Below are 1153433 nucleotides of genomic sequence, written 5' to 3' on the forward strand. Positions count from 1 at the left end.
TGTTTCCTCTACTTTCATGTTTAAATATTAAATGTCACAATCAGTATAGTCGCTTTGTCTGGTTAGGAAGTGTTCCAATGAGTGCTGCGAAATTGCAACCAGTAATCAGAATAAAAAAGGGGGGAAAAAAGAAAAAGAATATCCTGCAACTCGGTGCACTAAAGATCTGGGCAAGATAACATATGCAGTGCCAGCAACAGAATAACATGCATTTTAATGAGATTACAAATGTACTCGTCATCCCCCTTCCAGCGACAGCAGGAATGAAATCCAATCTCATTTTCAAACCCAAAAACGAGCATAAAAACGAGGCATGATGTTCCGGGACTTCACTCCCATTCATGCCGTCTCACACCTCCAGTAGTGCTCATTTTGCGACTGGTCCAAATAAATAAGCCTGTTTATTTCCGAATCTGTCAAACAGAGTTATTTCAAATGTCTGATATAAATGGATTTCTAGAAAAGCTATACTAAATAACTAAGCAAAAAAGAACACTCACATTTTATTTAGAATCTCAAACTGTCATATTTAATGCATTTTTATTGCAACTTGAATAATAACCAGGTTAAAATGCATTATTTTTATCTACTTTATATATATATATATATATATATATATATATATATATATATATATATATATATATATATATATATAAAATGCATATATGTATGTAAAATATATTTATAAAATAAATACTGGAGATTTCCCTCGACTATCCTTTTTCAATCATGTTGCCGTCGGTATTGGTCTTATATGCAGCAAAAATGCGCTGAGTGCGGGAGAATCAATATGAAATGACTCTCTCTGCCACCGCATTAATAATAAAACAATACGTCTTCACTCGACAGTCTCGCCTGTGTGCGCGCTTGCGTGCTCGTACACGTGCGTATGGTGCTAGAAGAGAAAGACAAGACGTGTATTGAACCGGGATGCACTCATTCTACTACACCGTGAGATATTTTATATTATTTTAGTTGGATAATGATCTATTATTTATCCCTTTATATCAGCTAGTTCATTAGATAAGTAACAAGGGATATATTAGATATAAATAATAGACAATGTAATCACCACAAAGGCTATACATCAATAAAAACGACACAAATCTCTTTCAAACAGTAACTGTTTTTATTTCATACTTTTTCAATTCCTCTTTTTAGCAGTCTATTTGATATACCTGTATAATCTGTTTTAAAACGGTTTCTGTTAAAGTATCTCTCTTTTTCAATTCACATAAATCTCTTATTTACTTGTATGATTTTGAATATTCAGGTGTTTCATATGCAACATCCCCAGAAACGAACAAACGAACAAACAAACAAACAAACAAACAAACAAACAAACAAAATACACATCTTTTGAAGGCAGTGAAAGTGGTCTATGCCTTGGCAACATCAAATAAAGCTAGCAAAATTCACTTCATCCAACTAGTCATATCAAGGTCCGGATATTGTCGTGCTAATGTACTGTCGGGAGAAATACTGGCCTCACTTTACATTGCAGTATTATTACTGTGTAATTACATACGTTAGTACTGCGTAATAATCATAAAGTACTTGTACTTAATGTGTCATTTCTTTTGGAGCTGCTTGCTTCTAAATACACGTTGTAATAGCCTATGTCACGTGTAACACTGACACTGTAATGTAAAGTGTTACCTTTATACTTGAATGTGTCCTACATGGAAATAGACAAATCTTCTCAGAATGGAATAGAATAGATTTTCTATTGTGAATAGAATAGAATTCTGGAAAAGAATGGCAACAGTGGACTCATCTCACAGCCTTGTCCTGGCTATATTTAACATGCTTGAGTACTTTTTATTTATTTTTCTCTCAATAAAATCTCTAAAAATTCCCTCTGCTTTCATACATTCCTGTATTCCTCTAAATATATACCTGTAGTCATTCCTGAGGTTTCTTTATTATTGGTAGTAGAATTATTAGTATTATTTATATTATTACCATTGTGATTATTTTGTTCTGGATTGGTGGGTCAGCAAAACATTCAACCCCCTCACACATCACTCATATACTTGGCTTGAGTAAATAAATTTGATAAATGAAAACTAAAAATTGACCAATAGAATATAGAAACTAACATAGGTCTGAAAACAATGTCAATTCTTGTCTAGTTTGACTGATGGGAAAATATTTCCTATCTTTATAAGCATGATGGTCATTAGGAATGTGAAAAGCCTACAGTAATAATTCATTCATAACAGACGGTAATGTTATAAAATACTACGATTCTAACCAGGACCTTTCAGAAATTCAGGCCGTCATTTCAACTCAATATCTGATAAATATTTCATGAAATCGACCCAGAGTCAGGCAAATGTGCTTGAACATTCCCAGTAGACTTCGTCTTGCCATTGTCTCTTGCAAAAAAATGTCTTTTTCTCCAGATGAAATATAGAAATCCATTTGTGTGAGGATGAATTTTGACCGTCATTATTCTTTTTTCTTTTTTTTTTTTCTTTTTTTTTTTTGTATTCTTGTCTTTTTCCACTCTTCTCTTTTCTTTCTTATTTTCGTTGTTTTGTGTTTTCTTCTTTTCCCGTGGGTTAAAACTGAAGCCACGTCACGAGAGCAGACAGTGCCGTTAGGATCAGCGTTAAGCCCAACGGAACCGTTGATCGGCTCGCGCCGTTCCCGCCCGCACACAGTTCAAACAGGCTGCCGCGGAAGTCCAGATTTCTGGACTCTTTTTTCAGCTTCTCCCACAGATCTGTGGCTCCCTCCTGACAGTCTGCCAGAGCAGTGGTCGCACATGAATGGAAATCATCCCAGTAACTGCAAATCACACAGTAAAACATCCACAACTCATTATTCATGTCTGGAGCATTTCATGTTACCATTATAAAATTGTTATAATGAATTATAACAGTGTCTTAATAACAAAGAGTTTTGGCAGTACAGGCAGTTTTTTGGGGGGAGGCACATTCTAATGTTCCTTGAACGTTCTCTTTAAAACGGAACTTATAAAGAATATTCTCTAATTTAAAAAAAAATAATAATGATGATGATTACAATAAACTAACGTTCACAGAACGTTGCAGGGAGGTTTTTGTGGGAAAGTCTAAACAGAACTTAAACAGAACATTCTCTGATGGTTATTTTTATAACCATAAACTAACCTTCCCAGAATATATTTCCATATATAGGCCACTTACTAATTTAAATACGCAATAATATGCCTAATGTACAGTGTGAAGCTGGTTTGTGGTCAAAAATAATAATTTATCTATTTTGTGTTTTAGCAGTGAAAACAGTCATTTCTCATTTGATCTTGAAATTTATTTATTTATTTATTTATTTTCCCAAAAACTGGAAACCAGTCAGTTTAATTCGTGGGTCCAATTACTGCTGTGCATTTATTTGGAAAACGCCACAGTTTCTGCTTAGACACATTAATATACCATGTCAAAAATGCATTTATTAAGTACTTAACTGCTTTAAACTTCCGTTTAAATTTTATTTGAAATAATACAGGCTACGTTAAAATAACCTGTATGCATAAACATTAAGTTTGGACTGTTTGAACCAATTTGAACTGAATCTAAATATGGTTATTCTGATTATTTAAACATTTAGTATTCAATTTATATATTTCCAAAACAAAGAGATAAATGTTGTTCACAAGAAATTGCACTTGCAAAAAAAATTAACAATAATAATAATATTATTAATAATATAATATATATACATGAATTTTCATGTGACAATACATTTAGAAGAAACACTAACTTGATCATATTTATACAGACATCCCTTAATTTAGGATGCATGAATCCTGCTGGCTACTGTATGTCCTCGTGTACGTGAAGGAGGAGAGAGGGCACGAGGGAAACCCGAGTTGTAATGCGGCTCCAAAAGGAAAGTCTCCACATCACGTGGTTTCTAGTGCCCTGCCCATCTCTCTCTCTCTCTCTCTCTCTCTCTCTCTTCCCCTCCTGCGCCCCACCCCCTTCCTCTATTACACTCTCAAATCCATTATTTATTAATTTATTTCAGGAACACACCCTCATACTAAGCCTTACATCTACATATAGACTTGTGTGCAAATCTGAATAGAATAGAATAGAATAGAATAGAATAGAATAGAATAGAATAGAATGGAATAGAGTAGCCGTGTTTTCTGTTGGCTGTGCACAAGAATCAACACTTTGCTGTGCATAAAGGCGGCTGTAGTAAAAATAGATTTGAGAAAGAAAGACCTATCACAATTTAGTATAGCCTACAAATAAATGCAAGGAGACCAATTGCAATTCATAATCACAAACTACAATGACGGCATGCATCGCTTTTTGGTTATATAATGAGTAGTGAACATTCAAACATTGTAAGTCAAATGGAGATGTTCAAACTTTAATCTCAAATTTCTTAAAATTATAAAATAAGAATTATACTAGTGGTTTGAGCAGAATTAATTGTATAAAATGTTGCTGCCTTGCAAGCACTGTGATAATAAACTGTTATGATTTCTAGTTCGATTCGCTCAATCACTGCTAAAAAAAAAAAAAAAAAAAAAAAGGACCCGTTATTTTAGAGGGCGTATCTCTTGCAATAATAACGCACTGCCTCCCGATCTGATCCAATTATGGATGTTGACCTTTGGCCTTGGCGTGTAGATATGGTTCATCTGATTGTAATTAACTGGTGAAATGTGAATAGTGCAGCAGCGCATTAACGCTCATACTGGCAGCACGGGTCTATTTCTGTTCATAGAGCTGTCGAATTAAACAAGGGGGCCCTGATGCCATCTGGCTCCTTTAGCTGTTTCCCCCTCTCTCTCTCTCTCTCTCTCTCTCTCTCTCTCTCTCTCTCTCTCTCTCTCTCTCTCTCTCTCTCTCTCACACACACACACATATTTCATCTTCTGTTGTGTGTTTGCTTTTTCCCTTACGTGCAGATGGTCTGAAGGTTTTCCTTCTCGTCCAGCTCCTGTGGATAGTTGGCCATGTTCTCTCCCAGTCGAAGCAGGCAGTTCGAGAAACCTTTGAATACTGTGTCACATTTCCCAGCCGCTCGAACCGCCTGCAGCAAATAGGCTGGAAAAAGAGAAATGATTGTCAAACCTTTGATGAAAAATTGTTTTAAACGTTTCAAAAAATCATTTTGATTTAATTTGACTGTCTTATCCGGAATTTTTGTTCGTTCGGTTTAAAATATATATATATAATATATATATATATATATATATATATATATATATATATATATATATATATATATATATTTTTTTTATATTTTTTTTTTTTTAAAAACATTAAAAAAAGAAAGAAAGAAAGAAAATGGTCGAATAAATTATTGAATTAAAAAAATAAATTAAATCAAAAAGTCGAGTTGAAGTCGAAACGATTTTTAAGACACGAGACACTTCAACAGGATAATGTGTGTGTAAAGCATGAGGGTGGCGCGTGTGGACAAACGATGATGTAATGGTTTACACGGGGGTGGGGGTATGTGGGCTTGTGTGTGGTGAGATTTTCATTCTGAGTGATTTGTATTACCCCTCCTCTTTCTTTACACATCTACAAATGAGTCTCTTTTTTGATGACAGATCTTTTGGGGAAAATAATAAGATTTGGACATGGATGCATTACCTTCGCATGTTATGTCTGTGTGTGTGTGTGTGTGTGTGTGTGTGTGTGTGTGTGTGTGTGTGTGTGTGTGTGTGTTGGAGTGGGAGGTCACACCTTGATCAACTGATCTTGTTGCTAAACGACCCATAAACGCCAGTGGCTTCTCGGGTTCGTTAAGCAACAGAATTTTGTCAATTGTTCAAATAGTTGCGAACCTCTGCCTGTTGGCCATGATAAATTAGCAAGATGCACACGCCCCTTTTCTAGATTAACCACCTATATGGTATAATAAATTAAAATTACATTAAATAATATGCATTACATACTATATGTGCCTAAATTATGCATTGCAAACGTGTCCAGTATATGCACTATAAGCTATGCCCCTACATTATATTACATACATTACATGCTACATGACCCTACATTGTTGCATGTATTGCATTCTATATATCCCTATATTCTATTAGCCGACATGCATAATATGAAATATATATTATATGATACATTAAATGCAAAACGAATATATATATATATATATATATATATATATATATATATATATATATATATATATATATATATAAAGAAAAAAATCACAACCGTGAATATATATATATATATATATATATATATATATATATATATATATATATATATATATATTTACATGAGTGCATTCACGTTTGTGATTTTTTTTTCTTAAACCGTAAAAATCCATTCAGCTGAAGCAAGCAGTCATTTCGTGCAGCCGTATCGCCCACAGAATAAATAAAAATGCATCACAGCAATATGACACACAATAATGGATTGATAAAGCACATATACGATTATTAGCTATAATACAATATATCAGGATACTATTGATTCTAGTTATAGAATGGTTAAGTAAAACCGCACATAAGGCTTACATTAGGAAATATCTATCTATAATTATGATATTCGGGACAGATCGCCCTTTTCTTCTAAGGCTCTTATTGATCAAGACATTGTCATCAGAATTCCCACGACATATCCTACTGAGTACAAATAAATGCATACATGCGCTGCCTTGTATTATTAGACCCTCTCTTGCCTATTTCGACGTCAGTATATTTTTTGAACGAAATAATCGAAATTTTCAGACTTCAACATGGCGGATATGAGGATGCCAAATGCAACCATGCTCTTCACACAATCGTTCAAACAGCTCTCGAAAAACGTGTTCTAGGGGAGTGGATGATTTCAGAACTAAAATGCATTCCAATACTCTTTTAAAATCATTAAAAGTCAGAAAAGGCACCGTGGTGAACGAACATTGAATTATTAAATATTTTGCGTGGCAAGCGCTATGATCTATATTTAGAAACAACTGAGCATCTATAGACTCACCTATCCTACTAGTGGTCACGACCGCCTTACTAGACCCTGTCAGCAGTACCGGTGTCCACCTGGCACCGCTTAATCTGTCCAGTGAAGTCGGGAAGGGGTTTATGGCAAATTAATGGAGTTCACCAAGGTTAAGACACCAGTGTTTTTAACACTCGCAAAATTCATAGCTATTAATTTCAACGCAATGCACTGAAATGCATCTGAAATGTTCGTTTCAGTGACCTACAACCCATTTAAAACAAAAATAATAAGAATGCAATTTTAACGTGGCTTGGTATGTTGTAAATAGGCTATTAAATTAAGTTTAAAACAACAAATGCATCCCAGCTATTTCTGAATGCAATTAACGGAAAATTATATTTGAGTTTATCTATTGGCAGACTGTAAATGTCCTGAACACATGGGACCGTACATAACTCTTCTCTGAAACTCAATCTTCGGGAGAAACAACAGCAAGTAGCCTACTACATTTGAATGCATTTACTCGTAAAACACATAGTCGCAAATTCTGGTCACCATTATTGTTCTAGATTGGGATTTGAATCATTTATTACGGAGAGGATCGTGCGGTCCCAAGCTTTCACAAACTTGTTCCGTAAGATTTAGGCTACTGGCGCTTTATTTTTTCCGAATGATCTCCAACATGCACAGTTGAAGGACTTTAGAGTAAATAAATGTGTAATTTCCCATTTGAAGCCACAGAGCCAGTTACAAGCCTTTTATCGCATTCGGGACAGTAACATGGGACAATTTAGATTGTGCCAACATACACATTTTAAATAGACAACGAAAAGGCACGTATGATGTAATGTATAGGACCACTGCCAAAGGCTTCAGCGTGCCATTAATTAAAAATCATATGTATTCCGTTATACTTATATATAATGACAAGAAAAATGGGATTAAAAGGGAAAGTCATCCCATCCCAAAATATGCAACTGAAATAAATCGACTTACCTATTTGAACAGCAAGAAACAATGAAATATATCTTCCGGTCAAAGTTAATCCCATCCTACGTCCAATAAAACCATTGGAGTATATGCCAATTTTAGATATTTGCGAGGGGAAAAGACAGCCAAATCTGAGCGTTGAACATCGCCGTTTAGTTAACGCAGCTATTCGGAAACTATTAGTGATTTTTCCTGTCGTCTTTTACGCGTGCGGTGAGGCGCAGAGAAGTGAAATGGTGCACCCCATTAAGAGAAGGCGGCAATGCCTCGTGTTTTTTCTCTCCCTGCTTCACGCCCACATCTCATGCTTGACGTAAAATTCACCGTCGGACTCCCCACTTCTCTATTTTCTCATTTGCTAGACCGAGCTGGCCCCCTTCTCCCCCCTCTCACACTGTACTGGCATTTTAGGGATTGCGGAGACGTCCGCATATATGTGCTCTCTGGTGGTCTCACCTATCCACCCTCATGCAATGAAGTCTGCACGCATACCCGTGACCCAAATGTATGGATACAAGTGCTGATAGGTTTGTTAGATTGGGTTTGCATGTGATGGGATTGAGGATGCATGAGTCTTTATCACCACTTGAGAGTACTTGAGGGCCAGAGTCTTTCAAAATAACATGACCTTGATTCAATACATATGATATAAATAAATTATGGAATTATGAGATAATCAATGGAAACATGACACTGGACCACACTGATTCCGTTGGAGCAATAACACGGCCTGATTGATGAAGTTCCAACATTTTATTTTCCGTTTTATTACAGCAGCTCTAAACACTATTGATGATTTGTTGACTACTTAAGCACTCTGGGAAGGTCATCAAGGCCTTTAGGAGGTGAGTTAAGGTAAACAGAACAGACTTGGTTGGTTTCTTAATGTAGAAATTTTGGTGTTTTCCATAGAAGCTTTACATTGGCTCAGAAGAAGAAATTTTATCATCTAAAATAACTCATATCCCCACATTAAACCAAATTATTTTGATCTTTAAACCAAATTATTTTGATTGTTAAAGTCATGTTGAAGTCATGAAGTCATGAAGTGCATACACTTTTTCAGAAAAAAAGGATGGCTATTCCCCAAAGAGCAAACCGTGCAAATGTTTAAGGGTGCACAATAGGTCCATATGGTACAAAAATGTACCGGAACCCAAAATGAGTTATCAACATTGGTTATAAACATGTTATAATGTCGTAATATCGTAATGTCGTAAACTATTTATAACAAACTAGAGGCTCAAAAAGGTCCCATTGAGGATACCACCCCAGTGGTGGCCCAGTTTAGTACATTTAGGCTTCCTTTTATAAAGAAGTTCATTCAATGCTCTTACGAGGAGGAAAGTTACTGAGTATTTAGAGTACAGAGTGATAAAAAAAAAATGAACTGCGTGTACTTACAATGTAGTTATTCTTTGGAAGTGTTCCTGAAAATAATCTATATAAAATATAAAAAAGATGAGTCATTTCATACTGGCAGGGACTGAATTACTTCAAGACTGAGAAAAAAGTAGTGATGTCTAGATCACTGACAAAAAATGTCCTTACCCTGCTGACGTCAGCAGAAACTGTAGCCAACCAATGAGTTCTGAGTATTGATGAAGACCAATTTATTTAATTTTTTTTTAGAGACTGACTTCAGGAGAAGAATACTAAAAAGTTACCTAGGGCATTCTAGCTGAAGGAGAATCCGACTAGTGAGGAGAAACTGTGTGCTACTCACTGCTGAGTAATTAGGTCCCTTGACAGTTCATTCAGAGTCCATACTATATTCAGAACCCAGGAGACCGATGCCCTAAGGACTGTTCACAATCTGATCGAAAATTCTTCTGTCATTGTATGGATGACTTGTGCAATTCAGCATTACAGGGTCACTAAAGGGGTGATGGACGCTATACTTTATTGAATTGTCATGGTAGGGTTAGGTTCAGACATAATTTTCAGACAAACAAGTGTATATAAATTCATGCCTTTGCATGAAAACTGTAAAGAAAAATGAACAGCTGCATAACTAAATGTTGAGGCAAAGAAATGCCCGCATGGTGTGTTGCAATGTAGGGAGAAGGGCTGCAAAATCACCGGCTCAGTTTCTCTCGTGTGAATGCTACTATGGGATTCTAAACAATAGCATGATTTTAAGCATGTGTTGTCTCCATCTTGTGGCGGAGGTGTGCATCATCTTTGGTAGCATGATTACTTTGATTAGAGAAAAGCAAATATTTCACCTTGCAATAATAATATTAGACAGTGAGTATTGGAGAGAGCTCAAAACTCCTGAGTGAATTGTCAGCCCATATAAAAACGTAGTTAAGTGAACTGTCATTTCGACAGCAGTTGTGGCAAGCATTGGGGAATCCCTGTTTAATGTGTTTGTTCCCATCCTCCCACCAATTACTCGGTAGCTTGAGAGGTTTTCCATGGTGACTCATTCAGGTGGGTGTGGGGAGGGCTTGAGGAAAGCAGGGGAGACTGATATTGAGAGGAGAAAGAGAGAGAGGGTGTATTCCAGAAGCGTTGATGCAGTAGAGTGAGCTATCTAAACCATGGCATGTCTCATTAATATGGAGGGAGTGAAATGAATGAGCTATAGCAACCATTGTGTCAACAGAGGAGTTTTCCTCTCTTTCTTGAAATAAATAGCCAGGCAGATTTTGTCTTTGTTAAGCAAAATTAAGGGTCTAAGAAACATTACAAATATTTCAAAACCGAATCCTTCAATATATAATTGAATATCACAAATCAGTGAATGAACAGTGGACACATTTTTTCATTCATTAAAATGTAAGAACAAATGGAGGTCATTGATGGTTTTCTTGTGACATGAAATCAAAATAGACCCTGTTTACTTTTTAATGCACATTTCTGGTCTTATCGTGTTTGTCTTCATAATCTTTTATTACAATGTTATCACTTGCTTAACCTCTGAATCCACTTTCCTTTTTAGTTGACAAAAATTCCCTTTCGAGGCAAGTCAGTCCACTTGGCAACCATTTTTGGAACAATCCCAGGCAGTTATTTTCTATAGATACAAGTGGCATAAAAGTACAGCTCCTATATACTTGAATGGGGAATGACCAAAATCTAAAGAAAACGGTTGGTCAAGATTTCAATCAAAGAACATTTAAAATCAACAGTAAAATCTGACAACAATAGTATCACAAGTTATGCTTCTTTAGCTCAGATGCTATTTTTCAGACTGGTCCAGCTAATGTGTATGCAAGTTCTCGAGTTGACTGACAGAGTCTGTATCTAAAAGGTAATTGGCTCTTTTAACTCTGTGGCGCAACTTCATTTTCTACATCCGCCATACTGGGCGTTCCAATTCCTCCCATTTATTTTAATATAAGAGCTCCATCTCGGGCTAAATAGTATGACGGCATTTTAGTTCCACATTTAAAATAAAAAAAAATCTAAAGTTTTCGAGAAAAAAGTCCAAATATTTTGAGAATAAATTCATAGTATTATGAGAATAAAGTTGGAATGTTTTAAGAATAATCTCATAACATGCCTTTTACGAGAATATAGTCATAAAGTTTAAAGAATAAAGTTGTAGCATTCTGAGAGTAAAGTCGCAACATTTTGAGAATAAAGTAGAACTATTTAGAGGGAACAAAATCACATTATTAAACAGCGCATCATCCCAACAACAGAATGGACGATGAGCCAGCAGCTTCATTAATGCAAGAGATGGATGTGGAGGATTTAGGAAAATCATACTTTAGGATGTGATTTAGCAATAAACAAATCCTTGGTCATTTGACGCATTGGCACAGAGTTATAATTAGTATTCAGACACTGCAGCAGTTATGCAGGAAAATAAATGTATTCAGGAAAAATTACCAAACAGACATTCGCACAGTCCCGCTCAGTGTGGGTGATGCTTAGTCTGTGTTATATAACAATACTATAACTGAGGGGATGTTACGACATACAATGTCAAGAGATAGACCTACGTATATAATTCCAATTGTTCCAGTTGTGTTTTGCTTCACTTGAGTGTAAACCTCCTGTACTAATGCACACCTCTTCATGAACAGAGAGCTCGCAAAAACTTCCACAAATTCAGCTCGGCAAACTTGACAACAAAGTTGCACAGGCAGTGTTATCTCCCTGGTTAATGGTGTTTTCTGTATCCAAAGACCCCGAAGCTCCACTTTGCTGTTGTCCAACACAACACTTTGATCTTAATTTATTACGACCTATTCTCAAAATATTACGATTGTATTCTCGCAATGCTTGTAAAAATCTTGTAATTTTGACTTTATTCTCAAAATATTACAACTTTAATCTAATAATGCTACAAGTTTATTCTCAGAATTTTGACTTTGTTCACAAAATATTACAGTTTTATTCTCAAAATCTGAGATTTTTAAATGTTTACATTTTTTTTAATAGTCTCCCGATGATATTATGAAGGCTTCTTTTCAGTCCCTCCCCTCCAACCATCTGGCTTCATTCTTGTGTGTAACACCAACTTTTTATGATCCAATCAATTCCTGATGCACAAAATTAAGTCCCATATATTTTTTCTTTGTGAATATCCTGTCAGATTACAGAAGTAAAATGGGCTGTGAACAGCATCTCATGTTGACTTTAAGCAAACCATATACCTTACCAGCCAGCTGATTTAAATACTTTCCATTATGTTGTTCCATATAATTTACATAATGGTTTATGCAGGGTTGAAATTATGAGGTGATGTCATGCTGTGAGGCGTTGGTATGATGTGTAAGTGAAGATTTGCAGTATACATAACAAACAATATTCCATCCATCTTAAACTGCTTTCTGCTCAACATTTATTTTTAGTTTGAATTAGCAAAATACACTTCATGGCATTACAGCAGAGAAAATCAACACTATATTGTCATTATTGTTAATTGTGTATGTTAATTAGGATAAAACCTGATCCTTGCCCAAGAAAAACAACAGACATATGTTATGTAGAGCATGACTATTTTATATGATTGCATAGCATCTTACTTTTCTTCATAAATTTCAGTGGATGCTTATTTTATTTTATAGTTCTTGCTTATTCAACTAACGAATATATAAAAAAGTTTATTTAAATCTAAAAAAATGATATAAGTGGTTCTCAATTGGTCCCAAAAATGGGTCACAGGTGTGTTCTGATAGGGTGGCGGGCAGCAGAGAGAGAAAAAACAATGCTAAATGCAAATAATAAAATGCAACTGACCATATAATCATGCTTTGTTATAGTAAAATAAATAGGCTTATCTTATTATTTCAAAACACTTCCCATATTTTATGTTGTTGGCATCAAAGGCTGTGCATTACTAAATTCTACTGTACTTTGGTACAAATTCATCTGTCACTTGGTAATATGACTAATACAATATTTTGCCTAACTGCTCCATGTGTTAGACTGGTTACAAAATTGTCACTTTTCCAATGTCATGTTAATCTTTTTGCAAATTGTTAGGCCTATGCAATTCATGGTAATTTTACAAAATGTCATATTTGATTGTATGGACATTTTTTTTACTTTTATACGATAAACAATTCTGGTGCTGTGTTGGGACACTACTTGATGTAAAAATCTGGGTCTGAAGCAAAACCAGTTGAGAACCACTACATTAGATTGTGTTTTAATTTATCATTGGAAAAGCAAGCAAAGCATAACGAATGGGCATTTATTCGCACGGTACTGGGAACCCTTCTAATGTGTTCTTTCTCTCATTTTCCTATTCTTTTTCTTTCTCTTTCTTGTTCCCTCTTTGTATCTTATGGCAGTTAGTTGTACAAATAATGTTACATGACGTTGATTTCCAGCTGGTTGGTGACCTGTCTCAGTGCAGCGCAGTCCAGACACGCTATCAGCATCTTTCTCCCAGGACTCATAGGTGTGATCGTGTCTACATATTGCAAAAAGCCACCAGATATAATCTCCCTGCAGGTAGAAACACACATGCGTTTACTATCTTGAATGGGTCATACCATAGACGTCTATTGTTTTTTTATGAAGCTAATTATAATTACTATAGACTAACCCTAACCCTAATATATATATATATATATATATATATATATATATATATATATATATATATATATATATATATTAAATTACATTTTAAAATACTCATAATCGGAATACAATTACTTTTTTATAGATTACATGATTACATATTAACAAGGCAACGGCAGTAAATTGTTGATAATTTATTGATCATCCTAATCATTCTTTTTTTTCAATCTTTTACATTTTTCATTCTCAATCAGCACACTGCTAATATATGTTCGATAAGTCTTCAAATGTTTTCGGAAGAGAGGGGGAGGGTTGTGTGTATTGCACTGAGAACTGATACTCGCTACTAGCCAGCCAAGTGAAGATGGAGCGGTCTACTGAAGCATTTAACCACTTAATCTATAGAGATAATTTCATTTTTGAGAATGAAATTACACCAATGGTGTGCAGCTCACACCTTGAACTTCATTGCTTCAAAGGATCTAGTGGATGCCATCTCTAAAGTACAAAGTATACTTCGATTTTGATGTGGACACTCAGCATCTGCATACAGCTGAACGCGAGCCTGTCAAAGTGTATTCCATTTGACGGTGCACGCATACACTGGCACTTGGTGCATGCATGCTACAACTGCTATAAGACACCGAAGTATTTCTCTCCAGGAGTTAAGACCCATAAAGATGACTTTATAGTCCTTGAGACTCGAGTTATACAAATGCAGGTATCTCCTGACCGCCTCACACATGCACTCTTGACATGTATATCCACTGTTGTTGTTTTTACCTTGATCTTCTGTTATTTACAGACATGCAGTGGCTCAAATGTGAGTGTTGCCAACATGTGGATCCACTAATTCGTGCAAATAATTCCAGGTGCATGTGCATTCTGCGCATTCAAAGACACTGGGTTAAGGCCTAGGTATATTTAGTTTTTGCAGGTTCCAGATCGGCTCGCGCCTGGTTGACTATGTTGCCTTTGTGAGTATACTCTTCTGACCGTGAGTGAATAAAAACAGGTTTTACGCATGCCCACGACAACTTCTTTGTGATACTCTTTTAGTACAGTCAATAGCAGGTGCGTGAATCAGCTGATGATGCAATTTTGTTCACACATACTGTGCGTGGAGCGATCCGTAATGCGGACATCAGAAGTATACTTTGGCCTTTAGAAAAATCAGGCTGCGTTCATTCAGTGCTCAAACACTCTGATGACGAGGTTTGCGTCAGGTGTCTGACCGAAGTATACTTTGGGTTTAAAAACCTGAATACATTTCGGTTGTCCGCATTGCTGATCGCTCCGCGCACAGTATGCATGACGCAAATTTCATCATCAGCACAGACCGCGCGTGGCTCAGATTTTCTCAACTTGCAGATGTGGCCCTCGTCTGTGTGTATCATCTGCGCATGCACCGGAAATTGGCTGTACTAAAAGAGTATCACAAAGCAGCTCTAGTTGTCATGCGTCAAACTTAATTGGATTATATTACTCCAAAAATGTAATCTGCGAGATTACATTACTGAATGCATTTTTTTGTCATGTAATTTGTAATCAGTACCAGAGTTACTGTAGACTTTGTCAGTTCGAACCAGTCTGGCCATTCTCTGTTGACCTCTCTCATCAATAAGGTGTTTCCATCCACAGAACTGTCACTCACATTATGTTTTTTGTTTTGTTTTTGGCACCATTCGGAGTAAATTCTAGAGACTGTTGTGCGTGAAAATCCCAGGAGATCAGCAGTTACAGAAATACTCAAACCAGGGAGCCACGTGACGCCATGCGAAGGGCAGATCTGTGAGAGACAGCTCTGCACACCTTGCTAATTTTTTTAATTATTTTCATGATATAATCCGGTGAAATTTGATACACCCAGTTACACATTTACTGTTTGAGGTAAATATGGCAAAGAAGTAAAAATCCTCAGGCTCTGGAGATATTAAAAGACAATTACGGGTTCAAGATGAAAGCCCAGACAGGCCTGTGGACCGGGGACTTGATTTGGATGGTGCGGCAGGAGAAGGAATCCGGTGTCAACTGTCCAGCATGTCGGTGATGTTGGCGAAGGTACTTGCGGACTTGGAGGATCTCGCTGTAATAGGTCGATTGAATACGGCGATGGAAAACAAATTCTCTGAGCTAGTCACAAGAGTGACAGATGTTGAAAAACGAATCTATTATTTGGAGGCATCAGAGAGGGAATTAGCCGCTAATCCACCCGCGAACAAAGCTGATTTGGAACGTGTTCTTGAAAAGCTTGAAGATCTCGAGAATAGAAGCCGCAGGAATAACATTTGAATTGTTGGAATTCCTGAGCATGAGGAGGGCAGAGATATGGTGAAATTTCTAGACGAGCTGTTCTCGTGTCTGCTTGACATAACAGGCCACAAGCTGGAAATCGAGCAAGCTCACAGAGTCCCAGCTTGCAGATCTGCTGAGGGAGACAGGCCCCGATCGATTCTGGACAAATTTTTGAAATCATCCGATAAAGATCTCGTGTTGCGCCAGGCGAGGAGCAAAGGAAAGCTTTCTTGGAAAAAATGCATAGTATATATGATATAGTGTTTCTTCAAGAAACGCATCTTTCCCCGCAGGAAGCTGAAAAATTTGGGAAGATATGGAGTGGACATGTTTTTTTTAGTGTTGGCTCAAGTAAGAGCAGGGGAGTCATTACATTGATAAGTAAACATTTACAATTCAAAGTCTCAAACAGATTAATGATAAATTAGGAAGAGTCACTATTGTTTTAGCAGAAATTCAGGGGCAAAGGTTGATTTTGGCTAATATTTACACACCTAACACTGATGATCAGGGCTTTTTTATAGATCTTAAAGGGATGTTGCAAGCCACTGGCACCCCTCATGATATAATTTTGGGAGGAGACTTTAATCTTTTGATGGACTCAGTCCTTGATCATAGTGTTAGCCCCCTAGAGTAACACTGACGCTTCACAGGATGTGTAAAAATCTTGGTAGACTTTTGAACCCATCTGGTAAAGACTATGCATTTTTTTCATCAGTCCATAAGATTTATTCTAGAATAGATTTTTTTTATATATCCAAATCCCTCATTTCATCTGTTGTTGATTGCTCAATTGGAAAGATTTTAGTCTCGGATCACTCCCTGGTGAGTTTAGAGGTGTTGCCACATATAGAGAAAAAGAAATCATATAGTTGGTGCTTTAATGTATCCCTTTTGCAAAATCCTGATTTCCAACAAATGTTAAAGACTGAAATCAATATTAATATGGAAACCAACTGGTCCTCGGTATCCTCTGTGGGCGTGGCTTGGGAAGCACTTACGGCGGTTCTTAGGGATCGGATCATACAGTATGCCTCATTCATCAAAAAATCCAAAGCACGAGAACTCGTGGAGTTGGAAGGAAATATTAAAAGTGCAGAGGCAGAGCTGAGGCGGCGTATGTCATCTGATGGTCTCAGAGAATTGACCCAATTGAAATATAGATATAATACTATTTTGTCGCAGAAAGTGGAGTTTTGGTTATTCAGGGCAAGACAGTCATACTTTGAGTCAGGGGACAAAGCAGGGAAGATTTTGGCTAGATATTTAAAGCAGAGGGAGTCACTTTCTATCATTCCCTCAGCGAAATCTGCTGGTGATGACATTTTTACCTCAGCCATTGATATTAATAATGCCTTTAAAGTGTTCTATCTTGATCTTTATAGTTCCACGTCTTCGTCTACTGATGAAGATATTAGAAACTTTGTGGAACCATTAGATCTTCCTAAACTGAAGACTGAGCAAAAAACTCTCTTGATTCTGAGATAACCTTGGAGGAGCTTGATGAGGTAATTAAGTCCCTACCTACTGGCAAGGCTCTAAAAAGGACAAAGATCCAAGTGAGTGTAAAAGTTACCGTCCAATCTCCCTGGTCCAGTTAGATGTAAAAATGTTGTCCAAAAAATTTTGGCTAACCGATTAAGTAAGGTTATGACATCTCTTATACATATAGATCAGGTGGGGTTTATTCAGGGCCGCAGCTCTTCTGATAACATCAGGCATCTCATCAATATCATGTGGTCAGTAGCGAATGATCAGTCTCCGGTCGCTGCCATCTCACTTGATGCCGAAAAGGCGTTTGATATGGTAGAATGGGATTATCTTTTTAAGATTTTGGAAATATACAGGTTCGGGAGTACATTTATTGGTTGGATTAAGTTACTTTATAGACACCCTGTAGCAGCGGTACAAACAAATGGATTAATTTCAGATTATTTTACTCTGGATAGGGGCACTCGGCAGGGTTGCCCTCTTTCCCCATTATTGTTCTGTCTTGCCCTGGAACCATTAGCAGTTGCGATAAGAAAGGAGGAGGATTTTCCAGGGGTGGTGGCAGGAGGTGTGGCGCATAAGCTTTTGCTTTATGCAGATGATATTTTATTATATGTCTCTGAATCTACTAGATCTATGCCTTGCCTCCACAGAATTATTAATTCCTTTTCCAAGTTCTCAGGATACAAAGTCAATTGGTCTAAATCCGAAGCTTTGGCTCTGACAGTGTACTGTCCAGTATCGGCTTTCCAGCCGGGTGCCTTTCAGTTCCCCAAACAGGGCATTAAGTATTTGGGGATTTTATTCCCAGCAAATTTGTCTGATTTAGTTAGTGTAATTTTGACCCTTTAATAAAAAGGTTTTCGAGCGATGTGGGCAGGTGGGCTTCATTACATTTATCGATGATTTTGAAGGTTAATGTTATTAAAATGAATTGTATTCCAAAATTTAACTACCTGCTACAATCTATCCCTGTAAATGTCCCCCTCTCTTATTTCAAGCAATTTGATAGCATAGCAAAGTCCTTCATTTGAAAATGGTAAACGACCCAGATTAGTGCTAGTTTGGTGGTTTGGTGGTCTAGATGGTGGACGAGCAAAGACAAAGGTGGGCTAGGCCTACCCAAGATTTTGTTTTATTACTATGCATTCAGTCTCAGACATTTGGCTCATTGGTCACTTCCACCTGAGAGAGCCCTTCCCTGGTTTGTTATTGAACAGGCAGTTCTTGCCCCTATTTCGCCATTACAAAGCATCTCTATCAAACTAATCGGAAAAGTTAAGTTACACCCCGTTATTTCGCATTTACACTCGGTATGGACTAAAGTGTCCAGATTGTTTAAATTGGACACTTATTTAAATGTTGCCTCGAGCATATGGCAGAACCCAAGATTGTGTATTGGCAAGTCCCCTTTCTGCTGGCCAGAGTGGATTGTGAGGGGGTTGCTACACTCGGTGACCTATATGAAAGTGGAGTTTTGAGATCGTTTGATAACTTGGTCCAACATTTTGGGATCCCCAGACCTCAGTTTTATAGGTATTTACAACTACGCCACCTGCTTTGTACTATTTTTGGGAGTAGCACACACACCCCTAAGGAGGCAGATGCTTTGGGAGAGGTGATTGCAGCTTTTGGAAAAGGTCATGAGGCATCAGTGTACTACTCCCTGTTAATTCAGTGTCTGGGGGATGGAGCCTTAACTTCTCTCAAGAGAGTATGGGAGAAAGATTTCAACTTGGCATTGGAGGAAGGAGTGTGGCTAAGATTCTTAAAAATGTTAAGTCTGCATCTAGAGATGCAAGGGTGTATCTTATACAATTCAACATTTTATAGAATTCAGAGTTTACAACTTGTAATTACAAGATCTACAAAGATGTGCACATTTTTTGCAAGTCGGAATCTCATAATAACGGTAATCCTGACAAGACATGAACGCACCATCAGAGAATTGCCTCTTAACAGTTCCATTTTTATTACATCTCTGTTGGACTACTGATGCACTACAGCATTATAATATTCTTTGTTAAGTCATATTCATTTGTGTTTCACCTGCTGGTATTGAATAGTAATGTTGAGTAATGGATTAAATCAGGTGGTTTATTTGTCTTATACCATCTTACCTGTATGTTTTAAGTTTGGTCTGTATTAGACCAGGTCCATCAAGGCGGAGCTGAACGTTTTTCAGAATGAATTTATAAGGATTCCGGAATTCCACACTGACCATGAGATCCTTGCCAACCTGGGCAGTTCCAGACACCTGTAGATAAATTATAATGTCGAGCATCAACACATTTGTTTGGCAGGCTGGCAGCTATTAATTGCATCTACTCAGTACAACAGTGCAGGCAAATTTGTAATGTCTGCATGGCAACAGTTATTTAAAATAAAAATAAAATGTGTCACACTAGTTTCTATCTGAACAGTGATTGGGGAAGTGTACCCGTAAAACGAGTTCAGGAGGGCGCAGTGTGATGACTTTCATCGTTGAAAGGGACACTCCTGTTTCGTCAATGCGCCCGTACACAATGAACTGCAGGTTGGACTGTTCCACCAGGTAGGGCATGTACTCAAAAGCTTGGACATTTATCTTCAGGGTCTGAGCTACGAAATGTGAAGATATTCACCAATTAGTGCAATTAGTCCTAAACCTAAAATGCATTTGATTGTTATTATTCTCAATTAGCAAAGTCAGACTCACTCTTCCGGGGACCTACAGTTGCATTTTTTTTTTCAGATTTGAAGAAGGTGCTGGTGACCCCTGTGTAAAACACCACACAGCCTGTGAGGGTGGTACGGATAGTGCAGGTCTTGCTGCTCTGGTTCTTAATGTTCATGGTCAGCATGAAGTCATCACCCATTTTGATGGTGTCAGCCAGAAGCTCTATCTCCACACCAGCTTCAGTGAGTGGGATGTAATCCCTGGTTGTGACACCACGACGCTCTGCATTCTGCATGGTCTGTCTGTCCATTTCACTACCTGGAGTCAGGAAAAATGTTGGAAAATGATGTATATTCTGTATACAAATGAAGTCATCCTTAGGTAAGGCTCTGTAGACCTTCAACTGCTCCACTCTACATCAACAAACCACAATTTTTGTGCATACATAGTATATACATAGGATGTTTGTTTGGCTTCCTAATTTAATCTGACTTTTGAATTGAGGAAGGAAATATCTTAAGAATTCCCTTGTGTTGCCAAAGAACTCTGGAGTAATTGAAATCATTTGTATCGTCAAATTATCACTGCAAGGACTCCAAAAGGAGAAACAATTTAGTTAGATTTTGCACACCATCATCATATTACCCAATACAGATAAACATTCATTGCTTTTGCTGATATCTGGACCATATGAGTCAACTGCTCTCCTCATCAAACATTCAAATAAATCAACCAAAATTTCTTGATCTAATTTCAGTCGGTGATGTCAACCTAAGCTTAGCAGCATTACTCGCTAATACTGAAGTAAACTGTATCTTCTCTGAGACTCATTTCCAAATTTAGTTTCCAACTCTAAAAGGATTATCGCCTTTCAGGAAGAACCCCTGAGATTTGAGGTAGACGGTTTGCTGCAAACGAATCACTCTAACAGAATTTATTATTCAATGCTGAATAGTGTGTAACTTAACCAGACAGATCCAGAAGAAAGACCACACTAGTCAGCATGGCTTTGCTCGTCCACCATCTAGACCACCAAACCACCAAACTAGCACTAACCAGCATAAACCAGCTTGGACCAGCATTGATGATAATCTAAGATAGTCTTGCAAAAAAATTACATTTGGACCCACTTTGTATTAGGTGTCTTTAACTTCAATGTATTTACATAAAAAAAAATGAAGCATCTGATACAATGAATTTACTGTCTACATACAGTACATGGTACTTACATTAAAAGTACCTGCATGTAATTACATCACAGTTACACTGTTGACCCTAACCCCTATCCCTACCCCAAACTTGGTAGCCGCAGTTGCAAATCTTGCAAGAGATTCACAGAACAATGAAAATACTTCATCCAGTGCTTCATATCTTTTATGTAGGTACATAGTAGCTAAAGACACTTAATTAAAGTGGGACCCTGCATTTTTCTTGATGATGCTAAGCATAAGTCCATAAGACCCATGTTGACAGTGACCCACAGTTTTCTTTTTTTTCCCAGGATTGTAAACCACTATGTGCTCTCAAGTGTCAATCTATGACTACATGGGCCTAGTGGGACAGATCTTTTCAGTCATGTATTGTATATCATATGGCCTGAGATAATGCAGCTCTCTTGCTGCAATGGCTTTTTTAATTTTGATTTTATGGAATGATGTGAAATGAAAACAGATGCCCTTACCTTCTGGATATTTGTAGTTGGATGTAATATCATCATAGCCGTTACTGTTCGGCTTTTTGGTCACAATAAGCTTTCCAGTATACCCGGCATCCACGTAGATGATCTTTAAGTTTCCGTACTTATCAGACTGATGGTAAACCACATCACTGTTCAGCTAAAGACAGTAAAAAGAGTTTTTCATTAAGTGCTTAAACACAAACATTTTAGCTAAGCTTTAAGATCTTATAAACTAAACAATAGGTAAAAAAAAAAAAAAAAAAAAAAAAAAGGAACAAAAAACAGCAAAAAGAGTTCATATGTTTCTTACCTCAGCAAAGACAAACCTTGCATCAAATGGATAGCTGAGCTCTCCCTCTTTGACGGCCTTGACAGATGTCGGGCCGCATCGATAAAGACCTACACAAGAGAGGCCAATTAACTTTTTTTGGTCATTTAGTACAACATTAAGCAAGAATTAAAGCTTAATTTTTTTAAAAACCAGGTTTAAGCAATGGAATCTAATTCTACATGGCTGGAATGCCATGTTTCCACTTTGCAACACATACCATGGTATTACCATTGTTTTTTCCATTGGTTTTACCATTTTTTGGACACTGCCATGATGGTAATCCCATGGCATTATGTACCTTGTAGTATTTGAAGTATAGCTTGTGGTATTTGGAGTACCATGTAAATTCAGTGATATATGAACATGGCAACCTTACAGTACCATGGCATATATTAAAGTACCATGGTATTACCATCTGATACCATCAGAGTACCACAGTAAAGTCTACATGGAATTTTATATAAAATACATATTTACATGTAACACACAAATTAAACAATGAGTTCTAAATGCCTCTCACAAAACATAAGGTCAGAGCAGATTTTAATGGAACAGAGATGCCAAACCAGCCCTCAGACACCCTTTAAATCTTCAACCAGAGGGAGTCTAAATGTGGGTCTTTAAAAGACTAGTATGCTTTTTCAAGCTCCTGGCACTTTATATGAATAGGGTACAAAATAGGGCTTGGAAATCTAGAAAAATATTTTTCAAGTAGGCCTATCAGAGAAAAGAGATGATTAACCTTAAAAAAAAATTTTCGTCCACTTCAGGAAGTCAAGCTTAATATTATATGTGTACATGCTGTTTTACATTTGTTTTAGTGTGATGTTCAGCATTTATGCAACCCTATTACCAAAATTTGGGACATGTCTGAATATAGTTTATTACAGAGTGTATTCTTAATAAAAATTAATGAAAAATTAGGGTTGCAAGTAACAGGGTTGCAGTCTATAAATAAATCTATAACTCATTAGGGGCTAGCTAGTTTTGCATCAAATCTTGGTTTGTTATTTCATGAACTTATATTTCCCATAAATGAAAGAAAAAAATATCTGTTTGATCCCAAAAAAAAAAAAATGTTTTTATCTTTTTTTTTGTTTTTTTTTTTTGTTTTGTTTTTTAACTTCAGTAACATGGTTGAATACTTGAGCTTGATGAATGCAGTCAAGCCTAAAATCTGATAATTTATGTTGTACAGATTCATTCAAAAATCCAACAGGAATAGCAATGATCAAATATTAATTGTATACTAAGACTGAAGTCATATCCAATATACCAAATTTAAAAGGCAAAATCTTTGGGCACATTTTTGATGCAGCTAAAATGTAGTAGATCATACCATCACTGGTCTCTTGAGGGGTGCAGTCAACCACCTGCCAACCAGAGTATTTTTCTGGCAGATCAGGCCTCTTCATGTACACTTCATTCCAGCAGTGGTAGTTCCTGTAAAAACACAGTATCATTGTCACTAAACGACAACTAAACAAGGCTCTACATAAGCATGTGGAGGTAAATGCTTCCTGCTGTGCACACTTGATGCAGTGTATCGTTGCATTGTAAAATGTGATACAGAATGCATAACGTAAAGCAAGGACGCATCGCATTCTCAGTATTTTTGCAAGAGTCACTAAAGACCATTTTCACAAACTTGCTAGATTCTGCTAAATAAGGCAGAAATGCATCATCAGTCTGTGAAAAGTGTCTGTTGGGGGCATTAGTGTAAACTAATGTCTTCTACGGTCAGTTTTCTCTCTCAAGTAAACAACTGTCATGGCAGAGCTACAGTTTGAAAAGAATCTGGCTGAGCAAGTTAGCTAAAGCTAGTTACCTGAATACTAAAGGAATATTCCAAGTTCAATAAACGTTAAACTCAATCGACAGCATTTGTGCATAATACTGATTATCACAAAAATAAAATTTGACTCATCCTTCCTTTTCTTAAAAAAAAGCAAAAATCGAGGTTACAGTTACAATGGATGTGAATGGGGGCCAATCAGTAAATGTTAACATACACACTACTTCAAAAGTATAGCCACAAGACATAAACAATATGTGTGTAAACATGATTTTAGTGTGATAAAATCACTTACTAACCTTGTATGTGTAAAGTTAGAGCCAGTTTTACAACTTTGTTACCATGACGATGTAGTGTCAACAAAACCTAAAACGACCCTTTAAACTACTTTACAGCTCAAATAATACATGAGTTTTAACAGAAGAATTAATGCATGTGCTTTTATAAAATTATAAGCTTTACATTTCTGCCTTTAACCTTCAAAAATATGGCTCCATTCACTTCCATTGTAAGTGCCTCACTGTAACCTCGATTTGTGCTAATTTTAAAGAAAAGGAGGGGCGAATCGAAATACATTTTTGTGGTAATCAATATTATGCCACAAATGCCATCGACTGAGCTTAACTTGTATTGAACCTGGAATATTCCTGTAACACCCCTTACAAAAAATCTAAACTAGCTGCAAACTTGCCACAAATTAGCTGCTAATTATTTTCATACGCAAATGAGCTTGTGATTAGCTGCAAATGTTTGCCAGATGTTTGCAGCTCTTTACCACTAGTAGTAACCCTGCAGCAAACCTTTGGCAACAATGGACAATTCGCAAAGCTCATTTGCATGTAAAAAAGTATTAGTGGTGTATTTGCGGCAAGTTTGCAGCAAATTTGCCATGAACTCTCGATTTTTGTAAGGGACATCACATTTAATGGTGCAGACATGTGAAAGTAACTACTGCCCCTTAAGTACTGAGGTTTATCACTGCCGCAGTAATGGAAACGAATGATTGCAGTGTGCTAGTTAATCATTTGCATGTACATTTGTGTATGTGCATAAAGTTTCTGTCCTTAACCATCATTACCAATCAGACTGTTAACACAGAACCTCTCTAGAGGTAATGCTTCAGCTGAAACTAAAAACCTTAAAAACAGCTAATTAAACTAAATGCAAATTATATTGGGAAGATGAAACTAAGGCAGCAACTTACCGCAATTTATGATTATATGGTACTTGGATGCTTATGTAGTGTTGTTCATTAAGTGTACGTTTACACGACAACGATGTACTAAAAACTTAAATGTTTTCCTTTGCATTTTTGAAAAGTTTCACGTACAGACGACAACGTTTTCAAAACGATCCCCGTTCACACGGATCCGCGAAAACAACTAAAAACACTGTATTATGCATGCCAGGCCAGTAGTTGGCGATGTCACTTTGTAAAGAAATACTACACACCTGTGCACATAAGCATTCTTCCACAGAGTGGTGAAAACAAACAACAAAGATGGTGATTGCTGGTCATAGTAGTGATGTAGTAAATCTACACTTTGCTGGAGAAGCGTCAATAAACTCAAAATCTTGAGCAGCACAAACACAGTCCTGTAGTCCACCACTGTAGTTTTGAATGTCTCGCGCATGCCTATAGACTGAACACGTAATATGCGTGCACATGACGTCATCATTTTCATTGTTTTTGTATGTTTACATGGAGACGATAACGGCATCGTTTTCAAAAACATGCACTTTGAAACCCGTTTTCAAAAGTTTGCATTTTCAGGCCCCAAAACGCCATTGTCGTGTAAACAACACATAAAAAGTTTTCCGTTTTTAGTTGAAAATGTTGCCGTGTAAACGGCCCCTAGATCTCACCAAACTGAATCTCTTGTTCTTCCTTTGTTCACATTCCCAGATTCATCCAGCACAATGTCTGTCTTCAGGTTTCCCGTGTTATCGTGAGCGGAGCAGTAGTTGGTGATGATCCTTGCAGGGATCCCGAGACAGCGCAAAACTGGGTTGGAGAATTAATAAATATTTAATAAATAATGTTGATCTTATTCTCAGCATGCAAACTGTCCCAAATTTCTCTCTACAAAAGGCAGTGTTAATTTACTTCTTTATCAAAACAGTCAAAAGCCCTTTAAGGCAACTCTGTTCCCTTGACAGCCATCTTGATAACGAAAATCTCCAAAACTGTTTGTGAAGATTACATTTCATTTAACATATTTCAAATCAGCATTAAAATCAGACAACAATGGGATCGAAGTCAGAGGAGAAAATACCCACATTAAATTTCCCACTTCAGACCTCAGTGCGTTCCAGTCATTCACACAGCACAATCACATGTACAAGTCAAATATTATGGCATGCACTGTCTTCCAGATGCTAGCTGACTATCTAGTAACTACTGTATGCAATGATCAAAATAGGGAAATAATGTAGGTATGATGGATACACAAACAATTCTTCTTAATAGCCTATTGTATATTTCTAGTATTTTACATATTCATACATTTCGTGCATTGAAAATACTTAATATTTTGTTTTTACATTTCACAAAACCCTCTGCAACCTTGGAAATGACATCAAATGGCACTTCTTACTGAGGTTGGGCTGATCAATCTATTCCAACTTCACAAGTCGGATGTTCGACTTCAAGCGGCATTCGTTATTTTCAAGTAGGGGGTGGGAAAATACAGACTTCCGAGAAGTCTGGAACACACCCAAATGTGCTTGCATGTTCTAGAGTGAACAATATCAAATGGGTGATTAGGGCCTTTAACTGAAAGGCAGGACTCCCAATTCTACAGCTGCCATATTAAGCGTTCCAATTCCTCACATTCATGTGGAGGATTCATGTCTCATTCAGTTCTCTTTATTGGTCCATTTACAAAATAGTACCATGCTATTACCATGTTTTAGTTTTTTTGTTTTTTGGGGGAAAACACAGGTACTATGATTATATCATGTTATTCTTTAAAGTACCCTTAAGTACCATGTAAATACCATGATGTATGAAAATGTTAATCACTCAGTAACATGGTAAATTATGCCATTACCATCTGATTCCATCACAGTGCCTTGGTTCGCCAAGAACTATTTTGTAAGGGTCTAAAACAATTATGAATGTTCTTTGTGACACTCAACACCCAAAATGCACAAAAGGAATCTGTAAATGCCATACTCACAAGTGTTCAGCACACCAGCAAACACCCAGCACTGAGCAAAGCAAACAGGCACACAACCTTCTCTGGCATATTTGAGCAGAATTTCAGGACTGCCTGTCCAAGCTGTAGGTGCTGTGCCAAGGGAGTAATCACTACTCCAGTTGCCAACCAGGACACCATTATCATCTTGGGAGTTCATCTGTAAATATACCACCAGATAGCCTAAATAAATGCCATAGGTATTCATATAAAACCATTTTGAATGTATGTCATAAAAGATTTAAAAAGAAAATAATTCAATTATTTGGGGCATGGCCCAATATATTAAACTATCATATTCGCAATCGTCAGTTGAACACGAGGCATCCAAAGATACACTAAATGTTCAAAAGTATGTGCACACCACCTTCTAATAAACAGGTTTGGCTAGGAAGCTTAAATCCAGTGAGAACAATGACATTCTAGAGAATTGCATGCTTCCAAATTCGTTGCAACAGTTTGGGGACGGCATTTTTCTGTTCCAGCACAAAACATTGTCCATAAAGAGATGGTTTACTGAGTCTGGTGTGGAAGAACTTGACTGGCCTGCACAAAGCCCAGACCTGAACCCCACTGAACACCTTTGGGATGAATTGGAATGCCAAATGTGAGCCAGACCCCGTCACCCAAAATCAGTGCCTGACCTCAATGCTTGTGTTTGAATGGGAGCAAATCCTCGCAGCCATGTTCCAACATATTGTGGAAAGCCTTCCCAGAAGAGTGGAAGCAATTAGGGAAGCCAACACCCTATTAATACCATTGATTTTGAAATGAAATGATCTCCAAGCACATATGGGTGTGGTGTTTGGTTCTACTCATAATTAAGGTTTATAGCAGTAACTTTTGTTGTTCTAGGTCAGTTTAAATCATACCAGAGCTGAGCCTTGCCGGACTATCTCAGTGGCATTTCCACGGTATATTAGAGGTACTTTGCCAGTATCCATAACTAGAAGGCAAGCATCCAGAACTCCTTGTTGAAACTACGGGAAACCACAAAAGAGATTAAATGCAGGTGAGAGATTCAGATTGTAGCTTGTAGATGAACATTAGATTGGATATTTAATCAGAAGAGTATTGGTTTGTCTCTGGTTTGAAGAAAAATTTCCAGTAATCGCAAAGAAGAGAATGCCAACCTGTCCATAGTTCCATGAACGGGAGGTCATGTTGTTATAGTCTCCATTGTAGATAGTCCCCACTTCATTCAACAAATACTCCTGCCTCTCGGTATCTTTGGGCATGTACACTTGATCCGCTGTGTCGCAACAAATACAGTACATATGGATCATTATTGGTGTAGCAAGAAAGTGATGTTCCAATTCTGAACTCAAGCAAATATACAGGCTGAGATCCAACGCAACTTTCAGTGCACTCATGATATACATTTCACCAGTATGTGTGTTCTCTAGGAATCAAACCCACAACCATGCCATTGCTAGAGCTTAACCTACCAGTTGAACTTCAGGAACTTGTTTTATTGGTGTCAAAAATATTAAAGTATTTTGCCAGCTATGTAGTAGACTTCGGTATGCAAAGCACTGAAGTTGTACTCACCAGGGTCCCAAGGATTAAACAGCACATAGACATCGGTGTCAGAGTTCTTCTGAGTGCGCTGTTTTCCAAAATCAGTCACTACAGTGACAAAAGTGCTAAACCTGCCTACTATGCAGTTCGGATCTGGTGTTATGCCCACCATTATGTCATTGCCTTGTGTGGTCACCACACGAGCCTGCCAGAGAATGTCACGTTTATTTTTACCAATGGACACAGTGATGAAGGTACCCTTGTTTTCATCAGGTGTGCTGCCTGTGAAAACAGATAATTGCTAGTATTAACAAAAGGTGGATGTTTAATTAAGATTAATCTACAGTGAAGACAGAAAGCAATATATAGATAGTACAAGGTATTTCAACAATGTCGGTCAGTCAGTAGACCTTTAATGTGTGATAGTTTTGCAAGGTATACTGGTGCTGTGGATTGGCTGTAGTAACAGTGACCGAAAAACACACAAAGATGTCTTCCCACTGGACAGTGGGTGAGCTGGCAATAATGAACACTCGGCTGACATCTAGACAGTAAATTAAACAGTACAGCTACAGTCAAGGGAACATCACTTCAGTTATTCAGCTGACCTAACTTTCACTCAAGCAAACGAGAGAAAGAGCAGCACACCAAGTCATCAAATTTTTTAATGGTGATGGGCAGCTGTTTTCTTGGTTCTGATTGTCTGAATGGGAAAACCATGTATGTGTTATTCCAGTCCATTAATCTTTTGTTCTATTTTACTTTATGCCCCTTTTAAAGCTTTTAAAATCACAGATGTACTGTAATTCCATCTTTTACTCGGTATGGCTATTCTGGGTTTGTAATTTCTAGCCTAGTCATTCAGGCCTATCCATTTCATGTTGCTATCATTATTTTCTTTGTCCTCTGCTGTGTGAGCAGCTCTGCAACTACTAACTTACTAAATACTAACTACACATTGTTATTTCTCCTGAATAGTAATGAGCAAGCATAAGAATTCTCTCTGACTCACCTCCACTTTACCATAATGTCAAGGTTTGGATTACTGGTGTTTCTCCAGTGCTTGAGGAATCTTTCTTACTGGAACTTGTATGTAGAGGATGGGTAACTTACCAAGTTAAAATTGCTATATTTTTGACAAAAAGATTGTATACCCAACAAAATCCTATCACAACTCCTTTTAGTCAAACAAGATGGCGAAATTGTGTAAGATATTGTGCAACTTGGCTTGTAAGAATTTGTATGACGTTTACACCAGCAAATCAACAAACAGAATTTCATATTGACACAATCAGCCTGATCTTACAGTGAAATCAGAGAGTAGATCGACTTTCTTTCGTCAAAATCGGTATACGTTGACCGAAATTTTGAAACACTACCCCCAGTGGCCAAAGCGGTAAATGTTTTAGGGCATATGGGCATGTGTGAGCTCCATTTATGTCCAGGAGAGGTCACCAAAAGCTAGTAGTGAAGCAAGTTGTTTTCAGCTTTACAGGACGTTGTACAATGAAGAGAAAAGCATATATTTATAGATTCTATCCCCCAACCCAAACCTTACCTTAACCATTAGTGGAGTAAAAAAGTATAGTTAGAGGGAAAAGTGAAACCTTCGAATCATGCTCGTCATTGATTATTGATTATTCAAACGTGGTTACTGCCTGTCTCCCACGCAACAGATGCAATGCGCTGCCAATCACACCAGGTGGAAAGGTAAACACTTTGGAACCACTGCAAACATGTCTGATAAGAATGCTACATGTCAGCACGTCGGTATACATTCGCCGATCCTAGGGTACCGAAACTATCGGAAACATCATGCCGACTTCACGTGTGATCATGTTGGACACAATACAGGCATCAAAACTTCGAGATAATCTGCTATCCAACACTTTTTTTAAGAAAATGGAAATTAACAAATTTGGTTACTCCATACCACATAATAAATATTCCATATTTATTTATGCCAAACAAATGACTGACTTATGTCAGTAACTTATAAAACACTTCCCTCGTCTCGTTCCAAACCTTGATGTTTTCATTCTTCCGTGGTAAAAGTTATTTTCCTTTTAGTTTTAGATTTGGGTTAGGGGTTAAAGAGGACAAATTTTAATAACATTGTTTGTTGGTTTGTTATTTTTTCTTTGGGAGTAAAAGTTCTTACGATTTCACCATCACATACTTTTATTAGGACTTGTCATGAGACCAGGTTGATATAGGCTATTGAATACATCTATTTATTATTGCACTTTGGGTGAAAATGTCACATCTGTGTTACTACAATGTGATACGTAAAGCCAGTTTAGAGACACTGTAGATTTAAAAAATAACTGTGAAAATTCAATGTATTACACTGTGTTGGACAAACTAGAAAAACTGTATAACAACAAAACACAGAGAATTTGAAGGTTTCCAAAAAAAGCTCACCAATCACAAACTCCAGTTGTACACTGTCCAGCTGATTATTGAAAGGGCGGTCAAAGCTGACGATGACGGTGAATTCTTTATTTCTACGCACAATCAGGTTGGGGTTCTTGTACATGTTGGTGTTGTGAAGCTTCTTGTTATCTGTCACAAGCATGTCAATACTCAACACTGAGAGGGGTGGTGTTGCTAGAAAAAAGAAAAGGCTTACTTTAATGATCTGCTGAATACAAACATTATTGCAACTGTGAGTCAGTTAACTGTTTCAGAAAAATAATCAAGCTAAAACTGTTGAAAGACCGTTTCTGAACAAGAACAAACAGCTTTTTAGCTTTAATGAGTAGCTTTAAGGTTTAATTCTTAATTCTTAAATAAATTAACAGGTTTTGGCATGATATGAGCTGTCCAGAAAATGACTGGGACAACTAAATAGTCTTTGGTGAAAGACATCAGCTGTGTTCAATAGCTTGGTGAAATCTTGTAAGTTACAAATTCAGAACGATCTACAGCAATTCTGGATGACACATGAATGCATATAAAAGTCATTCACAACTGATTCTAACAAAGTTTGCTGTTAGCACATGTTGCTAGGCTAACAACACAATATGCTAATAAGCAGGGTTGGGGAGTAATGAAATACATGTAACGGGATTACGTATTTAAAATACAAAATATAAGTAACTGTATTCCACTACAGTTACAATTTAAATCATTGGTATTTAGAATACAGTTACATTCTAAAAGTATTTTGATTACTGAAGAGATTACTTTGCATTTTATTGTCATTTGTTTCATTTAATATTTAGTCCTTTCAGATGGAAAACATTTATACATACAAATGATGCGATCCAAAGTGCATTTGAACAGCAGTGAAACACTTTCTTATGATGTGTTACATTCATACGAGCAGACAGAGAAGTGAGTTTGAAGTAAGTTTGGAGCAGAAGAAATAGAAATAAACCTTGTGTAAATTGTCAGCTTTATGCTGAGCTAAAATGCTATTTCTAGCTATTTTACATGCACATGTTACCAGGCACGATCATATTTTTTTATCAAGAAAATTCACATTGGATCATAACTTTTCAGTTGTCTATTGAATGGAATATATGAATATTTATTTAACAAAATATCTCACCTCATCTGCCACCTTTGATTTGTTTTGTGCGCTGTGAAAGTTAGAGGAATGTTTTGGTTTCAATATAAGTTAAGCTCAATCGACAGCATTTGTGGCATAATATTGATTACCACAGAAAATATTTTTGACTTGTTCCTTGTTTATTGAAGAAGAAAAAAAAAAGAAATTCTCACAAGGGAAGTGAATGGGGCTAGTTCGTAATAACCATTAATATATGCATTGTTTCATAAGTATAGCCACAAGAGGTAAATAATATACATGCAAACACAAGTTTAGCATAATTAAATTGCATACTAACCTTATCAGTGTAAAGTTACATGCAATATTACAACTTCAACATTATGACGCACAAAGCCAGTTGTAGGGTTGTAAGCAATTTTATCACACTAAAATCATGTTCACACACATATTGTTTATGTTTTGTGGCTGCTATTGAAACCCCCATTGCCCCATTCACTTCCACTGTAAGTGCCTCACTGTAACCCGGATTTTTGCTTTTTTTTTTTTTTTAACTAAACGAGGGACAAGTGGAAAATGTTTTCTGTGTTAATCAACATTATGCTACAAATGCTGTCGATTGAGTTTAAAACCCACAATATCCTTTAAAGGGATAGTTCACCCAAAAATGAAAATGATCTCATTATTTACTCACCCTCATGCCTTCCCAGATGTGTATGACTTTCTTTCTTCAGCAGAATACAAAGATATCTAGAAGAATATTTCAGCACTGTTGGTCCATACAATGCAGACCTTTGTAGCTCCAAAAATCATACAAAGGAAAAATAAAAGTAATCCAGTAATCCAGTTTCAATCCATATCTTCAGAAGTGTTTTGAAAGTGAAACTAAACAGCACCACATGTGACTTTCAGATGTAAAAGTGAAAGTAGAGATTTAGAGGGGAAAAAAGGATTTAAATCATGTTCTGTTTCTCACCCACACCTAATATATCACTTCAGAAGACATGGATTTAACCACTGGAGTCTTATGGATTACTTTTATGTTTCCTTTATGTGATTTTTGGAGTTACAAAGGTCTGATCACCATTCACTTGCATTGTGTGGACCTACAGAGCTGAGATGTTATTCTAAATATCTTAATTTGTGTTCTGCAGAAGAAAGAAAGTCATACACATCTGGGATGACATGAGGGTGAGTAAATGATGAGAGAACTTTCATTTGTGGGTGAATTATCCCTTTAAGATGTTAGGGTGTTTTTTTGTTTGTTTGTTTGTTTGTTTGTTTTGTTTGTTTTGTTTTTTTGTGGGATGACAGACACTCTTATCCTTTCAATGTGTTAGCGTTAGAACTGTTGATTAACTTACTGGGTGCCCTTGGTATCGCAGTGTCAACAAAAGATTCAAACAGAGGTGGGTTAAAATCAACTAAGTTTGAATAGTCAATGGGAACACGACCACGATTGGGTCTCCAGGGCCAGTCATGGGAGGGTGGGGTTGACATGATGTTCACAAGATGTCTTCACGTTGGCCTGGGGGGGAAATCATATTAATATTAGAAAAATCCAGAGACGTATTATAAATACTGAGTCTACATTCATTACACGTCTGAAAGATTTTTATCAGTAAAGGTGGGTACAGAGGAATAGACAGACAGCAGGTGTGTGCATGTGTCTACATGTGTGTTTGGTCTCAGGTGGTGTGTGTTTGAATGAACTAGAAGACTCTAGTTCTTTCTGTCTTCCTCCATGGGAAGATTGTGATGCAATATAGTGTTAGACTATTTACGGAAAGTGAGACTCTCACGAAACAGTGTGAATCATAAAGTACTGATGAAATATCATTCTCATCTGTGCAATGCGACAGCAAGTCGTATAACTTACCTAACAAAAAAATGCACTATACATTTTTACACATTTTTATCCACACAAAAACAACACAACAACATCTGGATTTGTCGTACAACTCAAACACCTTGCATTAAAGGAATTTTCCGGGTTCAATACAAGTTAAATTCAATCAACAGCACTTGTGACATAATGTTGATTACCACAAAAAATAATTTTAACTTGTCCCCAAAAATCGAGGTTACAGTGAGGCACTTACAATGAAAGTGAATGGAGCCAATTTTTGGAGGGTTTTAGGCAGAAATGTAAAGCGTATAATTTTATAAAAGCATGTACATGCTTTTTTTAAGAAAGGAGGGAAAGGTCTATATGGTATGGTAATCAACATTATGCCATAAATGCTGTCGATTGAGCTTATTTTGTTATCAACCCTGAAATATTACTTTAACCATCAAATCACATTTTTGAGGATGGGTGTAGTCTAGTCTCTATTCTTTAAAATGTAAAAAAAACATTTTTTTTTTTTTTACTTTTAAATGTTTAAAAAAAAAAAAAAAAAAGATTTGAGGATTTAAATTTCATAACAAAATTCCATCAAAATGAATTTTTTAATTTTTAACAAAGATAAAATTAATAAAACTTAAAAAAAATATATTATTTTGTTAACGTTTTGTTAATTTAATTCTGTTAACCATAATTTAATTTGATGGAGCCATGTTATGAAATTGAAATATGTAAATCTCAAAATTAGGCTAAAATATTTTTTTTAGTTTAGGCTAAATTGAAATACGCATTTTAGCTTGATTAAAAGGTGCACACAACTTTAAAAGTATTGTTCATGTCAAGTGCATTTGATACAAGCTCAATAACTGAGGAAGAAATAAAACATTACTAGTTTTAATATTTGTGTGTGCTGCAATTACAGAAACTTTTCTGCAGCAATTTTGCAAGCACATTCCAGGAAGACTGCAGTTATGAATGTTTAAACCTAATTCCATTTTAGCATTAGCACAGTGATGTTGTGATACTGATGCTTGCACTATATTTTTCTTCATATTATACCAATTGTTTTTGAAACAAAAGTCACTAATTTATTGCATGCCATAGGCCTACATAAAAGTTTTAGGACATTAAACAATAAAGGTGAGTAGATAGTAGTTACAAATGCATACTCAGCAAAAATCTGCTTAACACAACTAAACATTGCACCATCTACTTCATATGTTTTTGTCTACCTGAATCAAGTAATATAGAGAAATATATAATAAAAAATAAAAAAAAATACCTGTAAAACCCTGAATAACCCAAAGCCATGCTCAGAAACATTTAGGTTTAGAAAAGTCATTAAAAGTATTATACTCACTGTGTTCGTAGAAGAGTTGATGGGTCTGAGGATGCTCCTAGCAGATGTGCCCATGAGGACCCCCATGCTGATTAATAAAGGGTGAGGACTTCCTCTTCCACTACAGAAAAACACTTCCATGGAACCAGAGCACCTAAAGTCAAGATGATCGTGAGATCAAGTCAGTCTGACATGCAAAGTGTAAAACTGTGACCTTTCTGACAACTACAGCATTCCAGACAGTCGTTTACATTAATTAAACAATTCAATAATATATAGTATTTTTATTAATAATATGTCATACTAACTATTAAAGAATTAATGTTGTAAAGTGAGTAAAGTGATAGACTATAGACTGTAACATTTATATGTTTTTGGTGAAGAAGTCAGTGAAATTAATAATGTATAGACTGTTATTTTACTTGGCAATAGAAGGGAGAAGAAAATGTGGATAATCTCTGCAAGTGTCAATAGCAGGTTAACCACTTCATTTTACTTGTTTAGGCACTATATGAATTATGCATATATTTAAATTTAGTATCAAGTTATGACATATTGGTACATATTTTATGATATGGTTTTTAACTAAAATAAAAATAAAAAACCATATAATGTTCACTTAAGTATCTGAAATAACGGTAACACTTTACAATAAGGTTCCATTTGTTAACTTCAGTAAATGCATTAAGTATCATGAACACGGAGCCTGGGTATCTCAGCAAGTATTGATGCTGACTACCACCCCTAGAGTCGCAAGTTTGAATCCAGGGTGTGCTGAGTGACTCCAGCCAGGTCTTCTAAGCAACCAAATTGGCCCAATTTTGAATCCTCGTGATCAAGATTAGGGGTTCTCGCTCTCAACGGGGCGCATGGTAAATTGTGCGTGGATCGCGGAGAATAGCATGAGTCTCCACATGCAGTGAGTCTCCGCGGTGTCATGCACAGCAAGCCACGTGATAAAATTGACGGTCTCAGAAGCGGAGGCAACTGAGACTTGTCCTCCGCCACCCAGATTGAGGTAACCACGCCACCACAAGGACCTACTAAGGTATTGGGCTTTCCAATTTGGGAGAAAATGGTGGGGGGGGGGGATAAATAAAAAAATAAAAGTATCATGAACACACAATTAACAATATATTTTTTAACAACATTTAATGTTTTACATTTAACATTGTTAATTCATGTTAGTTCATAGTGCATGAACTAATGTTAACAAGTACAACCAAGATTAATAAATTCAAAAGTATTGTTCATTGTTAGTTAATGTTTACTAATGCAGTTAACTAATTTAACAAATGGAACCTTGTTGTAAAGTGTTGCAGAATTACTGTATCTTACAGCCATTTATTCTTTTTAACTTAATGATATTTTTAATAATTCGCCAGAGATTTCATGTTTCAGTCAGAAAGTTAAAGCCCAAGATGATCAAGAATGACAAGTTATTGCACACCAGTTTAAAAGTTTCAAGAATCTTAGAAAGTATTCTGGAAGAAAAACACAAAATCTTGATGTATTTATAGCTTACTCTGTTTATTGGTATGGAAATGTATGCTTATTCTGAATGAACCCAATGCAAATAAGGGGAAGTTCTACAGTCTACATTTCACACTGATAGAAAATAATAATTTGGGATTTTATTTTTAACTGACTTAAAAATGTTTGAAGTATATGATTTTTAGTCTTCTCATGTTATATCAGTGTAAAAATAGAAAATGTAACTATCCAATGAATTAACATTAATATTACATTAGGATGGATACGCTCCCTGGGACAAATTTTGTATGTTGTTTTCCTCATTTGTATGTTGCACGGGATAAAAGTGTCTGATGAATGAGTAAATTTAAATAAAACTATAATCCATGTTGATTTAATATCATAATCTAAACCTGTCCATATTATACCTTTACTAAAAATATATGTTTTTAACAATCCAAAATGGCAATACTAAAATATAAAGTAATGAATGAAAAAGGCATCTACAGCTGCGAAGACTTTCAAATGTATTGCTGTGTTAAAATGTAGTGCTGTACAAAGAATAAATGACTCACAATTAAAAAAGTAAAGTTCTATAAATACACCTTGCCCTTCTAGATATCAAGAAGTGCCTCTGATGTCAAGTCAATAAACCATTGTTATTAAATACAGGGAAGTAAAATTTGTGTCATGCTGACAATATCTTGTGTTTGACCCAAATGGGAAGTTGTGTTGCCTTGTTCTGCATGTTCCATTTTCTGTTTAAAAGCTTCTAAAGTGGGGCCTGGGTAGCTCAGTGAGTACTGACTCCGACTACCACCCCTGGAGTCACGAGTTTGAATCCAGGGTGTGCTGAGTGACTCCAGCCAGGTCTCCTAAGCAACCAAATTGGCCCGGTTGCTAGCGAGGGTAGAGTCACATGGGGTAACCTCCTCGTGGTTGCGATTAGTGGTTCTCGCTTTCAGTGAAGCACGTGGTAAATTGTGCGTGGATTGCGGAGAGTAGCACGAGCCCCCACATCCTGTGAGTCTCTGCAGTGTCATGCACAATGAGCCACGTGATAAGATGCACGGATTGGCGGTCTCAGAAGCGGAGGCAACTGAGACTTGTCCTCCGCCACCTGGATTGAGGTGAGTAACCGCGCCACCACGAGGACCTACTAAGTAGTGGGAATTAGTCATTCCAAATTGGCAGAAAAGGGGATAAAAAAACAAAATAAAATAAAAAGCTTCTAAAGCTTTGGCTGTTGCAATATGTTGACAAATACATTGGTTCTGATTCTGAGAATTGTTTATATGCATTGAGTTTCCTCTCAGGACGTTCACTGGTCCATTCTGGGCCTGAAAAACAGCCCAGAACCTAACCAGTCTATTACAACCACAGCACATAATCACCCACTATTTAGGACTATACATAATTATATATTATTTACACATACAGACATAGTAATCAATGATTTACATACATTTTCACTGTGGCATAATCCAGATTTAGTCAAACAAATCCCAATAATATGTAAGCTATAGTCCTAAAAAGTAACCAAGGCTCAGTGGAAGTATGTATTTACACGCATGACTAGCTTTAATATGAGTTGAAATGAATAAATTTCTGGATTGGTGTCAGTAAGGAGGTACTTGAGCCTTTCTGATGGGACTGTGCGTGGGTGAACAAAAAAGGTTGGAAAACACTGCTGTAGTGTTAACACCCTAGTCTCTTCCTCAAATTCTTAGCGTCATTTTCCGTGCCATTTATAAAAATGTACTGTAATTGTGTAATCTTTGGGTCCTAAATATTCATTAATGAACTAATAGTCTTAGAAACAGATTGTTAGCCTTTTCATTGTGTATTCTTTATCCCAATTTTGCATAATTGAGGCGTAGCTCTTTTGAAATCATTTGGACAAAATATTGTTAACAGAATTGACCAGTGCAATCCTGATTTTCACCAGGAGATGAAGACACTTACCTTTCTTATCATTATTTTGCAACCTAATAGCCCCAGTCACAATTATTTATAATCTTGATGTCCTCTTAAAGAAAAGCTAATCAGCTATTATTTGTAGTCCTGCAAGTGAGACTATCTGAGACTGAATGTAACCAAAGTTATGAAATGAGCTTTCATTTATGAATTTTACATTTGCTTTCACAAAAGTTTATAGATCAAAGACCACATCCACAGATTCTGTTGTTAGGAAAATAAATGGCATTGTGGGAGCTGTTTTCAAATGATTATAGGTTCATGCTCCCTTGAATCTTTCAAGTAAATTGCTAAAAACATAGGAGATTATATTTTAAAACTGAACCTTTTGATCATTTGACCAGTTTTCTTGTGTAACTTGCAGCATTAGTCATAGGCCTATTGTAAAACTAGGAGTTGGAAACTTGTTAATAAATGTTTCATAGTTGCTGCTTTCTCATACTTAAAAAATAAAAAGACAAGAGAAATAAAACATGAATAAAAATAGGGATTTAGAAGGAATACAGACTGCAAGAGTTTCACGTGAGCTGTAAAGAAAAGAAGAGAACAGAACGCAAATGCTGCTGTTGTAATTTTATGAGGGTGGCGTTTTAAAACGTCATGGTTACTTTCGTAACCTCCGTTCCCTGATGGAGGGAATAAGATGTTGTGTCGATGTAGTGACACTAGGGGTCACTCTTGGGAGCCCCAAACACCTTTGATTTATTGAAAAAAGGCCAATGAGAATTGGCGAGTGGAATTTGCATGCCACTCCCCTGGACATACGGGTATAAAAGGAGCTGGTATGCAACCACTCATTCAGGTTTTGTGCTGGGGAGCCGAGACCAGGTCCCGGCCATTTCAGCGGGTAGTTCAGCGTTGTGGCAAGAGGGACACAACATCTCATTCCCTCCATCAGGGAACGGAGGTTACGAAAGTAACCATGACATTCCTTATCTGTCACTCAATCAACGTTGTGTTGATGTAGTGAGAACCACATCTGGGTGGGCCAGGAGGGTGCTACTAGGACGATCTGCTCCTCGTCCTTCCTGACCTTGCACAGGGTCTGTGCAAGTAGGCTCACTGGGGGAAACACATATTTGCATAGCCCAGGGGGCCAGCTGTGTGCCAGCGCAACTATACCGAGGGGTGCCTCGGTCAGGGCGTACCAAAGCAGGCAGTGGGAGGATTCCCGGGAAGCAAACAGGTCTACCTGTGCTCGACCGACTCCAAATCAGCTGGACCACCTGAGGGTGGAGTCTCCACTCTCCCCTGAGGGTAACCTGACATGACAGCACGTCCGCTGCGGTGTTGAGGTCGCCCGGGATATGAGTGGCTCGTAGCGACTTGAGGTGCTGCTGACTCCAGAAGAGGAGACGGCGGGCGAGTTGTGACATGTAACGGGAGCGTAGACCACCTTGATGGTTGATGTACGCTACCTTCGCTGTGTTGTCCGTCCGGACCAACACGTGCTTGCCCTGGATCAACAGCCGAAACCTCCACAGGGCGAGCAGTACTGCCAACAACTCTAGGCAGTTGATGTGCCAACGCAGCCGTGGGCCAGTCCAGGAGCCGGCGGCTGTGTGCCCATTGCATACAGCGCCCCAGCCCATCTTGGAGGCGTCTGTTATAACCACGACGCGCCTGGAGACCTGCTCTAGGTGAACCCCTGGTCGGTCCAAGGGCTGAAGAGGCGGTGACAGATCGGCGTGATGGTCACGCGATGTGTTCCGTGGTGCCATGCCCATCTCGGGACTCAAGTCTGAAGACAGTGCTGAAGCAGTCTCATATGCATCAACCCGAGCAGTGTGGCCGCCGCTGAGGATGACATATGCCCCAGGAGCCTCTGAAAAAGTTTCAGTGGAACCGCTGTCCTCGTCTGAATGCCTTCAGACAGTTCAGCACAGACTCTGCGCGCTCGTTCATGAGGCGTACTGTCATCGAGACTGAGTCCAACTCCAGATGCTCTGAACCGGGGAGAGCTTGCTCTTTTCCCAGTTGACCCGAAGCCCCAGTTGCTGAGTTGCCAGAGCACTAGGTCCCTGTGTGAGCTAGGATTAGCCAGTCGTTGAGATAGTTGAAGATGCGGATGCCCACTTCCCTTAGCGGGGGAAGGGATGCCTCTGCGACCTTCATGAAGATGCAAGGGGACAAGGACAGGCCGAAGGGGAGGACCTTGTACTGGTACGCCTGGCCTTCAAAGGCAAACCGCAGGAAGGGTCTGTGTCGAGGTAAGACCGAGACATGGAATACGCGTCCTTCAGGTCTACCGTCGCGAACCAATCTTGATGCCGGACGCTCGCTAGAATGTGTTTTTGTGTCAGCATCTTGGACGGGAGTCTGTGCAAAGCCCGGTTCAGTACTCGCAGGACCAGGATTGGTCGCAACCCACCACCTTTCTTCGGTACGATGAAGTAAGGGCTGTAGAACCCTTTCTTCATCTCGGCTTGAGGGACAGGCTCTATCGCACCCTTGTGCAGAAGGGTAGCGATCTCCGCACGCAAGGTAGCAGTGTTCTTGCCCGACACCGAGGTGAAGCGGATGCTGCTGAACCTGGGCGGGCGCCTGACGAACTGAATCGCGTAGCCGAGTCGGACGGTCCGGGTCAGCCATCACGATGGGTTGAAAAGTGCGAGCCACGCGCACAAACTACGGGTGAGGGGGACCAAGGGAATGATCACGTCGGATGTACCGGCAGATGGGGCCTCGCGGGAGCCCCGTGGCCGTGCTGAGTCCAGGGACATCGAAGCACTTACCTGGCTCCTGCCGCCCACCATAAGATTGGCCGAGGAGGGGGGAGGAGGAATCTCGTCCCCATAGTCCACCGGAACCAATCCCGTGTGGACGTGTTTGTGCCACAGCTGGGCACACAGGGGCACAAACTGGTCTGTCGACCAGCCCCAGAAAAGCGGGTCTCCTCGCCCCTGGGTCGCCTGTCTCGGGGGGCTTCGAAGCCTTCCTCAGGGTCTTAGCGGCCAGCTGCGAGACGGGTGGCGTCTGCTTCCTGTGGAGGGCTCCACGCCGAAGCCGGGCCACGGGAGCGGGCTGCAGCGGAGCCGGTGTTGTTGCTGCAGGAGGACGCCCTTGGCGATGAGCAGACAGGGTGCGGGGTCTTAAGCCGCGCCGGGGCAGGATATGTTGTAAGGCCTCCATCTGCTTCTTCACCGCCGAGAACTGCTGGGCAAAGTCCTCAACGGCATCGCCAAACAGGCCAAACTGGGAAATAGGGGTGTCAAGGAACCGTGCCTTGTCTGCCTCTCCCATCTTGACCAAGTTGAGCCAAAGGTGGCGCTCCTGGACCACCAAGGTGGACATCACCTGCCCGAGAGACCGCGCCATGGCCTTCATTGCCCAGAGAGTGAGGTCAGTCACTGAGCACAGTTTCTGCATCAATCCTGGGTCAGAACTACCCTCATGCAGTTCTTTTAGCACCTTGGCTTGGTGTACTTCAGGAGAGCCATGGCGTGCAGGGCGGAGGCGGCTTGTCTAACGGCACCACAGGCCACAGTCGTCAGGGACGACGTAAACCTACAGGCCCTGGATGGGAGCTTCGGGCGCCCGCGCCAGGTGGCGGCGCTCTGCGGACACAAGTGCACCACGAGCGCCTTATCCACCCGGGGGATCACCGGCTCGTGGCCGCCCGGGAAAGCATGTCCTTCATTTCCACGTCAGCCTGAGACTGGGCAATCGTTCCTGAAGGAGGAAGCCCAGCCGAAGCCTCTGTGTCAGACTGGACGAGCCCGCTCACCAATGCTGTGCTCGATAACTCATCATCTTCCCGAGCTCCGAATGAAAAGTCGAACTCGCGCTGAGATGAGCCGGCGGTCTCGTACGAGAGCCCGACCAGGGCAAGCGAGCATGCTGGGGAATGGGAGGTCCGTGGGGGGTACCCGGCGGAGGTGGCCCCATTTATGTCCCCAAATTGCCCCCAGTGCTAACCGACGCGGCCTCAAACCCGTAGGTAGAAGGACCGGTGCGGGGAGCCGCTGGGGTGGCTTGCTTTCTTACGAGAGCAAGCCGCAACCGCAACATTGCCATGGTCATGTTCTCGCAATGAGGACATGACTCATCCATGAACGATGTCTCCGCGTGGGCAGTGCCCAGACACGTAAGACAGCAATCGTGGCCGTCAGAAGCGGAGAGATAATGACCGCAACCAGGAATAACACACAAACGGAAAGACATCTTTAAAAAGAGGTTCCGTGTGTGCCGCTCTTTTTGTGAATGAAAATATACTCTTCTAGAATGTACTCTCATATTTTCACTCTGCTGAAGCACCCATGGGTGTTCTCTGCACTCCATGGGTGCAGATGGGGAGAGGCCACTGAAATGCGCCGTAAATCCAGCAATTTTGAGGTGCGTCTTTGGAGGGAATTGAATTCAGTGCACTGAATACAACCACTCGGCTCCGAAGAGAAAATCTGAATGAGTGATTGCATACCAGCTCCTTTTATACCCGTATGTCCGGGGGAGTGGCATGCAAATTCCACTCGCCAATTCTCACTGGCCTTTTTTAAAAAAAGCAGAGGTGTTTGGGGCTCCCAAGAGTGACCCCTAGTGTCACTACATCGACACAACGTCGAGTGAGTGACAGATAGGGAACGTTATGTTTTCACTCTTTAACTGCCAATAAAAGAAGTGCTGGTATTTAAACTTGAAACGGTTAACTTTATTTAATGCGGAAGGCAGGATGCAACCTGCAAAAAATATATACAGAAAATTATTTTATTTTAGGTTTGCCATTTTTGCAAATCATTTGTTCAAATGTGGGATATGTCTGAATGCAGTTTAAAACGTGTGCTTGTATTATTTTCTATTGTTAAATAAATATAAAAATTATATCAAACCTTTAAAACATAAAGATGAAGAAAGATTTTATGGTTCAGGGTTGCAGATTTAGCCTAAATCATCAATAATTTTGGGGATAGTTCGTTTTGGACCAAATGTTGATTTGTAGTTATTGACAAACTATGTTTGATAATTCTTTTTACAATATCTCTGGCAACAGGGTTGAATTGTTGAGCTTGACGATTGCAGTAAACACTACAGTTTGTTTAAAAATAAAGAAAATTAGAATTATTACATTTTTGAGACTATTGCATATAATGCCTAGATTGGTTGGATGGGCATTCATTTGTGATTAACTGGTGATTGGAAGATCCTGGAGGGACCGTTATGAAATAAAATAAAACAATAAAATCTAAGTTATGGCCTGGTGAAAAACATCACAACCACATTATGTCAAAGAACTTGACATGACAACCTGTCCACATTAAACTATGCTGTCACAACAACCCAATCTAATGAAAAGTCATACATAATTTACGAGTTGGTTATTTCGTATGGTCTCGCACGATGTTGGTTGCATAAACTCGTACGACTTCAACACGTGCAAATTCCCAGATGTCTAATGTGGAAGTAAGGACATTAAGGCAGTGTGTAAAACATGACAGGAAGCCGTTGTGTGTGACAGAAGCAAGTAATTGTCACGTATTAGATGTCCAGTGACATCATTGGCTGTAGTGAAAGTCGTAGGAATTCAAACGAGTGCAGTCGCACGATATCATACGAATTAGCCAAATTTAGAAAAGTAACAATTGAATTGCCTTTTTGTATATTTTGTTTAATTTGCAGTGATTGATTTACAACTTGATATTCAGGTAATTTATTCAACTTGGAAATGAATGAAATGCACTGTAAAAAATGATTTTGCCTTTTAGTTGTCATAAATTAAAATGTAGATTTAGAATAACTGTCCTGGTTTGATCTTGTTGAGATAACTCTGTTATCCACATTTTTGTTGGCTGAACTGTGATAAGTTACTGAACGTAGAAAAAGTATTCAGCTGAAATAAAAAATCAGTCAAGAAAACTGAGCACATCACACCTAGTTGATATATATAGTATATACTAAATAGCCCTAGCTACTTCTGTGTTTATTAATAGTATTAAATGACAACATAAATAATTGAACTTTTATTTGAGTTGAATTAGAATTAAGTTAATGGAACTAAGAAAGTCAAGTTTACTTAAAAAGGCATGAAGCTCATTTAACAAGTTATATTAATTCAAGTCAGCTATATGCTCTGTTTAAACAACTTTCCCTCTTAAGTTGACACAACTTAAAATTTTAAGGCAGCTCAAACACTTACTTTTTAAGTTGAAATGACAAGATTTTTCTTTACCAGTATGCACATTAACTAGCCAAAGCCTCTTACTAAAGATACTTGAGAAAATATCAGAAACAAACAATCAAACTGAACAATTATCAAAACAGGCTTTCACAGCCACATCCAAAGCCAATCCTGTTCCTCACTGGCTTGGAACTGAACATTGTCTTTGAAGCAATACTTCTTGCACAAATGCACCTGTACTTTCTTGCTTAATCGAATATCAAATGGAAACTTGCTTGATTGTTTTGCCACAACATTAGAAGATCTGCTGTGGGATATAGTGCATCTTCCTGCAGGTATCTTGTCAGCTAGCATTAAACTCTATTTGATATTAATGGGTAGTAATATGGCTCTTCTGTTCTGCAGAAGATCACATGGCCTCTTTTGGGTGCAGGAGGTGTAGATCCATTATTTTCTGCCACATCTCTGTTGGAGTTCCCACTTCTTTACTTCTGTGTCCTTCCTCCAATGGCGTAGATTTGAGTTTAACATGGGGATGGGGTCCAAATGTGGGTCCTTGGGGGTCTTACTATAGCAAGCTTCTCTGTGATTTTGTTTTATTATTATTTATATATTTTTTATTACATTCATAACATCTAAAGTGTCACAGATTAATTTCTCACTGCTTCTCTATCTCTATCTGTCTGAGTTTATACTTACATTGGGAGACAATGCAAGCATATCTTTATGCTATAATTATAACAGGAGTGCATCATGAACATAGGCCCTGTCAGTCATCAGCACATCCTTGTACTGCATTAAGAGTCCCCAAGTATTTATGATCAAAAGATTGTGTTTCATTACAACACATTACACAGTGCATTAAACCAGTTCAAATGAATGCACAGATCAAATCAAAATCATATTCATAGAAAACACCTTAATATGTATAAACTGGGTATCATATAAAACAATCAGAAAAAGTTTCATTCAGAAACATTAACCCTTTCAGAAAATTACAATTCTTACCTGTTCATCTGAAATACCTGCCTGTAGTGGTGTGGCCCACCCAAATTAGACCCAGGCCCACCCAGAATATTAGAGATTATTCTTTGACTTAATATATACAGTACTGTGCAAAAGTTTTAGGCACATAAGATGTTTCACAGAGGCATTTGTCTTAAGATGGTTATTTATATCTTCAGCTTTAGTGTGTCAATATGAAATATAAATGTTAGACTCCCAAACATTACTTTCGCAAATAGAAATGATTAGAATAGAAGGAACAGGGAGCCCTGCAACAGATGGCATTGTCCACACAAAGTCCCCCACTGAACATCGTATCAGTCTGAGATTACATAAAGAGACAGAAGCAATTGAGACAGCCTAAATAGATAGAAGAACTGTGGTGAATTCTCCAAGAAGCTTGGAATATTCTATCTGCCAACAACCAAGAAAAACTGTGTCCAGGTGTACCTGAATTGGTGCTGTTTTAGCTTTTTTTATGTTTACTGGTCTTTGTGTGATATTAAGTGATAAATAAAAACTATTTATAGCATTATTTTTGAAGACATCCTCACTATGCAACATTTTTCACAAGTGTCTAAAACTTTTGCACAGTACTGTATATTTATAAAATAGTTTAAAAAATGCATAAATTCTGATTTCTAAAAGTATGAAAGAACTATTTGAATGTGTTGCCTTTCTGTTGCTATGGAGAATTTGAACCCATCCATTTTATTGAGGCCCACCCAATTCATAGTAAGTCCATGGCTATGTCCTTGCCTGTCTGTCTGTTTTCCTCACCCAGAAAACAACAGCTGATCATTTATATGGATGCCTTTAGCATCTCCACTGACTCCACATATGACTCGTGATATATTTCATGTTTTTTTTAAATTCATACGATAGTTTTGTGTGGGAAACAGACCTACAGACCGAAATTGTACATGTTGTAAGCAACTGACGTTCTTATGAGACAAAAAGTTTTATTCCTGCAGGGGGCGCTTAACGCTATGAAAAAATAATCCTCCATGCATCCACATTTCAATTTCAGAAAGTTTAATATATACGTATTTGCGGACATTTTACACTGGATATTTATTTTTTAATAAAAACTGATAATTGCAATGATTCATACCTGTGAATGGAAATTCCCCTATAAAAGCATTTAAAAAAAATCCTCATCCAGCAATAATAAACGACTTGGCCTATCCTATCCAACGCTAAGAAAAGTATCAGGTACCAAGTGTCAGCACCGTCAATGTGCTGTTTAGCATTCAAATCTCAGAATGTTTTATATCTTATTGGAGACATTTTTACACTGGACAGTATTTTTAAATATAAACTGTTAATTGCAAGGATTTATGCCTTTGAATGGAAATCCGCCTCAGCATTATCTTTAAAATAATTTAATAAAATATAATCTAGTAATAATAAACGACTGTGATTGGCCTATCCAGTGCTGAGAAAAGTACCAGGTACCAGGTGTAAACACCGTCAATGCTAGAGGGGATTGCGCAACACTAGTTGGATGATACCAACTCGTACCACGGAGGGGGGACTTCAGTTTTTTGTCTGATTATGACAGAATCACAGTAATGCAATTGAAAGGTATCTCACACTAAATTATTTTGAGCATTGAAAAATAAATATATATATATGACTGTATATATACACAATGACAGATGTATGATGCATGACTGGGAGGGACAATTCACTCCTTTCACTGCATTGAGGGGAAGTGTCCCCCCCTCCCCCATCCCCAATTCCACGGCAGTGCCTTCCTCCATCTCCATCATCTCCTATAAAAGCCAGTCTTTGGTATCATCCATGGTTTCTCCATGGTGGCCCCTTATTTGTTTGATCATCAAACTGCTCAATATTTTGGATCTGTTTGCATATGGATCTCAGTGTAAATAAAAATTCTTCTAACTTTTATTTTGAATCTGCACCTGAGTCTTCTAGTCCCAGCCCTAACAATGCCTTAAAAAGTTGTATTCTTAAGGGATTAACTACTGTATGTTGATGCACTTTTATTCTAATCCAATTAATATATTCTGCACTGCTACAAATGGGTATATCAGTGCAGAAATAAGTCCAAAAGTTATTTATAGCTACTTTATAGCAATGTGTTCTTCCTTCGCTATAAGAATGCTCAGTTTAACTCTTCTGTTATAGGACTCTTCTAAAAATCTGTCTCCTATAATAGATTTAAACTGAGTGCTATTCAATCCTGGTCCTGGTGTACCCAGTCACACATGTCTTCCTTATTTAACACACCTGCTTTCTCTCATCATCTAATTAGTAGAGGCTCCAAGATGCATGGGTTAAATGTGTCTGTGGTTGTTCCTGGCAGGGTACTCAACCACAGACTCAAGGGTACAGGCTCCATATGGTTAGCATTAGGGATGGGTTCAGGGTTAGGACATCTGCTACCTGCCAGGAACAAACCCAGGTAACTTTGTACTATTGGCACTCCAAGACCTGAATTGGGTGTGTCAGGTGTTGGGGTTCTCTAGGACCAGGGTTGTGAATAAATGATTAAGATTATTTAGTCTTTATGGCCACATCCACTATTAAGCTGGGGATGGTCAGTATGAAAAAACATCAGTGCTTGTTGATAATTAGTTATAAACATTACCATCAAAGATTATTAGCATTATTAGCATTTATTAATTTATTATACACTAGATTTTAAAATAATGTTACAAAAACAAGGTGAGCCTGGCATGATATGCTTACCTCAATATCAAGCCTATCTTTCTCAAAAGCTTAAAATGAAAAGACAAATAAGCAGGAAACATTTGTATACTTGTCATTAAGGCAGTTTTGAGGTCTCTATTATTTGTTAATCTTGGTTAGGCTGCAGGAATGTATTTTAAGAAAACTGTAGTTCAGACTTTTTCTGGGTTGTTTGCCTAACCAAAACAGCAAAAACAGTTATTTACACTTTTGGAAAGTTTTTTACAGTGCTGTCATGTTTACCAGGCCTTTTGTCAAATTCAAAATATTCCTCTACTTCAAAATGGGTGGCACCAGGCACTATTTCTTGCATTCATTGGCCTCCATAGCACTAAATTCTGCTTCCAACCCATCCATGTGCTGTAGCCAGTAGTTCGCACAGATAAACAATACAGTATATTTTAATATGTGTTGTTGTTTTTGTTTGATTTTCAATATTATAAGTTAACAAATTGTGATTCATTTAAATGTTAGCATTTTAAATAAATTATTTACCAACACTAATGATTAATCAAGTCATATTTTAAGATACATGCATTTGCACTGGCAGGATTTGTCTATGCATCAACAAAACTAAATGTTATCCCACTAGTAAGAGGTGTCAAGTTATGAGCTGTTGCTTTCAAAGTGAAAATTTGCAGTATAAATAATCACATCCATCAAAAATGTTTTCTGCTTGATCTTTATTGTTAGTTTGCATTAGTGAAATATAGTCCATGGCATTATAGCAATTATAGCAGAGAAAATCAATAATATATTGTGATTACTGTAGCATTTTAGTTAAGACAGTACTTTATCTCTTCTTCCCAAAACCAATAAAATGGCCCCCAACCAAAAATAAGTCATGTGTAGGTGCAGATGAACATTATATCACATTTCAGAGCATCTTGTCTTGATATATTTCACACCTCACATTAAAAACACACGTTGTGTTTTGGATGCCTGGTGAAAAGTGTTAACTTAAAAATGTTGCTTCATGTGGTAGCATCTAAATTAACTAAATAAATGATTCAAATCAAAAATAATATTTAACACCACTAAGTCAACCTGAATGCATAAGGTTACACCAATAAAATGAATTGTAAGGGTCCGATCAGGTAGAATAGCTCCTCAGTTAAGGTAACAATGTACTTTACATGTACATTTGCACATTAGATTGCATTTCAAATTAACATTGTGAAGCAAGCAAAGTAAAACAAGAAAATGGGACTGGGACTGGGACTGGGACTGGGACTGGGACTGGGATCCCCCCCCCCCCCCCCCCCCACACCCCATTCTCTCTTTCAAACTTTCAGTACTTCGACATCTATCTGAGCGGTGACCTGTCTCAATGCACTGCAGTCCAGGCATGCTATTAGCTTTTTCTTCCCGGAAATCAGAGGGAAGATTGACTCTTTATATTTCACTGAGCCACCAGGTAAAATCTGCCTGCAAGTAGAAACACACACACACAATACTGTCAGAGACCAAATAGTTTGAGAATTCTGAGTGCTGAAGGTCTGTTTCTGCAGAGAACAAGAGATACACACATATAAACACAAAGTTTTATAAACTTTTGTCACTAGTAACTGTTATGAGCTCCAAAGGTCTGCTTGAGTGTACTTTAGTATAGCAAGTTATAATTTTTTATTTACTTCAAATTCATTATTCTTTGTGAACTGATAGAATGTTATTTTTTCAACAGATGCTAAAAGGAATAAATCAATAAAAAAAAAAAATATATATATATATATATATATATATATATATATATATATATATATATATATATACATATAATAGTTTCAAGTCACAATTGATCAATATTTACAGTTTTTCTGAATTGCTAAAACACTAAACCGCATTCCCTGAACCAAATGATCAGTGGCCTAAACCCATTTGTTGTATCAATCACTCTTTTGTCAAAACCTTAAACAAGTTCAGGTAGTTACACAACATTAGCAAATCTCATCCACATTTTTTTACAAAACTCCAAACACATTCTCACTGACTAAAACACATTTCGCACTGTGATACACTTGTGTTGCAAAACGGTAAACACGGGTGGAAAAGTTAAACACTACAACACAGTTGTCATCGTTTACACACAATGACGTTTCACACTTGTTTCTAAGGATGTGAAAACGCGATGCTGAGGCAGAATGAATTTCTCATTGACTTTGATTTTGCGGTTGCACAACATTTTTGCATGTACTGTAGTGTGCTTTTCATTTAGAGTGTTCTTTGATTTTTGGGGTTTTGCAGTTGGACTACTGTATTTTTACAGTATGCAAGTGCTGAATATAGAGGCATTCAATATTGTATTACTTGCAGAACTTACAGTATACAATATATTCACTGTACTACTGTAAGTTGCGTTTACTATATACAATAAAAAAAAAAATCTGTAACTACATGCCCTGGATGCTGTGTTCTCCATTTTTTGATGTAGTGTCTAATGAATGCGCTGTAGTGTTTATTAGGGGTGTGCAGCAAGGCCATTATCTGTATCTGTCTCTGTATTCTGATAGAACCGGATGTGGGCGGGGCTTAAACCGGAAGTGCTAGTTTCTATTAATAAAATGCCTTGTATATGCCTTTTCATAATAATAGCCTAATACAGTAATAATAATAATCATTATTATTATTATTATTGTTATACAATTATTATTTAATTAAATTATTATTTACTTTTTAAGCACACATTTTGCAGTGAATAATAAATACAAATTCAAACATTAAAAGAAATAATAAAAAATCAATATAGCCTACAAACAGGTGTAAGTCCTGCAAGTCTATTAGGAATATTTACAATAGGACACCATTATTTAGTTTAATAATAATAATAATAATAATAATGTTAAATTTATATAGTGCCTTTCCAGAGCTCAAGAACACTTAACATTTTCAAATTTAGCACAGTTTAAAGAAGAAGAAAAAAAGACGGAGCATGTTTCAGTTTCTTCGTTTTACATAAGGAGGAATGTTCCTAATAGATAAATACTCTATGGAGCATTTAAACCTTTATGCAGCATTTTAACTACTTTTAGAATTAAGTCTTATCCAGATAATTACCCTAATCACTGATGTGGATATAAATGTGGTCAACTTTAAGAGGTGGATAGACGAGCTCTGACGTGAACTCATCACTTCAGGTCAGGATTTAACATTGCGCTCAGGTTTAGTCTATAAATAAATACATGGGAATCACGTGTGAATCGTGTGATACATTAACACAGACATTTCAAGAATTGGAAAGTATATATGATGTTGTATGTTAGTTAATGTTACACCTGACAAGCTTCAGACGTGCACAGTTAACACAGACCACAAACGGAGTCAAGACTGCGGCCATCCGATCTGAAATCACACCGTGCGCATTTTCCTTTATTACACATTAGAAATATTGGCTGCACAGATTCATAGTAATTTTGCATATGTTTATTTACAATGTCGTTTTATTCTTGTACTTCCTGGATTATCAGTCAAACGAATATTTTTTTTTTAATATTATTCAGATGAATCCGTTATTCGTTTTGAAGTCATTATTCGTACCTTTCCGAATAGGGTATTCGGCTTCGGGCACATCCCTAGTGTTTATATATTGACTGGCTGTGTGTATGATCTGAAAGCATTGTTTGATTTTGAGCACAGATTAAATGGTTTTGAAGCAATTGTTTGATTTTGCCAGAAGAGTCAGGTTTTTTTTTTAATGTAGTATGAAAATTTGGTTTTGTGTTTAAAGCTGTGAGAAAATGGGCAAAGGTTTCAAGAAATGTGTCTTAGCAATTGTGAAAAACTGTAAGTCAGTTTTTACTATACATTTTCCTCCCTGACCAGTAGGTGGTGATATGCCTGAAGAATGCAAAAATGTGAAAGTGGAGATTTATAGTAAAAAAAGACACTTAAATCTGTTTCTCACCCACACAGATCATATAGCTTTTGAAGACATATTTAACCACTGGAGTCTTATGGATTACTTTTATGATGTGTTTATGTGTTTTTTGGAGCTTCAAAGTTTTGGTCACCATTCACTTGCATTATATGGACCTACAGAGCTGAAAATAATTGTTTGTGTTCAGCAGAAGAAAGAAAGTCACACACATCTGGGATGGCATGAGGATGAGTAAATGATAAGAGAATTTTCATTTTTGGGTAAACTATCCCTTTAAGTAACAAACTTTTTACAATTCCAGTAATAACACTCCTAAAATTATACTATGCTTTTTACTATTAAGTAATACTAAAACTGGTACAATTATACGTAAATTAATGGTATGTCTCTGTGGATCTCTAGATGTCCTGCATCATTATAAATATAGTGTGTGCAGCCATCTATTCAACTGTGTTTGTTATACTCCACTAGCTGGTTTTGAATATCAGAGTAATTGTGTAAGAAATACTAAGCTCACTTGTATTTTTTAGTTTTAGTCTGTATCAAATCAGGTCCATCAAGGCGGAGCTCAACGTCTTTCAGGGTGAAATTATAGGGATTCATGAATTCCACACTGACCATGAAATCCTTGCCAACCCGGGGAGTTCCAGTCACCTGTAGATGAATTATAACGCAGAGCATCAATACATGTATTCAACACTCATCAAGTGCAACTACACATTGTTTTTTTTTTTTTGTGCAACTATTCAGGTAAGCTTGTAAAATCTGCATGGCAACAGTTGAACAAAACATGTAACACAAATTATACTAACGTCTATAAAATGTGTTACACATTCACAAGTTTCCCTCTGAAATGTGATTGGGGAAATGTACCTGTATAAGAAGTTCAGGAGGGCGGAGATTGACAACTTTCATCTTTGAAATGGACACATCTCTATCCTCAATGTAACTGTACACAATAAAGTGCAGGTTGGACTGTTCCACCAGGTAGGGCATGTACTCCACAGCTCGGATATCTATCCTCAGTGTCTGTGCTGTCAAATGTGAAGACATTTTATGATAACACTATAATTCATGGACAATGTTCTTAGAGTCGTTAGTGTTACAAAGACATGCTATATAGCAACAGTAACAACAAAATAAAGAGTGCAATGTGTGCAATAATTCGTAAACCTAAATAAACCTGGATCACTTTTATTAGTAAAGTCTGACTCACTCGACAGGGGCTGCACAGTTGCATCTTTGGTTTCAAACTTGAAGGAGGTGCTGGTGACCCCCGTGTAATACACCACACTGCCAGTGAGGCAGCATTGGACATTGCAGGTTTTGCTGTTCCGGTTCTTAATGCTAATGGTCAGCGGGAAGTTGTCACCCATTTTGATGGTGTCAGCGTAGAGATCTATATCCACACCAGCTTCACCAAGTGGGACGTAATCCCTGGGAGGAACACCACGACTCTCTGCCAACTGCATGGTCTCCCTCTCCTTGATACTAGCTGGAGTCAGGAAGGTTAAAGGTAAAATTTCACAAGCAAACCAAGCATCATGACGGTTTGGTCATGGGACATGCAAAAGCTAATGAGGTTTGATATTATTGACTTCCAACCTGCACCGTATTTGTTTTGGGTACTCAATTTTATTGATCTGAATGTGAATTACTTAAATAATTTTCAGAAAGTGATTGTATGTGAAACCAGTCCTGCTCGACTCTCTCTAAGCGGGATTCGAACTGGCATCAGCCGGCATGGGAGGCGTGCGCGCTAACGAGGAGTCTAAAGGCTACAGCCTCTAGCATCAGTCACTAGTGCACCTCTTCAGGCCAGGGAGTGAGGTTATCACATATCGCATTGCTATCACGTACCAGCTGGCTCCCATTACATATGGATTCAGAAGATTTGGAATATAGTGCATGATTCGTATTGACTATTTTTACTGTGATTTTATGGTCTTTTTTGACTAGTCGTGACTAGTAGTGCAGATCTTCTTAATCACGTGGCTTGATCTAATGCAGCTCTCCTGCTGTAATGGCACATGGCTTTTTGATTCTATTGACTAATGTGAAATGAAAACGGATGCACTTACCCTCTGGATATTTATAGTTAGATGTGATATCCTCATAGTCGCTACTGTTCAACTTTTTGGTCACAACGAGCTTTCCCACATACGCGGTGTCCACATAGATGACCTTTGTTTTTCCATACTTATTAGACTTATGAAAAACCACATCACTGTTAAGCTAAAGACAAATAATTTGTTGTGGTTAAGCGCTACATTTGCATTTAAGATCTTATAAATTAAGCCTGATTTAAATAAAATAGGTAAAAACTGCAAAAAGAGTGGACATGTTTCTTACCTCTGCAAAGACAAACCTTGCATCAAACTGAAAGCTGAGCTCTCCTTCTTTGATGGCATTGACAGATGTCGGGCCACATCGATAAAGACCTACACAAGAGAAGGTAAAACACTGTAGGTAAATACTGAAAGCTAATCCTGCTGAATGTCACGCAACTACATGTCACATTAAAATAATGTCTACATGTTCGTTAAACACTGTTCTAAAGGCTTATTGCAAAACATATGGTTAAATAAAATGCAAATTAGTGATCCCAAAATAACCCAAACACTCAGAACCCTCAAAGCACACATTGGACATATCAGACCTATTCAAAGATATAGATTTGTTTAGCAAGGGGTAATAATTTAGCAATAAATAATAGCCAATTTACCTGGTAGAAACATTTAAATATTTTAGATATTTACCATCACTGGTCTCCTGTGGGGTGCAGTCAATCACCTGCCAGCCAGAGTATTTTTCTGGTAGATCGAGCCTCTTCATGTACACTTCATTCCAGCAGTGGTAGTTCCTGTTGAAAACACAGTATCATTGTCACTAACCTACATTCAATATATACTACTAATCAAAATGTTAACACAGATTACTGTATATCACATCAATATATCATCCCAATACTTAAAAAAAAAAGCTAAACAAATTATGATAATACTTTACAATTAGGTTTTATTTGTTTAAATTAATTAAATACATTAGTTAACATGACCTAACAATGAACAATATATTAGCAGCACTTATTAACCATTGTTAATGTTAAATTTCATACATTAATATCATATATTGATATTATCATATATTAATGCTTTTTTAAAATTAAAAGTAAATTTAATATATTATATTATATACTATATAATTGTGCCAACATGTTAATTTATTTCATTATAAAACTTAAATTTAAAAAAAAGTTATTGAAATTGATGACTTGGACCAAATAATAAAGAAAAGCAGCCAATAAGTGCCCAACATAGATGGGAACTCTGTTTAAAAAGTATCCCAGGGTGATACCTCAAGAAGTTGGTTGAGAAAATGTCAAGAGTACATGTCTGCAAATTCTAGGCAAAGGGTGACAACTTTGAAGATGCAAAAATATAACACAGTTTTAATTTATTTTGGATTTTGTTTAGTCACAACATAATTCCATAAAAATATTATAATAAAGAATAAGTAAGTGTTTCATAACTTTTGACCGGTAGTGTATATATATTCTATGAAAAAAAAAAAAAATATATATATATATATATATATATATATATATATATATATATATATATACATACATACATACATACAGTATATTTGATAGTTGGTTTGTGATACTTAATGCATTTACAAATGTAAACAAATAGAACCTTATTTCAAAGCATTGCCCATGTTATACATTAAATTAAAATCACTAAATTCAATCAATTAATTTGGACGCCATGCAAGAAGCAGACGTGTGAGCGACGAACTCTGCACACTTTGCTAAATTTTTAATTATTTTCATGTTATAATCTGGTGAATTTTGATACACCCAGTTACACATTTGCTCTTTGATGCAAAACATGGCAAAGAAGTCAAAATCCTCGGGCTCTGGAGACATTAAAAGACACTTACGTGTTCAGGATGAAAGCCCCGATAGGTCTACAGACCGGGGACTCGATTTGGATGGCGCAGCGGGAGAAGGAATCCAGCGTCAGTTGTCCAACATGTCGGTGATGTTGACGAGGATTCTTGCTGACTTGGAGGATCTCGCTGTAATACGTCGATCGATTACGGCGATGGAAATAAAATTCTCTGAACAAGTTACAAGAGTGTCAGATGTTGAGAGATGAAACGATTGTCTGGAATCTTCGGAGAGGGAATTATCCGCGACCAAATTTGATCTGGAACATCTCCTTGAAAAGCTTGAAGATCTTGAGAATAGAAGCCGCAGGAATAACGTTCGAATTGTTGGAATTCCTGAGCATGAGGAGGGCAGAGATATGGTGAAATTCCTAGACGAGCTCTTCCCGAGTCTGCTCGGCATAACAGGCCACAAGCTGGAAATCAAGCGAGCTCACAGAGTCCCAGCTCACAGATCTGCTGAGGGAGATAGGCCCAGATCGATTTTGGCAAGATTTCTGAGATCATCCGATAAAGATCTTGTGTTGCGCCAAGCGAGGAGCAAAGGGAAGCTTTCTTGGAAGAACCATAATATTTTCTTGTTCCCGGACTTTGTGAGTTCGACAAGAGAGAAACGCGATCGGTTCAATGAATGTAAGAAACTCTTACATCGGCGAAAGATCTCGTTTGCTCTGATGTTTCCAGCCAAACTGAGAATAGAAATGAAGGTCGGTCTCAAAGTATTTACTTGTCCCAATCAGGCAATGTCTTTTATTGAATCAATGACTGAGTAAACCATTGGATGTTTCTCATGTGAGTGAGTCGACTCACTGTACTTACTCTTGAGGAAGCTGGGCGTCATTTTGGTTTCTTTTTGCTTTTTGCGTTGGCACCACCAAGCGGCTGGAGCCTGTTTTTCTCACAAATTTGTGAGGCAAAATTGAGCAATCCGATGGCAAAGCTGTCATGGGGGCTCGTGGGCGTTCATGGATTTTTGAGTTTAGAAGGATTGTCGCCGCTTGGCGCTGTCGTGCGCAGGGTTAATGTGCACGTTTTTCTTTTTTCTGTTTGTTTTGTTCGGGGGGAAGTTCGGGGTTTGATTGTTTCACTAATGGGGAATGTGGTCTGTATAATTTTGTTTTTGACACACAATTTATTTTTTCTACTTTATCAAAATGTCAAATGTTAATATGAGTGTACTATCTCTCTCCACATGGAATGTGAATGGGTTGGGGCACCTCATAAAAAGAAGGAAGGTTATTACGTAAGAAATATGATATAGTGTTTCTTCAAGAAACACATCTCTCCCCGTAGGAAGCTGAAAAATTTAGGAAGATATGGGGTGGACGTTTTTTTTAGTGCTGGCTCAAGTAAGAGCAAGGGAGACATTATATTGGTAAATAAACATTTACAATTCAAGTGTCTCAGACAGACTAAAGATAAATTAGGAAGAGTCATTATTGTTTTAGTTGAAATTCAGGGGCAAAGGTTGACTTTGGCTAATATTTATGCACCTAATGCTGATGATCAGGGCTTTTTTATAGATCTTGAAGGGATGTTGCAAGCCGCTGGCACCCCTCATGATATAATATTGGGAGGAACTTTAATCTTTTGATGGACTCAGTCCTTGATCACAGTGAAGCAAAAGTGTGTAAGCCCCCTAGAGCAACATTGACACATCACAGGATGTGTAAAAATCTTGGTCTTACGGATATTTGGAGACTTTTGAACACATCTGGTAGGGACTATATATTTTTTTCATCAGTCCATAAAATTTATTCTAGAATAGATTTTTTTTTTTATATATCCAAATCCCTCATTTCATCTGTTGTGGATTGCTCAATTGGAAATATCTTAGTCTCAGATCACGCCCTGGTGAGTTTAGAGGTGATGCCACATATAGAGAAAAAATAAATCATATAGTTGGTGCCTTAATGTGTCCCTTTTGCAAAATCCTGATTTCCAACAAATATTAAAGACTGAAATCAATGTTTATATGGAGACCAACTGGTCCTCGGTAACCTCTGTGGGTGTGGCTTGGGAGGCACTTAAGGCAGTTCTTAGGGGTCAGATCATACAGTATTCCTCATTCATCAAAAAATCCAAAGCACGAGAACTCGTGGAGTTGTAAGGGAATATTAAAAATGCAGAGGCTTAGCTGAAGCGTCGTATGTCAGCTGATGGCCTCAGAGAATTGACCCAATTGAAATATAGATATAATACTATTTTCTCGCGGAAAGTAGTGTTTTGGTTATTCAGGGCAAGACAGTCATACTTTGAGTTGGGGGACAAAGCAGGGAAGCTTTTGGCTAGATATATAAGACAGAGAGAGTCTCTTTCTATCATTCCATCAGTGAAATCTGCTGGTGGTGACATTTTTACCCTGGCCACTGATATTAATAATGCCTTTAAAGAATTCTATATTTGTCTTTATTGTTCCACATCTTCGTCCACTGATGAAGATATTAGAAACTTTGTGGAACCATTAGATCTTCCTAAACTGAAGACTGAGCAAAAGAATGCTCTTGATTCTGAGATAGCCTTGGAGGAGCTTGATGAGGTAGGTAGTCCCTACCTACAGGCAAGGCTCCGAGGCCAGATGGTTTTGCTGCAGAATTTTTTAGATTCTATGCTACAGAATTGGCTCCACTTTTGTTAGAAGTTTATACAGAATCATTAAAGAATGGAAAGCTTCCTCCAACCATGACACAAGCCCGGATCAGTCTGATTCTTAAAAAGGACAAAGATCCAAGTGAGTGTAAAAGTTACTGTCCAATCTCCCTGATCCAACTAGATGTAAAAATATTGTCAAAAATTTTGGCTAACCGATTAAGTAAGGTTATGATATCTCTTATACATATAGATCAGGTGGGGTTTATTCGGGGCCGTAGCTCTTCTGATAACATCAGGCGTCTCATCAATATCATCCGGTCTCAGACATTTGTCTCATTGGTCGCTTCCACCTGAAAGAGCCCCTCCCTGGTTCTACATTGAACAAGAACTGCTTGCCCCTATTTTGCCATTGCAAAGACTTTCCACCAAACTAACCAGTGAAGTTAAATCACACCCCGTTATTTCACATTTGCACTCAGTATGGACAAAAGTGTCCAGAGTGTTTAACTCAGATAATTATCTAAATGTTGCCTCGAGCCTATGGCTAAACCCCAAACTATGCATTAATAAGTCCCCTTTTTGTTGGTCAGAGTGGATTGCGAGGGGTTAATACACTAGGTGATCTTTATGAGAGTGGTGTGATGAGATCCTTTGAAAATTTGGTTCAATATTTTGGGATCCACAGATCTCAGTTTTTTAGGTATCTTCAGTTACGCCACTTGCTCTGTACTATTTTGGGAGTAGCATACACCCCCCTAAAGCAGCAGATACTCTAGGAGAGGTGATTTCTGCTTTTGGAAAAGGTCATGAGGCATCAGTGTATTACTCCCTGTTAATTCAGAGTCTGGGGGACAGAACTTCGACTTTTCTCAAGAGATTGTGGGAGAAAGATTTGAACTTGGTATTGGAGGAGGGAGTGTGGAATAGGATTCTAAAAAACATTAAGTCTACATCTAGAGATGCAAGGGTCCGTCTGATGCAATTTAAGATTTTGCATCGATTATATTGGACCCCCTCTAGATTGTATAGTCTGGGTTTAAAAGACACACCCACCTGTTGCCGTTGCCAGTTGGAGGATGGAGATTTATTACATGCCTTCTGGTCTTGTTTGAAGATTCAGGAGTTGTGGTTGAGAGTCCATAATTTTGTTTCCAAGGTCCTGGGCACTCAGGTTCTGTTTTGTCCCAGACTTTGTGTGTTGGGCGATGGGGCGGTTATGGATATAGCTGATGGGTATGTAAAGAGGTGGGTCCTCACCGGCGTGATGATCAGGAGACAGATAATTGTGAGGGGATGGAAGTTCACGGGTGCTCCCTCTTTTTATGAATGGTGCACCGAATTGGGCAAAGTAGCGTCATTTCAAGAGATGTCATATAGACGGCTTGGCAATTCGGATGCATATGATAAGAAATGGGGCAGGTTTTTGGCCTTTTTGGGGGTGCTCGATGACGGGCTGTGGAGAGAGACATTTTGTTTGGTTTGGATATATATTTGTAAATTAGATTGTTTTTTATATATATATATTTATTCTTAAGTGTTTCCTTTTAAAGTTTTTTTTTTCTTTTTTCTGTATATATATGTGTGGTTATTTTCATTTTGTGTCGGACCACTGGTTGTGTGTAGTGGGGGGGGGGGGTGTTCAGGGGAAGGGACATATAATTTTATAAATTGATTCAGTGTGTGTATGCTCTGTTTGTGTTACCCTGTTTATTTGAATCAATAAACATTTTTATAAAAATAAAAAATAAAAAAATTCAATCAAGGAACAACTGATCAAGTTGACTAGATCAAGATCTAGTATTGCAAGCCACTTGGATGCTTGTGTCACACTGTTCAAGAAATCTCACCAGACTGAATCTCTTGTTTTGTCTCGGTCCATTTTCCCAGTTTCATCCAGCACAATGTCTGTCTTCAGGTTGCCCGAGTTGTCGTGAGCGGAGCAGAAGTTGGTGATGACCCTTGCAGGGATCCCGAGACAGCGCATGACTGGGTGGGAGGTTAAACAAATATTACCAAAAAAAATTACGTAAAACTAGGTGTATATGCCATCTAACTCTCAACATACAGTACAGATTTTTCACAAACATTTAGTGAATCTTGGTCACTAAAAGATATATGGCAACATACACACTGCAGCTACATGTAGCTAATTTGTCACTCCTCTTCCGAGTGCTTAAAGAGATGTTAAAGGGACCTGTGCATACCACAGCTGAGCACAAGCAAACATTTTATAGTTAAAAAAGTTTTAAATATTGATCTATTTCTTACACATACCTAGCGTTTTGCCTCAGATGACATTCATTAATCCACTGGATTAATATAGCTTTTATGATGGCTATATGTGCTTTTTAGAGCTTCAGACTTTTTCAGCTCTGTATGGACCTACAGAGCTGAAATATTCTTCTAAAAATCTTTGTTTGTATTCTGCTGAAGAAAGAAAGTCATACACTTTTGGGATGGCATGAGGGTGAATAATGATAAGAGAATTTTCATTTTTAGGTGAACTAATCCTTAAATCCGGTACTGTACACAAAGCTTGGTTTACCAATTTACTCCCAAAAAATTCATGTAATGACAACAGCATGTACAAAATCTGCGTACTGCATACAGACCTGAACTAAACAACTAGAAGTTAGAGTATGGATATGACTCTTGTTTGAAAGCGAAGAGCTCATCTGAGGTTCTGTTATTGAAAAGTCTGTTTCCATCGTAGTTGCACCCACCAGTTTGGTCTAGGGATTAGCCATATACAGTATTATAGTCGAGAGTCAGCATGCTTTTTAGTAGCAGCAGCTTAATAAGCATAGACAAAACGCAGTTTACTGAACACTGTTAATTCCAGGTTAAAGGAATATTCCGGGTTCAATACAGATAAAGCTCAATCTACAGCATTTGTGGCATAGTTTTGAGCAGCACAAAAAATCATTTAGACTCATCCTTTCGTTTCTAAAAAAAAAATAAAAAAAATAAAAAAAGAGGAAAAATCGAGGTGAGGCACTTACAATAGAAGTGAATGGGGCCAATTTTTGGAGGATTTAAAGGCAGAAATTTGATTATTCTAATTTTATAAAAGCACTGACATAAATTATTCCGTTAAAGCTTGTGTGATATCTGAGCTGTAAAGTTGTTTAAATCGTCATTTTAGGGTTTATGGCATTATGTCATCATGGCAACAAAGCTTTAAAGTTAGATCTAACTTTAAAAAGGTTAGTAAGCAATTTTATCACACTAAATTCATGTTAGCATGCATATTGTTTATGTCTTGCTGCTATTCTTTTGAAAAAGGGAGTAATTTAATATTTACGGATTGGCCCCATTCAATTCCATTGTATTTTTAAAGAAAAGGAGGGATGAGTCTAAATTAATTCTTGTGGTAATCAATATTATGTCACAAATGCTGTCGATTTATCTTAACTTGTACTGAAACCAGAATATTCCTGTAAAATTTTGGCATTCTTGTTTCTTGTTTATAGCCACTAGACACCAAATGTTGCTGATGCATTCGCTACGTCAGCCGTTTAATACACCTAGTATTAAAATGCTTTTTGGGCATCCCATCACAAGTGGACAGGCTAGACACATCACCATTTAAACCTGGTCATAAGATGCGTCTCTTTTGACCACTTGTGATCAGATTTCGAGGGGAGGTTCTCTGATTGTATGATGACATACTGTGATAGCTTTGGTTGTACGGCCATTCATGTATATATTTTAGATGATGCTTTATTTGTTTGCTAATTAATAGTGATATAAAGGAGAGAAGACTCTGGTATTTTTGGGGTATAGCAAAAGTAGCAGGCCTTACAGTACATCATTCATTACGTCAGTGTATTACTACATGATAATAAGGCACAAAAAAATAAACTAACAAAAATAAAGCAAGAAAATTGACACACTGTTTCTCCCAAATATACTTGCATTTAATCTAAGCACAAACATGACATTAAGAGTAGAATAATCAGTTATTTGAGTGGAATACCCGTATTTACTGAGCTTTGGGTGTGTGTGATTCTCATCTGTGTTACTGCAGGTTGATATCAGGCGCACTGAAAATGTTCTGTGAAGTGTGTATGTATATGTACGCACTTTTAAAAGTTTTCCCATTGGACGGTTATTCCTATTACAGCCGCACATAACCAGAAAAGTTTCAAACTCTTGTTTTAGCACAGTGATTGATTGACAGGTGAGTGAGCAGTGTGTTTTTGTCCACCTCCGAATGTGGTTGAATGAGTGGATATATCTCAAAACGTTTTGGACCCTGTTTACACTTGTCTTTAGCATCATACCATTTCAAATTGATTGCCCAAAATGCATCTTAATACAAGGTGTAAATTGCCTCAAAAACCCCCAAATCAACACAAATAATCTGTAAATGCTATACAGTACTCACAAGTGTTCAGAACACCAGCAAACACCCAGCACTGAGCAAAGGAAACAGGCACACAACCTTCACTGGCATAATTGAGCAGGATTTCAGGACTGCCTGTCCAAGCAGTGGGTGCTGTGCCAGTGCTGTATTCGCCACTCCAGTTGCCAACCAAGACACCATCATCATCCTGGGCATTCATCTGAAAATATACCATCAGGCATCTTTAATATACGGCATGTGTATTCCCATAAAACCTGTTACTTAGTAAGTATGGTAGAAGAGTAAACAAATAAACCAGTTTGGGGCATTGTCCATTCTAAAAAAATATGGCCTATTGACAAGATGGCAAATGACACATTCACATGATCTGACTCTTGTTGTTCTTTGCCAGTTCATACCAGAGCTGAGCCTTGCCGGGCTAATTGAGTGGCATTGCCACGGTATATCAAAGGTACTTTGCCAGCATCCATGACCAGAAGGCAAGCATCCAGAACTCCTTTTTGAAACTACAGGAAACCACAGAAGAAGTTAAATGGAGGTATGTGGACGTCAGGTTAAACTTTTCACAGGAAATGGGAGAGCATTGGTTTGTCTCTGATTTAAAGAATCATTTCGAAAGATGGCAAAGAAAATACTGCCAACCTGCCCATAGTTCCATGAAAGAGAGGTCACATTGTTATATTCTCCATTGTAGATAGTCCCCACTTCATTCAACAAATACTCCTGCCTGTCGGTTTCTTCGGGCATATACACCTGATCCGCTGTGTGGCAACACATACGGTATACATGCACCATCAAACATGTAGCAAGATATTGATGCTCCTATGCTGGACTCGAGAAAAACTACAGATTTATAAAAGGCTATCATGTTGTTATATGTCAAATGCATGCTCCACATTTGTTGCCAGCCATGTATGCATTCTACACTTGTACTCACCAGGGTCCCAAGGATTGAACAGCACATATAAATCTGTGTCAGGGTCCCTCTGGGTGCGTTGTTTTCCAGAATTGGACACTATAGTGACAAAGGTACGAAACCTGCCTATGATGCAGCTCGCTGCTGGTGTTATGCCAAAGGTTACATCACTGCCTTGTGTGGTCACCACACGAGCCTGCCAGCGCACTTCACCTTTATTTTTTCCAAAGAACACAATGATGTAGGTACCCTTGTTTTCATCAGGTGCACTGCCTGTGAGGTAAGATGAACAGATATTTGCTGGCATCAAAACAAAACGAAAATTTTCCCACTCTATATTCAGCTTCTCAAACATGCAGTCATGGGAGTAGCTTTAAGCTACTCGTGTTTCTCCAGTGCTTTAGGAATCTGTCTTTCATGTGTGACTTTCTGGAATTTGTTTGTAGAGGATGGGTACATTACCTAATTAAAATCTCCATATTTTTGCCCAAAACGATATAGAATCTTTTCACAGCACATTGCATGAAACTGTCACATCTTGCTTACTACTTTGCGACACATAAAGCCAATTGGAGACACTGTTGTACATCTAAAAAAATAGGTGTCAAACTTCAGCCTATTGCATTGTGTTGGAAAACCATAACTGTCACTGTCTGGCATTAAAAGAAAATCCAACAATAAGTGACAAATTATATGGGAAGGTCTCTAGAGTTGCTCACCAATCAAGAACTCCAGCTGTATATTGTCCTGCTGTTCATCGAAGGCACGGTCAAGTTTGATGGTAATGGTGAATTCTTGGTTCCGCCGCACAATGAGGTTGGAGCTCTTGTACATGTCGGTGTGGTGAACATTCTTGTTCTCTTCCATATGCATGTCAACACTCACCACTGAGGGACTTGGTGCTAGAAAAAAAGCAAATACTTACTTTACTTACCTTGACTATGAGATAAAATAATTTACATAATTTAACTTGTTTGAGAATAAAAAATAGTTTGGGAAAGCTATGTGTAATAGAATTAGTGCATATATCTCCTGTGCCTTCACTATCACAGAACATACTCATTGAAGATTTGGGGGTCTTCTTTGATTGACCCCACTGGTTAAAGACAATGACAATCTACCACTTACTAAGTCAGGGAGTGCTTATCAGTCACAGGCAGCCAATGTAAAGAGAAGAGCAACTAGAAACTACATACCTCAGAAACTTATTAGAAAGTATGCCAGTGCAGAGATGCTTATAACATATGAACCTTTGCAACTTTTAATCTTAGAATTAAAAGTGACCTCAGGTTGGCCAAAAAAAAAAAAAAAAGAAGATCTTTAGATTAAGGATCTTGCTGAACAAGCATGAATGATTGACTGAGGTCATGATGCAGCTTTTATAGGGAGGATCTGGAGTGGGATTGCATTAGACATATATCCTAAGAAATATATTAAGAAATATCTTAGTTGGGTTTGACATTTCAGTAGTGTGTGTCAAAATTAGGATGTGGATTTGTCTTGGTCAAATTGGTAAAACACAGGTAATAATAATAATACATTTAAGACTCTCATACTTTCATCCGTGGGTCCCCTTGGTGTCAAACCACTAATAAAAGATTCAAACACAGGTGGGTTAAACTCAGTTAAGTTTGATTTGTCAATGGGAACACGACCACTATGGGGTCTCCAGTGCCGAGGACGGAACCGTTGGTGTAGCATGATGTTCACAGGATGTCTTCACGTTGGCCTGGAGGGGAAATCATATTAATATTAGAAAAATACAATGACCATTTATAAATACCAAGTTTATTTTGGACACAGCTGAGGTATATATCAGGTGAGACATGGAAAGAGATGACTGTTTGAGTGAACCACTGTATAAAATGTCTGTTTGTGATGTAATATAGCGTTAAGACTATCTTAGGAAGTAGAAACTCTCACTGAAACATACCTATCACAAAAACTAACTCCAAAACACTATATATTTATACAGTATATATATATATATATATATATATATATATATATATATATATATATATATATAGGGATGTCCCGATACCATTTTTTGGAGAACGAGTATGAGTATCGATACTTCCTTTTCAGCACTCACCGATACCGATACCAGTTTTATTTTATTTTTCTAATGTTACAGTTACAGATATAAAATAATAACTGTAAAAATAAAGAGATGAACTGTTAACTTTATTGGTTTCAGCTATTGGAGCTCAAATAAGATCTAAGAAGGCTGATCTAAGAATTATTTAGCATATTTAAGGGGAAGATTATTTTGATATATATGACAAGAAGAATCTCTGTATGTTAACATGTATGGCCCTATGAAATCCATTTGATTTATTTATTTACAATTTATTTTTCTTTCTTTCACAAATTCCATATTTAACAATGTTATCATTAAAGGGTGTCTAAACAAATTAATTCTATAAAACTTTCATTAAATGAATATAGAACAATTATCAGTAATTTTCAACATACCATTGCATTATTTTATTATATTATTATATTTTTATTTTTTTTACAGATAATACAACAAAAATACAACTGTCAAATAAAGAGCTGAGCAACAGAGCATCACAGATGTGAGGTATTGATTAATAAAATACAATTATTATTTTATTATTACAGCAAATAATACATAACTATAACTATAAAGCAGTAATATATTTCTGTCATATATTTGTCTATTAAAATGGAACTATTATTTTGACGGAACTCTTATTTTGACGATTTACACAGTAATGTCGCTTCATGATTTCATGATTCACAGCTGAGCAAGCGCAGATCGCTTGTGACTCCGAGTGAAGTTAAACTGCTAAAGGCAGCGATTTAATCAACTAACTGCATGTGCGCATGCAATACTATTTAATAATGTTTAATAATAACACTATGACATATCGTGGATTTAATTTGTGCACTGTAAAGGCCCAAACATACTCTACGCAAGCTCGATTTCACGTGTCGTTGCGTTGTAAATGTGTCAGCGCTCAATTCATAACGCAACGGAATACGCGCTGCATTCTCAGTGTTGCCGCAAGGGGTGCTAGAGCGTATTTTCTTATTTCAATCAACAACTGTCATGGCGGACTCAGGCAGCAATTTGAGTTTAATCTTTTCGAAAATATATAGAAAGGCACATAAGATGTTTCACAAAAACATTTGTCTTAAGATGGTTATTTATATCTTCAGCTTTAGTGTGTCAATAGGAAATATAAATGTTAGACTCCCAAACATTATTTTGCAAATGGAAAATATTAGAATAGGAGAACAGGGAGCCCTGCAACAGATGTCATGGCCCCCACTGAACATTGTGTCTGTCTGAGATAACATATAGAGACAGAAGCAATTGAGACAGCCTAAATAGATAGAAGAACTGTGGTGAATGCTCCAAGAAGCTTGGAACATCCTATCTGCCAACAACCAAGAAAAACTGTGTCCAGGTGTACCTAGGAGAATTGGTGCTGTTTTAAAGGCGAAGGTGGTCACACCGAATATTGATTTAGATTTTTTATGTTTACTGGACTTTGTATGACAATAAGTGATAAGTGAAAACTATTTCATTATTTTTGAAGACATCCTCACTATGCAACATTTTTCACAAGTGCCTAAAATTTATGCAAAGTGCTGTACAACTTTTTGTCCCCAGTCCATTCAAACTAACTTGTTTTTAATCCACATCTCTCCCCCACTCCTCAACTATCAACTTATCTACCACATCCGGGCTGCATCCAAAAACTTAGGCAGCTGACTTGCTACCTCGCTGCTTGATCAGTTAATTGCTTAACTGACAGCCGTTTTGAATGAATGGAACTCTTAGGAAATTGGTCTCCGAACAGTTAGAAAAGTACCTTATTTTCATCCTGCCTCCGTATACCTCCGAAGGCAGCATTTCCCTGGTTTCAGATGCAGCACCGGTTTCGTGGTCACACCTAAAAAAATCTATTGCCCCTTTGTGGTCTGAGGTTTGTAACCACCAGAGCAACGCATGAGCACACGTAAAGTATGTACAACGGGACCACGCGTTGGCCATGAGTTGGCCAAGCACTAGCGTTTGAGTTGTTGCGTGAAGTATGTTTCAGCCTTAAAGACCCAAACATACAAGTATGTGAACGCAGACGCACCTTGCTACACAAGCTCGATTTCACGTGTCGTTGCGTTGTGAAATGTGTTAGCGCTCATAACGCAACGCAAGTACGTGCTGCATTCTCAGCGTTGCCGCAAGGGGTGCTAGAGCGTATTTTCTTCTTTCAATCAACAACTGTCATGACGGACTCAGGCAGCAATTTGAGTTGAATCTTTTCAAAAAATATATACTACTTTTTGTCCCCAGTCCATTCAAACGAACTTGTTTTTTCTCCGTGCCTCTCCCCCACTCCTCAACTATCAACTTTACCACATCCGGGCTGCATCCAAAAACTTAGGCAGCTGACTTGCTGCCTAATTGGTTAATGGCTTAACAGACAGGTTTGTAACCGCCAGAGCAACGCAAGAGCGCATGTAATGTATGTACAATGGGACCATGTGTTGGCCAAGCACTTGTGTCTGCATTTGCATACTTGTGTGAAGTATGTTTCGGCCTTAAGCTTACGCAATGACATTCATTCGTCAGATTGTATCAGTTTTTGGTATTGGAGCCTTTTTACGAGTCAAGTACGAGTATGTGATCCCAGTATTGGACCCGATTCCGATATCGGTCTCGGGACATCCTTATATGTAGATGGATGGATGGACGGATGGATAGACAGACAGACAGATAGATAGATAGATAGATAGATAGATAGATAGATAGATACTGTATGTATCGCCATATATACAGTATAGTACGTATACCTAAATACTGTATATACCAAAACCCTAATGTTCCTTAGTTATTTCAATATTATCAAAGAAATACACATTTCTTTAATTTATCACTTCCAAGTAGTTTTTAGTTATGAATGCTTATACACTATATTGCCAAAAGTATTCGCTCATCTGCCTTTAGACGCATATGAACTTAAGTGACATCCCATTCTTAATCCATAGGGTTTAATATGATGTCGGCCCACCCTTTGCAGCTATAACAGCTTCAACTCTTCTGGGAAGGCTTTCCACAAGGTTTAGGAGTGTGTTTATGGGAATTTTTGACCATTCTTCCAGAAGCGCATTTGTGAGGTCAGACACTGATGTTGGACGAGAAGGCCTGGCTTGCAGTCTTCGCTCTAATTCATCCCAAAGGTGCTCTACCGGGTTGAGGTCAGGACTCTGTGCAGGCCAGTCAAGTTCTTCCACACCAAACTCGCTCATCCATGTCTTTATGGACCTTGCTTTGTGTACTGGTGCGCAGTCATGTTGGAACAGGCAGGGGCCATCCCCAAACTGTTCCCACAAAGTTGGGAGCATGGAATTGTCCAAAATCTCTTGGTATGCTGAAGCATTCAGATTTCCTTTCACTGGAACTAAGGGGCCAAGACCAGCTCCTGAAAAACAACCCCACACCATAATCCCCCCTCCACCAAACTTCACAGTTGGCACAATGCAGTCAGACAAGTACTGTTCTCCTGGCAACCGCCAAACCCAGACTCGTCCATCAGATTGCCAGATGGAGAAGCGTGATTCGTCACTCCAGAGAACGCGTCTCCACTGCTCTAGAGTCCAGTGGTTGCGTGCTTTACACCACTGCATCCGACGCTTTGCGTTGCACTTGGTGATGTATGGCTTGGATGCAGCTGCTCGGCCATGGAAACCCATTCCATGAAGCTCTCTATGCACTGTTCGTGAGATAATCTGAAGGCCACATGAACTTTGGAGGTCTGTAGCGATTGACTCTGCAGAAAGTTGGCGACCTCTGCGCACTATGCGCCTCAGCATCCGCTGACCCCGCTCTGTCATTTTACATGGCCTACCACTTCGTGGCTGAGTTGCTGTCATTCCCAATCGCTTCCACTTTGTTATAATACCACTGACAGTTGACTGTGGAATATTTAGTAGCGAGGAAATTTCACGACTGAACTTGTTGCACAGGTGGCATCCTATCACAGTACCACGCTGGAATTCACTGAGCTCCTGAGAGCGGCCCATTCTTTCACAAATGTTTGTAGAAGCAGTCTGCATGCCTAGGTGCTTCATTTTATACACCTGTGGCCATGGAAGTGATTGGAACACCTGAATTCAATTATTTGGGTGGGTGAGCGAATACTTTTGGCAATATAGTGTATTTACTGCCATAGCTTTGATATTTTTTCTAGCTGAAGTTGGCACAGTCCTACTGTGATACAAATACTTGCATTAAATGTTGTATTCTTACCATCAATATGTTAATACAGAGGTGTAAGACAGATTATTATTTCATAACAGACCCACACAAAAGCGTAATACTGTAACTAACAATTCAAAAGATTTCATGAGAGGAGGACAAAAACTATTCGCAAATACGGAAAATACTATATCAGCATCATATCACAGAAGTATCATCTATTTCAGATGTTTTGTCCAACTGAATTTGATAATGCTACAGACATGTTCAAAAATACAGCTGACAACCCTAACCCTTACTCTAAATAACTCAAGGCAAAGCTCAGAAATGTTAAAGTTTTTAAAGTATTTTACTCACTGTGTTCATTGAAGAGTTGATGGGTCTGAGGATGCTCCTAGCAGATGTGCCCATGAGGACCCCCATGCTGATTATTAAAGGGTGAGGACTTCCTCTTCCACTACAGAAAAACACTTCCATGGAACCAGAGCACCTAAAGTCAAGATGATCGCGAGATCAAGTCAGTCTGACATGCAAATTGTAAAACTGTGACCTTTCTGATTCTTGACAACAACAGCATACTGTATTCCAGATAGTTGTTAACATTGATAACAACTAATTAAACAACCAAGGGGAAATCCATGTATTTCAAATATGAATGTATAATAGTAACTCTAACAGAACTGAACAATTATGAATGTTGTCAAGTGAATTTAAAGGGATATTTCACCCAAAAATGTTGTCATCGTTTACTCACCCTTAAGCCATCCCAGATGAGAAAGACTTTCTTTCTTCTGCAGAACACTAACAAAGATATCTAGAAGAATATTTCAGGTCTGTATGTCCATACAATTCAGGTGAATGGTGACCAGAACTTCAAAAAGCACATAAATGCATCATAAAAGTAATCCATACAACTCCAGTGTTTTAATCCATGTCTTCAGAAGCGATCAAATAATTTTTTGGTAGAGAACAGACCAAAATGTAACTCTTTTTTCACTGTACATCTTGCCATTACAGTCTCTTGGCACGATCATGATTTCAAGCTTGATTATACTTGATTACACACTAGATGTAATTATATAACATATATTCATATTATGTGACTCTGCTTTGAAGCGAATGTCATCTATGCTAATATTATTCTATCTGTTTCCCTGTCTCAACCTCGGGATACATATCTCAAGGTTACCAGAGCCTGCCAGATCCAGCACTGTTCCTGCTTGATGTCCGACTCCCACTGCTATGTGTCACTGAGTGATGACGACTAACTGCAGCCTGTGCCAGGCAGACGTCACTTCGGTATACTACGATGGACTTTACAGAGGATGAACTAATGCCAACTCCAACCGTAAGACATGGTATACTTCTGCCTGTAGAATAAAAGACGTGTCTCTGCCTGAACCTTGGACTTAGGATGGACCTCAGCAAACCTCACCGAAATGACTTGCTAGATGGCACTATAGGAAGTGTAATTGAGCTTGAAATCATAATTGACAAGGAGACTGCTGTCAAGATTTATAGTGAAAAGGAGTTACATTCTGGTCTCTCACCCAAAAGAGATTAGAGTCATATGGATTACTTTTATGCTGCATTTATGTGCTTTTTGTAGCTTCAAAGTTCTGGTCACCATTCACTTGCATTGAATGGACCAAAAGAGCTGAAATATTCTTCTAAAAATCTTAATTTGTGTTCTGCAGATCAAAGAAAGTCATGCACATCAGGGATGGCATGAGAGTGAGTAAATGATGATAGAATTTTCATTTTTGGGTGAACTATTCCTTTAAGGATCTACAGACTTAATTTCATGTGTTTCTGGTGTAAAATCACTAAGGGAGAAACGATTTGATTTAGATTTCAATAGATCAACAGAAAAAAAAATGGTAAATTCAAAAGCTGATTCACCACTTCATTTGACTGGGTTAGGCACTATGTTTAGTAAGCATATACCGGTAGTCACGAAGTTATTTCCTGTATATTGTATATCTTACTCCTTTATTTTCTGTTTCATGTCAATATTTTGAGCTAAAATAATGATAACACTTTACTACGCACATACAGTGACACAACACCATAGAAAGACTCTTTCTAAGATGAGAAAAGTCTAAAATGTTTACTTTTAATTCATCAGAGGCTACACTGATCATCAGTCATTGTATTCTAGAATTACTAGTATAACACTGAACCATAAAACGGTACTTAACTAATATGGAATATTATGTTGCTTTAATAAAAAAATGAAAAAACCTTGCTAAATGTAGCCGTAAAACATTTTGAAAACATGGCAGAGGCCTAAAACATCACTTAAGTAGAAAAATAGAGAAGCTGAGATTACAGTACGTTGCCTCAATAGAGTGTAATGAGAAAAAGTAGTGGGCATTCAAAGGAATAAGACTCAATAAATGTCAGAGATATAGCCAAGAAGTTAATACACATTTGCTGACAAGTTGAGCCATGGTGCTCATGTGGGCATTGAGGTTGAATCCGGCTTGTAACATTTCCAGATCCTGTTTCCTATTATCCTGCCCATAATTTCCTTTCATCTTATGACTGTCCCTGTAAAAAAAAAAAAAAAAAAAAAAGTGGTGAGAAGGCCACAAAGGCTAAATAAATATGTAAATTGTGTCAGATATGTAAATTGTGTTGTGTAAATCTGATGTTTATTGTAGATTGGTATATGTCTCATCACGATTGCTATGTTGCTCAGAACTGCACCCAAGACTTTCACCCACTATTGCACTTGTGTATATGGTTGTGTGACAATAAAAGTGATTTGATTTTGATTTGATCATTTTAAAGCTGGTAATCATGTTGTCATCTTTAACAGCATTTGAAAGACATGAAGGGATCAAATGAAACTGAACAGACCTAAAGATCAAATGCAAAACTGGCAGAATCCAAAAATGAAAATGAGATGCTGAAATACTACAAATATATAAACTAAGACATAACCCGAATAAGTTAGCAGAACTGAAAAAAAATTTAGGTAAGCCATTACATAATTTCTTTAAGTCAATAAACCCCCAAGTTTAAGTTAAAAGAACTTTATTATTTTAATTTCATAATACACATATATGTTAATTGTCCTTAACTTAAAATATTGAGAAAGTTTACTCTTACGTTTTGATGGCATTTTACTTGAAATTTAACTCTATCACTGAACTAATAATTACCTTGTAATCATAACTTAATTACTTCTAGTAGAGGAAACCTATAGCCAGGGTTGGGAGGGTTACTTTTGAAATGTATTCCACTACAGATTACAGAATACATGCTGTAAAATGTAATTTGTAATGTATTTCGTTAGATTATTCAAGGTCAGTAACGTATTCTAAATACTTTGGATTACTTCTTCAGCACTGGTAGATTTTTTCACTTCTTTTGACTATAAATCTCTGCCAGTACAGTAAGACAAAATACACGTTAAAAATACATTCTCTGAAAAACCTAAATATCTTATGCAGTGTTGTTTCTAAAACAAGATAAATCGAATTGATCTTGTTTTAAGGAATTTTAGATATTTTTACATTAAAGAATACTAAAATTATCAAGAATATGATTTTTGCCCTAATATCAAAGATCTTACTAGAAAAAAAGAAATTATGATCCAACGTGAATTTTCTTGTCTGGTAACCTGCATGTAAAATGGCTAGAAATAGCATTTTAGCTTAGCATAAAGCTGACGGTTTACACAAGGTTTATTTCTATTTCTTCTGCTCCAAACTTACTTCAAACTTACTTCTCTGTCTGCTCGTATGAATGTAACACATCATAAGAAAGTGTTTCACCGCTGTTCAAATGCACGTTGGATCGCATCATTTATATGTATAAATGTTTTCCATCTGAAAGGACTAAATATTAAATGAAATAATAAAATGCAAAGTAATCTCTTCAGTAATCAAAATACTTTTTGAATGTAACTGTATTCTAAATACCAATGATTTAAATTGTAACTGTAGTGGAATACAGTTACTTATATTTTGCATTTTAAATACGTATTCCCGCTACTTGTATTTCATTACTCCTCAACCCTGCTTATTGTCACTAACTAAATAGTACTAGTAATTACAGAAAAAAATAACATACTGAAATAGCAACTTAAATCTTTAACTAACATAGTTGATAATTGCTCATTAAGTAGCACTATTTATATATTGACTTTTTACCTGTCCTCAAAGTAATCTCAAGTTGCACTATTCACTGTAATAGTAAGCCCTAAAACTTCAACAAAACAGAAACTCTTCTAAATAACACCACAAAACATCAAAAACTAATAAGTCGCCCCTTTTATATTCATCTTGTATAAGACTCTTTATATAACACTTAATTGTAATATTTACTCTCTGTTTCGAGTGCCATGCAAAGCATGCTGGGAAATAGAAATCCCCTGCCCAGTTTTAGTTCTATTTAAGTTCCTGTAAATTTAATGAGACAAGTTCATTAAACTCAGGGTGTTAGTTTTGTGAACATAAAAGAACAAGAAAGTTCTAAATACTCATCCATTTTAATTTATTAGAACTAATCTGTATGATTTAATTTCCCAACTCAAAATTATTAAGTATAAGTTGAGCATTTGGGTTTACAGTGAAGACAGCCATAGCTGGGAGAGTTTTCAATTCAATATATACTGTAAATTTATTTTGATCATTTCATCAAACTAGTTTTCAGAGGTCAAGGTGTGAGAATTTCAGAGGTCTTTTGTGGGATATTTTGCCCTGTTAGAAATCAGAAAGTACCTGTGATGGTATGTCAGTAATGATCCATTGTTATTACATATGGGAAGTGAAATGAATGTCATGCTGACAATATCTCATGTGTTTGACCCAAATGGGAAGTTGTGTTGCCTTGTTCTCTGTGTTCCATTTTCTATTTAATTTAATGAGAAGTTAGACAGACTCTGGTTTTATCGTAAGCCTAGGAGACACATCTGTGTGATAATATGTTGGCAAAGACTTTGGTTCTGATTCTTAGCATTGCTCAGGGGCATTGGGTTTACTCTCAGGATGGACACTGGCCCGTTCACACTATGTGCCGTTCAGACAGGCTTACGGTGTCCTACAGGAGCTGTGGTGAGATCAGTATAAAACACAAATACTTGAATGTTGTCCTTTTTTGTGTGTTGATTGAACGAGACATCAATCATTTGTGGAACTGCTTAAAGCACTGATTAATTTCAATAGTTACTTTGATAACGATTTATATTATCTGTGCTTATAGAATGTTATTTTTGATTGAAATAGCTCAATTCTTCTTCAAATGGATTGTGACTTTCATTAATTTCCCAATTTTATTGTCTTAGACCCTTTACAGGATGTAGGTTTCACATTAATCCCTTGCCCCGACAAATTATCCGATCCGATAAAAATCAGATTGGCTCTTATTCTGAGTGAGTTTTCATTTTTCCACATTAATATCACCAACATTTTAGGTGCATGTAAACAAACGACGGGAGAGTAACTGTGAGTTCTTCACAGGGCAGCCCGCGGATGAGTTATACAGTTCAGCTGTGCTGATGTTCAATGGTGACAAAATCTGGAATTGGGACAAACCGCTTTGTCTTCCTAATTTCCCCCGTTTCACTTTTTGTGGAAGCAGGAGAGGAGGTCAGTGGTGGAGGGAAACTATTTTTTTTTTTTCAATTACCTTCTTAACCCTCAGGTTCTGCTGAGTTTTGTACTTTTTTGAAATTTTACTATCTTTATGTTTGTGTATCTCGAGACCTTATTGACTTATGAGTAAAAATAGTAATATTAGTTTCAAAATTAACACAGTTAGCAGATATTATTAAGCGTTAACTCTCTGTTGTATAGGCATTCACTTTTCGTATTTTTATCAAATACAGTAAAATGGCTTTTGCTTGGGGTCAGTTTGACCCTGACAAATGTGTAAATATTAAAATATTTTATTTATTATTATTATTATTAGTAGTAGTAGTAGTAGTAGTAGTAGTAGTAGTCGAATTAATATTATTATTGTAGAAAAATCCAATAAATAAAATCCAAATAGTGAATTGGGCCCAAACAGAACAAGAGGGTTAATACTCACCTCTTATTTAATTACAATCATGTTCTCAAATATCTAATTATTATGAAATGTTTATAAAATTATGTAGATAATGCAATGTGTTAATTTTTTGTTGTGATATCTGTAGAACTGATCACCATTGATTCATCGTATAAGTCAAAAGTTGATCCTCCTCTAAAGGTTTGGTTTGTGATAACATAAAATTTTCATTTGCACTCCATTTACACATCTAGGCTTTGATTCTCTATAGGTTACCGCTAACATAAAATGTCTTTATTGCATCACGTTTCACATGTCTTTTTCACAGGGTGATTTCAATCTTAATCTACATGTTACAAATCAAGATGGCTTTCAGATTGCATGTGTGAATGCAACTCTCAGCTTTCATTGATACCTGTCCAGAGGACCTGTACTTGAACAGAGCACAATTGTAAAACCAGTTTTACCTTATTTTCAGCTCAGATGTGCTTCTCACATTACCGTACATATTTAATTCTATGCACAAATATGTTAAATGTCGTTCCATTGTACCAATAAATTTATAATGAATAAAGTATTAATTCAGTATCAGGGGCGGTACTAGGATGTAATCTCTTTTGGGGGAGGGGGGCATTTTGATCTTTAGGTGGGCAACTGTTCACCTTTTTGTCGGAATGGGTGGTGGGGGGGGTGGGGGGGGGGGTGCTCCTCCTTGATCATTTTGCTTGGGTTGATCCCTCTTGATTGTGTTTCGGCATTGGTCCGGGGGGCGTTAGAAGTTTCAGGGGGAGCATAAGGAAATTCTTGAGGGGGAGCAATGCCCCCATAGGCCCCCCTTAAACCTGGTCATGTTCAGTATTCTTTACCATAATCTTACTAATAAGAAAAAATTTGTGAGCTTGACCAGAGCATTTTTCAGAAAGTCTTATAAACCCTCTAATAGAAATACTTTCTTAAATTACAAGACAACCATATTGTTTTATTTTTTTTATTATTTATTTATTTTTTTTATTATTAAGTTACAACCTTGTTCAAAACATAGTTAACTGCACAACAGGAATGACCTATTCCCAGGAATTTGTGCACGCAGAATTCCAAAGAAAACTCTGCAGATTTGGGACACCCATCATTCATAAACTTCCACATATCCCCTGACCCTTGCGTGTTTGTTCAATAAAAACGTTGAGCTCATTTGAAAATGCTTTGAGCAGCCATTCTACATTAAGTCTGTAATACACTCACCTCAGTTTCACACATTTGACCATGATTATTTCCATTTTGCACATTTTCCATCAAAATCAGCAAAGAAAATGCCAAAACAATCAGCAGATTCCATCAGGGCCTGGCTGCCCATATCTAATAATTTGTACCCCTATCATGATTTTTCACCAATAGATGGAGCCAATAAGCCTTCTTATCACACTTTCTCATATGGTCTCATGTTTCTCTGCTTTAGACTGTCGCATCCTCTCACACCATTGTTGAGGATCAAGCACCGATCATTTATCAATTTGAAGCCCTTCTTTAAACAGTTAACTAGTCGACTTTTATGCGATGCATTGCTTAAACTCTTGATGTTGTACTGTTGTACTGATAGTGAATATGAATTCCAAAAAAAAAAATAAATAAATAAAATAAACATTTGGTTTGGAATGAACTGTATGGAGAGGTGACTTTTTGTTTATTATTTCACAAAAAAAAAAACTAGACAACAAATTAAACTGCAAAGAACAGAAACTATAAAGAAGGATCTTCTCTTTTATGCTGATAACACAAACAATCCATCTCATGTCTTCCATTCATGTGAAGTGATAAGATGTGATAATATACAGACTAATGTACACATAAAACATTTAACAAACAGATCTGGTTGAAGATTCCCTATGGGCCATGTCTTCTCATGTCCTCTATAGTCATTAGAGATTACATACAGTATACTGGACTTCCTCCTTTGCTCCAAATACCTACAGTACTTACTCATTGTCTTGTCATATTGTCATGAAAGCCCCAGAAATATGTTGCATAAAAATTAGGAGCTATGTATCACATGCTCACTCGTTACTGATTTAGAGAACAATTTTTTTTTTTTCGCTTTTTGTGATTAGAAAGTGAAAAGTAGCGAGTGACTCAGTGCTAAGTTTGTTCTAGTTTTTATCACATATGTTTTTTTGTATCAAAAAAGTGATACAGTTTCACTGTTAAAGAGTACGTCAACATGCACATGACTAATGTGGACAGCAGTTCAGCTTGCGTTAAAAATAAATTTTTAAGATTTAATGAAGCTTTTTAAAAGCTTTTTGCAAGCCTGTGAAAAATTGTTTCCATTTGAAACCATATGTTTAGTAAGTATTCAATAGGTTTTTAACAATCAAATACGATTTAAGTGTTTGAGCACCCGAGACAGAAACACTGGCTCAACCAGTGGTGTGAGTTTGGGGCGGGACTATCTGATTTTATGACCAATGGAAGACGGCGGGTGTTTTTTGAAATCTGTTTGAAAACAGTGAATATTTCATTTGTTGATGCTAGTGCCACTTCAGCTTTAAGATCAATATCAGTTTAACTTTGTAAAACATCAAAAAGGTATCCAACATGTCCACTTCGGAAGCTTTCTTGTAATGTTTACAATTTTACTTACACTGGAAAACAAATGGAAAGCAGCTCTACTGAATATACTAAACCAGTACACTTAAATGAGATGAGAACATAATTATATTGTGTAAAGTCCAAGTAAAACTCAACACAGTCATAAAAAAGTGATATGATTACATTGATATGAAATGATCAAATTGATTCGGACTTCTAACTGCTAGTGTTCACTCAACATGATTTTTACTGCTTCCTCAGTTTACTTAATTTAATTGAATTAATCCAGCACAATTCTTTAGTATTTGGTCTCAACTTAATTTCATTGTGAAAAATCCAACTATGTTTACTTAATCCAGTTGTGCTCAGACTATGTGAAAAAGATTTGTTGCATCAAAGTATTTCAGAAACGGGACAGGGATTTACATTTCCCAGCTTGCTTTGCATGAGACTGGATTGGGAGAGTACATTTTGAAATTAAGTGTTATTTGAATGTATTGAATGTATAAAAGAAGTAGGAGACTTGTTAGTGTTTAATGTTCTGTTATGTTGGGATTTAGAGAAGTTTCTGTCATGGTGGATTTTTTTCAGAGGTTACCATTGTGGAGAAAAGTTAAGCTAATGGTTAGGTTGAGGTTGGGTGATGTACAACTTTTTACTATGCTGAACAATATGTGTGTATGGCTTTTTTCATGAAGCAAAGACTGAAGGATCATCATCAACAATAGCAGCAGCAGCAGCATATAGACTGATTGAAGGACAGTAGACCCTCAACAGCACCATCCTTGTCATACTGAACATAAAGATTTCTATAATATGCTAATACGTATTGTTGCTAGCTAGCAGCAAGCTGTTAAATTGAGTGGAGTAATTTGGACGGATCTAATTTAAGTGAGATTATCTTAATTCATTTGGGTTTATGCAACACAAAACATTTAAGTAGAGCCTACATTTTCATTTCATATTAAGGAAACGCATGTTCATAACGTGGAACCGATGTCCATAATTGAATTATGTAATCCAACGGAAAAAAAATTCCAACGTAGAAACGCATGAGATTCTAATATATAATGCAGTGTAGAAGAACCACTGATGATTAAGGGTTGATGACACAGATAACTTGATTAATTGTTTGGGCCAGTTGGTAACCAAATACACAACATTAATGGAGCTGCAAGACCAACAATCACTATTACCTTCAAATCATCTGTCACCAAGGGAAACCATTTTTTACACTTCTCCAACCAGCCCTCTTTCAGTAATAATATTTACACTGCATTACCCCATGCTAATATGAAGTGCACATGGTATTTTTGTAATCCTCAGAAGTGGTTTCCAACCTATCATTGTTCTTGCATGCAAAATGATCTTGTCTTATAGAACTCAAGTTTAATTTGCCATTAAGCATGAGCAGTTGATTTATAACTTTTGCTTTGTTTATTACTTTTTTAAGCCTAAAAGTTCCCAGATCATGCTATCATAAAGAAGTATCCATCATCTGTCCAGGAAAACTTAGTCTACTTGACAGAGATTTTTTTTTTTTTTTTTTTTTAAATGCAAAAATAGCTTCATTAGGTTCATGATTATACATTAAACATTGCACCTTTTGTGAAGTGATGGTGCGGACTACAACTCTATGTGGGATGGTTCTGAGCTGGTGTCTTCAAACTGTGGTGCTCTGAGGTATTCTTTCAGGCTTGTTCGCAGAGGATAAAGGAAACCTTTTGTTGCCATAAAAGGTTGTTCCTTAGCAACAAGGTTGCATTTAGAAGCCTTGGTAACGGTCAATAAATAACATTACTCTCAAGTTTCGGCTAGTTTGGAGATGGAGGTCTCACTACATCTTGTCTTACTTTGTGTAGTGTGTAACCTACAGAGAATCCGTAGGCAATCTTTTACATTTTAAACTTGTTGTGTACAGTATATTGCTTTAACCTCAAACGTAAACTGTTCCAGTTCTGAAGGTTTCATTTAAATGATAATGTAGTGATATTTTGTAGGCCTCCATTGTCTGAATGTGAACATGCAACAACCATGCATACTGTGGGAGGAAATTATAAACTTTTCAAACCTATTCATAGAGTGAACAGAACTAGTCTGAGACTTAAAGAAAAACATAAGAAATTCTCATAGCATCTCACCTAGCAAATGCAAAACTATTCAGCAGAAGCAATTTCATTATACTTATGAAATAACAAGTGTGAACACTTCTTTAGCTATCATCCCTCTTTCTTAAGACATTATGCCAGATGCCATATCTACGCAACATATAGGCCAACATGAGCAATAAAATGAGTCCTGTCGTTCTTTTTGTTTTTACATTTATTCAGTTAACAAAGTTGATCCAAAATGTGCGTTTAAAAGAGCTTTGATTAATAACTGATCAGAATTATAAAATGATGAAAATGTAAAGAATGATAAATGTATCAGTAGTCAGTCGGTTATAATATCCAGTATCACAATAAAGAAAAGATGCTTGGTTGCCGCTGGTGTAGTGGGGGCAGGTTTGGCCGGTCTAATCAGCCTGAGCTGGAGGAAGAGGGGGAGGACGAGGCGGGTCTTATGTCAGTGTGAGTAGGAATGTGCAGCTTTAAACACTAACAACAGACAAAACCTTACAGTTGATAAAACAAGTCCTCTAAAGTTAATTCAATAAATCCAACAGCGCCCTCATTTTAATTCATCCACTAAAACTTTTCCCTTTGATATTTAAATTAGTTAAATTAAATATTACACCAATATTTGTATGATTATATATTACTAAATATTTTAGCCTGTTTTTATTTTAAGATTTACGCATTTCAGCTTTGTCAATTCCATCAAAATGAACTGTGAAATGTATAACAAATTTAAATTAATAAAACTGTAAAGGGTTTTAAGTTTTTTTTTTTTCATTTTATTTGATTATTAAATTATACTATAATTATAATATTACTAAATTATATTTGATGGGATTTTATCATGAAACTGAAATATGTACATCTTAAAATAATTATTTTTTTAACGCAGATTTTAACATTTTTATAACATTTTTCATTTTAAATGTATTTCTCGGAACAGCCTGTTGCGTGCCAGACTAAAAATAATGTCACTCAAATTGCTCTTTTTTTCTTCTTATTTTTTATCATTTTTTTTACCTTTGTTTCTAACTTCATCTTTATTCCTTAAAGTCACCCCATGAATCTTTCTTCACTTACTCTGCGTATTTTGCATTTGTTATTATTCATGTAGCTAAGTTGCAAATGCAGCATGAATGTACAAATAGCCTATTTGTCATGCCATTTAAGGACATATAAACTGAAAATCTCATAGTCTTTTATCACCATAACTTTAAAAGGTACAGTACATGCATATGCAAAGAGTTATTTTTGTTGTTGTTTGTTTGGGGTCTCATGAATATACATATAAAACACCATACTTAATATTTAAGTAAGGCTGATACTTCATGTCTTTACCTAATCTTATAAGAAATTATTACAACAATTAACTAGTATTAACTGAATTTCTTTTTTTTTTTCTCCCAATTTGGAATGCCCAATTCCCAATGTGCTTTTAAGTCCTTGTGGTCACGTAGTGATTCGCCTCAGTCCGGGTGGCGGAGGACGAATCCCAGTTGCCTCTGCGTCTGAGATCGTCAACCCGCACATCTTATCACGTGGCTGCCACGGATACATAGTGCATGTGGAGGCTTCACGCCCATCCACCACAGCAACCACGCTCAACTCACCACGCGCCCCACCGAGAACCAATGATTGTCACCATCATGTGATTTACATGTAAAGTGCTGAGAATCATGTTTGTCTCCTTGACATTTGTACATTTAAATGTGGCAAATGAAATGGAAAATGGTTCTTGACAATCACCTGGCCATTACCCGTCACATAACAGTTTATTGTAATCATCTGTTAATGGGATAGATCCAAGTACTTAAATGGTTATCATTAGTAATATATATATATATTTTTTATCCCCTTTTCTCTCAATTTGGAATGCCCAATCCCCACTACTTAATAGGTCCTCGTGGTGGTGGGGTAGTGATGGGAAGATCGGCTCATTTCACTGACTTGAATCTTTGAGTCTCGTTCAGCAAAATGAACGAATCTTTATTCAAGTCATTTTCATTCATTTGAGCAGAATTAAATTAATATGTTACATTTTCAGTAGCCAAATCCCCCCCACACGTCTACTTATGCAAACTTTGATTATAGTCCCAATAATGAAAAACTGATAATGCAGCCAAGGACAAATTATGAGAAACAAATGATTAGTTCACCACTGGATTGAATCTTCTTGTCTGAGTCATTCATACTTTTGTCACTGCATAGTATATATGGCTGTCCCGTGACAAAAGAACGAAATACTCGGACCAGAACACTCGAGAGGTGAACCAATTATTTCCATTTCCTGTGTGAGCAATGCATAGTGTATACGGCTATCATGTGACAAAAGAACGAACGACTAGGACCAAAAGACTCGAGAAGTGAACTAATTATTTCTGTTTCCTGTACAGCGCCTATGCGGTTTTCATGTAACAAACGAACGGAGGTTGCGCAATGCACATGCGCGGCCAACACAAAATGAACGAATCACTCTCTGAAACTACTCGTTCTTCTGAGTCACATAAAAGATTAGTTTAAAATGAACGAATCTTTCATGAACGACCCATCACTATGGCGCGGTTACTCACATCAATCCGGGCGGCAGAGGACAAGTTTCAGTTGCCTCCTCTTCTGAGACCGTCAATCCGCGCATCTTATCACGTGGCTCACTGTGCATGACACCGCGGAGACTCACAGCATGGGGAGGCTCATGTTACTCTCCGCGATCCACGCACAACTCACCACGCGCCCCATTGAGAGTGAGAACCACTAATCACGACCATGAGGAGGTTACCCCATGTGACTCTACCCTCCCTAGCAACCGGGCCAATTTGGTTGCTTAGAAGACCTGGCTGGAGTCACTCAACACACCCTGGATTCGAACTCAGCATAAATACTCGCTGAGCTACCCAGGCCCCATATCATTAGTAATATTAAATGACAATATATGTAATTGAACTTCTATATTCAATTTGAATGGTTTGAACAAAAAAAAAAAGTTTACTTGAAAAGACATAAAGCTAATTTAACAAGTTATTCTGATTTGTCAACTTTTTGTTCTGTTTAAACAACTTTCCCTCTTAAGTTGACAACTTAAAATTTTAAGGCACCACCAACACTTGTTGAAACAAGATTTTTTTTTACATATTAATACAGATGCAAATATTTACGCATATTTTTTGAAATAACAGTGTAACTTTTGTGTATAGGATGCTTGTCTATGGCTGCAGCTTCAGTTACGTCCCCTTGGAGACTAGAGCAGGAGCAACACGTGATACTCCGCCTTACTTATCAGCTTTAGAGGACAGAGAGAGAGAGAGAGAGAGAGGAAAACGAAATAAGCGTTTTCCTCTCCTCACTAAAGCATCTCGGCGTGGGGGGGATTTGGGAGAGTGGAGACACTCAAAAGCAAAGTTGACGAACTTTGCGCATCTTTTTACAAACGCCATTTTGATTCCTCTCCGGAGCAACTTTTGCAGCTTCTTTCCTTTTCTTTTCTGTTGCTTTCTTTCTCTCTCTCTCCTCAGCTCATCATCACCAACCATCATCATGTCTCGGCGAAAGCAACCCAACCCCAACAAAGTCAAACGTAAGTTACTTGGCTTTCCTTTCAAACTCTTTCAAATGCTTGTTATTTTGCCATTGCTTGTTTATTTGGCTTGTTTTAAGCGTGCATTCGCGTTGGAGTCAGTTGGAAAGTTAATACGGAGTAAAGAGGATACTTTTCCTTCCCAACTTCAGCTTCCTTGTTGCGCGATGAGAGACTTGATGCTGCTCACGCGCACAGTCCAAACCTGCCCCAAACAACATCGTTGCATTTCTCACCGTCTCGCCAAGACAGCTAGGCGGTTTGTTGGTGCACAGCTCTTTGCGTTCATCTTTACAAACTTTTTAAAGTCTTATGGAAGTTGCTGCATGCGGTGATGGGGGTCAAAGTCCGCTGCTGTTAGCAAGCGGTAGCTAACGCGCTGCTGCTGATGTCGCGCGGAGCATCACACGCTCATCTCGCGTGCACTTTGATCGCCGCGGCCCGCGGTGCTTCTGCCACGTTTCGCTCGTTATCCACTTTTTAAATCGTCGTTTTTAACGTGTTGTAGTTGGTATCGTTGCTTTGTTTAGTTCTCTATCTGTTTATTCTACGCAGACAACAACCTGTTGCATCACTAAGTTTGTTTATCTTTAAAGCATGGCCTATAGTTGACGATTAAACCGCTCAGGCAGTTGTTCCTGAGGTAATTTAAGTTTAAAAAAAGACAAGTCGGTTGGTTTCATCGACGTGAGTGTGTCTAAATGTTGTTATTTTTGGTTTCTCGCTGATTCAGGACTCGTTAAGATATTCATTGTCAAAGTAAACCATTTTAGGGGTTTATATGTTGTGTTGGTTTTTGTGTGTGTGAAGTTTTGGCGAAAGTTTGTCGAACTGAACTGAAGGAATGGATGAGTTCGGTCTCTTGGGAGACAGCAGCCGAGCACTGTCGCTGGTGGTTAGATAATCATGGTTGCTAGGCATTTTTGTTCCGTCTCTTTTCCGCCCCTCCTCGGCGAGGCAGAAACTTCAGGAGCGCGCTGGTCCCGGTGAAGCAGAAGGTAAACGTGGCAAATCCACTCGTCATATTTGTGTGCACCCCCTCGGTGTGTTCATACTTTTAAGATGCGTTTGTTTGGGGTGGGTGGGTTGTGCTTTTGAAAGAAGTAAAACACGCCATGTGTGTGCGCAAGAGTCTGTAAAGAGTCTTTAAAATGCTTGTTTTGGGGTTGGTGGCCGTTAAGGATGTCTTGTGGCCCTCTTGCCTCTCTGGCCACTCTTTTGAGGTAGGGAGGAGAGGACGGATCCGGATGAGCAGTTCACATTCCATTACGAAATTCAACACTGTAGACGAGCTACACACACATCATGTCTTCTCCCATCTCTAAATATAAGGTCTTTATGTAATCCCCTAAATAAAAGCACCACCAAATGTGTTTAACAGCATGCATTGAAGATTATCTGTGCTAAAAGAACAGTCAGAGTATTTGCATGGCCGTATTGAAGGATCCGCTTGAAGTTGTGGCTAAAGGAGGAGGATGTTTCCATGTAGTTTTTTGTTTGTTTCCTCTTCAGCTCAAACTAATAGGAAAGTTCTAACTCATACTTGTATATTTTTGTTCTCTTTTATTTTTAGAAACATTTAATAGAGTTGGCAAAGCATGCAGCCATTGCATTTTGCAATGTCTGCTGACAAAATACAGAAATTGCTGGTTTCGGCAGAGCTCAGCTAATGGAGTCTGTGAAGTATCTGGTGTTTTCCAGTATACACGCATGGGATCTAGTAAATGAGATCCCAGATGAAAAATTGATGGATGATGAACAGCCAGGTCAGGTGTAGTTTCAATGTGAGAAAAGCTTTCAAATTCCATGTTAGTGCTACAGTTTTCCTAGATACAGTGTTGTGTCGTCATGGCAACAAAAATACTAAAATTGACTAACTTTTGATGCAGTATGACATTTTTTACTCACACTGAAATAATGTGAACACGCATATTGTTTACATTTTGTGGCTATACTTTTGAAACGTTGTGTATTTAACGTTTACAGATTGGAACCCACATTTTTGCCTTTTTTGTTTTTTGTTTTTTTCTCTCCTCTTTTTCTCCCCAATTTGGTTCGCCCAATTCCCAATGCTCTCTAGGTCCTCGTGGTGGCGTAGTGACTCACCTCAGTCCAGGTGGCGGAGGACAGATCTCAGTTGCCTCCGTGTCTGAGACAGTCAATCTGTGCATCTTATCACGCGCACGCGCATCTCCACATGTGGAGACGTAGCGCGTGTGGAGGCTCGCGCTATTCTCCGCGGCATCCACGCACAACTCACCACGTGCCACACCGAGAGCGATAACCACATTATTGCGACCATGAGGAGGTTACCCCATGTGACTCTACCCTCCCTAGCAACTGGGCCAATTGGTTGCTTAGGGGACCTGGCTGGAGTCACTCAGCACGCCCTGGATTCGAACTTGCGACTCCAGGGGTGGTAGTTAGCGTCTTTACTTGCTGAGCTACCCAGGCCCCCCACATTTTTGCTTTTTTAAAGAAAAGGATGAACGAGTGAAAATTAGCCTAGCTTTTGTGGTAATCAGCATTGTGCCACATATGCGGTCAATTGAGCTTAGCTTGTATTGAAACAGTGATATTCCTTAACCCAAGAACATACTGGAAGCCCATGCATGCTCTCCTGTTTTGAGAGTTTCAGTGTGAAATGTGACTGAATTGTTCTGTTTTTGCAGTGTATTATTTTATGTTAGTAGCAAGATGTAGCATTTTGTCTGGTGTTTTTTTTTTTTGTTTGTTTTTTTAAGGATGACATGCACATCAATCTGCATTCTCAAACTCTTGAGATCTAGTGTCCAGTCCCTCTTGGAATTTTTTTCTAGGGCTAATTAAAAGTGTACCTCCCTCGGGTCTCCTCGAGTGTCCTGGGTATTGACTATCTCTAAATTCATTATAGTATTTCCCATGATACCTACTTCACAGCAGACTTCAACTGAAGCAGCCAAACCATAAACATTTTACAGCATTGCTTTGTATCAATTACCTCCTCATACGGTATTTACATTTGATTTAATTTGTTTTTCCATCTTTGATAAGGAGCTAATTCATCGACTGTTTTGCCAGGAATGCTTTTTAGATTAATATCTTAAATTCAGTGTTTAAATTATGAAATGGGTTTAAAAATAACTTACCTTATCATACCTTTTATAGTTACACATTTTAGCCTATTTTAAAGATTTACGCTTTTCATTTTCATAAAATTCCTTTGAATTGAATTTTCATTTTAACTAATTTAAATAAATAAAAATGAACATATTGTTTTAGTTTTTAAAGATTACTCAGTTCAAATTTAATGGAATTAATTGTAATTGTTTTTTTTCTCCATGCACTAGTACAGTAGTAGTAGGGAAACTTATAAAATAATAGAGTAGAATAAAGTCAAAAGCAGCAGCACTTCATTTCCTAATTTAAGAAATTTCGCTACTCATCAAGTAGTTTAATTGGTTACTAATACTAATGAATTCTAATGGATACCTTGCAAATGTTTAATAAAAAACCTGTTTGGTTGAGGTCCTGTGATCTTCATGCAGAGGGACCTGCTTTTGCCCCAGGGGTATGATGGGTTGGCCCTTTGGCTCCCAGGCTATATTTATCCTGCCTGTTTTAGATAAGATTATATTCCATCCCTCCATGGGGCGTGGAGCGGAGGCAGGGACACAGCAGGGGGGCAACTTGGAGGAGAGATGGAGTCAAATTAGCTTCTTTACCTTTGTTTATTTTGACCCAGAATTAGCTGTTTATCCTAAAATATTAGGACAATGTTGTACAAGTATTCACTACATGAATGTAACATACACAAGAACAAGATATTTGAGTTGCCTAATTCACACCAGAACAACTTAATAATGGCAGGAATCAGTTCTGATTGTTTTAGGTGGTGTGATGTTATATTAGCATGCAGATAAACTCTCTGTGATTGTTGAAGATTGTTGTCATGGCCCACACAAGCAGCACTTATCTTTGGCTGTGAAATCATGAAAACAAGTTTAGCTCAGTAGCAGTAAAAAGTTAAAGCTAAATGGCTAGCAGGCGCAACAGATACAGTAATTCAATACAACACTGATGTATACTGAGCAAGTAAAAGGCTTGACCAATCTACATTAACGGTGCTTGGTAAAGCAGGCTTTGCTATTAGGCTATTATTGCTCATAATTGGAGCTAGGTATTTTTTTTTAAACCCTTAACATGTATTAAACTTTGGCACACTTTGTGCTACGGTAAGCATCCACCTAGAACACACATTTTGTAGCGATGCATCTCTAGTTGCATTGCAAATTCTGCTCTTTCATTACAGCCTTTGTTTACTCTGAATTAAGGTCTTTAAATGTAGGATTGTTTGGGAAAACCTCATCAGAGCATTGACCCAATCATCTGGTGTTCTTTGCAGTCGTCAGGCTAATGGGCCATGAAGCTAAGCACATCTATTTGGGCTTTGACGAAAGGCTCACAAATGGCTATAAAGCCCTGTTACGTGGCCTGTCTTATCACCTTTCCCGCTTCTCCCCCGAGCTGCTCCAGCCAGCAAATAAAGTTGGTATTTGCTGAGAGTTCAAAGTCTAACCCAACGGCTATCACCGATGTGAAAGAATGCCACAATGGAGGAAAGGATAGGAGAAAGAGGGAGGCAGGGAAAGGAATGGAAAAAAGGGAGTTCTAGCAAGCTGAGGAGATGAGAGGAAAGACAGGAAGTGAAACTTGCCTCTTCTTTGAGGTGGAGGGGAAAGAGATGAAGGAAGTGTTGGAACAATGGTTAGTTAGCGGCTTGGCTGTTTTCCCTTCTCTGAGATTCAGAAAGCTTGAAGACAACATACTAGTGGGTTGTCCCCACTATCCATTATTTTTACATTCAACAATGCCATTTTATCCTGACTGGAACTTTTTTCGTTTATTTTTCCACTCACTAAACTCTCATGTCTTGTTCCGCCACGATATGACTTTGTAAACTCTCACAATAAAACTTAGGGGTGGAAAAGCATTGTCTTAGTGTGGAGTGACTGATGTGCAACTCTTTTTTTTTTCTGCTACTCTCAAGCCTGAAGCTCTTTCTCTCTCTCTCTCCCTGCCTGGTTCTCTCTTGCTGACTAAACAGTTTTGTCAGCTGGCAGTTGCTCGCAGGATTTGCGATAGCTTCTGGAGGCTGGGACGAGGGGGAGGGGTGGTACTCACAGGCAGCACTTGTTGCTCAGTGGAGCTGGCCGAGGGAGGGAGCGAGAAAGAGGGAGGGAGGAGAGAAAGGGTGGAACAGACAGGCCGAGGGTGGTTGCAGAAAGGAAAAAGGAGAGCAACAGCATCGGACAACCAGTTTCTCCCTGATTATGTGGGAGGCAGAGAGAATGCAAATGATACAGTTGCCTTTAGTCAGATTGCTTTTTTAACATGATCTTTCTCATTAGTATTTTTCTCAAAAGCAGCCTACTGCAACGTCTAATGCAACTTGCTGTGTCATCTCAGATTTGATGGTTTTGAGAACCCGGAGCTCTCATGTCCCAACTAGAGTATTTTTCTGTAGCTTACTAATGGGTGGTGCAACATATTTTCCACATCTGACATATTTGAGGACATGCAGAGAGGCCTTTGTGTAAACAGTGCAAATCTGGTCTTATGTCAGGCATTAAACAAAAGCCAAGAGGTGGCTGTTTGCTACTGTCTGCTCAGCTGGTCTGCCACGCCGCCACTAGACAGACAACAATTATAGCCTGCAAGGATGAGCTGCCCTAATGACATCTTACCTGAGAGCTGCATTGCATGCTGGGAAAAGATGTAATCCTGGGATGCAGTTCAGAAAACATGACATGTTGACAACATTTTGAGCAGATCTGTTGTTGACATGTATTGTATGGAGCTAAATTCATGACAAAAGTCTTTGACGCATTAAAGCATGGTGAATTGTTCTAATCGAAAAAATAAATGCATTGTATTATCAGTGCTTGCATTTAAATGTGTTGCGTACTACTTAGGGAAGGGTCTATAGTAGTGCCCGACCGATATATCGGTCGGCCGATATTAGCCTTTCACCGATATATCGGTATCGGCATATATTTGATCATGGTACGTCATGTTGATCTCAACGCCATTCATTTTCATGAGCTGCAACATGGGTTTAAATTTAGTGAAGGCGAGCTCTTCTTTGGTGTAGACGGTGTTAAATTTAATGTTCAGCTCTGCCAATTGAACGGAACGTCCGGCAGCATCCTGACGATTAAAAGCTTCAACAATCGAACCTGATCCTGAATCATTTGCCACACACTTGTCCAGGCATTTCTTGTGCTTGGTGCTCTCCCCGTGTTTAATCAAGCTCTCACGCTTAAAATGTGTGGATTCAGTGGCGAACGCAGTGTTACCTGCAACCTCTGTCCCACACGCTTTACAGTGAAAGCAGTGCATTAAGTCATTTTCATAGCAGAGCCACTCGAAGTCTTTCAGCCACTCTCTCCAAAAATTGCAAGTCTTCTTTTCCGCTGGTGGATCCACATTCACAACATGAGCGCATTCACCAACTCTAGGAGTTACATTATCTGTAACGTTAGGCGGCTTATAAAAGAAATCACTCAGTGTTCTTTTCATTTTCTCTCTTCAGCTCTTTACATTTCGCGCACTAATTAGCTCCCTGTCACGTAACAATGGAGCGTGGTGAAAGGGAGTAATTGACGGCTAATATTAACCAATCTAAAATCTGCATTAAAGTTAAGAATCTAAAGATGAAGTTTAAGTGGTTATGTAATGTTGAATAGAACGGTGGGCCGGTCACTATCAGCTCACAGCAGGCACATAGTGCAGTAATTAGCGAACATTTTGTAGAGAAATGAAAACAGGTCACACCACAACAATTATTTGCACTCGCACAAATGCTCCCAAATAAATTGAGGTCGCACAGATTCAATTTCGGGAGCATATGTGACCAAAATGGTAGCAATTTCAAGCCTTGCTTGAGCCTATCCCAGGAATATGTTTTTTTTTTTTTTTTAACCTAACATTAGAAAAGCTGAAAACTGAGCTTTGACCTTAACAAATGAAGAAAGGCAGATATGTCTCTGCTAGAAATTAATATACTGTTGGCCTAGATAAGATTATTTGAATTTTTATTAAAAAATGTATGTCTGTCAATTACATTTCTGATTTAAAAAATCTTTGACTGTGTAGAAGTCCTTGGTTTTTTGGAATTATTTACTTCAGCACCAGACATTAATACGCAGCAGAGGAAACTCAAATAAATAAATAAACAAGGCTCAGTTTTCACCATGGTACAATGTTAAATAAAACAAAATATATGTTACAGCAAATCATATTAATGGAGTAATTGCATCTTACATATTAATTTAATAAACTGTGGTCACCCTACTTTATTATGCCTATGTTTACCTTCACAGCAATCAGTGATTCAGGGCCGGTTCTAGACATTGAGAGGCTCTAGTCAGTTTCTTTTGGAGGCACCCTGAATGTTTATTTTTATTATTCTAATTTGTATTATTTAATGTGGCATGACACAACAAAGTGGTAGCTGATTCAAATAAACCCTTTAACAATCTGTTTAAAGCAGTATTGTTTTTTTTTTTTTTGCTAGCTTTGGCAAATCTAATCAAAAGTCAAGTAGTTTTTGACTAGTTCTTCCACAGAGGTGCTCATTGTTGTAGCCTGGTAACTTCTAAACGACATTTTGTTATCTGATAAAGTGATAAAAACCTGTGCACCTCATGAGAGCTGCCAGCCAATCAGAATGGATTTTCTGACATCTCTTGCAATTTATATTGCAATTTACATCATGCTTGCTGTGAATGGCCTGTGGCCATTTCCTGCTGTCTGAGACTCAGACTAACCCTTAGCACTGACCAAATTAAATTCACCTTCAAACATTCTTGACTTAATTGTTTAGTGTTTTACAAGTACAGAAACTAAAATATAGAGAGTGCGAAATAATCAATCCAAAATACATATCATACCACGTTTTGAAATAATAATGACATACTTATATTACCATTAATATTCATGTTCAGATAAATTCTAGCCATTTCTGAAACTCCAAAACACCAAAGAATATACATTTTCCTATTTCCTGCTTTGTAGTAAACACTACAAAAATAAATACAACCATTTTAATAAATATTTTTATTAACATTCATTATACATTATAGTCATTATAATGTTATTATATTAATTATACATTATCTGTCAACTACAATGAATAGTCTATTAGAGGAACACATGGCATGGTGTTTCTACAAGAAACATGTTGAATTCAATGTTACTGTGTCAAAGTTCAACATCTTTAAGCTTGTTCTCTTCAAGTCTCACATCTAGATAAAGGACTCGTATGCATAACTTGTTGGGCAAACAAAATAATATTTTGCATTTTATTTGATCACCTCTCAATTTCCCCTGCTCTTGTTTTTGTGTAAAGTTCATTAAATTATGGATTGCGTCTCTTGAGCGATACAGCGCAGAGGGAACATTACCTCCACCCAGAAGACGTGTCCGAGATTTTGTGATAGCAATGAAGACATCAGATGCATTTTACAAGTTTTTTTTTGTTGTGATGCTGTCAATATGCTACATTTGTGGATTTTCCTTGATAGACACAAAGCTTATCGCACACATGTGAATGGTTTCAAATTTCTAATCGCATTTTTTTTAATTGCAGATGTGAGCGCACTGTGCAGCTCTGGGCCTCGTTTCACAAAAGCATCATAAGCCTAGATCGTAGAATGCATCTTACGATTCATCTTAGTTTTGCCTCCTGTTTCCCAAAGCCATCATAACTTAGTACTTGAAAATGCTCGTAGATTTATGAATGCTCTGGAGTAATCCTATAGAGCTAAGAGCATCTTAATAGACAAGGGCTGGGTTTCCCGAAAACATTGCAACTTAAGTTTTAACGATCATCTTAAATGATGTCGCTCATTATTTTACGATAGAGTAACGCCTCTCGTTATAAAGTAAAACTTAAGTGCTTCGTTACGGGAGCTGTCCAGTCCAAAGGTGCTGATCACTTTGGCCAGTATGTCCAGGTGTTTGTCTTCTCAAAATGAAAATAAGGTGGAAATACTGACAAACATGTAGTTGTTTGTAACCTTGTCAAGGCGCCAAAATTTATTACCAAACTATTATAGAATTTAAAGAAATTAGACATCATTATGTATCATGCAATTTGTTACTGCCTTGTAAAAAGACTATAGGCAAGCTGATTTGAACCAGCCACTGGAGGAAGAAGAGGAGGAGAGAATCTCTCATTGCACACTCGCTCTAATCTCCTCTGTTAACCATATTTTAATTATTTACTAAGGCATATTTATTTAATTTTTAAACTGCATGGTCACATTACTCACATATATCTTCTTAATCTGTATAATAACAACTTGTCATCTTTCTATTGCCATTACAATTATGCCTGTCAATGAAGGCTAATATAACGTTATACCGTATTATGTGTCTTGTAAGTTTTGACCTATCACATCACATGCGCAGACTGTGGAGACTGCCTATTGATTTTATAGCGATTTTTTTCTACTTACTACTTACGTGCTGCTAACGTTCTACTTAGTGCTTTTGGAAACCCAGCCAAGGTAATAATAATAATAATAATGCATAAAATAGATATATAAACGGATGAATAGATCAGATAAAATCAGAGAGAGTAGAAAAATGTCATTGATTTTTCTCATTGTCTCCTCTTCCTTTCTGACACCCAAGGGCGCTCTCGCCCGCACCACGCGTTGTGCAACACTACATTTCTGTCACCATTATCAGCTCTAGGAGTAAAGAGCAGACCTCTCGATTGGTGAATGTCCCTGTGGCAAGGCGCACACCCGGCCTCTAATCAGGCTAATCAAGCCGACGAGAGGGATAAAGGCGGCCGGAGGCAGCAGTTCGAGAGAGAGAGAGCTACAGGCAGCTGCCCTGTATGCGTTTGTCTTTTGCTCTAAGTTAATCATTAAATGATTATTTATGTTGTCAAGCCGGTTCTTGCCTCTTCCTTTCCCCTTTAACCTGTTACAGTCCCTAAAGCGCAGGTTCCACATGTCTCCTTGTTTGGCGCTCCTCAATAACAAAGTGAGTTATATTCAATTAATGTCATTGGCAGGACTATACAGCCTCCACTGTGTTCATTGATCCTGGAAGCTTTCATCTCAACCCACAGAGCAATTTGTGAAAACTAAACATTATAAATGCACACCTGATGAACAAAGCATTGATTGTGTAAAATAAATACACAGTCGTTCTGCACAAAACTATTGAAAAACAAAATGTAAATATGTATTTGATTAGGATGAATATATCTTTAAACATTTCCATGGAGGTAAATTACAAATGTTTATAAAATTACGCACAAATATGTTACTGTGACGAGCAGCACTGGTCCACCCAATAAAATCTGCCAGAATATACTAATAGTTTGCAAATAAAAATAAACTGCATTTTGTCGCGTGCAAAACAGCGCACATGATAATAATCATATTTCTGTTAGAAAATGTAGTTTGACAATTGTTTTTTTTAATTTTTTTTATTTCAAATTAGAAAATGTATATGGTTTTGGTGAATTGAAATGGGTCGTGTCGTGCTTCTCACCGAATCGGTTTGTTCCACTCAGCATATAACTGATCACATTTTGTCTCTATCGAAGTAGGCTACTAACAGCCACATATAAGCAGTAGTAGGCTGACCGCATCCTCTTTTACCCGAGCCTGTCCTTTTTTTTGGACTTCTGGTATTCTGATTGTTTGGCATAATCAATGTTGCTGTCTACACGGGAAGCATCACTCCTTGTCTACACCGGGCGCGCAATGCGCCGCGACGGCTTGAAGCTGTCTACACTGGAAGCGTCAAAGTGAACGTTCTAAAGGCCGTTACACACGGGATGCAGCAAGCACGAGTATCTAGTTCATATTCAATGAGAGGCATGTGGAAAGTGGCAAATTGCAGGCGGTTTTGACGGTGCGCAAGCGGTGCTCGTGCACCCAATATTCTACCGCTTTCACGTGCATGGCTCTTCGCGACAGGCGCCGTGAGAAGTAAAAATATTTGATCTTTTCTGAGCTGCTTTAGCAGTCATTGAAAGACTTATTATTCACAGCCAATCATACAACAATTTACTGAGCTCATATCAGATTGCTGAAAACATGGAAGAAAGATACATGTCATTAAGATTCCTGAACTACATGATTTTTCAAAAATCTCATAAAGAGATATTATTTGAAAGCCAGGGCTTGGGAGCATATGAGTGCACAAGTAGATTTGTCAGGTTAAAATAAACTGCAAAATGAAACCTAATTTTAAAATGAACTGATTTCAGTGAGTGACATGTTGTCAATGCAAATCATAAACCATACCCAAAAATATTTCAATTAATTCTAATGAAATTATAAACGACAAATAAAAATAAATGCAAAGACAGACAAATCAACAATATACACAAGTGCTGTGTCTATTTTATCATTTATCTCATGTAACAACCGATTATGATTCAACTGACTTCTATTATTTAACTGACTATCTGCTGATTTTAACTACTATATGAAGTGCAACAGTTAAAGAAACAAAGTGAGCCCAGTTTAAAATCTGTGGTCAACTGCATCTTAATTAAAGAGTGTTGACAGGGGGGCCTGGGTAGCTCAGTGGTAAAAGATGCTGGCTACCACCCCTGGAGTTCGCTAGTTCGAATCTCAGGGCATGCTGAGTGACTCCAGCCAGGTCTCCTAAGTAACCAAATTTACCCGGTTGCTAGGGAGGGTAGAGTGGTCGCTATAATGTGATTCGTTCTCGGTGGGGCGCGTGGTGAGTTGTGCGCGGATGCCGCGGTGGATGGCGTGAAGCCTCCACACGCGCTATGTCCCCGTGGCAACGCGCTCAACAAGCCACGTGATAAGATGCGCAGGTTGATGGTCTCAGATGCGGAAGCAACTTGGATTCATCCTTCGCCACCTGGATTGAGGTGAATCACTACGCGACCACGAGGACTTAAAAGCGCACTGGGAATTGGGCATTCCAAATTGGGTGAAAAAGGGGGAAAAAAATGTGCATGTGCAGTGAGGGAGTGAGAGCTTTAAATCTCTTGACATTTCTATTAATTTATGTATGTTGTTTTGCACTATTTTCTTTGCATGCCATTTCTTTCTAAGCTGCCATTGCTTCTAAGCACGTAAAACTGAAACGGAGAGCGCTCCCAGCCAAGTGCATTGATCATGAGAAACAAAGGCTGCGTGCTTTTCCGATAACTATGGGTCTTAGCTCTTATGAGTGTTCTCTACATGTGAAGTTGTGAACGTTCTTTTCTTTTTCACGTGCGTTTCCCAAACCTGCACTTGTCACGAATGCGACACACTTATAAGTGCTTCGGGGTGCAAGCTTTTAGGGTCTGTGAAGACTGTATAAAAAGTATAAAGAGGTTAACGTGTTGGCAGGCCTATTTCATGGGCACAATAGGGTGCTGGAAGCACAAACATAGGGTAAATGTACAAACATTAACTGATTAAGCGGAGAGCTGCGCTTTGCCCCCAAACTGATCATCAATGCACAACAATGTGCACGTGACAGCGCCCTTTGGTGTCAGAGAGGAAGATGAGAGTTTGTAAAGAGAAGGAAAATGGGAAGATGTGCCAAGATAGACAGTTTCCCCATAGATACAGAGTAACATCGACATCATTCCTTCTGAATTTAATACTATATCATGCGGCCATTTTGTACCAACTCTTGCACAAAGGTAGGCCAATTGTTTATTGATTTAGGCCTAATTAATTTTTCATTCATTCATTTATTATTTTTATTGTAATGTATTATTTTATTTAATTTTCTTGTTTCTGCTCAAATTGAAAAACAAACTCAAAACGTACACGGCTGTTCTCTCTACCTGTAGCTTTGGTCTTCAGCAGTCAACACCCGATCGCAATCTACCAACTACTGGTGAGAACGAATAGCACCAGGTTGAGATTGTGCATCGGTACTCTGCTGCTTTTCCTGCAGTTCCCAGATGTGGAAGATTAAATTTCCAACTGAATTTGAAGAAGTGAATTTTGTTAAGCAAAATAGAACGGCAGAATTTTACCTGTCGAAAAATCTAGATTGTATTTTCAAATGAACTTAATATTTTGGAAATGAACTTTGGAAGGTGAATATTTATTGTTTACATTTTAATAATGTAAATTTTAAACCGTTAAAATTCAGCCTCCCAAAATGCAAGCACTGATAATACAATGCATTTATATTTTCGATTAGAGAAATTCAACATGCCTTTACACTTCAAAGACTTTAGTCATGAATTTAGCTCCATAGTATTGCCTTTGCACTTTGTTCTACAAAAAACAGGAAATTGTATACCTTTTTGTGTCTTTATGATCTGTTTATACCTGGTATTAAGATGCGTTTCGGGTGATCCGATCATATGTGTTGGCTTTAAATACATGTGTAAACGGGGTCTAAAAGGTTTTGTGATGAAAAAAACATTACATTGGAAAATGTGAAAAAACGGATACGAAAGCAGACATAAAAAGTGTCTTTAATCTGCGATTGCTATCATGGCTAGATTCAGGGCCGATCCTTTTTTTAAATTTTTTTTTTATTGCCACTGCCACTGTAATGAATGAGCGCTTGCTCAGCCCTCGAAACATAACACTGACCACTAGAGGGTGAGTTAAGGGCAATTCTAAGCATTCGCGAATTAACACTTTCAGACATGCTGTAATTCTGATAAGTGTGCTGATTTGATTTAAAAATTTTTGTGAATTACATGTGTATGAATATTGCGATGCCCGTTTTCAAGAGTCATTGTGGTAGTATTTCAGACTCGCTGTACAGTTAGACAAGGATAGGACAAAGATACTGCAGACGGATGTAAAAACAAATTAAACAACAATTAAAGATGCAAATACAAATTTTAGTATACGTGATGTTGCATGAGTCGTGACAGTCAGACAGTGTGTAGAGCAACAGAGATGGTTTGAGTATTCATGCGTGCTTTTCACTTTCCAACATGCGTGCTTTCCACTCTAGGTGCTCTCAGTCTCCATCAGTTACTCATCCAAGTGCTATTTTGTGAGAACCCCAATTTAAATCAAAGATGTGTATGTCACAGTACCAATAATTACAGTTTAACCTTCAATAATATTTAGTGATATGTGTTACAACAAAACGCCAAAGATTATAGATATCATAGATATTAATAACTTATCACTGAAGCGGTTTTGGTGCTTGTAATTGATATATTTCTTATTTTTGAACATACTGTATCTCTGCTGTGTGTGTGATGCTCTCATGGTGTTTACTGGTTGCCAGTATGTCACACTGATCATTGCAAGTGACAACAGAACTACTCAGAACTGTTTTAAATGTTAATTTACAGTGTGCAGCATAAATACATAGCTGCAGCATGTAACTTCTAAAAATGAAGCGTAGAGCACTTTAAAAAAAAAATACAAAATCTGAATTGTATTGGCCGATCTCAGTGTTAAAAAATCTGTGATCTGTATTGGCCTCAAATTTCCTGATTGGTGCACCACTAATTCACAGATCTTCAGTGTTTCTAATATCAATATGCAGTGACAAATGAGAAGCACACACATCTAAAGCTCCGCTAACACAGGTACTCCTCTAAAACAATGGATCATTTTGCTCTAAATTTGCATTTGTACTTGTATTCAATTTCAAAGTGCATTTGGGAGGAACGGCGTGCCACTTTTGTTCCTTGTCTGTTCTGACCTTTTCTGAGTTTGTGCTATTACTATTCCAAGTGATCAAAAACAGAGAGCATGTTTTCGATGAATATTTCAGCTCTATAGGTCCATACAATGCAGGTAAATGGTGACCAAAACTTTGAAGCTCCAAAAAGCACACAAGGAAGTATAAAGTAATCCATAAGTAACTCCTTTTTCACTACAAATCTTGACATCAGCAGTCTTATTGTCGATCATGATTTCAAGCTCAATTACACTTCCTAGCAAGATGTACTGTAAAAAAGGTTACATTTTGGTCTGTTCTAACCCAAAATAGATGGGATTGCTTCAGATGACATTGATTAAACCACTGGAGTCTTATGGATTACTTTTATGATGCCTTTATGTGCTTTTTGTAGCTTCAAAGTTTGGTCACTATTTACTTGCAGTATATGGACCTAAAAAGGCTGAGAGATTCTTCTGAAAATCTTTGTGTTGTGCAGAAGAAAGAAAGTCATACACATCTGGGATGGCATTTTTGGGTGAACTATTCCTTTAATAGGCCTGCAACGTGTGTGGTCATGTAAATGCATTAAGCTGTGCTCTTTTATCGGAATAGGGTCATAAACGTCCAGGGCTCAACAATAAGGATGTCCCGCGGCCCCAGAGCCAGTGTGAGAGAGTTTTGGGCCAGCTGATAGAACTGCCACTTAACCTATATGGCCAGTCCAGCACTGACACACAATCTCACTTTTGTTGATTTCATAAATTTTTTTTTATGCCTTGCAAACTTACACATTTGGATCTGGCAAACACTGGTGAGGTTTTGTCAAAAGTGCAAGAAAGACCAATCTATACCTGTTTGGTACTAATCCAACCAAGCTTTAATTTTTAGCATCATATTTGTTTGACTTTATAGCTGTCATGGAATTACATTAAAACTAAAAAAGTTTCCACATTTGATTGCAAATAAAAAACCTTTTTTTTTTTTTTTTTTTTTTTTTTTTTGTAAAGAAAAAAACAACAACAAATGAATATATAAATATTTAGAAAAATAAATTATTACAAATGTTTTTTGTAATTTTTTGTGGTAGGATTTATTATTATTATTATTATTATTTATTTTATTTTTTTTTGTGTGTGTGTGTGGTAGTGGTGGCGGCAAGTAAAAATATGGACTATACTGGCCCAACCGAGCCTGCAGAAAAAACATTATTAATGCCTAGCCCTATAAACAGCATAAGCGTAAACAGAAAAGGTCAATTTCTGACCATTACCCTAATTTCGCTAGTGGCGGTAAATTTTGCACTGGCAAACAGCACTCACATTTTCCTCTGAAAATGTAAAAATCTAGTTTTCTTTCGGCATAATCACTAAAGCATAGTGCCATAAAAAATTGTTACATGTTGAAAATTGTGCTTTGTTGTGGTGGACTGAAAAGTCGGTTTATGGTAAACTCTTTGGTAATCAAGCTTTTCCCTTTAGCTGTTTATCCAGTGATAGATAAGAAACAGATAATTCAAGTGCATAACAACCTTCCCAGTCACCCTCTTCTTTTAAACTAAACCATACACGTACCCATCCACACCCACACACACATAATGTCCTGCCGTCTCCTTTCATGAGCTGAAAAGGTAGTTGTTTGTTCTGCAAACACAGGACACACCTCGTATCCACAGAGACCGGAGCGCATGCCCCTAGTCCTGCTGCTCCTCAGGCTTGTAAACCTCTTGTGCAAACACAAGGGCCTCTACCTGAGAGCATCCCTTTGCACAGCTCATGGGGAGAGTAGGGAGAATGGGAAGATGAGATTACTAGACTGGCCTTGGGACGGAGGCAGAGACTTAGGGAGTGAGTGAAGAAAAAAAAAATTTGAGTGAAGTATGGGGAAGGGAGGCAGGAACTCACAGCTTTGAAACTCCACCAGAGTTCCTTGAGTTTTTTGTTTATGCTACACTAAGGCCTTGATTAGTGACAGGATGAGGAACTTCTCTTCTTTTTAGGACAAAAAGGTTGGTCACATTTGACTGCCCTGTTACATTCTTCTGCTGTCTCAGCAAACTTTATTTGGTAAGACGGTTTGTACCTTAATTCACACCGTCTCACACTTGACATGGTCTGACTAAAATCTGTGTCAGTCTAACCATGCAAGTATTGACGCAGAAGAATCAGGTATGAACGGTTTCGAAAGCCACACCCATATGGTGACATGCACTAAGTCATGTGCTTGCATCACACCAGTGGATGATGGGAGGTCATCTGTTTTGACTGGGCCACACTCCTGCTGTTTTGGGACATCAGCATTAGAAAAGATAGCAGATGCTGATAAGCTTGCTACTGTTTCCAAAATAAATGCATCCCTGTGATGGAGCTGGCTGAAATCAAGGGTGGGAGGGGGTTGTATCATAGACCTAGGTCTCTAACGTGGGTGCTCTGGCCCACATTTTTGGGCTGTGATTATGAAGGGCCAGGTGAAAAGGTAGAGGTTTGTCCGCCTCACTGGTCTGGGGTTAATGGTACACCGTCAAGCTCCCATGGGAAACAAGGAGTCCATGGGGCAGGCTTTGCTGACACACCCCTGAGGAGAAAGCACAAAAGACAGCGAGCAGCGTTTCTTTCTTCTCCTGAAACCTGGCCTTTCCCGTCAGGGGCTGTGCACACAATGAGCAGACTGAAACGCCCTCCTTCTACACCTACTTAACAGCAAGCCTGCATTCTCAGATGTTACTGAGGGGCCCACCCAGACATCTCCTTGAACTGGCTAGGTCTGCCAGTCAGTTATGGTAAAGAAAGGGTCTACTAAGTGACCCTGAAAGACAAAATTAAATTCGAAAACCCCAATGCTAAAGCTCAAACCATCTTTTGCAATTTGTGTACCAGACTCGTCTTCCTATTCATCATTGTGCTAAACAAACACTGTCATCTCCCGAGCTCTTGCTGGTTGGATTTCCCAGTGTGGTTCCAAACAACAGTGTGATCGAAGTATAATCCAACCTGTCTGTGCCTGCCAGTGAGATTACAAGAAGGGATGAGCAGTAGCTGCCACATTTCAAAACTTCATCATAGTCCGTCATCAGAAAATGCTTGGGATTCCTTCACTTGCTTCCTTCCATCTTGTTCTATCCACCATCCTCAGCATCACATAACATTTGTGTCAGGAGGAGTGTTATCATTAACCAGGGAGTTGGGGCTTCACTTGTGAACTTTGCTACCAAGTGCTTGGGAAAAGTTCACCTGAGGCAATAATAAACCTAATCAGAGAGACATGAAGATAACTAGGCTGTTGACTGGCTCATGAGAAGACTAGATCAAGGGTCCCTCTGAAAGTACAACCTTAACAAAATGTTGCATGTTTGGGTTAAACTACTGGCCTATATTTTGTGGTCATGCATGTTAGAATTGATTATCTTCTGAAAGTTTTTCATGCTTAAATGGTCCCAAAAATTCTACACCTCAATCTCAATTACTTATGTTTTCGGATGAAGATGAATCCTTCATGTGCCCTGGTCTTTGATTTATAAAGTGTCGGAAGTTGAAAAGGCCTGGGCCATTTGGTAACTTACTACTAATAATTGCCTTAATAATAATTATTTTCTTGCATTGAACATTTTTTGGCGGCTGCCCAAGCGAAATTTCGGGCTGCCAAATATATATATATTTTTAATTATAGTTGTCTTGCTTTTGCCACTTTACAAGCGCTAAATATGTAAGCGCTAAAAACGCTTCTCATGTAGAATGCGAATGCACGGGGTGATTGAAGACTGGTTTTACGTGCGTGTGACGTGATACACAGACAACCACTCGTGCAAGTGTTGCACTCTGCTCTATCCTCATGTATCTTTGGAACACGCCGGTGTGCGCGCATCAACCAAGCTTCCCTCTATATGTGAGCTCCGGACACAGGGTAGCACAGAGCGGATCACACACGTGATTAAACTGGGCTTCCCTTGATATCATGGCGCTGGTGCAGACAACAAAACGTATGCGACCCATTTGAGTTTTACATGAGAATTAACTATTCTAAAGAGCTATGTAGTGATTCAACCGTTTCAAATGCCTAGACAGCTCCGAAATTCTGAACAGCACCTACGAGGGAAAGAGAAAACACCTGCACCAGCATCAATTATACGACATTTATCATCTACACTAGTGGTCGACCGATAAGTCGGACGATATTCTGACTTTTTTAATTATCGACATTGGCTGATAAATTTTACCGTTTGGCCGATTTGTTTGAGGGCATAGAGAATCGCCTGCTACTAATATCATATACCGTCTGCAAATATGCACATATCTTGTTTAAACAGATGTAATACCCAACCTCACACAACTTGTGCACATCCAGCGTCCTGTGGAACGCTCGTTTATTTACCTCTAAATTTTGTATTCTGTCAGCCTCCCCTCAGCAGTTCCCTGTCACTTTTAACTTTCTTTTCTAATGATAAAAGGCAAATATCAATAAAATGTATATTATATACCATTTGCAAATATGCAAGTGTCTCGTTTAAACAGATGTAATTCATGAACCTCATGAAAATCCAGTGTTTTCTTCCCTTCAAGTGCTCATCTAATATCTTCCTATGAAGTGTGTATTCAATCAGCCAGAATCAAAAACTTCAGGATCAGGATCAAAAGTTCCTCTGATTCACAAATCATGACAGTCAGTCCGTGACAATCCATGCAGGCGATCCATGCCATTTAAACTGTCAGGAGATTGCTGCTAGCGCTGCATCCGCAAGAGCACATGAGCGCAGCTTCAAAGTGAAAGCATGTAACGTGCGCTATGAGTAAATGTCATATTCACTGTGTGTACAATTGGTTTGATTTGGTATTTAAGAAAATGCGATCGTTGATGCGCAGTAGCCATCCATGGTTGCTGGACTACTGAGTGTGCTGTTATTTCCATCTTCCTAATATATTAACAATTTCCTCATGTGCAAATAAATTACTAAAATTTGATGACTAAACAGAAATCAGAAGAAACTGCTATCTGCAATTTAAGAAATACTTTTTTTTAGATTCTTTTTTTTACAAAGTTAAAGTTTTGTTTGAAATTTAGTAAATATAGTGCTAAATAAGAGTTAATGAATATTTTTTAACAATTTTATATTTATGTTATTTACTTTATTAAATTGTGTGATATATCTGCATTGAATCGGCCTATCGGCCACCCTGCTCTCTGGATATCGGCATTGGCATTGGCCATTAAAAAACCCATATCGGTTGACCACTAATCTACACATCATCAACACTAACATTGATCACAGTGAATTTTACAGAATTTTTCATTACAACTTTAGCAGTTGTATTATGAAAAAAATATGCTTTTAAATGTGTTTAGGCTATTATTTTTTTCATACAAATATACTGTTTGTTTTTAAGAAAGACTAAATACCTAACCAGTGTAATGAGGAACCAGCCATGGTCTTTCTTGTGATTATGGCATTACAAATGCAACTGTTAAACAATGAAAGAACTATGGTAAACATAAGGGCAAGTACAATATAGAATAAAAGTCTGGATCTTTCTACATTTTCAACAAAGTCATGTGTAATACTGTAACATATTTCTTGATGTTTGAGATTAAGAAACAAACTGGCCTGGTTTTGGCTTCAGATGTTTTTAAATTAAAATGATTCCCAAATCATTAAGAGTCTTATATGGAGTAGGAATCAAACATTTCCTCTATAGAAGAACAGTCCCAAATCAGTAAAGTGGTGTACTCGTGAATATTATATTTAGGCCTATAGAAATAAGATGTTAAGTTTTATTTCCTACAGCACCTTGAAGTACGAAAACTGTTGAACTCAGTAGTTTCTAGATGCTCAGATGATCAAAAATAAATAATATTTATTATAAACATTTAATGCAACTAAATATCTTAAATATTAATTGCAATAATGTAAAAAAAAAAAAAAAACCGCATCATTCATAACTGTATGTTAGCCACCACGAAGACCATTTTGACCCAGGAAAAACCCTAATATGGTTTGTTATTGGGTTTTAGACCATCCCATTTCATTTGAATGCAAAATTTGTGGTGTTAAATCATTTGATCCTTGCCTGATGATGTCAGAGTCATTAATTTCGAGCTGCCTGTCTGTGTTTGTGATTCAGCCCAATGTTTCATGCCTTGCTAAGGAAATGGCCTATCCCACAAGGCCGTATGCAAGCCTGTTAGACCTCTGCTGAACAGGAAATGGTGGATACTGGATGTTTTTTCAGGTTTTCATAATTATGATAAGTATTGTGCTACATTAAGAGAGTTGTTCTTCAAGAGTAGGCAAATAAATGGTTGCATTTGAAATTTTGCCCCACCCCCCAAAAAAAACGCAGTCAGGAAAAGAATCTGGCACGTTTGTTAGTAGTAAACATGAAATACTTAATCAGGTCGTGTTCTAAGAACCTCTCTCCAAGAAAAGTGTGTTTATAGCTCTCCAAAATGGAGGACACCAGAACTTTTTCCTTTGTTGAGCCATGTGATGGTTTCTGCTAAGCCTGTTTGCCTTTGTTTGAAAGTCGTATTGTCCTTTTCTGCGTGTTTTAACCCCTTTTATCCTTTCAGATCCACACAATGTTGAAGGCTGTCACAATCACCAATCTGTACCCACTCTGGTGCCGCCTTACATCTGTACCCACTCTTTATCAATTTGTGGGCAAACATTAAGGGGGCCTTTAGAGATGGAAATTAGGCCTTTGCTGTCCTGCAGCCGAAATGCTTGTGTCCTAACGCCTCTATAGAGTGTCATGGAATTACAAAAGAGATTGCTTTGTAATCTCCACCCCTCCTTTGAGTACTGCTGTGCTTGTTTACTTTCTTTCATTTCTGTATCGGCTGATGTCATTCAGAGTCATCACTAGAAGGTGGTTTCAAGCTAATTGACACTTGAAGAACAATACAAGTAGCCTATGCAAAAAAGTAGCTATCTTGTGATGGACAGTGAGCGTGTTAACATACAAGATCTTACAATGATGCTTAATAAGCCAACAACATGCAAGGTCATGTAAATTACTTAAATGGCTTTCCTTTATAGATGTAAGTTCATAAACGAGAAACTGATCGCCACAGGTAGATTTTTGTCCATTACCCCGATTTTTCTCTGCATGTAAACACCTTTACCAGCATTATTACTGTTTTTTTCCAGTGTGCGCAAGTGTTGTGTGTAGGCCTTTCGCGATTATTAAATAATCGTCTGATCACGGTTATTTGAGGTAACCGCAATTATTGTGCACTTCAAATTCCAATCGGATTTTTATGTCCCAATAATGGAATTTTAAGCGGATATATATTAATGCCATCAATGGCACGTTTGTGTGTTATTCAGTTGAACTCATCTGAGCTGCACTGTGGATGTCAACCAGAGAAGCTCCTGTCTGGAAGAGCGCGTGAAGCCCTTCTCGCTTTGATGCACGCGCCATCAGCAGAGTATCGCGCCAAACTCCCACGAAAATATAAACGAACAAATATAAACTTTGATTGTGAACGCAAAGTGCTCCGACTTAAAGCTAGGGTGTGTAATCCAGAGAGGTTAGCAAGTTAGCTTTGAAAGCATAGAGCCCTCCCTCGCTTCAGAGGTGTCTCCAAAGCCACGCCTCCTCTATCACACAATGTTAATTCTGCTTTTAGCATGCTCTTGATCCAGAAGATTTTTCATTGTAGAAGTTTCTAACATGGTCTTTCTTTTCTTGTTTCCTTTTACTGGTGGTTCAGGAGGAACATAAGATAGCTGCGGTTCGCCTTCCATTCTCGTGCTCACTCTGCACAGCGTCAAGGAACCCGCGCTGATGACGTGTGATTGTCTGCGCGAACAAGTTGCGTGGCGGTATGCAAATATAGATTGACAGACAGGAAGGACATCCTATCATTACATTCGGAACGAATGCAATGATTGGTCGATCATTTTTTAGTCCTGTCCCTTCCACAGAAGATATATATATATATATATTTTTTTTTTTTTTACATTTAGACCACTTAAATTATTGATTGCTATCAAGATGTGAAGAGACTTTAAACCAGTATAACAAAAAGAATTTCTGGAAGACACACATTTTTTTTTTTCTTTCTGTGGAGTGATAAAATTAAGAAATGAAATCTCAAAGGTTTTGCTTCATGAGAAATAAGGGCTCATGGGTAAGGAGCAAATAATTAGGACAGAAATATTTTTCTATTGCATAATATAATGTAATTTAAAACATATATATATATATATATATATATATATATATATACACACACACACACACACACACAGTGCATCCGGAAAGTATTCACAGCGCTTCAGTTTTTCCACATTTTGTTATGTTACAGCCTTATTCCAAAATGGATTAAATTCATTATTTTCCTCAAAATTCTACAAACAATACCCCATAATGACAATGTGAAAGAAGTTTGTTTGAAATCTTTGCAAATGTATTAAAAATAAAAAACGGAAAAAAAAATCACATGTACATAAGTATTCACAGCCTTTGCCATGACACTCAAAATTGAGCTCAGGTGCATCCTGTTTCCACTGATCATCCTTGAGATGTTTCTGCAAATTGATTGGAGTCCACCTGTGGTAAATTCAGTTGATTGGACATGATTTGGAAAGGCACACACCTGTCTATATAAGGTCCCACAGTTAACAGTGCATGTCAGAGCACAAACCAAGCCATGAAGTCCAAGGAATTGTCTGTAGACCTCCGAGACAGGATTGTATCAAGGCACAGATCTGGGGAAGGGTACAGAAAAATTTCTGCAGCATTGAAGGTCCCAGTGAGCACAGTGGCCTCCATCATTTGTAAATGGAAGAAGTTTGGAACCATCAGGACTCTTCCTAGAGCTGGCCGCCTGGCCAAACTGAGCGATCGGGGGAGAAGGGCCTTAGTCAGGGAGGTGACCAAGAACCCAATGGTCACTCTGACAGAGCTCCAGCGTTTCTCTGTGGAGAGAGGAGAACCTTCCAGAAGAACAACCATTTGCAGCACTCCACCAATCAGGCCTGTATGGTAGAGTGGCCAGATGGAAGCCACTCCTCAGTAAAAGGCACATGACAGACCACCTGGAGTTTGCCAAAAGGCACCTGAAGGACTCTCAGTCCATTAGAAACAAAATTCTCTGGTCTGATGAAACAAAGGTTGAACTCTTTGGCCTGAATGGCAAGCGTCATGTCTGGAGGAAACCAGGCACCGCTCATCACCTGGCCAATACCATCCCTACAGTGAAGCATGGTGGTGGCAGCATCATGCTGTGGGGATGTTTTTCAGCGGCAGGAACTGGGAGACTAGTCAGGATCGAGGGGAAAGATGAATGCAGCAATGTACAGAGACATCCTTGATGAAAACCTGCTCCAGAGCACTCTGGACCTCAGACTGGGGCGAAGGTTCATCTTCCAACAGGACAACGACCCTAAGCACACAGCCAAGATAACAAAGGAGTGGCTCTGGGACAACTCTGTGAATGTCCTTGAGTGGCCCAGCCAGAGCCCAGACTTGAACCCGATTGAACATCTCTGGAGAGATCTGAAAATGGCTGTGCACCGACGCTCCCCATCCAACCTGATGGAGCTTGAGAGGTCCTGCAAAGAAGAATGGGAGAAACTGCCCAAAAATAGGTGTGCCAAGCTTGTAGCATCATACTCAAAAAGACTTGAGGCTGTAATTGGTGCCAAAGGTGCTTCAACAAAGTATTGAGCAAAGGCTTTGAATACTTATGTACATGTGATTTTCTTTCATTTTTTTATTTTTTAATAAATTTGCAAAGATTTCAAACAAACTTCTTTCACGTTGTCATTATGGGGTATTGTTTGTAGAATTTTGAGGAAAATAATGAATTTAATCAATTTTGGAATAAGGCTGTAACATAACAAAATGTGGAAAAAGTGAAGCGCTATGAATACTTTCCGGATGCACTGTGTGTGTGTGTGTGTGTGTATATATATATATACACCGATCAGCCACAACATTAAAACCACCTGCCTAATATTGTGTAGGTCCTCCTCGTGCTGACAAAACGGCGCCAACCTGCATCAGCAGTTACAGAAATACTCAAACCAGCCCATCTGGCACCAACAATCATGCCACGGTCCAAATCACTGAGATCACATCATAATTTTATGCACTGCACTGCTGCCACACGATTGGCTGATTGGATAATTGCATGGATGATTGTTGGTGCCAGACGGGCTGGTTTGAGTATTTCTGTAACTGCTGATTTTTTTTTATAATAAAATTTCAGATAGTAGGTTACTATACATATTTGGGCATAGCAATTACATTTAGGCTACATTTATTAATTTAGCAGTCCCTTTATCCAAAGCGTTCTGAAAAGTATGATGGAATTTCAAAAAGTATGATTATCTCCACCGATTATCTCCAGTTTGAAATGCTGTTTGGCTCATAAGATGAACTAAATTAATAATTTTAATTGGATTTGAATTTGAGAATTATTCTGTTGCATTGAGTTCTTTGTTTTGTGGCACATTCTTTGTTCGTATGCTGCATCTACAGCCTTTTGTAGGATGGTCAGCCTGATGCTTACCACCACGCTACCACATCTGGGGGGACAAATCAGGACTTTAACATGCTCAGCCTTCAAATTCTACTCTGAAGTTCCAGCGCCGCCCCCCCCCCCCCCCATTCTAGATGAATCGCTCTCTTGTAGGAGCATGTCCTCAGGCAGCAGCCTATGTAGAGAGAGCCCAGCACAAAAACTCTGGAGCAGTACGAAAAAAAAAAACAATGTGACTCTTATTTCAGGCATGGGAGGAGGGGGGAGGCAGTACGTGATATGATGCTAGGGAGTCGCTTCAGTGTAGCCGAGAAGCCCTGCGCGTCAGCACATGCTGGAGTGTGATGGATGATCCCTGCTGCAACCGCCGGCCGGGTTGTCACTCAGGCGATTGGCAATAGCAAACAGCTGGCAGCCCAGGCAGTGATAGGTCGAAGGGAGTCACGTGGGTTGGTTTTTTGGGGCGGGGTCTTAAAAGTGGGTGGGTGACTGCTGCCAGAGCACCAGTTGGCTGATGTTTTGGCCTTGTACTTTGGCTTCGATCCTTGCTTTGGAGTTTAGGCCATGTAACATTGGAACCTAAGCCAATAGGGGACCAGAGGGGAGGGGAGGTCCAGGACTGATAGAGTGATTGATTGAAATACGAGGGAGTGAATGTCAGGGAATGCACAGCAACTGACGATAACAACAGAGCTGGTTTGTCAGAACTGGGCCCTCTAGTTATCGAATGAGTGCTTTTACAAATCTCCTTTCTTCCCCTCGCCTGAAGAAGAACGCTTGTTGGGCGAGGGATAAAAAAGGAGAAATAAAGAGTCTTGTCGGTCGCAAATCATAAGTGGTCACTGCATGTCTGTTTATGTGTGCTCGTATGAGCGACATAGAGATGGCCTAAGCATTGCTTGATGAAGGCTGTATTCTTCTAGACTTCACAAAGAGCTCCATTATAGCATGCTGTAAGAGGCATATCTGCCTAGTTCTCTATCAGTCTCCCCTCCAGTGGCTTTTCTGTTCTTTCAAACAGATGATGGAGAATCCAGAGTGGCAGCATGCAAGCCTCTAAACCTGACCAGCTATTCTCTCAGAGATGATTCATTGCGTTTTAGCACGTTATTTATCGAGTGAATCATCGTCAAATGGGAAAATCAGGCAAACAGGCTTCTACAGTCTTGCTTTGTCTGCCTTTTTATTAAAATGTATTAAAGCTGAAATATGTAATTTCTGCACCACCAGATGGAATTGCAAAAATAAACTGTTTTCAAAACAGCTTTCTGAATACGCCCCCATCTGTCGTTGGTCAGACAAAGAGATGGTCCTGCCCCCAACTCACACCATTGGTCGAGTTAATGTAATTGTGTTTGTATAGACGGGTTGCTTAAAACAAACATAGTGTTTCATAGTGCTATAGAGACACAGTGTTTACAGTTTTCAATAAAATTAACCTATAAATGGCTTACTTATAGTTGTCTCTGCATATTAAGCTGGGATAGGAGAAAGTATTGAACACAGAAAAAGTTACACACTTCAGCTTTAAAACATTAAACGCTCCTCTGAATATTTGTGTTGATCTGGTTTATTTGCAGTTTTTTTGTCATTAAGAGTAGTACCTTTGTTTTTATTTAGTTAATTTTAAATGTTGTTTCACACAATTGGGAGGAAATCCCATTGTAGGAATGGTGCATTCACGGCATAGTATTTACAGGATGTTTGTTCACAGCATCGTGGGCCTCTTTTCAGGATAGCTTGTAGGAGCTTGCCAGCTTAACAGGCCTGAAAAGGCCTGGAGGTACCCCCCAGCTCCTCCTCCTCCGCCTTGTCTTTGTGTTCTCAGGTGTACAGAGAATTTCGAGTTTACTTCGTGAAACCAACAGCCACACCTATACCTCAATGGTGCTTAAAAAGAGATGGTTATCATAAGCATCTCTATACTTTAATTTTGAGGAATTGTGAGGAAACTAGCTCCTCCAAGCAAAGGCTTTCATCATGTTTAGCTTTAGGGTTTATTATTTATTTTCATTTTTTTACTTGCATAAAAATGTATGCATTATGTTTGTGCATTTAAAGTACATGCACATGAATACGCTGATAACTATGAAAAATGTGCTTATTTAAAAAATCAGACAATGTAAGAAATACGTTTACATGACATTTCGTAAAAAAAAAATTTGAACAATATTTTTACACATTGGATAAACCGGTAAAGGTGTTTACATGTGACACAAATTTATTGGGCAAAAATCTTCGGGTGCTAATCGGTTTATGCTTAAACAGTTTATGACCTTACCCTGATAAAGGAAAAACGTTGAAGGCATTTTCGTGACCTTACACGCTGTCGGCTTATAAGACAAAGAGATAGTCCCGCCCCCAACTCACAACATTGCTCGAGTTAATGTAATTAACTCTATCATAATCAGCCTAAGATTGTGCATGTAAACGCGCTCAATGTCTTGTTGGTTGTTGAGGTTGCATCTGGTTAAGACAAACTTGTTAACATGGACGCAGATTTCAGAGCTTCCCTCTCTATCACCTATGATATTCAATCAGAAGTTGAAGATATTGAAGATAATTAAGTTATTCTAGTTACTGATGCTTTTGCTGTGGCACCTGAGTAAGGCTTGGAGAGCCCTCCGTGTGCCCCTTGATTTATGGAGCTGAGCTGTCACTGCTGCCCCTCAATAAATGTTCCATTTGTTGCACAGATAGACAACTGCCAAAGGAGAACGGCATGGGCCTGCTGCGTCCTTTCTGCCATAAAAGCTGCCACCCGACTAGTGTTGCAGAGAGAGAGAGAGAGAGAGAGGGAATGAGGGAAAGTGGGAAGGAGGATGGAGGAATTCCCATGTGACTGCTTCCCAGGAGGATTTTTTCCATGGATGAATTAAAAGTTCATATTTTGCACAGAATACATCTGAAACAAAATGAAAAACAACATAGTGTATAGAACGTCACGGCCAAGTACAAAATCAGACTTTTGTTTTGCTATCTTTTCCACTTTAGCCTAATTGCTGGGGAAAAAATGACCCCGAACCCCTGCAGCTGCACTCAAGACCTAACAGTTTAAGTGCTTGTTATGACCAAAATCTTATATCACGGCATGAGTAATTTTATATTGCGGTATTGGTATATATCACAATATAGTTCTCATTGTGAAATAGACAATTCATGCACACCTTTGAATGTGCATTAGCTGAATACTAAATTAATAATGCAACAATTTGTAATGTTGCTCGCCAGCCTAAACAACTACTTTTCTCCCATAATAACAAGTTCAGATAATATATGGACAACTTTGAGCACACATTAGTTGAATTGTAAACTAATAAGGCGGCATGCTGCAATGTCGCTCGCCAACCGTATATGAATGACCTTAGCTTTACGTTGTGCTAAATAACATCCCATAATAATAACTCTTTCTTGTCTTGATTTATTTGGGACACATCCTGACCTGTATTTTCACATTACATCCATGTTTCTTTGTCACTCTCATGTGTTAATAAGGTAAAGCAGTCCTGCTTTATACAGTACCTTGGTATGAGCATAGCAAAATCTCTAAAGGATGTCCCATTTCTACTGTCGTGCAGTATACACCATCATACCGCCCAGCCTTACATGGCAGATGTCTTCATATCCATGGGCCACATTTAGAGTGCTCTTGCATGAACACGTCTGCTTAATAAAGGAGTGATCACAACAACAAGAACAACGGGAGGGAAGGAGATTAGATGCTCAGAGCCTCCTTTCACCCAGTCATCTACACTCACAAACTGTTTGACCAGAGTAAGCCTGGGATGAACGCCCCAGTGTAGTCTCACATCATTGTGATTCTTTTCATTTGTGGCTCTTGTTTCTCCCTGAAGGCATCCATGCATATTTGCATGGATATGGAGATGAGCTTGAATATGAGACCGTTCCTGTCCTCTAACCTCGCCCATGTGACTAGTCAACCACTCTTGCAGTACCCCACTGTGAAGTCTGGCCTAACCGATGCACCATATGTGCCCAAATAAAGGCCTGTTCACTGTAAGGAAGAGGGTAAAAGACTTGTCCCTGTCGCAGGCACCTGTGAGGCTTGACAGCTGAGTCATCCGTTTCAAAGGACCCCTCCTGTTGCTGGCTTTTTTACATCATCTCTTAACCTCTGAAGAGCCAGGAACTACAGTGCCTGCACCACAGCTGGGGCTGGTAGTCCCCCATCCCCCCCAAACACCAAAAGAATCCATGTGCAGCAAGAACCAGATCTTCTTGTGCATCCATGCAATTGTACTTTGTTGCAAGGATCCATCTGAAAGCCTTCTTGGTAAAAGATGTGCCAAATTTTGACAGACTATGATTTGTAAACTTTGGCATACATTTTTGACTGCATCTGTGGTGCTCGCACAGATACAGTGCTGGTTTGCATGAAGCAAGCTCTGCCCCAAGGCGACACAGCCAGGGTTGATTTGTAAATGAAAGCCACTTCCTGCGCAGCACAGTGCACACCTGTTATGATGTATAACTTAGTTGTTGGAAGATATTTCGAAGTGATAGTCAACCTCACACCATTATGGTTGAAGGAGATGTGGATTGGGGCCCATTTTTATTAGTAGAGCTCATCTTCATTTTGCTTGTGCATTTTGTTGAAGCAAAAGTATCACCCTCCCTCCCCCCCCCCCCCCCGCCCCCCGCCCGCTAGATGTAGCCACATCTTGCCTTCTTGGTTTCTTTCCTATCATTAGTCATGTTACCATGAAAAATAAGTCTGCAGACAAAACTGGATGTGCTGTCTCCTTGTTGTCAGTAGTTGAGGCCAGAGATGCGTGGGAAGAAGAATATCTTGAGTAAGGAGTTCTCATTGAGAAAATAACCAGGGTTAGTGACATGTCTGCTTTTGTTCTCTGGTTTGATGGGCCAACACTTTTCTGTTTCTGTACTAATCTAAACCTTCAGTTATAAAGGGAACTCAAACCTTGCTGGAATTTCCACACATTGCCACACAACGGCTGGTCAGATGATTTCAGTTTGCTCCATTTTTATGTTTTTTTATTGCATCGCAGGCACTTCTGCTATATGATTGAGAAACATCCTACTTCGATGGATGCTTAGTGGCATTTCATTTTTAAAATGTGTGGGGTTTTTTGTCAAAGTTTTCCAAAGAATATCAATATTGAACAATTATGGTAGTGTCAGATGATCTATAGACTTATTATTGTAGTACCAAGTACAGTAACCATGTTATTAATGAAAGTACCATGGTATACCATCTGATACATTACTGTACAACGGTAGTGCCACAGTACTTTTTTAAGAATTAGGCCTGAAACATAAGCTGCTTCACACAAGTATGTAATTCATACACAAAGCATAATTTCACTCATCATTGTATTATTGAAATGTGTCATTCTTAAGTATGCACTGCATATCTCAAGTGAGCATTAGGCACAGACATCTGAAGGTAACTCTGTCGATCCCCTTGAGTACTGAGCTTGTTACCTCTACACTAAAGCAAGAATGCAGATTAAGGGTACAGTAGTACCTAGAAACAACTGAGCTATATAATTTTTACTAGCATTTGGTGTCAAACTTTGAGTTTCCGTAGCATGGTGGACCATTCTCATTTGTAGCATAGTCTAACTGCAGTAATTAGTATGAACCCTTCTGTAGGCTGTGCGTTTGTATCTTGTAGGGTGTACGGTCTGCATTGATAAGGATACTCGACCTCAGGGTGGTGCAGGTTTTGGGAACTCCCTCCACCCGTACCCCTCCCCCTCACTGTCTATGGTGTTTAGTAGAAACAAAGCAAACAAGCCAGGGAGTGAGCAGTTAATACAGTGCGGTCTTTCAAGTTGCAAATGAGGAAACTGCCCTGTCTCGTTTGTCCAGATTCTCACCTCTCTTTTTACGCCCCCTTGCCTTCTACTCTCATTCTCATTCATCAGTGCTGTTTTTTTCCTTTCTTTCACCCCTTTTAATCTCTCAACCTCCCGGTCTTTGCATCAGGTCCAGTCTTATGAAACAGTGATATCTCAGCGTGCCAACTGCTCTCAAACACGTCAGTTCCTGCACTTGTCTGTGCCTGTCATCCAGCCCAGAAACAGAGCAGCAGCATTCTTACACACACACACACACACACACACACACACACACACACACACACACACACACTCTGAAGTGCTCATGCTCACACACGGAGGTGGAGGTAATCACATGGTGTGCCAACACAAGCAGGTCTAAGCCAAAAATGGATGTAGCCTACACCTGCACTTATTAAACTAAATCTAGCTAAAATAAAACCAGTAGCAAGTGACTAATGGCTCCTTTAAAAAACTTACCTCCTTATGCTCATAATGTTTAGGGTTTTGAACAAACTCCAAAGCCTGGTCTTTACACTTCAGTGCATAACTCGTCCTATACTGTTTGTGCAACACGCATTAATGATGCCTCATTCACATGTAAAATGATTTAAAACTTCTTGCTTGGGGGCCTGGGTACCCCTGACCACCCCTGGAGTCGCAAGTTCGAATCCAGGGCGTGCTGAATGACTCCAGCCAGGTCTCCTAAGCAACCAAATTTGCCCAGTTGCTAGGGAGGGTAGAGTCACATGGGGTAACCTCCTCGTGGTCACTATAATGTGGTTCTTGCTCTCGGTGGGATGCGTGGTGAGTTGTGCGTGGATGCCATGGAGAATAGTGTGAAGCCTCCAAACGCGCTATGTTTCCGCTGTAACGTGCTCAACAAGCCACATGATAAGATGCACGGATTGACTGTCTCAGACACGGAGGCAACTGAGATTCGTCCTCCACCACCCGGATTGAGGCATGTCACCACACCACCACGAGGACTTAGAGCGCATTGGGAATTGGGCATTCCAAATTGGGGAGAAAATGGGTGGGGAAAAAAATTATTTCTTGCTCATTCCCTGATTTGCTAGTCATTATTTCTTAATTTCTTCTCTCCTTTTCTTTTCCCTTGCAGGGCTCGACAGTAAGGACTGCCCGATGGCTCGGGGCCAGTGTGAGAGTGAGTCGGGCCAGTTGCTAGAATTGTCACTTGCCCGATCGGGCCAGTGCTGCATTTATAACGATAGTGCAAGTAGACAACAAGTGTGAGAGCACAAAAATTACACGGAGCAAACAAAGTCTTCTAACCGAGCACTTGGAGACGAGTGAGCGCGATTTATATTTAGTTGTGTGCACACAATAATTTGGATGCATGTGCGCACAAGAACGTGCAGACATCGAGCGCACTCTTCTAGAACTGTCCTTGCTCTTTTCTGAGTGTCCGAGCAGCAGCGATTACCAATGTGTAGAAAAAAAACACTTCATGAATTTGAGTGGAATTGCACGTCTTCCACATTCCGTGTTCACAGTGCGTGAAATTCTAACATGTTGATGAAAATTAGTAATCCACTCATAGGAACACAAGAAATCAATAGTTTCTTTCTATTGGACTGTAAATCCCTGTCTCTCTGTGCATCTCTCTCATCATCTCTCTCCGTGCAGCGTAAATGCTGTTTAACGTGCATGCGCTCTCTTAAAGGGACAGAGCCCAAGAATTGTTCCCATAGTAAAAAAAAAAAAGCACTTTTTATCTTAATTTCCCTTTAGAGATGAAGTGCGGAATGAAACGTAATAACCCGGTTAAAACCCGGTTATACACTTGCCTGAAAATCATGAGCTCAGTATCCAAAATGTAAATTTTAATTTAATTAGGTAATATTTCAAAACGTAAACATTAATTCGACATGATAATGGCATTTGATATGAGAAGAAGCAAAATTTTCAGCTGTAGGGTGACAGTCTACTTTGTGTCATCCTCATGACACCTGTTACATGTCTCATTTCTGGACTGTACTGGTATTTTCTTTCTGTGCTTTGTGTATCAGTCAGTGTTGGTCTTGTTTGATTTTGGGGGAATAATAATACACAATAATATGTAAAACGTATTATACAGGATATAAAATATATTTAGCTTCAGACACTGTTTTTTTTAAAGCCATGATGGTAAAAACAGCTATTTTACATTTTTGTGTTGGGGCCAGTGAAAAGTTTGGCAGGGCAAGTAAAAATCTGAAGCACTGGCCCAACCGGACCAGTAGAAAAAATCCTTAGCGTCGAGCCCTGCCTTGGTTTTTATCTTTATTTTGCTCTGACTGTTGTGCGATTCATACCAAAACCAGTTATAGTCAGTGCAATGAGTAGCCTATTATCATCATCATCATCATCATCATCAGAGCAATGTAACATGGGAGAAGTCACACAGACTGGGTGTGTTTCACGGGGACAGAATTTAAGATCCATCCATCCACACACACGTACACACTCTGGCGTTTCTAAAGACCGCAGCAACCTAAAATGTCTCCTCCACCCAGGCCATTATACCTGCCTCTTTGCCTCTCAATTAGGCAGTCTTAACCAGCCACTAATCTGATAATCTGTCTCTCCCTTCCTCCATCTCTCTCCTGGCGACTCCTCGCTTGTCTCTCCATCTTCTCTCCGCCCCCCACCACCTGCGGCAAAGTTTGCTGTGAAATTTTTGTGGTCATTTGTCTTCAGTCAGTTCAGTTAAGCCTCTCTGTCTCTCTCGCCATCTCTGGCTCACACATTTTAACATACACACAAACTCCATCACCCCCTCTGCATGTCTCCTCTCTTGAAAAGCTCCTTCACAAAGAGGATAAAGCTGTGTAAGTCTTTCCTCTTCATCTGTGTGTCTCTGTAACCTCCATCCCGTCTGCATACAGCTTATTTTGTCGTTAAATGGGCCAGTCACTGATATGGGATGCAAGAAATGATGCTGATCAACTCCTGATCATGTTTATTAGGACTTCTTTAGGATTATTTTTTATATATTTTCTCCCTGGATTTTTAGAGAAATTCTGCAAAATTCTGCATAAAGGACATTTGACATGCAATACTCCACCTAAAACTTTCTTAACAGCATTTTGCTTTTATAATTATTATTTTTGTAGTTTTTATTAGCACTTTTAATGAACTCTCTATGAAGTCTCAAATATTAATTGCAAGACTACATGGAATATATTGAACTATATTGGCCATTTAAAATCGCATGGCCATTTAAAATTAAATTGTGTGATCAAAAAGGTGGTAAAATGTTAAAGAAATGGTGACCAGACACAGCACATAGCATTTACACTTTCCTTTATACATTTATATAAATTCAACCCTAAAGTCTTGAAGTTTATAAAAAAAGCTCATGGACATGTTCTGCTTCAACTACTGAGAATTAAAAAATGGTAAAATGTGTTGTTAACGGGACAACAGTACATATTCATTCATGGCTGAAAGCATAATCAATTAAGCCAAAATATTTACTTAACAAACATATTTCAAACTTTGAATTTCAAACGTATTCAAACTTTCAATGATGGGTGTTCCAATTCTCTGGAAATCTGTTGAGATTCTGTTTGGTTCTGACAAGGAAGGAAAAAATGAAGGCTGATACTAACTTATCCTCACAGAGTCATTTGGGGAAAGTTTGGTGTAAGTTAATTTGTACCTTGACCGCAGTTCAAATTCCAGCCATTGAGATTGTGAACCATAGGGAGGGATGGGCCATTTCATTGGGATGTTATTCTACACAGCAAGTTTTGCAATGTGATTTTATTACTTTATAACTGATTTGAAGGGCAAAGGTTTGTGCTTCATCCCTCATTGTGCTGTTATCCCGAATGAAAGTTGTGTTTTTGTAGGCATGTCTATTAAACTCCCTCTTTGTGGTCTCCCTGCAGTGTGAGCAGTTGTTGCTGACACGCGAGGTGCACAGCGGCCCCTCTTCAACCCCTGAGCACCAGCAGCATAATACAACCTCGTCTCAGGACGGGTAAATATACCTCACCATCCGGTCCAATCCGAGGCTGCCTGTGCAAGCACGCAACTTCATAACATCCTCACTGTTTGCACGTGCAGCATGGATGACTGGCCTGCTTATGATCCCCGTCCCCATGTAAAGTTTCACCTGAAACTTTATATTTTAGTTCTATTTCTTTTTGTATCATCCTTTTGTCCACATCTGTTCATATTTGCTGGTTTATAGTTGCAGCTACGCTTGTCTTTCATGTTACGTCACGCATTTTTACACCCTTGGCACACATTCCTTCGCTCTGTCATTCATCACAGTACAACTATCCGCTCTTGCATGTGGTCAATTACTGCGAAACACATTGAAGATGTCATGTATGCAAGAATAATTTGGTTTTGATCCTTTAAGTTGCATTAGGGCAACACTACAAATGGATATAATCAAGTTACAGTTTATTATTGTGTTTTATAAAAACACAAAGACCCTTAAACTTTGTAATTTGATTTCAAATGACTAGATGCTTGGGAACATCACATGCCCTTTATGTACATGCTGTTCTGCATGAAATTAAAAGCTTGTTGCATTTTCATGTTTAAAGATTTTCTGTCGAAAACATGACACGGTTATTGGTTCAGGTAAGGTTGTTATGAAAATTGCTTTCCATCAAGATGCAGGAAGGAATTTGAAAAATGAGTTTGTGATTGTTGCTTTAAAGGAAAGAATGCAAGTAGACATAAAGACAAAGGCCAGACTTTGAACTAAATGGAAATCGGTCGTATGTCCCAGTGAATTGTATCTTCAGTTCACACAAAAATTGCTGTTCAATGTCAAAAATAAAGATCGAAATGAAGAATATAAGGCTACTCATGAAATTGACTCAACAAAGATCACACAATAGTGTACATACAGTGCATACACAGCTAATACCAATTTTGTAGTTAACCTTTTTGATATTTGATCGAAGTACTGTATGATAGGTACTAATTTTAGTGCAATTTTTTAGAATGATACGAATTACGTTTGTAGGATAAGTTAAAATGGAATTAAAAGTGTTTTTAATGTTTCTATGGTATCATAAAAACATATTAAGTAACCGTTCTGTTCAATAATGATTCATTTGAACAGTTTGTTCATTCTAAATGAGTGTATTTTACATCACACGTTCTCAAGAGTTCTCAGGTAGCAGGGCCATAGGTCAACATTCTCTTCTGTAAAACAGCTGTGAAATCTAGGTGAAAGTATGATCCTGTCCAAGCAAGATATTCTTTAACACCAAATACAGCAAAATATCGGAATTTTATCTAAATGATTTGCTTGATTCATCAAAACACATTTTCAAATGTTTATAAGCAAGCATCCATAGACTGCCATTTATTTCACTCTCACAATTTTACTTTGCTCGTTTTTGCATCAATACGGCACAAAATTCTTAAGGCTATTACACAGTTTCTTATTATTAGCATGACTAGACTAACAAGGTGATGTTCTCAGACTATTTCTACTTCTATTCATAGGAACATGTTTAGTCTTCAGATAACTCTGATTCCATCTGAATTCATGGGCTCAAATGAGTCATGGTGTATTGCTCAAGCAATGCTTTCGAGTCTGTAGTACCCCATGCTCAGACTTGTGGTGCATCTGTTAAAAGTTACGGAACAGGACTAAACAATTTCAGCACATACCAACAGGGATGTGATAACAAAAGTCATTAGATGTCGCCAAGATGTAGTAGTAACGCACTCAAACCGGCAGATTTCCAAGTTTAGAACTCAAGACTCACCTGTTTATCATACTTTTCTACACTGAAACTTTTTCCACCAATCATAATGAGATTTGGTAGGATGTTGAGCTAGTGGTGACGCATGGATGCGTGGTGGTTAGGCTTTAATCCGCTTTGAGAGGAGAGGCACTCTGTCATCCAGCAAGAACCTGTTTGAGAGGCTGCAGGCCCGAGATGGAAGAGATATTGAAATTTCGCTGCAAACAGCAGTACAGAAATCTTAAATTTGAGTTAAACACGGCATTGACACAACTGAAGATGTGGTGAGATTTACCATGGAGGAGAATAATTGCAAAAATTGTCTGCTTAGGTGTGATAGTGCTTGAATTTGTATGTTTTTTTTTTTTTTTTTTCATCGTAGTGGAGGTTCAAAAAAGACCTGATAGGCAGAAAACTGGCAGATGGAAGCACTTCTTTTTTTCTTTTTCTCCCCAATTTGGAATGCTCAATTCCCAATGTGCTCTAAGTCCTCGCAGTAGCGTAGTGACTCGCCTCAATCTGGGTGGCGGAGGACGAATCTCAGTTGCCTCCGTGTCTGAGACGTCAATCCACGCATCTTATAACGTGGCTTGTTGAGCGTGTTACCGCGGAGACATAGCGCGTGTGGATGCTTTATGCTATTCTCCGCGGCATCCACGCACAACTCACCATGCGCCCCACCGAGAGCGAGAACCACATTATAGCGTCCATGAGGAGGTTACCCCATGTGACTCTACCCTTCCTCGCAACTGGGCCATTTTGGTTGCTTAGGAGACTTTACCAAAGTTGTGTTGAGAAATATGTATGAAGAGACAAAAACTATTGTGGAACAATTAGCCTTATTTATATTTGGAAAAAAATGCCTATATATCTATAATCATTGTGAACATTTTCTGATTATTGATGCATGAAAAAGACCTAAAACAAATACCATTGGGTTACCCAATGAAGCTATGTCATGCTGGTTGGGATGCTCAAACAGCAATGTGCTTAAAGCAGCACACAGTCATAGTGGAACCACTACTTTAAAAAAACATTACATGCATCACCTTTTAATGTTGGTGTGTGTTTGTGCCTAGCCACCAGTTTCTTTTTGCTTAGCGTATGTTGTTTCTGTTCTGCTCTGGAGGCATTGAATTTACTTTGTAGAGGAAGTATTTAGAAAGAGGTCAGTTTTTCTCACACTGGTATTTTGGACTGTTTTGTTCACATGTGGCTAATGCTGGAATCATGACAGTTTAGATACACTGGCCACATTTACATGCACTTAAGAAAGCGGGTTATTCCAGGGATTTTGCAGAAAACTGCATTCTGAAACGTCATGTAAACGAGAATGCCGATTTCCTTACGCTGTTTAAGGGATTAAGAGAAAGCGGTTTAACTCACCTAGGTTTCTCCTGGAGAAAGCTGCTTATGTGGCCATGTAAACACATACACGGCATTCTAACAGGTTTTTTAAAAGCTGTGCGTGGAACAGACCGAATAACATACGTCATAGGTTGGAGCCCAAAAGTCAACAAAACATTGAGTACGGTGTGAAAAGCACATACACTGTAAACTATACCCATTTATAAACACCACGGTAAAATATTGACGGTCCCTCACGTTCACGTATATGCACTTGTGCATTGAGGGAATTCTGGAGTTTTACGTAAAGGGAAACCCCACTATTAAAGTGCAATTCCACTGAAGGTCACAATAGAAAGGTAAGGAAACAAACACAGCAACAACTCTGGAATATCTGGAAATAAAGCGAAGCAACAGATAATACAATTGTGAAGTCTTCCTCGGATACCATGTTTGTTATTAACACAATCGTCACAGGGTAATTATGTTGCTCTGGAGAATGCTGCTTACTGACCGAGCTGCATGTATATGGGAGTAAAGAGTACACCGCTTATACAGTACACGTAAACAAGAACGCTGTTTTTTCGCAATATGCCGCTTTCTCGCAATAACCTGCTCTCTGGTGTCCATGTAAACGTAGTCATTGTCTGGTAGTTCTTTAGTTAGGCCAGTTTAGTTTGCTCTTTCAACATCCAGTACAGCCCCAAAGGGAATGGCTTCCACACTCACATCTCTCAAGAATGCCCTGTCTTCACCTCTCAGCCAGACCATGTCATCGAAACAGCTTGCTTTCAACATGGAGACTGGTTATGACCTACATCCATAAGGCATCAGTTTCTAATGGGGCATAGACAGGACACGTTCGGTCCGAGTAAGACTAATGAAAGACAGATATGCATGAGCTGCGTGCTTTAAAGTGCATGTGCAAAGCAGACTGCTCATAACTCCAATGTCCACAGAATCATGCGCGCTGTGTGTTAAATAAGATGACAGAGCAGAGCACTCATCCACTTAAGCATGCAGCACATGCAAACTATATATTTATATAGGCTAATTAAATCACTGCATTTGTGCTTTAATGATCACACTACCGGGCCATGTAGCAAACTGTTTATCTGCATGTGAAGCTTCTGTCAATAACACGTCAAAATAAAAACTTGATTCAAAATAAAAGCTAGATGACTGAAATTGAAGACATTGTGACTGAAATACAGTATATTACAATTATATAGTGAAATGTAATATTCACTGTTGTAGTAATAATAATAATAATGATTAATAGTAAAAAAATAATAGTAGTAAAAATATTAATAATAATACAAATTAAGCAATTTATCACAAGAGTGCTGTTGTACTGAATAAAAGTTTGGTAAAAAGAAATTCCGTGGGAGGTTGATAAGTAATTTTTCTATATTCATTTGTAAAAAAAAAAAAAATTAAATTAACTATTAGACACTATTGATAATGAAATTAAACTTTAAACATGAAATACCAACCCCCCCCCCCCCCAAAAATAATGGTAACAGGATTTGGGAAAAAATAAATCATATTTCAGTAGGACCTTACTTAAAAAAAAATTAAGCAATGAATACTTCATTGAGAAACACTTGAAGGACATGCATTTGTTTTAATTTATTATTTACATTTATATGTAACTTTTTATATAGGCTAAAAGAGTGTGTTCAACAGGATTTTACCATATTAGCATATTTTTGCTAATGGTTTTGAAATTGGTAAAGAGACCCATGAAATTTCACTGGTAGTTGACAACATGTTAGGCAACACAATACGTGCTGATAAGGACAATTTTCTGCTGCAGGACATTTGTTTTATGACTTTGCATGTGGTTTATAAAGTCCAATTGTGTTTCACCTCAAACACAATACTAGTTCAGTAGGCCATTATATAAAGATCAGAGGCTTATTCCCCATTGAACCGTCTCAAAGAGGGAGAGAGCTTGTGTAATACTTGACAGTCAACTCTAGGACGGCTTACCCAATGGGATGCAGTGGAAGAACTTGTGTGAGTGAACCAATCAATGAAAGACTGGGCAGGCGGGTGTGATTTATATGAGTAAGAGAGGAGTAATATTCCTTCCACTCTGTCCTAGTTTGGCCCCACACCAACCCCTTCTTTCAGTCTCTGTAAACATAGTTCTCTACTGATACTCTGGTCTTTGCCCTTTAGAGAATGAGATGTGAAAAGTTCAAGCTTACAAACTGCACACGAAACCTCTTCTGTCTATTTAAAAAAAAAAAATGTCAAGTGAAACAAAAGTGTCTGAATTGTTAAGGTGTACTCCCTTGGTAGGTGAGTGAGTCTTCTTTGACACTGGGAGTGTGTGTGTGTAAAAGGATTTGTGTAACTTGGCTTGGCAAGTTAGGACAGGATGCTGGCTCAGTGGGCGGAGGATGGGTCCCAGCCGCTCGAATCACTCAAACGTTTGATTGGTGGAGAGATAGAAGAGAGGTGGGGGAAAAAATGCTTTTACACACTTTTTCAATCAGAACTTTGGGCATTTAGTTCCTCTAAGGTGTAGTAGCTTCCTTTCTCTGCCGCCTCATCTATCTGCATTAACTTATACTTATTTCATGCAAGAGAGCCTGGATTTTGCCTGTATCCTATTGAGTGTTGTGATGTCTGGGAAGACACACTAGAGGCTGTAATATACAGCCAACATATGGTCCGTGGTTTTACCCCATCACAAGCCCCTAGCCTTGCTGAAGACTTCTCTGCCTCATTCATTTATTCTGTTTGGATTCAGTCTAACCTTAGAAAGCAAACTGCTTTCTTCAACCTTCTCTCACTCAGAAAGAACATATTTTTTTCTCTCCTTCCCTTTCTCATCATATCTCCCTTTCATTTATAAAACGACCATTCAAAACTCTTTCTACCCAGCAGGTAACATGAAGACACTAGGATTGCTCCATATGGTATCCGTTTGCTTTTGAAGGGCACATGTTACTTTTGGCAGTTTGGATTAGAGCTATTGTCTGGCAGCCATCCTCTGAATGCCCAACCCACTCCAACTCTGTCATTTGCATCCCAGAAGCCAGGCCAATTACTTTAATAAGGGCTCTGATTGAATTTAGGCCAAAGCTATTCTGCAGCTCACAAGGAAGGGAAAAAGTCCAATGTCAAGGTTTTTGAGCAAATAGAAAGTTGGGGGCTTGGGTTTGTGGTTTGAGGTTGATGCTTTGGATTTGTGCCTAAGTTAAAAGGTAAATTTAGATTAGAAATGCCTGTATAATAAATAGTCAGGTGCTATTTGGACTTGGCAGGGTCACATGTGTGGCTCATGGTAGAGTAAATGGAAGGACAAACCTTTGGTGAAATGTTCAATGTCGACCTAAAACTTCGCCTGTGCTGGTTCATCACTTGAACATCACAAATATATTAGTCTTGAATATTTTCTAGACTGCTAGCTTTGAACTTGAACTATATTTTTTCACATAGTTAGCATAGTTTTCATGACATTATTGTATTAAAGTAGGCCTATCTGCTGGTTGCATGTGTGTTAAGAAAAGGCTAGGGTATACTTTGTTTTTCAGCATGCTGTTACATCTCGTGTGCAGCGAGCACTCTAGACTTTCAAAGTGTACTCTTTTGACCATGAACCCGTACTGAAGCATTCGACGCATGTGCTCTATGACTGTTTTGCTACACTGTTCACTACAGTCAATGGCAGGCAAGTGTGCAGACAACACCTACAGAAGCAGGCTGTCGATGTGTCTAGAAACCTGGACTGCACACGGACAGTGAGCGTACTGTGCAAATGAGGAAATTTGTGAGATGTAGCAGCATGCGGAAAACTGAAGTATAGTTTGACCTGAAAGCCTTTTAAAGGGATAGTTCACCCAAAATGTTTGTGTGTGTTTGTTTGTGGAGGAGACTTCCACTGGGCTGCAGGAATCTTTTTAACCCATAAATGGGCTCCTAATGAACCAGAGACCCCCAGGATGCTCTAAAAAATTGGCAACAGTTCACCACATGCATGCATGCGATACCTCACGCTTGCCTTCGATTGGCATTCTCTGAGAACAGATTTTGGTTTGTTTTATCCAACACCCTGTTATGAATAGTATTGGTCGGAGAGCAGTGCTGTCAGCGAAGGATTTCTTGTTTGTATCTTGATGCTCAAATAAGCCATTAATGAATTTTTTTATTATCGAGCCGAGACCCCCTTTTGGCGTCAGCTCAAGGTTCAACATGTTGGGCTTTCTGAGAAGCTATTGTGCTCACTACAATTGTATTGAGTGGTTATCTTTGTTACCGTAGCCGCTCTGTCAGCTCGAACCTGTCTGACCATTCTCCGTTGACTCCTCTCATCAACAAAGCATTTTGGTCGGCAGAACTGCCACTCACTGGATGTTTTTAGTTTTTGCCACCATTCTGAGTAAATTCTAGAGACTGTTGTGCATGAAAATCCCAGGAGATCAGCAGTTACAGGAATACTCAAACCAGCCTGTCTGGCACCAACAATCATGCCACAGTCCAAATCACTGTGATCAAATTTTTCTCCATTCTGATGGTTGATGTGAACAATAACTGAAAGTCCTGACCCGTATCTGCATGATTTTATGCACTGCAGTGCTGCCACACGATTGGCTGATTAGAAAATCGCATTAAGTAGGTGTACAGGTGTTCCTAATGAAGTGCTCAGTGAGTTTATATTTTAGACTTTTTTTAGCCTAGAATTGTGCTGGAAGTTGTGCAGATTCATGCAGAATTTCAAACCCTGTACACATAATTCTACACATCCCAGCCACTTGCTGTAATGAACTCGCCATGGAGACGGTGTTAGGATCCATGTGCAGGAAGTTTATTAAAGTACACAATCAAACAATCCAAATCGGCAGGCAAATAGAGGTAGTGGTTAAGCAGGCAGTATAATCCAGTAAACCAAAAAGACAGTCCAACAAGGCAAACAAAACAAAGGGGTATCCAAAGGCAGTAAATCCAGGAAAACAGGCAATGGTCATAACAAGAGAACAATCAGCAATGGCAATGGAAAAACGCTTGGTAACGCAGGGTAAACTGGCAATACTTTGCAAAGTCAGAATGGAACAGCATGGTATTTATATAGTTTAAACATCAAGTCACCAAAGAAGAAATGGTACAGAGTTAGTATTCGGGAGAGGGCTTCCTCTGGTGGTTGGTTGGAGGGGTAACAACCTTGGTCGTGGTGCTGGACGATTAGGATGGGCATGATGAAATTCTTGGATCAGGGATGGGTTTAATATGTCCTTGGTGGCTACCCATGATCTCTCCTCTGGTCCGTAGCCCTCCCAGTCCACCAAGTATTGCATCTGGCTCCCTCGTCGTCTTGAGTCCAAGATCTCTCTGACCATATACGCTGGTACTCCATCTACCTCCAGTGGAGGTGGAGGCTCAGAATCCGTGGTTCCAGAGCCAGACGCCGGGTGGACGGGTTTCAGCAAGGACACATGGAAGGAAGGAGAAATGTGGTAATTAGCAGGAAGCTCTAAACAGTAAGTAACTGGGTTTATTTGACGGATAATTCTGCAAGGACCCACATACCTTGGACTGAGCTTCCTGCAGGGTAGCTGCAACTTGAGATCCCTTGTGGACAACCATACTCTCTGTCCTGGGTGATAGTTGGGATGGGGGAGCCTCCGTTGGTCAGCCTGGAAGCGTTGTGCTCTGACCGCTCGCTGTAGCCGGACATGTGCGCTGTCCCACACCCTCTCGCTTCGCTTAATCCAATCGTCCACCGCTGGCACCGTAGAAGGTTTTCCTGACCAAGGAAACATTGGGGGTTGGTAGCCCAGCACTCATTGGAAGGGGGTTAGACCCGTAGAGGTATGAGTGAGGGAATTCTGTGCATATTCGGCCCAGGGCAGGAAATCGCTCCACTTCTCTTGTTCACAGCTACAATAACTCCGAAGATATCTGCTATCTCTTGGTTTAGACGTTCCACCTGTCCATTGGCCAGAGGTTGGTAACCAGAGGTGAGACTCACGTTGCTATCCAGTTGTTTGCAGAAAGCCTGCCAAACTCGGGACATGAACTGTGGACCTCTGTCAGACACGATGTCCTCTGGTATTCCATAGGCCCTAAAGACTTGGTGGAACAAAGCATTAGCGGTTTCCATGGCAGTGGGTAAACCCTTGAGAGGGACAAGTCTACATGATTTAGAAAATCGATCTATTATTACCAGAATGGTAGTGTTACCATGGGAGTTTGGCAGGTCTGTGACGAAGTCGATGGACAAGTGGGACCATGGTCTTTGTGGTATTGGCAGTGGTTGAAGCAACCCTGTGGGCAGTTCTCTGAGTGTCTTGGATTGGGCACACACCTGACAAGACTTTACATAGTTAGTTACATCATGAATCAAAGTTGGCCACCAGAATGAATTATGCACCAGGGTAACAGTTCTTTGGATGATTGGATGTCCAGTGCTCAAGGAAGTGTGGACTCATTGGATAGTCCTCTGACGTAGAGCTTGGGGTACGTAGTGCTTGGTCGGGGGGCAGTTAGGAGGTGACGGTTCATGCTGTTGTGCTCGTTGTATCTCCTCCATGATGTCCCAACTAATCGGTGCTATGATGACAGATGGTGGCAGAATGGACCCAGGGTGAGGTTGGAGGTAGGGTGGATCATGTCTGCGTGAAAGTGCATCTGCCTTGCTGTTCTTGCTGCCAGGGTGGTAAGTGACTGTAAAATTGAATCTGGTGAAAAACAATGACCATCGGGCTTGACGTGGGTTCAATCTCTTGGCTGCCTTGATATATTCAAGATTTTTGTGATCTGTGATAACCTGGAAAGGGTGGACTGCCTCCTCTAACCAGTGACGCCATTCTTCGAGGGCTGCTTTCATGGAAAGTAATTCCTTATTTCTCACATCATAGTAACATTCTGCAGAGTTAAATTTTCTGGAGAAAAAGGCACAAGAGTAAAGCTTGCCTGGTGTTCCATGACGTTGTGACAGGACCGCTCCAATCCCGCAATCTGAAGCATCTCCCTCAACGACGAGGGGAAGATTGGGGTCAGGATGCTGGTATGCAGCATCGTTCCAAGGCAATTTATTGGGCTTTCCCTTGAGCAACGACGTGAGTGGGGCTGCAATGATGCTGTAATTCCTGATGAAACGGCGACAGAAGAAGCGTTTTTACACTTTTTTAAATTTATTTATTTATTTATTTATTTTCAAAATTATTTTAGTCATGAATAAAAGTGTCATACACTGATCTTAAATAAAACACTTTTTACCATAATTAAACTTCATAGCTTCACAGAAACTATTCATGCAGTTCTGCCAAAATAAAAGCTTGACGGTTTAGTACACTTTGGTTTAACTAGAACACATAGCAATGCCCTGTGCAAGTTAAGATTTTATTACAGAAATGTATTGCTATTTTATAATAATAAATAATAATAATAATAAAATATTGTAATAGTATAATAATATAATAATCTTGTTGACTGATTTCCAAAAATGTTGATGATGAAGATCCTGTCACAAAGTGGGCAAAAACATGTACACAGTGGACAGGTACAATGTAAATTTGTAGAAGACTCTTTTTCACTATATTATTTTTTGTTTGTTTGTTTGTGGCTAAAGTGAAATGATCCAAGTTTAGTTATTTTTAAGAGGACTCAAGTGTGAACCCTCAAAGAGTAGTCTTTTTATTGGCAGCACAACATGGGCAAAACATTACCAAATTTTGGTCAAAAGGAATCATGTACTAATTTTAGTTTAACATATTGCAATTGCAATTTCATACAATTAAATTAAATTGCAGTCGCAATATTTTTCAAAATAATTGCAATATGAGTTTTTTCATTGTGCAGTCCTAATTTAAACCCATTCTGCTGATTTTCCCAGAGAAAATTTAAGAGAAAATGAAAATTGTAGCTTATTCCAACCAACACCCTGTTATGAAAAGTCATTGGTTGGAGAGCATTGATGAAAACTTAGTCTTCATTCTTCTTTTAGATTTAGATGTTCAAATAACTCAACTTGCATTGTAATCTGGCTAATTTAGATGTTTGTTTGTTTGTGTTTTTTTTTTTTTGTATTAAACTATCACCTTTAAAAGTAAAAGAGTTGAAAAAGTTTTGTGTGGTGTTCACATTTTAGAGAAGTGGAGAGGATTTGTGAAGACGTTAATGAGCAAGATAGAAAAGGGAAAAAAGGCAGCGAGGGAGACATGGAAGACAAAACAAGATGGAGAGAGAGAAGGCAAATGGAGACAGAGAGAGAGAGCAGCAGAAGCATTCTTGCTCGGTTTGGCACTGTGTGAAGACTTTTCCACCCTTGTGTGCTGATGAACACACACACTCAAAAGCTCACACACTTTCTTGCATACACGCATGCACCACAAACCGGTCCCTACCACATGCTCTACATGCACAGTTCTACAAAAATCACTACTGCTCCCCCCACGATTTGTTTGTTGACTTTTTTTTAACAAGGATGTGAGAGAACCACTTTCTGTCGTGTGTGTGTGTATGTGTGTGTGTGTGTGTGTGTGAAGGGAAAGTGAGAGTGAGAGTGATGGGTGGGAGCAGATGTAGTAACAGCAGCCCCCCCGCCCAGATACCCCCGTCCCCCAATCTCCTGACAAGGGAGCGAGAATCTTACAACAAGTGCAACTCGTTCTCTCTCTCTCTCTGTATCGCTATCTTGTGCACCAAACTCCCACCCCAAATCCTTGTGCAACTCTAAACCTGCCCTGCTCTTGTGTAATCCCCTCTGTCTTTACCTCTAATCATCGACAGAACCCAAAAGTGTCTTTCTTGAAGTTCCACACCCATCTCTCCTAATACAGGGTTTCCCTTCTCTCCCTTTTCCCTCTGTCCTAGTCTTGTTTCTTTCCTTTTTGTTTTCCCTTTGAGTTATACTGCTAATTTGTCCCCCCACCCCACCGTAATCATCAACCATTTTTTATTTTCCTGCAAATAAACGTGCCACCCACCACCCAAAGACCCCAGAGGGGCATCTCGATTAATGAGGGAAAAAGGATCTACTGCTGAGCTTTGATGTGATTGGCTGCTTCTGGACGAGTCCCTCTCAGTGCTCCCAGAGTTATTAGACTGTTCTTTATCCTTGTTAAAAAAAAAAAAAAAGGTTACTAGCGGTATTTGCTGTCTGGTAAGTTGAGATAGGCCATAGTATACTTTGGTTTTCCACGTGCCGGTACAACTCACGCGCACTGCACTTGCACTTTGTCCACCACCGTTTGTGCTACGGACATTAATGATGCCTGAAATTTTATGGTTTATTGACATAAAGGTGTACTTTTCAATATGACTTTTCGTGGATGATAAAACGGGCAAAAACATATACCATAGACTTGCATTGAAAGATGGTCCCGAGCCATATCTAGAGACCAGAATATCATATAGACTTGGACATGGGCTCTTTTGGATTGGGGCAGTAAGGAACCACCCGAAACACCCTAGCAACCACCTCGCAATGGTCTAAAAACCATTCACAACGTCTTAGTAACCAAATAGCAATGCCCTGGCAACCTGTCTTGCACCTGTTAGATGTAATTTGTTGTATTGAGGTACCACCATGCACACATTATTTATCCTTCCCATTGAGAAGGATCTATTTGGGTCTTATCTAGTAGGGCACATATAATGCCAGGTTGCAACGCTGTTATTGGCGAAATTTGGTGTACCACCATTTGGTTAAAAGTCATATGCAAAGTTTCACTTGTTGGTGTTAACTTTCTACCCCCGTCATTTCTACAACATTGTTGCCGTTCTGCCAACAGCAGATCCTGTGTCTGACTGTGTCCTCACACACACATACACACTCACATTCCCTTATCCTCTCTCCAAAGGAGGAAGCATCCTAGACCACATAGGAGCTTCCTTTGAGGCTGTACATGGGAAACGGTAATTAGTGAAGAGAGAATCTGTCTCTCCTAAGGATGGGTCACGGTGGTTGACTAGTCATCAAACAACCGACAAGTCTTAATGGGATGAACTAGTTTATCTCAATTTTTTCTTTCTACTTTATTTGGAATTTTTTTTATTTAACAATTTTTATATATTCCAAACTTTAAATTAACACATGAAAACACGGAATAAAATTTTACCAATATATACCCACCCCCCCTCATGCATAATACATCCCAGTGGTCAGACATTGAACTTTCTTTAGTTTTGATATTTTAACGGTAGTGCTTTCATTTGTGTGCTGCACGGTAAAACATTCTTGGAAAAATTGAGTCTATAAATGTATGCCCTACAGCTACAGCTATACACATTCAAATGGGCGTCTTTGGTCATTGCGCATTGCATTGCATCTTACACTGTTTTTTTTTTTCTTCACCCAAGTTAAAAATTGACCAAGTCTTTTGTCCTCGGCTTTCTGATCCATTACGTTTCGCTCCATCTAACTGTTTTCTTTTATGCAAGAACGCGTTTCCTGTAAACCGCTTTAAAGAGCATATTCAATCATGGTCAGGTGAACCTGAAACCAGCGTAATTAGGAATTTTTAATTATGTGGTGGTCCCTTGTCTTAGCTACTTGGCTACACCTTGTTGGTTGCCTGTGATGCTGCCAATCAGATCTTTGATTTTAATTTAACTTGGCTAGGAGGTCAGCATATTTCAACAATGTTAGAAGAAAGTGAAATTGAGGGTTCAATGAAAGTGCAAGTAGAACATAGAATGGAAAATGTACTTCTATATTTGTCATCTGATCATTTCAGACTTTTTGAAATTTTAACTTTTCTTGCATGTGTTTGCAAGTGGTTTCATGTGGTCAGGAGACAGATAGATACAATCCCTCTCACTTGTGCTCTACAGACAGGTGCTGGAGTCATAAAGCACCAACAGGGCCAAGAGAATGTGTGTATTGTGCTTCATCTATCTTTGGTAAGGGAAGAGAAAATACATTATGTACATTATGTTATGACTGGGCAAGTACCCTTTATAGTGTACATCAGGAACAATTTTCCATTTGTTTTGTTCCTCCTGAGGTTAAGACTCTTTGCATTTATTTTTGTTTTACATGAAGTCTGCCTGAAGTTATCAAAAGTAGAAAAGTTAGCCTACTGTGCCATTTTATGGTAACACTGTGCAATTCCGGCCTTAGCCTATTCTATGTTTTTGCTTCAAGAAGCTACATCGACAATGTTCTCTAACTAGCTAACTATTTTCCACTCTGATGTTGGGAAACATTAATAATTTGTGGTTTTACAAGACAATTTTTTTTTATTACTCTTTACTATTATTTAAAAAAAAAAAGTTTTTATTTTTTATTTTTTTATTTGTCTTTTGTGTGGGTTGTTTGTTTGGTTTTGTTTTTTGTTTACACCTTGGCTCCAGTCCACTCAAACCACCCTTGACTCATCTGCCATTTTTTTTTCTTTTATTCTGTATAGTTATGGAAAATTCAACGGAAGAAACAAAAACAGAATTGGCAAATTGCGCTCCCAATGGGGAGGAAGAAGTGGAGCAAAGTGAGGATATACAGAGCCCCGCCCCCACAGTGACAAAAACAATGCGCACAGGTATGAACGGATAGCTTGATCTATTAATTCTGCTTTAAATAAGACACTTTAAGTGCCATCTATCTTAAAACTATGTAACAGTAGTGTCTTTTTTTTTTTCTCTCCCAATTTGGAATGCCCAATTCCCAATGTGCTTTTAAGTCCTCGTGGTCGCGTAGTAATTCGCCTCAGTCCGGGTGGCGGAGGACGAATCCCAGTTGCCTTCGCGTCTGAGACCGTGCATCTTATCACGTGGCTTGTTGAGCACGTTGCTACAGAGACATGCAACCACGCTCAACTCACCACGCGCCCCACCGAGAACGAACCACATTATAGCGACCACGAGGAATTTACCCCATGTGACTCTACCCTCCCTAGCAAACGGGCCAATTTGGTTACTTAGGAGACCTGGCTGGAGTCACTCAGCAAGCCCTGGGATTCGAACTAGCGAGCTAGTGAACTCCAGTGGTGGTAGCCAGTGTATTTTACCACTGAGCTACCCAGGCCCCTTGTAACTGTAGTGTCTTAATATGTTTAACTGATATTAAATGTCCACAGAGGGTCCGGCCGCTGTAGAAAAAGAAGGGAATGAATGGGAGAATGAACAGAATGGAGAAGCTGGAGAGATGGAGGTAGGCGATGGAGTCGACTTATCTTCCATTAACTCCATGATGAACACTGTGATGAAAGTAGCCCATCTTAATGGTGGAGTAGGCTCCGCCCACACCACGCCCACTAAAGTGCCCGTCAAAAGCCCCAGTACCAACCGCAGTGGAAGAAAGAGTCAGGTAAGTCTTCATAAAGATGTGAATGAGGGTGAGAGTTGTATGTGCACAAATGGACACATGTACTGTATACTTGGATTAAAAGAAGCAAGGGCAGACTGTAATGTTTTTTTCCCTTGTATTAAAATAAAGGTGCTATTGTGTGGTGCAGACAAGTGTTAGTGGTTATGAACCAAACTCAACACTGAATGTCTCACGCTTATTCATTCTCTCAAATTCACACTGACTCAGTATTCAGTGTACTATGATTCAGGAAGCACTAATTCTAATTTAGCGTACTGTTTAAGATTTATATGAACAGGGATGTAGCCCTAAATAGTGAATAGCTGTTGTTTGCCATTTGTAAATGTGTGTTTTTGTGGTTAAGAAGCTATATAGGTGGATGAGACTTGATGGATGCAGCATCCTGCTTTTAAACGGAAAGTGACAAATGGTGCTCTGGCATCTCAATCCACCTTTTGTCCACAATGCTGCATCACATGACTTCCATTAGAGCGTGCAATTCATCCCTTAACACTCCTGTGTGGGGAGAACAGGTGTCACTTTTGACCCCTTAACACTTCTGTGGAACTCTGGCGGAGAAAAGTTGAGCCTCTGAAAGCCCTGTTGTGTTAGTTTTCCACACCTTCCTATTTTTGATAACTACCCAATCAGAGACATTCTTTTAGATAGTTTGCATGATCTTCAGCAGAACTGCATTTGATGGCAAGTGTTTTATTTTAGTGTTCTAAAGGGTGAATTTCATGAAGAAATGTCCAGGTCATTTGACCCTTGAATTAAAAGGAAAAAACTAAATTATAGAAGTTATAAAAAAAATTAAAAAAAAATGAAATAACTAAATAATAATAAAAAAACTATTTATTTTATTTTTACATTTTTTTTAATTTTTATTTTTTTTGCATAGCAACATTTTGCAAAAGTTTTGTAGCCTCTGATTACTATAATCAAATGTGATTAAAAAAAAAAAAAGTCACTCTTGTGTCCTGTCCAGACACAATGATTATGATATACTGTATTTTTTTTTATTAAACTCAGCAGAAATTAAAATTAGTGCAACAAATACTAGCATGAATATATAGTACTTCCATTTATACTTTAAGTACTTGTACTTTTAAATAATGTAAAAGCAGTCTAAGTAGTATATCTTTTTTTTTTTTTTTTTTTTTTTTTTTTTGCATTACAATAATGAGAAAGAAATGTTTTCTCACTCCATTTTCACACTAGGGGGAAATGTGCTTTATTGTCATGAAAATAATGTCCCAATGTGAAAAATCTACAATGATCCTACAAAAATATGCTTCATTTTTGTTATTCAAAATAAATTGTATTATTATTATCATAAATATTATATATATATATATATATATATATATATATATATATATATATATAAATAATTATAAATGTAATTTAGCATTATATTTTAATATTATTATTTAATTTGATGTTGGTATTATATGTGACCTGGACATTTCTTGACAGTTCTGTGACATCACCCTCAAACTGTTTCTGGTGAAATTTAGAAATGTTTGTGTGATTTAAGCTTTATTTAATTTGGTAGTCATGATTCTGAATTTATTTAGCTTGGTTTTGTTCAAATGTCCTTTCAAATGGCTGATATTTCTCTTTGTGAACTTTTAATGCATTGTTTAATGTACAACCTGGAAAGGTTGTAGCCTAGTTCTCAGGCCTCTTTCGCTCAATTTTGAGAAAAAAAAAGGCTTATACTGAGTTATGTAATTTACTGGATTAAGTAAACATACAGACACACCAAAGTACAGTACAGGTACCACAAAACAGGCCCAATCAAAACTCGTAAAAAAAAAAAAAAATCATGGTTGTGTTCTCAGATGCATCTCACGAATTGCAACCAATAACAAACATAAAGAAAAAGATTATATTACATATTGAAACATGCATCGCAGTAAATGTATCACATCCTTTTTCTTTCTTTTTTAAATGAAAACTATCCTTGAAAGTCTTTACTAAGGTTTAATAACACATGAAGGGACCTGTGGACTTTTTAAGCAGGTCAGTATGAAACATGTAAGATCTGACGAAAACCGTCGCTCCCAATTAAGGTTATGAAACCAAGCGTGCTGTCTTTGGATGACACATCCCATTATATTCCTCGTAACACACTAAATGTGGTGTAATGTCATGGCAGAGGGCAGGTAAACATGGTCAGTTGGACAGTCAGCTCATGCTAGTCCTGAACTGATGCCAAGAGTGTTACAGAAGAAAAACAAGCCGTACGCCAGTGTTCCACTAGAGGAAAAGGAAGTCCTCTTCTCTTTCCAGAGATGTTTTTGAAGACTCCAGTCAAGTCATTTAAATTTATATTGCGATTTTCACAAAACACATAGTTTCAGATCAGCTTTACAGAAAATAGTGTTGTAATACAAGTCACGTTTCAATTGAGTAAACAATTGGTATGCAATGTTTTAAACTAAAGGATACTGATTAAGCTTTAAGATAAATGATTGTGTATTTGAAGTCCATCCTGAATTGACTGCAGGAGTGCATGTATGAGTTTACTTGCTTGTGTTTTTGCAAATGATGAGGGTGTCTGTTTGCGGCTGGATTTTGTGTGTTTTTTTTTTTTCTTAATGAGATCTTGATGAGTGTTAACACATTTATTTTATGACATCATATGGTAAATAATGGGCCATGTGACTGCATCAGATTGCTACACTGCTACTACAGGAACTGGTCTCATTGCACTGCAGACGGGCTGCGGTGCTATGTTCAACTAGGAGTTAATGATCTGCCGTACTCTCAACAACGGAGAGAGGAAGGCAGCGCACGTGGTGTCAGTTTACATAGATTTGCTTACTCAAGGTGAAAGAAAAAAGTTTGCCCCCCTTTCAGGATGCTCACATAACGCTCGCAAACAAAAAGTACAGAAGGGGAGGGGAAAAAGGAGAGCTACAAAAGAGTAGGCATGAGCAGTATGACCAAAATCTCACGGTAACGGTATATATCACAATATAGTTATTTTGGCAGGAAATCCATCGAAGAAGGGGTTTATATACTAAATAACTATGTGGTAATGTCTATATTTGGTTAATCCAGTGAAATAATACTTTGAGAAATTAAATGTACTGCAACTCATTTGAATATTTTCTCTTTTTTTGGAACTTGATGGACGCAAGATCATAAGATGTCAAATGATACATAACAAATGTAAGTCTGGCATCAGTGCAAAAACAGCTTCACAGTTTCAGCGTCATTATGCAACACTTAAGTTAGAAACAAAAGACTCAAACTAATAATACATTATTTAACTGATTGAATTTATTCTAAATGTTACGTTTAGGGAAAATCTGGGCTGATTCTATAACTGTTAATTAACAGCTCATTGTGACTGATACCGATAATTTGTACTTTTTTGTGTTTTAACCCTTCCTCACATTTGATTCTTTCTCTCTTTATTTAGAACTTGATAGACACAGATCAAATGATAAGATTATTCATAACAAATGAATAATAAATTGATCCCATTAGAATTAACGAAGCTGTCTAAATTCATTTATTTAAATCCCTTTCTAAGTGCACAATCAAACTCTCAAACGTAAGATCTTCAGATACGTGCCTAAATAGGTACATTGTGTTCCATATTCCCGCAACTGCATTCAAGCACATAAAAGATAACCGTATATTGTGGTATATCTGCAACAATACAGTATTTGTACTCGGTAGTTATGACTAATGTAGCTCCTGGGGTTTAAGGGCCGCGTTGTAGCAAGTGTTTATTTAACCGAGTGGATTTAGCTCAGTATCTCACACGTACATGTGACAAGACATTCAAGGCCTCACTTCCTGCCTCCTGCATATGGGCATTTACCCACGCTCCTTAAACTGTTTCTGACTGTGATGATTAATAGTAATGGCCAGTAGAGTTTATACAAAAATAGCTTGGTTTTCAACTGGCTATTTTAATTCTATAATTGCTGTGGGCTATTTAATTGAAGATGCTATGTATGCACAAAATTAGTGTTTTGTAGCTCTTGGTCCATGTTTTTCAGCTTTAAGACCATCTATATGCTAGTATATTCCTAAAAGTTGACCAAATAAACTTTAAACACATATTTTTCGCATTTAAAATAATATTTTCTGGGAAAATGAAATAAAATGATTGACAATGCATCTTGTTTTGAGGGGCAATTTTTGTCCGATAAAATGCTTTCTAGAATCTGATGATTGATATACATATATATATTGTATATATGCTGTGTATATTTGTTTTAGGAAGCCAAAGATGACAGCAGGTGTCTTGTCTGTCCGCTATGTGATAAGGGCTTTCAGACCCAACACCAGCTCACCATGCACATCCGCCAGGTAACACACTCTCTTACCTGTCTAGTCCTCATCTCATCGCCTGTACAGACTATAGTCAGTGCAGACACCATTTATAAATAGATGCGTACAAAAACAACAAATTTGTTATTAATATGTTTATCATTAAGGCAACAACATAATCAAAATGTTTTTTAGTTCACTGGAAATGTGTGGAAAGACATACTTGCAATGTTTTGTTGGCTGAATAATCATTATCATGGACAACATACTGAATGAACTAAACTTTAGACTCGCACGGCCACACTTTCATACATGTCAAATTAAATATGGCACTACACTGTCTACACTGACTAAAGTCAAGGAATGTTAAAGTCAGTTATGCTCAGTTCCTAGTAGTATAGGTATTGTAATAGTGCTTATCTACACTAATTTGTCATGCTAATATGCAGTACCTTTTGGCTATTGTTGGAAGCCTCTAGGCCAGACAGCTTGGAAGCGTTTACACCGCCCCAATACACTGCCTTCATCGATTGTGCTTGTTCCACTTTATAATTTTTATTTGTACTGCCTGTATTGAATTATATATATTTTGTTAACTGGCTAGCGTTTGTTGAACTATAAGTTAGCTAAACCAATTGTATTTTTTTCTCCAGCACAATACTGATAGCGGGACATCGGACCACTCTTGCAGTATCTGTGGGAAGTCTCTGAGCTCGGCTAGCTCTCTGGACCGTCACATGCTAGTGCACAGTGGAGAGAGACCCTACAAATGCTCTGTGTGTGGTCAGACTTTCACCACCAATGGCAACATGCACAGGTCAGTCCTAGCTACTTTCAAACTAAAGGACTGCTTTAGAGCCCTGGTTTGGGACCTGCCAACTGGATCCAAGTTGTGTGCCTTAGGTTGATTTTTTTTTTTTTTCTAACTGAGTTGTCATTTCTTAGTTAAAGACAATATGAAGTAGCATTTGCAAAACATTGAACTTCCGCAAAGACGTTTTGGTGATTGAAAGAGAATATATAGTGCAAAATAATGGTGGGTGGGACTTGATTTAATTGCTTGGGATTTGATTGGATCTTAAGGGGGTGAAACACAAACATATATATAAGAATATAACCAAATATTCTAAGATTCTGAGGTAAGGTATTAAGAAGTAAAAGTGAAAAAGCTTGTTGGTTGATTACATCCCTCAAGCTTCGCCCAGTCTTCACCATTTTGTTGAACAGTTGCCCAGAGGATGAGTGCGCCACAAAGATAAATGAAGGCGTTGGTTTGTTTGTGGTTGTTGGTGTGCGTCTGTGAACGGGATAGCCACGCTCCCATTAAAGCAGAGAAAGCTTTGCAGGAAGTAAAGGGTGACTTTACCCGTGTGTCTCTCCCCCAGCTTTGGTCATGGTATCTTCTCCCAGAAGCATGAACTTCCTCCCAAGGTTGTGAAGGCTGATGGTGAAATGCTTATGGGGAGATCTGTGTGTGTGTGTGTGTGTGTGTGTGTGTGCATGTGTGTCTAAGTAAAGAAATTTGTGTTGTTAAAAAGTTGTTAAAGTGCCCGAGGGTAAGATGGCTTGAATAGATGCTCTGTAAATTGCTGTTATCTTGTAGCAAGCAGAAGTAAAGTGGAATTGTCAGCCGAAATTGGAAATACTACACTAACTTTGATTTGCATGGAATGTGCAACAGTGATGTGAAGAGAATCTAGTTTTACTACATCGGCTGCTACTGCCCTGATAACATGTCCTCTTTGTTTCCAGTATTTTTGATCTGCCGGAATTTGCATGAGCATAGTTTTAAACTAGATTTTTACATTTTCTAAATAAAAGGAGTGGTGTTTGCTCTGGCAAAACTTAACGCCACGATGCTAGGTTGTTGTGGATGGTTGCCAGGGTTATTATAGGTGGTGGTTAAGGTGTTCTTTGTAGTTTTTAGCATATTGCTATGCATATGCTAGTAGGGATGAGAATTGTAATGAATTTTCAGTTTCCGGTTCCAACTCTCCTTAACGATACTGGTGCCTTAACGGTTCCATTACCAATACTTTTAAGTAAGAAAAATTTAGAAATTACAAATGCAATTTTTATTGCATTTCAAGCAGTCTGTCACCAAGTAATGAGACCATTTCAGCATTTAACAGAGCAGACATAACAAATCTGAGATAAATGTAACTAAATTTTTTGGCCAATACCGATTTTAACAAAAAAACGTTATTTTGCCACTTATCTTATTTTGTCATCAGATCACCGTTTTGCTTAGGAATTATGTTTTAAAAATGTACAAAGAGGTACAAAAGCTTTTTATTGTGTTGACCATCAATAATTTCCTTTAAACATTGGTTGGATCTGTTGAACACATGACAGGCCAAAATTTTAAAGAGAGCCAAAATGAAAGATAAATAGAAGGAACATTGTTTTTTTGTTTTTTTAAATACTGAAAATAACTAAATATCACAGCATGATAACTGATGTGAAAAAAGCTTATTTTGTACTTCTAAAACATTTTTGCACTTCTGCTTTTGCAGTTCAAAACAACAGAACTGTTTGTACTGTATATGATAGAACATTACAAATTCATTCTATGCATGTGTTTGTCAATTCTCTGGAAATGTTAACCACATTATAGAAGAATAAAAAGTTTCGACCAAAGGAACAAAACACCCTTTTAAGTTTTATCTGGGTGTAATGGATAATGCCATCCAGATGGCTAGAGGGCGCCGCTTGCTTACACAGTGCTTACTGAAGTGCTGATTGCAGTCTATTTTCAATAGTAGCTTTTAAGCTTAGTAATCACCCAAGACCATATTTTGATTTCAATCTTAACTAGGGCTGCAACAACTAATTGGTATAAACGATAATTATTGATAATGGAAATCATAGACAACAAATTTCTTTATCGATTAGTTTGATATGCGGCGAGCATGGAGAAGCTCCGTCAGTGACGTCACTTACAGGAGTGAAAAATGTGCTGCATGATAACTCATTTGAAGAACACTACCCCAAGTTGTCCAGCGCACAAGAACGCTTTTTATAAACAATTCAAAGAAGATCATAATAAGCATACAGTTTAATATGGACCGGCTGCTGTGTAAGGTGTGTTGAAAGAGGGCGTGTGCTGTTTGATGCGCTTAAGAGTTGTTTCTCTCCAGCGCATAACTTGCATTTTACTGCTATTTTCTTTGCTTTATAATGTATATATGTTATGAATTCAAAAACAGGCATGTATTTCTGCGTATTTCACAAAACTGTTTGTTTTTACCACATGCGAGTATCCGTTAAACTTCAGTGAGTAAGTGAGCGCATATTTAGCGTCAATCAAAATGATCTCAATGGAAAAAGGGAGCACAATTATTTGGATTCAACTGTGCTTTGCGGTTAAGAGACAATGCAACATCATACCACTATTTCAGTTTCAGTGCAATCAATTGTGTAACTTTCATGGGTATCACATTGATTTCTCAAAGGTGACTGATTGTCTGATTTCACCAGTAAATTTATACTAGGGATGGGAATTGCCACAGACCTCCCGATTCGATATTACAACGATATTTCATAGCTGATTCAGTATGCACTGCGATATTGCGATTCTATAAGTATTGAGATTTGATGTTTTGATATAAAAACTTCTTATAAAAAAACTTTGTTAAATCCTTTGATCTCAGATAGAAATGTCTACTGAAGAACAGTTTTGTCTGAAATGACAATTGTTTTCACGCTGTAATGAAATTTGCAGGTAAAAGGTTGGGATGTGCAAAACTACCAATTTAAAACTACCAATCGACCAGTCAGTGCGTTGTCTGAGCTAGGCGAGTATTTATTTCAAAGGAACCCATAAGGCTGCATTATGTCCATTTGCATTCAACAAATAAATATATCCAATATATCATTTTAACTTATCAAACAAATTTTATTTCAGAAAATAAAATATAACGTATATATTACCATAGGCCATTAATATTATCATAATGATAATTTTGCAACATACAAAATTACAAATGGAGTCTAAAGAACAAACTTGTTCAAGAACCATTTCTGATGCTGTACTGAATTATGACACACATGACAATTCACCTGTAGTCCCAATGTCATTGCATGTCATTTGAATATGCATCCTGAGATAGTCTGAGATCCTATGCATTGTTCTCATAGACTACACTATTCTTACAAACTGCTCCCAGATGACTAACAGAGAAAAAAAAGTGAGAACTCGCTATTTGAAAGTGTTCCGCGAAACGCGGTAGCGCTGCGCACGTTGGCGCCAAAGCACAAATGAACTACAGGTGTTTCCTCAAGCATGCATCTTTGGGTGCTTCTCATTTCTGAAATTGTGCATCCTCGTTTCCTTTCCTTGCTTCTTTTCCTCACTTCCTAACTCCACCCTCTTAGAAACCGAGGAAAGGATGGAAGGAAAGGAAACGAGGACAGAAGAATCGAAGCAGGATGTGTTTGTAAAATGAAATGTTCTTGCTCAATGCACGTCACTTCAGAGCACGTTTTTGCACAGCTGCAATAATTCTGCGTGCTTGCCTTTTATGTTTTTGAAACTTGTATTAATTATATTCAGAATAAATCAGAATAATTCAAGTATGTGACAATTATGGTTTATTGAAACCGCATAGGTGAAACATGAATTAAAACTTTTGTGAGATGTGAAGAAGGAGGAGAATTTACGCGTGCGTCAGGTGCTTCGACCAAAAAGTCTTCTGTATTGGATGCTCCGGTGTTTCCTCGCTCAAGCAACCTCGATAAACTTCCTCCGTCCTCGATCCTTGCCTCCTCATGGTGCATTTAGAGAATTGGTACGTCCTTAATGATGGTGGACTTCGATCGGTTTCCGGTTCACGGGCTCGTGGATGGAGGAGCGAGGAAACGAGGATGCACAATTTAGGAAATGAGAAGCACCCACTGTGTCTAGCCGGCATTTCTTGCCGATAGTGGCGGATAAGTGTGCAAAATTACCCGCCACTGCACATGAATACACTGGCTGTTAGATTATAAATACTGCAGGGGCGCAACATATAGTTTACGGCATCTATCAGTTTGATAAGCCTTTTTACAGCTAAACTATTTATTAAAGCAGTGTCAGACAGAATCTGCATAATGACTTCTGACAAATATCCTCCACAACACCTCTCGAATAAACTTTTGGATTATGCATAACAGGAACATTGAACGCAGCATAGGATTTTGACATCTGACAGCGAACAAACGGCGCTTGATGGCTGTTGCAGCAACTTATCAGAGAGAAAACCTTTTAGTGTGGAACTCTGCACAAATTATCTGGTTTTTTGGGGGGTTTTTTGTCCCACTCCATCCCCGATGGATCACTTTACTCTTTAATGAACAGTCATTTTTGTTGCGTTTTACAAGTAAAGGAGCTGTTTTGCATATGTCATTATTTCTGGATTGTTCATTTGAATTCACAGTTTTCATAAAGTTTGTTGATAATTCATTATAAATGAACAGTCTTTTTTTTTTTTTTTTCATATCGCCGTGTTCATGCTTAAAACCGATTTGCCAATGCTTTTAATTTGGTCCATAATTGGCCGATAAATTTAGACAGCAGATCCATATTTAATACAATTCTTGCAAAAGTCTTGTTTAGCTACACAGAATTTTTTCATGATTGTGTGTTTTTAAAGATTCTGTTTTGTCCTGTAGAATCAAAATAACCAGCACATTCATTCAGGATCGCACTACCGGTCATGCTTTAATTTTTCATGCTGTTGATTTAATGACTCAGAGTCGTTAGTTTGGTAATAGGACTACAGTGTTTCGCGCTGTAGTTTTAGAAGGGGGCATCGCTGCCGCTGAATAGCTTAGCAGGATACATGGTCAGAGTATTTTAGTATTTGGCGTTCCATCCACATCGGCGGAAAAACACACGTTCAAGAACCGTTAACAGAACAATAAGTCATAAAAATGACACGGCTTTGGTATTTAAAAAAAAACTGGAACATGCTCTGAAAAAGAACCGGTTCTTGGTTTCCAACCCTAGTTGCTAGGATGTTCTGGGTGGTTGCTAAGATGTTGCTAGGTCATTGCCATTGTTCTTTGGGTGGTTTCTAAGTGGGTTCTAAGTGACCCAAGTCAAAAGAGCCCACCAACAAGCCCAACCCCACCAGAAATGATAGTCCCCAGATATATATGGCTTGGGTACCTCCTTCAATTCAGGTCTATGGGATTTGTTTTCCATCACTGTATGTCAGATTGCTTAGAAAAGTAATTTTAAAACATCTTAACAAGCTGCACGATTTGACACAATTTGCACAGAAGTGTAATACATGGGGTTAGGGGTTTACAGCAAATGAATTACAGATTGTATGTTAAATTACATAGTTTTCCCTAAGGAGTTCAATGATGTCATTCGTGCTTTACATGAAATCCTTCTTGCATATAAACATTTTAGCAGTTAAAAAAGAAGTGTTTCAAAACTGGCAAAAGTTGACTGGTAGTTTTAGGCCTCATGCATGTTCAGAAAGCTGGGAGCCATCTTGTTGCCAAAGCATCACATGGAATGGGGAGGGAGGGCTGGGAGGAGGGAGTCGCTGTTGCCATGGAGTAAGATCACAACCGAGAAGAGTCAGTGCACAATCTGATTGGCTGTTTTATTTGCTTTTACTCTTTCAGCTTCGGTTACACTGCTGAACAGCCACAGTTTTAAAGGAGTTGCCCTTGCTTTGACTTTGCTTTGAAACTTTCTGACACCACAGTGCCCTCTGTCTTTGCTCTGCGGGAGTGTGATGGAATTCTTGGATCGGATGGAATGGGCCTGTTTATGCATCAACAAGTTTTATGATCCTTTACAGATTAGTCAGCCTGATTGTTAAATTTCCATATTGACATCCTTGATTCAAGGACAGCAAGCTTAAAGGGATATTTCACACAAAAGTGAAAATTCTGTTATCATTTACTCGCCGTCTTGACACAAAAACAGATGTTAGGCAGGATGACAGCCTCAGTAAACGTTCACTTTCATTGTAGTGAAAAAAATAAGATGCAATGAAAGTAAATGGTGACTAAGGTGGTCAGTCCCTAACATCTGCTTTTGTGTTCTGCAGAAGAAAGACATTGCCGGTTTGGAACAGCATTCCATGGGTGAGTAAATTATGACAGATTTTTTATTTATTGGTGAATTATTCCTTTAATTGCAATGCTATTAAGAAAAAGCTCAACTTACTGCCACGTCATTATTCATTGCTTTTTAAATGAATAATTCATGGTTCAACCTCATTTGAATGACAAGCAGAGCCATGCAGGACTGTGTACTAGCATCATTCAACTAGTTAGGATTCTACAGAGGATTCAAGTTACCTTCCTTTATAAGGTTAAGGTGATGATGGTTTCCATCCAATCACAGTTTGCTGACTTGGCAGTGCTGGTTTTCTGTGATTGGTCAGAGGAGAGGTCTGAGTCCACAGCAGAGAGATATAACAGACTGTCAGGTCTCCACACGGACTTTCAGCATTCTGCCTGCTATTAATAAACCACTGACTGCAGACTGAAAACTGAGACCTACAGGACCTGGGTTGTGTGACCTTTTTCACACTTGCACATGCATATACATAAATAAATAAAAACTTTTATAGGCATCTTTTGTAGATTTGATTTTGTGTGCAATCAATACAAATCTTTTTGTATTAATTGTACTAGTATCTTTTAGCAACTGTTTCATTGAGACACAAGATAAGTGTGTTGGATATGTTGGGAAAGAGTGATCTTGGAACTTAAATCAAGCATGCTTTTCATTCAGTTATTCCTTTGTGCCTTCACTTCCTATTTGGACTTCCTGGTTTCCTCAATATCTCCCTCAAAAATTAAGACGATCATCTTCTGGCCCTCTCCATGCAACATTACCACTGCTTCCGCTTATCTCTCCTCGCCATCTTGGATTTCACATATGCACATAAAGAGGCTTGGGAATAATTGCAGGAGTTTCAGCTCGTTAGTGTCTTCCCATTAGAGTCATTTCTGTTGGGTCCCAGTGGGATGCACAAGGGTTCCTTTCCCCTAAATAGCCAGGATATTATTCATGAATCACTCTTGTCTATCAGACAAGTGAGTGGTAACCAACTACTAAACTACCATAAGCACTGCTTTGATTCTCAATTATTAACAAGCTTAAGGTACTTCCCTCTAAAGCGTAACTTTTTTTGCTGCTGTCTCTTTAAGATCACGCTGTAGAATTCCTCATTTGTGAATTACTTCCATGATAATACATGTACCTAGTAGAGGCGTCTAGTCAATGTGTGCATTTTTATCTGGAATATGTCATTTTTACAGCATTTCCTCATCTACAATCAAATGTTGACATTCAGCAGATATTTTAAAAGAGGCCATTCACACAGAACAGTTTTCTTTTTTGCATCTGTCTGCACTTTTTTTTTTAATGTAAACATGCACTAGACGGACATCTTTGACGTCTCGCTATTTTTTTTTTCAGCTTCTCGCACAGTAGCTCCATGTTTTTAAGACGCCATGTCAAGTTAAAAGAATGCGTTCTGTGTGAACAGCCCCTTTAGAATGTACATGAATTCACTTATTATATTTATACGCATGACGCTTGAAAGCACCCTTTAATGGATGACTTGCCAGCGTACATGTGCTTACTTGACTTTATTATTTATTTATTTAGCAGACACTTTTTTTTTTTTTTAAAGTTTAAATGAGCTTAGCAGCAATTTTCTGAAAAGAAGGCTGAAGTTGGATAAGTTCAGAACGTAACTCAAATTACACTCAAGCCTGTCAACGAAAGCAGAGTGCTCACCACGCTTAAATTATCACCAACAATGGGTGATAATTTAATATTAAACTTTTGATGAACACTTTTATTCTTTGTTTACAGACACATGAAGATCCACGAAAAGGACTCTGCTACCTCCATTCCCAGCAGTACCACCCTGTCTCCACCCAAGCAAAGACGCTCCTCCATCGCCAAACGCAAACTAAGCCAGGACGAGGACAGCGAGCGGACAGATGGGCCATCTAGCAAAAAGGTAGGTTTAAACTCCACAGTCTTGCCCAGTGCCATTTCTGCCCCAGGACAATGCTCTCTAAGTGGGCAACATGTAGCTGATTGTGACCTGTGTGCCACAGGTCCTGGAAGATAGTGGGGCAGATGAGCAAGGTTTGAACAGAGGGCAGGAGGAAGTGCTGACCTGCCCTATCTGCTTCAAGACCCTCACCTCCAAAAACGACCTTGATGTCCACATGGAGATGCATCCTGACACTACACTGAGGTATAAACACAGCACATAAACACAGTGTTGTTGAAAGTAACATGCTGCCTTATTACACACAAAAAATGGCTTATTACCTTACTTTACATTACGGTACTTTTTATTGAAAGTATTTTTTAATAATGTGTAAGTTTTGCATTACTTTTCACCGTTACTTGGTTGAGGCTCTCTCTTCCTGAACAGTAGTACTATGCTTGGCTTGCACGTGTTTTAAATTTTTATCATTATTATTCAAAGTGGTATTTTTTCTATTGCCAAATGTCCTACCGAAATAGTTTGCATGCAACGACTGTCATATATTGTACACATCGCGCAGCTTGCAGTGTAGACAGATTTTTCATTTTAATGGGAACATAAAATGTCACTTGCAATGCAGGCCTACATTACAGGTAGTGTAGAAATGTATATTAATAACTCTGTAAATAAACTGAAATGTAATGCTTATTACTTTGAACAATGAACTCCTATCTTATGGTATCTTATGGTATTATGGTGTAAATTAAAAAAGTAGATTGTTACTTCCAAAAATAATGTAATTATGTAAAATGCATAATCCCCAACACTCAAGTAAGCATGATTCTAAACCATGTATCCAGTATTTGAGATTTGTAAAGAGGCATGATTTTAATGCATAAAACTGACAGGCCTGGTAGTAAAGAACTATTAAAGGTTTGGTAATAGGACTTAGTTCTAGCCTATCCTATTCTTTCTGCTCAGTATATTATAGCTGTCAATTCTGCTCAGACAGGAATGTTGTCTCATTGTTTGAGGTGGGAGTTGTATTGCAGGGGGATGCCAGTAGCTGTGGCTTTAGGCTGAATACTGCAGTTGCTGGGAGATATAGTGGCATGCTTTGTGCTGGAACAGTCATAATTTAACACATCCGAATAGAGAGCAGACGACTCCTCTTGCTTACTAACTATGCAAAGCATTTCTGTTTCACTGTGCTACATGTAGAAAGTTTGTTTTGCTTGACTTGTTCATCTTTGCTAAACTTTCGTCATTATGCACTACCGTATATCCGCACACATACTTTTTTATACCTTTTGACATGTTTGATTGGTTGCCCCTCTAGAGTTTTAGACTATAATGAAGCAATATTTGGTTTTGCATTTTGAAATACTGGTTTTATAGATATTTTTGACTAGACAACTCTAACATTATTAGCATCACTGAGAATAATAATACCTACACTACTATAATTCTGTCTGCATGTCCCCTCCCAGTCATGAGAGGCCTAAGAGGTTCTTCCTTTCTCCCCATCATGCGCCCCCCAGGCTTAGGGCAAGGGAGTGGCAGGTAGAGGAATGGGGGAAGAAAATGGAGGGGAGAGACCACAGAAGTTGTGTGGTTTTGGGGAATTTAATTAGACACAGAAGGAAACTTCTGCGAGATGTATTCTACAGGACGTTTTGGTAGCTCTGTGTTCATGCATGCATGCATGTGAGGTGGTAGCTGTATCCTTGGAGACATAAGTCTGCAGACTATCCCACCTAAGCCACTCAACCGACAGGTAGCTCCTATGACTATAGTTAATGGATAGCTACACAGGATGGCTCTAGGTGAAAGATGTTGGCAGGTCTTGGCTGACTGAGTTTTAGAGCAGCGTTATTGTTGTATGGAAGTGCTGCAAATTTAGCACTAATCCTGCGTAATCACAAGAGCTAAGAGTGCTAGTTAATAGGATCTACACTGCTGTGAATTGGGTTCCACAGTGAACAGTTTTTAAAGCAAAATACACATGCATACACACAGAAATAAGGATGCTTTTTTAGATACAGACTTGTTGTCTGTCTCACCCAAACTCACCCCTTCCAAGTAAGACTGACACTCCTATATATATATATATATATATAATGTGTGTGTTTGTGTATATAATTAGTTCAGACTCTGAAAATCTGATTGGATGAACTTTCAAAGCCATTGTGAAATAGCCAATTGCAACAACAGCATCCTGGAAAGGCAATGGTAAGTGCTTAGTGTAATTATAAGTAACGGAGCTTGAATGCTCTTCTTAACAGACAGTTAAATAAAAAAATATATATAATAAAACCATTCACAAGCAATGCTCCTCAACCTGTTATCGCTTTAGCACAATATGTGTCTCAGACACACTCTGACACTGATATGGGGTGGATGCACTGCAATGTTGTCCCTTGCCCGGTAGTCTGCTGAGATAAAAGCAGCTTACAGTCCCTATGGGCATGTTGTCATCATGATCAGGGGCTGGGCATGCGATAAGACCCAAGCACAGCGTCACAGACATTAGCCAGCTGTCTTTGCAGCACCCAACATACACAGAAAGAGAGCTGTTGTAGGCTAGGGTGTGGTTGTCATCCACTTTCCAACTCTTCATTAACTCACTCAGGAAGCCCAAGATATATTTTTCCCTGTGGGGATATCTGAGATGCATGCATCTCCACAGCACATTGAAGTTTCTTTGTAATGCATCTAAAATAAAATTTTATGGCACTTTGCTATCGAGTATGATTCAATGCAAATTAACATGCATATTAAGTGTTGTAACAATGTTTATGGTGCAGCGTTTTACATTCGTTTTTATTTCTAGATGTGATTTGTGCTGTATCTCATTCCGGACACACCGTGGTTTGCTTCGCCACAATGCAGCTACCCACAAGCAGCTGCCCACAGACCCCAGTGGGCAACCCTTTATCCAGAACAACCCCTCCATCCCTCTTGGTTTTAATGATCTGGCTTTTATTGACTTTTCATGCCACAAGTTCCCTCAAATTGCCCAGGTAAGCAACTGAGTCCACACAGTATGTAGCATGTTTATATCTAGCCTGAAAGTTCATAGAGTTTTGTGTACATTACAATTCTATTTAAACCCACAGATTTGGTGTGAAACGAACCTTCGCCGATGCACTGGCAAATTCCATCGTTTTGTATGTGACACCTGTGACAAAGCGTTCCCTCTTAGCTCAGCTCTGGACCTGCACAATGCTTCTCATGAGACTGCCGTTAGCTCCAAAAAGACTTCAGCTTCACCCTTAGTTATCACAGATGAGCTTCTCACTCCTGAGAAAAGCAGCTTCATGGATTCCCTGGGCTTGCAGCACATCACTCAGGTCAAGCCGGCCCCCTCTGAAGAGGATGCTCGACAGGCCGAGCTAGAGAGCATCCGGGTTATCAACGTGGAGCCTATCCAGTCCACCGTACCTCAGGAGGCTGGCCTTGTTGGAGGGGTTAACCTGTCTCTTGTGGACCCGGCAACTCTTCAAGGTCTGTCCCATCAGCAGGCTCTCAAACTACTGTCCCTTCAGCCCTTCCAGACTGGTTTTCTGGTGCAGCCAGATGGTGGTATGGTGGTGAAGCCTGTTTGTGGTGAATCCAGTATCGAGCTTGCTGATATACCACAAATACTCAAAGTAGCTTCAGCTGCACCAAACCAGATCACTCTTCCACCCTTATCGAAGGCACCTTGCAGTGCTGTGCAGTCAGGCAACAAGCAGATGCCTCCCCTCAAGCCAAAGCCTTTGGTGGCTCCCAGAACCAGTATGGTAGCATCAACTCCTCCACCCCTTCTGAACACCCAGCAAGCTTCACTGGGCTGCATCAGCCCCAGCCTACCACCTCCAGCCAGTCATCCTCTCAAGACTGCCAGGGAGCTCTCCTCATCTTCTGCATCCACTTCCGCCAGCAACCAGGGTTCCACAGAGAGGCTACAAATGGAGGCTGAGTGCATGGGAGATGCCCATACCCCGATGGACAGGGATGAAAGGCATATCAAGCAGGAAATTGACAAATTTGAAGAGAACGCTGGAAAGAAGGAAACCTCTCAAAAAGGCTCGTACCCTTGCCGATTTTGTGACCAGATCTTTGCTTTCTCTGGTGTGCTGCAGGCACATATGCGTTATCATATGGGCATCCTACCCCACCAATGCAACATCTGCGACTATGTTGCCCCAGACAAGGCAACGCTGATTCGTCATTTGAGAACACATAGCGGTGAGCGGCCCTATATCTGCCAGCTTTGTCATTACCCATTCACTGTCAAGGCTAACTGTGAGCGTCACCTTCGCAAGAAGCACATGAAAAACAACCGCAAGGAAATTGAGAAAAATATTAAGTATGTTACCTCATCCACAGCAGACATTCTGGAGCAGGCTGGGACTAACGAAAATATCTGTCGCTTTTGTGGGAAGGACCTAAAGACCTTCCGGGCCCTACAGATTCACTTGCGCACCCACAATGGCTGCCAGCGAAAGCCATTTGAGTGCAAGTGCTGTGGAGCAGCCTTCTTCGCTAAGCGTAATTGTATACATCATCTTCTGAAACAACATTCAGAGGTCCAAGAACAGGATATTGAAGAGCACATCATCTCCCTAGTAGCTGCATCAACCCAGAATAGCCCAAATGCATCTCCTCTCAACGAGATTTCTCCTAGCACTTTGGTGCAGTCTATCAAAGTGGAGGACCTCAGCTTCTACGGTGCAGATATGAATCAACCCCTGGACTTCTCTAACAAAAGTCGTGGAGGTAGCAGTGCTGGAAGTGTGAGCGGATCCCCTGGAATCAAAATTGAACCTGCCTCTTATGACTCTTCAATGGAACCAATTGATCTCTCTATTCCTAAGAATCCCACAAAGAAGCTTAAACAAGACATTGATGCTACGTTGCCAAAAGAGGTTAAGAAAGAACAGTCATCCATTAGCATTCTTGCACAGGCTCTTCAGGTTGATAGACCCGTTGATGAGAAGTCCCAACAGCTTGGCCGCTGCCAGCTCCCTGTGGCCTTGACCTCCCTTACAGGTAGCACTAATACTTCAGGAAGGGCCTTGCGTCTAAAGCCCCTGCTTCCTAAACCCTCCTCTACTGCTGTGAAGGAGCTTCCACCACTAGCATCCATAGCTCAGATCATCTCCTCTGTTTCTGGTGGCCCTGACCTTCTTAAACGGGAGAACACTAATAGCCTTCAGCCTGATTCTGATACAGTTGGCAGGCAAGAATCACCAGATTCCATGACAGATGAGCTCCCCTTGGACAGCTCCAAGAAGAGGTCCAGGAAAAGGCCTTCCAACAGCACATCGAATGAGAAACCTGTGAAGAATGCAACAGAGCCGAATATCGATTTGGAATCCAGTGGGGAGTTTGCGAGTGTTGAGAGGATGTTGGCAACCACTGATACCAACAAGTTCAGCGCCTATCTTCAGACCAACACAATTGAGTTAGCAAGAAAAGAAGTGCAGCAGCCAAGTACTAGTGATGAGATAGAGAAGAAAGATGAGAAACACCCTCGAGCCCAGCAGACTGCTCAACCCCAACAGTCCAAAGGGAAGAAGAATGCATACTCAAATTCTGTACAAAAGATGACTTGTCCCTTCTGTCCTAGAGTCTTTCCATGGGCCAGCTCACTCCAGCGCCACATGTTAACACACACAGGTAGTCTTGAATGTACAGTTTTTTTGGACTACACCACTACAGCTTTTTTTGGTGTTGCTGTGTTACCCATTGCAGTAAGTGGGTAATTTTTTTTTTTTTTTTTTTCTGAATTCTTACAGGTCAGAAGCCATATCCTTGTCCCCAATGTGATGCCTTCTTCTCGACCAAGTCCAACTGTGAGCGGCATCTTTTACGCAAGCATGGCATTTCCAACCGAGTGCTTAGGCGCAATGGTGTCATGCCAAAACCTAAGGAAGCTGATGAGGGCTCACTAGAGAGTGCAGGTACGAATAAGAATATAAACTAGAAACATTAAATTGTATATATATTTCAAACAGAATTTATAATAAGTAATGAGCGAATGAGTTGATATGAAAGGAGACTTATAACACAATATAATCTAATGGCTTAACTTTTTACTTGTTTATTTTATTTGTTTTGCATAAAATGGGGGAGCTTTGAATTATAAAATGAATAGAAATTTGCTTTATACACTGTCACATTGAATATTTTAATAAATTCTTGAAGATTTTTACAGCCGACTGTCAGTCTGACACAGTTATTTTTAGAAATTAAATGGCAGCTTGCCAATTTGTAATGTGTCATTGTGTATTTTAGAGAGCACATCGGAGACTGAGCTTCCCGTGGGTGAAGCAATGGATCTCACAAGGGTCGACCCAGAGAAGCCTGTTGCATCTGATGCTGAGAAACCCTCACCAGCTAAGCCGACAGAAGCAGCTGTAGCAGAGCCTCTTCCTCACAAAGAGGAGGTGGACCCAGCAGCCCTTAAGTCTTTGAAGCACAATGACCCAGAAAAACAGGATGACGATTCCCATAGCAATAAGTCCCTTGAGTTCAACTCTTCCTTTAAGTCAGTAGACTTCAAATCTGCTGAGAACGACCAGCCACAGTCTTCACCTGTAGCAGATGGGGATGTGTCTGACAAAGCAAACCCTCAGGAAGAGTCCAAGTTCACCTGCAAAAGTTGCAACAAGAGCTTCCGCTACGCTGCCACCTTGACCAGACATGAGAAAGTTCACCTGCTGGATGTAGCATTGGACTCAACTAATATACCTCCTAAAGCAGATGATCCAGTAGTACCTTGTGAAACTAAGAAAGAGGTTGCAGAAGAGGAGGTGGAGAAATGCTTAAGGAAGGGCACAGCACAGAACGAGGGAACGGGCAGTGTGGTGGAGAGTGGTTCTGAAGAGGATAAAGAGGAGCGGAGTGATGAAGAGGGAGCCGCAACAGAACCAAAGAGTGCTGAGGGAGAGGCAGGGGAACTTGGCAGCAAGCCGGACAAGAGGAAAAAGGTGTGCAATATATGTAACAAACGTTTCTGGAGCCTTCAAGACCTCACCAGACACACACGCTCTCACACAGGTAATGAACACATTTCAATACTGAATGTTTTAGGTCAGTCAGTCAGTACTTGGAGTACTTCAAGTAGCTCTTCTTTGATGAACTAATTGTTTCTTATTATGTTCCTGGCATGTTTGTATCAGGTGAGAGGCCTTACAAGTGTCAGACATGTGAGCGCACCTTCACCCTGAAGCACAGTCTTGTCCGGCACCAGCGAATACACCAGAAACCACGCGAAGCTGATGGTGAGGGGTTGTGTGGGGTCACTGGTGGAGCAGACGAAGAGGGCTTCAGCGGGCGCTCTGCCAGTGAAGGCGAGTGCACGCCCACCAGCACCAATCCACCCTCTGAGAATGAAAGTGAACTAACAGAGACTGTGAAGGTGGAACCAACCCCCCAGAAGAAAAAGGAGGATTATGCATCCGCCGTACCTGCTGACAAGGTGAAGGAGATGGTAGAGTTTAAACCAACCTCCCTGAATGAGGAGACAGAGCTTGCACCAGCTTTAGAGACTCCCAAAGATCCTCCAGCAGAAGAACAAGCCTCGAATTCACCCACATCATCTGATGTAGAGCCATCAGATGGATTCCTCGAAGGCTTACTGGTGATCCACACCAAGCCCACTACTGAGCACATTTTGCCCATCTCCGAGCCGCCACTACTTGGTGTGGAGTGAAGAGGGACTCATCCTCTCCTTTGTGGTGAAACATTGTGCTGCAACAAAAAGCAGTGCCATATAACAAAGTACATTGCAATGAAAAGAGAAGTAATGACTGATTCCAAGTGCCTTTCTACTTTTTTGCTATATCTTTATCAGCATTTATCTTGATCTAAAGTTGATTTTTATAGTATTTTACAATGATTATTATGATTTTTTTGGAATCTTGAGAGAACTACTTTAAGCAATATATGATCAAATTAGTATATCATATTGTACAGTTCAGCGACAGCAAAATCTGTCCTTTAAGAAGCAGGTTTATACCCTTATCCAGCAAAGGCTGAGATTAACAAGAGGACATTTCTACTGAGAGGCTTGAACCCAAGTGCACAACTGGAAAGACGACTTGTTCATCAAAGTGCTTCTCTGTGACTTTTCGTCCTCCTTTCTTTGTCTGTACTTTCCCTTTTTTTGTTATTCCTTCAACGACAAAGACTTCCAGAGTTATTGTTTTATTGCAATATTGAGCTCTGCTGTTATAAGTGCAATGTCATGTAGAGTTTTTTTGGGAACAGCCAAGCAAAGATCAGATTGTCAACCTCTGGAAGGTGTTCAGAAGCCTTCACACAAAGTATATGGGCAATGTTTGCCCAAAAAGGTGATTTTGTCCAATGTCCATAGTTGGCGTTAGCATTTGGCACAAAGGATGGAAGTTTTTAACAAGGGAACTGCAATGTTTTTAATTAAAGGGCTCATGGATTGCTTTCCCTCAAGCCCAGTTTCAACTACGTAAAAAGAATAAAAAGCAAACACAAGTAAATAGATAAAGCCCACAATTATGAATATAATGTACTTGAGAAAAAAAATGAAATGTGTTCCTGTGTCCAGGGTTACCGTCTTCCAAAACATCACTTTTTAAGCCTTACTCTTTATCTTCTGAGCTTCAGGCAGGTGTCTCACTTTCTGCCAGGCTCATGAGCTAGAATTCATGATGTACTTGAACCCTGTCACCCTGCTGCCTACTGTTGGGATGTGTCTCTCTGCAGAGCTCCTCAGCTAGGAGGACCCCATTTCAATCATATGTTCTTTTGTAGCCTTTGAAATCTCTTTGGCCTCTCAGTTTTATGAACTCGTGTTGTAAAGAAACCTCAGACACAAACAAAGCAAACCTCAATAGGCATGGAGACTGTTTGAAATCACATGGACTGGTAAGCATCTTCAAATACAAGACTTTTGATTTCCTGGAGCAGCCGTCTACCAAATGGATGACTGTCGATCAGCATGCCGCTGGTGCACGACGTCATTGAAATGGAATATTGAAGCAATAGTGGTTTTCCTTAACTAGGGACAGTGAGAGAGAGCACTTCCCTGATTGGATGTGTTTGTATTGTCTCAAGATCAGGCTATGTGTGCCCCCTAGTGGTGTTAATCCAGCATCTCTGCTCAGGCATGAGACTTGTAGTATTGGATGAACTTGAATGCAATTGCAATCGCTTTCTCAATCTGTGTATTCTGTGACTTCTGCTTGTCTTGATGCCTTTTCCTGGGTTCATGTGAGTGTGTTTTGTGTTGGTTGTGTGCGGAAGTGTTTGGTTTCCTGGTAAGAATGCTTATGGACTGTTTTTAATGTATTTATTATGACCCAGTGTGGGTGAAGAAGTAAATGTGGAGAAGCCATGTATTAACACAATTATGCTGCATAAAAGATGATTGAAATTCAATACTTAGCGTCCCAGCTTTGATCTGGGTCCTCGATAACAAAAATCACTTTTGATCCGAAAGCTTTACGTAGACCTTTGTATGCATTTGATAGAATGTGTTATCCGTTTCAGTTGTATTACTATTTTGTTTGATTAAGTTTGACCGAGAGATACAAGTTGTTTTCATTGATATGTTCCTTGTGTATAAAACTGTGAAATTCACTATGTTATTCTGCTATGGGTGAATCTGTAGGGTAGTATTGCATGATAACCTTTTTATGTTGTTCATTCGGTTATTGATTTTTTTTATTTTTTTTGCCCCACCTGTCGCCCCACTCTGTCTCACTCTCAGGGTTCTTACAAAAAGGCTTTTTCAAATCATAATTTTCCTAAGTTGAAAAAAAAAATTCTCTCCACCTATGATTTTTGAATTAGTTGAACCATCAATCACTACTTTTTAGCACTTGACTGTGAATTCAAATGAACAGGGTGGAGTTATCAAATCCACATTCCTCTCATGGTTTTTCTACAAGATTTGTTCTCAGTTTTCCCTTCTGTTTTTTATTCTCCCTGTCTCTAAGGAAAAATGGAGACCTGTCACTGTTTGACATGCTGACTGATGTACAAGGGAGCTTTTGTGTCGCTGCTACATCCCCAAAAATAATTCTACTGGACTTAAATGGAACCAAAATCACCAGAACATTTTTTGGTACACTACTATTGTTCTTTGAGTGCTTCAGAATCAGAAATGTAAGCTGTTCTGCATCAAAAATATTCAAGCAATAAAGATATAATAAAGAGAAGTAATTGTGAGATTGTTTTCTGAGATGATTTGATTTTTCGATTACTGCTATTGAATGCACAACCGTTGGGAGTTTTTTAGTCCAGGATTATCTTATGCTTGTTTACCTCTCTTTCATGTTATTTTGACAAGCAGAAAATTTACTGGCAGTAAAGACTTATCAATGGTAGGCCATTATTGTCAATACCTGGCCCCTTGATATGGCTCGAGTCCCTCTTTCACTGTAGGGATTTTGTCACCCATTTTATCTTCCACCAGGTGAAACTGTCATTTCGGTGTGTGACGAGTTCAATGCCAAAGCTTAATACTTGGGGTTAAGGGATTGCACAAAGTCAGAACCCTAAGTGTGAGCAATAGTAAGCGATGACTGCCTTAGCAAACACCACTAACAAGTTTTACTTGGACACAGTGGTTGGTCTTGTGCATCTCTTTGGTATTACCTTCAATGAGAGAGAAAAAAAACAACGCTGTCATTACTATTATCTTCAGACAGTAAGGGGGGAAACGCTTTCATTTGTAACTAAAGTAATACCTTTGGACTGAACATTGGAAGTTATTCTTAATTTAATTAAAATTTATTATAAGTTGTCATGTATACAAGAAATAAATGACAGCTACAAGAACTTTGGCGCATTGTCAAATTAATACAATAAAACTACAGTAATGAAATTCATTAAGAATTGGTGGTGATAGATTTGCATGCTTGTAAGCAGGCCCAGACAGAATCTGCTGACTTATTTAGCATTTTCTGTGCTAACCTTTGGAAAAATCTGTGGAATGGATTTAAACTTGGTACAATGTGTTAAACAGAGCTGAGAGCATAATCAAGTTAGCCAAAATAGAAGTGAATATAAGGTGAAGTGTGTAATTTCTGTGCGCCACTAGTGGCATCAAAAAGAACAGAAATTTTTTTTTTTTTTTCAAAAGATTAGCTTTGTCATTGCTCGACAAACTGATAGTCCTGCGTATATTCAAGCCATTGGTTTAGCCAATATTGCTGGTTAGGATGCTCAAACTTAAATTTTTTGACAGCACCAAAGCGCCACAATATTTGCACTTTACTGATTCTCTGTTATTTAAGCTGGGATTGGGGAAAGTATTTAAACATTTAACAAATTGCACATATCACCCTAAACACATTTTCATCTATACCTGCTTGTAAGTAACTTTAAAAGTAAAGTTTTCTATTATATCATGGCTGAATGCTTATTTAAAATATCACCTCAGTCCGTTTGCTGGAAAGATCTGCTGTAGTTTAAGGTGCCCTCCATGACAGAAGCTCTTCTCAGAGTAGGTCAACAGTTAAGACTTTCTCTCCAGAATAAATGTGAAGATCTTGTAATTGGCTGAAGTTTATGTATATCTCTACAAATTCTCAAAATGAGCATGCTAGTCATGTTTGAGGCCTCCCTCACTGGAAACTTCTCAGAGTAATGATGGTGATTGTTTTCCATGAGAATCAGATAAGTAAGGTCTCCAGCTTCACTGAAACTTTGCTCACACTGAAAACACTGGCTTTTCCACGATGTGAACAAAACATTGTGTTGTGTGGTTCTTAGTTTTACTAAAACATACTGAATGCAGTGATGTGGAGTCTTCAAATATACAGACTTCTCTCTAGAGTCCGGTTAGGATGAAATTGTCCTTGTTAGATTGTTTGACAAGGTGAGACCAAACCCATTTTTCCATTCTCATTCATTCATTTTTAACATGGATCATCTTTAAAAGTCAATGCTGATACTGGACTGGATGGAGCTGAAGAAACTGTAACAGCGTTCACATCATCCATTATGGCAAAGCAGTTTTCTTCCGATTTGACTTGACATTCTGCAAAAACATACCAGTGTATTTACTTTGCAAGAAGAATTCAATTTGACATGTTTTTTATGAAGTAGATGCATATATTATTTACAGGTATTATCTTTTCATTAGGTAGTTTGTGAGGATCATGATAAAAGATGCAATATGTAAGTAACATTTTTTTAACATTATACATTTACCATTAGTCATTTTATTTTCAAGTTCTTGTTTACAGCTTACAACCCCAATTCCAAAAAAGTTGGGACAGTATGAAAAAATGCTAATAAAAACGTAGTGATTTCTAAATTATATTCACCCTTTGCTAAATTGAAAACACTACAACTACACATAAGATGTTTTACCTTGTGAATTTCATTGCAATTTTGTATGTACCGTAATATCAAACCAGATGATTGCAACATGCTCCAAAAAAGTTGAGACGGGCAATTTAATACTAATAACAATTTGACAAGTTAAAATAAGGCGATGTGAAACAGTAGATGTTAAACAGGTGAGACAATAGTGTCGTAGTATATAAGGAGCCTCCAAAAACAGCCTAGTCCTTCAAGAGCAAGGATCATTCAAGACTTGCCAACAGATGCTTCAGCAAATAATCCAGTTTTTAACAATGTTCCCAAAGACATATTGGAAGGATTTGGGGCATTTCACCCTCTAGATTGCACAATATAGTTACATTTTTCAAGGAATCTGGTCAAATCTCGATGCATAAAGGGCAAGATGAAAACCACTTCTGAATGCACGTGATCTCTGATCCCTCAGACGTCACTGTCTTAAAAAACATCATTCATCTGTAATAGATATCATGAACATGGGCTTGGGATTACTTTAGTAAACCTTTGTTAGTCAACACCACTTGCTGCTGCATCCACAGATGCAAGTTAAGACTTTACAATGCAAAGCAGAAGCCATACATCAACACTGTCCAGAAGTGCTGCCGACTTCTCTGGGCTCGGTCTCATCTGAGATGGAAAGTAGAACAGTGGAACTGTGTTTTTTGGTCTGAAGAGTTAACATTTCAATTTTTTTTTAAAAAACAAAGCTGTCGTGTTATCTGGGCCAAAGAGGAAAAGGGCCATTTAAGCTGTTATCAGCGTCAGGTCCAAAAGCCAGTGTCTGTATGGGCCAGGGGTGTGTCAGTGCCCATGGCATGGGTAACTCACACATCTGTGAGGGCAACATTAATGCAGACAGACAACATCAAACCAAATACTGGCCAAATAAGTAGAGAGTGCGGGTGCTAGATTGGCCTGCCTGCAGTCCTGACCATCTCCAATTGAGAATGTGTAGAGCATTATGAAGCACATAATACGGCAATGAAGGCCCCGTACGGAGTTGCGTGATGCCATGCGAGGTTCAGACATGTGAATGGCGAGCTCTGCGCACTTTGCTAGTTTTAATACTTTTTGTGTCATACACCGGTGAGATTCGAACGCCCTGTTTCATAACTGTTCTATGAAGACAATATGTCAAAGAATTCAAAATTCTCAGGCTCTGGAGACATTAAAAGACACGTACGTGCTCAAGCTGAAGCCCCTGAACAAAAGCCCGAAAGCCCAGGACTCAATTTGGCCATTGCGGTGGGGGAGATTCAGAGTCAACTGTCGAGCACGGTAATGCTGACGAAGGTCGTTGCTGACTTGGAGGATCTTGCTGTAATACATCCATCGATCACTGCCATGGAGATGAAATTCACTGAGTTGGTTACAATCTGTAACGTTCTTTGTGCTTATGCCTCCTATTGGATGGAGTTTGTTTTGTGGAATATTTCTTGCAAACATTGGTGTGATTAGAGCATTTGTTGCACTTGTGTAACAGCCAAGTGGGCCTGACTCACTGAAAATTCTCTTGACTGTCCGAGGAAACTGAGCACTTTCTTTGTTCCTTTTTGTGCTGGTTTTGTGGAATTACACTCCTTCGGGACTGTTTGTGGATGAATCTACACGTTTTGTGTGCTTATTCCGCCTATTGGCTGGAGTTTGTTTTATAGATTATTTTCTATTGTGTAATTCTGTCTCACAAAATTTGTATAGAAGCAATCCAACAGCAAAGTTGTCGCGGGGACTCTCGTAGGCATACATGGGTTGTTTCAGTTTAGAGGGATGGACGCCGCTTGGCACTGTCGTGTGCGGTGTTAATGCGCACATTTGTCTTTTTTCTGTTTTCTTTTTTTTTTTTTTTTTCTGGGGGAAGTTTGGGGGTTGTTTGTTGCACCAATGTTGGAATGTGGTCTTTTATAATTCTAATTCTGACACAATATATTTTTTCTAATATGTCAAAATGTCAAATGTTAATATGAGTGGATTGTCTCTCTCCACGTGGAATGTGAATGGGTTAGGGCACCCCATAAAAAGAAGGAAGGTTATTTCTTTTCTTAAACATAAGAAATATGATATTGTGTTTCTTCAAGAAACACATCTTTCCCCGCAGGAAGCTGAAAAATTTGGGAAGATAGGGGGTGGGCATGTTTTCTTTAGTGCTGGCTCAATTAAGAGCAGGGGAGTCATTACGTTGATAAGTAAACATCTACAATTCAAATGTCTCAAACAGATTAATGATAAATTAGGAAGAGTCATTATTGTTTTAGCAGAAATTCAGGGGCAAAGGTTGAATTTGGCTAATATTTACGCACCTAACGCTGATGATCAGGGCTTCTTTATAGATCTTGAAGGGATGTTGCAAGCTGCTGGCACCCCTCATGATATAATATTGGAGGAGACATTAATCTTTTGATGGACTCAGTCCTTGATCATAGTGAAGCAAAAGTGTGCAAGCCCCCTAGAACAACATTGACGCTTCACAGGATGTGTAAAAATCTTGGTCTTACAGATATTTGGAGACTTTTAAACCCATCTGGTAGGGACTATAATTCTTTTTCATCAGTCCACAAGATTTATTCAAGAATAGGTTTTTTTTTATATACAGTCATGTGAAAAAGAAAGTACACCCTCCTTGAATTCTATGGTTTTACCTATCAGGAAATAATACAAATAATCTGGTCCTTAGCAGGTCTTCAAATTAGGTACATACAACCTCAGATGAACAACAACACATGACATATTACACTGTGTCATGATTAATTTAACAAAAATAAAGCCAAAATGAAGAAGCCATGTGTGAAAAACTAAGTACACCCTTACTGCTTCCATAGGAATTAAGAGGCTAAGTAGTAGCCAGTTGCTGCTAATCAAATGCCCTTGATTAATTGATCATCAGCAAGTGTGACCACCTCTATAAATGCCAAAGTTTTAGCAGTTTGCTGGTCTGGAGCATTCAGGTGTGTGTTAACACAATGCCAAGGAGGAAAGACATCAGCAATGATCTTCGAGAAGCAATTGTTGATGCCCATCAATCTTGGAAGGGTTATAAGGCCATTTCCAAACAATTTAAAGTCTATCATTCTACAGTGAGAAAGATTATTCACAAGTGGAAAACATTCAAGACAGCTGCCAATCTTCCCAGGAGTAGACGTCCCAGCAAATTCACCCCAAGGTCAGACCGTGCAATGCTCAGAGAAATTGCAAAAAACCCAAGAGTTAAAGTTCATGACAGTACAATTAGAAAAAGACTGAACAAGTATGGTTTGTTTGGAAGGGTTGCCAGGAGAAAGCCTCTTCTCTCTAAAAAAGAGCATGGCAGCACGGCTTAGGTTTGCAAAGTTGCATCTGAACAAACCGCAAGACTTCTGGAACAATGTCCTTTGGACAGACAAGACCAAAGTGGAGATGTTTGGCCATAACCACAGTGCCACGTTTGGTGAAAACCAAACACAGCATATCAGCACAAACACCTCATACCAACTGTCAAGCACGGTGGTGGAGGGGTGATGATTTGGGCTTGTTTTGCAGCCACAGGACCTGGGCACCTTGCAGTCATTGAGTCGACCATGAACACCTCTGTATACCAAAGTATTCTAGAATCAAATGTGAGGCCATCTGTCCGACAGCTAAACTTGGCCGAAATTGGGTCATGAAACAGGACAATGATCCCAAGCACACCAGCAAATCTACAACAGAATGGCTGAAAAAGAAAAGAATCAAGGTGTTGCAAAGGCCCAGTCAAAGTCCAGACCTCAACCCGATTGAAATGCTGTGTCGGGACCTTAAGAAAGCTGTGCATAAACAAATGCCCGCACACCTCAATGAACTGAAGCAACATTGTAAAGAAGAGTGGGTCAAAATTCCTCCACAACGATGTGAGAGACTGATAAAGTCATACAGAAAATGATTACTTGAAGTTATTGCTGTTAAAGGTGGTTCTACAAGCTATTGAATCACAAGGTGTACTTAGTTTTTCACACATGGCTTTTCCATTTTAGCTTTATTTTTGTTAAATTAATCATGACACGGTGTAACACGTAATGTGTTGTTGTTCATCTGAGGTTGTATTTACCTAATTTTAAGACCTGCTAAGGACCAGATGATTTTTATTATGTCCTGATACGTAAAACCATAGAATTCAAGGAGGGTGTACTTTCTTTTTCACATGACTGTATATCCAAGTCCCTCATTTCATCTGTTGTTGATTGCTCAGTTGGAAACATCTTAGTCTCAGATCACACCCTGGTGTGTTTAGAGATGTTGTCACATACAGAGCAAAAGAAATCATATAGTTGGTTCTTTAATGTATCCCTTTTGCAAAATCCTGAATTCCAACAAATGTTAAAGGCTGAAATCAATGTTTATATGGAAACCAACTGGTCCTCAGTATCCTCTGTGGGCATGGCTTGGGAGGCACTTAAGGCAGTTCTTTGGGGTCGGATCATATAGTATGCCTCATTCACCAACAAAAATCCAAATCACAAGAACTCGTGGAACTGGAAGGGAATATTAAAGATGCCGAGGCAGAGCTGAAGCGCCGAATGTCGTCTCATGGCCTCAGAGAATTGACCTGATTGAAATACAGATATAATACTGTTTTGTTGCGGAAGGTGGAGTTTTGGCTATTCAGGGCAAGACTTTGAGTTGGAGGACAAGGTAGGGAAGCTTTTGGCTAGATATATAAAGCAGAGAGAGTCTTGTTCTACCATTCCTTCAGTGAAATCTGCCAGTGGTGAAATATTTACCTTGGCCATTGATATTAATAATGCTTTTAAAGAATTCTATCTTGATCTCTATGGTTCCACATCTTCGTCTACTGATGAAGATATTAGAAACTTTGTGGAACCATTAGAACTCCCTAAACTGATGACTGAGCAAAAACATTCTCTTGATTCTGAGATAAACTTGGAGGAGCTTGGCGAGGTAATTAATGTCTTGGCTACAGGCAAGGCTCCGGGGCCAGATGGCTTTGCCGCTGAATTTTTTAGATCTTACGCTACAGAACTGGCTCCACTTTTGTTAGAAGTTTATACTGAATCATTAAAGAATGAAAGCTTCCACCAACCATGACACAAGCCCGGATCAGTCTGATTCTTAAAAAGGACAAAGATCCAAGTGAGTGTAAGAGTTACCATCCAATTTCCCTGATCCAGCTAGACGTAAAAACATTGTCATAAATTTTAGCTAACCGATTAAGTAAAGTTATGACATCTTTTATAAATATAGATCAGGTGGGGTTTATTCGGGGCCACAGCTCTTCTGATGTCATCAGGCGTCTCATCAATATCTTGTGGTCAGTGGCGAATGATCAGACTCCGGTCGCTGCCATCTCACTTGACGCCAAAAAGGCGTTTGATATAGTGGAATGGGATTAACTTTTTAAGATTTTGGAAATATATGGGTTTGGGAACACTTTTATTGGATGGATTAAGTTACTTTATAGACACCTGGTAGCGGCTGTACAAACAAATGGATTAATTTCAGATTATTTTACTATGGACAGGGGCACCTGGCAGGGTTGCCCTCTTTCCCCATTATTGTTCTGTCTTGCCCTGGAACCATTAGCAGCCGCAATAAGAAAGAGGATGATTTTCCAGGGGTGGTGGCGGGACTTATGGCGCATAAGCTTTTGCTTTACGCAGATGATATTTTATTATTCGTCTCTGACCCCACTAGATCTATGCCTTGCCTCCACAGAATTATTAATTCCTTTTCTAAGTTCCTGGGATACAGAGTCAATTAGTGTAAATCTGAAGCTTTGGCTCTGACAACATACTGGCCAGTAACGGCTTTTCAGCCAGGCGTTTTCCAGTGGCCTAAACAGGGCATTAAGTATTTGGGTATTTTATTCCCAGCAAATTTGTGTGATTTAGTTAGTTAATTTTGACCCCTTAATAAAAAGGTTTTCGAGCGATATGGGCAGGTGGGCTTCATTACATTTATCTATGATTGGGAAGTTTAATGTTATTAAAATGAATTGTATTCCAGTATTCTACCTGCTACAGTCTCTCCCTTTAGATGTCCCCCTCTCTTATTTCAAGCAATTTGATAGCATAGCGAAGTCTTTCATTTGGAATGGTAAGCGTGCCAGATTACACTTCAATAAGTTACATAGGCCGATTGACAAAGATGGGCTAGGCCTACCCAAGATTTTGTTTTATTATTACACATTCAGTCTCAGACATTTGGCTCATTGGTCGCTTCCACCTGAGAGAGCCCCTCCCTGGTTTTCTATTGGACAGGAAATTCTTGCCCCTATTTTGCCATTGCAAAGCCTTTCTATTAAACTAACTGGAGAAGTTATGTCACACCTCGTTATCTCACATTTGCACACGGTATGGACAAAAGTGTCCAGAGTGTTTAATTCAGACATTTATTTAAATGTTGCCTTGGGCATATGGATGAACCCAAAATTACGTATTAATAAATCCCCTTTTTGCTGGTCAGAGTGGATTGTGAGGGGGGTTACTACACTTGGTGACCTATATGAGAGTGGAGTGTTGAGATCTTTTGCAAATATGGTTCAACATTTTAGGATTCCCAGATCTTAGTTCTTTAGGTATCTGCTCTGTACAATTTTTGGGGGTAGCATACACCCCCCTAAAGTGGCAGATACACTGGAAGTGGTGATTACTGCTTTTGGAAAAGGTCATGAGGCATCAGTGTATTATTCCCTGTTTATTCAGAGTCTGGGGGACGGAGCTTCAACTTCTCTCAAGAGATTATGGGAGAAAAATTTAAACGTGGTATTGGAGGATGGAGTGTGGGCTAGGATTCTAAAAAACTTCAAGTGTACATCTAGAGATGCTAGGGTGAATCTGATGCAATTTAAGATTTTACATCAATTCTATTGGACCCCCTCTAGATTGTATAGACTAGATTGTATAGACTTGGTCTCAAAGACACACCCACCTTCTGGCGATGCCAATCAGAAGACGGTGTCACAACCCATGTTTTTGGTGGTGTGTTAAGATCCAAGAATTTCGGTTGAGGGTTCAGAATTTTATGTGTGATGTATTGGGTATTCAAATTTCATTTTGCCCCAGACTCTGTATTCTAGGCAATGGGACGGTTATTAATATAGGGGATGGGTTCATAAAGAATTGGGTCCTGGCTGGTGTCATGACCGGAAGACAGTTCATCCTTAGGGGATGGAAGTCAGCTGGAGCGCCCTCGTTTTGGGAGCGGTGCACAGAGTTGGGCAGGGTGGCGGCATTTGAGGGGATGATATATAGAAGGCTGGGCAACATGGGTTTATTTAATAAAAAAATGGGATAGTTATATGGATTTTTTGGAGGGTTCTCGGGGGGAGACAGTGGAGGGAGATTGTTAAAATATGTGTGTGTGCATTCTAATTGTGTTTTTGTTTTTTTCTAAATACTTTGTTGATTTAATGTTTATTTATGTGTCATTATTAATTTACTATCGGACCACTGAGGTGCGTGTTTGTGTCGGGTGGGAGGTTCGGAGTGAAGGGTTTAAGTTCATATCATTTGATTCCGTATTTTCTGTCATGTTTATTTAATCTGTCACTGGAACAAAATAACAAAAAAATTAAATAAATGAAGACACTGTGCAACTGTGCTGCTGAAGACCTACATAATGGATGAATGGGGGAAAATTCCACTTTTTAAACTTAACAAACTTGTGTCTTCAGTGCCCAAATGCATAATAAGTGTTATGGGAATGGTGATGTTACACAGTGGTAAACACTCGACTGTCCCAACTTTTTTGGAGCATGTTGCAATCAACTGATTTGAAATTACTGTACATTTAAAAAAACAAAAAAACAATGAAATTCACAAGGTAAAACATCATATAATGTGTAGTTGTAGTGCTTTCAATATAGCAAAGGGTGAATATAATTTACAAATCACTCTTTTTGTTTTCATTGTCATTTTACATACTGTCCCAACTTTTTGGGAATTGGGGTTGTATTATTCCTTATTGTGTCACTAAGGCATTGGCTGGGCTGCTTGACATAACGGTGTGCTAAAATCATTCCTTTTTGGTGTTTTTTTTCACTTTTCTTCTATTTTAAATTATTTCACATTGGAAAAGTATATGAATTTCAAAATAAAATTACAAACATTTATTGTAAAAATTCTCAAATTCTGGAACACTTTTACATTCATACAAATCTCTTGAATGCTCTTGATTATTACTGGTATTATCCTTTATTGAAATGAAATTAAAATTAAGTTTTTACAGCATGCCACATTTGTGATTTTTAGACTTTAAGATTAAACTCAAATTGTGTCATGGGAAATAACAGAATGAATATACAAGATTCCTTCAGGAATTTAATTATTCACCATATATTCTCGCACAACAAGGTAAACAACAAGTATTTTTGCATAATGCAATGTTTATTTCAAAAAGAAGAAGAAGAAAAAAACGTTTCAAAAGTGTGTATTTGATCATGCAGTGATTTGAAATATATTAACTTAAGATAAGACCACTGAGTTAGTAGAAGATAGAATTGTTGTACCCAAAATCACTATAATAACATGTTAGATGAAAATGTAAAGGCTAAAAATGTTGCACATTTTCTCTATGATGGCACATTTCATGCAGTTGTTTTGAAGGAGAGGCTGGTAGTTAATTTTCTCTTTCACCTATTCAAAATGTAAGAAAAGGCTTCACAACACATATATATTTTTGAACATTTGCTGTATAAAAGTAAGATATGCTTACCATATTCATTAAGAGACTCTGGTTCTTGCTTGACTTCTACAGCTGAGCTGGATGTACCAACACCAACAGTCACTTTCACAACTTCCTTTGTTACTGGGGACTCCTTCCCCGCTGTAAAGCATTCAGTTAAAATTATAGACCGCTCACAATTATAGATCAGCATCAGGGCCGTTTCTGAGAGTATGGGAGCCCTAAGCAAAATCCTACTTGCATTTTGTTTGCATGCTCTAGAGGTAGACTGATACTGTATATCGGTTTTACCAATTAATCAGTGCAGATAGTTGCTTTTTGGAACTATCAGTTATCTGCAAAAATCCATGCCAATAGTTGGCGATACTTTTCTTTTAAATGCCTCTGTGGCCTGTGCTGGAGGATTCTACAGTATACCAGTGGTCTCTAGAGGTGAAATAGAACAAACACTGACACTATGTGGGAATTTGTTGAATCAAAATCTTTCATCATTGACATTATTCATTCATATTTTTATCCTCACTTTAATGCATATTTTGTTGCCGGAGGCATGCTAAGAAAAACACAACTATATGGGAACATGCCCTGTCAGCACATACTTTACATTGTGTCTCCAACTTCATATCTTGTGATTAATATTAAGCCATATTCCTCATTAAACCTCATCTGATAAAATATATATACTTTATACATAAAGCCCTTCATCTGGTAAATATATAAGCTATAAAAGGATTCATTTGGTAAATGCTTAAATATATTGCATTGTAATGGAGCCAAGTCTACACCAGTCCCTAGTGTGTTTTGGGCTTATTAATAGTTAATAGTTTTTTATTTTTTGTTATTATTTGGATTTTGGTTGACTAATAAACTGCATCTGGCATTTTCGTTTTTTTTGACTCTATAGTCAAAAGTCTAGAAGTCTAAAAGTCAAGAGTCTTAGTCTTTTTTTTAGACTTTTTTTCTTTTTTTTTGTCTCGTAGCTTCTATGTCTGTACAAGTCACAGTATTGAAAAAAAATAAATAAATATTAGTTCTTGGTATCAGCAAAATTCACTAGTGGTCAATCTCTACTCTAAACAGAAAGTGTATTTACTTCTCTTTTCATTTCTATTTTGCTCCAATTTCCCCAGAAGTGACGACTTTGTTTTCTTAAAGAAATAGGATGGAAACGCTACTTTATTCGCAAACTGTTTTTGTGGTAGTCCAAATTTATGCATAAATTAAATTTGTAACTTGGCTGGAAACATGACTAATGATGACATTTTTCATTGTATGGATATGAGCAACTTAGACATTCTGCAAAATATCTTGCACAGAAGAAAGTCATACAGTTTGGAATGACATGAGGGTGAGAAAATGAACATTTTCATTGTTGAACCATTCCTTTAATATTTTTTAGACTTACCTGCATGCATTACACGCAAGTGTTTTTTCATGGATGACGAATGTGCGAAGAATTTGAGACATACTGGGCATTGGTAAGGCTTCTCCCCCGTGTGACTCCGCAGATGTACGGACAGATGTGCAAACTGTCTGTAAGTCTTCTTGCACTGAGGGCACTGGTAAGGTTTCTCTCCGGTGTGCACCCTCTGATGAACCACCAAATCTTTGGCTTGGCCAAAACTCTTCCCACATTCAGGGCACTCAAACTTAGGTTTATTCTCTTTGGTGTGAGTACGCAGGTGAACCTTGAGGTGTCCCGGCTGACTGAATATCTTATTACATTTAGGACACTCGTGTTTTCCTTCTGAGTGAGTTCGTCGGTGGAGAACGAGACTGCTGGGATGACTGAAGCTTCGCTCGCACTGCGAGCACTGAAAGAGTTCGTCACCCCTGTCGTAATGATGGCGACGCTGATGACGCAAAAGGTCTGAAAGTTTGACGAATCCTCTGCCGCACTCTGAGCATTTGTGAGGTCTCTCTCTCTCGTGAACATATCGCACGTGTTTCCTGAGGCCGGCTGCTTGAGTAAACGTCTTCAGACACAGACTGCAGGTATGAGAGACCCCTAAAAAAGAAGATCAGGTTAACATCTGTTTTGTGTTAGGTTTAAAGCAATTGTGACTGTGATTTTGCTAAAGTAAGATGTTTCCTTTTAGGAAAAATGATGTGTTCAATTATGTGCCTGAAAATTAAAGGAACAGTTCACCCAAAAATGAAAATTCTCAAATCATTTACTCACCCTCGTGCCATTCCAGATGTGTATAACTTTCTTTCTTCTGCAGAACACAAATGAAGATTTTTAGGAGAATATCTCAGCTCTGTAGGTCCACACATTGCAAGTGAATGGTGACCAGAACATTGGAGCTCCAAAAATGACATGAAAAATGACTCCAGTGGTTTAATCTATTTCTTCAGAAGCTATATGATATGTGTGGGTGAGAAACACGTAAATATTTAAGTAATTTTTTTACTATAAATGTCCTCCTAAGTGCTCTCTTCTGTCCTAAGAGTTCGTCTTCTTTATTTTTGGGCGATTCACATTCTTTGTGCATATCACCACCTACTCTGCAGAGAGGAGAATTTATAGTAAAAAAAAAAAATCAGCTTCTGAAGATATGGATTTAACCACTGGTGTCGTATGGATTACTGTAATGCTGCCTTTATGTGCTTTTGGAGCTTCAATGTTCTGGTCACCATTCACTTTCATTGTGAGGACCAACAGAGCTGAAATATTCTTCTAAAAACCTTAATTTGTGTTCAGTATAAGAAAGAAAGTCATACACATCTGGGATGGCATGAGAGTGAGTAAATGATGAGAGAATTTTTACTACAACAGGGTTTTCATTGAATATTAATTAATTAAAATAACAACCTTCAGAAACAACTTCCTTAAAATAGCATCTTTCAGTCCTTTGGTGGCATACATACAAATTTCTCAGAATAATATTTTCAATAGTTGTCATATGGACCAAATCAACTTTTCTTTATTTTTTTCCTCCTCTTTTCTCCCCAATTTGGAATGCCCAATTCCCAATACGTTCTAGGTCCTCGTGGTGGCGTAGTGACTCACCTCAATCCGGGTTGCGGAGGACAAATCTCAGTTGTCTCCGCATCTGAGACCATCAATCCGCGCATCTTATCACGTGGCTTGTTGAGCGCGTTACTGCAGAGACATAGCGTGTGTGGAGGCTTCAACCTATTCTCCGCGGCATCCACGCACAACTCACCATGCACCCCACCGAGTGCGAGAACCACATTATAGCGACCACGAGGACGTTACCCCTGACTGGAGTCACTCAGCACGCCCTGGATTCAAACTTGCGACTCCAGGTGTGGTAGTCAGCGTCTTTACTTGCTGAGCTACCCAGGCCCAGACCAAATCGACTTTTTTATGAAAAGAGTGTTACATTCTCCAGTTTTTCTTTTTATTTTAGTCATAATTTTTGTCTTTTGACAAAAAAGTCTTTTAAGTTTCATCAGTTTTGTCATGTCATATTCATTTCAGTAAGTTTCACTCTTACTGAAATTGATTTTTAGCTGATGAATATACAGTATATATATATATGTTTTAGTTGATGATGATGTGTAAATGTATCAAACAGACCAAGTATTGAAATAAAATAAAAAATCATTTAATTATTTAAAAATGTATCAAACATAGTAAAGATTTATCAACATAAACAATGAGAGAAAACAGAAAACTTGAGCTCCTATAATAATAGCATATAATAAACATACTGAAGTATTAGCTGCATTTTTATGTTACTTGTGAATTCTTTACGCTTTATATTGCGTAATGTGTAGCACATTAACGGAAACAGCATATTCACAATGCAGTTTTCGCATTCTGACAAGCACCTACCTTAATTCAAGTTCACCTGTGTATTCACTACATTGTCTGTGCAGATAGAAGTCGTAATTGTACGTTTATGTTGTGGATATAGCTGATTAATCTCATATATAGGATGCTTTTTTTTGGGGGGGGATGGGGGGGGGGGTTTCCCCTTTTTCTCCCAATTTGGCATGCCCAATTCCCAATGCGCTCTAAGTCCTTGTGGTCGCATAGTGATTCGCCTCAGTCCGGGTGGCGGAGGACGAATCCCAGTTGCCTCCGCCTCTGAGACAGTCAACCCGCGCATCTTATCACGTGGCTTGTTGAGCGTGTTGCCACGGAGACATAGTGCGTGTGGAGGCTTCACGCCATCCACCGCGGCAACCACGCTCAATTCACCACGCACCCCACCGAGAACAAACCACATTATAGCGACCACGAGGAGGTTACCCCACGTGACTCCACCCTCCCTAGCAACCGGGCCAATTTGGTTGCTTATGAGACCTGGCTGGAGTCACTCAGCGCACCCTGGGATTCGAACTAGCGAACTCCAGGGGTGGTAGCCAGCGTATTTTACCACTGAGCTACCCAGGCCCCACATATAGGATGCTTTTAATTGAAAATACTTTGAATGGATTATGTGAAAAAAATATTGTTAGTGCATTGTTAATATCTAGCGGAATAATTTTTTCTCATCATATTTTCATCAACAGTATGCATGAATTAAAACCATTTGAGTATCGTCATGATGCATCTTTTTTGTCTCTTTTTCGTTATTGACGACGAAATAAAAAAAACCCTTCATCAGCAAACATTTTCGTTAGGAGTTTTGTTGAATAGATTAACACTGAATAAATATAATGAAAATACAGTGCTTTTAGACATATTTAAGGCCAATATTTCTTTTAAAACTCACCCGGTGAATCATAAAGTTACATTTGGACCCAGTTCGTGCTGCATCGAATTTAAAGCTGGTACAAATCTGGCCACCTTAAAATTCCGTACCTGAATGAAACGAATCTTGATGTTTCTTCATACTTGCTTCCGAGAGGAATGTTTCATCACACATTGAACACTGGAGAGGCTTGTCACCAGGGTGGCCACTCTGGTGGGCTATCAGGTTTCTCCTCCAGCGAAAACTCAGACCGCACTCAGAGCACTTGTAAGGTCTCTCTCCTGTGTGAATCCGCTGGTGGATTTTAAGCATACAATGCTGACTGAATCTCTTGCCGCAATGAGAGCATTCAAACGGCTTCTCTTGCACGTCATCTTTTGGACTGTCTGTTGGTTCCTCCGCTCCACTTTCCTGTTTCTTTGTAGAGGTCTTTGTGGTGGCTTCTGGAAACCAAAAAGATCAGGATTGTACGAGACATTTCTAATCTTCACAAAGCTCAGTCCATAGTCCGCTCATATCGATTACCAAAATACATGCTTGTTTAAGATACAACACAGGCATTTTCATTTGAAAAGGTACTCAAGAGGTATACCAGGAATGACCTGACTAACATTAGAAGTAAAATGCTATAAATTGTAAATTATGGTCGCTTTAACATCAGCTGTTAACACCAATTTGATATTGATAGATAAGACAAAGATCAAATGAATAGGATTTAATCAGGGAGATATGATTGTCCTTTTTGTCAGCTGTCAGGGACGTCAAACTTACTTTCATGGATTCGCATGTGAGCTCGCAAGAAACTGGGGCGCCCGAAACCCTTGAAGCATATCGGGCAGTTGTGTGGCCGCACTCCGGTATGAATTTCCAGATGTTTCTTCAAGTCTCCCGGGGTATAAAAGCTTTTGCTGCACACAAAGCACAGGAAGGACCTTTCTCCTGTGTGAGTTTTAATGTGCACAACCAAAGCTGATCGCTGCCGGAAGCTTTTGTTACAGGTGGGGCAGTTGTAGGGCCTTTCACCTGTGTGAATGCGCTCATGCTGTAACAAGCCCTGACGCCGGCCAAACTTCCTCCCGCAATAAGAGCAGGGGAAGCACTTCCCTTCTGTGTCAGCATGCTGATCTATTAAAATGACAAAGAGGAAAATCCATTTAATCAATGCCATTATCAACAAGCCTACTGGGATCAGACAAGCACATAGCCATTAGCAAGCCCACATCTAACTGAACAAATAATGGATGTCTTCACTAAAAGGGTCATTCTACAAAGCAGGTGTCTTTTGTGTCCCTCAATAGCATGTAAATAATGACATTAAAAATGAATAGCTAATGCCAACTTTTACAGTGTTATTAGATAGCATTTATATAAACAAAACAATAAAAAAGTCCAATGCACATTCTTTTTATTTCTTGGCCTTTTTGGCATTTTCCCAGTCCTGTGTTTCCTATATCTCCTTGCTATATTTTTTTAATCAACATCAAGATTTTAGGTTAAAATTGATACAAATTTAAAAAAGGAAAGTGTATATTGCACATCCTTGTCTTTAAAAAATAATAAAATAAAATACAAATATTACATGTAGTCTCTCAATTAAAATGAGGTCATACAAGCTGCGTGCATAATAATTAAAAAAAAAAAAAAAAAAAAATATATGTTATAAATATAATAATTCAGAAAATTAAAATTTATCACATTATTGTGGCCGATGAGTAAAGTGTTGATCAGACAATATAAAAAGTGGATTTGGAGGTGAATTTATTGTTTATTTCCATATAACTGAACATAAGCCAATCACTGGCCTACAGTTTACAACAATCCATTTTGCAATGGAATTCGTCAATCTGTCTGAAATTTATTATAAGGGCTTTTCTAAAGACGTGTCAATGTATGTGTAAGACAGACGCTTTTAGAGCGCTTTGTTTGCGTTGCGTCATAAACACAGCCTATTTAGGTCGCTTTGTCAAGTTAAACAAAGTTTGAAACTTGCACATGAAAGCACGTCTCGAGATCCCTGCATTCGGAAACTGCACTCCGTCCACCTGTGTTTGAATGCAAGAACGTGTTCACAACGTGGTTTGTTTTTTGTTTGTACCGCTGCGCGTTGCTTATACAGCTAGAGTTTCGCTTACTGCCCCCTGAAAACAGGTGGAACTTCAAGATGGTAGGAATATTCCATTTTACGGTCCGGGGACATGATGAATTGATGCGTTATTTATTTTTTATAATTAATCGCACTGAATTAACACACTAAATTGACAGCCCTAATCCTAACATATACTAGTACGATGCAATTTATTAAAACTTAAGAACAGTCTTTGTTAGGGATACGTTCTATTTAAAATTATAACCAGAAATACACTTTAAAAATCACCTTTTCAAAACTGGAAAGGGCACCTGTTTCATAAAATGATCCCGAAAAAACATCCTTACTTAGACTTATTGCAAGTAGTTATCAACACCAAGACAAATGTGAACACTTGAAGTGATGCAACTTCAAAAAATAAACTTGCTGACAATGTTTACATTTAAAACCCTCATACCTGGATGAAATATAAGCTGATGTTTTTTCAGGGATAGTGAGAGAGAGAAGGTTTTGTTGCATATGGTACAATGGAATGGCTTCTGATGATCTGCTAGTGCTGAACTGAAACTCTGATCAACATCATGGACTTGATTCATTAAAGGATCAAATCCAGTCTCAGGCCCTTTTTGGTGAGAGTGAGACTTTAAAATACAAGCCAGCTGGCTGGAGGGCTCCTCTGTGCTCATTTCTGTAAAAACATAAGACAGCAATTAGACAAGATTACAATGCCATGTAAGATCTATAATTCCCACAGTACAGAAAATATGGTTTTTGAATAGTTTTATTTAATATAAATTGTCTGGCAAGTTATGAAGAATGATGATCAAATAAGAAACCCAATGAACAATCCATCAAGTTTCGTTCATTGAGTTCTACTCTGTTTTGAAACAAACAAAAAATACAGCTCATATTAGCTTGAAATGATCAAGCTGGTTTTTGTAACATGGTAGCTATTTTTTGTTGAAGGTCCAAGGTGGTCAACAAGCCCTAACCAGCTTGACCAAGATGGTCTACCAACTGGTAGTCCAATTGATCAACCATCTAGACCAGCTTGGACCATCTAATGACCATAACTAACCAGCTAGCTACCATCTGAAGCTGCTTTTATCTAGATTTTCCAGCAGGTGTTCACTCAAAAATAGGCCTAAAAACACTAAGTGAAATGTGTTTGGTGCTACTGAGATAATTCACCATGAGACCAAATGTCTTACTGTCTTCAGAACATCCGGGGTTTTCAGAAAGCATTGAAGCAGAACTTCCAGAGACTCCGTCCATATCATCCTGTTCTCCCTGGTCCTCCTCAGCTCCAGTGGTTAGAGCATCACCTTCTTTCAACTTGTTGAGATGAGACTGCATGTGTGCTTGAAGGCTGCTGGGACGAGGGAAGCTTTTAGAGCACAGGGTGCAACTGTGTGGTCTCACACCAGTATGAGTCCCCATATGTGTCTTCAGATCTCCTGAGCCATAGAACCGTCTGAAGCATATGAAACATTCGAAAGGCTTTTCTCCGGTGTGAATTTTCCGATGCACTATCAAAACTGACCGTTGCCGAAAGCTTTTGTTGCACACATTGCATCGGAATGGTCTCTCACCCGTGTGAATTCGTTTGTGCTGCTCCATATCTTGATGCCGCCCAAATATTTTTCCACAGAAAGGACAAGTAAAGCGCTTCCTTTCAGCAACACTCAATTGTTCTGTTGAAACAAATTATTAAACATAATTTCAAAAATGTAAGTTAATTTAAGTATCCTTAGTTATGAATTTTTTGAGTAATATGAACATGGGAGGATTGAGTAAAACTGATAATAGTCAAAGTTCACTTTTTTGAGTGTAAATAGTTAGCTTGTATGCTATTCCGCCCATGATTTCCCACTTGCTACTGGTAGTTGGAGCAGTTGGTATTAGAGGGAGGAGACATAATTTTTCTAGAGAGCATTTTATTGGATAAAAATTTGCATACGCCACTGAGCAGATATTTTGTAATATACATTTACCCGGAAGAGAGAAGTCTTTGGGCTTTATTTTAAGAGTGCTAGCAATGGGGGCCTGGGTAGCTCAGCAAGTATTGACGCTGACTACCAACCCTGGAGTCATGAGTTCGAATCCAGGGCGTGCTGAGTGACTCCAGCCAGGTCTCCTAAGCAACCAAATTGACCCAGTTTCTAGGAAGGGTAGAGTCACATGGGGTAACCTCCTCGTGGTCACTATAATGTGATTCTCGCTCTCGGTGGGACGCTTGGTGAGTTGTGTGTGGATGCCGTGGAGAATAGTGTGAAGCCTCCACACGCGCTGTCTCCGTGGCAACGCGCTCAACAAGCCATGTGATAAGATGCGCAGGTTGACGGTCTCAGATGCGGAGGCAACTGAGATTCGTCCTCCGCCACCCGGATTGAGGCGAGTCACTACGCCACCACGAGGACTTAGAGTGCATTGGGGATTGGGCATTCCAAATTGAAAAAAAAAAAAAGTGCTAGCAATAAGTGAGCGCTCTGCCGTAAGTCATACAAAAGTCATTTGGCATGGTCATGAAGTTTTGGTATTTTCATGCAAGCATGCACTAAGTCTAGGCGCAAGTGGGTTTGGTGAAACTGCGTGCACAAAGCACTAATGGATGGGTCAAAAGCAATTTAATACTGAGGTTCTTCTCTGGTTAATTGCAACATCTGCGTCCTATTATACAGCCCATTTCCTCATTTTCAGCTAAACAAAGACAGCAGATTCATAAGAAGATGGTAGTGTAAATTAATTCTGTACGCAATGATTTAAAAGAATGGAAATATGGACTTGTCCCGCCCATGGCTACTTGCGCTCTTAGAATTAGCACCCACGAAAATCGGATAAGATGTTGAGCACAGTTATCAAGAAAATAGAGCCCTTTATACGTATATCTGATAAAAGTTAATTTTGTCAACTTTTAGGAGTACGCTAGCATAAAGATGACCTTAAAGCTAACGGGCATGGACTAAAAGCCACAAAACTCCAATTTTGATTCCATGGGGTCTTTAAATAAGAATCACTACACACATCACTTGTTCAGTATGTTGTACTGTATGATATAACCATATTTTCAAGGGTTTTGTTACTTCCCATCAATGCTAGCTTTAATGAATGAGAAGATACGCTGATCTCACCTGGATGAGCCACACGTTGATGCTTTATCAGGGAAAACGAGAGAGAAAACCTGCGGTCACAGAGTGTGCAGTGGTACGGTCTCTCCTCCGTATGATGCGTACGGTGATGTTTTCTAAGGTTTATTGCTTGACTGAAATATTTGCCACACTGGGTGCACTCGTAAGGTTTCTCTCCGGTGTGAACGCGCAGATGGATTCGAAGCTTTGCTTGTTTATTAAATCTCTTTCCACAGTGATCGCATTGGTGTGGCTTGTCTTCATCGTTAACTTGCTGGTGAGCTGTGAGCTGTTCCTCTTGAAGAAGGCTTGTCGTTTCAATGGCTAGAAGATAAAATGACCATCTTAAAAGTCAAGAAAAACATTGTAAAAACAACACTTCAGCTCTGTTTCGATCAGTGCATTCAAGACAGATTAAGCTAGCTTGTCTGTGGTTAAACTCACCCTTTTCAGCAGACTTGTGAGAGAGCACATATGAAGGAGATGGAGCTCTCTCGGCCTCCTCTTCACTTTGGCCCATGTGTTCATCAGTTAGTGCATCACTGGTAATATTTTCTACAAGCTCTGGAGAGGGCGGGTCACTATTTTCCTCGATTGCGTCAGTTTGCATGTGTTTGGGTTGATCTTCAGAGGCCACAGAACTGCAAGGCCTTTCAATATTCTGCACATGGTTCAAGTCTTCTGGTTCGTTGAAGGTTTGATCATGAGACACAAGAGTCTGTAGATATGCAAAGTTCTTGACACAGTCAGGGCAGCGATGAGAAATCTCTCCAGTGTGCGTCAGCTCATGTTCCTCCAACTGACATGCAAAGTTTTTCCCGCATTCAACACAAATTAAGCATCTGCCCTCCGTACTGACATCATGACCTGCAAAAAATATGGGGTGGTCAACATTTCTGGAGCATGAAATCAAGCTAATAAACCGCAAAGTTTAAAGGGATTCTATTGCTTTGGTCTGATTCAGTGCATGGCAGTATTCTTTACCTTGATGAAATGCCCGCACATGTCTTCTCAAGGAGGATAGGAGGGCAAAGTTTTTAACACAGATTGTGCAGTGGAAGGCCTTCGCATCCGCATGGACAATCTGATGAGTCTTGAGGCTTCTTTCCCGAGTGAAAGTCTTTCCACACACAGAGCACTCGTAAGGCCTCTCGCCTGTGTGAATCCGTACGTGTTCGGACAGATGCTGTATGCGAGAGAAACCCTTCCCACACTGAGAGCACTGAAAAGGCTTCGCTCTGGCAGAATGACGCAGTTCCTCTGCATAGTCGTCTGTGGTGACATTTAAAAGGGAAACAACAATGTTACCATCAATGTCAATCTCTCTACAAATGCACCCATCACTTTGCATATCTGACACATAAACAATGAAAACACTGCAGATTACACTTTGCATGTGTCTTTAATGGAGAAAAGGCACTTTTATGATCAAGTATAGCAATGTAAGGTATTAAAAAAAAAAAGAAAAAACTCACCTTGATCTTCAGAAATTCCTGCATCCTCACCCAAGTCAAACAATGCGTTTGATGAGCGTAGATCAAGCGCTCCCTCCACCTCCCCTAAATCAGACACATGTGTTCCAGTGCCACATCCGGCCGGAGGAAAGACACCCACTTGCTCCGGATCACTATATGATTTCATGCTCAGATTCATGTCTACAGGGAGAAAACATGTAGAAATAGGCTTGACTGATTAGATTGTTGCATGTATTCTACCTTACAAAGTAGTACTGTGACAGTATCAGAAGGTAAAACCATGATACTGAATAATTATTATATTCATGTACCATGGTATTTTAATGCAACTGCAAGGTACTTTAAAGAATACCATTGTAATACCATCCTAAACGTAATTTTTTTTTTTAAACATGATAACATCCGTCCGTCTATCTATTTGTCTGTCATTCTGTCTATCTATGTGTCTGTCTATTTATCTGTCTGTCTGTCTATCTATCTATCTGTCTATCTATCTGTGTCTGTCTATCTATCTATCAATTTGTCTATCTATGTGTCTATCTATTTATCTATCTATCTATGTGTCTATCTATCTATCTATCTATGTGTCTGTCTATTTATCTGTCTGTCTGTCTATCTATCTATCTGTCTGTCTGTCTATATGTCTGTCTATCTATCTATCTATTTGTCTGTCTGTCTGTCTATCTATCTGTATATCTCTCTATCTATCTGTCTGTCTATCTATCTGTCTGTCTGTCTATTTGTCTATCTAACTATGTGTCTGTCTATCTATTTGTCTATCTATCTATCTATCTATGATATTATTTTATCTATCTATCTATCTGTCTGTCTGTCTGTCTGTCTATTTGTCTGTCTGTCTATCTATCTATCTATCTATTTATTTGTCTGTCTATCTGTCTGTCTGTCTGTCTGTCTTAACCTTCTGTTCTGAGCTAAAACTATGAATAGAATAGAATAGAATAGAATAGAATAGAATAGAATAGAATAGAACAGAATAGAATAGAATGCTTGACTGATGTTCTGATGTCTGTTATTGACAATAAAATCAATGCTGGAGACTGAAGAATCCTCCTTTAGCTGCTTTAGCTGCAGTTATATGTCAGCGCAAAGCCCATTATTTGTCATTCATGCGGATGAAGGGTGCGACATAAAAAGATATAGATATTAACTGCGTCATGACACAGAAATAAAAATGTAAAGTTCATGCATGCGCAGCCTTACCTTTCCTGTGTCTGTCCGTTCACACAATAATCATCGCACGTCCACAGACAGACAGTCCGGAAATGATAGGGGTTTTATTGTATTTTCAAAATAAAAGTCCTCATTAAAAATGGTTTGAAATAACAATAGCATTGCAAATGTTCCATTTTTAGTATTGCTTAAAACATACAGTGGTTATAAAAAAGTAATTGTACTCTTGAGCACACTTACAAATGTATGAGTTATGCATTAGATAACAAAATTTAAATCTAACTATGAAGAATGCATTTTAAAGAAAGCAAAATGTTTCACAATAAGACATTTGTTAGGTTTAAAACCATAGATATACCCTGTTGTCAAACTTAGTGAAACATGTCAACAGTTTAAGTTCAGGGAGTAACAACATAAATGTAACATTTTTGTCTTTAAAGGTGCACTCAGTAATGTTTTGTTTTTGTCATCTTGGATTTGGACCTGGATGCAGCATCATTAAAATGCAAAAGTTTTCAGTTTCTGATTCCATTGTAGAAATTCACTATTCACAGACAGTCATGTTTATTTTAATCCATGAGTGAAACTGTCCAATAACAGGGCAGTTACTGATATTAAGCGAGTAGTACTCAGCTGGTCATGTAATTCCAACATGGCAGCCTCCATGGGGGGACCCTCTCAGTGTAGAACAAACCAGCTTTTATAAGGTTACTGATATGACTGGAGTCTTCATCTCACTTGTTTTGTCATTCAACACCACATTTGTGTATTACATGGTAATGGCACTTTGCAAACAAGTAGTCATTTTATTCGGTATTGTAAAGTGTTGCATAGTGATTTCTAATTGTTTTACATCAATTATATTCATTTATCTCCATTTTTTTGGCTGGTGGTCATATATTTCTTTGAGCAAATTATACTCAGTGTCAGTACAGCAGATGCTCTAATTTGCACAAAAAAAAAAACCCTGACATGCACTCATATGCTGACACATTATTTGCCTCCCAAGCAAATAAATATAAATGTTTAACAATTTGAGTGACCAAATATCCAAAATTAAATAGTGCAAAAAATCCAATTGCATACGTTCTTGTTTTCTCTTGCAGTGGTTATTTTTAGGTTAGTAGTGGTAAGTTAATGGTTAGTGTTAGTTTCATACAACTTTTGTACCACTTTACTACTCAAGATTTTTCTTTTCTTTCTTTTTTTTCTTTTTTTTACTAAAATTTAAATAGATTACTATCACTACTTAAAAAACATCCACAAGTGTGGAGTTAAGGTGCTCTATGGTCAAGGGTTCAAAACAGAAAAAACAAACAAACAAACAAACAAACAAACAAACCAAAAAACTCTTATTACATTAAATGAGTGCCATGGGAATTTTCCTTTTTTAATATCATCATATCTGTGTAATAATTCACAGGCAAACAAGTAAGCATAAGGGTCAACTAGGCAAGAGAAGAGTATTTTTCATTAAAGGGACAGTTGACCCAAGTATGAAAATTCCCTAATCATTTACTCACCTTCATGCCATTCCAGATGTGTATGACTTTCTTTCTTCTGCAGAATACAAATGAAGATTTTTAGAAGTATATCTCAGTAAGTGAACGTTGACCAGAACATTGAAGCTCAAAAAGCACATAAAAGCAGCATAAAAGTAATCCATAAAACTCCAGTTGTTAAATCCATATCTTCAGAAGCTTAATAATTGGTGTGGGTGAAAAAAAAAAAAATCTATATTTAAGTCATTTTTTTTTTACTATAAATCTCCACTTTCACATTCTTCTTTTGTTTTTAGCGATTCACATTCTTTGTGCATATCACCACCCACTGGGCAGGGAGGAGAATTTATAGTGTTAAAGAACTTAAATATTGATTGTTTCTCACCCACACTCATCATATCACTTCAGAAGACATTGATTTAACCACTGGAGTCTTATGGATCACTTTTATGCTGCCTTTATGTGCTTTCTGGAGCTCCAAAGTTCTGGCCACCATTCACTTGCATTGTGTGGACCTACAGAGCTGAAATATTCTTCTAAAAATCATAATTTGTGTTCTGCAGAAGAAAGAAAGTCATACACATCTGGGATGGCATGAGGGTGAGTAAATGATGAGAGAATTTTCATTTTTGCATGAACTATTCTTTCAATGTCAGGTCAGAACAAGATGTTACATTTACAGGTGCATCTCAATAAATTAGAATGTCGTGGAAAAGTTCATTTATTTCAGTAATTCAACTCAAATTGTGAAACTCGTGTATTAAATAAATTCAATGCACACAGACTGAAGTAGTTTAAGTCTTTGGTTCTTTTAATTGTGATGATTTTGGCTCACATTTAACAAAAACCCACCAATTCACTATATCAAAAATTAGAATATGGTGACATGCCAATCAGCTAATCAACTCAAAACACCTGCAAAGGTTTCCTGAGCCTTCAAAATGGTCTCTCAGTTTGGTTCACTAGGCTACACAATCATGGGGAAGACTGCTGATCTGACAGTTGTCCAGAAGACAATCATTGACACCCTTCACAAGGAGGGTAAGCCACAAACATTCATTGCCAAAGAAGCTGGCTGTTCACAGAGTGCTGTATCCAAGCATGTTAACAGAAAGTTGAGTGGAAGGAAAAAGTGTGGAAGAAAAAGATGCACGACCAACCGAGAGAACCGCAGCTTTATGATTGTCAAGCAAAATCGATTCAAGAATTTGGGTGAACTTCACAAGGAATGGACTGAGGCTGGTGTCAAGACATCAAGAGCCACCACACACAGACATGTCAAGGAATTTGTCTACAGTTGTCGTATTCCTCTTGTTAAGCCACTCCTGAACCACAGACAACGTCAGAGGCGTCTTACCTGGGCTAAGGAGAAGAAGAACTGGACTGTTGCCCAGTGGTCCAAAGTCCTCTTTTCAGATGAGAGCAAGTTTTGTATTTCATTTGGAAACCAAGGTCCTAGAGTCTGGAGGAAGGGTGGAGAAGCTCATAGCCCAAGTTGCTTGAGGTCCAGTGTTAAGTTTCCACAGTTTGTGATGATTTGGGGTGCAATGTCATCTGCTGGTGTTGGTCCATTGTATTTTTTGAAAACCAAAGTCACTGCACCCATTTACCAAGACATTTTGGAGCACTTCATGCTTCCTTCTGCTGACCAGCTTTATAAAGATGCTGATTTCATTTTCCAGCAGGATTTGGCACCTGCCCACACTGCCAAAAGCACCAAAAGTTGGTTAAATGACCATGGTGTTGGTGTGCTTGACTGGCCAGCAAACTCACCAGACCTGAACCCCATAAAGAATCTATGGGGTATTGTCAAGAGGAAAATGAGAAACAAGAGACCAAAAAAATGCAGATGAGCTGAAGGCCACTGTCAAAGAAACCTGGGCTTCCATACCACCTCAGCAGTGCCACAAACTGATCACCTCCATGCCACGCCGAATTGAGGCAGTAACTAAAGCAAAAGGAGCCCCTACCAAGTATTGAGTACATATACAGTAAATGAACATACTTTCCAGAAGGCCAACAATTCACTAAATGTTTTTTTTTATTGGTCTTATGATGTATTCTAATTTTTTGAGATAGTGAATTGGTGGGTTTTTGTTAAATGTGAGCCAAAATCATCACAATTAAAAGAACCAAAGACTTAAACTACTTCAGTCTGTGTGCATTGAATTTATTTAATACACGAGTTTCACAATTTGAGTTGAATTACTGAAATAAATGAACTTTTCCACGACATTCTAATTTATTGAGATGCACCTGTATATCGGGGCAAGTACTCGCATGTGTTTTGTAACATATTGATTAATTACAATATCTGTTTTCCAGAACAATGGTTTGACATTTTTGTAAGCTTCATTTGCCATTTTTGCAGTTTTATGAATTTTGTACTTCATAAATTACTACTTTATTTAAATCATTGCTGAAAAGCTATGAAGTAGCCTAGAATTCTATTCAGATACGTTGTGCAAAATGGCTTTTTGGTTTTACTTTAAATAGTAAATCACCAAAAAGTTTTTTTTTTTTTCCTCTCCCCCCATAAATCATTGTCAGTAAAAAGTGTCTTGAGTAAGTCTCACCACTTTCACTTTTGTGGTACGCTGTAAAATAGTTCCTACATGGTCAGTTTTACAGCATGTTTATATGTTTAACTTTATTAATACCACATAATAGCACGTGTGAAAGGTATGAAAACATCCTCAAGACGTGTTTGTTCACTTTGACTCGTCTGTTCGTGATTTTGAGCGCATTATGCCATCTCATCTCACACTGCTTCTGTCACGCTTTATGTCTGCAGCCAGCTGCCGTACTTTCGGAAATACCACCAACACAAAGGGGAGTCCGTTACAAGATATGACATATTATTACTATTTATTTCATCCACAACATATCATATACCCATACTTTTTTTATATAAGTACAAATCACCATTTTAAAACCATCTTACCTCATTAAAAAAAGTTAAAACATTGAGACACATAGTTAAAATCCCCTCATACACCCCTCCAGCTGATGCAGTGGTGCAGTCGGTGAGAGGCAATGGCAGAGGTGTAGAGGGAGAGAGAGGAGCCCCGAGTCTGTGACAGCTTCACCTGAACCCCACACCTGTGACACAGTGACCCGACGACACCCCCACGACACCCGCCACACCCGAGCCGCCGGACCGGCCTGGACCCGCAGCGCAGCAGGGCTTTCTCAATCTCAGGTGTGTGTTTGGGTGATCTGCGGGGATGTTAGCACAGACGTTAGCTCGTGTTTCTCCTCCACAACACTTAATTTACGTAATAAACACACGCTCATCTCGCATAAACGCTTGTTTACATATTTATTTTTTAGTCAGTCACATGTGCTGATAATAACCCTTCAGGCTCTGTTGTGATGAAATCATGTCATTGACACTGTACAACTAGGCCTCTGTAGTTTGGGCTTGATTATCTTTTAGATCAAACATTTGAAATGTGGATTGATTGGAGGAGTAATTCATTTAGTGAAGACTGAAGGAGATTATTTCCGAAATGTCTGTGGAGATGCTTGTATAGAACAGGTGTTATTCGTGTTTTAATGTGGCATGACAGTGTTGACACTGAGATTATTAAGCTCTCAAATTGACTTGATTTTCACTTGATCTGTTTCTATAGTAATTAATTTCCCTTTAATTCTGTTGCTTTTAATATGGGGTTTTCAATGGCAGATACATGTGCTGATATATGAGAAGGAGCCTAGATGTAGATATAATTTAATAACAACAAATGATACATACCCCAAATGGTTGGAAACAAACATTTTACATAATGTTCATTCAGCATTTACTCAACTATTTGAAATGCCAAAATATCCATTGTTATCCATTGATAAAGCTGTTGGTTTATTGACTTGGACATGATACTGCTAACACTGCTGCACTACTGTTAATCAGCCAATCAAACACTTTTATTAGCTGATGGTGATCATCTAAAAATGGCCAAAACTTTTGTGACAATGCAATATACACGTAATACACAAGGCTCGAGTTGAGGGGGGACACGAGGGGATGCCATCCCCCTTGTTGCAAGAAATGCCAAAAAGCAAACCCCTTGTAAAACCACCATCCCCCCCCTTACCATCCCCTTTAGATCAGTTGTGGCATTCATTACTTAGAATTAATCATGCAAGTAAAATATTTAATTTTAATAGGTTTGATAAATAACAGACTTTAAATAAGGGCGATTAGCCGATCAGAATTACATTACGACGTGTGAGGTGCCAGATTTCTATAGGTGAAATCCCCCAATCAGATTTGGATACTTGTACAGTTTGGAAATATGCTGCCAGGGTGACACTTTAGTCCCGCAATCTGAAAACCTTGAGCGCGCAAGCCGGTTTTCTGAAAACGCTGTAAAACAAGTATGTCGGAGTTTGCGATGGGGTGACTTGTCCTTCCTAGTGTTCACATGAAACTTACGTCACAAGTTTTCAAATGTTTCACGCACTTTCAAACATGGTGAAGTAGTAGATTGGAGTATAAAAAATGCGTGTCTGCAGTGGGCGAGCGATCTAGAAAAAAAACCTTTTCATGATCATAATGTGGATACTTTTTACAAAATTCATCATAACATACAATAATAGAGGGTAACTGGTGCATATTATGGCCATGTGTCCTAAGGATCAATGAAGTGATGCTAATTTTTGTCCAGATCTATTAAATTAAAAATACAGTTAAAGTCAGAAGTTTACATACACCTTAGCCAAATACATTTAAACTCAGTTTTTCACAATTCCTGACATTTAATCGTAGAAAACATTCCCTGTCTTAGGTCAGTTAGGATCACTACTTTATTTTAAGAATGTGAAATGTCAGAATAATAGTAGAGAGAATGATTTATTTCAGCTTTTATTTCTTTCATAACATTCCCAGTGGGTCAGAAGTTTACATATTCTTTGTTAGTATTTGGTAGCATTGCCTTTAAATTGTTTAACTTGGGTCAAACATCTTGGGTAGCCTTTCACAAGCTTCTCACAATAAGTTGCTGGAATTTTGGCCCATTCCTCCAGACAGAACTGGTGTAACCGAGTCAGGTTTGTAGGCCTCCTTGCTCACACATTCATTTTCAGTTCTGCCCACAAATTTTCTATCGGATTGAGGTCAGGACTTTGTGATGGCTACTCCAGTACCTTGACTTTGTTGTCCTTAAGCCATTTTGCCACAAATTTGGAGGTATGATTGGGGTCATTGTCCATTTGGAAGACCTAATTGCGACCAAGCTTTAACTTCCTGGCTGATGTCTTGAGATGTTGCTTCAATATATCCACATAATTTTCCTTCCTCATGATGTGAAGTGCACCAGTCCCTCCTGCAGCAAAACACCCCTACAGCATGATGCTGCCACCCCCATGCTTCATAGCTGGGATGGTGTTCTTCGGCTTGCAAGTCTCACCCTTTTTCCTCCAAACATAATGATAGTCACTGTGGCCAAACAGTTAAATTTTTGTTTCATCAGACCAGAGGACATTTCTCCGAAAAGATCTTTGTCCCCACGTGCACTCCCAAACTGTAGTCTGTTTTTTTTTATTTATTTTTTTATTGCAGTTTTGGAGCAGTGGCTTCTTCCTTGCTGTGCAGCCTTTTAGGTTATGTCGATACAGGACTCGTTTTACTGTGGATATAGATACTTGTCTAACTGTTCCCTCCAGCATCTTCACAAGGTCCTTTGCTGTTGTTCTGTGATTGATTTGCACTTTTCGCACCACACTACATTCATCTCTAGGAGACAAAATGTGTCTCCTTCCTGAGCGGTATGATGGCTGCATGGTCCCATGGTGTTTATACTTGCGTACTATTGTACAGATGAATGTGGTACATTTAGGCATTTGGAAATTGCTCCCAAGGATGAACCAGACTTGTCTGAGGTCTTAGCTGATTTCTTTTGATTTACCCATGATGTAAAGCAAAGAGGCACTGAGTTTGAAGGTAGGCCTTAAAATACATCCACAGGTACACCTCCAATTGACTCCAATTAGCCTATCAGAAGCTAAATTAGGTTTGACATCATTTTCTGGAATTTTCCAAGCTGCTTAAAGGCACAGTTAACTTAGTGTATGTAAACTTCTGACCCACTGGAATTGTGATATAGTCAATTAAAAGTGAAACAATCTGTCTGTAAACAATTGTTGGAAAAATTACTCATGTCATGCACAAAATAGATGTCCTAAATGACTTGCCAAAACTATAGTTTTAAATCAGTGGAGTGGTAAAAAAATGAGTTTTGGGGGCCTGGGTAGCTCATCAAGTAAAGACGCTGACTACCACCCGTGGAGTCGTGAGTTCGAATCCAGGGCGTGCTGAATGACTCCAGCCAGGTCTCCTAAGCAACCAAATTGGCACGGTTGCTATGGAGGGTAGAGTCACATGGGGTAACCTCCTCGTGGTCACTATAATGTGTAGTTCTCGCTCTCAGTGGGGCGCATGGTGAGTTGTGCATGGATGCCGCGGAGAATAGCGTGGGCCTCCACACGTGCTATGTCTCTGCGGTAACGTGCTCGACAAGCCACGTGATAAGATGCACGGATTGACGGTCTCAGATGCGGAGACAACTGAGATTCGTCCTCCGCCACCTGGAATGAGGCGTGTCACTACGCCACCACGAGGACTTAGATCGCACTGGGAATTGGGCATTCCAAAATGGGGAGAAAAGGGGAGGAAAAAAAAAATATTTTTAATGACTTCAGCCTAAGTGTATGTGTTTTGACTTCAGCTGTACATAAAAAAAAAATGCAATTCACACAAACCATTTACTTGAATACACCTCTTCTATGATGAACATTTTTCAGTTGCTGAGTTTAAAGTCATATTGATATTTTTTCTGGGGCTTAAAGTAAAAAATGTCATGTGGTGTCCAGAGACAGAAAAAAAAATAAAAATCAGTCTCATTAAAAGCTGAAAATCCTGAAAAAAGAAATGTTAGCATGACTAGTGCAGAATAATCTTTTATTATTTCTTTAAAAAAAATAAGCAGTGAAACAATTGTGTTTTAAAATATGATTAAAAATGCTTCTTTCCACCAAATCAAAGTCACTGGGTATAACATTGTTATTTTGTTGTTTATGTTGACCATAAAATCCATAAAACAGAGTGGACACCTTTAGATCGACTGAGCATGAAGTTTAAAAAAAACATCTGATATTTATTTTGACATTTTTATGAAAAGGACATTTTATTCATGTGGTATAACCCTGAGAAAACTTCTTTATATTTTTGACTCAAATTTGTTTTTATTTTAACTTGAAAAATGTTTGGAAATTAATGATTAAGTTGTTTATACTCTCATATGTTCAAGGTGCAAAGAAAGTATTATAATACTTTTTACTTAATGGTTACACCACATGACAATTTTAAATGCTCTTTTATTTTTTTATTTTTTTTAGAAAATGCTATAAAGATTTCTCAAAAATGTATGAAACCAAATTGGACACAAAGATTACATTTCTGAGAACATGACACAATTGTTTTAAACTAGATTTTTAAAAGATTCTCATTATAACACCTTGTACAACCTTATTTGTCAATGACCCATAAGTATTAGACCCCTCTCCCCCCAAAAAATCTTTGACTACACCATCCCCCTTGAATTTTTTTTTTACAAATCGACCACTGATATACACATACATAGAGCATGTATTATTAAAAATGCACTGCCATGATTGCTTTCTGTTATGAAAAAACAAAACAAACAAACAAACATCATAATGGATTGTTGTTACCATTTGAACAACCAGGATTTATGTGCATCATGTGGTAGGCTCAGGTAGTTTTAATTACTATTATTGACAGGGTTTCCACAGGCACGGAAACATCAGGGAATTTAAAAATGTTGATTTCCGTGTCAAATTATTTATTTTGTTCTTAGTTAAAAAGTTATGAATATATATATCGTGAATATGATTTTTTTTTGTCTGTGCAGGTCTGTATTTAACTGTTTTGAAAATGCTCTTTGTGAGTGTAATCCCAATAAAATCTATTTTAGAAATAATAATTCAGCAGCCTTATCACAAATTAATTGGAAAAGTTGTGCAGAGATCATTGACAATTCATTGGTCAAAAGATGAATGGGCACCTTGTATTGAATACATTGTCACCTGTTTTTTTCACATCGTTCCCCTCCAGTTGAAGCCGAAGCCACACCATGTCCTTAAAACCACGGGTGGTGGATTTTGACGAGACGTGGAACAAGCTCCTTACGACAATCAGGGCCGTTGTGATGCTCGATTACGTGGAGAGAGCAACATGGAACGACCGCTTCTCGTATCCTGCACTGAGATGAATCGAGCTCAAATGGACGCAGATCTGTCCTGATTTAGAAGAACTGCTTCCTCTTTCTCCCTTCTTTAAAGATTCTTGTGATCATGGATTTATTGTTATATTGTAAAGGGATAGTTCACCCAAAAATGAAAATGTTCTCATCATCTACTCACCCTCATGCCATCCCAGATGTGTATGACTTTCTGTCATCTGCTGAACACAAACAAAGATTTTTAGAAGGATATTTCAGCTCTGTAGGTCCATACAATGCAAGTGAATGGTGACCAAATCTTTGAAGCTCCACAAAGCACATAAAGGCAGCATAAAAGTAATCCATAAAACTCCAGGGTTTTAATCCATGTCTTCAGAAGTGATATCATAAATGTGGGTGAGAAACAGCCCTTTTTTACTATAATTTCTCCTCCCTGCCCAGTAGGTGGCAATATGCATGAAGAATGTGAATCATCAAAAACAAAAGACTTTGGACAGAAGAGAGCTTAGGAGGGCTGAAAGTGGCAATTTAAAGTAAAAAAAAAAAGTCTTAAATATTGATCCGTTTCTCACCCACTCCTATCATATTACTTCTGAAGACATGGCTTTTACCAATGGAGTCGTATGGATTACTTTTATGCTGCCTTTATATGCTTTTTGAAGCTTTAAAATTCTGGTACCCATTCACTTGCACTGTATGGACCTACAGAGCTGAAATATTCTTCTAAAATGTTTCGTTTAAGATAGTCATACTCATCTGGAATGGCATGAGGGTGAGTAAATGATGAGAGCATTTTCATTTTTGGGTGAACTATCCCTTTAAATGTCTTAATTGTTTTAAACAATACTTTGCCTGTTTCATATAATGCACCACCTAGTTTTAATAATTGATCTCTATAATAAAATGAGTTCTCGGCTTGTATCATGCACTGCCTTGATGTGAATTATTTGTGGTATTGGCTAACCCACTAAGTCAAGCATTACTCAAGTTTAGGAATCTGAAGAAACCCATCAGATAATCTACAAACCTAAATGTCAGTGTTTTTCATGGTGGTACTGCTCATCCGAATCGTGTCCTATCCTACTCCAAAATCCCCTTAACATTGGCTTCAGTGACATATATGCTCTGTGTGTTGCATACCCAGAGCCCTTAGGTGAAAGACTTTACACTGAGACAAAAGTGTTTCTGGAAAATCACGTCAGGCAGTTGTTCAAGGTAAGCACAGGAGATGCTCATGGATCAGGCCGGTGTTGGTTTGATTCAGTATCTGATTATGGATGTTTTTTGTGTGGACATTGTGGTGTGTCTCTTTCAGAGAGTGCTGGAATCAGAGGAGAAGGTTTTGGTGATGTATCACAGATACTGGGAGGAATACAGCAAAGGTGCTGAATACATGGATTGCTTATACAGGTAAGTCCAGCTGGACTTTACACATTCTTGAGAATTACTTAAAATGTGAAAGGTAATTGTACTTACTTTTCAGAATTTCTGGTTGATAATGTTCATGTTAAATGCTTGTGCCTGTTAGTGTGGGTTCTTGATGGTGAATTCTTATTTGCTAATTGCCTAATTTGCGCTCCAAAAAATTAAACTTTCACTATCGTCAGTTTTACTCAATCCTCCTATGTCCATATTACTCAGAAATTCATGTAACCAAGGGAACTTATATTAACTTTTGTTGATCCAACAAGAAAAAAAGTGTCTTGTCAGCTTTACTTAATCCATTTGTGTTGGGAAAACATAAGTATTTTTTTGTTCAGTTATCTCAAACTGGGCTTTCTAGAGGTTTTCTAGTTCCCTTTATGCTTTGACTGGGACTCCATGGTGATATTAAATGTTAAAATTAAGTGTTATTTTATGTGTCTGCAAGATGAATAAAAAGGGGGAGATTTGTTAGTGTTTAATGTTTTATGTTGTAGTTTTAGGGGTTACCGTCATGGTGAAGAGTGGAGCTTGAGCTTAGATTGAGGACCAATATGTTTTGAGTATTCTACACTATTGCTTTATGAATTGAGCAATGCTAACATTTCCTGTCACTAGCTAACATATCACTAAAAGAGTTTCATTTAAGTTATTTTGACATGTTACGTTTTGTTGGGTTTACTTGATTCAGTTAGGTAATTTTTTTTATTTTTTTATCCCCTTTTCTCCCAATTTGGAATGCTCAATTCCCACTACTTAGTAAGTCCTCGTGGTGGCACGGTTACGTCAATCCGGGTGGTGGAGGACAAGTCTCAGTTGCCTCCGCTTTTGAGACAGTCAATCCGCGCATCTTATCACGTGGCTCGCTGTGCATGACACCGCGGAGACTCGCAGCATGTGGAGGCTCATGCTATTCTCCGCGATCCACGCACAACTTACCACACGCCCCATTGAGAGCGACAACCCCTAAACGTGACCACGAGGAGGTTACCCCATGTGACTCTACCCTCCCTAGCAACCGGGCCAATTTGGTTGCTTAGGAGACCTGACTGGAGTCACTCAGCACACCCTGGATTCAAACTCGCAACTCCAGGGGTGGTAGTCAGCGTCAATACTCGCTGAGCTACCCAGGCCCCCTCGGTTAGGTAACTTGAAATATTTACTTTTCTCATTTCAAACATGTGGAACCACTGCCCACGATTAAATCAAGTTCAGCCAAAGAGTGTTGCTAATCGCTTCTTAGTTCTTAACACTTAGAGTTTAATATATATTATTAATCTTCCTTAAACCTTTGACCTTTAACCTTTAAAAGTAATCATTTCCAGTGAGTGGTCAGATTCACCTCTGTTCCACCTGACTTTTGGAGTACATTCTGGAAGGAAAAATGAATTATGGGGCCTCTTTGCTTGTGATGTCCATTAAATATTTTTAACATAATAAATTGATCGGCAACGAGGCGCCCCCATAAACAGAAACACGGGCGAATTTCCCAAACAGTTATGCCCTTTTATGTGTTGTATTTCAACGCAACCCACAATCACATGCACATAAACGTTTTCTGGAGAAACTAAAATTATTAGAGAGAACTAACGTGCCATGTCTTGTTTCCTAAAGGTTACATGGGGCCCAGACCTACAATAGCTGTTATGCAGTGCCTGCAAAGAGAATTGGGAAGAGCATAGAGAAAACAAAACACTCATACAGAACAGAATTCTATGAAGCTTTCACTTATAATTAAATCAACATATAATATAGAGTGAGAAATGGTAATTAGTTCAATATGGTAGGAATGGTTGTGCAATGGCTAATTATATGAAGAGGAAATTTGTAACATTTTAGAAAGGACTTGTTAAGATATCATCAACTTTTTTTTCCCTCTTTAATTTAAAGTAAGCATTACTGAGTTCAAAGATTTGGTTTCATGTGTTGCATTCAGTGCACAAATTATTGTTTCTCCAGCACACAAATCTCAGTCTCGCCAAGTCCTGTGGTCAGTTTCTGCTTGAGTTCATCACGCTGGACTGAAGCCCATCACTGTCCTGCTGATCCCGGTCAGCTGTAAAAACAAGCAGCTATTGAACCGATGCCACCTGTGGCTTTATGGTGCATCAACATATGCACGCTTCATCTACAATAAAAGCAACTCTGCTTGTTTGTTTTGTGATTTGACTTATTTCAGGTACCTTAACACACAGTTTATTAAGAAGAACAAGTTGACGGAAGCAGATCTGCAGTATGGTTATGGAGGAGTGGATATGAATGAGCCGTTAATGGAGATCGGAGAGGTATGCCCAGTTACCCAACCAGATGCAACACATTTCAGTGAAATGTGTGGGGTTTTTTTATGGACTTTTATAGGCTGTCAAATGAATCTTTTTTTTATTTTATTTTATTTTTTATGTGGATGTTTTGGATTTTTGATTACTTTTAATAATTATGTATTTCTTGTGATTTGCTCTTAGCTTGCACTTGACATGTGGCGGAAGTTAATGATCGAGCCCCTTCAACCCATGCTCATTGGAATGCTTCTGAAAGAGATCAAAAAGTAGGTGACTCTTTGATATTATGTTGAAGCAATAATAAGCCACAAGAGGCTGTGTGTTAGTTATTTTACAAAGGTTAAGTGGTATGACACAATGTCGAGAAACCTACTTAACCATGTTAAATCACTGTAACACGTGGCAGCTATGATAAAGGTAAATAAACAATTAGATTTATTTTTTATTTGTATTTTTTATTTTCTCCCCTTTTTTTCCTCCCCATTTTGGAATGCCCAATCCCCAATGCACTCTAAGTCCTTGTGGTGGCGTAGTGACTCGCCTCAGTCCGGGTGGCGGAGGACGAATCTCAGTTGCCTCCACATCTGAGACCGTCAATCCGTGCATCTTATCATGTGGCTTGTTGAGCGAGTTACCATGGAGATGTAGCGCGTGTAGAGGCTTCACACTATTCTCCGTGGCATCCATGCACAACTCACCACATGCCCCACCGAGAGCGAGAACCACATTATAGCGACCACGAGGAGGTTACCCCATGTGACTTTACCCTCCCTAGCAACCGGGCCAATTTGGTTGCTTAGGTGACCTGGTTGGAGTCACTCAGCACACCCTGGATTCGAACTCGCGACTCCAGGGGTGGTAGTTAGCGTCTTTACTTGCTGAGCTACTCAGGCCCCAAACAATTAGGTTTATTAATAGTAATAGTCATAATAAACATTTCCTCCACCAAGTAACATAGTTCATTGGTCTTACTGGCATGATTAAAATAGTTTCCATTTTTAATTTAGTTTTTAGTTCTATTTTATGTGAAATGTTTATTTATATGTTTTTAACTTGTATATTTAGTTTTTATTTTAGTTTCAGTATTTTAGGGCTGTCAAAGTTAATGCATTAACTGATATAATTTAAATAGTTTTATTGCTGTTAAATTTTTTAGGGCCGTCTAGTAGGGCTCGGCGATATAGCAAAAAAATAAAATGACATTTTTTTACAAACTTATGGAAGATTCACAATTCGATTAAGTGTACTCATGAATCAACATGATTCAAATTACATGTTCTTTATTAGAATGCAAGGCAACCTGGTTAGAGAAATCAAAGTTTGTTTCATTATAGGAAACAAAGGTGTGCAAGAAAATGCACAAAAACGTGCACCACACAGGCAGTTGTCAACAATAATAGAATAAGAAAACTGCAAAATAATTCTTAGCCAATGTATTTATTCATCTTATACAAACCAAGTCTCTCTGGAACGTTATCTACAAATCAATATCTGTTAATGAGTTTATCTAGAAAGTACTCCTTGAATATCAAACAATTTGTATGTATAGTCATAAACCCCTGCAGAGAGAGACGCGCCGTCTAGCGGTTCACACTGAGCAGTGCAGCAATATTAAATAATTTGTCATAACAATTAATCTCGCAAATTATCGCTTGCCAAATGTTGGCTATAGATGCAGACAGTACACTTAAAACACGGCACAGAACAAAGCAATAATTAGCGATCTATTGGAATCATCATGGTAAAAGGAGCGGCGGATGTTTGATTCTCCTATTTATATCCTATAGCCTATCCATATGATTTGATATGAAGCACCTGTAACTGTTATGTTACTAATGTTTTATTATAGGTGAAAAGAAAAGAAAGGAGACCGTTCATCAACATGCGCACGCCAATGCCAGTTTTAAGCCCGTGTATACATGCATGATGGACGAAACCTCAATTCCTGGATAAAAAATAAATAAAAAATCATGTCAAAACATACATATGAATTAATCGATAAAACAGCCCAGCCTTACCATCTAGTGTAATTGCTATTTAGATGTATTTTCATGTTTAATGAAGGCGGGATGTAAAAGATTCACATTTTACAACAAACTGTGTATCGCAAAACTAAATTTAGTTTATGGTCATTTTTATTTTATTTAAGTTTTGATTTGGTTTGCAGATATTGACTGTTTAATGACTTCAAACATGGGTCTATACAATATGATGTTTTGTTTTTAATTTTATTTTTTTTTATATATACAATTAGAGCTAAACTACCGATTTTATAATATTGTCTGTGTCCATAATTTTTTAATGTATGGTTTTATAAAATATCATGGTGTCTAACTGTTTTTAAAGTGATCCCAAAAATGAAAATTCTCTCATCGTTTACACACCCTCATGCCATCCCAGATGTGTATGACATTCTTTTTTTCTGCAAAACACAAACAGATATTTTTGGAAGAATATCTCTGCTCTGTAGGTCCATACAATGCACGTGAATGGTGACCAAAACTTTGAAGCTCAAAGAAGCACATAAAGGCAGCATAAAAATAATCCATTGATTTATTCCTTGTCTTCAGAAGTGATCTTATTTATATTTTTAGGTGTGAACAGAACAAGATGTAACTCCTTTTTCACTGTATATTTTGCCATTGCATTCTCCATGTCGATCATGATTTCAAGCTCGATTACACTTCCTAGTGCTTGACGTATGCGCAGAGCACTAGATGGCACTAAAGGAAGTGTAATCGAGCTAGAAATCATGATCGATATGGAGACTGCTGATTTCAAGATTTACATTAGAAAATGAGTTACATTTTGGTCTGTTCTTATCCAAAATCAATTGGATCACTTCAGAAGACATTGATTAAACCACGGGAGTCATATGGATTACTTTTATGCTGTGTTTATGTGCTTTTTGGAGCTTCAAAGTTTTGGTCACCATTCACTTGCATTGTATGGACCTACAGAGCTGAAATATTCTTCTAAAAATCTTCATTTGTGTTCTGCTGAAGAAAGAAAGTCATACACATCTGGGATGGCATAAGGATGTATTTACATGTAAATTTCTCATTATTACCATTAATTTGCATATGCAAATAAGTACATTTATGAAACGTTATGACAGTAAAAATCTACACTTCTATAAGTTGAAATATGAGAAAATATGAGAATGTGACATATATTTGAGGCACATTGCTGCCATCTGGTGAACCAAATATAAATATCATGACTTGAAAATCATGTGGTAACAATAATAGCCGGTACATGGCTGCAGTGTACTATGAAGTCACCTACTGTGCAGTCTGATTGCTTGTTGGAACCTAATTTTATATTTTATCACAAGTTATGGATTTGGATATATATTTTAGACATTATCAAACTATTATTTTTCAAACTTTAGCATTTTAAAGTTGATTTGAAGTGTCAGTTTTTGTAGTTAACAGAAATGAACTGCATTGTGAAAATTCATTTATAGTATAAAACAGAAGAATCAGAGTAAACATTTTGCAATTTCAAACTTTCTATATTAAAAAATGATTTTGCAAACATTTTCAAGTCAGTGAGGTGAACAGCAATAATGAACAACAATAAATGCATAAAAAAGAACAAACTGTAAACAATAAAAAAAAACAGTAAGAACAGTAAAGAATGATTCAATGTGTTTATATAATTATGTTTTAATGTCTCTTGGGAGACAGTCTGCACACCTTTATTTGTGTGTGTGTGTGTGTGTGTGTGTGTGTGTTTTGTTGAAAGTTCTGCCTCCTGGCTCTTTTAGGCTCATCCATTTATTTCTGCATGTGTGTTTGTGTGTTTGTGTGTGTGTTTAGCATTGTGGCTGATTTATTACACTTACACTGTGAGTGTAAGTGTTTGTGTGGGTGTGTATGTTTTGGGCTCTGGATGTTTTATAGTCTCACCCTTTAATTTTGTTTTTTATTCTGCATTGTGGCTGATTTATGATTGGATTTGACAGATTAAAAAAAAATTGCTCTGTGTTCTGATTTTTTCCATTCATTTTCAATGGTTAATTTTGACCGCAAAGACCGAAGGTGTCGCTTTTTTTTTTTTTTTTTTTTTTTAACGACCACAAAGACTTATATGAATCATGCCCAATTTTTTTTGTATGTTCAGATGGCAAGTGGAGTCACCAAGTCTTGTACCGCTCAGATAAAGTAAACCATTTTATTAAATTAGCAAAAGTGATTCTGGTCAAAAATGACCGAAGACCATAGGAGGGTTAATAAGAGCCTTGCTATCATAAATACATTTCATCAGTTGTATTGCAGGTCAGAACTACATACTGTATTTGCAGAGCATCATTCTTTTTGCTGGCCAGGTGTGCTTGTTTGTGGGTACCTTTCTTGATTTGTTCACTTTTGATGTTGTTTTTTTGATGTTGTAGCGACCGATGTGGGGAGGACCCAAATCAGAAAGTAATCCATGGGGTTATCAACTCCTTTGTTCATGTTGAACAGTACAAGAAAAAGTTTCCTCTAAAGGTGAGTGTTTATTGGATCAAGCTGAGATTCAAACAAACATGGAAATTATTCATTAGTGTAATTATATTAAATTTTCCATTTCCATTTCAATATTTTATTTATATATTAAATATTGGAATGGAAATGTCTTGCTTTTAATAATTTGGTTAAGCAGTTTTTATAATTACACTAATGAATACTTTTCATGATTGTGAGCATGAAGTAAACTGTTCTTTGAGCTTGTTTGTCAGCAAACATACATCTTATGTGGAGAGTACTTCCTCTTTTCCTTCATTCCAGTTTTATCAGGAAATCTTTGAGGGGCCGTTTCTGACTAAAACCGGCGAGTATTACAAACAGGAAGCCTCCAATCTACTGCAGGAGTCCAGCTGCTCCCAATATATGGAGAAGGTAAGATGGTATCACCATGGTACAACCTGTTAGTTATGATCTTTACATTGAAGTGACAGCTTGTTATAGCTTCTCATTTGTTCTGCACATATGGACCATTATCATACCAATGTCTGTCATAATCCATATATACTCACCTGCCACTTTATTAGGTACACCTGTACATCTACTTATTCATGTGATTATCTAATCAGCCAATCGTGTGGCAGCAGTGTAATGCATTAAATCATGCAGATATGAGGGGCCTGGGTAGCTCAGTGGTAAAGACGATGGCTACCACCCCTAGAGTTCACTAGTTCGCTAGTTTGAATCCCAGGGCGTGCTGAGTGACTCCAGCCAGGTCTCCTAAGCAACCAAATTGGCCCGGTTGCTTGGGCGGGTAGAGTCACATGGGGTAACCTCCTCGTGGTCGCTATAATGTGTTTCTCGCTCTCGGTGGGGCGCGTGGTGAGTTGTGCATGGATGCCCCGGAGAATAGTTTGAAGCCTCCACACGCGCTATGTCTCAGTGGCAACGCGCACAACAAGCCACGTGATAAGATGCGCGGGTTGGCGGTCTCAGATGCGGAGGCAACTGGGATTCGTCCTCCGCCACCCGGACTGAGGCGAATCACTACGTGACCACGAGGACTTTAAAAGCACATTGGGAATTGGGCATTCCAAATTGGGAGGAAAAAAATCATGCAGATACGGGTCAAGAGCTTTAGTTTGTTCATATCAACCATCAGAATTGGGAAAAAATGTGATCTCGGTGATTTGGACCGTGGCATGATTGTTGGTGCCAGACGGGCTGGTTTGAGTATTTCTGTAACTACTGATCTCCTGGGATTTTCACACACAACAGTCTCTAGAGTATATAGAGAATGGTGCCAAAAACAAAAAACATCCAGTGAGCGGCAGTTCTGTGGACGAAATGCCTTGTTGATGACAGAGGGCAGAGGAGAATGGCCAGACTGGTCCAAGCTGACAGGAAGGTGACAGAAACACAAATAGCCACACGTAACAACAGTGCTATGCAGAAAAGCATTTCTTAAAGTACAACACGTTGAACACTGAGGCGGATGGGCAACAGCAGCAGAAGACCGCCCGGGTACCACTACTGTCAGCTTAGAACAGAAAACTGAGGCTGCAGTGGCACAGGCTCACCAAAACTGGACAGTAGACGATTGGAAAAACATCGACTGGTCTGTCAAATCTGAATTTCTGCTGAGGTACACAAATGTTCGGCCCACTGCAGTCTCAGTTTTCTGTTCTTGGCTGACTGAAGTGGAACCTAGCGTGGTCTTCTGCTGTTGTAGCCCATCTGCCTCAAGGTTCGATATGTTGTACATTCTGAGATACTATTCTTCTCACCACAGTTGTACAGAGGGGTTATCTTGAGTTACTTTAGACTTTGTCTGTTCAGACCAGTCTGGCCATTCTCTGTTGACCTCTTTCATCAACAAGGCATTTCCATCCACAGAACTGCAGAACTGTTGTTCGTGAAAATCCCAGGAGATCAGCAGTTACAGAAATACTCAAACCAGCCCGTCTGACACAAACAATCATGCCACAGTCTAAATCACTGAGATCACATTTTTTCCCCATTCTGATGGTTGATGTGAACATTAACTGAATTTTATACATTACACTGCTGCCACACGATTGGCTGATTAGATAATCGCGTGAATAAGTAGGTGAACAGGTGTTCCTAATAAAGTGGCCGGTGAGTGTATGTTTCCTCTTCTGACCAATGGCTGATGTTCTCTAATTCGTGGCTGCAGGTTTTAGGCAGGTTGAAAGATGAGGAGGTGAGATGTCGGAAGTACCTGCACCCAAGCTCTTATGCCAAAGTCATCCATGAATGTCAGCAGAGGATGGTGGCCGATCACCTGCAGTTCCTGCACGGAGAATGTCAAAGTATCATCAGACAGGAGAAGAGAGATGGTCAGAACTTTAACCGCTCTGCCTATGTTCAGTCTGAACTTTCACTTTAGGTCTATTTAAGTAATTTCCAGTACGTTCAAACGTTGTGTTAATAGTATAATATTGTTCCATAAAATGACACGAGAGTGGCAACAGGGTCTTAAAAAGTCTTACATTTACTTATTAAAATTTAAGGCCTTGAAAAGTCTTAAATACCTTAAATAAATTACAAAAAGTCTTACATTTCATTTGGCTGAGGTATTCATTTTTGGGGCGTGAATAGAGGAGACGCTTAAAACAGAATTTGTGTGAGTCAAAATCATCTCTCTCACTCTCCTGCTCGCTCGCTCTCTCTCATTCTCTCTCACTTTTTCGCTCTCTCTCTCACTCTCTCTCGTGCATTTAGCAGGTGACGCTTGAGTTTAGTGTGAGCGCATGCAGGGAAGTGCATTTTTTCTGAATTTACGATATTACACATGTGTAAACCTTCATAAACCCGATAATCCGAGATGCAAATGGCATTGTTTTGCGTCTCTAACACTATCGCTCCTGCTTATAGTCGACAAAGCGGTCAACGTTACAATTTTGCAAGCGTGCGAGGTTGGAGCTGTCTTTTGACGCCTTTCAAATCGTTGCACTTCCTTATTTTACACTACCTTTGACAAGAATTGTAAAGCTAACAGAACAACTCAGCTGCAGAGTTACACCTGTTATATCTCATCTCTCTAGATCTAGAGCTGCCAACGCAATTGACAATGTTCTCACGCTCTCACGACACGCGTCCATTTTCTAACGCAGTGATAACGTCACGGAGCAAAGAGAACACTGACGGGCAGACAAGACAGAGCAAGCTGCATGATGCTGCGAGTTTTTCAGACCAATCCAGGGGAAAGCAGCAGCACAGCATCTCTCCCTCTCTTTCTCTTTCATAATTTAATCTGTTAACATTTTCAATACATCTTGTCAACTTTAAATGGTCGTTTTTAAGGTAACTGATGAGTTTTTATTAAAAATTAAAATTGTCATCACTTACCTTCATGCTGTTGCAAACCTGTATGACTTTCTTATTTCAGTGGATATCAAAAGGAGATATTAGGGAGTTTCAGTCACCATTCACTTACATTGAATGAAAAACAAGATGCAGTGACGGTGAATGGTGACTGAGACTAAACGTTTTGCTTAACATCTCCGTTTTTGTTCCATGGCAGAGAAAACTTCATACAGACTCAAGGGTGAGCAGTGATGACAGAAATTTCATTTTTAAATGAACTGCCCTTTAACTACCTGTCGAAGTGTTTGTTAAAGGTATCTGCCAAGAAAAAAAATATAAATGTTATTCAGCACATGCTAGACCTTATTCACAGCAGCGGTATCTTTGATTTTTGATGGGAATGACAACAAGGCTGTGATGGATACACTGACAGTCTCTTCGATGAGATGTACTGCAGTTTAAAGTGTTTTTGGATCGTTCCGCAGACAAAACATTGAAGAAATATCTTTTAAAGGACACTCAGTAGACAAAAAACTCCAGACAACATGAGTTGTGGAAAATCAGATGGGATATTGGAGCTTTATACAGATTTACACCGTGCATGCCATTGAAGAGATGGTAAGTCTATCCCTCACAGCCTCATTTCCATTCCCATTAAAAATCAAACATGGCGCTACTGTGAATAAGGTCTATAGATGTCAGCGCGTGTGCAGTAAGTGGTGGCAGAAAGCCCACTGATTGTTGTGTTAGATTTGACAGATTAGAGGATTAAACGAAAGTATGACACAAAACCATCATAAGTACAAATGTATTCTTAGCGGTACAATGTCTTGGTCTTGCTGGAAAGCAAGTGACTAAAGAGAAGGGTCACAATATAGGCTACATACTTTAGGCTACATGCATTCTTAATGATTTAGAGTTTTAATGTTGTATTAACTTATTAACACATAAATGCACAATAAAATATATATAAAAAAAAAAAAACATTCAAGAGACATTCAAGTAGCCTCAGTGGTTTTGTATTTACCAGCTAATGAATTAATGTGCTTTAACTGAAATTGGTCTTAAATTTTTATTTTATTTGGCCTTAAAAAGTCTTAAATTTCATTCCTTCGAACCTGCAGATACCCTGGGCAAACAACATGGTTTGATGTGTTCCGATTGTTTGTTGGGTTTCAGACATGGCGAATATGTACACGCTACTGCGGGCCGTGTCCAGCGGCTTGCCTCACATGATCCAGGAGCTTCAGGTCCACATCCATGATGAGGGTCTCCGAGCCACCAGTAACCTCTCTCAGGAAAATGTAAGTGACCTGAAGAATGCATGAAAAACAGTATAGCGTATAAAAGTGATGTAAACCAGGTTTTGATTGCAATGATTTAAAGCTGCATGTGTGCCATAATTACTCACACCTCATCAATATATTGTGAAAATGACAAAACAGGATATTTGTACAGAATAATCGTTGCTGTTCTCCTCTGATCTTTCTCGTGCAGATGCCAACCCAATTTGTGGAGTCTGTGTTAGAGGTTCACAGTAAATTTGTCCAGTTGATCAACACAGTATTAAATGGGGACCAACACTTCATGAGTGCGCTCGATAAGGTACAATTACATTTCAACGCCATTTAAAAATGAGTTCGAAATGTATTGGTGTTGTATCAGATGGTAATACCATTACATGCTACTGAATTATTACCATATTCATGAACCATGTTACTTGCATCGTACTGCATGGTACCTCAGTGCTTCTTAGTGTATGAAATTTAAAATGACAGATTCAGAGGCTAAAAGTCAAGCTTTGATGTCCATGATGTCTAACGTCCTAATGTTTAGAATTTTATTGCACCTTTAAACTTGAAAAACTAACAACGGACGCCTGTAATATTTGCAGGTGTGTCCACACTGAATGTGTTGAGACTTGTCTACCCTAAATTAAGAGGACAACCAAACAAAAACGTACTGTACAAATATATGCATGTGATCTTTTCAGTGTCTTGATGCTCTTTTCCATCTCTCAAATGAAGGCTGTTTGATTATTGGTGGTATTTTCCATGACAAGCATCACTATTGCTATTGCACTGCCCTGACAAATACACACAACCCCCTTATAATGTTGCACCCAGTTTTTCCCGGACAAGGAATACTCACATTTCCTTCTTTAGAAAATGTAGAACTGTCATTTAGGAGCTTGAAGTCGAAACCATTCTCCTTTCTGTCCAGTAGGGGGCATGTGTGAGACAAAATGTATTGCCCTATGGGTTCACGTGGGTGTTTCAAAACATATACAGTAGTATCTAAACTGCTCATTTCCCTTGCAGGCTTTAACTTCAGTTGTGAACTATAGAGAGCCCAAATCCATCTGCAAAGCGCCTGAACTGGTGTGTAATCGCTCTTTACACCCTGCTTTTAACAACGTTAGCTCGAGATGATGTCTTAACTCAACACAAACCTAGGAGACAGCACATTAACACTTTTCTGCCTGTTTTCTCACGCTGTGGCACAGCTGGCCAAGTACTGTGACAATCTGCTGAAGAAATCGGCGAAAGGAATGACTGAGAACGAGGTGGAAGACAAGCTGACCAGCTTCATCACAGTCTTCAAATACATCGACGACAAAGATGTGTTTCAGAAGGTGAATGATTCAAGTTACAAACTTTCCGATTTAAAGTTTAAAGCTTTACTCCAATTTGGGTAAATTCGACGAAGAAACTCGGGGCACTCCATGGTGGTACTCCTTGACTACTTCAAAACTGTATATTCAACTTTAAGTAAACTTTTTCAAAGTCAAGTCCTAAAATTCAAATTCAAGTCCTAGTGGCACAAACATCATTCCAAAAGTTTTCGGCTCATTTGAACTGAAACATGATAACCTGCTTTTCTGTGAGCGAGTGAGTAATTCACAGCCGATTTTGTGAGGGAGTGAGTTGTCTGACCGATTTTGTCCATGATTTAAAATATTAACGTTGTGTCCAATTCAGACTGATTCACCAAACTGAATCAACTGATTCATCAACGGTAACCATACCAATTGAGTAATTCGTTTGTAAATTGAACAGCATGTTGTGCTTAATTTGTATTTTTGCTCACAGGATTGTGTTTACCGGCATTTCCTTTGAGCAATTTCAAGTTTTGAAAGTTGTGAAAAGGGACTGACATTCTTCTTGTCTTTCTTTTTCTTTTTATTCTCGTTTGTTCTCAGTTTTACGCCAGAATGCTTGCAAAGAGGTTAATACATGGACTTTCGTTATCCATGGACTCCGAAGAAGCCATGATCAACAAACTGAAGGTAGAACAGCACTCTCACACGGCAGCCTGTCTTTACAACAGCGTAAAAGTTCACAGATGTGACTCATCCAACATAATCAAGTGTTTTCTCGCTGTGGGTGCCGAAGCTTTGTCATTATGTCTAACCACAGATGGGATTGATGAAGGGTTTCTGTGATGAAAGTGAGCAAAACGTTCTTTCTTGTGTTCTCTATCTCTTTTGTTCCTCTCATGTCCTTTTGCCTTGTAGCAAGCTTGTGGTTATGAATTCACAAGCAAACTGCACAGAATGTACACTGATATGAGCGTCAGCACCGACTTAAACAACAAATTCAACAACTTTATCAAAACCCAAGAGACTGTAGTGGACCTGGGCATCAGCTTCCAAATTTATGTATTACAGGTGAGAGAGAGCTATTACTAGGCCAATGCCTTTGAAAAATATGTTTTATTTTAATTTGTTTCTATTGATTTTGGGGTGAAATATGACTTTTGACAATTTCTTTTTTTTACATTTTTAATATTCTTACAAATGTGTTTGTATGTGTTTCAGGCGGGTGCATGGCCCCTTACACATGTTCCCTCTTCCACATTTGCCATCCCACAGGAGCTGGAGAAGAGTGTACAAATGGTAAGCTGCCATGGCAACATGCCTGGAAATCTATTATGGCATGATTAGGGCCAAGAACATAAGCTTCCTTCATGTGCTGAGAAGAACAAGTAAAATCCCCTTTTAATTTCGTTATAAATGTAGGTGACACTGATTTAACTGATGTCTTCTCTCTGCAGTTTGAGTTGTTTTATAATCAGCACTTCAGTGGAAGGAAGTTGACCTGGCTACATTATCTCTGTACAGGTAATGTCACCATATAGACACATGTATCATGCAGATTAAGGTAATTAAACATGCATTCATGACTTATCGTGGTTCCCAATCTGCCTGATTCACAAAACATCAAATTAGCATTAATCAGAACAGAGCATCTATTCTTTAAATCTGTACAGTTCTGGCATGCTGAAAACTGTAATTAATAGGGTTGTCAATGTATTAAAAATCATAATAGAATTAATTTGACGGTATACCCATTGATTAACCAAATTATTTGCACATATACACTGGCAGCCAAAAGTTTGGAATAATGTAAAGATTTTGCTATTTTGGAAGGAAAAGTGGCATTCAACTTGATCACAATGTATAGTCAGGACATTACTGATGTAAAAAACAGCACCATTACTATTTGAAGAAAAAAAAAAAAAAAAGCCATTTTTGATCAAATCTAGACAGGCCCCATTTCCAGCAGCCATCACTCCAACACCTTATCCTTGAGTAATCATGCTAAATTGCTAATTTGATACTAGAAAATCACTTGCCATTATATCAAACACAGTTGAAAGCTATTAGGTTCGTTAAATGAAGCTTAACATTGTCTTTGTGTTTGTTTTTGAGTTGCCACAGTATGCAATAGACTGGCATGTCTTAAGGTCAATATTAGGTCAAAAATGGCAAAAAAGAAACAGCTTTCTCTAGAAACTCGTCAGTCAATCATTGTTTTGAGGAATGAAGGCTATACAATGCTTGAAATTGCCAAAAAATTGAAGATGTCATACCAAGGTGTACACTACAGTCTTCAAAGACAAAGTACAACTGGCTCTAACAATGACAGAAAGAGATGTGGAAGGCCAGATGAACAACTAAAGACGATAAGTACATCAGAGTCTCTAGTTTGAGAAATAGATGCCTCACATGTCCTCAGCTGACAGCTTCATTGAATTCTACCCGCTCAACACCAGTTTCATGTACAACAGTAAAGAGAAGACTCAGGGGTGCAGGCCTTATGGGAAGAATTGCAAAGAAAAAGCCACTTTTGAAACAGAAAAACAAAAAGAAAAGGTTAGAGTGGGCAAAGAAACACATCAGATAATTGGAAAAGAGTGTTATGGATCTTAACCCCATTGAGCTTTTGTGGGATCAGCTAGACTGTAAGGTGCGTGTGAAGTATCCGACAAGACAGCCACATCTATGGCAAGTGCTACAGGAAGTGTGGGGTGAAATGTCTCATGAGGATCTGGACAAACTGACAGCTAGAATGCCAAGGATCTGCAAAGCTGTCATTGCTGCACGTGCAGGAGTTCAGAATTTTTTTTTCAAATTGTAATAGTAATTTTTCACATTATTAATGTCCTGACTATACATTGTGATCAGTTGAATGACACTTTGGTGAATAAAAGTACCAATTTCTTTCCATAAGAGCAATATCTGTACATTATTCCAAACTTTTGGCTGCCAGTGTATATCAGTATTTGAAGATAATTGAAGACACACAGCCATATGCAAAATGTTTGGGCACCCCTTGCCAAATGACGTGTTTTGTTGATTTTCCAAGTTAAAAAAAGACTTTTCAGTGAACACACTTAAACTAGGCATATTTCTGCAAATTGTTGTGCACATTTATTATTTATTTGCTTAATTTAACAGATGAAGAAAAAAAAAACAGTAAATGTGGCAGGTGCAAAAGTTTGGACACCCTTTCAGTCAGTACTTAGTAACACCACGTTTGGCAGAAATCACAGCTTCTAAATGTTTCTTGTAGTCTGCTAACAGTCTCTCTATTCTTCCTTTAGGAATTTTTCCCACTCTTACAGAATGCTTCTAGTTCAGCAATATTCTTAGGGCGTCTCACATGCACTGCATGCTTTAGATCTACCCAGAGATTTAGATAGAGTTCATCTGTTAAATTAAGCAAATAAATAAAAAATGTGCATAAATATGTCTAGTTTAAATGCGTTATCTGAAAAGATTGTGTTGTGTGTTTTTTACTTAGAAAATCAACAAAACATGTAATTTGGCTTGGGTTGCCCAAACTTTTGCATAAGACTGTCATAAATGTTTTATTTATTTAATTATTTAAACACATTTTTTTAGTTTTTCATTAAATGTACGAATGCAGTCATGGAGTCGACTTCCGAGGACGTGAATGACCAAGAGGTGTCGTATTTACAAGTGAGAAAATCTGGAACTCTACAACAGGAAATTTACAAAAAAAAAAAAAAAGTAAATTTCAGTGCTTTATTTCAGTAATATTAATGACAGAGCTTACAGTCAACTAATGTAAAGCTAGTGACTAATTAACTAATCTTTTGTTCGATATCATGCATAAAAAAATCTTCTAGGTTGTGTAAAAGCGCTATAGCGGTGTTCGCATATGCTTATCCACTAGTACAACAGAAAAAGAGCTTTTGCTGTTGAGCATTGATTATTAGTTTGGCTTCTTGCGTAATGTCGTAATAACGATTGCCCAACTCGTACGTCGAAGTTTCCCAGTTGCACTTGAAAGCAATATACTGTAAATTAACGTTAAATTTACAGCCCTAGTAATTAGGCTTTATTTGCTTTTCATTAACTATACATAAAGCTGCCACCTGCATGTCTAATTTTTGAGTACAGGTTGATTTGGTGAAGGAAGGGATCAGGTAGACATGAGAATAATATCTGTTGGCTGGTGCAGTGAAAGTCAGATTAGCCTCACCTGGCTTTTCTGCCCAACCACAGTAAATCCTTTACATGGTTCAGGATAAGAGTCGGATTATCACACTGAGCTGTGACTTCCCAGAGTAATCCATTTATACAGCAGAACATGCAAAATCCAGTCACACACACTCTCTTGCGTACAGTGGCCCTAAAAAGAATTTGGACATTTAAGCAACACGTAAAAATGTATTTTATTGTGTTAGATAACAGAAAATCTGTCTCTGTCTCTCTGTCTCAGGTGAGGTAAAGATGAACTACCTGTCCAAGCCTTATGTGGCTGTGGTAACCACCTATCAGATGGCTGTACTGCTGGCTTTCAACAACAGTGAGACTGTGAGCTACAAAGAACTGGAGGACAGCACGCAAATGAACGAGAAAGAGCTACAGAAGACCATTAAATCTCTATTGGATGTCAAGATGATCAGCCACGACTCAGAGAAAGTAGGACAGGAGGATAGCAGATATTTCTGGAAGAATGCACTTATATCTACTATATATCACCAGGATATTTGATCATTGCTTAAATGGAAATAGGTTAATAAAGCTAAAATCCACAAGGCGATGATTTACAATGATTTTTACCATGGTTAAAAGCTGTTGTTAGGCACAATGCAAAGTGGAGAACCATGGTGTAACATTTTAGGTGAAATTAATCTATAAATGGTTTACTTGAGTAAACTTGGCAGCAAATTAAGCTGGAATACGAGAAAAGCTTTTAACAAAAAAAAAAATCTAGATTGATAAAGTCTGTAGACAAACTTTGTTAGCTTGTCTAATAGTTTTAAAAGTTTAAAAAGCTTTAAGGTTATGCAAACACTACAGTTGGACAAGTCCAATAAATCATGTAGCTAGGCATTGTTAGCATGCTTTAGCATGTAGCTAAGTGTTGCTAACATGTTATGCATTGCTTGCACGTCTTAGCAAGTAGCTTAATATTGCAAGGATGTTGCAAGGTATTACTAGTATGTTTTAACATGACGCTAGGCATTGCTGCATTTTCTCACATTACTAGCATGTTGGTAGGTGTTGCTAGCATGTTTTACCATTTATTTAGGTATTGTTAGCATGCTGCTTGGTGATGTTAACATGTTTTGCATGTAGCTATGCATTGTTAGCATGTTGCTAGGTGTTGCTAGCACATTTAATCATGCAGCTAAGCATTTCTAGCATGTAGCTAGGTATTGCTAGCATGTTTTTGCATGTAGCTAGACATTTTTAGCATGTTGCTTGCTGTCACTAGCCTGTTTCAACTTAGCTTGGCATGGTTAACATTTATTAGGATGCAGATAGGCATTACTAGCATGTTTAGAGAGAGAAAGGGAGGGGCATATAGATAGAAAGAGAGAGAGAGAGAGACAGAAAGATTAGATAGAGCCACCTAAAGTATATTAAAGGCCTTGTGTAGGTTTGATTACAACTGAGTTTTGACTGCCTGAATTTTGTGCCTTCTATATTTACTGTTACGAATGTTGCTTACATAAAATGCAAACTTTTGCAACATGATGAACAGTACACTGCAGCATTATAACATAAGCTCCAAGTAAAAGTAAAGTAAATAAGACAGAAATATATTACTATTGTATACAACAAATTCTTAAAGTAATACTGTATCATACTGTATTATAATGAAAAACTGGACAACAATGATAAATTGTTGGGTTATAATAATAATAAATAACAACTGAATTCCAAAATGTTAGTAAGTGAAGTAGGTTTTGCACACCCTGTTCATAAAAAAAATATTATATATATATATAATATATGTAGGTAAATATCTTTTTTTTTTTTTAAATCACTGTATTGTTGAAAAAACATGCATTAATTATCTTTAACTAGATTTTTATTTCATTAAACATTTTGAATGTACTTAGCTACAACATTTGATATGATGATTTAAAATCAATTTTATGTAATTTTTTTAAGCAAAATTTTCGAAATGGGGCCCCGGGTTGGTCAGTTGCTTGGGGCCTCAGAAATCGTAAACCCACCCCTGGCCTTGCAGGCCGGGTAAAAGGGTCACGTGGGCCTTATATGCCCCTGAGGCCGAACGTTCCCCATCCCTGCTGTAGGAGGAGTAACTCATGGAATTTTGGTCTCAGAAGAATAAGTTGTTTAAATAGTAGAACAGTATACTTTGACAAGCCAACATAAGAATTCAGCTTTAACTGTAGGCTTTACTTTTTTAATCATAAAATTATGTGATGAGCCAATTATTATATCGCTGTGATTACAGTTGGCACATATACAGTTATTGGAATATTATACAGTTGGAATATTCAATTCATTAAATGTGCAGTAGCAGGTGTCTGCTTATTGGCTATTTTACAATGGCTTTTACAGTTGTCCATTTTACAGTTTTCTTTAGAACTATTAATTGCACCTGCAATTTACTAAAAATACACTCACACTTTCTCTTTGCCTTCAGGAGGAAATCGAGCCTGAATCCACGTTTTCCCTAATTATGAGTTTCACCAGTAAACGAACGAAGTTCAAGATCACAACCTCAATGCAGAAGGACACACCACAGGTACTGAGCAAATGTCCCGGGATCATGTTTTCATTTAGGCTCTTTGCAAATACACTGATGTTTGGTGACATAAAGCCTGTGATGCCATTTCTGGACACAGGAAATGGAACAGACGAGGAGCGCCGTGGATGAAGACAGGAAAATGTATTTGCAGGCTGCTATAGTGCGGATCATGAAAGCAAGGAAAGTCTTGAGACACAACGCCCTCATACAGGAGGTGAGATTGCATAATCCGTTTGTTAAAGGAATAGTTGACCCAACAATCCTGAATGACAGTATACAGGGTGTACAGTAGTATTGTCCCTGATGCAGAGGTTAGTGTAAGTGCACAGATCATCAGTTGTGGAGAACACCAGGAAGCCAAAGGCAGATAAGAGCACTGTGAAATGTCAGGAATGGACGACTTGGTCATAGACTGCTGTCAGAACATGCCTGAAGACCTGACAGCCCAGCAACATGCTTGACTAACATAGTGTTGCACAAAAACAAGTCATGTGTACTGCACACATTTGCCACTAAACTTGCATTCCTCTTGCTAAAGACAACCTGAACATTGTTTTTACAGTCTGAATTTCGTTAAGCCATAACATCCGTGAGGCTATAGGCTGTGGTTAAGGTATGACACACAGCAGAGTATATCCACCACCTTGTGCACACATACAAATACATATTATCAGAGATCTGTTTTCACACTGGAGGAGCATGATTGTAATGGATTAGGTAATAGATTTGCTTAATGGACTGTCAATTTCTTCTCAAGCATCAGCAACCACAGCTATTCTTACAGTGTAATAATGCAACAATCCAGCTGGAGTCCTTATGCAGAGAACTGATGTGTGGAATTGTGCTCTGTTAGTCCATGTGGTTTTCATTTCTATCTGTGCTTGCTTTGGAACAAACAGTTTCAGAGACAAACACATCTCCTGCCAGAATACAGCTCATTGCAATGGCAGCACGACTCAACCTTTCAGTTTATTGGTTTATTAAATAACAGTTCATCCGGTCATGTGCTTCAAAAGGCCCATCTTACTGCGGAAATACAGATTTTGAATTTCAATAGAGTGTCTTGATGCTGAAAATATGTATGCATGTCCTCAACCTTAATCTTTTCTTAGGCTTTGCAGAAGATACGTTTATAATCAAACTTTTGACCAAGACTTTAAAATCACACAGTGCGCGTCCGAATCAAGGCTGTTTGGAATGGAATACTAGCTTACTGCTTACTTCATACTGCATAGCATACACTGCACAATGCCTACTATTAAAAACATTGTGCAATATGGAACAATAAATGTTTCAAATACTAGTATACTTCATTTATTTCATACTACACAGCATATACTCTTCTGCCTATTGAAAAAAATAGTAAATTAAAAAGTATGCATTATGGAATGATAAAAGTCTCAAATGCTGTTGTGCTACATTTACTTCAAACTGCACAGCATATACCATCTGTTCCCTAGTATTTTTAAAAAACAGTACTTGGAAAAAAGTACAGTTATGTCGTAAAAATGACATCTCTCGTAATAACCAGATAGTTCATTCATGAAAATAACATATTTTCTTTTATGTGGTAATTTATCACTTTGTGCACGTCAACGGTAGAGTTGCGGCTCTGCTCTGTACCCTATATAAATAATGGTAAATGAATTCAACATATGGTAACCAAAGCACAGTTGTTTGAAATGATTTATCTTTATCTTCTTCTCTGTTTAAGTCATCAAGACGTTTTACAATGTGAAAGTGAATAATAACACAAAACATGAATGGCATGACTTTTTTGTTTTTTCTTTTTCTTTTTTAAGATTTACGCATTTCAGTTCCATCATAAAATTCAATCAAATTGAATGGAGTAATCTAATAAAAGAAAATAAATCTTGAAAATAGACTTAAATATTTTTGAGTAAGTTCAGATTCAGCAAATGCATCGAAATATCGATGTACAATAGCTTTACTTCAACAGTTTAGAATTAAAACGTTTTTATTCATTGCACACTTTAAGTGGCAAATAAAATGTCAACCAAAAAACAATATTTTATTTTTGTCATAAATGCCTCTGTAGTTTCATTGTTTAAATGCTCGACAAAACATTGGATTGCATATATATTTATACATTCGTTGTCTAAAGAATAATTGACGTTAGACAAGTGCACAATGAACAATCTCTCATGAACACATTCAATATATTTATCATATGCTATCATTTGTAACATGATCTGTTTGATAAGTGGCGGATGAAATTTGTGCATTATTTTCTATTTGTCATTAAAATAGCTACTTTTATGATTTGACACTATCATAGCTTTTTAAAGATCAGTTTGTGATAGCCCGACATGGGTTATGTATGAATGTTGGGCAAAACTCCCAAGGGGTACACTTATTAGTCTATTCAAATATTACTATAATTTGATTAATTAAATTGAATATATTCTCGTCCTTTTTGTGAATACTCCAAAACTCTTTGGCTTGCAGTTTACACTAACACGGTTTAGAAAACATAGGCCTTGTCCAGCTTCATTTTTGGAATATTTTCCTCTGAAACCTTGTGATTTGCAGAGGAAAATCCAAACATCCATGCTGACTTTACAAAATGTTACGAATTAAAACAATTTCACATGTAGGATTCAGTTACCTCTAGCCTTCACTGTATTCCAATCACAAGTGGGCTGTGACATAAAAAGTGATGCGTAGAAATATCTCACTAAAACTACAGATGTCGTTTTTATGACATAATATCTCGTTACTTCGAGAAAAGATTTTGTATTTATGACAATATCTTGGTAGTACGAGAAAAGATGTCATTTTTGACATATCTCGTTATTACAACATAACTCTGGTTATTATGAGAAAAGATGATGTTTTTATTGCACGGTATCTCGTTATTACGAGAAGTTGTTTTTCAACATAATTAAGTGAAAAAAGTATGTAGCAGCATTGCATCACCGTATAAAAGTATGCAATATGGAACGATAAACATTTCAAATGCTAGTAAGCTACATTTACTTTAAATTGCACAGTGTATACCCTATGTTGCCTACAATTTAAAAACAAATATATGAAAAAGTAAGCAAGGTGGAACGATAAACGTTTTTAAATGCTAGTATACTGTATTTATTTCATACTGCACAGGATGTACTGCATGCTGCCTATTTAAAAAATAGTATGTGAAAAAGTATGCAGTATGGAATGGTAAATGTTTTAAATGCTAATGTGCCACATGTACTTCATAATAAACAGCTTGTACTATATACTGCCTACTTTTTTATAAACAGAAAGTTAATAAGTAGGCAATATAGAATGATAAACGTTTTAAATGCTAGTACGCTACATTTATTTCATACTGCACAGCATATATTTTATGCTGCCTACGATTAAAAAAAAAATAGTGTATGAAAAAATGTGCAATATTGTATGATAAACTTTTCAAATGCAAGTATGCTACATTTATTTCATACTGCACAGCATATGTTGTATACTGCCTACTATTTAAAAAATAGAATGTGAAAATGTGTGCAATATGGAACAATAGACACTTCAAATGCTAGTATGCTACTCTTCATTCTGCAGAGCATACACTGTATATGGCCTATTTATTTATATTCTAAATAGAACTGTATGTGAAAAGTATGCAGTATGGAACAATAAACGTTTTAAATGGAAGTATGCTACATTTACTTACTGCACAGAATATATTGTATACTGCCTACTATTTAAAAAAAAAATATATGTAAAAAAGTATGCAATATGGAACAATAAGCGTTTCAATTGCCATTATGCTACATTTACTTAATTCTGAACAGTATATACTGTATACTGCCTACTATTTTTTTGTTTTGTTTTTTTTTTGTTTTTTTATTGTATTTGAAAAAGTATACAATATGGAACTTTTTTTTATGGTAGTGTGCTACATTTTCTGCAAACTTTCTGCAATTTACTGTAAATTGCCTTGTATTTTTTTTTTTGTATGTGAAACTGCAGTATGTGACAAACGTTTTAAACAGTAGTATGGTACATCCAATTTTCTGTAAAAATGTCTTCACTTTTGTCAGTCTGATTAAATAATGCGATGTTAAAGATGTAAAAAATCGCAGTTGGTATAAACTTCTGGAAACGGAAGGTCAGGTCAAGCGTATTGCATCGTGGGATGCATTTTGCCACACAGTGTTTTCCGTTTTATACCTTTTTGCCGTATATTCCTAATTCTGTTTCTGTTTGTTCTTCCAGGTAATCAACCAATCCAAAGCCAGATTCAACCCGAGCATCAGCATGATAAAGAAGTGCATTGAGGTTCTTATTGACAAGCAGTACATCGAGCGAAGCCAGAGCTCTTCAGACGAATACAGCTACGTTGCATAAAAACATATTAAATTAAAGAATATAAACAGAAAACGCTGCAAAGCGTGAATGGTAAATATGTCTTTTATTTTCGGCTCTGGTGGACTCCGGCACTCAAACATTGGATCGAATCAGGACTTGGTGCCTCCATCTTCAGAAAAAAAGGGCCTCTGAGTAGCCGGACAGTCATCAAACCACCCCTTCTCAACTTCGCCCCTTTCTTTCCCCCCTTCTGATTTTATGCTGTTTACATCACCAGTGCCACGCCCAGCGCGTCAACACAAAAAGAGAAATGCCTATAGCTACTCAAGCGTAAATGGATAATACATTTTTAGACGTAATCGCAAATGAGAAACGAAGAAAGCGAGTGAATGAAATGAGTGAAAAGAAGTGAAATGTTTGGGGAAACAACTGTAAAGACATCCACCCTTTCTTTTTCTCACGTTGCAGTTGTTGTGTGTATTCTTTTTTTAATGTATCACAGTAAAAAAACAAATATTGTAATAAAACCGGTATTCTAATAATTGCATTTACTTTCAGAATATTAAAAAACAAAATGAGGTGACAAACATGATTCTGCTGCTTGTCAATTAAACAAATAAAAAACACGCTCTTTCGTAAATGTTTCAAGGTTTTCATCTCCAGTAATTTGAGAAGAGTGTAATTAAAGGCAAACTGTGGAATGTTTTCGATGTTAAGATATTTTCTCCTATCCCAGCTCACTATGCCCAAATGACGCACACAGGAACTCGACATGTTGCTACAAAGGCGCTGTCTAATTTGTTAGGGTTAGGTTTAGGGGTAGGGTTAGGGTTGGGTTATAGTTTATCTAAGCAATCAGGTAGCACTTTCCTGATGAATATTACTGAATCAGCCAATCAGATATCATTTTCCTCATGACTGAAAATGACTGTTCCTCTGCCATTCTATGTTTCGGAGAAACACCCATGTAGAATATAACAGCCACAGATAGGACTGGAGTCTTCATCCCATGTGAGTGTACATCATGTTAAGCATAGCTGCCAAAACACTATTCATTTCTTTAGGGGTAAAACGTTTTAACTGTGGAAAACGTAAGTTAGTGCACCTTTGAGGATCCTCCTCAGTGAGAGTTCACAGTACAACGACTTTAGATTCGGAGATAGCTGTGCTATATTGGTATTCTTTGTAAGCAAGTCTCATCCATCAGTAGTAGCATATTCACTTTTAGTCCTAGCTGAGGATTCGCTTCTAATGAGACCCATATGGAGAGGCCTGACCAAAGCAACATGTCTTCAGTATGTGTGTGTAATCAGCAAAACATTTTCTGTTCAATACATCATCTTACATAAATCTACGGTTTTGCAGATTCACAGATGTCAAGTCTTTGGATGCTACAGAAAGTGCTGAATCTTCATTAAATGTGAAGTTGCTCCAAGAAAAGGCCTCCTTTTACCACAAGGGGGCAAAATGAATCACTTAGAATTGAGAAATAAGAGAAAAATTTAGTAAAAATCTATTATTTTAATAAATTACAGTGTAAATCTGCAATTATGCAGGGGAACGGTGTGAGTGTGCATTTGATTTTAATGATGCACTATGTACAGTTTGCTATCCAGAAAGACTGATTATGATTTTTAGTCATATCAGTCCAGAAGTTTGTCTACGTGGAAACAACTACCACATTTATGCCATCTGATGTCCTTCTCCATAAATTGAAACAGTGTAAAACAAATCACAAATTGAACCCAAATCCAATCTCTCTCTCTCTCTCTCTCTCTCTCTCTCGATTTTTCTGGCTCTTGCTTATGATTAACAACATCTGACAATTGGAAGTTCTTTTATGAACTGCATTTTATTTCCAAGATTGCCAAGAAAGCAAAGACTATGGTTTTCTGTTTTGATGCTGGTTTTATGGCTCAAATCAGCGTTTAAACGAATGTCCAAGTGCAAGATCTGTTTATGGGTCATTCCTGGGATTCTGTAATATTACAATTTGGACAAAAAACATTTTTCGACTACATTTTATTAATTGTCTGAATACTCCAAAACATTAGACACATATTAAACCTCCAACAAATCATATTTTTCCCACATCAGACATCAAATCCCTTTTATTTCCTGTTTTTTTTTTTTTTTGGACACTTTTTTTTCTCAACCCCGTCACAGACATAATGGAAGTGGTTTGAAAATGATTCTCTACATACTTGTAATAAAATAAGCATCTACCTGCTGCTCATGTGTCCCTCATATAAATTTAATGACTACAAATATAACTTTTATGACAGTATTCTTATTTTTATGTGATAAAGCTGCAGAAAGTAAAATTGTTTTTGGTAAAAAAAATAAAAAAAAAATTTGATATTTAACTAAAATCCCAACTTTTTTGAGTTAGCCCTTAACATGTAAGGCTGTGCTCAGCAAATAATTCCCATTTTAATTATCAAATATTATCACACTTGTCTCAACCCCATCACAACTCTCCAACCACTAAGTGACATGCACCCACATATTTCTAACACCATGTTTTATTCAAGAAAATATATTGAATTTGTATATAAAATACATTGACTATTTCATATTTTTGTTACAATATTCATAAATGTACTGAATATTTCAGCCCCATTACAGGTTTACAGTGAAGAAATGTGACAGGGTTGAGTGTGATGGAGTTATGGATTTTTGCTCAAAATGATCACTGTTCCTCATGTGGTGTAGGACAGAAGACCACATAGCAAGCATTATATTCATAAATTCTCTATATATGTATGGATTAAAATATCATTGTAACGATGCACTGGTGCTGGCAAAGACAGGCAGACGAAGGAGACGATGATGAAGTGAAGAACCGAAGTGCAATTTTATTAACAAAAATGAAATCCAAAAACATGAACAAACACATCAAACATTACAATCATACTGAAAAGTACTGATTTAATATTTAAATTTCATGTGAAGGGGTTGAGTTGCTGAGCTTGACCATACCCATCATACTATAATACACTTCAAGATATGAATACAGATTATGATATTTACCTGTTTCTGTACCATGCTGTTGAAGACAGCTGAATAATGTCACTTCTGATTAATATTGTCACATATGGGCAGAACAAAAATTTTTATGGGCTGAAAATTGTTGGTGCGACGGGGTTGAGTTCAGACTGAGGGACAAACCTTTATTGCCTGGTTTTTATTAAAAAATCATGATTTTTTTGGGTAAAATATCCTTCTCAGCAAAGGAACACATTATATATATATATATACATATATACATTAATAAATATATACATTAATGACAAAAATTATAGACAGTGTGCACTTTTTATAATTTTCTTCTAGGTGCAAATTCAGTGAAGTGCCTCAGGGACATGTCAGATGGCTTGGTTTAATATAGAAAGAAGACATTTGTTTTATTTTTTTATGATAAAGATTATTTTAACGCAATAATTATTTTAATTCATTAGAATGGACATATCAACATCTTACAAAAAGCTTTCAACATTTCATTTTAGTGAACCACCTAAGGTCTGGGGGACTGAAATATTACCGAATCCCAGGAATGACCCTTATATTCAACAACATTGGTATGAGTTATTACTTCAAATGCTTGCATCCAGTAATCTGTGTATTTCACAAAGAAATGATTTGTCTAAATACTAATTGACCATGCAGTCTCATCTCTCAGAAATCATTTGAACTATTAAGTATATTGTGACAGGCATGATATCTGTCTTATATTCAACCACTGCATACCTGCCCACTGGAGAGGAGAGAGCTTTTGCTGAAATGTGGATGTATGTTAATCAATTCTAACAGTTATGCTTTATTGACTTATGACTTTATTGAGTAATGACTTGACTTATTCAAAAGAATGGAAATTATGGAGAATATATATATACAGGTGCATCTCAATAAATTAGAATGTCGTGGAAAAGTTCATTTATTTCAGTAATTCAACTCAAATTGTGAAACTCGTGTATTAAATAAATTCAATGCACACAGACTGAAGTAGTTTAAGTCTTTGGTTCTTTTAATTGTGATGATTTTGGCTCACATTTAACAAAAACCCACCAATTCACTATCTCAAAAAATTAGAATATGGTGACATGCCAATCAGCTAATCAACTCAAAACACCTGCAAAGGTTTCCTGAGCCTTAAAAATGGTCTCTCAGTTTGGTTCACTAGGCTACACAATCATAGGGAAGACTGCTAATCTGACAGTTGTCCAGAAGACAATCATTGACACCCTTCACAAGGAGGGTAAGCCACAAACATTCGTTGCCAAAGAAGCTGGCTGTTCACAGAGTGCTGTATCCAAGCATGTTAACAAAGTTGAGTGGAAGGAAAAAGTGTGGAAGAAAAAGATGCACAACCAACCGAGAGAACCGCAGCCTTATGATTGTCAAGCAAAATCGATTCAAGAATTTGGGTGAACTTCACAAGGAATGGACTGAGGCTGGGGTCAAGGCATCAAGAGCCACCACACACAGACGTGTCAAGGAATTTGGCTACAGTTGTCGTATTCCTCTTGTTAAGCCACTCCTGAACCACAGACAACGTCAGAGGCGTCTTACCTGGGCTAAGGAGAAGAAGAACTGGACTGTTGCCCAGTGGTCCAAAGTCCTCTTTTCAGATGAGAGCAAGTTTTGTATTTCATTTGGAAACCAAGGTCCTGGAGTCTGGAGGAAGGGTGGAGAAGCTCATAGCCCAAGTTGCTTGAAGTCCAGTGTTAAGATTCCACAGTCTGTGATGATTTGGGGTGCAATGTCATCTGCTGGTGTTGGTCCATTGTGTTTTTTGAAAACCAAAGTCACTGCACCCGTTTACCAAGAAATTTTGGAGCACTTCATGCTTCCTTCTACTGACCAGCTTTTTAAAGATGCTGATTTCATTTTCCAGCAGGATTTGGCACCTGCCCACACTGCCAAAAGCACCAAAAGTTGGTTAAATGACCATGGTGTTGGTGTGCTTGACTGGCCAGCAAACTCACCAGACCAGAACCCCATAGAGAATCTACGGGGTATTGTCAAGAGGAAAATGAGAGACAAGAGACCAAAAAATGCAGATGAGCTGAAGGCCACTGTCAAAGAAACCTGGGCTTCCATACCACCTCAGCAGTGCCACAAACTGATCACCTCCATGCCACGCCGAATTGAGGCAGTAATTAAAGCAAAATGAGCCCCTACCAAGTATTGAGTACATATACGGTAAATTAACATACTTTCCAGAAGGCCAACAATTCACTAAAAATGTTTTTTTTATTGGTCTTATGATGTATTCTAATTTTTTGAGATAGTGAATTGGTGGGTTTTTGTTAAATGTGAGCCAAAATCATCACAATTAAAAGAACCAAAGACTTAAACTACTTCAGTCTGTGTGCATTGAATTTATTTAATACACGAGTTTCACAATTTGAGTTGAATTACTGAAATAAATGAACTTTTCCACGATATTCTAATTTATTGAGATGCACCTGTATATATATATATATATATATATATATATAAAAAATGAAAGTCACTAAAAAATGTACTGTTAAATTTGGAAATATAGCACAAACCAGTAAACCAAAAAATACTAGTAATGAATAAGTACTTGTAACTATTGGAATATAGCCAATAATCTTTGTTATTAACAATTGTTATTGATTCCATGCAGCAAATCTAATAGACAGAAAATGCAGAATCAAACCACATGAAATCACAACTTTTCCCCCCAAACATTAACCCCCCACCCCCAACCGACACAAACCACCGCACCCCAGTGGTAAAAAGCCAACTGACAAAGACACACATATAGACAATAAAACAGCAGAAAATGTTTAGAAACATAAAAAATAAAATAATAAAAAAAACACAAAAACACTAGTCTCTCTCCACTGCCCCTCCCCAAGAGCCTTCCAAAAAGGCTAAATAGCTGTCCCATTTCCTGATGTACAAATACAGGTTGCCTAGCCTTCTACATGCCATCTCCTCAAATGCTGCTACCCTGCTCATCTCGGTAGACCACTCATGAAATGAGGGCGCATCAGTTGACTTCCATCCCCTGAGAATTACCTGCCTGCCAATCATCATGCTGGTTAGGACCCAGCTTTTTATATATTTATCATCTATATTCAGGACCGCCCCATCACCCAAAATACACAGTCTGGGGCAAAACGAAAATTGAGTGTGCACTACATCACACACAAAGCTCTGAACCCTCAACCAAAACTCCTGGATCCCAACACATCCCCAAAAAACATGGGTTGTGTCCCCGTCTTCTGATTGGCATCACCAGCAGGTGGGAGTGTCTTTAAGACCAAGCCAATACAATCTAGAGGGGGTCCAATAAAATCGATGCAAAATCTTAAATTGCATCAGACACACCCTTGCATCTCTAGATCCAGACTTGACATTTTTTAGGATCCTAGCCCACACCCCCTCCCCCAATGTCAAGTTTAGATCTTTCTCCCAAAATCTTTTGAGAGAATTCAAAGTTCTGTCCCCTAGACTCTGAATTAGCAGGGAGTAATACACTGATGCCTCATGACCCTTCCCAAAAGCAGCAATCACCACTCCCAGAATATCCGCCGCTTTAGGGGGGTGCGTGCCACTCCCAAAAACAGTGCAGAGTAGGTGGCGAAGCTGTAAATACTTATAAAACTGAGATCTGGGAATGCCAAAATGTTGAACCAAATTTTCAAAAGGTCTCAATACTCCACCCTCATATAGGTCACCGAGTGCATAAACCCCCCTCATAATCCAATCTGACCAACAGAAAGGGAACTTATTAATACATCGTTTAGGGTTCAGCCATATGCTCGAGGCTACATTTAAATAAATATCAGAATTAAATGCAAAATAACGGGGTACGACTTAACCTCTCTGGCTAGTTTGATCGAAAGGCTTTGCAGTGGCGAGATAGGAGCAAGAACTTTCTTTTCAATACAAAACCAGGGAGGGGCTCTCTCAGGTGGAAGCGACCAATTAGCCAAATGTCTAAGACCAAATGCATAATAATAAAACAAAATCTTGGGTAGGCCTAACCCACCATTGTCAATCGGCCTATGTAACTTATTGAAATTTAACCTGGGACGCTTACCATTCCAAATAAAGGACTTCGCTATGAAATTGACTTTGTATCCTGAGAACTTGGAAAAGGAATTAATAATTCTGTGGATGCAAGGCATAGATCTAGTAGGGTCGGAGATGAATAAAAAAAATAATCATCTGCATAAAGAAGAAGCTTATGTGTCACACCTCCCGCAATCACCCCTGGAAAATCATCCTCCTTTCTTATTGCGGCTGCTAATGGTTCCAGGGCAAGACAGAACAATAATGGGAAAAGAGGGCAACCCTGCTGAGTGCCCCAATCCAGAGTAAAAAAATCCGAAATTAGTCCATTTGTTTGTACCGCCGCTACAGAGTGTCTATAAAGTAGCTTAATCCATCCAATAAAAGTACTCCCGAACCCATACATTTCCAAAATCTTAAAAAGATAATCCCATTCTACCATATCAAATGCCTTTTCAGCGTCAAGTGAGATGGCAGCGACCGGAGTCTGATCATTCGCTACTGACCACATGATATTGATGAGACTACGGCCCCGAATAAACCCCACCTGATCTATATGTATAAGTGATGTCATAACTTTACTTAATCGATTAGCCAGAATTTTTGACATTTTTACGTCTAACTGGATCAGGGAAATTGGACAGTAACTTTTACACTCGCTTGGATCTTTGTCCTTTTTAAGAATCAGACTGATCCGGGCTTGTGTCATGGTTGGCGGAAGCTTTCCATTCTTTAATGATTCCGTATAAACTTCTAACAAAAGTGGAGCCAGTTCTGTAGCATAAGGTTTGAAAAACCCCGGAGCCTTGCCTGTAGGCAGGGCCTTAATTACCTCATCAAGCTCCTCCAAGTTTATCTCAGAATCAAGAGAACTCCTTTGCTCAGTCGTCAGTTTAGGAAGATCTAATGCTTCCACAAAGTTCCTAATATCCTCATCAGTAGACGAAGATGTGGAACTATTAAGATCAAAGTAGAATTCTTTAAAGGCATTATTAATATCAATGGCTGAGGTAAATATTTCACCACCAGCAGATTTCACTGAGGGAATGGTAGAAAGAGACTCTCTCTGCTTTATATATCTAGCCAAAAGTTTTCCTGCTTTGTCCCCCGACTCAAAGTATGACTGTCTTGCCCTGAATAACTAAAACTCCATTTTCCATGACAAAATAGTATTATATCTATATTTCAATCGGGTCAATCCTCTGAGGCCATCAGATGACATACGGTGCTTCAGCTCTGCCTCGGCACTTTTAATATTTTCTTCCAACTCCACGACTTCTTGTGCTTTGGATTTTTTTGGTAAATGAGGCATACTGTATGATCCGACTCCTAAGAACAGCCTTACTGTAAGTGCCTCCCAAGCCATGCCCACAGAGGATACTGAGGACCAGTTGGTCTCCATATAGACAATGATTTCAGCCTTTAGCATTTGTTGGAAATCAGGATTTTGCAAAAGGGAAACATGATGGTGCCAACTATATGATTTATTTTTCTCTATATGTGGCATCACCTCTAAACTCACCAGGGCGTGATCTGAGACTAAGATATTTCCAATTGAGCAATCAACAACAGATGAAATTAGGGATTTGGATATTAAAAAAAAATCTATTCTAGAATAAATCTCATGGACTGATGAAAAAAATGTATATATTTCCTACCAGATGGGTTCAAAAGTCTCCAAATATCTGTAAGACCAAGATTTTTATATATCCTGTGAAGCGTCAATGTTGCTCTAAGGGGCTTACTCACTTTTGCTTCACTATGATCAAGGACTGAGTCCATCAAAAGATTAAAGTCTCCTCCCAGTATTATATCATGAGGAGTGCCAGTGGTTTGCAGCATCCCTTCAAGATCTATAAAAAAGCCCTGATCATCAGCGTTAGGTGCGTAAATATTAGCCAATATCAACCGTTGCCCCTGAATTTCAGTTAAAACAATAATAACTCTCCCTAATTTATCTTTAGTCTGTTTGAGACATTTTAACTGTAGATATTTATTAATCAATATAATGACTCCCTTGCTCTTACTTGAGCCAGCACTAAAGAAAACATGTCCACCCCATATCTTCCTACATGTTTCAGCTTCCTGCGGGGAGAGATATGTTTCTTGAAGAAACACTATATCATATTTCTTACGCTAAAGAAAAATAATAACCTTCCTTCTTTTTATGAGGTGCCCCAACCCATTTACATTCCATGTGGAGAGAGACAATCCACTCATATTAACATTTGACATTTTGATATAGTAGAAAAAATTAATTGTGTGTCAAAAACAAAATTATACAGACCATATTCCACATTAGTGTAACAATCAAACCCCAAACTTCCCCCCGAACAAAACAAACAGAAAAAAGAAAAATGTGCGCATTAACCCCGCGCACGAAAGCGCCAACCGGCATCCATCCCTCTAAACTCAAAGAGTCCATGAACACACACGAGCTCCCACGACAACCTTGCCATTGATTGCTCAATTTTGCCTCACAAATTTGTGACTTGTGAGGCAAAATTACATTACAGAAAATACTTTGTAAAATAAACCCCAGCCAATAGGAAGAATGAACACAAAGAACGTGTAGATTCATTCACAGAACTGTCTCAAAGGTGTGATCTTCCACAAAAAAAATTCCAGCTGATATAAAACCATTCAGATTCATCGGACAGACAAATGAATGTTCTGTAAGCCAGCTGTTATGAGTTCAGCGGATGACATAATCATTCCAATGTCCCGTAAAAATACTCAGCAAAACAAACTCCAGCCAGCAGGAGCAGTGGCGATTTTAGGGGGTGGCCTGTGGTGGCCTGGGCCACCCCTGAAATCTCATTGGCCACCCTGTGGCCACCCCAGAACTGATTGGTAGTTCATCATGTTCATCAACACAAGAACGAAGAACCAATAGAAACACCTGTCAATCAAAGATGACATCTCAGGTCATTTGTTGATTTAGAGCCACACTGACCCAGGGTCAGTTTTATATTTCTGACCATTATAGTAGTGGTGGGACTGAAGCTGTGTGAGCTGATCTTTGATCAGTGGGGGGAGGGGCAGGCCGCGGGTGGCCAGGCAGGTGCCGCAGGTCGGCAGCAGGCACCAGGTCTGGAGTATAATGGTCGGTCAGAAGCACGAAGCTGACACGAGCTAGCGTCTACCTCCATCTTCCAATGAGTTGACGACGTCGATTTGTGGTCAAAAAGAAAGCTGTTATTTGAGAGGTATGTTCATCTAATCTAACGTTTAATTTATCCCGAATTTCCATGTGAATGTGAAAACAGTTTTTCATTGTTACAGTAGCTAGGTTAAAGAGTAAGCTAGATCCTACACCACTTTCAGCATGTTATCTTTATACTGACATGAAATATGAAATGCCATGTTTTCTGATTTAATGATGGAGGTCTGTAAAGCGTTTTACAGATGTATATGTTCAACAGCTAAAGTTATATATATGGCTAACCTGTGTGTGAAATGGAAGGGTTTGTGCTGTGACTGTACTTTAAATCTTTACATGAGTTATTTATGAGCTCTTTATGTGTATTATTGGTCAGTCAGACCAATAAAATCTTCAAAGTTTTTATACCTTATTTGACATTTTAAATATGCAGAGGCAGGGCAAATTGCACTTAAATGCCGCAAATGATTTGACTAACTATTTTATTTGGTAATATTCAAAGTAATTGAAGCTATCAGAACATGTGGAAAATAAACCTGAGTAGACACTGTAAACAGAGTTTTGTTTTTTACTGTATTCAGAGCTCAATCTGCAATTTTGGGGTTTCCAGACAGACACCTATAAGCCCTCGTAGCCAATTTCACACACTGATTTGTACCCAATTTAACAATATTTCTGCTGGACAGTGCAGTTATAGCTAATAAATGAATGAATAATTGATTGAATGATTGATTGAATTGCGCCTCAATCAGTTATCACCTGTACTTGTATCTTTTTATGATTATACACTATACCTGATGTTATACGCAGATTAATTCTCTACAATGAGAATAGCTCTTAAAAATGTGTAACTGACTTTTCCTAAACAATTACTGATTTAAAAATGGATGTTATGTTAAAATAACCAGAGATTCCCAGAAACTGTAATAGGTTGAAATAGAACAGGAATAGAAAACTGTCAAATGTCAAAACAACAGTCTGATATTGAATACAAACAATTCAGTGAATGCTAACATGAGTTTAAGAATTCATTTATTCTACATGTGTAGATGTTGAAGCAAAGCAATGCGATATTTACACATTTTGATCATGTGCCATTCATAAAGGTTCTCCTGGTATCGCTGCCCCACACTAGGTCTGTGCCCCATCTTGGCCACCCCAGTAAAAATGTCCTGGATACGCCACTGAGCAGGAGGAATAAGCATGAAGAACCAACAGATTAATCCACAGCTGTTCCAAAGGAATGTTATTCAATAGAACAAGCTCCAGCCACTAGGTGGAACCAATACAAAAAGAAAAAACCTGGCGCAACACAAGATCTTTATCGGATGATCTCAGAAATCTGGCCAGAATCGATCGGAGCCTGTCTCCCTCAGCAGATCTGTGAGCTGGCACTCTGTGAGCTCGATCGATTTCCAGCTTGTGGCCTGTTATGTCAAGCAGACTCGGGAAAAGCTCGTCTAGGAATTTCACCATATCTCTGCCCTCCTCGTGCTTGGGAATTTCAACAATTCGAACGTTATTCCTGCGGTTTCTATTCTCAAGATCTTCAAGCTTTTCAAGGAGATGTTCCAAATCAACTTTGGTCGTGGGCGGATTAGCAGTTAATTCCCTCTCCGAAGACCCCAGACAATTGATTCGTCTCTCAACATCATTCACTCTTGTAACTAACTCAGAGAATTTATTTCCATCGCCGTAATCGATCGACGTATAACAGCGAGATCCTCCAAGTCAGCAAGAACCTTCGTCAGCATCACCGACATGTTGGACAACTGATGCTGGATCTCTTCTCCGCACCATCCAAATCGAGTCCCCGGTCTTTAGGCCTGTCGGGGCTTTCATCCTGAACACATAAGTGTCTTTTAATGTCTCCAGAGCCCGAGGATTTTGACTTCTTTGCCATGTTTTGCTTCAAAGAGCAAATGTGTAACTGGGTGTATCAAATTTCACCAGATTATAATATGAAAATAATTAAAAATGTAGCAAATTGCACAGGGCTCGTCGCTCACACGTCTGCTTCTTGCATGGCATCACGTGACCTCAGCCAATAATCTTAATGGTACTGTATTACTGTAAAAATAATTTTGTCTTTTAGTTGACATAACTTAAAATGTAGAGTAAGTGCCCTGGATGGATCATGTTGAGATAATAATCCAAGTTTTTGTATCTGAATTTATTGGAAGTTATTGAACTTAGAAAAACTATATTGAGCTGAAATTAAAAAACAAATATATAAGTCAAAAGAACTACAAACATCAAACTCACTTATTTAGATTCCCAGCATGCAATGCAGCATGAATATTCTGTATTCTGTATTATTCAGGGCAGTGGTAGCTCAGCGGTTAAGGCTCTGGGTTACTGATCAGAAGGTCGGGGGTTCAAGCCCCAGCACTGCCAAGATGCCACTGTTGGGCCCTTGAGCAAGGCCCTTAACCCTGTCTGCTCCAGGGGCGCTGTATCATGGCTGACCCTGCACTCTGACCCCAGCCTAGCTGGGATATGTGAAAAAGAAGAATTTCACCGTATATGTGCAAATGTATAATGTGTGATGAATAAAGAAAATTATAATTATTATAATTATTATGCAGATTGCAGTGTTACTGTCTTTTCCTTTTTTATTTACCGTTTGCTGCTTTTATTTATGCTGTTGGTGGTTGTTTTTGTTGTCACTTTCAGTAATTTGTCATGTAGCAATAATTCAAAGCTCATCAGTTTACTCAGTGATGTGTTTAATGATTGTCACCATCATGTGATTTCTGTGTAAGAAAGTCAAGTTTACTTAAGACATTAAGCTCATTTAACAAGTTATATTGATTTCAGTTAACTTTATGTTCTGTTTAAACAACTTTCCCTCTTAACACAACTTAAAATTTTAGGTAGCACTTTATTTTACAGTACTGTTCTACATTTATGTACTATATAATTACAAAAACTACAGTAATTACTAGGTACTAACCCTAACCTTAACCCATATTAAGTACAAGTAGTTACTTTATATTACTCAGTACTTTCTTGGGAAGGTACACTGTAAGTATACTGAAAGTACACATACTGTAAAATAATGTGCAACCAAATTTTAAAGCAGCACGAAAACTTTTTTTTTTTTTTTATTTTAAGTGAAAGGATAGGCTACATCCCAGTATCTAGTGAATAAGAAGTGGTAACAATTAAAAGATAGCCTAGTAACTCAAGACTTACAGTAGGTAAAGCTAACTATCGGAATATAGCATATGGGTCATTGATGTGACGAAATTCAAAAATACATGAGAAAATGCAATTCATAATAATAATAACAATAATAATAAATATACTTTAATACTCTACTATGATGAACATGTTTCCAATTTCTGATTTTAAAGTAATTTTGATATTTTTTTCTGAGGCTTAAAGTAAATTATGTCTGTGGTGGTGTAAGTGGTGTAAGTTTCCAGAGACAGACAGAGAGACAGACAGACTTAAAGATAGATAGATAGATAGAAATAAAGAAAGAATGATAGAGAGACAGACAGAGAGGCAGACAGTCAGCCAGACAGGAAGGCAGACAGACAGACAGACAGATAGACAGACAGACAGACAGACAGATAAATGATAGATAGATAGATAGATAGATAGATAGATAGATAGACAGACAGATAAACAAATAGATAGATAGACAGATAGACAATAGGTAGATAGAAAAAAGAGACAGACAGGCAGACAGATACATGATAGATAGACAGACAGACATACAAACAAACAAACAGACAGACAGACAGACAGATAAATGATAGATAGATAGATAGATAGATAGACAGACAAATAAATAGACAGACAGACAAACAAATTGATAGATAGACACAGACAATAGGTAGATAGAAAAAAGAGACAGACAGGCAGACAGATACATGATAGATAGACAGACAGACATACAAACAAACAGACAGACAGACAGACAGACAGATAGATAGACAGACAGACAGACAGAAAATAGGTAGATAGAAAAAAGAGACAGACAGACAAATACTTTTACACAGACAGATAGATAGATAGAGACAGATAAATAAATAGACAGACAGAGTCAGAGTCAGACAGACAGACAGATAAATGATAGATAGATAGACAGACAAATAGATATAGACAGACAGACAAATAAATAGACAGACAAACAGATAAATAGATAGACAGACAGACAGACAGACAAAACAAACAGATAGACAGACAGACAGACAGTCAACCAATCAAGAAAACGTCACATACTGTGCAACATTAATTTATACTATTTTTAAGATTTTTACGCATTTCAATTTCAACACAATTCAATCAAATTTAATTTTGTAATGTTTACATAATTTAATTGATAAAACTTTAATTGATTAAATATCTATTTTTTATTAAACATTTCTCAATTGATGGAATATTGTTATGAAATTAAAATGTGTAAATCTTAAAATTATTGTTTGAGTGTACTAGAATCTAATAAATAAGCTATTAGAGCATAGCCTTCATTAAAAACTCAAGAATAAGTAGTAATGCAGTTAGCAGTAATATTGATTTAGATTTACAAGTAGGTTTTGAGGGAAAGTGTGCACGTTGAAACAGCTTGCAAGAGTGGATGAGTCAGTGTGAGTTCGATGAGTGTGTGCAGAGAGCCCAACCCACGGACACTTCACCCACGACACACGCCGAGACAAGTACACAGACGCCAAACAGGTGGTCCAGTCCCACCTGAGGAACAAAACATGAGGATTTATCCCGCTTTTCACCTTTCTGGATACAATGTCACCATCGCTAACTGATTGTGTCTGAAGAGTGCAACCCTTCACGCGCTTCCCGAGGAGTGTCTGGGAATATTGGGCGAATATGAAAGTGACAGTATGTTTCGGAAGGACCCGGGTGGTCGTTCCCTGTGGGGATGGGAATATCACAGTACACAATCTTATTCAGCAAGCAGCGATGAGATATAAAAAAGCCATAGCCAAGGTAAGTCGAGTGTTTCTTTTGGAGGGGAAACAGCGTGTCAACTCAGTGCTGTTCTCAACATGGCGCTTTTTCTGGAAGAAAGAGAACAGAGAAAAGAAAGGAGGACTGTCGGTATTCCCGAACAGTCTGATTGATGGTTTTGTTTCAAATTGCATTTGCATTTATGTTTTCTTTTTATGACGTCGTATGCATTACCCCAGTCAGGATGGGTTGTTTGTTACATTTGTTTTTTGTTTGTGCGTCCGGGTTCGAAACTTCGCAACAAATCTTATCTTAAAAGATGACATGTCGGGTCTTATAACTCTCTTATGTCACAGTAAGATGCATTACAGTGGTGGCAAGTCAGCAGGAAGGATAAGAACAACTTGAAAGACGCAGATAGAGGGCAAGGACTGGAAACTTCCTTGGAAATCAGGAACGATTCTTTGCCCAGCTGGATTCACACATGTTCACCCTTTGAATATCACTCTGAATGATGCATTAAAACACTTCACTTATTTACTGGTTTGTGAGTGGATGCATGTATTAAAAGATGATTCTGGGGGGTTGCGTGGCTTAGTGGTTGGAAATCTGGCCGGATACTGAAAGTTTGTTGGTTCAAATATATATATATATAATTATTATTATTTAAAAAAAAAAAATAATAATAATTGCCCCCTGGAGGAAACTTCAAGCTTGAATTGCTTCGGTGGAAGGAATATTCCTTATGATTAATTGCATACATTTTTTTTATAGAATTAATCACACTGAATTACGCATTAAAGGCAGCCCTACAGCCCTTATGTGTGTGTGTCTAGATCTATTAAATTATTAAGAAATTAAAACATTACAAATGCAGTTGATATTTTGGGGGGTTTAAAGTAAAAAAATGTAATGTGGTGTAACCATCTGGAGACAGAATAAAATTATTATTATATTTTATATGATAAATATAATAAGAATGAGCAATGAAACAATTTATTTTAAAAATATGATTAATATTTGAAAAACTTTTGTCCACCAGATCAAAGTCACATGGTGTAACCAACATGTAGGTTACCATTTAGTTGTCATGTGACCAAAAATAAATAAATAAATAAAAATTAAACAGAGACTCCCATTAGACTCAAAAGACTTATTTACTATAATTGTTTTGTCATATCATTAAATACCAACATTTTTACATTTTTATGATGTCACATTTGGATCAGGTCATTTGGTGTAACCCTGACAATACGTCTTGATATTCTTGACTCAAAATATCATGATATTTGTAAAAAAAAAAAATGAAAAAAAAAAATGGTCACCTTGAAAAATATAATTGTTTTTTAAATGAACGATTAAGTTGCGTACACTCTCATGTATTAAATGTAAAAGAAAAATATTTCAATACCTTTAACTTGATGGTTACACACATTACTTTTTTAAAGTCATGTCAGTGTGTTTCAAAAATGTGCGAAACCAACTTGGATTCAAAGATTACATTTCTGCGAACTTGACAAATGTGTTTTAAACTAGATTTAAAATACATTGTTGATTTTGGCTTAAGCTGCATGTGCATGCTTAGGAGCAGATATACTGGAAATTGTATCCTCTTTACATAGATCTTAAAAAGCTTTGAGACAAGTTTTCCCACCTGAGCTGCATGCAGAAAAAAAGAAATTGGTTATAGTGGTTGATCTTGGACTGAAAAATACTAGGAGTGCATGATAAACTTTGATTTATTCCAATTCAATGGCAGGAACAATGGCTGTTTATTAATGAATTAAGTCGATTATTGTCTGTAGTTATGTAGATACTGCATAGCTACAAGCTTCACTGTTGTTTTAACCTTTTCATAAGTAGGGTCTAAATTCCTCTGCAGTGCCCCCTGGAGTGAGTTATTTTTGCACGTGAAACTGCATGGGGGGAAGAATGTAGACAAGTATTTTTTTTAATTTTATTTGAATTTTTGATTTCTTGTCATAAAAAATAAATAAAACAAAATACTGTATATAATATAGCAAACATGTGAACAAATGGGTAATGTCTGCTGTACTGTTTTTGTTTTATTTATTTTGTTTTTATAGCTGTAAAAAACAAATGAACAAATAATATCAGCTGTCAGGTTTGCCTATAAGCACTGTTTGACTTCTCAAACATTGTGTGTGTGTGTGTGTGACAAGCGCTAATGTAAACAGACTTGGCTGCATGCATCTGATAATCACGCACGATCAGCATGTTTTTACTGTGAGTATACGAGTTTTAAAGTGTTGTCGTGGTGCTTTTGTGATAGTTTGCCTGTCTGTTTCAGAAAACAAACATATTATATGCCTGAAAAGACTGTTTGAGTTGCTGTTTGTGTGAATGAAAACCGCATCTGCACCTAATCAGCAGACATGGCTGCGTGCATGGGAAGATCGCGTTTAGATATGATGGCTGTGCATATACAAGCTGTGAACTGTTATCGTGGTACTTTGGTGACAATTACTCTGTTACATAAAATAAACATATTATGTGCTTGAAAAGACTCTTTGAGTAGCTGTTTGTTTGATGAATGACAACCGCCATTAATGTAAACAAATGGCAGCACACATCGGAGGAAGATCACGTTTGATGTATTGACTGTGCGTATACGAGCTGTAAACTTTTTATCGTGGTACTTTGGTGATGAGTTGGATGTATGTATATAAAATAAACTTATTCTGTGGTTTAAAAGATTGTATGAGTAACTGTTTGAGCAAATTTAAACAACAGATTCTTGACCAGCGCAGCCTGTGTCGGCGCGAAAGCCGATTTGAATCTGGCAGCTTGTAACGTAACTGGTTGTTGCAGAAACACATATGTGTGATGCTACTCTGCGGGGCCCAGTTATTAACCGTCACATATGTGTGACGATATGTATGGAAGGGTTAAAGGGCCTTTAGACTATTGCTTACCTTCTAAATGTTTGGCAACAATGCCATTATTTCTGCCCAACTCACAACAATCTGTTGTTAACATTGGCATTACGTCCAAGCGCTTCTGTTCCCCAGGACTTTAATAGTTTGGTAAACCAATGCTGATATTGCCAGGACATTTCTCTTTTACACAGTGTTGCTTTAAGTATGGAAAGTTATTCAGATTTGTCACTCTTTGCATTCTTGTAATGGACTTCTTTTTTCCATGACTAAAGTATTTGCTGCTTTACAAGCACTCTGGAGATGCTATAAGGACAAAAGGCTTAGTAGGTTGTATGTATGTACATGCATACATCAACATTTGTTAAGCAGTTAGAGAGAGTGCATTCCATCAAAACACAGTTTGATCAGCTGGCCCAACAATATGGATGGCCTGATGGCCCATTGCCAGTTTATGAACTGTCATTTGTCCAATATAGGCCCAGTGCTTCAGTTTCATTATTTATGCATGTTCACAACTAACTTTGTTTGTTGCTTATGTACATGTGTTTTTTATGCACTGACTTTGAAAATACCTGCTCCATTTTTAGACATATAACAATATGTTGCAATATGTTCAGGACAAAATCTGAACTACTGGCCTTGGTTGAGCACTGGTTAGTTAGTCTCAGCTCCACAAATCTGTGCAGTAAACCTCAACACAGAATCTATATAATACTATGTTCAGAAGGCAGATAAGTGTACAGAAACATTTATTTCAACCCTGTTTAAAAGTCAGTCACTCTTATAGCAAGCTATGAAACTTGAGCTCCATCACCTTGAAGAGACCTCGCATTTCAACACAACCCTCAGAGAGCAAGCTTCCTGCTTAAGAGTCGTTCTCCATTGAATTTTCATTCTTTTCATAAATCTAGACAGGAGCTTTAGTCCAAAACCTAGTTAGCTGCCTTGGTGTCTACTGCCTATTAAAGCAGCATCCTAACTGAAATGGTCCCTCATAAGTGACCTATTTGGAACGCTCTACATAGGTAGCTAATCTGTGCACAGAAGACTCGCAATTGACCCTTCGCTAAGCTCCACCCCCCCATGGTTACGGTCGCTCGCTCTGACAAACTCTGCAGAACTCCCCATAGGAATGAACGAGAGATTGCCGTGAACAATGCGGTTTTTGGCAAAATATTCTCATAAACAGAATGGATAATATTTTTACGTGGGGTGGTATGAATAGTGACACTGAAATGCATATTTCTCTGAAGCTTTTTGTAAAAGAGATTGTTAAATGACACAATAATTTGATCAAAAACTGGAGGCTGTGAATCAAAATTAAGGCAAATGATTATTACAGTCAATTGAAAAGAGGAAAACTTCATTTAATAGCGATTACACATCTAATAAAATTAGCGTAAGTGAACAGCTGTTTATAACATCTCATAACACATTTTGATTCTGTGAACTGTTTATTTACTATCACTTTTACAATAACTTGAATCAATACATAAATTAATTAACGTTCAGTTATTAGCTTTAATTTACCTTGGAGCAAATGTACTGTAGGTGTCGTTGCAGGTGTTATATGTTCATTTGGGAATGAGGGCTGACACAGTTTAATCCATAAAATGCTCTCCTCCAGATTTATGTAAAGATGATTAAAAAAAAAGATAGACAAAAACTGTGTGTATCCTCTCTGGGTAACTTGTGTCACTATTACAAATGACCCGGCAACAACGTGTTTTATATTTTGTTAATTATTTTGATTCAGTCCCTCTTAAAAGTACTCCAATACACATTATTTCCATAGGCTGTTAATGGAAAATAGCAAACGCATGTCAGAGGAATGGCGGCAGGGCAACAGTTGCTAAGACAGGATTGGTCAGATGTGCTTTTAAGGTGGGGCTTAGCAAAGGGTCAGTTGATTTCTATAGAGCACAACATTCTGGTTCCGGAAGTAAAAATCCCATTAATTTCCATAGATGAATGTATTTTTACCGATAACCTAACGTGAGCTCCAAGGTTGTTCTCTATGGTATATATTCTTCATTTGAAGTGTTATTTCAACTTCATTGTTTAAAAATTGTGTTTAATAGCGGAGTTCTTGGTGAACAACTACAATACCCATGGTTCAGCAGATAAAAAAGATCAACCAATCAGAGAACCAAACAAGCCTGGAAGCGACCGCCCATTCCCATGACGCACTGTGAATGACGCAAATAAGTCGGTTTCCCTTCACCCTAAAACTACTTATATAATTGTATTTATTGCAATATTTCACAATAAACATAAACTACACTATATTGCCAAAAGTATTCGCTCATCTGCCTTTAGACGCATATGAACTTAAGTGACATCCCATTCTTAATCCATAGGGTTTAATATGACGTCGGCCCACCCTTTGCAGCTATAACAGCTTCAACTCTTCTGGGAAGGCTTTCCACAAGGTTTAGGAGTGTGTTTATGGGAATTTTTGACCATTCTTCCAGAAGCGCATTTGTGAGGTCAGACACTGATGTTGGACGAGAAGGTCTGGCTCGCAGTCTTCGCTCTAATTCATCCCAAAGGTGCTCTATCGGGTTGAGGTCAGGTCTCTGTGCAGGCCAGTCAAGTTCTTCCACACCAAACTCGCTCATCCATGTCTTTATGGACCTTGCTTTGTGCACTGGTGCGCAGTCATGTTGGAACAGGAAGGGGCCATCCCCAAACTGTTCCCACAAAGTTTGGAGCATGGAATTGTCCAAAATCTCTTGGTATGCTGAAGCATTCAGAGTTCCTTTCACTGGAACTAAGGGGCCAAGCCCAGCTCCTGAAAAACAACCCCACACCATAATCCCCCTCCACCAAACTTCACAGTTGGCCCAATGCAGTCAGACAAGTACCGTTCTCCTGGCAACCGCCAAACCCAGACTCGTCCATCAGATTGCCAGATGGAGAAGCGTGATTCGTCACTCCAGAGAACGCGTCTCCACTGCTCTAGAGTCCAGTGGCGGCGTGCTTTACACCACTGCATCCAACGCTTTGCATTGCACTTGGTGATGTATGGCTTGGATGCAGCTGCTCGGACATGGAAACCCATTCCATGAAGCTCTGTATGCACTGTTCTTGAGCTAATCTGAAGGCCACATGAACTTTGGAGGTCTGTAGCAACAGAAAGTTGGCGACCTCCGCGCACTATGCGCCTCAGCATCCGCTGACCCCGCTCTGTCATTTTACGTGGCCTACCACTTCGTGGCTGAGTTGCTGTCATTCCCATTCGCTTCCACTTTGTTATAATACCACTGACAGTTGACTGTGGAATATTTAGTAGCAAGGAAATTTCATGACTGGACTTGTTGTACAGGTGGCCTCCTATCACAGTACCACGCTGGAATTCACTGAGCTCCTGAGAGCGGCCCATTCTTTCACAAATGTTTGTAGAAGCAGTCTGCATGCCTAGGTGCTTCATTTTATACACCTGTGGCCATGGAAGTGATTGGAACACCTGAATTCAATTATTTGGATGGGTGAGCGAATACTTTTGGCAATATAGTGTATATTGTTTCTATACTTAAAATCAAAAACCTAAAATCAGTTGTTCTGTGTATTTCCATGTTTTATATTCGATTATGTCATTCGCAATGCTTTATTGGATTATAGTTCGTGCCCTTGTGAAAGATGGTAAGCACACAGTCTTGTACCTTTTGTATTTTTGTCAGATTTATAAATATTTTTTGCTTCAAAGCAAGATTGGTGATGTTGTGATTCACCTCTGAGCTCCTTTGTTTGGTTCATGACTTAGAACTCTTTTATGAAGTATTTTATGAAAAGTCAATGGAAAAAAGTAATGGGAAAAATACTCCTGGAGCCCAGTCGGGTATTGCGGCCTATAGAGTTGTTAGCATGTTGCTAAGCTAACAACACAATACTCTGACAAGCATAAAAATACACAGCACACACAAATCTGGGGTAAAAGAATTCATTTTTTATTACACTGAACCATTTTATTGATATTTTTCAGTATTAAATTAAATAACTTTATTTATAATCAACATTTCTCTTGCCTTATCCGCCATCTTGGATTTATTTTTGCCTTTTCTACGAAGGATGCTTGTGATATGGCCAGCCTGGATCTCTTGACAATCTGGTGACTGAGGTGGCAGTTTTCAAAATTATATTATGGGGTTCATTACGCATATCGTGGCAGTTCAGAGGTGAAATGTCCACTGGGTGGCGCAAAAAGCGAGTTAAACTCGCTCCCAAAAAGTAAAAAATTTCTTCCAAACAGGTGAGGTTTATCAGCTTTTAAATCTAATAAACCCTAGCCTGAACCTTAAACCTAAACTTTACTGAAAGTGGCATAAAAGTGAATGTGAGATAAAAATGTAATGGCTGAAGCAACCACTTAATTTTGTGGTGCTTATATGACTCTTTCAACTCCTGTTGACTCAAATACTCTTCAGGACTCGTACCCCGGTCTTTTGCATCACAAGTACAGTGCTCTATCAGTTGAGCTACTGCTCAATTTGATCACACTTGAACAAGCTTGTCAATAGCCTAGCTTCCATCCACTTTTCGCAGTATTTTTTTATCGACAAAGTGAAAATGCGTAAAATGTTTTTGCAAAATTTGCCGTCTTCTGCCTGTTATCGATAAAAATGGTGTGTGTGATGATGTCATGCCTAAAAAAACACTTTGTCGCATAAGTTTTGGTTTATTGCAAAATAAATCTGCCCCTAAGCCGTTTCCATACAGAAATGTGTGTATATCGCTAATTGTGTTCCTTTCGAGAGGTCCCTAATTTTAGTTTGCAGAAGTTTTGGTAAAATGGGGAGAGTATTGAGAAAATTCATTGAAATTAGCCAGCTTACTGTCATTTTAATTTCACAAATAAATGCAATCAGAAGATGAGGAATTGCAATCAAAAGGGAGCAGTTGCCCTTCTGATAGGACTGTGATATTGGTCCTCCTGATGTTGCGCCTATCTCAGATTGCACACCGGTTCTGACCCGAAAGTGAATCGTCATGGCCCTGTTCAAGCTGGCAACCTGCACCAAGTAGTAGGGGAAACTTTCATTCTTTAGTATAAGGACCATCCATCGATGTGTATATGCTGTGTGCACATATATTAAAGAAAAACTGATGCGGTGTAATATCAGGGTTTACAAACGATACAGTCCTGATATTCAATAGGCTATTTTGAACAATCATCTAATCTAAAGCATCGCCATCACAACTGCATTATGTCCTGCATATTTGTCCAGTAACTTTTAACGACCAACTGAACTTGATTGTAATTGATTGTAACTTTAGTGTCATAATGCAATTTACATTTTCTGGAGAAGCTCAGCAAATGCGATCCAAGGTAAAAAGGGTTAGATTTAAAATATTTAAATGTTTTAAAATGTTCAAAAGCTCATTTTCTGAAAGTTAACTCGAATAGTTCTGATAGTTTATAGTCTTGAAAAAAGTGTAGAACATTCTGAGAATGTCATTCAGCTGACTGTTTCTGTTGTCTACAGAACAGGATAAGGCTAATTTAAGTTTGTGTTAAGAAAAGGCACATATAGGTCTAAAAATATATTTTTTAAAATATATATTTTTTTCATTTGGTAATTATTTTATTTAATGATTTATTCATTTGGTAGGCTAATTTATTTAATATAATACAGGGAATTTTGCCGACATTTTTAAAAAAGTAAGCTAAACAATAATTTTTTAGAATTGGGCTATATGTTAGTGTTCCAAAAAAGCACACTGATGTGCAGGTATACCGTTAAGATCAATCCATAATAACTTACAATAAATCAGCTTTCAAAGATGTATACTGTCGTCATGATTAACACAGGCTAACGATTGGGGTAAACTCTGTCATGTGACACTACATTTGTGCGTTGATGCCAATTTTCTCGACAAAATGTGTTTCCAAACCAGTTTTTCGCGACATTTGAAATATCGACATAGAGTTTATGTGCTAGAGTTAAACAGAAAAATATTATGTCGACACGTGAAATTTTAGCGATAATTTGTGTTTTCATCCACTTTATTTTGATGTGCTAAAACTTTTTTCGCTAAAAATACTTGGATGGAAAAGTAGTTAATGTAGTTAGGAATACAACCGTTAAAATGTCCTTACATTCACCTAACAAGTCATGCACTGTTGTAAAGTTTTTTATGTCATTAGATAGCATTGTGTGAGGAACAGAGTGAAAAGTTAGTGATAAACTGCCATTTTACTTGTGATTTGTATAAAAGGGAATACAGTTCATTGTTGTTGTAGCGCCTCTAGTGTTCTTTTTGGAAACTGCCGCGATACGTACAATAATGAGCCATGTAAAAATCATTTAGCAAAAATGTAGCTACAGTAACGTAATTTTATGAGACCAGGTGAGATGCGGCCTTAGAAATTGTCCAGAACAAGGTATCTTATTAGGCAGCATAATACATTTCTAACCTTTTGGAACAACCCGCTTGTCGGGTGTGCGCCTTTGATGCCTTAAAATGCTATTGTCGCAGGCAGATGTCTTGTTTTTGGAACAGAGCTAGAGTGTCCTTGTAGACAGTAGAGACTTGGATACTACACACATACATCAAAAACACCCATGCTTGTATGGCTTAGCAGGCACCCTTTACCTCTACCTCAGCAGAAAATAGGCGGCAGGCTATTGATCCAAGCCAGAGTGGGTTTTCCCAGCGGAGTGGAGCGTGCTCTTTCCAGAGCCTATGCTTCATTTTGGGGATAGCTGAGAGCAGGCATGGATCTGCCTGGATCAGTGATTTGCTGTGTAAGCGGGAGTGTGAGAAGGCTGAATTAACCTGTGATCTATTGATAGACATGACTCTGCAGAGAGAACTCGAACCCTTCATCAATAACACTAATAAATAGGCTTCTTTCTTCAGGACGTCCAATCTTTTCCTCCTCCATCGCAAGACTGCTGTCTACAGCCTTTCCATTTACTTTCCCATGAGTCTATATAAATCCAGTATGCAGGAAGTGGCTTCAGACAGCAGACTTGAGTTGGGAGGAGGAAAATGATTGGAAATGATTGGAAAGGAGGTTATTTATTCATTACAGTCCTTGCAAAGCATTACTGTATTGATATTTTTCTCAGACATTAGGGGTTTTCTACTATAGTTAATTCAGCCTTAATCTGGCTTCAATTAATTAAAAACTGCTTATGTACCAGACTGATCTCACGGTGAAATCGGAAACAGTAGGTGTTTAAAGGAATTCTAATACAGTGAAGAGGAATGCATGTTTTAAAAACTGTACTAAATCATTTTAACACACATATTGTTAACGCCTTGTGGATTCACTTTTGAAACAGTGAGTATTTTAACATTTACAGATTGGCACCATTCACTTGCATTGTAAGTGCCTCACTCTTTTAAAAAGAGTTAATTTTTAAATGGGTATTTAAAAATTAAGTCCAAATTAATTTTTGTTGTAATCGACATTATGCCACAAATGCCGTGGATTGAGTTTAACAAGTATTGAACCCAGGATATTCCTTTAAATAATTATAATAGTTATTTTTTCCACAATACAATAATGAATAATGAAAAGGAACACTGTACACATTACAGGAATGAGAGTTTAAAATGTCACAATGCAAAACATCTTGATGGTACTTTAAATAGACTTTTTCTTATGTTGTATGCAAAATATAATTTAATATTATAATTCTTTTTGTGTGTGTGAAATATGACCCGGATATGTTCTTGACAGGTTTCATGAGATTCACCCCTTTATGACTGCACTTGGAATTGCCTGCAAAGGGTTAAGAAATGGGAAATGCTGAGATGAACAAACAGAATAAAATGTCTCGGCATTCCATTTATGGGATCTCTATGAAGTAGACTAATTGTGACTTGATGTGACTTGACTGTTCAAGATTGAATTATTTGTATTGCTTTGAACTTAATGACCCCCTGCTGCTCTCAATAGCAGAAGCACACGTGATGATTTCCTCTGGTCAGCCAGGATCAGACATCACCACTGCTGTTTAATCCTGCACAGTCTTAAGGCTGTAATTATAGCCTCATTTAAGCACAGGCCCACAAAAACACATGCATTGTATTTATGAGAGTCAAATATATCTGGATGTCTCTTGCTAAGGAGGAAATGCAGGAATTGCAGGTACTTTGACACTGGGATTGGAAACGTAATAGTTATTTTACATTTTGAAATACATGATCCATCCATCCATCCACCGAAGGAAGCTAATTTTGCTTGTAGAAACAAGTGAGAAGTTGACTAATAAATAAATGAGCCAAAAATCTTTTATGTGTTTTCAAGGACACATTATGAAACATGCTCTCACATCAAGCCAAGACAGATCAATTTGCAGAGATCATCCTGATGAAGAAGTTTTATTTGTGTGTTGATACACATGAACATGTTGAGATTAGAAGTCTTTCGCCAATCAGATTCGAGGACCGGAACTAACTGTTGTATAATAGAATGTATTTCAACTTAGCAGTAGGAAACAGTAGGAGACATATCAGTTCTGAGAATGACATTGGCCTTGATACTCAATTTGCAGTTATGTTTTGTCCTCCAGCACTGACTTTGCTTTATTTTGTACCTGGTTTCAGATGCCACTGTGAAACCAAGACCGTCAATGTTTCCATTTTCTCATCATTAGATCAGGAACCTTGTATTATGTTGTAATTTCGCCTCCACTGTTAGACTTCTTCGATTTTTTTATCCTCCTTTGTACAAAAAGACAGCTGAACATACTCCACAATGATATGAGCTCAAGTTATGCCAACTATTTTATTGTAGTCAACTGATATGGGTGTTGTGTGTGTGTGTGTGTGTGTGTGTTTTTTATGGCCAGTGCCAAAATCTAGAGTGCTGGATGGCTGATTGCCAAAGTAAATCTGATATTTATATTATATAGTTTAATAATAGCAAATGAGATACAAAATTGCACATTTTGCACTATGGTTAATCACATTTTTCTCTAAAATATTACAGACAATAAGAAAGAAAATGTTCATTATCCTTTGACAAATCTTTAGGCTGAAAAATGACCTGGACATTTCTTGACAGTGTTTGTGAGATTCACCCTCATAGCCACCTGTCAGTGTGAGTATTTGTGCCAGAAAAAGTGTCTATCCCAGTCTATAAGCAATCATGATGGGTTTGATGTCTGGGAATTACCCCAGTGAGGATCACTGATGATACAAGGAAAGCAGACAGAGGGAATTTAGATTTATGTTTCACCTACATTCAGGGTGAGATTTGTCTTTAGTTTGTGTCAGGGTTTGGCAACATTCTGAATTTAAGAAATGGCTCCATTTCAGAACATGAGTGGGAATTTCAATTGAATTGGCCATTGTTTTTAGATCAAAACTCTGTTGATTTGAGCTAATGTTTGAACTTTGATTTTTAATATCATCTAATGTTTCTGGAAATACCTCATATGTTGTGTTTATGATATTATGTTTATGTGTAATACATATTAGCTCAACCAACGGCATGGGTTTGGGACAGGACTGCCTGTTTTTGGCCGACCAATAGAAGGAGGTGTGTTGGGGAAACCTGTTTGAAATGAATCGTTATTTTTGCAATTCTAGTAGCGCAACAGCTACACACCATAGCTTTAAATGTTAACTAATTACGATTTTGCATTTTGATTACTTTGTGAATTCGAATTCAATTAAAATTCAGAATTAGAATTTATTAGGTTTTCTCATTTTAATTCTGATTGGACATGCTAGTTGTCATTTTTTTGATGGTCGATGCCAATATTCAGAGAGCAGGGTGGCCGATATAACTTTAACGTTATTAAAATAAAAACTTTATTTAAAGAAATACGATTTTTGTGTGTTTTAGATGGTTGTTAGCAGTTTCTCCTGTTGAGTGATGCAGTTTTTTCCCGTTTAGTGATCCAACAGTTTTGATCCAGGCTGATAGAATGTGCACTTCAGAGGAAGATACAGTATATGAACGCTCCACAGGAAGAAAGCGCTGGATTTGCGCAAGTTATTGTAGTAATACAATGGCACATAACAACAAAATGAACTGTGATTGGTTGTTTAAATGTCTCAGATATCTCCTTCACGTTCAAGCAGGCAATTCCCGGTGCGAGAAACTAAATGAGAAAACAAATATCGGCCAATTTATAGTCCTCTGTGCTATACCTGTATTGGTCGACCACTTTGCACTACCCTTGTTTTCACCAGATTAAAAGTGAATTAAAATGTAACAGGTCATAACCATTTTTGTTCAGGTCATTAAAACATCATGACAGAAATAGGTTCTGTACCTAATTTATTCCATCAGAGACATTAATAACATTACTGATCTAGTATCATATCCATGTAAGCGTCTGTGTAATTGTGATCATCAGAATATCAAAGGTGCATGGTCTCCTGCGATCCTGGGGTAGAGCATTCATATCACAGCTGTTTGTTGACCATTGTCTTTGACTCCTAGCTGCTTTGAATCCATTCTCCATGTGGCGTCTGCAGATCATTTGCACTGGACAGGTGTGACAGACCCACTGCTGCTTAAATCTTTATTCTCTGTTTCCTCCCCTTTAGGGTGGCCTCTTAAAGCCGCCCCTTCTGTGTCAACCCTGGAGCCTTATAATGCTCCATTTGTTCAGCAGAAAACCCACATCACTCATCCCTCCATTTGTTGTTTTTGGTCTCACTTTCTGCAGTGAACTTTGACCTCAACTGGATAAAGGGCACAGATCTTTTGTTTAGCTATTAGGTTTCCTAAAAAGTGTATAATTAGATTAGTTTTGCGATTGTTCCTTGTCTCACGGCTTGCAGGTATGAGAGCGGTATGAATGATGTTTTAATAGCGTCTCTGATTTAAACTTACATTGCAAAAGTGGTGTTAGAGTTGGTGCATTCAATTAATTCCCATGAATCAGTTAGTTTCATTGAATCAATTCAAATCTCTGATTCAACTATTCGTTTGTGTCATCACTCAAATTATGACAAATGTTTCCGGATGACATTTTTCATGTTAAAATGTTTCAGTAAAAAATATATGTAGCTAAATATAGCTGTTCTAATTTCTTTATATTGAAATATTGGTGCTTATGGACTTGCCGGAGGGTCCACAGGGGGGCGCTATATCGCAAATAAAAAACTACGCTTAAAATGTTAAAGACCCCGTATATAGTACATGAGTCAGGCACACAAGGTATCATTTGAAAGATTAGAATCTGAACTTTTCTGAGTATTCTATCACTTTTGCATTTATGTTACATAAAATAACAAAATAAGTCACTTTGCAAAATAGCACCGTTTTCTGTCCTGTGTTGACATATTAACTTTTGAAACAGGAAGTCATCCATTATTTGCTATATTTGATATTGTATAAAGTGAACTGAGCAGGTATACCAGAGAATCATAAAATCATATTGGAAATGCCAGCATAAGCCGTAGCCAATGACATCTGTGCAAAATTACAATTTGGTGGGGCCAATATGACCAGAATTACTGTTTACCAAGCAATCACTTGAAATCCTCATGGGAGTTTAATGGGAAACCACAAGTACAGACAATATCAATGAAACCACAGTGTACGTGCCTCTGAAACTTCTAAGAGTAATTACATAACCGAAAGGCATTTTAAACGCCTATGTGATAATTTGAATGTAGAGAGTTGCAATGATGCAGTTATAGCAGATACAGTCTCAACAGAGTCGTAAATCAAAGAAATATTCAGACTCCCACTGATCAAAGAGGGTCAAAAAAAATAAAAATAAAAAAAATACTGTATATATATATATATATATATATATAAGCATAAAAAAACTACTGTACTGCACATTCTTGGCTAGACTGATTGGAATTTGTATCTACTTTTTGGCACATCACAAGTTGAACCCTTGTAATTTCATATGGTGTGACAGATTTATAGATGTGTTTTATATATATTATTGACAACTTATTGAATTGTACATAGCAGATATATTTCATTTGTAATCATTAGTCTAATGAATCTAGGTCTTTTAAGTATAACTATCAATAATGTGACATTTTTATGACAACCACAGATAATATCAACATAATCCATATATCTTGCAATATTGAAGTTAATTTAACTCCTTCTCCTATTCCTGGGGAATAGTGGAGCATGCCTGAAACTTTTGTAGGTTATCTTGTTTTCCCCTCAGTGCAGCTGGATGTCTTTGTGGTGTTCTGCGCATTTAGTTCTGCATGCTTAGTCATTCTAATTGTTTGTTAAACACTGTTGTGAAAGATTGGAGGGACATGTCTTCCATCATATTTAATCATGGCAGTCTGTAAAATTTGCACAGATTATGAGTTGCCTCCATGCCATAAACAGATTTAGAGTTATACTGCTCCAAAGTTCAAAAATATACTAAAAACCAAGACAACCAACGCACCACCTACCTGTTGGAGAGTGTTGGAAATACCTCTCTAATTTGGCCATATTTATACACAAGTTCACAGAATGCGTTCACTGAATGCAAATTGCCTGTGTGCATGAAATACGGACTTACTTTTTACTTCTACATTTGCCAATACCAGGGCACGCTATGAGGAATACTGTATCACAGAATGCAGTACTTGGCTTGATTTTCTTTCAGTGTACAGTGTGAAGAATGAACCAGAACCAGAAGCGATATCAACCTTCTTGACTTGATCAATCTCCTTAACTTCTCCTTCTTGACTCATTATTTTGGATTGAACTACAAAATTGTAAGATATTATAAGATATTTTTGTTAAGGCAAAATTTAAGACACAAAATTGGATTAAAAATGCAATGACTTTTTATTTCCAAGAAGATAACAGGAGAAACAGGACACTATTAATCCATTTTGAGAAAGCCTGGTGGCCCAACACACACTTTGCCTGAACCATCAAAATGTTGCCCTTGGATTATATTTTCTGTCACCCTGATGGTTTCATAAAGAAGGCAATAAAGTTGCTACTGATTGGACAGTTGGGATTAGGATTATGGGTTAGAACTCTGATAATTTGAGATTAGTTCCATGTTAGAAATGTAAATCAGAGATGTAGACATCAGCCACTGTCTCATTTCATTTACAACCTCAATTCCCAAAAAAGTTGGGACCTTATGAAAAATGCCAATTAAAACAAAATGGAGTGATTTGTACATGTACTCTGACTTGTATTCAAACTAAAACAGTATTAAGACAAGGTCCTTCATGCTTTACCTAATTAACTGTATTGCTTTTTGAAGATTTTTTTTTTTTTTTTTTTTTCTGAAATTTATGCCTGCAACACTAAAAAAAAGTTGAGATGGGCAATTTAGGACTAAACAATCAGAGGAGTTGATATAACAAGGTGACGTGAAACAGATGATGTTAAACAGGTGAGGTATCCAATCGTGTTATAATATATAAAGGGCCTCCAAAATAAATCTAGTCCTTTAAGAGCAAGGATGGGTTGAAGCTCACCAATTTGCCAACAGAGGCATCAGCAAATAATCCAGTGCTTTGAGAACAAAGTTCCCCACAGACAAATTGGAAGGTTTTTGGGCATTTCACCCTCTACAGTGCACAATATAGTTAAAAGATTCAAGAAATCCAGTCAAATCTCAGTGCATAAAGGGCAAGGCCGAAAACCCCTTCTGAATGAAGATGATCTCCGATTCCTTTAGACTTCACAGCCTTAAAAACAGTCATTCATCTGTTATAGATATCATGACATGGGCTCTGAAATATTTCAGTAAATCTTTGTCAGTCAACACCATTCACTGCTGCATCCACAGATGCAAGTTAAGGGTTTAGTATGTAAAGCAGAAGCCGTACATCAACACTGTCCAGAAGCACTGCCGACTTCTCTGAGCTCGGTCTCATCTGAGATGGAAAGGAGATCAGTTAGGAATCAAGTAGGAATCAAGTTTTGTGGTCCGAGTTCACATTTAAAATAGTTTTTGGAAAAAACAGCCGTCATGTTCTCCGGGCCAAAGTGGAAAAGGGCCATCCAAGCTTTTATCAGCATCAGGTCCAAAAGCCAGTGTCTGGCATGGTATGGGGGTGTGTCAGTGCCCATGGCATGGGTAAATTGCATATCTGTGAGAGCACCATTGATGCAGAAAGATATGTACACATTTTGGAGCCATCCAGATGCCATCTTTTCCAGGGGCATCCCTACATTTTCCAGCAGAACAACATCAAACCACATACTGCCCGGAATACAAGAATCATGGCTGCATTAGTATAGAGTGTGTGTGTTAGATTGGCCTGTCTGCAGTCCTGACCTGATTCCAACTGAGAATGCGTGGTGCATTATGAAGCACAAAATACGGCAATGAAGGTCCCGTACAATTGTGTAGTTGAAGACCTGCATAATGAATTAATGGGGTAAAATTCTGCTTGCTACATAAAACAAACAAACCATAACGCAAACAGAGACACATGCAACGCAGCCGCGTGCGTCTCTCTCCCTCGAACCGGCATCTCCGGCCGCCCCTTATCTCACTCTCCAGCTGATCATCTGATTCAGCGCTGGCCATGCTCCATCATGGCCCGGCCACACCCTCCTCCTTGTCACACTCCTCCCCCGCCCGATTCAGGCCGGGGCGCCACCGGTCTGACTAACTCCCCCGCCCCCCCCTCATCTCTGGGGGTGAGAAGCTGCCATTCTATCAGCCGGTGTTCCACCCTGCCTCCTGTGAACATGGGGGAGAGAGACGAGGGAAAGCAGAGACACACAGAAAGAGAAAGAGAGAGAGGAGAGAGAGGGAGAAGAACTTGCACTGTCGCCCGGTCCTCAACTGCTCCTCTGCCCTCTGGCGGACCCCAGCTCGCTCCTCCCCCGGCAAATGGGAGCGAGTCCTCCGGCCCCTGGCTGACGGAACCAGTCCTCCCCTTCTCGGCAGACGGCTGCTGTTCCTCTGGCTCTCGGTGGCTGGCAGCGACCCCTCCGTCCCTCGGCAGACGGCCGCAACTGCTCCCCTGGCGGATGGCAGCGGCGAGGACCCCGTAACACGCATTCCTCCTCCCTCCTGGGTTTCGGCACCACTGTAACAGGTAAAGGATGGGCAAGGAGGAGGTGGGAACCGGCTGAACAGTCAACATAAAGTTTTAATGCAAAACTCAACATAAAACAAACATAAAAACCATAACACAAACAGACACACCTGCAACGATGCCGCGTGCGTCTCTCTCCCTCGAAGCGGCGTCTCTGGCCACCCCTTATCTTGCTCTCCTGCTGATCAGCTTATTCAGTGCCGGCCGTGCTCCATCATGGCCCGGCCATGCCCTCCTCCTCGTCACAAGTGTATATTTAAAAACACAAACAAACAAACAATTAAATGCACATGGTAAAACATCAAATACTGTGTTGTTATAGTGCTTTTAATATAGCACAGGGTGAATAGAATTAACAAATCACTCCTTTTTGATTTCATTAGCATTTTCCATACTGTCCCAGTATTTTTGGAGTTGGGGTTGTAATTTCATTTTAATTATTTTAAAACGCTGTCTTGATGCAAATTTGTAATAAAGAAGTTAATAACAATTACCAGTAAAAGGAACAGAAATTTTGTTTTGTTCTTGTGTATTTCTGAACAAACATCTTAGAATCTGTTGAATATGAGTATCTTGTCTTCAGCAAAGACAAACAAAGCAGCAAATTAAAGAAACTCATGTACCCAAACCCAAAAGATTAGGGCTACCTTGTAATTTGTAAGAGATCTGTGTAATCAGGTGAGCAACCCAACAGATTAGTGTCTTAATGTTAGTCAGCAACTCATCGTTATTATGGGTAGAACACATGAGCAGAGGTAATAGATTTAGCATGCTGTGGTGCAGTTGGTCGGATTATTTGCAGGATTTTATGGAGATTATTGTTTTAGCACGTGTTTCATAAAGGCAAATAATCCTCCTTTTGTAAATAATCCCTTTATATTTTATATAATTTTTAATGCAAATTCGACACAGATTATACAGCAAATTTAACAGATTTACATCCAATCCTAGCTTCTGTTCATTTGCGCATTTACCCCAATATATCAGTTTTGCTTGTTCCACTTTTCAAAAGGGTATCTGAATGAAAGCAAACCACAAACATACACTCAAATGCATTTGTTTATTAGTGAGACCAAATGCCTTCCTTAAGGATTTCCGAACTAATCTTGAGTCACAGTGTCTTTTGCTACTCATTTATCGCACAAAAATACACTGCGCTTTGATGCCAGCTAGTATTGATTCTTTGAGTGTTTGTGTGTGTGGTTTATAGAATGTGCCATTGTTAGAGCTCCATAGCAAACAGAACTCTTTTTAATGAGTTGCTTTGAAAAGACAAAGTGGCCTTGGTTCCAAGTGACGATCAATGGGTGTCACTCTAAAGTTGTTTTCGCACAGTCTACCAAACTGGAGTCACAGCTCATTTTGGCGGGGAAAGAGGACCAGTAAACAAACTGCTGCTGGTCTCCTTGAAGAATTTTGATTTGTATAGATAAGCTCTGGTAGGGTAATGATTACCTTCAGAAATAAAGTGTCTTTGAAGTTACTTAAGGAACAGTAAGTGGTCAAACTTAGGCCACATCCACACTTACATAGTATGCTTTCGGTTGAAAAATCCAATTAAAAAAAAAAAAATATTTTTAGCAACTGGTCAGGTTTCCAGGTTTAAAGGGATGCCTGAGCAGTTCAAGGCTACAATAGTGGCTGATCTGACCCTTCCTCTCTTTTCCAATTATGTCCTTTCTGTCTACATCTTTCTGGATCTACATGGTTTCTATAAACAGAGGAAGTGTAGATACTGTATGTAAATAATGGATATGAAAAGGCAGGGAGCTTACTTTAGCTGTTTAAATAACTTTCTCAGCAGCGTGGCCTGTGTGAGGCCTAAATTTCATTTAAATACAACGTTTCCTCAATGCCACGCCCTCTTGCCCTCTATGGCACCACCTACCATGACCGTGGTAACCCTGGTGAGTCATCAACAGATACCATACACATGTTGTTTGAAAGTATTTGGCTTTTCCACTGTTGCCCTCTGGAATGTAAATACATGACATACTCGGTAACTAAGAAACTCTCACAGGGGTTTTAGCACAGCAAAGTCGTCAACAGATTCCATTATGCAGTGATATACAGTTGTGCTCAAAAGTTTGCATACCCTGGCAGAAATTTTGAAATTTTGGCATTGATTTTGAAATTATGACTGATCATGCAAAAAAAACTGTCTTTTATTTAAGGATAGTGATCATACGAAGCAATTTATTATCACATAGTTGTTTGGCTCCTTTTTAAATCATAATGATAACAGAAATCACCCAAATGGCCCTGATTAAAAGTTTACATACCCTTGAATGTTTGGCCTTGTTACAGACACACAAGGTGACACACACAGGTTTAAATGGCAATTAAAGGTTAATTTCCCACACCTGTGGCTTTTTAAATTTCAATTAGTGTCTGTGTATAAATAGTCAATGAGTTTGTTAGCTCTCACGTGGATGCACTGAGCAGGCTAGATACTGAGCCATGGGGAGCAGAAAAGAACTGTCAAAAGACCAGCGTAACAAGGTATGGAACTTTATAAAAATGGAAAAGGATATAAAAAGATATCCAAAGCCTTGAAAATGCCAGTCAGTACTGTTCAATCACTTATTAAGAAGTGGAAATCTCTTGATCTTCGGGGATCTCTTGATACCAAGACAAGGTCAGGTAGACCAAGAAAGATTTCAGCCACAACTGCCAGAAGAATTGTTCGGGATACAAAGAAAAACCCACAGGTAACCTCAGGAGAAATACAGGCTGCTCTGGAAAAAGACGGTGTGGTTGTTTCAAGGAGCACAATACGACGATACTTGAACAAAAATGAGCTGCATGGTCGAGTTGCCAGAAAGAAGCCTTTACTGCACCAATGCCACAAAAAAGCCCGGTTACAATATGCCCGACAACACCTTGACACGCCTCACAGCTTCTGGCACACTGTAATTTGGAGTGACGAGACCAAAATAGAGCTTTATGGTCACAACCATAAGCGCTATGTTTGGAGGGGGGTCAACAAGGCCTATAGTGAAAAGAATACCATCCCCACTGTGTAGCATGTTGGTGGCTCACTGATGTTTTGGGGGTGTGTGAGCTCTAAAGGCACGGGGAATCTTGTGAAAATTGATGGCAAGGTGAATGCAGCATGTTATCAGAAAATACTGGCAGACAATTTGCATTCTTCTGCACGAAAGCTGCGCATGGGACACTCTTGGACTTTCCAGCAGGACAATGACCCTAAGCACAAGGCCAAGTTGACCCTCCAGTGGTTTCAGCAGAAAAAGGGGAAGGTTCTTGAGTGGCCATCACAGTCTCCTGACCTTAATATCATCGAGCCACTTTGGGGAGATCTCAAACGTGCGGTTCATGCAAGACGACCAAAGACTTTGCATGACCTGGAGGCATTTTGCCAAGACAAATGGGCAGCTATACCACCTGCAAGAATTTGGGGCCTCATAGTCAACTACTACAAAAGACTGCACACTGTCATTGATGCTAAATGGGGCAATACACAGTATTAAGAACTAAGGGTATACAGACTTTTGAACAGGGTTTATTTTGCCTATTTATATATTGCCATGTTTTGTTTTATGATTGTGCCATTTTGTTGTAACCTACAGTTGAATATGAATCCCATAAGAAATAAAAGAAATGTGTTTTGCCTGCTGACTCATGTTTTCTTTAAAAAATGGTACATATATTACCAATTCTCCAAGGGTATGCAAACTTTTGAGCACAACTGTACCTGTATTTGTGTTTGAAAGAGTAGGGATGGGTCAGGATAGTTGACTAGTGAGTTTATTAGGTTAAGTATTAAGTATTTAGTCTTAAGTATATTAAGAATAAAAATAAATGGGGTGAATTTAGATACACAACTTCTTTGAGAAGGTTTTTGCGTTCTGACAGAGTGCTGTGCCCTAGCATGCTGACAGTAATTGTGGGATTGCTCTCTAAACCATCTTTGAGAAGTTGTGTCTCTAAATTCATTACTTTTGTAACATATCCACTGTGATCAACAGTACGTTTCAAGACAATTACAGTCAGACTTCAAATATTTTGTAATTGTTGGTTAATGTGCCCATGCAGATGAACCTTTATAGCCATCATTTTGCAACTAGCTGTTTGTCAGTGTCTCAAAGCCATAAATGTTGTTTTTTTAAAGAAGTTGATTTAAAAATAGTTTTCTTCTTTGGAACACAAAAAGATGAGAATGTTTACCATTCAATTTAAGTATGTGGAAAAAGGTACAGTACAATGAAAGTGAATTGAGACTGAAGTTGACTAGTCACTTAGTAACAACGTTTTGCACATCCCTAGTGTTTTGGGACTTGTCTGCACCAATTGAGTTATAATCCCAACAATTTCCACATTATTCATCTTAAAGACAGTTATGGATTTCTATTCCCCAATGTCTCCAGTTTTATATTGGTCTGATCTCTTTCTTTTCTACCCCTCAGTCTTTACTATTGGACTGTAGTGGTTGATTTAGATTCACGGTTTACTGTAAGAGTAACATCTGGAATAGTGCTGAGATTATTAAAGTGTGTGACGAGGAGGAGGGTGGGGCCGGGCCGTGACTATGCACACTCGGCCCCCAATCGGGCTAATCAGCCGAGGAGAGGGATAAGTGCAGCAGAATGCAGCAGTTCGAGAGGGAGAGTGCTACACGCAGCTGCAGTGTGTGCATTTGTGTTCTGTGTCTTTTTGTTTAAGTTTTCATTAAACCATTATTTTGACGGTTCAGCCGGCTACCGCCACCTCCTTTCCCATGAAGCTAGTAACCTTGTTACATTGGTTCCAGCCTCCTCCTTTCCCATTTTTAACCTTGTTACATTGGAGCTGAAACCCGGGAAGGAGGAGGGATGCGCTGTCATGGAGTCCTCACCACTACCAGCCAACCGAGGAGCAGCCGCGGCCGTCCGCCCGGGGACGGAGACGTCACTGCCGGCCGCCGAGGATCTGAGGCACGCTGCTGTTTCCCCCCATAGAAAAAAAATAATAGATAAAAAAAAGAAAAGAGAGAAAAGAGGGGGAGGAGTGTGGCCATCTGCCCGGGGCCTGAGGACCTACTACTTTCCACCGGGGAAGGAGCGAGCTGTCGTCCGCCAGAAGTTGGGGAGTGGCTGAGGGCCGAGCAACAGTGTATCTGAGCGCCAGCGAACCAGGTTATTCCTCTCTCTCCACTCTCGAACTGCCGCATTCCGCTGCACTTATCCCTCTCCTTGGCTGATTAGCCCGATTGGGAGCCAAGCGTGCGTAGTCACAGCCCGGCCCTGCCCTTCTCCTCGTCATAAGTGTGTAACTTTTTCAGTGTTCATATATTTTCTAATTTCCCAGCTTATTATGCAGAGACAACTATACTAAGCCATTAATAGTTTGAAAAACAACAGTTCAAAACATCAACACTGATTTGGCTAATGGCGTGAGTTTGGGGCAGGACTCTGTTTGTTCTACCAATGGCTGACAGAAGGAATATTCAAGAAAGCTGTTTGAAAAGAATGTTTATTTCGGTAATTCCATTTGGTAACAGTAAGTGGTGCAGAAATTACACACTTCAGCTTGAAAAATTAGATAATAAATGAACATCAATGTATATGTAAATGTATATCAATTACTACAAACAAACATGCTGTCCCAATTTTGGGACCAAAATTTAAGCTTTAGATTTAGATTCGCAACCTTACATGGTAACCATTATGACATTTTATTTTTTGTTTTAATAGATTTTTACTTTTTTATGTTTATTTAAAGCTACACTGTGTAACTTTTTTTGTAAAAAAATAACAAAATGTTATTAATGAAAGAGTGCAACAAAAATCAATCTTCTAAACCATGTCTTTACCCAAATACACTTTGATAAACCTATAATAATGATTTATATTTTAGAGCTGTCGGGACGGATTTCGTGGGAAATTGCATACATATCATTCGCCCATGCATGTTGACGTCATATCCGTACACAGAGAAAATAAGCTCCGACTACTGTAGCGTGTGTATGGTGTGGGAATAGCGTGAACCTGAAAGTTTATTGTCACAACGAACGAGAAACATTGGCCATGGATCATTCATAACGGCAAACCTCCGGGGAATCACTTTGTAAAAACAAAGAAACAGATCAGAATCTACAAGCAAAAATGGAAAGCAACAGAGTCCGTAATAAAACCCGAATCAATTTCAGAGGTGGCGACAACAATGAGATCTGAAAGGATTTAAAAGCGACCCAGAGATGGCTTTTTTCTTACTCAACAGGTAAGATATTTTATTGATATTGTTTATGTGTAGTTGTGTAATAGTGAACTACAGTAACAGTAATTATACTATAATCAGTGCAGAACTTTTCACTTGCTAGCACACTTGTGTATTTTTCTTTATAACGGCAATAATTTATATAAATAAATACTTTAGTCCTAGGCTTACCAAGGACATGTGAGTCTTGAAATGATGTTAACCACTGGTTGGTAACAATGACAATCTATAAAAAATCGTGGCCTATTTGGCCAGAATATCCTGCAGTTATAAAAACTTTACAGTGTTTGACCTTATCAGACTAGCGATCATTATGTCTAATGTTAATGAATGTTGCCTAACTTTTGTAACGTCTTTTACTTTACTCCAGTAAGTCAAAACAACAGCATAAGATATGGCACTTACCTGCTCAGGTGACATGTTTTCGGATATCCGTCTTTTTCTTTCTTTTGTTATTTATTTGTCCATTCGCTCTGATAAGATGTTCTGTATCCTTGTGTACACCGGTGCCTCGAACGACATTCATCCGCACAGAGGAGCAGAGCCGAAGCACAACCAAAACAATGTTCTTCCGCAAGACACGTTCAGTTTTATTTTCTAACCGCTAGAGGGCCAAAAGTTACATAGTGTAGCTTTAAAGTTTATTCACCTCCTTTCACTGACTGTTTATTAAAAAAAACAAAACTTAACTTAAGTGGAGTTTCAAGCTCTTTTTGAAAGTACCAGTAATACTTGGCTTCATACACAAGAGTTGTGAACCTAAAATACCTCCCTACATCTTTCAGTCTGTTGTTAAAATGTCATAATGATTATCAAGTGTCACCAGTAAGACATTCAGAATGGCTTGCACTTGGATGTGTTGGATACTGGCCTATTTTTGACAACTTTTTTTTTTTTATGTTCTTTCAGTATACTGTAGATATAATCCTGAATATCTGCTTTTCCTTTTGTTAGATCTACACATTTCATTGCTGTTGATAGTAACAAAGCAGGAAAGTGGCCATCTCTTAATCTGAGGTATTCTGCTGTGGCAGGATCTTCAGCACGGAGGGCCAGGACTGACAAATAGCCTAGATTTTGACATTTTCTGAAGAAAATGTGAGTGGTGCTTACAATGCTAGGATGTGGTAGGTGGTTGCCAGGGCATAGCTATGCAGTTGCTAAGGTGTTTTGAGAGGTTGTATCACATTGCTATGCAGTTCTTATGTTGTTCTGGGTTGTTGCTTACTGGCCAAAGTCAAAATACCCCACCTCTAAGACTGTTATTCTAGTCCCTAGAAGTGCCTCGATTCCTGCATAATTGTAAATCTACTGGATTTTTTCACCATAAATCATTTTCCAAGAACGTGTCATGCGATTTTTGTTTTTGCTTAATTAGTCTACCAAAGCAATACAATCTTCTCAAATACTCTTAACTGCCTATTCACTCTTTTGTTTTGTATGCTGCTTCACTCATGTGCTGTCTACAGCTGAAAGCCATTCACACATCTGCCCAAAGTAAGACATGTCCATCATCATTCTTATGTCTGTGTTCTACCAATTTACACTTTTATACACCCAGTTTTGCAGAAGTATCAGTTTCATCATAAATTTGAATAACTGAATGTAACCGTTGCACATTATGGCTGTGTATACTGTGTTAACACATTAGCGCGATGAATTCAGAACGTAAACATTACAAATGACACATTATCTACTGTATACATATTACATGAAATCATCATTGAGTGGTTAAAACAGATTTTTTACAGATCTCTTGTGAATTCTACTCACAGAATTAGGCATTAAATTGATTTATTGATAACACATTTAAATGTCATATTAGTTGATGTTTTACATGTAGTCTTGTGTGTCCTCATATTTAAATGCTCCTCTAAACGCCTCCACCAGCGGTGTGGTCTGAATGTTCGCAAACAGTATGTTGTTGCTCAGCTGTTTCAAACTTCTTTTTACCTCTGAACGAAGAAAGAAGAACTTCTCTGTAAGCGTGCTGGGGCCTTTATGTGCCAGAGCTTAATTCTTATGGCTAGGGGTTTGTTAGTATTAGTACGCATATACTAATAGCGTACCTTAGCAAACACCACTAATAAAAATAGCAAGAGGCAACATGACAAATTACTTACATCGCAGGGTTGATGTGAACTCCTGAAAGGTTGACTGCTCTCCACCACCCATTTTCAATCTCCACCACCCAGTTTCAATCTCCACCACCCAGTTTCAACTATGTTTTAAATTAGTCTCATTGTATTTACTTAAATTTCTTAACTTCAACAAGAATTCATGCGATTAATGTAGGATAAAGAATGGGGCAGATTTTGCAGGCTTGTGTGCAATTTCACAAGCATATAAACACATCTGTGCAGTCTTAATTTTGCAAGGCGAGAAAATAATCCAAAATGAACCGTTTTTAAACAACAGCTGCATATCGTAAATAAAATTTCACGAGCTGCTCTAAGCTAATAAACAACTAGCCAGGTATTTTAATTAATATGTGCCCTATAATTATAAAGCCCTGCCACAAAGACCAGCTGTACCAGCATACAATTCTTATGATGGTCTAGGATGGTTTATTCTAGTCTAGCTGATGGACCAGCGTAGCCATGCTTTTCACCAGCAAAAAGGTGGAAGCTGGGGATGCTGATTAGCCAGCATGGTCTTTCTGATGAAGCTTAAGATTATTTAAAAGCCTGGGGCAGATACCAGCACACCTGCATCCCATGCTGGGGGACCAGCTCTCAAAACATAAGATGGTGACCAGCAGTGCTGGTCTTTTCAGAAGGGATCTACTTCATAATATTTGCTAAACATGCAGAATCCTGGAATTGATTCCTTAATAGAAAGTAGGCAGTGCTTTTTTCTTTGGTGTTTTGGGTCAGCACTGCAACACACTGTTGCTGTTTTTAAGAGTTGCAAAATGATCTCTGTTCAGATGACAGGTCTGCGCCTACAGCAGGGAGTGATGTGGACATGTTGTAGCAGAATTAAAATATTTCACAAGCGCTGTTCCAGCTTGCCGGGTGAGCCCATGTGGGTGTGATTTCGGTTTGTATTGTCAATAGCTTAACCCACGGTCAGAGGTGCAGTTATGAGGTGTGTCTTTTTTTTTTTTTTTTTTTTTTTTTGACTAAAGGAATATTCATGGTTTAATACAAGTTAAGCTCATCGACAGCACAATGGAAGTGAATGGGTCCAATCTGTAAACGTCAAAATACTCACTGTTTCAAAAGTATGGCCACAAGATGTAAACAATATGTGGATAAACATGATTTTAGTGTGATAAAATCACTTACTAACCTTTTCTGTGTAAAGTTATATCCAATTTTACAACTTCATTGCCATAACAGCGTACCACTATAAACCCTAAAATGACCATAAAAATTATGATTTAAAGGTGCAGAATGTAAGATTCAGAAACCCTTGTTATTAATGACACCTGTGGCTGTTAAGTGAACTGCAGCCAGCTACCTGTTGCTCGTGCTCGCGCTCGTGCACACTCCATAGGGATGTGAGCATTGACCAAAACAATGACGTAACGTACAAAGAGACTGAACGTGATTCGCCGAAGTTCATGCTGACAGATGAGGTAGCATAATTAAAATTACACAGTTATGATTGTTTTACTACAAACTTTGAGACTGTATATTATATTTGACTCTCCAGTGCTTAAACAGAGCTAAAACAAAGTGTGGATATAGGTCTGGCTATGCGAGACTGTAGTTTGAAGTAATCACTTTTCTTTGCATGATACATTGACTGTATTTATACGATAGCCAATGTCGGCGTTAGCTAGCTAGCCAGCTTTATCAATAGCTGTTTGCTAAATTTGGTGGATGATGACAGTAGCTGTTTATAAAATAGACTGTACATTACAAATATGTTGACACAATTCAGTATTGATGTGATTTCATCACAACTGTCATTTTGATATAATTTTGATGCACTATTGTTTTATAATAATAGAATGTATATATTTTCTGTATAAACATGTTATGTTACACTAATGAATGGAGCTTTTTGCATTATCTTGAACATTGTCTAGCATTCATTTCATGTGTTATTGTAGTTTAGCTAAAATTACACAGATCAATAATTATGGCACTATATTTCACATGCTTTGCAGTTATGTAAGCTTACCTGTCCTATAAAAAGAACGCCAATTCAGGGTCAGTTTTGATCCCCAAAACCGAACGAAGGTCCCTCCAGGAATCAAATGCCCTGTTCACTCTAGTTTTCACTCAACCAGGATCACATTCCCGCTTAGCCAGACGGGATTCAGTAGATAAAGTTTTTTTTTTTTTTTGGCTTACTCTGAGTTTGTGTAGGAGTCGGTGTTGTGCTGGGAGCCAGATGTTTGCTGGAATCCATCTCTAAGATACCTAGTGTTGCAGTTTGTTGTCGCTGTTGAATAGCGGAAGAGAAGCACTGAGTCAAGGCTCTAGGGAGCGTGCATAAACGTCACATCCTTTGGATTTTCCCGGCAAAACCGGCCCGCTCCCTTCACATGAAAATCAGTCTACAGGCTTTAATAGGCAAACTAGGAAGTCCAAGAAGGGTTCATTTTTTAAGTTGCGTTACAAGCCATTCACACATTGGCAAAAAAGGTGAATATTACATGAAAATTGTTACATATTGCACCTTTATGAAACTTTACAGCTCAAATAATACACCGGTTTTAACATAGGAATTAATGTAAGTGCTTTTATAAAATTATAAGTAGGGATGCTCCGATCGATCAGCCACCAATCGGTATCGGCCGATATTCACATCCTATGACTTGATCGGTAATTTGGCCGATCGCATAAACTGATCGCTCAACTGATTCATCAGCAGCACTGTCATGACATCACGGAGTGTGGGGAATACTGGCATAGTATTGTAAGACAACAAACTTGATTCAGCAGTTAAGAACGATGCAGTGGGAGAGGTATGGCGAATATGAAAAGTTTGTGTACTGTACTGTTAATATGGCATTTCACATGCAACAAGGCAAAGGGAAAACAGTTCGAGCTGTGAAACGATAATTATTATCGTTCATGGCGGCAGCTTCTCAGTCTCCTCCGGGCACAGGCATCTCGGTAATGATGCAAGTTAACAAGATGTGGTGTAATTCAGACATCTTTATTAAATATCTCCTGATTAAATGGCATTAACAATAGCAGCACCTGTAGAGTCCAGAAACATGCACTCTTTCTCCGCTTTCCTTTCATCTCTTGCCCTCATTAGAGAGCGCGTGTGTAAAGGGTTTCACAAGTAGGACATGGGGAATCAGGTTTCTTCCTCTCAGGTAAGGGTTTTTTAATGGAGTAATGTGGATCTTACAGGGTTGCCACAACGTCAGCTTCATAAGCTTTAACAAAACTCTTTAGCTTCACAGTAACACTTTAGTAGCACTCTAGCTTCACGAAGAGGCTTCTAGACCCAGACTCTCTCTCTCTGGTCTGCTGGCAGTGTGGCTCTTTTATGCCGCTCTCCCCATGCTCACTGTAATTAGAGACAGGTGTTAGACATAATTTAGCTCAGGTGCAAGCGCCCTTACTGCTTTCTCTCTCTCCGGACGGACGCTTGACCACGCCCCCGCTGCCACAGCATGTTCCCCTCAGTAAAGTTCAAGCAGCAATATGTGAAAAATTTGCTATTAATCATCCAACTAAATGAAAAGACAGGAATTTATAAATATTATCATTCTTTATAAAATATTAAGATGTTATAATATAATGTATTAAATATAATGCAAAAATAAAATAAGGAATAATAATAATTATATGAAATAATGACAGTGAATCAATAACCAGAAATGTCACATTAGTGTTAATTGCACCTATGAGTTATCAGTTTGTCTTCAGTTTTACACTTGTCTTAATATAGAGAATATTTTGTTAGCCTGTACTTGTTTTAAAGTCTTGTTAAAAAGAAATCTTTATAATAAGCAGACTTTTTTTTTTTTTTGTCAGCAAAAACTAGGCAAAGTGATATTACTGGGAAGAGGAAAATTCCATTAATAGTGACAGTGAACAGAAAACTTACATATAGCCAGTTATGACAGAGATCCTGATAAAAGGTGAAATGATCGGGATCGATATCGGCCGATCAGGTGATAAGAAGATCGGTGATCGGTATCGGCTGTAAAAATCCTGATCGGAGCATCCCTAATTAAAAGCTTCACATTTCTGCCTTTAAACCCTCCAAAAATTGGCTCCATTCACTTCCATTGTTAGTACTGTAACTTCAATTTTTGCTTATTATTTTTTTTATTTTTATATATTTTTAAGAAATGAGAAACAAGTTGAAATAGTTGTTTGTGGTTATCAACATTATTCCACAAATGATGTCGATTGAGCTTAACTTATAAAGAACCTGGAATTTTCTTTAAGAAAAAGCTTATTAACTGATGACCTCTGTCTAAAACCTCTCTAACTGCTTCCATTGGTGAAAGTTCAGTCGATTGAATACACCCATGGAGGATTAGTGAGGTCATTAACTACTGTTAACCTTTGTGAAGTCATTACCTGTCATGAAGAAAAATGTTTTTTTTGTTCCTCTCAATGCAAAATAATACAAAGTGCAATTTATTGTTTTTGCTGTTACACCAGTTAGTATGTAAAGATGAATTGTAATTTTTTGGTTAAAATACTGTCTCTAGCCCCAGCTTAATGTGCAAAAACAACCATAGGTAAGCCATTCGTTGGTTGATTCTCCTGAAAAGTGGCTCCGTGGGGCTCCAGAACATTGTTCTGTTTGTTATAGATGTTTGCTAAAGTTGCTGTATTGTTTCATTGCTATGCACTTTCTTTTTTCAATCTGTACTCAATGTCATTGTGTGGTTTAGTGGTCTGGCACAGTGCTTCTTTTTATCGAGACACTAGAACATAACGGCATAGGTATTTGAAACTGAGCTCTGTATTTGCTAGAGTAACTTTGCATGTTTATATGGCAAGTAATAGTCTAATGGGAGACATAAAAGCCAAAAATCATGTGAAATCATTGCTTGCTCTTCACAAACCCTCGTGAACCAGCTGGACTTTGTTATCTGTTGTTTTTACCCATGTGACAATGATGCAGTTGTCTTAAATTTATGCTTTAATGTTAGTAGTTAGTAGATGATTACAGAGTAAAGTGACATATCTGACTAACAATAAAATAAAAATAGAAAAAAAAAAAGATAATGAAAGAAAATAATACAACACACTAGTGAACATTTCTTTTGCATTTAAATAGACATTCCAGTTTTCAGAAAGCTCAATATTTATGGACAGACTCATTAAAATTCTTGTATATTCATATGATCTGACACACATAACAGAGTGCATGTTTTTTTTCTTTCGTGTGAATGGCCCAGACCTACACTGTTTTAATGCCACTAATTAAGCTTTTGTCTGCACTCATTAACATACAAGGAATTTCTGTTTGTTTGGCTGATAAGGAGGCTGGCGGCTGTTGGATTATGGGAAATGTAAACAGAGCCTCTTGACATCACTGTTAATCATGAACTGATTAGTTTGTGTGTTAGACGGCAGTTTGTTTGTGTGTATGGATAATATTAGGTCATATAAATTATGATGACACTGTGAGTTATTGCAGCACTTTCGTCTATTTATTCTGCATGCAAATCTCACTAGAGCTTCTGTGATTGCCATGTTGCTTCCAAGAAAGTCTAGTTTGTTCTAGTTTGAACAAAGTTCTAGTTTGTAGCATAAAAGTAACTAGAAGCAGATTTCATTTGAAGACAGTAATGTTGTGCATTCTTCTTGACCCTATAATGAACTGCCTGATGTGAATGCATGCAAAAGGGTTTGACATTATTGATGTGTTTGGGCTCCTGTGTATCTGGAGAGGGGTCTGAGAATTTACCCTTCACTCCAGATGTTTTTGCCACCCATTTAAGCTTTAATGTTATTTGAGGAATGACCTCAAGGCTACACCCATTTAACAGTCACTACCCCCAAATTCCTCTTCATGAGTTAACCAATGGAAGTTACTCATTTACACCAGGAACTGATTTCTTTACCAGATTGTTGTTGTATTATAAGCTCTCTTTCAGTAATTAATGTGGCTGTCACTCGGCCATATATTATTTAAATAGTATTTTGTTTGATATATATATATATATATATATATATATATATATATATATATATATATATATATATATATAGCATTTTCATATTGGAATTATTATTATTATTATTATTATTAATACTACTCCTTCTGTATCATAACTATTTTCCACATTTTAGAATAAAATTAAATATGAAACTATGAAATAACTAGGGCTGTCAATCGATCAATTAATTACATGGTATGCTGATTAATTAACGAAATTAATCACAATAAATCACATATATCAATATTTGCTAAAGAAAATTCAATATATACTAACCAAAATAATTAGAAACATAATTCATTCAATTACAATTTTTTAATCAAATTATTTACATGCAGTGCCGATTAATTAATAGAATTATTTGCAATTAATTTCATATATAAATATTTGTAGAGAAAGTCCCCCTAAAAAAAAATTATTGAATATATGTAGTGATTAAATAATTAATTATTAATAATTATATTTCAATAATTATAAGTATATAATAAAAAAAAAATCAGATAATTAAAATACATTACATTATTGTGACAGGCATGTACAACATTGATTAGGCAATACAAAGAAGGCAATATATTGTTTAATACCATATGATTAAACTATCACTGGCCAACAGTCCACAGCCATCTATTTTACAACTGAATTCGTCAGTCTGTCCGAGGTAGACTTATTATAAGCACTTTATAAGGACTTTTTGCAACGTCTGTTTACACACTAAAGGCCCATCTATACTTCTGCGTCGAACCTACAGTGTAGGCTACGCATAGCTATGGCAGTTCGGCCATAGCCTTCGTCATAGCCTGACGTGCACCTCTTCACAAATTTAACTGCGCGTCATGTCGACTCAGACCACAACATTTGTGATTGGACCACTTTAACCAGAGACCACACCCCAGGATATCTGAGGTAGCGTCGTATTTTATCCAAGTTTATTTTAATATCTATGCATTATATTACATTGTATTTGGACTTGGGACCATTAAAGAAATTGTTTTTTAATTGAGGTCATCTGCTGTTTTTATATTCTGTTTGTGTTTCTTGTAGTTACAAATGAAACGTGACAAAAGTTATCTGTTTACAGCTTATAAACTCTAAAAGCTTTTTTCTCTGGGCCATTACTTTGATATTAATTTCATATGTGAGTGAAATAATATGTTTTGTTTTATACTCGCAACTTTCCGATCAGCACTGATGTTACCATATGTTTGACAATATGTGTACAGTAAATAATCTTACTTCATAAGTTATGGAAACAGAACACATCTAATTTGTCAGCAAATTGAAAAGCACCTGGTTAGAATTGGTTATATTGTCTTTATGCATTGTAAAGTTTTTAAAACGACACCCATTTTTTGTTATTCAGGCGAGTAGTTATTAATTAATTTTACTATTGCTATTTCAGCACGGAACATCAAAAGTATGTCAAAACACTTCTGTATTATTATTTAAGTGACTCAAGAGCATGTGCACAGTAATTTCTGTCAGGAAATACGTATGAAGAGTAGGACTCGAATGCAGATGGGTAAGTGAACAGTCTTTTATTGATGACAAACAGATAAGACTTCAACACAGAGAACGCTGAAACAGTCTGGCGATGAACATAAGACACAATGGAGAATATATAGAGAGAGTAATCTGACTAAAATTCCGGATGAAACACCGGTAAAAATGGGCAAACCCCAGAAACCATTGGACCACTTTACGAGAATCTGGGGTTGGCCAATCAGCAACTGCTGTTACCTTGACGGGATCCATCCGGATGCCATCAGGCAAGAGAATGAACCCAGGAACGGAACCAACCGAACGTGAAACTCACACTTCTCCACCTTGATGAACAGGCGATTCTCTAGCAGTCGCTGAAGCACTCTCCTGACGTGCTGTCATGGTCCAGACTATTCTGGGAGAAGATCAGAATGTAATCAAGATAGACAAAAACAAACCGGTCTGAGCACATCATTACCGCCACCGCCAGGGCGCTGGAAAGGCCAAAGGGCATGACCAAGTATTCAAAGTGCCTAGTGGGCATGTTAAAGGCGGTCTTCCACTCGTCCACCTCCCTGATCTGGACTAGGTGGTAAGTATTGTGGAGGTCCAACTTCAATGGCAAGGGATAATTTGTTTTTATTTTTCCCCTTTTTCTCCCAATTTGGAATACCCGATTCCCAATGTGCTTTTTAAGTCCTCATGGTCGCATAGTGATTCGCCTCAGTCTGGGTAGCAGAGGACGAATCCCAGTTGCCTCCACGTCTGAGACCGTGGATGCAGAGATGCAAAGAACTGTCTTTCTTCCCCATGAAGAAGAACCCCGCCCCAGTCGGAGAGGAAACTGGCTGCCAGAGAATTGCCAAAATACTTCTCCATGGCCTCCCTCTCAGGCACAGAGAGCGAATACAGGCGACCCCGAAGCGGAGAAGTGCCGGTAAGGAGATAATTGTCGTAAGGCCAGTGCGGAGGTAGAGATGCAGCTCGGGACTTACTGAACACCACCCTCAAATTGTGGTAGACTTCGGGTACCCTGGTGAGATCCACTGGCTCCTCCTCTAACATAGGACAAGACAAAACAGGGGAGAGAGCAGAACCAAGGACAAAAAGTACTCCATGACAAGAGAACTCCTTACCCAGTTTAAGTGTGGATTGTGCATGACCAGCCACAGGTGTCCCAGGACCACTGGAGCAGTGGTAGAACGGATGATGAAGAACTGGATTTCTTCAACGTGATTACTGGAAATAGTAAGGATGAGAGAAGCAGTGATGTGAGTATCCTTGGTGAGATAGGTACCACAGAGGGTGCTGACAGAGATGGGATCCTTTAATGGGGAACTGGGAGTGACCCACTTATTGATGATGTTGATGTACATGAAGTTGCCCTCAGCTCCAGAGTCTGTAAGTGCAGAGATGTTGGGAAGCTTAATATAACAAACCTGTCAAAAAAAGGAAGAACTCAAAGGTCTGTCAAAATAAAAGTCTGAAAAATAGATGAAGACAGAAACATATAACTACTGTATAAATATTTTATAAGTAGTATTTAATAAATATACTCATAATAACAATAGTATAATATTAAATGGTTGTATTATTATTATTATTATTATTATTATTATTAGTATTATTATTATCTGTAGCTGTATCACAAAAGTGCACTGAATATCAGCATGTTGTGATTAAGCCATAACAGCCTTATGCCTAATGTAATCAGATTTTTTTCCTAATAATGTGAAGCTCTGTTGTGCAGCATTTCCTTTATCAAAAATAAAATAGCAATTTTTGGTTAAAAAATTATGATTATTTTATAATTTAATTAAAGCTGTATTTGTATTAATTTTAGTAAACACCATTTGATCATAACATAAAATTAAAACAGAAAATGCAAAATCTGAGGCTTTTTATTTGTTGCATAATTATTTATTTAGTATTAGTATCGATACCGAGGTACCAGGGCTGGTATCATACCGAAGCCAAAATTTTGGTTTCGGAGCAACCCTAAATGGTACTCCAGAAAAGGTTGGAGAAACACTGTATTAGACTAACACAAAGTGGCTTAAAAGTCAATATATTGTTTGTTTAATTTCCAAATCATTGAACATAAGCTTTTCACTGGGACACAGTCCATAGCGATCCATTTTGCAATTGAGATCGTCAGTCTGTCTGAGGTACACATGGGGTGTTTTCACTTGACACGTCAGTCTTCATGTGTTCACTTGTGTTAGTCTGCACTTTTTTTATTGACCTACGTTGTCTACGCATGCATCAGATGGACCCTTTCGAAGCATCTCTCACTGTGGTTGCGACACACTTCATTGGTTTTCAGCGTCTCTAGCCATAAATGGTACATTTTTAGTACACTGTGTAAAGTTAAATGTAATTTGAAACTTTAAAAAACACATCTCGAGACCCCTGTGCTCAGCTCCATCCAACAGGAGTCGTGCTGACTTCCCACTGCTGACTGTGACTCGCAAAAGCATGAAAGTGGTACATCAAGCTTGAATTGCTCCACTGGTAGTAAAATACCTTAGTGTGGAATTTACTTATAGTCAGGAGGAATGATTGATTATGTTATTTATTTATTTATTTTTGGTAGCTCTTTAGTTTAGGGATTAGAAATTAGACAGTAATTTATGACTAATAATAACACTTTTAAGTGACTAGTTATGGATTTGTTTGGCATTATAAAGCATTCACTAAGCCTTTATTGGCTGATTTCTTATTCTAGCTTTATAGCCCCTTTATATTTGCTTTTGTCATAACAATGAATTTATTCGCTAAAAACAAAACATATCAATAGCTAGTATGATGCAAAATACATCCTTTATAGGTTCTCAGTACCCTGTGTGAATGTGCGGCTTATAAGTATAAAATTCTTGTCAAATGCATGTAGAATTTCAACAAAACGGGGAAGGTTTGGGTTAGGTTTAGGGATAGGGGTTGGTGTAGGGTGTTTGTGGTACTCTAAATAAACACAATAAACATGCTGCAGTGATGCCCCTATACTGTATTATAGTATTTTATTGCCCTTGGTGCAAAGAGGATGCTTTTTTTGCTATTTACACTAAGCATCAAAATACTCTGTATGTATTTTATACTTATTAGTTGCACCTTCACATAGTGTAATGAAAACCTATAAAGGAAGTATTTTGCACCTTACTAGCTATTGGTATCTTTTGTTTTTACCTAATAAGTTAATTGTTAAGAAAAAACAAATGTAAAGAGGCTATTATGTAAGGGTAAGAAATCAATGAACAAAGACCTAATAAATACCTTATAATTCTAAAGAAGTCTTTAACTAGTCCCTTACAAGTTCAGTTATTAGTCATTAATTACTGTCTAATATCTGATCCCTAAAATAAAGTGTTACCCTTTTTTAACACCTTATTGTTTAATATAATTAATCACACTGAATTAACTAGTTAAATTGACAGCCCTAGAAAAATAACACAAATGAAAGAGTGGCAAATATGTAGAGATTAAATGTTTTTGAAAAAATTAAAACTATCTTATATTTTAGCTGCTGCTTCTTCTTCTTTTTTTTTTTTTTTTTTTGGAATTTCTCCCATTTTCTCCCCAATTTGGCATGCCCAATTTCCAATGCGCTCTAGGTCCTCGTGATGGCGTAGTGACTCGCCTCAATCTGGGTGGTGGAGGACGCATCTCAGCTGCCTCCACATCTAAGACCATCAATCCGTGCATCTTATCACATGGCTTGTTGAGCGTGTTACCGCGGAGACCTAGCACGTATGGAGGCTCACGTTATTCTCTGCAGCATCCACGCACAACTCACCACGTGCCCCACCGAGAGCGAGAACCACATTATAGCGACCACGTGGAGGCTAACCCAATGTGGCTCTACCCACCCTAATAACCGGGCCAATTGGTTGCTTAGGAAGCCTGACTGGACTCACTCAGCATGCCTGGATTCGAACTTGCGACTCCAGGTGTGGTATTCAGTGTCTTTACTTGCTGAGTTACCCAGGCCCCCATGTTTTAGTTTCTTAAAAGTAGCCATCCTTTGTCTAGATTACAGCTCTACGCACTCGTGGCGATCTCTCAACTAACTTCATGAGGTGCATCTTGTGATTTTTGAAACGGTATTGAAAGGTATGTACATGCTGACCACTTGTTGTCTCCTTTTCTTAACTATCTCGTCAAACACATCCATTTAAAAATATTGTAATTCAAATTTATTTTTGTAAAGAAATTAATCCATAGACACAGTTTGTGTTTATCTACAAACCAAATTTCAAGCAAGTGCACATCAGCCTTTACATCAAAAAGTTTTAAGACTGTAAAGAAACATAAATTCAGTCAAGTGTATTTCCCAGTTTTTGACTGGTAGTGTATGAGCGGCAACAGTTGGCATACAACACTAATTATCCACGCTTTGTAAGATCACGCTTTGGGACTGGTGCCAACAGTATAATTCTGTAAGCTCATCTTTCATGCATAACTGCACAGATCCCAGAAGACTAATACTGTTTAAACTCATAAGGTTAGTCTGCTGAGAAGCAATGCTCTTATATTCTAATATTGGCTTCTTGTCATAAAGAGCGATTGTTCACACTTTTCTGCACTCTTGTCGATAGTTTCCCCCTGGTCAGGATTCTGTTCTTTCATCAAATGAAATAATTTGATATTGTGTCAAGCTAAGCACATTGTGTAGCTGTGAGCCGAAGAAACTTCATCACTATTAATAACCCAGAGGAGTATTTTTCATTCTTTTCATATCTGCAGTATTTAGTGAATACAAGATTTTTCGTACAGGCGAAACCACTTTACCTTGTCTTGGCTGTATAACAAAACTCCCTTACTGAGTGTTAGTTGAACTAATGACCTAATTCGACAAGAACATGATGAAAATACTCTGCATGATGTTGTTTACTCATTTGACATTGTGTGTGCACACCCATAATCAAATAGCACAAGCTCAAACTATGAGCATTTCTATGGGTGACTGCCAAATTTCTCACTTTGGTGCTAATGTAGCCAAAGTTTTCAGACAGGGCTGAGAGATGTTTAGTGTTCCAGAATGTCCAAATAGATTTACATTTAAAGGAAAAGTTCACCTGAAAACGAAAATTCTTTCATTTACTCACCTTCATGCCATTCCAGACGTGTATGACTTTCTTTCTTCAGCAGAACACAAACAAAGGTTTTTAGAAGAATATCTCAGCTCTGTAGTTTCAAACAATGCAAGTGAATGGTGACCAGAACAAGCTCCAAAAAGCATATAAAGGCATCATAAAAGTAATCCATATGAATCCAGTGGGTAAATCCATGTCTCCAGAAGCGATATGATAGGTGTGGGTGAGAAACAGATCAATATTTAAGTCCTCTTTTACTATAAACCTCCACCTTTCACCAGAACCGACCAGTAGGTAGCGATATGCATGAAGAATGGGAAGAATGTGAAAGTGAAGATTGATAGTAAAAAAGGACTTAAATATTTATCTGTTTCTCACCCACACTTAACATTTCTCTTCTGGAGACATGGATTTATCCACTGGAGTCTTACGGATTACTTTTATGCTGCCTTTATGTGCTTTTTGGAGATTCAAACTTTTGGTCACCATTCACTTGCATTGTATGGACCTACAGAGCTGAAATATTCTTCTAAAGAATTCTCATTTTTGGGTGCACTATCCCTTTAAAAGCAGGTTGACAATCTCAGGACTCATTGATGGGTGTTTCATCAGTTATGGGTTCTTTTGGCAATCCTGGCAAAATTTACATTAATATGTACATTGCTTCAAAGGTTGATTTATACTTTTTTTTACTTGACTTCTCATTAGACAGACAACTGAAGGCTGACGTGGGATGATAAAGAACAGAGAAGTTGGGCAGCAACATCATGAACACTAACTATGTGCCACGAACATGAATTTTCATGGGGGATTTTAAAATATATGGTTCAAAATGTCACTAGCTTTCACCAAGATGATATCATAATTATGAACGTTCATTTTCCTCTAATACCCTGCAAACAACAGCTATTTACCATATAGTCACTTCGCAGTGAGCCTGCTCTTGATCTCCCAGAATGCAGCATTTTTCAACTATTGTATTTAAGAATCACAGATTGCCGTAGGAATTTGCCCATAAATTTACAGATATTTTTTTTACAGTGCACATTTTGAATTTGAGTGGAGTTTTGTCACTTTTTTTTACCCTGAGCTCCCAAAAATGAAAATTCTCTCATTTACTCACCCTAATGCCATCCCAGATGTGAATGACTTTCTTTCTTCTGCAGAAAAAAATGATTTTTAGTAGAATATTTCAGCTCTGTAGGTCCATACAATGCAAGTTAATGGTGTCCAGAACTTCGTTTAATTTCTCACTCTTCAGGAGACATTAAGCTATGGTTATTATTGACTGTATCCAAAAATGTGTGGGGATATACATATAACTTCTAATGATTACTAAGCCACTTAGTAAGGTATAGTATAGTGTAATGTAGTGTAGTGTAGTATAGTGTAGTATTAGACTGCACGTCTAGTATAGCGTAGAGTGTAACATCGCATAGCATAGGAAAGTAAGTACAGTATATTACTGATGTGCACAGAAAGGGTCTACAGTGCAGTGTTGTATAGTACAATAAAGTACAATATAGTATAGTAAAGGATGGTAAAGTATAGTACAGTGCAATATACAGTAGTATAGAATAGAATAGAGTAGTATAGTATAATATAGTAGGCTATGCTGTGTAGTTAGTGTGTTCATCGTTAGTAGTTGTAATAGCAGTATGGTAGTCTCAAACTAGATTTTATTTCACACATTAATCAAACTTAACATGTCTCTGCAAAGATGTAACCCACATTCAGAGTAGTGAGGCAGCTCAAAATATCACTGTGACGTGTACAGTACAAAGATGATGATTAAGCACTAATAATTTATAATGTGATGTAATTTCCCGCTTTACAGTGTGAGTGGATTACAGCTGTGGATCTTTAGAGTTGAGTCAATCCAGTGCAATAAATCAGGACTTGTGTGTATGAAGAGTCCATTCACTGTCCTCTGCCTAGTATTTGATGCATTTACCAAACAGCACTGTCGCAATATTTCTTCATGAGTCAGTGTGCTGCTAAGAACATCCTTCCTTTTCTTTTGTTCGAAAGAAACCAAAATCTTCCCTTTTGTCTTGTTCCCCATTCAGTGCTTAAGAGAGAGTTATTACCTTGACAAAACAGGTTTTATTATTTTGCCTGGACTCTACACATTCTCTTGGATCAAATAGCGGGAAAGTAGCATACAGAAATTATTATGGTTCCCTGCCTATGTCATAAGCCTTAAAGTAGCAGTGCTCTGGGTCGTGAACCAAAAATGGGCTGCTCATCTGATTTGGTTGTGCACAGCAGGGAAAACAATGCTTTATGCAAATAATAAAACACAATAATTAATAAGTAATTTTTTGTTTGATTTGCTAGGGAATACAAATACTGATGTTTATTCAGCAAAAGTGAAGGTTTTTTGGTTTCTAATGCCATTGTAGAAGAAATCGGTCACCCACAAATAATTGCTTTCAGAGCTGAAATTGTCCAATAATGGGGGCTACTGATAAAATGAGTAGTATTCAGCTTGGTCTTGCAATCTCAATATGACTGCTTTCCATATGTAGAATAAACAAGCTTTTTTTGGCCACTTTTATAACTTGAGTAATTTTCACATGTGAGTGTACATAACTTTAAACATATTGGTCAAAAAGACTATTAATTTCTTAGACAATGTATTTATTTATTTATTTATTTATTTTAAGTGAATGTGTAATTTCTGCATCACTAGTGTCACCAAATGGAATTCCTGAACATGCCCCCTTTTCTCTATTGGTCAGCCAAACAGGTAGACTGCCCTCGTATTCATTGTGATTGAGTCAATGTGGCTGTGTCGGACTACAGATATAGCATTTTAAAGCCACAGTCACACTAGATGTTGAGCATACAAGATAATTTGAGACACCACAAGAGGACAAGATATCAATCTGTGACGTTTCGATCTTCTGTTGGTCACGTGTCTTTGTGTTATACAAATTCGCAGGTAAGAGTTTACCAAACTTGAACATTCGTGCACATCGGAATGCAAAGTTTCTTTGCATGAGCTTGCGTTTTGCTTAGATGTATTTGAATGGGAGTGAATGGAATGCGCTCTTTAACGTCGAAATATATCGTGGTAAAACATACTGTAATAAATTTAAGTTTAAGTTTGATTTTGAGGACATTTTTGTTAATTTTGTACGATAAACAATTTTAGTACTGTGTTGGTTTGCAATTTGAAATATATACAACTTAAAATGTGAATTCTGGTTCCTGAAGCAAAAACAGTTAAGAACCATCTCACTGGAGGCTTTGTCATAATTTCCTATGATTAGGTCCAAATAGACCACTCAAAAACAGTGGCTACATTCCTCAACTCTGATTTTGAATGAGAAAGATTAGACATAAACACATCCTAGTCTTCATGTCAGAGTGCCAGTGTATAAGTCCAAACCTGCCGCTTTATCTTCAACACTCCCACAAAACAACATATATCCTCTCTCTCCACTAACACACGTCTTCCTGCCTGTCACCTATAATGCAGCTATTCCACCCACTTCTGTCATATACTCTCCTTAATTCAAAGGCAAAATGCATGGCTTGTGGTTCGGGTTACTGGATTTCCACCGAATCATATTAATCAAGCTGTCAAATCAGTCATGATATGATGGGGAATCCATGTGCGTTTTAATCACTCCTAACTGTTGTGAAATATGTGTTGCGTGCCATGCTGCCTGTTAGCACTGATTGAAAACTCCAGTTCACAATAACAACAGCAGATATTTTTATCACTTTTCCTTTCCTCTATTACTCATTCTTGGTCTTATTGTATATAAATCATAGTTTCAGGGAACACGTTATTCCAAAATGTTAGTTTTTATCAAAATGTTATAATTTGCTCCACACCTGACATGACTTTACATTTCGGCTGATGTCACCATGTGAGTTTGTCTGTTTGTGTGTAAAAGAGCTTTGAGGAATGAAGCGACTGGTAGGTGTAAGTGGGGTATCCTCTCTGCTGGTATTCTTCAGTTACACCTGAGTGTTGGATTTCAGTAGAAGAGGCCTCTGTGGACTATGGACAATTACCTGTTTGACACACTGAGCCAATCTTCACGTTTTGAAGGCCTTTAATGCACTAAACAGCTACACCAACATGGAGGTTAACATTGCAAATCATCACAGGCTTTTGAAATGTCACTGTGTCTTTATTCAGTTTGTTTTAACATCCTGCTCTTTGTAAAGCATGATATAAATTAAAATGTAATAGAAGTTGATTTATTTACTGTTTAAGGCCTTTTGCATGAAAGTTCTGTGGTGGTACCATGGAAATGTGATGGTGTCAGATGGTAAAACCAATTTATATATATATATTTTCACCATTCCTGATTTCTTCATTTTTTGTGTATTTTCATACTAAATTGTTTTAGATCTTGAAACGAGATATAACATAAAACAAAGGCAACCTGAGTAAACACAAAATACAGTTTTCAAATATATATTTTTTATTGAAGCAAAAAGTTCTCCAACACCTATATCACCCATGTGAAAAACTAACTGCCCTCTTAAACTTAACTGGTTGTGCCACCTTTAGCAGCAACAGCTGCAACCAGATGCTTCAGAAAACTGGAGATCAGTCTTTCACAACACTGTGATGAATTCTGGTCCACTCTTCTTTGCAGAACTACTTTAGTTCAGCTACATTGGAGGGTTTTTGAGCATGAACTGCCCGTTTAAGGTCCTGCCACAGCATCTCAATCGGGTTCAAGTCAGGACTTTGACTAGGCCACTCCAAAACTTTAATTTTGCTTCTTTTGAGCCATTCAGAGGTGGACTTACTCCTATGCTATGGATCATTGTCTTGCTGCATAATCCAGATGCGCTTGAGCTTCAACTCACAAACTGATAACCGGACACTCTCTTTTACGATTTTCTGGTAGAGAGCAGAATTCATGTTTCCCTCAATTATTGCAAGTCACCCTGGCCCTGAAGCAGCAAAGCATCCCCACACCATCACACTACCACCACCATGCTTGACCATAGGTATGATGTTCTTTTTGTGGAATTCTGTGTTTGATGTACGTCAGATGTAACAGGACCTCTGTCTTCCAAACAGTTCCACTTACGACTCATCAGTCCACAGAACATTCGCCCAAATGGTTTGAGGATCATCAAGGTGTGTTTTGGCAAAATTCAGATGAGCCTTAAAGGAATAGTTCACCCAAAAACACGCTTCCTGCCTCCTCCTCCACGTGACGTGTAACCTTACCAACGAGCTTACATCATCCCTCTCATGAGCGTGAGTCACAGAGATGTACGGAAGCGAACATTTGTAGTTAAAAAGTAAATAAGTATTGTTTTGTTTCTTAAAATAATCAATCGTTTGGGTTCAGAAGAACTTTATTTGTCGACTGGAGTCGTGTGGATTATTTTGATGCACCTTAAATATGCATTTTGGAGCATCAAAAAATGGAGTACATTCACTTGCATTGTTTAGAGGGGGAGGCCTGAAATGAAATCATAAAAATCTTAAATTCTGCTTTGATGAAGAATGAAACTCAGATACATCTTGGATGGCCTGAGGGTGAGTAAATTATCAGCAAATATTCATTTCTGGGTGAACTATTCCTTAAATGTAGCAGTGGTTTTCGCCTCGCCACACTTCCATGGATGGCATTTTTGGCCAGGGTCTTTCTGATAGTGGAGTCATGAACAGTGACCTTTATTGATGCGAGAGTGGATGTTGTCCTTGGCTTTTTTGTGACTTCCTTGATGAGTCGTCGCTGTGCTCATGGAGGAATTTTGGAGGGTCGGCCACTTCTGGGAAGGTTCACTACTGTGCCATGTTTTTTCCATTTGGAGATAATGGCTCTCACTGTGGTTCTTTGGAGTCCCAGAGCTTTGAAATAGTGTTGTAACCCACCCAGACTGATGTATTTCAGTCACCTTATTCCTCATAATTTCTGGAATTTCTTTCGACCTTGTCATAGTGTGCTACTGGGTGAGACCTTTTAGCCAACTTCATGCTGCTAAAGAAGTTCTATTTAGGTGTTGATTTGATTGAACAGGGCTGGCAATAATCAGGCCTGGGTGTGTCTAGTCCAGCTGAACTCCATTATGAATGCAGTTTCATAGATTTGGGGATTTAGCAAATACTTTTTCACACAGGCATTTCAATATATAACATTATCATTTAAAACATTTATTTTGTGTTTACTCAGATTGCCTTTGTTTCATGTTAGATTTTTTTGCATTTTTGAATCAATTTAGTATGACATTTACACAAAAACAGAAGAAATCAGGATGGGGCAAATACTTTTTCAGAGCACTGTATATACCATGGGACTGAATCATTACTATAATAATGTGCTCTGACATATACATAGTACTCCAAGGTACTTTAAAGATTACCGTGGCACGTGTTTAAAAAACATGGAAGTAGCATTGCACATTTTTGTCAGGTTTTTTTTATTTATTTTTTAATGTTTTGTTCATTTACATTTTTTTGTTTAATGAATAAAGTATGTTTCAGGTTTGAATCGTGTCAACTAAGTGTTAAACATTTTGATGGCTGTAAGCTGTGAAATTATACATTTTATTAAATTATAAATGTTGTATTATTATTGTTATTACTATTTATAAAGTATTTATAAATTTAGGTAATTATAAATAGATAAATGTAATATATTATATTATATTACATTATAGTATAAATTATAAATGAGATACTGTAAACTTAATACGAGTTATGACCCTGTCATATTGAAAAAGCAATATTAATTACCCCGTTTGCTATTTCACTTTCTCTGTGTCCCGTATGGAGCCTGCCAAACAGTTTTCTAAAATGCGGTTGATTGTGACTGACGTCACTTCCAATTACAAACACGCCCCACAATATAAAAACCACCCCCAAAACTGATTGACAGGTGTCTCTGTAAGGCATCAGAAATGCAAGTGCAAAGGGAAGCGCGATTCCATTTGAATTTTGGCAGGCTCCATACGGGACGTCAAGGAAGTGAAATAGCAAACGGGATAATTAATATTGCTTTTTCAATATGACAGGGTCATAACTCCTAAGACATAGGAAATGCAATTGCAAATGGACTTTGCTTTTCCAATTGAAATTCAAACGGTAATATGCAATTTGCTAATTGCTTTTGGATTATGTAACAATTTATGCGTCCACAAATAGAAAATACAGTTGCAAATTCAGTTTGCAATTTGGTTTGAAAATAGTCCTGAAAATCCTCCCATACGAAAGGCTTCTTTACAGCATCCATGCTATGGTTGATTAGAATTAAATGTTTCTTTTGTTCTTTTTGATAAATAACTGACTGTATAGAACAGAAAGGATATTAAAAGATACATTATTAAACAACAAATGGTTTGTCTAGTCTTTGGTCAAAATTTTTACTCTCAGCATGCAGTGAAAAGATCTCGATGCTGAACTTCTGTGCCACTTCACCACTCAAACACTGGTGAGTGAAATCTAAAAAAATTACCAGCCCGGCTCTGGATCCAAATACATAAGAGAGGTCCAGCATGTCCGTGAGAGAAACTATGAACCCTGCAGGATCAGTTTTTCTCTTTTGTGCCTCAAAGAAGTGTCACTGACTGCACTGAAAATATCACGATATATCTCAATACATGGATCTAAGTATCGATACAATTTCATGAGAAAAAGTATCGCGATATATCAATATTTTATTGTATCGACACAGCCCTAGTTTGAATGATACATTAGACTAATGAACTCGCAATATAAATTTCTAAGTGTATTTAATTTTTATTTATTTATTGATATTTTATACATAGTATAATAATAAAAAAAAAAATGTCTTCCCCCTTTTCACCCACGCTTTTAAGTCCTTGTGGTCGCGTAGTGATTCGCCTCAATCCGGGTGGCGGAGGATGAATCCCAGTTGCCTCCGTGTCTGAGACCATCAACCCGCGCATCTTGTCACGTGGCTTGTTGAGCGGGTTGCCATGGAGACATAGCGCGTATGGAGGCTTCACGCCATCCACCGCGGCATCCGCGCTCAACTCACCACGCGCCCCACCAAGAACGAACCACATTATAGCGACCACGAGGAGGAAACCCCATGTGACTTTACCCTCCCCAGCAACCGGGCCAGTTTGGTTGCTTAGGAGACCTGGCTGGAGTCACAGAGCCCACCCTGGGATTCGAACTAGCAAACTAGCGAACTCCAGGGGTGGTAGCCAGCGTCTTTTACCACTGAGCTACCCAGTTCCCCCAATAATAACATTATATAAAATGTATTTAAATATTTCTTTTTATCTTATCATTTTATTTATAATATTTTATATATAATGTAATTCATAATATAATTTATTTGTTAATATTATATAAATTATTTATGTATACATTTTTATTTAAAGCATTACAACCATTAAAATATGTAGTGAATAGGCTGGGGAGGTTCTATAAAAAATAATAAAGCTGTTCATAGGCTTCATGTTTTCTCATAGATGCATTTTGCATTGACAAAAATGAAATAAAACTCTCAAACAATTTTCCCCTTGCCTTCTAGACCTCTTGTCTGAGCTTGCAACATTATCACACGGGAAGTCTGCGTATTTTTTCTGAGAGTTCCCGTACCCTAGAATCTACCACATTATGTCAACTCACTGACTAGCAGCATCTCCTATCAAAACATTTTTGCTTCGGCTGAACCATGTTTACCTACCCCTGTGGCATTACTGGATGCACATTTTGTCAGTAGCAAAATTTTGTCAGGTTCGGATTACGTGTTGAAACCAGGAAGTAATCATGTTTGCATAATCAGTGATGAGCGTGATTCATAGCTTGCATTTTTCCCTCTAGCATTGAATTTTTACTTCACTGATGGTTAGGTTTAGGTTTGGGGTTTGGGCTGGGGGGTACATTTTATAAAACATGTATTCCTCTTTACTGTATTACATCCTGTAGAGCTGAAAACAACTCACTTTTGACACCCCCGCTTTGGCCACTGGGGGCAGTGTTTCGAATTTTGGTAAGCATAGACCGATTTCAGTTCAAGAAAAATCAACCTAGTGTTTCCGATTTTACTATGAGATCAGTGTGGACCTAGTCCTCCTTAATACCACCCAACTGAACACACACACACACTCTACTGTGCCAACCTACATCAATGATAGCGGCCGCATCCCTCATGCCAGCCACTGTAGGGGGAGGTCTGGATGAGCCCCAGACATGTGTGCTTCAGACTGCCAATTCTGTCTGGCCCGTTAAAAGATGCTCTATGGCTGTACCATCCTCTGGCTCACAGGTCTGGCATCGGTTAATGCCCATTATTGGCGCTCTCACCTTCCCTCTCTGTTTCTTTCTTTCTCTATTTCTCCATCTTTTTCACACACATTCACAGTCTCATCATTTGCTGGTGGTCCTGGTCTGTGATGGATTGGGTGGGTTACTCATTTGTCACACCATTGACACTAATGGCTACGGGTCACAGCAAAGCAGACCTGTGTCGGAATACCGCTAACCCCTTTGCTCTTTTTTTTTTTCAAAGCTTTTGTAAAGCTGTTTGTATGTGAGTCCAGTGGAAATAGCTGCCAAGATGTGATTTTCCTGGAATCCTTTTTTGAAAGATAGATGCTTTGCATTTTTGGCAAATATCCCTTACCGTGGTGGGACCATGGTCCAGTGATGATATCAGATTAAAATACCACGGTACTTCGGCACGTTTCATAGTATTTACACATGGTTCAAAGAATACCATTATATTACCGTGGTACATGTCCAAAAACTCATAGTATTACCAGGGTACCGGGTCCAAAAAACATGGTGATGCCATTATACTTTTTGGTACTTTAAAAAAATAAAATGAACCTGTTTGTGAACGTGTTCTTGTATGTTCGTATCCATTCGTTCTAAAACAGCATTACAGACTTGGAGCATTTCAGTATGTCTGCTGACATTTTTAATCAAACTTACTGACATTTTTCAGACATGTGGTTATCCCTTCTCTGAAAAAAAAAAAGGATTTGTTTTTTTCATTGGAAATGCAGTGATTCATAGCTGCACGTTGATGCTAATTCTTTGCTATGTATTAGCCAAGAAAATGACCTCATTCTTGGCCATACTGTCTAGGTTTGTCAGCATTACATGCCTTCTACTGTAGTACAAGAAAATATATATTTTGTATAGGTAGACTGTTTCTGTATAGGTAGAAGTTTATTTACTGTAGGTGGTATTTGAGAGTATGAAATTGATCAGATGTTTGTGTCTGTGTGTTTGTTGGCACTGGCTCATGGTTTAGGAAATGTGTACAGGTGTGTTCTTCTAAAGTGTGGGATTGCCCAAATGTTTGTAATTACAGACGACCCCGTACATTTCAGGGTGTTTGTTTCATCTCAAGAACAAGCTTCATACACTCTATAATCACACAGTCACAGAACTCTGCTGATTATGAGAGAAATTACCAGCTTGATATTGTTGATGATTATTGTAATTTACTTGATCTTGATATTACAATATTATTGTGGTATTTCCATGTGTTTTGGACATGTACCATAGTGATTGCATGGTATTCTTTGAAGTGCCTTGGAGTACCATGTGAACAGATAGTAAAGTACCATGTCAGCCAATAGTGGTTTTTGTGGATTCTGCTGAAACAAATAACTAAGCTTGTGGAAAATGCAGATAACCGATTTATTGGCCGATTCATTTTTAAAATCTATTTACTGAATGTAAAAAACATTTCTTCATCTTTCCTTACTGTGATGGACACAGAGGCAACAAGAGTCCAAAATAAATAAAATCCCAGATGCAGTTTATTGTTTAACCAAAATCCCAATAATAACCAGAAAAAATATGATTTGGAGCATAACGTGTTGGGGTGTAACGATCTGTCGATCTGGATGCATCGATCAAATAACCAATGATGTGATGTCAGCAATTCAATGCTTAAACATCGATGTATATATTTTTAAGATGTACCTTTATTTTGACACTTTCATGCTAGCCACGTTCCTACGCATTTTCATCTGCCGATACAGCAACCTTATGATATTTATCTCGCTTTCTAAGCACTAAATATGCTTCTCATGTGGGACACGGATGTGCGTGGGTTGCTTGAAACCTGATGTTGCGTTTTGTTTTATCTGTGTGCACCTGTTATCCATGCTTCCCTCGAAATGCGAGCTCTGGTGACAGGATAGCGTAGAGCGGCTCACATGCACGATTAAATTGGGCTTCCTTCGATATCGAGACAAATGCATGCAACCTATTGGAATTCTACATGAGAATTTTCTATTTTAAAGCACTATGGAACAATTCAACCATGTAAAATGGCTAGACAGCCACAATATTCTGAACAGCGCTGATGAGGGAAAGAGAAAACACCTGCCCTGCACCTGACTTTTCACATCTTCACATCAACACCCTTACTAACATTTATCACAGTAAACTTTAGCATAATCTTTGTAGTTTTAGCCGAGAAAAAACAGTACATACTGTACATAGTACATACTCTCCTGTCAGAAACAAGTCGTGGGTATGTAAATATTCTGGATTAAAAGACTTGCTTGACTGTAGTAGAGATGACAAATTGTAGTGTTTTCTTCATCTACATTCAATGTAGTATGATATAAACACTGTGAAGTAAACACTGTCATATGGACTAATAAATACTGGATAAGCAGTAATTTATCAGTAGTAGGGCTGCAACCAAAAACTGTTCTGAGAGTTCCATTCATTCAAAAACAGTCATAGATCATCAGTGTTTCTTCTTCATAATTGTCCGGTATTTCGGTAATCCAGTATTATATAAAAACAGACTTTTGTCCTTTTCTCTAGACACACTGTCAGTCAAAATCAACATGAACATTAACATGAAATTATAATTAACGTATATCAACTAAACAACAAAACCTCTTTGGAGCGCTCTCCACGTAGTGACTGTTGTTATTTCCCCTCTAGCATAGATCGGCATAGATTTTTGTAGATAAGTGAAAAAAAGAGCAACTACCAGTGCCGATATAAAAACCGATATATTGGTCGACCTCTAGTAAACACAGTGGTATATGACTACAGTAATCAGTACCTACAAACGTACCATCACTTTACCACGGTGCTGCCACAATACTTTATTTTTTCAAAATTTTGCCTTTTTTTTCTCCACATTAACAACCTTTTAATTTTCATGACAGTTTTTTTTTTTGTAGTTGCCATTATTCTCAAAGCAGATTCTCATTACTGTAATATAGTGTTCTTTTTATTGTATTACAGTAAAAAAGTACTGTAATACAATGTACTGTAATATTTTTTTTTTATTATTATTATTTAAATCAATGTCACTGGTCTACTTGACCCACCCCGAGCGGGTTTCGAACCTGAGATCCCCGGCATGGGTGTTGGATGCACTAGCAATGAGGCTAGAAAAGCCATGGCCTCTAGCCTTAGTTGCTAGTGAGTCTCTTAAAGAGACAGTTTACACAAAAATTAAAATTGTCTCATCATTTAATCACCCTTATGCCATCCAAGATGTGTATGACTTTCTATCATCTGCTGAAAACAAATTATGTTAAGAAGAATTTCTCAGCTCTTTTGATCCCTACAATGTAAGTGAAAATTTTGAAGCTCCAAAAATCACATAAGTCAGCATAAAAGTAATCCATAAGACTCCAGTGGTTAAATCCATATCTTCAGAAGCAATATGACAGGTGTGGGTGAGAAACAGATCACTTTCACATACTGATTCACATACTTCATGCATATCGCCCCCTGGAGAAGAATTTCAAGCAAAAAAAAGTACTTATATATTGATCTGTTTCTCACCCACACCTATCATATCACTTCTGAAAATATGGATGTAACCACTGGAGTCATATGGATTATTTTTATGATGCCTTTATGTGCTTTTTGAAGCGTCAAAATTTTGGCACCCATTCACTTGCATGGACCTATAGAGCTGAGATATTCTTCTAAAAATATTTGTTTGTGTTCTGCAGAAGACAGAAAGCCATACACATCTGGGATGGCAGGAGGGTGAGTAAATGATGAGAGAATTTTCATTTTTGGGTGAACTATCCCTTTAAGGCCAAGAGAGTGACATTTACACACAGTTCAGCTATCACATACCACCTGGCTACTGTTACACTCACCCCCCTGAACCTCACTCCCATCTGGGTCACGGCACCAGTGTCACTCATCCTACTCGACCCGCCCCAAGCGGAATTCAAACCGGCAATCCCCCGGCATGGGAGCGGGACACGCTAACAAGGAGGCTATAAATTGATGGCCTCAAGCCTCGGTCGCTAGTGCATCTCTTATGTCCAGGAGAGTGAGGTTTACACACTGCACAGCTATCACATACCAGCTGGCTACCGTTAAATCAGCATAAATTAAAAGCAGTACAACAAATACTACCATGATGAATACATTCTTCACAATTTTAATAATATGTCATTATTTCTTTCTTTAGGTGGTGCTTAATTGTCATTAAAATAATATCACAATGCAAAAAATCTTAAAGGCCCCAAAATATGCTTCATTTTCTTTAAAGAAAATTTCTGATTTCTTTCATTTGACATTAGGGTGAAATATGACCCGGACATGTTCTTCACAGGTTTCTAGAGACTCCTCCATATATGCAATTGTGTATGTATATGTATATGTATGTCCATATATTTATTCCCATCCAGTGCAATAACAAATAACACATTCAGTTGGATCTGATATCAACTGATGTCTTCTTGAGTTCATTGATTGTTAAATAAATGTTTCATAGTCACATTGTCAAAACACATTGTCATTCTAGACAGGTAACTGAAAAAGACATTGGGTCTTTCAAAAGCTTGTTCAGGCTTGTATAATTTAGAGTACCATCTGAACAGTGCCATCACATTTTGTCAGAAGCAAAGTACACGGCCGTGGAAAGAATGAACGCTCCACTGAAATACTTCATTTGTGGCAGGATGCATGTCCAAAATACCAGTACAGACCTTCAAAAATGGCAGAGAACTTCTGTTACAAGTCCCATGGGAATTAGCCTGTCAGATGACAGGGGTTGGCTCAGAAATGCTACACTCCAAAAGATGAAGTGTACAATTTCTACGCCACTATCTTCACCAAATTGGAAATAATGAAAGATGTGTTTACTGAATACTCCCCCTAGTCTTCTATTGACAAGAAATACAAATAGCCCTGCCTCAAACTCAACGCCATTGGTTGAGCCAATGTTGCCGTGTCAGGCTGGTCGGGATGCTCAAGCCAAACTAGCAATGTGTTATCGCTGTCGAGATTTATTAACATATAAATATGTCAGGCTATGGGTCAGTGAGTTTGTTCCTGTTTGCCAGGACTGATGTGGATTTTCAGCTGTGCCCTTTATGGAGTTCGACAGCAGCTTTGACAGGTAAACTCAACCAGGGGCCACTGATGGCGTTCTGTGAAAATGTGTCAGTCAAAGCTCTAGGGCGTTCTGACAGAGAGAGGAGTTCTGTCTAACTCTGTCTGGCATGTAAAGTGTGACTAAGATCTGTCAGAGGGAAATAGAGGCTTCATAGATCTTGACCTTTCCTTTAAATAAACACCACTGCTGCAGGCAACATTTGCTCAGTTCTTTGAAAAAGTGTGGTCGTATGCAATTTCAAAGGTATAGTAAGCCATTTTTGTTAATTTTTTGCTAGCTCTTTGGTCAGAAACATAGGCTAGTACTTGGGTGTAGAAACCTTGATTTTATGTGTTGCATTATGAAGTGTGTCAGCATTAACGTTACGCAAGTATGCGTTGCATTCTCTGTGTTGCCACAAGAGGGCATTAGTGTAAACTGTCTTTTTCTATGGTCAGTTTTCTCTTTCAGGTCAACTACAGAGTAACAGTTTGAAGAGAATATTGCTGAGCAAGTTTAATAAAGTTAATTATACTGTCGACATGTTTATAGCTAGCTGCCTAAAAAATAACACATCTCGATCAATGGGACAGAAATGTAGGGGGCCTGGGTAGCTCAGCAAGTAAAGACACTGACTACCATACCTGGAGTTGCAAGTTTGAATCCAGGGCGTGCTGAGTGATTTCAGTCAGGCTTCCTAAGCAGCCAATTGGCCTGGTTGCTAGGGTGGGTAGAGTCACGTGGGGTAACCTCCTCGTGGTCGCTGTAATCTGGTTCTCGTTCTCGGTGGGGTGCATGGTGGGTTGTGCGTGGATGCCGCGGAGAATAGCGTGGGCTTCCACACGTGCTATGTCTCCGTGGTAACGCGCTCAACATGCCACATGATAAGATGCGCGGATTGACGGTCTTAAACGTGGAGGCAACTGAGATTTGTCCTCTGACACCCAGATTGAGGCGAGTCACTACGGCATCACGAGGACTTAGGGCGCATTGGGAATTGGGCATTCCAAATTGAAAAAAAAAAAAAAAAAAAAATCGGACAGAAATATGAAGGTAACTTAGAATGCTAATTAGAATGTAGGTTAAGTATGTACAGCGGGACTTCAAGCATCTGCATCTGTATTTGCATACTTGCGTATGGTATGTTTCTGGCCCTTTTGTTTTCTTAGACTTTTACTGACACCTATCAGTAGTGTATAATAGTGTATCCTATTGATACCAAGTCCATTTAATTCACATTTGTGACCTCTCGAGTAGCTCAGTTACTCCAGTTTTACGACTCATGTTCCACATCGGTCCCCTTTATCTGAGACAGACGGCTCCTTTGAAGGGGACTTTATGAGGTGTGCTTCCTTTGTTTTAATTGGGCACTTCCTGCTGTGTGTAGAGATGTGTTTTATGAGTCCTCTGGGGAAAGCAGTCTTTTATTACTTTTCTCACACACACACACACACACACACACACGTTGGTGCAGCTATCGTTATGAGGATTCTCCATAGACATGATTTTTATACTGTACGAACTATAGATTCTATGCCCTAACCCTACCCCTAAACCTAACCCTTACAAAAAACTTTCTGCATTTTTACATTTTCAATAAAACATCATTTAGTATGTTTTTTTTAAGCGATTTGAATTATGGGGACACAAGAAATGTCCTCATAAACCACATTTTTACATAATACCCTTGTAATTAGTAGTTTGTAACCTAAAAAAAAGTCCTCGTAAACCACTTAAACCTGCCCACACACACACACACACACACACACACACACACACAACACACACACACACACACACTGTCTCTGAGTGAGTCTGATTCTTGCTGCCATTGTTGCTGTCACTGGCAAATAGATATGTCCCACAATGTAATACTGGTTGAACAAGTTTAGGTTTATATTGCTGCATCTTGGTTTATCTCATTTGGTGGCCACACGCCTCTTATGAAACACTTAGATGCACTCAGAGACTGTGTTGGTAGGTTTTAAATGTAGAGTAAAGAAAAACAAAGAATGTTGGATTATAGCTAAAAAGCTGTACAGTGATGGTGTCAGATGGTAATACCATGGTACTCTAATATATACAATTGTACAGAATGAGTACCGTATTCATGCACCACGCTCCAAGGTACTTATGGTATATAGAGTATATCACAAAATTAGATTAGTGACCCAGAAATAGTGCAAAATATTAAATATTTCTTTATTTTACCTCAACATATCAGTTGATTCATCTATCCATCCGTCCCTCCCTCTATCAGTCAGTCAGTTTCTCTGTCTACAGCAGTGGTTCCCAACCCTGTTTCTTTGGATATCTCCCTAAATAAACACAACTGATTCAACTCATTAACTTGTTAGTGGAGACTCTACGACCTGAATTGCGCGTGTCAGAAAAGGGATGTGCTGTGCTGGGGGGCCTCCAGGAACAGGGTTGGGAACCACTGGTCTGCAGTATCAATCTATGACTTTTAGATTGTTTACTAAAATATCAATATACGGTACACATCCGTCCATCCATCATCACAAATTCAATTAGTGACCTAGAAATATCTCAGAATCTTGGAATATTTCATCTTCATTTATCCTTATAACAACATTTCTTTGATTCAAAATCTTCAAATTGGAACTTAAGTCCTAGGCTTATGGACCCAACTGTAATTTAATCCTAATACTTGAGCATGATTTAAATTGCACTTTAGTGCAGCCGTTGCAAAATTATTTTTGAGGTTTTACCTCGTTTCATGACATTCAGTTCGGCTTTTCCCCTTTTCTGTTATTTTTCTCATTTCACTGTCACACCTATCCTCTTTTGTCTGTTCCATCCTGTTCTCAGACTTGTGAATGTTGGATTCATGCCCAGATTTGTTTGGCAGACACTTTTTGGTTAGTGAGTGCATTTGCGTGTGTGTATATGTGTGTTTTGTGAATTTATGCATGTGTGGTTGTCATTCACTTCAGACCCACTTTGTTTTAACAGCCTGATTTCTCTCAACACTTAATCTGGCCTCTGAGGACTCTATTATCACATCAATTTAGCCTTCAGCACAATTCATTTTACCTGCTATAAAAACTACTGTAGCTTCAGTCACACACTTTGCATTAAGTGGAACATAATTCAGTTGGGCTCCTCTGAGCTTTATATTCAAGCTTTTAGCACAATAGCATTTGTAGATGTCTAATAGGCAACAAATTTGAGCCTGGTGTTCCGCATCCGTCACGGCTAGCAGATCCCCAGCTGTATTTATTGCAATTATGGGTTCTGTGTTGACATGTTCTTTTCTTTCATACCCAAGAGACATCATCTGTCTCTTTATTTAGAAGATGATCATCTGTTTGTAGACCAAGGACACTAATTTAGCTTTCAGTGGTGCTGTCAGTTCTCTTTGGACTGAAATGTTGGCACCATTGGTTATATTGGATTTAAAAGTCACAACTACACATTGATAACATGGATTTTGTATGCCAACCATTAAATGTGTGCTCTCAGAAAAGTGTTAAGGTAAAGAAAGGTACAAGAGACTAAAGTCATGATAACACTATGGTGTGTGAGTTTGGTGTGCTGGGAGATTCAAATTTTAAAAATTGCTTTTTGCCTGTCTTGTGAGTGTGAGCTGAAGCTGGGGTTAACATTTAGTGAAAAATAGGTTTTACTGAATTTGTGACACATTACAATAAGGTTGTTTACAGTAGTTAACATGAACAAACAATGAATAATACTTATACAGCATTTATTAATCAATTTCTTCTATTCTGGGAAAAAAGATTGATTTGCTGATGCATTGCAATCGTCATTTGAACGATATCGATCCTTAAATCCCAAGATCAGATTTCACTCACCAGTGATTGAGTCGCGTAATGGCAAAGAACTTCAGCATTGAAATCCCTCCACTGCTTGTTAAGAGTAAAAGTTTGGTTTGACTCGTTCTGTGTGTCCAAAGATGAGATCCACGCAATCCATTTGTCACTGAAAAATATAACTTTTATACCCTTTCTGTCCTTTACAGTCAAGTGTTTATCAAACACAAGTAAAATAAGCATTTAATTCTAATCACACATAGCATCGATGCTGTAAAGAAGCCATTTGAATCCACTCTCCTTAATATTCACTCAAAACTAAATAAATACATAAATAAAGTACTTTTGTGAGACGCTCCCTTAACTGCGTATATTCTTAAAGAGACAATACTGTGATCTACAAATCAATATAAATACATATTTACAATAGTACAAATTATGCAAGTAAACAATAAACATGTCATAAAATATTTATATGCAGTGTTATATATGTAATTTCAATACATCATATTTATTGATGCAATATATGGAATTTGTACATTTTTAAAATGCTACAATGTGACCAAATGATAAACTATAATTTGTAAAAATAATATTTGTATACTGTACCAAGTTATGTATAATTAACAATATAATTATCAGCATTATCTGAGAGAGAATATCTTTCATATTTAAGCAAAATGGACATTATAACTGAAATATGAACCCAAATTGAGAGCTTGAGAATCAATACCCAACATAGTGTGTTTCTGCACAGTTTTAAATGAATATAGTAGTTAATGCAATACATTAACTAACAAAATAGTATACTTAGAATTTAACATTAATGAAGATATTAAATGCTGCAATGTAAAAAAAACAAAAAAAGCACATTGAATCAAACCTTACTGTAAAGTGTTACCGTTCAATTGCTTTAAACATGAGTTGGAATTTTCCTACAGTTGGTCTCTGAAGGTTAAACATGATTTGTTATGCCTTATATAGAAGCATATACTATAATTTAACAAACTCAAAGCTTGTGGTAGGTTTTCCTTGACAGGTTTACATCTTTATCTAAAAATCAGTTTCTCTGTGGGATTTTTTACTTCTGAACCTGTCTGTTGATGCATATTATTTGCAGGTAAATTTACTGCTGCATACACTATGAAACACACAAGGACATTGTACTAGAGCTGCACGATTAATCGTTAAAAGATCGCGATCTCGATTCAGACACTCATGCGATCTCATTTCTAAATGACAACGATTCTGCAAAGTATATTAACATTCCAGTGGCATGCATTTGTAAGGCGGTCGAATTTAAATTCAAAATTCACTACAAGACACGTTTTAATAAACTTTATATGGTATCTACAAAACACAGCACTCCTGCATGAGACGCTGAATAAACTAAAACGCAACGGCCAAAGACGTTTGTCCAGCACAGTACTTTACAAACTGCAGGGTGCAGCCACGATTAGCTAGGAGTGTGACAATCTCTGTTCAGTTCAATATTTTAATAGCCATCGATGCAAAAAAATACCGGCATTACCAAGATCTGACAAAATTCGCTACCTGTGTGCAGTTTGATCACAGCCGGCTGCTTTCAAATGCTCACATGCGTGTGTCTGCTCGTGCGCTTGTGTCTTGTGATGAATGCAGCACTCCTGCACAAGACTCTGCACTACTCTTAATCAAAATACCCCTCTTTAGGTGATATTAATGTAAACACAGCTGTTAATGAATTACCAGTATAAACAGACAGGATTAAATCTGCACTCTCTTGATGAGATATTATAGCAAACACAGCCATTATTGTATAAGCAGACAGGACAAATTCTTCAAAGTGTTAGATTTTTGCCCATGTCTAAATGTATATAAGCTGCATGCTGTCTGTTATAGGCATTCAGGCATTCTTACTGCATCAAATCAGTATTAATGTAGATCTATCACACAGTAAAGAGTGTCAAATATTTAAGTAGTTTAGTTTTGCATTAAATTAAATTTTTTAATGTTTATATATCATTATTTTTTAAATGTTTAATTGCTACTGTTTCTAAAAAACTTAAAGCACTGTTTACTCTGTTCTCTATTTAATTACTGGCTCTTGAATAATTCCTTTACAAGCTTGAAGCAAGTTTTACAAGAGAAACACTGAAGGCCTCATTGTTTTAATTTAAATTGTTAATACTTATTTAAAAAAAAAAAAAAAAAATTTGTTAAATAACAGTGTTTTATTGCATATTTGCCTACAAGTGCAATACCAAGTTAATATAGAACTGTTAATGAAGCTTTTTTCTGCTCGTTGCTTTTTACTTGGCATGTGAGAAACAGGTTAAATCTTTTTTTTTTTTTTTTTTTTTTTTACTATGCAGTTTTTTAACAGGATTTTTGTTTGTTTGTTTTTTTGCAATAATCACAAGGTGCAACGAATGTGGACTTAGGACATTTTACATTTATATATTTGATTTACAACTTCATTGCATTTTTGCGTAGATTGAAGCATAGAACATTTTGTCAGAACCTCTAGTAAATTATTTGTTACTTTCTTTAATACCCTTATGTCCAGGTTTTGTAAATCACTGAAATAAGCATTTTTCTTCGGAATTGTGAGAGAATCGTGATATTTATTCTAAGTTAAAAAAAAATCGTGATTCTCAATTTATCCAGAATCATGCAGCTCTACATTGTACTATAAAATGCTTTTAATTTTTGGCAAATAAAATCGCTTTTTTTCAACTTTTTTTAACAATGCTCTTTATTACCAAGGCTTGCTTACATGAACTAAGACAATTTTTTTTTTCTTCCTAGCCCAAGCTAAAACCACTATTCTCAGGAAAGAGAGCATATTTGTTAGATAAATAAATGAAGTCATCGGTAAAAGTCTTGGAACATAGTAGGGGTGTGAGAAGAAAAACAAACCTGATGTATGAGTTGTTTGTGTGTATATACACAAGTGAATGTGTTTTAAAGAAAGATAGCATGAACACCATAACACATCAGTTATGATTAAGGCGTCGTCTGTGGTCACGGTATACTGTAATTGAAGCGGTAATGAACCGCAGAGAGCTTTTTCCATACTAATATGCTTCGTTTGTGGCTGTTCAATGTTGGCACTAGAGAAACAGAAACCTTCTAATGATTCAGAGTCGACAACATTATCACAGTTTACCGTTTGTACATGAACAAACCTTTTCTTTTCCATTATGTGTTATTTCATTCACGCCTGTAGCTTTCGTAGTGTCATATGTCCACTTTATTTTTGTGTTTCATTTGCTGTGTTAAGCGATAACAACACTCAACCTTATGTTTCACTTGGCATCACCTAAGCCACCATCTGGTATGCATAACTTGTGGTTATGAAATAATAAACAAATGCGCTGGGAGATTGTGCTGACTGCTGTGTGCTGAAGTGCTTTCACAGCGTTCGACCTGTTTCACAAGAACATGCCAAATCTTGTCTCTGACTCTTTTGCTAGACTTCTGACATTAAATTTGCAAAACTCATGTTTAGTCTGCATTTTCATTGGTAGGCTGCCATGTCAAGTAGCTGATATTTTTAACGGTACATTCACAGCCAAGTTTAATGGTTTGTGTGCAGCAATTTTAGCACTAAGCCATGCTACGTTTATTGGGGGTGCATGGGGGGTTGGATTGATACCAAAACGTTTGCTTCAGTACTAGCCTCTGGTACCTTGTTATTGATACTTACTCGATACCTTAGGCAACAGATAAACAGCCTCAGGCTACTGATGCAATGAAACTAGTATGGAAGAAGATTTAGGCCAAGTAAGAAAAAAACAACAATATCAGTAGTTTGAGATTAACAGTTTTATTATAATAAATATAATTAATAACTTTATTCTCTAAAGCTAAGGTGTTATGTAAGGGGCAATGTACAGTCAGCCGGTTGTTTTCACACAATAAACCCCCGACAGGGTGATCAGGACCACGATATGAAGCAGAAGGCCATGAAACACTGATTTGTGTTGAAATGATTTTATTAGCTTACTTGTAGAGATCGCGCAGTGTTCTGAGAAGCAGGAGAGACAGCTCGAGGTACCTGGATGAGGGGTCTGATACGTGGATGTGCGGTTGTTACAGAGCAATATCGGTGAGTGGTGCCATTGAGCAATCAGAATTGAGTATTCTAGAGAGCTGTGCAATAAGTAAGGGATAAAGTACAGTGAGCTGATTAATATTGCAAAAAATCTCACTTACTACAAGATTACTTGTCAAATAATTAAATAAATAAACAAATGGACATGAAATACTGATCCGAGCTGAAATGATTTATTTTCTTACTTTTAAAGATCGCAGAGTGATACAAGAAGTTGGAAGGATGACTTGCATTTCCTGGTTGATTGATGAAAAATCACTTTGTGCCTGGATGTCCGGTTATTATCCAGAAATATTAGACGTGGAATGGCACAATTGACTAGTCAGAAATTGAGTATTCCATAAAGTTGTGTAATAACAGAGATTATTTAGCAGAGATGGGCCACTTCTATTAAAATTAATGGGAGAAATTGGAACGCCCAACCAAGAAGTTCTAGCGCCTATAAGTCCCACCTTACAGTTAAAACAGCCAATCACCTTTTAGATACAGACATCACCTCTCAATCAACTCCAGAACGTGCATACGCATTAGCTCAGTGGTAATCAAATTTATTTGGTCACGCCCCCCTTTGAAACGGCCCTTTAAATAAAGCTTTATTTAAAAATAGTATGAAAACTGAATGAAAAGTTACACTTCACTGAAAAATAATCTGAATAAATGAATATTTATCACAATGCCAACATTCATTATTTTGTTTATAATTTCTGTATTACATAAAAACATTTAATTATGCCTGTACACTTTCAAACCATACAAAAACAGAAGGAAAAATAAACAAATAAAAAGTGATACTGCAGCAGGAGCAACCCCTGGGCATGAACATATTGCAAACTGAATCCTCCATTCATCTGTTTTTCTCTCAATGGAGACATTTACATAGGATATATATATATATATATTTTTTTTTTTTTAAAGACAATAATAATAATTGCAAGGATTCATACCTGTGAATGTTAATCCGCCTCAGTAGTATCTATAAAAGCATTTTTTTAATTCCAGTAAACTTCCAGTAAGAATAAACAACTGTGATTGGCCCATCCTGGCCAGCGCTGAGAAAAGTAACAGGTACTACATGTTAGCGACAAGACTGAGGGATGAGAGGATGGTGATAGGCTGTCCAAGTTCTTGTGCCTTATATATCAGTACTTTTGAAGCCTTTCGATGGTGTTGTGTGAGGGACCGACCAAAATATCAGTGTTAATTCATGGTTTCCCCCATTTGAAACTGGCGCACGAGACACCTTTGTTTACATAAGCGCAGCTGAGAGCGCACCTGACACTATTACATGCTTAGTGCAGTTCGTGCTGCGGTGCCTGCCAAAAGTTTAAACAACAAAGCAGGAGAAAAAGCAGAGGTGTAGAAGTTGTGCACATTGGTTCATGCAGTGTATTGTCACTATTTTTGCTGAATGTTAAAGCATTAAACTACATTAAAGCAGTGTAGTTAAAGTATCCCTTTTGAGGTAGATTTTGTAAAAGAACTTATTGAATATTTCATATTTCACAAAAAAAAAAAAAAAAAAAAAACTCCTAGGAAATGCATTACTGAACTAAATGTAAACCTGTGATAATTAAATAATATTACATGAAATATTTATAACTTTCCTGAGACTTACAAATGCCACAAAGGTGTTTTGGTGCTGTCATCTGATGGTACTCCTATTAGTTTTTGCACAAAAATATGACATTTCATACTTGTTGAGCTTCAGTGATAATTGAAGTGATAGTTCACCCAAAAATGTAAATTCTCTCATCATTTACTCACCCTCATGCCATCCCAGATGTGTATGACTTTCTTTATTCTGCTAAACACAAAAGAAGATTTTTAGAAGAATATTTCAGCTCTGTAGGTCCATTCAATTCAAGCGAATGGTGACTAAAACTCTGATGCTTAAAATGCACATAAAAGCAGCATAAAAGTAATCCATAAGACTCCAGTGGTTTAATCAATGTCTTCATAAGTGATATCTCCATTTTCACTTTCACATTCTTCTTTTGTTTTTGTCGATTCACATTCTTTGTGCATATCGCCACCTACTGGGGATATTATTGTTAGTATCAGTTATTGATAGATATAGAAAAAATATTGATGTTATTGTTGGAATGAATTATATGCTGTTTTGTGGTAATTTTTATATCAAACAAGGACGAAACAGTCCTAAGAATATTTTATTTTTTGTTATTTTCCAAAACATTTTACAAGGCCAAGCTCTCTAAAATAAGATAAATAGTAGGCTACAGAGAAAAATATCATATTGCCGAAACATATCGCCACCTACTGGGAAGGAGGAGAATTTATAGTAAAAAAGGACTTGAATATTGATCTGTTGCTCACCCACACCTATCATATTACTTCTGAAGACATGGATTTAACCAATAGAGTCGTATGGATTACATTTATGCTGCCTTCATGTGCTTTTTGGAGCTTCAAAAAAATCTTCATTTGTGTTCAGCAGAAGAAAGTCATACATATCTGGGATTGCATGAACTATTCCTTTAAATTCTGCCATACAAAGAGAGCAAATTACTTTGTTATATATACAGTATACAGTATATGAATTATATAATGAAACAGTTATACACAGATAGCACACATTCATCTCCGAGATGTCAGTTTTAGATCTTTTAATTTGAAAAGCATCGCAATAAAATTAACATCTGCTAAACATCTTAAAAAGATCAGATTTGTAAACATTCGAAATCACAAACGTTTCAAAGACATCTGATGAATGTCTTGACATCCAAGAGCAAACATCTACTAGATGTATTGCAGATGAGCAAACTACGTAAAAGATACGTCTTCCAGACGCAAACACACATATCAAATAGACTTCTGGGTGATGTACGTGTGCTTAGCTGTGTAGTGCGTGACCATTTTCTTAGACCTTTGCTAATTCTAGGGTTAAAGAAGTGAACAGTTCACTCATCAAATGTGGCTTGACAGCTCTGCAACATGATACTAAGAATCCCCTCCTACTTCCTGAGTGGGCAGTTGACACACACAGAACGCTGTATTCCATCAGGTAACGTACAGGGATCGCTTTCCCCAGACATGCTAACTCATTCCAGTCATTGTTGTGTTAGCCCACCCTGTTTCAGCTGTAGTGGAGTTACAGTACAGCCAGCGAATGGAGCTCCCCGCTGTTTAACACTACTGGGAAACTTGGATCTGTGTACTAATGGCCCAATTCTGCAGGGAGGAAAGCTGGCAGAGTGCCTACTGCACAGACATAGCAAAGTTAATATTAGTGGACAAAGCAAAACAAACATACAAACGTGATCCCTTGAGAATTTGAAACCTTGATTTTAATACAATTAACTGTTGTTTTACTTTAGTAATATTGTAGTAATCATATAACCATGGTTTTACTGTGGAAAGAGTGTATAAACCAAGACTGAAGTAACCATATATTTTGGTAAAAATGATGAGTTTGATACAGTACACCATGGTTTTAATATGAAAATACTGTAGTATCCATATAGTAACCATTGTTTTATTATATATTGTAATAACTATGACTGTAGTTACTATGGTTAAAGTATGGTTACTGTAGTAAAACCATAGTTAATTTTCGTAAAGGTATAGTACTTTGTAGTGTTTTTGTGTGTGTTTTTTGGCCATTTAAAAGAGCCAGATAAAAAGTTTAACTAAATGAAAAGTAGGATGGTAACAGAAAGTAGGATATGAATGATTTTGCAATTTGAGCTCTGTTGCCGTGTTTTATAGTCATACTTTGGAAGCCTGTTATGAGTGTGCTGTATACTCCAGACTGCATGCTACTTTTTAAAGTATTGACAATTGTGTTCAATATACTGTATGGTTTCATATAAAATATATATATATATATATATATATATATATATATATATATATATATATATATATATATTAGGTGTGTAACGGTTCAAATTTATCACGGTTTCGATATGGTTCGTCATTTGTTATGTTCAGAAAAAGAAAATTATTATTGCCAAATCCAAAGTAAATATATTCTATTTGGTAACAAACACTTCAAGAGATTTGCCCTCACTACAAATCACCATGGGTTTACTACAGTAACCATAGTTTAATCATGGTATTTTTAGTAAAATCATAGTAACCACAAAATGAACATGGTTACTGTCATGGTTACAATACTATAGTAAAATCATGGTTACTATATGGAATCTACAGTATTACTATCGTAAAACAATGGTTAATTGTATCAAAACTATGATTTCTGCCAAGAAAACAATGGTGACAGCAGACATTGTTACTTCAGTCATTGCTACTACAATATTACTATAGTAAAACCATGGTTACTGTATGGCTTCTACAGTAATACTGAATAAAACCATGGTTAGTTTTTGTTAGTGTCCTTAACAAAAAAAAAAAAATTCCCCCTAATTACTAACTCAACATTTATCTTAATACCTCCATTTATGCTACATGGATCAACATAAAGTGCATTTCATACTCAACTCAACATATATTCAACATTCAGAAGCTGTACATCACTATAGAATGAATAACGTTGCTGTTAAAATGGATGCTAGAAGGGATATTGTAACACAACATGAGTGTTTTAATCATACGTGGAATTCCCACATCTTCATCAATGGAGTAGGGCAACATAACTTTGGCAATGAACACTCCAGCAGCTTTGGTTATTGTTATATGTCTGTCTGAACTAGCACTGAGTTCCTTAAAGACGGAAGGGAGTGTGTCTGTGTGCAGTTTCGGGCTCACCTGCGGCTCTGTGTGTGCCGCGTGCAATCAATCCTCTGGTAATGTCAGCTTAATAAATAATCAAACATTGATGTATAATCAGTATACGGCACTTGCGTCAAGCAATGTCTGCATACAGTACCTGTTTTGTAAAGGTTTTATGACTATCGCTGTTGTGATTGACTGCAAAAAGAAAAAGTTCCCAGACAGGAGACTTGAATGACGCAAGGGCTTCTCTATCCTGTGGCTTGTTTTCTCAGCTTGCCATTTTCAACTTCACAGTAATGCGTGCAGAACTGTGATGACATAAACTGATTTAACATACTTAAAGTTAATAGGACAGCTTCTCTCTGTAGAAAGTTGACCCATGTGAAACAGGCAGAGCATGTCTACAGAGCAATACAGGTGCATTAGCGGAGGTTACAACTGCGCATGTCTATTTGACGCTTTATTTTCTTTGCCAAATTGTATGATCCAGGTCTAAACTAGAGATGATCCGCTGTGCAAATGCTTACCGAACAGTGGGTGGTGAACTGTACAGTTCGTTTTTTTACCGAGAACCATTACATCCCTTATATATATATATATATATATATATATATATATATATATATATATATACACACTGGCGGCCAAAAGTTTGGAATAATGTACAGATTTTGCTGTTTCAGAAGGAAATTGGTACTTTAATTCACCAAAGTGTCATTCAACTGATCACAAAGTATAGTCAGGACATTACTGATGTAAAAAACAGCACCATAACTATTTAAAAAAAATAATTTTTGATCAAATCTAGACAGGCCAAATTTCCAGCAGCCATCACTCCAACACCTTATCCTTGAGTAATCATGCTAAATTGCTAATTTGATACTAGAAAAGCACTTGCCATTATATCAAACACAGTTGAAAGCTATTTGGTTCGTTAAATGAAGCTTAACATTGTCTTTGTGTTTGTTTTTGAGTTGCCACAGTATGCAATATACTGGCAAGTCATAAGGTCAATATTAGGTCACAAATGGCAAAAAAGAAACAGCTTTCTCTAGAAACTCGTTTCAATCATTGTTTTGAGGAATGAAGGCTATACAATGCTTGAAATTGCCAAAAAACTGAAGATTTCATACAAAGGTGTACACTACAGTCTTCAAAGACAAAGGACAACTGGCTCTAACAAGGACAGAAAGAGATGTGGAAGGCCAGATGTAAAACTAAACAAGAGGATAAGTACATCACAGTCTCTAGTTTGAGAAATAGACACCTCACATGTCCTCAGCTGACAGCTTCATTGAATTCTACCCGCTCAACACCAGTTTCATGTACAATAGTAAAGAGAAGACTCAGGGGTGCAGGCCTTATGGGAAGAATTGCAAAGAAAAAGCACCGTCCACTTTTGAAACAGAAAAACTAAAAGAAAAGGTTAGAGTGGGCAAAGAAACACAGACATTGGACAACAGATAATTGAAAAAGAGTGTTATGGATCTTAACCCCATTGAGCTTTTGTGGGATCAGCTAGATTGTAAGGTGTGTGAGAAGTGCCCGACAAGACAGCCACATCTATGGCAAGTGCTACAGGAAGTGTGGGGTGAAATGTCACCTGAGTTTCTGGACAAACTGACAGCTAGAATGCCAAGGATCTGCAAAGCTGTCATTGCTGCATGTGGAGGATTTTTTGATGAGAACTCTAGTTTAAGAGTAGTTGAAGAAGTTCAGACATTTTTTTTTTTTCAAATTGTAATAGTAATTTTCATGTTATTAATGTCCTGATTATACATTGTGATCAGTTGAATGCCACTTTGGTGAATAAAAATGCCAATTTCTTTCCATAAGAGCAAAATCTGTGTATTATTCCAAACTTTTGGAATATAAGGAATACCGCCATCTGAAGTATTTTTGGAATACCGCCAGTATAAGTCTGTATATATATATATATATATATATATATATATATATATATACACGTTATGTGATACACACTCCTGTATGGATCTGTAGGTGATTTTATAGATGATTTATTGACTTTTACAGCTTCTTTTGATATTCCTCCATGATGGACACTCAACACCCCCTTTTATTTCCCTCCTAAAACCCCTTTTAAAAGTGCTACATATACACACATTCTTCCCCCCTCCCCAAACCCCCAGACTACAGACAGACACATCTCATCTTTAATGCCTTAACTGCTTTAATTATGTATCTTTATTGGCTCATTCAATTTAATTCTTATGTGATTTTAAAAGCTCATTGCTGTGGTAATTATCCTAGCATCCTGCTCACATACAGCACATTGTGAGGGAGTCCTGTTCCATGCTGGCTGAACAAACTGCTAAGATTACTGTGTGCACAGACATCATTTATTAAAGAGATCAAAACATGACATCACACTTACACAATTGCTCCTCTTCAAAAGTCATGCCAAATCAATGGTCCAAATCGAGAGAATCTCAAGAGAGAGTTCACTGGAATTGATATATTAAATAAAAGACATACACAGCAGAACAATGATTAAAGGAATAGTGCAACCAAGTATACGCTCATTCTGTAATAATTTTTCACCCTCAGGATGCCTTGTTATCTATTTCTCTATTGTTGTTTTCAGAGATAAACTTGTAATATATTGAAGCCGGTGTCATGGCGTGCTCTTCATCCTGTTGTTTGCAGTGGCTCAGAAGTTTCGGATCTGGTGTCTCTTAAATCTGCACCAGTACAGCTAGCATGATGTTGGCTTTTGCCCTGTGAAAGCCTTTGGCAAACACTTTGTAAGTTGAGGCTAAGACACAAGGCTTAACTCAGCAGCTTTCTTCCCTCTTCATTCTTTCCTCGTAAGTGTAATTGCCATTCCCTTCATCTTTTCCTGTGTACTCCGTGAACTCTTCTCTGAAGTGAAGCCTAGTTTCAGGATGTCAGTGACTGAGGTTAGTGTTTTTATGGGCCTTGTAGCAATGTTATGAGTCCAATTTCAACAAATTCAAATTCAGGTTCATTTGGTGTTTCAATGTACGAACAGAGAGAATAAGTCAAGTGTTGGTTAACTGATATCAATGACAGAACCTTGTTGAGCCTAAATATTGAGGTGCAGCCTTGGAGACCTTATGATTAAGATTTATTAGTGCTGTTTTATTCTTTTTTCTTTTTCTGATTAACACTTTTTATTGATTCAGACCAATGAAACAGAAAAGCAAAACATATCCACTTTTAACCACCGTTGTTCTCTTTCCCCCTCCCAATCCCCAACCCCATTCTGACCCTCAACAATATCCCTGTGGTCAAACACAACACAAAACAAAACAATATATATATATATATATATATATATATATATATATATATATATATATATATATATATATATATATATAAAATAAAATAATAATCACACACATTTAAAACTACACATCTCTCTCCACTGCCCCTCCCCGAGAGCCTTCCAAAAAGGCCAAATAGCTGCCCTATTTTTTATTAAATATATCCAAATTGCCCAGCCTTTTATATGATATGTCTTCAAATGCCCTGCCCATCTCTGTGCACCACTCCTGAAATGAGGGTGCTCCATCCCCTAAGGATGACTTGTCTGCCAATCATAACTCTGGCTAGGACCCAATTTTTTCAGTTTCTTGCAGAGAAAGGTGCGTTTCTTGAATAAACACTACATCATATTTATGGGTTGCCCCAACCAATTCACATTCCACGTGGAGAGAGACAATCCACTCATATTAACATTTGACATATTAACATATGAGAAAAAATAGATCGTGTGTCAAAAACAAGATTATAAAGACCACATTCCAACATTAGTGCAACCATCAAAACTCTAATTTCCCCCAGAACTGAACAAACAGAAAAAAGAAAAATGTGTCCTTGCACTCCTAGGAGAACCCCTGTGACAACTTTACTATCGGATTACTCAAGTCCGGTGTTTCTATATAAATTTTGTGAGACAGAATTACATGGCATAACACAATCTCCAGACAGTAGGCAGAATAAACACAATGAGCGTGTAGATTCATCCATAAAACTGTCCTGAAGGTGTGTTACTCTACAAAATAAACTCTAGCCGTTAGGCGGAACCAGCACAAAAAAAAAGTAAAAAATGTGCAGATTCGACAAACAGTTAAACGAATGTTCAGTGAGCCAGTCCACTCGGCTGCAACATGAGTGCAAACAAATGACTTAATCACTCCAATATCTTTGCAAGAAATACTCCACAAAACAAACTCCAGCCAACAGGAGGAATCAGCACAAAGAGTGTGTATATTCATCCATAAAACTGTCCTGAAGGTGTGTTACTTCACAAAATAAACTCCAACCGCTAGGCGGAACCAGCAAAAAAAGAGCACGCAGGTTCTTCAAACAGTCAAGCGAATGCTCAGTGAGCAGGTCCACTTGGCTGCAACGTGAGTACAACAAGATGACTTACTCACTCCATTGATTTTATGAAGGACATCGCTTGCTGTGGGCATGAAAATGTTTTACAGCCATCCTTAATATCTATTCTCAATTTGGCCGGGAATATCAGAACAAAAGTGACCTTCCGTTGATGTAAATGTTTCTTGCATTCCTTGAACCTATCACGATTCTCTTATCGAATTCGCAAAGTCTGGGAACAAGAAAATGCTGTGGATTTTCCAAGAAATCCTTCCTTTACTCCTCGCCTCGCGTAACACATGGTCTTTATCGGATGATCTCAGAAATTTGGCCAGAATTGATCATGGCCTGCCTCCCTCCGCTGATCGCCAAGCAGGAACCCTGTGAGCTCGCTCAATTTCCAGCTTATGGCCTGCTATGTAGACCAGATTCGGAAGGAGCCCATCCAGGAATTTCACCATATCCTGTCCCTCTTCGCCCTCAGGAATTCCGACAATACGGACGTTATTCCGCCGGCTACGGTTCTCCATGTCCTCCAACTTCTCCCAGACATGCTCCAAATCCACCTTGGTCGCTAGCGGATTAGCAGAAAATTCCCTCTCCGATGACTCCAGGTAATCGATCCATTTCTCGACATCTCCCACTCTTGTAACCACCACAGTGAACTTCGCCTCCAGGGCAGTGATCAAGCGACGTATCACAGCAACATCCTCCAAGTCTGCAATGACCTACGTCAGCATTGCTGACATGTTCAGCATCTCTCGCCGCATTTCCCGCACTTCCCCGACTAAGTCGACTCCCAGGATCACGGCCTGCTCGAGAGTGTCAGCTTGAGTACGTAAGTGACTTTTAATGTCTCCAGAGCCCGGGGATTTTGAATTCTTTGACATATTGTCCTCCTAGAACAGTCATGGAACAGAGTGTATCGAATCTCACCAGTTTATGTCATTAAAAGTGTTACAACTAGCAAAGTGCGCAGAGCTCGCCGTTCACACGTCCGATCCTCACATGGCATCGTGTGACTCCGATTAGTGCTGTTTTTAATATGTTTGATCACATGCAAGCAGGCTTTTAAGCTAACATATTTTAAAGTAATAGTTCATCCAGATAGGAAAATTCTGCCATTTCATTTCATTCATTTTCCCACATTAATATTTATGTAATTTCGAAAAACTGTATGTTTCTTTTTCTACCTAGTCTCATAGAAGCACGATACTGTACATTAATTTGAACACTAGAGGCACAACAACAATTGGTGTGTCCCAAATGACGCACTATACACTTACAATACACACCATGCACTCAGCCATGTAGATTTTAATATTTTAATTTTTGGTTTTAACTATTTATTTAAGGTTATGTATAGACATGAACATTTTTGATCAATAATTCATATACCTGCACTTACAAAGGCATTATAACTAGTACTACAAGAATAGTAGAGATATGGTCAGTTTAATTGCCAAATTATTGCGAGGGTTGTGTACATTGTGTTTTAGAGTCAGGTTGATGCTTTTTAAATTGAATGGTGAACAGATACACAATACTGACAGATGAAATGAAAAGCAAGATTAGGTAGATTAAATGTGTTTACAAATCATTTGTGGTGTGCATTTGAGAATATACAGCACAGAATGTGTGAGGGGGTGTATTTATACAAGTTACACAAGTACGGCAACATTCATTGAAATGTAAGGTCATTTTGCACCCTTAACCTGTGCTTTACTAAACAAGTTTCTTGTACAAAAATGTAGTTTTTTGAGGTGTAGATTTTAAATAGATAAAAGTAATACAATCAAACAGTATTTTGATTTAACAATGACCTCATAACAGCTTTTAAAGATGCACCATTCACCTAAATCTCTCTATTCAGATCTTCCATAACAGGCTGTTTACTGACTAAATCCAAGAATATGGAGTTCAATTGGCATTTAAATCTTGAATAAGCAGCAAGGCGAGTCTCGGCACGGCAGATCTGCCTAGGAAAGTGAATTGTCTGCCTCTTTTACAGTGAAGTCTACATCACATTGTGTCCCTTAAGACCTGGGTACCGTGTGTGTCTTCTGTGCTCGTGAAACTTGATGTTGTATGAGTGCTAGTATTGTCACTTAATTACACTGGTGAACACATGCTCTCTCGAACATGCCTTTACGTGCAGACCTATTGGCTATTAATGAGCAATAGGCCTCTGGAAATATATGCCTATCAACACTTTTTGAAGTTTTTGATTACAGTTCTGTGCTTTGTATGTTATGTTGTCACAGCGTGGTGGTGATAATAGATTTAAAGTTAGCAAACTATAAACCGATTCATACATCTCATGGTTGCACAACTGTGTTTTTAGTATATTAGATGCAGATCTAAAGAGTTTCAGCTAGATTTATTTAATAAACTCAAGTGAAGTTAATTAGCACATCACAATAGCACTACCAATTCAACAACATATTAAATTAAAGTACTGTATCTAGAATTTACCCAAGATGTTGCTTTTATGTTGGTTAAGGGGCATTCCCAATGAAAGCACTTTGCAGTGACAAGTGACCAAGAGTCTTTGAACTAGAGGTGAAATAGCTTGTAATTATATTATTATAGTTCATTAACTATAGATGACTTGATATACTTCTAGATGCTTATTATAGTCCAGTCATTCACAAACATCAGTTTAGTGACATCACAAAACTATTTATTTGCATTTTTAACTGCAGGTACAAAATGCCAAAGTAGGTTCTGGTAAGTTACAGTTTTTGTGTAACACAAGAAGCTGATTACTCAAAACAGTGTATGGATGAAACATGAAAATTAGATTCTTAACTGATGCATAAAGGATGACAAGTGAGAATTAAGTAATGAATTGTTTAATTATTAAGTCAACAAATGGGTTAACTTTATGGTGAGAGAGACTCTTAAGCTCTGGAAAGCCAAATATTCAGGCCCAAATTAAGAATAATTACAAATAATGCCGGCAATTATAAATAATTAGATTACGGTTTCCAACTCTTAAATATTCTTCTTCAGACAAGATGTGAGGAACCGACAAACATACTAGTTTAACAACAAGGACTTCCTTTTTTTATTTTAATTGCTTGTTTAATAGCAAAACCAAAAAGGAATAATTTTCTTTGGAAGAATTTGCAAGATTAGATATGTACACATGTGCAGAACAATTTTGACTAAGCTTTATGTACATCTGCATTTCTCTTTGATTCAAATCATTTCAACATGATCATTCAGTAAATCATCATATTGCTTCTGAATGTTCATGTGCCCTAAAATCATCCCCAAATTCAGCTGAATTACTGACAAGAGCCACCCCCCTTTTTACCTTTATTCTGGCATGACCAAATTTTGCTCTAGTCCTACTGATAGCCCGTTGCATGAGCAACCTCTGAGACACAGGTTCTGGTCCCGCTGGAACCAGGAAGTAATTGCGTTGACATGAATAATGAAGAGCATGATTGGGAGGTTGCATTTTCACTCTGAAATCACATTTTCACTCTACTGATGTTTAGGGTTAGGGTTGGGATTAGGGGTGTAGGGTTAGTAAAATATGCATTCCTGATTTATTACAATACAACTCGCTTTTTGTGCCCTCTGTGGATATTTCACCCTGAAACTGGAGCTCACACATTCCCATACGTTACGTTATTCAGTTAATCATTAAAAGAATCGGTGATGTACTCCAGAGTAATAGTTAGGTGTTGCCTCAATGCAATTAAATCGGTATCATACCTGGATTTTTATGTTTCCCCCTCTTTTAGGTATCGCCAGTTCATATAATTTCAGTATAATGTTTTTGAGTTTAAAAGGGACATATTATGTAAAATCCACTTTTAAATTTTTTTTTAAACATAATTATGTGTCCCCAATGTTTGTAGATGACCACAAAATATGGTAAAAGACCATCCCCTCGTTTCTTTCCTTTCCCCATCAATAAAAATCAGTGTCTCCGAATGAGCTGTTCAGGTTTGCAGCCCCTTATGACATCAAAAGGGGAAAGGTACCGCCCACGGCTGGCGAAGAGATCCGCCCGAGTAGCTTAGATCCGCCCTCATTAAAACCTAAGCAAGCATCGCACAGTCCGCCATATTTTTCTCCTCACTAGAGCCGCTTGTGCTAACTCAGACTGCTTCATCAACGATGGTCAACACAAGGCTGGATTTGCTTCAAAGCTAAGGATCAAGGATGGATCCATATCAAGGATGGATCCATACAAACGTTCTGTGACCCAACTTCAGATTTTCAAGTCGGAATTTTCGCACTTTATACTTTTTTAATGTTTGCAATTTGGCTTTCTGAATTTTCTTGTTTGCACGTTGTGCGAAAAATGCTTGTTGTGAAAACATTGTGCTTTCTGTAACGTAGAAACTAGTTCCTAACTACCTTATTCCATAACAATGAAGCTGTAGCTCTGTTTCGGTTACGATATAAACTGATTGGCGTCCTCCACAGTCCCGCTTGAGTGGTCATGCAATGAAGATTTTCTGTGTAATAAAACCGGTCATTATTTAAAAAATGATTATGAAATGATAGTGGTATTTTCGACAACTATAGCTGTTTTTCATATTTCATAACTCGACCTTTGTTATGCACAATACAGTAAAATGATTGACTTTGTGTGTTCTCTGTGTTATTTATAATTTTGTTGTCGCCGGTGTATCCATGGCACCAGCCGAAAAGGCACAGCCCACTTCCAGAAAGGGGTGTGGGGAGCAGCAGCTCCTTTGCATTTAAAGCTACAGACACTAAAACAGCCTGTTTGGAACAGGGCTACAAAACAGGGGGTTAAAGGCGTGGTAGAATAAATGATCTGTGAGGTATTTTGAGCTGAAACTTGACAGACACATTCTGGGGACACCTGAGACTTATCGTGTAAAAAGGGGCAAAATATGTCTCCTTTAAAGTTTGAAGAAGACAGGTTAAATAGTTTTTCGCCTTTTTTCTCCCAATTTGGAATGCCCAATTCCCATTACTTAGTAAATCCTCGTGGTGGCGTGGTTACTCACCTCAATCCTGGTGGTGGAGGACAAGTCTCAGTTGCCTCCACTTCTGAGACTGTCAATATGTACATCTTATCACATGGCTCGTTGTGCATGACACCGCGGAGACTCACAGCATGTGGAGGCTCATGCTACTCTCCGCGATCCACGCACAACTTACCACGCGCCCCATTGAGAGCGAGAACCACTAATCGCGACCACGAGGAGGTTACCCCATGTGACTCTACCCTCCCTAGCAACCGGACCAATTTGTTTGCTTAGGAGACCTGGCTGGAGTCACTCAGCACACCCTGGATTTGACCTCGCGACTCCAGGGGTGGTAGTCAGCGTCAATACTCGCTGAGCTACCCAGGCCCCCAGTATTTTGAGTAAAAATGGCTTTCCGCTTAGTCAGCTTTTAGCATTGACATTTCATTCCTATCTTTTTCTCTTTCTCTTAACCTGTGTGTTTGTGTGGTCTTTAACCCTGATGATTACTCATGAAATTAGGTGCGCAAATGCAATGCTTGTCATTCTAGAACAACAGGAACAAGTGTCTCCTTGTGCTCAGCCAGTTTAGAGACGTCTAGTATCATAACAATGGTGGCAGAAATAAGCTCTGTAGTGATTTTATCTGCACTTGAGAAAATGATGTAAAGTGACTCATCAGTTGAAAGATGACTTCAGGAAACAATAGAGAATGTGTTTAACCAAAAAAGGTCGTAACCCAAGATCTTGATAGTGCATGTTTACCTTTACCCTTCATATACAGTACATTAACAATCAAAAGTTTTAACACACTTGACAGAAGTTATGCAGTGTAGACAATAATAAATTGTGCCTACATTTGAATTGTGGTAACACTTTGCTACATGTTCCATGTGTTCATTTATAAACGGATTATAAATCATTAATATGCACTTATAACAACATGCAAAAAGGGTAATTATCTTGCAATACCTTCCAAATAGTGAGCCATTTATAGCTTACATGTTATAAATGCTTAATAACACTTATTCAACATTAGTAACATATGAAAAGGTACCTTAATGTAAAGGGGACTGATGCGAATCATTTATTAAGGAGTTGCCAACATTAGAAATCTATGAACATAAAGTTCAGTATGGCTTAATGGACATCAGGGTTTTTTATATGATGTGTGTTGTGAATGAGCATGAAGACATGAAAAGTGTTTTATAGAGGACTTTAGGTAACTAGGACTAGGTAAGTTGTGACATCACTTTTTGACATCAACGTGACAAGGAAAGTGACATCACAAAAGAGTCAAGACATTAAAGTAATTCATAAACACAAAGTGAACTGTGGTGAAATGACTTGATCCCTCCTTTTAATCTCACTTTAATAGTATATTTTGTTACCTTGTTACAAATCATTAATTAGGGCATTTTATGTTTTAGATTTAAATAAGTATGCAAATACACTATTTATCAAGCATTTATAACATATAAGTGAAAATGCTCACTATTTGGCAAGTATTGGATGAAAGTTGCCCTTTTTATGCATGTTGCTGTAACTGCAATGATTTATAATGCATCTGTAAATGAATTATTTGTCATTAATGAACCCCTTTATAAACCCTTATTAAAGGGAACATTGATGTAAAGTGTTACCTGAATATCTTTTTTATTCATTTTTTTTTTTTTTGGTTGAGTTGGAACTGGTGCACCCAACTAAAGCTTTGACTTGGCCAAAGGGTGGCTGCTTTAAGAAGCTAAAATATAAGATAGTTTTGATTTGTTTAGTTCTTTCTGGTCACTACCTAATTCATATACATACTTTCATTTGTGCTATTTTATAGTTTTGATGACTTTGCTATTATTCTAAAATATAGAAAATACAGTAAGAATAAAGAATGGGTAGGTGTGTTCAAACATGTGACTGGCAGTGCTTTTCCCAAGCCAATCAAACATTCAGCTTTAAAAGCAAGGTGTATTGCGCTTTACCCAGGGTAAACCAGCATTCTCTCATGCCTCTTGCCTCAAGTGTGCTGCTCACAATAGGTCTTTGATACAGAAGTTGCTTTAAAGTCATTGAAAGTGACATGACACATCACCCAACCTCCCCGATGTTGCTAATGAGAAGCTTTTGGTTAGTTTGGAAAAGATTTGTGATTGTTTGTTTGATTCAAATTAGTTTTCTTTAAGAGTTAATTTCCATTTTACTGGCATTCTCCCCTGTAAAAGGTTTCTGCTTTGACAATGGAACAGCTGTCTGCAGATAACTTATGAACATACATTTGCTTAGAGCTCATTCAGATCTGAAAAAGAATGAAATGAAGAAGAAAACACTCATTAAAAGAACAATATTTGAACAAGCACTGCAGCTGGCTGCAGATTTTGTTTCTCTTTTTCTCTCCTTCCAACTTTGCCTACCCTGGATGGAGATGTGCTTCTCGACGTGTGTATTTGAAGCCAAGATCCTTCAGCTGTTCAGCGTCGTGACTCAGACTTGGTTGTGTTTGTTTGTAGAGAAATAAATGATGTGTTAACAATGGTGTCCCTGTCTGCTATGATCTCACACCATCCTGGAAAGTAATCTCCATCCATCATCACGTCTCCAGTAGGGCTGAATATAATGATTATTAGAACGATTATTAGACTATTCTGCAATTATTGCAATGATTAATCATTAACTCTTAACCGACTATTCAGCTTGTGCCCCTACTTAAAAGATTGAATTAAACGTGCTTACTAACAATAAACAGGACAAAATCATCCTTTAAAAATACCTCTAAACTGAATTAAAGGGAAAAATACTTTTCAAGTTTAATTCAGTAAAAAATTCACTGCAAAAAATCCTATTGTTATCAAGTGTTTTTGTCTTGTTTTCCATTTAAAATTGTCTAAAAATCCTTAAAACACGACACATTTACTTGAGAAGCAACATATAAGATATTTAGACTTGCTTTAAGAGAATGTACCTTAAATATAAGTGTATTTTGTATATAATTGTATTTTTTCACTTGGTTATACTTCTGCGAGTGCAGTAAAGACAAAATAGACTTATATTCAAGATCTATTCTGTAAAAGCAAGTCTAAATATCTTACGTGCTGCTTCTCAGGTGAATGCATCTATTTTAAATGATTTTTTGATATTTGAAAATATTTGTATTTTTAATATTATATTCAACATTCTCAGATAACAATTTTTTATTCTGCAGTATAGCTGCTAAAGAAAATGTACATTGTTTTAAAGGAGTTTTAGATATTTATATTGGAAAACAAGCCAAAACAAAAACAAATCAAAAACGTATTTTGTTGCAGTGTATAATGGGGCGAAGACTATGCTGTCTCACCTTTCTGTTCGCTTCAATCCATCTTTAACTCACAAAAAAACAAACTCTCTCTTATTAATAAAGCTCCGTATTGCCAGTTTTCTTCATGATAAGAAATGCACAGTGACACATATATTATTATTTAATAAGATGCGAGTCATCACGTTATAATCTAGCTGCATTAAGCGTGTGCGCTCAAGGGATGAGCGTCACCGTGACAGAGTGTGCATCAGCCGGGTGCAGTTTCAATCTCTCCCCCTTAGATCGGGACACTTTGCGCAACTCATAGAAGAGGCGCTGACTGCACAGAGAAATGGCAGTTTTGGAGTTTGTAGTTATTTACGTGATCTGCTTCCATATTATTTGAACTTTAATAAAGCTATAACGCATTAAATATAACTGCATTTGAGAGTAACGCTGCCTAATTTATGTCTAATTTACAAAGCAACACTTGGGTTCCAGAAATAAAAATCCTATTCATTTTCCCCAAAATTAAGTTGACTTCTAACAATAATTTATAAATCTTTAAAGGTGCACCCAGTAACTTTTTGCTTGTGTCATCTTGGACTTACAGTGACACCAAGTGGTGTGGATGCAGCATCATTTAAAATCAATAGTTTTCAGTTACAGATGCCACTGTAGAAATTCACAATTCACAATCAGCCATGATTAATTTAATCCAAGAGTGAAATTGTCCAATAATAAAACTAAATTACTAAGATTAAGCGAGTAGTATTAAGCTGGTCATGTGATTCTAAAATGGCAGCCCAAATGAGGGCGCCCCTGCCCCATGTAGAATAAAACAGCTTTTATAAGGTTACTCATATGAGTCCACATCTCATGTGAGTGCTCATGATTATATACATATTTTTTTAAATTACAATTAATTTCTTTAGGAGTAAAACTTTTTTAATGGGTAAACATTTTCTGAGTGCACCTTTGAAGACAAGGGATGGGAATCGTAAGGAATTTAACAATTCCGGTTCCGATTCCTCTTAATGATTCCGGTTCATTAACAGTTCAAGTAATGATTCCAGTAAGTATTTTAGTACCCTTTTTTAAAAGAATTATTTGGAAAAGAGAAATGCAGTTCTTAATGTGTTTACTATCTGCTGTCATTACTATCATTTCAGACTTCTACAGAGCATAAATAACAAATCAGATAAATTTAATACAATTCTTGTAAAAGGTGTGTTTGCAGACTTTTTAGAGACATAATTACAATCCAAAAATAGTTTCTAACTATATTTTAAATAAATCTAAACCAACAAGAAATGTGATGGCATATTTCATTAATTAATTTATGATGAATTAATGGGCTGATGGGCTGGTTTGAGTATTTCTGTAACTGTAATCTCCTGGGATTTCCACACACAACAGTCACTAGAATTTACTCTGAATGGTGCCAAAAAAAAAACCAAAAAAAAAAAAAAAAACATCCAGTGAGCGGCAGTTCTGCGGACGGAAATGCCTTGTTGATGAGAGAGGTCAACAGAGAATGGCCAGACTGGTTTGAACTGACAGTGTCTATGGTAACTCAGATAACCGCTCTGTACAATTGTGGTGAAAAGAATATTATCTCTGAATGCTATTCTGAGTTGCGGGTTGGAACTGTTTTGGTGGCACGAGGGGGACCTACACAATATTTGGCAGGTGGATTCAATGTTGTGGCTGATCTGTGTAATTTGCATTATATATTTTTACAAAAAATTAATATTTTGTATATATTTTATTATATTTATGTAATATTCTATAATATTATGCAATAGTAAAATATTTCTGTCCTAATTTATTTACTTTCACACAATATTTTAATACTCTGATTAAACCCATGAGCCCTTATTTGTCATGAAACAAACCTTTGAGGTTTCGTTTCATCATTTCATCACTCCACAGAAATAAATTGTGCCTCCTCCTCTGTGTCACTGCATTTATGAACCAGGATCATTTGCCATTACACAATCATTTAAAGCGAAACCAGAGTGCTTTGCGTTCAACATCAAAGTTTCTACATGTTAGTTTATACAGTATTTTCGCAGGAGTTTGGCGTGAGCCTCTGCTGACAGCACGCACATTAGAGCTCTTCACGCACTCTTCAGGACAGGAGCTGGTTGTCGTCCGCAGATGGTGCAGCTCTGTGATGTTCAGACTTGAAGTTGAACTGAATGACACACAAATGCGCCATTCATGGCATTTATACAGTATATTCTCTTAAAATTCCATTATTTGGGCATAAAAATGTGATTGAAATTAGAATGCCCAATAATCACGGTTCCCTATCTGTTACTCACTCGACGTTGTGTTGATGTAGTGATACTAGGGTTCACTCTTGGGAGCCCCAAACACCTCTGATTTTTTGAAAAAAGGCCAATGGGAATTGGCGAGTTTGCATGCCACTCCCCCGGACATACGGATATAAAAGGAGCTGGTGAGTTGTTTTTTAGCTGTACAGAATGTAATACAGTGCAGAGGAATGCATATTTTATAAACTGTACCCCCCAACCCAAACCCTAAAACTAAACCTAACAGTGAAGTAACAACCTCCGAATCACGCTCGTCACTGATTATGTGAACATGATTACTTCCTGGTTTCAATGCAGGATCCTAATCCGGGTCTCCTATGCTGCTGACGCATAGTGTTAAACACACTGGAGTCGATTCCAAAATGTCTGACAGGAGATGGCACTTCTGTGAGTCTGCAGAATGTGGCCAGTCCTACAGTACTTGAACTCTCAGAAACAACATGCCGACTTCCCATGTGATGATGTTGAAATTACAGTAAACAAAGTGCAGCAAACAAGCTTTGAAGCTGACCCTCGCAATCAACTTCCGGACATTACAGCTCACGCTGGTCTCTAGGCTACATGTATTCTCCAGTAATTTTGGATGCACAGTGAGAGTCGGTTTGTGTGTCTTGTTCAAAAGTGTGCATGTTTGTATTTGATCATAACACAATTTACTTCAGTGTCCATGGTTGAGGCCAGATGTGTGTCTGTTTTTCTCTCTCGAGGCTAGATCAAACTAACTACCTCCTCTGCTCCATCTGTCACTCCTCTGCCCTTCATGCTTAATATTTCATCCCTTGTCTTTGCCCTGCCTCTTTTACCTCCCCCCCTCAATCCACCCTTGTGAGCCCTCATTTCTTCTGTAGTCTTTCTTTACATGTAGTTCTGTTCTTAAATCAGGCATAATAGTCCTGGACTATCCTAACAAACCTCCCTCATAAATAATTACATCTTTTGGTGATTATCTGGTCCATTGATCTTAATCTGCATGTTAGTCTCTGGGTTTTAAAGACCTCAGGGAATGTGGGAGGATGAAATGCTGGCCAGCATTGCATGTCGTCTCAGTGCCAAATTTGTTCAAATTTGCTGAATCTTGTTCTGGGGTTGTGGCCAGAAAATGTCTTCCAGATAAACTGTGTTAAAACTCTGACGAACTTGTTGATAATTACTTCAGAAATGTTCCTTTAAATGAGTTCATGCACAGTATGAGTACATGATTTTACCTAGTATAACATCAAAACAACTTTAAAGTGGAGAGATTGCAGAAGTTGGGGGTATTTGCTTATACTAACTCTTTTTTTTTTTTTTTTTTTTTGGTCATTTGTTTGTGTTCCTGGCCAGAGGATGATGGGCTCTGAGTTCTCCCCAGGCGGCACTAACCAAAACTCAGACCATTGGTTGAGCCAGAAGTTGCCATGTTGGATCTCTAAAACAAACAGTGCAAAGTCTTAAAAGCTCTTAAAATACAAACTTCACTTTTAAGGGAAGACAGAAAGATAGACAGAGAATGTGTGATAAGAAGACTCACAAGCTAAAGATCACTCAGGATTATCCTTGTCAATTGGCCTACATAGACTGCCAGTCTAGGACTGTAGTCAGCACAGATTTAAATTCCATCGATGTATGACCCCAGTTTTTCCCATTTTCCTCTTCGTTGTCATCTTTCTTTGAAGCTCTTCCAGGGTCTGTGTGTGCCAAGCTGACTGTGGGTTGCTCAGCTGTGCCCATTTATGAGATTACAGTGGTTCAGATGAGTTCACTCAGGACACAAAGTCAAGCCCAGAAAAATATTAGCAAAACTGGCTGCATACTTGGTGGACACTGATGTTGTATGGATATATCAGACTGTTGACTGGATTTGTTAACATTTAAGCATGTTCTGCATAAAATTTCATCTTGATGGCAGCTGTTATGAGCATTTGGAATGTTTGATTTATGTTATTTGAGGTAAAATTTAAATATGTGCATGTGAGCCTGGCTTATATATCATTCCATACTGTCTCTATTTTCTTCCTGTCACTCTAAATGTTCCAAAATCTAGTGAGCTGCCTACTTATACATCATTTTAAGGCATCATTGGTGCACTTAGTATGCACAGAGAATGCAAGATATATACACCGATTATTCATAACATTAAAACCACCTGCCTAATATTGTGTAGGTCCCCTTCTGTCGCCAAAACAGCGCCAACCCGCATCTCAGAATAGCATTCTGAGGTGCTGTTCTTCTCACCACAGTTGTACAGAGCGGTTATCTGAGTTACCGTAGACTTTGTCAGTTCTAACCATTCTCTGTTGTCCTTTCTTATCAACAAGGCATTTTCCATCCACAGAACTGCCACTCACTGAAACCATTCTGAGTAAATTCTAAAGACTGTTGTGTGTGAAAATCTTAGGAGATCAGCAGTTACAGAAATACTCAAACCAGCCCATCTGGCACCAATAATCATCCATGCGATTATCTAGTCAGCCAATCATGTGGCAGCATTGCAGTGCATAAAATCATGCAGCTACGGGTCAGGAGCTTCAGTTAATGTTCCCATCAATCATCAGAATGGGGAAAAAAATGTGATCTTAGTGATTTGGACTGTGGCATGATTGCTTGGTGTCAGATGGGCTGAGTATTTCTGTAACTACTGATCTCCTGGGATTTTCACGTACAACAGTCTCTAGAATTTACTCAGAATGGTGCCAAAGACAAAAAACATCCAGTGAGTGAGAGTTCTGTGGCCGGAAATGCCTTGTTGATGAGAGAGTCCAGCAGAGAATGGCCAGACTGGTTCGAACTGACAAAGTCTACGGTAACTCTGATAACCGCTCTGTACAATTGTGGTGAGAAGAACAGCATCTCAGAATGCTATTCTGAGATGTGGGGTGGCGCTGTTTTGGCGGCACAATGGGGCCCTACACAATATTAGGCAGGTGGTTTTAATGTTGTGGCTGAGGAGTGTATATATATATATATATGTGTATACTGTATATGTGTGCATATTAAAAGTTCATGTCATTATCTTATCAACATGCTTACGCCATACTCTACTGAAAAAATTATGACAAAATAAGTTGCCTTTTTGTAACTCTCTCTCTATCCCTATCTCTTTTTTCAGGACCCAGGCTATTGGATTCAAGTTCATCGTTTAGAACATGGAGATGGGGGCATTTTGGATCTGGATGATGTGCTGTGTGACATAGCTGACGACAAAGACAGGGTGAGTCATTAGTGTGTATAAATATTTTGTTGTTTATGGGGAGATGCTGATCTCTAATATATGATTAAATATGGAGTAGCTCACTGTTTTACTTTGTAAGAAGTATGCTGGCTTCCCATTGCAAACAAAGCCTATGAGTTGTTTCTTGATAAAAGGCTGACACAAAGTTTATGTAAAAAAAGCTATAGCCTATATACTGTAGAGTTCAAAATAAACCAAATATCAAGATGTAAAATATGAATGTGTTCCACCCCAGTTTGAGGGTGAAAGCACCTCACTCTCGCTGTCGGACGTGTGTTTTCTTAACTTGTTATTATGGTTATTACATCTGCCTGTATTTCGGTATCATTTCACTAAGCTTGGGAATGGCTAGGAACCTCAGCAATGCTAATGGAGTTATATCATCACCTCTTCCTTGAATTTTCCATTAGCAAAGGCCAAAATGACAGTGTGAGTGTGTGTGACTTGTCTCAGTGTGTAGCGTTCATAACAACCTCTCAGTTTCATTCGCACTCAGTTTCAGACCACCTCATGTTAAATACATTTTGTAAACATGGATAGCTGCAGTGTTCAAGGAATGCCAGGAAAAGCATCAGGATGCTGTAATGGCAGTGGAATTTGGGAAATGTACCTCACTCAGAGTCATTGGTCTTGTATGACCCTGACTAGAGCACTGTGAATAATGGATGATCTAAATTTTGCCAAAAGATTTGTCCCGTTTTGTTTAGTTGTAGTTTGTTCTTTAGCGTCGGTGCTAATTTCATCAAGCTCTGAAAAAATTGTGTTTAGCCAATAAAGAGTTTAGCCAGCAAGCTAATTAGCTTGTCTGTTCCTGCTGGGCTCTTGTGCTCTCATCATGTCTCGCTAGCTAGAGCAGCTTTTGTTCCTGGTGATTTATAATTGTCCGCTCAGCAAGAACATAATTGCTAATACATGTTAGCTTAATTAGTAAACAACACATTCTGACTATGCTTGTGGTTTGACCACTAGGTTTTGTGGGGGCAGTGGTAGCTCAGCGGTTAAGGCTCTGGGTTACTGATCAGAAGGTCGGGGGTTCAAGCCCCAGCACCGCCAAGATGCCACTGTTGGGCCCTTGAGCAAGGCCCTTGACCCTATCTGCTCCAGGGGCGCTGTATCATGGCGCTGTACCCTGCACTCTGACCCCAGCCTAGCTGGGATATGTGAAAAAGAAGAATTTCACTGTATATGTGCAAATGTATAATGTGTGATGAATAAAGAAAAATTATTAAATGAATTAGGTTAAACTAGCACTATGTTAGTAGGAGAGCACTGTTAAGATATTGCCATTGATACATGAAGGCACACATTTCTGAGGCTGCTAAAGCCCAAAGTATACTTCGGTCAGACGTGAGCACTAGGCTTCTGCTTACAGGACAAATGATGCAAATTCTGTCAACAGTAATTCTCTTCTCTGGCAACCTAGTTACAAATTTGCCGGAAATTTGCCACTTGTTATTTTCACATGCATATGAGCTTGTGATTCGCCACAAATGTTGGAAGAATGTAGAATTTGCCGCAAGTTTACCGCAAAGCTCATTTGCATGTGAAAATGATCTGTGGCAAATTTGTGGAAAGTATGTGCATATGCCTGGAACTGTTAGCACTTATTAGTTAGTCCACAAGGTTGCAACATTTACAGTTTAGCCATTGCTGCCACGAAGAATCACTAATGTAATCGCTGCTAAACATTAGGTGACGAAGGTAGAAATAACAACAGTGGATGTGAACGTCAAGAGCGTGTGTGTGAGGAGTTCAGGAGATACATGCATTTGTAAAACTCGAACCTGATGGAATATAAAGACATCTTTATGGGTCTAAACTCCTGAAGACAAATGGTCCAGTATCTCAAAGCAGTCGTAGCACATATGCGCCAATCACCTTTATCTGCGCGCACAGTCAAATTAACTTTGAATGCCTAGCATTCGACTATGCAGAGGCTAAACGTTTGCATTAAAACAGAAGGATACTTTGGGCTAACGGCCAACTGCCCAGTTATGCAACAACAAAATAAAACATCCCACTCAAAAACAGGCCCTTCTTTGGTCCAGTCTTAAAGACTTAGACCACGTACATTTTGATTGGACCCTTGTCAGGGGTAATGTACAGTCAGATGGATAATATTGCAAAGTAAACCCTGACAGAACCCTGAAGCGACTCGGAGTCATCATACAAGCAAGTGTTTCGAGTGCTGTTGGTCTGAATATCAGCACGAGGCCACAGGCCGAGTAAATAATATTGAACAACTTATATTTCAGACAATTTGGCCAGTTAGTTTTGTGAATTTCTTCTCTGCTTGCGAAAATATTCAGTAAGTTTACAACTGATTACAGTATCACTTAAACTGTGTGCTGCTTCAGTTGAGAACATGCACAACAAGCAACCATGTCACATTTGTGAAGACAAGCAAGCATACAGGTTTGTGTTTGAGTGTCTTGAGAGCTGGTGCTCATCTTGGCAGTGATGTGCTTTATATTGAGCGGGTGCCATGGTAACATCTCTGCCAGGACGTGGAGTCAGACGTCTACATCTGTAGCACTGCTGTGAGAGATACCCTGAGAGAGCCACGTTACACCTTCCTCCCTGTTCACACCCTCCAGTGTTCTTTCATCTTCGTCTCCCTTCATCCCTCTCCCCTACTTTCATCTGTTTCACTTTCTCTTTGCCCTTTCTTTCTGTTTTACCCTTGTTCGCTGCAGACATGTTTTTTTTAAGCACCCTAAGCATTTTGTTCCTGAAGATTTTGAACCTTGCATTGTCTCTTTTGTCCCCCCACAATCTCCTCCACCCTCCTAGATTTTTTATTCACTGCTTTTAGGTCCTCCGAGGTTCGAAGCGTGCACTTGGCAACATGCATTTCTCATGCTGAGTATAAGATTTGAATATTGTTATATGCTGTACACTCGGTGAACTGAGCATAAGTAGCTTTGTGTGTCTTTGTGTTTTTATTAGATTTTCAGTTCTCAATGTATGTACTTGACCTTGTGTAGTTGAATGAACAATAAGGTTATTGAAGCATCCAGTTACGTATGTTGTCATCCCACGTATATGTGTTTCGAAGGTGCACTAATAATTCGCATAAATTCATAATTTTGCAAATGTATACAACGCCTGAAAGTGTCTGATAATGGGCTACATAAAGTGAGTTATGTTTGGCTGGTCATGTGATCTCAACATGGCATGCACCAAGAAGGGGAACATTCCTATGTGGAATGAAAGAGCTTTTTCTAGGTCACTGATATGACCGAAGTCACATCTGTACTATTGATTTCTTGAGGTGTAAAACAATCACCTTCAAAAGTGTGGTCAGGCCATGTAATAATAACCACTTAGCTGTGATTCACTAGTAAATTTGTACAAATCAGTCATTTCCTCTGCCTGAATCAGAGGAGCCCCCTGTCTGTCATGAGATATCATTACAGTTCTTAATAGTGTTTTTCAGATCATTCTTGCTTTGTGAAATAACAATGACCAAACTTATATCATGCTATTGACGTACAGGAGTCTGCAAGAACAATATGCAAAGTCAAAGGGCCATAACATTTCATTGCCTGTTTATTGTGCAATGCTATGTTCAGTTTTACACCTGAACTTCATAGTTCATTCAGGAATGCATGACTAAAAATAAATGTTTGCCTAAATAATGAAAACATGTTGCAACCTGGCATGACATGTCTTGACAAGCCATTTTGAATGTACATAAGCATGAATAATATTTGTGCATGAGTAATATTGGATGCTTTTATGATACATTTATGGTGCATTTTGTCATTTTTGCAGCTCAACAACCCCTATCTCCATTCACTTTACAGTAATAGAGTAAGACTTTTAGAGATGTATTAAACCCTGTTAAAGACCACATGAAATGATTTGATGAGCACCGTTTCCTTCAACTTGATCACATGGTAAGTCGGCATGCACTGAAGTTTCCAAGAGTTCCGGTACTCTAGGATCGGGCACATTATGCAAACTCACCATCAAGGTGCATCTTCTATCACACATTTTTGCATTGGCTCCAGTGTGTTTTCTTTCACCTGTGGTGTGACTTTAAGCGCATTGCATCAGCAGTGTGGGAGACCCGGGTTCGGATCCCGCATTGAAACGAGGAAGTAAACGTTTTCGCATAATTTGTGGCGAGCGTGATTCAGAAGGTTCATTTTTCCCTCTAACATTGCTACTCCACTGATAGTTAGGTTTAGTTTTAGGGTTTGGGTTGGGGGGACAGTTTATAAAGTATGCATTCCTCTTCACTGTATTACAGCCTGTACAGCTGAAAACAACTTGCTTCAAAACTCACTTTTGGCGCCCCCCCATGGACATTTCACCTGGAAAATGTAGCTCACACATACCCATCTTCCCAACAACACATGATTTAAAAAAATAAAAAAATAACCAATAGCATTTATTGCACGTCACAGCCATGTACCACAGTTTGCTTTCTATTGTTAGTCAGAGGCAGGTAACATTATTGGGAGGGGACATTCTCACTCTAGAGGGCATTTGATTGGACAAAACTCAGTCTTTTCATACGGTCTTTAACCCTATAAAGTCTAGCGTGTAATATTTAATACATGATATTCTAAAGCTTCAGCATCATCAACATGATTAAGACTTTGCTGAAAAAACTGTTGTATGCAATGTGCTAGATATACCCCATCTCCTAGTGAATTATCCTTTCTCTCAGGAAGTAGAAGGCCTTGTAAAATTATTTCCAAAATGGCCACCTTCGTATTGTGATGCACATGTATTTTTGCTGTGAAATCTTTGCTGATTTTAAAAAACAGTAACAGTAATGTTCATAATGGTACTGATAAATTTAAAATGAATATTTACTGGATTGAAACAATTTGTGCTTAATATAATGTACATTATTATTTTTTTAAGTTATGTTGAAAATGTATCAAATATGATACAAACAAGCTTTTGAGATATATTTGTAAATCTCTCAATCATCATTACATTGCATTGTATTATATAATAATCCCATCAGAATAAAAATGAAAGAGTTTTGAAAATACTGTAATATAATTTTTATAAGATATACTTTGATTGGGAACTAAGTCATATATATTTTTTTTTTTTTTTTTATATTCGGCCTGCTCTATCATTTTGAAAAATCTCATTGATGTACATTACAAGCTATCATAATTTCCTCATACCATAATGTCCATTAGCCTAAGGTTTCAAATATGATTACTTCTTATATAAGGCTTAACAAGGTTAACTCAAGGAATTTCTCTTGTAAGCTTCTAATACAGTGGTTCTTAATTTTTTTATTGGTTCATGCCACCTTTTGAAACAAGGAAAAACTTTCGCCCATACATCCGCGTTTAACTGTCAGAACATTAATTATCTCTTTGGAGACATTGTTACACTAGATTGTTATTTTTAATAAAAAACTAATATTTGCAAGGATTCAAACCTGTAAATGGAAATAAGCCTCAGCAGTCCCTATAAAAGTATTTTTAAAATCATCATCCAGTAATATTAAATGACTGTGTTTGGCCCATCATGGCCAGTGCTGAAAAAAATGACAAGTATCACGTGACAGCGCAGTCTATTCGATGTTTTGGTAGTTTTCGGTTTCGATAATTTACACTTAATTAATGATACTGACAAACAATAATAACCACTAAAATAAAAACTGACCTTTCTGCCATCATTTACTCACCCTCGTCATTCAAAGGCAGTATGACTTTTTTCATCTGTGAAACACAAGATTGAGGGATGAGAAGATCGTGTTTGTGGCTGTCCAAACTCCAAAATCACACATAAAAGCCCCTTAAAGTCGTCCATAACACTTGTGCCCTGGATTTCAATTCTTCTGAAGCTATATGATAGTTTTGTGAGAGGAACACACTGAAATTTAAGCGTAATTCACCTCTTCACTCATTTGAAAATGGCGCGCACACGAGAATGACTTGCTTACATAAGTTCTGTGAGCACACCTGACACCATGAACGCTCTGGGCTGTCGAGAGCTGCGAGTGCAGGACACACTGCGGTGCCAGGCAAAATTTTAAACAAGGCAGTAGAAAAAGCAGAGGAAATGAAATGGCCCACATTGTTTCTTGTGTGTATTGTCACTATTTTCATTGAATGTGTGAAAGTGAACAAGATTTGATGATGGGTCAGTCTTCTGCGCCCCCATTACTATACCTCCATGCCCCCACACTTTGAGAACCACTGATCTAATACATACTGAGCATTGTGACCACCACAGCAGTGGTGCCGATATGATTTTATTTCTCTTGTGGATTTAGCTGGGGAGGTTAAGGATTGGTTTAATCTGTGACAACACATTAAATTAGCAATATTGACAGTTCAAGAGCTACGCCCTTACTTTGAATGTTTTACAGTTGTCTTGGACGACATTAGCTTTTTCCACATCAAATATTTGATTTTGTTGGGGCTTTGTTATTAAAATGATCTTTCTTTCAGATTAGAATAGTTTAAAGTAACCTTGATTTTGAAGTTCAGCCCTTTTGGTCATGGGAAATCATGACTCCGCTGCATAACACAGGAATATGTCTAATTTCTAGATCTCATAGTCTGCAATATCCTGCTTTCTCTCAGTGAAGACAGCTCACAAGGAAATAGATTTATGAAACGTTCCGAGGAGCTGCTCAGGCCCTGAGAGCCTGTTTAGTTCCTGTGAGTTATTACATCTGCCACCACTCCCTTTTGGAAGTTCCTCTGTTTATGGACTTCATGAGCTTGTACTCTGCCATTCAATCTGCAAGGCTTTCTGTTAGTGGCCAGACCTAGACGGTAAGTGTTTTTCCAGGTGCCAAGTCACCATAAGCCCCCTTTTAGCTCAAGGCTGACTGTCCATTTGCATATCTGCCTGCTTATGCACTGGCCTTGGATACAGGATGTGGAATTGCACTATGAATATACAGTAGGGTAGTTGTATAGCTCTGATAAAATACCAGCTTAGACCAGCATGAATTACTAAGTGGGTTTATGGTGGTTTGGAGCTGATCTAGCTGGAAGAGCTTGATCCAGCTAGCAAGCTAGTGATCCAGGATGGTCATGCTTGTGAAGGTTGACCAAAGAAGTCTTGCTGGTTAAGGCAGTTAAGCAGCCTGGTGGGGACACCAGCACACCAACATTCCTTGTTGAGTACCAGCATCCAAAGCAAAATATGTTAGTGATAAAGGAGTGTCCAATTTCTACAATTAATGTGCTATTTATCGCCCCTTGGATGGTGGGAATTTTCTCCACAACTTCAATGGCAACATGTAAAGGTACAGGGACAATACCCCTGGGGTAATTTGTGGTTAAGTGCCTTGCTCAAGGGCACAATTGTGGTAGGCTTTAAACCTGTAACCATGTGGATTCCAGCCCAGATACTTAAAGTCTATACCACCCCTAGTGCTGGGGTGCAACAAATACTTTTTCTTCTGGAGGTGAGCCACAAAGCTTGATGTGATTAAGCCAGGTAAGACCAACAAAGGATAATCCTGTAACACCAACCAATTTTGGTCCTAACCAAATCTCTTCACCTTAAATCAGATTATTTGATAGAGGTGCAGAGGTAGGGAGGTGGTGCCTGAAGCATTACATGATTTTACCAAGAAGGACCAACTAATAATGCTCCTGGAAAAAAACATTACTATCAGCCATGATGGCCCTAGCCCTACGCCTAGCTTGATCCCCAACCCTATCTACCCCTAAAATCTGATTGGTTGGTAGAGGTACAGAGGTGGGGAGTAAAGCATGACATGATTTTACCAAGTAAGCCTACAAAGGACGATCCTGGAACAACATTCCTCTCAACCAGTGATGGCCCTAACCCTACCCCCATCCCTAAAGCCCAAAGTATACTTCGATTTAGACACGAACGTTCAGCGTCTGCGTATAGGCGAACGCAAGCCTGTCAAAGGATACTCCATTTGACGGTGCGCGCACACACAGGTGGTTGCCGCATGTGGGCTACGACTAAACGAGATGACTGACTATTTCTCTTTATGAGTTTAGACCTATAAAGATGTCTTAATAGTCCTTCAGACTCGAGTTATGCAATTACAGGTATCTTCAGACCTCCTCACACATGCTTTCTTGACAAGCACATTCACTGTTGATGTTTTTAGCTTCGTCTCCTGTTGTTTACTGGTGATTACATCTTCTTCTAGCGCATCTTTATGACAGCAATGGCTCAAATGTGAGTGTTGCCAACTTTTGGACCCATTAATTAGTCCAGATAATTCCAGGTGCACATGCATTCTGTGCGTTCAAAGATGCGTGATTAGAAAAATTGGGTTGCGCGTGTTCAGTGCTTGAGCACTCTGCTGATGACGAGAATTATGTCACGTGTCCTGTACGTGAGCTTTTGATTGAAGTATACTTTGGGCTTAACCCTACCTCTACACCTAAAGTCTTATTGGTTGATAAGAATTGTTGTTCCAGGACTGACAAATTATGTTGATCCAAGAGCATACTCTGTTTGATGGTAGGCTGTTTTCATGGCTAAATAATGTTTAGTGGAGTGTCACATACTGTCTGTATACCATAGCTTAAATACCTTGTTGAGTGTATTGTAACTGTGGCTATGGTACAAGCTCTTGGTCTTCATATTCAGAGGTCTAAGCCAGGGGTTTTCAAACTTTTTGATGCCAAGGACCCCCAAATATGATGACCCTCTTGTGAGGGACCCCCTCCGTGAAAGGCAGCTATATATTTTCATGTTTAAACTGTGTGAGAAAACGAGTATGTATGACATCAGACAACATTAGACACCTAACAAAATTTAATGTTTTAAAATGTTTTTTTTTCTCTTAAAATTTTTGCGGACCCCCTAGAGCTGACTTATGGCCCCATGGGGGTCCACAGACCCCAATTTGAAAACCCATGGTCTAGGCCATGTTGTGAGGGGTCTGCAGATGATGGTTCTGACAAAGAAGATATCAAGCAGCTAGCAAGATACGATTCAGTATCAGCTATTATTGGTAATTGAAATGTCTGTGGGAGGTGTGACTTACACATGTAACACATGCATCTGCACTATTGTATAAATATAAAAAACTGGAGAATTTCAGTTTGTCCAGTTGGATGTTATTTAACCCCCCCCACCCCAATTGGGATCTTTTAGGCTTGGTTCCAAATTATGATGAATTTGAATAAGAATCAGATTTAGGAGTTTTTGACATGGAAGTTGTGAGTTTCTTATAAACCCTGTGTATATGTGTTAGTTTACACTTGTGCAGCAGTTACGCCATTCACTGAATAGGGAGATCCAGTATTTCTTGTTCTCTAAAGCTGTAGCTAGTCTGGCTGGTTATGCCTCCATTTTAACCGACCTTCTTTTGTCATGTGTGTGTTCATTTTCTGTCGCTGTCTCTCATCGACTGTCACTGTCCACACAAGCCAGATCAAATGCATCTCAGGATGTACTGAATATTTATAGTTCAAACCTTAGAAATGGACTGAATAATGCATTGTGGTTTTGCTGTTTGAAGAACAGTCCAAAACAAATCCGCACACAATCACAAACTCATACACACAAAATGCCCTATGCTGTCACGTCCCGAGTCAAATAAGGTACATTTAAAGAAATGTGATGTGTGTTCAAAACATGCCCTATGCATGTACGAGAATGCTAATACTTTTAGCTACACAAGCTCGATTCCATGCGATGTGCATGTGTTACAAGTATTCACATCAATATTTAGTGATAATATCTCATTATTTTGAGAAAATATCTCAATATTTAGAGATAATATCTCATTATTTTGAGATAATATTGCATTATTCCAAGATTACCATTTCAAAATAATGACATAATATCTCAAGTTATTAAGTTGTATTCAGGGGTGTCGCTTTTTTTTTTTAGAAGTGGCCACCTCAAGTATGTATATACAGTGGTGTGAAAAAGTGTTTGCCCCCTTCCTGATTTCTTATTTTTTTGCATGTTTGTCACACTTAAATGTTTCAGATCATCAAACAAGTTTAAATATTAGTCAAAGATAACACAAGTAAACACAAAATGCAGTTTTTAAATGAAGATTGTTATTATTAAGGGAAAACAAAATCCAAACCTACATGGTCCTGTGTGAAAAAGTGATTGCCCCCTAAACCTAATAACTGGTTGGGCCACCCTTAGCAGCAACAACTGCAATCAAGCATTTGCGATAACTTGCAGTGAGTCTTTTACAGCGCTGTGGAGGAATTTTGGCCCACTCATCTTTGCAGAATTGTTGTAATTCAGCCACATTGGAGGGTTTTTGAGCATGAACTGCCTTTTTAAGGTCATGCCACAGCATCTCAATAGGATTCAGGTCAGGACTTTGACTAGGCCACTCCAAAGTCTTCATTTTGTTTTTCTTCAGCCATTCAGAGGTGGACTTGCTGGTGTGTTTTGGATCATTGTCCTGCTGCAGAACCCAAGTTCGCTTCAGCTTGAGGTCACGAACAGATGGCCGTACATTCTCCTTCAGGATTTTTTGGTAGACAGCAGAATTCATGGTTCCATTTATCACAGCAAGTCTTCCAGGTCCTGAAGCAGCAAAACAGCCCCAGACCATCACATTACCACCACCATATTTTACTGTTGGTATGATGTTCTTTTTCTGAAATGCGGTGTTACTTTTACGCCAGATGTAATGGGACACACACCTTCCAAAAAGTTCAACTTTTGTCTCGTCAGTCCACAGAGTATTTTCCCAAAAGTCTTGGGGATCATCAAGATGTTTTCTGGCAAAAATGAGATGAGCCTTAATGTTCTTTTTGCTCAGCAGTGGTTTTCGTCTTGGAACTCTGCCATGCAGGCCATTTTTGCCCAGTCTCTTTCTTATGGTGGAGTCATGAACACTGACCTTAACTGAGGCAAGTGAGGCCTGCAGTTCTTTGGATGTTGTTGTGGGGTCTTTTGTGACCTCTTGGATGAGTTGTCGCTGCGCTCTTGGGGTAATTTTGGTCGGCCGGCCACTCCTGGGAAGGTTCAACACTGTTCCATGTTTTTGCCATTTGTGGATAATGGCTCTCACTGTGGTTCTCTGGAGTCCCAAAGCTTTAGAAATGGCTTTACAACCTTTTCCAGACTGATAGATCTCAATTACTTTCTTTCTCATTTGTTCCTGAATTTCTTTGGATCTCGGCATGATGTCTAGCTTTTGAAGATCTTTTGGTCTACTTCACTTTGTCAGGCAGGTCCTATTTAAGTGATTTCTTGATTGAGAACAGGTGTGGCAGTAATCAGGCCTGGGTGTGGCTAGAGAAATTGAACTCAGGTGTGATAAACCACAGTTAAGTTATGTTTTAACAGGTGGGGCAAACACTTTTTCACACAGGGCCATGTAGGTTTGGATTTTGTTTTCCCTTAATAATAACAACCTTCATTTAAAAACTGCATTTTGTGTTTACTTGTGTTATCTTTGACTAATATTTAAACTTGTTTGATGATCTGAAACATTTAAGTGTGACAAACGTGCAAAAAAATAAGAAATCAGGAAGGGGGCAAACACTTTTTCACACCACTGTATATGTATATATATATATATATATATATATATATATATGTATGTATGTATGTATGTATGTATGTATGTATGTATGTATGTATGTATGTATACATATATTTTTTTTTCTCTCTATTATTCAGAAACTGCTATGTTATGATATCTACACACTTTTTCTGTAACGTATCTTTTGAAAAACAATACATTTTAATGCTTTAATACAGACTCACCTACATACACCAATCAGCCACAACATTAAAACCACCTGCCTAATATTGTGTAGGTCCCCCTCGTGCCACCAAAACAGTTCCAACCCGCATCTCAGAATAGCATTCTGAGATGATATTCTTCTCACCACAATTGTACAGAGCGGTTATCTGAGTTACCGTAGACTTTGTCAGTTCGAACCAGTCTGGCCATTCTCTGTTGATCTCTCTCATCAACAAGGCATTTCCATCCACAGGACCGCCGCTCACTGGATGTTTTTTGTTTTTGGCACCATTCTGAGTAAATTCTTGAGACTGTTGTGCGTGAAAATCCCAGGAGATCAGTAGTTACAGAAATACTCAAACCAGCCCATCTGGCACCACTTTTTGAATGGATTTGTTGTATGTTGAATGGAGTAGTTTCACAATTGTTTTTTTTTTTTTTTTTTTTTTTTTAAATGTACTGTACCACAACAATACTGTGTTTTTTTGTTTTATTTTTGGACAAGTACCATGGTAATACCAGAGACTGTTTAGCAGAGATGGGTCACTTCTGTTAAAATGAAAGGGAGAAATTGGAACACCCAGCGGTCAACGGATGTAGATAGGAAGTCCCGCCTTACAAGTAAAAAAGCCAGCCACCTTTTAGATCCAGACATCGCCTGTCAGTCAACTTGAGAATGCGCATGCGCATTAGCTGTACAAGCTGGGAAAATAGCGTTTTTTTTTTTTTTGCATAAACTGAGGTAAACAAGTGCAGTTAATGATGCCAGTGTTGTCATATTTCACTGATGATTTGAAATTTGTTCTTTGTTCATAATCTTGACCAACCTTTTTTTTTGGAGATTTCAGTCTTTCCTCATTCAAGTTGATAAGAGTTGCACTTTCATGCCGCTTGTTTACATAGAAAAATTGCTGCCTGGGAGCTCTCCAAAGATGGCAGACAAGTGAACAGACTTGCTAAAAAGACTTTGGTAATACCCTGTTTTTGACATGTATCATAGCAGTACTTTGGTTTTCTGGACATGTACCATGATAATACCGGATGTTTTTTCAACGTGTGCCATGGCAGTACTGTTGTTTCTGGACATGTACCATGGTAATATTTGACATACCATGTTTATTTCTGCATGTACTGTGCCATGGAACTGCTAGTGTTTTCTGGACATGTACCATAGTAATACCATTTTGTTGTTGTTTTTACATACATGCATTCAGAGCAGACTTTATGTGTGGGTGTGCATGATGGTTGCAAGGAGAGAGAGAGAGAGGCTTCAAGTATGACTGTGTGCCAGTATAGTGTCAAAAATTCACTGTATGAGGTATCACCCATAATCAGTCACTGTGCTTGAAACATGGGCGTCTGGCCTAGCTTTATGCTGCCAGACAGACTATACAAACGCTCTCTCTCTCCTTTCTTTACTGTTATTAATTTATTTACTTCTACTTTTTCCAAAGGCAAGCATCACTATTACCATTGCTTTGGATTTGGACTAACCACTAATCCTAATTATTAAACTTCGGCATATAACTTGTCTGGCACGTTTGTGCAATGGACATGAATGATACATCAAAACTTGTGGCTAGTTACATTTCTAAGCGATTTGACATACAAGTTTTTACTTGGCTCACGATAAAACGGTTGTAAATATACACAAATACACATCTAACTGTCATTTTTTTGGCAATGAGTCCTTTTATAACTTGACAATGTCCATCTTTCACTTTTTCTGTTGATCTTTCATTCTTGTGCTCTTGAAGGTAATGAACAATTTTATAACATACACACAAATGTGCACACACACTGTGGCTTGAGTGGGCAAGACTTGTTTGGAGAAATTGGATTTCTCACCCAATTGCTTTATGAAGTGGCCATTATGTGTCATTGTGGTGATAAGAGAGGCCGCTGTGTCATGTGACATGTATTGTTGGAGAAGAATAGAGGCATGAATCAGACTATAAAACACGTCTCCTGTATAATAAATAGGTGTCACACACAAATACGCATGCATGCATACATAAGTGAACACATTGTGAAAAGTATCTCACAATAGTTGCTAGAGTTTACAGCTGTAAGGGGAATACTGCGTCAAATGTTTCACCCAAACAGGTGGAATATCACTGAGAGTTCAGAAGTTATCTGTGACTTAAGTGTATTGATATTTGAAGATGCTCTTGGATGTTGTCATGGAATGATGAACCATTTATATGGTGTGGACTGTTAAGATACCCTTGTGCTTTAGAAATGGCAGTGCCGACCTCTAGTGGTTATAAACCTTAATGAAAAGTCACAAAATCTGTGAAGAAACTTATATTTAAATGTATCATATTTAAATGTTTTATACTAAAATAAATTACTACCAAAAACCTAATCATGGTAGGCTATTATCTTTACATTAGATCTTCTTTTGCCTATATTTAATTTTTTTTATTAATAAATCATTTATAAATATTTATCATTTATTTGTATTTATTTTAATCATTTATCAAATATTTGTTTACTTATTTAGTTATGTATTACTAAAATAACAATTAATAAGAAAAATACTTTACTACAAAACATTTATTATTATTATAATTATTATTGCAATATTTATAATAATAATAATAGTAGTAGTGCAAAAACAGACATGTACCAAAAAGTAAACTTTATTTTTCTCTGTCATACTATTCATTCACATTTACATTCAACTGTCGTATTTCTCCCCCTAGTGGCAGTCGTGATGAACTGTCATTTTACTCGCGGTGGATTTTATTCATTATGCGAGAATCTACCAAATGTTTGCCTCCAAACCTCAGAATGACATTACTTTGTGATTTTGTTGAGCAGATGGATGAATTCAGTGAAATTTATGATTGATATTCACTCAGTATTTTTTATTAAAGTATTATTATTATTATTATTATTATTATTAATATCATTATATATTATCAATACTGTTTTTGTAATTATGAAAATGTAACAGGAAAACCAACCATCATTCAGCGAATAGGAAGTAGAAATTCTTAGATGTAATTTTAAATATGAAGGTTTTGCGTGTGCAGAAATAAATGACACATTTAACATACAGTACAGTACAAAAATTTTAGAGGCATTATATTTCTCACAAAAACATTTTGTCTTAAGATGGTTTTATACATTCTGATTTTAGTGTATCAATAGGAAATATCAATTTTAGATTTCAACATTCCTTTTGCAAATAGAATTGAATAGAAGAAAAACAAGGAGCTCTACAACAGATGTCATGGCCCCCACAGAGCCTGGATCTCAACATCATTGAGTGAATTGAGCAATGAAGCAATTGAGAGCCTAAATAGACAGAAGAACAATCTGACAACAATCTTGAAAAACTGTGTCTATGTGTACCTAGGAGAATTGGTGCTGTTTTGAAGGCAAAGGTGGTCACAACAAATATTTATTTAGCTTTTGTTTTTTAATGTTTACTGGACTTTGTATGAAAACTATTTAGGGCATTACTTTTTAAGACATTCTCACTGGTTAAACGATTTTTTGATCACTTCATTATTTTAATTACTTTTTTTGTTTCGTTTAAAGTACAATTTGAATTTAGAAATGTCTCTGAAGTTTTTCGTGTTTTAATAAATGAATTACATTTTTAAAGCAAAATCAATAAAGCAAAATATTTACGACCCTCGGCAGGGGGGTTGATGATTTAATCGTCAAAATTATAGGAGATTAGCGATAAAATATTTTTTACATATCGCCCAGCCCTAAAGGGAAGTGAACTTTTTCCTTGTCTTATTATGGGACTGTGACTAAAATAGTTTGATTTTAATTGCTTATATTCAAAATGTACGTGCTATGTAACATGTTTGGCTGCAGGTTTCCAGTGAAATGTCCAGCGGGGTGCGCCAAAAGCGAGTAAAATGATGTCATATTCAGATGCGATTTTAAGGTGAATTTTTATTTTTTATTTTTTTTTTTACTTAAAACTTTTGCCTGAGCCTAACCAATAGTGTTTCAAAATATAAAAGAGATGTTTAAAAGAGACATCCTTACCAAATCAACAACTGAACTTAACCATTAGTGTTTTCAAATGCAGAAGTGAAATGAAAAAACACATTTTCTGAAGCAACCACCTCATTTCGTGCCGCTTCTATGACTCTGTCATGTCATGTGTCAGCTTGAGTTTTTGGCTTGAGTTGAACCGCGATCCTCCGATTCAAAGTCCAACGCCCTATCAGGTGAGATACAACGCAAGATATTCATGTTGGAATAAGTGTAAATAGTATACACCGATCAACCACAACATTAAAACCACCTGCCTAATATTTTGTAGGTCCCCCTCGTGCCACCAAAACAGCGACAACCCGCATCTCAGAATAGCATTCTGAGATTCTATTCTTCTTACCACAGTTGTACAGAGCGGTTATCTGAGTTACCGTAGACTTTTTAAAAAAAATTATTAACAGTTTTATTGATTCCATATAACATATATAAATATAATAATAATAAAAAATAACAAAATATCACATTATATTCACATTATATTATTTACAACCCTTCCTGCCGAACATTAACCCTCCCACCCAACCTGAACAGATCCCCCAGTGGTCAAACGTAATTGACAAAGACACACAGAAAGACAATGAAACAGTAGAAAATATTTAGAAATACATAATGGAAAGTATACATTCAAAAACAAAAAGGCTACAACACACACATTTAAAACAACACGTCTCCCTCCACTGCCCCTCCCAGAGAGCCCTCCAAAAAGGCCAAATAGCCACCCCACCTCATGATGAACGTATCCATGTTGCCTAGCCTTCTATATGACAACTCCTCCAAAGCCGCTACCCTGCCCATCTCCTCGTACCACTCACGAAACGAGGGGGCTCCAGCTGACTTCCATCCTCTAAGGATAACCTGTCTGCCTATCATAACACCAGCCAGGATCCAATTCTTCATGTACTTATCCCCTACATCAATGACCGCCCCATCACCTAAAATACAGAGTCTGGGATACCGTAGACTTTTTCAGTTGGTGCCAGATGGGCTGGTTTGAGTATTTCTGTAACTGCTGATCTCCTGGGATTTTCACGCACAACAGTCAGAATTTACTCAGAATGGTGCCAAAAACAAAAAGAACATCCAGTGAGCGACAGTTCTGTGGATGGAAACGTCTTGTTGATGAGAGAGGTCAACAGAGAATGGCCAGACTGGTTTGAACTGACAAAGTCTACTGTAACTCAGATAACCGCTCTGTAAATCTGTGGTGAGAATAATAGCATCTCAGAATGCATGGTGCTGTTTTGATGGCATGAGGGGGAGCTACACAATATTAGGCAGGTGGTTTTATTGTTGTGGCTGATCGGTGTATGTAGGTGAGTCTGTATTAAAGCATTAAAATGTATTGTTTTTCAAAAGATGTGTTTGAGTAAAAGTGTGTTGATGTCATAAAATAGCAGGTTCTGAGTAATAGAGAGAAAAATAAGGATTTATAAAGTCATAATCAGCCATTAAAGTCATGATTTGAGTGAAAGTGAATAAAACACACTGTTGTTGTAGCACATCTAGTGGAAACTGCAGGGAATTGTACCTGGAGACATGTTTAACAAGTTTTGCAAAAATAGTATATAGAGTCACATTTTCAATATGAGACCAATTATTGCAATTATTTGCATTTAGTGAACCATAGGGTAATATTTAAATAATTGACCACTAGATATCAGTAATGGTTCTCACAAGGTCATTGAAGTGCTTAAAGTGCTTAAATTTAACTTTTAGAAATGTAAGTACTGGAGTATTTGGAAAATCGGCATGGTTTGTTGAAAAGTGCTTAAAGAGCCCATATTATGCTAATTTACAGGTTCATGATATTTTTTTTTGGGGGTCTACTAGAATAAGTTTACATGCTTTAATATTCAAAAAACATACTGTATATTTATTTTCCCCGCTCTTCATACTCTGGCCGAACCGCTCCGATTTACCTCCTGTCTCTTTAAAGCCCCACTTTCCGAAAAGAACAGTCTGCTCTGATTGGTCAGCTGGCCTAGTCTGTTGTGATTGGTCAACTGTGTAGAGCATGTGTTGGAAATGTAACGGCCCTTTCCATAACCGAGTTTCAGCTCCCGAGTCTTCCTGAGCAGCTGTAAACACTACTGTAACTATGGTAAAAGTGGGGCCATACCATTTCGTGCCAGAGTCTGATAATGAATGAAATAATGAAAGTTTGAAAGTTTGGAACAAGATGATTGACCCAAACCACCTTCACAAGCACGACTTGAGCAGGATGTTTCACAGTGGTAAGTTTTAATTTAGTAGCTTTCTTACAAGTACACTGTTGATTATTGTGAACCTAACAAAGCTTCAGGTAAAAGACATAGTGCATCTAAGTTAGTCATCTTTTGCTGGAATGGGTGTAGCCGAACTTTTTTTGCCCGAGATATGAAATGAGAACAGAGGCTTACTCCCGGTTAGTGAGCAAGTTAGCTGTGGTCTACCGTGGATAGCGGCCGTAACATTACAGCTTGTAATTATATAATTATATAAGACTCTTGAGATCGACCATTTTGTTACACAGTTTTAGGTAAAAGCCGGCCCACAGCTGAATAGTAAACCCTTACCAAAACAATAACATTACATATCAAGTTAGCCGAGCACTACCGTGGATTGCAGATGTAAAATGACCGTTTGTAAAAATAAATCCATCTCCACACTTGATCACTATTCATGATAGTAAGAATGACAAATAACCTGCATAATTCTACACAACTGTAGGTAAAAGTGGGCCCGCAGCTGATTAGCAACACTATTTCAACACAATAACATTAGCTAGCAGGTTAGCAGAGGCCTACAGCTGTGGTGTAGCTACAACACAAAACTCCGCTTTTGAAACCTCGATAACAGATAAATCCACAAATAATCAAGCATACTTACAGGTTGTGATCCTGAAGCGGCAGATTGTCCCAACAAAGTGGGAACTGCACCATCTTTCAGGAGTAACCGACTTGAAAATTTGTCATTGGTTGTGGATGTACTGCTGAGGAATAGTGGTAAAAATACATTTTAATCACTGATACTTAAATTTGTCTGGCTTTGGAAGTCCAAACAAAGAGGTTTTGCTTTCGCAGTGAAGAAAATGGTGTCTTATCGACATGGCAACAACACTAATCCAACTCATCCTGGCCTCTGCTATAACTACGTTTGTTTGAGGGCGAGCAAAAGTAGCCCTTAGGCGGGCATTATGCAAATGTGTTACATAGTGACGTAGATACTTTACGGAAGAAATGGATGGACTACAGTCCATCCGTTTCTTGTAGTTCTTGAGCAGTGATGTCTGTGGGAGAGAATAACTCCCTTTTGCATGGACTTTGTGCTTTGTAACTTTGCAGACCTTTTACATGCACATAGAGCTATATTACACACTAAAGGAAAGGTAAATCCCAAAAAGCATAATAGGGCCTCTTTAAAAGTGATTGAACTTAAAAAGGAACATTTCAATATGTTTAGCATGCCACAGAAACACATTAGTTTCCACATTTCTTTAATTATATTATGCAATATCCCCTGTCCACACACAGTGCACAAATTCAAACAGCCTAAAATTGGATGGGGCCATTTGACAGACATGAAAGCAACCAACCACAGCTTGTTTTGTTTTTTATGTGACGTGTGAGATGGGTAAAAAACAAAGGTTTGTGCTTGGGTTAGGGTCTTGGTAAGAGTTAATCCATAATCTTTTTAATTCGTTTTATGTAAAAACAATAGGAGTCTAAGGTATGTCCTCATTTAGACACACACACACACACACACACACACACACGTTAGGAGAGCTCTTCAAAGGGGTCGAGTCTTCAGAGAAGAGGCTTGTTCATCTCATTTGTCATTTAATCAATACAGCACACTCTCTGATCAATGCCGAGACTGGCGCCTCACAATCTGAGTCGATACATGACCTTACTCTCTCTCTCCTCCTCCTCCCTCCTTTCAACCCCTTTCCATCATCTTTTCCTTTCAAAGCACTTCTCACTCTCAGTTTCAAGGATACTGTGAAGAATAGAGAGATACAAGTGAGGACAAAGTGCTTGAACAGAGAAAGCAGTGGACAAAATCTGACTGAAATGTGTCTTTTATTCTTGCTTTTTATCCTAGAGGATGTGTTAACTGTCTATCTGTGTCAGCCAGTTTGACTAGTTATTTAGTAGTTGCCGAAGTTTGAGAAAGACTGTCCATTGACCAAAAATTCCAAGACTACCACAGTTTCCAGCAAAAAAAAAAACAAAAAAACATTAGCTATGGTTATTGTTGGTTACAATTCGGGGAGCTTCCTACACTGTGTGAAGGAAATCCTTAATTATTATTATGATTATGACAGCAGTTACAACTAGATTTTCTTTTATATTTTCTATAGATGATATGATTGTACTTAAATGTGCAAAATTTGAAAATAAATAAATAAATAAATGCTAGGGTGTTGTTGATGGTTGTCAGGATGAAAAATATGAGTTTATTCACTGTAAGGTATTTTCGTGACAGTTACACATATTACTCGATTCTCATTACTGCAATGAAAATAAAGATGGTTATTATTATACTCTCGTTATCACAACATAATTTTTTTTATTTATTTTTTTTAATTAAAAGTTTTATTGATTCAAATAAACAGGATAACACAAACAGAGCATACACACACTGAATCAATTTATACAATTATATGTCCCTTCCCCTGAACACCAACCCCCCACTACACACAACCAGTCCGACACAAATGAAAATAACCACACACATATATACCGAAAAAAAATTGTTTTTAAAGGAAACACTTAAGAATAAATATATATTTAAAAAACAATCTAATTTAACAAATATTTATCCAAACCAAACAAAACGTCTCTCTCCACAGCCCGTCACCGAGCACCCCCAAAAAGGCCAAAAACCTGCCCCATTTCTTATCATATGCCGCCGAATTGCCAAGCCGTCTATATGACATCTCTTCAAATGACGCTACCTTGCCCAATTCGGTGCACCATTCATAAAAAGAGGGAGCGCTGTCGACTTCCATCCCCTCACAATTATCTGTCTCCCGATCATCACGCCGGTGAGGACCCACCTCTTTACATACCCATCAGCTATATCCATAACCGCCCCATCGCCCAACACACAAAGTCTGGGACAAAACAGAACCTGAGTGCCCAGGACCTCGGAAACAAAATTCTGGACTCTCAAGCAAAACTCCTGAATCCTCAAACAAGACCAGAAGGCATGTAATAAATCTCCATCCTCCAACTGGCAATGGCAACAGGTGGGTGTGTCTTTTAAACCCAGACTATACAATCTAGAGGGGGTCCAATATAATCGATGCAAAATCTTAAATTGCATCAGACGGACCCTTGCATCTCTAGATGTAGACTTAATGTTTTTTAGAATCCTATTCCACACTTCCTCCTCCAATACCAAGTTCAAATCTTTCTCCCACAATCTCTTGAGAGAAGTCGAAGTTCTGTCCCCCAGACTCTGAATTAACAGGGAGTAATACACTGATGCCTCATGACCTTTTCCAAAAGCAGAAATCACCTCTCCTAGAGTATCTGCTGCTTTAGGGGGGTGTATGCTACTCCCAAAAATAGTACAGAGCAAGTGGCGTAACTGAAGATATCTAAAAAACTGAGATCTGTGGTTCCCAAAATATTGAACCAAATTTTCAAAGGATCTCATCACACCACTCTCATAAAGATCACCGAGTGTATTAACCCCCCTCGCAATCCACTCTGACCAACAAAAAGGGGACTTATTAATGCATAGTTTGGGGTTTAGCCACAGGCTCGAGGCAACATTTAGATAATTATCTGAGTTAAACACTCTGGACACTTTTGTCCATACTGAGTGCAAATATGAAATGACGGGGTGTGATTTATCTTCTCTGGTTAGTTTGATGTAAAGGCTTTGCAATGGCAAAATAGGGGCAAGAAGTTCTTGTTCAATGCAGAACCAGGGATGGGCTCTTTCAGGTGGAAGCGACCAGTGAGCCAAATGTCTGAGACCGAATGCATAATAATAAAACAAAATCTTGTGTAGGCCTAGCCCACCTTTGTCTGTTGGCCTATGTAACTTACTGAAGTGTAATCTGGGACATTTACCATTCCAAATGAAAGACTTCGTAATGTTATCAAATTGCTTGAAATAAGAGAGGAGGACATCTACCGGGAGAGACTGTAGCAGGTAGTTAAATATTGGAATACAATTCATTTTAATAACATTAACCTTCAAAATCATCGATAAATGTAATGAAGCCCACCTGCCCACATCACTCGAAAATCTTTTTATTAAAGGGTCAAAATTAACACTAACTAAATTAGACAAATTTGCTGGGAATAAAATCCCCAAATACTTAATGCCCTGTTTGGGCCATTGGAAGTCGCCCGGCTAGAAAGCCGTTCCTGGGCAGTATGCTGTCAGAGCCAAAGCTTTGGATTTAGACCAATTGACTTTGTATCCTGAGAACTTGGAAAAGGAATTAATAATTCTGTGGAGGCAAGGCATATATCTAGTAGGTTCAGAGACATATAATAAAATATCATCTGCATAAAGCAGAAGCTTATGCGGCACACCTCCTGCCACAACCCCTGGAAAATCATCCTCCTTTCTTATCGCGGCTATTAATGGTTCCAGGGCAAGACAGAACAATAAAGGGGAAAGATGGCAGCCCTGCTGAGTGCCCCTACCCAGAGTAAAATAATCTGAAATTAATCCATTTGTTTGTACCGCTGTTACAGTGTGTCTATAGAGTAACTTGATCCAACCAATAAACGTACTCCCGAACACATACATTTCCAAAATCTTAAAAGATAATCCCATTCTACCATATCAAACGCCTTTTCGGCGTCAAGTGAGATGGCAGCGACCAGAGTCTGATCATTCGCTACTGACCACATGATATTGATGAGATGCCTGATGTTATCAGAAGAGCTACGGCCCCGAATAAACCCCACCTGATCTGTATGTATAAGAGATATCATAACCTTACTTAATCGGTTAGCCAAAATTTTTGAAAATATTTTTAAACATAAATTGTTTTTACATTTTTAATTACTTGTATATTATTGAAGTACTCCTATGATACCTTTAATTTTTGGTGATTTTAATAATAATAATAATAAAAACAAAATAATAAAAAAAAACAGTTACAAATGACTGTTATGGTAATGAGAATCATCATTGAAAATGGGAATAGTACAAAAGGAAATGTCTGGATGTGTCACGGTAATGAGTGTATTGTGCTCAAGTGTCCTGCAAATAATGTCACAGTGCAAAAAATCTTAATTTAAGTCCCAAATACAGGCTTCATTTTCTTTATGCAAAATGTATTTTTGTATTAGTTTGTTTTGTTTTTTTAAATGACAAGGACTTTTTCTTGACAGAAGAATTATCCTTGAATTTAAGTTTAATCTTTAAAAAAAAAATTTTTGCGCTGTTTTGTTATGAGCCATGTGAAAATTGTGTGTGTGTATATATATATATATATATATATATATATATATACTACCGGTCAAAAGTTTTGAAACACTCATTCTTTATTATAATTTTTTTATCACATTTTAGAATAATAGTAAAGTCATTAAAATTATGGAATAACATAAATGGAACTTTGGGAATTATGTTGTGACTAAACAAAATCCAAAATAAATCATAACTGTGTTATATTTTAGCATCTTCAAAGTAGTCACCCTTTGCCTAGTATTTGCAGACATGTACTCTTGACATTTTCTCAACCAACTTCTTGAGGTATCACCCTGGGATGCTTTTTAAACAGTATTGAAGGAGTTCCCATCTATGTTGGGCACTTATTGGCTGCTTTTCTTTATTATTTGGTCCAAGACATCAATTTAAAAAAAAATAAAAATAATGTATTACATTTTAGTTTTATAATGAAATAAATGTATATGGTGGCATAATTATATTTTTGTCTACAAAACTCATTTCAAACATTTAAGCATATGGCTTCAGATCAAAATAATTTTAAGATCATGAGAAACATTTCAGTCAAGTGTTTCAAAACTTTTAACCGGTAGTATGTGTGTGTGTGTGTATATATATATATAGTATAAGTCATATATACAGTATATAAATGAATGATACCAGTTTTTCCACAGTACTGATAACACCAAATACGACTCAATTCTGTACCTATGTACATCTTGTTGGTATCTGTTTTACTGCACTCATGTATGTGCTTGCATACAAGACGAGCACTCACGACACATGATTTCAGCTGTGTGTGTTTGGTCAACATTCCTGTCTTGGTGAGCTATTGGAAGCTGTGTTGAATTGGTCCATCCAGATGCAGTAAGTACCAAATATATAATACTAGTCACAAGCCAGAACATTTGTGTTTTTTCCAAACTCTTTTATTTTAGAAAAACACCATGAAATTCGCAAACTTTAGCAAATCAAAAAACATTTTTTAACAAGCACCTATTTTAGCCTGAACTAAACTAACTAAAAGCACCCGTCAAGTCAATAATAGGCTATACAACTATCAATCATACACAATGTGCTATGAACTGCGGAAAGGGATAATATATATATATATATATATATTTTTTTTTTTTTTTTATCATGTTTTAAAATACATTTAAAAGCAAACTTTTGATTTTTGAGCATATCTGAGGCAAACATTTGTTGGACCTTTTAGTTTTAGTTTCAGTAATATTTTAAAGATGACACCTCAAAGATGTAACTTTTAAACGTTTCTTATAAAATGTATTATGTGCATCAAAGGATGGCCCTACACATATCTGCAGAGGTCTGGGCTAAGTCCCGAATATCCACTGACCTTAGAACTGCCCCCGGTACGAGCCAAGGTGCAGTACGTGCTAAATTTTAATACTTGGGGTTAGGGGTTTGTTCAAATCTGTAACCCTAAGAAACCCTTGCGAAAGTTGTGATTACCGTGGTACATTTTTGAAGGTTTATGTGAGTTTAGCCATCTTGACTCTCTTTGTACAATCTAATTTGTCTTTGGAAGATTCTATTTCAATCTCTACATACTAATGAAGGCCATGTTAAAGCTAGTCATGGAGTTAGTATGACTGTTAGAGCACGACTGTTGAACCAGAAAGATTAACAGAGAGAGGCAAGACTTTTGGAAGACGTTTTAAAGATCTGTCTTATAGTTAAAATACTTATGGACTTGCTGCCTGTTTTCATGCTACAAGCATGAATTCTTAAATAATGCTTTTTAATGTGCTGACAAATAAGAACTGTTTCGTTCTCATCATTTGCAAATTTGTTATCACAACAATTATCTTCAGAGTTGGTAAAACCATAAAAAAAATGAGATAGCCATGTGTGCTATATATTGTTAGAACGGTCTCAATTAGTAGAATGCAATGAGCAAATTTGATTCACTCAGAGGCCAAACTGCAGTGAGTATTAGTGTATGAAATTCCCACTGACACACATACAGTAAATATAATAAACACGAGTGGCTTTTTGTCACATTGTTCCTTATTACTTCCTGAAACATACATATATCATAAACAATGACATATCATAACTTACAGCAGACTATCCGTATTCAAACGAGCCCAAACATAACGTAATATGATAAGTAGATATTTAAATATTCCTCAAAAAGTGTACATGGAAAGACGATGCACAAAGGGGCGCTCAACACACATTATGTTTGTGTGTGTGTGTGTGTGTGTGTGTGTGTGTGTGTGTGTGTATGTTATGTGCAGGGTTGGGGAGTAACAGAATACATGTAACAGGATTACGTATTTAAAACACAAAATATAAGTAACTGTATTCCACTACAGTTACAGTTTAAATCATTGGTAATTCAAATACAGTTACATTCAAAAAGTATTTTGAATACTGAAGAGATTACTTTGCATTTTATTGTCATTTGTTTCATTTAATATTTAGTCCTTTCAGATGGAAAACATTTATACATAAAAATGATGTGATCCAAAGTGCATTTGAACAGCGCTGAAACACTTCTTATGATGTGTTACATTCATACGAGCAGACAGAGAAGTAAGTTTGAAGTAAGTGTGGAGCAGAAGAATTAGAAATAAACCTTGTATAAATTGTCAGCTTTACACTAAGCTAAAATGCTATTTCTAGTAATTTTACATGCACATGTTTCCAGGCACGATCATATTTTTTTTATTAAGAAAATTCACTTTGGATCATAATTTCTTTTTTTCTAGTAAGACCTTTGATATTAGGGCAAAAATCATATTCTTGATCATTTTAGTATTCTTTAATGTAAAAATATCTAAAAATCCTTAAGATCAGTTTGATTTATCTTGTTTTAGAAACAACACTGCATAAGATATTTAGGTTTTTCAGAGAATGTATTTTTAACGTGTGTATTTTGTCTTACTGTACTGGCAGAGTTTTTATAGTCAAAACAAGTGAAAAAATCTACCAGTGCTGAAAAAGTAATCCAAAGTATTTAGAATACGTTACTGACCTTGAGTAATCTAACGGAATACATTACAAATTACATTTTACAGCATGTATTCTGTAATCTGTAGTGGAATACATTTCAAAAGTAACCCTCCCAACCCTGTTTATGTGTCTGCATGTTTCTAAGACCTTTGTGTGTGCAAGCACACATCCACATATGTGCTCATAAAGGATTGGGATGCTCCTGAACACTTAATATTTCAGTATTTTGTAGTCTAATCCATTTATTTCCAATGGCCGGTCATTTTTGACCCGGAACACAACAAGTGTAACAGAATGAAATAAAACTAACAAAAACAAAAACAAAAAAAGTAAAGAAAATGGTCCATTTTTTTTTTCTCGTGTTTTCAGATACCATTTGTGAACAAATGAATTTTATTCTAATTGGATTAAGTAAAAACAATATTTGTAAGAAGAAAAAAAAAAGAGTTGTCTGGGTCAAAATGACCAGAACACAACATAAGGGATAAAGAGTGAAATAAACAAAACAAAAAAATTTAAATATTTATTGTGTGAAAAGGATTTCTTTCATTTTTTTTTCTTCAAAAATGTTTTCCCTACTATATACAATGCAAAAACAGTCCAAATGTGTAGTTTTTCTCAATCCTCAATAATCATAAAACATTAAGCGAAAAATACCCCGATGACCTATTATTTCCGTATTTTGAAGCGTGGATTGACTGGACACTTAATGACCCCTAAGGAGACATCACCTTCAAAGCTTGATTAAAAAAATTTATAAAACCTGACAGAGAACAGCAAGTCGGATGGCTTATTTCAACTGTAAGTGATATACAGTATATACCAAGAACGTTGTTCCTTATGCTTAAATGGTGCTTGTTTAACACAACCAGAGTAGATTATTTTCATGATTGTTGTTTTTACGTCTTATATTCGGGTCACAATACCCATGTCTCCGTATGAAGTAAGCCCAGAATCTATTCATACTACTCACCTGCATACCTAAAAAGCGTATTTTTTAACTGGCCGAGAAGTGCGTCCTTCATCAAATACAGCACATACTTTGACAGTACGTGATTTCTGACACAGCTATAGTGAAGAGCATGCTTGAAGAAAACAAAGAAATATCATTTTATTTCAAAATATTAATGTCATTTCCATCTCCTTCATTTCTACCAAGTAATTCTTTTAAACAATACAGACTTTTAGACGTGCTGGAAATGACACTGTGGTGGGAATTTTCATGACTTTAGGAAAAAAATTACATAAATCTTCTGTGATGCATGCACATACACTGTTGGACTTTGTTAGTAGCCAAAAAAGAACAACTCGCAAAAAAATGGTGAGCATGTAAAAAATGTTTTAGCAAGACTTTATTTGCTAAATATACCCAAAGTTGAAGAAACACAAACAGCAATATGTGGCTGAATTTTGGACCAATGGGATTTGACTATAGGCAGAGCCGTCCAAGGCAACGCGGCAGAAATAAAAACTATGCAACCAAAAAAATTTAGTCTCTATGTCTTGGTCACAGCTGGTTAGAACAAAAATTTAGAATTATGCACATTGAAGCTTTTGGCATTTTGCTTTGCACCACTTGCCTAGTTAGGACACATTTTTAATCTAAGGTGGTTAAGCTTTACATCCTGGCTTTTCATTAGTGCCCTAGACAGTTCGAATTAGTTTTCAGTCAGCACGTCTGGATTTTTTTCAAACTAATTACACATGTTTATCTAACAACAACCGAGTTTATGATTCAAATTTCTGCAAGCCCAGTCAAAACATAATCTAAAAACTAAGAAAAACAAAACAAAAATAAACTAAAAGTAACTTTCAGTTTCAGTCGCTACAGTGTTTGAGGCTTTCAAGGTTAAAATCTATTACATCTATCATGGAAGTGTCAGAGAAGTTTTGTTGACATTTCTCCTGCTGTAAGCTCTTTCACAAGGGTCAGAGAATGGTAATGATGCCAAATCTGCTCACTAGCTCCAGCGTCTTTATCTCCAGGGCATCTGGTTAAATCACTGAATTCTGGTGAAACACACACACACACACACACACACACACACACACACATGTTGGTGCAACTATCATTATGAGGACTCTCCATAGACATAATGATTATTATACTGTACAAACTATAGATCCTATTCCCTAACCCTACCCTTAAACCTAACCCTCACAAAAAAACTTTCTGCATTTTTTACATTTTCAAAAAAAAAAACATCGTTTAGTATGTTTTTTTTAAGCAATTTGAATTATGGGGACACTAGAAATGTCCTCATAAACCACATTTATAGCATAATACCCTTGTAATTACCAGTTTATAACCTAAAAAAAAGTAATCATAAACCACTTAAACCTGCCCACACACACACACACACACACACACTCACACACACACACTCACATGTTGGTGTGGCTATCCTTATGAGGACTCTCCATTGACATAATGATTATTATACTGTATGAACTATAGATTATATGCCCTAACCCTAACCCTACCCCTAAACCTAACCCTCACATAACACTTTCTGCATTTTCACATTTAAAATAAATAAATAAATATATAAATAAATAAAATAATAAATTGTTTAGTATGTTTTTTTTGTTTTGTTTTTTATAAGCGATTTGAATTATGGGGACACTAGAAATGTCCTCATTAACCACATTTATAGCATAATACCCTTGCAATTACCAGTTTGTAAACTAAAATGTCCTCTTAAACCACCCAAACCCGCACCCCCCCCCCCCCCCCCCACACACACACGTCCGCACAGTCATGCAGAAATGTTTGTCTTAGCTGACATCTGTCAGCTCTGATACTGCTCTGGTAATAAAACACTCCAAACAGCCTATTAGCAATGGCTGGTCTGGAAAGAGAGGAAGCCACACGCACGCATGCACATGCATGCACGCACGCACACACAAATAGGCAGATTGAGGTCAGGCACTAAGGGTTCTCTAAAACAGAGGTGACAGGTTGAGACCCCATGCTGGGGTGTTTCCAGTATGTTTATGTAATACCTGCTCTTTCCCCATGGGGGCACACTTTAACTACACATTTTGTCCTGTGTTCAGCAGAGGTTTGCATGATCAAGTCCAAACCCTGTGACCTGACTTCACCCGACTGGCACTCTTAAATTTTATGACTGAACCCAACCAGAACCGAAATCACTCAGTTTTATGTGCAAATTAAAACGCTGCAAATCAAAAGTTATATTTGTAAAACTTATTTGAACTTGTAGCAGACATGTAGTGTACAGTGTCTTAGAGGCAAAAATCCCAAAATGAAAACTACATAAAAGGACAAATTAATACAAGGACAGGGTAGGCTAATTTGTTTCTACTGTTTTATTTTTTTATTTGACATACAGTTAACTTTCACTGATTTACAGCACTATCATGTAATTTTAAAGTCTATTCTGATTTAATGTTTAAATCACGAGTTATTCGACAGGTCAGAACTTGATTGTCTCCATGACTGCTGTCACAACAGGAAACGGAGCCAAAAAATACATCATGCTGGCAATGAGTGAGCTAAGAGTAGGATTGAGACAGGCTTTATCTGCAAAAATCTGCCTCATCATCTAAATTCACCTAAAACTTACCTCATCATCTAACATGGCTAAACATCTAAACTTTTGAGAGAATAAATTACTAATTATATAGCCTAGGACTTAATATAGTTAAGGATTTTGGGATGATAACGTAAAAGGTCACCAGGTTTGAACCTTGTTCCCCTATCACCATTTAGTACCCTAGCAAGAAAGTTAACCTTAGATGTGACTGTAGGATGAGTACTTGGATATTTTGGGTAAAAATGAATGTGCTAACATTAAAAGTAAAAGTAACATTAAAAATTTATAACAAAAGATGGTGTGAGACCATCAGTACTCATGGAAAGTCTCTCGTCTAATCAGATTCGAGGACCAGAACTAACTGTTGTATATTATTAGTTATTACACAACTCTCTGGAGTACTCAATTCTGATCGGTCAATGGCGCCATCTGGTGGTCTGATATTTCTGAGTAACAAACGCTCATTTGGGTATCTGAGCCATCTTTACTACTTCTCGGATCACTGTTCTATCTCTACAAGTAAGCAAATAAATATAAGTTCACCGCAAATAAATTTTTCACGCAAAATAAACCCCTTCAGGGTGATACAACTGATCTCCTTGTCAGGGTTTATTTTGCGGTACCAACTGGCTGACTGTACGTTATCTCACACTTTAATTATTTAATGAACATTGGTGTAATTTTTTATATTGCTGCTGCCAGGGTTTTATGCTCCACATTGAGCTGTGCAACAACCCCTAACAATGGTAAAATCACTTAAACGCACAGCCTTTCTTGGCTCATCGTTAAATTATTTGGTCTTCGGTTTGTTACAAGTACACTTACTTGGCTATATCAACATGTCATTTGAGGACAAATCTGAAATTCCTTAAAACTCCCCAAACTTTGGATATGGACAGCATTGATGATCCATCTTTCTGTGTGACACGCCTTGGTGTCGATTCTGTTGAGATTAGTGCTGATAGCCCGATGCATTTTCTAAAAAGATTGAGGTCTAATATCTCTTACTCCGTTTAACATCTATGCTCTGCTGGGGCAGATGTAGGTCACAGTGCCAAATTCAACAGCTCTCTTTAGACAAGTGTGCTGCTGTTTGTGACTAGAAGCCTATTTTCACTCTCCTTCTATCTCTTGTCTTTGCTTGTCTGCTGTTTGTCTTTGCTTTGGACTGCTGGACACAAAGAAAAATTGTTTGTGACTTCAGCACTTGGATTTTATTATGAATTAAAATTCACATGGATAAGCTTTATGGCCTAAATTAAAAACTTGTAGACAAAAACTCCCTTATTCATGCTAGCACCATCATTTTTAATGGGAATGACAACGAGGCTGTGAGGGATAGACGTACAGTCCCTTCAATGGGCTTTTCTGCAGTTTAAAGTGTTTTTGGATCGTTCTGCGGACAAAACATTGAAAAAATATCTGTCCAAGAACATTTAGTAGACAGAGAACACCAGACAGCATGAGTTGTGGAAAATCAGATGTGATCTAGGAGCATTATACAGCTTTACTGTTCGTGCCATTAAGGAGATAGTAAGTCTATCCCTCACAGCCACATTGTCATTCCCATTAAAAATCAAAGATGGCACTAGCGTGAATAAGGTCTATTGAGATCATTTGTTTTTCCTTTCTTAAATTCTTTATTTCTCATTTCTTCTTCTAAACACTTAGCGCTTATGCTATTTGGTCCCTTTGCCAGGTGATTCTGGGATCTTTTTTGCAGTGTTTTGAAATAATTATGCTTGAACAGACTGAAATGTAGAAAGATAGTTTTTTCCCCATTCTTAACTGAATTTTACAATAATTTAAATTTATATTCTGCTTCAGTCTTTCTCGTTCAACAGCCTTGACTCTAACAGTCATGCTAACTACATAACTAGCTCTAACAAGTCCCTCATTAGTATGCAGAGTTTGTAATAGAATCTGCCAAAGGTAATTCATACTATATAGAGGCAGTCAACATCACTAAGAAAGCCATTTTTCATTTACATGAAATTTATGTTCTCGGCAGATGGTTTTGTGTTGTAAGTGACTTAAAATAAAGTGCACAAATCAAATTGTCAATTACCCAGAAAGGTAGCTGAGAATACACGACGTTACAACGTGATAACATGCGGAATCAACATGTTGCTACTGAAAGTTCCAGTACCCTGATATCAACCCCATTCTTCCGAGTTACTTACAAGTGCCATCTCCCATTAGGCACCAACTAAAATGTGTTTACTTTTTCTTGTTTTTAACAAACAACCTCAGAGATATGGGTTCTGGTCCCATGGAAAGCAGGAAGTGATTCAGAGATTGCATTTTCCTTTTAATATTATATTTTTACTCCACTGACGGTTAGGTTTAAGGTCTGGGTTAGGGTGTGCTAGGTGGGTAACATGTGCCCATATGTTCAGCTAAACTTTCTGCTTCAGCCACTGGGGGCAGTGATTTGAATTTCGGTAAGCACAGACCGATTTCAGCTAAAGAACATTAGACTTACTGTCGCCGATTGCTAAGCTATGCCAGAGAGAAGCTCTTTTGCTTAAAGTTAAACTTTGTTGCATCACCAACAGTCGCTGTCGCACATGTCGCTTCAATTCTCCAATACTCATTGAAAATGACTTCCAGTTGCTGTGTTGCTGTAAATCGCTGTCAGTGTGAATTAGACATTTGCCGATATTCAATAATAAGGTATACCGTGATAATTAACATGCACAATATTTTTATCGTGAGCAATTCAAAATACAGGGAAAATTTCTAGATAACCTATTAACCAAATTGTTTAGATTTTTCTGAATGCACTGTAGCATTTCCATCAATAAATCAACAATACCAACACTCTAACTCTTACAGTAATAGGAAGACATAACAAATTACTAGGAAACTCTAAAATTCATGTTTCTTTTTCAAATAAACTTTTCCCTCAAAATGTTACCATTTTTGTTACTTGTTCATTTGCAATGAAAATAAACTGTAATCAATTAGATAAATGCAAAATAAAAGCATTGGACTCAGACTTTTGAAAGCCACCATGTCTCTTTGAATCGTATATGGTTTGATCTTTGCAAATTTACTTTCTTTTTGATCTTTTAATTTAAAAAGTACAAAACAAGTAACGAAGTCTTGTAATTAAGAACAGCAATAAAATGTCTTCATCTTTAAACCTGTTTTGTAATTCAATACAATACAGCGATAATACTGTATACTGTGATAAGTGCTTCAGCAATTATCGTGATATGAAACTTTTATACCGTCACATCACTAGTGAGAATGCCCCTTAAGACTTAATGAAGGCCATTTGCAGTTGTTTGCTGTTGTGTTTTGTTACCATAATATCATAAAATAGTAGCATAGTAATTAGGGCTGGGTATGGCAAACCACCTCGAGATATTCCACGTATCGTGATACTTACGTAACGATTCAATATATTACGATACCTCACAATATCATAATTTTCTATCACAATATCGAAATGCCGATCTCAGAATTTGCCCTTATTTTGATGACCTGATTCTTCATTATTGAGCTGTTGATCATATACTGTGTGAATACTCAGAGTTAAATAAAAATATGGATACGGAATCTGTAGTATCGTTACAATATTGCGAGAAAAAGTGTTGTGATATATCGATATGATTGTATTGGAACATCCCTATCAGTGTTGAAGATATGAGTGTATTATCTCATTGCATGTTTCTGCCATTGGCAGAAAACTGTTCGAACCTGTTGTGTTCAGTATTCAGTGCAATACAGCATGAAGCTTAATATACAAAATTCTTACAAATCACAGATCGCACAAGATCATGTATAACCTGTTATATAAAGATATAAAAGTTAGGGACTATATAACGTAATGTACCTGATCTGAGCGCTCACCAGATTTCATATTCAGCACAGGGAGAATGAGAGGCACTCATATGGAAAAAACACTCAAACACGCTCGCAGAGAATTGGCCTGAATCAGGGGCTTATATTGAGTGTGTTTGACTGAGATTGGCTGTATAATGAATCTCTGAACTTATTTGAGCTCCATCTCATTTTTGGTATGGTTCAGTGGTGTGTGACCGCTTTAGCATATGGGTGTGTGCATGTGCTTGAAAAGAGACAGCATGACAGAAGCCCTCGAGTTCAGTGCAAATGCTGATGTGTCAGTACGTGTATGCTGTTGACAGATCCAAAGCACCCCGGTACCTCCCCCTTATCCCAAATGTCAAACCCAAAACACTTCTACAAACCTCAACCCCCACTGCTGGGGGCTGGATTCCCCCACTCAATCCCATTCCCTGTCCCCAGAGAAAACTGACTGCATCCTATCAGTGCGGAGAGGAAAGAGACCACTTTGTCCTCACATGCCGTATGAGACGACCCTCCTAACACAGAGCAGATCTCAGGGCAACAATGCCACAGCAATTGACAGACATGCCGAAAAAAATTCAAAATGTTTAAAAAAATTATGTTGCGCAGCTAGCTCAAGGCAGTGCTAAAGCTAGTGAGGAGAACTGATCTGATTGCGTGTCAAAACACGTCTGGGCCTCTGAACACAGCTCACGGGCTGTAGCGCACGGCACACGGTGCCCAGCTGCTCGCCACTCTCTGATCATCGTAGAATGCGTTCCCTAGGCACACCTTTTCTGCTTTTTCTTATCTTTTCACTAGGGGAGAGGTACAAAGAAACAACAGTGAACAGAAAAGAGAGAGCAAGGAGTGGATCTAGCAGTGACATTTGAAGTGAGAGACAGAAGGGTAGAAAGCAGGAGAGGAGAGAGGCAATGTTGAGGATGGGGCCTCAGCTTCTCTCTAATCTTGTATTGATCTCCAGTCAGAGAATGAATTGTGCCTCACTCCTGCGAGGCCTCCGAAGTCTCAGCTATTGATCGGGGCTGCCAGAGCGCTCTGGAGGAACTCTCCCATGCAAAGCTGTCCCTCAGTACATCCATGTTCTCAGAGAACGGCAGTCTGCTTTTACAATAAATGGATTTCAACTTATGTTTTACTTCAGTTTCAGAAAAAAAATTAAATGCAATCAAATATCTTTGTTTTACAGTATTTACAATATTAGATGGTGCATGTCATGACAAAACCTGTCACCACAGTGTCCCACTAACTGCCGCAAGTTGAAAGAGGCAACCCCCATGTCTGTAAGAGATTCTGGTGCAAAGATATCTGTGTTGTTTTACGGTTGATAAGTAGATTATTTATAACTTTTGAACTGTTGCTCAGAAACATTCAGTTTCAGGTGGAATTGCTTACAAATGTATCACCTTTACCTGTTATTTTACAGTTCAAGAAGAGTGTTTATAATGCATAGTAACGTGTCTTTTAAATATTAATGGACAAATGTGTTAGCCAGTATTTGGCCATTTTATGACTACAGACATTGTCCGATAATGCTGCTTGGCCACTTGTGTCAGTTACAAAATCTACTAATAGTCCTGTAAGTAGATACAGTTTTATTTCTGCAGTTTTGAGTCTACCTCTGAAATTTTCGAGTCCTGTAGAGCATGGAAGCCAACATGTGAGCCAGAAGTATCATAGAAGCACCACAAAATGATGTGGTTCCAGCTTTGCATTTTTCATCTCACATTTGCTTTTTTGACACTATCGTTTAGGTTTAGGGTTTAGGGTAGCGAGGCCAGTTTTGTTGATCTAAAACTCAATAGAGCATTAACCTTAAAAAACGAATCTATTTGGGAGAAAATATAACTCTTTTAGCACAACTCTGGACATTTTAACTCACAACTGCTGCGATACCTGTAATGAACCACGTAATATAATTTTGCAAAAATGTTGTCATAGTCACACAATTTCCAAGAGATCAGGCTGGAAATAGAATAAGCAAAGCACTTCAGCAATGATGTCCAAATATAATGAACGCTAAGCCTACTTTTGTCAAACTGCCCTCAAGCTGCTGAAGCTGGGGGCCGGATTCTCGAAATGTTCTTAAGAAGAACATTCTTCTTAACTGCCATTTTCTTTTTCATTTCTAACTTAAGAAAATAATGAAGAATATTTTGAATTCCTGAAAAAAAAAGACAAAAAAAAAAAAAAAAAACTTCTTAGAATTCTTATCTTTTTTAAGATTGTTCTTAAGTGAAAAACTTCACAAGAATTCAAATTCTCGAAAAAAAAACTAAAAGTTAGGATAACCTCACTGTTGTCTTAAATCCATAAAGGTTGTTTAAAGGTTGTCCATAATGTTTAAATAATTTACTGGGTTGTTCAAATGTGATGTGTTCTATCATCTTGTGTCAGAAGTCGCAATGGACTGTTTACAGTATAGAGAAATGTGATTTTATGTCAAAAAAAATCTTTGACCGTTTTGTGTTTTATGTTGTTTTTATTTTCAGCTTTCAAACCATGCAAATGTTATCACATAATTTAAATCAATAAATGTTGTTTTGAAGCTTCTTAATATGGTGACCATATGCAATCATGCTAGTTTATTCAAAAGCATGTGCTACATAGCGCTCTCTCTCTCCGCGATCTTTAGAGTCCATAGAAACATAATTAGAAAACTGAGACTTTCCTTTTTACTTTAGTGCATATAACTCAGAATGTGTTTGTGGGTCAAAGTGACTCAAAGTGATGGGGAGGGTCACAAATATTAAGCATTACAAGATTAGAATACTATATAATGTATGTATATATAGAATATGATGGTAAATGCCAGTAAACTAACACATCTCACGCACTTTATATTAAAATAAAATATTGCAAAGTTCTTGCTGCTAAAAATACATTTATTTTATTTTTATTTACCAGAAGTATTAAATTTGTTGTATTAGACAAGGCATCCTCATGAGCACAAAGTATAATCAGACAATGTCAAAGCCTGTCATTTTATTCTTAAGAAGAAGAAAAAAGATTCTTTAGAAGGTTCTTTAGAAAATATTGGAGAAATTAAAGGAATATTCCGGGTTCAATACAAGTTAAGCTCAGTCGACACCATTTGTGGCATAATATTGATTAATAAAAAAATTTATTTTGACTCGTCCCTCCTTTTAAAAAAAAAAAAAAGAAAAAATCTGGATTACAGTGAGGCAGTCAAAATAAATGTTTGTGTTATCAACATTATGGCACAAATGCTGCCGATTGAGCTTAAAGGGATAGTTCAACCAAAAATGCAAATTCTCCCCTTTAGCTTTTACTCAATCGGGTATCCAGAAATAGTTTTCGACACCGTATAACTTGTGACAGTTTCAAATTTCCACAATATAACCTTCATCAAACTCAAAGACTTCATCACAACACTTTAGGCAGACTCAGCTCACGTAACGCCTCAGCGCTCTTTGATAAAGAACCCGGAGCGTTCCGAACACACCCTCCATCTGATTCATTAGAGCAAATTCTGCAGTAATTATCAGCTCACCCACACTCATTAAATCAAGTATAATATGGAGCTCAGCGCATCAGCGTATCCCACACGTGAACTTCTTATCCTCGCCGCCGTACACACGCAGCTGTCGTTCCGCTATTGTTCCGTGTGCAGTGACTTAATTACCCACATATACACACACACCCACATACGTGCAATGCTTTCATAAATAAACACCCACTGTACATGTTGCAGTCAGAGTAAATGTAGCAGTCTGTTGTTGTGTCTTCGGGCCCCTGTGGGAGTCATTTTTAAATGAACTAATTCAGAGTCAAACCCACAGTGGATATTATAAGCAGTGTAATCACACAACGCAATGTTCTTTGTGTCGGCCCCTCTGTCCTCTGATAATGTATCTTTCACCTACACCTTCACAAAATATTAGACAGACAGTATCCTCTGTGTAGTACGGTCCCCAAGTCTTTAGTCACCTGAGAGTGTCAACGTTTTGCTGTTTGACACTTGTTGACTGTGTGATGCAACTGTGCCCAACACTGTTGCAACAGTCCGCTGGGACCTCGCAGTGTATAAACAAATGTAGGCTGTATGTGTATTTCATGTACTCCATATTAGCATTGTAATGTTGTATTAGTGTCAGTAAAAGCATTAAGGCTTGGTTGTGCAGTTGTAAAGTTATTTGTGTCAAAGACATATCTATGACCAATCCAAACTACCCCAAAAACTAGTTTTATGCCTTAAAAATATGCCACTCTCAAAGCAAATCTACACAGGCCCACTTTGTAATAGATAGTAGAATTACTGGTTTGCAAAGTTTTAAATCTAGTTTATATATATTATATATATATATTTTTTTTATAACATTAGCCATAGTTACCTGCTGACACACTACTTCACTGGTAAATCCACTTCATTTTGCAATAATGGTGCGTTCATATGTCGGAATTACTGTAATATTTACTGCACCGTTAATTGCCGTACCCAGAGTGCTTTCTTTGTTCTTAAAAATTTTGCAAACATGGAAAGAGGTAAATTAATGCGGTTATCATAAACAGTCGTTTTGATGATATGAGTATTGCCATAGAAACGAGTAACTTCCAAGGACGTGAACAGTTCTGAGTAGAATCTCTGAGTTGCTGTCTCTTCATGTAATTCTGACATGATTTGAACACAGCATAATATACTTCATTTGCCTGTATATGTCTGTTTATGGTTGCCAAGCAACATAGCAACTTGGTGCATTAATATAGAATCCAATTGATGTATAGTCACAGGTATATAAGCTAATTTTCAAATACTCCGTAATACTTGTGGCTCATCTAATAAATTTTTTATACTTTGCAACACACATAATCGTGTTTCTATGCAAGCCTGATCTCATGAAATGTATGTGAGCATTGCAAAGTTTTTGCAAAACTGAAATTGCGTGCTTCATTACACGTTTGGCTGCAGTTTCCAAGTGAAATGTCCAGTGGGGGGTGCCAAAACCAAGTGAAATGACATTGTAATCAGACAGGGTTTTTAAGGTGAATTTTAGATGGAGGTTTAATAAGTAAAACGTACCTCTCTAACCTAAAACTTTAACCTAAATCTCTAACCAATAGTGTCCGGAAAGATAAATGAGTATTTAACAAAACAGACATCCTTACCCTTAACCAACACTTAACCCTAACCTATATTGTTGTAAAATGCAAATTCGAAATAAAATAAAACAAAGAAATAAATTTACTGAAGCAACCTCGGCATTTCATGTCACTTCAATGCCACTTTCTCTTTCATGTCTCTTTGGCTGGTCTCGAACCACATTCGTCAAATCCAAAGTCCAACGCTCTCTCAGGTGAGCTACCATACAAGCTAATAGTGTAGGAATAAGTGTTTATATGTAGGTGGATCTGTAATACCAGTGTTCAAATGTATTGTTTTTGAAAACATGCATTAAAGTAAAAGTGTTTTTGTAATTGTACTCATGATTTGTGTGACAATGAATAAAACGCACAGTTGTTATAGTGCCTCTAGTGTTCATTTCATCAAGAAACTGCAGCGAAACCTAGAAAGCGGCACGTAAAAGTCAGTTTGCAAAAATTTATAAATTATATAGTACAGTAACGTTCATTCTATGAGACCAGGTTGTTCTATGCTGTTACATGTCTGAATACATTTGCCTGTGTACACTGGCTTGTTTGTTGACTTGATCATTAATGTCACTGTGACTTCACTCCCTGCTGTCTGTATGTAGCCGTCTCCTCACAGGCGACTGGCTGATAAGTGTGCCTGCTTCTAATCTCTTTGATCTAGGCTAGAGGTCCTTTCGTCTTCCAGTGGAGTTTCATGGTAAATGACCTCTGCGCTGTCCCCTCCGTCCCTACCTTGACGGATTGGCCCTTGACCCGAGCTCTGATCTCATTGTGATCCTGCTGTGGAGAGATGCTCTAGAACTGTGTGCTTCCACCTCCGCCCAAGAACCTGCTGATAGAACTGCAAGCCCTGTCCTTGCCACTTATCTCTATTCGGTTGAGATCTGCCAACTGGCAGGATTTGTCAAATCTCTGCTCTCTCATTGGTCAATTGATCATCCTAGGCCACTTGCACAGACTGATCAATGAGTGGAAACTTATGCTGCCTTAAGGTCTTCCGAACACCTCCTACTTAAGAGTTTTGAAATTGTAATTAGGATGTGATGTGCGTTCAAGTGATTTTGGTGGTATAAAATAGATGTGTTGGGCAGTTTCTTGTTGGAATGATCGTATATACTATGTATGCATTTGAGCGCACATGAACACCGCCACAATCTTGTAAATACAAGTGGGGAAACTCTGGATTTTCGAAATGGGGTGTGTCTATTGAAGAATTATGGCAGACGCTAATTTGTATTTGTGATAAAAAATAGTCATTTTGAATGTCAACGAAACAAATTTGTTGCAAATTTAGTGTACTGTAGTTAAAAAAAAAAAAAGCACTAAGGCTTGCAAGAAAATACTGCTCTTTTAGCCGGTTTATGAGGCGTCATTCCCTGTGGTTCTTTGAGAATGGAAGCTGGAAGTTGGGGGATGGGGAAGGAAAAAGATAAAAGAAGGAGGGAAAAGGGGAAAAAGACTAATTGCCTTAGCACTCCTCTGTATTTAAAATATGTAATACAGGATACATTTCACAATGCACTAAAATAATTTGAATGTCCTGTCAGTTGTCTATGTATAAAAAAAAAAAAAAAAAAAAAAAAAAATTATGTGATGCTATTATGTAGGTTTATGTCTACAAAACCCCCTTTTTTTATTCTGACCAAAACCACTTGAGTGCACATCATGTTGTTATTACAACTTCCAAACTCGTAAGTAGGTGCTTCACAGGTGGAACCTTCCAGTAATGGACTTTTTCAAAGCTAGATGCCATCTTAGAATTGATATTCCTGGAAACAAAGTTTTTAAGTGGAGACGTAAAGTTCGTTTAATGGACTCTACTGTCTTAAGGTTTTATTTTCACAATCCATGTTTTAAGTGTTAGCGTGACTTGAATTTGCATCACCCTCAATCAGCACCACGGCACAAGCCGGCACATGTGTGCTAATAGCTAACATGCTAACCATGTGCTATCTGTACTGCTGTATGTTCCAGCGGTCAAGTAAACATAGACAAAATGTCTCGCTTTACTGAGCTTTTCCTTTCTTAACTAAAGAATAAACTAGGCTTAGCTTGTTTGTGCTGTTGTTTGCCTGCCGAACATGGCTGTTGTTACTTTTTGAACCCTTGAGTCTTTCTCCCACGCAGTTTTACTCGGCTTGTAACGACGGATGCCAGATTGACGGAGCCAGAAGCTCTGCAGTGTTTTGCACTTGTCACCTGAACTTTAATTAGTTTGGTCTGTTTGCATTTCAGGAGGGAACGAAGACTGCAGCGCGGTCCCCTCTGTGTTTTGATACGCAGCCGAGTTCGAGTTTGTGTGCCTGTGTTCATTTTTACCATGCCATTGATTTGAATATCAAAGTCCTAGTGCACTCGTTGGCACTTTCTGGTTTGTTGGCGCCGGAGGAAGAGAAGGTAGGCATGACAGGCGGAATGTGTGTGTATGTGTGTGAATGTTTATGTATGAGTGTGAGAGAGAAGCGTTATGCAAGCTCATTGCCGTACTGAGCAAATCTCAAATCACATCATCACTTTGACATTAAACTCAGACTGGTGGAAGTTTTGTATATTTACCACCATATTCATGCTCCCAGCTCACTCAGGCAGAAAGAGATGAATTAAATATGTAGCTGTGTCTCCTTCCATTTCTTTCACTCCCTAAATTTTACTAAGACATGTCTATGGGCATGTTTACACTTAGCCACATAAATGTGTCTCAGAAAAATGTATATGAAACATACACCATTCCAGCTCTATATGCAAATATAGTAGAGTTTAACGCTGTAATGATGCTGATGCCAGGCATTGAAATTTTGCTGCACGTAATGTGGCTCATAAAAACTTAAAACAGGAAGTGGCTTAAATTCAATTCAAGTTTTGTCATCTTCGGGCTCCCAAACTTCCATATCCTGACGTAGTTCTGTTTGGGAGAGGGAAAGTTTATGCACGTGGCCTGAACAAACAGATGTATTTACACATTGCCAAGTTGTGTCCAATTTGCTTCTCAAACAACTAACTGAAATTGCTATCCGTCTTGAATGTGTTTTGAAGAGCATTTACACTTGTTTTTTTCCATGATCAAGTAAAGATGACAGTAAAGTTGCAAGAAAGTTAGCAAAAAAACTTAGTGAAGGTGCATCAGCCAGTGCAATTTAGCTTTAGTTTTGATAGGTCAAAGTAAAAACAATTGAGGGGAAGTAATGTGAAAAAAATGATATACCACAATCACAGACATTCCTATCTGGACAGGATTTGATTTCTCAGAGATTTCCCAAGTTTGCCGAGTTTGAGTGATCTCAGGCGTCAAGCCACATTCGGAGGTAGTTGAAAATGCATTTTTAGTGTAAACACTATAATTAGTGTTTTTTTAGACATGCACAAATTTACGTCACCTCCTCAGGTAAAACTATTTATGTTTATCTTTCTGTGCATGTATCTGTTTTCCCTTCATAACGTCTATCTTTGAAACAGTAGTTGGCCCGAAATACGAAGCACGAATTTATGTAACCTCCTCAGGTCAAACTAGCCACTTCCGAATACTGTTTATGTGCATTGTGTGTATCTGTTCTTCCCTTTTTAATGTCTATGTTTATAACAGTAGTAGGTCTCATTTTACTGACTGAGGTAATCACGGCCAGTGAAACATTCGCTTACAATGCACACAGAATAACGGCAGAAGCCCAAATGTGCCATTTCCTCTCCTCCATCAACAGGCTCTGAATGGCATCATTATGCTTCTGATTTCTAAAACAAAAGATAAAGATCGAGGCGGCACCATGCATGATACACGCACACAAGCGCTCGCCTACATAAAGTGGTTTTGGATTGCTTAGTTAGAGTGACGCTGCTGGTGCAGTTATTCATAATGATGTCTGCTATAAGAGGTGTCATCCATAGAAAACCTCACCTGGAGTGTCTCCAGGGTAACGCAAATGCTGATTGTGTGTCCTGCTGATAAGATGGGGCAGACACCAAAGGAGCAAAACTGTTGTTTGCCATCTAAGATTGTTCATATTCAGTAATGCCACTCACACTAAACTTTGTTTTCTCTCATTTACAGTAAAAGAACATATAACTTTGTATGTTGCATATCAATTTATATGATAGATTTTATACTTTTTGTATAAATCATATTTTAACCTGTTCTTCTACTTATGTTACTACTTTTATTTACTGCATGATATATACGGTATACTGTATAATGAAAGCATGTAAAAAAAAAAAAAAATACAATGCATTGTCAATATGTTCTGCTATTTTCTATGCTTTTGCACTTTTGACTCATTTGTTTAGATGTGTAGGTACATTCTAATGCACGTATGATGAAATACTTCATTATATGAACAGAAGGGGTCACTGTGGTATTTAAGTTGAGTTGCATTTGAAGCAGATTTGAGTTTTCCTGTGATCAAACACTCGCTAAACACAAACTGACTGCCATCCTCGGCATCTGTGTGTGTATTTTCATGCTGCAAACGGTTAATTTGTGCTAAAGATAAAATAATTGTTTTCTGTGTGTTTGTGTATGCGCATGTTTTCATGAGCTAAAACATAATCTTTACTTGCAACGAAACATTTTACTTTGCCGGCATGTGCATAACTTTGGCTGATTTAAGTGTAGCATGCATCTGGATCCAATGCACATAATCACTTTATCCAGAAGACTACAGACTTCACCGCACCTCTCGCACACCACACATTCCTTTTCAGAGAACATAATCCTCGATACTTGCACACGGAGGACTCTTTGATGTATCTTTAATCATCCACCGACTCCCCCTATGGATAAATGTGATGGACAGAGATGCATGATTTTTCAGAAGATCACATTTTCTGGGCCATGACTCCGATTCTCCAGCCATTAAGAAAGCGGACATGTGTTTCCAACCATCGCTTTGAACTCCTACACTGAGTGGCCCATCCTATTGGCCCAGTATCTCATATTGAGAACAGAAGTGTATTGAGGAACTGATGTTCACCTCCGAGAGTGAGGTCGCTGTTCCCAATGGATTCTGTTCTGATCCCGTTTAAACCTGATTTTAAGATCCATCTCGGGCGATCACTCAAGCCACAATCGGAGGTAGTCGAAAACGTATTTTTAGTGTAAACACTACAATTAGTGTTTTTGAACATGCACAAGACTTTAAGGAACTGTGTCAGTATGTCTGAAATCCTGAGATGGTTCACCTCAAAATGGAAGGAAAACATGGCCTCTGTCAGCTTCAAATGCAAGGGCTTGCGGAATACTACATTTTCGCTGTCTACATCTTTTTTGAGGGGGTGGGGATAAAACCATGAAACATGGAGAAAAGGGAGAGAAAGTGGGAGAGATTGAAAGAGACAGTAACTGTGTTTCTATCCCACCACCTAATTCTCATTTAACAAATCATTCGGCAGATGCAAGATCAGTGAAATGGATTTTCCACTCCTCTCTCACTCTTTATTTTCTATTCTCACAAATCTCTCCTTTTTAGTAGTCTTCAGTTTATAGGCCGTGTTCAGATTAATTTTCGTTCATTCTTTAATCACTTTTCTGAAATGTCACACACTAGGGGGCGAGAATCCATACTGATGTCATTAATCCTTGCAGGACCCTGGCATGCATGTGTATTTGTCCTTACGAATGTGCTGGCCTGAATGGAAGGAAAACCCCTTGGCAGCCATTGTCTGTTTTTGACTAATTGATCGACCAGTCTCAGTGGATTCTGTTTCTGCAGTTTTGGACAGTACCCCTTGCTTTTATTTACTCTCTGTTGGATCATTGAGAAAATATAAATCACTTTTATCAGGCTGCCAGATGGTTTTTCAGTTAATGAATTTCCCAATGTGTCTTTCTCGTTGTCAAACCATCTTGGCCCAAATGCATTCAGGTGTCATCTTTTCCCCATGGAACTTTACAGAGTCAGGGAGCTTCTTTGTAGAGTCTTTAGCTACTTCAGCCTAATCTCTACTTGATGTTGTCTTCAAGTTAGTGAGTTGTGGCCAGTGAAGTTTGGATATGAATCAAAGGCTTTCCAGCCTAGTCGTAGTTAGCTCAGGGTTTTAATGCATACCCATCCAAATTCAGCTCTTACTGTCATTATCTATCCTCGCTTCTCCTCTCACTCCGTCTGTGAATCCGGCATTGTATCTCTTGACTTTTGATGCCTCTTAGAGGGCTTGGATCTTACTGTAGCACCAGCAGGAGCTGAATCAAGCTAATCGTACACTAAGCATCAGCTCATCATTGACACGGCCCTCTACAATCCTGGGAGAACTTTCTGGATCGGCAAGCTTTGGATGAGATGTTGAAGCAGAGAAGGAGGATTTCTTTGCGGTTAAACCTTCACAATCCAAACGTAATGACACAGCTCAGCTTGATTCCACTGCTTGGCACAATGAGTCAACTGTGAGACGCCAATCTGCTAAATCCACACCTAGTAAAAATAACTTAGTGTTGACTTCAAAAAAATTAAAATGAACATGTTCTAGGGCAACAAATCCATATTTATTTGACTGGCTTTCATTTGTAAAAAAATTTCATTTAGATACATAACATACACATTGGTAAACATATACAATGGTATTCCTTTTTTACATTATCTTTTAAATTAAATGTTTAGCTGTGATATTTCATACTGATCACACTGTGAATTCGGCAACAACAGATTGAAATTTCCGCTGCTGAAATTGGTCTAAACTTGCCGAAATTCTAAACACTTTCTCCAGGGAAGCTGGTAGTGTTGTTGAAACATATGAGCACATGTGAGCTCCAGTTTGCCAAGTGAAATGTCCACAGAGTGGTGAGTTGTAAAAGTGAGTAGTATTTTTTTGTTGTTGTATATTTTATTAACTCTACCGCTTAACCCAAACCCCAGTCCTAAACCTAACAGTCAATTGAGCACAAATATTTCCACGGAGGCGAAAACCCATATCTCGGAGGTTGCTCGTGCAACTTGCCATCAATAGCACTAGAGGGAAATAAATCATGGCTAAAATAATGCATAAATATCTAATGGGGGATGGAGCTTGTCAGTAATTTGTCAGTATGGGGTCGATTTCAGGGTCTATAAACTTTCAATAGCTACATGTCGATTTCCTGTCTGATTATGTTGGATATTTTAATGGTGTTGCTTTAATAAGCATTCTGGTAGCATGTTGTGCATTAGCTGCTAGACAGTTTGCACTACAAAATATTCTTGCAAAAGTTGCGTCTTTAAATTCGTCCCTTTTACAGCACCACCGCTATAGCTGTACACATTCAGAAAGACATCGTTTTGCTGTTGTGCTGTTTTTTAGCTCCCCGCATGAGCGTTGGATTTTTTAAGATGCTGTGTCAATTTAAAAATAGTCCAGCTTTTAAAAATGTGCCTTTAGTGTAAACACTACAATTAGTGTTTTTGAACATGCACAAGACTTTAAGGAACTGTGTCAGTATGTCTGAAATCCTGAGATGGATCTTAAAGGAATAGTTCACCTCAGAATGGAAGGAAAACATGGCCTCTGTCAGCTTCAAATGCAAGGGCTTGCGGAATACCACATTTTCACTGTCTACACCTTTTGAGAGGGGGTGGGGATAAAACCATGGAACATGGAGAAAAGGGTGAGAAAGTGGGAGAGAGAGAGACAGTAAAAGTGTGTTTCTATCCCACCACCTAATTCTCATTTAACAAATCATTCGGCAGATGCACAGTCCATGAAATGGCTACAAACCAAAGGGATTTTCCTATCCTCTCTCGCTCTATTTTCTATTCTCTCAATTTTCTCCTTTTTAGTAGTCTTCAGCTTAAAGGCCGTGTTCAGATTCATTTTCGTTCATTCTGTAATCCCTTTTCTGAAACATCACACACTAGGGGCCGAGAATCCATACTGATGTCATTAATCCCTACAGGACCCTGGCAAGCATGTGTTTGTCCTCACGAGTGTGCTGGCCTGAATGGAAGGAAAACTCCTAGGCAGCCATTGTTTGTTTTTGACTAACTGATCGACCAGTCTCAGTTTTGGAGAGTACCTGCTGGACAGTTTGAATGGCAAAATATTCTTGCAAAAGTTGCGTCTTTAAATTTTTTTTCCTTTATAGCACCGCCGCTAAAGCTACACATATTCAGAAAGACGTCTTTTTGCTGTCGTGCTGTTTTTTTTATAGCTCCCCGCCATGAACATTGGATTTTTTTAAGACGTTGTGTCAATTTAAAAATAGTCCAACTTTTAAAAATGTGCCTTGAGACCCCTACATTCAACTTCATCAAGCTGTTTTTTGAACACAAGTACGTGTCTTATGTAGACGCCTCAGAAAAAAAAAAAAAAAAAAAACTTGTCAAATTGGGGTCAGTTGAACCTAAAAATAAAGGACTTGCTTAAAGCATATTACTCTACTAGTCATTCAGACATCCAACCAACTAATAGATTTTGCAAATATGCACATTCCTAGTCCAAATGTATGATGGCCTCGATAAAGGCGTGAAGTCGTTAAACTCAGTAAATGTTCTTGATGGTCTTGCTTAGTGTACCATTTGACAGCAGAAGATAACATAGGCTACATCTAATCCACAACCCAAAGGCCACCAGATTCACACTTGGACTGTAATGCAATGGCTCTAACATAACATAATAAACCAACCTTCCTTTGCCCTTTTCCTTGCAAGAAGACTTTTCTATGAACTGTAGACCCACAGTCCATAACCTTCCGCTTTTGATTTCCTGCACGGTGCCCTGACATTCTGCGATGCTAATTTTTACGACAGCCCAGGGTGATGAGGTCACTTAAATGGCTCATCCTATAGTTGCTTGCCATAGCATTTACAACGGTGCTCCCTCGCCACGCTCATGACGTATTCACGAGGGCCGAATATGTTCTTTATGAGAGTGATTTTATATGTTTGTGCAGTGCAAGCTCTAAAAGCAGTTTTGAAAATGTAGAATTCACAGACCTAATTCATCTCGCTCCATGAGAGCAGGTTTTTCTAAGGAGTGAGGTTAGCATTAGCGCTGTCTGAAAAGGTCTTACTGATGGCAGTGCAATTTAAGTGGTGCATTTTCAGGGGCAGATTGCTCATGCTGAAGAGCTCATAAAGATAATCCAAACGTGTCTCCATCGATTCCTGCTAAAATGGCTCTAACTGACTTGGAAGCACAGTGAATGCTATTTGGTTCAAATGCAAGGTACAAATTGTATAGTTATTCAAACTTTTGTAGTGTCAGCTCCCACCATGATATTGTGGCCCATTTTGGCAAAAAGATGGGCAGATATGGAATAGATAACTCTTCACCTTCTTTGTTTACTCGCCTTAGGAGCGTGACACATGAGTCTGACACCTTGCTGCTTTCCATCTCTGTCACCTTACTCTCATTCTTTTCATCTGCATCTTAGTCCAGGGGTAGGAGGCGTCCCTCCTGCTGGTGGGTAAACAGGATGAGGGGTGGTGGAGGAGAGTAAGAGTGTGTGGGAACTGAATTGAGCAACGGGAGGATACAGCACTTCCACTTGGCTGTTTGTGTGAGGGAAATGGCAGGAGTGCAAGGAGTATCCGCTTGGAGAGACACGAGAGGCCCACTACCATTGTACAAGTAGGGTGATTTAGAAGATAGAGGATGGTGTAGGTATATATATATAATTTCCCCTTACCTTAAGATTCTACTTGTGTTGTCACAAACTGACAACAGTCACTACAGCTTATGCCACCTTGAATCACCAACATTCATTGAAAATGAGTTGCTGTATGTGTGAATAAACACCTTAGCATGGAACATCTAATGAGCATAAATGACCATCTTGTACCAGGGAGAAACAACATAAAACCAGATACCAAATGATGCTGCTTTTAGTTGGATTTTCCAATGTCTTCCAGCCTCTATACTCTTTCAACCTGTTGTGCTGTAAGCATGTGTGTTTGTTGTGCAGTTTAGGGATGAGCTCATAGATGCTGCGTTAGGTCTGTGCTGAATAGGCTATACTTTACACCCCATTTCTCTGGCCACTTACTGATAAGAACCTCATTACGCATCAAATGGGCACAAAATGCCTCAGTCTTGCAACACTATCTGGATGAATAGATCCCTCCTTTGCTCTGAGGCTGAAATAGATCTGTGTGTTGTAGTGTGTTTCTGCTATCTCGTTTTTTTCTGCTCTGGCTTTAGTTGTTGTGTTGGGTGTTACATACTACTAAAGTATGTATGTGTATTTGGATATATACCACCTTGCAGTAATGTAAATGTAAACACACACACACACACACACACACACAAACATAACTGTAGCCAGATTGCCTGGCACTGATGAGGTTCTGAGGAAACAAAGATAGAGAGGGCCAATAATGTGCTATTAGATGAGTGGGAGAGAGAGTTTTGTTGTTCACCATCTCTGATCTGGTTCTTTATTATGAAAATTATGCTCATTACCAGTTTCATCCATTTTGGCAATTAACACACACACATTTACTGCATTCAAGTCCTCCTTGAAAGTTCAGTTTTTACGAGCTTGAAAGTTGTAATTACGATGTAATGTTCGTTCAAGTGATTTTCATTGGGAAAAATTGGATGCATGGGTCAATTTCCTATTTCTCTCTCTTTCAATTTCACTATATGACAAACATAGGAAACTTTTATAGCACTAATGGAATGAAATTAAGAGCAAATTGCTCGTGCTGTCACAGAGAATGATGGGAAATTATGTTTTGCCTAACAAACCTGTCTTTTCATAAACAGACTACATGAGTTGTTTTCTGGCAAATGTATCGCTGTTTATTAACAGTACACAAATATGCTCAATTTGATTTCGCAAAGATTCGAAAATGTATGCCCCCAAATAAAGGAATATTCCGGGTTCAAAACGAGCTAAAGGGTTAGTTCACCCAAAAATCAAAATTCTCTAATAATTACTTTTACACAAACCTATCGATTTGCTTCAGAAGACATTAATTGATTGACTGGAGTTGTGTAAATTACTTGTATGCTGCCTAAATATGCCTTTAGGACCGTCAAACAGCCAGCAGCCTGATGGCACCCGTTTACTTGCATTGTATGGACAAACAGAGCTGAAATGGGCTTATAAAATTAAAAAGAAGGAAAGTCATACACATCTGGGATGGCTTAAAGATAAGTAAATCATGAGAGAATTTTCATTTTTGGGTGAACTAACCCTTCAAGCTCAATCGACAGCGTTTGTTCAACAACAAGAAAACACTTTAAATCAATGGTGTGCTGATCGTCGCTGGTTTAGCTGGTCCCCAAGCATGGTCATGATGGTCTTCAGCTGGTCTCCAAGCCTGGCCAGCTAACATGTGCCCATAACCCTTCTAAACATGAGAACCAGCTAAGACTAGCAAACTAGATTATACTGCAGGGGATGACCCCTGGAAAGGTCTGGAAAAACACAGTATAAATGTTTATTGTGCTTTGTTGTTGTTGTTGTTGTTGTTTTTACTTAAATTTTAAGTTCTATTTTATAAGTCTACCTGAGGTTAAGTGAGGACATTTTTAAGGCACCACTGCCCCATTGCATCCCTCTATTGTTCAGTCAGTGTTAATTAGAATCAGCATCCATTCACTCTCTGTCCTCTGTTGGGGATTGTGGAACGTGTTTGCATGCTGTTGCCCCCTGTGGTGAAGGTTATGTATTGCGGACATTCACCTCACGTTCTGGACCCCAGGGTAGGGAATTAAACTGGTAAATAGGTCAACACAGAGCACAAAGGAATTCAGGCAGGAAGAAGTGGCAGTGTTGTGACTCTCACTTGCAGCCCAAACAGTCAGGGAATGAGGCATAGGGAATTCGTATAGTCTGGAATTTCAGATTAAAGAGACAGTATAGGAACACTATAAAACCCACTGTAAAAGGAGTCGATATGGCCAACTGGCACAATTTATTCATAGTGAATTTTCTACTAAATCTTGCAGTCTTTACGAATGTATGTGTTGCAGACACACACACACCCGTGCATGCACGCTACAGCCGTGTAGCCTATAAATATTTAGATTACATTCTTATCCCTACAGTCAATTAGCACATAAATTACATTCACAATAAGATATGATCAATCAACATTCAGCGGTCGGCAGTCACTGTTTACAGTGACCCTCTGTGTTGGCATGAATATTAATGTTGTGAATACACACACACACACACACATAGCGCTGCATGATTAATGAAGCCAGTTTGAGACAAAGACCAGGGTCACACCTTTTGTCTCCTCCCATGGCGGCACATCCAATAATAAGACTTGTTTTAATAACACCGTCTCTTTTTAATAAAGCTCCATCACTTCGGTGACTGATCCGGGCATGATTCCACATTGCCCTCAAGTGACCGGGAAGCGCTGACCCCATTGACATAAGAACCCCTCTGTGTATAGAGTAATTCCTTTGATTTTATGAGAACACACATCCTATTTTTTGGAGGGTCCTCTTTGTGCATTTTGAGAGATGAATTAAAGGTCCTGACATCGCTTTTGACCAATAATATAATGTACACTGAGAGTCTGAGAGCACATGCTGAGCCTACGGTCGTCTTGTCGAGGTTTGGCACGATGATCTTAATTGTTGTACTGCTTGAAACCCACACCCCAAAAAAGAAGTAACAATAATATTCCACAAAGCATATTTTCCATGTAGAAGTTTTGAAAATCAAGTTCATCCAACTCTCACAGGATTATTTGGAGTGGATTTTCCTTGATCTTTTGAAGAATGTTTGATATACTATATAGACAAAATCTTTCACACTACACTAAGGCCACACTGTAAAACAATGTAATTGCATTTTATCCAGTGTATGCAGGTATTGAGTCACATATACTATGGAAAGTGCACATTCTTCACTATGTGAAATATACTTTGCATCTGCATAAAAACAAATGTTAGACCAACAATACTCACCCCAAATGTTGTTCCAACTAGCCTGTTGCTGATTTGCGAGTTCCCAGCATGCATTGCAACATAAGTAAATTATGCGGTTTGAGTTATAGGCTTATTTTTTGCTGTTTGCTGACTTTATTTATGCTGTTATTGTTTTTAGTGAACAAACAAATTCACATTGATTGAACAAAGCAATGTTACTGTGGACAATTACTAAGACAGATGTTAAGAGAACTCTTTCTGCATCATGTTGCCAGGATTTATGACTAACCCAGGGTCAAAAAGGGCTGTAATGGTATGAGATTTTCACAGTATAATAACTATCACAGAAATACCACTGTGTAATGGTATCATGGTATTAAGACAAGTACTGCAATTTAATTATATGTCATTCTGTCAAACATCATCTTATTAAAAATAATAAGAATAAATGCAGTTTATTGCAGTCTTTTTTCCAGTACTGTCTATTTTCTGATACTGCATCATTTCCTGCATGGCTAAAGCACTTCCCAAACCCTATTTAGTACTTTACAAATAAAACATATTATTTCCCTGCACTCTGTGGCCAGAAAATGAATGGAGGACTGCCACCTACCCTGTGGAGGTTGGGTGCCGAGGATTTATGAGAACATCAATGCAGCACCTATTTAGAGACATTGGCATCATAGGAACAGCTTTAAAAACGTCTTTGATGGAATTGGCAGAGGAAGCTGAGAAAGGGAGTTTCTGGCAATGGTTAAGAAGGAACGACAAAAAGTGAGGAGTTCAGAAGTAGGAAACTGAGGAATAGGGAACCTGGGTGATATGTGGTGAGGGCTTGTGCTTAGGTAGTATGTCATACTGAACTGGTGGCACTGAGTTACCAAGAGATATGGTGCCAGTGCCAGTAGGTGCCACTGAGTACGCATCTCGGTGCCAGTTGGCCAACGGGCTGGCGCGTATGGTTGTGTTGAGGTATTATGAGATATAGAACCCTGGTTGCATGTAAATTGTGAAGGAAGGATATCTGGATGGGAAGGCAAGGATGAGAGGCATTGGAGGGGATCCGGTGTCCAGCAGTGGGGGGTGGCAGGGAGATGTCTGCCCCACCACCAGGAGATGTTCTGGGATTAATGGGGTGAAACATTAAAGATAGGTGGCTCCCGGCTGATGACCCTGCAGCTGGGCTGAAGCACTGGTGGAGGTGTGGCAGGTAATAATGCCCGGCAGGTTATTACAGCTACCTGTGCATCTGTTTTGTATTAAACACATTGCAGTCCTACTGTTTCACTGCACTTAAAAGATTAGTTCACCTAAAAATGGAAATTCTCTAATCATTTACTTTCACAATCGAAGATTTTTAGAAGTATTTCTCAGCTGTTTAGGTCCATACAGTGCCAACATTTTGAAGCTACAAAATCCACATAAGGGCTAAATAAAAGTACTCTAGACAACTGGTGGTTAAATCCATATATTCTGAAGTGATCTGATAGGTGTGGATGAGAAACAGATCAATATTTAAGTCATTTTTTTTACTAAAATTTCTCCTCCCTGCTGAGTCAATTTCCACTTTACTTTCACTTTCTCATTCTTCTTCTTTTGTTTTTGGTGATTCACATTCTTCATGCATATCGCCCCTAATGGGCAGGGAGGAGAATTTATGTAAAAAAAATAATTAAATATTGATGTTTTTCTCACCCACACCTATCATATTGTGTCTGAACACACAAATGTATCCACTGGAGTCGTATGTACTACTTTTCTACTCCCTTTATGTGGACTTTGGAGTTTCAAAATTTTCACTTGCATTGTGAGGACATACAGAGCTGAAACATTCTTCTAAAAGTCTTCGTTTGTGTTCTGCAGAAGAAAGAAAGTCATACACATCTGGGATGGCATCAGGTTGAGTAAATGATGAGAGAATTTTCATTTTTGGGGGAACTATTCCTTTAAGCAAATAGATGTTTTTCACAAGCAGTCTGCCCATTGTACCGTTGCATATAACCACTTAAATCCATTTGCTACATTTGTGAATGTGACAGAAAGCACAAACATAATGTTAGTCTACCTATAAACCTCATTACAAATCATGTAAAACTGTAATGGTTCTTGTTTTTGTTTTTTTTATGATAAGGGATCCACGGAGGGGCGCCAAAAGCAAGTTGTGAATTGAGTTGTTTTCAGCTAATACAGTGAAGAGGAATGCATACAGTATTTTATAAAATTAATCGCCCAACACATACCCCACATCTAAACCTGAACATCAGTGAAGTAAAGTAATGTTAGAGAGAAAAATGCAGCTGTAATGCACTCGTCACTGATTACGCGCACACAGTTACTTCCTGGTTTCAACGCTGGATCTGAACATGCCGACTTCCCATGCAGTCATGTTTGTTAAATGGAACAAGATAACCCAGGATTACATAAATTCAGGTTTAAGGATGACGCTGGGTTAACAGTTTCAATCACAATTCAGTATGCAAATGTTGGTGATGATGTCATCACTGTTGGTAATAATGTAAATGCTGAATATTCGTTTCGCTTTGTTTAAATGGAATGTTCTTAAATTTTGAGCATTATAATAACAAATATTTTATTGCAAGAAACTTTGTGAACGAGGTTAAAAATTATACAAAAGTGTAGAACAAGGCCCCTTTAAAAACTCTCTTCTGTATGAAATCTAGTAAGCTTTTTTTAACTTCTGCTGTCCAACACGTTTCTTCTGCAGTTCCTCTGCATGTTTCAGTGGTACCACAGGCTTGTTTAGCATTCACACCGGCTCTCTGTTGCAACCGAATGTAAAACTCTCATTCTCTTTCCCTCTTTCCTCTAGCCCGTTGAGAGATGGCATGTGTGTTTTTCACATGAATGCCTGCACTTGTCAGATAGTGAATACTGTCTCCACTCATACTGCTGTGTATTCATGATTTTGTTCTAAACATCTGACTATATTTTCTGCATTCGCTGAATGTGTTTCAATTTTACATGAATATTCAAGAATACTGTGTGAATAACTTTGTTACATTGTATTGTCTACCAAGGATGTTTAATATACAATACAGTGGTGGCCAAAAATATTAGCAAAAAAGTCTGTAAAAAGAAATCTGCATTGTTTATCCTTTTGATCTTTCATTAAAAAAATGCACAAAATTCTAACCTTTAATTGAAGTAAAATAATTGAAAGAGGGGAAATATCTCATTATTAAATAAATATTTTTCTTCAAAACACGTTGGCCACAATTATTGGCACCCCTAGAAATTCTTGTGAGTAAAATATATCTGAAGTATATTCCCATTCATATTTTACATTTTTTAGTGCACCTGGATGACTAGGAACATGAAATTGTTCTGCCATGATTTCTTGATTCACAGGGGTATAAATATGAGGTAACACACAGGCCAAATTCCCTTAATCATCAATCACAGTGGGCTAGACTAAAGAATATAGTTCTGATGTGCGGCAAAATGTTGCTGAGCTTCACAAAATGGGAAGTGGCTATAAGAAAATAGCCAAAGCATTGAAAATACCCATTTCCACCATCAGGGCAATAATTAACAAGTTCCTATCAACTGGAGATGCTAAGAATTGGCCTGGAAAAGGACGTGTGTCTATATTGTTTCCACGCACGGTGAGGAATCTACAAGGATCACAGCTGGAGAATTGCAGAAATCAGATGGGTCTTGAGGTCAGAAAGTCCCCCAAAAAAATATCAGACATCACCTACATCACCACAAGTTGTTTGGGAGGGTTTCAAGTGAAAAAGCCTCTGCTCTCATCAAACAACAAACTCAAGCGTCTTCAGTTTGCCAGACACTACGGGAACTTCAAAAGCGACTGGGTTCTATGGTAAGAAAAAAGAGCTTTTTGGCAGCGAACACCAGAGATGGGTTTGGCACACACAGAGATGAAGTAGTCCCCAATTGCTGGATCTTGAATGTTGTGGGGCTGTTTTTCTGTTTTTCTGCCAGAGGTCCTGGACATCTTGTTCGGATACATGGCATCACAGACTCTTTCAAATACCAACAGATAAAAAATCAAAACCTGGCTGCCTCTGCCAGAAAGCTTACAATAGGCCCTGGTTGGATCTTCCAGCAGGACAACGATTCAAAACAAATATCAAAATCAACTCAAAAATGGTTCACTGAACACAAAATCAAGGTTCTGCCATGGCCATCCCAGTCCCCTGACCTGAACCCCTTAGAAAATTTGTGGGGTGAACTGAAGAGGAGAGTCCACCAACATAGACCTCTGAATTTTAAGGATCTGTAGAGATTCTGTATGGACGAGTGGTCTCAGATCCCTTGTTATGTGTACTCCAACCTCATTAGGCATTATAAGAGAAGACTCAGAGCTGTTATCTTGGCAAAGGGAGGTTGCAAAAAGTATTGAAAAAAGGGTGCCAATAATTATGGCCAATGCGTTTTGGAGAAAAATATTTATTTAATAATGAGATATTTCTCCTGTTTCAATTGTTTTACTTCAGTTAAAGGTTAGATTGTTGTGATTTTTTTTAATTAAAGATCAAAAGGGTAAACGATGAGCTTTCTTTGCTCATATTTACCACCACTGTAGATCAATTGATTACATTTTAAAATGTCACAGAAAAATAATTGGATTTTCAATATTAAGGAATCACAAATGGTCAAAATTTGTAGAGTCCCTGAATATATCTGTTTGCATTCCTATCTATCTCAATGGCAGTTGCTTAGCTGGTGCATGTGACCCTGAAAGTACACAATCCAAATGCTCCCATTTTTGCATCATGGGCACTCACTTTTGTAAATATAGTGTATACTATAATATAATGATTTTTTGTGATATATGTTCTTGCAAACACTACATATCTACTTTTAAATGTCCATCAATGACGAAACATGCTTTTCGCCTGCATAATGGTATAGTTACTGCATCTACCTGCAGAGTGCCCAAGAAAACCAGCCAAACCTTGACCAACTCTTTATCTACCCACCAGCATCTTCAGAACCACGGAGTTGTCTCCTGTAGCTAACTGGACATCTCCAGTGGCCTTATTGGTTGAATAGACCATTAAAAATGAATTATTGAAAATCTAAGTACATGGGGCAAGACGAATACTTTGTTTGCCCTTCATTCTTTGTGAAGTACTGACCTTCATTTCTTTTTTGAGACAAGTACCCACTATTGTGTACAATACAGAGCATGTGAGCGAAGCGGAGTGGTGTGACACTCAATAATCTGCTCCGTGCACGTGCGCTCCATTCAAACATTCACGGCCCAAGCGAACGCTCCACTCAAGTTCTGCTTATGTGTACCGGTAAAAAAAAACATTCACTCAAATCCCGCTCCAACATGAAATGTCTCTGTAGTGGGCTATAATTGGTTCAAGCCATGTACACATGCCCAGGCAACTGCCCCTTTGCCCACGTTGTCTGAGGTGCCCCCCTGGGTGAAATATAGGCTATATGCCAACATTTATTCAATTACGAAATGCTTAGTAACGTACACATCATAAATTATGTGATTGTATTGTGTGTTGGAGTATATAAAACCTCACTGTTTATTTTAAACTGTTTATCTATGGCTGTTAGATAATCCTTATCATTTGTAATCAGTCAAATATTTCTCTGTTAGCACATATACCATTGAACATCTTCAAATAATGCCATAAAAAATAATTATAATAATAATAATTAAACAAAATAATCAGTTCTTATTACCTTTATTTACTTTAAAAATGTCATCAAACATGTCTCTACAAGTAATAAAACATACAGTATGTGCGGTGGCGCAGAAATTTGCATACACACAGTTTCAAGCTTTTCAGTTTAAACTAGATCTGAGTGACACAACCGACCTAGAAAAACTAAATCTTTGTTGTTTATGGCAATAATGAAAACATGGAATGGTACCAGGAAAATATTACAGGTAAAAGTGAAATTCATAATTGTTCTTCAGTTGTCTCCACATAATTATTAGGCTACTGTAGATTTGATACATTAATAGGTTACTGATTTAATGCTATCAAACTTTAGGTCTGTAAATTAAAATAAGCAATTTCTCATCCTAATTTTGTGTTCAGTTTTAAAGGGTGTATTAAGTTATCCAGAAAAGAGCAGTGAATGTTTTTTCTGTTTTTCAGTATTGTTGCTTGATTAATGTTCCCTACAATTTTGTATGTATGAATTGTATGCAATCTAAAGGACTGTGGTAAATTATATAATAATTATTATATTATTAGTAGATACCATGTGCCCCCTTTGTTTTTCCTTGATATTTTTAAAGCAGCATAAATTGAATCTGGACTTTATATGCGTGAAAAGATTGTGTTGTGCATGCGCTCTTTATATGTACAGCAGGGTTTAACCATGGATTTAACAAATAAAAAATATTTGTCCTGCATAAAGTGAGATTTTGTCCAATACTGTATATATTAGATGAAATCATGTTTAATGATCCCAAAACAAAAGAAACATATTTAATCCACAAATTACAATGCCTTCGTTTTTTGCTAATGTACAATCATTTTTAGCTTTTTCTCTGCGCATGAATGCAGCAAGCAATGTCGAAAGATGTTATCTGCAACCACTAATCTAGAGTCAGTTTTTTACGTTTCACTAATTGTTAAGGTGTGGATTTGGCTTTGGGAAACTGACCAGCAGTTATGTGCACTTTATCCCGGAGCAGAAATATAAAGCAACGAGTGGTCGATTAAAGAGCACCTATTATGGTTTTTAAAGGTGCCTAATTTTGTTTTAAAGGTCTCATACAATAGATTTACATGCATCCAAGGTCAAAAAAAACTTCAATTTGCTCATAATATAAATTGCAGCATTACCATTTTTTCCCGGTGTCAAAAACGACTCGTTCAATGATCCGTTCTAAAGGATTCATTCTAAACTCCTCCTTTCAGTAAGCCTACTCTGCTCTGATTGGTCAGATATCCCAGTCTGTTGTGATTGGTCTACAACTTAGTGTAGTGTTTGAGGGCGGGTCAAAGCTGTTTGTGAGCAGCCAATGAAGACCAGAGGCGGGTTTTTTGTTACCAAATTACGTAGTTTAGTACAGGAAGTAAGTCTGGAATTACTAACGACTCATTTCAGGTGTTCAGAATCGGTTATTTCTTTTGGGAGTCAATAACTCCATTTGTCGTGCACTTTGATTTTTGAAACTTTGCAGACTTTTTACATTCACAAACAGCTATATACCACACTACGTGAAAGGTAATATTTGAAAAACCATAATAGGTGCTCTTTAAGTGAGGTAATTCCGCTATGAAATTCTCTATGCAAGAATGGATATCGTTACCAATCAAATGCTCAATTGTACAATAGAGGCAAGAAAGCAGAATGCTGCACCTGCAAATTATGACACACTGATCTGCAAGATCATACATGTTTATTAGTTTTGATGCAGGGATTTTTTGTGTGTTTGCCGGGATTCAAGGAAATATGTTTTGCCATTATACAGTATTATTAAGCTTACATATTCAATTGAGGGTGCTCTAACGTTCCCACCCCCGCAGAACTAGGCCTGCATCTAGCTGGCAGCTGCACTGACATGATTGCAAAACAACAAGAAACTTTACCATCTACTTATCTCTTAATTTATTATCGAATGGTAGTGTAGCCTACTAGCTCACCTTTTGCTGCACTACCATGTTCGCGTAGCACATCCATGTGCTTTCTGGCAATGTGACGCTTAAGATTCCAAAGGGAATCTTTGCTAACTCTCACAGTCTTCACACTCCCTTTTGATTTCTTCTCCTTCCTTGTTCTTAGCTTTGATTTTTACTTTGCATTTATTTATAAGGTTTGCAACTTCACTAAAACAGTGTTTGAACTCCATAACCTCAGGCCTATTGCTTATTTCACAGATTCCCAAATGAGCATATCACGAAGTGCATTCTGGGTTGAAGGAGCAGCACTGAGCGGCCTGAGCGAGCGGAGTGGGTTCTTCAAAAAGGCGTTCTCCGCTCAGGTGAAATTGTCCCCGCTCCGCTCACATGCTCTGGTACAATACTACAATGCACAAGCACTTGTAGTGCAAAATAATGTCACATGTACTCCAGATTTTCTGGAGCTTGTTAGAAAAACTCTATCCCCTTTCTTGTTTAAGTCTTGATTTATTTCAAACATTGTGTACTGGTTTTGGAGACGTTGAGTTTGGTTCTTGGCAAAGGTTTTAGGTGCAGTAGCCTATGTAGAAGAAAATTGTGTTGCTCAGAGGATGCTCTTTCATAGCTTTAGATACTTAAATGAGTTTTCGATTGTGTTTCTTTCATTTAAACATCTAAATGGAGCAAAAGTCTCCATCTTTTCTCCATCTAATCTCGTTGCTTTCAAGGAGAAACTTTTGAGATATTAAAGAGACCACAAAAAAAGTGTTTGTTTTTTTTCTTGTGGTAAATGCACCATTGCAATCACTTTATATGATTTGTGAGGAGGAAAATACACTGATTCAAAATGAAAATGTGACATACAGAAAAAAAAAAAAAAACACAACATATTGCATGTTGCTCTCTATTTGTGAGACAGAAGCCAATTTCAGTGCTGCATTACATGCTGTCAGGCCTCTGTGATTTGCACATTTACAGGATTTCCTGTGAGGAATGTTTCTCAACTTTTGGTTACAAATAAAGTACTCTTTCAGAATCAAGAGTCTGATGGAAGTTTTAGACAATCCTGTCAGGAGGACAATGCAAAAACAGAGTTGTCGTAGAACAGATATATCTGGGGAAACACCTCAAGGCAATTTCCATGATAAAAAAATATACAAAATAGCTTGAAAGTCAAATAAAGTCAAATTTCAGCCCAGTCTCATGATAAATTGTACTGGTATGAGATTGCGAAATCATAAGAAAACGTATGAGTTGGTGTGTACAAAAATGTACTACTTTTATTCCCAAAGAGAAAAATGAATGAACCAAAAATTCAAGCCTAACCCAAACCCCTAACCTAAACCTAATAAAGTGAGACCCCTTACTCAAACCTTAAACCTAACTATGATTTTAATAGGAAAATAACTTTAGTGTACCACGGCACAGAATAAAAAACATCAGGGGTTTTAGAACAAGATGAGGGAAGCATATTACAGGTTATAAAAATATGTCAGTCATTTTTTTTTTTTTTTTTGTACATATGGAATGAGCAACCAGACTTGTTCACAGATGTTTTCTTTCTTAAAATAAAATGCTTGTATCCATAGAAATAGCTGCATGGGAGCATTCCAAAGAAGACTGCCGAGAGAACTGACTTGCCTTGAAAGGGACTTTGGTGCCTACCCTTAAGAAAATCCTGTTTTATCTAGGTCAGAATATATAATACCGATTATTTATTTTACATGATTTTTGCAACCCTGTTATCAGAATCAATGTCTGAATACATTTAAAACTCCTAATTTGTGTGGTTTTGTTATTTTCTCGCAATAAACTTTAAATAAACATAAAAATTAAGTAAACATTAATTACATCCTATGTTAAATGTTCTTATAAAATAAAAATGCTTAAATGAGCCACATGGTAACTGGTGTGGTTGCAGATTTAGCCTAAATAAAGCTCTGTATAGAGGATAGCTAGTTTAGCACCGAATGTTGGTTTGTAGTTATTGATGAAATATGTTTTCCATAAATAAATAAATAAAATTATTTTGCAAAATCAGTTGAATGGTAGCTTGAATACAATCGCTACTAAATATTTTTGATAAAATTGTAAATCCGCTTTCCACGTTATGCTGTAAAAAGGGTCTAAAACATGTTACTACATGGTGTCATAATTGTATGGAATTTTTCATTTTTTCAATGGAGAATTTAAAACTTAAAAGTTTTTTGTATTTATCAATAATTCAACCGAAAATACACTCAAAAGATTTACACATTTCAATTTCATAACAAATTTCAGTTGCACATTATTTTACTGTACGTGTACTTTCTGTATACTTACAGTGTACTTAACCAAGAAAGTACTGAGTAATGTTAAGTAACTACTTGTACTTAATATGGGTAAAGGTTAGGCTTGGGGTACCTAGTAATTACTGTAGTTCTTGTAATTATATAGTAAGTAAATGTAGGACAGTACTGTAAAATAAAGTGCTACCCAAATTTCCATCAAATTGAATTAAGGAATCTTAAAGTTAGATAAATAAAACTTGAATATATTCATATATTTTACAGATTCAATTTTGTTAAACATGAATCAGTTCAATTTGATGGAATTTTGTTATGAATTTGAAATGTGTAAATCTGAGGGGAAAAGAAAGAAAGAAAGAAAGAAAAAACAGGCTAGAATATTTTTGTTCTGAGTGTACAAAACATATGACATAATTGTACAATTATATTTGTTGGAACTGTTGAAACTTTTCATTTTGTGGTAGCTTTATGTCAGATAATAGGTCACCTAATATATCCAAAAGGAACACATGGTTTGCACCTTTATTGCTTTTAAAAAAAGTGATGGGACACCAATTTGTACCCTATTCATGAAAAGTGCCCCAAGTAGTTTGTTGTAGAGGTATCAGTGAACATTGGTGTCTGTACTTGATGCAGTGAAAAAAAAAAAAAAAATAAAAAAATGTTTCGAAGTTCTTTGGACTTCAATTTTCTCGGTTCTATTTTACAGGCTGCAAGGCAGCTTATGAGCAGGAGCAATTCATACCAGGATACTCCTATATTTCTGGGGGCATTGTGAAAAATAAGATGCAATTTTCTTAGTAACATTTTCAGAACTGTACCTCAATATGTGGAACAGGAGACTAAAAAGCCCAGGAGACTGACTCACAGTGAACATTTGAGAAACTAGTGCACAGAGTCTCCTAGGCTTTCCAAAGGGGAATCCTGGTGTTAGTGAGACACACAGAGGCACACAGACACACACATACTTTTATTGTTTCTTACTCCGTTTTCAGATATTTCTGTTTATTGTTTTACTTGTTTACCCAGAAGCATTTTTGGAAAGGTCAGTGTTATTGAGTTTTCAAAGAAAAGGTGTATCAAAAAGCCTACAGAGAAAAGCATACATCCGGCTAGTACACTCATGGACACAAGAAAAATATTCTGTTTCCCCACATCAAGCGCAAAGGTCACGCCATGCCATGCTCAAACAAAATCTCACAGCATTCAGATGGCCGGTGACATTTTAATTGTCATTGGTTAAAATGAACAGTCATTAAAAATGATTGACAGACTGTCGAGCAGCCATAAAGACGTCACTTTGTTGTGACAGATCTCTTCTCTTCTCTTGTCTTGTCTTCTCTTCTCTTCTCTTCTCTTCTCTTGTCTTCTCTTCTCTTCTCTTCTCTTCTCTTCTCTTCTCTTGTCTTCTCTTGTCTTGTCTTCTCTTCTCTTGTCTTCTCTTGTCTTGTCTTCTCTTCTCTTCTCTTATCTTCTCTTGTCTTGTCTTCTCTTGTCTTCTCTTGTCTTGTCTTCTCTTCTCTTGTCTTCTCTTGTCTTCTCTTCTCTTCTCTTGTCTTCTCTTGTCTTCTGTTCTCTTCTCTTGTCTTCTCTTCTCTTGTCTTGTCTTCTCTTCTCTTCTCTTCTCTTCTCTTCTCTTCTCTTCTCTTCCATTCCCTTCTCTTCTCTTCTCTTCTCTTCTCTTCTCTTCTCTTCTCTTCTCTTCTCTTCTCTTCCCTTCTCTTCTCTTCCATTCCCTTCTCTTCTCTTCCCTTCTTGTCTTCTCTTCTCTTCTCTTCTCTTCTCTTCTCTTCTCTTCTCTTCTCTTCTCTTGTCTTGTCTTCTCTTGTCTTCTCTTGTCTTCTCTTCTCTTCTCTTCTATTCCCTTCTCTTCTCTTCTCTTCTCTTCTCTTCTCTTCTCTTCTCTTCTCTTCTCTTCTCTTGTCTTGTCTTCTCTCTCTTCTCTTGTCTTCTCTTGTCTTCTCTTCTCTTCTCTTCTATTCCCTTCTCTTCTCTTCTCTTCTCTTCTCTTCTCTTCTCTTCTCTTCTCTTCCCTTCCATTCTCTTCTCTTCTTTTCTCTTCTCTTCTCTTCTTTTCTCTTCTCTTCCATTCCCTTCTCTTCTCTTCTCTTCTCTTCTCTTCTCTTCCATTCCCTTCTTCTCTTCTCTTCTCTTCTCTTCTCTTCTCTTCTCTTCTCTTCTCTTCTCTTCCATTCCGTTCTCTTCTCTTCTCTTCTTTTTAGTGATATTCTCTTAGTGGGATTGAGCTGTTTATACACTAATATGTGTGTGTGTGTGTGTTACTAATGCATGTACAGTATGTATTTCACATGTGCCCATTAGGCGTCTAACAGCAGCTCCAGTGGGGCTGTTTTATCATTGCTAATAGGACTAAAGTAGAAGCCCAGATTCTCTTTATTTTGCTTTAACAACACAGACCTATGACAATGATATGAATCATGCAGTACTACTGCTAACGTGTGTGTGTGTGTGTGTGTACACGGTGTGTGTGTGAACATTTGAAGAAAAACAGCCTATGGGAGCTTATGTTCCAAGCAAAATAAAAACATACATCAACCACCTTATTTCGAGTAATCCCTGCGGCCCACTGAAGCAAATATCTGGCTACTGTGGCATTAACTGCCAGGTTATAGTTATGGGAATGAATTTTACTCTTGTTATTTCAGATGCTAAAATAGATTTTTCCCTCCAGCCATTTATTTGTGTCTTTTTTTCCAATAAAATATTTTAATGTCCTTAAAAGTTTTTTTTTTAATTGTTCTTTTTTTACATTAAAGAACATTTATTGTAAGATATATCGACTAATTTTTTTACATAGAATGTGATATCTTAAATTAAGTAAAAAAAGGCAATTTAAGGCAATTTTTACTTCTTATTTTAACCATCAATCTCACAAAATTTTGGTAGATTTACAGTATGTTTTCAACCAGAAAAAAGAAAAGAAAAGAAAGCCAACTGAGAAAAAAACCCCAAAAAAACCACATTCACTAATCCATTTCATTTTTCTAATGTCACTGTTTTCCAAATGCAGTACTAGAGAGCATTTACAAAATAGGAAAATGACAAATGTATTAGTGTGGACACCTTAATTCATGATATATTCTCTGAAAACAAGTGATAATATCTTACACATTTTTCTACTTAAGTACATATATCTTGTTTAAAGATGTTTATTTTGACTGGAAACAATAATTATAATGATTAATAGAATTTTTAGAATTGAAGTTTTGCTTTTTTATCATATACATTCATGAAAACAACAACTTTGCTGTCATGTGGCAATCATGCTTGGTTAACAATAATAATAATAATACGATTTATAAAAAAGGAAGTATTTCCAATGAAGTGTCTCTGATAATTAACTTCACACTATCCAAAACTGGATTTTTAATTTATTAACTGGATTTCATTTCTGAATGCAGGTGAGCTGCAGTTGGTCTCTGGGTCGTGCAAATTAACCAAACTCGTGGCGCACTACTGTTTTTGTTGGGTAGAACCAGCATACCCATAAAAGCACAGGTGAAGCTCTCCCCAGGGTCTCTCCGATTGCCTGATTTTACAGCCACTGTGCCGACAGACGGCCTGTATTACCTTTCAGTCTGTCAGCTGCAGTCTGCACACCCTGATTAACAGGGTCAGATGTCACTGGGTTCACACCGCTAACATGAGGGGGCTTGTGTTAGGGCTGAGAAAACACTATGCAATAGTTTTCTTTAATTTAATTTAATTTATTTGATATTATATTATATTATATTATATTTAATTATATAATTTTATTTTACTTTATTACCAAAATTAGGATAAATAATTTAATAAATAAATACATTAATACATACACACACACACACACACACATATATATAAATAAATAAATAAATAGCCCTTATTAAAAAAGTGTACTGATTCTGTACCGTGAAACAGTATCAGATGGTAATACTTCTTGGTACTTTTTTGTTAGTGGAAGATTTACATTCCATGGTCTACATGTCATTGAAGTATTACAGACCCAGTGGTCTAGATGTACCAGCATTCATAAATAAATACAATTTTAATTGAGTGCAAAACCCAACCAAGCAAGAATTTTTAACAACAACAAAAATGGGGCCAATCAGCAATATTCACTGAAAACATGAAAAATGTTATCCATATAAAACTGTTATACTGGAGGTCACTTGAACTGTTTGATAAAGGTCCTTGTATAATCGCCTCCAGGAAGGAGAAAGTTCCACTGCAACAGCAAGGTGTTTTCTGCTGTCAGAGTTACATTTATCATGAAGACCATTAAATCGTGCAGCTTGTATACAGGCCTGGAATAGACCCTAAAGACAGACAGAGATGGGTGGAGGACACGCTAGTATATTTTGGGTAAGAGGAATAAATTGGCCCAACAGATAAAGCACAGTTCACATATGGTTGCAGTGAACATGGAGAAGTGGTTTTCAGAGTTTGTAAGTGACACATCAAGTCTAGTCAAGTACCAAAACAAGGTTTACCCATTTGGCAAGTGAAACACCCTCCACCATCTCTCTTTGTTATTTATTCTCAGACCTTTTAATCCCATAGTATCATACTAGAAAGAATACATTAACTTCTAAAAAAAAATAAAGCATTAAGAAACTTAAGTTTACCAAACATTTTTTTTTTTTTTTGCTTCTACCATCATGAAATTGTAACATGAAGTCATCAAATGTTCTCTTTTATTTGATTTGATTTGATTTGATTTTATATGCACCCACTTTTATATGTAGAGTAATCATTTAATTTTATTTTTGTTAAATTTATTTTATTTACCCTTTTCCCTTTTTATTTTACAGTTGTTGTTGTTGTTGTTGTTGTTGTTGTTGTTGTTTTGTTTTGTGACCACCACTGTTTTCCCCTTGTGGTTTCTTGGTTTTGTTTCAGGGTTAATATGAATAGTGTCTGCATTTTAAAGCATCATTGTAAACTTTTGTCTATAAACATTACCCGTTATCCAGGTCATTGTCGTCATGTGGTAAAATTATTCTAGTTATTTAATTTTGAACATGCTTCTCCATTGCTCAAGATGTTTAAAGACTCATCCTATTTACTGCATCCGTTTCACTTTTTTATTTTTCACTGCTCATTATTCAATGTTCATATGCAGCAAATATTACAGGAGAGCAATACGGTGGAATGTGTTCCCTGTATTCAGCTACAGATCCATTTTGCTCTGTCTCTCTCTATCTCTCTCCCCTCTCTCCCTCTCTAAGGCAGTCATTGCAGTATTAGGCAGGCATTGTAATATTGGGGGTAGCAGGTGGTACAGTGACATCTGGATGATAATGAACTCTCCTTTGGGAGTTCCCTTTTTCATTTTCTCTCTCCCTCTCTCTCCTTCCATCTCTTTTATATCTGCACCTCATCAGGCAGGTTTCGGGCCTTCGTCTCAGCCCTCCAGAGCTTCTTCATTAGTCCTTTGGTGCAACAGCGGGCAACTTGTGATCTTCCTCTCAGCTTTTCCAGCAAACCTTTTATATCTTTCCTTTCACTCTTTCTCTGTCTCTCACTTGGTTACTTCCTTAGGGATCTTTTCAGCATGGGACCATAATGATGCGTTAAATTCTCTCATCTGCTTCCAGCAGCTGTTATCACAGAGGACAGGAAGTGAGAGACAGTATAAGGACAGCAGAAGGACAGTAGTAGAAGTACGCTTCAGCCTCTGGTCAATGTGCTGTGACTGGTTTGATACAGCCGGGGGAGTTCGAATTCTGGACTTTCCGTCTGTTAATGTCCTCTGAACTTAGAAACTGGTGATTTGCTTAATTGGCATGAAATGAAGTCGAGTACCAACATGTTGTTTTGGTAAGATTTAACTGAAGAAAACATCCCAGGGATAATTGCGCAGAAGTTGCTCTTTTAAAGTACCTCCTGCATGCCATTCTTCAGTTTCAAGTGTGTTTCAACTGGTTTTAAGTCAGAGTACTTCCTGATTGGCCAGTTCTTTAGTGTTCCAACATGGTGCACTGAGCTCCATTGTTCCATTTCTTTTAGTCGGCTGGCATTTTGGTCTAGTGCTAGGAATTCAAAGTGGTGGAGAAGTGCTCCTGTACTTTACTGTACAAGGAGCACACTGTGATTCCTGTACTTTTGCGAGAAATACACAGTGATTTATTTGGGAAAATATAATTCAAGCAGGACTCTTTATGGAGCTGTTTGTTGCGTTTTATTTAAAGGAATGTTCTGGGTTCAATACAAGTTCAGCTCAATTGACAGTATTTGCTGCATAATGTTGACCACAAAAATAATTTCATCTGTAACTTGTATATTTAAAAAAGCAAAAGTCGTGATTACAGGAAGGCAGTTACAGTGGAATTGAATGGGGCCAGCTCATAAACATTAAAATACATATTGTTTCACAAGTATAGCCACAAGATGGAAACATTACACAAGTTAACATGATTTTAATGTGATAAAATTGCTTAATTAAAAAAAAAAAGTAATGGCGGTAAACCCTGAAATCCTGAAGCTGGACCCATTCATTTCCATTGTAAGTGCCTTACTGTAACCAAACTTATTATTATTATTATTATTATTATTATTTTGTTTTTAAACCAGGGACAAGTCTGTATATATATATATATATATATATATATATATATATATATATATTTTTTTTTTTTTTTTTTTTTTTTTTTTTGTTAATCTACAAGTATCAATTTTATCACAAATGTTTTGCCTTACATTTTCATAGATAAATACTACAAATATAGACACAAACGAGAATTCACAATAAGAGTGTAGAGCTATACAAATTTAATGTGGATATTAGAGCTTAGATAACTTCTTTGAAGAAATGGAAGAGAATTTGATATTGAAATCTTTGACTTCTGGTTTCAGACTTTGGTATTTTGGCAAATCTAAGCACATTTTAAGACATTCTTGAGATCTTCTGAAACTCCAGAGCAGACATATATAAAATTACTAGGGTCCTCATATGGCTAGATATGATAGTAGATGAGTTTAATATAATTGTGCACTGATTAATTTAATTGCAACTTACAGTGCTTTGAGCCATAACCAACCTCAAAGCATGGTCTTCCTTCTCTTTATTCTTTATCTCCTACTCTCTCATCCCATTTGTTTCTCTTTGGTTGGCTTGACAGAACAGGAAAAATGGAGTGCGCTACATGAAGCGGCAAACAGCCTAATTTCAATGGGCTTTTGAGAATCAATTTTGACCAGTGAAAGGCCCCTGAAATAAATGGCAGGGCCCTTCTAAGGCCAGCATAAATACCCATTAGGGTTTCTTATTGTCTTAGTGTCAGGTATGGGGGGTGATTTGCTGGGAAAATTGAATGGCGGGCTGCATTTGTCAATGTTCACTCATGTCTGGGCCCTCTCCACTGTCTTGGTAATTGGCAGAGAAATTATTAAGTCTGTTTACCTTTTGAAAGCGCCCACTGCACAACGTTAGCTACTCATAGCGGATTGATCGCCTCTGGATGCTGGGGTGTCCTCCTTTCTCTGTTCTCTTTCAGTGCTATAAATGGGCTATGGATGAAAAAGCTAATGTTAAGCTAGCAAATGCTAATAGAGATTTGGTTCTGTCTGGCATTGCACCATTTTAGTGTTGCAGTTAAGCAACAGGATCAATTTTATAACTTACTTCTCACATTATATGAGGTATTCAAACTCATCACCTTTGTGTTGAGCAACACTTCACTTTCCATTAACAATGTTAGCTGCCACACGGTTTTCATATCATTTAATGTGTGCCATAACCATTGCACACACAAATATTTCATATGGAGCAGCTTTTAAGTCCTAAAGAAAATAGAGATAGGCCGTTTTATCTCTCTGCTACACACGCTACACAAAAGGCAAGAATCACCCCTTGAACTTGTGGTAAACCCTGTTTACACCCTTGATTTACTTACAAAGTGAGTGGCTGTGTTGAAACACCTCGTCACCCTGGATGGATTGCTCCCTTTAAGTAGCTAGTACGCTGCAAATCAACTCACTCTGGTGCTTTCTGTGTGTAATGCTTCAGGACATGGCTGTGACTGGTTGTCCAGTCAATCAATTTATGTGACCACCCTGTCCCCATGCCATCCCACCTCATAATTCAGGAATACTGGTCAATGTCAGGTCCGTAGGGACCCTGCTGATGTAAGCGACAGTGACATAAGCTTTATTGGCTGCTCAGTCACAGCTGGCCACACTGTCTGATCAGTGAAATGGTCTTGGGGTGCACTGACGTGCACAGAACGGGGGTTACAGGGGTGCAAGCCCCTGCCCCTTTCGTTCACAAATCTAAAGGTGCCCTTCATAAATGTAAAGGTGCCCTTTTAAGTGGAAGTGCTTTAAGAGCACGGAGGTGCCTTTAAGAGTGCGGAGATTTAAGCGGAGGTGTCTTTACTACAGCACAACCCCCCCACTCAACAACTATTGACAGCAGATTTATCTTCACACTCTGTCCATGTCCTTTCGCCCCTGCCCCTGCTAAGGTCTGTGCATGTCACTGTTGGGGTGGAATGAAAGACAAGGTCTTCCTAGTCTCAACTTCAGATGGCACACCCACAGACTGTTTAGGGAGTGTCTGAAGCATACTGAATGTCAAAAGTGCAAGAGCATTCTGATTGTGATAACTGTGATAAGACTGTCCGGTGTTATGGAAGTCAACAGTTTACAAGGTATACCCTACAGTTAGCTTTTAAGAGAAAACTCTAATATTGTAATTTGTTTATGATGTTCATGCCATCAGATCTTTCACAAAGCACCCTCATCCCTTGCAGTCCTCCTCCATGTCCACACTTTGGTGATGTAATACCATATTGACTGTTTGTTACTCTGCTCTGGAGTCTGCACCATTGTGGGCTCGGAAAATGCCGCATCCAGGGTGCATAGTGGCCGCAAAAGTGGCACAGTCACTTGTGTCCTACAGTCACGTGGACTTCACGGGCATGTGTGATCTAAGGCCACAAGACCACGAGTCAACATGAAGTGTGACATTTGAGACAGACCCTAAGTAGCAGGAAAGATTAGAAAATCCTCTACCAAAGCTGTTTATTATGGTTTCTTTTTTATTTTTCTGCCTCTAAACATAATTTAAAAAAAACATACTGTGATTGGTCTTTTTACATGTTGCTTAAACAATCTCCTGCCATCTAAAGCCCAAAGTATACTTCGTTTAGACACAAATACTAGGCATCTGTGGACAGGACGCGTGACGTAAATTTCATCATCAGCAGGGTGCTCAAGTGTAACATTGGATTCTTGGAGTGGAAGAGGAAGAGAGGAGATGCAGGAGTAAATACTTTAAGTCTTTTTAATAACAAACACTGGAGTGGAACAAAACAATAACTATAAATATCACTACATAACCATTAAACGTAACACTTCAAGGACTGACAAATGAATGGGCAAAACTAGAGGATATATATACACAAGTAACTAATGAGGGAATGGAAGGCAGGTGCAGATGATGATGAACAGATGGAAGTGATGAGGGCAGTGAACTATGGGAGATGTAGTCTGAGGGAAAACTTCAAAATAAGAGTCCTTGAAGAACATGAGGGAGACAGACTGTGACATCAAGAATGCTTTCAGCCCGATTTTTCTATACGCACGTACTCTGAATGCATAGTATACGCATGTGCCTGGATTTATTTGCACTAATTAATGGGTCCACAGTGTGGCAACACTCACAGTTGAGACGTTGCTGTCATGAAGAAGTACTGGAAGAAGATGCAATCACCAGTAAAAAAAAATGGCAAAGGGGAAAACAACAACACTGGGTGTGCACTTCAAGAGCATTTGTGTGAGGAAGTCAGGACATACTTGCATTTATATAACTCAAGTCTGAAGGAATATGAGGAATATGGATCTAAACTCCTGAAGAGATATAGTCCAGTATCTCATATCAGTAATAGTAGCCTTCATGCGCCAACTGCCTGTGTATGCGCGCACAGTCAAATGGAGTGTACTTTGAAAGGCTGAACATTCGACTGTATGCATACTAGGGGTGTAACGATTCATCGATCCAGTAACCACCAATCCAATGTTATCAATACAACGTGTAAATATCGATATAGACATTTTTTTTAAGATGTACCTTTACTTCAATACTCTCATGTCAGCCATGTCCGTATGCATTTCTGTCAGGCGATGAAGCAACCTTATTACATTCATTTCACTTTATGAGCACTAAATACGCTTTTCATGTGGGACAAGGATGTGCGCAGTGTCTGTGAAGCCAAATTGTGCTCTGCTATCCGTCCGGGCTTCCCGCGAAACGCCAGCTCCATTGACAGGATCAGTGCGAGCACGTCAACCGGGCACTCCTTAAAATGTGAGCTCTCCTGAAAAACGCAGAGCGGCTCACATGCACGATTAATTTGGGCTTACATCGATATTGTTGTGCGTGCGACCTATTTGAATTTTACACGAGAATTTGCTATTTTAAAGCAGCATGGAGAAGTTCAAACATGTGAAACGTCTTGACAACGCCGACATTCTGTACTGCACTAATGAGGGAAAGAGAAATCACCTGCTCAGCTCCAGCATCAGTTATAAGACTTTACACATCAACACCCTTACTAACATTTATCCCAGTAAACTGTAACAGAAGTTTTCATTACAACTGTGGAAGTTGTAGCCAAGAAAACCGTGGATTGCACAGATAGTTGGAAACAAGTCAAGGGTATGTAAGTACTTTGAATAGGATTAAACTGAAAAATAAACTGTAATCGGTTGATGTTCACTTGTGTGTGTATTTTTTTCAACATCTGAAGTACCTTATTTTGTTGTAGATGTCCCAATGTGGATACTAAATTAGCACTTTTCAGAGAGCTCAATAAAATATTCAAATTATATTTTGGTTGCATTTGAGGGCAAATAAAATAATAATTGATTGTGTAAAATAGGCACATAATATTGGAATATCAATCGCAGGGCCCTGAATCTAATCAAATCGGACCATACCTCATGCCGAAAGTCAAATGTTTGGCTTGGTAAGATTCATCCTGCTCTTCTCGTTGTTTCAACAGGCCCATTCAGAAGTATTGATTTTGACTGATTATGTTTCTTGTTTTACTGTTTACGCCAGGAAGTAGGGATAGTAGCCTCTGGAATAGATGCATGGACAGACTGATCTCACTGTGAATTAAGCGACAGTAGGTCGAAAGTTCTTCAGCTGAAATCAGTCTGTGCTTTCTGAAATTGGAATCATTGTCCCCAGTGGCTGAAGCCAGAAGTGTTGTTGAGCGTAGCTTTGTTGGGCACATTCAAGCTTTAATTTTTGGGTGAAATGTCCACAGAGTGGCACCAAAATCAAGTTGTAGCCAAGTTTTAGTTGTAAAGGATGTTATACCAGAGATCTTATAGTACTAAGATAACAACTTTTGATCTAATATTGGAGAGAGCGTAACGGTGTAATGGTCAACTAGCATTTTACAACAGTTTACTAATGCTATACAAATTAATGGAGACAGCCGTAAACTGACACCTTCCGGTTGTAAAATTGGCCGTGACTTCTCTTATAAAACTGAAATTTTATCATAGTAAACTCCACACATAGTTCACTCCAAAAGCATTTTTTAGTGTAAAACATGTTGAAGATTAGCGGACAGGCGGTTAATTCATTAAATAATGATCTGTTTCCTCACAAAAGCGGTTTATTCAGTGTTGTGAAACATCTCCTTCATAGACATCCATTCAAAAAGAACGGCCTCTTCTCTCCTCGCCAGTTTACTGCCATAGAATGTCTACGGAATGGCCGCGTTACGCTAATCTATGCTAACCATGTAGGTTTCCTTATCAGAAGGGCTTTATGTTATACAGTCAACAAGAAGGCATATTTTATTAACCATATGCCCTAACCCAAACCCCAATCCTAAACCTAAACATCAGTGGAGTAAAAATGTCAGCCTCTGAATTGCTTATTATGCACACACGATTACTTCCTGGTTTCCATGGAACCAGAACCCCTGTATCAGAGACTGCTCAGTCATGCCACAGGAAAAGGTAAACACATTTAAGTTGATGCCAAAAGTTCTGATGGTCGATGCGCTTGTAATTTGGCAGAATGGGGTCGATGTCAGAGTACTGTAACATTCAGTAGCAACATGTTGAGTTCCCATGTGATCATGTTGGTATGGAAGAGTATCTCTTATATTGTGAAAACTGTGCCATATTTTGAAGTTGGGAAACTTTAACACCCTGTCTACACCGGGCGCATCTGTTGACGCAACGTGACACAGTGGCTTGAGGCTGTCTACACTGGTCGCGTCGACACAAAGTTGTTGACTGTAGTATTGCCAGTGCATGCAGCACAAAATGGAATGGGACACCCGATGATTACAATGGGTTCTATTGCTTTTGACATGATACAACATCTGCATCTGGTGTAGATAGGTTGTAACATCTGGTAGCTTTAAATTTACATTTTGAATAAAGTTTAAAGACAAATTGTATGGTAATGCACCAGATTTGTGATAATTTTATTTTTGTCTCGCAAAGCCAACTAAAATTAAAATTAAAATTTTACAACCACTCTTCAAACTAAGCTGAACAGTATCTTTTCATCTATAGTAATGGCCTGGGTATTGATTGTCCTAATGCTTTGGGATCACAAAGCACTCTGAATATTTTTCCATGAAATGTGTTTTTTGTTCCCCCTCTACTGATAAGACTTGAGGGAGAACATGAGCAATTATCTTTAAATGAGCTCAGCTCCTTGGTGAGGCCTCTCTGCTCATCGAGGGAAATACTGTCAGGGAAATGACCCCTGCTGGGCCTCTGTAGAGTGTGATGTGTGCATCTCTGGATTAAAGCTGAACACTAATGTGCCAGAATTCTTATCACTTATTCTGCCCTTCTGTACTGAAGAGTGTTCTCAAGTATTATAGTAAAAATCAGCAGTATTACATGGTATTTATATGTTACCTTAAAGTATTACCGTTACCATGGTATTACCACTGTACATGTAAGTGGACCACAGTACCATGCTAAGTGTACTATGTAATTTTTATAGCTCAATCACCGATATATCAAATCGGTTTACATGCTCATGACATCGTCATATACAATAAGCTGTTAATGTAACGTTATTTGTTTTAAAGCACCTTATTAGCATCTTTGCCATGGCAACCGTAAAATGATCTTAAATATGGTGTGTGCGGTGTCGTCCCTGTCTGGAGGGGCTCTGATGACTTGATTTTCTCAAATGAAGCGTTAGGTTTGCCCACCTCTTACTGTATGCAAATGCGACAATGCCTCAAGATACACACAAGCAACATTATGGAATTAGCATAATTTCCAGTTCCTGCCGTTAATTTGTTTTTGTTTGGAGATGTGTTTATTTCAATATTACGCAATCCATTGGAATGTAGTAATTACACAGTTTGAAAGCGGCAGACTCCTCCACATGTGACTGAATATTTTATGCTTTTGTTTTAGCGCTTTATGAAGCATGCCTACGCAAACCATCACAAGAATCTTTTTTTATTTTATTTTTGGTTCATATTTAGCCATTTTTGATGTTAGGGAAGATAAAAAATGCACCTAATAAAGTTTGTGTTTATGTTGCGCTAACACCTAGCGGTATAGATGCAGCATCACACAAAAATAGAAGTTCTCTGTTACCAATGTGATAACAGATTATTAATTTATCCTGCGAAAGTTCCCAATTACAGGGGATTACGGAATACATACAAACATTGTTAGAATCAAATGAACACACTTGCTTTACAATGCTGTTGGTAGAGTGTTAAACTAACACAATTTTGAACTACAGATAATGTCAAAGTATCAGCCAATTAATTGGCCTGGCCGATATATGGGTCTTTAATAATTATTATTATTATTATTATTTTTTGTGTATGTGCAGTAAGGAGATATTTCTACTAGACCAAACTGTTAAAAATTGCTTTAGCTGGTTTAACCTATTCAGGTTGACTTAATATTTCTTGAAATTTGGTTTTAATTTCTTTTTTAGGTTACCTAACAAAACATATTTAGTGTACTATACCATGGTACCACCAAATTACTTATTTTGTGAGGATATCCTCTTTGCAAGCAAATGTTGAGAAAAAAGCACTATGACAACCTTTTGGCAACAGGTAACTAATTCTTGATTTTAACTAAATAGATGTTAGTTGTCATTTTTATTGCAACATTTGCATTAAAAACTAACCACTGAGGAAGTGTTTTAATCTCTGGTTAAATGATGTTGTGAGTGAATGGTGGGGCATTTGTGAATCTCTCTCTCTCTCTCTCTCTTATTTCTCTGATTTGTATTCGTAGCTCCATCACAATGCAGCAAGCCCTCCTCCCTATCCTCCTCAACATGTCAGGATGTAGGGTTGCTTAAAAACACTCATGCCACATTCTCTGATGGGTAGAATGGGGGGGAAAAGATGCTGGCTCATTGTAGGGATTGCCAGAAAGCTGCATCCTCCTCTAATAAAAGGGCTGAGAGAAAGAAAGAGGGTGCAATTTAAAGAGAATTTATGTTTATTAGACATAAGTGAATCTCTTGAATCCTGTCAAGAATTGTCTGTCCCATATTTCACCCCCCAAAATAAGATAAAATAAAATAAAATAAAATTTGGCATAAAGACAATGAAGACTGTTTTAGGACCATTAATAATTTTTTCATAATTTTAATGGCAATTAAGCACTTTTAAATAATTAAGCAATTACAATTAAAACAATTATGCAATCTTGGTAGTATTTGATGTACTGAATTTAATATATGCTGATTTTAATTATATATATATATATATATATATATATATATATATATATAAAACAACATTTATACATCATGGTAGTATGTGTTATATTGAATTAAATTTAAGCAGATTTTGATCATTTAAAAAAATATGTATTTATACATCAGTATTGTATAGACTTTAATTAATGCTGCAGTATATAAACAAACAAATATTGTGAGTGAAATGAGAATTGAGGTATAAAATGTGCTTAACTGTCATGAGAAAATATCACAATGCAAAACAGTTTTTGTTGTTCTAAATCAGGGATGTTAAAGATTAATCGATGAGTGATTAGTTGCCGTTAATAATTCGATCGATTTGAGGAGTCACGTGACGCCATGCAAGGAGCAGACGTGTGAGCGACGAGCTCTGCGCACTTTGCTGAATTTTCGATTACTTTCATATTATAATCTGGTGAATTTTGATACACCCAGTTACACATTTGCCCTTTGTTTCAAAAATGGCAAAGAAGTCAAAATCCTCGGGCTCTGGAGACATAAAAAGACACTTACATGTTCAGGATGAAAGCCCCGACAGGCCTACAGACCGGGGACTCGATTTGGATGGCGCGACGGGAGAAGGAATCCAGCGTCAGTTGTCCAACATGTCGGTGATGTTGACGAAGATTCTTGCTGACTTGGAGGATCTCGCTGTAATACGTCGATCGATCATGGCGATGGAAATAAAATTCTCCGAGTTAGCTACAAGAGTGACTGATGTTGAAAAACGAATCGATTTTCTGGAATCTTCGGAGAGGGAATTAACCGCTAATCCACCCGCGACCAAAGTTGATTTGGAACATCTCCTTGTAAAGCTTGAAGATCTTGAGAATAGAAACCGCAGGAATAATGTCAGAATTGTTGGAATTCCTGAGCATGAGGAGGGCAGAGATATGGTGAAATTCCTAGATGAGTTTTTCCTGAGTCTACTCGACATAACAGGCCACAAGCTGGAAATCGAGCGAGCTCACAGAGTGCCAGCTCACAGATTTGCTGAGGGAGACAGGCTCCGATCGATTCTGGCCAGATTTCTGGGATCATCCGATAAAGATCTTGTGTTGCGCCAGGCGAGGAGCAAAGGGAAGCTCTCTTGGAAGAACCATAATATTTGCTTGTTCCCGGACTTTGCGAGTTCGACAAGAGAGAAACGCGATCGGTTCAAGGAATGTAAGAAACTCTTACATCAGAAAAAGATCTCGTTCGCTTTGATGTTTCCAGCCAAACTGAGAATAGAAACGAAGGTCGGTCACAAAGTATTTACATGTCCAAATCATGCATTGTCTTTTATAGAATCAATGTCTGAGTAAACCATTGGATGTTTCTCATGTGAGTGGGCCTGACTCGCTGTATTTACTCTTGAGGAAGCTGGGCGACATTTTGGGTTTTTTGCATTAGCTCCGCCTAGTGGCTGCAGCTTGTTTTGTGAATAACACTTTCCTTGGAGAAACTTTTGCATTGATGAAAGATTACTTTTGCATTGAGGTTCCCGGACAGATTGAGAGTGGACACTACGGATGACCGCAAAATATCTACATGCTTACACAAAGGATGTCTTTTATAAAGTTGACGGAATGTGTGAGTCATGGTATATACTTTTATGCAGCCTCCGAGTGAATTGACTCGACCATCCGGGGAACTGGGATGCCGGTTTTGTTTCTTTTTGTATTGGTTCCGCCTAGCGGCTGGAGTGTGTTCTGTTGAATAACACTCCTTTGGAACAGCTGTGGATTAATCTGTTCGTTCTTCGTGCTTATTCCTCCTGCTGGCTGTAGTTTGTTTTGAGTTTTTTTTACAGGACATTGAATGATTACGTCATCCGTTAAACTAATGACAGCCGGCTCACTGAACATTCATCTGTCTATCCAAGGAATCTGAATGGTTTTATATCAGCTGGAATTTGTTTTGTGGAAGATCACACCTTTAAAACAGTTCTGTGAATGAATCTACACGTTCTTTGTGTTCATTCTTCCTATTGACTGGGTTTATTTCACAAAGTATTTTCTGTTATGTAATTTTGCTTCACAAATTTGTGAGGCAAAATTGAGCAATCCGATGGCAAAGTTGTCATGGGGACTCGTGGGCGTTCGTGGACCTTTTGAATTTTAAGGGATTGACGCCGGTTGCCGCTGTCGTGCTCGGGGTTAATGCGTATGTTTTTCTTTTTTGTGTTTGTTTTCTTCGGGATGGTGTTCGGGGGTTTGATTGTTTCACTAATGGGGAATGTGGTCTGTATAATTTTGTTTTTCACACACAATTTTTTTTTTTTATTATATCAATATGTCAGTTGTTAATATGAGTGGATTGTCTCTCTCTACATGGAATGTGAATGGGTTTGGGCACCCCAGAAAAAGAAGGAAAGTTATTACTTTTCTGAAACGTAAAAAATATGATATAGTGTTTCTTCAAGAAACACGTTTCCCCACAGGAAGCTGAAAAATTTGGGAAGATATGCGGTGGACATGTTTTTTTAGTGCTGGCTCAAGTAAGAGCAAGGGAGACATTATATTGGTAAATAAACATCTACAGTTAATATGTCTCAAACAGATTAAAGATAAATTAGGGAGAGTCATTATTGTGTTAGTTGAAATTCAAGGGCAAAGGTTTATTTTGGCTGATATTTACGCACCTAACGCTGATGATCAGGGCTTTTTTATAGATCTTGAAGGGATGTTGCAAGCCGCTGGCACCCCTCATGATATAATATTGGGAGGAGACTTTAATCTCTTGGTGGACTCAGTCCTTGATCACAGTGAAGCAAAAGTGTGTAAGCCCCCTAGAGCAACACTGACACATCACAGGATGTGTAAAAATCTTGGTCTTACGGATATTTGGAGACTTTTGAACCCATCTGGTAGGGACTATACATTTTTTTCATCAATCCATAAGATTTATTCTAGAATAGATTTTTTTTTTATATCCAAATCCCTCATTTCATCTGTTGTTGATTGCTCAATTGGAAATATTTTAGTCTCAGATCACGCCCTGGTGAGTTTAGAGGAGATGCCACAAATAGAGAAAAATAAATCATATAGTTGGCGCCTTAATGTGTCCCTTTTGCAAAATCCTGATTTCCAACAAATGTTAAAGACTGAAATCAATGTTTATATGGAGACCAACTGGTCCTCGGTATCCACTGTGGGCATGGCTTGGGAGGCACTTAAGGCAGTTCTTAGGGGTCGGATCATACAGTATGCCTCATTCATTAAAAAAATCCAAAGTATGAGAACTCGTGGAGTTGGAAGGAAATATTAAAAATGCCGAGGCAGAGCTGAAGCGCCGAATGTCGTCTGATGGCCTCAGAGAATTGACCCAATTGAAATACAAATATAATACTATTTTGTCGCAGAAAGTGGAGTTTTGGTTATTCAGGGCAAGACAGTTATACTTTGAGTTGGGGGACAAGGCAGGGAAGCTTTTGGCTAGATATATAAAGCAGAGAGAGTCTTTTTCTACCATTCCCTCAGTGAAATCTGCTGGTGGTGAAATTTTTACCTCAGCCATTAATATTAATAATGCTTTTAAAGAATTCTATCTTGATCTCTATAGTTCCACGTCTTTGTCTACTGATGAAGATATTAAAAATTTTGTGGAACCATTAGATCTTCCTAAACTGACGACTGAGCAAAAAAATTCTCTTGATTCTGAGATAAACTTGGAGGAGCTTGACAAGGTAATTAAGTCCCTACCTACAGGCAAGGCTCCGGGGCCAGATGGTTTTGCCGCTGAATTTTTTAGATCTTATGCTACAGAACTGGCTCCACTTTTGTTAGAAGTTTATACAGAATCATTAAAGAATGGAAAGCTTCCTCCAACCACGACACAGGCCCGGATCAGTCTGATTCTTAAAAAGGACAAAGATCCAAGCGAGTGTAAAAGTTACCGTCCAATTTCCCTGATCCAGCTAGATGTAAAACTTTTGGCAAAAATTCTGGCTAACTGATTAAGTTATGACATCTCTTATACATATAGATCAGGTGGGGTTTATTCAGGGTCATAGCTCATCTGATAATATTAAGTGTTTCATCAACATCATGCGGTCAGTAGCGAATGATCAGTCTCCGGTCGCTGCCATCTCACTTGACGCCGAAAAGGCATTTGATATGGTAGAATGGGATTATCTTTTTAAGATTTTGGAAATGTATGTGGTCGGGAGTACTTTTATTGGTTGGATCAAGTTACTTTATAGACACCCTGTAGCAGCAGTACAAACAAATTCATTAATTTCAGGTTCTTTTACTCTGGATAGGGGCACTCAGCAAGGTTGCCCTCTTTCCCCATTATTGTTCTGTCTTGCCCTGGAACCATTAGCAGCCACGATAAGAAAGGAGGATGATTTTCCAGGGGTGGTGGCGGGAGGCGTGGCGCATAAGCTTCTGCTTTATGCAAATGATATTTTATTATTTGTCTCTGACCCTAATAAATCCATGCCTTGCCTCCACAGAATTATTAATTCCTTTTCCAAATTCTCAGGATACAAAGTCAACTGGTCTAAATCCGAAGCATTGGCTCTGACAGCGTACTGTCCAGTAACGGCCTTTCAGCCAGGCGCCTTCCAGTGGCCCAGACAAGGCATTAAGTATTTGGGCATTTTATTCCCCAAAAATTTGTCTGATTTAGTTAGAGTTAATTTTGACCCCTTAATAAAACGGTTTTCGAGCGATGTGGGCAGGTGGGCTTCATTACATTTATCGATGATTGGGAAGGTTAATGTTATTAAAATGAACTGTATTCCAAAATTTAACTACCTGCTACAGTCTCTCCCGGTAGATGTCCCCCTCTCTTATTTCAAGCAATTTGAAAGCATAGCAAAGTCTTTCATTTGGAATGGTAAACGTCCCAGATTACAATTCAATAAGTTACATAGACCGATTGACAAAGGTGGGCTAGGCTTACCCAAGATTTCGTTTTATTATTATGCATTCGGTCTCAGACATTTGGCTCATTGGTCGCTTCCACCTGAAAGAGCCCCTCCCTGGTTCTGCATTGAACAAGAACTTCTTGCCCCTATATTGCCATTGCCATGTCTTTCTACCAGGCTGCCCAGAGAACTAAAGACACATCCCGTTATCTCACACATGCAGTTAGTGTGGACAAGGGTTTCCCGCGTGCTCAATTCGGACATTTACCTGAACGTTGCCGCAAGTATTTGGTTAAACCCTAAACTGTGTATTAATAAGTCCCCTTTTTGCTGGACAGAATGGATTGAGAAGGGAGTTGCTACGCTGGGTGACCTGTATGAAAATGGAGCATTGAGATCCTTTGAAAATATTACACACCGGTTTGGGATTCCCAGATCTCAATTCTTCAGGTACTTACAGCTGCGCCATCTATTTTGTACCATCTTTGGGTGTAGTACACAGCCCCCTAAAGCTGCAGACACTCTTGAGATGGTACTAGCGGCTTTTGGAAAGGGTCATGAGGCTTCAACGTACTATTCCTGGCTAATTCAGAGTCTAGGGGATGGGGTTTTGACATCTCTCAAGAAGTTATGGGAGAATGACTTGAATTTAGTACTGGAGGATGAAGAATGGGGTAGGATTTTAAAAAATGCCAAGTCTATGTCTAGGGATGCAAGGATGCGCCTCATTCAATTTAAGATTCTGCATCGTTTTTATTGGACTCCCTCTAGATTGCATAGGCTTGGTCTTAAAGATACACCCACCTGTTGGCAATGCCAATCAGAGGATGGGGACATAGCCCATGTTTTTTGGTATTGTACTAAGATTCAAGAGTTTTGGTCGAGGGTTCAGAGTTATATCTGTGAGATCCTGAGCACTCAGATTTCATTCTGCGCCAGACTTTGTATTTTGGGGGATGGGGCAGGGGTTAACTTAGGGAACATACACATTGAAAACTGGGTCCTTACCAGTGTGATGATTGGCAGGAAAGTGATCCTTGGGGGATGGAAGTCGGCTGGTGCACCCTCATTTCATGAGTGGTGCACCAAATTGGGCACAGTGGCGGCCTTTGAAAAGATGTCGCATAGGCGGCTGGGCAGCTTGGGTGCCTTTGAGAAGAAGTGGGGCATTCATTTGGCCTTCTTGGAGGGTGCCAGGGAGGAACAGTGGAGAGGGACAGTTTAAATGGTGTGTATGTAATTAATTGATGTGTGGAACCCTTTTTCTTTTTTGTTGGGCAATTTTTTTTTTTTTTTTATAACTGAGTATTTATTTTTTAATAATTTTTTTTGGACTGTTTGCTTGTATGTGTGTCTGTTATTATTCTGTGTCTGACCACTGGGTTGTGTGTTGGGTGGGTGGGTGGGGGGAAGGAGGGAGGGAGCGGGGTATATTTAGTTGAAAATTGATTCCGTGTTTTCAAGTGCTGTTTATGTTGATATGAGTATGGAATCAATAAAAATTGTTAATGACAAATAATTTGATCGATTTAGGCTTATGGAGCATTGATTAATCAATTTCAGAACAAATACGTTCAGTAATGATGCCAGCAGATGTTAATAACACTATCTATACAGTCATCCGCCACTATTCACCTTATTCAGGTGAATTATTCAGGTCCGCCCAATTTCTGCAATCCATGCTTCCGTGTTTTGTCTCTCAACTTCCGGTTTGGATTGAAGCTGCTAAGAAGAGTCAATCAAAATGGATTGCGTGTGGGAGCACGGAAAGTATTTTTCACCAAGAGTGATGGTGTGAGTCTACACCGCCCCTTTACTATGTGAAAATGCTCGTGAGGTGTTTTTCAGTCAATCTAAACATTCGTTTTTCCATCACCTGCATAACCTGGACTGTACTTTTTCATGATATAAGTGTTTCGTTGTTATATGTGTAATTCTGCTTATTTATTTTTTTCCCCACCTGACATCTCACCAGCAGTGGTATGTTATGTACTGTGCTTATGTGGCGTGTTATGATTTGACTTCATTTTCATGTCCAAAATGCCGAAATATCTCACAGTCCACAACGTTTCGTTTTAATGAACTCAAATATGCATCTTCTATACAAGTTATTATTAATAGTAATTCATTTACAGTAATTAAACAATTCACATATTCCTACTAAACATAGCGTACATTTATTAAATTACACTAAGAATATTTTAAGAGGAAAATGCCAATACTTGCATTACTTATGTGCAATTGTTTAAATTATATTTAAACAGTAGGCTATAAGCACATATTATTTGGAGTCCTCTGCTTGTGTTTTTCAGTATTAACGTTAACAATTAATGGATTAATTAATCATTAATTTCCACAACAATCCATTATGAAAATATACATCCTTATTCTTACCATAAGCTTTATGTTCTTTTTGCTAAAATTATTTATTTATTTTTTTCCTTAGATTTTGGTGTGCGGTTTGACCCAAACATTTGTTAATGATAGTCTGCTCACCCCTTTAATAGATCATGGGCTAATTTCCTCCATTTCTTAGTGAACCTCCAACCCAATTCACAGATTTTTCCATTACGCTCACCCCAAGCACTTCTGATCAACTTATTTGCTGTAATTTGAATTATTAATAGCATCTTCTTGTATCCTCATTTCACATTCAGCAAAGCAGTACAACCAGAGCGAGGAACAAAACGTGGACCGCTACATCTCAACTCCTCTGTTATCTTTATTCGATCTTCATTTTGATCTCTCTTTCTCTATCGATCTCTCTCTTTCTAATCTTTAGTCTCCCATTCACAGTTGTGCCATTCTGTTCCTAAGCACCCTCAACCCTCACGTATATCCTTTGCCTGCTAATGTAATATTGTATCTAAGCTCATTTATGTTTTGTTTTGTTCCGACGCCATTGAAATTTTGGCTTCCGTGACCCTGAAAAAAACCTCACAGTAGTGAAATCCTTGCAGCCTTTTATCACATTAAATATTGATGGTGAACTGATCAATAAACCAGGCGATCAATGTTGCACACAATGCAGGATCTTTGAACTGTCTTCCCTTTTTAGAGTTGACAACTCTTGAACTGAAAGAAACAAGAAAAGTACAGCAAGACTAACTAACAGATAAGCAGGTATGAAGTTTGAATGATTGCCTTTTTGTTTGATACTAATTTCTTGTCTTTCTTTCTCTCTATCATGTGATTCCTGCCTGTCTTGTGTCTTCTGTTGATCTTCACAGGTGAGTATTCAGTCCCTCTGTAAATTACTTTTTACAAACCAAGCACAGCTACTCTTATTTTACTAATCAAATAGTTGTCCAGAAATATAGTTGACTTGACTACTCAAGTGTTTACCTTATGTAAATGCATTCATTTGCTATCACTTTCTCTATGACAGCATATTAAAACTTAATTTACACATTACAAGTATAGTGTGTGTTGTGTGTGTAGATGTAAGTATGTAGGATGCGTATTTTAAACATGCACCTTCGGTTTCGTTATTTTGCATCTCAGTTTACACAGCCCATTTTTTGTGCCAGGTAAAGGCAAAAATTGTGTATAGAGCTTAAAGGGATAGTTCACCCAAAAATGAAAATTCTCTTATCATTCACTCACCCTCATGCCATCCCAGATGTGTATGACTTTCTTTCTTTAGCGGAACACAAATGAAGATTTTTAGAAGAATATTTCAGCCATGTAGGTCCATACAATGCAAGTGAATGGTGATCAGACCTTTCTAGGAAGGCTAGGAAGTCTAGCTGACCTTGGTCATATCAGATTTGACACTGCGAACGCAACTTCCTGTTTTTGATATATATTGTAAGTCTGAGTTTCAGTTTTATGAGGGCTGCTTTGTTAATATGAGGAACCCCTCTCATAGATTGATTAATAATAGCAGGCTTACTGTCAGCTGTTTGTTAAATCTTTTTTTCCCAATGTGACTTAAGTATTATTGCATGAATGATTGATGCCTGAGCTATATTTAATAATATGTTATGTAATATATATATATATACTGTATGTATATATATATATATATATATATATATATATATATTTACAGACATTTTATTATAATTATAGTGGTTGACCATGTATGGATTGTGGGCCTATCAATCAAGGAAGATTGTTTTTTTATGCTTGTTAAATCTTTGTTTTGCATAGCAAATTAAATAAAGCAAATTACCATGGAGTAGTAGGGTGAATTTGGTATTACAGTAGAAACTTGAAGGAACTTAAAAATGGCACAGTGACAAGCAAAATCATTACTGGAGGTTTACCGGTATTGATAGTTGAAATAGGTACAAGGGAATAAAAATGTGTGGCATCAATAATTTTTCAACACTTCAAATTCAGTGCTTCTGTCAACATTCGTAAACTAAGACGCATGGATTAGGACACCTTAATACTACATTGCATATCACTAAAGGCCTAATTAGATTGTACTGTGTTTGCCTAGTTGCCACAGGCCTGAATTCAGTCTTTTGAGACTTTTGAGAGAGTGGCTGTGTTTCAAAACCTAGTGTGAAGCCTTGCTTGCTGCTGCCTAGATAGGCAGGTGCCTTCTAATCCAGCATGCCAACTGAAACGGAACCTTAAAAGCAGCCAATTTTGAAAGCCCTACATTGGCAGCAGTTTGTGTGTCTTACCAAAAGTGCGGTGTTTTACAGCAGTCAGAAGAGAAAAAGATGGCGAATTTACGGTCATTCCATCAGCTGTATTTGAAACCCCATCGCAGCAGTGTTAATGACAAATTTTTAAATATAAAAAAACATTTGCTAGATTTCTGCTGCTTCTGGCTGTGAAGAGGGTGCATTGATTCACATCGGTTTTAGTAGTTTCTAAGCTAATGACACAATATTGTAATAAGCATAAAAATACACAGCACACACAAATGTTGGGGAAAATAGTTTGTTAGAATTGTGAGTATATTTAATGGTGTGTGCACATGAACACCATTTTGTGATAGCCTTCTCTGTGGAGGATACATGCGAAGCTGCCTTAGAATTTGGCCAAATGTTTTCTTAGAAAAAAACATTACCTGCCTTTTGAAACAGCTTTTGCATTGGCAGCTTGCCTATGATGCCTTTAAATGCTGCCTACATAGGTAGCTTACTAGCTTTTGGAATAGTGCCAGTGTAAACAAATCCAACATGTCCAGAACTGGTGGCTGAGATTGGGGTGACATTTGGGGCTACCTCAGTGGTTCTGCCACACAACGGGGGTTTCGTTAGAGTTGAGCTTTCGGGTGGTCAGCCTTGTTAACATCGGACACAACCAGCATTAGGTTTCACTCTAGTACTGTTAGAGTGCTGTCTTGTGGTCGAGGGGGGCCAAGTTATGGACTCAAGAAGAGCCTGGGAGTACAGGGGAAAGGTCTGGGTGGGAAGTTTCTTGAAGACAGGCTCAAGCGTGAACTTAACTGTTTCCTCAGTGGGGCAGTTACAATGGCTGCCCTGTGTGTAGTAATAACTCAGTACCAATTAAATGTGGGAAAAGTTGAAGTGTCATTGTAGAAAGTGAAAGTACAGAATGGAAAAAATGTGGTTTCAAGCCTGGAACCTTTGACACCAGACAAGTTTTCGGTCACACAGGCGCAGTAGTCAAGAGAACAGCAAACTGCCATTCAGGGAGACTTTTTAAATTCAATCACAATGTTAGCAATAGCTTCTCTTGTTATCCGCAGTTAGTGATGGATTGCTCTGAAATCAGAAGATATACCAGATGATAATTTTATTGCTCAGAAGTTGATCTTTGAAGGTGCACTCAGTAAATTTTGTTGATGTTGTCTTGCACACATAGGGGTGTGAATGAAGCCATAATAAATTGAATGAGTGAAAGTGTCCAGTAACAGGGCAGTTACTGAGATTTAGTAAGTAATATCCAGCTGATCGTGTGATCCTAATATGACCGCTCCCATGAGGAGACCCTTTGCATGTAGAATACAACAGCTTTAATACAGTTACCAATATTATTGGAGTACTCATCTCATGTGTGTGCTCATGATTTTATTCTTAAGTTTTAAAAAAATACTATTTATTTTGAATCACTTTTATTAAGAAAACAAAATACCGGGGCCTGGGTAGCTCAGCGGGTATTGACGCTGACTACCACCCTGGAGTCGCAAGTTTGAATCCAGGGCGTGCTGAGTGACTCCAGCCAGGTCTCCTAAGCAACCAAATTGGCCCAGTTGCAAGGGAGGGTAGAGTCACATGGGGTAATCTCCTCGTGGTCGCTATAATGTGGTTCTCACTCTCGGTGGGGCACGTGGTGAGTTGTGCGTGGATGCCGCAGAGAATAGCGTGAAGCCTCTACACATGCTGTGTCTCTGTGGTAACACCCTCAACAAGCCACGTGATAAAATGCACAGACTGACGGTCTCAGATGCAGAGGCAACAGAGATTCGTCCTCCGCCACCCAGATTGAGGTGAGTCACTACGCCACCACGAGGACTTAGAGCGCATTGGGAATTGAGCATTCCAAATTGGGGAGAAAAGGGGAGGAGAAAAAAAAAAAAATTATTCCAAGGGGACCTTTAATAGCTCAGCAGACTTGATACAGGTATGTATCATTTATCGCATCAACTTTGCCTCAGATGTTTCTCCTTAAAGTGTTGCCTACTCAAAAAAACGAATTAATTACAAATTACTAATTACTTCTCTAACATTTTAATCAGATACTGACTTTACTGATTACTTCATCTTAAAAGTAATTGCATTACTTATTACTTTTAAGTTGCTTTCTAAAGCACTTTTTACAGAAAAGGCTTTTGTTTTTCCGCTAAACAAATTCAAAATAATGTGTGTATTTCCTCCTTGATCATTGACTCATTAGGGGGTACTCAACCTTCAGCTGTCATAGAATGCAAACAGATGTACATTTGCCACATGGTTGTCTGGAATTCGGCACATTGGTCCAACTTTGGGTGGAAAAACATTCATAACCAATGCGCCGATTTCCCATGTGTGTGTGTAAATGTGTGAGAAGCGAATACACAGCTGTGGAATGCATTTAAAAGGCTTGCGTCTCTTGTGATTCATCAGACACAGAAGTCCAGCTTTTCTGTGGGCGCTTGAAAGGAAACGTCCATTTAAAGATCCACTGCCTGATAAAGAATAAAAGGCATAGCCTGCATTATTTGTTAAAAGGAGAATTGAATACATGTGGAAGAGAAGAGACAGACAGAGATTTAAGAGTCATCAGACTGATTGATGAAACTAATTTTAGAATCTCCTCCTTTTAGTGTGATAGTGTTTGTTTTTTTGATTATTAAAAAACAATATTATATATATATATATATACACACACACACTCACACACACACCTACCGGTTAAAAGTTTTGAAACACTTGACTGAAATGTTTCTCATGATCTTAAAAATCTTTTGATCTGAAAGCGCATGCTTAAATGTTTGAAATTAATTTTGTAGACAAAAATATAATTGTGCCACCACATTAATTTAATTCATTATAAAACTAAAATTTAAGAATAAAAAAAGTTTTTGAAATTGATGACTTGGACCAAATAATAAAGAAAAGCAGCCAATAAGTGCCCAACATAGATGGGAACTCCTTCAATACTGTTTAAAAAGCATCCCAGGGTGATACCTCAAGAAGTTGGTTGAGAAAATGTCAAGAGTTAGTGGCCCATGATGACTGTCTTCCTGTTCATTTCAGTTCAATGCATCCAGCTTTAGCAGTGAATCAGCCCAGATGAATAAAAATGTACAGCAAAGATTTTTTTAAACCTCATTTTGCTCCAGGTCGGTGTTACAGAACTCTTAATATCATAGCGTTAATGCCGGCTCTTCGTGCAAATATTTGAGTCTGTCTCCAAAGCCTTCAATTAGGCCAATCAATGCCTGTGATATTACATTGACTGCCAAGCACAGCTGAGCTTGGATAATCTTTTCTATTCCTCCCATGTTATGTTGTATAACATCGAAGTGTGTTTAATATTTAAGTCCTTGCTGGATTTCAATCTTTTTTTAATGAGACTCAGATATTTCACAAAGCCTTTACAAAACTTTCCACAAGGGTTTGTCATGCCGCCTCAACCTTCCCATCTCAAACCAGCCTTTGTTGGTTTGTTATTCTTAGATAGTTTAGGCTTATCTAGCTGGCCCAGATTAGACTGGTTTCAATTTTTTTTTTTTTTTTTTTTTTCAAGCAGCATTCCTCACTTTAGTTTTGAAATACAGCTTGAACATCTCTGTTTTTGGAAGGTATCATATAGCTAAATAATTCTACATTGCCTCAGAATGACACGGCTTAACTGGGCAAGAGAAAAATAACCGTGTGTGTATGTATAGGAACAAGGCCTGTGCAGAAACAGCAGTAATTAGGAGGTTAGGCAACGACAAATGAATGCATAGCTAATTAGACCATTACCATGTCTGAGGAGATCAGCAACAGGTATAATGGGCACATAAATTCCAATTTTTAGATCATAATCCATCATGTATTTTCCCAAGCACCCCAATTAAGGAGGCACAGTGTTTCTCTTGGGATTCTCAACACCCTCCGGTCTGCCTGTGGGGACCCCCATTAGTAACTCCACTGACCCACTGACCATGTAAAGCCCGATTCAAATCATAAACAGCAGGAAGCAGCAGGTGGGACATCGGGAGACACAGGAAAATGTCTGATTCCAACAGGAAACTTGAATTAGAATGGGCATCAGTTGACACTGTTTGACTTCAGATGTATTGGGTGGATTTTTTTAAGTGTTTCTGCAATTGTTTTGAAAGTCTGATTGGGTGAATCTCATAAAAACCTGTCTGGGTCACATTTTATCACACAATAATAATAATATTTCTACTAATAATAATTATATATATAGGACCATTAATATATTTTGCATTGTGACATTATGTTCATGACAATTAACCAACTACCCTTATTTCTTATTAGCCTAATTAAAAAATCTCATCCACATCACTGCAATGCAATAAATAAATAAATAGGTAAACAAGATATATATATATATATATATATATATATATATATATATATATATATATATATATATATATATATATATTATTATTATTATTATTACAATATTCCTGTATGTTTAAACTGCTTTATTACAGTAATGAGAATCCAATGTGTATTGCCATTGAGAATAATGGGCATTATTATAAATTGTTATTCAAATTCAAAAGTAAAATACCCAGAAGCATTATGGTTATGACACAATTTTGGTAATAACACAAAATACTGTCAGTGCAAACAATGCATATATACCTTATATATAAGCAATAATTTGGGTTACTGTCACCTTCCTGTCAGCTTGGACCAGTCCGGCCATTCTCCTCTGACCTCTGTCATTAACAAGGCATTTCCGTCCACAGAACTGCCGCTCACTGGATGCTTTTTTGTTTTTCGCACCATTCTCTTTACACTCTGGTGACTGTTGTGTGTGAAAATCCAACAATCATGCAACGGTCCAAATCACTGAAATCACATTTTTGAAATCCCATTCTGATGGTTGTTGTGAACATTAACTGAATCTCCTGCCCCTTATCTGCATGATTTTATTCACTGCACTGCTACCACACGATTGGCTGATTAGATAATCACATGGATGATTGTTGGTGCCAGATGGGCTGGTTTGAGTATTTCTGTAACTGTAATCTCCTGGGATTTTCACACACAACAGTCTCTAGAATTTACTCAGAATGGTGGCCAAAAAAAAAAAAAAAAAACATCCAGTGAGCGGCAGTTATGTAGACGGAAACACCTTGTTGATGAGAGAGGTCAACAGAGAATGGCCAGACTAGTTCGAAGTGACAAAGTCTACTGCAGGGGTGTCAAACTCAGTTCCTGGAGGCCGCAGCCCTGCAGAGTTTAGTTCCAGCCCTGCTCCAAAATGCCTCCTTGTAATCTTCAAGCACTCCTAAAGACCTTGATTAGCTGCTTCAGGTGTGTTTAATTAGGGTTGGAGTTAAACTCTGCTGGACTGTGGCCCTCCAGGAACCGAGTTTGACACCCATGGTCTACGGTAACTCAGATAACCGCTCTGTACAATTATGTTGTGAAGAATATAATCTCAGAATGCTATTCTGAGATGCGGGTTGAAGCTGTTTTGGCAGCACGAGGGCGACCTACACAATATTAGGCAGGTGGTTTTAATGTTGTGGCTGATCGGTATATGTACACACTGCATATACAAAATACATATAAAATGATTAATAAAATAAATAAATACATTTTGATACAAAAATACAATGTAAAAATGGACTTGATTTTCTTTAAGCAAAACTCAAATTTTGTTCCTTTGATTCTGGGGTGAAATATGTCCTTGATAGGTTTGGTAAGATTAACTTGGTGGTTATAGTGATTACATTAATGAATGTATGAGTGATGAAAAGAAACCTAATTTTGCTACAAGTACAAAAGCATTTGGCTCTTTGCCATATTTGCTTTCTTGTAACCTGTGTCTTTTATTTCTTGCATGAAAAATGAAAAAGCAAGTTTAAGGTGTTAATTAACCACTCAAAATTCCAGCTATCCATAAAAGTTCTGGAAATGTGTTTGAGAGCCAAGCCTTTAAAATGCTATTAAAACCTCTAAGCTTTTCATGTGGATAAACAGCACCCAAAGAGAATGCTAAAAACTTCTACTCCTTTGGTTTATTTAAGGTAAAAAAAAAAAAAAAAAATCTTAACTCATAGACTAGAGATCAAAGGAATTTTCATAATAATTTCATGCTCAGCTTTTCACAAATGAAGGACATTCAACATAGTGTTGATTTGATGCAGAGACTCTAACACAATGTTAGTGTACCACTGAACTGTTTATCTTCGTAGTCTAGACTACTTTGAGTAACTTTGCTATCCTCCCAATAGCCAGCCCACAAAATATATTATCATAAGTGTGTTTTTTTTCCATGTCCATGCCTAATTAAAGGTAGATGTGTGGGAGCAGTGTGAATCAGATGACTGTCCTGACCTTGATTCAACTAAAGCATGCTCACTGCCATCATTTATTCAAGCTTCCACACTGCATTTAACATAGCAACCAGTTAACATTTTTAAAGCCTGTACTTTATCAGGACTTTTTTTTTTAAAGCAATCAGACTTACAATTGTTGCCTGGTGGACAATAAAATTGGTGAAAATGTTCATAGACTTATATTGAAGGAGCAACCCGAGACATATCTAGAAACCAGAAGATAATAGAGACTTGGAGGTAGGCTGTTTTGACTTCAGTAAACAACATCTCTTTTACCCTGACACCCTAGCAACCACCTAGTGTCACACTTGGAACACCTTATCAACTGCAATACCTGGCAGTGGCACCTACCCACAACACCCAGCACTGTGGCAGTGGATGTTTAATTTTTTTATTTTTTGTGCAATGTCATTTGCTGGATTGTTGCGAGACATAATTGTTCGGTCCAAGTTGAGTCTGTCCAACCAGCTGTGTTGCAACTCTGGGCTAGGGTCCATGGCAATGTACGTGGGTGTGTATTCATTGCTTATATCATTGTGACTTTGCAGTTTACTTGCAGGTCAGGCTTTATTTTCCCACACCAAAAAAAAAATCCCCTTGCTTGGATAGATTTTTATGTTATTTAAGCACCACTGTCTCCTGGGACAGTATTATATAAATGGCCTCTTTGTGTTTGAAAAGAACAAACAGCAGTCTTATTTGAAAGACAGAGTGATGGGTCCCAAAAGAATAGACGAACAGTGTTAATTTGCATTGAGTATGAGAGCAAGAACACTAAGTGTTGTAACTATGAATGGCTTTTATTTGGCAATATTCACAGATAGTGGAAGAAAATGCCATACAAATTGTTGTTTTATTAATTGATGCTATTGCTCATAGATTGCCAACAATTTACTAGATTGTCCGAATCAAAGACAATTCCCTGTCTATGTCTGCAAAGAACTCATGTTGGGCACCGGTACTTCTCGTCTAAACAACCATTCAATTACATAAACATGCCAACGCACACACATGCTCATTGCGGATTTCCCTTGTGCTTGGAAACACAAGGTTGGCCTTCTTCGATTAAGCTCAGGTATGAATAATGCATGGCAGCAAATGAGGTACCCAAATGGATCATTGGGTAGTCGATTCCTTTTTGCATAAATCAATTAATTAGTCAATCAATAGTCCTCATTATATGCATTATATACTTAAAGTTGTGTACTTCACTTAAGAGAGGGTCTGAGTTTCTGGCCCTCAGATTTGAAAGCTAAACCAACTGTCACTTTTCCACTTGATGTATGAGTAGCACTCGCATTGACCAACCTACATAGATTTGTGGTTCTCCTTCTTTATAACATCTTCCCCTTTGTCAAGTATGCCATGTTTTCCCATGCCTTCTTTTGTGGAATGGACTCAAACATTCATGCTGAAATCCCAGCATGAGATGCTGGTATACCCACTAGCATAATCAGTTAAAGCACCCTTGGTCGACTAGCTTCACCTGAAAGATCATGCTGGTTGACCAGCATTAAAAAGCATCTTTATAGTGGTGCAACAAACCAGCCACTAACCAGCATAAACCAGCCTGAACCAGCATGGAAATTTAGCAGTAATGCAGCTGTTAGTTGTCCAACTAGATTTGTGACCACCAATTGCTAAAGTTTTGGGTCACCATTTAAAAAAAATAAAAAATAAAAATAATAAAATAATAAAATATATATATATATTACACTGCGTTTTTGTTATGCATTTGAGTTAGCACACTGTAAAAGCATGTCATGACTGGAGTCCTGTTACGGTATGGATTATCTAACCTCTTTTGTTAAATGCTGATATTGTTTTGATCTATGTCGGCGGTCGGACTGATTTCTGCGGCGGTCTGCTTCACAGATCCTTTAATGAGCAGCCAAACATCGTATACACCTCCTGCGCTGAAGAGGGCAATGCTGGAATGCAGATTTGGAGCTTACAGCCAAACCGCTGGCGCCAACCACATGGGGCGACAAGCTGGTCATGGCGTGCCACACATTTCCCATGGGACCCTTAACCGAAAAACAAATGCTAATCACCTTACGGTAGTCGCCATGTAGACAGCCCATTTTAAGCCTTCCAATTAAACATTCTATAAAAGGTTGTAAATATGGCCATTTTAGGTGTCTGTAGCGTGGTTTCCTTCTTTTATCTTTGAATCTGTGGCGAGTATCCACCTTCAATAAGATTAGGGAGCTATAGGACCAATTTGGCAAAGTTAGCCTTTAGCTGCTTAGACAAAGCCCCTTAATGCACATTTTTAAAGTTCTTCCTGCCCATTTTGACTTTCTTCTTGTGTAATTACTAGCATATCTCTGGAAATAAGCCTGAATGGCTGCTTAGGTGTTAATTGGTTTGAGAGACTGCTAATGGGGACAAACTGTAGACCAGGACAGTTAGTTTGCTTTATGTTTTCCATGAAAAGCCAGGGAGCTGTCAGAGTCTATTTGGGTTGACCTGTTCTACATTGTCCATCAGTTAACTCTAAGCCCCAGACCCCAGTGGGGTGGACATCCTGTTAATGCTCCTTTGGGACTTGCCCAACTTCACTGATGCAGGCCCACAATTAATTCATAACAGTCCATTCATAAATCTTAAGGTAATGGCAGCCATGTACCTCAAAACATTCTCAGATTGTTTCACAGATGAAATAAAACAGTGGTGCCTGTGTTCTACTACCTGATGGAAAAGGGCATTTTGCAAGATTTGGAAAATAGAGGACAAGTCAGGAAACACACAAGCTGATCTCCTAAAAAAATGTGAAGTGAATGTAGTGTAGCTAGAATTCTACCAAATTTCTTGGCAGTTCTTGAGTTTTAAAAAAGTTTGAAGTTATACTTAATTTAAGTTTATTTATAGAACAATTAATTAAACGGTTGTCACAAAGCAGTCTTAGATGGTCGCCTAAAACCCCTAGTGAGCACAAATCAACATTTGCAAGGTAGTCTGGATGATACCAATGCCCAAAGTGAAGGCCCGTCATCCTCTAATATGCCAGGTCAAGTCAGTCAGAGTAGTTCACATATAAACTCCCCTGTCAACAATAAATGTAAAGGTTTTGTAATGGTTTATGAAAGATACCCTCACCCTTGCAGGGGTTTCTTTGCTTTAACCCTGTGACAGAATTATCTAACAAATCATTAATCACTAACAACGTACAAGTGTGAAGTTACACAAACAACTCCCTCTGAGACCTTCAGTGCTGTTTAGCGAGGTGTTTGCTGTCTTGGAGCGAGTTAGTGGCTTTTGATCTTAAGAGGGTCCATTTGAGAAAATGAGGGTATTAGAGTGTCAGGGTCTGTATTTGAATGGAAGTCCTGGTTTCTCTCCAAAAGATGGAGTTCTGGACTGCCTCACTGTCAGATGAGAGTGCTAAGAGTCTCGGAGGCTCAGTGAACGTGCCGGCTCTAAGAAAGACTTTTGGATCGTGTCAGTCATCATTCTACCTTCAAAGAGCAGCACTTGAAGGCTGTCAGATTTCCTTATGAGCCACATCTTCAAAGACCACTTTTTCTGCCTCTGGCTACTGCTGGTTTCACCCAGCCCACTCAAATCAATACTTACCATACAATTACAATAAAACAGCAGGGCACAGATTCATAGGCACATCTTTAATCATAAGCTATCTTCACTGTGCCTCACCAAAGTTGGGCTGTAAGGTGAAGCTGATTACGAATATTTGCACTGAAAATCAGCTCTGGCAGAATTGCTCTGTTTTAGATAGTTTTTTTTAATGGGATCTATTATGCTAGGTTATTGTCAGTAGTGGGGAGTAACTAACTAAAATAAGCAACGTTATTAACTTAACAAAATTTTGATAAGTTCAGCTGTTTTCAAAACTTTCCACTAATGTGCTACTTTTTCCAAAGGCTAGGGTAAACTCAGTTTTTCCGCATGCCTTTCTTTATCCCACACTGTCGTACGCTCAGAATTTAAAGTATAATCTTTTGACTGCGAGCCCTTACAGACGCTTTCGACGCATGCACACTAGGACTGCTTTGTAATACTCTTTTAGCACAGTCAACGGCAGGCGTATGCATCAACATCGCACAAAGATGCAGACTGTCTACCTTTCTAGAGAAACTAGGCTGCACACATACAGTCCGCACATACTGTGCCGATGATGAAATTTGTTTACGCAAACTGCATGAGACATACCAGTATGCAGTATACCGAAGTATACTTTGGCCTTAACGAATGGCAGTAGTGTGACAAAATGATACTTTGTGGGTTTTTGTTGTCATGCACAGCTGAATTATTATGAAGCATTGGGAAGTACAATTACATTTATTTAATCAGTCCGTTCTGATTAAAATGAACTGATTCAATATACCTGCACAAAATTCTATGACTAGTTATTATTAATAATTATATTTAGTCATAAAAGTTGTGGTATTTTCTAGTTTTTTGGGTGGTTCAAATGCTAGTTTTTTTAGGTGTTCAAGTGCTATTTAATCATTGTTTTGATTTCCCCCGCAAAAAAATCATCTGCCATATATGCAAAAAGATATTACTAATAGATTCCATTTTGCCCACCCCCATCTTCAATGTGTTTAGGTTTTTTACAAGTAGCTTAACCATGTTGAGTCATGGTCATGTTGGAGAAAGAATCACCATTGACTAGTAAATTTGAGTTTTTACTCGCCAGACTTTTGATGACATGGAAGCGTAATGCAACTGAAAACTGAAAAGGTATTAAACAAATTGAGAAGGTGGCATATAGTACTCATAAAGTATACACTGATCAGCCACAACATTAAACCCTCTGCCTAATTTTGTGTAGGTCCCCCTCGTGCCGCCAAAACAGCACCAACCCGCATCAAAGAATAGCATTCTGAGGTGCTCTTCTCACCACAATTGTACAGAGTGGTTATCTGAGTTACCGTAGACTTTGTCAGTTTGAACCAGCCTGGCCATTTTCTGTTGACCTCTCACATCAACAAGGCGTTTCCGTCTACGTAACTGCCGCTCACTGGATGTTTTTTGTTTTTTGTACCTTTCTGAGTAAATTCTAGAGACTGTTGTGCAGGAAAATCTCAGGAGATCAACAGTTACTGAAATACTCAAACCAGCCCATCTGGCACCAACAACCATCCATGCAATTATCTAATCAGCCAATTGATTGGCAGCAGTGCAGTACATAAAATCATGCATATACAGGTCAGGAGCTTCAGTTAATCTTCACATCAACTACCAGAATGGGGAAACATTTGATCTCAGTGATTTGGACCATGGCATGATTGTTGGTGCCAGACGGACTGGTTTGAGTATTTCTGTAACTGTTTGTTTCTGGTCTGTATAGCCATGCTGTAAAATGGAGCATGTTGTGGAAACAGTCCGTGGAAAAGTGCAGCCAAATTAATTTCCTTTGGAGTGCAGGCTCACAAGACCCAACACGCCGTAAAAGACGAGGCTGAATCCAGCTAATCGGCAACTTCTTATTCAGTAAAAAGGATAGAGGTGCGCGAAGCTCTTCGACACTACACAACTCAATCACTGGCGAGTGAATCTTAATATTTACTCAACAGTTGCTAAAACAGACATATTTTAGTCGCATAGCGCAAAAGTTTGTCGCATATGCGAGTGATTTACTCACAATGTAGAGGGCTGTAGCTTGTAGGGAAAGCTTGATTGTAGTTAACCTACTTAAAATTATTAGCTTGTGTGAGTTTGAATATGGTTTCAAGTAGCTTTCCAACACTTATTGTAGGCCTCCCTTTTTCTTCCAAAAGACTTTATTTTTGTTGAACAAGTGTCATTTGTGATTCTTAGAAATGCCAAGCAACTGTTAAAGTTTGGGCGATTGTGTCTCGTAAGCATTCGGCTTACATGCCATCTGAAGGAGGTGGTTATCCTCTTTGTGTAACACCTCTCTGTCTCCACCGCCTCCTCTGCTGCCAAGGCATGTTGCAAAGCAGATCAGCATTCACCTGTCACAGAGCTGACATTTTGGCTCCTTCTACGTGGCTCATTTGTGGAAGGGAATTCTGTGTTCTGCTTCTACTGTTCCTGGCGCTGTTTGGTGTGCAATGAGCCCTTGTGTTGGCCACTGGTCTGAGCACCAGGCATCCTTCCCCTTCTTCCCCATCTTGCTCGTCACGGGTTGTGAAGCTCCATTATTCCCTGGGCCTTTATCTTTTTTTCTTTCTTTTTTTAAAATTTTTTTTTTTGCACTTTTCTGCAATTCGATTCCATGCCAGCTGTGTCTGATTGCATAAGAGATTAACTCTTAGATTTGAGCAGAGAAGCTCATTACAGACACAATGCTTGCACAATTAACTCCCTAAAGCTTTTGTGTGAAGTTTCTCAATTCGCAACATTTGGATGAGGAGCTCATTCTGGCACCTGTAGCTCATTGCTAGGCACTTTAAAGGCCTACATGTCTCTCAAGGCTTTAGTTGAAAGCATGAGGAGACTTGATTGTACTTGGCAGGCGCCAAAAAGAGCTCAAAGGTTTGTGACCACTGTTAATGGTTTTGATATATTGACCCCCTTCAAGAACATGTGATGCAGTAATCCACATCCAAAACTCTGCATTCATACATTGTGAGTGAGCGATGAATTAGAATCACCTCACTTACATAATACATTAGATTATGTAGTATGAATCTATTACATTTCCGCCAAAATACCATAGTGTTACGAAAGTATTCAGTAGTACTCCTCCAAATCACGGAACACCCTGATAATTGTTTTTAAATCGTAGTTTCAAAAATCATTAATACAGACTGATTTTTTAAAAGTTTTAAATGATGTATTACAGTCAACAGGAATGCATATTTTATTAAAGGTGCTGTAAGTGATTTTTTTCATGGAAAAGTATGCAAAAAATATCCATTCTCCCTTAAAGATATTAATGAAATAAGTGTCATGAGATTTCTCACCGGTCTCTATGATAGCTGTAGAATTTGTAAACAGCAAACAAAAATGTGTCCACGGATGGTCCGTCAATCATTTTGCTTGTTCTCATAGTGTTGAATTTGAAGCAGATCACTGAGGCTATGATTCAGAGTTTTTTCAGTTGAGGGCACTATTGTGACACTGTTGAATTTGACAGCCACAGGAACAGACAGTGCTGCTCTTTTGCTCGGTTTTGGTCTCAAAATTATCTTTGGAGGGCAGGGTTTTGAAATGAGGGGGCATGGGTAATTCAATGGCTCGGTCACATGAAAGCTTCAGAATGCTAAAATCGCTTACAACACCTTTAATTATTTTATTAACCCCAAACATAAACTTAACCATCAGTGGAGTAAACAATGTGGTCTAAGCTGCAAAATGCAACCTCTGAATCATGTTCACCATTGATAAGGTGAATGTGATTACTTACTGGTTTCCATGGAAACAGAACCCGTGTCTCTGAATCTCAGTAGCACCACAATGAATTTGTTATCAGCAAAATGTCTGATGAGAAATGCCACTTGTCAGTAATTCGGTAGGATGCAGTTAATTTCAAGGTACCAGAACATTCGGTAGCAACATTTCCTGTGTGCTCATGTTAAACCATTGTACATTTTCTTAAGGGTCATTGTAGTTCTGATTTATTTCTTTTTTCTTTTTTGAAGTTAAAAGCAAAAGCCATTTTGTTTTGTGGTTTTGTATGTTGTCTTTGATGCTTGACATACAGTATGAGGCTTCCACCAGAAGTTATTTCTCATATAGCACAATGAATGTCAGAATGAGTATGAGCTTTATTGCCAAGTATGCTTACACATACAAGGAATTTGTCTTGGTGACAGGAGCTTCCATTACACAACAATACAAAAACAGCACAAGACTTTTAAAAAATAATTACAATTGAATAAAAAATAGATAAATATTGAAAATAAAAAAATATATATAGAATACACAATAGACAATATATATATATATATATATATATATATATATATACACACACACACACACACACACACACACACACATACATACATACACATATACATACATATACACATACACATATACATATACATACATATATACATATATGAATATATATATATATACATACATATACATAGTGCAAATCTAAATACAAATCGGTTATGTATAGTGCAAGGGAATGTAATGGCAGAAAAGGTACATATACATACATATATACACACACACACACACACACACACATACACATACACATAAGTAGTGCAAATCTAAATACAAATCGGTTATGTACAGTGCAAGGGAATGTAATGGCAGAAAAGGTAGGATGTGTTGGATAATATAAAAAGACTAAGCTGTGTATTGCACATTAATTATTGCTCAAAGGGGCAGTTTTAACTGTTCATGAGATGGATAGCCTGGGGGAAAAAACTGTTCCTGTGCCTGACGGTTCTGGTGCTCAGAGCTCTGAAGCGTCGGCCAGAACCAACCAATAATCCTCTCAGCAGTCCGAACTGTCCTTTGTAGTCTTCTGATGTCTGATTTCGTAGCTGAAACAAACCAGACAGTTACTGAAGTGCAGAGGACAGACTCAACGACTGCTGAGTAGAACTGTATCACCTGTGCCTGTGGCAGGTTGAACTTCCTCAACTGCCTGGGAAGCCCCAGTGCTGACTGTACAGGTGCTGGAAGTGAATTTCCCCTGTCTCACAAGCTGCCACCTGTCTGTCAGAAAGCTGGTAATCCACTGACAGATAGACGTGGGAATAGAGAGTTGGTGTAATTTAGTCTGGAGAATACCTGGGATGATGGTGTTGAAAGCCGAACTGAAGTCCACAAAAAGGATCCGTGCATATGTCCCTGGTCTGTCCAGATGTTGCAGGATATGATCCAATCCCATGTTGACTGCATCATCTACAGACCTGTTTGCTCGATAAGCAAATTGAAGGGGATCTAGAAAGGGTCCAGTCCTTCAGGTGGGCCAACACCAGTCTCTCAAATGACTTCATGACCACAGACGTCAGGGCGACAGGTCTGTAGTCATTAAGTCCTGTGATTTTTGGTTTCTTTGGGATGGGGATGATAGTGGAACGTTTGAAGCAGCATGGGACTTCACACTGCTCCAGTGATCTATTGAAGATCTGTGTGAAATGGGGGCCAGCTGGTTAGCACAGGATCTAAGACATGCAGGTGAAACGCCATCTGGGCCCTGTGCTTTCCTTATCCTTTGTTTTCTAAAGACATCTGAAGATCCTGTCTCGCAAGACTTTTAAATATCTTAATAAAAATCAGTAAGTCTTTACGACCTTATTGAAAGATTGAAGTACTCTGAGGTTAAATGTTGCTGTAATTGATGCACTCTTAAAAGAAGAAGCAGTAACAGGTTTATAGAGTGAAATTATCCATTTTTTATCTTTAGAGATTAATGCCATGTCTTCTGGCTCTTAAAGATCCAGTGAAATTAAAATTAAAGGCTTGCTGCTTTAAGTCCATATTTGTTAGATTTTAGGTCAATTATATTTGAGTGTACTTCTAAACATTAAGAACATTTTTCAGAAGATAAAACCTTTTCAAATTTCCAGTCTCTCTCTTCCGTCTAAACAGACCCAGGCAAAATCATGGCGTCACAAAGTGGCTGAGAAACTGTCCCATCAAATGCTTTGTAGAACGAGAATGCACACTCCTCCTATATCTGATCAGCGCACATGACTGTGTTCTAAATGCCGCAGATGTTGCCTTTACAGGGCACCTCGCAAGGAGCATAATCCATGCTGTAGGGTCATTCCAAACATTATTGCCGATAAGAATCATTTAAAAAGTGAGTTCCGAATGGCTGTTATCACTTTTTGGCCCTCTGAAGCTCTCACAGTGGAGGGTAATTGTCTTTGAAGGGAATAGGGCATAGGGACAGTCACTTCTGAATGGGACTCAAGAGCTGGATGTGAGGAAAGTGGCTGGAGTTTATATTTGAATGCAGCAGGTGTTCCTTTGAGGTTTCTTGGGATGTACAGCATGAGTAAGTGTTTTTATTCTTTAAGTTTAGTGATTGTGATTCAAAACATTGATGCATTGTGATCTTTTACTTGCTTGTTTTCCATTCATCTGCATTGACCTGCACAAAGGCTCCAGCCTCGTTGTAAGCAAAGACTGCAAAGCGCTGTTTGTTTTTGGGCTGGTTATGTAATAACATGGTCAGTTAGATCATCGTTCTGTTCCAAGTCAGTGGAAAAGTGGTCCAACTCTGTATTAAGATTGCTTCTTCATTTCCCCAGCTGAACACCCGCTCTGGCACAAGAAGCAGAACAGTGGAAAGGGGTATGTGTTTGTGTAGCTTTGCCGGCTGGGGTGTAAAGTAAAGCCTATTGGCAATTTTTAAAGAAGGCACAAGCCGTTCTACATGTCCCTCCCCAACTTCATGTTTCAGTAGGAAATACTGTACGTAAACAGATCAAAGAAAACTGCACTTGTAAAGGAAATTCACAGGGATTTTAATGTACCCTAATCGGATTACATACATATTCCTCCAAACTAATAAACCCAAAAAGTGGTTGATTTGAAGACTTTTGATGTAAAAATTGCCAACTGCTTACATACAGTGGGGTCCAAAAGTCGGAGACTTCTCAATTCTATTTAGGTATGTTTTTTTTTAAATTAATATATACTGTATATTTCTTATTGCAAATGATATTATCAGCATAACATATGAATTTCAGAATGCCTTAGTATTTAGCATCTGTCCCTTTTGCTGTAACGGCAGCATGCATTCGGGTTGGTATGAACTCCACACATTTGTGTAAAACCTGATGATCCATGTTAACCCAGCATGATTTGGGAATGTTCAAAAGAACATCTTGTGTGTTTCAGTGGAATTCAATGAAATCTAGCTTTTAGTGCGAAGGAGTCAACATGGTCAATGTCACAAATTTACTTATTTGATTAGTGACCTAGAAATAGTTTAGAATCTGGAATATTTCTTTTTCATTTTAAGACATGATGTTTTTTCTTTTTTTCTTTTTTTTCTTTTTTATCTAAAAACCTTCAGTTTATTTCCATTTTAAATTAGATTTTGCATTCCAGATTTTCTTTGTTGTCTCAGACTCGTTGCTCCCACTGCACGTATACACACAAAAAGCTTAGTATCCGAATGGTTGTACCTTGGCCCAGGGGCAGCGCTTGCAGGCGAGCCGACAGCAATACTTTCTCCCGTTTCTGGCACTGACCCAAGCCTGTCATCAGGAGTGCCAATTAGCACTGATTAGGAGGCGTTGTGCAAGCAGCCGACAGCTGCACCATGCCAAGCTCTCACAGCCTCCTTTCCCCCTGCTGAGGGCTGAGCAGTCCAGCTCTGCTATCCCCACAAGGTCGAGCCAAGGAGAAAGTTTGGTAAAGACAATGTGAGGCCTACTGTCCGAAGATGAGAAGTAACACTTACTAATATGCCAGGTTTCCAGGGTCACATATTCTTAGTGCTTAAGGAATCTATTCTTTAAGAAAAAAAGTACAGTTTAAGGTACAAAGCAGTTACTGGTGTGGTACCCTTGTTTTGGGTACATATTTGTACTTTTAAGGAGACAAAAAGCCAGAGAAAAGAAAAATAAATGTACCTTTAAAGGTACACAGTAAGTCATTAAGGTACAATTATTTACCTAAAATGAGTTATACATTTTAAATAGAGGTACAAAATGGTCCTCTTGAGGGTACCATCCCAGTGATGGCCCTTCTAACATAAACGGTGCCTTTTTTTTCTAAGAGTGTACGAAAGATGAAAAACACTCCACAAAAGGGAGTTTTGAACTGACTTGATATGTTGGCTCTGAAGAGGGGATGTACTGTAGATCTCTTGGGTACACCGAGTAGATACAAGAGTTGGCTGTTCTCACTGTTTCAATATGTTATCGCAGATAATGCGGTCTAGTATTGTGATAATTGCACAATAATAACATCTTTGTCATCGCACAGAGCGTTGTGTACAGAGTGATAGTAGCAGCATTAACATGAGCTCATTCACTGATCTCATTGGGGTCCTCTAGTGCCATTTTTTATTAATTTCCTAACTAATTGGATTATCCAAAATGCTTGCTATTGCGAAACACACACACTGTGTTGCTGTTTTGTTCTCATGGAAACAAGTACACTAGGGAGGATAGTAATTGGCTCGTAACTGAGGCCAGGGCAAGGAGTGTTTTTTTTGCACATGTTATCAGATGTTATTTGGGTCTAGAAAGGGCAGCTGGGCAGCAATATATCCACGACAAGCATCCTTTAACCTAGACATGAGTAATCTAAGATTGTCATTGGGTTTTCATATCTTGCATGTCTAAGACCAAAACACAAATACTATTTCTTCCAATTGGGAGGTCTGATTGTGGGAACCTTTACCCTCTATCTATTCTGGAAAATCAAGCTAAAGCCAGTTCAAGGTGGTAGATTGTGTCTTATTTGTACAAGCTTGTCATTCATGGTCCACGCTTCTTTGTGGACCTGTTGTCGACTTGGTATACCATCTCGGTCATGCTAGATAGAGCTCTTAGACCACATTGGAGCAGCATCAAACCAGCTGCCATGTTCCAACAACCAACTTGATCACCTTAAGCTACTACGTCCTGGCTTTCCGGCAGGGATATCATTGGTTCCTCATCTAAACAGATTTAGCACCACTCTGAAGGTCATTTGAGTGCGTGTGAGAGAGAGATCTGGAAATAAAGACCTGCAATCCCAGACTACTTCATCCATCACAGACTTGATAAGGAGAATCTTTAATTACACGTCTTCGCATCATGATCCAAAGTCTCCACACTGAGCCGCTGGCCCTCCTCCACCTCCCCACTTGAGGAGCTCTTCTGCACCGAGCCGCCCACCCTACCCTGCCCACCTCCTCCACGTCGCCGAGATTCAGTAAGCCGATCCAGCAGTAAATCAATACTGACCTAATTCTGAATAATTGAGGTTATTACAGTGTTGTCATGCTCCCTGTGTGAATTCCCCATCGTACAAGTGGGGCCTCCTCGAGCCTATATGCTCTCCTATCAACATGCTGCAAATTCAGATAATTAAAGAAAGAAAAATGCTCCTTTTGTTTTTCAGACCCACTTTCTATTTGATGGTTTTAGCTATAATGTACTTAAAAAAACCAAACAACAACACACATTTGATACAATGTACTTACTGTGTACATGCATATTGTTGCAATGTACTTATATTTTAGTTTCATTTACACTTTATTATCCATTCAATTGACCATAAAGTGAATATTCATATTTGACTCTGGCTCAAAAATGACTGGCAAACATATACAATAAATTTGCATTCAACAGACATAGGTAATCATTAAACATACTCAGACATATATAATAAGATTTACAAAATAACACCTAAGCATCCTGAATAAAAGGATAGCTCTACTTAAAAATAGACCTGATTAGGATAACTACTGCCAATGGAACCAATTCATTTGCCTGCATATAATAACATCTATAATTACACTGCTGACCCTAACCCCAACCTTATCCCTAAATGTACCATGAACCCTAACTCTACTCCTGACCCTACCCATACCCCATCCTCTGTAGCAAAAAATATGCATCCGGTTAGAGCATATTTTTTAATTGTAGTACTTAGCTTGTAAAGTTTCCAGATATGAAGTGGGACTGTTTTTTTCTTTCTTGTGCTCTCCAGTCTTGCTTTCATCAGGTGTGATCATCCTATATTTGTGATCTTTCAGTGGGTGATCTCACCTCAGCATGCCAGTCTGTGCTGTGTTTGATTACTTCCAGTTTACCAGGCTAAATTGCCATCTCAGGCTGCTGGTTTGTTTCTTGATATTTTTCAGTACTGTACAGCAATTATGAGTTCTGGGAGGGATGAAGGATAAAGTTGGATGAAGAGGTACCATGTTTCCTAGGGGCACTAGAGGGCACAAGATGCATGTAAATAACTTCTATCTGTTTGGGAAAAAAATGAATTTGAACAGAGCTCAGTTTTGCTCCACATGGAGCGCTTATAAAGAAGAATTTTGAAAGTGACAATTTTATAAGCCCAAGTACTTTATGCCAAAAATACCAGACTAATTGTATTGAAAGTTTATGTCTAGCTAAAAAAAAAAGGTTATTGTTGTGTTTGCTGATGTTGAACAAGACAAGCTGCTGATATAAATAAAATATCTATATGCATCTGTAAATATACAAATACATATACAATTGTGTATATATTTGCATTCACACTATATATATATATATATATATATATATATATATATATATATATATATATATATATATATATATACAGTATACTGTATATCAGGCATGTGCCATGGGCTTTGAGACTGGGCAAGTATATAAGATTTTTAATACACAATGCGTTAATGCGCAATGAGTGTAATGTCATGGAAATGTTATAGATGTAAATTGTTGCCTTACCCACCAGTCAGTGGAAACAATTGTCACAGTGGCAAACTTCATGACCAAATTGTTTTAAATTCGGGACAGTAATATTGCTCATATCACACAAATTAAAGATTGTCATATATTAAGCCGAGCATGTTTATGTCCATTCAATCATACAATGAACCATAGTACCAGAAGAGCTTGTTTTTACATGCAGCAAAAATAAAAGATTGCCAGTTACTAGTTTCAACATCATAGTCCTCACATGTATCTCTTTTCACAGTTCAGAACCACTGGAATGGACAGCAGCAATTAACTGATTTGACCACCAAAGACAACAATCTTAACCTGAATGCACAAGGCAAATGTAACATAGACATTGCAGTCTACATTCCATAATATATTTTTTTTAGACAGACACTGCACCCTAACGTTAGAACTATAAAACAGACAGAGAATAACACAAGAAGGACATGATTGCTAGATAACCACTTCATAGCCATAGACTAACCAGAAACAATGACCTAGTATCTATGACTTGTATTAATAACACAGATTTTTAATAAATACATTAACTTACCTTGAACACAAAATCCATGCATCTCTCCTTGTGAAAGAACATTTCTGTTGTAAAATACGCCCGCTTGTTGAAGTTTCAATAGCCTCTCTTTCTCAAATTTTATTGAAATTAACTTTGCCAAATCCACGTAGGTCTTCGATGCTTACACTGCAGATGTACATTTTAGCGCTTAATAACACATTAGTTACGTGAACTTGAACATATTGACAAAGCTAAAATCTATAGCATGACTGAAGGAAGGAGCTTCTGATTGGCTTACTCATTTTGGTAATCATGCTTACCTTGACCAATTGTAGTAGCGGCTGTGATTCAATTTGAAGGGCGGTAAACAATGCTTTGAATCAGAGAAAGCGTAACATAAAGTGCTTATACCTGAGGGTGGCGCCAAAGTGAATAAACGAATAACTGTATGTGCTGCCCAACTAAGATGAAAGATGACAAATTTGAATGAAAACAGTAGTTTATATTAACAATTATATTTAAATATTTTATAGTGTAATTTTTCTTTTCACCCTTCTGTTAGGTAAGCACTACTGCTTACCTTGCTTATATTGATGGCATGTCCCTGATATATATATACTGTATATATATACACACACTACCGGTCAAAAGTTTTGAAACACTTAACTGAAATGTTTCTCATGATCTTAAAAATCTTTTGATCTGAAGCTGTATGCTTAAATGTTTGAAATTAGTTTTGTACACAAAAATATAATTGCGCCACCATATAAATTTATTTCATTACAAATCTAAAATGTAATAAAAAATAAAAAAAAAGGGTTTTGTGAAATTGATGTCTTGGACCAAATAATAAAGAAAAGCAGCCAATAAGTGCCCAACATAGATGGGAACTCCTTCAATACTGTTTAAAAAGCATCCCAGGGTGATACCTCAAGAAGTTGGTTGAGAAAATGTCAAGAGTACATGTCTGCAAATTCTAGGCAAAGGGTGACTACTTTGAAGATGCTAAAATATAACACAGTTTTGATTTATTTTGGATTTTGTTTAGTCACAACATAATTCCCATAGTTCCATTTATGTTATTCCATAGCTTTAATGACTTTACTATTATTCTAAAATGTGAAGAAAAAAAATATAATAAAGAATAATTGTTTCAAAACTTTTGACTGGTAGTGTGTATATATATATATATATATATATATATATATATATATATATATATATATATATATATATATATTTACGTGGCAGCAATGATCGATCATGAAAACAATGATTGATGGTGATCACGCATGATGTGACTTCTCACTTAATTCAAGATTCAGTGACAATTACCTGACAACTAAACACAAACGTGTCAAAGAGGGAGCTTATTTGTAATTTTGAGATTGATTATGTTGTGATTTTGAGGGGTACATTGACTGTCAGAGATGTCTCATAGCAACCAAACTGATATACGACACTGCAATGCTATCGTTACGATCATCAAAAGAGAGTGTAATTAACTGTGTTTTGAGCACGTCTCAGCAAAACGTTTGCTAAACATGTCTTATTTTCATTTAATGTAAGAACTTTGACTCATTAATTGATATTATTTAATAGAAGTGAATGTTTGTCACTGATTGTAAACCTCCCTGCCCTGGGTGCCGACATGTTTGCATGACGTAACACACCTGCATCTCGACGAAATGGGAGTTGAAGATTTCCACACGAGTTTCCAAGTTAGAAGTCCGTCATAGTGTCATTCCGTTGCTCTTTCCCCAGTTGAAAGGTGGAAATTCCAACTCTCCGAGTTGAATGGAATGCTTCATGAATCATCACAGCAACAACAATACGGAGCAGCGAACACTTGGACACACACACACACACACCAGGCGTGTGGCAGTAGACTCAATGCGCTGCAAGTGTTTCAAACAGCTAGACAGAGCGCAGCTAAATGGAACAGAATGCAGCGTCTTCAAAACTGAACTTCAATTTAACACGCATATTAAAAATGCGATGGTTATGGCATCTCCTGTTAAGCCAACTGCGATTTGAAAATAGACAGTTCAGTTGCTAAAAAAACTGGTGTGCGCTTACTAAGATTACTACGGTAACCTGAAGGGAGAACAGACAGACGCACATTGTGTACATTCTTTCATTGAGTTGGGCAGCAAATCTTCATATAATGACAAAATATGATGCATTATATTTTGATTATGCAATCTTTTGTATATTTTGTACAGATTATTTTATAACAGCCTATAATAATGAATACACGATACACTGGAACAACAAGACGCAATGCAGCAGCCAAAGACGTTTGTCAGCCATGTTATTATATATAAAGTTATGTACATGTCATTGCCCCTCGAGTACTCATCGTGTAGACAAAATGACCAAAATGCCCATCCCTAATTTATATATACAGTATGTACAGCCCTCGCTTCAGATTAGATCACTTGATTATTATCTAATCAAAATAAAAATATGCATTAAAGTGAGGATATAAATACGAATCAATATTGTCAACGAAGATGTTGAGGGATCAGTGATCATTGATATTTCACCTCCAGAGGCTGGGGTCGTACTCCAGCACATCCAATGGTGCCCACGAAAAAAAAACACCTTAAACACGTTCATTTCTATGATAATCGGTAGTTCCAAAAGTAGCTACCGGTTAATCGGCAAAAACAATATATTAGTCGACCTCCAATATACACACGTCCTTTTATTTTTCTATCATGGTAAATCTAACCATAATACAAACCTTTTGCCTGTTTTCATTTCTTTAAGATGGTATTAGGTATGTTTAATAAGCCATTTACCTCGTAGGGAAAGTTTGCAGGTCCCCACATGTAGGTGATTTTTGCTCACAAAACCTGACCCACAATGACACTTTAATCCCTTGTCCAGTAAGACAATATCCTTTTTACAACAGTGTCTTACCACACTGCCACGTCTCCGGAAAATACTTGATATATTCCGTTCTGAGGTGAAACAAGGCGACTGAGGTGTCATTGCACTTCAAACATCAGACTAAAGCTTGTGCAGCTTTTCCATAGAATCAGACAGACAGGTCCACAGCAGACGGACAGCTTGTTAGGAGTGTGTCAGGGGTGGTGAGCCAGTGCTGTGTCATGCACTCGAGGGCTGTTTTGACACACGTGGCAGGCAAGAGGCAGTGACAGTCGTGTTCATAATCACTGCAGGCAGCAGGGCCACAGACCCACTGCTGAGACACTCAAAGCCCAGTGCCAATGCATATCATGCCAAAGAGTCACAACTGTAATGGGACTTATATTTAGATGGAATGCAGTGGTTATGTATGTTTTTGATGGGTAGAATGTGACATGAAAACATCAGAATTTTTTTAGTCATTTCCTCTTTCCTAAGTGTGTGTAACGTTTATGTGTTTTGTTCTTGTTTTCATGTCTTTTATTTTAAAGTTTAGTTCCTGTTCAGGTCATGTGGTATCATGTCATGTGATTTCCTGTTCCCTCGTGTGATCATGTCATGTGTTTCCCCTGTTCATGTGCCTTGTTTTCATTGGTTCCTTGTTTGATTACTTTGTTATTAGTCCTTGTCTTTTCATTGGTTAAAGTTAATTTAGTCTTTTTATCTTGTTTAAAGTTTAGTCTTGTGATTGGTTGTCTTGTTACCTGTTTCCCATGTCCTTGTATTTAAGCCCTCATGTTTGCCATTGTCGTTTATCAGGTATTGTTAATGTAAAGTTGTTTCCATGTCAAGCCAAATCAAGTCAAGTTATTCATGTTTATGTTTTGTTTTGTTCACGTTTATAGTTAGGGTTTCTGGTTATCACGATTGGAAATAAACTGCACTTGGGTTTCTCACTTCATCATCGTCTTCGTCTGTCTGTCATTGCCTGCTGAGCTTTGTTACAGAATACCTGACCGACACAAGATGAACCCAGCAGTTCAGCTTCTTCATCTTCGCCAGGGGAATCATCCCCTGGAGGATTATGTAGAGGAATTCTGCGCTCTGGCCTGCAGGGTGGATTTTAATGAGGTGGCCCTCAAGGACCATTTCCGTTCTGGGCTAAATGAGCCGGTTTCCTCCACGGTGTACCGACAGCATTACTCAGTATATCGACCTTGCCCTACTGATAAGTGGTTCACCATTCACTGTAGTGGAAACGGTTAACAAGCCAGCACCCATGCCTGCCACGGTTAATGAGCCAGCGCCCATGCCTGCCACGGTTAAAGAGCCAGCGGCCATACCTGCCACGGTTAACGAGCCAGCACCCATGCCTGCCATGGTTAACAAGCCAGTGCCTATGCCTCTAGCCTCGACCGTCCCACAGCCAATGCCTGTAGCCTCGACTGTCCCCGTAACCACGCTCCCAACTGTCTGGAAAAGGAGAAGGAAAAGGACAACTTTTCCCCAGTCTCTGCCTGTAATCACGACCACGGAGGTCGTTCCCCAGTCTCTGCCCATGCTCACAACCATGGAGGTCATTCCAGAGTCTCAGCCGGTGTTCTCGAGCACGGAGGTCATTTTCCAGTCATCCACAGCTTGCTGGCATAAAGCTCTATTTTGGTCTCGTCACTCCAAATTACAGTGTGTCAGAAGCTGTGAGGCGTGTCAAGGTGTTGTCAGGCATATTGTAACCGGGCTTTTTTGTGGCATTGGCGCAGTAAAGGATTCTTACTGGCAACTCAAGTATCGTTGTATTGTGATCCTTGAAACAACCACACCATCTTTTTCCAGAGCAGCCTGTATTTCTGCTGAGGTTACATGTGGGTTTTTCTTTGTATCCCGAACAATTCTTCTGGCAGTTGTGGCTGAAATCTTTCTTGGTCTACCTGACCTTGGCTTGGTATCAAGAGATCCCTGAATTTTCCACTTCTTAATAAGTGATTGAACAGTACTGGCTGGCATTTTCAAGGCTTTGGATATCTTTTTATATCCTTTTCCATCTTTAAAAAGTTCCATTACCTTGTTACGCAGGTCTTTTGACAGTTCTTTTCTGCTCCCCATGGCTCAGTATCTAACCTGCTCAGTGCATCCACATGAGAGCTAACAAACTCATTGACTACTTATACACAGACACTAATTGCAATTTAAAAAGTCACAGGTATGGGAAATTAACCTTTAATTGCCATTTAAACCTGTGTGTGTGTCACCTTGTGTGTCTGTAACAAGGCCAAACATTCAAGGGTAGGTAAACTTTTGATCAGGGCCATTTGGGTGATTTCTGTTTTCATTATGATTTAAAAAGGAGCCAAACAACTATGTGATAATACAGTGCTTCATATGATCACTATCCTTAAATAAAAGAGTTTTTTTTGCATGATCAGTCATATTTTCAAAATCAATGCCAAAATGTCACAATTTCTGCCAGGGAATGCAAACTTTTGAGCACAACTGTACCTACACTACGTGTTGTTGCTGCATAGTACTTACCATACATATAAATTACCTGCTTTAAATTACATTTGTAGTTACATTGTTAACCTAACCCCTAAGCCTAAACCTAACCCTAACCCAACCCTTATTCTTAAACCTAACCCATAACCCTACCCCTACTCCTAAACCTACCTGTACCTCAAACCTCAGTAGCCGCAAATGTGAAACTTTTTAGACTTTTGCAGAACAACATGTACTAACACAAAAAATGCTATGTATTGTATGCGTTTTAATGTTAGTACATAAGAGTTCAAGTCACCTAATATAAAGTTTGACCAAAATGAATAATAATATATGGTGCTCAAGATGCATGAGCTGCATGGACTACTTTTAACATATAGCGGATTAGATCTGTGTGGTGTAAACAGAATGATAAGCCTCTCTCTCTCTCTGCTCTCTCTCTCTCTCTCTCTCTCTCTTCCGCATATATTCTCTCCCAGTGGAGTTTCTGGCTGCAGATGTCAAGTAATGACAGGGGTCTCTTTCGAGGCCATCTCCATCCAGACAACCTCTTTGTGATTGTATGTGTATCAGTGTGTGTGTGTTTGTGGCTGGAAGGCCACTAGGGGGAATGGTGCAGGTAAACAGATCAGCCAGTATCTCTCAGTCTGCCAGGGCTGAATAGAGAATTGCCACTTTACAGCCTTTCCCTGTCATTCTTTTTTCTTTTTTTTTTTTTCTGTCACATTCCTTCTATACTTTCCCACCCTCGCCTTTTCCTGTATCACATGTTAATTTAGGCTCTTTTATACTTGTTTTGATTGCTTGGTCCAAATTTGGGTTTGATTCCATGTCCCTCTTCTGCCTCTGCACCTCTAACTGAAGTAGTTTTCCCATAGATTTATCACCAAAACCTTACAAGCACATAACAGCCAGACTGATCTCATGGTAAAATTGGCAAAAGGAGGTTAAAACTTTGCTTGTCACCTTATAAAATCGGTTTATGCTTTCCCTTAGTGGCCAAAGCTGGAACTGCAGTGGTGTACATGTGCAACTGTACTGAGAGCAAAACTTCTTTGAATGGATGTGATGTGAAATAAACAGCACATTTGATTTTCAGCAGCATTTGAGTAGTAATTACGTTTGTCCTAACCCAAATGCTAACTATAACAGTACTGAGACCAGAAGAGCTTTCTTTCAGTTACTTCTGTGCAAACATAGCATCTCTTTGTAGCTGAAGATTAAAAATAAAATGATGCAATGCCGAAGTCACTGTGTGGGTGATTTTCAGGGCATGACCACTTGACACATGATGGAGCTTGTCTGAAATTCAGCAAATTGGATCTGACTTTCAGTGGAACAAATATTCGTAACTAACGTGCCAGTTTTCTATGTGATAATGGTGTAACAGCACTTTTGTTTACCTGCTGTGGATGCCTTGCAAGAGATGCAACGAATGCAAGCTTCTCTCCAAAGGCAATGTATGCGAAGACGAGCAGCAATAAGAAATGCATTATTCTGTAGTATGTCTGACTGGGAGCATGCAACAAAGTAAACTATACTTCCTCAATAGCGGATCATTTCAATGATTTAGGGCAGATAGCATTCAAATCTACAACTAACTGTGCAGGAGTTCACATGAACCGTACCCCAGATCACCCCTGAACAAGTCGACTGGGTGTGGTTCACTTGTGCCCACCCAAGTAAAAAAAAAAAGAAAAAAAAAAAAAGGATTTTGCACCAACCAAACGGACCGAACTCTCATGCCGAATGGACTCACTAAAAGTGCTCTTATTCTCCTACTTTTGCTTTCAACCCTGTTTATCTGGCTCTCTTCTCCAGCCCTTAACAGTCAGGGGACAGTCAAGAGGCAGTGGAGGGGCTATTCATGAAATGTATGGAGGCTCTTTGAGATTTTCATGATTATTGTCATTTTCAGTATCTCGATATGATGAGCCTCTCTTGTGTTCAGAATTCAAGTCACAGTAATAGAGGTCAGACCTGAAGAGAGCTGCTATCTTGTATGTGTCTGTCTCTTTTTACCCAGCGTAACATGGCAGTTCTCTTACCACCAGTGGCTTTGTCTTGCGTACCAAGGTGTCAGCGTTTGGCTAGTTTTGCATACCCAGGCTTTTGACTTGTGGCACAAAGTCTAGGATTCATTGTAGCTTATTCTGATCAAGAACAGCCCAGTTAGACAGGAAAATACCATGCAAACAACATCCACATCGACCAACCACAGTTCATATTATGTGCCATTTGGAGGTGGGGTTATATGAAATTGATAATACCACAATAATAGTTTGCATTGGAAAATAATAAAAATAATGACACTGCAGTTTCCATGAGAAGTTGCACGGAAAACATGAAAAAATAAATAAAATAAAAAATAACAGAAAATTAGCTGAGACTTCGTGATCAGAATCAATGTTTGTTTAAAAGCAGAATACTTTTGCTTGTTGATATCTTGTTTACGTATTATTAAGTGCCTCTTGAGAATCTCCCAAAATATTTCATTCAAAGGAGACAAAAACTTGGCTAGTGGTTATTTCTTTCTCAAATGCACTAATTGTATCAAACTGGTACCTTGTTATCACCACTTTGTTTCTTGGGGGACTGAGAAAAACCTGTGTGCTCTTACTCGTGGAGGTCGCATTTAGCCAACCAATCATTTTCAGTCATTTTCCTGCAGCTCCATTGAAAGCTCATTGTGGCATGGGGGGGCGTGGTCATGTGTCTCTCTGTGGGATAGGGAAAGCGGTAAGGCTCATCACCTGGGCTGTAATGACTCTAACACCTGTCTCTCATTATAGTGATGGCGGAGGGAGACCTGATAAGGCCTGCCAGAGCGGCAAAGAGAGAGAGAGAGAGAGAGAGAGAGAGAGAGAGAGAGAGTGGCAAGGAACTATTGTCTGAAGGACTGGCAGCAATAGACATAGACTGCATCTTACAGTTCCATGAGCCTGATTTGAGTTGTCCACTGAGAGCCGCTTTACTTTATGTTTGATCTGTTCACTGTCTCCTGACTCCTCCATTGCCCATGAACTAAGATCCTTTACACTCGTGATTGGCTCAAGACAACTGTGCCAATTATTATAGACTTCCTTGTTGCATTCTGTTTTTGGCCTGGATGAGAGATACTCAAGATGGGTCTGACATAAACCGCTCTCGGTGTAAACCAGATCATTCTTACTGTCTCAAACCCCTGCTATTCGTATTACTGAGCAAGGCCAGACTACTGCATTTCACAGACAACATGATGCTCACCTGACCTCTGCCACAGCCTGAATTTATTACATTTAAAGAGGATTTGATTCAAAGCTTGAGCTGTATTTTTGGCTCTTTGCCTGTGTGTGATGCATTGTTTGGGTCCTTAGAGACACTGGGAAGAGTGCTATTCATTCACTCAAGGTTACATGTAAGTGTCAAGGGAAGATGTTATAATGGATGATGGCAATCCCATATACTGTATGAGCACTTTAATTGCATGGAAAGCTTCTGGTATGCAACGATTTAATGGTAATAATGTAAACTGCAAATAAAAAGGCATATATATTTTAAGGTTTTGCTCAAAACATTATATGCTATTGCCATGCTGTCTGTAAGAGTGTAAGATTCGCTTTTAATTTAAAACCTATAGGTGAGATTAGGGCTGCACAATTAATCGAAAAACTATTCGCGATTATGATTACGGCTGCTACAATTATGTAATCGTGAAAACAGACGATTACAGCGTTCAATTTAAGTCTGCTCCTGTTGCGTCAATGGTTTCTATTTACAACGTGTTTTTGCAGTGGTTGAGTATTCTAACCAATAACTGACATGTCTGTTGAGCAATGAAACGTTAGTCCTCCGTCCTATAAATGAGTCTTCCGTCCTATCAGTAATGACAACTGATCCTACTGTGCAAGTTTTAAACCGTCTGAATGACCAGATGCTTGCTTTATGTTCCACCTCTGTTTGCGATGGCACACTAAAATTAATACTGAAGAATCATCACCTGACGCTCGAAAAGAAGCCGTAGAACAAGAGCGAAAAGCACTTTGGAATTATTTTGGATTCATTGCATATTTCACAGCTCGCTTTGAACGTAGATGTTAATTACACTGCAAATGAGCAACCCGACAAAACTAAAATGCTCCCGTTCTAATCAAGGCATAGACGCGGTGTAAATAATTGATTTATTATGCTGATTAGACAGCTTTGTTTTTAATGAGAGCATTCGCCAGAGTGCAGAACTTTGTGCAGAGCATCGAGCTTGTGTCAAAATGCAGGTGTCAAACAGTGTAAACCTGCAGTGAGTGACAACAGTCATTGAGTTTGTCGCATTGCTTGATTTCTGTGTACAATTTATTAAAAATGTAATAACAGTTTTGTTTTGTCATGTTAATAAGTAGGCCAATGTGAATTTGATTTGTACAAAATAAATAGCAATAAAGTAATTCAGCTTAACTGTTCTAAGTTTGTTTTGGAGGTGTTGCCAACATAAAGAATATGGCATGAATAGAATATTTCAGGAATCACCGTCATTGTTATCACGTCTGCTCTAATAAGACCCACTTGCCATGCAGCTGGTATTAGTAGATTTAACATTTTCACGAATTGCACAAACTCAGATAGCAAATAACTGTTTTTAATTTCCAAACTGCAACCACTGAGGCCAAAAATGATCTAACGATGATCTTACATGAACAAAATCATTATTGAAGATCTAACGGGATGAATGGTCCCCTGTCCTGCCACCAAAGGGCTTACTGAACGCAGTAAGTAACTTGGTCAATTTAAATTTGCTGTTAATAAGTTTGAATATTGAATATGTCATATTATTTACTGTATGTGGACTAAAAATTTAAACAGTAATTTAGCAATAATTTAATTTATTTTATACCATAGATATCCATTTAAAATAATTTTTATTTGGCCTAACATTAACAAACATTATTACAATATTTAATGCTTAAAGATGCTTAAAAGAAACTGGAGCGCAGCTCATATCCACCATTGGAATCGGCTACTCTGAAGAGCCGCACGGTTGCTTACTTTGTGACGTCATGGTAATTTCATATTTAATCAACATTGATAATCACGATTACAATATCAAGGGCAATAATCGCCAATTACGATTTTTGCTATAATCATGCAGCCCTAGGTGAGATCAATGTGTACCTTTTCTTTAGAGGTCGACCAGCTCAGTTTTTGAGTGGGTATTTGAATGGCTGATATATAGATATCTAGAGAGCATTGTGCCTTATTACTGATACCATGGCAATGTACTGTATATTTCATTGGGATGCACAATATATCAGTATACATTATTGGTCTCTACTCTACCACTATTTAGTTTTTGGTAACACTTTAAAATAAGGTTCCATTTGTTAACCTTAGTTAATGCATTAGGTATTATGAGCTAACAATTGAGCAATATAAGATTAGAGCATTTATTTATCTTGGTTTTTGTTAGTTAATAAAAAAGAATATTGTTCATTGTTAGTTCATAATGCTTTAATGTTAACAAATACAACTTTTAATAAAAACATATATATATATATATATATATATATATATATATATATATATATGCTGAAATTAACATGAACCATTATTAATAAATGCTGTAAAAGTATTGTTCATTGTTAGTTCATGTTAACTAATATAGTTAACTAATTTTAACAAATGAAAACTTGTTGTATTTATTATAATAATAATAATAATAATAATAACAATTATTATTGTTGTTATTATTATTATTATTATTATTATTATTATTATTATATTATATTATATTTATTATATTACTATATTATATTTATTATTATATTATTATTATTATTATTATATATTTATATTATCAGCCATAATACAAAACATTATTGGCTGTCAGTTTTATATACGATTTGTATTTTATTTAAAGCAAGGGAATTAAAGCAGATAATACACAAAATTGCTGAAATGCATTTTATACACTATTAAAAATGACTAAAATATAAATTGAAATGCACTTCCTCTCTTGAACAAAAATAAATAGTAAAAAAAAAATAAACAACAGCAAAAATTATTTTTACCCATTAATCAGACTGTTGGTATGTTTTGGAACTGACGCAAAGGAGAATGACAACTTCTATTATGTTACGGTCACACTAGGCTTTGAGCATGCAAAATTATTTCGGACTTCACAACAGACCAGGATATTATGTCATGCGCATGGGCTTCTGGTTGTAATTAATAAATAATAAATCACAAATAACAAATAATATTATATTAAAAATGTTAGAATATACCGTTTATTCACTTCCCAGCCAAGAGGTCAGTGTTCGAAGTTTCGATCTTCTATTTGTCAAACGTCTTCTCGTCATCCATATTCACAGGTCAGACTTCAACTTTCCTCCATAGTGTGGTGCAAAATTTCTTCACATGACCTTGCATTTCCGGTCTCCCGTGTTCAAATGTGTTTGAATTGAGTGCAAAGTGTGTTGGGACCGCCCCTTTATTTGTCAATCAAATCTAAATTGCCAAATATAAGCTGATTAATCAGCCTACTTTTCTGGAGTAGTGACAGACTGATCTGAAGTGCTGAACATTGTACCAGCCTCATAGCGACTGCATTGTCTTACTATCCATTCACACACGGCCCATTTTCATGTCAAATTGTCATGGCCAGTAGTTGCCCACAGCTGATCTGTGTCAGTTGCACAACCTAGAGTCTGTCAGCCTTCAGTACGAGGCTGAATGTATGGCTGATCCACGCTAGTGTGTCAAGGACGGACCGTTCTAAACCCGGACCACACGCACACGGATGAGTAATCGCACTGTAACTGGGGGCCAGAGTCTTTTGAAGTGTTCTTTTCTTCCACTTTTTCCCTCATTCCTGCCTTCTCTCTCTCCCTCTGCAGCAGCCTCATCCCTAGTTGGCCCTTTTAATTACTTTCCGTTTGGATTTTGTGCATACCCAATGAAGGATTGAAGGGCATATTGTCTGACAAGCACTTTTTTATATTAGTTCTTATAATGCCGGTGTTTGAACACAGGAATACTAATACACACAATAGAGGGATGAGTATATGAAAGGGGGAAATGGGCGCCACTTTCTGAATGTGAATTAAGCAAAAAGAGAGCATAGTTAAGAGAGAGAGAGAGAGAGAGAGGAAAGAAAAGAGGAGGAGTGCATTCTGAGGAGTCCACTGTAGGCAAGCTGATTTGATTTATTTCATTTTCCAAAGCCAGCTGACACAAATGACACCTGAAAGTGCTTTTGGGAACTATATTTAGACAGCAAGATGAATCAGGACTCTGAGTGAATCAATAGAGTATTATAAACAGCAGCTCAGTTAAATAAGCACAAGTCTGTTGGCACGCGTGCAAGCAATTAATTTCTTGTAAACAAGAGTATTGTATTATTAAAACCTCAAATCATATCATTGGTGTCTCTCCGGGTACATCGGGCCTGGATAGCAAGTAAAAAAAAAGTGTTTCTTTCACACCCTGCTGGAAAATTCAGCTTAAACCAGCTTCAGATGGACTATCAAATTGTGGATAGGGAATTAAACTATTTTATTTCACACCTCCTCTTGAAAATCCAGCTTCAAACAGTTTAGATGGTACAGCCTGGTCATTTATGGGTAGTAGTTGGTCCAAGTTGTTCTAGTTCGTTACTAACTTGTGGATAGTGAATTAAACAAGACCTTCTGTCATATCTGGCTGGAAAACCAGCTTCAGATGGTTGAGCCTAAGCTAGTCATTTGTAGTCAGTAGTTGGACGAAGCTGATCTAGATGGTTGATTAGCTGGATTGTGAGTTAAACAAGACATTCTTTCCCACCCTGCTGAAAAAAAAAAAAAAAAAAAAAAAAATCCAGCTCAAACTACATTCAGATGGTTCAAGCCTGTAATTTATGGGCAGTAGTTGGTCCAAGCTGGTCTAGTTGGTTAATCAGCTGGGCTACCATCCGGTGGACAGGGAATTAAAATGATTTAATGGTACACCCTGCTGGAAAATCCGGCTCAAACCAGCTTTAGATGGTTCTAGCTGGTCATTTATGGTCAGTAGTTGGACAAGCTGGTGTAGATGGTTAATCAGATGGACATTCAGCTGGTGGACCTGGTATCAACCTTGTAGACCCTGGTCAAACTGATCAGAGCTGGTAAACCATCTACAAAAAAAAAAAAAAAAAAAGAAAGAAAGAAAGAAAGAAAGAAAGAAAACAGAAAGCAACAAACCAGCTACCATGTTCCAAAAACAGCTTGAACACATTAATGGCACCTTAATGGCATGATGCTTGTGGTGGGAATGAATTTTTTGTAAACGAGCATTGTCTTATTGAAAACTCAGGTTATATCAGTTGTGTCTCAAATAGATCTGTTGAGCCTGTATAGTGAGTTAAAACAAGTGTTTGGTTCGCTTCATGCTATAAAATCTAGCCAAAACCAGCTTTAGGTGTTCCAAGCTGTTGGTCTAAGCTTTTCTAGATAGTTGATCAGTTGAATTGCCAGCTGTAGGACCTGTTTTTAACGTGGTACACCATCAGTTGGTGAGTGTGGATAGGCCACCTTGAAACAGCAACAAACCAGCTACCATGTTCAAAAAACAGTTTTTTCATCTTAAGCTGGTAAGACTTGGTTTTTCTGCTGGGCACAATTCATTCACCTCCTTGCTGGCTGATTAACTGAAGGGCCTCAATGAAATATATGATCTATTAACAGAGGGGGACAATCTGGAACATTACGTAGAGCCATGTAATGAGGGAGGCCCACTAAGTCATTGAGTTACTTGAGTTTTTTTTTGTTGGGGGGGCGGTATTTTGTCTAAAGGCCTTTGAATTCAAGCAACAACCCTTTCTTAAAGCGAGTACATGTATACGTGCACACAAAACTCAATGTATACCACCACATGTCTACCATAAGTAGACTATTAGCAGAATTTATCTTCTTGAAATCTTGTTTGAAAGACATGGCATTGTGATTAATATGCTAAGCACAATCCATATGACATTGAGCTCTACTTCTCCCAAACCTCTGTAATTGTTTTGACTTGACTTTCTCAACTTCTCACATCACATCACAGCACAATGTCTAACAATGCTAAGACTGCTCTGTAGTTCCCTTCTGGGCCAAATAAAGAGTATTACAGATGGCCAGGGGTTTATTTCATTAATGTGGCGGAGGGGAGGAAAGTTTATAGGAATTTTTTTAATTCTGTCAGCACTGTGTAGGTAGCAGTAATACACAGCCATGGAAAGGCGAATTAATTCATTTCCCCCAACCCTCCCAGCTCAAGAGAGACTTCAAAGGCCAGCACAAAAAATCTCGGCCAAGTGGATTTGAAAGGATGAGTCTCTAATCTGTTTAAACTTTGCTTGCGATGTGTATTTTCACACCGCTTTCCTCACCTCAGCAAATCCTGTCTATTTTTCTTTTTATCATCACTTTCAAGTGCAAAAAGCACCTGTCTCTCCATATCTGTGTCTTGATGAATAGAGGTCAACAGAAAAGTGTGATGACACTATGTTTGTAAAATAACTCGTCTATTTGCATAAATCTGTCGTTGACTACCTCAAACAGGTATGCTGTTAAACTTGTCAACAGAAATAGGCTACATTTAGCTTTTTTTAATCATGTAGTACCATGGTATATGTCAAAGAACAGTCCTACTCTTTTGGTAATGCCTCACTAATGGCACTTTTCCACTGCACGTTACCGTTCGACTCGACTCGACTCTGCTTGCTTTACTTTTCTGAGCTTGCTTTTCCACTGCAGTTTAGTGCAGCCTCAACGTGGGTGGGATTATAGGCTGATCGTCATAGTTGCGCCGCCTCTACTGCCGTGACGTCATCTAAAATGCGACACAAACACGCAACAAAGGAGGAATGGAGGATATCGAAAAAATGGTGTTCTTGATTCTTGGCATGTGGCTGTTTTTCACAGCAAGACGACAAACTTTGTTTCAAAAGAGGCTGACAGCAGCAAGACAAAATACCGCTAAAAAAACAGGAGAGTTTGGGAAATCATACACCAAAGCGCAGATGAGGACATCACTGTGTTAGCTCAAAGATGATGCACGAGGGTAAGCTAACCTGCCATCTAGCTTATAGCAATGACGGTGGTAGTGACAATTCTCTCTGACCAATCAGTGATCTGCAGGGTTTTGACATCACATTTAGTATCGGCTTGGCTCGCTTGGAACCTCGACCAAGGTGGTACTAAAAAAAAGTACCAGGTACCAGGTACTATCCATGGTGGAAAACACCCAAAAAGCGAGCAGAGTCCAGTCGAGTCTTACTGTGCAGTGGAAAAGTCCCATAAGTGATGTACTTGAACAAACACATTACTGGAAGAGAGAAAAGGTGTTTTAAGGTGTTCTTGTTGGTTGTTGGGTGGTTGCCAATTTGTAAATCTACGAATGATGAGTCCACCTGACAATGCTTCAAACAGTCCTGCTTTGAAAAATAGCTTATATTTAGCCTTAAAAAGTTAGTGTGCTGCGATTTTGCACCTTTTTTGTGCTAATTTCAGCACCTATCTAGAAGTACCCTGCAGGGTATAACCTATTGAACATTCCCCAAGTGACAGAACTTTTAAAATATGTATTAAGGTGAGACACAAAGGGATTTGGAGCGAAAGGGTTGGACTTATTGTCTGAATATTTGATGACGTTAATGAGAAGCAGAACAGGACTAAGCACTCAGTGGCCGCGCATAAGAACGGCCTGAGCTATGGAAATAATGGAAAGATAAAACGATAAAATATTCAAAGGCTGAGGTGTGATGAGAAATGATCACTAATGCGTGACAGAACCAGGCCCAGCCACACATTGAAGACCTTCGACCGAGAATACTTTTGTGTGACCTTAAAGTTTCTACTTTTCATGACTTTGTAGCTTAAGTGTGTTACATAGAGCAGAACTTATTCTGGCAAAAAGTGAGATAGAAAACATTATTCTTCAGTTCTTATTTAGTGTGTCAATGACAAATGGTATAAGATACTAGTTTGATGGAAGTTTGATAGATGGATGGATAGCTGGAAGGAGGGGAGAGATGGGCAGCAGACCCTGGTGCTAAACTAAAAAGGGAGTGTACCAAGATGTTGAGTAACCTTTCAAAGGAGGAAAGTAAATGAAATATCAGGCCTTTATAGATGTTGTTGCAAGTAAATGATGGCAAATGCTTGGTTTCAGAGACAGTAGAGAGAAGAGACAGACAGAGAGAGAGAGAGAGAGATGTGGGGACTGTAAAAATTATGTTTTGAAATTTACCCCTTACACAAATGGTTTTTGGACTCGACACCATGGGCTACCATGTTGGTAATACAATGGCATTCTTTGTAGTATGTTTGGAATACCATGTAAAATGTAGTTAGTTCTCTCTCTTTTTCTCCCTCTTATTTATTTACTGACAGAGTCCCCTGTCTCAGGATAGGAGATCTAGGAGGGCCTGCTGTTACCTTTCTACTGGCATTTTGCTGTGAAATATCAAATTTCATGCTAGTTCGGTGGTAATGTTCGGTATTACTTGGTAGCTTATGTTTATCAGTAAAAAGAAACCAAATGAGAGAAGCAAAATGAAAAAAGTTGATTTGGTGATTTTTAGAGTCATTTGCTTAATATAAATGCAATCTGGTTTAAACCTGTTGAAGTCCACTGTGAACATCTACATAATTCTGTTGGCTGAACAGTGCACACCATATGTTCTTTGATGACCCTTTTTGTAGGGTGGACCATTCTCAGCTAGGAGCCCATCAAATTAACCACCCTTGAAATCCTGGCAAGTTAGGAGTATTTGGCAATGTTGTCGTACCATTTAGTTTAGGAGGTTGGCGCAAATAAATATGCAATATGGATGATTGACTTGCTAGCAGATGTATTCTGTTGTCTGTGAACGGATGTTGTTTGATGATGGTCTCCCTTGTAAATACTCTGTAAGCTCAAAAGAAAAAAACAAACAAAAAACATTCAGAAGATACAAAAGATATTACTGAAGGATACAAAAGATTTGAAGATGGCTGTTGGGACTGTTAAGCCCTAAGTGTACTTCAGTTTTGACGTGAACACTTAGCGTCTGCGTACAGTTAAACGCTAGCCTTTCAAAGTATGCTTAATTTGACTGTATGCGCATACACAGGTGTTTGGTCCAAGTGGTTGGATTATTTCTTTTCAGTAGTGTACACCCATAAATATGTCTTCATCAGACTCGAGTTATACAAATGCAGGTATCTCCTGACCAACTCACACACATGCTCTTGACGTGCACAGCCACTGTTGTTGCTTCTACCTTCGTCTTCTGTTGTTTAGCGGCGATTACATATTCTTCTAGTGCTTCTTCGTGACAGCAATAGCTCAATTGTGAGTTTTGCCACTGTGTGGACTCACTAATTAGTGCAAATTATTCCAGGCACATGCGCATACTGCACGTTCAGAGTACGTGTGGTTAGAAAAATTGGGCCGCACACGTTCAATTCTCGAGCACTCGAAAAAAGAGTTTTGACCAAAGTTGGGCTTTAGAAGTACTGACACTTTGAAACCAAGTCGATACCAAAAAAAAAAAAAAAAACGAAACTAAACTAAAAAGTACATACATTATAAAATACATACATAGTATTGGTGTTACTGAGTACAGAATCAATTTGATACCCGAGTACTTCCAATTAATGGCAAGTGGCTGCTTTTGTAGTTACAGTATGTTAACACAGTTTAAGTGTTAAGTGAAAATAAACAGTTTGATTATAAATTTGATATGTGTATTACACCTTGGGATTTTGCTATCAGAAAGCATGAAACTACTCTTGTATTGGGTATTGGCAACTAACATTGTTTTGGTATTTTGACTACCCTAATTATGAATAGCAATTGCTATTGCTCAACTATGAACTCAGTTACAATTATTCATTCAGGCTTGTTCAGAACTGTTTCTGCACCAGTTATAAGAAGATTTTTACCATCTGTAAACTGGATATGAGCTGATGTTTGAATGTAATGCATGTCTGAGTGAGATTATCTGTGTGAAAGTTATCTTGCCAATGAGTAATCAGTTAATCCATCTAAACGTTTCAGTCTGCTGAAAGATGAATCCAGTTAAGCAGGTGCCTCAGTAGGAGATGCAGGCTGTGGAATAACCGCAGGCTGGATCGCAGAAGCATACTTAAATATTTATATGTTCTAATTACTAAAAAAGCCTCGTTTTTTTTTTCTTTTTCTGAATTTACCAACCCGGGAACAAAAATTATAAACATTTTAACTGAGATCAACAGTGCTTATATCAGCCGTACACTTCTAGTCAAATATTGACTGATTTTAAATGAGCTGCTGGAGGCCAAACGCTTGATATGTTGCAGTGTTGCTTTTATGCAGTGTTTGTTGTTTGTTTACTTCGTTCCGCTTGATTTTTCTGGTCTGTAACGTTCTGTAGTGATGAGTTTACAGAGTTGTTTACGCTGTGAAACACATTTTTGTCGCCTAGAGGAGTTTAGTAAAGGTTTCACACAAATGATTCACTCCTATTAATCCCTCTGCCTTGAGCTCCTTGTGGATTCACTTTCACAGTAAAAAAAAAAAGGCTTGACAACATGATGAAACTTTGACCGCTCGTTTATCCGCCCAATTGGACGTTTCGCCCTGAGCCTTGTCTATTGAGCCGTGGTGGCTAATCAAGTTGAGGTGAGTTACTTTGAGCTTGCTCTGGTTTTGTGCGATACCTCTGCCCAGAGGGTTGGCCAGTCCACTTTCATAGCTCACTCATAAAATGTTTGTCATGCTTCCATTGAAATATAGTTTGGAGGTGAGAATTTGATGAGGAATAAAACTTTATTAATCCTCAGCAGGTCTGCTCGGAGGAAATCAATGGTTGAGGCTGCCAGGAGAGTCATTTCAAGGCCTGTGCCATAATTGTACGTAGGGGAAGATGGGGAAAGATGCCCCACCTTAAGCAGAATGTGCATTTAATAATAAATTGTAACCTTTACATTACATTACATTTATGCATTTGGCAGACGCTTTTTTCCAAAGCAACTTACAGTGTACTTATTACAGGGACAATACACCTGGAGCAACCTGGAGTTAAGTGCCTTGCTCAAGGACACAATCGTGGTGGCTGTGGGGATTGAAGCAGCAACCTTTTGATGACCAGTTATGTGCTTTAGCCCACTACGCCACCACCACTCATGATCACGCAGCGTGTTTTCATCAGATGAATGAGAGGCTAAACACTTTTAAAGTGTGATGAGACTCGCGCTGCACATGCAAGCCGTTCGCGCATCACAAGCCGATCAACCTTTTCAGTTAATCGCACCTCCAAAATCCAAAAACTTTATTTCCAGGTTTAATTTATATTTTGAATAGACTCAGATTTTTGAACCCCTCCATGTGGGTTTATGTTTTCTCTTTTAATAATTTACTGTAATTTTGAATGTCCATGGTTTAAGGAGGGTGTACCTGTATGCTGGGTTGGGAACCTCAAGGATTAATAGTGGTGTTTTTCTTAATGCATTATGTGTTGTTCTGAAAGCAATAAGAAATAAATGAAACACGGAATATAGGCTGTCATCCGCGCAGTCTGACCCAAGCAAAGCGGGCACGTTTATTCGTGCTATTAACAGAAAGTGAAGTGCTGCCGGCTCGTGATGCGCAAATGGCTTGCACGCGCTGCACGAGTCTGTTGGGTATACTGCAGACTCGCCACATTTTAACTTTTTGTTTAGCCTCCCATTCAGCTCATAAAAACACGCTGCATGATCATGAAGAAGGATTACATCAAGATGTAGATTGGAATGCATGTGCAGAATTTATATAAATAAAATAGTCTACTCCTCTCTCGCTGTTGCTGGCGTGCCAGTGATTACCCCTCCGTGTGCCAATGCTGGCACGCATGCCATAGGTTGCCGACCCCTGATAGGTAGGTAGCGGTGTAGTGTTGGGGATGTTTTTTTTTTTTTTATTATTATTTATTTTTAAACATGGATCTATATGCCTTATAATGCCTCACATGGAGCTGTTTTGGAGATAATATGTAATATATATATATATATATATATATATATTTTTTTTTTTTTTTACATATCTGTTGTGTGATGCTGAACCATCAGTGTGTATTATTTGTGCCAGTGTTACTGTATCACAATGACTTTTTGACAGTTACACCTCATCTGTTCATATCACTTATCTCTACACTTTATTATAGATCAGGGGTTCATATCCATTACATTCTCTCTTTCTTTCTCTCTCTCACCCTGCTAGAAAATTTCTCAATGCTCTTCTGTCGCTGTAGGCTGACTTTTCTTTTTTAAACTGAGAGCATGCACGTGAATTGAGGTTGAGATTGTCACAACAAATACCAACAACACTTAAGCTCATCAGTCATTCGATTTATAGAACATCCGTATGCACATAAATCCAACTCCTGGTGACATGCAGGCTAGTCATATTACATGAAACACAGGGGGCGGTAGAACACAGAGAAAAATGAGACATCATTTACGATAGAGCTGATGTTTTTTGTGTCACCAGATGTGGAAGAATGTCGCTAAAGCAGACTACAAAAGTCGCTATGTTGGCAACAATGGAAAATATTGACTGACTGGCGAAGTACGTCACCTTAGCTGAATCATTTACACACAAAAATTGGGTTTTGCTGATGCCTGCTGGCTAAAATCTGTGATGTCACAAAAATAAATGTAAAGAGACACACCTAGCTTTTTACACATCTGCACTGCTCTTACACTTTAGTTTAGAATGGCACGAACGGAAGTGGAGTGATACAAACAGTGAAGCGCCCGAATGCTGATGTTCTGAGACGTCAGTACTCATAGAATGTCTCTCGTCCAATCAGATTAGAGGACCAGAACTAATATATATATATATGATTTTTATGCAGCAAACACTATTGGCATATAGTGCTCCTCAGGACTCATGCCCAAGAATTTCACATTGCCAGTGCAACGCTTCATCTGTTGAGTTAGGCCTACCGCGCAACTTGATCATGTTTGAATATGCTTTTAATATAGTTGGTTATGTAATGTACTGTATATGTTAAAATGTATTGCCTTAAAAGTCATGCGCTTTAGTAAAAGTGTTTAGATGTTGTAACAGGTAAGTTTGGGCAAGGAGCAGGCGGGAACCGGCTAAACAATCAATGTAAAGTTTAATGATAAAACTCAACATAAAACAAACAAACAAACAAACACAGACACACATTCAACGTGTGTGTCTCTCTCTCTCTCGAATTGGCGCCTCCGGCTCGTCTTTATCCCCCTCCCGGCTAATTAGCCCAATTCAGGGTCGGCTGTGTTCTCATGACCCGGCCCCACCCTCCTCCTAGTCACACTCCTCCATTGCCCGACTCAAGCCGGGGAAACCCCTGGCATGACTCATTCCCCTCCCCTCCCTTCCTGCAGGGGGGGGCATTGCCCTTCCGGCCATGCCTGCCGGCAGACCTTTCCTGCCTTTTGAGCCCTGGGAGAGACGAGTGGAGGGAAATGGGAGAGGGAAAGAGCGAGGCAGAGTGACAGAGAGAGAGAGAAGTGAGAGAGAGAAGAACTTGCTCGCCGGCTCCCGGACACGCTGTCACCCGGTCCTCAACCACTCCTCTGCCCTCTGGCGGACACCAGCTCGCTTCTCCCCTGGTGGATGGCAGCGAGTCCTCCGGCCCTTGTCGGATGGAACTGCTCCTCCCCTTCTCAGCAGATGACCGCAGTTCTTCCGGCTCTCTGCGGCCGGCAGCGACCCCTCCGTCCCCAGGCAGATGGCTGTGGCTGCTCCCCTGGCAGACGGCACTGGCGAGGACTCCGCAACAGCACATCCCTCCTCCTTCCCAGGTTTTGGCACCAATTTAACAGGTAAGGTTGGGCAAGGAGGGGGCGGGAACCAGCTAAAAAGTCAACGTAAAGTTTAATGATAAAACTCAACATAAAACAAACATAAACAAATGCAAATACACATGCAATGCAGCCGCGTGCGTCTCTCTCTCTTGAACTGGTGCCTCCGGCTCGTCTTTATCCCCCTCCTGGCTGATTAGCCCTATCCAGGGCTGGCCGTATGTCCTCACGACCCGGCCCCACCCTCCTCCTCGCCACAGATGTCATAAGTGTTTATGAATTGGTAATCTGCCATTTTACTTATGATTTATGTGAATGTGAAGTCATTGTTGTAGCACCTATTGTTTATGTCACCAGGAAACTGCCATGATACATATAACTACAATGTAAGTATAGTAATGTTATTTTATGAGACCAGGTTGCATGGTTGGAATATCTCTTGCTCCCTGGGTTTATCATGTTCGCTGTCCCAGCCATTAGGGGCAAAAGTATTCGTTTGATGGCTATTGAACAATAGCCCTCCTGCTCTGGTTCTAATGCATAGTGTTGTCTCTTTTACATGTGTCTTTGATGACTCTGGTCATCTCGTACATTCTGTAGTTGCCTATCACAATGTCCACATCACACTTGGAAAGATCACAAGATATCTGGGCCGTCACAGTTAATGGAACAGATCCACACATCAGGGTCTCCATGTAATCACCCGGCACTAGCCCTACACTGTGAAAAGCATAGAGATCAAAGGGAACAGACATGAAAAGCATTGAGAAGATTAAACCCACATCTTCCCTTCTGTTTGGCTCTTCCTGTTCATTCTAATGAGTAGTTGACCTGGCAGTGTGCAGTAGAGGAAGTGTTGGGTGTGACTAAGGGTTCTCAGAGGTGCAGTAATGTACAACTCTTGCAAATATATATACTGTATATACACATAAATATATATACTATTTCTGGCAGCACATGGCCACTCTTGTCTTCTTATGTCCATATGCAGAAACAAGTAATAAAAAACAACTAAAAGAGAGAGGTAAATATAAAATTTTATAATGCAAATTTGTGATTAAGTTAACTGGACTTTGCTTATAGCATAATAATACTAATAATACTACTTCTACTAATAATAAACAAGTCTTTGCCTCAGACTGAAATTGTTTAATTAAGATCACAACAAACTTTGTTTTTGCTGTTCCAATTCAGTCTTTTTTGTTTGTTTTGTTTATGCTTTTCTGTAAAAGGACAAAGAAGGCAGTCATAGAAAAACAACAGAAACAGAAGCCTAGGAAAAGCATTTTACTACATTACATCACATGTATGTAATATGTATGTGACAAATAATAAAACCTGAACATCAATGCAAGATGCATGCTGTGCCTTTTTTCCGCACTTGCTTGGAATTAAAATGAATGTTGTTTTGCACTCATGAGTGAGTTCTGGATCATACCTAACACTGCATCACATAAATTGCAAAAATGTGCAATTAGTAATATTTTTGATGCATTTGTACATTTTTCACTACTATATTTTGATGTTGCATCTGGTGAATACTACACACTAGGAATTGACCGAAATATAGCCTGCAGAAGAATGCACATTTGCCTTTGTGCTCTGTATGCAAGGACAGCACTAAAGTAGAATTTGCTTCTGATTCTACTGATTTGAAAATACTGTACTCATCATGATTTCTGATTTAAATGATTCTGAATCAACCAAATTTAAATTTAAAGTTTCTGGTTCTACTGATTCTGACTTTGAATCTTCTGAATGATTCTCATTATACAAATAATGATTGTAATGATTCTGATTTGAGATTTTTCTCATTCTAAATCTATTGATTTTGAAAATACTTATTCTGATTTTGAACCTACAGATTTTACTGATTGAAAATGTTATGATTTTTAAGTACTGACTCAGATTCTCATGATCCTCAAAAAACTGATTCTGTTTCAGATTCTTTCCATTTTTAATCTACTGATTTTGCTTTCAAATGTTTCTAATTCCGTTATTTTAAACTGCTGATTCTTATGATTCTATATCTACCGATTCTGATTTTAATCTACTGATTTCTGAATCTACTAATTTTGAAATGACTGATTTTGAATTTGAACCTGCTGATTCTGATTCTGTAAATTGTAAATATTCTGATTCAGATTCTTCTAATGTTCAATCTGCTGATTCTTAATTGTTCTCATTCTGAATCTACTGATTCTGTTTCTACAAATTCTGACCCTTTACCAAAGAGTTCCAGATCTTTTGCACTCACTCCAAGCTACTGTTCAGCAATAGTACTGGACTTTTTTCTCCTCACAAAAACAATGTTTTTGTCATTCTCTCCCTCTCCAGTGCAGAGAGGTTTGACCTTTGAGGACTCTTGAGAGAGCAAAGATGTGTAGCTTTCCGCTAAAACAACAGTTCACCATCTATTCACAGAGCTTCAGTTCATATAGGGCTGAAGATGGGCCTCTTAAGACCCCATAAACACTGTGTGATTTATAAACAAATTCCCAATTTGATTACAAGTGCAAGCTGAAGTTAGTTTAAGCATGTTTATGTGGCGGCTCTCCAAGGCTGAGAATGGATTGAAAGAGTGTGTGTAGAATATGATTAAGGTGAACTGCCATTGAAATGCAATTAGATGAAAGCTAATGGCGACAAAGAGCATTTCAGATACTAATTATCAGTATCATCCTAGCATACTAGGATATTTACTCATTTTAGTTTATCTTAATGTTTGACTAAATATATTTTTAAAACATTATTAACAACATTTTTGGAGTTATGATTTTTGCAATTCCGCTTTATAATAATGTTGGCACCGAAATAATACACTTAACCTTTATTATATATATATATATATATATATATATATATATATATATATATATATATATATATATATATATATATATATATCCGATCAGCCGATCAGCCACAACATTAAAACCACCTGCCTAATATTGTGTACTTCCCCCTCCTGCCGCCAAAACAGCGCCAACCCGCATCTCAGAATGCTATTCTTCTCACCACAAATGTACAGAGTGGTTATCTGAGCTACCATTGACTTTATCAGTTCAAACCAGTCTGGCCATTCTCTGTTGACCTCTTTCATCAACAAGGCATTTCCATCCACAAAACTGCTGCTCACTGGATTTACACTGGAGTAAATTCTAGAGACTGTTGTGCGTGAAAATCTCAGGAGATCAACAGTTACAGAAATACTCAAACCAGCCCATCTGGCACCAAAAAAAGTTATCCAGTACCAACTGGGCCTGTGTGAAAAGTATTTGCCCCCTTATTTACTAAATCCCCAAATCTATGAAACTGCATTAATAATGGGGTTCAGCTGGACTAGACACACCCAGGTCTGATTACTGCCAGCCCTGTTCAACCAAATCAACACATAAATAAATAAAACTTTTTCAGCAGCATGAAGTTGGCTAAAAGGTCTCACCCAGTAGCACACTATGCCAAGGTCGAAAGAAATTCCAGAAATGATGAGGAAAAAGGTGATTGAAATACATCAGTCTAGTAAGGATTACAAAGCTATTTTAAAGGCTCTGGACTCCAAAGAACCACAGTGAGAGCCATTATCTCCAAATGGAGAACACTTGGCACAGTAGTGAACCTTACCAGAAGTGGCCTCCAAGAGCACAGTGATGACTCATCCAGAAAGTCAAAAAAAGCCAAGGACAACATTCAAGGAACTGCAGGCCTCTCTCTCATCAGTAAAGGTCACTGTTCATGACTCCACTATTAGAAAGACACTGGCCAAAAATGGCATACATGGAAGTGTGGCAAGGCGAAAACCACTGCTAACCCAGAAAAACATTAAGGCTTGTCTGAATTTTGCCAAAATTCACCTTGATGATCCTCAAACCTTTTGGGAGAATGTTCTGTGGACTGATGAGTCAAAAGTGGAACTGTTTGGAAGACAGGGGTCCCATTACATCTGGCGTAAATCAAACACAGAATTCCAAAAAAAGAACATCATACCTATGGTCAAGCATGGTGGTGGTAGTGTGATGGTGTGGGAATGCTTTGCTGCTTCAAGGCAGGGCGACTTGAAATAATTGAGGGAAACATGAGTTCTGCTCTCTACCAGAAAATTCTAAAGGAGAACGTCCGGTCATCAGTCTGTGAGTTGAAGCTCAAGCGCATCTGGATTATGCAGCAAGACAATGATCCAAAGCATAGGAGTAAGTCCACCTCTGAATGGCTCAAAATAAGCAAAATTAAAGTTTTGGAGTGGCCTAGTCAAAGTCCTGACTTGTACCAGATGGAGATGCTGTGGCAGGACCTTAAACAGGCAGTTCATGCATGAAAACCCTCCAATTTGGCTAAGAAGAGTCAGCCAAAATTCCACCACAGCGTTGTGAAAGACTGATCTCCAGTTTTCTGAAGCGTTTGGTTGCAGCTGTTGCTGCTAAAGGTGGCACAACCAGCTATTAAGTTTAAGGGGGCAGTTAGTTTTTCACATGGGTGATATAGGTGTTGGATAACTTCTTTGCTTCAATAAAAAAAATAAAAAAATAAATAAATAAAAACTATATTTTTACATTTGAAAATTTTATTTTGTGTTTATTCAGGTTGCCATTGTTTTATGCTATATCTTGTTTGAAGATGTAAAACAATTTAATATTAAAAATACACAAAAATAGAAGAAATCAGGAAGGGGGAAAATAATTTTTCACAGCACTGTATATATAAAGTATTTATGCCACCTGCCAAAACAGCGCCAACCCACATCTCAGAATAGCATTCTGAGGTGCTCTTCTCACCACAATTGTACAGAATGGTTATCTGAGTTACCGTAGATTTTGTCAGTTCAAACCAGTCTGGCCATTCTCCGTTGACCTCTGTCATCAACAAGGCATTTCTGTCCACAGAACTGTCGCTCACTGGATGTTTTTTGATTTTGGCACCATTCTGAGTAAATTCTAGAGACTGTTGTGCGTGAAAATCCCAGGAGATCAGCAGTTACAGAAATACTCAAACCATCCCATCTGGCACCAACAATCGTGCCACGCTCCAAATCACTGAGATCACATTTTTCCCCATTCTGATGGTTGATGTGAACATTAACTGAAGCTCCTGACCCATATCTGCATGATTTTATGCACTGCACTGCTGCCACATGATTGGCTGATTAGGTAATCGCATGGATGATTGTTGGTGCCAGATGGGCTGGTTTGAGTATTTCTGTAACCGCTGATCTCCTGGGATTTTCAAAGAAAACAGTCTCTAGAATTTACTAAAAAACAAAAAACATCCAGTGAGCGGCAGTTCTGTGGACGGAAATGCCTTGTTGATGAAAGAGGTCAACAGAGAATGGCCAGACTGGTTTGAACTGACAAAGTCTACTGTAACTCAGATAACCGCTCTGTACAATTGTGGTGAGAAGAATATAATCTCAGAATGCTATTCTGAGATGTGAGTTGGTGCTGTTTTGGTGTCACAAGGTGGACCTACACAATATTCGGCAGGTGGTTTTATTGTTGTGGCTGATCGGTGTATGTATATATGAGCTGTCATACAATAACCAAAAAATAAGTTCTCACTTTAAGTCACTGGTATTTTGACACCTCTAAAACTTACTCTTTTGGCAAAGCATTGATAGTACTTACTTATTACAGGATTGTACAGTTATATTAATAATACAAATTAATTAACAGCAAATAAATGAACTAGCTTAAAGTGTAATTTATAATATATAAAGCATAACAACATAAATGTCTCTCTCTGTATTTAGCTGGTGGCAGTCTATGAGGAGCAGGACCCCCATCATGGAGGTGACGGCACCAGCGCTAGCTCAACAGGTACTCAGAGTCCAGAGCTTTTCAACACGAGCGAGCTCAACTCTACCAACCTGTCTGCCTTCCAGCCCTACCAGACCAGCAGTGAGATCGAGGTCACCCCCTCAGCCCTCAGGACCAGTAAGTTAGAATCCAAATGAAAGTTACTTTGATTTTTAACCAGACATTGCATAATAAGTTTCACACTGAATGTGACAATGCTGCACGACGCAACAGAATCACAGCCTGTCAGAACATATTACATTTTTAATATACAGCTATGTGGAGTGGGATTTGCACCAATGAGATTTAATTTGTGGGTGGGGTAACCCAGCACAAAGCTGGAAATAGAATCCATACTTGGTTCAATTGCTTGGCTGATCATTTAATTTCACCCTGACCTTAAAGTGTTTCACCGCTGTTCTAATGCACTTTTGATCGCATCATTTATATGTATAAATATTAAATGAAACAAATGACAATAAAATGCAAAGTAATCTCTTCAGTAATCAAAATACTTTTTGAATGTAACTGTATTCTAATTACTAATTATTTAAATTGTAACTGTAGTGGAATACAGTTACTTATATTTTGTATTTTAAATACGTAATCCCATTACATGTATTCCATTACTCCCCAAACCTGTATATATATATGTATGTATATATATACACATACATATATATGTGTGTATATATATATATATATATATACAGTACTGTGCAAAAGTCTTAGGCACATAATATGTTTCACAAAAGCATTTGTCTTAAGATGGTTATTTATATTTTCAGCTTTAGTGTGTCTAAAGTTATATCTTTATTTATAAAGGAAATATAAATATTCGACTCACAAACATTAATTTTGCAAATAGAAAAGATTGGAATAGAAGAAAAGGGAGCCCTGCAACAGATGGCATTGCCCCCACAAAGCCCCCCACTGAACATCGTATCAGTCTGAGATAACATATAGAGACAGAAGCAATTGAGACAGCTTAAATAGATAGAAGAACTGTGGTGAATTCTCCAAGAAGCTTGGAACATCCTATCTGCCAACAACCAAGAAAAACTGTGTCCAGGTGTACCTAGGAGAATTGGGGCTGTTTTAAGGGCAAAGGTGGTCACACCGAATATTGATTTATCTTTTTTATGTTTACTGGACTTTGTATGATGTTAATTGATAAATGAAAACTATTTATGGCATTATTTTTGAAGACATCCTCACTATGCAATATTTTTCACAAGTGCCTAAAACTTTTGCACAGTACTGTATAAATAATATAAAACACTTTCCCTTGTCATAAAATATGTACTGTAGAGTTGCACATCATTAATATTTTTACTTGCATTTTTAGTTTTTGAAGTTTATTAAGCTTAATAGATTAGATGGATTAACTAGGGATGGGATGCTATATCAAATTTCAATATCACAAACCAAAAAAATAAATAAAATAAAAAAATGATGAACCATGTCGAGGCAAAACTCGATATTTCAAAATTTGAAACATTGTTTTCTGTCCAAGTGATCATAAATGAAATGACTCATCAAACATCATGATCTCTCTATCGCTTGATTTTACCCCTACTGCACTTTTTTCTACACTGTTTACAGAGTTCACACAAGGTCCTTGATGTGCTTAAAGTGCTTGAATTTAGCTTTTAGAAATGTAAGTACTGGAATACCTGGAAAATCATCTTGTTTGGTTGAAACATACTTGAGATTAAAACAGATAATTTCTTCCATGAATCAAAGAATTCTTCCACCAAAGATGAGATCCCGCCCTCCACATTCTTTGAATAATGTGTCTTAATATCCTTTCTGTTGTTTACATTCAGATAAAAAAGTATAAATAAATATTCATTTTGATCACAAATAGCACGGATGCACTAAAAAACCGAGACTTCTCTCATGTTAATGAATGAACAAACACAGGTGCGAATCTGTAAAATGCCTGTTAAACTCTTAAAGTGTCAGTACCATTGTAGTGCTTGTTATACAAATGAATGTAAACTTAATATTATTACTTGTAAATTGTACACATTATTTCAAACATTGACAGCTCATGTCATTATTATACAGTATATTCAATTTCAATAAATAATATTAATGGATAGAATGTATAATTTTTTTAATGTTTAAAAAAGTTAAAATGTGATTATAAAAATCAAGACAAACACAATATATATATATATATATATATATATAAAACATAAATAAATAAATAAAACATTTTCTGTTCGGTTCTATTGCTTGTTCTGTACCTGATCAGCCTGTTTGTAGTCCACCATATTTGTAGACTTATTTGTTTGTAATCTTTACTTATAGCGAAATGTATATGAGAAACTCTATTATTTAAACTTTGAAAATTTATGTATTAAAGTACTTTATTTTTGTGAGAAATTACAATATGCATTTTGCGCAAGCATTAAACAAAATAAATAAATAATAATAAAAAAAATTCTGCCATTCTTTGTCATGTAAGTGTTATAATATCGAATCGAGATAATATCGAATTGTGAACCTTATATCGTATGTCAGACCAAATCGTGAGATAACCATATCATCCCATCCCTAGGATTGACTTAAAATCTTAAAAAACGAACATTTTCTATGACAGACTTCCAAAGACTGGCTCAGTCTTTCCATCTGCAAAGAGACACATTTATACAGATTGTGTTCAAACCAATTACGATCTATACTGGAGTTCAGATTAACTGTACTCCAGTTCCAGTATTTCCAACTTTTCCAACAAAACCACACCCGAGTTCAAAAAACATCATTATAGATATAAAATGTGTATGTTTTGCACATCATTAATATTTTCACTTGAATTTTTAGTTGTTGGAGTTCATTAAACTTAACAGATGGAACACCTTCTTTAAAAACGAATATTTTTTATCCTAAAGTCTGATCAAGCTCCAAAGACTTGCTCAATCATTCCATCTGCAAAGAGACACAATTATAAACTGATTGTGTTCAAGCCAATTGTGGAATCCATAATGGAGTTCACATAAAACCTACCCTGTTAAAAAACACTTTGATTTGAACCAAATGTACTCAAATGGACTCCACGCCAAGAGCTCCAGTCTAAAAACACTCTTAACTCTAACTCTTGAACTGATCAAACAGACTTGGGTCTGCAAGTCTCTCGTGTACGCTCCCAAATGATTACTTAAGTCAGCCGTAATGTAAAACTCTGTTTAAAAAGACCAGCTTAAGCAGCATGCAGTTCCCATGCTGGTCTAGGCTGGTTTAGTGGTGGTTTGGTGCTGGTCTAGCTGGTGGACCAGCATAGCCATGCTTTACACCATCAAAACCTAGCTGCTCAAGCTGGTTGAACTTATATGAACTTAATTTATAATTAATTAATTATAATAATTAATTATAATTTTTTATATTTGCACATATACAGTGAAATTCTTTTTTTTTCACATATCCCAGCTAAGCTGGGGTCAGAGTGCAGGGTCAGCCATGATACGGCACCCTTGGAGCAGATAGTGTCAAGGGCCTTGCTCAAGGGCCCAACAGTGGCATCTTGGCAGTGCTGGGGCTTGAACCCCCGACCTTCTGATCAGTAACCCAGAGCCTTAACTGCTGAGCTTTGTTTTTTTATCAAATTTATGTTCAGTCATTGGCCTTAACTCTAAGGAATGTGAGAGTTATACTGTTGTTGTATGAGTTGCAAGAGCTCAGTGTGCACTCTGTTCAAGTTGTGTTTGACACTGGACATATGGGGACTAACCTTGACAGGAAGGTGGGGTTCAGTGGGCAGGTGAAATCGTCATGGGAACCACTGCTAGAAAATCCTGAAAGGGTGGATTTACCTCTGTCTCTTCAGTCTTTTGATGAGCTGAATACATTTACTAGCAACTGTTATAATCAAAAGGCATAGGTGTATTACAGACCGGGCCAATGGGGCCAGTGCCCAGGGTCTTTGACTACAAATTTTTATATATGCTTGAATATGTGGGCCCCACTGCTTATAAAAGGCCCCCTCGATAAGGCCCTGTGACTATGAGGGTACCTAGCCCTCTTATAGGACCCTCAAAGCCTTCTTGTTTCTAATTAAATTTTTGAGCCACTCTTTAACCCTATAATGCCACACATATCATATTTGATATGTGACTTTCGAAATCCTCTGCATCATCAGTATGATCAAAACTTTGCCGAAAACCCGGTTGTATGCAATGCACTAGATGTCTGCTGCCTCATGGTGAAAGTTTCCATGACCTTGTCATATAATGTAATAAAAAGTGATGCACTCATCTTTTTGATGTGAAATCTTTGCTGATTTTGAAAATTAACAATAACTGATAATGATATTGATATTTCAAAATGTGTATTTATTGAATTAAAGCAACATGTGCTTGCTTACATTTTCATTATTTTATAGAAAAATCATTTTAAATAGGTTTAAAAAAAATTACATTATTCTGACTATTATTTCATATGTTAGGCTTTATAGGGTTGAGCTTTATGTTTTGTTTGAAAAGTGCTGCCGAACAAATACGTTTACTACAAAAAATAACTGGGCTTAGGTGTTTGGGAAAAAAGTAGACATTGATTTTTTTATTTTATTTTGTGTGGTACAAAAGTCTGATTAAACACATATGTAAAGTTTGTTGATACAGACTATATTGTTGGTTTGACAAAACCTTCTGAAAGTTTAACATACTTTTAATTCTTTCTTCAAGTTAGAAATGTTTACAGGTGTTACAGTAAGAGAAAGAAAGAAAGAAAGAAAGAAAGAGAGCATCTTACAGCAGATTAAAGGGCTTTTGTGTAAGTTTTGACAGCTGAAATTTGAAATCACGAACATTCAAAAAACAGACTTTTAGCTTATTTGACTATTCTGTCAATGAAATGTAGTCTAGGGGATTTTGTATTAAATGATGACTTCACAGGGCTTTTTTGATAGGAGAATAATAATGGTAGCCAAGCTGTAAGGTTATTCCAAAAGGAATTTACAATAAAATGACCGAATGACCAATATTTTTGAGCCCCACACCTTTCAGCCCTTCGAAGCTCTCGAAGGAGGGTAAAGTCTTTGAAGGAATTAGGGTTTAGGGATGATCGCTTCTAAATGGAACGTACCATAACTCAGATGAGTTGAAAAGATATGGCAGCGCGAGCCAGAACTGCCTAAACTATTTGCCAAGTTTCACCAAACCCATGCGTAGATGCTGTAGGTGCCTATTTGTTAAATTCTACAGTATTTAAAGTGTTTGATGATCATTTGTTTATTTTACCTCTGAGGTGTGACTGAGGGTCTGACCCAATGCAGGAATGCAGTTAACAGAGCTTTCTCATTTAACCCGGCTCCCAGATAACAAATATACATCTGGATAAGGCCTGAGTCCCAGTGAGTGTGTCTCAACTTTGAGAGAAAAGATAGCCAATGTTGTGTTCTGTCTAATGATGCCATTGGAGGGATTGTTTGATGTTCTGAGAATCACGTGACTAAGTCAAAGGAACTGGACACCTGTTTATCTAAAGAGAAGGCTCACCTCTGACCCGTTTCTGCTTACCAACTTGACCTAGTGTTTTAAAAATATAATCTTTTGAATGATTGCATTCACGTAGTTAAACAGAATGTCATGTTTGTAAGATTTCTAGAATTGTCTGTACTATTCACCTATCAGATCTCCGTACTCATAAGAGATGATGTCAGTTAATTTGCATATGCCTATAATAATTACTGTTGTTTCAGTAATCAGTTAGATCCTCAACTCATTTTCTCTTTCTGTCTTTTGCCATTGGAAATGGGGAGAACTTTGAACTCTCTCTCTATTGATTGAAACTTCAACTTTGACTCCTGGTTATCATTCTAACACACTGGTCTCTTTACTGGGTATAACTGTATTTCCATTCAACCCTGAGACACAATAATTTAGGTGTGGACATGAAGAGAGGATACAGCTATGATTAACAGCGGCAGCTCAAACCATATTGCTCTCCAAACACTCGCACACACACAAAAGCTTTCATATCACACACAGCCTCATTTGAATATATATTAGTAAGTTTTGATTATGTGATTGAATAAGGAATAAAGCTTCAGAGAGTGTGGATCTATTGCTAATATTAAGATATTGTGTTTAGAAACATTTTGTTAGTTGGACAGACAATTGAGACAATTGTGTAAGAAACCACAAGTGTTGCTTTTCTAGAAAACGGCTTCTCTCTTGTTCTCTTTCCAGAACACACTCGTATTCACACTCAGTGTAATAGAGGTGAATGTGTTCCCATGTAACTAGACTTTTCTGTTTGACGCATTTATTTTATTTATTGTAGAACTCTGAAAGCGGGCACAGGGGGAGGTTTGGTGTAGAGCTCACCCAGTGTGTTTGATTTCCCTCTCTCATGTGAATGCTGCCAGCAGGGACACCATTTTCCCCAAATTATGTGTGTATGTATTTGTGTGTGTGTGTGTGTGTGTGTGTGTGTGTGTGTGTTTGTGGTGGGGGGAAAGGTACCAGTTACCACCAAAATACATACATCCCTAATATTCTCTTGGTGTTCCTCTTGTGCTCTCAGTTTATCTTCCATGTGGTTTATGAACATCAAACCAGGCTTTAGAAAACAGATACTTCTGGCTCTAAAATCTGACTGGATGTGCAAAAAGGGTAGATGCAGCAGAAATAAAAAAATTAAATAAAAAATTGGAACAAAACACAGGTGTTTCAAGACACTTTTTTAAACGTTTAAGTTATTTTAACTTGACAGGACATCTAAAAAGCATGGCACTCTAGCACGAGATGCTTAAAAACACAGAGACACAGCGCAATGGTCAAAGACATCCATCTAGCACATTTACATTGAAAAACAATTGAAAAACAGAGTAGGTGGATGCAAAAGCGTGTTTGGTGTGAACAGCCCCTTAGAAGATATCTGCTAATGTAGGGGCCGTTCACTAGGTAACACAAAAGGCGAGGCAGTTTACTAGAATTTGGAGCAGAACTTCTCTTTCTATCCTGGTATTTACCATTGCAATCACACCTCAAGCGTAATATGACGGTATTCTGTTTCCAAATCTCTCATAAGACTCTGAATGTAGAGTTTACCCCTGACGACCGGCTTGATTACAGACGACAATCTCCCCTAATCATTCCCTCTCTCTTTATTTCTTTTATTGGTGATAGATAAATAGTGAGGGTTGTTTTCGATAGAACAAAAAAATCACTAAAAACCCTGACTGGACCTCACTGTTATAACTAAAATTCACAGCTGTGGTTGAGACGCGATGGCCCTTGAGCCCGTATAATCACGAATATTCAGAGTTTTCGTCTGATGAATTTGCATTGATTGTTCTTCTTAGTCGTAAGACAAGGCAAAATGGGAACCTCTCCAACTTTTGATTGTTAAAAAAAAAAAAAAAAAAAAAATCAGCAGAGGTCAGGGCAACTAATAATTGGATTGGTGATGAGATGTAAATGTTGGTAATGAATGTAATTTGCTCGTAATTATACATAATCAGGCATTTGTCTGACTTGCCTGGCACGAAAGTGTAACCTTGCAAAATGTCAAGAGAAAGAAAGAAATCTTCAAAGCTTTACGAGACTGTCGGCTGGTGTTGAATCTTAATGCTGGTGCGCTTGCATTGGACTGTCTGATATATTTTTGGTGCTTTCGGAGCGTGCTGGCCGATATTTATAAACATGTTGTGTGTATAGGGAGATGTGGAGAGTGTGTCTGGCAGAGGCCTTGTGCACTGAGCAGGGGAGGTCCCTGGTGGGCTCAGAGAAGCAGGCACTCATTAGCACGGGTGTGTGCTGCTTTCAGGTGCTCTACCCTGGGGCACGCTGGCTGACATGCGGCCTCTCTACACTTCCTGGATTTGTTTAGCTTAGCTCCAGTAACTCTCTCCAGCAACCCACATCACTCTCTTTAGCTCCATCTCTTCCAAATTACTAAGTTTCCATCCTCTTCACTCTGCATAACATAGTACTAATTACTAATTACTATTACATAGTAATACGATATTTTCTTTGCAGGTGTGCTGCTGTGCCAATAAATACTTTAAATGTTTAAATACTTAAAGGAACAGTTCACCCAAAAATTAAAATTATCTCATTATTCACTTACCCTGATGCCATCCCAGATGTGTATGACTGTCTCTCATCAGCAGAACACAAATGAAGATTTTTAGAAGAAGAAAGATCTCTGTCAGGTCCTTATAATGCAAGTACATGGGTGCCAGCACTTTGACGGTCCAAAAGAAACATTTAGGCAGCATAAAAGTAATCCATGCGACTCCAGTCAATCAACGAATGTCTTCTGAAGCAAATTGATAGGTTTACATAAGAAACAAGTCGATAATTAAAGCATTTTTAACTTTAAATTGGCACTTCCATCCAGGGCTCTGATGCTGTTTGAAATGGCCGAATGCGTGACATTCGTTCCTCTGTTGTAAATAAGCGCCGCTTCCGAATTCTCGCGTGAACACGCCGATTTGTCAACTGCTGGCAGGAAGCGCTTTTTGTAAGTTAATAACGTTTTAATTATTGATTTATTTTTTACACAAACGTATCGATTCGCTTCAGAAGACATTCACTGATCGACTGGAGTCGCGTGGATTACTTTAAATGCCTTAATGTGACTTTTGGACCGTCAAAGTGCTGGCACCCGTTTACTTGCATTATAAGGACCTGACAGAGCTCATCTTCTAAAAATCTTAATTTGTGTTCTGCAGAAGAAAGACAGTCATACACATCTGGGATGGCATCTGCGTAAGTGAATAATGAGAGAATTTTCATTTTGGGGTGAACTGTTCCTTTAAAATGTTTCACATATACAACTGGCCATCTAAATCAATGTTCATTTATCCCTTTAAAGCCTGAGCCCAAAATTCCGAAAATTCCATTCTGTGCCAGAATATGATATTCATATCAATATTCATATTACATTCATATTCATATAACATCACATACCTGAACTGTATATACCATATTGAAGAGAAGAACTAGGGATTTCAAATGATATAAATATATGTATGATTATTTAAGGCTAATCATCCTTTATCAATAAGATTTCACACAGCAATTTTTACAAAAATCTTCTCCGGCCACCATACTTCATCAGACAACTGCATTTTCAACCATTTTAATTACAAGCTAGAGGGAAAATTAGAGTGTATGAAATATACATAATTGTGTGGGCAATGTAGAATAGCAGACAGATTAGAAATATAATCTATTGTTTAAAAGTAATGACCATTCAAGTGATTAGTGGGAAAATGGAATAAAACAAACATTTAGAATGTTAAAGGAATAGTTCACCCAAAAATGAAAATTAGCTGATATTTTACTCATCCTCAGGCCATCCAAGATGTATCTGAGTTTCTTTCTTCATCAAAACAGAATTTAAGACTTTTAGGATTTCATTTCAGGCCTCCTCCTCTAAACAATGCAAGTGAATGTCCTCCATTTTTTGATGGTCCAAAATGCATATTTAGGGTGCATCAAAGTAATCCACACGACTCCAGTCGACAAATAAAGTTCTTCTGAACCTAAACGGTTGATTATTTTTAGTAACAAAACAATACTTATATACTTTTTAACTACAAATGTTCGCTTCCGTACATCTCTGTGACATGCGCTCATGAGAGGGATGACGTAAGCTCGTTGGTAAGGTCACGCATCACGTGGAGGAGGTGTCAGGAAGCACGTCATTGTTTACATTGTTTTTTTTTATTATTATTATTTGGAAATAATTTTTTTTTAATTTATATTGTTTTTAAATTGTTTTGGACTGTTTTGGTTTGTGATCGGCACAAGTTTCTCTTGTAAACAATGACGCGCTTCCTGACTCCTCCTCCACGTGACGTGTGACCTTACCAAAGAGCTTACGTCATCCCTCTCATGAGCTAACAATTCAACTACTTTGGTGGCCAAGTCAGTGACACGCCCATCATGACTACCTGTGTAAACATTAAAGTCGAGATTATACCCCGAGTCTGATGTTGGAATTACTCATAATTTAAAACCCCACCGAGTAGGCTTGCCCTTCATGTATTGTTGAAATCCTGACCGAGCTTTAGACTTGACCATACTATTGCGAGATTTTGGTTAGGCTGAAAGAGCTGCTGGCATTTTTGTTTGAGGCGATCCTGATTATCCTCTGTGGTAGGGTCTACAACATGTAGAGCTGCTAAAAGAGCCTTGTAGCGGTCATGCAACATAATTCCCTTCGCCCACGAGCCCTGAAGTGACTTGGTTCCCCAATGATGATGGGAATCAGGGAGAAATGAAAACCCCATGTAAATGAGCAACCCAAGAAATTTGTAAAATTAATCGAGGGTCACCTCCATCCAAGCTCCTTGGTAGCTGGTATGACGGACAGTTTAGGACGAGCTCCCACCCCTGACGGATTGTAAAGCTGCGTATCTCAGCAACTACAGCCTGAGTAAACAACAGCATGAAAAAGTCAATTTCTCGCAATATCATATTGGAGGTTGACCGCACAGCCTGACTCACACTACCTAAGTCAATACTGAATGGACGGCTAGGCTTAAATGGGAGAGGTTTTGGTGCCTGTGAATCGATGTCAGAGTACAAGGGATAAGAAACAGAATCAGGGAAGTGTTTATGACTGATACTCACAGTAACATGTGTTAGTGTTACTGTGAGTATCAGTCATATGAGAAATAGAAACAAACAATACATACACATTCATATATACCCAGTTAATGGTCTTGGCTGGGGATCAGGTTCCATCTGATCCGCCATCTCCTCATGGTCTGGGTCTTCCTGCAGTAGTTCCTGGTCCAGCAGATCTTCCTCATGTGTGCTCATGCCCTCATGAGCCATGTCCTCCTCTGCTATGAACCTCAGCTCATCAGCAGTCAGCTGCCTCCTCCTCTTGATGGTGCTGAGCAGGGAGCCATAGTCTCTATCCATCTCTACAAAAAAAAAAAAAAGTACAACAATTGGTAGGCAGTAGTGTGTTCTTCACAAATCCGTACACTGTATAGTCACCAAAGGCTTACAGACTAACCAGAATGTCCAACTGCAGACAGCCCTCACACACTTTCCTTGTGAACAGGAAGCTACACACAATATAAAATCATGTCTGTGTGATGGATGGGTAAGGCTATCTGCTAAATTATAGAAAGATATCTACCTTTTTTTTATTACATGGTAAAATCAACAAGCTAGATAATTTATCTAACTAGCAGGCCAGTTTCCAGGCAGGTCTGAACAGTGTCTGCCCTCTGCCTCACATTACTTTAGGTGGATTTTTCACAAGCGACAAAATTGGCCAAAAAAGTTATTGATATTTAGCTAAAAATGTACATAATATTGCTAGCTAATGTTTATTTAGCTAGTTTCACAGAAACTGCCAAAAAAGTTTGATATAAAAACAAGGGGCTCGGCGATGACGGTCACGTCAATTTTTCCAGAAAAAAACTAGCTAGTGCTACTCCTACAAATAAATGCTTCGTAACTAAAAAGGTTTGACTATCTTCCACAAGTGACAAAACTGGCCAAAAAAGTTATTGATATTTAGCTAAAAATGTACATAGTATTGCTAGCTAATGTTTATTTAGCAAGTTTCACAGAAATTTGCTTAAAAATAGAGGCTAGCTGCCTGTCCGATGAACGCCGATGGTCACATAATTTTTTCCAGAAATAACATTACTTTTACAAATAAATGCTTCGTAACTAAAACGTTTTGACTTTCAATAGACAATATTGACAACACATGCTAAATAACTTGTCTTACCTCGAAAGATCGCCTCAGTTTTCAATTTGAAGTAGTAAGTCCAACACTTGAGGTAATTTCCCGGGGTACTTTCAACCTGGTCTCATAGAATGAACGTCACCCTATATACTTTTTCGAAAACTGAATTTTACGTGCCACTTTCTACATTTCGCTGCAGTTTCCTGGTAAAATGAACACGAGGCGCTACAACAACTGTGTTTTAATCATTGTCACACAAGTCATGAGTACAATTGCTGATTTTGATTTGGTAAAAAACATATTTTTCACTCTATTACTCACCCCTGCTATGTTATGATAATCATTAATGCATGATTTGAAAATTTTTACATTTTAACACTTGTATTACAGACCCACCTACATATAAACACTTATTCTTATGTCTTTCACTTGCTTGGTAGCTCACCTGATAGAGCGTTGGACTTTGGGCTCGATGGCCGCTGTTCAAGTCCAGCCAAAGATGCAAGGAAGTGAAAGTGGCATAAAAGCAACACAAATGTTTTTTTTTTTTTAATTTTGACTTTGCATATTTGCATATAATTTGCGAATTTGCGATATCAGTTTGGGTTAGGTGTTGGTTAAGGGTAAGGATGTCTGTTTTGTTAAAATCTAATTTATCTTTCCAGACACTATTGGTTAGATTTGGGGTAAAGTTTTAGGTTAGAGAGGTACTTATTAAAACCTCCATCTAAAATTCACCTTAAAAACCTCATGTGATTACAATCTCATTTCACTACATTTTGGCACTCCCCACTGGGCACATTACTTGAAAACTGCAATCAAACGTGTAATGAAGCACGCAATTTCAGTTTTGCAAAAACGCTCACATGAATTTCATGAGACCAGGCTGGATTATTTTTAATGACTCGACTGAACCGATTCCCAAAGCTTTGGTAGATCACACAGCTTTAAGGGATGCCTTTGATGCAGTAAATTGTCAACACAGCTTTCTGTTGGGTTATCCTCGCTGATTGCATGCAAAATTAACCGTACCGCACAACATGCTGTCCTTTGCAACTTAATCTCCTGATTGGCTGTTTTATTTGTAATAAATCAATAGAAGTGATTGACCACTCAGTCTGAAATTAACAGAGGCGAAATAAAGTGGCAAATTGGAAATAAAATATATCTCTTCCATGTAAATCTGAATTTTTGTCCTAACCAGCCACGACTGCAACAAGTTATGAGCAACTGCCATTAGCTTGGTTTCAGTTTTTATGTTGCCATATAGAGTAGCATCACCTACTTTGAAATCTCATTGGTCAAAAATCCTGCTCCTCATAAATGTCCATTAAACATCATACATCTTCTGATTGCCTGTGATTGTCACGTCATGCAGCAGTTTTGCATTCACTGTGGACAGATAAATGTTTTATCAATGGTAAGTTGCCATTTCACGGATAGTTAGGACACAGTGTGAATCACAGACTAAATCAGTTTAATAACTCTGAATCTGAACTGAATCAGCTTGGGTTACTCCCTCATTGAACCTGGGTCATCATGTCTGACTCCAGATTAGCTGAGAACTATTAAGTGTACTTATTAAGAACAATTTTAAAAGCGAAGTAAAGAAAGAAAGAAAGATATCCCTGTGTTTTAGTTGTTTGTAGCTTATCTATCCATCTCAGCACAGGCCATGTGCTATACTACATACTTATGCACATCTGGTTGCTCACTCCACTGATATAAAGACCATGCAGAAAGTGTGGTAAAATGTAGGTGTTTCCAAGAAGACTGTTAATGATCCACCTGGTCTATGGCACCCTGCTGCTTCTGTATCAGAACCATTGAGGTGTTTTATGTTTGTTCAGCAATAGATCCCCCAGAGAGATTGCAGGGGGCTGGTTCCAGCCTGACGGTTGGCTGCGATCGCAGTGACTGGTGGGGTATATAAATGCAGTGACCGTTAACAGGGGCTTCCCTGCCTGTGCGCCATCACGCCGATGACACTAGATCCTCAGCCATTAGGAGATTGCCTGCAGGGAAAAGATCAGACACCTGTGAGCATGCCAGCTTTATATAATCAATTTGTTTCGTGGCTGGCTGCTGGGCCTCCTTCCTCCCTTTCTCTTGAGCACTGTGGTCTGGTAAAAGTCATTAGGAGGACATAGGGGGACGCAGAAACTCCACACAATGGCTGTGTTTACTTGCACCCTTATAATGTGATTATTACAATGCGATTAAGGCAATACTGCAATTAAACTGTTGTTCATGTAAACAGAATATTGCGATTATGATATCACAGTAAGATATGTGGAGTACTCCTATTTTAATCGCTTATACTGGCATATAAACGCTTTAATCCCATTTCTTCCACACTGACCAAAGTACACCTGCACCAGTGTTGCAGACGGATGATGTTACATTCAAGCACAGATTCAAAAACATTGCGAATTAGAAGATGCTGCCCTTACTTCTCGGTTTCATTTAAAACGGTAGTTTCTTGCACTGTTTTCCAGCAGTGGTGGACCCCCGCTGCAGAGTCTACAGCCCCATGGCAAAAGAAAACACATTTCCCCGTGTTATGAATGTCCGTGTGCAGTCTGAATTGAATGTTGGTGAGATAAAAAGACCATATTAGCCGCAAAATAATAGCAAGGAAACATGTCTTTCAAATGAGTCTGTCCTCGTGGGTGGAACACAACAACATCCGGCGCGTGTATTCCGATTCACAAACAAATGACACTTATGAGCAATTATTTTTAGATAAACAAAATAGACAGAGCAAGCAGTGTTTTCCGACAAACAAATACTCTAATGAACTGATTCATTTTAGTGAATAAAAAACAGACGCCGCATTCAGTGGTCAAAAATGACTCTTATAAATTGTTCAAAAAGTCTCTCAAACTGACTCCTATGCCAGACATTTACAGATACATATTTACGACAATATGTTTTTTTGAATTTTTTTATTTTTTTATAATTAATTTATTAAAAAAAAACATTAAAACATCACATTTCTCAGTGAATAATCAGATTATTGGGAAGTAGCATATAAACGGGATTGAAGAGGTTTGCCCAAATCATGTAAGCATCTTAATCAAATTATTAATTATACTCTGATTATTGCTGTGTTATTAGAGAAATTTCACTGAAGTCTAGCATTTCCTATTTTATTGAAGGTGGAATGGTAAATATGACTTAAATATGCCCCAGATCATAGTTTGTTGTATACTTGTAGTTTACTGTACACTGTCCAGTGTTTTTAAACCTTAGTGATAGTAAACAGTGGATGGATTGATGGATATATGGACATGTTATAGATAAACACTTTTCTGGATCATTCTCTCTTTCTGTCTTATATTGATGATAGATAAATAGTAAGGGCTGTTTGTGAAGACTGTCTTCTAGTTAAAGTGTTTAAACCAGTTAGTTAGCTGGTGTATTAGCTAGTTGTTTATGTAGAGTGTTAGCTAGTTAGTTAAAATATTAGCTGGCCATCTACTTGGTAAGTTAGTAATTAGTTATTGTATTAGCTAGCTAGTTAGCACACTAGCTTGTTACTTAGTGTATTAGCTAGTTGTTTAGGTAGTTTGCATATTATTATTATTATTATTATTATTATTATTATTATTATTTTATTTATTTTTTTGGTTATTTAGTTAGTGTATAAGCTATTTATGTAGTGAGTTAGTTAGTTAGTTTCATGAATTGTTAGTTTGTATACAGTATTAGCCTGCCAGCTTGTTAGTTAGTTACACTAATTAGTTCTTGTATTAGCTAGTTAGTTAACATATTATCTTGTTAGTTGGTTAGTTAGTTGGTTGGTTGGTTGGTTGGTTGGTTGGATGGATGGATGGATGAATGGATGATGGATGGATGGATGGTTGGTTGGTTGGTTGCACTGTCTTTACAACCCTCACTCCTTCTTTTATAGTTCTGGTCCATAAGCTCTGATGTTCTGTTTCACTTTTAATATCAATTGCAGAATCAGTGGTTTGATATGCATGGCTGAATGTGTCTAACTGCTTGTCTGATTTGTTTTTTGTTTTTTGGATTGTGAGGGTTGCACCAGAGTATTTCTCTGAAGATCCAACCATCCCAAGTCTTCTCATGCTGATCAGGCTAGCCTTCAAGCATGCTGAACAGACCTGCAACCACAATTTGAAATGCCCTCAAAGCACACTCAAATAGTGGTGCTTGTCAGTGGAGTATCACAAAGTGTCTTTTTGTTCTTTGTCATTAAAGTGCCTTTTTGGGAACATGTTGGAATTGTGTTGAATCATCTCTTAATCATGCCACCTTGTTCAAGTAGTGACTATGACAAAATGAGCATGAAGGGAAGGGTGGAGACCCCGCCGTATTCTTGACACTGGAGTGGGCGGCAAGCTCGCCTAATTCAGATTATTAGTCATAGAACTATAAAAGTGCCACAGTTTAATCTAAAGCTTACTAGGCCTAATTATTGTAAGCACTGTAAGATGATGGGGGGAAAAAAAACAATTATTTAATGAGGTGTGACAACTACAAAAAAGGCAAAAAATCTTTCTTGTGGTGCAAGATGTGTTTATTGTTGTGTTTAGCAATCTAAAACGAATGTATGTGTGAGATGTGGACATTTTTTGTGACATACCTTGCATTGTGGCGGGCGAGTTTTACATGGGAAATCTACACTCACATGTCACAGGAAAAATGTAATACCTTCTGCAACAACCTTTCAACTCCAACTCTTTCCTGTTTTCCTGTTTTAATTGTCCTCTCTTTTCCCTCTCTCTCTTCCTCTTTCTTTTTTACATTTTATCCCCCTTTTCTCCCAATTTGGAATGCCCAGTTCCCACTAATTAGTAGGTCCTTGTGGTGGTGTGGTTAACTCACCTCAATCCAGGTGGTGGGGGACAAATCTCAGCTGCCTCCTCTTCTGAGACAGTCAACCCGCGCATCTTATCACGTTGTGCATGGCATCGCAGAGACTCACAACACGGGAGGCTCATGCTACTCTCCACGCGCCCCATTGAGAGCGAGAACCACTAATCGTGACCACGAAGAGGTTACACCATGTGACTCTACCCTCCCTAGCAACCAGACCAATTTGGTTGCTTAGGAGACCTGGATGGAGTCACTCAGCACCCCCTGGATTCGAATTCGTGACTCTAGGGGTGGTAGTCAGCGTCAGTCTCTTCCTCTTTCTTTCTCTCTCATAAAACATTGACTGAGTGATCATATACAGTATCATGTATCCACCTTGAGTTTACCTGCTTGCCTTTCTTTACTCTTGTCCTCCTCAGCACTAACTTGCTAAGTCAACACATGCAAGAAAGCACTGAAGAAACTGGCAGATCCAGCTCAAAGTGTGCCACAGTCTGTTAACCACCAGGCTTAGCTTTTCAGCCGAGACACATGGTGGATCATTAGCAGTGTCACTCAGTCATCTGCATTCATGGGGCATGTTGTATTTCAAGCCTTTAATTCAAAGACTGACTACAAAGCGACGTTCACTTCAGTGGGATCAACTTTGTGAATACAAACTAAGGCAGGATCGCTTTCCCTTTCGCCAGTCCCCATGGCGCTGTCAGAATGAAACACCCACATAATTTGTGCTTGCGCGTTTGAGAAAAACACACAGAAGCATCAGTCGAAACTCTGGAATTCATTAGAGTTTATAGTGAATCTGTCTCCTTCTGTCTTTGAAAGTTTTCCCCTAATTTTGTCCTTTTCTGTAGTCATATAAAGGTCTAAAGGGGCCATATGAGGGATCAGCTTAATCAGACCTCTCATTAATGTGCTAATGATCTGTGATTAGATTGCGGTTCTCTCCGTTTCCTTTTCAGCCTCACTCTGACGCAGTAAATTGGCTCTGCTAGCTACCAAACTTTGTTTCTGTCTCTATGTGCTTTTGAACAAAAGTCCTGCCATTAAAGTTTTGCCCTTTAACACGCTCAGATTAAATGGAAATGGTCCATGTCCAAGTCTGAATTCAGCAAGTGCTGATGAGTTAAGCTAGTGTCCTGCTTTTCTTTGGATCCAAACACCATAAGCAAGGGCAGAATATGGTCCTGCGAAGCCCCAGGGCACCAGCCTCATTGGAGGCCCCCTCTTGTTGCAATTTAAATATGTAATGTCCAAATGACAAAAAACATTTATACTGCAAATATCACAAATTAAGTCACAATCACAAGATCTAAAGTCACAAATACAAGAAATAAAGTTGACATTACAAGAAAATGTTATGTGCTCTACCACTGCAAAAGAGACAACAATGTACCACAACTAGTGTAAAGCATTAAATCTGCGAAAACTGTGGTAGAAGGCCTTGTTAGTGCTGAGAAAGCACCAGGAATGGATAACATTTGGATTTATTCATTGTTTACCCATTGTCTATGTCTATGCCAGATTACATATGTAGTGGCTTGTTTCTGGGTTTCTTTCAGCTTTAAGTTCTTTCTGAAATACAATTTGCTGTATTTCCGCTTGATTTCAAACTGACTCTTTCCACACCCTCAAAATGGATCTTATGCATTTCTATCCATCAAATGATCTAGTGTGTAAGTGGCCCTTAGCGTGGGCTAGCCATCCCACACCATGGCTTGTCATTTCAAGTGTTGATAAATTGGTAAATTGATTTGCATGCTGAGTTGAGTCTGGGCAACCATAGCCTCAGGCTCATCCTGGCAGCAGTGATTTTATTCTCAGGAACATCACTTTTGGAACTCGTGTCCTAAGGCTGTGTTTCCCTCGCTAACTGCATGTCTCCTACAACAATGAGGGCCAGGGGGACACCATGTGGTTCACTTGATTCAGCAGCAGTACTTTAGGAAGGCTATGATGAATGAAATCAAAAAAAAAAAAAGAAGAAGCACTTGTTTCTCAACTGCTGGGTCCAACCCGGTCCCAGTCAAACAAATAATATGAGATGGCAAAATTGTTGTGCAAAATGTACAATTTTTACTCCCAAAGAAAATAAATAATAAATGAACCAACAAATAATGTTATAAAGATTTTTCTAAGTTTAACCCCTAATCCAAACCTGAACTTAACCATGAAGTCTAACACCTTATCCAAGGCCTAAACCGAACCATGATTCTGATTTACTTTTTACTTTTTGAAGTTACTTTTGTCTACCACTAAGAAAAAAAGAATTCTGGGTTTGGAATGAGAAAAGGAAACATATTACATATTGTTTTGTAATTCTGTTTGTTGATTGGTTGGTTTAAAAGTCTAAAAGTATTTATCGAATGTGCGAAGTCATATAATATCTTAGTATATTGGTATTGCATATAACCCAAAAATTGGTTTAAGGTCTGGTCTGATAAGGTTACAGACAGCAGGGAAAAAATAATGATAAATGCAAATAATATAATGCAACTAACTATTTTATTGTGTGTAGTTACGATAGCAAACAAACAAACAAACCAAAAATGGCTCATCAACTGTTACAGGGGAAGAGAAAACACTTTCCATATCTTTTGTTGTTGATGTCAAAGGCTGTGTGTCCCAGCTGAAACTCTGTTGTGGCACAAATTCATCTGTTACTTGGCAGAAACTAGCCACATTAGGCAGATGCCAACATGGACAGATTGCATGCATGCCCTCATCCTTGAAAACCTTGAAAAAAAATATGTAGGGTAAAATAAAATACGACCCATACTACATTAAATACGGGTTAACTTGAAATAGTGGCAAACATCGTTTGTGCCAACCACAATGTGTTTTATGTGGTAAATTATTGGCTGCTGAGAGTATGAAACCATTTTTTTTTAAATTGTGTACGATACACAATTTTGATATTGAGTTGGGTCTTCACTTGATGTACAGTACAATTTAAAGTTCTTGGCCTTGAAGCCAAACCGAGCTGCAACAGAGATTCTTAACCTTGTGTTGAAATCTGTCTTACAAATTGGACTGTTGGTGACTCTACCTATACAATGTCAACCTCAAAAGATGGAGCACCAGCTACACATGAGAAAGTCCATACAGACCCTCATGGAATTTTATGAGAGTAGATGTCTCACCCAAGAAACTTTTAAGTGTTGTTTGTTTTAGGTTTTGTGCTTACCCTCCCATTTTATTATAGTACTTTTTTATAGGTGGACTCACCCTATTGCCAGATCTTTACTGATATGTTTAAGGAAAAAATAATGGGGCCAACAGGTCATTAACACAAGTGTGTTTCTTTTTTTCTTTTTTGGCTCATGAATCATTGCTTTGATCTTCAGGAAAAAAAATTCCTTGACCATTCCATTGTTATTATTTATGTCATTATATTCGGAGCTGGGAACAATTCTGAACAAAGATGAACTGTTTTGACAATGTTCAGAGTTTTATTAAGTCACGCTACTTACATTTCTTGATCTTTGAATCCAGAAAAGCATAATATGAAATCTGGCAAAAATGTGTGCCTGTCAGTTGAAATAATGTATGAAAAGGAACTCCTCTACAAATACAATATGCATTTAGTTTTGTGTTTATTCAAGACCTTTTTTTTTTTGTTTTTATTTTTTGCCTCACTATCTCTCTTTTGAACGAGCATGCATTTGCCTAGCAATACTTTATTGAATGAAGAAAATATAGGCAGCTTAAGTTTTTTTCAAACTATAAATGGACAGTTTTTGATGGGGCAACTTCTATATGCAGTTTTATTCCTGGTATCATCCGTTATCTCAGCTTAATATGCAAGGTGAACTAAAAGTAAGCCATTTATAGGTTGATTTCCCCTGAAAGTGTACCACTGTGGCTTTGCGGTGCTATCAATACATTTCATTTGTTTAAGCATCCTATCCAGCGCAACACAACAGCATTGACTCGACCAGGTTTGTGTGTGGGGAGGGTCTGTCTGTTTGTGCACCAATGGAATACAGGGGGAATTTTCAGGAATCAGTTTAAAAACTGATTATTTGTGCAATTCCAGTTGTTCACGCTTGTGGTGCAGAAATGTCACATTTAAGCTTCAGTTGTGGACAAACTGAAAAAGTCACAAATTTTGAGTCACAAAATTCGAATATCTTTGAAGTGAAATTGGAAGGTCTGGCAGGCAACAATCAAGCAACAATATATTAACATTTTAACTTTATTGCCAAAAGCATAATGCATTCAACTCATGTCTTGTCATTTCAGATCAGAAAGCAGTTACATTATAATCAATTCTAGATTATTCAACAGGCATATCCTGGTTTATTTTCCATTTAAGTTTCAATTTCAATTTATGGATTACATATTTACTTGGAAGAATTCCATTGCACAGTCGCCAACTTCCAAACTGAGAGATGAGTCAAAATTATTGTCTGTAATAATGAATAACAACAGATGCTATCCACAAACATTAACCTGCTAACCCCGTTTTGACCAGAAATTCAAGAAATTACATACCCAAACTGAAATGGTTGCAGTTCATGAAACCAGTAATTGATTAAAGACCCCCCTCCCCCCAGTAAAAATCAAGTTTTTAACCTTGTTCCATGTCCATATGGTATTTTTTATATGCTAGAAGACATACCATGAGTGAAATCAGCAGTCAATGCCATGGCTGAGCATTTTCACCCTCGAACTGCAGTTTACCAAAGACAATCTCAAAAACACGGATTCAGACAGCCAAAGACAATCTCAAAAACACGGATTCAGACAGCCAAAGACAATCTCAAAAACACGGATTCAGACAGCCAGGGTTTCATATGTCACAAACCTAAGGAACCAATCCTGTCAACTTGTCGGGTGGGGCTTTCCATATCAATAGCATATGTTACGCTGAAGGGGTATCAGGAGAAGCCAGGCGTAGCTACGTATCGGTATTTTGCAAGACATGTTCTGTTTTCAGATGTAAAGTTGTGAAAGGACAAATAGTGAGCCTTCATGTATTACCAAAGGATCTGTAAATCTGAGATAAATGGGTGCAGTTTATTTACTACAGGAATGATTGTGGTCTTTTCGGGAGAAGGCACTTGTCCAAAAATCAGAATTACTAAATCATGAAGACAGAAATTACTCAGAATATTCCTTTTATTAGTATGTTACATTGCTATAGTTAGCAAGCTACCTCTTTCTGCCAAACTGTTTCTTTTTATGCTGCATGGCTATAATGGCTTCATGCTGAACTGTACCTTGGCATCAACAAGACATCAAAGTCAGATTCCCCATCTTTCATTTTTCACTGTCAGCGCCCCTTTACACTCAGAGTAACCGGCTGCAATACCATTTGCAATGGAAACTTCAAGGGTGTCATCTTAGAACAAATTGAAACATTATCTCCTTCCAAATTACAACATCTGCTCATTAAACTGATGGCTGTGCCTCTGAACTAAACATTTGTCTTTGAATTCGTTCTTTCCTCTGTGGAATATCTTTTACGCCTGCGATCCAGTTGGAGTTTTCAACCTCCTTTTGTTTCATTGTTTCTCTGCTCTCTTCTCTGTATCCAAACATGCAGTTTTGACCTACACAAATTAGTAGAGATAATTCTAATTGTTCTAAATATCAAGTGTAAGAACACAAGGATGGACCCCATTGCCATTTCTACAGAGAGATTTTGGCCTAATGCTGGGTTTTCATTTCAAGTTGCAAATGGGCTTAACGTTTTGGAAAAAGTTGAAAAGTAATTGGGGGGTTGAATGTGTCATAGAAAACATTGTTTTGTGTCAGTGGATTATGGCAAAATTGAATTTAAAGTCAGTTGTTTATCTTCGAGTGAGCTATTGTCCATTTTTAATGTATCAATTCAAAAAAAGCCTGTCACAAATAAACGCTTGTATTCCCTGGGCTAATCTAACCCTAATCTAACCCTTTTTTCCCCATAATTCTCATTCCATAAGTAAAAAAATATTGAGATAGTTATAAAAAAAAAAATAAAAAAAAACACTGTTTTCGAAACAGGTTTTCCAAAACAGGTAATCCCACCCCAAACTCACCCCATTGGTTGAGGTTTGCTGTGAGCCAACTCCCAAGTTTTCTGATTTGCTAACACAAGCAGGCTGTGTTCAGATTCATTTTTTTATGTTTTCAGAGCCTGGGCCTGTCATAGAGACAATTGTGATTTCTCAAGTGTGATTTCTGTCAGCTAGTATGTGTCACGGTCCAGTCTCTGTGTTAGTCTGGTTTTGGTCTGACAGGACCGTGGCATTACCCGCCCATGTCTGTCTTCGTGTGAGCGTGCGGTCGCTGTTTTATTCCCGGCCGCACGCTCTTCTGCCTGTCCTCTGTGAGTGCACGTCTCTGTTTTATTCCTGGCTGTGCGCTCTTCTGTCTGTTATGTTTTATGTCTGGAGTATGGTGCCTGGGTCCTGACTTCCTGTCTAGTTCGGTTCCAGTCTGTGTCGGGACCCAGACATTCATACTTATTGTCTGTCTCTCTCGTCCGCAGACACGCGTTGCGCCCGCTTTGCGCCGTGCGCCCGGGTCACGAGGTGTTTTCTCGTTTGTGCTGAGTTTTGGTCACTTCTGTAAGGTGTCAGGTGTGCGTGTGGCCGAACTCTCACACAAGTGTCTGCCCTCGTCGTGTTTGTCGATTGGCATGAGTGTATATCGCCTCATTGTCTGGGTGATGTGTGCTCATTCCAATCGGATGTTTTGCCTGCTTGTGAGAGCAGTCTGATGTCAAACCCCGCCTCCTTGTTTGCTCATTATTGTTTCACCTGCCCTGTAATAACCCGCTTGATTTCTGTCCCTTTTTAGTCTCCTCGTGTTTGCTGTCCAGTGCCAGTTCATCTTGTATTGTTCTCTAGTCAGTACATGTGTGTGTACTTCCGTGTTCCAGCCTTCCTGTTTTAACTTCCTGTTCCTGTGTGGTCCGGTTGGTCCTGTTTCCCTCTGCTACTCCTTGGATTACTTTTGTCCCCTTCGGGGTTGTTTAAATTTTTACCCCTCGTGGGAGTTTGTTTTATGAATAAAGTTTTTTTTGGTTTTGATCTCTGCATTTAGGTCCTTACCTCTCCCCAGACACGTGACATTATGAACTGGCCAGCTAGGACATTTTTCTTTCCCCTCTCCCTCCCTCGAGGCCACCTGCAGCCGGCGATCGGCCCAGATCACCCAACTCCGCTCTCTCCAGGAAGGAGAAGGTGATGTGAGAGGTTTCGCTTCCAGTTTCCTTCTTGTGGTGAACAACTTTGGTTGCTCAGAGGCTGAACTTAACAGTCTGCTGAATGGGTGCCTTAAAGACCCTCTTGGAGCCTGGTAGATGGAAGGACAGGGACCCATATCCTTACGGGATTTTGTGGGCTACGTCTACCACTGGAAGGAGTGGATAACACCTGAGTACAGGCAGCTCTTCCACATTGGCCATTCCACCATTCCAGATGGAGACCGCCTAGCCCCCAGCCGTTCCTGAACCCATACTTGGAGGAGGAAAGTGGCACCTTCTTCTCAGTTGCTGACAGCGTCTCCAGCCATGAAGGCTGCCTCGGCCAGTGAACCAGCACCCACGCCTGCCACGGCCAACAAGTCAGCGCCCACGTCTGCCACGGTCAACGAGCCTGTTCCTGAAGCCTCATCTGTCCCAGAGCCAGCATCTGAAGCCTCATCCGTCTCAGAGCAAATGCTTGAAGTGACGTTCTTGGTCATGACGGCCGTTCCCACAGCAGTGCTCCCAGCCATCCGGAAGAAGAGGAGAAGGGCTCCTGCTTCTCAGTCGCTGCCAGCGCTCCTGGCCAAGGAGCCCGTTCCCAGTCGCTGCCAGCGCTTCCAGCCATGGAGGCCATTCCCCAGTCGCTGCCAGCGCTCACGGCCACGGAGGCCATTCTCCAGTTACTGCCAGTGTCCACAACCACAGAGGTCATTCCCCTGACCCTTTCTGAACTTACAGCCACAAACGCTGTTCCACAGTCACTGTCTGAGCTCACAGCCACTGAGCCTACTCCCCAGTCGCTGTCAGAACTCACGGCCATGGATGTCGTTCCCCTGTCATTGCCAGTGTTCATGAACACAGAGGTCGTTCCCCTATCCCTTCCTGTACTTACAGCAATGAAGGCTGTTCCCCCATCACTGCCAGTGTCCACAACCACAGAGGTCGTTTCTCTGTCCCTTTCTGTACTTACAGCCACAAAGGCTGTTCCACAATCACTGTCTGAGCTCACAGCCACTGAGCCTTCTCCCCAGTCGCTGCCAGCGCTCACGGCAATGGAGGTCGTTCCCCTGTCATTGCCAGTGTTCATGACCACAGAGGTCGTTCCCCAGTCACTGTCTGTGCTCGCGACCAAGGCGGTCGTTCCCCTGTCACTGCCAGTATTCACAGCCACGAAGACTGTTCCCCCATCACTGCCAGTGTCCACAACCATAGAGGTCATTCCCCTGTCCCTTTCTGTACTTTTAGCCACAAAGGCTGTTCCACAGTCACTGTCTGAGCTCACAGCCACTGAGCCTACTCCCCAGTCGCTGCCAGCGCTCGCGGCCATGGAGGTCATTCCCCTGTCATTGGCAGTGTTCATGACCACAGAGGTCGTTCCCCAGTCACTGCCTGTGCTCACGACCATGGAGGTCATTCCCCTGTCACTGCCAGTGCTCACTACCATGTAGGCCGTTTCCCTGTCACTGTCTATGCTCACGACCAAGGAGATCGTTCCCCTGTCACTGCCAGTGTTCACGAACACAGAGGTTGTTCCTCTGTTTCTTCCTGTACTCACAGCCACAAAGGCTGTTCCACAGTCACTGCCTGAGCTCACATCTACAAAGGCTGTTCCCCCATCACTGCCTGTGTCCATGATCACAGAGGTTGTTCCCCTGTCCCTTTCTGTACGCACAGCCACCAAGGCTGGGATTTTTGCGAAGTCCGACTAACAGACCTAAATAATGCAGTTGTAGCTCTTCTTCATCCAGCATGCATACACGTTAATATGAGCACAATTGGCCTTGTCGTTGTGCATATGCATAATAGTTGATGTGGATTGTGTATTAAACCTGGCTTATTTGTCATCCTTCATTCAAATATTCGATTACGCATGGTGTCGCACACTTGGGCAGATGAAGACTGTAACTCAGCTACTCAAAACCCTGCTGTAGCGCTATATACATATAACTGCACTTGTAATCTTACTGACTGTTATAGGTGAAGTATGTAATTTCTGCACAACTAGCGTGACAATCAGAATTGCATAAATAATGACACATTTTTTAACCAGTTTCCCTGTTTTTAACAGTTTTGATAGTGCCACAGAGTCGCAATGTTTACACTTTTCTGTTAATCAACCTACAAATGGTTAACATATAGTTGTCTCTGCGTATTAAGCTGGAACAGGTATCAAATAAAAGTATCATAAAATCAAAACAAAATTACATGCATTACCTTTAAATTGTTGCGAGTCCATTCCAACTATTTTGAAACCAATTGAACAAATCTGATTTTGACTGAAATTTGAACCTAGTGTATCAAATTGCATATAGTTTGTCCGACAAGGTCCGACAAGATGTAATGTTGGGGAAATGGCTTCATGGTATTTACATTAGGGGAGCTGAGCCTAGTTATAACTCAGCAGAAATGTTTAGTTTGCTGATTTGGACTCCTCCAGGGACTTATGCTGTCATTCCACTCTGCTAGCCTGGTGGTGACGCTGGGGTGTTGTCACTCGGTGTTGAGTTAATTGCCCTCCCTCTTGCACAACACTGATTGCTGTCCCCAACATGTGGGAAACGTCAACCCAGATGAGTCAGGTTTCATTTTGTGAAATCCAGGCTTGACTTCCTTTCTCCATCCCTTAAATTCCATATATACTCCTTCCTCTATATCCTTCTTTATCTATTGGTTATATGTATCCATGACTCTATCCCTCCTTCTTGGGTCTTTCTTATTCAGAAAATCCAACCCTCTCGAGGCAGTAACTCCAGTAGACACATTCAGTTGAGTGCAGTACCCCCCAGATTCTCCAGGATTGCTGTATTGTTAACATTTAAGTTGTGTTTTTGTTACCCTTTAGAGAGCCAGATAAGAGTGGGAGTCAATTTATGTCTGGCTTTGTGGTGCTTTTTCTCAGTACGTTTTATAAAACACATCTGTTGTTTTGATGTGAATCGTAAAAGATTTGTTTGCATTCATACTTGAGTAAACAGGTGTGTTCTTCAATTTCTTGGTTACCTCCCTATCTCTTTCTCAGTCTTTGTCCTTGAATTCTACTATATTTCACTCTCAAAGTCAGACTATTTTTTTTTCTTGGTTTTCAAGAAAAAAAAAGAAAAGAAAAAACCTTCCTATTGTCTGGAACCTTTCACATACCACCGTGTCAAACTGCATGGACACTACACAGTCGCTATGGTCCGGCAGTCATGCTGGAGGCTCTCTCTATCTACTTATGCTTTAAAATCCCCTCAGCATGTCCCTACAGGCCACCTTCTCTCTTCCTTTGTGCAATAAATCCCACAGCTCTCACAAAAACTGAAACTCAGCCTCATTCATATCATATCTACTCACGAATAGCTGCTTCTAAACAGAGTTGCCTATTAGCTAACCTACTGTACTGTTCAGGGCAGTATCCTGCCAGACAATCATCTAAGTTCACTTCCTTTTTGAACAGAATCCAATATATTAATTTTTTGGGCACTTTTCCATCTTTCCGTCGTAGAAAGAGTATTTGCCAGAACTTGAAAGTTGATCTACCCCCTTTATGAGGACTTTTGTACCCTAGTGGCAAATGCAAATGTAGGTTGAGATATAGTATAAAGAGATCCCTGTCCAAACCTCCAGAAATATCAATATGTATGTTCTGGTGACACTTGTCTCTTTAAAAAAAAGGTTCCACCAAAGACATTATTTCATTTTTTATTAACTCAGCCCCTTCAATTACACTCTTTGGCCCTCTGAAAATTCAGACATTGGCCAGTCTAAGAAACATAGAATATTTATCTTAATATTATCAGAATACCAAGGTCATGTCCACAATATCCAGTGAAACCCATCAAATTTGCCTGATTAATCCAATCATTTTATTTGGAATATAGAATGGGCAACAGAGGGAGAGAAGAAATAAGGATGAAATGGGAGTTATCATTTTGGTTCTCGGCTTACCTGATTTTGTTCATCAATGTGTCCTTCTGCTCCCTTATCAGTATTCCTCAGTGTTCACTGTACTCTCCATTACCCACTACTGGCAGCCAGTCAGGGCCACTTTCCTTTGGCAGGTAAGCAGCCCGCAAGGACAAAATAGACACACAGGCAATTTAAATGATTGGAAGTAGTAAGTAATATATTAGAGAGCCCAATGTTTGAAAAGTCAGAAGTAAATGGCATGTTGTTATTAGTGCCAATTCAATGAAGCAGTAAACACAAGGTTTATAGAGGAAGGAGTTGAGTTGGAGATGGTATTGTGGCCGTATTACGATACAAGAGATAAAGCTTCTCAGCGGAGGCGCCTATCCAGTTCAAACTTATGTGGCACGTGGACCCTCACATTTTTGCCACCAAGTAGATTTTGAACCTAGCTTTGAATGCATGTGTTTGTATCTTTGATATTTAGGTTACTCAGTTATTGAAGGTAAAAAGGTTTTTGTTTAAATGCTTGCAGAAATTACCCTTTAAAATGTCTACATTTAGTCAGTTTAGTCAACTGCACCTATCACAGATCATTTACTCTCCACACAATCAAAGTTTTTTGCTATCATATCGTTCCAAACACAAAAAGTTCTTACAAAAAAATGACAAGAACAAAATCTTAAAAACCACCTAAAAACCCACCTAAACTTGATGGAATCTTTTTAGGACTTTTCTTTCTTTTTTCTCAGATGAAGGTTACCATATTTATATAAATAAAAAAGGGATAAAATCCGATAAAAATGTCTGAACAGAACATAAGGTTTAATTAGATAAGTTTAGGATTAAGATTGCTTAATTAATATATAGATTTGAACTTTGGGCAATCACCCAAGTCTTTTTAACATGCCTTTATCCTTTATTTTTGGTATTTTTCAAATGGGGTTTAGCTTTGTCCCAGACCCAAACTTTCAATATTAAACTATGGAATCCATTATAAAAATGCAAATTATGGCATGTTTAAAACTGTGATAATTAAAGTATATATATATATATATATATATATATATATATATATATATATATATATATATATATATATTATTATTATTATTATTATTATTATTATTATATTTATATATATTTATTTTTCTTCGTTTGTGCAGTTATCATTATTTTCAGAAATGTTCATTCCTTTTTGAAAAAATGCAAACTGACATACAGTAAGTCTCGTGATACAAGTGCATACACTGTTGGACATTGTTAATTGAAAAATTACATAAAACAAGTGTCATTTTTTTTTTTTTTTTTTTTTTTTTTTTTTTAATTTACGAGATGCTAAATGAGGAAAAGAGGTCCACAGTGCATGAAGAAAACACTCCCATATATACACCCACACACACACTCATTAGGTTGGGATTTGAACCTGGGTCTCCTTACATTCCAAACAAATGCTGTACCACTGGTCTACCAATTTTCACTTCTAGAGAAGGAACTACTAAGTTTTGAAATAGTGGTTTGTACTGGAAGTGAGTAGCAGTGACGCTATCTTCTCAAAGGTCTCCTCTATGTCTCAGGTGCACTGAATCCTATCTTAGATTGATATTAAAGTAAGGGTCATGATTGTGAATAGAGGCTTTGCAGTGCATCATTCTGAGATACCAGTGAATATGCTGCCTTAATTACAGTCTAATCCACAAATCTCCGCCACATGGCCCTCGACAAGAGACAATGGATTAGACAGGTAAATATGATGTCTGAGAGCTTGTCCCTGGTGATCTTAAGCCCGTCCTTGGTGTCTAGGATGTTAGCAAGCCAGTGTTTCCCCTTTTGCTTCCTCTATTCATAATCCTCCATGGAGGGCTGAAATTGGTGCTTGGCCTCATTAAAGGCCCTAGCCATACCCCTAACACACCTGAGATCAATGGACACAGGCCTTTAAGTGCTCGTCTTGGTTATTAAATGCAGGAGAAGCCAATTTCTGGGTGAGGAAAGCTTATCCCATCACACGTTAGGAGCCCATATTGGCTAGAGTGGAGTTATATAGAGAATAAAGGAGAAAACTGGGGGTTGTGTGTCCTCTATGTGTACAAAGGAACAATTTGGATGAGCTTAACAACAAAAGCCATAGTTGTCAGAGTGAATTCACATGCTTTTTACAATGCATGTGACCATTGAACTGCAAAAACAGGCTAGTTTCTGCAAAATAAGCAGTCTTGTGCTTGGTGAAGTTCATTCCATTATATTTTGGTTATTAAACTCGTGTGATTTCAACCCCAATGTCTTTGTTTGCGTGAGGAAGTTGGTGGATTCATGCATGACTTGTTTCATAAATTGATAGAGCAATCTAGTAATCAGATTACAAACATTTGGCTCAAGTCACAGACATGTTTTTCTTTGGATGGGGATAGTAGAAGATTTGTGGGTTTGCAGGAATAATGACTTGTATTGAGTAACCATACAACAGTTACTGCACATAGGTGTAATTTAGAATGAATTTAAAAATGCCACTTGTTGGAATTGAGCATGTGTAGTTTGATCCACTTCAAAGAATTTGATTAGATTATTATCAAAAAGCAAACAAGGGTTTGAACAGAAGCAACAGATGAACTACCACCTGTTTCCACAAAATTTTCAAAGGAATCTGCTCTGTGACTTCCATATTTGGTCAAATTAGTTTTGTTGAGAAATTCCACATGGGTTCATTCAGGCCTCATCCTCTAGATGACTTGGAATATCTGTCAGAGATTGAAGCTGTAACAAATAAGGAATGGAGTAAGCTGGGGCCGGCTTGACAAAACACACAGACATTTATTGTTGTACTTTTCAGCCTCACACAATAAGACACCACTTTACAGCAGTACACAAAAGGTTTGCTTTTCAGCATACGCCCCACTGACACACAGACACACACAGACAGCTTCATGCGTCTCTCTCTCCTGTCTGCAGCTGTCTCCTCTCCTTAAATACTCCCGCCGCCCCTCACTGGAACGCGAGACCGGTGTGGCACACAGGTGGACCTCATTCACTACTTATCTTCCCGGCCTCGCTCTGCCCAGACACCGCTCAGCCCCACCCAGCTCGCCGCAGAAGTGTTTCCCATTGTCTCTAGCCTTCTCTGTAATGGATTCCAGAAACATCTTTTGGATTTCCTTATTCTCGCTTTTGTACAATCCACACAAAATTCTGATGCACTGATCAGAATCCTGCCCAGTAAAACTTTGTGTTTGCTGTGTTTTTTGCAAGGTTCTCTGAAAACCCCATTAGTTCCCTTTATCTTGATCCGCTTGTCAGTTCTTGTCATTACACATTTGACGTCAGTAATTTGTAATGTAATTTTATGGTGGCCAAGGCAGTGTATGCAGATGTCATTTGATCTTTTTTCTTCGCACTCATCTCTTGGTGTTTTGGCTGAGTTGTCTCAGCCTCTCGGGCTAATTATTGAATGTAATCCCAGACATTGATTAGAGTTATACAGTTACACTTCTACTGAGGGGCCCTGTCATTAGAGCCATGAACTGAATGTGAACTGATCATTGACAGGAGGAAGTGTATTATAAATAGTTATAGAGTTCTGCTCAAAATTGAAGAATAACAGCACTGGCTTCATAATTTTCTCACCAACATATCTTTCCAAACCTGTTTGACTTTGAGTGTTAAATGTATTGATGTATTTTCATGCTGAAGACTATCATAAATCTTCAGTGATATTGAAGGATTTCTGAACAGACACAGGATAGAATTTCCAAAACAACTACTTTCAGCTAATGTAATTGCTTTGGGGTCCAAGGGGGGGAATTTAATGTGAATATTGCATGACACCAGAACATTCTATGTCTCTGAAAGCGGGACTTCTGGTGAGCTGCATATGCAGGCAAACATTATCAGATAGCTGCAGCAATATGGGCATATGCTGTGGCAGGCCATTGCCAAAGGATGACAGGTGGTTATTTGCATAATTATGGATGTATAACATACACTCAAGCAAGTCATAAAGCCAGAGAGCTGGGAGAAATATCAACTACTCAAAGCACTGAGAGCGTCTGCCAGGCGAAAAGACACTAACAGTAAGTCTGCCTGTAGTCACTTAGCCACTATTACAGATGACATGCACACTTTCCTTATAGCTAACTTATTCTTCCACATATAAGCAAGGAAATGCTCTGGAAGAGAAAATGGCATAAAATGCACCCTGTCTCTGTTATACTGACCCATTTTAAAATTGTAAACATGCTCAGGTAAATTATATAAATTGAGTATTTGTAAAATAAGTTATCATTTGTGTACAGTTGAAGTCAGAAGTTTACATACACTTAGGTTGAAGTCATTAAAACTCATTTTTGTAACCACTCCACAGATCTAATATTAGCAAACTGTAGTTTGGGCAAGTTGTTTAGGGCATCTACTTTGTGCATGACACAAGTAATTTTTCCAACAATTGTTTACAGACAGATTGTTTCACTTCTAATTGACTATATCACAATTCCAGTGGGTCAGAAATTTACATACACTAAGTTAACTGTGCCTTTAAGCAGCTTGGAAAATTCCAGAAAATGATGTCAAGCCTTTAGGCAATTAGCCAGTTAGCTTCTGATAGGAGGGTAACTGAATTGGAGGTGTACCTGTGGATGTATTTTAAGGCCTACCTTCAAACTTAGTGCCTCTTTGTTTGACATCATGGGAAAATAAAAGAAATCAGCCAAGACCTTTGAAAAAAATTGTGGACCTCCACAAGTCTGGTTCATCCTTGGGAACAATTTCCAAATGCCTGAAGGTACCATGTTCATCTGTACAAACAATAGTATGCAAGTATAAATACCATGGGACAACGTAGCCATCATACTGCTCTGGAAGGAGACGCATTCTGTCTCCTAGAGATGAACGTAATTTGGTGCAAAAAGTGCAAATAAATCCCAGAACAACAGAAAAATGACCTTGTGAAGATGCTGGAGGAAACAGGTGGACAAGTATCTATATCCACAGTAAAACAAAAGTCCTATATCGACATAACCTGAAAGGCTACTTAGCAAGGAAGAAGCCACTGCTCCAAAACCACCATAAAAAAGCCAGACTACAGTTTGCAAGTGCACATGGGGACAAAAATCTTACTTTTTGGAGAAATGTCCTCTGGTTTAATAAAACAAAAATTGAACTGTTTGGCCATAATGACCATCATTATGTTTGGAGGAAAAAGGGTGAGGTTTGCAAGCCGAAGATCATCATCCCAACCGTGAAGCATGGGGTGGCAGCATCATGTTGTGGGAGTGCTTTGCTGTAGGAGGGACTGGTGCACTTCACAAAATAGATGGCATCATGATGAAGGAAAATTATGTTGATATATTGAAGCAACATCTCAAGAAATCAACCAGGAAGTTAAAGCTTGGTCACAAATGGGTCTTCCAAATGAACAGTTGCCCCAAGCATACCACCAAAGTTGTGGCAAAATGGCTTAAGGACAACAAAGTCAAGGAGAGGAAATGTGTGGGCAGAACTGAAAAAGCGTGTGTGAGCAAGGAGGCCTAAAAATCTGACTCAGCTACACCAATTCTGTCTGGAGGAATGGGCCAAAATTCCAGCAACTTATTGTAAGAAGCTTGTGGAAGGCTACCCAAAACGTTTGACCTAAGTTAAAAAATGTAAAGGAAATGCTACCAAATACTAACAAAGTGTACGTAAACTTCTGACCCACAGGGGACGTTATGAAAGAAATAAAAGATGAAAAAAATAATTCTCTGTACTAATATTCTGACATTTCACATTCTTAAAATAAAGTAGTGATCCTAACTGACTTGGGGAATGTTTTCTACAATTAAATGTCAAGAATTGTGAAAAACTGAATTTAAATGTATTTGGCTAAGGTGTATGTAAACTTCTGACTTCTACTGTATGTGGTGTGGGCTATATATACTGTATGTATTTTGACACCTTTCCCATTTTTTCCATAATTTGTAATCCATTATGTGAATTTATAAATTAAATGTTATTATAATTTTAATGTGCCTTATAATACACATTGTATTCAGTCAATTATAAAAGTTTCCCATTCAGTTTTAAACTTTTAAAGATTATAATGCATTGTGAAACATTAAATTTAATGTATTATATTCTTACAATGCGTATTATATAAATAGGCAATGTTGGTAAGTAATGGACTATATATAATCTGATTAAATATTTAGATTACACAATATGTGTTTCTGTAATTATATTACATCATTTTTTTAAATATATATATGAAATTAACTTAATACATTAAAAATGAGATTTTCATTCAAATGCAATAAGTACTCCAAAAGTAATCAGATTACCAAAATGTGTAATAAAAAAGTAAATAATTACAATTTTAGTTGTGTAATTTGTAATCAGTACCAGATCGCATTTCAGAAATAATCTACCCAACACTGACAATAGGTTTTATGACTGCGGTTACAATTAATTATAAGCACATATAATGGATTTTAGCATGTATTATAAGGCACATTCTATTTTTTTTTATAATATATACACAGTGCTGGACAGTAACAGATTCTAATTAATCTGGATTACATATTCAGATTGTATAAATAAAGTACTAGTAATAAGATTAAATTACTTTTTAAAATACTATTAATCATATTTTTTGAGTTAGGTTTAGGATTACAAGATTACATATTAATCAGGCAAAGCCAGTAAATTGTTCATAATTTATTGCACACACATACCTGATACTAGCCACCATCCATAATTATGCTAAAGATGGAGCGGTAATCCACACATAAATGCAGAACCGATTGCATTAGTGCGGTAAAGTTAAAGTTTCGCTAATTGCTTACACAGGTGTGCTTTTGCCTTTTTTGAGAACTCTTGATTATTATTTTTTTTATTTATTTGTGATGTTGATTCACAAACATAACTGGTCTGATTTGTTACCACACATTGATGGCATTTGCAAAACAAAAAAAAACAATGCCAATTCTCATGATTTTGTCTATTAAGTTTTATTTAATGCATTTAAGCAACATTATGTCAAAATGGTACAAGTTCATCCTACTTAAATGCATGCAACATCAAATAAACAAGAATAAGGTCAAAAGTAATACAAACACAATCAGATTAGATTACTTCAAAAATGTAATCCAAAATATTGTTATTGACTACAATTTTAGTCATGTAATTTGTAATCAGTACCTGATTACAATTCAGAAGTAATGTACCCAGCACTGTATATATAACAATAAATAAAATGTATAATAATTAAGAATGCTTTTTATAATGCATTATTCAGGCATCAGAGAAAGTGTTAGTAAAAAAATAGAAAGAAAGTATAGAAAGAATTCTTCTATACGGGAGCAAAAACACAAAAGATTTAAACAGGAAAAGCCAAACCTGTGATCTGAGCTGTGTGAGACAGAAAGTGTGCACTGGTATCTGCCTGATTCCCCCCTACCTACCCTGCAGTTCAAACCCATTAATGCTCAGAGGCTCAGGGACACCTCTGTCTCTCCTCTCCCATTTCTTTCAAAAGCTTGTGTGGTGTGTGCGTGTCACAGAACAAGCCCAGCTAAATGGTCCTATTGCCACTGCTTTTCTTTGCGAGGCTCAGAGGAACTGGCTTTGTGTCCGACAGAAATATAGTGCTATGTCCCTGTCACAGTAGTGCGGGACTGAAAAGTGCCTTTCTGTAGGAAACTGATGAAACTGAGCCGATGTTCTGTGTTTGTAATCTATGGGCATGTTGGAGGTTGTCTTGTTGTACTGTAGTGAAGATACTCCTCTTATACTTGGAGACAGTTGCTAGAATGGGACACATGGCAAAAAACGTTGTATTAACAAGCTCTTTCTCTGTGTTTCAGACATGCCCTTGCATGTACGGCGCAGCAGTGATCCAGCCCTGGTAGGCCTGCCAGAAGTCCAGCTCCAGTCAGATGAACCGTCTCGTAAGAACCCTACACGCTGGTCCACCACTGCAGGGTTTTTGAAAACCAACACCACCAGTGGAACAAATAGCCTAGAACGAAAGGTGAGTTCTCCTATCTGATTTTTACTTGGCCAACATTTTTTGTACAAAGCAACTTTGAAAGGACCCTGCTGAAAAAAACAAGTTTGGACCAACATGGCAGGTTTATGTTGGTTAGTGCTGGATTAGTGGAGAGGTCTGCATGGGCATCAATATGAAGCACGAAAAAGGCATTTGAAGAAGACTTTGTAACCCTACCTGTCCCGTAAGGCCTACTTAAAGACTGAACTTGAAATCACCAGCCAAGAGCTTGCTATGCTCTGACTCAAATATGAATGAATGTTTGTGTGCTTGTGCACAAAACAAGTAAAAAATTTGAATGTTTCATCAATTACAAACCCGAACACGACACAAATTCCAAAGTAATGCATGTAAATGAACAGAATCGGTCATGAAACCCAACAGTTTGTTAGGTTCTTTTGGTTCAGGTCGAGTAACAGACCTTTACAGAAGTTTAGTACTAACAACTGTTGCACCAACTTAGCCATGCCATCTACCAGCAAAACTTAACTTGTAATGCAGGTCGACCAGCATGGTCTTTCTGGGTTGGTTGACCAAGGAAGACATTGCTGGTAAAGCTAGTTAAGAAGCCAGATGGAGACAATCAGCATCTAATTTACAACATATGGTGATGCCAATCTATGTTGGTCTTTTCAGTAGGGAATAGTACTGTGATCATTGGTTTCCTTTAGTAACTGTACTAACATCCCCCATTATTGTAACTGTGTCTATTCCCCTAACAACATGAGCATTTTTGAGAGGAAAGCACTTAAAAAGTCTTTATTTCATAAGTGTTTAGTTTAGTTAATTGTTAGAGCAATAATTGACTTGTCCTTCTCTGTTCTGCCCAAGTCTTTGTTCTTGAGAGGCTTGAGATGCTTGATGGCCCTCACCACTGTTGATGACCTGGAACGTTCTTGGTTATGAAACCATATGTCTTCATGCTGAGAAGAATGGCGTTTGCCCCCTTTATTTGTACCGTTCCTTTTTTTGGGGGAGGCCTTGTTTCGATGGTCGATGCCTTTGGCTTTCAATTAATCAAAGAGAGGCACACTTTCTGTTTTCCTCCTCAGCTTCCCCGGGGCAGCCTATGAAAAAGAGGCCAATTATCTTTGCAAAATGGCTGCTCTTTTGCCATGATGACAAGCCTTCAGTGCTTTGGAAACAGCAATATTCCAAATTAAAAGAGGGGGAAAGGGGAGGGAGCGAGGGAAGATGGAGTACTCAGAATGTGACACCACAACCCGCGATGAGATTAGTGCATTTCATGGCGTTCACTAGTAATCCTGTTTAAAAGCACTTTGCTTGTCTGTTCCTCAATAATCCAAACAGTGCAATCTCATTTTAGCAGAGCAAAATAATTAAGCTGTTATTTTTACCTTTCGTTCTGCACCGGATCATTTTATTTTGCATTGTTGTGTCTGAGGTGAGGTGACAAAAGCTTGAGGTGATACTGTCAGAAGACTATAAGAAATGGGGTGAATATAAATTTCCACAATTTCCACACCATAGAATTTATTAAATGAACATGAATAGGTTTGTTCACCATGAAGTAAGAATATCTGTTGCTGTGGATACATTTCTTATAGAACTTGCCTGTGGGCTTATACTTTTTATATTTATAACTCAGCCGTATTTTCTACACCTAATTTTTTCAAACATCATCTTACCATTGTTTTCTGGCCTTCTTAAAATCCAAGAGCACAGCACTACAATTGAGGTTAGGTCCCCCATTTTGGGAAGCACATGCACTTTCAAGGGTTTTTGACAATTTTGTCTGATGATAAATATGACAAATCTAAAAATAAATACAGTACCGGTCAAAAGTTTTGAAACACTTGACTGAAATGTTTCTCATGATCTTAAAAATCTTTTGATCTGAAGGCGTATGCTTACATGTCTGAAATTAGTTTTGTAGACAAAAATATAATTGTGCCACCATATTAATTTATTTCATTATAAAACTAAAATGTAATAATAATAATAATAATAATAAAAACGTTTTTGAAATTGATGGCTTGGATCAAATAATTAAGAAAAGCAGCCAATAAGTACCCAACATAGATGGAAACTCCTTCAATACTGTTTAACCTTCTGGGGTCTGAGGGTGTTTTGGGCCCTAGAGCAGTTTTGACATGCCTTGACATTTGTGCTTTTTTCAGTTGCTTCAAAACATATTAATGGCTAAAGTCTGATAACACTGTATTCAGCACAAACTGGGCTACAATAATGTGTGAACAACATGTATGTACATGTTTGTATTTTTGAGAAAATGTTTATACGTGGTTTTTGAAAAAAACAAAAAGTTAAGTCACTGAAATAAGGCCATATAACACATACTAAACATTTGTTCACAAGACCTTTGAGAACTGGATCTTGTAGCCTAGAGTTTTTGCTACAAAAATGATGTGAAAACCGTCCTGATCTCTCATTCATACAAAATAATATAGTAATTTAACTTTTGTAAGACACTTTTAGTGTTAGAAAGGCCATATGCGAGGAGGCGTGGATGATCATGAATATTGATGTGATTCACACCTGAGGAGACAAAGACACCTCCCCTGAGAGAGAATGAATGTGAGGAGACTTAATGATTGAATGTATTGTTTGTAGCTTATTCACAAAATCAAGTTTAAGTTAATAGAAGTAATCTGACTATACATTTTCTTTACATAAAGACTTTACTTAAAAATTTTAGACCTACACTACCATTTGAAAGTTTTAGATCTGTAAGATTTTTTAATGTTTTTAAAAGAAGTCCCTTCTGCTCACCAAGGCTGCATTTATTTGATCCAAAATACAGCAAAAACAGTGATATTGTGAAATATTTTTACAATTTAAAATAACTGTTTTCTATTTGAATATATAGTAAAAATGCAATTTATTCCTGTGATCAAAGCTGAATTTTCAGTATCATTACTGCAGTCTTCAGTGTCACATGATCCTTCAAAAATCATTCTAATATGCTGATTTTCTAATATGGGCATATTTACAGCACATTTTACACATTTACACCCGAACAGATATTTGCAAGCACAAGCTTTGTTGATGATAATGAGGCAGCATAAACACTAGTTAAAATATAATCTAAACATTCATATTATTTTTATATCATATTACATATCATATTTATATCATACAGCATACAATTTAAATACCTGCTTTAGCCGAAACAACATTTAAATGTAACTAAAACTTGCCTATTAGGATATTTCAAATTTCAATACTTTGAATCCTGGCTGGCAAGTCTGGAAATAGTCCAACTAGTAAAATATGTACATGTTTATATAAAATAGCATGCCAACTAATGTAAGTAAAGATTTACTCATCCAAAATTGTATCCTCCGCTTGATCAAGTCGCTCTTCAAAATGCTAACATTCCTCGTCGGATTCCTGCTCTTCTTCTGAGGAAAATGTGAACTCTTCATCACTATCCAGGACCTTCCTCACCTGTGTAGCATGCCATCATCCAAACACGCAGAAAAGTGAATGAACTTGATGTTTTTAAGGCATTGTTGGGGGCGTTTACCATTTGCATTAATCGCCTCAGCACATTACTGTATGAATAGCACACTCTGCTGGTGGGTGTGATCTAATTAGGGATAATTAGCTGAGCCAGGAGTATTTTATGTTGTTTTCTGGCAGAAATTGTGAAATTTTGGCATTGATTTTGAAAATATGACTGATCATGTAAAAAAAACTGTCTTTTATTTAAGGATAGTGATCATATGAAGCCATTTATTATCACATAGTTGTTTGGCTCCTTTTTAAATCATAATGATAACAGAAATCACCCAAATGGCCCTGATCAAAAGTTTACATACCCTTGAATGTTTGGCCTTGTTACAGACACACAAGGTAACACACACAGGTTTAAATGACAATTAAAGGTTAATTTCCCCACACCTGTGGCTTTTTAAATTGCAATTAGTGTTTGTTAGCTCTCACGTGGATGCACTGAGCAGGCTAGATACTGAGCCACGGGGAGCAGAAAAGAACTGTCAAAAGACCAGTGTAACAAGGTAATGGAACTTTATAAAGATGGAAAAGGATATAAAAATATATCCAAAGCCTTGAAAATGCCAGTCAGTACTGTTCAATCACTTATTAAGAAGTGGAAAATTCGGGGATCTCTTGATACCAAGACAAGGTCAGGTAGACCAAGAAAGATTTCAGCCACAACTGCCAAAATAATTGTTCGGGATACAAAGAAAAACCCACAGGTAACCTCAGGAGAAATACAGGCTGCTCTGGAAAAAGACAGTGTGGTTGTTTCAAGGAGCACAATACGACGATACTTAACAAAAATGAGCTGCATGGTCGAGTTGCCAGAAAGAAGCCTTTACTGCGCCAATGCCACAAAAAAGCCAGGTTACAATATACTTGACAACACCTTGACACACCTCACAGCTTTTGGCACACTGTAATTTGAAGTGACGAGACCAAAATAGAGCTTTATGGTCACAACCATAAGCACAATATTTGGAGAGGGGTCAACAAGGCCTATAATGTAAAGAATACCATCCCCACTGTGAAGCATGGTGGTGGCTCACTGATGTTTTGGGGGTGTGTGAGCTCTAAAAGCACAGGGAATCTTGTGAAAATTGATGGCAAGATGAATGCAGCATGTTATCAGAAAATACTGGCAGACAATTTGCATTCTTCTGCACGAAAGCTGCGCATGGGATGCTCTTGGACTTTCCAGCATGACAATGACCCTAAACACAAGGACAAATTGACCCTCCAGTGGTTACAGCAGAAAAAGGTGAAGGTTCTGGAGTGGCCATCACAGTCTCCTGACCTTAATATCATCGAGCCACTCTGGGGAGATCTCAAACGTGCTGTTCATGCAAGACGACCAAAGACTTTGCATGACTTGGAGGCATTTTGCCAAGACGAATGGGCAGCTATACCACCTGCAAGAATTTGGGGCCTCATAGACAACTATTACAAAAGACTGCACGCTGTCATTGATGCTAAAGGGGGCAATACACAGTATTAAGAAGTAAGGGTATGCAGACTTTTGAACAGGGGTCATTTTATTTTTTTCTTTGTTGCCATGTTTTGTTTTATGAGTGTGCCATTCTGTTATAACCTACAGTTGAATATGAATCCCATAAGAAATAAAAGAAATGTGTTTTGCCTGCTCACTCATGTTTTCTTTAAAAATGGTACATATATTACCAATTCTCCAAGGGTATGCAAAGTTTTGAGCACAACTGTATTTAAATTGTATGCTGTATGATATAAATATGATATGTAATATGATATAAAATAATATAAATGTTTAGATTATATTTGAAATAGTGTTTATGCTGCCTCATTATCATCAACGAAGCTTGTGCTTGCAAATATCTGTTCGGGTGTAAAATGTGCTGTAAATATGCCCATATTAGAAAATCAGCATATTAGAATGATTTTTGAAGGATCATGTGACACTGAAGACTGCAGAAATGTTACTGAAAATTCAGATTTGATCATAGGAATAAATTGCATTTTACAATATATTCAAATAGAAACAGTTATTTTAAATTGTAAAAATATTTCACAATATCACAGTTTTTGCTGTATTTTGGATCAAATAAATGCAGCCTTGGTGAGCAGAAAAGGCTTCTTTTAAAAACATTAAAAAATCTTACTGATCTAAAACTTTTAAACGTTAGTGTAGGTCTAAAATTTTTAAGTAAAGTCTTTATGTAAAGAAAATGTATAGTCAGATTACTTCTTTTAACTTTAACTTGATTTTGTGAATAAGCTACAAACAATACATTCAATCAATAAGTCTCCTCACATTCATTCTCTCTCAGGGGAGGTGTCTTTGTCTCCTCAGGTGTGAATTACATCAATATTCATGATCATCCACACCTCCTCGCATATGGCCTTTCTAACACTAAAAGTGTCTTCCAAAAGTTAAATGACTATATTGTTTTGTATGAATGAGTGATCAGGATGGTTTTCACATCATTTTGTAGCAAAAACTCTAGGCTACAAGATCTCAAAAGTCTTGTGAACAAATGTTTAGTATGTGTTATATGGCCTTATTTCAGTGACTAAATTTTTGTTTTTTCAAAAACCATGTATAAACGTTATTTTCTCAAAAATACAAACATGTACATACATGTTGCTCACATATTATTGTAGCCCAGTTTGTGCTGAATACAATGTTATCAGACTTTGCCATTAATATGTTTTTAAGTAACTGAAAAAAGCACAAATGTCAAGACATGTCAAAATGTCTCCAGGGCTCAAAACACCCTCAGATCCCAGAGGGTTAAAGGCACAGTTAACTTAGTATATGTAAACTTCTGACCCACTGGAATTGTGATATAGTCAGTTAAAAGTGAAACAGTCTGTCTGTAAACAATTGTTGGTAAAAATTACTTGTGCCATGCACAAAGTAGATGTCCTAAACGACTTGCCAAAACTATTGTTAACTAATATGAAAATCTGTAGAATGGTTAAAAAATTTGTTTTAATGACTTCAACCTAAGTGTATGTAAACTTCTGACTTCAACTGTATTACAGTTCCATTTTCTGTTAAAGCGTGATTTTCTGTAAAGCTGCTTTGAAACTATGCGTGGTGTGAAAAGCGCTATACAAATAAAAATAACGACTTGACTTACTAATGCTAAACACTAATACTTCCTAATGCATCTAAGAAAACATTGAAACTTTGAATGATTAAATTGATATATATTCTCAAAATTCCGAAGACTTACAAACCCTCTGAAATCTGTTCGCAAGTGGTCACTGGAGACACATTTGAGTCGCATGTTTGTCCCAGGTGTAAATGGCAATTGTGGCTGATTATTTGTGATTGGATAGCCCAAGACGAATGTTAATACCTGGCTTAAACAGCCTCTTTCAGTGTATGAATTTTGTTTTTTAGGGTACAGTTCTAGATGCATACCGCAGCCTGCCTCGTGATACTGTCGCCTGGGCGACACAGTTTCAGAGGGAGAACGCCCGCTCGTCTCTCAGTGCCAACCATCCCTTGGTGGACCGATGGCTTGAGCGTCAAGAACAGGTACTGCACTGTTTCCCAAAATCCATCTGTACACACCAGAAGCATAGGAAATTACAATTAGTGTTTCATGCTTAATTCCTGTAAACCTTGTTGGTCTTCATAGACTTACAAATTGGGTTTTTGTCCGAGTAGAACGCGTGTCAAGGAGACATTCTTGAAATTAGCAATTCACAAACAAAGAAGAGAGATGGAGGAAAATTTTTGAGAAAGCGACTCCCACGTTGTCGTATTATGATTTCACTAACTTCATAAACGAGGGCCACGGCCTCCATAATTGTCTTTGAAATTCAGCTCTTTTGTCAAGGCATTGGTGGAATCGTCTAAAGATATGTGGGAGGCATTTCAATTGCTCTCCCTCTTGCCGCAAGATCAGAAATAAAAGAGAGAGAGTGACGAGAGAAAGAGATTGAGATGTTCAAGGTGCACGGCATGCTGGGGGAAATTCACTTATTCATTTTCACAATCAATTTTCTTGAACCACCAGCATCAATTTCTCTCATTTACCCCACTTTATTTAGTTTCTCCATTGAAATGGCTGTGAGGTTTGGCTGGTTGTTTGCAATTCAGGTGGTCGTGGTTTCTCATTCCCCAGCAGCTTGACTTTGCTCACTGAGAAACCCCCCACCCAGGGCCTGTGGCACAGAGAGTCGTGCATCATCATTAAGGAAGTCGTCTTGCATGTAGGGGCCTCTGGGCTGGATGTTGGGCTGCTGGTGGGTTGAAAGCAGCAGTCAGTCAAGGTCTGGGCTCAACCAGACAGACTCATTCATTTAAGCTTCAATCTATTACAGTTTAGCCTGAACCCCCTGGTCTGTTGCCCACCCCCATCTTGCTCAAGCTACACAGTCATAGCACCTCTGCCCTCTTCTCATATTTCTCTTTGCCTGCTTTCTACCCTTTTCCCTTCTACTCACTTCTTTAGCAGGAAGTGGTTAGTTGAAGTGACAGGCTGATTTCAGGGCAGATGGAGCATTCTATTACCATTCGAGCAAATTTATCACATTAACACCTTTATTTAGTTGTCTAAATCAGGGCAAACCATAGACTTATTGTTTATTATAAAGATTATATAGGACTACAGACTAACCCTAACCATACACCTTGAAGAAGTCCTTTTCCATTTTATTTTTTATTTATTTATGAATCATCATACATAATGAGCTTGTAGTGTCACTACAGGAGCTACAGATCTCTAATCTTAGAGTATCTCTAAAGTAGCTTAGCCTTTAGCTGTGTCCCAAATGACACACTATGCATTCACCATATACACTATGTATATAGCACTCAACCATGTAGTGTGTGAATTTTACGTAGTATGTCCCAAATGGAACACTTAGGTTTTTCACAAGGTGTTCTAATAGACGGAAGCATTCACCGTTTAACAGCTGATGGAAGCGATGTTTCAAACGCATGCAATGTGTTGCTGCTAGTTTTAGCGCGTTAGCCAACCTCAATTCAACACTTGTATCTCAAACAACGTACATATTCAAACAGTGTGGGGTGATGTCAAAGCATTCAACTTACTTTTGTAAGGTGCTGTCTTCACTGAAGTTTCGCTAGTTGCTACATTCTCCATTATTTACAAGTGTTTTGTCAGACCACAATGCAGCTACGTAACTCTGCGCCTTACGCAACTTAGGAAACCGGCGAGCGCTGAGTGCATGAATTGGCGAACATGAAACACTCTGTTTTCTGAAGATTAAATAAGTGCATCATCCGGGTACTCATATTACACTTCATTTTGTTGGATTTTCAGTGTTAACATACTACTCGCACAGCTTACACTATAAAATGATGTAGAATTTTTGCAGAAGTGTATGGTTTGGGTCACACATTTTGTTCCTGTTTAGTAGTTACTAGCTTAGCTTGGAAAGTTTTAGCTTGCCCTACACAGTAGATACACAAACAAATATCTGTTGTGTACTCCATTTTTACATTTACATAGTCTCATTGTACTGTAATTGTCCCCAGTGGCTTATCACAAAGTTCTAAGCAATTATGTCTTTATTGCCATCTTAAATGTCCATTTAATCATCCATTTCCCCTTCACTTTTCATTGGTTCTAATTGTTTTGTTGCCTTCCCTCTTCACAAAAAGCTCTGTTCGATATAGCCTCCATGCCATTTGCATAATGTTGTGGCTTTTTTATAGACCTTGAGTAAGCTACTTAATTAAGCTTGACAATTTTCTCTTTATTAACCATGTCAGGTATGGCAGGGTTGCCAACTTTGGCATCCTGGTTGGAGTGAGATTTCGATGACATGGGTTGAATCAGTCACACTTTTTTTTTTTTTTTTGTGTTAGTAGGCTTACAATCTTAAATATGTAACACCAAACATGACCTAATTAAACACAACAATAAAATTAATTATCAATTGTTGTGCACACTTACATCAATTAAACCTGACATTGATCAATTCAAAAGACACAAGTACACTATGGCACAAGCAAGGCTTTTTCTGTGTCAAAAATGTTCTTCAGTGGTAGTTGATCTACATGGTCATCCACATGCTCAAAGTTGGTTGATTACATAATTAGTACAATTACTTATTTTTATAATAAATTATTTATAACTTAATTGCATGTTTATATTGGAAATACTGGAGTTATTTTTATAACCTTATTTTGATGAACCCTTTAGAATTTACTTTATATTATTTATTTATTTTTTTTTTAACTTCAAGGTGCTATGGGAAATCAAACTATTCTATAGAAATCAAACTACTTAATTTAATTAGCACTTTATTTCTATAGGCTAGTTCCCTTTCGTCGCTGCGTAGTCGCATGGGGACATGCCCTGAGTGTCACGTGGTCTGAAGCCCTTATACAATCACGGCAATTTATTGGCTGATGGCACTTAAGCGATGCCCCTAGTGAGTTACTTCACAGGCTCCATAAAGGTGCTCGCTTCATGTCATCGAGTCAGATTTTCTTTTCTTCAGTGCACAATCTCGTCTGGACCGTGTTGTACCAACGACTCACATTGAAGTGAGGATCATTATTATTATCCCTTTGGAGTGGGAACACAGGATGTAATTTAGTAAGTGCTTACCTCCATGCACGCGGTTCATCGTCGGTGAAGATTCCCACAACATGTGTATTGCCTGTGTGGGTTTTCGCCATGCGGAGGCTGCATTGGAGGGGGTTTCGGATTGCCCACAATGTGATTTAATGAATGTCAGCACAATTCGTGAAAAGCTCGCCTCCTTTGGAAATTTGGTCAAGCCGCAGACCGCATTTCTGCAGTGCCATGCAGCCGTTTGACTTGTGGGAGACTGGCATGGACTCCGAGGAGATGAGAGTTGAGCAGCAGGCCGACCTACTGTTCTCTCTGTCACTCTCCCCGGATTCGGCTAGATGTTCTCCCATGGAGTTTACAAGTGGGTATTTGCGTCCTAGCCCTGAGGACCGCACTACAGTTTCCTTTGGCGATGAGGATGAGGACACCATATCTATGGCAGCATTGGATTCTGAGGATCAAGGCTGAAGCCTTGCCTCCTAGCGGTCGGATTTCCAGACTTTCAGCAACTTATGTGGAATCACTGGAGGTTATTACACGTGCAGTGTAAAAATTTTCGGTGATGCAGTCCAGTCGGTGGTGGAAAAATTCCGCACTGTGAACCAGCACACTGCCACGTTCCAGCAGATGCTTCCTCGTAGAGAGAGAGAAAAGCCCGCCGCAATTCTGATTCATTCATGTTTGGTGTCTTCACAATGTCCCACCAGAGAGCCGCATAAGGTGCTGGACACGAGTTTTGCACCCCCTCAGAAGGATTGGGGTCCTCGTTCATTCCCACCATCATGGGTGCATCTGCGTAGGTATTTGGATGTTGGACTGGCCCCATTTAAATGGCCGGCAGGACACCAGAAGCAAACCTGATGGACTTGCAGTGAAACAAAGGGTGAGCCCCCATTCAGTGAAGAAACCAGATCGTACAAACGTATCCATGTCATTCCTGTTTGCCCTTCAGACAGTATCGGGTTGAGTTCGCCATTGTTCATGCTTTGAACACCCGACAGCCAGAATATAATTCAGCGAACATTGCAAACTCACATTCCAAATTCAGCCTCTGTCTCCATGACCAAGGGTCTCGAGACCTGCATAACGGAATTCAGTGTTCATCAAACACAAATATACACAAGACACACAGTGAACATAAGCACCACACGTTGTCCCCCCCATAAAGAATACTGGGGCCATTGTGGCGAACCAGTTTTCCCAAATACACATTTCCCCCAATGTTCGTACATTTTCCCCCATTCAAAATACCAGGGAAAAGGTTTATTCTGTCAGCGTCCCTGCTGCAAAGTCATCTCAGGGCACTCATCTTTAATGCCTGAGTACAATAAAGGCAAAAACATTAACAAATTCCCTTCAACCAGCCTCAGTAGTAGAGGAGCGAAGGGTTCCCTCCGCTGTGCCGCTGGTTCGGGGGCAGTCTCCAGAAGTAAGCCAAGCGCACCATCTAGGGGTTACAGGTCGTGCTGCAGGCAAAAGCCATGCATTAATCCTTCTGTCTGCCCATCTGTCGGCTTGGCAGCAGCTGAAGGGCATTTGAACTGGGTACTTCGAATGATAAATCATGGTTACTTAATTAAATTCAGGCGAACACCTCCGGTGTTCAACAGGGTCGTTCCGACAGACGTTTCTGTTCGAGAAGCCCCGTTTTTGATTCGGGAAATTAATTCTCTCTTAGAAAAAGGGGCAATAGAGGAAATTCCCCCTTCTCAGAGAGAGTGAGGTTTTTACAGCCATTATTTTCTGGTCCCGAAAAAGACGGCAGCTTGCATCACATTCTGGATTTAAGACATTTTAATTTCAAACAAATGAAATGTCAATTCAGAATGCTGAAGCAGAAGTAAATAATGTCACAAGTGCAGCCGGGGGACTGGTTTGTGACAATACATTTTGAAGGACGCGTATTTCCATATTCAGATTGCACCGAAGCACAGGTGCTTTCTCAATACTTGTATCTCAAAAAACATACATATTCAAGCGCGTGGTTTACCTTCGCCTTCGGGTATTCAAGTTCATTCTACGGCTTTGGCTATAGGTGTGTGCTTGGAGGACATTTGTGTGGTGGCAGGATGGTCCTCTCCTCATACATTTGTTAGAATTTATAATCTGGAAGAGGGTTTGACTCCTGCTTCCCAGGTTCTCTCTATTGGAACAGGAATAAACTCATAATTCCCTCCGTTATATTCAGACGCTTTAGCTTGCTCGTGCATCGCTATATGCTTACCACATGGGCGTAGACAGTTGGCAGCTACTGTTCGCATGGCGTGAATGTATATCATTCCCAATATGACTACGCAGCTCGAGTTCCTACGAAAGGGAACGTCTTGGTTATGTGAAGCATAACCCTGCTTCCCTGAGTGGAAACGACAAGCTGCGTAAGCTGGCCATACACTCTTGCAGCTGCACAGGCTCATGCCTTAATGCAGAAAATCTCAATGGCGTGAAGCAAGCGCCTTTATGGAGCCCTTGACGTAGCTACCTAGGGGCATCGCTTAAGCGCCATCAGCCAATAAATTAGTGTGATTGTATAAGGGCTTCAGACCACGTGACACTCAGGGAGTTCATTTTTGAGTGAACTTACCCTTTAATGGTTCTCGCATTGAACATTACCAGTGTTGGGTATTATATGATTACAAATTAAATATTTACTGTAATCTAACTACTTTAAATACAAAGTAGTAGTGTAACATATTATATTTTAAATTACATTTTACATTTAAATGTATTGATATTACAGTTACTGACTTTCAGTTAATACAATGTCTCTGTAAGACTTCATTGAGCGGAAATGACCATGTCAATATTCTTCTCAACTTCTCTTTTTTTTTTTCTTGGAAGAAAGAAAGTCATGGGTTTGGGAAATTACGTGTGGGTAAATTGTGACAAAAATGAGATTTTTTGGTAAACTATTAATTGAAGTATTCTGTGTTGATTCAAATAGCTTGACCATATTAGTGTGCTCTCACCTGCTTGAGGTTACCTCTCAAAAAACTACTTTGTGTAATTCACTGCAGCAGTGTAGTAAACCCTAGAGGCACCAAGAGCACAGTGTGTTGCCCTTGGTCACCTGAAATGGAATTTCAAGGACATCCTCTTAAAACACACAGTAAAAGCTTCTCTGTCTTCCCAATTTCTTCCGCAACACATCTGAAATCAGCACTTGTTTTGTGTCGCCCTGTATGTAATGATGTATATACTCAAGAACCCTCAAAACGTGTTTCTTGTTTGTTCTGTTTCTGTTTTTAATTGCATCCTGCCATGTTATGCTCTAGGCCTTTATATCCCCTGACTCACAGGCGCTCTTGAGGTGCCGGTGTCCCTTTCCATTGGGAATTGTAAGAGTGGCATTTTCTTTTTCATTTTTAAAAAGTTCCTCTCCCTGGTGATGAATTAGAGATGACCCATCTGAGCAGTAGGAAGGCAGCGTGAGGATTCAGCTCTACTTATGAGCAGGTGGATTTGTGAGTTATGCGGTGCAGAGCGGGTTCATGAGGTCACATTCTCCCAGAACACAAGAGAATCCCATCAACACGTGTGTCTTCGCTATTATTCAAGAAAATAAAAGTTCAGGCACAATTTCAGACCATCTCATCCATATTATAGTATAATGTGATTTAGGGAAACTCTAAGAATGAAACATGGCTCGATCACTACAGTGGTCAATTAATTTTGTTGTTATAATTATTATTATTATTATTTAGGATATTACACAAATTAAATGCTTTTGTTGCCCCAACAAGACCTTTTCAAGCAAGTTGAATTGACTTTCTGAGTTAAATTTTTGCAGTATTATTTAAACAAACAAGCTCAGTTATTAGCTTGTTTATAATGAAATGAAAAAAAAAAAAATATATATATATATATATTTATATATATATATTCTAAATGAATAAAAAATAAATAAACAAATGCCAAAGTAACAAAGTATCTTGCTGTTGTGCCCTCAGTCAGTAGGGTGAAAAGCTTGTGTACATTGATGTGACGGTTGGCTGTTATTGATGTTACAACTGTATTAAATCAGAATCAGAATGAGCTTTATTGCCAAGTATGCATACACATACAAGGAATTTGTCTTGGTGACAGAAGCTTCCAGTGCACAAACAATACAACAAGACAGAGATAATAAAAATAAAAAGCGAATAGAAAATATAAGTATATATATAAATACATAATAAGACATATATATATATATATATATATATATATATATATATATATATATATATATATATATATATGTGTATGTACAAATACAAATCTGTTATATTTAGATATTGCAAGGGAATGTAATGGCAGAGGAGGTAGGATATGTTAGATAAATATAAATAGACTAAGCTGTGTATTGCACATAATTATTGCTCAATGGGGCAGTTCATGAGATGGATAGCCTGAGAGAAAAAAAACAAAAAAACCACTGTTCTTGTGCCTGACGGTTCTGGTGCTCAGTGCTCTGTAGCACCAGCAAGAAGGCAATAGTTCAAAAAGGTAGTGGGCTGGGTGAGTGCGGTCCAGAGTGATTTTTCCTGCCCTTTTTCTCATTCTGGAAGTGTAGAGTTCTTGAAGGGAGGACAGGGGGCAACCAATAATCCGCTCAGCAGTCTGAACTGTCCTTTGTAGTCTTCTGATGTCCGATTTCATAGCTGAACCAAACCAGACTGTTACTGAAGTGCAGAGGACAGACTCAATGACTGCTGAGTAGAACTGGATTAGCAGTGCCTGTGGCAAGTTTAACTTCATCAAGTGGCGAAGGAAGTACAACCTCTGCCTTTTTCACAGTGGAGTCAATATGGGTCTCCCACTTCAGGTTCTGTGAGATGGTAGAGCCCAGGAACCTGAATGACTCCACTGCTGCCACAGTGCTGTTCAGAATGGTGAGTTGTCAAATCATGGTAAAAAATAAATAAATAAACAAATAATAACACATATTACATGTTATACACTCACAAGCACTTTATTAGGAAAACTATGGTCCTAATAAAGTGCCCAACATGGTTTTCTACTGTTGAAGCCCATCCCCCTAAATGTTCGACGTGTTCTGTTCGATAGCATTGTGAGATGCTATTCTGCTCACTACAGTTGTACAGAGGGGTTATCTGAGTTACCGTAGCCTTTCTGTTAGCTCGAACCAGTCTGGCCATTCTCCGCTGATCTCTCTCATCAACAAGGCATTTCTGTCCGCAGAACTGCCGCTCACTGGATGTGTTTTGTTTTGGCACCATTCTGAGTAAACTCAGAACAGACTCTAGGGACTCCTGGGAGAGAAAATTCCAGTTACAGAAATAATCAAACCAGCCTGTCTGGCACCAAAAATCATGTCACGGTCAAAATCACTGAGATAAAAAATGTTCCCTATTCTGATAGTTGATGTGAACATTACCTGAAGCTCCTGACCCATATCTGCATGATTTTATGCATTGCACTGCTTCCTCATGATTAGCTGATTAGATAATTGCATGAACAAGTAGGTGTACAGGTGTTCCTAATAAAGTGCTTCAAAACTTTAAAAAAAAAATTATTATGTATGCGGTTGTAAGGGTATAATGGGTGGTTGCTTGTTGGCCCCTAAATCTCTGAGATATACTGTGTGTTAAATATGACATAAGTCCCTCTTTCTAGTATATAGATTTTTTTATTTTATTTTATTTTATTTTTTTTTAACATCTGCAAATCGCAAATTTCTTAGAAAAGTAAAAGCACATCTCCCCTCAACACTGCATATGACTTGAGGTATCATTAATTACCATAACACAAACAGTCTGGGTTAAGTATGATGTTTAATACTTAGTTTTAGGTTTGTTGAAATGGGGAGAGAATTCCTTCATTCTGCTTCGACCGAAGCCAATTCATTTCTGTTTCTACTGTCCAAACAACAAATGACCATTCATCTGAACCCTTCTCACCTTCAATACATAAGGATACCAGAGATATTGATGTACAGATTTACCTCACATCCTGGTGAAACAGTTCAGAAGCCCTCTGTGTTTCATCTTCTTGACAGAGGGATAGTGGATAGTTTTTTGTGGCTGGAGGATTCTGTTTTCTCACACTCCGTCTTTCTTTCTGCAGGTTTTGTTTACTCTCTTTTGAAATAATAAATCAGCTCTCTTCCCATTCATCTCTTCGCTCTCTCCCAATTGTTTAGACGAAAGGAGGAATTCTTCCGGTCTCTCTGAATTCCTGAAGGATTCACATTCTTTTTTGTTTATTTTCCTCCCATTTTTTTCTAATGTAGGTGGGACAGAATGACAACTGTATCATTTTAACATTTTACATAAACTACATAAATTATTTTGGTTATATAAACATAAAGGGATGTGCCAAAAATTATAGTACTTAAAAATATATGCATTGAGAAAGACTTAATTATAATAATTACATTTAAAACAAGAAATCAGTGATAGAAGACATTTACGTTAGAGTTACAATTGCCCCTTGTTATAATTGCTCCTGATCCCCCTATTGTCTTTTGACTTATGCACACAGTAACACTGCATTCTTATTGCATTCAAGCGACCAGCCAACTTGGCCTGTAGGTGCTGCTCTGAGCTCATTGTTTGAATCCTTATCCAAGAAAAAAGAAAAAGAAAAAAGGGCAGATAGATGAAACCCTTTTCCCTTGGCTCCTTTGAAAGGCCTCTCCCATCATCCCACACACACACTCCCTCTCACACCCTCACACACCATGATTATTCACAGTGCAAATGGCAGCCCACCAGAGAGCATCTCCTACAAAGAAACCTAGACAATGCAACCCGAGACACTGCTAAACCCACCCTACCGTAATTAACTATCTACCTCTTCCCTGCCTGCTGGCTTCATCCCTCATTTCACAAACACACTCACACACACTCATTTGGCCACCATTTATCCATGTAAACAAAAACAAAAAATACATGTCTTTTTTCATATTCTTCACATGGAGCTACCTTGTAGAGCGCATCAGAGATTCACAAAACAAGGCCAAATGGCAACAAATTACCCAGAGCTTTATTCAGGAGGTCTGAGACGGGACTGCCTATTGATATTTTTCATTTTCATTTCAGTGGGGAATTCACTATTGAATTAATTTTACTCGCTGGTAGCATTGTTTATTTGTACATGCTATCTGTGTTGTTTTAGCGCAGGAATTAGGAATAAGGAATTAAATCTGCTATACTTTATGGGGACTATACAGCATCACTTCTTTATTGCAATACAGACACCAAAATTGCCTTTTAAAAATGTAGTATAATATGTGACTAGACTGCGCGTCTGGATATATGCCTGGTTAAAAAGCTCTTTTCCATCATTTCATCATCAATTGATGAATTTCTGCTGTCATGATCAATAGAAAATGTAAACAAACAAATGACTTTTATATGATATTCTGTTCACCGCTTGCCATCTACTGGTGCTAATAATGCAACATTTATTGCAATATCTATAATAAGTCTAATTTACTTTGAAAGATGGGTCGTTACACTAAGTAAAATGACAATGCTTTATTAAAATACTCATGGCACAGTGCTATTTTGGTGCATTTATCTGATTCAACCGGATTGCGGATGATTAGTGAATGGGATGCAGGTTTTTATGCACTGAAATACAGAACACAGAACTGAACAGATAACATTTAATTCACCCTCAGACACAACCTCACTTGTCTTTGTTCACTCTTGAGAGTAAGAAATGCTGTACATGTCGACCTTCCAGGTCTCAGTGAGAGACACTATGGAGTTAAGCTAATCTCTGGGGGTGCCATTTAGCATCATTGCACTGCCATGGTTTGGGAGATGAGGCAGAAATATAGTCTGACCCCTGACCTCTTTATCCAAAGTCTCAGGGTCCTCGGGTCTTCCAAAAAAAAAAAAGGTACCACTTTAAAATTATTTTAGGTTATTTTTTTCAGCATCGGAAAGAGAGTGAGAAATATCGTATTCCACCTCCTTCTTTCAGATATGCTCCTGGCTTTTTGAACCTTAAGATTTACTCAATAAAAGTCCACATCACCCATGCTACAGTTGTCCTCTCTGATCTTACCCTGAGCAGATGGATTTAGGAGGTGACCTTAGGAGGTGAAGACTGCCCCCGACCAAAGATTTTCCTAGTCGACTAGTAGGCATAAATTTAAGCCATTAGTCGACTAGTCGCACGTTTATGATATTAATTTAATTACTTAAATATATATATTTTGGGGGGCATCAGAAAATGATGGGGGCAACCAATAATCCTCTCAGCAGTCCGAATTGTCCTTTGTAGTCTTCTGATGTCTGATTTTGTAGCTGAACCAAACCAGACAGATATTGAAGTGCAGAGGACAGACTCAATGACCACTGAGTAGAACTGTATCAGCAGCGCCTGTGGCAGGTTGAACTTCCTCTGCTGGCGAAGGAAGTACAATCTCTGCTGGGCCTTTTTCACAATGGAGTCAATGTATGTCTCTCACTTCAGGTCCTGTGAGATGCTAGTACCCAGGAACCTGAATGACTCCACTGCTGCCACAGTGCTTTTTAGAATGGTGAGGGGGGTCAGTGTTGGGGTGTTCCTCCTAAAGTCCACAATCATCTCCACTGTTTTGAGCGTGTTCAGCTCAAGGTTGTTTTGACTGCACCAGACAGCCAGCTGTTCAACCTCCCTTCTGTATGCAGACTCATCGTCATCTCGGATGAGGCCGATGACGCCGATGACAGTGGTGTCATCTGCAAACTTCAGGAGCTTGACAGAGGGGTCCTTGGTGATGCAGTCATTAGTGTAGAGGGAGAAGAGTAGTGGGGAGAGCACACATCCCTGGGGGGCACCAGTGCTGATTGTACAGATGCTCTTTGGCCTGACAAAGCTGCCTGAGCTCTGCTGTAAACCACGGTTTGTCATTGTTGAACTTTAAATAAGTCCTAGTAGGAATGCACATATCCTCAAAGAAACTGATATACAGTGCATCCGGAAAGTGTTCACAGCGCTTCACTTTTTCCACATTTTGTTATGTTACAGCCTTATTCCAAAATGGATTAAATTCATTATTTTCCTCAAAATTCTACAAACAATACCCCATAATGACAACGTGAAAGAAGTTTGTTTGAAATCTTTGCAAATTTATTAAAAATAAAAAATGAAAAAAAATCACATGTACATAAGTATTCACAGCCTTTGCCATGACAATCAAAATTGAGCTCAGGTGCATCCTGTTTCCACTGTTCATCCTTGAGATGTTTCTACAACTTGATTGGAGTCCACCAGTGGTAAATTCAGTTGATTGGACATGATTTGGAAAGGCACACACCTGTCTATATAAGGTCCCACAGTTAACAGTGCATGTCAGAGCACAAACCAAGCCATGAAGTCCAAGGAATTGTCTGTAGACCTCCGAGACAGGGTTGTAGTGAGGCACAGATCTGGGGAAGGGTACAGAAAACTTTCTGCAGCATTGAAGGTCCCAATGAGCACAGTGGCCTCCATCATCCGTAAATGGAAGAAGTTTGGAACCACCAGGACTCTTCCTAGAGCCGGCCGCCCGGCCAAACTGAGCGATTGGGGGAGAAGGGCCTTAGTCAGGGAGGTGACCAAGAACCCGATGGTCACTCTGACAGAGCTCCAGCATTTCTCTGTGGAGAGAGGAGAACCTTCCAGAAGAACAACCATCTTTGCAGCACTCCACCAATCAGGCCTGTATGGTAGAGTGGCCAGATGGAAGCCACTCCTCAGTAAAAGGCACCTGAACGACTCTCAGACCATGAGAAACAAAGATTGAACTCTGTGGCCTGAATGGCAACGGTCATGTCTGGAGGAAACCAGGCACTGCTCATTACCTGGCCAATACCATCCCTACAGTGAAGCATGGTGGTGGCAGCATCATGCTGTGGGGAAGTTTTTCAGCGGCAGGTACTGGGAGACTAGTCAGGATCGAGGGAAATATGAATGCAGCAATGTACACAGACATCCTTGATGAAAACCTGCTCCAGAGCACTCTGGACCTCAGACTGGGGTGAAGGTTCATCTTCCAACAGGACAACGACTCTAAGCACACAACCAAGATAACAAAGGAGTGGCTACGGAACAACTCTGTGAATGTCTTTGAGTGGCCCAGCCAGAGCCCAGACTTGAACCCGATTGAACATCTCTGGAGAGATCTGAAATGGTTGTGCACCGACGCTCCCCATCCAACCTGATGGAGCTTGAGAGGTCCTGCAAAGAAGAATGGGAGAAACTGCCCATAAATAGGTGTGCCAAGTTTGTAGCATCATACTAAAAAAGACTTGAGGCTGTAATTGGTGCCAAAGGTGCTTCAACAAAGTATTGAGCAAAGGCTGTGAATACTTATGTACATGTGATTTTTTTTTTCATTTTTTATTTTTAATAAATTTGCAAAGATTTCAAACAAACTTCTTTCACGTTGTCATTATGGGGTATTGTTTGTAGAATTTTGAGGAAAATAACATAACAAAATGTGGAAAAAGTGAAGCGCTGTGAATACTTTCCGGATGCACTGTATGATGTAACAGTATCTGTGAGCTCATCCAGGTCTGTGGCTGCAGCCTCAAAAACACTCCAATCCGTGCAATCGAAGGAGGCTTGTAGTTCCCGCTCTGCTTCATTGGTCCATCTCTTTACAGTCCTTACTACTGGCTTGGTTGATTTAAATTTCTGCCTGTAGGTTGGAAGAAGATGAACCAGACAGTGATCAGAGAGTCCCAAAGCTGTTCTAGGGACAGAGCGATATGAATCCTTTATTGATGTGTTACAATGATCCAGTATGTTCCTGTCTCTGGTGCGGCATGTAATGTGCTGTCTGTATTTGGGCAGTTCACGTGTGAGATTTGCTTTGTTAAAATCCCGAAGAATAATAATAACTGAGTCCGGGTATTGTTGTTCTTTGTCTGTGATTTGATCAGTCAGCTGTTGCAGCGCTGTGTTCACACACGCGTTTGGCGCGATATACACACTCACCAGATTAAACGAGGAAAACTCCCACGGCGAGTAGAACGGTTTACTGTTAATAAAGAGCACTTCCAATTTAGGACAGCACATCCTCTTTAACGTTGTTACATCTGTACACCAACTTTCATTGATGTAAAAGCATGTTCCACCACCTCTCGTTTTCCCCGTTAACTCCATGATGCGATCCGCTCTGAACAGCTGAAAGCCCGGCAGATGTAACGTGCTGTCCGGAATGGCTTCACTCAGCCAGGTTTCTGTGAAGCACAAGGCAGCAGAGTTTGAAAAGTCCTTGTTTGTACGGGTGAGGAGATGTAGTTCATCCGTTTTGTTAGGAAGAGTGTGGAGATTCGCTAGATGAATGCTTGGCAGCGTTGTTCGAAAGCAACGACGACAGAGCCTGACCAGCGCGCCTGCTCGTCTCCCTCGCCTGCATCTCATAGTGCATTTAAACAACACAGCTGCACCTCCGACTAAACTGTCCAGCAAAACGTCAGAATATTCAAAAACCAGGAAAAGGTTGTCTGGTATATGCTACCCGAATGTTCAGCAGTTCGTCCCTGGTAAAACTGACTGGAAAAATATTACTAAACACAGGACAAACAAACAAAAACAACAAAAGAACTGAAGAGCTATATATATATATATATATATATATATATCGTGAAGGAGTGAACAAAACATGATGTATTTTCATGGACAACAAAATACCCATCCGGTAGAGAATGCACATATGAAGTAGGCTCTTTGCCAGAAAGATGTTGACAACTGTTGTAAAACCATCTTTCAAACAACACACATTTTAATTGCTCTAGTTTCATTAGAATGTTTAGTTAAAATAAATAAAAAAAGAAAGTTCAAAGTTTGAAATCAAGATGTCTTGCTTTATTGTGTAGGCTAAACCCTAACCCCGCTTAATGAAAATTACCCCATAGTACCACCTAGCGTCCAACCAGCAGTAATACTGGTGTTCGTCATTTCCTGTGGAGTTTTTTCTGTGACCAAACGATCATTCCAAACTTGGTCGACCAAGACTTTTCAGGGGGCAGCCCTACTGAGATACATATTGTGTTCTCCACCTCCGCCTGTGTTGTGTTAGAAAGTTAGGTCAGGAGTATGTGTTGATTTCATAACCCCTGCTGATTCATTTTTGCTTCTTTTGAGGGGTTGCTGGTCAAGGTCATTGCTTCACCTACCTGGATTGGATTAATACATTTACTTGTACTGTTTCCATTCAAGTAATCATTTAGACATTTGAAGGGAGGGGATGACTCAAGCCACTGATAAGTGTCGTGTTTAAAGCATAGGCCTGGTGACTAGAAGGTTACTGGTTCAATCCCCACAAGGAGCAGGCCATGAGATTTGTTCTAGTGTAATTTGGAAGATTCTCTTGAAAGTTTAATCATAAGATTTTAATCAAGTCAAATGCTTTTTTTCCCCCTCTCTTTTCAAAATTATTTATTTTTGAGACATTGGTCAATCGTGATAAAATAAATGGCAAATATCTCAGACATACTTTGTGCATCACTAGTTTCGTCAGTCATGTTGAACTTATAACATAAGCTAAATAGATTTATAGGAAAGGGTCAATAGTAATCACTCTTGGTGTTGTGGATGTAACACCTCACCATGGTCAAAAATGGCCTCCTAAAGATTTGTCAACTATTGTGGACACCATGTATTGGAGTTAAAGACTCTTCTGTGTGCTAATTCTGGCTCTTTGCTTGCATAAATTTCTGTCTTATATAATAGCAGACCACCAGGCAAAGCCATTCGGGAACTTTTTCTCTGACATTCACACTTCTAATAGACGAAAACAGTCTGGAAAGTTCTTTAGTGTGTCTGAACACCCAGAACAATTTTTTTGGCTCTGAAAAGGACATCCAAAGGAAGCTATTTTAAGATTGCAGCTTTTACAGATATCTGCTACACATTTTGTATCTTTTGTGTTTACTGCAGTCCAAGGAAGCATAATTTATTTTCTTCTTTGTGCAGTCCAGGCATATTCAGTCAAACTTTTCCTCCCTTTGAAGTGGACTGAGCTCTGTGGCGAGTCTAGATACACCCCTCTTATCACATTTGCACATGAGAAAGAGCCTGTTTGGGGTTTCATACAAGACATTACTCTCACTGCAAAGCATGGCAACAGAGAAAGAGATGAGCAGTCAAAGAGGAAGAGGAGTCTGAAGATACATTTTGACTGTTGTTGTCCTTTTGTAAAAATATGGCATGTCGACAATATTAATGGCATCTGTTCTCACAGTCTCTCTCTCTCTCTCTCTCTCTCTCTCTCTCTCTCTTTCTCAACATACACACAAATAAAGGGGAATTCACACTGACAGCAGTTTGTAGCAGCAAGACATGCCATCACTTCGTATGATTAACAGACCAAAGTTTAAGTTGATATTCATTGTAAAAATCTAATATGGCGGCTTACTGCGATAACATCGAACCTCATTGGTTCTTGTACATCTTGTGGCCATCACGTTATGTCACAACCTCATTGGTTATGTTATGTTTCACTCTCGACACCGAAAAGCATTATCTGAGTCTAATCAGGCCGTACCTATTGGAGGGAAAAACAATAATGCAGAATTTTCCCTCAGGGATCAATAAAGGATGCTTATCTTTGATGTGGTGTGAAACTCTTTAAACCAGTCATGCTGACAAAACACAAAAGACATATCCTTCCCTTGCCTGTTACAATCAAGACTCCATCGTCCAAAACATGTCAACCCTGCCCATATTTCACTCCTTTATTTACGGTCCTTATCTCTTTCTCTTCACCCACTCTTTGATTTCCACATGGGTGATTATGAGTTTGTTATGTCCTGATTAGAATTAGTGAGTGCACTTTGTGCTCTGCTCTACAGAGTGAGAAATCACTCCCTCAGTGAGAATAATTGAGCCCAGGCCCGGTTGCCAGCTCATTACACACAAATCATAGCAGGCTGAGGCAACTTTGCAGGAGACAATAATGACTTTGGGGAATTTGGAACCTCACAGTGGTGAAACTGCTGTTACGCTGAGGGCACATCCGAGGTGGGAATACTCCGAATACAGTGTGGAGGCATATTAAAGGTGTGAGAGAAGTCAAGATGTGGGGTTATCCGTTATTAGTTGTCGGAAATATCATGATTTGGAGTTATGTGCTCATGAAATTCCAAATCATGTCGTTTTTACAATTGAGAAACTCAATGATATCATTGAGAATTCTCAGTGATACATGAGTTGTGACATTGGGAGGGGCATTTCCACATGGAAGATGCCAGAAAACAAGTCTTCAGTAGTTGTGACTGAAATGTAGTAAATGTGTTTTGCAAAGATATTTAAATCCCAGTTCTTTATTTTAATAATATTAGGGGTTAGGGACGACTTGCGTTAGTATGAGCTTATAGTCAACTTGCGCAACACTAATGACTCGCCATTCGCGGTTTGCTTTATGAAAATTAATTCATTATGTTACATTCCATGACTAAATAAATAATGTAAACTGTGTAAAAGAGATTCAGGTGTATTCACTTATGATTATGCACTGATACAACAGAAACAAATATGCTTTTTCTTTTTTTTTTTTTTGGTTTAACTACCTCTGTAATTTGTTTTGATGTGAATATGTGAGTTGTAACTTGTAATATCGAATGCCTAACTATAATGGATGAGCTTCCCAGGTACTCTTGAAGACAGAATTAAGTCAGCCACGGTTGAGCCTAAAATGATTTGATAGTCTTAGCTGGTTTCAGCTGGTCTAGCTGGTCTCCCAGCCTGGCCAATATGGTGCTCAGCTGGTTTATCTGGTTGGCCAGCTTGACCGGTTTAGCTGGTTGGCCAGCTTGACCAGCTGACAAGTGCACAAAACCTTTCTAAAGCAAGTAGACCACCCTGACCAGGCTAGGAGACCAGCTAAGTCCATCAAAACAGCTTAGGCTGGTTTAAGCTTTTTTTTAGCTTGGATGTTGAATACTTGGGTTCATCAAGCAGTTGAAAGTAAAATTATTGGTCTTGCAAGGCAATTTCTAAGATGGAGGGTCCTCATAAATAGACTGGACATGATCCAAGCTCGGTTGTCGACGGACTGATAGAATTAGGCATGCTTGAAAGTGCTAACATTCATCAAAGGTTTCACATTTGTTACAGACAACATCCTTCGAAAGACCATTTTGGCATTTAGCAGCATCTCCCTTTCTCGCTCTCATTCCAAACAGTCCACACCTGGATGTAATTAAATAGCCAGAACCGAGGGTAATTGAGGGAAGATGTGTCACAGTTGAGGCAAATGGTAACTGGCGCCCAAAATCTGCAAATATTCACAAAATAATAAGTCGTTATTCTTCCACACATTTTAGACTAAACGCTTAAGCGCTTATTTATTTGGATGACAGCTATGGAGTGAGGTGGAAGATAGACTTTAGAAACCGACAGTATCCGATTTCCCAGCCTCGTTGAATTATTCATTCCTATTTATTCAATTTTTTCGCTCTTCTCCATTCTTTGTTCCATTTCATAATGCGAGTGTCTCCTTTGCTCTCAGTCATTTGTCTCAAATGAGCCCACTCCACAGCGTCCGTGTCCATCTTACCAACAGGCCACTTTCGTTCCTTTATTGCTTCCATTAGAACGTAATGCTTTTAAGTTGCCGTAGGAATACAGCCAACTGCAAACAGCTCTACTTCTGTGAATGGAGACCAGGAGGAGTCTTTCTGCCCATTTAGAGAAAAGACACATTTGATTTGCATGAGTGGCGAACAAAAGCAGAAGGGTTCATTTGTGAATGCACGTCTGTGGTGGCCCTCTCTGGCTTGACAGGAAGGAGTAGAATGAAGATACTGGGAGAGCAAAAGACCTATCTGCCTATTTCATTCTGTGGGAAATGAAATGGCTCACAAATTGGTCTCTGTTGGATGGGGACTGCATGGTGGGCTCACTTGTCTTCGATGTGTGGGGAGTCTCTTAGTTCCATAACCTAGCTGTCCACAGGTGAACTTTAATGAATGCAGAGATGAATATGCATCGGTACATGCTGTTTGAAAGCAAACCATGCGTCACATGCCATCCAGCGTTATTTATGATTAAGTTTTAGTTCCCACCATTATGAGGCCTTTGGCAGTGTTTAGTACAGTCAAGTGACTGAAAGCCTAACCACAATGTTCGGTTTGTGGACCTAATTAAATTTTTGTAGGGTTTTGACATGCTTGCTAATGCATAGCTCTTGAATTGCATTCATATTGCATGATTGATAATGTAACACACAAGGTTGACGTGTGTTAAAGGAATATTCTGGGTTCAGTGCAAGTTAAGCTCAGTCGACAGCATTGGTGCCATAATGTTGATTACCACAAACATTTTTTGACTCTTCCCTCCTTTTCTTTAAAAAAAGCAAAATTCAAGGTTACAGTGAGGCACTTACAATGGAAGTGAATGGGGACAATGAAAGTGAATGTGGCCAATTTTTTGGAGGGTTTAAAGGCAGAAATGTGAAGCTTATAATTTACAAAAGCACTTACATTAATTCTTCTGTTAAAACTCGTGTGTTATTTGAGCGGTAAAGTTGATTAAATTGTCATTTTTACCATCATTTCAGGGTTTTAGGGTTTGTAAATGATGATGATGATTGGCATGATGATTATATCATCATGGCAATGAAGTTGTAAAATTGGCCATAACTTTACACAGAAAAGGTTAGTTAGTGATTTTATCACAATTATTAAAAAAAAAAATGGCCCTCATTCACTTCCATTGCAATTGCCTCACTTGTAACTCTGATTTTTGCTTTTTTTAAAGAAAAGGAGGGATAAGTCAAAATACATTTTTGTCGTAATCAACATTATGCCACAAATGCTGTTGATTGAGCTTAACTTGTATTGATCCAAGAATATTCCTTTACTTCTAAAAGAAAATATTTGTTTCAAGAATATAGTTAAAGCTTCAAAAAAAAAAGTCAATCGTTTGGGTTCAGAATAAATTTATTTGTCGACTGGAGTCGTGTGGATTATTTTGATGCACCCTAAATATGCATTTTGGACTGTCAAAAAATGGAGTACATTCACTTGCATTGTTTAAAGGAGGAGGCCTGAAATGAAATCCTAAAAATCTTAAATTCTGCTTTGATGAAGAAAGAAACTCAGATACATCTTGGATGGCCTGAGGGTGAGTAAATTATCAGCAAATTTTCATTTTTGGATGAACTATCGCTTTAACTCCAGCTACAAAAAAAGTGCTAAAAAGTACCATAGTAGGATACTACAGTGTTTTTGAAATTTTTTTTTTTTTTTTTTTTTTGTTTTTGTTTTTTTTGGACATGTACTATGGCAATACAATATTTTTTGACTTGTATATTGTCAGCCTTTTTTGTACTATGGTAATAATATATATGTTTTATCACTACTATGTTTTTATTTAATTTTTTGGACATATACTATGGTAATACTGTTTTTTATTTATTTATTTATTTTGCATGTACTATGGTCATACTATGTTTTTTTTTTGGACATGTACCATGGAAATACATAGTTTTTGGACCTGGGCTATGGTAATATATATGTATATTTATGTGTTTTGTTTTTTTGACATTTACTACTTGTAATACTACTGTATGTTTTTTGGACATGTGCCATGGTAATGCTTTGCATTAAGGCTGATCCCCTACAATAACATATATTAGTCCTTGATGGAGTTTCACTGAAAGGACAACTTCTTTTTGGAGCACTTTAAAACTTTTATTTATTTTTGCTTCATATGAGTTCTCCTTCAAAGACATTTCCCATTTTTTTTCTTTTTTTTTTGTCACCTAGTGGAACAGACTCCAGAAAGTGAGGATGTCTTGGATGGTTGCAACTTTGAATCTGACTGATGCTTCTGTGATCAGTCTAAAAATACAGCAGGTTGCCCAGGCAGTCAATATATCAGGGATCTGTCTCAGAACAGAACAAGGGAGGGGAAGGGAAAGAGCCATGTTTATATTTTTAAAACAAAATGGTTACCCTATACGCGGTGACGGGCTTCTCCGCTCCCCGCTTTCCTGCGTTTATTCTAGTCTTCATTCAAATTTCTGCTGAAATGCTGTGTTACTTTTGGCATTGGGACTTTTCAAGTGGGAATAGCAAGTGCAGTATTTGTATTGTCTTGAAATATTAAAGCTGTTCCGATTCAATTGTTAGCCCATTTTAAACAGGTCCACAATGTTAACTTAATGCTTCCATGACTCTTCCTACAACATGTTGTCACTTATGAGTGAGCCAACTTCCTGTACAGACCAAGTGCCACAGGAAGGGCCATATACTGTCGTAAACCAAGGTGTATTTTGGGTGCAGGCAACTGGATAAAAGGTTAGCAGTTTTGAATAAGGAGGGAACACCATCAGCTCTGCTTCCATACACACCAATTGAAGCAATACAGAACAGTTAATAGTTATTTTCCTTACTGTATATTGCAAAATATGTCAGGAAACAAGTGTTTAGCAAATGCTAAAAAAATTTCATTTACCTTTTGTGTTGCAGTCTAAACACAGAAAAAGGCTAAAACCACTCTAATGAGATGAATATAAACTGCATTGTGTTGATAATAAGGCCATGTGTTTTGGCCATTTACACAAAGGAATGTATATTCATGTTTCCTTGCTATCATTCATTGGGTTCAAATGATGCCAGCTGTACTTTAAGAATATATACGATCCCGCCACTTAACATCCAAAAACAACACACGTGTTGGTGCAGCTATCATTATGAGGACTCTCCATAGACATAATGATTTTTATACTGTATGAACTATAGATTCTATCCCCTAACCCTACCCCTAAACCTAACCCTTACAAAAAACTTTCTGCATTTTTACATTTTCAATAAAACATAGTTTAGTATATTTTTTAAGCGATTTGAATTATGGGGACACATAAATGTCCTCATAAACCACATTTATAGCATAATACCCTTGTAATTACCAGTTTGTAACCTAAAAAAAAGTCCTCGTTAACCACTTAAACCTGCCCACACACACACACACACACACACACACACACACACACACACACACACACATCCAAAAGGCCTCCTCTGATCCCAATTCTAGAGCTCCATAAGAAAGTAATAGACCACAGGCCACACACAAACCCTTTATAAAATAAAAAATAAATACTATGGGTTATAACAAAATAGACTGCATACAGCTGCAAGCAATCTTACTAATCTGATAAATGGCCTGTCCGTTGTGACGATCTACCAAAATTAAGTTTGTCAAGCTGTATTTCCACTAAATTATTCTCCAGGACAATATGAAATGTCCCCATCCAGGAGCATATGCTATATTGAGTTGAATCAGACATTGTTCTGCAGAAGATTAATCATCAGACAGAGTGACCCTCCTTTAGATAACCGGCTGGCATTAAAATATTGGTTTGTCCTTAGCTGGCCTTTTCCTTCTAATCTAAATTGCAAATGAGTTATTTAGGGGTGTGTGCAAAGACAAGCGTCACCATTGCCATTGCTCATGCATTTAATAATTAGGGATTATCCTAAATGTTAAACTTTGTTGTGTAACTCATCCTGCACAATTTGTTGTGTGGACAATGAATGATTGCTTCATGGCTTGATAAGAAGACAAATGCATTCACTTTCCTAAGCCATTAGACGTACAATCTTTAACTGGATGTTGATAAAACTGGTGGAAAATCCCATAGACTTTAATTGAAGGTGGGATTAGTGCCATATTAAGGTACTGGAATATCATAGAGTTTTGCAATGTGATCATTCGGGAAATCTGGGTAGAGTTAAAAAAAATAAAATAAATAAAAATAAAAAAAATACATTCCTTTTGACTTTATTTAATCATTTACAACTAAAAATAACTTGATTTTGATGCCACACTATGGCCATTTAACTCGGAAACTGGAGCTCTCATGCGCCCATACGGTTAACAGCACTTCCCGCTTCAGCCACTGGGGGCAGTGGTTCAGATTTTGGTAAGCACAGACCGATTTCAGCAGCAAAACTTTCAACCTACTGTTGCCAAATTCACAGTGAAATCAGTCTGAACTTGGATATGGGTTCTTTTGTCAGTTAGCAACCACCCAACAACACCCTAGATACCCAGTCTGACATCCATTAGGGCAGTGGTTCTCAAACTTTTTTTTGGATGAACACTCCCCTACTTCATTCCCTTAATTATTTCTATTTCATCAAAACATATTTTAGTATATTTTGCATTTACAAATGTACATTTATTTATTTATTTTATAGTTTTGAGAGTGGCATTTGTAACAAGACCATAGTAAACACATGGAAGCATGGAACTTCTTCACTACCATGGTTAGATGCAATATGATTTCTATAAAACAAACTATGGCATTTTTGTAATTACAAACAGTAGGCCTACCCTAAACACATTTAAAAGCAATAAATACAAAATATAAACATTTATACATTGTAACAAAAATGTATTATATTCCCTCACCTCCCTAATGTAGCCTACTACAAATTTAATAGAGCTGAAGCAGTGATCTGATAATATTTATTAAGAATCTTTTTTCTGCCTAAAGTACAGTTAGTTTTACTATTGTAAATTCAAGGTTGGTGATGTAGAATTTTGTGCCGAATTCAAATGGTTTGTGCGTCTCAGAGCTGCATGTTTAAGAGCTCGAGACCGGTCTGCGATAAAAACGCACCTGCTTTGCACTCGTGCTGCTCTGTCCATTGAGCCGTATCCATCTACAGAGCCATACAGGTGCATTAGCTGAGGTTGTGACTCCGCCTATCTATTTGACGCTGCTAAATAAGATACTTCAGATGCGTCACTAAACTTCAAAATTAGAGGAACCGTGGTACGAATGTGTACCAACCCGTATAATGGAGAACTAATATCCTCCAAGTCTAGATAAACATTTTAATGCAAAGTGGAACTAGACGATAGATTTGATTAATATGACTGATAATGTATGGGGACACATTGTGGAACAAAAAAATTAAAAGTAGTAGTGTGAGGCAATGTTCAGAGGTCTGAGTCAGATGTTTACATCCCAGTCCATTTTACTCTTTAATCTCTGTATTTTTCTCTTTAATATCAGATTCTTAACACATCCGACAAAAATAACTGATGCATTACTGTAAAGCCAAAATTAGTGTTCCGTTTCTCCTTTATCCCTTTTATCTAATGTCTTTATGATCTCAGGTTTTTGTTGCTTTTTGTAATCACACATATGCTCAGTGACCTTCAAGGCTTAGAGCCAGATTAATAACTCCACACAGAGTTAAAGAGACGATCCTCCCTCTTAATCACCTCTAAATTATGATTAATCATGGAAAAGCAGCCATGAGTATGCAAGATGTTCAGCTCAATGGATTGCAGGGCTTCTTTCGCCTTTTCCGTCTGTTTCCCTATCTACAGAGATGAAAAATAGGGAATATGCTTTGGTCTAATTTACCAACTGACATGGATTTAGTCTTGCTGTCCCTTACAAAAATGCCATGATTTTACGATGTTGTTTTGGACATGGGCAATGGCAATGATGGTTAAACCATCGTACATTGGAGTAACATGTAAAAGCCATGGTATGTGATTATGGCATTATGCCATACTATACCATATAGCTAATTTCGCATAGGCGTAGCCCATTTCAAAATATGTTATTATTCAACACCATGGTATAGGGGAGACTGGGGCTAGTTGTCACACCTTTTAATCTAGTGAATATTTCACAGAGTATGATTATGTTTTGAAAATCAATATCTGTTTCGGCACATACCTTAAAGACTTAATTAGCATTACCTTATTGAACATTACCACTAATATTGCCCATAGTATATCAGTGTACTGTACCATGGAATTACAATCAGATACCATCACTGTGCATGGTACCGCCACAGCATTTTTAATTTTTTTTTTTTTTTAAACTATGATTAAAACTACAGGTGCATCTCAATAAATTAGAATGTCGTGGAAAAGTTCATTTATTTTAGTAATTCAACTCAAATTGTGAAACTCGTGTATTAAATAAATTCAATGCACACAGACTGAAGTAGTTTAAGTCTTTGGTTCTTTTAATTGTGATGATTTTGGCTCACATTTAACAAAAACCCACCAATTCACTATCTCAAAAAATTAGAATACATCATAAGACCAATAAAAAAAACATTTTTAGTGAATTGTTGGCCTTCTGGAAAGTATGTTCATTTACTGTATATGTACTCAATACTTGGTAGGGGCTCCTTTTGCTTTAATTACTGCCTCAATTCGGCGTGGCATGGAGGTGATCAGTTTGTGGCACTGCTGAGGTGGTATGGAAGCCCAGGTTTCTTTGACAGTGGCCTTCAGCTCATCTGCATTTTTTGGTCTCTTGTTTCTCATTTTCCTCTTGACAATACCCCATAGATTCTCTATGGGGTTCAGGTCTGGTGAGTTTGCTGGCCAGTCAAGCACACCAACACCATGGTCATTTAACCAACTTTTGGTGCTTTTGGCAGTGTGGGCAGGTGCCAAATCCTGCTGGAAAATGAAATCAGCATCTTTAAAAAGCTGGTCAGCAGAAGGAAGCATGAAGTGCTTCAAAATTTCTTGGTAAACGGGTGCAGTGACTTTGGTTTTCAAAAAACACAATGGACCAACACCAGCAGATGACATTGCACCCCAAATCATCACAGACTGTGGAAACTTAACACTGGACTTCAAGCAACTTGGGCTATGAGCTTCTCCACCCTTCCTCCAGACTCTAGGACCTTGGTTTCCAAATGAAATACAAAACCTGCTCTCATCTGAAAAGAGGACTTTGGACCACTGGGCAACAGTCCAGTTCTTCTTCTCCTTAGCCCAGGTAAGATGCCTCTGATGTTGTCTGTGGTTCAGGAGTGGCTTAACAAGAGGAATACGACAACTGTAGCCAAATTCCTTGACATGTCTGTGTGTGGTGGCTCTTGATGCCTTGACCCCAGCCTCAGTCCATTCCTTGTGAAGTTCACCCAAATTCTTGAATCGATTTTGCTTGACAATCATAAGGCTGCGGTTCTCTCGGTTGGTTGTGCATCTTTTTCTTCCACACTTTTTCCTTCCACTCAACTTTCTGTTAACATGCTTGGATACAGCACTCTGTGAACAGCCAGCTTCTTTGGCAATGAATGTTTGTGGCTTACCCTCCTTGTGAAGGGTGTCAATGATTGTCTTCTGGACAACTGTCAGATCAGCAGTCTTCCCCATGATTGTGTAGCCTAGTGAACCAAACTGAGAGACCATTTTGAAGGCTCAGGAAACTTTTGCAGGTGTTTTGAGTTGATTAGCTGATTGGCATGTCACCATATTCTAATTTTATGAGATAGTGAATTGGTGGGTTTTTGTTAAATGTGAGCCAAAATCATCACAATTAAAAGAACCAAAGACTTAAACTACTTCAGTCTGTGTGCATTGAATTTATTTAATACACGAGTTTCACAATTTGAGTTGAATTACTGAAATAAATGAACTTTTCCACGACATTCTAATTTATTGAGATGCACCTGTATGTAGTCCTAGGATCAGTTAATTGTGCACACAATGCTGACAAAACAACTACAAAAGTGACTTTTTTTGTCACAATATGAGTTAGTGTCAATACTCCTAAAAACTTGATATCATACTTTAGATGTCGAACATTCCTACAAAGTGAACAACTCTGGTTCTGTCCAACTGTCATCCCACACTTCCTCCACTGGCCTCCTCACCATGAGGAAATCACTTCAAAAGTGGGCTCAGACAAAAGCAGGCAGTGATAACTTGATTTTCAATAATTCATGTGCTCTTAAAGCTCTGTGCGGTATAAGAAAGTATTCCTGCCTGTGGTTATTGATGAAGGCACGTCAGTTAAAGGCTCTGGCTTCTTTAGGTTTTATTATTGACTAAATGATTGATTTAAACCCTCAAAATTAGCCAGCCTAATTTAATAAAAGTGCAATCTAACGATACTGCAGCCCTACTGAAGCGTGCGGTGGCATTGATAGATATGCCCAAGCATGTATGAAATCACAGCTGACAGATGATGTATTCCACGCAGATGCATTTCGTTGACTGAACGAACGATGAGAGAGAGAGTGAGAGAGACTTTGACATTTTGTCCATTGTCTCACGGCAGGTCACTCTTGCTAACTTCTCCTCTCCTTGATCTAGACAAATGTGAATTAGCTCACGTATCTGATTTAATTTACTTAAAAGCATTAAGAACCTGTTTGGCTTTAATTCGCTCAAAGTAATCTTCGGCCGAGCCAAAATGTTATACACCATTAGCAGCGTCTTACAAAAAAAACAAAGGGTGAGACAAATTTAAAGGGAGTTGATGTCTTTGTTGATTTAAACGAAGGAAAATAAAGAGTTGAAATTGCACTGGCTAAAATAAAACTTTGCTCATTGGATTACAGGATGCAATATTTCAGCTGCTTTTGATATGGGATTTGTTTATGAGTTACTTTTGCTCATATATGGTTAGGGTTTTGAACAAACCCCTATACCGAAGTTTTGGTGTGTAAGGGGCCGTTCATACCAAAAGTGTTTTGTGCATCCATCTGTGCTGTTTTTAACAGTTTTTCTATGTAAACATGCACTAGACCTTTGACTATCACCTAGCGTCTGGCTATTTTTTTCAGCATCTCGTGCAGGAGTGCCACATTTTTCATGGAGGTATGTCATGATAAAAGAACATCAACTTTTATAATCACATCTCGAGACTTTTCAAAGCTCACCTCTTTTAGTGCAGTTTTCCCTGTATAAATGTAAATTAAGCTGACATAGTGTTTTACATTTCTGTTATACTAGTTCTATGCAGTGCTAGTTCTGTCAGAGCCTTCAGAGGTGTGCAATTGTTTAAAACAGCTGAAAACAGAAAAATCTATAAATTAATAATAAAAATAATTTTAAAAAAAGAACCAGTGAACACATCATATTTCAAGTGCCGAGCTTGTTTTGTCTGAAATAAAAGTGCTAGAAACGCTGACTCACTCTTCACTGCCCGAGAGCAAATATGCCACTCTTTGAAGCCTCATTCTTTACCCACAGGTGCCGTTACGGAGGAATATGAAAGTGCCGGAACATGTGTTCAGATCTTAGAAATATTACTATACCTCCTCTTCCCCACCAAAGGCACACCCATGAGCCCACCCGCAAACTGACAGCTCTCTGAAACAGGGTCACTCGCTTGTCAGTGCTCGCCAAACAGCTGAGCTGAGTTTCCAGATGGGAGTAAAGTAATAATACGGTGGAGAGATGTTGCAGCTGATATTTCTGTCATTTACAGGATGATACTTTTGAAAATAATCACACTGTTGTATTACTCATAAAAGAGTCAACAAAAAGAAATCCACATAAAGTCAAAAATATTAAACTGATAATTTAAACAAACGAGGCTTTGAGTCAAAAAGATGAAGAACATGATATTTTACTGCAGACTTCTGAAAATATCTATGCCTAAGCTGTTTTGTTGGTCTCAGCTGTCTTCAAGCCTGGTCAGGCTGGTCTGTTTGCTAGTTTTAGAAAGGTTTTGGGCACTTCCCAACATGTCAGATTGGGACACCAGGTAGACCATCTCAAACCAGCTTAGATCAGCAAACTACCTTATGCTGGTTTAGAATGTTTCTTTCTGCAGGGTAGCAAAAATATTATCATGGTATTACCATGTTTTTTGGACCTACCATCAAGCACTACCATGTTTTTGGACATGTACCATGGTAATACCATGTTTTTTTGTTCCATGATATTTCCATGTTTTTGGACATAACATCATGTAATACCATGTTTTATGGAGATGTACCGTAGTAGTGTGTATATATATTTATACACCAATCAGCCACAACATTAAAACCACCTGCCTAATATTGTGTAGGTCCCCCTCATGCTGCCAAAACAGTGCCAACCCACATCTCAGAATAGCGTTCTGAGATGCTATTCTTCTCACCACAATTTTACAAGTCAGGAGCTTCAGTTAATGTTCACATCACCATCAGAATGGGGAAAAAATATGATCTCAGTGATTTGGAGCGTTGCATGATTGTTGGTGCCAGACAGGCTGGTTTGAGTATTTCTGTAACTGCTGATTTTCTTGGGATTTTCACACACAACAGTCTCTAGAATTTACTCAGAATGGTGCCAAAAAAAAAAAAAAAAAAATAAAAAACATCCAGTGAGCGGCAGTTCTGCAGATGGAAATGCCTTGTTGATGAGAGAGTTCAACAGAGAATGGCCAGACTGGTTAGAACTGACAAAGTCTACGGTAACTCAGATAACCACTCTGTACAATTGTGGTGAGAAGAATATCATGTCAGAATGCTATTCTGAGATGCAATATTAGGCAGGTGGTTTTAATGTTGTGGCTGATCGGTGTATATATATATATATATATATATATATATATATATATATATATATATATATATTTGTATATACAGGTGTGTACCATGGTTTTTAGATATGTCCCATGGTTTACCCAGGGTTTTCTTTTTTTTTTTTTTTTTGCACATAGAATCATGTGAAACCATGTTTTTGGGACATGTACCTTAGGAAAAATGTTTTTTGGACACAGCATCATGTAATACCATGTTTTTTTTTTGGATATGTACTATGGTATTACCATGTTTTATAAAAATGTACCAAGGTAATAACATGTTTTTGGGCATATGTAGCATGGTAATACCATATTTTATTTTTATTTTGTTTTGTTTTTTACGTTCAATGGTATTACCATGTTTTTGGGCATAACATCATCTAATGCCATGTTTTTAGGAGCTGTATCATGGTAATAACATGTTATTTAGACATGCACCATGGTAATACCTTGTTTTTGTGCATGCACCGTGGTAAAACTATGTTTCTCGTATATGTCCCATGGTAATACCATGTTTTTTTTAATTTTTTATACATATTCTATGGAATTACCATGTTTTTGGACATAGCGTCATTTAATACCATGTTTTTTGGATATGTTCAATGATAATACCATGTTTTTGGGGTATACAGTGTGGTAATACATTGTATTTTTGGATATGTACCATGGTAATATGTTTTTTTTTTTTTTTTTTTTTTTTTTAATACAGTATGTACCATGGTAATGCCATGTTTTCTGAACATGTACCATTTGTATACCATGTTGTTTGGACATGTATCATGGTAATAGCATGGTATTCTTTGAAGTATGATGGAGTATTCTATAAATACCATTGTATATGAATAATCACTGAGTACCAAGCTATTTATCAAAGTATCAAGGTATTGCAGTCAGATACCATCACTCTACCATGTCACGGTACTTTTTTTTTGTTTTGTTTTTTTGTCAGCAGTAAGGGAATTTGGAGCAGAGAAGTCTTTTTTTGGAAACAATGAGAATTAAAGAATAATTTGCAATGAAAGATTTTCTTTGTCACTTTGTTGATATTTGTTTGTATTAATGGGTTTAATTGTATACTTCATGCCTGTTGAGGGCATGAAGTATACACTGAAGAAGAATAAGTTAATCTAAGATTTAATCAATGCACAAGATGACAGACGTATTACACGGCCTGATGACAGGCGTGCTTTTAATGGATTTTACTGTCGCCTGTTAATATCCCATCTGACATGAGTCTATGAGCTGCTTATACGGAATGGGCTATACTTCATCTTTTGGCACTCCAAATAAACACAAACCAACCACAGTGGGACAGTATTTGTATTATTAGATTGCATTAGTGGGGTCATCTCCATGTCCAGTAATGACTTTAGCCATCATTTAGACCCATTTAACGTTTATTTCCCCAACACAAATACAAATAAATGTCTCGAAAATGCTGAGCAGTCTGATCCACTGGCTGTTGTAATGGGCATTGTTTAACGTTGGGTTGAAATTGCCACTGTGTTTGAGAGAGGACTGTGAAGAACCCAAGTCAAGTTCAGTTACATCAGTCATATTCTCCTAAATGTCTAATTGGGGAAATAAGAGCTGCCCCTGAGGGACAGCTATACTATAATGGCATTTTGTGGCGCCTACAGTATGGCCTTTCTCCATTTTAATTGGGTCTTTGGGTTGGAGCTTTTGAACTGTTAAAATAAACCAAAAATAAAAATTATGTCATAATTTACTCAACCTCACATTGTTCCAAACCAGTATAACTTTCTTTCTCACATGGAACACAAAAGGTGTTAGGACAAACACATTTGGTCCCAGTTGTGTATCAGCTACTGCCCCCATCCACTCTTGTTCCACCAACAGACTTTTACACAAGAATTTATGGACATCGTTGTTATTTGCTTGTATTAGTCTAGTTTGTTATGTTTGTCTTTTTCCTTGTTGCCTTTTTAGGCGTTTATCTCTTAAGGTAAATACCGACTTATGTACGTAGTCAGGAACTGGACCGGGGTCACAATTATTAAAGGTTGCAAATATTTGGACAGTCATTGTTTGAAAGACATTGTGCAAATTGCTGACTTCCTAATATTTTATTTATGGCATAGTCCTTCAGTCAGGTCTGGGGTAAAAATACAGAGCTACTGTGTTTGTTCAAAGATGTGGAGATATACTCCACAATACTGTGGTTCCTGAGAACATTATAGTGAGGAAAAAGAACAATGGTTGCATTTGTTCTGCAGTACCCACACTTTTGTAGATTTTCAGCTTTTTCTGGCCAAGAACCGCCTACTTAGACAGGAAGAGATCATCTGACTGACCTGTCAAGCAACCAACCACATTTTTTTTGTTTTTATGTACCATGCAATAATTGTCGCCACCAGTTGTACAGAATGATACCATGGAAAGTAGGTAGTAATTGTGTTCAAATGAACAATAGTGAACACGATTTTGAATGTTACATTTTTGCCTTAAAATGACATTTTTAGAGCACTGAAGGTTAGGTTTTGGGTTGGGGTTTGGGTTAGGGCTTATGGTTAATAAAATATGCATTCATGTTGGCTGTATTACACAATTTACAACTATAAATACAACTTGTTCTTGGCACCACTCTGTGGACATTTCACCCGGAAACTGGAGCTCACGCACACCCATACGTTCAACAATACTTCCAGCTTTGGCCACTGGGGGCAGTAGTTTGAATTTCTGTAAGCACAGACCGATTTCAGCTGAAGAATTTTCTGCCTACTCTCACCGAATGTGATCAGTCAGGCACCTTGATCCGGATATATTGCCTAATGCCAGCCAATTAGATTGGAACAGCCAATTTTCAGCCATTTTGTGTGCAATATGGATCAGACTGCTAGTGAATGGAGATTAGTTTTGTCATTGCTGTCACCCCCGGTCCTTACTATTTTACTATGGTTGTTCATGAGGTCAGGCTCACCTTCTTGCTGCAGACCTGACCTTTAATCCCTTCAGCGGGGTATCTGTTGGATTATGCAGGGCTCTATCTGGAGTTTGTCCATCATCTGCAAATCAAACCCTTTCTAATCCAACTTCCCTCTGGAAAACTCACTCCAGCTCCTTGAGAGCCAGCAGTCTTTCAATGTGACCAACCTCCTGTATCTGCCAGGAACAATAATCTAATGCACTGTCTGTCTAATTGCCAGCTTTGTAACCTCTGGCTTCCTGTAACTGCTTCACTGAGTGGCTCCTGGCCTTCACTCAAGCACCCATATGCACTCCAACATGCACATACACTCTGTATTTTTAGCTGTCACATTTTGGTAAACACCTCGAGCATCCAAATGACAGTAGTGGATTAAAACCTTGAAGGAATAGTTCAATACAGATTTCCTGATTTGATTCAATTCTGATTCACAAGCTTTCGATTAAGATGCAATCTGATTTCTATTCTGATTTATTTATGTATTTTACAGATATAATGTCCATTTAACGTGTATATGAAATAAATTATTTCTCCATTATTGCTGTTAATTATACAGGGAACCTGCTAACTTTACATTACAAATAATGTTGGGGTCGAGTCCGAGTCAAGTCCGAGTCTTTAAACAATCAAGTCCGAGTTGAGTCTGAGTCCAAAAGGGGCCGAGTCGGACTCGAGACCGAGTCCATAACAGGCTGAGTCCGAGTCACGTCTGAATGAATCTGTTCATGAATCTGAATTAAAATTGTAACTGTAAACTCAGCATCAATACTTTAAGCTTATTTTAACATTCACAACTAAGAAAAACAATTTGTCAATATAAATGCAACAAAAACATCTCTGTTGCATTTCATATTCACATTTTATGATTAGTATCCTGCTGAACAGACTTCAAATTGGTTTCAGAATGAAAGCATATGCTTTAGGTGTATGAAGACAATACGGTCATTCAACACACTTCTTATTGTGTTCTGTTGACTTTTTTCAGTTATTTGTTGATTTTTCCCCTCCACTCAAGCATAGACTAAAGAAAGTGAAAGCAGCGTTAGTCCTTACAACCAGAGTTATTATTATTTTGAATTTTAATTTAGTTTTCTTTTCTAATTCATTTTCAATTTGTCCATTCAATTTAGTTTAGTTTTATCTTAAATTATGTGTGAAATGCATGTAATGTAATTAATTAAACAGATTTAATGTGTTTGATACATTTAATGAATGGTAATATTAACAATTAATAATGCCTGTAAAACTAAAGAGAAAATAAAAACAGAAAAGATCAGATGCCATTAGAAATGTATTTTTATTCTACTACACTTCACACTTTTCAGTCCTCTTGCTGTGTCCAAGCATAGCCTAATTCTCTAAAGTTAAGATCAGTTTCTTTGACAAACTCTCATTGAGCTGACGTGTTGTTTTTTTCACGTTGTATTTATTATGGATAATAGGTGAATAGAGACTTTTCCCCTCACTTGTGTTCTTCATTGTATTTTCTGACTTTTTTTCCATTGAAACACACTTGCCAGCTTTACAGGTGACACACAGATGTTGCACTACAAATATGTAATGGACTGAGTTTTCAATCTATTTCATCTGTCATATTAGTTTTAATGTCCCTGATACATTGTAAATTTGATTTTGTCTCAATATAGTCAACATTTTCAGTTAGAAATGGCTTTGCATAGTAACGCGAGTCTGATAAAACATTTGTTCTATTTAATAATTTGCGGAGTTGGAGAACGTACTTTTAAAAGTGTACTTACACTATTGATGTTTCTGGATGAGAGTGGCAGAGCACGTGTGGTGATCTCTTTCTCGCACACACATACAGCACGTGCGCGGGTGAGAGAGAGAGAGAAAAAGTACTTGCTGCTGCTCTCAGCCAGAATAATCACACGTAAGGACATATATGCATGAAAACTGATGTGCAGTATCAAATACACAGAATGTATGATAATACTAACTGTAGAGAGCACATCATTATGAAGACAAAGCCAAATCCCGGACATTTAGAGGCAATTTTGAAATCCCAGCCAGACATTTTTTTCAGGTCTGAAAAAGAGGACATGTCTGGGAAAAAGAGGATGTATGATCACCCTATGTTACGTTATTTGTTTGCGTGTTTGTTTGTCATTGCATCACAAATGCCAGGAACTCGGCTGGACTCCAGAGCTCTAAAGGCTTGAGTCCGAGTCAAGTCAGAGTAAAAATGCATCCGAGTCCGTGACAAGTCCATTAAAATTGGACTCGTGACTCCTGAATTTGAATACCCCAGTTCTAATTACGACAAGCTAATTTATATATATATATATATATATATATATATATATATATATATATATATATATATATATATATACGTATATATTTATTTTTATTTATTTTATTTTTTTGGGGTGCGCGAAGGTATTGTAAGGTGGGCATGGAAGACTGACCCGTTCTCAAATCACTTTCGCACATTCAGCAAAAATAGTGACAATACACGCAAGAACCAATGTGCGCAGCTTCTACACCTCTGCTTTTTCTCCTGCTTTGTTGTTTAAACTTTTGGCAGGCACCGCAGCGCGAACTGCACTAAGCATGTAATAGTGTCAGGTGCGCTCTCAGCTGCGCTTATGTAAACAAAGGTGTCTCGTGCGCCAGTTTCAAATGGGGGAAACCATGAATTAACACTGATATTTCGGTCGGTCCCTCACACAACACCATCGAATGGCTTCAAAAGTACTGATATATAAGGCACAAGAACTTGGACAGCCTATCACCATCCTCTCATCCCTCAGTCTTGTCGCTAACATGTAGTACCTGTTACTTTTCTCAGCGCTGGCCAGGATGGGCCAATCACAGTCGTTTATTCTTACTGGAAGTTTACTGGAATTAAAAAAATGCTTTTATAGATACTACTGAGGCGGATTAACATTCACAGGTATGAATCCTTGCAATTATTATTATTGTCTTTAAAAAAAAAGAAAAAAAAACATATATATATATATATATATATATATAAAGGGGGGCATGACCAAATACATTTAAACCACTGCTTTAGGCAATTAGCCAGCTAGCTTCTGATATGCTAATTGGAGTCAATTAGAGGTGTACCTGTGGATGTATTTTAAGGCCTACCTTCAAACTCAGTGCCTCTTTGCTTTACATCAAGGGAAAATCAAAAGCAATCTAGACCTCAGAAAAAAAGAAAAAAAAAGAAAAAAAAAACATTGTGGACCTCATAAGTCTGGTTCATCCTTGGGAACAATTTCCAAACACCTGAAGGTACCACGTTCATCTGTACAAAAAATAGTATGCAAGTATAAACACCATGGGACCATGCAGTCATCATACCGCTCAAGAAGGAGACCCATACTGTCTCCTAGAGATGAACGTAGTTTGGTGCGAAAAATGCAAATCAATCCCAGAACAACAGCAAAGGACCTTGTGAAGATGCTGGAGGAAACATGTAGACAAATATCTATATCCACAGTAAAAACGAGTCCTATATCGACATAACCTGAAAGGATGCTCAGCAAGGAAGAACTCACTGCTCAAAAACCACCATAAAAAAGCTAGACTACAGTTTGCAAGTGCACATGGGGACAAAGATCTTACATTTGCAGAAACGTCCTCTGGTCTGATGAACCAAAAATTGAACTGTTTGGCCATAATGACAATCGTTATGTTTGGAGGAAAAAGGGTGAGGCTTGCAAGCCGAAGATCATCATCCCAACCGTGACGCATGGGGGTGACAGCATCATGTTGTGGGAGTGCTTTGCTGTAGGAGGGACTGGTGCACTTCACAAAATAGATGGCATCATGATGAAGGAAAATGATGTGGATATATTGAAGCAACATATCAGCAAAGTTAAAGCTTGGTCGCAAATGGGTCTTCCAAATGGACAATGGCCCCAAGCATACCTCCAAAGTTGTGGCAAAATGGCTTAAGGACAACAAAGTCAAGGAGAGGAAATTTGCGGGCAGAACTGAACTGAAGCGTGTGCAAGCAAGGAGGCCTAAAAACCTGACTCAGCTACACCAGTTCTGTCTGGAGGAATGGGCCAAAATTCCAGCAACTTATTGTGAGAAGCTTGTGGAAGGCTACCCAAAACGTTTGACCTAAGTTAAAAAATGTAAAGGAAATGCTACCAAATACAAACAAAGTGTATGTAAACTTCTGACCCACTGGGAATGTGATGAAAGAAATAAAAGCTGAAATAAATCATTCTCTCTACTATTATTCTGACATTTCACATTCTTAAAATAATGAAATACCTTTTTGTCTCCTTAACAAATATGTACCCAAAACAAGAGTACCACCCCAGTGATGGCCAGTTTTTCTTGGTGCTTGTGTCGCTGTCTGTGCCTAAATACATCTCTGCTGGCAGGTGTACAAAACTGGGCAATGGAACATTTGGCATCCAGCCTCTTTTTCCCGGTCTGTCATTACACTTGCTACTAGAGGCAAAGTGACAATTTCTGTTGTGTGTGAGTGACTTTGTGACAGGGTCCAGTCTCTGCTTTCCATAAGTGCCTGTATTGGTTCTCAGGGGCCAATGTGATGCTCCCCAGCCCTCCAACTTATCTCTTATTGCTAATAAGCTCATTCCTCTGTCAGCAGACAGCAGAATTCACAGCTGAATAGAGACACTCCAGCACAGTTGCATCGATGTCACAAAAAAGTTCACTCATCCAACAACTCCTTCAGTACATTTTTTTTTTTTTTTTTTAAAGCTAGTGTTATGAGAGTTAATAACAGTTGGTGATGAAAACATGTGCAATGTGAGCATGGGCTCTCTACGCTGTCTTAACATGATCACAGGCAACACAATATAAATATATGAGTTAAGGCCAATCTCTGTGCTCTATAAATATATTTTCTCTTTTACAGATGAATCTTACAATGTGTCCAGGCCATATTTCACCCCAAAGTCAAAAGGGAAAATCAAAAGAATATAAATAATAATAAGTATTATTATTATTATTATTATTATATTTTGTATTTTTAAAATAACATTTAAACGTATGTTAAAACAATAAAATATGTTATATTATTATTGTTATTATTATTGTTGTTGTTGTTGTTGTTGTTGTTGTATTATAAAATAAAATTTAAATATGTATTAAAACAATAAAATATGGTTTATTAATCATTTTTTATTATTTTAAAAACCCAGCCATTTATATAGAAAACAATACAGTGGGCAGCATGTAGCTACTGTAAATCAGTGACAGTCAACTGTCTTTAGAGAGGAGATTGACTCATTTTTTATCAGAATAAGGTAACAGACCCCATTGCTGCTTTTCCTCAGGTTTTCTAATACAATATCTCTCCACTCATTCTTTAACCTCTACAATAAATAAATAAATAAATAAAAAATAACAAAGACAGAGAAAAATAAGGGTCCAGTCATCCTCTTCAGACTGTCAGATGCGTGTGGTTAAGGGTGACTGTTAAAAAGGCTGAATGTATCTCCATATAAAGACAGAGAAGCGCTTATTTAGATGTGCTTGACATTTCGGTGAGAGGGGAAGGTTAAGGGTGAGACCGTTGGAATATTAATATCCGTGGCTAACAAACCATTGCAGGCTTGTGCCTCGTGTCTAGACACTCACTTGGCATTGGAAATGAGCCACAGCCGAGAGTTTGAGTGGAATTAAAGTGGGAAGTATATTCAGTTGTCATTAGATTTGCTTGATTAAGGGATTTTTTGTTTCTTAATGAGTACAACAATTTTAGAAGGAGGAGGAAAGTGAAATGCTTTTCATTGTCATCTTGCCATTATAATCTTCCCAGAAGAGTGGAAACTGTTATAGCAGTAAAAATATGACCAAACTCCCTATTAATGACTATGGTTTTAAAATTAATAATATGGGATGGTGGAAGTCATATGATGCCATGTGAGGATCGGACGTGTGAACAGCGAGCTCTGCGCACTTTGCTAGTTTTAACACTTTTGATGATATCGATACACTCTGATCCATAACTGTTCTAGGAGGACAATATGTCAAAGAATCCAAAATTCTTGGACTCTGGAGACGTTAAAAGATACTTATGTGCTCAAGCTGACACCCCTGAGCAGGCTGCGAGCCAGGGAGTCGATTTGGTCAGAGAGATGCGGGAAATGCGGTGAGGGATGCTAGGCTTGTCGGCAATGCTGACGAAGGTCGTTGCTGACTTGGAGGATCTTGCTGTGATATGTCGATTGATCACTGCCATGGAGGCGAAGTTCTCTGTGGTTACAAGAGTGGGGGTTGTCGAGTAATGGATCGATTATCTGGAGTCATCGGAGAGGGAATTATCTGCTAATCTGCAAGTGACCAAGGTGGATTTGGAGCATATCTGGGAGAAGTTGGAGGACATGGAGAACCGTAGCTGGCAGAAAAACGTCCGTATTGTTGGAATTCCTGAGGCCGTAGACAGTCGGGATATGGTGAAATTCCTGGATGGGCTCCTTCCAAATCTGCTTGACATAACAGGCCATAAGCTGGAAACCGAGCGAGCTCACAGGGTTCCGGCTCAGAGATCCACAGAGGGAGACAGGCCCCGATCAATTCTGGCTGAATTTCTGAGATTATCCGATAAAGATCTTGTGTTGCATGAGGCGAGGAGTAAAGGAAGGCTTTCTTGGAAAAACCACAGCATTTTCTTGTTCCCAGACTTTGCGAATTCGACAAGAGAGAAGCGTGATCGATTCAAGGAATGCAAGAAACATTTACATCAACGGAAGGTCACTTTTGCACTGATATTCCTGGCCAAATTGAGAATAGATGCTAAGGATGGCCGTAAAGCATTCACATGCCCACAGCAAGCGATGTCCTTAATAAAGTCAATGGAGTAAATCATCTTGTGGTACTCACATTGCACAGTCACAGTGGACAGGCTCACTGAACATTCACTTGACTGTTCGAGGAAACTGAGCACCTTTTTATTTGTATTATTATTATTATTATTATTATTTTATATTTTTTTTTTTTTGCTGGTTCCGCCTAGTGGCTGGAGTTTATTTTGTGGAGTAACACACCTTCAAGACAGCTTTATGGATGAATCTACACACTCTTTGTACTTATTCCTCCTATTGGCTGGAGTTTGTTTTGTGGAGTATTTCTTGGAAGACATTGAAGTGATTAAGTCATTTGTTGCACTCATGTTGCAACCGAGTGGACCGGCTCACCGAACATTCGCTTGGCTGTTTTAGGATTCTGTGCGCACTTTTTGTTCTGGTTCCACCTAGCAGCTGTAGTTTATTTTGTAGAGCGTCCCACATTCAGGACAGTTTTATGGATGAAGCTACATGCTCTTTGTGCTTACTCTGTCTACTGGCTGGAGTTTGTTTTATAGATTATCTTTTGCTGTGTAATTCTGTCTCACAAAATTTGTATAGAAACACCAGACTTGAGCAATCCGACAGCAAAGTTCTCAGGGGTTCTCGCAGGCGTACATGGATTGTTTGAGTATGGAGGGATGGACGCCAGTTGGCACTTTCGTGCACGGAGTTAATGCGCATGTTTTTCTTTTTTACTGTTTGTTTGGTTCTGGGGGATGTTCGAGTTGTGATTGTTGCACAAATATTGGAATGTGGTATATTTTTAATCTTGTTTTTGACACAATCTATTTTTTCTTAAATGTCAAATGTTATTATGAGTGGATTGTCTCTCTCCACGTGGACTGTGAATGGGTTGGGGCACCCCATAAAAAGAAGGAAGGTTATTTCTCTTCTTAAGCATAATAAATATGATATAGTGTTTCTTCAAGAAACACATCTTTCTTTGCAGGAAGCTAAAAAAAAATTGGAAAGATATGGGGTGGGCATTTATTTGTAGTGCTGGCTCGAGTAAGGCAGGGGAGTCATTACGCTGATAAGTAAACATCTACAATTCAAGTATCAGAGTAAAGATAAATTAGGAAGAGTCATTATTGTTTTAGCTGAAATTCAGGGACAAAGTCTTATTTTGGCTAATATTTATGCACCTTCGTTGATGATCAGGGCTTTTTTTTATAGATCTTGAAGGGATGTTGCAAGCTGCTGGCAACCCTCATGATATAATATTGGGAGGAGACTTTAATCTTTTGATGGACTTAGTCCTTGATCATAGTGAAGCAAAAGTGTGCCAGCCCCCTAGAGCAATATTGACGCTTCACAGGATGTGTAAAAATCTTGGTCTTACAGATATTTGGAGACTTTTGAACCCATTTTGTAGGGACTATAATTTTTTTTTCATCAGTCCATAAGATTTACTCTAGAATAGAGATTTCATTTGTTGTTAATTGCTCAGTTGGAAACATTTTTGTCTCAGATCATGCCCTGGTGTGTTTAGAGGTGTTGCCACATATGGAGAAAAATAAATCATATAGTTGGTGCTGTATCCCTTTTGCAAAATCCTGAATTCCAACAAATGCTAAAGGCTGAAATCAATGTCTATATGGAGACCAACTGGTCCTCAGTATCCTCTGTGGGCATGACTTCGGAGGCACTTAAGGCGGTTCTTAAGGGTCGGATCATACAGTATGCCTCACTCACCAAAAAATCCAAAGCACAAGAACTCATGGAATTGGAAGGGAAAATTAAAAGTGCAGAAGTAGAGCTGAAGCACCGAATGTTGTCTAATGGCCTTAGGGAATTTACCTGATTGAAATACAGATATAATACTTTTTGTCACGGAAGGTGGAGTTTTGGCTATTCAGGACAAGACAGTCATACTTTGAGTCGGGGGACAAAGCAGGGAAACCTCTGGCTAGATATATAAAACAGAGAGAGAGTCTTTTTCTTTCATTCCCTCAGTGAAATCTGCTGATGGTGAAATATTTACCTCTGATATTAATAATACTTTTAAAGAATTATGTCTTGATTTCTATAGTTCCTTGTCTTTGTCTACTTATGAGGATATTTATAACTTTGTGGAACCATTAGATCTTCCTAAACTGACAACTGAGCAAAAAAGTTCTCTTGATTCTGAGATAACCTTGGAGGAGCTTGACGAGGTAATTAAGGCCTTGCGTACAGGCAAGGCTCCGGGGTCAGATGGCTTTGCCACTGAATTTTTTAGATCTTATTCTACAGAACTGGCTCAACTTTTGCTAGAAGTTTATATGGAATAATTAAAGAATGGAAACCATGACACAAGCCTGAATCAGTCTGATTCTTAAAAAGGACAAAGATCCAAGCGAGTGTAAGAGTTACCATCCAATTTCTCTGATCCAGCTAGACGTTAAAATATTGTCAAAAATGTTGGCTATCCGATTAAGTAAAGTTATGACATCTCTTATACAAATAGATCAGGTGGGGTTTATTTGGGGCCATAGCTTTTCTGATAACATTAGGCATTTCATCATGTGGTGAGTGGCAAATGATCAGACTCTGGTCGCTGCCATCTCACTTGATGCCGAAAAGGCATTTGATATGGTAGAATGGGATTATCTTTTTAAGATTTTGGAAATGTACGGGTTCGGAAATACTTTTATTGGATGGATTAATTACTTTATAGACACCCCATAGTGGTGGTACAAACAAATGGATTAATTTCAGTTTATTTTACTCTGGATAAGGGCACCTGGCAGGGTTGACCTCTTTCCCCATTATAAGAAAGGAGTATGATTTTCCAAGGGTGATGGCGCGAGGTGTGGCGCTTAAGCTTTTGCTTTAAGCAGATAATATTTTATTATTCATCTCTGACCCTACTAGATCTATGCCTTGCCTCCACAAAAGTTCTCAGGATACTGAGTTAATTGGTCTAAATCCGAAGCTTTGGCTCTGACAGGCCTACCCAAGATTTTGTTTTATTATTATGCATTCGGTCTCAGACCTGAGAGAGCCCCTCCCTGGTTTTGTATTGAACAGGAAGTTGAACTTGCCCCTATTTCGCCATTGCAAAGCCTTTCTATCAAACTAACCAGAGAAGTTAATTTACACCCAGTCATCTCGCATTTGCACGTGGTATGGACAGAAGTGTCCAGAGTGTTTCATTCTGACATTTATTTAAATTTTTCTTCGATCTTATGGCTGTAACCAAAGTTATGTATTAACCTTCTGGGGTCTGAGGGTGTTTTGGGCTCTAGAGAAGTTTTGACATGCCTTGACATTTGTGCTTTATTCAGTTGCTTAATATTAACATATTAATGGCTAAAGTCTGATAACACTGTATTCAGCACAAACTGGGCTACAATAATATGTGAGCAACATGTATGTACATGTTTGTATTTATACATGTTTGTATTCTTTTAGAAAATAACGTTTATGCGTGGTTTTTGAAAAAAAAAATTAGTCACAGAAAGAAGGCCATATAACACATACTAAACATTTGTTCACAAGACCTTTGAGAACTGGATCTTGTAGCCTAGAGTTTTTGCTACAAAATGATGTGAAACCCATCCTGATCACTCATTCATACAAAACAATATAGTCATTTAACTTTTGTAAGACACTTTTAGTGTTAGAAAGGCATATTCGAGGAGGCACGGATGATCATGAATATTGATGTGATTCACACCTGAGGAGACAAAGACCCCTCCCCAGAGAGAGAATGAATGTGAGGAGACTTAATGATTGAATGTATTGTTTGTAGCTTATTCACAAAATCAAGTTTAAGTTAAAAGAAGTAATATGACTATACATTTTCTTTACATAAAGACTTTACTTCAAAACTTTAGACCTAAACTACCATTTAAAAGTTTTAGATCTGTAAGATTTTTTTAAATGTTCTTAAAAGAAGTCTCTTCAGCTCACCAAGGCTGCATTTATTTGATCCAAAATACAGCAAAAACAGTGATATTGTGAAATATTTTTACAATTTAAAATAACTGTTTTCTATTTGAATATATTGTAAAATGCTAATTATTACTTTGATCAAAGCTGAATTTTCATTATCATTACTGCAGTCTTCAGTGCTGTATGCTGATATGCTGATTTTCTAATATGGGCATATTTACAGCACATTTTACACATTTACACCCGAACAGATATTTGCAAGCACAAGCTTTGTTGATGATAATGAGGCAGCATAAACACTAGTTAAAATATAATCTAAACATTCATATTATTTTTATATCATATTACATATCATATTTATATCATACAGCATACAATTTAAATACCTGCTTTAGCCGAAACAACATTAAAATGTAACTAAAACTTGCCTATTAGGACATATTTCAAATTTCAGTACTTTGAATACTGGCTGGCAGGTCTGGAAATAATCCAAATAGTAAAATATGTACATGTTTATATAAAATAGCATGTCAACAAATGTAAATAAAGACTTACTCATCCGAAATTGTATCCTTGGCTGGATCAAGTTGCTCTTCAAAATGCAAATGTTCATTGAACAGAGTCCCGCTCTTCTTCTGAGGAAAATGTGAACTCTTCGTCACTATCCAGGAGCTTCCTCACCTATGTAGCGTGCCATCTTCCAAACGCGTAGGAAATTGAATGGATCTGATGATGAACTTGATGTTTTTTAAGGCATTGCTGGGGGTGTTTACCATTTGCATTGATCGCCTCAGCAAATTACCGTATGAATAATGCGCTCTGCTGGTGGGTGTGATCACATTAGCGATAATTAGCTGAGCCAGGAGAAACTGAACATCTCTTTAGTTTCATACAGATTACATTGCAGGAGAATATTTGTTTTAAATTTGAATTGTTTTATTTAAAAGTAGACATTTTAAGCTTTCTTTAGACATATGTTTCATGTTTGTCTGATACGTTTTCGCAGAGTTTCAGTTCATTTTTGTGACAGAGACGGCTGAAAGCGCACCCTGTTTATTTTCTATATTTTACAAAAGCACAAGGTTTGTTGTTATTGTGAGTGTACACAAATAAAAGTAGACCCTTTATAGTCTCTAATGATGTCTTACACTTATCTGTATGCCCAAAAAGTTGTGTTTTAAGTTGTTTCCGCTGTTATGAGGAAAAAATCCAGCAGGAGCGCCGGCACGTCCGTCGACCCCTGAGGGTTAATAAGTCCCTTTTCTGCTGGACAGAGTGGATTGTGAGGGAGGTTAATATACGCTGTGACCTATATGAGAGTGGAGTGATGAGATCCTTTGAAAATATGGTTTAACATTTTGGGATTCCTAGGTCTCAATTTTTTAGGTATTTACAGCTGTGCCACCTGATTTGTACTATTTTTGGGAGTAGCCTAAAGTGGCAGATACTCTGGGAGTGGTGATTACTGCTTTTGGAAAAGGTCATGAGGCATCAGTGTATTACTCCCTGCTAATTCAGAGTCTGGGGGATGGAGCTTCAACTTCTCTCAAGAGATTATGGGACAAAGATTTAAACTTGATATTGGAGGAGGGAGTGTGGGTTAGGATTCTTAAAAACATCAAGTCTACATCTAGAGATGCAAGGGTGCACCTTATGCAATTTAAGATTTTACATCAATTCTATTAGACCTCCACTAGATTGTATAGGCTGGGTCTTAAAGACACCCACCTGCTGGTGATGCCAATCAGAAGATGGGGACACAACCCATATTTTTTGGTGGTGTGTTAAGATCCAAGAATTTTGGTTGAGAATTCAGAGTTTTATGTGTAACGTATTGGGCACTCAGATTTCATTTTGCCCCAGACTCTGTATTTTAGGTGATGGGGCGTTCATTAATATAGGAGATAAGTACATAAAAAAAAAATTGGGTCCTAGACAGTGTTATGATCGGCAGACAGGTCAACTTTAGGGGATGGAAGTCAGCTGGAGTGCCCTCATTTTAAGAGTGGCACACAGAGATGGGCAGGGTAGTGGCATTTGAGGAGATGTCATGTAGAAGGCTAGGCAGCCTGAGGGGAAGGGTTTTAGTTCATATAATCTGATTCCACATTTTCTGTTATGTCTGTTTGGCTTTTTATTTGGAATCAATAAAAATTGTTAATAACAAAAAATAATGTTGGATTGTGTCCAGTTGTCCACATAGTTTTTAGCCATGTAGTGTGTTTCATGCAAACCCTGTTTTTTGCCACAATTTGACAAAACCTTTTTGTTGTGCATTTTTAGAAGGATCATAAATGACATCTGTACATATCAGATGTGTCAAAAGGAAGAGAAATAGAAAGACAGAGAGATGGAAATTAGATAAAAGAAAAAGAAACAAATGGGCCTCCATATGCAACCATTTCCTTATTCGATTAGCAGCAGACCTGAGCCAGGCTGACCTCACGCTGATTGATTGAATATGAGTAATCGATTACTGCCATCTTTTCCAAGGCACGCTCTGTAGTCACAGATGCACCAGGCCAGAGTTACCCTGATTTAAAACGGTGGCCATTACGGTCATCTTTCACTGAATTAGATTAGAGAAGGAATCGGGGGAAGCCAAAGAGCAAGTGGTTTATGTAAGATGTAAGGTAGGTCCATTATCATGTTGTGTTTGTCTTCGGTGTTCCACAGGAAGAAGAGGAGGAGGAGGAGGAAAGAGGTGATGGAGGAAAGAACGGAAGGATAGAACCGGTAGGAAGAGCAGACTCCTGTGTAGAATCAGCCTCACTTGAGTAAGTTGTCATAGGAAGAACCTTATTTTTGGATTTCTTTCTTTCTGTAAAACTCACTTGGGTATTCTTCAAAAGACAATAAAATAACTATTTTTCTGTACTTAAAGGGGTCATGACAAGAGGAATTCAATTTTTCTTGATTTTTTTCACATGAAAGAAGTCATTATACTATAAAAAATAAATAAATAAACATACTGTAAGTTTCAGAACTCAAAACTTTCTTATCACTGCAAAATGAGCATTTGTTTAAACCAAGCTGGCAAAACTACTCGTTCTCTACTTCCTCCACATTGTGATGTCACACTGTGGTAAACATTTGCTTCTGACTGCCTGCACAACAACAAATCAGTGCCAACGTTACCTTATTACTTCCGTAGCCCTGCCCAGTAGTGGTGAGCAGTTAGATGTCAAGGAGAGAGCACGTCTGTCAAGAGAAGATAGCCAATCATAACAGTGGGCATTTACTGTCAAGTTTTGAAGGAGAAGAAGCACCAAAACTGAGCTTTTCTGACAAAGGGTCAGAATGAGCGTGGAAAATGATCAGGTTTTACAAATATATGACTGTTTTTTGTGCAAAAAACTTTACTTTTATTAGAAGTGAACATATTAAATAATAAAAAAAAGACATGTCATGACCCCTTTAAGCAATGTCTTAAAGGGATAGTTCACCTAAAACTTAAAAGAGTCACATAAGACCAAAGGCGATATCCAGAAAAATGTCCAGGCTAATTTTTTCCCATACAACAGAAGCCAATGGTGACCAGTGGGTTTCAAGCTCTGAAAAACCAACAAAGTACCATGAAAGTAGTCATATGACTTTTGCACTATATTTTATATGAGTCCTCTGAAGCCATACAGCAGCTCTGTGTGGGGAACAGACCGAAATTTAAGTAGTTATTCTTTAAAAAGAAATAATCTCTTTCAATGTGGCTCTCAAATCTCATTTGCATTCGTACATTCAAATGTGCCTCGTGAAAGGCCGCACCAGGTTTGGCATCAATGATGTTGAACGAACAATCGCAACGGGGCACATTTGAATATGTGGAATTACAAAATAAATAACAAAGAAAGCTTTTCAGTGAATAATGGCTTTTTCTGAATTCACCCAGTACCCAAATTGTGATCTGCTCATCACACAAAGTTATCAAATCTAGTACCCGCTTCTGCATGCTCACACTTGACACTATGGATTGTTTTATGTGCAAAATTACAGCCTTGCCATTTTGATATATACCTCGTTTTGTGTTCCAAAACATCGTAAATGGGTTGAGCGACATGAGGGTGAGTAGGTGATGACAAAATTCTAATTTTTGGGTGAACTATTCTCAGTTTTAAACTGGCTGGAGATAATTACTGTTCTCTGCTATTCTAACAGTGCACGTTAACAGAGAGCAACACTTCATCATTGCATGTGTCATGTTTTTTAACTAAGTTTTTGTTGTCCTCTTATTCCATGTAATCGTTGCCATATGTTTTTTGCACAAGTATACTTTGCTCCCTGTTGGTAAAAGAGAACAAGCCTCAATCTGATCTTAATCACTTAATTGAAGTGTCTAGTTGGGTCCTCCATCGACCCACATGTCTTAATGGCTCCTGGGGTTATAGATGGATTCATACCAGAGTGGATCTAAACTAGCATTAGTTTCCACCCCAAGTGGCTCATAGCTACTCATACAGATTCTTACAACTAGTGATACTGTCCAGTTCCATACTTTTTTATTTATTGCCTTTTCTTTGCTTAATTCTACTGTTTTGTTTCTCCTTACATTCCCCTCATTTGTCATTGTCTCTAGTGAAATGTTAAGGCTGGTTGAGGTCTCCAATGGCGGTGGGCCGCTAGGAATCCATGTTGTGCCTTTCAGTGCCAGAGACAGAAGGTAAAGGTCTCTGCTAAAGCACAGTGTTTACACTGAACCAATTTTACCCCTGTCTACTAATTCCACAGACCATATTTATATAAATCTTCTACCCTACATAAATATTTCCTCTTGCAGTCTTGTTTTTAAAAGCACGGTCACATTTACCTTGCACGGCGGAATTTTGTGGGCGAAGAAGTTGTGGGCGGATGTTGAACGTGTGTGAAACCAGCAAAAAACGAAATGCCAAACAGCCTCTTTATAATGCTTCACTTTATACTCTGTCACACTTTGCTTGAGTGAAGTTAAAAAGAAACTTGCCACTATTTTTCCTTGTCCATTGTGAATATTAATGTAGCTGTATACAAAGCACCACCTGCACAAATGTCACTGCCAAACATGCAACTTTCTATTGGTCAACGTGGCAAAGTTCACCAGACTTGAACTCCACGCAAAATAAAAAAGGAAAATTATTCTTTGTCAGTCCAAGTGCATTGCGAAATTGAGAGTCCCATTGAGATGACTGTATTTCGCCTGTTGAATTTTGCCGTGTAAAGGTAAATGTGACCGCGCCCTATAAGCTCATGTGTAGAGATTGACGATATATATATATATATATATATATATATATATATATATATGTGTGTGTGTGTGTGTGTGTGTGTGTGTGTGTGTGTGTGTGTGTGTGTACAGTATATTGCCCACATTATTAAGCCATTTCCACACTAATAACACATTGAAAGCACATTTATTTTTCTATGTTTACACTTCTCATGCACACTGGAACAGGGGATTTCCCTCCACCAAGAACAGAGACTTTTAAAAATTCCTTCCATAACTGCATACTTTGGACAATTATGACATTGTGAAACTATAAACAAAATTTTCAAAAATAAAAGAGGATAAGTGTTTTTACACAATAATAATAATAATAATAATAATAATAATAAAATGTCACTAACCACTGAAGGAGTGTTGCCTGCTTTACGGGACTGTGTTGTATTGTGCTGAATAATAATAAAAAAAAAAAAAAATGATACATTTATGCACAGAAGCATTCAATTTCCGGTAACACTTTATAATAACTTTAATTAATAAATCATTAACAAACATTATATAATGCTTAACATATCATTAGTTAATGTTTATTCAAATAGTTAGAAATATGAGATAATGCACATGTACTGTTTACTAATGAATTTAACTAACATTTACTAATGATCTGTTAATAATTATGTAATGTCAATTCAAATACTGACAAATATTATTAAACTTTCATTCCTATATGGCTTTGCACTTTTTAACATCTACAAACGATTTTAACAAATGTTATATAATTATTAATAGATCATTTGTACATCAAATGTACATTAACAAATTATCTATTAATCATTATATAACATAACAAAAAAAACATTTGTAGATGTTAAAAATTGCAAACCCATATATGAATGAAAGCTTAATAACATTTGTAAGTATTTGAATTGAGATTACTTAATGCTTAACAGACCATTAGTAAATGTTAGTTAAATTCATTAGTAAACAGTAACAAGCACATTATCACATATTTCTAACTATTTGAATGTACATTAACTAATGATTTGTAAGCATTATAAAATGTTTATAAATGATTTATTAATGAAAGTTATCATGAAGTTTTACCCAATTTTCTTACCTGTGAACACATTTGTTTTACCATTGTTAACATGCACCGTGGTCTGTTAGTATTTTATTAGTATTTATGAACTAATAACAGATTGAGTGGAAAAGTGTAAATATCTGTAAAACTAATTCAAACTAATAATCAGTCTGTTTTTACTCATTTGATTGTGTTTTTAACTAGCATCTACCCTTAATCCTCAATTGTGTCCTCTGCATCCTTCAGCCTTCATTTCTCACCAAGTTTTCCTCAATGTGTCAACACAACAGCTGACTTTCAATCTTTGCTGTCTCTTTAAACCCCAACAAGCCCTATCCATTAAAGATAATTTTATATCATTCCTCAAGGACATATCGACAATATGGTGCTCAAACATTAGGATTCCTCTTGACCACATGTGGCATTTTCTATAACTCTTATTTCCCAGTTTCTGAACAATAAAAGCAATGCAACAGTAGCTATGGCTTTAAATAAGGCCATAAAAATGTACAGAATGGGATCCAGCTAAACACCCTGCACCCCTCCAGAAGGAAAAGGGAAGACAGGGCATGGTTTTGAATAAATTAGGTAACTTTATTGCTGTAGAGAAAGCCTCAAACTGGCCAACTGAATTAATCTAAGCTGCTCCACCCAATCTAACTAAAAGCTCATCCATATCATGGGTCATTCACAAATAGACCAACACTTATCCAAGGTCAGTTGTTAAAAAATAAATAAATAATATATATATATATATATATATATATATATATATATATATATATATATATATATATATATATATATATATATAAAATTATACAAGAGTAGTGCAAATAAATGAAAGTATTGTACATCGTCAGATTTAGTGGATTGTTACTATAAATGGATTTTCTGCGAGCTGTTGAATGCTTGATGCCATGAATACTTATGACCTTTTATCATCTAAATTGATGCTGGCACATAAAATTGATGTCAGGCTGTCTGCAAATTCTAGGCAAAGGGTGACTACTTTGAAGATGCTAAAATATAACACAGTTTTGATTTATTTTGGATTTTGTTTAGTCACAACATAATTCCCATAGTTCCATTTATGTCATTCCATAGTTTTGATGACTTTACTATTATTGTAAAATGTGAAAAAAGAAAGATATATATATATATATATATATATATATATATATATATATATATAATAATAATAATAATAATAATAATAAAGAATGAGTAAGTGTTTCAAAACTTTTGACCGGTAGTGTGTATGTATATATATATATATATATAAGCTGATGTGTAGATTTTATATTTTAGTCAGTTTAGTGAACTCTGACCTTCAAATTTGTATAGAAAGATGTTTTTGTCCATCAATACAACCAAAGTACAAAATAATTAGACCTTTGTGTGTGTGTGTGTGTTTAAATAGTTTATTTAAAATTTGTAATTCATTATAATTTATTTTATGTTAAACGACAGATTGCGTTGTCTTTATTGTATTATATTTTATTATAATATATTGTTAAATAGTATTTTTTAACAAGTAGAATGGTTGAATATTTATTATTTATTAAAAATAGAATCTCTAGAGTGTGACTGTTGTCCATATTCATTGTGGTGTCCAAAACAATTTTACATGTTTAAATATACTATGACCAACCTGCAGCCGCGTGCTGTGAATTTTAAGTCTAGGCCTTCAGTGTGATTCATGCCATGAATAAGACGCTGTATGCCTATCATACATTACGTGGCAGTCAACTAGTAATTCCAACTGACATTTTAAAAACATGTCCACGCACGAAAGCCAGAACTTCAAACGAAACTTAATGCCCAAGCAAGCCTAATTTTAACTGCAGCATGACTGTTTTGTGAAATTTTCAGAAATCATAATTTTTCATATGAATCTACCAAGGAGGCCTGTAATACCTGGAAAAATATAGCTAATAATATTTGCAATTTGAATGTTGCTTACAATAAATTTCATTTTGTCAGGGTACACGGTTATGCTGCATTCCATTCAAGTTGGATATGGGATATTCCTACTTGATATCTCCGACCATAAATGCATTCCATTCCCCGCTCCCGTTAGCTTAGCAGGGGTTTGACTCTCATTAGAGATGTCTCCTAGCAACACAACTGATAAACCATGCTGCAGCGCTAGCATTTGTGCTACAGGTGTATGATTATCAGAAGAGATTATAATGTTTTATACACCTGTTTCTGCAGGTGTTTGTTAAACAAGCTTTAAAATCTTGTAATGTGGAAACAAACTCATTTATCGATATTACTTAATAAAGTGAATGTTTATCACTTTGTATATCTCCCTGAGTGTCGACATGTTTGTGTGACATCATGCCCCTGCATCTCGGCGAAATCGGAGTTGAATTTCTGCACGAGCCTACAAGCTGTAATTCTGACTTCAAGATGCATTCCACTGCACTTTTCCTAGTAGGAAGTTGTAAAATCCGACTTTCTGAGTTGAATGGAACGCAGCACTACTTTTCAAAACTTGTTCCGACACTGAATGCTCAAGCAGCCTAATTTACACTTAGAAAACTCCTGATGTTGCTATAACAATGCAAAAAAGCACTTTACCAATTTTCTTGAAGTGAAAATCAGTCCTCCTTTCCTGTTTAATAAATTAAGCAATCGCACGGTCATGCAGAACATCTTGTGTTTTTAAATCCACAAGGATCTCTTTCTCAATAGCGATAACGGCAGTGATGACGATATTGCACTCTTCACTTTCAAATTACACACTTAATGTGTGACTGTGTCACTCAAGGCCAGCTAGAAGGCCTCAACCGGGATATATCCTAAAGATCACACCCACCAAGAACAAATAAATTAATCTGATAGGCTGATGAATCTGACAATCTGACTTTAGTTGCCCATTCATTTGCACTGTTGAGGGATTCTGTGGAAATTCTGAAGGACTGAGGGGGTGGAGCTCAAACTCTCGTGCTGCTTCGGGCATGCGTTTTGTGAAACAGCTGTCACACTTTGCTTGTAAGCATCAAGGAATAAATTCTGACTGGATAAACTTTTCGTTTTTCTCTATTTGTTTGTAGATGAATTAGGAGTGGAAAACGATTAAAAATACATAGGCAAAAAGGTGATTGAGAATGAAAGGATGAAAAATATTTATTTATTTGGGATGTTAGGCCAACAGAGAAGGCTTTGCTGGCCCTGAGAATTCACCACTGTCAACCTGTAAGCTATGGAATATTATTATACTATAGCAACAATACCATTCTTCGTATTTTTAATTGATTGCATATGTGTGTATCCTTTCATTCTAGTTACTTTGCTTCTTATAGAGTCGTCCTCGTCTTCATGTCTTTGTATCAATCTCAGTGTTCTTAATTGTTACACTCCTGATACTCTACCTTATGACTAATCAGAACTGCCAGTTATCCCTACCCGAATATAATACCACACTTCCACGGCAGCATGTCCATGATGACTTCATTAGCCCCTCTGCTAGTGTGATTGGTGGGAGGTGTTGAATGATATCTCATTAGCATCTTGATAGAGGGCACAGAGTTGACAGCAAGACCCCAGACATTGAACTCTTAAAATGACCAGCGTCTTCACTCTGCCAACAGCTTGAGGCAGATGACATTTTGGAAAATTACATAAACAAAGAGTCTTGCTGAAACATAACTCTAATAACCACATGACCAGTGTTCACGGCTAGCAAGTTGGAGTCTTATTGCTCAGCATGAATGGATCCTGATTGCATTGTTATTCAATAAAAGGCAGTGAATGAGAACAGGTGGTCTCCTTCTCGCTAAGTCTACTGAGCCGTCAGTCAAGTGACAAGCGATTCCGGTAATGCTGAAGTCATTGAGGGTGTTTACATGCACATCATTAATTTATAACTATCAAAAAAATCTGCTTATTAAAAAAATCGGACAACTCAAGAAAACCTTCTTTTTCTCTGGTTTTGACATCAAAAATGTAAATAGACATGCACACATTGCATAAGTGGCCAGAATGCTGGTAAAGGTGTTTACATGCAGAGTGAAACTGGGGTAATGGGCAAAAAAAACTTGTGTGAGTGTAAACTTACTCATTGAAAAGAAGTTGCAGAGTGTACAACTCTGAATTCATTTGCTGTTGTGGACAGTATCAGCATAAATTACTTAAGAAAAGTAAAGTTGGTGAAGTAAGTAATTCAATATGTAAAGTAAGTACAGCTAATTATGTAAAAAAAAAGTAAGTAAAAATAGTAAGTAGGTAAGAAAAATAATGAAGTATTTAAGTTATTAAAGAAGTTTGTAAGCAAAGTAATTAAGCAATTAAAGTAAGTTAAATAAGTAAAGCAAGTTAAGTTGGTAAAATAAGTAGGTAAGTAAAATAATTAAGTTAAATAAGTAAAGTAATTAAGTAAAGGAAGTAGGTAAGTGAAGTAGCTCAGTAATTACACATGTTAGTAATTAAGTAAAGTAAGTTAAATCTCTCATTATTAACTTACCCTGATGCCATACCAGATGTGTATGACTGTCTGTCTTTAGCAGATTTTTCTTTAGAAGAAGATAGAGCTCTGTCAGGTCCTTATAATGCAAGTAAATGGGTGCCAGCACTTTGACGGTCCAAAAGTCACATTTAGGCAGCATAAAAGTAATCCATGCGACTCCAGTCGATCAATGAATGTCTTCTGAAGCGAATTGAGTGGTTTATTTAAGAAACAAGTCGATAATTAAAACGTTATTAACTTTTAAAAAGCGCTTCCTACCAGCAGTTGACACATCATATAGCTGCCGCGTGACGTAAGCGCATCAGCGAGTTGCGAGCACTTATTAACAATAGAAGAACGAACGTCACGTGAGAGTTCGGCCATTTCAAACATCATCCAAGTTAAAAACATTTTAATTATCGACTTTTTGCTTCAGAAGACACTAATTGATCGACTGGAGTCCTGTGGATTACTTTTATGTTGCCTAAATGTAATTTTGGACCGTCAAAGTGCTGGCACCAGTGTACTTGCATTGTAAGGACCTGACAGAGATCTTTCTTCTTCTAAAAATCTTCATTTGTGTTCTGCTGAAGAAAGAGCTATTTTCATTTTTGGGTGAACTATTCCTTTAAGTCCTTAAAGTAAAGCAAGTTAATTAAGTGAAGTAAATTAAAAAAGTAAATTAAGTAATGTAATTAAATAAGTAATTAAATAAATACGTAAAGGAAAATAAAGTGGATGAAAATGGCTGAAAGTTGCTTTGAGTGTTTTATTCGGTGCCTGATCGGAAATCCTACAATATTGCTTGGATACTTATGTAGTCTTAATCATGAAATGACATTAAATATCAGGTCAAGACCTTTGAGTTAATAGATTCAGTGTACTATGATCTATTCTATATTTCTTATGTTGCATACTTTTACGAACGGTATGTGAATTGGGACACAGCCTTAATGTTTTTTTTTTTTTTTTTTTAAGGAAATGAACAATGAGCCACAGCAGTTTCTAGATCAATCTAGTGGGAGTTTAGCTAATCCTCCTCCTTAATCTATCTGTTCGTCTTTCTTTCTCTCTCTAGCTGATGTAATGAGGACCATTAACGTTTTATTTAAAAAAAAACCTTATTATATTGTTTTTTTGTTCATACTTTATTCATTTCATCAGTCTTTCAAGTTAAGTTTTGCTGTCTGTGCATCTGCAGGATCTATTTCCTGTCAGCTGATATCAGCATGCACACACAGATATGCTTCCTAAACCTTATTAATGTATTGTTTTTGTCTCAAAGTAATAGTTTGGGGTTGAAGATTGCTGATGCAACACAGTCAGCCCTTTGGGGAGGGGGAAAATACATTGTAAGCTCTATTTATATCTAAATCTCCTGCACTCTTTTTAAACCCATCAAATGCGACGGTGAATTTCACATAATCACTTCTCAGGGTTTATAGATTGGGGTCGCAGCGCTCTGAATCCAAAACCTCAGCAGGTCTGTGAGCAGTGCCAAAAAATCCATATGGCCAAAGTCGGCTAAGTTCAAAAAGTCTTTTTTGAGGTTTTGAGTTAAAAGGGAACCACTAGGAATATTAAACTTTTTAAAAGTGCAGGATCACTGTGCATTCTTTTTTACGATTTGTTTTTTCCAGATTCGTTAGCGGTGGAAAGGTGACATCTATGACTTACTCTATCTTCTTTGAAATCGTCTTTGAATATGAGATATATATACACTGTTCATAACTCAATGATCTCTCTATGAAAGGATGCAGCGGACACAGTTTTGCCTTTTGGTTTGTTTGATATGTACTGTATTAATATGTTGAGTTTGAAGAAGTGGCCTTCTACCCAAAAAAGTACCATGATAATAAGTTTCCACCAAAATTGGACAGTTATTAATCCAGTTATTTTTGCTTTAATACTAAAAGTGTGGTTTATGTATACCAAGTTCTCAATCAATTGATCGATCGACCATCCGACCAGCCAACACAGATAAAGCCAGAACAAATCTGAAAGCTTCTTTCACTGTTTGAAGTGTTTGGGGTGATTTATTTTTGATTGGTCCAGTAAGCAACAGCCCAGAACACCCTTGCAACCACCTAGCAACACCCTAGCGGCCACCTAGAATGCCCTAGCAACTGCATAGCAACATTCTGGCAACCATCTTAACACTTAACATTGTGTTAGTGAGTTTTCCACAGGCAAGCAGCATGTTGGAAACTTTGCTTACCATGGAAAATCTTTGTAAGGGCTATGAATTAAAGGGGCATTTGATTTCTCAAATAAAATCCCAAAACAGTGTTTACAATTTAGCATTTTAAATTCATTAATTGTAATTGCATTGTGCCACTCAATTGAAGTGAACTGTGTTTACTGTGTGTTAAATAACTGTTGGTTGAAGCTTTGACATTAATGTGTAGCGTGGCTGATCTGGGTTCAATGCTGCTGTTGAGCTGAATGTCAGTAACGTGCTGTGACTGTTTCAGGACGCTTGGTTTGTTAGTCAAGAGGCTGGAGGGAGGCGGAAAGGCGGAGCGTGAAGCTCTGTTCCAGGAGAATGACTGTATCGTTCGGATTAATAACGGAGATCTTCGCAACATCCGATTTGAACAGTAAGCCCCTCTCTGGAGTCAGAGAGACCATCTTTACCTCTCGCCTCCTTTTAACCGCTCTTTCCTTCTCAGGCTTTCACGAGCTGTCAGTCTTTCCTAGAGCTTTGAACATCTTCTCAAGTTCTGCTGTTTTCAAAATGTTCTTTCATCTAATCCATCTCTGCCTAACCAAACCGAAACAAAACACTTCTTTTCTAAGCTTGCAGAAGTTGTCTGTGGATCAACTGGAGCGAAAGAGGCTATTTACAGGTTGAGGAATCCTGGTAATGGGCTTATATAATGAGAAAACAATTTTAGTGATCTTTTGAAGTGCGTACAGCATAACATGCTATGAAAACATACTGTTTATTTCAGAACTCAAAACTCAATCCCCAGTCCAAAAAGTAATTTTTTTGAAAGTAAGCTGCAAAAATGGTTCAATATACACTTGTAGAACTTTTTGACATGAGCTAAAGGAATACATGGCTGCCCCATGAACACTTCAACAATGAATGAATGAATGAATATTATTTCCTCAGAGGTAAGCTCATAAGAATAAAGTCAGATAGATATTATAACTCCTAAACACCAGAATTAATGAGAAAAATTTGGGAAATTAAATTAAATTAATACGGAAGATATGTTTGGTTTTTATATTTTATGTTCCACTTACAAGTTTATTTTTTTATTTTATTTTTTTTTTGCACCCAGAACAGTAATTTAGATGTTCTTGTTAATCTCTGACCCTTAAAATTAAATGCACTGATTTTTGTTTGCTTGTTTTTTTGGTTTCTACTTGTATCTTAACTTTTGTAAGTAAATAAGCTCTGTTATGATTGTTTAATATCTTTATTTGCTAAATTAGTATGCTTACTTACAAGTTGTGGGTTTACTGCCAGGTCTAAAATAGTTGATGCTGCCCCATTATTCAATAACAGCCTCTTTTCTGAATAAACACCAAATACGGTGTCGTTGTTATGTAAATGTGGGTGGACATATGTTAATATATTCAACATTGTGATGTTGCAAAGTTACATAATGTGGAATGAGCCGATTTGCAGCTTAGTTTCAATAAATAGTTTTTTTTTTACTAGAGTTCTGTAAGTTACAGGATGTCTACATATATAAAACTGCTTTAATTCAAAACATAAAGGAAAGTTTGGTTTTCCAAGATATTTTATAAAGTTATTGGGAATGCATTAAGTGCAAAGTTTAACTTCCTCTGCTCTGATGTGTATTGTTTGACTCAAGTCCCAGACTTGTTTCACAGCACACTGCCCTGGGTTCACCTGTTCTCTGTTTTATTGATTTAATGCTGCTCTTCATCTCCTGCAAAGAAATTAAGACTTGAAGTAGCCCTAAATTATTCTCTTTTTCATGTTGCTGTAAGAAACACAAATACACACGGACAGTAAGGCTGAGCAATATATTGAATACTTGTGATGTATTTAATATGACTTTATTGGGGATGTACAATTAAGCAACTTGGCGAATATTGCAATGATTTTTGACTTTTTTGTCCATTAAATTTCCTATAGACCTTGCCATTAGACCAGTTGTACGGCCACTCAAAATATCAGTTAAAAATCATCCTACAATCCACTACAAATTACTCATTACTCTATAAAATTGTAAACAGATTACTTATGTCATCAAAACTGTAATCACATTACTAATTACTTTTACGTTACTTTCTAAAACACTGTTCACAGATTTTTTTTTTTTTTTTTTTTTTTTTAACAAATTCAAAATAATTGTTTATATTACCTCCTTGTTCATTGTCGCATGCAAGTCATACACTCTGCACCACACGTTTCTCCCTTACAATGACTTATTAGGGGGCATACGCCATCCAGCTGTCACAGAAACGCAAAGAGACATAGATATTCATGTTTTAAATGTTTTCTACATAAATAATACAATTTAAATGCGACCCATGTTATGTACTTAAAAGTAATTAACTTTAAAACATTAAAAATCAGTAAGTAAAAAAGTGAACATTAAAATATTTATTTATAAAAATATAATACAATATTTAAGATCTAAGGCAATTTGGAACACTACTTTTTATTTCAAAAGTAATTTGATTACAGTAACTGATTACTTTGTCAACAGATTACATCCAACACTGGTTTGTGTACGTAAATAAATATGATTAAATGTCATTCTTTATACAGTATATGTTAAATAAAATAATATAAAATATTATTCCTCCTTTCTGAAAAAACAATGTGTGAAAAAAAATAAATAAATAAATAAATAAAACATGCATTGACTATTTTTAACCACATTTTTACTGTAAACATTTTGTAATTTGCCAGTTGGTCTCTCTGATTGAAAAAATAAATAAAAATAAAATAAAATAATAATAATCATCCTTTTCAGACTTATCAGAGCAAATGCATATGTACAGTATATACAAAATATATGTTGAATAACATCAAAAGACTGAAAAATATCAAGATATATAGTTTTTAGCTAAATCTGCCAGCCTTCTCTCTCTCTCTCTCTCTCTCTCACACACACACACACACACACACACACACACTCATATCATGATGAGCCTTATCATCATTTAGCTCACACATGACCTGTTGGATTTAAGAAATATGTTAAAGAATAAGTCCAGGAAAGATAATAGATAAGAATATCCTTTATTAAGTGGAGTGTTTCCTTCCACATTCATCATTAAGAGCTTCCTTTGGCCCACACTTTGGAAACCTGGCCTGTTCCAGATGATTTCAGAGGGCAAGATGAGAAAAAAACTCAGCTGCAACAGGATAACGCCCACTGAAACACACACAGAAACATGCTGGACGGGGTTCACCACAGGGCACTGAGAGGCCACAGCTGTGGGATAATTCATAATCAAATCTAAAACTAATTTACATACATCATTCAGTCTGCTTACACAAGCTTTACACCACAAGTTAATTTCCCTAGTGTCCCAAAACATTATTATGTTTTAATTGCTTGGTGTTTTTATTTATTTTTTCTTCTTTCTTTATGAGATCCAGTCAAGCTTTTATATATCTGTAAGTCTTTACTGATAGTACAGATACGCTAGCCTGACAGGTCACCACCTTCTCAGGGATTAAGAAATGCAAGCTTGTGCATTACATGCATATCAGGTCAATAATGTGATTGTAATACATCAAAGATATTATAGCCTTTTGTTCTTTGTATACTGTGGCTTCCATAGTTTTGACTTATTGATATGGTACCCTAGTCATCGATGAATAAGCGTGTGATTTAAAAACAATCAACCCTTTTGGACACACACGTGCTTGTAGTTGCAGAAACACCCTCATGCACTTTGCAAAAGGAAATCCACACCAAATAGTAATGTCTCATTCTCGCCATACATGAGCAGCTGGCTGCTAAATTTATGGAAATAAATACACACCAATATTTTCCTTACCTTGTTCTCATTCTGTCTCGTCCCGCCCCCAACCCCACCCCCCCCACCACACACACACACACACACATTTCTTGAATGTATAATTCACAACAATATTCTAATCTTATTGGATTATTTGCATGGGTAAATATTTATCAGCAGTTGATCGAAAGCAATATAATGATGCGTTGGAGTCATTTATTATTCAGTCAGACAGAGGGAGTCGAGTGATTAGCTGTGAGTCACAGCTCCACTTGTTTGCGCACACGCGCACACACACACACACACACACACACACACGTGCACATACACACATACTCTATTTACTTGATTTTGTTGGCGGGTGGGGCTACATTTGCATAAGAATTGATGGGTGTCCCAAAAGTGAGACGCTATTTGCTCTCTAGATGCAGAGATTGATCTAATGAAGAGTTTATTGAGATGGAAACAGCTTGTCTTTAACTCACCCTAATGGTTTTAGCACTTTTATGTTAAAGGAATAAACAAATGCATGCATGAACAGTGACTGTTCAGATTCGCATTGCTTTGCAATTTGTTGTTTTAAGTCAACCAAACTATCTACAGTATATGCAAAGTAGCTGAATTAACTTGCAATATGTAATGTACGATAGTGAGACAAACAGACCCAAGAGCAGAGGAACAGTTCAAAGTATTTATTAACAGTAATAATGAGCAGTCACTGGGTTGAGGAATGTAGAAAATCCAGACACCGGCTGCAACAGCGGGAAGAGATCTCCAATGGTGTGACGTGAGGGAGAGAAAATGACAAAACATACAAAACAAACCAGCAAACTCACCGGAGCCGACAGCTGACTGTAGTTCCTTATAAACCTCCAATACAAATTTGTGAACCCCAGAAACCTCTGCAATGTCTTGCAAGAATCTGGGGTTGGCCAATCGGAGACGGCTTTAACCTTAGTCGGGTCCATGCGCACACCCTCGTTCGAAACGATGAACCCCCAGGAGTGGAACCGACTGTGCATGAAAAGTGCACTTCTCCACCTTGACGAACAGCCATTTCTCTAACAGTCACTGAAGCACATGCCTGATGTGCTGTACATGGTTCTAGATATTTGGTGAGAAGATCAGAATATCATCGAGATAGACAAACACGAAACGATCTACCATGTCCCTAAGCACATCATTCACGAGCACCTGGAAGACAGCGGGGGCGTGGACCAATCAGAAAGGCATAACCAAATATTCAAAGTGCCCCCTATGGGTGTTAAAAGCCATCTTCCACTCATCCCCCTTCCTAATCCGGTGATAAGTGTTGTGTAAGTCCAACTTCGTAAAGACGGACACTCCCTGCAAGAGTTCGAAGGCTGGGGACATCAACGATAAAGGATAGCAGTTCTTCACCGTGATGTCATTCAGCCCCTGATAATCTATACAGGGTCTAAGTGAGCCATCCTTCTCCATGAAGAACCCCGCCCCTGACGGTGAAGAGAAAGGGCGAATGAGACCGGCTGCCAGAGAATCATTGATATACCTGTTCATGGCCTCCCTCTCAAGTCTCAAGTCTCATTTATTTATAAAGCACTTTCAAACTACACTGTAGCACCAACGTGCTCTACATTGAAAATAAAATATAAAAAAACAACTATAAACACATCATACAATAACCAAAACAGTAGGAAATAAAAACTAGCATAAAAAAGATAACACCCAGAGTCCATCAATTATTAAAAGCCAATGAAAACAAAAAAGTTTTTAAACGCGATATAAAAATAGAAATAGAAGTGGAGGATCTAATCTCTAGAGGTAGACCATTCCACAACCTCGGACCAGCAACTGAAAAAGTCAGATCTCCTTTGATCTTTAAGTGTGATCTGGGAACAGTCAATAGTAATTGATTGGCCAACTAAATGATCTACATGAATAACACAGATGTATAAGCTCAGTGAGGTAACAAGGGGCCATATCATGAACCACTTTAAAAACAAATAACATGACCTTGTATTGAATTCTATACTGTACCGGTAACCAATGTAGTGAAGCCAATACCGGTGATATGTGGTCCCTCCTCTTAGTATTTGTGAGCAGCCTAGCAGCTGCATTTTGGACTAGCTGCAACTGTGACATAGATGAATGACTAGTCCCCAAGTAAAAGGCATTGCAGTAGTCGAGGTGGGAAGAAATAAAAGCATGTAACTTTTTCCAGATTGCTGAATGATAAAATTGATTTAATTTTGGCAATGGCTCTTAGCTGATAAAAAGCTACTTTTCACAACAGCCTTAATCTGGTGCTGAATCAAAAACAACAGCCAGATTTTTACTTGGCTTTGCAGATTAGTGGCTCATGGCCCTAAGCCATTGGTAATATCTGCACCACATACATCAGATCCAAAGATAATGATCTCCGTTTTCTTCTCAATTTAATTAGTATCAAATGCCGCACAAAATTAAAGCTGCATGATTACCTGAGTCACCAATTAGTAACAAATAATTTGCTACCCTCAACAGAGCTGACTCAGTACTGTGACCAGCCCTAAATCCAGACTGAAACTTGTCTAAGACATTGTTTTGAGTTAAAAAAAAAAAAAAAAAAAAAAGACTTCAGCTGAGATAAAACTACTTCTCCAAAATCTTGGAAAGACTTGGCAGCTTAGAGATCAGCAGATAAATCTTCAGATCCAAAGCATCTAAACTTGGCTTCTTCAAAAGAGGCTGAATAATTGCTTGCTTGAAGCAAAGTGGGACTACACCATCAACAAGACTACTGATGATAGACTATTGATGATAGACATGATGCTAGGGCTAGTGATATCTACCATCTTCTTGAGAAGGCGCACAAGAACAACATCACCAGGGCAAGTAGAAGGCTTCAGATGAGAAATAATCTCTTTTATTTTGAGAGAGACAAGGTGAAACTGATCAAAAATCTCATCACTAACAGTCACCGGATCAGGGTCGTAAACTGGAGGAAAACTCAGCCTAATTTCCTTTATTTTATCAACAAAAAATGTACGAAACAATTCACAAATATCCACAGAGGGGTTTAAATCAACTCTCTCTGGGTTTAGTAATCTATTAATGGTGTTGAACAACACTTTGGGAGAGTTAGAGTGTAAATAAATAATATTAGAAAAAAAAGAATTTGCTCATGCATCCTTCACAACCTTTTGATATTTCAACAAACTCTTCCCCAGAATTTGATGCGAAGAATGCAATTTATTTTTCCACCTCCGTTCAGCCTTTCTACACTGACAGCATGAGTAGCATTGTCTAACCACAGTTGACCTCTAACTTTGTTCTTGATGTTTTTAAACGGAACAGTGACATTCAAAATATCTGAACACAGTTAAACACAGTAACCAGCTCATCAGGAACTGCCTTAAAAGAGGGAGACTCAATAAATGACGTAAAGGAGGAGGCTAAAAAAGCATCTGTAAATGCCACAGATGTAGATGAAGTGATCAGTCTAGACCAATAAGCAGATGGCTGAGAGCTAGATGATCCACAATTCAAAGTGCCTTTTAAATGTATACAATATTATCTGAGATAGAAATAATATATGACAAAAAGTCAGATAATTCTATAATAAAATATTTGCTATACTTGGGAGGTCTATACACAGCCACACACATGACAGGGTTCTGTAAGTCAAGCATCATTGATTGGGCTTCAAAATATTGATAGTTTACAGACAGTAAAAGCCGACACTTGAAACAATGTTTGAAAACCGTGGCAATCCCCCCCACCCCGACCAGCAGTTCTGGGGGTGCTAAAAAGTCACAACCAGCTGGGGAAAGTTCAACAAGGGGGCTAATTTCACCATCATTAAGCCACGTTTCTAAAATAAATAAAATGTCCAATTTGTGAAATACAAAGAAGTCATTAAGGATAAAAGTTTTATTTGAAATGGATCTTACATTAATTAATGCCATCTTTACTAACCTGGAAACTCAAGAATTACCCGATGAGTAGGCCGAAGCTTCTACCAACCTGAGGTGGCATAAATTGTTTGAGTTCACACCTCTGGAACAATTCTGCAATTTTCTAATGATAATCCTTGGAGTCGGAGACCACAGGTTCAGGAAAACAGGCAGAAGACATGAGCTTCTCTGGAAACGAGTCCTCATCATGACATTCACAGTCAAGTTTCTGAAGACAGATGGCAAACTATCCAAAACTCTCTTAGTTCTCGTGGAAACACAAGCTTGTCTTCCATGTTTCCTCTGGCATTTTTTCTTGCAATACACACATCCAGGTGAGTATACTCTCGCTGGAACTTGCAGAGTAAAATGTGGGTGAAAGAAGCATTTTCTGCTTGTGGACAAGTCCACAACAACAGAACCATTATGCAGCAAAGTTTGGCGATCTCGGGAGCAGAGAGCGAATACAGCCGTCCCCGAGGTGGCGAAGTGCCAGGAAGCAGTTCAATCACACAGTCGTACAGGCGATGAGGAGGAAGGGTCGTGGCGTGGGACCGGCTGAACACCGCCCTCAAGTCAGTCAACAGTACTCCGGATAAGTCCGCCGGTTCATCCTGCAACGAAACACAAGACTGGATAGGGGAAGCAGCAGAATTAAGACAATGCAACAAACAATAAGGACTCCAAGCAAGAATAGTGTTGGTTGACCGATCTATATGTGGGTTGTGTTTTACCAACCAAGAATGCTCCAACACTACCTGTGCCGATGGAGATTGGATAAGGTAGAAGGACAACTGCTCCGTATGATTCCCAGAGACAAAGGTGACTGACTTTGTGGATTGCGGGATGACGGACAGCGGCATGCCACTTAGGGTGTGGGCGGTGATGGGTCTTTCCAACTGGACCATAGGAAGTCACCACTTAGAAGTTCCCTTCAGCACCAGAATCAACCAAGGCGGAAACCATGTGACAGGCAGATCCATACTGCAGCTGGGCTGGGAACAGTGTTGGAAGTCCAGAGGTTTTGTCCAAAGGTGTTGCACTTGCCAGTAACCCCTCTCCTACCGAAGAAACAAGAAGCAGAGAGATGATCAGAAGAAGCACACTAAAAACACAGTCCATTAACGAGACGTCACTGTTTCTCCCTGTGTGAGATTTGAGTTCTAGTGACTTGCATTGGCTCAGTGTCTGGCCATGATACTAGTGAGTTGGCTGGAGAGGCAGAATGGGTAGGAGGATCAGCCGCCAGGGTAGATGGAAAGCGGCATCGATGGTGATGACGGCACAGGGTAAGGCATCGATCGCCTCGGATAGCCAAATTCACCAAGTCATCGAAGCACAGAGGCAAATCCAAAGAATAAATCTCATCCAGAATGTTGTCGGAAAGACCATGCAGAAATCGATCCCACATAGTGTGGTCATTCCATTCACAAGAAGCAGTTAGGGTGCAAAACTCTATTGCATAATCAGATACTCGTCAATCTCCTTGAGACAGTCCAGATAAAACCTCCCGACCTTGAGCCGAGCGCTCAAACACTCAACGGAGCTCCGTGGTAAAGTCATGATAGAAAGCGCAGTAGGGATGTCTGTTGTCCCACATGGCAGTGCCCTATTTGACAGTCCTTCCGGTGAGGAGTGTAATAACACAGGCCACCTTCATCGTATCCAAAGCTAAAGTGGAGGGCTGTAATGTGAAGAACAGGGAACATTGTGAAAGGAATGTGCTGCAGGATTCAGCCTCACCTGAATACATGGCTGAAGGGGGAATGCGGGCTTCAAAGCGTCTAGAAGCCAGAAGAAACGCCGGAGCCAGTAAGGAAGCTTCCTAAGATGGGCCAGCATCAGGAGATAGGCAGGGCTGCTGAACAAAAGATGTGAGCTCAGCAAGCTTCGAAGCCATCATCTCCAAAGCCCAGTTCGAGGCAGCGATTTGATCCTGCTGATGTCCTAGCAAGACTCCCTGCTGAGAGATGGGTGGAGTGAAGAGTGGATTCCAACGCTGGGTCCATACTTGGCTAGATAGTTCTGTAATGAATGATAGTGACACAAACAGACCCAAGAGCAGACGAACAGTTCAAAGTATTTATTAACAGTAATAATGAGCAGTCACTGGGCTGAGGAATGTAGAAAATCTGACACTGGCTGCAGCAGCGGGAAGCGATCTCCAATGGCGTGCGTGTTGTAGTCGCGCAAGGGGCAATCCGTGAAGAGTGTATTCGCAGGATGAGTCAGTGTGTTGTGGAAGTCAGGAACAGTTTCGTCGAATCCTCTGATGAAGCTTAGTGAGATGCAGAGCAACGGCCAGCAGAGTTTAGCAAACTTAACTCCCGACACATGGGCAACCAACAGATAAACGAGACAGGACCAACTAGGCAGAGAGAGTGAGGTTAGTACTCAACATCAAACAACAGTCTAGCAAAGATACTGAGAACACGACAGGCTTGAGAAGGTAGTATATTGGGGAGAACAGGTGCTGCTCGGCACACTAATCAGCGGCATGATCAGTGTTCCCCAGGGGAACAATCAGTTTTCCCATCACAAAACAAACCGATAAACTCACCGGAGCCGCGACACAATAGCTATATGGTTGTGTTATTTAGTGGTGTTTTGTCAATGCAAGAAACGTCACTATTACTGTTGTGCATACTTACAGTAGGCTTTGGACAAAGTATAAAACTTAGAGTAAAACTCATCCCACACCATTTGTGCTATGGACATGAATGTTACCTCAAAATTGTGCTTTTTGTTGAGGAGTGGTGCACTATTACTTTTCTTCATGATTTATGCCTGTCAGACTAAAGAGGCAAAATAAATTAATAAATAAAATCCCTCACAAAACCTCAGCATTGAGTTGCGACAAGCACCAATCACATTTTGTCCAGAAAATGTAAAAATCTGAAAATGAAAAATTAAAGTGTTTGATAAAAAAGCACCTACTTCTATAACTCATCAGATGTACAGCAGAATACTAATATATAGTATAACAGTATAATAGTTTAATAATTCATATCATTGTATCAGAAGCCCTTTTGACATTTAAAGTCCCTCTCAAACTCATCTTTGTTAATCAAAATTGCATATTTAAAAGTTTTTTTTTTTTTTTTCCATGAAAGTAAGCCCTTCATGCCTTAAAATGGCTTAGATATAACTCTAAACCTTTGCCTCATTTAGTATGCGTGGATCTACGAATATGCAAATTAGTCCCCGCCTCCATCTCTACTCACCCCTGCACCGCTCGCCTGCAGCTGGAACTCACGGTGTCCCCAGGATAAATTGATGGAACTGCGTTGGGCTTCAGTGTAAGTTAAGTGGCAAAACTACTTCTAAAACAGTTCTCTGAAAAATGACTACTGCAAACCCGAGTTTTCTCTGGAAGTTTTGCTTGGACATTACGATTTTTCCAAATAAACTGCACCCATTTATATCGGATTTTCAGATCCTTTGGTAATACATGAAGGCTCACTATTTGTCCTTTCGCAACTTTACATCTGAAAACAGAACATGTCTTGCAAAATACCGATACGTAGCTACACCTGGCTTCTCCTGATACCCCTTCAGCGTAACATATGCTATTGATATGGAAAGCCCCACCCGACAAGTTGACAGGATTGGTTCCTTAGGTTTGTGACATATGAAACCCTGGCTGTCTGAATCCGTGTTTTTGAGATTGTCTTTGGCTGTCTGAATCCGTGTTTTTGAGATTGTCTTTGGCTGTCTGAATCCGTGTTTTTGAGATTGTCTTTGGTAAACTGCAGTTCGAGGGTGAAAATGCTCAGCCATGGCACTGACTGCTGATTTCACTCATGGTTTGTCTTCTAGCATATAAAAAATACCATATGGACATGGAACAAGGTTAAAAACTTGATTTTTACTGGGGGGAGGGGGGTCTTTAATCAATTACTGGATTTGAATTATAGATACTGTATATCAAAAATAGAATTCCAACTAATAAAAAAAATAACAAAAACAAAACATCATAAATAATTGCATTTTTACTAGTATAATTTTTCAATTATCTGTAATCCTCTGCTGTTCAATACACAATTACAGATACCTATAATTAATTTCTTACAAGTTGAACTTCCAGTTTCAAATATCAGCAATGCACTTCTTGTTAGTATTTTTTTGTTGTTTTTTTTTTTGTTTTGTTTTTTTACATGAATAATTAAATTGTTGCTAGTCCAAATATTAATTCCTGATATCAACAATTGAACTAGTGAAAATGCTAATTTTTAATATCTGTAAATGCATTTCAAAATGTTAGATTTGGTATCAGATATTTGGAAATTGATTTCAGATATCAATAAATGAAAAGTAATTACATATGTCTTAAAATGCTTTCTGTCAGGTTACAATAACATTATAGATAACTGAAATTAACATTGCCACCAGTGACAACCAAATTAAAGATATCAAAAATTAGCATTTTTGCTAGATGTAATTCAATTGTCTTTATCAGGAATAGGCATTTTTGGCTAGTATAAATGTAAGTTTTGATATCAAAATTATAATTTTATTAGTAAGTCGCTGATGTGTGAAATTCAAATTTTAACAAGTAAGAAATTAATTAGATACGTATCTGTAATTGTGTATAGATATCTGCAGGAGTGAAAGAGAGTAAATGAGAAGTTCTACTATAAATTACAGCTTTTATTTTATTTTTATTTATTTATTTTTTTAAATCAAGGATTGGTGTTTTTTACTTGTGCAAACAAAATTACTGATATTAAAAAATGTGCACTTTGACTAGTAGTAATTCCATTGCTAATATGAATAATTAAGTGTTTGAAATATAATGAAAATTAAATTCTAGATATCTATAATTGATATCCTGCACGTGATTAAATGTCAAATGGTTTTGTGGTAATTGATGTGTTTTATTTATATCCTGGTTGCATAAAATGGCCAGAATGCTTGCTATTTGTAAACCATTCCGCATATACTAGATATACAGTTGAAGTCAGAAGTTTACATACACCTTAGCCAAATACATTTAAACTCATTCAATACATTGTTTTTTCACAATTCTTGACATTTAATCGTAGAAACATTCCCTGTCTTAGGTCAGTTCGGATCACTACTTTATTTTAAGAATGTGAAATGTCAGAATAATAGTAGAGAGAATGATTTATTTCAGCTTTTATTCCTTTCATCACATTCCCAGTTGGTAAGAAGTTTAAATACACTTTGTTAGTATTTGGTAGCATTGCCTTTAAATTGTTTAACTTGGGGCAAACATTTTGGGTAGCCTTCCACAAGCTTCTCACAATAAGTTGCTGGAATTTTGGCCCATTCCTCCAGACAGAACTGGTGTAACTGAATCAGGTTTGTAGACCTCCTTGCTCGCACATGTTTTTTCAGTTTTGCCCACAAATTTTCTATCGGATTGAGGTCAGGGCTTTGTGATGGCCACTCCAGAACCTTGACTTTGTTGTCCATAAGCCATTTTGCCACAACTTTGGAGGTATGCTTGGGGTCATTGTCCATTTGGAAGACCCATTTGTGACTGAGTTTTAATCTATTTTGTGAAGTACACGCAGCAAAGCACCCCCAAAACATGATGCTGCCACCTCCATGCTTCACGGTTGAGATGGTGTTCTTCGGCTTGCAAGCCTCACCCTTTTTCCTCCAAACATAACGATGATCATTATGGTCAGAGGACATTTCTCCAAAAAGTAAGATCTTTGTCCACATGTTCACTTGCAAACTGTAGTCTGGCTTTTTTATGGCAGTTTTGGAGCAGTGGCTTCTTCAATTCTGAGCAGCCTTTCAGGTTATGTCAATATAGGACTCGTTTTACTGTGGATATAGATAATTGTCTACCTATTTCCTCCAACATCTTCACAAGGACCTTTGCTGTTTTTCTGGGATTGATCTGCACTTTTTGCACCAAAATACTTTAATCTATAGGAGGCAGAATGCGTCTCCTTCCTGAGCGGTATGATGACTGTGTGGTCCCATGGTGTTTATACTTGCGTACTATTGTTTGTACAGATGAACGTGGTACCTTCAGGCATTTGGAAATTGCTCCCAAGGATGAACCAGACTTGTGGAGGTCCACAATTATTTTTTTATTTTTTTTCTGAGGTCTTGGCTGATTTCTTTTATTTTCCCATGATGTCAAGCAAAGAGGTACTGGGTTTGAAGGTAGGCCTTAAAATACATCCACAGGTACACCTCCAATTCAATACACCTCCTATCAGAAGCTAACTGGCTAATTGTCTAAAGGGTTGACATCATTTTCTGGAATTCTCCCTGCTGCTTTAGGGCACAGTTAACTTAGTGTATGTAATCTTCTGACCCACTGGAATTGTGAAATAGTCAATTAAAAGTGAAACAATCTGTCTGTAAACAATTGTTGGAAAAATTACTCATGTCATGCACAAAGTAGATGCCCTAAACGACTTGACAAAACTATAGTTATATATATATATATATATATATATATATATATATATATATATATATATATATATATATATATATATATATATCATTACAGTATTTCCTAACTTGCTCTCTTTTCTCTCTTTTTTATACAGTTGTACTTATACATTATGACCTCTCCAAGTGATATAAACCTTTTGAAAAATGTCTTGTAAGGTCTGACCAACTGCTGTTATAAGGAGATGAGTTATCCTCCATGTGGCACAGTTCAATTCTTCTGAAAACAGATCCTGCTTCCTGCCTCTAATATGTTTCAATGCTTCCTCCCCAAGGCTTTGCGATTATGGAATTGGCAGATAATGTGAATTAACCTTGTTTCCAACTGCACTAGTACAATTAGCCAGTGATTAAGCAAGACAACCTTTTGACCCCTCTATGTGCTCTGCCTTTAACAATCCCAGTACTTAGGATGAGCCTGTTCACTAATAGATAAAAAGATACAGCCTAAATGAGATATATGTGTGTGATTTTCTTTCCTCCAGGGCCCAGAATTTGTTCATACAGGCTATGCGCTCTCCAGTCATCCTGTTCCATGTAGTTCCAGCATTAAAGAAAGCCCAGTATGAGCAGTTGTATCAGAATGAGTTGGGCCTGCAGTCTGGTTCTGGACTTGGTGATAGAGGTAGCCTGGTGGGAGGAGGTATGGACTACAGTCTGCAGAGGTTGTCCAAAGCAGAATCAAATCGGGGCTTTCCAACATTACCACATCCAGCAAACCCATCGGCCAAGATGCTACCAGGACCCATCCAACCTTCCAGACCAGACAGCGTTGCCTCCTCCGTGGGCTACTTCAAAAAGATTGGCCGCAAGTTCAGTGTTCAGCTAAGGAAAGGTACAGTTACACTTACTATATTTTATAATTGAAATATTCAGTTACATAGGATTATTGAGATAAATCAAGTACAATTTTGCCATCATCCCAATGATGTAATCTCAACATGGTGGCCCTCATGAATGTGCACCCAGCACCTCATTTAGAATGAAGCAGCTTTTTCTGAAAGACTTATATAATATGAGTGTACAGTACATTTAAACATATTTTTCACGTTTTCATATATTTCCTTAATGTTTTTGTGCATCTCACGCCATGAGCACTGTTTTTAGACAACGTGTCAAGTTAAGAGAAGTAAGAAAAAACAAAAATAAAATGCAGATCTTTGCGTTCTATTCTCTTCCACTTCATTGCATCTTACTGTTGGTCTAATGCAATAACGCATCTTGTGTCAACAGTAACAGAAAAAAAATTATAAAATTTGCTAGAATATTTTGTAACTGAATATACAAGGGACAAGTGATATGTACAGCTTTATGAATGACAGGCATTCAAATTTAGCGAAAATGTGCAATTTTCTGTAAAGTCCTGCAGGCAGAGATTCTGTGTTTTCTGTAACATCTAGCATCAGCTTCAAGATGGCTAAACTTGTGGAAACATAGTATAATGTTAATGTGTGTGTTGTGACCCAAATTCTGCATGTAAAGAGCTCAACACCAGCTGATAATTAGCACCAACTTGTTTCTTATTATTGGTTTCAAGCATTTTAAAATGTACTCATATTGAAATGCCTTGGTACTGAGAAATATCATTGTACATGTTTTTATTTATTCATATGTTTGTTTTCCTCTGAAGTTGCCTCCATTTTCTACTGTTTTAAAAGCTGATGGTATCTGTAAGAACAGCGGGGCTTATTTTCCACTGTAGTGACAAGCATTGTTTCAAAGGACTCTATCTGCCATTGTCAGGAAGTGAGGATGGAGCGCTTCCTCTCAAACTCACGTACAGGCCCAAATCCCATTTGTTCTGCATGACAGCTGCATCTCAATATTTCACACTGCAAGAGAACTGCAAATGTCTGTCAGAGATACAACAAATACATCCAAACAGACAGACATACTACATACACATGTGTGCATAAACCAACACACAAACACAAAAGCTACTGCCTATAAAGGCAGCTACCATATAAGGGAGTATTCTTACTGTTATGGGACCTCATAAGTGACCGATTTGGAATACACTGCATATGCAATAACTCTGCCTGCCTTACAAAAAGCTCTCTGCATGAGAATCTTGACTCACACTTGATTTCAGTAGAGTTTGATGTTAGCAAGTTGCTAAGCTAATGGTGCGATACTATGATAAGCATAAAAAATATATAGCACATACAAACATTGTGTAAAATAATACATTTTTAATTACAGTTTCAGTTCTTTTACAAATGCTACATATGATGCTGCTTTAGAATTTGGATAAAACAAGGTATCTTTGAAGACAACATTTTTAAGTTGCCTACCTCCTGAAACAGCCTTTCTGTTGGGATGTGCCTATGATACCTTAAATGCAGCTTTTGTTGGCAGCTCACTAGTTTTGCTACAGAGAAGATGTCTGTGAAATATCTATTATTGCTTTGACAGCAACTCCTCTGATCTGCAATAGGGAGAAAGAAAACTCTAAAAGTGCACACATATCAAGCCACAAAACTTTTCTGTTTCTCTGCTGTTGTTTTTCCTCCCCTTTTGTCACCATGCCCCAATTTTAGCGATGTCGTAATCACACATTCCGGCTTGTTTAAATAAAAGAGTGAAAATAACTTTCTTTTGTCGTATTTGCATCTATTAGCTTGACGCAGTAGGAGAGAGGAGAAGTAAAGACACAATTAAATCCTGACAACAAATGGGTCGGGCTTCACCGCAGTGTGAAATATTGAGTGGGTTGGGGGGTGTACTCTGAGTGTAATGTGCGAGTGTAGCGTTCCCATGATGCTTGATTGTCCTCCCAGTATGTAGTATTCTTCTAGTCCTGGGCTGCATCCCAAATAGCTATACTATACTGGTGATTGGGAAGTACATATTTTTTTGTATATAGTAACATTTGTATATATTAAGTACATGTAGTACAAGTACAAGTACATGTAGTAATTTAGCATTATAAAATTCTGAATTTATGCACTGATTATCATTGTACCATGTCTGCCATACATGTTGAGTGATCCAAACATCATCTGCAGCCTGAAACTGAACTTCTGGTCAGATTTTAGGAGTGAATGTACTTAGCTGCATAGAAAGCTATAGGATGCTTCCTGGCTCCCTATTTAGTGAATGACTTAACCTCCAGTGTGATGTCTGTCTGCACTGGTCTCAGAACAGTTCGAAATGCACCTTATCTTCATCCTAACTCCATTTAATGCCTCTGAAAGCAACATATATTTAAAGCAACACATACAAACATATATATATATATATATATATATATATATATATATATATATATATATATATATATATATATATATATATAAATGTTGCTTTCAGAGGCATTAACTGGAGTATATATATATATATATATATATATATATATATATATATATATATATATATATATATATATATATATAATACAACTAAAGAGAATACAGAGGTTATGTCAGTGCTTTTTCAATTTTATTTACTTACATAATAATAATAATTATTATAATTATAATATAATTATATAAAATAATATGCTACTCAAATATAAATATACAGTATAATATTAAATAATTTAATATACATTTGCGTCTTTATTTTACGCTGTTCATGTTACTGTGTTTTTACATTGTAACTTAATAGTGTCTTAGTAATACTAATGAAGTGCATGTAACTGTAGTGCAATTGTTTTGTTGAGCTGCTTGTACTTATTTATATTGTTATCATTATTGTAATTAATGGTAAATAGTAATATGTAATATGTGTAACAAAGATTCTTTTAAATAAAGTGTTACCAATGTGTTGTTCAAACAAGAAAGATACTGAAAGAATTTGCATTTTTTCGTGGTATCGTGTGTTTTCTGTTCCTCATTGGAAACCCGAGCCCTGATGCCTCAACATCCTCTCTCATTTGTCTCCCCTCTCTCTCAACCCCTGATAAATTGACTGACCAGAACATTTTCTTCATTTTCTCCTCAATCTGTAATTTTCTGCACTGCCTTATATTGGCTTCATACTTAATTATTTTATTTATTTATTTTTTCTCCAAGATTCAAGACTTCTTTGGCACAGCTAAAGAGACAGCATTCTTTATTATATTCCTTTCACATAATCTAAAACCTGAATGGAAATGTAGCCACATCCGTGATTAATTAGTTCAAGACTATTAGGGTTCCATCTCTGTAATTCTTGATTGTAAGCAATTAACAGTTGAATTTTCTAATGGCCAAAAGTTTGATTCTAGTAATTATCCTGTAAGACGCATCAGGTGGTGTTTTGATAGCCTTGCAGGCTTGTTATTGACTCTGGCTCTAGTTCTCCTTGCTGGGGCTGTACGTCTTGGAACATTTAGCCCAGCACCATAACAAAACATAAACCATTTTGAGAACAGCACAGCCACTGACCCCACACCAGTAACATTGGGTCATGCTAGGGCAGGCTTGTTTTTTAAGAACTTTGAGGGTCCCCTGGTGTTTCTTTGAAACTTGAATGCTAGAAACATAAAACTAGACTTTTTTATTACTGTGCTTATCTCCAAATAACAGTCTGCCCCACCCCCCTCTGGCCTATCAGTCTCTTTATCTCACCCATTTCCTTTTCTTGTACCATCCTTATTTGCATTAAAAGGTCAACCTGCCTGATCCCTCTGCGTCCTGGCCATTACCCTTTTTTTCCGGTTCTCCTACATCTGCCTATTCGTATTCATTTTCCACTCCCAAAAAGGTCATTTTGTGGACAGGGAGCAAATTGCTCCACGTACCCTGTGTCCTAACTACATTTTCCAGGATTTAGTAGCGTCTGTGGCAAGCTCTAAAGCTCAATTTGCCTGATGCATGTGCACATCAAGGCCCTTCTTAGCCCGAGTTTGGCCCTCCTGTCAGTACGGCAAGGCAAGTACATTCAGCGTGCAGTTCGGGTAAGCTGGCATCACGACCCGAGCACATCATGTCGCTACCCTGCCACATTTGTAAAGCATGTGCCGTTGAAACGGACAGGTCTAAATGTAACATCACATTGCGGTTACGCCGTGCACCCAGATGGGTCTCAAACATCTAATTAGGGCTACCTGTGTTGCCATATGTTTGGGTTTTGCCTGTGTAATTTATATTTGTGCGTACATGCGGTCCAGGAGCACTCTGTCGTCCCTCTGTATCATTAAAAGATGTTCAAATATCCTTTCTGAAGGGTTCAGATTAGTTATTAGGTACAGTAGGCTTATGCAGGACTGTAATTTTACTGCGGCCGATATGCGATCCATGTGACAGTGTCAAATGTAGAGAGGCAAATTCACTAAATATCGGGGCACTGTATCATGTGGTATTTCAGTGCAAAAACCTGTTTCTTATACATTAACTGCCGGTCATCCAGTATGACTTGTTTTTTCCATGGAACAAAAATCGAGATGTTAGTCGCAGTCTCCATTTACTTTCATTGCATCTTTTATTTTTATTTTTTTAAATTCTTCAAAAAAATGAAAGTGAATGATGACTGTCATTCCACTGTCAGTCCCTAACATTCTGGCAAACATCTCCTTTTGTGTCATGCTTTTAAGTTGAAAAACATGTCTACTCATTTAAATTAATGTTGTGGCATCAGCGCCCGCAGAAAGCAGGCAGTATGTGGAATTTTATCGAAAAGATATGTTTATGTACATTTAGCGACCATAGCTGAACTAATGAATCAAATAATAATAATTGGGCATATATTCAAAAGCACAATGTAGTTGAGCAAATTTTCAGCATTTTAAAGAGCCAATTTGGGTGCCTGGATCATAGTGGTGGAGCAATGCTCTACAGTCCCTGTAAAGTATCATCATAATCTGCTGCATCCTTCACAACCTAGCACTCACAACCGACGTGCAAGATTGGGAATTGCACCATGCAAAATGCATTCAGCACAAATTTTGTTTGTTCAATTGCGATTTTACCTTATTTGCATAATGTCTTCAGTGAATCAGGAGTTAAAACAATGCAGACAGCATATGAAAAGAAACAATGCTACCAGTGGATGTAATTAATTCTTAGTCAGTCACACTGACCAGGCCCTGCGCCAGCTTTAAGATGTAAAGGTGGCCATAGGTCTCCCAGAGTGGGGATTTGGTACCATTGTAAAAACGCATTTTTAATTATTTATTTATTTATGTATTTTTTTGGGGGACATTTGCCATGCGACGTTATTCTTTAAAACACCTTGAAATACAGTGGTACATGAATCAGTCAGTAGCATGGTAAATTAAAGTACCATTGTATTAATCACCCCTTGTAAGACAGGGTGGTGTTTGCCAAGGTGGGCTGAGCTCATGATTGGGTGGGACAAGCCCACCTTGGCCCCCCCTGTGTAATTGGGCCTGCCGCTGACTTTCGTCATTGTAACAACATGTTTGGTCTATAGACAGACTCTTCAGTCCATTTATGTTTGTATTGTTTGTTATCTTTCCTCTGAAGGTCCAGAGGGGTTGGGTTTTAGCATCACCTCCAGAGACGTTCCCATTGGAAGTTCCGCACCCATATATGTGAAAAATATTCTCCCCCGAGGAGCCGCCATCCAGGATGGCCGTCTTAAAGCAGGAGACCGTCTGCTCAAGGTGGGGAAAAGTTGAAGCTATTGTGAGCAACGGGTGACATCACACACCCCTAACTTCCTTTTCTTTTTCACAGCTTCCTCTCACAATGGAACTTCCTGTGCTGAAATTCCAGCATCAAATAAAGCTTTTCTCATTATTTTCCCATTTTTGTGGTATAAATGTTTGGAGGATTTCTGCCCTTAGTCCATTCTGTTTGGTATGTTGGAGGCAAGATGGCCATTGTTTTCCTCTCTCACTTGTGAGAAATACTTGCCTTTTTAATTTCTGAGAGTAAATGACAATAATAAAAAAAAAGAGAACGATTAAAAAAAAAAAAATAAAAAAAAAGAACTTAAGCTGATGGCTGATTTTCAGTGAGAGCCAATCAACAATGGCCATTTCATTTTGAAATGGTACAGGAAACCTGCAGGCTCTCATTCAAGATGCTATGGTGGAGCTAGAAATTCATCCATTTGGCTTAATCCTTGATTCATCACTTTAATAGAGTAAAGGTCTTTCAGAGTGCTGTCGATTCGCCCTGTGGCTTTGTGTTGACATTGAAATGCATGGTAACTGTTTGTAATATTCAGATAACCGCAAAGGGTTCACGAGCGGTTATTTGGTTATTCATTGGGAGTAGGGACTCGGGAATAAAGAACATTTATTTAAATGAAAATGCATCAGACAGTACTCAAAATAGCAGGCAATAAAGTGCACAGTGAGCTATGAGCCTAAATAGCACAATACATAGATCTTAAAGTTTCAACGTTGACACTATTTGCAGATGACAGTAAGTGAAGTGTACCCAATTATTACAGCGCACATGACGTAACATTATGTGAATAATGTTGGTGGAAAAAAAATCAAAACATGATTTAAGAGAAACTTTGCTTATCTAGGCAGGTCTAGTTGACACAAGATCAAAAGCATGTAATGGCAGAGAATAATCATCATGTTAATATGGACATTTGATAATTTATGTAATATACACTGGTGGCCAAAAGTTTGGAATAATGTACAGATTTTGCTCTTATGGAATAAATTGTTGCATTTATTCACTTTTAAGTGGCATTCAACTGATCACAATGTATAGTCAGGACATTTATAATGTGAAAAATTACTATTACAATAAAACAACAACAAAAAAACAACAACAACAAAAAAATACTTTAAAGATTTCTCATCAGAAAATCCTCCACGTGCAGCAATGACAGCTTTGCAGATCATTGGCATTCTAGCTGTCAGTTTGTCCAGATCCTCAGGTGACATTTCACCCCACACTTCCTGTAGCACTTGCCATAGATGTGGCTGTCTTGTCGGGCACTTCTCACGCACCTTACAGTCTAGCTGATCCCACAAAAGCTCAATGGGGTTAAGATCCATAACACTCTTTTTCAATTATCTGTTGTCCAATGTCTGTGCTTCTTTGCCCACTCTAACATTTTCTTTTTGTTTTTCTGTTTCAAAAGTGGCTTTTTCTTTGCAATTCTTCCCATAAGGCCTGCACCCCTGAGTCTTCTCTTTACTGTTGTACATGAAACTGGTGTTGAGCGGGTAGAATTCAATGAAACTGTCAGCTGAGGACATGTGAGGCATCTATTTCTCAAACTAGAGAATCTGATGTACGTATCCTCTTGCTTAGTTGTACATCTGGCCTTCCACATCTCTTTCTGTCCTTGTTAGAGCCAGTTGTCCTTTGTCTTTGAAGACTGTTGTGTACACCTTTATATACTGTCTTCAGTCTTTTGGCAATTTCAAGCATTGTATAGCCTTTATTCCTCAAAACACTGATGAGTTTCTAGAGAAAGCTGTTTCTTTTTTGTCATTTTTGACCTAATATTGACCTTAAGACATGCCAGTCTATTGCTTACTCTGGCAACTCAAAAACAAACACAAAGACAATGTTAAGCTTCATTTAACAAACCAAATAACTTTCAGCAGTGTTTGATATAATGGTAAGTGAATTTCTAGTACCAAATTAGCAATTTAGCATGATTACTCAAGGATAAGGTGTTGGAGTGATGGCTGCTGGAAATGGGGCCTGTCTAGATCTGATCAAAAATTACTTTTTTCAAATAGTGATGGTGCTGTTTTTACATCAGTACTGTCCGACTATACTTTGTGATCTGTTGAATGCCACTTTGGTGAATTGAAGTACCAATTTCCTTCCGAAACAGCAAAATCTGTACATTATTCCAAACTTTTGGCCACCAGTGTAGATCATACATTAAATGAATAGCCCTTGCACACCGGAATGGTTTCAGACAAGTGTATTGGACACAGGAAATAAGAAAAAAATGTCATGTTTACATTCATATACATTATATTGCCAAAAGTATTCGCTCATCTGCCTTTAGACGCATATGAACTTAAGTGACATCCCATTCTTAATCCATAGGGTTTAATATGACATCGGCCCACCCTTTGCAGCTATAACAGCTTCAACTCTTCTGGGAAGGCTTTCCACAAGGTTTAGGAGTGTGTTTATGGGAATTTTTGACCATTCTTCCAGAAGCGCATTTGTGAGGTCAGACACTGATGTTGAACGAGAAGGCCTGGCTCGCAGTCTTCGCTCTAATTCATCCCAAAGGTGCTCTATCGGGTTGAGGTCAGGACTCTGTGCAGGCCAGTCAAGTTCTTCCACACCAAACTCGCTCATCCATGTCTTTATGGACCTTGCTTTGTGCACTGGTGCGCAGTCATGTTGGAACAGGAAGGGGCCATCCCCAAACTGTTCCCACAAAGTTGGGAGCATGGAATTGTCCAAAATCTCTTGGTATGCTGAAGCATTCAGAGTTCCTTTCACTGGAACTAAGGGGCCAAGCCCAGTTCCTGAAAAACAACCCCACACCATAATCCCCCCACCACCAAACTTCACAGTTGGCACAATGCAGTCAGACAAGTACCGTTCTCCTGGCAACAGCCAAACCCAGACTTGTCCATCAGATTGCCAGATGGAGAAGCGTGATTTGTCACTCCAGAGAACGCGTCTCCACTGCTCTAGAGTCCAATGGCGGCGTGCTTTACACCACTGCATCCGACGCTTTGCATTGCACTTGGTGATGTATGGCTTGGATGCAGCTGCTCGGCCATGGAAACCCATTCCATGAAGCTCTCTACGCAATGTTCTTGAGCTAATCTGAAGGCCACATGAACTTTGAAGGACTGTAGCGATTGACTCTGCAGAAAGTTGGCGACCTCTGCGCACTATGCGCCTCAGCATCTGCTGACCCCGCTCTGTCATTTTACGTGGCCTACCACTTCGTGGCTGAGTTGCTGTCATTCCCAATCACTTCCACTTTGTTATAATACCACTAACAGTTGACTGTGGAATATTTAGTAGCGAGGAAATTTCACGACTAGACTTGTTGCACAGGTGGCATCCTATCACAGTACCACGCTGGAATTCACTGAGCTCCTGAGAGCGGCCCATTCTTTCACAAATGTTTGTAGAAGCAGTCTGCATGCCTAGGTGCTTCATTTTATACACCTGTGGCCATGGAAGTGATTGGAACACCTGAATTCAATTATTTGGATGGGTGAGTGAATACTTTTGGCAATATAGTCTATATATATGTATATAGAATATCTTGCACATTATGGCAGTGTGCAGGTTTGTTTTTCTCTTTTCTTAAACTTAAATTGTAAAATAGAAAAATTGGTACATGCAGTTTGCAAAGTCCATCAATCCATCTTCAATAGCCACTTGTCCTATGTAGGGTCACAGTTAGTGCTGGGATAGTAGCCTACTATTTCAGTCCAAAGGCAGGGAAACACCTTGAAGAGGTGGCCAGTCCATCACAGGGCAACACACATAGACATACATATTAAAACTCTCACTCACACCTACAGGCAATTTAGGGTCTCCGATTAACTTAACCTGCATTTCTTTTGGACTATGGGGGAAACTGGAGGAAGCCCATGCAAACACAGGAAGAACATGCAAACTCCACACAGAAAGGCCCAGTTGAGCTGTGACTCAAACCCAGGACCTTCTTGCTGTGAGGTGACAGTGCTAACCACTGAGCTGTCATGCCGTCCTAGTTCGCAAAGTGAATTTGCTAAATATACAATGACATAAAATGATTTTTTAAATTTATTTATTAAGACAAAAACAGGGTATTTTGCTCTCATATTTTAATTTTGTGTGTGTATGTGTGTAGGTTAATGGAGTGGATCTGAATGGAAAGACTCAGGAGGAGGTTGTGGCATTGTTGCGCTCCACTCCCATGGGAGGCACTGTAGGTCTACTCATCGTCAGGCAAGAGGATGTTTTCCTTCCCCGTGAAGTGGTGAGTCATTCTCTCTCTTTCTCCCTCCCTATTTCTCTCGAACACACACAACCCTAAATGTGCAATCTAACACTTCCCATTGTAAAATGCCTTTACAATGGCCACTGTTAAACTGTTCCTTGATATCACACAGAGTTCATATAGCACCATGAAATGGCCTCCTCAACGCTTTCCTGCCTCGGGCCTATTTAGGTCACATGTAAACTACAGAGGCAGCTGCCACCCACTTTAACTCTCATTTTTATTTTCATATTATATCATTTAGGAGTGAAAATGAACTCCAGGCTGCCTTTGCAGTTGTATGCAAATTTATTTGTAGGTTAACATTCCATAAAGATGCTTCTTAATTCAGTGAATGGTGAAGGTTCCTATTGGCCATCTGACTGATCTATTGTTTGCAGTGTCACTAATCTTTCTAATTTACACTTAGGAGCTTTGACGAAAGGCAGATCTATTTAAAGAAGGCTCTACACATACACCAGGCAAATACTTGAACACTTCTAGCTACACGCCACTGTTTTCTGAAATGTGTCATAATGCAATTCATTATACAGTGCAAGTACCTGTCACATTCACTGTGTTGCCACAAGGGGCAAAATAGCAGGAATTATTGTGCTCATCCATAGACATTGTCTAATTTTCAGTTTATACACCACCCCAATTGTTTTATCAAATATCTTGGCCTCTGAGTGGACTAGAAGCTCAATGTAGAAAACTAAGATCCATTTTATCATCAATAGTCGATAACCTATTTTTCAGATGATTTGTTTAGCATGATTTCCTGCTAGATTGCATATTTTGTTCTGGACTTCTTAAATATAACATTGGATTATTCACCCAAGCAAGCTCACAGACAAGTAAAAAATAGTAATTTTGTAGAAAACTGCCTAAGAGTTAAAAAGTTTGTGGCTACCTGGGGATTACAACAGCAGTGATCGGGCATAAAAGAGGTTTTTGTATTTGATGTCTTACAGAAATCATATTTCACTTTCTTATTCTTTTGAAAATATTTAGAACTGTGGTATTAGGGCATTCACATTTGAGACAGAAATTTGTTCGATCTAAACGGCCCCTAAAATCTCCATTTGTGTTCCAAGAATGAAAGAAAGTCATTCAGGTTTGGAACAACATGAAGGCGAAGGCTATCATGAATTAAAGAAGGTGATTACCTGTCCATACAGATATTGTTCAATCCAGTACTGTTGTTATGTGTACAAGAACATTTTATAGCCTTACTTGTTAATAAATGTCTTTTATGCAGACATTGACTCTCTCTCTCTAAAATTTGGAGTTGAAGACATCAGAATGAGAGGGGTGGGAAAAGAGAGAGATGAGATAACGTGTTGGATGCTTCATTACTCTTTTTGTCATGTTAACATTCAGGAGGCTTCAGCTTTTCACACCGTTCAGGCGTTAAAGGATCTCAATAATCCATACAAGTACGTTCATAAAAATCAGATTACAAAAGCATCGCTCCACTGCTGACAGTTATTGCAAATAAAGTGGAGAGAAAGGACAGAGGAGGGTTACTGATGCAGTATTGTGTCTGTGTATGTTTGAGAGAGAGAGAGAGAGAGAGAGAGAGAGAGAGAATGTGATGGTTTAATATGGTGAGATGATGGTGATGCCATGGTAAGGTTGTCACGTGAGCCAATCACGGCAGTGGACTATTAACGCATAATATATGAAGTTCTAAATCAAAAGACTGAGTGACAGAGAGCCATTAAAGCCATGCCTTAGTGACAGGTTACAGTCCAATAAATCAGCACGGCCAAGTATAGATAACCCAGCATAACTTTATGATGTTTAATAACAGGATACAATTAACATCAAGTTATTATATGATTGTTTGAGCTCTTTTATGAGCTCTTCTACGAATCCAGCCAGACAAATTGTTTGTTGATTGCTATTTAAGTAATAAGGTAGCCGAGGCTATATTTGCAATGTAGCATGGCCTTGAGGGTTATTACTACATTATAATAAAATGGTTATTACTACATAATAGAACTGTGTAACATAATAAATGTGTGTAATTATTTTTTTTTTTCTGTTAAAGTACTTCTATCCTAGCTTAATATGCGTGATTTTGGGATGAGGCTATATATATATATATATATATATATATATATATATATATATATATATATATATATATATATATAATTATTATTATTATTATTATTATTATTATTATTTATTTATTTATTTATTTATTTTTTTCACCATTGATAGACGAGGGGAGTATATGGGAAACTTGTTTGAAAATATTAATTATTTTTGCAATTACGCTTGATGATGTCAGTGGTGTTGAAATTACAAACTTTAGTTAAGGACACACATTTCACAAAACCTGAAACTAAAATGTCCAGGTCCTATTTTATTTTACTGCAAAATTAAAAGAAACAAAATAGAAATGTATCATTTGTATATACTGTAGGAAATTAAGCCTATTTTTAGGGCCATTATGATTTTTTACATTTTGACATAATTTTCATGACAGGCATGGTTGGGGAGTAACAGAATACATGTAACGGGATTACGTATTTAAAATACAAAATATAAGTAACTGTATTCCACTACAGTTACAATTTAAATCATTGGTAATTAGAATACAGTTACATTCAAAAAGTATTTTGATTACTGAAGAGATTACTTTGCATTTTATTATTTCATTTAATATTTAGTCCTTTCAGATGGAAAACATTTATACATAAAAATGATGCGATCCAAAGTGCATTTGAACAGCGGTGAAACACTTTCTTATGATTTGTTACATTCATACGAGCAGACAGAGAAGTGAGTTTGAAGTAAGTGTGGAGCACAAGAAATAGAACTAAACCTTGTATAAATTGTCAGCTTTACACTAAGCTAAAATGCTATTTATAGTAATTTTACATGCACATGTTTCCAGGCACGATCATATTTTTTTTATTAAGAAAATTCACTTTGGATCATAATTTCTTTTTTTCTAGTAAGACCTTTGATATTAGGGCAAAAATCATATTCTTGATCATTTTAGTATTCTTTAATGTAAAAATATCTAAAAATCCTTAAGATCAGTTTGATTTATCTTGTTTTAGAAACAACACAGCATAAGATATTTAGGTTTTTCAGAGAATGTATTTTTAACGTGTATTTTGTCTTACTGTACTGGCAGTGTTTTTATAGTCAAAACAAGTGAAAAATCTAGTGAACAAGTGAATCTACCAGTGCTGAAGAAGTATTCCAGAGTATTTAGAATATGTTACTGACCTTGAGTAATCTAACGGAATACATTACAAATTACATTTTACAGCATGTATTCTGTAATCTGTAGTGGAATACATTTCAAAAGTAACTTTCCCATCCCTGATGACAGGTACGCACATTTTACGGACATGTTACTGTAATGAGAACTGGGGGGTATAATATGCTTAACACGTGTGTGGATGCTGTATTTTGGCTTCATTATGTACAATGCATAACTTAAATTCATTTAAATTATTGTTGTACTGTATACATACAAATGTGCATATCCTTTTTATGTGTACTACAGTATTGTACAGTATTGACTTTTCCCTGTAAACATTTACCTACTGTTTAAATCGGTATCTAAAAAGCTCAGTGTGATACACAATAGCAAATTGACATTCTTGTATAGTACAGTAAGCAGTCAGTGTCAACAAAACAGTAGAACAAAAATTACATTTGTATATAACAAACATTTCCTGGGTTGACTGCCATGGTGAAAAAAACATCTAAACATTTTGAAGAGTACAGCTCACATGATAAAAAAAAACAAAAAAAACAAAAAAAAAAAACTTTTCATTTTGGTGGCATTGGCCAATTTACTGACACAATAACTAGGTTTTGAAGCATGAATTAAATGTTTTGGGTGAGTTACTACATTTTGCAGACAAGAGTTGTGATGTCCCATAAAACAGTAGTGACAGTTGCACTTTCAGTTTAGAGAATGTTAAGACTATTTAAAAAAAATGAGCTAAAGCAATTGTAACTGTAACTGTAACATAGTTGGCAGTGACTGGATGATGCTTGCCATTACTTTGAATCACAATTATTTATGCTAATTTCGGATTGGTAAAATGCTTCAGGACTGGCTATCACTTGTTTGTTTGACAAAGCAAAGAGAGAACATTGAGATTTTGTTGCCAAAGTAGAAAAAAAACTAAAAAACAAAGACATTGTTACATAAAAGTAAAATCAATTCAAATCATTTTTATTTGTATAGTTTTTTAAAACAAATTTTATTTGTGCTTTTCCCAATACATTTTGTTCCAATGCAGCGTTACATACAATCAGCTGTAATGTCTGTAATGTCCCAAAAACATGAATAACAAACACTCCTGGAAACATAATAAAAATGTGATAAAAAAAAAAAATGTAGCTTGGTATTATTTAAAATTTGACAACTTAATCCCGCTGTCCCATGTGAGAACATCCATTTTTAGGAAAACTATTTCTCTAGATTATTTTTTATTTTTTTTTCTCTAGACACAGCAGTCACGTTCGGGTCTCAAGAGGTTAAGTGTCCTGAAAATAATGTTATAATGAAAATAACAGTCCTAAATGTAGGCTTCATTTTCTTTTTGCAAAATATAATTTCTTTTTTTTTTCCTTGATTGATTTCAAGTTAAATATGACCAGGACATTTTCTTTAAATCACCCCAGGACAGGTCTCTTGAGAATCACCCCATAGATGATACTTTGTTGTGTATAGTAACTATGCTCTGTATATTAACTGTAGTTTTAAAATAGTGAGCCTGTCCACATCTCACTCTGAAAATAACGAATAATTCTAACAGCTAATGTGCTGATGATAGTCCTATTTATTTATTTATTTATTTTCATTTATCTGTACACATACAATTAGCCTTCCAGATGGGAATTGCAGACATTTTCTGAAAGTGTGACTTATTGATAGGGGCATCAGCTTTAACCTTTGCTCACAGCCGAAGTCCAGTCCTGAGGGAACTGCAGAAAAAAAGAGCTTTGATGCCCCCGGTCGGCCCTCGCCCTTTAAAGAGAAAGTGAAGCGCGAGGAGGAGGCAGCAGCATGGGAAAACCAAATCAATGAAGCGCTGTCTTTGGAGTGTTCTGGAGTGAGGCTGAGGGGCTGCTGTTAGTTTAGTGCAATTATAGTTCATGTGGGATGGTCAGTTTCATGTACTCATGAGATTCCTCAGTCCTGAGTTGATCTTTAAACAATTATTAGTGCTTGCTACTGTTCTGACAGGTGGATCACCGATTATTATCATCAAACATTGGACCCTTTCTGGGTCAATTAACTTAGCTTGGACCTAATGGGTAAGTTATGTGTGTAAAGGCATGGTCACACCTAGGTGAAGAAGAAGTGACCGAATGAAGTGATTGTAAAAATCTGCATCTGCTACGTACGAAGGACCATCACACACAGAGGTCTTTGCCAAACCAAGCAACTTGCTGTTGGTAAATGATGCAAATTTGCCAACTATTTCAAAATTCACCAAACTTAAATGCGCACAAAATTTGTGTAGGGAAACTTCATCCTCAATGGAAGTCCATCAGAAAGAAATTCCTGAGCAAAAGGATTCCCATTGAAATGATTCTATTTTGCCAGCGAAATCTCACTGTGCAAGAGTGAACATAACCGTACCTCAAGAGTTGTGAACCATTTGATCTCTCTCCAACACCTTAAGTTTCTTCACACTGCCAGAGATAAAATCATTTTGTGACAAGGAGGAGGGCATGGCCGGACCATGATGGAGCACAGCCAGTGCTGAATCAGCTGAACAGTGGGAGAGCGAGATAAGGGGCGGCCAGAGGCACCGATTCGAGAGAGAGAGGCACACCTGGCTGCGCTGCACATTTTTTATGTTGGTTTTAAGTTTACCATTAAACTTAATGTTTAAATTTTCAGCCGGTTACCGCCTCCTCCTTGCCCGTCTGTTATGTGTTACAGTGGTGCCGAAAGCCGGGAGGGAGGAGGGATGTGCTGGTGAAGAGTCCTCGCCACGCTGCCATCTGCTAGGGGAGCGGCAGCAAGTCCTCCGGCCCCTGTTGGACAGAACCACTCCTTCACTTCTCGGCAGACAGCTGCGGTTCCTCCAGCTCTCGGCAGCCGGCAGTGACCCCTTAGTCCCCAGGCAGACGGCCACCGAGAGTTGGAGGAACTGTGGCCGTCTGCTGAGAAGGTATGAAGTGGTTCTGGCCGCCAGGGGCCGGAGGACTTGCTGCCATCCGCCGTGGGAGGAGTGGGCTGGCATCCGCCAGATGGCGGAGGAGCAGTTGAGGACCGGGCGACAGCATGTCCGGGAGCCTGCGAGCAAGTCCTTCTCTCTCTCTCCTCTCTTTCTCTCTCTCTGTGTGTCTCCGCTCACCTTTCCCTCTCCTCACGCCTCCCCTCGTCTCATCCCCCAGGTTCACAGGAGGTGGGGTGGGCCACTGGCTGACGGAATGGCCGGAAGGGCAGCATCTGAGTTAGTCAGACCGGTGGCACCCCGGCCTGAATCGGGCGGGGGAGGAGTGTCACACGCGGCCGCGCTGCACATTTGTTTATGTTGGTCTTAAGTTACCATTAAACTTTGTTTACTGTTCAGCTGGTTCCCGCCTCCTCCTTGCCTGTCCTTTATGTGTCACACACTTGAAGTCACCAAATCTGTGCTTTTTGTTCTTACTTGACTGCTTTATCCAGCTGGAAGGGATTTTTTTCCACCATCGGGCCGAATGGTTCTGAGAGTAGTAAGTAATGTTTCCAGTAGCATTTCTACTTGAGCATGGTTTGATTTGATACGGCACACATTCAGACTGTTCCCAGCCCTGATTTCTCAACACTCAAGACAGAGAACCATGCTGGTGGAACGCCTTCAGTGATGTGGTGACTCACGATCGGTCACTTGCTCAGTCTGTGCATTCTAATCCAGAAAAGAATCGGCAACCTTATCAAAGAGCCCGAATCTGTATGGATCGGTGTGGTTCTGCAACATAAACTGTTTCGCCTGATGATGGAATGCTCCTTGTTTCAAGTGTCAAATCACTTTCTGCACTACCATTGGTAGGCGATGCATCGTGTCACTGCTCATTTGCATGAAGTTGAGCTGGGCTTAACTTTGTCACATTGCCAACAGTAGCCGAAAATTTGCCAGATCATTGACAGTATATGACTTCAGATCGCTGGGTTGTGAAATCACATGAAGTCGTAGCTTACGCTAGTCAAGAACCATCCATTTTTGTGTGCAACATGTATCAGATGGTTAGTAAATGTTCCACTGGCACTCCATTTGCATCTTATAATTTACGTTGTCATTCGTTTAGAGGAGGGCCTTAAATGCAAACCAGTTATCTCTGTTTTCAATGAGAAAAAACAGATATGAGAGATGAAATGATGTTGAAAGATGGATTTCAGATAAGCATAGATGGATAGTCAGGCCGGGGATTATGGAGGAGCAAACGGGTGAAAAAATGAGATAAATTACTAAAGTGGGAGGATCTTGGTAGAGCAGGAGGGAGTGGAACTCAGCAGGAGACAGATGGAGCAGAAGATGGAGAGAGGGAGAATGAATGAGACAGCCATCTCAGGGAGCCATCAAAAACTTGGTTGATAAACCACTGTAGAGAAAAGAACTGACGACAGCGGCATGGGAGCAAACGTGTTTTGACAGACATCTTACACTTGATAAAATCTTACCTTATCACTTCGGCAAGACACATACACTCAAATCAACATGCATATACTCCTGACAAACACTCTGCTGATGAATTATTCATGTCAGAAAACGCAATTACCTGACACACTAATATGGCCAGTGGCAGTGTGAATGCATTAAAACAACACAACACACACACAGGCAATTCCATCGTGTAAACAAAAAGCACGCCACTCGCTGCTGCCAGCTGTCTGACCGGCACTGGCCATAATTCATCGCCGCTTTGGATCTCCCAGCGTGCACTGCTGTGAGCACTCTGAAGTTGTGCACGTTTGCGACCGCTGCTAAACTACAGTGACAAGCTCAGTTTGTATATCACCTCCTTTCCCTGAGAAAATAAATAACTCATTGTGAAGTCTTGAAGAGCCATGGTAGACAGAAGGAAACAAAGGAACAAAAATAAATGGAATTACCTCCAAAGCTTTGCCTGAAGATGAAGCTGGCTCGATAGATATTGGTGACTCTCAGTTTCTTGAGTGACAGAACAAGGTGTCTAGGGATGGACAAGAGAAGCCAAGTACTCGCAAGTGACATCAGTCTTAAAAACGCAATAATTTTCAGCAATGGCATTGTCAGTGTGAGAAGCCCGCAACACTTGATTTGGACAGGATTAGGGGGCATTCACACAGGACATGTTCTTGAGTTCAAAAACAGCTAGATGTAGTGAAACTGGTTACTTTTTGCAATAAGATTATATTTGTTACATTAGTTAATGTGTTAGATGTCATGTAAGGAATAATTGATTATAGACCATTTAATTAATTAAAAATACTGCACACCCGAGGTGGTAATTCTACACCTCTGCTGTGCAGTATTTTTCAATAATTCAATGGGCTGGAGTCAATTATTCTGCTTATGCCACAGTTACCACATCTTAAGACATCGTTCAGGGTTTTATCTCAAGACAATTTCTGGTTTCTGTCCCTAAAATGCTCTTGTGAGAGGAACTACTTTCTTCCGCCACAGATTCAGCATCTAACTTTGATACAGCTGAAGCCTTCGCTGGTAGTTCTAAAATGTCACTTTAGAATTAGAAATTGATGATGCACTGCTTTTCAGCATTGAAGTAACATAGTGCGTGTGTGCTTGTGGGCTTTTGTATGTGCGTGTGTGTGTCAGCGTGTGTCAGTAATAACATTGCTTCAAATTGCCAAGATGTACGTTTAAGTATACTTCTCAGCAGCAGCAGCGAGTGTCACCGTTCTTGTATACAGCTTTTCCATTGCTTAACAAATGTTTACAATCCCACTGAGTCACGGGGGTGCGCTGACTTTGCTCCCGAGAGAGTGTCTGTGAGACCGAATGAGAGGGGGTCCGTGTACCTTCGGATAATTTTTTTTTTTTATCTTCAAAATGGAATAACCAATAAACCGACCGTTTACTCATTTTTCATCTAGAAAGAAATTATAAAAATTGAGAAAACACTTTATTTTCATTGTTACGTTTCATATAAGCAGGAATTCTATTTCTCGTTTTTCATTCAAGTGCTTAAAATAATTGTACAATCTTATTATTTGATTTGCACAAGTGGATGGACATGCCCATTTCTACTGATTGGTTAAACCTGCAATGTCATCTGTCCTTCCTCATTCTTTTTCTTCAGAATAAAAGCATTTTCACACGAGACATGGCGAGCGCTAAATTACTGCAAGTTTATCGCATAGCCTACATTGAGGACAGCTTTATTTTTTGTATTTTATTTTTTACAGTCAGTGGGGTGCTCACGTTGCAATTTCAGGTGTGCATGTTGGCTACAGCCAGAAAGGACTTTATTTTGCCCGATATGTCTATCTGTATACCTTTTTAAAAGTGAAATATCGGTGAGGATGTAAATTTGTGTCCATACACAGTAGGCTATGTGTTAAACAGAACAGAATGAACCTTACATTTGTAATGGCTACAAATAGTTTTCATTTAATTTTACCATTTAACCATGAACTGATTGAATAAAATGACACCCTCATCTATTATGCAGTTGTCTCTCTTTAACATGTGGGCTATACGATTTGCATAGACAAGATGTTACCTTCAGTACATGCATTCAACCATTATGCAATACAATATTATTTATGGACAGCAAATGTGTTTAAAACTTAATGAGAATTAAGTAAAATATTTGTTGTACATAAGTAATGCTCTTCTAGCCACAATTTGATTATGGTTTTTAATATTATTACCCCATTATAATAGCCGGCCTTATTAATATTAGGCCTATACCCCATGTGTGTACATTGGGTTTTTGGCTTGATGTAGCCTACCAGCAACGCAATTCTCTAAGACCGGGTTGGATTAACGGGCAACACTGTTAATACACTTTCAGTGTAGGCCTATTATTTTAAAAAAGTAAATAAATAAAAAAAAAAAAATAATAATAAAACAGATGATCAGTTACTCAGATGATCAATAAATTAATTTCACTAGGGATTCATGCTTAAGGAAGGGGTCATACGGGCCATTTTCAGGTCAGATAAGTTGGTCTAATGATTTTTTATTATTATAATTTTTTTTTTTTTTTTTTTTTGTAAACCAAGCAAAATGCAACTACATGTCATCGAAAGTAAATCAGGAATAGGGCACATTTAGTTGCATTTTATTTCATGAATTAAGTGAAGAAATCTGCGTGACTCGCGCCCTGACAATGAACTTGAAACTTGCCGAATAAAGACTGGAAAGCAAAAGGTGTAACTACAAATGCAATAAATAAATAAATAATAATACACAAACAATAAGGGCTAAGCCCCTTCCCTCAAAAAAAATCCTATGGTCCTTTTGTGTCCTTTATAGGATACTCCTCAAAACCATGATGACGATGTCCTGCAAGGCTTATTTACATCCAATTAACATTTATATTTCCTCTTATGTTTCCCCTGCAATTATTCACTTGACTTAATTATCATTAATAATAATAATATCAACAACAACAATACAGTCCACATAAGTATATTTAGTTACAGTTAGGTCTGTGCACAGCATCCCAATTCATAATTTTCCTTTAAAAAAAAAGCACTGCCACCCCATCCCGCGGTGACAAAAGCGAGTTGGTGAGTTCAATGGTTGTCGTATCCAGGTGTCCATTGCTTGAAGAATTTATCTGCAAAACAAACGGCAAACTTGAACTTGGTGAACTCTTATTTTCCATGAAAGGGATTGAGGAAGAATAGATGATGGTGCGCATTGACCAATCAGTGGAAACAGGAGTGTCAGACTGCCCACACGTGCAAAACAAATATTCAAGTTAGAATCTCTGCTTACATGCATGAATGAAAAATATGTTTTCTTGTTTTTGGCTATTTCTTTCTATTTCAGATACAACATAAATTGTTGTGATGTGATAAAGAGAGAGAACGTAAATGTGATAAATGAACGGTTTATTGTGGTGTGGCTCTGTTTGTTGGTTGCAACTCAAGTCTCTGTGTGTGTGTGTGTGTGTGCATGCATATATATATGTGTGCAATTGTGGGTGAGATGAGAGAGAGGGAGCACAAGGGTGCTTTTCAACCGAAATGTATATAAATTTGGCATGTTATAGACATTTTTGACATTCTTAACCGATTTACTTTAACCAATGTTGAATTGTTTTGTATGGTTATTTTGCTGTGGTCACCTGTACGGCATGTGTGAGAGAGTGGGTGAGATGAGAGCGAAAGAGAGAGGAAGTATGGTGTTTTCAACCGAAATTGAAATAAATTTAGGATTTTATAGACATTGTCATTCTTATGTGATGTACTTAAAGGGATAGTTCACCCAAAAATAAAATAAAAAATCGCATGATTTACTAACCCTCCTGGCATTCCAGATGTGTAAGACTTTCTTTCTTCTGCAGAAAACAAATGAAGATTTTTTGAAGAATATCTCACATAAAGGGAGCATCAAAGTAATCCATAAGACTCCAGTGGTTAAATCCATATCGTTAGGTCTGGGTGAGAAACAGGCACATTTTTAAATTATTTTTTATTTTATTTTTTCATAAATTTGACCCCCTGCCCAATAGGGGGTGATATGCATGGAGAATGTGACTCACCAAGAACAGAAGAAGAAGATTGTGAATATTGATCTGTTTCTCACCCATACCTGTCATATCGTTCTGAAGACATGGATTTAACCACCAGAATCATCTGGAATACTTTTATGTTGCCCTTATGTGGATTTTGGAGCTTCAGAATTTTGGCACCCATTCATTTACATTGTACAGACCAAAAGAGCTGAAAATTTCTTCTAAAAATCTTTGTTTGTGTTCAGCAGACGAAAGAAAGTCATACACATCTTGGATGGCATGAAGTAAATGATGAGATAATTTTCAATTTTGGGTGAACTAACCCATTAACCAATGTCTTTGTCTTAATTTTGTTGTAGCCTGTATGGCTCTATGAAATAACTGAAATAATTTTGCTAAGTGATATGGAACCGTTATGCAGTCAAGACCTGGAACTACTTCAAAGCCGTGTGTTTACTGGAAAATAATTGCACACCTTAGAACATCCGACATGCAGTCAGAATCAAGCATTCAGCAGACCCATGGTATAAGAACTGAAAATGTACATTGATTTTGTATTTATTTATTTTACAGCATTTATTAGTTGTGGTTGATGTTAATTTGTAGAAATTGTCATTGTTTGTTCATGTTAGTTCATAATGCAGAATGTCCTGTACTGCTTTTCAGCAGCGGCGCTCAGTGCTAAATGTCTACTGAATCTCTAGCGCCACGGCATGATACCCAAGTTGTGAGCTTGTATTCTGAATTAAATATAATGAGATAAAAAGAGAGTGCTGCAAAATAATGCAAAAAAACAAAATGTCTCTTTATCGAATTGTGTTGGGAGGAACGATCCAAAGAAATAAAATCGAAATCAAGATATGACCTTATGTGAATATTAAATTGCAAAGGGCTGTGATCTAATAGTCTTATTCACAATTATTCTGTGTTATATTACGAGAAAATATTCAAGCTCACTGGGTTCCAAAAAATAATGAGGGAAAAGTGTTGTTTAATGTTCATATGACAGCATGTAACTAGCTACAGATAAACTTTTGCAATACCTTTTTTATTAAATCAATTTGATCATATAAATGTAAATAATATATAATATAAATATATTAAATAATAAACTATATAAATGGTATACAGAAAATATTACAGAAATTGCATTAACAACTATATATAACTGCTGTAAAGGTAGTGCTTATTGTTAGTTTATGTTAAATATTTGTAAGTGTTACTGTGCAACTGATGGAATAAAATGGACCTTAGGCCACATCAGAGACTATATAGCCCATGATGGACCACTGCAATTAAAATTAATGTGAGAAATTAGAATACCCAATGGCCAATGGATGTACAAAAGGAAGTCCCACCTTACAGGTGCAAGAAGAAGCACAATCAGATTTTACTGCTAATTTAAAATATGTTCTTTGATCGTTATCTTGACAAACTGTTCTGGAGTTGTCTGTCTTTCTCCATTCAAGTAGATAGGGGCTGTACTTTTATGCCACTTGTTTACAGTTTATATTATTCCAAAGATGGCCACACAGTGGACTGACTTGGTTTGAAAGGGACTTTGGCCACATCCACACTAATCCGTTTTCATTTGAAAACTCCATTTAAGTTTCCTAAAGTCATTGTTTTCCAAATTTTGTGGTAATGGAGAGCGTTTTCTAAATTCTTCGTTTTCAGTGGTAGAAAACAGAATCTCAGTGTGCCATAAACATAGCGAAATCAATGTATACATCAGACGTCCATCTGGTGTATATGCACATAGACCAACAATGTGAAAATAGTGCAACAAAATTCACTCCATCACACAACGTCCTACATCAAGTAATCAAATTTTTGGCTGCTGTATCTGTCGAGTACTTGAGCAGTTAAAATGACAAAAATTCCCATCCCTAATCTGACTGAAGGACATTGCCAATGAACCCATCAGATTTTGTTATAGTAGCTACAGTAGATCAGAACCAAGGTTCTAAGCAGTCACAACATATTTGAGTTTAGTTGTTTGGAAAACATGATCTCAAGCTGTTTTTGAACACTTGAAACAATTTCGTATCTATAATGTTCTGCCACAGGTTCACAGAAAATAGTCCTATGAATGTCAATGTCCTTTTTTATTCTTTTTCAATAATATTCCCATCTGTAAACTGTATTCAGTTGGAGCTCATGCCAAGTTCAAGTTGATGTTCAAAACTATTGCCTTTTTCAGACATACAATAACTTCAACTCATCAAAGCTTTTGGCGATCCAATCCAAAATCTAGTACCAACCGGATGTCAGTATGTACGGGAATGTCATTTCAATTCAGCACATAACAGTAATTAAACAGTGCATTAAATTCCTCTTCATGACTAGTTCAGACTTTTCATGGATCCATTAGAGGCAGAATCTGCCAAGAGAATCTTAATTGCACAATTAATTTGAACGCTGATGTCTACTGACATATGGATCTATGGTGTCTATTGAGGCCAGATCCAGACAAATTGTGACAGATTCTATTTTAATAACTTTTGATGTGTTGGCTTGATATCCTGCGAAGTGACACACATTTCACCAGTCATCTCAAAATCTGTTGGGCCTTTTCTACTTGTTTTTGAAAGATGCCAAACTTATTGTTGCTCATTTCCTGTTTTGTTTCAATTTCTTGACTATTTTTAAAACTGAAATGATTTTGTGAATGTTAAATTGTTAGGAATCGACGGAAACAATAAAACTTTTGTTTTCCATATCATTGCTTTGGACCTTTAGGGTCTAAGCTTTTCCAAATCCTCACAATTATTCACAGGAGATATTATCTCTAGTTTCTCAGAATCACTTTGTTCATTGTGCATTTGCAGTACACTTGCACATACATTTGTCTTTTTCAGTGCCAACAGAAAGGTCATTTCTCTACATTAATTGCCTACATTAAAGGCATACATATTTGTTAAGAATTTGTTTGCTTGATGTGAGAACTTAAGTTGAACTCAAGGAGGGGGGGGGGGGGATGGGGGGGGGAATCAAATCAGCATGGGACCTGGGTAAGGTTGCACCAGCTGTGCGTAAGTTCTCATGTAAGTTTGGACGTAAAGTTCACACTAAGGGCTTAGTAACTACTAGTTAGTTTGTAACTAAGTCAGTGCTTAATTTGGTTGCACCACCTGTTCTTAAGGCAAGACTTAACTAGTAGGTCGTAAGCTCTCCGTAAAGTAATGCGTAGTTGCATAATATGACGTTTACCTGTATTGATCCAATAAACAGCCTTGAAATTTGTACACAGAAGTGTTAAAAAGCCATCAGCTTCAATTTGATCTTGTTACGGTTGATGTTCAAACCTTGTTTGCTCACGTAACTGTCAGCTGTAATAAATTATATCCCCATTAAAATACGATATGTAATAAAAGTAGATTTAATAAATATTAAGTTTTGCGTAAATATTATATTTGCCCTGTGTAAATTACAATAAATAGGAACTGTATCTAAAATAAATGAGGGGTGATAAATAAATATTAATACAACAGGCTGGGAAAATAGACATTTGTTCATTTTAATATCCTATATATATATTTTGAATGTGTTGAAACTTGACACCGGGCGACACATCCTGAAAACTGCACCGTTTGATCGGTTTCATGCTGAAGAGCTTTTTAAAAGTAATTTTTTCTCTCTCTCTCGTAAATGTAAATGAGTGTAAATGCCAACATCATCATATATGTCGAAATGATTGATGCCTGTCACGCAAAACATGAGCTCATTGATGTCATTAAATGAGTCTGCTTTTTTAATCCATCAGTTACTCCTGGTCTGAGTCTGCTGTAAATATTTAGTTTATACGTATGGTTACGTCCTACCTAAGTTTAATGGTGCAGCGCTCAAATATTTAGTAGTGAGTAAATTGTGACTTAGTGCCCATTTACACCACAACTAGGCTAAGTTGCAATGTACATATAGCTGGTGCAACCGGTACCTGAACACAAGAGACTTCCTACTGTTTTTCAAAGAACATGGTATGCAGCGTGTGTATTGTGTACAATAACAAAAAAGAAAAAAAAAGAAAAACAGTTATAGAATACCTGGATAATGTTCTACATTTGCCAAAATGTATTGTAACTTGTCTTTGTTTAACTTCCATTTCTGGTGTGACGGATGAACCAGAAGTGATATCAGCCATGATTTTTAGCATCTGCTTTATTTATTTATTTATTTAGACTTGCGAAAGTATATATGTTTTTACACAAAATTGGATTGGAAATTACCCTCTACATTTGCCAAAATTTACAATATGTGACCAGAGCAACTGCATAGAATACTGTATCCTAAAATGAAATGTGCTTGACAATGTGTGCAAGCATTTTTTGACTTATTTGATTGGAATGGCAAAAGTTACGTTTTTTTTTTTTTTTTTTTTTTTTTTTTTACTAGAAAAATGTAAACAAAATAAAATAAAGATTCATTAAAAATAATGAGACTAAAACTGGATGGCAATCGCTAAACTGAACATGCAATATATTGAGTTCATGTGACAACAATGTAGCTTCTGTTTAATATGTTTGTTATTGCAGACTTCACACACACTGAAAAAAAAAAAAAAAAGTGGTAACCTGTAATAATTCTCAGTTATCTATATCTACTTGGTCTAACCTATAAAAAAATTACTTATGTTGGTGTAAACTAATTTATCAGATAAATTTAGTCAGATTAAATAACATTTGTGATTGGATTAAAACCAAATTTAATTAGATGTTATCACATGAAGAACACATTTTAGGTTACCTGATAAAACACACACATACAGTGCAAAAATTTTAAATTCAGTATGCAGTAAACACTATTGCTCAGTATACATTAAGCAGTACATTAGTATAATTTTCTAAACATAGCTCAACTGTTTATGAGGGTCAACACAGTGCTAACTGTCTATTTGCTATTGTTAATTTGCACTTTATTTTTCTGGTGAATCAAACCAGGAAGCTTCATAAACCTTAATCAAGGTTTTTGCAGTGTGTGTCATATGTACACCTTCAGTTCTGGCCAGGTTTGTTATAACTGACCAATCTCTGTTTGGGCAGGAGAGCACCCCAGCTGATTAATATAATTAGTCCCTTTTTTATTTAATAGGTGTGTCTCTGTGGTTTTGTCCCAAATTATAGGCTATTTTTCTCATTGGTCTGACCGCAACCCGTCCATTCCAACCCAGCCTTTTAAACCAAACTTTCAGCAATTAAGTCAATATCTGATGGCTACATCCATGACAAACATTCTCTTATTCAGTACAAAGTGTTCTGTATCTAAAAGCTTCTCTAATATAATTATACATCTGTCAGACTTATGCTTTGAAGCCCTTGGCTTACAGTCACAGTGAGGTAAAATGCTACAACTTCTGTTTACTAGGTGTAAAAACAAGACCTGCGGTCCTGTCGTTGTCCTTCATGGCTGCTGTTAGTCAGAGTTTTTCATTTGAGATGTCGTGACAGAAAAATTGGCTCTGTACCATGGGAACGGAGTCGTTTTGGAGCCAAGATAGCTATCAGGATCTATTTGTAACTTGGCAGTCTTGCTTTTTTTTTTCTTTTTTTCTTTTTTAAACAGCCAGTGAATTATCACATTCACTGGAACCTTGGCTCTCTCTCACCTGCCTGGCAAATGTGGCACTGTCAGCCTCTAAATCAATGTCATTTTCAATGTCTATTCAATGAGACCTACCACTGAAGTCTTTGAAAGTTCAGAACATGGTCTTTATAGTTTCTGAACTTATTAACAAGTGTTCCAGTTGTTTAGATGTACAGTAGTTCTTGTAGCTCCACTGGTAGAGCATGGTGTTGGCAACATTATCGAAGCACTAATGTTAGTGCTAACATTATGAAAAAAAAAAAAAGAAATAACAAAAAAGAACGAAGAAAGCCTAAGTCATTTAATGTTGAGAAAAAGTAAAGCAAAAGTATATGTGTTCCCATCCATAAAACCCACCAATGCACCTTCCCCAAGACCCAAAAATGAAAATTCTGTAATTATTAACTCACCCATTCACCCAAATATGTATTACTTTTGATTATAAAAGTCACCATTTACTTCCATTGTTTTTTTGTTTGTTTTTGTTTTTTTGTTTATGCAATAAAAAAAGAAGAAAAAAAAAAGTGCATGGTGAGTGAGACTAACATTCTGCCCAACAACTAATTTTGTGTTTCACGGAATAAAGAAAGTATTATGGATTTGGTATTGCATGAGGGTGAGTAAATGATGACAGAATTTACATTTTTGGGTGAACGATCCCTTTTAATGCAATTGTAAATTAAGTCTAAAAAATACTGTAGATTCAGCACTGATTCATGTGTCTCGAGGTGTTCGTATAAACACTGTACTTGACAGCTGGTCAAAAAACTCCTAAACTTAAAATGTGGCATTCATCAACAACTCATCCCAGTCTCCATCATCCAGTGCCCATATATTTTTTTTTTTTTTTTTTTTTGCTTAAGATACTCAAGCATCAAGTGATTCACTCAGTCTTTTTTAAGCACTAAGCTTGGCATCCCCACTGTGAAAATTACCTCAACCCATCTCCATTAGCCAGACTGGCACGCTTAAGTTCAATTGCTTGTTGGAACCCTTTTTTACTCCCCCCTGAAATTGTCCCATTGTTTTTACCCCTTTATAACTCTCTTTCTCCTCCCCCCCACCCCCCGTTGAGCAGTCATACTCTTCTCGAGCATTTTTAAGGGCTTCATTCGATGTGTCAGTTGTTGAGAAGTACCACGCTCCAAATTGGGAGAGAAAAGCACTCCCATAATTAAACCTAATGTTGCAAAGTGCGGTGGAAGACAATAGCATTCTGTTAGCCTTCTTTTTAGCTGTTCACAAAGCAGTTTAGAGCTGCCACCTGTTTTTGTTTAGTACTTTTTTCCTCAGCTGTGACAGCAATTAACCTAGACGCTCATATGGAGCTGTTGATGTTGTATCGCTGTACAGTACTGATAAACAAGCTAGTTCAGAGCATATTTTGGGATACGCAAGGTTTCCTAAGAGCATGTGGTATAGTCAAGCATAGTTTGGTCTGAGCCACGATGCTGTCCTTTTAGCATATGTGCATTTACATCAGTGGCATGTGGTGGACTTTTGAAATGAGGAGGCAGAGTGCCATCTCAGCGTTGTCGTTGTTGTTGTTCAACAACATAATCCAATATAAATTCCTATTTCAGTTCAGTTTATGTTTAAATAGCTTTCAAGTTAAACCCATACAAATCTGAAATCTGATTCATCACATCATATGATATGAAAAAGTAGGCCTGTATAAGAGTATATGATATAAAGTCACATTTTTTGCTTATAAATGTAACAACATAATACTAAAATACTAAAAATGGGTGTTCTATATGTAACATATATTTTCCTTAAATCAGTTTATTATCATCAAATTTGTATAGGATATGTACATATGTATATGCCCAAACAAAATGAACATTATATATGTTAATTGCCATATATCCAATTTCTTTATGGGAAGGCATATGAAATACCTTTTAACTTACACTGTAAATAAGCATGAAATACTTAAGATGATATTAACACTATTTATTAAATCAAGTCAAATCAAAGACTCATCAAGTGTATGCATGGTTTTGTAATTATTCTTTTTTCATCACCTCAAAAACAATACCTAAAAGAATACAGCAACAAGCATATCTCATGTATATTTAATCTATTCACCTATTATTTTTATAGTCATCTTATTTTTGGATCATCCATCATCTAGTCCTTGGTAAACAACACATGGTTTGTGATGGCACGTACAGTATCTGTCCCTTTAAGAGCAAATGTTCAATAAAAAGTGTGCCACTCACATACCATTTCAGATTTTAAGTAATTTTAAATTAATTTTGATTTGGATGTGACCAAAAGTGTGGTTGTCTGTATAAGTTAGTTGTTTACTGTGCAAATAGTTGCTCCACCTACATCAGTTCGTCTCATTCATAGCAATCTGCACAGACCAGCTGTGAGAACGAGAACATGAGAGGTGGGCACTATTGCATTGATTGATTGACAGCATATTGAACAAATTACAGATAATTGGAGCCAATGTCTCCCCTCGCGTGAATTTTCGCCTATTTTCAGCAGTTACCCTGCCTCCCATTCACCACACGCTTTATGAACAGTGATATTGCAGTGAGCTGAAGGGAGGCATGAGAGATGCAGCCTCTCACTGAAACTGTATCCACTGAGTGTCGCTGTAGAGTGACTGAAGAAATATGACTGCTACACACATCGTTTGAGCTCACATTTCATTATATTTTATTTGTATCGGAGGGTTCACCATTGGTTTACAGGTAAAACAAAATGATGACAACTTTAAAAACTTAGATGTCATTTTTTTTTTTTTTTTTGTATTATTATTATTTATTTTTTTTGGTCATGAAGTTAAAATGTAAACATAGATGTGCGCATTGAATAAGCTGACAGAATGGCGATCAGTCTTTTTACATGCTCCGCAAAATGTAGGTGTGCTAATCAGCTGAGATTGTATATGTATTATACACTAAATAAAGTCAGAAGTGAGTTTCTTATTTTGACTGTATTGTTTTTGGAGTTTGGTTACTTGTAAAAAAAAATATATAACTGAGGTGTCTGACTTCAGTTTTCAAACTATACGTGTAACCTCCACTTTAGGTGCTGAGCTGTGACATTTTTCTCTCTCATCGCTTCCTTTTTAAGCTTTCAGTGTCTCATCTAATCTCTCTTTGTCTTTTTTTTCTCAGCTCTTCAGGTCTAATTGTACCTGAAAGAATTGAATGTTCATTAGTCGGAGATGTTTAATATGCAGTCTTTATCAGAAGGTGGCGGGCCAAAGAAACAGAGGCGAGAAAATTCATGTTACTATACTTATCATGCACAGGCTTTCTTTGCAATTACATCCTTGACTGATTTCTTTTAGCCTCTTAAATTTATTTCCAATGACCTTTAAATCATTGCTCCATTTTGGTGAGAAAGTTTCAACTATGCTAATTGTTTCAAGCCTTTGCAGTAGTTTAAGGCCAGTGCTGTAAATTTCAAATCAAGTCATTTTTATTTGTATAGCGCTTTTCACAACACACCTCATTTCAAAGCAGTTTTACAGGAAATCATGCATTAAAAAATAAAAATAAAATGAAGCTCTAATATCTATAATGTCTTAAAATGATCATTTATGTAATTTGATTAAATATGATTGTAAATTGTGTATAAAAATAAATAATTAAATAATAATTGTATTTAGAACCCCTGTGAGCAAGCTGAAGGTGACTGTGGCAAGGAACACAAAACTCCATAAGATGTTGGTTAATGGAGAAAAATAACCTTGGGAGAAACCAGGCTCACTGTGGGGGCCAGTTCCCCTCTGTCTAAACAACATGAATATAATGCCAATATTAGTTATTTGTGCAGTGTAAATCATGGTTAAAATGTGTAAATGAAGTAAGTGTTAAGGTCCAGTGTTTAAAAAATAAACAAATAAACAAAATTATAAACTTCGAGATTAATGACTAATGTCTAAGTCCATCCTGATTAACTGCAGAAGTTCACATAGATGCATTGCCCTTTGTTAGTTGGCTGATGAAGGCTTTTGTTGGCAATTAAATGATGTATCCCATTTCAAGAGTGTAGTCCATCAATAGACAAAGGCGATGCAGGCAGAGATCAATGAGGTGCATCACAGTTCAACCGGCAGGTCATTTCGGTGAGGTTTGTTGGGGTCCATCCTAAGTCCAAGGTCCAGGCATTGGCATATGAAGTATCCGATGTCTTACAGTTGGAGTTTGCATCAGTTCATCCTCTGAAGTCAAAAGACTGAAGTGATGTCTGGCTAGCACTGGCTGTAGTTTGTCATCATCACTCAGTGACACGTAGCAGTGGAGTCCGACACCAAGCAGGAACGGAGCTGGATCTGGCCGGCTCTGGTAACCTCGGGATATGAATCTATATGAATAGAATAATATTAGCGTAGGTGCCATTCAGTTTTATGCAGAGTTATAGATCATGATAGATATTTTTGGTTCCTGGCAGACCTAAATAAAACAGCCTAATTGTGAGTTGATGGACAAATTAGGTGTATGCCTGGCTAAATAGATGAGTCTTTAGTCTAGAGTTAAACTGAGTGAGTGTGTCTGCATCCCGAATAGTGTTAGGGAGACTATTCCATAGTTTAGGAGCCAAATATGAAAAGAATCTACCTCCTTTTGTGGATTTTGATATTCTTGGAATTTATTAGCAAGCCAGAATTTTGTGATTGTAATGAATGTGATGGAAAATAGCGTGTCAGATGGTCACTTAAGTACTGTGTAGCTAGACCATTCAAAGCTTTGTATGTAGTTAACAGAATTTTAAAATTAATACGAAATTTAACAGGTAGCCAATGTAACGACGACAAAATTGGGCTAATATGATCGTATTTCTTGGTTGTAGTCAGCACTCTGGCAGCTGCATTTTGAACCAATTGAAGATTATTTATTGAACTTGCTGGACATCCTCCCAGTAATACATTACAATAATCTAGTCTTGAGGTCATGAACGCATGAATTAGTTTTTCGGCATCAGCAACAGAGAGCATGTGTCTGTGTCATGTGCATGTGCAATATTTCTGAGGTGGAAGAGTGTTCTACAAACATTGGAAATTCGATTTTCAAAGGACAGATTGGTATCAAATATAACAACTAAGTTCTTCGCTGTTGAAGACGACGCAACAGTACATCCATCGAGAGTCAAATTATATTTTAACAGCTTATTTTTAGTTGTTTTTGGTCCAATAATTAGTACCTCTGTTTTGTTGAAATTGAGTAAAAGGAAATTTCTGGCTATTCAATCTTTGATTTCATTGATACACTGCTAATTTGGAGAATTGTGAATTTTCGTTGAGTTTAGAAAAAATATAAAGTTGGTTATCGTCGGCATAACAGTGGAAACGTATTCCATGATTCCTGAAAATATCTCCCAGGGGAAGCATGTATAAGGTGCAAAGCAGAGGCCCTAAAACTGATCCCTGTGGCACTCCATACTTAACTTTTGTTTGATTTGACAATTCCTCGTTTACACATACAAAGTGATAGCAGTCTGATAAATAGGACCTAAACCATGTTAATGCAAGTCCACTTATGCCAACATAATTATCTAGCCTATTCAAGAGAATGTCGTGATCTATCATGTTGAAGGCAGCACTAAGATCTAAAAGCAAAAGAGAAGTGCAGCCGCGATAAGATGATAAGAGCAAGTCATTTGTAATTCTGAGAGGTGCAGTCTCTGTACTGTAATGGGGCATAAATCCTGACTGAAAATGTTCATATATACCATTTCTCTGTAGAAATGAACATTGTTGGGAGGACACTATATTTTCTAGTAATTTTGATATAAATTTTAGATTTGAAATCGGTTTGTTATTAGCCAGTTCTCCAGGATCCAGCTGTGGCTTCTTAATTAGTGGTTTGATAACTGTCATTTTAAAGTTTCTTGGGACATGTCCCAAGGATAGCGAGGAGTTAATAATAATAAGAGGTTCTGAGATTACAGGGAATACCTCTTTTAAGAGCTTAGTTGGTATTTGATCTAACATACATGTTGTGGCTTTTGATTTTTTGAACATTTTGTTAGCTCTTCATGACCTATAACAGCGAAGGATTGAAGTTGCTCGTGAGGAAAATTATGAGACACTGTTTTCTGAGGTGCTGTGACAGTTGATTGCATAGTTCCAATTTTATTTCTGATTATTTCAATTTTATCAGTAAAGAAATTCATGAAGTCATTACTATTGTGCTGCGACAGAATATCTGGTTTAGTCAATGCTTTATTCCTAACCAATTTAGCCACAGTACTGAATAAACACCTAGGAATGTTGTGGTTATTTGCTATGAGTTTGCTAACATATGCTGACCTGGCAGCTTTTAGTGCCTGTCTGTAGCTACAGACACTATCCTTCCATGCACCGACAAATACCTCTAATTTTGTATTCTTCCACTTGTGTTCCATTTTCCGAGCTGCTCTCTTGAGATCATGAGTGTGATCATTGTACCATGGTGTGGGGCTTTTTTCTTTAATTTTCTTTAATTGAAGGGGGGCAACACTATCAAGAGTGATAGAGAAGACTGTATGTATATTTTCTGTTATCACATCAAGTTCCTCTAGACCTTTTGGCTTACTGAGTGTGTGAGACAATTCTGGAAGATTATTAGTGAAGCTGTCTTTAGTGGTTGAAAGAATAGTTCTGCCTGAATGATAGCGTGGTGTAGATTGAGTGACATTAGCTGATCGCAGAAAACAAGAGACGAGGTAATGATCTGAGATGTCATCGTTCTGCAGTAGAATTTCTATAGTATAAACATCAACTCCATATGACAAAATTAAATCTACTGTATGATTATGGCATTGAGATGGTCCTGTCACATTTTGTCTGACTCCAAGGGAGTGGAGAATATCTATAAATGCTAATCCCAATGTGTCATTTTTATTATCTATGTGAATGTGGAAGTCACCAACAATTATAGCTCTATCTACATTATCTACTAGATCTGATAGAAAATTTGCTATTTTACCAAGAAAACCAGAGTACAGCCCGGGTGATCTTTATACTGTAGCAAGGGCAAAAGATGGCAGAGATTTTTTATTTATATCTGATGGTGTCACATTAAGCATTATTAGTTCAAAAGACTTACATTTATATCCTGTCCTCTGAGTAACACCAAAAACTTCACTGTAAATTGCAGCATCACCTCCTCCTCGACCCATCAGATGAGGCTTATGTTAATAACAATAACCTGGGGGAGTAGATTCATTTAAATTTATATATTCATCCGGTTAAAGCCAGGTTTCAGTCAAACAGAGCACATCCAAATTATAATCTGTAATAGTTTCATTTACAATTAGTGATTTGGTAAAAAGAGGTCTTATGTTTAAGACATTTATACCCTACCTTTATATGATGTTTATCTTCATTTTATTTATTTATTGTTTTTTTTTTTTTTTTTTTTTTTTTAAGTTTGACCTTAATAAAAAAAATGTCTAAATGATTTAGTGAGGGGTCTATGTTTGGTAGTTAGGGGAACAGACACAGTCTCTATATGATATCTAGGTAATACAGTCTCTATGTGTTGTAGTTTATGTGACCTGTGTGACGTATCAAGGCAGCTAGCAGGTGTTTGGTTTAAACAGTTTGTCTGCTACCTGACCTGGGCCCCAGTTAGTCAAATACTATCACTATTAAGAGCCAAATTACTAGAGAGGAGAGAGGCACCTTCCCTGGAGGGATGGAGTCTGTCTCTCTTTAGCAGGGAAGGAGATTGCACGGCAGGTTTATTCAATGCTACATGGACGGGGGTTCGTGGATGCTGTGCACCGCCCCTAGAAGATTTTTTGCCGACATGCAGCACCCCCCCTAAGTCGACCGGGGGGTCCGGCCGATACGCCCAGAGGTGTCCCTGAGCTCCTGCACCCTCAGTGGCCACGCTAGAAATGATAGAAAACTACACTCCGGAAATTAGTTTCTCGCAGTTTGCCGGTCCCCCACAGGGTGGTGATGCCATATCCCACCACAGGTTTATCATGAAGGGGGTGATCCCCATTCAAACCGATGGCAGGCGGACGCTCCCCAGGCCATCTCCAGACTGGGACAAATTAGAGACTTGAAACCTGCACTCCTGTTCACATCTCAGTCTCCTCTATCTATGGTGTGAATTTCATGAAGTTTGGAGAAAGTCTAAAATTTTGCACATAAAACTACAATGTGGAGAACCCACGTACAATTTATTCCATTCAAAAAAATAATGGGTTTCTAGACAGTCACAATTTGAGGTTTTGAAGGGTGTACGTTGTTCATGGGGAGTCATACAATCACCCAAATATGACATTTTGTGTATTCATTGATCCATAAGTTTTTCAACCAAAATTGTCCACCTGCAATATATTTATGAGTGCCAAATACATGGTCCATGGACAATTGATATACAGTTGTGTTCAAAAGTTTGCATACCCTGGCAGAAATTGTGAAATTTTGGCATTGATTTTGAAAATATGACTGATCATGCAAAAAATAAAAAATACAAATAAAAAAAAAACTGTCTTTTATTTAAGGATAGTGATCATATGAAGCCATTTATTATCACATAGTTTTTTGGCTCCTTTTTAAATCATAATGATAACAGAAATCACCCAAATGGCCCTGATCAAAAGTTTACATACCCTTGAATGTTTGGCCTTGTTACAGACACACAAGGTGACACACACAGGTTTAAATGGCAGTTAAAGGTTAATGTCCCACGGCTGTGGCTTTTTAAATTCCAATTAGTGTCTGTGTATAAATAGTCAATGAGTTTGTTAGCTCTCATGTGGATGCACTGGGCAGGCTAGATACTGAGCCATGGGGAGCAGAAAAGAACTGTCAAAAGACCTGCGTAACAAGATAATGGAACTTTATAAAGATGGAAATGGATATAAAAAGATATCCAAAGTCTTGAAAATGGCAGTCAGTACTGTTCAATTACTTATTAAGAAGTGGAAAATTTGGGGATCTCTTGATACCAAGCCAAGGTCAGGTAGACCAAGAAAGGTTTCAGCCACAACTGCCAGAAGAATTGTTCGGTATACAAAGAAAAACCCACAGGTAACCTCAGGAGAAATACAGGCTGCTCTGGAAAAAGACGGTGTGGTTGTTTCAAGGAGCACAATACGGTGATACTTGAACAAAAATGAGCTGCATGGTCGAGTTGCCAGAAAGTTGCCAGAAATTTACCGCGCTAATCCCACAAAAAAGCCCGGTTACAATATGCCCGACAACACCTTGACATGCCTCACAGCTTCTGGCACACTGTAATTTGGAGTGACAAGACCAAAATAGAGCTTTATGGTCACAACCATAAGCGCTATGTTTGGAGAGGGGTCAACAATGCCTATAGTGAAAAGAATACCATCCCCACTGTGAAGCATGGTGGTGGCTCACTGATGTTTTGGGGGTGTGTGAGCACTAAAGGCACGAGGAATCTTGTGAAAATTGATGGTAAGATGAATGCAGCATTTTATTAGGAAATACTGGCAGACAATTTGCATTCTTCTGCACAAAAGCTGCGCATGGCACACTCTTGGACTTTCCACCACGACAATGACCCTAAGCACAAGGCCAAGTTGACCCTCCAGTGGTTACAGCAGAAAAAGGTGAAGGTTCTGGAGTGGCCATCACAGTCTCCTGACCTTAATATCATCGAGCCACTCTGGGGAGATCTCAAACGTGTGGTTCATGCAAGATGACCAAAGACTTTGCATGACTTGGAGGCATTTTGCCAAGACGAATGGGCAGCTATACCACCTGCAAGAATTTGGGGCCTCATAGACAACTATTACAAAAGACTGCACGCTGTCATTGATGCTAAAGGGAGTAATACACAGTATTAAGAACTAAGGGTATGTAGACTTTTGAACAGGGGTCATTTAATTTTTTTTCTTTGTTGCCATGTTTTGTTTTATGATTGTGCCATTCTGTTATAACCTACAGTTGAATATGAATCCCATAAGAAATAAAAGAAATGTTTTGCCTGCTCACTCATGTTTTCTTTAAAAATGGAACATATATTACCAATTCTCCAAGGGTATGCAAAGTTTTGCGCACAACTGTATATGTTATATTTTCTAACTGTGGTGACTTCTGTTGATTGCATGACCTGTTCAAGACTCAGTACACCCAAATGAACACATTTATTAAACTTACAAGTTATAAATATGTTTAATTTGCATTAAAAATGACTGTCCATGGACCATGTATTTGGAACCAAATAAATAAATTGCAGATGGACACTTCCTGTATGACTTAGCAAAAATACAGGATGTGTCCACTTGCAATTTTATTTTAATAGGCTTCGATACTTGGTTTGTGGACATTTTACATACATGTAATATTTCATAATTATGATGTATTTGTTGATTGCATGACATGTTCAAGACTCAACACACCCAAATAAACACATTTCTAGAGTGACAAAGTGAAAATACCCTTCAATGTGGTGCAAACACTTAGGGGCATCAAATGCTCAATCACTGAGCCCTCATAAACAAATCAAGAAAAATATTCTAGAAAAATAACCATCACTGTTCACCCACGAGTCAGTGAACTTGATCTATAACTCTGTATAAAATTGAATGGCATCTACGCTAATATTATTCTATTCATATAGATTCATATCCCAAGGTTACCAGAGCCGGCCAGATCCAGCTCCGTTCCTGCTTGGTGTCAGACTCCACTGCTATGTGTCACTGAGTGATGATGACAAACTACAGCCAGTGCTAGCCAGACATCACTTCAGTCTTTTGACTTCACTGATGCAACTGTTCACCCACAATTTAGCACTTAACAAATTCATTCAGAATTCAAACTCTGCACACTGTCTTAGGGCCCCCTGAGAAGATACAGATTTCAAATTTGAGTCATTTGGAGCTTTCTGAGTGGTGTCCATGAACAGACTACAGAAACAAATGGTATAAATTGTACTTGGGCTTAGGCCTGGCATCGTGCCCTAAGTCCGACAGACCCCACATTTCACACAGTGACACTTCAGTCGGTTTCAAGACCCTGTGACCTTTGACCCCTCTTTTCTAGATGTCCAACCTGCCCATTAAACCAATGCATTTTTCATAATGGATTGGTGGACACATTGTCCCTAAATGGGCCAAATAAGTGTAAAAAAAAAGGTTGAAGGGTCGTAGAACTCTTGAAGCTGTCCTAGGACACCTTGATGAGATGCATATGTCAAATTTGAGGCGTTTGGACCTTTCTGAGCAACGTCAACCAATCCGTTATAAAAAAAAAAATAATGAAATAAATTGCAGGTGGGATTTTTTGGAAAGGTCCCATGGCCCCCAAATTTTGCACGGTGGTAGCCCCAGATGTCCCTTGAATGTCATATTGAGAGCGCAAGTCTCTAGAATTTGGAATTTTTTGGGGGGGGGGGGGGGTATTTCTGCAAGAATCTCTCTTCACAGCCATCTTGCACTCATAGCTTGAGAGAGCCTCTTGACTTATCATAGTCAATTAGGGTTAAGGTTAAGGCTGATGAATATGCTCAGGAAGCTTCTAGAGCCCCCAAATTACATGGCCCGATTCGGGGGCCTCTGGGGCTCTAGAATTTCACATTTCAACATTCTGCAACCTTTTGATCCCTCTTTTTTAGATGTCCCACACACCCATTAAACCAATGCGTTTTTCATAATGGGTCTGTGGACACTGTCCCTAAATGGGCCAATTTGCTCTAGAAAAAGGTCATAGGGTCTCTCTGAATGCCATCTAGGGGCAACCTGATGAGACACCTATGTCAGATTCAGGATGCTCGGACCTTTCTGATTAATGTCCACCAAACTGTTATCAAAAATAAATGGAAAAAATTGCAGGTGGGTGTCGCAGGGCGGAGGGCAGATGGCTAATTAGGCTGATGAAGCCCGAGAGGGATAAAGGCAACCAGAGACGGAAGTGCGACAGAGAGAGAGTTATGGGCAGCTGCCCGACACCTGTGTGTGTGTTTGTCTTTTTGGTTCAGTTTATAATTGAACTATTATTTATATTATCAAGCCGGTTCTCACCTCCTCCTTTCATTGGAATGTGTTACACTGGTGCCGAAACCCGGGAAGGAGGAGGGATGTGCCGTAGTAGACTCCTCGCCACTACCATCCACCCCAGCGGAGCAGCCACGGCCATCCACCTGAGAGCGGAGGAACGGCCGCCGACCGCGAGGGGAGGAGGGGCTCCTAACCAACTGCCTAGAGCAGTCAGGGCCACTGCCAGGGGCGGAGGAGACCCCTACCAGCAGCTGAAATGCAGCAGGGTCTGAGACCGCCGTCCGTGAGCAGGGAGGAGCTCCTGGCCGACCGCCTGTAGCAGGAGGACCGCTGCCAGGGGCGGGGGATACCCTTTCGGTCCACCGGAACATGGCGGGGCGTTCCATCTGCCAGGGGCCTGAGGACTGCCTCTGATCCGCCCGGGGAGGCGCGGCTGTTGTAGGAGTGGCCGAGGACCAGGCTACGGTGTATCAGAGAACCGGAGAGTAATTTTTTTTCTGTCTCTCTCCTCTCTCTCCCGCTGCTGCTCCACGTTGGCCTTTCCCTCTCTTTTAAATATTATTATTGTGTTTTTAGTTGGTACCAGCACTATTACAGTGTGTAGGTACTGCATTTTTTTTTGTTTTGTTATTATTGTTTCCCCTTTGTCCCCTCCCTGATCTAGGTAGACGGGGATGACCTGCCGGCAGACGGGGTGAAAGGCACACACCACCACCTCCAGGTTAAGGGGGGGGGGGTGTATGTCATGTCGGGGGCTCCCCGGCCTGAGAGAACAAGGGAGGAATGTGGCAAGGTGGGGCCGGGTCGTGATTCCACACACCCGGCCCCTAATTAGGCTGATGAAGCCTGAGAGGGATAAAAGCAAACGGAGATGGCAGTGTGACAGAGAGAGTTATGGGCAGCTGCCCGACACCTGTGTGTGTGTTTGTCTTTTTGGTTCAGTTTATAATTAAACTATTATTTATATTATCAAGCTGGTTCTAGCCTGCTCCTTTCCATTGGAATGTGTTACAGTGGGATTTTTCAAAATGAAATGCCACAGTTGTAATGAAAAAAATCTATTAAAGTTTAATGTGATAAATTTTAGATGTGTAGATGTGAAAAGTCTTGTAATTGATGCTGGTGAAGGGCAGTGATTTCTCTTTCCCTCATCAGCGCTGTTTAGAATGTCTGTGCTATAGCCCTTTAAAATGGTTGATTTGCTCTATAGCTTTTTGAAATAGAAAATTCTCACGTAGAATTTAAATGGTCGCATGAGGTTTGTTATGTGCCATGATATTGAGGGAAGCCCAGTAGTCATGCATGCAGTCCGTTCTGCGCTATCCTGTTGCCGGAGCTCTCCTATCGAAGGAAGCCTGAAACGCAATAGTAGTGAAGAACGCATCACTAGCGCGAGATGCTCTCGGTGGATCGCATGACATGCACGCAAAACCAGTCTTCAATCACCCCACGCACATCTGCGTAGCACATGGGAAGTATATTTAGCATTTGTAAAGTGCCAAAAGGAAGATGAGTATCATAAAATTGGCTTCGGTGACTCAAAAGTTTTCTTCGGCTTCTGCCGAAAATTCTCAAGGCAAGAAGAACCCTGTCTCTCTCTCCATCTTTCTCTCTCTCACAATGCCACAGTGGAGTTAGAGTAAATGGTAGATGTGTGGCATTTGGCCTATCTGCTCTTCTCTCTCTGTATACTGTCTCTGTATACTGTGTTCAGACAGTGTGTTATCTCCATTGTTTGAACACTGACAGTATCATTCAAGCTTACTCTGGAAACAAAAGGGTGTAATGAATGCACGCCATCCAGTCTGCTTATGAATTAATTAATTACTCATGAACACAATGGTTGAGCTGGATGCCGGTTTATAAAGTGGGGCACTTTTCTCTGACAGTGTGTGAATTAAATTTACAGTGTTGTAAATGCTTGTGAAAATGAACCGGCTTTTCATAACATAATTTCAGACCTTCAAATAAACTGTTTCACAGGTTTTACAGTGTTTGTTTTTTTTTTTTTTTTTTTTTTTTTTTAACTATTGTCTGCAGAGAGTTGAGATAGCTCAGATGATAGAATGTCAGGTGCATAACTTCATTGTCCAGGGATTTAGGCCCAGCTTACCAACCTGTAGCACCATTCACCGGCCATCTCCAATACCAGTTAACAGGTTTCCTCTGTCAAAATGTCTGTGCAGAGTTATAGAGTGGTTTCTTAGCAATCAGAAGTATGATTTCACAAACAGGTGGAAAAAAAAAAAAATGTCACATACACTTACATTACAGAAGATCCAAGCCATGTCTTGTGGACATTCTCTGTAAGTCTGACTCAATTGACTGGTTCTTTGATCCATTTATTGATTGATTGACACAAGCAGTAAAGTAGAATGGTAATTGTCTATTTCTTTTGAATTGTTTCCTTTTTAACAAGTTATTTGCAATAAGAAACAGTCATCTTGCCAAGAAAAAGAACCAAGTGAACTGCACCTAAACTTTGGCCTGATACAATGTCTCTTTTTACACTACATTGTACAGCAAGCTTCTCTAAATAAGTCCGCTACTTTTTTTTAATAATAAAATACGGATATGTAATTGATGAGGCTCTATGACTTTAGCGAATGCTAAACTTCTCCAAATGCTAGAAATATTTCGGAACTCATATTTCTCTGTTGGCATGGAGCAGTTGGCAAAAAATGCACATCTGTCAAAGCTGAGAGCTCTACTAAAAATCACAAACATACTCTTCATTCAAAAAAAGTCCACGTTTATATCTGTAATGGATATCAGGGCCAGCTCACTGCAGTCTCTGGCCGTAAGAGAGCGAGCGAATGAGAGCCACTTCATGGTGTCAGTCTTAAAAGGCTGTTATTGTTTTGTGCACTTGTTGATGGTGTGACAGGTAGTAAATGGCCGGTTAAGTTACTGGCCACATTTGAAAGCACTGCATGTGTTCTTACCAGCGTATTCACCTGGCTGTTGATTTTTAACCCGAGAGCTACTATTGTCTACTGAGAGCCACCTGGGTTGCCATGGAAACCACTCTGGCACAGGATGATGGTGGGTGTAAGTGTGTGAGGTATCTTATGAAATGAAGGTGAGATAGGGGCCTCACCTGAACGCTTGGCTGAGTCTCTATAACTCGCCTCCTGCCTCTTTGCTCTCTGCAGCTGTGCTGACGCCAAGCACCTGACATTCTTCAGCCACTGTGTGTATGCGTGTGCTATTCTTAAAGCACATTACTTTTACAAATAAGGCATGGAAGTGATATACAAATGGGGTTTTCTTCAATGAATTTCTCATTTAATCACTTCCTTGCTAAAAAAAAAAAAAAAAAAAAAAAGTAGCTTATTGTATGGAAAAATATTTTGTCTCTCCCAAAAAAAAGAGTTGGAGGAGTTTGATTTGGCACTGTGATTTGATTGGCCCAAAAAATATCTCTAAACAACATGGCATAATTCAATAAAATTATGTATTGTTTTGTATTGCAATTGTGTAATTAATTTAGGTGTATGACAATGTACAGTAATTATTTTTCATGTTCACTTATTCATTTTATCTTGACAATGTAAATATTTAACAACCTTTTTACTGAAGTCTCATATGTGCCTTATTAATGTTTAAGTTTAATTAAATTATTCTTTGGTTCCCTTGGTAATAATCTGACTGAAATTATCACAATTTATAGCGGATACAATATCACATTCTGCCTACTGTATCCGTCCATTAATAAATACATACCTTTCATTTTATAAATTTCCTCCTTTCCCAATATCATATTTTTGGTACCTTTTGTTACCTTTATGTACTTTTTGTAGATTAACTTCTCAATATTGTCTTGATGTTCTTCTTTTGTTTTTATAGAAAGCAGAACAAGATGACTTAATTTTGACCCCGGATGGAACGAGAAAGTTTTTGACTTTTGAAATTCCTCTCAATGACTCGGGCTCAGCAGGGTTGGGGGTCAGCGTCAAGGGCAACAGATCTAAAGAAAGCCACGCTGACCTGGGTATTTTCGTCAAGTCTATAATCACTGGAGGAGCCGCTTGCAAGGTGACCAGCTGCTCTCTGATTGGCTACAAGACCCATCACTCGGACATTTTATTTTATTTTATTTTTTTATGTTAATTTCTAGGATGGTTCTTGTTACTGAAATATGTTCTTTATATATGTGATCACAGGATGGGCGGTTGAGGGTTAATGACCAGCTAATAGCAGTAAATGGAGAATCTTTACTGGAAAAGACAAACCAGGAAGCAATGGAGACCCTCCGCAAGTCCATGTCCATAGAGGGCAACAAGAGAGGCATGATTCAGCTCATCGTGGCTCGTTGGGTCCCAGGGAGAGGAGAGGTTAGTTATCTAATGCCCATAGCATGAAATGCTAGCATTCCTTCCAGTAAAACAGTAGTACAAACATTATAGTGTCAAAGAAAGAAAAACAGAGACAAGTTGCATGAAGGCAGAATTAAAAACATAGGCCTAAATTACACTGCACTTTATAAGATAGTTGTTTCCCTTCGTTTTAAGCAACCTTTCGCAGGATAAATCTATACAAAGTTTAAAAAAGCGGTTTTCACCTTTGGTTCGATTACTTGGTTCAAATCTGAGTTTGATTCCACCCCCGCAGGCAGGCTTCTTATCACATTGCAATATTTTGCCTCAAACCACTGTACGTTTTGAGTTATCAATATGAGAGCCACCGTGAGTAGTTGCGTCACTGTTAGTAATGGCCAAAAATGGAAAGCATTGTTTGCTTCACTTTTATACTTGTGTATTTTATCCCCTTTCAGTTTACTGCTTTAACTAAGACTAGTTAATTTCTCATGGTCACGCATAGAAGGGCTGTATGACAGTAGATTGATAGTAAAAAGGACTTAAATATTGATCTGTTTCTCACCCACACCTAACATATCGCTTCTGAAGACATGGTTTAAACCACTGGAGTTGTATGGACTACTTTTATGCTGCCTTTATGTGATTTTTGGACCTTCAAAGTTCTGGCCACCATTCATATGCATTGCATGGGCCAAAAGAGCTGAGGCCTGTTGCTTAAAGCTAGTTGAATAGCTTTTTTTTTTTTTTCAGAGTAAGTTTCAGTTTGACAAAACCAGATAGAACCAAACCAGTTTGGATCGGGTTGAGCAATCTCAAGATGCCCGCTACAAACATTCTCTGTCAGCTGAGACATAGATCCTGAGTTCATGATTAACCCTGAAGCTTGTGCACATGAATGAGTGACGTTTGCCAAGAATAGCCAATGCGTGAAGCTTGGAGAGATTCGGCACAATTTACTTCTCATTTAAGTCTCCACTGAAGATCATTATATAGATATGCAGAATTTGGAAATGTACACAGCAAGAAGAAACACTGCTGCCATTAAAGTTTGAGGTGACTGCTGGAAATTTTTTTTTTAAATAACTGAATAAAATGCGTAATTGAATTTATGGCCTGTAGGTTTACAATAAGAACAAACAGGCTTTTTTAATTGTAAAAGCATAATATATATATATATATATATATATATATATATATATATATATATATATATATATATATATAGACTCTATATATATAATATATAATATATATATATATATATATATATATATATATATATATATATATATATATATATATATAAGACTCTATGTTACAAGGTTTTCAGCATTACACACTGCATGCAGGTACAGTATGTAAAGAAATGCAGAGAAATTCCATAATACTTTTATTTATTGTGTTGCTCAAAAGATACAAGGTTTACCAATCTCTAAAATAAACTATTTTATATTTGTTCTTAATATATAGGTCTAAGATATTAAATCATAATTATATATACACATCTAAATTAATTAAATATATACATTTATATTTTTATTTACACTTTCATTTGTAGTATGAGATAGAGGGGGAGTGACTTCATTCACACAGAGATGTGTCTTTACTCACAGTTGTTTGGTTCAGTATCTGTTTGTGATCTGTAACCCGGAATAAAACCTCCTCTGGAGTTTTCTCAAACTAAACTCAAACTTACCTGGTTAGCCACTGAAACCTGCTTCGTGCAACAGGCCTTTGAGATATTCTTCTAAAAATCTTTGTTTGTGTTCAGCAGAAGAGAGTAAGTCATACACTTCTAGGATGGTATGAGGGTGATTAAATGATGAGATCATTTTCATTTTTGGGTGAAGTGTTCCTTTAAAGGGACTGATCATCCAAAATGAAAATGTTGTGTAGGGGAATACAGCTATACCCTGTAAAAAGACCAGTATGGACAATGATGACCAGGAGTCATAGTTGAGTTTCAATACGAAGGATTACTGAAGACAAAGTTCTCCAAATTTCCATTTCCAAAAGACAAAAACAGAAAATGAGTTGAGGATCTAACTTCAAACTAACTTAGATTACTGAAACAACAGTAAGTATAGCCATTTGCAAATGAACTGATATCCTCTCTTACAAGTACAGATTTCTGATAGGGGAACAGTACAGATAATTTTTGGAAACTATCCAAACATGGTGAACTGTTCATCTACGTGAATGCCGTCATTCAAATATTATAATTGTAAAACACTAAGTCAAGTTGGTCAGCAGAAACAGGTCAGAGGTGAGTCTCCTTTTAGATACACTGGCATACACTTAGTCACATGATTCTTAAAACTCCAAACAATCCCTACAATGGCATCATTAGACAGAACAAAACATAGGCTATCTTTCAATGCAATGTTAATTCCTTTTTTAGTTTTATTTTTTTGGAACACATTGATACCATGCCTGTTTTCTGTAGAGTAGACTCATGAACAGAGATGTTAACCAGTTCCAATGTTTTCTTTAAGTCTTTAGCTGTCACTATAGGGTTATTTTTGAACTCATTATGCATTCTGCCATGTGCCCTTTGAGTCATCTTGGCTGGATGCCACTTCTAGGGAGAGTCCCTTTCCAGCTTTATGCAAAGCAACAATTCTTGATTGTAGGTCTTCCGAGATCTCTTTTTTTTGGCGAGTCATGGACTAAGTCAGCAGATGCTTTTTGTGAATAGCAAACTCAAAATGAGTGTTTTTTTATGTGTTTTTGTTTTTTCTGTAAATAGCTCTAATTCACACCTCCAATCTTGTTTCATTAATTGGGTGCCAGGTTTGCCAACTCCTGATTAGCTTCCACTTAGCTTTTGTTGGTGTCATTAGCCTTGGGGCTCACATACTTTTTTCAACCTACACTGTGAATGTTTGAATGATGTATTCAATATGTACAATAACAATACAATAGTGTGTGTGTGTGTGTGTGTGTGTGTGTGTTAATAGTTAAAACAGATTGTGTTTGTTCATTATTTTAACTTAGATGAAGATCAAACTAGACTTTAAGACAAATTTATACATAAATGCAGGTAATTCCAAAGGGTTCACATACTTTTTTCTTGCCACTGCACATGTGGTTATTTATTAATAAACATTAATGACCTAAAACAAAATACAACTCTTACTTACTTTGATCAATTAATTAATTACAACTTTCATGTATATTTGTTTTCTGGGAGACGGGCTAAATGAGCTAGCACAGTTACTCCATTCCTGACATAGGTCAGACCCTCAGTCACCCCTCAGAGGACAAATACACAGATGACCTGCAACATTCATAATTTTAATATCACCTGAATAAATGTACATGATTAAGGTGATGGTGATTATCTTTTGATTAAAACAGTTGTTAGTGAATGCATTCAACTCATCAATAGGCCGAAGACATAGGGGTAAACCAGCCTCTTCAGTTGTTTCAAACTAGTATGACTTTATTTTGGAATGCAAAAGATGATGTTTTATTGCAAATCCCAGTCCATCTTTTCAGTACAGTGACAGTTGATTTTGAATCACTTTAAAGCTTGAGCTCTGAAGTATCATGAAAATAGTATCACAAAAGTATTAAAGCATCAAATGGACTTGGGTCTGTACCAAAATCTGTAGTGTGAATACACCCTAAAAAGTGCTGGAGTTTGGTTTTGCGGCCTGTCTTTCTTACATTATATGGTACAGAGCTCCGGACTGACTTTTTCTCCCTACATTAAGATGAAAAGGGCCTCAGTATGTGTGACAGACAAAGTTCAGTACTGTGTGCAGACAGGGAAGTTTGTCTGCAGAAAAAGTGAATTAAAGTGAGTAGTTCTTATCAGACAGCCACAGGAGACGGAGAGAGATAGAGCGAGCGAGTGACATGAGGGGTGTGAGGGGTGGATTGCGATCGAAAGCAATTTGACCGCTGAAATGCTCATGCTGATTTATACTGATAAGAGATGGCTCTATGAAATATCAAATATCAATTTCAAATGGCATCTCTTCCATCCCCCTCTCTTTCCCCGTATGCAATCGTTTGGATGTGTGTTTATGTTTCATTTTTGTTTTTTTGCCCTCACTGAGTCATAACATCTGAAAGTGTAATCTAACACTTATCTTTCTAAAGAATATATGCCAAGCACATTGAAGCCGCTGCGTTAGGATGAGGAGATGAAATGGGGAATGATGACTGCTTACGGAAATGAGCTGACAGCAGTCAGCGACCGCACACTCTTGCTTTTAAAGTGTATTGGATTGGTGTGTATTTCCCAGAGGAAAATGGGATTACTCAGAGGTTGCTCTTTCATAGCTCAAGAAAACTGAAGCAGTGCTCAGTTATGTTTATTTAAGGTATAAACTTTGTCTCAGATGTTTATGCTAAAGATTTATTAGGAGGAATAAAAGTAGACACAAATGAGAGAATTGTTAAAATGCATTAAACATATAGAGCTATACAATGTGGAGGGTATAGAATATAGATAGTATAACTCAGACAATGTCATCTTGGAAGAATTTTATGAAATAAGTTTGAGTTCATATTGACCTTTCTGAATTTTGATTTCAGACTTTGATTACTTGGTAAATCCGAGCACAGTTCAAATATGCGGTAAGCGATTTTAGTGTTCTGAGGCTTTCATGTGACTGAGCCGTACGAGAATAAGGAAACTTCTGAAAAGGGTCTCCATTTATTCTTATTTCTGTCGAGGGAACCATAAACTGTAGGACCCATTGGTTTTAACTATACTAAAAATAATGTGTTTTTTTAAACATTTTAATTGTCTATTCATTATGTTTATAATAATAACAACAATAATATTAATATTATTATTATTAATAATAATAATAATTATTATTATTATTATTATGATTAACAATATTATTGTTATTGTTGTTAATATTGTTGTTAATATTATGTTGTTTTATTTAAATTGCATATTATTTTTGTATTTGTATTGATATATTTACATATTTTGTTGTTTATTTTTTATGAAAATAACATTTTTAATGTTTTTTTTGTTTTGTTTGTTTTTTTGTTTTTTACTGAAAAATTTAAATAACATATTACAACATATTACAACAAAAGTCTTTTTTGAAAATATTTATTTAACTACAGTTTGGCATATAAACATCTAGTCAGTGAGTCAGATGTTATTTCAGTAACTGCTTTGAATTTGTTAGAATGATTTAAACTAATAAATTGTGTGTTTATGAGTCGTTTTGACCGATTCGTTAAAAGAACCAGCCCATAAGAGTCATTTGTTCATGAATCAAACTATACTGGCCACGCTGTATGTTTGTTTTTGAATGCAGCCAGCAAATACAATACAAAAGAAAGATGTGTTTTCTGTATATTGTTTTTGTATTATTTTGTGGTGTCCAGTCTTTCTGTCTTGTCACATTAAATTCAGACTGCAAACTCACAGCTGGGGTAAAATGTAATTTATTTTGCCATGGCACTTTAGATAGAGGCGCTGGAAACACTGACGAGCATGAAACACAAAATAACAACCACACGCACAAACACACCAGAAGCACACTGCCAAGCTCAAATCAGTCTTTATTAGCAGTTGTGTGGAGTTGATTGGTGCCTCTTGCTGCTAGTCCTTTCAGAATCACAGACCTCACGCTGAGCTCCTGTCACCTCTCTCTCTCTCTCACACACACACACACACACACACACACACACACACACACACACACACACACACACATACACACACGTGCCATCCATACTCTCCCACTCTTCCTAACCAAGGTCATCCATCGCTTCAGTATCGCCCAGACTGAAGGTCTCTCTTATCTGTCTATCAAATGTGGATGAGGATGGTTGGTTACATCCCCTTGATCAAACTTCAAACTGGAGCTGGAGCTGGACCCCTGTTGTGTCAGAAATTAACTTTATTTGTTAGGAGACAACATTTGCACCCTGGAATTGATTTTCAGTGGCATTTTATTTTTTTCTTATCATATAAAAGTACACAGTGTGTTGTTAATTTATGTGAAATGCTTTAAGTCAGTCAATCAATTGAAATAAATTCTCAATTTGAATATTTTTTTTTTTTACCTGAAGTTTGTGTATTTTTTATCATCACCAAATAGATTTGCAAAAATAATCATGTTTACTAAAAGATTCCAGAAAAATCAATCCCCATCTTTCATTGGTTGTACAAGTCCCGCCCCAAACTTGCACCATGTTGCTGTGTTTTGCTGAATGGGCCAGTTCGCACACAATAAAGCCTCTGCTTGAATAGATTTTAAATGGTCAATCTCTATGTTAAATAACACGTCCCTTCTTTCAGTGTCATAACAGATGTTGAACGCTGTTTCAGGTTTGTCCAAATTTTGGGATTTTTTTTTTTTTTTTTGCCGTTTAGTTTTTCCATAAAAAAAAAATAGCTGTCTGTTAGCTGCACATTTTACAACATTCGCCTCTGAGACCGTGAGCACAGATAACTGACAGCTGCAAGTCAATACAATGTCTTCAGAGGGACAAAACCATGCTTAATCTATAAAAAGATAGGCATAGAATAGAATTTTGTGAAACATTTATACAATTTTGGATAGAAAAAAAAAACAGTATTTCACTCCAGGACATTTTTGCAACACATTTGTAATATGTGGCATTTTTACCACTTTCTGTGGTCTGATTAATTTCTGACCCTGGTACTGGCAAACCATGCTTTGATGCAGCATTGAGAGAGAGAGAGAGAGAGAGAGAGAGAGAGAGAGAGAGAGAGAGAGAGAGAGAGAGAGAGAGAGAGAGAGAGAGAGAGAGAGAGAGAGAGAGAGAGAGAGAGAGAGAGAGAGAGAGAGAGAGAGAGAGAGAGAGAGTCCAATGCGATGCTGAAATAAGGAAAGAGAGAGAAAGAAGAGAATGATGGGTTGGGAGAGATTGCAGGGGCAGTGGAGAGAATCAGGGATTTTCTGTAGTGGGACAGCAGCCATGCTCTCTCTGATGGGTGGCAGTCTGCTGTTGTCATACAGCAAGTGCAGGAGCACAGAGGCCAGCATTAAAATGAATAAGATCCATCACTGTCTCCTGGCCTAGCTTCACACTCTGTGTGTGTGTGTGGGCAGGTTTGGGTGGTTTACGAGGACATTTATTTAGGTTACAAACTGGTAGTTACAAGGGTATTATGCTATAAATGTGGTTTATGGAGACATTTCTAGTGTCCCCATAATTCAAATAGCTTAAAAAAAACAAAACAAAAAAAAAAAAAACATACTGAACAATGTTTTTTTATTTATTTATTTATTTATTTTTGAAAATGTACAAATGCAGAAAATTACAGTTCATACAGTATAAAAATCATTATGTCTGTGGAGAGTCCTCATAAGGATAACCGTACCAACGTGTGTGTGTGTGTGTGTGTGTGTGTGTGTGTGTGTGTATGTGTACTTAGCAGGGCCATTTCTGAGCATATGGGGGCCCTAAGCGAAATTGCACTTGGAGGCCTGTGCCTGTGACATCTAGCTACAACACTCTCCTTGCAGTTATAGTCTTCCTTCCCTCATGGGCAACAAGGGGGCCCCCTAGAACTGTCTAATTGAGCCATAAGAGCTGCCTAAAAAAATAAATAAATAAAAAAATTAATAAAATGAATAAAATAAAATCAACGTTGCTTTGTGGGGCTCGGGGGCCCTGAGCGGCTGTTTATGCCGCTTATAGCTAGAAATGGCCCTGGTACTTAGCTATCATTAGGAGACAAATTTGTCCTCAAATGTTTGCTAAATATGACTTAGCCTCCCTTTGGGGATATTTGGGGACAATCTCATATATTATTTATTTATTAATTTATTTGTTTATGTATTTATTTTTTATTCTACAAATGCCAAAAAAAAAAAAAAAAAAAAAAAGGGGGGGTTAAGTGTTTGAGTTAGGGTTAGTCTGTAGTAATTATGATTAGCTATATACTATTGTATACTACTGAATACCATTTTATACTATTCATTTAGTTTTTAAAAAATTATCTCTTGAAATTAAAGTATTACTTTATGATTTAACTTTGTAAATGAAGGCTGTTGCTTTTTTGGCTTATGGACAAAACTTAGCAAGACTTGACATGAAAGTGTGACCTGATTTTGTCACAATTACAGTAGATTCAGAGGTTTGAATAGTAAATGAAGGGTTTTAATAATCATCCACTGACTTTTTAAAAGATATCCTCAGTCTTGTCTGAAATAGTGTTTTCAGAATGAGAACTGAAGCTGAAATATCTTTATATCTCTCATTCTCTCTGGCTGCCTTCAGAAATTGAAGCAGTGCTGTACTTCAGTAGGGATCGTCTCGACCTAGATAATGATGTAATGTGCGATTGGTCATTGCATTTGCTTCTTCAGTTCAATAATTGAAGCAGAGCTTCAGAGAAGCAGTGATTCCAATCGATGGCTTTCTGTTTCTATTAATATAATGTCATATGTTCTCGGGCAATTAAAATTCTCGTTTCATTTCAGTTAATTTCTTAACATACTTTTAAAAGCTTACCCATCATTATGTTTCTTGAAGTTCAGCTTTCCCCATTACTTTTTGCTATTGTAAAACTTTGGGGCAAACCCAATATTAATCTTTAAGTAGTTCAAGTAAAGGACAAAAAAAAAAATTAAAAAAAATAAAAATAGTTTTGAATTATTATCTTACTTAATGCTTTTAGTACTATTTAATGTAAGTTTCGGTATGAAGTTATCAAAGTTCAACAGAGTGTTCAAAGACAGCCTCTGAGGACTGTGCATAATTGAAAGCGTATGTTGTAGAATGCACTCATAAAGCTTTGCATCTGAGCCTATCGGCATTGGATTATTGAAATGAGAAATTAATACATTTCCCTGCATTGAGTGTGTCCAATTAGTTCGCCATGCCTCTTGTGTGCTGTTTAACTGAGTTGTGTTGCTCTGTGACATAGTGGTGTCATTATGTTTGAGTGTTTACGATATGAGAGAAATTAATTTCATTGCATTTTGGTTTAATATGGGGATTTTTTTAAATAATTTATTTTTATTTTTTTATTGAGCTTGACAATGCTAGTTTAAAGGAACAGTTCACCCAAAAAATTTAAATTCTCTCATCATTTACTCGCCCTCATGCCATCCCAGATGTGTATGGCTTTCCTTTATCTGCAGAACTCAAATGAAGATTTTTAGAAGAATATCTCAGCTCTTTTTGTCCATTCAATGCAAGTGAATGGTGTCCAAAAGGTCTAAAACGGACATAAAGTCAGCATAAAAGTAATCCATATGACTCCAGTGGTTAAATCCATGTCTTCAGAAGTGATTTAATAGGTGTGGGTGAGAAACAGATCAATATATCAAAGTTATTTTTTATTTTTTTATTTATTTATTTTTTTTTTTTTACTGTAAATGTCCACTTTCACCAGCCCTCCTTGCTCTCTTCTCTCCTAGGAGTTCTTCTTTTGTTTTTGGTTATTCACATTCTTTGTGCATATTCCCATCTACTCGGCAGGGAGGAAACCCTATGTGTAAATTTACATAAAACACACCCATCATCATGCATATTCATGAGGTGTGGGTGCAGAACTGCGAGAGACCCTCTGGTCCACTTTTCATTCAAAGTTTGATTTCTTCTAGATGAAACTAAAATATATTCAGTGTTATTCTGCATGGCTAAGCGGTTTTCCCGCAATCACTGAAGAAACCAAATAATATATGCACACTTCTGAGCTGGAATTCTTTGAACGTATGGAATTTGCATCAAGACCAGGGGCGGACTGGCCATTGGGAGAACTGGGATTTTTCCCGGTGGGCCGGCCGGCGTCAAAACGGGGCCGAATGGGCTGTGATAAGCTGAAATGGGCCGCCGCATTATGCAGAACAGGCCACAAAACTGTGCTGCAATATGCCGAAGGGGGCAGCGATATGCAGCGACCCATCCCATCCGCACCACCCCCCCCCCACCCCCGCTCAACAACTTTTGGGCCAAACTTACCCCCCCCCCCCCCCCACCCAACAACTTTTGGGCCAGTTTCTATGTAAATTCCCAGGCCGATTTCTCTTCTCAGTCCGCTCCTGATCAAGACAAGTTCAAAGTTTTACCAAAGCACAATATTTCTTTTTTTGGGGGGTATTTTCTCCCCAATTTGAAATGCCCAATTCCCAGTGCGCTCTAAGTCCTCGTGGTGGCGTAGTGACTCATCTCAATCTGGGTGGCGGAGGAGGTTACCCCATGTGACTCTACCCTCCTTAGCAACTGGGCCAATTTGGTTGCTTAGGAGACCTCGCTGGAGTCACTCAGCATGCCCTGGATTTGCGACCGAGCTTTAACTTCCTGGCTGATGTCTTGAGATATTGTTTTAATATATCCACATAATTTTCCTTCCTCATGATTCCATCTATTTTGTGAAGCGCACCAGTCCCTCCTGCAGCAAAGCACCCCCACAACATAATGCTGCCACCCCCATGCTTCACGGTTGGGATGATGTTCTTCAGCTCGCATGCCTCACTCTTTTCCCTCCAAACATAAAAATGGTCATTATGGCCAAACAGTTCCATTTTTGTTTCATTAGACCAGAGGACATTTCTCCAAAAAGTAAGATCTTTGTCCCCATGTGCACTTTCAAACTGTAGTCTGGCTTTTTTATGGCGGTTTTGGAGCAGTGGCTTCTTCCTTGCTGAGCAGCCTTTCAGGTTATGTCAATATAGAACTCGTTTTACTGTGGATATAGATACTTGTCTACCTGTTTACTCCAGCATCTTCACAAGGTACTTTTCTGTTGTTCTGGGATTGATTTGCACTTTTCTCATCAAACTACGTTCATCTCTTGGAGACAGAATGTGTCTCCTTCCTGAGCGGTATGATGGCTGCGTGGTCCCATGGTGTTTATACTTGCATACTATTGCACAGATGAACGTGGTGCCTTCAGGCATTTGGAAATTGCTCCCAAGGATGAACCAGACATGTCGAGGTCCACAATTTTTTTTTCTGAGGTCTTAGCTGATTTCTTTTGATTTTCCCTTGATGTCAAGCAAAGAGGCACTGAATTTGGAGGTAGGCCTTAAAATACATCCACAGGTACACCTCCAGTTCAGTACACCTCCTATGAGAAGCTAATTGTCTAAAGGCTTGACATTATTTTCTGGAATTTTCCAAGCTGCTTTAAGGCACAGTTAACTTAGTGTATGTAAACTTCTGACCAACTGGAATTGTGATATAGTCAATTAAACATGAAACTCTGTCTGTAAACAATTGTTGCAAAATTACTTGTGTCATGCACAAAGCACATATCTGAATATGTGCTTTGAACATATCTGAATATTTGCAAGAAACTTATAATATTTTGTTTCTATACTTATAATTCTATACTTATTCCTTCATTTTGTATTCAAATACATCATCTGCAATGCTTCATGGGATTGTAGTTTGTGCCCTCCTGAAAGAGGGTAAGTACCTTTTGTCTTTTTGTCTGATTTTCAAACTCACCTTGGAGCTGGTTGGTTTGGTTCATAGCTTAGAATTCTTTTATGGAGGATTTTAAGAAATGTCTATTGAAATAATGAATGGGGAAAATGCTTCACTGAATCCAGACACTGAATAAGTGGGTGGGGCACTGTTGCGCTCTATCTATAGCAAAAGTTGCAATTTCCTCAACTTTGGTCACAGCGACTGAGCGTTACTTTCGTCTTACGTCTTGCATTTTTTCTGCACCCGTTTCCTTATGACGCGCCATCCCCATTGATTTCAGTTGATCTGAATTCAGACCTAAACTCTAGTTTGTACAGTAGGTGATCTAATTCATTAGCCTCCCTGATAGTAGTGTAGAATTGAAAGTACATCCCTTATTTTTTTTATTTATTTTTTATTAAATAAGCATCCTCTGAAGAAAAAAAAAAAAAAAGAGTCTGTGTCTACATGAAGTTTATGAGAGCTGACATCAGGAAGGAAGTTGCAATGCTAGTGACAGAAAACTGTCCTGCTGAAATGAGGTCTGATTGATTGTGTTTTGAGAGAGCTATCAATCAACATGACTGGTAAATTATGGTTTTATTAGTGTAGAGGCAGACTGCCACTCTGCAGGATGAAGTGGGTCATGATGGGACACCTCCAAATATGCCAAGCAATAATTGAAGGACTTTTGGATCTGTATTTCACTAGTTTATTTATTTTGTTGGACCCTCTTTACACGAGGACATGATGACTTGTGTTGTGTTTCATCCAAAGTCAGATGAGGGATGTTCATTGATATCTCTGACCATAAATGTACGTCAAGAACACTTGAAGTTTAGTGAGTTGAAGTGAGTTCAGTGATTGATGTGAAAGGCAGCAGACAGCTTTTGAAAGTTCTCCAAAAAATCAGTCACTGGCAAAACTTTTACTAGAATGATTTACAATATAAAAATTGTCAGTCAATGAAGAAAGTTTTATTTTCATTTTTTTTTATTTTTTATACAGAATACTGTATTTATGGCATCTACCAGCAGGGGCTAGCTTGGCCATGCTAACTAGCCAATTCTTGACCCCTCAAATGGACCTGATGTCATCTTATTTTGACAGTGATTCATGCGAATGCATCATGGAAAATGTAGTATGTAACATGAAGAAAATGGGAATGGGAAAGAGTGAATGTGTATACGAGGTGGACTTGAATCAGTGTGACTCAAGGTGTACAGGGAGCAGAAGTCCAGCTTGGAGTGGATAAACTCTCTCTCAAATCCGCTTACAGCTCAGTAGGGAAACTCAGTGGGTAAATTGATTGAATCAAAGGGCACAGAACTAAGATAGAGTGGCAATCTGCAGATTGGGTGTCATGGTGTCCTCTTTAGACAAGGTGAACTGAGACAATCATCTACAGAAAAAATCACCTTGTACAAACGTTTTGGTTTGCCTTCATTATCAAGAGAATCAAAACAGCATATACAAGTGTTTAGTTTGAAAATGTATTAAAGGGAAATAGCATGGCAAATGTGGTTGTCTATGCTACTTTTAAGTAAAAAGTGTAATATAATTTAAAAATGGCTTAAGCACACCAGAGCAAAAAAAAAAAAAAAAAAGACAAACAACAGCAACAACAATGCAGAACAATGTGGAATCATGTGTAACATTGTAATAGTCACATGAAATCCCTTTGCAACCTGAACTTCTTTAGAACATCGCATCTGCACTAAAAACAAGCTAGAAGTAGTGCAACGAATGAAACAAAATGCAGGTGTCTTGATATGCATTTTTTTAACTTGTTCTAAAAGTTTTTGACACAGTGTCCAAAAAATGCAACGGCTACTGTCAAAGATACTTGTCCAGCACGTGTTTACATAGAAAAACGATTGTAAATCAGCTCAGACACACTCAAAAACATGTTCTGTGTGAATAGCCCCCGTTCTCGTCCATTCGTGGGTCTTTGAGTGAGAGCGCCTACATGAAAAAAAATTTTTTTTCATGAATTACAAACCCAAACCCAAAGTTATACTTGAAAAACTGTGTCGAGTAGCAAAAATCTAGTTCACATTGTGCGACTCGTCATAATTACCAGCGGGTGCGCCAATAAAATAATAATGGCAAATTGATATTGATCATAATGAATATTATATTGTGAATGTTGACTGTAAAATCTATTTTGTGCACATTTTGTGTACTGTTAATGAAGAAAAGCAATACAATATGAAGAAAATTCTTCACAATGCTACTAGTGCCGATATGTATCGCAAGTCATCAGCACACTATGAGTGTACTGTCCACGTGCAGCCCAGTTTACACACCTAATTAGCTAAAAATAAGATTGCAGAAAATCTCTCAACCACACATTACATGCTAATTACAACTTCAAGCTTGTAAGTAGGAACTGGCCAGGAAGCTGTGAAGGCAGTAATAGACCTACTCTAACATTCACAAACCCCTGCCCAATCCACATTTATGGAAACTAAGCTACAAACATGGTATTTTCCAAAATCGCCCTGGTATTGACGTCGCAACCATGAGCTCATTAACATATTATCATAACACATGTACATATCAGCATACATTTCCATCCAGTATTCAGCAACTTGGCATTGTGAACAATCCTGGCACACAGAGATTAGCCAATCCCCACAGAGGTCATTTACATATATTAGTTTTAAAGGTACAGTAACAATTCTAATGATCAGAGAAAGGGTGAAACGTGGTAAAAAATATTTTGCTGCAAGAAAATTTTACTAACATTATTTCAGTCAAGACAACTGTCGGAATAACATTAAGGTGTTATAGTTGATATGACAAGTTGGTAGGTTTGCTCTTGGTGGACTACTGTAGATCTGCTTACGCTGATGCTGCTGCTGCTGCAACACTATTACAATGTGTTGAGCATGTAAGACATTATGCTGCTGTTGCACAATTAGTCATACATAAGACATATTGCATCAAGACATGTAGCTGCTGCAAAATCAGACATTCATTCCTCGTGAAGCAGATCAAAACATGTGGTGCAGGGCAGTAGGAGGGTTTCGGATTGAAAACTCTCAGAGCACAGTCCTGTGAAAACAGTTTACCTGTAAACATCTGCAACAGTTTAAATGTTAGACAGAATGAGAGCACACAAGTTAATTGGCTAACAGAGTACAGATTACTGTACATGTCAAAGGACCTATCAGCTCTACCATGCAAGGTGATTGATTTAACAGATTAAAATGTAAAGGACCTATCAGCTTGCGCCATGCTTGCAAGTTCATGACTGAACTTCGAATCATAAGTGGACTTCAAATGCATAGAAAGTTGACTCTTTAACTAAATGTATTGTACTTATGCAATGTCCTTACCCAAGTGAATGAATTGATTCACCATTATGGTGACACATAATAAACTGTCACCAGCTCTAAAGCACCACATGTAAGAAGCAAATCTGAGCAGTTTGACCCACGGCAAGCTGTATCCTAATCCACTTGAATAAGAGACAGAAAATATGTGCAAGGGGACAACGAATCTAGAGTGGGAGGGAGAGAGGGGCTCATCTCCTCTCTATACAGCCTAGCAAGTGGATGCTGAGGGAGAGAGAGAATGCGAATGGAGAGATGCGGTAGAGTGAGTTAATGAGGCTGTCCAGGCCTCCAGAGAGAGCTAGACACAGCAGTGGCTGCATGTGACAGCTTAAGACCTGCAATTACAGTCCGAGAGGGGGAAAGGGGCCACCGGATTAAGACCTCATAAACAGCATCAAGAGGCCTAAGTCTGAAAATGTATGTGGACAATGTGTAGATGTGTGTGTGGGGAGCTTATTATTTATGAGTGTGTATTTGGAAAAGAATTAGATTTAGTGTTTTATACAGGGCAACCTTTATCTGCTAAGGTCTGGGAGGAATTTCTCAAACATATTTCAAAGTGAAATTATTAGGAATGTGAATTGATTTAAAAAAAAAAAAAAAACATTAATTAATTGCACCGTTTTCTGGGATTAATCACGATTAATCACAATTAAATTATGGTATGCTATGTTAAAACAAACATTAAAAAAATCATAAATAAGCTATATTTATTTTATACATTGTCTCAAAGAACTTGCAATAAATTGGTCAGTCATTTATTTAAATTATTTATATATGTACATGTTGAAATATTAATTAATTAATTTATTTTATTATTATTTTTTTTTTATTTTTTTTATTTTTTATTTTTATTTTTGCAGATAGAATTAATTATACACATTTTATATTATTTGTATAAAAAAACTTTTTTGATTTGAACATGCCATAAAATAAGTGGACTGTAGTGCTGTAATAAAAAGGTGGGAAAAATCTTCTGCCGTTTTCCAGTAGACTTTTGTTATAATGATAGGATCAAATGGGTAGAATAAATTCATATCAAACTTTATTGGCAAGAGAAACTGAAGTGTGCATTGCCAATGCATTATTAGACACTATACATACAGATATAAAACATATTCAGTGCTGAAGTTTATTTTGCTAAAGTTTATAATCTCAAAACTATTATTTTCTCTAGCTGCCATTCAGTCACTTTAAGTATCAAATCAAATCCCTTTATTGTCACAACACCATATCCATGAGTGTACAGGTATGAAAATCTTGAGTGGATGCTCACCAACTATGCAGTGTACAAGTATACCTTTTTTGGCACGATGTGAAGAGATACGGCAGCTTGCCTGTATCTCTCGCATGCCTGGTTCACCACTTGCGGGTGAAGTCTCCATTCTCTATACAGCAAATCTGCTCCTGTGTTTATTATGCCCAGGACATGTGTCGCCTGTAATTAATAAGCATGCACTGCTCCACACAATCAGTTTCCTTTCTACACAACCAGTTTCCTGGATGTGCAGTCAAGGTGAGCGTGCACCTCCTAAAAATTTGTATATGCCCATTGTTGCCACAGAAAGTGGGGGGAAACATTAGTGAAGTTTCCCCTATTTTAGAAAGGTACCTGGGTTTGTTCCTAGCAGGCAGCAGATGCAGATTAGAAAAACTAATAAAAATAATAATATCACTGTATTGGCAAAATAATATTGTAATGATTTATATATATATAAAAACTCATCAGTCAATCATTGTTTTGAGGAATGAGGCTACACAATGCTTAAAATTGCCACAAAAAAAATGAAGATTTCATACAACGGTGTACACTACAGTCTTCAAAGACAAAGGACAACTGGCTCTAACAAGGGCAGAAAGAGATGTGGAAGGCCAGATGTACAACTAAACAAGAGGATAAGTACATCACAGTCTCTAGTTTGAGAAATAGACACCTCACATGTCCTCAGCTGATAGCTTCATTGTATTCTACCTACTCAACACCAGTTTCATGTACAACAGTAAAGAGAAGACTCAGGGGTGCAGGCCTTATGGGAAGAATTGCAAAGAAAAAGCCACTTTTGAAACAGAAAAACAAAAAGAAAAGTTTAGAGTGGGTAAAGAAACACAGACATTGGACAACAGATAATTGGAAAAGAGTGTTATGTGTCTTAACCCCATTGAGCTTTTGTGGGATCAGCAAGACAGTAAGGTGTGTGAGATGTGCCCGCCAAGACAGCCACATCTATGGCAAGTGCCACAGGAAGCGTGGGGTGAAATGTTACCTGAGTATCTGGACAAACTGACAGCCAGAATTCCAATGATCTGCAAAGCTGTCATTGCTGCACGTGGAGGATTATTTGATGAGAACTCTTTGAAGTAGTTTAAGTAGTCCTGACTAAACATTGTGATCAGTTGAATGCCACTTTGGTGAATAAAAGTACTAATTTCTTTCCATAAGAGCAAAATCTGTACATTATTCCAAACCTTTGGCTGCCAGTGTATATATATATATATATATATATATATATATATATATATATATATATATATATATATATACATACATACATACATACAAACATACAGTTGAAGTCAGAAGTTTACATACACTTAGGTTGAAGTCATTAAAACAATTTTTTTAACCACTCCACAGATTTAATATAAGCAAACTGTAGTTTTGGCAAGTCATTTAGGACATCTTCTTTGTGGATGACACGAGTAATTTTTCCAACAATTGTTTACAGACAGATTGTTTCACTTTTAATTGACTATATCACAATTCCAGTGGGTCAGAAGTTTACATACACTAAGTTAACTGTGCCTTTTAAGCAGCTTGGAAAATTCCAGAAAATGATGTCAAGCCTTTAGACAATTAGCCAATTAGCTTCTGATAGGAGGTGTACTGAATTTGAGTTGTACCTGTGGATGTATTTTAGGGCCTACCTTCAATCTCAGTGCCTCTTGCTTGACATCATAGGAAAATGAAAAGAAATCAGCTTAGACCTCAGAAAAAAAAATTGTGGACCTCCACAAGTCTGATTCGTACTTGGGAGCAATTTCCAAACACCTTAAGGTATCAAGTTCATCTGTACAAACAATAGTACGCAAGTATAAACACCATGGGACAATGCAGCCATCATACTGCTCAGGAAGGAAATGTATTCTGTCTCCTAGAGATGAACGTAGTCAGGTAAACCTTTATTTAAAGAGCACATTTAAAAACAACAGAAGTTGACCCAAAGTGCTTAACAGATCCAAAAAAATAAAAAAAAATCACAGAGTGACATAAAAACAGATGATTAAAAGTTAAATATAAAACATAAAATAAATAAAAACATTTAAATACAACATCATGTGCTTATCCATTTCAAACTATTCAATGATCTATTCAAAATCTACAGAATAAAAATATGTTTTTAAAGAATATTTAAAAATGGCTAATGATGAAGCTGACCTCACATGGAAAGGGAGACTATTCCATAGATTAGGACCTATCACAGAAAAGGCACAGTCACCCTTAGATATATAGCGGCAACAAGGAACCCTCAACAGAAGTTGATCAGAAGACCTGAACGCTCTGGTGGGGGAGTAAGGGTGTAGAAGGTCACTGATATATTGGGGCGTGAGACCAGATAATGCCTTGTAGACAAAAATCAGAATTTTAAAATCGACCCTGAATTTCACAGGAAGACTTAGAGATGCTAAAACCGGGGAAATGTGATCCCTCTTTCTTGACCCTGTTAAAAGCGTAGCTGGCGCGTTTTGAACAAGCTGTAGGCAAGATAACGCAGTTTGGGGCAGACCAGTGTACAATGAATTACAATAGCCTAACCTTGATGTAATATATGAGTGGATCACAATTTCCAAGTCTTTATGGGAAAGAAAATGTTTTATTTTAGCGATAGATCTCAGGTGGAAAAAGCTACCCTTGACAACAGCACTGATCTGCTTATTGAAAAATAATGAGGAGTCTAAAATCACTCCAAGACTCCTCACATAATCTTGTACATTTGACGACAGAGGACCTAACTGAGCAACCAGGCCAGGTAAGGCGGACATGGAGGAATCTAAAATTAGAACTTCTGTTTCACTTTCATTTAATTGTAAGAAATTGTTTGCCAGCCAATGTTTAATATCTTTGAAGCAATTAAGGGCATTCTCAGATGAACAATTCTTGTCTACACTCACTGGAAAATAAAATTGGGAATCATCAGCATAACAGTGATAAGATATGCTGCACTTCTGAAAAATAGAGCTCAGAGGAAGCATATACAGGGAAAATAACAAGGGTCCTAAAATCGACCCTTGAGGGACACCACACTATAATTGAGCTGACATAGAAGAAAAAAATACCTAAATTTACAGAGAATGGCCTTTCTTTTAGAGAAGAGGAAATCCACTGGAGGGTCATACCCTGGATGCCAACCATACATTCTACACGATTGAGAAGAATATTATGGTCGATAGTGTCGAACGGGGCACTGAGATCTAATAAAACTTAGATGACAGGTGAGCCTGAATCCATGGAGAATAAAATATCATTAGTGACCTAGAAACCAGACTGAAACGTATCTAAAATGTTAAATGTATTTAGATAGGAGTAGAGCTGCGAATAAACAACTCTTTCCAAAATCTTGGAAATAAAAAGGCAGTTTGGAGATTGGTCTGTAATTGTTGTGTATTGCCGGATCCAAAAAATAAAATTAAATTTTTTTTTTCAGTGTCGAGTCCAGCTAAGACATCATCTGTGAAATGCGTTAGATAAAATTCTGAAAAAAGATTGGCAGTAAACGAGTGAATGGACCGGGAGTGATGTAAGGGCTGAGAAAATGTAGGCAGAGGACAAGTAGAAACAGACTCAAACATTATTGAATAATGGTCAGAAATGCCAATATCTAAGACCTCTAAGTTGGATACACAAAGACCATAAGATAACACAAGATCTAATGTATTTCTCTAAAAGAGAAATTCATTTACCAGAAGTTTTGATGGACAACATACATGAATATTAAAATCCCCAAGAATCAGGAGTCATCACCACGAGACACCAGTCCAGAGTGAAATTCCGAAATTTGTTGGTTGAATTCCTTATTAAATCTGCGAGGTCTGTACACAAGTGCACAGAAAGCAGGACCCAAGATGTCAGTCTTTAATAATTGGACCTCAAAACTGGAATACATGTCCATAGGTAGTGTCCTGCATTTAAAAGTGTTTCTACAAAGAGTGGCAACACCACCTCCTCGCCCTGAACTCCGTGGGGAATTTAAAAAGCCACAGCCTGGCGTTGTTAGATCCCCCAGGGCCATTTGTTCACCAGGATTCAGCCAGGTCTCAGTGATGAATAAAACGTCCAGTGATTGTGATATAAAAAAAGTCATTCAGAATAAAAAACTTGTTCGAGTGACTCCAGCCAGGTCTCCTAAGCAACTAAATTGGCCCTGTTGCTAGGGAGGGTGGAGTCACATGGGGTAACCTCCTCGTGGTCGCGATTAGTGGTTCTCGCTCTCAATGGGGCACATGGTAAGTTGTGTGTGGATCGCGGAGGGTAGCATGAGCCTCCACATGCAGAGTCTCCGCAGTGTCATGGACAACGAGCCATGTGATAACATGCACGGATTGACGGTCTCAGAAGCGGAGGCAACTGAGACTTGTCCTCCGCCACCCAGATTGAGGTGAGTAACGCGCCACCACGAGGACCTACTAAGTAGTGGAAATTGGGCATTCGACATTGGGAGGAAAAAGGGGATCAAAAAAAAAGACTTGTTCGATATTGAATGTGCATTATTGAGGGCCATCATAATAGTGGTGACATCTGTGTTTTGCGGTGTGTTTCTGCAAACTGAGATTATCAAAATTGACACCCCGCTTCACATCACTTACACTAGTCGGAGGGTGACGGTGTGAAGACCAGATGGCCGGTATGTGGTGGTTGTAAGGGAAATCAGCCGGTAATCTGCAGGGATGTCGGTGTGACCCTCGATGGACCTACCGGGGGTGACGCGCAATTCCAAGAGCAGCGCAATAGTTATAAACTCCATCTGACATGTGGGCCGAGTAATTCAAAAGCCGTAAATCCAGAGTTGAGTAGAATAAAACCATATCAGAAGAAAGATGGTTGCATGAACTTGCAAACAAGCAGGGAGCTCTCCGCTGAAACTGGCGAGGGCCAACAGCAAAACTCCAACAGGGCAAGATGGGCAACAGAAGGCAGAACATCCTCAATTAATCCAACAGCATAACCCGAATTCAAAGTCCATGCGTTCCAGCCCCACTGGACGTCGACGATGGACAGGAAATCAAGCAGCCTATTTAAGACTGCACGTAGCAGTCCCGGTGAAGACCATCAGTAAGTGCAGCGGTGTTAATTTCCTTTGAGGTAATCCAGTCAGACGTGAGGTGTAGCGTAGATTTCAAACAAATTAAAAAGTCAATAGTCCATAAGATTGTCCATAAAAGAGAAGAATAAAACTCAATTTCCTGAGGTCACTCATACAAAAGGCCACTAAAACAAAAGCATCTAAAAACATTGAAAAGAACCTGGAGAGCAGCGGCAGACAAACACGCCAGCATTCACTCTACCGGAAGTTTGTAGTTTGGTGCGAAAAGTGAAAATCAATCCCAGACCAACAGCAAAGGACCTTGTGAATATGCTGGAGGAAACAGGTAGCAAGTAACTATATCCACAGTAAAACGAGTCCTATATCAATGTAACCTGAAAGGCTGCTCAGCAAGGAAGAAGCCACTACTCCAAAACCACCATAAAAAGCCAGACTACAGTTTGCAGGTGCACATTGGGACAAAGATCTTACTTTTTGGAGAAATTTCCTCTGGTCTGATGAAACAAAAATGGAACTTTGTGGCCATAATGACCATCGTTATGTTTGGAGGAAAAAGGGTGAGGCTTGCAAGCCGAAGAACACCATCCCAACCGTGAAGCATGGGGGTCGCAGCATCACGTTGTGGGGGTGCTTTGCTGCAGGAGGGACTGCTGCACTTCACAAAATAGATTGCATCATGAGGAAGGAAAATTATGTGGATATATTGTAGCAACATCTCTCAAGACATCAGCCATGAAGTTAAAGCTTGGTCGCAAATGGGTCTTCCAAATGGACAATGACCCCAAGCATACCTCCAAAGTTGTGGAAAAATGGCTTAAGGACAACAAAGTCAAGGTATTGGAGTGGCCATCACAAAGTCCTGACCTCAGTCTGACAGAAAATTTGTTGGCAGAACTGAAAAAGCATGTGTGAGCAAAGAGGCCTACAAACCTGACTCAGTTACACCAGTTCTGTCTGGAGGAATGGGCCAAAATTCCATCAACTTTTTTGTGAGAAGCTTGTGGAAGGCTACTCAAAACATTTGAGTCAAGTTAAACAATTTAAAGGCAATGCTACCAAATTCTAACAAATTGTATGTAAACTTCTGACCCAGATTTTTGGGCCAGAAAAATCTAATTAATTGCATACATTTTTCATACAATCATAAAATGGACACATAAAATCGATCTAATTATCACTTAATCCAACAAGGTTTTAACTCTCTTGCAAAAGGCCCTTGCATTAAAAAGGGCCATGCATTCTGGCAAAGATGACAACCTCAAAAAAGACATGGGCTTGCAGGCAGTTTTTTAATCCACATGGCTAATCCTGTTTGAGAAAGCACTAGATTAGGGGAGATTATGGTTGGAGTAGGCAGAATAAATGGGTTTGTAATTGCACTTTTCACCTCCCCTCCCTACCAAGCACCTTGCCGTTAAAGATCTGTCTCACATATGCGAATCGGTTCAACCAATCACCTCTATATTCTTTACGAAACAGGTTCCTTTATAAAACCCATTCCTTATTTAATCTCTTCCTCATTCTGTCATGTTGATCAAACTTCACAAAAAAAAAAAAAAAAAAAATCCATAAAACAAATCCTTTTTGTAATGAAATGCTTTTTAAGCAGTGTCAGACTGTGTGGTTTATTGCCATGCTGTGTATGGCACTTTTGGATACCGTTGTAATTGCGTTGACCCTTCTATATGGCACGTCCCATGCTGTCAGAAACAGTGAGATAAGTCAGCAGCTCCAGACTTCATTAAACTTCTCATCTATATTAAACAGGCTAGTAGCTCTCCTCTTGAATACTGCAACTGTTGTCACCATAGCACCATAGACATTCTGAGCAGGCTGAGTCAAATGTACTTTGTGTGATGGGCATCATACAGTTCTGTACCTTATATCGCTCTGCTATGATGCTATCACTTTTTTTATGTCACCCACAATAAAACCGGTAACAAAAATGCTATAGACTTGCAGTAACCCTCTGGGGTCTGAGGGTGTTTTGGGCCCTGGAGAAGTTTTGACATGCCTTGACATTTGTGCTTTTTTCATTTGCTTAAAAACATATTAATGGCTAAAGTCTGATAACACTGTATTCAGCACAAACTGGGCTACAATAATATGTGAACAACATGTTGTACATGTTTGTATTTTTGAGAAAATAACGTTTATACATGGTTTTGGAAAAAAACAAAAATTGTAAGTCACTGAAATAAGGCCATATAACACATACTAAACATTTGTTCACAAAACTTTTGAGAACTGGATCTTGTAGCCTAGAGTTTTTGCTACAAAATGATGTAAAAACCATCCTGATCTCTCATTCATACAAAACAATATAGTCATTTAACTTTTGGAAGACACTTTTAGTGTTAGAAAGGCCATATGCGAGGAGGCGTGGATGATCATGAATATTGATGTGATTCACACCTGAGGAGACAAAGACACCTCCCCTGAGAGAGAATGAATGTGAGGAGACTTAATGATTGAATGTATTGTTTGTAGCTTATTCACAAAATCAAGTTTAAGTTAAAAGAATAATCTGACTATACATTTTCTTTACATAAAGTCTTTACTTAAAAACTTTAGACCTACACTACCGTTTAAAAGTTTTAGATCGGTAAGATTTTTTAAATGTTCTTAAAAGAAGTCTCTTCTGCTCACCAAGGCTGCATTTATTTGATCCAAAATACAGCAAAAACAGTGATATTGTGAAATATTTTTACAATTTAAAATAACTGTTTTCTATTTGAATATATTGTAAAATGCAATTTATTCCTGTGATCAAAGCTGAATTTTCATTATCATTACTGCAGTCTTCAGTGTCACATGATTCTTCAGAAATCATTCTAATATGCTGATTTTCTAATATGGGCATATTTACAGCACATTTTACACATTTACACCTGAACAGATATTTGCAAGCACAAGCTTTGTTGATGATAATGAGGCAGCATAAACACTAGTTAAAATATAATCTAAACATTCATATTTTTTTATATCATATTACATATCATATTTATATTATACAGCGTACAATTTAAATACCTGCTTTAGCCGAAACAACATTAAAATGTAACTAAAACTTGCCTATTAGGACACATTTCAAATTTCAGTACTTTGAATACTGGCTGGCAAGTCTGGAAATAGTCCAACTAGTGAAATATGTACATGTTTATATAAAATAGCATGCCAACTAATGTAAGTAAAGACTTACTCATCCGAAATTGTATCCTCGGCTGGATCAAGTCGCTCTTTAAAATGCAAACGTTCATTGTCAGAGTCCCGCTCTTCTTCTGAGGAAAATGTGAAATCTTCGTCACTATTCAGGACCATCTGTAGAGCTTCCTCACCTGTGTAGCATGCCATCTTCAAAACGCACAGGAAAGTGAATGGATCTGATGATGAACTTGATGTTTTTTAAGGCACTGTTGGGGGCGTTTACTATTTGCATTGATCACCTCAGCACATTACCGTATGAATAATGCGCTCTGCTGGTGGGTGTGATCACATTAGCGATAATTAGCTGAGCCAGGAGAAACTGAACATCTCTTTAGTTTCATACAGATTACATTGCAGGAGAATATTTGTTTTAAATTTGAATTATTTTATTTAAAAGTAGACATTTTAAGCTTTCTTTAGACATATGTTTCATGTTTGTCTGATAAGTATTCGTGGAGTTTCAGTTCATTTTTGTGACGTGTTTCAGAAAGATGCTCGCGGAGATAGAGACAGCTGAAAGTGCACCCTGTTTATTTTCTTTATGTTTCAAAAGCACAAGGTTTGTTGTTATTGTGAGTGTACACAAATAAAAGTAGACCCTTTATAGTCTCTAATGGTGTCTTACACTTATCTGTATGCCCAGAAATGACGGAGTATTTTAAGTTGTTTCCGCTGTCATAAGGAAAATCCAGCAGGCCTCCGGCGTGTCCTTCGACCCCTGAGGGTTAAAGCAGGGACCAGAGCAACACACTAAAACCACTTAGAACACCTTTGCAATCACAAATAAACTCAAAAACAAATGGCCAATTTAGGATGCACCAATTAACGCTTTTCTTTTCAAAGTCTGTTAAAAGTGGCCATACTAAAGGTCACTCACTGTGCCCATTAGCCGAAATTGATAAAGACCTGTCATAGTCAATCTTAACCAAGTTTTTCTTTGAGAGTAACAGCTCTAGAAAATGTCCAGTTTGTTTTTGGATCCGCAAAGCAATACATCGACCGCCAAGTAAATGTCACAACCCCATTTACCCTGGTAGATTGTCAAAGGTCTTTGGAAATCCATACCGTGTTGTCTGATTTGTGACTGTGATGTTAGCATAGTGCTAGCTCCTGTCTGATCTCAGTGTATAGTAGACAGAGTAGATTGGTCTGTCATACTGCTGTATTTTCACAGATTCAGCAAGAAAAGCAAAATACAGCTCAGAAAATAGAACGAAATGCAGATGTCTCAAGATGAGTATTTAACAGTTGATGCTTTTTTAACATGACATGGTGTCAACAAAAAAAAGACAAAAACACTTAAATGAGCCTAAGATGGTTGCCTAAATAAAACCTATAAACACAAGTTTGTCTGAACTGGGAGAACATCTAAGACCAATTTAACTAGCCAAGACCAGCAAACCATCTCAGGCTGGTTTAAAATATTTTGTTTTCTTCATCAGAAAAGTAGGAATACATTTTGTTGGGAAGGCTATGATGCATTCTTAAACAGCCTTCAACACTATAGTTCCCTCAAGGCTTGTCGCCAGCCTCAAGAACCTGGTTGTAGACACCTCCCTTTGTCAGTGCATCCTGGGCATTATGGTAGGCAGACCTCAGGTAGTGAGGATGGGAAGCAAATATTGTAGCCCCATTGTCAACACAGGGTCTCCAAGAGGAGTTCCTTTGGGAGACACTACAGCCCCCTACGATCAGTGGAGTCCCCATGGGGGAAGCTTTCAATGTTAATTACATGAGAGCTCACAGAGGATCTGAGATAAACCATTCACACCAACAGCTTAATCAGGAGAGAACAGTAACACCTCTATTACCTCAAGTGCCTGGGGATGTTCAGGATCTTGAGATATTGAGGATGTGCTGCCAAACCTGCACAACAACTACAACATCTTAAGACCAATTTAGCCCCATTACCCCAAAGTCTTCTAAATCCTCAGGTTAACATGAGTATGACATACTGAATCTAAATATGATGCATTTCAGGGTGAAACAAGACAATGTGAAGACAAAATGTAGGACGGGACATGATTTTATCCATCGGGAATTGTCTGTAACGTGGAAAGTTGTCTCTATACTCTATAACAGGGGTCTTTAGTATTTTTCAATCCAAGGACCCCCGTGCCACCAGTATGGTTGTCTATAATTTGTGCTCAGAAATTGTGGAATGGAACAGATTGAAATAGCACCATACCAAATCGTGGAAATGTAATTGGAACTCTTTCTCACCTTGCTCAGAACCATTTGGTGCGATGGTGGATAGGGTGCTTTTTGATTTCATGTGAACTCTAAATCTAGAATGTGTATTTATCGGCACCCAACCTGGGTAGCAATTTTGCTGTGAAGCAGCCATAGAATGGTGTAATTAACTTATTACAGGGACGAAGTGTAATGGGCAAGGCCACAATGGTAATGGCTCATGGCTTTCTTCTTGTGGGGATTGAACCAGCAGTCTTCTGGTTTGCAACCCTGAGGATTACCCACAACACTACAGCAGACTTTAAAAAAAAAAAATACTGAAAAATAATATGCATCAATCACTCACTGCTTGTTTTGTACATTTTTATAATTTCTATGCCACTGCCCCAATATATATTTATTTATTTATTGGGATATTTATTGTATAACACACAATCAAAGAGAAGCAGAAACCAGATGTAGCATGTCACAAATATATAAAACTTAGAACTTGAGTTGATTAAGGTAAACATGACTGTCAGTTTGACTCATGCAGAAGTTGTGTAATAAAATGATCTATAGTTATGTGCTGTGCCTACAACATTTTTTTGTTTTTTTTGTTTTTTTTGCTCACTGTGTGTGTTTTCTCTCTTCAGGAGGCTCCAGGTCGTCCACCTGTGCCAAATCTGCCTCTGAACTCTTCACGAGAAGAACACGAGCGCCGTATCTCTCAGTCTCTCTGTCCCGGAGAAAACCTGGATGACAACCACAGCCCACGACCCAACATGATGGGTAGAATGATGGGTGAGTTCATGCAAACAAACACACACAGAAGTTAGTCTCGCCCATGGAGCATCTGATGCAAATTTCATGCAAAAATAGCAAGAGCTCTCTCAAAGGCCAGGGTGCTCAGGATTCTATCAGTGCACCAGAAAAACAAAAAGCATTTTTACATCATCGGGCTGGACGGTTTTGGGCACGGTGAGTAACGGCTCTAGTAGCATTTCCATTTGATCACGGATCAGTGCGATGCAATTACAAACCGTTCCCAGCCCAAAAGCCATGCTAAGGACAGAGAACCGGTCACTTAGTCATTCCATTCTAAACCAGATTTCACAGCACCATGATGGAAAAAGAAACCGTAATCCTGTCAAGGACCACAGATCAGTATGGAACATCACGGTTGATGGAAAAGCGGCTAAAGTTGTGTTTACAAGTTTCCTGGCTGCTCCGAGAAAAAGCTAGTTGCTAGATTTTATAAAGTTTGCAAGGTGCACTGCAATGGCATTGCATCTTTGAAAGATATTCTAGAGTTTTGTTGAGATTTCAGATTTATCGGTCGTTAAACATCATGTAAAAAAGTAAAAAGTGGTTGTTGGTTTTTGGTTATTTTGCATGCCAGACAGACAGTCTCTTCCTATTTAATTGGGCAGTTCTTGGCCAGAATAAGCTTTAATGTCCCAGCTGAAAAAAACAGTTTAAACCAGCCTATTATGATTGGCTGGTCTAAGCTGGTTTAAGCTGGTCTAGCTTGTCTCCCAGCCTGCTCAGAATGACTTAGGCTAGTTTAAGCTGTGTTTTAGCAGTGGACCAGACTTTATGTCAACAGTAAAATGTCTGGCTATGCAAGACTGCACACACACACACACCATTGTATATGTACTGGTATGCTTCTGTTTCCTCTTGCACCTGTTTTCATGCCACGGATGGTTTAAATACACAGATAAATGAGCACCTGGACATAAACAGACTGAGCCCAGCCAGTCCCAGCCTGTTCATGTGGTTTTCTGAATGGGGGTTAATGTAATTTTCAAGCACCTCTGTCTCATCCAGCATGACTCTTTCAAGTCACTCGTGATTTTGCTCAAACTCAGTGGTTCTCATCCTGCTGCACAATTGGCCAATCTTTTCACCATCATGCTTGCCATTTCTGAATTGACCATCCAGCCCGACTCACTCTTGAACAATAAGCTCTTTCGTTGCTGAGGAAAACCCTCATTGTCCTCCCTTTTTCTTCTTCATGCCCCTGTTCTGACCTTGTGTCCCATTCCTGTGCTCTGATTGCTGTGTGATTGAGTCAGTCGATGATGTCCCGTATTCCACATTAGAGTAACAGTGTCAAAGTCACCTGATGGCTAATTATGTTTGCAGATCAATAACTTGTGCATCCCTAAGCTCTTTATCTTTCTATTTCTACTCTCTCTTTCTCTCTCTCTCTCTGTTCAGTTCAGTTCAATTATATTCTTGTTTTTAGCTTTTCCCCCCCATTTCCATAGACAATAGACAGTATGTAGAGAGGGCCTGGAATGATATGGAGATTGACGCACTTGACACAAGTTAAGTTGGATTTGAACTTGCATTCCCCCTGCTTGAACACCATTGCTCAATGAATCAGAACTACAACCGCTCAGCCACGACTCTGAAATATAAAGTCTTATTCCATATAAAATCTAATTCCATTCACTTTGGTTTCAGTTTCCTATATAGTATTGTCCAAGCATTCAATAAATATTGGAAACTGTCTTCAGGAACAATAATATAAATCGCACATTATTATATTCACCTTTGTTATATGAATTCAGGTAGTAAAAATAAAATCAGAAAATAGCATTGGCCAAACATTAAATTCTATAATATACTTTGTATATATACCTGTATGTATTCTGTTGTATATATACTGTATTGTGAATGATTAAGTTAAGTGGAGTTATTTTTATTCATTATTATTAGCAATAATATTTGTTTTGTAAATGATTAAAATAATTAAAATAATAATAATTCAGAATTATACCTCTCACTCTCTTTCTCTTTACTCTTTCTTCTTTGTTTGAACAGTTGTCCTGTTTGGCTTGCACTAATGTATGCATTGCCACTTTCTTTTAAAAAGCTTCCATAAGAGGGAATGTTTCATCACGCTTGTTTGAAACTTCTGAAAAATGCAGCACTTCAGAGAATTTTGCTCTCCATCTCTTTAGGAGTCAAATTAAAAAGACAAATTTTGAGAAAGTTTACCACAGAGAATGATAGCACCCATCCCCTTTCGTAGGCATGACACATTGTCATATCTCACAATTGTCATATCTCACAAAGTCTGTCAGTTTCCAGATTTTCTTGTCCCGTAAGCCTGAGAATTGTTTCACCACTTGCCAGTCACTCGCATGACAAACATTAAAAGACATAACAAGAACGCATCATGCATTTTGAATGGCAGAATATCTGTCACGTAACTTTACGCTCTATAGGATGTGGAAACGGACCTTGATGTATGACCCTGTCACGTTTGCAGAGAGGTCATTTTCTAAAAGGCCAAGGTGGAGACCTGAGTGACAAAGCATGCTGAATCACTGTCAGGAAAATAGTCTTCAGCAAGCACAACTCATTTCAGACATATTTGCTGTCACTCAGATGAGACATGTCAGGTTTGAGCTACAAGGTTAGTGAGATAATCTCGTCTCGAACGGCTGTAATGACAGGTGGGTATGAGGAATGGAACTTTAAGGCTTAAAAACAGACTAAAATGATAGAAATCTGAGGAATAAAGTGGTATAAATATAAATATGAGCCCAGTAGGCTCTGTTTACACTGCACCAACATTTGATTTGTTTTACATATCCGATGTTTAGTACTGACAGTCCAAACTGTCGTGTTACAAATGGTGAAATTCATTAGTTGGGACTCCATCCACATATTTTTCCATGCAAATTTTGGAATATCCATAAATAATGCTGAATAAAAACAACAAAATGTGGAAAAAAAAAATAAAAATAAATCCTTAATTCACATAAAAAAATGAATATGGATCTTTAACCCTTCCGCATGGGAGTTTCTTCTGTACTACTGGATCTCCCAGCGTGAGTTCTTTAATGCACAGTGTAATTAAAATAAATCTTACTTTACGCTTCACAGTAGATGCACTGGAGGACAGATTATATCACAGCGGGTGCACTGAAGGTCAGATTAAATATTATCAAACATATAATGCAGTTTTTAGATGTTTATAATAATTGATTATGACAGATAAGATGCGATCGCAAATGTACTTGCCGGGTATGCGTGCCGCCATATTTTTGTTGCAATGTAAGTTGAGATTCTTGAGTTTGTATTGTCATAGAAGCATACAAAAGGAGGAGCATAGAAGGTTCTAAAAACCTAGCACTTCCACTCTCCCAGCCCCGGAAGTGGTTGTGACGGATGAAATGGGAGAAGTCTCGAGTGGACTGACTAGTTTATTCTTTGATGTCAGAAAACATGACCGCAGTGCTGCATCTAAACAGTGCACCCCAAAGGTAACGGCTTTATACTTTTATTTATCGATTGATTTAAAGTTAGTAACATATAAAAATAAAGATATTGTGATGTTGAAAAGACCATTTGAGCAACTGGTTCATTATGACAACTGATTTTGCTGTTATACAGCAGCATGAATGCAGATCACACCGGTTTGATTGTACGAGTCTGAGCCCAGCCTAGTGTAATCACACCGGCTTGATGGTACGTGTGAAATGGATAAAAAATAAGTTTGGCTGAGATGATAAAAACTCTTTAAAAAAATCTAGTTTAAAGCAGGTGTCAAGTTCATATAAATGCAGTGTTTGTGTCTATATTGTTTAATAAATTTTTGAAAAATTTTCAATTTTCAAATTTTTTTACACAACTAACTGATTTGTAATTTGGTATGTGTTTGCTCTTTATGTCATTTGCACTATGTGTTTTTTTGGGTTGTTCTTAGTAGTGTGCAGTGGTTACCATGTTGGTTCTTGGCCCGTAGTAGCTGCTTACAGCTATATTTATTATTATTCTTCCTCCCCCATGGGAGTCTGTTGAAGCCCTATGAACGCTACATAGGAAAATTATTACATTTGGCACTGTCATGAATCCCGCCTTTGTTCCTCCCACTGACCACCAGAGGGCTCCATCACCTGGGGTTTAACTTTAACTCTCTGGACTCCATTTCCCATAATCCCCATACCTGTCAATGATTACCTGTTCACCTGTTTCCAATTCACTCATCTATTTAAGGCTCACTCTCACTCTCTGTTATTGCGAAGTCTTGTTTTACCCAGACTGACATTTCTGAGCGTTTTCTTAGTTTGTTGAATTACCTATGTATTATCCTGGACTGTTTACCTTGTCTTTGATGCGTTGCTGCCTGCCTACTATTACTGCCTTGCTTTACGTGGATATAACCTGTGATTGTCTGCCGCCTGCCCCGATCTCTTGCCTGTTTATTGAATACCCCTCTGGACTGCCTTTGATATTACTGCTGCAGGTGATTTACCCCTGCCTGTCTGAATTTCTACGTTTATTGTTATTAAAAGCTGCACTTGGATCTCAACTCTGTTGACTCATCATTACAGAAGACTTTGCCAAAAACCGATCCAGCGGCTTTTTTCAGCTAACCACTGAGGTCTCAGCTCCTTCATCAAACCCAGCGGCACACCCAGCCTCAGCTAGAACAATTCACCACACCATGGATATAGCAGTATTCTTCATTCAATTAAGCCAAGCAGACTTATCAATAAGGAGTACTCCCATTTCTTTTCCACCATTGCCGCCCATGCTGGTTTTGATGATGCCACTTTGAAATCCATATACCGGATCGGACTCACAGCACACCAGTTGAGGGAATTGCCAGACTCCGGAGACTACACGTGGGAGGTATATGTGAGGCTAGTACTCGAAACATTCACTTCGGGGGAGCCTCCTCTCTCAATCCCGATCCCAGATTCTAAGTCTTCTACGTCTGAAGCCTTCCCACGCCATGTCACAGCCACGTCCGAGTCTGCTCCACACCATGTCACTGCCACGTCTGAGTCTGCTCCACACCATGTCACAGCCACGTCTGAGTCTGTTCCATGCCATGTCACAGTCAGATCTGAGTCCGCTACACGCCATGTCACATCCACTTCTGAGTCTGCTCCATGCCATGTCACAGCCAAACCTCAACTTGCTCCACATCTTGTCACATCCATGTCTGAGTCTGTTCCATGCCATGTCACAACCATGCCTGAGTCTGCTCCATGCCATATCACAGCCACGCTTCAGCCTGCTCCATGCCATGTCACAGCCAAGCCTGAGTCTGCTCCATGCCATATCACAGCCACGCTTCAGCCTGCTCCATGCCATGTCACAGCCACGTCTGAGTCTGCTCAACACCATGCCACAGTCCAGTCTTCTGTGACTCATTGCTCGAAGCCCTTCGTGGCCCTTGTCTCCAAGTTGAATTATCCACCACTGAAATCGGTGCATAGGGACACAAAGACTCTTTCCAACAAATTGTCAGTGCCCTTGCCTGCCACGGCCAACGAGCCGACGGCCACGCCTGCCATGGCCAACGAGCCGACGGCCACGCCTGCCACGGCCAACGAGCCGACGCCCATGCCTGCCATGGCCAGTGAGCAATGCCCATGCCTGCCACGGTCAACGAGCTGGAAGCCTCATCCATCCCTGAGCCAGCGTTGCCAGCCTCGGGGATTGATTTTAACTCTCTGGACTCCATTTCCCATAATCCCCGTACCTGTCAATGATTACCTGTTCACCTGTTTCCAATTCACTCAGCTATTTAAGTATCACTCTCTGTCATTGCGAAGTCTTCTTTTGCCCAGGATGACATTTCTGAGTGTTTTCTTAGTTTGTTGAATTACCTGTGTATTATCCTGGACTGTTTACCCTGTCTTTGATCCGTTGCTGCCTGCCTACTATTACTGCTTAGTTTTACCTGGATATAACCTGTGATTGTCTGCCGCCTGCCCTGATCTCTTGCCTGTTTATTGAATACCCTTCTGGACTGCCTTTGATATTACTGCTGCTGGTGATTTACCCCTGCCTGTCTGAATTACGTTTATTGTTATTAAAAGCTGCACTTGGATCTCAACTCTGTTGACTCATCATTACAGGCACACTGATAGGGGTGAGTATAGATAGCCCCTAGACAAAATTAGGGGTCTCTAGGACAAGCTCTGTAGTGCCACAAACAAAAAAAAAATGTCAAAAATTCACTTTTCTTTTGTGCGTATCTTTTGAACAGTTTGTCTTTTAAACTAAATATTTTTTTGTCTGATTAATCTCCTCTTGATTCAAATTGGCCTCATACGTTAAAGCAGTGGCCGCCATCTTGGATTATGATATTTTTTTCATTTATTTCTGTACTATTCCTTTCTTTCATACTTTTTTCTTCTCTGTGTGAAAATTGCACATTTTCTGCTTAGCAGACATGCTGTCGACTATGTCAGACTTTAGTCATATATGTTAAAGTTTTAGTATTACTTTAACACATTTAACACAGTTAAAGTGACATACTGAGGGAGTTTTTTGTTTTCTTTCATTAAAAGGGATGTGCAGTACTAATTTAAATTTGCCCTTTACAACTGTTGATTTAGTGAAAGAAGTGCCTCTAAGTGTGCTATGGAAAAGGTTAGCCCCATTAAATAGTGAAAATAGCTGCTGCGGGCAACCAAAAATGGGGATATATGGATACATTAAAAGTCCTTTTTGTATAACGTCGTGTCTCTGATTGTTACTTCTAGAAGCTCTCACTAAACATATTCTGCCCTATAGAGAGACATATTTAGGAATATTCTGAATAAAAAAATGTCTCTGAGTGACAGTTATTACATTTGTAGATGCTTTGTGCACTTGAGGTGATCAGAGTGGAAGAACATTTTAGTATGCAGTCATTTAGACAGAGTACCGGAAATCGTTTCCAATGCATTTGCACATAAGCAGGTAGAAAAAGAGTGGAAAATGAGAGAAATAATCATATTGCATCTCATATTATGGGTTTATTAAAGCCCATTTCATATACATATGAAATCGTGTTGAGCCATGGCACATGGACATACATGATATGTAATAACTGTATAAACATTGCTAAATAAATGGTAGGCTTTATACTACTGAGTATATTGTATATTCTGTATTATGCCTTGCAGATGTTGGACAAAATAACATTGAGGTTTCAAAACAGAATTTCATTAGAGATTGTATTACCAGGTATTACCATCAAATTATCAAGGCTAATATCAGTACTGCTTGTAATTTGAAAACACTGACATGAATTGCATCAAGTAAATTATGAACTAAATTTTCAGTAGAAAACCATCAATAGTTGATCCTTCAGTTCTCAGAGTTATATACTGTTGAATAAAGAAAAATGAGTGAAAAATATACTGTTGAGAAACAATTGTGTGTTTGATCTTGTAATATAGGCTACTTTATAAACTATGCAGTTTTCGTTGTCCACATTTAAAAGATAAAAGAGTATGAAACTAATATTTGTGATATCGCGTTAGAGTGTGAAAGCTATTAAGGGTTATCACCTCAGCCTGAGTCTGAAGGGTGGGGCTATTAATCTGACAGTAGACTGCCTTTACATTGACTGGCCACATTTCCTGTCAGTCAGATGATTGGCGGTTTTATGGTTTGGTTGTCAGTGGGATGGGCTGCTGCCTGTAAAAGTGTGTGAAGATGTAGCATATGCACACTCAGCTTTACATCTATCTAACTGACAAAATAAGTCCATCTCTCTCAACACAAATATATAGGCTACTTGTCAAGGTATAAAGCAAATGGCAGGTACAGAATCAAATGTTATCATTCTTCTTTCACCATTTCTCTTTTTTTCTGAGCCTTCTACTGGCCAATACTCTGAGGGGAAGGTTGTTTAAATAGTGGCCATTTTACAGATATGCATTCAAAAACAAGAAATAAGAGGGGGAAAAAATATCTTTGCAGTAATCAAGGTCTTGTTTGATGTAGAGTGCATTAACATTCTTGCTCGCTGTGAACAGAACTTTGGCCTAATTGAAAAGTCCATCTAGGAGCTGAACATCACACTGTGACACAAATTGAGAAGCCCGTCGAAATCTTCTTGGCATGCTGTTTTGCAAAGAACCTGTTAATTAAAAAAAATAAAATAAAAAAATAAATAAATAAATAAATGGAAAGAACAAAATAAATTATGTGTGGTCAGCATCAGAAACATTCTGCATCCCCTACATGCCATTAGCATGACTGACACTTTATTATAGATTCTTTATTTTTTTTCTATTAAAATTAGATTTCATATTTTTGACAAACAGTACCGATGACTGTGTCACCCGCAGCATCATATATTTAAGCGAGGCTCTTGGTGAAACTTTACCTGTCCCCATTATTGTTTTGTTACTTATGTTTTTTTTTTTTTTTTTCTTGGCTTGATACAATTAAGGCATCCATCTTAAGACATCAGGGGATCAACTGGTTCATATATGCTGTTTGTGAATTTTTTATTTTCATTTTTTTTAATTATTTTTATTTTTATATATATATTTTTTTACACATATGCATTCTTTCTATGTGCTACTTTCTCAAATTATTCTGGATTAACCCAGAAAAAAATAACAGTTGGATAAGAATTTAAATATTAATAAAATATATATATATATATATATATATATATATATATATATATATATATATATATATATATATATATATATCTATATATATATATTATGTTGTTTTAAATTGTTAAATTAAGTTGTATAATTTACATTTAAAATCTAAATAATTAATACAATAATTAATCATACAAAATATTGCAATTTTTATTGATGAAAAATGTGAAGAATTCTGGCACAGAACCAACTTAACTTGCCAAATATTTGCTTTCAGAGGCAGACTTGCCATCGGCACAACCAGGACTTTTCCCGGTACTTAGAATTTGTGTTTAAAAAGTTGTGTTATATTTTTTTTATTTTTTCAGAATATTAATGTCCACCCGACAGAAGAAAATGAGCAGAAAATTTAATACACTTCCAAAAATTCCATTAAAAATACCATTGGCTTGAAAACGTCCCCACACATATCTAGGGATCAGGATGTCACAACATTGGGACTTGGCCCAGTAAGCAACCATTTAGCAACCATTTATTAATGCCTAAGCTGTGTCCCAGTAACTACCCCAAACACCTTGGCATTACATAAATTGAAATGAGGCTTTTTTTTTTTTTTTTTGGTAGTAAATGGGTCAAAAGTGACCTGCACATAACAAAAGGGTTAAGAAAGTAGATCCATAGATTTTTCATTCCCTGAACTGTAAGTCACCATGGACATTCATGACTAACCCTTGGCTTGCAAAGAACTCCATTTCTGGGAAAAGTTTAACTGATTGTTAACGACTTTGTTCCTAAATGCATGAGAGGTTGTGATTAATACCACATGTTGGCTTATATATTTTATTTAATCTTTTTTTTTTTTTTTTTCTGGATTACTGGATTACAGAAAGTTGAATTATACTTTTTCAAAGACTGAGGAAACTGTAAACTTTTGTGTTGCCACAAGCTTGTTTGGTGAAGCCCAGATTTAAAATTACCTTGTTTAGATGATCTGGAAATACACAAAATAAATACACCAGCCCCCCTCAAATGTTTTGTTCACTATGATTAACAGTTAAATCAATTAGACTTATATTGTGGCCATCTTGTATGGATTTGCAAATTATCTTGAATTAACTGCTTTGTTGGAATCTCCTTAAAGACCAAGAAAGTTCAAATTAAAATTTTATGACCTTTCACCTTGTGCTCAAATATAGGGGTTTTAAGTGACATGATAATGGGATTGGGGCTTCAGTAACTTTTTCCCTTGTCATTTTGGAAGGAACATGGTGGAGCCTTTCTCGTTTAAGTTTATTTGTTTGAGCCCCTGTCTGGGGGACCAAAGCTGCTGTCTAGACCAATCAGTCCATTCTCACAATGCCATGATTATGGGCCCAGCGAGCAGACATGATGGGTCTGTTTGTTATAGCAGGAGAGACTCTATGAGGGGTTGTTTGATCACAGCATGACAGCAAACAACAGTATTCCACCACTGTGCCATCAGCGCCCTGTGAGGAGAATTTCTGTTTTATAGTGCAGATTAAACACAAGAGGCAGTTACAAACACAAATAGCTCATTTATGAGGCCCAAAAGTCTGGGAAAGATTGCGCATGATAGCCTTGATGTTTATCCCCAAATGACCAAATGTCCTCGGGTTGTAAGCATGATGTCGAGGTTTGAAAATCTTCAACAATTAAATAAAAGCATAATATGTTTGGTTAGAAGAGAAGACTCTCTGTTTTTGCTCTAGCTAGCAAGTTTGAAGTCAAACTTTGGTCTGTTTAGCTTGTTATGTGAAGTTTATTATTCAACGAATATTGCCATAAATGGGCAAAACTTGAAAAGAAAACAGAATTACAGAGAAACAATAGGTTTGCAAAGGTTTTTTTTATATATTTTGTTGTCATACCGTAATTCATAACACAACGCATGTAAGCATTCTAAATGTCGCTGCGAGGGGCACTACAGCGGACATTAGTGTGAGCTGTCTGCATCTACTGTGTGTTTTTCAAGGCAACTACTGTCATGGCAGAGCAACAGTTTGAAGAGAATATTACTGAGAAAGGAAGGTTAAGTCAGTATTTTTATTGCAACTTACCTGAATAAAAACACATCCAGTTTAATAGCACAATTTTTTAAGGCTTTTGAACTCTATCACCCCCTTTAATACTGAAGTTTGTCACCACCACAGTAAAGCAAGAACGTACGTTAAGTATATTCAAGCTGACCATGCAATGACATTGTCTTGGCCAAGCGCTTGCATCTGCCTCAGTCTTACTTTCAATCCCCCCAACTCTTCACATCATGGCTCCTTTCTCATCCACACTCTGAATATCTAGACAAGGTTCTGAGGAGGTGTCAGCAAGAATTGTCATTTGCTAACACTCTCCCTCCATGACTAAGCTCTTTTCGTAAGAACAGCCAGAAGAGTTTTTTTCTTGTACATCAATCCCAGCTGCTAACTGGGCAGGTACATTGTTGTGCCTTTGTGAATCATTAGAAATGAGCCAGATAAGGGTCTATACACCTTTGCAAAACAAGCTTGCTTCACGTCCACTCCTCACAGCCTCCTTTATAACAAGACAGGTATACCTTCACTCTTTTTTCTTCTCCTGCAATGATAGGTATATTTTGGCAGATTATTATTTTTTTTTTTTACCATGAAATCACTGGCTTCAGTGGGTGGACAGGGGATATAATCTCACTAAAACGGTAGGCTAATTAGTTGACCATAGCAAGATTTCAGTTGCTGCAGATTTGGTTTTATTAATTATTTTATATATACATACATATATATATATATATATATTTTTTTTTTTTTTTTTTTTTACATTTCTTCTACGTTATAGACGATCACCTTTCGACAGTGTCATGGCAGCTTTAGCTATCATTGTCCTTAATGCCATTTAGCATAGTCAAGCAGAATTCCATGAAATTCTCATTGCGTGGCAAGCTCAGCGCTTGTGTCAAAAGGTCACAAGGAAGGGACTGGTTTTAATGCAAGAACATGACTGTTTTCAGCAATAAAGCCAAATAAAACCATGTTTTGCATGAGCTAAAGTGACCTCATGTAGACGTTCTACTACTTTCAAGTCTATGGATTCTTTATTTTTCTTTTCATGTGGTTTTAATAATTGCTTGACCAAGTTTAAATGTCTTCTGCAGCACTATTATTCTAATGTTTTTCTTTTCAGATTCATGTACTTACTTCAGCAGTCATGTGTCGGCCTTTGGCAGTGCTTGCGGTTTCTGTTTTCCGTGACTGTACATATTTTTCTATGAATGTTTTGCTGTACACTCATGTATAAATGTCTTCTCGCCTCCACTACTGTGACATCCATTTTCACACTATTGCACACACACAAATGTACATTTATTTATATATAGGTTCGTATTTTCATGCCAATGACAATTGTTTTGCCAAGGACAGATCTCATACTTCTTCAATTTCTCGGCAACACTGTCTTATAGCAGAGAAGAAGTATGTCTTTGATGAGCTGATGCAACTGCTTGGTAACTCTTCCACCAGTTAAGTAGGTGGTTGCTCTGAGTTTGAAGCTCTGGGGTCTAGAACCTCTTGTGGATCCTTCTCTGTGCCCCCTGTCCACAGGGATGTACTGCTTGCAGCATCAAGGCCTCTTGCAGGAGTCTGGGGTAACCTTGAGAATGCCAGAGCTAACACAGGGATCTGTTTGTCATACTGTTTCTTCAAATGTGTTGATGAAATCAAATGGAACTTCTAATGTTTTTTTATGAGGCTTTCATTGGAATTTGGAGCCAATGTTCTCACACCAGTTTATGTCTAATGTTTGTATCTAACCCATCCGAAGCTGTAAATGTCTTCAAAGTTCTCATCTCAAGTGAGATCGCTGGTCTTCCTCAAGTTTTGTAAGCAGAGGCTTGCAAATATTTGTCTCTTAGCCCTAAATCAACTGAATGTTTGTATTCGTTGTTTAGTGTGCTTGTTAAATGATTGAATGATTTAATGAAGTTTAGCACAGCAGAGTGTTAATCACAGAAACATTAATATATCTGCTGGTCAGATAAGTTCTAATTAGAGTTCAGGTTCTGCCTGAAGATTCATTCTGTTCAGTTACCATTCATCCCTGTGTTTTCAAGAGGCCTGATGCCAATATTTCTCTACAAAATGTGTGACAAAACTTCAGTAATGTACACTGCTAATTACTAAATTGTCATTTTGTTGACACTTGAATCCAAAATGACTTACATTTTGTACAGTACCTGTTTTCCTGGAGTAACCTAAGTGTGGGGGTGTAGGAAACAGATTTCGCTTGAAGTCCACTACCATCTCCACTGTTTTGAGCGTGTTCAGCTCAAGATTGTTGTGACCGCACCAAACAGCCAGCTGATCAGCCTCCCATCTGTATGCAGACTTGTCACTGTCGCGGAAGAGGCCGATGACCGTGGTGTCATCTGCAAACTTCAGGAGCTTGACAGTGGGGTCTTTTGCAGTGCAGTCATTCGTGTACAGGGAGAAGAGCAGTGGAGAGAGAACGCATCCCTGATGAGCACCAGTGCTAATAGCAAGGGTCCTTGATGTGAGTTTCCCCAGTTTCACTAGCTGCTGCCTATCTGTCAGAAAGCTGGTGATCCATCGACAGACTGGGGTGGGCACGGAGAGCTGGGTCAGTTTGGTTGAGACAAGATCAGGCATGATGGTATTGAAGGCTGAACTGAAGTCCACAAATAGGATCCTTGCATAAGTCCCAGGTCTGTCGAGGTGTTGCTGCATATAATGCAGTCCCATATTGACAGCATCATCCACAGGCTTGTTTGCTCGGTAAGCAAACTGAAAAGGGTCCAGCAGGGGTCCAGGGATGTCCTTCAGGTATGCAAAAACCAGTCTCAAATGACTTCATGACCACAGAAGTGAGATCGACAGGTTTATAGTCAATAAGTCCTGTGAATTATTTTTTTTTTTGGGCGGGGGACCGGAATGATGGTGGAACATTTGAAGCAGCAGGGAACTTCACACTGCTCCAGTGATTTATTGAAGATCTGTGTGAAGATAGGGGCCAGTTGGTCAGCACAGACTTTGACAGGCAAGTGAAACACCGCCTGGACCTGAAGATTTCCAAGTCTTTTGTTTCCGAAAGACCTGGCACACATCCTCCTCACAGATCATAAGTGCAGATTGAGTAGCAGGAGGGGGGAGGAGAGGGGTTCCAGGAGGTGTTTTCTTGTAAACCGTGGTTTATCGTTATTGAATGATGTCCTAGTAGGGATGCACATATCCTCACAGAAACTGATATATGATGTCTCAATATCTGTGAGCTCATCCAGGTCTGTGGCTGCAGCCTCAAAAACACTCGCTTCCCTCATGTGCGTCTTTTGGATCGCTTGTAGACCACCACTGCGCCTCCAACTAAGATGTCTAATAAAAAGTCTGAATAATCAAACACCGTAAAAAAATTATCAGGTATGCTCTGCTGAATATTCAGCAGTTAATCCCTGGTGAAATTGATCGAGGAAAAGTGACAAAAAATATGACAAAAAAAGTAACAAAAACGTTAGAGAGCTTCACACTGAAGCAGCCATATGCGGCACCATCTTGAGATACATTAACTTATTAACTTAAAAATATGAAATTCAACACATGCAACATGAATTTCAATTTGTTTGTAAATTGCACATGATGGTATATAAAGAAATTAAGTTATACTTCAAAGTTATAATTTTAGTTATATTGAACATATAGTGCACATATTGTGTTTGTGACAATTACCTAAACAGCCATCTAATGATATACGGAGAAAAAATAGGATTTCATAGCGAAATGAATACTTGTTCCACTGCAAAACTTAATACCTTTCTAAAGTTTGCCTTGACAGCGATTTAGTGTTGTTGTTAATGATGTTGCATTTTTCAGCCTGAACTGCTTTCATTGGTTTTGATAAGCCCAAATATCTGTATTGGTCATCTCCATTCACATTTACTATACATTTTTCAAGGTAAACTTCATAGCCTATCTTTAACATAAGACCTGTGTTGAAGTGTTAATTGTTATCACCCGTGAAAGCACCCAGTTTCAAACTCTGCACTCCTGACCCGACAATGCAAACCATTAAACCCTAATTTATTTCTATTAAAGTAAATTTGCCTCTGGCTGATGCTGAAACAAAATATGAGTTTTATTTTTCCAAGGAGATATATATATATATATATATATATATATATATATATATATATATATATATTATATTATTATTATTATTATTATTTTTAATTGTTTTGCACTCAGAGGGAAACTTTGCAGAAATCCAGAAGTTCCAGTTTGCACTAAAATCCCTCATTTTAATTGTAAACACATGGTCTTCTTTGACTCAAAAATCTCCCTTTACACTCTGTTTGCTTTGCATAGAGTTTAAGGGCATTTGTTTATCTGTTGTTTATGTTTCCTCCTATAATGCCTGCAGTTATTAAACCATTTATTCAAACAAAAATGTAGGCTAATTGTTACATTTACGTGCACAGTAATGCAGTTACACAGTAAATAAATGTTTATGTTGGACACTGTGGGAACATCTAAGTATGTGTGCAAAACTGATTCATGCTCCAAATGCAATGTTACCTCTGCGACCCTCAAGATTTAAAGGGAAAGTTCCATATAAAGCCATACAACAGCTTTATGAGGAACATAACAAAGTTTAAGGGATTTTTTATTGAAAATCTTGTCCCCTGATGTGACACAAGAGCAGTTTTAAATGGGGTTGTGACGTGTTTTTTTTTTTTTTTTTTTTTTTTAAATGTTGTTTGAGGTTCACTTATAATATTAGTAAAGTTTTTTTGCACCAATAAATAAATAAATAAATAAATAAATAAAAAATAGTCATATATTTGTAAAACATGATAATTTTCCACCCTAAATTCTGACTCTCTGTCAGAAACGACTTTTGTTTTGTTAATTTAAAAGTGTCCATATATATAAATATTTCGGTCTGTTCCATCAGAAGACTTGAAATAAGTCATATGAACTACTTCAGTGGTACTAGTATAATGCTTTTGTTTCCTTTTTGGAGTTTGGTATCATTTTGTGTCTTGTTTTGTGTTTCCTAGAGAAAGAAAATACAGGGTAGGACCAATATGGGGATGAGTAATTGATGTCAAAATATTATATTCCACTAAGCATTTTTTTGATTACCTATCCATTCCTGACCCTTGCTTCAAAGAGTATCTGCACCTGTCTGTTGATTGTTCATGATGGGTAGAATACAGATCAGACTTCCTGTCTCATTGCATTTGCACTGACAGCTGTCATAGAGCCAGAATGACATACTGAATACATTTATTATGGAATTGGTGATGTTTTGTTTACTAAAATATCTCAGAAAGTCATTAACTGATTACATAGAAACCACATGTTTCTTAGTGCCAGTTTGTCTTACCGATTACTAAGGCACAGTTCAAAAACAAACACTGACACAGTTTTGACTTGGCTTTTTCCTGCAAAGCCTTGACATACACTTTCTGTCATGCCTTCTCTCTCTCTCTCACAGGTAACTACCAGCTGTCCCCCACTGTGAACATGCCCCAGGATGACACCGTCATCATTGAAGATGATAGGCCACCTGTTCTCCCGGTCCGCTTGTCCGACCAATCTTCATCTAGCTCTCACGATGACATGGGATTTGTGACAGAAATGCCAGAATCGTGGCCCAGAGATGTCCATATTCAGGACGAAAGGTGAGATTGTGTCACTGACATCCGAATTAGCATTAAAAATCGTGGCTTTTTGGTTGAATACACTGTATTCATTTGATAAATTTAAGTACATTTTGATTTTTTTTTTACATAAGGCATCAGTTCTTAACAAGTTTGAATAAGGCGTTAACAACCTCATTATTCAGAATGATTACAGTCCTTTTGCCTATGAAAACATGTATAACATTCATCTAAAATCAGACATTCTGACGAGTGGTCAACCAATATGGGGTTTTGAATGGCTGATGCCAGTTTCAAGAAAAGCAGGCTGACCAGTGGCCAATATAATACTTATTTGCAAATATATATGCAATTTAATGAAAACAAATTATATCTGATATTTCTGAATAATGACGGCATATCCAGGGATAATTATGATGATATTAGACCGGTCATTTGGGTATTACTAGTTGAGTCATCTTTCCTAGTTTTCATATCACTCTGTGATCTCTACAAGTAAAGAATAAAATAATTGTAGTATAAATCAATATTTCATGTTCAGTTATTTATGTATTTGGTAAGAAGTCTTGTAATAAGTGGGATAATGAGCAGTTAAATAGTCTTTTTCAATATTGAAACACCAACAGAATTTTAATGCAAACCTTAGGTGGAATTCAGCTGTTTCTGGATACTCTGCGGTCTCTTTCTTCTCACATAATAAGTTAATTTCAACTCAAATATATATTCCATGCACATTTATTTATTTGGCTGGTAGACATGTAATAAGCAGGATAATAAACAGTTAGCAGGTCTTTATTGCAAAATAAACCTCATCAGGGTGATACCCTTCAAGACCTAATCACCCTGTTTATTTTGCAATAACAACCTTACATTTTCCATATATGTTCATTTAAAAAAATAATTGATTAATCACTAATTCTCATTCACATTTTCTAATGCATTTAATTACTTGAACATTGTATTAAATTTGGGTAATTTGCATGTGTTAAGTATGAGTGTGTATGCATTTTAAAATCTCATCTCTCCTATGGGGTGTATGACCACATCAGTTTTTACGTCACTGTATGTCTTTTCCTTAAAATGGATATACACCTGATAATGTGAGGGGTGTGTTGTGTATGTCCACCTGGACATCAGTCAGAGAAAACACATCACTACAAACTTTTACATTGACTTTTATGACTTGTTATATGACAGCTAGTCACAAATGATACCCCTTTTTTAGTACCAACTTCAAACGGCCCCTGTCTAACTGCACCCAATTCATCAACCCTATGAAACTATACAAAACAAAAGCAAAACCAAATGTTTCAATAATAGTGTATCCTTCAAACTCACAAAGCGAGTAATGAGTTATATTTGTATGCATTTTTAAAATGTTGTAGTCTTCACCATTTAATGATTCATGGAGCGTATTGATTGTCCTAGGCTAATGTTTTGTGATATCTAGTCTGTCATAAAGATCAAATCACAGCCCATTATGTTTGCATACAGTGGTGAAATTTGAGAGCTGATAAATAAATCAGAGTGGTAATGGTGTTTTCTGTAACGTCCTGCTGTGATGATGACAGCTGTCAAACCCCAGCAGGAAAAACAAGCCGCATTCTCCAGGTTCCATGTTTTGACTTAAGTTGAATGTTTGGGGCCTAAAAGTGGCGTGGAGACATAATGTGGAGCTGTTCCTTTCTAGTGTGTGTGTGTGTGTGTGTGTTTAATCATTTATATCATCTGTTTAGCAGGAAGTGTCTTGGAGGGGTGTAATACTCAGTGCAGCTCTTTTAGCGCTAAAACAGCACAAGTTCCATGTAAACAAACAAGCCACTGTGAACAAGCTTGTCACATAGCGCTTAGTTTGCCACAACAACCTCAACATTTTCAGTGAACAAATAACTTAAATTTGAAGTTTGTTTCAACCTAAACCTATCCTATGTCTTCAGAAGACTTGAAATATGACACACACGTCACATGGACTACATTCATGATAATTTGTCTTCTTTTTTTAAGCTTTAATGTGAGTCACTTTCAACTGCCATTGTTCTGAGAAGGATATATATATATATATATATATATATATATATTATTTTTTTACCCCCACTTTTGTGTTCCACATAAGAAAGTCATGCAGGTTTAGAATGAAATGAGGGTGAATATAACATAATTTTCATTTATGGGTGAACTATTCCTTTAAAGTTAGATTGTGCTATAAATATCATGAGCTAAGTTAGGTATATTGAAGTGTATTGAACCCCTTTTAATATGTATTAAAAATGGGTAAATTGTTTTTTAGAGTAAAACTGTCAGAGTTTGACTCTCTTGACTGAAAATAATGCATTATGTACTTTAGGCTTTGCTAACGTAAATCATCTTTCATCTTTTTCCCCTTATAATTGGAATGTTTATTTTTGGCAAACATGTTGCCATCTCTTCATAATTATCAAAACTGTTAAAAAATGTCAACTTATGTCCCTTGCAAAAGTAAACCATGTGAAAGTTTACAGTTTCCACCAAAACATTATAGTTGCTAGTTATTGTTACTACTGTAAACCAGTATTGTAGTTATATGTGTAATAAAGTGTAAGCACTTGGAATTATTTATTTATTATTTTGTTGACAGCGGCTAATACCACGTTTCCACCATTATATTGCAGTAATAATAACTGTAATATTTATAGAATTGTAGGATACTATGTAAAATATTTGTTGATGTCTGTTTTCAAAAGAAATAAGTGTTACTACAATGTAAGGGTTCCGGTCACTTTATTTATTATCCATACAGATGCCAAGCTTCATTCTTCCGGTATGTGTGAGTATTTTGTTGGCCACTGTGGGAATCCCTTTGCCGTTTGGTATATTTAGCCCTGGTTATAGTAGTTCATTGTAATAGCAAGGCTGTACTATGAGAACGTGAATGTCTCTGTGCGTGTGTGTTCATACTCATTAGGCTTAAAAAAACTGCTAAAGCAAGTGACTTGAGCAATACATTTATGTCCACTTTCAATCTCTTCCTTGAAACTTTCTCTCTGTACACTTTCCCACAACCCCCCCATCTCTCTCTCTCTCTCTCTCTCTCTCTCTCTCTATCTATCTATCTATCTATATATATATATATATATATATATATATATATATATATATATATATATATAGATATATATATATATATGAGTTATTTGTGTAAAGTAAGTGTTTCCAATTGTCTCATGTTTACTGCAGTGAGTGAGGAAGTGCAGCTCGTCCTCCATGACTCCATCAGTGCAGTGTGAACACAGTCTGTCCTCTCTGGGTCTCCAGTTCTACCTGTGTCGGCCCGTCTCTATGGACAGACTGTGCTCACTCAGACGATTGTTTGACAGTATCTATCTTTGTCGATAGACTTTAATTTAGGTTCTACTGGTTGTTTAGATCAGTGTTACTATCAGAAATAATTAATAATGGGGTTTCCGGGGACGCCATGCGAGAAGCAGATGTGTGAGACACAAGCTCTGCAAACTTTGCTCGTTTTTTAATTATTTTCATGTTATAATCTGGTTAGATTCGAAACACCCAATTACATACTTGCTCTTTGAGGTAAACATGGCAAAGAAGTCAAAATCCTCAGACTCTGGAGACATTAAAAGACACTTACGTGTTCAAGCTGAGGCCTCTGACGGGACTGCAGACCAGAGACACGATTTGGATGGCATGTCGGGAGAAGATATTCAGCGTCAGTTGTCCAACATGTCGGTGATGCTTATGAAGGTTCTTGCTGACTTGGAAAATCTCGCTGTAATACGTCGATCGATTACGGCGATGGAAACAAAATTCTCTGAGTTGTTTACAAGAGTGACAGAAGTTGAAAAACGAATCGACTATCTTGAGTCATCGGAAAGGGAATTAACCGCTAACCCGCCCGCGTCCAAAACAGATTTAGAATTAATTTTGGAAAAACTGGAATATTTTGAAAATATGAGCCGAAGGAATAACATACGAATTGTTGGAATTCCTGAGCATGAAGAGGGCAGAGAGCAAAGGGAAGCTTTCTTGGAAGAATCACAATATTTTCTTGTTCCCGGACTTTGCGAACTCGACAAGAGAGAAACGTGATTGGTTCAAGGAATGCAAGAAACTCTTACATCAGAAAAAGATCTCGTTTGCTCTGATGTTTCCGGCCAAACTGAGAATAGAAACGAAGAATGGTCGCAAAGTATTTATTTGTCCAAAACTGGCACTCTCCTTCATAAATACATTGGAGTGAGTAAGCCGTTTGATGTTCCTTATATTAGTGGACTGACTCACGGTTCAGGGACTGTATTATCTGAGGAAGCTGGGTGGCATTTTTGTTTCTTTTTGCGCTGGCTCTGCCTAGCGGCTGGAGTTTGTTTTGTGGCATGACTCCAAGAAACTTTTGCATTGACTGAAGATCTTTTCTACACTGAAGTTTCCGGCCAGATTGAGAGTGGACACTATGGATGAACACAAAATATCTACATGCTCACATAAAGGATGTCTTTTATAAAGTTGATGGGCTGAGTAAGTTATGGTGTATTTTTTTTTTTTTTTTTTTTTTTTTTGCAGCCTCCCAGTTAGTTTGGCTCTTGATCATCCGAGTAACCGGGATGCCGGTTTTGTTTTTCGTGCTGGCTCCGCCTAACGGCTGGAGCTTGTTCTGTTGAATATCGGATGACACTATGATCAAGGACTCAGTCCTTGATCATAGTGAAGCAAAAGTGTGCAAGCCCCCTAAAGCAACATTGACGCTTCACAGGATGTGTAAAAATCTTGGTCTTGTGGATATTTGGTGACTTTTGAACCCATCTGGTAGGGACTATACATTTTTTTCATCAGTCCATAAGATTTATTCTAGAATAGATTTAAGTCCATCATTTCATTTGTTGCAGATTGCTCAATTGGAAACATCTTAGTCTCAGATCACGCCCTGGTGAGTTTGGAGATGTTGCCATATACAGAGAAAAAGAAATCATATAGTTGCCGCTTTAATGTGTCCCTGTTACAAAATCCTGAATTCCAACAAATGTTAAAGACTGAAATCATAGTTTATATGGAGACCAACTGGTCCTCAGTATCCTCTGTGGGCATGGCTTGGGAGGCTGTTCTTAGGGGTCGGATCATACAGTATGCCTCATTCACCAAAAAATCCAAAGCACGAGAACTCATGGAGTTGGAAGAGAATATTAAAAGTGCAGAGGCAGAGCTGAAGCGCAGAATGTCGTCTGATGGCCTCAGAGAATTGACTAGATTGAAATACAGATATAATGCTATTTTGTCGCGGAAAGTGGAGTTTTGGTTATTCAGGGCAAGACAGTCATACTTTGAGTCGGGGGACAAAGCAGGGAAGCTTTTGGCTAGATATATAAAGCAGAGAGAGTTTTTTCTACGATTCCCTCAGTGAAATCTGCTGGTGGTGAATATTTAGCTTGGCCACTGATATTAATAATGCTTTTAAAGAATTCTATATCGATCTTTATAGTTCCACGTCTTCGTCTACTGATGAAGATATTAGAAACTTTGTGGAACCATTAAAACTTCCTAAACTGACGACTGAGCAAAGAAATTGTCTTGATTCTGAGATAACCTTGGAGGAGCATGACGAGGTAATTAAGGCTTTACCAACTGGCAAGGCTCCGGGGCCAGATGGTTTTGCTGCTGAATTTTTTAGATCTTATGCTACAGAACTGGCTCCACTTTTGTTAGAAGTTTATACTGAATCATTAAAGAATGGAAAGCTTCCTCCATCCATGACACAAGCCCGGATCAGTCTGATTCTTAAAAAGGACAAAGATCCAAGCGAGTGTAAAAGTTACCGTCCAATATCCCTGATCCAGTTAGATGTAAAAATGTTGTCAAACATTTTGGCTAATCGATTAAGTAAAGTTATGACTTCACTTATACATATAGATCAGGTGGGGTTTATTCGGGGCCGTAGCTCTTCTGATAACATCAGGCTTCTCATCAATATCATGTGGTCAGTAGGGAATGATCAATCTCCAATCGCTGCCATCTCACTTGACGCCGAAAAGGCGTTTGACATGGTAGAATGGGATAATCTTTTTAAGGTTTTGGAAATATACGGGTTTGGGAGTGCGTTTATTGGATGGATTAAATTACTTTATAGACACCCAGTAGCGGTGGTACAAACAAATGGACTAATTTCAGATTATTTTACTTTGGATAGGGGCACCCGGCAGGGTTGCCCTCTTTCCCCATTATTGTTCTGTCTTGCCCTGGAACCATTAGCAACCGCAATAAGAAAGGAGGATGATTTTCCAGGGGTGGTGGCGGGAGGTATGGCGCATAAACTCTTGCTTTATGCAGATGATATTCTATTATTTGTCTCTGACCCCAGTAGATCTATGCCTTGCCTCCACAGAATTATTAATTCCTTTTCTAAGTTTTCAGGATATAGAGTCAATTGGTCTAAATCCAAAGCTTTGGCTCTGACAGCGTACTGCCCAGTAACGGCTTTCCAGCTGGGTGCTTTCCAGTGGCCCAAACAGGGCATTAAGTATTTGGGTATTTTATTTCCAGCAAATTTGTGTGATTTAGTTAGAGTTAATTGTGACCCCTTAATCAAACGGTTTTCGAGCGATGTGGACAGGTGGGCTTCATTACATTTATCTATGATTGGGAAGGTTAATGTTATTAAAATGAATTGTATTCCAAAATTCAATTATTTACTGCAATCTGTCCCTGTAGATGTCCCCCTCTCTTATTTCAAGCAATTTGATAGCATAGCAAAGTCTTTCATTTGGAATGGTACAACTACAAACTAAACAGTGACATGATTAGATATGGTAACCAAAATAAGCCTATAACACATGAGAGGAAGGTGTGTGTGTGTGTGTGTGTGTGTGTGTGTGTGTGTGTGTAAGGAGTTACATGCACAAAATGGCAGACGTGACTCTCGTGGAGAGTATGTCACGTGAGATTTCCAGCCAGAGAATATGGCCGCGAATGTGGGCGGAGAGAAGCCGGTTAATGGCGTCTGCCCATTTACCGCATGTCTCCGCTTATACGATAACTTAGGGACAAAGCTGAGCTTTATCACAAAGTAATCTACTAGTCAAAAGTATGTGATATAATGTTTGTGAGGGGTGTGTGTGGTTAGTACGAGAGAGAGAGAGAGAGATAAAGTCGTGGCACCAAAGCCGGTTTTGCGATCGTGGGAGAGAAAGCAGCTGTTAGTTTATCACTCAGAGATGTGGTGGACAGCTCGTAAACTGTCCTGCGGTCTTTGGTTCTTTAATGGATAAACTCAGTGTGCCGGTCTCACCCGCGATGGCGGAAATACACAACAGTCCAATGTGGTTATACTACAACACAGCAGATTTAATTCGTGATAACAGTACATTACAGTAATACCTTGAGTATTATTAGCAGCAATGAGTGGACTCGGCGGTCCGTAAACTGTACAAGCAATAACCTTGATACACAAGAATAACACACTGTAATATTCTGTCTCTGCCCAGACGTAAACCTCTTACTTGAATCGCATGAGGACTCAGGTAGAATGTGTGTTCATCTGTCGTTTGACTCCGACTCGTTTCCTTGAGGCGGGAGGCCGTTTCTTCACTCTGTCGGTGGGCGGTATGGCTGCTGATTCTCGGCGGGCTGGCGGAGAAATCAGCGACATCGACTTGGTTGAAGAGGGGAGAGAAATCTACTTTCTTCACTTCTGCAGGTAAACAGATGAAGATTGCTTGGCAGTCTCCTTCGGATCCGTTAGAGTGTTTTGGTGGAACACAGAGTAATCTCAACTCGTCCAGCGAGATGGAGATTGTATGGCCACAGTTTCAATTCGGACGTTACTTCCTTGTGCCACGAGGCTACACCTGAGAGCAGCAATGAGCTGCATCTACACACGGCAAGCAAAGTTGCTTGAATCAATGCCCAGATGGAGAGGTATTTCTACTCCCGATGACATCATGGTTGAGGGGCGTTCTGTCGTGTGCCTCATCCAATAGGAGTTGGGAGTTTGATCCATTAGTGAGCAAGGCTTCATGTAATTTGTAGTCTGTTTTGGACTCCCTTTGTTTGATTTTGGTGTGGTTTTTATCAGTAAGATTTATGACTTTGTGTTTGGGCCTCAGTCAGGTTTTACGACTGTGTTAGGCCTGCCGTTTTCTTCTATCTGAATACATGAGGCCCAACATTAATATTGATCAAATATGGTGCCAATTTATAATCAGTCTTAATTCTCTGGAAGTAGCTTAATTTATGTACTTGTTTGACTTTGTGCTGCCAATCATGAAGGTATTCTTCCTGGGTTGTTCTTTCTGTCTGTTTCAGTTTTGCCAGTCTGAACAGGATGAATGAATTTAGTTGATATTGTCACGAATGGTTGCTGTTGAGGAGACAGGAGACATAGGATCTAAGTGCAGGCTTTAATGAAAATGTTGACAGTCAAAACAACAAACGGGAACTCAACACAACAACAAACAAGAACTGACAAGGGAATGCAAAAACTAGAGGGTATATATACAAACAAGAGCTAATGAGTGAATGGAAAACAGGTGAGAACAATCAGGAACAGATGGCAGTGATGAGGGCAGTGCATGATGGGAAACGTAGTCTGGGGGAAACACTTCAAAATAAGAGTACTAGGAAACATGAGGGAGACAGACTGTGACATAGCCCCCCCTTTAAGGGGTGACTCCTGGTGCCCCAAAGATGGCTGAGGAGGGCAGAGTGATACTGGTGAGGAAGGGGACCCGGAAGATGACCAGGTGGCCAGGGAGGAGACCCCAGGGTAAGGATTGGGTCCGGAGGTCTGGGTGGTGCTGCCTCAGGGTAGAGACTGGGTCAGGAGGTCTGGGAGGCGGCCTCAGGGCAGGGACTGGCTCAGGAGATCTGGGAGAGGACCTCAGGGCAGGGATAGAGTCGGGAGGCCTGGGAGGTGGGAGGCGGCCTCAGGGCAGGGAATGGCTCAGGAGATCTGGGAGAGGGCCTCAGGGCAGGGACAGGGTCATAAGGCCTGGGAGGTGGTCACATAGCGGGGACAGGGTTAGGAGGCCTGGGAGGTGGCCACAGGGCCAGACTGGGTCAGGAGGCCTGGGTGGCGGCCATAGAGCTGGGACTGGGTCAGGAGGAGATCTGGTAGCAGGAGGTGGCGGCTTAAGGGGTAGAGCCATAGAAGGTGGATTTGAGACACAGGTGGTGGAGACTGTGGTGGAATGGGAAGATCCGTAGAAGACACAGAGGGTGGAGCCAAGGAAGGGTCGACGGAGGCAGGTTGAGCCTGGAGAGGCACAGAGGGTGGAGCCATGGAAGACTCAGAGGACAGAGCCGTGGAAGACAGAGACGTGAGAGGCTCGAGGGGAGAAACCATGGAAGGCGGAGCCGTGGGAGGCTTGAGGGGTGAAGCCATGGAAGGCGGAGCCATGGGAGGCTCGAGGGGCGAAGCTGTGGAAGGCGGAGCAATGAGAGGCTCGAGGGTTGAAGCCGTGGAAGGATGAGCCATGGGAAGCTCAAGGATAAGAGTCCTGGATGACTGGGAAACGACCTCCGTGGTCGTGAGCACTGGCAGAGATTTGGGAATGACCTCCATGGTCGTAAACATGGGCAGAGACTTGGGAACAACCTCCATGGTCGTGAACACAGGTAGAGACTCGGGAACGACCTCCATGGTCGTGAGTACAGGCAGAGACATGGGAACAACCTCTGTGGTCATGAACATGGGCAGAGATTTGGGAACAACCTCCATGGTCGTGAACACAGGCAGAGACTCGGGAACGACCTCCATGGTCGTGAGTACAGGCAGAGACTTGGGAACGACCTCTGTGGTCATGAACATGGGCAGAGATTTGGGAACGACCTCTGTGGTCGTGAACATAGGCAGAGATTTGGGAACGACCTCTGTGGTCGTGAACATGGGCAGAGACTTGGGAACGACCTCTGTGGTCGTGAAAACTGGCAGAGACTTGGGAACGACCTCCGTGGTCATGAGTACAGGCAGAGACTTGGAAATTACCTCTGTGGTCGTGAACATTGGCAGAGACTTGGGAACAACCTCAGTGGTCGTGAACACCAACAGAGACTCAGGAACAACCTCCATGGTTGTGAGTACAGGCAGAAACTTGGGGACGACCTCTGTGGTCGTGAACATGGGCAGAGACTTGGGAACGACCTCTGTGGTCGTGAACATGGACAGAGACTTGGGAACGACCTCCGTGGTCATGAGTACAGGCAGAGACTTGGGAATGACCTCTGTGGTCGTGAACATGGGCAGAGACTTGGGAACACCCTCCATGGTCGTGAACACCGGCAGAGACTCAGGAACAACCTCCATGGTCGTGAGTACAGGCAGAGACTTGGGAACAATCTCTGTGGTCATGAACATGGGCAGAGATTTGGGAACAACCTCCATGGTCGTGAACACAGGCAGAGACTCGGGAACGACCTCCATGGCCGTGAGTACAGGCAGGGACTTGGGAACGACCTCTGTGGTCATGAACATGGGCAGAGATTTGGGAACGACCTCTGTGGTCGTGAACATAGGCAGAGATTTGGGAATGACCTCTGTGGTTGTGAACATGGGCAGAGACTTGGGAACGACCTCCGTGGTCGTGAAAACTGGCAGAGACTTGGGAACGACCTCCGTGGTCATGAGTACAGGCAGAGACTTGGAAATTACCTCTGTGGTCGTGAACATTGGCAGAGACTTGGGAACAACCTCAGTGGTCGTGAACACCAACAGAGACTCAGGAACAACCTCCATGGTTGTGAGTACAGGCAGAAACTTGGGGACGACCTCTGTGGTCGTGAACATGGGCAGAGACTTGGGAACGACCTCTGTGGTCGTGAACATGGGCAGAGACTTGGGAACACCCTCCATGGTCGTGAACACCGGCAGAGACTCAGGAACAACCTCCATGGTCGTGAGTACAGGCAGAGACTTGGGAACAATCTCTGTGGTCATGAACATGGGCAGAGACATGGGAACAATCTCTGTGGTCATGAACATGGGCAGAGACATGGGAACAACCTCTGTGGTCGTGAACATGGGCAGAGACTCTGGAATGACCTCCGTGGTCGTGAACACTGACAGAGACTCGGGAACGACCTCCGTGGTTGTGAACATGGGCAGAGACTCGGGAACGACCTCCATGGTTGTGAATATGGGCAGTGACTTGGGAACGACCTCTGTGGTCGTGAACACGGGCAGAGACTCGGGAACGACCTCCATGGTTATGAATATGGGCAGAGACTTGGGAACGACCTCTGTGGTCGTGAACACAGGCAGAGACTTGGGAACGACCTCTGTGGTCGTGAACACGGGCAGAGACTTGGGAACGACCTCCGTGGTCGTGAATACTGGCAGAGACATGGGAATGACCTCCGTGGTCATGGGTACAGGCAGAGACTGGGGAAAAGGTGTCCCTTTCCCTCTCCTCCTTTTTCGGACAGCTAGGAGCATGGTTACAGGGACGGTCGAGGCTGGCAACGCTGGCTCTGGGACAGATGAGGCTGGCAACTCTGGCTCTGGGATGGACGAGGCTTCAAGCTCATTGGCCGTAGCTGGCGTGGGCATTGGCCATGGCAGGCTTGGGCGCTGGCTCATTAACCGTGGCCGTCATGGGCACTGGCTCGTTAACCATGGCCGGCATGGGCGCTGGCTCGTTAACCGTGGCCGGCATTGGCTCTGGGACGGACGAGGCTGGCAATGCTGGCTCTGGAATGGACGAGGCTTCAAGCTCATCGGCCGTGGCAGGCGTGGGCGTTGGCTTGTTAACCGTGGCAGGCATAGGTGCTGGCTCGTTGATTGTGGCAGGCAGAGGCTCTGGTATGGACGAGGCTGGCAAAGCTGGCTCTGGGACGGACGAGGCTGGCAACGCTGGCTCTGGGACGGACAAGGCTGGCAACGCTGGCTCTGGGACGGACGAGGCTTCAAGCTCGTTGGCCGTGGCAGGCATGGGCTTTGGCCGTGGAAGGCATGGTTGCTGGCTCGTTAACCGTGGCCGGCATTGGCTCTGGGATGGACGAGGCTGGCAATGCTGGCTGTGGGGACGAGGCTTCAAGCTCGTTGGCCATGGAAGTTGTGGGCATTGGCTCGTTAACCGTGGCAGGCATTGGTTCGTTAACCATGGCAGGCATAGGCGCTGGCTCGTTAACCGTGGCATGCAGTGGCTCTGGGACAGACGAGGCTGGCAAAGCTGGCTCTGGGATGGACAAGGCTGGCAACGCTGGCCCTGGGACAGATGAGGCTGGCAACGTTGGCTCTGGGACGGACGAGGCTTCAAGCTTGTTGCCCATGGCAGGCACGGGCGTTGGCTCGTTAACATGGCAGTCATAGGTGCTGGCTCATTAACCATGGCAGGCAGTGGTTATGGGAAGGACGAGGCTAGCAAAGCTGGCTCTGGGATGGACGAGGCTGGCAATGCTGTGACATGGCATGGAGCAGACTCAGACTTGGCTGTGACATGGCGTGGAGCAGACTCAGACTTGGTTGTGACATGGCGTGGAGCAGACTCAGACTTGGCTGTGACATGGCGTGGAGCAGACTCAGACTTGGCTGTGACATGGCGTGGAGCAGACTCAGACTTGACTGTGACATGGCGTGGACTCAGACTTGGCCGTGACATGGCGTGGAGCAGACTCAGGCGTGGAAGGCTTGGAAGCCGGGATCAGGGTAGGGAGAGGAGGATCATCTGAAGCTAGAGCTTCTAACGTTAACCTCACATATTCCTCCCACATGTAGTCTCCCGTCTCTGGCAATTCCCTCCACAGGTGAGCTGTTAGTCCGATCCAGTAAGTTGACTTGAGATGGGAGTCAGCAAATCCTGTGACGCTGGCAATGACGCTGAAACAAAGGGAGTATTCCTTTATGGGTAAATCCGCCTGGCTCAATTGGATAAATAAAGCCACTAGATCCATCTTGTATGGTCTGTTCTTCTGTCACGAATGGTTGCTGAGAGGAGACAGGAGATGTAGGATCTAAGTGCAGGCTTTAATAAAAATGATGACAGTCAAAACAACAAACGGGAAATCAACACAACAACAAATAAGAAATGACAAGGGAATGCAAAAACTAGAGGGTATATATACAAACAAGAGCTAATGAGTGAATGGAAAACAGGTGAGAACAATCAGGAACAGATGGCAGTGATGAGGGCAGTGCATGATGGGAAATGTAGTCTGGGGGAAACACTTTAAAATAAGAGTCCTAGGAAACATGAGGGAGACAGACTGTGACAGATATTTTTCCCACTAAATAGTGCATAGGGTCACTCTCTGGGTGTCCTGCCCTGTGTGTAAAGGCACAGTGATGATAGTTATCTAGAGGTGTGTCTGACAAATGGAACCAGAACTTAGCTGCTCTCTTCTGGATTTCAGTGAGGAGAGGGAACCCACCCAGTTCTGCTCTACAACCCAGACTTGGAGCATTTCTGTGAATTCCCAGGATGTTTTTGCAGATTTCTAGGTGGAAAATTTAAACAGGGCTTTTATCCCAGATATTTTTATACTATAATATGTCCTACAGGCTGACAAAGTCAGATCTTGTATTGCCAAATCAAATTGTCCTGAAGCAAAGATTGTAAGACCCAAAGAATTAAAGCAGTTAGCATGATGAAGGATTGTTCCCCCGATTGTAAAAATATATTTATTGTTCATAATGTTTTTTTTTTTTTTTTTTTTTTAAATCATGACTTTGGACTTCTCCATGTTAATTTGTAAGGCCCAGTCACTGCTGTCTGTTTCAAAAATCGAGAGGCTTTCAAGGCATTTGATTTCTCTGCCATCTAAGATCAGTCCAGGGCAAGGTGACTTTTGAAGGGTTGTGGCCAATTCATTTTTATAAATATTAAATAGTTGGGCTGAGGCTGCAGCCTTGATGAACTCCCTTGGTCTGATTGAAATAATTGGTTCTTTTGCCATTAATTTTTAAACAGCGTTTATTGTCTTTGTATGTCTTTCATGATATCATATGTCCTCCTTCCTCCTGTTCCACTCTGGATGAGTTTCAGGAAGAGTCTGTTATGCAAAACAGAATCGAAGGCCTTTTTAAAGTCAATGAAGCAGCCAAATATTTTGCCTTATTTTGTTCGCTGGACATATTTCTGTATAAGTGAGTGGAGTGTGCAAATATAATTAGTTGTTCTCTGTTTGGGCATGAGTCCAATTTGACATATATTTAGTGTCTTGTGTTCTTGAATGAAATTTACTAATCTGTCATTTATATTGCAACAGAATAGTTTCCCAGGGTTGCTGCTTACTGTAATGTCCCTGTAGTTATTTGGGTTGTACAGGTGCATCTCAATAAATTAGAATGTCGTGGAAAAGTTCATTTATTTCAGTAATTCAACTCAAATTGTGAAACTCGTGTATTAAATAAATTCAATGCACACAGACTGAAGTAGTTTAAGTCTTTGGTTCTTTTAACTGTGATGATTTTGGCTCACATTTAACAAAAACCCACCAATTCACTATCTCAAAAAATTAGAATACATCATAAGACCAATAAAAAAAACATTTTTAGTGAATTGTTGGCCTTCTGGAAAGTATGTTCATGTACTGTATATGTACTCAATACTTGGTAGGGGCTCCTTTTGCTTTAATTACTGCCTCAATTCGGCGTGGCATGGAGGTGATCAGTTTGTGGCACTGCTGAGGTGGTATGGAAGCCCAGGTTTCTTTGACAGTGGCCTTCAGCTCATCTGCATTTTTTGGTTTCTTGTTTCTCATTTTCCTCTTGACAATACCCCATAGATTCTCTATGGGGTTCAGGTCTGGTGAGTTTGCTGGCCAGTCAAGCACACCAACACCATGGTCATTTAACCAACTTTTGGTGCTTTTGGCAGTGTGGGCAGGTGCCAAATCCTGCTGGAAAATGAAATCAGCATCTTTCAGCAGAAGGAAGCATGAAGTGCTCCAAAATTTCTATGTAAACGAGTGCAGTGACTTTGGTTTTCAAAAAACACAATGGACCAACACCAGCAGATGACATTGCACCCCAAATCGTCACAGACTGTGGAAACTTAACACTGGACTTCAAGCAACTTGGGCTATGAGCTTCTCCACCCTTCCTCCAGACTCTAGGACCTTGGTTTCCAAATGAAATACAAAACTTGCTCTCATCTGAAAAGAGGACTTTGGACCACTGGGCAACAGTCTAGTTCTTCTACTCCTTAGCCCAGGTAAGACGCCTCTGACGTTGTCTGTGGTTCAGGAGTGGCTTAACAAGAGGAATATGACAACTGTAGCCAAATTCCTTGACACGTCTGTGTGTGGTGGCTCTTGATGCCTTGACCCCAGCCTCAGTCCATTCCTTGTGAAGTTCACCCAAATTCTTGAATCGATTTTGCTTGACAATCCTCATAAGGCTGCAGTTCTCTCGGTTGGTTGTGCATCTTTTTCTTCCACACTTTTGGATACAGCACTCTGTGAACAGCCAGCTTCTTTGGCAATGAATGTTTGTGGCTTACCCTCCTTGTGAAGGGTGTCAATGATTGTCTTCTGGACAACTGTCAGATCAGCAGTCTTCCCCATGATTGTGTAGCCTAGTGAACCAAACTGAGAGACCATTTTGAAGGCTCAGGAAACCTTTGCAGGTGTTTTGAGTTGATTAGCTGATTGGCATGTCACCATATTCTAATTTTTTGAGATAGTGAATTGGTGGGTTTTTGTTAAATGTGAGCCAAAATCATCACAATTAAAAGAACCAAAGACTTAAACTACTTCAGTCTGTGTGCACTGAATTTATTTAATACACGAGTTTCACAATTTGAGTTGAATTACTGAAATAAATGAACTTTTCCACGACATTCTAATTTATTGAGATGCACCTGTACTTGTCCCGTTGTTTGAAAATTTGGGTGATTTGATTTTCCTTCCAATTCTCAGGAAAGTGTCCTGATTTTAATAAGAGATTAGATAATTTAAGAATAGCATCTTTCAGTTTGGGGCTGCTATGTTTCAGCATCTCATTATATATTCCATCCAAGCCACAAGAGTTTTTATTTTTAAGGGATTTCATGTTTTAAGTCAGTTCATTTATTTATATGAGGGTGTCCAAATGGTTTAATTTATCTTTGATTGTGTGTTCCAGATTATTTAGTTGGGAAGTCAAATGGTTTTGGCTGAGGTTTGGTTCATTTTGTGAACAGAGGTTTCAGAAATTTTCTGTCCAGAGTTTTGGGTTACAGATGGAAATGGACTTTTTTTTTTTTTTTTTTTTTTTATCTAAATTGTTCCATAAATCCCAAAAGGAATTTTCATTGACAGCCTGCTCAATCTTGTTGAGCTTTGCTGTCATATGTTCAGTTCTTTTCCTTCTTAGTAGTGACTTGTACGTTTTAAGGGTTTGATGATATGTGGTTTGTGTGTGCTGGTTTGTAGGGTCTCTGTGTTTTTCATTTGATAATGATTCTAATTCCTTTCTTGATGTTTGACAAACTTTGTCAAACCAATCGGCTGTAACAATTTATTTTTTACTCCTGTAATTTGTTCTTTTTCTCAGGGCTTTGCTGGCCACTGTATAAAACATTTTAGTTAACTGTTCTGTTGCCAAATTGATATTTTTCTTGTCTAGTCCAAATTTGGTGTAGAAAATGTGTCTATAATTTTCTGAACATGAGTGCTGCGGAGCTCAGTTTCATACTGTGCAGGACTGTCATTTTTCCATATAAATTTGATGGGGAGGGAATACAGTTTAATTTTCTGCTCAGAAGATGGCAGATTTGCTGACTTGTTTAGACTTATGACTATGTGACTGTGATCTGAGAAAGGAAGCTGTGGCATCACCATGAATTAGTTGATCTTATTGTGGTCTATATCTGTAATAGCGTATGTAACGGTTGACAGAGCACACAGACATTTATTGTTGAAGACTTTTCAGCCTTCCACAATAAGACTTTTCAGCCGTACATTCAACATAAGCACTTCTTTCCAGCACCCGCACTTCTGACACACAGACCCACACTGACAGCTTCACGCGTCTCTCTCTCCCGTCTGCGAGACCGGTGTGGCACGCAGGTGAAAGTCATTCGGCACTTATCTTCCTGGCCTCGCTCTGCCCAGTCGCCGCTCAGCTCCGTCCTGCTCACCACAGCGTAGTCCACTGTGCTGCCTCGAGGTGAGCAGTAAGTAAATCAAACCAGAGAGTCTTCCCTTGTCCTGCCGTTAACTATTTATAAACCCAAGCTTTTGCAGAGCTGCAGAATGTGTTTCCCATGTCTGTTTATCGTGTTGCCATAGCTCTGACGTGCTTTAGTAAAGAGTTGATTCTGCTATATACAGTTGAAGTCAGAAGTTTACATACACCTTAGCCAAATACATTTAAACTCTGTTTATCACAATTCCTAACATTTAATCATAAAAAAACATTCCCTGTCTTAGGTCAGTTAGGATAACTATTTTATTTTAAGAATGTGAAATGTCAGAATAATAGTAGAGAGAATGATTTATTTCAGCTTTTATTTCTTTCATAACATTTCCAGTGGGTCAGAAGTTTACATACACTTTGTTAGTATTTGGTAGCATTGCCTTTAAATTGTTTAACTTGGTTCAAATGTTTTGGGTAGCCTTCCACAAGCTTCTCACAATAAGTTGCTGGAATTTTAGCTCATTCCTCCAGAACTGGTGTAACTGAGTCAGGTTTGTAGGACTCCTTGCTCGCACACACTTTTTCAGTTCTGCCCACAAATTTTCTATCAGATTGAGGTCAGGGCTTTGTGATAACTCCAATACCTTGACTTTATTATCCTTAAGCCATTTTCCCACAAATTTGGAGGTATGCTTGGGGTCATTGTCCATTTGGAAGACCTATTTGCAACTGAACTTTAACTTCCTGGCTGATGTCTTGAGATGTTGCTTCAATATATCCACATAATTTTCCTTCCTTATGATGCCATCTATTTTGTGAAGTGCACCAGTCCCTCCTGCAGCAAAGCACCCCCACAACACGATGCTGTCACCCCCATGCTTCATGGTTGGGATGGTGTTCTTCAGCTTGCAAGCCTCACCCTGTTTACTCAAACATAACGATGGTCATTATGGCCAAAGAGTTCAATATTAGTTTCATCAGACCGGAAAACATTTCTCCAAAAAAGTAAGATCTTTGTCCCCATGTGCACTTGCAAACTGTAGCCTGATTTTTTTTTTTTTTATGGTGGTTTTGGAGCAGTGGCTTCTTCCTTGTTGAGCAGCCTTTCAGGTTGTATCGATATAGGACTTGTTTTACTGTGGATATAGATACTTGTCAACCTTTTTCCTCTAGCATATTCACAAGGTCCTTTGCTGTTGTTCTGGGATTGATTTGCACTTTTCGCACCAAACTACGTTCATCTCTAGGAGAATGTGTCTCCTTCCTGAGCAGTATGATGGCTGCGTGGTCCCATTGTGTTTATACTTGCATACTATTGTTTGTACAGGTGAACGTGGTACCTTCAGGCATTTGGAAATTGCTCCCAAGTATGAACCAGACTTGTGGAGGTCCACAATTTTATTTCTGAGGTCTAGGCTGATTTCTTTTGATTTCCCCATGATGTCAAGCTGAGTTTGAAGGTAGGCCTTAAAATACACCCACAGGTACTACTCCAATTGACTCCACTTAGCCAATCAGAAGCTAATTGGCTAATTGCCTTAAGGATTGACATCATCTGGAATTTTCTAAGCTGCTTCAATGCACAGTTAACTTAGTGAATGTAAACATCTGACCCACTGGAATTGTGATATAGTCAATTAAAAGTGAAACAGTCTGTCTGTAAACAATTGTTGGAAAACTTACTCATGTCATGCACAAAGTAGATGTCCTGAATGACTTGCCAAAACTATAGTTTGCTTATATGAAATCTGTGGAGTGGTTAAAAAAATGAGTTTTAATGACTTCAACCAAAGTGTATGTAAACTTCTGAATTCAACTGTATGTGTACTGTTAATATATTTATCTCCAGCTGAACTAATGTAGTCTGGTTCCTTTCCAGTCCTTGCATTCAGATCCCCCATTAACAGTACAGAGCCTAGAGACTGAAACTGAATGATATCTGACTGTAATGTTGGTAAGGTGTCCTCATTATAACTGGGGGACTCGTATGGGTTTTTTTCCCTTTTTTAACAGGCTGAATGTTGTGGAAAAGAGGTTCTTTAAACCAAACTATAATTCCTCCTGAATCTCCTCCATTTCTAACATGAGGGTTTTTGATTGAAGGTATAAATAACTCTCTGCAGTTTGAAAGAGTGTAGGTTTGAGACTCTAAATGACTCTATGTCTCAAGTACTATAATTATATCCAAACTATATTCAATATTTAAAAAAAAATCTGGGTTATTGCTTTTCTCTCCAAAAGATGAAGAGAACATCCCCTGAATGATGTAGCATGTTATTTTAAATGAAGACATTGAGAAATTTTCTATTTACCAGAAAGAAGAATATATGATTTTGCGACCCAGTATTGTTTTGAAATAGTGAATCGATTAAAACGCTTTAATATAATAATAATAATAATAATAATAATAATAAAGGAATGAAGAATATGCTTGACTAAACTCACATTGTATGCAATTAAACTAATAGATCGCCACATACAATTTTCAGCATGTTTTTTTTTTATCTGGCTGAGGTCACTGATGTCTGAACTACCTCTACCAGCCACAACAGCAGTGTAGCAGTCTGACTGTCTGCGGGGATGCTGTGTGACCCTTGCTAACAGGACATGTCCTCTGGGGGCTCCTGAGAGCTGCATCCTTGATGGATTTTGCAAATAGTCTCATGCCATCTCTATGAATGTGCAGGCAGTCATATATAAGTTCATGGGTGATATGCTGATGGTTTGCAATGTGCACATTTGACATTGGTGCACAAACACTATCTATCTCTGTATTAATTGCATTAATGATGTTTTGTGGAATGTCTCTGTGAGAGAGAAGGGTAGAGATGATGACCTTAGCAATGGGGTAGATCCTGGAAGCTGTTTTCACCACGTCAGTCAGAGCTTTAGCAACATCCACCCTTCTGGTGCTGAGGTCGTTTGTCCCGGTGTGCAGTATGATGTGAGAGGGCGCGCCCAATACACCCTCTCTCAACAGCTTCAGAGTGGAGCCAGTGGTGGAACACCAGAATTTCTTCACAGTCCTCCCTGGGAACAGCCGTCTCTGGTTGAGGTGGTTGCTGTTGGAGTCACAGACGATGACAATGTTGTCCTTTCTCCTCAATTCTCTGTTGGGTGGTGTTGTGGTAGGTGGATGGGTCTGCCTGCTGCTGCTGTCTTTCCTCTTGGGGTTCAGTGAAGCCTGAGGGGTTGTAGGGGTGAAGGTGCTGTGAGTTTGTGTGCTGACACAGTGCTGATGTTGTGCTGTGTTTGTGAAGTTTGCAGTGTTCTTGTGTAGCTGGTTTCTCATCTCCTCCAGCTGTCTCTCTAGATCATGGCTGTGCTGTTCTCTTCTCAACACCTCCTCTTTCACACTCCTCAACTCCTGCCGCAGTTCTTGGTTGGTCTCCTCCAGCTGTATGACAGCAGAGCAGAGCTGCTGAAGTAGTTGCATACTGGGGTGGCTGGCCTGGCTTTGGAGCTGGCATAGGCTGCTGGTGGTTTCATCTTTAAACAGGAAGTAATCCTGCTCCAGCTCAGCGATGCTGTCTTGCAGGGCCTTAATCTTGGGAGTGACAGGAATGTCAGTGTGTCTACATGTAAGAGGAGTGCTCAAGCAGAAGCCGGTGATGGTGGATGATGTAGCACTGGGCACACCTTCTGCAGTACTCTTCACCTGAGGATCTAACTTTAGCTTCTGAACCTCCATCTTAAAGTGTCTGAAATTCCTCTGAAATTCATTAAGGTTGGACTCTGGCCCCTGGACCATGACTGTACCATTGTGATAAAGGTTCACAGTCAGCTTTATATCTTTTTCACCTCCAGATTGAGTTGTCTTCCTTTGCTGATGCCCCCTTTTCTGCTACAGGTCATGGCAGAGCAGAGGGTGGTGTGCCAGGCTGATGGGTTTTCAGTAAAGAAGTGTAGGTTACAGCGGACTCTATTGTCTTCTGCTCCACTGTAGTCAGAGAGAAGCACCTCTGGATTCTCCCTTAAGACCATCTCTTTTATCTTCTTCTATTCTTTACTAGATTTAACTTTTGCTGGATAAATTATCTCCAGGTCCTCTTCATTTTTGAAAAATGCCTCAGCCTTAGGAGGGCCTGTGATCTCAATAACAGTTTTATCTGCCATGGAAGCTTGGCTAGCAGTTAGCTTGATGTGTTGATTATATTTGATATTTGTAGGATAGTCTTTTTAGACTTTTTAGAGGTCTTACCTTCTTAATATTATGCCTCTAGTGTTCTTAATGTTGTATCTAATTATTAAAACAATGTTTGAGTCTTACATAATCATAAACATAATCTCTGACAAAAAATGTATGTTATATCAGCAGCTCAACTCTCTTGCTGGCAGTTGCCAATGGAACTCTCTCTCTCTCTCTCTCTCTCTCTCTCTCTCTCTCTCTCTCACTCTCTCTCTCTCTCAAATCAGTTGACTTAAATTGCTGTGTTGCATATCATTTTGTTCATGTATGTCATATGTTTGTCATCATGGATTAAGGCTATAGCAATGCTGTCATTCACAAACAACACACAAACTCACAGAGACACACACAAACACTTGGCAGAAGTGTGCAGTGCAGCAGCACCTCAGGCTAGTCTGAATTATTTGTGTTTAAGAGGTCTTATAAGCACACTACTCTCTCCCAATGCCTCTCTCCTTCTTTCTCTTGGTTTATACACTGTCACGCAGATTCATGGCAGAACACACACACACACACACACATCTTGCTGATTAATCGGTGCCTATACATTTATACACACATACTGCATGTGCATCTGTTTGCTGTAGCACTTACACACCCACAAGAGGGCACTACCAGGAGAAAGAAAAAAAATACTAATAACATGTTTAGAAAAATACCACACACACAGGCTGTTTTGGAGTGGAAAACTAGCTTATGCAGTATTTACTGTATACCTGGGGCGGTTCCAGGGTCAGTGGACATCCGGGGCTTAAACCAGAGACATCCATGTATGCATCATTATACATGGGATAAACCTTCTCAGACATTGCTTGTGTGTGTGTGTGTGTGTGTGTGTGTGAGACAAACGATAATGTAAACAGACTTGTATGCATGCATCAGATAATCACGCTCGATCAGCATGTTTTCACTGTGAGTATACAAGTTTTAAACTGTCATTGTGGTGCTTTTGTGATTGTTTGGCTGTCTGTTTCAGAAAACAACCATATTATATGCCTGAAAAGACTGTTTGAGTTGCTGTTTGTGTGAATGAAAACCACATCTGCACCTAATCAGCAGATGTGGCTGCATGGGAAGATCGTGTGTGATTGCTATGAACTGTTATTGTGGTACTTTGGTAAAAATTAGTCTGTTTGTTACATAAAATAAACATATTATGTGCTTGAAAAGACTCTTTGAGTAGCTGCCTGTTTGATGAATGACAACTGCTACTAATGTAAACAAATGCCAGCACACATCGGTGTGACGGTACACATGAAAGGGTTAATAATACTACCCAATGCTATTATAATTTGTAATCAAACTCATTGAACACATAGGCTATATGTTAAAAACCTTCAAATCCAGAGCCATGACCCAAGCTGTTATTCCTTGTCTAATTAGGAACCTGCCTACAGAACATCCACAAATTATATCATATTCATCACAAAAATGCATGATTCTCATTCCAAGATATTAGATTTACAAACAAAAGTACAGCACAGGTAAGGTTTAACATGTACACTGCTGCAGCCATTGATGACAGGAAAGTCCATTCCACTTTCATATTATGTAGTGAATCCCAACTTCTTACCAACCACTCCATTTTTAGAAGCTTTTTTTATTTTATTTTTTTTAATTTTTTTTATGAGAATAAATAAATATATAAACAAATACAGATTATCTATAATAAGTAAAGATTCCTTACCCATTTGTCAAGCACATGTTAAATTTTATTTAGAGGTGGGTAGAGTAGCCAAAAACTGTACTCAAGTAAAAGTACATTTACATAAATAAATAAATAAATAAATAAAAATTACTCAAGTAGAAGTAAAAGTACTAACATAAATAATTACTTAAAGTATCCAATTAAAAGAGTACTCAAGTAGTAACTTGTTACTTTCACAAATGACATAATAGACGTTTACTCCCCTATATTCCATTACATAATACACATTTAACATGTATTACAGAATTATTATTATTATTAATGGAAATTCTGTCATCATTCACCATCATGCTATTCCAAACCCGTATGACTTTCTTTCTCCATGCAACACAATAAGGAGATATTAGACAGAATTTTTGTCACTATTTACTTTCATGAATGTTTTTTATTTTTTTTTTTTTTTTTTTTTTTATATTTTGAAAGTGAATGATGACTGAGACTGTCAGTCCCTAACATTCTGTCTAACATATTTTGTGTTCCACATAATACAAAGCATCACACTGGTTTGGAACAACATGAGGGTAGGGAAATTAGGACAGAATATTAAATTATGGCTGCGCTATCACATTAAAGAGATAGTTTACCCAAAAATGAAAAAGTCTCTCATCATTTACTCACACATCTGGGATGGCATAAGGGTATGATTTCCTTTCTTCTGCAGATTTTCTAAAGAATATTTTAGCTCTGTAGGCCAAAATTTGTATGCTCCAAAAAGCATATAAAGGCAGCATAAAAGTAATCCATAAGACTCCATTGGTTAAATCCATATCTTCAGAAATGATATGACAGGTGTGGGTGAGAAACAGATCAATATTTGTCATTTTTTGCTAGACAGCAGGGGCGATATGCAGAGAAGAATGTGAATCACCAAAAACACAAGAAGAAGAATGTGAAGGTGATCTGTTTCTCTGTTTCTCATCCACACAATACACATTGCTTCTGAAGATACTGATTTAACGACTGGAGTCTTATGGATTACTTTTATGCTGACTTATGTGATTTTGTTTAGCTTTAAAATGTTGCCACCCATTCACTTGTATTGTATGGACCTACAGAGCTGAGAAATTCTTCAAAAAATCTTCATTTGAGTTCAGCAGATGAAAGAAAGGCATACACATCTGGGGTGGCATGAGTGTGAGTAAATACTGAGAACTGTAATTTTTGGGTGAACTATCCCTTTAAGGGCTCTTGTCAGATCTGGATGAATTTGTAAATAAGAAGAGAGGTTTGGAAACATTTCTAGTAATTATTACGGTGAAAACGTGAAAATGTCCCACAAGGACATTATATATAATGCTGAAATATAAACCAAAGAAAGATCATGTTTTATTAATGCCTATTTTAGCTATTTCATAGCTTTTATTCTTATTTCAGTGTAGTTACAGTTTTCAGTGTCGTAAGTATTTAAATCATTAGTTCTATACAGCAGTACCGCCACTCTCTAAATGCAGAGTATGCAGCCTGCGTAGGGCACCAACCCAGCCCATGGAACACTCGCTGTGTCTGAAACCGCCCCCTATCCACTATATAGTGCACTTTTTCGGGTGTCTGCCATTTTGTTGGAGTGTCTGAATTCTGAGTGAGCCACTCGTTCCCTACTTTTGTTCACTCATTATTACCCACAATGCACTCTAATTTCGAGTGTACATTTGATGTACACTCGACAATGGTTAATTGCCCACAGTCCACTGCGGGGAAGATATACGAGCTGGGAGTTTACTGCTTCCTTAACTCCTGCAGTTCTATTTCATGCTGATTGTATTGAATTACTTTTTGACAAATCATTACTTGATTAAAATAACATAATAACATATAGAGAGGCAAAACATACAGATACATTTTAAAATGTACTCTTTATTTGATCAAATGTGTTTACTCTTTATATTAACACAGTATATATTAAAAATGACAAACAGAATGAAGATGTATTGTATTAATATATTATTTAAAAGAATAACAAGTAAGGCCCAAGTATTTTAAAAGTTCATATGTGATGTTATTTCTGTGACAGCCTCAGAGGTCCGACACTTGGTGTTTCCGTCAGCGTCTGAATCACTCACTCATTTCGTTCACTCACTGTTGAGATATAGTGCACTAACTGCCATTCACTATATTGGAAATAGTGAACGAGTGAATGATTTCGGACACAGCCACTCTCTTCACCATACGATCGCCTCACGCGCGTGCCCCGCGCACTTCGCTGTGCATGCGCAAAAATGCTGTCTGTTCGCACTCCAGTTGTCAGTCACATGAATGGTAGAGCAAAAGACATTTATTTACACTTAACTGGGATGTTTACATGGATTTATACAGTTAATCCGCCTGAAGTAGCTGCGATAGTTTCCAGTATCCCCGCGAGGGCGCGGGATAAATGCGTAAATAGCACTGATATATTGCTGCACTGATTTAAAAATGTACACTTAAAAACTGATGTCATAAGAGCCCAGTAACATTATCACCCTGAAAATGACCATTTCATTACACAGAAAAGCCCGCGTTAGGATTAGAGCCAAACCTTACCTCAGTGTACTGCTTTAAGTTGGAGCTGTGATTTTAATCTTGAAATATCAGCTTGTCTTGGTGTTAAATGAAGGCACTGCATGACAAAACTATTTTTTTTTTCACTGTGCGGAGCAAAGAAAGTGTTTCACTTTGAAGTGTTTGATGCTGCAGCATTGATGACTTGAGTGACAGTCTGTGAAAGTGGCTCAGTGCACACAGCTGTGTGAACTTCCGCTCTCGTAAAAGTCCCATTCAATAATCTCTCAATAAATTACACATTCATTAAAATTAAACCCAGTAATGTAACAACAGGAACACCACCCATTGTAAAGAAGTAAAATTAAAATAAAAAATCATTAGAAATGAATGAGTGAGAGTAAAAAGAACCCACTTTTAAACCTACTCTAAAAGTATATATTTTTACTCAAGTTACTCAAGTATATGTAACAGAGTAAATGTAGTGCGTTACTACCCACGTCTGATTGTGACGAGGAGGAGAGCCGGGCCGGGCCGTGAAGACACACGGCTGGCCCTGAATCGGGCTAATCAGCCGAGAGTGGGATAAAGACGAGCCGGAGGCGCCAGTTCGAGAGAAAGAGACGCACACTGGTTCCCGCCTCCTCCTTGCCCATCCTTATACTGTTGCAACCATCTATTCTTATTATACACAAACATGTAAATACCTAACACACACACACACACACACACACGCTTGTTGAAGCTAATTATAATTAAACATGAAGAAAAGTCTTGCACAAGCAACATAATACGTCCAGTTCAGATCAAGTGAAAGGCTTTTTTTAGGCTGCATGAACCACACGTGGATATCACAGAAACGTAGCGTTCCTATAATCGTGGTGTGTGTGTGTGTGTTTTGGTAAGACTGCGGCTACTCGAGGGCTAGACAGAAACTTCGCTAGCTTTTCTTCCTCACATATAAAAATCTGAGAAACATTTATTATTATTATTTTTAAATGACAAAAATGAAAATAATATAATTATGAAATCTATAGTTATAGGGCTGTTATTCGACAAATAGTTAGCCTCATTTGACAATGCAATCAATAAGCTACATAGTAGCTACACATACCTGAAGCTGCCACATCTTGCCATTGAAGTGCTGATGCTGGCTGATGCTGTTTTGCCTCTTCTTTTTTCAAATGTCCATTTCAATATTCTTACAAATCTCCTCACCAGTGCGCACCTATGAACCGTCTGTCTAATGTTCGTTCCATTCAACTCGGATAGTCAGATTTTCCAACTTCCTACTAAGAAAAGTGCAATGGAAAGCCACTTGAACTCGGAATTCCAACTTGTAAACTTTCAAATTTCACAAACTTGTTGGCACCCAAGGAGATATACAACACTATGTAAGTGATAGTGGATAGTAGACAGAAGAACTTTAACTTTTATAAAAAAATAAAATAAAATAAATAAATAGAGATAAATGAGTCAAAGTTCCTACATTGCAAAATAATGAAGCTTGTTTAATGAACATCTGCAGAGACAGGTATATTAAACATGGTAAATTATGCTTTCTTTGATAATCGTACACCTGTAGCATAAATGCTAGAGTTGCAGCAATGTTTATCAATTCGGTTGCTAGGAGACATCTCTGGTGACAGTTGAACACCTGCTAAGCTAACGGGAGCATTGTGGTTTTGTTTCCTTACACGTCATCTTCCGAGCATATGGCAATGGAATGCCTTTATGGTCGGAGATCGGAGATGCCAAGTAGGAATATCCCACATCCGATCTGAATTTAACGCAGCGTAAAACAATCGAGGTAATTACTTCCAAATGTTCCAGTCTCATTGGGTGGATCATATATAACTTCTTTACATGGCCAGTTTACATGTCAGCCAGCACTTCTGAGTGGGTGGTTCTTCTCAGGAGTGAATGAACGTAAAAGGAGACACTGATTGATGCACAGCGAGCAGAATAGCGGTTCTGAAGGATTTTATTTTACTGCGCACATGAAAACTCTGTGATTAGGACATGGTTACAGAAACGTTTGGGGCTTTTTCTGAAATATCCGGGGCTTAAGCCAGGTAAGCCCACCCCTAGTGCCACCCCTGCTGAATACTGCCTGCTTTTTTATAGTATGTGAAATAGAACACTATTCAACAATTAACATTTCAAATACTAGTGTGCTACATTTGTTGTCACATGACTTCATTACACTGCATGTTTAGTTCAGAGAGTGGCATCCATTTATCATCTGGGAATTTTGGGTAAAATGTCTGGTTGATATTAAATGTTTGTTCAGTGTTTACAGGAAATTTGCATCCTGTGAATAGTACACAGTACATACTGTACACTGCAATTAATAAAAATAGGATGGTAGTATACTTTTCCAATAGGAACACACAATCTAAAAATGTTGTTTGTCTTTCTTTTGTTTGTTAGTGCGTTATTTTTGTTCTTTTGTTTGTTCGTTTTTTTCCCCTCATTCATTTATTCATTTGTTCAGTCTTTTTTGTTCCTTCATTCTTTTCTTTATCTTTACCTCATTAATTTGTTCATTCTTTTTCATTTGTTTGTGTGTATATATATATATATTTTTTTTTTTCATTTTGTTTTTCTTTAGTTATTTGGTTTGTTCATTCTTTCTTTCATTCCTTCATTACATTTCCTGGTTCTTTCTTTTCATTCATTATTTTATTTGTTTTTCCTTGTAGTTATTTCATTCATTCTTTGTTTGTGTGTTTGCTCTTTCATTTGTTTTGTTTGTTTTCCCTCTTTTGTCTTTTTCTTTGTTTGTTCATTTGTTCATTCTTTTCATTCATTCTACTTTGTTTGTTTATTTTTGTTTTTTAATTTGTTCTTTCTTTTGCTCTTTCTTTTGTTTGTTCATTTGTTTCTTTCTTGGTTGCTTGCTTTCTTTCATGAAGGATGGCCTCTTTCAGCTGTTTTATGCATGCATGCACAGAAGAATATCTCTCTTTAACACATTAGTAGGGCTACACACAAGACAAATGGTTCTTTAGTGGAACTAAACCACAATCAGCACAGAGTGACCTATTTTACAACAGCAATAATTTTTAGGTGTGTGTGCAAGTGTGTATGTACCACCTAAATGTAATAATTATCATTAAATAAAATATTTTATGTGCTGGAGGTGTTATGTGTGCATGTACACCGATCAGCAACAATATTAAAACCACCTGCCTAATATTGTGTAGGTCCCCCTCGTTCCGCCAAAACAGCGCCACCCCACATCTCAGAATTGCATTCTGACATGATATTCTTCTCACCACAATTGTACAGAGCGGTTATCTGAGTTACCATAGACTTTGTCAGTTCAAACGAGTCTGGCCATTCTCTGTTGACCTCTCTCATCAACAAGGCATTTTCACCCACAGAACTGCCACTCACAGGATGTTTTTGTTTTGTTTTAGTTAATGTCAAACCTTGGTTCTTTTGTTTATAGAGTATGTTTCATGATCTTGGACAGCAGCAGTGTGTTTAAAGGCAATTTGATGTTGTTAATAGGAGAGCATCCTGTCTGTCCACCAGTAGAGTTAATTGGAGATCCTCTAATGGCTTAATTGAGTGTGATCGAGTGGAGTGGAGTGCTAGTGCACTTGTACTAAGTGTGGACGGTCAGTTTGTGTTGTTTGTTGTCACTGGGCAGGTCTACATCACAGATGACAGATGGATAAAATTCAAATCTGTTTTTTTTTTTTTTTTTTTTTTTTTGTATGATGACTGCTAAACTATATAATTGACCAGTGTCCGAAGGAACCGATTTCCTACAGAGTATCACCCTGTGCTCTTTATTTTGCTTTAATCTGTTAGCATACCTCACAGAATGTAAAAGTCATATCTCTTGTGTGAGTTTTATTGTGTTGGTATGTTGCTGTGTGCTTGACTGTTTTAATTACACTTTCTCTTCTCCCCAAATGCTAATGGATCCCTTTTGGATATGAATATTAAAATAGCACAGTAGTCTGCTGTTGTTCCAACATGTTCAACTTATTGCATCTTCCTGATCTCGATTGTGTGTGTGTTTCTGTGTATGTATGTGTGTATTTGTACACCTCACAGGTGTTTTTCACATTTGACCCTTTAGAGTTTCATCATACTTCAAATTCATCACAGCAGGATTTACACTTGTACCTTCTCTCCTCTCAATACATATACAGGTCCATGGAGACTCCAAAATTAAAAGACACCAACCAAGACAAAAAAAAAAAAAAACATTAGACAAAGACATCTCAGTAGTTGTGCATGATGTGTTTGTCTTTATGATGCTATTGGATAATTGCAGATCAGCAGATACCATGTGTTTTTGTGTGTTTATGTGAGTCATGGAGTTGTAGTCTTTAATATTCTAGAAGAGAGGAACAAATACAAATAAAATAATCACAGCAGGGTTTAGAAGTGAGAAAGTCTAAAGAGAATACTTTGACATTATCTGCAATATATGTCTCTCTCTCTGCTCTCTCTCTCTCTCTCTCTCTCTCTCTCTCTCTCTCTGTCTCAATTCAATTCGGCATTATTGACATGACAGTTGGAGTATAGTATTGCCAAAGCATTTTCAGGTTGTGTAAATACAAACCCCCTCTCTATATATACATTTTTTCCTCTATTTGCTTACATTTATCCAGTCGATATCTGCTAGGCAGCACTCATTCAAACAAGCATCATAGCATTGCGGTCAATACCAACAACACACATGTCTACCCTCTCTCATAAAACACATCCAACACGTCTACATGTCAGACACACATGATAAGCACTTTGTCCGCCAAACACTTCAGATCAAAGCAGCACTTCAGTAAACTAACCGAGCCGAGACCAAATCAGTATTGAACATGTACGACTCAAGCAAGCCGCGTTATTCTTGCAGTCTCTTTTATTTTGTAGTGGAATTATTTTGCAGTCTCGATACTGTGAAATTCTTTGTAGTGCCGCTTGCGTTAAGTTGTTTGGCTCTTTTAAACCTTGTTTTCCCCCCATGCTGTTTTCAAAGTTCAGATGTGTTTTTACAATTTACATCAAGAGCTCCTAGTGTTCTGCAGTGAATTACGAACAGCAAGAAACAATCTCCAAGTAAATGGATTTGTGACTTAAAACACACAAAAAAATGTTTGGTGAGGTGAAGGAAAAGGAAAGGGGGACAAAATAAAAGTGTTTTCTGAACAATAAGCATGTGAGCGAGATTTTAAAAGGGAAGCTCACAGGAACAGAATAGCGACTGAATTTTGACACCTCTAAATCCCTGGGAACGGACGATGATATGCGGTTTGAACGTCTGCCTCCGCTGCCGTTTGTTTAGGATGAAGACGTGCTGAGAGAGTTGTCCCCGATGCCTTTTAAACTTTTTAAACTCTGCTTTATACGGTGTAAAGTTACACAAATATTGGATGCAATGAAACTTTCAAAACAGAGTTGAAAACATTTTCTTTAATATCCCAGTTTTGCTAGAATATGCTGGCTTTAAAGTCTTAAGTGTTCATATTTTTTTCTGCATAGGCTTGGTGGATTAAATTGAAATTCATATTTGTTTTTTTGTCTTTTTTTATTATTTATTTAGCATGCACTTTTTATCAAAAGTGACTCACAAATGATATGTCAAAGGAGCCAACAATATTAGCAATGCAGGAATACCAAATTTCAATAGTAAACCATTTCAATCTACCTGGCCTTCATTGCATATCATGAAATGAACAGTAAAGGCGCTACAACAACAAGATCAGTTCAGAAACACTTTTTGCCCTGTTCCTCACACAATGCTATCTTATTACATCAAAACACTTTTACTATAGTGCATGTCTTGTAAGGTGATGCATTTTAACATTTGCATTACATAACCAATTATCTTTATAAGCTTGTTCAAATGTGATGAAATTGAGTGATAGCTCAACTGAAAGATCGTTACACTTGGTTGCAAATGACTGAGTACGAGTGCCGCTGAGCACGCAATTCGACATGTGAGCCGAAAGTGTCATAGAAGCACCACAAAATGACATGGTTGCTTTAGCAATTGCATTTTTCATCTCACATTTGCTTGTTATTTTACTATCAGTTAGGTTTAGGGTTGGGAGGTCGGTTTTTTTTATGTAAAATTTTATAAAGCATTAGCCTTTAAAAACTCGCCTGTTTTTAATCTCACATTTGCGTTTAATGAAGCGATTGGTTAGGTTTAAGGTTTAGGGTAGAGGTTAAGTAATTGCGTTTTTCATCTTACATTTGCTTTTTATGAAGCGATTGGTTAGGTTTAAGGTTTAGGGTAGGTTTTTTTTGTTGATTTGAACTTGATTTAAATCATTAACATTAACCTCATCTGTTTGGGAGAAAAATTAACTCGCTTTTAGCGCCACTCAGTGGACATTTAACCTTGGAACTGCCATGATAAATGTAAGGAACCATGTAATATCATTTTGCAAAAATGTCACCACAGTCACATAATTTACACGGGATCAGTCTGGGAAAAACAAAACCAATGTTTCAAAGGAGCCAACTTAGCATGGCCGCAACAGCAAATTTCAATAGTGAGACAATTAAATGTCGAAATGTGACAATTAAGTGCCAATTTAGATTTTTTTATTTTTTATTTTATTTATTATTTATTATTATTATCATTATTATTATTTCATATTCATAGAGAAATGTATTCATTCACCCATGATGTACATATTGCTTGTCTGCCCTGCAGAAAAATCCTGATGGTAACTGGTTTTCATGGTTTCAGTTGGTCCAAGATTGCCATTTATGTGCCTAAGCTGGTCCAGCCTCTGTTTGTATGGTTGATGAAGATACTAACTGCTGGGCTTAGTTTCAACCTTGCAGACCATCTTTATAAAGCTAGATCAAGCTAATAAACCACCGTGGACTAGCAACAAACCAGCTACCATTTTCCAAAAACCAGTATGAAGGTGTTTATTTCACTCTGAAAGCAAACAAATTGAAAAATCTTCTCATATATTGAAGGACATCCTAGAATCTTTGCAGAGCTATGATCATTCTTAGTATGTAGTGCAAAACATTTGAACAGTGAGTAGAGCATCTTATAACAGACATAAATCCAGTATATATGTTGTTTATTTTAACTTACTGTGGCTCTGATGCTGGTTTAACAGGGATCATAGAGGAAAGCACTAATAATATCAAATTCAGATGCAGTGTTGATGTAATTCCTGTTAAACCAGCATCATATATATCCTGCTGCTCATTTATATGAGCTATTGTGTTTGTTGTTTGCAAGGGTATGCACATGGTTTGTTCAGTTACATTTTCATTTGCATTACAACAAAGCTTACTATGTGCTAGTTAGTGTGTTGTGTGTATGTGTGTGTGTGTGTGTGTGTGTGTGTGTGTGTTTTAGTAACTGATGCTCTATATAACAAATTGACTCATTCTTGCCCTCGGCCACCTGCTCTGCCAGCTCACTGCCACACACACCACATACAACTTTTAGGAGTCTTCAGGAGCATGGTAAAGTTAATCCATTAGTGAAAATGCTACTTGCACACACTAAAAGTTTCTGTGTAACTTTAATTGGTCTCCATTTTATTTTCTCCCTCTCTACTGTCCTGGGTGAACTTTCTTTATGTATGTCTCTGTGATTCTGCATGCAGAAGTTTAACTCTCATTGTAAACTGAATGCAAATGTTGATTGGCCCTCTCTGACATCATGTAGTCCGTTTTATTTGTACACCTTTATTTAAACAGCAAGTATGTAAATAAATGTTTATATTCAGTCAAAATTAAATGTATTTGTACCACACTTTTCACAATACATATTGTTCCGAAGTAGCCTCACAAAGAATATTATTTAGACTACAGCTGACGATCGGCTGATGTGCTTCAGTGCCCAAAATCAAGGACTGAGTTTGGATTGAATCAGCCCCTACTTCTTTGGAACACATGTTAAAAAAGCTCGAAATTACACACTTAAGTGCCTTTTGATTGAATTTAGAATTCAAGTCAAAAACATTTCAAATGGAAATTTTAGCCAGGATTATTGTTTTAATGTATGGTTAGATGCATTTTGTTCTTTTTATGTCCCTTGTGTAAAGTTTGTTGTGTTTATTGTTGTGTGTAATGTATTATACTGCTATTTTGGCCTGATGTCTCTCGAAACAACAAGATAAAGGTTAAATATTAATAATAATGTTCAGTTTGGACATTGTGCTTGAGTGTGTGTTATGAAGACAGTGCTATAAATGATGAATTATTCAGTTGTTTGTCATTGTCCTGTTGCGCTGAGGGGGCATGTCTGTCAGTGGATTTAGGTGTTTACTGTATGTTACTGTAGGGATTGATGGAGCTGTAATAATTGTTTATTGTTTAGACCCAAACACAGGGCTGGAGGATAAGTGCGCTCTTTAAAGTGAGCAGCTGAACAGGGTTGTGTGGAGGAGAGCTGGGTCTGAAGTTGACCACTGCTGTAGGAGACTGTCTGTTAGAGTGACATCATCTATAATCTCTCTCTCTCTCATTCTCTCTCTCTCTCTCTCTCTCTCTCACTAACACTAACACACACACACACACACACACACACACACACACTGTCTGATACCACTCCCTATCACTTAAAAATCTGTCTCTTGCTGCACATCTATTTCCATTCCTGTTAAAGTGTTCTGTGCTATGTTTTGTTTGATTTTACACTATTTTTGCCTTATTTTTTATTTTATTTTTTATTTTATTTTTTACACAGTACATTTTTCTCTTCATTTCCAATAATCTTAATCAGAGTGGTTTGACATTATAGATTTATATAATTTTTTAAAACAAGATGCTTTGTTTTAAGCGTGGCACGGTTAACACACATAGCACATGTATAGCTTAAATGTTGAGCTGTGGTTCTGATGTGGGAAATGCAGATTCAAAGCTCGCAACATGTCCTGATCCCATTCAGCCACCTCTCTCTGATACTCTCTATTACTGTATATCTGTTGAATAATTAGTTTAAATTATTGCTTAAGTATGGTTTATTATTATTTTTAAGTCACCTGCAATATTTCTCAATAAATCTGAATTTATAAGTCTCTATTTTTCAAATTTCAATATAAAATGGCTTTATCTGCATGGCGTTTTCATAAACAATAATGTCATAGCATTGATAAAAAATAAGCACACAAATAAACGAAAACAGTGAGAGACAAATAAGTGCCAGTGATGTTTATAAAAGTATTATTATTATTATTATTGTTGTTGTTGTTGTTGTTGAATTGTATTGTATTGTATTGTATTTAAATAAGTATTTTTTAAATTATTATTTTTTATGATATTTCATTCTAAAATATCATATAATACGTATAATATATTGTCTAATATATATATATATATATATATATATATATATATATATATATATATATGGGTATATATTAAATGGGTATATATTATTAAAAAATATTTGAGTTTTTGTTCTATATTACATTAAATATATTTATATTATTATTATAAGTAGTAGTAATAGTAGTAGTATTTATAAGTTAGCATTCTGGTAATTATAATATATTCAATACTATTATTATTATTTATTTTTTTTAGATAAAACATTTTATGAAATAATACAAATACAGCTAATATTTTCTTATTCTTATTTTCTTATTATCTCTCTTTCTCTATCAGTTCCCTCAGTCCAGATGCAGATATGGATGCCATATTTCAGAGGGAAGGCTTTGGAAGGCAGAGCATGTCTGAAAAGCGGACCAAACAATACAGTGATGCTGCACAGCTGGAGATTATTAAGAGTCGCATGTCAAAGAGTATGGACTTAGGTAACTGTTCCCATTTTAAACAATACTTTCTAGATCACTTCCTGTCCCTGCTTTGCTCCTTCTTCCTCCTGCCCAATCAAGCAGTGCAGTTTATCATTTCTTGGAGTACCACAAATAATACACATTTTGGATATCTCCCTTATTTGACACATTCATGGAGCACTTTACTAATTAGCTAATTAGTACAATCAGGTGTGCTAGATAAAGGAGACATTGAAAAGTGTAGTGTTAGGTTAAAAACTGACTATTGAGGACTCTTAAGCAGAATGTACCTTACTTAATGTACTTCCATTGCTCTCCTGACTAATATATTTATCACTCATCTCTCATAGTAGACCTGTTAACTGACCTGTTTGGTCTCAAGTGGGTTTGTCAAGGACTCAAGGACAGGTCAGGGTTGTACAGTGCATGAAGCAGCACTCCGGTGGCCTCTCTCAGGGGACCCCACGGTCTCTGCTGCATGACCGAGCAGCTAATCGGTGGAGAAAAAACATCTCTTTCATCCTCCTCCACCTCTTTATCCTCAGTCAACATCAAGACCAGGGCCTCCTGAGACCGGACCAATGCCCTGTGCAGTCCAAAAAGATGGGACACTTGAGACACGGCTCACTCAAAAAAAAATAAAATAAATAAAAACTTTTGGCTTCAGTAGCCAAAGTGAAATGATTGAAAGATGGTATAAAACTAGAACCTAGATATAGAAAAAGAAAAAAAAGAGGAATAAATAGCTAAATAAACAAGAAAAGGCTTTTGGCAGCTGAAAAGATCTATTTTAGGGCATCATCATGGTTTAACAGCATTAGCCTTATATATCAGTCAGAAGTGAATGGGAGCTAGGGTATCTTAAAGACATAGGTGTTGGTGTTTGGATGTTCTTAAGTTTAAGTAGCCCTGCTCTGTGGCCTTAGGGTCTCTATTACACTTTATCAGAATGCTTTACATGTATGCTGTCGGCTCTACAATTTCAAAAACTTTTTTTTTTTAAATGACATTTTAGTTTTGTAATGAAATAAATTAATATGGTGGCACAAATATATTTTTGTCTACAAAACGAATTTCAAACATTTAAGCATATGCCTTCAGATCAAAAGATTTTTAAGATCATGAGAAACATTTCAGTCAAGTGTTTCAAAAATTTTGACCGGTAGTGTATATATATTTGGACAATTAAAGGTGCACTCAGCGATTCCTGAGAAACACTATTCGAACTCAACTGCCAAAACAAACACACCCCTCCCTTCAGTGCTCCTTTGGAAGCTCCTCCCCCCAAATTCATGCATGCGCCTTGCCAAGGGAACGACAGTAACATTTCGGTTTGCTGACCTAAAGAACCACCCCCTGTTGCTGATTGGCTGGAGTAGTGTTGTGTGGATTGGTCCGATCCACTTTGTTTTTGTCCCATTTACAGAGCCAGGGCTGTGTGCAAATACTAGATTTTTTTTTTTTTTTCAGCCCACCCACAGAACCAGCTAGCAGACTGTGAGGAGATATTTGCAGAATTTGACAAAAAGATTGCACCTTTAAGGCACATTACAAATGCATTATATTACTTACAAAATATCAAACCAAGTGGCATCTGCACACAAATAATTCTAGACCTTTTCTCTGAACTAACATCATGTTTCTGAGCCATGTTTTCCAATTACTTTAATTAGGGGTGCACAATATATCTTCAGCGGATAAATGGGATAATTAAAATATTTTTATCATGTCAGTATTTTTGCCGATAATTGGTTGGGGTTTATTTTTCTTGGGTCATTTCAACGTTTATGCACCGTGTTATGTTGTTTAGGGTTTCATTTTAATCTGGATCATCTGCTGTAAGTGGCGATATGCCATTTCCCATTTTCTATTTTTGTTTCATGTAGAAATTATTGAAAAAAAAAAGGAAAAAAAAATTGCTACATTGGGGCAATCATTGTCACGTTTTCCCTTATTACTTCATGAAAAATAACAACAGTTAAAATTTAGTTAGATTGTAAAGTCCCAAACACTTAAACAACACCTATTTTGTTTCAAGTTAGTAGTTTTAATTAATTATATACATTAGCAGCTCCAGTTTAAAGAGTTAAAAGTCTAAAAGTAAAATTATCGGTTATTGGTATCGGCCACAATGAACTTTGAATTATCTGTTATCAGTATCGACCCAGAAATCAATACAGTGCCTTTTAATTAATGCATTTTAGCAGAGTGACCACAGGTGTAGTTCATCACATTAAGTATGAACTTGTTCCACTAAACCAGATAATACTTTTCATCCTAATTTTAATCAATGTATCTATTGTATTTTTTTTATTTATTTATTTATTTTTTTTTTTTTACGTTTTGCTTTAAAAGAGTGCATTTCCTAGTGTTTTCTTAGCAAGTAGCTAGAGTAAAATGTCTGTAACAGTTTTCTTGATTAAGGATAAAAACTGAAATTTTAAAAACATACTACTAAACTAAGGCAATACTTTTTTTTTTTTTTTTTTTTGCCAATTATAAAGAATAATCACCATCTCATCCTTTCAGTGGAACCCATTTAGAATAGGAGATGTGATTGGACATCCCTGCCTATTTCAAACAAGCACCATTTCACCTCCTCTCTACTCATTAGAAGTACTTTTCAATTCCACCAAATCTCTTGTGCTTTATTCAATGAGCAGTTTCCTTTAAATGGTATTTTAACTTCAAGGCAAAGTATATTCTTTTGCTCATCTCGGGCATTTAGGAGAAGAATCCGATCAGTTTAAAGACAGATCTGTGAGCCAACACTGGGAAATTCTGCATAAAAGTCTAACTTTACAGTTTGATTTCTCCCCAATGTGAGATAAGACGAAGAGGGACAAAAAGTAATTGGTTACACATTCATGCATGGAGCTCAAAGCAATTGACTAACACAGTATAACCTGCCCAGTGCTTTTGAATGTTGGAGAGAGACACATATCTCTCTCTTTCTATGTTTTTCCTTTCTCACCAACTGGGTTATTTTGACTGTCTCTATCTGTCTCACTCCTTGTCTCACTTTCACACAGTGATTTGCATGCATCTTGGTTTGGCCTTTGGAAATGTCACGTAACGTCAGTAATACAATGAGTTGCTGCATGGGTCTGGGAATGGTGGAATGTCTCACATTAACCAATCACAATTGTTTATGCCTTCCTAACAGTAGCCGATGAGTTTCACCTCACTCCCTACAAAGAGAGGACAGAAGGTAAGGCCAATAATAAAGGGTTCCATTCACACTAACCTCACAAATGGACTGGATCTCTCTGTGTTAGCATGCTCATTTTTAAATGTTTTGTTGTATTTCTAATTGTGAGATTGTCCTCTGCAGACTGATTTATCATACACATAAACTTTGTAGAAAAACCTAATGAGTTGCCTACCTAGACGGCATTTCAAGGCATCATAGGTGCTCTCACGAAGGAACCCAATGGGTGTTCCAATAACTGTTTTGGCCAAATACGTCACAGATAAGACAATCCCTGAATGCATTGTAACAAGCTAGTGAAGGAAAAAAAAATATGCTGCATTCATTACTGACAATTATTGACAACAATAGTTCATTCTAATTACAACTGCAGATATTTTACCTAATATGTGTCTATGACAAAACATTTTTGTACTTAGTAGAGTGGCTTCCTTAGATGGTGGCTGTCTATATTGGCTGTGCATAGCAAATCAGTTCACTAGGTTTTGGAACATAACTGTAGTAATCTTATTTTAGAAAGCATCCATCACCAGTGCAAGACCACCAGTGATGGTGGAAATTATTCCAGCAACAAGCCTGCATGTGTGTAAGGAAGGATTGCTGAAATTCCATTCCATATAGACCCTCAAAGTCAGGCAGGCCTGTTTGGCTTACTGCAATTAATCCATCAATGTCAAACGTCTGGAGCTGAGACTTCTAGTTACAACATAGGGGAGCACACATTTATTTAGTGTGTAGAACTATAAGGGTGTGGAGATGTGAAATGCTGTTTGAACCCCATTTTGAAACCAGGGATTTTCAACAAGAAAAAAAAAAAGTGAGGAGGTACTTGATGTTGGCCATCAGGAATTGTTAGTTTGTAAATAATTAGCTTTTCATACAAAGGGGTTGGAGGGGAGGGGTTGAAAAATGAGGAATTCATGACTAATATATATATATATATATATATATATATATATATAATATATATATATATTTTTTTTTTTTTTTTTTTTTGGGAATAACATGTACCAATGAATCGTTCACAATACGACCAGGAACATGAATTAAGAACGTAGGGTCAACTATGATGTCATGTTGACCTGCATCAATGTTTCCCAGCTACATCAAAACTATGCACTTGCACATTTCATTTTGAAGCCTTGCTTTCACTGTTTCACTGTTAAACAAGTAACTATACACTTCCCCTCTTCTTGCTACCAAGCAGACTCATACAAGCGCCCTTCTGTGGAGGTCAGTGCAGCACATGATGCTTGTGGTGTGAGATACATTGAAGATGTCATAGAAATTAGGTGATTGTGAGGTGAAATTATTATAGTAAAAATCTGAGATGACTGGAACCTCTCATCATTCATTTTCTGGGAGCTTTTATAACATGAGAGACATCCAAAAAAATAAACAAATAAATAAAACCTTAATGGACAAAAGGCTTTTCTCATATGAAATTAGAGGAAGACTCATGGGAACACAGAGTTAAAACATGAATGCACTAGATGTGAAAAGAAGAGCAAAGCATGAGCATGCTGTTCTGTATGTAAATAGAGAAACCAGTCCTCTAAACCTTTGTCTCCAGACTCATGTAGCCCGACTTTTGACATAAACTCTGTCTTATTTTACAGCTTATTCTGACCAAGAATTGGTCACTTGATAACTAGATAACTTGCTACTAAGTGTTGCAAACAAAACTCTGAATATATATAAAGGTGCACTCAGTATTTTTCTCCATTAAAAAAAGTTTTACTCTTGAAGAAATTAATTGTAATTTTGAAACATATGTATAAAAGCATGACCGCTCACATGAGATGAGGACTCTAGTCATATCAGTGACCTTATAAGAGCTGTTTTATTCTACACTGGGCAGGGGTGCCCTCATTGGGGCTGCCATTTTAGAATCACTTGACCAGCTGAATACTACTTGCCTAATCTCAGTAACCATCTAGTTATTGGACACTTTCACTCTTGGATTAAATTAATCATGGCTGATTGTGAATTGTGAATTTCTATAGTAGCATCTGTAACTGAAAAATATTGATTTCGAATGATGCTGCATCCACACCACTAGGTGTCACTGTAAATCCAAGATGACACAAACAAATAGTTACTGAGTGCATCTTTAAAGAATTTGATAACACTAACTTTGCAAACTTTGGAAAATCTATTGAGAGGCACTCATTGTCGTAGGCAGGTACCTTATAAACACATGTACTGTATGTCCTGGCAGACTTATAAAAAACTTGTGCACACTGATTCCCAGTTGCATTAAGACAGCCAATCCAATTTGAACTAGCATTTTCAACCAATGCTTCCGTCAGATAGTCAGTCAATGGACTGCGAATGGTTAGTGTGAGACTAAAGAACCCCAACTTTTCCCTCTTGTGGTTAAACCAAAGATATTTTACACCTGAAACCACTCAACTCTTATAGACTGCTGTCAGGGTGCTTAGTTTATATTCATTTACCAGAGCCACAATATCAGCTATGGAAATTCCACCTTGCCCCATGTTCTTACAACCTGATAAACTTGAATACCCTTGCGGTTGAGGGCAGTTAACATAAGGAGTCCCAAAGCAACCCAACGTAACAGACCTTTGCTATACAACTTATCAAGTTCCATGTCTGTAAGGGATGGTAAATGATTACGGCCTGAGAGTTTCATGACTAAGCAGAAATATGGATGTTGTCTCAGCAGAATTTGAGCATCCCTGATATCATTATGCCAATGGGACAGATGAGACTCTATGACTGATTGGCTATTATTAGAAGTTAATTAGGACAGATGTAAAGAAGCAAGAGACAACCTGGACATCCTTTGGTCCGCTAATGATGCAGGACAGGCAGGAATGGAGGTTGGTAACCCTAAGACTCCTTCAATCTTCCTGGACACACCAGGATGAAACCTCCTTGGCCGCTTAGAAGCTATTTTAAGCCTAATCACCCTTTTAACTTGCTGCATAATTTTTGCAGATAGCAGAATAAATTACAAACGATGGATTGGGCTTTCATACGCAAATGGTGGCCCATGTTACCTTGAGGATCAGTCACAGGATTATTGCTAGGCCATTTTAACAATACTGTGGCCACTGAACCTGAATTAACCATCTCAGGTTATTCATAACATAAATGATGCTTTCTTTTAGCATTTAATGGTAATCACTCTTAACCACTGAAGTGCTTGAGGTGCCTTTGTGGGCTTGCTAATTAACGAGATACAGGCACTTTATGGAATATTTCAATATACAGTTGACAGGGTTGGGAGGGTTACTTTTGAAATGTATTCCACTACAGATTACAGATTACATGCTGTACAATTTAATTTGTAACATATTCCATTAGATTACTCAAGGTCAGTAACATATTCTAAATGCTTTGGATTACTTCTTCAGCACTGGTAGATTTTTTCACTTTAAACTCTGCCAGTACAGTAAGACAAAATACACGTTAAAAATACATTCTCTGAAAAACCCAAATATCTTATGCAGTGTTGTTTCTAAAACAAGATAAATTAAATTTATCTTGTTTTAAGCATTTCTAGATATTTGTTACAGGAAAACAATACAAACATTAATATCAAGAATACGATTTTTGCCCTAATATCAAAGGTCTTACTAGAAAAAAAGAAATTATGATCCAACGTGAATTTTCTTGATAAAAAAGATAAGAAATAGCATTTTAGCTTAGCGTAAAGCTGACAAATTACACAAGGTTTATTTCTATTTCTTGTGCTCCAAACTTACTCCAAACTCACTTCTCTGTCTGCTCGTATGAATGTTACACATCATAAGAAAGTGTTTCAGCGCTGTTCAAATGCACTTTGGATCACATCATTTATATGTATAAATGTTTTCCATCTGAAAGGACTAAATATTAAATGAAACAAATGACAATAAAATGCAAAGTAATCTCTTCAGTAATCAAAATACTTTTTTTAAATGTAGCTGTATTCTAATTACCAATGATTTAAATTGTAACTGTAGTGGAATACAGTTACTGAAATTTTGTATTTTAAATACATATTCCCGTTACATGTATTCCATTACTCCCCTGATAGTAGACATGTCTTCACTTTTGTTGTCTCTGTCTCTTTATTTTCATCATATTTTTTTTTCACTTCATATTTCATATCTATCTCTCTCAAATTACCAAAACTTCCATGGTATTACTATTTTTTGCTTTGGACATGGTACCTTGGTAATGCCTTGGTATTTTTTAAGTACCTTGGAGTACTATAAAAATACCATGCTCTATGAATAAGGTGATTATTCTTTACCGTGGGACATGGTACCATGCTAATGCCATGTTTTTTAGGCATGGTTTATCATGGTATAATTTGAAGAGTATTATTTTGAAGAGTACTATGTAAATAGCATGTTATATGAATAAAAAGAACTATTCAGTGTCATGGCATTAATCATAGTGCCAATCATAAATATACCAATAATACCAAGTTTTTTTTTTTTTTTTCATACATGATGTACCATGGATTTATTTGAAGAGTATTAGTTAGAGAACCATGTAAATACCATGTTAGAACACTAAAGAAATCATTCAGTGCCATGGCATTAATCAAGTGCCTTCTGGACATGGTATCATGGTAATGTATCATGGTTAATGCAATGTGTTTTGGACATGATGCACCAAGGTAATACCAGGGCATTATTTGAAATACTTTGGAAACCATAAAAATACAATGGTATATGAATAAGGTAATAATTCAGAATCATGGTAAATATCATGGTACCATTATGGAAAATACTATGGTATAACCACCTGATACATAATGGTTCCGTGATAACACAACAGTACTTTTTTTGTGTCTCTCTCTTTCTTTCTTGATATTTTACATCACACCTAGATGAGAAAATAGTAAAGGAAAAAAAACAAATAAATAAATGAGTGAGAAGATGACAGTAAAGAGCTTGTATGTGATGTGATAAGAATGATAGAGAGGTTTGATCCATAGAGAGCTGCATGTGAAAATCCCGCCTGAAAAAACAAAACAGCGAAAGCACAATCATGAGCTTTTCGTCCCTTGACATGTTTTGGGCTGAGGAGAAACAATGCCATGACGCTGAATACCGAACAGGCTCAGGCGGTATGATTATTCCAAGATTCAGAGTGATGCAGATGTCATTTGTGCTTCCTTGAACTGCGCTGTCTGCCTGGGCTTTGTCTGCTCAATCCCTTTGTGTTTGGTATGCTGTGAGCGCCTCCACTTCAGTGTAGCAGATTTGTGTGTAAGCTTTGAAATCCACATGTTCGCATGGCATTTGGAGCATGTTGATTAAAAAGGCTTCTAGGGCATATGGGAAACAATATTATGTCGTATGCGTGGCAGGCTTACTGGATTATTTCTTCTTTCATTTCTATTAATAATGAACGGGGCTAAGACTCCCATCCATCTCCACAGATACAAAGTGCTTGTTTAGAAAATAGAAATGCTTCAAGGGAAGTGGAAAGAGATGGTCTCCGCTTGTACCTCATTGGATACGAGCAACTCGTTGGCTCAAGTTCTTTATTAACATTAATGAAGACAGAAATTGATCTTTCTGTCTTGGCTTCCATTTGGTAATTTAGTGCATTCCAGACAATTCAGAACTCAGGATTGTCCCTCATCCTACTCACACCGGCGCTCATAGTCAGACAACTGACTTGTGAAGTCGAGGTTGGACTTCATTAAGAAGTGTGATCTGACATCATTTTCAAGATGGAAATAAATGTAATTTGAAGTCATCCGAGGCAGTGACTTGTACGCTTCATTAGAATTGTGGTTCCCTTTCAAGGAAACATCGACGTTGCGTAATGACATAATTGGGACTACGTCAGTGGTCTCTCGTAGGGGCTGAAGCCTTTATACAATCACGCCAATTTATTGGCTGATGGTGCTCAAGTGACGCCCATAAGGAGCCATATCATGCATTTTTGTTTTACAGCATAATGTCACAAGTGTAGCCGGGGACTGGTTTGTGACAATAGATTTGAAGGATGCTTATTTCAAATGACATCAAGGCATAGGCGTTTTCTCATGTTCGCTTTTGGGGGCAAAGCGAACCAATTTTGCGTCCTTCTTTAAGGACTTGTTAGCACTTCGTATGATCACAAGATGCATGGATGCAGCACTGATGCCCTTTTGGTCTCAGAGCATCCACATTTTGAATTATTTAGATGATTGGTTGGTGTTAGCTCATTCAGAGAGTTTTGCTGCAGTCACTTGAACAATCTAGGGCTGCGAATCAACCTAGACAAGAGCATTTTGTTGCGAGGCAACAGACGCTGTTTCTAGGGGTGGAGCTAGACTCGCGGACAGTGCAGGAGCACCTGTCTCCAACTCGCTTTCTGTCATTCTGCCAGTGTCTACCAATGTTCAGAGTAGGACACATTCTCCCTGCGAGAACGTTTCATAGGCTTTTGGGGCTTTTGATCGCGGCGTCCGCTGTCATTCCCCAGGGCATGTTGCATGTGAGACCTTTTCAGTGTTGGATGAACTCCGTAAAGGGACTTCAACCACTGACACATGCGTTTCGTCCCATCAGAGTGACGCGTGGGTGCTACCAAGCTCTGTTACCATAGAAATGGAACCGCTTTCTGCAGATGGGTGTTCCATTGGGACAGGTGTGTCGCCGCAAGGTGATAACGACAGATGCCTCCTCTATGTGTTGGGGTGCTGTGTACGTGAACCAACCTGCTCAAGGAGTATGGACAGGTCAGCAGCTGAATTGGCACATTAACTGTCTGGAGATGCTAGCAGTGCTGTTAGCTTTGAGGTTTTTCATTCTGGAAATTTGGGGCAGTCATGTTTTCATCCAATCGAACAACAGGTCGGTGGTGGCTACATCAACCGTCAGGGAGGGCTGCACTCTTGTACCATGCTAAGGCTGGCATGTTGCATTCTTCTGTGGGCACAGGACAATGTTCTGTCTCTACGAGCAGTACATGTTCCGGCCTGGTTGAATTTGGGGACGGATCTCCTTTATAGACAGGTTCTGATGCTTGGGGAATGGACATTACACCCACAGATTGTAGAACAAATCTGGAGCATTGCATCAAGCGAGATGTCACACTGTCCCCTCTGGTTTTCTATCGCCCCCGGCACCACTGGGCATCGATACGCTGGCACATCAGGAGCCAACAATGCGTCTTTACGTGTTCCCACCTGCTGCACTTGGTTCTGCAGAGGGTTTGGGAGGATTGTGTTCAGCTTCTGTTAGTGGTGCCGTATTGGCCATCTCAAGTATGGTTTTCGAATCTGGTTTTCATAATGACTGAAGCGGTTGTCATAATGAACCAGCTGCTAATATAGTCTTTTCAACATCACAATATCTTTATTTTCTAGTCACTAAATAAAAGTATAAAGACATTACCATCGGAGAGTATTGTTTTGATGCAGTGCTGCAGCCATGTTTTTTGACATCAAAGAATATACAAACTAGTCAGTCCACTCGAGCCTTCTCGCATTCCGTCCGTCACAACCACTTCCAGGGCTGGGAGAGTGGAAGTGCTAGGTTTTTAGAACTTTTTATGCTCCTCCTTTTGTATGCTTCTATGACGATGCAAACTCAGAATCCCATCTTGCATTGCAACAAAAATACGGCGGCATGCATAGCCGGCAAGCGTATTTGCTGATTGCATCTTATCTATCATAATCAATCAGTATAAACATCTAAAAAACATATTATATGTTTGATCATATATAATCTCAACTTCAGTGCACCCACTGTGATATAATCTATCATCCAGTGCATCTGCTGTGAAGTGTAAGGTAAGATTTATTTTAATTACAGTGTGCATTAAAAAACTCATGCTTGGAGATCCATCAGTACAGAAGAAACTCACATGCGAAAAGGTTAAAAGACTAAACAAGGGCTATTCAAATCCACTCCTGGAGGGCCACAATCCTTCAGAGTTTCACTTCAACTTCAATCAAACGCTCCTAAACAAACTAGTCAAGGCCTTCCAGATACTTGAAAATTACACGTAGGTGTATAAAAGCAGGTTTAGAACTAAACTCTTCAGGATGTTGGCTTTCCAGGACCAGATTTGAATTGTCCTGTCATGTGACAAGCAGATGTGATGGTGTCTAGATGATAACCCTCATTCTGCAAAAAAAAAAATAAAAAAAATAATAATAATTATTTGGAGTCCCCCAGAAACATTACACATACCCCTAACCTAACCCCCTGACCCTTACCCTAAACCCAACCTTAACCATACCCCAAACCTAACCCCGACCTTAACCCTGCCCCAAGCCTTACCCTAACCTTAATAGCAGCAAAAGCCACTTGTGTCAGACTAGCACAGTAGGAGGGTTACCATCTAGACAAAATCCTGCAACAGGTCTGAAAGACCGGAAATACATCCAACTCAAGGTCAAGATCATGTGTCATCTTCATGCCTAGCAAATCACCTGTGTTTGCAGTAGCTTAATTTGTTCCTATAAATAGAAGATTAATTGGACATTAAGAAAGCCACTTGCCAGTTTTGTGTTGTGGAGTGATTTGTCCTGGAAGATAGCTGATTGGCCAGTAACAGCTTTGATGCTGGTGAGGCTAATCTGTGTCCTCCGCTGTGCAGGTTTGCTTGGTTAAAGTATCAAGATAGCTCTAAAGGGACTACGGCCTCAGAACGTGCTACCAGTTGCAAAAGAATGAAAACTGTGGCGGCTCTTGTTTGGATTATGCCATAGACCTGGCACTATGCCACTCCACTTGTTTACACTTCCAACCACAATTTCTACATCTCAAATTACCTGTAATCATTTCCAAACCCTTGTTCTCATTGGTTTCCCTTTCCCATGTACTTACTGACATTTCAAAATTGCTGTTCGTCTTTCAAGAGGAGGTAATAGATTTCTAATTGTTTTCTCACACTGTAGGGGATTTATTTTATTTAGGTAATCTTTGTTTTGCTTCATGTCTTCCCTCCCAAGATTCGGCCACTGAGCACGCTCCATTTAGTGCTCTGAAAGCAACTCGGCAATCTCAGCATAGATGGAGGGAAGATGTTTTCAGGAGAGGGACCAAACTACCAAGTACACATTAATGCATCATCTGAAAGGAATAAAGAGAAAGAGAGAGATTGAGAGACAGCTATGTTTACACAGAATGCCACCATATGCTTGGCTGTGCTGTGCACGAATCTAGAATCCCAGTTGTTAAGGTCTATTGAGGCTGCAAACCTGAATTCCAAGAAATGCTTGAGAACTTGAATATACACACTATACCACCTGCATCAAAGATTGAGTAGCTCAATGGAAAATGCATGCAAGTTCCATTAGTGTCTTAATCTCTGTATTTTCAAACAAATTTGATGTAAAATCAGAATATTTGCCAAATGACATCACCATACATGGCTGAAAAAAATATAATAAAAAAATAAACAGCTTAAAACTGCCTCTGTGTGTTTGTTGGTCGTAGTTGGTCTCCCAGCCTGGTCATCCTGGTTTTTGGCTAGTTTTAGAGGTGATTTGGGTACTTTTCAGCTTTCAGTCTAGGACACTAACTAGACCCAATGCAGACCAGCTTGGCTTGACTGGCTGACCAGCTAGAACAGCTAAGACCAGCAAACCAGTTGGTTTAAGCTAGTCTGTTGGTTCATTTTAGTGGTGTTTTGGGCACTTTTTAACTCAGTATTGGACATCAGCTAGATCCAGTGTAGTCCAGCTTGGCCTGACCTGGTAGACCAGCTAAGACCTGCAAACCAGTTGGTCTAAGGTAGTCTTTTGGCTGATTTAAGTTTTTTTTCTTGGGATTTTACAGCTGGCTTAATGAAGACCAGAATGGCCAGGCTAGGATATGAGCTAAACCAGCTTAAACCAGCTAAGACAAGCACACCATTTTAGGCTGCTCTAAGCTGTTTTTTTAGCAGGTTAGTTTCTGGGACACTGTTCTAGAAACCCTTCTGCAGGCGTACCCTGATATAATGGCGTGTCAATGCAAGTCTCGCCTCACTAGCCATATCTAAACAAAGAACAGCAGCCATCGGAAAAATAATTATAGCTGTCCAAGTGGGAGCTAAGTTAAATGCAAACACAGGTTGTGAGGGCTGTGTTTTTAGCTTCATAGCCAAGACATTTTCCATCAATATCTTTTGTGAAGCTCTTTAACATAATTCAGGTAAGAAACTGTCCTTTTTTACATATCGCGGTCCCCTTTGGCATACTGCGGCCCCGTTTTGCGGCCCGTTTCAGCTTATCGTGGCCCATTCGGCCCTGTTTCGTGGGCGGTCCACCGGGAAAAGTCCTGGTTATCCCTATGGCCAGTCCACCCCTGTGAGAATGTGTGCATGCCGACCTATTGTGCCATACATTTCAATGAGACACACAGCTGGACCCATATTAATGCATTATCTGAGATGTTTTACAGTATATCCCACATAGTGGCATCATACATCAGTAAACCTATAGTGTGAGCATGTGTGTATGTACAAGCAGTCACACATAATAGCATTTATCGTGGTTTATTGTTTGAGGTGTTAGACTATTTTATCCCAATCATGCAGGTGGCGTAGGCCATTTTTAGTGCTTGACAACTGTTCCAGAGTCTGTTGCATATGGATTTGCACAATCCCACACACACACACACACACACACACATATACCCAGATGTACAGACACAAGGCAAGACACACACGAATACAGTACACATACACACGGCAAGTGTACCTCATTGGCAAATTGTTACATTTTGTAAAATACAGTAATAGTAAATGTTAAGTACTTAAAACTAGACAAAAAAACAAAAACATTTTCTAATGAGGTAAGGAAAATAAACTTAATTCAGTATGCTTTTCAAGCAAATTTATATTGTTTTAGGGATGTTCATATGTTCATTCATATTATATATATATGTATATATATAAAACATTAATTAAGAAATATATTATTTTCGGTGCACAGAGCCTGGGCCATAATCACTATATACATTGCAATAATTGATATCCTTGTTGCTGTTCTGCTGCAGTTCATTATGCACTGCTGTTTAATTGTCATTAAGTTGTTGCAGGAATAAAATAATGGTTTAAAAAAAGTAACATTTTGTGTGTGCACAGTAGTTTAACACCGCTCGTCAGTGTCATTTGAGAGAGTCAATCAAAACGATGAAGGTGGGATTCAAATTTAAAAAGCTTAGCGGGAACCTCGTGGATTATTCCAGCACCACTCAGCATGCACGCATCAGTGTAAACAGTTCAGGTTAAGAGTGTTAGTGTCATGTCAGATGTCAGTATATAACTAAACATGCAATATTTGCCCACTATTTTATGATTGAAATGTTGCACAGACCGACAGTAATTTCCAGTGGTGCAAACTATTCACCATTTGGCAAAATTTGCCGTTTTGAATTAAAAATATGTCATGTACAGTACGTGATTCGTATGTCATTCATTATTTTGAATGTGAAAACATTAACAGAGCCGTTTTCAGCATATCAGGCTTAAGACAAAGAGCGAATGTGTGTGTATATTGTAAAGAAAATAAATGAAAGTGTTTATCTGGCAAGTTTCTGAAGCAGCTTTTTAGAAAATTCACTTAATATCTAGCACAAAGTAGATCATTTTCACCCTCAGATTCAAACTAGAACATGGTAAGATCTGTGACTTGTGTCTGAATGGGCAGAGTCCCACGTGGCTTCAGTTGAGTTTTTAGGCTGTAGCAAGGACACATTGTAAAAAAAAGTACAAAAAAAAATTGGCAGCTGTGGTTGCCAGAATAATTACATAAAAAATACAGTAGAAATTTAAACAACTTTATAGAACAACCTGTACATTTTACAGTTGAAAAGATTGTGTTTAGATTCTACTGGGGGGGGGGGGACATTATGACGGCAACTTGAGGGCAGTAAATAATTTTGTGTATTTTCTTTTTGCTAGCAAGCTGACACAGTCATTCATTTAACAGATACATCAGTGATGAAAAGAAATTCAAATTATATTTGTCTTCTTTGATACAGCACAAAAAAGAAAGAGGCAAACAGGCAAATTGCTAACAATGTAGACACAGTGGTAGTCTTGTACAGTGTGAACTTGTGTGTGAAAAAACATGTATCCTTTAAAACCAAAAATTGTACAGTGTTGGGCCTTTTTTGCATTTAAAGCCTTTATTCAGAAAATTATTGCATTCAGACCTTTACTATTTTAAAGGACCAAAGAGGACAATTATATTTGTGACCTCAACACCCGAGACCTCTTACCCCCAAAACGGTTTGATCCCCCCCAATGTTCAAGACATGGTTATGGCCTTGCACAGAGCCAAGCACCCATTTTCTCTCATTGCAGTGTTTTCCAGAACTCTTCCTCCACAGGATTTCATAAGCAGGATTAATGTTGCTTCCGTGCTGGCAGTTGTTTGAAGTGTGGGCCTACTTTGTCTTTGTGAGGAACCCTTAACAAGGAACAAGTGGATTAGAGGCATGAAAAGGTCATTAAGCAGCCGTGTTCAGGGAGTTTCAGGCAGCACTCGCTGTTGGATCTGAATGGGCAGAGTCCCGCGTGTTTAGTCTACATGCTTTTGCTCTTCCTCTCTCTTGTATTCCATATCCTCCTCTCCACCTCCTCCCACGACCACACACCTAAGATAATGGGCCTCATATTTGGGCCATCCATCAGTGCCTTAAACTACAGAGAGCAGTTGTGCGCTCTCTCTCTCTCTCGCAGGCTATAAATGTAAAACTCTTACATGCACATACACATTAGGAAAAAGACACAATAAATGTCGAGTTAAAAATTTTAGATGGATAATGTGCCTGAAACCTTATTTTGCATCCAGTGGAGCCATTTATATTTTATATATTATTTTAGCACGCTTCTTCACCCTTCATCTGCAGATAAACGCAACTTCAGTGTGCACATTTGTCTTCAGCAAGGGATGTAAATTACAGAAATGAATTAGGAAAGAGGGATTTATTGAAAACTATAAGAAAACAGCTCTGTTCCTGAAGTTAGTAAGCAGTCTGATTTCAAATTTTAGCATGTTGCTAAGCTAACATAACATTCTAATAAGCATAAAAATACATAGCACACAAATATTTGGTGAAATAGTACATTTTTAATCACACTGAACTATTTTTATCAATACGTTTCAGGTTCGAAAGAACTATCGGCACTCCACACGTGACTACTCAATTGATTTCAGCCTAGTTTGAAGTTAGCATGTTGCTAAGCTAACAATATGATATTCTAATAAGTCTAAAAATACAGAGCACACATACACTGGCAGCCAAAAGTTTGGAATAATGTACAGATTTTGCTGTTTCGGAAGGAAATTGGTACTTTAATTCACCAAAGTGGCATTCAACTGATCACAAGGTATAGTCGGACATTACTGATGTAAAAAACAGCACCATTACTCTTTGAAAAAAGTCATTTTTGATCAAATCTAGACAGGCCCCATTTTCAGCAGCCATCACTCCAACACCTTATCCTTGAGTAATCATGCTAAATTGCTAATTTGGTACAAATAAATCACTTGCCATTATATCAAACACTGCTGAAAGCTATTTGGTTTGTTAAATGAAGCTTAACGTTGTCTTTGTTTTTGAGTTGCCACATTATGCAATAGACTGGCATGTTTTAAGGTCAATATTAGGTCAAAAATGGCAAAAAAGAAATAGCCTTCTCAAGAAACTCATCAGTCAGTCATTATTTTGAGGAATGAAGGCTATACAATGCTTGAAATTGCCAAAAGACTGAAGATTGCATACAAAGGTGTACACTACAGTCTTCAAAGACAAAGGACAACTGGCTCTAACAAGGACAGAAAGAGATGTGGAAGGCCAGATGTACAACTAAACAAGAGGATAAGTACATCAGAGTCTCTAGTTTGAGAAATAGACACCTCACATGTCCTCAGCTGATAGCTTCATTGAATTATACCCGCTCAACACCAGTTTCATGTACAACAGTAAAGAGAAGACTCAGGGGTGCAGGCCTTATGGGAAGAATTGCAAAGAAAGACACTTTTGAAACAGAAAAACAAAAAGAAGAGGTTAGAGTGGGCAAAGAAGCACAGACATTGGACAACAGATAATTGGAAAAGAGTGTTATGGATCTTAACCCCATTGAGCTTTTGTAGGATCAGTAAGGTGTATGAGAAGTGCCCGACAAGACAGCCATATCTATGGCAAGTGCTACAGGTAGTGTGAGGTGAAATGTCACCTGAGTATCTGGACAACTGTCAGCTAGAATGCCAAGGATCTGCAAAGCTGTCATTGCTGCACATGGAGGATTTTTTTGAAGAGAACTCTTTCAAGTAGTTTAAGAAGTTCTGAACATTTTTTTTTTAATTTTTTTATTGTAACAGTAATTTTTCACATTATTAATGTCCTGACTATACATTGTGATCAGTTGAATGCCACTTTGGTGAATAAAAGTACCAATTTCTTTCCATAAGAGCAAAATATGTACATTATTCCAAACTTTTGGCCGCCAGTATAAATATTGTGTAAAATAGTAATTTTATTAATCATACAAAGCTATTTTCATCAGTAATTTCAGTACTGAATGAAAATGGCATTCTCTTGCCTTGTCCGCTATCTTAGATTTAATTTATGTGTTGCAGTGTGTTGCAATGTATACTTGGATTGCCTTCTATGTGAATAAATACATTCTGCCTTAGAAGAATGTGTCTTAGGAGGCATCATAATTTTGCTACCTACTTTTTTAAACATCCTTCACATCAGGAGTGCACCTGGCACTTTAAAATGTGGCCTGTACTTAGGTTGCTCATTAGGATTTGGAACATAGAAAGCATCTTTTTTTGACTCTTGTTCTTACATGTTTTTCCTCTCTGTCCTTCCTAAGGCAACTCCACACGAGATGTGGGACCATCATTGGGTTTGAAGAAGTCAAGTTCCTTGGAAAGCCTCCAAACAGCTGTTGCCGACGTGACGCTAAATGGGGATGTCCCTTTCCACAGGCCCCGCCCCAGAATCATCAGGGGGAGGGGCTGCAACGAGAGCTTTCGGGCGGCCATCGACAAATCTTACGACACGCCAGTTGTGACCATAGTCAACCCTGAAGATGACGACGAGGGCATGGATACATGTAAGTCTGGCTGCAAGCTGTTATCAAGCATTTCATGTCATCTTTTTTAACTCTAATGGCCCTATCACACCGAACGTGATGCGAAAAAAGGAGAGAAATTGCAGACAAATGGTGGATGATAAAACGGCCAAAAAAGAATTTTTTTGGCCTACATTGAAAGAGGAACCAGAGCCATATCTAGGGATCAGAAGATAAGAGTCTTGGGGGTGGGCTCTTGTGACGTGGGGCATAGAGAACCCACCCTAATGACCCATGCAACCACCTAGTAATGCCTTAGTAAACAGCACTTAGCAACACACTAAAAAACACCTAGAACACCTTACTAACCGCCAAGCAATGCCCTGACAAACACCCACAGCTGGCAAACATAACTCAAGTGTATCTAAAAGTAAAAATCAAAATTGATCTTTGTCATTACTTGGTCTAACCAGTGTCATTTTCTTAATGTCCTGTTTCACTTTGCACTGAAAATGGCAGCTCATGTAATCACTGCTATTACCATAATTGCACAAGCACTATAAAGACAATCTGACACAATATAATTGTCAATTTCATCAGTTGTCTCACACAATGTCTGGCCCAGAATATTACAAATCACCCACCAATTTAGGTTCTTTCATAGTTGGTAGTCAGTGGGAACACAAGTAAGCAGAGCCCATGTGGACCTAAAGATTAGAATAGCAGAAGAGATCCCTCCCCGCTGTAAGTAGGTCAGGTCTTCCCTCCAAGACTTGAAAGGAAATAAACAGCCAATAAGTATGTGTATAAATTTCAGTTTTCATTTAGCCCATGACCAACTGAATTTCCAGATGTCCATTCTGGGTATTTTTCTCTAATGGGACCTGGATTTAAAAGGGATCTTTATGCTCGCAGACTTGAAACCATTTAAAAACTGTTTATTTCATCTTTCCCCACAACACTTAATATGTGCGGGTTCATTTTTACGGTTCAATGATTGCTTATGGCAGGGATTTATATTCTTTTCATATTTTTGATTATTGTTTAATTTATTAAGCCATTTTTAAATATTTCCATGCCTTAATTTCCTGCTCTGGAATTGTTCTTTCTTTGGCGTATTAGGTTTAGAATCAAATTTCAAATGAAATGTGGACCTGCGACAAACAATAACTCAACCAAAAGAATTAAAGTCAGGGATTCAGTGATTCTGGTTTGGCTTCAGGACTTAAATATTGCATTGTGTATGAAGTCGCAACCCAACACAGTATCAAAATTCTGTATTGCACAAAAGTAAACCAAAATGTCCTTACAATCAGGCATTAAATTGTATTTAAGTTACCTTGAACAGCATAGACAAAAAAAAAATACAACATTTTTAATATGACATACAGTATGTCTTTGAATTCCAATGGTTTCATGCTCTTGGTCGTAATTTGCTGCACAGTACTTTGTGGTCGGCAAAAAACATTTTTATTCTTGCTGCAGGTGAACCCGTATTTAATTTTGTCTCTTTTTTTTTTTTTTTTTTTTTCAACCTTATTGTTTGTGTTGTCATGTTTAATGTTTTTGAAGATGAACCTGTGCATATTGTCATCTGCTTAAGTTGGCTAGCTTCTACCAAGTGACACTGATTTGTGCCAAACTACTGTAGAGTTTGATTGGTGACACTGATTTTGATGTCAACAACAACAACAAAAAAGTCCTCCCTTTTAAACATTGATAAGCCTATTTATTTTTCTATCCTTTGCACGTTTAACATTTGCATTTGACATAGTCCTGGTACTCATTTTTGCATCTCAACCCAACAGTTAAACCTGATGTTTTTTTTGTTTTTTTAACAATTCTCTCAGAACCTTATACTGATGAGTTTATGAAGGCTGTCCGACAGGCCTGTCTAGGTAATAACACCTGCCAGTGGGGGACATCATGGCATCCCTTTGTTCTCCATGAAAGGATTCCATTAAAAAGAGAGCAGAAATTCTAAAAAAAAGATTCAAATTATTTGCCTCAATCACTTTGTGCATGTAAGCTGTGTCCACAATGTGCTAAATACTGTCTTATCTCTTCCAGAAAGGAATAGAGGGCAAATGTGTGAGATTCTACAGTAGAAACATATTGCATTTTCCTCCTTCCGATATTCAAATAACTCTGTTTTTCAATTTAGATAAGAGGAACCTCCATGTGCCTGTCACCGGGGTTAATAGTCAAAAGTTGACAGATAAGGGCAGGCTTTTTCTTTCAACACAGACACTTTATTTACATAAAATGTGAATTTGGCATCACCAAAGGAAAAAAAAATGTGCCACCAAGTGATATCCAGCCGAGAAAATTAGTTAGGCTATGTTTCACTCTATTTTATGTTTCTGAAATGTCAGCCTTAAATGTGCTTGGCTCTTTTTGCCCACCGAGTTTTGAGCCAGAGTGGCAATTTCAAGACTCCATTAGAAGTGATAGGCTTTCTAAAAGAGAAATGAATACCGTTGATTGTCAAAAGGAGAAAACTAATGACGCCTTTTGATTGCCCTGTCAAAACATTTACTACTCAGCCCTGAGCAGCACAAATTTTGTGTTAATTTCCCCTTATTCTTTTCTTTTTACATTTCAGTCAACAATTATCCAAACTGTAACTTATTATGATAACCACTTTGAGCAAAATACTATTGATCTTTGAATCTTCTTTTTCAAGATAATGAGGCATGTTTATGAAGAGTGGACAGTCCAATTTATACTTCTTACTGTTGTTTTTATTTTGCATTTCTTCATTTGTTGGACTATTTTATCAAAAGCAACCCTCAGTGCATTCAAGGTAAACATTTTATCAGCATTTACTTTGCCTTTATCGCATGGCCATGGCATTGCTAATGTCAACTCTTTACCAGTTGGACTCCTTTTCCCATTTCTCTCTTTTGATTCCAACTTTGCGAAGACCAGATTGAAACTTGGTGTGTGAATAATAATGACAAACTAAGAATATTTAGTCCACACATGCACTAAAAAGCATCTGGCCCTCCCATTAGGCAGAATGATTTTCATCAAACCACACTCTCCGAGACAGTATTATTAGATGTAGAAATCAGCACTGTCGTCCAATTTCAAAGCCCAGTTTTAATTGCCAGATGCAGCTCAGCTGTGGAGATGTGCCTTTTGCTCTTAGCCATTCAATAAGCATTTGGCGAGAATAAAACGTGATTGAAATTATATCCACCCAAACCTTTATAGCGTTATCATTTCCTGAACTGAAAAAGGGTTTGGATTAAAAAAAAATAAAAATACAAAAGACAAGAGAGCAAAAGAGCAAAGAAAATAATTAAATATTTTTAAAATCTGCTGATTCTTTTACCTTTGTTGTAAATGGTATTTAAATTCTAATAAATTCTCAGCTCAGAAATGAACTCCCCTCACAGACATTGAACTGCTCATCTAAGCATAAAAAAAAAAATTAAGGACCTTTGATAAGGACCTTTCTTTCAGCCATCAAAGTTTTCGCTTGCATCAGAGATTTGTTGGGTATTAATAAGCTTTAATCACACAGGCATCTGTCTTCAGTGTCACTGTTACAGGGCTCTATTCAAAAGCACTTTGCTTTTAGTGGCCTCACATATTTTACTCTTTTCGGAACATTTTTAAACGTACAATTAGTGACAAATTAATTATGTCCAGACCATTGGGAATAGAGACAGTAGCTGTAATCAGATGGGTGCTAAAATTGAAATGAGCAATATCAGCCAGCTGCGATACTTTATAATTATACTGATATGAAAAGATTGGTCATAGGAAATTAATTAGCATTGAAAATGGTACTTTAAAATGGTGTGTGTAATATATATAGTATACTGTTTATATACTGTTCTTCATTTGAAATTAGTTTGTTCTTCATTTGTCCTTTTCTCTTTTTTTTCCACATTTAATTCTCATATTTTCAGCGTGGTCTGAGATTTGAGCCTGTACATCAGCACTTGCACTGGAATCCATAGAATATTTAAAAAAAATTATTGGGGATATTAGAGTAGTGTTTTGAGAATATGATTTTCCAGAATGTGGCGTTGATGGGCAAGATGCTGAAAAAACAGTGAGATGCGGCACACCAGTCAGAAATGTCTGTCTGGTGCATGTTTACACAGAAAAACAATTCATAAACACTGCAGATGGATGCAAAAGCATGCGGCGAAGTGATAAAACAACTCTGTTAACAAAGCAATTATTTTTCTCCATTGATTCTAAATGAAGCTTCAGTGTCTTTTGTGGGACATTGAAATATTGCTGATGCTTTATTGTATGCATGCACAGAGACTAGAAAATTATTTACTTTCTGGAAAGGCTCTTCGCTTTTTACAGAGAATGCTCTGTACCTGTGTTTAAATACATACTAGTAAAAATTCTTCTCTCAGTCAATATAGGATGTCCTAACTTTTTTATATTCTGTCTGTATCTGATCCAGACCTTGGCTTAAGTAGAAGAAACATGCAGTAATGGCGGGTAAAAGACTATTGATTCGTTGATATAGACTATACTTGAGACAGGGCACTGCAAAGACCTCATTCAGAACGCTGAGGTGAATGGACAGAAGCTGAGCCTTTTGAACTTCTGAGCTCACTCTCTCTGTAAGTTTTACTGGGTCAGTGAGGAATAACTTTTAGGCTTCCTGCAGTACTGCTGGCTAACCAAATTTGGCTGAGATGGTCATTCTTTGGTGGGAGGATTCCACCCTTAAGAAGCAAAAAGATAATGGGGTTCCTTCAGTAACTTCTGAGGTAAAACTTAGAGAAAAGGAAAAGAGATTCAGGCAAGATGGAGAGCTCATAAGCTGTAGACATGGTTGGATATGAGGACAAAGTCTCTAAGTCTGTTTTTTAAGGATTAGTTCAGGATTAGTTCACCCAACAAAGAAAGTTCAGTCATAATTTGCTCACCCGCAAGCACCTCTAACCAGTTATTATTCTCAGAGCTGGACCTTAGTACAAAAAGTATGCAAAAGTATTTTGAGGGCACACCTATGTCAGCAGTTCTGAAATTGTCCATTTTTGGGACAAATGTTTTATTTGGCAAATCCAGTCTGTTGCTAATACGAGTTGCTCTTTTATTGTTAATTCTCAAGGGCTTACAGTGACTTGAGGGAAGTCTGACTCAACATCCCTTTGTTTATCTATCTGCTTTTAACTTTCTTCTTTTTTCTACATCTCAGTGGAAGAGGACACAGAGGAGAGCTCTCGGTCGGGCCATGACTCCATTTCCACGGCAACTGACCTTACCCTCCCGCCCAGCGGAATGGCCAACGTGGAGAAACAAGTGAATGGAGGACGTACCAAAGATGGCAAGAAGGAGAGGGGTGGGAAAGACAAGAAAGACAAGAGCAAAGCCAAGAAAGGTGTGCTGAAGGGCCTGGGTGACATGTTCAGGTAGGTGAACAACCCCAAGTACAAAAAAAACACTTCATTTAGCTACGTACATGCTAGTGTAACATAATAGCTCCAGTATACTGGGAGTAAATAAACTCTCTGGTACTAATAAGATGACCTCACCTTCGTCTGTAGGTTTGTTGTCATTCATGGATGCTCAGGAGCAGTTTTGATGGAGATTTTTTAATAAAGGATTATGTTTTATTCATCAGTGCAAGGATTTCCTGCCCTAACTTGACAATGTTAAGCAGAGACTTTATAAACATCACTTGGTTGTGCGGTTCCTTTGTGAAACAGTACATGTGGAACAGTACATACAGAACAGTACATACAGAAAGTGGGTTCAAAAGTTCACTTACAAAAATGCTTTTATTTAGCATTTTTCCCTTTCCATTACTAACTGTTATTTTCAGCATAAACATTTGAGTGAACAGTTTAATTAAACAATTAACATGAATTTTATAATTTCTTAATATTTGGTAATCCACCTTTTGCTTTAATGACAACATTCACTGGAGCTGGAGTCCACATGTTTGCGCAAAATCTGATGATCCATGTTAATCCCTGCATGAATTGAGAATGTTCCAAAGAGCATCCTGTGCACTTCAATAGATACTAAAAAAAAAAAAAATTGACCTTTTGTACAAAGGAGTTAACATGGTCATTGTCATAAATTTGCTAACATTTGATTAGTGTCCAAGAAATGGTGCAGAAGCTTTAATAATTCATAGTAATTTCATGTAGTTTGTTTCTTTTGTTTTCCTTTTTTTTTTTTTATATGTATTTCAGCTTTGTTTATTTCCAGGTTTTAAATTAGACTTTGAATATCAGATTTACAGTGTGGAATTTTGAAACAGGAGTATTTTAAAAAAAAAAAAAAACCACACACACACACACACACACCTGCTCTGAAGGGACAAGTTAAAGATAAAATACTTTTGGGAGCTCTTATAATGAAAGGTGCTTTCCTGGTCTCCCCACCCCACTGGGCTCTTTGAAATAGTAGGTCATATCAGTTTTTGAGGATTCGGTGTGCATTTCCCAATGCCAGGCTAATTAAGCCTGGGTCTCCATTAATTATTCTGATTTGGTGCTCATTTGAATACCGCATAAATTATCCACGCTCCTATATGAACAATAAATTGTTTTGAGGCGGATTAGCGTAATGGGATTAGTTGGCGTAGTGCGTGGCATGCTGTGCTTTAATGAACAACAAGGCAACAAGTGTTTCCAGGTCATGTTTCTGGCGCTGTAAAGGGATGATTATAGTGCCCATTGATTTGTGCTCTGCCACACTTATGTGCTGTAGAAAGGTGGCTGACAATTACAAAGCCATAATCACATGCTAGATGTCTGTGGCTTGTGTCTTGAGGAGAGTTTGATTAATAAGGATATGTGCGTGAGGTGTTGAGGATTTATTTGAATTAGTGTTCAGGAGTAGGGGGTAGGAAACCTGATTAAAGATGGGTTTATCCCCCAAACTCTTTAATCAACCTCCTCTCTTCCCCTGCTGTCTATAATGCTCATTAACATTGAATTTGGGGTCCACGTTAGAGCTCGAGACCTTCCCTGCTGAAAAACAAAACAGCTTCAACCAACCTAGGCTGGTTTGCTAGTCCTCCATTTGGCTGGTTTTTAGAGTGGTTTGGGGACTCAATAGCTTGATATGCTGGGAGAACAGCTAGCCTATCTAGCTAAACAAGCTGAAGACCAGCTTGGCTAGGCAGGAGACTATCACAAACCTGCTAAAACAAGGTAAAAACCAATTAAGACCAGCTAGAAAAGCTAGCAGATCCAGCTAAACCAGCTGAAAACCAGTTTTTCTAGGCTGGGAGGCCATCTTAACCCAGGTTAAACCAACTTAAACTAGACCAGCTAGCTGTTCCAGCTAAACCAACTGCAGACCAGCTGGGCAAGGCTGGGAGACCAATTTATACCAGCTAACCAGGTTAAACCAGCTAAGACCAGCTAGAACAACTAGGTGATCCAGCTAAACCAGTTGAAGACCAGCTTGGAGACAATCTTAAACCAAATTAAACCAGGTTCAACTAGGTAAGACTAACTAGACCAACTAGCCAATCCAGCTGAAGACCAGCTTAGCTAGGCAGAGACCTTTCTTAAACTAGCTAAAATAAGGTTAAACCAGCTAAACCAGTTAGGTGAACCAGCTAAACCATCTGAAAACCAGTTTGCCACCTAAGACCAGCAGTTTAGGCTGGTTTGAGCTGTTTGTTGATTCATGTATTTATTTTTTGTCAGCTGGGCTGGTTAATATGCAAGATTAAAAGGTGAACAGTTTGGAAATATCCCAAGGTCTTCATGTCCTTACGGTGCTAGGGGAAGCTGACTATCAAGCTGTTCATATTAGTGTTGTACCGGGACCTTGAAAACACCTGGTGCATACATAGCAAACACTGGCCTCCCCGAAGGAGAGAAGCTAAGCTGGATTTATGGTCTCAGTGATGAGGCAGAATTAGCTTCAGGTGTCCCTCATCATCTCGTACTGCCAGCAGAGTTCAGTTTTCAGGGCCACCCACTCCTTTTTTTGGGTCCAAGCATTGAAGGTGCCAGAGCTCTGTTGTTTTTGTATTGATTTCTTCATATTAGTAGTAGTATTGGAATTGTTTTTTTTTTTTTTTTTTTTTTTTTGTTTTTTTTTGCCCTGAAAGTGTCTACAAGAGGTTGGATACCAAATTTTGTAAGAATCAACCACAAGGTGGCGCTATAGTGAGTGAATTTATGTTTTTACTTGTATTGCAGGAGTGAACTTGCTACGTATTCTTGAATGTGCCTAAATCCAGAGGTGTATTTTGTGGTTTAAATCTAGTGCTCTATGTTCATTTTTTTATTTTTTTATTTATTATCAATATTTTCTGTAAAACCTGCTTTTTGAACTTCTTCTAGACCGTTATTCAAAATAGCTTAAAAATAGCCACATACTGTATCTTCTAGAGATACTCCTAACAAAAATTTGTCAAATTACATTTTATTTTCTAAATCTTTTGGCAGGTATGAGCCGATACTTATTCATTGTAGGTGTGGCCCATAATGACTAATTGGCCTGCATCTTTTGAGTACAATATCCAAAATTCACAAAACTTGGTACACATGGATAACAGGACAATCTGAGGATGCATGCCAAATTTCACTAATTTATGTTGATAAATGTAAAATCCTCAAAACTTTGTAAATACATTTTCAAGGAAGTTGTAACTTGCCACCAAAACAACTGTATTCACATCATCCACATGTTCTGTTCTTTCAAATTGTAACAATTGTCATTATTTGCCCCATTTTACCGTGTGATTGAATCATGATTATTGTCCCTTGTGGCTTTATTTAAATATTTATTTATTAGCATTCTGCCTGATTTTCTTTTTTTTAGAAGAGTGTACAGAGGCCATGACAGCGGTTTCAAACTCACTTCACTTAAAAGCATCACATGTCGAGCAAAGGCATTAGGTACCTGTTATAAGCTTGGACTTGGTAGGAGGGAGCAGAAAGCCAATAATTTGAGTGGAGGCGTGTCCTCTCTCACAAGTGTAATAGCACACTCTGTTTAAGTCTGTGATACCCTGGGGTCTGTTGTATAGACTGCAGAATCATTCTTAGTAGTGCAAATGAACAGGGCTCAACATTAAGGTTGACCCAATGTCCCAGGGCACATGTGAGAGACTTTCAGGCCAGTCACTTGCCCCATCTGGCCAGTGCTGCACTATCACCACATCTTGCATTTACTGATAATGCACATGTGTTTTTTCTGCCTGGCAGACTTAAAGATTTGGTTTTATGTGCTCTACTGATCATTGTTGTTGTGAATTCTGCTTATTTAATAGCTAACATTATTGAAGTAACTGTGATGGAACTGATGTATGTTGTCAGAATTGTAAGAATGATTTGTAATAGTCTTCAAGCATCAGTTTGAATGGGCTGAAAATGATCAAATCTCTTGCCTAACGTTTTCCAGTGCCTATGTGTGTTTCAAACTTTATAATTGTTTAATCTCATGCTATTATTCTCAAGTAGAAGCCTAAAAATTACCTGTAGTATTTATTTATTTGTTTGTTTGCTCATTTTAAAAAATGTTAGAATTTTTTTGTAAGTAAAAGTAACATTTTATTCAAAATATTACATTTTGCATATCTAGCATGTTGCTTTATGTCACTATATAATAATATAATATATATATATATATATATTTTTTTTTTGGTTGGGCCAGTAAAACTTCTGGCAGGGCAAGTGAAAATCTTAAAGGGATAGTTCATCCAGAATGAAAATTCTGTCATCATTTACTCATCTTCATGCCATCCCAGATATGTATGACTTTCTTTCTTCTGCAGAACCCAAATTATGATTTTTAGAAGAATATATCCACTCTGTAGGTCCATACAATACAGTTGAATGGGTGCCAACATTTTGATGCTCCAAAAAGCATATAAAGGCATCATAAAAGTAACCCATATGACTCCAGTGTTGAAATCCATATATTCAGAAGTGATATGATAGATGTGGGTGAGAAACAGATCAATTTTTAAGTAATTTCTTTGCTTGAAATTATTTCCACTGCCCAGTAGGGGGGTGGTATGCATGAAGAATGTGAATCACCAAAAACACAAGAAGAAGAATGTGAAAGTTATCTGTTTCTCACCCACACCTATCATATGAAGCTATTGATTTAACATCTGGAGTCTTATGGATTACTTTAATGATGACTTATGTGATTTTTGGAGCTTCAAAATTTTGGCACCCATTCACTTGCATTGTATGGACCAAAAGAGCTGAGAAATTCTTCTAATAATCTTCAATTGAGTTCAGCAGAGGAAAGAAAGTCGCACACATCTGGTGGTGGCATAAGGGTGAGTAAATGGTGAGATAATTTAAATTTCTGGGTGAACTATTTAACTACTGGCCTGACTGGTCAGCAAAAACAAAACAAAAAACAAACAAACAAACAACAACAACAACAACAAAACCTTATTGTTGAGGCGTGTGAGAAAGAGAGTTAGACAGATTAAGCAGAAAAATTGTAGTACAAAGTAATACAGTGAATTATAGATGGATAGAGGAAAATTAGGACTATAGCAGAGGAGCATTTAGTAGTTAGAGAGAGAGGGGTATGGGTTTTGAATGTTCATTAAGAACTAAAATGCAGTTCTGGCCTCCAGTGGAGACCCTCACTTGGCATAGATCACTCTCTCTCTCTCACACACGCACGCACGCACGCATGCACCTTGTCAGGAGACTATGGATCACTGACATTCAACTCCACTTCATTGTGTCTTTTTGTTTACACACAAACAAATTCACTCCTGCAGCATTACACACTAATCTACAGTCTCTCAAGGCCCATTTAACTGTAGCTGTCCTTCACTTCTTCATCTCTTCCATCTCACTAAGATACATAGGCACACACTCTTCCCCAATAAGATCTGGGAGGCGTTTGCAATACACTGCAATTTGAGCTCATCTGCATGTGTGGGTAAATGTGCACTGATCAGCACCATGCTTAATGGACACACTGATTGGAAGAGCATTAAAACCAGAACAGAAAGACAGAGAGGAGAGAAGGCAAGAAAGAGGAGATAGAGGGAGCAAAATGTGGAGAAACAGCAAGATGGCAGGGGGTGCAATGTAAAAATAAGGTAAGAAAGAGGAAACGTTTATTTGTGATTATTGATGAGGTTCTTGAATTGATTTGCATTAACTTCAATCAACACTCATCAAGCGCCAACTGAGAGTGAAAATTGGCTTGAGCAAGCAAATAAAAATCATAAAACCCATTATGACATACACCATTGATAGATATAATGTTAATTTTGGAACCTGTATTTTTTGTACTTGATTTTACTAATTTCATGCCAGAGCTTGATTTACATTTATGCATTTTCCTGACACTTTCATCCAAAGTGCATGATTTAAATGTATATATTTTAGCAGTGGGCATTGAACCCTGGCATTGCTAATGTCATACTCTGCTAGTTGAGCTATGGAAACATGCATTCATAAAAGTCATCCCCTCAAGCCTCATGGTTTATGAGGTGACTACATCTAAAGGGTGCTGACCTAATGAATAGGTCATCTCCATCCAAATAATTATGACATGCATCCAAGCATTCAACAAATGGCCTGGAAGGAGGGTAGACATCACTGTCTTTGCTTTTCCTACAGGCTTTATTAAACAAATTGCATGTGTCTGGAATTTTCTTTGATATTGTCTTTATTGTTTGTTTCTAATCATACAAGGTCTGTTTAGATGCCCATGCCTCACCCCAGGCTTTGTTAGCATGTTAGGTGGCTCAGGGCATCTAGAAAGAAATACTAGTCTATATAAGAAAGGGATATTTAGGTCATATTTATGCTATCTGACTGACTCTTCACACCAATTGCATGCTTTGTGCATGTGTAACGGGAGCCAGCTGGTAACTTATAGCTGTGCGGTGTGGGTAAACTTCACTCCCCTGGCCTCGAGGCGTCTGTCAGTAGAGGCTATAGCCTTAAGCCTCCTCATTAGCGTACCCGCCTCCCATGCCAGCTGATGCAGAGCGGGTGGAGCAGGACCCGGATGAGAGTGAGGTTTAGGTGGGTGAGTGTAACGGGAGCAAGCTGGTATGTAATAGCTGTGCAGTATGTGTAAACCTCACTCCCCTGGCCTCGAGGTTCACTAATGACTGACGCTAGGTGCTGTAGCTTTTAGCCTCCTCATTAGCATGCCCGCCTCCCGTGCTGGCTGTCGCCATCTGAATCCTGCTCAGAGCGGGTCGAGCAGGACCAGTTACATTTGTACAGTGGTGTCCAATAGTCTAAATAAATCTAAGGGACCACTAGATTGGAAATGTTGCATTTTTCAATTTTAATTTTTTGTGCACTGCAAATCATCTTCTTAATCAATATGTTTGTGTTGTTTTCCATTAAAACATATCTATATATCTCTAAATAAGCAAAATGACATAAGATAATAAGTATTTTATTCAGAAAAATGTAACCAAATGTAGTGAGATTAATGCTTTAAGGAAAAAAAAAAAACATTTTATAAATAATAATAATAATAATAATAAATATAGCTGCAAGCAGCAATAAGCGGGGCCAAGCCCCAAAGGGCAAAAAGTGGCCTAAACTAAGCACAAACAAGAAAGAAAGACAAAAATGTAACTTGTTCAAGAAAGAAAGAAAGGGAAAGACAAAAAAGTTAAAAGTTCAAGAAAGAAAAAAGCCCAAAAAACCCAATGCTCTACACACTGTGCCACTCAGTTGACACAGCTTGACCAGGGCAAAGAGACATTCTGAATTTAAAGTCAACACATGTGTGGGTTATGTTTTAATCTATAGGTGGTGCTATCTCCAAACTGCTCAGGTATCCTTAGGACATGATGTCGATGATGAACAACAACTTTCTTTTAAATTCAACAATGCATTCAAAAGATATCGAATTTTTTTTTTTTTTAAAAATGGCTCGTAACTGCTGGTCTAGGATCAGCTACCCCTCCTCAAATTCAAACCATAATAACTAGTAAGATGTGAAGGCTCACACTCGGTGGCTTTGGACAAATTCATCTTCCATTAGTGGTTTCGGCCAAGTGCAGTGTCCATGTGATTTTTTTTAGGCAGAGAATGCTTTTTGAAATAAAAATGTTACAACAAATATTAAATAGTGCAGTTCTTGAATAAAAACATGGTTACATTGAAAACAAGTTTACCTAAATTGGTAGTGGTTCTTTTTTAAATTATTTATCTGTATTACTTATTAATTATATCCATTAAATCAAACTCAAAACGGGCCAGCATTGACTTTAGTGGAAATACATTTATCTGACACATTTCTTAAACTTGTGAAACTCCACTGGATTTTATCTTAACTTCCGAAACTTTTCAAGTCATTGCTGCATGGCATTGTCGGTGCAGAGCAATTTAGGCGAATGGGATCCAAGAGTTTAGCGTACTTAACTTTTAATGTTTTTTCCAATGAACACAGTCTGGGTTCATGCTTCACATGATTAGGACAGACAGAGCCAGATTTGTGAAAACTGGTGGCGAATTTGGTGGCGTTTGATTGCGTCTTACCCTCATTGCCTTGTGTAATAATAGGCAACAGATGTTCAACTTTGGAGCTACAGTATTTGCATCATAAAATAAAGAGTCGCAATGTTAAAACGACCGATTGTGGAGTGGAAGATATGCATTCACAAACTGTGAAGGAAAAGCATGCAATATTGTTTACTTGTCTACAACTATATATCTCATGCACACTGTTTTAACCTGGCTGGCAGAACTAGTTATCGTAGCTAACATGAATAAAAGAGGCACTTGGCAGCTACAGTAATCATGAGTGTGGAGGATCAGCTGTGTATGATCATATTGTAGAATAGATTATTATTTTTGTTTCAGAGACCTCTCGGGCAGTGAATTATATCAGGTGTCAGGTGCGACTTTATTTCCGAAAAATACAGTAATTAAATTAATAAATAAAAAATGTATTTGCTGTGCCATTGCAAGAATTAATTTGTAAGAACAAATCTACAAATTGGAAAAGGCACAAATTTGTTGGTTTTTCATTATTCAATTAGCGCTCTTGGCATCTGTGACCTCATTATACAGCCTGACTATGTTACTTGCATTTTTTGCATAACCAAATTTCAAACATTATGCTAATTCGTGCTACTACGACAGACAGAAAACATGGACAAGATCTTGGAAAAGGAAAACTATCGCCGATGGTTATGTGGGATAGTGGTTTTTAATCATAAAAAGTGTGCTGTGGCAGAAAAAAGGTTGGGAAACACTGACCTAGAGTTCATCTGCAAAAAAGCATCCAAAAGAAAACACACAGCAGTATGTAAATTCTGCAAAGCAATGCTTACCGAGACGGCTGGGACCAGGTCAAACTTTTATCGGCACTTAGAAAGGAAGCGTAGTGATTCTGGCAAAGCTAGCTAGCTAACGTTAATAATCTGCCTCTTGCTGCATTCCATTGAACTCGGAAAGTTACTATATTGTTTAAGAAAAGACAGAGAAAAGTGAAGACTTAAGTATTGAATAATTGTTTGATATATTCTGTACTTAATGATGGTTTCTAGGGGACGAGTCATCCAGAAAACCTGATGTGATGCTTGCACAAAAAATTTGTTTTAGGTGGATGGTAAAACTTGGAAAAGGAGTGTTGAATAAAGAATGGTTAAGTTTATTTCAGCTCCTTAGTGTTTGTTTGTATTTGTTTGCTCATAGAAAACAAAGGAAAATTCACACACATAAAATTCACCTCTGCAATGCTTTTTGATTATTTTATCAAAACATTTCTCATGGTACACTGATACACACACACACACACACACACACATACATATATATGGCAGTAAAAGAGGTGAATGAAGAAGATTTCTGTGGGTGTTTTTATGGGAATGTGGATCTTTCAGATCAATTTGAGGAGTGCCTATGGTTTGCATGTTCCATATTTTATCGTAAGTGTGTCATGCAGTGTGGGACTCGCACTGGTCTGGTTTTGGTCGTGACTCGGTCTCGCCCTGTCTTGGTCTCAACTTGGTCTCAACCCCTCAAATTCTTGGTCTTGTATCGGTCTCGATACACTTTGATCTTGGTCTTGACTTGATCCCGGTTTAGGTGGTCTTGGCTACAACAATTATATCCATTCACATTCAAATAAATAATAATCCAATCAAATGCTGAACGAGCCAAAAACGCCAAAAACAAAAAAAAAACATCCAGTGAGGGGCAGTTCTGTGGATGGAAATGCCTTCTTGATGAGAGAGGTCAACAGAGAGTGGCCAGACTGGTTCAAACTGACAAAGTCTATGGTACTGCTCTGTACAATTGTGGTGAGAACAATATAATTTCAGAATGCTATTCTAAGATGCGGGTTAGCGCCGTTTTGGCGGTACGAGGGGGGACTGTGGTAGTGGGTGCGTGGTTGAGCGACGATTTGTGAATGGAGAACAAGATCAGGAGATGAGAACAGTAAGGATCATCATCTGACAGCTGTTTTTCATTGCAGTGAGAGTGAAGATGGGATTTTAAGAGCGAGCCGTATGCCAGTGAGGGGGAGAGAGCTGCACAGAGCAGAGTGTTCAGCGTGAAAATATTTTTGTTGTGCTGAAAAGCATTATTGAGTGTGTACACTGAAAAATGTGATTTTTGAGTCTGTGAAAGTGTGGGAAATAAAACCCCTTTTGAGTTGGATCTCACTGTCTCCCACTTCCTCCTTTTCCATGAAAACTAAGAACTTTGTTACACTGATGCCAAAACCTGGGATTAAGGGAGGAAGAACGCCGCCATGGATCCCTCACCTCTGGAGAACGTGGTCAAGACCCTCGCCAGCATCCACCAGACAACATCAGGCCCTCCTCAAGCTGCGCACTGAGCAGGAACAGTGATTCAGTGGGCTCCTCCAGGCCCAAGCAGAAGACCGGCAGATGTTCCAGAGCTTGCTGCACCAGGAGGGTGCTGCCGCCGCGACCCTGGACCCCATGACCGCCCCGCTAGTCAAGATGGGCCCTCTCGATGATCCAGAGGCCTTCTTGGAGCAGACGGCAGGGGCATGCGGATGGCCAAGCACCCAGAGGGCGGTCCGATTAATTCCACTGCTGTCCGGGGAAGCCCAACTCGAGGGGCAGCAGTTACCAGCGGAGAACTTTTTGAGTCTGTGAAGGTATGGGAAATAAAGCGCCTTTTGAGTTGGATCTCACCGTCTCCCGCTTCCTCCTTTTCCATGAAAACTAAGAACTTTGTTACGCGGACCTACACAATATTAGGCAGGTGGTTTTAATGTTGTGGCTGATCGGTGTATCAAAATGAAACGTGCAGCACTTTCATACATTTATACATTATAGTTAGTGATATGAAATCACCAATAGTTTATTGCCATTGCTGATCAATATCACTTGCTGTGCATTTTTTTTTTAAACTGGCTAAGGTGCCCCTCACCTGTTACAACATTTCACTTTCCTTCTTTCCATGTAGATGGTGAAAAAAAGTATGCTGTGTTCATGAAACAAGACCACATATTTGTACCAGACATGTGTAAAATTAATGTGAAAAAGGGAAAATACTTTGAACCCCAAGTACATTTACACAAACTTAAGAAAACAAAAAGTGTCTGTTTGTGCCTCGCTCTCACCTACAGAGGTGTTTAAGAATTAGAAGAATTTTAATTGTAAGAATTGTAGAAATATTATTAGTTTAATGTTTGTTATGAGGTGGGCTTTTTCTATTATTATTATTATTATTATTATTATTTTGTATAAAAAAAAAAAATTTCTGCATATTTTATTATTATTTATTTTAGTTTTTTTTTTTTTTCATTTCCTCTGGCATTTTCCCCCCTTCATTGCGAGAGAGATTCACAGATCCCCGGCCAAGCACAAGCCATGCATCGGCTTCGGCACGAGACAGGATTGATGAAAAATGAGTATAGCCTAACAAAATAGTATTTATCAAAATGAAACGTGTGACAATTTCATACATTTATACTCATAGTCAGTGATATGTAGTTTATATAAAATAGTTTATTGCCATTCCTGATCAATATCGCTTGCTGTGCATCTTATTAAAACTGGCTAAGGTGGTCCCATGTGAGAAATGAACTCACTGACTAAACCATTAACAATCTGTGTTGGTTCAAAGAATGAAACACAACTGCCCTCCATTGATCATGTCTCTCTCTTGTACTGCCTAATGTCATGTCACAGGACCTGTTTCCCTTTGTTGTGCATTCTTAAAGGCCACATTTGTACATGTGTAGGCAGGGATTCAAACCCAGGATGGAGACAGCGCCACCTATAGTTCAAAAGAAAACCCACACTTGTTTCTGACTCTAACCTCAGCAAGCCACACTATAAACCAGTGTGTTAACACACTGAGCCACTCAGTTGACATGTGTGACTAACAGCAATGAGGCTTGCTGAGGTTAGAGTCAGAAACAAGTGTGGGTTTTCTTTTGAACTATAGGTGGCGCTGTCTCCAAACTACTCAAGTATTCAATACAATTCAATATGACGGAGAGACATTATAGCCTAAAATTGGTATTGTTGAAATCCTCATGACCCACAGAATCCATAGACACCAACATGATTTTAGAACATACGGTTCAAAAGTTCACATTTCTTGACCCATAGGTGGCATTGTCTCCAAACTTTGCATGTACCCTCAGTTCATGGCCCTAATGAAGCACACCAAGTATAATTTCAGGGGGCAGTGGTGGCTCAGAGGTTAAGGCTCTGGGTTACTGATCAGAAGGTTGGGGGTTCAAGCCCCAGCACTGCCAAGATGTCACTGTTGGGCCCTTGAGCAAGGCCCCTGACCCTATCTGCTCCAGGGGTGCCATATCAGGGCTGGCCCTGCACTCTGACCCCCAGCTTAGCTGGGATATGTGGAAGGGAAAAAAAAAAAAAAAAAGGATTTCACTGTATATGTGCAAAATGTATAATGTGTGATAAATAAATACAATTATAATTTCAATATGATAAACCATTTCAGAGATATAGCCTCATGTCCATTTTTATGTTAACTTTGTGATGCTGTTACTTTTAAACCAAGGCACAAAAAAAACATTTGTAATATCAGTTCTGTGCAGATCAGTCTGGAGATTATTTTGAGCCATTGTTTGGGAAAATCAGACAAAGTTTGGAGGATGATAAAAGTTTAAATTGTAAACCTCATAATCCAAGATGGCATCCAGTGTAATGGGTGGGGTTTTAATGTAGGGAGTGCTTTGGAATCAGCAGGAGGAGAATAATCAAATGCAAAAATAATTTTGTTTCTAGGACACATGGTTCAAAATATACGCACAAAAGAAAAGTTAATATTTGATATGGTGGTGGCAGTCCTAGTTTGTCCTAGAGACCCCACATTTTGTGTGGGGTCTGTTCATGCCCACCTCTATCAGTGTGCCAAATTTTATCATTTTCCTATGTATGGTTCTATGGGCTACCATAGACTCCCATTTGGGAGGAAGAATACTAACGGATACAATTGGTGCCACAGCACTTTCGGTGCTTGGCCCCTAATAATACTAACTGATACAATAGGTGCCTTGCACCTTCAGTGCTTGGCCCCTAATAATACATATAAAAAGGACAGCAATTTCGTTATTATTATTATTATTTTTTTTACCCTATTGGCAAATAATAGTGTCTTATTTTCAGCATAACCCTCACTAAATTTAGTTAACAAAACTTCTGAAAACAAGATACACAGGGTTGGGGGCAGCCCTGTTCATGGGCCTCAGTATAGTATGTGAGGGTACGGCATACTGTCAGCATTCTGAATGACGTCTGCTAGAAGAGTGGAAGAATGAGGCATGGAAGCGGGCTTAAAAGACATAAATGAGTGCAGCCGAGTGAACTGGGGCACAGGGAGGAGGATGAGGAATGCCAGGGAAACAACTCCTGTTGTAACGCGGCTGGTCACGGCAACTTTGGCTCAGGGGCACACATGCTTCTACAGCTTGCATTAGTGGACACTATTAATAGGATGTAATTGGTAATCTTGATGCCTCCTCACATTGAATTACTCCAACCAAAACTAACCCCACACTCACTACCCCCCACCGACCTTCAGACCTCCATGTAGCACCATCCTGCGTTCACAACGCATCCACCCTAGATGCAAAAACCCCCATCCTGGAATGACAGCAGGGGCCTCCAGGAACCTCAAGGGGTCTGAAGGGGAAAAAGCACAGATGCCTCCCCCCAACCATCCTTGTTATTTTTCCTCCCTGAGTGAGCATGTTGCTGAGGAGAATTGTGGGTAATGGTACCTCTCATACATGGGGCTTATTACAAATGCATAATATATGTGTTTTGTATTCTGTTATATTTGTGTGGCAAGATCACATTATTTTATTTTATTTTTTTTAAACCAATACATTCTCACTCATTACCCTATGTATACACCGAGTGCTTTACCAGGAAGAAGTAATTACAGACACACTGTTGATCCGCACACCAGTCATATTCTCTGTAATCAGCCTTAGTCTCAAATAAATGAAGCTGTGCTATTTAACGACAAAAGCCTTAGATGTGAGTAATGGAAATTGGCTAAGATATCTGTGGTTGTTTATCTGGGTTTTTAGAATATATTGAATAGGCATAAAGTAGTATAAAATAAATATTAATGGATACTGAGAAACTATGAATGTCAGAACAGCTTTATGAATGCAGTTTTCTATTGATATATTTTCTACTGAAACAGTATAATAATTATTATTATTATTATTATTATTTTTTTTTTTTAATGGTCAGTAAGTTTAAGTTATGTCACAACCATGAACCATGATTTGCTACTTGCTGGTTGGGGGGAGGGAACATTCTAATTCTAGAGAGCATTTGTTTGAATAAAAATTTGTGTAGTGCAGTATGAGTCATCAATATTTTTTTTGTCCATGTTCCCAGAATAGAAAGCATCACATGAAAATGTGAAATCTGCTAAAAATACATTTTGTCATCGTTTAAAAGAGTACACGGGGCTATAAGCCTCAAAGCTAGTATTGATTTAATATGGTCTTTAAAGGTAATGTGTAATTTCTCCACCACTAGCAGACCAATGTGTTTCCCAAACATTCCTACTGCCCCTGTCAGCCATTGTTCAACAAACAGTCCCACCCAGTTGTCCCACTCAATGTCAAATGTGCCAAAGTGTTTACACTCTTTAGGAAGTCAAACCTACGGATGGTTTACTTCACTTGTCACACATATAATAAAACCTGTGTGACCAGGAGAGAACGACTGCAGTGGTTGTCTAAATTAAACAGCTGCTCAAACAGTCTTTTCAACAACTGAATATCTTCATTATTTGTTGCAAACAATCAAATCATCACAAAAGTGCTGGGGAAAAAAAGTTTAAAATTGTTACGGCTTGAGCTGACTGTTATGATGAGGAGATATTTTTTTTATGATGGCAAATGAAGAATGTATTAAATATTTCGTCCACTCTAGCCTTGTCTCAGTTCATCTGACACTCATTTTCACCAACTCTGGGGCAACAAGTAGAAGAGCTAGATTCATTATGACAAACTCAGAATCCCATGCAGCATTGCAGTGTAAACAACATGGTGCCGCACATACCTGTAATGCCGTTTGCAATCACATCTTATCTATCATAATCAATCATTTTAAATACAATCTGTTCTCCAGTGAATCTGCTGTAAAATGTACAGTGACATTTTTAAATAAAGCATGTATTACTTAACTCAAACTGGGAGATTAGTCAGTGCAGTGAGAACTCGCATGTAAAGAGGTTAAGGTGAAGTTTACTTCAGTTTTACGCATTCTGGTATGTCTCCCACACAATGTGCGTGACGCAAATTTCTTCATCAGCACAGTATGTGTGGGCCGTTTTTGTGCAGCCTTGTTTTTCTAGACACGCTAACAGTCCGGGTTAAAGAGTTTCACAAAGCATTTGTGGTGTGCATGCTTCAAACCTGCCTGCATGGGCTCGCAGCCAAAAGAGTATACTTTGAAAGGCAAAACCATACCCTATACAACCTTAATTGTCTCTGCACATTAAACTGGAATGTAAGTATTTCACCATTGGAAAAAATACTTCACTTTTAAGGAGTGACAGTGAACAGGAGGACTTGGGATACTGCAAAGTGATTGCTTCTCAAAAACACCAGCACCTTGGGAGGCATCACCCATTTTTCTCCTTTTTATGACAGAGGTGTTGTTTATGTCATGACCTCCTGAAATGAAAAAAAATTAAAACAAAATAAGTGAGATTGTCCCTCCCTAAGCTTAACATGGGGCTGTGTAAATGTCATATCTCTCTTAAAATAGTCCTCACTGCGGTGGTCTGAACTGATTCATCGACAAGCTACCTTCAGGGGTCACAGAGAGATCTCTTGAGCGGAGAAAGAGCCAGATATTCTCACCTCGATCTCACCATTAAATTATCCACCTGCCAATCAAACAGCCTCCGCTCACAGCAGGGTGCACAAGGGTATAACCATAGCCTCCTTAAAGAAGATGAGCTCTCAGAGACTCCATAAAATAAATAAAGTAATTGATATAACAGAGATTTCCATTAAATATGAATGGAATTTAATTCAGAAGGTTTTATTAAGCATGAACGTATGTCACATACGATATGATTGCTCATCGCCATTCAAAATGGGAGCTTAGGCTGAGAGGTGAGGGATTGGATTACACAGGAAGGTCTGACTGTTGGGCATCCTATTCTGGGTGGTTGGAGAGGTCTGCAATCCATGCTGCCTTTCCATATTTTCCCCATCTAGTATATGGGATTGGACACCGCTGATGGCCCATTACAGGGCCAGGGGTAATTGCTGCTGGAGCTATCAAGTTCTTGCATCAGGATTTCAGCACCTTTGGGACAACAAGCTGAACCGGCAGTGGTGGAAATAGTTCTCAATTTCGATACTTAAGTAAAAGTACAGATACCACACAAATGTAAAGCTGAGTCGCAGGTAGATAAGGACTGGGGATTTTATTCTGAAAATAAGCTATAGTCCATAGAAATGAACATGAACAGAATATAATTAATTCAAGCAATAATATCAGTAATTGTATTATGCATAAATTCAACATATTTACTTATTCTGTCTCTGCAATTTTGAGATGAAGGTACCATTTTAAATAATAGTTACTACGCTACAAGCTATTAACAATAGGACCTAACTACTCTGAAGTATTACCTCTATTTAAGCAATATCACACGAGCAAGAAAAAGCACTGCTGATTTAGGGTCATATACCACGATTGCGAGTGTGATTTTGCAGTCAATGAACAAGTAAATTAAAAACAATTAGGAAAAACTGAGTGTGGTCACAAAAAACGCATTTGTGCATGGAACTACTTTTTTACGCGACGGATCAGAATCTACCATTGCTGGTTCAAACCAAATTATGCATCCAAGCCTCTCAAAAACATCACTTCAGAACTACTAGTATCACAGCTCGGGCTGTTTCTAATGAGTTATTGGAGAAACAAGGATGTATGTAAATTATGTGTGTGTGTGTGTGAGAGAGAGAGAGAGAGAGAGAGAGAGAGAGAGAGAGAGATGGAGCGTGTGCGATCACCTGTTGATGATGCTGTAGTCTGTTAGTCAGCTTTCTGAAGATAATGTAATTTTGGTGAAATGCATCCTATTTTCTCAGTGGAAAAATAGTCATTCAAATGAGGGTATTCCTTCCTATTTTGCGGTAGCTGGTGCACAAGAGTCACAATAGAAACGCAATGTCCTCTGCCATTTTGTCCTCTCCATTGTGGAAACTCGGGTAAGAGGTAAGCGCCTTGAGTTTGTGTTATTAATCAGTCTGTTGTGTCTCTCATCTCTGATGAGCCTTAATGCTGAAGTTGTTAGTTTAAAGCAGTTCAAAGCTTTTTCCAAGCTTTAGTAGTGTAGTAGTAATACGAGCGATCACAGAAGTGCTGTTGAATATAAGAATCAAATCAAATCAAATCACTTTTATTGTCACACAGCCATATACCCAAGTGCAATGGTGTGTGAAATTCTTGGGTGCAGTTCTGATCAACATAGCAGTCGTGACAGTGGTGAGACATATACCAATTTACAATAACATCAAATTAACACAGCACAATTTAAAGTCTAATATACACATAATTACACACAACAATATACAAATAATAACATATACTGTACAGTATACAATACACACAATATAGATACACATTATTCAATAAAAAAAATTAAAAAAAAGTATATATAGTAGTATATATAGAATGTACAGTAGGTTATATTGTACTGTATTGACATTCAGGCTGTCGGTTGATAGTAAGTTGTTAAGAGAGAATATAAAATAATAATAGTATAATTTATGACAGTCCAGTGTGGGATATAAGAGTAAGAGTAATAAAGTGCAGTGCTGATGTATTTTGATCATGGGAGATCAAGAGTTCAAAAGTCTGATTGCTTGGGGGAAAAAGCTATCATGGAGTCAACTGGTGCGGGTCATGATGCTGCGATAAAGCCTGCCTGATGATAGCAGTGAGAACAGCCCATGGCTCGGGTGGCTGGAGTCTCTGATGATCCTCCGAGCTTTTTTCACACACCGCCTGGTATATATGTCCTGGAGGGAGGGAAGCTCACCTCCAATGATGTGTCTGGCAGTTTGCACCACCCTTTGCAGTGCTTTGTGGTTGTGGGCTGTGCTGTTGCCGTACCAGGCGGAGATGCAGCCAGTCAGGATGCTCTCTACAGTGCAGGTGTAGAACCATGTGAGGATGTGGCGGTTCATTCCAAATTCCTCAGCCGTCTCAGGAAGAAGAGGTGCTGATGAGCCTTCTTCACAACGACTTCAGTGTGGATGGACCATGTGAGTTCCTCAGTGATGTGGACACCCAGGAACTTGAAGCTTCTGACTCTCTCCACTGGTGCTCCATTGATGGTGATGGGACTGTGTTATCTGTCTTTTCTTCTGAGGTCCACCACAAGCTCCTTTGTCTTACTGACGTTGAGGGAGAGGTTGTGCTCCTGACACCAGTGTGTCAGAGTGTGCACCTCCTCTCTGTTTCATCATTGTCAGTGATCAGACCTACCACCGTCGTGTCATCAGAAACTTAATGATGGCATTGGAGCTATGTATTGCCACACAGTCATGTGTGTACAAGGAATACAAGAGTGGGCTGAGAACACAGCCATGTGGGGCTCCAGTGTTGAGGGTCAGTGATGAGGAGATGTTGCTGCCTATTCTAACCACCTGGCGTCTGCTTGACAGGAAGTTCAGGATCCAGCTGCACAGTGAGCTGTTTAAGCCAAGAGCCCGGAGTTTCTCATCTAGCTTGGAGGGCACTATGGTGTTGAATGCTGAGCTGTAGTCTACAAACAGCATTCTCACATAAGTGTTCTTTTTTTCCAGGTGGGAGAGAGCAGTGTGTATTGTAGATGCAATGGCATCATCAGTGGAGCGGTTGTTGCGGTAAGCAAACTGCAATGGGTTTAGAGAGAGAGGCAGCACAGAGCAGATGTAATCTCTGATTAGTCTCTCAAAGCAGGGGGTCAGAGCAACAGGACGCCAGTCATTTAAGCAAGTGATTTTGGATTGCTTTGGAACAGGCACAATGGTGGATGTTTTAAAGCATGTGGGGACTACAGACAAAGAGAGGGAAAGGTTGAAAATGTCCGTAAAAACACCAGCCAGCTGGTTTGCGCACGCTCTGATGATGCGGCCCGGAATGCCGTCTGGGCCCGCGGCTTTGCGGATATTCACCCGTCGGAAGGATCGGGTTACATCCGTTACAGAGACGGAGAGTGAACTAACCTCTGTAGCTTTGGCCGCGAGAGCTCTCTCCACAAGGGCGGTGTTATTTCCCTCAAAATGAGCATAAAAAGTATTTAGCTCATCCGGGAGAGAGGCAGTGGTGTTTATGGCGGAGTTTTTATTCCCTTTAAAGTTCGTGATGTTGTTAATTCCCTGCCACATACTTCTAGAGTTGGTGGTGTTAAACTGTCCTTCAATCTTGTTCCTGTACTGGCGTTTTGCTGTTTTGATTTTTGGAGGGCATAACTGGTTTGTTTATGCTCCTCTGTGTTACCGGAATTGAAAGCGGAGGTCCGCAAATTAAGTGTCGCGCAGACATCGCTATTTATCCGTGGCTTCTGGTTCAGATAGGTCTGTGTTGCTCTGGTCGGAACGACGTCCTCCACGCACTTTTTGATGAAACACATTACGTTATCAGCGTAGCAATGGTCCAAAACCCAGTCCCCTCGTGTGTTGAAACTAATGTGCTGGTGGTATTTTGGTGCGACTGATTTGAAACTGGCTTTATTAAAGTCCCCGGTCACAATGAACGTGGCCTCAGGGTGTGCGGTTTCCTGCTCACTTATACTCCCATACAGTTCCTTGATTGCCCGGTCTGTGTCAGCCTGTGGGGGAATGTACACAGCTGTGATAATGACCGCTGTGAATTCCCTCGGTAGCCAGAATGGTCAACACAGAAGCATGAGAAATTCCAGATCAGGAGAGCAGAAAGACTTGATAGAATGCATGTTCCTCTGATCACACCAGGATTTGCTGATCATAAAACATACACCACCACCTCTTCTTTTACCTGAGAGGTCTTTCGCTCTATCCGCTCGGTGCACGGAGAACCCCACGGGTTCAATGGCTGAGTCTGGAATCTCCGCAGACATCCGAGTTTCTGTTAGGCAGATAATGTAGCAGTCCCTCGTCTCTCGTTGGAAAGAGATCCGGGCTTTCAGCTCGCAGAGCTTGTTATCCAGAGACTGAACATTTGCCAGTAGAATACTGGGTATCGGGGGTTGATTTGCGTGGCGTCTTACTCTGATGAGAACGCTGGCTCTGTTTCCCCTTTTCCTTTTGCGTTTCCGCATCCGGACTGCCCAGACAAAGGGCTCCGCTTGCGTGTTTGTAAACAACGGGTCAGCATTGAGGAATTTGAAGTCCGGTTTACGGTGTGAAATTGCTGAACCAATGTCCAAAAGTGTTTGTCTGTCATAGACAATAAGGCAGACAACATCCAAGACAAAAAACATAAGAATTGTGAACAAAACAAACAAAACACTACCATGTTGTTTCGGAGCTCACAATGCAGCAGCCATACTCGGTGTGCCCTGTCCCTGAGAGAGGGACAGGGCAGTTTAGGAGAGCTTCATAAACATGAATTGTCCAAACAAACAAGTTCACTTAAATGAATCAGAATTAATCTTTAGACTTTCTAAAGATTCATATGAAAGGGTGGTTTAGGAGATCTCGCTTGATCTGTCTTCTTGAATAGTGTGCACATAAATAAGTGCTCATATGGGTGAGCACGTCAGGAAAATGTTCAAATTCCAGGACATTTTGTGAATGGAATTTTATCTTTCCAGGACAGACGGCCAAAAACCGGGACAATCCCGGGAAAATATGAGCACTCTTTACAGCATGTGGAAACATACATGTGAGAGTTTCAAAGCAGCCGACAGACAGCTCGTGAGTACCAAATTGTGTCAATACTCGGTGCTACCGGTCCAGTAGAAAGAATCAAAAACACACGCCACCCAGTTTTCTATTCTCCGTCATTCATAAATTAAGCAAAATAGTGTGGTAAAAAAAAAACACCTACTGTCATTATTCCACAGCATTTTAGAAGAGTCCTCCATTATTTTTGTGATCCTCGTATTCTGTGGCATATGTACAGTAATGATTACATTTAGACCGTCAGGTTTGTGCACAGCTAGGGTAAATTGCATCTTATTTGTGTGTTTGGAAGTGTGTTTAGGCAGCTCTGATGAGTGCATGCACTGAGTGTCTGTCCTTGCGCTGCTTTTAATCAAACACTGTGCGCTCTGATTATAAGCTGCTCTCTGCTCTGTTTTCGCAAATAATGAATCATTATTATTATTTTTTTTATCTGGGTAATGAGTAACGAGATGGTCTGTATCAGAGTAAAAATTATTTGTTTGGCTAAAAATGTAGCAAAGTAAAAGTAAAAGTTGCAACAAATTTAAATACTATACAAGTATTTGTAATTGTTACTTTACACCACTGGGAACGGTAAGGGGTCATGATAATAATAATAACATTTTACATTTAGGCAGAGTGGACCCAGGATATACCAGCGTGTTTCTTGCAGTGACTCAGGGCCCAAATTTGTAAATGTTTTTGTCAAAGAGGGGGGGATATAATATTCCAATAATCGTATTGGACCTTTGCACAGTATCTATTATGTAAAAGTACTGTCCTAAAGAATTACTTCTTTCTACATACAAAGAGCACAATTATTCCTGTGATCAACCAAGAATTCAAGGTTTGTATGGTTATCATGGTCCAGTTAGCTACACCATTTGGCAGCAAAAAGCATCTTTCTCCATTGATGACCATTCAAAAGTAGCCATGTATCCTAACGGAATAAAAGCAAGCAATGTATAACAATAGATTACTTATAATTATTTAAATGTCTTAGCATTGACAGATTATTATTATTATTATTATTTATTTGTTTATTTATTTATTTTATTTTTTTTTGAAGGGCTCTTAAAAGTGTGAAAAGAACTTATTATTACCTGTCTGCTAACTATTGCATTTCTCAAAACTCTGATCGGTTTTGTAACCGTTACTGAAATTGTTACTGAAGCAGTTTGTTTTGATCTGTTTTGATCTGCACAGCCACTTTCACTTTTTTTTTATTTGTGTCCCATGGAAAGATGATAATCTTAACAAGACAACAAACAGCTTGTAAAGAGCATAATGTGCTTTTATCAGACAAATGAAGCCATATCCACAGACTTTGTGAGTCAATGACAGAGAGATCAAATTATTACAGTTCATCTTATTGAGTCTGATAAGCCTGATAAAGCAACCCATTAAACACATTTAGTTGATGGGAAAGTGACCACTAAGTATGAGATGCATTCATAGGAATGGAGAGGATAACAAATGAGAGGGAATGTATGTTTTTTCCTGAGTTACAGCATGTAAATCAGATGTCATTGTACACTCAATGAGTGATGGATAGCATAGTATTTAATGAGCATTTAAAGTGCTGTGGAAAAAGAACCCATTGGAGAAATGCAAAAGTGCAGCACTTCAGAATGTCCTTTTATTTAGGAGACAAGTGTACATGATTCTGAGTGTACAAGCACAAGCTGGCATCCCAGTTGAAATTGCTGAGCACAGTTTTTTTTTTCTTTTTTTCTGGGTGGGAGACCATCTTAAACCAGCTAAGGCTTGTTTATAGTTTTGTTTTTTGTTTGTTTGTTTGTTTGTTTGTTTGTTTTTGTTTTTCAGCAGGTAAATAAGTTGATGTAAATTTGCAAAGATTTTCAAGGGGTGTGAATTTAGGGTAGAAAATGTCAATTAAGTGAGCAGAGAACTGCACTGCTACAGTGAAGTTGGTAATGGAAATGAGAGACTGAAGCCTAATTTATGCATTTTTTTCCTCTCCTGGGTGAACTAAAGCACCTTAGGCGAATGAAGCCGGCATTGATATGATGCACGACATTTAACTTGTTGAGAGTGATGTCACAGCGTTTAACTTACTTTTCCAGCAATGGAAGTAATGCCAATAATGCAAGTCTGTCCGTGGATCACCGCTTTTAGCGCTGAATCGCTTTTTGCCATATTAAACTTATAAAAGAGCCCCTTCCACATTTGGCGACCAGTTATCTGATCGCAATCACTCTCCACGCATTTGCTGTGGCTACGCTGTCTTTGTGGAGTTTGTGTGTGAATCATATTAAAAAGTTTACCTATGCACAAAACGTGTATCAAAATTACCAAAAATTGAATGATGGCAACCTAGGTAACTACTCAGCTGGCATGCGTAATTGTAAATGAAAAGTCTCACCTCCAAACAAAACCCACAATCTTCGACCAGTCAAGTTCTCCTAGGTTAAGATGAGATGTGCGAACAGGAGGAATATCACCAAACAAACACCTTTGTCACATTTTGTCATCCTTGTAAGGCAAACTAAAATAAGGCTGTATACCCAGTAAGTATATATTAGAATTGAGAGTGTATCAGAGACTAACAATATAATGCAGAGAGTTGTGACAGAAGAGTGAAGAGACAGATGCAATGTCAGTGGATGCAGATGAAGGAATGTGACATAATGAACAGTGGTCGGGTGTGCCAGAATTGTCTAAAACACCTGAAATTGATCTGTACTCAATAGAGCCAATACATGCAGTCTTAGGAGAAAGACAATAATATTGTTGAGATTGGGTGTTTTCCCAGATTTTGACAAATTTGTTGCCAGTGTAGTATGAACATTGAAAGGAAGCAGTTGCAGGGTATTGTCACAGCAAATGTAGAAACAACATGGCAATACAGCAAGGTAAGACTGTGAAAGAGAAGCTAAGAAGGATAAAAGACAAATAATCAATTATTATTTGGTTCTGCTACCTACTGTATATTTATTATTGTTCTAACTCATCTATTTCCTTCTCCATGTCATTTTAGGATTGGCATACCACAACATTATTAGGCTGATCATAAACTGTCAAGGTGCAAATTAAGGTTCAACAGTGAAGTTAAAGCAGTAAGCTTGAAGGTGGTTGAATGAGGGATTTCTTCGGTTGACAATAAAAAACCTGCAAGAGGAATGAGAAACATTGGCTTAGATCCCTTTTAGAAGGAAAGGTGAGCTCTAGTCAGGAGCAGTTTAGTAGATTCATCAGCCTTTTTATCAGTGTGGGGCATAAAGGTTGGCCCTGAAAAGCAAACGTGTTGTCTTAAGAATAATGGCCTTGAGACAACACGTCCAGTAGAGATGCACAGATATGCCATGGATGTCTACTCCAATGTATTTGCTGTGGATTAACTCCAGACACCCAGAGCAGAACTGAATTGTTCCGTGATATTCACCCTAGCGATAAAGCCAGAGACATGCTTACATGAAGTGCATTGACAGTCTCTGTAAACAGAACAAACCCTTAAAGACATGAAATCAGTCGTACAACAAGTCTGCTTCTTCTGAGTTCCAGGAATAGAAAGACATCAATATGAATTCCATCTGAAGGCCATCAGGAGCATTGTTGGTGCAGAACATTTTGAGTTGGTTTAGGAATGGGTTTGAGATCCTCTCACATGCTGCGGATTGAAGTAAACCCACAAGTTGGTTTCAATGTTTAGCTCTTTTTTTTTTTTTTTTTTGCATCTAGGGACATTGCTTCCTGTTTTTGTTGCTGACAGCACACAGCACGAGTGTTTGTAGCTTGCTAGCCTGCTTAGCATTGCTTATTCTTATTCTTATACGATCATCATTTTATCCTTTGCCATTTTACCACGTTGTAAGGGGGTTCAGTGGAGGCGGTGAGAACCAGCTTAATAATATAAATAATAATTTAATGAACAAATTAAACACAACACACAACCAAAAACACACAACTAAAAACACACAGCACAGCTGTCTGTAATTCTCTCTCTCTCGAACTGTCGTCCCCGGCCGCCTTTATCCCTCGCGTGCCCCATCAGGCTGATTGGGGACCGGGTGTGTCTCATTCCAGCCCGGCCCCACCCTCCTCGGCTCTACACTCCTCCCGGCGTTGCCTCAGGCCGGGGAGCCCCCTGCATGACGTACATCCCCCCCACCCTTCCTCTCCGGGAGGGGGGGAATGCGTGCCTTATGCCCTGACTGCCGGTGGGTCCTCCCCGCCTTCCTCGACCTGGGAGGAGACAGGAGGGGAAAAAACAACAACAACACAAAATGGTGAGGGAAAGGCCAACACGGAGCGACAGAGAGAGAGAGAGTAGAGAGAGGAAAAAAAAAACTCACCGGTTCTCTGATGCGCCGTCGCGTGGTCCTCGATCACTACTCCACCCTCTCAGGCGGACTGCAGCCGCTCCTCCCCGGGCGGACCGGAGTCAGACCTCTGACCCCCAGCGGACAGAACGCCCCTCCGCGTTCCCGGTGTCCCGTGGGGACTCTCCTCCGCCCCTGGCAGCGGACCTACCACTCCAGGCGGTCGGGGAGTCGCTTCCCTCCTCTCCCCGCGGACGGCGGTCTTCTCTCGACCCCTCCGCGTTCCCGGGGGACGGCAGGGCACTCCTCTGCCCCCGGCAGCGGCTCCCTCGCTCCAGGCGGTCGGGGAGTCCCGTCCCCACTCGCCTCGCAGACGCCGGCCGTTCCCCGCGTCCGGGTGGTCGGGCTACTCCGTCCCCCGTCGGACAGCAGCGGCGCTCCCCTGGGTGGACGGCTGTGTCGAGGACCCTGCGACGGGAATCCCTCCTCCTTCCCGGGTTTCGGCACCAGTGTAAGGGGGTTCAGTGGAAAGGAGGAGGCGAGAACCGGCTTAATAATATAATAATAATTTAATGAACAACTTAAACACAACACACAACCAAAAACACACAACTAAAAACACACAGCACAGCTGTCTGTAATTCTCTCTCTCTCGAACTGTCGTCCCCGGCCGCCTTTATCCCTCGCGCGCCCCATCAGGCTGATTGGGGACCGGGTGTGTCTCATTCCAGCCCGGCCCCGCCCTCCTCGGCTCTACACACGTGCTTCAGGTTTTTATGCTTTTCTACTGTTTCATCTGTGTGTATTATACTGTGTGCACCCGTTTCTCTCATTTTTTCCACTTCTTTCCATTTGTCTACATCTTGCATCTCGACTGCGTGCATTCATTTTCTCCACTGTGTTTTACACAAATGATTGCATCAATCTCAAACACTTGTTGATTAGGAACCACATCGATCTCAAACCCTCACCGCTCAAGAACAACCGTAACAACAACAACAATAAACAATTGTGGTAAGTCATGGCATCCGCTCATGTTATTTCTTCCTGCACTACATGTCACATGTTTATTATAGCTTCTTCCGTCAGCAGTGAATGATTCACATTTTATAAATGTAAGGAATTAGTCAGGTTGACAGAGAAGATTAATGAGCTAGAAATACACATCCGAACACTAGTGGAGGTCAGTGAGAAAGAGAAGCAGGTAGATACTGTTTTGGATGCGGGTAGAACAGCAACCAACACATACACTTTAGTTCCGGCTCTAGAGCCCCCACAGCAGGACATTTGGGTGACGTCTTGGTGGCATACTCGCTCAGCAAAGCAACACCACTCTCCCATTCCTGTTAGGATTTCCAATCGATTTTCCCCACTCAGTGATGCACCCACTGAGAATCATGTTGAAAGAGCCCTAATAACTGGTGATTCTATTGTAAGGAATGTGGAAATAGAGACTCCAGCCACTATTGTTAAATGCATTATGGGTACCAGAGCGTCTGACATCAGATCAAATTTACAAGTGCTGGCTAATGCCAAACGTAGATTTTCTAAAATTGTTATTCATGTCGGCACTAATGATGTCTGGCTTCGCCAGTTGGAGATCACTAGAGATAATGTTAAAGAGGTGTGTAAACTTGCAAAAACGATGTCAGACACTGTAATGTGCCCTGTCCCCCTCCCTGCACATCATGGTGATGTGGTTTATAGTAGATTAGTGTCACTGAACAGCTGGATGTCTGAGTGGTGTCTGGAGAATAGCATAGGATTTATAGACAATTGGAAGGGTTTTTTGGGGTAGACCTGACCTGCTAATGAGAGACGGACTCCTCTCTACAAAAGAAAGACCCTGAAGGTTTGGTGCTTTTACAAGATTGCTTAAAGGAGAAAAGGCAGCAAGCATGCAGAGGATCGCTATTATACTATTGACTAGTTTTTCTTTGTTAATCCCTGCTTCAAAAAATATAAAGTAAAAACAGCCTAAGCTTGTTTGTTGGTCATTAGCGGGTTTAAGATGATCTAGCTGACCAAGCTGGGGGACCTACTAAGTAAACCATGTTATTTTATTTTTTTTTTTTATTTTGTTTATTTATTTTTTTTAGCAGGGATACTAATTATTTTTATTGTTTTGAGTTCATATGCTCTAAATTTACATAAAGTGTGCAACACAAATTTAATACTTCCATTGTCAAGTGAAAAAAGCAATATTTAGAGGCACAGGTCTGAAGTCCATCATTAATAAGTGATTTAGAGGCAAGCAAACCATCCTCCACCTGTCCTGCCCTAAGGCTGTGTGTGTGTGTGTATGTGTGCGTGTGTGTGTGTGTGTGTGTGATCAGACTGTTCCACTGAGTATGCATTGTGAGGTGGCATATCTAGGTCACAAAAACTTCCACATTACTCCTGTGGGAGTTTTTTTTATTTTTTTTTTATGTCATGGGTCCTTTCTGAGGTCACACAGGAAGTGATTTATATGGCATAGAGGTTACTATTATGATCTCACCCTTGTAATTTAGGCACATTTATCTCCGTTATCTAAAGATTTTATACTGTAGGTTTCTCAGTTCACCAGTATTGTTTTACCAACACAAATACACACTCAAGCGTATGAACTTCCCTTTTCCAATACATAATATTTTCAAACTTAATCAGGACGAAAATGTTAAATATTTTGCTCTCAATGGACCAGAATGTGTATATTCAATATAAAACAGCCCATAGCGCTTATTGAACCTTAGTAGAAAATATAATGGCAGATTAGATGTTTATATTTTCTGAAAATAATAATAATAATAATAATAATAATGGTGGTTGTCATGATAAGTTATGATTTTTTTTTTTTTTATGCATTCCTGTGGTTGATAAAGTGTTTCGGGCGATTGCTGGCCCAAGTCAAAAGAGCCCATCTCCAGGTCTCCATGATATCATTAAACCCTAGGCTTGGGTCCCTTTTTCAATATAAATCTCCTCAACAAAACGCACAGTTTGAGGTATAACTTATACTAATTAACAAATGTTAGCAAGTGCATCTTTTGATTTAATATGTATTAGTGTATGCTGAAATTAACATTAACTAAGATTATTAAATACTTGTAAAAGTATTGTTAATTTTTAGTTCAATAGTTACATTAAAATTAACATTATATTTAAAATCATGTTATTTGGCTTTTCTGCAGCTATGCAGCGCAATCTTTGGACATATAGATTCACACATCTATTTAACCACCTTTATTGTGGGACTATCTGGAATACTTGATTCTGATTGGTCAATTGCAGCATTCTGCACTCAAATACATTTCTATAATGATCACTGAACAACCGATTTCCTACATATCTCTGGTAGTGTCATGTCTCTCGTATCACTCCAATGCCTTTCTCTCAATATTTCATGTCTTTTATTTATTAATACTTGCAGTCTGACTGTATCCTTGCATAGATGCCTCTACACTGGAAACTATGTCCGACTATGTTGCATTGTGTTGATTCTCATTCACAGCCAACAGAAAACTATGCAGTTGAGTTCCCAGTTGAGGCATTTCTGTTGTGGCATTCAATTTACACACAACCAAAGCATAAATCCAAAGCTTACCTAAACTTCATAATTATTTTGCTGCTTTGCAAGCACTGGTATTTCCTTGTGGAAATTCAAATATAGTTGTGACTATTCTTTTAAATAATTTAGAAGCTTTTTGCCCAACGCATCTTCGATTTTGCCACTTTCTATTTGGCCTCTTGGGAACTGTCACAGTCTGTCTCCCTAGTGTTTCCTAGTATTCATATTTAGTAGTTTTCTGGACTACGTTTACCATCATGCACTGGCCTCATCACTGTCATCTGTTCCTCATTGTTCTCACCTGTTTTCCATTCCCTCATTAGCTTTTTTGTTTTTATAAATACCCTTTAGTTTTTGCATTCCTTTGACAGTTCTTGTTTGTTGTTGTTTTGAGTTCCCATTTGTTGTTTCACTGTCATCATTTGTATTAAAGCCTGCAAATAGATCCTACGTCTCCTGTCTCATCTCAGCAACCATTCGTGACAAAAAAACTGACCAAACATGGATCTAGCGGCTGTCCGTATCCTGCTTCTCAAGCAAGGGGACCGTCCAGTTGAGGATCACGCCCGTGAGTTCTTAGAACTAGCGAATTTAATGCACTATCCAGACCGCTCTCTGGGGGTTTTCTTCTGGACCGGTCTGAATAGTGCACTGAAGGAACTGATGCCTCCGGCTGATCCTCGCTGAAAGCTCGGTGAATATGTTGAGAAGGCTCTGGAAATTTGCGGTTCCCATTTCACAGTGGATTATGGTGGGAACCCTGGGCCAAAACCTGCATCCACGGCTGCTTGCTCCAAGCCTTCCACGGCTGCTTGCTCCAAGCCTTCCACGGCCCCTTGCTCCAAGCCTTCCACAGCTCCTTCGCCCAAGCCTTCCACAGCTCCTTTGCCCAGGCCTTCCACATCTCTTTCGCCCACGCCTGCCACGGCCAATGAGCCAGCACCCACACCTGCCCCGGCCAATGAGCCAGCGCCCACGCCTGCCCCAGCCAACGAGCCAGCGCCCACACCTGCCACGACCTACGAGCCAGCGCTCATGCCTGTAGCCTCAACGTCCCAGAGCCAATGCCTGTGGCCTCGCCCACTCCCGTAACTCAGTCGCTGCCAGTGCTCACAACCACGGAGGTCGTTCCCCAGTCTCTGCCCGTGCTCACAACCACAGAGGTCTTTCCCCAGTCTCTGCCCGTGCTCACGACCATGGAGGTCATTCCCCAGTCTCTGCCCGTGCTCACGACCACGGAGGTCGTTCCCCAGTCGCTGCAGTGCTCACGACCACGGAGGTCGTTCCCCAGTCGCTGCCAGTGCTCACGACCACGGAGGTCATTTCCCAGTCTCTGCCCGTGCTCATGACCACGGAGGTCGTTCCCCAGTCGATACCAGCTCTCATCGAGCCTCCCACGGCTCCGCCTACCATGTCTCTGCCCCTCGAGCCTCTCATGGCTCTGCCTTCCATGGCTCCGCCCCTCGAGCCTCCCATGGCTCTGCCTTCCACGGCTCCACCTTCCATGGCTCCGCCCTTAGAGCCTCTCCGCCTGTCTTGATAGAGCCTCTCCAGGCTCCGCCTGCCTTTGTCGAGCCTCTCTAGCCCAGAGACTCCTCTTCCAGCGGTTCCGCCCGCTCCCCCAGAGACTCCTCTTCCAGCAGTTCCGCCTGCTCCCCCAGAGACTCCTCTTCCAGCAGTTCCACCCGCTCCCCCAGAGACTCCTCTTCCAGCGGTTCCGCCCGCTCCCCCAGAGACTCCTCTTCCAGCGGTTCCGCCCGCTCCCCCAGAGACTCCTCTTCCAGCGGTTCCGCACGCTCCTCCAGAGATTTCTCCTCCAGCGGTTTCGGCCTCCCTCCCAGTGACTCCTCTTATAGCAGCTCTGTCCGCCCCTCCTCCAGCGGCTCTGCCACCTGATCCAGTCCCAACCCTGTGGCCACCTCCCAGGCCTCCTGACCCAGTCCCGGCCCTGTGGCCGCCCCCCAGGCCTCCTGACCTAGTCTCGGCCCTGTGGCCGCCTCCCAGGCCTCCTGACCCTGTCCCCGCTCTGGGCCACCTCCCAGGCCTCCTGACCCTGTCCCCACTCAGTAGCCGCCACCCAGGCCTCCTGACCCAGTCTCGGCCCTGTGTCCGCCACCCAGGCCTCTTGACCCAGTCCCGGCCCTGTGGCCGCCTCCCAGGCCTCCTGGCCTAGTCCTGGCCCTGTGGCCACCTCCCAGGCCTCCCGAATCTATCCAAGCCCTGAGGCCACCTCCCAGACCTCCTAACCAAGTCCCTGCCCTGAGGCCACCTCCCAGACCTCCTGACCCAGTCTCTAGCCTGTGGTCTCCTCCCTGGCCACCTGGTCATCTTCCGGGTTCCCTTCCTCACCCGTATCTTCCTGCCCTCCTCAGCCATCTTTGGGGTGCCAGGAGTCGCCCCTTAAATGGGGGGTTATGTCACAGTCTGTCTCCCTCGTGTTTCCTAGGACTCTTATTTTGAAGTGTTTCCCCCGGACTACGTTTCCCATCATGCACTGCCCTCATCACTGCCATCTGATCCTCATTGTTCTCACCTGTTTTCCATTCCCTCATTAGTTTTTGTTTGAAGAATTACCCTTTAGTTTTTGCATTCCATTGTCAGTTCTTGTTTGTTGTTGTTTTGAGTTCCCGTTTGTTTTTTCACTGTCATCATTTGTATTAAAGCCTGCAAATAGATCCTACGTCTCCTGTCTCATCTCAGCAACCATTTGTGACAGGAACTCTGTTAGTTTGTAAATGTTGCATATATTTATTATGTGCATAAATACAGGTATGTATGTTCACATACATTGAGATGTGTGAAATATATCCATGGTTAAAAATCCCCTCTGGATTTCTGCAGTAATACCATGAATATATTCATTGCATGCACTCACAGCTAGGAGGACACATACCGTAGCTCTGTGCTCAAATATTTAATTAGCTTTTTTCATTTTTCTTGCTCAGAACAGAGTAATATAAGGCTTGGATGCCCCTTTCAATATAGTTTTGGTAATTAAAGGCTGAAAAATGCTGCCTTCACAGGCAGTATGCAAGTGAGAAGGCAACAAGGCATGTTGGAATCCAGTGTTGGCATCACATGTCATGTCTTTTAAAATGCCCTTATCTGGTTGATTCTTGAAGGCAGCAAATAATATATCTTCACTGCCTATGATATCACTACAATCTTGTGTGAAAAATGAAAATAAAAAGTCTTCTGATGGAGCGGTTGAAAGAAGTAAATGAATTCATAAATGTCCATTTGTCCACTCTATTTATGTATTTATTTCAACTTACGACATGTTTTAGACTGAGATATCTGCCAGGCTGATTAACTGTCCTGTATTCGATAACCACGAGTTAACTGTGCCTGTTTGATCCATGAATAGTATTTTTTGCTTAAAATAAGCGCTAATTTAAATTAATTAATTAATTTATTTTTTTATGTACACCTCTATTGCTATAAGTAAATTGTATTATTTGTATCAGCCATCAACCATTAAAAACTATATCGGTCGACCAATGCTGACTCAATTTCTATGGAGAAATAAGTATTGTTGTGAAGAAATGTTTTCTTTGTTATGTCTAAAGCTCATTTGAGGTTGTACTGGATCATTAGACATGACGTTATGGTGCTTTGAAGCCTGTCTTAAACCAGTTTCCCTAAGAGGTACAGTACCCTTCAAGCAGAAACACTGTCTGTTTAGTAATTGACTGACTTGGCAGTGAGGAATCAAGGCAACTGCTTTGAGACAGCCAGCATCTTTTTTAAGCAACAATGCAACTCTGTTTTATCCATCAACACTCTGTTTTGGTTTCAAGACTGCCATTGATATTCATTAAGCCTGTAATATATTTATTTGTCTTTAAAAACACAGTGCTGTCCTTTTACACCTTCCCCAAAGCTGAGTTGGACAGTGGAATAGCAGTGTGGCATTAGAAGTCAGGAATAATTAGGTCCACAGGGACGGCTTTAATCGCAGGGCTTTGGCACATAACATTGGTATAAACAACAGGGTTTGTCGTCAGGGCAACAGCAATGGTGTAGTGACTTGGGCATACAATAATGATGTCCCCATTAACATGGGCTAAGTACTAAAGGTTGGGAAAATTTGGAGAGGCACTTGATTCTCTTGCACTTTCTCTTGTGCCTTTTGTCTCTTGCTTCCTAATTAGACTTTAGCAGCCATCTTTTAATGCTGGCTGTTATTTCAGCTTCTCACTTGCCCTTAAATGAACAGCCCCGACTTACCACTGGCACACAAGAGGAAAGTGGAAAATGGATAGATCCAACCTTCTCTTCTTGCCTACCCTAACAAGAAGATATAAAAATTACATGTGGCTGACTGGGGCCTTGCCTTAGGAGCAGTACTGATCTAGCTCATACTGCGAAGTGCCATTTAAAATGGAAGCTGCACCAGAGAGAACTGAAGGTTTATGTGAGGGTAGAGGTCCAAGGTTTTATATTCCATAGTGGCAATATTTCTGTGCCATTTGCAAGAAAGCAGATTTTTTTTTATTTTTTTTTTTTTTTATGTATTTGAGTGAAACACACAAAACCTGCCAAGAATATATCCAAATCATATTTCATCCCAAAAACAAAACAAAGAAATGTGTGTATGCAAATATTTGTGTTGCAGGTGTGTGTGTGTGTGTGTGTGTGTGTGTGTGTGTGTGTGTATATATATATATATATAATTGCATACGTTAAATTAATAAATTCATTTAAAATGGTTAAAACACCATTTTTCTTAATCGCGATGAACACATTTAACGATTTGACATTAGATTCTGATTTTTTTTTTTTTTTATTACAAACAATTTAATTGATAATCACAGTTTAACACACTATCATCAAAATGCAGAATGTGATGTTGTGTGCAAGCGCTTTTCATGTGGAGTTCAAAGCGGTGTTTGACTCTGGCATTGACGCTCAGATGTGGATTGTGAATGTGGCTTAACAACTGCTGTAGCAAAGCTGATAGCCACAGTCTGCCAGCCGATTAATATTGTGCAGGATGAAAGTTTAAGAGATTTCTCTTCTTTTTCACTTTTCTCCCCACACATTTTCATTACTGTAATGCAAAAAAAAAAAAAAATGCAAAAAACAAAACAAAACAAAACAAAAAAAAAAAAAAAATATATATATATATATATATATATATATATATATATATATATATATATATATATATATATATATCATTCCCATTGCTGTAAAAGGAAAATATATATACATATATTATTTAAATAGTATTTGTAAATGATCTATAAATCATTTGTAAATGATTTGTAAATGTAAATAATCTTTTGTTGTACTGCTTTTAATTTACGCTTATATTAATAATAAAAAACTTCCTTATAGTAATGAGAATCACCATATTAAACAATGAAATGAATATATATATATATATATATATATATATACACACACACACACACACACTGTATAATATATTAGGGCTGTTGATTTAACGTTAATTTTGTGCGATTTAATTATATAACAAATAATGCATTAAAATTAACTCAATTAATCATGCCCCCTGACACGTATGTAAATTTAGTAATAAAAGTACGGATTTAACTACTTAAAAGCAATTAAAGCTTGATGCACATATCAAATTCAAGGCTCTGATGCTGGCATACAGAACAGTCACTAGGTCTGCTCCAGCGTACCTAAAATCATTTCTGCAGAGCTACGTTCCCATCAGAAGCCTGCGGTCGGCTAAGGGACGTCGCCTTGTTGCACAAAGAGCCACCAAAACACTTTCCTGGACTTTCGGCTTCATCATACCACGTTGGTGGAATGACCTTCCCAACTCCATCCGTGAAACAAACTCACTTTCTGTCTTCAAAAATCTTTTCCATGAGCAATTAACCATCACTAAAAAAAAAATAAGAAAAATCTTGTTGCACTTTAATCTGCCTTGAATACTACTATTCTTATGCTAGTGAAACTTGTAATACGGCACTTTTCGTACCACTGTCTCCTTAAGATGATTCGCTTATAATGTATTCCTCTTTTGTAAGTCGCTTTGGATAAAAGTGTCTGCCAAATAAATAAATGTAAATGTAAGTACACCTGTTTTTACAAGCCTCATCAACAGGTGACTGCGCACCTCTACAAACCTCACAAGCAGCGCAACCACTGAATGAAAACCGCTCACTTAAGAAGAAGCACAGCAGGCTGGCAAAGCACAACAGAACACAGGAATCTTTAAATGATTTTCAAAGTTTCCACTACTTTTAACTTGACACAGCATCCTAAAAATGCAATGTTTATGATGCTGAATACCAGTAAGACACTTCAAATGCGTCTGTCTGAGGCACGCACATGAACAGAGAGTGACATTTAAAATAGCGCAGATGGAATTCAAGAGCAGATACTGTGAGAACGGGACGCATTGGCAAACTCAATGCAAAACAGATTGCTGTATATATATACTGTATATTTTTCCATTTTGGGGTGAAATTACCTGGATAGGACACACTTTTTGTAAGATTCATCCACTTATAAATTACTATTAGCAAGTTTTTGGGTGACACATTTTTTTTACTTTTTTTTTGTTTTTTGTTGTTTTTTTTTTCAATGTTTCAGATAGCCTAGACCTGTTAAGATTCAGGTTGAAGGAGCAATTGATGCTAATGATAGCCTTGAAACGATCTTGCTTCATTCACTCAGATCGATAGCAAAGTTGCTCGATTTTCTTAATCGCCACTGTTGTGAATATAGAGAAACACATTTGTAACATGTTCTTAACTGACTCCAGTTTGTCTGAACCTGTGACTCTATTTCGTCTGACCCTGCTGCCCTTTGGCTACTTAACAGCCCTGATTATATTCTGCAGGAATTACATTCAGCAAAAAAAAAAAAAAAAAAAAAAAACATAGACAGAACTCTTGGAAAGCTCTCATCACAACAGTGTGTGTTACCATAGAGCGTCATTCCCATTTTCATCTGTTGTTGATCTTGATTTCTCTCATTTGGCCTTTGTATAACAGACCAATATCTTGTTCTTTAGAGCATCTGGGTTTATCTGGCTGTCTATAACAGTAGCATTAAGAGTTACCCAAACCTCTTGTCTTTTAGACTCACTACTGTAATGTCTGTCTCTTGGAGCCATGTTGTACATTACTGCTCTATAAATCAATATGATGGAGATATTACACATATAGAATATAAGTCATGTTACAGAGGACAGATAGGCGATGATGTATCAAAGGTGAAGCTTCTTTGAAGCTGGTGAAGCTGGAAATACTGAAATGCTTCCACCAATTCTGGTAAAAATAGTTTTTACACCCACAGTTCAGATTTTTATTCTTTCCCTTTCCTATGCTTAAAAGGATAATGCAAAATAATCTGCAGTATAATATGATTTCATATTGAATGCATTTCTGTTTTTTTTTTGTCAATGAAGGGCAACATGAGCCTTATTCAGGGGGTTATGGATGTACATAAGACAAAAAAGGCTGTGAAACACTGCTTTATATGATGTCCTATGTACAACAAAAAAAGTAATGCATATTTACAGATGGAAGGTCACAAAGCTTCAGCTTGTGAAACAGACATCACAAAAGCCATTTCATCTAATTGGTGCGTTCGGTTGGGAATGTAGTGCAAAAACATTTTGTGCCATGATTGCTCCAGACACAAGTGTCTTATGTCACATCTCTGTAGTGTAAACAGGTGATTGCAATGCATTGCTTTTTGTGGTGAAATGTTAGCTTTGACAGCACTGGTGACAGAGATGAAGGGTCTGATTGAGGAGATGGTATTATTCTGCTTTAGACGTGGGCTGTTGAGGATAATAGCACTCTCCTTTGGGTCAGCTAATGTTTTGTTGAGTGTTAAAGCTCAATTGCCTCCTACCTTGATGGTCGCAGTTACTCCTGTGCAAGGTCTTGATGGAGCAAAATCTGTGATTCTGCCATGAAGGTGTAATTGCAGTGCGTGTGTATGTATGGTCTTTTGTCTTACCTTTTGGGGACCTACCTTATGGTCTCTACAAGGAAAACAGCCACATAAAGGGACTAAATAATGACAGAATAGAATGGAATTCTAGCATGCAGATACTGCATACTGTGTGTGATATCCTTTATATTACCTTTTTTCAAAACTGTATATGAAACAGTAAACAGTATGCTACAGTGAGTGTGTTTACATGCACACCAATGCGCTGATGTTTACGTAAGACTTGAAATCATCTGGTTATTCTCTTCTTTTGAATTCAAAATGTAAACAGTCATGCACACAACACTTGCACACATTGAATAAGCCGGTAAGAATGTAGGTAAAGATGTTTGCATACAATGTAAAATCGGGGGTAATGAGCAAAAATCTGTGAGTACTGATTGGTTTTTGCTTAAATCGTTTGACATTAAAGGGCGTTCAGTGAAGGTATTTCATTTTTTTATTTATTTTTTTCTCATTGTAATGTGCTGCATCCTTTTTTAGCAAAAGGATGTATAGTTTTCATATTGTGAATAAATGCAGTTATTTGGTGTTTTTTAATCCAATTTTGTGCAAAAATGTCTTCAGTTTTGGTAGTGCATCTAATAAGTCAAGAAAGAGAAAGAGTAAAAAGTAGTGGTAGTTATTGTTTATTCATCACACTTGAAATACAGTGTTCTGTGAAGTATGTTCTGTAGTAGGCCTTAACTGCAAATTTTGCCATAACTAGTAGTTTATCCAGGCATTCCATGCATACAGAAATAAATAAAAGAATAAATGAATCATACTGTGCATAGTATTACAACACCCTTGAAGTTTTTTATTTTTTTATTTTTTATTTATTTTTATTTTTTTTGTGATCCCTCGCAATAGCTTTATCCATCCTTTTGGAAAAATAGGTTACCATAGTTAAACCATGGTATTTGTATTAAAACCACAGTAACCACAAAATGTACACGTGTGTGTGTAAACCATGGTTAAACAGTTAATATATATAATATAATATAATTTAATATAATAATAATAATAATAATAATAATAATAATAATATATGTGATATATATATATATATATATACATTCAGTTGAAGTCAGAAGTTTACATACACTTAGGTTGAAGTCATTAAAACTATGTTTTTAACCACTCCACAGATTTAATATTAGCAAACTATAATTTTGACATATCTACTTTGTGCATGACATGATTAATTTTTCCAATAATTGTTTACAGACAGATTGTTTCACTTTTAATTGACTATATCACAATTCCAGTGGGTCAGAAGTTTACATTCACTAAGTTAACTGTGGCTTTAAGCAGCTTGGAAAATTCCAGAAAATGATGTCAAGCCTTTAGACAATTAGCCAATTAGCTTCTGATAGGAGGTGTACTGAATTGGAGGTGTACCTGTGGATGTATTTTAAGGCCTACCTTCAAACTCAGTGCCTCTTTGCTTGACATCATGGGAAAATAAAAAGAAATCAGCCAAGACCTCAGAAAAAAATTGTGGTCCTCCACAAGTGTGGTTCATCCTTGGGAGCAATTTTCAAACACCTGAAGGTACCATGTTCATCTGTACAAACAATAGTACACAAGTATAAACACCAGGGGACCACGCAGCCATCATACCGCTCAGGAAGGTATGTCTCTGTCTCCTAGAGATGAGCGTAGTTTGGTGTGTAGTTGCTACTGATTGTTTAGATCAGTGTTACTATCAGAAATAATTAATAATAATTTCTTATTATTAATTAATATTTAAATTAAATAATAGAACCTAACTCATTAAAGCCTCATACGGGGCACCATTAATGCTGTGCGCTACGTTCAGGAGCGGGTTTGGTTATTAGCAATAATCAATAATGATCAAAGACAACCATCAATTATCAAATTCAACAGAATATTAATTATTATCAAAGATAATCATTAATTATTAAAACCAATGAAACACTGATTAGAATTAACACTAGCTTATTGATCCTTCAAATTCAACAATCATCAAAGATAATTATCAATTATCAAAAATCAATAAAATATTAATAAGTATTAATATCACCAGGGCACCACCCTGGAATCAGGGACTAATAACCAAACAGTATAACAGTCTCAATATTAGATTGTTCTCTTAGGAAAATTGACGTCCGGAGAACATCAACCTTCAACAAGAAACAATGAAGGCTTGAATCCAAGCACTGACATCCCCTGCCAGCCTTTGACACAGGTGTATGCAAAACAAGCCAAAACAATTCTCTTTGAAATATAACAAAGTTTATTGATGCAGTAATATCAATTAATAGTCAATACAATGCAGTTAATAAACTCCCGAATTACAACTACAAACTAAACAGTGACATAAGATGTGGTAACCAAAGTAAGCCTATAACACATTAGAGGAAGGTATGTGTGTGTGTTTGTGTGAATGGGTGTGTGTGTGTGTGTGTGTGTGTGTGTGTGTGTGTGTGTGTGTGTGTGTGTGTGTGTGAGGAGTGATGCGCACAAAATGGCGGACGAGTACGTCACATGAGATTTTCGGCCAGAGAATATGGCCGCGAATGTGGACGTCTACCCGTTTACCACGTGTCTCCGCTTGTACGATAACTTAGGGACAAAGCTGAGCTTTATCACTAAGTTATCTACTAGCCAAAGGTGTGTGCGGGAATGTTTGTGAGGGGTCGTGTGTGTGTGTCGTTATTACGAGAGAGAGAATAAAGTGGCGGCACCAAAGCTGGTTTCGCGATCATGGGAGAGAAAGCAGCTATTAGTTTATCACCCAGAGACGCGGTGAACGGCTCGTAAACTGTCCCGCGGTCTTTGGTTCTTTAATGGATAAACTCAATGTGCCAGTCTCACCCGCGATGGCGGAAATACACAACAGTCCAACGTGGTTGGACTACAACACAGCAAATATCTCATTCGTGATAACAGTACATTAAAGTAATACCTTAATATTATTAGCAGCAATGAGCGGACTCGGCGGTCTGTAAACTGTACAAGCAATAACCTTGATACACAAGAATAACACACTATAATATTCTATCTCTGCCCAGACGTAAACCTCTTACTTGAATCACATGAGGACGCAGGTAGAATGTGTGTTCATCCGTCGTTTGTCTCCGACTCCTTTCCTCGAGGCTTGGGTGATGACGGGAGGCCGTTTCCTCACTCTGTCGGCGGGCGGTATGGCTGCTGATTCTCGGCGGGCTGGTGGAGAAATCAGCAACATCGACTTGGTTGAAGAGGGAAGAGAAATCTTTTTTCTTCACCTCTGCAGGCAAACAGATGAAGATGCGGATTGCTCGGCGGTCTCCTTCGGATCCGTTAGAGTGTTTGGTGGAACGCAGAGTAATCTCAACTCGTCCAGCGAGATGGAGATTGTATGGCCACAGTTTCAAGTCGGGAGATTGTATGGCCACAGTTACACCTGAGAGCAGCGATGAGCTGCGTCTACACACGGCAAGCAAATTTGCAGGAAGCGATGGCCAGATGGATCTCAGAGATATTTCTACTCCCGATGACATCATGGTTGAGGGGCGTTCTGTCGTGCGCCTCATCCAGTAGGAGTTGAGAGTTGACTCCTTTGGAATTTCACACACAGGTGCAAAGTGAGCAAGGCTTCATGGGATTTATAGTCTGTTTTGGACTCCCTTTGTTTGATTTTGGTGTAGTTTCTATCAGTAAGATTTATGACTTGGTGTGTGTAGGCCTCAGTCAGGCTTACGACTGTGTTAGTCCTGCCTTTGTCTTATATCTGAATACATGAGGCCCAACAGGTGTGAAAAGTGCAAATCAATCCCAGAACAACAGCAAAGGACCTTTTGAAGATGCTGGAGGAAACAAGTAGACAGGTATTTAAATCCACAGTAAAACGAGTCCAATATCGATATAACCTGAAAGGCTGCTCAGCAAGGAAGAAGCCAGTGCTCCAAAACCGCCATAATAAAGCCAGACTACAGTTTGCAAGTGCACATGGGGACAAAGATCTTACTTTTTGGTAAGACCTCTGGTCTGATGAAACAAAAATTGAACTGTTTGGCCATAATGACCATCGTTATGTTTGGATGAAAATGGGTGAGGCTTGCAAGCCAAAGAACACCATCCCAACAGTGAAGCATGGGGGTGGCAGCATCATGTTGTGGTAGCGCTTTACTGCAGGAGGGACTGGTGTACTTCACAAAATAGATGGCATCATAAAGAAGGAAAATGATGTGGATATATTTAAGCAACATCTCAAGACACCAGCCAGGAAGTTAAAGCTCGGTCTCAAATGGGTCTTCCAAATGGACATTGAGCCCAAGCCTACCTCCAAAGTTGTGGCAAAATGGCTTAAGGACAACAAAGTATTGGAGTGGCCATCACAAAGCCCTGACCTCAATACGATAGAAAATGTATGGGCAGAACTGAAAAAGCGTATGAGAGCAAAGAGGCCTACAAACCTGACTCAGTTACACCAGTTCTGTATGGAGCAATGGGCCAAAATTCCAGCAACTTATTGTGAGAAGCTTGTGGAAGGGTACCCAAGATGTTTGACCCAAGTTAAACAATTTAAAGGCAATGCTACCAAATACTAGCAAAGAATATGTAAACTTCTGACCCACTGGGAATGTGATGAAAGAAATAAAAGCTGAAATAAGTCATTCTCTCTACTATTATTCTGACATTTCACATTCTTAAAATAAAGTAGTGATCCTAACTGACCTAAGACAGGGAATGTTTTCTATGATTAAATGTCAGGAATTGTGAAAAATTATATTATATATAAAAATATATATATTTGTATTTATTTATTCTATTTATTTTTTTATTGTTACTACATTTTTAACATGCCATGATTTATTTGTGTCTTAACTGTTGAAACCATGGTTTCCAAATAAAAATGTGACCTTACAAAATTAAAACTGCAGTAACCGTGACTGTAGTAACCATGTTTGTAAGAACATGTATCAATTTTTTTATTTATTATTATTATGATTTTTTATTTGTTTATTTTTTCCTTTTATTACTATGGTTTTACTATGAATATCATTTAATATGTGTAGTATCACGTAGTATGCAAGGGAGCACAACAATTTTGCAAGGCAACACTAAATATTGCGAGGGAACAAAACTACTGTAGAAAATAAATTCCCTCCCTCTCCTCTAAGGGGCTCTGTATAGTAAACGTACCACATACTGCAAAAGAAGCATGATTAGTACTAGCTTGTTACCCTGCAAAGGAAAAATGCAGTAACTATGCAAATGCTGAAAAAAGGTTTTAAAAGTTGTTTTTTTATAAATGTTTTTTTATTAAACATTCTCACCGTTTGCTTTGAATATGATCATACTTGAGTCAATCTTAGATCATAGTCTCACTGACCATATTTCAGTCACAACTCATTTTTTTATGAAATGTGTAGTTACTGTGTTTTGTCCTTGTACTTCACAATGCTTTTCAGAACTATATGTTTTATTTCACATATAAAAATGTCTAATTTTACATATGAAAATCCCAAAAGTTGTCGGAAGTAGGGTAGAAATTTTAATTTGTTTAGTTTTAGAACAGTATAAGTTTATGGAAGGTCCCATTTATAATATAAAAAAAATAAATAGAAATAAAAATAAAACACACACACACACACAAACATATGAGTCTATGTAGTGCCGTTTATTTTTATAGCTGGCTGGTGTTTGGTTGTTTGTGTGGATGAGTGTTCCCTGCCTCCTCTCAGCAGTGCAACATTACACCCCTCTCTTCCATGCACACGCATGTGTTTTGAAGCCGTCAGGTGTTTAGGTACACATTACTCACGGCTGTCACAGAAGCAGAGGGGAGAGATGCTTAGTGATGGCCCATTAAACTGTACTTTTGTGCTCTGGAAACTGGAGACCACTATATGATGAATTCAGTGGCAGTGTGTGTGAATGGCATACAAAGGGCTACCTGAGGAGATATGCTGACCTCACAGCAAAACACACACCATTGTGTTACTTCACAAATAGGTTACATGGATATAGGACTGTTTGTTTTGATTCTGAATAACACTAACTAAATGAATGTGCCTGAAGTGTGCATGCTTCGAATGCATCAAATGTATCCGTTTGCGCTCACAGTAAAAAAAAAAAAAAAAAACACTTTCAAAGGCTGAGTTCTCGACCATGTGCGAGATGGAACGGCACGCAGAAAAACAAAGTATACTCGCGGCCTTAAGAATACTGGTAAACTGACCCATGAGGGACCGGGCAAGCAACTTTAAAACTTTTGGACAAATAGACTGTTCACTCACTGTAGAGTCCAAAATCAACCCCATTAGGCCTCTGTTATTACTGGTGACATTCAGTGTGACCTGCTGAAGTCCTGTCTGACTGTAAGCTCTGCCAGCCACTGAGCCAACAAACACTCCAGCCAAAACCAATACCACTGATTGAAGCTCATTCAACTGAAGTACAAAAGGACAAAGCACAATGAATATTGCTCTATGGCTGTCTATTGTGCTGTCTCTGATTCCTTTACCACTTAATTATGTTGGAGTCATTCAGCTTGTTCTTTTTCTTTGCACTTGGAAATTCTGTAAGAAGCTTCAATGAAGTGTTAAAATCATTTGCCTTGGCTGCACCAATCCCAGAAGAGTTGTGTGAAGGCCTTAACCAATCATGTGTGCCATGTGTGTTTTGCAACCACGTCTCACAGAATCATGTTACTATACCACATTTTGTTTTATTTTTTATTTTATGTTGCTTATCATTGTATGTATCGTGGTAGTTTCCTAAATGAACACTAGAGATGCTACAACAGCAATTAACATTATTCTTTTTCACTCAGATCACAAGTAAACTTTTTACGTTTTCTGTTCGTAAACACTTACTTTTTGCCCTGTTCCTCACACAATGCTATCTAATGACATCTAAACACTTTTAATATAGCACATGACTTGTTAGGCAATATTTTCAGCATGTGCATTTCACTGTATTTGCAAGCTTGTTTAAGTGTGATCCAATTGCACAGTAGCGCAACTAATATTGTGTTGCACTTGCAATGCAAAAGACTGGGGTACGAGTACATAAGCACAGGAGCGCATGAAACGACATGTGAGCATAGAACCATAGACCCTTATAGCACACGTACATCACCCAGATGTCTATTTGATGTGTTTTCACATCTAGAATACATATTTTTTGGGGGGTTATTTGCTCATCTGCAATACGTCTATAAGATATTTTCTCTTTGATGTCAGTAAGACATTCAGCAGACATCTTTAAAACATTCATGATTTAGAATGTTTGTAAATCTGATCTTTTTGAGATGTTGAGCAGATGTTAATTAGAATGCGATGCTTTCCAAATGAAACAATCTTAAACAGACGTCTCAGATATGTGTTGTGCTATCTAGGGAAGTGCCACAAAATGGCATGGTAGCTACAGCAATTGCGTTTTTTTATCTGACATTTGTTTTTTTTAATGACACTGTTTAGGGTTGGGTGGTAGGTTTTGTTGATTTAAACTCAATAGAGCATTAACCTCATGTGTTCAGGGTTAATGGGAGAAAATTGAACTCGCTTTTTCACACAGGGGGCATTTCACCTTGGATGTGCTACAGTAGGTGTGATGAACCACGTAATATAATTTTGCTAAAATATCACCACAGTCACATTATTTTCATGAGATCAGGCCTCTGATATGTCCCGTGCCAACTTCCTGTTTAAATGGGACATAATGTCAACACAGGAAACAGCAAATGTAGTCGTCAAACTATTTTATGTGATTTTAAAAGAGTTCCATATTGGTTCTTTTAAAGGAGACTAATATTGAAAACACTCTAGGTCTCAGTGTGAGGTCTACTGTAGTTTTGTGTGGCACATTTTATTCGTTTTCAAGTTTAATGATATAAGAAAAGAGAACTACAGTGGTGTGAAAAAGTGTTTGCCCCCTTCCTGATTTCTTATTTTTTTGCATGTTTGTCACACTTAAATGTTTCAGATCATCAAACAAGTTTAAATATTAGTCAAAGATAACACAAGTAAACACAAAATGCAGTTTTTAAATGAAGGTTGTTATTATTAAAGGAAAACAAAATCCAAACCTACATGGCCCTGTGTGATTGCCCCCTAAACCTAATAACTGGTTGGGCCACCCTTAGCAGCAACAACTGCAATCAAGCGTTTGCGATAACTTGCAATGAGTCTTTTACGGCGCTGTGGAGGAATTTTGGCCCACTCATCTTTGCAGAATTGTTGTAATTCAGCCACATTAGAGGGTTTTCAAGCATGAACTGCCTTTTTAAGGTCATGCCACAGCATCTCAACAGGATTCAGGTCAGGACTTTGACTAGGCCACTCCAAAGTCTTCATTTTGTTTTTCTTCAGCCATTCAGAGGTGGACTTGCTGGTGTGTTTTGGATCATTGTCCTGCTGCAGAACCCAAGTCCGCTTCAGCTTGAGGTCACGAACAGATGGCCAGACATTCTCCTTCAGGATTTTTTGGTAGACAGCAGAATTCATGGTTCCATTTATCACAGCAAGTCTTCCAGGTCCTGAAGCAGCAAAACAGCCCCTGACCATCACACTACCACCACCATATTTTACTGTTGGTATGATGTTCTTTTTCTGAAATGCGGTGTTACTTTTACGCCAGATGTAATGGGACACACACCTTCCAAAAAGTTCAACTTTTGTCTCGTCAGTCCACAGAGTATTTTCCCAAAAGTCTTGGGGATCATCAAGATGTTTTCTGGCAAAAATGAGATGAGCCTTAATGTTCTTTTTGCTCAGCAGTGGTTTTCGTCTTGGAACTCTGCCATGCAGGCCATTTTTGCCCAGTCTCTTTCTTAAGGTGGAGTCATGAACACTGACCTTAACTGAGGCAAGTGAGGCCTGCAGTTCTTTGGATGTTGTTGTGGGGTCTTTTGTGACCTCTTGGATGAGTCGTCGCTGCGCTCTTGGGGTGATTTTGGTCGGCCGGCCACTCTTGGGAAGGTTCACCACTGTTCCATGTTTTCGCCATTTGTGGATAATGGCTCTCACTGTGGTTCTCTGGAGTCCCAAAGCTTTAGAAATGGCTTTACAACCTTTTCCAGACTGATAGATCTCAATTACTTTCTTTCTCATTTGTTCCTGAATTTCTTTGGATCTCAGCATGATGTCTAGCTTTTGAAGATCTTTTGGTCTACTTCACTTTGTCAGGCAGGTCCTATTTAAGTGATTTCTTGATTGAGAACAGGTGTGGCAGTAATCAGGCCTGGGTGTGGCTAGAGAAATTGAACTCAGGTGTGATAAACCACAGTTAAGTTATGTTTTAACAGGTGGGCCAAACACATTTTCACACAGGGCCATGTAGGTTTGGATTTTGTTTTCCCTTAATAATAACAACCTTCATTTAAAAACTGCATTTTGTGTTTACTTGTGTTATCTTTGACTAATATTTAAACTTGTTTGATGATCTGAAACATTTAAGTGTGACAAACATGCAAAAAAAATAAGAAATCAGGAAGGGGGCAAACACTTTTTCACACCACTGTATATGATTCTGCCCCATCCCACAGATCAAGGGAACGGTGTTAACACATCAAATAAAAGCCCCTTTTGTTGTTCTTTAGAGACTCGATAGTTTCAAGCCTCAATTTGTTAATGGCAATTATGCTTAAAGCCTCAGGCATTGTAGCGATGAATGAAATACCATGGTAGCTCTCTAGGGACAGTTCAGTGATTCAACCTTGGTTCATTTCTTCTGCAAATTGACGTTGACTCCCATAGAAGTTTTACTGTAAGGGTTAAAGAATTAAAATTTCAAGATAACCACATTGCTTTGTTGGAGAAAAAAATGTTCTTGACCTTACTTGTTTGTGTTCTTTCGAGCCAAGTAATTTGAAATTGTCTCATCGATTAATTTCCACACAAGCCTCTAAAATCCTCACCTCCCGCTCAGTACAGTATATCTCTCTTTGTGTCATTTTAGGAGAAGGATAAGCTGAGTAAACAGAGAAAGTGAGATGGTGAAAAGGAGGATTATTTAAGGAGAGTTAATGAAAAAGTCCTTGAGACGTACGGTTGGTTGTCAGTGAGAGCGGTGATAGATTGAGCCTCTGCTGTTATTAGCATTTGCGTGGCAGAGTTTTACGCCTAGAATGGGGCCATTTGTTGATTAATTAATCAGGTAAAGTACAGTGTCCAAAGGACAAAAGTAGTAAGTTTGTCCTTTTGATGCTTTGTAACAAGAGAATCTCTCTCACAATCCCATGTTGCATCCCAAAGTAATTTAGCAATGGAGCAGCCAGCATTGTAAAGTAGAACAATAAACATATTTGGGGAAAAGGGTTTCCCATTTCATGAATATATTCAATCTTGTGGCCCTAAATCAACTCTGTCTGAGGTTATTCTGTTGAGTTTGAGTGGAAGGTTTGTGCACTTGGGGTCTCTGGTGAACCTTGGCAAGAGAGTTAAGAAAACAAACATGGGGTTATAGTGGTGAGGATGTTGTAGAAATTGGGGTGGTGGGGCGGTGTGGTGTGCATGCCACGGGCAATGCGTGTGCTTTATCTCCGGCGGGCGATTTCTGGCGGTCATAGCACTATCGGGGGTGTTGATCTATATCTCTTTTTTTTACAAACATATGAAATAAAATTGATAGAAGTATATTATCAGTGTGCAGATCATCACCTCATTGTATGAGCATTAGTGCCATGAATGCAGGATGCAAACATGAACCCTTAAAATCGAGAGTTCTGGCAAACTTGCTGCATACTTGCTGCAAATTCAGTACTCATTATTTTCACATGCAAATGAGCCTTGCGGCAAACTTTTCATTGTTGCCAAAGGTATTCTGTGGGTTCACCACTATCAGTGAAAAGCTGCAAACTTCTGGCAAACATTTTCAGCAAATTGCAAGCTCATTTGCAGAGTTCTGGCAAACTTGCTGCATTCTTGACGCAAATTTGGTACTCATTATTTTCACATACAAATTAGCCTTGCGGCAAACTTTTCATTGTTGCCAAAGGTTTTCTGTGGGTTCACCACTATTAGTGAAGAGCTGCATACTTCTGGCAAACATTTGCAGAAAATTGCGAGCTTGTTTGCATGTGAAAGTAACGCATGTGACATTTGCTGCAAGTTTGTCAGAAATTAAACATTATCTACTGCAAATATATACGTTTTTAAATCATCACTAAGTGGTACAGCTTATTTTACTGATATTGTCTATGCTATTCATTGAATGAGGCATGTAGCAATTGATAACAAATTTTAATGTCTTGAAGAAGAACTTTGCAGTGAATATATCAGAGTCTTAAGCTAACATATGTCGTACCATGCGACAAAAGTCAAAGCTAGCAGTAAATACAAACAACTTAAATTAGTGATCCTTGCCAAGGCAATCCCATAGAATTACTTTGAAGGACCTGAGCCATATTTAGATAAATAAATAAATAAACAGACTTGGTGGGTAGGCTCTTTTGACATGGGCTAGTAACGCACTACATCAAGATGTTGTCCTCAAGTCATGCAGCCGCTAATATCCCAAAGGGCAACTGTTGATAATGACACAGCCCTTAAGACTGACATCAAGCACTGTTCCATTGACTGAAACCCCAGTCTATACCACATCCTCTCCAAAGGCTGGTTGGTGTAATTATTTAAGATTTCAATCAGGAAGGGACAACGCTTTTTGGGGACTCATAAAACATGCAACACTTCATTTTTTTCAAGCCCTACCTAAGCGTTACCCACTTCCTGTTGATTTCAAAATCAAAACCAGTGTCTTGGAGTTTACCACTGCTAACCAAATCACTGTATGGTCAATTAACCCTTCTTTTTTTATTGTGGGTCATTTTGACCCATTTTTAATATGGTTCTTAAAAGGTCTGAAATTTCTGCAAAACAAAGAAAGGGTTACAGTGTTCATTCAGAATTGTTCATTTGATGATTCATACCATAGTTAAAATGTGAAGTTTCTGTTCACTGTGAAAGAAGTTTAAATGGATCTGCCGAGCTGTATACTGCAGCTCAATTTCCATGTTTATTGACTTTATAACATCTAATGTTACTTGTGCAAATCAAGCGGTCTGAAATATGCATAAAATATTGATATCTTTATTATTATTATTATTCAAGATTAGACAATACTTTTTATTTCCTCTCTTTTGTAATCTGTCTTTGAAAGGGAGGGATATGTTGAATTTAAGTTGTCATACTTGCCTTTTCCTCTCTTTGAAATGTCAAATATTGTGACAGTTTAACATCCTTTAGTTATTTTAGTTATCTTATTGAAAAGAGAAATATAGAAAGGAGTACTCATAAAACCACCTCAAAAGAAGAAAACACGGGGGGGGGGGGGGGGGGGGCGGATCTTTTTAAAAAGGTTTTAATAAGAGCTTTGTCATTTTTGCAATCGGTATCCAAATTGAACCATATTCAAGAAAAATATTTATGCCCCCACAGGTTTGGCAAACACCGCAAAGACGACAGGCAGCTAGACAAGATAGAGAGGAAAGGCTCTAGCAAGAACAAGATAGAAGAAACTCAGGCCACAGAAGAGGAGACACTGAGAATGAGGCTGGAGCAGGAGAGGTAAGTGTTGCATTCTGTTCCAGTCCCCATAAAAAGTCTCTCAATTTAGCCTAACCACTGCTGCCTGGAAAATTAGCAAGCTGTCTAATTAAGTAAATGGGGTCTGGTGAGGTAAAAGTTCTGGGAAAGCTCTTAGATGTCATTGGTGTAAACGGTCAAGAGCTTTTATAACAGAACACGAAATTGATCATGTATGGATAGTTTGTTCCTTTTGTACTCCTGAACGGACCTGATAATGGAGGTTCTTTGGGGCCACTGACAAAATGGAGGCCCTTAGAGTATAACTGAATGAAAGGGATGTTGTTATTTTGGTTGCAGCATTAGGAACATTTTCAATCATTTCAGTTTCTGAAATTAGGGATGTTGTTGCTAAGCAGATGTTACCTGAGCAGTTGTTTGTCCTCTCTCAAAGAAAAGTGAAAGCTGAGCAGTAGGCTTACTTTTCAGTCTCAAACTCATTTTCAAATATCAAAGTTGGACTCCGGATCTCATCATGTACCAGTACTATTCAGGCCCCATCAAAGTGGCAAATTTGCCAAAAGCAATTTATTTAAATTATAATTCTAAATCATTTTAGTTAATTTAATTATATTACTTTTGATAACACTTTACAATAAGGTTGTATTTGTTTACATTAGTTAACATGAACTAACAATGAACAATACTTTTACAGCACTTATTAATGTTTGTTAATGTTAATATTGTTAATATTAAAAAAATAAAAATAAATTGCTTATGCATTATGACAATTGTATTTTCATATATGAACATTAACCAAGATTGATAACTATTACCTATGCCTATTTTAAGTTTTTTTTCTTTTACTAATTACCTGTTTTTATTAAATTAAATGTTATATATTAAATTGTATATTATACAATTTCATATAAAATAAAATATATTATTATTTATTTATTGTGATTAAAAACATTAAATACAATTAATGTTAATAATTAATTACATTAATTATTTAGTTTTTAAAAAAATTGCGAAAACGTCAACAGTTCACATTGCCAGATGTTCTACTTTCTGTTTAGAGGCGGGCTTATCATAAATAGATGAAAGCACAATAATAAACCAAACCGGATTGAGTATAGCATTAATACTGCACAAACAGCAGTAAAGAATTATATATATATATATATATATATATATATATATATATATATATATATATATATATATATATAATATACACACACTACTGGTCAAAAGTTTTGAAACACTTACTCATTCTTTATTATATATATATATATATATATATATATATATATATATATATATATATATATATATATATATATATATATATATATTTTTTTTTTTTCACATTTTAGAATAATAGTAAAGTCATCAAAACTATGGAATAGCATAAATGGAACTTTGGGAATTATATTGTGACTAAACAAAATCCAAAATAAATCATAACTGTGTTATATTTTAGCATCTTCAAAGTAGTCACCCTTTGCCTAGAATTTGCAGACATGTACTCTTGACATTTTCTCAACCAACATACATTTACATTTATGCATTTGGCAGACACTTTTATCCAAAGCGACTTACAGTGCAATTATTACAGGGACAATTCCCCTGGAGCAACCTGGAGTTAAGTGTCTTGCTCAAGGACACAATGGTGGTGGCTGTGGGGATCGAACCAGCAACCTTTTACCAGTTATGTGCTTTAGCCCACTACGCCACCACCACTCCACACTTCTTGAGGTATCACCCTGGGATGCTTTTTAAACAGTATTAAAGGAATTCCCATCTATGTTGGGCTCTTATTGGCTGCTTTTCTTTATTATTTGGTCCAAGTCATCAATTTCAAAAACTTTAAGCATATGCCTTCAGATCAAAAGATTTTGAAGATCATGAGAAACATTTCAGTCAAGTGTTTCAAAACTTTTGACCGGTAGTGTGTGTGTGTGTGTGTGTGTGTGTGTGTGTGTGTGTGTGTGTGTGTGTGTGTGTGTATATATGTATATATATATATATATATATATATATATATATATATATATATATATATATATATCTGTCTTGTACATTTGTATAATCAAATATATATACATCTCCATTTGCTGGTCCATTTATTTTAAAAAAGTGCTTTTCACACTCCACACAGATATATTTATCTATAAATATTATTACAAAATGTATTTATGCCTGCCTTCAAATTATATGGCAAAAAAACAACTTTATTATCAAGCCTCTGTTAATTATGCCATGTAATTAAACTGTAACTATAGGCATTATTCTGTCTATAGTGTTTGCACTGCACACGACCTGTGACGACAATAAGCCTGTGTCCACTCAAAGTGAACCTCAATTTCTAAGCACTTTTATTGTCTCTGACACTTCAATATGGGCACTAGAAATCAGATTGTGGCTGCCAGCCCAACACATTGCCAGCTCTACCCCAAAGACAACACACTTTCCTCGGTCCCCACTTTTGTGTGTCTACCACCTCGGTCCCTTAGTGGCAGGAAAACCGGCAAGGGTGCCGAGAGATAAGTGCTGTCTGGCTGCACAGCATTTGCTAACCCCTGTTCCTATTTGTCTGGATTTTTTTTGTGAGGTTTTCCCAAGTTGTCCTTTTCGGCATTGTTTAGTTACAAGTTTAGTTAAAGTTTAGTTAAAATCACACCAGAGAGAGCGACAGCTAGGAAAATCAAGTATGGCCTTATTTTCTAGGGGTGATATTACATGTTGCTACAGGTTAGACATCTGTGTGCATACTTGTGCATACTGTACCACAAGTATGATTTCCAGCTACAACATATATTATAAACATAAAACTATAAGTTAAACGTGTATAATTACTCATTTTATTTTTTCGGTATCATATTGGAGTCGATGTGAGCGATATTGGTCTTGATTGTATCCTACTTGGTATCAGATAGAAAAGAAAATATGTTGTATCACCCATCCCATTCCCTAGGCTTTGACTGATTGTACAAAATACTGGGACAAGGCCATTTCTATGCACTTATGAAATTACAGATCAGGTGATAGGTGGTGCTGATGAGTATTGGGGGTGATGTAGCCGCAGTGCTAAAACAAGCCACAGGGCTCCGGGTATAGGGAGGGGAAGAAAAGGACATGAGATGGGCCATAGCCAAGCCCAGCGCTCCTCTGACACAACGATCATTAATTCGAGTTGACATTTTGACAGGGGCTTTTAGTGATTCAGAAGAAACAGCCTGCGCAAAGGTTGGCTGGATTCATTTTCATAACATGCCACCATTAGCTTATCTATTTCTGGAAGGGAGGGCACTGCCCGATTTTTAGCACACCTGACCCTCAAGGATGTTTATGAAATTAATCTACAACTCAGAAGTGCTGGCTTGGCACAAATGCTGCCATATTTTTGGATAACTTAAGCCTCCCAGAATCCTTTTCTGTCAGAGGTTTGAGGTGAATGGGCATGATGATAGTAAAGGAATAGCCAAAGATGAAATGTTGTTCCAAACCAGTATGATGTTCTTTCCTCTGTGGAACATGCTACTCTTTTCCATAAAACAAAAACCTATACTGTAGTTACTAAGGACTATTATGATGAAACCATATAAAAAGGCTCTATAAAATCAGCCTAAAAGTAGTTAATATGACTTGCACACTAGTGTTCTAAAGCCATGAAAATTGGTTTCATATTTTGTCATCTTTTGCAATGATAGTTTTTTAGATACATTTTTAAGTGTTGCTTAAATGCCCAAATGGCGCTTTTGGGGTACATTGTATCTTATAGGAGAAATATAGGGGGGAAAATGCAAAGCATATTCAGAAGCAGAAGTGGGACTATGCAGGCATGATTTGGAGTTAAGTTGATGAAGTGTTGCCATCAGTGGCATTTGTTTTTTACCACAATTGAGTAAATTGTAAGCAGCTGTGTAAGCCCCCCCTTCCAACCACCTCCCATCCTTCGTTAGTTTTCCACAAACCAAATTTTTCATCTTCCATCAAGGGCATAACTAGAGCCTGAAGTACCCGCCTGCATTTCTGCCGGAACACAGTGACCATTATGGGGCCTTGTTTATGCCTGCCGGTTGGTTGCAGTCCTGTCCGCCATATGTAACTTGACTGAGCGGACCACCATGGCAGGAGTCCATTTAAAACATGTGCCTGGTAAGGACTGTGTGGTCACTGTAACCATGACAGACACTGAGGGTTTGTAGTCAAAAAGCCAGCTAGAAGATCACAGTGAAAGATACTGTACATCAGTTGCTTTCATCCTCCTCTGTGTATTTACAATAGGATGATTAGACTTTATTTATTTATACACACAGGATCCGCCCCTGCTGAAAAAACAGCATAGCTGGTCCTTAGTATAAGTTGTGTTTTGGATGCTGGTCTCCAATAAATCAAATCAAATCAAATCACTTTTTATTGTCACACAGCCATATACACAAGTGCAATTGTGTGTGAAATTCTTGGGTGCAGTTCTGAGCAGTCGTGACAGTGATGAGACATATACCAATTACGATAAACATCAGATTTACACAACACAATTTAAAGTCTAATATACACATTATTACACACAACACTATATACAATAATAACATACACTGTACAGTATACAATACACACAATATAGATACACATTATTCAATAAAAAATAAATAAAAAAGGGTGTATATATATATATATATATATATATATATATATATATATTAGTATATATAGAATGTACAGTAGGTTGTATTGTACTGTATTGACATTCAGGTTGTCGGTTGATAGTAAGTTGTTAAGAGAGAATATAATGTAATAATAATATAATTTATGACAGTCTGGTGTGAGATATAAGAGTAAGAGTAATAAAGTGCAGTGCTGATGTATTTTGATCGTGGGAGATCAAGAGTTCAAAAGTCTGATTGCCTGGGGGAAGAAGCTATCATGAAGTCGGCTGGTGCGGGTCCTGATGCTGCGATATCGCCTGCCTGATGGTAGCAGTGAGAACAGCCCATGGCTCGGGTGACTGGAGTCTCTGATGATCCTCTGAGCTTTTTTCACACACTGCCTGGTATATATGTCCTGGAGGGAGGGAAGCTCACCTCCGATGATGTGTCTGGCAGTTCGCACCACCCTTTGCAGGGCTTTGCGTTTGTGGATGGTGCTATTGCCGTACCAGGCGGAGATGCAGCCAGTCAGGATGCTCTCTACAGTGCAGGTGTAGAACCGTGTGAGGATGTGGCGGTTCATTCCAAACTTCCTCAGCCATCTCAGGAAGAAGAGGCGCTGATGAGCCTTCTTCACAATGACAGTTCTTCACTAGGGCAGTGGTAGCTCAGCGGTTAAGGCTCTGGGTTACTGATCAGAAGGTCGGGGGTTCAAGCCCCAGCACCGCCAAGATGCCACTGTTGGGCCCTTGAGCAAGGCCCTTGACCCTATCTGCTCCAGGGGCGCCGTATCATGGCTGACCCTGCACTCTGACCCCAGCCTAGCTGGGATATGTGAAAAAGAAGAATTTCACTGTATATGTGCAAATGTATAATGTGTGATAAAGAAAATTATTAAATTATTAATTATTAATGACTGCAGTGTGGGACCATGCGAGTTCCTCAGTGATGTGGACACCCAGGAACTTGAAGCTGCTGACTCTCTCCACTGGTGCTCCATTGATGGTGATGGGACTGTGTTCTCTGTCTTTTCTTCTGAAGTCGACCACAAGCTCCTTTGTCTTACTGACATTGAGGGAGAGGTTATGCTCCTGACACCAGTGTGTCAGAGTGTGCACCTCCTCTCTGTAGGCTGTTTCATCATTGTCAGTGATCAGACCTACCACCGTCGTGTCATCAGCAAACTTAATGATGGCATTGGAGCTATGTGTTGCCACACAGTCATGTGTGTACAGAGAATACAAGAGTGGGCTGAGAACACAGCCCTGTGGGGCTCCAGTGTTGAGGGTCAGTGATGAGGAGATGTTGCTGCCTATTCTAACCACCTGGCGTCTGCTTGACAGGAAGTCCAGGATCCAGCTGCACAGCGAGCTGTTTAAGCCCAGAGCCCGGAGTTTCTCATTTAGCTTGGAGGGCACTATGGTGTTGAATGCTGAGCTGTAGTCTACAAACAGCATTCTCACGTAAGTGTTCTTTTTTTTCCAGGTGGGAGAGAGCAGTGTGTATTGTAGATGCAATGGCATCATAAGTGGAGCGGTTGTTGCGGTAAGCAAACTGCAATGGGTCTAGAGAGAGAGGCAGCACAGAGCAGATGTAATCTCTGATTAGTCTCTCAAAGCATTTGGTGATGATGGGGGTCAGAGCAACAGGACTCCAGTCATTTAAGCAAGTGATTTTGGATTGCTTTGGAACAGGCACAATGGTGGATGTTTTAAAGCATGTGGGGACTACAGACGAAGAGAGGGAAAGATTGAAAATGTCCATAAAAACACCAGCCAGTTAGTTCGCACATGCTCTAATGACGCGGCCCGGAATGCCGTCTGGACCCGCAGCTTTGCGGATATTCACCCGTCAGAAGGATCGTGTTACATCCGCTACAGAGACGGAGAGTGAACTAACCTCTGTAGCTTTGGCCGCGAGAGCTCTCTCCGCGAGGGCGGTGTTATTTCCCTCAAAACGAGCATAAAAAGTATTTAGCTCATCCGGGAGAGAGGCAGCGGTGTTCATGGCGGAGTTTTTATTCCCTTTAAAGTCCGTGATGATGTTAATTCCCTGCCACATGCTTCTAGAGTTGGTGGTGTTAAACTGTCCTTCAATCTTGTCCTGTAAGCGGGCAGAAGCAGAATGGAAGAGCGGTCCGATTTGCCAAATGGTGGGTGGGGGAGGGATTTGTAGCCATCCCGGAAGGGAGAGTAGCAATGGTCCAAAACCCGGTCCCCTCGTGTGTTGAAACTGATGCGTTGGTGGTATTTTGGTGCGACTGATTTGAAGCTGGCTTTATTAAAGTCCCCGGTCACAATGAACGTGGCCTCAGGGTGCGTGGTTTCCTGCTTGCTTATAATCCCATACAGTTCCTTGAGTGCCCGATCTGTGTCGGCTTGTGGCGGGATGTACACAGCAGTGATAATGATCGCTGTGAATTCCCTCGGTAGCCAGAATGGTCGACACAGAAGCATGGGAAATTCCAGATCAGGAGAGCAGAAAGACTTGATAGAATGCACGTTCCTCTGATCACACCAGGATTTGTTGATCATAAAACATACACCACAACCTCTGCTTTTACCTGAGAGGTCTTTTGCTCTGTCCGCTCGGTGCACAGAGAACTCCATGGGTTCGATGTCTGAGTCTGGAATCTCCGCAGACATCCAAGTTTCCATAAGGCAGATAATGCAGCAGTCCCTCGTCTCTTGTTGGAAAGAGATCTGTGCTTTCAGCTCGCAGAGTTTGTTATCCAGAGACTGAACATTTGCCAGTAGAATACTGGATAGCGGGGGTCTATTTGCGCAGCGTCTTACTCTGATGAGAACACCAGCTCTGTTTCCCCTTTCCTCCTGTGTTTCCGCGGCTGGGCTGCCCAGACAAAGGGCTCCGCTTGCGTGTTTGTAAACAGCGGGTCGGCATTGAGGAATTTGAAGTCCGGTTTACGGTGTGTAATTGCTGAACCAGTGTCCAAAAGTGTTTGTCTGTCGTAGACAATAAGGCAGACAACATCCAAGACAAAAAACATAAGAATTGTAAACAAAACAAACAAAACACTACCATGCTGTGTCGGAGCTCCCAACACAGCAGTCATACTCGGCGCTATCTTGAGTCAGGGATGATGGTGTTCCAGCAAGGCTTCTTGACTAGCTTAAACAGCTAGACAGGTCATAGACTAGTCAGTAATCCTTGTTCTGCACAAAGGTTAGTGAAACACATACACTTTCCACATTCATGCTCTGTTTTTTGTGTGTTTATTTGGAGCAACAACCTTAACCCTAACCCTGAATCCTACTCCATACCTTAGCAGCAGCAAATGCAAATCTCAGGAGAGCTTCACAGAGTTAAAGGGGTTGCACACCAGACGCATCTGCTGGACGACATGGCATGTTCTAAAATTAGAAACAACTGTTTTCAATGAAGGTCCACACACCGCCGCTCGGGCACCTGCACCCTAAAATAGTCGAACAGCTACACTTGTCTGGCCTGTACAGAGCTCAGACTTTAACCCCATTGAACATCTTTGGGGTGAATTGGAACACCAACTGTAAGACCATGCCCCATTGCCCAACATCAGTGCCTGACCCCACTGATGCTGTTGTATCTGAATGGGAGCAAATCCCTGCAGCCATGCTACTACACACATTATGGTGGAAAGCCTTCCCAGAAGAGTGGAAACTGTTATTGCAGCAGAGTGGGAATTGATGCTTTTGGATTTAAAATGTAATGTTCATCAAGCACATGATATGGTGTCAAACTTTTTTGCTGGTGAAGATCAAGGCTATGTTGGTCCACCAGCTAAACCAGCATTAACTAGCAAACAAACCAAACAAACATGAACCACTATTGGAATTAATGCTGGTCTAAGTTGGTCTTTTCAGCAGGGAGAGCCTAAGTGAACAGCACAAGTCACAATTTTGACCACTCAGCCAGGCCATCTGTGATACATGTCTCATCCAGCTTCTTGCCTTTCTCAACAGCAATAGATTAGCATTGCTTTTTGCTTATCTTCTTTCTCCATTTGTGGCTAATCAGTGACTTGCACACCTCCGTTGCTGTTCTATATTCTTTACTTCCTTTCCTTTCTCGAAATGCTTCCTCCTGTGTGTTTGGCTTCCTGATACAGTTTAAAGCCCAGAGACCTTGAAGCAACAGTTGTTATCTCAACTAGTTTCCTCTTTCTTTTCGTAAGATATGCAGCATATTCCACTCAGAGTGACCATGCCTTAGTGTGAGCTTTGAAGGTTCAATGTACATTAACATCGTTTTTCCAATCCAAAGAATCTGTTGTTATGTCTCACAATAGCAGATACTTTTGTTTTGGAGTCCCCTCTGAAGCAATTCCCCTATGTATGCATTATTTGTGATGTTTGGTCCAGACTTGTTTTATAATTTATCTTATAAGGTTCTGCTTTACCTTCACACTGTGTATTAATATGGCCTCAATATAATGTATACTTGGATGTACTTTGCCTTGGTGGTGTTATTTAGCATGAGTGTAGCATTTTATGTATATATAGATCACATTTTGTCCCCATTCTGATGGTTGATGTGAACATTAACTGAAGCTCCTGACCCATATCTGCATGGTTTTGTGCACTGCACTGCTGCCATACGATTGGTTGATTAGATAATCGCATGGATGATTGTTGGTGCCAGACGGGCTGGTTTGAGTATTTCTGTAACTACTGATTTCCTGGGATTTTCATGCACAACAGTCTCTTGAATTTACTCAGAATGGTGCCAAAAACATCCAGTGAGCGGCAGTTCTGCAGATGGATTTGCCTTGTTGATGAGAGAGATCAACAGAGAATGGCCACACTGGTTCGAACTGACAAAGTCTACAATAACTCAGATAACCTCTCTGTACAATAGTGTTGAGAAGAATATCATCTCAGAATGCTTTTCTCAGATGCGGGTTGGCGCTGTTTTGGTGGCACGAGGGGGACCCACACAATATTTGGCAGGTGGTTTTAATGTTGTGGCTGATCGGTGTATACAGTTGTGCTCAAAAGTTTGCATACCTTTGCTGAAATTGTGAAATTTTGGCATTCATTTTGAAAATATGACTGATCATGCAAAAAAACTGTCTTTTATTTAAGGATAGTGATCATATGGAGCCATTTATCACATAGTTGTTTGGCTCCTTTTTCAATCATAATGATAACAGAAATCACCCAAATGGCCCTGATCAAAAGTTTACATACCCTTGAATGTTTGGCCTTGTTACAGACACAAGGTGACACACATAGGTTTAAATGGCAATTAAAGGTTAATTTCCCACACCTGTGGCTTTTAAATTGCAATTAGTGTCTGTGTATAAATAGTCAATGAGTTTGTTAGCTCTCACGTGGATGCACTGAGCAGGCTAGATACTGAGCCATGGGGAGCAGAAATGAACTGTCAAAAGACCTGCGTAACAAGGTAATGGAACTTTATAAAGATGGAAAAGGATATAAAAAGATATCCAAAGCTGTGAAAATGCCAGTCAGTACTGTTCAATCACTTATTAAGAAGTGGAAAATTCGGGGATCTCTTGATACCAAACCAAGGTCAGGTAGACCAAGAAAGATTTCAGCCACAACTGCCAGAAGAATTGTTCGGGATACAAAGAAAAACCCACAGGTAACCTCAGGAGAAATACAGGCTGCTCTGGAAAAAGACAGTGTGGTTGTTTCAAGGAGCAGAATATGATGATACTTGAACCAAAATGAGCTGCATGGTTGAGTTGCCAGAAAGAAGCCTTTACTGCGCCAATGCCACAAATGCCGGTTACAATATGCCTGACAACACCTTGACACACCTCACAGCTTCTGGCACACTGTATATAAATAGAGTTTTATGGTCACAACCATAAGCCCTATGCCTATAGTGAAAAGAATACCATAACCACTGTGAAGTATGTTGGTGGCTCACTGATGTTTCGGGGGTGTGTGAGCTCTAAAGGCATGGGGAGTCTTGTGAAAATTGATGGCAAGATGAATGCAGCATGTTATCAGAAAATACTGGCAGACATTTTGCATTCTTCTGCACGAAAGCTGCGCATGGGACGCTCTTGGACTTTCCAGCACGACAGTGACCCTAAGCACAAGGCCAAGTTGACCCTCCAGTGATTACAGCAGAAAAAGGTGAAGGTTCTAGAGTGGCCATCACAGTCTCCTGACCTTAATATCATCGAGCCACTCTGGGGAGATCTCAAACGTGCGGTTCATGCAAGACGACCAAAGACTTTGCATGACCTGGAGGCATTTTGCCAAGACGAATGGGCAGCTATACCACCTGCAAGAATTTGGGGCCTCATAGACAACTATTACAAAAAACTGCACGCTGTCATTGATGCTAAAGGGTGCATTACACAGTTTTAAGAACTAAGGGTATGAAGACTTTGAACAGGGGTCATTTCATTTTTTTCTTTTTTGCCATGTTTTGTTTTATGATTGTGCCATTCTGTTATAACCTACAGTTGAATATGATATATATATCTGCATTTGTATTTGAAACGATTATTTTTTTGTGCATGAGATGTTTTATATATTTATATATATATATATATATATATATATATATATATATATATATATATATATATATATATTTGGGTAACTCCTTTGGCGTCCCTGTTAGAAATATAACTCCTTTGCATTTTTTATTTATTTATATATATATTTTTTTTATTAGCTTAATTTAACACTGTTTCTGTCACCAAACTCATTAATTCATTCATTAATACTGCACAGGTTTGCCTTCAGAAATTTCCCAACATTTCATTTTTGAATTATTAATGCATGTTACTCCTAATCATGGCTGATTTTTCCCTTTGCATTGTGCCAGTAATTTTGTAACAAAATAATTAGTATTGTCGTTCCGCTTTGTCAGACAATCTCATTATGTTGCGGAGCCTTTTGTAGCAGTTCACCGCTTGACTGGACCAATTAGCTTCCAGAGTTCAAAGGCAGATCACAAGGACTGATTGTGGACCAGATTATATTTGTAATTGTATTTATATTCCTCTGGCAGCTAAATATGCTCGTTAAAGGCTTGTTAAAGATGGAGTTAGCCATAGCACTGAGGAAACCATGCAACTTTCTTGTCTGCCTTGACACCTGCACTTTTGTCTGATAGTTTGGTTTTAACATGTTTACTAACATTACTTTGTTCTGGAGTTTTCCCGCAGTTTGCTATTATTATCTGTCTCTGCATGTCTGTGAAACTTTTAAAATAGGCAAGACGGGGCAGGCTTTCACATGGGAATGTTTTCACAAAGGCTGTGTCTTAGTAACAACAGTGTAAGGTCAAAAGTCCAGTTGCACAAATGTGTGTTTTCTATAGCAGTAGTTTTGTGTGTTGGCGTCCAACATGTAGTTCTTTCTTTCCTAACTTTCTTAAATTAGGATTTTCTATTGTTTTTATTATTATTATTATTATTATTATAATTATTATCCTATCCTCCAAACTAAAATTCCTGTATCATTATACTAATTATTTGGAAATAGCTTTTGGGTAAATAAGTAAAATAAAATCACACTAGGATACATCAAGAGTCTGGCTATATGGGCCAATTTACACTTGGTCACTTCATGCGTTTTTACTGATCAGCTAGCAATCTGATTGAATAAGCTCATCCCATTTACACCTGACCACATTATTGTGTCTCCGCCAAACAGATAAATCTGATCTTCATTTCCCAAGCTATATGCAAATAAAACAGAGTTCACTTCCATTTTTGTGCTTATTCCGGGCAGTGATTTTAAAAGATGTGATTTATTATTTGCTTCCAAGTGACTTTGATCAGTGCGTGTGTTTCTGTTTGTGTGCACACCATATTTTCCCCCCTCTGGGCTTCTCGTAGGTAAGACGCATCTTGCGCATCAGCTGCTCTCATGTCAGTGTTTCGTTTCAGTTTCATCAGCACTCTGCATCAAATAAATGAGGAAAAAATTCTGTCACTCCTACAGTGTGCATCTGTGTCTTAATTTGATGTTATTTATTACGTGAAACGAGCCCTATGCAAGTACTCTGTAACAGCTGCTATGTTTTGTGTTTTCCCTATGCTGACGAAGCGCTGTTTGGGTGGAGCAAAGTTTACATATGTGACTTGAACAGCCAGATGCATTTTCACTTGACCAGTTTCGTCTGGAATGCTTCTCAAACCACCTCCTGAAGTGTTTATTTATTAATATAATTTTAAAAAGAAAAACATACGCTCTGAAACATTTACTGGAGTAAAAAGTGTGATAACTAAACCGATCTCCCCTATATTTTATATCAAGAATGGATGTTAAAAATATACACTCTACATGTAGTGCAACAAGTAACACACAATAATGTTGTCTTATTTACACTTAAAAACCTTCCAGCTGTAGCGTGACATCTGCCCTGTAGCCTTTGGAATGCACCTCTCTCTCTTTCTCTTTCTTAACTGAATTAAACATTGTTAGACATATGGAGTGGAGTGCATTGTCTGTGTCTGTCTGGAATTTGGCGGTGTCTAAAGATAAACAATGTGATTTATTCAGCAAAGAGAGGAAGGACAGCAGGCAGACCAGAGTGTGATCTCTATCGCGCAGTTCTGCGCTTCACTTCAAATCTCCAAACTTCTTCTTCTCCTTAAGTCTTTATGAGAATAAACATCTAAATTCTGATAGTTCATAAATATCTCATTCCCAATCTTGTGTTTACATCAGCTCATGATCAATGACTAAAGTCCACCCCAAAGAGAGAACACTTTGACCCTACGGAACACACCACATAACACACACCTGTTTATATCTTCAGGAGTTTTGGCAAGGGAAGCGTTTGGACACATTTCAGCTCAGATATCCTACTGTACACACTCATGATAATGAGTGACATTAAGATATGGATGGCTCGCATTTAATGAGGTGTTTTCGAGATGTACCACCTTGTGCCTTGTAGATGCGAAACGAAAGGCGGTGAGAGCTACAAAGCAACAGTTGTGTGTGTGCCTGAGTTCGCTTGTTACAAACAACCCCAGATCTGCCATGACGACCCATATGTTGCCATAACAGCCTCTCTCGCACCCATACACTAAATCTCAGGACAGATGTGAGCTAATCACAACATCTAACTCTTAATTACTTTAACACCCAGTGCTCCATCGACAAAGAGCGTACAAACTAATTTTCTTTTCTTTTTCTCTCAGGCACAAATGCACAATGTGTGCACACTTACATCAGCATACTGTCATCATGGCAAACAAATACAAATGTATTATATTTCTCTCTGCTACTCTTGAAAACGCACATGCAAACAAATAGAATAGCATTCTGTACTAATTAGCTTTGAGCCCGGAAAGTCACAAAGAGGGATTTGATCTCTCTCTTTGTTGTTTTATCAAAGCTCATTGGGGATTTTTTTTTTTTTTTTCATCCCTCTTGCTAATATTTTGATAAAATGTTCTCTCTCCTCTTGCACTTTTATTACTCTGGTATCTGACTTATGTGTTTTTTGGGCAGTCATGTGACTGTGTGTCTCAAATAGGCCTGCATTGAATGATACCATGTGAAACATCATGAGATTCAGGCTGTTTTGTTTAGCATTCTAACATACTACTCGTATTATTTATGCAGTAAATAGTCACTATGTCTGAATATGCATACTATGTAGTATGCCAAAAGCATGACACTGGATGTCCAAATCGTCAGTATTCGTAAAACAGAAATCCTGAAGTATGTATCCAATGGACCCTTTACTATCTCAAAATGCCATTGGAGTCATCACATTAATCGTTCACCCAAAAATGAAAATTCTCTCATCATTCACTCACCCTTATGCAATCCCAGATCTGTATGACTTTCTTCTGCAGAACATAAATGAAGATTTTTAGAAGAATATCTCAGCTCTGTAGGTCCATACAATGCAAGTGAATGGTGACCAGAACTCAGAAGGTTCAAAAGACACAAAGGCAGCATAAAAGTAATCCATATGACTCCAGTGATTAAATCCATGTCTTCAAAAGCGAAATGATAGGTGTGGGTGAAATCTCCACCTTTGACCAGCCCCAACCAGTAGGGGGCTGAATATGAAAGTAAAAGTCACTTCTACACCAGAATGTGAAAGTGAAAGTGTAGATTTGCAGTAATAAAAGGACTTAAATATTAATCTGTTTCTCACCCACACTTATCACATCGCTTCAGAAGATATGGATTTTACCACTGGAGTTGTATTGAATACCTTTATTTTGCCTTTGTCTCTTTTGGACCTTCAAAGTTCTGGTCACTATTCACTTGCATTGTATGGACCAACAGAGCTGAGATATACTTCTAAAAATATTTGTTTGTATTTTACAGAAGAAAGAAAGTCATGGGCATCTGGGATGTCATGCGAGTGAGTAAATGATGAGACCATTTTCATTTTTGGGTGAACTACTCCTTTGAAATGCTGAATTTAAAAAAAAAAAAAAAAAGAGTTCAGAGTTCAACTGTTCAACTGTAAGTGTTATGCTGTATATACCAAGAGAGCTGTTCCTTGTGGTTAAATTGCACTTGTATAACAAAACCAGAGTAGATTTTTTTACACTTGTTTGCCCACATTCCCGGATGAAATATATCCAGGAATGTATTCATACTACTCACCTGAATATCTAAAGAACATTCTTTTTTTTAATGTCTGAGAAGTACTTTTTAATCAAATGCAGTGCATGCTGTGACAGTACTCGAATCTGAACACAGCTAGTGTGTATACTGTGCCAGTATGCTAAATTTGTTTCATGCATGGAATACCCGACTAATACATTTGCCAGCATGTGTATGCAACCAGAGTTTTTGTGACTCATTATTGGATCGGACTGCCAAGTGTTAAGTCATTTTTACACAATATGTATTTAAAATTGCTAAATAAATGCATTTATTTCTGATATTCTATTAATAAACATGCAATGTGATGAGGTTATGTGATAACAATGTAGCATACAACTGTTTAGAATGTTTACCTTTGCATAATGCATACTGTTTCACATACTATTTATAAAAGTAATTGTCAGTATGAAGTATGCAGGGTAGTATACAGTAAGTAATAACTAAGATAGTGTCTTGTTAGAGGGGGCAAAAAAAGGGTTTTAATAATGTATTCAATGTAGCCTGTTCTGTTTCCTGTTAACACCATAGTGGACCATTTATTGTGTAATGAAGTAAAGGTGGAAGAAATTCTGAACAGGTTTAACTAGAAGTTTAGGCATGTAGTATACACAGTCATGGTCACAGTTAGACACACACAGACTTAACCACAATGTCAAACTGAATAATGCACTCAGTCATACACCTTCTACTAACAATGACCATGTTCAAGTTAATGCAAGTTTTGAGTGCAAGGTAATTTGTCTCTTGTCTCTGAAAGTGAAATACTGCATGAAGCAATAAAATCACAGCCAATTAGAAGGTAATGTATGAAGGTAAAATAGTGCCTAAATGAATTGCATGTACACAGAACATTTTGTAAAGGTGTAAATCAAGTTGCAAGTGTAAGAAAAATATTAGCAATATTTTAATGCTTTGCATAAGTGTAATTCATGTTTTTTTAATCTGTAATTGCGTATAAACACAAAGTAAATTTCTTACTTCCTTTTTTTTTCTTCATGCTTACACTTTTGAGACAATGAGATTTCACAGTGGTTGGAGCTACCCAGTGTGAGGTAATGAAAGTAGAAACAAAACACAGACAAAATGTGTTATTGAGCAAAATTGTATCATGGCTGGTTAGGACAAAACCTTAGAGTTAAAAAAAAAAAAAAATATATATATATATATATATATATATATATATATATATATATATATATATATTGTTATTATTATTATTATATCTTTTTTATATATATAAGTCAAAGCTAGTCTCAATCTGATTAGGGCACAGCATTAATTCAAACAGAGAAACACAGAATGACATCTTACAGCACATTATGGGTTTTGAAAGTAATCGGGGTTTTTATTTAAGTGTAACTGTGCCTACAACAATCTTAGTCTAGACCAGTATTTTTTTAAAACATTGACCTTACAGGTTTTCAGCTTGAAGTAAACCACCTTGTCATAGACAAAACACACACCGAGCCGTGTGGCCCACTTATCATCCCTAGGCCACTGCACTAAATTAGTTTTAGCCTTGTACTCCAGGGAGCAGGTTGGACTAGACCTCTTCCTCAATGTGCTCATTATCCCATTCAAACATAGATATCACTCTCGCAAATTTGATTTAGCCATTATAGGCACAGTGCCGGAGGCGTCGTCCTCCTATTGAGTTTCCGTAACTTGTCATAGCATGGAGCAGGCTTCTTACTGGAAGCAAGGTGACATCAGTTTTCGAGTAGATGGCAGGTGGACTGGACCCTCACCAGCATCAGATACCCCTCTTCATACCCCACAATGCGAAAAATTAACTTGTAACAGCAAGGTTTGATTTAGACTCAATGACCCAAAATGTAGAAGACAGACAGAAATTAAAATTCAAACACGCACAATGCACACACACAAAAGACCTGTTCCAAAACCTACAGTAGTGAGCTGCCTCGCTGATTACAGCCTAAATACTGTAGGCAGCTGCTTCCCAAGGTGCAATCCTAACCTTTATGGAACCTTATAAGTGATTGATTTGGAATGCTCTCCACTATGGCTGCACAAATTATCTAATAAATAATTTTTATTACATTTTGAAAAATGTCAAATGCAGCATTACAAGTCTACTAGTTTTTGAGCATTGTAGATAATCACAGACAAATAATGTATGTATCTCATTTTCATTATTTATTTACAGTTTATGTATAACAGAAAAAGTGTAACAGAAATAATGTAATTCAGGAACACAGCTATCAGCTTGTTTTTGATGTGTAGCCTACACAAAAAAGAAAAAGAAAACATATATTTAGATTTTTCGTTTTATTTATTTTTTTATATAATTTTTTATATTTAGAATTATTGCAATTGCAATATCAAGTGAAATAATTGAAAATAATTATTTTTGTCATAACCATGCAGTCCTGCTCTACATTGGCACCATTCTAATCACACTCAGCATGGGAAACTCAACTTGCAATGGATTTTGGAACAGAACAAAATATGAAAATATGCTGATGTTGAAAGGTTTCCCATCACTGCCAGACTATTAATGTGACTTACAAATGCACACAATTCTGGCACAGTGAATTGGATATCCTCAAGAGAGAGAGACAGTCAATGGCATTGTAATTGTATTAGACTGTGACCGAGAGAAAATGCTCATTGTCCGTAAATTAGATTGTGCTTATGAGAATGTGTGGAAACATTCAGTCTCCCTGGGAAAATCCTACAACTTTCCTTGGCCTCGATACAGCAGTTGTCAATCAAAGACCTGACAGATAGATGTCTGGGGTCAAAAGTCAAATCTAACCTGGGGTGTTGAGGAGTTTGGATGGCTAAACTGGTCCAAGGTTGGTAGCATTGCAAGCCGCCCCCCGGTTTTTGCAACGGGAGCATCCCTCAAGTTCCAAAGCCCATCTGGATTTGATAAGATGGGTGGGTACCAATGGCAGAGGTCACCCTACAGGAGGCTTTCCACACCAGTCCATTACACTTATTCCACTACAACTCCATTCCCGAGGATCCACTTTCCCCCAACACACAGCACACACAACCACACATGTGGCCTTTTAGGCACAAAAAGCTCTTTCAGTTCAGCCCACCAGGACTGGCCTTTGAAAGCCCCTACACAGAGAATGTGAAAGAGTTTGAGGGAAGGCAGAAAGAGGTGGTTGGCGGAAGATCAGAGTGGCCAGTTCGTCCTGCCGTTTAAGAAATGGCTTGTGAGAAATCACTCCCTTCTTCTTGGGAAGGTTCCCCAATGGCTGTTTTCAGGAGCCCATGCATTGACAACCCTGCATTCTCTTCCTGTTTCACTTCAGCAAAAAGGGGCCACAACCTCAAGTGCAAACCATTTGAAATGTATTCAAAAATGGAATTGAATGAACAGGGCCTCAGTCCTCTTTTTTCCTTTCCATTTAGGGGATTCCACTGGTAGTGAAGGACTTCCAGAATAAATTAAATAAAACAGATTTAGCAAAAGTTTAGAAGCTCATGATGCCAGTAGGGGTCCTGAGCTCAATGGAACTCAATGCACTAGAAAGTCTTAACTTCAACCAAAATGTCTTTCTTCTAAGTCACGGTGTCTCACATGTAAGTATGGGGCTTTCAGGGCTTTTAACAGAAGTTTAATAGATGTTGATGGTCTTAAAGCGATTTCTTTTAATAGAGATTTTAAGGACAGTATTAGGGGTCATTCACACCAAACACATAATTTTGCTGTTCACACAGGAGGCATTTTTTGCCCAATTGTTTTTCTATGTGAACATGCGCTATACGGATGTCTTTGACCATTGCAACAAGCGTATCATGCCATGACCAGAGCGTTTAAGACACATTATCATGTTTAAAGAAATTGTGTCTCAAGACACCTGTGTTATGGATGTGCATATTATTTGCTTTCTTTTAACACAAGAATGTGTTCTGTGTGAACAGCCCCTTAGTGTGCTGTCGCACTACATGCTTCTGAGTCAGTACGATGTAAGTACTTTTTTTTTTTGTTTTGTTTGTTTTTTGTTTTTTGGTGTGAAACCTGTTTTCCGATGAAACTGGCACCTGTAGTACGGTTCATATGGACTGGAGTGAAGTTCACAATTGATAGGAAAGCAAACTGCTCTAATTTGCAGAAGTGAACTGCTGTTGATTTTATGTTGAAGTATAATATGTTGTTCTGTGCATGTTAAGTTTTGGTAGTGAAACCAAAGGATCAAAATGTGAAACTTCACTTTTTACAGTGGTAAACAACTTTTGATAGTACTCGCAGTGGTACTTACATTGATGACACAAACTTACCACATTATGGAAACAAACAATACAATATTTAAAAAGATATTCATGTGTAGAAGGAAGGGGATGGAATCATAACTAGGGTCTGGACCAAGAGTAGACCAACTAGCCTTAGAGTACAGTCAACCCTAGTTAAAGCTATCCACTTAAAAATAAGTAAGAGTATTTTAGCAGAGTTCCTAAACATGAGACTGCATACACATCTAAGCCATAAATGATGTCTTGCATTTATAGGATTCAAGCTAAGACCAGGGAGCTTCGAGAACGACAGGCCAAAGAGAGAGACTATGCTGAGATCCAGGACATCAGCCGCACCTTCAGTTCTGATGAGGAGCACACCTATGCAGGGATTGGCTCTTTGGACTCTTCTGTGGATAGCAGTATGGATCTGAGCCAGAACCCTAGTCAAGAACAGCATCCCCAGAGCCCAAGAGACCAACCACTGCCCTTAGAGGCTCTCTACGCCCAGGTCAACAAGCTCAACAATGGACATCCACCCTCTGCAGACAGGTAAGCACCCTTACCTTCTTGTAGCTTTGATGTTGTCCAGTACTTTCAACCTTTGGAAACCACTGTGCTATGATGTAAAGGCTGTTTTATTTATTTAAATTGGTTGGAGCTTGGTTTTGAGTGTTTGTGAGGGTAGTAATTGTTAAGTAATGGTGGAAGTAAATGGACGAAAACATCCTTTGACTTGTTCTTGACTTGACTGATGACACTTCTGGGTATGTATTTATTATATAAGGTGAAGGGCACCATCACTTTTGAAGTTTATTTTTGCAAGAAATAGGAACATTCTCTGCAGATCTCTGACCACTACTAGAACAAGTTCTTCCTTGATTTTAGTTTTTTGTCTGAAAACTGGGTTTTAAAAATTAAAAGCTGCTTTCATCAACCTTTTGTAGTGTAACTCTTGAGTCAACATTACTGTGGAAGGAACAGACAAACAAACACTATAATGTGATTTCTCACCTGTGTCCCAGTGGCTGTCCTTATAGCACAAGTAAATCATCAAAAATTCTCTGGGTGGGAAAATTTAATAACAAGAGGCTTTATTATCACAAATCATGTCAAATCCACCAGCAATTTTTGTTTTGGCAATGTGTACATAATCACATCTGCGTGTTTCAGGGAGAGAGACGTCATCTCTACATTACCAAACTTCCCTTTAAAGACCACATGAAATGGTCAGAATGATTGCACTGTGAATTCGGCAGCAATAGGTCTAAAGTTTTGCTGCTAAAATCGGTGTGTGCTTACTGAATTTAGAATCACTGACCTGAGTGGTTGAAGCTGGAAGGGTTGTTGAATATATGGGTACATTAGAGCTCCAGTTTCTGGGTGAAATATCCACTGAGTGGCGCCAAAAGGGAGTGGTGACTGGCAGGTTTGGCTCAAATATGCTCACATTCAGAAAAAATGGAGTGAAAATGTGAAAATCCACTTTTGGTTTGCCAATCAAAAGGCTTTGAAGCCATTTCTCTCAATTACTTTGGGTCATTACATAGGGTTATGGATTGTTTTTTTTTTTTTTGTTTTTTTTCAGAATTTTTTATCATCTATGTTGATGATATACTGTATTATAGTGTGTATGATATAGACATTATACACTTGTAGGGCCATATTTTCTTCCCAAATTCCATTTGTTTTTGTTTTTTTGTTTTTTGAATTCTGTGTTTTAAAGTTTAATTATATTTTATCTTAAACAACTGTCTAATCAAATGAATTCATAGAACTTAAATCAGTTGAAAATAGAACAAATAATTTTCAATATAAAATTGCATTATTTTGTATCAAATGAAGTGCTTGCAGATCCTCACAGCACATTCCAAAACACAAATTTAGATTTTCTTTTTTTTTTTTTTGTCAAATACAGTGCTGGACAATTAAATCACAGTATTAATGAAAGCATTTATGAACATTTATTCATTACAACAGCACTCTTGCTTGTGGCATATTGCTGATATATAATGTGATTATGATTGCTATCTTATTATTATTAATACTTTTTTTTATTAATATTACATTGTATATGGGGCCTGGGTAGCTCAGTGGTAAAATACGCTGGCTACCATCCCTGGAGTTCGCTAGTTTGAATCTCAGGGCATGCTGAGTGATTCCAGCCAGGTCTCCTAAGCAACCAAATTGGCCCGGTTGCTAGGGAGGGTAGAGTCACATGGGGTAACCTCCTCGTGGTTGCTATAATGTGGTTCGTTCTCGGTGGGACGTGTGGTGAGTTGAGCGTGGTTGCCGCGGTGGATGGCGTGAAGCCTCCACACGCTATGTCTCCGTGGCAACGCGCTCAACAAGTCACATGATAAGATGCGTGGGTTGGCGGTCTCAGACGCGGAGGCAACTTGGATTTGTCCTCCACCACCCGGGCTGAGGCGAATCACTACGTGACCACGAGGACTTAAAAGCACATTGGGAATTGGGCATTCCAAATTGGGAGAAAAAGGGGAAAAAATAAAAAAATAAATAAAATATTACATTGTATATTACATTTTACTATACAGTAGTAACATATTATTTTCGCAATTTCTTCAATTTCAAACTTCTGGTTAAATTGAGCTTTTATTTTGGCAGCAAGCCAAATGAAGGTCTTTTAGTTTGTATGTTTTGTTGTATGACAACAGCTTCATACTTCCATCTAAGCAGTTTGCTATGTGGCTTTATGTGCTTATCAAACCGTCATTTAAATTTATAAATATATTGTGTGCAGAACAGTAAATGCTATGTGCTTAACAGTAGATGAGTGCTCCGCTGTTTGTCATCTATTACACACAGCGTGTGTGATGATTATTATGAGATATCAGTGAATGAACGGCCAGCTACACACATTCATTTTGCAGCGCGCATCACATAAAAACTGCACATTTATTTACATCTCAGCCTTTTGTGGTTTAATCATTGTACTTGGGCATATATTATTTTAATTGTGCATTCATACATTCATTTTATCCCAAAAATGCAAAAATTCTGTGACATTCAACGTTTTATAGTTAATTATGTTTTTTGACTGGATTCCGTGATTCCGTCTGTGTTTTCCACATCACGGAAATCATAGGATGCATGTAATTGACCAACATTTGTTGTTTTGAGCTGAGAGCATTTTAATGAGACACAGATCCAATATCATTCCAAAGTGCTGGTACCATTTTTGCCTCACTCGCTCACTGATTGGCTGCTCAAACATTATTGCTTCAAGTTGATGCATGCACATTAAATAATTAATTACCTCAATCACTAGATTACCTTGACGGTTATAAAAGTGTTAGTAGTTAGTTATGATGGAAGGCTAGCAAGTCTGTTTTCTAAACAGTAATTACTCTCTCTGGGTTTATTAGGGCAGCGGATAATTGCCTTGTCACCGGCAGTGAAGCAAAGGCAATGATTGACATATGTCACTCTGAGTGTGTGACCTTTCCCAGGGTGCAGTGGGAGGGGGATTATTAGGCTGCCAACTGCTGTTTTCCCAGCAGGAGCATAACCCCCCACCCAGCTGTTTTGAGATCCCCCGTCATTTGGCCGCAGTGTGAATATGACATGGTTGCACACCAACTCAATAATCTGGCTAGTCCGTGTACCGATATCTCTGGTGGCAGCAAAAGGGTAGCAGCCAATCCTGAGTGTCCTGCAGCGGTGGTGAATATATATTCTATAGGAGAACCCTAAACAAGCATATACTTTTCAGAATAACGATACGCTAGAGAAGCTGTTTTTCCCTTTTATATATTATCTGAGTTACCGAGTCTGGCCATTCCCTGTTGACCTCTCTCATCAACAAGACATTTCCATCAACAGAACTGCCCCTCACTGGATGTTTTTGTTTTTAGCACCATTCGGAGTAAATTCTAGAGAGAGTTGTGTGTGAAAATCCCAGGAGATAAAGAAATACTCAAACCAGCCCATTTGGCACCAACAATCATGCCACGGTCCAAATTTTTTTTCCCCATTCTGATGGTTGATGTGAACATTAACTGAAACTCCTGACCCGTATCTGCATGATTTTATGCACTGCCACACGATTGGCTGATTAGACAATTGCATGGAAGATTATTGGTGCCAGACGGGCTGGTTTGAGTATTTCTGTAACTGCTGATGAATTGGAAATACCAAAATACAGAGATTTGTTTTATTTTTATTTCATTTGTCAAATAAAAATCAATATCATCCGACGATGCTCAACACAACCACACATAAATGAAGGGGTGAGACTATACAAAATCCACAATGCAGAAAACACACACACGCATACACACACACTCACACAGGTTTGTTTGATTATGTTAGTGATCTCTCATAGACTTCCACTGATTTCATATCATGCTAATGATAATTTCTCTTTCCATACTCTTCCCCTAAACCTAACCCTAACATCCCACAAACGTGTGAACATCACTAGATTTGAAGATCAACATCATCTGACCCATTTAAGAGCTTTTGTTTTGTTTTTTACTGATGAGGACATTTGGCCCTCACAAGTGTAGACAAACATATACAGGTGCTGGTCATATAATTAGAATATCATCAAAAAGTTGATTTATTTCACTAATTCCATTCAAAAAGTGAAACTTGTATATTATATTCATTCATTACACACAGACTGATATATTTCAAATGTTTATTTCTTTTAATTTTGATGATTATAACTGAAAACTAAGGAAAATCCCAAATTCAGTATCTCAGAAAATTAGAATATTGTGAAAAGGTTCAATATTGAAGACACCTGGTGCCACACTCTAATCAGCTAATTAACTCAAAACACCTGCAAAGGCCTTTAAATGGTCTCTCAGTCTAGTTCTGTACGCTACACAATCATGGGGAAGACTGCTGACTTGACAGTTGTCCAAAAGACGACCATTGACACGTTGCACAAGGAGGGCAAGACACAAAAGGTCATTGCAAAAGAGGCTGGCTGTTCACAGAGCTCTGTGTCCAAGCACATTAATAGAGAGGCGAAGGAAAGCAAAAGATGTGGTAGAAAAAAGTGTACAAGCAATAGGGATAACCGCACCCTGGAGAGGATTGTGAAACAAAACCCATTCAAAAATGTGGGGGAGAACCACTACGCACAGACGTATGCAAGACATGGGTTTCAGCTGTCGCATTCCTTGTGTCAAGCCACTCTTGAACAACAGACAGCGTCTGAAGTGTCTCGCCTGGGCTAAAGACAAAAAGGACTGGACTGCTGCTGAGTGGTCCAAAGTTATGTTCTCTGATGAAAGTACATTTTGCATTTCCTTTGGAAATCAGGGTCCCAGAGTCTGGAGGAAGAGAGGAGAGGCACACAATCCACGTTGCTTGAGGTCCAGTGTAAAGTTTCCACATTCAGTGATGGTTTGGGGTGCCATGTCATCTGCTGGTGTTGGTCCACTGTGTTTTCTGAGGTCCAAGGTCAACGCAGCCGTATACCAGGAAGTTTTAGAGCACTTCATGCTTCCTGCTGCTGACCAACTTTATGGAGATGCAGATTTCATTTTCCAACAGGACTTGGCACCTGCACACAGTGCCAAAGCAACCAGTATCTGGTTTAAGGACCATGGTATCCCTGTTCTTAATTGGCCAGCAAACTCGCCTGACCTTAACCCCATAGAAAATCTATGGGGTATTGTGAAGAGGAAGATGCGATATGCCAGACCCAACAATGCAGAAGAGCTGAAGGCCACTATCAGAGCAACCTGGGCTCTCATAACACCTGAGCAGTGCCACAGACTGATCGACTCCATGCCACGCCGCATTGCTGCAGTAATTCAGGCAAAAGGAGCCCCAACTAAGTATTGAGTACTGTACATGCTCATACTTTTCATGTTCATACTTTTCAGTTGGCCAAGATTTCTAAAAATCCTTTCTTTGTATTGGTCTTAAGTAATATTCTAATTTTCTGAGATACTGAATTTGGGATTTTCCTTAGTTGTCAGTTGTAATCATCAAAATTAAAAGAAATAAACATTTGAAATATATCAGTCTGTGTGTAATGAATAAATATAATATACAAGTTTTACTTTTTGAATGGAATTAGTGAAATAAATAAACTTTTTGATGATATTCTAATTATATGACCAGCACCTGTATACATACCAAACATACCACACATGTCGAAGTCTGAGTCTGACCCCTGTGTGACAAAGTTTAAGCTGGCATTTTGATGTTTGAAATAAATGACAGGTAACAAAATAATAACTCTTGTCTTTTCTTTGTAACACAGTCAGATTTGACTGTGGCAGCATGGTCATGTTTGACAGCATAATGGACCATCATTGCAAAATCTGACACTTCAACACAAGTGGTTTAGAAAAAATGCTACAATTTGACAAATAATAGTTTATATATATATATATATATACCCAATGCGTAACTTGTGATAATACCTAGAAATTAATTTTGTTACAACTTTGGGTTATAGAGATCAGCCAGTGCATGGAGCACTGAAGCCATCTACTGGGCATAGTTGTTATTTCTTGCGATTGTTTTTATTTTATTCCAGCAGAGGTCACCAGAGACCCCCAATGCATGACAAATTGTGATGTTTTGACACTCTTTCAATTTACTGAAATTAAGGTTTTTATTGAAGTGAAGATAACATCAAATGTGCTTATTTTATATGAAAATGAAAGGTGATATTTAGTCATTTAAAGTGAAATAAGGTCTTAACACCATAAAATCCCCCCCCCTTTGACCCGTGAACACCACGAGTGCGACTCACAAACGAACACCACACAAGGGTTAATATTGTTAAATATCACTGTATAAAATGTAATTTTTTTTTCAAATGTTAATATTTGAATAATTTGTATTTTCTATATTATTAAATATAAAATATGCAACATTTACTCTCAATAAAATATATAAGTAACATATTTTATAAAACATAACTACATTAATATCAATAATAATAATTAAAAATAATTCACTCATCACTTTACCACTAATTGTGAGCCAGATCACTTAAGAAACCAATAAGCAACACCTCTTGAACTAATTCTTATTCATTTTTGTCAGTTTGATACAAGAGTCATGTTTGAGAAGCAGGGGACTTAATAGCATAAATATAAATTTGCTCTATTTACAGTAATATATTTTCTGTCTAGTAAAAACAATTGAGATAGTAATTGAAAGAGAAAATGTATTTGAGAGTATGCACTACGTATGGAAGAGATCTTATATATGTATGTCGTACTCTTACCCTCCTAAAGAAAAACACAAAGCAATTTGTTTCAGAAAACAAAGCAATAAATCTCAGTGCACCTTATCTGCTTGAGATCTGATTACATGCAAATCATCCTTCATATACTTTAAGTAGCGAGTTTAAAACTTCACACTGCTTTGCATATCACTTAGAAGGAAGCATTTGTGAAATACGTTGTAATATTTGTCGCCATACCTATGGAATAAATTGCATACTTTCATATGTTTTTGCTGTAATATATGTAAACACTATAATGCATTCAAATTCTAAACAGTTGCATCACTCCAATTGGAGAGGCCCGATTCCCCTCAGTGGGAAAACAATAAATCAAAACAAACCCAAAACAAACATTTGCATTTCTAAATGAAAGCTAGCTAATACAACTTCCATCGTGTCAGACTCCTGAAATAAACAGAACTGCGCACATCAACATTAGCTCATTAGAAGTAGGTGTGTGGGTTCTGCAGAGTTTGAGGTGACCTTTTTTATTTTTATTTATTTTTTTTATAAGTTTTCCCTGAGTCACTGAACAAAAGAGTTTTCTACCATATTTAAGTGCTTACAGAGGGAAACTTATTTTATCTATATGAAAATAACATTGGAAAGGAGGATTTCCTGTTTCTTAAAAGACCTTCATTTGGCTTGCTGCCAAAATAAAAGCTCAATTTAACCAGAAGTTTGAAATTGAAGAAATTGTGAAAAGAATATGTTACTACTGTATAGTAAAATGTAATATACAATGTAAAAAAAAAAGTTTTGTTCTTTTTTTTTTTTTTTTTTGATTTTTTCCTCTTTCTCCCAATTTGGAATGCCCAATTCCCAATGTGCTTTTAATTCCTGTTCAAAGGTCATACAGCAGGAAATGGATAAGGCTCAATGAAGGTCCATTTAATTTCTGTCACAGCCTGACAAATTGCCACATTTTGCAATGTAATGACGCACAAAATTGAGCCTGAGCATCTAGAAGCTCTGCGTTCACATACTTGCGTAGAGTATGTTTCGGTCTTAATACTACTCATATGGTTGTGTCAACAACAGTATGTATTAATATGTTCTATCAAGAACCAAATCTTTGTGACGTAGCACTTTTGTGCCAGTTAGAATTAACTGTCAACATCTCACAACTCAACACTCTTGACATGCACTCTGAGAGTTGTCGATTAGTTCTAAGTACAAGGCAATTTTGTGCAGTGGTGGTGGCAGTGCTTTGCCTCAAGCAGCATATTTCTAATGTGCCTGAGGGTAAGATCTCCAGCTTACGTTGCACAACCCCCCTCCTTTATTTGTGTTTACCCTGGATTTCACAATCATTGCTAGCATTACCAGTCACTCTATGGGACATTGCATAAAGTCTGGGAAAGTGTGTGATGGAGCGTGCATCTGCTGACTTCCATGTGACCCGCATGGTTTTTCATAACGGATGCTTGTTGCATGGAAAGAGAGTGAAAGAATGCATTGAGGGAACTTGTCTGTAATGTTCCAGCATGTTCAAATGAATATCAAATAAAAGTCCATTACACTGGCCTGGTCAAGGCTTCCAACATGCATTAGCTGTGCACAATAGACAAGCCATTGATTTATTGGTGTTAAAAAGTGAGGTGACGCCATGATTATGTTGGATGCTGTTAGTGCGTTTGATAGTGGAGTGTTGCATTTACAGTGATGTAAAACTGTTTTGCTGTCATTATATACAAGTCAAAAGTGAGTTTTGTGTGGAGGGCTTATAGACAAAATTCAATTAACCTATTAGAGGTCACAGTGTTTGCATCCATCCCATCTGCAGGCTGGTATTGTTAACATTTGCATTTTGTGTTTGCATGTGTGTGATTTCATCCACATTTTGTCCACACAGCACAACCCATGTCTATAAAAGCGATGAAAGCCTTTTAATTTTTCTTGTCTACTTGGCCAAAAATGTGTCCAAACTCTTCAAGAAGATGGCACTCATATCTCTAAAGACAAAACTCATTGGCAAAAAATGAATCTCACCATTGTACAGCTGAATAAATATGCTGAGACAATTACCAAATGTCTGGGTCCAGTACATCTACATTTAACAGTGTACCAATCGGAAGGTCAGAGTGGCAGTAAACCATGGCGAGTCCAGGCTTTTTCCCCCGTAAAAAGGTTTGTAAAATAGGGCATGGACTAGTGAACACACCCTCTCCCATTTTTACAGTCACTCCAAAGCAAGTCTCAATTACCCAGATGCCCTTCTTTTATTACTGCTGTTTCTTATTGACCCTCTTTGAATGAATCAATGAATTGCAGTTGGAACCCAGTCTAGTTGGATAACAGGAACTAGGATTTGAGAATGTGTTTTAAGAGGAATTGTGAAATGTTTTGGGCACCACTTTCCTTAAATCTCATGAAATAGGATATTGAATAATATAAAAAAAAGGACAAGACTTAATTTTATCCATTGGAAATTGATTTTATCATGAAAAGTTGTTGCTAAAATGGGCACATGTGAACTCCAGTTTCCTGGTGAAATGGCCACAGAGTGGCACCAAAAGTGAGTTGTTGCTTGTTGTAAATGATAATAATAATTAATAATAAATAATATAGTCAACAGGAATGCATATTTTATTAACCCTACCTCCTAAATCAAACCCCAAACCCTACACCTAACTGTCAGTGGAGTAAAAGTTTTATCATAAATGGAAATTGCAATATCTAAATTGCACTCATCATTGATTATGCAAACACAATTACTTCCTGGTTTCCATGGGTCTAGAACCCGTGTCTCTGAGGCTGCTGACATAACATGCAATAAGTCACAGAACAGGAAAAGGTAAACACATTTGAATTGATATAAAATGTCTGATGGAAGATGGTGCTTGTTAGTAATGTGGCAGAATGGGGTCAATATCAGGGTACCAGAACATTCGGTAGCAACATATTGTGTTCCTGTGTGATTACATTTTGATGAGAGATTGCGAAGAAAATAATGAGCATCAGTTAATTCACATTAAGACCAGGAATGTATGTTAAGAAAGTAAATAAATAACTTTTGATTCCATGTTGACTTGAACATGAAATTGGCGACATAAGACAGCATGACAATGTGAAATTATATATGGCATCAACACAGACTAAAGTCTATTGTCTTTGTCCTTGCCATCAGGTTAGCTTAGCATTGCGTAGATTTCGAGACTTTGAGTCACCAAACTGTTTATTTTCAGCTATTTGAGTTTTCTTTTTTCCTACTTGTGTGTTGCAGGAAATGGACAAGATTTTGTATTAAGCTTCCACAGAGTGTGAAACTAAATGACCCCTATTTTCAGACATTTTCAACTGTCACCTATTTGATGTTCATGATTTGATTGACGGCTGCTCCCATTAGAGCTAGATTCTCTAAGCTGCTCTTAGCCAAGGTGAGACGAGATATGAAAGAGAGCGAGAGCTCTTGGGAAAAGAAGCCTAACGCTCCAGAGACAGGAGTTGGCAAGAATGGTGTAAAGAATAGCACTGGTTTCTCTTCACCTCTTTTCACTTACTTACCTCTAAATCTGTTTTTTTTTTTTTTTTTTCTTTGCACGGTGCTAAAATTGGATTATAAAGTGCAAGTATCTCCAAACCTGTCGATAAAAACATTGCAGCTGCCAGTATTGGAAGAAGCAGTTGTGCTTCATCTTTTCTTTCGTTTGTATTACACCTTCTTTGGGGGGGTGAGGAATATGGAGCCTGTTCTCAGGAAGAAGAAAAAAAGTGACTGTGGTGAAATTTTTGCAAAATTATGTTGAGTGGGTCCTTGGATGTAACATCTCTATCAAGTTTTAAAGGATTAGTTCACCCAAAAAATTAAATTCACTCATCATTTACTCACCCTCATGCCAATCAAGATGTATATGACTTTCTTTCTTCTGCAGAAAACAAATGAATAATTTTAGAAGAAAATCTCTGCTCTGTAGGTCCAGACAATGCAAGTGTAGGTGCCAAAATCTTGAAGCTCCAAAAAGCACATATTGCATAGAAGTAATCCATATGACTCCAGTGGATTAAATAATGTCTTCTGAGGGGAAACACTATGTGTGTGTGTAAGAAAAGGATCAATATTTAAAACTTTAAAACTTTTTTTAACTTTAAAAGTTTGGTTCTACCCAGCTGTGGTGTGCATGGTCATGAGGGTCGAATACATGCTGCTGTACGCACGTTGGAAAGTTCATGCAAGAACTGACATGTGAAATACGTAAAATACGGAAGTTTACAGAGGAGGAATGTTTTGCTATAGATTTGTATTTCTATCTGTTTCTTTTTCAGTATGGTGCTTGCATGTGCTTATCCTGGATGCCTCAATCTACTGAAAAACATTCGATTACATCAGCGGGCATCATCGCAAGAGGGTTAGGGTTAAACACCCATTGAGTCACTCAAAATAGTGAGGGTGTGCATTGAACATTTTCCCAATGCCGATTTCAGACCAGCCAAGGGATCCGACGATATAAAGGTGCCAATGCATTTACGTCATGCGAGAGGCAGTTTAAACTCCACCCTCATTACCGTGCATACCACAAATGGCCAGAAGCATATATTTTCTCATATTATTGTCTCAGCTCTCTTGGTGCTTCCCCACTCTGGACATAGCTGACTGTCACTCTATATCATCATCAATTGCTGATTGTTGGGAGAAAGTGGCATAATTCAGCTAAATGGATTTAAAATCAACATGAAATCAAAATTGACCCTGATTACTTTATTATTGAAATGTTGCTGGTCTTATTGCATAGGATTTGTCAGTGCACATTATTCTAAAGAAAAGAAGAAAAAAAAGGGTCTTTTATAGTCTCTAATAAAAATGTAATAATTCACTCCACCCCTAAAACAACTTTCCTTTTGAAGCCTAGGCATCAGTTCCCCCATGATGCATTATCGTTTTGTCATAAGTACACCATTCCCTCTCCCATTACAGATGAGGTTATGCGACTGTGAAAGATTTTCTTACCCGATAATGCAACCACAGGCTCTATTGCATTATCCTCATATGTGCACTTTAATTAATCTATAATCAAACGTTAATCTTAATTGCGGATGTAATATTATTTTATTTCATTTATTGTTCTTCCTCTTAATCCATTACAGCTTCATTATATCACAGTGCATCTGGAGCATGCCTTTTTAAAATAGTTTTTGTTAATGATTCATTTGTAAAAAGATGAGCACTTGGAGGTGGTTGCATTTGTTGATGTGCGTGAATGTTTAATCTGTTCTTTCATTAAGCCCAAGGGAGAGTGAAATCTCATATATATATATATATATATATATATATAAGTACACAGTCTTAATGGTGCTGCCTTTATTGCTTCCTCTACTTCCTTCCTGCCCGCTTCCCACTGTGATTCTGCTCTTATGGGGTCTTCTGTTGACAATAAAATGCATGCATGCTTCATATCTTATTTATTTATTTATTTCTGCTCAGGACTTTAGTTATTTCCTAGTTTATAGGAATACACACATATGCACACTCTTATAGACTCATTTCACTTGGGTATGATGCTCCTATGATAGGCGCTAACGCAACAGTCTTATCATATGCTTTGTGCACTGATAGTCGATAGTATCTTGTAGGCGAAAAGCAAATGAATGATCCAACATGTCCGTTTTCATTTTTGGCCCATTTTAGAAAGGGCCCCTCTGGGATGGACAGGATGAGATGGAATGAGAGGCAGGCAATTTATCCTCCGTTTGCGCCATTACATTAATTAATCGCATGACTAAGTAGGTGTACAGGTGTTCCTAATTAAGTGGTCACTGAGTGTATGTTGCATATATGCACAAGTTTGTGACCATTTTTTAAGTCAGTGAAAACCATATATGAAATTATATTTAATATATGTGTTTTGCATATATTACTTTATAGCAGATTTCTGGATGACAGAGTATTCTGCAATGGGTATTGTAATAAAAAATGAAATGTGCTTGAATTAACCAGTAGTAGTATGCCCAATTTCTAACATCTTTTAGTGACTCAAAATTGGATCAGACTTGCTGGAGTTACGATGTTTTTTTTTTTTTTTTTTACACAAGATTGGATTAAATAATGCAAAATAGCTTTATTTCTGAATAATTATAACTGTATTTATTTTACAAAATTAAACATGCCTAAATGAGCTCATGTGATAACAATGTATTTGAAATGTGTATCGTTACATAATGCATTCTGTTTCACATATTCTTAAAAAAAAATAGTAAGCAGTAGCCTGTTCATTGTATACTGCACAGGTTGCAGTCAGCAGTGCACTAGTATTCAATTACAAACATGCCAAAGTTTGATTGGGAAATTTCCTATAATTTTGCAAATTATAACTGAAACACTGATTCTACGATTCACTTGTACCATCATTCAAAAATGTTCACAAACATTTTACATTTTTAACAGGTTTAACTAATATATATTAGGATATAGTATCAATTAAAATAGTATTTTACTATAAAAATAAGATTTCTATATTAAGAAAGTGAAATATAACCATTAATGCTTTACCATGGGAGCACTTTAAATAAAGCAACCAATACAAAGCTGTCATTTGTGGTACAGTTAAACACAATTAACTGTGCCCAAGAAACTAAGACAAGTTCCTCTCTTTTGGCCCGAGGATGTTATAAAAGCAAATCTGATCAAGATAATAATGCCTAGTGCTTTATTCGATTCTTGATGGCAAAATGATCCCATTTTAACCGTACGTGACTCCATGACGAATGCAGACTCATATCCAGTGTTTTACGTTTGAGGGGGACCTGTGCTTTGATATTACATATCGCCATAATGGCCTTTTCTGGGTCACTGGCGGGTATTTCTATTTCCCGTCTTCTACTGTATGTCTGTGATCTACTTGACAGTTTTCACATGATGGATAACCCAATTCGCTAACGTTATCATGGATCCCTCAGCTAGCATAACATACCAGCTTGTATTCCCTCATCGCGTACACCTCTCCAAAAATAGTGGCAGTAATAAATGTGTTTGGAAAATTTGTGTGATGGAAGAGTGCAGTTGCCAATCGCCCACACAATCTGAAATTATATAAGGGGATTTACCTTCCCCCTTACACACTCTTTCTTCATTTTCTTTGGCCTCCTACAGTATTCCCCTACTCACTTTTGTTGTCTTATCTTTTTGCTTGCTTTATGTGCTCTTTATTTTGCTCTTTCCATCCACTGGGCCCTCTTTGGTTTCATTTTGTTTGTTTGATATTGTTGGAATTACTTTGCCATTCTCCATTTCACATTTATTTTGATACCCCATTCAAGAAAATATATTTACAATTTATCAATATTTAATACTATTTTGTTGCTGATTTAGAATTAAGCAACATGATGCACTTTTAATGTCTATGAAGTTTCCTAAACTTGTCATTGTATCGTGACACGCAAACCTTGACAGAGCATTAAGATATTAAGATATATTAATAGTTTTCTGCTTAAAGGTCAGTAACAAAAAGGCCAAAGTTAAATTGGAAATTTTATTTATTTCTGCAAAACATTCATGTGAACTGTTTCAGTGAATCTGATCAAAACATTGGTTTAACGATTTGCTTGCGTCACCCTCTCAGAAGTGTTCATGGAAGTGGTATTTTACCCTGCGTCATTTAAAAAAAATAAAAAATAAAAAATAAAATAATACCTCTCTACATATATATATATATATAGGTAAGTACAGTATAAAGTGATGGTTTATCACAATGGTTAATTGTACTATATTTCTTGCATTCAACATTTTGAATTTACTTGGCAAAAATTGCAGTTGAAATGTTTTGAGCAAATATTACATTTGTAGTACTGTAAATATTAAGATATATGTTGAATATCGTCAAAAGGCTGAACAATTTGAAAATGTAATGTTTATAGTACCAGTCGTATTGTTTCAATATTGCCAACGTGATCTCATGAGTATTCATAGGTATTGCTACGTAAAGTGGGGTTTTAGCAGACATTCATTTGCTTACGTTTGCAAAGACACAAATGTACATTTTTGGCACATTAACAACTACTAAAACATAAATCATTTTACATATGAACTTGTACAAATGTTTATGAATCCTTAACTTGAATTAATCAGTTAATTTTATTGTATTTATAATCAATTAGATTAATTAAATGTCCAGTGCCATCACATATATTTAACACAGTTGTCGCATTTACCTAATTTGACATTGTAACTGTTTAATTCTGTTCTGTGATTTTTCTCGTGCCGTTTTTCAGACTGACCTCACAGTGAAATTGTGAACAGTACATTGACTTTTCTTTAGCAAAAATGTAGCTAAAACACTGCCCCCAGTGGCTAAAACAGTAAGTGTTGTTGGGCATATGGGCACGAGTGAGCTATATTTTCTGGGTGAAATGTCCACAGAGGGGCACCAAAAGCAAGTTGTGAAGTGCATGCTTTCAGCTGTACAGGCTGTAATACAGTGAAGAGGAATGCAGATTTTATAAACTGTAACCCCCAAACTAAACCCTAAACCTAATCATCACTGTAGTAAAAATTTAATCTTAGAGGGAAAAACCTCCGAATTGTGCTCGTCACTAATGCAAACGTGATTACTTCCTGGTTTCAACGCAGTATTCAAACGCTGCTGAAGTGACACACTTCTGGTCGCGGCACAGGAGAAGGTAAACATACTAGAGCCGGTACAAACATGCCTGATAGGAGATGGCACGTGTCATTGAGTCGGCATAATGTGACAGATCCTAGGGGACCGGAAGTATCGGAAAAAAACATGCAACCTCCCGTGTGATCATGTTGTGTATTCAACTCGTTTCGAAGGATTGTATCACAAGACTTAACACCCCAAAAGCACCATGAAATGATCATAAAATTTTAGTTTGTTTTCGATGCTGTCAATATGTCTGTACTGTACATTTCAACATCATTCCAACAGTACAAAAATGTATGTGTAAATGTTACATACAAATTCTTAAGAGTAATGAGATCAGGGGAGGTCACGTGACGCCATGCAAGAAGCAGACGTGTGAGCGACGAGCTCTGTGCACTTTGCTAAATATTTTATTATTTTCATGTTATAATCTGGTGAATTTTGATACACCCAGTTACACAATTGCTCTTTGATGCAAAACATGGCAAAGAAGTCAAAATCCTCGGGCTCTGGAGACATTAAAAGACACTTACATGTTCAGGATGAAAGCCCCGACAGGCCTACAGACCGGGGACTTGGATGGTGCAGTGGGAGAGGAGATCCAGCATCAGTTGTCCAACATGTCGGTGATGTTGACGAAGATTCTTGCTGACTTGAAGGATCTCGCTGTAATATGTCGATCGGTTACGGCGATGGAAACAAAATTCTCTGAGCTAGTTACAAGAGTGACTGATGTTGAGAGACGAATTGTCTGGAATTTTCGGAGAGGGAATTAACCGCTAATCCGCCCGTGACCAAAGTTGATTTGGAACATCTCCTTGAAAAGCTTGAAGATCTTGAGAATAGAAGCCGCAGGAATAACGTTCGAATTGTTGGAATTCCTTAGCATGAGGAGGGCAGAGATATGGTGAAATTCCTAGATGAGCTTTTCCCGAGTCTGCTCGACATAACAGGCCACAAGCTGGAAATCGAGCGAGCTCACAAAGTCCCAGCTCACAGATTTGCTGAGGGAGACCAATTCTGGCCAGATTTCTGAGATCATCCGATAAAGATCTTGTGTTGCGCCAGACGAGGAACAAAGGGAAGCTTTCTTGGAAGAACCATAATATTTTCTTGTTCCCGGACTTTGCGAACTCGACGAGAGAAACGTGATCGGTTCAAGGAATGTAAGAAACTCTTACATCGGCGAAAGATCACTTTTGCTCTGATGTTTCCGGCCAAACTGAGAATAGAAACGAAGGTCGGTCACAAAGTATTTACATGTCCCAATCAGGCAATGTCTTTTATTGAATCAGTGGGTGAGTAAACCATTGGGTGTTTCTCATGTGAGTGGGTCGACTCGCTGTACTTACTCTTGAGGAAGCTGGGCGACATTTTGGTTTCTTTTTGCGTTGGCTCCGCCGAGCGGCTGGAGCCTGTTTTGTGAATAACACTTTTCCTTAAAGAAACTTTTGCATTGACGAAAGATTACTTTTGCATTGAAGTTCCCGGCCAGTTTGAGAGTGGACACTACAGGTGACCACAAAATATCTACATGCTCACACAAAGGATGTCTTTTATAAAGTTGACGGATTCTGTAAGTCATGGTATATATGTTTATGCGGCCTCTGAGTGAATTGACTCGACCATCCGGGGAACTGGGATGCCGGATTTGTTTCTTTTTGTATTGGTTCCACCTAGCAGCTGGAGCTTGTTCTATTGAATAAAACTCCTTTGGAACAGCTGTGGATTAATCTGTTTGTTCTTCGTGCTTATTCCTCCTGCTGGCTGTAGTTTGTTTTATTTTTTTACAGGACATTGGAATGATTACGTCATCTGTTGAACTCATAACAGCCAGCTCACTGAACATATCTGAACGTTTTATATCAGCTGGAATTTGTTTTGTGGAAGATCACACCTTTGAGACAGTTCTGTGAATGAATCTACACATTCTTTGTGTTCATTCTTCCTATTGACTGAGTTTATTTTACAAAGTATTTTCTGTAATGTAATTCTGCCTCACAAATTTGTGAGGCAAAATTGTGCAACCCGATGGCAAAGTTGTCATGGGGGCTTGTGGGCGTTCATGGACCTTTTGAGTTTAGAGGGATTGTCGCCGGTTGGCGCTTTCGTGCGCGGGGTTAATGCACACATTTTTTCTTTTTTTCTGTTTGTTTTGTTCGGGAGGAAGTTCGGGATTTGATTGTTTCACTAATGGGGAATGTGGTCTGTATAATTTTGTTTTTGACACACAATTTATTTTTTCTACTATATCAAAATGTCAAATGTTAATATGAGTGGATTGTCTCTCTCCACATGGAATGTAAATGGGTTGGGGCACCCCATAAAAAGAAGGAAGGTTATTTATTTTCTTAAATGTAAGAAATATGATATAGTGTTTCTTCAAGAAATGCATCTTTTCCCACAGGAAGCTGAAAAATTTGGGAAGATATGGGGTGGACATATTTTTTTTAGTGCTGGCTCAAGTAAGAGCAAGGGAGTCTTTATATTGTTAAATAAACATCTACAATTCAAATGTCTCAAACAGACTAAAGATAAATTAGGGAGAGTCATTATTTTTTTAGCTGAAATTCAAGGGCAAAGGTTGATTTTGGCTAATATTTATGCACCTAACGCTGATGATCAGGGCTTTTTTATAGATCTTGAAGGGATGTTGCAAACCGCTGGCACCCCTCATGATATAATATTGGGAGGAGACTTTAATCTTTTGATGGACTCAGTCCTTGATCACAGTGAAGCAAAAGTGTGTAAACCCCCTAGAGCAACACTGATGCTTCACAGGATGTGTAAAAATCTTGGTCTTACGAATATTTGGAGACTTTTGAACCCATCTGGTAGGGACTATAAAAATTTTTCATCAGTCCATAAGATTTATTCTAGAATAGATTTTTTTTTTATATCCAAATCCCTCATTTCATCTGTTGTGGATTGCTCAATTGGAAACATTTTAGTTTCAGATCACGCCCTGGTGAGTTTAGAGGTGATGCCACATATAGAGAAAAAGAAATCATATAGTTGGCGCCTTAATGTATCCCTTTTGCAAAATCCTGATTTCCAACAAATGTTAAAGACTGAAATCAGTGTTTATATGGAGACCAACTGGTCCTCAGTATCCTCTGTGGGCGTGGCTTGGGAGGCACTAAAGGCGGTTCTTAGGGGCCGGATCATACAGTATGCCTCATTCATCAAAAAATCCAAAGCACGAGAACTCGTGGAGTTGGAAGGAAGTATTAAGAGTGCAGAGGCAGAGCTGAAGCGCTGTATGTAAGCTGATGGCCTCAGAGAATTTACCCGATAGAAATATAGATATAATACTATTTTGTCACGGAAAGTGGAGTTTTGGTTATTCAGGGCAAGACAGTCATACTTTGAGTCGGGTGACAAAGCAGGGAAGCTTTTGGCTAGATATATAAAGCAGAGAGAGTCTCTTTCTACCATTCCCTCAGTGAAATCTGCTGGTGGTGAAATATTTACCTCAGCCATTGATATTAATAATGCCTTTAAAGAATTCTATATTGATCTTTATAGTTCCACGTCTTCGTCTACTGATGAAGATATTAGAAACTTTGTGGAACCATTAGATCTTCCTAAACTGACGATTGAGCAAAAAAAAAAAACTCTCTTGATTCTGAGATAACCTTGGAGGAGCTTGTCGAGGTAATTAAGTCCCTAACTACAGGCAAGGCCCTGGGGACAGATGGTTTTGAAGCATAATTTTTTTAGATCTTATGCTACAGAACTGGCTCCACTTTTGTTAGAAGTTTATACTGAATCATTAAAGAATGGAAAGCTTCACCCAACAATGACACAAGCCCGGATCAGTCTGATTCTTAAAAAGGACAAAGATCCAAGCGAGTGTAAAAGTTACCGTCCAATCTCCCTGATCCAACTAGATGTAAAAATATTGTCAAAAATTTTGGCTAACTGATTAAGTAAGGTTATGACATCTCTTATACATATAGGTCAGGTGGGATTTATTCGAGGCCGTAGCTCTTCTGATAACATCAGGCGTCTCATCAATATCATGTGGTCAGTAGGGAATGATCAATCTCCGATCGCTGCCATCTCACTTAACACCGAAAAGGCATTTGATATGGTAGAATGGGATTATCTTTTTAAGATTTTGGAAATGTATGGGTTCGGGAGTACATTTATTGGTTGGATTAAGTTACTTTATAGACACCCTGTAGCAGCAGTACAAACAAATGGATTGATTTCAGATTATTTTACTCTGAATAGGGGCACTCAGCAGGGTTGCCCTCTTTACCCATTATTGTTCTGTCTTGCCCTGGAACCATTAGCAGCCACGATAAGAAAGGAGGATGATTTTCCAGGGGTGGTTGCGGGAGGTGTGGCGCATAAGCTTCTGCTTTACGCAGATGATATTTTATTATTTGTCTCTGTACCTACTAGATCTATGCCTTGACTCCACAGAATTATTAATTCCTTTTCCAAGTTCTCAGGATACAAAGTCAATTGGTCTAAATCCGAAGCTTTCGCTCTGACAGTGTACTGTCCAGTAACGGCTTTCCAGCCGGGCACCTTCCAGTGGCCCAAACAAGGCATTAAGTATTTGGGGATTTTATTCCCAGCAAATTTGTCTGATTTAGTTCGTTTTAATTTTGACCCTTTAATAAAAAAGGTTTTTGGGCAATGTGGGCAGGTGGGCTTCATTACATTTATCGATGATTGGGAAGGTTAATGTTATTAAAATGAATTGTATTCCAAAATTCAACTACCTGCTACAGTCTCTCCCTGTAGATGTCCCCCTCTCTTATTTCAAGCAATTTGATAGCATAGCAAGGTCCTTCATTTGGAATGGTATGTGTGCCAGGTTAAATTTCAATAAGTTACATAGGCCGATTGACAATGGTGGGTTAGGCCTACTCAAGATTTTGTTTTATTATTATGCATTTGGTCTTAGACATTTGGCTCATTGGTCACTTCCACCTGAGAGAGCCCCTCCCTGGTTTTGTATTGAAAATGAAGTTCTTGCCCCTATCTTGCCACTGCAAAGCCTTTCGATCAAACTAGCCGGAGAGGTTAAGTCGCACCCCGTTATTTTGCATTTGCACTCGATATGGACAAAAGTGTCTAGACTGTTTAATTCAGATATTTATTTAAACGCAGCCTCGAGCATATGGCTGAACCCTAAACTATGTATTAATAAGTCCCCTTTCTGTTGGTCAGATTGGATTATGAGGGGGGTTTATGCACTCGGTGACCTATATGAGTGTGGAGTATTGAGACCTTTTGAAAATTTGGTTCAACATTTTGGCATTCCCAGATCTCAGTTTTATAAGTATTCACAGCTTCGCCACCTACTTTGCACTGTTTTTGGGAGTGGCACGCACCCCCCTAAAGCGGTGGATACTCTGGGAGTGGTGATTGCTACTTTTGGGAAGGGTCATGAGGCATCAGTGTATTGCTCCCTGCTAATTCAGAGTCTGGGGGACAGAACTTTGAATTCTCTCAAAAGATTTTGGGAGAAAGATCTAAACTTGACATTGGGGGGGTGGTGTGGGCTAGGATCCTAAAAAAACGTAAAGTCTGCATCTAGAGATGCAAGGGTGTGTCTGATGCAATTTAAGATTTTGCATCGATTTTATTGGATCCTCTCTAGATTGTATAGGCTTGGTCTTAAAGACATTCCCACCTGCTGGCGATGCCAATCAGAAGACGGGGACACAACCCATGTTTTTTGGGGATGTGTTGGTATCCAGGAGTTTTGATTGAGGGTTCAGAGCTTTGTGTGTGATGTAGTGGACACTCAATTTTCGTTTTGCCCCAGACTGTGTATTTTGGGTGATGGGGCGGTCCTGAATATAGTTGATAAATATATAAAAAGCGGGGTCCTAACCAGCGTGATGATTGGCAATAATTCTGAGTAATTCTCAGGGGATGGAAGTCAACTGATGCGCCCTCATTTCATGAGTGGTCTACCGAGATGTGCAGGGTAGCAGCATTTGAGGAGATGGCATGTAGAAGGCTAGGCAACCTGTATTTGTACATCAGGAAATGGGGCAGCTATTTAGCCTTTTTGGAAGGCTCTCGGGGAGGGGCAGTGGAGAGAGACTAGTGTTTTTGTGTGTGTTTTTTTTTTATTTTTATTTTTTTATTTTTTTTATGCTTCTAAAAATGTTCTGCTGTTTTATTGTCTATATGTGTGTCTTTGTCAGTTGGCTTTTGACCACTGGGGTGCTCATTTGTGTCGGGTGGGGGGGGTTAAAGTTCGGGGGGAAAAGTTGTGATTCCATGTGGTTTGATTCTGCATTTTCTGTCTTTTTGATTTGCTGCATGGAATCAATAAAATTGTTAATAACAAAAAAAAAAAAAAAAAAAAAAAGAGTAATGAGATCAGACTGATATAACACGCTGTCATCATTTGTCTTCCACTTCCATTTTATGCATTTGGCAGACACTTACAGTGCATTCAGGGTATACATTTTATCAGTTTGTGTGTTCCCTGTGAATCAAATCCTTGATCTTGTCATTGCTGGTGGCATGCTTTATCAGCTGAGCTACAGGAACCCGAGAAGGACAGCCAAACTCTTGTAGTCAGAGAGTGCCTTCAAGGCAGGAAGGACAAATTTGCACTCAAAGTTCCAAGAACCTGTGACGAGAACCAAAAGACAAGCCCAACATGTGGCTCGAACGAACAACCCTAAGATCAAGAGTCTCATGCTCTATTGGCTGAGCTAGCCGGACCTGCTTCCAACTTGGAATTATTGCTTTCAGTCCATTTTTTTTAGTGTTTCAATCTTACTGTGTCACCCAGTCTTACTCCCCATCTGGCATATTACCTTGTTTGATTTGGCCCTCACTGGGCCCCTGACATCCCTGCTGTCCTGCACCCTCCAATGGGCCTCCCCTTTCTTGGCATGTGTTGAGTTGTCAAGGTGACCCCAGTCCCTTCCTTCCTGATCTGGCAGCAATGTCCCAAGTTGGGACAGGGCGAGTGAGACATACCTGTTCAGAACCTGGCTGCAGTCGGACAGAACTTGGCTAGAGCATCACCTGCTCTGATGTGAAATATAGAAATGTATGCCAACACTCTCTGTTCTCGACAGTCAGTCCAAGCATGTATACACACATACACGCACACACACACACACACACACACACACCTTACACACACTCCCTTGGGTGTAGGGCCCTTTGACAAGGTGCAAAAAGACAGGTTGGTAGGAGGCCCACTTGTTTTTTTGGGTTTTTTTTTTAGGTTTTTTTAATCACCGGAAACTATTTTAGACCATCTAGACATTGTAGGTCTACCTACAAATGGCCATAAGTGGTTGCTTGGGTTTCAAAGTGAAAAGAATTGAACATCATTGATTGATTAAACCCTCCACAAGAACCAAAGGAAATTACCTGGTCAGATTCTAAGTAGTATTCAAATTTCTTTATTTAGACTAATTTGAAAAATGTATTTGAAAAATCTTGACCAATTGATAAATGATATAATATTAGTTCAGTGTGGTTGTTTACATAACATCACCAGTCTTAGATGAAGCATTCGTTCAAATCTGAAATCCAGTGACTGTTTACCGGAGCTTAATTAAATTTACCTTGCCCACAGCTGTACCAATCCGCTTTAATTTTCTCCCTCAGAGCGAATGGAATTAGTTTGCTATTTAAAGGAGCATATCTGTGCTTTCTCCCATTGTTTCATGCCATTGTCAATCCAGTCCCTTATTCCGGACAAGTCCACGGCTGTAAATCGGATCATGGAAAACCCCCATTATAATTCAGAGAGTACGAGCCTGTAGAATCAGAGAAGTGAGAAATAACACGTTTCTCAGTTGATTAAAGCACCGGCAGAATATGGGAGGAAAAGAGGGATTTATCTGCGCTTACAAATGACTGCGACTGCTTAGCAGAACGGCTTTTGTCAAGAGCGTAATGGCTCCATTTGTTTGCTGAAGGGTTTTGATGTCTAGTTGCGGATGAGTTTGTGTTTCAATCACGAATTGATGTGTCTCTGTGGATATATTCTTAGTTCAGGGATTGGGAGTTTATAATGTTTATCCAGAGTGTCTTGTAGTTTTTCTGGTGGGTTCATTTGTTTGGTGTCTCCTGGCAGTTGGCAGACTTTCCCCTGAAATTCTAATCTGAGATTGGTGCTGTTGATATCTGCAAGACTTATGCAATCATTTTAGCAAGCAACATAGAGTTCCCCAGTGATGACTATACCAGTTCTGAGGACAGTGTGCTGACATGAGTTGTCCACACTGGTAGACAGAAAGGACACAGAGAACTCCTTTTGGGCGACTGTGTGCATTAAAACAGGGCTTTCAAGATGGTAGAGGAAAAAAATCAGCAACCGGGGACACTAACAAAATGCCCAAGGACCAGTAGCCCATTTGTTTAGGGTTGATTCTTCAATTAGGGCTCTTTTGATTACTTAAATTGTTGAAAAATGAAACTTCTTCAAGTTATGTTTGATCTACATTCAAATATTTCTCATGAATAAAGCTGTGCAAGTCATGCACTTGCAATGTTAAATGCTTCATTGATTATAATGGAGTGATCAAATATTCCTAACAAGCATCTAAACTATGCAATTTTTTATTTATTTTTTAAAGGATCTGTTAATGACACCTCATTGTTTATTTCCAGTTGTTGCACACACTCTGTTTTAGTTAGTCTTAAAAGGTATACGCTGATAATTTTGTTTTGTGTGTTCTGGGTTTTCAAAATGCCAGCACCTGAAATGATTCAGGACCAGACTTGGACAGTAGCATTGTAATTCCTTTATTGTTTACCTCTTTAAATAAAAAAATAAAATAAAAACATTTATTAAAGTATGAAAAACAATAAGCAGCGCTCCACTCCGATCTTGTCTTGTTTTCTGGTTTTAACTCATCATTATGTCTCTGCTTGAGCCACTGTTGTGATGATATGATGATCGATTTAGTCTTGGATGTTTCCCAATTACATTAAAGCACGTATGCAGCATATGGTCGACTGCAGCCACAGAGCTCTTCATAAGGCTTATATCTCTGTCAGTTGACGAGCAATAAATTATTTATTTATTTATTTATTTATTTTTTTTGGCATTGTTTGAAGTGGAAAAAATTACACAACAGCTTTTCGCCATATTTTTCGCTGTTGGATATTTCTGCCCTGTATGAGTAACTATGGTAACAAGGCTTCGCTTTCCCCCATGCTAAACCACGCACTTTTTTTTTTGTTTTGTTTTTTATACATTAATATAATATTATATATATATATATATATATATATATATATATATATATATATATATATATATATATATATATATATATACAGTAAATGTATGTACAGTATATGTAGATTTTTTATTTTATTTATTTTTTTTGCTGGCTGGCTGGCTGTCTAAGTAAAGAGTAAAAGTGGAATTGCTCTCATTTTAAAACAAATTTTATTATAGAGAGGAAGTTAAAAAGTCTGTGTAGGGGTCAAACAAGTAACACCAATCCTTCTAGACTGTCCATAAATGGCGAGGGTGAAATGCTATTTTCTAACAGAAATGTTATGAGTTGACTCTTTAGCAATTTGTTTAAGGCACACACAGGATGGGGCAAGCAAATAACAGCAGCACTGAAATCAAGCTAACTGAATTCCTGTGCTGATTGGCCCAAACATCTCACAAATCCTCAGCTATAAAATGGAAAAATATTTTCACCCGTTATCCTCAAAGACAGTTTGTGCTCTTCTAAACGTGACATCTCTCAGAATAGATTATTATGATGCAGCAGGATCTCACGGAGACACACACATACACACATATTTAAACACTTATGAGGGTTTAATTGTTAGTGTACTGCTGTCTACCTAGGATGAAAGGAGAAAAAGACAAGCGAAAGGCCTACGTACAATATTATGATAAACCATTAAGAGCCACGGGGGGCCATCTATCATTACAAGTGCTCGACATGGTAATTTCTGCTTTGTTTTCTACTGTGTTAATAGCCATGTTTTACTGTTGCTCAAAGTGCCAATTAAACAGACTGCTTTAACATCCTTTGTCAGAGATGCCAGTTGTTGGGATTGTGGTGTAGACGTTTGAGGTGTTGTACACTTGCCATCCGTGTTTGCTGCCAGAAGAAAAGGTCTGATTGTCAGGAAAGGTTTGGAATATAAAATCAAAATTGACACTATTTACTTCCTTTGTAAACACATGCAAACTTGATGTGATTTCTTGGTCAACACATTGTACATACTTAACATCCATTCTTGCCTTACTTAAGGGGTAACAAACCAAAATCTCCTTTTGTGTTCCAGAAGAAAGAAACTCATTCGGCTTTGGAAAAACAATGAGGGTTAGTAAATGGTGAACGTTTTTGGTTGAACTATTCCTTTAAATATTTCGTGAGTGCTCATGGGCCTTTATCTATAATCACGCTGGCAAAAGATGTCACACCACTGGAAGAAATTTCAAGGCATCACAGAGGTGTGAGTGGGCGTGAAGGGGTGTGAATGTTTTTAGGCCGATGTATTTCTTTTGTGTACATGCACGGGTAGCAATAAAGAGTCCCTCTCTCTTGGTTGATGGCTGCACAGGTCGTCTTTGAATATAAAATACACACTCACATGCTGTTGCTCTCTTTTATTCCTCTCACATTTTTCAATTTCACTCATAATCTGGCCTTGGCAGACAATGAATAAATGCATGATGACTCCAACACTGTTTGAGGTGCTACCTGTAAAGCTTAAGAGACGCAGAGTGTGAAGACAAGTATGAAGGCTCCCCGTTATGATATTCATGAGTTGTGGCTGACGACAATCAGACCTTTTCTACTGGCTTCGTCACGTTCTTTGTTTGTGCAGACGGTCCTTTTGTCTTTCTCCAAGAGACTGATTGAATGCTGAGAGTATGTGTGCTTACAGGTTTGGCCAAATTTTTGAGAATATCCTCACACAGTGAAACATGTCGAAAACCCCACCCTCATTTTGTCCCAAATTGTATCTGCATTTATCTCTGTGTGTGGGTAAATCCTTAACTGTCTGGAAGCCTTTATTTTAACATTCCAAACTGAATGAAATGTATGATTAGATGTAAAAAAATGCTCCTGATATTAAAGCTAATGTGTCACCCAGACTTTGGCAGTAATAGCCATCTCTTAAACGTTGGGTCAGATGTGATATTAATTACACACTTTCCCACATTTTTGCATGCTGAGAGGTCTGTCATAATAATTGAGCTCTATAAAACTTTGATGGTCCAATCAAATGGGCAGTTGATATCACATACTACAGCAGTGACAGCCATGTCACATATTATACCATCTTTAACTGGTTTGAATAGTGCTTTAATATTTGTATAATTGTTATACAGTTTATGCAGTTTTTTTATTTATTTTTTTGAGAGACTACATGGAATTTATAATTCACTACAGGACTATATTAAGGGGTCATATCATATCATATCATTTATTTATTTATTTATTTTTTTTTCTGAGTTGCATTTATAATGTTAGCTAAGGTTTTTGTGCCAAAAACAGTCATTTTTTAGTATTTCATGACCATGACTGGGTGTCGTTGATGTATAAATGTAGGCAGTCTTGTGTTAATGTGTTCGGGTTTCTAATGTCAGTAATCCAAGGATTTCAAAATGACTTCTTTTTGCAGCTTAGTTTGAATAAATAGTATTTTTGGATATGTTTTCAGATATGTTTTCATAATACACCCTTTTAAGTCCAAGGAAATTTAGATTTGTCATGATATTAGCCTTTTAAGTGAACTTCAAAAAGATGAAAGCTGATTAAAAATGGTGAGAAAAATAAAATGAATGGTTATGAGTTGCAGTTCCCTCTCCTTACTCAGCTCTTTTCAATGTTCATTTTTCAATGTTCATTTTTCATTTAGCTTCCATGTCTGTTTAACTGTGCAATATTGAATGAGATATATTCTTTTTTTTGAACTGACCAGTCACAGTTGCTCTGTCTCCTAGTTGCCCTCTTTTTTTACCTCTCTCCAGAGTTTTTTTTTTCTGCAGCAATGTCTTCTACATTTTCTGTTTCTTATAAAAAGACTTCATCACCGCTTTATATTTCTTATAAACAGACTTCATCACCACCTGCTCTCTCTCTCTCTCTCTCTCTCTCTCTCTCTCTCTCTCTCTCTCTCTCTCTCTTTCCGCCAAGTGCACAGGCAGACTGAAAAAGAAGCTCAAAGCTGATTAGTCAAACTTGTGATTTCCAATTTCAGACCCAAGACACAAATCCCACACACGCTTAATATTCATGTGTAGGGGCCCGAGCTCCAGCTCCGCTGCCCAGACCTCCGCTCACCAAATCACACTCATTTAATCATCTTATTTAAAGAGGAAAGTGAGAGAGAGAAGATGAGGAAGAGGAAGTGAAGACAAGAAGCAAGGCCCCACCGGATGAAGATGAAACTGTGTTTTCCAAGAGATGAAAGATTCTAGCTGTGCTGTTGGAATAAACAGTTGAAATATATATATTTATTATTTTTATTTTTTTCATTATTGATTTTAGAAATTACAGGCAATTGTTCTGTTCCAAAACCTATTGAGCTAACCTCCATAGGCACCATTTAGACATTATAGGTATGTTCATAAAGAGACAGAGTAATTTTATTCGAAATACTGCCTACAGTGGCCAAAATGGTAAGTGTTGTTGGGTGTATGGGCACGTGTGAGTTCCATTTTCCGCTTTTACTGTATTTTCCACAGAGGGGTGCCAAAAACGAGTTGTGAAGCAAGATATTTTTAGCTGCACAGGCTGTAATACAGTGAGGAGGAATGCATAATTTACACGATCAGCCACAACATTAAAACCACCTGCCTAATATTATGTAGGTCCCCCTCGTGCCACCAAAACAGCGCCAACCCGATATTCTTCTCAACACAGTTATGTGAGTTACCGTAGACTTTGTCAGTTTGAACCAGTTTGGCCATTCTCTGTTGACCTCTCACATCAACAAGACGTTTCCATCCTCAGAACTGCCACTCACTGGATGTTTTTTTGTTTTTGGCACCATTCGGAGTAAATTCTAGAGAATGTTGTGCGTGAAAATCCCAGGAGATCAGCAGTTACAGAAATACTCAAGCCAGCCCATCTGGCATCAACAATCATGCCATGGTCCAAATCACTGAGATCAAAATTTTTCCCCATTCTGATGGTTGATGTGAACAGTAACTGAAGCTCCTGACCCGTAGCTGCATGATTTTATGCACTGCACTGCTGCCACACAATTGGCTGTTTAGATAATCGCATGGATGATTGTTGGTGTCAGATGGACTGGTTTGAGTATTTCTGTAACTGCTGATCTCCTGGGATTTTCACGAACAACAGTCTTTAGAATTTACTCCGAATTGTGCCAAAAACAAAAAACATCCAGTGCGCGACAGTTCTGTGGATGGAAATGCCTTGTTGGTGAGAGAGGTCAACAGAGAATGGCCAGACTGGCTTGAACTAACAAAGTCTACGGTAACTCAGATAACCAGTGTGTACAATTGTGGTGAGCAGATGAGAAGCGGGTTGGCGCTGTTTTGGCGGCACGAGGGGGATCTACACAATATTAGGCAGGTGGGTTTAATGTTGTGGCTGATCGGTGTATAAACTGAACCCCCCAATACAAACCTCAGACATAAACCTAACCATAAGTGAAGTAAAAATGGAATATTAGAGGGAAAAATCACGTTTGTCATTGATTATGCAAATGTAATTACTCCCTTGTTTCAACACGGGATCTGAACCCAGGTCTCCCACGCTGCTGACGCAACATGCTTCTGGTCACGCCACTGGCAAAAATGTCAGCTACAATGTCTAATAGAATGTCTAGAGATGCTGCTTGTCGTTGAGTCGGCATAATATTGCAGATATTAGGGTACTGGAAATCTCAGAAACTACAGTACATGCCAACTTCCCATGTGATCATCTTGGATGGGAAGGCTGTTCCATAACTTAATTATGCTGCCTCCCAGTACATCTCATTTTCACAGCCTGGTCTCATGAAATTTATGTGAACATGACAACATTTTTGCAATTCAAAATGTACGTGCTGTGTATCACGTTTGGCTGCAGGTTTCTTGTGAAATGTCCAGCGGGGTGTGCCAAAAGCGAGTAAAATGGTGTTGTATTCAGACGAGTATTATTTTTTTATTTTTTATTATTTTTTTACCTAAAACTTTTGCCTGAAACTAACCAATAGTGTTTTAAAATATAAATGTGACATTTAAAAAGACATCCTTACCAAATCAATGTATAAACTTAACTATTAATGTCTTAAAATACATATGAGAAGTTAAAAAATACATCCTTACCTTATCAGTGCCTAAATCTAACCATTAGTGTTTTAAAGTGCAGAAGCGAATGAAAAAGCACATTTTTTGAAGCAACCACCTCATTTCCAGCTGCTTCTATGACCCTGTCATGTCACGTGTCAGCTTGAGTTTATGACTGGACCTGATCTGCAGTCCTCCAACTCAAAGTCCAACGCCATATCAGGTGAACTACCATGCAACCTATCTGTGTTAGAATAAGTGTACAGGTGCTGGTCATATAATTAGAATATCATCAAAAAGTTGATTTATTTCACTAATTCCATTCAAAAAGTGAAACTTGTATATTATATTCATTCATTATACACAGACTGATATATTTCAAATGTTTATTTCTTTTAATTTTGATGATTATAACTGACAACTAAGGAAAATCCCAAATTCAGTATCTCAGAAAATTAGAATATTGTGAAAAGTTTCAATATTGAAGACACCTGGTGCCACACTCTAATCAGCTAATTAACTCAAAACACCTGCAAAGGCCTTTAAATGGTCTCTCAGTCTAGTTCTGTACGCTACACAATCATGGGGAAGACTGCTGACTTGACAGTTGTCCAAAAGACGACCATTGACACGTTGCACAAGGAGGGCAAGACACAAAAGGTCATTGCAAAAGAGGCTGGCTGTTCACAGAGCTCTGTGTCCAAGCACATTAATAGAGAGGCGAAGGAAAGGAAAAGATGTGGTAGAAAAAAGTGTACAAGCAATAGGGATAACCGCACCCTGGAGAGGATTGTGAAACAAAACCCATTCAAAAATGTGGGGGAGAACCACTACGCACAGACGTATGCAAGACATGGGTTTCAGCTGTCGCATTCCTTGTGTCAAGCCACTCTTGAACAACAGACAGCGTCTGAAGTGTCTCGCCTGGGCTAAAGACAAAAAGGACTGGACTGCTGCTGAGTGGTCCAAAGTTATGTTCTCTGATGAAAGTAAATTTTGCATTTCCTTTGGAAATCAGGGTCCCAGAGTCTGGAGGAAGAGAGGAGAGGCACACAATCCATGTTGCTTGAGGTCCAGTGTAAAGTTTCCACAGTCAGTGATGGTTTGGGGTGCCATGTCATCTGCTGGTGTTGGTCCACTTTGTTTTCTGAGGTCCAAGGTCAACGCAGCCGTATACCAGGAGGTTTTAGAGCACTTCATGCTTCCTGCTGCTGACCAACTTTATGGAGATGCAGATTTCATTTTCCAACAGGACTTGGCACCTGCACACAGTGCCAAAGCAACCAGTATCTGGTTTAAGGACCATGGTATCCCTGTTCTTAATTGGCCAGCAAACTCGCCTGACCTTAACCCCATAGAAAATCTATGGGGTATTGTGAAGAGGAAGATGCGATATGCCAGACTCAACAATGCAGAAGAGCTGAAGGCCACTATCAGAGCAACCTGGGCTCTCATAACACCTGAGCAGTGCCACAGACTGATCGACTCCATGCCACGCCGCATTGCTGCAGTATTTCAGGCAAAAGGAGCCCCAACTAAGTATTGAGTGCTGTACATGCTCATACTTTTCATGTTCATACTTTTCAGTTGGCCAAGATTTCTAAAAATCCTTTCTTTGTATTGGTCTTAAGTAATATTCTAATTTTCTGAGATACTGAATTTGGGATTTTCCTTAGTTGTCAGTTATAATCATCAAAATTAAAAGAAATAAACATTTGAAATATATCAGTCTGTGTGTAATGAATGAATATAATATACAAGTTTCACTTTTTGAATGGAATTAGTGAAATAAATCAACTTTTTGATGATATTCTAATTATATGACCAGCACCTGTATATATGTAGGTGAGTCTGTATAAAAGCAATAAAATGTATTGTTTTTCAAAAGATGTGTTTGAGTAAAAGTGTGTTGATATCATAAAAAAGTAGGTTCTGAGTAATAGAGAGAAAAATAAGGATTTATAAAGTCATAATCAGCCATTAAAGTCATGATTTGAGTGAAAGTGAATAAAACACACTGTTGTTGTAGCACCTCTAGTGGAAACTGCAGGGAATTGTACCTGGAGACATGTTTAACAAGTTTTGCAAAAATGTATATAGAGTCACGTTTTCACTTTAAGACCAGGTTGCATTTTCACCAAATTCTAAGGTAGCTGTGCATGTGTCATTCATAGAGAAGGCCAGTGTTAGGTTATTTTAAAAAAGTCCACCAGAAATGACTAATTACTTATCTGTTGTGGTCATATAGCGCTACTCATTACTTCATGGAAAAAAAAAATGGTTTTACTAATTACTTAACTTTTAAGTTACTTTCTAAAACACTTTTCACAGAAAGGTTCAAAATAACTAATATCAAGCCATTCACTCAGCTGTGACTATGTCACCAACGTTTTTCCAAATAACTCAAAATACACACAAAAATAGTTACTCTTCAGCTGTCAGAAACACACACAGACGTACATATAAACATACAGTAATTCATGTTTGAAATGTATTCTACATAATATTGTTTTAGAAATATGTGTAACCCGATAATGTACTTAAAAGTAATTTACTTATTTGAAAGTCAGTAACTGTAATCTGTTTTAAAGTTGACCAAATTTATGCTTTACTTTTAGACAAAAAAAAAAAAGAAAGAAAGAAAAGAAAAGAAAAAATAGATTACTTTGTAATCAGATTACACCTAACACTGGAGAAGGCAATATCAGAATGGACTGAGATGAGCTCAATGAAAATCAGTATAGCAGACAAAGCAAGTGCAAGTGTCAGTTATAAATATTTTTATAATTCAGTACTGAAAAGTGTAGATATATTATTTTTTTTTTTTTTTTTTTTTTGGAATATATACTGTATTTTGTCTTTCCTCTAGTGTCACCTGTGTTGAAATCAATTATGTGTCAAGTCTTCAATTTGTAAATAGGTAATGAGACAGCTCACTAGTTTTTTGTAACATAGTATCTCTTGATACACCTTAAATAGGACATTATGGTCTTTTCAGAAACACCAAATGCTTGGGGGTTTAGCCAATGAGAATGTACGTTCCAATTTTTTTATTTATTTTTTTATTTTATTTTTTTATATAAATGTCTGATATCACAGTTCTAAAGAATGCATGGAAAGTGGAACAGCTGGTATATTATTTTTTGATGATCACTTGCAGTTTATAGATTTAGGGGTAGTATACGCACATCTAAAAGGAATGCAGCTGCACAGCTACAAGTTGAAGTTCATAGAAATGAGTAGATGCTGACACACTGCTAAACATTCCAGTTTATTGAAAACATTTTTACCCAAATTGGGTTAAATTGGATTAGTGTGTTTGACCTGACGAAGACCCAATTCGGATTTAAATGTTGTCAGTAAACTGGAACGTTTAGCAGTGTGTCAGCATCTCTACTGATTTTCTTACATATATAAAATGATCTTTTATATACACATCTCATGAAAATTTCAGTGAGTTTACAAAGCAGAATGTGATTTGCTTATACAAAAAATAGATGGAAATAAAAGAACAGGGAGAACATTAAAGATATTCCTGTGAAACTTTGGCAAGCTAATACTCTGATTATAGCAAGGTGTTTCATATTACAATATGATATTAATATTAAAGAGTTATACTTTATGTACTTTAGCTATATTGTTTACAAAAAGTGTGTAACAAATCAGAAAGTAAATATGTTCAAACAAATCATTCTGTAATATTTCTTTAATGACTCACTTTACTTGTCTTCCTCTGTCTGCATAATTTAACTTGTTAGAAGAATCTCTGCCCTTCATCAAAGTAATTTCTCCTGGGTCTTCATTGGCAGACAGGGGCAGAGGAAACCTCTCTGTGCCCAGGAGAGAAGGCCTTTCACTGGGTCACAGGCAGAAAGATGAAGTGATATTCCTCACCTCCCCTACAAACCCCAGCTACACCCTCTCCATCACTATCCATTGCTCACCACAGTGCCTCTGTACAAATTCATCCTTGCTGCAGTGAATAAAATCCTAGCAATGCTTGCCTTACCAGCACTACTAATAATTATAAATATTTCCATAAATATATATTAAAAAGTTTATAATAATAAATAGAAATAATATAAAAGTTGTATGACTGTAACTGTATATTTTTGTTTATTTATTTATTTATTAGTTAACCTGTTATTGTCTGGTAAAAAGCTGAGCTTGTTTCTATGATACCCCTAATGAGGGGATAGAAAGGTTACATATACTAATAGAACTATTAACAAATTAAAAATGGCAGATTCACAATGACAGATTTTAAAATATGAATTGACATCTGTGGAAATTGTGCCTAAAATCTCCGAGAATGCTTACGCCTCTGTTTTGCATCTCGCCCTCTTCTCCTGACACTGCAACTCTTTTAAATCTCTTTCATCTCTCTGCCTCTCCATATTCAGAAAGGAGTGAAACATGAGGAGCCCAGAGGAGCTGTCAATCATGTGTATAATCTCAGGGGATTGGTTATGCTGGCTGATATGTTTTCCAGAGGCCGAGGCCGTGTTAGTGAGGCTCATTACGGTCCAAGAAGCACCGCACCCTTCTTTGTGATAAGAGCTCCCTGGCGATCTATCTCGCTTTCTGTGTCTCTGAAGTGTTTCCAGCTTTAAATATATTTATTAAACACATTAGACACAAAGCAGAAACAGCATTTGCAACCCATTTTATTTAGTGTATGTAATGTGCGGTATTTGGGTTTGAAAAACAAAACAAAAAAAAATAAAGTTTGATTTTATTCATTGAGAATTGATTATATTGTGGAAAGTGGACGTTCCATACCAGAATGTCCCAAGTGTTTACATTTTGATGAAAGATTACAAAGACACACCTTTTTTGTTTTCTTTTCTCCTCCTTTGGAATGATTCATCAGTGAAACTCATTCACAATAATACCAGCTATGCGTGTTAAAAGAATATGCTGGGTTCAATAAGTTAAGATCCATCAACAGCATTTATGGCATAAAATTGATTTACACAAAAATATTTGGACTTGTCCCTGTTTAACTTTAAGAAAAGCAAAAAACTGGGTAACAGTGAGGCACTAACAATGGAAGTGAATGGGGCCAATCAATAAATGTTAAAAATACTCACTGTTTCACATGTATAGCTACAAGACGTAAACAATATGTGTGCTAACATGATTTTAGCATGATAAAACCACTTACTCACCATTTCTGTGTAAATGACGATGTAATGTCAACAACCCCTAAAACAACGAATTAAACAACTTTACAGATAAAATAATACATGAATAATTAATGTAAGTGTTTTTATAAAATTATAAGCTTTACATTTCTGCCTTTAACCCTATAAAAATTGGCCTTCGTTGACTTTCATTGTAAGTGCCTTATTATAACTTTAATTATATAAAAATAATGACTTTTTTCAAAAAGGTTTCCCAAACACTCCACATCTTCCATTGCTCGGGCCAAACCGATAGTCCTGCACCAAACTCACCATTGGTTGAGCCAATTTTGCTTCTTATGGGCTAGTCGTGATGCTCAAACAAACAGAAAACCATACTGATAGAGCCACAGAATTTACACTCTTCTAGTAAGTCAACTCTTGCATTTTAGACTGAGAGAGGAAAGTATTTTAACATAGAAAAGTTGCATACTTAAGAAATTCTGAAAATCCATCAGTCTTGCAAGAGGAACTGGGCGTGTCTTTCTTGCACCTGCAGTAAAACAAGATCTAGTCACCTGCTTGGAATGCATCTTAACTTGTAACGGGAATCCTGACAAATGAGATTTCCTTACAATTAGATCTCCTTTGGGAACAAATCACACATCACTCTAACAAATGTATATATATATATATATATATATATATATATATATATATATATATTTATTTATTTATTTATTTATTTTGATGAATGAAGCTTTTTTAATAGCTTTATAATGGCACACAGTCATATACATTAGGCCACATCATAAAGAACGCATTTCTCCATCTGGATGAAGGAGCGCTTTCGTCATTTGATCTGTCTGAAGCATGAATGAGTGAAACGGTCTGCATTAAGACCTGCAGGATATGGCACACTTGAGACAAAAGACCCCACTGCTTTGATCTGACACAAACAAGCCATGATATGCCCATTATGTCTCACACGCAAGACTGATGCCCTCAATATCAAAGAATAAGAGAAAAGCGTAGAATTTGTTTCAATGTGTTTGTTAAAAAAAGCACAGTGCTCCTGTGTTTCACTTGCTATTTATAAATCAAGCATGATCACTCCCCTTTCTTCAATTTGGTTTTATTGCTGTCATGCAGATTTGACACGGAATTCTTGTCTGGAATATTTCGGAATGGGACCCCACCTACCTTGGGCCGTCTGAAACCAGGTCAGAGAGACTGTAGCGAGGAAAGGAGGGGGATGACAATTTTAGAAGTGAGCGATCAGTAAAGAGCAATCACATGCTGATTTTTATATTGCTCCCTCTTTTCTCTCTCTTCCCTTGCCCCTTTCCAGGTAAATAACTGCAGTGAGGGCTCTTACCCCAGACTGGGGGTCTTTGATCATCTATAGAGCTCCTGCAGAGTGTGTGTGTGTGTGTGGACTGCCACAGCTGCGTTGGGGGAAAAAAATATGGAGGTGTGGTTGGGATTTTGGATGTTTTGATGTTTGTCTTACAATCAGTTTGGTGTAGGCGATTGTTATGAGCGCCTGGAGGAGGTCGTGTACTCTGGTAGACAAAAGCTAGTAGCCCAGATTTATTTTCCCAAAGTGACGAGTAAAATACTTTTATTTATTTTGTTTAAAGTCAGTGTCAAATCATAATTAACACTGTATAATTTTACCTATATAAGGTGCATTTTTTTTTTCTATGTTAATGGAAGACTTAACCCAAAACTAATAATTCTCTCATCATTTACTCACCCTAATGCAGTCTCTGCAGAACACAAATGAAGACATTTTGAAGGATAATATTTTCATGCCCATAAATGGCAAGTCTGTGGGGTTCAAAACTTTCAAGCTCCAAAAAGAACATAAAAGCAGCATAAAGGTAATCCATATGACTCGAGTGGTTCAATCCATGTTTTCCAAAGCGATAGGATAGGTTTAAGGTGAGAAACTGACCAAAATGTAACTAATTTGGCACTATAATCTTGACATTTGCAGTCTCCTCAGTCCTTAATGATCCAATCAATTCCTAATGGACAATTCCTTTTTGTTTTGTTTTTTTTCTTGTTGAAAATTCTGTTTCAATCTGAAATTTGTCACATTGTGGAAGTATTTTGGGTTTCTTAATGTGTTTAGAAACATATTTTTTTAACCACTCCACAGATTTCATATCAGCAAACTATAGTTTTTGCAAGTCATTTAGGACATCTACTTTGTGCATGACACAAGTAATTTTTCCAACAATTGTTTACAGACAGATTGTTTCACTTTTAATTGACTATATCACAATTCCAGTGGGTCAGAAGTTTACATACACTAAGTTAACTGTGCCTTTAAGCAGCTTGGAAAATTGAAAAAGATCTCTGGTCTAATGAAACAAAAATTTAACTGTTTGTCCATAATGACCATCGTTATGTTTGGAGGAAAAAGGGTGAGGCTTGCAAGCCAGAGAACACCATCCCAACCATGAAGCATGGGGGTGACAGCATCATGTTGTGGGGGTGCTTTCATGCAGGAGGGACTGGTGCACTTCACAAAATAGATGGCATCATGAGGAAGGAAAATTATGTGGATATACTGAAGCAACATCTCAAGACATCAGCCAGGAAGTTAAAGCTCGGTCGCAAATAGGTCTTCCAAATGGACAATGACCCCAAGCATACCTCCAAAGTTGTGGCAAAATGGCTTACAGACAACAAAGTCAAGTTACTGGAGTGGCCATCACAAAGCCCTGACCTCAATCTGATAGAAAATTTGTGGGCAGAACTGAAAAAACATGTGCGAGCAAGGAGGTCTACAAACCTGACTCAGTTACACCAGTTCTGTCTGGAGGAATGGGCCAAAATTCCAGCAACTTATTGTGAGAAGCTTGTGGAAGGCTACCCAAAATATTTGACCCAAGTTAAACAATTTAAAGGCAATGCTACCAAATACTAACAAAGTGTATGTAAACTTCTTACCCACTGGGAATGTGATGAAAGAAATAAAAGCTGAAATAAATCATTCTCTCTACTATTATTCTGACATTTCACATTCTTAAAATAAAGTAGTGATCCGAACTGACCTAAGGCAAAGAACGTTTTCTACGATTAAATTTCAGGAATTGTGAGAAACTGAGTTTAAATGTATTTGGCTAAGGTGTATGCAAACTTCTGACTTCAACTGTATGTAATGTGCGGTATTTGGGTTTGAAAAAATAAATAAAAATAAATGAAGTTTGATTTTATTCATTGAGAATTGATTATATTGTGGAAAGTGGACGTTCCATACCAGAATGCCCCAAGTGTTTACATTTTGATGAAAGATTACAAAGACACACCTTTTTTGTTTTCTTTTCTCCTCCTTTGGAATGAGTTTCACTGATGATCATTCACAAAAATACCAGCTATGCGTGTTAAAAGAATATGCTGGGTTCAATAAGTTAAGATCCATCAACAACATTTATGGCATAAAATTGATTTACACAAAAAATATTTGGACTTGTCCCTGTTTAACTTTAAGAAAAGCAAAAAAACTGGGTAACAGTGAGGCACTAACAATGGAAGTGAATGGGGCCAATCAGTAAATGTTAAAAATACTCACTGTTTCACATGTATAGCTACAAGACGTAAACAATATGTGTGCTAACATGATTTTAGCATGATAAAACCACTTACTCACCATTTCTGTGTAAAGTTATAGGCAATTTTACAACTTTGTTGCCATGACGATGTAATGTCAACAACCCCTAAAATAACTGTAAAAATGACGAATTAAACAACTTTACAGATCAAAAATACATGAATAATTAATGTAAGTGTTTTTATAAAATTATAAGCTTTACATTTCTGCCTTTAAACCCTCCAAAAATTGGCCTTCATTGACTTTCATTGTAAGTGCCTTATTATAACTTTAATTATGTAAAAATAATGACTTATTTCAAAAAGGTTTCCCAAACACTCCACATCTTCCATTGCTCGGGCCAAACCGATAGTCCTGCACCAAACTCACCATTGGTTGAGCCAATGTTGTTTTTTATGGGCTAGTCGTGATGCTCAAACAAACAGAAAACCATACTGATAGAGCCACAGAATTTACACTCTTCTAGTAAGTCAACTCTTGCATTTTAGACTGAGAGAGGAAAGTATTTTAACATAGAAAAGATGCATACTTAAGAAATTCTGAAAATCCATCAGTCTTGCAAGAGGAACTGGGCGTGTCTTTCTTGCACCTGCAGTAAAACAAGATCTAGTCACCTGCTTGGAATGCATCTTAACTTGTAACGGGAATCCTGACAAATGAGATTTCCTTACAATGAGATTTCCTTGGGGTAAAAAACACATACTCTAACAATAATTTGTTATTTTTTTTTTTTTTTTTTTTTTTTTGATGAATGAAGCAAGCCACATGAATCTAAGCTTTTTTAATAGCTTTATAATGGCACACAGTCATATACATTAGGCCACATCATAAAGAACGCATCTTTCCATCTGCATGAAGGAGCGCTTTCGTCATTTGATCTGTCTGAAGCATGAATGAGTGAAACGGTCTGCATTAAGACCTGCAGGATATGGCACACCTGAGACAAAAGACCCCACTGCTTTGATCTGACACAAACAAGCCATGATATGCCCATTATGTCTCACACGCAAGACTGATGCCCTCAATATCAAAGAATAAGAGAAAAGCGTAGAATTTGTTTCAATGTGTTTGTTGAAAAAAGCACAGTGCTCCTGTGTTTCACTTGCTATTTATAAATCAAGCATGATCACTCCCCTTTCTTCAATTTGGTTTTATTGCTGTCATGCAGATTTGACACGGAATTCTTGTCTGGAATATTTCGGAATGGGACCCCACCTACCTTGGGCCGTCTGAAACCAGGTCAGAGAGACTGTAGCGAGGAAAGGAGGGGGGTGACAATTTTAGAAGTGAGCGATCAGTAAAGAGCAATCACATGCTGATTTTTATATTGCTCCCTCTTTCTCTCTCTTCCCTCGCCCCTTTCCAGGTAAATAACTGCAGTGAGGGCTCTTACCCCAGACTGGGGGTCTTTGATCATCTATAGAGCTCCTGCAGAGTGTGTGTGTGTGGACTGCCACAGCTGCGTTGGGGGAAAAAAATATGGAGGTGTGGTTGGGATTTTGGATGTTTTGGTGTTTGTCTTACAATCAGTTTGGTGTAGGCGATTGTTTGAGATTGTTATGAGTGCCTGGAGGAGGTTGTGTACTCTGGTAGACAAAAGCTGGTAGTCCAGATTTATTTTCCCGAAGTGATGAGCAAAACAATTTATTAATTTTATTTAAAGTCAGTGTTAAATCAAAATTGACCCTATATACTTTTACCTTTGCTATTTCGGAAGGAAATTGGTACTTTAATTCACCAAAGTGTCATTCAACTGGTCACAAAGTATTTGCAAAACAAGTATAGTCAGGACATTACTGATGTAAAAAACAGCACCATCACTATTTGAAAAAAAATCATTTTGATCAAATCTAGACAGTCCCCAATTCTAGCAGCCATCACTCCAACATCTTATCCTTGAGTAATCATGCTAAATTGCTAATTTGGTACTAGAAAATCACTTGCCATAATATCAAACACAGTTGAAAGCTGTTTGGTTCGTTAAATGAAGCTTAACATTGTCTTTGTGTTTGTTTTTGAGTTGCCACAGTATGCAATAGACCGGCATGTCTTAAGGTCAATATTAGGTCAAAAATGGCAAAAAAGAAACATCCTTCTCTAGAAACTCATCAGTCAATCATTGTTTTGAGGAATGAAGGCTATACAATGCTTGAAATTGCCAAAAAAAAAAAAATGAAGATTTCATATAAAGGTGTACACTACAGTCTTCAAAGACAAAGGACAACTGGCTCTAACAAGGACAGAAAGAGATGTGGAAGGCCAGATGTACAACTAAACAAGAGGATAAGTACATCAGAGTCTCTAGTTTGAGAAATAGACGCCTCACATGTCCTCAGCTGACAGCTTCATTGAATTCTACCTGCTCAACACCAGTTTCATGTACAACAGTAAAGAGAAGACTCAGGGGTGCAGGCCTTATGGGAAGAATTGTTGTGGCAGACAAGCCTCTTGTTCATCGGGAAAGGAGGAAGCAGGAACCGGATTCACACTTAACAAGACTTTAATAATAACTTAAAACACTGAACTGCAACATAATAACAGGACGACACACACACACACACACACACACAGCTCTGTGTGTCTCTCTCTCTCTCTCTCCAGCACTCCCGACTCCTCCTTTTATCTCTCTCTTGCTGATTAGGCCACTCAGCACCAAGTGCGCACACTCACAACCCGACCACCCCCTCCTCGTCACACACCCCCACTGCCCGATTCAGGCTGGGGAAAGCTCCTTACTGACTTACCCCCCCCCCCCCCCCCCCTTTCCTTCCTGGAGGGGAGGAGTTGCCCCTTCGGCCATGTCGCCGGCTGGTTTTCCCCGCCTTCTGGGTACCTGGGTAGGACGAGTGGATGGGAGAGGAAAAGGAGGCGGGAGAGACAGAGAGAGAGAGGGAGAGAGAGAGAGAGAGAGAAAAAAAAAACTCTGGTTCCCGACCATGCCTCCATTTGGTCCTTGGCCAGCTGGGTAGCGGTCCTCCGCGAAACCAGGCGATGGCTCTGGACCTCACCTCCTGGTGGACGGCAGCTAGCTTCTCCGCCTCCCGGCAGACATCAGCGGCTGCTCCACTTCCTGGTGGACGGCGGCGAGCTCCCCCGCCCCCTGGTGGACGGTAGTGGCTCCTCTGCCCTCTAGCGACCGGCAGCAGCTCCTCCACTTCCTGGCGAATGGCAGCGAGCTCCCCCATCCCTGGCAGATGACAGCGGCTCCTTCGTCTCCTGGCAGACGGCAGCGGGCTCCTCATCCTTCAGGCGAACTGCTCCAGTACCACCGCATCAAACATCCTCGGCAACACGAACCTCCGTCAGCGGCAAGTGCTCTCTGATGCCGCGTCTTCCTTCAGTCCCAGGTTTCGGCACCAGTGTGGAAGACATGCCTGTTGTTCATCAGGAAAGGAGGAAGCCGGAACCGGATTCACACTTAACAAGACTTTAATAATAACTTAAACACTGAACTACAACAGCTCCGTGTGTGTCTCTCTCTTCTCTTCAGCACTCCCGACTCCTCCTCTTATCTCTCTCCCACTGATTAGGCAACTCAGCACCAAGCTCGCACACTCAAAGCCTGGCCACGCCCTCCTCCTCATCACAATTGCAAAGAAAATGCAACTTTTGAAACAGAAAAACAAAAAGAAGAGGATAGAGTGGGCAAGGAAACACAGAGATTGGACAACAGATAATTGGAAAAGAGTGTTATGGATCTTAACCCCATTGAGCATTTGTGGGATCAGCTAGACTGTAAGGTGCGTGAGAAGTGCCCGACAAGACAGCCACATCTATGGCAAGTGCTACAGGAAGTGTGGGGTGAAATGTCACCTGAGAATCTGGACAAACTGACAGCTAGAATGCCAAGGATCTGCAAAGCTGTCATTGCTGCATGTGGAGGATTTTTTTTTATGAGAACTCTGAAGTAGTTTAGTTCTGAACTAGTTCTTTTTTCAAATTGTAATAGTAATTTTTCACGTTATTAATGTCCTGACTATACATTGTGATCAGTTGAATGCCACTTTGGTGAATAAAAGTAACAATTTCTTTCCATATGATCAAAATCAGTACATTATTCCAAACTTTTGTCCGCCAGTGTATATAAGGTGCTTTTTTCTTTCAATGTCAAAGGAAGACTTAACCCAAAACTAATAATTCTCTCATCATTTACTCACCCTAATGCAGTCTCTGCAGAACACAAATGAAGACATTTTGAAGGATAATATTTTCATGCCCATAAATGGCAAGTCTGTGGGGTTCAAAACTTTCAAGCTCCAAAAAGGAAATATAGGCAGCATAAAGGTAATCCATATGACTCGAGTGGTTTAATCCATGTTTTCCAAAGTAATATGATAGGTTTAAGGTGAGAAACTGACCAAAATGTAACTAATTTGGCACTATAAATCTTGACATTTGCAGTCTCCTCAGTCCTTAATGATCCAATCAATTCCTAAAGAACAATTCCTTTTTTTTTTTTTTGTGAAAATCCTGTTTCAATCTGAAATTTGTCACATTATGGAAGTAAAGTGGGTTTCTTAATGTGTTAAGAAACAGAAATATGCAACTATGAATTGGTTTTTTATTTGTCTCTCTGCTCATTATTATGCGAGTGATGGTATCATACCTTCGGGAGTGGGAAAGAAAGAATGAGAGATATGGACAGACACTGTGGCACCTGCTAAGGAAGCCGCTGCAACAGTCTCATCTGGGGCTCCATTATTAATTCGGAAATCAATTATCCCTTTTCGTCACCATGCGCTGATGAATCAGGGGTAATTAGCCCGAAGGTGTATCATTCCTGTCCTGTCTTATCTCCATGTTCTAGACCGATTCACATTGCGACTGTTTTCAACACGTTAGGTTAATACAATTAAACTTGTTGTTGAACGATCAGGCTGCGGAAGCTAGTTCATTAACACAGCACAGTTTTAGAAGTCTGTGACACAAAGAAGTTGATGATATTTCTTTTTAAAAAAGGGTGTCGCTCTCAGTAATACTGCTTATACATTCAAATTAAACTATAATTGCATTATATGCTGCAATAATAAGTGTTGCAATGGCAATCATCACTAATATTATTGCAATACTTAAGGTTAGGGTTTGTTCTAAACATGTCCTGCACAGTTTGTGCCACAGAATTAATGATAAATTGTGTGGCATGTTGAGGAGATGCATGCTATTACTTTTCATATCATATAACCACAACCATATAGCCATATTCTATTGTTTTCAAGTAATGGATAGCCATATTCTATTGTTTTCAAGTAATGTTTTTATTATAATTCCCTGAGACTTTTTTGTAATGCATCTGAATAAGCACTAGTGAATAGAATAGAATAGAATAGAGACTGGTGAATCGAAAATGAGAATAGAATAGAAGTTGGAGGGGTGGGGGGGGGGGTGTTCAGAACTTAGTGTGAAGACTGCTGGGCCATATTTGTTGCTCAGAAGGAGTTTTGTGGGAACACCATACTCAAAACCTCCCTTTGAGGAGGCTTGGGAACATCCTCAATTTTAAAATAAATATTCATAAACTCTGGACTTGTATTTCGCTGCCTTAAGCTTTCCTTCAACCCTGACCAGTCCCCCAGTCCCTGCCACTGAAAAACACCCCCACAGCATGATGCTACCACTGCCATGCTTCACCGTTGGGATGATATTGCGCAGGTGTTGAGCAGTTCCTGGTTTCCTCCAGACCTGACGCTTGGAACAGAGTGATGGTTGTCCTTCTGCAAGTTTCTCCTTTCTGTTGACACTGTGCTGTTGGGAACCTTCAAATTTTTTGTAGCCTTCCCCAGATCTGTACCTCGACACAATCCTGTCTCTGAGCTCTGCAGGCAGTTCCTTTGACCTTATGGCTTGGTTTTTGCTCTGATATGCATTTTCAGCTGTGAGACCTTATATAGACAGGTGTGTCTTTCCAAATCATGTCCAATCAATTGAATTTGCCACAGGTGGACTCCAATCAAAGTGTAGAAACATCTCAAAGATGATCCAGAGGAATGGGATGCACCTGAGGTAAATTTCAAGTGTCATAGCAAAGGGTTTGAATACTTATTTCAATGTGATATTTCAGGGTTTTTTTTCTTTCTTCATTTTAATAAATTTGCAAAGTTATCAAAAATTTGGTTTTTGCTTTGTCATAATGGGGTATGGATTGAAAATTGATGTGAAAAAAAAAAAAGAATAATTTGAAGCATTTAGCATTCTGAATGCACTGTATACTATGGTAACCATTCAGTACCATGGTAAATATCTAAACATTACTGGCCACTGGTACCATCACAGTCCTTTTTTTGTAAGTGTGGTGTCACTTTTTTTTTTTTTTAATCACAGTGTCAGTTTTGTTTCTTTGTCCTTGGAATGAACTAGTCCAAAATCACTTTACATCCATTCTTGTCTCCTCTTCTTGCCCGAACTGCATTTTATCCCTTGTTTTTCTTCTGTTTCTGCAGAAGAACACATTTTTTTCTTAGTTTTGTTCTCTGTCTCTATTTTTGTGTGAGGTGATGCATAGATAATAGAAAGATATGCTGGGGCTGGAGTTAAACTTCAGCTTTTCAACCTCCGTCAGTTTTCATCATTCTGTTCAGGCATGTAGAGATACAAGATATTTATGGTAGTCCTAGTTCACTCAACAACAGTAATCTTATCATATCTGGAAGTTTTTTTTTGTTTTGTTTTGTTTTTTTGGACACTTGTAAAACTCACAGCACTTACCTGTACATACAGAACTGTGGCACATACAAATGGCATTGCTGTGTTTTTCCCAATCGTTTTTCCCCTGAATAATAATTACTGAGGTAATTTACTTGTGTGATTGCTTCTCCATGCTTTCTGGCAAAACAGATGCCGACAGGATAACTTGAAGGCATCAGTAACTAAGGGAAGAGGGGCTTTTGTATCATATTTCATCTGTCACTGTGTATGGTCGCGTGCAAGAGAGAGGGAGCACTATCATCCAAGGACGTGAGAAATGCAAAAATAATGTAAAAGTATAACAACTGCTAAAAATAATATATTACAATATAATGATTTTTTGGAATGCGCATTCTTTGCCATGTGGTGGGATTTTGCATAAACGCAATAGACACGATACTTTAACATTTCTTGCTGTTAACACATTTCTGCTGGTATTTCGTCCAATCAGACAGCAGAGCCCTGCATCTGTTTGATGGTCTTCTTATAATGCGTTAACACGTCAATAAGGTATGAAGTTTTTGCAGTCTTGCAGTGCATGGTTAAGATGTTGCAGTTATTCCAAAATAAACTCACAAGCACTTGGCCGTGCGACAGTCAGTGCACCTCCACAGAATATATCTGGTGCGCTTCATCCTCATGCAGTTTTGTAAAGAGGCCCTGGTCGGTTGAGTGACATTTCATGAAGTTTTGCTTCAGTTGCCAGGGTGTCAAGTCTTTGCATGTTTGTTTTTTATTTATTTTTTATATTGAGATATTGCTTATCATGTTAGACGAGGAAGCTGACATGCTGTCTTACTGGTATTGCGCATTTCATCGATCTTTGTCCGTATCAAAGTGCGCAAGGTTCTGCACCCCCCTGTGAACTCTGGCGCCCCCCTATGGGGGCCACGGTCCCCAGTTTGGGAACCACTGCTTTACAGTACAGTGTAAATACCATGGTATATGATTATAGTAATCATTCTGTGCCATTGTATATATTAAAGTAGTTAAGCTTCAAATTCACTGTCATGTATTTTCATTTGCTATGTTTGTAAAAATATTTCCCCTCCTATAGATTACCAAAAAGAGTATCAAAAAGAGCTAATGGGAATTCCAAACAGTTGCTATACTACACCCACCCATTCACAGTGCTCATTTGTTGTATAATATAAAATATTGGTGAGAAACCAATTTGAAATTTGCCTATTGGACCACCAAATTTTTGGAGGCACACCCAAATGAAAAACCTGCCTGCAGTTCTGATTCCAAAAGACTGTTAACAACAATGAAAAACAGAGCAGAACAAATCATCTTTAGTCCTGTCAATAGGTCTGTCATGAGACTGAGGGGCCCATTACACTTCCTGTGTGACAGGTTTGCCAAGAATGACCTCACACGTTGAATTTCCTTTCATCCAGACACAGATTGTGTCCCGTCACTTCTTTCAACTCTCCCTCCGCCATTCCCCTTCGGGTTATTAATAGCTACGTCTATTCTTTGGGCAACGAACGGAAGACTTTTAAGACCATGTCTTCTCTCTCCACAGATGCTTGAGGATTCAGGCAATCAGGTTCATCCAGAGATCCTGACATTGTGACATCATCAGAGTGCGTAGTGGTGAAAGTGAAGGATTAGCTTTGTGCCTTTTGGAGTTGGGCTTCTGATGAAGGGGTAAGGGGCGTATCGGGGTCAGGGTGGGACTTTTTGATGCCTGTCGACCACTGCTGGGCCATACTGTTGGAAGACTACAAAAGCTGTTTTGTCTGAGCAGTGTAAGAAGAGTGGGCATTCAACCTTATTGGATGTACGGCCTGAAGTGTCCACAACATCAACCAAAGCTTCTGTTGTGTGAGGATAGTGCATTGAAAATGGACCCATAAGTGGTTTGAAGCACATTAAGCTTGTCATCAATTTCCACGTTGTTTTTTTTTTTTTTTTTAAATAGTTATGGCCTCTGTTTTATGTCATTCGTGTCACAGATATCAATTTACATCATAATCAGTTGAGATGTGTCAGAGGAAAACAAAAGGTCCTTGTCGGACAATGGCTGTAATGTGGCGGACGAATAGAGGGAATACTTGTGCAGTGGTTGTAAAAACAAGGAACTCATTGATTCATTAAGCGTGTGTGCAACCCAGAGACCTACTTGGATAGTTCCCGTCATCTAATTCTGAGTTGGCAGCATTGCTTTCCCAGCCTCTTGGTTTTACTCTTTATGTGGGTTACTAGCAGGGTTGTCTTAGCCTCAGATGGCATGTCCAAGGACTGCCCGGACTCTGATCATTGACCAGCTAATGCATACTGGACACAAAAATGGCTGAAATAAGCAGTTTCAATCATAGGTGCTACACAACCTTAGAAAGCAAGGTTGCACCTGTCCGTGTTCATATGCGTTCATTTAGGGGTGCAGCTACCCATTTAATGGGGTGTATGCAATATCAATGTTGGTTCCCCCTTAAATGTTTCAGTGTTCCAACCAGTGGGTGGGGAGGGGGTGTGTATGCCCCCCTTGAATGTCCCCTCTTGAACTCACAGTCCAACTGCCCAACTTTGGGTTTGATTTTGCACCCCTTTGTGTGGCGAACTTATGCCTTGCATATGGCACAAATCGTGAATTTGTGCCACTGTGTTGGTTAAGGAACAATTAGTCACTGGATTTGCCAAAGTTTTGGTTATTGCTTAATTTGTTTGGGGGGGGGTTGTGCCATCTGAGTTTTGTTTTGTATGAGGCACTATATATATTTTACCCCAAGCCTGTCTATTGTTGTGGTGTTAACTGTTTCAGATAAATACATCCCTAAATGGCACTCAAAAATATATACAGTATATAGCAAACTGTTGTTGGTTCTTTTACATTTTGGTTGATGTGGTTAGGGTGTGGCGTAGTGGTTAAAACTTAGGGTTGGGAACAGGAAAGTTGCTGGTTTGATCCCCGCAAGGCACAAGTCATGAGCCATTATTGTGCCTTTTGAGCAGGGTACTTTTAATAAAAACGTTTGCTAAAATTACTTCAGATTTCTATTTAATCTCATTTACACAAAGTTTTTCCAATTGCTAACCCAGAAAGTAATACCCTACTGTTTTGGAAGTGCTTTCATCAAAAGGCCACCCAGCCAAGGTATTCAAAGATCTAATAAAATAGTCCTTTGTGCATATTTATTGGTCATACCTGTGTGCTAATACAGTGATTTTTCTTTGTCAAGCCAACTATCTACTGTATTCTTGAACACCTGACTTCAGTGGCGAATTCTCAGGGCCAGCAAAGCCTTCTCTGCTAGCCTAACATGCCAAATAAATAAATATTTTTCATCCTTTCATTCTCAATGACCTTTTGCCTATGTATTTTTAATTGCTTTCCACTCTTAATCTACAAATAAATAGAGAAAAACGAAAAGTTTATCCAGTCAGAATTTATTCCTTGATGCTTACAAGCAAAGTGTGACAACTGTTTCACAAATACCATGCCCGAATCCGAAGCAGCGCGTGAGTCTGAGCTCAACCCTGTCAGGCCTTCAGAATTTCTTCAGAGTCCCTCAGCAGTGCAAATGAATGGGCAACTAAAGTCAGATTGTCAAATTTATCAGCCAATTAGATTGATTTATTTTTCTTGGTGGGTGTGATCTTTAGGATATGTCCCGGTTGAGGCCTTCTAGCTGACCTTGAGTGACACAATCATGCTTTAAGTGATGTATGTAATTTGAAAACGAAAAGCAAGATCAAGCTGTCTGACGAGTCGGCTGTCAACACTGCTGGTATCACCGTTGAGAATGAGATCCTTATGGATTTAAAAACCTAAGATGTTCTGCATGATCGTGTGTTTGATTAATTAAACAAGAAAGGAGGGCTGATTTTCACCAAGCAAATTTGTAAGTGCTTTTTGCATTGTTATAGCAACATCAGGAGTTTTCTAAGTGTAAATTAGGCTGCTTGAGCATTCAGTGTCGGATCAAGTTTTGAAAAGTAGTGCTGCGTTCCATTCAACTCAGAAAGTCGGATTTGACAACTTCCTACTAAGAAAAGTGCAATGGAATGCATCTTTAAGTCAGAATTACAGCTTGTAGGCTCGTGCAGAAATTCAACTCCGATTTCGCCGAGATGCAGGGGCATGATGTCACACAAACATGTCGACACACAGGGAGATATACAAAGTGATAAACATTTACTTTTATTAAGTAATATCGATAAATGAGTTCGTTTCCACATTACATGATATTAAAGCTTGTTTAACAAATGCCTGCAGAAACAGGTGTATAATGGAATGCATTTGTGGTCGGAGATATCAAGTAGGAATATCCCATATCCAACTTGAATGGAATGCAGCATAACCGTGTACCCTGACGGAACGAAAGTTATTGCAAGCAACAGCTAAATCGCAAATATTATTAGATCGATTTTTCCAGGTATTATAGACCTCCTTGGTAGATTCATATGAAAAATTATGATTTTTGAATGTTTTTTCAGAATACGTTCATTTCACAAAACAGTCATGCTGCAGTTAAAATTAGGCTTGCTTGAGCATTAAGTGTCGTTTCAAGTTATGGCTTTCATGCGTGGATGTGTTTTTAAAATGTCAATTGGTATTACTGATGCCCAAAGGCACAGGGTGTCTTATTCATTGTGAAACTGTGTTTTCTTAATGGCATGAATCACACTGAAGGCCTAGACTTAAAATGCACGGCCTGCCACTGCCTGACTCCCAGCATGCATCTGTTAATCTGGCACTGTTGATAGCATCACGGCCTCTCGTACTTGTGTTCCAGTTGCTTTCATCACCATGCCAATGTCTCCTCTGTTCTTATATAGACTCTGCCACTCCTCTAGTGTTCGCTATCAATCAGCGAAGCTGGTTTTGATCATCCGTGAGGAGTGAAAGACTTTGGAGCACCTGCATTTGGCAGGCGAGGTGCTTTTGATAGGAGAAATTAATGAGGTTGGTTATGTTTGGATTGCCTCGTTAGGCGTACGTGCAAGGGTTCGTTCCCACGGGAGGCGAGGCCGCTCCGCTCCACTCCACACTCCGTCTTTGTGGCAGGAGCCCCAGTCACTCGATTTGCGTGGCGTGCCGGCAGAGATAATGTGATCAGCGAAGCTTGGTGTGAACAGTGAAGGGGCTGGCATGGAGAGAGGTGTGGTAGACACCTCCTGCTTGTACCTGAAAGCTTCTGCATGACTGTAGAAGTGTGGGGACGTGTGAAGATGAGAAGGAAGAGGAAAATAATTGTGAAACGCACAGGAAGAAAGGAGGCAGATGTGGGGGACTGGAGGAATTCTGGTTTAATGTTTATTTGACCATCTTTGTGAATATATTAGGCAGTATGCATCCCATATGACATCTGGTTCTTTGAACCTATTCTCCAGCAGTGCCCGTTCATCCAGCAGCCAGAGCCAGACCTCTGCTAATCAAAGCAGGCACATCTTGGACACTGCCAAGCCGGTCTGTGATTTGTCCCTCCTGTTTTCTTCTGCTGATCCTTACACATGTTGAGAATTCAGAAAATGGAAAATGTGATTCCAAACCATTATTTTTTCACAAAAGATACATTTCCTAAGAATCTTTACACAGCTCTCTCTTTTTTTTTAAATACTTAGTTAATAGTGACCATGCCTGTTAAGTTCTAAAAAGGACCAAAAAACGCTGTAAAGCTCTTCTGAAGCCTTGTAGTTTTGTGTGAGAATCATACTCAAGTGCTGGTCTTTTTTTCATGTAAAATCTTTCCTTCTACTCTCAAAGCTCTCAAAACTCATTCACATTTGTGCACATTCAAATATGGCACGTCAGGACACATTACAGTAGGTTTGACAAACAATCTTTCATCATTGGTCCATAACCGATTGCAAAGCTAAATCAACTGAGGCAACCTCCCTATCTTAAAACTTAAAACGAAACCTAACCTATAGTGTTAAAAGCAAATGCGACCTTAAAAAAATTTCAATTGCTGAAGCAACCACGTCATTTTGTGGTGCTTCTATGACTTGTTGAGCTATCGCACAATTTGATCACAATCGAACAAGCTTGTTTATGTAATGCAAATGTTAAAATGTACCACCTTACAAGTCAAACACTATAGTTAAAGTGTCTTAAAAGAATGTTCTGGGTTCAATACATGTTAAGCTCAGTCGACAGCATTTGTGGCATAAAGTAAATTACCACAAAAAATAATTTAGGATCATCCCTCCTTTTCTTAAAAAAAAAAAAATCGAGATTACAGTGAGGCACTTACAATGGAAGTGGTGTCCAGTTTTTAGAGGGGCTAAAAGCAGAAATGTGAAGCTTATGATTTTATAAAAGCACTTACATTATTCTGTTAAAACTCATGCATTATTTGAGCTATAAATTGTAATTTTTACAGACATTTTAGGGTTTGTTGACATTACATGATCATGGCAATAAAGTTTACACAGAAAAGGTTAGTAAGTGATTTTATCTCACTAAAATCATGTTTACATGCATATTGTTTATGTCTTGAGGTTATACTTTTGAAACAGTGAGTATTTTAACGTTTAAAAATTGCTCGTTCACATCCATTGTAAGTGCCTCATTGTAACCTCAATTTTTTTTAAAGAAAATATTTTTTGGATGGACCTCGACAGCGTCCATTGCTATTCACTTCCATAGTATGGAAAAGAGCAGCTTAAACATTCTGCCAAATTTCATGAAGTCATGCAGGTTTGGAACAACATTTGGATGAGTAAATGATGACATGTTTTTTTTAATTTTGTGTTAGTCGGGTCAGTCTGTTTAACTTCACAGCCCGTTTTAAACCCTGTTTACTCATCATTCCACTCTCTTAGCTCACCGTTCACCCTGTCAGTTTGGTCGACATCTCATACACTAGAGTTATTCCCACCCAAACACAGATCTCCCTGCTTCACCTTTACTACCCTCTGTTTATGTTTTTTCTTTCTTTCTTTTTTCTTTTGTTGTTTTTTTGCTGAGACAATAAATGAGTGACACTCTTGAGAATTATAACATGTCTCATAGTCATATCTTTTGCTTTGTGTGTGTGTTTGTGTGTGTGACATGCCTTCAGGTGTGTATAGATCGAGAGTCGCAGAGCTAATAAATGAAAGTTGGTCGTGTCAGTGGCCTAGCTCAATAAATCAGACCTGAGCTTATGAAAATGGACATATTTATTCAGTTGTACAGCCCAGAGGGAAGAGAAAGAGATACTGGCCCGACACACAAACAAATATGCACACGCACTCATGTAATACTATCCTTTCACTTGAATATGAGACTGCAATCACTTGTGAGCAAGTGTTTGTTTTTCCTGTCTTTGTTTGAGCTCAAATCGCTGTTCTTGGATGATGCATATTCATGCAATAAGCAGATGATTATGATTTATTTATTTTATTGCAAAGTATCGGTGGACTGGGATACTTTAAATGAATGTACTAGGAACTCTAGTTTCAAACATAAGTTTAATGTTTTCAAAGCAAAGCCTGCTTTCTATAATGGCTAAACTATTTTGCACAAGTGCTTCATCTAACTTATCTTACTAGCATGTTATTTTCTGTTTTGTTGGCTGAAATCATCAGTGTCTGCTTTTATAAAGGGAAGTCTTGTTGACATTCTGTGTGCTATCAGAGAACATTTGCATTTAATTGTAGTTGTTTCAGCATCTTTTCAGTTGTTTTTTTTTTTTTTTTTTTTTTTTGGACACACTGTTCTTACAAGCAGTTGCTGTTTAACACTGCAGACAAACCAGTTTGAATTCAATGTCATTATCATTTTAATAGCTCTGAGAAAGCAGATATGATCTTTTCATTTATGAGAACTCTGAAGTCAAAGATAAGCCTTCTCCATTTATAATAAAATATTCTTCAAACGTCAGGGATTCTCATTTTATTGGAATTAATTCACAAAGACTGTGCGAGAAAGCCAACTCGCCTGTGGAAAAAAAACAATTAAAAAGATGAACTTGACGGATGTGAAGGGGGAAAAAAGAGAGAGAAAAAAATGAAATTTGTTTACTTATCTGCTTTTAGTTTTATAACAAAGCTAACTTTTTGAAGAATTGTAAATGAGGTTACAAAGCAATTTATTGGAGAAATTTAAAAACTTTATTAGTAAATGCTCTCTCTCTCTCTCTCCCTCTCTCTGCGGGACTGAGGGAAAATAACACAACAGAGGAATACATCATAAAATATGCATTTCTCATTCCACCTCAAAAGATATTGAGCATCAGATTTGTTCACAATTTTTGATATATTTCTGCTACTTTCTGAACTACTTTCTGATCTCTTCCAGTGAAGCAGCTGTTTTCGTCTTAAAGCTCGGCGAATATTACTATTATCACCACAGACATCCAGCTGTTTAAATGGCAATATCCTAAAAATGTCCTACATTGACAAGAGATATGGAACAAAGCGATCAAGTCCAAATGAATGCTTTTATCTTTGAACAGCTGTGTTTTAAGGAACCAGAGTTTTATACCACTAGTCCTCATTTGTAAAATTCTTTGTAAAATTCTTTGCTCTCTGTAAAAATTTGAACAGCTGTATTTTCTGTTGCTTCAATTTAAGCCTTGTTTGGATTAATGTCACTCTGTGACCATCCCTGTATAAAGAAATTAAAATATATAATTTTATATCTGAGAATGTAGAAGGAGAGCAAGAAATATGGAGAGACTGACAGCACTGAAAAAATAAGTACAATTTACTTAAAATGTCTTTCAAAAGATTCTCAGTAAATTTCAGAGCAATCAAATTAAGTAAAATCTACTTAACTTTGCAACATAATATTGAGTAAAGTGGGTAAATCTATCTTAAAACATTACAGCTTATAGAGAGTTACTTTTTACTTCAAAATCTGATGCGATAGCATTTAAAGTAACTTAGTAGCAATTAAATAAACAGTTCTGTTTATACAAATATCGGACAATTGTACATATACTGTATATACATATATACTCAATCCTAAGTGCTGTAATATTCAAGCTAAAATTGAATGAGAACAGATGTAAATTAATTTTTATTTACTCAGAATTTACTAACACATTCTATATGGAAAGAATTGCTTTGACTGTATACACCAGTGGGGGTGACAGAGAGAGAGAGAGACAGAGAAAAAGTGCACTGGATTTAAATCTCTCTTTGTGTCTCAGAATGTGTGTTCACATGGGTATTGCTATGTGTGTTTGTTTGTTTGTGTGTTTGCCACCCCTGTGTAAGGAGCATTCAGGGGGAGATGGGTAGAATGAGATTAACTGTTGACATGTCTATTGATCTGGGTTCACTGTGGTTTCCTGTGCGTTTCATCTGGCCAGGTCTGACCGGATACAATAACAGTTTAGCCAGGTTTCCACCAGGGGCTTCAGGGCCCTGCAGCCTTGATTACTCCAGCATAGAGTTGTGGTGAGATGGAGATAAGGTTAAGCCTGTCTCTCTCGCTCTCACTGTTCCCATTTTCTGGGGCGTATTGCACATTGCACACTTGCCTTTGAAGTTCCATCATGAAATTGTGGCAGTTCCATCTAACCTTTCCTCAGGTTGAAGGCTAGCTTAAACCCTGCCTACAGTTAAAGTGCTTTAATAAACTTTTCTGAGATTTGGCTTTGCTGAGCACTGAAGTTGAATTGTCCTGAGTTCCTGGCCCCCTCTTGTGGATTTTAGCTGAGGAGCTAACTTACGTTTAGCACATAAAACATTGAGAAAACAGCAAAAAGTCAGTTTTAGAGTTCAGGACCTTCTCAGAAATTTAGCATAGTAACCATTAGGGTTAGGACAGAGAACTATGGTTCCTATTTGGAACTAGTAAAAAAAAAAAAAAAAAAAAAAAAATAGAAAAAACAAATGTGGAGCTTTTCATGACTTTCAGTTCCATTAACAGTTCTTCAATATGCGTTTTTCTGCTGATGTGGATGAAACACTACTAAAACAGTAACAGTGTTTCCTGCCACGTAATTCAATAAATAACCTCCCAGAACACCCAAGCAACCACTCAAAGACCCTTAGCAACTGCATAGAAACACCCTGACTGTAACACTCATAGATATACATGCACTGGCGGCCAAAAGTTTAATGTACAGATTTAGCTATTTCAGAAGGAAATTGGTACTTTAATTCACCAAAGTGGCATTCAACTGATTACAAAGTATAGTCAGGACATTACTGATGTAAAAAAACAGCACCATCACTATTTGAAAAAGTAATTTTTTGATCAAATCTAGACAGGCCCCATTTCCAGCAGCCATCACTCCAACACCTTATCCTTGAGTAATCATGCTAAATTGCTAATATGGTACTAGAAAATCATTTGCCATTATATCAAACACAGTTGAAAGCCATTAGGTTCGTTAAATAAAGCTTAACATTTTTGTGTTTGTTTTTGAGTTGCCACAGTATGCAATAGACTGGCATGTCTTAAAGTCAATATTAGGTCAAAAATGGCAGAAAAGAAACAGCTTTCTCTAGAAACTCGTCAGTCAATCATTGTTTTGAGGAATGAAGGCTATACAATGCTTGAAACTGCCAAAAAATTGAAGATATCATACAAAGGTGTACACTACAGTCTTCAAAGACAAAGGACAACTGGCTCTAACAAGGACAGAAACAGATGTGGAAGGCCAGATGTACAACTAAACAAGAGGATAAGTACATCACAGTCTCTAGTTTGAGAAATAGAACACCTCACATGTCCTCAGCTGACAGCTTCATTGAATTCTACCCGCTCAACACCAGTTTCATGTACAACAGTAAAGAGAAGACTCAGGGGTGCAGGCCTTATGGGAAGAATTGCAAAGAAAAAGCCACTTTTGAAACAGAAAAACAAAAAGAAAAGGTTAGAGTGGGCAAAGAAACACAGACACTGGACAACAGATAATTGGAAAAGAGTGTTATGGATCTTAACCCCATTGAGCTTTTGTGGGATCAGCTAGACTGTAAGGTGCGTGAGAATTGCCCGAAAAGACAGCCACATCTATGGCAAGTGCTACAGGAAGCGTGGGGTGAAATGTCACCTGAGTATCTGGACAAACTGACAGCTAGAATGCCAAGGATCTGCAAAGCGGTCTTTGCTGCACGTGGAGGATTTTTTGAAGAGAACTCTTTAAAGTAGTTTAAGAAGTTCTGAACATATGTTTTTCAAAATGTAATAGTAATTTTTCACATTATTAATGTTCTGACTATACATTGTGATCAGTTGAATGTCACATTGTTGAATAAAAGTACCAATTCCTTTCCATGAGAGCAAAATTTTGACATTATTCCAAACTTTTGGCTGCCAGTGTGCATAGATGCCTCATTCGGTTGGTTCAGTTACATCAACTGCAGTGCCGTCTTGGAACGTCAACAAGGAGAGCTGTTTGAATGCAAGTGAATGGAGAAGTCTCAGACCGATGCATAACCTGCTTTTGTGTGGAAACAGATCATCGTGTTATGAATTGACTGACAGGGTGCTAATTTTCAATGATATATTCATTTGTAGTTGACTTTATTTGCAGGTTGCTATGACTGTTTTAGTGACAACTGTTTTAGAAGTGAAGACAGGAATTTTATATCATCTAAAATATTGCCCATTGTTTATGGAAAATCAGATTCTCTGAAATGTGGCTGGAAAAGACTCCAGACTGTTGCAGACCGTATCTGTCAATTTACTTTGATGTGTTGATGGATGGCTCTTGACTTTTCCAATATGGCGGAGGCACCAACGTATCATGGTCCATAGGAACAGCTAACTGTTAAAACTATGGAATTTTGGTGGAAACCATAGTTACCAAGGTCATTTTTTGTACGAGAAACACAAATTCTTATTCTCAACAAATTAATTGCTGTGTCTCAAATGACTCACTACACATTATGCACCTACAATATACACTATGCACTCAGCCATGTTGTGGCTGTATTAAAAGTGTTGTATCTGCCAATGTACATAAATCTGTGTCAATTTTGACTCTGCCTTAAATATCAAAAAGCAGATCAGTGCTGTTATAAAAGGAAGTTTCTATTGTTTCTATTGCCAAAGTAAAACCTTCTCTCTCTCGCAAAGGCCTAGAAATCATAGTTCATGCATTGGTTACATCTTGGCTTGACTATTGCAATTCTCTTTACATTGGTCTGTCTCGATCTTCCTTCATTGCTTACCAGTCAAGTTTAGGATTGGTTTTAAGGTTTTGCTCTTAGTTTTTAAGGCCCTGCATGGTCTTGCTCCTCAATATACAGTATTTCTGACCTTCTTCAGCCATATTCTGCACCAGAAACCAAAATTCTGTCGCTGCCCCCAAGCTATGGAATAGTCTTCCTCTACACATTAGGACCTCTCCCTCTGTTCAAATCTAGTCTAAAGGCCCATTTTTATTCTCTAGCTTTTGAAACTTAAAAGCTTTTGAGGTTGTACTGATTGTTTTTAAGCCCAATTAAGAGATTATAACTCTTTATTATTCTTAATTATATTATGTTTTAATACTGTTTTTCCATTATTGTTGTTGTTGTTGTAGTTGATTGCACTGTGTTTTTCTGAAATGTGCAGAACATTGTTTCAGCTTCTGCTTTTAAATGTGCTAGATAAATAAACTCATTCTGCATCTGAAACCGCGTACTGTCACAGTATGCTGTATTTGATGAAGGACACACATATCTGCCGCCAAAACAGTACATTATTTTAGGTATGCATGAGAGTAGTATGAATAGATTTCGGACATACTTCATCCGAGGACATGGGCATTGTCTCGTGACCCGCATATATGATGTAAGAACAACAACCACGAACATGATCTGCTCTGGTTGTGTTAAACAAGCACCATTTAAGCACAGGGAAAAATCACTTACAGTTGAAAAGAGCTGTCCGATATGTGGTTTACTGCCGTTTTTTTTTAAATACAGCATTTTGAACGTGACGCTGCCTCAGCTCCCGAGGAATTATGAGATAGGTCATCCGGGTACTTCTCACTTACTGCTTCATGAATACTGTGGATCCGGACATACTACTCCATTGGCATACTGTTTTTGGCATACTGTATAGTAGAGAAGTATGGATATTCAGATGCAGACAATTGTTTTGTCAGGCCAGCATCACGGCCAGGTAACTCCGCCCCTTCCGCTACGTATGGCAATGCAACACTTATTTATGTTGCATTTATAGTGCTAACATACTACTCACACTACTTAGACTACAAAATGACATAGAATAGTCCAGAAGTGTGCTGTTTTGGATGCACATATTGTTTGAATTTAAGAAGCTGACATGATTGCACAAAGTATCCAACATTCCACACTCCGGTTTGACGGTTGAAGAAGTGCATCATCCAAGGACTCATCGTACACTTATTTATGTTGCATTTATAGTGTTAACATACTACTCACACTACTTAGACTACAAAAGGATGTAGAATACTCCAGAAATGTGCTGTTTTGGATGCACATATTGTTTGAATTTAAGAAGCTGACATACTGTATACTAGTGTCCTTGAACAATCCCTCATGACTTCTGTTAACTATCAAACTGTTAGCAAAGCTGGACACAATGACAATATGAGTGGTATTTTGAGTTAAGCTTACCTCATTTAGTCTAATCACACTGATAGCCATCTACTGGATACTTTACTTTGGCTAACACAGTTTGAAGGTCACACCGTAATCACAGGTTCAAGGATCAGTGCGGGTCTGGTTTATTTTGGCTTGTTTTTGCTAAGTGACATGAACAATATTAGCAGTATAATAATCTGAAACCTAATCCTCTAAGCCATGTGAAGTCTTCGAAATCCCTCTCAAGGATTCAAACTCAGTGGCTTCTGTGGTTTTATTTTGTTTCTGTTTTTGATTTGCTCAAGTTCTTGTGGCAGTAGTGCTGTAGTTAAGATGAGAGACCACCTGCATGTTAGTGCAGAAGCTGTCACCGCTGGGAAGAGGAGGAGACCAGCAACCCCAGAGGGCCACTACTGCATCTCTCAGTGGGCTGCTTCTCAGCATGGCGACATTAGACACACATACATATATATACACAGAAAAGTGACCCCACTGTGTCAAGAGCAGAACACATGCACACCCACACACTAACACAGACTAAAACACACACACACACACACACACACACACACACACACACACACACACTTTGTATGTCAGGAGGATATATCAATTTTCTAAACATTCATTTTGTAAATAGAATTGAATAAAAGAACAAGGAGCTCTACAACAGATGGTATAGCCCCCACAGAGCCCGGATCTCAACATCGTTGAGTCAGTGTGGGATCACATGAAGAGACAGAAGCAATTGAGACAGACTAAAAATTTGCTTGGAACATCCTATCTGCCAACAATCTTAAAATTTTTTTAAAAAAAAACACTCGCACAAGTGTACCTACTGTAGGAAAATTGCCGCTGTTTAAAGGGCATAGGGTGGTCACACCAAATTATTATAATTTTTGCGTGTGTGTGTTTGTGTCTTTACTGCAGTTTGTATGAAGTTATTTGATAAATATAAAAATATTCATGGCGTTATGTTTGAAAACATCCTCACTTTATGATTATTATTATTATTTTTTTTTTAAACTGTCTAAAACTTTTGTACAGTGCTGTATATACTGTATAGAGTGGGCCCAAACTTAACACTTAAGCTACACTTAAAAATGTATGTATGTTTTGGCATTATTTTATATATTTTATATACATTGTACATGAATAATAATAAAAATAATAATAATAATAATAATAATAATAATAAATATTATTATGCATAAAGACTGTCAAAGTCTTATCCATTCCAGAAACAGTCTGACATTCATTCTCAGTCTGAATCTGGTGGCAATTTTCAACAGCAGACACTAATAGCCCAGAAGATAGCTTTAAATGTGTTTCTCTGTTTCCTATCTCAACTACTTCCTGGGCCCCATTTTAAGCATGGTAGCGCTAAGCGCAGCACTATGCTTTTAGTCATAAGTGCAAAGTCAATGGGCATGGCCATGAAGTTTTGGCACAAATGGGTTTGCCGAAATTTCATGATCAAAGCGTTAATGGGCTGGGTCAAGTACATTTTAATTCTGAGGTTCTTCTCCTGTTGTTGCACTGGCTGCCTCTTATTATATGGTCCATTCCCTGTCAAGCACCAGCGATATAAACAAAGACAGCACATTCATAAGAAGTTGGTAGTGTAAATGGACTGTATGCAATGAATTAGATGAAAATTAATATTTCTGTGACAGTGACACACTCCTTTTTTTTATAAGCATAGAAAATGTGATTCACGCCAGGATTTGGATGTACGTTCCGGTAAATTATAGAGAATATCATATATCATGGCTAGTATTAATTGTGATTTTATCAGCACACACTTCACTTCTACCAGACAATTTTGACTTTGAAAAATGAAATTAATTTATTAAAACATTAAAAAATGTAACAAAAAAATTTCCAATATTACCATCTCCAACTATCTCATATATTTTAGTAGAGTTTGGACATTAACTGGCCTACCGCCTGCTGGTGGAACCTCCAAACTGCAAATGCAGGAACTGAGTTTATACTTTGTGCTGAAAACAGACCTGCTTTTGAAACACCTTAGCACAATGACCTGTTTCTCAAGAAATTAGCTAATTGCACTTTGGGCCACTTTATTAACATACAATACACCCACAGCTTGTGCGTATACTCCCACAGAGAGCACAAACACTTCCACCCACTTGCGCTTTTCCCTCGCACGAAAATTGGGCTTAGAATTAGCATGCTTATGAAAACTGGATGAGACGGAGTGCTCGGTCGTTGTGCGTAGCGCTTAGCTTTGCACACTCAGAAGTGAACAAAATCCTTGATATTGATGATAAACTTTTGAGTAACAGCTAGCTATTCGGCAAACATGCAGTTGTTGTATACCGAACAAGACAGCACTCACAATACAATATACTGTATAGCGATCGACTGAACACAGCAACAAATCTGACATCAACACTATTGCTGTTTATTTATGTACTATTTAGTTAAACGTTTTTTCATGATCCATAGTGCTGTCACGTGCTACAGCAATTACGTCATGTATGGGTTATGTAGCTGACACGTATCAGGTGAAAACCAGGAAGAAGAACATTGTCGGAAACTTAACAAATAAATGACCATGACGTGAGTCAAACTTTTGTGAAAGACAATGAAATTGTGGAGTGAAGAGCTCACACACCTTAAGTAGGATTGAATCCTAAACTGAGTATACTTCTTGTACTTCATTAAAAGATAGCTTTCAATGTGGAAAGTTACACTCACATTCATTCTTGAGGTCTAACAAACATGCAAAATGCATTTCCTTCTCCATTAATGGTATTAAATATATCCTGTGATCAATTTATATATATCGAAGGATATGGGGAAAAAAGAATATATATATATATATATATATATATATATGTATATATATGTTGTGATAACATAATTGGCCAAATCATTCAGCCCTTCTCGGAAACATCAGAGTGATAAAATACCTAATTTGGGTGCACAGAGTTTTCATTTATCTTGTTAATATGTAAATTAAATTGACATGAGTTATCCAGTCAGATGTAAGGTTGGTTGATTATGTTAAAAAAATACAGCAATTCTTATGGAAGATATTTCTGTCATTTAAAGGTTAAATGTTGCCCATTTAAGAGGAGGTCATCATGACCACCTGGATGTAATAGCAGTGATTTTGGAATTACACTTTGACTAATCATTGACTTACAGAGAGGAAGTCATGACATCATCACCAGGGCTTCACTTTACGGAGGAAGAAACATTGATTTCTCACTCAATCACATGCCTCCAAAGGTATTTTTTCACCGCTAAATACTAAGAGAATGTAGAAAACATTCAGATTAACACGGAAGAGACAGCACTTTATCATTTCTTGCTTTAACACGATTCACGACCCACATGATTAGGACTGAGGACAGGACCAACAGCAAGGTTAACCCATTGATACTGCTGTTGTCTCTCTTTCTCCCTCATTATATCAGTTCTTATTCTTTTGCTTCCTCCCTCTCCATCTGTATTTATTCCTGTCACCACAGCGGCCATCCTCCAGAAGTATTTGAGTGAACAAGAGCCAGAGAGCTTTGCTTAAACCCCTCTAAATGCCCCCTAACCTCTCATGCTTTACTGGAGACTTTCACAGGCCACCGATCCTGTCTCATTCAACAATCTCATTCCTTCTCTCTCTGTCTATTTCAGGGTGATGGTCTTTAAACTGCCACTCCTTACTGTCTGTCCATCCCGGCCACGGCTTTGTCTGAAACTATTTTGATTATCTTCAGAGACATCAGCCCGGTTTAGTTTTGATTTCATTTCATGCCCATACACATAAGCTATGTGACCCTGTTATAGTGTAAAATGGTATTTTGTAAGGTGTGATGGTGGAGACAGCAGACAAAGGCAGGGTGGTGAACAAATGAAAAAAGGGTAGATGATTGGCCTTTAGTCCAGGGAGGCAGCTATTATATATCTGCCACAGACATCAGAGGGGTGGAGGTAAATGTTTACCTCATAACTCTGAAAGGAAAGTAATTTTCTGTCCATTTTGTAAAGACAGGCAGTTGTGTCAGGGCCTCTCTCTCTCTCTCTCTCTCTCTCTCTCTCTCTCTCTCTCTCTCTCTCAGATAAGAGCTAATCATTAATGGGACAAAATTATCTCATCATTTACTCACCCTCATGCCATCCCAGATGTGCATGACTTTCTTTCTTCAGCAGAACACAAAGATTTTTAGAAAAATATTTAAGCTCTGTAGGTTCATACAATGCAAGTGAATGATGACCAGAACTTTAAAGGGACCCACTTTATATTAGGTGGCCTTATCTACTGCATACTTAACTATTTAATACAATGTACTTACTATGTACTGTACATACATGTTGTTGCATTGTAATTACATTTAAAGTACCTGCTTTTAATTACATTTTTATTTGCACTGTTAACTTTACCCCTAACCCTAACCCAACCCTTGCCCCAAAACCTAACTCTAACCCCTAATCCTAACCCTACCCTTACTCCTAAACCTACCCGTACCTTAACTTCAGTAGCAGCAAATGTGGATATTTTGCAGAACAACATGTAGTTACACAGTAAATACATAGTCTTGTATGTATTTAATGTTAGTACATAGTAGTTAAGGCCACCTAATATAAAGTGTGACCCTTTGAAGCTCCAAAAAGCACATAAAGGCAGCATAAAAGTAATCCATACGACTCAGTGGTAAAATCCATGTCTTCAGAAGTGATATTATAAGTGTGGGGGAGAAACAGAACAATATTAAAGTCCTTTTTTTCTATAAATCTCCACCTTTGACCAACCCCACCCAGTAGGTGTGAATCGCAGAAAAACAAAAGAAAAAAAATGTGGAAATGAAAGTGAAAGTAGAGATATACTGTGTGCGTGTATATATTACTAAAGCATGGAACTGACACAAAAAATATTTCACAAAAAATTCTCACAGTTTACAATGGTGTTAGAAGTCATTGGCCATTTTTTATGACTTTGTCATGTTAGAAAATTTTAATCTACCTGCCAAAGTAGTTGTAATAATACATTTCAGAGTGTAAGCTGCTCTTGTATGCAGTTTAAACCCATATTTAGTGAGAAATAGTTATTATTTCATTGTTTTGCACATATGTTACAATTTTGCTGTAGTGGGTCTCTGAGGCTTAAAAGAAAATGGCAGAGAAATAGATGACCATCGTAATTTTTTCAGGCTTATTCCAATTTCATTGATTTTCTTAACTCTAATAGAAGCCCTTCTCCCTCCTCCCTCTGCTGTAATAGTACAAATAATTATTAATCAATTTTCACTGTCATCTGAGCATGGCATATTATTTCAACATGTGATTTACTCTACTGTTTTGCACGCTGTAGACCTATCAGCTATTTGCATGCAAGCTCTCTGACCAATCAATGCTTCCAATTATCTAAAGACTTCCAATTGTGATGAATTACAGGGCATAATGGCATTCGGTGTAATTCCACTCTGCCTTGTGTTGCTTTGACATCGATAGTTTTGAAATGTGTGATTTGTGTTGTCCCTAATCCACTTAGCATTTATTGATCTTTGATGCTTTTGTCTTTAGTTAACACTCTTAGAGAAACTGGGACTTTTGTTGTCCTTTTCTGCTCACAATCCACAGATTGCTGGGGAATAGCTTTTGAGAGAAAGAAAAAAATATATACTGCATATATAGAGAGAGGGAATTTAATTATACTGCTGCCCATAATACAAAGCAAATACCACAGTACTGAATGTTACCTTATATCTGATTCTAAATTAGTTTTTTTTTTCTTTTATTTTTTTTTCTCAATGTCTCCATATAAAGTTAATCAAGGTTTCTTACAACAAAAATAGTCATATTTAAGTTTTCATGACCATTTCCCCCCCTCTTTCTGGCCCTTAGAATTAAATGACTAGTTTTGTTGTTGACCTTTAAAACAGTGTTTGTACTAGTTTACAGTTTCCAACTGTATCAGGTTGCAGATCACATGAGCTTCACTGTCTGCACTCACATTTGCAGTTGCTGTGGTATGCATTTGCATAAACTGGAACTCATACCAAACTATGTAGCCGTTTTCTTTGGCGCTCATACCACCATTGAAAATTTTAAATGAATTATGCCGGTCGCTTTGTCCATAATGCCCCTTAAAGGACAGTCAACCCAAAAATGAAAATTCTCTCATTATTTTCTCACCCTCATGATATCCCAGGTGTTTATGACTTTCTTTTCTCCACCAGAACACATTTGAAGAAAAATATCTTAGCTTAGTAGGTCCTTAAAATGCAAGTGAATGGAGATTTCTCTTTTGAAGCTCCAAAAATCACAGACAGTCAGCATAAACGTCATCCATAATGTCTTCTAAAGCAGCACGATCACTTTTGGTGCTAAAAAGCTAAATATTTAAGTACTTTTTTTTTTTTTTTTTTTTTTTAAGTACTTTCTCTAAATCATGCTTCCGGTCAGCAGCAGTCTGATGTAATCGCCTTGGCATTTGAAACACGCGAGAACTGATGCACGTGCATCACAGCCGGAAGAGTAGCACTGTTTACAAATGAGGAGGAGGAACGTGGTACAGTAGTTTGGTTAGTTTGGGTTTAGATATGTTGTTATCTGTTTCTTTACTCACAATGGTGTGTTTGTGTGTTTATCCTGGATGTCTCAACTGAGTGGAGAACGCGAGATTACGTCTGTATCATGGCAATGCGAATACGTCACACGAGAGACCGCTTGGACTTCACCATCTCATGAAGCATTGGATTATAGTTAAAAAGTACTTAAATATTGATATTTTTTGCACCAAAAGTGATCGTATCATTTTAGAAGACATTAATTTAACTGCTGGAGTCATATGGATGATGTTTATGCTGACTGTTTGTGATTTTTGGAGCTTCAAAAGAGAAATCTCCATTCACTTGCATTTTAAGGACCTACTGAGCTAAGAAATTTTTCTGTTTTTCTTCAAATGTGTTCTGGTGAAGAAAGAAAGTCCTACACATGGATATCATGAGGGTGAGTATATAATGAGAACATTTTCATTTTTGGGTGAACTATCCCTTTTTAGTTCCAGATATTTAACTGGGCTCTGTTATTGGCTAAGCTCCACATACAAGTGTAGGTTATATTGGTGTACATTAGGGCGGGTCAAGTTGAATACTGAGTAGCTGTTGACAAGTATACGTGAGTGGTAGGGATAGGAAATGGAAGGAATCGGTTCAGGTTCCTTAAAGGAATAGTTCAACCAAAAATGAAAATTCTCTCAAGGTGCATACCACAGCTGGCCGGAATCGAACCTTTTTAATAAAAAAGTTTTAAATATTGATCTGTTTCTTACACACACCTAGCGTTTTGCTTTAGAAGACATTATTAATATAAATAAACCACTGGAGTCATGTGGATAACTTTTATTATTGCAATTTTTGGAGCTTTAAAATTTTGGTCACTATTCACTTGCATTGTATGGACCTACAGGGCTGAAATATTCTTCGAAAAATCTTCATTTGTGTTCTGCAGAAGAAAGAAAGTCATACACATCTGGGATGGCATGAGGGTGAGTAAATGATGAGAGAATTTTCATTTATGTGTGAACTATTCCTTAAACTGTGCCATTAAAGATTCTTAAAGTGATTTTGAGGAAGAAATATTTTTAAATAAGAAATGTGATTCTTATTGTGTTTACTGCCCTCAGCAGCCTATCAAGTGATGATATGTTTCACATTTTGACAGAACAGATTCTTAAAATGATGTGTTTATGCAGACTTATTCAATAAGATATTTTAATCATTCATTTATTTTTTTATAGAATACCTCTTAATTTCAACAAAACTCATAATGTTTATCTTGAACTACACACTGTCATAAAAACAACCATCCAATAATTACTCTTATTTAAGTCTAAAAAGTTTTCAGTACACACAAAAAAGCTACAACTCTTGGTTGATTTTGAGTCAAACATGACGAAGTGAAACAAAAGTTTTTGATTCACTTAAAAGAACCGGCTAATTCATTCGGTAGGAATTGCTGTATGTTTTGAGGTGCAGATTCAAAAGAACTGGCTCATAGGAGTCCTTCATTCAGGAATTGAACTACACACGTCACACTGCATGTTTTGTGGTGTAGATTAAGAAAAAATGAAGTGTAAAAGTCATTAATTTAGGTACACTGGTCTAAACTGGCTGTATGTTCCACGCTTCTGATTTAGTAGCGATGTTGCAGTGCGGCTGAATGTTAGGGCAGGAAACAATGTCAAAGTATTTTAGTACGGTTTTCTGTCCGCATTAGTGGAAGGATGCACGTTAGAGAACTGTTAACGGAACAGAAAGTCATGAAAATTATTCGGTTCCTGTATTTTTTTATTTATCTGTTTTGGATTAACTCTAGTGGGTGGTCATACGATATGCTATTTACTGGCTCAGATGAGATATTTTTTGGGATATACGTCTTGCAGAACTTTCTTCTTACTACCGGTGACTCTTGGTGTAGCTAGTCAGATCTGCTCTGATATGTTGATCAAAGGCAAACCATCAGATTCATGTGTGCAGAAGAGCATTTGACATAATGAGTGACATAAAAACAAAGCAATGTTCCCCTGCAAGCAATTTTATGTTTCAACCAAAGATGTCAATAGAGAGCCCACTATAAATATTGTTTTATTTTGCTATTTTATCTAGCACTATATTTTTTACAACTTTTCTACTGTAGCTGTTTTCACTCACAGTTGAAACAGTATGAACAAATTGTGCCATATTGAAAGACCAGCCTGCAAGTGTGAAAAAAATGTCAAATATTGAGTGAGTGAGAAATGTGGAAAGGGGGAAAAATCAACTTATATTTTACAATATGTGAACTGAACTATACAGAGACCTGTAGGTACTTGTCTAACTCAGTGTTTCTGCACCCATTTCAGTCTTTCTCCAACACGAGTGTGTGTCTCAAGTGTAGAAATGTCAGTCTCACAGCTATACACGAAGTCATCCCTCACTTTTCAGGGAGAAGCAGGATCAGTGTCTTTTTTTTTTTTTTATCCCAGAATTTCTGAATCTTTCCTCTTCCCCATTATACTGTTTTATTTATTTATTTATTTATGTATTTATTTTTAGCTGCCAGCTTCCAGAACACGCAGTTCCTTACAAAAGTTTCCTGAATGCTGGCAGTGCATTAACAGTGGCAGGGTACTGAAGGCTGAGGGGGAAAGAGTTGGATAAAATTTCACTTCACAATGAATGAGACGCAACCTCATCTGGCGGCTCCAACTGCGTCTTTGTCTTGACATATGGGAGGAAATTTGACTCAAATTGGCCCACTGTGCTCAAATGCCTGCTCTACATTCTAATCAAATGTTTAGCATAAAAAAATAAAAAACATAGGTGTGTGTTCGCATTTGCTTCTGTAATGAAGGGAGGTCTTGATTGTGAAGTCTTAAGTTAACTAAGCCTGGTTAATCTTCTGTGAATCCACTTTGTGCTTCCATTAGTGCCTAGCATTGCTATTATTGCTATTTTACTGTGTACCCTGAAGAAAAAGTTGAATTCGTAACTTTTCTTTTTACTCGTTTGTGTGGAAAAGAGCTTGGCATGTGCCCAAGAAGCAGAGAAGACTTAATAGATTCAATTTGTAGAATTTCTTGATGTACAGTATGTGGTTGAAAGCAAGTGGTGTTACAAATTCATAAAGCCAAGGAACATTGCTTATGAATGACATGATTTAAACTAGGGCTGAATGAAATGATATCTCAATATTTTTAGCCTTTTGACATTATTCATTATACATCTCAGTATTCATATATTTGTGTATTATATATTTATGTATTTGTGTATTAAATTTTTTTTTCCAATTTAATTTTATATTGCTGACAAAATAAGATTTAATTTATTGTACATGTTCAATGTATCGCCCACTTCTAACTGAAACTGAGAAATGAAAATATCTCACCCATTTGTGCCATGCACAGTGGTTCCCAGCCTTTTTTCCTTGAAGGCACCCCCCCCCCCCCCTTCAATCTCTCTACCTGTGCCACTGCGAGATGAATCTTTTAGATCCAAGGAAAATAAACTTACAAGCAACTGAACACGCGACAGTCAGCGCTCAGCACCTCTGTTGAGAAGCAGAAAAGGTTTTGGCCGCTTGATTCTCAGGCAGTTGTAAAAAGAAGCTCTGGTTGGTAGAGCAACATTTCATGAAGTTGTACTACTACAGTTACAAGGGTGTCGAGGTCTCTGGACAGTTTTATTTTATTTTTATGATGGGATTTTGCTTCTTTGTGTCATTTCATTAGAAGAGGACGCTGACATACTGTCTTACTGGTATTGCGCATTTTATGGATCTTTGAAAGCCTCAAAGCATAAGAGCTATCCCGTTCCTTTTCTCTCTTGTTCTTTCAAAAAGGGCATAAAAAAGAAAGAAAAATATCTTTCATCTCATATGTGTGTTACATTACTGCAATATTTTGTGTGCTGCCTTCATGCTTTGCAAACTTCATTACCTGGAATCTGGGCCACGGAACGACATTATTTTATATATTTTTCGTGCCATGGATGTGATATTTCTTTTCCTCATTCCCTCACTGTGCCTTCAGGCAATACCACACAAAAGGAGAAAAAAAAAAAAAAGACAAAAAAGAAGCAGTTTTATAAAACGGATTTGTGCACAACAGCCTCAAGGAACATTCTGCCCTTGGAAAGACCAAATCTTTAGGGAAACTAGATTGGTGTGTGCCTCGCATTTTCTGTGCAATCCGCCCATTATGAGGAAAGCAATAGGAAATGGAGAAATAAGAGAGGTAATCTAGGAGTTTGGTAGAGTTTTAATAATCATCATGTCAGCGTCAGTTTGTGTGTCTGTCATTTATATTGTTATTCATCTCGGGGAAGACACAGTTAGCTTGTCAGGGGAAGTTAGAGTGTGTGTTCTATGAATTCTGCCTGTGGTTTCTTGTGTGTTTCTGATAACTAGCGCCTCTGGAGCGTGTGTGCTTATGACATTAATGTGCAGTACAGATGACACACGCTGCAGGGGTTTATGGGTATGAAACCAGAATGAGGTGCTCTGCAGACACACACACACACGAACACACACACAGGAACAAAAACATACTGTTAAGAAAGGCAATGATGTGTAGGTCTTTTTTCTCAGCAAAACTGTGCTGTTCACAGAATATGGTGCATTGATAGGGATATTATAAAGTAGAATACATTGTAAACTGTCACTGAAAATGAATAACCTCTAGTCGCTTTGTTGTATAAGGTCACTGTCAGTGTGAATGGGAAACTTCAGCTGTCACAGCACTGGCCTTACACACACACACACACATTGTTCTATCATCACCTGTTTGGCCCTCTTGTTAGACACTTGCTCCACACAACGCTGCAACCCTCTTTAAAGATCCTTACTACTGACTTCAGAGGAAAGACCATCCCACGAGATGTGTGTGTGTATGTGTACTCTCATTGTGTGATGGCAAATCTAAGAAGATTTCCGAGGCTTTCGCTCGGGCTTTGATGCTGTGAACTTGTCATTCAGCCGTCTGCTCACTCAGGGTTTATGGGACAGATGCCGGTATTGGCCCAACATCTGGCCTTCATGCTTTGTTGCTCTCTCTTTAAAAGCTGCTTCTGAAGTGCTTTATTCAAAAGGTTCTATTGTTATCTTGTGAAATACGACAAACTGAGACAAAACCATAAAAATCTAACTTTTTTATTTTCTCAATAAATGTTGCTGGTCTTATTTTGTGTGATTAATCTGTGCACACTGGGCCTTATTCATGAAACTTTCATAAATAAATGAGTACATTTGGAGTAATTTGGTCGTAAAATGGACCTTCCCGAAAACTTTCCACCGGATTCACAAAGACTTTGTATTCACCAGATTTGTTAGTAAAATTTGCGTATGTTAGTGAATTCCAAACGTTCGTAAATAGGGAGTGTGTGCGCGTTCATTCACAATTATCATAATCCACGACCATGGAATCACCGTATAAGGAAGGCACCAGATTAACTAGTAAATGTGACATCTATGCGGAACAGTAATGAAATAGTTTTTATGAATGAAGTGCATAAAATTGTATTTAACAAGCACAATAGCGTTTCAAGGAAAGTGAGGACTTACTGTCATCACGCGCTTTTGCTGACATCAGAGGCACTTTTGTGAATAAAAAAGTTCAGGAAGTCAAAAAAAGAAAAAAATTGGTTTGACATGAGTGTAAAAAAATTGCAGTTCACACCAGGAGGAGGATGTCCAGTTTGCAGTGCAATGCCAGCGTAATTCGTGAAATTTCTCGAGTAAATCATGATAGTATCAGTGATACTTTCAACTGGAAGAAACTTCGTAGAAATTAACAGAATGCCTGAAAAAGTTCTTGGACTGAAATTATGTAAAATATTGCAGATTTGCAAGCTATACGACAGTGTGCAGGCTTTTTCTATTTTTCCCCCATTGTACTATTGTGTACACACCTTCCTGCAATGTGTTTAATTATGGGTTTAACAGCATTAGCATCGACCATATGTTATCAACTGAATGCAATTTAATGATGCCTATACTTATGAAACCTAAATTATAGAGCTCATATCAAATAATAATAATAATAAAAAAAACTGTCCAACCAGTCACGTTAGAGGGCATTTTTTTGCAAAAATGCAAACTGCCTCTTTCCATGAACTTGTCACCCCATGTCAAGCATGCATATATATATATTACTAATTTATGTTTTTATTAAGATTAAATTAACTCATTTAAATTGCTAGTTAATTTATTCATTACTTATTTAATTTAACTTCTATCAAAATTTATCAAAATATATGTCAGTTTGCCTGAAAGAACACAACACAAATAACTTACGCATTTTGAAAATAGGAAAACTTTCAAAAATTTACGTCAGAATGGCTTTTTGAATGATTTACTCAAAGCTGCTCATGTTTCATGAATGAAGCCTGTTATGTTTTAAAGGGATAGTTCACACAAAAATGAAAATTCTCAGATGAATTACTCACCCTCATTATATCCCAGGTGTGTATGACTTTCTTTCTTCACCAGAACACATTTGAAGAAAAATATCTCAGCTCAGTAGGTCCTTAAAATGCAATTGAATGGAGATTTCTCTTTTGAAGCTCCAAAAATCACAGACAGTCAGCATAAATGTCATTGATATGACACCAGCGGTTAAATTAATGTCTTCTAAAGCGATATGATCACTTTTGGTGCGAAAAGGATAAATATTTAAGTAAGGAAAAAATTATGTAATCTTTTATCAAAACGTAACTCTGAAACAACTTTTTTTTCTAGTTGATCTAAATAAGGATGCACAGGCAGGAAGAAGATTACTAACCAATAATATTGTACAATCTCAGAAAAAAAGGTACTTAACTGCACGTTTTAAGGTACATCGGCCATCACTTGGGTGGTACCCTTGTTTTTGGTAAATATTTTTAACCTTAGAGAGACCAAAAAAAAAAAAAGGTGCTTTGACAGCTTTGTTCCAACAAAAGATAGACATGTACCTTTAAAGGTACACATTAGGCCATTAGGGTACAATTATGTAGTCTATACAAGTTATGCATTTTATCTAAAGGTACAAAAAAGGACCCCTTTAGGATATGACTGTTGTACCTTAAAAATTAAAATAAATAAAAAGTAAATAATTAAAAATCTTAGTGTTCAGCCCTACATTATTTACCACTGAATATTCTGTTTCACTCACAAAATGCATAACATCACGGAAGAAGTAGGTTATGTAAGTTAATGTTGTCTTTAAAGTAAACTATGTACTTCTTTCAAAAATTATCGAGCATTATAACTAGATTTTTACATTTTCTGAAGACAATATGAGTTGTGCTCATGCTGCTACAATGTTAGCTTGTTGTGAGTGGCTGGTGAGGCATTGCTAGATGGTTGCTACGCAGTTCTGGAAGGTTGCAAATGTATACAGGATGGTTGCTAGGGCATTGCAATAGGGTTTCTAGGGTGTAGGCCTACTTAATGGTTGCCAGGGTGTTATTAGAGGTTAGAAAGGGTGTTCTGGATGGTTGCTTGGGTTTTCTGGGAGGTTGCTAGGTGGTTGCTTACTGGCCTAAATCAAAAGAGGCTACCTCCAAATCTCTATCACGAAGATACGGTTTGGTTCAGTCAAAGGGTTAACGTGAACTTGCATCCCCCTGTTTTAAGTACAAGCCTGAATAGGACATCCTCAAAATGAAATGGCTCTATATCATCACTCATTTGTACAGGCATAATTATGGTCTCTTTTGACAGTAGACACGTTGGAATTTGTTGACATAAAGAGAATTGGTCATAAAGAAAAACTGTGCATAAAAGCTCAAATTTATTGGAAGATATTTTGTAAGATATTTTTTCCACCTCACTTTTTCCCTACACAGTTAATAACAAGCACCAGTAATAAGACAACACTCTGTGGAACAGAGTAGTTGGTAGCACTTTATTTTACAGTACTGTTCTACATTTACATACTATATAATTACAACAACTAATTACATGGTACTAACCCTAAACCTAACCCCAGCCCTAAACTTAACCCATATTAAGTACAAGTAGTTACCTAATATTACTCGGTACTTTCTTGGGTAAGTACACTGTAAGTATACTGAAAGTACACATACTGTAAAATAAAGTGCAATCGAATAGTTTCCATTCTGGAAATTAAATTGCACTGTCTCCTTAACTTGAAAAGCCTCTATTTCAAATCTTTACCTCGTATGTTATTGTGGAGACGAGCCCTTCCGCAGGTTTCCCTCAGAGACTCATAGCGTCAGGCAGGTGTTAACAGTACACCCACTCACCTGCTGCTTGATTTGTCTTAACACCATCCACCTGCTTTACTTCGTCTCTGCCCTGAAGAACATGCCTGCTTAACCCCCATCATCCCCACTGTAATACCCATCAGCTTCCTCTTATCCAATAACATAGCCCTCTTCAACAAAGAAAAATCTCTGCTGTTAAATTAACTCAAAATGTGACTTAATTGAACTCTGTGGGAGTACATTTAACTCGGTTGGAGTTCGTTAAGCACTGCTGATTTAATTGTATTGTCGTACAGATAAAGTTCTGTCATTTCCATAAAATAAATGTGCAAAGATCAGCAAGATTTCAAAACATTTTTTAGACTTCTATGGCTTATATTCACCTTCCTATAGGAATTATATGAGGTTTATTAAATTTGATGTGTGCATATTTTTTTTCTGTGTTCAAATACTTTTACATATCTCAGCTTAATTTGCAGAGACAACTAAGCCTACATTGGCTCAAACAATGGCTTGAGTTTGTTGATGGGACTATCCGTTTGGCCGGCCAATGGAAAACCGAGGGTGTTTTTAGAAAACCTGTTTGAAAACATTATTTTTGCAATTCTGTTTGGTGACCCTAGTGGCACAAGAAATTACACACTTCATCTTGAAGTGACATAGAAGATGATGCTTTATTGTTCACTTTTTGTTTAGCCCCTCCCCAACCGCAGGTCATTTTCTTGGCCTGTATATTCTAGCCAAAGTGGGGGTACATTTAGCGGGGTAATTGGGATCATAATTATTGGGTAGTTAGTGCCAGCTGGGTGACTAAAGAGGTCAGAGAGCAGCATGCTGCTGGCTTATCTCTCTCTTCAAAACCAGATCCCATATGGCAGGAACAATAGAGCAAGCAAGAGCACTAGATGCCATGTAATGCATACAACATACAAACATGTGAAAACTCAATCTGAACCAGGGTTATTATAGTTTTGCATTTTTAATGTAGTGTTTGCTATATTTATTATTATTTATTTTATTTTCAATTAGTCATTTCAATGTAGTTTAGTTTTTTGTTGTCTTTTGTACTGTTTTTAGTTTAGTTTTAGTTTAGTTTAGTTTATTTTCTGTGTTTTTGAGTTACAATTTAGTTTTTCTTTATATTTAGTTTATTATTATTATTATTATTATTATTATTATTATTTAATTTTTTGTTTAACTGATAACTAAATAATTAACTGATATTGTTTATTTAATGCATTAACAATCGTGTATTATTTTTTTTATTTCTAATTTATTTTAAATTTTTACTTTGTTGTTTTATTACTCTTACATTTATTATATATATATATTTTTGTTTTTGTTAAAATACATAAAAAGATTGCCAAAGTTAATTAATTAACTGGTACCATTTAAATATATTTAACACCATTTAATTTCTCAGGGCTGGAAATTCTCATCGCTGTCTAGTGACATTTTCATGTGTAATGAAGGCAGGATGTAAAAGTTTCACATTTTATCATTTAATGTGTATAAAAACATATTCATTTAACTTCAACATATAATATTTTACTAATTAATGTTCATATACTGTATATATTAATTGCGTTATGTTAGCTTTGGAGTAAAGGAAATGTACTTGAGTTTAGTTTCAGTTTTTCAACTTATTTTTATTTCAGTTAAAAAAAACATTTTATGTAGTTTTAGTTAATGATAATAACACTGATCTGTACACAACGCAGAGCTGGATAACTATATTTCTAAATAAGATGTTGGTTGGTGTTATTGTATTTTTTTAATTAAGCTTGCAATATGTTGTTGAGTTTATTACAACGGCTGTAGATGCTCCAATGGGAGCACTAACACTCTATTAAGCAATGAGGATCCAAATTAGGCTCCAGTAAAACCCTGACGCTGCATCTCGCCACATCTGCACAGGCCGCTGGGAAATATCAGGCCATGAGTGGTTAAATATCCATTTGTCACCCCCGACCTCCTCCCACCCATCCCATGTGACCTCAGCTCTCACTCAGTAACCATAGCAGTAGGGCAACCCTCACTAGGATACATAAATCAGACAGTTACTGCCCACCACTTCTTTTTATCTCCATTCAGAGGCAATTTATTTGACTCTGTCTTTATTTGGAGGGTGCTCAATGGCCGTTACAGTTGGGCGATGAATGCTCATTCTGTATTGTGGGTGGTAAATAAAAAAAAGTTAAAAAAACAATATGGTTCTACCACCTCCGTGTTCAAGGCCTCTTAAGCTGTGTGCATTTACACAATGTCCTCTTTTACTGTAACTTTGCAACAGAAGACTGTGTGAAAGTCGTTCTTTTTTAACAATGATAATTAATCTTGTGAGGAGATGTGATCATACCTCATTTTCATGTCTCCATGTAGACGAGTTTTATTTTTTTTTATTTTTTTGCCCGCTCCTACCAAGCCAAGGTTTTTAATGTGATTTAATTTAATTAAAGGGATGTTGGCCATCTCAATATATTACTTATTCATAAATTATTTTGTTTCCCATCAACCTAATAATCAGGCTGAGCCCTGGAGCTCATGAGAGAATTAAACCCTGTGTAATATGAGGATTTAATGTGTGTGAGACAAGATACTGATATTAACGCTATGCAAACACGATGGAGACATAAAAAGACGTACAAAAATGAGCCTCTGCAAACTGACCAAAAGGGTTTTCATTCATCGTGGGGATTTTTCAATGTCTAGTGGGGGTTTAGTCAAAAGCACCTAGACTTGGTTTGCCATTTTCTGGGATTTGTTTCTTTTTTACTGCATTATTAGGGAAATACAGTATATACAATATAAACACTGCAATCAAAATTAGATTGCAATGTAGACAGCTTCCATGTTTTTATAGTGAGTAATCTAGTTTTGTGTAGTATCGCACCACTTTTTTGCACTGTACACGTAATTATAAAAAAAAGAAAAATAGTTTTATTTTTAATGGATCGAAACAAATGTGTTCTATATAGACTTTTGATAACTTTCATTGGACTACTAATGAAACACAAGCCCAATGGTCTACTACTGACTCACAAACAGATGTATTATTTATTCATTTATTTATTTTGTTTATTAAACAGGAAATTATAGGGAAAGAACACGGGCCTAACAAACTTTGGTATTAATAGGCAATTCATTTGAAGCTTATATAAAAGATTTAAATATATACTATAAATATATATTATTTTTTGATGATGATATTTTTCAACAGGTTATCTTACTGTCAGGTTCGGGAAACTACTTTGAATCGGTAGCTTCTCAACTGTAGCAAACTGCAGTCAAGCTACTCTTAAAAAAGTACAAAAAGTAGCTAAATACATTGAACTTATTTAATATATATATATTAGATATCAGTTCTGATTGCAAAATTACACATTTATATCATCTCATAGTTATATATAGTATTTAATTAGGGTGACTTTCCCTGACAAAATTAGCAATGGTTTTACTACAGTAACCATCATTTAACTTTGATATTTGTAGTAAAACTATTGTACGAAAATAACAAAATTAACCATGCACTAAAAAAAAAAAATAATACAAAAAACTTTCACTACTGTCAGTTTTACTCAATCCTCCCATGTTCAAAAAAATAAATAAAATAAAAATCATGTAACCAAGTGAACTTAAATTAATTGATTCAACTTAAAATTGTGTCTTCTCAGCTTTACTTAATGCATTTGCATGAATATTTTTTGTTTTTGTTTGGTTTACTAAAACTAGGCAGAGGATTTCTAGTTCCCAGCATGCTTTCCATGGGACTCGACAGAGAGATTAAATGTTAAAATTAAGTGTTATTAGGGCACAAGCACTGAAAGTGCAGAGGCCCTATTGTTCTTCTAAGGATTATTAGGGCCCAAGCACTGAAAGTGTGGAGGCCCTATTGTTCTTCTAAGGATTATTATTATTATTATTATTATTATTATTATTATTATTATTATTATTTTCAAGGTTTTCATTACTTTTGGTGTACTTAACATGCGTGAAAACTCTTGACATTTTGCAAACACATCAGAGCCATTGATCATTAGGGCTGGACAAAGTTTCATTGGGGAGCATGCAGGGTTGACTCTGTAGCACCCCCTTGAAAATGTGCATAGAAGGGGGGCTCTGTAGTAGGGGTGTAAATCAGACGTTTCATCATGATACAATCTTATATCGATTCTCTTGGCCTGTGACCGATATTTGCAGATACTTCAAAGTCTGCCGTGATACGATTTCTATTTGATTCGATTCAGGGCCCTGCAATTGATATTATGATATTATGTGCCTATTTTATACAATTAATTAAAAAAAAATTATTTGCCCTCAAATGCAACCAACATATAATTTGAATATTTTATTGAGCTCTCTTAAAGTGCAAATTTAGTATCCACATTGGAACATCCACAACAAAATAAGGTATTTCAGATGTTGAAAAAATTATACAGATAATAATATAAAAAAATAATGTCACAAATAAGTGATCATCAATTGTTTGATTACAGCTTATTTTTCAGTTTAATCCAATTCAAAGTACTTACATACCCATGACTTATTTCCAAATATCTGTGTTATCTGCAGTTTTCTTGGCTACAACTTCCACAGTTGTAATGAAAAATTCTGTTACAGTTAACTGGGATAAATGTTAGTAAGGGTGTTGATGTGTAAAGTCTTATAACTGATGCTAGTGCTGGGCAGCAGGTGTTTCTCTTTCCCTCGTTAGTGCTGTTCATAATGTTGGCGTTGTCATGACGTTTCACATGATGGTTGAACTGCTCCATGGTACTTTTAAATAGCAAATTCTCATGTAAAATTCAAATGGATCGCATGTGCGATGATATTGATGGAAGTCCGAATTAATCGTGCATGTGTGCCTCTCAGCATTTGTCACGAGAGCTCGCATTTTAAGGAGCTCCCGGTTGACGTGCTCACGCTGATCCGGTCTCTGATCTGGAGCTTGCGTTTTGTGGGAAGCCCGGTTGACGTGCTCACACTGATCCTGTCTCTGGTCTGGATTTTGTGTTTCACAGGAAGTCCGGTTGATGTGCTCGCGCTGATCTTGTCACTGGATCTCGCGTTTCACGGGAAGCTCGGTTGACGTGTGCGCATGGATAGCAGAGGGCAATTTGGCTTCACAGACCCCGTGCACATCCGTGTCCCACATGAAAAGCATATTTAGCACTCATGAAGTGAAATTAATGTAATACGGTTGCTTTAACGCCTGACGGAAATGTGTACGGACGTGGCTGACATGAGAGTATTAAAATAAAGGTGCATCTTAAAAAAAATTCGATATCGATGTTTACATGTTGTATCAGTAATATTGGATCGTTGGTTATTGGATCGATGTATCGTTACACCCCTACTCTGTAGCACCCCCATTTTCACCTACAGTCACCAAAATTGGTACATATATAGTTCTTATAAAGCCGAACAACTTTAATACTCAGTCATTAACTCCGCCCAACAGGAAGTCGGCCATTTTGTATTTTCTGAAAATTGCAGGATCTGAACTTTTAAATCCTCCTCCTAGGGTATTCATGTGACTGGCGCCAAATTTATGCAACATCATGCCAAGACATTGTAGATGCTAAATTGCTAACTGATTTTTGATATTTTAAACTGTGTTGCCATGGCGAAGCAATATATTTATAGCGAAAAATGTGAAACGGGAAGTGCCTTATATCTTCTGTGTGGACTGTATAATTTTGATGAAAATTCAGCTGTATGTTTGGTAACGGGGCTGATCACATTGATGCAGCTATTGTGGGTTACGGTCATAGCACCACCAACTGGCAGCAGGAAGAATGGCTTTTCTAACAGACTTTGAAATAGCCCTCTTATGTTTACAGGAATTGCTTCAAAATTCTTTAGAATAATGTCAAGACACTGCTGATTTAAATTTGTAAATGGTTATTTGATAACTTAAATACTGTTGTTTACTCCAAATATTGTTATTATTAATTTCTTCCTATATTTGTTTTTTTGTTTTTTTTAGGCACTTAGCATGCTTAAACTTTCATGAAATTTTGCACACACATCAGAGTCGTTGGCCATTAGGTCTGGGCAAAAGTTCACGCATGGGCAGATGGGGGGCTCTGTAGCGCACCCTTTAAAGTGGGTGTATAAGACGGCCTCTGTAGCACATCTATTTTCATCTACAGTCACCAAAATTGGTACATATATAGTTCTCATCAAGCCGGACATCTTTCATAATTATAGTCATTAGGTCCACCCAACAGGAAGTCAGGCATTTTGGATTTTTTGAATATTGCAGTCTCTGAACTTTTAAATACTCCTCCTAGGTAATTCATAAGACTGTCACCACATTTAGACAACATTATGCCAAGACATTGAAGATGCTGAATTGCGAACAGATTTTGATATATCGAATGGTGTTGCCATGGCAAAGCATTAAATTAATGGCGAAAAATGGGAAATAGGAAGTGTGTCATATCTTCTGTGTGCAATGTCTCATTTAGATCAAAATTGAAATGTATGTTTAGTTTTGGGAGCTAATCACATCGATTTGACTATTTTGGGTCATGGTCATAGCACCACCACCTGGCAGCAGGAAGTGTGGCTCTTACAAGAGACTTTAAAATAGTTATCTTATATTTATTCAGATTGCTTCAAAATTTAGAATAATGTCAAATGCCAAATGCATGTGTCCACCTTGCATTGTTTTCCGAAAGCCACCGGGTGGAAATGGACCAGTTGTGTTTGGGCCCATAATAGCTGCTTGCAGCTACAGGTGCATCTCAATAAATTAGAATGTCGTGGAAAAGTTCATTTATTTCAGTAATTCAACTCAAATTGTGAAACTCGTGTATTAAATAAATTCAGTGCACACAGACTGAAGCAGTTTAAGTCTTTGGTTCTTTTAATTGTGATGATTTTGGCTCACATTTAACAAAAACCCACAAATTCACTATCTCAGAAAATTAGAATACATCATAAGACCAATAAAAAAAGCATTTTTAGTGAATTGTTGGCCTTCTGGAAAGTATTTTCATTTACTGTATATGTACTCAATACTTGGTAGGGGCTCCTTTTGCTTTAATTACTGCCTCAATTCGGCGTGGCATGGAGGTGATCAGTTTGTGGCACTGCTGAGGTGGTATGGAAGCCCAGGTTTCTTTGACAGTGGCCTTCAGCTCATCTGCATTTTTTGGTCTCTTGTTTCTCATTTTCCTCTTGACAATACCCCATAGATTTTCTATGGGGTTCAGGTCTGGTGAGTTTGCTGGCCAGTCAAGCACACCAACACCATGGTCATTTAACCAACTTTTGGTGCTTTTGGCAGTGTGGGCAGGTGCCAAATCCTGCTGGAAAATGAAATCAGCATCTTTAAAAAGCTGGTCAGCAGAAGGAAGAATGAAGTGCTCCAAAATGTCTTGGTAAACGGGTGCAGTGACTTTGGTTTTCAAAAAACACAATGGACCAACACCAGCAGATGACATTGCACCCCAAATCATCACAGACTGTGCAACTTGGGCTATGAGCTTCTCCACCCTTCCTCCAGACTCTAGGACCTTGGTTTCCAAATGAAATACAAAACTTGCTCTCATCTGAAAAGAGGACTTTGGAACACTGGGCAACAGTCCAGTTCTTCTCCTTAGCCCAGGTAAGACGCCTCTGACGTTGTCTGTGGTTCAGGAGTGGCTTAACAAGAGGAATACGACAACTGTAGCCAAATTCCTTGACATGTCTGTGTGTGGTGGCTCTTGATGCCTTGACCCCAGCCTCAGTCCATTCCTTGTGAAGTTCACCCAAATTCTTGAATTGATTTTGCTTGACAATCATAAGGCTGCGGTTCTCTTGGTTGATTGTGCATCTTTTTCTTCCACACTTTTTCCTTCCACTCAACTTTCTGTTAACATGCTTGGATACAGCACTCTGTGAACAGTCAGCTTCTTTGGCAGTGAATGTTTGTGGCTTACCCTCCTTGTGAAGGGTGTCAATGATTGTCTTCTGGACAACTGTCAGATCAGCAGTCTTCCCCATGATTGTGTAGTCTAGTGAACCAAACTGAGAGACCATTTTGAAGGCTCAGGAAACCTTTGCAGGTGTTTTGAGTTGATTAGCTGATTGGCATGTCACCATATTCTAATTTTTTGTGAATTGGTGGGTTTTTGTTAAATGTGAGCCAAAATCATCACAATTAAAAGAACCAAAGACTTAAACTACTTTAGTCTGTGTGCACTGAATTTATTTAATACACGAGTTTCACAATTTGAGTTGAATTACTGAAATAAATGAACTTTTCCACGACATTCTAATTTATTGAGATGCACCTGTATATCACTCTAAAACAGAAGGCAAAGTCCTTTTATTGTTGTGTGGGGCCTCAAGTGAATCAGTGTGTTAATTTACATTAACCATCCAAAAGAACCAACTCACTAAAATGAATCAAGTTTCCAACACTAAATATAAGGGAATCATTTATTGTAACAGGTTAATTAACTTGAACTGTCGGAAATAGCCACTTAAATTGTTTTGTTTTCCAGAGAGAGAGGACAGTTAAAGGAATAGTTCACCCAAAAATTACAATTATCTCATCATTTGGTCACCCTCGTGCCATCCAAGATGTGTATGACTTTCTTTCATCTGCTGAACATAAACGAAGATTTTCAAAAGAATTTCTCAGCTCTGTAGGTCCATACAATGTAAGTGAATGGGTGCCAAAATTTTGAAGCTCAAAAATCCACATAAGGGCAACATAAAAGTACTTCAGATGTCTCAGGTGGTTAAATCCATACCTTCTGAAGCGATATGATAGGTGTGGGTGAGATACAGATCAATATATATATATATATATATATATATATATATATATATATATATATATATATATAGATATAGATATATATATATTTTACTATAAATTCTCCTCCCTGCTCAGTCAATCTCCACTTCAATTTCACTTTCACATTCTTCTTCTTCTGTTTTTGGTGATTCACATTCTTCATGCATATCATCCCCTATTGGGCTGGGAGGATAATTTATGATGAAAAAAATGACATTGATTGTTTCCCACCCACATCTATCATATAGTGTCTAAAGATATGGATTTAACCACTGGAGTCATATGGATTACTTTCATGCTCCCTTTATGTGGATTTTGCCGCTTCAAAATTTTGGCACCTATTCACTTGCATTGTGAGGATCTACAGAGCTGAGATATTCTTTTAAAATTCTAAATTTATGTTCTTCAGAAGAAAGAAAGTCAAACACATCTGGGATGCCAGGAGGGTGAGTAAATCATGAGAGAATTTTCATTTTTGGGAGAACTATCCCTTTAAGGTGAGTGTGTTTGATTTCTCCCTTGGCTCCAATGCTGCATTCACAATACGTGAAAATTTAGCATTTTGTGATGCTATGGACTACTAGTTGGAAAATTTTGTTTGTTACTGTAAAAGCTACACTATTGTGAAAATAGCTGAACTACTGTCATGCTACTAAAAAAAATTATTTTAGTTTGTCATGTTGCTTCATATAGTTAAGTACTCCCTAACACTTCTTACTGCACATTACCTTTGTCACTAGTTTTGGTTAGGCAATATAGAAAAACATGCTTACTTTTGGAGATGAGCTTAGGACTGTGACTTCACAGTTTACATTTTATGCTCAGCAGGCACTATGTTGAAGACTTATCATTGCATTAAAATTTACAGCTTTCCTAAGATTGGAAAAATGTCAGACTGGACTGTAGCACTAAGAGACCTTATCCACTGGGCTATGGGATAACAGTAATAATTTTGTCTATCATGGGTTATGGTTATTTATTGATTGTACAGTACACCAGAGTCTTGCACCTCTTTTTGACCTGTCAGAGACAAGTGTAAAGCACACAGAACAGCAGGGACGAATCACTGCTGTTAATTTTTCCAAGTGCCATTTCTTAGTGTCACTTAATTTAGCCTGTTACATTAAGTCTTTGAATTTCATTATTGGACTGGCAGCATCTGAGTCGAACAATTGTACGCATTCATGCCACAGTGCATTAAGCGTTGTAAGCTGTTTTACAGGTTTGCCAACTCTCAGGGGGGATATCATAAAGCCTATGTGCAAATATGGACATGTGTTACAGAAAAAAAAATAATAATAATAAATCAACTTGCTAGAAATTAAATTGAGGGCCTTTAAGACTTCAATAGCCAGCAGAAATATAAAGATACATTTCAACAACCCCCATAAGAGCCACAAATCCAGGATTGTTCTATGTCTCACAGCAATGTGCAAACACACACATGTGCACACACATTACATAACCAACGTGACAATAATGTGTGCAGTAAATCAGTTTTAATTTCGATCCATCTTTAGTTTAATTGAATTTGAGGATTCTAATTGCTTCCTTCATGTCTGTAAATGTTGGGCTTTAACAGCATTGGCAATCCTCTGCAAATTCCAGAGGTGGATTTTCCCAAGAATTCATTTATAAATGTGTTAGCTTGGAATTCCTTTGTATATATACTAGGGGTATATAGTTTTTTTTGTTTTTTTTTATCTGTATCTGTTCATATGTCAAAATGATCTGTATCTGTCTCTGCCCATTTTTAAGTGTTACTCTTATAGTTTCTATTAATTAAATATGGCTTGTATATGCCTTTTCATAATAATAGCCTAATAATAATAATAATAATTATTATTATTATTATTATACAATTATTATTTAAAAATATTTATTTATTTAATTTTATATAGTGCCTTACCAGAGTTCAAGAACACTTAACATTTTCAAATTTAGCACAGTTTAAAGAAGAAGAAGAAAAAAAGACAGAGCATGTTTCAGTTTCTTCATTTTACATAAGGAGGAATGTTCCTAATAGATAAATACTCTATGGAGCATTTAAAGAGCACCTATTATGGTTTTTCAAATATTACCTTTCATGTAGCGTGTTATATAGCTGTTTGTGAATGTAAAAAATTCTGCAAAGTTTCAAAAATCAAAGTGCACGACAAATGGAGTTATTGACTCTCAAAAGAAAGAACCGATTCTGAACACCTGAAACGAGTCGTTAGTAATTCCAGACTTACTTCCTGTACTAACCTATGTAATTTGGTAACAAAAAACCCACCTCTGGTCTTCACTGGCTGCTCGCAAACTGCTTTGACCCGCCCTCAAACACTACATTACACAGCGGTAGACCAATCACAATACAGACTGGGACATCTGACCAATCAGAGCAGAGTAGGCTTTCTGAAAGGAGGAGTTTAGAATGAATCCTTTAGAACGGATCATTGAACGAGTCGTTTTTGATGCTAAGAAACAAAGGTAATGCTGCAATTTATATTATGAGCAAATTAAAGTGTTTTTTGACCTTGGATGCATGTAATTCTATTGTATGAGACCTTTAAAACAAAATTAGGCATGTTTAAAAACCATAATAGGTGCTATTTAAACTTTTATGGAGCATTTTAACTTTTTTCAGAATGAAGTCTTAACCAGTTAATTGCCTTATTCGCTGATGTGGATATAAATGTGGTCAACATTAAGAGATGGAAAGATGAGCTCCGATGTTAAATCACTTCAGGTCAGGATTTAACATCGCGCTCAGGTTTAGACTATAAATAAATAAATACATGGGAATCACATGTGAAACGTGTGATACATTAACATAGACATTTTAAGGGGAAAGTGTATACAATGTCGTATCTTAGTTAATGTTACACTTGACAAGCTCCAGATGCGCACAATTAATAGGGACTCTAAACGGAGTTAAGACCGCGGCCATCCGATCTGAAATCACACCGTACACATTTTCATTCATAAGGTTTACACTTTAGAAATATTGGCTGCACAGATTCATAAATTAGTTGTAATTTTGCTTATGTTTATTTAAAATGTCGCTTTATCCTTGTGCTTTTGGATAATCAGTCATTCAAATATTTGTTATATTATTCGGATGAATCCGTTATTCGTTTTGAAGTCATTATTCGTGCCTTTCCGAATAAGGTATTTGGTTTCGGGCACATCTCTAATATATACAGGTGCATCTCAATAAATTAGAATGTCGTGGAAAAGTTCATTTATTTCAGTAATTCAACTCAAATTGTGAAACTCGTGTATTAAATAAATTCAATGCACACAGACTGAAGTAGTTTAAGTCTTTGGTTCTTTTAATTGTGATGATTTTGGCTCACAATTAACAAAAACCCACCAATTCACTATCTCAAAAAATTAGAATATGGTGACATGCCAATCAGCTAATCAACTCAAAACACCTGCAAAGGTTTCCTGAGCCTTCAAAATGGTCTCTCAGTTTGGTTCACTAGGCTACACAATCATGGGGAAGACTGCTGATCTGACAGTTGTCCAGAAGACAATCATTGACACCCTTCACAAGGAGGGTAAGCCACAAACATTCACTGCCAAAGAAGCTGACTGTTCACAGAGTGCTGTATCCAAGCATGTTAACAGAAAGTTGAGTGGAAGGAAAAAGTGTGGAAGAAAAAGATGCACAATCAACCAAGAGAACCGCAGCCTTATGATTGTCAAGCAAAATCAATTCAAGAATTTGGGTGAACTTCACAAGGAATGGACTGAGGCTGGGGTCAAGGCATCAAGAGCCACCACACACAGACATGTCAAGGAATTTGGCTACAGTTGTCGTATTCCTCTTGTTAAGCCACTCCTGAACCACAGACAACGTCAGAGGCGTCTTACCTGGGCTAAGGAGAAGAAGAACTGGACTGTTGCCCAGTGGTCCAAAGTCCTCTTTTCAGATGAGAGCAAGTTTTGTATTTCATTTGGAAACCAAGGTCCTAGAGTCTGGAGGAAGGGTGGAGAAGCTCATAGCCCAAGTTGCTTGAAGTCCAGTGTTAAGTTTCCACAGTCTGTGATGATTTGGGGTGCAATGTCATCTGCTGGTGTTGGTCCATTGTGTTTTTTGAAAACCAAAGTCACTGCACCCGTTTACCAAGAAATTTTGGAGCACTTCATGCTTCCTTCTGCTGACCAGCTTTTTAAAGATGCTGATTTCATTTTCCAGCAGGATTTGGCACCTGCCCACACTGCCAAAAGCACCAAAAGTTGGTTAAATGACCATGGTGTTGGTGTGCTTGACTGGCCAGCAAACTCACCAGACCTGAACCCCATAGAGAATCTATGGGGTATTGTCAAGAGGAAAATGAGAAACAAGAGACCAAAAAATGCAGATGAGCTGAAGGCCACTGTCAAAGAAACCTGGGCTTCCATACCGCCTCCGCAGTGCCACAAACTGATCACCTCCATGCCATGCCGAATTGAGGCAGTAATTAAAGCAAAAGGAGCCCCTACCAAGTATTGAGTACATATACAGTAAATGAACATACTTTCCAGAAGGCCAACAATTCACTAAAAATGTTTTTTTTATTGGTCTTATGATGTATTCTAATTTTTTGAGATAGTGAATTGGTGGGTTTTTGTTAAATGTGAGCCAAAATCATCACAATTAAAAGAACCAAAGACTTAAACTACTTCAGTCTGTGTGCACTGAATTTATTTAATACACGAATTTCACAATTTGAGTTGAATTACTGAAATAAATGAACTTTTCCACGACATTCTAATTTATTGAGATGCACCTGTACATTCAGGAAGGGAGACATTAAGAAAAGAGGAGGAGAAGGAGCAAATGAGAAATGGATTGAAAAAAGACAGGTAAAAGAATGGCAAAAACCTCCAGTGAGACTGTGTGGTTTTATCATGCCTTGTGAAAAATGGAAATCTCTTAATCGCCATAATTCAGAATGTAAGCAGTTGATTTCGAAATTCGAAATGTAAGCAGTTGATTGCAACACGTCAAATGCTGTGATACATTCAAATCTTTTCTCACTCACTCACATTTTTTAAAACCATTTATTCTATTTATTTATATTTTACTTTATCTTCCTAAATTGGGTGTTAGAGACTTAGTTAGCCACAACATTTGAACCTCGTGAAATGTTTGTCATTTGGCTAATTTCTGATTTCTCCCAGTTGCATCTTTAGGGAAACTCTTAAAGTCGGCATGAAACAGTGTTTCATGTGAGGATATTCCAGAATATAAATAGAAAAAAAGTAAAGGATGGGACTTGTTTCTATCCATCATTAATGACTGAATCATGGCAAGTGGTCTTTTTACGATGGAAGGGTTGGAGGGGAGGGGTTAAAAAATAAAAGGGTTATAATGATGTCAGTGAAAGTAGGTTTAAAATTTTCCTGAAATCAGTCTGTACTAACCGAATTTGGAATCAATGCCCCTCAGTGACCAAGCTGAAAGTGTTGTTGAACATATTAACATGTGAATTTCAGTTGCTGGGTGAAATGTCAACAGAGTGGTGCCAAAAGCGAATTGAATTTTCATTGTAACATATTTTATTAACTGTACCCCCTAACCCCAACCCTAAACCTTACTGTCAGTGGAATAAAATGTCCTTTTAGAGCGAACACAATTACTTCCTAGTTACCATGGTTCCAGAAACCATGTCTCGGAGGTTTCTCGTGCAGCGCTATCAGCAGTAGCGATTAATAGTTCACCAGGAACCAGGAACCTGTTTTAAGAAAGTAACTACATTCAGTTTTGAATTAATGTTGACTTTAAAGCATAAGAAGATATCCTTGTAGCTCATCTACCCTTATTGTCTAAAACAGAATTGAAAAAAAAATGGTTGGTATGCATTTGAATTTCAGATGCAAGCCAAGAGCATCTGAAATGAAGTTTCTCTATCTCTGTCACCTTGAGGCTGTGTTGACTCACATCTGTGTCTCTTTTGTACTCGAAACTCATTGGTTTAGGTGCCCCGAGACCACTTCCTCAGTCATATCAGCCAAACAGGAAGTGCCCAGGCCGTGTTCCTGACTGTGTTAAGTTCACCTTACCCCTTTGCCGAGGACCCAGAGGCAGACTGTTTAAAGGTGATAATGGCTTTTAATTTAAGCGAAAGATTATTTATCTAAGCTTGGCTAGCCTCCCAAACCATAGACCTGAAAGCATGGAATGAAAGCTATTACCTTGAACTCTCATCAGTCACTTTAAATATTCTGAAGGTTGAGAAAGGAGAGGAAGGGGACAACATGATGTTTGGAGTAGAAGTAAACTTGCAGTAAATTCAGTTCAGGTGTGAAGCTCTCAGAAGCCCTGTCAATTAACGTGACAGGAATGAAACAGAGGTTGTCAGAAACATCTCTATATTTAGACTTTCTTGCACATATGAAGAACGTACAGTATTTTTGTGTGAACATATGACTGTGTGACACAAGATATGAACGTATAACAGTCCTCTTTTGTTTCTCCTGAAGCTGTTTTGTATTAGTATGATATGGAAGCCTGGCGTAAGGAATGGCAATGAAAGACAATTTTTATTGTGATGTACATGGTCGCTGCTCGAAGACAGGATGTGGACAGAATGGGCTCACTTCATCTTTACGCAGAAGCTAATAGTGAAGGGGGATAATTACTGGACAATGATAAAATGTGCTGTTTTTTACTTTTGTTTGAAGAGAGGAACAAAAGCGGGATGAAAGCTCCTCTTGACTTATGTGATGAAAAGATTCAGTGGGAAAACAAATAGTAGAACATTAGCTGAAGCCATGGTCTAGCAGTTAGTGCACATGCTAACACCTTGATCTGTGGTGCTTGTGTGGATGACAAGTTTCTGTTCAGCTTCTCGATTCCATTCCCTCCTCTTTTTCCACTATTTCCTTTCATCTTTCTTGACTGTGTACCATTAAAAACTGGCAAAATGCCAAAAAATAAGAACACCCCAAGAAAGTCCCTAAAGCCCAAAGAAGGACTGATATTTGGCAAGTTAACCACTTCGATAGATAAAAAAAAATCAACTGACAGAGTTATGTTGGCAATTATTACCTGAGACAGTGGTCAAATAGACAGTCCAGTGGTCATTGTACAAACATATTTGATCACAGAATGTTGTGATTGACCAAGAAGAATCAAGTTTTCCGGAGAGCCATGCAATAACGCAAGTTAACACCTTCCCCTGCAGGTCTTTTGGACCGTTGACCCCTCATTAGAATCACTCTTATACTATCAGTGTCCAGTTACCTCACATTTACCTTTTTCATGCCTTTAAGTTAGCTTGGGGGCATGTGTCCCATCTCTCACCTGGCTTAGCTGTCAGTCACACCTGGCTGAGATCTTTTAACTAAGTAGGTTTACCATTACCAAAAATGTACCCCTATTGTCTTCGGTAGCTAATGGTATTTAGTAAACACTGGTTTTAATTAAAAAACATCTAACACATGGCCTTGTTCCCAAATACCCCCAGTGTGTGTGTTTGTTGAAGGATTTCACATGATCATTCAATGGCCATCTGGACGGGGCCCACAGTTGTTTGGTCTTTGTTTGTAAAGCATAAGAATATCGGTGGCTGGTTTAATCCTCCTCAGCTTGTCTGGCTTCTGTGAGAGTCAAACATTAAATGAGTGGCTTCTGTCTTATCACTCAGTCTGGCCTGAACCTGAGAGTGACAGCTCTCTTTGAAAGTCAGTTCAGTTCTTTGTTTAGGCTACATAAGGCCTGGAACCAAATTCTAAATGTGAAAGCTTTAGGCCATAAACATAATTTACATAAATACGCAAATACATGTGAATACTTGTTCCTGTTGTACATACTTACCATGCATTCTTGCATTAGTGTAGTGGTAACAAACTGCAGTATTCAAGGGGGCGTTAGTTACCTTCAGATGCCATTGAACTGGTTATTTTTCGCTTCAAACTGTTGTTTCGCCATGACAGTCAGGGCCTAAAATTCATTTCTAAAAATGGGGGTGGATTTCCCCTTTACACAGCCCATGTTATGGGATTTATGCACTTTGGGGTGGAATAAAACTCTTAACAAAAAATAATTTTACATCAATCTCACTTGAATCTCATGGGGGGTTACTTCTCTCAATTCATGCCTCAAGTTTTATTCAGATGGAATGAAGTATATGTTGCAGCCTACATTATGGCCCTTCTCCAGTCTCTTGTTTCCCAGCAAGATGTGATGCAGTCATGTACTAACAAGAAATTTTTATTGTTGTTCTTGACAAATGCCTTTAAAGCCTAAGTATGTAATTCCTGTGACACTAGCACCACCAAACAGAATTGAAAAAATAAACTTTGTTTGCAAAACAGCTTTCTGAATATGCCCCCACCAGCTGGTACATTACACAAAGCATTTTTGCCTTTCTTAAACTTTTTTTTAATTATTATTTTTTCCCCTTTTTCTCCCCAATTTGGAATTCCCAATGCGCTCTAAGTCCTCGTGGTGGCGTAGTGACTCGCCTCAATCCGGGTGGCGGAGGACGAATCTCAGTTGCCTCTGCATCTGAGACCGTCAATCCGCGCATCTTATCACATGGCTTGTTGAGCGCGTTAACACTGAGACATAGCACGTGTGGAGACTTCATGCCATCCACCGCGGCATCCACGCACAGCTCACCACGCGCCCCACCAAGAGCGAACCACATTTTAGTGACCACGAGGAGGTTACCCCATGTGACTCTAGCCGCCATAGCAACCGGGCTAATTTGGTTGCTTGGGAGACCTGGCTGGAGTCACTCAGCACATCCTGGATTCGAACTCGCGAACTCCAGTGGTGGTGGTCAGTGTCTTTACTTGCTGAGCTACCCAGCCCCCCCTATTTTTGCCTTTCTTGTCAAATGTGCTGCATTATGCCTAATGAGGGAATGCCATGCAAAACTAGTTCGCTCCAACGTCACAGTTTGCAATTTTGACAGCTTTATTGATTACCCTATAAACAGAATCGCTAGTTTAATCGCGTCGCTCACACATTTGCTTGTTGAATTAACAGGCTTAGAAAGGTTTATATATCTGTAGTATTTTAAGTTCAGTAACTATGCAACAAAGCGCTTCCTCACTGCGTGCACTCACACTAAACTCAACATGTGCTCAACCCGCTTCTGACAGCTGCACGTGAGAGAGAGGGAGAGATAGAGCTGAGTTACTCACGCAGCTTCTGGAATTACAGTTTGAGACAAAAACAAGATTATTGATTTGATTTGTTCATCGGTATGGATTGGGTTTCTGATTCACAGCTACATTTAAAAGAAAATAAAAGTGTGGGTTATGAACGTGGAACTAACGAGAATTATTAAAATTGTGCACAAAACCCACAGTCTCGCGTCAAATTTCAGGCACTGGCGGTATTTAACCTGGAAAAAAAAAAAAAACTGACAGTAGAAGTTTTGTAGAAATAGAAGTGCCCTTTGTGGCAAGGCTGAGAATGCAACACATACTTGCATTGAGTTATGAAATGGGTTCTGACACACTTTGTAATGGCATGGAATTGAGTGTACATTGCTTGAAGTGTTTGCTTTTAACCAGGTGTAAAACTGTTCCATGTTTTCGAACGAGACAAGTGGCAAGACATTTTGTCGACTGCTTAGTTTCCATTTATGTTGCGTTTTACAGGATAGGTCCTCCCACAGTGAAATCTAATTGGTCTAAAATTCCACTCCGTCTAGCTGTGTATTAAACATCAAATAAGTTCGACAAATCCTATCTCTTCCATGTTGAGTTTTAGAACAAGAAAGGCAGCAAGACATGTTGTCGACTGCTTAGCTTCCATTTCTGTTGTGTTGTAAAGGCTAGCTCCTCCCACAGTGAAATTCCATTGGTCTAAAATTTTGACTTAAAGACTTATTTAGAAAATAAGCTTTGTCTGGAATTTTCACTATCAATGTGGACAGGTTCTTGACACTTGCATGTGCCACCAGCCCTATTCGACCAACCCAGAGTGGGATTCGAACCGGCGATTACAGGCATGTGAGCCGGATGCGCTAGCAAGGAGGCTCTAAAAGCCATGGCATATAGCCTTGGTCACTAGAGCATCTCTGAAGTCCAGGTGAGTGAGGTTTACACACTGCACAGCTGACACATACCATCTGGCTACCACTGAACATGCTTAGGACACAGTGGTAGTGCCATGAACAATTAACCGAAACAATAATACACAAGTCACGAGAAACTGTATGTATATCTGCGTTTTGTTGGCCATATCTTATAGCTACAACACATCTTTCAAAGCTGCACAAACTCACAAAAACAGTGAATCAGATTGTACAGAATCAGATTGTAAATCTGGATCCGGGATGCTATTACATAACAGAAGAGAAAGAGACATGAAAAGAGAGACAAACAAATAGAATACGAAAAGATACTTTGGGGGAAGTTTTCTGTTTTCTGCACAGAAAGTAAAACTTCTCATGACTGAAAAGTGAGTCCGAAGTTTTTCCGCTCTTATCATGGCTGTTGAGTTACAGAGTTGAAACAGGGTTGAGTTGAAAAGTGTAGCACCATAATTAAATACAAATTCTAAATGATGTTGTCTTGTAACCGGAGGGAACTGAGAATTTCTCTCTCTCTCTCTCTCTCTCTCTCTCTCTTTATTCAGCTGTGTGGAAACTCTGGGTGAAAGGATTAGTGGAGATTACACTAGGATCCTAGTTCAGATAACAACTTCACCCACAGCCTCCACCTCTTTCCTTCAATCATTGCGTAAAAAGCACCTGCAGTGAAAATGTTTTCATCTCAGTCGATGACAGTTGGGTAGCTCATTCTCTCGCACCCTGTCACCCTCATTGAGCCCACCGATGAAAAGTGTGGAAACCCTCCTCAGATATCCGTGTGTTCCAGCAGTCTGCTAGACCTCTAAGCTTACAAACCTCTAATCCTCAGACTTTGGCAGAAACAACTTTGGTATTATGGCCTAAAAAGGCATATTGAAAGTTTCTCAAGCCTTTTTGGTGGATTCTTTTGGCCGTCCATGTTGAGAAACAGATGTTGGCTGTCAGCCACCTTCTCAGTCTCATTGACTGAGAGCTCTTCTGGCAGTTAGCTTCAGTGACCCCGTTTACATGCACTTAAGGAAGCTGTTTCAGGTTTTTATAGAAAGCGGCGTTCTGAAATGCCATGTAAACAAGAATGCAGGTTTCCTTACGCCACTTAAGGGATTAAGAGAAAGCGGTTTAACACACCTAGGTTTCTCCTGGAGAATGCGATTTAACTGTCCCTGTAAACACACAAGCGGCAATCTCACAGGTTTTTGAAGAGTGCGCATGTGCGTGAACAGACCGGGGTAGCACACATCATCAGATGGAACCGAAGTAGTAAACAATGCAGAAAGACTTCAGCATTTCCGGGAGTACAGTAGGAAAAGCACATACACAACAAACTATACTCATTTATAAACACCAGTGTAAATTATTGACTGTCCCTTACCTCCACGTATATGCGCTCATACATTGGGGAATACCGGTGTTTTACGTAAGAGAGAAAACCCTACTATTGCTGCCAATTCCGCTGCAGGTCACAACAGAAAGTTAAGGAAACAAACACAGCAACAACTGTGGAATATATGTTCCACAGAAAATAAAATAAAAAGTCTTTCTCAGATGCCGTGTTTGTTATTTACACAAGCGTCGTGGGGATGTTACGTTGCTATGGAGAATGCTGCTTTCTCACCAAGCCGCATGTACACATGAGTTAAGAGTATGCTGCTTATACAGTACATGTAAACAGGAATGCAGCTTTCTCTCAATAAGCCGCATTCTCGCAATACGCTACTTCCTGATGTCCATGTAAACGCACTCACTGACCTCTCCTTTGAGCAGATTTGGCAGGCATTGTGTGGCTCTTTGAAAAGCTGCTCAGATTCTTGTAATATCACAATGATCAGGCCACTGAAAGCATTTTCAACAGACACACAACAGTGTTGTATCAGGTCTCTGTACTAATAGCTGGGTAATCCTTTTAGTTGAACTGTTAGTATGCTGTTGATCAGCAGCCACTCTTTCCAAGCGCCCTCAGACTGACAGCAAAATACATGCTTCTTATTACTAATATCATGTCTAACCCTAACCCTAACATGCTTGATGGATGGCTGATGATGTCTGCTTGATGTGCACGTGCAGTACCTTGATGGCCTCTTGGTTGTGTTCTCAGAAGACCAACAGTTTGAACCCATAATGTGTCTTCATTAATACTGAGAGCCTCTTACAACCATAGATCATGCAAATGACAGGCCTGTGCTATGCCACATTCACCAGATAATTGTGATTTGAGTGTGGGGGTCATTTTAGGGTTAGCTTATTAACATATGTATAGCCCAGTGGATTGGTCGTAAATATGATGTCTAAGTCACTCTTTCTCTTTATATATCTTCTTCCATTCACTCATCAATCTTTATCTTTCTTGCCTGTCATTTAAGCACTTAAACATCATAAGCCTGGGGTACTGAGCTGCCATTATGAAGTGACTATACATAATTTTGCTTGGAAAAGGAGCAAGTCCATTTAAAGTAAGTAAGTTCCCTCACTGGCCATTTTGGATCACATCTATTAGCCATTTCCAGTAATAAACAAACAAACAGTAAACAAAGAGGCAGTTAGCCCTTTTAAGTGAAAGATGGGGCAACAGCTGCCATATTTAGTCTTGCAATTTCTCTGTTTATTTATATACAAGTTACCCATCTCCTCCCCTTGTAGAGTCTCTGGAAAGCAAGAGCAGAATTTAGGAATGTTTATTGGATTTCCATAAAAAGAAATATTGTCTAGAGCAGTTGATTACGGTCAGCTTTGAGAATAAAGGGTTCTGTCAGTTTTACGTGCCATCTGTCAGCATATGCCAACAGACTGACCCTGCACTGATTATTACACAACATTGATAACTTAATTGAAATGATGCTGTATGTCAGAGCTTTTCTTGTTCATCCACTGCATGGCCATTACTAAAGGTCATGACCCATGACCCCTCCTTTGGCCCTAATGTGGGGTCCCATATGGGGCCCAGCCCTCTAATTCAGTAGTGGTGGATAACTGGGTTGGGCACACACACTCACAGAAAGACACAAAATACACACACACACACACACACACACACATGGTCAGAGAACATCTGAGGCCACAGAAGAAAAAAGATGCACTCAGGCTTTTTAATTCTGCCTTATTACTGTTAGTGTCAATATTGTAATGGAATAAAGTGGTACTGGTTAGATCGTTCCAGTTTGACATCCTAGGGTGCCCCTTTTCTTCATTATTAATGAGCGGATGAGGCACTTGGGTAAGGTGGAAGAATGATGAGCAAGAGATGAGAAAAAAGGGTGAAAAGATGTGAATAATTTACTGGCTTATGCTGGCATATGCAGCCACTGACATTTCAAAAGCTTCAGTTGCTGCAATTTGATATCGGTACGTACTGTATTTGGTTAGAATTTGTACAATTCCTTGTCTTGTTTTTGTGAACAGGCCCTAATGCAGAGGAAGGGGCACATGTCTCTAAGATTTTCAATCAAATGGATTTTGAACGCAAATTCCAAACGTAAATGCATTCGTATCTTTGATAATAAAACTGCATAATTATTGCAGTGTAAAAATGTGTTCTGCTGCAGAAATCATACATTCACAAGTCTACATTTTGACAATTGGGTCACACCTTCTGCAGATATGAAAATTATGCCATCTATCAATGCTCATGTTGCTTGAAACTCATATGACTTTTTTTTTTCCTGTGGAACAAAATGTTAAAGCTACATTTTTGAGCACGAGGCACTCGGGGGAATGCCCCCTTTAGAGTGTTTGGTGTTTTAGTCTAAAAGTACAATTTTAGTTGAGTGTGCAAGTAGACCCGGGTTCAAATAACAAACTAATATAAATATTGTGCATAACTAACATACAGTGCATAATATTAAAAAAAAAGTAGGCCTATAATATTTGTTCACTCAATAAATAAAACATATGTTTATAGCTTTAATTTTTTTATCATGTTAAATATTTCCACCTTACAGAAAAGTCTGAAAAAAATTTAAATAAATAAAAAATACAGGTAAATTGGGACAAAAAAAAAAAAAAAAAATCTTCTTAAAAGGGCTTTGGTCTAAAACAGAGAGTAAATCAGACTGATACTAAAAATGTTATTCTACATTAACAGTAAAGTTTGTTAGAGATGCAATGTTTTAAACTTTTTACTTTCCAAATCTAATGTTTTCTTGACCAAATTAATGAATATAACCTTTCTGTTTATCCGAACTAAAGCTTGTCAGTCATCCATGATTTTAGTTCTTTAATCTTCCCATTCAGTCAAAATGACGGATAATGATTTTATTTTCCAAACTAATAAAATGCACTGCTCTTGCATGAGATACTATAAAATCAGCAAGACGTAGCGCTATGTTAGTCTTTCACAATATCACATGGGAAAACAATTGAAAAACATTACAAACAGACACAAAACACATTCAGTGTAAACAGCCCCTAAGACAACTGACAACCTCAGGCACGACACTGAAAATTTCAAATGGATCAGATTTGGCCCACGCGCCGCCAGTTGAATAGGCCTGCTGTACAGTATATATTAGTTCAGTATTGCAACCTCAAAAATGTGTATGCTGTGAACACAGGTGTTGAGATGTGTATTTACAGTTGTTATTTTTAACTTCTTAAAATTGCGTCACTCCTGCACAAAATGCTGAAAAAACAGTGAGAGGATCACAATGGTCAAAGACATCCTTCTAGTGAATGTTTACATAGAAAAACAATTTGAAAACAGCGCTGACTGACATTAAAACATGTTCAGTATGAATGGCCCCTAATAAAGGACTGCAAAGTTGTTCAAAAGTAGGCTATTTTATTTTTCTTTGCTGTCATCCTATCTCACCTTGGGCACCAAGTGAGCCAGGACTGGCGCCACCTTGAAATAATTCGAAGCCTGACGCCCCTGCTATATACTTTTAAGTTTTAGTTCATGATTTTAATCTGTTCTGCATATTCCAGCAAATCCATGAAAGGTAAACCACCAGGAGTCATGCATCAGTAATAGCTGAAAATACATTTTGTCAGATAATCCCTTTTACAGATTCAATCACACAACTAACTCACACAACAGATGTCAAATAATACGCCGGTGGATGAGAAACACGGTGTCGGCGAGGGCCCAGGGTTGCCCACCTCTGAAACCGATCTCCACTTCCCTGCAACGGGTTGGTGCCCTGGCATCTGTCAGCTCGTCTGGAGAGGGGCTTTTGAGAGTGAGGTCAATGGTGTGTGTAATAAGCTAGCGCTAGCGGATGGCTAGTGCCCTTTCACATGCTGATTTTCCAGTCGATCCATTTGCATTAAGTGCAACCTAATTGCCAACTGCACCCTGATTATGGTGCGTGTCGGCCAGGATGAAATATGACCTCCCAAATGCACCCATTGCTGCTCAACTGATGTCAGAGAAACGTAAATCTATAGCTAAATTCAGCTCAAGTTTTTGGCAACAGTGAAATACTACCACTCGCACAGAATGATGTGTGCCTGAATTTATGGATAGAAGCACATAAATTAGTGCATACACTCTCTTTAACAGAACAATCCTTCTTTGTTCCTGAAGGTTATGTTTTCCACATTTCTTAATTCTGTCCTCTGTTCTCTTCCATTCTCCCTATTTCACCTGTGAAGCTGTCTGGATAAGTTTCCTAAAGATTGCTTCACACTGCCCCAACAAACATCAACATTCCAAACACTCAAAAGTGGAGTTTCTCAATCTTGGTCCTGGTAGATGCCAGCACTGTATATTTTGGATGTTTTCAAAACCCAAACAAAACCCCAAAAATGTTGGAGCTTAGTGGCATTTGTTGGGGAAGTTTGATCTTGTCTTAAGAAGAGAAGCTTGGTCGCCTCTGTTCATTTGCCATTTAACCAACCCCAGGCCAAAAGTTTCTCCAAATGTGACTCCTCAGTTAGTGGCTGATGGAATTTTGATGAGGTGGAGAGGAACAGCTGGAGTCTGCAATGGTTTAAGTGACCATATCGCCTCTTCTAGACTCTGGAGTCTTACTGGAGTTGTCAACGGTTGTAGTTGAGGGAGGAGGTTGAGCAGCTGTATGGGTTTTTGGAATGGCCACATGGTGCTTGAATGTTGATGCGCTGATGCAAATCACCAGACCGTTTTCCTGCAGTATTTCTCTTTTTCTTGGCAGAATAGTACTTTGGATAACTTCAAGGAGATATGTAACCTCCACTTTCTCTATGTCCCTCATTTTTATCCTGCCATACGTGGCTTTAAAAGTAGGAGTGCACAGATGTATTGACCGCTGTTATTTATCAGGCAATAACTGAGCAAATTAACACAATCGGCATATCAGTTATAAGCAGGGTTGGGAGGGTTACTTTTGAAATGTATTCCACTACAGATTACAGAATACATGCTGTAAAATGTAATTTGTAATGTATTTCGTTAGATTACTCAAGGTCAGTAACGTATTCTAAATACTTTGGATTACTTCTTCAGCACTGGTAGATTTTTTCACTTCTTTTGACTATAAAAACTCTGCCAGTACAGTAAGACAAAATACACACGTTAAAAATACATTCTCTGAAAAACCTAAATATCTTATGCACTGTTGTTTCTAAAACAAGATAAATCAAATTGATCTTGCTTTAAGGATTTTTAGATATTTTTACAGGAAAACAATAAAAATATATTATCGAATAAGATTTTTGCCCTAATATCAAAGGTCTTAACTAGAAAAAAAATGTAAAAAAAATAATAATTATGATCCAATGTGAATTTTCTTGATACAAAAAATTTGTGCCTGGTAACATGCATGTAAAATAGCTAGAAATAGCATTATAGCTTAGAGTAAAGCTGACAATTTACACAAGGTTTATTTCTATTTCTTCTGCTCCAAACTTACTTCAAACTCACTTCTCTGTCTGCTCGTTTGAATGTAACACATCATAAGAAAGAGTTTCAGCGCTGTTCAAATGCACTTTGGATCACATCATTTATATGTATAAATGTTTTCCATCTGAAAGGACTAAATATTAAATGAAACAAATGACAATAAAATGCAAAGTAATCTCTTCAGTAATCAAAATACTTTTTGAATGTAACTGTATTCTAATTACCAATTATTTTTATTGTAACTGTAGTGGAATACAGTTACTTATATTTTGTATTTTAAATACATGTATTCCGTTACTCCCAAAACCTGGTTATAAGCATGAAAACACTGATATGGAGGAAAACAAAAATGGTTATCTATAATTATTAATCAACACACTTTTTTTTTTTTATCTTATGTGTTCAAATTCACAATACAGAACATGTAATATTTAATTTTTGTTCTTTCTTGTTCTCACATTAATAAGGGCAAACCAGCGTTACAGATGTGACCGTTGTAAAAGTGGCACTTGCCTATACATGATGAGTGAAAACATCCAAAATGCTCACTACTCACTTTGGCTTCTGAGACATTGATTTGGTATCTGTTAAGGCTGTACAATTGATTGAGTAAAGATTTAAATTGCAATATGGTCTTGCACGATTACTAATCATTAAAAGCTGCATTTTAAAATGTAGTTTACATTTCAGTGCTTCAGTCAGCTCTTCAGTCAGCCCTCTACCGGTCTGGACTGTAATATTCATTATCCATTACGCCATGATAGAATTTAAAAGGGTGTTTTGTTCCTTTGGTAATAACAATTATTTTTCCATGATGTGGTTGACATTTCTGTGGAATCACCCAACATATGCATAGCATGAATTTGTAATGTTCTATTATATGCAGTACAGTACATACATGTAAAATATGAGTTCTGTTGTTTTGAACTGCAAAAATTAAAAGTGCAAAAATGTTTTAGAAGAACAAAATAACCTTGTTTTCAAAGCAATCATCATGCAGTGATATTTAGTTTTTTTTTTTTTTTTTTTATCTTTTTTTGTCTTTTTATCTTCTATTTATCTTTCATTGTGTCTGGCTCACTTTAAAATTTTGGCCTGTCATGTTTATTGTTGAACAATAGAAAAGCTTTTGCACCTCTTTGTACATTTTTAAAGCATAATCGGTATTGGTAGGCATAGTCTATAGTTTTTGGTTAAAATCAGTAAAGTATTGGCCAAAACATTTCATATTGGTCCATCTCTATTTAAAAGCTTAATGCATTACTTTCTCCTCAGGTGCTTATTTTGTTCCAGTTAGAACACTATGAATTTACTGTAAATCCACTCAGCTCCTCTGCGTCTAAATGGACTGTTCGCAACATGCTGACAGAGTTTATCGATAAAGACTCCACCAGACTTTAAAGATTGCGTTCACTTGTTATTGAGGGAGAGTTTCAACACTGAAACCATTAAGATCCTGGTGAACTCTATTACAAGCTTTATATATTTAATCTAGTTTAATAACTAGATTTTTACATTTTCTTTGTGGGTGGTTGCCAGGGCATTTCCAGGTGGTTGCTTTGGGGTTCTGGGTGGTTGCTAGGTGCTAAGTTTCTGGTTACTAGATATGGCTCAGGATTTTTTGTCTGTTTTATTGTACGCCAGGCTGAAATCACAAGTCCCATTTCATAGAAAAGTAATAGCACACATCTTCCCAACAAGTCACATGATTTGAGGCTTGTGGGGAAGCATTCACGTCCATAGAAAAAATGATGCAGGACGAGTTACACGCCAGATTATAATACTTTGGTTTAGTGGTTTGTTCAAATCCTTAACCCTAGTATAGCAATACTAATAGCTTGCTTTAGCAAACACTACTTATTAAAAGCAACACCACCATTATATAAAAATTTAGTTAACTGTTTAATTACTATAACAGTTACCATTTTAAATTCACTGTTAGATGTGCCCTTCAAAGGCAATCAATGTTGCAGACATTAACTGTGCCTATGTCATTAGTTGTGTCATGCCCTACCTCAAGCAGTGAGTAAGATTAATGAACTGGAGTACAATATTGAGACCTCAGTCAAAGTATATTGAAGGGTTGTGGGGTCTTAGACACATGTATGAGGCCCTGAATACATTGAACAGCCTAACCATGCTCTCTGCCACTCTCTCCGATTCGACCAATCAATGAGGCAGGATTAGTTGCCTTAACTTCAAAGTTAATCTTTTTCTTTATGGAGTCTGCAGCTGTCAGTCAAACCTTTGCTTTAATGCTCACTTCGAAGAACAAAATTATAAGCTGCAAACTTGCTCAAGTTTGCTACTAAGTTCAGAGTTTGATGCACAAAATCAGGTCATCGTGTTTTAACTTTTCGCATAGTTGAGGATTGCTGAAGCAATGTCAGCACATTCCTCACTAACACACTTTAAAGACCAATAAATTGAATTAAAGCATGGATTCCTAAAAATCCCAACATTCAAATATTTTTGGAGAAATCTGTCTGCAAAGTTTTAGTTAGATTAAGTTTACAATTAGTTTAGATTAAGTGTTTGGTACATACAGTAGCTGGATGGAATTTATGCAAACAAAGACTCACTGCCTTGACTGATCACTATTATCATTGCTTATGTGTAGGGTTAGGCTTTAAATCCTCAAAGTAATAATTAACCATTTAAAAAAAAAAAAAAAAAAAATGCATACTCTATATATCTTTAAAAAGGCCTTATCTTAATGGACAGATGGCATTTTATGTTTGTTTTTGGTTTTTATAGACAATATATGTATGAGATTGGAAAGCCCTTCATGACAATGATGGATTGGACTTAATAAATGATTAAGGTCTGGTCTTGGCGTGGACCAATATTTCTGTTTACCGGAACTTCTCTTGATTAAAGTGCTGCTTGTTAAATGTTTTGGACAACTGTCAAATTTCAGAGTGTGCCTCATGAGACAACATAGTGGATTGGGTGATACTAATGTAACATGCTTGTTTTTGTTGCTCTACTCCTGGAGAAACCTGGGGGTGTGGCCAATGGGCATTGCAGGAAGTGATCACTTTTTAATTGTCCTGTGCACAATCTGCCACCTACGCCAGCGAGAGAGCTTTTGTAATTATCACTATCAATTACAGACAGCTGTTTTGGTGCAGAGGTAAGGTTTTATAGCAATACTTGGATCACTGTGAAGGAGGAGGGAATGCAGCATGAAAGCTGGTGGACTGAGTAGCTGGCATCTGTTGTGCTTTTCCCTCTTCCTGTATGTTCCTTTTCCTTTGTCACTCTTGTTATTTTTATTTTCTTCCAGTCTGTCTTTCCCCTCACACTTCTTTGGGATGCTATGTTTATCTTAGCAACACATTTAAAAATTCAAATGTAGGTTTTTTTTAGAAGAATTTAGTTGTGGCGGTGAGGTTTGAATATGCAAGCACTACTCACATGTTTGTCAGAAAATAAAATAATATAAAGATAATTTTTAATCATGTGTTCTAAATTAATTAATTCAGAACCAGGTTGAGTGTTCTCATTTAAGTTAAGTGTTAAGACACAAGCTGGTAAAATTTTACTCCTAAAGGTCTGCTTTGTGTGTGTGTGTGTGTGAGAGAGAGAGAGAGAGATAGCGAGAGAAAGAGATGTGTTTGAATGTTAGCCAGACTAAAGAACTTTCTCACAAAGAGAAGCAGGTGCAAGATTTAGTCTCACTCTGGGTCTTTCTATCTCAACAGTAAAAAGACAGAGAGACAATTAAAAGTGTGAGAGCATGTCTGTATGAACAGTGAACCCAAATGTGTCGTTTCAGTCAGTGTCTTACAGGGATCAATTTGAACATCCGCACTTCTATAGGTTAGGAACGTTGAAGTGAGAGTGTGTGTCTGTGCGTTGTGCTAATAAGAGAGGCCTTTCTACTATATCATCATCTTTTTATTCCTCACAGAAGCCCTCCATGTGTCCCCAGGGAGGTTGTATGTGCAGGTGCTCACATACAGGAAGTAAACAGGGCCTCCACCCCTGACTTCACAATGGGGGGCTAGGTGCAACAGTCAGGGTTCCTGTCGTGCACTTAAGGGTCTCTTCGCCACATATACACGCATCCCTCGCCTTTCTAAAGGGGCCAGACTGCTTCTTTGTCATGCCGTTTGGGTATGGGAATGGAGATTTGTAGGCTACAAAGAAAAAAGCGAACGGAGTGAAGGGGAAAAAAGCATGCCTCTCATCTGCAGCAGGGGTGCTTATTAGGGAGCACCACCCCTCTGGGAAAGGAGCTCTTGGCAAAGAACATGGGGTTGTTAGGGGAACAGACATCAGTCAGGGGGTCCGTTGGTGAAGTCAGAGACCCCTAAGCCTGCAGCATTATCACCTCCTTTGTCAGATCTGCACCTGTCACTCATTCAATATGAGAACATGAACTGGTCAACATTTGATTCGCTTCCAGGCCTCTTTGTGCAAAAAGAATTTGAAAGAAATAAGTAGAAATAAAGGATAAGCGAGCAAGAGAAAAAGGAAAGAGATGGGGAAGATAAAAGAGATAAACAAGACAAAGGAAAACAGGCTGTGATGAACAGTGCTGGATAATGTTACTTTTAAAAGTAACTTTTTAGAATATTGTGTTATTCCTTAAAAAATTAACTAATTAATTAAAAAGTTACTTTTTATGGAAAATAAAGTGTTACGATACTTTTGCATTACTTTTGCATTACTTTTTTCTCACTGCCACTTTCTCTTCTGCTATGCTGTGCATTCCATACAAATAAGCCATGCATTGCATACAAGAGACATTACAGGTCATGCTATCTACTGTACAACACTCATATCAAAACAACATAGTAAACAAACAGATATTTAGATAGGTCTTCACGTCATATTTATAATAAAGAATCAATAGCATGAAATATGCATGATTTGTTTTTCCATCGACATGCCAGCCAATCTGAATAATGAAGAATAACCACTGTCTTACCTAAAGCAGCAAAGTCCAACACTTGAACCTGTATCATATGTCATCATATGCTGTGCCAATCGACAATGCCAGAGACCACTTGATGTTTTTCAAAAGTCAGGATAAAATTAAGTGGGGAATGCCAGTCTAACATGTTCAAGGAATGTGTCTGATAATAAAATTATATTTTTCACTTAAGTCATCTCAGTGCAAGCTTGTTTTGAGTTGATCCACGGTGCGTACAGATGCCACGTACCGGTTGATCGCATACAACTTCAAACATGCATATTTATACAACTTGAATGGAACAGTTTTGTCATAAAAATGGTTTGTTAATGAATCAAACTACTTGTTTATTATAAAACAAAAATTTAGAATCTTTTTAGAAATGTTCTCTGCATACACAATGTAGAATGTTGCTCGCAGCCACTGATCCAGAGTCAGCTTTTCTCATCCCATTCTCCCAGTTATGGGGAGCTGTAACACGGAGCAGTTCGGCTGCTCAGTGAATTGAGTGAGTATTTCACCCTGTATATCACACCGTGGCCTGTGGAAGGCTATTCTTATAATCCCTCTGCCTAAACGTGTTTACTGATTTTTTTAATGCAGTGTGTATTTACACATGAATCAGTCAGGTTTCACTCAACCGAATGTTGAATGTTAAATGCTTTAACGTGGAGCAGTTTGGATGCAAACTGATCCTAGGGCAGTTGTTATGGCAGTTTTAAAACAAAGAAATTCGGATGCACAAACAGTCAGCGATCATTCCACATTGTATGTAACTACAATCATGCCGTGGCCACAGGAAGACTTCTCCCGGTTTATGTCTTCGCTATATTATACCACAAAAATGTGTGTTTACACAATTTTAAATGCAGCGTACATGAATCAATCATGAAAAAACAAAGTTTCACTTATGAGGACACATTTCTTAACTCTCAGTTTGATTGTCATGACAAAGGCAAATTTTATGACGGCTGCTCATGTAAGTTCCAGCACACAACAAATCCACCACTGCAAATGATGTGTACAACTGGATTCCACCAAAGCATTCAGATTTACATTCCTTTACCAGCAATATTTAGCAGAATTTAAAACAAAAATCTCAGGGTGGGCTAAAAGAAGACTTGTTATGCTCTGCCCATCACTGTTAAGCATGGCTCATACTCTCTAGAACTACAATACCCATCAGGCGCACAAATATTACATCTTCATTGTCTATGCATCTCTGTTAGGCAATCCTCACACTCTCTAGAACTACAATGCCCGTTATGCACTACGACTCCTCTTCGAAGTTTGCACACTTTTTTCTCGCAATACGGTGAAAGAAGTGTTCAAAAGCAGTGCACTACTTTATTTAAAAAGTAACTCCGATATTATGGTCTAAAAAAAAATTATTGCGTTACTTTACTCGTTACTCAAAAAAAGTAATCTGATTACGCAAGGCGCATTACTTTTAACAGGCTACCCCCAACACTGGTGATGAAGGAAGGGAAAATTTGCACTCAGAAATGTATGCTGAAAAATATTGAAAGAGCACATGGTAAAACCTCAAACAGACTGACCCAAATATTAAGTAAAATTAAAACTCATACTCTGTACACAATATTATCATTGGGTCAGAATTATTTAATGTATTTTTTCTCCCTCATTGCATTCTAACTCACCAGACTGGCTGATGCACACTGATTTCCTGTGAAGATAAAAAAAAAAAAAAACACAAAAAAAAAAACAGTAAAGTTTCATTTTATCCCTTAAAATGACCAGCAGTAATTCTGATTAAATCTGTCCCCACTGTATGTACAGATTTCTAAAGGGAGCCCATAGATATGACAGTCTTTGAAGGGAATTGAGTCCTCAGGGTTATGGAATTAATATGACTTAAGCTTTGAGTTGATGCAATATGGCTGAAGGCACAAGCAAGTCCTCTTTTTATCTCCCATATCTCTTATTAAGAGATTTTGATTTGAAGGACATGGCAAGAAAGCAGATAGTCTGACAGAATATCGATTAAACGATAAGTCTGATAAAAGGAATCTGAGTCATACATTGGACATTTAACAGAGAGATTCACAAACGACATTGCGAATTTCTTGCTTTGGTTTGTTGAGGGAATGCTCAAGAGCAAGAACATATGTCAAGTTGAATTTATGACTATTTTAACTGAGTAGAATGACTGCAACATCTCTAAATCAAGATGTGGTCAAGCTGGATTTTGGAACATAGTAACTTGTTTTTTGTTGGCCCAAGGTGGTCTACCAGCACTAACCAGCTTGACTAAAATGGTCTTCCTGGTCATAACCAGGTCTGTTAGCTGGTATTCCATGTGATTTGTGATCTAGACCAGCTTGGACTAATTAAAGACCATAAATAAACGGCTTGGACCAGCTCAAAGCCAACTTTACCAAGGTGGTCTTCCAGGTCGAAACCAGGTTCACCAGCTGGTCATCCAGCTGATCAATGATAGACCAGCTTGGACCATAAATTTCTGGCTTGGACCAGCTAACAAACAGCTTGACAAAGGTACTCTTCTAGGTCGAAACCAGGTACACCAGCTGGTGCTTCAACTGATCAACCATCTAGATGAGCTCAGACCACCTAATGATCATAAATGAGGCTAATGGGCCAGCTAGAATTAATATAAAAACCAGCTAACATCAGATGCTGGATTTGGCTGGATTTTCCATTAGTGAAGCACAGCATGACCAACTCTCCTAAAGTAATGGACTAGCCAAAAGACAAGACTCACACAGTCACAGACAAAGACACTTGCACAGGCATATGTTGGAGTCCCTGGTGCTTCTAGGCAGAGTTTATAAGCAAAGGATTTACAACATCAGACTTAATATTGGATTAATTCATCTGTTTCACTACCATAGCATTCTACATTCTCTTTCCAGGCTAAATTGCTTTCCAATCTACAATCACTGTATCCATAAAGCACATGGTAATAACTTGGAGTGCTTCACTTCATCTCTCCCAGTGGGGTTCTGCCTCTTGTTTCCATTTTTTGTCCTTTCGTTTTAACTAGACATTATCTCTGTGCTGCCACATCGAGTTTGAACAGGTGAAGGGCCCTGTTTAGTCAGACACCCCTGATGTTAGCACTACCCATGCATCACACTCTATTCAGTTTAATCTGCGACAATAACTTTCTGTCTTCAGAGAAATTGCTTTCTGGGGCCCATAAAGTAAACAGGCAAAAGGTGTTATTCAGCATACTGAGAGACAGAAAGAGAGAGAAACAGAGATACAGAAAGAGAGAGAGAGGGAGAGAGAGAGAGAGAGAGAGGTAGACAGTTTGGTCGAGGGAAAGTATGGATGGGAAAAAGAGAAAAGGATGGGTTGAGACAGAGAAAATGGGGTGCAGACAATCGCAAACTGACCTTTCAGTCAGAACACACACAGACAGATATTGAATGAGTCTCATTGTACTGGGAGAATTAAACTGCTGGCTTGTTAAATGTTGTGGCATATGGATATTTTATCTCTCTCTGCCTTTAATTGCTTTACTGTCAGAATCTCTCTTTAGGTAGGAGAGACCAAAATAAACATGAAGATGTCTCTAGCCCGGAGAGGCTCGACAGTGTGCTATCTCTCAAACAACACAACCCCGTCCTCTAAGCCAGCTTCGGGTTGCATACCGCCTGACCTTTAATCTGATGCATAAACAGGAGGCTGAGGGAAAGCGATCCCTCATCATCCTCGTCTCTTACCCTACCGCCTCCTCACCAACCTTGATTGTTTTGCTTATGGGTGCATTTGTTCTAATTGTTGCTGCTTTTTTTACACAAACTGTTGCCGGTCTTTGTGAGCTCTTGTTTAGCGAGGCCAAGCAACTGACGTTGATGCATGCCCGGAGGTATTTATAACCCACGTGACACCTGATGTCAAGTGTGCATTGAGACTAATCATTTGTAGTGATTTTGGAGACTTCATGGACTCCACCGACCAGATAGAAAGATTTGTCCTCTTTATAAAGGAGGATTGAATTGTCAGAGTGAATGGGGTGGCTGGCCGCCACTGCTCAATGCACAAGAGCGCTCTTTTACATTTACATTTCAACTGTGCTAATTCCTCAGAGCCACTTTTGTGAGGATTTATTGCCAAATTGTCCAATGAGACTGAGCGTATTTGAACCAAAGATAACAGTAAAGTCAGAAGTTTACATACACCTTAGCCAAATACATTTAAACTCAGTTTTTCACAAGTCCTGACATTTAATCATAGAAAAAATTCCCTGTCTTAGGTCAGTTTGGATCACTACTTTATTTTAAGAATTTTAAATGTCAGGATAATAGTAGAGAGAATGATTTATTTCAGCTTTTATTCCTTTCATCACATTCCCAGTGGGTAAGAAGTTTAAATACACTTTGTTAGTATTTGATAGCATTGCCTTTAAATTGTTTAACTTGGGTCAAACATTTTGGGTAGCCTTCCACAAGCTTCTCACAATAAGTTGCTGGAATTTTGGCCCATTCCTCCAGACAGAACTGGTGTAACTGAGTCAAGTTTGTAGGCCTCCTTGCTCGCACATGCTTTTTCAGTTCTGCCCACAAATTTTCTATCGGATTGAGGTCAGGACTTTGTGATGACCACTCCAATACCTTAACTTTGTTGTCCTTAAGCCATTTTGCCACAACTTTGGAGGTAGGCTTGGGGTCATTGTCCATTTGGAAGACCCATTTGTGACCGAGCTTTAACTTCCTGGCTGATGTCTTAATATGTTGCTTCACTATATCCATATAATTTTCCTTCCTCATGATGCCATCTATTTTGTGAAGTGCACCAGTCCCTCCTGCAGCAAAGCACCCCCACAACATGATGCTGCGACCCCTATGCTTCACGGTTGGGATGTGTTCTTTAGGTTGCAAACCTCACCCTTTTTCCTCCAATCATAAAATGGTCATTATGGCTTTCATTATGGGTATCATCAGACCAGAGGACATTTCTCCAAAAAGTAAGATCTTTGTCCCCATGTGCACTTGCAAACTGTAGTCTGACTTTTTTATGGCAGTTTTGGAGCAGTGGCTTCTTCCTTGCTGAGCAGCCTTTCAGGTTATGCCGATATAGGACTTGTTTTTCTGTGAATATAGATACTTGTTTGCTCCAGCATTTTAACAAGGTCCTTTGCTGTTGTTCTGGGATTGATTTGCACTTTTCGCACCAAACTACACTCATCTCTAGGAGACAGAATGCGTCTCCTTCTTGAGCGGTATGATGGCTACGTGGTCCCATGGTGTTTATACTTGCATACTATAACAAGTTCTTAGTTTGGGGCAATGGAGGAGTCAGGAGACAACGAAGCAGGTTCAAGGTCAGTCCTTTTATTTGGAACCACACAATCGACAGTAACTATCGATAATAGAGAAAACGTAAATAAATGAAAACACTAAACATAAACACGATATCTCTCTCTCTCTCTCTCTCTCTCTCTCTCTCTCTCTCTCTCTCTCTCTCTCTCTCTCTCTCTCTCTCTCTCTGGGTATTGGATGTCGTGCTTGACGAGCCCCCTCTCTGATGCTTCGGTGTCCTTTTAAGCCTTCCTCCACTATCACTATAATGAGAGACATGTGTTAGAAATAATTATGAGCCAGGTGATGAGCCTTACCGCTCTCCCTCTCCCGCAGACCGACACATGACCACGCCCCCCATGCCACACATACTATTGTTGTACAGATGAACATGGTAACTTCAAGCATTTGGAAATTGCTCCCAAGTATGATCCACAAGGAAGACTTGTGGAGGTCCATGATTTTTTTGTTTGTTTTTTTTTTTCTGAGGTCTTTGCTGATTTCTTTTGATTTTCCCATAATGGGAAAGCAAAGAGGCACTGAGCTTGAAGGTAGGCCTTAAAATACATCCACAGGTACACCTCCAATTGACTCCAGTTAGCCTATCAGAAACTAATTGGCTAATTGCCCAAAGGCTTTACATCATTTTCTGGAATTTTCAAAGCTGCTTAAAGGCACAGCTAACTCAGTGTATGTAAAGTTCTGACGCATTGTGATATAGTCAATTAAAAGTGAAACAATCTGTCTGTAAACAATTGTTGGAAAAATTACTTGTGTCGTGCACAAAGTAGATGTCCTAAAAGACTTGCCAAAACTATAGTTTGCTAATATGAAATCTGTGGAGTGGTTCAAAAAAGAGTTTTATTGACTTCAACCTAAGTGTATGTAAACTTCTGACTTCAACTGTATGTGGGGTGGCAAAGGGCTTCAACGAAAGCCCTCATGTTGTTCAGACTGAATCTTGTCATTTCTCTGATGAAAACACTGCATAGACCAATATGAATTTCCATGCTGTTTCAGGCTGGTTTATGCTGTTCTGGTGCTGATCTAACTAATGAACTAGCATGGTGATGCTAGTTAACCATAAATGCTGGTTAACCAGCATAATACTTATGGTGAAGCTGGTTGATCATAGAACACTTAAACTGATCACACTGTGAATGCAGTTTTGCTGCTGAAATTGTGTTCATGCATGAATTAAAAATATCTGAATGAGTGTGACTCTTGTCATTAATTCAGTTGAATGGGGTTGATTTCAGGGTACATAAAATTTCAGAAGCTTCATGTCGATTTCCCATGTGATCTGCTTGGAAAATTTGCTGGTTAAACTAGTTAAAAAGCTTGGTGAGAACACCAGCAAACAAAACACAACATGCTTTGGTGACCAGCAATGCTGATCATTTCAGCTGGGTTGAACAATCTTTTGAAGTTCTCACTCTATAATTTAGTCCAATTCATGCGTAGGTTTTCCTTGTGATCTTGTTCCGTTTATGGTTCCAGTTCATCAACACCAATTCCATGTTTTAATTGTTTGACAATCTTGTCAGCTCTATGTGCCCATGACTCATAGTGCCCTTTACCACATCTGGGGTTGTAAAAGTTCATTTTTCATTTTCTAAATTGATCCTTTCAACCAAGATGGAAGGTCATTTGAGGTTAGATGTAGGTTGGTTGGTCATTTAGTTATTCACTGGGCTGATCCCGAGGCTCAGCTGGTTACCAGACTCAGTGACTCTTTGTGACAGACTTAGCTTTTAGTCTCTTTAACCTTTCCAGGGTCTCACTTAGGCATTTATGACCAGATCTCTTCTGTTTGTTTTGGAGTCAGAGGATTCAGTGGAATGCTGTTCCTAAGCAGGGGGATTAAGCTAATGGCACCTTCTGACTCCTCCATGTCCATTTCCTAATGGATGAAGAAGAGAATCCATTAAGCATGTGCCCAGACAGGAGTGCAGAATGATGGTTTAGTGTCATGACTGGGGCCCACCAGTCCCCTAAACAACATTATCTGTAATTCAATCAAACAGCTAGCGCTTTGATATTACCCATCCTTGTGACATACCACTGCTTATGGTTTGCAACACAATTAGGCTCCCTTCTGGATGACATGATCATGAACAAGACCATATCCTGTTCATTTGCAGATCTTCCTTCTATTGTTCTTCCCAAATAAATCTTTGTTTGTTTGTCCATTTCATGTGCACCGCTCAAAGCTTGTTAGTGTTCCTCTCGCCGCGGGCGCAAACACCAGGCGTGTTGCCACCCAATGCTAATGTGTAATCACATGTTTACAGGAGCTAATGGCCAAATTAATTTCCTCTCACAGATGTGCGGTAATGGCCGAGTGATTTGTTTATTTTTCTCAGGCTTTCACTGCTTCGTGAGGAAGAGTGGTCTTCAGATGTCTGCAAACTTTCCACCAGAAAAATCCACCAATACGCCTGCAAGTCTTTAACTTAATCTCTTTAAACATGCTGTAAAATAACTCATTTTGAAAATGTTTTGCATGGGCTTTAGCTCCAACTTTGTTGTTCTTCACTTCAGTCAGCCTATCACTTGACGTTTCTTAGGGAACAGTCTTTTTTCATGTTGCTACTTTTGCTAAAATGTCGGTAAATGTCAGTGGATGAAGATGATACACTTTGCACATTTTGTGATAACTTTCCAAATGGCATTTTTTTTTTTTTTTAATTCAGCCCTGCATTTGGCCAAAAAGCTCCCATTTTCAGTTGATAGTGTCTCACTGGGTTGAAAATATGCTATCTTTTTTTTCTTTTCTTACCGTGCACATTTTAGTGGATTTAATATACTTGGTATTAGTAAGCACAAGATTTTAAATGAAGGACACATATAGGTTTGATCCTTTAAAGTGGGCGAGCAGATTACCTGCATGTATTTTCAACACCAAATGCACACAGCATACGACCCAATGATCTGCTTAATTTGAAACACCCCCATTTTCACTGCCTTGCAAATGCATTTGATGGCCCTCGAGCTCCTTCACCATCACATATGAATATAGGAATAGGGTGTTAAATGAAGTAAAGCTAAAAAACAATTGTTTCTAATGGCTGCATAGAACAACAGAATGAGAACATTAAGTCATCATGGCTCATGCGATTCTCATTCGGCTCCATTTGTATTTTATGTGTGGCCATTTAGCGGTGGTTTTAATTAATTTGATTGGCAATGTGTCGGAGTGGCCATTTCAATCAGTGGGCTGTTCTTGCTTGCGATCTACAATTATGAGCACATTTAGACCAGATGTCTCATCTTAAGTAAACTATCAGTGTCAGTGCAGTCTTAGCCACCTGTATCAGCTCCCTGCAGAGACAATATATCTGTCATTCAATTGTATGCTGATCTGCTTTGCCATATGCTGCTTTTTACTTTATTCCTGGTGCTCCGTATTTTCAGCAAGCTTATGTTTGACCTCTTTGTGTTTACGTTAGGGGTGTGTAAAGCTATATATTTTCAAAATGGACTAGCTGGTTGGTTGCCAGACCAACCAAATGACTAATCAGTCTTACTGTATTATTAGGATGGTTTCAGGTTTGTTTTGGGTTTTTTCTCCCTTTTTTTTAGGGTCTTCTACCTTACTTGTCCTTCTTTCTCCCTCTCTTGCTCTCTCTCTCTCTCCATATAAATGAGCTGTAATATCAGACAGGGTGTTGTATCATAATGAGAGGTTTGTCACCAGCGGCCCGTGTGGTGGAGTAGATAAAAAGCTGAGCTTGATTAGCGGGACAAGGCATATTGATTCCTATTGACAGTCACTTTCCCCAGCTCTTAATGAAACAAATGCAAATGAGTCTCTCTGAGTTCCACTTAAGGAGATACAGGCCTTTGACTCCCTGTCTTAAGGGGGACATGTATCATTCATTGGCTATGGTTCACTGGTGAGACCTTCATGGAAATGGTCAGTCTGTTTCATGTTCTCAGTATGCTGGTGAGCTCAGGCCAACTGTGGAAAAAGTAATGGACTGTGTTCATACTTGCAATTTAGTCAAATGGTAGGGCAATGTGGGGCATGTGGACTTGAATGGTGCTTGTGTTATTGATTTAGGAAAGAAATTTTACTCTTAAAGCCAATATGAAAAAAGAATGGAATCTATTTACTATATGTTCCTGGTCTTACTGTGGAGGAAAAAAAAAAAAAAAAGAAATATATATATATATATATATATATATATATATATATATATATATATATATATATATATATTGCTTGCAAAGGCACTTTTAGGCACTTGTGAAAAATGTTGCATAGTGAGGATGTCTTCAAAAATAATGCCATAAATAGTTTTCATTTATCAATTAACATCATACAAAGTCCAGTAAACATAAAAAAAAAAAAACTAAATCAATATTTGGTGTGGCCACCTTTGTCTTTAAAACAGCCCCAATTCTCCTAGGTACACCTGGACACAGTTTTTCTTGGTTGTTGGCAGATAGGATGTACCAAGCTTCTTGGATAATTCACCACAGTTCTTCTATCTATTTAGGCTGTCTCATGTAATCCCAGACTGACTCGATGTTCAGTGGGGGGGCTCTGTAGTGGCAATGCCATCTCTTGCAGAGCGACCTCTTCTTCTATTCTAATCTTTTCTATTTGCAAAAGTAAGGTTTGGGAGTCTAAAATGTATTTTTCCTAATGACACACTAAAGCGGAAGATATAAATAACCATCTTAAGACAAATGTTTTTGTGAAACAACATCGTAAGTGCCAATAAACGGATGATTTCATACAAAGGTACACTGCAGTCTTCAAAGACAAAGGACAACTGGCTCTAACAAGGACAGAAAGAGATGTGGAAGGCCAGATACAACTAAACAAGAGGATAAGTACATCAGAGTCTCTATTTTGAGAAATACAGTTGTGCTCAAAAGTTTGCATACCAGAAATTGTGAAATATTGGCATTGATTTTAAAAATATGACTGATCATGCAAAAAACTGTCTTTTATTTAAGGATAGTGATCATATGAAGCCATTTGTCATCACATAGTTGTTTGGCTCCTTTTTAAATCATAATGATAACAGAAATCACCCAAATGGCCCTGATCAAAAGTTTACATACCCTTGAAAGTTTGGCCTTGTTACAGACACACAAGGTGACACACACAGGTTTAAATGGCAATTAAAGGTTAATTTCCCACACCTGTGGCTTTTTAATTAGTGTCTGTGCATAAATAGTCAAAGAGTTTGTTAGCTCTCACATGGATGCACTGAGCAGGCTAGATACTGAGCCATGGGGAGCAGAAAAGAACTGTCAAAAGACCTGCGTAACAAGGTAATGGAACTTTATAAAGATGGAAAAGGATATAAAAAGATATCCAAAGCCTTGAAAATGGCAGTCAGTACTGTTCAATCACTTATTAAGAAGTGGAAAATTCGGGGATCTCTTGATACCAAGCCAAAGTCAGGTAGACAAAGAAAGATTTCAGCCAACTGTCAGAAGAATTGTTCAGGATACAAAGAAAAATCCACAGGTAACCTCAGGAGAAATACAGGCTGCTCTGGAAAAAGATGGTGTGGTTGTTTCAGGGAGCACAATACGACGATACTTGAATCAAAATGAGCTGCATGGTCGAGTTGCCAGAAAGAAGCCTTTACTGCGCCAATGCCACAAAAAAGCCTGGTTACAGTATGCCCAACAACACCTTGACATACCTCACAGCTTCTGGCACACTGTAATTTGGAGTGATGAGACGAAAATAGAGCTTTATGGTCACAACCATAAGCGCTATGTTTGGAGAGGGGTCAACAAGGCCTATAGTGAAAAGAATACCATCCCCACTGTGAAGTATGTTGGTGGCTCACTGATGTTTTGGGGGTGTGTGAGCTCTAAAGGCATGGGGAATCTTGTGAAAATTGATGGCAAGATGAATGCAGCATGTTATCAGAAAATACTGGCAGACAATTTGCATTCATCTGCACGAAAGCTGCGCATGGGATGCTCTTGGACTTTCCAGCACGACAATGACCCTAAGCACAAGGACAAGTTGACCCTCCAGTGGTTACAGCAGAAAAAGGTGATTGTTCTGGAGTGGCCATCACAGTCTCCTGACCTTAATATCATCAAGCCACTCTGGGGAGATCTCAAATTTGCAGTTCATGCAAGAAAACCAAAGACTTTGCATGACCTGGAGGCATTTTGCCAAGACGAATGGGCAGCTATACCACCTGCAAGAATTTGGGGCCTCATAGACAACTATTACAAAAGACTGCATGCTGTCATTGATGCTAAACGGGGCAATACACAGTATTAAGAACTAAGGGTATGCAGACTTTTGAACAGGGGACATTTCATTTTTTTCTTTGTTGCCATGTTTTGTTTTATGATTGTGCCATTCTGTTATAACCTACAGTTGAATATGAATCCCATAAGAAATAAAAGAAATGTGTTTTGCCTGCTCACTCATGTTTTCTTTAAAAATGGTACATATTTTACCAATTCTCCAAGGGTATGCAAAATTTTGAGCACAACAGTAGATGCCTCACATGTCCTCAGCTGACAGCTTCATCGAATTCTACCCGCTCAACACCAGTTTCATGTACAACAGTAAAGAGAAGGCCCAGGGCTGCAGGCCTTATGGGGAGAATTGCTTAGAAAAAACTTTTGAAAATAATAAAATCAAAAAGAAAAGGTTAGAGTGGGCAAAAAACACTGACATTGAACAACAGATAATTGGAAAAGAGTGTTATGGATCTTAACCCCATTGAGCTTTTGTGGGATCAGCTAGACTGTAAGGTTCGTGAGAAGTGCCCGACAAGACAGCCACATCTATGGCAAGTGCTACAGGAAGTGTGGGGTGAAATGTCACCTGAGTATCTGAACAAACTGACAGCTAGAATGCCAAGGATCTGCAAAGCTGTCATTGCTGCACATGGAGGATTTTTTGATGAGAACTCTTTGAAGTAGTTTAAGAAGTTCTGAACAAATTTCAAATTGTAATAGTAATTTTTCACATTATTAATGTCCTGACTATACATTGTGATCAGTTGAATGACACTTTAGTGAATAAAAGTACCAATTTCTTTCCATAAGAGCAAAATCTGTACATTATTCCAAACTTTTGGCCGCCAGTGTGTGTGTGTGTGTGTGTGTGTGTGTGTGTATAATGTAATGCAATTTAATTGTATTTTATTTAATGTACTTTTTTCAGTGTCTTTGTCTTGTTTTCCATAAATAAATATTGAAATAGGCAAGAGATTTATTTGAGAAATCTAAGGATATTTAGATATTTTAAACATAATTCTACTAAAATTGACTGAATTTTATGCTTGAAACAAGAAAACCCAAATTCCCTGTGGGGTAGGTAAAATTATCTTTTGTGAAGGATTTTTAGTTAACTTGAAAAAGCTACACAAAAATACTGATAAAGAAAAATTATATTTTGCAGTGTAGAAACCACTTTTCACAATCCTAACAAGAATTTTTTTTGTTCTCTTTAAATATCCTTTTTTTCATTTGGAAATATATCACATTTTGGAAGTAAAATGGGTTGCAAAATCTATTCCATGATGACTTAAAAACATGCTATACTCTACCATATTATATTTTCTTTATCATCTGTTGTTTACCATCTGCCCATTGTCCGTATCAGGTTGATGTTTGAAGAGGATATATGATCAGTTGTCCTGTTTTTCTCTTCTGTTCTCTATAGCAACAGACTGGCACCTAGCAACCATGATCGGATACAGCGGCTACGGCAGGAGTTCCAGCAGGCCAAGCACGAGGAAGACCCAGATGACCGCCGTCACTCCTACAGCTTTCAACAGCAACCATGGGTGAGAGTGCAAGACCTCTCCAGCCAATAGACTTCATGTCTTTATTTTACCCCACTAATTCTGGGAAAACCTCAGCTTAGCATGAGATAAGACCATTAACCCTTCCCAGTATGCACCTCTGGCACGATATTTCAGAAAACTCAAATTAGTTCTTAGATGACCTCTAGTGTAATGTGTTTGCAGATGCCGCTTGGTTTGATATTTTGTATCTATTGCAATGAAATTCAGATATTTTAATTGTGGCTTAAGTGCCCACATACATGGTGTTTGTTCTATAAGGTAGTTTGGTTATTTTTGTATTTCAATGGAGAAGTGTCAGCTTGTTTCATTATCTTTACTAATGCATCTCACAGTTTATTTGTCCTCGAACCTTGCTTGTGTTTGTTAGGTCTACACCGAGGTGAATATGTTTTAACACTGTGTCCTTGAAAGTCACTGCTTCATTTATAGTGAGAGGTTAGAGGCTAGGCATTATTTTATTCTTATCAGCAAGTTAAAATAATATACACAGCTCAAGAGGCTGGGAACGGAGTTGCGAGGGGTCAAAGGTCAAATAGCTGTGTGTCTTTACTCTGTGATGGCCCTAGCCAGACATGGCGGTCTGTCCTGTTACTTCCTATTAAATGCACTGGGGGGATTTTAAAAGATGACAGACTAATAACCTCGAGGAATAGAACCATTTCCTAAATTAGAGGTCAGCTCTCTGACCCTGTCCTCCCTGCTACATATTTGGCCTCCATTTTCCTCCCTGGACTTGAATAGCTCTACAGAGATTAGAATGTGTTAAGTGCAATTAATGCATTAATGCTGTCTTTCAAGGGAGATCAGAGCTGCAGAGAGAAGCAAAACCCCAAAAATTGGCATCTCTGACACTGGATACATTAGTTGCTTAAAAGTGAAGTAATTTCTACAGCAATAGCGATATCAAATGGAATTCCAAAAATCTTTTTTTTTTTTAGAAAATGTGAGTGGTACTTACCCACACCGTTGCCGCCATGATGCTAGGGTGTTTCTTGGGTGTTCTGGGTCGATGCTAGGATGTTGCTTGGTGATGGGTGGTTGTTTACTGGCCTAAGTGAAAAGATCCCACCCCCAAGTCTATGATATGCTGGTCCCTAGATATGACTTGGGTTCCTCCTTCAGTGTAAGAGTATTGGATTGTTTTGCCTGTTTTTTTTGTTTTGTTTTGTTTTTTGCTAGGCAAAAATTGCAAATTTGAATGCTAAGAAAAGTAGTAGCACACCTCTTCTCATCTGTTCACATTTTGAGGTATCATTCGTGTCCGAAGCGCAAATGGTGCAGGAAGATTTAATGGAATATTTCGGTTTCAGTACAAGTTTGGTTTAAACAATGTCAAACAAAAGAGAGTGCTTCAAAAGTGGGGTATAAACTTGAGGTGCTCTATGGTCAAGATGTCATATTAGTCAAAAAAAAAAAAAAAAAGGCTAAATTACCATGGCACTCTTAATACATACAAAGCCTTTATTATCACATGGCAGCATACAAAATGTTAAAACTCTCCTACACGTTTCAGCATAGCCATGTGATATTAAAGGCGTTTTATGTATTAAGAGTGTCATTTAGTTGATAGTTGATTTCTGGACAAGTAAAGCTTAATCTATGGCAGGGGTCGGCAACCTATGGCACACGGAGGTGTAAACACTGGCACGCCGGCAATGGCGAGAGAGGAGAAGACTATTTTATTTATATAAATTCTGCACATGCATTCCAATCTACATCTTGATGTAATCCTTCCTCATGATCACGCAGCGTGTTTTCATCAGCTGAATTGGAGCCTAAACACTATGAAAGTGTGATGAGACTTGCGCTGCGCGTGCAAGCCATTTGCACATTACGAGCCGGCAGCGCTTCACGCGAGTAAATGCACTCGCTTTGCTACAGTGATGCTGCGCATATAATAGCCTACATTCCGTGTTTCATTTGTTTGTTTGTTTTGCTTTCAGAACAACATGTGATGTAATAAGGAAAACACCACTATTAATCCTTGAGATTTCCAACCCAGCATACAGGTACACCCTCCTTAAACCATGCTCACATTCAGAATTACAGTAAACGATTAAAAGAGAAAAAATAAACCCATATCGTGGGGTTCAAAAATCTATTCAATAGTCTATTCAAAGTATAAATGAAACCTGGAAATATGGTTTCAGGATTCTGCAGGTGCAATTCACCGAAAAGAGCTAAATAGTTGATTGGCTTGTTATGCGTGAATGGCTTTTTAGACTCCTGTTCAGCTGATGAAAACACGCTGCGATCATGACGAATGATTACATCAAGATGTAGATTGGAATGCAGGTGCGAAAAACTTCATATAAATAAAATAGCCTGCTACTCTTGCTGTTGCTTGCATGCTAGTGATTGCATGATTACAATGACATAATATTAAAAATATTTAAGATTCCACACAAATCAGTAATCTAATAAGCAAATTTGTGACATTAACTGTGTTAACTCAAAAGGACAGGTTTATTTTCATCAAAGCACTTTCACAAGATGCTCTGTGAAAATTCACATGTAGGATCATGAGGGGGGTGGGGGGGTTGTTCACATAGCCATTGACCAGGAAAATAAAAAATGGCACTCTGTGTCAAAAAGTTTGCCGATCCCTGATCTTTGGTATTTTGAATGGGGCCAATTTTTGGAGGGTTTACAAGCAGAAATGTATAATTATAATTTTATAAAAGCACAATGAATTCTTCTGTTAAAACTTTTGTGTTATTTGAGCTGTAAAATAGTTTAAATTGTCATTTTTACTGTTGTATTAGGGTTTTAGGGTTTACAGCATTATATCGTCACTGCAACAAAGTAGTAAAATTGAATATAACTTTATGCAGAAAGGATTAGTAAGCGATTTTATCACACAACAATCATCATAACATGCATTTTATTTACATCTTGTGGCTATACTTGTGAAACAGTGAGTATTTTAACGTTTACTGATTGGTACCATTCACTTCCATTGTAAGTGCCTCATTCTTTTAAAAAAAGAAGTCTAAATTAATTTTAGTGGTAATCAACATTATGCCACAAATGCTGTTGATTTATCTTATCTAATGAGCAATACTAATAGTGCCTTTGCAACCACGACTAATGAAAGAGGTATAATAAACATGTACCAGTTAATGACAGTTCATTTTAGTCAAGTGATGACAATAGGTGTTTCAGTTTAACAACGCACATGGTTAACTCATATTCTTAGACATTAGAGAAGTGCAATAGCTTGTATTTGCCATAGCTGAGCCTCTCTGTTTGCAGTATGGATGGATCAAAGCCTCTCTCTGTGCCTAATGGTGTCACATTGTCTGGGTTTCTACTGAAGGCAGTAAAAACCTTGTTGTTTGTACAGTGCTGAATCAGAGGAGTCAAGCTGGAAGGCGCCTAATTGCTTTTGATAGTTTACGTTGTTTAAAGACTAGAGGCATTTTGCCACAATAGAATACACTTCCTCCCTCGAGTGTCTCAGGTCTACTGTATTAACTGTTGATGGGTCGGCCTCTCTGACGGGTCGGTCTGAACAGGACTGGTTTTAAATAACAAACATGTTAGGTGAGACCCAGGGAAAGCCTTTGAGTCTTTCAAAGCATGATAAGAAGGGCAAATTTGCTGAAGTCTGTGGGTTAGACGTCAAGCCTGACTGTCTTCTGCACATGGTGTGTGTGGTGCTGTACCCAGGGATTTGTCAAGGGGATGTTGAAATACAGGAGCATTTTGTAAAGGTGGCAAATCACTGAAATTGCTTCAGCCGAGGTTCTGTGTATGTCTTGTTGGTCTATGAGCTGCTATTTTATTGACACAAGCAATAAACAGTAATTACAGCGCTAAAAGGTTGTGTCAAACAATAGCTGAGAGGTGTGCGTGTTAATGTGTAATGCACTCTCGGCTGCATTGGTCAAACTATAAGTCAAGGATGTGATGGGGTGACTGGGGCTAATTGTCACACTTTTTAATAAATATATTTAGCAGAGTAGATTCATTTTTTGAAACTTAGTTTCTGTATTGACACATTCCTTAATGTCTTAACTACAAGAAAAGATAGAAACATTTCCACCATTATAAACCAGGAAAAAATGTGTGTGACCACATTATGTGACCAAATAGTGGGGCATGTTGTCACGCTATTTAAGGTAAGTTGTCAGAATGGATTATAGGCTTTTCAATGACATTTAAACAGTAAAACAATATATATTTTTGGTGTTTAGTGTTTATGGATTAAAAAAATACTAAACCATTGTTTTGGCCAACATATATTGTCATTAATAAATTGTATAAATGTATATAATTTAAAACACATGTGACAGCTTGCCCCGGTAAAAGTGACAATTTTCCCTGACATCACATTTATGAAAAATACACTTATCCTGAGAATACAGTTCAACCTTTTGTTTTAAATTTACATTGATTGTTTAGGTGACCATTGCCTGAATGTATGATAGTGTGGTTTTATTTTGTGCACTTATTAAATTGCAGTAGAAAGAAATATTGATATTGCATCTTTAGTTTGGAGGACAGAATTCACAACAAAATATTCTAAATTAACAGGATTTTGAACTAGCGGTTTGAAACAAACAAAAAAAAAAAGTACAAATTTGTGTAATTTGACTTCTGACTCAAAATCGCTTAGTTACTTTAAAGAGAAATGACCCATGTAACAACTTCCCAGTGTGACAACTAGCCCTGGTCTCACCTGTAAATTTAACGTCAGACAAAATGTAAAAGTTTAAAATCAGACATAGAAAATCCATATTGATCAACCACATTTCTGGATACAATGTCTGGTGTTTACAGCTCTATTAAAAACAGTGTAATGCTAAAGTTTTACATCTCAAAGTAAGAATCAAGTGGTCCAGGTGCTTCGTTCCTGCATTGCATTAGAATCACACACACACATTCTATCAAAGCGAATACAAACATGTTTGACGTTGATTTAGCGTCTGCGAGGCCCCGCGAGCACTGTGGTCCTGTTGCCCTGTAGAAATAAACAGCAGTCAGTTGAGAGAATGATGGTTAAACAGTGTAAGAGAGCTTGAGGGAGACATCTGTTGCCATAACAGTCTTGTGGATCCTGCTATCATAAGTTGATATAATGATGTTATAAAACATAGCAAAGTCACAGTCCTCTGAGAGCATTCATAAATTCTTCTGGGTGCACTGCTTGTGATGCCATTTTTTTAAATGTAATTTATATACAGTATACTCCCCAACCACTTTATTAGGAACACCTGTACACCTGCTTATTCATGCGATCATCATCTAATCACCCAATCGTGTGGCAGCAGTGCAGTGTATAAAATCATGCAGATACGGTCAGGAGCTTCAGTTAATGTTCACATCAACCATCAGAATGGGGAAAAAATATCTCAGTGATTTAGATCATGGCATGATTGTTGGTGCCAGATGGGCTGGTTTGAGTATTTCTGTAACCGTTGATCTCTTGGGATTTTCACGCAGTGACTACAGTCACTAGAATGTATTCCGAATGGTTCCAAAAATAAAAACATCCAGTGATCGGCAGTTCTGCGGATGGAAATGCCTTGATGATGAGAGAGGTCAGCAGAGAATGGCCAGAGTGGTTTGAGCTGACAGAAAGGCTATGGTACTCAGATAACCCCTCTGTACAATTGTAGTGAGCAGAATAGCATCTCAGAATGCACAACATTTCGAACCTTGAGGCAGATGGGCTACAAAAGCAGAAGACCACGTTGGATTACACTTCTGTCAGCCAAGAAAAGAAAGCTCAGGCTGAGAACTTTGGAATTTCCATGTATTTTTTGGACATGGTACCATGTTTCATGTGTGGTTATAGCATTTTTCACCATGGTAATACCATGGCATTCTTTAAAGCACCCTGGAGTACCATGTTAACAACATGGAATATGAACATTACTTGTGTTTTAAATGGTCATGAAAAGCACTTAATTCATTAATAAGCACTTCATATCAGCCTCGTTACAGGTTCTCAGCATCTAATGCAAAGTCTCCTGGCTGTTATTTATAGCTTTGATTATAAATATTGTACATTACACCTTTTGAAATTGTCCCTCAAAAGAAAATCGCAGTGGCTTGAAGCAATGAATGATTGCCTTTTAAATAGGTAGCTATGTGCAAAACTCCCAACTTAACATCAAAAGCCTCTCAGTTTTTATGAAGAAAAATGGTTAGGTACAACTTCAAACCCAGCATGGGCTCTGACAGCATGTGAAGCACATTAGAACTAGTGATTAAGGTGTGTTCCCTCCATTCATAATTCCCCAGAGGTCTGAAAGAAAGCCGTCACCAGGTTTTTATGCACATGAATGAGCTGCATTCAGATCCGTAATAATCATCCCGTGGCCAGAGCCTGTCACAGACCTCCACCGGTAAACAGACAATTAGTCCTGTCTTGTTATTCCTCCGTTGTATATCATGCCCAGCATTTTTTGCCGTGACATTCTTTTCCAGATGTTTGTCATAAAGACCATGTTCCTTCTAGAGGCTTGCCGCCCCATCTCAGCCAATAAAAATCAATCTTTTGTTAAGACGATTGGAGGCCACAAAAGGTAAGGAAGTTTTATGCTGGTGCCTGGATCACACACGCACACAAATGCTTTCATTAGGCCCGTATTTACATGCTTCTCTCGTCTTTTACAAGGATCTCTGTGCTGGCAAGCATTCAGCCAGCCATTGACTGGAAATAATGCTGTTGATTTCAGGACTAAGAAGAACCAACATGTGTGTCATTCCTTTTATGCAGTACAATTTTTATATACCCATCATATACATCTTAATGTATTGGCACATTATATTAAACTCATAGCTTTTTAAAAATGGAAATCATATTAGTTAGTTTTCTTGTATCACAATATCACGTGAACATAAAGGTTTTAATTTAAATAACTACGTTATTTATTTATTTTTATTTTTATTTTTTGCAATTTTCCTGGGTTTTACCAAAGTCTTTCTAGCAAGTCAGTCCTTTGTCGGACATCTTTTGAACACTCTCAGGAGACTATTTCCAGTCATGACAGTGCAGCATCTACTTGAACGGGGAAAGACCAAAATCTCGAAAATGGTTTGTCAAGATTACGATCAAAGAATATTTCAAATCAGCAATACATTTGACAATAATGGAATCATAAATTGTGCTTTTTTACCTCATATTACACAAAAAAACAAAATTTTCCCAGCTTGTGTAGCTAATGCTACCTTTCTACATCCATTGACCGTTGGGCGCTTAGAGCTCCTTGATTGAGCATTCAAATTTCTCCCATTCATTTTAATAGAAGTGGCCCTTCTCTACTAAATAGTCTCTGGTTTTATACACGTATTACATGAAAAACTTGCAATTTATCAAGTATTCCTGGTATTTCTTCATTTTCCCTTTCTCTAATCAACTTGTTTTAGATTTTTCCATGTTCTCAATGTTTCTTTCCATATTGTTAGTCTTTTTTAATATTCCTTTAATTAACAAAAGCAAGTTCCTTAAAGGTATAGTTCACCCAAAAATGAAAATTCTGTCATCCTTTACTCACCCTCATTTCGCTCCAAACCTTTGTGACTTTCTTCTGCAGAATACAAAAGAAGATATTTTTAAAATGTTTTTAATAATGTTGTAATAATGTTTTAATAATGTAATAGTCCGTAACAATGAAAGTCATTGGGGTCCAAAACAACATGAGGGTGATATCATTTTAATTTTTGGGTGAACTGTCCCTTTAATGACAGCATCCTCCAAGAAGTAACAGAAATTATGAATTCTGTAAAAATTTTGTGTTATTCGTTAGTTTGTCTGACAGAAATCCGTATAATTTTGTCAGAATTTTGACGTTAAAATATTAAAATTTACAAAACTGACTGTCAATCCCCGACTGAGCAATAGCAAATTAGCTCCTTTTTTCCACCCTGCTATGTTCCATTCTGTTTAATTTTCTTGCCATTATGTAAATAATGATGATATTATTAATACGGTTTAAATGCCTGAGTTTGTCCAGAACTTATTTCTCAAAGTCTGGGACACCTTTTTTATAGAAATACGTCCTTAAAGTAAAACACAGGCATATTTATTTATTTATTCAAGTTAAAGAGCTCATAACAGGAATGACCCATATTTTCATTTATTTTAAACAGATGAAGAAACTAGACATGATTTCCACAGTGTAAAATAAGCGAATTCATGTCCTCATACACTCAACCCACTGTGGGCAATGGTCAAACAAGGTTATCTCTCAATACAAAATCACCGCTGTTACAAGGCAATTCACGTTTATTTCACAGGGGGGATAATAATCTCCACCTGCATTGGATTTATCTACCACTACCAGCTCATTATCATGTTCCCTGAGCTTAGAGTGTGTGTAAGCTCAGGGAACAGTTGCTATAGACAGGTGAAAAGAAGTATACTACATGATAATGAGCCGGTAGTGGTAGATAAATCCAATGCAGATGGAGATTATTATTCCCCCTGTGCTTTGTTCTCACATGCACAATCTTCTCTCTAAGTGTGGTTTCCCTGTCTCTGTTTTAGATGTGAGAGACCTCAATGTCACAATTTGTGCAATTACGAGACATTTTTGAAGAATTACACACTCTCATCCCTCTTTCTCTTTTCCCTTCCTTCTCTTTTTCTGTCCTTCTATTTTCTCACCATTTTATGTATGTCTCACTTCTTGCACCCACCAAGTCAAGTGCATGAGTTGAAAAATTGAATCCATATGTTATAGCAGGTCTCTGGAAGTGGTTGAGTGTATAGTCTAGTAAACATTGTTGCACATGGAGGTAAAGCATGTGTGCACCGACCCCCATCTGCACCGCGAGCCCGACCCGTCTTTGATATTAAAGGCTCACTGGTCACGCCGAACGGTAATCATAAAGATTATAAGTGATTTAGAAAGTCTGGAACTGCCGAGCTACCTTTCCTCTCCATCCAGCTGTTTCATGCTTTCTTATGTAGAACTGCTGCGGATAATTTTTCATAATTATGTTTGTCTCTCTATCTAAGTACTTTTTGTGTTTGTTCAGGTGGGCTTCGTATTGCTGTGTTTGCTCCGTCTTTGTAAAAACACTGTTGGGGAGGGATCGTTTCTTTGTGATGAATGGAAAAGTGACTTAATTTCTGCACCACTAGCAGCACCAAATAAAATTGCAGTACGCTTTTTCTTATGGCCTGACTGGGCAACAACATTGACTCAACTGAAGACATGAATTTGGGATAGGACTACTTGTTTTTGACCAAACAGTGACAGATGTGGGAGTGTCCTCTTTGTGTCCAAAATGGGAAGAAATCCTCTGAATGGACACCACAACCAAATTTAACTGCATTGTGTATGTGGCAAATGACATCTATCACATGACACTAACTCTCTCTGTCTCTCTCTCTCTCTCACACACACACACACACCTGATTTTTGCTAACTGTGGTTTTCTTGTCCAGTCCAAATCTCATTAAAACATCTCTTCACTGTGAATAATTACCTCATAGTTGCTTCTAGCTCGCAATGAAATAATTTGCTTTCCCCCACCTTTTTGGCTTAATATGCTGCTAGCTTACAATTTGCTGGGGCCTTTAGCTATTAAAATGTGTCTCAGTGGACATTTTGCCTGGTTTTCATCAGAAATAGATAAAACTGCCTGATTCTCTGGTTTGCAGTTATTCTCTTTGCTGTAATGCTTAATTCTTCTGTTTTACCCAAATAACTCTGTCTTGTGAATCGTTTTACTGTTTGCCTCGCCGCATTAATGCAGTGTGTTTTTGCAAAGTCAGCTGTTTGTAGCACAAGTGTACACGAGCCTAATTGAGTTCGGGTGTGGTTTCCACGTCTCTCATTAGCACACTTTGAGTTCGGTGTAAAAATTGGTTATGATCAAGTGTCCCTAAACAATTATGATACCCCCATCCTCACCTGATCATGAATACTAAAATGATGCTCTGTTTGTTAAATCTTGTTAGCTTGCTAACTTGGTTAATGCTAGCTTAACACCATCCTAACACCTTCCTGCATATAATCAGGAAGGAAACGTCTCGGTTATGTACGTACACTGTAAAACAGTTCAAGTTGGTTAAACTTAGAAACGAAAGTTCACGTGCTGCCTTAAAAATGAGTCAACTCATCTTGAAGATAACCTTTGTTTCAACTCAAATAGTTATGTTTTACAAGTTGTTTAACTAATGATCATTTTTGTATATGATCTCTGATCTCTGATTTTGAATCGATACTCTGAATTAAAACAACTTACTATGCTACATTATCGATTCAAGAAAACACATTTTATCAATTCCTCACTATTTCAACACACATTCAAGTTAAGATAAATTAAACTATATTCATATCAATTGCCATTTTAAGTTAAGAGCACTAATGTTTTTAAATTGTTTCTTAAATTAATTTCTCATCTTGACTAATAATGGCAAGTTTGCCAGTTTCCTTATTTACACTGAATGAACTTACAACTTATCTGCTCAAAAATATAAAATATATTTTAACAAGAACAATATTACACAAGCTTTAACACTGGTTTGGGAATTCATTCCTAGTAGGACAACAGGTTCTAATAAAGACTGGTTGTAAAAACATCAATTTCATCAAAATAACATCCAGGTTTCTCCAATGTTTTACAGAACTGGGAGAGCAGTAGATATGAGTGACAGAGAGGTATAAACAAAGTAAGAGAGGGGAAAAGGAGAAAGAGCAGCAAATGGAGATGGATTGAGTGAGAGGGAGATCTGGAGGGAGAGAAGGAGACAGAGAGAGTGATAAGAAGGGTTAGGCCATGTACAATGACACAACATAACTTAACTGCTTGTCAATTACTTTAAAACTTAAGGTGTACTCCATATGAACAAGTTCACATAACTTTTTGACCTTTGAATGGTTTGAAAAATACTTGGTCATTGACTCTTATGAATATGCTGAACATTACCCAGTAGTAAACTCTTTCTACAAGCAACAAGAACAAGCATGAATGAATGAATGAAACAGTGCAAAATGACAAAGTTTTCCTTCAAGTAAACGCTAACTCTTGACTAACATTCGGCCTTGTTTTAAGAACAATTCCACGTCTTAATTATGTAATCTCTTGACCTCATATATATATATATATAATATTACACACTAAGTGCAAATAACAACAAAAAGCATCTTCTTCTACTATAATTGCACCCTAGTGCAATTAGTTGCAGATACTATTTCCACCCCTAATAAAATACTAACAAACAGTACAGTATAGGGGCATCACTGCAGCATGCTTATTGTGTTTCTTTAGAGTACCACAGACACACTACATTAACCCCTAAACCTAACCCTAACCTTCCCTTACAAAAATTAACCATGGTTTTAATACAGAAACAGTAGGATAACCATGGTATTTTGTTGTGAAATCATAGTAACCAACATGGTTACTATATAAACAACATATTTCTGTAGTAACACCATGGTTAATTGCATTCAAACTATGGCTTCTGCCATAAAAAACATGGTTATTACGATATTACTATACTTAAATACATGGTTCATTTTACCCAGATCAAACCTTTCTCTAAACTCCCCAACATTCACCATGACCTAATTACTGTGAGGAAATCAACCTTTATATAATTTTTTATGTATTATTATAAGTAGCATTAACAGAAATATTATGAGTGGAGACAGGAAACAGGATGTGGAAAAGTGGGAATTGAACCCGGGACGTCCACATGATTAGAACATATTCACACCATTTTTACACACTACGCCATTGAAGCAACACTGAGGTGTGTAGTTTGTCTGTAATTTCTGTGTTTCCACCAGACTATTTGAGTGCAAATAGCCGCGCTGTGTGGCAGGTGCTGTTTACACCTAGGGCAAATATTGAGAGTTTTTTTTTAAAATTATTTTTGTTTTTTTAAAAAGCATAAACCGCATAAAGTTTTTGTTAGATTTCTTTGAAAACAAGACTTAATATCTTATGTCATTCTTCTCAAGTATTTTATTTATTTATATATTTATTTATTTAATGCATGTTTACATATTTTATACTGGAAAATAAGACAAAAATACTCTTGAAAAAAATTATAAAAAAAATAATAAACAAAAGAAAAAAACAAAGAAAACACACACAATAGAAGTATCATAAGAGTAGCCCATATGACTCGTGCTCTATATTCCAAGTGTTTTAAGCAATACAATAGCTTTGTATGAGGAACATCCTGAAATGTAAGTAGTAGATTTAATATTCCTTAAATCTCCTTCCTGCCTGCGAATATTCAAATTTAATTTTGATTGGTTTCGAGACACGCAATAACCAGTGGCATTTGATTTCACTGCCAAAACGTGAAGCCTTGACTAGTTGTGCAGTTTAATTTCTTGTTTTTTTCTTCTTGCTCTGTTTATTGTAAATTTTATAAATTAATTAAAGCTTTGTACATCAAACTATTTTTGTGTAACTGAAATATGTTAAATCTCATTTCAGGCCAGCTCGGGCTCTTACACGCCGTCGGGGCGGAATTCTGTTTCTGTGGAGGTCCAAATGCAGAGACAGAGAGAGGACTCATTCACACAAGCCCAGAGGCAGTACAACTCCCTACCACGGTAAGAGAAGCTACATGAGCATAATACTCAAACCACTGAAACACATGCACACAGTCTCACAGGCTACATCTTTTTACCACACAGTCTCCTCATAATAATGCTAAATGAGGAATTTTTGCCTAAAGCACTGAAGCCTTTCTCTTGAACATTCATTCTGCAGTGTTTTCAAATATTCTCTAATGTTGTGCTTTTTTGAAAACTCTCTATAGTCTCTTTAGGACACTATATATTTGTTTTAGAGCAGATTTTTTTAGCTCATGTTACACATTCATCCATAAAGAAAGGATTAAAGTCCGAAACATACTCTCCGCAAGAGAGCAAGAGCAAGCTCGATTTCGTGCATAGTTGCATTCCAGAATTTGTCAAACTGCAATTCATAACACAATGCAAGTATGAGTTGCATTCTCAACATTGCCACAAGGGATACTATAGCGTACACTAGTGTGAACTGTCCGCTTCTATGGTGAGTTTTCTCTTTCAAGTGAACTACTGTCATGGCAAACATACAAAGAACAGTTTTGTAGAGAGTATTGCTGAGTAAGTACGATAAGTTAAAGTCAATATATTTTTAGCAACTTACCTGAATAATAACTCATCCAGTTTAATGGCACAGACTTTTGAAGGTAACTATCGCCTTCTTTAAGCATGTTCAACCGGACCACGCATTGGCAATGCGTTGGCCATGCGCTTGCATCTTCGTATGCAGACTTGCGTTATGTATGTTTCTGACATCAGTGGAAATGAGAGTTTTCATTGCCATGTTTATTTTAGAAATAAAATTGTGTAAAAAACTTTATCTGTTCAAAACAGTTTGGTCCCTGACCCTACCCTCACCCAAACTAAAAAGTATCATATATTACAAAATTTTATTTCAGATGTTATAATACCATGGTAATACCATGCTTTTGTGGACATTTAACATTGTAATACCATACTATACCTTAAAGTGGATTGGGGCTCCATGGTACTACAATTTGATACCATCACTGTACCAAGTTTGCATACGCTGGCAGAAATTGTGAAATTTTGGCATTGATTTTGAAAATATGACTGATCATGCAAAAAACTGTCTTTTATTTTAGGATAGTGATCATATGAAGCCATTTATTATCACATAGTTGTTTGGCTCCTTTTTAAATCATAGTGGTAACAGAAATCACCCAAATGGCCCTGATTAAAAGTTTACATACCCTTGAATGTTTGGCCTTGTAACAGACACACAAGGTGACACACACAGGTTTAAATGGCAATTAAAGGTTAATTTCCCACACCTGTGGCTTTTAAAATTGCAATTAGTGTCTGTGTATAAATAGTTAGTGAGTTTGTTAGCACATTGGCTCAGTATCTAGCCTGCTCAGTGCATCCACGTGAGAGCCATTTGGGTGATTTCTGTTACCATTATGATTTAAAAAGGAGCCAAACAATTATGTGATAATACATGGCTTCATATGATCACTATCCTTAAAAGTTCTTTTGCATGATCAGTCATATTTTCAAAATCAATGCCAAAATTTCTGCCAGGGTATGCCAACCTTTGTGCACAACTGTATATAGGATATACAGTATATATATATTTTTAAAGCAATAAATCTCAAATGCCATGGAATATATTTTTGGAATGCTTAAAGGAACCCAATAAAAGAGTAATATTTTAATAAATTCATGCATATAAATCACAGCCTTAAACCAAAAATGTGTGCAATCTTATTCTCATGTCTCCCACACTCTCTCTGACCTCAGTGGCATTTCTCAGTTGAAGTCATCCCATTGTCATGTGGTCGGCTCTGTCTTACCTCTAAGCCCTCCAGAACAGCAAAGTCTGTCTTCATGCTCACAGGACTGAGAGAATTTGCCCCTCCTAAACCTAATAAAGATCATTCCGAGAACCCTTTTTCTGAGTGAAGTTTATCTTGGCAACCACAGTCTACAGATTGATATCAGCCCCATCCCTCATATTTATAAGTTCTCTCTTTACTTTTTCTCTTTCCCCTCCCCTTTGCATATTTGTCGTAAATGTCAATAAAGCTTAGAATGTTGCCTGCGGGTGGAGTTTGATATCAGCGTTTCTACTTGCAGGCATTGGTATCTTCTTAATCTGCTTCAGTTCATGCAAAGCATCCAGCCATCAGACACCAAAGGAAAAATTCCTGCTTTCGGGCTTTACATATTTAACTTGGGGGTGGGGGTGGGGGGGTCGAACCTACTTCGAGCCTACTTTGACTCAATATATCAGTGCATTTTGTGTGCTCAACTGCAGAAAACTAAAAACTTTTATACTGTACATTTTCTGAAGAATGTGCAAAGATCACCTCCATGATGCAAGGCTGTTCTGGCTGATTGCTAGGTGGTTGTTTACAGGTCCAAGTCAAAAGAGCCCACCCCCAAGTCTCTATGATATTCTGGTCTCTTAATATGACTCAAGTCCCATCTTTAATATGAGTCCATGGGATTTTATCATCCACCATGTTAAACCATATGTTTGATTGCTTATTAAAGTAATAGCACAGCTGTCCTCAACAAGAAACATGATTTGAGGTATCTTTGATGTAAGTAGTAGAAAATGTATGAGTTATGCCCAGAAGTTTAAAGGTAAAGTATATAATTCTTGCTCCACTAATGGCACCAAACAGAATGAAAGACGATTTTAAGGACTCTTAATCTAGCACAAATGCTCTAGCAGTTGAACTACCATGCAAGCTTGTAAATGTATTTGGTTATGTAATGCAAATGTGCAGATACAAGTCTTGTATGCTATAGTAAAAGTTCTTAGATGTCAATAGATAGCATTGTGTGAGGAACAGGGCAAAAAGTATGTGTTTATGAACTGATAGTCTGCCGTTATACTCATGATTTGTTTTAAAGGAATATTCCGGGTTCAATACAAGTTAAGCTCAATTGACAGCATTTGTGGCATAATGCTGATTACCACAAAAAATACATTTTGACTCGTCCCTCCTTTTCTTTAAAAAAAGCAAAAATCGAGGATACAGTGAGGCACTTACAATGGAAGTGAATGTGGCAAATTTGTGGAGGGTTTAAACAGAAATGTGTAGCTTATAATAAAATATAAAATAAAAACTTCTGTTAAAACTTGTGTACTCTTTGAGCTGTAAAGTTGTTTAAATTTTTACAGTCGTTTCAGGGTTTAAGTTTTAGAATTGGCTATAACTTTACACATAGAAAGGTTAGTAAGTGATTTTATTACACGGTTCTCTGGAATACTCGATTGTGATTGGTCAATGGTGCCATCTACCAGTCACATAATGCTCTTTAACTACCATACATCCGGGGATTAAGACGGATCAGACCACTCTTACGGGTTCTGCGAGCCATCTCTCCTGCTTCTCGGCTCACTGTGCAATCTCTACAAGTAAGCTAATAAAATAATTTCCTCTCAAATCAATGTTTCATGTGCATTTATTTATTTATTTATTTGGGTCATTGCTCTGTAATAAGCAGAATAATTTACAGTCAGTCGGTTGTTATCACAAAATAAACCCCTTCAGGGTGATACAATACCGTTCCACTCCGTGTCGTGGTCCTGATCACCATGTTGGGGGTTTATTGTGCGATAAACTGGCTGACTGTACATTATCCCTTATTTATCACACTAAAATCATGTTTGCATCACTGATATATAATATAGAACTGGATTGCTGATGATGTCTTATCAGTGAAGCCACTGCGCCGCCATATTGCTATGCTCAAACATTCCAATGTCCCTATTGATTTAATAGGAAATCATCTCATTTCAGCGAGTAAACATTAGTCATTCAATCACCGATTTTATATCTAAAATCTGCATGTACATCCCTTCAACGCAAACATCCTAAACATGTAATTATTATTATTATTATTTTTTTTTTTGAAAGCCTGAGCGAGTTATGTATATCTGTATCAAACAGTATCCACCTCTAACAAACTTCAATGGTGAACAGATCAGCTAAATGTAAACAAGTTCACTGAAACTGAGGTAAGATACAAACAGACATTTTCAGACTTATTTATTGTGAACATCAAAGTGTTTGTTTAGAGTTACTTGTTTTATGTTTTAATCAAAAAGTGCCTTTTTCTCGCGGTCACTCGCGCGCGCTCTCCCTCTATCACACGTGCAGAGAGGGAGACACGCAAAGCAAAGCTGCTTAAAATTGAACTGATACACTAGGTTTAAACGGCAAATGAACATGTATTTATGACATGTATCCATGTATGACTACAGAGAGCACTTAGGTATGAAAACAAGCAAATCCCGGGCATTTATAAATCCCGGTCTGACCTTTTTAAAGTCCCTTTCGGGGGTAGGACGTATTGTCACTCTAAACAAGCAGCTTTTACTACTTACATTACAACTTGTGGACAGTTTTGCCATTTCCTTTGGTGATTGTTGTGCTGCACTGATAGACTGAACACCAGGGCAGTTGAATGCTTTGACATTGCAATCCGCATTTATCTTCGTTATGAATATTATCCATAACGAACATATTAAAAATTAAACATGATTGTTACTAGAGAGAGAAATGCGACTGTCATATCCACAGGTCAGAGACGGTGAAATGGGGATGTTTTCGCCTGCCAGTCATTGATGCTCTATGAGAGTTTTAGCACACCAAAATGGCCGCTCGAACACTTCCGGTGGTTTCAACTCCTGCTGGCAGTTTACCGTTGTGTCAGCGATCCAGTTCAATATATATATATATATATATATATATATATATATATATATATATATATATATATATATATATATATATACATACATACATACAGTATGTCAGTGGTTTATGCATGTGTATGTTTTATGTTTATGTGTATGCTTTATGTTTATGCATGTGCATATTGTTTATGTCTTGTGTCTATACTTTTGAAAAAGTGACTATTTTAACATTTAAAAATTGGCCCCCATTCACTTCCATTTTAAGTCCCTCACTGTAACCCAGATTTTTGTATTTTAAAAAGAAAAGGAGGGGCAAGCCAAAATAATTTTTGTGGTAATCAATATTATGCCACAAATGCTGTCGATTGAGCTTAACTTGTATTGAACCTGGAACATTCCTATAAAGATAATAAAAGTAATTGAAGTAATTGCTGTGGTAGTGCCTCTAGTGGTCAATTCACCAGGAAACTGCCACTATATGTTCAACGTGCCACTTAAAAAATATGTTGCAAAATGTAGGTAAAGTAACATGACTCTATGAGACCAGGTTGCACCTTCAATACTTGCCATCACCCCAACCCCTCATTGTTTTTTGTTTTTGTTTTGTTTTTTCATTTCAGTGGCATTTCATTTTCTTTTCTTTCTTTTTTTATCTCATTGCATTCGTAAGGTAATTGGTACATGGATTATTGGAAAATGTCTACAGTATGTGTACAGTGTGTGTGGTCCTACCTACACGCATGGGTCTTGTTTTTATTGGCTTAAAAAGCGGTGTAACTAGGATATGTACAATTACAGAATTAGTCCACCCTCAAGCAATGACAAAGCCCAGCACACGCAGAGCAGGGAAGGGGCCTGCATCAAAACTCCTATTCCTTCCCTAGTCCTTTCCCAAGACAGTAGAGGAACTCCAAGGGTCGATAGAGAGGTTGACATGCACGACTCCACAGGCCGTGGACATAATGACAGTTAATCAATGCAACCTATCAGCTTCCAGTATTTCTCATTGCCTTAAGCATCAGTGTCGCCGTCTATATCAAGTGCACTTCAGATGAAAACACCGGCTTTCTGAGGAAACTGTAGACCAATTCCTTTTGGAGCTCTAACACTTTCCCTGGGGAAATGCCACATGAAAGGTGGCCCTCTGATACACATTCCACTCATAATATCATACCATCGGTCAAGCAGGGTCAAGCTGGTGCGAAATTACCCCTGTCCTCCGAAGAGCCCGTCAGAGGGCTGCGGCAGAGGTGCGCACTCATTAGTATTGTAAGGACTTACCAGAACGTCATCCCTTAAATTGGATCCACCAATCCGAGCGCAGCTTGGATTGATCAGCAGACACAAGGACAGACTGTGGATTATAAGACAGCTTTAATAGGGATCCAGCTGTGTGTTTATGTGTCTGTGGTTTAGATTTAGCACTTGGCTAACGAAGGGATTCTTTATTTGGGGATGTGGATTAGAGAGAAAGAAAGGGAGAACTGAACAGAAAATAAGGCAGATAAGCAATGTGAACACTGATTAGAGTAATGGAAGTCATGTTAATCAGAGCGCAACTACATAAAACAGCTGCACGTTACAGTGCATTAACACACTTGCACTTGCAGAGATAAGATGTTAGTCCTACGTTTCAGCATCTCGTTCTGCATGCTGGTAACAAATAGAAAACATTACTGAAGGTGTTGCGATAATATTGTTCTTTGTCTGTGTATTTATTGTCCTTCTGATAAACTACTGCATGATTCACACCAGCTGTGTTGCAGATACTCACAGATAATGTAGCACTACTGCGTCTGCCTGAATAAAATGCTTTTTTTTGTCAAGTATTATGTGGCCTTTGTGTTTTTCAACCTGAAACTATATCATATAGATACTGCATATCTTTTCACAAAACACAAATGCAGTGTTGGGTAGTAATCTGTATTATGTAATCTTTACAAAAATTAAGTACTTGTAATTAAGTCCCTAAATATAATATAGTAATGTATGTGTAATATGTCTAATGCATGTAATTAGATCGCAAGTCCCCACATATCAAATTGTTGTTCGTTTTCATGTTTACTATTAATTAATTAAAGTGTGTGAAGGAGTGTAAATTGGTACTTAATACACTCAAAATTACATTTTCACCAAAACATGCAATGCATAGTCCAAAAGTAATCAGATTAGATTACCTAAAAGTGTAATATAAATTATTTAATTACTGATTATATTGTTTTGTAATCTGTTATCATTGTCAGATTATGTTTCAGAAGCAATCTACCCATAACTGCACAACTGTTATTTCATAGTGTCATTATAAACAGTATCAGGAGGTGGGCTAAAACATATTTTTTCATAAATTATCTTGGCAATTACATTAATATTATTATAAATGTTTTTGTTACAATAAGTGAGTTTACATGCACAATCAAACACCAGTTATAAAATGGCTTGACATGTGTTTCTTTCCTGTGTTGATGTATTTACTATTGAGACAGAAAGTTGGGGTGGGATTCAATAAAGGACTTTCAAATAGCCAGCACGCATTTGTTTATATTACAGCCATGGGCTATAATTTGCTACTTGTTATTGCTATACAGTTGCAAGTTTTATTAGGGGGAGGGATATTCTCATTCAGATAATTTTGTTGGACAAAAATTAAAGTGCAAGATTATCAATATTTTTGGTCCATTTTGTCCTGGAAGAGAAAAACTATAACTTTTCAATGTGAGTATCTGCTAAAAGGTTATTGTGTCAACTTTTAGGAGTACACTTGCATCTCGATGACCTCGAGATGGGCTCAAAGCTAACAGACAAGGACTAAAAGCGACAAAAGTCTTTAATAAACCAGCAAAGTGTAAGCAGTACTGGGTAGTAATGGATTACATGTAATCTGGATTATGTAATAAGATTACAAAGACCAAGTACTTGTTATTAGATTAAATTACATTTGAAAATACTCATAAATAGATTACAGTTACATTTAAATGGATTATATGATTACATGGCAGTAAATTATTCATAATTTATTGATCCATCTAATTGTTTTTTGTTTTGTTTTGTTTTTTGGTAGGGGGGAGGGGGTCTATAAATGCCAAACTGATTACATTAGTGTTGTAAAGTTTTTATTAATTATTATTATTATTTGTGCATTTTTTCATTTTTAGCTTCGAGAACAGCTTTTGTACTCGGCTACAAAAATGTATAACTGCGCTTTTGCTTTTGTGACAACTTTTGAGACTGTTTTCTTTTTAATTATTAATTTTTTGCTTGTTTGTTTTTTGTCATGTTTTTTGTCAGCCGACAAATAGCGAGTACAACACACAAAAAAATGATCAGTTCTCATATTTTGATCCATTACTGTAAGTTTTCTTTAGTGCATTTAAGCAAAACTGTCAAAATGATACAAGTGTATCCTACTCAAATGTATGCAACATTAAATAAACAAGAATAAGGTCAGAAGCAAACCAAAAGCAAACAGATTAGATTGCCTTAAAAAAGTAATTCAAGAGATTACGTTACCGACTACAGTTTCAGTCAAGTAATTTGTAATCAATACCAGATTACAATTCTGAAGAAATCTACCCAGCACTGAGTTTAAGGGCATGTCTTTTATCACGGAAAGTTCATATACAGTAAAGAAAAAGAATCTGCAAAATACGACCCATTTCACTCCAGGAAAGAAACATTTCTTCATATGTCTGTATGCAATACCAGGTTATTCTAAGCAGTTTTCTGCATGCACACATTAAGTTTTTAAATCAAACCTGAAAATCTCATTTAAACACATTATATTTTTTCGATGTTGGATTCTAATAATGAGCTGATGTTATGTAGTTTTCAGCTGTATTTTGTTGTATATGTACAAATGCACTCAAGTTTGCTCCCAGCTGTCTGTCACTGTTGGTTGACAAGTCAATATATTTAAAAATGTAAAAATAAGAAAAGCTGGATTTATTAATTTCAAAATGTTAATAAGTCACTTATTCAATAATGTCAATATTTTCAACAGTAGCTTCTGTTATGAGCATGAAGGCATGACTTACACTGAGCATGTGGAAGATTGATTTAGCTATTTTCTCTGCCTAACACTCTTTTTCACACAGTTTTTGTGCAGAAGTGCCACAGCTTTTAGATGCCACCTCAGGTTAAAGGAATAGTTCACCCAAAAATGAACATTTGCTGATAATTTACTCACCCTCAGGCCATCCAAGATGTATATGACCTTCTTTCTTCATCAGAAGAAATGCTGAAAAATCAGATAGATACAGAACAAGGGTCAAAGACATCTTGTAGTGCAGGTTTACATAGAAAACAATTGGAAAGCAGCACAAATGGAAAACATGCGTTCAGTGTGATCCGCCTGTTAGAGTTCTTTGGGTCCTCTGTGTATCTCAACATTCCTTATTTTACCATCTCTTCCTGATTTCTGGTAGATTCTAGAATTTTTACGTTTGACTCTGAAAGCACCGAGAGCATTCTTGCTCTCTCTAGTGAGCCGATGTGTGAAATCCCTACAGAAATGCACACACTTTGACGCATGCTTTTAAGCAAGCAAGGCCAGTGAGGTGTGAGTGGGGCTTCATTTAGCTGTGAGCCACAGGGATGTGGCATGTCAGCTACTCCACATTCCACTTAATGGATCCTAATAGCGGCCCAGAGAGAAAACGGACACGGCCTGGGTGGACATCCCTCAAAATGACTGCTGCTTTTACCAACAAATATTCTTTCCCTCCATTCATTTAAAGCGAAACATGGACCTAGCCCTGGCGTTCTGTCAATTGCCTCACGGTTGATTTGTCGGTATGGGTGGACATTGACGGAACCTTTCATTTCCTGTCTTGATGTTAAGTACACAAGTGGGCCTCAAAAAGAGAGGCTGAATGCATGAGGTGGAGAAACAGAGTCTTATGACATCTCGCAATAATTTGTACGAGATGGCAAAATTTTTAGAAATCATGACTTCGCTCGTTTGAAAAGGGACAACTTTTATTGTCATAGAGACCAACCAATCAACGAACAGAATTTCAAATTGAGTCAATACAGGCATTAAATTCTACCTAGCCTCCTATCCAACACTTTATTTGGTTTAGGGTTTAAGTAAGGGGTTAGACTTTATGGTTTAGTTTTGGGTTAGGGATTAAACATAGGAAACATCGTAATGGCATTGTCCATTGGTTCATTTATTTTTCTCTATGGGAATAAAAGTCATACATTTTTCAGACTGATCTCGTGAACGTTAAGTGACCGTGGCAACATTTTTGATAATCAAAATGATGTGCCTTATTACAAGTTTGACTGCAGTTTCCTAGTGAAATGTCCAGCGGGGGCACCAAGAGTGAGTGAAATGGTGTCGTAATCAGACGAGGGAATTTTAGATGGTTTTAATGAGTAAAACGTACCTCCGTAACCTAAATCTTTAACCTAAACCTAATCGATAGTGTCCTAAAATCAAATCCGGCATGAAAAGCAAATTTTCTGGAGCAACCACATCATTTTGTGTTGCTTCTATGCTACTTCAGTCTCACGTGCCAGCTTCCGTGCTTGGCTGGGCTCGAACTGTGAATTTCCTAGTCTAAAGTCCAACACTCAGTCAGGTGAATTACCGCAGAAGCTAATCGCCTTGGAATAAATGTGTAGATGTACAATACCGGACAAAAGTTTTGAAACACTTATATGTAGGTGGGTCTTTAATACAAGTGTTGAAATGTATAGTTTTTCAAATTATGCATTACAGTAAAAGTGTATCAATATCACAACATATCAGTGAGTAATAGTGTGAAAAATAAGTGTTTATAAAGTCATAATCAGCCATTGTAGTTGTGATTTGTATGAAACAGAATAAAACGCAGTTGTTGTTGCACCTCTAGTGTTAATTTCACCAGGAAACTGCAATGAAACGTAAAACCAGGCATGTAAAAGTCTGTTTGCAAACATTTTTTTATAGTAACGTTCATTCTATGATACTAGGTTGACAATTTTGTACAAGCCAACTCGTACATATTCGTACAATTTGACAAATTAGATTCTGTCTTTGTTTTATCTTACCCCTTGTCTTTCATTCCTTACAGACAACCACGTAAAAACCCTAGCAACGTGTCTCAAGACTCGTGGGATAAAGTCTACCCTCCCGGCGATGGCTTTCAGACCACCAAAGAGAACCCTCGCTACTCCAGTTACCAGGGTTCCCAATCTACCAATGGCTACCTGGGTTCCAATGCCACAGGCCTGAACGCCCGCGTACTCCTTGAGACCCAAGAGCTGCTGAGACAGGAGCAGAGACGCAAGGAGCAGGAGGCTAAAACCAAACTCCCCACTATGGAGGAGACGCCAACACAGCCTCTAAGCCAAACCGCTGTTCCTACCCCGCCCAAAGGTCCCTATCGACAAGATGTGCCCCCATCGCCCACCCAACTCGCCAGACTCAACCGTCTACAGACCCCTGAGAAGGGCCATCCCTTCTACTCCTGAGAAGAGAGAAGTGAGGAAAAACTGTATTACAGCAATAATGTTGAATGGAGTGAGACAGAGCTATAATAAATATAAAGACTGCATTGAGGATTCCGGGTAATTTGTTTGGAGGTTTGTTCGAGTGGGTCCAACTCGTTCCTTTTTTATAATTGTATGAAATGGAAATCTTTGTACACACTGAAGAACTTTGTCTGCCATCAACTTCCTGTGTGTGTGTATGTATGTGTGTGTGTGGAATACATTGATGTTACCATGCTTGGTAATCTTGACAATCACATGACAGCCCATCGAGGCTTTGATACAGGGCCGTTCCCACAGTATTGTGACCTACATATCATGTTTTTACCAAGTATGTGTGCTGAGAACATGTACAGTAAGTGGGTAAAAACTGTCAAGAACATGTCTGGGTCATATTTCATGCAATAATCCAAAAGAGAAAAAAAAAATGCAATTTCATAATGCGTAACATATTTTGAGGATCATTCAGATTTAGTTTTGAGATTGGTTTCATGACAATTAAGCATTTCCCCCAAATTCTCATTACTGAAATGCATGCGGATATTTTACTTTTGAGTTTTTTTTTTTTGTTTTTTTTTTAATTCCCATCATTCCTCAGTGGTGATACTCATTAGATTCTAATTACTGTAATTCCTGCTGTCAGTCAATTAAAACATTAGCGTGATTAATCGCATGATTTTTCATAGTCAGTTGTGATTAATCACAGATTTTGAATGTGCTGTAATTTGACTCTATATTATTTTCCTTTAACAAATTATATTTAGTTATAATTTATGAAAGAATACAAAACAGTATGTAACAGTAATTCTATAATAAAATTTTCCAAAAAAAGCTCTACTAATGTAGTCTTCTGAGGATTGCGTATTTCAGATGCGCAAAATAGCATGTCTTGGGAATTTTTGTGCGAAATGAATATGCAATTTAGAGGTGTGCCCTAAAGTGCACAAAATAAAGGCCGTTGTCAATGCAAATGAATTAAATTGCAAACCTGTAAACCCCGCAAACTAATTTATGATGCCAGAAAGTCATTTCAGAAAAGGAAGCTGCAAGAGCAAATTAATACGAATGAAAGGCAGGTATTAATCTGATTCATCATGCTGTCATTGTGGCAAAACAGAAACTTTGAGAATAAAGAAGACATTGAATATCCATCTATGACATGTTTATTTCGACAGCTCTAACTGTAATACAATGTTCCGTTTTTACTATGAGCATATGGGCAGAACAGAGAATGTTAAATGTATAAATGCATTTTTCTTGTGTCGACCAATTGCAGACGAGTGGAGAGTTGGGAAAACCTTTTTGCCATTCTGTTTGCTGATGCTAGTGGCACAGAAATTACACACTTCACTTAGGTATCATATGTTTTTTCCGCATTACAATATTGAGAAAGAGATTTTTTCAGGTTAAAGTAATGCAAATTTTAGTTGTTTTCTTAGTGTGTCAATCTAAGTACTCGAGCCGTGTAGCTGAACTCAGCTAATAGACTTTGACAGGTTTGCGAACCCACAACCTACCGCCACAGAAACCCCTTTTAACCTGTCAAACTTGTTACTCACACCTCATGTGACACTCCTCATTCCCACCTACTTCATAATTGATTCTACCTAGATCTTTCCTCTATTTTGTAGTTAATATCCCTTGACTAATAAGCTCAACTAGATCTGACCCTGTCTAACAGTGAATCAGTCCAGACCAGGAATGAATCAATGCCCCTCTTTACAACTGTATTTGTATGACTTGCTGGAAGAGTGTATGATGCATTTGAGTATGTTTCGTGTATGTGTTTTTTAAACACAGTAGTTGTAGGTGTGACTTTTTAAGCTCTACCTTCATACAAACCGTCTTTGGTTTTAGTGGTTCTGTCAGAGGCCAGATCTGTTCCGCACTTAAATGTTTTATCACACAAGTTAATGGGCATTTGCTCGCACACGTTCCACAATAATACAACAAAGCTCAGGTTACAGCTTACATCCCCATAGGCACAAATATAGTCTAATAACTGTTTAAAGGGAGTTCTCCAAAACATATTAAAAAAAAAATTGTTATTTAATTCCAACCCCATATGATTTCCTTGTAACACTTTATTTTGATGGTCCCAAATAGATATTTAACTGACTATAAATGACTTAATCAACTGGCTTGCTATAGCTAGTAAACAGTGTTTCAACAAACATTCAGTAGACTTTCAGTAGCCTGTATATAGATCTTTATTAATGACCTTTTAATGAACTGATGTTCTCAACAATAATGTAAGTAGGTCATTAATAGAGATCTATATACAGGCTACTGAAAGTCTACAGAATGTTTGATGAAACACTGTTCACTAGCTATAGCAAGTCAGTTGACATATGTAAGTAGGTCATTAATAGAGATCTATATACAGGCTACTGAAAGCCTACTGAATGTTTGTTGAAACACTGTTTACTAGCTATAGCAAGCCAGTTGATAAGTCACTTATAGTCAGTTAAATATTTATTTGGGACCATCAAAATAAAGTGTTACCGATTTTCTTTTATTCTTAAAAGCACAAAAGATAATGTTATTAGGCAAAATATCCAAGCTAAAAATTGCAAATTTGTACACATTTTTACCTGGTACATTATAATCGGTCACAAGACATGTGAGAACCAATTATGCTTGACCTCACTGACCCTGTTTACATGCACTTTAGAAAACGGTTTACTCCAGGATGTGGCAAAAGTTCTTAACTCTCTCAAGGAGGAAGCGGGAGATGGTGAATCAAACTCAATAGTTTATTTTTATATTCTCTCACTCAAAAGCTTCAAACTCAGATGTTAGCTTCACTGACACACACAAACACATGTACAGGCTCGGCTCTCTCTTCCCTCCAGCGGTCTGGATCGCCCTTTAAATCACTCTCAGCTCTCACTGAAAACACAAAACAGCTGTTAGAGGTGATTTCCAACAGGTGCCAACCCTTATCGCACTCACTCTCTCGGCCTCGCTCTCCACAGATGTCACTCGGCCATGCCCCCATCACCACACAGGGTTTTTGCAGAAAGCGGCATTCTGAAACACCATTTAAACGAGAACGCCGGTTTCCTTACACCGCTTAAGGGATTAAGAGAAAAAGGTTTAACACACCTAGGTTTCTCCCGGAGAACATGCATATCTGGCCATGTAAACACATAAGCAGCGTTTTCATGGGTTTTTGAAGAGTGCGCATGTACGTGAACAGACAGGGTAACACACGTCATCAGATGGCCCAACAAGAAGTAAACAAAGCAGAAAGACTTAAAAATTTATGGGAGTACAGTCGGTAAAGCACATACACAATAAACTATACTCATTTATACACAAATATATCAACTGTCCCCAACCTCAGCGTATATACGCTCGTACATTGGGGGAATACCAGAGTATTTACAGAGGGAAATCCCCACTATTGCAGCGCATTTCCGTTGCAGGTCGCAACAGAAAGTTAAGGAAACAAACACAGCAACAACTGTGGAAATATCTGTTAATAAAGCAAAGCAATGGAGAATAAAATTGCAAAATAGTCTTCCACAGATGCCTTGCTTAATACTTACACAAGCGTTGCAGGTATATTACGTTGCTATGGAGAATGTTGCTGTCTTACCGAGCCGCATGTATACAGGAATTAAGAGTACGCCGCTTATTCAGTCCATGTAAACAAGAACGCAGCTTTCTCAATGCGGTCTCGCAATATGCTGCTTTCTGGTATCCATGTAAATGCACTCATTGACTTCAGACCTACTGTGATGTGTCATGAGATGCCAAGTTTGAATGTGCAGAAGTGTGAATGAGATTTGAGAGCTACAGCAGAGACTTAAATTTTGGTCTGTTCCTCACACAAAGTTATCGTTTGGCTTCAGAAAACTTGAAACACAGCACATGGGCTTTATTGGTACTTTACCCTGCTTTTTTTGTCCATTTTGGAGCTCAACAGTGTGAATCCCCATCCATTTTCATTGTATGGAAAAGAGAGGCTTGGACATTTTTCAAAACATTTCCTTTAGTGTTACATGGAAGAAAGAATGTCATACTGGTTTCAGACTTGTTTGCATTTTTTTGGGGTAAACTGTCCCTTTAAATCTAGCTCTCTGTTCATTCAGAAATCACTCGAAAAACATCATGTGACTCTCATATCTTTTATGTATTTATATATATATATATATATATATATATATATATATATATATATATATATATATATATAATGTGTGTGTTGATGTGTGTGTCTGATTCTCTCTTGTCTATGAACTGTATCTTGGCAGTAGCATTAAACACTTGGCCACATTCTCCAGAGCGAAGGCTAAAAGAATGCAATAAGCTCTCACAAAAGGGAATGCCAAGCCCATTGACTGATGTACTCTCCAAGTCTTTTAAAACTAGTTGGAACACAAGTCCGCCTGGCGTCTCATTCTGTCTCGCATCCATTCATCGTGCAGAAGGCTCAGTTTGTCTTCTCTGTACACCAAGTAATAAGGCATAGCTTCCAGCTTTACAAGGGTTTGGTACTTCCTTTATTGATTGTTACTGGTTCTGTGGTATGACGTGCTTCTAGTTTTGTATCTACCAATGGCAAAAGTGGTAAAGAACGTTCCAGGACAGCAGCTGTTTGTTTATCTTTGGTACTGGCTGCTTATCTATTTTGTGTCACATTGTATGCGTAAGATGTTTTAAATGGAAAATGCCTGTGTAGAGGGATGTTTTTACATGTTAACTAGTTGACGTGTCGCCAAATTCACATATTTTTACATGACATTATTGGTTTTTTTTTTTACTTCATCTCTTAATACAACATTCAATTTAATTGTTAAAAGAAAGCTAAGAGTTACCTGCACTTTTTTTATGTATTTGTACAACCTTTTGTGGTCAATATATATCATAGGTACTACGGTGTTCCGATAGCTCCTGTATGCACGGTATAAATGGTTTTTACCCAATGTTTTTACCTGATGTGTCAAAATGTGCACAAAGCTTCTCTGTACATATCAAATCTATATTCAATAAAACATTTCTCCATTCTGTTTACATTAAGTAGTTTGTTTGTGTTTATTAGACTGTGAATGGGTCAATGACAAATATCGACATCCATTGTGATATATATATATATATATATATATATATATATATATATATATATATATATACAGTTGTGCTAAAAAGTTTGCATACCCTGGCAGAAATTGTGAAATTTTGGCATTGATTTTGAAAATATGACTGATCATGCAAAAAAAAAAATGTTATTTTTTTTTTTTTTTTTGGATAGTAATCATATGAAGCCATTTATCATCACATAGTTGTTTGGCTCCTCTTTTAAATCATAATGATAACAGAAATCACCCAAATGACCCTGATCAAAAGTTTAAATACTCTTGAATGTTTGGCCTTGTTACAGACACACATGGTGACACACACAGGTTTAAATAGCAATTAAAGGTTAATTTCCCACACCTGTGGCTTTTTAAATTGCAATTAGTGTCTGTGTATAAATAGTTGATGAGTTTGTTAGCTCTCATGTGGATGCACTGAGCAGGCTAGATACTGAGCCATGGGGTGCAGAAAAGAACTGTCAAAAGACCTACGTAACAAGGCAATGGAACTTTATAAAGATGGAAAAGGATATAAAAAGATATCCAATTCGGGGATCTCTTGATACCAAGCCAAGGTCAGGTAGACTAAGAAAGATTTCAGCCACAACTGCCAGAAGAATTGTTCGGGATACAAAAAAACATAGGTAACCTCAGGAGAAATACAGGCTGCTCTGGAAAGAGACGGTGTGGTTGTTCCAAGGAGCACAATACGACGATACCTGAACAAAAATTAGCTGCATACCATCCCCACTGTGAAGCATGGTGGTGGCTCACTAATGTTTTGGGGGGGTGTGAGCTCTAAAGGCACTGGGAATCTTGTGAAAATTGATGGCAAGCATGTTATCAGAAAATACTGGCAGACAATTTGCATTCTTCTGCACGAAAGCTGCGCATGGGTCGCTCTTGGACTTTCCAGCACGACAGTGACCCTAAGCACAAGGCCAAGTTGACCCTCCAGTGGTTACAGCAGAAAAAGGTGAAGGTTCTGGAGTGGCCATCACAGTCTCCTGACCTTAATATCATCGAGCCACTCTGGGGAGATCTCAAACTTGTGGTTCATGCAAGATGACCAAAGAAAAGCATGACCTTCATGCATTTTGCCAAGACGAATGGGCAGCTATACCACCTGCAAGAATTTTGGGCCTCATATATAACTATTACAAAAGACTGCTCGCTGTCATTGATGCTAAAGGGGGCAATACACAGTATTAAGAACTAAGGGTATGCAGACTTTTGAACAGGGGTCATTTCATTTTTTTTCTTTGTTGCCATGTTTTGTTTTATGATTGTGCCATTCTGTTATAACCTACAGTTGAATATGAATCCCATAAGAAATAAAAGAAATGTGTTTGCCTGCTCATTCATGTTTTCTTTAAAAATTGTAAATATATTACCAATTCTCCAAGGGTATGCAAACGTTTGAGCACAAATGTGTGTATATATATATATATATATATATATATATATTTTTTTTTATTTTTTTTTCTAGTTTAAAATGCATGTACCAAGGTCTTGGAAACATATTTTTGTATTCATAATGGAATATGTTTTGGAAAAACATTTATGGAATTTTCAACAAAAGTTTTTTTTCGATCGTTCTTTGACAAAAAAAAAAAAAAAAAAAAAAAAAAAACATTTTCTTTTAAAATATTTAATATAAAACTGTTAATTTTTTATGACATAATATTTAAATAGAATAAAAAATATTGAATATATGATATATTTTAATATATGATTAGTATTTGTTAAATATTATTTTATTTGTTTAAATTTATTTTTTCAAGAATGTAATCATTTTAATTAGAATTTCAGTCTCAAAATTGATCACACAAGATTATATACATATATTAATAGAATTTACAGTACACATGTACAAAAAAGTGTGTAGTTTTAGGCATAGTAACTGATTACCATTTCTTTTATGTTTTTTTATCAATTTGATTTACCTTTTTTCCTTAACTGTGTGGCAGGGTGTGCAAGAGACAGACACAGTGGGTGTGGCATCAAGCCTCAGAGAGGCATTGATTAGAAATAGTAATAAACATAAAATGTTCATAAATGGGGAAAATAGTGTCCAGGGGGAATGGTGTTCTAAACAAAGGGGAATCTGGCATCCTCACGGTGAAACGCGGCTCTGTAAAGGTCGGGGATTTGTCCAAGGAGTAGCTCAGGCTTGAGTGGGGTCCGATGACTGCACAAGCTCCCCTCCTGGGTCCGTGGCATGTGGGGTGGTGGCATCCTTGGAGGCCTGTCTTCCCAGGCCTGTGGGAGGTGAGAGGGAAAGGCGACCTGGCCTCAAGCCCATCGGCCACAATGCATGCTGTCCTCCCTGGCGACAAATCTAATACGTGCCGGTGATCCGAGGTCCGGCAACGCATCTAACTCGACCGAACCTGGGCATGCTAATGTTAATTTTAATTCATTTTATTTATCACACATTATACGTTTTGCACATATACAGTGAAATTATTTTTTTTCACATAAAAAGGGTCAGAGTGCAGGGTCAGCCATGATATAGCACCCCTGGAGCAGATATGGTCAAGGGCCTTGCTCAAGGGCCCAACAGTGGCATCTTGGCAGTGCTGGGGCTTGAACCCCCCATCTTCTGATCAGTAACCCAGAGCCTTAACCGCTGAGCCACCACTGCTCCCTAAGAAGCCAGCTCCCCGAGAAGCGGCACAATCTACATTTATTTGGCAGCAGTGATGAGGCAAAACTTACATCAGGTGTGCCTCGTTCCAACCCGCTGCCCAAACGAGGTTTACTAACTGTGCACCTCTTCTCTCTCCTGCCCACTCCCATCATGAGCCTGGCTGAAGGATGGCCCTCAGAGGTGGGGCAAAAATTATGAGAGGTAGGGGCCACATTCCCCCCCCACCCCCCCACCCCCAAGCATCGCCCCGGCGGCACCTCCTCCAAACTCCTGTGCACACTCCTCGCCGCCCACATGGGAATGCTTCTTCCTCAACCAGGCCCTACAGTCGGAGTGAACTTATGGGGGATACCTCTCTGGGCCAGCTCTCCCTCTCGCTTGCACCTGGGTGGGAACAGAGAAAAACACAAATTAATATGACAGCCTCAACCAAACGCAGGGTAAATGCTTATTCTAATTAACAATTTTTTGTTGATTCATATAGTTGACAAAGAAAAACAAAACATATATACATTGAATCAACATTTAACTTCCATTACTACCCCTCCCCAATCACCAATCCCACATCGACCCCCAATGAACATCCCTGTGGTCACACACAAGTACACACACACGCACACACAAAATAAATAAATAAATATATAATAATCATACACATCTAAAACTACGCCTTTATCTCCAAAGTCCCTCCCCAAGAGTCCCCCAAAAACGCCAAATAACTTCCCCATTTTTCATTAAATGAATCCCAGATCTCCAGCCTTCTACATGACACCTCCTCGAAAGCTGCCACCACCCCCATCTCTGCGCACCACTACCGAAATGAGGGCGCTCCAGCTGACTTCCATCCCCTTAAAAAAATCTGTCTGCCTGTCATAACACTGGTCAGAACCCAATTTTTTATGTTTATCCCCTATATTGATGACCGCCCCATCGCCTAAAATACAGAGTCTGGGGCAAAACGAAACCCGAGTGCCCAACACGTCACACACAAAACTCTGAACCTTCAACCAAAATTCTTGGATCTTAACACAACCCCAAAAAACATGGGTTGTGTCTCCATCTTCTGATTGGCATCACCAGCAAGTGGGTGTGTCTTTAAGACCAAGCCTATATAATCTAGAGGGGGTCCAATAAAATCTATGTAAAATCTTAAATTGCATAAAGAGAACTCTTGCATCTAGATACAGACTTGACATTTTTAAGAATCTTAGTCCACACTCCATCCTCCAATACCAAATTCAAATCTTTTTCCCATACTCTCTTAAGAGAAGTCAAGGCTCCATCCCCCAGACTCTGAATTAGTAGGCAGTAATACACTGATGCTTCATTGCCTTTTCCAAAAGCAGCAATCACCTCTCCCAAAGCACCTGCCGCTTTAGGGGGGTGCGTGCCACTCCCAAAAATAGTGCAGAGTAGGTGGCGAAGAGGTAAATACTTATAAAACTGAGATCTGGGAATGCCAAAATGTTTAACTAAATTTTCAAAAGGTCTCAATACTCCACCCTCATATAAGTCACCAAGTGCATTAACCCCCTCACAATCCAATCTGACCAACAAAAAGGGGACTAATTAATACATAGTTTAGGGTTCAGCCATATGCTCAAGGCTGCATTTAAATAAATATCCGAATGAAACACTCTGGACACTTTTGTCCATATCGAGTGCAAATGCAAAATAACGGGGTGCGACTTAACCTCTCCGGCTAGTTTGATCGAAAGGCTTTGCAGTGGCGAGATAGGGGCAAGAACTTCTTTTTCAATACAAAACCAGGGAGGGGCTCTCTCAGGTGGAAGCGACCAATGAGCCAAATGTCTAAGACCGAATGCATAATAATAAAACAAAATCTTGGGTAGGCCTAACCCACCATTGTCATTTGGCCTATGTAACTTATTGACTCTGTATCCTGAGAAATTAGAGAAGGAATTAATAATTCTGTGGAGGCAAGGCATAGATCTAGTGGGGTTAGAGACGAATAATAAAATATGCCTCGCCTGATGTTATCAGAAGAGCTGCGGCCCCGAATAAACCCCACCTGATTTAAATGTATAAGAGATGTCATAACTTTACTTAATTGGTTATCCAAAATTTTTGACAATATTTTTACATCTAGTTGGATCAGGGAGATTGGACGGTAACTTTTACACTCGCTTGGATCTTTGTCCTTTTTAAGAATCAGACTGATCTGGGCTTGTGTCATGGTTGGAGGAAGTTTTCCCTTCTTTAATGATTCAGTATAAACTTCTAACAAAAGTGGAGCCAGTTCTGTAGCATAGGATCTAAAAAATTCTGCAGAAAAACCATCTGGCCCCGGAGCCTTGCCTGTAGATAGGGACTTAATTACCTCGTCAAGCTCCTGCAAGGTTATCTCAGAATCAAGAGAGTTTTTTTGCTCAATCGTCAGTTTAGGAAGATCTAATGGTTCCACAAAGTTTCTAATATCTTCATCAGTAGACGAAGACATGGAACTATAAAGATCAATATAGAATTCTTTAAAGGCATTATTAATATCAATGGCTGAGGTAAATATTTCACCACCAGCAGATTTCACTGAGGGAATGGGGAAAAAGACTCTCTCTGCTTTATATATCTAGCCAAAAGCTTCCCTGCTTTGTCCCCGACTCAAAGTATGACTGTCTTGCCCTGAATAACCAAAACTCCACTTTCTGCGACAAAATAGAATTATATCTATATTTCAATCGGGTCAATTCTCTGAGGCCATCAGCTGACATACGGCACTTCAGCTCTGCCTCGGCACTTTTAATATTTCCTTCCAACTCCACAAGTTCTCGTGCTTTGGATTTTTTGATGAATGAGGCATACTGTATGATTCGGCCCCTAAGAACCGCTTTCAGTGCCTCCCAAGCCACGCCCACAGAGGATACTGAGGATCAGCTGGTCTCCATATAAACACTGATTTCAGTCTTTAACATTTGTTGGAAATCAGGATTTTGCAGAAGGGATACATTAAGGCGCCAACTATACGATTTCTTTTTCTCTATATGTGGCATCACCTCTAAACTCACCAGGGCGTGATCTGAGACTAAAATGTTTCCAATTGGTCAGTCAACAACAGATGAAATTAGGGATTTGGATATTAAAAATATATATATATATTCTAGAATAAATCTTATGGACTGATGAAAAAAATGTATAGTCCCTACTGGATGGGTTCAAAAGTCTCCAAATATCCGAAAGACCAAGATTTTTACACATCCTGAAAAATCTGTTTGAGACATTTGAATTGTAGATGCTTACTTAGTGTAATAACACCCCTGCTCTTACTTGAGCCAGCACTAAAGAAAACATGTCCACCCCATATCTTCCCAAATTTTTCAGCTTCCTGTGGGGAAAGATGTGCTTCTTGAAGAAACACTATATCATATATCTTACGTTTAAGAAGAGATAACCTTCCTTCTTTTTATGGGGTGCCCTAACCCATTCACATTCCATGTGGAGAGAAACAATCCACTCATATTAACATTTGACCTTTTGACATTTTAGAAAAAATTGATTGTGTGTCAAAAATAAAATTATAAAAACCACATTCCAACATTAGTGCAACAATTCCTCGGGCAGTTAAACGAATGTTCAGTGAGCCAGCGCATTCGACTGCTACATGAGTGCAACAAATGACCCAGTCACTCCAATGTCCTGCAAGAAATACTCCACAAAACAAACTCCAACCAATAGGAGGCATAAGCACAGAGAACATGCAGATTCATCCACAACACTGTCCCGAAGGAGTGCTACTACACAAAGCAACTCCAGCCGCTAGGCAGAACCAGCACAAAAAGAAACAAAAAAGGCACTCAGTTTCCTCGTACGGTCAAGTGAATGTTCAGTGAGTCAGGCTCACTTGGCTGAAATGTGAGTACTGCAAAATAACTTAGTCCATTGACTTTATGAAGGACATCACTTGCTGGGGATATGTAAATATTTTGCGGCCATCCTTAGCATCCCAACCTTCTTGGGCCTCAGGAATTCCAACAATTCTGACGTTATTACACTGGTTACGGTTCTCCAAATTCTCCAGCTTCTCCCAGACGTGCTCCAAATCTGCCTTGGTCGTTAGCGGTTCTTCAACAATTCAAAAACTTTTAACAATTCTCACCAACTTTCCTTCACTTCTCCAGCCAAATCATCTCCCGGGCTTGCGGTATGCTGCTCAGGGGCGTCAGCCTGAGCACGTAAGTGTCTTTTAATGTCTCCAGAGCCCTAGTACAGTTAAGAATCAGGGTGTGTTGAATCTCACCAGTTTAAGACACAAAAAGTATTAAAACTAGCAAAGTGTGCAGAGATCGCCGTTCACACGTCCGAACCTCACATGGCACCACACGACTGGTAAATGCTTATTAAATGCCACTTACACTTTACTGTGGTTGGGAGGCTGTCCTTGTGTTTTCTTCATCCCACTCCAGGCTTTTAATCTTACCGGCAAACAAGAGGAAGATAACGTCACTGTGTTTTTCCAACTGTGCTGTCTCTGCACACATTCATGCCTGCATTCTCCACAACTGTGGCGGGGTGAGCAAGAGACAGACACAGTGGGTGTAGCATCAAGCCTCGGAGAGGCGTTTATTAGAAATAATAATAAACATAAAATGTTCAGAAATGGGTAAAATAGTGTCCAGGGGGAATGGTGTTCAAAACAAAGGGGAATCTGGCATCCTCACGGTGAATGGCCCAGGCTTGAGCGGGGTCCGACGGCCGCACGCACTCCCCTTCTGGCTCCGTGGCACATGGGGTGGCGGTGTCCTTGGTGGCCTGTCTTCCCAGGTCCGCGGCAGGTGAGAGGGGAAGGCGGCCCAGCCTTTAGCCCGTTGGCCGCAACGTGTGCTGTCCTACGAGGAACGGGTTTGGCAATGCATCTAACTCGGCCGAACCCTCCCCGCTTTGGTCCTGGCCATGCAAGGATGCCAGTGTGTGCACTGAGAATAGAAGCCAGCTCCCCAAGAAGAGGCGCACTCTATGTTTATTTGGCAGCAGTGACGAGGCCAAAACACACATCAGCTGTGCCTCATTCCAACGCACTGCCCAAACGAGTCTCACTAACTATGCACCTCTTCTCTCTCCTGCCCACACCTGTCATGAGCTTGGCTGAAGGACGGCCTTCAGAGGTGGGGTGATGATGACGAGAGGGAGGGGCGGGTCATTCCACCACAACTGCTTCATTTTTAATTGTCCCGTGGTGTGAAAAATCAGTTTTTAAAAAACAAATATTCCATGTACTATTTTAATGAATATGAGGTCTTAAAAACTGAATTTATACTGTAAACTTATAGAAGAATTGGAAACATTTAGTTTATAATAATTTAGACTATTGTAGCATGTCTCACCGCTGGACACTTCTAAAAGAAATGTTAGGTCAACTACCTATTAATAGATCCGGAGTAAAAAAAATTGTGTCACGTCATTGACCAAATACATTTTAAAATCTACATTTGTTAGGTTTGAACTCAACAGGTTAAAGTCTATAAATTGCATAAAGCAAACATGGGAAAAAATTTGATTAATTTATCACTGATTATCTCTTTGGTAAACTTTGCGGATCGTGTCAATGGAGGTGAAGTTAAAAAATGCGGGATGCTGAGCAGAAAATAATTTAAGCTTTGTCCTCCTGGTCTGGTGAGCACATTTTCAGGACTAGAAAAGAACAGAAAAAGAGAAAATTTGCATCCTTTCCCTCCCTCACTTTAGTCTATTTCTGATCCCATATATCACGTTAATGCTGGTTATGACACAGCTGGCATGTATTCTAATGGGAAGTGTAATGACTGTGATGGTGATAAAGACAATGCTGAAATTTATGTATTTCAGGTCAGTGGGAGAGCTTTGGGAATGTTGGCTCTCACCCTGTTTCTAATAGAATCTGACAAGAGTTGCTCTTTTGGAGAAAGGGAGGCTTTCTGAAAAGATCCATCTGTTTGAGTCTGTAGAGGTGTGCGTGTGTGTGTGTGTGTGTGTGTGTGTGTGTGTTTGTGTGTGTGTGTGCATACTGTGTGCGTGAATGCATGTGTGTGTGAGAGAGAGAGAGATGTGTCAAAGAGAACTTGAAGGAAATCAGTAGGGTGCCGGTAAAGTCAAGCTTCAGTGGAACACGGAAGGAAGTGTCCCAGCCCAGCAGGGTTACCAGTGTGGGGTTCAGGTGCAGAGAACATCCAGTCACAGCGACTCAGAGCCTGAACGTGAGAGCAACAATGTATAAACCTCAGAAAAATTGTTGCCTCTGAATGACCCTGTTCCACACGACACTGTCTGCTGTCAGAGAGATTACTCTTTTCTGTGAACCACTGATGCTCACCTCTGTGTTTCAGGCACTTTTATTGTTTTTACACACAATCTGTAGAATTGATATTATTCCATGACCGATTGCAATATGCTAAAATTTGGTTGTTTCTTTTTGAATGAGATTTCATTGCCTTCATGGAGAGGAAAATGTTCTGCTATGAAAAACTTTAGTTTCACTCTGTTCCTCACACAAAGCCAGTATTTGGCTTCAGAAGTTTTGGAATGCAGTATGACTCAACTGAATGCAGTATGACGGAACTGTTTTACTATGAGTATTGTCATTTTATGGTATTAATTATTGTGACTGTGCCATTTTATTTTTATTTTATTTTTTTGGTTGTTGTTTTAATGATGGTAGGATGAAGGTTGGGGTGGGGTTAGGGGATCTAAAATATCTATATAATAGTGTAATATAACTAAAATCATTTTGACTGTAAACATTTATGCATATTACATGTTTTACATTGTTGAAAAGTGGTTAGTTATAAGGGTAGGGGTTGGGATAGAGCAGGGGTGGGCAACTATTTTAGTAAAGGGGCCACATCGGGCTTTAAGTAGTGCATAGGGGGCCACATTGTATTCCTTTTGAGATACAATGCTCCGCATTGATTTGGTTTTTGTATCTTTTAAGCCCAGAAATAGTTGTGTACTCAATTTTCTGAAGTGTATATGTGAGTAATGGGACTATCCTGCAATTGCCTAAAGCATTGTATTGCTCTACAAAGGTAGATACTTTTCTATCAGGCATTAAAAGGCTGAGCTTATTATAAATTACCATCTCTACTTCCCTGTTAATTTATTATTCAATTTAACACTCTCTACATCAGGGGTCTGTTTTAATAAAAACAAATTGAAAATTATAGAACTTTTAATGTTTGTGGGCGAGTTTACTTATTTTATCCTCAAAACATTACCTGTTTACACGCTAAAAGGTCATGATGCAGGTCTCGTCAATGGTTTGACTTTCCATTCAGCATACAACTGAATAAAGCAGGCAGCATGACTATGACAAATGATTACTGCAAATGTTCGATTAAAATACAGGTGCGAGGGACTTCAACATTTCTAAATTGCACAAATAAAAAATACATATACATATTTGTCTCTCACTTGCTTATGCTTGCGTGTCAATGATTACCGCTCCGCATGTCAATGATGCCGAGATCTACTTTGACTTTTAATTTTGTCGCTGAGAAGGTTTACCTGCAAACTTAGTAGCACCAAACATCACAAGCAGCCAAAAGAATGGACACAGAGTGTGGGGGCCTGGGTAGCTCAGTGGTAAAAGACGCTGGCTACCACCCCTGGAGTTCATTAGTTCGAATCTTAGGGCGTGCTGAGTGACTCCATCCAGGTCTCCTAAGCAACCAAATTGGCCTGGTTGCTAGTGTTGGGCCTCATGTATTCAGATAGAAGACAAAGGCTGGCCTAACAGTCGTAAAAACCTAACTCAGGCCCACACCTTCCAAGTCGTAAATCTTACTGATAAAAATCGCTCCAAAATCAAACAAAGGGAGTCCAAACAGACTACAAATCCATGAAGCCTTGCTCACTAAAGGATCGAACTCTCAACTCCTATTGGATGAGGCACACAACAGAATGTCACCTCAAACCATGACATCATCAGGAGTTGAAATACCTCTGAAATGCTTCCAGAATTCGCTTCCAGCAACTTTGTTTGCAGCTCTTCGCTGCTCTCCGGTGCAACCTCGTGGCAGTTTTGAAACTGTGGCCATACAATCTCCATCTCGCTGGACGAGTTGAGATTACTCTGTGTTCAACTGAACACTCTAACGGATCCGAAGGAGACCGCCGAGCAATTTGCATCTTCATCCGTTTGCCTACAGAAGTGAAGAGATTAAAGATTTCTCTTCCATCTTCAATCAAGTCGTCATTTCTGAGTTCTCCGCCAGCCCGCCGAGAATCAACAGCCGTACCGCCCACCGACAGAGCAAGGAAACGGCCTCCCGTCATCACCCGAGCCTCAAGGAACCGGGTCAGAGTTAAAGGACGGAGGAAAACACATTCTACCTGTGTCCTCATGCGATTCAAGTAAGAGGTTTACGTCTGGGCAGAGATAGAATATTATAGTGTGTTATTCTTGTGTTTCAAGGTTTTTGCTTGCACAGTTTACGGACCGCCATGTCCGCTCATTATTAATACTCAGGATATTAATTGTCACAAATTTGTTTTGCTGTATTGTGGTCCAACCAAATTGGATTGTTGTGCACTTTCGCCATCGCGGGTGAGACAGCAACTGAGTTCATCCATTAAAGAGTCAAATAACGCGGGACTGTTTACGAGCCGTCCACCACGTCTCTGAGCGATGAACTAAACAGCTGATTTCTCTCCCACGATTGCAAAATCGGCTTTAGGGCTGTCACTTCTCTCTCTCTCTCTCTCGTACTAACCACACACACACACACACATGCAGGCACGCGACCCCGCACAAACATTCTGGCACACAGTTTGGCTCATAGATAGCTTAAATGCTAAAGCCCAGCTTTGTCCCTAAGCTATCGTACAAACGGATACACGTGGTAACTGGTAGACACCATCTCCGCCCCCATTCGTGGTCATATTCCCTGGCCGGAAGTCTCGCATGACATACTCTCCACGAGAGTCACGTCCGCTATTTTGTGCGCGTCCCTCCTTACACACACACACACACACTGTCACACACACACCCTATGTGTTATAGAATTATTTTTATTTCCATCTAATCATATCACTGTTTAGTTTGTAGTTGTAAGTCGGAAGTTTATTGACTGCATTGTATTAATTATTAATTGATATTACTGCATAAATAAACTTTGTTATATTACAAAGAGAAGTGTTTTGGTTTGATTTGCATACGCCTGTGTCATGCTGACGGGATGTCAGTGCTCGGATTCAAACCTTCATTCATTGTTTTTTTTCCGGAAAATCGATATTCTTCGGATGTCGATTTTCCTAAGAAAACAATCTAATATTGAGACTGTTTTACTATTTGGTTATTAGTCCCTGATTTCAGGGTGGTGCCCCGTCAATGTTAATCCTTATTAATATTCTATTGATTTTTGATAATTGATAATTATCTTTGATGGTTGTTGAATTTGAATGATCAATAAGCTAGTGTTAATTTTAATTAATGTTTCATCGATGTTAACAATTAACGATTATCTTTGATAATTGTTGATTTAAAGGATTTAAAAAAAGCTAACATTGATTATCATCAATGTTCTATTGATTTTAATAATTAATAATTATCTTTGATAATTATTAATTATTGCTAATAACCAAACTTGCTCCTAAACGTAGCACACTACATTTACTGGAGCCCCATGTGAGGTTTTAATGAGTTAGATTCAATTGATTAATTTAAATATTAATTAATAACTACAGAAATAATTATTAATTATTTCTGATAGTAACACTGATCTAAACAACCAGTAAAGCCCTACACTAGGGAGGGTAGAGTCACATAGGGTAACCTCCTCGTGGTCGCTAAAATGTGGTTCGCTCTTGGTGGGGCGCATGGTGAGTTGTGCGTGGATGCCGCGGTGGATGGCATGAAGCCTCCACACGTGCTATGTCTCAGTGTTAACGCGCTCAACAAGCCATGTGATAAGATGCGTGGGTTGATGGTCTCAGACGCAGAGGCAACTGTGATTCCGCCACCCGGACTGAAGCGAATCACTACGTGACCATGAGGACTTAAAAGCGCACTGGGAATTGGGCATTCCAAATTGGGTAAAAAAAAAAAAAATGGACACAGAGTGGCCGTGTACAACTTTTCCTTGAGCAGAATATTGCACTAGAGATCGCTAAGTTTGTTCGAAGGGGAAAGCGAGAGCTACAAAGAGCGCACTCATGTGCATGGTTGCCAGATTGCACAAAATAAGTATAATATTAGGTGGAATATTTCCAATTTGCCCAAGTATAAATCTCAAACCGGGGGTGTTGTGTCTCTGACCCTGAGCATGTTAAACACTTGTGGAGGCACGTTAGGTCCCACTTCAAGATAACTAAAATATCTGATGAAAAAGAAAAAATGCTTTCAGGATAAATGAGCCGCGGGCCACATTAAACCATGTGGAGGGCCGTAAGTTGCCCAGGTCAGGTTGTTTCTCACCAAAACATATTATGACAACAAAACTTGATGACACGTGTGGGTCCTTTTTTAAGCTTTAGAGTGAGGCACTATCCACTACTTGGTATTAGAAAGGTAAAACATCTCCTTTTGCGTTCTGGATAAGAAAGAAAGTCATACAGATTTGGAACGACATGAGGGTGAGTAAACTATGACAACATTTTAATTTTTTGGGTGAACTATCCCTTTAAGCAGCTTCCTTCACTGACTCTTTGTTCAATCCTTTTTTGTACCCTATTAATGAAAAGTGCCTTTAATGTGTTTTCATTTTATACCATATATCATATTTATGTATGTCTCTGATTTATATTCTCTGACACAATGATAATTTCACAACAATGTTCAATCCCACATGACAATATGGCTTTATGTTGATACTCCAGTCACCACAAATAGCAGCATGCATATATAAAAATTTGAAATTACATCCCATTGTGATGCACATGTTCAGCAACAATGCACATAAGCAACACAAATCTGCATGTTGCCATGGTTATATGCCATTTCATTACAGTTGTTCTACAGTATTCTCCCCACGTGGTGTAATATCCCTTGCGTCCTCTTGATTCCTGCTTTTTAATAGAGCATGTATCTAGAGGTGGGTGACCCTGTGGGGACCGTAAACGTGTCTGGAGCTCCAAGATGCTTTGTTGTTATTCACACCGTAGTGTTTATGTGGTGAGTCTAAACTGCCTTTCCACACCGGCCCCATAACATCCAATAAACCTCTGTGGTCTGTTTAATCAATAGCAGACCGTGCTGTCAATATGAGGATTTGATTTCACATGTATATTCTGGGGCCTTAACCTGAGGTCTCCTCAGAGGTTGCTTTGCTTGTAGTGTAAGTGAACTGATATGAAAAGCAGATGCGTCGGTACGGCACTGCTGCACGCTAATGGCCCACATGTTCCTCGCTTGCTTTCTTCTTTTCCTTTGTTTCCTTTTTGTTCTGCCAACTCCATCCCCTCTCGTTGAGTCCTGTCTTTATGGGGTCACAGGGCAAATTAGTGAGTCACCTGTTTTGGTTTGAGCAACCTGTTCTGGGCCGCCAAGAGCTGGCGTGAGTATCCAGAGGGCGGAAACGGTGCCTGTTGTGCGGGAAGAGTCACTCATAAATCTTCGGAAAGTCATGTCCACCTTTACCCTAACACCCACTGTCTACCCCACTTTATACAGTTGCAGGAAAAGTACCCAGCTGAAAAGACCAGTTTAGACCACATTGAGTTTCCATGCTGGTCCAAGATGGTTTCTGCTGGTTTGGGGGTGGTCTGTTATTTACCAACTGCAGGGTCTTTCTGATAAAGCTGGTTGACCAAGAGAGGCTTCCTGATTAAAGGTATGTTCCAAGTTCAATGTTCAAAGTGAACATTTTTGTCATAATAATGAAACCCTGGTTTACACTGGTTGGTAAGTCACCCTCATGCCATACAAGATGTGTATGACTTTCTTTCATCTGCTGGACACAAATGAAGATTTTTTTAAATAATTTCCCAGCTCTGAAGGTCCATACAGTGTTAGTAAATGGGTGCCAAAATTTTGAAGCTCCGCAATCCACATAAGGGCAACATAAAAATACCCCAAGCGACTCTGGTGGTTAAATATATATCTTCAGAAGTGATATGATAGGTGTGGGTGAGAAACAGATCAATATTTAAGTTAATTAAAAAAGTTTTTTTTTAAATAAATTCTCCTCCCTGCTCAGTCAATCTCCACTTTAACTTTCACATTCTTCTGCTTCTGTTTATGGTGATTCATTTTCTTCATTCATATCGCCCCTTACTGTGCAGGGAGGAGAATTTATGATAAAAAATGACTTAAAAATGTAACTGTTTTTCACCCACACCTATCATATCGTGTCTGAAGATATTGACTGAACCACTGGAGTCATATGAATTAATTTTATGCTGGCTACAAATCCCTCCCCCGCCCACCATTTGGCAAATCGGACCACTCTTCCATTCTGCTTCTGCCCGCTTACAGGCAGAAACTGAAACAGGAAGCACCCACCCTCAGAACGATCCAGTGCTGGTCGGACCAATCAGATTCTACGCTACAAGACTGTTTTGATCACACGGACTGGGAGATGTTCCGGTCCGCCTCTGATGACGACATCGAGCTTTACGCTGATAGCATAATGTGTTTCATCAGAACGTGCGTAGAGGACGTCGTTCCGACCAGAACTGTACGAATCTACCCGAATCAGAAACCTTGGATCAATAGCGATGTTCGCGCGGCACTTAATGTGCGGACCTCCGCTTTTAATTCCGGGAACGTGGAGGAGCATAAACAAGCCAGTTATCAGAACCGCAAAACGCCAGTACAGGAGTAAGATTGAAGGACAGTTTAACACCACCAACTCTAGAAGCATGTGGCAGGGAATTAACATCATCACGGACTTTAAAGGGAATAAAAACTCCGCCATGAACACCGCTGCCTCTCTACCAGATGAGCTAAATACTTTTTATGCTCGTTTTGAGGAAAATAACACCGCCCTCGCGGAGAGAGCTCTCGCGGCTGAAGCTACAGAGGTTAGTTCACTCTCCGTCTCTGTAGCGGATGTAACACGATCCTTCCGACGGGTGAATATCCGCAAAGCTGCGGGCCCAGACGGCATTCCGGGCTGCGTCATCAGAACGTGCGCGAACCAGCTGGCTAGTGTTTTTACGGACATTTTCAACCTTTCCCTCTCTTTGTCTGTAGTCCCCACATGCTTTAAAACATCCACCATTGTGCCTGTACCAAAGCAATCAAAAATAGCTTGTTTAAATGACTGGCGTCCTGTTGCTCTGACCCCCATCATCAGCAAATATTTTGAGAGACTAATCAGAGATTACATCTGCTCTGTATTGCCACTCTCTCTTGACCCGCTGCAGTTTGCTTACCGCAACAACCGCTCCACTGATGATGCCATTGCATCTACAATACACACTGCTCTCTCCCACCTGGAAAAAAAGAACACTTATGTGAGAATGCTGTTTGTAGACTACAGCTCAGCATTCAACACCATAGTGCCCTCCAAGCTAGATGAGAAACTCCGGGCTCTGGGCTTAAACAGCTCGCTGTGCAGCTGGATCCTGGACTTCCTGTCAAGCAGACGCCAGGTGGTTAGAATAGGCAGCAACATTTCCTCATCACTGACCCTCAACACTGGAGCCCCGCAGGGCTGTGTTCTCAGCCCACTACTGTATTCCTTGTACACACATGACTGTGTGGCAACACATAGCTCCAATGCCATCATTAAGTTTGCTGATGACATGACGGTGGTAGGTCTGATCACTGACAATGATGAAACAGCCTACAGAGAGGAGGTGCATACTCTGACACACTGGTGTCAGGAGCACAACCTCTCCCTTAACGTCAGTAAGACAAAGGAGCTTGTGGTGGACTTCAGAAGAAAAGACAGAGAACACAGTCCCATCACCATCAATGGAGCACCAGTGGAGAGAGTCAGCAGCTTCAAGTTCCTGGGTGTCCACATCACTGAGGAACTCACATGGTCCATCCACACTGAAGTCGTTGCGAAGAAGGCTCATCAGCGCCTCTTCTTCCTGAGACGGCTGAGGAAGTTTGGAGTGAACCGCCACATCCTCACACGGTTCTACACCTGCACTGTGGAGAGCATCCTGACTGGCTGTATCTCCGCCTGGTACGGCAATAGCACCGCCCACAACCGCAAAGCACTGCAAAGGGTGGTGCGAAATGCCAGACACATCATCGGAGGTGAGCTTCCCTCCCTCCAGGAAATATATACAAGGCGGTGTGTGAAAAAAGCTCGGAGGATCATCAGAGACTCCAGCCACCCGAGCCATGGGCTGTTCTCACTGCTACCATCAGGTAGGCGGTATCACAGCATCAGGACCCGCACCAGCCGACTCCATGATAGCTTCTTCCCCCAAGCAATCAGACTTTTGAACTCTTGATCTCCCACGATCAAAATACATCAGCACTGCACTTTACTACCCTTACTCTTATATCTCACACCGGACTGTCATAAATTATATTATTATTATTATATTATGTTCTCTCTTAACAACTGACTATCAACCGACAGCCTGAATGTCAATACAGTACAATACTGTACATTCTATATATATATACTTTTTTATATATTTTTATTTTTTATTTTTATTGAATAATGTGTATCTATATAGTGCGTATTGTATACTGTACAGTGTATGTTATTATTTGTATACTGTTGAGTGTAATTATGTGTACAACAGATGTTTAAATTGCGTTGTGTTAATTTGATGTTATTGTAAATTGGTATATGTCTCATCACTGTCACGACTGCTATGTTGATTGGAACTGCACCCAAGAATTTCACACACCATTGCACTTGTGTATATGGCTGTGTGACAATAAAGTGATTTGATTTGATTTGATTTATGTGGATTTTGGAGCTTCAAAATTTTGGCACCCATTCACTTGCATTGTGAGGACCAAAAAAGCTGAAAAATTATTCTAAAAATCTTCGTTTGTCTTCTGCACAAGAAAGAAAGTCATACATATCTGGGATGCCAGGAGGGTGAGTAAATCATGAAAGAATTTTCATTTTTGGGTGAACTATCACTTTATGCCTTGTTACAACCGCTTTTTTCTTCAATAAACAAGGGGCGAGTTGAAATTATTTTTTGCTATGTCACAAATGCTGTTGATTAAGCTTAACTTGTGTTGAATCCGGGACATTCCTTTATAGATAGATCACCCAAAATGAAAATGTTGTCATCATTTTTTCTCATATTATTTACTCCTCGAGCAGTCAAATCAAATACGGCAGCTATATTGATAACATCAAACCTAATTTGTTCTCATCTTAAAACATGGTCAAACATCATGACGTCATGTCACACATTTGGTCATGAGACACACCCTTACGAAACTTGCTGTAAACTTGCCACAAATTCGCCACTCATTATTTTCACATGCAAATGAGCTTTGCGGCAAACTCTTCATTGTCGCAAAGGTTTGCTGTAAGTTCACCACTACTGGTGAAGAGCTGCAAATTTCTGGCAAACATTTGTGTGAATCGCAAGCTCATTTGAATGTAAAAATAATGAGTGGGAAATTTGTGGCAAGTTGCAGCAGGTTTGCCACTACTCTAGATTTTTTGTAAGGTCGATGAGAATGAGGTTTGATGTTATTAATGTAGCTGCCATAATTGATTTAAGCTCTTTACCTTATTAACATGATTTGATTTGAGAGTAATAAATAGATTTGTTCTGTTCATCGCACAAAGAGATCGTATAAACTGATCTTACTGTGGTACTGTGACAAAAGTTGCTACTGCTGAAATTGGTCTTTGTTTATCAAAATTTGAACTATTTCCCCCAGTGGCCAAAGCTCGAATTGCTATTGAATGTATCCGCACATGGAAGCTCTGATTTCCGGGTGAAATGTCCAGAGTGGCACAAAAAGTTTTTTTAATTTTTTTTATTTGTTTTATTGTATATTATATAATGCTATCAACATTAATGTATATTTGATTAATAATATGCTGCAACCCAAATCCCAAAATTAAACCTAACTGTTAGTGGAAAAAAAAAAAATTATAATCTTAGAGCAAAAAATGCAACCTCTGAATTAAGTTTATCACCAGATTACTTCCTGGTTTCCACAGGATTAGAACCCGTTTCTCAGACGTTGTTCATGCGACATGCTTTCAGTAGCACCACATGAAAAGGTAAATATATTTGAATTGATGTTAAAATGTCTGATGGGAGACTGCGCTTTTCAATAACTCTGCAAAATCAGGACAACATTCGGTTGCAACATGTGGACTTCCCATGAGATCATGTTGGTTTATATCTATTCAGAAAACTTGGAATATAGTGTAGGAGTCATATTGATTAATTTAACTGTAATTGTATGGTGTATTTCTGTCCTTTTTCGAGCTTGAGAGACCTGAGTCACTATTAACTTACAATATTGCAAATAAATCCAGTCAAAACTTTTTTGAAATATAGATTTTGTGTTCTGTGAAAGAAAGAAAGTCATGTGGGTTCGAAATGACATTACGGAATAAATGATGACAAAGTTTTCATTTTTGGGTAAACTTTTGTTTTAAAATTTGGTAATTTTGTCTGTGTTGCTATGAGGGTGTGCAGTAGAGAGGGCAAGAAGAAGGGGTTGCACACAATGAGCCTTGTAAAGGAGGGTATGAAGACTGCCAGTAGGTCCATAGAGAGAGGAAGACTGCACACATATAGGCTGCATCACACAGATAAGGATTGGAGCTGGGTCCCTCTTCTTCTCCCCTGCCAAATGCACTGTGAAATTGTAGCAGAAATGTCAATGATGTTAACCTCCACGTTTAGCCTCACTCATGGCCTAGTTATATATCTGTCCTTCCCAGACATCTGTGGGTCTCAGGAAGTCCATGTAGACCAGTACTAGAGCCAAAAAGGGGCCAAAGGACCCAAGTGGTCCACAAACGGTTGTTCTATGCTTATGTCACTGTATATGTAACTTTAGAGCAAAATTTGACAAAGCTTTTCCTAACAGATATCTACACTCCATGAAAGCAATGATTCTACTCTTTTGTAGCACACTGCAGACAGGTCTTAAGCCTTCTTGATATTGGTAATGTAGAGACTGGTAATGAATTGATAACATAGCCAATATCTATTGGAAAGATATTGGCTTTCTTTATTGTAAAGTTTATATCCAAAACTGTAAAAGTTTATATATTCAGTTTGTGAATAAACCTTTAATCCCAGAAACTGTTTGGGTAAAAGCACAACCACCAGTCAGTTTTGATGGCATGCTCTCAAATTTAGATGTGATCCAGTTTCCAAACGGCCAACAGTGAATTAATTTCAGGGCTGAAATGGACAGAGCCAAATGAGGGAATTTTGTTTGACCTGTTTTTTTCAGGCATACGTCTTGTTTGGCACTGGCTTTTGGCTAACAGTGAAATCCTCTTTTGGGGTTTCCTATAAAATCCCATGTCTTTGTTCTACAGGATGTGTAATTACTGCTGTCCTCAAAAGCTATGACATCATTTTGACCTAATAAAGATTAGTTTTCTGTTTAGCATAAGTCCAGCTGGTTTTTGGTAGGGTATATGGGTGAGGACAGGTCTGATGTGTTGCTGGATAAATGTCGATTAAAACAATGGAAATACTAAATTAAAAGTGTTTAGATTTTGAAATAGCAGACCTTTTGTCCTCAAAACCGAGATATTTGGCTCTCCTCAACTAATATCACACTCAAGTGTTTCAGACCACAAAGAGAGACTTGTGATAGGACCACACATGTGCAGAGACTTTAATTTGAAATTACACTCTTTTTGTTTTTTTTTCAAGGTTTAAATTTAATTTTAATTTAAAATACGTATATATTTTTTCATCCTTACCACCTTGTGGTTTTAAAAGACAGCCAGTTATCCTTATTTTAACTTATAACTGTCTTTAATATGTTGAGAAGAACACTGTTTGTTTTGTTGTTTGGATGTGGAGTACTGCACATTTTGGACTCTTTTGAAATGTAAATGCTTTCTTTGAACTACGCTAAATAACAAATGAATGCAAAATCTACAGCATGTTTTGTTCTTGTAATAATCTCCCACTCGCATTGAGGGAATTCTTGTTTTTGCTTCTTATAAAAAAATAAAAAAAATAAATAAATAGATCAACAGAATATTGCACTCAATTATTCTCATTCCGTGCAGTCAGTAATTAGATTATTTCTTTAATTAAAGTTTGTTAACACTGTACACAATGTAATATAAAACTCGTAATCCAGTAACATTTAAAACAAGCAGTCAAAGCACTTTAAAGATCTTGAATTGAAAAGATCTTATGTTGTTGTTGTTGTTGTTTTTCATATTCAACGTTTATTACAATTCAGTCCAATTCCCTTCTTGTCACTGTTCAAATGTACATCACCTCTATTGTCACCTTTAATGTGCTTGGAATTTTGACACTTTTAGAATTATTCTTTTAGACATTAATTTTTTGCTAATATCTCACCCCTGCTTTTGGAAATAAAGCTTGTCTGTTTTGAAGCTGGGGTAGTTATACATTAATATATGTAAGCAGATGTGAAGGCACATCCTTTTCATTGCCATAATAATGGAATTATAAAGATCAACCAAAGTTTTTTCTGTAGAAAATCTTCATGTTGGGAAATCCCACAATCTGAATCTACTGAACATTCCAACATATTCTCTCTTGTTGCTGTCTATGATCCCTGCCTGGTGTAGAATTAATCCTCTTTCTTTCCTGAAGGTCTTAGTTTTAGGAGGTCTTGTTCACTGGGGCAGAAAGGGGGAGGTCATGCAGGAGAAAGCTCTGCTCAGGAATGTGCTGCTTTTAAAATGGATGTTCATTAATGCTGTTTAAAATGAACTGCTCTCCCATTGTGCGAGCAACCTCTGAGACACTGGCTCTGGTCCCATGGAAACTAGGAAGTTATCATGTTCACATAAACAATGGTGAGCATGATTCGGAGCTTGTGTTTTAGCTCTAAAGTTTTACTTTACTGACGATTAGGTTTAGGGTTGGGGTTTGGGTGTGGGAGTAGGGTTAGTAAAATATGCTTTCCTGTCGATTGTATTATATCACTTACAAATAAAAATACATCTCTCTTTATAACTCACCACAAGGGGAATTTTGGAAAACCTGATTAAAAACACTCAATATTTTTGCAATTCCATTTTTGTACCAGTTAAAGGGTACAACGGGGCTCAAGGCCTGGCGGGGTAGAAGCCACGTTTGGTTGTATTTTCTCCCAAAAATCTAAATAGCATCAAAGCACAATAGCACTTACCTTAACACTTTTTTGTCACTATGCACCTCAAAACATTTCTGTTCCTTGAGATTATTGTGTGTAAAGTCTAAAGATTGATTTTGAGGCAATTTGATCTAATATTTAATATATATATATAACATTTTTATTGATTCATAAACATATCAAAATAAAAAACACAACATATATACACTGAATCAATATTTAACATTTAACCCCCCCAATACCCCTCCCCAATCACCAACCCCACCCTAACCCCTAACGAACACCCCTGTGTCACAAATAGATACATGCACAAAAAAAAAAAAAAAAAAAAAAAAAAGAAAAAAGAAAAAAGCATATACAAATTCTGAACCCCCAGCATTCTGCTTGACAACTCCTCAAAAGCAGCCACCCTCCCCATCGCTGCACACCACTCCGGAAATGAGGGCGCTCCATCCGACTTCCATCCCCTTAAAATAATTTGCCTGCCAATCATAATACTGGTCAGAACTCAATTTTTTATGTTCATCCTCCAAATGTATGACTGCCCCATCACCCAAAATACAGTCTGGGTCTGTAACCCTATCTAACCTTATTTTTTTCTGAGTCTGGGGCAGAATGAAATTTGAGTACCCAAAATGTCACATATAAAACTCTGAACCTTCAACCAAAATTCTTGGATATTAACACACCCCCAAAAAACATGGGTTGTGTCTCCATCTTCAATATTTAATTTTTTTTTTTTTATATATATATTTCAAATTTATGTAGCTAATAAAAATCCTAATAAAATACTGATTTGTTATATTCAGTTTTGTTCAAGGTTAAGGAAAAATGTTTTTCAATAACTGTCCAGTATGTGTTGCTATTTGTTTTCCTATCTTGAAACATTTTGTGACCTGAAAGAAAGCTTTTTGTTTAGAAAATTGTGCTTTTTATCCCACAAAAATTACACACAGCAGCTTTAGCTCTCGATTTTAGACCGTCTTAAGCAGAGATAAGAAAAAGTCAGAGGCAAATCTGTGAATAATAAATTATGTTTGCAACATAATTCGGTTACACTTTAAATTAGTGTCAACATTTACATTGTTTGTGAAGGTGCTTGGAATTACAAATTGTTACTCTAAGTATTCAGCATAGTAATAAATGTATATTATATGTGACAAAAACACCCCCAAAATTTGTTACCCAAAATTGTATATTTGAATACAGTAGATTTCAGTGTGAATGTGCTTATATGTGTATAAGTTTGTGTGTGACCGAGAGGTTGACCCTCTATCTTGATTCAGCATGGCCACAGTACGATACAATATGATGCATGTTGTATAAAGTGATTTGTGCAGCTCTCCCTCGGGGAGAACATAGCTCCACACAACAACATCACACAAAGAGTAGATGAATGCTCAGGGAGCAGCACAGCTCCGTTATATGGGACCTGTGGCCTGACCCGCCTGTGATGGAATGAGAGAGGACAGATGAAAGAATGTAAGAGCTCCAGCGAGAACAAGATCGCTTATAATGGGAAATGAGGAACAGAGGAGTCCCAGAAAAAGAGATGGGGGGAATGGAATCATGGAAGAGGTGACCTCGCTGCACCCTTCCTCCATCTCGGGTGCCGGAGGGTAACGGCAGGCTGATAGAGAGATGGTTGATTGGCACATGCTGCTCTTTGCAATTCATCATGGGTATTGAATGACTTCAGAGATGAGGGAGACCTGTTGGCTGTGTCTGAAAACAGAAGGCAGCTGCCTTGCTACCTAGACAGTCAATGACTTAAGAGGCAGCATTTTTTAATGAAGGCACCTTTTAATTAAACAGGTTTCAGACAGGCTATAAAGACACTATAACAACATAAAACATAATAATAATAAATAAAAAAAAGGTTTATTAAAGGTGTACTCAGTACTATTTCTGTTTGTGTTCGCTGACACTAACGGCATTAGCGTCCCATTAGAGGTCTGCTACCTGACACAGTTTGGGTCCATTTTCTAGTATAACTTCGGGTTTGTAAATAATTAAAAACAATGCAAGTGAACAGAGTTAGGGGATGTTCATTCTGAACTTGTTTTGTGAGCACCTGCGCACAATTGTTTTTATATGTAAACACGTCGTGACGTCTTTGACCGTTGCTCGTTAGTTATATATGTATATATGTGTGTGTGTATATAAAGGCAAGGGGCCACCATGCCTTGGTAGATCTTTGGATGTTTACTGTTACTATACAGATGTTGCCTATGATGCTTAAATGAAATGCAGAATGTTTCAACAAATTTACTTGGAGAAGATATTATAAAGAGAGTGAGCTATTTCCAGATCAGGTTTAAAATTTGACAGTACTGGTCGGGTCGGGTAAGTTCGGTTTACACGGTCTTGGGTACTGGCCTGGTTGTGGCTTCAACATAAGGCCCATGCAGACCTCTACATTAGGGGATCACTGAGATAAAGCAAGTGATATCCAGTGGTCATGTGATCTCAACATGAATGTAAAGCACTATATAAAGCAGCTTTTTCTCGAAGACATGACTAAAGATGTGACTAGAGTCTTCATCTCGACTCTCTACTGTACATCATTTTAAACATATTCAAAAAACAACTTACAATTATTACTACAGTATTTATTTCAGTTTAAAGGTTTAGCAAATAGCAAACAAATAAAAAATAAATTAAAATTAAATTAAAATCACTGAGTGCACCTTTCATGATAACACTTTACAATAAGGTTCCATTCGTTAACATAAGCTAATGCATTAGGTATAATACATCCACATTCTATAGCCGCTTGTCCTATGTAGGGTCGCGGGTAGTGCTGGGATAGTAGGCTATCCTAACTGTCTCAGGCTGAAGGCAGGGAAACACCCTGGACAGGTGGCCAGTCCATCACAGGGCAACACACACGGACGGACATACACATTCACATTCACACTCTCGCTCACACCTATGGGCAATTTAGGGTCTCCAATTAACTTAACCTGCATTTCTTTTGGACTATAGGGGAAACCGGAGAACCCAGAGGAAACCCATTCGAACACAGGAAAACATGCAACTCCACACAGAAAGGCCCAGTTGAGCTGGGACTCGAACCTGTGAGGCAACAGTGCTACCCACTGAGCCACTGTGCCAACATATTTTTTTACAGCATTTATTAATCTTTATGTTGGTTTACAAAAATACAACTGTTCATTGTAAGTTCATGTTAACATATATATATATATATATATATATATATATATATATATATATATATATATATATTTTTTTTTTTTTTTTTATGTTGGCTATTAGTATATGTTGATATTAACCAAGATTAATAAATGTTGTAAAAGTATTGTTCATTGTTAGTTAATGTTAACTAATGCAGTTAACTAATTTGCAGACGGAACCTTATTGTAAAGTGTTTAAGTGTTCATAAATAGCAATGTTTCATTTTAATTACATTTTTGATTACTTTTATAGGTCTATAATAAACAGTTTTGGTATTATATTGAGTTTCTACTTGATTTGTAAATGTAAACTCTGAGTCTTAAAGCTAAACCAGCTAAATCACAAATTTAGAAAGCTTTTGGTTTAGAAATAACCAAATGAATATTTAATGATGACAATGCTTATTTTTCAGTAGAAATTGAATCATTAGGTGAATAAAAATGATAAACGAATTTACTTCTTGTAACCACTCCATCTTTTTTTTTTTTTTTTTTTGGTTTCAACCAACTGCCAAACCGCAAGCACAGATCTATGGGACATCATAAGCAGTGAAGCTTGTATCCATGTTGCTGCCTTAAAAAAAATCAACCAGATGAAGGCATCATAGTACACAGAATGCTCTTTGCTAGGGCATCATATTTTGTACAGTTATTGATTAGAGACTCACAAAACATAATACAGATCATTTTTGGCTTCTATGCTACATTTGATACATTCAGTGTTGTCTGCCAGGCATTATCAATAATGCCCACTAACCCCATAATCTATCCATAAATCTCACAAGTTAGCAGTTTGATGGGTTGTAAAGGACATGAGATTTATTATGACAGCTGTTATGGGGGCCACAATGTTGCCAACATGTAATTTAATCCTTTTCTCACATCTTGACCCATTAAACTTTGACCGATAGCACTGTGGATTGACCACGCTGCTTTAAAAACAACTCCTCTGGAATAATCAGTCGATTAGACTGTCAAGCCATCACATTTCCAACTACATCAAGTCAGACTGTTCAATGCAATACTCTTCCCATCTTATTGTTCTTCCAGAATCAATAAATAGATATGTGTTACTAGCTGTCGCTTCATGAAAAATGGAGTTTACCTGTTTCTCTTTTCTACTGTGCATAATCAATAATGTTGTTCAAGGCACTAGCTACATAAACACAGGTAATAATCTCCAACAAGTGGCACAGAAAGACTAATGGTATGTGTCACAGCTATATAGGGCATGGAGCCATTGCATACCTGTTTGTTTTTATTTATTTTTTTACCTTCTACACTTATTTAACCAGGCCAAGTCACTTAAAAAAAAAAAAAAAAACATGATCATGCACATCAACAGGTTAAAAGAACGGCCTGAAACATATCACCTGAATTTACAGCTGTGAAAAGTATTTAAGCAAACAATTTGTCAGAGAGAGAAAGGGATGCCTGAAATGTGATCTAATTGCATGATATAAATCATAAACAAATAAGGGAGTTCATCATCTTCTGTGCCGTGAAGGAGAAAAAAATGACAGGTTCTGATGGAGGGAAATATATCTCAACTGCCTATTTGTCATACCTGAAATGCATCTGTGATTTCAGGTTGCTGCTTAGGACAACATCCATGTTTGTTCTTTCTCTCTTTTTTTTTTCCCTGCATGAAAATGGCAGAGGATTGCCTCTGGAGACAGGAGAGTGCTAACATTGTGTGTCATTTCATTCCTTTTTTTAATGTCCTTTCATAATTTAGCCTACACTAAGTGCATGAAATCACAAATTTAGAGTGTGTTCTGCCGTGCTTCATTTTTACATTTTTTTAAGACTTGACAATTTTAGTTTCTTCTTACATGTATCAAGAATCTGATGTGGAATTCTCCTAAAATAAACAAATAAATTACAGTTGCTACATAACTAAATAAAGTAATTAGCTTTTATGCTAATGCTGTTTCATTATATATATATATACAGTACTGTGCAAAAGTTTTAGGCACTTAAGATTTTTCACAAAAACATTTGTCTTAAGATGGTTATTTGTATCTTCAGCTTTAGTGTGTCAATAGGAAAAATACATTTTAGACTCTCAAATATTACTTTTGCAAATAGAAAAGATTAGAATAGAAGAACAGGTCACTCTACAAGAGATGGCATTGCCCCTACAGAGCCCCCCCACTGAACATCGTATCAGTCTGTGATTACATAAAGAGACAGAAGCAATTGAGACAGCCTAAATAGATAGAAGAACTGTGGTGAATTCTCCAAGAAGCTTGGAACATCCTATCTGCCAACAACCAAGAAAAACTGTGTCCAGGTGTACTTAGGAGAATTGGGGCTGTTTTAAAGGCAGAGGTGGTCACACCGAATATTGATTTAGCTTTTTTACATTTACTGGACTTTGTATGATGTTAATTGATTAATGAAAACTATTTATGGCATTATTTTTGAAGACATCCTCACTATGCAACATTTTTGCAACATTTGCACAGTACTGTATGTGTGTGCATGTGTTACATTTAAAGACATGACATGCCTTTTTTATTAGTGCCTTTTTTTTCCTTTTTTTTTTTTTTGGCACAAAACAAACAGTCAACATTATAATTTTTCACCTTCATTCTAACCCTCTGTCAGAAGCACTTTTTTTTGGTGCTGCTTCTCCTTTAAGACGTGACAGTAAACGGCAACTGTTTTGATTGTCTCTCTGCTCTTGATTGACATGTTCTCTCTCCTTGACATCTAACTGCTCACCACTACTGGGCTGGGCTATAAAAGTGATTAGGTAAAGTAGGTGTTGATTTGTTGTTGTGGAGGCAGTCAGATGCAAATGTTTACCACAGTGTGACATCACAATGTGGAGGAAGAAGAGTACACAAATGCTGTTTTTACAGTGATGATGAAGTTTTGAGTTCTGAAACTTACAGTATGTTTTTATAGTACAATGACCTTATATGTTAAAAGATCAAGGGAAATGTAAGTCCTCATGTCATGACCCCTTTAAAGATAACTAAGCAACTAGCAAGCAATAGGGATGTGTTGTTAATAACATACTGCCATAATACTAGTACAGTTTCTTAAGTATGTAGTATGCATAATGTGCACAGTATGACAATATTCAGTATTCATGAAATACCTAGATGACCTACTACACTGTTGTATACTGCACATTTTAGCCAAAGTGCACTGCATGGAATACTGTATCCCATAAAACAGTATGCTCCACCTTCCTTTTCCAGTGGACGAATGAACCAGAAATAATTTAATCTGTTAACTTTTTGAATGTTTGAATGGAATGCCAAGAGTAAAGACATTTTTGGCACAAAATTAGACTAATTTGCAAAATAACTGTTTTATTTCCAAGATAATTGAACACTTCTGTCAGAATTAAACATGCAACTTAATGAGGTAATATAACACATGTAGCGTACAACTGTTTAAAACATTTTATCATTGCATAATGCATATTGTTTCAAGTACTGCTTTAAAAAAGTAAGCAACATACTGTGTATGTATTGTATGCTGTGCAGTATTCAGGTAACCATTAAGCTAGCATTCCATTCCAAACATAACCTAAAAACACTTATACAGTATCTCTTCTCTTATTCAGTTAATAAAGGGTAGTGAGCATGCCCAACCCAAAGTGCTGCATAAAATAAGGATAATTGGAATGGCACACCATCTCTTGCTAGTTCTAACTGCCTCTGCAGGGCAAGGGAGGGGAAGAAGTATTAGCTTCAGTCATCAGTTAGCGCTGCAGATATAACGAAGTTGACTTGAAGGTCGTGCATGCAGCATATCACTGAGTGATTCAATTTTGATTAGACAGTTACATAAATCCAATTAGGAAATTGCACCCATCTGCTACCTCATCTGAGGACTAATAATTGAATCAGATTGTGATAAAGAGTTTTAGAATCCGCTGTGTTTCAGCAGCCACAAACAGGCTTCAAGGTTTAGCCTCTAGAGAGAGCTGATCTCTTCGAAACAAACAGGAAAGGGAGTTATATCATATTTTGAATCAGCAATACAGCAAATACAGGCAATGTCTCTATCAAAAAGGTGACTGGCTGTTTTAAATGTAAGACCGGACAGAAGTATTGACAGTTTAAACAAACATTATGAAATATGATATCAAACAGTGTGGAAAACATAATTTTTTCTCAAATTACACTGTTGAACAGCAGACTCTAGCGGTGTGACATTTTAGATCCTCTATTGGTCAAACATCCTCTAGCAATCTGAATTTAAAGGGCAGTGTTGACCAAACTTGAACTGCAGCGGAGAACAAATTTCTTCGCATGAGCGTTTCTGGTCTCCTGCATCCGGATGTGTATGAATGGAAGTGAATGAATCATACAGTCTAGTGTGAAGACACTTTAAAGCCATGTACGATGTTTTTTACATTTTGTTTTTTTAGAAATGAACAAAATGTCATTAATGAACAAGTACACCAACAATCTGTGTTCCAAAGCATGTTTTTGCCTTACCCCGATTTACTATGATAAGTCTATAAAATCTATATAATTATTTATATTTTAAGCTGTTGGGACGGATTTGGTGGGAAATTGCATACTTCCATCATTCATCCGTGTGTTTATGTCATGTCCATAAATAAAGCAAAGAAGGTCTGGAGCTACTGCAGCCAGTGTATATGTGCGGTGATAGGTGTGGTAGTAGTTTGAAGCTGAAAGCTTGTAGCCACAACAAATGAGCAACACTGACCATGGATCATTCAAAAAAGTAACCCTCTGGGGAATCACCTTTTTTCAAAATAAAGAAACCTCGAACCGAGTCTGCAAGCAAAAAAGGAAAGCGACAGAGCCCGTAATAATAAAACACGAAACAACATCAGATTGCTTTCAGAGGTGGCAACAACTCCGAGATCTAAAAGGATTTAAAACCAACACAGAGATGGCTTTTACTTGCTCGACAGGTAAGATATTTTATTGGACTCATAGTTAGCCACTCTATTGGGGCAACTTTATGCTGGTAAAAATGCCAATCTCTAAACCAGTTACTACCTTGGTCTATCTGCCTGCTAGCTAAGTTATAATAGTTTCCACCATTAGACTTTACCTGATATGACTAGCAACCAATATATCTATGTCATCATTGTCTAACTTTTGTAATGCTATTTAACAATTGTGTACCTGCTAATAAGACATGTTTTTCGTATATAAGTTTTTTTCATCATTTCGTTATTTATTGTATTTATTTATTTATTTATTAATGGAGGGTGCGAGTTTTGTTGTTGTTAGTGACACTCGCTCTGATAAGTTGATTACCTGTAACCATAGTACCACACTGGTACTCTTTAAACCATCAGATTCATCCTCACAGAAGAGCAGAGCTGAAGCTCGACTCATGTAATTACCAAAACAATGTTCCTCTGCAAGTAACTTGCAGTTTTATGCTTCAACCGCAAGAGGGCCAAAAGTTCAAAAACAAAGGCAAATAATCAAGTTAGAGGAGGCAGTGCCTCCACATAAATCTGATTAGCTGATTATCCTGTCAATAGGATAATGCCCACCTATCATGTTCACAACCGCTCCACAGATTGTCCCGCATGGGTCAAACTAGTGAAAATAGACAAAATAATTACAGGGTAAACAACTCACAAAGTCACTATTTTTGGTCATAATGAACAAAGTTATTTGAAATACAGACTGATCCATGAGTGAGCTTATAGTAGCAAGCACTCAGCTTGGTTAAATGAGAAGTACAACCTCTTTTATAATTAAAGGACAAAGTCCTTATTCCAGTGGTCAACCACATGCCACTGGTTCGCTTTTGTATGATTCTGGGTGTCAATTCATTAGGTGGTCCTGGAACACTTCAGGTTGGGCTGCAATCATGCTCCATAGAGAAAGGACCCAAACCCTAAATGAAGCCCTTGCACAATTGAAGCCCTTCCATAAAAAAAGGAAAGGCACTTATGTTGCAGAGAATAAAATTGAGCTATTTCTGATCTTAGCTGCCTGTGGATATGCAAGAGGTCGCAAATGGTGATGTGAAGGGTCATAATTGGCCAATTATTCTTTAACACAAATTGAAAGTATTTTTTCTTATTATAATACTTGCCATTTGGCTCTCTTTTGTCAGATTCTATCTATTTTTTAATGCTTCACCCTAACCAGTGATTTCTTTTTTTTCATTGCGTTGTATAAAATATAGAGTGGCCTCAAAATGTATTTGTACTCTTAAGACACAATACAAATATTATTGGCTTAAAATGGTATTTTCTAAGAAACAGCACAGGCACACTTTCCCAGCAAAAAATAAATAAATCTGGTTGTCAGACTTAGAGGAACATTTCCATGATAACATTATGAACTACACCTGTGGTATCTCTGCTTGGAAACCTGTGTGAACTAATAGGGAACTGACTTCATACCGTACATTTACACACACACAAAAAAAATGACCTTTTGGAGCAGTTAGTTAAAAGTAAGTGCAAAAAGGCTCCAAAATGTGGAGTTAGTTCTAGCATCAACTTTTTTTTTCTATTGCAATGAAATGTATTAATTTTTCAAGTGTCTAAATACTTTCTGGTGTCACTGTAGATCTAAAAATCTGTGTTTTTAGTATGTTACTTGATTCAGCAGAATGGCAGAATATTGTATTTGCTGGCACTGATCGGATGGCATGGCACGACATGGTCGCACCTCAGTGGCCCCTGGCTCTCTCTCCCTGGCCCCACCAGCTCTTTCGCCTCTGTTTCTGCCACCCTCTTGTGCACTCATTCCCACTACTGCATGCAATTTCATGGTGTCAATTCCTCACCCAACTATACCGTATAAACCCACCTGCAAGAAATATTTAGCTCTCATCCAATACATATAAACACACACACACAGCAAAGACAGGAAATGAAATGGAAAGCATAGGTAAAGGTTTGAGATTGCATGTATTTACATGTGTATGTGTGTTGAACTCTATTTGGAATTCTGTGCAGAAGGCCTATCAAAACCAATAAATGTGGTGAAGGCTCATATTTCAGAGATTAGACATGCAACATGTGTTATGCTTCATTCAACACAATGAGAGACTGTGACATAATATTCTAGACATAGTATTGTACTGATTTACTGATAATAAAACACACATGATCCCTTCATATTTACTTTATGAATTAACACAACTTTAGATATTGTATGAGCCGCTTAGGTAAAGCTTGTATTAACCGTGGAAATATAGTATCAGATTTATCAAGGTTTCCATGGATCTTTTACTTTGCCAGCTCACTGCATGTAATATTCCGTGATATTGCAGGGAGAATATTGATCAGAATGTGACATGCTCAAATCCCTGGGGTCATACATCGATATTCCAACCATATCCTATCCAGTTTCTCAGAGCATGCAAAGCATGCAGTCTACCGTCTGCAAAGAATGCAAAGAAGAGTCTCTGGAGATGCTCTGAGAAGAGGATTACTGGTGCATGGCATTTAATACTGAGCCAATTACACAGACCTACAACGCAACCTCTGTGGTGTTTTAAGTTGAGATGCAGATGTTCAAAGACCCTCAGATGTGTTTGATTGCATAGCCTAATAGAAATATATGATGCTGTCAGGTTGGCTCGATTGGACAGGTGACAGCTAGCCCCCTAGCCAATAAGTGTGAGCGGTTTGGTTGTCAAGGCTGTTTATCACCTGAGGAATCCAGTCCAGATTATTGTGAAGGAGAAGGGTGGATTTGGCCTTGATTGTCTTTGATTTAGACATACAGTTGTCCAAAACACAAAGCAAGCATCATATAAATGGCAGAGAGCAAGTAGCTTTCATAGTCACTGAACATTAAAGGAATAGTTTACCCTAATGACATCTCCTTTTGGAACAAAAAAGGAGAAGTTATGCAGAATGTCCAGGTTGCTTTTTTCCGTACAATGAAAGCATATAGTGACCAGGCACTGTCAAGCCTTAAAAAGCACCATAAATGTAGTCTATAAGACTCATGCACTATATTTCTAGTCTTCTGAAGCCATACAATAGCTTTGTATGATAAACAGGCTGAACTGTCATTTTTATTCACTACATTCAAATATGAGATGCTGCATTCAAGTTTGACGTCAATGGCATCAAATGGTTTCAGTTTGATCCTAATCAAAATTACTGCATATGACTGTGTCGCAGTGTCAGTCCTAGCCTTTTGGGGGCCCTAAGCAAACATTTGTGTGGGGGTCCCCGTCAGTATGTTTGTAACACTACTTATAATGTCTTTGACAATAACCTAGTTTCCATCCACTTTTCGTGCTGTTTGGTTATCGACAAAGTGAAAATGCATAAAAAAATTGTTACAAAATTTGCCATCTTCTGCCTGTTTCCATTCAAATGGCCTTTTATCGATAAAAGTGGTGTGTGTGATGACGTCATGCTTAAAAAAACACTTTGTCGCATAAGTTTTGGTTTATCGCATAAGAAATCTGGCCTTCAGCCGTTTCCATACAGAAATGTGTGCCGTTCTACACATGACCCATGTGAAAGCCAATAAAAGCTGTTGTTGTAGCACCTCTAATGCTCACTTCATCAGGAAAGTGCTGTGATGTGTACAACGATTTATGTAAAAATAATTCTGCACAAATGTAGCTATAGTAACGTGATTCTATGAGACCAGGTTGAATGCTTCAGTAAGAAATGTATACATAGAATTATAACCAGTATCTAAACTCAAGGACATACTGTAGGCCTCCCTTGGCTATGATTTGTCTTCTTGCAGATTCCATCAAAACCTGACTGACAGTGTCGACAGAAAGCTGCTCACATGCCTGTGAAATGTAATTACTGGGCCCAGGAGCCCGCGGGGAGGCAATAGACGTGTTTTTCAACACCCTGTAGGCATGTTGCCTTCATTGATGGTGGTTAAACGAGGAGGTGCGAGGAGCATCGCTGTCACTCAGAATTTCTCCATTACCATCTTCTCCATGGCCGGCAAGGAGCTGCAAAGGAGAGGAAGAGTAGAGGATGATTTGCTAGGAAAGACGGCTGAGTGGTGTTTTTTCCGGTTCCATTTCACCATGGGATTTCGTAGGATTAGAGGGTTAGGCGAATTGGGATGGGAAGCAATATGCTTCGGGCTACAAGTGAGAATAGTGACCATAGCATCACTCGGGAGACGGTTTGATGGAGGGGTCAAAGAGATAGTTAACCCAAAAATTTAAATTCTGTCATCATTTACTCACTCCATATTGTTCCAAACCTACAGTAGGGTGAGTAAATGATGACAAAATGTTATTTTTTAGATTAGCTGTTTCTTTAAGGTTAAAGGAGAGGATGAGAGGTGACTGAAATGAGCAGAAGTTTTGTCACAACTGATTTGCTGGACTTTGTCTGAAAAAAAAAAAAAAGACGAAAGGCTTAATGGATGCTAACTGAGCATTATCCCCATCCCTGCTATGCTGACTGCTGTATCCCTCTGAGAAGAGAGTGAAAGAGATTATGGAGATGGATTTTACTAAACTGAGAGCCATCAAAATTATACTTTAGGGAGAGGTTTTCACATAAACCTCACAGACATATAAAAATTCATTTCTGAAAAAAAAAAAGAAAAGAAAAGATGATGACTCCTGGAGTGAGGAACAAAATCAAACTAATCATGAGGAGTCTTGTGTTGAAAAAGAAATCATTTTCAATAAAAAGCCATGTTCATCAGCTTCCATCATATTTATCCTTAGAAAGGTTGGTTATTTCCAGCAAGAAATCCAAAAGTTCACGTTTAAGTTTATTCCAGCTACAGTATGTGTATGTCTCAGCTGTGGAAAGGAAATTTCTCTTGAATTCTCCCAGAGGGTTCAACATATGCAGACACCAGCTTTGAGATGTTGTACCCACTCTTGTTACATTCTCACAATATGTGGATAAAATAAGAAATCCTCATGTATAAAACAAAAATATTCCTCCTCTTTCCTCCCGTAGTGAGAGTTCATGCAAGGAAAATGTGTGCCTGAAGCACATACAAGTGTTTTACATCACATTTTGGAACGCTGCATCTAAAATGATCATCTCTCTTTAACTTTACCCTTTGTTATATTTATGATATGTGTTAGACAATGTGCTTGCAGGCCCTACAGTCTTGAATGTTAGAGGTGCAGATACTGAACCTTACCTGTAGCTCATTGAAAGATGAAATGCTGCATTCCTTATAGACTCAAATTGGGATGTGATTTGTCTGTATTTTCATTCACTTTGTGTAATTCGCTAGGGCAGAGCTCTTCAACTGGTGGTCCACGACCATTTACAGCCCATCATTCATTTTTATCCGGTCCACTAACTGATTTTGATAAAACCGTTATACAGGCTGATTAGCGTGCTCTCCATGCTAAATAAAAAAACTTGCTGCAAATTTACCACAAAATTCGTCACTCATTATTTCCACATGCAAATTAGCTTTGTGGCAAACTCTTCATCGTTGCCAAAGGTTTGCTGCAGGTTCACCAATACCGGTAAAGAGCTGCAAACTTTTGGCAAACATCTGTGGCGAATCGCAAGCTCATTTGCACGTGAAAATAATGAATGGGAAATTTACGGCAAGTTTTTCAGAACTCTAAATTTTTTGTATTCATGCAAAATACTTTGTAATGCTGAATAATGTGCCTTTTACTTTTCCACATCTTGTGCCTCAGAAGCAAAAACTGTATTTACAGAAATATCCTTAAAATGAAAGTTTATGAGACAAGAGGTTCTGGGAAGTTTAATAGCAGAAATGTACAGCCAATATTTTTGTTAAAGCTCTTATTTTAATTCCTGCATACTAAGATGTTAGTTACTTGAGCTTTAAAGATGTCTAAATTGTCATTTTAGGGATGGGACTACATTTATAGGCAGATGAACTTCTGGTTTGTTACTATGTATTTCCTGTGTGTGGAGTTTGCAGAATGTAAACAGTTCTTTCTTGTATCCTCACGCATATCAAATGTTACCAGTTTTACCAGTCTGGATATAATGATTGGATATAATTTCGCACAAACAATGTTAGTAAGCGATTTTATAAACAGTGTGAATTTTTGCATTTTTCCCAGTGCAATTCCTTGCCCCTTAGACTTCCATTGTAAGTGCATTAGCCCAATTTTTGTTTGTTCTTGCAAACTGAGGGATAAGTCGACATTATTTTCTGTAGTAGGCCTACTTAAAAGCACAACACAGCATGCAGGTTATTGAACCTTGCACATTTCACCAGCCCACGTCAAATCTCTGCACATATGATCTTTCTTGAGCTCATATGCTCATGTGCTATATGAAAACTGGCACCCACAGTGTCATGCTGGTTGTGATTCAAGGACTCAGTATTTGTTTCACACCTCATCAACTGTGAATTATTAATTCTGATATTTAATGTGAATTTCTGAATTCATTACAAATGTAAAGCTCTCACCACTTCAGCAGCAATAAGAAGTGGCAACTTAACATAATGATTTGTTTTCACCAATTTAGAAAATAAATTCAAAAGAAGCATGCTGTCAGGTGTTCAATGACATAATTTCTGTGTTTATTATATGTGTGTGGGAGGACAGATAGATGAATTGATGAATTAGAGATGATGAAAACATTCAGGGCTCAGATAGGGACTTTAGATTCTCAGTGTAATTAGATATTGTTCTTACACATACTCTGAAGTATCTGCAAACTAAACCTTTACTAAAGTAAAAAAAAAATTGTATAAAATTGTCAGGGCGTTAGGAGAAAAACAAAAAGTTTTAGTTCTCTAATGCCAGGCCTTGTAATTCCTACCCAGCAGTAGTTGAGCTTGCACTGTCCTTGAGTTAGAAAGCACAAGGCAGCACAATTGTTTCATGGTGGGTGGCTCCATCACAATGAATAGCCACTGAAAGTGAGTGAGTGAGTGAGTGAGTGAGTGAGTGAGCGAGTGCATGCATGCATCAGAGTGTGTTTAAAAAAACTTTTCGAATTCAGTTGGTTAGCAGACTGGTAATAATGAGATGGACCTGCCACGGAGAAAAGTAAAAAAGGTCAATTAGTGTACTGTTGACTGCACATTTAGAATAAATTCCTTCCTGTGCTGCAAAGTGTAAACTTAGATGTACCTTTCAGGGGTTCTCAACGGGGATTGTACCACCCCCCTGGGGGCGTTCAAAGGATGCCAGGGGGCGCTGAGAGCAAATTAGTAGAGAGGGGGGCATTAGGTTACAAATGGGGGGCTTTTATCACTCATAATAATCAAGTCTATTGTCAAGTTCCTCTTTGCATTAAAATGTTTATCTAGACTTGGAGTATATCAGTTGGTTCTCAATTATATGGGTTGGTACGCATTTGTACCGCGGTTCATCTGATTTTGAAGTCTAGCGATGCATCTGAAGTATCTGGTTTAGCAGTGTCAAATACATAGGCAGAGGCACAACCTCCGCTATTGCACCTGTTTGGCTCTGTAGATGGTTACGGCTCAATGGACAGAGCAGCACAAGAGCAAAGCAGGTGCATTTTTACTCGCAGACCAGTCTCGAGCTCTTAAAGGCGCAGCTCTGCAAGAATCAATGAGAAGCAAGGTGCGAGAAGTGGAAACCATTTGAATTCAGCACAGAATTCTACATCACCAACCTTGAATTTACTATAGTAACACTAACTGTACTTTAGGGAGAAATAGATTGATAATAAATATTATCATATCACTACTTCAGCTCTATTAAATTTGTCACAGGCTACATTAGGGGAGTGAGGGAATAGAATACATTTATGTTACAACTTATGTTTATATTTTGTATTTATTGTTTTTACATGTGTTTAGAGTAGGTCTACTGTTTATAATTACAAAAATGCCATAGTTTGCATTTTCCCTTTTTAAATTTTAAATTAATTAATTATATTATTATTTTTTTTTTTAATAGTTTTATCAGTGGCATTTTTAACAAGACCATAGTAAGTAAACACATCTAACCATGGTAGTGAAGAAGATCCATGCTTCCATGTGTTTACTTGCTATGGTCTTGTTAAAAATACCACTGATAAAACTATAAAAAATAAATAATTAATTAATTTAAAATTTAAAAAGGGAAAATGCAAACTACATTATTTATTTTTAAGATGAAATAGAAATATGGTAGGGGCGTTCATCAAAAAAAAGGTTGGGAACCACTGTTCTAGCATTTTCTTCAATATGTCATAAGTATCTGTTCGCTTCTGCAAAATAACCGTATACTGGAGTCCACATGGATTGTATTCAAGTCCTCCATTTTCAAGCAGACTTTGGTGTGGTTCTGAGATTGGAAACAGCTTTTACACTAAATGAATGTACCAAACTCTGACATCAAACACACTTGGTTCCTCACCAAAAGCTCTAGTTTGACACAATGTAAATTTATAACCAATTTACCCTTGCTTGCAAACAGTTTTCCCATTTGGAAGGATTGAGATGGCTTGTCTTTGACCACATGCTCTGAACTCTCTCCAATCTCGGCAAAATAACAAAACACATAAAGTCATTTGCAGACTGAGACGCGCAAGGAAAATAATGTCTTTGATTGTCACCTTTGACTCCTTTTGCTGGCCTGAAATGAAAGAGACTCATAACTTCATTGACACAAAATGGCTGCAGCTCCGTTGAAACATCAAGCTTGTGACCCGTGGCCCCTGGTATAGGTCAGGTGTAAAGCTCTATGGGCAGCCCTTTGAAAGCAGGGATTGCTGAGTCCAAACATGAAAGGAACAGGGGTTCTGCAGTTGTGAATGCATCATGCACCTACTATATTTAGGTTACTGTCACAGAAACATCTTACCATCACCGTGATGTAGCAGGAAGGAAGGGCAAACTGAATCATCCTTGCTCTGGTGTTCAGAGATGTTCCTGAGTGGTGTTGTAGTGGATAAAGCTCAGGGCTGGTAAATGGATGGTTGCTGGTTTAAGGCCCAAACAAAATGACAATGACCATCGGGTCCTTGAATAAGGCACATATCACAGGGTTGCTCTTGGGGAACTGTCCATGTTGCTTTGGATAAAAAGCATTTTCTACACAAGTTACTGCTTTCATGATGTCAAACCATATGACATACTCCAAAATAGTATCCAAAAGTGAAAGACCTTGACCAGTATGTAATTCCCCATAAATAAAAATTCGGTGGCTTTAAGTCCATGGGCTCTATTTTAAGACTGTTATGACCTAAGCACAGTGCTATGCAATAATCCATAAGTCAGTGGGCATGGCAATAAAGTTTTGGAATTTTTGTCAAGCATGCACTGTCTAGGACGTAATTGGGTTGGTGAAATCGTAGCACCTGCGGATGGAATCCCCAAACTGCAAATGCGTGAACTGAGTCAAAGTCCCTTTCAAGGCAAGTCTGTCCACACGGTAGCCATCTTCGGAACACTCCCAGGAAGCTATTTTCTATAGATATATGCAGCATGAAAGTACAACTCCTATCTACTTGAATGGGGAAAGACCGTAAACTTCAAAACGGTAGGTCAAGCTTACGATTTAAGAACATATTTCAAATCAGCAGTACAATCTGAAAACATTGGTATCATAAATTGTTTCTTTAGCTCAGATTATGCTTGAACACTATGTTTCAGGCTAGTCCAGCTAATGTGCATGCACATTCTTGAGTTAACTGACAGGCGATGTCTGGATCTAAAAGGTGATTGGCTCTTTTACCTGAAAGGTGTAGTTCCTTTTTTTACATCCACTATATTGGCCGTTCAAACTTCTCCCATTCAGTTTAATACAAGTGCTTCGTCTCTGGGCTAAATAGTCACTGACTGAGTTTAGACTTCGCACCGGAATTGAAGTGGTTATTTTACCTGCATGACTTCCTTGTTCAAATAGCTTTACCTGAAAGACCTGATGGCTGGCCAGCCTCACCGAGCTTTGCTAGCTAGTTTAACAGCTAGACTGTCCACAAACCAGCACTTACCAGCATAAACCAGCCAGAAAATTCATTCAAAGGGAGGACAGAAACAAATAATTTCTCGTTAACTATCCTGAGGAAAGCACTTTTTAATTTGACAAACATCCCTCCAAAAAATGGTGGTGGGGGCCATTTATCAGTTTACTCTTCTTTCTCATTCTCTTTATTTTCAACCACCCCACACCCATACCCTCCTTTCAATGCATCTGCCTCTCCTGATAAGGCCGGCAGACATCACCTTTACAGCATTATTAGAAAATTTCTCCCAGGCAGGATTGAAATGATCATCTCCTTAGGCTGACGGGAGAAAGTTAGCAGATAGCCCAGCTCCATCCCAGACCTATCTGGACCTTCTCTTTGAAGCCAGGGACAGACTGGCTGGGTGGTTGAAGATTACGGCTCTCACTTAAACCTACTACAATGAGTAAATAAGGGAGGGAGGAGAGGTGTGGGAGGTGGTGAGTAAAGGCGGCAGATGATAACAGGACTGTCTGCCCTTCCTCTCTCTCTCTCTGTCTCTCTCTCTCTCTCTCTCTCTCTGGGATGGCAGTGTGCTGACTAGGTGCCAGGGACTTACTGTCAAGGAGAAAAGGGCAGGATCAGTTGCAGGCAGACAGTGGGGGAGAGAGCAGAGGAGATTAGCCACTTTTCCAGAGTCTAAGCCTTTCTCTCTCAATCCTTCCAGCATTCATGGTTCCTTATCACTCGCATTATGTATGCACAGCATGCGCCCTGTTTTACTTTGAAACCAAGCTCAAAATATCTGCAACCTGGCTTACCTTATTTGTTTATTTGGAAATTCTTAAGACAGCACACTGGTGGAGTCTATTATTCATGAAAGAGATGAGACTTCCTTTGAGTGGGAGACAATTGAATTAAGCAGGCAAAAGCTGGCCTGTCATACGTGTATTAATTAATTTAATCGCAATCATTTATGAGACCATATTGAGTGTTATGCTTTGAATATTTTAAAAGCAATTATGATTTTAACAGCAGAAAGGCCTTGCAAATAAACTTTTAAATCTTGTCAGGGAAAAATTATTTATTGTCCTCTGAGTTAGTTTTTTAATTAAATTCTATTCCTCCACAATAATAATTACTGTCGTATTCAAATTAGCCAGTACATTTAATAAGGTCATTGACCTTAAAGTTTGCATAATCAATGGAACAAGCTGAGCTAGCAACCACATAATTACACCAGGCATTCGCTGAAGAATCATTCAAATAAATAGTTTCCGGTGTGTTGCAGATATTTGATGTCAGATAGTTGGTAGTCTGTTGAGATATAAAAAGGTTAGGAAGGTTCAGCATCATTTTATTTAATATTCAGTGTTCAGCATGGTGTCAAAGATGCATTGTGTGTTGTATGCAAGGGTACAGAATCATTATAACTGAAAGGACCTGTTAATCTTCACCGTTTGGGAAATAATTATTAGAGCTCGACTGATAGTGGATTTTACAGATACCGATAACTAAGTTTAATCAATCAGCCGATAGTTTTTGAAACTGATGCTGAATGAAAAAATAACACAAAGTAAAAGAGTGCCAAATTTTATTCCAAAAATAAACAGTACTGACTAAACCATTAAAATGTATTGTACTTTTGTAAATGAAATAAATATATAAATATGAATATATATGAACTCATTTTCAATTTTAAAGTCATCTGATTTTTAAATTGACGTTGCTTCCTTAGTCCACAAGAGAGTGCAATAAATACATATACCATTCAGCACCGTTATATTATTGCATAGAACATTCCTTTCCTGGCTGTTAAAAAGAGCATTTCATTTTCAACTAATGTGCATAAAATAAATAAATAAAAAGTTTTAGTCGGTCCATATTCTCAAATGTTAAGTCAAAAGTAAAATGAGGGGGGGAAACACTTCAATAGACAGTTCACATGGTGTTACACTTGCAATGATTCCTACTACTCCAGACTTAAGTGTCATAATAACAGCAAAATAACACATTGTTTTTATTCAGTACAGTTGTGTGTAGAGTAGCAATATTCACAGATAGCAGTGGTGTTCGGCTGAACTTGGTGGTGAAGAGGCTCAGACTATGAGCCCAGGCCGGGGGCTGTTCAAACAGATGGAACACAACAGACTGGAACCGAACGCGAGGATCTTGAGACACACATTTCCAAGTTGAACATCTTTCCTGACAAAGCATTTAAACAACTCATTGTTTAATCTGAGAAATACTTATAAGAGAGCAAGACGCAATGGCCAAAGACCTCCACCAACTGTAAGGGGCTGTTCACACTGAACACTTTTGCAACCATCCGTTTGTTTTCCTATGTAAACGTGCACTAGATGAACGTCTTTGTTTCCCTTTGTTTTTGTTTATTCAGCGTCTCGTGCAGGAGCACTGTTTTTTAGATGATGTGTCTAATTAAAAAGAACTTTAAAAGTATATTGAGACACCTGCTTTCTGTTAAACTGTATTTGTTGCGCTGTGTCTAGCCCTTTTTTTAGCGCAAGAATGTGATCGATCTGAAGTCATCGTATTACAGTGAGGATAAAAAAACTGAATTGAAATCAGGTGCGTGTCTGATTTGTTTATATGTTTCTCTCGGCTGCATGAAGATATTAATTTGCTTTCTCACATCACTAGCTTTAAATATGCAACTTAGCTGGCTAACGAATGCATAAACGTGACCAGCTGGATATAAACTAATGCAATTAGATGGTAATAGATTATGTGACATTTAAACATTTGGGTAGGACTTGCATGGATTTTTGTCACATTGTTCTAACCGCTTGAGGTTAGCTTTAATGTTAGTGTCCTCTCAGCGTTGTCGGCAAACATACTGCTGTTCTTTACTAATGCAGCATCTAGACAACAAATAAATTATTTTATAATGATATGACAACGTGTACTGTAGTGTACTGTATACATACCTTTTTGTTGTTGATGTTTTAAATCCGCATCTGAAGTGTTCCGCTCCATGAAGAGTGTAGTCTCACGTGTCAAAACAAACACCACAAGGCATCAGTGAAGTGATAGCTTTTATTTCGCCTCTAGAGGCAGCTCTCATACTGTATACTGACAGCGGACCCTTCCCAGCCACTCCAGCACCGGACGCAACAGGGAAAAACTATTGGTGTGGATTTTTGCCGATAACCGATTGTTCCAGAAATCTGTTATCGGTGTAGATTAATCGGCAAAACCAATATATCGGTCCACCTCTAATAATTATTATATTTTAAGAGTTTTTGTTTGGCTTGCCCGCATTATACACATTCTTTTGTGTGACCTGAATTTTGAATTGTAATTTTTTTTATTATTATTATTCTGGCGAGAGCTATGTACAGTAACAGTTCTATAGTAAGACTCTGTTTCCACCTGGTATTAAGATGCATCTCGGGTGATCCAATCACATGTGGTCAGGTGAGACACATCGCTGTTTACACCTGGTCACTTAAATGCATTTCCTTTTACCACTTGTTATCGGATTTGGAGGGGAGGGACTCTGTTTCTTGTCGACATACATCAATCACTATATCAGTGTGTTACTGCAGGATAATTAACTGCAACAAAGCCAGATGCAGCTGAAATTTAATCTTAGCACAAATGCAAAATTTCAAGTAGAATTGTCCGTTATTTTAGTGGATTAGTTCTATTAAACTGAGCTGCAGATGTTCGTGCTTCTCTTAAGTCCCTGCATGTTGATTTCAGACACACTGAGGAAGATCCATGAAGTTCTCATGCTTGTGTATTTATCTGCTTTTTTACATTTTCTGATTGGGCAGTTAATCCTTTTAAACACGCTCATAACCGGCAAAGTTTCAATACTTGTTGTAACGCTGCAGTTGATTGACAGGTGAGGGGTGGTACCCAGAATCTATGCCCCTGCATACATATGTCTTTTTTGTGATCTGGGGCCGGTTGCATAAACATAGCCATTAACTTAAGGCTGCGTCTAACAACTAGTTTGACTAGCTAAAGATGCCATAGAAAGAATGTTGCATAAAACAAGCTCACAGTTGTCTTTAGTAAGACAGTCTAATTTGCATTGCATTGTGGGGAAAATAAGACACTGAACAGCTTTTAAAAAAAAATGGCAGACAGTGGACACTCAATACAGTTTTCATTCGCTGTAAATATTTGTTTACTAGAGGACTACATTGCTTCAGAATTGAAAGTCTTCTACAAAGTCTCAACTCAAGCCCCTTTCAGCCCTCAACTGAAGCCCCCACTGTCTCAGCTAACAGTTATTTTCCATGGCAACATGGAATGTTAACAAAAGTTAGTCCAGAGGTCTGCAGTCTTACATTTTAGTCTTAAATTAGAATGATCTAATTTTAACTGACTGAAAAAATTAAGACCAACATTTTAGACGACTAACTAGTAAGACTAGTCTAAAACAGTTTTATGCAACCGACCCCTGATCACAAAACCTTTCAGACCCCATTTAGACCTGTATTTACCTGTATTATGTGGTCCGATTAACAAAAATGCATCTTAAAACCAGGTGGAAATAGGGTCTAGGTTAGCCTAGCACCCCTTTTTCAGATTGTGACCAGATTGTATGTTTTAAATTCAGATTACCATGAGCCCTAGAGATGTGAAAAGTTTACACAACATGCACTGCCTGACTTCAAACAGACACAAACTGACTTCAACACAAAGACTTTATCTATTTGGACTGCCCAATGAGAGTTTTTGCCAATGAGCAATGTTCTTGTCTACGTATATACATATATATATATATATATATATATATATATATATATATATATATATATATATATATATATATATGCCCATCTGGACACCCTGTGAGTAGCTTTTCCAGTATCGAACTACTTTTTCAAGCAAGTAGCGGTGTAGCGTGACCAAACGTTACATCATGTTGGTCAGATTATAACTAATAGCCTTCCTTATTGTGTAGAAGCCAAACTTTTACCGGCAAAACGTCCGACGGTCTGGCAGCATATTTCTGTCTGCTGATCAGAATCGGGCAGCGTCTTCTTCTTCTTTTGTAATGGCAGATCACAAACAAAAATAGTGAATTACCACCATCTACTGAGAGCTTATTACAGCTCACTTGGATAAGAAGAGATTGTCTGATGGTTATGTAAAGCAAACAACCACAGTTTGTTTACCTTTACAAGACGTACAAGGGCAGGTAAATCTGAAAATGATAAAAGAACACCATTTTATTCTTCTATGTAACAAAGAATGTTTCAGACACTTTGTTCTTAATAGATCACACAACAGCATATTTACCTTTACTATTTTAAATAAAATAATTCAAAAAGTTATTATTGCCTTTTGAGGGATTTTGTTTCTGTTCTAAATATGTTTATTAAGCTTCTCAACATCTGTTCGTTATTGGGAGCAGCGAGTGAATTATTATTATAATATTTATAAATATACAGTATAAATTAATTATTATAATAATTACTATCATGCAGAACTATTTGATTTCTCCATTTCTTAGCATTTAATTAACTATTATTTTCATGTAAAATAAATAAAATGATTGGTAAAAGAAATAATTTATGGCATGTATTATGATGCAACAATCTAGGATGACCATACGTCCACTTTTTTTGGACCTGAACAAAGCGAACAAATATTTGAAGAGCAACTTCTGTATGTGACCTGTAAAGCTGGCACTTGCATGTCAATGGCAAAAAAAGTCAGAAAATACAATGAGCATGAACCCAGGTGAGGGGAGAAACAAGCCCTGAGTCTTCATTCACATATTATCCCGAGTTCCACGTCATGGCCGCCAAGCCCGAGTTCCACATCATGGCCGCCACGCCAGAGTCAGCTCCAGGCCATGTCACAGCCACGCCAGAGTCAGCTCAAGGCCATGTCACCGTCATGCCAGAGTCAGCTCCAGGCCATGTCACCGCCAAGCCAGAGTCAGCGCCAGGCCATGTCACCGCCACGCCAGAGTCAGCTGCAGGCCATGTCACCACCACGCCAGAGTCAGCTCCAGGCCATGTCACCGCCATGTCAGAGTCAGCTCCAGGCCATGTCACAGCCATGCCAGAGTCTGCTCCATGCCATGTCATGCCTCAGTCTGCTCCATGCCATGTCACTGCCACACCAGAGTCAGCTCCAGGCCGTGTCACCGCCATGTCAGAGTCAGCTCCAGGCCATGTCACAGCCACGCCAGAGTCTGCTCCATGCCATGTCAGGCCTCAGCCTGCTCCATACCATGTCACAGCCATGCCTCAGCCTGCTCCATGCCATGTCACAGCTGCGCCTCAGCCTGCTTCATGCCATGTCACAGCCAAGTCCCAAACTGCTCCATGCCATGCCACAGCTGCGCCTCAGTCTGCTTCATGCCATGTCACAGCCAAGTCCCAAACTGCTCCATGCCATGTCACAAGCAAGCCTCTGCTCCACGGTCCAGGCCCGCCTCTGCTCCACGGTCCAGGCCCGCCTAGTCTAGTTGTTCATGTTCATGTTTATGTTTTAGTTTTGTTCACGTTAGTAGTCAGGGTTTTTGGATCTCACGTTTGGAAATAAACTGCACTTGGGTTCATCACTTCACCATCGTCTCTTCATCTGCCCGTTTCCAGCATTGTTACAGAATACCTGACCGCCCGTAATGAACCCAGTAGTTCAGCTCCTTCGTCTATGGCAGGGGAGTCGTCCCCTGGAGGAGTATGTGGAGGAATTCTGCGCTCTGCATTGCAGGTGGCCTTCAAGGACTGTTTCCGTTTCGGGCTTAATGAGCTGATTTCCTCTTTAATGCCTGATGGTTGGTGTGCCAATGGCCTTTCTCAGTATATCGACCTTGCCCTACTGATGGGTGGTTCACCATTCACTGTAGGGGAGACGGACAACAAGCCAACGCCCATGCCTGCCATGGCCAACGAGCCAACGCCCACACCTGCCACTACCAACGAAACAATGCCCACGCCCACCACAGCCATCAAGTCAATGCCCACGCCTTTCACGTCCAGTGAGCTAGAAGCTTCGTCCGTCCCAGAGCCAGCCATGCCAGCCTCGTCCATCGCAGAGTCTGCGTTGCCAACTTCAGCCTCCCGGAGGAGGAGGACAAAGGCTTCTGTTTCCAAGTCTCTGCCCATGTACATGACCACAGAGGTTGTTTCCAAGTCTCAGCCCTTGTTCAAGACCACAGAGGTCATCTCTGAGTCTCTGACCATGTACACGACCACGGAGGTCGTTTCTGAGTCTCTGCCCATGTTCTCGACCACAGAGGTCATCTCCGAGTCTCTGCCCATGTACATGACCATGGAGGTCGTTTCCAAGTCTCTGTCTAGGCCCATGACCACAGAGGTTGTACCCGAGTCTCTGTCTACACCCACGACCACAGAGGTCGTTTTCGAGTCTCTGCCCATGTACACGACCACAGAGGTCGTTTCCAGGTCTCTGCCCATAGCCGTGGCAGGCATGGGTGTTGGCTTGTTGTCCATCTCCCCTACAGTGAATGGTGAACCACCCATCAGTAGGGCAAGGTCGATATACCGAGAAAGGCCATCGGCACACCGACTGTCAGGCATTAAAGAGGAAATCAGCTCATTAAGCCCAAAATGGAAACAGTCCTTGAGGGCCACCTCATTAAAAATGCCAGAGTCAGCTCCAGGCCATGTCACCGCCATGCCAGAGTCAGCTCCAGGCCAGGCCATGTCACCGCCACATAAGAGTCAGCTCCAGGCCATGTCACCACCACGCCAGAGTCAGCTCCAAGCCATGTCATCGCCACGCCAGTGTCAGCTCCAGGCCATGTCACTGCCACATCAGAGTCAGCTCCAGGCCTAGTCATCGCCACATAAGAGTCAGCTCCAGGCCATGTCACAGCCACGCCAGAGTCTGCTCCATGCCATGTCACGCCTCAGCCTGCTCCATGCCATGTCACAGCCGCACCTCAGCCTGCTCCATGCTATGTCACAGCCGCACCTCAGCCTGCTCCATGCTATGTCACAGCCGCACCTCAGCCTGCTCCATGCCGAGTCACAGCCGCACCTCAGCCTGCTCCATGCCATGTCACAGCCGCGCCTCAGTCTGCTCCATGCAATGTCACAGCCAAGTCCCAAACTGCTCCATACCATGTCACAGCCGTGCCTCAGCCTGCTCGATGCCATGTCACAGCTGCGCCTCAGCCTGCTCCATGCCATGTCACAGCTGTGCCTCAGTTTGCTTCATGCCATGTCACAGCTAAGTCCCAAACTGCTCCATACCATGTCACAAACAAGCCTCTGCTCCACGGTCCAGGCCTGCCTCTACTCCATGGTCCAGGCCCGACTTGTCTAGTCGTTCATGTTTATGTTTTAGTTTTGTTCACATTAATAGTCAGGGTTTTTGGATCTCACGTTTGGAAATAAACTGCACTTGGGTTCATCACTTCACAATCATCTCTTCATCTGCCTGTTTCCAGCATCGTTACAGAATACCTGACCGCCCATAATGAACCCAGTAGTTCAGCTCCTTCGTCTACGCCAGGGGAGTCGTCCCCTGGAGGAGTATATGGAGGAATTCTGCGCTCTGGATTGCAGGGTGAATTTTAATGAGGTGGCCCTCAAGGACTGTTTCCGTTTCGGGCTTAATGAGCTGATTTCCTCTTTAATGCCTGACGGTCGGTGTGCCGACGGCCTTTCTCGGTATATCGACCTTGCCCTACTGATGGGTGGTTCACCATTCACTGTAGGGGAGACAGACAACAAGCCAACGCCCATGCCTGCCATGGCCAACGAGCCAACACCCATGCCTGCCACTACCAACGAGCCAATGCCCACGCCCACCACGGCCAACGAGTCAATGCCCACGCCCGCCACGGCCAGTGAGCTAGAAGCTTCGTCCATCCCAGAGCCAGCGTTGCCAGCCTCGTCCGTCCCAGAGTCTGCGTTGCCAACTTCAGCCTCCTGGAGGAGGAGGAGAAAGGCTTCCGTTTCCAAGTCTCTGCCCATGTACACGACCACGGAGGTTGTTTCCAAGTCTCCGCCCATGTTCTCGACCACAGTGGTCATCTCCGAGTATCTGCCCATGTACATGACCACGGAGGTCGTTTCCGAGTCTCTGCCCATGTACATGACCACAGAGGTCGTTTCCAAGTCTCTGCCCATGTACACAACCACGGAGGTTGTTTCCAAGTCTTTGCCCATGTTCTAAACCACAGAGGTCGTCTCTGAGTCTCTGCCCATGTACATGACCACGGAGGTCGTTTCCAAGTCTCTGTCTATGCCCACGACCACAGAGGTCGTACCCGAGTCTCTGTCTACACCCACGACCACAGAGGTTGTTTCCAAGTCTCTGCCCATGTTCATGACCACAGAGGTCATCTCCGAGTCTCTGCCCATGTACACGACCATGGAGGTCATTTCCGAGTCTCTGCCCATGTACACGACCACAGAGGTCGTTTCCAAGTCTCTGCCCATGGCCGTGGCAGGCATGGGCATTGGCTTGTTGTCCATCTCCCCTACAGTGAATGGTGAACCACCCATCAGTAGGGCAAGGTCGATATACCGAGAAAGGCCGTCGGCACACCGACCGTCAGGCATTAAAGAGGAAATCAGCTCATTAAGCCCGAAATGGAAACAGTCCTTGAGGGCCACCTCATTAAAATTCACCCCTGGCGTAGACGAAGGAGCTGAACTACTGGGTTCATTATGGGCGGTCATGTATTCTGTAACGATGCTGGAAACAGGCAGACGAAGAGACGATGGTGAAGTGATGAACCCAAAATGCAGTTTATTTCCAAACATGAGATCCAAAAACCCTGACTACTAACGTGAACAAAACAAAAACATAAACATGAACATGAACGACTAGACTAGACATAAACAAAACATGTCTTGACTTAAACTTAACTTGGCTTGACTTCAAAATACAACAAAGTTACATACACAATACCTGACACCAGACAATGGTAAACATGAGGGCTTAAAAATACAAGGACATGGTTAACAAGTAAACAAGACAACCAATCACAAGACTAAACTATAAACAAGATAACAAGACTAAATGAACTTTAACCAATGAAAAGACTAGACTAATAACAAAGTAATCAAACAATGAACCAATGAAAACAAGACACATGAACAGGGGAAACACATGACAAGATCACATGAGGGAACAGGAAATCACATGACATGACACCACATGACCTGAACAGGAACTAAATTTGAAAATAAAAGACATGGAAACAAGAACAAAACACATAAATGTGACAATAGTAACATTTAAAAAAAAAAAAATTGCCTCATAAGTAGCTTAAATTTAGCTAGCTACTTTTTGATAGTAACTTGTAGTGTAGCTAACTTCTTTTTCAAAAGAGTAGCTTGACTGTAGCTTAACTACTTAAAATTATGAGTAGCTTGTAGCTTGTCAAACTACAGTTTCAAAGTAGCTTCCCCAACTCTGCTCATTTCACTGTGCTTTCATTGCTCATGCTTGCTTGTCCACAGACTCCTATATTATAGAACAACTAGACTGATCTTGCTGTGAATTCGGCAACAATAGGGCTGGGCGATATGGCAAAAAAATTACATCTTGATTTTTATCAAACTTATGGATGATTCAAGTCTGGGTAGCTCAGTGAGTATTGACACTGACTACCACCCCTGGAGTCATGAGTTAGAATCCAGGGTGTGCTGAGTGACTCCAGCCAGGTCTGCTAAGCAACCAAATTGGCCCGGATGCTAGGGAGGTTAGAGTCACATGGAGTAACCTCCGTGTGGTCGCAATTAGGGGTTCTCACTCTCAAAGGGGCATGTGGTAAGTTGTGTGTGGATTGCGGAGAGTAGCATGAGCCTCCCGTGCTGTGAGTCTCCGCAGTGTCATGCACAACGAGCCACGTGATAAGATGCGCGGACTGACTGGCTCAGAAGCGGAGGCAACTGAGACTTGTCCTCTACCACCCGGATTGAGGTGAGTATCCGCGCCACCACGAGGACAAACTAACCAACTATTAGTGGGAATTGGGCATTCCAAATAGGGAGAAAAGGGGATAAAATAAATAAATAAATAAATAAATAATAAAAAAGAATTGTGGATGATTCACGATTAGATTTTTTTCAACTTTTAAATGTGCTCCAACATGATTCAAATTGTATATTCTTTATTAGAATGCAAGGCATCCTGGTTAGAGAACTCCAAGTTCTTTTCATTATAGGACACAAAGGTGTGCAAGAAAAATTTACAAATGCACCAAATGCACCACAGGGGGAAGTTGTCAACAGAGTGTAAATGCAAAATAAATTAAAATCCAATAAACCCAGATTTTCAGAAATAACAGAATAAGAAAACTGCTAAATAATTCTTAGCCAGCGTAGGTATTCATTTTATATAAACCAAGTTTATCTAGAAAGTACTCATTGTATATCAAACAATTTGTGTGTACATTCTTAAACCCCTGCAGATAAAGATGCGCCCTCTAGCGGACGTTTCACGCTGAGCAGCGCAGCAATATGAAATAATTTCTCATTACAATTCAACTAGCAAAGTTTGTCAAAATGATCACTTGCCAAATGATGGCTATAGATGCAGTACACTTGAACATGTCACAGAACAAAGCAATAATTAGCGATCTATCTGAATCATCATAGTAAAAGGAGCGGTGGATGTTTGAAGCTGAGCTACAATCACACTGTGTACAATTGTACTGGGAATATTACCGCTGTCTTTTATATCATTCCCCGTTTTGTAAACCTGTCACATTCATTTGGAGTGCGCCACACACGTGCAGCTGATCAGATCATGAGCGGCATTAAGAAAAGCGCTATGAATTCTTTTTCTCTTACTTATTCAGCCTTTGATGGATATACAACGTATCTGTATATAGCATTTGCAATATGTTTTTTGCAAAATCTTGATTTCTTGATAAAAAATCGTCAAACCACAAATTCTAATAAATTAGAAAAACTGCCCATCCCTAGGCAACAGTAGGTGAAAACTGGTTTGTGCTTAACGAAATTCAAACCACTGCCCCCAATGGCCGAAGCTGGGAGTGTTGTTTTATGTATGGGCATGTGACTTCACTGATGCTCTTGTGTGTGAATGGGTACAAAAAATCTAAACTAGCCTCAAACTTGCCATAAATTTGCTGCTCCTTATTTTCACATGCAAATTAGCTTTTGATTCGCTGCAAATGTTTACCAGAAGTTTGCATCTCTTCGCCGGTAGTGGTGAACCTCCGGCAAACCTTTGGCAACAATGGACAATTTGCCGCAAGTTGGCTGCAAAGCTCATTTGCATGTTAAAATTATCAGTGGCGAATTTGCGGCAAGTTTGTGGCAAATTTGCAATGAACTCTTAATTTTCATAAGGGGTTTGAGTATCCACATACTCTTGGCCATGTAGTGTATTTTCAGTGTTGTCTGACTGTATTGTATTGGGGGCCCACAGATTAAATCATTGGCTCAGGGGATTAATTGAAGGTTTAGAAGGTGTCACAACACTTCCCATCTCCAGTGGTTTGATCTCTGGGGTTTTCTGCCTCTTATAAAGAATAATCTCAACAAACACAGTGCCACAACACCATCTCTGGGAAAAGATTTCTTAATATGGACCAGGCCTTTAGGGGCCTTTTGACTCAGTTGGGTTATGAGAAAGCTTTCAGTTGAATTGATGGTTATTAATTCTGCTCTCCCACAGCTCTTAGTTTTTGTTCTCTGAGTTATTATATATCTTATTTTTGTGTCCTTTGGGGAAAAAATGAGGTTTTATGGTACAGGCTAACATGTATTCTCTCTCTCTCTCTCTCTCTCTCTCTCTCTCTCTCTCTCTCTCTTAATTTATTGCCAAATTTGTTTCTGCCTAAATGGCTGAAAATGCATGGGGTCCATCAGCAATTAAGTTGAGGCAAGGAGGGAAATGGGCTTGTAAGCTGGTGCTAATGTTTGCCTTAATTTTATAATTTCATTTTGAGGAGCAGACAAAATTGGATTTTCCAGGCAGTTTTTTAATGAAAATTGAGGAAATCAATGCAGGATAAATGCGGGCCTTATGTCATCTGCAATGTTTGAAGAGTGCCATGTACGAATTATGTGAACAGATTCAAACACAATGTTTTGATGGTCTTCACAATAACTCATCAAGTTCTTTACCAGGAAACATCAAGACTGCTAATTTAACTTTCATAATTTATGCAATGACTGGATTACTCTTGAGTTTTCATATAAACTGACTCATATAATGTGATGCATCCCCTTACAAAAACTGAGAGTTCACTGAAAATTTGCCACAAATTTTCACATGCAAATAAGCTTTGCAGCAAACTTCCGGCAAATTGTCCATTGTTGCCAAAGGTTTGGCGGAGGTTCACCACTACCAGTGAAGAGCTGCAAACTTCTGGAAAACATTTGTGGCAAATCACAAGCTCATTTGCATGTGAAAACAACAAGCTGCAAATTTGCGTCAAGTTTGCAGCTAGTTTAGATTTTTTTTTAAGGGTCATGTAAAATATTTTTTACATTTTCTGTGAAAATGTAAGAGGGGTTTGATCTTGCAAAACTTGCTACCACTATGTTAAGGAGTTGTGGGTGTAAGCTAGGGTGTTGCAAATCGGTCTCTAAAGCGTTCTGGGTGGTTTCTAGCACATTTTGGTACACTTTATAATAATGGTCCATCATTAATAGGTAACTATACATTAGGTACTACTATTAACTAATATAGAAACATGATTAACCAATCAATAAGTAACAGTGAGCTGATGACTGAGGAAGTTCACTGTTAGTTAATCAATAATTACTGAGTTTAATTTTCCTCATTGAGAACTATAAACTAACTATGGCTAATTTAAAATAACTACTAATTAATTACTAATCAAAACATTAACATTTGCCTAAAATATGAATGTTATGTTGAACTACCTCAGTCATCAGTTCGCTATTACTTAATGATTGGATAATCATGTTTTCATATTAATTAAAAGTAGTAACTAAAGTGTCTAAAGTGCAAAACTTATTGTCTCACCTCTAGCAGGAAATAAATAAACAAGCTAGCATAGCAAGCAGCAATAATCAGCTGATGGAGCCAATGAGAATCTCAGCAGGCATCATTTGTTTAGAGTGTTTACTGCCAGGGGCCCTGAGAGAGGTGAAAATTTGCGCCCAATTCTGGATCTAAGTGCCTTACACAGGCTTCCATTCAAGATGTTGACGCAGAAGCACGTCCTGGCATCAGTACGACATCAGAATTGGTTTGTGGCCATTGACCTGAAGGACGCGTACTTTCACGTATCGATCCTTCCTCGACACAGACCCTTTCTTCAGGGAGAAGGGCATTTGCATCCTCAATTATCTCGACGACTGTCTGATCCTAGCTCACTCGCGAGATATATTGTGTGTGCACAGGGACCTTGTGCTTCAGCACCTCGACCGACTGGGGCTTCAGGTCAACTGAAAGCTCTCCCCTGCTCAGAGCATCTCTTTTCTTGGTATGGAGTTGGACTTGGTCACCATGATGGCACGACTTACGAACGAGCATGCACAGTCGGTGCTTGCCTGCCTTTCCCCCAGTGAGCCTCGTTGCACAGACATTGTGCAAAGTCAGGGAGGATGGGCAGCTGTGTTGTCCTTCCTACAGGAGGGGCTGGAGAGACGGTTGTCTCCCTCCACCCTGAAGGTGTACATGGCTGCTATAACAGCGTATCACGATACACTGGATGGGAGACCCTCACAGTAGCAAGACCTGAGGTTCCTCAAGGGGTGCGAGGAGATTGAATCCTCCTAGGCTGTGCCTGATTCCATCTTGGGATCTCTCTGTGGACCTACCTGCCCTACAGAGAGCCCCCTTTGAGCCCCTGGAGCAGGCCGAGCTCAGCACTTTGTCACTGAAGATGGCCCTCCTGGTGGCACTCACTTCTATCAAGAGGGTTGGGGACCTGCAGGCGCTCTCTGTCACCAGCGAATGCCTGGAGTTCGGGCCGGTTACGTTCCCAAAGTTCCCACCACTCCCTTTCAGGATCAGGTGGTGAACCTGCAAGCGCTCCCTTCAGAGGAGGAACACCTGGCCTTGTCATTGCTGTGTTCAGTTCACGCCCTGCGCATCCATCTGGACCACACGCAGAGCTTTAGACGCTCGGAGCAGCTCTTTGTCTGTTTTGGAGGGCAGCAGAAGGGGAAAGCTGTCTCCAAACAGAGGCTGGCCCATTGGATCGTGGATGCCATTTCTTTGGCTTCCCAATCATGAGACCTGGCGTGCCCCTTGGGAGTCCGGGTGCACTCCACTAGAGGTTTTGCGTCCTCCTGGGCACTGGTGAGGGATGCCTCTCTAACAGACATATGCAGAGCAGCGGGTTGGGCTACACCCAATACCTTTGCAAGGTTTTACAACCTGCACATAGAACCGGTTTCGACCCGAGTGTTACAGGATAACAACAGGTAGGCCGGGCAGCCGGTCGGGTGTATCGCTTGCATTTGCACCTTTCCCCTTTTCAAGGTGATAATGTGCACTATCGTGTCCACAACAGTTCCCCGCAACTGGACGCCTCTTTTATTTATTAAGCACTGTACGGTGACAAACTCGACGGAGGAGTAACGCCGCCAGGCCCAGTACTCGTGGTTTACCCCTTTTCAGGTGAGCCCGCATACTTGGGCTCAGTGCTCCATACATGGTGATTACCCCCTCGGTAATCCCATATGATGCGTTTCCACTGTTTGGTTTCCCCTCAGGTGAACCTGTGTTTCCCCTCAACAGAGCTTCGCTCTGCCTCGGCCACTGTTGCTGTGTACCCTCTCCGTAGATAGGGTCCTTCCCAGTGCCATTATTCCATATGTGAACTTACCCATAGGTAAGTCCATGTGAGGTATTCTCCACATGTTAACCTCCCTCCGGTAGGATGTGGTCTCCGTAGTGCTTTCCCTCCTGGAGAGGGAAGAGCACTTCCCCAGCACTATTCTAGCAGGTGCTCGGCGGGAAATTGCTTAATACAAAATCAGGAAAGGCCACCGCCTATAGCCTCCTCTGGTAAGTGCCTCCTCCCACCCTTAACGGGACCAGGGAGATGCCTTACCTAACTCGCTGGAAGGTCACGACGTGGTCGAGCGCTTGCTGCGAGGCACACAGAAGCTTGCCCGTGTCCGCTACTTAGCACCTTGTGACACAGTTCAGCGCCTGCGGTGTTTCGTATAGGAACCCCTAGTGTTACTACATCGACACAACGTCGAGTGAGTGACAGACAGGGAACGTCTTGGTTACTGATGTAACCTCTGTTCCCTGATTGAGGGAAAGAGATGTTGTGTCCCTCCTGCCGTGGTGCTGAACCGACCGCTGACATGGCCGGGACACTCTCTCGGCTCCTCAGCACAAATCTGAATGAGTGGTGCACGCCTTCTCCTTTTATACCCATATGTCCGGGGCAGAGAGTGGCATGCAAATTCCACTCACCAATTTTCATTGGCCTTTTCTGAATAAAGCAAACTCAAGAGCGAACCCCTAGTGTCACTACATCGACACAATGTCTTGTTCCCTCCATCAGGTAACAGAGGTTACATCAGTAACCAAGAAGATTTTGTCTGTCAGGATGTAAAACCAGGTCCCACCAATGCCTTGGTTGTTACAAAACCTGTTCCAAATCGTACGGCACAAGGTGGAGTAATATACCATATATATATATATATATATATATATATATATATATATATATATATATATATATATATATATACCAAAAAATGCAAAAAAAAAAAATTTCACACACACACACACACACATACACACACACACACACACACACATATATACTGTATATACAATATTAAAAGCTAAATGTGATATTTATTGTAAACATTATTTTATTTTTTTATTTTTATTTTTTAGGAGTTTGGTATAACTTTAATTAGCAGTAGTTGCGAAATTATTGATTTTCTTTAATAAACACATTTTGTTTTTATTTGTTAATAAATGTAAAAAAAAAAAAAAAATAGAATTTTAATGGTTCTTTGAACAGTTTCAATATTACTTTTACTAACTTTATAAGTGTTTATTTTTGAAAATGACAAAATTCTGAATGAATATTAGCCAGCTATCTTGAATGATGTAAAAAAAAAAAAAAAAAAAAAAAACACTATCTATGCTAAAGAGTGGAATACATTAAATGTGCACATCCAAAGGCGGTCGCACACCAGACAAGAAGCGCCACGCTGCATTACGGCTGGGACACAGCACAGGTATCAAACACATGGCATGTCGATGCGGTTCTGGTGGCAGACAGTACACACAAAAGTTACCAAGGTTTTTGCCTTCTTCAAGAATGTACAACGATAGAGTAAATAATATATGATTTGGGTCGAATCAATGGAAAATATGTGAGTTGCGTTCCATGACGCAGCCTCTGGAGTCATAGCTGGGTGCCACGGTGTGCGACCCACTTAATAGTGTCATTGGGGTCCGAGCCCCCCAAAGATTGAAATCCTAGAATTGCTCCTGCAGCTAACACATAAACCAAACTGCCAGCCATGATTTTTTTCTTACCTGTGCTTGATCTCAGAATATCTCTTTTATGTTTTGAGTTGTTGCTGCCAGGTGAAGTTCAGAGGCTGCTGGATGAACACAGGTGTGGAAATATGGCTCAGCATGTTGTGCTGTGAACTATTTAGGATGTTATTTTGTCAGCACCAAAAAAATAAAAAAATAAAAAAATACTGCAGACACAAAATGTTCCCTTACAAAACACTGGAGCAGTAACATGGTGCAGTCATATTGTAAAATGGTAATACCATGGTATTTTTTGAAGTACCACCCTGGTATAGGTAAAAATAAAATGGCATTACTGCATGGGTATATCTCACAAAACCTGTATGTATGCATGTACTTTATATGGGTAATATTCCACCCCGTAATCAAAAGAAAGAAATATTAAATTATATTTTGCCTTTGAAAAATTAAGTATTCATTGTCATTAAGATTTTTGGCATTGTGACACTATTTTACTGACAATTAAGCACATTTTCCCAAACATGGTAATATTTACAGTATGTGTTTGTTGTACTACCATTAAATTATGCAGATTGATTTTTTTTAAATCCTGCAGTTGCAGTTATTTTGAATCTAATGAGCAGACTCAAAGTTATTACAGTAATGAGAATATGATAAGAATCCTTGTTAAGAATAATGGTAAATACAAAAAGAAAAACTAAACTAAAAAGTAAAAAAAAAAAAAAAAAAACATAGAAAGATAGAAAAAAAGAAATAAAGAAAAAACCATAGGCTTATAAATTTGGAATATAATGTAGACAAGTTTTCAATAAATTCACTCTACCATGGTACCCTGTAGAAAAATAATTAAATAGTAGTAATAATAATAATAATTATCCATTTTTATCTTGTTTCGCAGATGTGTGTTGTATATTTGGCTTCAGAGTTTTTTTTCCATGGGATTGAGCCAAGACTTAATCCCATCATTCTCAAACATTCAGACAGTCTCCTGATGATTGATGAAAAATCTTCAGAAGTTTCAGGAAGCACAGTATTGATAACATATTACTTAGACCCCAGTGATGAAGAACATATTTCATCATGCAAGGAAGTTGAATTCTTCAAAAGGAAAATTCTTAATTTAACATACATGAAAGTACTTTTTTGAAGTGGGTCTTTCATCAGATGTGAACAAAGCTAATTTTTCTGTCCAAATCCTTCTTCTTCTGGATGGTCCATTTTCTGAAGCAATATGGTTTCAGTTTGACCACCATGTTTTCGAAAGCCGGTCACAAAAGACCTCTGAAGACTAAGGGCTGATGAGATAGTATGCTGTTATTAAGATAACAGTGTAGGGTGAATCATAGAAAACCAATAGCTCATCTAAGGTGCCAAGCCACATGAAAAGTGAAAACTGTTGGGTGGCTGCCTCTCATCTTCAGTGCCAGACTCCAGGTGTGGTGGTCCAGGTTACTTTGGTGAGCATGAACAAATTAGTTAAAAATTGTCTGGGTGAGTCCTTGATCCAAGTTCTATATCTGCCTTTACCAGGTTGTGCTTCTATATTTTATAGCTAACATTGCTATGAAATTACAAAATATTTCTAAACATTCCACATTTGAAAAGTTTTGGAGAAGCATAAACCTAATCATCAGTGGAGAAAAAAACTAAATTTAGAGCGAAAATGCAACCTCTGCATCACGCTCAACATTGTTTATGTGAATAAATGTCCTGGTTTTTATGGGAACAAAACCAGTGTCTCGGAGATTGCTTGCTCAAAACACAATCAGTAGTGCATAGGAAAACATGTTCACATATGAATCGATGCAAAAATGTTTGACTGAGGATGTCGCTTGTCAGTAATTCTGCAGAATGGGGTTAATTTCAGGCTACATGAACAATCGGAAGCAACATGTTAATTTCACAGTGATAATGTAGGCATTAATGTGGGTAACTATTTAAATTATTATTTGTTTATCTTTTTGCCCTGCGCATTGTTTAGGCCTACATGACATTGGCAGGGAATTTTATTTTTTTATTTTTTTTAGTGAGTAAATAATTTGAATGAACAGAAAATTAACATGCTTGCTCTTACAAAATGGGTTGTTCTGACTTAAAATGGTGATATGCACACCTATGATTGCACATTTTGTATTAAAGGGTTAGTTCACCCCAAAATGAAAATTCTCTCATCATTTACTCACCCTCATGCCAACCCAAATGTGAATGACTTTCTTTCTTCAGCAGAACACATACAAAGATTTTTAGAAGAATATTTCAGCTCTGTAGGTCCATACAATGCAAGTGAATGGTGATCAGACCTTTGTAGCTCCAAAAATCACATAAAGCAAACATAAAAGTAACCCATAAGACTCCAAATGTTTAAATCCATATATTCAGTATTGATATGATGGTGTGGGTGAGAAACATAACCATATTTAAGTCCTTTTTTACTCTAAATCTCCACTTTAACTTTTACTTTCAGATGTGAAATTGAAACTAAACAGGCACCACATGAGACTTTCAGATGTAAAAGTGGAGATAAAAGGACTTAAATCTTGATCTGTTCCTCACCCACACATATTATATAGCTTCTGAAGATATGGATTCAACCACTGGAGTCTTTTGGATTATTTCTATGTTTCCTTTATGTGATATTTGGAGCTACAAAGGTCTGATCACCAATCAGTTGTATTATATAAACCTACAGAGCTGAAATATTCTTCTAAAAATCTTTGTTTGTGTTCTGCTGAGGAAAGAAAATCATACACATCTGGGATGGTATAAGGGTGAGTAAATGATAAGAGAATTTTCTTTTTTGGGTGGACTATCCCTTTAATGCATGAAATTGCTACAGTACGTTGCTTGGCACAGCTTACAGCCTACTATATTACTAGGCGTAATAATTATTCCAATTATTATTAATAATAAATGTATTTATTGGTAATATTGGTATCATTTATCATATTGCTGTTGCCACAGTTATATGTAATCAGCCACATGCAGTATTTACAAGTGACCCTTCATTTGTTCTGATGGGTTTCAGCTAATGATCTTTGATTATGATAGTACGCATTAAAGTAAGGTATGTCGTTTCTTTACCATCTAAATAAATCTAGATTAACTGGGTGCTCAGTGTGCATTAAAGTTGTGCAGTGGACCTGTTTTATGGGAGGGTTAGAGAAAATAAATACAAGTATAATTCTCTCTTTGGAAGTGACGAGTGAGCACTACCTTGCCACCTGTGTTGTCTGGCAACACACACTCGTCTGCCAATTAAAAAGATGAAAATGGGGGCAAGCCTCAGGGTCTGGTTTGCATAATATCAGCTGCATAAAACGCCACCATCTGTTTTCCCAGCCACCTCTTTCCCCATGATTGTTATTTTAATATGGTAATGTTTTAAGAGCACATGTGCTCTTCAGTGTGCACTGAGATGAGAGTGATGGAAAGTGTAAATGTTGAAATTGACTACATATTTTGAGATTTATTGCTTTCCTAAATCTGTCTTTGCCAAGCCTACATATAAAGTTTACAGGTTGGCACCAGTGCAGAATAAGATATTATGACCTTAATTTGCAATGACCTCACAACAATAGTATTTTACATTGTTCTGAATACCTCAAAGTAGCGTTGGGTTCGAGTCCACCTTAGTCGAGTCCGAGTCAAGTCCGAGTCTTTAAACAATCAAGTCAGAGTCTAGTCCGAGTCCAAAAGGAGCCGAGTCGGACTCAAGACTGAGTCCATAACAGGCCGAGTCCGAGTCATGTCCGAATGACTCTGTTCATGAATCTGAATTAAAATTGTAACTGTAAACTCAGCATCAATACTTTAAGCTTATTTTAAACTTCACAACTAAGAAAAAAATTGGTCATGCAACAAAAACATCTCTGTTGCATTTCATATTCACATTTTATGATTAGTATCCTGCTGAACAGACTTCAAATTGGTTTCAGAATGAAAGCATATGCTTTAGGTGTATGAAGACAATACGGTCATTCAACACACTTCTTATTGTGTTCTGTTGACTTTTTTCAGTTATTTGTTGATTTTTCCCCTCCACTCAAGCATAGACTAAAGAAAGTGAAAGCAGCGTTAGTCCTTACAACCAGAGTTATTATTATTTTGAATTTTAATTTAGTTTTCTTTTCTAATTCATTTTCAATTTGTCCATTCAATTTAGTTTAGTTTTATCTTAAATTATGTGTGAAATGCATGTAATGTAATTAATTAAACAGATTTAATGTGTTTAATACATTTAATGAATGGTAATATTAACAATTAATAATGCCTGTAAAATTAAAGAGAAAATAAAAACAGAAAAGATCAGATGCCATTAGAAATGTATTTTTATTCTACTACACTTCACACTTTTCAGTCCTCTTGCTGTGTCCAAGCATAGCCTAATTCTCTAAAGTTAAGATCAGTTTCTTTGACAAACTCTCATTGAGCTGACGTGTTGTTTTTTTCACGTTGTATTTATTATGGATAATAGGTGAATAGAGACTTTTCCCCTCACTTGTGTTCTTCATTGTATTTTCTGACTTTTTTTCCATTGAAACACACGTGCCAGCTTTACAGGTGACACACAGATGTTGCACTACAAATATGTAATGGACTGAGTTTTCAATCTATTTCATCTGTCATATTAGTTTTAATGTCCCTGATACATTGTAAATTTGATTTTGTCTCAATATAGTCAACATTTTCAGTTAGAAATGGCTTTGCATAGTAACGCGAGTCTGATAAAACATTTGTTTTCTTTAATAATTTATGGAGTTGGGGAACGTACTTTTAAAAGTGTACTTACATTATTGATGTTTCTGGATGAGAGTGGCAGAGCATGTGTGGCGATCCGGGAAAAAGAGGATGTATGGTCACCCTATGTTACGTTATTTGTTTGCTTGTTTGTTTGTTTGTCATTGCATCACAAATATCATGGACTCAGCTAGACTCTGAATCAAGAGTCCTAAAGGCTCGAGTCCGAGTCAAGTCCGAGTAAAAAAGCATCTGAGTCCATGACAAGTACAAGTCCATTAAAATTGGACTTGTGACTCGGACTCGAGTCCGAACTCGAGTACCCCAACTCTACTACAAAGCCAATTAAACCAATTTTAGATTAGAACTTGTGCCTAATTTCTGTATTTCATTCAATTAAAGGTAAAGTATATCATTTCTGCACAACTAGAATCATCAAATGGAATTGCAAAATTAACGATTTTCAAATAGGTCTCTTGAACACTCCCCCATCTGCCATTGGTAAGAAAACAGATAGTCCTACCCCAAACTGATGCCATTGGTTGAGCCAATGTTGCTTTGTTGGACACATTGGGATGCTCAAACAGACACTGCTATATTCTGTACTCTTCTGAAGTCATACAGTAGCTTTGTGTGAGGAACAGACCAAAAGTTAAGTTGGTTTTAACAGAATTGTTTCCTTTGCTAAAGCTTGAGTTGCATTTTGTCCTTTTTGCAGATTGACAGATGTGGTCATTATAAACTGTGAATGAATGGAAACATAAAGTATCTACATTTATGACTTATGGAAAAAATAAAAAGCATACTTGTTTGGAATGACATTAAGCAGTCAGAGAAGCACATACAATTTGTCAGAAATATCAACATTTTCCAATATTATCTGAATCTAATTCGCACACATTTCTTCAGCTGGCCTGCTGCAGTTATTCTTCTGAGTGCAATCAGTCTCTGCTTTTACACAGTTCGTGCATGTTCTCTGAGGAAGTGTTTGATTTCTCAGGCACTAACACAAATACAAATGTATGCTATTCCAGAGTCCCTGCACTATAGTACCTGACAACAGAACCAATCAGCATGCAGTGCGACTGGTAGGAGATGATGGATTAATGACAAATGAGAAATTAAACAAATTAAACAACTCAGGCTGTGAGGACTTCCAGAGATGTCTGCCCACAACTGAAAGCCAATGAAAGAATTGCCCTCCTACATCAAGCAATGCTTGGGCTCAACACACCATCTACACGTGTGCCCAGACAGGGGTGCATGACATAAATGACACCTATGCCCATTAGTGTCTCAGCATTAACCTACTGTATGCACAAGTGGTTTTTTTCACTTGTTTTGACTATAAAAACTCTGCCAGTACAGTGAGACAAAATACACATGTTAAAAATACATTCTCTGAAAAACCTAAATATCTTATGCAGTGTTGTTTCTTTTAAAATCTTTAAAGGAGTTTTAGATATTTTTTACAGAAAAACAATACAAAAATTATTATCAAGTATATGATTTTTGCCCTAATATTAAAGGTCTTACTAGAAAAAAAGAAATTATGATCCAACGTGAATTTTCTTGATAAAATATATTATCGTGCCTGGAAACATGTGCATGTAAAATGGCTGGAAATAGCATTTTAGCTTAGCATAAAGCTGACAATTTACACAAGGTTTATTTCTATTTCTTCTGCTCCACACTTACTTCAAACTTACTTCTCTGTCTGCTCGTATGAATGTAACACATCATAAGAAAGTGTTTCTCCACTGTTCAAATGCACTTTGGATCACATCATTTATATGTATAAATGTTTTCCATCTGAAAGGACTAAATATTAAATGAAACAAATGACAATAAAATGCAAAGTAATCTCTTCAGTAATCAAAATACTTTTTGAATGTAACTGTATTCTAATTACCAATTATTTTAATTGTTTAGTGGAATACAGTTACTAATATTTTGTATTTTAAATACCCGTTACATGTATTCCATTACTCCCCAAACCCGTGTACAGAGATATGACACTCGCTATGATTTAAAAAGGTGGACATAGTTTGAATCTCAAAGGAAAATATTTTATAAATAGACTGAGTAAAATTGCAGCCAATTGGGTCATTTATTTTATCTTTGTTTATATGTTGGTTTCATACATTCAAAAAATATATATTTTATAGCTTTTTCAAAAAAAAAAAAAAAGAGGATTGAATGATTTGACAAATGTCAAGTGTTGTAACTATCAAGTAAAATGTACTAAAATACTTTCTTTGCACCTTGAATACATGAGAGTGTAAACAACTTTATCATTACTTTCAAGAATTAGTTTACAATCCTCTCTGTTTTTTTTTTTGTTTTGTTTTGTTTTTGTTTTGTTTTTTTGTTACATGATAACAAAATGGTTAACTACCTGTTGGTTACACCACATTAGAGGTCTGCAACCTGACCAGGGCCCGACAGAACCCGAGAACCCAGGTCAGTTTTCAAGTAGGGGTTCGGGTCGGGTTTGTAATTAATGAAAAAATAAACAGGCTTACCGAACTTGTTTCGCGCACGCGATGTCACACGCAGATACGCGCGAACGGACAAGTTAGGGGCCATTCACACTGAACGTGTTTTTGCGCACGTCTGTTCTGATTTCCCATTGTTTAAACACAAGCTGGACGAATGTCTTTGACATTTGCACTGCATCTCGCTTTTTCTTCAGCGCCTTGCACAGGACCAGCATATTTTAAACACCATGTCAAGTTAAAAAGAACTTCAAATTGACAAAAACGCATGTTGAGACACCTGCACTTTGTTTCATTCTTTGCGCTGCATCTAGATTGTTTTCAGCACAGCTATCACAAAGATTAAACATTCTAAACAAGTTCAGGCTGCATAGAGGGGACTGTTGCATTGTTTCATATTATTCCAGATTGTTCTGCACCTGGTGAAGTTTCAGTGCATAAACAGTAAGTCAATGTTTTTTTTTTTTTTTTTCTTTTACTCTAGTGTACTAAGGGGCTGCTGTGCCTTGTTAAAACTGTAAGTTTACTGTTTCAGTACTGATACGAATGTTGCCTATATACATAAAATATAGCCTATTGCAACAGTACTTGCTACGAGAAGAAATTAGATAGTAAGCAATTTCAGGTTCAGGTCTGGTTTGGGCTTAAAATTTGACAGTATCGTTCCGGCTGGGTAGGGTACACAGTCTCGGGTATGGCTCGGGTTCGGGTTTCATTTTAAGGCCCGTGCAGACCTCTACACCACATGGCTTTGATTTATAAGGCAATATATTTTTTTTTACTTATATTAATTTTAAAACAGCATTGTTTTACTGCTTTTTCAAATGTAGCCAAATGGAGAAATTTCATGTATTTAACTCTAGTCATAAATTGGACATGGTCCCTTTAAGACCGGAGTTTTGGGACACCTGCTTTCTGGCACTCTCTTGTGTTAGAGATGTGAAAACATACGTTGGGCAAGAGAGCTCCGGTTTTTGGTTGATAATTCTTGGTTGATAATTCTTGGGTAAATAGCAAATTTTACATAAAATGCTTTTAAATTGCATGTTCAGAAGAGTCATATGTTAAAATTGAGTTTTTGTTATAGGTTATTTTTGAAGGATGCACATGCATAGCAGTGCATGTATGCACACGTGAGAACTCGGTATGTAAATGTTGCATTAATCATATCTTATTTAAAGATTTATAGCCCAGAGTGTTTTTCAGTTTAGTGAATAAGTGTAATACGTGTTATTTGTGAGAACATGTGTAATGAGAATTATATTGTTTAAACTGCAATACATGTCATTAAAGCCTGGTTAAATATAAGTAAAATACGGTGACTGTTTTAAGCATGTGTTAAATGCATAAAATGCTGTGAATAATATAAGCATGTATTAAGGTTAAGGTTGCTGAAGCATATGGGTAGGTTAATGCCCTGTTTGTATTTTCATTTGACATTAGCCTCTACCATATTTCATTTTTGTATTTCATTTTTGTTTTCCGTTTTTTGTATTTTCCTTTTTTTTCTTTTTTTTTTTTTATACAATACTGTTCATCGACCCCTGTTTTTATTTTTATTTTTTTTATTATTATTTTTTATTTATTTATTCATTATTATTATTTAAACAGCCATCAGAATAAAACCTAAAAAATATATTTTTGTATCCTGTGTTGTTTCTTTACAACCACTGGCTACATAAAGAAATATTAATACAAGTTTTTTCTGTTCTACTAATGCCAATTTTTTTTCCATTGGCAGAAGGAGGTGGCGAAGTATAACGCAAGGACATGCTTATCAGCCAGGACACAATTCATTTTCAATGAGAGGGGAGCACTCTTGCCTTTGCCTATATTGCTAATCCCAGGATCTGCCACTGGTTCTGTGTTTGTGATCATTTTTGAGAAACATTATGCATGTTCAGAATGATTATCGGTTTAATTGTTCCTCAGAAGACATACAGGTTTTGATTAATATGGATTAAAAAAAAAGAAGAAGAAAAAAAAAAGAAATTATGAACTGTTCCTTTAAAGTTCATTTACTTTATTTATCCATGTACCTCTAAAACTTTCAGGGCTATCCAGAAAATATTCAGGTCTACAGCCCCTTTCAGCACATTAAAGACCTCCTCTGATTTATATTTACGTATAAACACTCACAGCTCTGGCCTATTTCCTTTTAAAATGGTGCTGCTTCTTTCTTTGTGTTTGACAGTATGGCAGCAAGGCTTTGGCTTCTAGAGTTATGTTGTGGTCTCTCTTGGGTTTTGCCTCCACTTGCTCCAAAAGATCTTTTTTTTTTTACATCAAGTAAACATGTCAGTGTGTCTTAAAAGGCTGCATGCTATACCTCCAGGCTGTCATTACAGCCTACAGAAGTTTCCTCGCTGATTAGAGAGGTGCATATCATTAATAGCATTATTAACATTATTAAACTAACATTATTAGTTTGATGGCTAGCCCCAACCAGGGGAGTCTAAGAAAACGAACTACATTTCAGGAAATCACATGTTTTTCTTTGGCACTGCAATATTTCTTTGCAGTTCAAGCTATCCTTTGTCACCACAACAAAGACCACACCCTGGTCTGCTCTTTCAAGTAGCAGCAAGTAATGGATACCGCTATAATCATGGGGATTTAACTTCAGCTACTGTCACATGGAGCTTTTCAAAGGATGTTTATCATGCCTTGTATGCATGATTGCGTAGCAGCTTATCGTTAATTCACAGAGCTAGCTAAATAAGCATCTAGCAGCGGTAAATGCTTTCTCTACGAGTGAGCTAGGGCTACAGCTAAGACATTTTTCACATTGAACCTCTAATGACCAAAGAAAACTGTTCATTTCTACTGGCAGTGCAATCAGTTTTAATGCGGGAATTTATACGCAGTGCCTCCAAGCTGGGATGTGTGTTATACACATTAAAAGCTTCCTAGCGCCCACAGACTGATTGCGGTCAGAACTGTCAGTGCCATTGCCAACGCTAGGTAGGCCACCCGAATCACTTCTCCCCACCACGAGTGAGTTTTCCATTATTAGTCGCTGTAAAAGTGCCTGTGAGTACTGAAAAGACAGATCAGGCCACGTCAGGCCTCTGTCAACTCAGTCAGCTCCGATAATTAAGAGCCGTTTGATTTATGACACAGCAAGCCACAGAGCAAGACTCTACACCTCTGCCAAACATATAAATGTAATATAATTGCAATTTCATTCCAAGATATGCTCTTTATGAACACGAGAAACTAACACAATAGAAATGACTGGTGTCCCCAGGCCAGTACGTGAGTGCCATGATTTGCTCCTACGTAAAGAGCAGTAATTTACAGTTATTGCTATAGAACGTGTCTGAACAGAAAATGTGCCTGTTTTTCTGATTTCTATGCTGAATCTAGCAGCGTGCTACAAAATGCATGACTGCTTAGTTAATACAGTGGCCCCAAAAAAGCATTAGCACACTTAAAATACATGTATACAATTGGATTAGATAATTATACATAAAACCAGGTGGCTTCTGCAAACAAATTATGCAGATTGTTTCGCAAAAATTAACTTCAAACTTCTCTTGACAATTTATGCAATAAATGCACTTTTAACCAACTGGCCCCAAAGGTGATTTTAGTGTTTATGAAGTAAGTTCCTCTCAAGTTCACACATACTGTATGTCCTAGCATAGTAACTACAGGTGTAGTTCATCACATTAACTATGAACATGTTCCAGTAATGTTTGACAACCAGAATTTATCCAAATACTTCTTGTGTCTGAATTTTAAACAGCATATATCTTGTTTTATCATTTAGAACCAAACAAACTTCTTTTTGTGAATTGTTTTACTTGAAAAGTGTGCTTTTTTAAATATTCTCTGCCTTCAGCATTCTCAATTATCTACAATGCAATTTTGTTCACATTTGAAATTCATAGTAAAGTAGCAGGAGTTCAATCAGCCTCACTGATCTCCACAGAAGATCTTTTGCAGTAAAGCTGGTTATGCATCATCTCAAGACCAATGATAAGCTCAATCCAACTGTCTCCTATTTCCACATCTGGATGTTTGGCAGCAACACAGTAACTCTGTAGCACTTCAGTAGTGTTGCATGTTAGTTCTAATGAGAATTTTCAATGTAGGGATGACAAGGAAATGTCACTCTAGCAATGCTTATCAGTGGACCACCAAAATGTTGCGCTCTGGCCACTTTCAAAATAATTTCCGTAAAGGACAGTCATAGCACTCCGTAAAAACTTGCTATTCACATGATTTGGTTGTATTTTCAATAAGAAACTGAAAGAATTAAGCTAGATGTGAATAGTACTTGGCACAATAATAGGGTGTGGTGTGTGATTGTCAGGGCATTTCTGTGTGGTTGCTAAAGTGTCCTAAGTGGTTTTTAGCATGTTGTAATGCGATTGTTAGGGTGTTCTGGGGGATTGCTTACTAGCCCATGCCAAAAGAGCCTACACACCAAGTCTGTTTATTTGTTTCTTTAGATATAGCTCAGGTCCTTCAACATATTGCTATGGGACTGCCTTAGCAAGGATCACTAATTTAAGTTATTGTTTGTATTTACAGCTAGCTTTGACTTTTGTTGCATGGTAAGACATATATTAGCTTAAAGCTCCAATACATTCACTGCAAAGTTCTTCTTCAAGACATTAAAATGTGTTATCAGTTGCTACATGCTTCCTTCAATGAATAGCATAGACAATATCAGTAAAATAATCTGTACCACTTAGTGATGATTTAAAATGATTTATATATGCAGTAGATAATTCCCTCACAAAAAATCTAGAGTTCTGACAAACTTGCTGCAAACTTGAAAATTTCCTTTGCATTACTTTCACATGCAAATGAGCTTGCAATTCACTGCAAATGTTTGCCAGAATTTTGCAGCTCTTCACTGATTGTGGTGAACCCAAACCTTTGGCAAAAATGAAAAGTTTGCGCAAGGCTCATTTGCATGTGAAAATAATGAGTACCGAATTTGCAGCAAGTTTACCAGAACCTCTTGGTTACTGATGTAACCTCCGTTCCCTGATGGAGGGAATGAGACATTGTATTGATGTAGTGACACTAGGGGTTCGATCTTGAGAGCCCCAATCACCTTTGCTTAAAATAGAAAAGGACAATGAGAACTGGCGAGTGGAATTTGCATGCCACTCTCCGCCCCAGACATACAGGTATAAAAGGAGATGGCGTGCACCACTCATTCAGATTTATGCTGAGGAGCCGATAGAGAGTCCCTGCCATGTCAGCAGCTGGTTCAGCGACACAACGTCTTGTTCCCTCCATCAGGGAACAGAGGTTACATCAGTAACCAAGACATTCCCTGTCTGTCACTCACTCAATGTTGTGTCGATGAAGTGACACTAGGGGTTCCAATAGGAAATGCCGCAGGTGCTGAACTGTGTCACAAGGTAAGGAAGAGTGGACATGAGCAAGCTGCTGCATGCCTCGCAGCGAGCGCTCAATCACGTTGTAACCTTCCAGCGAGTTATGTAAAGTGTCTCCCTAGTCCCGTTAAGGGGGGAGGAGGCACTTACCCAAGGAGGCTACCGGCGGAGCCTTACCTGATTGCTGTTAAGCAATTTCCTGCCGAGCACTTTCTAGAATAATGCTGGGAAGTGCTCTTCCCTCTCCAGGAGGGGGAGCACTACAGAGACCACATCCTACCGGAGGGAGGTTAACATGTTGAGAATACCTCACATGGACTTACCAACGGGGAAGTTTACATATGGAATGATACCACCGGAGGACCCTATCTACAGAGAGGGTACGCAGCAACAGTGGCTGAGGCAGAGAAAGCTCGACGAAGGGAAAAACAGGGTTCACCTAAGGGGAAACCGAACAGCGGAAACTCATCATTCTTGATTACTGAGGGGGAATCACCATGCATGGAGCACTGAGCCCGAGCACACGGGCTCACCTGAAAAGGGGCATACCACGGGTACTGGGCCTAGTGCTGTTACTCCTCCGCTGAGTTCGTCACCAAACAGTGCTTAAGAATTAAAGAGTCCGGGGTTCAATGGATACGAGGAACTGTTGTGGACAAAAAGGTGCACATTATCACCTTTTGAAAAAGGGGAAAGGCGCAATGCAAGCAATACACCCAACCGGCTGCCCAGTCTACCTGCTGTTACCGCGTAACACCTGGGTCGAAATGGGGTATATGCGTGGGTTGTAAAACCTCGCAAAGGTATTGGGTGTAACCCAACCCGCAGCTCTGCATATTTCTGCTAGAGAGGCCCCCCCTTGCCAGTGCCCAGGAGGACGCAACACCTCCAGTGGAGTGCGCCCGGACTCCCAAGGGGCATGGCAAGTCCTGAGATTGGTATGTGAGAGAAAAGGCATCCACAATCCAATGGGCTAGCTTCTGCTTGGAGACAGATTTCCCCTTCTGCTGTCCTCCAAAACAGACAAAGAGCTGCTCCGAGCATCTTAAGCTCTGCGTGAAGTCCAGATAGATGCGCAGGATGCAAACTGGACGCAGCAATGACAAGGCCGGGTCTTCCTCCTCTGAAGGGAGTGCTTGCAGGTTCACCTCCTGGTCCCGAAAAGGAGTGGTGGGAACTTTGGGCATGTAACCAGACCAGAGTCTCAAGATCACGTGAGAGTGTGCCAGCCCGAACTCCAGGCATTCGCTGGTAACAGAGAGCGCCTGCAGTTCCCCCACCCTCTTGATGAAAATGAGCGCCACCAGGAAGGCCTGCTCCAGGGGCTCAAAGGGGGCTCTCTGTATGGCAGGTAGGACCACAGAGAGAACCCAAGAGGGAATCAGGTGCGGTCTAGGTGGATTCAACCTCCTCACGCCTCATGAGGTGACTGCCCTTTTACTTACCATGTGGGTGTCAAGGCCCAGGGGGCACTTGGGGATAGAATACTCACCACACACTGGCCCAGGGGCGATGGTGGGGCTGGAGAGATCACCTGGGCCAGACCGATCGAAGGCAGTCGCCTCATCCCTGGGCTGCCCGTGTCAGGGCCGCCTCGAAGCCCATCTGGGATTCTTGGGGGTCGACTGATGGGCAGGTGGAGCCGACTTCCTGCGGGAGGATCTCTTTCTCTGAGGCCAGTGTACGGACTCCGATGGTTCGGGAGCCGGGGCCGGCACTGCAGGGGAACGGCTCAGGCAAGAAGCAGATGGGGCGCGAGGCTTCAGAAGCTGTGCTTAATCGCCTCGGTCTGCTTTCTCACTGTCGAGAATTGATGGGTGAAATCCTCAATGGTGTCGGCAAAAAGCCCCCCTTGGGAGATGGGCACATCGAGAAAGCGGACTTCCTCGGCATCACGCATCTCCACAAGGTTGAACCATGAGTGCTGCTCTTGGACCACAATAGTGGACATCGTCTGGCCCAGGGCGCGCGCCGTGACTTTCGGCGCCCGTAATGCGAGGTCAGTCGCAGTACGCAGTTCCTGCATCAGCCCTGGGTCGGTTCTACCCTCGTGCAGATCTTTCAGCGCCTTGGCCTGGTGGACCTGCAGGACGGTCATGGCATGCAGGGCAGAAGTGGCTTGACCCGCAGCCTTGTAAGCCTTCATCATTAATGAGGAAGAGAACTTACGGGCCTTGGAAGGGAGCCTTGGTCGGTCATGCCAAGTGGCTACGCCCTGTGGGCATGAATGCACCGCTACAGTGCGCTTTACCTGGGGGAGCTCGACATATCCCTTAGCCGCTCTGTCATCGAGAGTAGTCAGGGTGGACGAGCCCACGAAGCATGTATGGTCAGAAAAAGGTGCCTTCCACGAATTCGTTAGCTCCTCGTGCACTTCTGGGAAGAAAGGCACTGGGGCGGGGCACGGCCGTGAGTCGTGCTCCGAGCCCAGCAGCCAATTATCCATCCTCAAACGCTCAGGGCAGGGTGGATAGTTCCACTTCACCCAATGTTCACAGCCACCTGGACAAGCATGGCTGCCATCTCAGCATCCGCCTCATCCTGTGCTCTACCACCCATGGGCGGGAGCTCAGAAGATTCGTCTGCTTTTGATAGCAGAACCCCACCCTCCGATGCTGGGACTGAAAGCTCATCCTCGTCATGAGCCACGAACGGCACATTAAATCCGCCCTGAGGCGGACCGCCTGTATCGCTCGACAGCTCTTCCAGATAGAATGAGAGTGCTGGGGGATGGGAGGTCCGTGGGGCTGAGCCACCAGAAACGCTCCCATGTCCACATCCAGATCGCCCGCGTTGCTTGCCGACCCGGCCGGCTGAGCATCAGCCCAGGGCGGACCAGGTTGGGGAGCAGCCGCTGTGGCTCCTTTCTTCATAAAGAAGGAAGTGAACCACGACCGCAACGTTCTGATGGGCATGTTCTCGCAATGAGAACATGTCCCTTCCACGAAAGATGCCTCGGCGTGCTGGGGCCCCAAGCACTCGAGGCAGACTTCATGGATGTCCGGAGGGGAGAGATAACGGCCACATCGTGTAGCGCAAATGCGGAAGGACATCTTTAAAAAGACGGCAAGCGTTTGCGCGAGCTCTTTTAGAAGGAAAAATACTCCTTTGGATATACTCTATTAGCACCCGCAGACTCAGCCGTCGAAGTGCCCAGGGGAAACAAAACACTCGACTATGTGAGGGTGTCTGCTGATATGTGCCGTAAAATCCAGCAGCATAAACAAAAGGTGAGAGGACGAACACAAGCGTGCATTTGGCTCCGAAGAAAAAATCTGAATGAGTGGTGCACGCCATCTCCTTTTATACCTGTATGTCCGGGGTGGAGAGTGGCATGCAAATTCCACTCGCCAATTCTCATTGGCCTTTTCTATTTTAAGCAAAGGTGATTGGGGCTCTCAAGATTGAACCCCTAGTGTCACTACATCGACATAATGTCGAGTGAGTGACAGACAGGGAACTCTCGATATTAAGGGTTCATGTTTGCATTCTGCATTCATGGCTAATGCTAATGCTCATAGAATGTGGTGATGATCTGCACACAGATAATACACTTCTATCACTTTTATTTCATATGCTTGAAAAAAAGAGAGATATAGATTAACACCCCCGATTGTGCCATGACCTCCAGAGATCGCCCGCCGGAGATGTAGCGCACGCATTGCCCGTGGAACACGCACGCCCCCTTGATTTTGACAGAAGCATATTGGTGCCTTTAATATTGTAGCTACTTCCATATCCTGCATCATTCGGAAGACATTGGAAGATAGCCAAAGCTTTACAGAAACTTCTGAAACAAGGTAAAAATGTTCACAGTGCTTTTTGGTGAATCATAAATAAACTTCACTGGGGCAACATTTTCTTTATGGGAGTGTATAACACTTATGCATAGGTTGGATCATCTCACAGATGTTTATGTTGCCCTAGATATACCTCATACTTGATACCCCAACTCATGAAGCTTACAGTTTACTTCCAGTTGTTGTGATTGTTGGGCTCTGGAAGCCTATCCGAATCAAATTTCAGCCCTACTGATCAGAAAGAACTGACCAATTTAAACCTTTTACTGCCCTGAGAGGGAAGAGGGATGCAGAAAAGTATTCTATTATAAAAAGAGCTCTGCTTTGCCCTCCCCCTTCCCAGAAGAGCAGCCAGCTTCCAAGAAGCATCGATGCTATCTTCTCCATTCTCCAAATGGAAGGTCTTATTCATCAGTGTTGCTGTGTCTTCTCCTTATCAGCTCTCCTCTCTCATAGAAAACGTTTTTAAGGAGCAGCTTGCTTGGTAAAAAGCAGACCTCACTTTTTCCCTCAGAGCCACTGAAAGTTCAGTCTGTGTTCCAGTTAAGCCAGGCTTTTCTGTCCTATATGATTATTGCTTCTTAGATTGTATGATATGATCCCAGGAAAATCTTGTGCAAGAGCCACACTGTGCGATATCGTTCATGTTAGACTGTGTGATATACAGTACATATTTGGTCATGATTGACACCATTGACTGAGCGATTAACCTTGTCACATTCTGACATCCTCATTGATGCAAAAATTACAATGGTAGGCAAATGCAAAAACTCAAGCAAGCTCTTGCACTAATGTTGCCAATGTTATGCCTGGAAAAGACTATAAAGTTTTTGAGTCTATCTTAGGAAATGTATGGACTGCTCATTTTAAAGCACGAATGTTATAGAAGCAATCATACTGCTGGATTGTGACCCAAAATCAGAACTTTGTCAGAGGCTAAGGTTCAGTGTAAAGGAAGGCAATAAATCGCTGCCATCAATGAGAATGTATGACTGCCGATTTTGCAGAACGATGAAAGAAACCTTTCACAAAATCAGAACTGTACCGTACGCACAAGGTTTAACAAATACCAATCAATATGGCTTTCCAACCATCATAAGCCCATAGCACATATACAGTTGAACTCGATAATACTCAGGATGAGAGCGTACATTATTCAGTTGCTCTCATAATTTCAAAAACTCAAAGTAGGATTTTCCCCACTTGACATGGCTTTGAAACCGATGTGTGCAGACAGAGAGGGCGAGACAGTGAGAGAAAGATAGCTTTTTGCTTATGTTCACAGGAAGATGTGGGTACAATAATGAGAGTGCCGTTCAAACGAATGGATGAATAAATGATCAGTTGCCGGTCTGCAAGGATTAGTTCAAAGGCTGTCACTAACTTAAGAAGAGGCGTCGACGTGTTTCCACATGAGAAACAACTATGATTTATTCAGGTCCCTTACCTTAGTGCTCACTGCTTTGGAAGTGTATCAGGAGTTTCTAGTGAGAATCAAATGCAAGGTCTGAGGGGGAGAAGGAAAAGGAAAGTTTTGACAAAAGAGGAATTACACAGAGCTTGTTCCTGGCATTTCTAGACTGTTGTAATTAATAGGAGTGAAGGGTTTTTATAGATATTGGGAGGCTGCCATGCAGATTTATCGGAAGTAAGTAGACATTTGCTGGTGTTGCTGCCAGATACACTGAACTATGCCATGATACTTGAGTATTTGAGCGCAAAGTGAGGTCATGGACAACAAACATTAGTGTAATTGCATTCCAATGCTGTTAATCACCAGCAGTGGTAAAGAACTTTGGTGTCACCATAGCTTCTTCATGGAGGAGCAGTTAGAGTTAGTGGGTTAAGGCCAAAACGGAATTTGTGCCTTGCAGAACTCTACAGAATGCTCTTCAGATTTCTACAGAATTGGAATGCATGCCATTTACAGATCTACACACCTCTTGCCCCTTGAATGGACGATTATTATATATTTCTGCAAATTTTACAATGCTTTTAGCTACAGTGTAGTACTCATCTCCCACATCTCCCAGTCTGCGTCCTCCAGCACGTCTTGTAGCGAGGCTTGTGATTGGTCTGTCCAGCGCCGCACCTCCTGCATCACCGGATCTTCCCTCCGCAGCCTTTGTTTATATTTTGGGAGTAATAAAATGCCGGCGTGGTCTGATTTACCAAGTGGCTGTGTTTTTATTGCCTTATAGCAGTCCATGTGTTGTGTATAACAATGATCCAACATCCTTTCTCCCCATGTACTGCAGGTTATGTGCTGGTAAAAAACTTTTTTCAAGTTAGCCTTGCTAAAGTCACCAATAATCACCAATGCTGCATCCGGATTCTATATTTGTAGCAGTCCAATGTCTCTGTGTAGTGTTGATAAAGCATTATCTGTGTGGGCCTGAGGTGGAATATAAACAGTCACAATGATGGCGGAGATGAACACTCGGGGTAAATAAAAAGGATGGCATTTGACGGCGAGGTATTCCAAGTCCAGTGTGCATAATTCCATAAGACGATGGGTGCTCCCTGCACTGCCCCATTTGTCGTTGATCATAACACACAGTCAACCACCCTGGGTTTTCCCCGAGTTCTCCGTCATGTCCATACGGTGAAGGGAGAACCCAGGCAGCTGTACAGCGTGGTCCGGAATGGATGGCGTGAGCCACATCTCAGTGAGACAAAGAGCGTTGCAGTCCTTGAAGTCTCACTGGAACTGTATCCGTGCTCTAAGTTTGTCCAGTTTGTTGTCAGTGGACTGGAGATTAGCTAACAATATGCTGGGCATTGATGTGGTGTGTGCCCTGGCTCATACCTGGTTCCTCACTCCAGCTGTTTTCCCTCGTCGTCGTCGTCGCCACCTCAGGAGAGTAAGTCCATTGTTTTCCTGGCTCAGAGTGATCTCCAGAGGCCAGTCGGCGTCAGGATAAAAATGGGAATTAGAGTGGTGAGTAAAGTTTATTCCTATGTTGATTAAAGTTAGTCAGTCGTATTTTAGATGTCTATGGGCTAACTCAAGAATCATGTAAAAAACAAGGTAAAAAACAAAATAAAGTACACAAAAATTGCAATGTGTGTTGCGAGCACTAACGTAGGCAGCCTCACTCGGCGGCACCAAAATTGGGGTCTCTCACACCCACTGTGAAATTTGGTGGATGATCGGTGATGATCTAGTGGTGCTTCAGCAAGCCTGGAATCAGGCAGATTCGTCTTTGTGGAGGACGCATAAATCAAGCCACATACAAGGTTGTCCTGGAAGAAAACTTGCTTCCTTCTGCTCTGACAATGTTCCCCAACTCTGAGGATTGGTTTTTCCAGCAGGCTCCATGCCACACAGCCAGGACAATCAAGGTGTGGACGGAGGACCACCGGATCAAGACCCTGTCATGGCCAGCCCAATCTCCAGACCTGAACTCCATTGAAAACTCTGGAATGTGATCAAGAGGAAGATGGATTGACAAGATGCAAAATCAGGGTTCTTCCACCAAATATTGATTTCTGAACTCTTCCTTAGTTAAAATATTAGTATTGTGTTGTTTAAAAATGAATATGAACTTGTTTTCTTTGTGTGGTGACACAAGGGAGATGATAAAGCAGGCTACTAGAGCAGCAACAATTGATGAGCTAGACTACACCAACAAGGGGCAGGTTCCTGATCACAAAAACCTTAACTCAAAAGGTAACACAGGTTCATTCTACAAGGAATGGGCAAGAGACATGGGTTTCAATACAAAAATACAAATATTTTATTGTCACATATGCAACTTTAAAATCAAAATTGGTTTATCAGACAAGATGTACAAGCATGTTTCACTTGCTACAGCATTAACTATTCAGTAGTCTGGAACAGTTTTACATACAAAAACCCAAAAAGAGTTATACAGAAATTAATAAATAATGCAGGGCTGAGGCTTCCCAGTAGGGAAGAGCGGGCTAGTTATTACCACTCTGAGCACAGAGAAATACCACATGAACCAAGCTTACACACAGTTCGCACACACACACACACACACACACACACACACACACACACACACACACACACACACACACACACACACGCACACACATACACACACACACACTCTACACACCATAAAGTTGAAGGTGGGTGATAAAACACAACACTCTGTGAGAGAACACTACCATCACCAATACACCACAGAAAGAAAACTAGCCCGCTTCCTTATGGCCCTCAGCACCTGCAAAATAAAAAAAGAAAACCACCAATTACAAAAAAATGCAAAAAAAAAACCCAAACATTTCATACACACACACATACACACACACACACACACACACACACAGTAATAATAATGATAAAGATAACAAATCTAACACTGCAGTACATAAACTCAACACAAAAATAACTTCAAAATAAACAAAATCACTAAATCAATAAACAACAAAAACATGTAGTCACACAGCCAAGTGCCAAAAAATTAGACCAAGAAAACTTGGTCAGATAGATGATCGCTCAAGATTTCAAAATTCCCAGTTACCACAATACTGGTACAATATACCCAACAGTCTGCCCGGAGGGAAAAAGCACCGAAACAGTCAGGCTCGCACTGGTTGAAAAACAAACAAAATCAAAACAAAACAAGAACAAAACAGCAGCACTGCTCGAAGAGCGGGGGAGAAGCTGGCATTCAGTGTTTTTGCTCAGCCAACGCTCATTTGTACACACACCAGGGCCTACTTAGAAATAAATAAGCGTTATTACAATCTAGAGCAAAATTGTCATGTTCAAAAAGAGACCAAAATAAATCACCTACTGGTGCTTTATCTGATTTAGTGCAACGAAGAGCTTGTGGGATACCATTTACTTTACACTGATGCAGCAAACAGCACCAAAGATTCCAGTTTACGTTAAACTGCGTTGATGCAGCAAACAGCAGGAGCGCCGAACATATGAAGCACACTGGAAGCTAGCAGCCTGCCACACATGGTATGTTTCAATTGACTTAAGCAGTTTCCCACAAAAATCACACTCCACAGTAGCACTGAACAGGAAGGTGGCAGGTTCTTGACTATGCCGGATCATAGTTAGCCTGTCAAAAGTGCTTAAACACCCTAATGCCGGTAGCACATTGGCAACACATAACAAAGGGATTCTGACGTAACCAACCAAAACATAGAGGATGTTACTGCACTCCACTACATTCGCATTATTCGAGGTCTGCATCTTTTTTTTTTATTTTGACCAGTTGTCTTTTTCTGCAAATGAATGCAAATTTGGAATTTGGTAGAAATGTTGTCAGTACTTTTAACAATATATATACTTATATATGTACATATATATATATACACGTCTTGTTACATTTTCTAATTTCACTAGCACGTATGGCAAAAAAAAAAAAAAAAAAATAATTCATTTTGAATCCTGCTTAAAGGTTTTTGATATTCAAACAAACTTAACTAAATGTGAATGGTATTACTATAAGGTAATAAAACCTATGAATGACATGAACTTAGTGTTTAGCCTGGAAATGCCTCAGATTCCCAGCTGGCAACACTTGTCTCTGAGGTGGCCTTTTACAAATGTATCAAATAATTGTTTAAATGCTTACTAAACACATGAGAATTCCATTATATGATTGAAATCTCCGACTTGCAGTGTTGTTACAAGATTCTTACAATTTATGAAGTACTTCTTTGTTCATTTATACATTTTCTTAAAATTGTAACACCATTGATGAGTAATGTAAAGACTGATATAATGCATTTTATTAGCCATTATATCCATGTTAATTGTGAATAAATTTTTGCATTAAGTAGGACAGCAGTTCATGAGCTCATATCATGAGCTTTTACCCTATGCCTCCCCAGGATATTCCACTCTTACCTGCAATCTCTGCTTCTCTAGAAATTTAACAGCTTTAATATCTGGGACACAACATGACATATCACTTTGCAAAAGGCTATATTATATTTCAGCTTCAATTCGTTATCATGGATTTTTTTTTTTTTTTTTTGCCAGAAAGGATCAGCCCTGAAAAGTAGAACTGTGTTAAATTATTTTTGCTGAGTTCCTAGCCAACGTCAACACTATTACCAGACATTCCAGGGGGTGTTCCAAGGTAATTTGCTGTAAATGAGTATATGGCAGAACTGAGAAACTGGGTGGAGGCCTGCATGTCTACCTCCTCCACTGGTCCATGTATTAAAAGGTGCCTGACCTCCTCGCAGCTGGAGAGTGAGTCAACCCAGCCTCACTCTGTCTAATTCTAGCTCAACTGTTCACGGTTCTTCCTGTATGATGAATGTTTTGGGGGAGGTTTATGTGTGTTAGAGTTTCGCACACCTGCAGGAGAGTACAGCCATCATGGGTTTGTACTAGAGGCATTGTGTGAAAGGCTGTGTTAAGAGTCTAATGTTTATAAGTGAGAATATTCATATGTGGATGCTTTGGTGTCCCGATCAAAGAGACAGAACCTACAGGTGTTAGGATTTCATTATTTGAGAGTACTTTCATAGCAACTGAGTTTTGTATATCTGTTACCGACAGTTACCGTCGGTTGAGTGTCGGACCTTAGAAGCATTGAATTAAACACTGAACCTGTTTCATTGTCTCCTGACTCCTCCATTACCCACGAACTCAGTCTTATCACAGTGGTGCCGAAAACCCGGCTTTGGAGGGAACGCCGCTATGGATACCTCACCACTGGGCTAAGTTTTCAAGACCCTCGCCAGCATCCAACAAAGCCAACACCAAGCCAAGTCCTGCTCCAGGCACAAGCAGAGGACCGGCAGGTGTTCTGGAGCCTGATCGCCAGAGAGGAGGCGGCCCGCTTATTGCCCTTACTCTCCAGGGAGGCGCAGCTAGCGGCACAGAAACTTCCCGCAACCAGCCTCCTTAACTACCAGCATCTGAGGAAAGCCATCCAGCAACGGGTTGGTCGTAGCCCCGAGCAGAGTCATCAGCTCTTCAGATCCTGAGCTTCAGGAAGCATGGCCGCCCGTACACTTTTGCCCAACAGCTCCAGGATGCCTGCCGGAATTGGTCAACTGATCCTGTCGCTGTCTTACATGTCTGGGCGCTGCCCACGCGGAGACATCGTTCGTGGATGGATCATGTCCTCATTGCAAGAACATGACCATGGCAACATTGCGTTCACGGCTTGCATTCGTAAGAAAGCAATCCACCCCAGCGGCTCCCCACGATGGTCCTTCTACCTACGGGTTTGAAGCCGCGTCGGTTAGCACTGATTTGGGGACCTCAATGGGACCACCTCCGCCGGGTATTACCCCACGGACCTTCCATTCCCCAGCACGCTCGCTTGCCCCGATAGCGCGCTCGGACGAGATCACCGGCTCATCTCAGGGCGAGTTCGACCTCTCGTTCAGAGCCCGGGAAGTGGATGAGTTATCAAACGCAGCATTGGAGAGCGGGCTCGTCTTTGACTTCCCCCTTCGGGGATGGTCGCCCAGTCCCAGGCTGACGCGGAAATGACGGACATGCTTTCCCGGGTGGCCGCGAGCTACACTCCCCCCTCGCGGCTCAATGATTGGTTCCTGGGCTCAGGGTGCTGCCCACAGCCACGCCCCGCCCCCGTTCCTTTCTTCCTGGAAGTGCATGAGGAGCTGACAAGATCGTGGGAGGCACCTTTTACTGCCCGGTCCCGATCTTTCAGCTGCCCCGCTCTCGCTACCCTTGATGGCGGAGCGGCCAGGGAGTATTCGGTGATCCCCCAGGTGGATAAGGCGCTCGCGGTGCACTTATGTCCGCAGACTGCCGCCACCTGGCACAGGTGCCCAAAACTCCCATCCAGGGCCTGTAGGTTTATGTCTTCCCTGATGGCTAAGGCCTACGGTGCCGCTGGACAAGCCGCCTCCGCCCTGCATGCCATGGCGCTCCTGCAAGTACACCAAGCCAAGGTGCTAAAAGAACTGCACGAGGGTAGTTCTGTCCCGGGATTGATGCAGGAACTGCGCTCGGCGACCGACCTCGCTCTCCGGGTGACAAAGGTCATGGCACGGTCTCTCAGGCAGGCGATGTCCACCCTGGTGGTCCAGGAGCGCCACCTTTGGTTCAACTTGGTCGAAATGGGAGAGGCGGACAAGGCACGGTTCCTTGATGCCCTCGTTTCCCAGGTGGGCCTGTTTGGCGACACCATTGAGGACTTTGCCCAGCAGTTTTCGGTGGTGAAAAAGCAGACAGAGGCCTTACAACATATCCTGTCCCAGCGCGGCTTAAGACCCCGCACCCCGTCTGCTTGTCGTCAAGGGCGTCACTCTGCAGCAGCAATAACACCGGCTCTGCCGCAGCCCGCTCCTGTGGCCTGGCTCCGGCATGGAGCTCTCTGCAGGAAACAGGCGCCACCCGTCTCACAGCCGGCCACTAAGAACCCGAGAAAGGCTCCAAAGCATCCCTGAGATGGGTGACCCAGTGGCGAGGAGACCCACTTCTCTAGAGTTGGTGAACAGACCACTCCATCCCCCTTTGGAGGGCCGGGAGGAGAATTTTTTGCCGCTGCACGCCCCAGAGGCAGCGGTACCCAGAAGTTTGACAAAAGAGTGGTTTTCTCGTTTCCTGGGTCACAGGTCCGTTGCGCATGCCCGTTGTCATGACCACCATCCACCGTCCCGCTTTTGCAAGTATGGCGCTCCAGCAGCAGACCCCCGCTTTGGCACAAACACGCCCACACAGGGTTGGTTCCGGTGGACTATGGGGATGAGGTTCCTCCCCCCCATTCAGCCAATCTTATTGTGGGCGGCAGGAGCCAGGTAAGTGCTTTGATGTCCCTGGACTAAGCACGGCCATGGGGCTCGAATCCCCTCGACGTGGCACCTCGAGCTCCGCCCCACTGCGAGGCCCCACCTGCCAGTACGTCCGACGTGATCATTCCCTTGGTCCCCCTTGCCCGGAGAATGAGCGCGTGGCTCGCACTTTCCAACCCGTCACAATGGCTGGTCCGGACCGTCCGACTTGGATACGCAATTCAGTTTGCCAGGTGCCCCCCCAAGTTCAGCGGCATCCGCTTCACCTCGGTGAAGGGCAAGAATGCCGCTACCTTGCGTGCAGAGATCGCTACTCTTCTGCGCAAGGGCGCGATAGAGCCTGTCCCTCTAGTCGAGATGAAGAAAGGGTTCTACATCATACCAAAGAAAGGCAGTGGGTTGCGACCAATCCTGGACCTGCAAGTACTGAACCGGGCTTTGCACAGACTCACGTTCAAGATGCTGACGCAAAAGCACATTCTAGCAAGCGTCCGGCATCAAGATTGGTTCGCGGCGGTAGACCTGAAGGACGCGTACTTCCACGTCTCGGTCTTACCTTGACACAGACCCTTCCTGCAGTTTGCCTTCGAAGGCCAGGCGTACCAGTACAAGGTCCACCCCTTCAGCCTATCCCTGTCCCCTTGCGTCTTCACGAAGGTCGCAGAGGCAGCCCTTGCCCCGCTAAGGGAAGTGGGCATCCGCATCCTCAACTATCTTGACGACTGGCTGATCCTAGCTCACTCTTGAGAGTTATGTGTGCACACAGCGACTGCATGCTTTGGCACCTCAGCCGACTGGGGCTTTGGGTCAACTGGGAAAAGAGCAAGCTCTCCCCGGTTTGGAGCATCTCTTTTCTCGGTTTGGAGTTGGACTCAGTCTCGATGACAGCACGCCTCACGAACAAGCATGCACATTCGGTGCTGAACTGTCTGAAGGCGTTCAGACGGAGAACAGCGGTTCCACTGAAACACTTTCAGAGGCTCCTGGGGCATATGCCATCCTTAGCGGTGGCCACACCGCTCGGGTGGATGCATATGAGACCGCTTCAGCACTGGCTTCGGACTCGAGTCCCGAGATGGGCATGGCACCACGGGACACATCGCGTGATCATCATGCCGGTCTGTCACCGCCTCTTCAGCCTTTGGATCGACCTGGCATCTCTACAGGCAGGAATTCCCCTAGAGCAGGTCTCCAGGCGCGTCGTGGTTACAACAGACACCTCCAAGATGGGCTGGGGCACCGTATGCAACGGGCACACTCTTGGACTGGCCCGCAGCTGCATTGGCACATCAACTGCCTAGAGTTGTTGGCAGTACAGCTCGCCCTGCGGAGGTTTTGGCCGTTGATCCAGGGCAAGCATGTGTTCGTCCGGACGGACAACACAGCGATGGTAGCATACATCAACCACCAAGGCGGTCTACGCACCCACTGCATGTCACAACTCGCCCGCCGTCTCCTCCTCTGGAGTCAGCAGCGCCTCAAGTCGCTACGAGCCACTCACATCCCGGGCGACCTCAACACTGCAGCGGACGCATTGTCACATCAGGTTACCCTCAGGGGAGAGTGGAGACTCCACCCTCAGGTGGTCCAGCTGATTTGGAGTCAATTCGGTCAAGCACAGGTAGGCCTGTTCGCTTCCTGGGAATCCACCCACTGCCCGCTTTGGTACTCCCTGACCGAGGCACCTCTCGATATAGATGCGTTTGCACACAGCTGGCTCCCTGGACTACGCAAGTATGCGTTTCCCCCAGTGAGCCTACTTGCACAGACCCTGTGCAAGGTCAGGGAGGATGGGGAGCAGGTCATCCTAGTAGCACCCTACTGGCCCACCCAGAGATGCGCAGTCGGATCTGTGCTTTCCTTCCTGCAGGAGAGGTTGGAGGGACGGCTGCTATTTCGGCTCATCACAATGTTGTAGATGGTAAGTACTTGGGGAAGCATGACTTGATCATCAGGTTCCTGAGAGGTGCTAGGAGGTTGAACCCCTCTAGACCGCACCTCATCCCCCCATGGGATCTCTCTGTAGTCCTTCAGGGTCTACGGGGAGCTCCCTTTGAGCCCTTGGAGTCCGCTGAGCTTAAGGCACTCTCTTTGAAGACTGCCTTCCTGACTGCGCTCACTTCCATCAAGAGGGTAGGGGACCTGCAAGCGTTCTGGAGTTGGTCCGGGTTACTCTCACGTGATCCTGAGACCCTGACCAGGCTATGTGCCCAAGGTTCCCATGACCCCTTTTAGGGATCAGGTGATGAACCTGCAAGCGCTGCCCCAGGAGGAGGTGGACCCAGCCTTGGTGTTGCTGTGTCTGGTGTGAGCTTTACACATCTGTTTGGATCGCACACAGAGCATTAGAAGCTCTGAGCAGCTCTTTGTCTGCTTTGGTGGACAGCGGACAAACAGAGGATCACCCACTGGGTCATTGACGCCATCACAATGGCATATCAGGCTCAGGACGTGCCACCCCTCTGCGGGGTTATGAGCCCACTCTACCAGGAGTGTGGCGGCCTCCTGGGCCATGGCCAGTGGCGCCTCTTTGGCAGAAATCTGCAGTGGGCTGGGCAGCACCCAACACCTTTGCGAGGTTCTACAATCTCCGGGTTGAGCTGGTCTCATCCCGAGTAGTGGCAGGCACGAGCAGGTAAGTTTTGGGACAACTGGCCGGGTGTACTGCTTGTGCTTAGTGCCTTTCCCCTCCCTTGAGGGGAAGACTTGTGCTCTTGACTCCCAGTAGTGCTCACAGACTGTGATCCCTGGATGACTTTCCTCCTTAGCCCTGTGGCAGTCGAGTTTATGGAGAAACTCGCTGCCGGCTCAGTAAGTGCGCTAATGAGGCCCTGTACTGAGGTAGGTGCTCCGCATGCGATGGTTTCCCGAAGGCAACCCCATGTGATATTTTCTGCAAAATCGTTTCCCTGCCGGTAAACTGTATCTTCCTTGGGCAGGGGCCCCTCTGCCCCCATTCATCATGCTTTGTAGAAACTCCTCCCCCTTTGGGTAGGACCTACCATGGGACCTCTCCACATGACATAATTCCGACAAGGCTCGGTAAAGACCATGTGACGTATTTTCACTCAAAATCCCCCCCCCCCTTTTTGGGCGGGGTGTGGTCTCCGTGGTGTCTTCCCCTTGGGAGTGACACCCCCCTGACGTAGACACTTAGGGCTCCCAGTTAGTTAACAAATTCCACTCTTTTTGGGGAGAAAAGAGAAAGAAAAGTGTCCTCGGCTGGGCTAGCTTGTCCACCTATTCGTTGGGCAGTCGACTTGTGCCTGAAGGACTGTTCGACGCTCATAAAGAGCATTGGGGGAGGTTACGTGATGGCCTGGTGCACTGGCTACGAGGCACACAGCAGTCTGCCCATCACACACCGCCACTTCACGTAACACCGTTCAGTTAGTGACAGATAGGGAACGTCATTGTTACTTCCGTAACCTCAAGACGTTGTGTCCCTCTTGCCACAATGCTGAACTACCTGCTGAAATGGCCGGGACCTTATCTCGGCTCCTCAGCACAAAACCTGAATGAGTGGTTGCATACCAGCTCCTTTTATACCTGTATGTCCGGGGGAGTTGGATGCAAATTCCACTCGCCAATTCTCATTGGCCTTTTAAAAAAAGGTGTTTGGGGCTCCCAAGAGTGGCCCCTAGTGTCACTACATCGACACAACGTCTCGTTCCCTCCATCAGGGAATGGAGGTTACGAAACCCTTCACCCATCAAAAAAGGAATTCTCTTTTTTTTTCTAATGTACACCAATCTTATTTGAGTATTGATTACTTTCTATTAGATAAAGCTCTCTTGCCTTCAATTAATTCTTCTGAATATTCAACTATTGTTATCTCTGATCATGCTCCACACACTTTTAACCTGAATCTCACTTACAACACTAGCAGGGTTAATCAATTGAGGTTTGATTCAGTATTCTTAGCAGATAAACAATTTTGTGAGGATATCAGCACCAACATCGATGTGTTTATTAAGACCAATAAATCAACATTTGTTTCTCCTTCTTTGTTATGGGAAACCATTAAAGCAGTGATCCGTGGGTATGTTATTTCATACACTGGTTATAAGAACAGGCAAAGGAAAAAAAGCTACAAGACCTAGTTAAATATATCACTGAAATTGATGAGCAGTACTGTAATAACCCCACTCCTGAGCTGTGGGCTAGGAAATTGAAGTTAAAAACGGAGTTTGATGTGCTTAGTACAAAGAATGCCGAATTTATGTTGCAAAAAACTAAAGCTACATTTTATGAATATGGAGATAAAGCAGGTCGGCTCTTGGCATCTGTAATGAAGCTCAGCAATGACAGGCAGATGAAGACGATGATGATGTAGGAACCCAGATGCAGTTTATTCAAACATGGGTATATTCCAGAATGTGAAACCAAAACAAAACATGAACATGAGCATGAACATGAGCATGAACATGAACATGAACATGAACATGAACATGAACATGAACATGAACATGAACTACGTTACACCAAACAATACCTGACAAACGACAATGGCAAACATGAGGGCTTAAATACAAGGACATGGGTAACAGGTAAACAAGACAATCAATCACAAGATTAAACTATAAAGAAGATAACAAGACTAAATGAACTTTAACCAATGAAAAGATAAGACTAATAACAAGGTAAATCTAACAATGAACCAATGAAAACAAGACACATGAACAGGGGAAACACATGACAAGATCACATGAGGGAACAGGAAATCACATGACATGACACCACATGACCTGAACAGGAAAAGGAACTAAACTTTAAAATAAAAGACATGAAAACAAGAACACATAAATGTGACAGCATCCCAGCTAAAGGGACTAGCTGCCTGCCATTTAATTACTCATGTTTATGACTCATCCCGCACCTTAATAAAATAATCCATCTGACATTGTTTTTTTCTTCTATTTACTCTGACCTTTATAAATCAGAATCACCTAAATATGATTTCGTCATGGAGCATTTTTTAGATGGCTTAGACATTCCACATATTGATACAGATATAGCAAATGATCTTGATAAACATCTAGATTTAGATGAGATTGCGAATGATCTCCAGCATATACAAGACAGTAAGGCAGCAGGTCCAGACGTCTTTGCGATTGAATTCTACAAAAGGTTTGCTGAATAGCTGGCACCTTTATTGTTAGATATGTACAATGATTATTTAAAGAATGGTTCTCTTCCCCTAACTCCCTCTATATCACTTATAATTAAGTGGGATAAGAACCCAGAAGAATGTGGTAGTTGGAGACAAGTAAGCTTGTTAAATTCAGATGTGAAATTGTTAGCTAAAGTGCTGGCTTGCCATCTGGATCCTTATCTATTTAAAATAGTCTCTGAAGATCAGACTGGTTTTTATCAGGGGGTGGCAATTATCATCAAATATTTGGTGACTCTTAAATGTTATTCTTTCTCCTGCCAGTGAGATGGTCATTTTTTTGGGATGCAGAGAAGGCCTTCGACTGGGTGGAGTGGAATTATTTATTTACTATATTGGAAAGATTTGGTTTTGGCCCACCTTTTACTTCATGAATACACCTTCTATACACTGCTCCTGTTGCTAATGTGAGAACAAATTTTCTACATTTTCTAAAAGTTCACAATATTTCCCCCTTACCAGAGGCACTCGTCAAGAGTGTCCTCTGTCACCTTTATTATTCGCTCTAGCAATGGAACCTCTCTCCATAGCTCTGAAAAGCTCAGAGATCTTCTCAGGCATTGTTAGGGGAGGGATAGAACATCGTGTTTCACTCTATGCTGATGACCTCCTGCTCTATGTTTCGGATCCTGATCCAGATATTTTACATATTCTTAACACCTTTGGATCTTTTTCAGGACATAAGCTTAATATAAATAAAAGTGAGTGTTGCCTGGTAAATATCACAGCTAAACAAATTGTTGTGGAAGTTCTGTAAAATAAGAGACTCAGAGGCAGAAAATGTCTTTCTGGGCCTTTAATAATACTTGCAAGTATGTCTCAGTCACCATACAGAAATCGTTTATCATCCACACAGTTTCATTACTTGGGTGTAAATATTTCATATTCATTTGATTTATTATATCAGAATAACTTTACTAAATGTAAAGATGTAAAAATGTACTCGACTCAAGATGGTGCTGAGTATGGCTGCTGCGTTGCGAGCTCCGAAACAACATTGTAGTTTTTTGTTTGTTTTGTTTACAATTCTTATGTTTTTTGTCTTGGATGTTGTCTGCCTTGTTGTCTATGACAGACAAACACTTTTGGACATTGGTTCTGCAATTACACACCGTAAACCGGACTTCAAATTCCTCAATGCCGACCCGCTGTTTACAAGCACGCCAGCGGAGCCCTTTGTCTGGGCTGCCCGGCTGCAGAAAACGCAGAAGAGCTGAGAGCGTGGATCTGTATCCAACGAGAGACAAGGGACTGCTGCATTATCTGCCTTACAGAAACTTGGATGTCTGCGGAGATTCCAGACTCAGCCATCGAACCCGCGGGGTTCTCCGTGCACCGAGCGGACAGAGCGAAGGACCTCTCAGGTAAAAGCAGAGGTGGTGGTGTATGTTTTATGATCAACAAATCCTGGTGTGATCAGAGGAACGTACATTCTGTCAAGTCTTTCTGCTCTCCTGATCTGGAATTTCTCATGCTTCTGTGTCGACCATTCTGGTTACTGAGGGAATACACAGCAGTCATTATCACAGCTATGTACATCCCCCCACATGCCGACACAGACCGGGCACTCAAGGAACTGTATGGGATTATAAGCAAGCAGGAAACCGCGCACCCTGAGGCCACATTCATTGTGACCGGGGACTTTAACAAAGCCAATCTCAAATCAGTCGCAACAAAATACCACCAACACATCAGTTTTAACATACGAGGGGACCGGGTTTTTGGACCATTGCTACTCTCCCTTCTGGGATGGCTACAAATCCCTCACCCGCCTACCATTTGGCAAATCGGACCACTCTTCCATTCTGCTTCTGCCCGCTTACAGGCAGAAACTGAAACAGGAAGCACCCACCCTCAGAATGATCCAGTGATGGTCAGACCAATCAGACTCTATGCTACAAGACTGTTTTGATCACGCAGACTGGGAGATGTTCCAGTCTGCCTCTGATGACGACATCGAGGTTTACGCTGATAGCGTAACGTGTTTCATCAGAATGTGCGTATAGGATGTTGTTCTGTCCAAAACAATACGGATCTACCCGAACCAGAAACCTTGGATTAATAGTGATGTTCGCGCGGCACTTAATGTGCGGACCGCTTTTAATTCCGGGAACGCGGAAGAGCATAAACAAGCCAGTTATCAGAGCAGCAAAATGCCAGTACAGGAACAAGATTGAAGGACAGTTTAACACCACCAACTCTAGAAGCATGTGGCAGGGAATTAATATCATCACGGACTTTAAAGGGAATAAAACCTCTGCCGTGAACACCGCTGCCTCTCTCCCAGATGAGATAAATACTTTTAATGCACGGTTTGAGGGAAATAACACTGCCCTTGCAGAGAGAGCTCTTGCGGCCGAAGCTACAGAGGTTAGTTCACTCTCCGTCTCTGTAGCGAATGTAACCCTATCCTTCCGACGGGTGAATATCCATAAAGCCGCGGGTCCAGACGGCATTCCGTGCCACGTCATCAGAGCATGCGCGAACCAACTGGCTGGTGTTTTTACGGACATTTTCAACCTTTCCCTCTCCTTGTCTGTAGTCTCCACATGCTTTAAAACGTCCACCATTGTGCCTGTACCAAAGCAATCCAAAATCACTTGCTTAAATGACTGGCGTCCTGTTGCTCTGACCCCCATCATCAGCAAATACTTTGAGAGACTAATCAGAGATAACATCTGCTCTGTGCAGCCTCCATCACTGGACCCATTGCAGTTTGTTTACTGCAACAACCGCTCCACTGATGATGCCATTGCATCTACAATACACACTGCTCTCTCCCACCTGGAGAATGCTGTTTGTGGACTACAGCTCAGCATTCAACACCATAGTGCCCTCCAAGTTTGACGAGAAACTCCGGGATCTGGGCTTAAACAGCTCACTGTGCAGCTGGATTCTGGACTTCCTGTCAAGCAGACGCCAGGTGGTTAGAATAGGCAGTAACATCTCCTCATCACTGACCCTCAACACTGGAGCCCCACAGGGCTGTGTTCTCAGCCCACTCCTGTACTCCCTGTACACACATGACTGTGTGGCAACACACAGCTCCAATGCCATCGTTAAGTTTGCTGATGGTACGACGGTGGTAGGTCTGATCACTGACAATGATGAAACAGCCTACAGAGAGGAGGTGCACACTCTGACATGCTGGTGTCAGGAGCACAACCTCTCCCTCAATGTCAGTAAGACAAAGTAGCTTGTGGTGGACTTCAGGAGAAGAGAAAGAGAACACAGCCCCATCACCATCAATGGAGCACAAGTGGAGAGAGTCAGCAGCTTCAAGTTCCTGGGTGTCCACATCACTGAGGAACTCACATGGTCTGTCTACACTGAGGCCACTGTGAAGAAGGCTCATCAGTGCCTCTTCTTCCTGAGACGGCTGAGGAAGTTTGGAATGAACCACCACATCCTCACACGGCTCTACACCAGCACTGTAGAGAGCATCCTGACTGGCTGCATCTCTGCCTGGTACGGCAATAGCACCGCCCACAACCGCAAAGCCCTGCAAAGGGTGGTGTGAACTGCCAGACACATCATCGGAGGTGAGCTTCCCTCCTTCCAGGACATACTGTATATACCAGGCAGTGTGTGAAAAAAGCTTGGAGGATCATCAGAGACTCCAGCCACCCGAGCCATGGGCTGCTCTCACTGCTACCATCAGGCAGGCGGTATCGCAGCATCAGGACCCGCACCAGCCGACTTCATGACAGTTTCTTCCCCCAAGCAATCAGACTTTTGAACTCTTGATCTCTCACGATCAATATACATCAGCACTGCACTTTATTAATCTTATTATCTCACACTGGACTGTCATAAATCATATTTTCTCTTAACAACACACTGGCATCTGACTATCAACCGACAGCCTGAATGTCAATACAGTACAATACAACCTACTGTACATTTTATATATACTATATATACTATTTTTTTATTGTATAATGTGTATTCTATATTGTGTGTATTGTATAATGTACATTGTATGTTATTATTTGTATATTGTGTTGTATGTAATTATGTGAATATTAGATTTTAAATTGTGTTGTGTAAATTTGATGTTTATTGTAGATTGGTATATGTCTCATCACTGTCACGACTGCTATGTTGCTCGGAACTGCACCCAAGAATTTCACACACTATTGCACTTGTGTATATGGTTGTGTGACAATAAAAGTGATTTGATTATTATTATTTTTTTATTGTTCACTCAAGTTAAATCGGATTTACATTGCTGGGATAAGTTACCTCCACACTAATTGTTAGAATTCAGTCAATTAAAATGAATGTTTTACCTAGGTTTTTGTTTCTTTTTCAGGCACTTCCAGTGTTTCTACCCAAATCCTTTTTTAAATTGTTGGATGGGACTATTTCTACATACATATGGCAGGGCAGATCTCACAGAATAAGTAAGGTGAATCTCCAGAGAAATAAAAAAGATGGGGGTCTAGCTCTGCCTAATTTCATGATTTATTATTGGGCAGCAAATATTACCAAGATTCATAGTTGGTATAACTCTCCTGATACAGATTGGTGTAGGGTAGAAGTGCAGTCCTGCTCTTCATCTTCACTTTCTGCCTTGGTGTGTGCTCCTTTGTCTGCTTGTCCCTCAAATTACACAACAAATTCAGTTGTACGCACTTCTCTCAGGATATGGAAGCAATTCAGACAATTTTAAACTTGCTTCTTCTTCTCTTTATGGTCCTCTATGCAATAATAATTTGCTTGTGCCCTCAGTTTTTGATTCTGCTTATGTTCTGTAGAAAAACAGAGGCCTTTCATATTTTTCTGATCTATACATCGATGGAGTTTTTGCATCTTTTTCTGACCTTGCTGGAAAATTTAATATACCCAAGTCTAATTTGTTTCATTATTTTTAAGTGCGTAATTTTGCTCGTTCTCATTGTCCATCTTTTCCAAATTTGTCTGAACCCTCTCAAAATGAAAAGTGTCTAATTCAGAAACATGGCTCTGTATCTGTTTTATACAATTTAATTATTTCTTACATACTGCCATCTACCTCTCTGTTCAAACATCAATGGGAAATGGAACTCGGACATGGATTGGATCAGTATTGGTGGGAGAATGCTGCTGGCAGGGTTAATTCTTCATCATCTTGTGCCAGACTAAGTCTGATTCAATTTAAGGTTCTCCATAAAATTCATTTTACAAAGGTTAAATTAAGTAATCTATTTCCAGGCACAGATGATAATTGTAATAGGTGCTCTCTAGCTCCTGCTGATCACGCTCTCATGTTTTTTCCTGTCCAAAATTGGGTGATTTTTGGTCTTTGACACTTTTTCAAGCATTTTCAACATTCCCTCTGAACTATGCCCCTTGATTGCCATCTTTGGTGTCCCTGCTGTACTGGATGAGCATAATAAGAAGTTTGCTAATGCTCTTGACTTCGCTTCACTGATAGCTCGTAGGCAAATTTTATTGCATTGGAAGTCTTCCAAAATGTTCTCGTGGTTAGAATATTTTATGTATTTTTTTTTTTATATAGAGAGAAAATTACGTTTACACTAAGAGGCTCTACTGCCAAATTGTATAAAAATTTGGATCCATTACTTAATTTTGTTCAGAATACTTTAATGCCTTGTAATTTATATTTATTAGCTTATGGATGTAGGTTGACACTTATTTCTTTATATATGTATCAGTAATATGTATCAGTTCTACAAATGCTTGTTTTCTCTAGCAGTGGTTTTGTATGTTGGTTTCAAGCACGGTCTTAAATTATAATGATGTTTATGAATCCTGTCCAAACCAAAGTTTCAGTATCCTCATATTTTTGTAATAGCTGTTAGGTAAACAAGTGAATACAATAAAACCACACTGGCTTACATTCAGGAAAGGGTCAACTCTGCTGTATAATGAATGTAGATTTTAACTGAAAGGTTGAACTGTGTTCTCCGGACAAGAGTATTTTTAAATAAATGACAGGCTTGGGCATGGTAATTTTATAGAATTCATTATTTACAGTTTCTGTTGGGAAACAAAATGGTTTGATCCACTTTAGGGGCATGTTGTCACAAAAGGTAAATGTGTGGTAAATGGCCTGTATTTCACTTCCATAAATCTTTCTTAGTGAATATGCAGTTGAAAACAAAAATGTCCAAGTTTAGGTTTCCAGGAAGGAATCACAGAGATCAGGGAGTTTTCCTTCATTAAGTAACCAACTTGTGTTGTGTGAAGGCAATATGAAGTTATTCAGGAGATAAGCTGGTCTCACTGGTTCCCCATGTGTCTGCTATAATCCTGCTCATCCATCTCCAATGACCTCCACCAAAAGAACAGATGGACGGCCACATTCTGCTCATGAGATTGCAGGAACAGATAATGCATTATTTACTCCTGCCGTGACACTATATTTATTGACTGCCAGTCTCGGGAATGACTGGACTGTGCAAAGATGAATTATACGTTAGGATTAGCGATATCAGTTTACACGAACACAGACCTGTCTCATACGTAACACAGGTGCCAGATCTTATCTCCAAACACAGCCATGGTTAAATAGAAGATGGCCGAGTCTCACAGACATTCTGAGCCTCTCTGTCAGTGAGGGAGACATACTATGTCTACACGGACACATATAGGTTCATCAGGATGCAACAGAACTAAACCATTCCCATTACATCCAATGAAGCTATCTACACTGCAAGCACCCCATGCTTCAGTTGATGGAAGGCCAATTACTGTCTTTTACGCACAGTGTTAATCTCGTCAACAAAATGACTGACAAAAATGTTCATTAAATTACGTTTTCTTTTTTTTTCAACATTAACAAAGACATATCATGAACTTAACATAATTTTCTTTCTTATGCAGGACATGTATTAATGAATATCACAGCCCATCTTTTCAATACAATGTTGGATAGTGTCTCAGTTTAAAGGCTAAAAAAGGACACAAAGTATCATAAAAGTAGTCTGTGTGACCTGTGCATCATATTTCAAACCTTTGGAAGGCATATGATAGGTTTTGATGAGAAACAACCCAAAATTTTTTAATATTAATGAACATCTTGATGTATGTTGCTGTTCATGAGTGCATGGGAGAAGTAAATTAAATATGCAATGTATGAAACCTATGTATAAAAGTTTTTTTATAATTATTATTTTATTTGAGTTATATTTGTCTTTTGCAAATTCATTAATTTTAGTACATTTTACACTGATTGAAATGCAGTGTTGGGTAACATTCCTTTTAAAAGTAACTCGTTACAATATTGCGTTACTCCTTAAAAAAGTAACTTAATTATAAAGTGTTACTTTACATTTGTGTTACTTTTTTCTCACAGCCACTTTCTCTTCTGCTATGCTATGCATTCCATACAATTAAGCCAAGCATAGCTACTGTACAACACTCCTGTCAAAACAACATAGTAAACAAACAGATATTTAGAAAGTAGGTCTTCATGTCTTATTTATAATAAAGAATCAAAAACATGAATATGCATGATTTGTTTTTCCATCAGCATGGCAACCAATATGAATAATGAAGGATAACCACTGTCTTACCTAAAGCAGCAAATTCCAACACTTGAACCTGCATCATATGTGGTGCTGTGCCCATCGACAATGCCAGAGTCAACTTAAAGGAATAGTTCACCCAAAAATGAAAATTTGCTTATAATTTACTCACCCTCAGGCCATCCAAGATGTATCTGAGTTTCTTTCTTCATCAAAACAGAATTTAAGACTTTCAGGATTTTCCAATTTTTTTGATGGTCCAAATTGCATATTTAGGGTGCATCAAAATAATACACACGACTCCAGTCGACAAATAAAGTTCTTCTGAACCCAAACGATTGATTATTTTTAGAAACATAACAATACTTATATACTTTTTAACTACAAATGTTAGCTTCCGTACATGTCATGAGAGGGATGACGTAAGTTCATTGGTAAGGTTATGCGTCACGTGGAGGAGGCAGGAAGCACGTCATTGTTTACAAGAGAAACTTGCACAGACCAAGCGCCGTTCACAAACAAAAACAGTCCAAAACATTTTCAAAACAATATAAAATAAAAATGAAAAATCATTTCCAAATAATAATAATAATAAAAACATTACTGCAGTAATAACTATCCTTTATTTCGGAGCAATGCCGTTGCGTTATCTACTTGTGCTTTTTCTTTAGCAGAAATATATTGGTTATATGACTGTCAGGAATTCAAGCCACACAAGTTGTAGTTAGTGAAACCAAGTGCAAGAGCGTTTACTGAGATTCACAGGATTTACAGTGTTTACACAGTGAGATCAGTGGTACAGGTGATATCACACAGAAGAGAAGCTTCACAAACTTATTTATGCAGGCAAAGATGAGCGAGTGAATTGAGTGCAGGTGCGGTGAATTAGAATTCGGGTGATGAGAAGCGGAGCGCTGAGGGAGGTGCAGAGCCCGAGGGAGGCGTGACAATGACAAAGTTTTCACACATACCTGAGCTCATGGAAAAACAGCACGGGCACAGCCGATGAATTCAGATATCGACCCTTTGTTTCTTTTGATGGTCTGAAATCCTCAGGGGTAAAATGTTCACTGCACACCCTCCAATATTTGAGAGAATGTAGGGGTGTACTGATATCCAGGTTCAGCGCGATAAGCCAGAGTCGCTCATGATCATGTAGAAGCAATTGATGAAAAGTTAATATTTTTCCCGGCGTGCATTTTCTTTGGGGTTTTGAAGGTTGAAGCATCCAGGATACACACACAAAACGACCATTTTGAACAATACACTTATACAAATACAAATCTGCAGCAAAGACAATTAAACCTTTGTACAGCTCTCCTTCTCTTGTAAACAATGACGCGCTTCCTGCCTCCTCCTCTACGTGATGTGTGACCTTACCAACGAGCTTACGTCATCCCTCTCATGGGCACGCACCACAGAGATGTATGGAAGCGAACATTTGTAGTTAAAAAGATATAAGTATTGTTTTGTTTCTAAAAATAATCAATTGAACTTTATTTGTCAACTGGAGTAGTGTGGATTATTTTGATGCACCCTAAATATGCATTTTGGACCATCAAAAATGGAGTACATTCACTTGCATTGTTTAACCCTCTGGGGTCGGCGGACGCGCCGGCGCGTCCTGCTGGATTTTTTTCCTCATAACAGCGGAAACAACTTAAAATATTCCGTCATTTTTGGGCATACAGATAAGTGTAAGACATCATTAGAGACTATAAAGGGTCTACTTTTATTTGTGTACACTCACAATAACAACAAAACCTTGTGCTTTTGTAAAATAAAGAAAATAAACGAGGTGCGCTTTCAGCCATCTCTGTCTCCGCAAGCATCTTTGTGAAACATGTCACAAAAATGAACTGAAACTCCGCGAATACTTATCAGACAAACATGAAACATATGTCTAAAGAAAGCTTAAAATGTCTACTTTTAAATAAAACAATTCAAATTTAAAACAAATATTCTCCTGCAATGTAATCTGTATGAAACAAAGCAATGTACATTTTCTCCTGGCTCAGCTTATTATCCCTAATGTGATCCCACCCACCAGCAGAGAGCGCTATTCATACAGTAATGTGCTGAGGCGATCAATGCAAATGGTAAACGCCCTCAACAATGCCTTAAAAAGCATCAAGTCCATTCACTTTTCTGCACGTTAGGGTTAGGGTTTGAATGATGGCATGCTACACAGGTGAGGAAGCACCTGGATAGTGACGAAGAGTTCACGTTTTCCTCAGAAGAAGAGCGGGAATCCGACGAGGAACATTTGCATTTTGAAGAGCGACTTGATCCAGCCGAGAATGCAATTTCAGATGAGTAAGTCATTTAGTTTTACTTACATATTAGTTGACATGCTATTTTATGTAAACATGTACATATTTTAATAGTTGGACTATTTCCAGACTTGCCAGCCAGGATTCAGGGTATTCAAATTTGAAATATGTCCTTATAGGCAAGTTTTAGTTACATTTAAATGTTGTTTCGGCTAAAGCAGGTATTTAAATTGTATGCTGTATAATATAAATATGATATGTAATATGATAAAATAATATGAATGTTTAGATTATATTTTAACTAGTGCTTATGCTGCCTCATTATCATCAACGAAGCTTGTGCTTGCAAATATCTGTTCAGGTGTAAATGTGTAAAATGTGCTGTAAATATGTCCATATTAGAAAATCAGCATATTAGAATGATTTCTGAAGAATCATGTGACACTGAAGACTGCAGTAATGATGCTGAAAATTCAGCTTTGATCACAGGAATAAACTGCATTTTACAATATATTCAAATAGAAAAAACCAGTTATTTTAAATTGTAAAAATATTTCACAATATCACTGTTTTTGCTGTATTTTGGATCAAATAAATGCAGCCTTGGTGAGCAGAAGAGACTTCTTTTAAAAACATTTAAAAAAATCTTACTGATCTAAAACTTTTAAACAGTAGTGTAGGTCTAAAATTTTTAAGTAAAGTCTTTATGTAAAGAAAATGTATAGTCAGATTACTTCTTTTAACTTAAACTTGATTTTGTGAATAAGCTACAAACAATACATTCAATCTTTAAGTCTCCTCACATTCATTCTCTCTCAGGGGAGGGGTCTTTGTCTCCTCAGGTGTGAATCACATCAATATTCATGATCATCCACGCCTCCTCGCATATGGCCTTTCTAACGCTAAAAGTGTCCTCCAAAAGTTAAATGACTATATTGTTTTGTATGAATGAGAGATCAGGATGGTTTTCACATCATTTTTGTAGCAAAAACTCTAGGCTACAAGATCCAGTTCTCAAAAGTCTTGTGAACAAATGTTTAGTATGTGTTATATGACACTATTATTTCAGTGGCTTAAAATGTTAGTTTTTTCAAAAACCATGCATAAACATTATTTTCTCAAAAAATACAAACATGTACATACATGTTGTTCACATATTATTGTAGCCCAGTTTGTGCTGAATACAGTGTTATCAGACTTTAGCCATTAATATGTTTTTAAGGAACTGAAAAAAGCACAAATGTAAGGGCATGTCAAAACTTTTCCAGGGCCCAAAACACCCTCAGACCCCAGAGGGTTAAAGGAGGAGGCCTGAAATGAAAGCCTAAAAATCTTAAATTCTGTTTTGATGGAGAAAGAAACTCAGATACATCTTGGATGGCCTGAGGGTGAGTAAATTATCAGCAAATTTTCATTTTTGGGTGAACTAATCCTTTAAGATGTTTTTCAAAAGTCAGGATAAAATTCAGTGGGGAATGTAGCCTAACATGTTCAAGGAATGTATCTGATAATAAAATTATATTTTTCACTTAAGTCATCTCAGTGTTCGCTTGTTTTGAGTTGATCCACTGTGCATACACTTCAAAGGCACATGTTGATACAACTTTTTAATTTAATTTTTTTGTATTTTTTATATATATATATATATATATATTTAAATTTTTATCCCCTTTTCTCCCAATTTGGAATACCCAATTCCCACTACTTAGTAGGTCCTTGTGGTGGCGCGGTTACTCACCTCAAGCCGGGTGGTGGAGGGCAAGTCTCAGTAGCTTCCGCTTCTGAGACCGCCAATCCGTGCATCTTATCACGTGCCTCGCTGTGCATGACACTGCAGAGACTCTGCATGTGGAGGCTCATGCTACTCTCTGCGATCCACGCACAAAATACCACGTGCCCCATTGAGAGCGAGTACCACTAATCGCGACCACAAGGAGGTTACCCCATGTGACTCTACCCTCCCTAGCAACCGGGCCAATTTGGTTGCTTAGGAGACCTGGCTGGAGTCACTCAGCACACCCTGGATTCGAACTCATGATTCCATGGGTGGTAGTCAGCGTCAATAGTCACTGAGCTACCCAGCCCCCCCATACTGATACAACTTAAATGGAATTGTTTTTAATGCCACCAAAATGTCATAAAAGCGTTTCATGAATCAAATACTTGTTTATTATAAAACAAAAATATAGAATATTTTTAGAAACTAAGACATTTTCTCTGCATACATAATCGATGTAGAATGTTGCTCGGAGCTACTGAGCTACACTCTATAGAAATACAATGCCCATCATGCACTACGTCTCCTCCCCGAAGTTTGCACACTTTTACTCATGATTTCTCACACTACAGGGACAGTAGAGGTGTACAAAAGCAACGCGTTACTTTATTTAAAAAGTAACTCTGATATTATGGTCAAAAATAAAAAATATTGCGTTACTTTACTCGTTACTCGAAAAATGTAATCTGATCATGTAACACGTTACTTTTATCGCATTACCCCCAACACTGTTGAAATGTCATATAATTGCGTTGTGAATACAGTGTTACCATAAAAATGCTCAAAGCATAATGTAGTATCCTAAACTGTCTAAAATGTGAGGACTTCACAACAGAGTAACTTCTAAAATTAGCAAATACCTTAGTATATTTATTATATGTTATTGTTTAAGGACTTCTGTTGTTTAATCTTACATATTAAACAATAATCTTTAATATGTTTGATATGTTTGAATACTAAAATGTTTATATATTTTCAAAATGTTTGAATATTTGGTTAAAATTTTAACCAATATTTTGTCATTTTGCCCACTGTCGAATCCCCCCCCCCCCCAAAAAAAACCATGCTATTTTCATCAACTAAAATTGTCCACCATTTCAGTAGAATAATTTACTAAAATTAATTAATAAAACATGAAAACAATTGACAAAATTTAAAGGAGAAAAATAGAAAGAAAATTAAATAGAAAGAAAAATTATGACAAAAAAAATGTAAAACTTAACACAGTTTACACACTGCACAGCTGTCTCAACGTCTTTATTTCCCCAGTTCATCTGAAGTAAAATGAGTTTATTTACAAAAAAACATGAACTGATTGGTATGAGCTCATATGTAGTATATTAATTTGCTTCTCTTGTGCACTCATTTCACTAAACATTATTTACATTTTGTGTTGTTTCTCACCAAAACCTACTTTATGCCTTTAAATGTGAATATTTGATTCACCATAATTCACTGTGATTAAAAAAAAAACACGTTCTGCATAAGAAATACAATTTTGAGCAGAATTATGACAGTATTTACATTTTTGGGTGAACTTTTTCTTAAAGTCTACTCTCGCTCAAGTTAATTTTTAGTTTCATGAAAATTGTATCTAACATTCTGAGGTCACACTAGTGTTGACAACCTCAAGTTGTTGCAGCGTGATGCAACCTGACCTTGTTTGGTTCCATCCTGAGCTCTGGGCTGAGCAAAAGTTTAAGATAACCGAAATCCAAACACAACGGGGAGCCAACTCGAGACCCCCACCGCTGCTGTAAGAGAACTAGGCAAACCTGCGTGCTTCCAGCCTCACCTTGACTGCCAGATCTCTTCCACCCACCCCTTTTTCTAAAAGATAACATTTATAGAAGTGATGAGTCCACATTTGCATTGAATGAATCCCTGTATGAGAGACAGATTAGATTATATCTGCGATGGAGAGATACTCTGTTGGAGAGCTCGTTATAAAACCCAGGAGTGAGTTGATTTGCATGCCACTTGTGAAGCCAGTGACAATCCTTTGAAGAGTGAAATGGATGGGCTATTAAATATGAATCATTTGGAGTTGTCACAGAGAACAGTAGATGAAAGATCTGTGTCAGTGTGATCTACTTATTTAAACTCCCTCTGATGATATTGATTTGACATTTTTGTGTTACACATCAAATCCCAGCAGATTCATAGTGCAGGAAGACAATTTGAGGCATAACAGAAAACCACTGGACTAAGCAGGGAATTTTACATACATAAAACAGCATTAATATGTGTTAGTATAACAACATGCCTGTTACAGCACTGATGCGCGGTGGCAATGTAACTCAGCACTCCTTTTGGCGTTCCTTTTGAAATGGCTCTTACACAGCCGTCTGTCATGTAGAACGTACCTCATGGGGAGAATTTAGAGGGAGTTATGTAATAAAAGGGATTGTTTTTATAGTATTCATTTACAACATGCTTGAATTAACTTCTTCATTGAAATGGATACCAGATTTATTTTACTCTACAGCTGTAATCAGGGACAAAAAGCGCTAATTGTATATATAGAGTAATTCTGATTCTAATTCTGTTAATTCTGGTCGAGCTGGATTCTTTGGTATGTTTAAAAAGCTGTGTACTGATCGTAGGCTGCCAAATTCACTCACAGCCACAGTGAGGGTATCAAGTCATGTTTTCATTTGAAAATGCCTTGGTTTTGCTATGTTTAAGCCTCTCATCCAAACTTAAATGTCATTTTTGGTGGAGAAGACTTAGGATAAAGCTCTCTGGTACCGCATACTTGGGAAAACAATAATGTTAGGAATCTAAAAAAACAAAGTTCCCTATCTGTCACTCACTCGACGTTGTGTCGATGTAGTGACACTAGGGGTCACTCCTGGGAGCCCGAGACACCTCTGGTCTTTGATAAAAGGCCAATGAAAATTGGCAAGTGGTATTTGCATGCCACTCCCCTGGACATACGGGTATAAAAGGAGCTGGTATGCAACCACTCATTCAGATTTTCTCTTCGGAGCCGAACGGTCATGCTCACTGAGCTGAATACTACTGTTCATTCACCTCTGCTGGATCTGATGGCGCATTTCAGTGGCTTCTCCCCCCCTGCACTGGTGCACTGCAGAGAATGCCCCTGGGCGCTTTGGCAGAAATAAAAGAGCATATTTCTCTAAAAGCATATATTTCTCTAAAAGAGCGGCACACATGGAACGTCTTTTTAAAGATGCGTCTTTCTAAAGATGTTTTTCCGATTGTGTGTTATTCCTGGTTGTGCTCGTTATCTCTCGCCTTCTGATGGTCACGATCACTGTCTTTCGTGTCTGGGCACTGCTCACGCGGAGACAGTGTTCGTGGATGGTCATGTTCTCATTGCGAGGATATGTCCATGGCAACATTGCGGTCACGGCTCGCCTTCGTAAGAAAGCAAGCCACCCCAGAGGCTCCCCGCCTCGGTCCTTTTACCCACAGGTATGAGGCCAGCACGGCTAGCACTGGGGGCGATTTGGGGACCCCAATGGGACCGCCTCCGCCGGGTATCCCCCCGCAGTCCTCCCATTCCCCAGCACGCTCGTCTGCCCGATCGAGCTTCCGGATGAGTCCACCTGTTCGTCTCATGGCGAGTTCGACCTCTTATTCGGAGCCCGCGAAAGTGATGAGCTCTCGAACGCAGCATCGGAGAGCGGGCTCGTCCATCCAGTTGCCCAGTCACAGGCTGATGTGGAGTTGACGACATGCTTTCCCGGGCAGCCGCGAGCGTCAGCTAGAGTGGAACTCACTGCTCTTCCCTGAACCCTCGCGGCTTGGTGATTGGTTCCTGGGCTCGCGGCACCACTCAAAGCCATGCCCCGCCCCCGTTCCTTTCTTCCCAGAAGTGCATGAAGAGCTGACAAGGTCACGGGAGGCACTTTTTACTGCCCAGTTCTGATCTTTTCAGCTTCCCCGCCCTCACTACCCTCGATGGTGGGGCAGCCAAGTGGTATTCGGCAATCCCCCGGTGGATAAAAGCGCTCGCGGTGCACCTATGCCCGCAGAGCGCCGCCACCTGGCGCGGGTGCCCAAAGCCCCCATCCAAGACCTTTAGGTTTACGTCGTCTCTGACAGCCAAGGCCTACGGTACCGCTGGACAAGCCGCCTGCGTCCTGCACGCCATGGCTCTCCTGCAAGTCCGCCAAGGCACTAAAGGAACTGCATGAGGGTAGTTCCGCCCCAGGATTGATGCTGAACTGCGCTCGGTGACCGACCTCGCTCTCCGAGCGACGGAGGTCATGGCGCGGTCTCTTGCGCGGACGATGGCCACACTAGTGGTCCAGGAGCGCCACCTTTGGCTCAACCTGGTCGAGATGGGCAAGGCCGACAAGATACGATTCCTTGCTGCCCCCATTTCCCAGGCGGGCCTATTCGGCGACACCGCCGAGGACTTTGCCCAGCAGTTTCCGATGGTGGAGCAGTAGACGGATGCTAGCTGGCATATCCTGCCCCAGTGCGGTTCAAGATCCCACAACCCATCTACTCATTGCCAAGGGCATCCCCCTGCAGTGACTGCACCGGCTCCGCCGCAGCCCGCCCCTTCGGCCAGGCCCCGGCGTGGAGCCCATTGCAGGAAGCAGACGCCACCCGTCTTGCGGACGCCCAGAACCCATGAAAGGCTTAAAAGTGCCCTTGAGATGGGTGACCCAGGGACAACAAAACCCGCTGCTCTGGAGATGGTAAGCAGATCTCCATCTTTTTGTTACCTTTTGCATTTAATTGTGCTGCATGCCCAAGTGGCTGCAGTACTCAAGAGCTCAGCAAGAGCGGTTTCCTTGTTCCCTGGGTCACGTATCCGGTGTACACGGCCATCATCACGACCACCGTCCACCACTCTATTTGTCAGGTTTGGCGCTCCAGCGGCGGTCTCCCGCCCCTGAGCGCCAAGCTGTGGCACAAATCCGCCCCCGATGTGACAGTCTCCACGGGTCACGAGGATGTTCTGGGGGTGGTTACAAAGAGCCAGGTAAGTGCTTCGATGTCCTTGGACTCAGCATGGCCACAACGTGGTGTGGCACCTTGAGCTCCACCCCGCCGCAAGGCCCCACCTGCCGGTACGTCCGATGACATTGTCCCTTTGGTCCCCCTTGTGCGGAACTTGGACGCATGGCTTGCGCTTTCCAATCCATCGCGAGGGCTGGTCCAGACCGTCCGACTCGGCTGCGCGATTCACTTCGCCGGGTGTCCGCCCAGGTTCAGCGGTGTCCACTTCACCTTGGTGAAGGACGAAAACGCTGCTACCTTGCGTGGAGATCGCTACCCTCCTACAGAAGGGCACGATAGAACCTGTCCCTCCAGCCAAGGGTACTCTATATATTCAACGAGACGTTGTGTCCCTCCTGCCACAACGCTGAACTACCCGCTGAAATGGCCGGACCTTATATTGGCTCCTCAGCATAAAACCTGAATGAGTGGTTGCATACCAGCTCCTTTTATACCCTTATGTCTGGGGGAGTGGCATGCAAATGCCACTCGCCAATTTTCATTGGCCTTTTATCAAAGACCAGAGGTGTCTCGGGCTCCCAAGAGTGACCCTTAGTGTCACTACATCGACACAACGTCTCGTTTCCTCCATAAGGGAACGGAGGTTACACAAGTAACCATGACGTTTTCAGCCGGGAACACATTAGTGTGAATGTAGCCTTAGAAGTAGTTCATGTAGTTCAGGTAGAGCATAAAACTTGCAATGTCAAAGTCTTGGGTTTGATTCTCAAAAACGTTCCTACATGGAAAACGTACTGATAAATTGTATAGTCCTACTGTATCTTGAATGCATTGTACTGTAAGTAGCTTTCGGAACAAAGTGAAATGCACAAATGTGACTATGTAAGTAGTAGACAGCGAAGTAGCTTGCTTGGTTTTGGAACTGAGCTAAAGAGAATTGTGGTAAGGAGAGATGATAATGTACATAAAAAGAGGGCTGCAGTGATCACAAAGGCCTTAAAGAGCATCAACATGTTTTAATAAAAGCTAACACTACCCCCACTCAAAAGAGGAAGGCAGAAAGAGAGGAATCATTAGATAAAGAAAGGCTGAGTGGAGTACATTTAATGATAAATCATGAATTTGTATCGAAAGGACATAGAACCTCCCCCTACACACACACTCACACACAAACTCTACCCCTTCTTATGGTGTCATGTCATTAATTTTCAGACCAAGCTGAGAGAATGCAAACCTCTTTTCTCACCTCTCAATTGTTCAAGATAATGTCACACCAGGGCTACAGTTAACTGGCAGGTTCATTCACTGATTAAATGCATGGAGAAAATGAATTAATATTTACATTTCCTACCGCTCTATGTATAGCTGTTCAGTAATTGAGGACTTGATAAATTATCACTTTTTTCCATTAGACTGTGCAAATGGGTGGCTACACTGAAGGTGGATTGTGGCCTTTCAACAGTTATAATGAAATAACAAAGGTTTTTGCTAATGTAAACCTATCTTATCCTCTGCGATTTGCTTGATGCAAATTAATTAACTACTTTTAGATATCATGTATACATTAATTTGGTGTAAAAGTGATGCAGATTTCAGTGGTCCAACAAAACGAGGTTTTGTGAGGTTGTCTATTGTTTTTTGCACTTTAAAGTTGGACCAACCAACAACAATACAGTTGTTTAGCCTAAACTTAACTATTTATGATACTATTTTTGTCAGATTTTATTGGTGATTCTACACATGTTAATTAAACAAAAGCTTGGCAAATAGAGATTTCTGTAATTTCTGATGCCATCTTGGGAACACTCCCAGGCTGCTATTTTCTATGGATATAAGTGGCATTTAAGTACAGTTCCTATCTACTTGAACAGGGAAAAACTGATTATGATCAAATAATATATTTCAAATCAGCTGTAAAGTCCTTCTTTAACTTAGATCACGGAAAAAGAAAAAAAAAAGAAGCTATTTTTCAGGCTGGTCCATCTAATGAGCATGCGCTTTCTGGAGTTGACTAACATGTGATGTCTCTATCAAAAAGGCGATTGGCTCTTTTCCCTGTAAGGCAGGACTTCCTTTTCCACACCCACCATTTTGGGCATTCCAATTTCTCCCAGTCATTTTAATTCAAGTGCTCAGTCTCAGCTGAACCATCTCTAGCGTTACCAGAATTGCCACAGAGTGAACTGACTCACTTTTAATAAAAGGACTTTGGTGTGGGGCGCTCATTGTAAACACAAATACACACTGGGTGAGCAGTTTGAACAGCACAGGTGGAGAGACTTATTGTGTTTTATAAGTGGACAGAGTACTTCACCTTATTTAGATAATGAAGATGTTGACAGATCTCATTGGGCTCTGTTGACTCAGAGCAAAGTGATCGAAACAGGTACTTGGAGCACCTCGTCTGCTGACAAAGAGAAACACGAGACTCCGTAATCACCACATAAACACACACACGTGCACACACATTTAGCCATTACTGAGGACTGTGGAGGTGGACGGCTAAATAAAACGGCTTTATTTTGTGGCTGGATTGTGTATGCGAAAAGCTAATTTAATTGCTGCCTACTGTTAATCTTCTACAATATTGGCTCATTTTCTAAAAATCAGCAGTCTCAGTTTTACAACTCTTCTGGTGACAATAATGAATACCCCTCTGATATCAGAGCATGTCTGGCCATGGTCCATTCGAGCTGCCTATTGAGAGCTCTGTCAGCACATAGCTGTCTCTGTGCACAGAAGATATCACTATAAACTTTAAAGGTGTAGTTCACCCAAAGTTCAGAAAATTTGAGAATTCACAGAAAATAAATGTAAATTTGTGTTTCTGCATATTTAAACTTGGTGAATTGTGTTTGGTTGCAAAACACTCAAGAACCAATGGCATTGACATTACACCTGATGCAAAACATTTTAATATGCCAAGTTTGAATATGCGCATATGCAATGAAATTTGAGAGCTTTGACTGGATTTCTTAGACAAAGCTATTATATTGCTTCATAAAACTTGGGATATAGTGCACTAGTCATACTGTATGAACAAATTTTATGACACTTTTATTGTGCTTGTTTTGTCCTTTTTGGGGCTTGACACTGTTCCATGGAAAAATACATTAATATGGGTTTTGAATGATAAGGGTAAGTACATATTGACAGAATTTTGACAGACCAGGTTTAATAGTATCTGAAACTTATGTTAGCACCTGTACAAAATCACCAAATTCTTCTCATATTGAACATTTAATATGTTTCATTCAAATGTATGCCTTTTTATAATTGTATAATTAATGAAAACTTTCCTATAACCCAAATAAATTATTTGGATATTAATTAATAGGATCATATTGTGTGACTTCATGCTGAAAATGAAAATCTCTCAACTGAGAAATGTATTTTGTGGCAGTCACAAAAATGCTGTTTTCACAGACACACTTCCTCCTCTCCAATAATAAGAATCTGCAGGTATGCATGAGAGGTCACGTTTATATTATATTAGGTGGGTATTGACCTGCATATAGAATGAACTTGGCAATTTTTTTATTCATTTAACTAATAAGCTAGATGATTTTTCCACAAGATTGCTTTTTAAACAACTAACAGGCAATGTGCAGTCACCAATGTGAATGCATATCAGAGGGAGTGTGCATTGTGAAACAAGAAGCTTCCTAGAGCATTAAAGCATGATTTTAACAAGAATAAAGAGTACTTCACCTTTTATTTTACCAGGCAGCTTGTTTACTGGTTTATTTTTCGCAAAATTTCTCATCCTGGTATGTTAATGTATTTGTGAGTTGTGCACTCAATGCAGACTGCAATAACAATACTTTTCGGGCTAGAATCTGGTTTCCATGACAACTGCAGCCTCTCCATGGAAAACAACAATCAACTTTGTCATGGTGATTATGAAAAAAAAAAAAGTACAAAAAAAATTATTTAATGCTTCTTCAGGTTTTGAAGCTCTTTATTTCTAAATTCTAAAGATTCACAAATGCTTGAAAGTGGGAACAAAGAATAAAAATAGCTCAGTTCCTCATTCCTTCTTGTGAGTGAAATATGTCTTCTAATCATACCACAGCATTCTCACTTCCCGACATATGGTTCTTTCATCCCTGTACTTCCGCAGTCTCTGACTCCAGTGATGATTTCATTGTTTTAATTCTCCTTTCCTCTCATCTTTTTTTCTCTCCTGGAAAACGGAGTGACTTAAACCTTGCATAATTAGTGGCTGTGATAAATTACAGTGAGACTGTCCTCAAGGGGCCTGAGGAAAAGTCTTACTTAAAAACGACAGATTTGCACTGTCTTTAATGTGCTTTCTGCAAGAGTCAACAGGCATTGAGGGAATTTTCTACCTTCTGCTTGGACTCCGTAAAATACTGTATAATTGTGCTAGAGTGCCACTGTAAGCAGATTAAGACATCATATCAAATAAAAAAATAAATAAATAAAAAAAAAACAGACAGTCATTAATTTTCTTCACCGAAACAGATGCTTTTCAAAGCTCTATGAATGTGTCATTACAAAGATTTGTGTTTCAAGAGTAATACTGAAATATGGCTACAATGTTTTGCTTAACTAACAATTTCATATTAATGGATTATGTTTTATTGATCATCACTCAGGAGATAACATGGAACAAAACCTCCCTGCATAAAAGACTATCCAAAACCTGCCTAAGGTGGTTTGCTGGTCTTAAACTGGTTTTGCAGGTCTTACACCCCCCAGCCTGGCCAGCTAAATTAACTTTTTTTCCCCAGCATGTTCAACTAATAAGTGCCCGAAACATTCTAAAATCACCAAACCAGACAGTCCTGACCAGTAGACACCAGCTTGATGACCAGCTAAAACCAGCAAACCACACTAGGCTGGTTTTTCTGCAGGGAAAGAAAAGCTTAAAACAGCAGAAGGTGGTTTGCTGTTGTCAGCTAGTTTAAGCTGTTTTCTTTTCCAGCAGGGAAACCAGTCTGTGGTGGTTTGCTGTCCTGGTTTGTTACTGAGGATATTCCATTATAGAATGCTATAACTCCTTTATGGTTTTGGGAGACCAGCTAAAGACCATCTAGAACCAGTTTAAGGTGGTTTGCTGATCTTAGCTGGTTTGGCTGGTCTTTAGCTGATCTCCCAAAAATCCTTTAAAACCAGAAAAACCGACAACCCTTACCAGCTTGACCAAGCTGGGAGGCCAGCTAACCACCTGAGTTAAGCTATTTTTCTGTTTCAGCAAGGCTAATTGAATATTACCCATTTAAAAATGAAGGCACACCTAACAGCTGATGAATGAAATACAAATGCAGATGCGATTAAAGTGATTGAGATTCTCATTATATTAGTTCTCTTGATCTCAAGAGGTCCCACTACACAACAAAGCTATCTTATCGCAAACTATGCAACCTTTTTATTTTACGGCATTCCTTTGAGGTAGAATCACGCCTATCAACTCTTCTCCTCACTTTCGTCTTTGTTCCCACAGTATGTCATGCACTTACAGCCTTGGCTTGTGATTGTGTTAGCAACGCAAATTGTACAATACCGCAGAGAAAGGACAAAACCCTTTTTAATTACAACCGCTCTCTCAGGCACCATCAAGCAGTCCAATGTAAGTCAAAGGACGAGCTTACCCATGGTCTTAATGTAATAGATTATGTAAGGTCCCCTTGTTTCTCAGTTCTTTCCTCACTCTTGCTCTGTTGATGAGATGTGTCGACATTTCACTCCCCAGCCTCTTAACTATTGACCGGCTAATTCCATTAAATCATACTTTGAAGTGCTGGGAGAAGAGTTTCTCATTGCTCAAAAGCCTCTGAGAGGCAGTGTTAATGCAGCTCTCACAGTCTCTGGCATAAGAGAGAGTTTGTTGAGGCTAAAAGTGCAAGCAAATACTTTTCTTGAAAACTACAGAAGACTAACAGAGATCAGTGTCTTAATTCGGCCTCAACTCCAAATGCCTAATCACTCCTGATAATAATGATTCTGAATACTGATGAAGACATCAGCTTAATTTAATGCATACAGCGTAGAATGGTTTTGTGCAAAATCCAATATTTTTTTTGTTTTGTAAGAGTGTGCAGGTACAGGACACCTGTTGCTATGATTACCTGTAGTTAAAATCATGCTGCATTCAAGTCTTCTGTTTGCTCTTACAAGCTCGGAAGTTGTAATTACAGTGTGATTTTTGGTGAGGAAAAATGGATGCGTTGGGCAGTTTTACTAAAAAATTTCTCCTCCACTTACTGAAAAGCATAGAACGCTTTTTTAATGTTACTCCAATGAAATGAAGAGCAAAGTGTTCATTTTGTGTTTAATTGTTGCTTCATCTGTGTATTTTATCATTCTTGTCCATTAAATGTCTACGTGTGTTGTGTCTTCTAATAAGATTTACCACTGTTCTTCCTCAACAGTACACAAAATCCATACAAAATTAATTGTACCTTAACTTATGATCATTATCAATTTGCAGTTTCTGAGTGGTAATTACGACTTTGTTCATGTTCACATGACTTGAACACAACAGTTGCTCATTAAGGGTATGTCGTCATGGTTACTGGTGTAACCTCCGTTCCCTGATGGAGGAAACGAGACGTTGGTGTCGATGTAGTGACACTAGGGGTCACTCTTGGGAGCCAGAGACACCTCTGGTCTTTGATAAAAGGCCAATGATAATTGGCGAGTCTTCAAGGAGAGTGCCTTAAGCTCGGCTGACTGCAAAGCTCAAAGGGGGCTCTCTGTAGACCCTGAAGATCTACAGAGGTCCGATGAGGGAACGAGGCGCGGCCTGGAGGGATTCAGCCTCCTGGCACCTCTTAGGAACCTGATGATCAGGTCGTGCTTCCCTAAGGACTTACCGTCGACTGTGTCATGGTCTGCTGCTATGGCAGCAATGTACACCTTCAAGATGGAAGGGGACAGCCTCCCTTCCAACCTCTCTTGCAGGAAGGAAAGCACTGATCTGACTGCGCATCTCTGGGGGTCTTCCCGATGGGAAGAACACCACTTAGCGAACAGACGCCACTTAAAGGCATACAGGTGCCTCATAGAGGGAGCCCTAGCGTGAGTGAACGTGTCTACCATCGCAGGTGGGAGACAGCTTAGGTCTTCCGCATCCCGTCCAGGAGCCAGACATGGAGATTCCAGAGGTCTGGGCGCAGGTGCCGGATGGTGCCCCTTCCCTGAGAAAGAAGGTCCTTCCTCAGGGGAATTTGCCCGGGGGGAGCTGTCGCGAGGAGCGTGAGGTCCGAGCACCACGTCTGGGTGGGCAAGTAGGGTGCTTACCAGGACGACCTTCTCCTCGTCCTCCCTGACCTTGCACAGGGTCTGTGCAAGCAGGCTCACTGGGGGAAAACGCATATTTGCGAATGCCAGGGGACCAGCTGTGTGCCAGAGCGTCTATGCCGAGGAAGGCCTCGGTCAGGGCGTACCAGAGCGGGCAGTGGGGAGGATTCTTGGGAGGCGAACAGGTGCACCTGTGCCTGTCGAATCGACTCCAAATCACCTGGACCACCTGAAGGAGGAGTCTCCACTCTCCCTTGAGGGTAACCTGTTGTGACGGCGCATCCGCCGTAGTGTTGAGGTTGCCCGGCATGTGAGTGGCTCGTAGTGACTTGAGGTGCTGCTGACTCCGTTGGAGGAGCCGGCGGGCGAGTTGTGACATACAGCGGGAGCGCAGACTGCCTTGGCGGTTGACATATGCTACCGCTGCTGTGCTGTCCGTCCAAACTAGCACGTGCTTGCCCTGGATCAACGGCTGGAACCTCCGCAGGGCAAGCAGAATTGCCAGTAACTCGAGGCAGTTGATGTGCCAACGCAGCCGCGGACCCGTCCAGAGGCCGGCGGCTGTGTGCCTGTTGCAAACAGCACCCCAGCCCATTTTGGAGGCGTCTGTTGTGACCACGACATGCCTGGAGACCAGTTCTAGGGGAACACCTGCTTGTAGAAACGAGAGGTCGGTCCAAGGGCTGAAAAGACGGTGACAGACTGACGTAATGGCCACGCGGTGTGTCCCGTGGCGCCATGCCCGTCTCGGGACTCGAGTCTGGAGCCAGTGCTGAAGCAGCCTCATATGCATCAACCCGAGCGGGGTGGCCACCGCCGAGGATGCCAAATGCCCCAGGAGCCTCTGAAAAAGTTTCAGTGGAACCGCTGTTTTCTGTTTGAACGCCTTCAAACAGGCCAGCACCGACTGGGCACGATTGTTCGTAAGGCGCGCCGTCAAGGAGACTGAGTCCAACTCCAAACCGAGAAAAGAGATGCTCTGAACCGGGAGGAGCTTGCTCTTTTCCCAGTCGACCTGAAGCCCTAGTCAGCTGAGGTGTGAGAGCACCAGGTCCCTGTGTGTGCACAACACGTCTCGAGAGTGAGCTAAGATTAGCCAGTCGTCGAGATAGTTGAGAATGCGAATGCCCACCTCCCTTAACGGGGCAAGGGCAGCCTCTGCGATCTTCGTAAAGACGCGAGGAGACAGGGACAGGCCGAAAGGGAGGACTTTGTACTGATACGCCTGACCCTCGAATGCGAACCGCAGGAAGGGTCTGTGTCGAGGAAGGATCGAGACGTGAAAGTACGCATCCTTCGGGTCTACCGCCGTGAACCAATCTTGAAGCCGGACGCTAGCTAGAATGCGTCTTTGCATCAGCATCTTGAACGGGAGTCTGTGTAAAGCCCGGTTCAGTACTCGCAGGTCCAAGATTGGCCGCAACCCACCGCCTTTATTCGGTACGATGAAGTAGGGGCTGTAAAACCCTTTCTTCATCTCGGCTGGAGGGACAGGTTGTATCGCGTCCTTCCGTAGGAGGGTAGCGATCTCCGCGCAAGGTAGCAGCGTTTTCGTCTTTCACCAAGGTGAAGTGGACACCGCTGAACCTGGGCGGATGCCCGGCGAAGTGAATCGCGCAGCCAAGTCGGACGGTCCGGACCAGCCCTCGTGACAGACTGGAAGGCGCAAGCCATGCGTCCAAGTTCCGCGCAAGGGGGACTAAAGGGACAACATCATCGGATGTACCGGCAGATGGGGCCTCGCGGCGGGGCGGAGCTCGAGGTGCCACACCACGTCGTGGCCGTGCTGAGTCCGAAGACATCGAAGCACTTACCTGGCTCCTTGTGACCACCCCCAGAACAGCCTGGGACGGGGGAGGAAGAGGCCTGTCCTCATGACCCGTGGAGACTGTCACATCGGGGGCAGATTTGTGCCACAGCTGGGCGCTCAGGGCGGGAGACCGCCGCTGGAGTGCCAACCTGCCAAATGGAGTGGTCGACGGTGGTCATGATGCCAGACGTACACACCGGATACGTGACCCAGGGAACAAGGAAACCACTCTTGCTGAGCTCTTGAGTACTGCAGCCACTTGGGCATGCAGAGCAATTAAATGCAAAAGGTAACAAAAATATGAAGATCTGCTTACCAGCTCTAGAGCAGCGGGTTTCGTTGTCCCTGGGTCGCCCGTCTCAAGGGCGCTTTGAAGCCTTTCATGGGTTCTGGGCGGCCACGAGATGGGTGGCGTCTGCTTCCTGCGGTGGGCTCCACGCCGGGGCCAGGACGAAGGGGCGGGCTGCGGCAGAGCCGGTGCAGTCACCGCAGGGGGACGCCCTTGGCGATGAGTAGATGGGGTGCGGGATCTTGAGCCACGCCGGGGCAGGATATGCCGGCTAGCATCCATCTACTGCTCTACCACCGAGAACTGCTGGGCAAAGTCCTCGATGGTGTCGCCGAATAGGCCCGCCTGGGAAATGGGGGCAGCAAGGAATTGTGTCTTGTCGGCCTCACCCATCTCGACCAGGTTAAGCCAAAGGTGGCGCTCCTGGACCACTAGTGTGGCCATCGTCCGCCTGAGAGACCGCGCCGTGACCTCCGTCGCTCGGAGTTCCTGCATCAATCCCGGGGCGGAACTACCCTCGTGCAGTTCCTTTAGCGCCTTGGCGGACTTGCAGGAGAGCCATGGCGTGCAGGGCGGAGGCGGCTTGTCCAGCGGCACCATAGGCCCTGGCCGTCAGAGACGACGTAAACCTACAGGCCTTGGACGGGGGCTTTGGGCACCCACGCCAGGTGGCGGCGCTCTGCGGGCATAGGTGCACAGCGAGCGCCTTTATCCACCGGGGATTGCCGAATAACCCTTGGCCGCCCCACCATCGAGGGTAGAGAGAGCGGGGAAGCTGAAAAGATCGGGACCGGGCAGTAAAAAGTGCCTCCCGCGACCTTGTCAGCTCTTCATGCACTTCCGGGAAGAAAGGAACAGGGCGGGGCGGGGCGTGGCTTTGAGCGGCGCCGCGAGCCCATGAACCAATCACCGAGCCGCGAGGGTTCAGGGAAGAGCGGTGAAATCCACTCTAACCGACGCTCGCAGCTGCCCGGGAAAGCATGTCGTCATCTCCGCGTCAGCCTGTGACTGGGCGATCGACCCCGAAGGGAGGAGCCCAGCTGAGGCTTCCGACTGGACGAGCCCGCTCTCCGATGCTGCGCTCGAGAGCTCATCACTTTCGCGGGCTCCGAATAAGAGGTCAAACTCGCCGTGAGACGAGCCGGCGGACTCACCCGGAAGTCCGATCAGGGCAGATGAGCGTGCTGGGGAATGGGAGGTCCGCGGGGGGATACCCGGCGGAGGCGGTCCCATTGGGGTCCCCAAATCGCCCCCAGTGCTAGCCGCGCTGGCCTCAAACCCGTGGGTAAAAGGACCGAGGCGGGAGCCTCTGGGGTGGCTCGTTTTCTTATGAAGGTGAGCCGCGACCGCAACGTTGCCATGGACATATTCTCTCAATGAGAACATGACCATCCACGAACGCTGTCTCCGTGTGAGCAGTGCCCAGACACGAAAGACAGTGATCGTGACCGTTAGAAGGCAAGATATAACGAGCACAACCAGGAATAACACACAATCGGAAAAGCATCTTTAAAAAGACGCGTCTTTAAAAAGACGTTCCGTGTGTGCGCTCTTTTAGAGCAATATATACTCTTTTAGAGGGGAAAAACTCTCTAGTTTTTCTGCCGAAGTGCCCAGGGGCATTCTCTGCAGAGGAGGGAGAAGCCGCTGAAATGCGCCGTCAGATCCAGCAGAGGTGAATGAACAGTAGTATTCAGCTCAGTGAGCATGACCGTTCAGCTCCGAAGAGAAAATCTGAATGAGTGTTTGCATACCAGCTCCTTTTATACCCGTATGTTCGGGGGAGTGGCATGCAAATACCACTCGCCAATTTTCATTGGCCTTTTATCAAAGACCAGAGGTGTCTCGGGCTCCCAAGAGTGACCCCTAGTGTCACTACATCGACACCAACGTCGAGTGAGTGACAGATAGGGAACCATATTTGTGTTTAGAATTTGGTTCGCCCCCCCAAAATTCTAAACAATGACAAGTCAAATGCAGGACCTTCAGTAACTCAATATGTCTCATTGATTTAAATTGTAATGCAAAGAAGTTTCAAAAAATGTAAAGTTAGTTAAGTGTTCTTTATTAACTCAAATGGACTTTGGGCATCCAAAATAAAAAATACAGTACACTGTACACTTTTTGTTATAGGCCACAAATATAATTTTTCCCTCTCGCTGGTTCAGTTAAGTGTTAGAATTCTATATACTCTTGCTAGCTAGCTTCTAACAAGCTGTGGTTTGGTAACATGAGCTTATTGTAGCTAATCAACGATAACATTAGCTAGCATTAGCATTACTGCTATTTGCCAGGGTTAGCTAAATTATTTATGTAAACTAACTTGCATAGTGAATTTTGGAGTAAGAAAACAATTTTTTTTATTATTATTATTATTTTAATGGTTGGATTATGCTTGCCATGTTTGGACATGACATTGTAGCTCATACTCACAGATATATATTCTACAAACACAAGCTTAAAATCACGCTCAGCCGTCAAAATTACAAGTCTGCAATAGAGAAAACAAAATTTAGAATCACTGTTCTTAAATGTCGTATTTTAGCTATTTCTATAGTATTGTGTAATTGGTCTGAATGTAGTCATTAAAGAATTATGTGTATTGACACTATATTGTGTAGTGTGCTGGATGCTTTAGGCATGGGAGTTGTCATGTGCAGGTGCGACACTTTAAAATGATAGGTAATGTTTCACTGTGTTATTTTGAAGAAGAACTGACTCATTAACTCTAAGAGCAGTTGACACCAAAGATTCCACAAATCTTTGTTTCTTTTCAAGCATGTTGCAACAAAATGTTGCTAGGAACTAATGGCATTGCCTCTCAAAACAGCTTACTGTGAGAGCCAGCAAAGTCCAGCTTGAGACAAAAACCTTGGCAAAATATTATTTATTTTATAAGGGGAGCTATCAGGTAACTTATTTTATTGAAATTGATTGTTTTGCATTAAAAGTTGAAACATTCCTGATCACGTAGCACAAGCACCCCGAGCTAAAATATATTTCTGAAACTAAAAGTTAATTCATTATTATGTTGAAGGATATCTACACAATAGGCACATTTAATAGTATATGGTACGAATCCATAACTCTGTGCTAAAGTCTGAGTCAATTCTACTGATTATGAAAGAAAAACATTTCTGTTCGCTGGTGGCAATGGAATTAGGCCCTTTAGGTTAACCTGTACATAGTGGAGACTTCTTGGCCCTGAGAATCCAGACTTTGACTGAAAGTGAGAGTTCTCTTACGCCCATGCTATGAGACAGATGAGGACGTTTATGCATGTGGACAGTTGGCCAGCTCACTGAGAGTAACGGGCAGGGAAGCTTGGCACTCCATCAAGCCACCGACCACTGGGAAATCTCAGCAACAGAAGGAGAGTGCAACAGAAAGTTAGATGAAGTCATTCATCTCTCTAAGATATTAAATGCTCATCCATTGTTCCTGGGTCTTGGTAGAGCCTTCAGGAGCTAGAGAGTGACACTCAGGGCATTTAAAACCAACAGTTACTTTAAAAAAACTAATTAGGAGTTAACCAATTCAGAAACATTTTAGTTCTTATTCTTGTCTTGATTGAGTTTAGGTTGATTCAGCCAAATTACTGACAAACGCCATCCCCGTCAGACATTTTTGCATCAATTCAGCCATGAATACATTTCCCTCTAGTGCTACTGATAACGTGTTGTGTGAGCAACTTTCGAGACATGGGTTCTGATCCTTTGGGAACCAGGAAGTAATTGCATTCACAAAAACAATGTTCCCATGTGCCTATATGTTAAAAAACACCTCCAGCTTCAACCACTGGGGGCAGTGATTAGAATTTCAGTAAGCACAGACCGTATTCAGCTGCAAAACATTCAGCTTACCATTTCCGAATTTGCAGTGTGATTAGTATGAAGTTTTATTGTGTGCTGTTTTTGATTCTTTTTAGGGATTTCTACTTAAGAGTTTGGTTGTTGGTGATTTTAGTCAGAATAAAATTTACACGCTGTGCAATTTTCTTTATTTTTTTGCTTGCCGACAAAAGACAAAAAAGTGCAAGCTTTATTATTCTTTATCCATGATATAGAAAAGTGTTTAATCCTCATTGTGAAATTTTATTGGTCTGAAATCCTGCTCTATATTAACTGTAAAGCTATAAATGTAGCTGTATATTAAAAAAATGTATTTTTAAATTAAACAAAAAAAAATGTTTTTCTGATTGGCTGTGGCAGCATATCTCACACCGTGCCTGGTTAGGATATTTAAAGAATGCTTTGGAGGCCCTCAACAGAAATTCTAGTGAAATTAAGTTAAGTATGCTGTCTTGTCTTTCCAAGACAACAAAATAAAAAGCCTATTTTAGTTTAGTTTAAGCATATGGAGTCAAATTGATCCAAAATGTTAGCCCATGGAAATCAGCCTTGGACTCCTCTTAGAAATCCCAGCTCATAGCACATATGAGATGCCATTTGCCTGGACTAATTTAGACCAAAAGAGCTTTGCAGGAAATTGTGCAATGGGAAAATCACATATGCAAGGCAGGAGTCATCACTACTGGCCTTTCAAAATGACTCATGTCCGGAGTACATATTGCTCATGAGTAGAGTATATTCATACCCTGCACTTTGGTGAACCGTCACAGCATGCATGCATACACCTGAACACTGACACAATGGTAGGAATTTTCCATTCTCCCTCGTTTTCCTTTTTCCCAATAGGGAGAATTGTAACTTCTAGAGGTATATCCTACTGGGAAAAAGTTATAACAGACTTGTTGTGGAATTAGTAATTGTTTTTCAGGTGTGGATTGCAGTTAGCTTGCTTAATTGATAGCCAGAAACTGACAATGTCCTAAGTGGTGTGGGAAAGTCATTGGCCCCAAGGTGGAAAGGAACAAAATAGAATTTCAAAATCCACAGAATTCTCATTCATTTTTTATTAGTCAAGAGATAAAGCATTTAAAAGGTGCACCTTTAAAGCAGCCATTCACCTCCCAGCACCTGCTTAAGAGTGATAAAAGGTTATTGAGTAATTCATATTAATACAGCGAAGCCTCGGTCATGACAGTGCCCATATTGAGGATGTGTAAATTCAATTCATGAAGTGAAATCCTGTTCTAAAAAAAAACTGCAACCATATCCACTAACAATAGCAAAATAGGTGCTTTTAATATGGGATGAAATTAGACTCAAAATGTTTAACAAATGTGTGCATACATATCCGTCAATTTGATAAATGTTGCAAATGTATCTTACAATCCACAGACAAATTCCTTTCAACTTGTGTCTGTGAAATTCAAAATTAAATGAATGTGTTGGAATTTGTCAAAACAGAGACATTTGTGAACACAAATGTTCCTTTTTATATAAATGTATTATAATGTTTGTATACAACCAAGGGAAGATGTTCCAAATCAAACACAAAATGGTCTTGTGAAGTATTGAATGTGCATTTGTGGATCAAGTGAGACGCATGCATTCATTGATGTCTATTTGTGTTGATTCGGTTTGATTCATTTTAATTTTTAGACTTTTTATTAGCTGTTTTTACCATGGCCGACTCACACACAAACAACTACCAATGGATAAGTCCTAAATGTATTCATAAATGTGTGCATATCTACCCATTCATTTGAAAAAACTTAACAAATGTGTATTTCAACCCTCAAATGCATTTAATCTTGAATCTGTGAAATGTATCATTAAATAAATGTGTTGGAATTTGTACAAACAGAGACAGATCTGTGAATGCAAGTGTTCCTTTTTGTACAAACACATCACAATTTGTCTGTGCAACAAAAGGGAGATGTTTCAAATCAAACACAAATTGTTCTTGTGAAGCATTGAATGTGCATTTGTGGAACAAGAGATACACACACATTCCTTGACTATTTGTGTTGATTCCCTTTGATTCATTTGAATTTTGAGACTTCCTTTCCACTGGTTTTGCCTTGCATGATCCACACGTAACTTTGTGTGAGCAAAGCAGCTACCACTAGATGGCAGTCTCATTTTAAATAAATACCATCAGGTGGGGCATAGTTTATTCACAAGGTCAATGAGCAAGCACTCCACACTTCAAGCAAACAGAGGCTGACATCAGCAGAAAGGATCTTTAGAGTGCAAGTGCTGGTGACAATGAGTTTGTGTTACATGTCAGTAGCTTCTAGTTAATAGGATTCCAACACCTGACTGACTGTGTCGTTCTTTCTGGCACCAGTCAGCGTTAAAGTCTGCTGTTTTAATCTTAAAAAAGTTTATAGACTGACAGTGGGTTGTGCCAACAAGGAATTTGAGTAATTTACGCATAAATGTACCTTTCCAAAAACCTTTCGCCGGATTCACAAACGATTCTTACTCCCCAGATTTGTTAGTTAAACATGTGTATGTTAGTGAATTCCAAACATTCATAAAGAGGGGGCGTGTGCACGCTCATTCACAATTATCATAATCCATGACCATGAAAACGGCAAATAAGCAAGGAACCAGACTTGCAAGTTAATGCTTTTAACATCTGTGGAACAGTAATGAAATTGTTTTTATAAATGAAGTGCATCCACATAGTAAAATTTTGATTTAGCAAGCACAATAGCATCTTAAAGAAAGTGAGGACTTACTGTCATTGCATGTTTTTGCTCTTTTGTGAGTCAAACAGTTCAAGAAGTCAATAAAAATGGTTTGAAATAAGTGTTAAAAATGTTCAGTTCACGCCGGAAGGAGGATGTCCACCACCATTAACCTTCTCTGGTTCAATTGAGTGCATCGCCATCATCATCTGTGAAACTTCTCAGGTAAATCATGATGGTAACAGTGATATACTTGCAACAAGAAGAATCTTCTGAAGAATTAATAGAATGCCTGAAGAAGATCTTTGACCAAAACACTGTAAGATATTACAGATTTGCAAGCTATATGTCAATGTGCAGGCTTTTTTTATTTTTCCCCCAGTGTATTGTGTATGCACCTGCCCACGATGTGTTTATTTATGGGTTTATCAGCATTAGCATTGACCATACGTTATCAACTGAACACGATTTACCGATACCTATACTAAATTATGAAACCTAAATTATAGAGCTAAAAAAATGGCCCAACCATTCATGTTAGAGGGCATTCATTTCTTTGAGAAAAATCAATCACTTCTGCTGGAAAAATGATAAACAGAGTTTTACTTTGAAAAAATAAAATTCAAGCAGTACAGAAACATTTCTAAATACTATAGACTATGGTATTTTAATTTTTTTTTCATTACTTAATTTAACTTCTATCAAAATGTGAAAGAATACACGTTTGGATGTCTTACACACGATTTATACATGTTCGGGAGCAGGTGTAAATTTCGTTGGTACCAACTAACGTTTTGAAAATACAGAATTATTAATGAATCCGAAAATTTACGTCAGAAAGATTTATACAAAAATGTGTTCTGCTCATGTTTCATGAATGAGGTTCACTGTTTAAAAGGTTAACAGAACATTTGTATTTCTAATGAATAACATTACTGGTCTACCATAACAACACAAGAGTGTTAAAGAGAAGAAAGTCATACACATCTGGGATTCCAGAAACTCTAAGTAAATCATGAGAGAATTTTCATTTTCGGGTAAACTATCACTGCTTTTGAAATGCTTTTGCAATTCATATTTATAGCCTTATTGTAAAATCGTTTTTATGAAATACCTTTACATAACATGAAAAACAATTTCTACAACAGCAGATCTTGTGTAAATCTTAATATAAAGTATGTGCTCTTCAGCTGATCATCTGTAATCATGATTCATGTTTAATGCAGGCACTTGTAGCTGTGCTGCTGTTCTTCTGCACTGATGCCTTATATGAGACCAAGTAACAGCTTCTGACAGTGAACCCTGAGAAATTATGTAACAGTATAATAAAAGAAGGTCTGCACACTGAAAATGTTTCTAAAAGACTCTTTCATAGAAGGGGATTTAAAAACAAACGGCCAAAAGCCATCCTCAATGTGTCAACTCGCATCTTATTTGGTCTTCTTATAGATAACCTGTGAGTGTCCATAGGTCCATAATTAACTGATCAATCTTCTCTTATTTTTGTGATAGTTCCTTGAACTCTGCACCTGTTTGGATACAACATTAAGAACTTTCCTCGTGCTTTGACAACACAAGCAGGGTCCAGATTCATGAAATATTATTAACAAATTCTTCTTAACTTCCATTTTCTTCTTTAGAATATGTTGTGAATCTGGACCGTTTGTTGTTGATTGACACTGCTGTAGGACCTTTGTGCAAATGGTAAAGCATAAAAGGATTCATGGCAACAACATTGTTTCGTTGTGTAACATTTTAAACAGGTTTTTGTGTAGTTATTAATTATTTTAAATGTATCCATCCAGATTGCTTTTGCCCTGGCGAGGTATCTATCAGTCCCAGACAACTGACACAACACCATGCAGTAGGAATGAGGAAGGGTAACCTCAAGCAAAATACCACAGAGCTTTAGCTGTGATGTTCTTTTACATTGTTTGTGTGTATATAAAATGTGTAGAAAAAAGGGAGAATAATGGCACACTGCTGATGTTCTAGTTTAATGAAACTATTTCGACCCAAACAGAACAAACTAAATGTTTCATTTTGTTTGACTTGATGAAGACCCATTCGGAGTCGAAACGTTGTCATTAAACTGTTAAGTTAGCAGTGTGCAAGTATTTTTCTCCCTTTTTTCTATGGATATTAATTTGTAGATGTACACATGCATTTATTAGATGTGTGTAAACTATCCTTAAACTATCCTTAAGTGTATTTTTTTTATATAAAATTGTACCCAACTGGTCGTAGTAACATAAAATTACAATTTGAAACCGAGATTATCGCCCCCTCATCCCCCCCCCCGCCCCCCTAAATACATACCACATTCCTTAGTTGTACAATGAAATTATGTAAAAGACACTTGAATTTCACATGATGTACTATATGTGTTAATAAATTAAATGCCTCTTCAGCAAACTGAGTCTTTTTTTTTTTTTTTTTTTTTTTAAACAGACACACTTTGTTAAAACCTTACAATAAATGCTGTGGTAAAACAATAATAACACATTTAAAGGGATAATTAGCCCAACTATTAAAACTGTCATAATTTACTCACATCCCATGAAAGAGGTTAGGAGGTACGTATGTAAAGAGACTAAAGGAGTCATGGGTGTGGAACAATATGAGTTTATTGTCTGGAAACATGATTTATGTTTTATAAAGGCACTTTATAAAACTGTGCTGCTGTTCTTCTGCATTTATACCATTACACACATTTCAATAACAATTTTAAAAAATACAGTATGAGTTGTACAATTGTGGGGCTTTACTGGTTGTTTAGATCAGTGTTACTATCATTTATATTTAACAATATTTAAATTAATTAATTGAATCTAACTCATTAAAACCTCATATGGGGCTCCAGTAAATGTAGTGCGCTACGTTTAGGAGCAAGTTTGGTTATTAGCAAGATAATTATTAATTATTAAAATCAATAGAACATTGATGAGAATCAATGTTAGCTTTTTTAATCCTTTAAATCAACAATTATCAATTATCATAAATCAACAGAATATTAATCAGGATTAACATTGACGGGGCACCACCCTGGAATCAGGGACTAATAACCAGATAGTATAACAGTCTCAATATTAGATCGTCTTCTTAGGAAAATCGACATCCGAAGAATATCGATTTTCGGGAAAAAAAACAATGAATGAAGGCTTGAATCCAAGCATTGACATCCCGTCAGCATGACACAGGCATATGCAAAACTAACCAAAACACTTCTCTTTGTAATATAAACAAAGTTTATTTATGCAGTAATATCAATTAATAATTAATACAATGCAGTCAATAAACTAAACAGTGATATGATTAGATATGGAAATCAAAATAATCCTATAACACATGAGGGTGTGTGTGTTTGTGAGGGGTCGCGTGTGTGTGTGTGGTTAGTACGAGAGAGAGAATAAAGTGACGGCCCTAAAGCCGATTTCGCGATCGTGGGAGAGAAAGCAGCTGTTAGTTTATCGCGCAGAGACGCGGTGGACGGCTCGTAAACAGTCCCGCGTTCTTTGACTCTTTAATGGATAAAACTCAGTTTGCCAGTCTCACCCGTGATGGCGAAAATGCACAACAGTCCAATTTGGTTTTACCACAATACAGCAAAACAAATTCGTGATAATTAATACCCTGAGTATTAATAATGAGCGGACATGGTGGTCCGTAAACTGTACAAGCAAAAACCTTGAAACACAAGAATAACACACTATAATATTCTCTCTCTGCCCAGACGTAAACCTCTTACTTGAATCGCATGAGGATGCAGAATGTGTGTTCCTCCATCCTTTAACTCCGACCCGGTTCCTTGAGACTTGTGTGATGACGGGAGGCCGTTTCCTCGCTCTGTTGGCGGGCACGGCTGTTGATTCTCGGCGGGCTGGCGGAGAACTCAGAAATTTCGACTTGATTGCAGATGGAAGAGAAATCTTTAATCTCTTCACTTCTGCAGGCAAACGGATGAAGATGTGGATTGCTCGGCGGTCTCCTTCGGATCCATTAGAGTGTTCGGTTGAACACAGAGTAATCTCAACACATCCAGCGAGATGGAGATTGTATGGCCACAGTTTCAAGTCTGACGTTACTTCCTTGTGCCACGAGGTTGCACCTGAGAGCAGCGATGAGCTACGTCTATACTCGGCGGACAAAGTTGCTGGAAGCAAATCCCGGAAGCATTTCAGAGGTATTTCTACTCCTGATGATGTCATGGTTTGAGGGACGTTCTGTTGTGTGCCTCATCCAATAGGAGTTGAGAGTTCGATCCTTTAGTGAGCAAGGCTTCATGGGATTTTTAGTCTGTTTTGGACTCCCTTTGTTTGGTTTTGGCGCGATTTTTATCAGTATAATTTATGACCTGGTATGTGGGGGCCTGAGTTAGGTTTTTACAACTGTGTTAGGCCTGCCTTTGTCCTCTATCTGAATACATGAGGCCCAACACAATCTATTTGTGTTACATGAGACCAAGAAGTAGCGGCTTCTCAAAGTGAAACCTAAGAAAGGATGCAACAGTGCCAGGGGTTTGGATACTACAACATTAAGATCTGTACTCATGCTTTGACAATTATGTAGACAAAAGTTTCAGGGTGGGTTGCACCAATAAGGATTAAATTAAGCAGAGTTTAGAGCTAATCCATGGTTTGTTGATCCAAATTTTATTTTAATTTGAGTTGTGTTGCACCACTTAATTTTAAATACAGTTTATCAAATCAGAGATTAAACTGTCTGTATCTCTGTGTCTATAATCTGTAGATCATTAGTTCACAGGGCTGATCAAGCAGGTTAAGAAAATGTCTCCGCAACATGTACAATGTCACAAGCCTTGAATATGGCAGCATAATTTAAGAAAAAGGACTGCACAGGTCTCGGATCGACCACCTACCCTCGCATCAACTCTATTGTTGTGCTCAGAAATAAAGAGCGCGGGCTGCCGACCGAAGCAAGTACACTGGCCAGAAGTTTGGAATGATGTACAGATTTTGCTCTTATGGAAAGAAATTTGTACTTTTATTCACCAAAGTGGCATTCAACTGATCACAATGTATAGTCAGGACATTAATAATGTGAAAAATTACTATTACAATTTGAAAACTTTAAATTACTTCAAAGAGTTTTCATAAAAAAAATCCACCATGTGCAGCAATGACAGCTTTGTAGATCCTTGGCATTCTAGCTGTCAGTTTGTCCAGATACTCACGCTTCCTGTAGCACTTGCTATAGATGTCTTGTTGGGCACTTCTCTCACACCTCACAGTCTAGCTGATCCCACAAAAGCTCAATGGGGTTAAGATCCATAACACTCTTTTCCAATTATCTGTTGTCCAGTGTCTGTGCTTCTTTGCCCACTCTAACCTTTTCTTTTTGTTTTTCTGTTTAAAAAGTGGCTTTTTCTTTGCAATTCTTCCCACAAGGCCTGCACCCCTGAGTCTTCTCTTTACTGTTGTACATGAAACTGGTGTTGAGTGGATAGAATTCAATGAAACTGTCAGCTGAGGACATGTGATGCGTCTATTTCTCAAACTAGAACTCTGATGTACTTATCCTCTTGTTTAGTTGTACATCTGGCCTTCCACATCTCTTTCTGTCCTTGTTAGAGACCGTTGTCCTTTGTCTTTGAAGACTGTAGTGTACACCTTGTATGAAATCTTTTTTGGCAGTTTCAAGAATTGTATAGCCTCCATTCCTCAAAACAATGACTGACTGACGAGTTTCTAGAGAAAGCTGTTTCTTTTTTGCCATTTTTGACCTAATATTGACCTTAAGACATGCCAGTCTATTGCATATTGTGGCAACTCAAAAACAAACACAAAGACAATGTTAAGCTTCATTTAATGAACCAAATATCTTTCCGCTGTGTTTGATATAATGGCAAGTGATTTTCTAGTACCAAATTAGCAATTTAGCATGATTACTCAAGGATAAGGTGTTGGAGTGGTGGCTGCTGGAAATGGGGCCTGTCTAGATTTTATCAAAAATGACTTTTTTCAAATAGTGATGGTGCTGTTTTTTTTTTACATCAGTAATGTCCTGACTAAACTTTGTGATCAATTAAATGCCACTTTGGTGAATTAAAGTATCAATTTCCTTCCGAAACAGCTAAATCTGTTCATTATTCCAAACATTTGGATGCCAGTGTATGAGAGAGGAGGGAAACAATAACGAACACCTGACGCTTGTCAACGCTCTCGTTAAATGCCAAATTAGATCTCTCCTTCTCTTTGAGAGATCCGTTTCTCCCATGTCTCCGCATGTAAACAATGGGGAAGCGGTTAATCACGCTGCCAACAAGATGAGTCATCATACTCGCAAATGTAACCGTGAATATTTTTTAACAAGTTTTAAAGTTTAGTGCAACAGAATTATCGAATTCCTTGTTGCCGCAACCCACTGTCAGTCTATAAACTTTGTTAAGATTAAAACAGCAGACTGTAACGCTGACTGGTGCCAGAAAGAACGACACAGTCAGGTGTTGGAATCCTATTAACAAGAAGCTACTGACATGTAACACAAATTCATTGTCACCAGCACTTGCACTCTAAAATGCGCTTTTTTCACCTTTTAAAATATGATATTATCCTTGGTTATATATGAGAGAAACGGAGACAAACCTTTGATCCTTTCTGTTGATGTCAGCCTCTGTTTGCTTGAAGTGTGGAGCACTTGCTCATTGACCTTGTAAATAAACCACACCCCGCCTGATGGTACATCTGTAAAATGAGACAACCACCTAGTGGTAGCTGCTTTTATTACACAAAGTTACATGTGGATCATGCAAGCCAAAACCAGTGAAAAGGAAGTCTCAAAATTCAAATGAATCAAAGGGAATCGACTCAAATAGATGTCAGTGAATGTGTGTGTATCTCTTGTTCCACAAATGCACATTCAGTGCTTCACAAGAACAATTTGTGTTTGATTTGAAACATCTCCTTTTTGTTGCACAGACAAATTGTGATGTGTTTGTACAAAAAGTTACTATTTGTCTCTATTTGTAAAAATTCCAACACATTTATTTAATGATACATTTCACAGATACAAAATGAAATGCATTTGAGGGTTGAAATACACATTTGTTAAGTTTTTTCAAATGAATGGGTAGATATGCACACATTTATGAATAAATGTAAGACTTATCCATTGGTAGTTGCTTGTGTGTGAGTCGGCCATGGTAAAAAAAAAAAAAGCGAAACTAAAGTTTCAAAATTCAAATGAATCAAACTGAATCAACACAAATAGACATCAATGCATGCATGTGTGTCACTTGATCCACAATTGCACATTCAATACTTCACAAGACCATTTTGTGTTTGATTTGGAACATCTTCGTTTGGTTGCATACACAAATATGTCTCTATTTGTACAAATCTCAGCACATTCATGTAATTTTTAATTTCATAGACACAAGTCGAAAGGCATTTGTCTGCGTATTGTAAGATGTATGCAAGCATTTGTTAATCGTTTTGAGTCTAATTTCATACCATACAATCAAACAGACTAATGAAGCCTTTTTGTCTGAGTTTGCTAATTTGTTGTCCCTGCTCATTGACCCCACCCATGGATTTGACTTTACTTTGCTTAAATGAGTTCACATTTACTATATAGTGTGTTGTGCACATTATTAACTCTTTTTTAACTAGACTATATAGCAACTGAACTAATTTAAGCAGGGGGGGGTTGGCTTGCACATCAACAGATTAAGTTGTTTTCCTTTTTCTGATCTTCTTTAAGACAAGATTTCTCTGTTAAATACTGCTCTCACATCTGGCTTAGATTATTTTTCTCAACTGACATCACGGACTATCTATTATTTGCATTCTGCTCCCTGGTATAATGACAGTCTGCACTCAATGAAGGCTGCTTGTCATAAAATGGAGCGAAAGTGGCATCTTTCTGGCCTGAATGTATATTACCAGGCTTGGAAAGACAACTTACATGATTATAAATAAGAAATCAAATCTGTCAGATACTGTTATTTTTCTGCAATAATTGTAAATAATCAAAATAATCTGAGACATCTTTTTAAAACTATTAATAGATTGCTCAAAAGTAATTGTTCCATCACCTCCACTTTGTAACATGTTTTTAGACTTTTTTAGCACTAAGATAAACACTGTTTGGAAAAATATTCTTGCTACCACATCTGTCTTTTCGGTTTCATTCAGTCTTGTTTCTCCGGCACCCCTCTCTCAAATTTCTTTTAACTTGACCATGTTATTCTAAGTAATGAGGCATCACGTATGAAAGCTACCACTAGCATAGTTGATCCTCTACCGACTTAGTCTATCAAAATCCTGTTTTGTCTCTCTGTGTCCCATTGTCTTGGACATAATAAATGACTCCTTGCATACTGGTGTTGTGCCTGCAGCATTTAAAATTGCTGCTGTAACTCCAGTTCCAAAAAAGTCTAATATGGATTTGGACAATTTGAGCAACTTCCGTCCCATTTCAAATCTTCCCTTCCTTGCAAAAATCTTAGAGCAAGCTGTTGCCTCTCAATTACACAATCACGTCATTGTCAATTATCTCTTTGAGCCATTTCAGTCTGGTTTTTGTAAATTTGATAGTACAGAAACGGCTCTAGTCAAGGTCACTAATGACATGCTAATGGCTCTAGATTCTATTCTCATCCTTCTTGAACTCAGTGCTGCTTTCGACATTGTTGATCACACTGTTTTACTTGTTGTCTTTGGTGTCTCTGGTACTGCATTAAACTGGTTCAGGTTAAACTGGTTATCTCTCTGATCGTAGGCAGTTTGTCTCTCTAGATGTTTACAGGTCTAAGATTGGTTCAGTCCACTCTGGTGTCCCACAGGGTTCAATTTTGGGCCCTTTACTTTTTAGTATTTATATTTTTCCTCTTGGTCAGCTTTTAAGATCACTGGGTCTTAATTATAATTTCTAAGCAGACGACACACAGATCTACATAGATCTACTGGTGAAAATTTGTCAGATGCCTTTTTTTCAAACTGCATTTCTGAGATAAAAACTTGGATGCTCAAAATTGTCTTTGTCTTAACAGTAATAAGACAGAAATTATGCTTATTGGATCTCCTCACCAGCTCCGTTAGTCTGGCTCCTTAACTCTGTCCATTGAGGGCTCAGTTTTGGAGACAAAAATGAAAAATCTTGGTGTTATATTTGATGCACATTTGTCATAAGATCTAAAAAAAATACTGTTAAAACATCCTTTTATCATCTCAGAAACATTGCAAGACTGCGCCCTATGTTATCATTCTCTGTGGCTGAAAAGCTGATCAATACTTTCGTCTTCTCTTGCATTGATTATTGCAATGTTCTCCTTGCTGGGGTCTCAAAATCTACATTAAATAAATTGCAATATGTGCAAAATTCGGCTGCCAGAATCCTGACTAGTGCCAGGGCAAGTGATCACATCACTCCTATCTTGGAATCCTTCACAACACATTCATGTTGATTTTAAAATTCTTATGCTTACCTACAAGGCTTTGCATGGTTTGGTTCCCCAATATTTGTCTGAGCTTTTAACCCTGTACACCACAAAGTGTGATCTCCGCTCCTCTAAATCTGGTATTTTAACTGTTTCTCAGATTCGTTTACGCTCTATGGGTGACAGGGCCTTTTTTTCTTATGCTCCGAAACTATGGAACTCTCTACCCTCAGAACTTAGAGAAGTTCAGTTTTTAAGTGAATTTAAATTATATCTTAAAACTTTTTTTTTTTTCCGGGAGGCTTTTATTTGATCCTATTGTTTTCAATTAATTTATTATTATAATTGTATTTACTGTGTTTTATCATTAGCTGTTTCGAGATGCATCTTTATTCTATTTGTATTAAGCTCTGTATTTTTTTTTTTTCTTTTCTATGTAAAGAGCCTTGAGAGGCCTCTTTAAAGGCGCTATATAAAATAAAGTTTATTATTATTATTATTATTATTATTAAACTATTGGGAAAAAAGCACACTCAAGCACACATGCACACACGGTGGTGAATAAAACCTGCAGAATATTGAAATGAAGGACAGCACACTCTCTTTCATTAAATGGGCACCCCAAGTGACACCATCTCTCCACTTCCTCTCTGGCCCAACTCAGAATACCTAACGGCCCCTCTAGAGAGTCTGTCAGCCTGCCTGTGAAATTGTATCTCCCCTCCTGTACACTCAGAAAAGCCAACCACCTTTTTATCCCTAAAAAAATCCCAGGATTATGACTGGTGGAAGAGAACAAATCAGTCCCACTCTTTGCAGGTAGCATCTTACCTCTCATTCCAGGATTGCTCTCAAACTCCACACACTAGGATGCTATCCAAACTTGAAAATAAATATATTTTTGGGCGTGGGTATTGGAATTGTATTACTTATTTGCAGCACAGCTGGTGTTCAATGAAAGATTCATCATTGTGGAGGGACTTTTTCATTTGATGAAAATTGATGGCTAAAATTGGCATATATAAATTTCCAGGTGGCTCAAGCTCAACTTGACTGCATATCCTAGCACGGAAACTGATTTTGTGGAGCAGTGCAAGCTTATTAATTAAGCACAATGCATGTCCCGAGCATAATAAACACGGGAGATGATTTATTGTAAAGAGAATGGAGACTTCACCTGCAAGTGGTGGGCAAGCTGCCATATCTCTTCGCATTGCCCGAAAATGTTCACTCACTGTCTGCTGAAACAGTGTGATGAGCAAAACAGCATGAGAGAGACCCATCATGTGCACGATAGAGACTGAGCGGCAGCCAGAGAAAATGATAGTTTTTAGATTTCAGCAAACTTCAGCATTCAGTTTGTTTTAGCTTATACAGTAGTGTATAGTGTATAATGTCTTATAATGCATTGGCAATGTATAAGTGAGTATATCCTAACAATAAAGCTTGATATAAATGAAATCTGACCATTTGTTCTGATTATTAAAAAAAGCCCCTTGAAAACGCCAGAAGATATTGCCCAACTTTTCCATTGATTTAATGCTATGTATACATATACTTGTATTAAAGATTTATACCTGTAAAAATGTGTCTAATTAACTGTACATTTTAACAGTACATATTTAAATAAATAAAATAAATGATGACTAACCAATTTCTTTCAAGTTCTTTGAGACAAAGTGTAAAGTAAATTATTATGTTTTAATGTATGTTTTAACCTGTTAGCCTACCTCCATTTTCTAAGCTCAGGCCTACATTAGACATACTCAATAGTAATGGCTGTAGTTCATCACCTCTTTGTATTACAGTCATAAATGTGGTCTGTTTTGGAAGAAGACACTCGTAAGTTTGTTGCCCAGATGTCAGAAGATATTAAAGTCATAAAGAAAAACGGTTATAAAAGCTCAAATTTAAAGGAATTGATCTGAAAATTATTTTAATAAAATATTTTTTTATGAAAATATAAATTACACTGGCCTTATAAGCAACTAGAGACACAATGTAGATCAAGCCACAAGTCTGCTAATGTTATATTCTGAATTTGATTATGATAACTTTAAAACTCAAGAGTTTTATTAAACCTTATTTGTGCCTACTATGGCAAAGGTTAGCATGCTAGCATTAGCTTAGCTCCATGACAGCAGCATGTAAACAATACAAATTAAACATAACATACTGCATATATCTTAGTTTCAATTATCATTGAGTGGTTATAACAGCTTTGCGATTAATCACATAAAATTGTGCGATTAGTTGAATTTTTTAAATCGATTCATAGCCCTAAATATGACAAATGAAGTGTTTTGTGACACTACAGCACTACTCGTTGGAAAATGTAGCTTGTTACTGGAAAAGCTAGTTAAGTTAGCAGTGTTGCTACCAGTGTTGGGTAATGTTACTTTTAAAAATAACTCGTTATAATATTGTGTTACTCCTTAAAAAATAACTTAATTCATTAAAAAGTTATTTTTATGAAAAGTAAAGCGTTACGTTACTTTTGCATTCCTTTTTTCTCACAGCCACATTCTCTTCTGCTGTGCTATGCATTCCATACAAATAAGCCATGCATTGCATACAAGAGACATTACAGGTCATGCTAGCTACTGTAAAACACTCATGTCAAAACAACATAGTAAACAATCAGATATTTAGATAGGTCTTAACATCATATTTATAATAAAGAATCAATAATGTGAATATGCATGATTTGTTTTTCCAATAACATGGCAGCCAAAATTAATAATGAAGGAAAATCACTGTCTTACCTAAAGCAGCAAAGTCTAACATTTGTACCTGCATCATATATGTCATCATGTGCTGTGCCCATTTGACAATCTCAGAATCAACTTAAGATGTTTTTCAAAAGTCAGGATAAAATTCAGTGGGGAATGAAGCCTAACATGATCAAGGAATAAGTCTGATGAATAAATTAATATTTTTCACTTAAGTCACCTCAGTGAAGCTTGTTTTGAGTTGATCAACGGTGAGTACAGATGCCACAACTTCAAAGGTGCATGTTGATACAACTTGAATGGAATCAATTTTTAATGCTACCTAAATTTAATAAAAATGGTTTGTTTCATGAATCAAAGTACTTGTTTATTATAAAATAAAAATTTAGCATATTTTTATAAACAAAGACATTTTCTCTATGTACACATCGATGTAGAACGTTGCTCGGAGCCACTGATCAACAGTCAGCTTGTCTCATCCCATTCTCCCAGTTACAGGGAGCTGAAACACAGAGCAGTTCGGCTGCATAAGTCAGTGAATCGAGTGAGTATTTCACCCTGTGTATCATGTCATGGCCAGTGGAAGACTAGTCTTATAATCCCTCTGCCTAAACGCGTTTACTGATTTTTTAATGCAGTGTGTATTAATACATGAATCAATTGTGTTTCACTCAACCGAATGTTGACCTAAATGTCTGTATCTAAAAGGTGATTGGCTCTTTTACCTGCAAGGCTGGACTTCCTTTCTACATCTTTTAACTGTTGGGTGCTAGAGCTTCTTGATTGGGTGTTCCAATTTCTCCCATTCATTTAAATAGAAGTGACTCGTCTCTGCTAAATAGTCTCTGGCCTCACACTCTATAGAACTACAATGCCCATCATGCACTACGTCTCCTCCTGGAAGTTTTCACACTTTTACTCCTGATTTCTCACACTATAAGGACAAGTACAAGGTGTACAAAAGCAACGCATTACTTTATTTAAAAAGTAACTCCGATATTATGGTCTAAAAAAAAAAAATATTGCGTTGCTTTACTCGTTTCTCGAAAAAGTAATCTGATTATATAACACGCATTACTTTTATTGTGTTATCCCCCAACACTGGTTGCTACTTTTAGTTAACTACTCCCCAACATTGAAGATCAGCATGAAAATTATGTTTGTGTTCGTGAAAAATCCTTTTGAGCTCGAATGAAGAAAGAAAATCACCTTAAAACAATATAGGGTGAGTAAATATTGACAGAATTGTAGTTTTGGGGATCTATTCCTTTAAAAAAATGTTTAACATTGTTTTTTACATTACAGACAGCCTATCATGACAACTAAGTGCTCATAATATTTTTTAGAACCTCCTGTCTATATGTTGATGGCATTTGGGGGAGTTTGGGGGGAATTAAAACCCAGTGATTCAAACAAGATTGGCTTTCGTCTGATGCTTGTCAGTATACCACCTACCAACACTGCTGATTTGCCTGGCAGTTAAATGGAAAGGGGGCGTTCGGGAGCACTGGGTAATTGCAGAGGAGGGGGGTATTCACTAGGATAATAGGACAACCCCTAAAGCTATCAACTACCTCTGGCAGGCCCCATTCAGTGGGCCCAGAGAATAGCGTTGTGGGATAAAATACTTCAAGGGCTGATTGGTAAAAAGCCTTCGATTAGTAGCGCCTCTTTAATATCAATTATGCATTGATATTGGTCAGGGCCCAAGGCATGATGAAGGGCCCGTCAGGGTCCGTGTAAAAGCTTATCAAGCACAATGAGGAGTAATATTTCCCATTTATTACCATACCCCATGTGTATGTAACCCACTTATCAAGGGTCCCCCACCCTTCATCTAAACGACATCCTAACAAGCATCGCACCATTTTTTCCTTCATGGCTCAATGCTTACTCAAGCGTGGATGAGAGTGGTGCTCCTCTCTTCCTGCCTCTGTCAGCACACTTTCATCCTGTCTGCACATGTGAGTGACATTAAATAGGCCTTGTGCAGTGGCTTCTGTGAGATGCCAGCCAGACCATAGACAAAGTCATTTCAATTCCTTGTATTTTTCCCTCATCTTCTCACCTCACAATTATTTCCGCATTTACACACTGGAAAAATGATGGTTGTATTCCATTAAAAATATCTAGATAAATATTCATAAAAATTTATTAATTTACTTGAGAAAAAATATTGTGTAAAGGGATAAAGGGATAGCTCATACAAAAATTAGACGCCAGGCAGAAATAATCAGTTACTTTTCACTTCTATTATATGGGAAAGAGCAACCTCAGCATTCTTTAAAATTTTTCTTGTCATGGTTCACAGAAGAAAGTTAGTCATATGGGGTTGGAACAAAATGAGGGTAAATAAAATAAACTATGATAGAATTAAAATTTTGAGATCTGGATTACTGAACTAATCCAGTAAAACTTGCTTTCAAAGAATATATATTGAATTAATTTTCTTACCTCATTAGCAAATCTTTTTTTTTTTTTTTTCCATCATAAATCTAAAAAAATGTGGGTAGATTTATGCTTCCAACAAGAATTAATTAAAAAGTAATTGGGGAAGAATTATTAAATTAATTCAATATAAATCCTCTTAAAAAAAGTCTTAAAGGAATATTCCAGGTTCAATACAAGTTAAGCTCAATCGACAAAATGTGTGGCATAATGTTGATTGGCACTAAAAAATCATTTCAATTCGTCCCTTCTTTTCTTTTAAAAAGCAAAAATTGAGGTTACAATGAGGCACTTACAGTGGAAGTGAATGGGGGCAGTTTTTGGAAGGTTTAAAGGTAGATAAATGAAGCTTATAATTTTATAAAGGCACTTACATAAATTGTTCTGTTGTGTATTGTTTGAGCTGTTAAGTTGTTTCAGCTGCATTGTTACAATTGTTTTAGGGTTTTAGGGTTTATATTGTTAATGTGTTGTGGTTATAATTTTGAAGATTACTATACTTTTTAACATTTACAGATTTGCCTCATTCACTTCCACTGTAAGTGCCTCACTGTAACACAGATTTTTGCTTTTTTTAAAGAAAAGGAGAGGCAAGTCAAGATTCATTTTGGGGGTTATTGTAATCCACAAATGCTGTCGATTGAGCTTAACTTGTAATGAACCCGGAACATTGCTTTAATACTGTATCTTACTCAATTTTGCATCTTAAGTAAATTTGACTTGTTTTAGGTAAGGTAAGGCAAGTTTATTTATATACTGTAGCACATTTCATACACAATGGTAATTCAAAGTGCTTTACATAAAGAAAATACAAGATACATAAAAATCAGTTTTAAAACCAATTTAGAGCAAAAAAATAATAATAAAAAGTAATAAAATAAAAATAGATAAAAAAATATTAAAATTAATTTAAAAGAATACAGAGATAAAATGAGACAGTGCAATCAGTGAGAGCAGCACAGTGTTCAGTCAGTAAAGGTACAGCTAAACAGATGTGTTTTCTGTCTGGATTTGAGGATATTTTAAGGATATTTAGATATTTTCAACAGAAAACAATAATAAAAAAAAAAATGATTAAGAAAATCCTCCTATCATCTCCCATTGCATATCACACATGTTGTGCATTTTCTTTTATGGCAAAATCATGTCCTGTCTAACAAGAATATATAGTTCCATTAGGCCACAGCTGATGAAAATGATTATTTAATCATTTTATTAAGCCGCTTTAATGAAATGGTGTGATGAATGGTTGAGGGGGGCCCCACGAGCACAGAGGGTTAATTGGGAGCTCGTGTGGCGTGGTTCACCTTGACTGGTTTTCTTTCGGGTGTGGCGGCAGAGAAGATCAGGTGCCAAACTGATGTAGAGGGAAGAGGGAACCAGCCATTTAAGGCCAAAACCCTTAAATACACCATCCAGGACATCGATGTGCTTAAAGGGACATTGCACATCTGAAACAAGAAGCCCTCAATTTCTTTTTTTTTTTTTTTTCCTTTTTTTTTTTTAAGGTTATTCACAATATTATCAATGTTTTTTCTTCTGGCAATTTATGGTGAAAAAAAAGTCCTATGTAGTCACACTTGCAAGAACACAGGGTAGATTTTGAATGATTTAAAAAATTAACTATGAAGAGTGTGTTGATGATGAAAGTAACATGTGGACACATTTTTAATGGACACATTTTTAATGTGTCCATTAAAAAAGGTTCAAACAAATTCGAGATTTTTGCATTTTCAAAAAAAAAAAAAAACAAACAAAAAAAAAAAGAGTGATGCTTTCTCGTGCAAAGCTTGCTGCAACAATAATAGGGTGTTGGTGGTTGTTTGTGGGTTACTATGCAGTTGCTATGGTGTTCTGAGTGTTTTTTAGCGGGTTGCTAGGCAGTGGCTAGAGTGTTCTGAATAGTTATTAGTGGATTGTTAGGTGTTCTGAGTAGTTGTTAGTGGGTTACTAGGCAGTTACTAGGGTGTTTTGTGTGGTTGTTAGTGGATTGCTAGGCAGAGGCTAGCAGAGGTGGGTAGAGTAGCCAAAAACTGTACTCAAGTAAAAGTACAATTACTTAAAAAAAAATAATAATTACTCAAGTAGAAGTAAAAGTACTAACATAAATAATTACTTGAGTAAGAGTAAGAAAGTATCCAATTAAAAGAGTACTCAAGCAGTAACTCGTTACTTTCACAAGTGACATAATAGATGTTAACTCCCCTATATTCCATTACATAATACACATTTAGCATTTATTACAGAATTATTATTATTATTAGTAATGAAATTCTGTTATCATTCACCATGTTGTTCCAAACCCATATGACTTTCTTTCTTCCATGCAACACAATAAGGAGATATTAGACAGAATGTTTACCTGAGTCACCATTTACTTTTAGTGAATGTGTTATTTTTCCCTAAATTTTGAAAGTGAATGGTGACCGAAACTGTCAGTCCCTAGCACTCTGCCTAACATCTTTTGTGTTCTACAGAATACAGAAGGTCACACGGGTTTGGAACAATATCAGGGTTGGGAAATGATGTCAGAATATTAAATTATGGCTGAGCTATCACTTTAAAGGGATAGTTCACCAAAAATGAAAATTCTCTCATCATTTACTCACCCTCATGCCATCCCAGATGTGTATGATTTCCTTTCTTCTGCAGAACACAAATTAAGATTTTTAGAAGAATATCTCAGCTCTGTAGGTGCATACAATGCCTGTGAATGGGTGCCAATATTTTTATGCTCCTTAATGCACATAAAGGCAGCATAAAAGTAATCCATAAGACTCCAGTAATTAAATCCATATCTTCAGAAGTGATATGATAGGTGTGGTTGAGAAACAGATCAACATTTGTCATTTTTTGCTAGGCATTCTTCTCCCTGCCCAGTAGGGGGCTATATGCAGAGAAGAATGTGAATCACCAAAAACACAAGAAGAAGAATGTGAAAGTGATCTGTTTCTCTGGCTGTGTCTCGTTTGGAACGCTGCATGCTAGGTAGGACGCGTCCTTTGAAGGCTGCAGTATACAGAGCGTCCTCCTTTATACAAGTCTCGTTTAAACGAGACGAACTTCCTTGGACAAACGGAAACAGAACTTATCCTGGTTGCTATGACAGCATGCCACTCTTTAACAAGTGCAAGCACTTTGAGTAAGAAGGGAACAAAGTCCCTCTGGAAGGGAATGTATGAGATAAAATTTAGGAGAGTTATAATGATGTAAAGATAAAAGAAAATAGATTTTACAGGTGTAGTTTTAGTCTAATACTTTATTTTAATTATATATTAATATAATTATACATATTATATACTCTGCACCCATCTACTGAGGTACTTCAACTTGGGAATTAACATTACTTGCGTTTGAACATCATATTTACAGGCAAATTGGTGTCATTTTTTTTTTAGACATTTCCATTGAAGCAAAGAATTGTGAGTTGTGAGTGCCCACGAAGAATACACCTCATGCATCCTCCGAATTCCCGTGAAAGAAGGTTGCATTCGAAGGCTGCATTTGAAGTGTCCTACTCGCTTTTCTGAAACGAGACAGCCTCGATGACGTATGCGGCCGACAAATATGACCTCCGGAGGACGCAGCCTTCCAAACGAGACACAGCCTCTGTTTCTCATCCACACATTCTCATATCACATTGCTTCTGAAGATACTGATTTAACCACTGGAGTCTTATGGATTACTTTTATGCTGACTTATTTTTATTTGTAATTTTTATTTTAAAATGTTGGCACCCATTCACTTGCATTTTATGGACCAAAATAGCTGAGAAATTCTTATAAAAATCTTAATTTGTGTTCAGCAGATGAAAGAAAGTCATACACATCTGTGATGGCATGAGGATGAGTAAATGATGAGAGAATTTTCATTTTTGGGTGAACTATCACTTTAAGGGCTCTTGTCAGATCTGGATGAATTTGTCAATAAGAAGAGAGGTTTGGAAACCTTTCTAGTGATTATTACGGTGAAAACGTGAAAATGTCCCACAGGGACGTTATATATAATGCTGAAATATAAACCAAAGCAAAATCATGTTTTATTAATGCCTACTTTCGCTATTTCATATCTTTTAAAGTCCTGCATGGATTTTTTTTTTTTCAGTGTAGTTACAGTTTTCAGTGTCAAAAGAATTTAGATCATTAGTTCTGTACAGCAGTACCGCCACTCTAAACACAGAGTACACAGCTTGCGTAAGGCACCAAGCCCGGTCGCGGAACACTCACTGTGTCTGAAACCGCCCCCTATCCACTATATAGTACACTATTTCGGGTGTCCACCATTTTGTAGGAGTGTCTGAATTCAGAGTGAGCCACCCATTCCCTACTTTTGTTCACTCATTCTTACCCACAATACAATCTAATTTCGACAACGGTTAATTGCCCATAATCTACCGCAGGGAAGACGTATGAGCTGGGAGTTAACTGCTTCCTTCACTCCTGCAGTGTTTTATTTCATGCTGAATGTATTATATTACTTTTTGACAAATCATTACTTGATTGACATAATAACATATAGAGAGGCAAAACATACAGATACATTTTAAAATGTACTCTTTATTTATATTTAAACAGAATTTTGCCATTAAGCTGAATAATTCTTTATTTACTAAAAAATTCACTGAGGTGATATTATTTTAACTCGGGAGACTGCACACAGTGAAAATGATAATTCTGTGGATGATTTAAATATTTGGTTATAACATGTAAGTTATGATAATTTGGTCAGATGAGGGCGCGATGCGCTCAGAAACGCTACCCATCTTGTATTGGAGTTTAAAAATACTACAGTATAACAAATAAATACAATAATGTACATTTGATAACATGTGTTTACTCTTTATACTAACATATATATTAAAAATGACAAACAGAATGAAGATTTATTTATATATGTATTAATATATAATTTAATAAGAATAACAAGTAATGCCCAAGTATTATAAAAGTTAATATGTGACGTTGTTTCTGCGACAGCCCCAGAGCTCCGTCGCTCGGTGTATATGTCAGCTTCCGAATTCACTCACTCATTTCGTTCCCTCACTGCTGAGATATAGTGCACTCACTGCCATTCATTATATAGGAAATAGTGATGAGTGAATGAGTGAATGAGTGAACGATTTCAGACACAGCCACTCTTTTCGCCATACAGTCACCTGCACATCTCTCACGCCTCGCACCCCTTGCTTTGCATGCGCAGAAATGCTGTCTGTTCGCGCTCCAGTTGTCAATCATGCAATCAGTAGAGCAGAAGGCTTTTACACTTAACTTGGATGTTTACATGGATTTATATAGTTAATCAGCTCGAAGTAGCTGCGATAGTTTCCAGTAAATGCATAAATACTGCTCATGACATGCGGGACATGGGACATAGCGCACTTATATATTGGTGCACTGATTTAAAAATGTACACTTAAAAACTGATGTCATAAGAGCCCAGTTACAAAATCACATTACACAGAAAAGCCCACGTTAGCATTAGAGCCACAACTTACCTCGATGTGCTGCCTTAAACTGAGCTGAGATTTTAATTTTGAAATATCAGCTTGTCTTGAATGAAGGCATTGCATGACGAAACTATACTTTTTTCACTGTGCAGAGCAAAGAAAGTGTTTCACTTTGAAGATCATGATGTAGTAATAGACTCAGATTGAGTGACAGTCTGTGACAGCGCATGCAGCTGTGTAAACTTCTGCTGTCATAAAGGTCCCATTCAATAATCTCTCAATAAATTACACATTAACTAAAATTAAAGCCAGTAATGTAACAACAGGAATGCCGCCAATTGTAAAGAAGTAAAAGTAAAAAAAATTCATTCGAAATTTACTTGAGTGACAGTATAAAGTTCCACTTTTAAACCTACTCTAAAAGTACATTTTATTCCAAAAAGTTACTCAAGTAAATACCCACCTCTGGTTGATAGGGTGTTCTGAGTGGTTGTTAAGATGTTGCTAAGGTGTTATGCGTGGTTGCGTGATACCTTGACTTGTCTGGTACCTTCGACACAGTGAACTACAAGATCCTCCTGTCCACCCTCTCTGACCTTGGCATCACAGGAACTGCGCTTGGATGGTTTGAGCCATACCTCACTGGCAGATCTTTCAAGGTCTCCTGGAGAGGAGAGGTGTCCAAGACACACCAGCTGACCACTGGTGTTCCTCAAGGATCAGTGCTTGGACCCCTCCTCTTTTTGATATACATGACATCACTGGGACCGATCATTGAGGCACATGGCTTTTCCTACCACTTCTATGCAGATGATATGCAGCTCTACCTGTCGTTCCAACCTGATGACCCTACTGTCTCACCTCATATCTCTGCCTGCCTCTCAGACATTTCGGCCTGGATGAAGGAACGACAACTTCAGCTCAACCTTGCCAAGACAGAACTCCTCGTGATCCCAGCCAACCCATCTGTTGATAACAACCTCATTATTCATCTTGGTTCAACTACACTATCACCAACCAGAACAGCCCAGAACATGGGAGTGGTGGTGGATGACCAGCTTAATTTCACTGCCCACATCTCATCAACCATCCGGTCTTGCAGATTCGAACTTCAGACAATGAAAATCAGACCTTTTATGTCTGAATATGCTGCACAGCTCCTGGTCCAAGCTTTATTCATTTCAAGACTTGACTACTGCAATGCTCTGTTGGCTGGACTTCCAGCTAACACAATTAAGCCACTTCAGAGTGTCAAGAATGCAGCAGCATGTTTTATCTTCAGTCAGCCAAAGAGGGCTCATGTCACCCCACTCTTGATTTCACTCCACTGGCTACCTGTAGCCGCCCGCATCAAATTCAATGCTTTGACTCTGGCCTTCAGGACAGCCAATGGAACCGCTTCCTCTTACTTTAATTCACTTCTATGCTCCAACTTGCTCTCTGCGGTCTATGAATGAGCATCTTTAATGATAAGTGGCATTAAGAAAGGATAAAGCACTTTTTCAGTGATTCATTAACCAAGGGTCATCCTGTGCAAACAGAAAAGACCTTTGCTCATGTTGAGTTTAATGAATACGGTAATCCTGATAACTTCAGAAATAGGAGTCCATTTTCCAGCCAACTAATGTCTTTTTGCCATTATCCAGGGCTTGGATGAAAGAAGTGGCTAGTGACGAGGAGGAGAACCTTTAATGAATAACGAAATGAGAGGAGTAGAGGGGGTAATCTTTCATTCAGCGTCCCTTATTACACAGATAAAGTGTCTTTTGAGGTGCATTCTAATGTGCCAATATAATGCAAAATGTGAATGGAGTAAGAGGAATAATCGCCATCTCCTCTTTTCATGTCCCGCTGGAAGGACAAGCACTGAGTCTCTTTGTTCTCTGGAATGGTGGGACAAAATGAAAAAAGGAGTCTCTGATTTTAATAGACTGTGGGGGATAGCTGTCATGTCAGGAGAGCATCCCTATGAATATGACAATGAAATTAATAGAGAGGAAGAGAAGCGATGGAGATGTGTTTATTTGTGTAGCCTACATACAATGGCACAGTACATGTAATATTTCATACTTACATTTCCAAAAAGTTTGGGTCTTTCTGTTAGGCCACAAGTGCAAGTGAACCAAGAATATTGTGAAAGAAGACCTCATAGGCTAAACTTCTTTGTAAGTGTTTCACAACAATCTTTACAGAATTTCATATCATAATAACACAATTAACCCTAAAAATGCATACCTTGGGTCTTTAGTCACCCAGGACCTCATTCCACCCCCTTTACCTCATCCATTATGTATTAGTGCATGCTTGTTTTGAGTTGATCTACAGTGCGTACAGACACCACTGGTTGATCGCATACAACTTCAAAGGAGCATATTGATACAACTTTAATGAAATCGTTTTTAATGCTACCAAAATGCCATAAAACGGTTTGTTTCATGAATCAAACTACTTGTTTATTATAAAAAAAAAAATGTAGAACCTTTTTAGAAACTAAGACATTTTCTCTGCCTACACAATCGATGTAGAACATTGCTCAGAGCTACTGATCCAGAGTCAGCTTTTCTCATCCCATTCTCCCAGTTACGGGGAGCTGTAACACGGAGCAGTTTGGCTGCATAAGTCAGTGAAATGAGTGAGTATTTCACCCTGTGTATCATGTCGTGGCCAGTGGAAGACTAGTCTTATAATCCCTCTGCCTAAATGCGTTTACTGATTTTTTTTTTTTACTGCAGTGTGTATTAACACATGAATCAATCACATTTTACTCAACCGAATGTTGACCTCATATTACGCTAAAGCACGCAATTTTCCCGGCTTCTATAGCTAATGTGCATGTGAGTTAGCGAGTTGATTGACAGGCGATGTCTGAATCTAAAAGGTGATTGGCTCTTTTACCTGCAAGGCGGGACTTACTTTATACATCTATTGACTGTTGGGTGCTAGAGCTGCTTGGTTGGGCATTCCAGTTTCTCTCATTCATTTAAATAGAAGTGACTCGTCTCTGCTAAATAGTCTCTGGCCTCACACTCTATGGAACTACAATGCCCATCATGCACTACGTCTCCTCCCGGAAGTTTGCACACTTTTACACCTGATTTCTCGCAATACAGGGAAAGTAGAGGTGTACAAAAGAAACAAATTACTTTATTTAAAAAAGTAACTCCGATATTATGATGACGTAACGTCATGGTTACTGGTGTAACCTCCATTTCCTGATGGAGGGAATGAGACGTTGGTGTCGATGTAGTGACACTAGGGGTCACTCTTGGGAGCCCGAGACACCTCTGGTCTTTGATAAAATGCCAATGAAAATTGGCGAGTGGTATTTGCATGCCACTCCCCCGGACATACGGGTATAAAAGGAGCTGGTATGCAACCACTCATTCAGGTTTTACGCTGAGGAGCCGATATAAGGTCCAGCCATTTCAGCGGGTAGTTCAGCGTTGTGGCAGGAGGGACCAACGTCTCGTTCCCTCCATCAGGGAATGGAGGTTACACCAGTAACCATGACGTTCCCTATCTGTCACTCACTCGACGTTGGTGTCGATGTAGTGACACTAGGGGTCCCTATCCAAAACGCCACAAGGCTGAACGGTGTTATGTGAACTGGCCGTGTGTGGTGGGCAGACTTGCTGTGTGCCTCATAGCCAGCACACCAGGTCAACACGTAACCTCTCCCAACACAGTTATGAGTGTCGAACGGCCCTTTCTGGGGACAAGTCGACTACCCAAAGATAGAGTCAGGCTTAACCCTGTCGTGGCCTCTATTCCCCTTCTCTTTTTCCTTGGCGGTTGACATATGCTACCGCTGCCGTGCTGTCCGTTCGAACTAGCACGTGCTTGCCCTGGATCAACGGCTGGAACCTCCGCAGGGCGAGCAGAATTGCCAGTAACTCGAGGCAGTTGATGTGCCAACGCAGTCGTGGACCCGTCCAGAGGCTGGCGGCTGCATGCCCATTGCAAACAGCGCCCCTGCCTGTTTTGGAGGCATCTTTCATAACCACGAGGCGCCTGGAGACCAGTTCTAGGGGAACACCTGCTCGTAGAAACGAGAGGTCGGTCCAAGGGCTGAAAAGACGGTGACAGACCGACGTAATGGCCACGCGGTGTGTCCCGTGGCGCCATGCCCATCTCGGGACTCGAGTCTGGAGCCAGTGCTGAAGCAACCTCATATGCATCAACCCGAGCGGGGTGGCCACCACCGAGGATGCCATATGCCCCAGGAGCCTCTGAAAAAGTTTCAGTGGACCGCTGTTTTCTGTTGAATGCCTTCAAACAGGCCAGCACCGACTGGGCGCGCTCGTTTGTAAGGTGCGCCATCAAGGAGACTGAGTCCAACTCCAAACCGAGAAAAGAGATGCTCTGAACCGGGAGGAGCTTGCTCTTTTCCCAGTTGACCCAAAGCCCTAGTCGGCTGAGGTGTGAGAGCACCAGGTCCCTGTGTGCGCATAACACGTCTCGAGAGTGAGCTAAGATTAGCCAGTCATCGAGATAGTTGAGAATGCGAATGCCCACCTCCCTTAACGGGGCAAGGGCAGCCTCTGCGATCTTCGTAAAGACGCGAGGAGACAGAGACAGGCCGAAAGGGAGGACTTTGTACTGATACACCTGACCCTCGAACGCGAACCGCAGGAAGGGTCTGTGTCAAGGAAGGATCAAGACGTGAAAGTACGCATCCTTCAGGTCTACCGCCGCGAACCAATCTTGATGCCGGACGCTCGCTAGAATGTGTCTTTGCGTCAGCATCTTGAAAGGGAGTCTGTGTAAAGCCCGGTTCAGTTCTCGCAGGTCCAAGATTGGCCGCAACCCACCGCCTTTTTTCGGTACGATGAAGTAGGGGCTGTAAAACCCTTTCTTCATCTCGGCTGGAGGGACAGTTTCTATCGCACCCTTCCGTAGGAGGGTAGCGATCTCTGCATGCAGGGTAACAGCATTTTCACCCTTGACCAAGGTGAAGTGAATACCGCTGAACCTGGGTGGGCGCCTGGCAAACTGAATTGCGTAGCCAAGTCGGACGGTCCGGACCAGCCACCGCAATGGATTGGGAAGCGCAAGCCATGCGTCCAAATTCCGTGCGAGGGGGACCAAGGGGACAACATCGTCGGACGTACTGGCAGGGGGACGCCCTTGGCAACGAGCAGACGGGTTGCGGGATCTTGAGCCGTGCCGGGGCAGGATGTGCCGGATTGCTTCCGTCTGCTGCTTTACCGTCGAGAAATGCTGAGCAAAGTCCTCAACAGTGTCGCCGAATAGGCCCACCTGGGAAATGGGGGCAGCAAGGAACCCTGTCTTGTCGGCCTCGCCCATCTCGACCAGGTTGAGCCACAGGTGGCGCTGCTGGACCACTAGTGTGGCCATCGTCCGCCCGAGAGACCGCGCCGTGATCTTCGTCGCCCGGAGGGCGAGGTCAGTCGCCAAGCGCAGTTCCTGCATCAAATCTGGGGCGGAACTACCCTCGTGCAGTTCTTTCAGTGCCTTGGCTTGGTGGACCTGCAGGAGAGCCATGGCGTGCAGGGCAGAGGCGGCTTGTCCAGCAGCGCTCTAGGCCTTAGCCGTCAGGGACGACATGAGCCTACAGGGCTTGGACGGGTGCTTAGGGTGTCCACGCCAGGTGGCGGCACTCTGCGGGCATAAGTGCACCGCGAGCGCCTTATCCACCGGGGGAATCGCCGTATAGCCCCTGGCCATCCTGCTGTCGAGGGTAGTGAGAGCAGGGGAACTGCGGAGTCGGGGCTGGGCAGTAAAAGGTGCCTCCCATGACTTCGTCAGCTCCTCGTGCACCTCCGGGAAGAATGGCACTGGAGCCGCGCCCCGTCTCAAAACAAAGATACTCAGAGGTCCTTAGAGGACAAAAATGTCCACATCAAAAAACTGCCATAATAATATTATATATTAATATTATTTTCCACTTTCAATGAGTAAATGTTTTTAACCAACATCAGTCTTGATCATAACTACCAAATTTTCATTAATTTTCAGGATTTTAACCTTTTAAATACCAGTTTGTTTACATAATGCGACTGTTGTTTTTTACACACACACACAAACACACACAAATTTCTCAATACACACATACAAAACACACTCTGACACAGCTGCATCATTTATTCAATTAGCCTGCAGTGCTCTATAATACAGGAAACAGAAAATATGAAAAAAGCATGTATTTGCTCCATAGGCTAAACATGAGAAAAATGGCACCATCTGGTGGAAAATCTAAAAAAAAATAATACATTTTGAAGCCAGGACTCCGGAATGAAAGCATAATATCATAGAATTCATGATTTAATGCTTTAATGGCACTGGGATCAAATATTGCCATTTTAATGGGTTTCAATGGGGACATTTTTGTCCTTAAGGTCCTGAGTGTAACTGTTTTGTGTACACAGTGTATTATAGATGTATTATAGGAACTGAGGTTGAAATATCAAAATTCCACCAAAAATACACACCTTTGGCAAAATTGATGCCATTGGCATTAACACAGCCAAATTGATCGAAAAAACAAAAATGAAAAAGACAAAAATGTCCCTAAGGTCGCACAAGGGTTAATCTTTATCAAAAAGGTGACTGGCTTTTTAAACTGTAAAGCAGGACTTCCATTCCTACAGTCTATTCATCTGTATATGCAGGGTTGGGGAGTAACGGAATACATGTAACAGGATTGTGTATTTAAAATACAAAATATACAGTTTAAATAATTGGTAATTAGAATACAGTTACATTCAAAAAATAATTTGATTACCGAAGAGATTACTTTGCATTTTTTTGACATTTGTTTCATTTAATATTTAGTCCTTTCAGATGGAAAACATTTATACATATAAATGATGCGATCCAAAGTGCATTTGAACAGCGGTGAAACACTTTCTTATGATGTGTTATATTCATACGAGCAGACAGAGAATTACGTTTGAAGAAAGTTTGGAGCAGAAGAAATAGAAATAAACCTTGTGTAAATTGTCAGCTTTATGCTAAGCTAAAATGCTATTTATAGCCATTTTACATGCACATTTTACCAGGCACGATCATATTTTTTTATCATGAAAATTCACGTTGGATCATAATTTCTTTTTTTCTAGTAAGACCTTTGATATTAGGGCAAAAATCATATTCTTGATAATAATATTTTTATTGTTCTCCTGTAAAAATATATAAAAATCCTTAAAACAAGATCAGTTTATCTTGTTTTAGAAACAACACTGCATAAGATATTTGGGTTTTTCAGAGAATGTATTTTTAACATGTGTATTTTGTCTCACTGTACAGAGTTTTTATAGTCAAAACAAGTAAAAAAATCTACCAGTGCTGAAGAAGTAATCCAAAGTATTTAGAATACGTTACTGACCTTGAGTAATCTAACGGAATACGTTACAAATTACATTTTACAGCATGTATTCTGTAATATGTAGTGGAATACATTTCAAAAGTAACCCTCCCAACCCTGTGTATACGAGTGACCGGTCTCATTCTATAATGTCTCCTATAATTTTTATGCACTCTTAGTTTCCATACCTGAGAGCTCAGCTGAAACACTGTCAGTTCTTTCTCATTTACACTCGACACACATTGAGAGCAAACATAGTCATGGCATTGAACCCTTTCCTGAAAGTATATCACATACATTAGTGTTCCTTCTCAAAACTTACACTTGGCAAAGCAAAGGTGCAAACTCATACTGTATTTCAATGGCAGAACATGTGTTTGTGTCTAATTTAATGCAATGATAATAACAGAAAGTATTTGTGTCCTTGCCATGAATGTGCCTTATTTCTATAAAATTGTGTCGTTTAAAAATAATGAAAAGCAATAAGTGTAGGCGTGACAAATCCTGCAATTACACTGTGTAATCAGATAAACAAAGTGTGATTTTTTTTTTCTTTGTGTGTTTCAACAGTCATAATTAATTAAGGACTACATTAATCTAGATATTAGAAGGAAAATGGGGATGTCACAACAGTTCAAGGAAAGGGGGTGTAACCAGGCTGTTCATATGGTCAAACTAAAAGCATCTGTCCACACTTAGCACCCCCAAACCATAAATATTCATTTATCTTCAGCTTTTTGGGCATACTGGGTTTTGAAGAAGGTAATAAATCAAAATAATTGAAAATTGCAACCATTTTTTTAGGCATTGAAGCTTCTGTACATGGTCTATTGTCTATTATTACCTTGTTCATTTAAATGGTTCATAAACATTGCAGGTACATTATAAGTATTGCAGGTACATTATAAGTAGCCTACAGTACAAGTGTTAATGAGTACATTACAATTGTTCAACAGAGTCTTCTCGTTAAACCATCCAAAAACTATTTTGGTTGGCATAGCTTCAGTTTGAACCTTTGAGCTGAACTCTAATACTCATCGCCATTTCCCACTGATCAGTTTTTCAAAACAAAAATAAATGCAGTCAAACTGAGCAGCAGCAGCTTTCATTGACACAGAGCAGAGATGCAATATCTTATAAAAACAACTCTGTACTGTGTTACGATAACCATCTGAACATACTGCTTTGTCAGTGTTGTTGAATCAATTGATTCAGGCTTAGAGCTCATTTATCAGTTTGGTTGGTCATTTATCTGGTTGGCTGGTTGTGTGCTGAAAGCTGCTGCACACTTGCCAACACCTGTTGCCTAACAATACCCACCATTGCTTCATGAATTGCATGTATATATAGACATATTTGCTATTTTTGGAATACCAGCTAACTGCATATTGCTTGCTGCAGTGAAACAGAATGCATTATTAGTATATAATCATAGGATATACTATGTCACACAATGTGCTCTGTTGTATACTGCACATTTATGTAAATGTAGTAAGTAATTCTGAAATTCCATGCATACAGGAAATTCACCGAATGTGCACATACTATATACTGCAGAAATATTATATATGCTTTTCAGATCATTGCCAAAGTCATGTGTTCATGATTGTGTTGTGCAAAAGTATATGTGTTTCTCCTTGCGTGCATCATTGGAGATAAACATAGATGCAGGAATAACATTATTTCAGTGATACATACATGAGGTGAATATGTTAAAAGCTGTTGCATTTGTTGCTATGGTGATCTGTTTGATGTGTTTTTGCTCTTGTTTCATCTGAATATCTCTCAAGGTGAGGAGTCAATATATTATCTCAGTAACTTGTCAGAAATTAAGCACCTCTCCTATACACGTTACATCAACATGACATGATTTCAGAAAAATGGTTCTAAATAGTAACAAATTAGGGTTCTTTGGCTTGTAACAATAGCGGAATCATTTTGTGTGCTCATTGCTCAATAGCCATTTTTAAGTGTCATGAAGAACAAAGCTTTGAAAATACAGGAATAAAGAATCTTAATCCCCAACACAAAGACCAGCATAAAAAGATTCTTTAGGTTGATATGGCTTTAAATTGAACTATTAATGTCAATAATTAAATGTAATAAGCACATGATATCTCTGTTGTTTGCTTACAAAATAGGAACAGAGTGAAAAGTATTTATGAACTGATAATCTACCGTTTTACTCGTCATTTGTGTGACTGAAGTGAATAAAATTAATTGTTGTAGTGGTGCTTCTAGTATTTGACTAGGAAACTGCTGCAATATGTACAATGAGCCATGTAAAAATCATTATGCAAAAATGTACATGTAAAAAACTAGATTCTATGAGACCAGGTTCAATATTAGGGCAGAACAGTCAAGACTGCAGGTATTCAACTGTCTTGAGGTGAAATTCAAAGATATAGAGACTGTGTTGCACATAGAAACAGAACTGTGGCTGTCATGTTGGAGTCTTGGAGTGCTTCACCTCTGCACCAGGCTGTGCAGCTGACCACATGAAGGCCAAGTTTATAATTGGTCTTGTTGTGAATTCCCAGAGTTGTACTGTAAGCAGACTCATTTGGCCACACTCCTGTCAGGTGTCCATGGTGAAATAGAATATTTAATGAAATAGATGGATGCTTGCTCACGGCTGGATGAAATTATGTATGTTTATGCATTAACGAAAGAAAATAACTCAATTTTTGAGTCATGCTGTCCTTTGCAAGACTCGCCGCCATGATGGTAGCACATTAAGGGTAGTTACCAGGGCATTGCTATGTGGTCGCTAAGGTGTTCTGAGTTGGGTACAGTATAGTACATTGCTATGCGGTTGCTATGGTATTCTGAGTGGTTGCTAGGGTGTTCTGAAGTCGCTCCATGTTATTATGATCCCTATATGTGGATCGGCACCCTCTTTCGATTGTCCGCTAGGCATGGATTGTACATCCAGTCATATAGAAAAGTGAAGAATTAGTTGAGCATGATTTGAGCAACATGATCATACAGGAAGTCGGCATGTTTTTTCGGAGAGTTCCGGTACCTAGGATCTGCTACATCATGCCGATTCACTGACAAGTACCATCTCCTATCAGACATTTCTGGATCAGTTTCAGTGTGTTTACCTTCCACTATGGCGTGACCGGAAGCATATTGCATCAGCAGCGTGCAAGACCCGTATTCAGATTCTGTGTTGAAACCAGGAAGTAATCGCATTCGCATAATCAGTGATTCAAGAGTGATTCAAGAGTGTCAAGAGTGATTCGGAGCTTGCATTTTTCCCTCTAAGATTTCATTTTTACTCCACTGAGGGTCAGGTTTAGGTTTGGGTTGGTGGGTACAGTTTATATAATATGCATTCCTCTTCACTGAATTACAGCCTGAACAGCTGAAGACAACTCGCTTCACTTGCTTTTTTTAACTCACTTTTGGCACCCGATTTCACCCAAAAAATAGAGCTCACACTGCCCATACGCCCAACAACACTTACGGCTTTGGCCACTGGGAGCAGTGTTTAGAACTGCTGTAAACCCAGACCGATTTTAAATAAAGTCAACCTACTGTTTCTACCTACTGTTTCACTGTGAGATCAGTCAGATTTGAGCTATCATTTATATCCATAGCACAAACAGTGTGGGACGAGTTACAAATATGAGTGATGCTTGCCTCAGACATAAAACAAAACAGACAAAGAGTATACCTGCTCCATTTGCCTGTATTTTAAAGAATTTTTAACATTATTTCTACATTTGGGGCATTATGATCTAATAATATGAGTTGTTTTTGTTTGTTTGTTTGTTTAAATGTTTGTTTTATGTTTTTGTGGCAAAGATTTAATATGGATATAATCACTGGCTGGCTACAGGGTAATACATTAAAAAGTATTAAAAGGTATTAAATAAATTTGCCGAAAATTAAGGCCATTAAAAAAGTATTGAAATGTCTTAAATTTAATTGATGAGGTATTTATTTTTATTTATTTATTTTTAGAACATTTCCCTCCTTAACTCGTAATGTTGAATAAAATTGTTTATTCGGATATCTCTGTTGAGCAAGGTGAGTGTGGCAGGGCGGAGGGCGGGGCAGGGTCATGATTCCGCACACCCGGCCCCGAATTAGGCTGATTAAGCCTGAGAGGGATAAGGCCAACCGGAGACGGCAGTGCGACAGAGAGAGAGTTACGGACAACTGTCTGACACCTGTGTGTGTTTGTGCTTTTTGTTAAGTTTGTTATTAAAACTTTATTTATATTATCAAGCCGGTTCTCGCCTCCTCCTTTCTGTTTACCTTGTTACACTGGTGCCGAAACCCGGGAAGGAGTAGGGATGCGGCGTAGTAGAGTCCTCGCCTCTACCATCCACCCCAATGGAGCAGCCGCGACCATCCGCCGGGGGACGGAGGAGCCTGGCCACCTGAGAACGGAGGAACGGCCGCCGAATGCGAGGGGAGGAGGGGCTCCTAACTGATCGCCTGGAGCAGTCAGGGCCGCTGCCAGAGGCGGAGGAGACCCCTACCATCCACCGAAAACACGGCGGGGCGTTCCATCCATCAGGGGCCGGAGGACTGTCTCCGATCCACCTGGGGAGGTGTGGCTGTCATCCACCAGAGGGTGGAGGAGTGGCCGAGGACCAGGCTACGTCTTATCGGAGAACCGGCGAGTAAATAATTTAAAAAAAATTCTCTCTCTCTCTCTCTCCTCTCTCTCTCCTGCTGCAGCTCCACATTGGCCTTTCCCTCTCTTTTGAAATATTATTTTTATTATATTTTAAGTTGGTATCATCACCATTACGGTGTGTATGTACCGTGTTTTTTGTTGTTGTTGTTTTCCCTCTCCTTGTCCCCTCCCAGTTTCAGGAAGGCGGGGATGACCTGTCGGCAGACGGAGCCGGAAGGGCACGCCTCCCCCCAGGGAAAGGGGGGTGGGGGATGTACGTCATGCTGGGGGCTCCCAGGCCTGAGAGAACGAGGGAGGAATGTGGCAGGGCAGAGGGCAGAGCCGGGTCGTGATTCCGCACACCCGGCCTACTGGAGATGGCATTGCGACAGAGAGAGAGAGTTACAGACAGCTGTCCAACACCTGTGTGTGTTTGTGCTTTTTGTTAAGTTTGTTATTAAACCTTTATTTATTTTATCAAGCCGGTTCTCGCCTCCTCCTTTCCGTTTACCTTTTTACAGTGAGTTTGTGTGCCCAAAGCCAATAGAATCATGTTTTAATTTGACATCACATTTGATTTATTCGTGCCAAGAAGACGTTAGGGGACCGTGAGCATGAGGAGCTCTAAGCGTGAGAACATTGGGAAATGTAAATTCTCAGAAGAATGGCTAGAGGAAAAGGACTTAGAGTCCTGGTTAAGGCCCATTGCGGAAAACAACCATGAGGCATATTGTGCAGTCTGCAAAAAGATCTTCAAAATAGCGATAATGGGGGTGAATGTGGTTAAATCACACATGCAGTCGGCCAGCCACCAATCTGCTGTCAAATGTGGGGAGGGAACTCTGTCAATGGCACATTTTTGTGTTAACCAAACCACCGTGTCTCACACAAGTAACGTTAGTTGTACTACCACGGCTGCTGTCGTCTCCAGCTCTGTTAAAAAGCCCAGCCATGTCAAAGCAGCATTTGGCTCGACTGCTTCATTGTGGGCTGAAGTTCTCTGTTGTCTCAACTAGTGCCCGACCGATATATCGGCCGGCCGATATTATCGGCCAATAATAGCCTTTCACCGATATATCTGTATTGGCGTATATTTTACAGATATGCGCTGATATGAAAACTTTTTTCAGAAAATATAATGCAGAAAACAATGCTTTAGAACTGGTGTCATAGCGTAGTTTGTCCAGCAGAGTGCGCTCCGACTCCATTGTTTACAGAGCTGAGCTGGGTCTGCAGACAGGGCGGAGTTAAGCGATGTCTTGGTAAGTTAACTAGTTTGTGAAATACATACTGGAAACTTAATAAACAATGACCCCATCATTTTCCCTTTTCAATATAACTAATATAACATTAACCTTGTCACTGACAACCATGTCACTCATGTCTATTTGCTGTTAGCCAGCTATAGTTTGTCAGTGCATTCAGTAATGTAGCAGATTGAAAGGTAAGAGAGCATCTTTTTGCAGCTGAGCAGACAACGGTGTGGTGGTGGATTGTGTCTGTTGAGTGTTGATTTTGCGCTAAGTTGTTACGTATTTGGTGAGACACAATGCTGGAAAGTAAAATAAACAATGTCCATCTTTTACTCTCCATGACAATGAGCTTATGGCTAACTAGCTAATCATGTAGCTACTTTTGTTGTCAGCTGAGTGGAAGCTAATGTGTAAACATGTATTCACCAAACAGTTTTTTTCAGGATTCACAGTTTGGTACCCCTTCAACCGAACAATTCCAGTCATTTAATTTATAAAATGAAAAATTTAAAAGTCTGGTTTTCCACCGTTGAAAGTTTCCCCTGAACTTGTATAGCAGAATATGGTGTAACACCACTGCTTATCTGTTTATCTTGACTCAGCAGTATTAATATAGTCAGCATCTGACTGATACTAAACAGTAATACTGATATTTATTGTATTTTTATTTATTCTTTATTTTCTCAGTGATTTCAAGAATTTGTTGACAATGTATAATAATAATGTCAAATATTCTTTGATACAAAATATATGTGTTTAAGATATCAGCCTTCTGAGTACCTTTGCATAGTCCTATCGGTGAAAAATCAGTGAAAAATCCACATAGAAAAGGTCTGTTTTCATTCCAGCTCAAAAATTAAATATATTGGCCACCATATCGGTAATCGGTGAATTTTCCCTCTCTAAAATCGGTATCGTATCGGTCTCAAAAATCCCATATCAGTCGGGCTCTAGTCTCAACATAGTGGTAAAGCACCACTCATACACCTCGAATGAAGGTATTTGTAAGCTTTTTCAAACAATATTTCCCGACTCAGACATAGCAAAATATTTCACGTGTGGCAAAGACAAAATGGCATATATCATTCAATTTGGTCTAGCACCACAATTCAAGAAAGAGCTCATTAGTAGTGTAAATTATGCAGGGCCGTTTGTGCTCATGTTTGACGAGTGCACAAAAAAAAAAAAAAAGGGATGTTCACGTCAGATTTTGGGAGAATGGCGTCCAGTTGCGGTACATTGGGTCCTAATTTTTTGGGCATGGAAAAGCAGAGGACTTGATGCATCATGTGAAAGTAAGTGATTTTTACTATACTTTTAATATAGCTAAGCATTCAGTGTAAATATTCCAACGGCGAAATGTTTCCTTTTAAATCCAGCAAATTGCCTTCTAAGATATGGTAATAGCTTACTATATTAGATTAATTAGTCAGTTATGAGACTGTTGCTGAGGTGTTAAAGTTAGCCATGTGTGGACGATTGCAAATAAAGATCCAAACAATCCTGTTACATTACTGTTTGTCAACACCACTTGTGTTTCAGTTGTCAATTTATGTTGTAATCTAGTAGGTAATAATCACCAAAGATGCAATTAGCTACTGATTTTATATATTATTATATTTTACTATTTTACATTAAGTGTAATTAAAGCCAAATAGTCAAATAGGTCGATCTAATTGAATATTTACATGCATTAAGTCATATTGACTGTATTTCAGTTCATTCAGCCAATAATGATGCACGTTCTTGTGAGATTGTTAATGTGCTTTATAATGAAAGGTTATGTCCTAACTAAAGATGAACATAAAGATGATTGACACGTGCAATAATGTACAATATATGAACTGTATTACCAAATTAAAAATTCAAGGTTGATTATGATTGTTGTCTACTGAGACATTTTATGAAAAGGGAGCTTCTCCAGGACATCACCCCCTTGAAACTTACCAAACTAGACTCAGCTGATGAGAAGAACTGGGTTTAAGGATGCTGATATAGGCTTAGGTTCTGAGTCTGTCCTTAAGGTAATTTAGATGTAAGATTTTAATATGTGTATTCAGAAGTGCACATCTTAAGAAGTTCAGAGAGTTAAATGCCAGTTAAAGACAGTTTAAAACTCTACACTGAATCAGCTGCATTCATCATGGAGGATTTTTACTTCAGAACTGTTTCTTATATTTTAGGCACTCTAGAGCAAATAGAGAAATGGGGTATGCGAGCTTGCTGTACTCACTTTTAGAAAGAATGCATGAAATGCCTGGCAAACATTGTCAAGAAAGTGCAGGGAAAAAGCCCACTGAAATATTCCATTGTTAGGTAGATTGCATGCTTGGACCCCACAAACAAGCAAAGACAACCAGAGTGTTGCGTTGGAAAGATGAAATCTGTAGTCCAGAGATTTATCCAGGACAAGCAGTTGCCATGAGGAGTTTCAGTTGGTAGGAACAAGAGTTTAAAATCACTAGCAAGAGTTATAGTTTTTACAATGTTTTCTTGATGAAATACATAAATATTATTTTCTTTTTGTTTGTTTCTCTCCATACCTATGATCATAAGTTATTTATCACATTTCTTATTCAGATATTGTGAGCTAAAATGTAGGTGTTAATGGGTATTGACACTGCAGGTGGAATTCAATTTAATGACTTGTTCTTTTCTTTAATGGTATAGGTGACTTAATAGTCCAGCAGTTTGAAAGCTTTCTCTCCCTGAGGGTAGAAGTGAGAAGATCCTCTCCTTTCAACCACTGGAGCAGCAGCTTGATGTGTTTCTTTATGAAGCTCTCAACAAGCCCTACCCTGAGCTGTTGAGTTTCTGTCAAAGGCTTCTACTCTTGTCCCATGGAAAAACCACTGTGGAGAGAGGATTCTCTATTAACAAGGAGGTAGAACCTACAACATTTAAGAAGAAACTATGGAAATGCAATGGTTAATTTGTTGCCACATCAAAATCTATGGGGGCATTCCCAAGGTGTCACTCACCAAAGAACTTATAAAACTCTGTAGACTCAGCCAGATCAAGGTACAGAATATACCTTGACCAAGAACGGAAGAAAGAGAGTGCTGTACAGAGACTCAAAAGAAAAGCTGCTGAAGATGAGTTAGAGGATTCTCAAAAAGAAAAGGAGGGGTTTAAAAGAAGTGTGTGACAGCCTGCTTAAAGATGCATATCAATTGGCTGAGCAGGCTGAGAGCAAAGGTGGGACTTTAATGACTCAACTCATCACATAATCCAACACCCTCAGGAGGAGACACAAGGATAAAGCACTGAGCTTAGGGGAGTCGAAACAGAGTTGGATTAAAAAAGGCAGATGAATTACGACAGATGTAAATGTATTCACTTAGCTAGTAAGATGTTTGAAGTGTTACGATTGTAAGTTACAGTGTGAGCCCTATACACACTATGTTCTTTTGTGTGTTGACTGCTCTTGGCTTTGTAATGTAAAATGTATATATCTGTAGTATTTAAATCTTAATAAAAAAACATTAGTCACTCTACTAATTTTCTTGTGCTTTTTTCCCTAGAGTGGTCCCCCTGTAGATGAAATACTTGATGGATTGCTCTCAGAATAATGTTTCCTAGTCTCAGTGTAACTCAGTGTGTGCTACATTTTGTTAGTTTGTAGTTCAAAGGCGATGAATGTGCTTGAGCATAATTAATGAACTTTAAAAACAGCTAAAGATGTTGAGATTCTGTAGAAATACACAGGTCTTAAAAAAGGTATTAAAAAGTATTAAATTGGAAGTGCTGAAACCTGCAGATACCCTGGGCTATTTAAATATGTCAACAAATGTTTGCTTAGCTGCAGGTAGAAATTTGAACTGAAGGCAGCCAACTGACGATCAGTTTACTCCGCTGGTTCACAGCTGGGGCAATCTGGAGCCTATCGTAAACTGGCCATGCTTTTCCACTGACCTGAGAGCTGAATGGTGACGTAACAGGTTACTGTCTACGTGGTAGTTTCACATGACTACCTCAAACATAAACAAACATGGCACGTCACAGTGTTTGTATACAGCTTTTACTCTTGTTTTTGAGGACATATTTAAACATACAGATTAATGCAATCCATCGTTATTACATTGCTCAACAAGATTGTCAGAGATGACATTTACGCTAAAGATGGCAGGTAATGTAATTACATTATATTGTATGAACTATGGCTTAACTTGCTAAGTTCTGTAAACTGTTACTGTGGAATCATTATTAACATTGGTGTAGCAGATGGTTGTATTTGGATTTTTGCCATAGCATATAATATTATTGATTGAGAATCCCACCGTTTTACATTACAGATAGCCACGATCTTCCAAATTTAGTGAGTAGCTGGTAAAAAATCCACTTACAGAACAAAACAATGCACAAAATAAGATGACAACAGTGTAAGAAAATCTAACAAAGTTGGCAAATATAATAAATTACTGAGATCAGCTGCAGAGGACACTGGCGATTCACTGTTTATCACGAGCGTTACTGGCTGAATTAAATCCTCCGGGTAGTTAGCAGGCTGGTCGGTGTCTGAGTCCAAAACATCGTTGCTCCATCCACTGTCGCTTTTGCTTATGTCCTTCTTATGGTCCCTGTACTCCCTTAAGTGTTTTTCAATTTGTTTATGATTTGGACAATTGTCCAACTGAAGGCGGCGTGCATTATTTCGTGCTGTATCTTCATTCTCATCTCATCTCTCTAGTTTATCTCGTATCTTCATAAATACCATATCGCAAGTAGTGCACTTGTTTCGTCGTGTTACCTGAATGCTTTTGATGTCTGATAATTCTGTGGGTTTTTTATTGTTGTCATAGAGCGAAGAAGTACTGCTTGCTGCAGACGGTAGCTACTGTTGTTGTTTGGGAAAACTTTACCATGGTGACGAAACATTATCCCGCCCTCCGTCCCCTGACGTAATCGGTTCCTGTGTAGAGATCAGCAAGCTTTTGGTGCCGGTGCGGAACCAGGTTTTCGGCCTCTTTTCTGTGGTGGAAATGCGTGGAACAGTTTGAGAATTCGCACCGGCCCAAGAACCCGCACTGTTGATGGAAAAGGGCTTTGTTTGACCTACTGTAAGCCTGAGGTCTGGTTTCTGGTCACATTATGTTACACTTGCTTATGAGCAGTTCTCTAAAGCAGAACCGCAGACAGGAAGAAAAAAAAAAAACTATTGTCAATTGATATTCCAGTAAAATCAACCCAGAATCAAAAGACACTTTCCTCTGGTTTCTGATCACATTAGGGACAATCGTGTGTCTTGAGTATGTTTTTTGTTTGTGGATGAGCCACTGGATACAAGCCAACTGCAAGACAAACAGGCTCATTTCTGCCCACAAAGTCATAACTGAGCTGCCTCAGAGGTCTCCATTCTCATTTAACCACTCCTTTTTCATTCTCAGTCTCTTTGCTTTTTCGATGTCTGATGGACATACAAAAAAAAAAAAAAAAGTATTTTTTTCAAAGGCTTAGTTCAGAAAGGAGGCAAAAATCGGATTGTTTGGTGTTTCCAACTTAAGTCTGAACAGAAAAAACACGTGTTTTTACAAAACCAATCCAAATCACATCCATATACTTAAAATCAGGTTTGTTTGTTTTTCTGTCTGAACCGTCAGATCAGACTTCAAGTAGGGTTTTTTTTTTTCTGGTGCAACGCATATGTCCAGTGTTGGGTAAGTTACCCATAAAAAAGTAATTTATTACAATTACTTATTATTTCACTGAAACTGTAATCAGATTGTTTTAATGATTGTGAAAAAAGTAATCACATCACTAATAACTTCACTTTTAAACTACTTTCTAAAACACTCAGTTCAAAATAATGTATACATTTCCTCCTAGTCAATTGTCACATGCCCTTGAGCTGTCAAAGAAATGAAAACATGCATATATGTCCATAGTTCATTTTCTAAATGTATTATACATACCTAAATAATATACTATTTTTTTACCCACATTATGTATTTTTATTTTTTGTATTTTTGTGTAACTCTGATTACAGAATTTAAAATGTCACACTACTTTTTGACTAAATTGTTATTCGATTACAGCGACTAATAACTATGTAATCAGATTACACCCAACACTGTATGTAACGTCATACAAAGAGTGCAATATTGTCTTGAGTTGTGTCCAATTACAGTACGCTCATTTTCACTCACTCTTTCCTCATAAAGTGAACTATGTGACATTCAATATGTAGGGAATAGTAAGATGCGAGATGTCATGATAGACATGAGCAGAGGCACAATTTTCAGTTTTGTCTTCTCTTTACACACTAAAAGCTACTCTCAGTTGTTGTATGAGAAAGTCTCTTGGCATCATGATGACTCTTATGTACAGAGGTGGAAAGTAACGAATTACAACTACTCTTGTTACAGTACCTGAGTACATTTTCCAAATGTTTCTACTTTTTTAAGTATAAATAAATAATAGTACTTTTACTTGAGCTGATTAAAAGTGAAGTATTCAGCTTTGCTACAGTTATTTTTCACCACAATTACAAAGTACAAAAAAATACATAATATTTCTGAATTTTTGGGAAGGTTTTTGGGAAGAAGAAATCGGCAAGTTATAAGTGCTAAATCTGTTTATAAACTAAAACGTGCTGTGCGTGGCATGACGGAAGCCCGCAGGGCACAGCTTCATGAGCACAGCAGCTTGCAAAAGCTGCTGAAGGTGTCTTCTCTTCTCTAGTTTCTCCAAGACTTTCTGCCCTGTCACTATACAAGACCTGTAATACTGTGACTTTCTGCATACTTCATTTTATTCTGGAAAGGAGCCATTCATTCAGGTACTAGGTAACTGTCTGAACACGTTTAACCACTGATCAAACTTCACTTGTTTTTAAGGTAGGCAATGTTTTATCTGTGTCAAACATTAACACAATGTAGTTTGACATATATGTGGGGATATCTTGTTTACTTGCTACTATATGTCTAAAACACACTTTTTAAATACCTTAGAAAGATACAATAGCAATAGTGTTGGAAATTAACGGGGACTCGTGGCAAAAATGTAACCAAATTTGACAAAAATATCCCTTAATTTCAAAATATGGGGGCAAAAAATGTCCATGCAACGAGTTCCAGAGTTTTATTAATAATATCTGATATATTTACAATTACATACATTGCGATCTTCTCTTGACTTTTCACTGAACATTTTTTTTTTCATGCCATCCGGTTCCTCGCACCATCTCGCGCATAGACGGGCTGTCCACTTCTATCAATCCGCATCAGTTCGGTATTGTACTCCTGCATTAAATTCTGTAACCATTCGCCCCTCTTGTTCAAAATAACTGTCCTAGCGGGTAACACTTTCACTCACTGTGCTGTACTGTACTTCCCTGCCCTGTGCTGTTGTTTATCTATCTAAAAAGCCTCACCCGCTAGAGGCCAAAAGTGAGCAAGGGGTGGATGTTATATAAAGAAGGTATGAGAAATCACAAAACATAATGTAAACAAATGATACAATTTACTTAATGATAATATCTCAATATGTTAAATAACCATGATGCTAATTAAGACTTTATTATTACAACTGTAATACAATATTGCATATACAGAACAACCACTTTTAGTGTTTGAATCAATCATATCTCTTACTAAACACTGTGTGAAATGTTTATTTTTGCCTTATTTTATTCAGATGGCATGTAGGGGTTGATAACAGTTTGCTTAATAATCTCATTCCATATCTGGATAATTGCTGCAATATCATAGAGGATAAATTTACTCCAATAAATTTATAATTGCATTATATTAGTTTTGTACAGTATGTTAACGTAATAGCCAAAATACTTGGACAAACGTGAATGAGAATAAACCTGAAATAGGAATGAGTTTCATTCGCAATTCAAATTTAGAGTTTAGAGATTATTTAGAGACATTTAGAATGTTACAAATGGCTATTTCTATTTAAATAAATGTTGTATTCTTAAAAAGTTCTGTTTGTCCAAGTATCCTCTTGCAGCAATGCAGGTCTTTGGCATTTAGAAGCTGCTAGTTTAGGACCTGTGAGGAGTCTGTTTCTCAAACTAGAGACTGTAATTTACTTGTCATTTTGCTGTGCATCTGGTCCGTCCACTTCCCTCTCTATCCTGGTTAGAGATTCTTAATTCAAAACAGTAATGCATGGAATAGCCTTCATCTCTCTAACAGAATAGACTTTAGGAGAAAATAGAATTTCAGGAGAAATTTGTTTCTTTTTGCCTATTTTTAAAACCAAAATTTGACTTGCAAGTGTAAAGCAACTTGTAAGAACTCAATACCTCAGCAAATGGGGAAAAAAAACCCACTGGGGAATGTGTGACACAGTATATGTTTGCCATCACGGGTAAAGAAAAAAATGGAATAAATACCACTTAAAACAATTATTTCAAACCATAATTATAATTTGCAATTAATGATTTTGGCAGTATTTTGATCAGTTTAATGCATCCTTGGTGAAAGGAAGCATCATTTTCTCTCAAGAACAAAAATGTCTTTGTGTTCTAAAAATGGAAGCATATATACTATGTATTATATAATTTTCATAAAGTAAATTGTAATGTAATTACTTGAGTATTTTTTTCAGCAAACTACTTATTTACTTAAGTGAGTCATAATATTTCTCAGTACTTCTACTTGTACTCAAGTGAATTATTTCTTCAGTATCAGCACTTTTACTTAAGTAAAAAAAAAAAAAAAAATCAGTACTCTTCCCACTTATATAATATATTAAGCATTGTAGAGATACCAGAAATAGCAAAAAACAAACAAACAAACAAACACACACACACACACACACACAAAAAAAAAATTCATCACAAAATAACGAAAAGATGTTAGAAGAGATCAGATTTGAAAAACAAATCAGATTTATGTGTAATGTGAACAAAGCCATAGAGACATATTTTCTGCTATGCTGTCAAATGGTTTGTTTGTGGCTCATTTGGTTCCACGCTATCTTAAAAGGGTAATTTTAGATTAGAATAATCTGGAGCAGGGTGAGCTGCCAATTGAGTTTGGCTGAAATGAAATTAAGACTTGGACACTTTGGCTAATTGAAAATTGCAAAACCTGGAGCATGTGCAGAGAGCTCAAGTGGGGCTTGAGTCCTTGTACCATTTTTGATTCATCATTACCAGTTCAAAGGAGTGAGCCAAGAAATCAGCCATAAACAATTAATGAACATGCACCTGTGGAACGGTCGTTAAGACACTAACAGCTTACAGACAGTAGACAATTAAGGTCACAGTTATAAAAACTTAGGACACTAAAGAGACCTTTCTACTGACTCTGAAAAACACCAAAAGAAAGATGCCCAGGGTCCCTGCTCATCTGTGTGAATGTGCCTTAGCTTGCATGGAGGCATGAGGACTGTAGATGTGGCCAGGGCAATAAATTGCAATGTCTATACTGTGAAATGCCTAAGACAGCCCTACAGAGAGACAGGAAGGACAGCTGATCGTCCTCGCAGTGGCAGACCACGTGTAATAACACCTGCACCGGATCTGTACATCCGAATATCACACCTGCGGGACAGGTACAGGATGGCAAAAACAACTGCCCGAGTTACACCAGGAATACACAATCCATCCATCAGTGCTCACACTGTCTGCAAAAGGCTGAGAGAGGCTGGACTGAGGGCTTGAAGGCCTGTTGTAAGGCAGGTCCTTACCAGACATCACCAGCAAAAACGTCGCCTATGGGCACAAACCCATCTTTGCTGGACCAGACAGGACTGGCAAAAAGTGCTCTTCACTGACGAGTCATGGTTTTGTCTCACCAGGGGTGATGGTCGGACTCGTGTTTATCGTTGAAGGAATGAGCATTACACCAAGGTCTGTACTCTGGAGCGGGATTGATTTGGAGGGTCTGTCATGGTCTGGGGCGGTGTGTCACAGCATCATCGGACTGAGCTTGTTGTCATTGCAGGCAATCTCAATGCTGTATGTTACAGGGAAGACATCCTCCTCCCTCATGTGGTACCCTTCCTGCAGGCTCATCCTGACATGACCCTCCAGCATGACAAAGCCACCAGCCATACTGCTCATTCTATGTGTGATTTCCTGCAAGACAGGAATGTCAGTGTTCTGCCATGGCCAGCGAAGAGCCTGGATTTCAATCCCATTGAGAACGTCTGGGACCTTTTGGATCGGAGGGTGAGGGCTAGGGCCATTTCCCCCAGAAATGTCCGGGAACTTTCAAGTGTCTTGGTGGAAGAGTGGGGTAACATCTTACAGCAAAAACTAGCAAATCTGGAGCAGTCCATGAGGAGGAGATGAACTGCAGTACTTAATGCAGCTTCTGGCCACACCAGATACTGACTGTTACTTTTAATTTTGACTCACTTTATTCCATTTCTGTTAGTCACATGTCTGTGAAACTTGTTCAGTTTATGTCTTAGTTGTTTAACTTTTTATGTTCATACAAATATTTACACATGTTAAGTTTGCTGAAAATAAAAGCAGCTGAAAGTGAGAGGACGTTTCTTTTTTGCTGAGTTTGTATATGTATGTATGTACAAATACAAATCTGTTATATACAGATAGTGCAAGGGAATATAATGGCAGAAGAAGTAGGATATGTTGGATAAATATAAATAGACTAAGCTGTGTATTGCATATAATTATTGCTCAGTGGGGCGGTTTTAATTATTCATGAGATGGATAGCCTGAGGGATCTGATGCTCAGTGCTCTGTAGTGCCAGCCAGAAGGCAGCAGTTCAAAAAGGTAGTGGGCTGGGTGAGAGGGGTCCAGAGTGATTTTTCCAGCCCTTTTCCTCACTCTGGAAGTGTACAGTTCTTGAAGGGAGGGCAGGGAGCAACCAATAATCCGCTCAGCAGTCCAAACTGTCCTTTGTAGTCTTCCGATGTCCGATTTCATAGCTGAACCAAACCAGACAGTTACTGAAGTGCAGTGGACAGACTTAATGACTGCTTAGTAGAACTGTATCAGCAGTGCCTGTGGCAGGTTGAACTTCCTCAACTGGCAAAGGAAGTACAACCTCTGCTGGGCCTTTTTCACTGAGTCAATGTGGGTCTCCCACTTCAGGTCCTGTGAGATGGTAGAGCCCATGAACCTGAATGACTCCACTGCTGCCACAGTGCTGTTCAGAATGGTGAGTGGGGTCAATGCTGGGGTGTTTCACCTAAAGTCCACTATCATCTCCACTGTTTTGAGCATGTTCAGCTCCAGGTTGTTTTGACTGCACTAGACAGCCAGCTGTTCAATCTCCCTTCTGTATGCAGACTCATCGTCATCCTGGATGAGGCCGATGACAGTAGTGTCATCTGCAAACTTGAGGAGCTTGACAGAAGGATCCTTGGCAGTGCAGTTGTTTGTGTACAGGGAGAAGAGTAGTGGGGAGAGCACACATCTCTGGGGGGAACCAGTGCTGACTGTACAGGTGCTGGAAGTTAATTTTTCCAGTCTCACTAACTGCTGCTTATCTGTCAGAAAGCTGGTGATCCACTGACAGATAGAGGTGGGAACAGAGAGTTGGTTTAATTTAGTCTGGAGCATAGCTGGGATGATGGTGTTGAAAGCTGAACTGAAGTCCACAAAAGGGATCCTTGCATATGTCCCTGGTCTGTCCAGATGTTGCAGGATATGATGCAATCCCATGTTGACTGCATCATCCACAGACCTGTTTGCTCGATAAGAAAATTGAAGGGGATCCAGAAAGGGTCCAGTGATGTCCTTCAGGTGGGCCAACACCAGTCTCTCAAATGACTTCATGACCACAGACATCGGAGCGATGGGTCTATAGTAATTATGTCCTGTTTTGGGTTTCTTTTGGGTTTCAGGGATGATGGTGGAGCATTTGAAGCAGCAAGGAACTTCACACTGCTCCAGTGATCTGTTGAAGATCTGTGTGAAGATGGGGGCCAGCTGGTCAGCACAGGATTTTAGACAAGTGTGTGAAACACCGTCTGGGCCCTGTGCTTTCCTTGTATTTTCTTTCCGGAAGTCCTGGCACACATCCTCTTCACAATTCTTAAGTGCAGGTTGAGTAGCAGGAGGGGGGAGGAGGGTGGTTGCAAGAGGTATTGATGTTTGTGTGAAGTGAAGGTCAGAGCGGGTGTGGGGTGTGAGACTGGGCTTTTCAAATATACAGTAAAACACATTCTGGTCGTCAGCCAGTTGTTGATTCCATACAGTGTTGGGGGATGGTGTCTTGTAGTTAGTAATGTCTTTCAGGCCTCTCCACACAAATGCAGGGTCATTAGCAGAAAACTTGTGTTTCAGCTTCTCAGAGTAGCTTCTTTTAACCACTCTAATCTCTTTTGTCAGTGTGTCTCTGGCCTGATTGTACAATATTTTATCCCCACTTCTTTAAGCATCCTCTTTGGCCTGACATAGCTGCCTGAGTTTTGCTGTAAACCATGGTTTGTCATTGTTGAATGTTAAATAAGTCCTAGTAGGAATGCACATATCTTCCCAGAAACTGATATATGATGTCACAGTATCTGTGAGCTCATCCAGATTGGTGTCTGCAGCTTCAAAAACAATCCAATCAGTGCAGTCAAAGCAGGCTTGTAGTTCCAGCTCTGCTTCATTGGTCCATATTTTTACAGTCTTTACTACAGGTTTAACTGATTTAAGTATCTGCCTGTAGATCGGAAGAAGATGAACCAAACAGTGATCAGAGAGTCCCAAAGCTGCTCTAGGGACAGAGCGAAATGCATCCTTTAATGTTGTGTAGCAGTGATCCAGTATATTTCTGTTTCTAGTGGGGCATGTAATGTGCTGTCTGTATTTTGGCAGTTCACGGGTGAGATTGACTCTGTTAAAATAAGTGAGTCCGGGTATTGTTGTTCTGTGTCCGTGATCTGATCAGCCACCTGTTGCAGTGCTGCGTTCACGCACACTTGTGGAGGAATATAAACACTCACCAGAATAAACAAGGAAAACTCCCGTGACAGTTGATAAAGAGCACTTCCAGATTGGGACAGCAAATCTTCTTTAACATTCTTACATCTGTACACCAACTTTCATTGACATAAAAGCAATGTTCCACCACCTCTCGTTTCCCCTGTTAACTCCACAAGCCTGGCAGATGTAACGTGCTGTCCGGAATGGCTACACTCAGCCAGGTTTCTGTGAAGCACAAGGCAGCAGAGTTTGAGAAGTCCTTGTTTGTATGGGTGAGGAGATGTAGTTCGTCCGCTTTTTTAGGAAGAGAGCGGAGATTCGCTAGGTGAATACTCGGCAGCGCTGTTCGAAAGCTGCCTCAGCGTGCCGGCTCGCTTCCCTCGCTTGTGTCTCATAGCGCGATTGAACAACACAGCTGGGCTTCTGACTAAAATGTCCAGCAAAACATCTGAATAGTCAAAAAACCGGGAAAAGATTGTCTGGTATGTGCTGCCGAATGTTCAGCAGTTCGTCCCTGGTAGAACTGATTGGAAAAATTTACTAAACACAGGACAAACAAACAAAAACAACAAAAGAAATGGAGAGCTCCACACCTAGGCTGCCATCCGATGCGCCATCTTGTATCAATAGATATTAGATTCCTATGTAGATTCCTGTAATATGTCTTTTAGAATGTCCGTACACCCGGTTTAAGACGTAATGTAATTTCCAAATATCCTAAAATGTGTTCCGTTTTAGGATTGTGCTGTTTTTGTTGTTGAGAACATCAACAGAACTGGACAAATATTTAAAAAAAAATAGTTTGTATAGACTGACTGCAAGTGATAGAAAAAAAAAGGACTGTAACTAAATCAGAAACAGCTGCTTCCAAGGTAACACTCTATTGCTTTGCGTTATTAAGGGATATTCTTAAGTAACCAAGAGAATCATGGTCAATTCACATCAATAAACAGATGTTGTTTGTTATACTTATTAAATTGCCAGCAATGTAAAAGGAATATTTCAGTCAAAAATTAAGATATATTTCATGTTTCGAACTGTTGTGTCATGTTCGCTTATGCCACCTCAGTGACATCAAGCCTGGTGTGAACATCATCAACATGTCAGTTTTTAATCTAAATAAGAATGTGAATGAGATTTAGCTTCAGCAGAGGTTATGAACACATAGCAACTTGATTTCAAATTACCAGCGCTCACTGAAAATGAATGGCTTCTGGTTGCTTCATCACTGCAAACTGCTGTCAATGTGAACACCCCCTTAGATGTTTCTATGGAAGTCATAGCAGATAATAGTGACCAAATGTTGCTCCATAACCAAATGTTGCTCCATAACCCAAAACATATAGCGGCATGCATAGGGGAAGTCATATATCTACACTGTTGCCGAGTGGTGACCCCATCCATTGACAAAGACCAAACTCTGTGTGGCAACAGTCTAAAACAACTCAATGAGGGTTTGAGGTGTTTGAATGAGAACATTCAAACAAAAGAAGGAATGTCACACTTCAGAGAAGAAAAGTAAGGTAGTAAGAAGAGGTAGAACTTTAACAGCCCTGTGGAAAATCCTAAACAAAGAATAAAAAAGTGGTATTGGTAGCTTTCCCATACATTGGTGGAATCCAATACTGTGTGATATTTATTTATCAAAGCAACAACAGCCTGAACCACATCACAACCGTTTCCTTGAAAAACATTGGCTAGTTAGCTAATCTCAATACCATATGGACAGACTTATAGATGCTAAGTGGCTTGCTCAAACCTTTCTGGCAAAAACAAATATTGTAATTTATGACACTGAACTGGCAGATTCATGGCAGAGCATGTCACTTTTTGTCTTGCAATGGATAGGAGATGGCGTATCATGTTTCCCGGACATCTAATTCCTAATCAAATCGCACAAATGGTTCCAGACCCCCCAACTTTCATGACAGGCTTGGACTCTCTGGCCATTCAATGTAGTAATGCTTTTAATTGAGCTAAGAAGTGGCTCGTGGCCGGACCAAGAGGCCCCAGTAATGAAAGTTTATGTGACGTGTTGAAAGCATTACCCCATTAGTGGGCTGATGGCAGACCCTTATTCAGGTTTGTGGACATCATAAACCAAAGGAACAATGGATGAACATCTGCTCCACAATACTCCAAAGGTCTCAGATTCTAAAGCCTATTGTCTTAACACCTGTGTATATATTGACTTTGTTAAGAATTAACTGTGTTACACTCCCAGCATAGATCTTATGCTGTGAGAGTGAATTTTAAGAAATTTACCTTTATAGTTTTTCCTGAGAAGTTTGGAACATTTCTGTTTCTTTAGTCCTATTCTGATGGAATTTGTTTTCTGGAAATATATCTGTAAAGTTATTGTTTCAGTGGACATCTGTAATTTTTATTGTCAATTAGCACGAGGTAAGCAATGTCTGTAGAAATTGCCGAGATGGCCTTGTCTTTTTTGTTTAATCGTTGCCGTCATGATGAAACAGCCCCGTGCGTCATACGTAATCTAGCTCCGACACCATTCCTTATGGCAGGACAGCATGGCCTCGAAGTAAATATGAAAGTAAAAAACTTTATAGTAGTAACAATAACTGTAATAAATATGATATTTTGGTGTAAACTATGGTTACCATTGTAAAGTGTTTTAATTAATTTATTTATTTGATTTTATTTACTTTTCTTTTTTTTTTTTTTACCTTCTTAAAATACTGTATCTAAAGCGAACTTTCCTGTTGCACTGCCTGGTGCACCTTCATTATGTATTTATGGATTTTTGCCAACTTTCTTGGTAAAACTGATGGTTAAAATACTGCTGCGTCCCATCCGGTTTAAAAAAATATAATAATTTAATAAAGATAGTCTGATTACGGACTGCTCAGAATGGCCACTCTAGCTGGGCCAGGTATAATCCTCACCTTAATTAATTCCTTCCCTTAAAAATATACATAATGTTAGAATTATACTGAATCACATATGTTTATTTCAATGGGTTTTGTGATGCACTTATCCAGAACATGATTTTCTGTAACACCCACATCCAGACAATAGAAACATAATATATACCTCTGTAAAAACTACAGAATCAGTACAAGACATCACATTCGCCCTATGTTAATGGGATAGTTTCCCCAAAAATATAAATTCTGTCATAATTTACTAACCCTCATGTCCTTCCAAACACATAGGATTTTATTTCTTCTGTGGAATACAAAAGAAGAAATTTTAATGAATATCCTGCTCCGTGTTTTTAATGGCAGTGGATAGCGATTTACTTTTAAAAAGCATGCAAAAGTATCTTAAAAGTACCCAACCCGAAAGTTGTCATTTTTCAGTGAAAATTTTGACATTCATTGTGCGTTCAGGAACACTTAAGAGATAAGCTCATTCACAATTGCTTGCATGCTCATGTGAGAACTTACATTGTTTAGGCTAAAAACAATGCAAGTTCTCACATGAACACGCAAGCCACTGTGAACAATATTTGGAAAACTAATCCCATCTGTAAATTGCTTCTGAATGTAGCAAACAGAATAAGCCGTGTGAAATACAGTTTGTGACCATGTTCAAACACCAGAAAGTGTCAGCATACCAGTGTCCATTTGCTGTCTTTGTCTTTTGCTGTTCTGCCTCTCATGAAGCCGCCAGTGACAGTGATGTGTACCTGTCATCCGCACGTCTATTAATATCTAGCATGTGTTGTGTGTGACTATCAGGAGAAGCTTGCCGTTGGAACTAAAGTCGAGGTGTCACCAAGTGAAAGAGAGTCATTCTATCTCTTGGTACCTGGCCCAGTTCCACATAGCTCCTCAAACAATATTAGCATTTGTTAGCAGGGTATTTATACCAAGTGCCAGTCTGCTAAATTCATAACACTGCAAGTTCTATACTGCAGGGATCTGGAATTTGAACACCTGTGTAACTACAAGGACAAAGCCTAAACCGATCAGTCAAAAAAGCTTATAACTTATCCCATGCAGGACGCTTCAAAGACATCTAGAGTCACGGATTGGCAGTTAGTTTATATGTTCACAGGACTGGACCATCACAAGTGCTTTTAAGTTCTCCAAAGTAGAGCTTATGTACAATATGTTATTTAAGGACCACATGAAATCAAAATTGGTCTTTTGTAGATTTTAGTACATATCTTTTAGCTCTGAAGCTTTCTGTATGCTAGTGTACTACAAAAAGTTGACAAAATTTGCCTTTAGCTCATATACACATTTAAAATTTGCAGTCTTTGTCTTCCGGGAAAATAGACCAAAACATTGATGACTCGTCTTGCTCTGCACATATTTTTGTCCAATGCTCTCTTAAATGAGAGTGTTCCTCCCCCTGCAACCAACTAGAAAGTAGCAAAATCTGTGACATAAATTTAGAAAGAAATAGTTAGTGGAATGAAATGAGGATGAATGAAGATATCTGGGTGAACTACCTATTTAAAGCAGACAGTGCTGCCCTAGAAAACCAATTTTTTGTCAGAATCCATCCTCCTCCTTTGCTTTACACAAAACAAGCGTCATATTACACAAGCACTGCAGAAGCCCATGGCATTTACAGTTCTTGACAAACTTCATTGTTCTTATACCTATTCTTATGTCTCCTGCCTGGAGAGAACAGATTCCAGATTGTAATGGTGACTGACCAATTCTTGGTTTCTATTTGGCACAAACTGGTTTCTAGCTGGTCTAAGATGGTTTCTAACTTGTCCATGCTGGTTATTTGCTGGTCCTTTTTAGTATCTAGCAGGTCTGATCTGGTTATTCACTGATCCAAGCTGGTTTCTAGCTGGCCCAAACTGGTAATTTACTGGTCCAAGATGGTTTCTACCTGTACCAAGCTGGTTAAATGGGTGGTCTAATCTGGTTATTTGCTGGTCCAATGTGGCTTCTAGCTGGTCTAAGCTGGTAGACCATTTTGGGCCAGCAATAAGTTAGCTACCAGCTGGTCATATCATCTTAAGGTGTTCAAGCTGGTTTTCGCTGACCAGGCCAGTGACCAGCTAGAAGCATAGGGCAATGTAAGATAAAATTCAGGAAGAAGAATTAGAAGAAGAATTAAATCATTCTTATAACTTCTTGGAATACAAAAGCAAGATAATAAGTTACATTTATAAGAAACAGTGATGGTATATCAGATGGCAATACTATAGTACTGAATAATTACCGTATTCTTGTACCATTGAATTTAAATGATACCACAAGATACTTCAGTGCTTTAACTGCAGTACATGTCTGAAAAATCTACACTAAGAGACAAAATTTTTTTTTTTTTTCTTTAGACATAATTATAGGAAATGTACAGCTCAAATGTGAAAGGCTAATCACTCCTATTTTCTGCACACTTTTTTAGATTTCCACTGTAAATGACATGGCAAAAATGTGGAGGAAACCATCAAGACACTCTCGTGAGGTTTTCAGAGTACTTGAGTCCAGCAGGTGTTCACTGTAACCAGACATTAAATTACTTCCAGTCTTATCCTGAGCTGAGGAGGCATATTTAACAACAGAGAACCAAACTCCTGTACAGGGAATTGTGTGAAGCAGTGGTCTTAATGAAAGAGTCTGGCTTAACTTCCTCTTGCTAATCTCTAAGGCTCAGAATATATATCTGGTAAAGGGCTTGATCTGCAATAGTTTCTTGTTAATTTGGTGTTTCAATTCATATAATACTCCAATGAGATTATGTCTGTACAATGTTATTCTTAGTTTGATTTGATTTTCAGCCTGTGAATTTGGATTTTAGCTGTTCCATAAGAACAGGAGAGAAAATGGAGCTGCGGCCTAGGGTTTAGCACACATTCTCTGAGCTATGTGCTCATAGGGGTGATGCAAATTAGAATCTTTTCCTGTTATTTATCTACTCTCTTTTAAACCCGTGCTTCTCAACCCAGGACCCACAAGGGGGAATATTAAATTGAATCGAAACAATGTGTGTTCCATTCGACCGCTAGTGCCATGTGAAGTGGACTTCACTCAGTCTTCAGCCAATTATGCTTGCCTATTTCACAATTAATCTTTATTGTCTTTTCAGGCAGTCAAAATGGGCACAATTTGCATGTCTACTGCAACAAATCCATTCTGTCCCACTAATGTCAAACAATTTATTGCAGTGGTACAGGGGTTTGGGAAGGTGCTGTAACAGTTATTTCTGCCATCTAATGTTTGAGGAGAAAATGATATTCAATAGGTCTTTTACCACTGGGGGGGCTTCTGCCCCATTGTTCCCTTTCAAATAAAACCATGTTAGTTAACTTATTTACTAAAATATTATCTTTTCAAAACTGTAAACATTACTCCGCGTGTGTGTGTTTGTGTGTGTGTGGAAATGTGTATGTGTGCACAAACCCCATTTTAAAGGTAAGAATGCAGTTTGTTAAAAGATGTCAGACCCAGGGGAGCTAGAGAACAGTATGGGGCTAAATTTGAGAAAATGTTAATTATTTTTATTCAAATTGAATTCATACATTATATGTTCAAAAAACTATTTAAAGCTGAATAACATACAGAAAGCCCAAAGGTAAAAGGTCACAACTGGTTCTTCCCATACCAGTCAAAATTGACTCGTTAAGCATTGAAAGAAACAATTAGTTTTATACAGTTATTTATTCTTAAACAATTTATATAAAAATGAATTTTCATTTTATTTTGTTTGTTTTGAGGGTCTTGACAAAGTCACAACATTTGGTTCCAGTACCAACAACTAAGCAGTATTTATAACGTATTATTTACCTATCCCGGGTCAACAATGACCCTAAGACAATAGGTTGAATAAATTGATATATAAGGAAATAAGTTAATTTATATTACATTTATATTCATTTACATAAGTATACATATTATGTCAACTTCTTTGTATTTGTAACTGGAAAAAGCTAAAAGGTGATGAAAATTGGTGAAAAACTTACAGCACCTAAAAAATGTGTCCTTTGTTTATGCATGAAATTGAAAAGTATTATGTACTGACTGTTTCAGAAAGAAAGAAAAAAAATATTATTATTAATCTTTTTCTATAAAGCCATCATGATGAACAGCATACTGACAGAGAACTTTGCTTTCTAAAAAAAAAAAAAAAAAAGAAAAAAGAAAAAGAAAAGAAAGAAAGAAAAAAGAAAACAAACATCAGGGTCATCAGCTGTCAAATGAGTTACCTTGGTGATGAGGCAGTGTATCCTGCAGTAGAGGTCGGTCCGCTCTTAATGCAGAACTGATTGTGTGCGTGGAGAGGCATCTTCAGGAGAACACAGATGATATACCGCTGTGAGTGTGATTACTGCCATGTTTTTCTGAGATTTCAGTGTTGTCATTCGCTCTCTAATCATCATCCTCCTCTCTGCCTCTCTTTGGTCATGTCTGTGTAATTGGCTGTGGTCTTGTACAAACAGCACAGAAGGCCTAATTTTCCCATCTTTAGCTTGGAGCACATGCCCCCGTACAGAGCTTCTTATAGTTGCACCATGAACTTGACCCCTTTTTTTGGATTCTGGAAAAATGGGTAATGTTTAATGAATTTGTGCTGCAGTAGAGAAAGGGACCTGAAAACTATGTAAAGTGGGGTCCAAAAGTCTGAGACTACACTGAAAATCTGGGATTTAAAATCTCATTTAAACCTGTTTTTTGAAAGGTGAGTGTCATGATTCACTGTTGTTTGCCTTGTGTTTCTCCTGTCATCTGTTCCTCCCAGACTACACTTCCCATAATTCCCTGCCCTCATCACTGCCAGCTGTCCTCGATTGTTTTCACCTGTCCTTCATTTACTTAATTTACTCATTACCCATTGTGTATATAATGCCCTGTTGTTTGCTTAGTCCTTGTCGGTTGTTATGTGTTTTGACCTCCTGTTTATTTACCTGTTCCCATTGTGGTTGTTTCCTGTGTTTTCCCATCATGGATGTTTCTTTTGTTTCTGTGTTTACCTGTTACATTGTACTTTGTTTATCTTATTAAATTCAGTTTTGTCGCACCTAGATCCAGCTCTTGTACTTCCAATACATTACAGTGAGCACCACTGGACTAGTTGATTGTTGGACAGCTAGTCGACCTTCCTGATTCATCTTTACTATAAACACAACATTGCCAGTACCTACAGTATTTCCCTTGTGTATCCCTTAGATTTTTTTGCTTTTTAGACCTCATATTTGACGTGTTTATTTCAGTGACAAGCAATCATCCAACACTCGCAACCATGTCCAGTTGGAGTGATTTGGTGAGACACAGCTGCTCACAGCACCTGCAGCCACTGACCAACTGTGTCCCTCTTGCAAAGCTGTGAGCATGGCATCTGTTTGGCAAAAGATTGCACTTCTGGACAGACGGTGACCCCTGCAGCAACGGGTGAATACAGTCTCACGTGTAAGTAAAGTCCAAACGAATGAGTGATCTCAAAGAATCTCGGGACTGTTTCTCTACTCAAACGTTTGGTGTTGTCTGTATAATTTTTTAAAGGGATAGTTTACACACAAATGAAAATTGTCATTTACTCAGCCTTCTGTGGTTCCAAACCCATATGACTTTATTTCGTGAAACACAAAAGGAGATGTTAGTCAGAATGTTAGCCTCAGTCACTGTTCACTTTCATTGTATGGAGAAAAAAAAGAGCAGTGTCAACATTCTTCAATTTCTTATGTTCCACTGAAGAAAGTCAGTCATACGGTTTGTAATGACATCAGGATGAAAAAATTGACAATTTGAATTTTTGGGTGAACAGATCCTTTAAGCCTTTGTGAGGTTGTGTGTGTGTGTGTGTGTGTGTTTACCCTCATCAAACTCCTGAGATTGAATCACACAGCTTGTGTTTTGTGAATACCAAAGATTATACTAGAGGACATAGATTCTGGTTTGGAGAATAGAGTGCAGACAGCAATAAATCCTAAAAGTGGAAACCATTCTATTCTGTTTCTCTCTGGATGACAATGAAACTGTATTGACAAACAAGTGCTAATGCTTAAAGGGATAGTTCACCTCAGAATGAAAATACTGTCATCAATTGCTCATGTTGCTTCAACTTATGTTATTTTTTTTGTTTTTTTTATGGTGGAAAGTCAGGAAAACGTGATGGTGAGTAAATGACAATTTTCATTTTTGGGTGTACTATTTAAGTTTGGTTTTCATAATCTGCTAAATGTGGCAAACCATTTTACCTGTTTAGCTTTAGCGACTATTTTACAATATAGAATGTAGTGCGCGGTGAAACCATTATATGACATGTTTCACACCATCAGAGGATAGTTTGAAAAGATTACTGGATGATATCATTATCATAAATTGCTTTTCCTTTCCCATTTGGCCAGAGCTTTTTCCACACATTTCTCACCTACTGTAGTTAAATGATGATGGTTAAAATGAACCATTACCTCTAAATCCCACACAGGGTCTTAAAGTGTCCCCTTGTAAATTTTAGAATAAGACAAGAGAATGAGATGGATATTTAAATATAATAGTAGATGATGAGGATTATAAAATGAATGTTGAGTTGAAACATCTTTTGCACTACTTAATGTAAAACAGCTAGTTTTATGCTATTCCACATGCTATTTCAATGGACTCTTTGACTGTTACTCCAATTTTCTGTTTTTTTTTTTCTTTACTGTCAGCTATGAAGATAATATGAAATGGCATTCAACCTCAATTTCAGTTCATTTTACCGGTATTTCCAAGTGAAATAGGGATGCGGCCAAAGACAAAAAAATGCAGGTCTTGAATTAGTCCATCAAAAAGTGATTGGATTGTGAAAAGTGAGCGTTGCATCCTAGAATGGTTCACATTGTTGGAGAGGAGGGGTTGAAAAATTAGACAGTTTTGTAACATCAGATGAAAAGGAAAGTCGATTTTGCCTCATTTGAGAAACAGGACATGTTGGGAGTGAGAAGGAATTTAAACATGTTGCTTTCCATACTCAATAAGTCTAGAGCATGTGTGCAAACCATTGCACCTCAGCTTCAACAACAGGTTTCTTTAGTAATAGCAGTGTCAGTTTTGTCACAGAGCTCAGCTGTGTGTTTGAGATCCTATGTGTGTTCACTTTGCGTGAATGGGGCGAGATGGTAATGGAGTGGAACTCAAATCTCACAAAACAAGATCTCAAAACAAGATGAAGGGAAATGGGTGCAGTTGAGAGCCAAAGAGAGAGAAGTGGAGAAGAGGTATTGAATCTTTGCACAACAAAGGTTGGCTTTTATGCGTAGCAAGCAGATGTCGTCACTTAAACCACAAATGAAGAATATCACATCTGTGAAATATGCATTTTAACAAAATATTAATTGTTACAAAACAAAACTCAATAGTCCTGTTTATGTATTCTCTGGACAGGACTGGACAAAGAAATCAGTATTAAAGGGATAGTTTACCCAAAAATTTTAGTTATTTCATTTACTCGCCCTCATGCCATCCCAGATGTGTATGACTTTTCTTTCTTCAGCTGAACACAAAGATATTTAGAATATTTCAGCTCTGTAGGTTCATACAATGCAAGTAAATGATGATCAGACCTTTGTTCACAAAGGAAACATGACAGTAATCCACATGACACCAGTGTTTAAATCCATATCTTCAGAAGCGATTGTGTGGGTAAAAGATGGGCAAGGAGGAGGCGGGAACCGGCAGAACAGTCAACGTAACTTTAATGACAGAAATTAATCTTAAAACAACACAAAACAAAGACGAACACACATACAGCGGCCGCGTGTCTCTCTCTCTCGAACTGGCATCTCCAACTCCCCTTTATCTCGCTCTCCCACTGATCAGCTGACTCAGCTCACGGCCTGGCCACGCCCTCCTCGTCACAGTCCTCCCCTGTCCAATTCAGTGAGTCACGTGGTCTGTAGCCTGTATACAATCGCGCCAATTTATTGGATGATGGTGCTTAAGTGACGCCCAAAGGGAACCGCATCACGTAATCCATATAAACGGATGCTTGGCACCGTTTCGCCAGATTTTCTTACTTCAGTGCACGAATATGTCTAAGCCCGTGTTGTTGACCAGCGACTCACGCTGAAGTGAGGACTATGTTCTCCCTTTTGAGTGACAACATGCGAGGAAGTCGTTGGAAATGAGCAGTTCGTGTGCGGATTCAACCGCGTTGTTAAACGGGCCTGATGGTGCTTCGAGGCTCTGTCAAACCATGCGGTCTCTCAAATGAGCAATGTGAGCCTTGAGGCTCCAGCTCTTGTCATAAGAAGGACTGAGGATGGGTACCAGACTTTTCTTTGCGTGTGTTTCTTCCTCTGGACGGATGCACTTCTCGCCGTCGAGACATGCTCCTTGATCTGGGGTGTGGCCTAGTTCAATGCTGTTACACGTCACGCAGGCCATTTCCATCAGGAAATGCTGGTTTGGAGGTGTTTCAATGTGGGAATGATGGAAAAGGTAGGCACTTGTTTAAAAATACCTAATTTCTGCTATTTTGTCACCCTAGAGTTTTCACACAAACGTAATGAGGCAGTTCAGTTCGTGGCCCCGGCCTCTCTTTTTTTTCTCTCCTGTTTTTTGGAGCGCTGTTGCATGGCGGTGAGCTCCTGCGTGATTGGTGCTCAGGCCCAAGGACTTAAGAGGCTCAAAGTGCATTTTTCTCAAATACAATATTGTGAACCGATGTGTGGGGTACTTTGGTGTTACTATTCCCCCTGGGTCCCAGGAGATGGCGAGGCTGTGAAACTCAATTGGTTGCGCATAGGGATGCACCGATATGGAAATTTTGGCCGATACGATAATTCAGTGTATTTGTTCTCAAATCACACTTTCATAAATGTCACATGCTGTTCCCCTCATAATAAATGCTGGGGCTGTTTTGGCAAACCTGCTTGCTCTCAATTCCCTCCATGTTCACCCATTCTTCCCCATTCTAATGCTAGGGAAGATGGTTTATTTTGCATCCTCTGCTGTAAATACATTCAGAGTGACCTCTCTTTGTAATTGCCTGATCGATTTCGGCCTCTGTCCCCCAAGGGTTTCGGGACAGGCATAACAGAATTCGATGTACAATAAGCACGAATGCTCTTCCACAATGCGCATACACTCTTTCCTGTTCATAACACCAGGAAAGATCATTTTTTCTGTATACATTCCTGCTGTAAGCATGCTTCAGGACGACAGTCATTAAGCCTAAAAACAAAAGGCAAACATTGTTAAACCCCATTCTGTCAGCCACAGTGTTGGAGGCACAAGGGCTGCCCTCCACTGTACCACTGATTGGTATGCCAGAGCAGTTGTTCGTGTGCTTTGGTGGCCGCAACGGGTATTTCTTTGTCCAATCAGAGACTGGCTTGTTGGATTGTGGATGCAAGTTTGAGTGCTTATGAGGCATGTGGTTTGCCTTCGCCTCTGGGTATTCAAGCCCATTCTACGAGGGGCATGGCATCCTCATGAGCATTGGCTAGAGGTGCATCCTTGGAAGACATTTGTATGGTGGCAGGATGGTCCTCTCTGCATACTTATGTAAGATTTTCTAATTTGGATGAGAGTTTGACACCTGTTTCCCAAGTTCTCTCTGTTGAATCAGGATTATGTTCTTGAGGTTTTTATTTCTTTAGCTCGCTTGTGCGCCACTGTAAGCTTGCCACATGGGCTTAGAGTTGGCAGCTACTGTTCGCATGCCGTGATGGTATCTCATCCCAATTGCATCATTACACAACATCAATGTTTCTTAGAAAGAAAATGTCTCCATTATGAACGTAACATTGGTTCCCTGAGAGGGAACGAGACGTTGCATAGCTGACCATACTCTCTAGTTGCTGCACAGGTTTGTGCCAGGCGAAATGGCACCAAGTGTCCACCTATATGGATTGTGACATGGCTCCCTATGGCGTTGCTTAAGCACCATCAACAATTAAATTGCCATGATTGTATACAGGCTTCAGACCACATGACTCACTGACGTATTTCCAATTGTGTCATTACGCAATACGCATTTTTTTTTTTTTTTTTTGTGTGTAATTCCATTTCATGACACTGGAGAAAGAAATTGCGCTCTTCCCCTTTTTTTAAAAAAAAATAAAAAAACTGGTCAGCTGTGTTTATTTTTAAATAAAGCCTCAAGATGGCAAGTGAAATAGTGACCTCTCTTCCTTCTCACTATTAGATATTCGAATGACGTAGTTCCTGTGTGGAGTGTTAGCTGGCTTGTGAAATAACTGCCCCAAATTGGGTGAAGGCACAAGGTTTTTGAAGTACTAGAACTACTTAAGGGACCTTGCTTAGAATCTTGTGGCCGTTTAGTTTAAAAAGAGGGTTTTTCAGTTAATGGAATGTCCTTGCGCTGCTGAAATTGCATTCAATGCATTTTTAATTGTTTTGAATTAATCATTGAGAGTGTCCTCTCAAAACCCTCTAAAGAGAGACTCCATTGGGTCTACGCCGTAAAAAACATTACGGCATATTAATTTGTCCAATGCATTTTACGTTGTTCCTCAATAGCTCACAGTAATATTACAGGCTGAAGTTATTTTTTAGTAGTTCTTTCCATATCTGTCAATTGGCAATGCGGTGGTCTTAAAGTACAAGGAATGGAAATTGCCATTCTAAAAATTCCAGAAATAACACTGGGGAGGTGAGCAGGGGTGCATGGTCCAAAACGGTGCAGTGTGAATGTGTTTGAAATGTTGGCTGAATTATCTAACCATAGTCACAGCCACACTCTGTCAAAAACCTCCAGAGAGAGTCGAGGACTGGCAGAGAGCCAGAAACGTTAAGATGAAAGTGCATGAAATATTTGTTGTGTTGAGAGCTTGAAATTTCAACTGCTTATGACTGTGCCAAGATCACTACTGAATTCATGAAAAAAAAACTAGCCATCTCTGTTTTAGGCATACACAAGACGATTTAGTTAAACTTTGCAGCAATGAATTGGCAACAAAAGCACATTTGCAGCAACAAAGAGAACTACTTTTTCCAAATAGGTTTCAAACACTGTGTTCCATTGGTAAAATACACAGGTAGTTCCGCCCCAAACCCACACCACAGAGCGCAACAGTGCCCACATAAATCTTTTTCCCCCCAGAGAAATTTCATAAAATCCTTCATAAGAGTTCTAAGTCATGCACCAAACCAACCAGCTCCAAGGTGAATTGCAACATTAAAAACTTTGATTAGAAGCAAAAAATAATGAAAATAAGACAAAAGTCAATAACTGTGTACTCTGTCTTTTAATGAAGGAATGATCTACAATCCCATTGCAATACCATCAAATTGTAAACTATGGAAAAAAAATATAAAGCTGTTGATTTTTAATTTGTTGATAAAGTATTAAAACAGTATATTTTAATTTTATTGCAAAATATTCCAATATATACAAGTAGTTTGAGAGTGTTGGCCAACTCAATTGGATAGTGTACAGTAGTTTTTCACCAGGAATTCCACTAATGCGCATGGTTGAAAAAAATAAGTTGATATAATATGCGAGGCCAATTTTGAGAGCAGTTATGTAAAAATTATGGTAGTAGGTAGCTTAAGGATTCAAGTCCAGGGAGAAAAATGAGCCAATAAGATGAGTCAAGTCTTTATTTATAACGTTATCTTAAGAGATGAAAAAAAAGGTTGCTATTAAGTCATTTACACCTTGCTTTTGGTTTGGTTGATTGACAATTTTTGTACTTGGGCCATGTTTCAAGCAATTAAGTTTTGACCAGCTGTGTGTGTAAGTGGATGAGTATAAGCAAGATTCCTTCTGTTAAAAGACTTTCACACAGATAAAAGAAAAAAAACCTTTGATCAGAAAAATGTCCTTTCTCCAAATATACTCTACCATACCTAAAAATTACAATTTTTGTACCATGAGATAATGATTGTTTTTTTGGACTTAGCACCATGTTAATGGTCTTTTGGGCCCATGATGGAAAGACCATGGTATTTTGAGTGCCTGGATCCATATAGATTCTTCAGTACATGAAAATTATTTTCATATGGTATTCTTTTTATCTTACAAATAAGGTACTCTGTTACATGTCCAGATGTACAAAAACCTCACAGCCTGAACTTACAAGATATTTTTAAGTACCTTGGAGTACCATATACTGTAAATACCAATGAAAAAAAAAAAAAGAAAATATTAATTGTTTTTTTAACAGGGTGTGTGTATATATATATATATATATATATATATTAGTACCATGGTATTACCAACTGATGTCATATACAATGGTACCACCACAGTACTTTTTTTGAAAAGGTCTCTTCCCTGGCCTATTTCTTTCATCCCTGAAGACCTTTCCTTGAACCTCACCATCCATGAACATTTCTTCTGATCTCATTCAAGAATCATCACTTTTTCCCTCTTTGATGTCACTGGCCAGAACGTGTGAAAACATCCCTAGTCATTCACATTTCCTATTCTGAGAAGCTGTCAAAGGCCATTAGCTAAGTACAGAAGACCTGGGAGAGCTGGAAGGAATTATCTTATGTTATTGAGTTTAATGGTTGTCTGCTTCCGGCCGTCATCTTGCTACAAGCGAACAATCTTGTCCACTAATAAAACCAGACAACCCCTGGCGGACCTGAACCTGAAGCATCAAAATCAATTGATCGTGGCAAGGTCAACATGAAAGCAGCTACTTCCAGTTACAAAATGGAGGAATGGTGCAAGGTTTGACAGAGGATATGACAGAGCTAATGTTATAATAGAGCTATGATAATTTGGCCAAGTCATTGTCAAGTGATAATGGGCGAAACTGGGTAGGCTTGGCCCAGTAAGTGTGTGGGTGTCTCGTGCCACCATTCAAGCACTTGAAAGGCTACTTTTGGCCACAGTTACCACTATCCCTGGATCTAATCTCACTAGACACATATTTAGATGAATTAGCCTGAATAAACAAGTGATGTCCTTTAAAGTTAGCTTTGCAGAAGTCATAAGCCAACACCACATCAAACAATGAGAGCCTGAAGGAATTCTTCCCATTTTCTTTTGCTTTTCCCCTCAGAACCAGTTGTGGTTTTATGCCTGATGGCCCGGTTTCATTTCGACACTGGAACCTGCTCTGATTGGTAGCAGCTTTATAAGTTGTAGTTTATCAGACTGTTGAAGGAATTTCTCTACAGTTCCAATATATTAGGCTAAAGCCAATTTAATAGCATATACTTTAGAATATAAATATACTGTATGTAACCATTTTAATAGCATAAATATTGTTACACTGACAACCTGTAATGATACCTGCATTTTGGGTAACACTTTTTGATGGTCCCCCTACAGATATTCAACTGACTATAAGTGACTTGCTTTAGCTAGTAAACAGTGTTTCAACAAGCATTCAATAGACTTTCAGTAGCCTGTATATAGATCTTTATTAATGACCTACTTGCATTTCTTTGCTCCTTTTTCTTTTTCACATTTTAGTTACCCAAAGGTTTTCTGGAAATGCTCTAATGACTGTTTGTTGCATATGAATTTCTTGTCAGTACAGAGTCAATTTAATTTAGGGTAGTATCAACTGTTCATCTATAGTTTCCTATGGAACATCAAAATAAAGTGAACATCTAAGGAATACGGTTAATTGACTGCTACATGTCTCCTTTTTTGAAACGGACTATCAACAGATGGTAAATACCAATACTGATGATACCACACAGGAATAGCAGCACTACATTGCAACCAGCACATAGACTGTATGTAAAAGAAATATAAACAAGTCATTTGATAAGCTCTTATTTTGCTGTTATACAGGCTATTGAAAGTCTACTGAATGTTTGTTGAAACACTGTTTACTGGCTATAGCAAGTCACTTATAGTCAGTTGAATATCTGTAGGGGGACCATCAAAATAGTGTTACCAATTAATACAGTTTATTTCTGCCCAGAGAGCGACCCAGACAGCTACAATTTTTAGTGTATGTGCGCACGTGTGCACGCATTTGAGTTTCAGTTGGGATGTGTGAGAGTGAAAAAGACACAGAATGGGTTTGAAGGGTTTGACAGAGTACCAGTAAATTTCCTTGGATAAATCCTTTGAAAACCAGTGTGTTCAGGTCACATTCTGTATCAAAATCCAAGGAAGAAAAAGAAGGAAGGAAATTAAACTACCATTCAAAGGTTTTTACACACTTGAATTGAGATTCACCCCCTTTTGTGCATGTGCATTCCTGGCAGAGAAAGGTAGTAAGGCAGCGAGGAAACAAGCGGTAGACTTTCTGAGGTGTGAGTGGCACATTAATCTTTTGTCTGTCTCCCTCCCCCCATCTTTCATTCTCTCCTGGCGTTTTCTATGGGCAGGGTCTCCAACTGTCAATTCCAGCCAGCGGTGCTGAAAAGCAGGCAACCGCTGCTTATTTTGGCTTTCCCTCTGTGTTTTCTCAGCTGAATCCACAATAGTTTGGATCAAAAACAGCCTGACCACTGAGGAGCTGCTCTGAGACGCACGGCATTGTCTCCACTGTAATCAGGAAAAAGAAAGACAGACAGTTTTCCATGCTCCAAAAACTGTCTGTTACATGATGATGGTGGGTTGATGTAATCATTTGTCAGGCGTACTCGAGCTGAAACACGATATGAGGGTTTTTGCTCTGTGAGTGGTTTGTATTCATTCATAGCCTCTTCTCCCACAAATATGACAACAGAATTGGCTCTATTGTCGGCACTTACAATGGATGAAAAGATGTTGTGGCAAAGAGAAGCCAAACATGGTTAGTGGTCCCAATGCCAGCACTGATGAGGTGGCATCTTATTTTGACAGTATTTAATCTCTGTAAATCACACAGATTGGCAGCCCTCTAACTAGTACTCTTATAACATGCCAATGTACACCTGTGTACCATATGCTGCATCTAAATGTGCTTTATTTTAAATTCTACATTTTCAGCTCAAAGAGATGGGCTACATCTGTTGAATAGTCATACAACCACCAACTAGTCAGTTAATGAGGCTGACTAATTTATAGGGCTGACAATCGACAAATTACATGATGTTCTGATTAATCAAATTAATAACACATCGGTATTTACTGAGAAAGACCCCCCCAAATAAATATTTAGTATATTAAAATGAAAATAAATATAAAATCGACAGCCCAACTAATTTATTAACATATATATATATATATATATATATATATATATATAATATTGGATTTATAACTATATATTCGGGAATTATTATTTAAAACACGGGTCTGTTGAATGCTTGATTCTGATTGGTTGACAGACATGTTAAATTATTTTTCAAGTAAATGCACAGCTATGAAGTATTTCCAGGTCTTGACTGCATTACAGTACCATATCACTTAGCCATTTTATTCCAGTTATTTCTTAAAGCTTTACAGGCTACCACAGTAAAATTACCATATAAAACAAAGACTTTGGTAAAGTACAATGGATAAGAATGACAAATAAGGTCTATAATTTCCTAAATGTTCAATTTCTGTTGAAAAGCGTCCACACTCTCCCTCTCTCTCACTTTTTCACTTTCACCCAACCCCCCCCCCCCCCACACACACACACACACACACACACAGACAGACAGACAGACAGAGGCCTGATTAGGATTGCCACTTTTTAAGTTTTAAAATAAGGGACACTTAAATGGGGGGGGGTGTTTAGTGATAAATGTGTTGAGTTAATGTGTTATTAATAAAAATTGTATATCCTTTCTTATATGCTAAAATGAGAACTTTCCTGTGTCATGTATTCCCTGTCTTCGTCTAGGCTTTTATGTGAAATTCTTGTTTAGTTCCCAGTTCCTGTTTCCTGTGTAAGTTTTGTAGTCCTTTGTAGTTTTATTTCATGATTGGTTCTCCCAGATTGTTCCCCCAGGTGTTCCTCGTTCTCTGATTGTTTCCCCAGGTGTTTCTTGTTTTCCCTTGTGTATTTAAGCCCTTGTTTCCCCTGTTTAGTTTGTCAGTCTTCACATGTTTTGTGTGATGCTCTGCTTGATTCCCTGTGTTTTGTTTTCTTATATTCTGAGTTTCTTTTTTTATTTGTGTTAATAAAGCTGCATTTAGATCCTCATTCCTCACCTGCCTCGTCACAGAAAGACTGATCAAAGAAGGATCAAGCGGCTGTCAGAATTCTACTCCTTAAATAAGGGGACCGTCCAGTTGAGGATCACATCTGTGAGGTTTTTAGAGCCAGCGAATTTAGTGCACTATCCAGACCGCTCTCTGGTGGTTTTCGTCCGGTCCGAATAGTGCACTGAAGGAGCTAATGCCTCCAGCTGATCCTCACTGGACACTCTACAAATATGTAGAGAAGCCTCTGGATCTTTGCGGTTCCCTTTATACAGTGGATTATGGCAGGAACCCCGGGCCAAAACCTGCATCTTCAGCCCTTCTCGAAGCCTTGCACGGCCCCTATCTCCAAGTTGAATGATCTGCCACTGATGTCAGTGCGTAGGGCCATGAAGCCCCTACCTCACAAATTGCCAGCGCCCACGCCTGCCACGGCCAACGAGCTGGAAGCCTCGTCTGTCCCAGAGCCTGTGTTGCCAGCCTTGCCCGTCCCAGAGCCAGCATTGCCAACTTCGGCCATCCGAAGGCTTCTGTTCCTGAGTCTCCGTCCGTGACCACAGAGGTCGTTCCCGAGTCTCCGCCAGTGTTCGCGACCACGGAGGTCGTTTCCCAGTCATCCAGGACTCTTTGTCTCGAGCCTTCCACAGCTCTGCCTGCTTCCCCACAGACTATTCTTCCAGCGGCACCAACCTCTCGTCAGAGACAACGACTCCAATGGTTCTGTCTGCCTTTAGCAGAGACTCCTCTTACAGCGGCTCTGCCGCCTGATACTGTCTCAGCCCTGCGGCCGCCTCCCAGGCCTCCTGACCCTCTCTCGAACCTGCGGCCACCTCCCACACCTCCTGACCCAGTCTCAGCCCTGCGGCCGCCTACCAAGGCTCCTGACCCAGAGGTCATCTCCTTGGTCTCCTGGCCGTCCACCTGATCTGCTCTGGTCTCCTTGGTCCTCACTCCCACCAGCTCTGCCACAGTCTTCCGAGCCCCAAGCTCCACCTCAGCCCTCTGAACCTCTGCTTCCAGCTTGGTCCTCTGAGCCTGCAGCGTCGCCCTGGCTCTCCATCTCACCGGCTCCGCCTTGGTCTCAAGCCTCCCTGACTTTGCCTTGTTCCTCTGCTCCCCTTGTGCCCCCTTGAACTGCCTGTTTGCCCCTTGTGCCCCCCTCAACTGCCTGTTTTCCCCCTTCCCCTCACATCCCATGGACAATAGTTTTATTTCTGTGAAGCGTCTGGAATCCGCTCCTTAAAGGGGGGGCTCTGTCTTTTGTCTAGACTTATGTTGAAATTCTTGTTTAGTTCCCTGTTCTTGTTTCCTGTGTTAGTTTTGTAGTCCTTTTTCATAGTTTTATTTCCTGATTGGTTCTCCCTGATTGTTCCCCCAGGTGTTCCTTTGTGTATTTAAGTCCTTGTTTCCCCTGGTTAGTTTGTCAGTCTTCGCATGTTTAGTTTGATGCTCTGTGTTTTGTTTTCTTGAAATAATTTGTTTATTTTTGTGTTAAAGCTGTGTTTAGATCCTCATTCTTTGCCTGCCTTATCACATCCTGATCCATGACTTTATTTTTTTATATGTTAAGACAAATAATTGAAAATAAATATTTTTATGTATACGTTTTGAATGGTTTATACATATTTAAAAAAAATATATATATATATAAATGTTTATTTTTTTTTTTTTCCTTCACCTGTAGTTGTCTTTATGATTGTATTCATACATTGTTTGATCTTATTGAACATTTATATATATATATATATAAAAAAAACTCCAGTTTTACCACCACTTGTGGACTTTTCAGATGGTCCCTTCGCCACCGTAGGCAAATTTTCCAACTTACATCAATGTTAAATTGGCGATCTGGAACGATTTCACATTGACACCATATGACCAGCTTAAGTACAGGACATATCGTGTCCAATATTGATTCAATACTGGACGCATAATTTTATCTTCAAATACGGGATGATCCTATATTTTACGGGACAGGTGGCAGCCCTAGGCCTGATGTAAACGCACCCCCGTGACTTGATCAATACAACAGTTTCTATATATCTGTGGAAAGCATGCTTGCGCTCCCACACACTCTTTCTCTCTCTCACACTCACTCACACACACACACACAACAAACAGAGCCTTGATGTCAGCATGACCCTGTGACTCTGTGGGGATGTAAACAGTTGTTTAGCAATAGAAAAGCTATATACAAGAATGGGGACACTTAAATCTTGGCAATTTGAAACTGTTTCATGAGAGCCGCAGCAAATAGAGGTAATCCCACACGCAATCTCTCTGTTTTTCTTCTCTTTTGCTCACTCTCTCACGCACACACATAAAATGAAAATTTCATAACTTTGTCCCGCTGTCCTCATATGAGGACATACATTTTTAGGAAAACTATTTGCTTAAAAAAATTTTATTTTTTATTTTTTTTTGGCATGTTTATTAAGGGCTACTTAAAATGCACAAAGCAGTCACGCTTGGGTCTCAGGAGGTTAAGACCATTAAGTTAACTATTCATTTGGTTAACCCACCAATATAGACCATTTTGAAAATATGCAGTTTAGCTCATCCCTATAATGTACAGTACACCTGTGTACCATATGCATGCATCTAAATCTGCTTTATTTTTAATTATGCATCTTCTCCTCAAAGCAAGATAGAAGAGATTATCCTTTTGTTTATGGTCTCGAAAATTGTACCATCTCTGAAATGTTGAAGCTTGGCTGAACGGCAGATGCCTTTGCTGCCTACGTGTAGCAATGACCGTGCCAGCATCCTCCTTGGTGATTAATTTCTCTTAAGAGGCTGATTCTGACATGCTGTGTGAAGAGAAACAGCAAGGATTGCATCAGTCTCATTGATGTTCTTTGAAAAGTGTGAGGTTCATTTGCAAGACATTGTATGCTGCAAATGTGCGAAAAGGGGGGATCACAGAGGAACACGAGTGAGTGAGCTGAGGAGTGAAGAGAAATGGGGAACAAAGGAAGACAGAGAGAGACAGTGGGAGTAAGTAAGAGAAAAAAATGAGGGAATTTGGGATGATGAGAGGAAGTGTGAGTGAGTGAACTGGCAAAGGGGATTGTGGAACATGAGGTTGTGAAAGGTGTGAACTATGAAATGGGGTCTTGATACAGAGAGGGTAAGAAATGAGAGAGAATAGGATAAAAGAGTTAGAATAATGGTTAAGGATGAATTCGCATACAGTAAGAGAGAGAAAAAAATCTCAGAATCAAGCAAGCAAAAGTCTTAGTTTGTTCTCCAAGTTCATTGCTGTCTAGAAGAAATCACTGCTGTATCCTATGGGTAATTTAAAAGAAAAAAAGAAAGTTTGCTTCCATGTTTGATTAGCCAGTTTGTGAAAGAACTTGCCTAGCAGCACAAGATAGTGAGGGTGGAGGACAGAATATGAAGAGGAGGAGAAATACAGATGAGAGAGAGCAGAAGGAGGTGAAGAAGGAGGAATAGAAGAGAAAGAAAAGCAGCCTTCCCGCTCTGGGACTCTTCCCTGAAGTGGCTGTGGAAGAGCAGCTGTGGCAGCAGAATAAATTTCAATACTGATCAAGTCTCATTAATAAATAAGACTGCGAATCAGAGCACCTGGCCTCGCTCTCCGGCGTGACTCTACTAGAACGTCATACTAGGATGAGCTGATTAAACCAAACCCACTTGATCCCACCAGAGAGAGACAGACAGAGAGAGAGAGAAACAATCACATTTAGCACTGTAGCATTAGAGCTTTCTCTATCAGCCTGGCTGGAATTGCACATCACATCAGGAAAGAGGAAAACGCCGCACTCAATTCAATGCAAAACAGATGTATTGCCAAGTCCTTGCTTTCTTTTCTTCATCTGGGAGTAGAGACAGGAGAACATAAAAGGGAAAATAGGGAATCTGTTAAACTTGGGTTTATGGATTGTATTTAAAAAAGACAAAACATACAAGGGGAAATGATAAAAATTGACATCCAAGAGAGCTCAGAGCAAGAGTTTTTGGATCTGTATGTTAATTTCAGCCTGATCTCATAATAATCACATGAGTGTGGTGACATTTTTACTAAATGATATTGCATGGTTCTTCCCACGTATTGCGGCAGTTTCAAGATGAAATTCCCATTGAGTGGTGCTATAAGCGAGTAACATTCTGATGAGTTAAACAGACAAGGTATCATCAAAACCTACCTTTCTTCCATAAACCCTAAACCAATAGTGTCATAAAAAGCAAATATGAAATGAAAAACAGATGAGGTTTTTAAGGTTTATGCTCTATCAGCTTTAAATGAACAAAACCTACCTTCCACCTTAAAACTTAAAAATGAATTTAGATTACAGTATCATGCAAACGCAAAGTGTGACATGGAAAACTCAATTGCTGAAGCAACAATGTTATTTTGTGGTGTTTCTATGACACTTTCAGCTTGTACCTTGGTCCTTTACATTGTAAGTGCAGTGTTTTATTAGTTGAGCTAATGTTAACCACCTCAGACCCGAGCGCAACTGCTGTGTGCATTTTTCATTTCCCTTTTTGATGTGTAACTAGTAGCACCTAAAACATGCACAAAAAAAAAAAAAAAAAAAAAAAAAAAATTGAAGAATAGTTTTCCTAAAAATGTATGTCCTCATAAGGGAGCAGCAGGCATAAATTGTGAAATTTTAAATAATACCAAGCAATAGAAAGTCCGATTTGTTTTTTTTTTTTTTGTTTTTTTAATCAAATTGTGTATTATGTTCCCAGGAGTGTTGGTTATTCATGTTTTTGAGATGTTACAGACATTACAGCTGATTGTCTGTAAAGCTGCTTTGGAACAATGTGTATTGGGAAAAGCACAAATAAAAACTATTTTACTTGATTTGACTTTAATGTTACAATGTTTTTTTCTACTTGGCAACAAAATCTCAATGTGCTCTCTGTGCACTGTCAGACAAACAAGTTATAGCCAGTGCTGAAGCATTTTACCAATCAGAAATTAGCATAATTAATTGACCAGTCCTTTTAGCAATGTCACTGCTTACATCACACATGGAAATGGTGGCAAAAATAATGCACAAAGAGTACATTTTATCAGATTCCATTGGTGAAAAATAAATTTGAGGCCTATCGTAGATGGCTGTGGCTTCAAGCCATCAACAGAGCTGACTGGACTGAGGAGATCATTTCAACTCACGGCTTTGTAGCGAACATTTATAGCATACATTATTACAGGTATGTTATTAACTCATATCATTACCCTTACTAAAAATCTATAGTTGCTGCAAACTTGCTGCAAATTCATCACTCATTAATTTTCAAATGCAAATGAGCTTTGCAGCATACTCATCATTGTCGCCAGAGGTGGGTAGAGTAGCCAAAAACTGTATTCAAGTAAAAGTGCAATTACTTAAAAAAAAAAAAAAAAAAAAAAAATTACTCAAGTAAGAGTAATAAATTATCCAATTAAAAGAGTAATCAAGTAGTAACTCGTTACTTTCACAAATGACAAAATGGACGTTAACTCCCTACATTCCATTACATAATACACCTTTAACATGTATTACAGAATTATTATTATTATTATTATTAATAATAGAAATTCTGTCTTCATTCACCATCATGTTGTTCCAAACCCGTATGACTTTCTTTCTTCCATGCAACACAATAAGGAGATTTTAGACTGAGTGTTTGCCTGAGTCACCATTTACTTTCAATATTTATTTTTTATTTTTTTTTTATTTTATATATATATATATATATATACAGTATATATATTGAAAGTGAATGGTGACCGAGACTGTCAGTCAACATATTTTGTATTCCACAGAATACAGAAGGTCATTAAGGTTTGGAACAACATAAGGGAAGGGAAATGATGATGAAATATTAAATTATGGCTGAGCTATCAATTTAAAAGGGTAATTCATCCAAAAATGACAGTTCTCTCATCATTTACTCACCCTCATGCCATCCCAGATGTGTATGACTTCCTTTCTTTTGCAGAACACAAATTACGATTTTTAGAAGAATATTTCAGCTCTGTAGGTCAGTACAATGCAAGTGAATGGGTGCCAAAATGTTGATGCTCCGAAAAGCAAATGCAGGCTTCAGATGTGATATGATAGGTGTGGGTGAGAAACAGATCAATATTTAAGTCATTTTTTGCTAGAAGTTCTTCTCCAAGCCCATCTCTTTCTCATCCACATCTATCACATCGCTTCTGAAGATATTGATTTAACCACTGGAGTCTTATGGATTAATTTTTTTTTTAAATGTTGGCACCCATTCACTTGCATTGTATGGACCATAAGAGCTGAGACATTCTTCTAAAAATCTTCATTTGAGTTCAGCAGATGAGAGAAATTCATACTCATTTGGCATGAGTGTGAGTAAATGATGAGAGCATTTTAATTTTTGGGTGAACTATGTTTTTAAGGGCTCTTGTCAGGTCTGGATGAATTTGTCAATAAGAAGAGAGGTTTTGAAACCTTTCTAGTAATTATTACGGTGAACTACACAGGGACATTATATATAATGCTGAAATATAAACCAAAGAAACTATTCTTTTATCACTGTGCGGAGTGAAAAACGTGTTTCACTTTAAAGAGCTTAATGCTGCAGCAGTGATGGACTCGGCTTGAGTGACAGTCTGTGACCACGCACAGCTGTGTGAACTTCCGCTCTCGTAAAAGTCCCATTTTATAATCTCTCAATAAATTACACATTAATTAAAATTAAACCCAGTAATGTAATAACAGGAATGCCACCCATTGTAACAAAGTAAAAGTACATTTTTTTCATTAGAAATTGACTTGAGTGAGAGTAAAAAGTACCCACTTTTAAACCTACTATAAAAGTAATTTTTTTTCCAAAAAGTTACTCAAGTAAATGTAACGGAGTAAATGTAGCATGTTAATACCCACCTCTGATTGCCGCCAAAGGTTTGCTGCAGGTTCACCACTAGTGGTGAAGAGCTGCAAACTTCTGGCAAACATTTGCGGTGAATAACAAGCTCATTTGCAAGTGAAAATATAATTTAAAAAATTGTGAAAAATTGCAAAGGTATAATAATTGTATAGCTAAGAATATTTCTATACTTATATATAGAATATACTTATACTTTCCTGGCTTTCTGCCACCACTTGCGCATGCACTGGAATGTTTTTAAACAATGGGATTGGTCTATTCTGATTCAAGTAATGGCCAGTATCGTCCAGTCACTGCCAACCATGTTAAAATAAAATTTAGCATTATAAATTCTGAATCTAAGTACTGATTACTATTGTTCCATGTCTGCCAAATATGATGAGTGGCCCAAACATCATCTGCAGCCTGGAACTAAACTTTTGAGTGTAAGTTTGGAGTGTATGCACTTGGCTGCATTTGAAAGCTATAGGATGCTCCCTTACTCCCTAATTTGTAAATGACTTAATCTCCAGTGTGTTGTCTGACTGCACTTATTTTTCTGTCTATAACCTCTGAAAGCAACATTCTCTTACTTTTGAATGCACCCATTGATTCTCAATCTGATAATGTACAGTGTGGATATAGGATTTCTAAGGTATGTAAGGCTCATTGTCCTCACAGTAGGTCATCGTGTTTAAGAGTGTACTGTTTCACAATTAATAGCTGAAATTTTCAAAATGGCATATCGGATGAAACTAAATTTGTTAAGCCCCGTAAACGTATGCAACGACTTTATCGCTTGATGTCGCTAGTCTCTGTACTGTGAAGTGGCTAGTGGCTGTTTCTACTGCTGTCGCTCTAACGAATTTTGGTGGACTGCACATCTGGCCGTGTCTTTTGAAAGTCTGATCACAGATGAGGCATTTTGTTAGGAAAACTAAAATATCACACTAATTTGACAAGGATTCCGTTTTCTTCTCCTAAAAATGCATATTCTTCAGGGGAGAGGGTTTTTATATAACCTGCAGCTGTGCTGAATGCATCATATCATTAGTGAGATAAACGGTCTATTAATTTACAAGTTAAACTCACTCAGAGTGCCGACAGTCTCTATTCTATGCATTGTTTTTATTATATCCATACATGTGGTTACAGTCTAATCATATAGAACAGTAAAAATCACTCCAGAAACATCTCTGTCTTGCCTGCACTCGACTCCATTATCTCAAAGGAGACGGATGACTTGAGCTCCACTGACATCCTCATCACTCGTATTGGTTTTCACTCCCGAAAGTCACTCCTTATTTGCATAAAGTAAACTTTTCACTCGCCACACCCAGATCTAGTCAGCTTTGCTGTCATTCGTGTCACCGGAAGTCGCCAGCTCTCAATGAAAATTAATGAAAACTAGTCGCTTTGTCACTGGAAGTCGCTGCATGTGTGTACAGTGTGTACATGTGCTTTACTCTTTTGATACAAACAGAATTCAATGTAAAAAGTTTATTTCCAGATGTAGTTTTTTGGCGTTTCTCCCAAAGACAAACTTTACTGAGATCAGCTCCATATTGTTTTGTCACATGACTCCATGCATCGAAACTTTAACTCTTTAGAGTCCAGAGTGTCCTGAACTGAGATGAGCAGGTTTAATTTAAATGTAATTATAGCAAAGACAAAATACAATGTATGCGCATGAGGATGTGGGGTCGTACAAGGTTAAAATTTTATCAGAAAACAGCTGCAATACGTACAATAAGCCACTTTAAAATCATTTTGCAAAAATGTAGGTATAGTAACGTGATTGTCTGAGACCTGGTTGAACCAAGAACTGTTACTGGTTTAATGTGCATTTTTTTTATATTGGATGTAAAAATAAGTACTTATGCAATTTAAAATCTAATAAATATAATGTAAAAAAAAAAAAAAAAATGTTACTAGGCTATGTGTACTTAAAGGTGAAGTGTGTAATTTCTGCGCTACTAGTGGCACCAAACGGAATTACAAAAGTGTTTATACTTTTGGGGGAGGTAAACCCATGATTGGCTTACTTACAGCTGTCAATGAAAAATGAACTGGGAAAGCTGAATGTATTTTGACATCAAAAAGTTCAGAAAACACTTCACCTTTAAGGCCTTTGATGTGCGATTCAAGTTAAAAGTTCAGATGTTAAAAAAACTGTTTTTTTTTTATTTATTTATTATTATTAATTGAAATTGGAATTTTAAACCAGAATCATTAAATTCCTTACAATTCCCATGCCTACACAATATGTAGACAGTTCATAAAAATTCTGAACAAGCGCATTTGCAACTTCTGCAAACTTTGAAATCTGGGTCAGTGGAAATGTATTAACTCAGTATAACCGAATGGATTAAAATTCACTTTAATTGCAGCAACAAATCAACAAGAAAATAACAAAAAATACCATATTAATTAACATTTCGGAATAAAAATGTAACAGAGAGGGAATCGGCAATCCCAGATGACTCCAAACCACATCCCACCATCAAAGGAGAGAGCGGAAAAAAGAAGCATCTTTTTCAAGGCATGATGGCGGGCTTGAATTTCTGGGTTACAAATTAACAATGTAAATATCTTTGCTGTTAGCAATTATGCATGCTTCCATCTGTGCAACATGCTCCCCTTCTTTCTCTCTCTGTATTTTTCTCTGAACGTCATCCGCTGGGGTCCACAACCCTTGCTTCCAGGAATTACAGTTCGTTCCACTCTCAGAGAGGGCCTCTTCTATGTCGTTAAAATTGTTTGCCAAATTCAATGAGCTAGGCTAATGAAAAATTCTAATTAATATTCTCATTAGTTTTTTTTTAATAATTGCCTGCACTCTCTGATTATGAGCAGAAGGGTATCGCACGCGACACAGGCACAATATATACAGATAAAGATTACTGTAATGTTCGGGCGCTAAACAAGTTCAGCTATCGTGCTAATTACAATATGCTTTGATGATAAATACATGTCTTCAGTCGACTCATTAAGCTCGTCGGCGGATTATTTTCCATGCCACTAAGTTTACTATGTGTGCGACGGAACTGTGTGCATTTGTTTATGCTTATTTACAGTTTGTTTGTGGGTTGGAAGGATTTTTTTTTTACATTCAGCAAGAAGAAACAGGAGAGATGTGTGTATAATGAGAAAGAAAGCTTGAAATGTTGTGAAAATGATTTGCGTGTACGTTTAAACATGTTTCAGGCCTCTGTGACACCTGGTGATAGGGAAAAAAAAAAACTTAACTTAAAAAACAACAAATGAATGTTGGCTTGACTAAGCCACTCATATATATTGAGCTTATGTGGCTATGTGGATTAGTTGCTAGATTGTTACTAAGGTGTTCTAAGTGCATGCTAGGTAGTTGCTAGGGTGTTCTTGGTGGTTGCTAAGGTATTGCTAAGTGGTTTCTAGGTGGTTGCTGAGGAGCTGAACGTGGTTAGTAGACAATAACCAACAAAGTGTTCTGAGTGAATGCTATACGGTTACTATGGTGTCCTAATTGGTTGGCATGTAGTTGCTAGGGTGTTCTTGGTGGTTTCTAAGGTATTGCTAAGTGGATGTTAAACAGTTCTAAGTTATTGCCATGCTATGACTAATGTGAATTGAGTTGTTGCTATCCTATTACTAGGCAGTTCCAAAGTAGATGTGGGAAAAAAATATTGATATGTTAAAGTATCGTGATATTTTTCCTCATGGTATTGTATCAATATTTGCACGTAAAATTTCGATATTATTTATATTTTTCCCATTAATATTGTGGTGATGGGAAAAACATTTCTCTTTGCCAAATCGATCAGGAATTCAACAGCAGTCCCTTAGAAGGTGCAGTTACCATGCTTTACACATAATCACCTCCCTTACTAAAATGTATTACAATGTTACAGTAGTAACATTAACTGAGGTATTTTGACCAAATTTTAGTATCACATAGGCCTAAAATAGGCTAACCTTTTAGGTGAAATCTATTATACTTTTGTGTATTGAAACTGTTATAAATAAGGTTTTAGGCTGCTGTTTAGGCTGCTATTGTATTCATAAATACTATAATTTATTTTTAAAAAAAGACTAGTTACATTGACCTAACCACAGAAATAGGGAGCCATTATGATCTTATATGCTTATGGCTTTGCATTGTACATAGATAATAGGAAATAAACAGGCCTTGTTTTGTAAACTGGCACTTTTATATTAATTTAACAATGCACTTGGTGATTTGGAAACAGTTCTCTTAAGTCTGATCAAGACGAATGAGAAACACCGAGTGAAATATTGCAATATATTGTAGTTTTGAATCACAATACAGCAAAAATAAATAATCGAAACAATATCATATCGTGACCTAGATATCGATATAATATCGTATCGCCAGTTACTTTGTGATTTCCACCCCTTTTCCAAAGGTGTTCTAAGTGGTTGCTAGGTTGTTTTGGGTGGTTACTAAGGTATTGCTAAGTGGTTGCTAAGTGGTTGCTGAGGAGATCTAAGCATGTGATAGGCTATTACTAACGTGTTCTAAGTGGTTGTTATGCCGTTGCTAGGCTGTTGTTTAAGTGTTCTGGGTGGATGCTAGGTGGTTACTAAGGTGTTCTAAGTGGTTTTTAGCTGGTTGCTAGGGTTTTATGGGTGGTTTCTAAGGTATTGCTAATTGGCTGCAGAGAAGTGGTTACTAGGCCATTACTGACGTGTTCTCAGTGGTTGCTATGCAATTACTAGGCGGTTGCTACTTTAAAGTGTTCTAGTAGTTACTATGTGGTTACTAAGGTGTTATAAGTGATTGGGAGGTGGTTGCTAAGGTGTTATGGGTGGTTGCTAAATGGTTGCTAAAGCATTATAAGTTATTGCTATGCTATTACTAATGTGTTCTGAGTGATGCCAAAGTCTTTTTTAGCAAGACAGTTCAATTGGCGGCAATCTTTGGAATGCTCATATGGAGCTATTTTTCTATGTAAGCAAGTAGCATACCAGTGCAGCTCCTATCTACTTAAATGTGGAAAGACCAGAATCTCCAAAACGGTTGGTCAAGATTACGATCAAAGAACATATTTCAGATAGGCAGTAAAATCTGACTACACTGGTATCCTAAATTTTGCTTCTTTACCTCAGATTACGCTAAAAACAAAATTTTCCAAGCTTGTATAGCTAATGGTCATGTGCGTTCTCAAGTTTATTGACAGGCGATGTCTGTATCTAAAATGTGACTGGCTTCCTTTCTACATCCGTTGATCATTGGGCGTTCCAGTTTCTCCCATTAATTTTAATAGAAGTGACCCGTCTCTGCTAAATAGTCTCTGGTGATGCTATGCTGTTACCGGGCAGTTACAAATGTGTTCTGAGTGGTTACTAGGTTGTTCTTAAAGCATTGGTAAGTGGTTAAAGTGTTGTTGCTAGGCAGTTGAGTGTAGAAAGACAGACAGACAGATAGCCATTTAAAGCAGGTTAGGAAATAAAACAAATTAAAATAAAAAAAATTAAAAGTACAATAACAGTATGTTGGCCTTTTGTCAAGGTGACAACCTTAAAGGTATTTCCTCTGAGCTAGAAGAAACAATGGGAAAGAAAGAATGTGACATAAGTAGAACAGAGATAATGGGAGCAATCGAGAGGGAGGGATAGTATATTCCTTTCCCGCATTTCCCCTCTGAGCTGACATTTTGATTGACATATGACTGCAGCTGGGTTCCAGCCTCCAGGAATGTGTGGACACAAAGAGCCCATTCCTGCATGAGTAAGAGAGAGAGAGTGCTTGTATTGATCATGTGCATGAGAGTTACTCGTGAGCGGCCATTAGTTCACATTGGCTTGAACAGAAAACAGTCAGAGTGGTACCATATTCCTTTTCATAGTTAACCACCTCTGAAGAGCAGTACTTACACTTGATTTGATTCTAGACACAGATATTGAAACAAATCAATAAAAACATTAGTTTATAATAAAGGAAGCAGATGTGAAGATTTACAACCTTCCCACATTAAAGAAAGTGACAAATAAGATTACCATAATATCTTATATTTTCCTCCTAAACAGCAATGAAATTAAGCAGAGTTCAAATGAAGACTTTTGCTTTTCAGATGTTTCTCCGGAGAAAAGGACTATAGTAATCTCATATGTGTCTCCTCTAGATTTTCAGAAAAATATCAACAATATTTAAAACTGTGCTCAGATTTGCCTGGATACCAAATTTGTCATCAGAAAAAATATCAATATGAACTCAAATAACAACCCCCCCCCCCCCCCCCCTCTTTTTTTTTTTTTTTTTTTTTAAGACAAAATTATCTGAGCCAAACTACAAAGTTAATACTTAAAACATAAATTAGAACTCTATTAAGTCTAAGAACAACTACTGAGCAATTACATTTTCCTATGTTTTTAGATCAAAAATTAATTCAACAAACTACATACTGTTTTACCTGTATTTTAATACATAGGGCTCTATTTTAAGAGCACTAGCATTAAGTGCAGCGCTATGCCATAAGTCATAAGCGCATAGTCAATGGAAATGGCCATGAAGTTTTGGTATTTTCCTGCAAGCATGTGCTAAGTCTAGGCGCAAATGGGTTTGGTGAAATTTCATGTGAAATGCGCTAATGGGCACGCTCCTTTATATGCTTAAAAATGTGATTCTTGTCAGGATTTGGATGTGTACTCTGTTAAATTATAAGGAATTTAATGTAAGTATTATTAATAATTTTCATCTACTGACACACAAATCATGGCTGGTATTAATAGTGATTGTATTGGCATGCACTTCTACCTGTCGATTTTGAACAATTAAATTAATTTACTGATACATGAAAAAATGTAACAAAATATTTTTCTTAATTAAAAATTACACTTCAAACAAAACAAAAATATAATAAAAATAAAGAAGTGGTCAAAAAAAAAATCATATACCAAATCCAAAAATGTTATCCTCTCCAACTTCTTTCACCGGCACCTTTTGCAGTGACTTAAAAATCACTCTATGACAACAGGTGCAAATACAAATACAAATTAGATCATAAAGACAATTTTAAATCTAAACATAATAATAATAATAATTAAAAAATAAACCATGACCTATAGATAGTATAATACTCATAAATTTTGTTTCACATGATGGCTACAACTCTGATTGTCAGGGACATAATTTGATATTCCACTATATTTTCAGAGTTTGGATATTAACTTTATTATATAAACATCTCTGTCTTGCCTGCACTCGACTCCATTATCTCAAAGGAGATGGATGACTTGAGCTCCACTGACATCCTCATCACTCGTATTGGTTTTCACTCCCGAAAGTCACTCCTTATTTGCATAAAGTAAACTTTTCACTCGCTTCACTTAGAATTAGTGCTCTCACAAAAACTGGATAAGACGTAGCGCACGGTCGTTGCGCATAGCGCTGTGCTTTGCGCACTCACGAAAATAGAGTCCATTAACTTTTATTCTCAGTAAGACAGCACTGATAAGATTTTATCTTGTGGCTTTTGTCAACATCAGGAGTAGAATTTATTTATTTATTAATGAGCTGATCATTTTGTTTCTCATACTGTAGTGGCTGACGACTTAATGTGAGACATTAACTGTACATACTGCATATAAATGAAGGACCATTAAGAGATATTTTCATACGTGAAAAACATGACAGAATTGTTCATAAAGAACCAACTCACTTCAAAATGATTCATTCTGACCAAATGCATGTTTTCACTGCAGGCAAAATTCATGACTGACTGCTGAGTAAAGTCAGTGAAATGACAGGCTGTCAGGTCACGCCTGATTCCTGCCAACCTCATGCCCAAATATGCCATCTCCAAATGGTACAAGTGATGCCACAGCCTGCTCCTTGGTGTTCCGATAACAGCAGTAGCAGGGGTTCATCACCAACTCCCCACACCAGACCTCCCCCTGGCACTGTGAGTGTGTGTAGGCCTCCTTCATCATACAGTCAGCGAAAAACAGATGGGCACTACGCACTTCATCTGGAGCTACAGGCACCCTGATAACACCCCCGTGGAGGAGAGCCAAGCCTGGGCTGTGCTCTTTTGAGAAACGGGCAGAGCTTAAGCTGAACAGAATGCTTGGTTTGTTTGTATAAAAGATTAAGGTCTGATTTCTCATAGCTTTGGTGAAAAGAGTGGACATTAGAGAGTGATTAGAGGCTGCATATGTTTCTGGGTGTGGAGATTAGATCTCGGAGCTATCATTAGTCTGATTTTGCAGCCAAAATAAGCTCTGTTATGGAAACAATAAACTGAACCGAGCTACCTGTACTGAATATGCCTCAAAGGAGAAAAGAAATAGCAACTGTCAGCATTTTTTCGAAAAACTTTAAATATTTTATTCAGTTGCTTTTCATGTAGTCCTTTCATGGATTTAAATGTATGTATTTATTTATTTATTTGTTTGTTTGTCTACACCTAGAGTATGTTTGTCCTCTGCTTTTGAAGTTGTAAAGCACACAAATAAACACATTTAGGGAACTTCGCACCTTCAATTCAACCCAGGCGCAATGTGCTCTAGTATAGCGCTACATCATGCATATTTAAGTGAATTGTCACTCTTTGCAGTGCAAACAGCTTATTGCTGTGCAAATGAGGCTTATCATAGTATGCATTTTCATATAATATTTACATTATTCACAAAAGTTAGCACTATCTGCCAGTCGCAATCAGTGTTGGGGAATTGTTGACTCTAAGTAGTTGAGCGCAATTTGGGCATTTACATTGTAATATTCAGGTAATTGTGAGGGTTCATGAATGGTTATTCCCTTGGTTCTGGGAATAAAGAACGATTATTGTTATAGGTATGCATCAGACACTACTCAAAATAGCAGTGAATGAAGTGCATAGTGAGCTATAATTCTATTAACACAATACCAAGATCTTAAAATGACTCACATTAAAGTCAAACAAAAATAATCAAACTGTCACTGCCTGAAACATTGTAATTTTAAAGCTACACTATGTAACTTTTTTTGTTAAAAAATGGCATGAATGAGAGAGTGCAACAAAAATCCATCTTCCAAACAATGTATTTACTTTACCCAAATACACTTTGATAAACCTATAATAATGATATTATATTATAAATATTATAGAGCTGTCGGGACGGATTTTGTGGGCAATTGCATACATACGTCATTCGCCCGTGCGTGTTGAAGTCATATCCATACACAGAGAAAATAAGATCCGGCTACTGTAGCGCGCGTGTGGGAGTAGCTGAAGCTGAAAGTTTGTTTTCACAGCAAATGAGAAAAATTGACCATGGATCATTCAAAATGGAAAACCTCCAGGGAATCACTTTGTAAAAACAAAGAAACCCCAAACAGATCAGAGTCTGCAAGCAAAAAGGAAAAGCAACAGAGTTCGTAATAAAACCCGAATCAACATCGGCTTGGCTTTTCAGAGGTGGCGACAACTCAGAGATCTGAAAGGATTTAAAAGTGACCCAGAGATGGCTTTTTCTTACTCGACAGGTAAGATATTTTATTGATATGGTTTATGTATAGTTGTGTAATCACACACACGTCTCTGTGTGTGTAGTGAATTACAATAATTATACTGTAATCGGTGCAGAACTTTTCACTTGCTAGCACACGTGTGTATTTTTCTTTATAACTGCAATACTTATATAAATAAATCTTTTAGTCCTATAGGCTTGCCAAGGATATGTGAGTCTTGAAATTATGTTGACCACTGGTTGGCAACAATGGCAATCTATAAATTTGTTACTACTGTGGTCTATTTGGCCAGAATATCCTGCAGTTATAAAAAATTTACAACGTTTGACCTTATCAGTCTAGCAATCATTGTGTCTAATGTTAACAAACGTTGCCTAACTTTTGTAACGTCATTTATTTCAAACCATCAATGTTTCCAATTAGTAAAAAAAAACAGCATAAGATTTACTGTTCAGATGACATGTTTTCAGATATCCGTCTTTTCCTTTCTTTCGTTATTTATTTTTCAATTCGCTCTGATAAGATGTCCTGTATCCTTGTGTACACCGGTACCTCGAACCACATTCATCTGTGCAGAGGAGCAGAGCCGAACCACAACCAAAACAATGTTCTTCCGCAAGACACGTTCAGTTTTATTTTTTAACAACTAGAGGGCCAAAAGTTACATAGTGTAGCTTTAACAAACAGAAAATATGCACTTTAATTGCCAAATTTTTACATTGAACTTGTTGTATTCAGAGGTGGGTAGAGTAGCCAAAAACTGTACTCAAGTAAAAGTAAAATTACTTTAAAAAAAATAATGACTAAAAATAACTACTACTACTAGTAAAAGTACTAACATAAATAATTACATGAGTACTCTTTTAATTGGATACTTTCTTACTCAAGTAATTATTTATGTTAGTACTTTTACTAGTAGTAGTAGTTATTTTTAGTCATAATTTTTTTTTAAAGTAATTTTACTTTTACTTGAGTACAGTTTTTGGCTACTCTACCCACCTCCGAATACAACAAGTGAGTAACTCGTTACTTTCACAAATGACATAATAGACGTTAACTCCCCTATATTCCATTACATAATACACATTTAACATGTATTACAGAATTATTATTATTATTAATGGAAATTCTGTCATCATTCACCATCATATGATTCGCCCGTATGACTTTCTTTCTTCCATGCAACACAAAGTAGATATTAGACAGAATGTTTGCCTGAGTCACTATTTACTTTCAGTGAATTTTTTTTCCTCCATATTTTGAAAGTGAAAAGTGAGCAAGACTGTCAGTCCCTAACATTCTGTCTAACATATTTTGTGTTCCACATAATACATAGCGTCACACTGGTTTGGAACAACATAAGGGTAGGGAAATGATGACTGAATATTAAATTATGGCTGAGCTATCACTTTAAAGGGATAGTTTACCCAAAAATGAAAATTCTCTCATCATTTACTCACCCTCATGCCATCCCAGATGTATATGACTTCCTTTCTTCTGCAGAACACAAATGAAGATTTTTAGAAGAATATTTTAGCTCTGTAGGCCAAAATGTTGATGCTCCAAAAAGCACATAAAGGCAGCATAAAAGTAATCCATAAGATTCCAGTAGTTCAGTCCATATCTTCTGAAGTGATATGATAGGTGTGGGTGAGAAACAGATCAATATTTGTCATTGTTTTGCAAGAAAGCAGGGGCGATATGCAGAGAATGTGAATCACCAAAAACACGAGGAAGAATGTGAAGGTGATCTTTTCTCATCCACACCTATCATGTCACTTTTGAAGATATTGATTTAACCACTGAAGTCTTATGGATTACTTTTATGCTGAGTAAATAATGAGAATTTTACTTTTTGGGTGAACTATCCCTTTAAGGGCTCTTGTCAGATCTGGATGAATTTCTCAGTAAGAGAGGTTTGTAAACATTTCTAGAAATTATTATGGTGAAAACATGAAAATGTCCCACAAGGACATTATATATAATGCTGAAATATAAACCAAAGCAAGATCATGCTGTATATGCCTTCTTTCACTATTTCATAGCTTTTAAAGTCCTGCACGGATTCTTACTTCAGTGTAGTTACAGTTTTCAGGGTTGAAAGAATTTAGATCATTAGTTCTGTACAGCAGTACCTCTGCCCTCTAAATGCAGAGTACACAGCCTAGTGCGTAGGGCACCAACCCCGGTCGTGGAACACTCGCTGTATCTGAAACCGCCCCCTATCCACTATATAGTGCACTATTTCGAGTTTCTGCCATTTTGTAGGATTGACTGAATTCTGAGTGAGCCACTCGTTCCTTACTTTTGTTCACTCATTATTACCCACAGTGCACTCTAATTTCGAGTGTACATTTGATGTACACTCGACAATGGTTAATAGCCCACAATCTACCACGGGAAAGATGTATAAGCTGGGATTTTACTGCTTCCTTTACTCCTGCAATGTTTTCTTTCATGTTGAATGTATTAAATTACGTTTTGACAAATCATTACTTGATTAAAATAACATAACATATAGAGAGGCAAAAAATACAGATACATTTTAAAATGTACTTTTTATTCAAATGTGTTTACTCTTTATATTAACACACAGTATATATAAAAAAATGACAAACAGAATGATTTATTGTATTAACATATTATTTAATAAGAATAACAAGTAAGGCCCAAGTATTTTAAAAGTCCATATGTGATGTTGTTTCTGCGACAGCCCCAGAGATCCGACACTCTGTGTATACGTCAGCGTCCGAATTCACTCATTTTGTTCACTTACTGTTGAGATATAGTGCACTAACTGCCATTCGCAATATAGGAATTAGTGAATGAGTGAAGGATTTCGGACACAGCCACTCTCTTCGCCATATGATCGCCTTGCACCAGCACATCTCTTACGTGCACGCCCCGCGCAACTCGCTGTGTATGTGCAGAAATGCTGTCTGTTCGCACTCCAGTTGTCAATCACACGAATAGCAGAGCTAAGGCATTTATTTACACTTAACTTGAATGTTTACATGGATTTATAGTTAATCCGCCTGAAGTAGCTGCGACAGTTGCCAGTACCCCCGCGAGGGTGCAGGGTAAATGCATAAATACTGCTCATTGCATGCGGGACAAAGCGCACTGATATATTGCTGCACTGATTTAAAAATGTACACTTAAAAACTGATGTCATAAGAGCCCAGTTACAGAATCACCCTGAAAATTACATTCACACAGAAAAGCCTGTGTTAGCATTAGAGCCAAAACTTACCTCAGCTGCCTTAAATTGAAGCTGTGATTTTAATCTTGAAATATCCACTTGTCTTGGTGTTAAATGAAGGCACTGCATAACGAAACTATTCTTTTTTTCACTGTGCAGAGTGAAGAAAGTGTTTCACTTTGAAGAGCTTGATGCTGCAGCACTGATGACTTGAGTGACAGTCTGTGACAGCAGTGCGTGCACAAAATGTGATGGTCCTGCGCAGGATGCTGGGAAAAAAAACTGTGATGTGGTGCAATGGTCAAATTCAGTCAAGCACGTTTACAGTCAAATTGATTGCATGTCGACTATCTGCGTACATCCCTAGTGTCTAGATCACAGTGGTGGTGTGATGCTGTACAATACCAGTAAAGTGTCCCAGATCGTGGAACTCTGCTACATCTTCCAAAACCTAACACTCAGAATTGGCCTGCAATTGTAGGAATTGCGGCTTTCAAATTGCATTCAGCACAGATTATTTATTTGGAGTGTGTCTGCACGATGAATTTACATAAACAATGCAGACAGTGCATGTAAATAAATATCAGTGGTGTTATTCATTCTTAGTGACCTCCCCCATAGTTGTATTCCATGCAGTCCTTTCCTATATTTAATTAGTCTTATCTTAGAGTATGTCTGTCATCTTCTTTGTAGTTGCAAAGCACACAAATAAACAAATGTTTTTGGGAACTATATGTTTTTCTTATAATCTGTGTGAAGGTTGAGTTAGGTTATCTTTCCTCTTTCTTGTGCAAAGCCTTCCCTTCGAATGTTTCGGTAAGGTATTTTCCAGTTTTCCTATGTTCCGATTGTGTTTACTGTTCATCTGGTCCACTGTGTCGCTTTGTTATAGAGGCAAGCTGTTTTGCATTTGCCCTAATACACAGTGCATAAATATTGCTTTAAATAAACAAATCCAGGGGCTATGGGGATGAATGGTATCAGAAAGTAGGCCTCTGGAGTCAGGAGGAAAGCTACGGTCGCAGTCTGTTGCAAGCTTGGCACATGAAAAGGAAACGAAACAGAAAGAGAGAAGGAGAGAGGGGGAGAAATGAAATGGTGGCTAATCCCTCTGTTGTGTTATCTCTCAGGTGTTTTGCAAGCTTTGCAGCATAGAAACTTTGAAACCAGGCCAAGCTTTCATCTCAAGTCTGGGGTGACAGTCTCTTTCTTTCTTGACGGTCTGCCAGAGAGAACCCAGCAACATACTTGGCAGTGACCTCAAATAACAGTCAATTATTGAAGAACTCATCTTCATAAAAAAACAATAAAACAATCAGCCTTTAACAACTCAATATAAGTAAAACTGCATGCCAATTACTGAGCCACTCAGTCTCTAATCCAGAGATTTACTGTTTTCACCCAGTCATACATCTGCCCCACACAAGAAGAAGCAAGTCATGTTTTGTTTTCCTGTAGCTTAACTGCACCGCTATTCAGCAGCAGCGCTCTGCGCCACGGCATGAGAATGATACTCAAGTTGTGAGCTTGCGGTCTGAATTCAATGTGATGAGATAAAAAGAGCGCGTTCTACGCAAAAACAACACGTCTTTCTATTGCATTGTGTAGGGCTGAATGATCCATTGAAATAAAATCTAAATCAAGATGACCATAGGAATATTAAACTGCAAAGGGCTGTGATCTAATCAAGCAAACAGTCTGCACGTACCATGTGCTGCTCTGCAGAGCTCATTTCTGAGTGCACGTGAGGTGGTTCTGTCTATTCTCCCTCCACAAATCTCATCTCATGATGAGATGTGTTGCATTCAATTGTATTTAAAGTGCTCTAAATTCACTTTAAATGGCCACTACATGTTACTATACAATTGCAAATCGAAAATATAATACCGTTTTTTTTTTTTTTTTTTTTTTGTGGACAGAAGCGGAGATGAGAGTATTTTACGTTATTGGAATTCACGGGCGCTCTTTCAAAGGATTTTGTTAAAGTTACTTGACACAGAAAATTACAGTATTTAACCAGATCCAATAGCCATGCCGCGTAAAATTAAGAAATTATTATAGAATATTACTTGGATAATAATAATAGGGTTATTGTTATTAGTTATTATAATACATTTGTAATTAGGGCTCCACATTAATGCTTTTTATTTTTTATTTTTTTATTTAGGCCGGACAAATAGCCTGATTAAACAACGAAAAAATAACCATCTACATTTGTGATACTGTCTAGGCCTGTGCCACATATTACAAAGTTAATATTCTTAATAACAATCCAGAGTGCATAACTGTATAATTTGCTAGCGATTGGCTTATGTGTGTGTGCTGAACATACATGTGTGTTTCGAGAACACTTGTGGTGATGCGTATAAGCACCTGAACGGTCAAATACATTTCAAAATTCTGCCAACATGCCCGTCTTGTTGAGGTAGTCATGTAAACACAGTGAGTTATGTCTAAAGTGAACGTAAACAGTGGGGAGAAAAGCGGATTTGTGTAAAACTGTCAGACTTGTAAATGTAAGCTAATTGACCTGCTGCTGTCTAGTGTGTCATTACATTAATCAAACAACCATAACAAGAAAACGAGAAAACACTCACTGTTCTTGACTGGATAACTTTAGTAGCTTTAACCCTTTCATACGTACCATCATACGTATATGTAATAATTGGTTAATAATTGGTCCCCGCAGAGTAGCATCACACATATGTTTTTCTGCAACAGCCAGTTACGTTACAAGCTGCCAGATTCAAATTGGCTTTCATGCCAACACAGGCTGCGCTGGTCAAGAATCTGTTATTTATATTCACTCAAACAGTTACTCATACAGTCTTTTAAACCACAGAATAACTTTATTTTATATACATACATCCAACTCGTCACCAAAGTACCACAATAAAAAGTTTACAGTTCTTATATGCATAGTCAATACATTAAATGCGATCTTCCTCCGATGTGTGCTGCCATTTGTTTACATTGGTAGCGGTTGTCATTCATCAAACAAACAGCTACTCAAAGAGTCTTTTCAAGCACATAATATGTTTATTTTATGTAACAAACAGCCAAAATGTCACCAAAGTACCACGATAACAGTTCACAGCTTGTATATGCACAGCCATCATATCTAAACGTGATCTTCCCATGCACGCAGCCACGTCTGCTGATTAGGTGCAGATGCGGTTTTCATTCACACAAACAGCAACTCAAACAGTCTTTTCAGGCATATAATATGTTTGTTTTCTGAAACAGACAGACAAACTATCACAAAAGCACCAAGATAACAGTTTAAAACTTGTATATTCATAGTGAAAACATGCTGATTGAGCGTGATTATCAGATGCACGCAGCCAAGTCTGTTTACATTAGTGCTTGTCACACACACACACTGATGTCAAACAGTGCATAGGCAAACCGGACTGCTGATATTATTTGTTCATTTGTTTTTTACAGCCATAAAAACAAAATAAATAAAACAGTACTGCAGACATAACCCATTTGTTCACGTTTACTATAATATATACAGTATTTATTTTTATTTTTTTGGAAAAGAAATTAAAAAGTTTAATAAAATAAAAATACTCACCTACACACTGCCCCCCTCTACCGGCTGTGCAGTGTCACATGCAAAAATAACTCACTCCAGGGGGCACTGCAGAGGAATTTAGACCCTACTTATGAAAAGGTTAAAAAGTATTATAATCATACAGTGAAAACCAGTAGTAATTCCATATTGCATTTCATTATGAATGTTTACTTGAATACTTTAAAACTTTAGCTGTTAAAAAGCACAATTTTCTTAATTTGTATTTTTTGTTCTATTATTTTTTTATCTATTTCTATTCATTGCTGTTTTTATTGCTGTTTACTTTTTTACTGATGGTTCACTAGTCTTGAATAATTACTTGAGAACTTGAAACAATTCTTACATAGTTAACAAATTAGTTAGTGTTATTATTTGTTGTAGTATTGAAGCTGGTATCAAGAATCATCAAATTAAATTACTGACTACTAAAATTTTGTGCACTGTGACAATGTATCATAATATACCGGACAAGTAACTGTTTTACTAGGACTAGTGAATAACCAATTTACTTGTCCAAAGGACAAGCACGTGACAATGCTTACTGAACTCACTGAATCAGTGTTGTTCAGTGTTCAAATGACAGTGTAGCAAGCTACAGATACACTTTTGCAATATTTTTTTAAATAAATGTAAACATTTAAATGTTACTTATATATAATACAAATATAATAAACTATATAAATAATATAGTATAAAATAATATAATATCTGCTGCAAGAGCTGAATTCTGTAGGAAACACTGCCGTATGTGCTAGCAACTTAAGTTTGATTCCCAGTAACACTGATAAAATGTATACTTTGAATATCTTTGGATAAAAGCATCTGCCAAATGCATAAATGCAATGTTTTAAATATACAATATTTAAGCAATAGAAATCCAGAGGGAGTAATCTAAGTAATCGAACTCTGGTTCAAACCAGACAGTCACAGCAAGTGTGAAACCAGCTAAGTTAAAGTGCTTTTACCTGGCTAGCATTGACACAATCAGTCAGAGGAATCAGTTATGGGTGAACAAACATTGATTTTAGGGGCCTAAGCACCAAAGGTTCTGGAACCCTTTTGTACTTGTAATGATTTTTAGATTTTTTTCTTCTTGCCCCAAAAGTGTCTGGGCAGAAAAAAACCTTAAGACAAGATAATTGGTCCCCGCAGAGTAGCATCACACATATGTGTTTCTGCAACAGCCAGTTACATTACAAGCTGCCAGATTTAAATCGGTAAAAGCATCTTCCAAATGCATAGAGTTATAGAGGCAAGTGAGGGCAGTGATTTTGTGCATGGTGGGCTTCTGTGTTGGAATCTGTGGAGTGCCATTGTGCTTCAGGCCTAAGATAGAATTGCAAAAGAGTTGACAGTCTCACCACAGGACACCTGAATGTCTTTTCCCTCTGTAATGACTCCATAGAGAGAGAGAGAGAGAGAAGAGAGAGAGAGAGAGAGAGAGAGAGAGAGAGAGAGAGCTACAGGGCATTGGCATGTTTTGTCCGCTTTAATGACTTTTCACTGGGCTTAACATTTTACATTTCCAACGTGTTACATTTTCTAATTCATACCCATATCTCACTTTGGAGTTAGGAGGTGCCTCAAGGTTCACTGTTCGGACCTATGTCATTCACAATAACATTGACTTGGGACAAGGATTACTTTACATAAACCTTGTTGTTTGTTAGTATTGTTTGATTTGTTTGAAATATCTATAATTCTGCATATAATTTAATGACATCTACACTAATTTTATTCTATTTGTTTCCATGTCTCAACCTCTGGATTCATATCCCGAGGTTACCAGAGCCAGCCAGATCCAGCTCCGTTCCTGCTTGGTGTAGGACTCCACTGCTGAGTGATGACGACAAAATGCTAGCCATCAGTCTTTTGACTTCAGAAGATGAACTGATGCCAACTCAAACTGCAAGACATCGGCTACTTCATATGCCACTGCCTGAACCTTGGACTTAGGATGGTCCCCACCGATCCTCACCGAAATGACCTGCCGGTTGAACTGCAATGCACCTCACTGATCTCTGCCTGCATCACCTTTGTCTATTGATGAACTATACTCTTGAAATGGAATACATAGACTATCATTTAATTGCCAACAAAAGACTTCATCAGCCAACTAACAAAGGACAATGCATCTAAGTGAACTTCTGCAGTTAATCCAGGATGGACTTTTAAGACATTAGTCATTAATCTTACAGTTCATAAAAAATAAAATAAAAATAAATAAAAATAAAATAATTATAATAATAATAATAAAATTAAACACTGAACCTTAACACTTGCTTAGTTTACTAATCTTAAACCATGACTTGCACTGCACATAAATAACTAATATTGCATTATATTCATGTTTTTTAGCCAGAGGGGAACTAGCCCCCACAGTGAGCCTGGTTTCTCCCAAGGAAACCAGCTCAACTGTTACAGCATGGCACAAACAATGCTAAGGTTGTAGGTTCAATTACCAAGGAACACACCCTGAAAAAATTTATATCCTGAATGAACTGAGTTGCTTTGAATGAAAATGTCTCCTGAATTTGTAAATGATTTACATTGCAACAATGCTGTAATCTATCTCTAACTAAAACCCACAAACTTTATATTGCCAATCATTTTTACAATTACTTCAAATATAAATATATTGTTTAAATGCCACTAGGGTGCAATTTCAGGCCTGGTTCTTTTGGAGTTCATATAATTATGAGGTCTGGGTTGGGCAGCTTTTTTAGAGGGCATGAAAAATTAGGTCTGGCTATAAAAATTGGACCAGGAAGCCTGAAGTCCTGGAACAGCCCCAAACAGCTGGATATCAGTTTTCCTTCACATTTAACAGTGGACTAGGACAGTATCAAGTGACGCTCTATGGTTTGAAGACAGTGTTTTATTAGAGTTGTGCGTCAAGGCGTCTCCAGTTGGCTGTGTAGAACAGTCCCTGAGGGGCCTGAGAGGGTAAAACCCCCTTGATTAATCACACAAACATCTCTCTACATGCAACATTGGTCATCATGTTCCATATTTTGAAATGGTAATGGGAGCAATCGTTTAAGACACAGCACGGGGAGCAATCAGTCATTAGAGCTAGACGAGTAATGGCCAAAACCAAAGGAGAAGCACAATCATAATGTGTGATTTCGTCTGTCTGAGTTTCAAAGCAAGTATGAATTCAGCAGCATTGGGGAAGCTACTTTAAACTGTAGCTTGCCAAGCTACTGTACGAGCTAATCATAATTTATAAGAGTTAAACTACAATCCAGCTACCCTTTTGATTAAAGGTGCAATATGTAACAATTTTCATGTAATATTTTTTTTTTTGCCAATGTGTGAATGGCTTGTAACGCAACTTAAAAAATGAGCCCTTCCTGGACTTCCTAGGTTGCCTATTAAAGCCTGTAGACTGATTTTCATGTGAAGGGAGCGGGTCGGTTTTGCTGGGAAAATCCAAAGGATGTGACATTTATGCGCGCTCCCGAGAGCCTGGCCTCAGTGCTTCTCTTCCGCTATTCAACAGTGTCAACAGACAGTCTGCAACACTAGGTAACATTATCTGAGAGGTGGAATCCAGCAAACATCCAGCTCCAAGCACAACACCGACTCCTAAACAAACTCAGAGTAAGCCAAAAAAAAAAACAAAAAAAAAATGTATATACTGAATCCTGTCTGGCTAAGAGGGAACGTGATCGTGGTCGAGTGAAAACAAGAGTGGACATCGGCAGGGCATTTGATTCCTGGAGGGACCTTCGTTCGGTTTTGGGAATCAAAACTGACCCTGAATTGGCGTTCTTCTTATTGGACAGGTAAGCTTACATAACTGCAAACATGTGAAATATAGTGCCATAAGGATTGATGTGTGTAATTTTAACTAACTTGATCTTGCCTGCTAACGCTGATGAATTGCAAGCTACCTTGCTTCGTAACTTTCAAATAATTTCAACGATCTTCTCTTTATACTAAAAGTCAGGATAATACAGGATAAATTAAGCAAATACGCTGGTTTCTTGATCGTAGTACAACAAATGACATACAAAACATACAATAGTGCAACATAACAGTGCAGTGCTACAGTAAACTGTCTGGTATAGTTTGGTAGTATGTAGCTGTATGTGTGTATCAGTATGCTATGTTAGCTGATAAGTAGTTTTAGTTAGTCTCAAAGTCTGTAGTAAAACAATCATAACTGTGTAATTTTAGTTATGCTACCTCATCTGTCAGCATGATGCCCGTGAATCACATTCAGTCTCTTTGTACTTTATGTCATTGTTTTGGATGCTCGCACGTTCACGTCCCTATGGAGTGTGTGCACGAGCGTGAGTACGAGCAACAGGTAGCTGGCTGCAGTTCACTTAATGGCCACAGGTGTCATTAATAACAAGGGTTTCTGAATCTTACATTCTGGACCTTTAAATAGTTAGAAACACTTCAAGTTACTAACAAAATGTAGTGAACTACATTAAACCATTTAAGGGGAAAATATGCAGCCATACAATATGTTTAAATATACAAATATCAGATTTTATTATATAATTCATTTATAGTCAGAGCTGTATTTATGTGGCACAAAACAATGAGAATCTCAGTTATTGTGTTTAAACCTGGGCAGATAAAGATTTTTTATTAATCTCAGTATATAACTAATCTTTTGATTCTGATCACCTAAAACACTAATTAAGATTTGTTCAGTAATTTACACTAAATATTTAATAAAAGTGAGTTGCATTTTTAGTTTAAAAATTATGTAATACAGTCAACATGAATGCATATTTTATTAACCCTAACCCCTAAACCAATCCCCAAACATTTCATTTCATTTCAGAGCATAAATGCAACAATGTTAAAAAAAAAAAAAAAAAAAAAAACTGGCAGCTGTTATTACAAGAAATGTATTGTAAAAAAAAAAAAAAAAAAAAGAAAAAACGTTTAGATCATGAAATGATCAGAAATTCTGGAACCAAAAAATCTGCTTTCTCACTTTAAAATGTACAACAAAAGTTTACTGTAAAATGTACATGTACATTCTCTTGTTAAACATAATATACATTTTTACTATTAACTATATGGTAAAATCATACTTTTTACATCTAAAAACATAATTCTTTCAATATTTTACCATAAAATTGCATGTGTTGTCTTGTGTATGTATATATTATCATTTTTATCATATATTTTAAGGTAACTACACATTAACCAAATATATATATATATAATATATATAAACATTTTTGTAGCATGTATATATTTTTTTTAAATTATGATTATAGACTTTTTATTATTATTTTTTACAGTAAACCTCTGAAACGCAGACACCATTGTTTATGTGAACAGGATTACTTCCTGGTTTCCATGGGACAAGAGCCCAGGTCTCAGAGATTGCCTGCGCAAACGCTCTTATCAGTAGCACCACAAGGAAAGGTGAAGGAGTTTGATCTGATGTAAAAATGTCTGATGGGAGATGACGCTTGTCAGTAATTTGGCAGAATGGGGTAGATTTCAGGGTACATAAACTTTTGGAAGCACCATGTAGATTTGTTTAGAAAATTAGCTTGTTTCTGGACAGCTACATTATTTCTGAAAGAGCTGAGCTACTGTTATGCTTCTGGAAAAAAAGGTAGTTAATTACAACAGGAGTATTGCTATTTTTAGTAAGTTTTTCTAGCATTTTTCCTTAGATTTCCCAACACTTGAATTCAGGTTGTTTTGTGTTGTAGTGTGTATAAATCATAATGTGTTTAAACTTTTCTTGCATGGTTAATTGGGTAATATGTGGTGTGTATTTGATGTGTATGTGTGAGCTTTGAGGGGGAAAGCCCTTTCGTATGGTTGAGAGATTCTTTCTCTCTTTAGTGCCATTATAAAACTGCTCACCATCTGATACAGCCCATTCTGATGCTGAACAGCAATGCCTTCCTAGGTAGCACTAAGTCAAACTGACACTATACTACTCCCACATTATATCACATAAGAAAATAGGTGAGAGATAGTGAAAGAGATAGGAAACTGGCAACTTGCCACCGCTAGCTACCTTCTGGAGTTACTTGACTACACGCGTTCCATGATGAATTATGGGAAATCTGTTAAGCCAGATGAGATTCTCCATTTCAGCACCTTAATTTATTGGCTAAATCCCTTAGCCCTCAGCCAATCACAGAACACCTGATACATACACCTGATACATGTGCAAGAGACAATATAAGAAGGAAATGGACTGCTCTTAGACAGATAAAATAGTCAAATGCCTTTAGATTATTGTTAATTTGAAATATGACATTTTCGTTATTTTGCTTTTTTTATTGGCAATTTAATATATATATATATATATATTAGAAATTCGAATCACTGCCCCCAGTGTCTGAAGCTGGAAGTGTCATTGAATGTATGTGCATGTGTGAGCTCCACTTTCTGTAAAATGTCCACAGAGTGGTGCCAAAAGCGAGTTGTATTGTTTTTTTTTTTGTTTTTTTTTTGTTTGTTTTTGTTATTAACATTTTTATTGATTCATAAATTAACACAAAAAATACAACAACATATATACAACAACACCCTCATTCTTCAGAATGTCATCGCCAGCAGATGGATCCTTAAGACCAAGCCTATACAATCTAGAGGGGGTCCAATAAAATCTATGTAAAATCTTAAATTGTATAAGGCGAACCCTTGCATCTCTAGATGCAGACTTGATGTTTTTTTAGAATCCTAGCCCACACCCCCTCCCCCAATGTCAAGTTTAGATCTTTCTCCCAAAATCTTTTGAGAGAATTCAAAGTTCTGTCCTCCAGACTCTGAATTAGCAGGGAGTAATACACTGATGCCTCATGACCCTTCCCAAAAGCAGCAATCACCACTCCCAGAGTATCCACCGCTTTAGGGGGGTGCGTGCCACTCCCAAAAACAGTGCAGAGTAGGTGGCGAAGCTGTGAATACTTATAAAACTGAGATCTGGGAATGCCAAAATGTTGAACCAAATTTTCAAAAGGTCTCAATACTCCACACTCATATAGGTCACCGAGTGCATAAACCCCCCTCATAATCCAATCTGACCAACAGAAAGGGGACTTATTAATACATAGTTTAGGGTTCAGCCATATGCTCGAGGCTGCGTTTAAATAAATATCTGAATTAAACACTCTGGACACTTTTGTCCATATCGAGTGCAAATGCAAAATAACGGGGTGCGACTTAACCTCTTCAGCTAGTTTGATCGAAAGGCTTTGCAGTGGCAAGATATGGGCAAGAACTTCATTTTCAATACAAAACCAGGGAGGGGCTCTCTCAGGTGGAAGTGACCAATGAGCCAAATATCTAAGACCAAATGCATAATAATAAAACAAAATCTTGAGTAGGCCTAACCCACCATTGTCAATCGGCCTATGTAACTTATTGAAATTTAACCTGGCACACATACCATTCCAAATGAAGGACCTTGCTATGCTATCAAATTGCTTGAAATAAGAGAGGGGGACATCTACAGGGAGAGACTGTAGCAGGTAGTTGAATTTTGGAATACAATTCATTTTAATAACATAAACCTTCACGATCATCGATAAGTGTAATGAAGTCCACCTGTCCACATCATTCGAAAACCTTTTTATTTAGGGATCAAAACTGGGGGTCACATGACACCATTCAAGAGGCAGATGTGTGAGTAACGAGCTCTGCGCACTTTGCTAAGTTTTTAATTATTTTCATGTTATAATCTGGTGAATTTTGATACACCCAGTTACACATTTGCTCTTTGATGCAAAACATGGCAAAGAAGTCAAAATCCTCGGGCTCTGGAGACATTATAAGACACTTACATGTTCAGGATGAAATCCCCGACGGACCTACAGACCGGGGACTCGTTTTGGATGGCGTGGCGGGAGAGGAGATCCAGCGTCAGTTGTCCAACATGTCGGTGATGTTGACGAAGATTCTTGCTGACTTGGAGGATCTCGCTGTAATACGTCGATCGATTACGGCGATGGAACCAAAATTCTCTGAGTTAGCTACAAGAGTGACTGATGCTGAAAAACGAATCAATTTTCTGGAATCTTCGGAGAGGGAATTAACCGCTAATCTGCCCGTGACCAAAGTTGATTTGAAACATCTCCTTGAAAAGCTTGAAGATCTTGAGAATAGAAGCCGCAGGAATAATGTTCGAATTGTTGGAATTCCTGAGCATGAGGAGGGCAGAGATATGGTGAAATTCCTTGAGGAGCTTTTCCCGAGTCTGCTCGACATAACAGGCCACAAGCTGGAAATCGAGCAAGCTCACAGAGTCCCAGCTCACAGATTTGCTGAGGGAGATAGGCCCCGATCGATTCTGGCCAAATTTCTGAGATCATCCGATAAAGATCTTGTGTTGCGCCAGGCGAGGAGTAAAGGGAAGCTCTCTTGGAAGAACCATAATGTTTTCTTGTTCCCGGACTTTGCGAGTTCGACGAGAGAAACGCGATCGGTTCAAGGAATGCAAGAAACTCTTACATCAGAAAAAGATCTCATTTGCGCTGATGTTTCCGGCCAAACTGAGAACAGAAACGAAAAACGGTCGCAAAGTATTTACATGTCCAAATCATGCATTGTCTTTTATAGAATCAGTGTCTGAGTAAACCATTGGATGTTTCTCATGTGAGTGGGTCAACTCGCTGTACTTACTCTTTAGGAAGCTGGGCGTCATTTTGGTTTCTTTTTGCTTTTTGCGTTGGCTCCGCTGTGCGGCTGGAGCTTGTTTTGTGAATAACACTTTTCCTTAAAGAAATTTTTCATGGAAGTTCCCGGCCAGTTTGAGAGTGGACACTACGGATGACCACAAAATATCGATATGCTCACACAAAAGATGTCTTTAATGAAGTTGACGGATTATGTAAGTCATGGTATATACTTTTATATGGCCTCCGAGTGAATTGACTTGACCATCCGGGGAACAGGTATGCCAGTTTTGTTTCTTTTTGTATTGATTCCGCCAAGTGGCTGGAGCTGGTTCTATTGAATAACACTCCTTTGGAACAGCTGTGGATTAATCTGTTCGTTCTTTGTGCTTATTCCTCCTGTTGGCTGTAGTTTGTTTTGTTGAGTTTTTTTACGGGACATTGGAATGAATACATCATCCGTTGAACTCATAACAGCCGGCTCACTGAACATTCGTTTGTCTGTCCGAGGAATCTGAACGGTTTTATATCAGCTGGAATTTGTTTTGTGGAAGATCACACCTCTGAGACAGTTCTGTGAATGAATCTACACGTTCTTTGTGTTCATTCTTCCTATTTGCTGGGTTTATTTTACAAAGTATTTTCTGTTATGTAATTTTGCCTCACAAATTTGTGAGGCAAAATTGAGCAATCCGATGGCAAAGTTGTCGTGGGGGCTCGTGGGTGTTCATGGACCTTTTGAGTTTAGAGGGATTGTTGCTGGTTGGCGCTCTCATGTGTGGGGTTAATGCGCATGTTTTTCTTTTTTCTGTTTGTTTTGTTCGGGGGGAAGTTCAGGGTTTGATTGTTTCACTAATGGGGAATGTGGTCTGTATAATTTTGTTTTTGACACACAATTTTCTACTATATCAAAATGTCAAATGTTAATATGAGTGTACTATCTCTCTCCACATGGAATGTACATGGGTTGGGGCACCCCATATAAAGAAGGAAGGTTATTACTTTTCTTAAATGTCAGAAATATGATATAGTGTTTCTTCAAGAAACACATCTCTCCCCGCAGGAAGCTGAAAAATTTGGGAAGATATGGGGTGGACATGTTTTTTTTAGTGTTGGCTCAAGTAAGAGCAAGGGAGTTATTATATTGGTAAATAAACATCTACAATTCAAATGTCTCAAAAAGATTAAAGATAAATTAGGAAGAGTCATTATTGTTTTAGCTGAAATTCAAGGACAAAGGTTGATTTTGGCTAATATTTACACACCTAACGCTGCATAAACTAATCGGAAAAGTTAAATTACTTTGGTAACATTTGTTGGAAATTTTGCTAAAGGAACACATTAAGGCGCCAACTATATGATTTCTTTTTCTCTGTATATGGCAACACCTCTAAACTCACTCATTGCTTCACTATGATCAAGGATTGAGTCCATCAAAAGATTAAAGTCTCCTCCCAATATTATATCATGAGGGGTGCCAGCAGATTGCAACATCCCTTCAAGATCTATAAAAAAGCCCTGATCATCAGCGTTAGGTGCGTAAATATTAGCCAAAATCAACCTTTGCCCTTGAATTTCAGCTAAAACAATAATGACTCTCCCTAATTTATCTTTAGTCTGTTTGTGACATTTGAATTGTACATGTTTACTACTCAATATAATGACTCCCTTGCTCTTACTTGAGCCAGCACTAAAAAAAATATGTCCACCCCATATCTTCCCAATTTTTTCAGCTTCCTGCGGGGAGAGATGTGTTTCTTGAAGAAACGCTATATCATATTTCTTACGTTTAAGAAAAGTAATAACCTTCCTTCTTTTTATGGGGTGCCCCAACCCATTTACATTCCATGTGGAGAGAGACAATCCACTCATATTAACATTTGACATTTTAATATAGTAGAAAAAACAAACTGTGTGTCAAAAGCAAAATTATACAGACCACATTCCCCATTAGTGAAACAATCAAACCCCGAACTTCCCCCCGAACAAAACAAACAGAAAAAAGAAAAACGTGCGCATTAAGCGCCAACCGGCGACAATCCCTCTAAATTAAAAGGTCCATGAACGCCCATGAGCCCCCATGACAACTTTGGCATCAGATTGCTCAATTTTGCCTCACAAATTTGTAATATATTATGTACCCTAATATGTCAAATATTATGGTTCTTCCAAGAAAGCTTCCCTTTGCTCCTCGCCTGATGCAACACAAGATCTTTATCAGATGATCTCAGAAATCTGGCCAGAGTTGATCGGGGCCTGTCTCCCTCAGCAAATCTGTGAGCTGGGACTCAGTGAGCTCGCTCGATTTCCAGCTTGTGGCCTGTTATGTCGAGCAGACTCGGGAAAAGCTCGTGTAGGAATTTCACCATATCTCTGCCCTCCTCATGCACAGGAATTCCAACAATTCAAACGTTATTCCTGTGGCTTCTATTCTCAAGGTCTTCAAGCTTTTCAAGGAGATGTTCCAAATCTTCTTTGGTCGCGGGCAGATTAGCAGTTAATTCCCTCTCTGAAGATTCCAGACAATCGATTCGTCTCTCAACATCAGACACTCTTGTAACTAAATCAGAGAATTTTATTTCCATCGCCGTAATCGATCGACGTATTACAGCGAGATCCTCCAAGTCAGCAAGAATCTTCATCAACATCACCGACATGTTGGACAACTGATGCTGGATCTCTTCTCCCGCCGCGCCATCCAAATCGAGTCCCCGGTCTTTAGGCCTGTCGGGGCTTTCATCCTGAACACGTAAGTGTCTTTTAATGTCTCCAGAGCCCGAGGATTTTGACTTCTTTGCCATGTTTTGCCTCAAAGAGCAAATGTGTAACTGGGTGTATCAAATTTCATCAGATAAAAACATGAAAATAATTAAAAATTTAGCAAAGTGCGCAGAGCTCGTCGCTCACACGTCTGCTTCTTGCATGGCGTCACGTGACCACCAGCGAGTTGTATTTTTAATAGGGCAGTCGTTTAACATAATTTGAGTATTTTAAAATGCAATTTTAGTGTGAAAATTGAACGTAAGAATTCCACTCATCATTGTTTATGTGAACGTGATAACTTCCTGGTTTCCATAGGACCAGAACCTGTGTCTCAGGGATTTCTCGCACAACATGCAATCACGAGTGCTAGAGGGAAATGTATTAACACTTGAATTGATGCAAAAGGCAAAACTTGAATTCCACACAAAATCTGCAAGGAAATTATTTGTCACTGGAAGTCCATCACACAAATTCCCATTGAGACCGGCCCTTTAAAGGGTGCTCACCAGGTATGGGACAATATGGTTATTACACGATTTGGTTCGAAATACGATATGAGGTTCACGATTCTATATAATCTTGATTCTATGTAATAACATACAATTAAATAACAATTAAAAAAATAAGAATGAAAAAATATATGAGCAAAATTTACATTTTAATTTCTCATCAAAATAAAGTTATTTAATACACAATATAAATGCTCAAAGTTTAAATAATAAGAGTTGCTCATATACTCTTTCTCTATAAGAAAAGATCACAAACAAATAAGCTTTCAAAAATAGTGGGGTACATTCAGGCCCTTCAGGTGCAGAACAAGTAATAGAACTGAACAAAACCTATCCTGAAAAAGTATGTGAAAGTGAATATTTTATTTTTGGCAGAAGCTAATTGCACTAAGTGTAAAAAGTAACAAAAAGCATCTTCTTTGCACTAAGTAAAAATAGTGTTAAATGCTATTTGCACTTTAGTGCAAATAGTGGCAGATACTCTTACACCCCTGTTTAAATACTAACATATAGTAGAGTGGCATCACTGCAGCATTTTTATTGTGTTTATTTGGAGTCCCACAGACACCCTACACCAACCCCTACCCCTAACCCTACCTTAGTATCACCAGGTATTTTTCTAGTAAAATCATAGTAACCACACAATTAAACATAGTTACTATTAACTACTATTAACAACATGTTACTTTAGTAACACCATGGTTAGTACATCAGAACTATATAGTTTCCACCAAAACACATGGTTACTACAATATTACTACAGTAAAATCATGGTTAATTTTATCCAGATCAAATCCTTCTCTTAACACCCCAACCGTCACTGTGACCAAATCACTTTGAAGAATCTAGTTTATTTATTACTATAAGTAGTATTATAGGAAATATTAAAAGTAGAGACATGGAAAAAAGTATGTCAAGGGGTGGGATTCAAACCCTGATCTCCAGCGTGACAACACATACCATCATTACACCCAGAGCTGCTACAGCTGCACATGGGAGTGCAGTTTGTTGTAAAATCATGTGTTTCCACCAGACTATTGGAGTGCAAATAGTCATTTAGTTATCCAATCTCTTAATCTGCTAAATGTCTAACCCGTTAATCAGTTTAATGTCTCTGCCCCATCACAAAAAATTTAAATATGCCGGCCTCATTTGATCAGAAGTTGACCCCAAAGAAATCTGTCTTGAGTTTGGTCTGAGCAGTGGTGGGCGGAGTTAGTGTAAATAGCCTCTGCCAACAATATGGGTTATTTGCACTAACTGTAAATAGACACTCCTTTTATTTTTTTAATGATTTGTTTCTCATCATGATTATAATCACATTTTAACATTCTATAAATTAATATTATATCATGAAATGGTATATGTAATAATATGAACTATCACTGTTTGAAATAATGTGTACAATTTACAAGTAAAAACGTGTTTACATTCATTTAAGAAAGTTTCAATGTGCATTTCACAGTGTTCCAGTTCAGTGAACATCAATGCTGTTGTACAAAGGTGTCTCAGTTTGTTCCTGAGAGGCAGCAGATGTCCTAAACCTGCCCTCACACTAATCCTAACCATATGGCGCCTGCAAGGCTGAGTAGCCTGCCAGGAACAAAGCATTGCACCTTTCACCTATCGCGAACATCAACGAGAATCTCTCGATTTCTTTAGCATATCCATGCTGTGTAAGATTAAAATTAATTAATAAAAGAAAGTGGAGTCGCCCTATCTATGATGGACACACATTACATGGAGGAAATTATCCATTTTAATTTCAAACACTTTTCATCAAAACAAATTTCTAAAGCTAAATTCAAGCACTTTAAGCACTTCAAGGGTCTGTGTGAACTCTGTAAACAGTGTAGAAAAAAGCACTGTAGTGGTAAAATCAAGCAATAGAGAGATTATGATGTATGATGGGTCATTTAATTTATGATCACATTGACAGAAAACAATGTTTATCGAGTTATGCCACAATATGGTTTGTCATTTTTTTGGTTAGCAATAAATCATTAATTCGATATATCGTCCCATAGTGCTCACACTTGCTAACCCTCTTGCCATTGTGACTCTTGTCCCACTTTTGAGACACTAGGCAAAAATTGCTCATTTGAATTTTTATAACCAAACCAGGTCTTTATAACCAAAAGCAATCCAACCCTTGAATCAAACTGCAGGCCCAATATTGCAGTGCAAAATCACTTTTGTGTGGCAAGACATCTGCTTCAAGCTAATCCCAAGCTAGATTAACTTCTCCTCAGGGCCTGGTAAATAAAACATCCAAGTTTATCAGGGAGAGGGATTCGACACTGAGGAGAAGCAAACACAGGCAGTGTGGAAAAAATTGCCATCCGGACAGAAAAAGGAGATAAGCACTGCAAGAGAAGCCAGATAAGAGCAGTTGTGATTGGATGGGTGTGGGAGAGCGAGTGGGGGCAGGTGTGTTTGGGAATGGGACACTAAACAGAAGTCATGACAGTTGAGCCCTAGTAAATGTCATACTGTATTAATCAATGAAGCTTGTGTGTGTGTGTGTGTCTCAGAATGGCCATTCTCTACTTTCTGGTGGTGCCTTTTTCACAAGTTTACAAGTTCACATAATCTTTGAGAGCGAAGTTTGGCTTGCTCAAGAAAGAAGCTCAGCTCTAAGATTCCTTTCCTGGATTTGTTTAAACCAGCCTGAGGAGGTTTACCTAAATATCAAGGAGTTTTTCCATGCCACTATCACATCTGGCTAGCTTCCTAGGTTTGCATACAAATCTTTTCAAGAATTGTTTTTTTTTTTTTTTTTTTGCTGTTTTGAAACTATTTGTAAAATTGTAAGCTCTATAAAATTAAATACATTTCATTTATTGTAATTGATTACAACCTAGCACATAGAATTTCCATCATGCATTTGAATGATCCTTTAAATAAGGTGTCTTGTTGAAAAGAGGTATGCTACTTTTAGTACGTAGACAATCAGAATTAAGCAATTTTCAACTGATAGTTGAAAAAAATCAAAAAAATTTGAAGTGACCAGAGCCATATTCAGGGATTGGAATATCAGAGAAATGTGGGGGTTGGCACTTTTGACTTGGGCCAGTAAGCAAACACCTAGAAACCACCCAGAACACACTAGCAACTGCACAGAAACATGCTAAAAAAACAATCAGAACACCTTAGCAACCACATAGCCATGCCCTGGCAAACACCCACAACACCCTAGCATCATGGCAGTGAGTTTTGCATTGACAAGCACCACTCACATGGTCACTCACTGTCTTGCACGGGAATCATTTACATTCTGACAACACAAACAGATGTGTGTGTCATAAGAAATTTTAGACAAAAGTTTGATGGATGGCCATCTCTAAATTTTACTTGCATGACATCCCCACAAGATACAGAAGCTGCATGTGAAATTTTGTAAACACTCCCAAAGCAAAGCCATCATTCTCTATCTCTCCTTCTGTTTCCTCCTCTGCCCTCCCTCAGTTTTTTTCATTCTCTTGTTCTCCATAGATATTGCCTTATTTTTTTCCTTTCACTATCAGCCTGTGGCAGTGTTGTTTGTGCAGTGGTGGTGAATGTCAGAGAAACTGCCTGTTGCTCTTGTCATCTGTCAGCAGGGCTGCTTCCTGTCTGAGGCAGGGCTCCTTATCACTGTCTCCTGACTCAGGTTGAGTGCTGTGCGGGTGTCCAGCAGCAGCTGTGCTCAGCGTGGATGCAGGCCAGTCTCAGCCTGTTCAAAATAAATCAGCTGGTGTTTGTTTATGGTTATTGAGCATTAATGCAGACATATTTGAATGTCTGAGCTGGAAACAAATTAGCTTAAACAGTCCGTTCATGTCTTTAAAAAAAAATGTTCTTGTCTTTTGTGCATAATACAAAATAATAATAATGAAAAATAATAATTAATACAGTATATCATAATTTATAATATAATAATACTAATATTTTAATATGTAATAAAAAAGATACTTTAGACAAGATATTATGCTTATATTAAATATTATATACCAGATATATTATACTAAGATATGCTTATACTACCTGCATCTGTAATTTATTCATCCCCATAGAAAATCAAAAGGGAGTTTAGATGGAGTGTAAATGCTTAATTCTTCAACCTAATTTACTAAGATACCAAAGCAAATAAAGGCAGAGATTTCTATATGAACTCAATATGAACAATTTATATATGAACATTTCTAATCTCTTACTGTACTGTATGAATCATTTTTATTATCAATTGTCTTTATTTGTTAAATGGATCATTCTTACTCTAAATATTGCATGAGCCGTGTTCGAAGACATTGTGAAATAGTGATGTACACACAACCATGACCGCACTTTATTGCATTCTATATCAATGTGCTACATTGCTTGGCAACCCTACAGTTAGGCTAATGAATTATATTACTTCGTAGAAATGTTTATTGCTTCTACCTAAAACATTAAAACATAATACTTCAATCATTAATGACACTGGTGTTTTTTATCTTGTTGCTTTGCAACCGTTTTATAAAGGCAATCCATTTGAGGTTGAAAGTGACAATACTTTTGTCATGGTTAAGGGGGTTTTAGACCCCTAAGAGCACCCCTTACATGTGGTAAAATTCACTCTAATAGAAGAAAATCTCAAACGGTTTCTTTAGTTTAAGTTAGGCATTAAAGCTTTTTTTTTTTCATTCTTTACATCTCAGTTCCTTATACATGCATGTCCTCAAGATAATGCATAGAATTTATGTAAGGAGTTCACAACAGGAACCTATCCTTGTGGAATTACTCATACATGTACAGATGCACATACAAACTCTCTCCATCTTTCGGTGTGTTGTAAAAAGGCCTGCTGTGAGTTGCCATGAAGAAAGTTCAAACCTGTGACAAACAGCATACTGAAATGAGAAAATGATCTACGCAACGTCTTCATTCTCACAGCCAACGTGAGATACAGAAACAAAAAAAAAGAACAACTAAAGTGACATGAAAGTGCACAGCACAAGTGCTCAGCTGCCAGTTGACAAATCTGATATATTTAAAAAATAACCCTTGTCACTGTAAATTCAAACACACATTTAGCTCCAAAGAGACATCCCACAGTCTCACGATGTGCAATTATCATAAGAATCATAATTGTAGGTTATCATATTACTGTAATTCAGTTCATACAGTTTTTATTAAAATACTTATTATGTGTGGGCAACTGGCAGCCATATTCAGATTGATCTCACGGAAAATCGGAGGCAACAGGGGGTTGACATTTTTTCTGCTAAAATCAGTAGAATTTCCGAATTGCTCCCCAGTGGCCGAAGCTTAACCTCAGTCGTCAGGAGTAGGCCAAAATGAAATGCTGCGATCAACATTTTTCAGGATTAGTTAATCATGGCACCTGTAATCATAATCTTATGATGCTTAATGATAATCATAATTATTTAAATGATTAATTGTGCAGATCTTAGTCACTCTCGACAATTATCAGCCCGAATCGGCACCACTGTACCTTGCCGAGCGAAGACAGACAGATTTACAGTAAGGCAGTGAACGTCTTACAAAATCCTTCCCACTTTCCTGTATGAATTAATAATCCTGTAATAAATACAGCCATCTGAAACGTAGACACCAGCCAGTCCATCCTTTCATCCTCTCTTAGACAAATAGAAGACAGCTGAATAAGAAATAGAGCCTTTCTTACAGTATTAAATAGAGGCAATGTCTGGATTCCATGAGATTTCGTTAATTTAAACCACAGTGTATAGAAGGTGGAAACACTTCCATAAAGGCTGGATAACTGACAAAATCATTGACAGAAAGGATGTGCAGGAGACTTTTAAGAGTGGCAGATTGTTTCAGAAAGGGGTAAATGCAAGATGAATGAGCAATCCAAACTCACGACACTTTAAAGTCATCTCATAAATGTGGATCATTGGAAACAGATTGCAGTAGGAGCATGCAGTCTGTGGGAAAACAATATGGGCTTGGAGAGTTGTTGAGGCTTAGGACGATAGTGAGAGACAGAGAAAGATGCAATAATGTAGTCAGTATGGGCATGCAGGAATGCGGGGTTGGTCAGGCCACAGTCGCAACCACAATAAAGGGTCTTCCATCACTGAGCGTTCCTATGATCTGATTTTTCCAGGCATGAATAATCAAAGACAGGCCCGTAGGAGATAAAACGGTAAGGATGAGAGAGGACAGACATCCTTTAAATGGTATGGCATGGATGGAAAGACGATGGCCACATAGGAAGGTGTGTGCTTGCGGTGGAAACACGTGAATTACAGTGCTTTGCAGGTGTCATCAATAAACAATTTGCAAAAGGATATGTGTAAGGGGGTTCAGTGGAAAGGAGGAGGCGAGAACCGGCTTGGCAACTTAAATAATAATTTAATAAACAACTTAAACAAAAACACACAACCATAAACACACAGTACAGCTGCCTGTAATTCTCTCTCTCTCTCGAACCGTCATCCCTGGCCGCCTTTATCCCTCGCGCGCCCCATCAGGCTGATTGGGTACCGGGCGTGCATCATTCCAGCCCAGCCCCGCCCTTCTCGGCTCTACAATATGACATTTTCTTTGGTTGTTGCAGATTTTCAACTGAAAAATATGTCTAACTCTGATCTTGTTTATATGCACATAATTTTCCAAGGCAGTCTGAAATTCAAAAATGTCGAAAGTTGAAATTCATTTTTTAGGTAATCAACATTATGCAACAAATGCTGTCGATTAAACTTAACTTGTATTGAACCCAGAATATTTAATTAATATAGGAATATTCATATATGACCATAATATAGAAGTACTCTTGTGCATGTACTGTATATGCACAAGTAACACTTACAATAAGGTTGTTTTTGTTAAGATTAGTTAACTATATTAGTTAACATGAACTAACAATTAACAATAATTTTAGACCACTGCTTAACATTACATTAGGTAATGTATAACTAACATGAAATAACAATGAACAAATTTATATTTACAGATCAACATTAACCAAGATTAATAAATGCTGCAAAAATATATTGATCATTGTTAGTACATGCTAACTAATGCATTTACTAAAGGTAACAAATACAACCTTATTTTAAGTGTTACAAGGCACGGTTACTCCATAAACATATTTATTTTAATATTTATTTTATTCATAAAATAAACACCAGCAACAAAAAATATAATGATATAACACATTTATTCCTCCGCCAAGCAATGTAGTTCCAAAGAGTTTGCCAAGCAACACACGCAGCAACAAAGACAGTGAAGAACGCGGCTCAACCAATCAGAATCAAGGACCGGAACTATCCGTTTTATAATTAACATTTATTTGGATATCACCATTAATTGTGCAATTGCTGAAGCATTGATCAAATAAGTTAGCACTCCTCTTTGCTGGATGAGGAGGAGTTTTTAATGCTGTACAGGTGCGCTTTAATTGTGCAGTGCCAGAGGCAAGGATATTGCTCCAGCATCGTTTCTCCTCGTAGTTTGGGTGCCAGTAAGACTGCAGGGATGATTCACATTTATGCCCCGTGTTAACTTATGACATGATTTCTCTCGCCTCTAGGCCAGCATCAGAAAGTTTTTGTACAGTCGTGCCTCGCAAGCAGTGGTTGGTGTAGATTGTCTTAGTGCCAGCTGCTTTACAAATCCGTGGCAACATAGAACCAAGGAAGTTCACCCCCATAGGCTCTCTAGTGTATCTAACATTAGGAGAAAGAAAAAATGTTGCCTTGTAACCTGTTGCATTGTAGCTGCTGTCACTTGCCAGCAATGTTTTTTTTTGTTTCTTGTTACAGTGTAGAGTAACCAAGCTACACTGTAACAAAAAATATATTGCTGGCAAATGACAGCATGACTACAGAAAGGTGTGCACGATATGCTACAAATAAAAAAGTTAACTAAAGTTTAACTTACCATAAATCTTCGGTGTAGTTTGTCCAATTTGGATGGAGATAAAAAGCCAGTGGATTGGCCAGCAGCAACGAGAGGTATTTCTCCAATGAGGTGACAGGACACAGAGGATTCCCTGACTGCTCAAACATAAATCCCCGTAGGCTTTTTTGTTGCATTCACCGGAATCTTTGTGGTTTTTTGTGCATTTGTTGAATGACAGTGTTAAATACTTCTGACCGTTCTCGTCCTGGCGGATGATAAATGATTCGAGCTTCAGTTGGCAGTTGCCCTCTGTAGCTCTGCGTCCCATATGCAGCTGTACATCAAACCAGACTTTGTTGACAAGACCCTCTGGTGTATTTGGATTCAGTGCTGCAGACTGCTTGATTTTCTGAAAGTTTGCCTCCGTAAACGCAGGACGGTGGGATGTTTTGTCACGTCCTTCTCGGCGAAGATTTTTCACTACTCCAACAGAAACATTGTTGCTAGTGATAAACTCGGGATCTTTCAACAGACACCACAATGGCTGATCGGTGGATCATTTATGTACCGGTTAAGCCCCGCACGTAGGCCGACATAACTGCTGAAACCGTAGGGTTCACCTTTCACGTTTTTCACGGTCGCATAAAACTGACGGAGAGCCTGGTTTAGGTTAATTTTGGTTATTGTTTTAAAATCAATAGCCAGATCTTTCTCGGCACACCAATTCTGAAAACAGCAAACAGACCACATAGTCTGTTTAATGGTCCCAGCTTAATTTCTTGACTTTTCCAGCTGTTCAGTTTCGCTCTCATTAATTTCAGAGTGTCTTCTTTGTTTTTTATCTTCTTTCTCTGTCCTGTCCATCTCTTTCCACCACTCATCCAAGCTTAGACCACACATTAAGTCAAAATTTACAACAAAATCTGTTATTTTGAAACTATTTCTTTGGCGCAGTAATACTGAATTGTTTTACAGAATCACAAACGGCAGTTGCGCAGTAATACTGATGTAATGCGGTCATAGTTTGTTGAGTAATTTACAATGGCTTCGAACACTGCTCAACCAATCAGAATCAAGGACCGGAACTATCCGTTTTATAAAGAGATCTTTAACGTCTGTGGATATATTATTTAGCTGTTTTTCTCATATGTAGTTATTTATTGGGGGTTCAAGCCCCAGCACCACCAAGATGCCACTGTTGGGCCCTTGAGCAAGGCCCTTGACCCTATCTGCTCCAGGGGCGCCGTATCATGGCTGACCCTGCACTCTGACCCCAGCCTAACTGGGATATGTGAAAAAGAAGAATTTCACTGTATATGTGCAAATGTATAATGTGTGATAAATAAAGAAAATTATTAATTATTATTAATTATTATTAATTATTATTGTGTACATCCGGGTCGCAACATTGC

The 1153433-nt window shown here is 38.6% G+C and overlaps 8 protein-coding genes across 20 annotated transcripts; 4 read left to right on the forward strand and 4 right to left on the reverse strand.

Moving 5' to 3' along the window:
- Positions 1-1109: 1109 nt before the first annotated feature.
- Positions 1110-8281, reverse strand: LOC127434687 (neuritin-like). The gene is made up of 3 exons (XM_051687602.1): positions 7920-8281; positions 4913-5057; positions 1110-2799 (listed from the first exon to the last, which is right to left on the reverse strand). Exons 1-3 carry the CDS (start codon positions 7972-7974, stop codon positions 2571-2573), a joined length of 429 nt encoding a protein of 142 aa, XP_051543562.1. The 5' UTR covers positions 7975-8281; the 3' UTR covers positions 1110-2570.
- A 4513-nt stretch (positions 8282-12794) lies between these two features.
- On the reverse strand, positions 12795-35660 carry LOC127434214 (coagulation factor XIII A chain-like). Its single transcript, XM_051686778.1, has 14 exons — positions 35595-35660; positions 31299-31515; positions 28905-29156; positions 28487-28605; positions 28226-28333; positions 27336-27513; positions 26020-26158; positions 23698-23801; positions 22338-22426; positions 22031-22184; positions 20389-20667; positions 20131-20291; positions 19811-19947; positions 12795-13826 (listed from the first exon to the last, which is right to left on the reverse strand). The coding sequence occupies exons 1-14, from the start codon at positions 35658-35660 to the stop codon at positions 13688-13690; spliced, it is 2142 nt and encodes a 713-aa protein (XP_051542738.1). The 3' UTR covers positions 12795-13687.
- A 14481-nt stretch (positions 35661-50141) lies between these two features.
- LOC127434215 (coagulation factor XIII A chain-like) lies at positions 50142-65705 on the reverse strand. Its single transcript, XM_051686779.1, has 13 exons — positions 65286-65705; positions 64588-64839; positions 64293-64411; positions 64049-64156; positions 63672-63849; positions 61129-61267; positions 55492-55595; positions 55085-55173; positions 54814-54967; positions 53949-54227; positions 53606-53766; positions 53250-53386; positions 50142-50286 (listed from the first exon to the last, which is right to left on the reverse strand). Exons 1-13 carry the CDS (start codon positions 65437-65439, stop codon positions 50142-50144), a joined length of 2019 nt encoding a protein of 672 aa, XP_051542739.1. The 5' UTR covers positions 65440-65705.
- Positions 65706-75667: 9962 nt separating this feature from the next.
- On the forward strand, positions 75668-77402 carry ly86 (lymphocyte antigen 86). Its single transcript, XM_051687711.1, has 5 exons — positions 75668-75867; positions 76098-76184; positions 76273-76401; positions 76950-77002; positions 77130-77402. Exons 1-5 carry the CDS (start codon positions 75738-75740, stop codon positions 77211-77213), a joined length of 483 nt encoding a protein of 160 aa, XP_051543671.1. The 5' UTR covers positions 75668-75737; the 3' UTR covers positions 77214-77402.
- A 7343-nt stretch (positions 77403-84745) lies between these two features.
- On the forward strand, positions 84746-158356 carry LOC127434714 (ras-responsive element-binding protein 1-like). 8 transcript variants are annotated; one of them, XM_051687621.1, is made up of 14 exons: positions 84746-85075; positions 107420-107531; positions 119922-120013; positions 134468-134596; positions 135134-135363; positions 139612-139701; positions 140316-140479; positions 148499-148649; positions 148750-148892; positions 151462-151651; positions 151748-154295; positions 154415-154579; positions 154914-155678; positions 155801-158356. In XM_051687621.1, exons 4-14 carry the CDS (start codon positions 134470-134472, stop codon positions 156331-156333), a joined length of 5106 nt encoding a protein of 1701 aa, XP_051543581.1. In that variant the 5' UTR covers positions 84746-85075; positions 107420-107531; positions 119922-120013; positions 134468-134469; the 3' UTR covers positions 156334-158356. The 8 variants fall into 8 exon arrangements, with proteins under 8 accessions (XP_051543581.1, XP_051543584.1, XP_051543585.1 ...); XM_051687624.1 differs by lacking the exon at positions 107420-107531 and adding an exon at positions 133833-133958; XM_051687625.1 differs by lacking the exon at positions 107420-107531 and adding an exon at positions 133890-133958.
- znf271 (zinc finger protein 271) lies at positions 127899-182256 on the reverse strand. 5 transcript variants are annotated; one of them, XR_007896078.1, is made up of 14 exons: positions 182203-182256; positions 180982-181161; positions 180491-180778; positions 179951-180373; positions 179510-179830; positions 177590-178072; positions 176836-177066; positions 175064-175417; positions 174403-174735; positions 171028-171630; positions 169653-169763; positions 160040-160644; positions 159217-159257; positions 127899-130201 (listed from the first exon to the last, which is right to left on the reverse strand). XR_007896078.1 is itself a non-coding variant. In XM_051687644.1 (12 exons), exons 2-12 carry the CDS (start codon positions 181157-181159, stop codon positions 160523-160525), a joined length of 3447 nt encoding a protein of 1148 aa, XP_051543604.1. In that variant the 5' UTR covers positions 181160-181161; positions 182203-182256; the 3' UTR covers positions 159364-160522. The 5 variants fall into 5 exon arrangements, 2 of the variants coding, with proteins under 2 accessions (XP_051543604.1, XP_051543605.1); XR_007896076.1 differs by having other exon boundaries at positions 159005-159257; XR_007896077.1 differs by lacking the exon at positions 159217-159257.
- Positions 182257-186700: 4444 nt separating this feature from the next.
- On the forward strand, positions 186701-217700 carry cul2 (cullin 2). Its single transcript, XM_051687675.1, has 21 exons — positions 186701-186876; positions 191812-191949; positions 193051-193153; positions 193254-193348; positions 195540-195645; positions 195823-195905; positions 200039-200135; positions 200415-200525; positions 202288-202450; positions 204600-204724; positions 204918-205025; positions 205742-205801; positions 205927-206055; positions 206623-206709; positions 206938-207090; positions 207241-207318; positions 207477-207543; positions 210455-210657; positions 212642-212743; positions 212844-212960; positions 216968-217700. Exons 2-21 carry the CDS (start codon positions 191831-191833, stop codon positions 217097-217099), a joined length of 2238 nt encoding a protein of 745 aa, XP_051543635.1. The 5' UTR covers positions 186701-186876; positions 191812-191830; the 3' UTR covers positions 217100-217700.
- A 14211-nt stretch (positions 217701-231911) lies between these two features.
- Positions 231912-921351, forward strand: pard3aa (par-3 family cell polarity regulator alpha, a). 2 transcript variants are annotated; one of them, XM_051687637.1, is made up of 25 exons: positions 231912-232235; positions 315871-315972; positions 450509-450692; positions 485979-486145; positions 493032-493169; positions 538727-538827; positions 540621-540704; positions 549253-549378; positions 563586-563935; positions 569511-569650; positions 573793-573921; positions 606964-607152; positions 607281-607451; positions 634512-634659; positions 650730-650916; positions 685924-686072; positions 687525-687551; positions 689221-689265; positions 704056-704298; positions 709439-709652; positions 758697-758825; positions 778504-778779; positions 895413-895536; positions 907978-908096; positions 918807-921351. In XM_051687637.1, the coding sequence occupies exons 1-25, from the start codon at positions 232116-232118 to the stop codon at positions 919204-919206; spliced, it is 4062 nt and encodes a 1353-aa protein (XP_051543597.1). In that variant the 5' UTR covers positions 231912-232115; the 3' UTR covers positions 919207-921351. The 2 variants fall into 2 exon arrangements, with proteins under 2 accessions (XP_051543597.1, XP_051543598.1); XM_051687638.1 differs by lacking the exons at positions 687525-687551; positions 689221-689265.
- Positions 921352-1153433: the final 232082 nt, after the last annotated feature.

The sequence above is a fragment of the Myxocyprinus asiaticus genome, chromosome 44 (genome assembly GCF_019703515.2).
Source record: "Myxocyprinus asiaticus isolate MX2 ecotype Aquarium Trade chromosome 44, UBuf_Myxa_2, whole genome shotgun sequence".
NCBI classification, from domain to species: Eukaryota; Metazoa; Chordata; class Actinopteri; order Cypriniformes; family Catostomidae; genus Myxocyprinus; species Myxocyprinus asiaticus.

Excerpts from the sequence above, each read along its gene's own strand:
- LOC127434215 (XM_051686779.1), bottom strand. The coding sequence starts at position 65,439 with ATGCATATGGAAGAGAACAAGAATGTTCACCACACCGACATGTACAAG. Across the intron at positions 55,174-55,491 it reads CCCACAGGAGACCAGTGATG|GTCTTTATCGATGTGGCCCG; the intron begins GTAAATATCTAA and ends TCTCTTGTGTAG. Across the intron at positions 54,968-55,084 it reads CAAGGTTTGTCTTTGCAGAG|CTTAACAGTGATGTGGTTTT; the intron begins GTAAGAAACATG and ends ATTTGTCTTTAG.
- ly86 (XM_051687711.1), top strand. The coding sequence starts at position 75,738 with ATGTTGGCAAAGACTTTGGTTCTGATTCTTAGCATTGCTCAGGGGCAT. Across the intron at positions 76,402-76,949 it reads TTGTGGAAGCAGGAGAGGAG|AACTGATCACCATTGATTCA; the intron begins GTCAGTGGTGGA and ends TGATATCTGTAG. Across the intron at positions 77,003-77,129 it reads AAGTTGATCCTCCTCTAAAG|GGTGATTTCAATCTTAATCT; the intron begins GTTTGGTTTGTG and ends TCTTTTTCACAG.
- LOC127434714 (XM_051687619.1), top strand. The coding sequence starts at position 85,036 with ATGTCTCGGCGAAAGCAACCCAACCCCAACAAAGTCAAAC. Across the intron at positions 134,597-135,133 it reads GACAAAAACAATGCGCACAG|AGGGTCCGGCCGCTGTAGAA; the intron begins GTATGAACGGAT and ends AAATGTCCACAG. Across the intron at positions 148,893-151,461 it reads CATCCTGACACTACACTGAG|ATGTGATTTGTGCTGTATCT; the intron begins GTATAAACACAG and ends TTTTATTTCTAG.
- pard3aa (XM_051687637.1), top strand. The coding sequence starts at position 232,116 with ATGAAAGTGACAGTATGTTTCGGAAGGACCCGGGTGGTCGTTCCCTGT. Across the intron at positions 607,153-607,280 it reads CTGGAGGAGCCGCTTGCAAG|GATGGGCGGTTGAGGGTTAA; the intron begins GTGACCAGCTGC and ends ATGTGATCACAG. Across the intron at positions 634,660-650,729 it reads CATGATGGGTAGAATGATGG|GTAACTACCAGCTGTCCCCC; the intron begins GTGAGTTCATGC and ends TCTCTCTCACAG.
- LOC127434687 (XM_051687602.1), bottom strand. The coding sequence starts at position 7,974 with ATGGGATTAACTTTGACCGGAAGATATATTTCATTGTTTCTTGCTGTT. Across the intron at positions 5,058-7,919 it reads GTTTCTTGCTGTTCAAATAG|CCTATTTGCTGCAGGCGGTT; the intron begins GTAAGTCGATTT and ends CTCTTTTTCCAG. Across the intron at positions 2,800-4,912 it reads AACCTTCAGACCATCTGCAC|TTACTGGGATGATTTCCATT; the intron begins GTAAGGGAAAAA and ends TGTGATTTGCAG.
- LOC127434214 (XM_051686778.1), bottom strand. The coding sequence starts at position 35,660 with ATGGGGGTCCTCATGGGCACATCTGCTAGGAGCATCCTCAGACCCATC. Across the intron at positions 31,516-35,594 it reads TCAACTCTTCTACGAACACA|ATCATTAAAGTAAGCCTTTT; the intron begins GTGAGTATAATA and ends TGTATTCAGCAG. Across the intron at positions 27,514-28,225 it reads TCCGGCAAGGCTCAGCTCTG|ATGAACTCCCAAGATGATAA; the intron begins GTATGATTTAAA and ends GTATATTTACAG.
- cul2 (XM_051687675.1), top strand. The coding sequence starts at position 191,831 with ATGTCCTTAAAACCACGGGTGGTGGATTTTGACGAGACGTGGAACAAG. Across the intron at positions 193,349-195,539 it reads TACATGGATTGCTTATACAG|GTACCTTAACACACAGTTTA; the intron begins GTAAGTCCAGCT and ends GACTTATTTCAG. Across the intron at positions 210,658-212,641 it reads TCAGCCACGACTCAGAGAAA|GAGGAAATCGAGCCTGAATC; the intron begins GTAGGACAGGAG and ends CTTTGCCTTCAG.
- znf271 (XM_051687644.1), bottom strand. The coding sequence starts at position 181,159 with ATGAATCTGAGCATGAAATCATATAGTGATCCGGAGCAAGTGGGTGTC. Across the intron at positions 174,736-175,063 it reads TCACATGCGAATCCATGAAA|AAGCCACCACAAAGACCTCT; the intron begins GTAAGTTTGACG and ends TTTGGTTTCCAG. Across the intron at positions 171,631-174,402 it reads TCAAGATTCGTTTCATTCAG|GGGTCTCTCATACCTGCAGT; the intron begins GTACGGAATTTT and ends CTTCTTTTTTAG.